This window comes from Parasteatoda tepidariorum, chromosome 9 (assembly GCF_982258835.1).
Source record: "Parasteatoda tepidariorum strain Cologne lab strain chromosome 9, Ptep-v5.0, whole genome shotgun sequence".
In the NCBI taxonomy this organism is placed as follows: domain Eukaryota; kingdom Metazoa; phylum Arthropoda; class Arachnida; order Araneae; family Theridiidae; genus Parasteatoda; species Parasteatoda tepidariorum.
The window spans coordinates 79,784,393-80,937,825 of record NC_141763.1 but is presented as its reverse complement, the minus strand read 5'-3'; the positions used below and the strand labels follow the sequence as shown (position 1 = coordinate 80,937,825).

General features: G+C 30.1%; 11 protein-coding genes, 5 long non-coding RNA genes and 2 pseudogenes across 32 annotated transcripts in view; 9 read left to right on the top strand and 9 right to left on the bottom strand.

Annotated features, from left to right (window-relative positions):
- LOC107436617 (putative phosphatidate phosphatase) overlaps window positions 1-2,644 on the bottom strand; it is an 11,002-nt gene extending 8,358 nt beyond the window's left edge. The window contains exons 1-2 of the mRNA XM_016048385.4: window positions 2,478-2,644; window positions 647-723 (exon numbers count right to left, since the gene is read on the bottom strand). Of these exons, the coding sequence (XP_015903871.1) occupies window positions 647-716 (70 nt within the window). The 5' untranslated portion in view covers window positions 717-723; window positions 2,478-2,644. The remainder of the gene's footprint in view (window positions 1-646; window positions 724-2,477) is intronic.
- A 41,598-nt stretch (window positions 2,645-44,242) lies between these two features.
- LOC107436618 (uncharacterized) lies at window positions 44,243-214,786 on the top strand. Of its 2 annotated transcripts, none has more exons than XM_071186303.2 (3): window positions 44,243-44,662; window positions 202,847-203,397; window positions 211,056-214,786. In XM_071186303.2, exons 1-3 carry the CDS (start codon window positions 44,584-44,586, stop codon window positions 212,787-212,789), a joined length of 2,364 nt encoding a protein of 787 aa, XP_071042404.1. In that variant the 5' UTR covers window positions 44,243-44,583; the 3' UTR covers window positions 212,790-214,786. The 2 variants fall into 2 exon arrangements, with proteins under 2 accessions (XP_071042404.1, XP_015903872.1); XM_016048386.4 differs by lacking the exon at window positions 44,243-44,662 and adding an exon at window positions 197,806-198,024.
- A 5,410-nt stretch (window positions 214,787-220,196) lies between these two features.
- On the top strand, window positions 220,197-366,630 carry LOC107440502 (monocyte to macrophage differentiation factor 2). Of its 2 annotated transcripts, none has more exons than XM_071186290.2 (7): window positions 220,197-220,333; window positions 344,633-344,714; window positions 352,968-353,125; window positions 353,205-353,279; window positions 356,963-357,070; window positions 358,858-358,927; window positions 366,133-366,461. In XM_071186290.2, exons 2-7 carry the CDS (start codon window positions 344,637-344,639, stop codon window positions 366,319-366,321), a joined length of 678 nt encoding a protein of 225 aa, XP_071042391.1. In that variant the 5' UTR covers window positions 220,197-220,333; window positions 344,633-344,636; the 3' UTR covers window positions 366,322-366,461. The 2 variants fall into 2 exon arrangements, with proteins under 2 accessions (XP_071042391.1, XP_021001224.1); XM_021145565.4 differs by lacking the exon at window positions 220,197-220,333 and adding an exon at window positions 331,905-332,305 and having other exon boundaries at window positions 366,133-366,630.
- A 4,165-nt stretch (window positions 366,631-370,795) lies between these two features.
- On the bottom strand, window positions 370,796-385,637 carry mRpL24 (mitochondrial ribosomal protein L24). 2 transcript variants are annotated; one of them, XM_016053444.3, is made up of 6 exons: window positions 385,473-385,637; window positions 381,773-382,054; window positions 379,678-379,773; window positions 377,464-377,570; window positions 371,911-372,047; window positions 370,796-370,949 (listed from the first exon to the last, which is right to left on the bottom strand). In XM_016053444.3, the coding sequence occupies exons 2-6, from the start codon at window positions 382,046-382,048 to the stop codon at window positions 370,813-370,815; spliced, it is 753 nt and encodes a 250-aa protein (XP_015908930.1). In that variant the 5' UTR covers window positions 382,049-382,054; window positions 385,473-385,637; the 3' UTR covers window positions 370,796-370,812. The 2 variants fall into 2 exon arrangements, with proteins under 2 accessions (XP_015908930.1, XP_015908931.1); XM_016053445.3 differs by having other exon boundaries at window positions 385,418-385,624.
- A 21,564-nt stretch (window positions 385,638-407,201) lies between these two features.
- LOC107440500 (uncharacterized) lies at window positions 407,202-583,840 on the top strand. 7 transcript variants are annotated; one of them, XM_071186468.2, is made up of 17 exons: window positions 407,202-407,326; window positions 407,906-407,953; window positions 424,550-424,809; window positions 520,649-520,752; window positions 531,634-531,732; window positions 542,034-542,132; window positions 552,272-552,376; window positions 555,184-555,282; window positions 557,981-558,079; window positions 559,977-560,075; window positions 562,356-562,454; window positions 566,125-566,223; window positions 568,751-568,849; window positions 570,132-570,224; window positions 571,142-571,355; window positions 572,558-572,686; window positions 574,603-583,840. In XM_071186468.2, exons 3-17 carry the CDS (start codon window positions 424,614-424,616, stop codon window positions 574,689-574,691), a joined length of 1,722 nt encoding a protein of 573 aa, XP_071042569.1. In that variant the 5' UTR covers window positions 407,202-407,326; window positions 407,906-407,953; window positions 424,550-424,613; the 3' UTR covers window positions 574,692-583,840. The 7 variants fall into 7 exon arrangements, with proteins under 7 accessions (XP_071042569.1, XP_042908847.1, XP_087008356.1 ...); XM_043052913.3 differs by lacking the exon at window positions 407,906-407,953 and having other exon boundaries at window positions 407,202-407,374; XM_087152230.1 differs by lacking the exon at window positions 407,906-407,953 and having other exon boundaries at window positions 407,202-407,668; window positions 562,359-562,454.
- Window positions 565,772-1,037,102, bottom strand: LOC107439826 (uncharacterized). 4 transcript variants are annotated; one of them, XR_001583568.4, is made up of 6 exons: window positions 1,036,344-1,036,938; window positions 1,035,679-1,035,827; window positions 1,033,633-1,033,727; window positions 1,029,045-1,029,110; window positions 1,022,685-1,024,784; window positions 565,772-566,022 (listed from the first exon to the last, which is right to left on the bottom strand). It is a non-coding gene; the product is annotated as an uncharacterized LOC107439826 (long non-coding RNA). The 4 variants fall into 4 exon arrangements; XR_001583567.4 differs by lacking the exons at window positions 565,772-566,022; window positions 1,036,344-1,036,938 and adding an exon at window positions 1,036,945-1,037,094 and having other exon boundaries at window positions 1,022,203-1,024,784; XR_015429370.1 differs by lacking the exons at window positions 565,772-566,022; window positions 1,036,344-1,036,938 and adding an exon at window positions 1,036,945-1,037,102 and having other exon boundaries at window positions 1,022,203-1,024,784; window positions 1,033,633-1,035,827.
- LOC147804276 (uncharacterized) lies at window positions 580,607-586,856 on the bottom strand. Its single transcript, XR_015429372.1, has 2 exons — window positions 585,119-586,856; window positions 580,607-584,818 (listed from the first exon to the last, which is right to left on the bottom strand). It is a non-coding gene; the product is annotated as an uncharacterized LOC147804276 (long non-coding RNA).
- On the bottom strand, window positions 602,529-608,081 carry LOC147804275 (uncharacterized). Its single transcript, XR_015428876.1, has 2 exons — window positions 607,907-608,081; window positions 602,529-603,234 (listed from the first exon to the last, which is right to left on the bottom strand). It is a non-coding gene; the product is annotated as an uncharacterized LOC147804275 (long non-coding RNA).
- Window positions 608,322-610,310, bottom strand: LOC107438222 (uncharacterized). The gene is made up of 4 exons (XM_087150464.1): window positions 610,067-610,310; window positions 609,256-609,675; window positions 608,979-609,166; window positions 608,322-608,354 (listed from the first exon to the last, which is right to left on the bottom strand). The coding sequence occupies exons 1-4, from the start codon at window positions 610,308-610,310 to the stop codon at window positions 608,322-608,324; spliced, it is 885 nt and encodes a 294-aa protein (XP_087006590.1).
- LOC147804274 (uncharacterized) lies at window positions 680,744-681,743 on the top strand (annotated as a pseudogene).
- Window positions 745,130-779,448, bottom strand: LOC147804272 (uncharacterized). 2 transcript variants are annotated; one of them, XM_087152235.1, is made up of 5 exons: window positions 779,246-779,448; window positions 774,821-775,007; window positions 772,969-773,307; window positions 763,693-763,856; window positions 745,130-762,578 (listed from the first exon to the last, which is right to left on the bottom strand). In XM_087152235.1, the coding sequence occupies exons 2-4, from the start codon at window positions 775,005-775,007 to the stop codon at window positions 763,819-763,821; spliced, it is 564 nt and encodes a 187-aa protein (XP_087008361.1). In that variant the 5' UTR covers window positions 779,246-779,448; the 3' UTR covers window positions 745,130-762,578; window positions 763,693-763,818. The 2 variants fall into 2 exon arrangements, with proteins under 2 accessions (XP_087008361.1, XP_087008360.1); XM_087152234.1 differs by having other exon boundaries at window positions 779,250-779,445.
- Window positions 777,233-779,247, bottom strand: LOC147804273 (uncharacterized). Its single transcript, XM_087152233.1, has one exon. The coding sequence runs from the start codon at window positions 779,170-779,172 to the stop codon at window positions 777,916-777,918; it is 1,257 nt and encodes a 418-aa protein (XP_087008359.1). The 5' UTR covers window positions 779,173-779,247; the 3' UTR covers window positions 777,233-777,915.
- On the top strand, window positions 788,140-792,516 carry LOC147804271 (uncharacterized; annotated as a pseudogene).
- Window positions 818,591-826,109, top strand: tobi (target of brain insulin). The gene is made up of 2 exons (XM_016052535.4): window positions 818,591-818,996; window positions 820,913-826,109. Exon 2 carries the CDS (start codon window positions 820,913-820,915, stop codon window positions 822,920-822,922), a length of 2,010 nt encoding a protein of 669 aa, XP_015908021.1. The 5' UTR covers window positions 818,591-818,996; the 3' UTR covers window positions 822,923-826,109.
- On the top strand, window positions 826,266-831,057 carry LOC107439822 (E3 ubiquitin-protein ligase TRAIP-like). Its single transcript, XM_016052537.4, has one exon. The coding sequence runs from the start codon at window positions 826,479-826,481 to the stop codon at window positions 827,616-827,618; it is 1,140 nt and encodes a 379-aa protein (XP_015908023.1). The 5' UTR covers window positions 826,266-826,478; the 3' UTR covers window positions 827,619-831,057.
- LOC107439823 (NPC intracellular cholesterol transporter 1) lies at window positions 834,980-909,580 on the bottom strand. 3 transcript variants are annotated; one of them, XM_016052538.3, is made up of 26 exons: window positions 909,111-909,580; window positions 886,353-886,497; window positions 884,287-884,521; window positions 882,117-882,362; window positions 881,200-881,432; window positions 876,237-876,377; window positions 872,998-873,343; window positions 870,883-871,015; window positions 869,610-869,815; window positions 869,348-869,527; window positions 868,538-868,598; window positions 868,318-868,446; window positions 866,662-866,844; window positions 864,886-865,000; window positions 862,979-863,106; window positions 861,567-861,701; window positions 860,053-860,142; window positions 859,767-859,957; window positions 859,450-859,677; window positions 857,381-857,442; window positions 854,743-854,890; window positions 850,894-851,125; window positions 848,835-848,948; window positions 845,376-845,535; window positions 844,499-844,584; window positions 834,980-837,021 (listed from the first exon to the last, which is right to left on the bottom strand). In XM_016052538.3, the coding sequence occupies exons 1-26, from the start codon at window positions 909,165-909,167 to the stop codon at window positions 837,010-837,012; spliced, it is 3,996 nt and encodes a 1,331-aa protein (XP_015908024.1). In that variant the 5' UTR covers window positions 909,168-909,580; the 3' UTR covers window positions 834,980-837,009. The 3 variants fall into 3 exon arrangements, with proteins under 3 accessions (XP_015908024.1, XP_015908026.1, XP_015908027.1); XM_016052540.3 differs by having other exon boundaries at window positions 876,237-876,374; XM_016052541.3 differs by lacking the exon at window positions 876,237-876,377.
- Window positions 997,252-1,077,013, top strand: LOC147804270 (uncharacterized). The gene is made up of 2 exons (XR_015429369.1): window positions 997,252-997,711; window positions 1,076,908-1,077,013. It is a non-coding gene; the product is annotated as an uncharacterized LOC147804270 (long non-coding RNA).
- Window positions 1,013,051-1,019,881, top strand: LOC107439825 (uncharacterized). Of its 2 annotated transcripts, none has more exons than XR_015429368.1 (2): window positions 1,013,051-1,013,204; window positions 1,019,416-1,019,881. It is a non-coding gene; the product is annotated as an uncharacterized LOC107439825 (long non-coding RNA). The 2 variants fall into 2 exon arrangements; XR_011637927.2 differs by having other exon boundaries at window positions 1,013,105-1,013,204; window positions 1,018,050-1,019,881.
- Window positions 1,077,014-1,153,433: the final 76,420 nt, after the last annotated feature.

Sequence of the window (1,153,433 nt, the reverse complement as noted above, 5' to 3'; positions counted from 1 at the left end):
ACGTCATTTTGCAATGCACTAGGCTAATTAAAAAAGTCTGGTATTTTATACAATTTTTTGGCTAATTTACAATGGGTTTTAGGAAAATTAGAGAATTTTCATTGATTTTTCAATTAGCCTGATTCATTTCAAGTAATTTTCAATGAGTTATATAGGCTTTTTGAAATACGCCTATTGAAATTCAGGTTCATTTCAATACGCCAATACAAATTCAGGCTTATTGAGTAAATTTTCGCACATTTTTAATTAGCTTAGACGCATTTAGACTTAAAGAATACCAGAATCAATTAAAAAAATTTGAGATTTTCTCAATTAGCTTGGCGGTTTGAAAAATGATGGCGATCAAATTAAAGGGTTATGAAATCTGCGAACTGCTTTTTAATCTGTGAAATTAATTGCTGTTTTGTGAAAACGCCACTTAAATTTATTGGTTAATTTATCACTCAATATATTAATTAATTCACTTAACAATTTATTTAGTCCACATGTATGTAAAAATCTCTGCATCTTAATGATCTACACGAGTTTCGATTTCAAAAAATTAAAAACGAGTATATTTTTGAAACTCTAACTCCTTATTAATAGTTACAATAATCTATGAACAATATTTAATATAAACAAATGTTAGTTATGGATAAAAACTTACATATTGTAAGAAGAATGATGTCTATACAAACATTCAACGTAACATTTCTTGTCCTCACACAAACATCCATGGTAAATCTAAAAGCAAAATAAACTGAAGCAAAAACTACTTCTTGAAGTTTAATTTTAAAAATATGACATAAAAATTTTAATTTACTAGTTACAGAAAAAGGTTAAAAATTTTATATGTTAGTAAAAATGAGGAAATATTTTCAGACTAAGCAATTTCTACAAAAGATTTGAATCGCTAAAAGTTTTTAACTTTGGATTTTTAAAAAGCAGCACGAAACTTGTCAAAGGAAAAGCTTTCATTAGCTTCAAAAATGAAGTTGGAAAAAGTCCACCTTCATTTTTGAGCAAAACAAGGCTTCCATTATCCACTAGTTGATCAGTCTTAATTATTTAATTTTTTAAAATTGTTCATTTCAATACGAAGTTGTTATATTTAATTCGATTAGAACAATTATTTTGCCTTGAAGCGTAAATATTGCACGCTAGATTCGTTATTCCAAACAAACCATACAAACACGAAAACAAACAAAATTAAGGTTAGTTCCTCTTTGTTTTCGAAATTATTATTCATCGATTTAAATTCTGTCTGCCCATTCCTCTTCAGAAGCTTCCATTTGTTTGTTCTCATTTTCATTTTATTTTTTCCCTTTATTCCTGATGCTAATAATGTATCAGTCAAACCATTTCAACATATTCAAGAAGACTGCATTTTCAAAACTTTAAGGTAATCCATAAAAACTTGAAATGCTGTTTTTCTAAGCTCTGCCACCAAAGAAAATAAAAAAAAGCCATTAAGTGCCTTACACTTGAATCAATGCCATGATTTCAAACAATATATATAATCTTGCAGCGAAGAATTATCTGTGCTTTACGAACAGACAAATAACTTAAATATTTAAAAAGTTATTAAACTTTCTTAAAAATCGTCAATTTGGAGACATTTCCCCACCTAGATAATAATTACCAAACCTCGGCCGTATTCTCCGTTTTTGTAAATTTTTATGAACCCAGGTAATGCAACATTGGAGTAAGTTTTTGAATATTAAAAACTTAGATCACAAACGCTTTTCATTTTCACAAAACTGTGGCTTTTCTCCTTACTGACTTTTTGCACCATTTTCAAAGTAAGCAGGAGACAGCTCTGGCATTAGATAGACTAAGCTTGACCTAACAGTCGTGAGTAACAGTTGCAAACTCACAGCAGCTATAAAAATAGCATATTATTCGCAAAAAAGTATTATTTCATAATCCGGCGGAGCTTTCGAAAAACAGCCTTAACATGTTTTCCCAATAAGCTCTTCAGCAATGAAGTATTACTTTATGTTATTTTACATATTTAATGATCGACCGAAGAACTTAGTGGAAGAACATGTTTAATACCATTAAAGTAAATTTGACAGAACCAGTTTTAGAATGTATAGAAATCTCAGGTAAATATAGAAATATCTTTTTCCATGGATATTAATCTAATATCCAATATTTGAAGACCATAAAATATTCTTTACATGTTTTCACCCTAAGCTCCTACATGAAATATTTATATGTAATATTATTTTATTTATTTTATGATCAACGGAACTTAGTGGAAGAACAATTTCAACAGCATTATAGCAAATTTGATGGAACCAGTTTTAGAACATAGAGAGATATCAGGTAAATATAAAAATATGTTTTCCTTAGTCCTTTAATTATGGACGACAATAAAATATTTTTAATATGTCCTTCCACTAAACTCTTCTATGGATCATTTTTAGAAAATACCCATAATTATTGAGATCATTTAAACTAAATTTTATTATAATATGAATACGAATACTCACCATAAGTAATATTCCTAAACGTTACAAGTTTGAAGTTAAACAAAACTGCTGTTTGATGCAATTTTAGAAGACACGAAGCGTTATAAAATATTTCACACTTTTTTTTTCTTTCAGACTGTTACATTTTTTCCTGACTCACATTGTGTTTATAGTTTACAGTTTGAAAAGAAAATTGCGAGAAATACTCGTCGTATGTAGTAATAGCATCGTAAAATCTATGTTATTCTATCAGGTGTTTCAATGACAAGAAAAAAAAAAGCTTTTATCGATTCTGCTTATTGTTAAATTTTCACGGCAAATGCAATAATATATGTACTGCGATTTTAAGGGTTATTTGTCACATTTTAAGGCTTAGTTTCATGTTTTGTCATGTTTTGTATAAAAATGAATAAACAATATCAGTTCTTATGAAGTGAATGATTTGAGTAAATTTTACGAACCTTTAAATTTATGTTTAATGGGATTCGGGAATCAAAGGAGAGTTTAAAAAAATGAGACGAAGAAACAAATAAAGAAACATTAATACTATTTTTTATAAAATAAACTTATCCCATTTTTGAGTTAATTCAATGCAAATAGTTAATAATTTACTTTATAAAGCTGATGTCAGAATTCATTGGAGTGAAGCTTGTTTCAATAATTTCAACTAACTTATTTTTATTTTTGTGATTAATTATTTAATTTTATGATTAATTTTTATTTTAATTTGCATTTACTTTTTAGCGTTTTTATGATCATGTATTAAAGAGTTTGTAGCATATTTTTCAGTTTGGCTTGAAAAAAGGAGAGACTTTTTTTACAGTTTTTTTTCTAGTATTTTTAAAATAAGAATCGAAATATCCGTCGATAATTTTGATCTCTTTGTGATTTAAATAAGAAGTTTTTAAACTTTTTGTCGTAAAGGCCGCACTCAGGGACCTGCCAAAGATTACGAATTACAATTACAAATGTGAAATATTTAAAACTTATAAATTTGTATCTCTGAGAAATATAATTAAAACTATGATTAAGGTATAGCGTAATAATAATATTAATTAAAAAAAATAAATATTAAAAAATAAGTAAATTACAATGGTCTAATCTCATAATTTAATCAACCAAAATAAACTCATGAATTAAGATTCTTGGCAGCCCTGAGCTATTACGTGCACTATTAAAAATTTCTCAGAAAAAATGGTTATTTATTTAATTGTTATTTCACCATATTCAAACAAAATAGCCAAATAACCGTAAATAGGATTGTAATCAAACTGTCAACTGTTGAGAAAAAACGTTTGTTAATTGCTTTCACCAGATAGGGTTAAACAACCAGAATTTTATCACACCAACCAAGCTTAAAACAGCTAAATAACCATAAATAGGATTGTAATCAAAATGTTAGCTATTGAAAAAACCGTTTATTAATTGCTTTCACCAGATACGGTTAAGGAACCAGAATTTTATCACACCAACCAAGCTTAAAACAGCCAAATAACCATAAATAGGATTGTAATCAAACTGTTAGCTATTGAAAAAACCGTTTATTAATTGCTTTCACCAGATACGGTTAAATAACCAGAATTTTATCATACCAGCCAAGCTTACCTAATGAAACCGCTTAGTTCCTTGTAACTACGCATATTTCATAGCCGAGAGGGATAATTTGTCAGTTTCATGACCGACAGAACTGGGTTTTGAGTCCCAGCGTTGACACTACAATATTTCTTCCATTCGCTTCAACGCATGAAGTTTCCAGTGTCCTGCACTGTTCAATATTTGTATCCTATACTCCCCAATGCACATTACGTAAGGAAACGCAAGTAAAGAAAAGCTTAGCTCCTATGTCCAGTTAAATTTCTTTTATGCGGCTTTGAAACCATCCTAGTTCAAATTTGTTGAAAACTGTATAGTTTTGTATTCAAGGTCTTATAACCATTCTAGTTGTAAACGGTTACAAAACCGTAAAGGTAAAAAAATGTTCTTTACCATAAATTTTATGGTTAATTGAATGAATATACTGCTGACGGTTATTTACCATAATAATATAATGAAGATTCTAACAGTGTAGTCGCCACCTTCAAGCACATTGACTCTTTCATGTCCCCAAGAACAAAACCTAGCCGACACAAGCATTAATTTACGGAAAAGAGGCCATGTCTTTTCCGTAAATGTCCGTCTTTTCTTCTTCTTAGGAACTACAGTCGGTTATTGATCTTGGCCAGTAACCAGCTGTTTTCTCAGTTAGCTTTAGGAAATTAAGAAAAACTGTTTATTTTGTGAGCTGTCTTAAGCATTTTTTAAGTCATTTTTTTATCTTCTTGCTTCACCCCTTGCCTTTTGCTTCTCTTCCTTTTGCTCCTCTTGCTTTTTTTCCTTAACTTTTGATTATCTTGCTCTTTTACTCGTCTTTTGGTCTTTTTTCTGACAAAGTATTTTCTGCATTTTTATTTATATTATGCTACTAGCTGATATATCAGTTACTGTGATTCTCCTAATCACTATTTGGTAAGAATACAAACATTGTAATGTTTTTAAATATAATCACCACGCGACTCGTGTAGCTAAAAAATATTACAGGTTTATCATTTAATATATTTTTCCTCCAGCTTTTTTGCTTCGAAGGAGGTTTCTTTCTTCTATTTTCTTATCTATGAACTTACCTTATCATAGTGGTGCCTCGTTTATTAAATTTTAATCAATCAAGGTTTGTCTCTGAAAATCATAGTATGCTTACATCAGTTGCTTATCTATGCTAGTAGCTCGAAGATGGTGACAAAAATGAGCTATCATTGCCGAAAATTGCTTAATTTTTAAATTTGTTTGAACTGGGGATAATTTCGAAAAAAAAATTAAAAGTAAATTTTGATGGCTCACACTTCATGCATTCATATTCAATATTTATAGTTTTTACCAAAAATGAATCTTCTAAATATTCCATTCAAGAATGTTTTCAAAATTACGCTGCTGGTATTTTATCCTCTTTCATGCAAATAAGACGCTTCAATGTGTGGCACTGTAATATAGCAACTTCCTTGATCGAGATAGGAAAAGTTCACGTTATTCCAACTGTACCGAACTCACCTTCTCGCAAGCGGTGCCTTTGAATGATTTGCATCATAAATAGCAATATACAAATGCATGATTTTTGACAGGCATGTAAAATCAGCCCTTGATCAACAAGCACTTGGAATATCGAATTGCAATGTGTTCTAAAACTTTTCTAATGTGACTAGAGTTTAATAAAATGAATGGAGCTTAAATTTTTTTCCTGTAGTTCTGTGTTGCCTGAAACGATTAAATGCTTTTTCATACAACGTTTTTACATTAGTATGTGCATGAGTAACTTTCCTTTACTTTGCCACCTTACACATCTTTTAGAAATTGGGAGCAGGGGTTTAGCCTATCTACTGCATAAGCCTTGCCTAACTCATCTGAAATGAATACAAACAAAAACTTAGAATTCTTCAAAGTTACGTAAGTATCACTCTTAAAACATTGCTGATGACGAGATATGTTTCCAGTAATTATAAAATCCTGTTGTAATAAAATCCCGTAATTATATTTTCACCCAGAAAAAGTGTGATTTGAATATTTATTTTTTCCGAATATATGTGAATTTTTGAGAAATATTCTGCTAGTAATTAGTCAGAATATGTGTAATATTTCAAACTTAAAAGCATATGAAAGTTGCTAACATTATATCAATTGCTAATAGAGCATTTGCCATCCTACGAGGTGAACTGGATTCGAATCCCAGCGATCAATGGTCGATACGAATTCCGCATCCGGCTTGCACCGACCACAGTGTCGACGTAAAATATCTTCACTATTAGACAGATAATGAGTTAGAGTCCCGTTGCCATCAGGCTAACCCTGGGAGGTTCTCGTAGTTTTCCTCTCCATGTAACGCAAACGCGGGTTAGTTCCCTCAAAAAGTCCTCCACGAAGGTAAATTTCTCTCAATACTTGATCCAGAAGTTTCCTTGTCTTCTTGTTTGGGTTCAACATTATAAAGCTACGGAGTTGAACATTAGTAGTTGTAAACTCAAAACATGTGGTTAGGCTAATCAACGACAGTTGTAAAATAAAATAACATTTCTAATGTTTTATTTTTGTATTAAACTATAAGTGATTTGTGCTTCCTTGATCTTCAATAGGAATCATATTAAAACTCCGATAAAAAACGAACATTTTGAAAAATGTGTACAAAAATTGACCGAAATCTTACGAAAAAAGAAAATCTACCAAACTTGACCCCCCTAATCTTAAAGCTGGGAAGACTCTCAGGGAGTTAGGGACGAGTTTGGGTTTTGAGAGAGGTTTTTTTGTAATACCTCTATCTTTTTTCATCTTCGTTTTTGAGGAAAATACTTCAAAATATCACTATTCTAAACAATTTGCTCCCTATTTCTATTTTGTGATTCTATTTTGAGCCTTCTGTAAGCAAGAAGGCAAAAACTTGTCGGGCACATTCAAGCACTCTTTTCTAGAGAATCCTAATCAGCAACAAAAAAGGAGTTTCTTGGAGGGTTCTTTGAAGTTGTCTCCTGTCCCATCTCAGCGATTGAGGATGAGGTTGAATCTTGAAAATGCATATCAAGATATTAGATTAAAACTATTCAAGATATTAAGATCGTTTTATTACTTTTCAGATACCCCTTAATTTTATAGGGAAAGCTATAATGAAAAAAAAAATCGATGTAATGTTAAGTAAACATTATTGGCGAAAAGAAAAAAAATGAAAATAATTTTTTTTCTATTCTGGATATAATAAAAAAGAAATCGATATTTTTTAAATGTGACTCAGCTGTGGACTATGAAGTACAAATAAAACTATTTCGTTGTTCATAAAAGTGGTACTGACTTGTTTACATCTGCGGCTTTTACCGCCATTATTATATCTTGCCTTCAATTGGATAGAAAAAAGTCAATTCATTTCTTTTCAAAACTAGTTTTTTTTTTCAATTCTAGAATTTCACCCAAAATTTTTACAAACCGCATAATCTCATTTATTTAAATGTTTTACTCTTTTTTCTATTTACTTTACGTGTTTATCTTGGGCAAACATTCGTGGCATTATTGTCTTTCCACTCAAACTTTACTCTCTAGAATTTTTTCTTGCAATATTTTTTTTTCCTTTCAAACAAACAAACATGCTTATCAGGTAGAAGTTAAAAATCGAATTTGCTAGTTGTTTTCCCTTAGAGAATTTAAACGAGGTTTGCGTTTTACTTTAAATGAAATTTAAATGTTTTGAGAAAAATGCTGGAAGTTATGTTGTTTTGGTGTCCGAATGTAGTGATTTTACTAGTAATTTGTTTATTCTTTTCTAAATTGTTTGAAATCTTTATTTTTAGTGTTTTTCGTATTACCATAAGGAACATATTAAAAGAAAATTATGCAAACTCATCACAGAGAAAATATGTTTTTCATCGCATTCTTTAAACACTTGTTTTTGAGATTAATTTTAAATGACAAAACAATAGATTTTCTTTCTTCTGTCATGTTTGTTAGTTATATAATAAATATTTATGTGGAATAAAAATGTGTATTTTTCCGAGTAAAATCTTTGTTCTACTGTTCTTCCTTTAAAGGTTTTTTTTATATAATCTTCTTTATATGAATTTTTTGAACAATCACCCCTCCCCTCAGTTCCTTAATAGCATAAGACAAAGCAATCTATGAATTTTCTTACATATTTTATGATATTGCATTTTAGATTTAGAGTTTTTTTTTCCAATTCCGAACATTTTTTTCTGTCCTTAAGTTGTTGAGATTTTTCTAATGTATCGTAATTATAATGTTTATAAATGAAAAGCTTAGTGAGAGAAGTATTCAGAAATTATTTTTTTACTCCACATATTTATTGCGTGCAAAAATTATTGACGTCTAATAGATTTTTAGTTGGGGAAAGCTCAGTGCGATAAAATACTCAGAAATTATTTTTTTACTCCACAAGCTTGTTAAGTGTAAAAACGATTGCCGTCTTTAGTAGTTTCTTGCTGTGAGAAGCTTAGTGAAAGAAAATATTAAGAAATTATTATTAACTCCACATGCGAATTACGTGCAAAAATTATTGACGTATTTAGTAGTTTTTTGCTGTGAGAAGCTTAGTGAAAGAAAATATTAAGAAATTATTATTAACTTCACATACGAATTACGTGCAAAAATTATTGCCGTCTTTAGTAGTTTCTTGCTGTGAGAAGCTTAGTGAAAGAAAATATTAAGAAATTATTATTAACTCCACATACGAATTACGCGCAAAAATTATTGACGTCTTTAATAGTTTTTTGCTGTGAGAAGCTTAGTGAAAGAAAATATTCAGAAATTATTATTAACTCCACATGCGAATTACGTGCAAAAATTATTGACGTCTTTAGTAGTTTTTTAGTTGGAATAAGCCTAATGAGAGAAAATATTCAGAAATTATTAGTTATTTCGCAAGTATATGATTAGTTAATATTATTTATTTTAAAGAAAGCTACAGACAATGATTAAATTTCTTAATCTATATGTTTTTAGCTTTAAAAAGTCTAAACTCTTTTAAGAAAATGACGAAATGTCAATTGGTTGAAAAAATAGGGCGAATTTTTGCAAGGTTATTTGTGTAATTCAGATTTTTTTTTAATGAACATTACGTTTACATTCCGCAGAAAACAACAGAATTTCTTGAAATAACTCAGATAAATCTATATAGTTCATGTTATTAATGATTTCAAGAAGCCAGGAAAATGACAACACAAAAACCTACACATCTTGAAAATATTTTTGAAATAGAATTTGAACCAGAAAATTGGTTCTTTATTCATGCAACAAGACATGTTCATATAGGAGGGTATCTAATCAATCTATTAACATAAGATATTGATTGCTGGCTCTATCTATTTTGGTATAAACCACTAAATAAAAGCAGGAAAATGACAGATTTTCTTGGGACAAACAAATTATTGACGGAAAAAATTATTTTAAACGAAGATTTTGTAAATAATACCCTCAGCGTATATTCTAGAAATGCTTACACCGGTTGACATAAAAAAAATTAGATATTGAAAAATTCATGGGAAGTTTTGAAGCTAGTTATTATTGGAAACATTGTTTGGGACATGCCAGGAAAATGACATTTTGAAGTCCAATTAAATTTTTTAACTATACAAAACAGTCAATGCTAGTGCAAAGTCATTTTAAAATGCTAACAGCAATGCAATTTATTAATTTTTTTTTATAAAAAGTTCTTTTAGTATTATAGTATTAGATCTTGGAGCAAGGGACAGTGAATTGTCATATTTCGTGAAAATCCCCCATATATGTACTTAATATTTCGAAATTATAAAAAAGGCCTGCATTTATAAAAAAAAAGCTGCATTATTATTTAAGTATTTCAAATCACGTTTTTCAAATCAAAATAAAATAACTAAACTTGTTAATAAAAATGTATTTCCCTCGCAACCATTTACAAAGTAAATAACAGCTCTTTTTAGCCTTTGTTTCAATCCATATTATTCATAATCAATTTTTTCCATATTATCCATTAATCCATATTATCCATAAATCCATTATTTTCAATTTATGTGTATTCACAAAACATGAAGTCAGATTAGATTCAATTCCGAGACTGCAAATTCAGCAGTTGGACATAAAACCTAATTACGGCTGTTACAATATTCGTTCCTCTATTGTGAATTTTGCTTAAATAGATAAAAAGTAAAGCATTCCAGCAAGAACCCGTTGTGGGGCAAGGGTTCATGGAGAGTTCATAATTCTTCAGAAAACGGCATGAACGTGGCAATGTAGTCAAAAGTTACCTTTACGTCGCTGATTGGTTGGTTACCCGTATAGTTAAATAAATGATGCACGTTAAATCTGTCAAGTCTCAAAAGTCCTCCATGTTCCCATAACAAATCAAAACCTCTGGTACTGGATTGGAGATCGAACCTTCTCTGATTCAGGTTAAAATTACGATCTGTGGATGAATGAATGGATGTATGAATGGGTCCGCCCTATCAACGGGGGCGACGTATGGTATGGAAGAAATCGAATTCTTGGCCATAGATGGCGCCACTGAAAAACAAGAAACGTACACTCTGCCTTAAAATTTGCTCGGTTTCACCAAACAGGCTTGTCCGTGTGGTAAGTAGCATTAGAAACAGCAACAACAACGTCCCAGCCAAAAGGGGATCAAACCCCAGTTTTGCACAATGATATAAAGCAGTGCATTTAACCACTAAGTCATAGCAATTTCTTAAAAAAATGCTTTAGGTTTGATAAATAAATAATTAGTTGACTCGTAAATATAAAAGATGCGAGAATTTCTCATGTATATATATATATATATATATATATATATATATATATATATATATATATATATATATATATATATATATATATATAAGCATATATATATATATATATATATATATATATGCATATATATATATATATATATATATATATATGCATTTTTCGGAGTCTATAGTCGCTTTAACAAACGCTTCAGGTCAAATAAAAAATAATCACTTGATTCCTAAATGTAGTATAAAGAGTATACGTATGAAAATTTAAAAACATATTTCAGATGAACAGTGCTCAAATAAATAAGTAAATAAATAAATAAACGGTTCACTCCGAATAACATTTGATCTAGTGATTGGATCTTCCGGTCCTAGGACTCAATCTTAATGGTTCAAAGGGGTGATTTAAAATATATTAGCTAATTAGCGCAGACGATACTTTAAGTTATGAAATCAGGCACAAAAACGAGCTTTTTCTCAATAAGCGTACCTTTTCTTTCAAGGATTTGGATTTCAGACCCTTAAAATGCAGGGAGTTGCCGTAATCTGGGAAATATGGTCCCATTAATTTAATCAGTAGAACAGTCACAAATTTTGACCCCTAAATTTTAATGTTACTTTCTGCGTATTTCGCCATATATATATAGTTTTTCTTTAAGTGAAACGAGCATTTTTGCACATAATTATAAAGTTCGTTCATTCAAAGATAATTTCCTGCAAAAGATAACGTTTTAGCAAATATTTACTATTTTTAAACTATTTATTTAATAGTAGTCGAGAAATTTTCAATTGTAAGGCTTAAAATTTTTTTACATCGTTTTAAAGACTGCAATTTTAAATAGCAAAATGCAAAACTTAAGGGAAGTCGGTCGAATCGTATTTCTTAAGAATCGTATTTAATATACAACTTTTAATTTAAAAATACATGAAACATAATATGACATTTAAATTAAAAATACGACTTCTTCAAAATCTAATTTTTCAAAAACAATCTGACCGATTTTTCTCTTATATTTTTATTTTGCCATTTAATATGGTATTCTTTAAATGCAAGAAACTTGCATTTAAAGATTGCATTTAAAGATGCAATTTTAATTGCAATTTAAGGTATACATGATCTTTAATTTTGCTCTACTGACCAAACTATTGGGACCATATTTCCCAGAGTGCAGGCTACCTCCTATATTTTCCAGGTTAGGAATCCGAATTAGTCAGAGAATGTACGTTCTTTTGTTGTAGCTTAAATTATCGTATCCACTAATTAATTAACATATTTGAGCCCCCCCCCCCATTTATCTTCCGATACAGTAATCCTAGAAGTTAGAGATCCCACCATTGGATCAAAAGTTATTCTGGGTGGATAGTTTTTTATTTCGCACACTGTACTTTTAAAGGTTATGCAAAAAAAAAAATATATATATTTTTCTAAAAGATTTATTTTCACTTAGAAGATTAAATTTCTTTGTAAGCTTTCAAAAAAAATTAAAGATGCTGACTTTATAATGTGAGAGCATTTATGGTTATTAAATTGAGTACAACACTATTTAATGTTGTAATAAAAAGCTTTAGTTTAGGCGAAAATCTTTTTTCAGATATTCTCAATGAGAAAAAAAACGACCATTTTGTCTAGACATGGCCTTTAATATTCAGTTTTATGCGAACACTCAAAGGGCTTTATTCAGGTGTTTTTGCTGACTTTTAGAAAGTCTGCTTTTATGTAATGTCTAACAGAGAAAGATAACCAGAACAAATTGCTGACGAACTCTTCTTGATATGTATGCCCAAATTTCAACATCAAATGAGATCGAGTTAGAAAGAAGACTGTCATTGTTTTAGTATTAGATGAAAAACAGAGCTAATTTGATGTCTCAGTTTAAAATTAATTAGTTATGGAATTCTTAGTGATAGATAGTATTCTTTCATGTTCTGTGCTAGAGAACATTAAACCTGAAATCAATTTAAACTTTTTATTTCCTTATGCTGAATATTATGAATCAAATAACTTAAATCTTAACAGAAATAAATCATACATTTTTCGAGTAATATATAATTATTTTTGCAAATGAAAAAAGAAAAAAAGTGAAGAAAGTTGATTGAAAGATGTAACGCGATGTTGTACCTTGAATTATTATATGTTTTACCTTAGACAGCATTTATTATGACTTTTCGTTTTCTAAACTTTCTAATTCGGTGTTTTCTGCTCTTTTCTACTACTACGCAAAAATTCTGAATGCGCTTAAAAAGTTCTCGAGATATAGTGAAATACGCAAAAAGTTTGAATAGAGAGAAAAATAAAACAGTAGAAGTAAAATATTTTTTAATAAGTATTTATTATTTTTTTTATTCTACTTAATAATAGTCGGGAAACATTGAAAAGCTAAATAATCAAGAAGTAAAATTAAGATTAAGGGCTCCAAACTTTTCAGTGCTCTCCTGACTAAACTAATGGGAACCTATTTCCCAGATTGTTACTACCTCCTATATTTAGGGGTAAGGAGTTAAGTTTACGGTGACCCAGGCCATTGGGCCCATACGCCAATAATTAGATGCCCCGTCACTACAACAGCAACCATGAACAGCACGAAAGACCAAACAAAGGGACTCGATTGGCACAAGGCCCCGAGTCATGCAAGACAATAGCATCACAAGTCAGCGCCGATGAGCAAAAGAGGAAAGGAAGAATGAGAGTGCCAGAAACCCAGGGCCGGAGGTCAATCAGCTGCGGACGACCTGGGCCGACAGCAGTGAGCGTCCACCAGACCGAGATCCAACAAGAGCCCTCCGGCTCGAAGGTCTAGAGAACCATTTGAAACTTTATTAAAACAAAATGAATTACAGTAAATAGTTGGTTACATAATGGACAAAGGGGGCTTGAAAAGATTTTAATTTATGCCAAAGTTGTAGATCACTTAGAGTTACCCAGGCTGCACCACGAGGTGGTGGATCTAGGGCTGCAATGTAGATCCACCTCCTCGTGGTGCAGCCTGGGTAACTCTAAGTGATCTACAACTTTGGCATAAATTAAAATCTTTTCAAGCCCCCTTTGTCCATTATGTAACCAACAAGAAGAAATGGACGCTAACCATCTAAGACATTGCCCTGTACTTCCTCCTGGGCCCTTGTGGGAACGATATTGGCGGGCGAGATGCATTATTACAGACCTATAGACTCTTTATTTTTGTAGCTCTTGTTTCCGTTTTTTGTTCTTTCTTTATATTGTTCTTGGCTACAAATTTGTCTTTCATGTCTGCCATTGGAAATAAAAAAAATTAAAAAAAACAGTAAATAGAGCAGTTGCTCTTTAAAACATTACTAAAAGTAAATTGCAATAAATCGAGGAGGCCCGAAGGCTTACAATACCGGAGCGATGAGTCCACTCTAGTGATACCTGGGTCGTTTCTGGATTTGTTCTTTCGCCCATTGGATTGAAGGACAGCTGTGTTGATGAGCACATTGGTTTGTCTTAAGCCCTAATTGGAATTTTATGTTTGCTTCTTTGCAGTAGATGCAGTTACTCTTGCTCTTACAGTCTTTTATGTCCGTTTTATCCACAGTTGCCGCATGATTCTTCATGTTGGCAAAATTTTGCCATATGCCTAAGACGACTGCAGCGATAGCACCGCAAGGGTCTTAAGTATTCCATCGCTTTGAAGGTGTTCCAGCCAATGTTGACTCGTCCCCTTTTAATCTCCTTTGCAAAGGACTTCGAGTCAAGTTGCAAGACCCAATGAGGGCCTTTTCTAACTTTAATGGGGAAAAGAATCTTTATTTCAGCTTCCTCGATTTCATTATATTTGCGTCCTTAAAGTTTGTATTTTAGGTCTTTTTTATTCGGCTCTTCTATCAAGAGTACAATCAGTCGAGGTTTCCGTCTCTTCACCTCTTGACAAGCAAAGTTTTCTCACAAGTCGGTTTCTTTAAATTCCACCACAATTTTCTTAGCGTTTCTACGCTTTTCCATTTTCAACACTACTCCGCCATTTCTCATTTTCTTAATTCTCTTTAAACCAATCTTGAGCTCACTTGGATTAATTATTTTCTTTGATCAGTTTTGCTGCGTCACCTTTGACACTCTCGTCCTTCGGCTTCACCGTGACGCAGAAGTCTGCTTTCACTCTTGGGACTTCAGCAGCGCCATCTCTTCTAATTTCTCACTTCTGTGTATGTATTACCTTTTTTCTCTTTATTATTTTTTATCATATTATTTCATGCACGTTCAGCTTTCGTGCTGTAGTCCCTTGGTGTTGGAGAGCACTTCATTTTGTCTTATTATGATTTCATTGAACTCATAAGCGATCGTCAACAGCTGGGCTGCTTTCACCAAGTCCAAGGGTCTTTCGCTGTATTTGGTAATGAGCCTAACTAGCTTCTCCCTCAGGAAATTTGCCTTCGTGGAGGACTTTTTGATGCTACTAACCGGCATTTGTGTTTACATGGAGAGGAAAACCACGAAAGCCTTGCACGGTTAGCCTGACGGCAATGAGACTCTAATCAATAATCCATCCACCACTGAGGATATTTTACGTCAGCATTATGGTCGGTGTGAGCCAGGTGCGGAATTCAAATCAACCAGCAATCGCAGCAATCACCTCATTAGGAGGTGAGTGCTCTATACCCAGAGCCACCACAGCTCCTATTAAATATATTTTATTTTATATTCTTTTATAACCGTCGTTGAACAGCCAACTTAATTTTTTTAGGTTTACAATTACTAATGTTCAACTCCGTAGGCTTTAATGTTGCACCCAATCCGGAAGACGAGTAAACTCCTGAATCAATTATTGGGAGAAATTTGCCTCTGATGAAGACTTTTTGATGGAACTAACCCACATTTGCGTTACATGAAGAATGACGCACGAAAAAATAATAATACACACCGGTTTAATAACTATCAACTGTCACTAAGAGCCGTGACAGCTCAGAGGATGGATTGCTGATCTTCCTATGAGATGACCCTGTTTCGAATCCCAGCCATGGCTGGTCGATTTAAATCCGCACCCGGCTCGCTCAGACCACAGTGCTGACGTAAAATATCCTCACTGGTAGACGGATCATGGGTTAGAGTTCCCTTGCTATCAAGCTAATCATGTCTGGTTTTCGTAGTTTTCGTCTCCATGTAACACAAATGCCGGTTAATTCTATCAAAAAGTTTTCCACAAAGGCTTGTTTGTCTGGATACTTGATCCAGGAGTTCATTCGTCTCCTAGATTGGGATTAGTAGTCGTAAACTCAAAATTGGGCCAGCAGTTCAACGACTATATAAAGACGCCCTATACAGCAATTTTTAAAATTTGTAGGAACAGGATTATCTCATAGTTTAAAATTTCGTTAAACTAGCTAGTGCTAAATATAAGATTTGCTCCCAGGAATTCAGAAACAGAGACTTTTGAAAATAAATTAAATCTGGAAAATAAATCAAAGTAAACAAATTAGTTTACTTTTGTTGGGTTAGGGTGAAATCATTGAATGTATGTTTTTTTAATATGAACTTAATTTTTTTCCTTGTCTTTTAAAATTTTTTTTTTTTACCGAACAGCTTGAAAACGCATCTTTGCCTTATAACTTATATGATGAATATTGCAGGGTGCTTTTTTCTGGAGTATTTTTTCCCCCACATTAAATCTGCATTCAAGCCCAATAATTTGTCCTTAAGCTTGCAAAAATTTATAAATATGAAAATAGAGTTGTAGTCATATACCAAACACATATTTCTAATAAAAAAATGTATCCACAAATAACAAAATTCATCATGATTTTTGCGGGAGATTTGAGTAATGTAATATATTTCATTGAGACACAGAATAAATATGGAAACTCAGATTCGTGTCAGTATTTATAATGAAATCAAACAACATTTACGTTAAATGGTAAAGAAAACCATTAAAACATCCCTCTGTATGTCCATTGGATACGGGAAAGTAGGTCATGATCTGACTCTCATTAAAGGTATGTTGCGTCAGTAAAAATTAGACGCAAAAAGAGACTCATAGTTATATCTGGATTCCAAACTCCTGTTGCTACCCAAAACGTGATTTTCTTAAAAGAATTAATTTATTCTCTTTATAGTGTCATAAACACAAAAAAAAATACGAGTTTTACTTTTAAAATTTAGAGACTTGACATTTATGAATCTTGTTTCATATATCAAACTATCATTCATACGAAATCACTCATTACATACAAAATATCAAACTTTTTATCCGAAATGGAAAAGAAATTTAAACAAAATTTTCTAAACAAAAATGTTTCTACCTCTATTATTTTATCAATCGATAAAAGATGTCATTATATAGCTTTAGTAAAAAAAGTTTCCGTTCTGTAATGCTCCCAAAATTGTATATAAGAAGAATTTTATACTCAAACTTGAAAAATAAGATAAAATTAAGCTACATTTCTACAAAAATTTACATTATTCAACTCCGAAAGCAAATGGTATTTCTTTCACGATTTTATGCGTTTCATCTATACTAGACGAGATCTTCATCTTTTATTCCAGTATAAACTTCATTTCTTTTTCAAAAAGATGAAATTCTATTTTTTTTGAAAATATATATATATTTTTTTATTTGCTAGAGAATAAGAATATATTTCCGCTATTAAAAGAAATCTTATTATAAAATATAGTTTCAGATTTTGCTATTTGTAGTTAAATCATAGCTTTCCTTTTTGATGATTTTCGGGGAATATTTATTTATCCGTTTAGAAGATTGTTTTTGAAGTAAAATATTTCGAATTTGCTGCAGAATTTTTGTTTAAGAGTTTATACGCTTTGTTAAATGTATTCAAAATATTGATTTGAAATAGTTTGTATCAAAAACTGCTTAGGGAATAAAAAGTTGAAGGGATGTATTACCTTTGGATCATTTTATTTCAAAACCAGCTCAATTTAGTTTGGAAAGAGTTAGAGAGATTTTGTTTGCATTAGCAAGGGAAAAAAAAATAGTTTTTCTTATTTTATAATGAGTTTTGAAGCTGTAGAACTTTTAAAAGTGCATAGTTTAGAAAAAAAAAGTATTTAGTAATGTTGAAGCTATGTACAGTGGGCGAAAAAAATGAATTTTTTGAAATTCGTTTTCTTAGGAATTATTCAGTTGATTTCGCTCAAATTATGCATTTTTCATTCCATTTGTACATCCTTTAAAATGATGTATACCTTACGATTCAAAGGTTGTTGAACTGAATAAGAAAATACAATAAATATTTATCGAAAGTTATGTTTTGCATGGACCTTTGGATAAATAAATTTTATAATTAATTGTATATAGAAACTTTTCAATTCGCTTAAAAGTTCATTAAAAGCAAAAAATAAAATTAAAATTAATGTGTCCAAAATTTGTTTTCTTGTCAAAGTTATTAAGACCATAATTCTTAGATTTCCGCAATTCCCAGATACCTCTTATATTTTGGGTTCAGAAATCCGTAGAAATCCTAATTGCAGGTATCCTAATTGATTGTTATAGTATTGATTTGTTATAGGAACCTGGAGGACTTTATGACCCCGACAGATTTAACGTGCACCAGGGACCATTTAATACATGGGGATTCCTCCGGCTAAATTTGAACTCCCGTTCTCTCGAACACGAGTCCACTGCCCTACCAACTGCTATCCCGACTAATCATGTTTTATTTGTAGTTAATGTCTTTTCTCTTAGTCCATCACGAATTTTATCTTTTATTTTAACATAATGATTCGAAAAGATAAATTACCTTTTTAGCAATACATACATTCATTATCCTTTGTCAAAGGGTAAAAGTTTGTTCCCTGTCGTTTAAGAGGATATCATAATAATATATATTGTAGTATATTTCGATGTATTTTAGTTATATTATTTCTGGTTCCAATTATGCTCATTTTTCTTGAAATAACTAAATTTAAACTCCTGATTTTTCGTAAATTTCATTTCGGGATAATTTTAAAAACAGTAAAAGATATCATTCTTAAGAAATAAATATATAATTTATATCTTAGATTTTTGACTTCATGATCAATGATAAATTAAGTTTTAAGCTAAATTGGTAATTGTCAAGTTTTAAAATCAGTTTGAGGAACGATGATTCAGTTGTCAAAATCAGCTCTTGATCAGCTTTTTTTTTTAAAAAAACAAACTTCAAAGCAACTATAAAACAATGATTTCCAAATGTTCACTATTACCAGTAACAACGTGAAGCAATCCAGGTACAAAACTGACAGAGATGCCCATGTAAATATTTCTGTTAGAATGGTCTAACACAGGGGTTTCCAACTTACATGAGGCCGGGGGCCACAATTAAAAACACAATTCAAATGGCGGGCCGCAACTTTGTCAAAATTCTATATAGGACTCTTTAATGTTTGAAGGAACATTAAATATTACTGTCAGATTTTTGCCAAGTTGTACAAAACAAAAGTATTGAATTACAAATTAAAATAAGAAGTAGACTTTTAATAGCATATTAAAAAATCGGGCTGCAATAACTTTAATGTGTACCCGTGTATTAAACAATTAATGCGCAACAGATATCTAATTGTTAAGATAAAAGTTTGGTATTAAAACTTACATAGTAACACACAAAATGTTCACTGACGAAATTGAGATTTGTCTGCTGCAACCACCAGAGAATAGATATTTACATTTTAAATGTAAAATTTACAAATGTGTGTGTAAATATTTTCGTCCAAAATGAGAAGTTTCAAAAACTTAAATCGGAGAATTTCTTCGAGAAAATTTCTGATACACACATGCTGAATTATATTCACAAAATACAAAAAAAATGAAATAAAAAAGAGCAACATACACGATTATTTTTGTGTTTGAATAAATATTTTCTTGGATGCAAAACCTGAGAAAAAATTTTTTTTGGCACAGTTGGTCTGATAAATTTCACAGAAACGAAGAAATTAGGTTTTTATTAACGAGAAAAGTATTTTAAACCCATATAGATTTTTTCCGAAAATTGTTCGCAAAAAAATGACAACTAATATATTTTAGTTCGCGGGCCACAAAAAAAGGCTTCGCGGGCCGGATGCGGCCCCCGGAAACCACTGGTCACCACTGGTGGAAACCACTAGTCTAACAGAAAGGATAGCATTATAGTTTTTTCATCAGCAGCGTTATCTTTTGTCAAACTTTATAACTAATTTCGATGCTCAGAGTATCTTTTAGTATCCTAAAAAGAACGCAGTAAACAGTAAAATTTTATCTTAGTCCCCATTTCTTTATTTAAATTTTTAAACTGTCGTCCAAATTTCGTAACATTGGGTGAACTATCAACTAACAACAAAATTAGTTAAGAAGGTGATGAGATGAGCAAGTGGAAATCTTGTTAGTTAAATTTAAAATTACTCTAGTTGTCGAGCTGTAGTTCACTGATGTCAGAAACTATAAAATCAGATACAATTTTACCGCAAAATAATACGAAAAAAATAATATTAAAAATTAAATAAAATAAAATAACTGTTGTTGATATTTCTTATGACACTTGGCCAAGCCAAACTCACCATCCATTTGCCTTTTGCGAATAAAGCCAGGAAGGAGCGTCTTTTGTTTAACAAGAGAGCACCATCAAAGTGAAGGTAAGTTTTAGCCCAGAAACCCATGGATAGAGGACAGTACCACTTATTCATAAGGCAACTTCCCCAACTTAGACATAGATCTGAAAGGGAAGGAAAAAATTTTCCAAATCTCTGTACCCATGGCGCTGCTTAGCGACCTACCACAAGTGTCATAGAACACCGGGCTCTCATGACCGGAGTTCGATTCGCTAACCACTGGGCTACCACTACCCTAAATTAAATAAACAAAATAATGTAATGAAAAATGTTGTAAACGAATAACTTTTAAGTAAATGAAATTTCGAAGTTTTCCAGAAGTTTCCCTTTTTTTTTACAAAATTGTTAATCATGTTCAGCTTCCGACAATAAGACTTTAACATCAACTTTGGGTTAGTTTTATTTTAGTTTAAAATTAGCTTATAATATGGTAGCTTAAGTACTTTTCAAAGTAAAAATAAATAGTATTTTCCCAATAATTTTTGAAAAATATCGCAAAAATCTTTTTTGTTTCAACAAAATAAAAATATAATATCAAAAAATATTGCGCAATAAACTCAAGTAATTACTCCTCCGAAAAGAGATCAGTAATTTCTTTTAAAATCTTGCTTCCTACTACTATTTCCAATTTTTTTAGTTAATTCCTCTCCAGTCTGAAAGTTTTATCTTTCTTAAAGCTATATAACGTGATATTTAATTAGATGTCTGACATAAATACTAAATGCTATATAAGGGCGTGTTTCTTTCGTTATACTATAAATTAAATTACTCATTTATGGAACGAAAGAAAAGTAAGTTTTTTAAAAGCATAATGGAATTATTCGATTCGCTGGAAAGCTGCAACAGTAGTTTCTTCGCCAAACTAAATTAAAAAATGTAAGTTCGGGCTTTTTGCTAGAAAACTTATTACTTATTTAGAACTTAATATTATATTGAGTGATAATGTGGTGTAATCGAGAATCTCAATTACATTTTTATGTTAAAGGAGTTAATTTTTCTCAGAGCTTTTTATGGTTATGTTCTTTAATGGAAAGTTAATATATTTTATTTAAAACTTGAGTAATTTTTATATTGTTTGATCGTAATTTAAATTCTTAATCACATAAAATATTTTTTTTATCAAAAAGACTTTTGTCTCTGATTTTTTTTTTGATGGAAAATTTTATAAGTACTAAAATTTAAGTAATTTTATTAAAATTGCCTGATTATATGATGTAGATGAAATATTTATAGCATAGAACAATTTATGTAAATTAAAGAAGTACATTTTTAGTATCACTTTTGCTAGAGTGGTTTTTGGGAAGCACTTTTGTTAATGTTGCCTTAAGCTAAAACATTTGATTCTTTAATTTTATTAAAATTGATTATACGGTGAAATTGATATACTTCATCACATAAAATATCTTTTTTTTTCTATCGAGGAAGCATATTTTTCGTAGAATTCTTGTCAGTGTTGTTTCTAGAGAACACTTTTGTTAGTGCTGCTTTTTGCTCGAAAGTTTTTTACTTATTTAAAACTTTAGTAATTTAAATAAAATTATCTGTTTATGCAGCGTAATTTAAATACTTAATTACATAAAATAGTTTTCGCATATTTAAGAAGCGTATTTTTGTAGCACTTTTGCTAGCGTTGTTTTTAAGGAGTACTTTTGTTAACGCTGTGTTTTGTTGTGAAATTGTTTACCTACTTAAAAGTTTCTCTATTGCTTTAAACTGCTTAATTATTCGGTACATTTTTAATGCGTAATAACAGAAAATTTTCTCTGTATATTAAAGAAGTACACTTATCGTATAACTTTTATTAGAGTGGCGTTTATTGTATACTTTTGTTTGCGTTGCTTTCCGCTATAATTTTTTTTATTTATTTATATATTTAAATCCTGTGTATTTTTTTTTTTACTCTGCAGCGTAAAATAAATACTTAATCACATAAATTACTGTTTGTATATCAAAGAAGTAAATTTTTTATAGTACTTTAGCTCGTGTTGCTTTTTGGTGGAAAATTTTTTACTTATTCAAAACCTAAGCAAATTAATTAAATAGTCTAATTATATGACGTAATTAAAATGCTTAATCGTACAAAATATCTTTTGTTTATCGAAGAAGTTTATTTTTCGTAGCACTCTTGTTAGTGCTTTCTAAGAGTACTTTCGCTTGAAAATTTCCTACTTGTTTCTTTGCTTAAAAATTTCGTATTTGCTTAAAATTTAAGTAATTTTATTAAATTGCTTGATTATACGTCATATTTGAAACGCATAAAAAGTTAAAATGTAATTTGTATAACCAAGAAGTGCATTTTTCAGAGCAATTTTGCTAGTTTTGTTTTTAAGGAGTACTTTCCTCATTATTGCGTTTTGCTAGAAAGCTTTTTACTTGTTTAAAATTATTTAAATTTTCAAATTACCCGGTGAAATTTAAAATTTTAGTCCCATGAATATTCTCTGTATATTAAAGAAGCACATTTTTCGCAGCATTTTGTTAGTGTATTTTTTGTTGAGTATTTTTGTTAGTGTATATTTTCGCTTGAAAATTTCCTATTTAGTTAAATATTTAAATTTTATATAGTTTTATTAAATTGTTTTATTATGTAGCGTAAATTAAATACTTAATCGCATAATTTATTGTTTGTATATCCAAGAAGTAAATTTTTTGTAGCATTTGAATTCGTGTTGCTTTTTTCTGGAAAATTTCTTACTTACTCAAAACTTAAACCTACCCCGCACTACTCTTCAATTAAATAATATGAAGAAAACTGGTTTTTTAATGCAGAAAAACTTCCAGTTCGAAGTTCGGAGTATCGCTCAGAGGGTTAACTTTGAATTAGGAGAAATAGTACTTCTCAATTTTTACAGCGTAGAAAAATAAATTATTTATCGAAAAATAAACATTTAACCTCTTATTATAAGTCTGAGTATTTTTCTATTTTTAAAAAAAAGCATTAAAATATTGGCTTCTAGGAGAAAGACCGAAAACAAGATTCAATCAAATATCGAAAATTCAGAGAAAAAAAAAGAATTTTAAAAACTTAACTTACTTAATTTCGAAATACTCCAGAATAAGATCAAACAGGATTTTAATCAGAGAATTAAAGAAAATCCTGCATTTCCTGATGATTTTCAAAGGAAAAAAAATATTGATGAAGATTAGTTAAAATTCCATAGCTTACTCCACAAAATAAAAACAAAAATAATAAATCTGCACATAACGAAGAGATGCATTTCATTTGTATGCAAATAACTTTCATCGCCTTTGATGTATAAAAATTTACTTCTTTTTCAATCTCTCTATCTTTATTCATTTCTCTAAAGAAAATGGTCGGTATGAATTGTAATAAGCAAAAGTTAATCAGACTTATTGCAATTCGTTTCATTTAATAAGCTACTTCAATAGCGGGATTTAAGGAGAAAAAAATATTTTCTCTTGGAATCAAATACTTTTTTTGTTAATAAATGCGTTTTAAAACAGATAAGAGCGGCAGCGGGAAGTTTGTTAACATAAAAGTAATATTTTCCAGGAGTATGTTTAATTAGACATCTGTTATGTTAGCGTTTGTTTTTGTTTTAGGGATTTCGATAGATTAGAAATATGTACTTTCTGCGTTAAGAAAGAAAAAAAAAATTAAGAGTAGTTTATTTCGTCAGAAATATATGCGTTCGCATATAAATCTTCTTGACAATGAGCTTTCTTAATTAAATATGATGGAAGCAGCTTTTCGGAAGAATAAAGGAATTCAAAATATGTATTTTGCTATTTAGATTTGATCAGGAATGTTAAATGAATGAAGCTAAATATTTATTTAATTTGTTTCGTTTTAACATAAATTCTGAGTCTATATGTAAATTGCAAAGGAATTAAGAGTTAATTTAGCATGTCTTTCTTAGTTATATAAAATATTAAATTAGTACAAAATCTGCATTTATTTCTCTTTTTGAATTCAGTCCAGGAAAAAAGCTGCTCATTTTAATGCTAAGAGAATTCAGTTATTTAATATGGAAGTAAAATTTATTAAACAAATTAATTTCAATTTAAAATCTGAGATACCGTTTTAGAAACACGTGCCAAATGTTATTGCTATTTTATACAGGGTATCCATAAACACCACTCTTAACAAAGGGTGTTCCTTTAAGACCACCTTTCATATGAATTTTTAGAATCCTTATCAAAGATGATAAAAAGTTATTGCACTGCAGGTCGTAAATTATAGAGACAAATTCCACCTGAGCCAGAAGCGGGATTCGAGCCCGTTCCAGGCCAACTTCTTAACCATTATATATATATATATATATATATATATATATATATATATATATATATATATATATATATATATATATATATATATATATATATATATATATATATATATATATAATAAATAAATAAATACAAGAAAACACTAAGAAAGTTAAGAAAAACAATAAGTTCAAGAAAAACAATAAGTACTTTATTGATACAATATCAGAAAGCACTCTGATTTGCGGATATAATCGTGTGGGCTGAAGAAAAGATTATATCTTTTTTTTTCCGGCTTTTTTCCCGGTCTTTTAATTAACATTTCATTTTTTTTTCTAATAAAATGTTGTTTGTTATTTTTTTTACTTATTATTTCCCACCCCCTTTTTTTCATATGTCTATAATTTTTCTTTGTTTTATTCTTCATTTTGAACTTATATATATATATATATATATATATATATATATATATATATATATATATATATATATATATATATATATATATATATATATATATATATATATATATATATATATATATATATACTACTGATCGGTGTATTTTGCTTCCGTCTAGTCTTCATTTTAGTTTTGTTGTTCCAGTTAATGATCTCTTACAATACACTACGATGAGGTTTCAAGTGGAGGTCGAAGAAGCAAAAACGTTATCTAAATTTTACCAATTACAGAACAGGATAGCGAATGTAATAAACATTAAAATAGAACCGCGGTGGCTCAGGAATGCGAATTTAGCACCCGGAAGAAGGAAGAATCAGGATATGAATTCAGCACACGGCTCGCAACGACCACAGTGCTGACAAAAAATATTCTCTGTAGTAGACGAATCATGGGTTAAAGTCCCCTTGCCATAGGCTAATCGTGGGAGATTTAATGGTTTTCCTCTCCATGGAATGATAATACACGTTAGTTCCATCAAACAGTTCTTTACGAAGGCAAATTTCTCCCAATACTTGATCCAAACGTTCCCTTGTCTCCTGGATTGGATTCAAAATTACAAGGCTACGGAGTTGGAGATCGTAAACGACAAATGAACAATTTGCATGATTTTCAAAACCATTTAAAAATGAAAGAGCTTGAAAACTATACTGGAAAATGCCAATTAAATTGCATTCAAACAAGTTATTTTTAAAGCGCTTTTTAAATTTCTATGACTTGATTTCCAGTGAAAACAACCGGTCGCTAACGATCATAGTCAATGAACTTTATCATTGTTAAAGCAGATTTGTAATAAATTTAGAGATGGAACATTTAGTGCATTTTAAAGCAGATTACAAAATTAAAATATGGATAATTTTCATAATTCGTTATTTAAAATTTTAAAAAAAGAAAACAAAAATTGAAAATATGTAATTTTGAAAAATAAATAAGCCTCTATATTTCTTAATTCAATTTAATAGTTATTAATTCTCTTTTTTAAAAAATTATACTCAGAAGATTTTTTTCAACAAGTTGATATAGTGTAACAAACTTGACATTTCAAAGTACAAAAACTCAGAAAACTAAATATTTCTAAAAAATATTAAAATTCTATTTGATTTAGACTAAGCACTTAGCAAACTAACTTAGCTAATTGAACTGTAGAATAAATAAATATTTTTGCGAAACTTACTATGGTAACAAACATGTGAAATAGTAATAAAAAAGCACCTACCACTGAAAGGCTTCATCAACTAATAGAACATTCGAAATATCTGTTTATATATTTTTTTTCTTACATCCTTCAAATTAAAAAGAGTGCAGACATCGTATCAATTTGCTGAAAGTGGTATTTAGTTAGACAAAAACTTTTTATCCTATTAATTTTTGTTACTTTGTTATAATGTGATCTTAATATAAGTATAAGATATGCCAGAGAAAAATATAAGAAAGTAATTCTAATATAAACAGTTGTAGTTTAATATTACAGGTAGCCAAAGTTTCAGTTCCTTTTCAACTAGTCCCTTTAAAATTAAAGTAAGGAAAATTAGTTTATTTTCACCTGATTTTCAGCAGTTAATGAGAGCGCAACTTCCATTCGATTTTCAATAAATTTGAATCGTGCATTTGCATGTATTACATATTTCTATAAAACAATTTTATTGCAGTATTATAGCAGTTTGAAATATACTATAGTTATGATTTATTTTTTAATAGCATTTGAATTTTAGATATATTTAATACTAAGTAATTAATTATAATCTATAGTAAAGCAAATATTTTATAGTTAATTATAATCTATAAAATATTTGTTTTTATAAAATCTGATTTGTATCAAATAAATAATAAATTAAAAAGAAAAAAACAAGAACCTTTTTTAATAATGGGTACAGGATAGCATTACACTAAATATTAGAAAATTGTTTTTTATATAATTACAACATATTTTTACAATTACAATCCAGATTTTATACAGTTACCGATATTATTTTAGTAAGACGGAAACAAATACATTCATTATATCATTCTGGAACTTCGCTAAAATTATGCTATTCTAATTAAGAAATAAAAAACTATTTAAAAAATCAATGAAAATAAACAAAAATTTATAATTTTATTTATAAAATTTATTTCTCAAGGTGGTGCTTAGTAAGAAAAGTAAATAATTAATATTTCTTAAGAGTAATTTTTTCATATCGTTAGTAAACTTTGAAACGTTAAAAAAATAATGACTTTTGACTTTAAAAAAGAAATGTGTAAAAGTAAATACTTTTCTTTTCGCTTTTACAGCTCTTATTTCTACTCCTATAGAACCAGGTCTGGCATTGGACTGATCGTAAAAACACGGTTCCCAGTAGAACACCGAAGTCAAGCATCACTGGCTGCGGTCAGTAAGTGGGTGGGTGACCACTCTGATCAGTCTGCGTAGGGACCTAGAGTGCGCGATATCGGTCCTCGTTAAACTGTTCTGCCGTAAAGTGCTTGACTTCGCTCGCGGATCGTTGGGCTACCAAAGCAGGGGAGCCATCCCTTCTGCAGAGGATCGAAGAGGATCGCATTTCTTCGGATAATGCTCAGGGATGTTTCCCAGACCGTCGCCAATAGCCCATTGTGCAGCTCTAGCATAAATAAAGCACCTACCTATCTATAAAATAAGAATGTTTCTGTAAGAAAGGAAAGCAGTGATATGCGGTTTAATGTAGACACATTATCTGATTGACCAATTACGAATCTTTGTTTCACTGTCTTGATTCTTTTAGATCTTTTAGATTGCAAATGCAGTTTATTTTTTTCCGTAAAAAAGAATTAAAAGAATAAATTATTCGTACTCTAACAGCAAATTAATGAATGAAACGCAATGGCTATTGAAAAAAAAAAAAAAAGAAAAAAGAAAAAAAAACAGCAGGAGCGAAAGTAAAGTGCAGAGTGACATCGCACGAAACAGCTACTTGTTTTCAGTCACGTGACAAATTCGCTATTTTGAATTGCTCTTATCTCTTAAATTCGAAGTTTTTAAGCAGATTTTTAATTCCTTCAAGAGTAATTTAACTATATAAACCGGTTTTTCATAGGTTTTTCTACATAGTGGATATTCTCCATTGGGTCGATTGCTCAAAGACGATTACAAAATAAAAATAAAAAATTTAAAAAAAAAGCATCAAGACAAGTTTGATTGCGGGAGGAAACAGGGAAGAGTTGGAAAACAGTTATTAGTTTGTTTTGATGTTTATTGCATTCGCCTTCCTGTACTGTCGTATATCTTCCTGTAGTATTTTAGGATCTTTCTCGCTTTAATATTAACTTTCGAGACCAATTTTGTTTTCATTTTTGATGAGGATCTCTATGGAACACTCTAGATATGTGTCAAAAATGAATTCAGAAATATATGCACTTAATGGTTTTGGAATTTATATTTTAGAGAGTTAGTAACCATAAGCGCTGTTGAAATTTGTTCATTAGAGAGAAGGAAAAAACAAACATTGCAACCTGTTTGATTGCCCAAATGAAACCCACCAATTACCCCATTGGATATTTTTAATTTTTCCCCTCTCTGATTCCCTCAGTTTTGTTACATTTAATTCTCAGAAGTGATTCGTTTGAATTCGAAGGGTTTTTTATTTTTTCGACGTTCAGTAATTTGGAACCTCAAATGTGTATCCTTTTTTACTTAATTTTTCATAAGGGTTCAAAAAATATTTATTGAAGTAGTTATTATGGAACACCTTATATAAGTTTGAAATTCTTGTCAAAAAAGAGGTTTTGACTCCACACCATGACCACTAAGAGAATTTTCAGCCACGACAGATCTAATGTGCAACTTGCTGCGTATATACTTGATGGTTGTTGTTTTTTTAATGCCAGGATCGAACGTACAATCACCACATCTACACCAGCAACTCCCTAACCAACTGTGCCAGCAGAATGGATCAGTCGTTGTTGTCGGCCATTAAGGTAGAGGGGGCGCGAATGTTCTTGTTTTCCAGTGGCGCCATCTATGGCCAAGAATTTGACTTCTGCCACACCTATGCGTCACACCCGTTTCTAGGGCGGAACCATTCATACATCTATTCATTCATCCACAAACCGTAATTTTGACCTGAACCAGAAAATGATCCAACTCCAATTCAGTACCCAATAGGCATTGATTTGTTATGGGAACATGGAGGACTTTATGACCCGACAGATATAACGAATATCAGTCACTATTTACTACACTGGGAGTCTTCGGCCGGCTGGATTCGAACTCCCGTTCTCTCAAACGTGAGTACAGCGTCCTGCCAACCAGGCTATCCCGGCAAATCGGCTGTTTAACAGCTGTAATAGAATAAAATATATTTTCGACACACTGTAAAAAATAGATACTCAACTTTCGCGAAATTTTCCTCTTTTTTGTCGAAACCGTTTCTTGATATATGCTCCGAGAGAACATTTCGTCAAAGTGACAAAATAAATATTTTCATTTCTTCAAGAAAACAAATTTCGTAATTCTAATTCTTTCCCCAAAGGAAAAAGTAAAAAAAAAGAACTCGTAGTGCTTAGTGAATTGAACTATTTTAATAATCACTAATGCACAATTGTTTTCATACAGCTGAGTCAATGTCACACCTTTAACACAAGAAGGACACCTACAACAAAGAGATAAATTCCACCTACGCCCGAGGCGGGATGCGAACCTGGGCTCTCCCTAGGCCAGCTTCTTAACCACCATACAGCCGATTGGCGCATTTGGTTTTCGTCTAGTCTTCATCTTAGTTTCGTTATTCTAGTTAAAAATATCCCACAATGCACTATGATGAGGTTTCAGGTGGAGGAAACATTGTCGTCAGATATTTGAAAGTTCCCGTATTGTAACATACTACATGATTTCGCGACGAAATAATTCTCAAAACTGAGGAAATATTCCTCAAGGGTTGCTATATCATCAAAAGTGAGAATTTTATTTCTGAGAGTCCACATCTGTTTTGATATTTTAACAGTGAAGCTTAAAAAATCTTGCTTAATGAAACCAAATCCAATATCACATGCAAATCGTAAAGCGTATTTATTTTAATTTTGTATAATTACAAATTTAACAAACAAACTTTTCTATGTCAATACATAAAATTATTAATGAATGAAAATTTATTAATTGTAGATTAATTCAGCTTAATTCAACATTTCAGCTTGACGCCGAATTGTGGAATGCCGAATAATAGCCTTGATGAATGATTATGACTTTCGGATTGCGTATCAATAAAAATTGTGCAAAACGTGCAATCACCAAATTGTATACTAATACAGTGTTTCCCAAACTTATGACTTATGTGTAACCCTTCAAAATTTTTCGTAGCTCTGTGTACCACTAATAAAAAAATGAATGTATTTTTTTTGTACAAAAAAATTGCACAAAAGTTACAAATCACAACTGGCTGTTGACACCACTTATTATTAACTGTTAACTCTTCTGAAAATAGCAAATAGAAAAATACGTAATCATAAAGTTTCTTGACTAGCTTTGTTTCCAAATAAATTTTTTTGAAATTTTCGTTTGTTGCAAGATATTTCGCATAAGAACGCGTACCCCAGCTAAACTGTTCCAGTACCTCAGGGGGCAGGTGTACTACACTTTGGGAAACACTGTTATAAGAGGTAAATAATGCAAATATTTCTTCACTGAAAGTTCCATCTGAAAAAAATTCATTGTTTTCATTTATTAGAATAAATCATTTATACATTTCTTTTCAATTTAAGCCTAAACATGCAAATTTGTTCATTACTTATCTTTTTCAAAGAGAACAAAATACCCAGAAAAATAAGCATATGAGCATCTGCATTCTTTTTCAAGCACAAGATAGAAATTTCGTAAGTAAATTAAAAAAATGTAGATAATGAAAAATTCAGAAAAATGCAGTAATGACTAATTGTCATAATAAAAACCTAAGGAACGAAAACAAAAAAAGTGGGAAAGCTCTTGTTACTATTATTAGTGATGAAAAAAAAGATGCTGCACAAGAATTTTCACCATAAAAAAGATAAAAATAATCTTTTCAATTTTATTAAAAAATGATTAGTCATTATTTTATTTATTAAATTTGCAAGCATTTGCAAAGATGAAGGTTGAATGAAAAAGAAAGAAAAAAATAGATGTGGTGAGGACATTTTTTCTAGATATATTTGCGATTGTTGTTGCTGTGAAACCTTCCAAAATATGAAAACATACGTAATTTTAAAACTAATAGAGTAATATTTGTAGCATTAATCAATTTAAATCGTCATAATGTAATGCAAAGTCTATTTATTGCACATTATGTCATGCACGCATTAAACATTTAATGCATGTAATGCATTAAATGCTTAATTTTACTGTGAATCAACATTGTATAGTGCGCACATTACATAATGCATAAACCACATTGAAGTCTACATTTATATAATATATAAAACTTAAATTAGATTAAAGTCTACGTTAGTATTTAAGTCATTGATTATATTTTAGTCTATATATCATTAAAAGCATTCATTGCATTAAAGCTTACATTAGTGTGTAAAGCATACATTACATTAAAGCTTGTATTAATATTCAAACGAATACTGTAAGAATAAGTAAATTTTTATTAATAAATACATCTAACTCCAAAAAGGAGAACTAATGGAAATGTACAGGTTGAATCAGTTTTTTTACTTAAATACATCAAGGAAGATTGTTTTGATGCATTCTTGTTGTTGTTGACGTATGCCTGTTTAGGCAGAGGGGTGGGATTGTTCTTGTTTTCCAGTGGAGCCATCTTTGGCCAAGAATTCGACTTCTGCCACACCCATACGTCGCACCCGTTCATAGGACGGACTCATTCATACCTCCATTCATTCATTCATCCACATATCGTAATTTTGACCTGAATCAGAGAACAATCGATCTCCAATCCAGTACCCCCAGAGAGTTATGGGAACATGGAGGACTTTATGACTCGACGGATTTACCGTGCATCAGTCACCATTTACTACAGGAGGAGTCTTCGGCGGGTGGGGTTTGAACCCACGAACTTTCGGATATCCTACCGACCAGGCTATCCCGGCCCTTATAATACTTGACTTTACGTGTCGATAACAATAAATCCGCTAATAAAAAATAATAATCTGACTATAAAAAGAGAACCAGTCAAAATATGCAAATTCAATCAGTTTTCTTTTAAATACATCGTGGAAGATTATCTTAATTTATCTATGTAATACTTTAATTTACATTTGGATAATAATATATGTGTTAATAGAAACAAATAATCTAATTTTAAAAAGAAAGCCAATCAAAATATACAATTTTTTTTCTTTAAGTGCATAGGGGAAAACTGTTTTATGTATACATGTAATACTACAATTTACGATTCGATAATAATATATTTGTTAATAAAAACTAATAATCTAATTTTAAAAAGAAAGTCAATCAAAATGTACAAAAGTTAATCAGTTTTTTCTTTAATTACATAGGGGAAAATTGTTTTATTGTATCCATGTAAATATAACACTTTAATTTAAGCGTTGATAACGATGTCTCTACTAATACAACCTAAAAATCTAACTATAAAAAAAGAGCCAATCAAAATATACAGATGGAATCAATTTTTTTTTTAAATATATCGAAGCAGATTGTCTTATGTAATACTTCAATTTACACGTTGCTAAAAATATCTCTGTTCATAAAAATAAGGAAGAAAAATAAAATCAAGTTTCATAAGAACAAATAAATAAAATACATAAAACCCCCTTTTCATAAAAAAAATTCTATATACTATTGCCCTAAATTTTTATTATTCAATGTAAATAAATTAATATGATTTTTCTCGTGCAATGCTTTTTCTAATTCAATAAAAACATAAGAAAGATGATTACTTCAAAGTATCGAACCAATGCTTTATTTTATACGTTAACGGTAAAAATCACTTTTTGGGTAAAATACAGAGAGGATCTTCATCAGTATGTAAATCAAATTCAAAAGCTTTAGATGTATATTGGATTTATAATAAAAGACGGAAAATAATCCGTCTTTTCATTATTTCTTCAAAATTCATTCCATTCTTCAAAGAAAACAGTCACATCGAATTAGAATAACTTATAGTTAATCAGAATTTGTGAAAGCCATTTCATTTAATAAGTGAAGTGAATAGAGGAATTTATGATTAAAAAAAATAAGACTTTTCTTTCTATACAAATAAATGTGTGTTTGCGAAAGAAGTTCTCTGTAAAGATAAGCCTGTCAGCAGGATGTTCATTAATTTCAAAGTAACAACTTCCAGACGCATTTTTAATTAAATATCTGACAAATTAACCGTTTTTGTTTCCAGAAATTTGATAACTTTAGAATGTGTATTTACTCTTTGAGAGATTTGTAAGAATTTTTAGCAAATTCACAGAAATGGCATAAATAAATAAGCTTTTCACGTACGGAATTTTTGGTATTTCGTAATTAATTATAAAGGAATAAGTAATTCGATGTAATGAGCGAATGACAAACTATACATTCATATGTTCTATGCAAATTAACTGCATATACAAAATATTTGCTTTATCCGATTAAATGTGATTTTAATTTAATTGAAAAACAATAATTACTTGTTTATTTTTATGAAAATGATAGTAAAATTTGATAATTTTATCATTATATCTTAGAGCATAGCATTGAAACTAGTCATTCGATTAAAGTTAATTTTCAGTTTCGTATTTTTTGCTAAATGTGTGGTAATAAGCACTATAATTTCAAACACCAGAATTTCCGGATTTCCGGGAAACAGCATGTGCATGAAAAAAGTACCAAATGAATGGTTTAAATACCGTATATTTTAGTTCCCCCCCTCCCGAGTATTCGATTTTAAAAATTTAATATCTGAACCCACTTGGTGACTTTTTCCAGGGGGGTTTGGGGCAGAGATTATACAATGCAGCCGCTTTTAATGACCTGCTCTGCTGTTTGGCGATTTTTGGTGTAATAATTTTACTGGCAATTTTTCTCATTGTATGATGGCCCTCAAAAGATTTTTTTGCTTATAGAATTCAAGGAATTATTTAAGCTATTCATAAAAATTACTTTCATCACTTTAAAAATATAAATTTAAAAAGTATTACATAAAATACTATTACTTTAGCTGTTTCACATCTGCTTTAACTTTCGATATTATTTTAAATCATAATCATGTAAAATAAAGTTTCATTTTTAGGCTTAAAAATTTACTCTTATTTTTATATTCTTATTTCTTGCTTTTACTAAACTCAGAATATAATGTATGAAGAATGTATGATTCAAAGTACGATATCTGAAGAGTTAGTTAATTCTATTTTAATAGGGATGAGTTAGTTTGTATTTCTATTTCACACATTTGAGTGAGAGCACGTTCTGTCGATATTTTCTTGAAGATAATTTTTATGTTTTTTGTTTTCAGAATCTTGCTTTCTTACTAGCTGAAACTCAAATTTTTTTATTACATTTTTTAAAAATGGAGTTGAACATTTAACATGTCAATATATTTTCAATATAAAAAAAAAATCATTTTAAGCAATTTTTGTTTTTATGATGAAATGCTTTATTTATGCACAATTTTTATATTCTTATGATTTTTGCTTTTATGATACCAATGAAAAATTTTTTTAATTTTTTTTATCGATTACTTTCAGACTATGATATCTGTAAACTGTATAAATTCTTCATGAACCTTAGTTAAAATTTAGTCATATCATTCTTTTTAAAAGAAAAGTTAGAAAAATTTTGAAAACTTTTAATATTTTTTTAAATGGTTATATATATTAACTGTGAATTTTTAACAATAACATAAAATGAAAAATTTGGAATAAAAATCGATTCTTCCTTTATTGCAAAATCTTAGGGTATGGTATCTAAAGCCTAAACTATAAGTTCTTCAGCTACCTAAATACAATATCTGAAAAGTTGGTTTAGTTTGTATTTGTGACATACATTTACGAGTCAGTTAAGCATGCATTATACAGGTGTATAGTATTCACCTGAAAGGTTTTGAATGCATTTTTCTCAGAGGCATACTGAGTACTGATTTGTACTGATTAATTCAATTTCATTTTTCTTCAACGGAAATGGCTTATAACGGGACAGTCCTATATTCATTAATATTGACCCAGTCAAAGTTGATTATGTCTAAGTTGAACTTGCAAGAGTATTATACAATTTCTCACTTATACTTTAACAGGCTGAGAAATTGTTAAAGAAATAATTTAAAATAAACATTTGCAGCTTGTTCTGTAATTGTATATTTGTATATGGAAGTAGTATTTCCAATATTTTTGTGAATGCCTCTTGAGACAAGTTTTGAAATCGTGAATTCTGACTGATCAGAAAGTATATTCGACTGGCTGATAACTCGCTCTTCGTACCCGTATTTTCGTTCTAATGAATGTTACAAATTTTGCTACATCTGCGGTGCTTATACAATTAAGAAAAATCAAAGAAAAATTAAGAAAAATTAAATATGTAGGGAAGAACGTGTACTATGTTTAGTTTAGTGCCAAGCTGGGAGAACAAAATAATACTTAAGCCACACAAATCATCTGTTGTATTTGTGTTGAAGAAGTTAAACATTGGTTGAGTGAAAACCGAAAATCTCTTTGGTTCAGAATTCCGATGACCTGGAATTCTGATGAAAGCCAACTAATCACAGTGGTGACTGCCATTTTCGTTCCTTAAATAGGCATGAATTGTGATTGCCCAAAAAATGAGAAAATAAGTCTCTACCCAAGCATTACATCAGCTATGCTCCCCATACATTATGGTCCTAGAATACTTATGTCTAAACCTCCAGGGAATCTTCTGACTCCAAAAAAAGAAGACGATGTCTCTGATAATGATTTCAAATGAGCCGACCGAACTGTGTAGGGGTCAGAGAACTGACTTTGCAAAAGATTTTGCGTTCGAATCCCGGACAAGGCACGTTCATATGACGCCCCTGACAGAGTTACCAACAAATCTACCCTAATACATCTGAATTGACGAAATGACAATCCAGGTGGGCGTTGGGGAAAAATGATTTAAATGTATAGCAAGATCCTCAACTTTTCTCACAAAAGGAATTTAATTTAGTGAGAATCTTGGACCGTTCTGTAATTTCCATAGAACTATAAGGCTCTACACTGATAAAAAAATGTGATTAAAACTACCAGTATAATGGTAAAATATACCGTGTTTCTGGTTCTACAGGAGAACCAAAAAGGTCGATAATGTTTACCGAAGTGGTTTGGTGATGGTAATTGTAAAATTAACGATAAAATATAGTTTTATAATATGAGATAAAACATGTTAAATCTGGTAAAATTTGAAGATTTTATCATGATATCTTCGAGCAAGGCACTCAAACCATTTTTACGGTTAAGTTTACTTTTCATTTTTGTATTTCTTTTACTAAAGGTATAGCAATAAGAACTATAATTTTAAAAATCAGAATATTCGGTAAACCGTTACCATAAGAACTGAACAACTACCAAATGAATGGTTTAAATATCGTATATTTTAATTTTCCGAATCAGAATTTTGGTATTTTTTCTTAAATCTCAAATGGTCATTTCTATACAGGAAGTTAATTTTATCAGAAATAAATGAAAAACTTCACCAGGCATTACCTTTCCAGCTTTTCAAACGAAATTTTCCAAAAAAAAAAATTGTTCAGCAATGGGCAAAACTGAATGACATATTTGAAACTAGCACGCTAAAGGGTCTTTACTACTTAATAAAAAATATTGGTTCACTTTAAACTTGCAGAACTGTGTAATGTTCCAAATAGACGGCGTTCTCAAAAGCCTGCTCTTTTACTTTTATTTTATTCAAACCCTCAAAGTTATTTAAATAATTTTAATTTTTTAATTAGTATTGAAATTCTATTAAACAAAATTTTTCTTAATGAGCCTGTTGTGTATATTTCACGAAAAAAAGAGCTATTTTCCAGCAGTTATTTGTAGAAATGTTTAAATTATTATCTATTTACAATTGTTCATAAAAAATAAAAATAAAACCTGAATTACAAAGCTTGTTTAAAAATTAAAGAATTTACTATTTCTATTACTGTGCCTTGTTAAAACTAATTTTGATATTTGTTTCAATTCAATTACATTGTTGTTATTTCATTATCTAGAAAAAGTGTGATTCAATTTTACTGTAAAAATTTAATAAAGAAAAATTAATTTAGTTTTATTTCGAAAATAAAAACTGAGCTAAGCTAAAATATATTTAATTATTAAAATTTTTGCGCATTAAAACAGATTATTTTTGCGACTAAATATGTTGAATTATTTATTCTTTAAAAAAAAGGAATATTTAGCTATTCAGAAATTTCTTTTATCCAAAAACTAGAAATCATTATTTATGAACATTCAGAAAATTTACGTTTTAAATATTAAAAATATTTGTAGAAACACTGAAAAAAACGGAAGAATGTTCTTATTCTAAATCCAAAATTCAGATTTAGAAAGACGAAAATGTTATTATTTCGAGAAACATTTTAAAATGTTACCAGATAAACAATTTCGTTTTTTAAAAATGCTGAAAAACGTATCTTTCTTCTTTTTTTTTAATTTGGAAGTAAATTGTCTTCCTTTTTAATGTTTTTTACCCGCTATTACGAAAGTTGCATACTAAAAACTGCAATTTTTTAAACAATTCCCATAGTTTTTATTTCCTCAAAATAGCTACCTTAGCTGTTAATTTTTTGCTGTTTTAAGAAACTATATTAATTTCAAACTTCCACGAAAATACTTATTAAAAGTATATTTAATTTTTGTATTATTTTGTCGTTCTGTGCCTTTTTTTGGCGTGTAAAACAAAAGAAAAAAATTAAGCACTGACGAAGAATATGTATTGAAAGCAAATATCTATTAAATTTTAATAATAATGATATTAATTTGAAAATGAATAGCTTTGTTTTCCTTAATTGCTTTTTTAAAAAATAATTTTTTTCCTACCTGTAAATAAGAAGATTTAATATATTTCGTAATAGTTAAACAATTTTAATTGTAAGTTAAAAAATAATAGGTGAATATGATATGAACATTATCGTCAATAAGCATCAATTTTTAAATTGATACAAAATTTGATGAAGATATACAAATAATTTTTAAAGTTATTAATAAAACTTACTGTTGTTTTATACAGTTTGTTCCGTAAACCGTAAAGAGCCCTTGTCAAAAATGAAAAAAAAAAATATACACATAAGAGAATTATTTAAACTAAATATATAAAATTTTATAAGGCCTCTAATGCGATATTGTTTACTTTATTTTCAACAAGAATTTAAAAGATATGTATTAACCGCTCTCAGATATAAAACTCTCACTTTTGACGAATCATCCACCCTTGATATGAATTTCATTTATTTTGAGAATCATTTCCTTGATTTGTTACGTAACGCGAAATCTCAAATATATGACGAAAATGTTTCCTCAACTCGGAACCGCATCGAAGTGCATTGTGTGAGACTGCTAACTGGAATAATGAAACTAGAATAATGTAACTAGAATGAAGACTAGACGATTGGAAATAAAATAACAAAACATGTTGACCGTGCGGTATGGTGGTTAAGGACTCGGTTTCATGTTAGAAAGATCTCCAGCTTGAATCTCGCTTCGGGCATGCATGTAATATATCTCAATGTTCTGTATGGCACTGTATTGCTGTGTTTGTTAAAACGGGAACGAGTACTTTTCTTCTATCAAATGAAATTACAGTCTCTGGTCAAATTATTAGACGCACTATGTAAAATCTTAATTATCATGCGATACTATACAGTTTTATTGCTTTTATTCGACTGAAACCGGTTTGCAATTGTTTACGTTCGTGTATCAATTGGTTAAATTAGGCGACATATAATAGAAATACGATGATTGGATAAATTAGACGATATATTATATAAATATAGCATATATATTATATCAGGTATTATATTAGTGTATTATAATAATTAGACCAAATTATCAGACGCACTGTAGTTTTTTAATAATTACAAGTTTTGCACGAATTTATATGCAATATTTTTATATTTAAACATACATGTAATGGGTTTTTATTCAGGATATTTTTATATACTTCCTATTTGTATTTATTTTTAACATACTGTATTACAATGTTAACCAATTGATGCACGAACGTAAACAAGTACAAACCGGTTGCATCCGCTTCAAAACAATAAAGCTGTATAGTATATATTGATAATTAAGATTTTATAAAGAATATTAAATTGCGTCTAATAATTTGGCTAGGGACTGATTTATGAAATAGATGAAGGAGTAATTATATGTAAATTGCCTACACCCTCAGCAAAAGTGTCTTCAGTACATCTGAAGCATTCATTCAAGTTCCTTGGGAATTTCGGTGCATATGACATGCACATGGACTAATCTAGTAGATAAAGAAATCTTTTTTATTCTTCTATAATGTTTTGTATTTTATATTTATTAAATAAGATTTATTTGCTGTATTTTGTTTATTTTTCCTTTAGTACCAAGGTACAATACCCTGTATCCAATGGTACCACCCGGCGATACTTTCCAAGGAAGTAAAAAATAATTTGTAGCATTCTTCTCATAAAATATCATATTTTTAATTTTGAAGTGTTTATAGAATCTTTAAAAGGTGACAGGTTACAGGTTACAGGTTTAAATGGTAACGGGCTAAAAGGTACCACATGGCGATACTTTCCAAGGATGTAAAAAATAATTAATGGCATTCTTCTCATAAAATATCATATTTTTCATTTTGAAGTGTTTATAGAATCGTTAAATGGTAACAGGTTAAAGGTAGCAGGTTTAAATGGTAACGGGTTAGTCCCATCAAAAATTCCTCTACGAAGGCAAATTTCTCCCAATACTTGTTTCAGGAGTTCCCTTGTCTTCTGGATTGGGTTAAAAAATTACAAGGCTACGTAGTTGAACATTAGCAGTCGTAAGCCTAAAAATTGGGTCGGTAACGGTTATAAAATAACGGTTATGTAAAACTGTTCTAAAATAAAATGGTAACAGGATATAACTTACATTTCTACTGTGATATTTACCCCAGTAAAAATAAAAATGTTTGTTTACAAACTGTTCCAAAGTACAAGTCCCTTCCCTATAATACGAATCTACCCAAAACTGCCATATAAAATTTCCTTAAATGATTTTTTTACACAGTTATTTTAAAGTCAACTATTTAAAATTAACGACATTTTTGATAGCTTTCTACGTTTATTAATCAAGGTGCCAAGGTAGAAGCAAGACAATAAAACAAAAATAAAAAAGAATTAACAGAATTTTTATCTACATTTCTATGCGTCTGTATTTGATTTAATTTTCCCGGCAGTCAGAAGAAAGACGCCAAAAAGAAGGGGAAAAAACAGTTAAGATAAAATGCTGAAATTACATCGACGAATACAAAGTAACAAAGTTTTATACTTTAATCTTTACCCGACCAAGTTTTATTGAAAAGTTACAAGATATAACGTTAGAATTTCATACTTTTTTTTATTATTTGAGTTTAAGATATGAAATGTTTTTATCGGGAAATGAAATCGAAGAAGTGAAATTGAATTTATGGCGTTGTGTGGGAGGATTCCGTGCGGGGGTGGGCGGTATGGAACTGGGTTTTATGTTACTCATAAACACAGAACCTATTGGGATAAGGAAAAATATTAAATATATTCCTAGTAAAATTCATCAAAATCCAATAAAATTCCTCGAATAAAGGTCAAAATATTGATAAAGTTAAATGCATGTACGTAAGGGTGTTTTACAAAAACTGCCTTTTTTTAAACAAATTTGGAATTACAAATTGATAGACGCTGTGGTCAATTTTCTTTTGGAGTCTAAAACGAAAATTTTACACTTTTTAAAAAAATAAATGTAAAACAAATTTATTTTTTATGTTAAAATATTATTTATAATTTAAAATGAAGATTGTGTAAAATTTAATTATAGTTTTCTCGGAATCTACACAAGAACTTTAATTTTCATTTAAAAATATGCCTATTTACAACTGAATGTTTAAGCTAAATTATTGTCTGTATTCTAGGTTAGATTAAGATTTTCATATAAATTCCGGGAGGCGGACGTTGATTTCATATTTCATACATTAATTTTTTATTATTGCTATACATTTTTAGACTTGAAAATTATAATTTGTTTTATATTTATGCTTTAAATAATATAAAATTTACGTTTTTCAGTTTAAAAAATTAATTGTTTTTTTTTTATGTTAAATTAATTTTTTATGTTAAAATTTGTTAAGTTTATAACTTAAAATGAAGATTGTGTAAAATTTAATTATAGTTTTCTCGGAATCTACACAAAAACTTTGATTTTCATTAAAAAATATGCCTATTTACACCTGAATGTTTAAGCTAAATTATTCTGTGTATTCCAGGTTAGATTAAGATTTCTCTTATAAATTCCGGGAGGACGTAGGTTTTACGTTTCATACATTACTTTTTTTATTATTGCTATACATTTTTAGACTTGAAAATTATAATTTGTAATTAAATATAATTACAAATTATTATTATAAATTGACTTATATTGACTTAAAAATTATAATTATAAATTGACTTGAACAATTATAATTATAATTTGAAAATTATAATTATAATTGTTTTATATATATGCTTTAAAAAATATAACATTTATGATTTTCAGTTTACAAAATTAAACGTAATTTTTTATGTTAAATTAATTTTTTATGTTGAAATTTGTAAAGTTTATAATTTAAAATGAAGATTCTATAAAATTAAATTATAGTTTTCTCGGAATCCACGCAAAAACTTTGATTTTCATTAAAAAATATGCCTATTTACAACTGAATGTTTAAGCTAAATTATTGTGTGTATTCCAGGTTAGATTAAGATTTTCTTATAAATTCCGGGAGGACGTAGGTTTTACGTTTCATACAGTACTTTTTTTATTATTGCTAAACATTTTCAGATTGAAAATTGTAATTGTTTTATATTTGTGCTTTAAAAAAGATAAAATTTATGTTTTTAAGTTTAAAAAATATAGCATTTATGTTTTCTAATTAAAAAAATTAAAACTTTTGGGCCAATTCCAGGTGACTTGCGACTTACTTAGTTTTGTTAATTACGTAACAACAGTCATAACTTTTTCTCGAGTTAAATCAGAATTTTCAAATAAATAAATAAATAAATAAATAAATAAATAAATAAATAAATAAATAAATAAATAAATAAATAAATAAATAAAACTTCTACTATACATTTTATACTGAAAAAACATCTTTTAAACTTACGAAAAAAAAACTGTAAATTGGTGTGCTTGTGTAAAATTATTTATTTCGAAGAAAATACCGTTATTTAAATGTAGACGCCAATTTTTTAGCAGAGAAGTACAGTAATTATGTTAGCAAACAAACTCCGTCCTTTTAACAAAAAATAAATTTGTTAGCATTTAGGTCGGGGCTAGCCTGCATTCGTGCTTCCATTCGATGTGGGGATTCAAACCTGGGGTACTTAAGGAGGATGACTTTAATTTAAATCAATTCCATTTTTTCTGTGATTGACCTCAATAATAAAGCCTCAGAGTTTGAAAATGCATTTTTTACATTTCATAGTTAACTTGCGACTCCAAATAGTTTTTGTAAATGTATGTCAAGGATGTTAATTGCGGAACATAATCTTTCTTATTGGTTGTGAAATAAGATCCGATCATGTAAAACGTTTTAGCATTCAGTTCATTACAAATTTTTTAGTTTATTGGGAGTTACACGTAGATAAAATTTTTATCAAAAATTTCAATATTTCTGTTTTGATTTTAAAGATTACTTATACATACAAGTGTTTTATGAAGGTGCTTAATATATATATTTAGAATCCTTTTCAAAGATGAAAAAATAATATATTCATTGGGGTATAATTAAAATAATATCTGTTTAATATTTAAGTGAGGAAAAAGTCAACAAATCATTTATGATTATGAAAAGTCTGACAAATCATTTATGATTATGAATGAATAAGGAAGAGGAGTGTACAAAAACCAAAACCAGCTTAGTAATTAGCTGAAACTTTAAGGTATTTCTGTATTTGTCAATCAAATCCTCTCCGTTTATTCCGGTAAACAAGCAGGTTTTTATGTTTTGTACAGTAGCCCTCCTTAATAAGGATTTGTCAAGTTTCAAATAGTGCTTTTTTATTTTTCCTAGCTTAAATATTAATTTAACATACTTAAAGCGTTTACTTTTTTGTCTATTACGGAACGCTATGTATGCGTTAAATTTTGCCACAGTAAAATACGACTAAATTAACAGTAAAAAATATCGATCTTATTCCGACCGTGTTTGTTAAACTACAGCCATTACGAAACGCTAAATGTATGGTAAATTTTGGAACAGGAAATTAATAACAAAACAGAAAAAATATTGATTTTATTCTGTCAAACTACAGTCATTACGGAACTATAAATGTATGGCAAATTTTGGAACTGGAAATTAATAACAAAACAGTAAAAATATTGATTTTATTCTGTCAAACTACAGTCATTACGGAACTATAAATGTATGGTAAATTTTGGAACAGGAAATTTATAACAAAACAGTCAAAATATTGATTTTATTCTGTCAAATTACAGTCATTACGGGACGATAAATAAATGGTAAATTTTGGAACAGGAAAAAAATAACAAAAGAGTAAAAATATCGGTTTCATTCTGAAAACTACCGTAATTACGGAACGCTAAATATATGTAACTTTTGGAAGAGGAAAACAGTAACAAAACAGTAAAATAAATTATTTTGTTAAGCTACCGTATACATTTCAGACTGTAATTGAACAACAATTTGATTACCCCCTCTTTATTACTGTAATCTTCAGCTAATTTTCATCAAACTAAATGATTTTATCAACATGGTACGGTGTCATGCAGCAATAATTTTGTATAACTCTGTTATAAGTTCATGTTTGTAACCTCCCTATTTCTTTTAATTTTGAGCACTTTTTTATTCTTTTGGCGAGTTATTTTGGCAATGCCGCTGTTTTATGATATTAGGATACACTTTATCAGACCATTACCATATTTTATTAAAGTGTTGTATAAAACTTAGTTGCAAAAAAAAAACTGAAGATAAGTTTTAAATAGTTCACTCATTAATATCTTTAAATTGCGGGTATGTTTGTTAACGATTTTTCTTTCACTGCCGAGAATTTTCCTCGTCATTTACCAAGAATTATATGCTTACTAAGAACAAAAACACACAACCCTATCTTTAATACATTCAAGTGTCCCCGAATTGGACGCCATTCCTTGGCGGGAAAAAAAAAAGATTCTCTGACAACACGTGTCATTAAATGAATCAACTAACACGAGGAAAAGTTTATGGTGTCTTTTATCACTCCTTTAGTCTCAGAAAACCTTGTCACGAGTTCATATTTTACCAGTTGATGTTCCCTTTTTCCACCTCATTAATCTCGTCTTGCAACTAGATCTGTAGAGGAAGTTGTAGTTGTTTTTCTCTCTTCTTCTTTGTTCTTCAGGTTCGCTTGGATTAAAGAAGGAAATGGCATGGAACTTCGTTGTTGCTTAAGACTTTCTCCAATGGATAAACAGTGTACTGGGATTAGAAGGCAAGAGACACTAAATTTTCTCCAGAAGACCTGAAAAGCAAAGAAAAGGTGACAAGGGAATGTGGTGTGATGGTTATTTGAGTTTTTCAGATTTGGCGGGATTAATGGCGATTGCTTTCTCTATAGGCAGACAGAAAGGTATAAATCTTAAAACCATTATATGTCTGAGATAACAATGGAATTTTTTCTTTTTTAAGACTACCATCAAGCAATAATAGAAGTATAAATATAAAAATATTGTTCGAAAGAGCTTCTGAGATATGTTATTTTGGTTAGAGATGATTTGCAATTGAGTTGAAAATCGTTCTATTTCTAAATAAGCTTACCCTTCCAAAGGATTTCGATTTATTACTTCTAAAATGGGAGGGTCTCGAAAATCCTTCTTAGGGGAAGTCAACATGATGTAATAGTTTTTTTCCCAGAATTTTTGATCCCCTTCCAGCACTTCCCCCAACCCTCTATTCCCTTGGTACATATCACGTTATTCTACATAATCATACATTAAAAATTCAGAAACAAATGAAATATTTTATATGAAATTTAATTTTTTTTTAAAATTTAACTGCGTGTTTTAATGACATCTGTGCGCATAACAATAATAATGATTATATTTGTTCTTATTTTAATGAAAAATAAAAAAAATATATAAAAATAACTTTGCAAATTTTTTTAATCTTCTGATTTTAAGGTTTTAGTTTTTAAAAAAAATGTGTGATGTTACATTTCGTAGTACCCCTTCCTCCTCCCTGTTACGAACTGTCATAATTTGTAAAACCCCTCCTTCCTTTCAAAGCATGACATAATTTATGAACATTCCCTTAGATTAGTTATTTTGGTTGGAAACAACTAATTATTAAATAATAAAATCATAACAAAAATCGCAAGATCTTTAAATAAGCGTAATATTTTTATTTATAGCTCAAAAATAAGTCCCCTAACCCTCTTATTTCTAATGTAAGGAATCCAAATCCATAGTGAAAATTTTGAACAATAGCAGTAGCTGTAATTTGGAATATGGATGGTGTTTTCTACACTAGGGAGCGCTGCAAGCTTGGTGCCGCCTAAATTTCCGAGTTACTGTTTCCGTTGTATTTTAAAGCCATTTGGCATCATTGTGTTTTGAGATTCTTGCAAACATATTTGATTACTTATTACTTGTGTTTACAATGCTAACAATACTTGTGTTCACAACACTAAAAGTGTTAACACTAACTTAAGATGGTGCACAGCTTGCAACAAGAACAAACAGTAATAAACTTATGGAAAGAGGCCATATCAAGACTGCCAAAAAAGCGAGTTATTCAAAATCTAGCAACCATGTCTCCTTTTTTAACAATATATCTTTAAATAACTAAAACAAATTTTTACTTCAAACTCACCAGAATTACATAATAATATCAATATCTTATGAAATACGGCAGATTTGCACTCAGAAATTATCTAACATATTTCTTTTATTGAAAACAAAATTATCCGTTTGAAAATATCGCCTCGTAGAATAACATGTAGTAAGCAGCTGCAAACTTTCTAACCGGAACTAGAGCAGGCATACAGCTCGAGATTGTTATTGTTTACATTTCTACTGAAAACTTCATCCATATGACAGCCAAACTCCTCCTTACTAATTACGCTATTTAAAATTTTTTGCATACAGCACAAAATGTGCTTACAGTACTTTCTCTTGTCAAAGAAGTGCCCCATAAAATTAAAGGCCTTGTATATTTTTCTCCCAATAACTGCAAATGCTCTTGAATGACTTAAGAGCATAATCTTTCATGCAACAATCTGAAACTTTTAGTGTCTCGGATCGAGGTTTCTGATTTAAAACGGAAAACTTGTTTGTGTAAGTTTCCCCTGTGCTTTCCAGTGCCTTCAACGCATGAACCTACAACCTTCTCTGACGAAATTCGGGACAACAGTTTCAAGACACCCACGCCAAAGGAGTATGAAGATGGTCCTACTTCAAATAAGTTGACACTTGCTCGGAGATGGAAAGAGTTAATCCTCTCTAAATGACTTCGGGAAACATGTGAACTACCTTTACATCTACAGGTCTATACATCTATTAGTTTTTTTTTGAGGCAGTATGGGACCTTAGTATGTTAGAAGCACTCACCTGTAGGTAGAGTCTCTCTGGCCGGATGATATCACCCACCAAACGCTGTGCAAAGTGTTGAGGTAGCGGGCTCGAATCCCGCTGTTAACCTGCATCGTTCTCTAATTCTCTGTATCGTGCTATCTGTCCTTCTATATGACAAAGTTTTAAAAGCCTAAATTGAGCATACAAGCCTGCAAATGTATGTAATTCCAATGAACAATAAACAGACCTGTAGATTTCTGACATACTTGACCCACCAAAAAAAACCTGCTAAGAACCTAAGACTCATCGTATAAGTTGTTATATTTAATGTTACACATAAATAAGTAAATTCGAGTGCTGAATACAGAGCACATCTTTTAAGTATTAGTCGAGTTGAAGAACAGATTGTACAAGTTTTAAAGTGAGAAAGAAAGAGAGAGCACAATAATACATTCAGTGGTACAGTGGATTTGAACCCGCTACCCCCAAAGATTCATAGTGTTTGAAAGATGGATAGTATTCGTTTGTCTTTTGATCCTTAGGGTTAATGTAACATGATCTTTGTGTTCGACAGAAACAGACAGCCGAATACGTATCAAAATTGAGAAGTAAATACTAATAATAAAAAATTTCATAAAGAGAATTTTGTTTTCCTTTTTCACTTAATTTTTTTTATATAAAAATATATAATTTTAACATTTTTAAATTTTCCAACTTTTTTTTCAAATTTTCTTAAATTTTAAACGTACGAATATTTTTTTTAAATATTTCATTCTTCTTTAAAATATTTAATTTTTTCTCCTTTAAAATCCCTTTTCCATGTTTTCCTATATATATATATATATATATATATATATATATAACGAAGATAAAACAAAGGAAAATAATAGACATATGAAAAAAAAGGGGGGGGGGGGAATAATAATGAAAAAAAATAACAAACAACTGATTAAAAAATAAAAATGAGGAAATTTTTTTTAAAAAAACCAGAAAATAAAAGATATAATCTTTTCATCAGCCCACACTATTAAATCCGCCAAAAAGAGTGCTTTCTGAAATTGTATCAATATAGCCAATATATATAAATATATATATATATATATATATATATATATATATATATATATATATATATATATATATATATATATATATATATATATATATATATATATATATATATATATATATATATATTAAACTATAAACTTTTTCCATGTTTTCCCCCTATATATTTACAAAAGAATTTAAGAGTTATGATTTATTCTATTGTATCAAAGAAAACGATTTTCGAAATATGATAATTTTTTTCGCCTTTGGAAGATTTAAAATTTTAGTTTAATTATCTCACTCTGTTAGGTTGTTGACATATAAGTTAAATGGAAAAAAAGATAAAAGTTTATTGAACCTTTCTCAAAAGTTTTGAATAGCTTTCGAAATCTCTTTAAATTTTGCATTTGATAGAATGGTAATTCAATCAAGTAAAATTTAATTAACATAAGAAAATACATTTAAAATTATACGTTGCAACAAAGCGATTGAATGCAAAAGAATCAATCAAAAAATATTTCTGCATCTTAAGAGAATTAGATTGCACAGCAGATCTTATTACCACACTATCTCATCAGACACAAAAGAACGCCAAGAAATTTCTTTTCTGTTTTATTTTATGGCAACAAAGCGAGAAAGAGAAAGAAAAAAAAATCTGAAACTTCATTTGTTTTCGCACCGGGTTTGATGTAATAGCCACCGAATTCTAATACCGGAGCATCGTTCTATGCGTGAAATCTCATCAGATGAGATTAAATGATAAATAGAACAAACGAAGAAGAATCTTTGATAAAAGCGCCAGATAGCCATTTTTCTGTATTCGCACCAAACGAAAGAAAAGGATTGGCAGAACTGTATCTCGGGTAAACGCAATCCTTTTTGCTTTTCTTTTTGAAGTGTCTATCGCACTCAGTAAATGAAAATGCCTTTTTATTTTTACTTTTTTTTTGTTTGAAGGTGAAAAGCATTTTTATATTTTATACGAGAAAGCGCCTCGAGGCGAAGAAAATGTAATTTAGTTTGAAGACGTGAGTTTGATGTTTTTATGGGAACTTTATCACCTATTTTAGGAACTCGTTAAAACGTATTACTTCCGAGAACAAGGAATTTGCTTTTCACATTTTTTAACGACACTCCTATTGAAGAAGCATAAGCTTCTGGGAGCAAAGCAAATTGCCAATTTTTATGAAAAAGATGCGAATTAAAATATATGAAAAAGGCAATAAAATATGAAAAAATTTTACAAAAAAGAAATGGTTGGAGTAGTTCCATAGAGTTTTTTTTAATAGTCTGATGCCAGCTGAATATAAAATCTTTTTATGATTTTCATAACGATACTTTTTTGTCGTTTGCATTTATTTTCAAAAGCAAACGATGACTTCCGTTCCAAGCAATTACGACGGCGAAAAATAATCCAAATAGTTTGAAGTTAAATTTCTTTTGCAACTTCCATAAATAAAGTTCATTTGTGATATTTTTGTCTCGAATTGCTATAATAACTTAGAGATACATGAAATTTTTTTGGTAAGTTAAAAATTAATCCTTAAAATATATTCCTGTCTGAAATAATGAAGAGTATCAGTTTTAGACACATAAGCAAATATTAAATCTCCAAGAATTACTCATTAGTAATCATGAAAATTGATAAAAATCAAATTAAGGAAAAAAAAGTCTTTACTACTTTTCAAACCAGTTACTACGAGGTTGGATAATTTATTCATAGATGTTCTCGAAACAAAACTCTTTGCAAACTCAGAGAAGTATAGGAGTAAAAAACTATGGGTAGATGAAAGCATTTTTGTCCAAAATTTGAATTTTTATTGGATTGCAGTTACTTTTTGATTTAGGTATACTATTACTCAATTTCTTTTAAAAATGCAACTTATTGTCTATTGGGGTTTCCAACGTATATGAGGTCGAGGGCTGCAATTAAAAACAACAGTCAAATGGCAGGCCGCAACTTTATTAATAATTTTATATAGGACTATTTTATGTTTGAAGGAATATTAAATATTACTGTCAGATTTTTATCAAGTTGTACAAAACAAAAGTACTGAATTACAAATTAAAATAAAAAATAGATTTTTACCTGGGAAATAATTTTTTTTTCACCGTTGGTATGTTAAATTTCACAGAAACGAAGAAATTAGTTTTTTTTTTTAACGAAAGAAAAGTATTCTAAACCCAAATAGATTTCTTACGAAAATTGTCAGCAAAAAGTGACAACTAATATATTTTAGTTCACGGGCCACAAAAGAAGGCTTCGGGGGCCGCCAGTTTGCAACCACTGGTCTATAAGATGAACTTTAGTGTAAAAGAAAAAGTAAATAAATAAAATTTTCATTAAGTAGTCCACCGTGTTGACGCCCGGTGGCTGAGGGGCCCAGTACCACAGGTCCTGGGTTCGATCCTCGGGCCGGGCAGGGTTGACTCAGCCTTTCATCCCTTTAGTGGGTCGATAAATGAGTACCAAGCATGCTTGGGAACTAAACACTGGGGGTTTCGCGTTCGGCTGACCACCTAACCGGAACATCTGCTCTTGCACCCCAGAGCCCAAGGTCAAGAAAACTGAGATGGGCACAGTAGGCCTTGGCCCTCTATGGGCTGTCGTATTACTGAGTTTAGTTTTTAGTTTAGTATATTATCATATAAATTAAATAGAAAATCTAAATTATGGAAAAAAATTTATAGAAATGGCAGGTAGTTTCGTCTAGTTACCAGCCAATAGAAATAAAAACATTTTTTCTCTATTTAGAATCTTTGCCAGAAACGGATTGAGTTCAAATAACTTTTTTCTATTTCTTCTGATTTACCTTACTAGTTTATCAAATTTCTCAAAATTCCAGTTCCTACGAAACGATGAATAAACAATGAAAAACAGTTTCTTGTAAAAGAACATTCAGGAATGATTTAAAGATCCTATAAAGGTACAAAATTACTTTTTTAGAAAATTATAATTTCCCTGCAACACCCATGTTCTTACTAGATGACAACGTTGCTTTTATAATTTCTTAATTTACCCTCCCGTAATCCCTTAGCTCAATATAGAAGGATTTTAGCGCAAATTTTTTATAAAGCAATTGTTTAAACGCCGATATAAGCACAAAAGCAGTAATCTATTTACTTTCTCTTTAAATTTTCTAACTAGCAGTCGAAAAAAGGGAAAAAAGTTAATGACTGCAATTAAAATAACTTTAAAATCATAATTTGGGACATAAAGTTAAAAATTGATAATTATCTGCTAAAGTGAGTTATTACTGCAATTAAGTTTTCTTCGTGATAAAGAGTGAATTTTTGACATTTTTAGAAACTTTTCCTTAGGGGCTTTCAACGCAAGTTTTTGCATATTTCACAGATACTTTCTTAAAATACGAAAGATTTTATTTAAAATCAATACTTTAATTTTTATTTCAAAACTCAAATACTTAATTTTTTTTTTGTATTTTAAAACACTTTTTGCTGTTAAAATTTTCTTCAAACGAATCAGTTTATTTTCGTTTCATTCGTAATTGAATGCATCAAAATAAAGAAAATCCCTTGACTTCGGCAATTACAGAACTGTCAGTAACAAAAACGAACGAGTATTTGTTTGACAGTTTTCTGAGATTTTTTATTGAATTATTCTACTTAAATAATGACATGCATTTTTTTAAAATTTGTAAGTACTGTCAAATGAAACAAAGACATTGTTAAAATAAAATTGTAAAATGACAATTTGAGAACATATTTCTAAATGCTCTTTACAGTAATAAAAAAAATGCAAATAATAGCAAATTTACGAAAGAATTTTAAAGATAGATTTTTCATTTAAATTCTAAAATGTTTGAATAGTTCAAAGAAATTAACTACTGAAGGGACGATTATTATTTTATTATCATTCTGAAATATTATTTGTTAAAGAAATATTATTTGAAATATTATTTGTATTAATTTTATTTTTTCATATTTCCTTCATTCACAAATCAAAATGCGTCAGAAATTAATCAAAAGAATATTTCTAACTATCATTAACTAAACACAAAAACTCGTCTTGCATTTCTCGTGCCTAAATATCTCTCTCCATTATTTCTTTCATCAGCAAAATGTAAAAATATTATCTTCATCACTACTTTCAAATAAGATATATTAATACTTTTCTTTTCATGTTTGGAATTATATTGCTTCAGGTGCTTTTTTGCTTCATTTTTTTCATGTGTGAGATTTTTATTTTTTTTTTTTTAGTATGGAAAAAAACAAGTTTAAAATTCTAATATTACAGATGGGAACGATATTCAAAATATTTCTAACTACGAAATGTAAAAATGTTTTGTTGATTACTATTTTTAAACATCATGTATAAACAGGAGAACACTTTCCTTTTCATTTTCGAATTGCTTCCGATGATTATTATCTCTTTTCCTATTTGCATTTCTTCATTTTTTGTAGTATGAAAACCTAGCTTAAATTGTAATATGAAATATGAAATGCCGTTCAAAATATTTACTATTTCACTCAAAATATAATACTACAAAAAGTAAAAACTATATCTTGATTGCATCATGCATCAAAAATACAATACTTTTATTTTCATATTTGGAATCATTTTGCTCCAGGGGATTTTCATTCTTTTTCTTTCCTAATTGTAATATTTTTTTAGTTCGAAAATAGTTTAAATTTGTTATAAGAAAACTGGAATGTAATTAAAATATTTCAAGCATTTTATTGGTAAATGAAATTTTGTATAGCAGTTAAAGCTACGTATAATATTAGAATAGATATGAAACAAGCATATCATAAGCAGTTATAGCTACGTATAATATTAGAATAGATATGAAACAAGCATATCATAAGCAGTTATAGCTACGTATAATATTAGAATAGATATGAAACAAGCATATCATAAGCAGTTATAGCTACGTATGATATTAGAAAAGATATGAAACAAGCATATCATAATTTACCAAAAGCACAAGCATATCATAATTTACCATTTTTTACTATCTATTATGTGTAAGATATTTGTTCTAGATGGTACTGGATTTGTTTCGTCCAAATGAGCATAAAATAAATGAACTTTATTATCAGATGAATACTATGCTGCTTAATCGAAACTTGCTCTTCTAACTCTACACTTCTGGAAATGCTCTGTGCCTCAAGATGTCTCTAGGAAATAATATTTAAACTATTAGGCGATTTGAATCAGAACGAAACCCTGATGAATCATGGAAATTTAGGAAAACTGATTTTTGTGATTTTCTGGATACACGAATCAGCCAGAGAAAACAAGAACATCCGCCATGTTTGTGACGAAGTTGGTGGTCGTATTCCTGCCATGTTTGTTTCGAAGTTTGTGGTCGTATTCCGCCATGTTTGTGGTCATAATGCGCTATGTTTGTGGTCGTATTCCGCCATGTTTGTGGTCATAATACGCTATGTTTATGGTCGTATTCAGCCATGTTTGTGGTGAAGAACTGAAAATGTTGTATCTCGCTATTGATATTATATACAACCGAAAGATGAAAAAATTGAACTTTTGTTGCAATAAATAATCGGTATATTTGATAAAAATTTAGAGTCTTTAGACAAGGTGAAAATTATTTTATGATTCATTTCTTTTTATGGAAATGAAAGAGAAACCTCATGGAGGTGAAAGACAATTTGCAATGAAAAGTTTCGCCCATGGTATAAGGTTTGCAACATAAACAGTGCCATCTAGTATAAATATCTCATTGACTTAAGAACATTAACGCAGAAAGTCCTTTTGTAAAATTAAGCTGAAAAGGCATGAAAATACGAATAACTAGTCTTGGGAAGTGATACGAAAAAAATTCTTCTGTAGAAATAAAAAAAATTCTTATGTAGAAATGAAAAAGGAGATTCTAATGTAGAATAAAGAAAAAAATATAATAATGTACAAATAAGGAAAAATATTCTAATGTACAAATAAGAAAAAATATTCTAATGTAGAAATAAGAAGAAATACACTGAATTAGAAATGACAAGAGATATATTAAACTGTAAAAAAAACGAGACAAAATAATCTCATAGAGGTAAGTATGATAGATTATGGTTATGAGAGATTCTTTGCCTATAGCTTACTATAAAAACTTCTGGGATATAGTGAATTGGATACTCATTTCTCCTATTTCTTTTTCGTATTTGTAAATTTTAACTTAGATTAATTATAACTTAAAAAATCTTAAATGAATGGAAGACTCAGAAAACAGAATTTACAGAGTCAATCAGCAACACAATCTCCAAAAGGTCAAATTTGTCTGATATTCCAACGCAGTCATTCAAAGACTAATCTGATATGTATGAAATAAAATTTGCGCAAACAAGGTTAATAAAAACTGCGCAAGAAAAAAGTTAAAATTTATTAAAAATTTATATTACTTAAATTATAATTTTGCGCAATAATTTATTTTAAGAAAAGGAATAATTTCAGATGTAGCTTGAAGCCAAAGAACGAAAATTTTCAAATATTTTTTTTTCTTTTTTTTTCAATATTTTTATTAAAATCTGCTGATAGGTGAAAGAATAAATATAAAGCTAGAGAGTTACTGCTAACGGATGAAGGGCTAAATCTAAATTAAAAATTTCCTTTCAAAACAGTAGGTAATCGAATATTTACTGCAACTATTTCTAGAAGGTTAACGACGTATAATTTGTTGGATATAATCAGAAAATGTGCCAAAAATACTTAAAAATGATAACAGAACATTAAATCAAAGTGTTAAATATTTGATATGTCAAATTAAAAATTAAACCAAAAAGTTTGGCATTTCTAAAAAAATTATTTCTTTTGCTGTAATTTAAAGAAAAAAATTCATGTGAAAATTACCGTTAAAGAAATAAGTTAGCTCAATATTCTTGCTGGACATTGAAATCTATAGTTACATTCAGCGATGTTCTTTTAATGGTTCTCCGTTTTCTTGTTTTTATTTTTCTTATTGATATTGGCTTTTCATATTATTTTTTCCTCTCTGAAGTAAGATTTCATAATGTTGTATGCTAATATCATATAACTTAGATATTTTACATCTTTTTTAAATAACTACCTGCCGATCTAATGATCCATAATACTATAAATGTATTATTTATTAAATTTTAATACTAAATGCGAAATACAAGTTTAATTGAAGAATATACTCTGTAATTGAAGAGTAAGTACTTTAACACTAAAAAGACTGAAACTTAGTATATACCTATATTGCGCAAAAGCAGTCAAAATGACTGGATTGTAAAAAAATAACTAATGACTAAAGAAATTTGTTTAAAATTTATTTTTAATATTTTTTATGATATTTACAGTTATATAACAAATTATTAGTAAATATTTACAATAAAAAAAATATGTGTTGTACAAAAAGTCACAAAATTCTAAGAAATTGTGTCATTATATACATCATTGTTTTTCTAGTTGAAATTAAAAGGCAGTCAAAATGACTTCATTGGGCTATCTAGTGTTAAATTCTTCAGTGGACAATAATGGCGGCATATGACATAGGCCTTGGTTTAGTGCAGAAATTCTATAGTGAAAGGAAATCATTCCAGCTTTGAAAGATTTGAAACTAATTGATCATGTGGATATACGATATCGCACTGAATGCAGTCCTCACCGATTTCTAAAGATAAATGCAGAATCGAAAGCTGAGATAAGTTAGAATATAGTGTTTCATTAATTCAAATGTTTACTATTATCTGAAAATACATAAACCTGTTATCTTCACAGTCCTTTAAGCTGGCTTAAGTTGTGCCAAAGAGGATTTGTTTCTAACTTCGTTTACAGTTGTAACGTTATACAATAGGTGACTTACCAAAGGACATTTGAAGAATTAATTTGCTAGATTAATTATATCGTGACATTTAAATAATTCGAAATTTCTTGTTTCGCTGATTAATTATCTTTGAATTTTGTTGCAGCGCGAATCCTTGTATAAATGAGCTTAGTGTTGCATCAAAGATATCGAGACAATAAATTTTAATAGAGGAAAATATAAACAGAATGTACTATAACTGCTCTTTTATTAACTCATTTTCGTGCTTGTGAGAGTAGACTTATGTATACAAAATTATGAATTGTTTCCAATTTGCTAGAGTATTTAAATTCTCTGTGACAGCGGTTCTCAATTTTTTTCGGTAATAGAATCCAAAATGATCAAACATTCTTCGGCAGAACGTCAATTTTATCAAAAAAGTACATAAAGATAATTATGAACTTATTCAGTAATAATGTAGTATTTTATTTTGGAATAGGTCGAATAGGAGACGCGATGGCTCAGGGGATAAAGCGTTTGCCTCCCAATGAGGTGAACCGGGTTCGAATCCCCACCGATGACTGGTCGAAGCGAATCCGCATCCGGCTTGCATCGATCACAGTGCTGGCGTGAAAATATCCTTAGTGATAGACGGATCAAGAGTAAGAGTTGCGGTCAGTCTAACCGTGGGAGGTTCGTGGTCTTCCTCTCCATGTAACGCAAATGCGGGTTAGTTCCATCAAAAAGTCCACCACGAAAGCGAATTCCATCTAATACTTAATCCAGGAGTTCCTTTGTCTTCTGAATTGGGTTCAAAATTACGATGCTACTGAGTTGAACATTAGTAGTCGTAAACCCGGTCCGTCTGTTCAAAGACGGTCATAATTGTAAAACTATAATAAGTCGATTTGGAGCCATGTTGGCACAGGGATAGAGCGTTCGCCTTCCCATGAGGTAAACCGGGTTCGAATCCCAGAGATGGCTTGTCGATTCGAATTCCGCATCACGCTTGCACCGACTACTGCGTTGATGCAAAATATCCCAAGTGGTAGACGGAACATGGGTTAGAGTCACCTTTCCATCAGGCTAACCATGGGCGATTTTCTTCTCTATGTAATGCAAATGTGCTCTAGTTCCATCAAAATATCCTCCAAGAAGGTACATTTCTCCCAATACTTGGTCCAGGAGTTCCCTTGTCTTCTGAATTGGGTTCAAAATTACAAGGCTACTGAACTGAACATTAGTAGTCGTAAACAAAAAAAATTGAGTCTGCTGTTCTACGACGGTTATAAAATTAAATAAAATAAGTCGAATGGTGACGTAAAAATATCTTCATTGGTAGACGGATCATGAATTAGAGTACCCTTGCCATTAGGTTAATCGTGAGTGGTTTTCGTGGTATTTCTAGTCATGTAACGCGAACGCGAATTAGTTCCTTCAAAAGATCATCACGAAGGCAAATTTCTCCCTATACTTGATCTAGGAGTTTCTTTGTCTTCTGAATTGGGTTCAAAATTACAAGCTGGAGAGTTGGAGATTAGTAGTGGTAAACCAGAAATAGGGTCGGCTGTTAAAAGACGGTAATAAAATAAAGTTATATTAAGTAAGTCGAATGGAGAGCTATGGTGACTCATGGGATAGAGCGTTCGCCTTCCAATGAACCGGATTCGAACCCCAGAGATGGCTGATCGATACGAATTCCGCAACCGGCTCGCAATCACCAAAGTGCTCACGTAAAATATCCTCAGTGGTGGACGGATCATGGGTTAGAGTCCCTTGTCGTCAAGCTAACGGTTGAAGGGTTTCGTGGTATTCCTCTTCATGTCACGCAAATGGAACAGGAAATTAATCCCTACAGGAAATTTATCTTCAACCGACTACTTTCCAACTAGCTAAAGTCCTCACATTTTTGCATTGATTGTTTGCTTGGTATAATAAATTCATGATTGCTAAGTAAAAGAAAAAAATATATATATCGTAGTCTAACAGGAAATCTATTTCTTTTCAAACTGTTGGTGACATTTTGAAATTTATCCACAAGGTTCATTGAAATAATCCAAACAAATTTGCAAAAAATTGGATTTTAAAATTCAGTTCATGACACGTTATATTTAAAAACTTTTTATATGGATTAATTTTATCATAATCATGAACTATTATATTTTATCGTTGTTGTTGACGTATGCCTGTTTTAGGCAGAGGGGGTGCGATTGTTCTTGTTTTCCAGTGGCGCCATCTATGGCCAAGAATTCGACTTCCGCCACACCATGCGTCACACCCGTTTATAGGGCGGATCCATTCATACATTCATTCATTCATCCACAGATCGTAATTTTGACCTGAATCAGAGAACGATCGATCTCCAATTCAGTACCCCCAGAGGTATTGATTTGTTATGGGAACATGGAGGACTTTTGTGACTCGACTGATTTAACGTGCATCAGTCACTTTACTACACGGGGAGTCTTCGGCCGGCTGGGTTCGAACCCACGAACATGGGCCCAGAGCCCTACCGACCAGGCTATCCCGGCCATATTTTATCGTAAAACAAACATGCACATTAAAAAAAGTACTTCCTAAAATTATTTTAAATAAAAACATTTTTATCAAATATGAGGGGAAAATACCAGATAAAATAGTGAAATATACCGAAATATAAATTGAATCCAGGGGGGGGGGGGTGGCAGAAGAACCCCGTGGCAGAATCATGGAAACACGGCAACATTGTCGCATAACGTTACCGAGTTCTTGCAGAAGGATTCTTCCTTTGGGAAATAAAAAGAATTTGCTTTTCTTTTCCGCAGAAATTTTCAAAAGATTTTTACGTTTTCTTCAGAATTATATTCAAAAGGCACCTTTCACGCACATCGTAGTGGAAAAAAAAATGCTTGTGGTTTTTCTATTCTCATTCGAGAATAATGAAAAATAAAGAATAATGAAGTAAAAAATTTGGTTCTCTTTTCTGTAGAAATTTTCGTTCTATTTTTTCGTGTAGTTAGTGCAACTGATTTTCACATAGCTTTTAAAATCCGATATTATTTATTACAACAACTGAATCTCGAAATAAAAACACGCATTTAGTAATCCCAGTTTGAGGAATCCGATTTGCGTGATTTCGCCTTCGATCTTTCTTTTTTTTCGGCAGCTACTGCTACAGATTTCACGATTTTTTTTTAATGTGATGATGAATTACAAAATGCAAAAAAGGAAATAATTAGTGTGTAACCTGAAAAAGAAATAACTAGTATGTTATCTTTCTACAAATTGCTGGAATATCGCTCATAATATTAGATATAAAAATAAAAAAAAGATAGCATAATCAATTTAAAAAAATATTTTATTTAATCCAATTTTTATTTTAAATTTAGTTTTTTTTTAAAAGTTAACGCTTCTATTACTTTAAATTAGTGACACGAATATTTTTTATTCTTAAATATCTCGCAGAAAGATATTAGTATTGCAGAGGTATGTCGCAGAAAGCCCGAAAAAATTCCGCAACAGGGCAGAAGAGAATTGTGGCTCTTCAACTTTGAACTTCCATATTAGATGGTGATCCAGATAACGATGAGTAAAATTACTTTAGATTCTAAAGATAGTGATTAGTTGAAAATAATGATAGTGTATCTCATTACCATATAATAGTTAATTACAGGTTAATGATCTTCAAACGTTCCACGTTTTGATCAGACTATCGTTTGATATTATTATTGTCTGCTTAACAATTTTGTTTTAGATACGAAGATAGTGTTAATGAACTCAATTGTAACACAATTCTAAATTTTATAGTATATGTAATTAATATATATATATATATATATATATATATATATATATATATATATATATATATATATATATATATATATATATATATATATATATATATATATATATATATATATATATATATATATATATATATATATATAAGTTCAAAAAGTAGAGAAAACAAGGGAAAAATTACAGAACAACGAAAAAAAAGGGAAAAAAGGGAAATAATAATAAAAAAAAATAAAAAAATCGGAACTAAACCGGAAAAAAGGACACTAAATTTTAAAAGATCCTGAAAATAAAAGATATTGCATCAATATTTTGAGTGCTTCTCACACTATTGCATTGATATATTTTCCTTTGACTATATTTGTGCAATATTAGAAAGCACTCTTTTTTGCGGATATAATCGTGTGAGCTGTTGAAAAGATTATATCTCTTATTTTCCAGATTTTTTAAAATTTTGTGTCCTTTTCTTTTCCTTCCGGTTTTTTGTTGCTTTCATTTTTATTATTATTTTTCTTTTTTTCTCCTTTTTTCATTGTTTCGTAATTTTCCCCTTGTTTTCTCTACTTTTTGAGCTTATTTTATGAATTCTATTTACTTGCAGCTTATGCGCCATAAATAAAACTTATTGTTTTTCTTAATATCCATCGTGTTTTTCTGTTTTTATTTATTATGCTCTCTCTCTCTCTCTCTCTCTCTCTCTATATATATATATATATATATATATATATATATATATATATATATATATATATATATAGATAGATAGATAGATAGATAGATAGATATACTCACGCACAATCTAAAATAATAGCTAAATATAGTTAATAGGGAACTTAAACCAAAACCTAAAAAGAAATATAATTGTAGATTTGCCCATCTAAACAGATTAGAACTAATAATAATGTCTTTCACATAATAAAAGAATCACATCGCGTATATTTTCTCTTTGATTGTAATTTTCTCGTTGAAATGTAATCTTTTTTTTTATAAAATGAATCTATACAGCGCAGTAAAATGCCTTTATGAAACCTAAATAACATTCAAATTAATCTTTTGAGATTTTAATACATTTTCATCTGGTCTTATGATAACTTATTACGGCGTCGATCCTAACAAAGAAGTTAGGATATTATGGATCACATGACGTAAAAAAAATAATAACTATATGCTGCAAGCGAAAAAAGTACGCACTTGTCTTTTGAAGATGAATTTGTAAAAGTTAGCAAGTGCTTCTGCTGCATGTACATTATTTATGAGTAACAGTTTAATTTCTTTAGTCTTTTTTTTTCTAATAAATCTTTAATAAAAATTATAATGAATTCATTTATAGAGTGGATATACATTAAATTCCAATATCATAGAAATTATGATCTTAAAAGATAAATTTGAATCATCGACAGTGAGTATATATAATTATTATTTCATGTCATGTTATCAATGATATCCAGACTCCTTTGTTGGGGTTGGTGCCGCAGGAAGTAATCATAAGACCGGATGACGTTACATTAAAATCTCCAAGTATTTATTAAATTGAATGGGATTTCTGCTTTATAAATACATTTTACTGCTCAGCATAGATTCATTTTATAAATAAAGTTTTACATTTCTAACTAATTAACGATAATATATACGCGAAGTGCCTCGTTTATTATGTGAGAGAGATTATTTAAAGTTCTCATCTGTTCGAAGAGCCAAGTCTGCAATTAAAATATAATTCTTTTTTGGTTTATTATATATATATATATATATATATATATATATATATATATATATATATATATATATATATATATATATATATATATATATATATATATATATATATATATATATATATATAATCTTTTCTTCAGCCCACACGATTATATATATATATCTTTTTTTTCCGGTTTTTTAAATAAGATTTCATCCTTTTTTTTTTTTTAAATTGTTGTTTGTTATTTTTTTACTTATTCCCCCCCCCCCTTTTTTTCCATATGCCTATTATTTTTCTTTGTTTTATTCTTCATTTTGAACTTATATATATATATATATATATATATATATAAGTTCAAAATGAAGATAAAACGAAGGAAAATTACAGACATATGAAAAAAAGGGAGGAAAAGAAAAATAATAATAGAAAAAATAAAAAGAATAACAAACAACTGGGGGAAAAAAACGATAAAATTTAAAAAAAAAAAATTTCCCCCCAGTTGTTTGTTATTTTTTTATTATTTTTTTATTATTAATTTTCTCTCCCCCCCCCCCCTTTTTTTTTTTCTTCATATGTCTGTAATTTTCCTTTGTTTTATCTTCATTTTGAACTTATCTTCTGAGTTCTGTTTACTTGCAGCTTATGCGCAATAAATGAAACTTATTATTTTTCTTAATTTTCTTCATGTGTATTTGTATTTATTTTTTTGTTATATATATATATATATATATATATATATATATATATACACACACACAAAAAGAGATACACAAAGTTAAAATATGAATTCAGTTGCGATTCAATTAAAGGTGTTGTGTAGAGTTATTTTAGCTGAAAAATAAATGATGCATATGTTAATGCGGAAGATATTATTCGTATGCATTATATTGACTATTACCATCTCACCTTTTAGTGTTATTTTCATGTAAAATAATTTCAGGACTTGACTAGCTTTTATTATTTGCTCAACATATTTGCGCTGTATAATAAATTATTCTTATCAAAGTGAATATATAATATAAACCAAAGAGCGAAGTATTTTAAATCATAATTAAGAGATAAATGAATAAAATCCTAATTTATGAGATAACTGAATAATTACATAATTTATGAGATAATGGAAGATAAAATGGAATAGTTATTTTCTGCAGCTATATTTACGTTTATATATACTTGAGAGTAATGACTTCATAAAAATATCCAGATCTGCTCAAAACAACACATGTTTACTTCCAGAAGTTTCGCTATTGGTAAACAAAGTCATGACATTTCATTTGTTGAGTCGTATATCTGAGTTATTTGCTTATTCCTGTTCTGAAAGAGTTAAGAAATAATCTCTTACGAGAATTATATGTCAGTGGATAAGTTTTCATCACTTCGTATGAAAACATCCTTCCAAAACAAAATCTCTTTGACTTACAAAAAAGTTAATGACTAACAAGTGATTTTTTTGTTAACGGTGATTCAACAAGTCTGCAAAAAAATAATATGAAAGAAGAATAACAGCATTAGTGCTTCCTAGATGTAAAAACAATGATAAACTTGAAAAATTATAAAAAGTAATTTTATGAGGAATAGTGTGAAAACGGTATCTGAATTTTTATAAAATAATACATCGTCGGGAAATATCGAAATCTCACGATATTTTCCTAATTAATAAATTTATAAGATTTCTTCATACTTCACATTATTTTTGTTATCCAAACAAGATCTATCAATGCATACGATAATATCACATTCGATTGTTATCCTTATCTATAACACGTGTGATAATACTTTTTTTGATGTGTTGTTGTTGTTTCTAATGCTACTTGCCACACGGGCAAGCTTGCTTGGTGAAACCGAGCAAATTTAAGGCAGAGTATGCGTTTCTTGTTTTTCAGTGGCGCCATCTATGGTCAAGAATTCGACTTCTGCCACACCATACGTCACACCCGTTTATAGGGCGGACCCATTCATACAACCAGAGATCGTAATATTGACCTGAATCAGAGAACGATCGATCTCCAATCCAGTACCCCCAGAGGTTTTGATTTGTTATGGGAACATGGAAGACTTTTGCGACTCGGCAGATTTAACGTGCATCAGTCACTTTAATACACGGGGAGTCTTCGGGTGGGGCGGGGGTTCGAACCCACGAACTCTTGGACATGGGCCCAGCGTCCTACCGATCAGGCTATCCCGGCCTTAAGGCAACGACACGCGGTGTTTCCAGGTGGTCACCCTCCCAACTACTGAACGCTCCCGATGATGCTTTAACCCCGGTAATAATTATCGTATATTCGAAATTTACAGTTAGACATGAAATACTCAATCTAACGACTTTATTTTTATTATTAAATATTGTTTTTCTTATGTTAAAAGTATTGATATTTCAAGATTCATCGATAAATCGCTTAGTCCTAATATAGAGTAGTAGTAAAACCTGTTAAAGTGATAATGATTGATTAAAAAACTTCATTGGCTTTATTTAAAACTTCATTGGAAATAAAAGTCGTACTGTTCCAAGTGCTCAAATATGGTCATTCATTCTCAAGACTTCAGGAATGCATGAGAAGAAGCAAAAGTGATCCCCCGTAAGTGATCACTAGTAAGTGATCAACAGTTATAAATCACCAGTTGCTGCACAGTAATGGAATCTTGGGCATAAATTCAAATTCAACAATGCCAGAATTTTTTACACCTTAGTCACATTAGCTCATCTTGATGCCCTGGAATCTTGTTTAATTCATATAAATGCTGATTCTGCTGTTAACGACTTTAATTCCCCATCACCTCCATGGCAACCGGAAATGAATTTTTGCACTTATTTGCTCCTCTCGACCATAGTATCTTTTCTTGTTCTGTTTTTCTATCTTTATTTTATTTTTTTGTTTTCCTCTCGGCTACTGCAGTTTTTCTAGTTTTTTCACCATATTTTCAATTATTTGTTGGAAATTTTACATTTCAAATCACTTCTGTTTCTTTTCTTTCACATCTGACAAGTCTTGGGAATGGGCGCCTATTTCTGTATAGTTTATTCAAATCAATCTTTCTTCTCGAATCAGATAAGCTCATCTTTTGTTCTCTTCTTTCTCTGTACCTCTTGGTTCAGAGTGTTTTAAATTTGCTAAAGACACAATTATTTTTCACAAAATAATCCCAAAAATAATAAAAAATAATACAAAACACAGTAACTTCAACCGTAAAACAAGAAAATTAAGAAATGAATACACAGTGTAAGTAAAAATTCTATTTTACATCTTGACTCCTTGCTCTAAATTATATAATTCATAGATTCTAATTCCTGATTCGAATCAACAAGTCGATGTCCATTAAAATAAAATAAAATCAATACAGTTTGTATCAATGAATTTGATTTGCATAAACTGTTTATAGCAGTATTTTTAAAGTGATTTTTCTATTCAACGAATTTCTTAGGAAATTTAAATAGTTGATTCAGTATTTACTGTCTAACGCAGTCTAACGATGTCCATTAAAATAAAATAAAATCAATACAGTTTGTATCAATGAATTTGATTTGCATAAACTGTTTATAGCAGTATTTTTAAAGTGATTTTTCTATTCAACGAATTTCTTAGGAAATTTAAATAGTTGATTCAGTATTTACTGTCTAACGCAGTCTAACGATGTCCATTAAAATAAAATAAAATCAATACAGTTTGTATCAATGAATTTGATTTGCATAAACTGTTTATAGCAGTATTTTTAAAGTGATTTTTCTATTCAACGAATTTCTTAGGAAATTTAAATAGTTGATTCAGTATTTACTGTCTAACGCAGCGATTCCCAAATTGTGTTCCATGGAGCTCTGGGGTTCCATAGAGGGGTCACTGGTGTTCCGGGAGTCTAAACTTTTTAAATCTGAAATAATTTTTGTCCGAGAAATAATTTGGTTCCGAGAGTCTAAATATTTTAAATCAGTAATAATTTAATAACCTGTAATTACATTTACATCAAAACAATAGACTATAATTTTTTTGGCAGTTTGGTCATTTTTATGAAATCATTAAAGTAAAATACCAGTAAAAAAAAGAAATGACGGAATTTATTAAAAAGTTGTATCAGTATTTTTGGTCGAACTTTTCAAAATAAAATGACCAAATTCAAAAGTAACGAATTATGCTTCGTTGATAACAATTCGCAACGCTTATGAATTTTTTTCTTCGAAAAACAGTTATTCTGCTTATTTTATTCATTTTCGGCTAATGTATGTACCAAAAACAATTTTACAACTGGACAAGATATCACTGCGAGTACAACTCTTTGAAATAAAACCTACTTTTTGAGAGATTTATTGATCAAACGATTATTAAAAAAAATTCATTATTCAAATTATTTTATTTTACAATCGTCGTTGAACAGCCGACCCAATTTTTGATTTACCACTACTAATGTTCAACTCAGTAGCCTTGCAATCTTAAACCCTATCCAGAAGACAATGGAACACCTGAAACTAGTATTGAGATAAATTTGTTCTTCGTGGAGGACTTTTAGATGGAACTAACCCGCATTTGCGTTACAAGGAGGGGAAAACCACGGAAACCTCCCACAGTTAGCCCTGCAGTAAAGGGACTCTAAATCATGATCCGTCTACCACTGAGGATATTTAACGTCAGCACTGTGCTAGACGGATTCAGAATTCGTATCAACCAGTAATATTATCAAAATAATGGGTACTGTTTCTTTTTTCAACATATTCACAGCTGCTAATAAATTTTATTTATGTTAATAGACGCTCGATCAGTTAGGGTTCCGTAGCCGTGAAAAATTAGAACTACTAGTCTAATGCAGAGTTTCCCAAACTTATGACTTTTGTGTACCCTTTTTGAATTTTTGGTAATGCAGTGTTACATTAATTAAAAAATGAATGTATTTTTTACTGTAAAAAAAATTGCACTAAAGTTAAAAATCACAACTGGCTGTTGCCACCACTAATCATTAACTCTGCGAAAAATAGCCAATAGAAAAATACGTAATCGTAAATTTTCACTGCTAGCTTTGTTTTTTAATAAAAGTTTTTGAAATTTTCGTTTGTAGCAAGTTATTTTGCATAAGAACGCGTACCCCCGCTAAACTGTTCCAGTACCCCTGGGGTTACGCGTACCACACTTTGGGAAACACTGGCCTAATGTATTAAAATCTAACTTATACCATTTTGAATGAATAATGCAACTTAGCATTTATTATTTTTCATACATAAAATAAAATAGTTTGTCTCCGAAAACTCTCTTATATCATTATGTTTTGATGCGAGGAATAGAGTAATTTTCTTATCGTTTTATTCGATTACGCTAACCCTAACTTAACATTTTCCCCAATTCATCAATTCAACGCGTCAAGTGTTGTCATAGGAGGATGAGTTATGCGCCTGCCTGGACAAATCGTCGACAAGTTGGCATCTAGGACGAATACATTACTGCCGCCTATCACTATTGTTTTAGACAGGCCTTAAGTAAAGCCAAACTAAGGCAGAATCGTCCATAACTAATGAGCCTTCGTCGGCTTTATAGTCAACGAGAGTGAATCATTTCTTGTAGTCGGGCAGCTGCGTCTATTTAACGACGTAGGGGCGTCTCATTGGCTGGAACGATCTAGAATATCACAGAGTTTTATGTTCGAAAATAATAAGGATTAAATGGATTTGAGTTGTAATACGTTCATAAATTTCCTATGAACTAACATATTCACTGCTGTGATGGACTTTCCCGAAGATTGGGGCTATTGGCTATTAAGGGAAATTGTTTTTGGAAGTCATTGTTTTGAAGCGTAAAGTTGGTGACAGTCATGCATATATTCTACTGAAGTCCTTTTTATTTTGAATTAACCGATTTCCTAAACTATTCCGAAAATTGATTCTTGGAAATAATTAAATTTAAAACACAATCTTAAAGGTTTTTTATTATTATTCATTTTTAAATAAATTATACTATTAACCGATTCAGCCTTTAAGTTCTTTTTAAGGGTGACTCGGTTAATTCCCTTTCAAGGTCGTTCAGGGGATAGAGCCCTCGCTTCCTAATGAGTTGAACCGGGTTCAAATCGAAGCGTTGGCTTTTCGGTGTGAATTCTGCTCCCGGCTCGCACCAATCACAGCGCTGACGTAAAGTATTCTCATTGGTAGACGGATCCTGGGTGAGAATCCTCTTGCTGTCTGGGTAACTGTGCGAGGTTTTAGTGGTTTTCCTCTTAATGAACGCTAAGGTGGATCAGTTCCATCAAAAAGTCTTCCATAATGACTGGTTTGTCTCAATGAATACAGGAGTTCCCATGTCTTCTGGGTTGGTGTTGAAATTACATGGCTACGGTGTAGGGCATTGATAGTCGTAATCTCAAAATTGGGTCGACTGTTCAATACCGGTTATAAAATAAAATACAATTCTCTTTAAATTGAGACAAATATACGTTAATACCATTATTTCAATTAAAACGTGATATAAGTCTTTTCGCTTTTTTGAGCTTTGAGATTAAAGCGATGATGAAATTTAGAGCTTCGGCTTGATCATTTTTACACGTTTTTTTAAAAATAATATTTCATTATTGATTTAAAAGAAAACTATTAGATATTTAGAGAAATTTGTCATTTATTGTTTCTTGGAGGCCAAACTAAGAACTGCTTGCGCATTTCATTTCAGATTATTGCGCTTACCCATTTTATCTATGTCTTGTTTAACACCCTAATATATTTTTTTCTTTATAATTCATTTAATACATATTTGAGACTAATCCCTCTGCTACTTGGGAACTTTTTGCACAATTCTTTTCTTATCGATTCCCTTGTTCATATCACCTGTACGAAATACTGTGTGTTAGATTATTTATAAAGTGGTAAAAAAAGAAAGATATTAAAATGCCTGAATATGCGTTCGTAAAAAAGACAATTTTACAAAGTAATTACTTCCAAATTTTTAATAACCGGACCAGTTATAACTTAAAATGTAAAAAAAGGAAAATGTAAAGACCGGTACGGGATTATGAACTAAATTTTACCACTGAGCTTAAATAACGTGAAAAAAGTAGCTTCTAGAACAAGGGTTTCCAACTTACATGAGGCCGGGGGCCACAATTAAAAACACAAATCAAATGGCGGGCCGCAACTTTATAAAAATTTTATGTAGACTATGTAGTAATTTTATGTATGACTCTTTTATGTTTGAAGGAATATTAAATATTACTGTCAGATTTTTACCAATTTGTTCAAAACAAAAGTATTGAATTACAAATTAAAATAAGAAGAATATTTTTAAAAATATTTAATTACATATTAAAAAATTCTGGCTACAATAACTTTAATGTGCACGTATGTATTAAACAATTAATGTGCAACAGATATCTAATTGTTAAGATATAAAATTTTAAAAAGGTTGGTATTAAAACTTACACAGTAGCACGCAAAATGTTCAGTGAGAAAATTGAGGTTTGTCTGCTGCAACCACCAGAGAATAAATATTTACATTCTAAATTTAAAATTTCCAAATGTGTGTGTAAATATTTTCGTCCAAAATGAGTGGTTTCAAAAATTTAAATCGGAGAATTTCTTCGAGAAAATTTCTACACACATGCATTATATTCATAAAATACAAAAAAAATGAAATGAAAAAAAGCAACATTAACGATTATTTTTGTATTTGAATAAGTATTTTCTTGGATGCAAAACCTGAGAAATAAATTTTTTTGCTCCTTTGATATGTTAAATTTCACAGAAACGAAGAAATTCCGTTTTTTATAAACAAGAAAAGTATTTTAGGCCCATATAGAATTTTTACGAAAATTGTTCGCAAAAAAATTACAACTAATATATTTTAGTCCGCGGGCCACAAATAAAAGCTTCGCTAGCCGGATGCGGCCCCCGAGCCGCCTGCTGGAAACCACTGTTCTAGACAACTGCTTAAATTTTTCCTATCATTATTTTCCCTATCATTATTTTCCCTATCACAATTTTCCCTATCCTCTGATTAATATTTTATAATATCAAAGATATGTTTAAATAATATCTTGACACTTTCTTATTTTCAAAGCAATATCTGGCATAAAGCACTGAATCAACTTTATATTTATGACTACCTTAGTATATTCTAAAATCTGAAATAATATTTAGAGCGTTATATTTATGAATTCCTCAATTAAGTTCCAGATAGATGAGTTTTAATCAGAAAAGGAAATGAAATACTCAAAAGATCAGAAGAAGAAAATGACGTACAAGTTAGGTGGGTATCGAATCATTTTTGCTACTTAACTATCTTCAGAAAGTTTTCATCTTTAATGAATTTTCTTTCTCAACCTTATGGTGCGTGGGTTTTAGATACACAGTTCCAATTACTGGAGAAGATAAATATCTTCCGTATTTTACTTTTTTGTGCGCTTATTATCGATTACTGACAAAATCAGAGAAAGAAAAATAGAACTATACCACTTTGTCGCTCAGTTTAATTATCTTTTCTTCTATCTTCTGTCGCTGCTTACTGGTTTTAATTCCTTCACATAGAAAATGCAATATTGGCATTTGTGTTAATTAAGAGTCTACGTAGTTCAAAAATTATTTCAAATTGTAATTTTGCCGTTGACCCTGCAAACTACGAATCTTTGTCAGCATATTATGCATTTTTTCTACCTTATTTGGAACAACACGGTAAAATCCTGTAAAAAGGATTTTTTTAATGAATTTTGCAATGATTGGGATTACCTTAATACATTACTTTTATCTTATTTTAAATATTTTAATCTTCATTTTATCATGTTAGAAACACAAAAATTTAAAAGAATTACCTCTTATGTAATACAATGTTTGTAGTTAATTTTTTTAATTATCCATAACTTGAGGTAGTCATAGGTGGAATAAAAAAATAGTCAAATATGATTCTACTTTGATTTTTTTAAACTACCTGAATGCTATGAATGCATTTCGTTAAACTATGTGAATACATTTCGTTGCACGTAAGATTTTTTGTTGAATATTTTTTTCACAAAATGGTAGTGTATTAAAAAAAATTGAAGGAAAAAAAGACATAAAATAGGCTGCATTTTCTTGAACTGGTTAAAATTTAGTCAATTCAATAAAAAAAATCTTAACGTGTAACAAAAAATGTATTTATTTAAAATATTATGTCTAAAGTTAGAAGAATATCAGTTGAAAGTTGTTGACTTAGTTAGCTGGAAGTTAGAGACGCAGCAAGTGCGTTTAATGTTATGTGATCAATAATCCATATAAATATAAAAGTTTTGCAACTAACTATAATGAATCAATACCAAGTCCGTAAGATGCTTTTTCTCCATTTTTAGCAATCGCAAGTGCTGGTTTATAGCCCGTTTTTCTTGTCTATTCACCCCAATAATGACAATTCGTATATTTTAAGAGTAGCAGCCGAAATTCTGGGGTTAATCTCATTTTGAGCATATTCTTTGGTTGCTTGGCCTAAATTTATTTCAAATTTTTCCATAACTGTCACTAACCCTTTGAAACTTTCATTAAAAAGCATTACAGTTAAATAAGTTGTAATTTCAATTAGTTATTTTGAAAGTACCAGTAATTCTTTTTCTTATTTAATTTAAACAAATTTTTTCAATAAAAACGTTAAAATAATAGTATTTTACTCACATTGTTTGATAGGAGTGAGCAAATTTATTAATTTACTGAAATCACAAGTTCATTTGTTCTTGCACTGTTAGAATTTTCATTCCAAAATTATGGCAAAATAACTAGCTGCAGTCTGCCCATCCAATAAACGGTAAAGTTTGCGGTAAAGAACATTTTTTACCTCTACGGTTTTTAAACCGTGTACAACTAATTGTTGAAAAGCTATGAATTCAAAACTTTGAGATTTTAACCCATTTACAACTATCATGGTTTTAGAACCGTAAAAAAGAAAATTAACTAGTCATTGGAGTTATATTAGCCTTTTTGTAATATAATGGGCATTTTAGTTTAGTTGTAGTTAAGTTCTGTTTTATCGAGTAAGGGGTGGAATGGTTTAATTAGTTTATCTGCTTGTTTCCCCATCGTAGGAAATAAGATATACTAGACTTTTTTTGTGTTGAGCAGCTTTGCAGTGATCTATTTAAACATCAATGAGGGTACCACATTATAATAGTTCAAGGTTGCAAAGTGTAGGACGCTGGAAACTCTTCTTATGTTGAAGGGAGTAGAGGAAATATGTGGTATTAACACTGGGAGTCGAACCCCTGTTTTGTTGGTCATGAGATTAACAGATTAAAAAAAAAGTCATAATAGTGTAGTGGGGAGCTAGTAATAAACATTAGATTTTTGCATTTTTAGTGTTAGCATTTTAACGGTGATTCGGAAATGATTTTTTCTTCAGTAATATGAACGCAAAATATTTAAGTTAAAAATTAAAGCTCTCCTATTAAACTTTATGAACATAAAATCTAGTGAGTTAATCTGAAAAATGATAAAATACTCAAACAATAAACTAAAGGGATACAAGGAATAAAAATCCAAATGAGGATGCTGCAAATGGCATATTTCATGAGGCAGACTCAGAATTATAAACCTCTTAAAACAGCCTGGGCACTTCCTTAACAACTTTTGGATGTAAGAGGAAAAGGAAAACAATTCATTGCTATTTTATGGGCTTTTAAAAGCAGCCATTTTAAGTGAACCATTTCGCTGGTTCAACTTACTAGCCAGCCCGGGGCCTCTGCGGGGACTTTTATTCGGGACTTTAATAAAACGGAAGCCAATCTCCAGAATTCCCTCCGGAGAAAGGAATAATCTCACAGTATTTCTAGGAATTCTAACTGTTCTCTTATTGACTCGAATTCTGGAACCTTCTGGACAAGCTTGAAAGCTATGCTGAAGACTTTTATACGTTATTATTCCAAAAGACGCCTGACCTTTCGTTCTATTCGTCTGAAATCTTTCTTCATTCGCTCTATTAACTCTTATGTCATTTCGGTTGTTCTTGTGTACACAGAATAACGGGCAGTGTGACGTCTTTGACTTGGGATGGAAATGTCCGAAAGTAAACATTCCAGAACCGGGATTTATCTTTTATCTGAAACATTCGATTTAAGTCGAAACTTTGAAAGGAAGTCATTCGGAGTCAGTTAAGAGTGCTTTTGAGTCTGACAACGATATGTTTTACTGTTTTTAGGAAGAATACAAAGAAGAAACATCGCTTTAAAAACCATTTTAAAGGCAGAGTCACAAAATAAAAGTTAATCGTTGCAATTGAAAGTGTTTATCATCTGATGGAACAGCTTTTCCCCCTTATTTTTAACCGATTTCCATTTTAATTTAATAAATTAAGTATCATGTATTCTAGAGGTTGCGTAGCGTTTTTAAAAAGTGGTTATTTTTGATTTACGTTTTTTAAAAACAATTAAGGGTGCTTTTTATTATTCGGGATTTGTAAAAGGTGCTTAATTATCTATCTTTTAAAAAGAGATTTTTTCTTTGCCGTTCTAAATTACAAAAAAATGCAAGATTTTTCCAATTTTCTTTGCAATATTTATCAGAAACTAGTTATCTTATCATGATTATGTAAAGTTTTTGAAAATGTTTTTGAATATTATTGATCTTATGTATATAAATGAAGAACTTCAAACGATAGAATAAAAAAAATTTTGTAGCTGCACAGATTCTAATTATGATTTTTTTTTGGATAGTGATTAAAAAGATTTTTTGAGTGCTTTAAAAGTACTTACAAGGTGCTTATTTTTCTTGAAAATCTGGGTACGTACCCTGTTCTATCATGTAATAAAAAAAATGCAACTACGTTGTTTTTCCAACGTTCTTTACGATGTATTTTTGCAAGGCAGAATATTGTTAATCTAAATAATATTGCTTGTAGGTTTTTTAAGATATTTTAAGCCAAATGGTGGTATAATTATTATAAATGCTTTTTAAATCCAGGGATTTAAAAAGCATTTATAATAATTTAATAGTAATAATAATTAAAAAACAATTAAAAGAATCTAGGAATAGAAAATAACATTCATAATTCACGTTTCGCTTGTAAAAAGGTAAGATGTTTTATCCTCTCCATGTTAGACAATGAATAATTATGTGAACGCCTTACTTATTAAGAAACTAAATACTATTTTTGGCTACTTTTTATTTCGTTTTATTCTGCCTAGATTCGATTGAAACAACTTTAAATTTTAAGTAAATTGAAATTAAATTGTAAATCTAATAATTAATTTATAATTAAATAATAATTAATTGTAAATAATAATAACCAATTGTAAATAATAATAATTAATTAATAATTAATTGTAAATAATGATAATTATTTGTAAATAATAACTAATTGTAAATAATAATTGATTAATAATTAATTGTAAGTAATAATTAATTAATAATTAATTGTACATAATAATAATTAATTAATAATTGTAATTTTAATTAAATTGTAAATACTTTTAAAGCTTTGAAAAAGTTTTAAGAAAAATTGCCTTTAAAATTGGCATCTAAGACTAATGAAACAATGAATAAAATGAAACAAAAATTATTCAAAGATCTAATTTAACTAGAAAATAAATAAGGTATAAGAAGGTATAAGAAGTAGTTAGAAGGGGACCCTTGAGAAATATATTTTAATACTCAAGTTTTAAATAAACATCATTTAAATTTGAAGAAAGTTTATTCCCCTCATCTTCGCGCCCACGTACAGTTTAGTATAACCGTATTGTCGATATACAATGTAGATGTACTTTCGTCAATGTAAAGTGCAGCAAAAAATTGGTCCACCCTGAATAAATTTTGATCTAATGATTCGATCTTCACTCATTCATAATTGAAACATCTTTGCACACAATTGTAAAATTCATTGATCCAAAGATAATTTCCAAGCAAAAAATAAATTTTAGTAAATATTTACTCTTTTTTAATAATTTTTTAATAATAGTCGTGAAACTTTTGTATTCTAAGGCATATAAATCTTTACTTAATTTTAAAGTATTTAATTTGGAGCAATTGATTGGATAGTTCCTAAGAAATCAAATTATAAATATAAACCTTTTTAAAAATTTCCGCCAAAATTAAATTCCTAGTGCATTTTAGCATCCAAATAGAGTCTCGGTGCTGCCATCTAGTGTGGCAGAAGCTAGACGTTCAAATTAACATGGCCAATGGTATCTCACCCATTGTGATGGTCCTGAAAGAATGGATACCACTTCTGGAGAACGTACTAGGTCTGCTCATCGGGAAGACTGATTGTGCAGCTCATAGGAAATTTAAAAAAAAAACCTTTTTAAAAATTCGATTTCTCAGGAGTCGTTCAACCGATTTTGTATTTTGCCATGTAAAAATAGATACTTTAAAGTTATGTTATAAATTGTATACCTTGCAATTCAAAATTATGACTATTGCTAAATAAACTAATAAAAAATAGTTGACATTTAACAAATTTTATTTTTGCAAGTATTTATCTTTGGATAAACTAATATTATTATTGTGTGCAAAGACTTTTCAATTCACTTAAAAAGTTCTCGAGATATGGAAAAATACAGAAAAAAAATTTATATTGGGGTTCCAAACTTTGGATCGCTCTCCTGTCCAAACTATGATGGATCATATTTCCCAGATTGCGGCTACCCCCTATATTTCCTTGGTCAAATATCCGAATCCGTCGAAAAAAAGGTATGTTTGTTCAGAGAAAATATGTTTTTGTGTCTGATTTCGTAACTTAATATAGTTTGCATCAATTAATCAGCATATTTGTCGTCACCCCTTCAAACCATTAAAATGGAGTTCTAGAACGTGAAGATCATTCGGTTCAAGAAGTTCGCAAGTTTTTCAGGGTGATCCGTTTTTTAGTTTGCACTCTGTTCATACAACGCCATAGTCTTCTGGTTTATATTAGTTTCATCTTACTTAAAAAAGATCAGTAATAAGCACTTCGACGAAAGTTTCAATCTCACGGCTGCGTTCCATTTATAAAAAAACACGCTAATATTAAAAAAACTTGTTCATAGTTGTAACAAAATTATCATGACATATTTACTTATCTATATAATTCTTCCTGCATACATAAAATTCTTTCCGCTTTAGTAAAACCTGAAGCCCATGAAATAACTGAAGATAAGTAAATAATGCACTGATCTATATGTAAGAATTTTCCGGACGAATGCTTTAGCTAAATAAGTTCGTGGAAAGTATCCTATCTGTGGCGAAATAATCGTTGATAGATATTCCTTTAAACCAAGATATACATAATCTGATGATACATTATTAAATTTTTTCTTATTAAAGTAAACAGACGAATGCACAAAAAGATGTAAAGAACAATATAAAATTTTGTAAATAGTATTTAATAAAAGCAAAATTAGTAGTAAGGAAATAGAAAATCGAATGAATAAGTAAATAAAATTACGGAAAAGTACATGTTAAATATGTATCTGCAAACTTGACAATTGCATATTTAACAATAAGTATATTACAGTAGATATTTTTTGTTTCACTCAAAATTTATGCCAGCCCAATTGCGTTCACAACTGATAGTTTAAATAGTTCTACTTAAAATTACACTGAGGACAACTTTTTATTACATTGATACAAACATTTGCAGAGATGCCAACTTGCTCCGGACAGCAAATATATAATTTAAAGTGGTGGTTTATCAATTGTGATTCTTGGTTTAATAAATCCAATTTAGTAGATTTTTATCCGCTGCTATTTCTAAATAATTCGTAGGCTTATATAATTCATATATAGGCGTAGGCTTATATATTATGTACTTATATCATGCTATACCTTTTAAAAAGCAAGCAATAATAGTCAAATATTTGCAAAATTTACTTTGTAGTTATTTACCGTTTTTTTTAATTATTTTGGCGTGTCCGAAGCAGTTGGCATCTCTGCATTTGATCTTGATAAGTTCAAGCGTGGGGATTTTAAAACTGAAATTATAGCTTTACTTCAAAGCTACAGATTTTTTTTAAAATTGAACTTTTCGTCAATTTTATGTCTAAACAAACAATTTTAAAAACGATATACGTAACAGGTCACATAAATGTTGCGATAAGTTTTTAGGGCAGCTGAGGCACATCATCAGGATTAAATTTTCATAGATACCCATGTCCAGCTGTGTCGTCCTGCGTTGCAAAGAGCTCTTCTCTATAATGACCTAATAAGAACGCGAAGAAACAGTTCATAAAAAGAAAAGGCCCCTATTTGCGTAACATGACATTTTCGGACATGGGTTCCTACGCAATTTCAATTCTGATGATGTGTCCTAACTTCCCTAGAAGTTTGTCGCAACATTCACGTGACCTATTGTTATATATATAAAATTTTTGAACTTGTATATTTCGATAAAAAAAATAGACTAAAAATGCCATTAAAAGCTGTAGCTTGGAGAGAGAAGCTGATTACAGATTTGAAATCAGCGATACGAAAATATCTAAGATATGTTAAAAAATCTCAACCAACAGAAATTTTTTTTTCCAATATATAATATATATTATTATAAATATTATAAAATATTACATCATATAAAATATATACCATATGAAATATTATTATCATAGAAATGTAAAATGTTTGTATATATCGATTTACAGATCACTTAATTCCATATCTAAAGTTTTTAATTATTATACAATTTTTTAGTCTATCTGTAAAACATTTTATTCCATAAATATCTTCGGATAAAAAATAGTACTTTTAATATCACAAAGTTTGCTCGTTTCCTTCTCTTTTTTTATTATTTTTTTTTCAGAATATCTGAAGAAAATAGGGAATTGAACATTATAATAACGTTAATAATCTGCAACATGCGAAAAATTTTATGAAGTTTTTGATGTTTTGGACTTAATTATATTAGCCAATCGAAAAAGTCACCTCAAAGTAAAAAATTTTTCAGAACAAACCTATACATAAATATTTAATAACTTCATAAAGTGAAATATTTCTGTAATTCAATATTACTAGAAGGACATCTTTCAAAAAAAAAGAAAAAAAAAGATGGTCTCTTTTCAAAATGTTCAAAAATTCAATTACTTTTGAGGGATTTTTAACACTACCTTCATTAATTAATAATTAAAATGCATGATTTGAGCATCTGTTTATAAATAATGAAAAGTCATACCCTCTCAGAAAAATTGGTTTAAAGTTGAACTATAATTTTCGTATCTTGAACTAGAATTTCGAGCATAGTTAGAGCTACCTTAATAAAGTTGTAACCGTAAATGGTAACAGCTAACTTGATAGATATTATTGTTCAACAATTGCTCTAATAGTGTAAAATTTATCAGGCTGAACACTTGAGAATGGTGCGCGCAACCTGTGATGAGTTTCGTCACCTGTGATTAGTCTTTATTTTTGAAAATATTTTGAGTGGCAACGGTTAGTAACTTTGTGAACGAAACTCTTTTCTTTGTCAACGAAAAAGAACTACAAATTTCAATTAATTAACTTCGTATATATTTTTTAAAAAAAAACTTCTAGTTTGTCAACTCTATGCAAGCCATCTAATATTTTCAATACAATAAAATGTTTCTATTTTGAAAAGATGCAAATACTGAGAAGGTAATTTCGTTCTTTGACTTTCTAGTGCTATCCATTTATATTTTTCTGACATCCTTCTAAAGAATTAGAAAATTAAGAAAACGGCAATATTAAAACACTTTATTATTACTCGAATGTTGCTTTCATGGAATTTTAAAACTTACTTGCAACCCCTAGAACAAGTTCCAAAAACAAATTTTACTAAAGATCTTTGAACTGGAAAGCTTAAAGATGCCAATTTAGAAGTTTACGGCCTTTTAGAATCCCTCTCTCTGAGTGCGCCAACGCAGCTTAATGAATGCTTTTCGAAGGATATTAAACTTCATCTACATAGAAATTGCCGCCAACAATCTAAGTCTAAATATTTAAGCCATGTCCTCTCGCGAGTTTTAATTGAAGAGAATGTCCCGTGTAACGACGGCTCCTTTCCACTTGATGAAGTTTTAACCATAACCGTGTAACAGCAATAGTAACGGATGTCGTAACGGCTACAAATGCAGTTAATTGAAAATGGATACTTAGTTCTTAACTCTACGGCCGTAAGCCGAACAATCTAAGGGAGTTAGTTTGGCTTAAGTAAGAACTTCTGGTAATTGGGAGCTGTGCTGGGGGGATCGCCTTCGTTAGCGTGAAGATTCGATGAGCCTTTGGGAATTGAAAGTATGTTGACTTTCGAATAGAAAATTTACTAAGTTGCTATTATGGAGTTAAATTTTATTAATTGTATTTAAGATGAAACAATGAAACCGTGTCATTTTCCTGCATTTATTTGCTCATTAAATTACGGAATGTGAAGTGTTAATTGTGTAGAACTTAAAACTCTATTTATGTACATATGTAAACTTATAATTGTTTTAGGTATTAAAGTATTTAAACAGACGACTTCTGATTGCTTATTTTAGATGTTATATTAGTTGGAGTTTCATAACATTTTATATTAGGATAGGGTGGTTTGTCATATTTGGAGTCTAAGTAATGTTTAAGTAAGGCAAAAAATTACCTGTATCAGAAAAAATTCTTAGTAATTTTTAAAAACAATTGCATTTTTGGAAAAATTATTATTTTGAACAATTTTACGACAGCATGTGAGGGGGGAGTTTCAAATTGCCTATTTCTCAAAATATAAAGTTAATAAAGTATATTTATGAAATATTTGAACGGATTTCTTAAATTAAAAATAAATTGTATTATAAACTACAAAAAAGATTAAAAAAAATTTTGGTCAATTTTTTTATTCGCTTAAGAAAATTAAAAAAGAAAATAGCTGTTTTTTTTAAATTTTTTTTTTAACTGAATACTCTATTGAAACTTAATGGTTCAACAAGATATATTGTTATTGATTTGAAAAAAAAATGTAATAAAAATTAAGTCTATTATTTTTAATCATTCGAGCACTGCAAAATTTTTAGTTTTCCTTTTTTTGCAACATTATATGAAATTATGAACTCTTTATATATTTTATATAGTATGTTAATCTTTAAAAATTTTATTTAACTACTATAGTTCTAAAAAACTGCAAAAATGCTTTAAGCTAAAATTTAATAACAATGTTTCATAAAAATATGTTTTGGTGAATAAAATTCAAAAAGCGTTGATAGCTGCATTATCTAATAACTAAATAAACTGGAAATCCCAAAATTTGAAACTTTATCTTTTTATTAATCATTTTATTCAACTACTAATGGAAAGAAGGATTAAATTTAGAGGATATTTTACAATAATTTATGTCTTTCAAACTTTTTAATAGCATATGGATAAGAGTGATTGTTTCTTTAAAGATAAAATATTTGAAAACTTTCCTTAAAAACAGAGTTGAAGGACGTTTACTTCGTTTAAAAGCCAATACCAAAATTACTTTGGAAAAAAAAAACTTTTTGTAAGTATTGACATGTTTAAGACGGTTCTTTAAAAAATACATTAAAAAAACGTAACGCAAAAGTTTAATCTTAAATCTTCCTTTAAAATTCTTGTCTAATCTTTTTATTTTTATAAGCAATTTTATGTGATCAAAAATTGAAAATAAGATTAAATTTAGGGGAGATTCTACAATAATTACTGTCCTCTAATTTAACCCATTTGATCACTTTTGGATAAGCGATTTTTTCCTTCAAGATAATGTAATACAAAAAAATTATTATGGTTTAAAAATGTTACAATCAACTTTAAAGATTTTTTGATATGTATATGCGGAAGTTACTGTTACAACCAAATTCTAAACCTATTTTGAAAAAAATGAACTTTGCGAAATTTGCCACACGAATAGATTTCCTTATTGAACTCGAAAAATATGACAAAAAACTTTAATCTTCAGTCTGCAATTCAAATTTTTTAAGTCATTTTATGCAACCACTAATTAAAAAAAAGATTTAATTTGAGGGAGATTATACAATAACTGCTGTCTTGCAATTTTATGTATTTAATCACATTTGGACAACAGTGATTTTTTCCATAAAAACAATTTAATATTAAAAAAAGTTATTATGGTTTTAAATTTTGACAATAAACTGTAAATATTTTGAGATATGCAGATGCTGAAGTTATTGTTCTAAACAAATTTTAAAACTGTTTAGGGTAAAATTCTTTTCGCATTTTTACTACACAAATAAATCACCTAATCCTAATTATTAAGAAAAAAGCGACTCAAAATTTCAATTTAATTTAAACATTTTTTTCAATTTTTTTTCTTTATAAGTTATGTTATACAACCAATAATTGAAAAAAAAATTTAATATTATTGAGATTATAAAATATCTTTTAAAAGACTGATGGTCTCCTCAAAGAAAATATAATATTAAAAAAAATTATTATGGTTTAAAAATTTGACAGTCAACTTTAAAAACTTTGATATGTGTAGACGCTGAAGTTACTGTTACAACCAAATTCTAATACTGTTTAAAGGAGAAATATTTTCCCCACACCTTTACCACACGAATAGATCAAATTTTCATACATATTCAAAAAACACGACTCAAAATTTTAAGTTTCAATCTTCAATTCAAATTTTCCTCCTTATAAGTCATTTTATGCTGCCACCAATTGAAAAAAAGATTTAATTTAATTGAGATCATACAATAATTGCTGACTTTTAATCTTGAGTTATTAATCGCATTTTTAAAAGATTGATGATATCCTTAAAGAAAATATAATATTCGAAAATTTATAAAGATGGGTTTTCCATAAAGAAAATATAACATTAAAAAAAAGTTAGCATGATTTAAAAATTTGATAATCAACTTTAAAGATTTTAAGATATGTAACCGCTGAAATTACTGTTACAACCAAATTCTAATTCTGTTTTAAGGAAGAAAAAATCCTTTTCCCATTTTTATTACACAGACAGATTACCTTATCCTAAATATTCAAAAAACATGACTCAAAACTTTAATCTTCAACTCAATTTTTCTCTTTATAAGTCATTTTATGCTACCACTAATTGAAAAAAAAAAAGATTTAATTTAAGAGAGATTATACAATAATTGCTGCCTTTCAATCTTAAGTATTTAATCGCATTTTGAAAAGACTGATGGTTTCCTTAAAGAAAATATAATATTCGAAAAATTATAATGGTGGGAAAATTTATTATTCAACTTTTAAAGGGTTTGTGACGTGTTATTCTTCTAATTATGATAAATGACAAATGAAGAGTGATACAGCAAAATGTTACCTTGCAAAGAAATCACTTTTGATTTATGCATTTTGTAAAAAGCTTGGGCGTATGAGAAAAAAAGCCCTCCCTTTTTAACTATGATAAATTACTTACCATGTAAGAAAAAATTAATTTAAAACTTTCCTTTCTGCATTTCTTCTTGTGGAAGAAAGCGAATTAATTAAAAATTGGACTTTATGGTTTTAAGCAAACTGGCTATTAGTTAAAATAGTTGGAGTTATCTGTTCTTTTATTAAAGCAATATTAGTCTTTTTATAAGTTTAAAAGTAAAGCTTAAGATTAAAAAAAAAGAGTTTTAAGAATGTTGAGTAAAAATCGATGACGTACAAGAGCTTTTTTTAGAATTTTGTTTGCTTAATTATTCATTTGAATGATAAATTGTTATTGGTCGAAGGAAAAGTTTCAGTATTCCTATAAAGCATCTCGCATTTAGAAAGCTAAACCATTTTTTTAATTATGGTGACTTTGACTTTTAACATTTACTTTGTAGCAAATTTTTAAAAGTAGATACTATCTGTTGAGAGAGTTTGTTTAGATTAAAGCGGCAGTTTGCATGTCTTTATTTAGCATGTATTTATTTCATCAAATATATGAATTATTAAATTTTGTGATAGATTGAGATTTTAAATCTACCTGCTAGTGTAATTTGTTTAAAGTATCAAGCATATAAAGTATAAAAGTTAGGTTCATAACGGAAAGACCGATTGAAGCTATCAAAACTGAGCAACGTTATCAAGCAGGAGATTTGACAAGCTATGGAAAGTAGAACGCGAATGTCCCTTAGTGATAAAAAACAAGAAACGGTAACAACTTTATTTAGCGAATTATAAATCTTCAAGAAAATGATAAAAAAATATTTTTCAATTCACTAAATTAAGAAAAATAAATAATCTTTTTTTATAACTGGTCAAGATCTTTCATTATTGTCAAGAATAGACTTTAAGGTGAAGAAAGTCCTGACCTAAGATTTAAAGACTTAAGGATTCAAGAAAAGATTTAAGGGTAGAAGTTTAATGTTATATATTGGGTAGTAATTGGTTTTTATTTTATTTTTATAAATAGTTAAAAAGTAAGGAATAGTAAGTGGTAATGGATTTTACAAAGTAAGAAATTAACAGATGGGAAGGTATTTTTTTATTACTGTAAACTTTTAAGGATGCCAAAAAATAAGCATGCAGCTAAAATAGAAATAATCTACCAAAAATCATATTATCTGAATTTTATTAATTGACTTAGGGAAATAAACTATTGAAAATTGGCCGAAATTCTCAAACTTAATAGTCCCATCTTAAATTTGAGAACTTCAGTTAATTAAAGGATTTAAATAAAAGGAAAGCAATAGCCAGAAATGAGACTTGCATCGTAGGAAATGATTGGTAAGATACATCGAAATGTTCTAAAGCTGTTAAAACATTTTGCGACAGGTAAATCTACAACCTAATTATGGAATAGGAAGTCAAAAAAGGAAATTAACTTTAAGAATTTAGTTAATTTTAAGAAGTTAGTTAATTTAAAGAGTATCAAAGAAATAAGAAAGCGATTAACAGAAATCAGAGGTGAATCGTAAAAAGAAACTGATGCATCTAACTTTTTTTATCTTGGCATTTTTTTCCTTTTTAATGTTTAATTAAAAAAGGAAAAAAAAACGTAACTTTTAACTAAAAAATTATATTTTTCATTATTAAGTGATTCATATCTTTCACCAGATTTAATTTAAAAACTATGAAATGCTGCATAAAAGTAAGATCTCTTCTGTAGATTTTGAAGCAAACTCATTTACCTAAATAAATGAATATTTAATATACAAAAAATATTTTAGTATTTAGACTTTGAAACCTTGTTTTATATTCATCATGTGCAAGCATGGTGATTCAGTGCATCGCTTACAAATATGGATAACTATAAACTGAGATCTGAATAAAGATTGAGCATTGCATAGCAAATTGTTGGAAATGTCTTCTTATTGAATCGGTAGTCATATTTATCTAAATTATAACAATTTTATGTTTTCTAACAATTATTTTATTACCGTTAAATCATCGACCCAATTTTGACTTTACGACTACCAATGCTGAACTCCGTAGATTTGTATTTTTGAACCCAAACCAGAAAACAAGGGAACTCATGGATCAAGCATTGGGACAAACTTACCTTTATGGAGGACTTTTTCATGGAACTAATCCCCATGAAGAGGGAAACCAAGGAACCTTCCACTGTTAACCTCACGGCAAGGAGACTCTAACCCATGATCTGTCTACCACTGATCAGCACTGTGGTTGGGGTGAATCGGTGCGAATTTGGTATCGACCTGCTGTCGCTGGGATTCGAACAAGGGACACCTCAATGGGAGGCTTTATTCCCGAAACTGCACTGTACTTTGCCCTAAGCTACACAGCTGTACCCCGTTTGTTAACAAGGTTTACAAACTTGAAGATGACTCATAATATAGATTGAGCTCTACATAGCAAATTGCCAGAAATTTCTGCTTTCGCCGTTAGAGGTGTTTCCTTATAAATGACAAAATCTTCGTGTGCAATTGAAACGGTAGTCATATTTACCTAAATTATCACACTTTTATGTTCTCTAACAATTATTGTCGAAAAGTGCAATAGAAAAGGCCACGAAATATCCGGGTTTTTTTTTTCTAAATTATTGATCTGGCAACCGAATTTGCGCACTCTGTAAGTTGCAAGTTCAGATGATTGATATCTCCTGCTCGCTAATTTACAATCCAGCGGCCTTTAATGACTCATTATTTTTTACGATTTTTTTTGGCAGTAGTTGGTTGCAGTTATAATGCAAGTTCTTATTTACTTTAAAATGTGTTACCTGGACTGAAAAAAAGGACACTAATGAAGCTTTTTTATTTAAGAAAATGCCAAAGAGAAGAGTGAGTCGTTAAAAGGCGCTGGATTGATAAGCCCCATCCCGGTCTCCCATCACCCTGAAAACTTATACAGCACCTTGAAAATGTATAAATACTGACAAAATTGAACATTTTTCTTGAATTTTTAATACAATTCAAAATTGTGCAATCAACATGCTGTATATTTTTAGCTTATTCATTGGTTTCAAATTTTTAAATGAATCAAAATGCCATTATTTATTCGTTGCTGAGGAATCATTTGACGAAGATTGATCACTTTAAAAACATGGAAGACAGATAAAGGATTAATTCGACAAAACTTTTAACGAATTAAAAATAATTGAAAATGGTGTAAATTAAAAATTAAAAACACACTCTAACATGTTTCGTCCTCTGCTACTTACTTATTCAGAGTTTCATTTGCAGTTTTCTAAATTAAAATATTTCGAAACGTTTCTTACTATTTATACAAACTCATTTATGAACGTTTTAATACGTTTTTCAAATCTCATACAAAACTTCAGATATTAAATTTTAAAACCTTTTGATTGGGAACTAGACGACCATGCTAAATAATTTCTAACTCTTTAATTAAGACAACATTCTTTGGAAAATTTCTAGCATACTTATTGTGAAATTAAGAACGAGATTAAACTTCTAGTGACAATAGTAATTGCAACTGCCAGAAGAATAAGTGTTCCAATAAGGAATTTTGAGACTAAAACTTCTTCCTTTCTGCAGAGTTTAATTTAAGCGCGTGTTTTAATAAACAGCTTGTCGCAATCTCTTTAATGTTCCTTGTTTAAAGCTTTTTGCAAGCTTTAGATGGGGTAACATTTATTTTTACTGAAAGCGACATTTTTCTCTTTAAATATAGAAAAAAAAACATGGAATTAATTTACACGTTCAGACGATAGTTTAATAAATGAGAATCGGCAGGAAAATTAAACATTAAAGAGCTTTTTTTTTAATCGCAGACTATTTTCTAAAAGAAAATGAAACGCCTTGAAACTACATTTTTTTTCTTCAAATTTTTAAAGAACATGTGCTAAACTCATTTTAAACATAAAAATGTCACTTAATTTTTTTAACTATGTGTATAATTTTTTTTTTCTTAAATGATGTTGTTCACCATTAAAGTTTGACGTGAATAGCTTTTAATGTACGTTTCTTTTTAAGATGTATTTTTTAAATGATGATGACATTTTATAAAAAAAATTATGATACTCAAATTATACTTTATTGACACTCAACATCAAAAACCAATTTTGCGCTTCAGTAAATTTTTTTTACTCTGTTATATTTTTTACAAAAGAAAAACCTCTAACATTCATAAACTATTAATATAATTGCATGCGCATTATTTTGAAGTATTAATAATGTTTAATAAACTAATCCAAGATTTTTTTTCAAGTAGTTTTAGGTAATCTAGATTAAAATAAATAAATTAAATAGATTTATTAATAAAAGTTAATATTAATTTAATAATTTAAGTTGTTTTTGCAATAACGAATGAAACAAATGAATCAAATACAATTTAGAAAAAATAAGTTTATTAGGAAAATTAATACATTTTGTACTAATATTTAATTTTCCCCACTTTTGCTTTCAGTTCATAATCTGATTTAATTGATTTAGCTTAGATACAACCGGGATTTAGAGTTTTCAACAATTTCTTCATTTCCAAATCATCCCTGAAGGAATGAGTGATTTTATTCGTTCTACAATCTAGCATTTCGAGTCCTTGCTTACATAGCATATACATTCTTGACGAGGTTAAGATTCGGTGAGTTACCCGATTACTCTAAAACTGCCACTTCGCTGTTAGCTATGTATTACTTCCTTTTCTTTTCGGAAATTATGGCAGGTTATAAATTCGTGTAGCAAAATTGAAAGAAAACCACAGTTTTACTGTCATTTTTTTCTTGTATTGTTTGATGATCATCAAGAATCGTGTTTAGTCGTGTTTTGAAAATCACCATTAAACAGAATCGAAACCAGAAAAAAATTATGGTTTGCTTGATTTTTCTAAACTAAGCCTAGTTCCACTGGGTAACGTTAAATGAGCAACACTTCCGGCATCTTCCGAGGTTAAGAATGAGTATTCAATACCTGCCATTAAAAAAAAAAGTAGCTGAATGAAAACAAATCTTATCATAATAAGGCACATACAAATCATAAAATATTAAATACAAAATTACAAATTTAACAAACTATTTACGCCATTTGTCATTAACAAACTATTTACGCCATTTATCATTAACAAACATTTGTCATTAGCAAACTATGAAATAGTTTCTACTCCTGAATTGTTAGTTTCCATATAGTCGTTACGTTCCAAACAATTTCGATTCATCTGAAGTTCTTAACACTAATTTCTGTAACCTTCAGGCAGTTTCTACCTCTCCAAAGTTTCCCATAGTGGATTAAGATAAAATCAATTTTCATATAGTCGTTAAGTACAAAACAATTTCGATCCATCTGAAGTTCTTAACACTAATTTCTGTAACGTTTAGGCAGTTTCTACCTCTCTAAAGTTTTCCATAGTGGATTAAGATAAAATCAGTTTTCATATAGTCGTTATGTACAAAACAATTTCGATCCATCTGAAGTTCTTAACACTAATTTCTGTAACGTTTAGGCAGTTTCTACCTCTCTGAAGTTTCCCATAGTGGATTAAGATAAAATCAGTTTTCATATAGTCGTTATGTACAAAACAATTTCGATTCATCTGAAGTTCTTAACACTAATTTCTATAACGTTTAGGCAGATTCTATCACTTTAAAGTTTCCCATTCTAGATTCGGATAAAATCAGTTTTCCAGCACCGATATCAGTGCAATCAACTTAAAATCAGTTATAGCACCGAAAAAATCTATAACTATAACTGACGCAGGACTTGATTTATTTAGTTTCCACCATCGCCTCAACTATTCGAAGTACCGCAATAAAAGCAAAGATAGTCATTCCATTACACATGAAGATAGCTATGAAATATTATTACACAAAATTACAAACTTTTATTTATTACATTCGCAGCAGCGTGAAATATTGTCTACTTCAACTGTTAATCTCTGTAACCTTCAGGCAGTTTCTACCTCTCCAAAGTTTCCCATAGTGGATTAAGAAAAAATAAATTTTCATATAGTTGTTACGTACAAAACAATTTCGATCCATCTGAAGTTCTTAACACCAATTTCTGTGACGTTTAGGCAGTTTCTACCTCTCTAAAGTTTCCCATACTGGATTAGGATAAAATCAGTTTTCATATAGTCGTTATGTACAAAACAATTTCGATCCATCTGAAGTTCTTAACACTAATTTCTGTAACGTTTAGGCAGTTTCTACCTCTCTAAAGTTTTCCATAGTGGATTAAGATAAAAAAAATCAGTTTTCATATAGTCGTTATGTACAAAACAATTTCGATTCATCTGAAGTTCTTAACACTAATTTCTATAACGTTTAGGCAGTTTCTGTCACTTTAAAGTTTCCCATTCTAGATTCGGATAAAATTTGTTTTCCAGCACAGATATCAGTGCAATCAACTTAAAATCAGTTATAGCACCGAAAAAATATATAACTATGACTGACGCAGGGCTTGATTTATTTAGTTACCACCATCGCCTCAACTATTCGAAGTACCGCAATAAAAGCAAAGATAGTCATTCCATTACACATGAAGATAGCTATGAAATATTATTACACAAAATTACAAACTTTTATTTATTACATTCGCAGCAGCGTTAAATATTGTCTACTTCAACTGTTAATTTCCATAAAGTTTCTATGTACCAAACAATTTCGATCCATCTGAAGTTTCTAACACTAGTTTCTGTGACGCTCAGACAGTTTCGATCAATCTAAACTTTTCCAAACTACATTTGGATAAAAGCAGTTTTCCGGCATTAATCTTCAGCGCCAAAAAAATCTGTAACTGGTTTATACAGTTTTTGATTTATTTAGTTGGCATCATCGCCTCCTTCTTTAAACACACCAAACAACTTATAGATTTCTCTTTACAGTCCTTAATAAAGACAGAGTGCCTTTGACATGCAACCAGAAAAGGCCGAAGTGTTGAAAAAAGAAAATGGAAAAGTGCCGTAATTGATCTTCTTTAGAAAGAGCATGGGAGGAAGAAGAATTGAAACCCATATTTTCTTCCTACTCTTCTTATTTATTTGAAAAACGAAGTGGGAGACATTCTAAAAGGTGATCGATAAGTTAGGTCTAGAAACTACCCAATCAATCATTGGTAATACACTGGACCTCTTTTATAGGTATTTTTTGTCTTCTTTAACGCTGAAGTGAAAGAAGGGTTACACTTTGCAAGATTTGTTTCTTTTTTCTTTTTTACGTTATAGAAGCTGTGAAAGTGGGTGTTTTCTTAGCTATTGTTTCCGTATTTTTTGTTATCAATAAGTATAACAATAAAAAAACGTTGTAAAAGATGCTATAATAAGAATATATATTGTTTCTATAACCTAAAAGCTTCCAGAAACTTAGCATACGATCATTAAATCAATTTACAACATTGTTTAGATTAAAGCTGTTTTTAGAAGGTCCTTCCATTTTAGGAAACGCATTTTATTCATTAAAGAATAATAGAAACGATGTTACAGATATGTTATTTTTATAATGGATGGTGTTTTCTACACTAGGGAGCGCTGCAAGCTCGGGACTGTCTAAATTTCCGGGTTACTGTTTCAGTTGTATTTTAAAGCCATTTGGCATCATTGTGTTTTGAGATTCTTGCAAACAATGCATTTGATTACTTATTACTTATGTTTACAATGCTAACAATACTGTTTACAATACTAAAAGTGTTAACACTAACGTAAGATGGTGCACAGCTTGCAACACGAACAAACAGGAATAAACAAATGGAAAGAGGCCAAATCAAGACTGCCAAAAAAGCGAGTTATTCAAAATCTAGCAACCATGTCACCTTTTTTAAAATTAAATAACAAAATAACTAAAACAAATTTTCACTCCAAACTCCCCAGAATTACATAATAACATTAATATCTTATGAAATACGGCAGATTTGAGCTCAGAAATTATCTAGTTTATTTCTTTTATTGAAAACAAAATTATCCGTTTGAAAACATCGCCTATCAGAATAACATGTAGTAAGCAGCTGCAAACTTTTTAACCGAAACTAGAGTAGGTCCCGAGCTCGAGATTGTTATTGTTTACATTTCTATTGAAAACACCATCCATATTTAACAACTAGGATTAACAACTGTAAATTTTTAACGACTAGGTAGAATGTTTTTCAGTTGATGTTTTTTTTTTTTTTTTATAAGATCCCTCCGTCTGTTGAAATTTTTTTTGCCTTAATAGCTTATTAGTAGTGATGCTTCAAATATGCTACTTTTATAACTGTCGTGAGTTTGTAACAGTTACATAAATGAGGTTCCATTCACCACCATTGTTTATATTAAGGCTGTTTTTGAAGACGCTTTCGACCTATGAAAAGCATTTTGTGTATTAAAGAATATTAGAAATGATGACAAGGATATATAATTTTATGATTATTGGGAATTCGTAACAATTAGTAAACAGTTTTCATTCTACATCAGCGTTTATGTTCAGGCTGTTGTTTGTCAGATGAAATAATTTTATTCCTTAATAGCTTATATAATTTTAGCTGTATTTAGTTTCGGAAATTCGAATGCAATTTTGAAATTTTTTTTTAAAATTAGACATGTCATGCGTAAGAGAGTCTTATAAAAAGTTCAGCAATTATGATTGTGGTTTTTTAATAGCCAATATTTATATCTTTATTGCTTCATGAGCATTTTTATTTTTGTTTTGATACGAAAACAAATGATATTTTTCCATTGTGAATCCAACTGTAACAGGATTTTCTGTCAAACTAAGCCCAAAATATCAACAAAATAATTACACATAATTAACGATAGAAAACAAATAATGCATAATCTTCGCTCCTATTTGGCAGCATTTGCATTATTTAATAGCTACTTTTCGGAAATAAGAAAACAAAATGAAAAAAAATTTCTTGCTTTAAGAATAACTTTTTCCATAGCATTAGGCACTTCTCTGAAATAAACCGAGGTGCCATTTAAGTGACGAAATAATATTTGATATTCTTAAAATGCCGTCGATATAATTACGTATTTTGTAACTACAATACCTACGTAGCTAGTAATTATTCGAAAATATTTCACGATTATTACAATTTAAATGTAGTATTTTCAAACATGATTTTGAAACATACACTTCACGAGTCACTTAAAACTCCACCCATGGAGAATTAATTCCATTCTAGAACATCAAAGCAATTCTTCCTCCGGAGCTCCTTTCCAAAAATTACAACGCGCCACTCGCCTTGTAAACATGCACACATACCAGATTCCGTTCCTTTAATTAAAGTAGCTCGTTAACAACGGGAGATCTTAATTACCTGTGAAGAAAATTTTCACGATTCCTATTATTTTGTCAGTGTCTCGCATCGGATCCCTTGTTGAAAAGTGGCTGTAATTGCGGCAGAAACGGAGAGGAATTAAGGTTGTTTGCAATTAAAGTCTCGTGTGACACGTGCTGTTTCGAGGTAACCACACTGCGGAGCACGCTTTCGATGGATTATGATTATCATGCTTTAGGTTACCATTAGCTGATAACATACACTAAACTATTGTGGCGGCTAATGTCTCTTTTGAGATATAAACAAGGGAAGTTTTATTGCCGACGAATAAGAAAAAGAAGTTGATGATGAAGGGAATTATTATAAATGCAGAATTTCGATTCTTCAACTTAAACTTTTAATGAAAATTTACGATGTGATTAGGACAATATGGTGAGAAGTTAATTTAAAAAAATACCCTCTTTATGCTCGCAAGGAAATTTAACGTGAAAATTTGAATTTTTAGTCCTACCTGAAGCAGCGAGGGTACTAGTAACACTCTAAAAAATCCGTTTAAAAGTGCGCCAATCAATTGTTTGTAATTGAAGTCTCCTATCTCATGCACCGTTTCAAAGTAACCACACTGCGGCACGTTTTCAATGAATCATGATGATCATGCTTAAGTTACTTTCAGCTGCTAACATGCGCTAAACTATTAAGGCAGCTAATGTATCTTTTGAACTATAAACAAGGTTTAATCTCAGCAGTTTTATCTCAATTGTGGTGGCTAATGTCTCTTTTGAGATATAAACAAGGTTAAATCTCAACGGTTTTATCTCAATTGTGGTGGCTAATGTCTCTTTTGAGATATAAACAAGGTTTAATCTCAAAGGTTTTATCTCAATTGTGGTGGCTAATGTCCCTTTTGAGATATAAACAAGGTTTAATCTCAAAGGTTTTACCTCAATTGTGGTGGCTAATGTCTCTTTTGAGATATAAACAAGACCTAATATCAACGGTTTTACCTCAATTGTGGTGGCTAATGTCTCTTTTGAGATATAAACAAGGTTTAATCTCAAAGGTTTTATCTCAATTGTGGTGGCTAATGTCTCTTTTGAGATATAAACAAGGCTTAATCTCAAAGGTTTTATCTCAATTGTGGTGGCTAATGTCTCTTTTGAGATATAAACAAGGTTTAATCTCAAAGGTTTTATCTCAATTGTGGTGGCTAATGTCCCTTTTGAGATATAAACAAGGTTTAATCTCAAAGGTTTTACCTCAATTGTGGTGGCTAATGTCTCTTTTGAGATATAAACAAGACTTAATCTCAACGGTTTTACCTCAATTGTGGTGGCTAGTGTCTCTTTTGAGATATAAACAAGGTTTAATCTCAAAGGTTTTATCTCAATTGTGGTGGCTAATGTCTCTTTTGAGATATAAACAAGGTTTAATCTTAAAGATTTTATCTCAATTGTGGTGGCTAATGTCTCTTTTGAGATATAAACAAGGTTTAATCTCAAAGGTTTTATCTCAATTGTGGTGGCTAATGTCTCTTTTGAGATATAAACAAGGTTTAATCTCAAAGGTTTTATCTCAATTGTGGTGGCTAATGTCTCTTTTGAGATATAAACAAGGCTTAATCTCAAAGGTTTTATCTCAATTGTGGTGGCTAATGTCTCTTTTGAGATATAAACAAGGTTTAATCTCAAAGGTTTTATCTCAATTGTGGTGGCTAATGTCCCTTTTGAGATATAAACAAGGTTTAATCTCAAAGATTTTATCTCAATTGTGGTGGCTAATGTCTCTTTTGAGATATAAAGAAGTTTTATTGCTGACGAATAAGAAAAGGAAGTTGATGATGAGTAGAATTGAGTCGTAGGGAATTATTATAAATGCAGAATTTTTATTCTTTAATTTAAGGGAAGTCAGTGGGGCATATCCCAGTAATGCTAAAACTTACTTTTTACGATGTACCTTTTTTCAACATTTAAACAAGATATTGCTACAGTTTTTCAGAATATTTACACCTGCATGTTTACACTATGATAACTGTTAATACATATCTTTGGCAGAAATTTTTTAGAAAAAATTATGAACTGAAAGCTTTTAATTTCTTTAAATTTTTCATCTTTTTTGAGCAAAATTTTTCATAGCTCAAAAAGTATTTTTAGTAACGCTATAGCATTTTCAAAACATGCAACTGATATAATATCAAATATTCCCAAAAAATTTCAAAGCGATTTCATAAATAGTTTTTTTAGAAAAGGTACATCGGGAAAAGTCAGTTTTAGGCCAGTTCAGTTCAGAAAAAAGAAGTTAGTTTTGTTTTGCCAGAACCATACAATACCATTTTTAACCATACAGTATGGTAGTTTTACCAGAATATTTTTCTAAGCAAATTATATCAATTTATTCCTTGCATCAAGTGCACGACAGAACCGTTTAATCCCTCCGCGTCATTTAAAAATAAATTTTACCGAGAAATCGAAAAGCTGGAAATTTATTTAAAAACTCGAAATCTTTTCCAGTTAGAACATCTTTATAAAGCTTGCGTTGAATCAGAAGTATTTCGTTTCGATTTAAACAAATATTTTGAAGAAAAAGAATTCTAAAATACTTTATAATGCACGAAAAAATAACATTCTTATGTTTCCTCAAAAACATCTGATATCTAAGTAGCGCACGTTCAAAGAAAATTGCTTTGTTTCAATTCACTGCGGAGTGCATTGAATGATGCCTCTCTGGAAAAACAAGAGCATAATGTTTAAAGCTGGACAACCCCGATCTCTTCTTTATGCATTCGCTAGTTAGATGAAAACGTGATTTTTCAAAGTGATGAAAATTTAAGTGTGATTTGTATCACAAATAACTTAATGAAATGCAGTGGTAATTTTAGGCTGCGACATTTTTGCATCATCTTGGGTAGCTGTTTCAGAAATATAATTTTTACATAAACTTATTTTATTTTTGGTCTCAAAGCTAATTTTTGTTGTCGAAATGTACTAGTTTGAGAACGTTATGCATAAAAAGAAGTCGCGTAAATGTTGTGACAAACTTCTAGGGCAGTTGGAGCACTTCATTAGAATTGAAATTGCTTAAGAAACAAATCCTGGAAAAGTCATCGTATGCGGCTAGGGGCTCTTCTCTACTATGACCTGCTCATAAGCACACGGAGGAGCATTTCTTGACAGGATAGCGGCCCTAGTGGCGTATGACATTTACGAGTATGTTTTCTTTGCAATTTCTATAAGCTCTGTCTTAATAGTTCGAGAGGATGACGTCAAATATGCTACTTAATTAGTGCAGATAATATTTTAAGTTAAGAAATCAGACGCAAAAACGTACTTTCTCTAAATAAACGTACATTTTTTGTTGTTGATGGATTAGGATTTCTGACCTTTAAAATATAGGGGTAATCGCAATCTGGGAAATGGGATTCCAATCGTTTGTTCAGGAGAGCAGTCCGAAGTTTTACACCCCTTAATGCTAATTCTAATATTGGCGTACTTCACCATTTCATCAGAACGTTTTAAGCGAATTGAAAAATTATTGCACACAATTATAAAATTCGGTTATAAAAAGATTATCCCAAGCAAAATATAACTTTATTTATTATTTTATTAACTATTAGGTAAAAACTTTTTTACATCATTTTAAAGAATGCCATTTTTAAAGGCAAAATACAAATGTGAACAAATTGGTGTAATATTTCGGGAGAAATGAAATTTTGAAGAAGTCGTATTCTTAAATGTTGATTTCTCAGGAACTATTTATCCGATTTCCTTCAAGTTTTGTACTTTGCCATTTAAAATTGCGCTGCGTAAAATGATTTAAAAAACTATATACCTTATATTTCAAAAGTTTTTCGAATATTATTAAATAAAATAATAATAAAAAATAAATATTTACTAAAAGTTTTTTTTAGCATGAAATTATCCTTTTATAACCGAATTTCATTGTAACATTGTATGTAAAAATGTTTCAATTCCCTTAAAAAGGTTTCGTGATATGGCAACATACGTAAAAAGTAAAATTAATATTATTGGGTTCAAAGTTTGGATCACTTTCCTCAGCAAACTATGGGGGCCATGTTTGTGACTTCGCTCTGTGTTTTGGAAGTTAGAAATCCAAATCAGGAGGGAAAAAAGTATGTTTATTCAGAGAAAATACGTTTTTGTATCTGATTAGGTCAATTAAAATCTGGTTTAAAATACCGCTAATTTTGCATGGCAAAATACAAAATTTGACAGCAATCGGTAGAATAACTCCTGAGAAATAATATTATAAATATACATCTTTTTTAAATTCGACTTCTCAGGAACTATTCAACCGAATTTGCTCAAATTTTTTTCATTTCGCCATGTAAAAATAGATGCTTTAAAATTATGTAAAAAATTGTAAACTTTACAATTCAGGAAAAGAATATTTCTTAATTATTTCTTTATAATATGGCAAAAATAAATCATTTTAGTTTTATCAGCAGGGCTTGTGAACTATTAATCTTTCTACTTGTTGCTCTGTTATTTAATTCTTACTTAAGGTTTCAAATTTCAGGCAGCATTCAAAATACACTAAAGCTGTAGAATTTCTAGGGGAATAAAATATTTACTGCTTTTTTAGCTGCATGTTTATCTCTATTTGAATGACTTTTTTTTAAACATAAAATTCAATAATTTTGAAATGAAAAACATTAAAATTAAATTAATGCAACTATCATAACTAAATTGTGAATCTATTTATTTAAAGATAACAATGCTCAGAAAACGTTTCTTTTTTTGCTTATCTTCTTTAAATATACGATTCTTTTTTTTAAAAAAAATATTATTTTTCCTGCTATTTAAGTTTTTTAATATATTGTTTTTATTCCATTACTATGAATTCTATTTGCTAGCTTACTGACATAATAACGTTTAAGTCCATGAACCTCAAAATTAAAAACACATTTCGCGTGGAGGAATATGATATGGTAATTCATCCAGGATTTTGCTATTTCTTCTTTTAAACGTCGCTTAGTTCGCAGAAGCATATCCTAAAAAGTGTTTAGAATCGAAAATTGATGCATATTCAGTTACCTTTGACACTTTTTTTCCGTCTCGCCCTTTAATGCAAATATGACACACATTCTTTCTTTATAAAGAAGCTTAATCTTATTGAATATATCTTTTGTTAAATACTTATATAAAAACCTTCGCCAAATCTGCTAACATCACTTTTAGGTGAATCTTTCAGACAAAAAAGAATGCTCTCTACGATAGCAAGAGCTTTAGTTTTGGCTGCCTTGGCTTCAGTTGCAACACCACTGCCTCTTACCATTCCACCTAGATACATCAGAATGATTGAGTTTACAACTCCCAATGTTCTAGAAACGATTGAAGAACAGCACAGGCCATATGAGTTTAGTTTTTCCGTAAGGGATGATTTAGGAACGAAGCAGCATCGACAAGAAATCGCCAACTCTGAAGGAGTGGTTAAAGGCAGCTATGGATACTTGGATCCTGAAGGTGTTTATAGATTTGTGGATTATACCGCCGATGGCGATGGATATAGAGCAAGGTTGAGAAATATTAAATTGGCTGCTTCGTCAGGTGCCAGCATGAGTGGTAAGCCTATTGTTCTTTTAACATCTGGAGGAAAAATTAACGCTAGTGATTACTTATCTGCCAGGAATTCAAGCAAATTGAATTAATTAAAAAACTGATTTGTTCTAGTTGGAAATTTCAAAAGCTTTCATTTTGTTTTCATTTTTACTGTAAGATTCATTCATCAGAAATTCTTATCTCACAATTGTGCTACAAATATTATTTTCTTTTTGTGAATATTGTGTATTGTGTATGCGAGTAATTTTACAATGTTTTTATATAAAAGTTTTTAAAATTTGGATGTTGTTTTGAATTTATTTGTTTATGCTAATTGTTGGAGATGAATAATTTTGTTTTGAAATGTATCGGAAATATATGTCAAGCAATTTAAGTTTTTTTAAAAAAAAATCATGTAGAAAGGGGGGGGGGGAAATACCGGGTAGCTAAGATTCGAAAGCCGGTTGGCTATAAACTTTTCGACCAAGATACTCATATTCACTGAAAAGGTAACCAAGATATTCATATTCATTGAAAAGGTGACCAGGATATTCATATTCATTGAAAATGTAACCAAGATATTCATATTCATTGATAAGGTAACTAAGATATTCATTGCTTAGTTGTATACTATGTATCATTCTCGAAAAGTCTTAGATGTACAACTTTGTTTATAAATGATTTTTTTTCTAGAAAAAAATCAAACCACCCGATCTTAAAAATGTACAAATGTTAATTCTTTGGGAAATTTAGGGAAACTAGAATTTCAGTGAAAAGTAGAAGAGATTTATATTTCATACTACAGTTTAAGAAAGTTATGCATGTAAATTGCATGTGATATAGTCAAGACCGTATTTAAGGAAGAAGAAGAGAAAAAAAGGGACAGTTATTCCAAAACTTGGAATTAACAAATTTATCAAAAAGTAAAACAAAATTAACGAAATTAACAAATTTAACAAAAGTTACAACAAAACTAACAAATGTTACAACAAATCCTACGCCCCGCCCCCTTGTACCTGGTTTCGCAAAAATTAACCAAGCCTTTATTTTATAAAAATCAAGGTGCTGGTTTATCCCCGTTACCCAGTTTCACCCATTATTCCCCTACTTATTTTGAGTTACGCTACCTACGAAAGTAAAAATTAAAATACTAGGATTTTTTTTTATTGAAATTAACTAATTCGTACAGAGGCAACTCATGAGAAACCTTTTACAAGCAAGTATGAAAATACATAATTATTGACTAAAAATACCAAAATCAGGAAAATTCAAAAATTATGAGTAAATTCATGGAAAAGTAGCAATATGAAGCATTAAAATACTTTAGTTGCATAATATAAAATATGTAATTTATACCTTATTGCTCAATAACAATTCGCTTAGAACTTTAGCTTAAGAAATACAACCTTGCATTATGATTTTTTGCAAATAAATGTATGTACAATTTAACATAAATATGCTTCTTTCAAAATTGTAATCTACGTAACAAAAACTGTGTCTCAATAAGTTTATAGGTTTGATATAAAGTTTAAACATCACTGGAAAAGTAAAATGCTTTAAAAATAAGGTAAGATATTATATGCTCTATTTAAATCGTTGAAACATGCTTTTATAAAATGAGATTTTTAATGTCTTTATACACGCAATTGTATATTCCTTTTTTCGCTTAATTTAAACTTATGAAACATACATAATATTGATTTTTTATGTAATTGTATCGAGTAATTACTTAAACTATTTAGCTATTAAAGTATTTTAGTTTAATCATGCTTTTAGTTCAATAAGTTTAATTTTAGTTTAACACATTATTTTACCTTAATAAAATGTATTATAAACAAAACCGCATTAACTAAATTATTTAAAATCACGTTAAAATATTTTGACTTTACAATTGAATTTATCGCTAATTTTTGTATTTTAGATTATATATTAGCTGTACTATTAACATATTAATTTTATTGTATTGTGATTTTGAAATTTAAAAGACCAAGAAATAATTCGTTGATGTTTTATCAAATTTTAAATCGTTTTTCTATTGAGATGATAATAAAATCCCATCTATTTGAATTATCTGTGAACAGGATTCAAATTTCCAAAAAAATAATAATAATAAAACAAAATCTCTATTTTTGCAGATAATGCATTAGCTTTTTACAAGCAAGATTGTTGCCACCATAAATCCTAAAATAATCGATTCTTATCCTCATAAAAAGTCGTATTCAAATCCTGCATTGAAAGATAAGAAAAGTTAATATGAATAAGACTTAGACAAAGGTTCTGTATGGATATTGATTTAAAAGATTTTTCTTTCACATTCCGTTATAAAAAAAGATTTCTTTTGTAGAAACTCTTTCAACTAAAAGAGTAAACAGAGATAAACATCGTTTTTATTTTTGAATTTCTTTATTAGAGGCATTCTTTCGTGAAAAATTAAACTTCCAACGAATTCCCTGATGATGAAAGGACACACAAAAACCTATTATCTTTAACGTCTGTTTTCCCAGAGGTTTTAGCGTTTAAATATATGCATAGATAATTCGATTTTTTTTATTTGAAAGGCATTATTGCATGGTTCTTGTAATCATAATCTGGTTATAAAATGGCGTGTTTGCTTAAGGAAGCAATGAAGTCGTGACAATGTATAAGGCAGATGATACGAAGACAAGCAGTATTTGATTATAAGATATTTTTTTTAAAACTGAAAGATAAATTTATTGCTTAGATGTTTTTGCATTTTTTTCTATTTTTAATTTATTTTTCAACAATTTTATAAAAAAATTATTTTTACCGTCCTTATTTTTGAAATTCTTATTCGACGTATTCTTTCGTGAAAAATAAAACTTCCAACTAGTTTCCTAATGATGTGATGACACACACAAGCCTATTATCGTTAACGTATGTCTTAGCGTTTAAATATAAGCATAGATAATTTTTTGTTTGCTTGAAAGGCATTATTGCATGATTCTTGTAGCCATAATCTAATTATAAAATGACGTGTTTACTTAAGGAAGCAATGAAGCTGCGACAATATAACACATCGGCTGATAAGTTTCTGGTCTGACATACAAATGGTGCCCTAAATGCAGAATTAGTATTTTGTTTAGCTAGCAAGTCCTAACCTTCAAATAAAAGGTGTCAAAATTTTATAACAATCTCCCGATTGATTTTAAAGTTACAGTGATTTTAATCGAACACCAATTTATATTATTGAAACATTGGATAAAAAAGAATTTCGTGTTCTTATTAAACATTGTTATTTAGTGGGAAAAAACACGATAGAAACTAAAGATTGGCTCGATAAGTGTTATACGGGTTCTTCACCAGGAAAATCGACCATTATTGACTGGTTTGCTGATTTTAAACGTGGTCGAACAAATGTTGAAGATGCGCCACGTTCTGGAAGCCCTAAAGAAGTGGTTAATCCGGAAAACATAATAAAAGTCCACAAAATTGTTATAGAAAACAGCAAAGTGAGGTTGCATGACATAGCTGATACTCTAAATATATCAAAAGAGCGTGTAGGCTTTATTTTGCACGAACATTTGTTTATGAGAAAGCTGTTTTCGAAGTGGGTGCAGCGTGTGCTAACAGTTGACCAAAAACAACAACGAATTGATGATTCCGAGAGCTGTTTGACGTTGTGTCAGACACCCCCTATTCACCCGCACCCACCCTATTCACCAGATTTGGCTCCTAGTGACTTCTACTTGTTTGCAGACTTGAAAAAAAATGCTCGCAGGTAAGAGATTCAGCACGAATGAGGAAGTGATTGCCGAAACAAACGCCTATTTTGACGCCGAAGATGGTTCTTTTTTTAAGAAAGGTATAGAGATGTTAGAGAGGCGATGGAGTGATTGTACATCTCTTAAAAGAGACTATGTTGATGAATAAATTTGAATTTTACTAAAAAATTTGTGTTTACTTCATTAGACCGGGAACTTATCAGCCGATGTGTTATAAGGTAGATAACATGAAGACAAACAGTATTTCACTGTAAGAAAATATTTTTTTAAAACTAAACAATAAATTTATTACTTTGATGTTTCTTTTAATTTTTTCAGTTTTTAATTCATTTAAAAAAATTTATAAATAAAATATTTTATGACTTTATATTTGATAAATTTACTACCTTAAATAACGTTTAGGAATGTTTTCCTTTTTGATTTTCTGTTGCAAAAGATTTCTTAACAGATCTTAAATACTTCCATATTTTTGATTTCAAATCTGCAATCTGTTTCTTTCTCCAAGGTACATCTTTTTATTTGTCGAAATGCAGTTTAAAAACTTTATACATGACAGAGAGTTGCATTAATGTTGCGACAAATTGTTGCAACACACTTCTAGAGGAGTTAGAGCGCATTATCAAAATTAAAATTGGATAGATTACGCCACATGGAGCGCTTCTCTACCATGAACTGTTTCTGAGTGTGCTTCTGAGCACTTCATAATAGAGAAGAGCTACTAGCTACTCAGAACGAACTTTCAGGACATGGCCTCCTATGCAATATTAGTTCTGATAATGCACCCTAACTCATCTAGAAGTTAGTCGTATTATTTTCCGTAATATTTATAATACCGCTGTTGTTGTTTGTTGTTTTCGTGTTCATGGATTTTCAGATAACATCAAAAGTCTGGACTATTGCGGCCACTGGCTTCGCTGCCTCTTGACTGTTGATAATAGCTCTTAGATTGTCCTCAATTGGTATCCATCCCAATTTTAAAACATGTGACAGAGCGCAAGGCACTCGAGTATGTGTCTTGGTTTCACCATGACATCCGGGCAGTTTCTGCAGATAACGTATGTCCTGGTCTTGTCCAGGTGAATTTTCATCCCTCTGAAATGATTAGTTCTAAGTCTTGCCATAGCCGATGTCAAGGTTCTAGGGTCCTATTGTCCTCGATGTTGACGTGTGCAGGGATTCACTGAAGATGACATGATTTTCCCCTACAATTCAGACTCGTAAGTAATACATTTATGGCAGAGGTGATGTTCGTGTCACCTTTAATAATTGCTTCTAAGGTCGATTACAGTCAGAAAGGATCACTAGCCCGTCAGTGAGGCCTGAGACATTCGGATCATTCAGGTAGAGAGTGGCAGCTTCCTTGATTGCTAAGAACTCGCTGGTGAAATTTGAAGTTATCAGGCCTGTATTGCTTTTAAATTGGTAATTACTAACATCAGGAACAAGAAGGAGAATGCCTGCACTTCCTGTATTGAGGAATTTGTCTGACTAGCCATCAAAGTAAGCAATTGCCAAGTTGCCTTGGAAGACCTTTTCAATGTTTTCAAGGACTTTTATTTTAAGAACGTTGGGGTCTTCATTCTTTGAGAAAGGTTGTAATAAGTTCAAGCTAATCCTTATTTCTTTTGGTGGCTTTCTGGGAAAAAGGGGTTCTTGAAGAAATTTAAGGGTAGAATGTTTCATATTGATTCAACTTCTTACATCCCGATCAAGCTGGAGAGTAGAAGATAATCTTAAGTCTGGTTGAGCCTTTCCATTTGTTGAAAACAACTCTGGTAGAAATGTGATCCATGTTGTTACTACAGAGTCTGTTGGTGAACTTGATGGTGACAAGATGGCGTCTGCTCTCCAAGGGAGGTAGGCCACATTCTTGTTCTGCCTTTTCATTATTGGTTGAGGAAGTTGCACCTATAATAATTTTAGATGCTCTGTGTTGGACTGAGTCTATTCTCGAAGACTCGGGGCCAGATTCCAAATCGGAGTGGCATATTTAAGCACAGGCCTAATGATGGTACAATATGCGCTTTTTACTGTAGTTGGTCTTGAACCCCATGTCGTTCCCAATAGTTTTCTGAGAATGTTTAACTTTCTCAGGGCTTTGTTAGCAGTTATTTTTGATGTGCCTTGTGAAGCAAAGTTCGGGATCCTGGGTAGCGCCGAGGTAGGCAGGGGAGTCAATCCTTTTGATGTGAGAATCGCTAATTTTGATATCAATATTAAAGGTGCCTCTGTGTCTTCTGTAAGTAGAAAAGACACAGGAGTTGGTCTTGTCGGCATTTATAGATATTGCACAAACCATGAAATAGAATTGCCAGAGCCTCAGAAAGGTTGAACTTCTGACTGTTGGTCCGAGGGAGGTATTTTATTTTCCGATTCACCGCCTGGGGACGAGCCCTGTAGGGGTTACAAGCTACTCAGAGGGTAGAATACAGTTAAAATAATTACTGCTTCAAACTACCGTTACAATAATCATACTTCAAAATACCATTACAATAGTTAATTATACTGCTACAGTGAAACATCGCAAAAACTTCACAGCTTCAAAATATTACAAGAATTAAACGGATCAAAATAGAAGTTTAATACAGTTTAAATGTAATAAAACCCTTCTCTTAGCTTTTTCTTAATGTTCTATGCCCATATTGTCAAGAAGGGCTCATGATCAATTCATCAAAAACAAAGAGCAAAGCCAAATAATTAAGCACTTACGGATAAATAAGATTTAAATGTAGTTTAAATAACATAAAGAATCTGCATATTTAAAATAACATAACAAGAACTACGGTGCCTCAAATACATAATAAGAATTATATTGCTCTAAAATAATAAAATAATTACACTTCTTATAACTAAAATTATATTACTAATTGCATTGGTTACAACTTATAACTTACAATACTAATACAAGAATGACATTGCTTCAAAATATCGTTAATATGAATTACACTGTTTCAAAATACCATTACAGTAATTACACAGCCTCAGTAAAACATCGCATGAATTGCTCAGCTTCAAAATATTACAATAATTAAATGGATCGCCATAAAAGCTTGACATAAGTTTTAAACATAGAAATAATTGAATCATTCTTTTCATTTAATGCTCCCTGCCTGTAATGTCTAGAAAGTTTCTGGATTAATTATTAATCGAAAGCAAAGAGCTGAGCCAAATGCTTGAGCTCTTAAAACTAGATAAGATTTAAATACAATCAAAATACAAAAAAAAATCTGCAGAATAAAGATATCATAGCAAAATTTAAGATAAATCTGCACGATTAATACAGATTATTAACAAGATTAAACTATAGATTTAAGATAGCGTATTGAACTAAGTTGCTACAAAATACGATAATAAGAATTAGATTGCTTCAAAATATGATAATAAGAATCGTACTGCTTCAAAATATTATTATTACAAGAATGACATTGTATCAAACTATCGTTATAAGAATTACAATAGCATTACACTGTTACAATAAAATATTTCAATAATAACGCTGCATCCAAATATTACAAGAATTAAACAGAACATAATGAAAGTTTGACATGAGTTTTAAACATAGTAGTAATTGAATCATTCTTTTCATTTAATGCTCCCTGCCTGTAAGGTCTAGAAAGATTCACGATTAATTAATCGAAAGCAAAGAGCTAAGCCAAATGCTTGAGCCCTTAAAACGAAATAAGATTTATATACAATTAAAATCCAAAAAAGAAATCTGCAGAATTAAGACACCATTACAAAATTTAAGATAAATCTGCACGATTAATACAGATTACTAACAAGATTAATCTACAGATTTAAGATAGCGTACTGAACTAAGTTGCTACAAAATACGATAATAAGAATTACATTGCTTCAAAATATGATAAGAATCGCATTGCTTCAAAATATTATTGCAAGAATGACATTGTATCAAAATATCGTTACAAGAATTACAATACCATTACAATAAAATATTTCAATAATAACACTGCATCCAAACATTACAAGAATTAAACAGAACATAGTGAAAGTTTAACATGAGTTTTAAACACCCTAATTGAACCATTCTTATGGCATTTCTTTAATGCTCTATGACCATACCGTCTAGAAAGGCTCATAATCGATTAATCGAAACCCAAGAGCTAAGCCAAATGATTAAGCTCTTGTTTTCACTCATCCAAGTTAAAAATATAGGAGAAAAAAAAGAGCAGTAACTAGAAAAAGGATTATTTCAGGAAACATGAACATCAGCACGTACCGGATCTTCTCCGGTGCTAATGACTAAGCAGCAGTGTTGGACGGGTTATGTTCGATTTTGTGTAAAAAGACAAATGGCTTCTGTTTGTTTTTAATGAGAAATCGAAGGTGGTGGCTGTAGTTCGCTAAGACGTGTCTCAGATACCGATAAAAGATGGGCAAGAAATGTGGATATCCCTTTGGATTAATGAAGCAGATTTCTAAGAAGACAGCGCAGTACTCGAACTTGCGGAACGTGATGATGACAAGTTGGACAAGAGGCCGAATTTTGACAGCACACATTATTTGTAACAGATACAATAGATATCAATGATGATCATTTGTTTCTTCGGAAAAGTTGCAGTGTCCTCGGTCTAATGATTCTTTTGTGTACAAAAAAAATAATAAGCAAGGTGATTAAACTTGATCTCGCAGCATGTCAAAAAGTTTTCAAGGTTATGTGATTTGGAATGTTAAAGATTGCTTTTAATATATATTAAAATCTTTAAGTATTTATTAAAATGAATGGTATTTCGGTTTCAAACCGGCATATTTTACAGCGCAGTGAGAATTCTTTTCATAAATAATGAATACATTTCTAACAAATTAAAGATGGTTTGTACGCGATTTAATTCTTTAATTATGCGAAAGAGATCATTCAAAAGTTCTCGTTTGTATGTCTGCTAGGAAAGGTTAATCTAAAAGTAAAACATAATTCTATTAGAGGTTGTTGTGATATCCCTTAATTTCATTTAGCCATTATCTAGTATCATCCAGTAGCTATTATCGAGTATAGCTGGAATAGCCTGGTTGGCAGGGTGTTGGTCCCATGTCCAAGAGGTCGTGAGTTCGATCCCCGCCGGCTGAAGAGGAATGTAGTACATGGTGTCTAGTGCATGTTCAATCTTTTGGATCACAAAGTCCTCCATGTTCTCATAGGAAATCATACGTCTACGGGTACTGAATTGGAGATTGATCATTCTCTGGTTCAGGTCAAAATTACTATCTGTGGATGAATGAATGATTATATGAATGGGTCCGCCCTATAAACGGGCTGTGACGTATGTGTGACTGAAGTCGTATTCTTGATCATAGATGGCGTTACTGAAGAGAAGAAACGCAACCTCTGCCTTAAATTCGCTTCATTTCACCAAGCAGGCTTGCTAGCATTGGCAAATGGCATTCGAAACAACTACAACGACGGAATCGAGTGTTTTCAACAGTTTACTTAACTTGTGGGAGCATTAACCATTTCCGTATGGTTAACGTTCTAATATATATCGTATTCTACCAATAAATTTGTTGATTATTTTGCTGTATTTATTCACTTCATTCCTTATATATTGAAAAATAAATAGATTATATAATGTTAGAATCATTTACTGTAATAGTATTTTAAACCGTTTAATTCTTGGTATGCTGATACGCCACTAGGGGCACTTCCCTATCATGAACTGTTTCTTTGAGTGCTTCTGAACTGGTCATAATAGAAAAACGTCTCTACCCTTAGGAAAATTTGCCATAGAGAAGCCTATGGTAATCTATGGCAACTTATGGCTACCATAGAAATTTATATGGCAAGATATCCTACGTGTATGGTTACCATAGAGATTTGAATGGCAAAACTCCATAAGCCTATGGCTACCATAGAAATTTGTATGGCAAGATACCATAGGCCAATGGTAGCCATAGAGGCCTGTATGGCATTTATATGTCACGTCACCATTCTCCTATGGCAACCATAAAAATTTGTATGGCAGTATACCATAGGCCAATGGTAACCATAAAGATTTGTATGGCAGTATACCTCTGCGTTTTACTATCTTACAACTAATGTTTCTAAAGTTTCCACATATGTTCATAGCGATTTACAATGTTCTGTTACATATTTATACATAGCTTAGGGTCATCACTTAACTAGATTTGCTGGATTACTGGTTGACAATTATTTTTCTTCAATATCATCAATGGGACATTCCCTGGCCATATCATCTGCTGCTGTTACCAAAAATGCTTTTAACAATTTAATCTTTCCTTAAGTGTACAACTTTTTCGTCATAGCGATTTCCTATATCCAATTAATTTTTATTTACTATCCCTGACCAAGTGTCAATTTGTCAATAGCAATTATTAATTTTTCCAATTTTAATCATGTCTTAAACATGTTTCGTATTTTCCAATGTTTCTATATCGCGTTCTCTTTTTTAACTGTGCTTAACACAACTCGACATAAATTTTCTGAGTTAGCTTAGTATCACATATCAAAATTTAAAAAATTTTCATACTCGCTCCGACCATCGGACCATTATTTTACTTCGCTTTCTTTTAGGTTCCTCTAATATCTGACGCTTATCTAATTAATTATGATACCAATCAATCAAATTAACGTTCTTTATACTCGCTCCGACCTCCAGACCCACTTTCTATTTTCTTGTTTTTTTTCAGCTTTAAAAAATATTGGTTGATTGTACTCAATATATTTTGTTCCTAATCAACATAACCAATATTTTCCCCACTCTCTCCGACCACCGGACCCATTTTCTAACGGTTAGTACCAACCGTTCAAAATTTATTCGAATAAGAACAGCATTCAGAAAGGATTCTGCAAGTAAAACAGGGGAAGTTTATCAAAGAAATTTTTAAAAAAAAGCTTTCTGTATATATATTTATTCTACAATTATTAAGTTTTGCATTTTTAATATCCATTGCGAAAGATTCTTGTAAGTAATTATTTTTTGATGTATGGTAAAATATCAACGAGAAATGTTGCCATAGCTGTATGGCAAAGGTGTACCATAGCCTATGGAAAAATGTTTCTTCATAAGATGTGGCACATCTTAGTTTTATGGCAAAAATTTGCCATATAAAAAAATGCCATAGGATATTCCTATGAAGTTTTGCCTATGGTAAAATTTTGCCATTTACGTATGGCATATAAAAAAATGCCATAGGATATTCCTATGGGGTTTTGCGTATGGTAAAAGTTTGCCATACACTTTTGCCATATACGTATGGCAAAATTTTTCCATACATGTATGGCAAAAATATGCCATATAAAAATGCCATAGGATATTCCTAGGGGGTTTTGCCTATGGCAAAATTTTACCATAGGCAAAACCCCATAGGAATATTCTATGGCATTTATGGCAAACCAATGGCAAATTTTCCTCAGGGTAGCCGTGTACAACAACATTTTGGCAGGGGTTCCTATGCAATTTTAATTCTGATGATGTGTTCTAACTTCCCTAGAAATTTGCCGCTATATTCACGTGACTCTCTATTACGTACAACGTTTTTAAACTTGTACATTTCGACAAAAAAATTAGACTAAAATTTTTATTTTAAAAAAAATCTATGGCTTTAGGTAGAAAAACTAATTTCCTATTTGGAATACCCATATCCGAAGAAAAAAAGATCGAGTGTTTGTATGAATTCAGCGAAAAATATGTTCCCCACTGTTATTATTACACATTTCGTTAGTGATTTAGATCTTCACCAGTAGTAGTTTGAACGCTACAAGTAGTGAGGAATATAACAGCAGTTTTATTAATTTTGAGACCAAAATTTTTATAGATTTCATGTCTTCTATTTTTATCCAGGGAAATTAAAAAATCGATGAACACTTTTTAATTCTATAGTTAGATCTTTAAACACAGTAAGTAACTATATGTAATATTTTAAAATATTATTTTAAATCAAATTTTGAAGAAAAAAAGTTTTATTTTTGCTAATTGTACAAATCATACAATATACCCATATAATTTTTAAAAAAAATGTTTTATAAATTGTGAAATGATATGTAATTCATATAACCGTTGCTTGACATATTCTCCAAATGAAATTTATATTTGTTTATATTCTGATAATTTAAGATTAGATCTACTGTATATTATACTTTAAAACATTAATTTAAATCAAATTTTTAATGAAAAAAAAACATTATTTTTTCTAATAGTACAGATCATATAATGTGCACAAGAAATTTAAAAAAAAAAATTTTATTGTAAAATAATATGTAATTTATATGATTATTGCTTGCAGTATTCTTCAAATGAAATTTAAATCTGTTTATTTTCTGATAATTTAAAATAGTTTTAGAAGGAAATGCAACAATTTTTTATAATGAAATCAACTATATCATATTTTAAATTACATATTAGCAGATTTTCCTGTAAATTAAGAGTAATATCGGTTTTAATTCAAATACATAAATTAGAACTGGTAACAAAACTTCGCTTAAAAAGAAGATTTTTTTTTTTTTTTTTTTTTTTTTTGCAAATCACAATTTCAAAAGTAAACCACCCCCGCTTATAATATCGAAAACTTATTCAAAGAAGATACATTCTATTGTTCTCGTGTTCCGAAAACAGAAATGCGATTCCAGAGCATATTTCATTGGATATCGAAATGGAATAAGAAAAAAATGGCGTTTGAGAGCAATTTTATTCGATTCCTGCGCCATTTTTATTTCAACGGAATTATTCAATATTTCGTGTAAAAGCAAAGCCTGGAAGTACAGCGGATCACGCATATTATCTTTTGTTCCTTTTTTATGACGCAAATAGCGTCGTCTATATTCTGTTTGTGCTAGGAAGCGATCGATTTGAAGGTTTTCTATTGCACATTTGTTTTCAATGAGAAAGAAATCGGACACATTTGACATATGCATGAAGTTTCTTTTTTCTACTCTACAGTGCCTGGCAGCATTTTGGAGTAAAAAAATAGAATCGCAAATATGATACTGAACATTTATTTATTGTTTATTTGAATTGTGATCTTTGTATTGATGTTTCTCTTTTTCATTTCTTCGTAACTCTGATGAAAATATTATTTTTTCAAAAATTGTTATTTTAGAGCTATAGTAAATTTTCTCATTGCGCCTGAAACCTTAATATGGTCCGATTTTTGATGATAACCTAATAATTAAGGAGTCAAATTGATCAATTTTGCCGTTTGTGTTGAAACATAGTAAAATGTAAGTAACTTTAAACGCTTTAAGTTTAAGAGAGATTTTATTCCATTCCTGCGCCATTTTCATTTCAATGGAATTATTCAATATTTCATGTAAAAGCAAAGCCTGGATGTACAGCGAATCACGCATATTATCTTTTGTTCTTTTTTTATGACGCAAATAGCGTCGTCTATATTCTGTTTGTGTTAGAAAGCGATCGATTTGAAGGTTTTGTATTGTACAGTTGTTTTCAATGAGAAAGAAATAGAACACATTTGATATACTCATGAAGTTTCTTTTTTCTGCTCTGCGGTGCTTGGCTGTATTTTGGCCTGAAAAAAATAACGATGTTTCTCAGACCGTCGCCAATTGCCCACTGTGCAACTCTAGTATGACGTAAATAAAAGTACCGTACTAGTTTATGTGCTCAATAACATCTAATATTATTAGTAGTTGTTTCTTACACTAGAATAAAATAAAATGTTACATTCTTTCTCTTATTTTTTATCAAAAAAGAGCAAATGTTTCTGTTTCTAATGAAAAATAAGTTACTCTCACTCTTTGTGAAGTTCTGGAAAATCACTGTTTGCAAGAAGCAGCGTATTTTAAAATTTTGAGAATTAAAAGGTTCGGCATGGTCTTTATGGATGCAATTCGAGGCTCCTGATAATCGATGGTTTTCCTAAGCCATGAAAAAAAAAAATTTTAATTTAAACTTTGAAATGCAGTATTAAGATTTCCAAAATACAGATACTATTTTAATAAGAGAGAACATAAAATTACTGCATATTCAAAAATTCCTTTGAATTCTTTGATTATAAATTTATTAAGTCTAAGAAAAGCAGAGAAATGATGAAAAGGACATGAGTAGATCTTCATGAAATTATGTTTTCTCTAAAGACACATCATAAAAACCAGGAATAAAAGCATTTTTAAACGCAACAAGATTAACATAGCTTAATTAACTTATAATGCGATTTATATTTATGCAATTTTAAACACTCCGAATAATACATAAAAGTAATTCTTAAAACAGCGGACCGCGTATTTAACATTGCTGTCGAACTATGGCGATTCAATTAAAATATACATTATTTTGATTGTTATCGTAAATATCACTTTTGCACTAGGGCAAATCCACGGCAAAATAAATATGATGTCTTTTTCGTAACAGAACATACATTTCAAATGCAAAGTTTAATTTAGTTCAAGAGATGGAGGGATTCGAACCCGATGTCTCTATGCTAAATTTTGGATGTTTGGACAGATTTGATGCGTAACAGTGAAACTACTGATATAGTTTAGCCTAATCCAAGATTTTGTGTAGTTATAAATGCGCGTATTTTATAGTTTTAATGATAGGTTAATCAATAGATATTGTTAGATATAAAAAATATTGCTATAAATCAAAACAATATTTCATAACTACGAGTATATTGTTATAGTTTTACTTAAAGTCATTACCAAAGTGCTTCTTTAAATATTACAGTGATTTTTGATGTTCCCATAGAGCCATAATTAGTTAGTTAGTTAGTTAGTTTTTAGTTATTGGCGCAAGAGCCAGTTGTGGCTATATCGCACCTACAACTTGGTTTTTATTAAATATCTATATTGATGTATCAAAACCAATGGCTTTGAGGTATGAGAAGATGTTGTCGTGGGGACTGTTACCAATTAATAAAATCAATGATGGATTAAAGCAACCGAATTGGCGTTGTCTCTGAATTTTAAATTTGCTACATTTGGTTAAAATGTGTTTCACAGTGAGCGGTTCCTTACAATGGGAACACTCCCATAGAGCCATAAATTACGGATAATTTTACATACGGATAATTTTACCATACTCTGGTAGTTTTTCTCAGTGCGTTATTATTAGTCTTATTTTACAAATCAAAAATAAGACATTAAAAATTACAAACAAAAATATTATTATTTAAACATAACTCTAAAAGGTAAAAAAACAAGGAAAGTAAAATTTTAAAACTGAACGACAGATAAGCAGTAAATTATCGAAATCTTTTTTTAAGTTTCATTAAAAAATTTTATTATTTTTTTTAATTAGAATAAGGCAACTTTTAGGTAAAAAAATATTTAAAAAATCAATTATGCATAGTTCAAAACATTGTCCATATAAACCCATTATTGAACCACTGCCTTAAGTGTTTATTTTATTTCAATTATTGCTACGCCATTATGAAGTACTTTTCTTTTCTGTTGTCTGGATTTTTTCACGTTAAGTTACGAGATCCAGTAAAAACATGTCACAGTAGATGAAGTACTCCTACTTTCCAAATTTTATTTACTATTTCTCTCTGACACAGATTCTATCGACTGTTACGAAGAAAGAGAAAACAAATGATTCCGATACAAAAAAAGCTGATAAAAGAAGTTCACTCAAAATTTTTTAAGCATATTGCAAATAGATGGGCAAACTTTTGATTAAGCAGTCAAATTTTTAAAAAATGAAAGGTAACTGAAGTTAATTTCAATAAATCATATTAATATTTGAATAAGTATGTTGATATTAACATTTTGTTAGCATAATCCAAGTAAAAAGCAAATTTTTAAATTACCTGTAATCTGCGGAATATTTTTCTATCCAATATTCATGCCTGAAGAGCTTGATATTGTTGCTTGAAGGTCGATGAATAATAAGCCAATACTTCTTTCCAAATATGTCAAAATTAGAGCTGCGTTTTCCCACAGAATGGAGCTTTCGCTTTCCAATGCGATGGATCAGGTTCAAATCCTAGCAGTGGCTAGTTGATACGAATTCTACTCCTGGCTCGTACTGAACTCAGTGCTGACGTAAAATATTCGCATAGGTAGATGGCTCATTAGTTAGAATTCCATTGCCGTTGCGTTAACAAAGGAAAGTTTTCGTGGTTTTCCACTCTATGTAATGCAAAAGCGGGTTAGTTTCATCATAAGGCCGGGATAGTATTGGTAAGGCGTTGGGCCTATGTCCAAGATTGTCGGGTATTCGATCCCCGAAAGCTGAAGATTCCTCGTGTAGTAAAAGGTGACTGGTGTATGTTAAATCTGTCTGGTCACAAAGTCCTCCAGGTTCCCATCAAAAAATAAATACCTCTGGGAGTACTGAATTGGAGATTGATTGTTCTCTGGTTAGGGTCGAAATTACGATGTGTGGATGAATAAATAGATTTGTGATAAGATTCGACCTATAAACTGGCTGTGATGTGCATGTGGCTAAAGTTGACCATGGATAGTCATAGAGGCCACTACTGAAAAACGAGAAACAAATCCTTTGCCTTATATCCACTTGGTTTCGCCAAGCAGGCTTGCCAGTATTTGGCAAGTAGCATTAGAAACAGTAACAACAACAGTTCCCACGAAAAGTTATCCAAAGCTATTTTGTCCCAAAACATGGGGGGGGGGCAGGAGTTGCCTTGCCTTGTGTTTGGTTCAAAATTACAAACCTACGGAACATTGGTTGTCGTGAACTCATAAATGGGTCTGTTGTTCAACACCGTTTGATACAAACGTTTATAACGTTTGATACAAAACGTTTTCAAAAATTTAAATAAACCTTTGTAATGAAAAACTTAAAAATGTTTCTTAATATTGTCTTTCATGTTGTTTCATGTATTTGGTGTTCTTCAATGATTTAAAACAGCGATAAATATTTTAATTGAGATATGTATCTTTGTATCTTAGAGATGATTAATTGACCTCAAATAAAACCAATCAGCTTTAGCATAATATTCAATTGATTAAATAATTTTGGTGATTTGAGTCTCCAATTCAGTAAAAAGCTGCTAAAATTTCATCAATATAAAACTTGAATAAATCAAATGCTACACTTATGATATTAGAATTCATTATGAATCCATTGAAACATTCTGAATTAGTCCGTATTGAATTACTCGTCTGAAACAATCCAGTCATTAGTGGTTTAATACAGTATTTGAACGATATTTATGTATTAAAAATTAATTATATGCAACGATTTAATCTATATTTTGTACTAATATGATTAATTCTATGTAATGGTTTGAGCGATATTACTGACTAACGATTGTTAGGAGGTAACGATTTAAACCACATTATGGACTAACGGTTGACTGATTGCAACGATTTGAATCATATAATGGATTAACGATTGATTGCATACAACGAATTGAACTATAATATGGACTGATGATTGATTTAATGCAACTATTTGAACGATATTGTTGACTAACAATTGATTAGATACAACAATTTAAATAATATTATTGCAAAACGATTGATTAGATGCAATGATTTGGATGATATTATGAACCTAACGATTGGTTGGACGCAACGATTTGAACGGTATTATAGATTAACGATTGGTTGGGTACTATTTTTTGAACGATATAAATCACTAAAAATTAAAAGCAAAGAATAGACTTTTCTTAAAATTTAGCGATTTTAAAGTTTTGGATCTGTACTATTTCGAATCGGCAATACTGAGATAATATTTGGCAAGACTTTCCTTTAACTATCTAATACGATTGCAATACTTTGTAATACACAATGAAACAAAAATTCTCACTTATTATTCCCCTTAACTAAAAACATAAAGAAATAACATTACTTTTAGAAAAATGCTTATTACCAGTGGACGCTATGTTTAATAGAAAGGTGTGTTTTGAATTGCAAAACTTTTCGTAGAGTAACAATTAAGTTCCCATTCCCAAAACTCAAACAGTTATTGTATTATTCGCTAAAAGGAATACTAATGAAACAGCACGTACAATGCATTGATAAACAATAAACATTTAACAATGAATGTCTCTATAGTTCTCTATAGCACTCAATAGCTCTCTCGATATGGAGAAATAGAATTTTAAAAACTATCCATATGAAAACTCCATTTTCAACAATCAATAACGAAATTTCAATTCAGAATTCAAAACCAATTTTTCAAATTTTTAATCCACCATTATTACGAATCGATCGTTTCGAAGTGAATGCCCCAAGAACCACTTAAAAGCTTATTTAAATTCCATACCAAGCGCAATTTGCGCATCTTTGATTTCGCTGAAAGCAAACATCAAACTCCTGACTAATTGTGATTTCCCGGATTCTGCCTCAATATTCCCCCCTCTTCCTTGCCTTTAAAATCCTGACTTTATCAATGATTTATCCCTGCTGATTTCCAGATTATATTTTCCGCTGGATTCTAACTTAGCTGTTCCCTGCTTATTTCGTTTCTTCTACTACTACAATAGTTTATTCTTGAAATACTCGTGGGGGAAATAGCTCCAGGAAAACTCGGAGGAATGCTGGCTTTATATTGCATTTTGAGGGAAAAGCTTTGCTATGAAATTCCCTATGGCGTGTAAACCCCTTTAATTGCTCTAAATCGTTTCCCTACGGGATTGTGATGCATATGGGGGTGGTTCGTCATAGGATAAATGGTGAGAAATAAGGAGAATAGGATTTGGAGAATTAAAATGGAAAACTATCTCTAATATTAAATATTTCATTAAATATATAATCTTAATACATACTGTATAAACACACATCATTCACTAAATACTGCTTAGATCAATATTACAAATTGATAATTATTCTATTATATATTAATTACAGAAATCAATGGTCAAAAACATTAAGTGTGAGACTACGCTATTTTAAACTGAATTAAGTTGAAGTCCATATACATGATAAACGATATTAAATATTATTAATACATAAACACATATTATCTGAACACTACACAAATGCATAATCTTAATATACTAAATAAAAGCATATTCACTAAATACTTCTTAGCCAGTATTATAAATTAATAATTATACTATTACGTATTAATTATGCATAACACTAAAATTCAGTGGTCTACAGCTTTAAGTGTAAGATAACACTAATTCAGGGACAATCCATACATATGAAAAACAATCTACAATGTTGAATACTATTAGTACATAAACACACACTATCTATAAACTTTGTAAATAATCTTTATATTCCACATAAACACACTATATACTATACTACGCAAATAATCTTAATATATTATATCAACACACATCATTTATTAAATACGCTTCAGACCCGTATTATAAATTAATAATTATACATTCGTGCATTCAGCTCATACATTCAGAATGTTCTGTAATCATTGTCTCGAGTATATATTTTTAAAATTCTCATAAAAAAGAAGCAAAAAAACTATGCAAACTAAGAATGACAATTTAGTATTTAAGGGTGAAACGTTCAAATACGATTTCAGCATCTAACGTATCACTATTGAAGAGGACGGGATTAGAAACATCAAAAATCATTTAATAATTGGAGGAAACTTAAAGGTGTTTTGAACTATCAGCTTTCATTTATCCTATCAATCTTACGTCAGTCAAACTGATTTTGATGTTTTTAATCCCTCTTTTCTTGTAAGTGATTTGACTAGATTAGAAAACTTTTATCTTTTTTTTTCTCGCTTAAATTCGAGATATCCAATCTGTTTGTTTTATACTTATAATTGAACAAGGGTCCTAAAAATGGATATTAAGGGTAGTAGTTACAGGACACCATGTTTATCGTTATAATTTACTATAGAATCTAGACTCTCTAACCTAATGTGAAATATTTTCATTGCAAACTTTTTTTTATTCATTTTGTTATCACGTTTTTAAATAACATTAATTTACGTGTTTTGGGCTTGCAGTGACTTTTTTTACTTATTGTATTGAGGTGGTTTAAATTACAACCCTCAAAACCATTCACTTTCCTGTGAAACTTCAATAAAAATTTCCAGGCTGTGGTGGTTCAGGGAATAGAGCGCTCGCCTAGCAATGAAGTGTCCCGGGTTCGAATCCCAGCGATGGTTGGTATGATACAAAATTATTCACCCGGCTAGTACTGACTACAGTGTTGACGTAAAATATCCTTAGTAGTAGACGACTCATGGGTTTGAATCCCCTCGCCATCAGGCTAGCCGTGGGAGGTTTTCCTCACCATGTAACGCATATGATGGTCAGCTCCATCAAAAACACCCTTACGGAGGTAAACTAGATCGATTTACCGAAAGTATCCAAAATCCAGCAATTTTGTTTTTTACTTTTTTTGAGGACACATATTTTGTTCAGTGTTTTAAATAAATAAGAAATAAAAATAGTAAAATAAATACGAAAAAAAGTGAGGGTCTGTATTTTTTGGCGACTTCTCACTTGCGCCCGACTAAACGAAAAATACTCAATTTTGAATGCATCATCACACTACTCATGAAGCTGATCATTAACTTTTAGATCCTTTAATGAATCTCTTCAAAGGTAATTTATAACTTGCATTTTAAATTAATTTACAAAAAAAAAAATAGTACACATTGTAAAATAACTAATAAGTTTGATTCAAATAATTTTGTCTTAAAATGTATCGTTATAAGATGATATCATTGAATTCCATTAAAATAAAGAAAAACTCTTTTAGTTATAAACTCTTAATTTAGAAAGAAAAAATTTAATCCAAGTATACGTTATAGGGTTGATTTGGCGACATCAGCAATGTTTCGGAGGGCGATAAAGTTTGTAATGTGTAGTAGTAAATTTGGCCAGATTCGGTAGGTAATTGCATTATAGCCATTTTGCAATTCCACTTGGAAATCGTAGTATGATTTTGTTGACTACCTTAATACACCTTATGAACAATGTCTTAATTGAAAACTAAAGAAATATGGAAGCCATCGAAGGAAAACTAGATCCTATGTGATTTTCCAGCCTATAAGAAAGTCTACAATACGGTCTTATTACAATATGAGACAACTTTTTTTCTTGAAGTTATACTTCTTATGCGACTTCCAACAAGGATGCGTTAAACGTTTAACGCGTTCTCACTAGCATAAAAATAATAAAAGTCATAAAAGTATTGCTTTTCTATAAATATTTTTTTTAGTTTGTTTTGATACACATATAATTTAATAGAGTAGTATTTTTTACTTTCAAATTTAGAGGATAACAATTGTAAAAAATGAGTGAAAACAATCCCACTGACAATGCGACGGATTTAAGGTTATGTCAAGGTACGTCTCTTGTGAATATCAATTGATTGTTATGTTTTCTCTTTTGAAATTACATTATGACGCATTTACCATACATTATTAATACAAATACATTTTCCAGGGCGAGACGATGAGGCAACCACAAGCACTGGTTCAAGAGGTCCACGAGGTAAAAATGCACAATATTACCCCGTGATTACAGAGCACGGAAGCGAGCGGAGCAGGAAAAAGAGTCGTTGAATAGAACTAGCAATCCTTCTACGACTGCTGATTCCTCTACAATTAACATCGCAGGTTGTGAAGTTTAACTTCTTTCGTGCGGAGGGGCTCCACGCACTATTTTTTTTAATCTATAGAGGTATTTGTGATTTAATGTAGTGTTAGAAAACATTTTGTAGTGCGTGTCTAACATATGATCGATTTATGTGATATTTGTAAATAAATTTTAAAAACTTTATTGTTCCGCAAAATATTCTGAAAACACATTCTGAAATTTAAGTTATTTATTTAACCCACGACATTCAAACTTTAATCAGAGTTACTTTTGATCTAATATCTCAAGTTTTATAATTCCCGTATTTATGACTAAAATATAATCAAAATGAACGTATATATTTTATAAGCCATTAAAATAAATATTACTTATCATACGATGAAAATAAAATCAACAAACATATTTCAACTAGCAATTTCAAACTGTAACTTATAACTTAAAGTCATTTCTCGATTAACCATTTACAAGTTGCTTAAAATTAGTTGAGTTCATCTAGTAGTGATATCAATTATAATTCCAAGAAGGTATTTGGCTCTGTTTTGGAGAGTTGAGCTTCCCTATTCGGAGATGTCAGACATCTAGCAAACGCACGCGTTTTAATTATCCTACCGACATCACGATGACACGACATCGCCAAGTACATTTAATTAAAGGGCCGAAATTTCACGTTTAAAGCGTAATTGAATCACTTCTGATAAACGGGTGACTTTTAAGCGCAGATGGAATGAAAATTAATTTCTTATATTTTTATGCGATATGTATATTTATTAAATTCTTAGGTATATATTAGTTGTGAATAAAATAGACTTGAAAGGAAATAGTTTAGAGTTTAAAATTGATAAAGAATATAAGCGATAGCGTAAATTAATGACGCACAGATAATAAAATGTTGAAAAATAATTTTAATTTAAGGTTAAGCTGGTTTTAACATTTAATTTATCACAATAATACATTTATGAAATATATTGTTTTTAGTGATTTTAAACAGTAGACAAGAAATAAGACATTAAATTAATTATGAAAACAAGATTTAAAAAATAGAGCACGCATTATTAATTAACGTTGTTGTTCATTTACGTCGCAGTAGAGCTGCACAATGGGCTATTGGCGACGGTCTGGGAAACATCCCTGAGGATGATCCGAAGACATGCCATCACAATTTTGATCCTCTGCAAAGGGGATGGCACCCCGCTTTGGTAGTACGACGACCTGCACGCGAAATCGAGCACTCTACGGTAGAACAGTTTAGCGAGGGCCAATACCGCACACCCTCAGTCCCTTCGCAGGCTGATCCAAGTGGTCACCCACCCGCACACTGACCGCAGCCAATGATGCTTGACTTCGGTGATCTGCTGAGAACCGTGTCTTAACGATCAGTCCACTGCGGGACATTATTAATTAACGTAAGACGTTATCTATTCATATTTATTTCTCGGTTATTTCTCTATCTATCGGCAGCACTATAGCTATTCTTCATTTATTTAGATTGGCTTAAGTAACAATTTAAGTAGTGTTAAAAATTGGTTATACGTTAGGTATATGTTTAAATTCATTTTGTTAGGTAGTCTGAAGTAAAAATTTGATATTTTTTTTTTGGAATAAAAACTTAGTGCCGAAGTAACTATGATATTTAGGTTTATTTTAATCCTTTCTAAAATGTCTTTAGAAATTTTAATCGTAAATGGTGATATGGTGCCGCAAACTGTCATATAAATTATTGGTGACAGCTCATACCTTTTTTGAGCAATAGCTTATACATAATGTGATACGAAAGTTATGTTTCGAGAGGTGCGTGAGGAAGTAGTACAGCATGTAATGTAGCATTGCGTTGAGTTTTGTATATCTTATTTCACTGCGAAGATAGAAATAATTTTACTGTCTACTTACCTAAAATATCCCGCACTGTTACATACGGTGGTTTGTGAGATTTAATTGCAGAGGGGCAGGTTTTTAAATAATTACCGTTATTTTTTTCAATACTGACTTGCCAATACTGAGAAGCCTATTTTAAGGCAGAAGAGTTCGCATTTTCTTGTTCGTCAGTGGCGCCATCTAGGGCCAAGAATTCGACTTATGCTACACACATACGTAACGGCCCGTTTTACAGGGAGGACACCGTCACTCATTCGCAGATCGTAATTTTGACCTAAACCAAAGCGCGATTATTTTCCGATCCAGTACCCCCAGAGCTATTGATTTGTTATGCGAACTTGCAGGACGTTTTGACCCCGGCAGATTTAACAATCACCAGTCACTATTTTGTACACAGGGATCAAACTCACGATTTTAGAGGCATGAATCCGATGCCCTACCAACCAGGCTATCTCTGCTCCATATAATTATTAAAATTCAATATATATAGGACTTTGAAAATATCATGGTGAGCTTCTTGAAAATAGTTAAAACTGAAATCAAAGCCGCTCAGGCAACAATTAGACGGTGAAAAAATTTAGCTAACAAATTGTTTCAAACTAATTAAGGTGTAAGTTAGGAGAAGGGATTGCAGAATTAGTATATTTATATGCAGTTGTCTTGTGAATTAAAGTTTGTGTTGTGAATTAAAATTGGCTACCATTAAAGTTTATATATTGTAGAAGATAATTTTGATAAGTGGTGAAACCGATGGTCTACAAAGGCCACTAGCACGATATAAAGACACATTTTTTGGAAATAAATTAAACTTAAAATAAAGTATTTTTAACTTAGATTTAATGATTCTCAGAAGAGTGCGTGAAAGCGAAGTGAAATATAGGATGTTCCAAAAACGTTGCCATTAATAAAAATATTTTTGGAATCCTTTTTGAAAATTAAAACATTATCAAAATATATTTGATGACTGTCCTTTGAGCTACCACAGCTCTAGTGCCTCAAAATGAAGGAAAATCAATCCTTATTTTTTAAAGTGCTCTTATTTTAAAATTCTTACTAATCGAAATAATATTTTAGTGAAAAACGATTAAACTATAGTGGCCCACCTGCATATAAAAATGTCTGGGAAAATTAACCCAATTAAAATATAAAATTATACTGATCTGGTTTGCTTTGAGCCAATAAGATTAAGGAATATCAAAAGCTCATTAACTCTTAATTTAACCAGAAATGAGATATTTTTCTTGCAACCAAATTTGCCAACCATTTTCCTACTATAAATGCTGAGCCTCTAACAATATTTGATCTTGGAGTTATTTTTCTATAGTTCACGATACTAAATGTAGATCGGGAAAATGAAACATTTTACATACTACACACTTCAGCTTATATATTCCTCGTTTGAAGGTTGCTGGGGTCAAAATAAAATCCTGATAATTACGTATAAGGAATTTTCCTCAAATCACAAAAAATAAATAAATAAATAAATAAATAATAAATAAAAAAAATTATAAGAACAAGATTTTTTTTAAAAAAAATTGCTTATAGGTACTAAAAAAATTCCGTAGTCGCTTGAATTTTTCTGTAATTCCTAAACCAAAATTGCAATTTTCAGGAATTATGGAATTATATTATTAGGTGATTGCATAAGTTTTTGCCTAAACTGTATTGCATAAAATAGAATTCTTACTGAATAGGTGTGTTACTGAATAGGTATTCTTATGCGCTATTGAAGAAGCGTTCTTATGTGCTATTGCAGAAGCGTTCTTATGTGCATTTGTATTGCATGTTATGTGCTAACTGTATTGCATAGAACTGTATTCTTACGTGTTTTTGAATAAGTGTTTTTAAGAGCATTTGAAGAAGTGTTCTTATTAGCTATTGATATAATATTGTTTGGATGAATAACTATGAGCAACACGTTTAATATAATATTAGATTCCAAGCAAAGTGCGTAAAGCTTGGTAAACTGGAATGACATCATTATTCATAAAGTGAACACTGCAAACAGACTCTTAAAGCAAGTAGTAATTCATATAAAGTCGACCTCTAATTTTGCGCTCTTCAAAAAAAATATATATTAATAGTAAAAAACTGCATTCTGTGTAAGAACTTGTGGTTTTTTTTGACAAAAAATCATGTGATATCTTTACAAAAAGGAACATAATGTTTGAGAAATTGGTAAAATACATGAAAAATACATTTTTGATTAAGAAATGCCCTTTTATAAAAATGCCTTGAATTCAAATTGACTTTAAGTTATGAATAAATTTTTGCAATTATAAAATATTATCTAGCCTAGCTCAATTAACAATTTACAATACCACCATAAATTATGCAGAGTACAGAACATTGCTTTAGAATTGAATCGAACTAAATTATTAAGAGAACATATATATAAATATATTATATACCAAACTCAAGGGTTCGTTTCGGAGATAAATGAAACAGTGCTTAAGACTACAAAAATGTTTTAGCAAAATCTTCCAGAAAATGCAATTATTTGTAACACTCAATTACAGCTGAAGTAACAATGTAACACAGCAAAGCACCAACTTTGTGACTTTAGACGGCTCCAGATCAGTCAACTACTACAGTCACAAGAAGACTACAATTTTATCTAGCGAGGTACACTCCTATTTATATAGATTTGGCGACGAAGTCACTGGAACTTTCGACACGTTTCTAGACGATTCTTGCATAACTTCATAACTATTGCTGAGTTCTCTTTGAAATTTGTAAGTTTTCAAAACTATCATTTTGTCTCCAAAATGGTCGCCAATCATCGCCATATCGGCAAAAATTTTGCCAAAGCGAGTCTTCTATAAGAAATACATGAGGCTTTATTTCCTCTTTAAATTACGCTAGAATTACAATATTTTTTTAGCAAATTTTCTAATTAAACTGTTTATTTAGATTCCATTTCGTAACAAAAGGATGTTCACAAAATTATACACATATTTACAAATTTGCAAAAATATATTGTAAGGTTCGCATAAGTTTAATTTTATCACTGAGCAGAAAAGTGCAGCATTAATATAAAAAAAAGTGGCAGCAGATTACATATAAAAAAATAGAACGTTTCGCTTTAAAATATTTGTCGCTGTTTATTATTGTTTATTAATTTTTTTTTTTAAATTTCCTCTCGCGTATTAATTTTATTTCATTTAAACTAAATTCCTCGTTTTTCTACCTTACCTTATAATATACATACATAAAATACTTTAAGTTTCATTTTATTTTTAATGAAAGAAAAAAACATTTTTGCCCTGGAGACAAGGAACAGTATTCAAAGTTAAGAGTTGTTTGAGAAAGCGTGATTAAGCACATTTTTCAACGACACCAAGTATAGTGTCGTCGGTATAAAAGCAGATTATTGATACATTTAACTCCGCCTAAACCGCATATCCCATGCAGAAAAGTTCTAACCAATTTGACAACCTGGAAGAATGTCGTGGGAGATCTAATAGACTAATCCATCATGAAAACGTGAGACCATGAACCGTACCTTCTCATTAAAAGCATTCAGCGAGAATATCCCATTTTCTCTCGCCGATTTTTATTTTCTCTCGTGCTTTCATTTAACTTTCCTTTCTTTTTTTATATACTTGCCATTGATTCAATTGTTGTAGCGTAAGTTGCAATGTTTTCACTGGTAGCATACCAGGAGAGATGGAGCACTTAAACTTCTTTTGTTTGTGTTTTTCTTTTCTTTACGTCCGTTTTATCAACCGTTAAGTCTATCCACGATTGAACGCTTTTGGGAAACAGCGTTGTGTAATAGGGATTTTTCTCTGTCTATTAGAACACGCAAAGAATGCTGGGATAGTAATAAATAGTTGTTGACTACCTACACGAGAAGTTATTATTAAGAGATTTAATCCTTGTTAAAAAGATATAAGTGTACGAGAAGCAAGTCGTGAAAAAGCTGGCCAATTTAATATTTATTTTTAGACTTTGAAATTGAAAATTTTGAAAATGAAATCAAAATTTTGGTTTTTGATTTGCTGAGCTAACAGAGGTGCGTTTCTGGCAAATGATACTAGACAGTACATTCTTAATGCGTATGAGAGAAAGTGAATAAAATTTAAAAAAAATTAGTAAATAAAAAACTAGCACACTTAGTTATTTTCTTTTCTAAGATAAATGATTTGTACTCAATAGTCTTTTTGTTTAATTTTATAACTGGCGTTGAACTGCCGACGCAATTCTAAGTTTACGACCATCAATTTAATATAATTTAATTTAACCCCTCTCCGCCCCAATAGGGGCCATTCGAGGATTAAGTCTCAAAATGCACATCTCAGTCTCACAAAGAAGGCCCACAAGTGAAACAACCCCGAGAGTGACTCTGGGTTTCACTGGTGTAAATGTACAGATGTAAAGATGTTATATTTACAGAGCTCCAAGCTACAACTGAAGAATATTCAATACCATAAATTTACAGAGGTTACATGCTCTATAGGGTAGGACAACAAAATTTGGAACATAATATATGAACTTGAATTGTAAATGAAGGTGTCCGGATTGGACAATAAAATTTGGAACATAAAAATTTGGAACATAATATTTTTCGTCACTTCGATGAAAAATTCGCTCGGAGCATATATCAGGAAAGGGTTTCATCAAAAACAAAAAAAGTTTCGTAATATTTGAGTATCCATCTTTTACGTGTGTAGTGTCAGCAAGTTTAAAAATAAACTATCATTATGCTAACTTATACAGTAAGAAATTGATTAAATGGTTTAATATTAAATTTTAATAATATATAGCACTAATTATTAAAAAACGATATTACATCTATAATCTTTGAATATCTAAATTTGGTCCAGCTTTAATCGAAAAATTGAGGATCTTTTCTGAATCGGTTCTTCGTGTAATTAATTGATGCAGAGCTTTAAATTAAAGGCAATCAGTTAGTCTGGGATCGCTTAAATTTGATTGGAATCACCATACAAAAAATTGCCTGTGATTCTCTGACCTGCAATCAATGAAAAGGGATGGTAAGAATCGAAATATTGAGGGTCTTTTTCCGAATCGGTTCTTTGTATAATTGAAGTCAGGGCTCAAAATTAACGATGGTTAGTTAGTCTGGTCACAAAATACTATATTTCACAACAACTGAAAACATAAAATATTCAATTTTTCAAATTCAATTTCGTAACTTTTTAGAAAATAAAATCTAATAGAGACATGCAAACTTACCGGTAAAAATATGTGCCAACTAGCATTGTTTTTTTAACTACTGGTCATTGGTTTTTCGTAGTACTAAATGTTCTTAATTTTATCCCTGATTGCAGCCTTATTATATTTGCTTTTAACCATATATCTTTAATAATAATTTCTTATAACTTGAAATAACTAAGTATTGTCTATACATATTCTTATAACAGGTTCAGTTCTTATAACAGGTTCAGTTTCATAGTCGTAAAATATTATCCATATTAAGAAGATTTAGTACCGTAATTCTCAATTTTTAGCAACTAGTATCTCATTCTTTTTGATCAAATATAAGTTGTTATAATGCTATAACCATGATTAACTTCGAAATTCTTTGCTCAGATTTCTTTTCGACTGCCCATAACTTTTACTGATGTCTTGATTTAACTTTTTTCTCCCTACCCTTAAACTATTAATCTCCAGAGAAAAGTGGCACTTCGAAGTTTGGCACTTCAAAGAAGAAAAAAAACTTCCAATCGTTGATTACGCTTCGGAAAGAATTTAATGGAACTTATCTCATAATTATTTGGTAATTTGATTTGTAATTTTTCTGTTTTGGATCTTATCTGTTTTTAATGATAATCTTTTCCATTTTTGCCATATGCTTTTCCTTCTTTTGATTTAAGACGTGCCAATGAAGAAGGTGAATCTAATTTGTCTGTGATTTAAGTACCTTTAGGGAATAAATAAACTAAGAAAAAGAAATCACAAGACTCGAGGAAAATAAATCTTGATAACTTTACGAAAGAAATTTTATTTTATTTGTGAATTATTTTTTAAATTTATGTAATTTTTATTGTTTTGGGGGATAATGCAATTTAAACGTTTCTGATATATGCAGTGATGAATTTTTGTAATTGTACTAAAAGGTTAATACTAAGAAAAATCAATTTGTATTATTGTTTAAAGTATTTAATTGCTCAATAATGATTATGAAAAAGATATTATTACGAAAAAGGATCATTAAAAAGGGCATTATTTTTTCGTATTTTTTAACTAAACATCTATAATAACATTCATTATAAAAAAATGAATTCGTTTCACCTATAATAGTTTTAAAATTAGATTTTGTATCAGATAGATCAGTTGTTTTTGGTGTATATACTGAGAATAAGTAAAATAAACTAAATTGCAATTTTTGTTAAACCAAATCGAAAAATAACTGTTGCACGCTTTCACAACAATTATAAGGGGAACATTTGTCTCAATTGTTGAATGATTTATTTGTTTTTGAACTGAAAAGTTAAATGAGAAAAGCAAATGCAGCATTTTTTTTAATATATCGTTACTAAAAATACCTCTAATATTAGTATTTTTAAATTTCAATACTTCTTTTTCACTGTCATTTTGCTTAAGAAATTCATAAGAGTAACCAAAATATTGAATAAATCGTGGATTATTGATTGAATATTAATATTATTACACGCTTCAAAAATCATTACTCAAAAATCAAGTCCATGCTCTCAGAACTTCAGTAGTTAAAAAGTTTCGAAACCTCAAGGTTCACACTTTTGTAAACTACTACTCTAACCCGTGATTTGTTGATTTTTTAAGAAATGTCTTTAATGAATATTATCATGAATAAATTTGTTCATTTGATTTAATAATCAAAGCTTTTGAGTTCCCCGAAAAAGAGAAAAACTGGAAGCAGAATCAATTTATAGCTACCTTGTTTTCTGGCGAAGTAAAATATCCTTGTTTACCAAAATTTATTACAATTGTAACTAATATACTAAACTAAACTAAACTCAGTGGCGCGACAGCCCATAGTGGGCCAAGGCCTACTCTGCTAATCTTAGTTTTCTTGACCGTGGGCTCTGTGGTGCAAGAGCAGATGTTCCGGTTATGTGGTCAGCCAAACGCGGAACCACTAGAGTTTAGTTCCCAAGCATGCTTGGTACTCATTTATCGACCCACTGAAGGGATGAAGGGCTGAGTCAACCTTGCCCGGCCCGATGATCGAACCCAAGACCTGTGGCACGGGGGCCGTGATTTGATCCGGAATTTTTTTACAGTGTAGTGGTTTTCCTCTTACTTTACAAAATTTTAGTAATGAAAAGGTTCTTCTAACAGTTTCTTAGAGCATTGACTATAAAAATATTATCTCTAAGACACTTTATTATTTTTTCAGTTCCAAATAACCAAATTTCTTAGAAAAAAATAAGGTTATTAACTAAAAATATTCCAAAACTTCTTAATAAAGATTTTTTTTAAAAGGTCCGGTATTATATTTGCGGAAACTTTTGCGTTCTTACCGCTATTAAAATAATAGTTTCGCGGAATAAGTACCATAAGAAGATAGAAATTTCCACTTTTAGAATTCAAGCAGCGTTTCCACTATATCATTTTACTTGTCCCAAGAAAGCATTAAACCGCCTCCTTATTGTATTAAGGCTACACAGTACCCTAAAATTCGCAAAAATATGTAAAAAAATATTTTTGCATTTTTGGGTGGCTAATGTGGTTGGGAAGCAAGTTGAAAATTTTTGCATCTGAGATCTAATTAGTTTTAGAGATATTAGGATTTTTTCGAGTCGTGTCAGACTCACAATTTGACAAGCAAGGGGGCGTGGTTAGTTTCGTTTTCTTTTAAATCTAATTTTAAAACTTTTTTTTTCAAAAAAAAAACTTATTTTATTTCGATGATTATTAATTTTCACTTTCTCCAAAAGTTATCAGCTTTCACTTCTAGAAGCATTGTTGTTTATTTATGTTCGGCGTTTGTTGGATGCGTTCTAAAGTTGTGTTTTTACTAAATTTTTATTTATAAGAAGTCTTTTTTAAGACTAATATTTTTTAATTTATAAATACATTCGTTACAGAATATTTGTTATACTTTATTGACTGAATATTAGTTATCTTTTCTTTGATAAAATGCCACGAGTGAAACGCTCAAGAGAAGCGAAGAAACAAAATGTTTTGAAGAGATGGCAGACGACTAAAAATAGTTGTTCTGATATTCAGTCACCTAAAACTGAAAGCAGTTTGAGAATTCAAGATACAACTTTTTCTAAAGAAGACGCAATAGTTAAAACTAATAATATTGTTGATACTTCTAACTATATTCTTGTTGACAGTGAAAATTTAGCTGGCTTGTTTAAAAATCTACTGTGCAGTTCTTGTTCAAATGCTTCCCTAAAACTTTGTTTTTCACAAAGAAATGGATTCGCGCATAAATTGACTGTTGTGTGTGAGACATGTAGTGAAGCAAACAGGGAAACATGTTCTTCTAAAAAATTGCACATGCAGAATTTATCAAAAACAGAATGTGTAAATGCCCCAAATCAAGCTTCCAATGGACCTTTTGATGTGAACATGAGATTTGTTCAAGGGATGTTGAGTTTGGGACTTGGGTACGCAGTTCAAGGCAATGGACTTGGGCAAGTTCCTCATCCAAGCAAATTGCTAGATACAAGGATTATAGACGAACATATTTCCGTAACAAAATTAACTCTATGAGGTACAAAGCAGCTCAGCAAAAAATTAGACTTGCTAAATTGCGACGCCTCAAAACTGAAAAAAAATTAGAAGGTGTTGTGTACAAACCTGGTTATTTCATATAATTAACAATAATGTCTATTATATTAATTGTTATTATATTATAATCTACTCAATTTTGAAGGTTTAACATTTAGGCAATTGAAAATTCATATAATTATGCTAGCTATTTCTTTAATCCTATTGTTTTGTTTGTCTAAACCAATGTTACGTGTATTTTAGCCGATAGAGGTTACATATAAATTTTGAATGTGAAAAAATATAATACTATTAATATTCAAGTAAATTAGTGTTTTTGGACCAGCAATAAGTTTGTTTATAATATATTAAGAAAGTAGAACTGTACAAGCATTTTTAGTTTTGGTTTTATGGTTTTCTTTACTTTAAATGTCATTTTCTCAGACATTCTTTTTTGTTGATGCCACTGTTTTCGATTCCCTAAGGCTTTTTTTCCTTTAAATATAAAGCCTTGAAATTTTTTGTAGAAACTTTTATGTATATACAGACCAAAAGTTAGTATGGATTTCAGTGTGAGATGTATACATTTTGTTTAATAAAAATTTGAAGTTGGAGTTTTTAGAATTTTCGGGTTTTCCACGTGTTTAGTAACGATAAAAATAATTAAGATTCAACTAAGTATCAGAGCTTCAAATCCATACTAACTTTTGTTCCTAATAATCTAAGATATTTATATTATTTAAAATAACTGAAAAATTTTGAAAATTAAAAAAGTTATAAAAGTTTAAAAAATCTTAGACCTGTGGCACGGGGGCCGTGATTTGATCCGGAATTTTTTTACAGTGTAGTGGCTTTCCTCTTACTTTACAAAATTTTAGTAATGAAAAGGTTCTTCTAACAGTTTCTTAGAGCATTGACTATAAAAATATTATCTCTAAGACACTTTATTATTTTTTTCAGTTCCAAATAACCAAATTTCTTAGAAAAAAATAAGGTTATTAACTAAAAATATTCCAAAACTTCTTAATAAAGATTTTTTTTAAAAAGTCCGGTATTATATTTGCGGAAACTTCTGCGTTCTTACCGCTATTAAAATAATAGTTTCGCGGAATAAGTACCATAAGAAGATAGAAATTTCCACTTTTAGAATTCAAGCAGCGTTTCCACTATATCATTTTACTTGTCCCAAGAAAGCATTAAACCGCCTCCTTATTGTATTAAATGCGAAATTGAATCATGTACCGAGTTTACTGCAATATTGCACGCACTCTGGAAACTAGAGCACTAGAATAATATTGTCCCCTGTTCCTTCTTTTTGGCGACATTCCAAGTCCCTTAAGACTGCCAAATTTTTTTTATCGCTATACAAAGTTCGGCAGGTAATAGTTCTCTACAAAGGTTAGATAACAGTGTCTAGGAAAGCTCTTCTATTTCTTTGACACTTGGTTAGTTTTAGAGTGCTTGTATAACAAGTGACGAAGTAAACAATAAGAGTAAACAAGAGATATATATATTTTTTTTTATCATGCCGAGGAATCCTCTTACAGATCAAAATTATTTACTTGCTGTAAAGTGGTTAAATTTCCTGTTTTTGTATTGACAGGTTGTTTTGTTAAAAAGAAGTGCAAGAAAGATAAAATACTTCATACGTTTTTTCTGTGTGAAATTTTTTTCAAGAAGTTTAATGAAGCTTTTTTTTTGTTTCAAATTCGTTCATTTACCATTTTTTGATTTTTCTTTGAATAAAAAAATGCTTTACTTATAATAAAAAAGAATTCCTTTTTACAGCTTTAGAATTATTATGATAAATAGATTAATTATTTCTATTTTATAACTATTTTTGAACAGCCGACCCAATTCTTGGGTGAGCGACTACTAATATCCTTAATAACACCGTAGCCCTGTAATTTTGAACCCAATCCAAAAGACAAGGGAACTCCTGGATCCAGTATAGGAAGAAATTTTGCCTTCGTGGAGGACTTTTTGATGGAACTAACCCGAATTTGTGTTACATGGAGAGGAAGACCACGAGAACCTCCCACGGTTAGTCTGACGGCAAGGGGACTCTAACCCATGATTCGTCTACCACTGAGGATATTTCACGTCAGCACTGTGGTCTGTGCGAGCCGGGTGCGGAATTCGAATTGCCAAGTCATCGCTGGGACCCTCGTTGGAAGGCGAGGGCTCTATCCCCTGCGCCACAATGGCTCTAAATAGAATTATAATAAATAGTCCAATAATGTTAACATATTGTAATAGTATTATATTGTATTATTTGCTTGCGAATGTAGAATTAATCTGTAGAGTTTGTAAGCAATTTTGCAGTCATTATTTAATTAAATGTTGCATTGTTTTTATAACTTATTTCATATTTCGCAAGCGGTATTCATATTTTTATAGTTTTTCTACATTTTTCCACGAGTTCTCTTTAACTTTTTCACATAGCAATGATATTTTGTGTGTTGCTGTTACTAATAATGCTAACTAACAACAAATATAATATAAGAAAAATTACTACCTCTAAGAAACTGATTCTTGACGCGCCAAATAATCATTGACAAGCCTAATCAGAATAAATGATTCAGATTCATAAATTAGATAATTTTCCTTCGCATTCAAGAATTTATAAATTTAAAAGAAAAGCACGAGTTTTCTAACTGAAAAAAAATGCCTATGATCATATTTCGAAATTTGGTACCTGTTTTATAACTTTGTTTAAAGCATTAATGGTATAAGCATTTTTCACTATCCAATACATTAACCTCAAGTTAATAACTATCCATAAAATATGCCATACTTTTTTTTCAATATTTTTAGATCCTATATTTTTCAATATTTTTAGATATAATTTTTCCTCCTACTGCAAATCAAATTTAAATACATTTTAACATAAAAATAAGATGATTAGTAATTTTCATTTTTCTTAAATGGCGATGTTTATTAATTATTTTTTTTCGAATAAATAGAATATATAAATCGTATTACGTGCCACCAGACGATAAAATATAATAAGAAACATTGTCTTAACTTATACCTGCATAAGTTATATTTACAAAACCTAAAATGTTCCGTAATTGAATATCTTTTACATGTTTCAATGAATTTTTTTATGAAGGTCTTTACGTTTTATTTCAACTAGCAATAATAACACATATAAATAGACTCAAAAGCAATAAACAAACGTAAAAAATAAAATGATTAGCAATTTTAATTTTGCCTAATTAGCAATTTTTATTAATTGTTTATAGTCGAATAAATATAATATATAAATCGTATTACGTGCCACCTGACGATAAAATATAATAAGAAACATTGTTTTAACTTATACCTGCGTAAGTTATCTTTACAAAACTTAAAATGTTCCATAATTGAACATCTTTTAAATGTTTCAATGACTTTTTTTTATGAAGGTCTTTACGTTTTATTTCAACTAGCAATAATAACACATATAAGTAGACAGAAAAGCAATAAACAAACGTAAAAAATAAAATGATTAGCAGTTTTAATTTTGCCTAATTAGCAATTTTTATTAATTGTTTATAGTCGAATAAATAGAATATATAAATCGTATTACGTGCCACCTGACGATAAAATATAATAAGAAACATTGTTTTAACTTATACCTGCGTAAGTTATCGTTACAATACCTAAAATGTTCCATAATTGAACTTCTTTTACATGTTCAAATGTTTCAATGAAATTTTTTTTATGAAGGTCTTTACGTTTTATTTCAACTAGCAATAATAATACCTATAAATAGACAGAAAAGCAATAAACAATCAATTGATACAAAGGTCATTACATAAACCCATACATTTGTTATAAATGAATCTCATTTATTACGTTTCGGTCTTAATGACTCATTTTTCAAATCAAACCACATCTCATCGTGGAACAAATTATAAAAGGAAAGATTTACACTCGTCGAAGAGTTTATTGAATAAAGAGAATTCTATTGTTAAAGATTCTCCCTCACTGTTATATATTATCGTCCTGTCTTTGCCTTCCCTCAAAATACTTTTCTCCCACAAGAACAAACTGTTTGAGTAGCTGAGATTGGAAAATCCTGAGGGGCATATACAAATTTGAAAACAGAATGAGAACAATCTTTGATAAAATGGAGCTTTTAAGGAAACTTATGCTAAGTAATGGAAAATTTGATAAATAATTTGGGGAAAGCTTCGAATCTTGTAATTAGTTTATGGCTTTATGTTTGTTTGTGGGGGGAATCAAAGATGCATAATTTGTGAGTGATGGTATAGATTTTTGGACATAATCAGCCGTTGGTAGAAAGTCTGGAGCAGGAATTGGGAAGTAAATTGCTAAATATTTAGCATTCGGATTTGAAGCGCATATTACAAATTGTTGTGCGGTATTTATTAAATATTTATTTGATAAAAAGGAAAAATTCGAGCATTTTCTTTTACCTTATATTTGTTTTGAATTAAAATTACGTGATCAGTTGTTCGTTATTAAATATTTATTTATTTATATATATATATATATATATATATATATATATATATATATATATATATATATATATATATATATATATATATATATATATATATATATATATATATATATATATATATATATATATATATATATATATATATATATATATATATATATATATATATATATATATATATATATATATATATATATATATATATATATATATATATGTATATATATATATATATATATATATATATATATATATATATATATATATATATATATATATATATATATATATATATATATATATCATAGATTAATATATATATTTACTGATTAAATATTTATTTAAATAAAAATGAAACATTTTAGTATTTTCTTTTACCTTATATTTGCTTTGGATTACAATTGCATGATTAGTTATCCTTCTTATTTGTCTATCAAAGAAAAAGAAGATATTCAGGAATTGTATTTCTGTTTTTCGAAAAATGATGGATGGTTTGAAAATTCATTTAGGGAAATATTTGCTTCATTCTTATTAGGAAACTAGGAGTCGTATTTTCTCCAAGTTTCAAAATTTGTTATAATATCCGTTTATTGATGACGCTGATAAATAAGAAAAGTTGCAAAACTATGGCTGCTGCATGTTAACCATGCTGCAGCCATCTGCTGAATGTTAAACCATTGCACTTAGAATATTGCCATATGTAACCGGCATGTATCCGTAGCAAAGTGCAAATCAAATTTGTCGTGGTAGGTTGTGGTGTGGTAATTTGGAGATAGAGAGATAATTTGTATCAGCTCAAGTGCTGTCCACCTCGTTTGACCAGGGTCAAAATTACGTGGCATTCCTACCATGGCCATCAAAAGATGACCCCTACAAATGGGGTTAGGAGCTTGGCCATGGTTGGATGGTTTGTGTTAACTTTGGCATTGAATTGTACCGAGCTATTGTGGCAGTTGATAGTTATTTTCAAAACACCGTTTTAAACGTTTTTTAGTCAGCAGCACGATTAATTGACGAGCTTCGGAACTTTTTGAGAGAATACTATTTTTTGTCTTCAGCTCAACACAGTAAAGTGTATATTTCTGACACTTTGTTTATATCATTTATTTGTCTTTAAATTATCTTTCAAATCTTCGGTCATTTTTGACTGATTCATTTCATTTGTCAAATTGGTATATTCGATAAAATTGCACAATCTTTTGCCGAATGTCTTAGAATGTATGGAATCTTCTAAAAATGTAAGTAGCACTCATTTACTTCACTTAGAGGTTCTTCCTAATAATAATACTAATAATATAAAGGGTTATCTTAACAAATTCTGCAGAGAAAATATACTAAAAGTATTCCTTCTTTCAAAGTAGGTACTAAGGTTTTAAGGCACTGGCTATAAGACTTATAGACTCTGGCTATAAGACTTATAGACTTTGGATTATAGTCTGTAATTAGGCGTACTCCTTTTGTAGCGCTTTCGGTCTGCTTTACGGATAAAGAGAGATAATAGAACCTCAGGTCACAGTGTTTTAGCACTACATGGTGTAACCCTATATTCTCTGTATTGCTTAAAAATAATCTTGTTAAAAATTCCTGTAAAGGATTGCACAAACAAAACATAATTTAATCGTAAATTAAGGTTTTACAACCTTGTGCAAATTAATTGAAACAAACTTTTTTTTTCGTGTTTTTTAAAGAAGATGTTTTGATGTTGTTTCGGTTACATTGGGGTTGGACCTTTGCAGCCTATTGACGGTATGATGCGTTCTGAGCAGTATATTACTATTCTGGGTAAAAGAGTTGTTCCAGAGTTGAAGAAACGATACCCTGATGGAACAGGGATTTTTCAACAGGATTTAGCTCCTTGCCATACGTCCAAAATTGTCAGGAAATTCATGTCTGAGAATCAAATTGAGACATTAGAATGGTCAGGGAACTCTCCGGATATCAACCCAATTGAGAATCTCTGGGCCATATGCAAGAATCGCCTATTAAATATGGACTGTACAACTATGGAGAAGCTAATCACGGCGTTAATTCATGTGTGGTACAAGGACACAAATATTATAAATGACTGTAAACAATTAGTGGAATCAATGCCGAATCGTATCTAAATGTTAATGAAGTGTCGTGGAGATCATATTATGTACTAAAAATGTTTGAGTTTGTATAAATTCAAATAAAATAGCATTTTCTCTTAGTTTTCTGAATTTATTGAGTTTGTTTCAATTAATTTGCACAAGGGTGTATGATATTTTTAGATTAAAAGAAGGAGTTTTCATGCTGAAAGATATTATTTTATTTTTGTCTTATTCTTATTGTGAGTTTACTTTTCCATGTAATTAATTTCTGGAGATCTTAGTGGATGAAAATACTGAGCGACAATTTTTGAGTGTTTTCAGATTTGTTGAAGAGCATTTAGCAACAGCTGAAGAAAAACTTTGAAAAAAATCGTGTCTTAACGCCAAGAATTCTATCACCATGACGCGAACAGTTAGTCTAAATGAATTAAAAGAATTTTTAAATTTCGCTGATGGGAGGGTCACGGACACGAAATAAAGGGAAAGAACAATCATTAACTTATCAAAACCATAAGCTGCAATGGTGATTTACTGAAATTCACTATTTTATATCTGTTAAACTATTCGAAAATTGCAAATTAAAAAAAAACTTGAGCCATTTTATATATTTCACGAAAAGTCGTCAATAGAGTAGAAATATGCTACTGAAATTATACACCGACTTTAGACATTCTATAAAATCTATTTCATCATAGCATTTGAGGAAAAGTTCAGAAATAGCAAGATATTATGAATTTCCTGATAGTAACGGTTTGAAGCAATAAATTTTTTATATCCGAATCAGAACTAGAAAATATGCACAAAAGTTTTCAACATCGCTAAAAAGGGAAAATTAATAAACAAAAAAACTGTCAGATTCCTTTCATATATTTAACAAAAATTCTTCAAAGAGTAAAAATACTCAATTTGTACTGTACACTTGTACTGCTACCTTTAAAATTTAGGTTTACGCTATCCAATGATCAATATAGTAACTTTGGTAACAGTGTTACCCAGGTTCGAAGGAAAATCAATCAAGGAATTATTTGAAGCATTAAACATTTACAAACAATTTTATTGTTACTAAATATTTCCAAACAAAATCAAACTCACATCATTTCCAAATGCTATTACATAGATATCACATACAGGGTTATTCATAATTCCCTTCGGGGTTTCGAAGCTTGATAGTAAAAGAACGAAGACGAATATGGCAAAAAAGAACATATGAAATTATTCCGAAAGTATTCAAGTTTTAATTTAAGCAGTTGCCGGTAGATGGCAGTAACATGTACCAATGGCGTTTACAGGCGGAGGGAATTATGAATAATCCTGTATGTACAAATTATTAGTTACTTCAAGTTTTAAAATTTAGCCATACGAAATAATATTTTCAATAAAATACAATTAAGAATATAAGGCTCAATATTCTCTAAATCCAGTAAAAACAATTAAAAATAAAAGGCACACTTATCTTAAAATCTACTAAAAGCAATTCAAAATACAAATTACGATATTCTCTAAATCCTGTTAAAAGGATTAAAAATAAAAGGCACATTTATCTTAAAATCTAGTAGAAGCAATTAAAAGTCAAGGTAAATTATTCTTTTAAAACTATACTAAAATCGAATTTAGAGTTTTTTTTAAACTTTAATCCAAGTTGCGGACCAAATCCCTTGAACGCCCACCGTTATTGCAGCCAAATCTCATGGAACAAGTCAATAATCCAGTATCTGATAGACAGCACTCTAACACTCCTTTCAGCCTTCCTTCTAATATGGCAATACCGATTACAATACCGACATAGCGAAAAAGGGAAAGTTAATAAATAAAAAAAAACTTTCAGATTCCCTTCATATATTTAACAAAACTTCTTTATAGAGTAAAAATACTCAATTAAAATCACCCAACTATTCGACTTTAGATATTCCCTTAAAATCTATTTCATCATAACTTTTGCAGAAAAGTTTAGAGATATTAATTAGGGAAATTGTAAGACATAATGAATTTCTAGATACCAACGGGATAATTAGAAGCAGAGAAGCGATAAATTGTTGATTTCCGAAATTGTATTAGAGAATATGACTCTTTATTATAATTGATCTACAGCAGTGAGTTTACTTTGCCCATCCAAATTAATGGATGGTATTACTTTGATCAGAAATGAATATCTCGAACTAATCATTCATTAAATTAAAACTATTCCATTTCAACTTACTTGATAGAATTTTCCTGGAAATATAAGGAATTATATTAAAGATATTTATGATATGTAGGTAAGAGGGGTAAGTAAGGAAACTTCAATTTTTAGATCTAAAGATATAAGAATTTTTGGATCTTTCATATCTAGTATTTTATAATTAAATTTGAACTGTTATTTTCATTTTGAATGCAACATAAGCTAATTTAGAAATATATATATTTTAATATTCTTTATATTTATATATTTTTTAAAAGATTAAATTCCCCATGTCATAAGACTTTTTATTTCCAGTGTCCACCAGATTGACATTCGTCATTCAGGTATCAGTAGGGTAGATTTTTTGTCCACTCTTTCAGGGACACCATACTAGGTGAGCCAACGTTACTCACACAGTAAGAAAGGATAGTACAGAGAATCAAAGCTTAGCCCCGTCCCGGCCCCGTCAGTGGGCATCCGGAGAATACTGTAGATGTAGACTCTAAGTGCAAGCACGTGACTTCTCATTAAAAAAAAAAAGAGGATTCAAAAAGGTAGGCTTGGTGGCGATCCATGACAACACCAGAAGGCCTCAAAGAATTTAGTGAAATCTTAAAATTAACAATAGTAATTACTCAGAAAATGGAATTTAGGAGTTTGAGTGTTCAAACATAATAGGCGAGGCATCAAAAAGAAGAAAAAACATTGAAAAAAGGTAACAAACATATTATGATGATGAAAAGTACCAGAATTTGTCAAAAGCCCATGAAAAAATAGTACAGAGAATGAAAGAACATCCATGCCTTATCCGGGATTCGAACCCAAGACATATGTCTTGGGTTAGGAAGCTGACCTTATATTAGAAATACTTCTAATATAAGGTCAGCTTCCTAGCCACTAAATCTGGTCGGCTCACGTCGCTTGCAAACTAATTTGTTTTTAGTGTGTCCTAGAATCGGCAAAACATACATAATTGTCGAAACAAAATTCCAACAGAAATAATGTCACTACCGTGACATTATTTCAGTTTTTTTTTTCTTCAATTATTCAGAAAAATGTGACTTAGGTTTTGCTGAGTTAACCTGATTCCCAACATCTTCAATTAGTTAAAGACTTTTTCAATGAGTTTTAGGAATACAATCGCTTTAGCATTATTAATAATATAACTTTATGATTTTATGAAACATTCCCATGCTATTGTCAAAACGTTGTCAGTTGTACATTTAATAATTGTAAGCGACTTGTAAGTATCACTGTTTCATATATTTTCGCATAAAAAAAATAATAATTTTTTTAAATTTATTCTTTATTTATCTCTCTATATTACAAAGTCGTAAATGACGCTGACACCACTTTATTTTAAATTAATACTTTACTTTAATTAAGTTGGTTTTAAACTTTACTTTAAAATTTTAATTTAAAATCTAAATTTAAAGTTTAAATTTACTTTACTTTAAATTAGCTGTACTTTGCATTAATCGAACTGGTGTTCTACTTTACTTTAAATTAGCTGCACTTTACATAAATCGAACTGGTGTTCTACTTTACTTTAAATTAGCTGTACTTTACATTAATCGAACTGGCGTTCTACTTTACTTTAAATTAGCTGTACTTTACATTAATCGAACTGGTGTTCTACTTTACTTTAAATTAGCTGTACTCCTCATAAATCGAACTGGAGTTCTACTTTTAATTTTTAAATTGGCCATACTGTGCTTATAACACTCTCGTGTTCTACTTTACTTTTAATTTTGTTTCTCAAAGCACAATTAAGCAAAATTCTATTTACTAAATGAATACGCATATGATAAACATCATATATTATTTCTCGTTTCTTAGATTATTAATGTTGGGGTTTCAATTTAGAAAAATTCTTTTAAACTAATTTTAATTAAGAAATGAATAATGAAATAAATTATTTTCTACAAGATTAAAAATTTTGTGTAGTTGCTACAGAAATTCTGTAGCAATTGTAGAATATATATATGATAAGCATATAATTTTTAATTTTTTTATACTAATTGTACTGCATATATATAATATTTAACCCTAAAATTGTGAATAAAATCTTCCAAATCTCCGCTTACTAACCTGAACTTAAATTAGGAATAAATTTAAATGCAAATGAGAATAAAAGTTTCTTAATCTAAACTCGCTGACCTCATAAATAATTCCACCCGAACTCTGGTTAAAAGCTTCTTCTCTAAACTCAATAAAGATAAGATTTTGGAAAAAATCTTTAAACAGGAACCAATCAGAAAACGTTACCTAAACTACCCTATTAAATTGTTTTCCAACATTTTCATTTTCTTGTATTCATAAATATGTAAAATATTTTGCCATTTGTTGGCAATTGCCCAATGCTATCATTAAATTCACATTAGGATTCCGAAATGGTTGGAAAAACGAGACAACAGAATTGATTAAGATTTTGCAGTCATTATATATTCCTTTGCTTTAAATGTAAGTTTTTGAAAAGAGAAGTTGTAACTTTTCCTAATTAACTCTTCTTTAATTTAAAAACGATTCTAATCACTTCCCACGGGAAGGCTCTTCCTTTCCTGGCGCTTATACAAATGGAGAATTTCGCAGTCCTTGTTTATCTAAATGGGTTCTTTTGTTTTTCTTGTTTTTACTTAATAGTCATTATACTTGATCCTGTTGCTATGTGTAAACTGTATAAATTTGAACCAAAGAACATTTATAATTAGACGTTGTTTTACTTTTTAAAAGAGAATTACATTTATTTCAGGAAAACTAGACCGAGTGAAGCTACTGAAGATTTAGTATATGAATTTGAAATCAAATTACAAGAAAATTGTTTAAGTATTTATCTAGTCTTAAAACTTTTATTCATGCGGTTTTATTTAATATCGAGGGAAAAAAATGCGCTAAACTACCAGAATATGGTAAAGTTAACCTTGCTTTTGTATCTAGGGAAGAGCTCGGTAATTTTTACCGAGGTGCTTTGGCAATGATTTTGGTAATATTAACAATAAAATAGGGATTCATAATGTGTGATAAAGTTAGGTAAGCATTTGGTTTAGAGCATGGCATAAAACTTATTTATTCAGAATCATTTATTATTGTTAAGACAGTTTTTCGTTTGCTAGAAAAATATTTCGGTTAAAAGAATTTTTCCTCAATCGAAACTTTCACTTTATAAAAAGTTTGAAATGCTTTTGAAATAAAAATTAGTCCAAAATATGTTTTAATAGTTTATTTTATAAATAAGCTATTTAAATATCAGTTTCTTAAACTATTTCAATTATATATAAGATATTTTACAAGCAAATGATTAATTTATTATCAGCAACTACAAAATAATTATTGTATAATACAATCATCAAATTTAAGCCCTTTATCCTTTACTTTGCTTGCGCCACAGCTTTCCTTTAAAATTAATTAAAATTTTTAATTAACTTGCGAATTTAAAAACTAGCTTAATCTAATGTTTTTTAATAGTTTTTTTTTTCAAAAATGTCTTAAACAATCTGATTAAACAAATTGCTTTTGTAATTGTGTTTTGATTTTATATATTTCTTAAAAATTTAATTAAATTAGAATTAAACAATTTTTTTAAAATAACCAAGTTTCAAAGTTGAATAAAATAAAATGGAATTTAATAAAGCATACATTACTTTAATTTTTAATTATACTTTTTTTATTGTCTGTATTATGATATAAATTTGGTCATATTCACATCATTTTAAATCTAGATATTATCTTACTTGGCTTTTAATAAAACTCCAAAACATACCTATCAGAGATTTAAATTTAAAATAAAAACTGTCCTTATTACCTGAAAATAAATTTAAATATGCGAAATGAAACCGAAAAAAATAATTTTTCGAAGTCAACTCAAAAGCTTTTTTAAACCTTAAAGGTTTAATTTTTTTAAACTTTTAATTATTTAAAAGCGTTGAGCATGAGTTTTATAATTCGCTTTTTTAATAAAGATTCGTGAACGGGTGATGAGTAGGTAAGAATAATTTGGTAGAATAAATTCACTCAGGATAAGTTTCTAAAAGAAATTATGAGGGAATCTTTTTGAGAAAAATGGATGAAAAGGCTTCATGTTCAATTTACTGAAAGAAAAGAAAAGAAATAACTAATGACTTCTTTAGAAGTTGAAAACGGATGTTGTTAGTCAAGTGATTTAATGTGATTATGTTGCTTTTTTTGGCACGTAGTTTGAATGACACGAAACTAATCCAGCTAATATTTTATTGAAATTTTTATTAGTATTCATTCATAACTCATTAAATTTAAGTGATAGTATCAATTTTAAAAATATATTTTTAGTAAAATATTAATTAGATAGAAAAAAATACATTTCGTTATATAAATATCTTATTACATTTATTGACAAGGAATATATGTTTCTTATTTTAGACTTTTATACTCGTTTTAGTCGAAAATTAGATTTTTTGAAATTGAATTTTAAATTTTGACAATTTAAACTTTTTCAAAAATACAAACTCTTTTCAATAACGCATCATAATTTTACTATTGAAAATGTAAACTCTTTTATTATCACTTCACAATTTAGATGCTAATTAAAACTCCTTAAATATTAAAAAGTACTATTTAATACTCTCAAAGACTTTTTTTCATTTTATTTGAATAAGTGTCTTTTTTTAAAAAATGCATTTAATAAGACAACATATAAAGTGGTTTCTTGCTTTTTGAAATGGAAAAAAATTATTAAGTGTTAAAATTAAAGTTCGTAATTGATACAACAATTTGTAATAACGAAAAGTTTTATTATTATTAAGAATTTAAAACAATTTAACAGCACACATATTTCAGAATATTTTCTTAGAATTATAAGCTCAAATTTCTATAAATAAAGAATTTTATATTTGAATGTGTTAAACTCTTAATGTTGGCTAAAAAATCATAATTGAAACAGAAAAGTAATACATTAAAGTTTTACAACAATTTCTTCTGATTAAAAAAATATTCATGAACGAGAAAAGTCATTATGAATATTTTACAAGGCAATGGTTTTATTATTATAATTAATAATTTTTTATTTTTTTAAAAAATACATTCAATAAGATAACACATAAAGTGGTTTTGGGCTTTTGTAATGAAAAAAAATTGTTAATTGTTGAAATTAAAGTTCTTAATTGATAAAACAATTTGTAATAAAGAACAAAATTATTTCGTTGAAGTTTTATTAGTATTATTGTTATTATCATCAAGATTTTAAAATAATTCAACAGCACACATATTTCGGAACATTATCTTAGAATTATGAGTTGAAATTTCTATAAATAAGCATCTTTATATTGCAATGCCTGAAACTTTCAGAGTTGGATGAAAAAAATATTTAAAACTGATAAGTAATAAGTTAAAGTTTTACAATAATTAAAAAATATTCATAAATGAGGAAAATTATTATAAATATTTTACAAAACAATTGTTTATTTATTTTCTTTCTTTTCTGCATTCTTACAAAATTTGTTCTTACATATATTCTTACATTTTCTTTCAAATGTTAGTTAAAATGAACTCTCATGAAAAAGATGCAGTGCTTTTAACGATTAGTGCAATTAGATGAATTACTGAACGAGTTATAAATTTATTAAAACAGAGTTTACTCAAATTGGAGTTTTTCATGCTAGTAGACACGGTAAATCATTTAATCTTATCCGAAATACTTACATTGAATAGCATTTATTCAAGGTGTTATGTAAGGAGTCCCTCAATAGGTATTTATTGAATCCTTATCAAAAAGGAAAGCAAAAATAAACACACTTATTGGAAGTCACAAATTTAAATTTAACCCATAAAACTGGTATTGAACTTTGACTATTTACAGTAATGGAACTCGAATGTAATAAACATCAAAACAGGTTTATTCTAAGGCTAAAACTAAAAGGTTTTTTCACTAACCGTCTTTCATATTCACTTTGTTTCCTCTCACAATCAAACACAACTTATTATTTATTACTTCCACCATCTTGCACTGTGAATTACCAAATTTAAATAGCGTTTTTGTTTGTTCCTTTGCTTAAATTTTAATTTAAGGCCCTTAATATGTTAAGATTTTTTATTCGGTTTCGATAAGGGTTATGAAAATACATATAAATGGCAGTCTTTACGAAACACCCTGATGACACAATTGTTAATTTCTGACTTATAATTTTAGGATAATGTCCCCCACCATGTCTAATATCAAAATATTTAAAAATATAAAAAAATCAAACAAAAATTAGCATAGAACTACAGAAAATTAAAAATATGTTAGAAAAGTTTTATTACACATAAATATGTTAACAATATGTAATTTGTATGGAAACAAATTCATAATATGCATACAGAAACTTTTCAACTAAAGACTGTTACTTTAAATTTTAAAAAAAAATGGTTTCATGTGCTAACATTTCTAATTAAAACACGAAAAGCTAACGCTGTTAATATACATGAAATAAAATATCTAAAGCTAAAGTCAAATATACTTTCGGATACTGAAAAGTTAAGCGTGGTTTTGACGAAATTGTTTTGGCATTTAATTACATTTTATGTTAAAGTTTTGGGAAGTTTTCCATTCTAGGCAACATTCTTTGTTTTTTTTTTTTTTTTTTTTTTTTTGGTTGCGTGTTGTTATTTTCTAAAGAAAAGAATTTTTTAATCAAAGACTTTTGCATTAGAGAAAATTTTTTCAAGATGTGATAAAAGAAGATACTTAGTAAAAATATTACAAAGTTAGACCTTTATTACAGCACTTTCAGTCCCAAGTGCGAGTTCAAAATCTGTTTTTTTATTTCTTGTAGTGCTAAATTCTAGGTTCCAGAAAAGTTTTATGTTTAATAAAAGGAATTTTTGTTTCAAGTCTAAAATAGCTATAACAAAACTGCTCAAATTATTTCAGTTTTATTGAACAAAAAGTCATGCACTGAAAACTATATTCAGATTATAAACTATTATACTTTTATACAAAAAAAGCAATGAACTTTAGATTTTATTTTCTTGTGTCATCTGTAAACTTTGCAACTAACTTTGTGCATAAGTTAGGAATTATTTGCGCTCAGTTCTTTCACTTTTTTTAAAAAAACAGGAAGATATATCTCAATAACTTTCTATGCATCAGTTTTCTAATATCTAAAAAAAACATGTTTTTATAGGTCCCTAAAAAGCAACAAGCAATATCTTTTAACCATCATAGGGCATTCAATGAATAGTTCATCCTTTCTTCAAAATTGGTTATATTTGAAATTGTAAATCTAAAACGTAAATCTGAACTGTTTGTAACACTTCCGAATAACAAACTAGCTCTCATAATCAGTCATCATTACAATATTATTTTCAGCATTTGTTCTGGCTGTTTCATTTCAAGTGGACAAATCGACACCATATTAAACATTATCCACCTCAAATTGTCATTAACGCACAATGATAAATCCTCCCAATTTTAATAGGGTAGAGCTGCGGTGACTCAGGGGATAGAACGTTCACCTCCCAATGAGGTCACCCAGGTTCGAAATCCAGCGGTGGCTGGTTGATATGAATTTAAGTCGACCACAGTGCTGACGTAAAATATCCTCAATGGTAGACGGATCATGGGTAAGAATCCCTCTGCTATCGGTCCAATTGTGGGATGTTTTCGTGGTTTTAGTAGTCTTCCTCTCCATGTAACGCAAATGCGGCTTAGTTCCAATACCTTATCTTCTGCATTGGGTTCAAAAATCTGGGTATCCATCTTGTAAGTAAATAAGTAATTAATTCATATTGTATAATTAATAATGATAATTAATAAATAATTTCTTTTTATACTAAAAATAATCAACATATAATGAGCGGAAGCAACTCGGAAACTATTGTAATTAATTGTATGGCAAGCCATAGTCTCTTAACAAAAAAATATACAGAATAAGTTATGAAGCAAATGCTACTTTAAAATTGTACTTCAATATCATTGTTATTTCTACCAACATTTAATAAAAAAATATAACTAAGAAAATATTTTACAAAAGACAACTTTGACGTTTACTAGAAAGAAAGATAAAATATTATATTTAAGTTTTCATGAGTTATGATTGAGCGCTTGTCAATTTAGAGAAAGTAAACTAAATATGTACAAAAGACAAAGTGACACATTAATTTAAATTTTAAAGAAAAATTGAAGCACTTTTTTCAGAAGCTTCAAGAAACGTCAATAAATTTTTTTAACACTTTTATAATGCCTCAACTTGCATAAATTTCATGTCACTTTAAACCCAAAGAGTTAAAATTCTCAACAACAAAAACTTTGAAGAAAATAATAAATAAATACTAAAAAACCCTTCGTTCTATACATCAAGAAGCACTACAAAAACCTTTAAATCTTCTATCAGTTCTTATTTACTTTTAACTCCGACGAACCCCCATGAGGATTTTAGAAAGAGAAGCTTATAAACCCGTAGAGAGGAGGGTCATAAGATAGATCCCCGCCCCTGTAAGTGCAATATTAATGTATCATGCTATCGAGGACAGATAAAAGGCTGTGCAACGAGGAAAATTGAGAACGATCTTTCTGTTCCTCGTTTGAAGACGTTTCTATGACAACCAGAAATGTACCAATTTGGACATTAGTAGATTCTTTTTCAGGCTTCCAGAAAATTCCTATATCGAGAACAGATATTAGAAAGTTTTCACAAAAAAGTGTATGCGGGAAAATATGAAATCGAAAGAAAAGTTTCTTTTAGATTAAATTCGATGTGAAGTAAGAAAACGCCCTTGATTTAAATGGACTAGGATTCACATATTTTCGTACTACCGCTAAAGGATTAAAAAGAAAGTGGGGATTTTTTTTTCAGCGAAGAGAGATAATAGAATATTTCTTTTCCTTAATTACGTTTAATTTCTACCTGGGTGGAATTTTATTTTATTTAAATATATGTATGAAGACAGCATAGAAGAAATTGACCATTTTCATGATAAGTTTTATTTTTATAGGGTCACTCTCAATGATGTTAAAAAATGGTGGTACTCTACAATATTTGCAAGATTGCAAAACTGCAACTGATTATTCTGCAATAAATATAATATGCTTTGAAGCTACAATTCTCTGATAAAAAGTTTGATTTAAGTGGAGCCATGATGTCAATCGATAAATTATACAACAACAATAATTTATCAAGTATATTACAATTCTGTAATTTACAGCACTGTAAAAAGCTTTGAGTAGAAAAAGAGCGTTCTTTCTAAGATATTCAGATAAGTGCTGGTTCAGATGCACCATTCAAGATATAAGACAAGATGAAAAATTTTGCTCAGTACTACCCTTTGTTTCCTCTGATAAAAAGTTTGATATAAGTGGCGCCCTGAAATCAGTCGATACATTGTACAACAACAATAGTTTATCAAGTATATTACATTTTCTGTTATTTACAGCACTATGAAAAGCTTTGAGTAGTAAAAGAGCGTTCTTTCTAAGATATTCAGATAGGTGCTGGTTCAGATGCACCATTCAAGATATAAGACAAGATGAAAAATTTTGCTCAGTACTACCCTTTGTTTCCTCTGATAAAAAGTTTGATATAAGTGGCGCCATGAAATCAGTCGATACATTGTACAACAACAATAGTTTATCACGTATATTACATTTTCTGTAATTTACAGCACTGTAAAAAGCTTTGAGTAGTAAAAGAGCGTTCTTTCTAAGATATTCAGATAAGTGCTGGTTCAGATACACCATTCAAGATATAAAACAAGATAAAAAAATTTGCACAATAATACTTTTCGTTTCCTCTGATAAAAAATTTGATTTAAGTGGCGCCATGAAATCAGTCGATACATTGTACAACAACAATAGTTTAGCAAGTATATTACATTTTCTGTTATTTACAGCACTGTGAAAAGCTTTGAGTAGAAAAAGAGCGTTCTTTCTAAGATATTCATATAAGTGCTGGTTCAGATGCACCATTTAAAATATAAAACAAGATGAAAACATTTGCACAGTAATACCCTTCGTTTCCTCTGATAAAAAATTTGATTTAAGTGGCGCCATGAAATCAGTCGATACATTGTACAACAACAATAGTTTAGCAAGTATATTACATTTTCTGTTATTTACAGCACTGTGAAAAGCTTTGAGTAGAAAAAGAGCGTTCTTTCTAAGATATTCATGTAAGTGCTGGTTCAGATGCAACATTTAAGATAGAAAATTTATGAACAAAAAAGTTTAATTTAAGTGGTGTCATAATGTCAATCAATATACAGCACTACATCGATAATTTATTATACAAAATTCTGCGTTACTTTCAGCTGCTCAAAATAATGAAACAGCTGAGAGATCAACATAAAAACTTTTGATGCTTTTATGCGTCATTTCGAACCGAATCAAACACAATATTTGATGAATCCAACAGCTGTTTAATTTATGAAACCTCTGCCACCTTGTTGCCAGCTGAACAACTTGCTTTTTATTGTGAATAACACGTTAATAATTCTTTTATATCCATCAAACTATTTTAGAATAGATGTATACTATTACGCTATTTACAGTCGAATTACGTTTATCGTTTTCATAAAAAGTTAATTTACATGTACTATTGCGAAATTTAAAATATTCGTTAGGTTATACCACTTTGTAACTAAGTTTTTATTTTTATAAAGTCAAAAATTATTCTTAAAAATATTTAGCTTATAACAAACTATTCAACGCTACATATATTATCAGAATTATTAGTTGAGACAAGTTAACAAAATGAAAAAAAAAATTAAAAGCGAGAAATTTTTCTTTACTGATATTAAACTTTTTATTATCTTTTACAATTTAGCATACTGCATCAATGCTGTCTCAAAGAAAATCTATACATATTTTTCCTCTTTTTTAAATTGAATGTCTGTTACTAGTAAATTAAATAAAACATCTTCTCTACTGAAGCCTTTCTGTAAGCAAATAAATTTGTTGTTTAAAGATAGTAATTTTGCCTCATTTATAATTTATTAAAACTTTCAAAAATGTCTTTTCCTAATTAGCTCATAATTAATTCTAAACGCTGAAAACAATAGATAAAAAAAATTTTGCCAAATTGATCTTAAATGCACTCTAGAGCGATATTGTTTCAAGTAGAATTTATTTCTTTTAGTTCTAATTAGTTTAATTTATTTAGAATGAACTTTAATAATTGAAGAAACTAGAGGAAGATAGTTGTACTAAGTGACATTTCGAGAGCACTCAAGTTTACTTCAGAACGAATAAGAAAGTGTCAGAATTTAAAATGAAAACATATTACTTAAATATTTATCGTAATCAGTAATTTAAAATGTATTTTTAGATTCCTTTTAAAAATGAAGTGAAAAAAATATGCTTGTTAGGAATCACTGTAAAAAACAGAAAAGCTAGTAAATTTTGTCAGGTCACTATAGAGGAAAGTTGTTTTTCCAATTGTTTGGAAAGTTGTCATACCAATTATAACCATACAGTCACATTGCGCAAAAAAATAAACGGACCACCCTGAATATCTTTTGATCTAATGATCGGATCTTCACGTTCTAGGACTCAAACTTCGAGTAAAAATCTCAAAAATGCTAATTAGTGCGGACGGTATTTTAAGCTACAAAATCAGACATAAACGCTTTAAAAAAATTTATAATAATCTTTGTTCAAAATTTTACTAGGAAATTATCATCCCCTCCATCTTGAAGGCTTGAGGGGTCTATCTCGAAAGCAAATTAATTAGTGCACACCATATTTTAAGTTACGAAATTAGACACAGAAGCGTACTTTCTCTGAACAAACGCACCTTTTTTTAGGCCGAAATTTAATTTCTAACCCCCAAAATATAGAGGGTAGTCGCGATTTGCGAAAAATGGGCCGAATAGTTTGGCTGAGGGAGCAGTCCAAAGTTTGGAGCTCTAAATGTTGACTTCATTTTTTGTGTATTTCGACATAGCTCGTGAACTTTTTAAGCGAATTGATAAAACTTGGCACTCAAATATAAAATTCGCTTTTTTCCAAGAATAATTCCATGCAAAAAATAACTTTTTATAATTTAAGTTTTTTAATAATAGGGGAACATTTTTTGAATTGCAAGGTACACAGTTTTTTAACATCATTTTGAAGAATGAATGTCGGATTTGCGCTTGTTTTTTTAAAATCCCCATCTTTTTAATACGATATCATAACGACTCGCGAATTTCGAACCGTGAAAATAGCAATCACTTTTCATGCACTTCATTTTTGTCAATTCGTTTACCCACTCAATTTTTCCGTCGTTCTTTCGTCAATTCGCATTTTCATATCATTTTGAAAAACCCGATATTTTTAATGCGTATTAATACCACATTTGAATCATACATTTCCAATGGGTGCTTTATTTGAGTCAAATTCCTTCATAAATCTGAGAGAACTTTTCTTTGTCATTCTTTTAACAGTTATTGCTACGCTTTTCCAACGGGGATTCAAAAATCCTGATATATTTAATCCAATATTATAATGATTTGCGAATTTCGAATCAGGTATTTTAATAATCTCCTTTGTGCAAATTGTGATAATGTCATCCCCAATCCAAGTTATTAATCAATTGTTTTTCTTTTTTTAATCTCGATATTTTTAATACATTATTATTAAAAAACGTGAAATGTGAATGTGGGTTTTCAAACTGCTTTCTGTTTTTAAACTAATCTTCTAATTTTTTGTTGCTTAAAAAATAGTTTTAAGTTTTTAACATTCATAAAATATCTTATAATTTACTAAAGACAAATGTCTTATAGTTAAAAATACGCTGAACTGAATCCCAACTGAATCTTACTTTTAACTCTAATGAGTTTGTTTTATTTTAAATCGCGCTAAACCGCATACAATTTCTTTAATTAAAATATTTAATTCACATTTATGCTGCTCGATAAAATATTTCTTTTAAACTTTAATTCAAAAACTTTTTAGTTAATTTATTTTAAAATGCACTTTTGTGTGCCGTGCAAATATATTACCAAGGTGACTAGTAAAAAAGAATTAATTAAAGGAATTAATATAATAAAAAAGGAATTATAAATATTTAAAAATATTTAATTTCACGCAAATATATTACTAGCTGACCGATAAAAAATGATGGACTGAAACACTGATATTTTCACAAAAATTATCGTAATTACCGTCAACAGTTGGGTGCTCCCCCCTACAATATGAATTACGATAAAAATACTTTTATAAGATTTTTTTAACTCAATTTCCAAAAAAAATAATAATAACTCTTAACTAAACTTTGACTTTAATTATTGTAAGATAGTGAGTTAGTTTCTCATATTTTTAAGATTTATTTTATTTTAATGTGGTAATCAGTAAATGCGTACTATGTTGCAATGTATTACTTTTTCTGAATACCACCTTTACATTGCAGTAATTAATTCTTATTAATCAATAAAAAACAACATAAATCAAAATAGGTAGATTAAAACAAAATGAATTACAAATGTCCGAATATCTCTTCATTGTGTTCCTTTCATATTATAATTTTCAAAAAAAAAATTGTGTAAGTCTGAGATAGGGCGTATTTTTAAATTCTGGCAGAGGGGAGCACCTACCTCTATGTACGCCACTGGATGATGTTGCAAATTAATTATTTTTAATGCATTTTTCAATGAGTGCTGCCGAAGATACAATTTATCTTTTTCTAAGTAAACCAATAAACCGACTTTGCACATGATAAAAATATTTTTCTGAATTTTATTATCTTGAATAATGCGCTTTAGTTTCAAATAAGGATTTTAAAAATAAAGTTACCGTTTAGTTGAGAAAAGATAAGAATGTAACCTGCTACTTAAAAGTTATCAGTTTGAATTGATAAGTAAGTTTTTTTTTATTTCAGGGCGTGCATTATCTCGGTAAACTGAATGTGATATTTTAAAATGGCATTAAATTAAGATAAGTATACGTTTTATCTCCGTATTAGCATGGCAAAACAACTCGTCAGGAAGTTATTTTCACAGCATTTTTAAGCAGTTAAGTTCTGTAAAAAAAAATAAAAGTATAAAATAAAATATTTTTATCTATGCATGTGCTCTTATGTCAATGAGATTTCAGAGCTAGTAAAAGTAAATAAGAAATAGAAAGTTTAATCTTGAAAATGTTAAAATAATGAAAATGATTATCGTCATGCTTTAAGAGCCTTCTAAAATAATTGAGGAGCTTGAAGGAGCCATATTATTTATTTATTCATTTATTTTTAAGAAAGTAAAGACATTTTTATATCAACTATTCCTTAGTATTGATTCAAAGTAAGCAGTGTTCAAGTTCAGGGATGTCTTAATAACATCACAATGCATAGAACATGAAAACAGGTGAAAATCGAGCTGTTTTTAACAAAAAATTTGCTGTTTGAGCAATTTGAAAATTTCCTTATATGGCTCCAAGCCTTTCTATTACAATTGACAACCAACTCAATAAAATTATGAAATATATGGAAGACTCTTGGTTGCATGGTACTCACAAGAACAGAGACAAGTCGAAAAATCGAAACTGTCAGATCCTAACTCATTTTTTTCTTCTTTTTTACTTTTTTTTTTTTTCTGAGAAATATTAAACATTTTGTTTTCGAAGTTTTAGTTTCTGGTATAAGAATGTCTCAAAAGTATTATGAAAATATATACGACTATAAGCGCTGAGTCGTATTAATATCCTGTCTAAAAAGAAAAACAATAGATTCTTTGTTTTGTATGATATTTAGGGCCAGAAAATTGAAAATCTATTTATAGGAGGATTTATCTTACCCCGCAAAATATTCGTTTCGAAGCCTTTATTTTTGCTACGTGAGCAATAAAAAAAGCGTCAATCTCAATAACCTTTTCTGCATGATCGGATTTTCATAAATGATTCCCAATAATTCATAAGAGTAACCACAATATGATAATTAATTAGTTTAAATCATTCATTAAGTGAATCAGTCAGACATAAGAGCTTACTTTTTTGAATAAGCAGATTTAGATTTCACTAGAGCTGAACATGCTATCAAAAATAACCAAAACCAGTTTCATTGTTAGAAGAAAATTGGTAGTGTTCTTAATACCTTTTTACAACTTCTATCACTTTCTTCTGCAATCCTGCAGCTTTTTAAGTCATAAAATTCTCCTTCACTAGTAGTTGTTTCTTAGATTTTCATTGCAGTTCTGTTTTTTCCTCCTATAAATATTAATTTGTGGTCGCTAGTGTATATTTTGAATTCGCGTTTTCCGCGAATTCTAAACATTTAAATTAAAGGTGCCCTATAAAGAGAACTTGGTACAGGGAGACTGTACAGATACTATTTCATTTTATCACACTTGTGTAAGATAGATAAAAAAAAAAGAAAGCGTGATATAAAATGATGTAATTATAAAGCATAAAAGATAATACTTAATAAAACTCCACTTTGACGTCATCACGACGCTTTTCTAAAAGCTTCTCCTAACTAAATGGGCTCTTGCGCCCCCTAACGACAACTAAAGGAAATGATGAAATAATACAGTAGTTTTAAATTATTGATACTCTACGGTTCATAATTTAGGGTTTCTATCACATAAGTGTTTATTTCTGTACGATTACGTTTGGATTATGAATGAATAATAATTATTTACGATATATATAGTTTTAAAGTTGAGATTTTAGGCTTCACATTAATAAAAATTATCGAATTAAGATTGCACTGGAGGACTTACGTTATTGTTTTGAATTTTTTTCACGCTGTGCATCTTTGTAGAAACGTTAAATTTTCCTTATCTTTTATCTTAGATTTTAGTTCTATTATTTGAAAATCAGTTTCTGTCATCTATCTCTGTTTAAGTTTTGTCTCTGGAAATTCTGTCTCTTGTTTATTTATCTCCGCCATGTGGTTAATTGTACTGAGAACAAAGAAGAAATCTTCATAAACTTTTTAAAAAAATGTTGAGCTAGAAAAATAGTTAGAAATTGAAATATTTAAAATAAATCCAAATTTACTTTACAAAATTTACTTTTGTCTTCATTGACATGCAACGAATTAACTTCTAAATAAATTATAGAACAAAAATAACACTAATAACCAAGCGATTACAAAGAACTTCACAAATTTAATTCAAAATAATAAAAGAAAACGATAAACTCATCAATTGAATCAGTAGTTGTGCTTTTTGCCTTTGCGCAGTTCTGAAATCCTTAGGGCGACTGTTGCCATTTTCCCATCTTAAAAAATGTGTCGCCTTTTTATGTGCTTTAACATTAGAATGAAAAATCTTTGTATTTTTCTAAGGGTTAAAAAGTAACGAAGCCAAGTTATTAGCATAATATGTTCAAATTAACTTGAAACTGTTTATTTAAATTTATGCTTTGTGAAATAACAGTTTAATCTCAATCTCAAATTTAATGCTTTCCTTTAACTGAATATTTTAGAATCTATTGGTTGGGTATAAAGCGGTAATAACATTTATTTTCATTTCATGAAAGTGATTTCAGATAATGTGTCTGAGCTCATACTTTATTTTATTGGAAATGAAATATTTCATTATATTCAAAACTATTTTATTTCTTCCTTACTTTCTGCATCAAAAACTCCTGTATCCAAAACGTAATTCTATTCAAGTTGAGATAAATAAACAGAAACATAAAAGAAGAATAAGAAATTTTGTGAAGCGTAAAAGGATTGCAATTTCAGAAATGGCACACCATTTTTGATTGCCAACCATTGGAAGAAACTGTTCTCACCAGCTGACGTTGTTATTCTACAAGCGATAACACAACAAACAGCAGCGACACCTATTGGCAGGCGTTGTCTTGATGGGAATTCTGTTTCTGTGAATCCAGAATAGGAATAGCAAAGTATTCTGGGTGAATGTATTGACAACTTAAAGTTCTGAGCGAAAGTTTTTGGAATTTTTATTCCCTGCTAATAGCTTTATGTTTAGTCAGGCAAATATCTATTTCTTACCAAAGGATAAACTTTAGTTTTATTTATTTTTTCATAAATGTTCTTCCATGTTTTGTGTTCTACGCCTTTATTTTGTTTTAGAATTTTAAACATCTTTCAATAAGATTAGAAATAAATACATATGTTTCTGAAAGGAGAGAAAATTGTTTTGCCAAACTCAAGGAATATTTGTAGCAATGCAATCAAAATAAACTCGTAATTTTAAAAAACACATTTTTACTCTTAAGTAGTAAAATTTTTATGTGTTTTTTATGCATATATATTGAAAAATTAATGAATTAAATTATTTTATTCATATATTTCTTTATGTTGATCTTAATGAATATTAATTTATCAAAAGCTGATTCGACGAAATATCTTCGAATTCTTAAAATGAGGCATAATAGTAATAATAGTTAGGCATAATTCTTAAAATTAGGCATAATAGGAGTGACTAATCACAGTATGAAGTGACTAATCACGGTCGGATAATAATGCTAAAACTGATATTTTTCCATAAACCTTTTAGGTTTTTTCAGCAGGTCGATAAATGAGTACCAAGCATGTTTGGGAACTAAACACTGGGGGTTCCGCGTTCGGCTGACCACCTGATCGGAACATCTGCTCTTGCACCCTAGAGCCCAAGGTCAAGAAAACTGAGATGGGTACTGTAGGCCTTGGCCCTCTATGGGCGGTCACGCCACTGAGTTTAGAGTTTTCTCAGCATCTAAACAAGATATTGCTTCATTTTTTTCACACAATATTTACATATACATGTTTACACTGTGATAAAGGTTAATGCATATCTTTGGCAGAATATGTTTTATAAAATTTTGAGCAGTGAACTTTCAATTTTTTTAAAAATGTTTCATTAAAAATCGTTCGTAATTCAAAAAATATTAGTGTTAACGGTAAAACATTATCGCAGTATACAACTGATATAATCTTAAACATCCAACAAAAAAATTCAAAGCAATATCACAAGTAGTTAATTAGAAGAGGTACATCGACAAGGGTCAGTTTTAATATTATTGATGTAAGATTTCTTTTGCATAAACGTGTTTTTAGTACTTTCACAATCAAAAGAATTTTAACAAGAATTTTCATTTTAGCCGGGAAAAGCTTTAAGGTATACATAGATATCATTTTATAGAGATATTTTTTCAATCTTTTCAAAGACGTCATCTAGTATTAAAGAAAAAAGAAGTAAAGAAACCATGATTGAAAATTTCCCTAAAGTGAAAAAATAAAAAAAAGGAAGAAAATTGCAACGCAGTGTATAAACTCCGTGGTGTTTTGTTCTAGACATTATCTCCCTTAAAATTAATTAAACGCCCGAGGCAAGAGACACAAATAACAACCTAACGATTTACAAGATGTTTTCTTCTTTTCATGGAGATTTAAAATGTTATGATAAACTTTAAAATGTTGTAAGTAGTTTCAGTTAATTTTTCATGTTTTTAACGTTACAATATGAAAAAAATATATAAATCTCAACATGAAATAACTTTTATTACGGATATTAGTCTTTTTCCATTTAAAATTTTAAATTCTTGTTCAATTCAACGAATTTTTTTTCATATCGTCCAAGAACTGTAAGAAATTCGGGGGGTGTTGAGCAACAAAATTCAAATTGGCTGTTAATACAGGCCTAAATTTAACAACATTATCTTGTTTTTTTTTCTCACTTCAATAAATAATAATATGGTTCAATTTTGCTGAAAACGTGCATAAAATGCAACAACTTTTTAAGGTTGCACAAACATGCACTGTGTATGACTCGATTAACTCGATGGAACAATATTAAGGTTCAACGTTGCACTGGCCTTAAGATATTGTATATGATATGTATATGATATGAATATTTTTTTGCATATTACTTGATATCGATATCTAAGTTAATGCACAAATACAGTTTTGTGAAATTGAATAGTTTAAGTGATGTAACATTTACAGCATGAAGTGAAGATTGAAGACGTTTTAAAATTCTGACGTGTTATTAACGATACCTGCGTTATGTTCATATATATATATCTTTGGTACTTGAATTCTTTAAATTCCATCATGCATTTTAACAAAACCAAATGCAAAAGTTTCTCAAAGTTTATAAATCTTCCGAAATTTACATTATTTTCCGACAAGTTGATAATGAATTGCTTTAATTAATATTTTTCACAACAATGTCTAACGCAAACAAAAAGTTTCAACTTTTCGCTAAAGCAAACAAAACTTTTAAATGAAATTCCTCCGAATTCAAGCTGCATGAATTAAAAATAGCAACTATTTCTCTTTGGACCAAATGAGCCCATATCTCACCTCTCACCTTAAAGGACGTTAAATTTATTTTTCACGCTCCATTTACTTCACACTAGGGCGAAAAATTTAAATATGTTTTCCTAATCGGTTCTGAACACGGGGGGGGGGGGAGATACCTCAGAGAAATGGCGACACGAAAACTTTAAAATACGCTTTTTCTCTTTAAATTCTTGCCCTCTACGATCGAAGAATTCCTGAAATTATTCCTCTTTTTCTTCTTTCTACCCCAAAAGATTTAACGATCGAGACTGGAGCGAATGTAAAAGTCAACTGAATGAATTCGAGTGAAAAGTTCATTAAGTTTTGGTAACGGTCCAAGTTATAAGCTCAGTAAGTACTTAGCTACACAAGAACAGTCCCAGAGCTTCAATTAAAGCTTCACCGTGACGCGCATACGTTTAAGCTAATGGCGGATTCCAGTGGACTTCAATTTATCTTCAATTTCGAACGTAACACACACATTTGAGGGGAGAAACGACACAAAAATTAATGAAATTTTAAAAAAAGTACTTTTTTCTTAATTTTTGAATTAACGTTAGTCAAAGATTAAACGGAAGTCATTAGTAAAAAAAAATGTTTAAAGAGACGCAGTATAAGAGAGTATAGAAGCAAAGTGTGTCTGAGTTTTTAAAAGAACTACCTACAAACCTACCTTCAATTTTTTTTTAATCTGAAGATAGCGTTAAATGTTTTTTGTAGTTCTTTAACTAAAAGTTCAGCATATTTTATTAGTGTCAATACTGTTTCAAGAATCAAAACATGCTCTACTAAAAAAAAATGATACCTCGAGTCATGGTGGTTCAGGGATTAGAGAGCTCGCCTCTCAATAAGATGAAACGAGTTCGAATCCCAGGGATGGCTTGTCAATGCGAATTTCTTAACCGGCCACAGTGTTCACGTAAAATATCCTCAGTGATCGACGTATCATGGGTTGGAGTCTCCTTGCCTAACCATGGGAGATTTTCGTGGTTTTTCTCTCTTGTGACGCAAATGTGGGTTAGTTATCTCAAGAAGTCCTCCACGTAGTCAAAATCTCCCCCAATACGTAATCCAGAAGTTCCCTTGTCTTCTGGATTGGGTTCAAAATTATAAGAGTACAGATTTGAGCATTGATAGTCGTATGCTCGAAAATCAGGTTGACTGTTTAACAACGGTTATAAAATAAAATTTAAAAAAAAAATATTTCGTACTTGTTCGATACCAATTGATTTGATTTCTATGCTGGTTCGTTTGATAACAAATGAATAAAATAGCTATTAAACTGTATTTGAGATTTTATTATCATTGGTGCTACGAGCACGCTCATGCTATAAGATCAACAACCAAATTTCAACTGTTTGGGGTTACAAGAAACGGTGGCGAGGATGCTAAGACAAAGATGCCAAGTTGGCGCTATATTTCTGAGATACTGAACAGCATTGTTCAAATGCTATCTCCTCTGTAAAGAAAGATTCCTCAAAATTGAACAAAAATATCTCAAAATAGCTCCGAAAATAATATTGTCCAATTTAAAAACCCATGAACTAATTTCTTAGTATCATGACATGCTCACAATTGAACTAGCGTAAACATTTTTTTGAGCAAAATGCATAGTCTCAAAAATAACAATTCGTGACAAAATGACACATTATCGTCAAATGAGTCTCAATAAATGAAGTTCAAACCGGATTCGCAGTGTTGTTTCAATTTTGAACACGTCACTAAATTCAATAACGGAGTTTTTCAATTCGACAATTATTGCGACGCATTTTTGCTTAATTTTGAGCTACCCTTTTTTTTTTTAACAATGTACCCGTTCATTGTAAATTATTGAATCATCTTTCGAAATAGTTTTCATATATTGTGATAGTATTTGTTTTAAGATAGTATCTGATCCAAAACTTATAGGTTTTTCTTTCTCACTTCCAAAATCTGTTTCTTTTTTTCTCAAAAAAAAATTTACAATCGTGATTCCAAAGACTATCGAAAACAAATCAATGACGTTGAATGGAAAGTGCTCTAAGTTTTTGTGATGGTCCCTGTTAAAAGCTCAGTAACTTGTTAGCTACCCAAGAATAGTCCTCTGAGCTGTAATGAAATATTTATCGTAACGTGTATGAAATAAGATAATGGCGTCTTCCGGTTTAAAGTTTATTTTCGATTTTGAAAGTACTGCACACATTTAAAGGGAGAAAAAAAGAACAGAAAAGTAAATAAGTTTTTTTTTCCTCCTTTGAATTAACGTTAGTCAAAGATTAAACGAACTAAAAGATTGAACATCTTAAGAAATAATATAGTTGGGCACTTGTTAAAAAAAAATGTGTTTAAAGAAGTAAAGTATGAGAGAAAGAGAGAGAGAGAAGTAAAAAGTGTGAGTTTCTCAGTCTTTAAAAGAACTTCAAATTGGTTTTCAATTGTTTTCAGAGAATAACAATAATTGTCTAGTATAGTTTTTTATTCGAGAGTTTCAGCAAATTTAAAAAAAAAAATTCGAGCGCATTAAAATACTGTGCTAATTGTTGATGAAAACATTATTTCATATTGAGTCATAACTAGATATTAAATTTCATTAAACACAACGTTTAAATTTAAATCCATCCATCCCTTATTCACTGATTTTTTATTTTATTTTTTTATTTCACGCACCAGATGGCAGGGTCAAACTATTTTTAATGTGACTATAGAGATAGTTTATTTTAAACGAGATGTCAGCACTGTCCAAACATATGTATTTGTGATAAGTATTTCGTACTCAGCTACTCGTTCAACCCAGCTACTTATGTTATTTGTAAATAAACGGGGTTTGTGTTCTGTAATAAATTATTTTTAATAATGTGTGCATTATGAAGTCAGAGTTACATGGACATATGGAATTTTAAATTTCAAACTAAAAAATTCCAAAAACCAAAATTGAATACATATATTGTACATACAACCTTTTTTATATAATTTTCTTGAATAAAAAAATAGGCATTTTTATGACCGTTTTCTTCAAAATAATCTTGATCGCTAAGGGCTAAAACAGTCAAAATAATATGGAAAAAAAAATGATTTCCCAATATATGACAAATAGGCTACAACAGTAAGGTCATTAACAATAGAGATTTTTGTTTTTGATGATGAAGATGTGTTGTAGTTGTAGTTGTAGTTCATTTACGTCGCACTAGAGCTGCACAATGGGCTATTGGCGACGGTCTGGGAAACATCCCTGAGGATGATCCGAAGACATGCCATCTCAATTTTGGTCCCCTGAAGAGGGGATGGCACCCCTGCTTAGGTAGCCCGAGGACCTGCACGCGAAGTTGAGCACTTTATGGTAGAACAGTTTAACGAGGACCAATACCGGTCCCTACGCAGACTGATCCAAGTGGTCACCCACCCGCACACTGACCGCAGCCAATGATGAAGAAACTCTCCCACAAAATCCAAGTCAACACATGAAATACATTTATAAATGATATGAGGGGAAGAATAATCGAACCTATATCCTTCTGTTCAGTAATATTTAGAGATAGATGAATGGTGGGATTCTTATTTTTTGACGCAGCGTCGATGTTCTTTTAACTGATGTTTGAGCTCTCGTTTAGTTTCCACTAAGTATATAAGTCCACATTGGCATGAAATTAAATCTTTTGATTATGTGGATGACAAGAGGAGGTGTGTGATGGAAGACAAACAGCTAAAGCTTCGTGATATACTTTGGTTTGAAAACAATCCTAACCAGAGCTTAAAGAAATATTAGTCTATAGGCAGATTCTCTTTCAGTTGTGCATTGAATGTACTGGTCTATGGAATTTAGAATGTTAAGAGTCCTACAATCTACCAGAATAATCCTAATCAGAGCGTAAAAAAAATCTAAGGCTATTGTCAGATTCTCTTTCAGTTGTGCATTGAATATACAGGTTTATGGAATTTAGACTATCGAGGGATCGTACAATCTACCAGAACAATCCTAACCAGAGCATAAAGAAATATTAGTCTATAGGCAGATTCTTTCAGATGTGCATTGAATGTACTGGTCTATGGAATTTAGAATGTTAAGAGTCCTACAATCTACCAGAATAATCCTAATCAGAGCGTAAAAAAATCTAAGGCTATTGTCAGATTCTCTTTCAGTTGTGCATTGAGTATACAGGTCTAAAGAATTTAGAATATCGGGGGATCCTACAATCCACCAGAACAATCCTAACCAGAGCGTAACGAAATATAAAGCTATTGTCAGATTTTCTTTCAGTTGTGCATTGAATGCACTGGTCTGTGGAATTTAGAATGTTAAGAGTTTCCATAATTTCTGATTGACTTTCATCCGAATGGTTCGAATCCCTGAGATGGCTAGTTGATATGAATTCTGCTTCCAGCCCGCACCTACCACAGTGCTGACGTAAATTATCCTCATAGTATACGGATCATGACTCAGAGTCATCTTGCCGTCGGGCTAATCACGGGAGGTTTTCGCTGTTCTCTGTGTAACCAAAATGCGAGGTAGTTCCATCAAAAAGTCTTCCATGAGGGCGAGTTTGTCCCATTGCTTGATACAAGAATTCCCTTGTCTTTTGGATTGGATTAAAAAATTACAAGTCTACGGAGTTGAGCAAAGTCGAAAATAAAATACCGGTTTAATTCAATAAAATATTGTTATTAAAATAAAATAGTTTAGTATGTATCGTAATATCAACAAAGATATCTTCCCACAACTTTTTTGAATAAAATATCACACCTGATGTGCTTCACTAGTTCTTAAGAAACTTGCAACTAAATCTTTAGGACGTATGAAAAAGGTAAAAAGGATTTATAAGTATACATATATCCACTCCACCAACTCTCTCTCACTTGTTAGATTTATTTAGGCCATGAAAGCATCTTTACGTTATATCTTTCCAGAGAAAAACGGGAAAAATACACTGGATTTCTCGGATCAGGAAAAATAGAAATATTCCCCTGATTCGGAACCTATATCTGAAAGACTCGCGATGGCCTGTTCCAATTATTTCTCAATGCCTCGTTGAGAGTTGAAGGTCTGCCAAGTTTGGGCAGCGAGATCATTTTTTCCCCCGTAAGAGTTCTCACATCGGTTGTGGGCGCTACGAAGACAATCCATCAAGTTGAAAAACGTGAGAGTATATCATACTGTTTTTCAAGAAAAAAAAATAAAAAAGGTAAAAAAAATATAAAAAAGAATAAATAATGGGATAAAAAAAGGACACCGATACAAGTTTGGGAAATATCTTAAGTTTCATACGGCGATTGATTTTCAGGAAAAAAGATTTCGAAAAGTTTTTTTTGTTTCTCCCGAAGGTATTAAATTATATGAAGCATTCGCATTTTTTCTTATTGTTAAAAATAAATTATAAGGTATATTGTGTCGTGAGTACTTTTCTCTTAATGGTTAATATTTTAAAACATAATTTATGTGGTATGTGATTTGAGTTTACCCCACGTGTTTTATTTGAGATCCAAAATGTTGAAGGTGAGTTGCAGAAAGTTTCGCGAAAATGTGGTAAAATATAATAAAGTAACACTTCTTTGACTTTAAAAGAAGGTTACGCGCTCGTAAAAATGGCAATTCGAACATATGTATTTTAAATTAAGTTGGAATTTTAATAGCTTGTTTTCATTAAAGCATGCATTTCTTTCGAAATCTTTTTTTTGAAAAATTATAAATCATTTTTAAAAGTAAGGGTGAAGTAAGGGCTTTATTTCGTCATATCGTTTTTTTTTTTCTCGTTTGACTTTCAAATCGAGTTTTCATTTTCCATTTAACTTTCAAACATTTATTCCGTATTTTATTTCGCTTAATTTATTGAGTTCGAATATACTAAGCAAAGTAGCTACTTGATGGCTTCCTTATTTTTTAACAAATTTAAACGATAAAAGGGAGTAAGATATGTGAAGTCCACCTTTTTCCTTCGTTCTTTTGTTCTTGCAATCAAAGCTAGGCATTAGATTTAAAAGAACTAAACACAAAGTGATTTTCTGATGATTCAAAGTGATAACGATTGATATAATGTGGACATTTTTTGTGATATCAAGCAAAGAAGACTCAGGAATTTTTTAAAATTTCATGTGTTTCGAAAAAAAAATATTGACAAATTTAGTTAAAATCCGGTAAGGTTTTTTTCCCTGGGGATTTATAAACTGTAAAAGGATTAGCTTTTGAAGCACTCCGCTATGCCATAAATATGGTTCTATGATTTTTCCCCGAAAATCTTTCCTTTTCTTCCCCTTTTATTTCGAACTATTGGGAGTACAAATTAGTTCGTTCTGTTTTTAAGAGAGGGCTCTGTTGTTCTGAATGTTTCATGGTGACAGCTGGTTTCGGTGGTTTCAGAGAGGTTAAACATCTGTCAATAATATTCAGTTTATATCGCTTTGAGTTTCATACAAAAACCCTGTTTTAACTTTGTTGAATATGTTAAATTTTGTGGTAACTAAGCACCATTTGCGGGAGGTTTCATTTTTCTGCGTTAATTGGAAGAAAAGTGCAGCTGAAGCGCATCGAATTCTTGTAGAAGTTTATGGTGACAATGCTCCAACTGATAAATTATGTAGGGAATGGCTTCGACGTTTCAAGAATGGTGAATAGTATTGTGTACTATGAGCTGCTACAACCTGGTGATTCCATTACGGGCGATCGGTATAGGCTACAGTTGATTCGTTTGAGCCTAGCATTAAAAGAGAAAAAGGGCCGGAATACGAGAAAAGACATGACAAAGTTATTCTTCTGCATAACAACGGTCTGCCTGGTACCGCAAAAGTCGTAAAAATTATTTGGAAACGCTTAAGTGGGATATTTTACCGCACCCGCTGTATTCACTGGACATTGCTCCTTCTGATTACTGGTTTTTCCGACAGATTTCGCAGGTCACCAGTTCACTTCTTTCGCGGAAATCAGAAATTGGCTCCTAACTTGGATCGCCTCAAAAGACGAGACATTTGTTTGAGATGGAATTCGAAAATTGCCTAAGCGGTGGGAAATAGTAGTAGCCAGCAATGGACAATACTTTGATTATTCTGTTTGTTCATTTTTTTCTGAAATAATTACATTCTTGATCACAAAAAAACGGATCGAACTAATTTGTACTCCCAATGACTAAACCCTGATGAACACATATCCGTGATTGCTCTTGATAGTATCCATGGAGAAAAATGAAAAAATTAAAGCAATTATTTTGTGAATGAAAAATATGGATCGTTTAACCAAATTTAACTAATAAATTCCAGTATGGAACGAATATATTATGTATTATTTAACCAACATTGGATCATATAACCAATCATGGTTCATGAACCATTTAAGCCAGTTAAACCAACAAAACCATTATATAACACCTGAAAATCTGGTACCAGTATGAAACAAATTCGTTCATAGCGGTATAAAATTATTCCATGTAAATAAATTAAAGCACTACTATTGCTAAATAAATATATGGACTAATAAATCAAGTTTAATTTTCAAACTACAGTATGAAACTAATATATGGATCATTACACATACACTGTAATTAGTATATAATCATGAATCAAATTTATGAATTATTTAACAAAATTTAATCGAAAAATCATTATAAATTGAAATAAATCTTTGTAGTTCACTGACTTCATTTTATATTTACACTATATCCGAAAACTGTAATTAAATTATTTTCCAATCCATGCCAGCTCTCTGCGTTCACTTAATATACAGTGCGCAAAATAAAAAACGGACCACCCTGAATATTTCTTCGTCAAATGCTCGGATCTTCACTTTCTAGGATTTTTATCTTAAAGGTTCCAGTGGGTGACCTATATATGCTTATAAATCATCTTAAATATGCTTATAAATCAGATCAGACGATATATTAAGCTACGAAATCCGATAAAAAAAACGTTCTTTCTCTGAATAAGCATACCTTTTTTTAGACTGATTCGGATTAATGACTCTCAAAATATCCTTATAGGGGTAGCCGAAATATAGGGGTAGACTGGGAAATATGGCCCTAATAGTTTGGTCAGAAGAACGATCCAAAGTTTGGATCTCTTAATTTAATGCTGCTTTTTTTGTATTTCATCATATCTCGATAACTTTTTTGAAGAATTGAAAATTTTTTTCACATAATTATAAAATTCGTTTTTCCAAAGATTATTCCGTGCAAAAAATGGCTTATAGTAAGTATTTTATTCAGCTTTTAGTATTCTAAGTAGTAGAAAAAAATTTGATTTGAAAGGTTTAAAAATTTTTTAATCATTTTAAAGAACGTAATTTTAAATGGCAAAATACAAAATTTGACCGAAATCGGTCAAATAGTATCTGAAAAATCAAATTTTGAAAAAGACATTTTTAAAAAAATCGATTTCTCAGGAACTATTCGACCGATTTCGCTCAAATTTTGTATTTTATCGCTTAAAATTATTTTTTTAACATGATGTAAAAAATTGTATGCCTTTAATTTCAAAAATTTTTCGACTATAAGTAAATAAAATAACAAAAAGGATGTTTACTAAAAGCTATTTTTACATGGATATTAGGATATGACAATTATCTTAGGATAAACGAACTTTATAATTGTGTGCAATTTTTTTTTAAATTTACTTAAAAAACTCTCGAGATATGGCAAAATGGCCTAAAAGTGAAATTAACATTAAGAAGTTTGAACATTGGGCCACTCATCTGACCAAACTATTGCCCAGATTACGGCTACCCTGTATATCTTGAGGGTCAGAAATATGAATCCATCCAAAAACGGTTTGTTTATTCATATAAAAAACATGTTTCGTCGTCTTTAAATATGTTATATATATATGTTATAAGAAATTCGTCGTCTTAAAATATGTTATATGTTTCGTTGTCTTAAAATATGTCTGTTAATTAATTAACCTTTTAGAAATCACCCTCTCAAACCAATGAGATTAAGACATGAAGATCCGATCAAAAGATCAAAACTCATTCAGGGTTGTCCGTTTATTTATTTTTTGCGCACTGTACATAAAAATACGTCATTTAGAAACAGAAACAATCATGCATTTGATTGGTTGATGACGAATTCTCCTTTCCTTAAGTGAAAAAGGATAGATTCCTCTGGGTCTCTTCCATCAAATTTCAAGTATTCTACATACTGACATAAATCATATCCGAGATTGCTCTTGATTGCATCCTAAGGGATAGAATAAAAGTGATTTTCGGCGGCATGGAAACAAATATATCGATCATCAATCATCATAATATCTTTCAAAGATCTTCCTCATGAGATGTTATTAAATCAAACTGAAATAGGTGTTAAGTAATCTCTCTATTATGCTCATGCCATGAAGATACTTAGAATCTTTTAATAAAATAAAAAAATTTATAGCTAAATATAAGATAGTAATTTATCTGTGCTATTATTTAAATCCTCTGAAGGTTCATTGGTTCTTATGAGACTATTCATTATCTGAAGATATTTATTTTTTACTTTTTAAAAAAAAGTTTGATAAAACTAATACCTTTTTTTATCTTTTATTTTGAGGAAATCATAAAACACTTTAATGCATTCAAAAACTGGAAATCATAATGAATAATGCAAATAACTTTAGTAAACAGTTTGTAAAAAGATTCTTATAACTCGCAGATTCTATTAAATTTCAATTTGCATAATATAAGACAAGTAATGCTTTTATTAATTAAATAAAAAATCTTGAATAAATTGAGATTCTCCTCATATAATTTCTTCTATATTATGTACCAAAATGTAAACAAATGTAAACAAAGCGTTAATAAGTGTTTCTTTATAACAAAACATTTCACAAATTAATTCATTTTTTCAAAGATATTTTTTTTAACTATTAAGTAATTTGAAAGACAAATTTATAATTTTATAAAAAGCTAGTTTATTCATTGTTGCATCTGCAAGGTTTGGAACTATTTTGAATAAATTTTACGACTAAGTTGTTCTATTGTATTTCGTACTTTACACTAGAAAAAATAATAAAGCATATTTATTTTTAAAAATTATGCGTCTCCATGACCTAAAATTTTATATATTTAAAAACACAAATAAGGTGAAAACATAAATAAGATTAGGCAAATAAAGAATTTTTTACTCTGTCGTTTGATACATAACAATAAACTAATTTCTTAAATATAAAAAAATATATATACAGACTATTTAATACAAACTGAGAATGAATTATAAGTAATTGTATATTTTTTTCAACACTGACTTTATTCTTTTCAGCAGTTAATTACAGAAAAGAAGTAATTATATATGGGTCATTCTCACAAAAACAGTCATTTTCATGTCCCCAGTATATTTTATGTTTGTTTTACAGCTTAAGAAGAAAAAAAATTCAGGGAAAGTGTCCTTCAGAATGCAAGCTAACAAAAGAATAAAAATAAAATTATCAATTTTTATTTTTTATTTATTTTAGGTAATTAAAATATACCAATATGTCATTCCCTCACTTGTCCCCACTGCTGATTTAAAAAAAGAAAAAAATTGTTTCTGAAATACAAATTTTTTTTTTACAAATTCGTGTTTTTTATTTCAGAACACTGAAATATAGAATTCAGAAAATCAATTTTAAATTGAATTTCTGTTAAAAATATTAACACAGCACTATTTTAAACTTTGTCCCCAGTGTTTCGCGTCATTCCCTCACAACAATGTTCTTATCACCTGCAATCTTCTTAGAATAAAAATATTTTAATAAAAACTTCAGAAGTTAACAACTGGCATCATAGAACAAAATTGCAGTATGTTTCCATCTTCAACTTAAAGAAGCTTTGCTGTGGAATAAATTTGAATGAATCAAACCAGGTAAAATTTTTTACATTTGTCATTCCCTCATGTCATTTTTTAGAGTAAAATAAAATACAACTTCATCGAGAAAGTGGATAATTATATGTTGCTTTCTTGTATGAATATAATTGTATGTGATTGACTTCAGAAATTCATTAGGCCTAACTGTTATTTTTAAATTTTATTGAATTCGTCATTCCCTCACTTGTGTACAAAGTGAGGGAATGACGCTGAAGTGAGGGAATGATTCAAGATGAGTATATTATGAAATTTTTTTTTGTTCAATCGTGCCAGCCAATTTTATTTCCCAAACCTGTAAAAACTATTAAATATATAAGACTAAATTATAATAAATATTAGATATACTTAGTATGTTATCATTTTCAAACTTTAGGTAGATGTAACTTAGATAAAAACATGTATTAAAATAAAATATCATTCCCTCACTAGTGTCATTACCTCACTTTTTAAATAGTGAAAATAATTAATTTACTTATTAATTAATGTGAAAAATAAATTAAAAAATTAATAAATTAATTTATTAAATTAATTTATTTATTTATTAAATTAATTAATTAATTATTAATTATTATAAATTAATTAATTATAAATCAATTATTTAAAAAATTAATTAATTTAAATATTAAGTATAATTTATAGGATATATACCTTCTTTATAATGTCATTACATATTTCTATTAATATAAAAAGTTTCAGAGCTTTTTATTCACTTTACTCTTTTGGGATTTTATGAACTGAAAAATGACAGTTTTCGTGAGAATGACCCATATACATCTTATCAAAATAAATTTCTGATTGAATTAAAAAAAATTTATCCTTAAATTGCTGGTATAGTTTATAAGATTTAGAGATAAACTGTTGGTTGATTTCAAAGATTTATTAATGAAATTTAGGTTCTTTTTAGAAGATTTCTGGGTAAATTATAGTTTCAATTCAGAAATTTTATAAATAAGTAAGTGGTTTACTCAGGAAAATCCGTTGATGAATTGTTGGTACAACGTACAAGATTTAACAATAAACTACTATTTCTATTCCTAAGATTTATCAATCAGTTATTGATTCATTTCAAAAGACTTATCATTAAAATGCTGATTGGTTCAATTTAAAAGATTTATTAATAAATTACAATTCAGTAGATTCATCAATAACTGTCTGATTGAATTCACAAGATTTATTTGTGAATTGCTGGTTAAATTTATAAGATTTATAAGTAATTGTTAGGTCTATAGGACTTATCACTGAATAGCATATTATATTTTAAAAAGCATACTAATAAACAGCTGTTCAAGTCATAAATTTGATGTTTAAATTTCTGGTTCAATTCAAAAATAGATAAATTGTGGCTTTACCTGCTACCACCTGTTTATCATTTAATTTTTGAAATTACCTAAGAATGAAAAGTAACTCCCGGTTCAGGAATCAGGTCTAACGTGCTTAATTCTAATATTTTGAGTAAAAATCTACCATATACAGTTGGTTTCTAAAAGTGTTCGTACACTTATGATTTTCAATACAATATTGCTCAATTCATTAATTAAAATGAATATTTCGTTATGCAAGCATTTTGCTTTTTTAAAAAATTATTCCATGCGGTTTTGTTGAAAATATATTAAAGATCTTGATATTAAATAGTATCTACCATATATAACCTACCATATATAGTTGACTCTTTAAAATGTTCATACGCATATGATTTTCAATAAAATATTGCTCTATTCATTAATTAAAATGAATATTTCATTATGCAAACTTTTGCTTTGTTTTTAAAATATTCCATGCAGTTTTGTTAAGAACATATATCAAAGATTTTATTCTTGAATAACCATTCTGAAATATTCATCTTAATTAATGAATAAAGCACTATTTCATTGACAAGTTATAAGTGTATGAACACTTTAGGGAGCCACTGTATGTGTCCCACTCGCATTTTGAGTACTACTGTTTGTGTTTCTTGCACGTGGAAACTTCGAAAATATGTTACGCCTTGCCAGAAGTACTTAAGAATATGATTCCTGTACGGTTAGGGATTTTTTATTTCTGAACTTAATGGCTCAAACTTAATGGGGCTCCTCAATGGCTCAAGCCAGCTTACTAACCAAGCTGCCGATACCAGCAATCGAATTTGATGAAATAGTGCAGAAAATGTACTTTAATTTACTGTGTTAAGCTTCTAGTCAATCTAAATTCATATTTCCTTATCCTTTCCTTCTCCGTTTCTTCTTTTACCTCTTAAATTTTGTTGTTAAATAATAATCAATATATAAGGATAACGATTAAAATTATAATTCCGATTCAGACAATGCTCTAAAGAATAATGCTTCTGCACATACCAAAAATAATATTTATTATTATTGTACAAAAGTACGGTATGTGGGTCGAGAAATTTTAGAAAAATTTCGTAAAGTAATTTGAGAGAGTCAACTTATAATTGGATCACTCCACTCAAAAATTTCCAACAAAAATGCTTTTCCTATGGTTGCCAATTTGCGATGTTTCATTAAATATTGTAAAATGGCACATACGAAACATATAGATACATAAAACAATAGTAGAAATTAATATTTTTAAGACAGCAATTGAAAAGAAGTACATAAAAAGGAGAATAAAGGAGTACTTATAAAAAAAATTTCTTTTGCTACTCATTTATCATCAAAAATCAGCAAACAAGCATAAAAAAGTTAAACTTGCTTCAGAATTCAGGTAGCTTTCGCTGTTTGTGTCTGATCTATGTTGGCTTTTTGCAAAAAGAACTGATGACGTCACTCTGAACTGGCACGTTGAAAATCTTAAGATTTAGTAATTTAGTAAATAAATAAAAACAATGCATGGGACAGTATACTGGTAACTAACAGGATGCCGTTCAATATATGTAAAGAATGCTGTTATTTATTTATTTATTTTTGTGAGACAAAACGAGAATGTTGAACTGTGAGTAAAAATTATTTTAATATTCGACTACACAAGCTTTCGCTTGGAATAGTTTGCAAAATAATATTAAAAAATTTAGAAGATAGTTAGCTAAATATTTTGCAGAAGTTATTTTTATGTGGTTTAAGCATTTGGCATATTTTTTTTACTTTTCGGAGGATTAGTACTTTCGCGTCCTTTTCACTCCGTAATTAAAAAAGAAAAACTTTAAGAGGTAAAATTTTAATATAATTTAAGCTTCAAACCCCACCATTTCTATTTTAGGAAAACAATCTTAAGTTCAATGTAAAAAAAGACTTTCACTGAATACAGAGCCGTTACCTCTCTTCAAACAAATATTACTTAGAAAAAACACGCATAAATTCAAAATAGAGGAAAGTCTAAACATATTTTGCTTTATCAAACTCTAAATTCAAAACAGTAAACATATTTTTGTCCTACAGAAAATTCTATACCACTTTTTTTTTTCTTTAGAAGCGTTTTTCGATTTAAATTTCACTGAGGGAAACAATACTCGAAAAAATTCCCATTTGTACGTCAAAAAAAGTCGTAAAAATTCAAAGCTATTTTTCCATTTAATTTCGAGACTTTCCTAGGAAATTTTCTGGTAAAATAAATTTTAGAAACTTCCCGAAAAATGTGAGACATAAAAGAAAGGTATAAATAAAATCCCTATCTCACTTTATGCGAAATGTATCTGGAGTTTCTAAGTCGCAAAAGCCATAAATTTTGTAATTTCAAGCTGCAGATGAAAATAGGCAGTCCACTGAGATGAGAATAAATTGAAATATTGAATCATAAAACACAAAACTCTAACTAAATCATTTACTTTTTAAAAAAAGATTGTCTCCTCTGGGAAATCTTAAAATAATAGGAATATAAATATTGTTCTTGAAGAATTATTACACAATGTTTTACATTGATTTTAAGAGAGTTTTATACTAAGAAAACTTCAACCAATATAAAAGAAAAAAAATTAGAAATTTGAACTATTGTTTATTATTTGTTTACATTATTTGTTTTGAAAATTATTTGTTATTATAATTCTTTGTTATAATTATTTGCTGTTGTAATTATTTGTTGCTATAATTATTTTTTATTGTAAATATTTATTGTTACAATTATTTGTTATTATAATTATCCGATGTCATATTTATTATTATAGTTATGTATCATTATAATAATTATTTGTTATAATAATTATTTGTTATAATAATTTGTTCTTGCAATTATTTATTGAAATTGTTCGATTTAAATTTTTGATATCATAAATTACTTTTTAACTTGCAGAAAATTTGAAAAAGAAATCAAATATAGTAATTTACTAAACATTATATTCAAATTTCTATCTGTAAATGTACTTCATGACCATATCAACGGAAAAAAATAAAGATTTTAATAGTTATCTGTTTACATTATTTTTGTGTTACAATTATTTGTTTTTGTAACTATTCGATTGTAATAATTATTTCTTATCACAATTAATTTTTGTTATAATGATTTGTTATATATACCACGCAATATTGTTATGATTATTTGACACTTAATTTATTGCTTTGTAATGATTTGTTATCATAGTTTACGAAAGCACTGCGCATTCATATCTATTTGTAAGTATAATTCATGATGTAAAATGGTTTCATATTATGTATTTTAAGTAACATATATTACATAAAATATATTTTTTGAATTTATTGTAGATTTAGACTGGGTTTTATGCATTAAAAATTGTCCATTTTGAATTCAAAACGGTAATTTGGTAAATTTAGAACAATAGCTAACGCTTAACCAATCAGAAAATTTCACTTCGTTTTTTCGCTAGTCATACTCGAACAGTTTGTATTATTATGTTCAAATGGCGATAGTGACCTTCCACGGACTTAAAGGAAAAGTGGATAGACGGGCATTCATTTATATATATATATATATATATATATATATATATATATATATATATATATATATATATATATATGTGTGTGTGTGTAATACAAAAATTAAATACTTTTGCATTAATAAAAGCATTAAAACTTCATTTCTTTTCATAAAATATCTTTAGTAAAGGATAAGGGTAGAAATTCTATTTTGAGACTTCAAGGCTAAAAACATGCCAATGAATAATAATTAGATTTATACTTCAAAAGAGAAGTTATTTTAAGATCTTTCACTTCCATATAAGGAAAGATTAAACGATTTGCTATGAGTAATAAATAAATTTGATGAGGCGTAAGAATACAGAAAAAGGCATATGACTGGACCTCTTCACAACTTTTTATCATCCTATAAAATAGAGGAGCAATATTTTGGTGTGTGCTTTTTGTTGTTTATCATGCTTAATTAAAATCCGTCAGCTTAGACGGGATATGTGTTCCCCCTCTCCCGCTTTGGAGAGGGGTTAAACTGCTATATCACCATCGTTTAGTAAAATAAAATATTATGCCGAAACTGGACTCCTTAATCATGCTGCTTTGAAAAAGGCATATGACTGGACCTCTTCACAACTTTTTATCATCCTATAAAATAGAGGAGCAATATTTTGGTGTGTGCTTGTTGTTGTTTATCATGCTTAATTAAAATCCGTCAGCTTAGACGGGATATGTGTTCCCCCTCTCCCGCTTTGGAGAGGGGTTAAACTGCAATATCACCATCGTTTAGTAAAATAAAATATTATGCCGAAACTGGACTCCTTAATCATGCTGCTTTCATGTAATTACCTAAAAAATATCGGTGTGGATACACCGCATATTATTTATATATATATATATATATATATATATATATATATATATATATATATATATATATATATATATATATATATATATATATATATATATATAGGGGCAGTTCAAAAAGTACGTACACAAAAATGGAGAAATTTTAAACCCCTCCCCCCACTTCGTACATTACCGTACATAAGGTCTTACTCCCCCTTTTACGTACATTTTATTAGTCTACCCCCCTTTTTCATAAAAATTAAAATAATTATGTTTTAAATAAAATTAAATATTTACTTAAGGAGTGCGTAGGATAAAGTCAAATTTAAATTTGGTGTATGTTTATAAAGTACGTACTTTGTATAATACCTCCCCCCCTCCCCATCGTACAAAACCGTACATAATAGCAAATCCCCTCCCCCCCCCCTTCGGGATGTACGTACTTTTTGAACGGCCCCATATGTATATATATTGTTTTTAATATATATGATATGATCTTCGAAGCTAGTATATTTTTTTTAATTTTTTATTTTTTTTACTTTAAATTGTTTCGAAGTATACTGTATCAACATCCCATGCGTTTATGTTGATTATTAAAATTAATAATCAAGGAACTATCTAAAACAGCCAAAACGGGTCATTTTGACCCAAATAAGAAAAATATTCAATTTTGAAGTTTCATGCTTGATTTTGATTTTGCAATACTTCAAACTTTATGAAAATGCTTTGTAGAACAAAAATGAGTAACCACCCTGTTAAAAAATGTGTCCCGCAATAGTTTTCCGTTAAATAAAATATTATCTTAGATTCGATGCTTGAAATAGCTTACTTGAGTTCGAATTGAATAACGAATCCGTTATTGCGGCTGAAAGAAACCATGTACATCCCGATTATAAATAGTTTTTTTTTTATAATCCTGAATAAGAAAGAACTTAAAAAACTGAAGAATTGAAAGAAGTAAAAGGTGAATTAGCCATTATTTGTTCAAGTTGAAAAACAGCTCCAAATGAATCACAAATCTGGGTAAATATAGTTCTTTAAGTACAGAACAACATTTTAGGTAGGTCCAAAATCCAGCTATTCTAGTGTTAACTTAAATGAGCAAGTTTTAATTTAAAATTAATCCTATTTAGTACAAAATGTGCTCATACATTGAGTCATGGTGGCTCTGGGGATAGAGCTTTCCCCTTCTAATGGGGTAAGGGTCGAATCCCAGCGATGGCTGGTCAATTCGAATTCCTCACCCGACTCGCATCTATAACCAGTACCTAACTTAAAGTATCCTCAAAGGTAAACGGATCAAGAGAAGAGTCCCCTTGCCGTCAGGCTTACATTGGGAGATTTTCGTGGTTTTCCTCTCCATGTAAAGTAAATGAGGGTTAGTTGAATCAGAAGGTTCTCCATGGAATCAAATTTCTCTCAATACTTGATTCAGGAATTCTCTTGTCTTCTGGATTGGGTTTAAAATCACAAGGCTACGGAGTTGAACAATGGTAGTCGAAAACCCAAAAAAATTGGACCTGCTGTTCAGCAACGGTTGAAAAATGAAATAAAATGCGCATATATTGTAAATTTAAAATAAATGCTATTTTTTCTTCATCTAATTTATATTCAGTTGAAGACAACTTTTTATGTTACTACCTTTTTTTTTTTCTTTTTTTTTTTTAGTGATTATGTTTCTGTTTATTGCGAATTAGATAACGCGAGTTCTTAGTAAGACTATAAAATGTCATCAGTTTTATCAAAAAGCAAATAACATTTATTACCTATCATTAATTCATCTTTATTGAAATAAAATTTATCATCATATTATGCTCTATAGAAGAAATACTTTATAACATTTTTTCGTCTACCTCTTGTAAAAAGTTACATATTTTGATGAACAATCTTTAAAAAGTAACTTTATTTTTCTCAGATGTATAGAAGCTGTCTAGACAACCAAAAAATAAATAAAATTATAGAATATCTGGCGCGGTCAAACTAACTTTTCTAGGTTTAAAAAAATACATAAATGAAACTAAAAAGAAAATTATATTCTAAAAATTTTTTTATCATGCATACAAAGAAAATGGTAAAACTATCATAAAACTTTTAGAAATAAACTAAGTATTGTGTAACTATTTTGTTGACATATCTAAACCTGTGCTCAACATTTCAAGTTTTACTTTTTTCTTCACAAATATTTTATATTTAAATTCGAAATAAAATTCAACGCATTGCATTGGAATAATTGGCTTATCTTTTATTCCGTTGACTCAGATGGGACACCGGTGTCTTTTTTTCTGACACTTTATTTACAAACAAAAATATATTTTGGTATTTTTTTACTATAACAAACAATCTAATAGTTACTAAGAAATCTATTATATTATTGGAATTATATTTGTACTAAAAGATAAAAAAAAGTAGTTAGAGAAATTTTTTATCATTGATAGGGGAGAGTGGGGTCAATTGTAACAGGGTACGATTGTAACAGAGCAAAAATTTCGAGTGTCGGGTTTTAGATTTGGTTCCTAGGTGACGCACAAGGTGTATTTAATAAATCTACATGTATACCCCATTTTTATATACTGCTGGCAACCATTTTTATATACTTTTGAAAGAGTTACATCACAAAAGATATTTTCACGCTACGTAAGTACTTTTTTTGGTATTAGAATATTATATTGTAACAAAGTAATTTTGTTTAAACAAATAATTATTATTAATAGAATATGTAAGTGGACACCTTATTTAACATTTTAAAAAAATATTAGTTTTGTTAATTAACTAGCATTGCTTTTCACAAATGAAGCTGAAATGGCGTCTTGGGGACGATTGTAACAATAAGTAAAGGGGCGATTGTAACAATAAGTAAAGGGGCGATTGTAACAACTGAAAATAAATAATCTTATGTTTACAAACCATTACTTAACTCTTTAAGAGCCACCAATAGTTTTCTATATCATTTATATTATGTTGCATGTGAATTATTTTATTTGTCACTTTTCACAGCATAAATTAAAATTTTTAACCCCATAAAGTTAAAAGTTTAAACCTTTAGGTCTCTGCTCATTATTATTTTTACTCCTAAAATATCACTACTATTTTGATCAATAAAAAAATATATCACAACTATGATAATATGTATAACTAACTATGTTTTAATTGAATTTATGAACTGTAACAAGTGCACGACTGTCAAAAATTGTTAATAACTAATATAATAACATTTAAAATAAGGTATTTATTTTTTTTTAGTAGAGGGTAGTCTACTTTACTCGTCTGTCAATTAATACTGATAATTTTTGTTAGTTAAAATAGTTAAGTAAAAAATTTTACAATTGACCCCACTCTCCCCTACTCAAAAACTTATCAATAATTGATTTTGTAAATTAAAGAAATGTTAAAGATAAACCTTCTCTCAGATCTAAGAGAAGATTTAGTTTCTCTTAGAAACAGTTTCTAGTTTAAAAGACTTATATCTATTTTCTCTTAGATATAAATAATTGTAAATGATAACGAATTTGAAAAATTATTGCTTAGAAGGGAACCGTGTTATGAAGATTTGACCTTCAACACAGAAAAAGACACCGGTGTTTCTTTCAGTATTTCATAACCATAAATTATTAAAACGGTAAATGTTACATATTCGACTTATTTTGACCTAAATTAAACCAAAGTAAAAAAAGTATGAAAAATATGTTTAATAAAAATTCTGCTTCAAAAGGCAAAATTACATATATGAATGAAGTATTTCAAAAATAAGGAAAATGACAGCTTTTGAAAGCAAAAATATTTTTATAAATAATTGAAGCAAAAGACTCGAAATTAGAATATAATTATTTTTTCATATTTTTCGTAGCTATACTATTTCTTTTTCTTCATAATTCGACTATTCTTCATAATTAGACTACTCATAGTTTTCATAAGAAAAACTATAAAAACATAAAAACTATGAGTAACGACCCAAAATACACACGTGCAAAGTTCAATTTTGGGGATTGCACCATAGGAGATCAATTCTCTAGTTATTCTCACCTGTGAAGCTTAAAAATTACCAATTACTAATTGAGCTGCAAATAAATCATAATATTTTAGTGAATTGAGATGTGTTCTTTTGAAAACGTTACCTTAAAGATTAATTACTTTATATAAATTAGAAATTTAAATAAATTAAGACGAATTGTTCATCGTTAGATATTGTAACAAAAAATCATAATTCTCCTGCTAATAAATTTATCTAAACTTAGTTACTACACGTTGCAATAAATTCAACTTTGGAATAAAATAACTCAAAAATGTGTGTTTTTCCTTAGTTACTTATTTAAGTTTGACTTTGATTTAGCCCAAAAGAAAGGAAAAATGCATATTGTTTGTTAACATTTCGAGATTATATAAGAAACATGGAAATTTTAAAATTTAATAACACAGAAACTAATTTGAAATTTCTTAAAAGGCCAAAAAAATATTTTATCATTAACTATAAGTTAACCTTTTTCAATATTCGATTAATTATAGATTAATTGTTAACACATTTTTTTCCCTACATACAAGCGTATACGTAATAGCGCACAGTATTTTTGTTTACATTATATTGGAATTTTTCCAATAAATATTGGATCAGAATCTATTTCACTCAATTTATCAAGTGAATTTCGAAAGCAATGTCTTCAATTATTTAGACATATGTTCTATTGTGACACTAGTCACACAATGCTTTGCACCTAGAATTACCGTTGGCACCAAGGCCATGATTTCTTGTCCATTTGAAACTGTTAGTCCTTCAGTGCTTTTTTGAGATCATCGTCACGTGGGGATTGATCAGGACCTTCGAGTTTAGTGGATCAGGACTTCCTATTTGTGTTTTTGCATAAGCTCCTTTATTGTCTTAAGCGCTACCGAGATGTTCAGATGTGACTGTCTATGTGAGTGAGATCATCGTCACGTGGGGATTTATCAGAACTAGAGAGTTTAGTGGATCAGGACTTCCTATTTGTGTTTTTGCATAAGCTCCTTTATTGTCTTAAGCGCTACCGAGATGTTTAGATGTGACTGTCTATGTGAGTGAGATCATCGTCGCGTGGGGATTTATCAGGACTAGAGAGTTTAGTGGATCAGGACTTCCTATTTGTGTTTTTGCATAAGCTCCTTTATTGTCTTAAGCGCTACCGAGATGTTCAGATGTGACTGTCTATGTGAGTGAGATCATCGTCACGTGGGGATTTATCAGAACTAGAGAGTTTAGTGGATCAGGACTTCCTATTTGTGTTTTTGCATAAGCTCCTTTATTGTCTTAAGCGCTACCGAGATGTTTAGATGTGACTGTCTATGTGAGTGAGATCATCGTCACGTGGGGATTTATCAGGACTAGAGAGTTTAGTGGATCAGGACTTCCTATTTGTGTTTTTGCATAAGCTCCTTTATTGTCTTAAGCGCTACCGAGATGTTCAGATGTGACTGTCTATGTGAGTGAGATCATCGTCACGTGGGGATTTATCAGAACTAGAGAGTTTAGTGGATCAGGACTTCCTATTTGTGTTTTTGCATAAGCTCCTTTATTGTCTTAAGCGCTACCGAGATGTTTAGATGTGACTGTCTATGTGAGCATTGTTAACCTATCCAAATAAAGCTAATCTTTGCTTTTAACTCCATAGCTCCAGAAAATCGACATAAAATAGTCCTAGATTTCTCCAATATGATTCGCTTTCAGAAACAGACAGTATTCAATCCACCATAGATAAGATGTGAGTCACGTATGAAGACAATGTTTACTTTATACAGTGGAGCTAACTATCTGTCGCTAATTTTGGCATAATTTATTGTTGGATTTCATATTTTATAAACAAGCTACACACGAAAGTACTTCCCCCAATCATAGCCAAACACCTAGCCTCATTTTCCAAACGCTATATCTTAACGGCTATAGAAGGAATGCTACGCAATTCTACCCCTGGCCAGATGAAGCGGACATCGCTGGTAATTTTCTGCCTAAATTTTCTTTTCTTCCAGGATCAAACTCAGGACTCTTTGCATCTCTTCATAGGTGTGAGTGACGCCTTAGCACGAGAACGCTTATTTTATTTTTAAATTCCGCATGAATCAGTCAATCACACAATTTATAACATACATTTTTAATTAAGTTTAGTGGGGAAGAAGTAAACATTAGTATTAACGTTAAAATCATTCATAACATCGGGATATGGTTGTTTGTAACGATATTATTCGAACCGTCAAATAAATAATTTTTCAATGTACTGTTTTCGCCAATCAAAGAGTGATAACAAGCTAATGTTGCTAACCATTCTCTTTTTACGTTCACCTCACATTTTAAAGCAAATGTTTTCGTCAAACTAAGGGCAAATTTTAATTTAAACCATGTGAGCATATCTATATATATATTTCTCTTACACGGCGACAAAAAAGACCTCATTACTACTCCCCGAATCGATCAATGATTGCCGCTAAAAATGTCACATGCCAAATCCAGCTGAGGTGGCTGAACATATAGCGCTTTTAAAAACTGAAACTGAAATAACCAGAGAGAGCATAAGCAAGGCAGAAGTGAGTAGTCTTTGTCAATAGAGCTCTATTTTAATATTTTGTCGAAATCGCTTTTTTTCACGAATTTATATATTACGAATTTATTTGACGATTTTTGATTTACATCACGAATTTATTTGTTTTACTAGAATTTATTTGTTTATGCAGGTTTTCCATTGCAATTCACTTATTTCAATTTTTAATAGACTTAATTATAGCCAAAATTTTAACCTTTTTAAAGAGATATCAGTTTTAGAAATTTTCTCTTAAGATTTTATACTATAGCACATTTCTAATAGGTTTAACGAACTACGTGTCATTTATTTGAATTCAAATTTATTTTAATGACTTAGTATTTACTAAAAAGATGTAATTTTTTTTTTTAAAAAAAAGTTGTTATATGGATTTGAATGATTGCTTTGAATTCTTAGAATTTTGTGCATTTGCAATGTACCCAAGTTAGTAGCGAGCGAAGCGAGCTTGGTCTGCGAAACAAACCATATAAGATTGCGTAGCAATTTTCAGGGGTTGGCGAGCGTTAGCGAGCAGGGGGCGCAGCCCACTAGTATCTATTATTGCTATATGAGCATAGATCTATTATTGCTATACGAGCATATATCTATTATTGAGCATATTATTGTCTACCATTCAGATACATCGCTAGCTTTTTTGGGGGGTTTTAGACCCCTTCTCTCCCAAAGTTCGTGAAAATAAATACAATGATGATTTCAAGATTAATTTCTTAAAGATATTACTTTTTATGGTTATTCAACACCATAAATAAGGAACGTGAATTTATTCAAAGAAAACATCTATTTTTAGCAACAGAAGCTAATTGTAAAATATTGACATTTTACTTTTTACGACATAAGTGAACAGTGATATCCGCCTACGAAGACTTGAGCAACATATGAACTCCCACCAATTGTCAAGGAAGAACGATGTCTTTATTTTTAGCTTTCTAATAATAACTTTATCTGTTGAGGACTTTTAGTAGTTAATAAAATGATTGGAATTTCAAATGGATAAATATTACAGTCTATAAATAATTTCTTCAGTAGAAATTTTCATCAAAATCATGTAGGTGGACGAAAAGAAAGCTCTTTGATTTAAAAATAATATTTTTTATGTCTTTTAAGATTTTTAATTATTTTTTATTTAAATATTTTTTATGTCTTTCAAGATTTTGAATTTTACATAAATTTTTCAGAAATTCTATCTGATTATATTTATATTTTTAAAGGAAATATTTATAGATTAAATTTGATACGCTTTTTTCACAAAAGTTCTTTATTTGTTATTAGCAAGAACAATTTGCAAAATTAGTTTAGATGGAAAGAATATTGTACAATACACTATTAGAATTTCCTCAATAAAAACGGTCCCATAACAATTTATTTAATTGTTATTTTTGCCATATTCAACAGAAACGGTCAAATAATCTTAAAAAGATAATATTCGAACCGTTAACTATGAGAAAAATGCGTTTAGCAACTGTTTTCACCTTATACGGTGAAACAACTACAAACGTTGCTTTATATATTTATGTCGATAAATGCATTTTGCAAGCGAGCAAAACTTGGCCCTGAAGCATTTAATTGGTTAGTAGATTTTTTTTTTTTTTGTATGCCTGTTTAGGCAGTGGGAGTGCGATTATTCTTGTTTTTCAGTGGCGCCATCTATGGCCAGGAATTCGACTTTTGCCACGCCATTCACACAACCACAACCCGTTTATAGGGCGGGTCACATTCACACACAAAGGAGAAAGGACATAGAACACACAGAGAGCGAAAGAAACATCCATGCCTTACCCGGGATTCGAACCCAGGACCTTTCTGATGCAAGAACAGTTCCCTACCCACTACACAGCCCGGTCGGCTTGGTTAGTAGATATTGAAGCAATTGGAATTTTTTTGTCTCTTCTTAAAATCTTCACATATAGAAACATGATGTTTTTCTCTACATTTCTTTTTACAAAAGGATTTAACTTTGCGAGAGCGATTTCAGGAGTTTCGACCATGTTGTTGTTGAAGTATGCCTGTTTAGGTAGAGGGGCTGCGATTGTTCTTGTTTTTCCAGTTGCGCCATTGTTTCGACCCATGATTAGTGCTTAAAAAGCACCCATTTGTCGCTTTTAATTTTTGAATGCGAGTATTTATATCAGTCACTGATTTACAAGCTTGTGGTTAATGATCAGTTTTATTCACCAAAAGTATAAAATGGCGAGATAATTTTAGTTTCGTTACCCTTGCTCTTAACTGGAGTAACTCAAAACGTAACAGTATAGGGTTTCAATGTGTTATAATAAGTCGGCCATTCATTTATAATTTTTTTTTAGATATAAGTGCTTCTGCCACTTCACCTGCCAGGAAATAACTAAGCTTCGTAATATTACCATCGGAAATGTTTTCCTGTTTAGCGTAAATAACTCATTAGTGACAAATATCGCTAGGAAACTCCCCTAAAATCTTTGGTAGTAACATTGATGATAATCAGTGAGTGTTTAAGCTATCCTACAATTCTTGGTTCTCGAAATTTGTGTTGAAAAGTTATTTTGACATTTACTCTAGTATCACATATAATTTGAAACAATTTAATTTAACATAAAGTAGAGAATATTTACCTAATTTTGAGCGCAGTATTAAATGCATAACTGTTTTACCATGTAAAATACGGTTAATATGAGGTTTTGATTCCTAAAAAGGAATTATGCAAAATTATTCTCGGTAAAAAAAATATTGAGCACGCGATAGAAAAAATCGTGAATAATGACAATAATCAACGTTGCTTTTTCGTCTGTTTTAAAGGTCGTCGGGCTACCGAAGCGGAGGTGCCATCCCCTCCGCAGAGGTTCAAAATTGTGATGGCATGTCTTCGGATCATCCTCCGGGATGTTTCTCAGACCGTCGCCAATAGCCCATTGTGCAGCTCTAGTGCGACGTAAATTAACGACAAGTCGTCTGTTTTAAAGCAATTTTAATATTTAGTTTAGCACCTTATATATAGAAAATAAATGTATTTCAAACATAAAATGTGAATATTTACATAACTACATGCTATTAATTGGGTACTTGTACTTCAAGGAGAAGTAGATCACGAATACCTACACATGTGACCTATGGCGTCAGTGCCAGCTGATCGCTTATCAGCAAAATGGCGGGTTAACCCCTTAACGATCGGTTAATTTTCAAGAAAACGGTCATAAAAGTGCTTATTCTTTTTTACTTTCGTATTTGTATTACGTATTTGATTATTGCTGATATCTAGTTTAGAATAAACTAACTATCTACATTTACCTTAAAAATATCCAGGTACTGTCACCTGGTGTGCAAAATGAGAAATAAAATGTGTTCCGGGCAAAAGAAATGAATTAGTTTTATTCTTATTGGCGCGTTACTACTGAACACACCAGCCCGTCAATATCACGGGAGTGAGAAATAGAGGGCGAAACCTCACCCCGTCATTTTCGCGGGAACGAGAAGGAAGGGGTTAAAGGTGAGATAAGTTTCACCACATAAGTTAGAATGCTAAGTAAAACAATTTAATTAAATACAGAGTAGTATCACACATCAAATTTATTAAAATGTAATTCTTTCTCATATACTTCTCTTACTTATTTTAGATTTATATTTTTACTTTTTATTCCTGACAACTTCGATAAATAAATAGTTTGTTTATGTTCTACATGGCTTCGTGTCTGTTTTTGTGTTAAGTAAGAAATATATCTTGAAGGAATTGAAATCTTTGTGAAAGAATATAGAATGAGTCACTTGAGAGAATTGATGCTTGATGGTTTTGGCTACTCGAAATAGAAGGGAAAAAAATTGCTAATGTAAACAAATTTCAAGTTCCGACAACCAATAAGGATCGAGATACCCACTCTACGTCACTTGCAGGTATCATATTTAAAATATAATTGCCTTGATGGATATGGGATCTTGAGGAATCATGGATATTGAATTTGATTATTACCAACAAAAAAAAAGAAAAAGAAACATGACCAATGGCAAAGATCAACGTTGCTGATGCGTATGTTTTAAATTTATCTTAATATTTACCTTAGCAACTTATGTCTAAATAATGAATGTACTTCAGACATAAAATTGAGATTATTTACATAGTTTAGTGCAATTAATTGTATATATAACTGCCTACCTATCTAAAATGTTATTTTGATTGTAACAAAATAAATGATGCAAAATTATTTTGGATAAAAAGAATATTAAGCAACATTATCAAAAGTTTCAGCCAGGAAAAGGAGAAAAAACCGTGACTGATGACAAACTTCATCCTCTTCTTCAAATGGAAAAGAAATCCCATGGGTACCTTCGATCAAACTTCCAACGAACCATATCTAGAATCAGAGAACATCCAAGATTGATCCAGGAAATCTCCCGTGGGAGAAGAATAAGGCGATATTCAAAGTCGCAAATTAATGAAAGCATTTATTACCATATTTTGCTTCAACTATTTTGTATCCGCCGAGATTTCAGTATTATATTTCATATTCAGTTATTTCAAGATTGAAAGCAAATGGATTTATCTCCAAATCATTCGAGGATTTGCAGAAACATTTTCAGACTCAATTTGCATGCCCGATTGAAAAGAAGTCGTTCTTTTTACTTCTCGTAAGATAAATAAACTCAATTCCATAATGTTTTGAGTTGCCGATTTGCCGCATTTAATTTGCATCAGTCTAATGCTCGAATGGTGTTTATTTCATTACTAATAGTTAGGAATATTTCATGAATAGATGAAAATGGTGCCTAAAGTTTAAGGGGATATTGTTCTGTTTTATAAAATAACTTTTATTTGAAGCTCTATTGAACATAAACTAATTTGCTTCTTCATATTAACCACTTAACGATCTTATTATTTTCATGTAATGTAAATGGTCATGAAAGTGTCTCTTTTTTTAATACAAGAAAATTATATAAAAAAGGTGTATGAACAATATATGTATTTATTTTCGCTCTTTGGAAATTTTTTCAGATTGAAACTTAAAGTTCCATATGTATTCCATACGTCCATGTAACTCCGACTCCATAATTTAACTCCGACTCCAAAAATTATTTAGAACAGAATATGAAGCACGTATATTCACGAAAAGCATAAGTAGCTGAGCTAAGAGAACAAAATATATATCACAAACGCATATGTTTGGATACTGCTGGCACCTAGATTAAAATAAACCATCTCTAGTTACATTACAAAATAGTCTGGTGCAGCAATTTGGGGTGTGAATTAAAAAATAAAATAAAATTCCGTTCGCAAGAGATTGATATATTTAAATCTTTTTGGTGCATTACTTTTGAATGCTCTTGCCTGGAAATATCACGGGCACGAGAAATAGGAAACGAAAGCTTATACGTGATTTTGACAGGAGGGAGAAGGAAGGGATTAAAAGACACTGTAAAAAATTTTTATGGATCTTTACAGCAGAAATTGTGACAGTTACTTTATTCCATAGTGATGTCCCAAGTATAGTTCCTGTCGCAACGAAAAACCAAGAATGTTCTTTCAGACCACTTGGTATAAAGTAACTGCCACCGTCATTAGTTTTCAGTAACGCTTATATTTATGATTAAGGATACGATACACATAAGAGTCAGCAAAATTATTTTTGGGAGACAATTTAAGGCAAGAATTATTAATTTAGAATGCATATATGTAATGCTTTCGTGCCATGCTTTCGTTTTTTTGCCATAATTTCGAAACTCTATATCAATTTTAATGCATCAGATTTTTATTTGCAGTCTATTTTAACATTCTCTTTGTATAATGATGATACCATTCTAATTTTTATTAAGAAAAATGAGTAAGGAAATTAAACTATTATTTACAAAATGTGTATGGAGCAGAAGCTCCTGGAGACAAGTTTGCAAGTTCATTTTCAAAAGGCAAGTGGGTACCTTTTCCACACACAGAACGTAGTTATTATTTCATGCCATTTGTTCCATAATATCCAGACTCCTTTGTCAGGATTGACGCCGCAAGAAGTAATCATAAGACCGGAAGACGATGCATTAAAATCTCAAAATATTTATTAAATTGAATGGGATTTCGGCTTCATGAAGACATTTTACTGCACAGCATGGATTCATTTTATAAATAAAGAATACATTTCTCACTAATTAACGATAATATATACGAGAAGCACTTCGTTTATTATACGAGAGAGGTTATTTAAAGTTCTTCTTTGTTAGAAGAGCTAGTTTCCAATTAAAAAATATAATTCTTTTTAAGTTTACTTTCAAGACCCTACTTTTACTTTTAATTCTACTTACAAGGGAAACTAGGGAAGTGTGACTCACCAATTTTGAAATAAACTAGTGGGATGTATGCCTTATGAGGTATAATTTTCGGGGGCAACATTCGTTTCGGCCCATAGAAGGTCCTGTGAGAGATAAAAATTAATTCAATATATAGAAAAATCGGTATTTTATTACTTCAATGCAGACTATTAGTTATTGTAATTGTCTCACAATCCAATTAATTTGTAATTAATTGGATAATTAACTAATTTGTTATTAATGAATTAATTAACATTCGTTTCGGCCCATAGAAGGTCCTGTGAGAGATAAAAAATAATTTAATTTATAGAAAAATTGGTATTTTATTACTTCAATGCAGACTATAAGTTATTGTAATTGTCTCATAATCCAATTAATTTGTAATTAATTGGATAATTAATTAACTTGCTAATTAATAAATAATTCAAAAAATTGATTAAATAATAAATAATTATTATTAATTTTTAATTAACTATTAATAATTCATTTATTAATTAATTGATTTGCAATTACATACTCCAATTAATTTGGAAAGTTTTTTGAAGAAAAAAAAATTTAAAAAATTTGATGTCCATTTTTTTTTTTAAATTAACCTAACAGGTTTTTCTGAAAAACTACAGACATATATATAAAATTTTCGAAATCAATTTTGACAACAAATATGCATCATATAGTACGTGAATAGCCACAAAATTAATTGGAGTATGAGACAATTACAATAACTAATAGTCTGCATTGAAGTAATAAAATACCGATTTTTCTATATATTGAATTATTTTTTATCTCTCACAGGACCTCCTATGGGCCGAAACGAATGTTGCCCCCGAAAATTATTCCTCATAAGGCATACATCCCACTAGTTCATTTCAAAATTGGCGAGTCACACTTCCCTAGTTTCCCTTGTTAGCTATTATTTAGATGTTGTATATATGTAATATTTCTAAAAACTAAATTTGTTTGTAAATCAGACTTACACACAACAGCTAGAGAATTTTAATATGAATTCGAACTAGACTTAATCAAACCGAAGATAATGGAAATTAAATATTACTAATGCTGTTTATAGTTGCCTATAAATACAAATATCCTTATTACATAAGCATGGATGCATATTTTAACTATGAACTTAAGCTTCTGGGGATAAATATCAGCAATTAACACAACAGAAAACTAACGAAAACTCGTAATCGATTGTAAACGAATGTAATACGCCATTATCGTCGGAAACGAAAATAATTAAAGCATGGTGTAAACTTTTTGCATTTTAGGTGTTTAGAGCTTTTATACCACCCCTCACTGCTTTTTCGGTGTAGTTATTATTGTATCGACAGAAACGACAGTTTTCAATTCGGTATTAAAAAAAATATACATTTGATTTTGATTTTTTAAAATCTAAAACATTTTTCAGAAGAATTGAAACGTATTGTCTTATGTAAGTTTTCTTTAAAAAAAACTTATTTGTGATAATTTTCGATTTTTCTTACGTTCTTGCAAAATTTCCGTTTTTAATGTTCTTATCTCTTCTTGGAATAGAAAATATATATTTTTCGAGCTTTCAATGCTACCCTCAATTCAAAATTTTTCTTTTTGGATACAAATTTTAAAAAGTAGTGAGAATTTTTTAACTTAATTGAAAAAAAACAAAAAAAACTTTTAAAAATTTTTATTTTTAAGCATTTTTAAAATTTTTGTTATGATAATTATATTTCTTTCACATAAAAGATAATAACGTTTTCAATTCATTTCATGCGAATAAATTCATGATATTAAAATTTTTCTCTTATAAACTATTTTTATAGGTATCTTTAATTAAAATTAAATGTTTTATATCAAACAGATACAGATATTTAATAAATATAGAGATTTCGCTCTTTTACGCTATCTTCCGTACGCTCCCGCACGTAAGGATGAAGCAACTGCGCATGCTAGCGTTTATTTTAGATACGATGCGTTGGCGTTTATTACGCCAATATTGGCGTAATAAACGCTACAAAGACAAGCCTACCAGCACTCTGTTTATGACTGTTAAATGTTATTTTTTGTTTAAGCCAGCCTTCGAACTAAAAACTTGGACAGGGAATGCGAATTTGAAGTAAGGTATTGATAAAGTTCAGAAATGAGTCACGTGATCTTACAACCATTGATCCATTCAATAAAAAAAAAATTTATTAACTTTTATTTAACATTATAGTTGACTAATTGCACTAGTTCCATAAGAAACTAGATATATTTTCGCAATTGCAAAAATTATAAATTATATTTATTTGGACTATACAATCAAGTTACAAAATAATAGAGTTCCATAATATACTGTGAAGTAATATCAGACATAAAATTATTTTACGTGAGAGTGTCAAGAGTTAAAATTTTGTTTTCCGGTAAATATATATGTATTATTTTGCTACATGCCGGTAAGTTTAGTTTCTGCTTCCGTTTATTTCATACTCTTTTATCAACTGAAATTTTTGGTGATATCGACTCATTATAAAGAGTAATTTTTATCTTAGGATAATTATTCTTGATTCAGAAATATCGCATTAAATTATAGCAAAAGATGTGTCCTGAGGAAGACTTTTGGTTTTCCCTATATATATATATATATCTCCTTCTTCTTCTTCTTCAGCACGACAGCTCCTTACTGGCCTTGGCTGACTCAACCACACTTAGGCTCCAACGCCTCCTAACCAATGCGATTTTTTTCCAGTTGTTTATCTTTAATACTTTCAGATCTTTAGCAATGACATCCAACCATCTAGTTGGAGGTCTTCCTCTAGCCCGAGATCCCGAAGGATTTTTGAAGGTGGCGATTTGGACTGCATTATCTTCTGGACCTCTCCAGATATGGCTAAGCCATCTCAAATCTATTGCTTCGGATGACCTGCACTATCTGTGGCTGTCCGTAGAGTCTATATAATTCAAAGTTGTATCTGATTCGCCCACTGCCTCTTTCCTGTACTGGGCCAAAAATATTTCTGAGGATTTTCCTTTCAAAAAAACAATACACAAACAGACACACACACACACATATATATATATATATATATATATATATATATATATATATATATATATATAAAATATATATATATATATATATATATATATATATATATATATATATATATATATATATATATATATATATATATATATATATATATATATATATATGGTTAGCAGTATAGTTTATTTAGACATTTGTCGTTCATTTTGTAACATTACATATAGAAAATTATATTTATTCATTAGCTGGACGTTCGATGAATCTCCCTGCATTAAAATAGTTTACACGCTAAAGTTAATAAGAATAAATTATCTAAACTTGTCTAAAAACTTTAAGTTAAGAAAAACGTAAAGTTAAGAAAAACGGTTGCAACCAAACTTAATTTACGAACTAAATGAATTTACTTAGCCATTTTTCTCTATGTTTCGTATAATTTGTGTGTACTAATTGCAGTAAAAAAACCACCAATAAATAACCCGCCGACTTACTGCTGATTATATTGAAGACTAAGCCGTCTGATACCTAGCTTAGAGATAAATACCTAAAGGATTAATGAGCATAATCTTTATGATCAACTAAAAGCATTAATAATACTATGCCTTTCATTTAAAAAAAACATACATTAACTTTATTCATCTAAATAAGTCTATTCTTTCACTGTTAAAATGTTTTACCTCAACAAAGATGCAAAAATAGGTAATAAGTACGAAGCTCTTAAATACCCCTATAGGAATGAGCTCTTCCAGTACGCCAGTAAATAAAGATTTTCATTTTCTTATAAAGCTCATAAGTATATTATATTTAAAAGTAAGATTTGAAAATAAGCCACTCTTACTTTATAATCGAAATAATACAATTGAATCAGTATAAAAGAGCATCAACTAAATTCCCCATATTTTTTTTTTCTCCAAAAAATAATTCAGAAGTATCGCATTTTTCTTTTTCGTAAGAAAAGAATAACTTTTTCTAACGAGAATCTTTTTTCCGATATAAGATCATTTTGGAAAAAATAAGTAAGGGGCTGAAGAAATGATAAATCTTATAGTTTTAAAAGATAGCGGGGAAAATTCTTATCAGAAAATAGAATCGTGAATTATAAAATTATAGTTTTTTTTTTATCTCTTGCAAAGTAGAAAATCATTTTTAAAAGAAACTTTACATTCATTTAAAAAAAATCTCGAGTTTTATTTTTACTCCAGTTAAATTTAATTATATCAATTATTAAAATATAGTTGGTATACGTAGTTTAATTTTGAGTTTTACCTGAGTTGCATATTCTTACATACAGTCGAACTTCAATCGAACGTTTCTTAAAGGACCATTCATTGCAAACGATAGATACGTAAAAACGACGAATGCGGTTCAATATAAAATATTGACTGCTGACCGGCCTGTGTTGGGGTTAGGGAACTGCCCTTGCACCAGAAAGGTTCTGGGTTCGAATCCCGGGCAAGGCATGGATGTTCTTTCCTTCTCTGTACTATCTGTCCTTACTGTGGGAGCAACGTTGGCCCACCTAATATGGTGCCCCTGAAAGAGTGGCCAACAAATCTGACCTTCAGGTGCCTGTATTACCTAAGTCATTATCCAGGATCCATTGACTTAAATTATGAGAAGTAATAAAGAAGTATAGTTCGTTCACCAGGAGTTGGCACTTGGCTCCCCCTCCTCGGACGCAGAGTTCATTTCAGCGCGGGGGAGTAAGAGGAAAAATATTTCCCCTCTTGAAATCGAAATTACCTCTAATGCGCACAAAGCCTCTACACTGTTTCTTATCGGTAGTCCAATCAGACCGCTATGAAGGCAAACCAGTTCAGGAAAGAGCCCTTTAATAGAAAATCTAGTAAAAATAAAAAAGTGGTAGCAAATATATGTCTAAAAATGTGTTTAATTTTTGAATATGATTAGTTTGTCTTATTTACTTGTCTACCACTACAGATTCAATTCTCAAATATATATGACAAATTCCTCTCAGTAACTTTTAAAATAGAATTTGGTTTCATGTTCTCAAGCTGTTTACTTTTTAAATAGTCTGCGCAGACTACTTATAAGAAACCGCTTGGAGGCTTTCTGATGTAGAAGGTGATGGCCAAAAACAAGCAGTGAATTCTTTTTCAGTCACTTACTTCGCTTTATCATCAGCTATTATACATTTCGTTATTCTAGCTAATTCATACTTAAAAACTTTTCCGAGCAAAATATCTCAAAAGAAACAAACTATTCAATAAAAAGAGAGAAATATCAACAAGTTTATGAAATAAAATGCACATGTTCAAAATATGCACGTGAAGATTGCGAAATAAATATTTTTGTCAGACGATCACCAAATAGCAGCCTTGTTCACATCCTTCTCCCCAAAATAGCGAAATAGTATCATCCGTGATGAAGGCCGAGCCAAGTGCCAACTCCTGGTGAACGAACTATAAATGTACTTTCAAATTACTAAATTTGCAAAAACAATACATTTTTAATTGAAAAAACACAGCAAACGATGGCTTTGTGATTCATCAGAATCACTAAACTTCCAAGAAAAGAATCTTTATTAAACTAAGCGTCTTACGAAATATTGTTTTTATTTCTATTTTCTTTTCGGCATTCTTTACAAGTTATTCATATTTATTCTTCATCATTCATATATTATTTTTTTATAGTTAGGTTTGTTTTTAAAGCCAATACTAATTAAGTTTGGATGACTTTACCATTCATCAGAATAGTAAAACTTCCAAGAAGAAAAAAATCTTCAACAACTTAAGCTTATTCCTATATTTCGTTTTTATTTCTATTTCCTTTTCTGGATTTCTACAACTACTTATTAATGTACATTGTTTATTATTCATATATTTTTTGTTGTATAGTAAGGTTTATTTTAAATGACAATAGTAATTAAGTTAGAATGATTTTGTGATTCATCAGAATGGCAAATCTCCGATCTTTAATAAATCAAGCTTATTTCAAAATAGTGTACATCTCTTTCTATTTCTCTTCTGTATTTTTGGAAGTATCTTTTTATATATAGTATTATCTCCATCATTCATATAAATATATTGCATTCCATACATCATCATAAGGGCTATTTTAAAAGCCAATATTAAGTTAGGGTAACTTTGAGATTTATCATGATTTTTACATTTAAAAAAAATTACCATAATTTTTAAAAAAATCTACAATTTTTTCCACTATATTGTAGCTAATTTCAGCTATTTTCAAACAAATTCTTCTCAATTTTATTGTAATTATATACATATCACTGTTCATCCATATTAATTTTACACATATATCACTATTCAAATAAACAGGCCCGTTTTAAAACCGATATTAATTAAGTTTGGGGGTGACTTTGTGATTCAGCAGAGCTGCATAAGTTATAATCAAATTACGATTCTTGAATAAATAATTCATATTCTTGGAAATCTTCTAAACAAGATTTATTTCCCATTATCAATTCAAACATTATTCAAATCCCTTATCAATAACACATCATAAACTTTGTATCAGAAAGACGCGCATCACTTCTTATCCATTCATTCACCGACACTAAATACATTTCTGGCTTTCATATCCCGCATTTTATCTGGAAGTCTTCAGCTATGTCAGCTAATTTGAGACTGAATCCCATTTCCAGCCGAAAGTGGCGAAAAGCTTCGTCTCCTCTAAACCCTTTTATTCACGAACAAATAGTCTTTGTCTAAACCCCGGATCATTTACCCAGCATCGGGTTCCTTATCAATTGTTGCATGTTATGACTTGACTGTTCGTTTCTCTTCCTATTGTGATCCTTCCCATACCATAACGATACCAAAAGGATGGTCTTTTGTTATGGGCGCCCCTTTTCACAAAGCAGGATTTGGTCTCTGCAGACGTATCGATTCAACTATTCCGTTTTGATTTGTTCCTCTTTTTATATATATTCTCTCCTTTTCGTGGTATGATCGATGAAGACAGTCTTCTTTTAGAATCTCTGGTTGCCTTAACTGGCTTTTATCTCTTGAAGTTCCCTTTGAAATAGTATACTTGTTCTAGTTAGCATATGAAGATTGTGGCTTACAGTTATTTCGTGTACTTTCATTCAGATTTGATAACCTAGGATTTTCAGAAGATCGCATTTCTATTGTTTGGTTGGGAGATTTGCATTGTTAAAGTTTATTCTATTGTTTGCTGTAAAGGCATAATATCATTTCAAACTATCTATATTTTCTTGGATATTGTTAAAGGTTGCATCTTTTCAGTAGCGATAAAAGGGATTGTTCTGTTATTGTATGTTGTTTGATTCTTATAGATTGTCATGTTAATACTATAGGTTGTTCCGAAAGTTATTTCGTTTTTTCATAACAGAGGATATAGTTATATATTTTCACTGTAAACTTCACACTTAAGCCACGTAATTATTATATATTTTGACAGCATCTATGATTTCGCGCGATACTGTTTGGTTAGTTCCCTTTCAAATACGGAAAGTTAAAAGTAGAATTTTCTGCGAATTATTTCACTGTCGAAAGAGTAAAAATGCTGTTCAAGAAAGAAAATACTATTCGACGTGTATGGAAAAGATGAGCTGGAAGTAAGACAGTAAAAAAAGAATTGAAAAATTTCGGTCCCGCAAAATTTTGATTAAGATGCATGAACATGCTAAAACGCCAATTTAAGCTGATAAAGACGCAATGAAGGCACTTTTGGCGTAGACTGTTTCTCCATCATTAGCCGCCAATATTCGTATAGTGGATTTTTACTTAGCCGTACAAAAATACATTTTTGATTATAAAAATACTAAAAATGGATAATGTCCAGGAAACAATATATAACTCATTAAAATTAAAATTTACTTTATTAAGCATAATAGGTGATAGAGAATAACCATTTCTTCATCCAAAATAGAAATCCCTTAAAGGGGTGAAATCAGAATACCATATCAGAATATCATAGCCAAAACAAAGCCAACTAGCATATCAATATGGGTTTAAAAGAACACCTTGGCGATCACGAGTCGCCAACAAATTTATGAGAATTATTACAACCATGCAACCGAAACATTTAGCGGTTGGAAATTTAGAATTAAAAGTTATAAATAGATTTTTGTTTTCGATTAGAGGAGACAGTGAATTAATAAGTCTGCATAGTAATGAAATAAAAAGTATCCGTTACATTGATCTAGAAGAGAAGAAATAAATATTTTATGTTCGTGCTCGTTTTAAAAGATTAAGTTTTTGATTTATTTGAAATGTAATTCTATTAATAAAAAAAAAGCTTAAGTAATGAAAAATATTTTAAAAGGATAGAAAATAAATATGTATTGCCAATTGTGGCATCACAGCACTGATTAACGCAAATCGGCAAATAACAACTTCAGAGATAGCTGACGGAATTAACATATTGAAGTCAACCGTTCATGATCCTTCGAAAACCAAAAGTTTAATCTCAAAGTTTGATGTATGGGCTCCTCATGTTCATACGGGCAGAAATTGGATTGAAACGTCGATGATTTGTTTCTCAAACGTCTAGAAAACTATCCATTTTTGAAGCCGGTTAACAATGGGTTGTCTAGAATAATGTTTCTGTCTCTACAAAAAATTTTTAGACGATAAAACCTTAAAGGTGGGGGTCAAAAAATCACCGGGCTCAGTTTTTTGCGAGTTAACAAAACTTTCATGAGCGTGGAATTACGCCAGAAAAATGAAAGGTATTGGACCAGAATGGACAACATACGAATGAGAGCAGTGATAGTTCAGGGGATGGACCGTTCGCCTTCCAATGAGGTGAACCGGGTTTGAGTCCCAACAATGGCTGGTCGATACGAATTCTGTATCCGGCTCACATCGACCACAGTGCTGACGTTAAATATCCTCAGTGGTTGAAGGATCATGAGTTAGAGGAAGGTTTTCGTTGTTTACCTCTCCGTGTAACGCAAATGCTGGTAGTAATGAAGTGGATAGGGTTTGAGTCCCAGCAATGGCTGGTCGATAAGAATTCTGCACCCGGCTCACATCGACCACAGTGCTGACGTTAAATATCCTCAGTGGTTGAAGGATCATGAGTTAGAGGAAGGCTTTCGTGGTTTACCTCTCCGTGTAACGCAAATGCGGGTTAGTTCCATCAAAAATTCCACCATGAAAGCAAATTTCTCTCAATACTCGATCCAAGAGTTCCCTTGTCTTCTGGATTGGTATCAAAATTACAAGGCTACAGACTTGAACGTTAGCGGTAGTAAGCCCGAAAAATTGGGTCGGCTGTTCAACGACGGTTATTAAATGAAATAAAATATATGATTGAATAAAAATATTTATTCACTATTAGAAAATCGATTTTTTTTTTGTTTGCATAAAAAAGATCGAAATAATTATTTTTGAACAACTGAATTGATTTATATCAATTAAAATCTAGGAAAGTTTCGAATAGTGTGAATGCAATTATAAAGTTTTAAATAACTGTCATTAGCAAAATTTGATCTGAAGTGAACATGGAAGTCGCGTTTATACGATTTTATTATGCCTGTTGTAATCTCAAATCTTCACAAACATTTTTAGAATTCTTGCAAAAAACAAAATCAGTTAAAATTTAGGTAGATATTTAAAAAAATGCTATCAAAAACTAACGAATTGTCATGTGAGGAAGGCATAACCTGGGCATCAAAACTTGCTTTATTTCCAAGGATCCAGAAATATTAGTAACAAATTCGAGTTTTATCAAGTAATATAACTGACTTTAATGTTTTCATCCTAGTCAACAAAGTTCAACATTGTTTTTTTTTCTTCTTTAACCCATGACCCCCGACTCCGCTTTTTGTCTTCATTTTAACAAGTACTGTAAAAAATATTAGTAAATGGTGGTGATTATAAAAAAAATTTGAACACTATATTGGAAGCCCTATATTGGTAAACAGAAAATTTCTATTAAAGAGTTTTAACTTTATTAATAGTTACTGATACCTACTGAATATTTTTCTTCTTTCTTTACATTATGCAAGCTCTAGGATGCAAAAATATGGTTAAACAATTCTTTAGAATCAAAATTATTGAAATTAATAAGAATTTTTAGAACTGTTTTTTCATGGAAGCTATTTATCGGATTTATGCTGAACTTCGAATGCCATTTATTATAAAACTACGTAGTATATTCAATAAAAAACAAAAAATATTATAAAAATTTATTTATTTTTATTCGCTATTTATCATTATTTTTTTTATTATTCGTTTAATTTAATAAGTTATTAATTCAATTTATTTTTATTTATTATTATTATAATTTATTTATATTTTTTTATATTATTATTTATTTTTATTTATTATTTTATTTTATTTATTATTTTATTTTATTTATTATTTTTTCACTTATTTATTATTCATTTACTTATTTATTTATTAATAACTTTTTGTTATTTATCTTTATTTATATTTTTGAGCAATGCTCAAGTATTTTTTTCAGTTCTATAATATGGTATCAATGAACAAACTGCAAAAAAAAAAAAAAAATAAATAAATAACCAGCGAGAGTAAAACTTTTCTCCACTACCATTCTTAAATCAATAAATAACAATATTGTTGCAAAAAAAAATTGTCTCATAATCATTTATCGGACACAAGATTTTTAAGAAATTCAAAATAGGAGGAACAATAAATAAATGTACATTTCAAATCACTGAAAAATGTATAATTTGATTTATAATTTGAAATTCTTTTAAAGCACTAAAAAAACAATTACAAAACAAAAATAACTCTGAACTCTTATAAATTATTTTAAGTTTTCACATTGAAGCAATTCATCGTGAATTTATCGAAAAATATCGTAAAAAAGTATCCACAATTTCTGAATTAATTTTAAACATGCAGTGCCTAAATTCAAGTGATGGATAAATGATACGACTTTCAATTTTTAATTTTATTCAAAACAATGAAAAATATAATTAGAAAGCAAGAAATGCGTCAGTGAAAAAATACAACAATTTTCTGTTTTTCAAACTGTAAATCTTACAGTGTCCGAAATACAGTGTGCAAAATTTTAAACATTAATTTTTCGCAACACTATCATTTTTTCTTCTTCTTTTTTTTATAATTAACTTAGATTAAACAGTAAATCATTTTTTTAATTTCAAACCATTTTCAAGTATAACATAATTTTTAATTGTTTTTTTTTTAGTTTTAAAAGTATTATTAAACATAATTTGGAAATGAAAATGATTTTAGATTATAAAATGTAAGTAATGTAACTGGATGTGAATAACGCTAAATTATATCAATGATAAAAAAATAATGCTGAATATTTCCATATCGAAATGTATTGAAGTAGTTTTTCCCAAAATATTTAAACAACACATAAATATATATAATTTCCTAATGTATAGGTTAAAGTAATAAAAATATAGTTATAACATACATTATTATAAAACACACTAAACATAAAGATCGAGTAATTTCCATTATTGAATTAAATTAAAATAAATACCTCCAAAATCTATTTATGGAATATCAATGCGTGACACATTGAAATAAGTAAATATGACACATTTTAAAATTTAATTGAGAACAAACTCAACATAAATTCTGAATAATGAATTATGCGAATTATGCATGATAAATTACATAATAAATTATTTATAGTAAATTATGTATTATAAATCAAATTTAATTAACAAATAAACTTAATTTAGAATTTATTATTCTATTCAAAGCTATGAAGCTAAAATTGCAAAATAAATAATTTGAAGAATTATAAAGACGTAGCATCAACTATTTTGTGAGTTTTATATCCTTTGATTGAGGAAATGTGTTAAAAGGAAGAAATGATTAGACGATGACATATTTATTGAACTAATTCACAACATAACAGGGTGAGATGAACAAAATAATCTTGTAATATTCAACAGCGTAAGCGTACGGCAGTGTTTCCCAAAGTGTGGCACGCGTACCCCTAGGGGTACGGAAACAATTTAGCTGGGGTACGCTTTCCTGCGCGAAATATCTTGCAACAACAAGAACAAGACTAGACAAGACTTAAAAACAAGACTAGCCATGAAAATTTACGATTATGTATTTTTCTATTCATTATATTTTGCAAAGTTAACAGTTAATAATTAGTGGTGTCAACAGTCAGTTGTGACTTTTAACTTTTGTGCAATTTTTTTATAGTAAAAAATACATTAATTTTTTTTTATTAGTGGTACACAGCGTTACGAAAAATTAAGAAAGGGTACACAAAAGTCATAAGTTAGGGAAACACTGGCGTACGGCATAGATATAAAGACGTATAGCTTCAACAACGCCGTCTATTATCAATATCTTAAGAGAGTTTATATAGGGACTAAATGTTAAAACAATTTGCAATAAATTCCATACATATATTTTTCGAAGTTTGCTTTTTCACAAGATTATCTATAGTGTCTTAAAACTTAATTGTAAATAAAATATATTTTAAACAAGGACGATATGTATGGACTTGAAGTTTAAATTCATAATTATAATACTTCTTAATTCTTACGATATGCATTTATCTAATTGTAATTCGAACCAGAAATATCCACGGTATTTTAAAATTTAAATTAGAACAAACTTCGTATAAACCAAACGATCTACAAATAAAACGAATTTATAATCTAGTATTTTACTCCAAAAAATACTAAAATTGGAAAATAAAGAACTTTGTAAAAAGGCGAACTGCTAAGCAGAAATTATTTTATAAGTTTATATAAGGATCAAATATATAGTTTTAACACTTGATAATAAATTCCATGCGTATATTTTTCGACGTTTGTGCTTTTTCATAAGATTATCCATAGTGTTTTAAAACTTAATTGAGAGCAAACAATATTTTAGACATGGACGATAAACGTAAATAAATTGATATATTTTGTATTTTCATCTTCAAGTAATACAACATATTTCTTAAAATGTAAAAAAATATTTCGAACAATAAAAATACTATAAAATAGTCAACGCAATTAAAAAAAAGATAAGTATCTCTCTAAAACATGCATAAACTATTAAAATTTTTCTGTTAATTTGATGGAAATAAAAAATAAGTAATAGAAACTAATTAGGCAGACGATAATCTTCTTAAAAGATTCATAAAAAAAATTCTTCCCTTTAAAACAATAGCGAGACGTATTGTGTTAAAATTCAGAGCAACCAGCTGATCCTATTACTGAAGGAAAAGAAAAGGCGATTTTATGGAACTGGTTTTTCTCTCGTTGAAGCGAAAAGCAGGGGGAACTCACACAATACGGAACAGCGCTCAGTATGGAACACAATGTCAGGAAGTAACGTCGATGGTAGATGTAGAGAGCAGCCATTTTGAAAACTTTTGGGTCATCATAGAATTCTTTTTTAATTGCAAAGATAATTTGTGTTTTAAGGTAGTTTTATTAAAGAGTTTTTAAGGTAGATTTTATTTGTTAAGTGCGCCATTTGAGTGTAAGTATATTTAATATACTTCTTGATTATATATACTTCTAGTAATTTAAAAACATTGAAAAAATTTATTTTCAAATAAAACAAATAAATGATTTATGTAAATTTATAAATATTATTATTTTGCAGACACTAAAAAATATTTATCACATAATTGACCTTTATCATTTTTTGTTATTATTATTATTATTATCATTATAATTATTATTTTGGAGAAAAAAATATTAGGTTTTATATTTCTTTAAACTTTTAATGAAATCTCGATTTGCTTTATTACATAACAAGACACTTAAAACCTAAGAAATTGTTTTAAAGTTTTTTATACTGGTGTAGAATAGTTGATCTATATTAGATTTGTGACTACATTAATATTCAAGTCCATTACCTTGTAACTTAGTTCCCAACCCAGAAAACAAGGAGACTACTGGATCAATAGTTTGGAGGATTTTTCTTTTATGGTGGTTGAATAAAACAGGTGGTTGAGTGAAACAAACCGCTTTGAACGAAGAAGGCAACCACGAAATGATCACTGTTAGTCCAACAGTATGGGGACCCTTAACACACTACCCGTCTTACACTTATGGATATTTTCTTCAGCACATTCGTCAATGTGAGCTTCTACCGGTGTATTTACTTTTTATTTACCAAAATTTGAGTCTGTTTTTTTAAGTTTACAAGTCAAAATATAAGAATATATTTTTATTTAGTTGCGTGCAATTAACATAACAGGAGGTACTTTGTTTTCTTTTTTATGCTTAAGTAAAATTTAATTATGCAAATATAATTCAAATATATTGTTATACAAATATTCCTTATGCGAAATGTAATTCAGTTATATGATTTTATATGAGATGATTGTTTTATTTGACCAATAAAAGTATGACTTAATGAAAAGTAAAAGAGCTATAAATTATTTAAAAAAGAACAATAGTATTCATCTATAGTTTATTTATTATTAGAATAATCTAACTGTTTTTGAAAATAAGCTTTAAAAGAAGGTTAAGAAAAGTAGTAAAGTTTGTCATTTGCAAATGTTTAGGAAAAAGAAATTTATTTTTATTTTCATGGACATCTTAACATAAATAAACAATAAACTCTTAATGGAATAACGATTTGAGTGGACTGTCCCTTATCTTAAAGGAAAGTTATTTAAAATAATTTTACCTAAAAATATTATGACTAAAATTGGAAAACTGCATAAAAATTCATTTGTTTAATCATAAACACTCATTCTTTGAATGTTGTAAATTAATGTAGAAGAAGCGGAATTCCCCCCCCCCCAAAAAAAAAATCATTAAGAATGCGAAAGACAAAAATATTTATTTACAAACAAATTCATACTAATGTTTTTTTCTTTTTTCACTCAGATATAGTAATTTATTTTTGTTTAGCATAGAAGATGTTGCATATGTGCACGCTTTTGCATGCAGGAACGCTTTTTTGTTATTTTATTTTATAACAAATCTGACTATATTCTATCCTTGTTAAAGGTGCTTATCATGGCTTATAGCTTTCAACTGCATTTTTGTAGAGAATTAAATCCTGAAGGGAATCATGGAATCGTCTTAGAATTGTTTTTTGCACTATTTGACTTAATATACAACCTTGGCTACCTTGAGTCCCTTTTCGTTTTTTTTATTACATATTCATTTAAATATTAAAAATAGCTTTTCAACCTCAAAATTTAGTTTCAATTAATATAGGGAATATATAATTCTAAGGAAGCATTGCAGTACAACTAAAAAAATACTAATATATATATATATATATATATATATATATATATATATATATATATATATATATATATATATATATATATATATATATATATATATATATATATATATATATATATATATATATATATATATATATATATATATATATATATATATATATATATATATATATATATATATATATATATATATATATATATATATATATATATATATATATATAAAATCGCTGTTAGAATAAAAACTCTGACTTTTTAATACAGAAATCTCTTTTTCTAAAATTCCTAACTTTTGAAAAAATAAAGTATTGTTAAAATGAAACAAAAAACTTAAGCGTTTTATTCCACATACGATTAAACAGACCATGTCGTTGTCGATCATATGTAATCATGCTTAAATCGAATAATAATAAAATAAATAAATTTTTAAAAAAAATGGAGAATGCTTTAAAAGAAAATTTTGAAAGAAAGCTTATCAAAGCGGGGTCGTCTCAAAATCCTTTGCCGACGCTAATTCTGTACGGAAATTTTTTCAAAGAAAAAAAAACTCTTTTCGATATTTTTTGTTCTGTTTGTGTGGACATTTTTCTAATACATATTTATTTACAATGTATTTTAATCTACTTCCCCACTTTTTTTATTTCATTAATTCTGTCATTTGCGATTATTATATGTATATGGGTGTTTGCATAAGAATATATACAAAAAAAAAAAGAAAAAAGAAGAAACGAAAATCTAAAAGTTACTTAGGACAAAAAAATTTGTAAAACACCTTAAAATCTACGAAAAAAAAGGACGGATGATATCCTATCCGATGTCATAATATCGGATAGGATATCATCTAAGAGCTCGAGAAATAAACGAGGCTAGTCGCAATTGGGTACTTCAAGAAGAAGAAGATCACGAATATCCACACATATGACCTACGATGTCAGCGTTAGCTAATCGCTTATAAGCAAAATGGCGAATTAAAGTTAAGTTTCTCCACATAAGTTAGAATGTTAATTAATGCGTAGTTTTTAAATACAGCGCCGTATTGCTTGTTAAATTTGTTGATATATAATTCTTTCTAATCGGAATTGGATACTTACACTTCAGGAAGAAGAATATCACAAATACTCACACGTGTGACCTATGATATAAATATAATTCTTCCTCGTCTACGTCTTTTACTTAACTTCGATTCATAGTTTATGTATTTTATTGTAACGGTGATATATTTTTGTTTTGTGTACCTGGCAACTTCGATGCATAATTAGTTTGTTTATGTTCCATATGGTTTCGTGCCAAAGAATTGAAATTTTTGTGAAAGACTCTTTTTAAACGAATATAGAATGTGTCACTTAAGAGAATTGATACTTGACGGGCTTGACTTACTCGAAATAGAATGAAAAGAACAGTTAATAACGTAAACAAAGATCACGTTTTAACAACCGATCAGGATAGAGATACCGACACTACGTCACTTGCAGATATCCCTTTATTTTTCATTTTTGATTTTTCTAATTTTTCAATCATTCTTAGATAAACTATATGCAGGGGAAAAAGATTCTGGTAAAATTACCGTACTGTATTGTAGGGACATTTCTGGAGAAAAAAAACATACAGTTATGGTTAATGAAACAAAATATACAGTATTTAAACCATTCATATGGTAACGGATTACCGGAATTTCTGGTTTCAAATATCATAGTTCTTATTGCCACACTATTTAGTAAAAACTACACAACTGAAAAGTAAATTTGATCTTATAAATGGTTTTGTTGCCTTCCTTTAGGGTAGCATGATAAAATTACCAAATTTTATCACTTTTAACAAACTATATCGCACATTATAAGATCATATTTTATAGTTAATTTTACCGAAATCATTACCAAAGCTCTTCCGTAAAAATAACAGAGTTTTAACCTCAAAGACGGTAAATGTTACCATATTCTGGGAGTTGTGACCATGCTTTTTTTCTCGGTGTGGCTTAGAAAAAACATGACTTATATTGTGAGTAGTAATATCATCTGATAAACTTCTGTAGAAAAAAAATATTTGAAATACAATGTTGAATTCATTAAAAAAAAATAATAATGATAATAATAATAACTCCCTTAATTTTGATGTCAGTTTAGCGTTTGAATAGTTTTAACTTTACAGCAAATTAATAGAGAAAAAACATTTTGATGTATTTTTAAGGTAAAAGACCATTTTTTGTCTTATAATTACCTGGTATCTTTTACACTGACAGTTTTTCTGATTAATTCTGAGTGAAATATTTATTACCACTACCAGGAAAGGAAGCAAAATACTTATCCCAAATATTTACAAAAAGATAAAGGATAATAAAAATATGGAATAAAACCATTAAGATAATTTGACTGAGCATAGTTGTTTAATAGAATCGTTAGTTAAACACATTAGTGACTATTTAGCTTTTAGTTTAAATTAAGTATAATTTTCATTGAGAAATTTTAATCGGTGAGTGGTTCTTCCTTAACACTAAATAAACTAGCACTTTAGAATACAATAGAACATATAATAAACGGTCTTGTTATGTTATATTTAGTATTACTGAAAATTTCATGAGATTACAAAGTTTAGTTTTATGGAGGTTTTTGTAAGATTACGAACGATTTTAACGAAGATTTAATAACATCCATACAAAAACTTTTTTTTTTACTTGCAAGAAATAAATTAATTGTTATCGAAAAGAAAATCCCCTTCAGCAAAAATGCTAACGTGCCCTAGCATGAATGTCGTCATAATGAGTCACCCATAAATAAAATAAAAAAATTCTTAATATTTTAACATTTAAATGTAATCGTCATCGACCATTTTATCAATTCTAACAATCATATATACTTTAAGGCTATCTTGAATAACCAAACTTTTACGTTTGGTGATAAAAAAAAACAAATAAATAAACTTTCCTTGTAAATAATCGAAATTTTTGCTGCTTTTTATTATTGAAAACTGCCAAATTACAATTGATGGTGAAGCACCCTAAGACTGTCTTTACCCTTTATTAATACTATCACTTAAAATTTTTAAATGTAAACTATTCTTTTGTCGTAATTAAATTGTTTTTAAATTTAGAAATGGAGGCTGCAAATATCAAAGAAGAATTCGAGACTAATGGCCCTGAACGTTTTGTAACAATTCAGTCAATAAAGCCAGAGACAGATTATGTACTCGGTGCTGAACCCATTATAAGTATCAGCACTGAAATAATTTGGAAAGATGAGCCAGAAATAAGTAACACAGAAGATTGTGAAAGAGCAACCCAAGTACAGGCTAGTACAAATTGCAATGAGGATTCTGAAATGGCAACCCAAGCACATGATGGTACAAGTTACTATGAAGATTCTGAAATAGCAACTCAAGCACTGGCTGGTACAAGTTGTAATAAAGATTCTGGAACAAAGAAAAAACGAAAAGGATGGGACCAACTAAATATGATCAATGCAATAAAGACTGTGCGAGAAGGTTCTATGGGGTACTTAGCAGCTAGCAAATTATTCGAGGTACCCAAAAATACATTAGAGAAATATGTTAAGAAAAAGAGCATTGATCCTTCAATACTGATTAATACACCCTTAGGAAGAACGCCTATATCGCCACATGAAGAAGAAAGCTCGAATGATAAGGTAAATTTTTATATTTAGAAAAATTAAGCCCAAAAAGCCTATTTTCTATTATTTTGAAAACACGTTTGCAAACTGAATTATATGTATTTAATAGGAATTATACCCCTACATATCCAGACATGATTCGTAGATTGCGCAAAAAGACAGTAAAACGCTCTTACACTCTAAAAACTGTACCTCTTAAATAAAAGGCACAAGCTAAATGTACCCTTTATTTTCTCGCGTTAGAGGCACATAAGTAATGTGCCTTTAAAAATGAGAGGCACCACAAGAAATGAAAGGCACCAAAGCAAACGCGAGTCAATGCGCGGTACGAAAGGATTTTACCGGTTCCCTGTGCCTCTCAAATGGGCTTCCTTTTTTTTCTTCGGTACGATGTAACGGAGAAGAAGCGCATGCGCACATCAATGAAATATTTTATGACGAAATACAAATAATAAAAGCAGACGATAAAATTAGAACACCAGAAAGTTGTTGATTTTTTAGAATTAGTTTTGTGTGGAATTTGAGTTTTCATATTACCCGTTACGGGTTTATCTAGTTTGTTTTATGATATTATATCTATCCCGTTACGGGTGAGTTTTCATATATCCCGCTACGGGCACTTTTTCTAGTTTCCTTTATAAGATTTAACTATCCCGTTACGGGTACTTTATATTTGTTATTGTATTTGTTGTGGTGTGAAATAAATGTTTTTATAAAAAAACTCAACAGTTTTTTAATATAGCTTGATACGCTACAGCCATGTATTAATTGGTGGCAGCGGTGGGATCCGTTCCAGAAATGTTTTATTAAGTTTTTGAAAGAATTGGTGACAAATATTATTGTTATTAAGGATTTCCTACTTTAGAAAAAATTAGTGAATGAGATGTTTAAAATTGATGCCAAGAAGTGTGGAATTCGACGGTGCTTCGAACTCTTTGAACAGAAAGCGAAGAGATTTAGTGTGAATTTCGATCTTTGGTTTTCGTGTGCTTTACAGCTTATTCCTGCTGAGAGGTCAGAAATTTATGATGATAATTATTATTACTTTAACGAAAATCTCATTGCCAATTTTCAGTATGATCCACAAGCTATTCCGTGTAATAACGATCGCCAGAAAGAACATTTTAATGAGAAATGGAATTCGCCAAGTATTGAGAAGAAATTTAGATCTGAACGTGAATGTTTCTATTGTGGTGAAATAGGACATTTTAAGAAATACTGTAGACATCGAAATTCGGATTATAGAAAAGAGAATTATATCCGATTGTTGTAATCAAGTTTAAGCACGAAAGTAATTTTTATTTGAATAATATTTATAAAACAAATGCATGTTTTGGTTGGGGCAAAAATGCAGAATTTCACGTTTTTTAAAATACAATTAAAAAAAAATTCTGAAACAAGCTTTCCAAAAAAATTGCAGAAGGCTTTTCATATATTCTGAGCTCAAATAAAATCATCGATTAAATAATATTAAGTACAGTTAGTTCTAAAAAAATTGAAAGCTAATGTTCCCAAAATGGGAATGATGGAGCCTAACGGGTTAATATGCTTCGCCAAAGTCTGGATTTTAAAAAAATTCATTTCAATGGAAAGAAATCTTTTATTTTACACTTGTTAAGTCATTTGTTTAAGCATATTTCATGTCATAAAATATCCAAGTTGTCAAAATCAAAATATTCTATGTTTTTCCAAATTTGTGCAGCTGTATACATTGTTCTTTATGTGTGAAAATAAAAGATATTAGATTTCATGATATTTAGTGTTTAATTTTTGATCCTTATAAAACTATTTTATGAAATCTCTAAATATTTAAAAAATATCTAAATTTATAATAAATTTCCATTTTGAGGATGCTTTTTGGAAAAGAAAAAAAATCCAGGAATTATATTGACTTGGCTTAACAGAAATAAATATTATCTTTTTGTACCTATATCTGATTAGAAAAGCATCATTGTAGTTGTCGAAGTATCATTAAACGCTACATAATTAAAGAAATGATATAAATTTACATATTTTATAATTGTCTATGAAAAAGCCTTAGATGGAATCCCTTGAAATGATCACTTTCAAGTGGCCAATATTCAAATAATTGAGAAATATTTTTCTTTAAGAATTATTATAATTAATATCTTGGTAATAGTGTAAACCAAACAGAAAGTCCCTTTTTATATAAAGTGCTAGCAAATTACAAATAGGTAAAAAAAAAATGTGTTCAAATCTGGTAAATAACAGGTTTTGGTACCACTAAATGCTTGTTTCAATGAGCGGTATATGAAAGCAAAATCTAAGGTACAAAGTACCTTCCAAGTTAAGAGGTACATCTGATTAGATATCATTTTAAGGGTACGTTGTGCCCTTAAAATTCAGAGGCACAAACGATCCAAATGTGCCTCTGAAATCAGAGGTACATTGTGCCTTTCATTTTTAAAGGTACGTTGTGCCCTTAAAATTCAGAGGCACAAATGATTCAAATGTGCCTCTGAAATCAGAGGCACAGTTTTTAGAGTGTAGAAACATATATCGGATCAGGATTTTCAAAATGCTTATGTAAAATATATTTTTTAAAAATATGCCTTAGGCAATATTAAACTCGAATGTCCTAAGCCTAGAGCAACTTCGAAACATAACATAAGGATTTCTCATTTTATATTTCAAATTTGAACTTTTCTGATAAAATGTACTCTAATGCAACCTACAGGTTCACAAATAATGCTGTTTAATTTCGGAAGTTCTCATTTATCCATAATAAATTAAAATTACTAATATTTATTTTGATATTTTCAAAACGTAGAAAGATAAATTTTTAATTTATTTCAGCAGTTGATGCATAGGTTTAGTCTACTTCACACATCACAAATCATAAAACACAATATTATTAGGCTTTTTGCAAGTCATGCGCAATTTAATCTAAGATTAGAAATTAAAAGTATACTATTTCTTTTGAGATTGGAAATTAAAAAAGCAAAAATACTTACAAATTAATATTTTAATTGAATTAAAAAAATTATACATTTAAAATTTCTGATTAGAACTGCAGATGTCCTATGTTTTATTTTATTTTATAGCTATAGCTGTCGTCGAGGAGTTTACCCAATTTTTGAGTTTACGACTATCAATGTTCAACCCCGCAACTTTCTAATTTTGATTCTGAACGAAATAGAAACGACAAGAGAATTTCTGGATCACGTATTAGGAGAAATTCGCCTTCGTGGAGGACTTTTTGGTTTAACTAGCCCGAATGTATGTTACATTGAGGTGAAATCCTCCCACGGTTAGCCTGACGGCAAAGGGACTCTAGCGCATGATACACCACGATTCGAACCAGAGTGACCACATTGAGAGGCGAGCTCTCTATTCCCGGAGAGACCACTGGTCTTGTTATGTTTTATTAATAATGATCGGTCATGTGACGGGACTCTATGCAATTGTCCTCTTTGCCTTCCTTGTCTTTCTTACCATTAAACTTGGCCTAATCAAACCGAAAAGGGAAAATTAATAATATTTATGGAGAGAAAAACCCTCTATTTGTTTTTGTATAGTATTAAAAAATGAACATATGTTTATTTCCAATAAATTACTCTCATTTTCATTTTTTCGTGCGTGGTCAATACGTTATTTTTAAAGCATGCATTGAATGGACATGATATCAGTGATTCCAATTTATATTATGTCACGTCCCCAAAAAGTGTTTCGTCACTTGTTTTGTGATGAATTTGAAGTTAAAAAATTATAAAATTACTGCACAGGTACAAAATTACTCTGCTTGACAATTGCTAAGGATCAACTGATATATGCAGGGTAAGTTCCTGACAGTTGACCGATAACAGTAAAAACAAGATCAGAGGGAGTTGTAGAGCGTTATCTATATAAAAGGTAGTGCAGAAAAGCTCTTTATTCATTTGAAAATTCATACTGTTAGATGTCTGTCCAAAATAGCGTCTTAGGTTGTCGAACTTATTTCTGTGAAATTCAGTGTGGTGTTGCAATAATTCAGTGCAAAATTCCAGCAAGACATCGTTTGAGCTCTTACGATCGTGGACGAGCTGTTGGATAAGTGGAAGTAGGTCAAAGTGTCACCACTGTAGCCACACTAATGGGAGTGTCAAAAAGTGTGACATCGCGAGTAAATAAGGCTTTGAAGTCGCTAAGGTTATGCGAAAGCATGCCAGTGGTCCTAGTAGGAACACTACACCTCAAGAGAATCTATATGTGTTCCTAGTAGCAAAACAGAACAGAAATGTCACTCTTATTCAAATAGTTGCAATCGCTACCGGTACACATGTTTCTGCCAGAACCATCTCAAGGTGATTAAATCAAGTTAGTTTGCATGCACAAAAGCCTGTTCGATGCATCTCGCTTCAACCACGCCAGCGCCATAAAAAGATTGTGTAAGGAACATATTAGATCATCAGAGTGATTTCATCCAAAGAATCCCATTTCATTGCGACAGGTGATTCTGGCCACGAGTTAGTGTGGAGAGACAGGGGAACACGTTGTGCATGACAGTTGGCTCATGAACGTGATAGGTATGGTCCATTTAATTGGTGTAAGCAGGCACTATGCTCAATGGCAGAACATCTCTTCACATCTTTGAGTGAGGTAGAGTAATATTATAGCGGTATTGCAGAGGTAATTTCGAACGACCCAAGAGGCGAACCAATTTTTGGGTTTAAGGGGACCCTAACCATTGATCCGTCTATCTCTGAGGATATTTCACATCAGCACTGTGATCGGTGCAAGCTGGGTGCGGAGTTCGTATCTATCTGTCATCTCTGGGATTCGAACCCGGTTCACCTCATTGGAAAGCAAACGCTCTGAGCCACCACGGTTCCTTGCAGATGTATTTTATTTTATATCCGTCGTTGAACAGCCGACCCAATTATGGGTTTACGACTACTAATGTTCAACTCCGTAGCTTTGTAATTCTGAACCAATACAGAAGACAAGGAAACTCTAGAATCAGTACCCCCAGAGGTATTGAGTTGTTATGGAAACATGGAGGACTTTGAGACTCGACAGATTTAACGAGCATCAGCCATCATTCACTACACGAGGAGTCTTCGACCGGCGGGGATCGAGACCATGAACTCTTGGACATGGTCCCATTGCCCTACCAACCAGGCTATCCCTGCCTCTTCCAGATGTAGATGTTCTGAATCATGTTTGTCTTTTTAGGGCTGTAGTAGGCCCAGACTTACTGTTCATGGACGACAAAGCGTGATCACACAGGTGCGTTGAGGTATCAGACACACTAGAAAGTGAAGATATTGTCCGTACGCAATGACCCGCGTAATCCCCGTATCTATATGCTATAGAGCATGTCTGAGATGCCTTTGGCAGATGTCTTTTACAATAGGCACGCCCAACAGCAGAAATCAGCCTTGAGAGAGGAGCGGGACAATAACCCCCCAAGGATAGCTTTTTGAGATGTTTGAATAACATGAAAAATCTGCATTAGTGCAAATCACATATCTTACATCAACAGATGTAAATATCACATATTAACTCATGTCTGTTTCATTTTGGCAATAAGATCCATTTTTTTTTTACTTTCTGGAAATCTTTCAAGGAGCAACTTTTTTTATTTTTAAATTTCTTATTTGTCGATGTGATGATATGGGTACCGTTTTTAATAATATTAAATGCACATTGCTTCAACAAAATATGTACTTAATTGCATTTTTTCAATCAATATTCATTATTAATTATTGCGAAAAATGGAACTATTCTTTAGCAATTGTCAAACAATGTATAAACGTACCTATGAATGACTTTAACTATTAATTTGTGCTTGCTTTTTTTTATTAATTTGTGTCTGCTATTTCTTCATTTATCTCATCACATGCTCTTTTCAGAAATTTTGATAATAATAATGAAGTGATAATGAAGAACTACTGCATTATGAAAAAAATGAGAAACTAAAAGGAGCACAAATGACAAAATTTCTCTAAAATCAAAAAAAAAAAAATTGTTAATACTTTTAATGAAGAACAACACAATAGGAACTTGTTAAAAAAAAACAAGATTTTTTTAATGATTGTTATAAATTTGAAACATTTTATCTTACTGTACGTATTTTAATCTTCGTTTTATCATGCTACAAATAAGAAAAAAATGAGAAATTTAAGATTATACAATATAATATTTATTACTTATTTTTTAAATTATCTATAACTTGCTGTACTCAAAAGCAGAAAAAAATCATCCCAATTTAATTCCGTTTCGAATTTTTTTAAACTAAATTAATGCAGCATTTGTAGCACTTAAAATTTTTGAAAAATATTTTTGCTTCAGAAAAGGATGGTTTTTTGACAACAAAAAAAGATAATAAAAAATGCCATAAAATAGGTCATAATTTTCATGGATTGTTCAAAACCAGCCAACCCAAACTATCTATGTGAAACGAAAACTGTAGTCATTGTTAACGTTATATCAAACTTTGAAGAACGTATAAATTATACTACATAATTTCGAGTAAATTGCCTTTAAAGTTTTGTGATCAATAACCCATATAAATATATAAAATTGTGCCACTAACTATGATGAATTAATACAAGATCCATAAGATGCTTCTTGTGTATCATTTTCAGCTATCTCAAGCGCTAGCCTACCCCTTTTCATTGAGTCGATTTACCTTAATATAACGCCTCATATGTTTTTAAATTAGCAGCTGAAATTCTACGAACAACTTCATTTCGAGCAGATTCTTTGACTGCTAGGCCTACATTTATTCATAATTGTTCTAAACTGTCAATAACCCTTTGCAACCTTCATTTAAAATTATTACAGCTATATAATATATGCCGCAGCTATATTCATGTTTAAAGTACCGTAAATGTTTTTCTTACATAATTCAAACAAGAAAATGGTTGAGATGATATTTTAGTAAAATGTTTTGATAAGAGTGAGCAAATTCATTAATGATCTGAGAGCACAAATCCACTTGTTCAGACATATCAGTTCAGTAATTCTTGCGGTAATTATTTGCCAAATTTACGGAGATCCGAAAACACAACCTTCTTCATCAACAAACTATAAATTAGTGTAAGCTTTATCTATTATTAGTGTTAGGATTTAACTCCCTTTGAAGCGTGTAAGAACGTTCGATTCGGCATTAACGTGAAACAAATTAATCATCCACGTAATTTTTAGAGCTTTTCAACACCAAATTCAGATAGGTATCACACCACAGTTTTTACAGTATACTAAAAGATTGATTTCATTATTTATTACAATAGGTGTTCGCAGTGGAGTAAACAGACATCATTGCACAGTTTAAACGACGTGAAAATAATTTTCGAAGTTTCCAGAAATGCTTTTGATGTCAGCCGAAGCACCGATAGGCCGCGCTATGATATCCTTCCGCGTGTCTACAGGCGTCGTTTAAATGCGGTTTATGATTACATCATAGAAAAAAGCATGGATTGAGATCCGGTGGGCGTGGAGGCCATGCAACGATTCCTGCGCATCTAATCCACTCCCTTCAGTATGTTACATCGAGTTGATTATGCGCTTAAAGAGCATAATGTATATGGGCATCATCTTGCATGAGCCTTATGGCTTGTTGTATTACAGCCGGCTCACTTAACAGCGATTCAGAGAGGATTATTCTGCAATTATTTTTTTGTTATACTATTGAGGAATATTCTGCAATTATTTTTTTGTATTTACAGGTAAAGAAAGTATTGAAGAATGTAAAAAGGAAAACATGGGACAAGCAAAGCATGATCCACGCTGTAGAAACTGTCCGAGATGGCGCTCTTGGATGCCAGGCTGCAAGTAAAATGTTCAAGGTACCAAAGATTACTCTAAGAAGATACGTTAAAAACGAAACCGTTGAACCATCAGTTTTGGTTAATGCACCATTAGGTAGAAAACCTTATTTAGAATCTTCTAAAGAAGATTCTTCTTCAAAAGCAAGAGTTAATTGGACTAAAGAAAACATGATAAAAGCAGTTCTTTGCGTTCGTAGTGGGCGATTAGGATACGCAAAAGCAGGAAAATTGTTTAAAGTACCTTACCTTACTTTACGGTGGTACGTTAAAAACGCAAAGATAGATTTATCAACAGAAAAAGATATTCCTTTAGAAAGTATGTCTGAACTGACTGAAATGATGCAAACTAAACGAGAACCTGCTAAAAGGAAGTTATGGGATAAACAAAGCATGATCAATGCCATAAATGCTGTAAGAGACGGTGCAGTTGGGTATTTAGCTGCGAGTAAAATGTTTGGAGTACCAAAAGTAACTTTGCGTAGATACGCAAAGCTAAAAGATTTTGACCCATCAGAACTGATTGATAAGTCTTTGGGTAGAAAACCTGTAATGTCACTGGATTTGCAGGAGAAATTGGCAAAACACTGCATTGAGATGGACGAAAAGTTTTTCGGTTTGAAAGGAGTTGACGTACTGGAAATGGCGGATCAGTTAGCCGCGCAAAATAATATATCTACCTCATTCACAAAAGATTCTGCTGGGAGAACGTGGCTTCATAATTTTATGAAAAAGTATCCCGATTTACGCTCTAGAACAAACCGCAATGCATACGACAAAAGCAAAAAATTATCTTTTGAAAATATTCCCAAGTTTCTTGATATGTACACACCCATATATGAAAAAGTAGACCGGAAGCCGCACAGAATCTTCAGTGTCGATGACATTGGTCTTTGCGTGGTTGAAGATGACCCTGAGACAGTAATCAGGCTCAGAGGAAAAAAGGAATATTCTACATTTTCTGATGAAGAAAAGACTAAGTTAGTCACATCGATTGTGTGTATGAATGCCAGTGGCTGTTTCGTTCCACCTCTCATCGTTTGGCCAACAAAAAGCATTACGAAAAAAGTGACGAACCACACACCACCTGGTTCAATTTGGGCTTGCCATTCTTCTGGGTTTGTAACAACACATATCTTTATGATGTGGTTTGACCATTTCATCAAACACACCTGTCCAAGTTCAAGCAACCCTGCTCTGCTGTTACTTGAAGGGCGAAAACCATATGTACGAAATATCGAAATTTTAGATAAAGCAAAAGAAAACCATGTTTTCATCGTAAGTTTGCCACCGAATTCTTCCCAATTACTTCAACCCCTTGAAAATTCTTTTATAAAATCTTTTAAAGTTCATTACACTTCAGAAACAAGGACGTATTTGGATAGTCTCTCAGATGAAAACAAAATGCAAAATACAGACTTAATAAAGCTTGCACGACTTGCTAAAATATTTTCCGTTGCTTATAGCAAAGCTGAAACTGATCAGTCTGCAGAAAATGCATTTGAGAAAATAGGCCTGTGTCCATTTATGCCTTCATTTTTTCCGAGTCCTAAACCTTCAGGAAAACGATCCGTAATTAAGACCGAACCCAAAACTGAACTTCAGGACGAATCGCCAATGACTTGTGAGACGTAGTTCTCTTCCGTTGAACTAAAGCCAGGAATATTCCATTTTTGAGAACTATTATTTATCAGAAATGAATTCAGCAGAAATAGAAGTGTCTCTCCATCAATATCCTAATGCAAAATTCATACTCCTTAATGATGAAGTATTTTTAACGGTTCACTCAAACAGAAGGGGTGTCTTAAATTCACGTTTTTTCCGTGTTATTTCTTTTTTTAACTGAAAATAAATTCAAATTAAATCATTAAAATATGATTCGCATTATTCTCTATCCTGTTACTCTGGAGATAGATTAATAAAATTGTGCTAATTTATGGTCTCCTAACCCCTATGTAATTATTCAAACTGTAATAAAAGATAAAATACTGGTAAGTGATGTGATCATTCATGAAGAAATAAATCTTGAAAAATTAATTGCTAAAAATTGCGTATATCAGTTAAGCATATAGCAACAGTGACTTAAGAACCTTTTATATTGAGTTGTTCGAAACGTTTTTTTTTTTCAATTAAATTGAACGAAGATTTACTTATAGTGAATAAATATTTTATTGAATTAAATATTCAATTCTGGTCCAATATCTTTTGCCATCTTTCTGGCAGACACATGATTTCACGACCATAACATTTTTGTTCTTTGCTGGTAACAAACTGGTCCATTTGATTTCCCAAATCAGCGGCATTTAATGATCCGCTCTTCCATTTGCCATTTTCTTAAGTAACAAGTAAGTTAAGTTTAGTTAAGTTAAGTTTCTTTTTTTCATATTATTAATAATAACAAATTGATGGTAGCAAATTTTAAAAGAAATAAAGGCTTGCATTATAATTGCGATCAATTACAGCCTAGAGAAAAATCGCCAAAAAGGAGAGAGAGTCGATAAACGAGACCGCTGAATCATAAATTAGCGAGCCGGTTCATCTCCTTAATTCCTCTATATCTTAACATTATTACTGACTACCCATATCTGGTTCCCAGTGATGATGAGCTTTAAAAGTTAGTCCTTGTTTCTTTTTTTGACGTTGGAGAAGCAAATCACAGACATCAATGCGATGGAGCAAATTTATTTTCGTTAGAGTATAAAGAACCTATATGTCGAGTTTTAAGATTAAAATTTGGCGTTTGAATTGATCATGAACAGTCGAATTTGATAAATTTAATCTCTCAGTGATATCACGAGTTGTTATTCGTCGATTTGCTTAATGTCCTTATTGGTTCTTCCTCAGCTTCAACTGAGCTAGTACATCTTCCAGAGCGTAGTACATCTTCAATATCAAAATTTCCGGATCGATATTTTGCAAACCAGTTTAGGTACTGTCAATACATCTTTTCCATATACATCGAACGTTTTTTTCTTGTTTAAACAGCATTTTTAGCTTTTAGATTGTAAAAAAATGAAATATGCCGAAAATGCTGCTTTTCCATTTCAAGATTCGAAAGGGCACCAACCTGATACTACTATCGTATAATCAATCGATTGTTTTCATTAGCAAGTCCTGCTTACATCAGCTGTCAAACTAAATAATGACCAGGCAGCTTAAATATAAAGTTGGCTGTGAAAAAATACGTATTCCTCTGTTAGGAAAAAACAAATTTTCTTTCCCAGCAACCTAATAGATATTTCTTATGAGTCTGACTGCCATTAACTCAATAAAAACGTGAAATACCATTGCAATGTGTAACCGCATCCAGTTAGTTCACTTTTTTTTTAATAATGGTAGTTAAACTAATTATTTAATCTTATACATCTATTACTTATGAAATGCAAAATACTTAAATATGTCGTAATAAATTATTTACAGTTTATTTTATGAAATCATAATTTTTAATACAAATTAATTGAGTAAAAATACAGATCACATTTAGAAATCTTCATTGTTTCATATGAAAATAAATTATTCATTTCTCTTAGAGACTGCTTGCTGCTATAACTAATAGAAATTGATACTTTATGTTTATTCTAAAATGTAATAATAAATGTTTAAATAAAATATATTTTTGACATTAAAATAAATTCGTTGTTGGTTATTTTAATTAATATATTTATTAATAGAAAAGCAGTTTTAATTCAATGTTGTTCCATTAATATTGCTAGTCCTCTTCCTAAAAAATTATTTAGAGGGAAATAAAACAGATATTCTTACATTTTTAGAGGTGACAGAGTTATTTAACGGTGAGTAAGTAAGAAAGCCTTTAATTTTTAAAGTGAAAGAATGATTTAAAGGGGCATAAAACAAAACTTTTAATTTTTGGAAGTGAAAGAACTATTTAGATTTGCTTACAGAAGATTTTACAGTGATTGAAGCCTGGATCTAACGTATCAGAAGAGAGTGCTTTATCTTCTAAGGCACTCCGTGTAGCTATTATGGAATAGGCATTTAGTACTTGCTTTAATTATGAAGTTTTAATAATTCAGTTTGATCTTTTTAAAACCGGTGGATTTTAATTTATAACTGAAACAGCTGACCCAATTCTGAGTTTACGACGTTCGATGTTCAACTCCGTAGCCTTGAAATTTTGAACATACGCAGAAGACAAGGGAAATCTTGGATAAAAGCATTGAGAGAAAATATCCTCCTTGGAAGACTTTTTGATGGAACTAGCCCCCATTCGCGCTACATGTAGAAGAAAAACCACGAAAACTGTCAACGGTTAGCCTGACGGCAAGGGGATTTTAACCCATGATTCGTCTACCACTGAGGATATTTTACGTCACCACTGTGGTCGATGTTAGCAGGGAGCAGAATTCATATCAACCAACCACCACTGAGATTCAACCCTGAGTCACCTCATTGATGTCGTTGTCAATATACGTCGCACTAGAGCTGCACAATGGGCAATAGGCGACGGTCTGGGAAACATCCCTGAGGATGATCCGAAGACATGCCATCACAATTTTGATCCTCTGCAGAGGGGATGGCACCCCTGCTTCGGTAGCCCGACGACCTGCACACGAAATCGAGCACTTTACGGTAGAACAGTTTAACGAGGACCAATACCGCACACCCTAGGTCCCTACGCAGACTGATCCAAGTGGTCACCCACCCTCGCACTGACCGCAGCCAGTGATGCTTGACTTCGGTGATCAGCTGGGAACCGTGTCTTAACGATCAGTCTGCTGCCGGACTGAGTCACCTCATTGAAAGGCGAATTATTTGTGCCCTGAGACCAGAGTTTTAATGCATAAATATTATTTCAATTTACTTACATATTATCGAGTTTGCTTCTTTTTCGAACTTTTAGTTTAGACTAATCCCGTAGTTATATTTAAACTAAATATTCTCAAAATATCATTCACTAAAATAGTTTCATTTAATTTTAAGTCTTGTAAAAGAATAATTTTCTTAGTTCATCCGAATTTTAAATAACCTATTTTTTCATGACTTGTAATATCAGATTTTGTGTAATATTCAACTATGACAATTCTAATATGAAATCACAGACAATTACGGATACAAGTAAAAAATTTATTATAAACTATTAAATAATTTATTAACAAGCAAGTTTCATTTTAGAGCCGAAAAATATTTATTTCATTTTGATCTTAGAGAAACTAAACTCGTTGAAGTGTGTTTTCTTTTCTAATTAATTAGAAATTCTGTTATCAGAGAAAAGCATTATTAATTATCTAGTAACAGGTCTTTTTTAAAACAAGATTGTTCTGAAATCATTAAATTTGCATCCGAAATGCAAATAAATTTTTTCGAGATTACAGCATAATCCCTAGCTTAAAGTTGAACTTTTATCAGCAGTTTATTTAATATATTTCAATTCAGAAGGTTGCTTAATTTTGTCAATTTATTTTATTTGCAAGATATAGAAAATGCCGAACTACATCGTTATCTTCGTTAATTTAAAAACGTATTCTCAATGCAATTAAATTAATTTTTTTATGTTTCTTTACCGAGGATTTACTTTCACTATGCATTTCTTGAATATTTTTATTTTATATTTTTTATGAGAAAACCTTTTCAAGAAAACTTGGTAAAAAATCCTATATAATTTAACAATTTGGGTTAAATGATCATATTGTATTAAATCATCATAATTAACACAAACAGTTTCATTATAAAGAAAATCCATTGTTTAAAAATCGTTATGCAAACTGCTGTCACCTTTGTTTAGAAAGTCAGGAAAATCCATCGATTAAAAATTGTAAAGAAAACTGTTCAGTTTTCACATTTATTAAGAAAATAAACAAATTCTACAGTTTAAAAATTATTCCAGAAAAATAACTGCTATCACTCCATAATTCAAAGAGTGGTTAAAGGAACTGTTTAATTGTCACAGTTGCAATTAATTGTTAAGCAAATAAAAAAAACACAGTTTAAAAATTGTTATGAGGAAAACGTGCCGCATTTGTTAAGGTTTTACTACTTCAAATCTAGGCATCTAGGCAGTAAGCAAGATTCTAAGATTTTATTATATTGTATTGAGGTATTAAAACTTAAGCAAATATGATATATCAGTGTCTAAAAATTTTACTAATTAAATAATATATATATATATACCATGATCATGCGACTCAGCAACAACTATTTAGCAAGCAAAGCGGTCGGCCGCTTTTCCTGACAGTCGTATCACATTATTAAAAAGAGGCAGACGCCGACCGGCCTATGTAGGGGGCAGGGAACTGTCCTTGCATCAGAAAGGTCCTGGGTTCGAATCCCGGGCAAGGCATGGATGTTTCTTTCTCTCTGTGTGTGTTCTATGTCCTTTCTCCCTCGTGTGTGAATGTGACCCGCCCTATAAACGGGTTGTGGTTGTGTGAATGGCGTGGCAGAAGTCGAATTCCTGGCCATAGATGGCGCCACTGAAAAGCAGGAGCAATCGCCCTCCCGATTAGATTTACCCGAACCCGAAACGATTTTAAAAATAAAGTAATAAATGTATGCTCTAATGGTTGCGTTTTATACACCGCAAAAGTGAGGACTGAAAACATCAATACCTATTGAAAAACTCAAATGTGATGACTCAAAGCACCTCTAAGTTTTATTAAGCAATCAAATGAGTTCGATGTTTTTTCTCCCACCTCTCCAATTGGTGATTTGACAGATTTTAATGGCATATTTTCCCCTCTCTTTTGAATATTTTTTTACTACTCACTAATATTAACTTCATCTTAAATGAGGATTCTAAAAATATTTTTGCAAGGCATGTTAGTTACAGAACACTCTGTATTATGTTTCTGGCGGTTTCTAGAAGGACCCACACATGGTGGAGTGGTGGTTGAGAATCGCAATGCCAGTAATTACTACCATACTTACCTCACCGAGATAAATTGTGATAATCTGTGCACCAGTTTGCCAATATATTGCAAAGAAGAATCTCAGATCATACTAGCACATAACTCATTACTCTAAATTTAGTATTACGTGCATAATTGTTTTATCCTCCATTATTGTAATGTTCTGGCACCTAGATCTCTTGGTCAACCAATTCAAGGGTTCAAGTCTAAAAGAAGTCGGTTGTCATCAAATAGTGCCCGGCAGTAAGATTCAAATATGCGAGCTTTATTTGAGCCAACCAATAAATAAAAATAACGAGTTAACCCTTTGGTTGCGGTGTATCATTTGTGCCATCGCATGTTTTTGCACATGTTGTACCAGCCATAAGCAAAAGGTTAAAGAGCAAAGTATATATGAAATCTCATGTGTCTAAATGTAAGTGTCCTAGTAAAAAGCCAGCTTTTAAACTTTATATTAACTCCTCGTAAAGCGTCCCGCAGTGGACTGATCGTTAAGACACGGTTCCCAGCAGATCACCGAAGTCAAGCATCACTGGCTACGGTCAGTGTGCGTGTGGGTGAATACTTGGATCAGTCTGCGTAGGGACCGAGGGTGTGCGGTATTGGTCCTCGTTAAACTGTGCTACCGTAAAGTGCTCGACTTCGCGCGCAGGTCGTCGGGCTACCGAAGCGGCGGTGCCATCCCCTCCGCAGAGGATCAAAATTGTGATGGCATGTCTTCGGATCATCCTCCGGTTTGTTTCCCAGACCGTCGCCAATAGCCCATTGTGCAGCTCTAGTGCGACGTAAATTAACAACAACAACAATATATATATATATATATATATATATATATATATATATATATATATATATATGCACCAATCATCATTCTATGGGATGTTTCCCATACCGTCGCCAATAGCCTATTGTGCAGCCTAGTGTGACGTAAACAAAAGTATCACACCGTATCTGCAACAATAAATAAATTAGGAGCCTGTATGACCGTGCGATATCGCCCTCCAAACACTGTGCGTAACGTGGAGGTTGCGGGTTTGAATCTCGCTGCTACATTGGATGCATCTTAGTGCTATCCTGCTTTATATTGTGCTATCTGTCCTTCTACTTGACGAATGAGCCGGGATAGCCTAACTGGTAGGGCATTGGATGCATGTTCGAGAGATCGTGAGTTCGATCTCCGGCTGTCAAGACTCCCTGAGTATAGAATAGTGATTGATGCTCGCAAAATCTGAAAGAGTCACAAAGTCCTCCAAGTTCCGATGATAAATTGATACTTATAAGGGTACTGGATAGAAGATTGATTTTGATCTGATTCAGGTCAAAATTACGATCTACGGATGAATGAAAGGTGGTATGTGATTGCGTCCTCCCTGTGAAAAGTACCGTATCTATTTGACAATGGTTTATGAGCCTCAATTAAGCACACAAGTCTAAAAATATGTGTATTACCAATAAACCAATAAATAAAATACAAAAATCTCTCATAGTTTATTGGCATAGTCAAATTTTATTGGGGCCCTTCAGGCAGAGCGGTATCTCCCGACAAACGCTGTGCCAAGCTTAGAGGTAGCAGTTCGAATCCCGCTATTCACTGGATATATCTTCGTGCTATCCTTCTCTGTATTGTGCTATTTGTCCATCTATTTGAGTCCCGCAGTGGACTGATCGTTAAGACTCGGTTCCTAGCAGTTTACCGAAGTCAAGCATCGCTAGCTGCGATCAGTGCGCAGGTGGGTGACCACTTGGAGTAGTCGGCATAGGGACCGAGGATGTGCGGTATTGGTCCTCGTTAAACTGTTCAGCCGTAAAGTGCTCGATTTTGAGTGCAGGTCGTCGGGCTACCAAAGCGGGGGTGCCATCCCCTCTGTAGAGGATCAAAATTGTGATGGCATGTCTTCGGATCATCCGCAGGAATGTTTCCCAGACCGTCGTCAATAGCCCATTGTGCAGCTCTAGTGTGACGTAAATGAACTGCAACAACAACAACAAAAACAACGTCCATCTATTTGACAAAGGTTTATGAGCCTAAATGAGCACATACACCTGCAAATGTAATTCAAATAAATAAATAAAGTAAATTTCTATTTGCTTTGTGCTCCTCTTAAGAATATGGCGAACTATTCGATAAATTCATGATGTTCTGTTCTCGTAGTATTTATTGAATATATTGAAACACCTTCGAGAATCGAAGATACGTCGCGCAGCTATATCATCTTTCGTTGGAGATGTGTGGGTTTAAATTGACGAAGTACAAAATTAAAGGACAGATCCAGCGATTATAAAAAATTTTTTAAAAGAAAAGAAAAATTATCCGTAAGTACAATTTTAGTTTTAAAATGTCTTTTAAATGTCAATTTTAGTTTTAAATGTAATCTTGTCACTGATTACTTCGAACATTTTAATCAATTTCCCGTTTTATATACTTTTTACTATAAACACGTTAAAAAGCAGAATACATGTTTAGTAATATTTATTATTATGTATGTTTTTAGAAACAGAAAATCTTTTTCATAGGTTGATGATGCAATTAGTTACAATGCTAATTAGGAATTAGCTATTAAAAGATAAATGAAACTATAAAACTACAAATGTACATTATAAAAAATGTGCTTTAGAATCATTTGGCGATTTTGATATTTGTTTTTTCCATTATGGAATGATAGAAGTTTGTTGGCATATCAAAAACCATGAACACTTAATCGAAAATGTTGGATGATGGTGCCCATTAAATGATGTTGAACCATCATGAATCGCACTGAAGCCAACATAAACCATCAAAATTTTTTGATGGGACCATCAAGAATTTTGACTTGGGTATATAAATATTAGTGATTATTTCTCCTTTTTCCTAGTTTTATTTTTGCATAAGACTTTATTTATAACACCGCCTGATATCCAGATCTCGAGTTTGTCATACTGTTTGAATTAGGCTCAATTTAAACCGATTTTAACTTTAGTGAATTTAAACTGGTCATTAAAACCAATCATTCCTTGATTAAAAACTGTCTAACTTTTTTCAAACTAGTCCATCTTCAAATCAAATATATTTTGCAGAAATTGCTTTATTTTTATTTTGTTGATTTCATTTTACTTATTTTTGCTTTATTTCTTAATTTATTTTATTCATTTATTTTATTGAAAAATAAGAATTTTCCTTTATTTGTCGAATGAATCCAGACAAAGGTAAAATATATTCAATACATTAAATTATTCATCCTTCGCCAACTATTGTATTTCTAAAAACAAACCGGTTTTATATTTATAATCCAGTAAAAATACAACATTTTAGGCAAAGTAATTTATCAAACTATAAGTGAGATATTTTGTTCTACAACTAACAGAAAAACCTGAAAAACAGATAAGAAAAAAATAACGTGAACAGTAAAAAGAAAGCTTGAAATACAGTTACATCAAGGATGAAATATATCGCCATCTAGACAAAGTATACATTGGGAAAAAACGAGCCCCTTAGCCGTACAAAAAAATAAGGTTAGAAAATATTATGTGAAGCTAAGAAAGTAACGCAAATCTGAGTCTGACAGATCTTTTTGAATATTTCACACTGAGTTCGGAGGAAATAGAATTTGGATGAGTATTATAAATTGAATTGTGCACGATTCGAACGGGATGCAAATAGAAAAAGAGATAAGATATAGTCACGTTTTTTTTTTAAAAAAAAGACGGAGAGGAATCAATATTTACGTTTGCAAATTTTTACTGCAATGAATATTTTATTTATTTCGCTCTGCTCATATGAAACTATTATTTTATTAATGTATTGTCTTGTTCAGCATATCTCAATTTTTTGAAAACTTTTTTTAAGCTGAAAATTTTATTCAAACTTATATAATTTTTATATTTACCTGTTCTACAGATTACACTGAGAAACAAATTTTTTATTGAATTTATAGAAATACTCGATCTTGCCTAATTCGGGTGTGGGATGTCAAATATGAAATAAGTTTTGTTCCAAACGCTACAGTTTTTTAATGACATTTTTAGTCTGTATTTTGTCGAAATTTACATGTATAAGAAGGCAATATATAGCAGAGAGTTGCGCAAACGTTGAGATAAACTTCTAAAGGAGTAGGTAACATTATCAGGATTAAAATTGCATAGGAACTCATGCCTGGAAGCGTCGTTGAACGCGACTAAGGGCGCTTACCTATTATGGCCTGTTCAAAAGCAAATGAAAAAACAGTTCATAGCAGAGGAAGCGCCACTAGCAGCTTATGATGATATTTTTGGGCATGGGTTCCTATGCAGTTTCAATTCTGAAGGTGTGCCTAGAAGTTTATTGCAATAATTTTGCGACCTTCTGTTTGCTCTTAAATTTATACATTTTGACAAAAAATTCGACTAAAGATGTCATTAAAAAAACTGTAGCTTGGAAAGAAACAGATTGCTGACTTGAAATCAGTGATACGAAAGTTTCTAGGATCTGTTTAAAAGTCTCATGCTATAGAAAAAAAAGTTTCCCAGGTGATGATCAGATAAACTGGAATGTAGGATGATCCATTAAAATTCTGAAAATCGTTTAATTTCTCCTTAAACTTAAGTAATCTTTAAATTACTAAAAAATAAGTACAATATCTATTAACCCTTTGACGCAGAAATTTTATTTACATATTTATACTTTTTATCTTTTTTTGTATTAATTTAAGCCAAAACAAGTTAGAAATATTATATTTAGCATTTTAAATTTTTGGTTATGAAAAGCAGCGTGTAACATCGATGTCTTTTTCTGCACTTAGGGTAAAATTTTCCAAACATGGTTCACTTCCAAACAAAAAATTTTAAAATTTACCCTTAGTTAGACTAAAGTAAACAGTTATTCCTTGTTAAAATTTGCTTAATTTACAAAATCAATTATTGAAACATTTTTGAATAGGAGTGTAAAAAAAATTTTAACTACTTTTTTTAAATTTTATATTTTAGTGCAAATATAATTACGATAATCTAACCGATTTTTAGTAAATATTAGACTGTTTCTTATGATTACAAAATATATTTTTGCTCGTAACAGTAACGTCAGAAAAATATGCATAAAAGGGACACCGATATCCTATTTGCGTGGAAAATGTTATGCACTCTTTAATCAGCTCATTACCCACTAGGTACTCGCTAAAGTGAAAAATATCATCGTTGCTGGAACATGCTGTTATTTATGAGTGCTCATAATGTTATTTGTTTCTCGATATCTAAAGAATAAAGAATGCAATCCAACAATCAACGATTACTTATAAGAATGAGAAGAACTATAAAAACCTTTATTAATATGCACATTACCTAGGTAAAATCCGAAAAGCTTTGGATTTCGCTCTTTAACGGATTACTCAAGTTAACCTGCAGATTAGCTAGGATCCGTTATGTTTATATTTTTTGTATGCTAGTCAAAAAAGAAATTAAATAAATTAGGAGTTAGCCTGATTATCAAATACTTGTTCACTGTATCCTTGAGAAGGGGAGTTTTAATAGAAAACGTCTTTTCAAAAGACTTAGCCTTCAAGGCTGCACAGTCACTTTAGCTGAGATGCATAGTACATTGTTTTGCAGATATTTTTGAGCTTTTCAATGTATGACACAGGGTATATTTCCTATTTTAATATTTATTGGTAAGAATACTGATATTTTACGCAATAATCGATCAATACAGGGTGTCCAATGCAAGGTTATTGGGACAACCTTGACGGGGAGGTCAGGAATATCACAAGGATTCAGATTTGCATTGCAATCCATGGTCAGAAACTTCCTCGTCCGCCGCTAAATGTTGCTGTTCACAAGATGCATACGGCGAGGTGGACTGCTTCCTTTGTCACCACGTTCTCCTGATTTAAGCTGTATGGATTTTTTTCTTTGATGTGCACCTGTGTATTCCGAAATGGATATGATTGCAAGAATCGTCTGTGTTGATGATGTTCAATAAAATACAGGTGTACTTGAGTGAATCCACCAATCCTTGGCCCGACTGTGTAACGCTTGCATCGCTGGAAATGATGGAAACTTTGAACATCTTTAGTGACTTTTTTACATATCATCTGCTTAGTCTTATGTCTCTATGTTTCTTGTAACTGTCATACTACGTTCCTATAACAGTTCTGACCATGGGTTGCTTTGCAATTCTGAATCCTTGTAATGTCCCTTACCTCCCCTTAATGTTTATCCCTATAATCCTTGGACTGCCTGTACATAAAAAAACTTACTCTTCCATTTTTTTTTCCTTTTCGGTATGTTTTGACAAGTGTTATATTTTAGAAATATATCAAATATTCATTGATACATTGTACTTTTAGGTGACATTATCGTGAAAATTTAAAAAACAATTATACATTATGTTAAAATTAAAAGAAATTAGTAAAGGCTTTAATTATTATTCAAAACACAGAATGTTGCAAATATATATATCTATGGTTTATTTGTTTTGTCATCGATAAATTTATTTGGAAAAATAAGCTTCTTTTAAGACGACAACAATAGGAATTCTTTTTATTCAAACAATAGTCAACAAAAAGTATATCATTTTCTTATATGTCTGGAAGAATAATAATCTTAGTGGTTTTTTTTCTACGAGAAAACAACTAATAACTCTTTGTGGCTAGACATCTAATTAATTTAGTCTGAGGCTAAAAAAATATAGAGATACTTTCACCATATTATGAAATTGCCACAAAATTTACGTATCCAATTATATCATAAAATAAAATATATACATTTTTTATAAATTTTTACATTGTGTATACCAAACAATTCTGAAAGTAATTATTTTTTTAAGCATTGCTCTATCCTTGCCTAATTTACTTATAATTAGAAAAAGAGCTAATAAAATGAATTTCATGTAAACTAATTTAGCGATTTCGTTAATTATTAATTCGTTACCATTAAATAAAAACTAACCCTTTCAAAATCAGTTTTTTTCTGCGATAAAAAAATAACTGACTTTATTGGATAAAACAAGGTAAAAATAATAATATTCTGCCAAATATTAATAAGGCATAACTATTTTGGAAGGACTGGGATATGTATGTCCCACCGGACATTTTATACTGGACGCATATGTTCCAGTAGTGTTTTCGTCTTTGGGACATTTATGTCTCGGTGTGGCCAAAAGGGTTAAATTAACATTCAGACTTTAATTATTGAAGTGCAGGGTGACACAAGACTTTTTAACAATTCAATAAAACGAAGAATGATGAAAGTAAAACATTTTATTCATAGTAATTGAAGCCTTAAAATTTGCCATAATGTAAGAAAAATTAATGGACTTTATTGTTTTTTTCAAAATCACGTCCCTCAGATGCCGCCCTCCGATATGAAATCAATCTTGATATCTGCTGATAACTCGCTACCATAGTCACCGCAACTAGTCCAAGCGAATGGCCATGGGAGTTCTTACTTTAGACAAAATATAAAATAGCAAAGTGTTTTCTTGCTCAAGGTTACTATCCCGCAGTGTTGCCATCTGTTCATAGCTGCCATTATGCGTTTCAAAAATTAACGTTTTTTTTTATGTCGCACTGCACTTATTGAAATTTTTAAAAAAAATTTGTTTTACTTGAAATATATTTCTTATGATTTTATTATTATTTTATTTAGGTTATTATTTATTTTTAGTTTGACATACAAGCTTTGAATGTAATATTTATACAATATTAAGAATTTGTTTACATAATAATCAAAAAATGAAAAAGTGAAGCGAACGATAATTGTAGTATTTAGAAGATATTTATAGGCATTTTAATCGTTCAATTCCTACAGGTTTGTCAGTTGTACTTCAAATAACATGCTGTGTATGTAAGTGTTAATGGGTTAAATGCAATTTTTTTGTGTATAATAATTGGTTATTGTATGAAGTAAACAGAACAATTGATTAATATGATTAGTTTTTGAAGTTTCTTTTTCTAGCATTATCTTTGAATTACTCATAAAAACCACTCGAACTTTTAAAAGTATTTAATATTCTGAGTAGTAATTGTGAAAACTATCTGTTTGGTTGAGATAATTATTTCTTTTTTCATTAATTTCATCGAGACAACCATTGAAGAAAAATAAAATTCCAATTACGTTATCCAACACTTTAATTTTCATATCACGTACTTTAATATCTGTGAATTTGTTTTTATATGAATTTGTTTTTATAAAGAGCATACACGATTTTTAGAAACTCTTATCAGTAACAAAACTGAAAATAAGCAACTGATAACAATTTTGAAAGCATGCGTATGACCCATAAAATTATTCAAAAACCTTCTTCATTCTTCCTCCTTCCCGGGTATAAGTGCTGTGTGGGGACCATTCTCATTTGTTAGTTATCAATTTTTTAACTGATAAGAGTTCCAAGAATGTGTTACATGTTCACTTTATAATTGATTGAGGATAATGCATTTTTATTCATCATATGGGTCATTCTCACGAAAACTGTCATTTTTCAGTTCATAAAATCCCAAAAAAGTAAAGTGAATAAAAAGCTCTGAAACTTTCTATATTAATAGAAATATGTAATGGCATTATAAAGAAAGTATATATCCTATAAATTATACTTAATATTTAAATTAATTAATTTTTTAAATAATTAATTTATAATTATTAATTTATAATAATTAATAATTAATTAATTAATTTAATAAATAAATTAATTAGTTTAATAAATCAATTTATTAATTTATTTTTCAAAGTAATTAATAAGTAAATTAATTATTTTCACTATTTAAAAAGTGAGGGACTGACACTAATAGTGAGGGAATGATATTTTATTTTAATACATGTTTTTATCCAAGTTACATCTACCTAAAGTTTGAAAATGATAACATACTAAGTATATCTAATATTTATTATAATTTAGTCTTATATATTTCATAGTTTTTACAGGTTTGGGAAATAAAATTGGCTGGCACGATTGAACAAAAAAAAATTTAATAATATACTCATCTTGAATCATTCCCTCACTTCAGCGTCATTCCCTCACTTTATACACTAGTGAGGGAATGACGAATTCAATAAAATTTAAAAATAACAGTTAGGCTTTATTAATTTCTGAAGTCAATCACATACAATTATATTCATACAAGAAAGCAACATATAATTATCCACTTTCTCGATGAAGTTGTATTTTATTTTACTCTAAAAAACGACATGAGGGAATGACAAATGTAAAAAATTTTACCTGGTTTGATTCATTCAAATTTATTCCACAGCAAAGCTTCTTTAAGTTGAAGATGGAAACATACTGCAATTTTGTTCTATGATGCCAGTTGTTAACTTCTGAAGTTTTTATTAAAATATTTTTATTCTAAGATGATTGCAGGTGATAAGAACATTGTTGTGAGGGAATGACGCGAAACACTGGGGACAAAGTTTAAAATAGTGCTGTGTTAATATTTTTATCAGAAATTAAATTTAAAATTTATTTTCTGAATTCTATATTTCAATATTCTCAAATAAAAAACACAAATTTGTAAAAAAAGATTTTTTATTTCAGAAACAATTTTTTTCTTTTTTTAAATCAGCAGTGGGGACAAGTGAGGGAATGACATATTGGTATATTTTTATTACCTAAAATTAATAAAAAATAAAAATTGATAATTTTATTTTTATTCTTTTGCTAGCTTGCATTCTGAAGGACACTTTCCCTGAAAATTTTTTTTTTCGTAAGTTGTAAAACAAACATAAAATATACTGGGGACATGAAAATGACTGTTTTTGTGAGAATGACCCATATGAAAGCGAAACGAAAAAACTTTACTTTATCAATATCATTGCTTTGAATTGTAACAATATGATACAGGAAAAGAAACTGCTTTGATTGGTGCCGAAGCTATTCATTGAAATTCGAACTTCATTCTGCATTTGTAAGTCATGACTCCCATTTTCTCACTCTCTATGACTGCCTCGCTCTTTCACTGCGTGTTTTTACTAAAATACTGCACTTGAAGCTGTAATGCTTAATTAGTTGTGAACACCCGGGTTACCAGCATGAATGTTTGCTGTTCGCAAAACTCTTAAAATAGTTTCAGCTGTAGGAATTCATTTATTTTCAATTATAAATGCTATGTTTATCATTGAAAGAGAAAAAATGAAACAAAGTGAAGCGCGGATGATCCACCCACGGGTAATCAGGACTTTGGTGCGCATATATTTTTGAATCCTCATCAAAAATGGTGTAAACGACACTAAGAGCTATTTCATTAAAGTGAATACACAAACGATATTGAAATCAAACAAATCATTACGGAGGAAGGGGAGGATGAAAACATCAATAACTTGTTGATTACTGAAAGAAATAGGTCAAGTTTAAAAGCCAACTATCTCCAAGTTTCATCAGGCAATCAAACTGCTTCCATGTTTTTCATTTCAATGTTCTTACTAGTTTTTAGTCTAGTCTCACTTGTTTTATTTCCTTATTTCTAGAGCGTTTTTATTTCTCCCTCTCAAGATTTTTTATTTGGTATATCTCAAAAAATATAATATTAAACTAAACTAAACTCAGTGGCGCGATGTCCCGCAGTGGACTGATCGTTAAGACGCGGCTCTCAGCAGATCACCGAAGTCAAGCATCACTGGCTGCGGTCAGTGTGCGGGTGGGTGACCCACTTGGATCAGTCTGCGTAGGGACCGAGGGTGTGCGGTACTGGTCCTCGTTAAACTGTGCTACCGTAAAGTGCTCGACTTCGCTTGCAGGTCGCTGAGCTACCGAAGCGGGGGTGCCCTCCCCTCTGCAGAGGAACAAAATTGTGATGGCATGTCTTCGGATCATCCTCAGGGATGCTTCCCAGACCGTCGCCAATAGCCCATTGTGCAGCTCTAGTGCGATGTAAATGAACTACAACAACAACAATCAGTGGCGCGACAGCCCATAAAGATCCCCTACTGTGCCCATTTAAGTTTTCTTGACCTTGGGCTCTGGGGTGCAGGGACAGATGTTCCGGTTATGTAGTCAGCCGAATGCAAAACTCCCAGTGTTTAGTTCTCAAGCAAGCTTGGTACTCATTTATCAACCCACTGAAGGGATGAAAGGCTGAGTCAACCTTGCCCAGCCCGAGGATCGAACCCAGGACCTGTGGCATGGGAGTGCGTAGCGCTACCACTTAGCCACCGGGCGTCCTAATATTAAGATAATCTATCATTATTCTAAATATTAATCTAATGGGTATACCATTTTAAAGTGATTTTTAACAAAGGCACTAAACATATATATTCAAAGAATCTTAATTTACGGTCATTAAACTCAATTTCATTAATGAAAATTATATATATATATATGCTCACTTTATTGCCCCCATCATCCGAAATTTTGTAGTCTTATCCTTGTTAACCACCTTGGCCAACAATGGTCGATTGCGGAAATGCTTTTTTTTTATTATTCATTAATTCTAAATTTAGGACCAAGCTATTGGATATAAAGTCAAAATTATTCTTTATCTTAAAATAATTTTATTTATTTTTTTTTATGTAAAAAGGAAATAAAAGCCTAAATGATAGTTCATAACTATGGCACAGCTAGATGAAGAAAAGAGCTACATTTTTCACCATTGAAAAACATAGTTACAATAAATTTATTTTTGTCAATGTATCGTTAAATTCCAATGCATCTCTTTTGTCTTATCCGATTTAAAATTGCCAATGCTTCACTTTTTTGAAATCTATCGCATAAGTTCAAACTCTATCTATATCTTCTTATCACCACTTTAGAAAAGAAAGAAAAAAAATCCTTCCAAAGAAAGGAAAGAAAACTTAAAAGTCAATTTTTTGTTCTCATTCTACAAGCTTTTGAGAATCGCCGACGTAGAAACAAAGATTTCGGAAGGTCCTCATCCGGGACTTTGTTTCAATCCTTCACCATATGTAATCCTTCTTAAGACCCCCTCCAAAAATCACTTCCGTGAAAAAGGTGCCGACGCAGTTTTTAAATTATTCTTTTTTTTTTTTTTTTTTGCTTCCAAAAAGAAAAATGATTGTTTTTAGAACATAGTTTTGTGATGATGTCAGCTAAGGACGTGATAAAACAACAATATGATCTTTTATTTTTTTCTTGAATGCGAACAGAATATTGAAATATTTAGGGCTGTTTATATTTTTCTTTCCTCCCACATAATTCATTTCTACTGCGTGTGTTTGTTTTCCAGTGGGAAGTATACTTCTCAGCGAATTCATTAATTTTTGTCCATGCGAAGTATCCGTGGGAAGTATACTTCCCAGCACATTCAGTAACTTTTATCGCTAGGAAGTATACTTCCCAGTAAATTCATTAATTTTTATCAATGGGAAGTACCCGTGAGAAGTATACTTCCCAGCAAATTCATTAATTTTCATCCATGGGAAGTATACTTTCCAGCGAATTCATTAATTTTTATCCTTCAGTAATTTTTTCAGCAAATTTAGTAATTTTTATCCATGGGAATTATGCTTCCCAGCAAATTCATTAATTTTTATTAGTCAATGGGAAGCTATTCTCCCACCAATGATTTGCACATCCAACAGCTGATAACTCCAGAAAAAAAGTTCATGGAGTTTTTTTGGAGATACAGATACATATTTACAAATTATCAATATGTTACTATTATGTTACTTTATGACCAATTGATTACAGAAGTTAAAATTTTGAACATCCTACCTATCATCCCACAAAAAAATAATCTTAAGAATCCAATTAGTTTTAGATACTAAGTTAAATGAATTTTTTTTAAAAAAATTAATCTCCTTCCCAAAAATATTTTTGCAAAAATCACTAGAAAGGGATCGAAGAAAAAGGGTTTACAAATAGATGTGGGAATTTATTTAAACAATCCTTTATATTATGGAAAAAGATACAAAAGGTAATAAAAGTTAATAAAACTCCCCGGAATATTGACTGTTACCATAAAATATGTCTAATGAACATTCGTTTCGTATCGTGTTGAGAGGTAGATTTATTTGAAAAATTCAGAAAAATCACATTCCTTTAAAATATTTTAATCACTAAATAATACATCTAACTATATGTGCATTGAAAATTTTCTTGAAAAATCTTGATAGTGTCGCAGAAATCAATGAAAATCATTGAAACGTTATGACGATATTATATTCTAATATGCATATAGTATCATTATTGAAAGGTGACCTCCTTTCTAAATATTATTCGTCAATTGCAGCATGTTTTTAATTATTAAAGGGGTCTATAGCTAATTTTTTTAAACAAAATTTTCGATTTATTTTATTTACATTACTATCTGTTTTATTCTGATCAAATTGGCATCAAGAGTAAGATGATATTAAAAAACTTCTAAAATAATAGTAAATATACTAAAGCAAAAAAAAAAAATAATAATAATAATACACCCATTTTCTAAGCTACAATCGCCTGCAGACTCAAGTATTTTCTTTAAATTTACTTATACTAAGATTTGTTCTAAGACCAGTTTTTCTCATTTCAATTTCTTTTCATATGGCGTACAAGATAACTCAAATTCTAATAAACCTATTAATTATCAACACAATTTACCATAAAGGTTTGGCTAGAACATTTCTTTTTGGTGCTAAAGAATGATATTTTCTGTCGAGGCTATAGAACATGCATCTCTAACCAATTACCGAATGCGATGACACTTAATACTCCTCTTTCCTCTCCTGACATGAATCCAGGAAAGAAATCTTGACCAACTGTAGCTTGGCAGCTCGCCAACCAGACAATGGAATGTCCAAGATTGCTGTAATCAAGCTCCCTATCTTGAACACCAAGGGATCTTATTGTGTCCCTTTTGGCGGTGGTCAGTTGTGCATCATAGAGAAAGTGGATCTTATCTACTTTCTTCTAGATAATAGATAAATTCATCTTTGCCAACTTTTCTTATCACTCAGTTTTTGGCGACAGCAGCCGCTGACGGAGATCTTTTGATGGTACCTATTGGGACAGGATTTATTTTTCTACTATTTTTTTTTCTTTTCCATTATGAATGCCATACTTGAGGTGAACCTAAGAAAAGGTGGATTACAATAGATTTCAGTGACTCAAAAGATTATTGGGGCAAAAGAAACATTAAAACAATCCGAAATAAAAATTTAACTATTGCTCCCGATCTAAATTTATTGCTGTTAATTTTGTATTATTTCTTTATTATATTTTATCATATAATTCAGATATTTTATTGTGTTATTAATGTTTCATATCATAATATTTCATTAAAAAATAAGAACTTTTTTTTTGCTAAGTGCAAGTAAATTCAAATTTTTTAAATTATATTTACTATTTTTCTTATTTTATTTAACTTTTCGAGATGGTCCATTTTGTTCAATGTTTTTATTTTTTATTTTATGACGGTCGTTGAACTGCCGACCCAATTTTGGGTTTACGACTACTAATCTTCAACTCCATAGCCTTGTAATTTTGAACCAAACCAGAGGACAAGGAAACTCCTGGATCAGTAATGCCAGAGGTATGATTTGTTATTGGGACATGGAGGACTTTGTGACTCGACAGATTTAACAAGCATCAGTCACCATTTACTACACGGGGAGTCTTCAACAAGCGGGGATCGAACCCACGACCTCTTGGACATGAGCCCAGTGCTTTATCAACCAGGCTATCCCGGCCTTTGTTCAATGTTTACAAAAATAAATAAATAAATAAATTTTTTGAAGAAAAAAAAGTTAGTAAAGGCTTATAATTTAGCTACTTTTTGCTTGAAAACCGAAAAGTACCAAAAAATTATAATAAATAATATAATTAACAATTATAATTGGTGATGGCTTAAAATCTATCAAGTTTTAGATGGATGGGTACCAACTAATCCTGGAAATTTAAGAGGCTGGTGTGCAATTCTTTCTGCAGTCACACGTCACAAAATTGTGGAGCCATAACATGGTTCTACAAAGTTCTTTCGATGGGAAAATAGAACAGCCACAGTTCAAGTACCTTACACTTGAAGAAAAAATCTAAACTGTGTAAGCTAAACTGTATTTTAAACTGTATATGCCATTTTGCTGTCAAGAATTATATAGAATTTATAACAGACAAATATCTGAAATACTTTTAAAATTATTGAACTTTTTCTTAAAATCGCCAATTTAGTGACATTTTTCTACCTAAATGAAAATTAACAATATCAATGCTTTATTCCCCTTTTTTACAAATTTTTGTGAGCCCATATAATGCTGTAAGTTTTAATAGTAAGTTTTTAGATATTAAAAAAGTAGACCACAAATACTTTTCATTTTCTCAAAACTGCCATATATTGACGTTTTGCGCCATTTTCGAAATAAACAATGAGGCGCTGGCTAAAGATAGGCTAAACCAATACCTCCTAAAAGAGAAAATAAACTTGATCCTGCAGTAGTCAGAACGTAATGACACCTTCCTTATCCCCCACTGCACAGCTTAGTTACTCGGGAAACCTTTACTTTTAATTATTATTAATTGTATTAATATCAATCTGATTGATATTAACAGAGAGGAAATTAATAATAATTAATAGCTAGTCTAGAAAAATCATACTTAGAAAATTTGAAGATTCAGTCTCGCGGTGTAGCAGGCTGGAATACTCATAAAGAATAAGTAGAAATACTCAGTTAATTTTATTTTTGCGGTATAAACTGAATAAGTCCAACATTAAAAAAATCTTCCCTAAAAAAATAGAACATTCCGCCCCTTTGTTCACTCTACTTATCTACCCCCACAGTTGATTCTCATTCATCGTTTATTTTTTTAAAAGTCGATAAAAAGAGATAACTATATATATATTTTTAAAGAAACAAAATTATTACAATTTTATGTGAGTTATGTGCTAATCGTGACAAAATAAAAGAATTTGAAAAATAATCGATTGTGCATGAAAGAAACGAAATTTGGAAATGAGACAAATTTTCGCATTGGAAACAGTTTTTGTCTCTGATTAGACTTTATATTTTATATCTGGCAACATGTAATCTCCCTCTTGTATTTTTTTTTATTTATTCATTTCTTTTTTTGAAAAAATAACTGCGCGAGAACTAATAAAATGAAAATTACAAGCGATAACTTTTTTTTTACAACAGGAATAAAAAATCATTAAAACCTAAAGAATTGCACAAAAATTGAAATAAATTTCAAGCAAAACTGAAATTTCAAAAAAAAAAAAACTAGTTAAGTTTTATAATTCAAAGTGTTCCTTATCAGCACGTTAAATTTAGACTTTGTAGTAGCATTTTAACGAACTATTGATCGGCTTACATGCTTTTTTTCTTTTTCTTTTTTTTCTTCTTCTTTTTTTTTTTTTTTTCATTTTTACGACAAGTTTAACAATTAATAATTCTCGAACAAATAGTCGAATATTTTTAGTTGTTGTTTTTTTCGAAAGTCTTACGCATTTTTCTACTCTCTTTAAGAATATCAATTTTCTAAGTCTTAAGTTTTTGCGGGGTAAAAGAAAATGTAAGTTCAAGCAAGAAAAGTAAGAAAAATATCGCAAAAAAACTCTTTAAAGTGCGATAACTTTTGTACAAATTCGAATTTCTAAGTCAAGTTCAGCAACAAAAATCGTTCTTTCATCATATCAAATTTTAATTCTGGAATTTTATTCCTACGGCCTGTAGAGCAGTCGGCGTGATATTCTTTTTTAACAGGTTTAATAGTTAATAATTCCTGGAAGTACCTGAATTGTTATAATGTGAGACTTAATTAATTTAACGAGATATAAACATTATTTAAAGATAAAACCATGTATTGAGTTCAAATATCGAAAAAAGAAGAAACGTTATTGATTAACAATGCTTCTTCTTAGACCCATGAAAAATAAAAATTGCACCCAAATCGGTTAACAATTTGTTACATTTATTCCCCTTTTTTTGCGGTGAAATTCACATATTTGCAATTTTTACTACGATTTACAAGTTTGCGATTTTTCCATGATAAAAAGAGATCAACGTAAGAAGTTTCTCTATTTCCTGTATTTTCAACAACAGGAAAAAAATTTAAAAAAAATACTGAACTAAATAAATCTCAGTTAAGAAAAGTAATATCTCATATTTAAAACACTACGTTAAATATTAAATTAGAAATGTACTTTCTTCCGTCTCCAACCATTAAAGCAGTCAAAATGAAAAATAATTTAAATTAAGAATTATAACTCTACTTTTTCTTTTGTCCTTAAAATTCATTTGAGATAGTCACCATCATTACGCATATATAAACAGAAAAAGCGTTTAATTTTCTCATTCTTAATAGACCAAAACTGTGCTCCCGATGATTTTAAACTTCTACGAAATTAATATATATTTTTTTGTTTAAAAAGGGACTAAGATTGAATCGAATATTGGGCTAGAAAGTACATAAAATCTTATTATGTTAAACTTAATTAATTCAGCAACAAGATTTAAACATTATTGAAAGCTAAAACCGTGCACTGAATTTGAATATTAAAAAAAAAAAGAAAAAAATAATTTTAAGAACAATACTTCACCTTAGATCCAAGTAAAAAATAGGTCCAAAACCAGTTTAAAATTTGCTGAATTTTTTTCTAGTGTGAAATTCTCATATTTGCGATTTTTTCTAATCTTTACAAAATTTGAGATTTTTGCATGGTATAATTGTTTTTTTATTTGCATTTCCTGTATTTTTAATGATACTGGAAAAAAAAACCACCAATTTAAAAAAAATGCTGAACTTCTCACTAAATCTCAGTTAAGAAAAGTAATATATCTCACATATAAAACATTTTGTTACATATAAAATAAGACATGTTATTTTTTCCGACTTCCGCAATTGAAGCAGTCAGAATGAAAAATCATTTTAAACGTCCAAAGCTATTTTTAAATTAAAAAATGCAACCCTTACCCTTAAATTACATTTGAGAAAGTCACCAGTACTCTAAGCACATTTAAACAGTAAAAGTGTCCACTTATTTTAATTTTCTCATTCTCAAGAGGAACCAATACTGTGCGCGTGCCATGTTTTTAAAGCTTTTACGAAATGATTATATTTTCTTTCCAGTAAAATTTTTTTTTATTTAAAAAGGGGCTAAGATTGAATCGGATAATGGGCCAGAAAACACCTGGAACCGATTAAGCGGAAAAGAAATAAAAAAAAGGATAGTCAAATTCTTTCTTTTAATCGGAGTAATTACTTTCTCCGGGTGGATTCGGGAAAATTTTTCTTTCACTTAAGTAAATTACTTTGTAATGATTAGGAAAGCTTACTTAAAAGGCGATTTTTCTCAACAAATAAAAAAAGGAATTGTTTGTGCTCCTCTGATAATCTCGTAGTTTCATGCAAGTTTAATGATAATCTGATTACAGTAAAGGGATCTCTAATGAAACCCTTAAACACTGAAACTATTTTTTATGAATTTGAACATTTTCAAAACACGCCATTTTTTTTTCATCCATCAAAAAGATTAATGAAATTTTAAATTTCTAAATACACTAATAGTGTGACAAATGAATCTTGTTTGTGTATTATTATTTTAATAAGAATTTGCATTTGTTATCATAATTTGTAAAGTTAGTAAAGATACTTTGTAAGTTTTATCTTCTCTGATTATCTCGTAGTTTCATGCAGGTTCAACGGTAATCTGATAACAGTAAAGCGATCTCTACTGAAACTATTTTTCATGAATTTGAACATTTTCGAAACACGCCATTTTTTTTCATCCATCAAAAAGATTAATGAAATTTTAAATTTCTAAATACACTAATAGTGTGACAAATGAATCTTGTTTGTGTAATATTATTTTAATAAGAATTTGCATTTGTTATCATAATTTGTAAAGTTAGTAAAGATACTTTGTAAGTTTTATCCTCTATGATTATCTCGTAGTTTCATGTAGGTTAAATGATAATCTGATTACAGTAAAGGGATCTTTAAAGAAGCCTTTAAATACTGAAACTATTTTTCATAAGTTTAAACATTTTAAAAATACGCCACTTTTTTATTATCGAAAAAAAAAAGAATTTTTTTAACACAATAACAATTTGTTAGTTTTTCAAACAATTTTTCTAAGAAATTTGCACCCAGTTTAGGTGTTTTTAATTTAAACGCTAACAAGACAAAGAATCATTTAAGATTTTATTACAAGTCGGACCTGGTTTCTTCGAACTTATGAATGTAGTTTAGCTGGACCATCTGAACAGTGCAGATACTTTTGTCGAAGTTATATTTACAAGCAATGAAATAATAATAAAATTAATGTAGGATAATACGCCACCTTTAGGTTTTTTCTGAAAGAAAGAAGAACAATTTTAAAATGCAATATATGTTCTAAATTTTACCGAAATTCTTTTTATTAAATGTCTTTCGCTCTATTTAGAGGAAGCGTGCTAAAATTTCAAATATATATATATATATAGAAGTGTTAGTTTTTAAAAAATTACGTCAACCGTGAGATTGTTTTCTAAGGATTCTTAAAAGCATATTGTGGGGCGAGTAGAATTCGACCATGTTAACCTTCACCTATGAAAAGGTTCCCAGTCGTAGAATCGAGTTAAATTGTCTTATATACTAGTGAATTGGAGTTGTATTTTTGCAGTTGATACGCTACAGAACTCCCCTACCAGAATTATATCTGTAATAGAATTCGATGTATGGATACCACTAGTTGAGTCATTGCTGCTTTTGTGAGAAGCCGGGAGAGCTGCATTAAGATCACCGTACTTTTGAGTGCTGATCGTGAGAGCTGTATTAAGTTCACGGTCGTGGTTGCCATTAGCAGTCGATTGTATGTAGGCCGACGTTGAGTTTGATCTAGACTAAAAAGCAACAGTGAGAGGAGTTGGTTAACGTCGTAGGCACAAGTAGCAAGTCAACTGTTCAATGTGGACCATCCATCGAAGTAGGCGTTTCCAGATCAAAGTGGGGGTTATTGCCAAGGTAGGCGTGTTCACATCACATGCGGGTTACCAATATGGGGCGAGTAGAATTCGACCATGTCAACCTTCATCTATGAAAAGGTACCCCGTCATAGAATCGAGTTAACTTGTCTTATATACTAGTGAATTAGAGTTGTATTTTTGTAGTGGTAGATACGCTAATCACAGTTATCAACTGTTAAAGTTTCGAAATTTTCCGATGAATATTTTCTAAAATATTATTCAATTGTTATTTTGTAATCTTAAAAGCTAAATGAAATATTTATTTCATCATAATAATAAAAAATTAAAACAAATGCCATCGTTTCGAACATAAAAATCTATTAAATAACTCCTTAAACGAAGTTGGTACTTTTACTTGCCACAAATGGTAGGACCACACGAATTTTGTTGAAAATTTTTATTGCAAATCATCAATCATTAATACTCAAGAAGAACAATTAATATCTATTTTTAGAACAAATTGTGTTATTTGTAGAGAATCTAAACTACCAAAATAAAATATTTCAAAAGCATTCCTAAATAGTTACCAATGTTATGCTCGCTTAAAATCGGTAGTCTTCCGCATCGTAGAAGAATGGGAAAAGTATTGAGAAATGATTCTTCGAGATAATTCAAGTCATAAAAATTCGCAGAGAGAAATTGTGATATTTTTTAAAGTAGCATGGAAATAATATTTTTGATATCTAAATCACCCAAAAGTATTTACCAATAAATGCGTATTTAGTGATACCTAAACGAGAGATTTAAAAATTTTGTGGTTGCAATACATAAGATTTATATATAAAGATACAAGATACAAGAAATAAGATTCACTTATGGAAATCCTGAAGATAAACGATATAAGATCTGATTAAAATTCTGAGGATACATCGAGCTGCTTCTTTATTTTTCTTCCTACTTTCAAGACAGAATCATGAAAACATTATCAAATAAAGCAAGAGGATAATTTTAAATGTGCCAATGAAAGGTAGTTTCTTCAAATCTTGTACGAAAATAGAATCCGTATCTGGAATTCCAAATTAAATCCAAATACAAAACATCAAATGTGATTCTATCTACAAATAGAGCAATCAATACCTTTTTTTCAGGACTAGACTTGTTATTTGTCGGCAATTTAAACTTTCAAAGTGGATATTCTTTCGGAAGTATTCCTAAATCAGCTCTAAAATGGTGCTTATTTAAAATCAGCCCACCTCCACATAAGAGAAAAATAAAACATAAATATTCATTTGGATGCTCTATACATAAAAAAGTTTTTCCTCAGGCGATTTAAATCGAAAAAGCGTAAAACTTCAAATTGTGAAAGTTTTTGAAGTAGTATTGGAAATAAAAGGAAAATAATTTTAGCCAAAAAAAAAAAAAAAAAAAAAAAAAAAAAAAAAAAAAAAAAAACCTTTAATTTGTTTAACGATAAAAATACAATTTCCTAAATCTTAATACTAATTCATGGGATCATTTTTATGGCAACTTCCTTTTACGTTGTCTATTTAATTTATATACCATCTACCAGAACAGACACTGAAATATGTATAACTTGGGTAAAATTAAGTTTACTAGGATTAAGTTACTGCAATATACAATGCAATAACTTTAATCTTTCTGTATAACCTGAGAAAATTGCATATACTTTTATTCATATATATATATATATATATATATATATATATATATATATATATATATATATATATATATATATATATATGTGTGTGTGTGTGTGTGTATGTGTGTGTATGTGTGTGTGTGTAATAATATGCCTTTAAAGGCTAGATAATTTAAGAGGCCTAAGCTTATTCAGATAAAAAGGCATTTTATTAAGTTATATAATTATATTAAGAATTGAAACATTGTTCACTGGAGTTTTGCATCTATTACATTGGTGGTTTCCCTGGCAGGAATGTTGGGATTTGGCCCAGATTTATCTAGCCATGAAAATATAAGAAAAAGTCACGAATTTTTGGCTGTCCCGCTATTTAAAGGGAAGCTCTGAAAGGAAGGTGGTCGCAAGGATATTCTTATCTTAATGAAACGTCATTCAAATGATAAAATTTAGAAATTTTGATTCGCTAAAAGGATAGCGCCACTCTGCCGCAGGGAAGTTTTTGGGACTATCTTATTGCGCACTTTATCTACGAATTATTGTCCATTAACTTCAGAAAATAGTCTTTTATCTGGCCTTATCTGGTTTATCTTGACTTTTTATGGCTTTTTGTGAGAGAGCGATTTCTATATCTTAAACTTTATAAGAAACGTCTGTCCTAAGCTGATCAGTTAATATAGAAAGACTCCCATGAGGAATTCTATATTACACACACGCATATATATATATATATATATATATATATATATATATATATATATATATATATATATATATATATATATATATATATATATATATATATATATATATATATATATATATATATATGTAACATAAAAAGCTTCAATTAATCTTTTTATGTTAGTTTCTTCGTTATAAAACAACTCCTAATTTATTACTACTTAAATCTTCGAATCGAAGCACTTTATGATACTTTTAAAGAAACCACATCCTGTTTCTAAATCTATTTTTAGCCAACTATACATAAATTTAAATAAAGATATTTTTCCTTTTAAGCCTTGTGAGAATCGCGTGATCTATTTAATTAACCAATAGTAATTTCTGAGATTTCCCTCTTTTCCCTAAATAAAGGCATTTTCGGATTTTTTGCAAGATTTTCCCTACCAGAAAGACTGTTTGCTGATGGAGTAAACATCACTTCTTCGCTCCCACTCAACTAAGAATGATCAAATAAAAGTTTCTCTGATTTAATTTAAATCCTGTGTCTGTTTTCCTGCTCGGTCCGACTGCATCATTTTACAAGCCGAGCAGGATTTTAAGAACTGATGAAACGGGCGCAGGATAATATTAAATGCTTCTTCAAAACATAAAAATAAAAAATTAACTAAAAGAACACACTTCTACTATGATGGAAGATTTGAGCCTTTTAACGAACGGATCGAAGACTTCACAGAGAATGCTTAGCAGTTCATTGCCAATGCTGCGAAATTAATTGGATTTGGATGAACCTTGAAAGCATAATCTGCAAATTTATCAATTTCGGCGTTAGTCAGTGACTCATCTTAACGAAGAAGATGGTTTATTCCCCTTTTCTACTAACTCTTCTCGTGTTTACTCTTGGAATGGTGCGACTATGGAGAAAACATTAAGAAAGAAAAAAAAAATGTTTCGTTTACCCTTTTCGAGAATTCCATGCCTCTAAAGACCATCTGTTCCATATTTGTGAGTTCCTGCTTATTTCAAAGTGACAGCGATTCTACATTTCCAGAAGTTCATCTTAATGGCTACGATTCTGTTCGCGTGTGCAGTTTAGTGATAATACAGTGATTCGCGCAGTGATTCCCAGTGTTTAGTGATAATCCTCGATGGAAAATTCTTCAATGGTATTCATATAATGAAAATTTACTTCGATCCGTGCTATTGTTTTGATAATAATTTACAAATATTTTTTGATTATCAAAATATGTGGTGTTTGAACAGCGAAAATAATAATAGATTTTGGTTATATTCGGAAATTTTTGTTTCTCATTCTTGATATTTCATTATGATGATTATTAATTTTTGTGATTATGAATTTTTCATGATTATTAATTTTTATTCATTGTTCTTATTTTTGCCTTTTCAAAAACTTATTGTTATTGAAATTTACTTATTCTTTGAGGAATTTTATTTTATTAAATTGATTTAATATTATTGGCATAAAAATGTTATAGGATATTTAGTTTCGTTTTAATTATATTATGTGTTGTAATATATGATCAATTGAATATTTTTTTTTTAAATTTTGCTTTAGTGTTTATCGTAAGGTAACGATAAATAAGCAACTATGAGATTTAATTTACTTCTAAATGCTATATTTAATTGTTAAAATTTATTTTGGTTATTTGAATGCCCTTACGGAGTGGCAAAAATTACAAATTTAAAATGGATGAAAGTGCCAAAAGCAATACAGATAATTCTGAAAAAGAATTGAGTGATAATTTACAAAAATTAAGTATGGATCAAAGTGTACAGGATAAACCAGACATACTAGTCTTTGAGCCTGACATTGGTGTTCAATTCACATCCTGGCTCAAACATTTCGAAAAACAAACTTTAGATGCTAAATGTAATGACGAATGGAAAGTTAGAAATTTTCAAAAATTCATTAAGGGTTCAGCTTTGAAATTGTATATTAATAACTGTCTTAATTGTAATTCATATCAAGAAATAGTTGAAATTTTTAGAGAGCATTATTTTTCACCTCCATTTGGCTTTAACGATTTTCAAAATTTAAAATTTTCGGGCCAAGCTAAAGACCTAAATTCATATTTTACCGAAAAGGTAGAGTTGGGTCGAAAAATAAATTTAAGTAATGATCATATAATTGAGGGTCTATCTATAGGTTTGCCTCCCCAAATTTAAGCACTTTTGGTTTTAAAGGAACCTAAAACCCCGATTGAATGGCTCACTATTGTTTCGAAAATAATTCATGATGTACCTACGGTCTTACCCCAAACTGAAAAATTACCAGAGTCTAAATTTAATGGGTATAGACCACAATATCAAGGCTGGGTACCAAGGCGGCCATTCTTTAACAACTCAAGTAATCCAAATTATAATCCTCGACAAAATCAAAATTTTTCCCGGCCTAATCAAAGTTATAACCAACAATCCAAATTTAGACCTAGAATTCAAAATGAAAAGTTTCAAAGAAATAAACAACAAACTAGTCATTTCGCCCAGGCTTCCCAGGAGTTGCCTCCTAAGCCATGTAAATACTGTGATAAGCTTGGTATAACCAATGCTTATCATTGGGGCCAAAATTGTGTAAACAAACCTAATTCTTTTATGACTGAGAATCAAACTCAGCATAAACAGGAAAGTGACCAACCAAAAAATTGACAATTAATTGTATCCGGATACATACAAAATGAAAACTATGAAAGTGACAAACACCCGATTTTGACAAATAAAACTATCCTGTTAAATATTGATACAGGTAGTACTTTAAATATCATCCCAACTAAACTTTTTGAAAAACTTAATGTCCAAAAAGAAAGAAAGAACTTTGTTAATGTAAAACAAACAAAAGGTATTTTGCAACTTGACCAAACTTGTCCTTTAAATTTAAAAATTGGAAATATAGCTAGGTCAGTGGAATTTTATATTTTAAATACTGATCTACCTTATGCCATATTGGGTTTAAAGGAATGTAATGGGTTTAAATTTGTGATTGATTGTGATAAACAAGTTGTAATGCAAAATCAGAGAAAACTGATCACTTTTTCGGATTATAAAAGCAACTTGTCTTTACACATTTCTCCTGAAATCCAGGTTAATGATTGCAACAAAAATACCAACAAAGAAAATAAAGCTAAGAATAAAAATAAGGAAAGTAGAAATAAAAGAAAAAATGTTAAATCAAATAATAATAAACAAAAAGAAATAGTTAAGGAAAACAAAATTTTGGACGTGAAAATAAACAAAAATAAAAAGGTAAACAAAGAGAATTCTAAGAAAAATAAAGCAAAAAGTAGACTTAAACATAAAGATTTAAATAGCAAAACTGAAAATAATCTTGAATTTTCAAATGTTCTTGAGACTAAATGTGATAATGGTGCGCAACATTGTCAAAACCATGTTGACGGGATTATGCAAATTCAAGATGATGAAAAAAATTCCCAACTTCAGGAAATTTTAGAAGATTTTTCAGATATTTTCGCTAAAGATAAATATGATGTAGGGACAATAAGAATTGAACCTCAAAGGGTAAGATTAACATCAGACTTACCAGTATCCTTACGAGCATACAAAACTTCCCCAAAACAACAAGAGGAAATAGATAAACAAATTGAAGAATTGTTAAAGCATAATATAATTAAAGAAAGCTCTTCTCCCTATTCTGCTCCAGTAACTTTAGCTTATAAAAAAGATGAAAATAAAAAAAGTAGATTGTGTATAGACTTCAGAAAATTAAATCAAATTACTAAATCGGATGCAGAACCATTACCTCTTATAGAAACTCTTATAGATAAATTAGGGAACAGTGTTTATTTTAGTAGGCTTGATATGGTAAGTGGTTATTGGCAAATTCCAATCAACCCTGAGGACACTGAAAAACTTGCTTTTGTCACCAATAGTGGGTTATACGAATGGTTAAGATTGCCATTTGGGTGGAAGAACGCCCCTAGTATTTTTCAAAGAACAATACGTAGAATACTCACTAAACATAAAGTTTCATTTGCTGCTAATTATTTTGATGATATCATAATTTATTCTAATAATTTTGAAGAACATATAAATCATCTAAAGGAAATTTTTGAAATATGTAGATTTGAAAACTTAAAATTAAAAGCTTCTAAATGTTCTTTTTTGCAAACTAAAATTCAATTTTTGGGATACGAAATATCTAATGGTATAGTAACTCCTGATAACAACAACATTGAAGCAATTAAAAACTTGAAACCTCCAACTAATGTTAAATCTCTTCAACGATTTTTAGGTTCAATAAATGTGTATAATAAATTTATAAATAATTATGCTAAAATTAGAGCACCTTTAAATAATCTCTTAAAGAAAAATACACCCTGGTGTTGGACTCCCAAATGTCAAGAAGCATTCGAATTTTTAAAAAATGCTTTAGTTTGTAAACCAATTTTGAAAATATTTAATCCTAAATTACCATGTCATATTTTTGTTGATGCAAGTCAAAGTGGTGTTGGTGCAATTTTGAAACAGCCAGATGTTTCAGGTGCATTACATCCAATAGCATTCCATTCTCGTTCTCTTAGAGACTATGAGAAAAATTATGCAATCACAGAACTGGAATGTCTTGCTATTGTTGATGCATTAAACAAATTTTATCATTATTTATTTGGAAATAAATTTACCATACATACAGATCATGCGGCTTTAGTTTGGTTAAAAAATGTTAAAAATCTGAAAGGTAGATTGTTCCGATGGTCTTTACTATTAAGTATGTATGATTATGATATAAAATGCACAAAAGGCACCTTAAACTTTGAAGCTGACATGTTATCCCGTGATATTCCTGACAATATTGAAAACAATAGTAATGTTGATTTAAATAATGTAAGCCATTTTTCACATCTTTTGCAATTAGATGAAATTCGCGAAGCCCAACAAAATGATAATTTAACTGGAAATTTTATTAAAATAGATAATGTTTTGTGTATACGTAAAAAGGGTTTTACCAAAATTGTTGTTCCATTTTCTTTAAGGCATAAATTACTTGAAATTACTCATAAAAAATTTGGCCATCCCGGAATTCAAAAAACTATTAATTTACTTACTCCTGTTTATTATTGGGAAAATATTACTTTGGACATTACAAATTTTAACAAACATAGTCATACTTGTCAAATTAATAAAAAACCTAGACAGAAAAGATTTGGGTTACTTCAGGAAATGCCCCCAGTTGACAAACCTTTTGAAATAATTGCAATCGATAGTGTAGGTGGTTTTAATTATTACAATTCTACCAAAAAATATTTAACTTTAGTAATTGATCATCTCACTCGATATATGTGGTCTTTTGCATCTAAATCAATAACTACGGAAACTTATGTAAATTTTTTGCACCAAATTTTTCAAATTCAAACCCCTAAAAATATTTTGAGTGATAGAAATGCCGCGTTTACTTCTTCCCACTTTAAAAAATTTCTTAAACATAGCAAAATCAAACAATTGTTAACTACAGCCCATAGACCTGAAACTAATGGAAAAGTTGAACGTTTAGGACAAACCATTGTAACACGTTTAAAATGCAAAATTAATGATTCTTCTAAAAAAGTGCCTTGGCCTAAATTATTAAAAGAAGTAACTGAAGAATATAATTTAACTCCACATTCGGTAACTAAATTTTCCCCAGCTTATTTAATGTTTGGCACTCTCCCATTTAATCATCCTTTATCTGAAGAAATTTTTCCACCAATAGAAGAAGCAAGGAAAATTGCAGTTGAAAGAACTAAACAATATCATGAAAAAAATAAAATTTATTATGATGCAAGATTCACTCATATTGAATTTTCCCCAAATGATACTGTAATGTATGAAGATTTTAAATACCCCAATACTAGGAAACTTACCCCAACTTTTTCCGGTCCATATATAATTCTTGAAAAAATTTCTGATGTTAATTATAAAATAAATAAAAAGAATATTCATTATAAAGAAAATTCAGAAATAGTTCATAGATCAAAATTGCGAAGGTACCACCCACCTGACAAACTGAAATTATGTCACGAATAAAAAACATGTAATTATTTAAATGGAATTGAATATATTTTATATTAAAATTAATGATTCTTCATTGTTGAAATAAAATTAAAAACACCAAATATGACAACATTACACATGGTTCAAAAGAACATGTGGTCCCCTTTTTTCTGGAAGATCCGACCTTTCAAATTTTCTTCTTCAAGTTCAATGTTTACCCAATCTAAAAGGATATGGGGCGATGGTAGTTTCTCTCTGTGGTGAAAACCAAAAAAATTTAAACTTAAGCATCTATTGAAACTAGGATCTTCCAGCACATCATTGTTGAGACTAGGGACTGTTTTCCTCCATTTGGGGAATACAGCCCCTAATCCAGCAAAAATTTTCCCCTAACAACACTGAAATCCTAAATTTCAGATTAAAGACCATTGTGTCAAATTTTTTTATACATTTTATTTTCAAGATGTACAAATCCTGAAGAAAAATTTTTTTTGGAAAAAGTGTCAATTGGTATTTGTATATCTCATATCACTTGTATTTTCCTGTTTTTAATATTAGCATTTTTAGAAAATTTTTAAAAAAATTTTCTTATAGTGAAAAGTTTATTTTAATTGTGTTAGCATGAGTAATAACTTTATTCACAGTGATTTTCAAAAAGGACTGAAAAAACTTAAATCACAAAAAGTATTGAAAATGAAGATCTAACACTTCATTTTGATGGTAGCGCTACTTCAATTTTTTTTTCTCGAGACTTTCATGAAATTTTTTTTATATTGTGTACTTATATGTATTTTTTATAATTCATATTACTTTGAAATCTTGTTAAAAGTGCAATTTGATTTTTTTTTATTTTAATTGTGTCATCATAGGGAAAGTTTTGCAAAAAGATAATTGAAAAATTTTTGATAGTAGTTAAAAAATTTTCGGCGAGGGGGGATGTAACATAAAAAGCTTCAATTAATCTTTTTATGTTAGTTTCTTCGTTATAAAACAACTCCTAATTTATTACTACTTAAATCTTCGAATCGAAGCACTTTATGATACTTTTAAAGAAACCACATCCTGTTTCTAAATCTATTTTTAGCCAACTATACATAAATTTAAATAAAGATATTTTTCCTTTTAAGCCTTGTGAGAATCGCGTGATCTATTTAATTAACCAATAGTAATTTCTGAGATTTCCCTCTTTTCCCTAAATAAAGGCATTTTCGGATTTTTTGCAAGATTTTCCCTACCAGAAAGACTGTTTGCTGATGGAGTAAACATCACTTCTTCGCTCCCACTCAACTAAGAATGATCAAATAAAAGTTTCTCTGATTTAATTTAAATCCTGTGTCTGTTTTCCTGCTCGGTCCGACTGCATCATTTTACATATATATATATATATATATATATATATATATATATATATATATATATATATATATATATATATATATATATATATATATATATATATATATATATATATATATATATATATATATATATATATGTATATATATATATATATATATGTATGTACTGAGTGACCCAATTATTGTGACCTTCAACCACCCCGTCAATACATTGTTGGAACACCTTTTGTCCGTAATACTGCTCAATTTCTTCTTGGCATAGATTCTATGTGATGTTGGTAGGTGGTAGGAGGAATTTGACCCCATATCAATGAGCTGCACTTTGTCAATAAATGAAAATTAACAATATGTTTGTTACTACTCATAGTTTTTTATTTATTTAATTTATTATTATTTATTTATTATTATTTATTTATTTATTTTTAACTTTTTAATTCTTTTTTTTTTTAATTTATCATATAATTTTATATTTTTAATTTTATTATTTATTTTTACATTTTTTAATATCTTATTTCCTTGTTTTTTTATAAATAAAATGTTTTTATATTTTTAATTTATTTTTAAAACTTTTAATTTTAATTTATTTTATTTTTATCTTTTGTTTCGTTTTGAATTTGCATAGAAATTTGAGGCTCTAATCGATAAGGGCAATAAAATTCATTTATAATTTTCTTCGTGTTGAACTTGGATTATCGATCAATACCTATCAAATAGCACTTAGGTTACTAAATTTCGAGAATAAGGATTGAAAACATATAAAAAGAATGTTTAAAGATTTAAGCTATGTGGCAAATTATATTCCATTAAAAATAACACTTATATTCCATTAAAACGCTTTTTAGCGTCTATTTTAACATTTTGGAATGAGCCTTCGTCTTAATCAATAAAGTAGTGTTTAGACAATGTAGTTTAAATCATGCGTGAGATTTTGAGATGAATAGTAAACTTTCTGTTCGAAATGGATCATAAACCATAAAATTCCTTCAACAGATAGTTCTTGGAATTAGTAAACTTCAATAAAAAGGGTAATCTACTTCTTAGAAAATTGAATCTTAAATTACTGAAGAAGATTCAAATCAATTTTACATAAACTGTTATTCTACGAAAAAGAAATTTTGCAATGAATAAAATACCCGTACTTCAGTGGAACAATTGGAAATTTTTCTTAAATTTTTTAAAAATATTTGGAATTGTAGTTTTAGACGACGAGTCTCAAAAATCTAATATTTCGCGGAAAGTATGCGGTGCATTTTCTGCAATACTTCACATATTCTGGATACTGTCCTCTGCTTACATTGTCATGTCGGCGACGCTGCACTTTTTGAAAATCAATTTCATGTATGGTGTAATGAGCATCGTGGAGTTGATTATTGATATCATTCTAGTTATAATTTTTCGCTTAATTTTGACAAAAGTGTTGAAGAAAATACAGATGATGCAGCAAATTGGAGATGACTTGAATCCAAAAACTGTTATCAAGAAACCAAAAAAGTTTTTGATTGTTTTATTCGTTTTATTATTCATTCATTACTTTGCACATGTATCTCAAAATACAGCATACGAAATCGATATTTTGGCACCATTGGATACAGTTTCTAATGCTTTAAAAAATTACTTCAGTCTAGAAGATCTCACCGTTAGGATTGTAAGGAATATTTTTATTTGTTCCACTTATGCTTTTTATACATTTCTGCCATCAACGGTTGGTGTCATCTGTTACTTGACGCAATTTGAGAACTATAATATTCTTCAATCTTTCCGCTACACGGTTAAAATATCTGTTAGAAATGGAATAACATCAAAAAAACTAACTGCAATCGTCAATAACTGTGAAAGAATTACAAACGCTGTGAAACAAGTCAATGATTTGCAATCGATTTTGATTCCCTGTTTGATTGGATATTGGTTTATGTCTATTTCTTTCTCCCTGTATCTACTTTTAAATTGCTGTACGAATGTTTTGCAGTTCATAACGTTTTCAATCCTTTTGGCGGTTGTATCATGTCATTTAATAACTTTTGTCAACGTTTGCGATAAAATTGGAAATGAAATCTTGCTCATCCGAGATGTCTTAGATTTTGAAATTAAGCAAAATGAAGATTTGCTTTTAAAAGCTGCTGGACTTTCATTTACTCATTCAGTGTTCAAACGAATAAGTAAAAATGTTTCTATTGCACCATTAAGTCTTTTTAAGTTAAATAACGGCTTCATTCTCAAATTGTTTGGATTAATTGCGACTTATAATATCATAATTTTACAATTTCATAAAAGCTCAGATTCATCTTCATCTGATGATCCTTATGTACTTATCTGATTATCTTTTTTTTTCTTCTTATTTTTTGATCCCAAGATTACAATCCAATGAGGCTTGGGTATTTATCTAATTATTCATACATTTGTATGTAAAAACTCGTAAGTTTATATGCAACAATCCTTGGGTTTGTGTGAGATGATTATTAGTATTATGCGTAATGATCCTTATGTACTTATCCGATGATCTTTTTTTCTTATTTTTTGATCCCAAGATTACTGTCTAAGGATGCTTGGGTTTTTATATAATTATCCTTACATTTCTATGTAAAGATTCTTAAGTTCATATGCAATAATCCTTGGGTTAATGTGTGATGATTATTAGCATTATGTGTAATGATCCTTAAGTTTATATTTAATGTTCCTTGGGTTTATATGTGATGATTCTTAGTATTGTGTGTAATGATCCTTAAGCTTATATGTAATGATCATTGGGTTTTAGTATAATGAATATTATGTGCAATGATATAAATAATATTATGATATTACGTATATCATTACACATATATTATGTAAATAATATGTAATGAATATAAATAATATTATGTGCAATGATAGGTTTTTCTTTACAATCCTTAAGTTCTTATCTGATCATCATATTCCTACAGATCGATAAACCTAATTTCGATTATATTAATACAAGAATTACGATGCTTAAATTTATCATAGATTATAAAAGGCAATTCTCAAATCCACTTCAAATGAAACCCACGTTTTCTTTATCATCCGAGCCTGATTTAAATTATATTAATTACTAAAATAAGAACTCAATTCAATTCGACTTAGTCATAGATACTGTTTAGATTTTGCCTTGGAAAAGTTACCATTTAGACTATCTAGGTAGACAGTAAATATGAAAAACATTTCACTTGTAATCCCCTGTATTGGTACTGCAAACATCAAATTAAATAAATTTGTGAAGTATTATATAGATTTCTGTAGCCAATTATCAAATAAATTCCATGGAATACAATTGTTTTATTGCAGACATTAAGTTTTAACCTTTTGTGTCTTTATTTGTTAGCAGTTTGATTTGACTTACAAGAATTAAGATTTATTAGTTTATAATTCAGAAATCATGAAGCACTGAATTGCGCTAAGTACTTGATCAATACTAAGTTTGGTTTAGTTTGTATAAGTATCTAGCAGGATTGAAAAAAACTATAATTAAGGACATAAAAAAATTTCGATGAGGAATAAGTTTTTACTCTTACATGCCCATTCAAACATGCAAATGTTGAATCAGAAACACCTTAATAATCGACTAAGAACAATTTAAAATTAAACGAAAAAAGAGGCGGTAAGAGATGTCGTAGCGCACGATAGACCGTATCGAAGAAAATATATTTCACTAACCCTTAACAAATTCAGTTATATAAATAAGAAAAAATGTGGCTATTTTTCTAGCTGTGGTAAATGTAAACTGTTGTAAATGTTGTTTTATTAAATTTTAATTAATTGAATTTTGTCACACACTACATATAAATAATTTTAACAAATATATAAATGGTCAGATGGATTAATAATCAGGTGCTTAAGCTCTAACAAAAGTTTTATAAAAAGGCTAGTTTTGAAAATTTATGTTTTTTTTTCTCACGACTAAAGAAGAAAAATTCCTAAACATTTCAACTTCTATACATAAAAAAAAACAATTATATGAAATTGGAAATTTAAAAAAAAGCAAATACAAAAACGCTGCAATTAAGAATTAGTTGTCTTAAAAGAAAGAAAGAAATTATGTTAAAAGACATGAAACTGACAATAATACATCTGCTAATGACGTTTCATTTCGTGCAAAACAATCTATGAGCATTGCAAAACAACTCCATGGACACTTATACAAGCTTAATGCTTCTTTTTATTGATACATCTTTGTAATAACATTTCCTTATTAATAATACTTCTTTATTAATAGAACTTCTTAGTTAATGATACTTCTTAATAAAAATACTTTTTAGTTAGTAATATTTCTTTGATAATAATATTTCTTTGTTAATATAAATTTAGGATTGCTTGTTTTAAAAGAATGAAAAAAATTATGTTAATGGGCATGAACTTTCCAATAATGCATCTGATAATGATGGTTTATTGCGTGTAAAAAAATCGATGAACATTGCAAAACAACTCCATACAAACTTAATGCTTCTTTGTTAATAACACTTCCTTATTAATATTACTTCTTAGTTAATAATACTTCTTAGTTAATAATATTTCTTTGTTAATAATATTTCTTTGTTAATGAAAATGCTTTTCATTTACTCCATCATTTATTATTCGTGAGAAACAATTAATGAGCAACGCTAAATGACTCCATCAACACATCGTGTTTTTTACTTTTTGTTAATAATGCATAATAATTATGATATACTTCTTTACCAATAGTGCTCTAAGTTTACCCCGTCACTTCTTATTCGTGCAAAAAAGTGGACAATGCATAGCAAGTCCTTTAACACTTATTTGTGCCTAATACTACTGATACTAGTACTTATTTGTTAATTAACAAACTTATTTATTAATAAAAGTTCCTTCTTTCATTATTCATTCAAAACATTCAATGAGGAATGCAAAAGGATTGCCTTATGTGTACTTAATACTTTTTTTGTTAATAATACATACCACTTCTAATAATAATAATTCGTTGTAATAATAACGCTTTGTATTAAAGACGATCTTCTTCATTTGTGCAAACCAACTAATGCCTAAAGCAAATTATATCTGTCAACATATATTTAGGCCTAATACTCCTTTGTTAATGATACTTTATGCTTCAAACTTCTGATAATAATACTTCTTTGTTAATAATAATGCTCTCCATTTAATCCTCAATTTCTTATATGTACAAAACAATTCTACCAACGTTTATTAGTTGTTTCATTCTTCTTTGTTATTAATACTTCTGTTAATAACACTTCCTTGTTAACAATAATTTTCTACTTTTATTCCTTCATTCTTTATTAGTGCAAAACAATAAATGAAAAATGAACACTTATTTGAACTGAATTTTACTTTGTTCAGAATACTTAATTTATATTTTCTGATTTATACTGATTAGTATTTATTTATACATTCATTAAAAATGTTGTTGGCTAATTCTAGTTTTAATATAAATGTGTGGGTTTCAATAAAAATTCACTAACATTATGTCGTAAGATAACCTAAATTTAGTTTAATCATAATCTCTCTTCTAACTAACAAATCGTACCTCTATTTATGGGCAAATTTACAAACACTCTGGAAAAGAATTTACTGGAAATTCTTCCAACGTACATTTCCGCTTGTTGATATCTCAAAAACTCTGGGATTTGGTTTATTGGAATTACATACATTTTCAGGATTGTGTGCTCAATTTAGAATTATAAACTTTTGCAAATAGAAGGACAGATAGCACAATACAGAGAAGGACAGCACGAAGATACATTCATGGTAACAACGGGATTCGAACCCGCTACCTCCACGCTTTGCACAGGGTTTGGCGGGTGATACCGCTGGGTCATGGTGGCCCTAAAACTATGGGAGCATTTAAGACGCAAAAGCGGAAGATATCAAGATGAGAAAATTAACTTATAGCTTACATAGAGAAATATTAAAGGTTCGAAAGGGATGTTAACTTAAAGAAAGTAAAAATGCTTAATTTGGGTACTCGCATTTCGCGAGTATCACGCATACCCACACATGTGACCTATGACGTGTATAAGCAAAATAGCGTGACAAAGTTGAGCTAATTTTCTCCACATAAGTTAGAATGTTAATAAAAGTGAAGTTTAAATGAATACAGCACCGAATCGAATATCGAATTTATTGAAATGTAATTTTTTCTCGTCTACGTCTTTCACTTAACTAAGACTTATTTGTTTATGTATCTTATTTTAACCATGAGATATTTTTGTTTTGTGTATCTGGCAACTTCGATGCATAATACTTTTATGTTCTGCCTGACTTCCTGCCTGTCTTTGTGTTAAGAAATATATAGTGAAAAAATTGAAACCTTTGTCAAAGAATCTTCATGTAAAAAAATGAAGTGGGGCAATTAAGAGAATTGATACTTAGCGGGCATAACTTACTCGAAATAAAAGGAAAACAACTGTTGCTAACGTAAAGAAATGCCACGTTTCAACAACTAATTAGGATCGAGACACTACGTCATTTGCATGTATCCCTTTGAGTAATTGGTAAAATAAAAGAAGTGGAAAGAGAAAATGTGAGATGAACAACATCACAAGCACTCTCTGTAAAATTAAATTAATTAAAATTTTATGGCGCTTTGATAAAAAGCTATTACAAGTTGAGAAATATATAGCCCCATTACAGTTTATAATTCCTTGAAAAAAGATCCTAATCTTTTGACTAAGATATCTTTTAAAATAATCCTTTCCAGCTTTTGAAATATACTTTTCTTTCAACTATACAGATTGAAACTATATCTTAACTTCGTTTAAGAAGAGTTTTCTGCTTACATTCAATAAATCCTCAAGATATTTCTGTTTTCTTCGAGCTTTAAATAATTCTTTTCGTGAATATATGAATACATGGAATTTTATTTAATTTAAACGAAACTTTACAGAAAAATTTTAAACTTACAAATAAGGTTTTTAACGAACAGAGGGTTAGCATTCTAGTTTAAATTCAAAAGGACGTTTCTCTTAACTTGCCTGTTCTTTTAATTTTTATTGTAGAGTTAAATTATGGATCGTGAATAACAAAAGGTAACAAAATATAAACCAAAAAATCTCAGTCGATGTTTTTTTTTCTCAATGCATACTAAAAGTTCACATTCGATGTTGCTAATTCCTAAATCTCAAAACTAATTAGTATTTATTGCTTTTATTTATCAACTTCAAGATTATTTTTAAAATTTGTTTACATTTATGCTTGAACTTGAAATAGAAAGAGCATGCTGTAAAGTCACATTTAAAGCAACAATACTCCAAATATAAAATTAATTTCATTCTTTCAAGTTTATTTAAGATATTCATATATTTTGCAAAAAAAGACTATTTAATTTTTAGAAAACAGAACTTTTTAGTAGTTCAAATGAATTAAATCATATAATTATTTTTACTATTTTGTTGCAAAATTTGTTATACTAGGTAGAATTATTTCGTTCTGTAAAACTTCTTAGGTAGGACTTTTTTAAAATAATTTTTTTTTAATTATAATGACTCACGTTTTATAGTAATAGTTCCAATTGTTATTATTAAAAATTCCTTAACACTAGGTTGTAGATATAAGGTTTATTTTATGTCACTTCTAATTTTTGAAACTTGAAGGGTTTATTAAAATCTTTTGGTTAAAATTACTCCTTTTTTTCTGAGTTAAAGTAATGCGTAAAACTAATTTTCGATTCGATTTACGTGCATTGTCAGAAAGTCATCTAAAATTGTTGCTTCCAGGTTAATTTTCTTTTAAATCCTCTTTTCTCTTGTTTTATTTCTCTCCTTTTTCAATCGCTTAGCAATCATCAGAAAAATAAATATTGCGTTGTTCAATTTTGTGTGTAGAATTTTCATAGCAGAAGAACAGATTTCGAATGCGCTGAACATCTTGCGATGAAAAAAAATGGATCTTCTCATTTGAAAATGTAGAGTTTTTGTACATATAATGTTAACAGTGAGGCCTCTTAGATGTAGTTCTAAGAGTTTCGAGTGTTGTGTTAAGTAAATTTTGTATGCCATAAAATTAGGATTTCTTTGGTTGAATCATTAATATTTTGTGTCAGTGTAGTTTTCTTTTTTTATTATTAAAAAGAAATAAATTTCTTTTAAGTGAAAAGATTTTTAGACAAGCAATTCAGAATATGATATAGAAGCTACATTGTAATATTTATTACACTGTATTATTATATTTAATATTTTGAAACAATTCTTAGTGCAAATATATATATATATATATATATATATATATATATATATATATATATATATATATATATATATATATATATATATATATATGTCACTGCGAAAGAAACGTAAGTGATAAATTTACTTACATACATTCACTAGATACGATTTTGTGTAAACTCTTCTCTGTGGTAGTGATATTAAATTCTTATTTCAACCATTAAAAAGGAAATGGCAACATCTAAAATACATGTTATGATTTATTGTTACAGTTAACATTCTAAAACATAAAACTAAAAAGGTACTTAACGTAGAACAAAACAAAACATTGTGGCTACAAATACAGTTGAAATTGTCCGTGTCCGTTTAATTATATGGTCGAGTTCTTATCGTTCAAATTACGAAACGTAAATCTAAATGAAATTATTAATTTAATCCTGCAAGCGCTGAAAACACTATGAATAATTAACAATCCAAAGTATCCAATTTAAGCACATTTTATGAACTAGAATACATTTCACAGATAATAACTACCTACTATGAATCTCGTTTCGGTATTTTTGTAAAAAAGAATATTCAATAATGCTAATATTGGTTCATAGAAAATGCTTGAATATGAAACATTCTTGAATTCTATAGATAATATTGTATTTGAATAAATAATCTCTCACGAATATTGCATAAGGAAGAGTCATTCTAAATTCTAATTCCTATGAGATATTCTATAGTAGTACCTAGAACTATATAGCTGCATTTGAAATAAAATTAAGCTGAGTGTATCATACTAAACTATAAAGTGCTGATCTATGATGCTTAGATTTTCTTTTTTATTATTTTACCAATTTCTTATACATATTTAATAATACTTCTTTCAAAATAATATATATATATATATATATATATATATATATATATATATATATATATATATATATATATATATATATATATATATATATATATATATATATATATATATATATATATATATATATCTTCCACCACATATAGTTCTTATTACTCCAAAATATTTTTGGGTTTGTAATATTTTCTAAGGTGGAAGGAAAGCAATAATTATTAGATTAAAAAAATAACAAAACATTGTATTTCCAAATTTTTTGTTAAAAATTTTTTTTCTGCTGTGTTTTGTTTTACCCTCTGTTCCTCTATAAACTTATAAACGTGCACCATTTTGAATAAAGTTAAACGTTGTGAATAAAGCAAGACTAAAAATAGACATACTATAGTTTCAGTTCTATAAACATTTTTCCTCAGTGTCACAACACAGAATGATAGAAGAGAGGAAGACAAGGGGGAAATGATGGGGCGCAGGAAGTAGATATTAAATTAAAATATTAAGCATTAGAAGGGAATGGTAAACAAGAAAGAATAATAACTAAATGGTTGATCATTCTCAAAATATGAAAAGATTCCAATTCAAAATATGACAAGATTCTATTTCAAAATATGAAAAGATCCCAATTCAAAATATGAAAGAAGGAAAGATAAAATATAAAAGACGTACTTAAGAGCAGAGTCAAATGATACGTTGCAGCAACTGCTATTCAGCAACTGATCTTGACATCTGGGAATCTTCTCATATTTCGGAAAATCTTATATTTTATTTAATGATCTTTCCAACATTCCACTTTTTCCTTACGTCAGGTAATCTAGCTTAGTTTCTACATTTTCCACTTATTCCACACATACACACATCTGTTTCTCATCACCTTTTCAATATTTATCTTGTTTAAGCTTGTTCCTCTGCACCTATTGCTTTAACTTATTTAAATCTTGTTTCAACTTGCTTGTTTTGTGTTTTCTATTACCATTGTATATGTCAACGATAAGAACGGATCTTATTTAGAGAACAAAAACTATAGAATGCTGACGATCCTCATCAAGACAAAGTTGAAGGGTAGCTAACTTTTTTCACGATTTTCGAAATTCGAATTTACATATAATGTATCAAAAGCAAGTTATGATGATTTGATTAAATATATCAATAAATCAAAGATATCAAACAATTTAAATTATACTTTAAGAAGACCATTGCATGGTTTTCTTTAAGTTAGTCGGTAATTTTATGCAATTAAACACATTTCTGACATCACCCTATAGACACAAAAGCCCTTCACATAAAGAGTTTGCTGAGTTTTCAAACGAAGAGCCTATTTTACCTCAAATTTCTACAACTAGTATGCGTTTAAAACTTAAATCACCAATATGCTAGTCAACAAACGCATACAAGCAGAATTTTACCATCAACAAGGAATAAATGCAATTCGTTTGTCTTTCTCCAAGTTATCACCAAGGTCGGCTTATATACAACGAAGAGGCATAACATTATGACCTCCCTCCATCTATAACAATAGGCTCGCCCAGGTTTTCATGGTCTCTCGCCCAGGAACAATGTTTTCATGGGGCACATTAGGACCTATAATCCTCATAGAACAATCCCTGGCTCCTGTAAGCTACTTGAACATAGTTGCAGACCAGGTTCACCCATTCATGGCAACAGTTTTTCCTGCGGGTGATGGTGTTTACCAACAGGATAATGCACCATGTCATTAGGGTCGAATCGTCATGAATTGGTTCGAGGAACATTCCTGTGACTTTCAAGTCATGTCTTGGCCCCCAAATTCACCTGACCTTAATCCAAAAAAGCATTTGTGGTCCTACTTGGAAAACCAAATTCGTGCTGCCACGCTACCCCCTCGCAATGTGAGGGAATTGCAGGACCAGTTGGTGAGCGCTTGGTACCAGATACCTCAGACTATCTATCAGCAGCTTGTGGAATCAATGCCACGGCGGGTGCTAGCAGTTTTGAGGGCTAAAGGTGGTCCTACATGTTATTAGCAGGGTGGTCATAATGTAATTGCTCTTCGGTGTATTTTTCTTATTAAATCTGTAGATAACAGGATAAGACAGCGAAATTGGCTATTTTAACAAATTGGTATATTTTATTTAACAGCAAATGATTAGATTGGCCGGGATAGCCTGGTTGGTAGGGCACTAAGTCCATGTCCAAGAGATCGTGGGTTCGATCTCCGCCGGCCGAAGACTCTCCGTGTGTGTGGATTGGATAGGATTTGATTCGAATTTTTATTTGTAATTTTAATTATTTTTTATACTTTATTTAATTTTTATTTTTATTTTCTTTTATTTATTTATTTATTTTTTTATTATGTTTTCATTTTTTTTATCTTTATTTACTTTTTATCCATTTTTTTTTATTTATTTGTTTATAACTGATATATGAATTAGTTATATATGAATAGTGTTACTCCAGGATTCATGTATAAAACAAAGTGATGACTCTATTCTTTATGCATGGCGTGAAGAAACTGCATAGGTTTTTATTCCGTGGTATATAGCATATGTATCTTTGTTTATTAATGCTTGTTAAAAAGTACTCGATATCCCTGTTCATATAAATATGTATTTTATTTCCAATTAAATAAATATTTTCTCATGAAATTTTACATCCTGAAAAAGGCTAGCTTTTTTTCTAAATTCGGTAGAAAAGTTAACTGGTTTAAAGAAATGAAAATCAAAATCAGAAGCACTCTTTAAGAAATATGAAATTTATGAAAACTTTACGATATTTTGTTAAAAAGCTATTACATAGAGAGAAATAAATATCCCCCTTTCAATTTATAGTTTTCCGAAAACTATCGCTAATCTTTTAAGAAAAATGCTTTTAAAATAATCCCATTCAGCTTTCAAGTGTTTTTTTAAACTTAAGATAGTAAGTATACATAAACATAGTTTAGGGAAAAAATATCTGCTTATATATGTAATTAATTCCCTTGATATTTCTGTTTTCCTTGAGCTTAAGTAATTGTTTTCTAAAGTAAAGAAATACATAAAATTTTATGCAAGTTTAACTGTAGTAAAATTTTATTCTTTTAAACTGTTCAGCATTTTAGTTTAAACTTGAAAGAACATTTTAGTATAAGAGTTTGTTCCTCTAATTTTATTGCACGTTAAATTGTTACGCTTCGAGATTTTTTAACGATGCAAAATTAAAGCTAATAAATCTACAAGAGTGATTTTTTAATACATGCTAAAGTTTCGTATTCATTATTCTGTTACTTATTTCTGTATTTTGAAACATAAATTGATATTTATTGCTTTTACTTATTCGTATCAAGATCATTTTTAAGCTTTTTTTACATTCATGCTTTTAGCTGAACTAAAAGAATAATCAATGAGCTGAAACGACATTACTTTCCGGTCCCCCTGATATATAGGTTTTCTTGTGACTCCAGATTAGCAATGCTTTTTAAAACCCGTTCTCAATGGAAAATAAACTATCCATTTTAATATCCTTTATAATAAATCCGAGTCGTTCCTTGGCTGTATAATTTACCGTTTAGGTAATCTAACATGGCTACTAATTTGGACCTTTATCTAGTTGGCCCTTGGACCATTATCATTTATTTTTTTTATGATCACAGCAGCCCTTTACAGGCCTCAACTATGTGTAATTTTCGAAACTTCCGATCTGTGGCTACTTCCCTCCATTTTTGTCCCGCAGTTTATCAAAAAAATTTCTGCCAACAATTATAAAGTTCGTTTATTCTAAGAGAAGTGGAAGCAGAATCAAATGCACAAATTAGCATATTTGAGGTCACCCCTTCAAACCATTAAGTTCCAGAACGTGAAGATCCGATCATTAGATCAAAGTTATTCAGGGTGGTCCGTTTCTTATTTGTCACACATTAGTCCGTTTCTTATTTGCCGACATTATCGTAAACATTATCGTGTAACATTAATCTGATATGCAATTCCATACAAAGTCAATACTTTGATACCCAATAAAAAAGTCACACATTTTAACTAAAACCAGGGTTTTCTATCAAAATTACATCTTGCGAGATTTGCAGGACATCCAGTAGCTTTTAGTAAAAATTTTATACTTTTATGTCACATCCAAACAAAGGTTTCATTTGATAAATGCACAATTTCATTTAAACTCTATTCTTCCGTAGTAATAATAAAATCTTTTCATAACTATTAAAAAAGGAAATGACATTCTATTAAATATGTTATGAAATATTGCCGCAGTGCACATTGTAAAACATAAAAGTAATAAAACTAAAAGAGAACCTTTTAACTAAAACATCCCCATAAATTGTTCTGAAGAAATTTGTATTATCTAGTCTTTTTTCTTTAAAATTATAATTATCTCTACGCAAATTATATTCGTGTAGCACGCAAACTTTGAAACATCTGTATGAGCGATTAAATAAATCAAATTTCTGGGCTATATTTAAATCCAAAATATCCCATTTAAATTCCAAAATATCCAATTTACATTTTAATGACTAAGCTTATAATTTTTATTACATTTTTTGAGAAAAGCTATTGAGCGATGCCTATAATATTAGTTCATATTTATATTATGGTTAATAGTTATTCATTATACTTAATATAATATTAGTTCATTAAATCATTTAGTATTAGTTATTCATGGTAATATTAGTTCGTTAATTCACTCAGCACGTATAGATATAGAATAATAATGTTTTTGAATTGTATAAATTAAATTGTTTTAAATAAATAATCATACAGGGATATTAAATTAGGAATAGTTATTATAAATTCTAATGAAATGGTTGTAATTTTCTGACAAATTCTATTTGTGCAAGAGTTCTATAAAAGCACTTAGCTGTAATTTAGCTAAATGTATTCGGCTAATTAATATTGCAATGTAACTTTTATTTTCCATTAAATTTACTTGCTTTTAAGCATATTTTAAAATATTGCTCTCCAAATAAGATCTTGTTTATCATCTTTAGTTACTTTTTTTATGACTCATTTTCAAGATCTCATTTTTTGAAGGAAAGATAAAAATCACAGGAAATATTGTTTTCAGATTTTTTTTTCATAATTTCAACTTTGTTATTTTTTATTCCACTCCTCGTTTCCTTTTGCATGACATAAATGAACTCCATTTTCTTATAGAACGATTTTTTTTTCATTAAAAAAACATACAGAGCCATAAAATAAAAAAAAGAATTATCTTTTGCTTATGTCTTAACCTCAAAATGACCCAACCACTCAACGTTAATTTCACACAATAAGGCTTGTTCATTTGCACGCATTATACAATGAAAAAGGCAATTAACAAAAAAGTTGAATTACAATGTCAGTTAAAAAAATGTTCCATATACAGAAACAAAAAAAATGAATTTTAAGGAATTCGTTAAAGTTTTGTCTCTTAAAAGTAATCCTATAAGAGATTTTACTTTTTTTTTACCGAAATAGTAAACAAAACCAAGTAGCACAGATTTTCTATCTAGTTTCTATTATAACCTTTAAAATAAAAGCGGTTCTAATGATTCACTATCAAATTAAAAGTGAAATTTGTGTAATAAATTTTTCTATACAAGTTGAAAACAAAGAAATAGGATTTTTTTTTCTCTCAAAATTAAAAACAAAGTAAGTATCATTGATTTTTCTTGTCAAAATCAAAGACTATACAGATTCCACTAATTTTTCTTAACAAAGACGATACAGATTCCACTAATTTTTCTTAACAAAGACGATACAGATTCCACTAATTTTTCTTAACAAAAACGATACAGATTCCGCTTATTTTTCTTATCAAAATCAATGACGATACAGATTACACTAATTTTTTTTATCAAAATCAAAGACGATACAAATTCCACTAATTTTTGAATCAAAACTAAAAAAAATGAAGTGGTTAACATTAATTTTCGTTTAGAGAAATTGAATACAAATCTCCTCCCGCTTATATTACTTTCAAAATTTTCACAAATCGGCTGCCGTTGATTTTCACAGTAAAACTATAAATAAGACATAATCCATTGTTTTTTAAACAAATAAAAAAAATATTTATGGTGGTTTTTGACTATCAGAAGTTTACCTTGAGCAATAGCATTATGCCAAATGATATTGAATATAAATTTCTATATTTTGAAGGGAAAACATAATTTGCTTTATCTAATAACATAAAGCCACCACCGTGAAAGGCATTGCTGATTTATTGAATATTTACTTTTGCACCCCAGTGCAAAGAATGGGTATTCTTTTAGTTCATAGTAAAAATTACACCAGACTAGATTAACTATACAGAAAAAAATTTGTCTAGTTAGTATTACTTAACATACAAAGCGGTTCAGAGGCGAAAATAACAACCCAGCAACCTCCACCTAGCGTGGGGGGAAGCGCCTGAAAGTTGAGGGTGCACTCGCCAGAAAAAATAACATATAACTTAAAATTAAAATATATTTTTTATTTATAAAATATTCTTTAGTTCACTTTATAAGTAATAATAATCCTTAACTAAATTTTGAATATAATTACTATAAGTTAGTTAATTATTTTTTCCTACTATTAAAAAAAATAATAATTTAAATATTGTTTCTATTTAGTACCTTAATTCTACCGTTTCACAGCAATAACTATTTTCATTTTCTTAAGTTAAAATTAAATTAATGATTATAAATATCTCAATATCTCTGTTTCAGTGTTTTTGCTTCCTATTATAGTTTAATTTTTCTAATGCTAAATCTAAGAAAGGGAGCATTATTACATCTTACAGGAGGGTACACCTAAATCTATGTACACAACGGACGTGATCGATGTATAAATACTGATCATTTAAGAAACTTTAGCATAAAAACTGATTGTACAGCGAATTAAATATTTGAATTATTTCCTCTTTTTTTAAAATTCAAAAATTTCTTTAAGCTAAAAGTACCAAACTGAATTTTTTTTTGATGAAAAGTAATGTGTATGTACATTAATAAAAACAAAGGTAACTTTCTATCATATGGATTTTTTTCATTTAGACTTACAGATGATTCGTGACAATTTTCTTAAATCGCTTTTTCTTTTCTTCTTTTTTTTTCCTTATCATTTTTTAATTTTTCCGTAGTTTAGCAATCATTACAGAAGCGAAAAGTATGCATTATTTAGTTTACATAATTGTGCAATATTTTCAAATTTAGAAGAAAAAAAAAGATTAAAGAAAAACCTGAAGAAAATTTTTTTTACTTTTTCCTCTCCACTAATTCCTTACTTTCTCTTTAAAAATTACAACATTACTGAAAAAACCGTTATTTAAACTGTTTTATTTCTTCCCATGAAATTCCTAATTCAAATTTAACAAGTTTCGTCGACGAACAAATCCGCTAGATAAAATCTTCCAAAACACCATTTTAACTTGATAGAATACAGCCAAAAGCTACGCCAAACAGAAAATGCCATGTCATAAACTATTACGCAAATTACACTTCTGTCGTCATCAGTGACAGTCAGATTTCGACGTTCCAATCTCATTCCTATCTCCTAGATAGATTGCGTTTGATGGCATCATTTCAGTTTCCACATTTTCAAATCTCTCCTGACATCTTCGGAGCCTGAGACTCGGATATTTTCACACGTGAGATGATGGGCTTTCTGAATATTCTACAACCCAAGAAAGGTGGGACAACCTTTCTAAAGCCCTGGGCTTATGACTTTACCCCGCTAAATTTACCACCTTGGCGAATAATCAAGACAAATCACTAACTCGGACTTAGCCAAGTCAATTTACATTCTCGTAAATTTCTCGTCATGACGTGAAATGTGTTGGAAATCGTTATTCACCCTTGATGGTCTTCGGGTGACACTAGGTTAAGGTGGAGAGAGGACTGCAACCTTAGTGCCATAAGGGGAGAATGCAATTGAAGACACGTTTTGACATGTAAATGCGCTGATGCATTCAGTTTTAAAGACTTTTTCTCAAATCTCTTTTCTTTCTTAAAAAGATCTTGAATGAAGAAAATTTATATAATTTTGTTTACCTTCAACCGAAATATTGAACAGTAAATTTATTCTTGATTCATATTTTTTAAGTTTAAATTTTAAGAAAATAGTTTTTCTCTAAAATACATTTATTTAGTGAAACACTTAATTTTAACCGTATTATGAAATATGAAATGATTATTAATATTTTTTATGCGTCAAATGCAAAAATAAAATTGCTCTGTCTTGAAATACGGAGTAATCTTTTTTTTTCTTTTTGAAAATAGGTAATAATAACTAACACTAATTACGTAATGATGATTTATAATTTTTATCTGGTGAATTTATAAAAATATTTTTATATTTAAATGCATGGTAAGATTTATTTTATCAAATACGTAGTAATATTTATATTCTTAACAACAGAGGTAGTGATGATTTATAATTTTTATGTGGTGAATTTTTGAAAATATTTTTATATTTAAATGCATCGTAATATTTATTTTATGAAATATGTAGTAATATTTATATTCTTAACTGCAGAGGTAGTGATGATTTATAATTCGTATGTGGTGAATTTTTGAAAATATTTTAATATTTAAATTCATGGTAATATTTATTTTACGAAATATGTAGTAATATTTATATTCTTAACAACAGAGGTAGTGATGATTTATAATTTTTATGTGGTGAATTTATAAAAATATTTTTGTACTTAAATGCATGGTAATATGTACTTAATGAAGAACGTAGTAATATTTATATTCTTAACTACAGAGGTAGTGATGATTTATAATTTTTATGTGGTGAATTTATTAAAATATTTTTTTATTTAAATGCATGGTAATATTTATTTTATGAAATACGTAGTATTATTTGTATTCTTAACTACACAGATAGTGATGATATGTATTTATATTTGTTTTAAGAGCTAGTTTTTTTCTAAGGATCAGGTTGTTGGATATTTAAAATATTTGTTGAGTTTTTCCACTGATTGGTTTGTTTTTTCACGGTATCTTCTACAATTAAAACTAAAGAACTGGCTCTTAAATGAAAAATCGTTAGTTGAAATATATAATTACAAATCAGAACACTATAACTAAACCATTAATAAAGATCATTTGATTTACACGTTAACATTTCATAAAATTTCCAAATAAATAAAAACTAAATTTCTTTGCTATTCTAAAATATATTTCATAAAATTTTACTTTTCTCTCTTTGAAACTTCAAATAAGAATGTTTTGAATCATTATTATTAATGTACTCGAAACTCATTTAGATTCGCCAGAAATTCTAAAACTATTTCATGTACCCAAATTTCTATATATTTTTTCAAATACCACACCCTTCAGTAAATAAAAACATGAAATAATCTTCCTTTTAAGCGAGATTCTGAGTTTTCAAATGTAAAAAGTTATGTTTAAGAAATATAGCGGATGGGAGGGAAAAAGGAAAGAAAGAGAAAGTAAAGTTTGGCGTTTAAAGGGGCGAAAATAATTCTTGGAGCGAATTCTCTCGAAAATAGACAGGAAATAGCGTTTAAGTTTCATTTCCTGTATAATGGTCTTATATTGCTGACTTATAAATCTCTTATAGGTTGCTTTCTAAAAGCTTTTGAAAAGAGTATCTGCTTTTGTTTCTAGAAGATTTAATGGTTGATCTACTCCAGGGAATTGTGAAAAAATTGCTTTTGTTTTCTCATAACCACACGGTGTTGTAAATTCGAAATATGTTAATTGTTGTGTATCTGATTTAGATAATAGTATTCTTAAGAGCATGTATCAATTTTTACTTTCATAATGAGAATCGCAGGAAATTATATAAAAGCAGCATTCAAAATTGAAAAATAACTAATCCTCAAATTGTAGTATTTCAAATGAGGGGACTCTGATCTTGAATTGAGTATTTGCAATCAGAGAAGAAGGAAGTGAGTATGCTTAACCTTGTGCGATTTAAATAGGATTTAACTAGATGCCTGCAAGCGACGTCACGCGTGTGCGTTAAACTTTATTGATTTCTAAAACAGCAAATGTCATAATTTGTCTACAGTGACATCACTTGCAGATATCGGCAGATCTGTAAAACCTTTATCTTTTGATAATAAAAAATAATAATAAAAATAATCGGCACACTATTTTTACACCTCCAGAATTGTTTGAAATTGTATAAAATATCAGAAAATAATCGTGAACATCGAAAATTTTGATGCCTTTATAAGTATAAACAAAACATTTAAATTTTTGAACTAATTTTTTTAGGTTTATAATCACAAACTGTCATTCGGTGAGGTTACAGTTACGACCATAACCTCAGGATTAATTAATTGAATTTAACATATCAGAACTTAGTTTTTTCCCTATGTTTTACTAATTGAAGATATTTTTTGTCTGAAAATAATTAAAGTAAGCCTTTATATACATTTTATAACAATTTAACGTAATATTAAAATTTTTCAATTCATTTATGATACTAATAATTTTTGATGAAAAATAAAGGGTAATGGATGAAATCATTAAAAAGAAAAAATTGCTCAATAAGAGAAAAATTGGTTCAATAAGTTTATATAATTATTAAATAAATGATACTTTTGTCGTTTTCATGATTGTTAATGAAATGTATAAATCTAGAAAAATTAGTTCAAAAATTTTAATTTTTTGTTTAAACTTATAAGGGCATCAAAATTTTCGATGTTCACGATTATTTTTTGATATTTTATACATTTTCAAACAATTCTACAGGTGTAAAAATAATGTGCCGATTATTTTTTATTATTAAAAGTTAAAGGTTTTAGAGATCTGCCCATATCCAACTGGTAATCGTTGTTCAGCTAGACTTAGTTTTTATTAATAAAAAAAATCGAATGAACAATGAGAATTCACTGATACGATATAGGAACTAAAGAATTGAACAAATTGATGCATAAATGAGATACCATACCAGTCAACTTTGCTTCTTCCAAGAATGATCTTTCCAAGTGATAGTGAAATAAGAATTGAAAAATTAATCGTAGGTAAAACTAATCTCGCATTTTGCAACAGCTGAAACATTCTATCAGGGCATCATTACCAAGCATTCGTGTATATATATATATATATATATATATATATATATATATATATATATAAACACAAATAAACATGAAAAACATGAATAAAATAAAAAACTAAATGGTAGAGAAACAAGAATGGTAAAAGCAAATAGTCGTTGTCAAGACACATCTATTGCTATAAATGCGATATTTCTGAATAAAGAATAATTATCCTAAGATAAAAATTATTCTTTATATGTGTCGATATCGCAAAAAACCTTATGTTGTAAAAAATCATGAAATAAAAGAAAAATGTAAAAGGAAATCAAACATACCGGCGTGAATTAAAACGCGGTTTAGGTTTAAAAGTACAATAATAAAACAGTTAACAAAAATCGCGAAGATGTAAAATATTGCTTATAGCTTGAATCGAATATAATAAAATTAAAAAAACATTTGATCGAAGAAGAAAAAAAATGTTTAGGTAAAATATTAGTGCTGCCATCTATGAGAAACAATTAGTAAAAAGGTAATAAAATTGAAATAATAATAAAAATGTTTAACGGATTGAATAAATTAGCAGTCTTGAAAAAAAAAAAAAAAAAAACATTTATAGGGAAATTAATTTAAAAGTCAGTCTGTCAGGATAGAAAGCCGTTTATAGACTTATCCTTCATTCATAAATTCTAACATAATTTTACAGAATACACATATCCATCTTTCATAGGGTGACTTATTTAAAAATCAGAGCCTGCATACAGGAATAGAAAACCGTTTATAGGTTTTATTCTTCATTCATACAACCTTACATAATTTTAAAGTATACACGTATCACCTGCATTCATTTGGGGTGGTTCTTTACGAACCAGAGCCCATTCCACTTATACAAAAGTAATAAATAAATAAATAAATAAATAAACTGTTTATTATACTGGACAATTAAAATTAAATTAATTTTAAGAGGCTACAAATACTAAAAAGTAACTAAAAAATATTTAACTAATCCAGTATAAAAGGTCATACATCCAAACTATTCCGTCCAGTGGCTTTAGGAATAGTTTATCATAGTTAGTTCCTACCTTGAAAAAATCAGAGCTTATTCTTAAAACAGAAAAATTAAATAAAAATTAAAAATTAATGTACCAAGTTTTTTAAGATTTTTTTAAAATAGAAATTAAGAAATGAACTAGGAAAATGGCTATTAATTAAATCGTTTTTATATATATCAGTATCTAATAAAAACTCGTTATAGTTAGAATTATTCCTCTAAAATCTATGAATTTGATTGGCAATAATATTAGAAAAAACCTTATTGGCTAAGTTAGAGTTGAAATCTATGCATTTTTTAACTGGAAATTTAAAATCATTTCTTTTGTCAAAAAGTTTAAATGTAATATTTTTATCTGCATTAATATTAAGAGTCAAATCTAAAAAATTTGCTGAAGAATTACTATTATTTGTTTTATTAAGAATTAATTCATTTGGATAAATATGTTTTGCTAGAATATCGAAATCATTAAAATTAATAACTAATAGATCATCAATGAATCTGAGAAAGAGAGAATCAATTTGAAGATTAACATGTGATTTTACAAATCTATATTCTTGTAGAAAAAGAAAAATATTGCAGATGTTAGTACTGAAATTATTTCCCATGGGAATACCATTAATTTGTTGAAAAAGGTGGTCATTGAAAAGAATATAATTGTTGTTAAGGTTAATATGTACTCGAAAGTTCCAGTTATCTTCATTAATAATATCACTGAGATTAAACATGCTATGAATTTGAAGAAGGTCATCATGAATTTTATTAGTTGGAAGGGAAGTATAGAGGTTTTCGAAATCAAAACTGTGAATTGAATCTACATTTTGTAAAGTTTTTAGTGTATTTAAAACCTGAATGCTATTTTTAATATTCCAATTTAAATAGTTATTATTTTTAGTAAGTTTATTAATTTCGTTATAAACTTTTTTAAAAATGTTTTCAAAGTAAATACCGATTTTTTTCATGTTACTATTAACGCCACTTGCAATAAACCTGAATTTGGTTGGAGTCTTATGGAATTTTGGATTGGCAAAAAGAAAAGGAAAATTGTTAATATTATTTGGTTTTATTTTAAGTCTTTTATAGATAGCATTAATTTTATTAATAATAATATCACTGCTGGTGTTAAGTTTTTTGTAGGTAATATTGCTATTAAGTTCATTGGAAAAAAGTTGTTTGTAAAAAAATTTTTCAAATAATTGCAAAATTATTACTAGCTTTATCAACAGTGGTAATACAAAATTTATTTTGAATATTTTTAATATCTTGTCTTAAAACAGAGTTAAAAATTAAATCCTTTTGAAAAACTAATTTGTCCCTTTTAATATTGATTTTAAAATCTTTAATGATATTCTCTCTCCATTCAAAGAAACCTTCAATTGGGAAATTATGTTTGTAGGATAATTTTAAAATAAAATCATCGAGATTTTTAATAAAAATGGAAATAACTTTGTTTTTTGAAGTTGGAAAAGATGGTCTAAATTTTGAACCTAAAGACATAAATTTTTTAATATTATCGTTGTCAATAATATCTAAATCCCCTGTAATAACGTGTTTATGGAAGTTATCAAAAAAAGGAGTATCTTTAAAATCATCACAATTACATACATAGTTTAACTTATCTGTAGCTATATTCCTATAATTACAGATTAAATTTTTTAGACTCTTAGTGTATCTGAAAGTTGGTTTGCAATTAAGTTGGATAGGAAGAAGGTTTTTATTTTTACCTATAATTGCATTTATGTTAAGATTATTAAAAATTTTATTGGTAAAATCTAAAACAAAATAATCTGGTTTGGGTAAATCCTTGTGCTTATAATTATTCTTAAACCTATATCTAGCTAGATCTTCAACTAAGTTTAAAAAATTAGAAAAATATTGTTTTGAATTAATTTTTACTTGATCTAACTTTAAAAAATTTAAAAGTTTGTTGTGAAAATTAAGTTTAACCCCTAGAATTTTCGTTTTAATAGATTTAATAGCATTGGGTTCATCATAACAATATATATATATATATATATATATATATATATATATATATATATATATATATATATATATATATATATATATATATATATATATATATATGTGTGTGGGAGATAGTGCAGCATAGGAGTAAATGATGACGATAATTTAACAAACATAACAATTTAATAGAAATAAAAGGTTAGAAAGATATAACAGTGACATGGTGAGAGCTGCCTTCTCGCAGTGGTCTCCGGATTGCATGTGACTAAGAATTAGATTGTTCTATGGTATAAAGTAAGAGTTAATTATAAATTCGGGAGTTTCCCTTCGGGACTTCCCCTTCTGGTCTATCTGGCGCCTCTCAATGTCACGAGGATGATGCAACTTCCTTTAATATTACAAGATGGTGGATGACGTAATGTTCGAAGTTGTTACACTATGGTATTGAAACCTACATCAATCGGCGATCCTGACATCAAAATGTCCTCATTTTCATCAGAATAGCTTCCAGACACAGTTACCTGGAAAAAAGAAAAAAAACGAGAAAGCAAAGTATAAAAATATAAAAAGCAATTTTTTAATTAACTGGCCACGGTTTCATGTGGTCAGCTGAAGATGAAGTATTGTTCGGTCCATCGTGATTCCCGACTTTTAGCACATCATATCTATCATTCTTCTTCACTTTTGTGATTTGGTATGGACCGAAGAACTTGGGTCTTAATTTGAGACCAGATCCAAACTGAGTTCTCTGGATTGCAACAAAGTCTCCTATTTGATATTCCTTGGCTTTCTTTCTTCTTTTATTGTACTGCCTGCGGTTCTCTTCTTGGATTTTCAAAATATTCTTTTTGGCTTCTTCTCGAATGTTCTCTCTATCTTGGATAAATGATTCCATGTGTTCTTTCTCCAGCATTTGTAGAATTTGTAAGTCCTCTTTTGTTTTCATTTTCACTCCGGTTAAAAGCTGGAAAGGTGTCATCTGAGTGCTCCGAGAAACTGTAGAATTAATGGTACGCTGTACTGTTGGAACAAATTTGTACCACTTAGTAGGATCTTTTATTGATAGTTTTGCCAGTATCGGTATGAGGATCTTATGCATTATTTCCACTTGTCCATTACCACGAGGGATGCCTGTTGTTATTTTCACATGTTCGATACCTTCATCTTGGCAATAAGTCTCAAAATCTGTTGAAGTAAACGCAGTACCTCGGTCAGTAATTATTCGTGAAGGATTCCCAAAAGTTATCTGTTGAGCTTTTAACTTATCTATTGCCTCTTGACTTGACGTAGATTTGGTTGGGTAGAACCAAACAAATTTGGTAAAAGCATCTACCACGGTGAAAATATGTTTATAGTTTTTATTAGTTGAAGGCATGGGACCAATGAAATCGATATGGTAAGTATCTAAGGGAATATTATTTTTAGGAATCGGGTTCAAAAACCCTTCTCGTTTTCCTGCCTTCCTATTTACTAATATGCACTCAATACAATTACTTACAACATTTTCAACACATTTCTTCATCTCTGGAAAGTAATAGTTTTGTTTAAGTACATCAAGAGTTTTAGTTATACCAAAATGACCATTAGCATGTGTAGATTTGATAATGTCAGTTTGCATTTGTTGTGGAACCACTAGTAAATAATTATCATTCTCAAGTTTATATAAAACATTATTTTTTACCACAAAATCGTCAATTGATTTATTTTCCAAAAGTTGTTTAATAGAGTTAATATATTCATCATTTAACTGGCAAGTAACAATTTTAGAGGTTAATTCGTCACAAGTAATATGCATAATAGGATATCTACTTAAACAATCAACGTGTTTCATTTGTTTACCTGGGCGATGTACCATTTCATAGTCAAAATCTTCCAAAAATAATGCCCATCTAGCAATTTTAGGCGTTAATTGTTTTTTACTCATAGTCTTTTGGAAAGCTGAACAGTCTGTTACTAGTTTAAATTTATTTCCCACCAAATAATTTCGAAATTTTTTCAAAGCCTCAATTATAGCCAACACTTCAAGTTCATAACTTGAATAATTCTCCTCTTGAGGAGTTGTTTTTTTACTCATATAGTGTATTGGGTGTAATTTGTTATCATCAGATTGTTGAAAAAGAATAGCACCATACCCAAATTTACTTGCATCTGTATGTAACTCAAGCTTCGCTCCTTGTTTAAAAATGTGTAGTACTGGATTTTCAGAAAGTTTTTGTTTTAGAGTTTGAAATGCTGTTTGTTGTTCTGGGCCAAAATAAAATACACTGTTATCCCGAAGTAAATCACTTAATGGTTTAGCAATTAAAGCATAGTTGAGAATAAATTTCCTAAAATATCCGGTTAAACCAAGAAAACTCTGCACCTGTTTAGTAGACTTAGGTACAGGAAAATTTTGAACAGCTAATGTTTTTTCGGAATATGGTTTAATGGTACCGTTCTCAATAATATAACCCAAAAAGTTAATTTTAGACATCAAAAATTTGCATTTCTTTAAGTTTAGTTCTAGTCCATATTCGGATGCAGTTTGCAATACTCGTGTTAACCTGTTCAGTGCCTCTATTTCACTTTCTGCGGGTATGAAAATATCGTCCATGAAGATGACAACAACACCTTCTCTAAGAAGATCACGGAACACATAATTGATGTACCTCTGGAATGTACTAGGGCTATTACACAACCCAAATGGCACTTTATTAAACTCATACTGCCCATCAGGTGTCACAAATGATGTGTACTTTTTACTGTCCTCGTCCACATCAATATGGAAAAAATTGTTACGCAATTGAAGTTTACTATATACTTTACCACCCTGCAACTTGTCTAACACATCATCAATTTGAGGTAAGGGGTATCTATCTTTAATTGTTTTCGAATTTAATTTCCGGTAATCTATGCATAATCTTAAGCTATTATCTTTCTTTTTGCAAAGAACTATTGGTGAGCAATAATCAGAGCAACTCTCTCTAATTATGTCTGTTTTTAACCATTCTGATATCTGATCATTTACCTTTTGTTTCTCAGAAAAAGATAAACGTCTAGCTCTTTGACATACTGGGATTTCATCTTTTAAAATAATTTTCATTGTTAACTTAGTGTCTTTAATTTTGTTTGGTTGGTAATTATTAATCAACGCTGACAGTTCATTTCTAATACAAGGATCATTAACATGTGATAAATCAAGTTCATCATTACTATACACCTTGTTGATATTAAATAAAAAACATTCACAAGAGCAAGAGTCATTAATATTGAAACAAGAACATTTATAAAAATCTTCACTGTTAGAAGTTTTGATTTGAGTATTTACACTTGAAGAAAGCTGACCTAGTTTTATTAATTGATTATAGAGCGTAGGCGTAATTATACAGTCACAAGTTAAATGCTCTGAAATCGCGGCGTTGACCTTCAACCCTGACTCATTTGGAATTAAAGACATATGGATCTCTACAAGTTTCGCTTTTCGCCTATTTCCAAAACAAGATGTTAATATTATATTAGACAACGGCGGCTCACTTATTTTTATTTTATTTGAATTAATCACCGATATTTCAGCTCCTGAATCAATTATGGCTTTCACTGGGTTATTCTTATTCAAATAAATCTGAGCATACTTCAACTCGTGCTTAAAATTATTTTCTCCAGATGGTTTGCAGGAATTAACACTAAAGCTTTCATTTTTTAAGTTATCACTGGGAGAGGTATTTTTTCTTTCTGATTTATCGTTTCTGGATTCATATGTTTTTTTCATTTTTTTAGGGCATTCCCTTGCTAAATGTTTGATCTCTCCGCATATATAGCATTGTTTCTCCGTTCTAATTTGTTTATTTATCGGTTGAGAAAAACGATCCGGATGGTTTTTTCTGAAATCTCTGTTCTCGCTGCGAAAAAAAGTGTTCTGCCCATATTTATGGGTATTAGAAACTTCTCTGTGAGGCATATTTTTAGACGTAGTGTAAATGTCTAATTCTCGTCCTAACTCGACGGGATTAAACCAATTTTCTCCCTGACGGATTAAAACATGACTGGCCATCTCTTTATTTAATGTCTCAATTATTTTATCGGATATTATTAAGTTGCACAATGATTTAAATGTTTCAACTTTGCGTAGTTTGCAATAATACTCAAAATGTGAATTTAAGCGAGTAGCAAATTGAATATATGTTTCTTCTTTAAATTTTGAGGCATTTTTGAAGTTATTCAAACATTCTTGGGGAGTTTGTTGAAAATCGCGCAGTATTAAAGCTTTTAATTTTTCGTAGTTTTTTAAATCCTCATCTTCAATGTATAACAAGATGCTGTTTGCTTTTTCACCTAGCATGTTAATTAAGATTTCGGCTTTAAGCCCCTCATTTATGTTTTTCGTACTAAAAGCTCTTTCCAACGATGAAAAAAATTGATTAAAGTTTTCAGGTTTCGATGGAACTGGAAGAGATAGAGTTTTGATGCTATGAATTAGATTCTCAATGTTTGTTTCGGGTGTATCATTTATTGTTTTGGGAGGGTCGATTTCGAATGCTTTGTTTTTAGCCTCTATTAAAAGCATTTCTTTCTCGAGTCTTTCTAATTTTAGTTTTTCTAACTCAATCTGAATTTCGCTTTGTTTAAGTTCCCTGTCTGCTGCCTGTACTCTTTCTTCTACGGCGTTAGTTATAAAATTTTTGACAAATTCAGAATCATTCTTATATATTTCGGAACATTCAATTTTTTCTTTTAATTTAACGATATTATCGCTGCTGTCTGCGATGCCTCCTATTTCCTCTAATACTTTTACTAGGTCTTCTTTCTTTGAATTTTTATACATTTTTAAAATTGAAAATTTCCTACCTTGATTGAAGAGACTCTCAGTGTCCAATGGTAATCCAATGTTTCTCGATTCGTTGATTCAAACCAGATTCGTATCCCTTTCGTATCCAAGGATTTCACACTGCACTTCCACGGAAAAGTTGACTGCCTTGCTGATTAGGAAAGTTCGAAAGTTTCTGGATCAATTCTGCCCTTCGCGACAGAAGTTTCTGGATCAATTCTGTCCTTCGCGACAGAAGTTTCTGGATCAATTCTGTCCTTCGAGACAGATCCGGTTATTGCTGATTTAGGAAAGTTCAGGTCTCTGCTGCTGCTTTTCTCCAGTCGCTGATTTTTTGCTGCACTTCTCCCCTCTCGATCAGTATGACTCCTGAAAATTCGTGGATTCCAGCTGCTTTTGCTGCACTTTGATAAATCGCTCCTCCACGAGCGTAGAATTTCGGTGAACAGTTCGGTGATTCCCCTACTCGGGATTTAAAATAGGAACAAAATCTGGATCTCCTTCTCGAGCGCAGAATTTTGCTTTCCTTTTTTTTCTTTCGGTGAATGTCCCCTTCACGGGATTTCTAAAGTTACTTGGCTGAAAAATATCCCCTTCTCGGGATTTCGAAGTAGTTGGTTAAAATCCCCTTCGCGGGATTTTAAAGTTTCGAAATAGTTACAGCTCGCCGTTCAAATTCCGGACTCGGGCCCCCATTATTTGTGGGAGATAGTGCAGCATAGGAGTAAATGATGACGATAATTTAACAAACATAACAATTTAATAGAAATAAAAGGTTAGAAAGATATAACAGTGACATGGTGAGAGCTGCCTTCTCGCAGTGGTCTCCGGATTGCATGTGACTAAGAATTAGATTGTTCTATGGTATAAAGTAAGAGTTAATTATAAATTCGGGAGTTTCCCTTCGGGACTTCCCCTTCTGGTCTATCTGGCGCCTCTCAATGTCACGAGGATGATGCAACTTCCTTTAATATTACAAGATGGTGGATGACGTAATGTTCGAAGTTGTTACACTATGGTATTGAAACCTACATATATATATATATATATATATATATATATATATATATATATATATATATATATATATATATATATATATATATATATATATATATATAATAAATAAACGCAAATTAACATGAATAAAATAAAAAACTAAATTGTAGAGAAACAAGAATGGTAAAAGCAAATAGTCGTTATCAAGACACATCTATTGCTATAAATGCGATATTTCTGAATGAAGAATAATTATCCTAAGATAAAAAATTATTCTTTATATGTGTCGATATCGCAAAAAAACCTTATATAATATATATATATATATATATATATATATATATATATATATATATATATATATATATATATATATATATATATATATATATATATATATATATATATATATATATATATATATATAAATGCATTATGTGGTGGTTAAATTCTTTCCAAATTAAAGTGATAAATCTTTAGGAAAGTAACAAGAAAAGGAAACATAAATTTTGCCCTCACTATAATAATAAAATAAATTAATAAATAAATGCAGTTAGTTATAATTATTCAGTTAGTGAAGTTAATAATAATAAATAAATACAGTTTTTTATATTATTTATTTTACTGTCGCCAGAGAAATGACGACTCTTGTCTGAAGTATTTCAAGTGATAAAAACTTGTAAAGTTACTTAATCTAACCTATTTTTCTGACAATTTTTATCATACAATGAGCAAGAAACTAGAGATTCGACATCTATTCTTGGCTAATACCAATAGTCGATATTCAAGTGTATGAAAGCATTAACCCTTTGAAGCACAGTGGTACGACAGCGAAACCGCACTTTTTAAAAAATTATTCCTAGCGGCACAAAGGTCAATCTCCGAAACCAATAATATTAAAGTATTATTTTAACTTTACTAAACATCACCAGGTAGCAGCACTACCCTTAGATTATATCTTCCTTTGAAAAAAAATAAAAAGTTTTCAAGGCCCTTTTTCATTACTACAAGTTTTTTTTTTTTACTCAATAAAATACAAAAAAAGTTTGAAGTATATCACTCAGATTTGTTGTTTATGAGCTTCTTTTGACACACAAATTTTACCCAATAAAGATTCCTCAGAAAAGTATTTAATTTTTACCTTTATATTTTTTGGTTTCAGAGTGAAGCCACTGTGCCCCTAGAACATTATATCCACCAACACGAGTCTTTATCCTTTTTCCCCCTTCCTTCACTCAGATAGTGAAGTGGGTAAAAATTTATTAGGGTTTTTTCTTCATGGGGCTTATAAATGGGGAGCAATGTGTCTCTTATCTATTTCTATTGAAAATAAAGTCTATTACTTCTATTACTGAATTAAATACACAAGATAATACAGAAGAATAAGATTACATTATTACATATCACAGTAAATGCTGAGTAACATATTTACTTTTTATTACATTTTATTATACATTTTATTTTATATTTTATTTTTATTATTATACATTTTATTTTTATTATTATATATTTCTGTACTATTTATTTTATCCTGATATTGTATAATATATATTATATTTTACTTAGAATATTTTTTGTGTTTGAAATTCATGCGTTTTATTTTTCACTAATATATATTTTATTATATACTATTTTTGTATTATATTATATTTGTTAAAGCCTTTTTTGGTCTTTAAAATTATATAAATAGTTTTAGTACTTTAAGTTTATTGTTTGATTTCTGAAAAGTGAAAATTTATTGTAAAAAAAGTTAAAAAAGATAATATTTTTTTTTCACATGAAAATGTTCTATGTGGACACTGGTTAACCACCGAAACCAATGAATCAGAATTTTTTTTAAATGTCATTTTCCCATTCTTAGATCCTAAGCATCATAATTAGTTTCTCAATTTTAAAAAAATATGAAAATTTATGTTCGTGTGCCTCAAAGGGTTAAGTCGATACAAAATGTTTTATAAAGTTTAAAAGACGCTTTTTTTAAGTTTAAAAGCAAAAACAATAAAATTGAGATAACATTAGAGCTGGATCATCCAAATTCATAATAAATTTTTTTAAAATCAGTTGCTTATAAATTTTTGAATAATTAGAAGAAAAAAATTTCAAACTTCTTTTTCAGGATTTTATATTTTAGTAAAACAGCAAATTTTTTAGTAACTATTAGACAATTTTTTCTATAATTAAAAAAAATCAAAAATATGTTTTTGCTTATTATTAGAGCGTCAAAATATATATAGGGAAAGCCCTGGCAAGATAGACCGCTTAAGGAAACTTGGTTTAAAAAATAGTAAACTGGAGCAAATTTATATCTTTTATATTGTAAACATATGGGGGGGAACATTGCTCTTACATATCTCATACAAAAAATAAATAATAAAGTTCAATAATAATAACTTAACATAAACAAAAATAGAACATTGTCCCATCTTGCCCGGTCTACCCGGGCAAGATGGGACATATAATTATATTTCAAAAATCGCAGAAATTAATGTCAGAATAAAAGAATAATCGACAAAAAAAAACGTTCCTAAACATCACAGTTACTGCATAAGAAGCGGCCAAAACCGGAATAAGCACTGCATGCTTCATGAGCCCATTCTAAGCAATCTGAACATTGAATCCAGTCTTCAGTAACAGTAAGTTATATTTGCTTGTTTATATATTTTTTATTAATATTAACTTATTTTTTCAAGCTTTTTGTCAAATCCGAAAAGTTTAATTCTTATTTTACACTTTTATTCTACTTTGGCTGTCCCATCTTGCCCGGTCCATCTTGCCCGGATTGTATACTTTTTTTAAAAAAATTATCTGCAAATTTGTTTAAACAAATAAATTTTAATTTTCACTACTCATTATGTTTGTACAATAATAACACTACAGTGTCACAAATTTTAAAAATTTATTGCAATGTATTAAACAAATAATAACAGCATACAAACCTGGAAAAATATTTTAACACGTTGTAAGAAAAACAAAACAATGCATGCATTTCGGTAACACTTTGTGAACTGACGAAAAAACTTGTGCGTATTGAGAATAACAATATTTTTTTTCTGAAAACGCACTTTAAATGTCGTTACTGTGATACGCATAGAAGAAAAAGCGATGTCCTGTCTTGTCCCGTTTTTCCCGGATTTCCCCGATATATAAAAGGGACACCGGTGACCCATCTGTGTCAAAGTGTTAAAGAAAATTTTTGAAAAGTGGTTATTATATTACTTCATTTACACTTTAAACTTCAAATAATCGACTCCAGATTTTTATAAATTTATAAAGAAACTAATTTCCTTTAATTAAAATTTCAGATTCGGAATTTACCTTCGCAGTTTGAAAAAAAAAGTTTCATTTATAAACGTGAGTAAATAACATATTTTTCAGACACATTATGTGAAATATTAGTTTTTTCAAATGATGCATGCTTTACTGAGTTTCCTGATATTGGTATATTTTTTATTGCTAGTTCTTTTCACACCATTTATCAAACTCTTGATAAAATTTTTCTGATAACAAAACTATCTTTAGTGGTAAAGACAGATCATTTATAAAAAACAGGTTTTTCTTTACTATTTCCAGAAGAAAAAAAATCAGTGTCCATTTTTTTTCTTATGAAATATAAATTGCATGAAGTCCACAAAATATCCCAGTTAATTTGAAAACGTACTTAATTGTTCTGAACCAATTTAAAGTTTTCATTTATTTATTCTTTTATTGTTTCAAAAATCAAATCAATATATCTGTGTAAACTCTTAATATGCTTTAATTTTTAGGCATTGTAAATAGCTGTGTGAACTTATTACTCCGTTTTTTTTATTTAAATATATCAAATTCAGCAGACAACTTATGTAGGCAAAGTGTTTAATACCGTTCAATTCAGTATACCTATAATTAAGAGCCCAATTTGGAGGACAACAAATTTATGACTCAAATTTCGGGCTAAACTGACTGATGTTAAGTACATTGTGAACATCATTGGCCCAGATTTGAGTTACATACAAAAGAAAACCGCGAAAATCTCCCTTTGTCAGCCCTACGCTGACTTCGTAATGATTCGTCGACAACTGAGGATATTTTGTGTTAGCACCGTTGTCGTTATAAAATAATAGTATACCTCAGATACAGGTGTAAGGATAATTTTAACGTCGGCAACAACCTTTATCACAAAAAAAAAGTTTATGAATAATTAGCAAATAAACCATGCAAGCTTGAAACATAGTTAAATCTAACTGTGCTCATTTACGCGTTATGAAGTTCGCATTAAGCTTGAAAAAACAAACCTATTATATTGAAAATGAAATTACCTTTGTTAAAAAAAGGTTAAAAAAACCTTTTTAAATCCAGGGTGCATCATTTTCAATCAAAAGTAGAAAGCATTAGCAAAACAACGATAAATTCACCATCTCGAGGTTTATTTTAGACACTTTGATTGCCTCTGAAACAAGGTTTATTTGTGTATGCTATGATCTTTTATGATCTTTTTTTTTTAAGCATTTTAAAAGTGAAAGTTAGCCTGATCATTAAGTTTTCAAAACAAACGAAATATTGCATTTGAGATACTGGGCAAAACTAGAAGGAAAAAAAAGGGAAAAAAGGCAAAAACAAAGTTTACAGTAAAAGCTAAGGAACGAGATTTTTTGTAAAAATTTTTACAATCTAATAATTTACCTTTTCAGTGGCATATTAATATTTCTAACATCTCTACGAAGTCTAAAAGAGGGTTGTTGTTGTTTCTAATGCTACTTGCCACACGGGCAAGCCTGCTTGGTGAAACCGAGCAAATTTAAGGTAGAGTGTGCGTTTCTATAACCAAGAATTTGTCTTCAGCCACACACACGTCACAGTCAGTTTTATAGGACGGACACATTCACACATCCATTCATTCATCCACGGGTCGTAATTTTGACCTGAATCAGAGAACGATCGATCTCTAGTCCAGTACCCCCAGAGGAATTGATTTGTTATGGGAATATGGAGGACTTTGCGACTCAACAGATTTCACGTGCATCAGTCACCATTTACTACACGGGGAGTCTTCGGCCGGCGGGGTTCGAACCCACCAACTCTCGGACATGGTTCCAGCGCCCTACCAACCAGGCTATCCAAGCTTTCTAAAAGAGGGTTAATTAGTCAACCTTTCATTGCCAACCATATAAAAATGAAAATATAACGTTTGCAGTATAGTTGCTTACTATCTGAGTAGGAATCAATCTGCCTTAACTTGGATTACAAGCCGTACTTTTATTACTAAAAATATAAATAAAAATAGAATATAAATCAAACTAAATAGAATATTTTTTGTTGTAATAATATACAAGAACAGTACAAAAACATTAATAATATAAAACATATTTCTCATCAACTCGAATGTTGACTTGTTGTAATATCAGGAATACTAGAATAATATAAAAGGGGTATCATACTAAATTAAATATATATATATATATATATATATGGTCGTTATTATATCCAGAACAATAGAGCAGCATCCAAATTAAATATGCATCTAATTTACTCAAATATATATTTATTGTAATGATATTGAGAATTATGGATCAATAACATAAATATTAAAATGAGTCCAACATGTTTATTTTTTTGTATTTATATCAAGAAAAATACGATGTTAACTGCATGTAACTATATAATAACTATAACACCATAATAATTTAAATATATTTTAAAGAAATTAAATTTAAGCTAAAAGTGAAGCATATGTTATTTTTTAGAACTTTGATGATTGCTGATTGACGTCCGTTACCTTGACCGTACATTTATCACCATTTTTATCATCTAGCATTTTTAATAACACCCTAGCCTTACGAAAATAGAGTCAATCATTAAGCATACCCAAAGACTAGACAACTGGACTACACTGACTAGTCTAGTCGTCTACTAGAAACCGAAGCCATTTCCAAATTTTCTTATACAATCAAACTGGTTTTGATTCTTTTTCCATCATACTAATGATTCGACTGATCTCGATATCAGTTTTGTTCTTTGTCTCTAAAATATCAATTTGCAACCACTGAGATTGCTTTTTTGACTGAATTTTTAAAAAGGGTTAAAAAAAATGTACATTAAGATTGGTCATTATGAACACCTTCTATTTATTCAATTCCAACATTTAAAAATGAGAATCAATTCACGAACCAAGTTTATAAAAACCGTCTCAGGAACTACGGCTGCTGCATCATAGAATATAAATAATTTAAACTAAAATCACTGTAATATAGAATTCCTGCAAATGATGAGGGATGAAAAACATTTTCTTGTTTGTGCTCATTATAACAATAGAGTGAACAACAAATCATAGCTTATCTGGAGAATTCCAAAGAGGAGCAATCCTCTCTCTCTCCTCATGCATCTTTCATCAAGAAACAAGATACGCATCATCTATTAAAGAGGAACATATATTAGATGATGTCTTTTACTGAATCTTAGATCTTCTTGATCACCTCGTTATTTATTGATGAGAGCATGATTATCTGATACATCTTTAAGAGCGATTTATTTGATGTAAAAGCCATTTAGGAATATTTTTTTTTATTCCTCTGAGCACCAAAAAATTCGTAGTTGCAAAGGTGACTCTTGAGTAGTAAGATCATTAAATATTTATGAAAATTGTACAATTATAACAGCCTTTTACAATGTAAAAAAAGCGTGCAACTGAATAACTTTTGATCTAATGATTAGAATGGACTAACTTAGCGATCTTGATAGTTTGATAACTTAATATAAAATACGCTAATTAGGTAGATATGTTTAAGTCACAGAATCAGACACAAAAACGTACTTTCTCTGAGCAAACATTAATTTACAGCTTTCAATTTTTCCCAATCAAAATATAGGGGAGAGTCGAGTAGCCCCGCCCACTTAAGGAGTATTGCTTATATTTCTGTATAATATTGAGTAATAATTAATATTTTTGTATGTTTCTATTGTTTTACCATCTAATTAAATAGTGCAAAAAGAATAAACAAAAAAAAGAATAGCTTAACTTAAAAAAATAGAAATTTAAAAAAACATGTTTTTCAGCTCTTTTCAAAATGTGTCGGGTAGCCCCACCCAGTTACAAAAATTATGTTTTTTGACTGTTTTTTCAGGTGTAAATGAAAGTGACCAATGTATTGACAACAGATAAACCTCATTTGTCATTTTTATCACAAAATTATTTTATTTATTACATATTTATATACTTTTAGTGAATTCTATCATTTAATAACAATCATTTAATATCAACAATATTTGTTGTTAAAAATGCATATAACATTCAAATTTGAAGCAATAAAATAATAATCTTTGCAACCATACATTTATCGACGACGTAAAATTGGGCGGTGATACCAGATATTCATGTGAGCGGGGCTACCCGAAATCCAATTTTTTTGTAAATTTGTAATTACTCGAACAATTTTTTACATATAAACTTCTTTCATCGTTCAAATTAAACTTAAGACTACATACTTTAATGCTGTATGTATAGAAAAAAATATTTTTTTAGAATTAAAATTAAGTTTAATCGAAACATTCAACCAATTTTTCTTAATTTCATGACTACTGTATTCAACATATTTTCAAAACTATTGTTTACCATGTTAACAGCTGCATAAATGCTTGAAACTTTGAAAATAATCTTTTTTTAATATATCAATTAATGTCCGATGGCCCATAGACTTGAAAAAATATTCTATACATATGAAATTGGCTATGGGCGGGGGTACCCGACTCTCCCCTACCTAGAGAATAAATTCTGTTAAATTATCGTAGTGTATGGTAATGAAATTTTGAGTAAAAAAGTAAAAAAACAACAACATAATTCTGATAAATAAAAACAAAATATACAATATTTAAACTATTCATTTAGTAATTTTTCTTTTCATATGGTAACGGTATACCAGCAATTCTAGTTTTCAAAATTGTAGTTCGTATTGCCACGCATTTAATTAAAAGTACAATACTGAAAAGTAAATTTAACCTAATAAATAGTTTTTATGCCGTGCTCTAAAGTATCAGCAGAAGATTACTAAATTTTACCACGTTTATCAAATTAAATCACTGATTATAAATTTTGCTAATTTAACTAAGTTCGTTACCAAATCGTTTTGATAAACTTTACAGAGCTTTTTGGTGTTCCCATTGAGTAAGAAACAAAGTAACTTTTACCATATTCTTTTAGTTGGATCAATTTTTTTTTCTCAGTGTGGAGGAAGGTAACAGTACTCCAGAAAATTTCATCCCAATATTTTGGTCAGGAGTACAGTCTTAAGTTTCGACAGCTCCTATCTCAAAGTCACTTTTTCGAAAATTTCACCATATTGCTGAAAGCTTTGAAAGAATCACAAACATCTTGCACACGATTAAAAAAAACTCGTTCATGTAAATATATTTCTGTGAAAAAAAAATTTCTTATTTTTACTCCATTTTAATTCACGCAATGAAAACAAAAAGCGAAATTTGAAGGTAATCATTCGAATAGTCCTCGATAAATAAAATATGTTCTCTAGGAAAGAGCGAAATACTCAAAAAGTGAAATTAACACTAGGAGTAAAATTAACATAATTTTTCTCCTTAGGAGTAAAATTAATTAAGGATCTCCTAGGAGTTAAGGAAGGAATTAATCTACTAGGAGTAAAATTAACATAATTTTTCTCCTTGGGAGTAAAATTAATTAAGGATCTCCTAGGAGTTAAGGAAGGAATTAATCTCCTAGGAGTAAAATTAACAAAATTAATAATTGTTAACAATTCGAGCAATATTTTACATGAAAAATATCCTCAGTTGTCCCCTTGCAGTGTGAGTAACAGCGGGAGGTTTTCGTGATTTTCATCTTCACGTAACGCAAATTAGGATTAGTTCCATAAAAAAAAAGATTTCAAAGATGTTAGTTTGCCCCACTGGTTGATCCAGCAGTTCCCTTGTCTTCTTGTTTGGTTTCAAGATTACAAGGGTACAGAGTTGAGTATTGATACTCGTTAACTCAGAAATGGGTCGATTGTTCAATGCAGAGTATAAAATAAAGCAAAATATTGAGCCGTGGAGGTAGTACATTCGCCACCCAATTAGGTGACCCGGGTTTGGCGATGGCTGGTCCATACAAATTTCTCATACGGCTAGCACCGAACTCAATGTTGACGTAAAATAACCTCAATTGTAGACAGATTATAGGTTAGAGTCCCTTTCTGCCGCGATAACCGGTGGAAGTTTTCATGGTTTTCCTCTACATGTAATACAAATGCGGGTTTGTTCCATCAAAAAATCCTCCATTATGATTAGCTTCTCTCAATGCTTTATCCAGACGTTACCTCGTCTTATGGGTTCGGTTCAAAATTACCAAGGTTATGGAGTCGGAAATTTATTGTAAGTGGATTATTGATTTTAAGTCAGCTGTTCGAAGCCAGTTATAAAATAAGATTAAAATATCGAATATCAAAAATCCATATCTGTCAAAAAAATTCTTGTTTATGAACAAAAAAGTGCATTTTTGCACCCGATTTCCTAATCCACATCCACAAAAATCAATTTTCATATTTAAGGTTAGGCTCCCGAACCAGTGAAATCACATTTTGGTGCACAATAATCTACCCATTAGATCAAAAGTTAAGTTAGCTTTTTCATTTCTTGTTCTGTAACAATTTACGCCACAAGGAAAATTCCTAATATTTTTAGAATTTTTGTGCAAATTTATGTTTAGAAAAAAAAAACTTTTTACTAAGGTTCACAAATTTATATTTAAGTTTGTTTATATTTTTTTAAATTTCTGGAGAATTCATATCGGTTTTGATCAGAGCTAAGCAGTGATTAAAATACTGGTTTATTTCTGTTTGATGTTGAAAGGCGACAAAAGAATTATACAATCCAGCCCCACTCCACAACTGTTTTTAAACTGTTCGAATAAATTTTTTACTCGATATCGATAGGTAAGAATCTGATGTAGCTAATATTTTTTCTCTCATAATTACTAAGTTAAACTCTTGGAGTACTTTTTATTTACTTTATTTTTTAAAGCCTAAGTAGTACACCATATATATTCAGAAAACTAAAAATGTTATGTTTGGAAACCTTATCAAAAAAAAAAAAAAAAAAAAAAAAAAAAAAAAAAAAAGAAGTTTTAAAAAAATCAGTTTGAGGTCGAAAATAATACGTTAAAATAAAGGTGGAAACAAGTTCATAAAACCTGAAGATATAACCTGATCAAAAAACTCCATTCGCCTCAAAAATATAAAAATTTGAAATAAATCCTGTTTCAAGCGCTCAAAAATAGGTGCCCATTTTCAAGACTTGTCAGGCATGAATGAGAAGAAACAAAATTTATCTGAAGTACAAAACGATTCATTGTTTCAATTCTAAAGAAGACAGCACTGAAAACAAAACCAAAAAAATTTTACTTCACGAATATGTTTAAAAATCTTCTAAATGTTGAACATGAAAAAAGGAGAGAATAACAGTTGATAGTTCGGGGTTATTAAAAATGCAACTTCAAGGACAGTGGAGAGTTCTAAAGTTAGTGAATACAAGTTAGTGTACCGTATCAACGAAATTCAGTCACATTTTAGAAAAAAAAGAGGCTAAAAATATCGACCAAAGAGTTTGTATAGTGCCAGCAAAGATCATTTTAAATTTTACTTAATGATCGAAATTAAGTTTTAAATATCATTGACTTAAATACCTAGGATATAAAACATGTTGACTTAATTCTATTTTTGAGTAGTTTTGATAAATGGAGCTTTATATTGTCGATAACAATCTCCACACTTAAATTAATATTTAAATTTTAATGTAAATAATCAATTTTATTCATGTTACTTTTTTGATTGATTCAATAACCCAATCTAGAAGCTTGAACCCGCGCTCATGTGAAAACCGTATAAATGCAGCATTTACTAAAGTTTTTCAAGCATTCATTTTCTATGATAGCACTTAATGGCTTCTTTTTCCAGGAAACGAGGAGCAAAACTTTCAAAATGAAAGAAAGAGGACATATAACTGCGTGTATATCGGATGCTTAAATTTTTTTTTATTCCTTGACTTCGAAACATGATAGCGATTCAAATCGGCGCCATTTTGCAAGAAAACGTTTTTAAAGATATCTTAAAATGTGCTTTGGGTAGGGAAGAATGGCATAAAAAATACATTTTAAGCCTTTTCCATTTTAAAAAACGACAACTCTGCGAAAATGCAATTCAGGGAATGGCTTAAGAAAATTGGGGCACGTAGAAAAAAAACAGTTCTTTTTTTTCAAGTTTAAATCTAGTTGCTTTCTAGTAATGGAGAATAAAAGCTAGTGGAATACATATTAGAGAGAAAAAAAAAAGGGAAATTTCAGACTGCAAGGATGAAAATTTAAAACAACAATCTTTCGAGAAACGACTTTTTCAAATATGCCGTTTTGAATAAATTCATCAAAATTCAGAATCAACATAAGATTTTTTGAACTTTGTTATTCTTCGTATAAAGTAAACAATTAGGGGAAGTTGAAATAGTTCTTGCAGTAATATTTTTAAAAAAATGCGCATAAATTGCTAGTAAAGATTTTTCTTTTCCTTCAAGTCAAAATAAATGTTTGTAGATATTTTTGAGATCTATCAAAGTTTTTAATTTTTTAATCCATTCACAAAAAATTTCCAACGGCATCGTAAATAAATTCGATGATGATGACACTTAATATCGTTCATATTTACTAAAAACTTATTAAGGTGACAAGTTTAACCATATTATCATGCCAATCATTTGCTCTGAAATTTATGATCCGAAAACGTTAATTAAACGTTAATAAAGCACTTCATTACACGTTTGGAAAAAAAAAGCACGTCATTGAAATATGAAACGAATTTGCATGATACTTTCATGTTGTTGTTGACGTATGCCTGTTTAGGTAGAGGGGGTGCGATTGTTCTTGTTTTTCAGGGGCGCCATCTATGGCCAAGAATTCGACTTCTGCCACACTATACGTCACACCCGTTTATAGGGCGGACTCATTCATACATCCATTCATTCATCCACAGATCGTAATTTTGACCTGAATCAGAGAACAACTGATCTCCAATCCAGTACCCCCAGAGGTATTGATTTATTATGGGAACATGGAGGACTTTTGCGACTCGACAGATTTAACGTGCAGCAGTCACTTTACTACACGGGGAGTCTTCGGCCGGCGGAGTTAGAACTCTCGGGCATGGGCCCAGTGCCCTACCGACCAGGCTATCCCAGCCGATACTTTCATGTGAGGTACAAATATTAGTTCAACTTAGAACTGATTTTGCCAGTCAGTGATGGTAGAGAGAAATGTATTATTGTTTTTTCTAATCTACTTTTCTTATTCATTGAGGCTGTTTTTCGAACGCTCCATCGTAATGTGAAATAATGCTTTTTTGCGAATAATATGCTATTTTTATAACTACTGTGAGTTTGCAACCGTTACTTATGAATATCAAGTCAAGTTTAGCCTAATATGCTTATTTTTAAAATGACGCACGACGTCAATGTGGAAAAAAAGTCACAGTTTTGTGAAAATGAAAAACGTTTGCGGTCGAATTTTTTAATATTTAAAAACTTACCCCAATGTTGCATCACCTGGGCTCATAAAAATTTGCGAAAACTGAGAATAAGGCGGTGATTTTGATAATTTTCATCTAGGTGAAAAAAAATGTTGCTAAATTGGCAATCTTTAAAAAGTTAAATATTTTTTAACTATTTAAGTTATATTTTTTAACTATTAAGTGTATTTTTTAACTATTTAAGTTACCTGTCTCTTCTAAAGTACAGATAATTCTTCACGGCAAGATTATACATACATAGTTTAAAATCATTGCATTGCTTCAGGTGTAATTCAATTAAACCATTTTTTTTTCAAATGGCAGGCACTGAACTTTATTCTTCGCCTTCGAAGATGTCGGAATTGTTACTCATTTCACGTTTTCCAGTGGGCACCTGTGAACCAAAGTCACGGAAGCGAGCAACATTACCCACGCCACACTGCCACAAACCTGTTCATAGGGTGGGCCACATTCACACATCACACACTACAGAGGACAACACATAGAGAGAAACATCCATGCCCAGAGCGGGATTCGAACTCGCAGCCGTTGACTTCGCAGTCAGTCACTTAAACCATGGCTTTCTTTACTTTCCTTGTCGAAAGATTTTCAAAAAACAGCTTTAAAAACAAAATGTTTTCGAAAGGACAAATGCACAAGTAAGAAATTGAAGATAATGTGGTAAGATAATAATTTAGTCACATTTTTCAAAAAAGATGTTTCAATAAGATGCTTTGAGGAATTGTGCTGTCATCTAGTGGAAATTATACTAACCTATAAAGTACCAATCTCTGAACAGTACCGAGGAAGAATTTCACATAATGTTTCAGTTGGAAAAATTCGAATTTGTCACTGCATATTCCAGAGCCCCTTCATTTAAATAAACGAACAAGTCCTTGCTTCATTTAGTTCTAGTAAGCACCTATAAAAAATTTGAGAAGTATATTTAAAAAATTTAATGGAGAATTTGATTCATTGGACTGCAAATGCTCTATCCCCTGAGCAATCATGGCTCATTGTATTCAAATTAAAAATATCTTTCATATTAGTTTCTAATTTCTCTAGAGATAATTTATCTGCACAAAAATTATTTTGGCAAGTTTTATTTTAGTCGCCATAAAAAGAATGTTGTAAAATATAAAATACTTTTAAGCCATAAATGCGAATGGTAACGACATTCAACTTATAAGTTCATTTTTATCATAAATGCTACAGACATTTGAAACAAAACCTTTTTTGAAATTATGAGCCCTTGCAAATAAATACATCATCTTTCCTTATACACTCAAGATAATCATTATTCATCCATCTTGAACAAAGTGGCAAATTTATAGCTTAGAAAAATAATATTCCATCAAAATATCATTTAAATTCAACGGGGTATTAAATATTCAACATCATTACGTCATAGATTTCTGCCCACGCTCAGATTATGTCATTATCTTCATCTTTTTTATCCTCTATCATTTTTGCTTGTCAAAAAGTGATGAATTGCTTCTATTTTTCAGATTAAACGGGTTCGTAATGTATAGACGGCTCATAGTAATTTTGAACTGTAGTTTTACTTAGTTAATATTATGAACTCTGATTAATTTATATAATGTCTCTACGAGAAATTTCGCATGATTGAATTTTAATTAAATTATTACAACAAGGAATTTTTAATTCTTTTTTGTGGTTGTTTAATAAGTTTTTAGTTTCTTAAGGGAGAACATTGCTGTTTCATTAATAAAAACTGGTTTTTATAAGTAAAAGTATTGTTTGCTGTACAAGCTTTTAAAATATTATAATAATAAGTATGAGAAGAATTTAAGTTTTTTTATGGATAGAAAACCGTATAAAGCTAAGCACACGTGGCGCTAAAGGTTAAAATTCGCATTAATTTTCACGTCAGCACTGTGGTTGTTGCAAGCCGGATGCGAAATTCGTATCAACTGGGATTCGAACCCGGTTCGCCTCATTGGAAGGCGAACGCTCTTACTCATTATCTTATTTGTTTATTCATTTCATACGTATGCTAATTTCTGTAACACCATAATTTTCTGTTTAATACTTTTTATGTATATTTTATATATTATATGCACTAGAATATGAGACAGTTTTGTTAGATTCTATGAGTAACTTGAATTATGGTTATTCTTGCGATTTCTTATTTAATGCTTAATAACTAATATATTAGCTTAAATCGTTGTTTTTATCGAAAGTAATGTAAGTGGTTTGTTTGAGCTTCTTATGTTGTAGCGAGCAACGCCCTCTAGTTAAAAAGAAATTGAAAAATGTAGTTTTAGTTTGTCGTTCGAAGCATTCGAACCTCTCATGTGTTCAATGTTTTATTTTGGATTTTGTAATTATTTCGTACTAATAAAATTGTTATCTGTTATAAAAACCAGCGACCGTCATTTTGGATAGTACATGGTTATTAAATACCATTATCCTGTCAGATACATACCGATTTCATTAATAAATGGTACATAAACTCTTAAAACCGGCCAACCAGATTGTGTAATGGTCAAGGAGCTGACCTCACATCAGATTTCTGGGTTTGAATCCTGGATAAGGCAAGTATGTTCCTTCATTCTCTGTACTACATGCCCTTACTTTAGGAACAGCGTTGGCCTATATAATGTGGTACCCTGAAAGAGTGGTCAAGAAATCTGCCCTGCTGATACCTGAATGACGAGTGTCAATCGAGTGGGCATTGGAAAAAAATTTTTAAAAAAGATAGTAGATAGCTGGTTTTCTCATTAGATTCAATTTTTCCAGTTAAGCATACAAGTAGTGAACCAATCATTTCAGAGGGATGAAAATTCCACCGGACAAGACCAGGACATGCGTCCCCTGCAGGTGTTGTTGGCACCAAAACACATTCTCGAATGCCCCGCACTCACCACACATGTTTTGAAATTGGGATGGGTACCAATTGAGGACAATCTAAGAGCTGTTCTCTGGAGTCAAGAGGCGCCGAAGTTGGCGACCACAATAGTCCAGGCCTTTGATGTTATCTGAAGATCCATGGACACGAAAACAACAACAACAACAAGCATACAAGTATGTAGAAATCATTAGGGGTTAACTAAAGGCAGTGAGCAAAGGGGCAGCAAACTCCCCTATTAATTGGAAAACTTTCAATACTGCGTTTTGTACAGGGTTAGAAATGTTTTAGTATTTTGAGCAGTAATGTCATTCAAATTCGCTAAAACCTCATTATGGAACCAATTTTAACCATCTTGAACATGTTACTCTCGTTAAATTGAACAAAAATTTGGCTTAATTTAACGCCTTATTAAGAGAGCTGTGAATTTGCAAGGTACAGAATAATTTAAAGTACCGATATTATGGTTGAATCATCGAGTGGTATGGTCGAGTGTAGCTATCTCAAGCTCCAAGTACTAAAATTTTGGTGTTAAAAATTGACTTTTCTCCATAATTCCATTCAACAAAATGATTATCATCCAAAAGATAGGATTTAAGCAAAACAATTTGATGAAATAAATTTTATTGAAATCGTGATGATAGTATGTGCATAAAATTTTATTATCATCTTAACAATTTTAAATATTTAAACTGCTGAAATCAAAATTATAAATATTAAATTCGGCAAAAAAATTATTAAGCTTTATCTCCATTGTTACTTTTAATTAGATCATGATTTTTTATAAAAAGCTTTTTTTGAAACCATAAAGCTGATTAACTTAAGCCGCGATCTAACTCTTTTGATAAATATTTAATGTAAGATGATAAAAAGAAATTGAGTTAATTGAATTGAACAGTTTTTTTGTTTTTTAAGCTCCTTTCCGGCTTGTGTTAAAGAAAAGCCTTCTCCTCGGAAAAAAAAAATTCATCGTTCTCAACTTAATTTGCTATTTTTTTAAAGTAATTCTCTGAAATTTAATTTTTGAAACTTACAAAATTCTGTATTAATTTTCTTTTTATAATTTTTTTAATAATATTTTTTGCACGTTGCTTAGTATTGAAATTATATAAATAAAATCGGAAAAAGTACTAAGCTTTTTAATTTTCTCTTCGTATTTTATGTTTATTTGCAATATTTTTTTGCCTTTCTGAAAATTAAGTAATTTGTTTTATTGCGATTGTTAAACTTCAGATGTTTTGAAACTTGATTTAATTTAATAAAGTGAGCAACAATATCGGAATATTGAACTTTAATATGGTTAAACTTTGTTTTTTCATTAAAATATTAAGTTCGCATTGCTTGAATTAACTTTTTCTGGATTTTGAATTTATTAATTTTAAGTTAAATATGGTGACACAAAATACAATACAAATGATTAAAAATGTAAACGTCCAGAAAAACCAAGAGAGATAAAATTGTATTCCCCAATGCATTTAAAATATCTTAAATTTTTATGAAATAAAGAGGTCATAAAAAACTACCTTTATCTCGTTTATGTAAGTATAACGTATGTGTAAGTTTATGTAAGTGTAAGTAAAGTATTATGTAAGTATCTTACTTAGTATAAAGTTTCTCATTTTCCAATCATCAATGTAATTTTTCAGAACTGTAATTTCTATTGAAAAAATGCTCTATCTATTCACTTAACCAATTTAAAAAAAACATAAAGAGAACGCCAATAAAAACCTTATCACCCTGAAAAACTTTTAATGTAATAATCTATTCCTCACGTTCCAGGTATCATTCTTAACCCCTCGATCGGTTAATTTTCAAGAAAATGGTTGTAAAAGTGCCTATTTTGTCAAATACACGTATTTGATTAGTGCTGACATCTAGTTTAAAATAAACTAACTACTATCTACAATTACCTTAAAATTATCCTGGCATTGCCATCTGGTGTGTAAAATGAGAAATAAAATGTTTTCCGAGCAAAAGAAAGGAATTAGTTTTATTCTTATTGGCACGTTACTACTGAACACTCCAGCCCGGAAATTTCACGGGAGCGAGAAGGAAGGGGTTAATGGTTTCGATGAAGTGATCTTAAATAAGCAAATTAATTAACGCAGTTGATATTTTAAATTACAAAATCGGACGCTAAAACGCAATTTCTTTGAATAAACATACCTTTTTTTCCTACGGATGGATTTTTGGATTTCTTTTGCTTTTTTGGATTTCTGATCCCCAAAGTGCAGACGGTAGCCGCATTCTGGGAAATATTATCCAGATCGATTGATCAGGAGAGCGATCCAAAGTTTGGGCTCCTTAATCTTATTTTTACTTTTTGCATATTTCGCCATATCTCGAGAAATTTATTAGCGAATTGAAAATCCAAAGATAATTCCATGCAGAAAAATAAATTTTAGTAAGTATTTATTATTTTTTTGCTACTTTATTTAATGATAGTCGAAAATAATTTTTGAATGTACGATTTTTCCAAAATTTGATTTCTTATGTAATATACTACCGATTTTGATTAAATTTTGTGTCTTGCCATGTAAAGTTAGATTGTCTAAAAGGACGTAAGAAATTGTATACATAATATTAAAAAATTTGTCGACTGTTATGAAATAAAATAATAAAAAAAAAGTATTAACGAAAATTTATTTTTGCGTGGAATTATCTTTGAATGTACGAATTTTACAATTATATGCAAAAACTTTTCAATCGTTTAAAAAGTTCTCCTGCGAAAACTATAGTGATGATGTTTCTCGGATTGTGACTATCCCCAATATTTTAGGGGTCAGAAATCCAAATCCATTCGAAAAAATGCATGTATATTCAGTGAACGTACGTTTTTGTGCCTGATTTCGCAACGTAAAATACCATCTGCACTAATTAATTAGCATATTTGTGAGCACCACCTCGAATCATTAAGAGTGAATCCTAAAACATGAAGATCCAATCATTAAATCCGAAGTTATTCAGAGTCATTCGTTTTTGGTTTTTTTTTTTCGCACTTCTTTCCACGACTTTTGTCAAACTTTTGAAATCAACCATGCATTCAAATGATGTCTTGACAAAATTTTTTGACTCAAAAAGCAACTCGCTGGATTAAAAAAATATATAAACGTTCTAGAAGACCAAAGAAGCTGAAATAAGATGCCTCAATGAAAGCCTTCAATACTTATAATGAAATAAAGAAGATCTTTGTACGGTCATCAAAAAATCCTTTATCTCTCTAATGCATTTGCTTTCAGGTAACACCCCCCTATCAGTGAAGCGTCTTTTGAACTTAAAGCACGATACTCGTAGAACTTTATTGTTTCCCATTTCCCAATCGCTGCCGCCATTTGCAAAACTGAATCGATGCCATTTTTCAGAACAGTAATTCTATGAGCGAAAATGTCACCATCTATTCACTTTAAAACCAAATTACTTCGTTCGCAAACAACTCGTTTAAAAACAAAGAAGCGAACGGAAAACAAATCCAATTAAATTCTTCTCAACAAAACATAATGCTCTTTTGGCATCAGCGAGAACAAAGAAAAGATAATTGATATGGCATTAGGGTAACAACTAAACTCGCGATTCTGAAATGCGCGGGAAGAGAGTGCGTTGTAGTTTTGTTGGGTAATTAAGAGAGAATTTATTCGTTAGAATACTGAGACAACATGGAAAAGGCGTTGTTGATCTGGGGTAAAATTTATCAATTAGCAAATACAGCTGTTAAAGGAGGAGATATGAAGGTTTTGCCTTAATGGACAAAACTGTTACATTACCTGGTGAATATTAAGAAGGTGTTGTGTAAAATGGGTGATGCTCTTTTGCAGTCATTTTTGTCATTATCACATAAAATTCATTTAAAAATTTCGCTACGCAGTTATATCATCAAGGAATTTTTGTGAATTTTTATAAAATGTTAGTAATAAGCTTTAGCTGTTGTCATTTATCGAAAAAAGAATGAGTGAAGTAATTAAAAGAATTATGCGTATTGTTTGAATAAATTAGATTTTTAATTCCTGGTTAATTATGTGATAATACACTTTGTTCAAAAGTTGTTGAAAATTTTTAGATATCTTTTTTTCGATTATACTGTAAGAAGTTTTTTAAATTTTACATTTAAGAAAATGAACTTGGTTATTTTAATTTCTGATCAGTAAATTCTACAGAAAACAATTACATTACATGAGCATATATTTTTTGTAAGAAATAAATAAATAAACCTCGATTGTTCAAAGTAATAGGTTCCGTATCTACTTCACATAATAAAGTACTCGGATTATCTCAACATCATTTTTGAATCTCTTTCCATAAATAAACTTTGAAATTCCATCGAAATGTTTCTGAACAATAATGCTATATACTATAGAGTGCTTAGTTTTAATACCACAATTTATAAAATGTCTTTTTTATTGAGTAAACATATATATATATATATATATATATATATATATATATATATATATATATGCTGGTGACAATAAATATTTTTTAATCATAGTACAAAGATCAAGATGAAAATACGCATAAAACCGATTTGTAAATGTTAGGAAAAATCGTGTAAACTTATCCCGATGAAAGTCACACGAAAAAAAGTATCAATAATTCGTTCACGAATCATATCGAGGGATTTCTTCGGTTCTCACGCTTGGTTAAGGGAAAAACTAATAATTGTAATTCTAGCATTCTTTAATCTTAATTTGGAACTAAAACGCTGGAAGTGAACAATAAATATTAGAACACGTTTAGTTTTGAATAATAAACTAAAAAAAGGAATTCAGATATTTCGATAAAGAATTAACAAGCTTATTATAAAGTTTGAAAAACATGAAAGAAGATTTGATGCCTTTTTATGTTGACTTTTTTTAATAGATCTGCTAACTTCACACAGTAACTTATAATGCTGTCTAACTATATAATACCACTGTAAGGTCCAATAAAAAAATCTTTCAGTTTTGAATTAAACATACAAAGAAAACATATTTCAAGGTTTTAAGTTAGCTGTATAAAAATTTTGAAAAGAAAATGCATCAAATTCGGTTCTAAATTTTCTGAGGTATTAGTATTTTCCCGTTGTAGTAAACATAAATTTTAAAAATCGTTTACTTTTTAACTGCATTTTTCATGCCCAATATTACTAGCATAATGCAGATGATACTAAGATATATGTTTTTATATGTAACACTCTCTTTGTTGTTAAAAATAAAAATGTTTAACCAATGTGTCCAGAAAAAAGATAAATTCATAAAATTTTTCTTGACATGCCATCGTAAAATAACATTATTATAAAATATTTAATTCCAGAACTACTAAATAAATTATCAGTTTTCGCAATGGGGAAAAAAGTTTTTTTATTAGCTTCAACTTTTAGGATAGAACTGCATTAATCTCCTTGTTGTTTTTCCTACTAGGTTTCCTAGTAGGAATTGTTTCGTTTTGAAACACAGCGCCATCTGTGTTTCAAAAAAAGACTCTACTGTCATAAATGTTTGTCTTAATATCTTTAAAAATGATGGAATTCGAAATATTTTATACACTTTTATGTATGATATTCTGTTCTTAACTCTAAAAATTCGTTGTTTTAGAATCTTTTCAAAAAAATGCAATTACAAATTCAAAAAAACGCAATTATTTTAAAAATAGATTAAAATATAGTTCGCAAATTAAATTTGAGTTTAAACCAAAATACGGAGTTAATACTATGAAACAAACTATTAAAAATCAGCAAAACATTTTTACATTTAAATCAAATTTCTTGTTCAATAAAACAAACTGGTAAAATACATTTACTATGACATCTTAAAACGCAGAATTAAAATAACAGATAGTGTTTAGGGGGTGTTTAAAATGCTGTATAAAATCTTATAACATGTTATAGATTTCAATCAAATGTCCCATACCAATTTTACTTCATTCACAATAAGTAAAATAAACTATGCATTTAATGAATTTTCAATTTCAATGGACTATTAAATGCATAGTTTAATCTAATGTTTCTACTGAGTCAATGCAAAAGTTATTACTCAATTTCACACAACGGTATTATAAAATAATACTGTCCAAAACGGGGCAAAATCTGTGGAGTTTGATAAGGTTCCATGGGACATTTATTTACTTGAAGATAAAACTTCTGTGGCAACTGAAATGCAAAAAAAAATCTTATTAATACGAAATGTTAATTAATAACTGCCCTCATATAAGAAAGTAAATTAGTTTCGCTAGTAAAAAAAGTACATGATTTCCTAAAAAATTGTTTAGGTAGTTTATACAAAGTAATATTAAAATTCGAAAAGTCCGTAAGAATAAAATTCCTCCAGCAATTGTGCCCTAAACGATTTATGAACAATGTACTATTTTTCCTGCTTATAACATCGAAATAGTTCTTGGTAATTTTTAAATATCTATACCTTAAACTTTTTAAAGTTTAGTAGATTCGCTTTTTTGTTTTAGAATTAATAATGACATTGTAAGAATCATTTAAGGACACAACATATGTTTAAATAATACGTATGTTATAAGTATGTTTATTACGTAAAAATATTGTAGGAATTATCTTTCGCTATAAGCTTATAAGTAATATCAAACGAAATCTCCTATCCTGTAATTTAAAAAGTTTTAAGGTTTAGTTTATAACATTGTGGATTAAATACGTAGTTTAATACTTAGTGGATTGTGCGTTTATCCAGTAAGTTTTTAAACTCTGCTTCTAACATCATTTCTTAGCCGTACAGATTCGCTATTCAACCACTGATGATGGTGATTATCTGCAGCAATGAAATGACATTTTAAATTCGCTATTTGCACTTCTAATGTGTTTCTTAGTTTTATAGCTAAGTTTTATATTTTTTTATCTGTTTTGCCTGTTACATTGATGATGATCTTTGTATACAGCAATGGATCGGCTTTCTGCGTCTAACTTTTCAATTTGTGCTTCTTACAAAGTTTCTTAAATTTACAGAAACTCAGAGAGGCCAACTGCTCCGGACGCGCCAAAATATTTTAAAAAAAACGGTAAATAGCTACAAATTAAATTTTGCAAATATTTGACTATCTTTGCTGACTTTTTAAAAGGTATAGCATGACATAATTACTATAAAGAGCTGAATTATATAAGCCTATGAATTCTTTAGAAATAGTCGTGGATAGAAATCTACTAAATTGAATGTATCAAACCAAGAATCACAATTGATAAACTACCACTTTAAAATATATATTTGTTGTCCGGAGCAAGTTGGCATCTCTGGAAACTCTCTGTTTTACCTCTTTTGCATTGATGATGATCTTTGTATACAGTAATGGATCGACTTTCTGCGTCAATTTTTCAATTTGTGCTTCTTACCAAGTTTCTTAAATTTATAGAAACTCTCTGTTTTACTTCTTTTGCATTGATGATGATCTTTGTATACAGTAATAGATCGGCTTTCTGCGTCTAACTTTTCAATTTGTGCTTCGTACCAAGTTTCTTAAATTTATAAAAACTCTCTGCTCTGCCTCTTTTGCATTGATGATGATCCTTGTATACAGCAATGGATCGGTATTCTGCGTTTAACTTTTCAATTTGTGCTTCTTACCAAATTTATAGACTTTATAGAAACTCTCTGTTTTGCCCCTTTTGCATTGATGATGATGCGTTTCCACAGAGATGGAACGGTTTTCTGCATCTAACTCTAAAATTTGCATCTTACTATTTAAAGTTTTGTAGCATTTCTCACTTTTGCCTTTTGCAATGATTCTTGCTTAAAGCAAAGAAACTACCTTCTGCATCTTACGAAGGTATGATTCTTACGCTGTTTCTCATTTTCACAGCAATTCTCTGTTTTATCTTTAATCATTATGCCTGCCTATAGAATTGATGCAGGCGCCTTCACCTTTTTTTTAATTCAACAGTGTCACGTTGTTCTTAAGTTAAAATCGAAATAAAACGTTGTTTTAATTATTTCTTAACAGATTGAAGAAAAAAAATAATGCCGAATGTTCCACATTTATTAGTGTTGGATGAGTAGAAAAGTTGCGCAGCATATACCACTGAAAAAATATAAGAAGCAGTCTTTTTTATTTTTGTTCTTTCATGCGACATAACTGAAAAAACTAAAATGGCTTCAACTACTATTTTCGAAAGATAATGGTGTTTCAATTGTCTTATTACCTTCCTTCGTATAAACAGCATAAGAAATGTTTAAAAATTAAAATAGTTTAACTCTGTCTAAAAATAGAATATATTGATTTTCACTTAAGGCCTTATCTGGTCGTTAAACAACGTCTTCAAAGTTTCGTGTAAGTTCTTGAAAATGAAAATATCTCGATTCAAGCTGGAATTTCTATTTCAAATTTTCTCAAATAGAAAAGTATCCTTCGAAGGCTTTTGATCGAGTCCGTGGACGTTAAAAGATGTGCTCATTTTTCTTTCCAGAAAACCGAAAACTAGCGAGAAAAGAAAGAAAAATCTATATCATATCGCTTCGACCATGAAGCGTATCAAAAATAGAAAAGAGTATTTTTTTTCCACGAAGAAAACTAAAAAAACTAGTTCCACTACATAAAACTTTTTGGTGTATTGCTTCATAGAATCTCGATGTGTTTGCTCGAAGCAAATATTTTTTTTCTATACAGACGACTTTCTCATTACTCAAAAAGGCTTGACATTTTTAAGAATTTTTTTTTTAGTAATTGAGGACCATATTTTTTGTATGTGATGATGATCAAAAAAACTAATCGCCTTATGATAAAGAATTTTTTTTTCTGCTAAGAAGCTTTCACGAAACGAACTTTCAATTAATTTTAAAAGCGTCGTGGCAACGAGCTTACTTAAAAATGCAATTTGTATTTACATATCGTTAATTTAAAAGATTTTTTTTCATAAGCTTTGAAAAAAATTGTTCCATAAAAAATAAGGCATTTCGACAGGTAAAAAAAAATACGTAAAAAGCAACAAGCTAAAAAATTGTTAAAAAATTATTATATGACAAAAAATGCTTAATGCTACCAAATGTTTATACCCAATGAAATTCCACGTATTTAATACCTAAAACAAGCAGATTAAATCTAATAATTAAATTTATTTCCTAAATTTCTTCACAAAAGATTAAATTTCACCCTTTCCTTGCAACATTGACTAATCAAGGAAATATTTCATAAAAAAAAATAATAATGAAAAGTGTTTTCTGCCTTAAGCTTTAATTACATTAAAGACATAAGTATATTGCAATTCATTAAAACAATATCTGACTTAAGACTAATTATTGAATCTAATTATTAGAACAATCCGGCATAATTTAGCCAATCGGCTTTACGGCAATCAATGAATTTAAATTTTGGAAGTCTTACGCATGCTTTAATTTTTTTTTCTTATTTCTTTATTATGAAGACCTTGCGCTTTATAATGGTTTTCAAATTTTAAATGTTTTTAGATCTCTCAAAACTTTTAGCACGCAAATTACTTTTAAATATTTTACTGATCAGAAGCAAAAAAACATATTTAAAATAATAAATAAATATACATTATAGTAGATATTTTAGCCCTTTATTCTGAGAAGAATATTGTCATTTTGAATCATAAGACGTTTTATATTTTGACAAAGATAACATCTATTGAAGAAGACAACACTATTGAATAAAGCCGTTGTAAAATGACAACATAAGTCTCGCTGTGAAGGTGGGTAAAGTATTTTTCAATTTTATTTTCTGCTGTATTAACACTATTTTCTATTTTTAATCCAAGTTTTTGAAATTTTTCTTTTGAGTTAAAGATAGTTTAAAAAAGAAAGTAATTTTATTTCCTTTTTAAATACTCAAATCATTTATTCGGTTAATTTATAAGCAATTATTCTTTTTAAGAAAATTCTCTGACTTTTTACGTAATATAATGGCATATAAATATATAAAACATTTTAAACTCAGATCTTAAAAACTGAAATTCATTTACGGTAAGATTAATGTATATTAATGCATGTAACAATGTTTTCTATTTTTTGATTCAAATTTGCTTTGAATTTTTCTGTTGAGTTAAAGATAGTTTTGACTATTATTAGTTTTTGACAATTAGTTTTGATAGTTTTTGACAATTATATTTACGTTTTAAATTCTCAAAGTATTTATTCGAATGCTTTATAAGCAATAAAAAAATTTTTAAAGATTCTTTGACTTGGAATTTATTACAAATATATAAAAAAATTTCAATTCAAATCTCAAAAAATTAAATCCATTTAACGAAAGATTAATATGGAGAAGGTTGGATTCAGGGTGTCAATTTAAGAGGTGATGATGGAATATCAGGTGAGGTTGGAGTTCGTATGGTATAGTGGGCCAAGTTGAAGAATACTGACAAATTGAAGATTGTGATGATAAAAACAGAAGATGATTAAAATTAACAGTTGAACCGGATCAGAATTAATAAAGAGCTTTTATTTCATATAGTTGCATATCTCGAGGTATCAAATATGAATATTATCCACAAGAATTTCATTTGAATCAATTTTTCATAATAATATTAATAAGGACAGGCCATGGGAGACAAATCCCCACGACCTGCCTAATCAAAAGCCAAATTAAAAAGTACATGTAATTTGTTCCCAACGGACTCAGAAGCAATGGGTTGGAGATCCAAAATTGGCGAATTATCAAAATATAGCATAGCCAAAACAAAGCCAACCAGCATAATAATATTGGGTTTAAAAGAATACCTTGGCGATCACGAGTCGCCAACAAATTTATGAGAATTATTACAACCATGCAACTGAAACATATTTTCGGTTAGAAATTTAGAAATAAAAAGTTATAAATAGATTTTTGTTTTCGATTAGAGGCGACAGTGAATTAATAAGTCTGCATTAGTAATGAAATAAAAAAAATTATCCGTTACATTGATCTATAAGAGAAGAATAAATATTTTATATTCGTTTCAAAAGATTAAGTCTTTGATTTATTTTAAAAGTAATTCTATTAATAAAAATCAGCTTAAGTAATAAAAGATATTTTAAAAGATAGGAAATAAATATGTAATGCCAATTGTGGCATCACAATTAATGTAATGCATTAAACATATTAATAGAGGGGAAAATGAAAAATATGAGTATTAAGTAAATATTGATAATTATTAATTGAAAGAATTTTCTAAGAAATAAGGCGTCAATTTGCGTTGCTTTATTAGGAAATTTCGTCGCTTTATATGTAATTTTAAATTTTAAAATAATGTCACTTAACTTTTGAATTAAATTTTCTAGGTATGAACATGAATTATTAGGATTAATGAATTCAAATATTTAAAAAGGAAATTAATTTTACAGGGGCAGAATTTTTACCGTATTATTTTTTCTTACAGTATGCATTATTGATTATGTTGATTATCATCCGCATTTGCAGAACCTTAAGAAAAGATGAAATGATTTTTTTTGCTACTGAACTCTGATTAAAGTTGAATTAAATTAAAAAAGTGTTCGAGTAAAAGACGTTTAAATCGCCTAAACTATGTTTAAGTGGCTTCTATTATTAAGACCTTTTACACATTGTACTGAGTGTGTAAAAAAGCATATAAACAAATATCTAGAAAGATACATTTCAGATTGAAAATAATAAAAATAGTTGCGTTTAATATTTTAAAAAACTTAATTATTGACACAATACTTGATTCTTACCTTTACTATGAAATATTGACTGGTTATTAAAAACTGGGGAACTCAGAGGACGAAGCAATCTTCATTAGAAAAAAATTATATATTTTTATTTTGCTTCGCAAAACTACAACGCCATTTGTAAGCTAAATTGGAAAAGTCTACTACTCAAATTGAGATATTTTTCAGGTGAATCCAAATCTGCAAGTTTAACGAAGACAAATTTAAAATTCCTTTGTTTACGACTTCAAATCATACTAGCTGCCTACTGTAGCTTATTGTGAGAGAGGATATTTTCAAACATATAATTTAATTTTAAATGAAAAAAATAAATGATGTAATTTCTGATCTCAAATCTGCTGTGTTTCGCAAGAAATGAATGATATTAAGTAATTCTGGTGATTTCGAAGTGTAACTTTGTTTTAGTTATTTATAGATAGATTGTTAAAAAAAAGGTGACATTGTTGCTTTATTTAGAAAGAACTTTTCGGCAGTCTTGATTTGACTTCTTTAGACTTGTTTATTACAATTAGTTTTTGTTCCAAGCAGTGCACCGAGCATGTTATTGTTAGTAGTTAGTTAGAGTAGCAAGACAAACCTTATTTTGTGAATTATCATTTAGATTTAAATTTCGAATTAGCAGAATGTTGACAAGGTAAGTGATATAGTGATTATTAAGGCCTGGATTTTGATGACATTTGTATTTTTTGCATTTTTGGACATTTTTTGAGATTTATAGGGCATTTTCTTTAATTTTTGGGGCGTATTTTGCATTTTAAAGCATTTTTTAAATTTTTTGTTAATTTTTTGTAATTTTTATTATTTTTTATAATTTTTTATTATTACACTGGCTTCCAAACAATGAAGAAAATCTCTAGGATATTAACAGTTGAAGCAACATCTTTTCAAATTGAAGAAGAATTGTCAGTAAGTGTGACCGTCCTTTTCAAGTACGCACCAATAACATCAGTAGACGTTGAAAGAAGCTTCTCCAGGTATAAAAATTTGTTTTCAGACAAGAGACGCTCGTTTACATTTCAAAATATTAAAAAAAAATTTTATAATCCACTGTAATTCTGATATTTAGTAATATTATGAGATGGAACTTGTTATATTCATTTAAGTTTCTATGCAAAATGAAAATGTTTTGGAGTCAATATATTTTCCTTTTTTTGTTATTTTAGGATATAACATATTTTTCAAACTTCAATGAACGTAGAACAAGTATTGCATTGCTTTATATTTTTTGAAAAGACTCATAATAATTTTAAAGAGTAAAACATTGTTTTAGTTCAATATTTTTACTTCTATTTAAGTCATGTCATAAGGCATTTTTAGCGCAATTTCGCATTTTAAGGGCATTTTTTGCACTTTTAAGGGCATTTTTTGCAGTTTGTAAGGGCATTTTTTGCACTTTTTAAGGGCATTAATTGAGATTTTTTTAGGTCATCAAAATCCGGGCTCTAGTGATTATTATTCTAATATTTATTTTTTAAATTTTCATTTCCTTTAAAACTTCATGTTTACTATCTTTTCACTATTTATATTTATTATTACATAACTACGTGTACTGTCTTTCATTATTTTATGTGTAATGTGACTGTTAATACAGTGAACACGTTTAGCCAAATGACTTCAAAATACACCCGATACAGTAACTAGGAAACATGGACTGTAAAGAGACTACAATGCTCTCTAGTGTAGAAGACACCATCCATAAAAAAATGAGATTTTAAAACTGTCCCTCAATCTCTTAGGGAAGTTAAGGGGTCAAATTCGGTATTATTGACTGAAGCGTCAGAAATCTTATCATGCACGTATTTTTAATATGATATGTATTTCTAAAGATATTTCACAATTTCTACACTTTCTGGTCACCCTATATTCTGGTTTGATTGCTACCAATGTTCAACTTCGTAACCTTTAAATTTTGAACCAAATCCAGAAAGGGAACTCCTGGATCAAGTATTGGAAGAAATTTCCCTTCGTCGAGGATTTTTTGATGGAACTAACTCGCATATGCGTTGCATGGGGTGGAAAACCACGAAAACCTGCCACGGTTAGCCTGATGGCAAGGGAACTCCAACCAATGATCCGTCTACCACTGAGGATATTTTACATCACAATGATTGTGATTGTGAGCCCAAGTCAAAATTCCGGAAAATTTCTTCAGTTAAAAAAAAAAAAAAAAAAAAAACAGTTTAAATTTAAAAATTAGAAAAAATTTTAATAGGTTTTTTTCTTCCTTTTTCTCAATATTTCTTAGTTTACTTAAAATATATTTAAAATTTTAAACATACCTATAATGACCTGGAGAAGTAATTAAAATGTACAAATATGTCTTTCTTTCTTGAGTTTATGATTATAACAGCTATTTACTGATAAAAAATTAATATTAATCATGAATATAAGCTTATAAAGTATCTCTCTGGCTCTCCCTCACAAACAAATAAAAAAAACTGTGTTTTTAAGTTCCACCTTTAAAAATTTGATTTCCGGAAACTTCTGTGATCAATGATTTTTTTAAACGTCTGGATCTTCGATCTCCGGAAACTTCCGGATCACTGCTAGCGAAAATTCCGGAAATCCAGATTTTTTCCGGAGCACAATCAGCCCTGACATCATCACTGTGATCGATGCAAGCCGGGTGCGGAATTCATATCGACCGGTCATCGCTGGGATTCGAACCCGGCTCACCTTATTGGAAGGTGAACGCTCTACCCCCTAAGCCATCACCTGTCTATGTACACAATTTTAAATCTTTAAGAAATTAAATTTAAGATTAATATGAACATCATGGAACATAATAGCTTTGAATTTATAGTCCTACTTAGTTCTAGCATTAACATACTAAAACTATACACTTAAATTAATATCATATTTTAACATTTAATACGAAACATTTTAAAATAAACTGAAATTCTTCTTTGAGCATATTTTCCACTGACGTTACATGCATATATGTGCATTTTTTATTAAAATATTTACTCACTTTAATATTTTTTATTATTCCTATAATATAATCCCTTTTTTAAAAAACTAAATCTCAAAATAAATTTTGCATAAATAAAATGCCTTAAAAGCTTTTAAAGTTTGTCCTTATTATTATAAAAGCTTCGTTTGTAAAAACTTTTCCTGCATTTTATTCTATTATTTCGAAATATTTTTATCTCGTGTATTAAATAAATTGCGCTGATTTTGTTTTAAAAAAACAAATATATCCTCTTATCTTTTTTTGGTTCCTGGCCTAGGGAGAAAAATTTAACTATTCTTCTTTGAGTCAAACACATTTAAAGTAAAGCAAATTAATAGTAAATCTTTGAAAAGTAAATTTTATATCGATGGTAATGCAAGAGCCCTGGAGGATATACAAATTGAAAATGCAATATTAATATATCGATTAAATAAGCTTTAAGGGAATAAATAAAAAGAATCCGGTTTTAGAGAATATTTTTAATACCGGGAATTATTATTCCATAAAGTGTTCGATTTTGAGTAAATATTCTTAAAATCACGTTTAAAATTAAATAAAAGATTGTTACTATGAAATATATTTATATTTTTATTTTCCAAATATGGGTAGATTTTTATCATGTAAGTAAAATGCCTAGAGATGTTAAAGAACAGTGATTCAAATTTTAAAAGTCTAGTCATATTTGTATAAATCTTTATTTTATATCTATGAATATTTAAATTTCTGACAGAGTTCCAGACTAGACTTTTATAGACTTTAACTAATTCTAGACTACAAAATAAAAATTTAACTTTTATTAAAAGCTAAATAAATACATTCGCAGCCTTTACATTGCACGAAGTATGAAAGAAAAATTCCAGACATCATTAGTATTATAAATAAATACTAGGAGGCTTCGCCCCCTGCCCGCTGGCTCTCGCCAACCCCCAGAACTGCTTTCGCATTTCATTTCGGATTGCTTCGCAATCCAATGCTCGCTTTGCTCGCTCATTGGATACGTTCTTAACGTCTAGCTCTTGTATAATTTTTTGAATACTGAAGTTCCGAAAACTTTTCACTGTAGAAAATTCTAAACCTGTACATTTCAATATTATTGCAAACAGTTCACATATTTTTCTCAATCACACTATTCTAAATTTCAGTTGTTGAGAAAAGTAACTGTCGTAAGTTTTGTTTTAAAGTCTTTCCCATCAGAGGGTTAATGTGTTGTAAAACAATATGAAATAGTAGTCTGCCACTGAACGCCGGATGTAAAGCATCGGCTTCGATGAAGATAATTTTGTATTTTTAATTCTCTGAAGGGCGCCACCCTAATAATATGGAATTTGTAAAATAAATGTATATATTTTTGTTTGTTGATGAAGACCATCATTTTGTGTTTTCATCAGTGTTCAGAAGCAGAACAACTATAAGTTTTTTATTTTATCTCAAAAATATAAAATATATAAAAAACAAAGAAAAGAGTAAGAAAATGAGTATAGTCATAGAAAAAGTTAAAATTATAATATAGTATTTGTCAGTTAAAATAAAACTTTTTGTTTAAGTTATTGTTAACAATTCAAATTTCTCCGAGGCAATTCTAAACCTTAATTTTGTTCTAAATGTCAGTATTCAGACACACAACAGAAGTTTAATATGAAGATGTAAAATGCAAATATATATATATATATATATATATATATATATATATATATATATATATATATATATATATATATATATATATATATATATATATATATATATATATATATATATATATATATATATATATATATATATATATATATATATATATATATATATATATATATATATATATATATATATATATATATATATATATATATATATATAATTTCTTTAAAAACACAATTGTTAATTTGGGCATTTGGCGATACAACACTTATAGAATTGAAGGATTTGTTACGTCAAGCGCTCAGGTATCATAATTTTGATCTAGTTGCGCCTCTATGTCATTTTGATTTATGTTGCTAAGTTAACTTTCAAAAAATTCTATGGCTGGCAACAGCATTTGAATTTTTTAAGTTGTTTATTTTTATTTCTATTAGAATTTTTTCTTTTTTTAGCAAAATGCTTTTTAACCTAACAGAATTCTCTGCCGACTGTTCTCTCTATAAATGAAGAAAATAAAGTAAATGCTATTGCAATAATACTTCACAGCTCTTCTTAAATCCATCCTTAATTCTTAATCAGAAACACATCATTAAAAGGCTTTGGTGTTTTCAAAACGTAAACAAAACAAAGCAAACGTTGCCACCGGCGGAAAAGAAAAGCAGCCAAAATTTAGGAGCCACGTAAGAGAATTATATATATTAGATTATTATAATTTTAATCCAAGGAAGGAAGAGAAGCCAAAATAACAAACTTTTGCAAAATTGTTTAGCAAATGTCCCGCAAATGTTGCAACAAGCTTCTTAGAGAGATAAGAGCCATCACTAAGATTAACCCCCTAACGCACAGATTTAAAAAAAAAAGACATGCAAAAAAAATCATTCTTTTTTATGTAAAAAATTACACTTTAGAGCATTGTCTTTCTTTTGGTGGACAATTTTGTTATACTGCGCTTTTGTTCCATAGAAAAAGGCTATATTCAGAGATGCCAACTGATCCGGAGATGCCAAAATAATTTTAAAAGAACGGTAAATGATTACAAAGTAAATTTTGCAAATATTTGACTATTTTTGCTTGCTTTTTAGAAGGTATAGCATGACATAAGTACTATAAAGTGGTGAATTATATAAGCCTACGAATTATTTAGAAATAGTGGTGGATAAAAATCTACTAAATTGAAATTATTAAACCAAGAATCACAATTGATAAACTACCATTTTAAAATATATATTTGCTGTTCGGAGAAAGTTGGTTTCTCTGTATATTTTATTCTTTAATAAAATAAGTGTTATAGCTTACAATCCTGTGTAAATGATAAATATCATTAAAAAGATTTTTTTTTCTTAGCTTTCACACTGTCATTTTCAATTCTTGATTATATTCGAGTGTGAAAAATTATAGCTGCATGAAATACAACGCCGCTCGAATTGTATCGCGTGTGCACAGTTTGGCTTGCTTAGCGCGCTCGAATTAATTCGCACAAGTCAAGGGGTAAAAGCAGATTGGACACTGGCGTTCCTTTTGTCTATATTTTCACACACACACATACATACATACATACATACATACATACATACATACATACATACATATATATATATATATATATATATATATATATATATATATATATATATATATATATATATATATATATATATATATATATATATATATATATATATATATATATATATATATATATATATATATATATATATATATATATATATATATAGAATTCCAAGTAACTAGTTTTTTAATATCAATAACCTAGTTACTTGGAATTCTAATGTTTCTAGGAGCATCTATTTAAATGCCACTTTTAATGAAATGAACAGAATTAAAAGAATATGTAGTAATATTTATTTATCCAAAAAACAAATCGATAAACTCTTTCAAAATTTGATGAAAAACAATGAATACCCAACTAAAATAATAAAATTTTATATAAAATCATTGAATTAATCGTATATTTTTGTGGATATATTTACTAAACATTTTTTTTGTTTGTTAATTTTTATAATTTTCCCATGTGCAAATCCATTTCAGGTAAATCCATTGCCAAAATTATTTACTAAATAATTTCTTTGTTAATTTGTATAATTTTTCCATGTGCAAATCCATTTCGGGCAAATCCGTGGTTAGAATTATTTACTAAAAATTCCTTCACTAAATAATTTCCTTTGTTGATCTATACAGTTTTTCCATGTGCAAATCCATTTCGGGCAAATCCGTGGCTAAAATTATCTACTAAAATTTTTTTCTTTGTTAATTTTTCCATGTGCAAATCCATTTCGGGCAAATCTGTGTTAAAATTATCTATTAAAATTTTTTTCTTTGATAATTTAAATAATTTTTCTATGTGCTAATCCATATCGTGCAAATCCGCGGCTAAAATTATTTGCAAAACAGTCAATTTATGTTTCTCTTTTCTATTTTATATTTTTTCTTAAATAAACATCTATCTTCTAAAACTATTTATGATCAATTTTTAAAATTATCCAGTATAATATTACCTTGCGCACATCCATTTCGGGCCCATCCTTGGTAACTAACAAATCAAAGCTCAGAATAAGAAATCACTTCAGCAGTGCAGTAAGAACGACACTTTAAAACCCTCTTGTTACAGTCAATTTGCGCTTTTGTTTTCATATTTTGTAATCTGGCAATCTTTCTGCGAAAACATTTTTAAATCATTCTTTAAAAATTTTCCGTCCATGTAAGTTGATCTGATTTTGCTTCTCGCTTTATAGTCCCTTTTCAATGTTTTTTCTTTTTATTTTATTTTATTTTCTGTTTTTACATGTTATTTTTACTTTTTGTGTTCTATTTTATTTGTTGTTATTTTTATAAAAAAAATTTTGAGTGCTCCTCACACTATTGTATTGATATATTTTGCTTTGGCTTTATTGATACAATATCTGAAAGCACTCTGTTTTGCGAATATAATCGTGTGGGCTGAAGAAAAGATTATATCTTTTTTTTTTCTTTTTTTCCGGATTTTTTAATAAAATTTCATCTTTTTTTTATATATATAAACTGTTGTTTGTTATTTTTTTACTTATTATTTCCTCCCCTTTTTTTCATATGTCTATAATTTTTCTTTGTTTTTTTCTTCATTTGGAACTTATCTAATGAGTTCTGTTTACTTGCAGCTTAAGCGCAATAAATGAAACTTATTGTTTTTCTTAACTTTCTTTGTGTTTTCTTGTATTTATATATATATATATATATATATATATATATATATATATATATATATATATATATATATATATATATATATATATATATATATATATGTACAACAAAATAAATAAATACAAGAAAACACGAAGAAAATTAAGAAAAACAATAAGTTTCATTTATTGCGCTTAAGCTGCAAGTAAACAGAACTCATTAGCTAAGTTCGAAATGAAGATAAAAAAAAAAGGAAAATTACAGACATATGGAGAGAAAAAAAAAAGGGGGGGGGAGTAATAATAAAAAAAATAACAAACAACTTGGGGAAAAAAAAGAAAAAAGGATACAATTTATTTAAAAAATCCGGAAAATAAAAGATATAATCTTTTTATCAGCCCACACGATTATATCCGCCAAAAGGAGTACTTTCTGATATTGTATCAGTATAGCCAAGGCAAAATATATTAATACAATAGTGTGAAGAGCACTCAAAAAATTATTTTTTTTACAAAAATTATAACAAGTAAAATAGAACACAATGAGTAGAAATAACACGTAAAAACAGAAAATAAAATAAAAAGAAAAAACAGAATAAAACAAAATCTATAAAGTGAGTAGCGAATTCAGATGTACTTACATGAACGGGAAATTTTTCAAGAATGATTTAAAAATATTTTCGTAATATTTTTAATTTATATATTTTATCAATATTTTAAACTCATATATATATATATATATATATATATATATATATATATATTTTATATATATATATATATTTTATATATATATATATATATATATATATATATATACATATATATATATATATATATATATATATATATATATATATATATATATATATATATATATATATATATATATATATATATATATTTTATATATATATATATATATATATATATATATATATATATATATATATATATATATATATATATATATATATATATATATATATATATATATATATATATATATATATACAGTGGAGATAAATTCTACGGAGCACCTAATATCTTGTATCAGCAAAAGTTATTTTTTTCCTTTTTCATGCAAATTTATGTGATAAAATATAATAAATACTATGCTTAGCACGAAGGATTTTAAAAGCGATATAATTAACATTTCAGGGTATTCATATAAAATGTCAAATAGTGCGTTAAGAATTCATTTAATTAATTTTGATGCAAATATCGCATATAGAATTCATATTTTTCTTCCTTTTAATAAAATACATTAAAAATTTCTCTGAACTCTGCATTTTAATAAACCTAATACTTTTAATTAATAGCAAGTTTGAAAATACTGCAGTCAGTTAAACACTACATGTCTTTTTCTAGTGCTTGATGGTAATCGAAAGCCTATTTAATGAGCTTATTCATTAAATTTTTTAGCAATCTTTCCAGAGCCTGCAGCACTGAATAATTAATATTTTTGTTTGTGAACGAATGAAAATTAATTCCCTAATGAAGTGTATTTTAAATTTCAAAGAATAGTTTTCTAATTAGTCTCGAAATGTTAATTACGATATTTCTGATTGCGAATGCTTTCCCTTTTTTAAAAAATGAAAATAAATAAAAGAATAAGCTGATTTTATCGACATACTGAGTTAATTATGGGGAATAAATAGTTTAGGAGAAATCTCTTTTCCGGTATTTAGAAATTCTACTGAACTGAATCTAATCGAAATAAAATTTGTATTTTCTGAAGAATGGAATATGTAGTAATTGTTTAAAAAGCGCACATTTTGTCCTTTAATAAACATTATTTTTAGTGAATTTCAATTAATACGAACTATTATACTTGTCTTTACTTTACTTTACTTTAATATTGACTTTAAAGTGATTATACTTACAAAAAGTAACTAAAGAAATTCTGCGAAACTAACTACATGCTTGACTAAGTAATTCCACTCCAAAAATATCTGCTGCCAACTGGCATGTGATTTTTTTCACTTCAATTTGATTTATAATTTTACTTGTACGGAATTTTACTGGATTAAAAACCTCATTCGCTGAAAAAATTTCAAATTGGAAATAACAGTCGAGTTTCAACTGTTGAAAAATAGGCACCCATTTTCAAGATTTGCCAGACGTGAATAAAAAATAAAAAAAGTTAGCAATTCCTTCTTTTTGCGTTAAGCGTTCGTTTATTTGATCACTTCTCATCGAATTTATTCTTAATTATAAGCATAATATTTAATAATTTGGTCATTAATAAGCATTATGGCAAATTCTCGGCAATATGGAGGATTTGGAAAATACTATCCACCTTCCCAATAAAAAGAAATACTGTGAAAAATTAAATTAACTTAAAATAATAAGTTAAATATATTTTTATAACTCAATCTCAAAAAATACTTCACGCAACATTACTTGATAAAAATGCCTCTATTAAGGTTTAATTGATCAAAAACTACAACCGAAAAAGAAAAACCTGCTTTTGATGAAAACTCTAAATAAATAAACGCGTTTTCAAATACAGTATAACTTTCGATATCTTGAAAATGTTGTTATGTCAAAAAAATATTTTTCCCTTTAGTATTATATATCCGATGTCGAAGAGTTTATTCGCTAAACTTCGTTATATCGAATGTTTATCGAAATAGAAAATGTATTTTTTCGTGAAAATCACTATGTACGTTTATTATAAATCATTTCTTTTCTATTTAATGTATAAATATTTTTGTCTTACTTTCAAAAAATATCATTGCTGTATTTAGACTTACAGTCAATTATCACTAGATACATAGTTATTAGTAATTATTCTTATGTTTCGTGACTCTACTTTTTAGAGTAATATTTTAGAATAAATTTTTCCACTTTTTAGAACATATTTAGGTATCTCGAAAGTTTTTAGCGTCCCTTCAACTTTGAGATATGGAGAGTACACCGTAAATTGCGTATTGCATTCGGTTAACGTGTATATATGTTACCGTTAAAGTGCGAAATTTGTTATAACTATAACTGGAATAACTAGGTATTGTATGAAATAACTAGACAAGTCAGTTAAAGTACATAAAACTATTGAATTCTGCAATTGAAATAGGTATTGTATGAAATAACTAGACAAGTCAGTTAAAGTATATAAAACTATTGAATTCTACACTTGAAATAGGTATTCTATAGAATAACGCTTACTTGATCGTTGAAGTATGAAATATGGTACTCGAAAGTTCTATGTTCTAGCTCCTTTTAGTCAGTTATGAAAAGCTTATAGTTGCTTTGTAATGACGTGTATTTATGAATGCTTCATTTCCGTGCTTTTATACGTAGTTATTAATATGAGCAATAATAAATTATATCATCTGTATTTCCTTATTATTTATCAATTAATCATCCGCAATGGGGATAAAATAAATTTTTCGAGAAATTTTAGCTATTTATGATCAAGTAATTGATCAAATAACTTAGCTTTGAAATCGTTTTTTTTTTTTTTTTACTTTAACCGTCTATTATTAGTTATTTCATATAAAATTAAAAATATAGAGAAAACATGGAAAAAAAATATGAGGATTTTTTTAAAAAAGAGAAAGTTATTAAATTGAAATGTTTTCAAGAAATATTTCAAAATTTCTAAAAATTTTAAAAGTAAGTTTTAAAAAAAATCACATCATCAGCTCACACAATTATATTCGCAAAAACAATAGTGCTTTTATTGTATGCTTAATATTGTATTAATATACCCAAAGCAAAATATATCAATATCAATAGTGTGAGAAGCACCAAAAAATCAAAGCTAAAATTGAACAAAGTAAGCAAGAAATGCAAAATAAAATAAATAATAGAAAATAAAAATTTAGGAAAATACAGAATAAAAAACAAAATGTAATATAAAAAGCGAGCAGCGAATTCATCTATACACTGAGCAAAAAAGAAAAAACCGGACCGAATAACTTATGATCTAATGATTAGATTTTCTCGTTCTATCTAATTCGTTCATCCAAAGATTTTTAAAGATAATAACCATACAAAAAATAACTTTTAGTAAATATTTATTAATATTAGTAGAAAAATTTTGAATTGTAAGGTACAAAATTTTCTATATCATTTTAAAGTATGTAATTTCACAAAGCGAAATACGAAATTTATGCGAAATCGGTTAAATAGTTCCTGAGAAATTGAATTTTCAAAAAGTCGTATATTTAAAATTGGATATCCCAGTGGATGATATGATTTTTTATTTTATATACAGTCCTTGAAACTAAACATCAAAACTGAAGCTTTTCATAAATACACATCATACCTTTCAAATCAATACGTTTCAAAATCTATCATGTCCCAAGAGAGAATTTTTTAATTATTACCGTTTCAAGTTAATAACAAAAACAATAAACATACCCTCAAATTTAAAGACTTTTTAATATTTTTTCTCTTGTATACCTATTTTAATCTGATTATTACACATCTTGATTAAAAAGGAAATTATATACTTTTTTAAAAACCGCAGTTTATTGTCTACGATAAAATATACAGGCGATTATCTACTGAAAAAAAAAATTGTGTCCCCCCCCCCACTCTAAAGAAATCTTAAAGGCTAAACTAGATCCTTAACGTAACTGTTGTTGGTAACGATCAAGTTCAGTCTTGGTTGCAGCATGCGTTTCTTTCTATACGTTTTCTCTCTCGCTTTCAGCACATACGAAATATTGTTTGCAAAATAGTGGTGCCATCTTCTAATTTTTTCCACAACTATAGTTAATTCTCTCAATGCCTTCATCATAGTGTCACCATTGTGTTTTCAACAAACTTGAAAGAAAATAATTTACTATTATTTTATATCTTTATTGTTGTAACAAATTTAAGTGAAACGATTTTTGACTGATTGTTTAAAGATGATTTTTTTTTCCAGCATAAAGGTGATTATCATTAAATTATTTGTATAAATGAAATACCATTTAATAAATTGTATTATTTTCGAAAAGCTGAAATTAAATATTCAAGCAATATCGTTAAAATAGTTGAATATCAAAAGATTTGTGTTAAGCTTTTCCTAATATTTTTTTCTTGTTGTATGTGCAGCTAAAATTATGATCATATATTTGAAAAAGACGAGAAGAGGAATAATGTTTCGAAATTTTGTGTTTAGTGCTGTCATCTATTCGAAAGCAGTACAACTAATCAAGTAAAATGCTTAAAAATCATCACAAGTAGCAGATGACTAATTCATTCATTTTATCATACAAAACGATAGAAATTTGATATTGAAATTTGATATTTTCATTAAAATTTTAATCATTATATACAATTTTAATAATTATGAAAATCAATATACTAGCTAAATACATCAGATATAAATGGATTTAGCATTGAGTTATAATTTATCAGAAAACACACTTTCTAAATGTCCTTTCTTCGAATGGGTATAAAGAAATAATTAATAAATAAATCAGTGCGCAATCAATTGTACGCAATCGTGCACAAACAAAAAGGCATATGCCACTACAGTTAAATAAGCTAAAATGATTCTATTGCTTAACGTTAAAAAATTAATAAAAGAACATTTTTAGAAGTTCAATATTATATGGAGGTTATCCGTATTTAGTATCATATGTCACAGAAAATTATGCTTTTGTTCGTGACCATCTCGAGATTGTAACTTATAACTTAATTTTTTTCTATTTATACAACTGAAAAAATTTTAAATTTATGGAAACCGTTTCAAAAACGTAACAGTGAACAAAATAAATACACAGTTTTCAAGATAATTTTGAAATAATTAATTTGATGTCATAGATTGCGCCTAAGCTTACCTGGCGAGATCAATCAACAATTAATAACTATTAAACAAAGAGCAATACACTTTCAGTGAAACACAGTTTTGATCAAACAAAGCTGTAAGCTGAAAATCGTAATAAATCATGATCTGAACACAATGCCTAATGCTAAAACGAAACGCTTGTAAAAATTCAATTTTCAAACGAAATAACAGAGTTTTTTTAAGGATATTTAGGACCGGGTCTAAAATTAGCCTTTGAAGCCGCTGTGCAAATTTAAAACGATAACACAAACTTTTTGGGAGTTATAAAAGAAATAAAGACTCACACAGACACACGCAAACCCTTCCTTTTATTATATAAACAGACAAAACATCCTCAATAGCGTAGAGGGAAAAAAATAAGAAATAATGATATAAGAGAAAGTGTAAAATTATTATTATGCTTTCAAATATCCTAAATCTTTTTTTATAATAAAATAAAGACTCTAAAAATACGAAATTCAACATGAAGCTAAATGAGTACAATTGCAAACATTTTACGAAGCACGATTTTCGATTTCTTGATCAGATTTTTAAATTCTGAGACATTTAAGAAATGGAATTTTCTCATTGGCTTAGCGGAAGCCATTGTTTCAAAATAAGTCATAGACGATTCAGTTTTACCAAATATTTTGGTGTTTGTTAGCTTATAGCTCTAATAAAAAAAAGTTGTTTATTGCGTGTTCTGCAATTTTTATTCATTATGCCACGTGATCTGAAGATCAACGTGATCGATTAGCATAAGCAGGATTAATATTTTTAAGGTTATCTGAAACCACATGTTTATTTTGCCTACAGTTATGTTTCTAAAACTGGTTTTTGTAAAACTAAATAATTTAAAATCGACGGTAAATTAAATACAAAAAAAGTTTTGAACTGAAAAGCAAAATCAAAGAAAAAATAGTACTAATTTGTTGAAGAAAAAGTAATAAAACGCCGATATTATCATTGACGTGAGTGATAATTAATTTTGGTAATAGTTACATCTTGAAGTACAATGTAAGCCATGCACTTAAAAGGAAAACTAATCGAAAAATGATATTAATTCGTTTAAGAGAACATTAAAAATCGATAAACTAATATTGATGTTAATGATGCTTAATTATCTTTGGTAATATGTACTAATTGAAATAAAATAAAAACCTACTTATTAAAAAGCTAAATTAATGGAGAAAATGTGCCTATTCATTACGGGATACTGTAAAAAGTCGCCATAATATTCTTGACACCAACACTTAACATTTTTATAATCGATTTCTTACGTCCCCCTCTAAGTACAAGAGAAAGTAGCGTGACTGTGGTAAATTTTCAATACCTTGAGTTGCCTTGAGAAACAGCATTATACCAGATAATATTGAATAATGCAGTTAGTATTTTTACTAAAAATATTAAAAATGTGTTTTGATTAATCTAATAACGTAAATCCATAGAGAAGAGCAGAAAATAATCTATACATATAATTAAATAAAGAATTTCTATGTATGTCCGTCTGACGATTTGTAAATCGGATTGAGGGCATACCGTCAGCTCTAGAAATGCGAGGTTCAAAAAGAGTCTAAATGAGTCAAATTGTAAACAAAATTAAGAAGCCCAATTTTTGATTTTTTTAACTATATTTTAAATTCAGAGACATTTAAAAAAAAAGGAATTGTCTCATTTGCCTAGCAGAAACCAGTGTTTTAAAATAAGCTGTAGATGATTCAGTATTTCAAATATTTTAAAGATATCATCAGTGGATTTTGCTAATCCTTTATCAAAAAAGATGTTATCTGTGCATTCTGTTATACTTAATTCTATTTTCTTTCGTTAAGCAAGATTATCAGAATGATTAACATAACTTGGTTATTTCTAATGTTATTTGAAACCATCGTGTTTATTTTCGTATACTTTTAAAACGTGTTTTTATAAAACTTGATAATTTAAAATCGACTTTAATTGAAATAAAAGAAAAAAAGTTTTGTACTGAAAAGCAAAATTAATGGATAAATGGAACTATTCCGTTAGGAGCACCGTAAAAAGTCGCCATACTATTGTTGGCACCGATGATGCATAATTTTGGTTATGACGATTACATCATGGTAATTGGCGCGATTTTAATAGGTTCCAAATATACTCTTATATAGGCACAACGTATTTTGGCATAAATTTGGTGCCAATCACAGCTGCTCCAATACTGTACAGTTCTATGATAGATTTATTATAAAGATAGATAAGTTCAAGAGAAAATAGCTTGACTGTGATAAATTTTAAATGTCATGTCTTGACTTTAAATGTCTTGAACAACAGTAATATTCCAGATGATACTGAATGCAGTTAGTTGCTATTTTGGTGGGACGAGCTACTAAAGATTTGTTTAATTCTCATATGTTAAAACCACCTAGAAGGGAAACAATCTATACATGAAATAAAATTTAGAATTTATGTGTCAACATACACCGAATTCAGGATATGCCATAAGCTCTAAAATAACGAGTTTAAAAATGTCTAAATATGCAAAATTATCTAAAAGTAAAATTGTACAAAAAAAAGTAAAATATTTGTAAGTAAAATGTCTAAATAAGTAAAATTATAAACGAATTACGAAGCCTGATTATTGATATACAATTTCTTTAAATTATATTTTGAATTTAGAGACATTTAAAAATTGAAATTTTCTCCTTGACTTAGTGGAAGCCAGTGTTTTAAAATAAGTTGTGGACGATTGAGTTTTTTTTCCTTCAAATATTTTAAAGATAACTTCTTTCCTAATACCTAGTTCTATTCAAGAAAAGCTGTTCATTGCGCTTCCTGTTATACTTCTTCATCATCATCATCATAGTTGGCCAGACAGCCCAATGTGAGCCAATGTCTTCCTCTGAATATTTCTTCATGATGACTTCCGATTTATCTTTGATCTCCAATTCTTTTCATTAATTGCGAGAAAATCAGACTCCACTGAGTCAGCCCTCTCTTTTTCCAGTGGGTCTAAAAAGCAGAATCTTTTTTATTGTGTTGTCGTCACTCATTCGAATCACGTGGGCGATCCAATTCATTCTATTTACTTTTATGCATTTAATAATATCAGGCTGTTAATAAATCGTGTACAGTTCAAATTTAAATCTCCTTCTCCATCTTGTCCTGTTATACTTACTTAAAGTTTATTTGTTATGCCAGGTTACCTGAATGATCAACGTGATCATGGTAACATAAGAAAACTGATTACCAAATGTGAACTGAGAACCAAATTATTATTTCTAAGTTTATCTGAAACCAAGTGTTTATTTTGTTTCTAGTTATGCTTTTAAATAGTGATTTTACAATACTAAACAATTTAAAATGGGCGGTAATTGGAATGGAAAAAAAAGTCTTGTACGGAAAGATACAATTATTGGAAAAATGGAGCTAATTCCCAGAGGCTAAGGATAAGGCTTAATTGACGCTAAGGATAATTAATTTCGGCAAATTACTGATTAAAGTACAATAATAAGTACTAAAATGCAAAATTAATGGAGAAATTTTACTCAGTTCGTTTAAGAGAGCGTAATAATTCAGTTACTAAATTACATAATATGCTATGAGCTGAAAAGAAAAATCAATGAAGAAAATGTCCTTATTCGTTGTGGGATACCGCAAAAATTCTGGATACCGTTGACATATATACCACATCAATATTGACACCAAAAGTTTTGGATTATGGGCACAATTCGTATTATGATGATAGGCTAAGTTCTGATAAATACCAAATATACTCTTATATGGGTTCAACTTATTTTAGAGTAAATTTGATACCGATTACAACTGCAACAATACTGTAGATTTTCATGATAGATTTATTATACAAATAGATATATACAGGCGAGAGTACTGTATATATCTATTGCAAATTTTAAATATCACGAGTCGCCTTAAACAAAACCCTTATGCAAGATGATACTGAATACACTTAGCTTTGATGGGAGGAACAACTAAAAATCAGCTTTGCTTAATCTAATAACGTAAAGCAACTGTGAAAGTCAACAAATAAAAATAAATAAAAAACATTGGCATCATTTTAAACTTTATTATCTGTGTCAGTAAGTGCCTAAAAATTTCGTGCATAATTTTGTAGTGCTGTTCAGAATAGATTTATTGATATGTTTTTTTTTCCACGCCGTACGAAGAACAGGCATTCAGCTAGTAATAAATAAAATAAGAATTTTTAAAAAAAGAATAATGACATGTAGAGAAAAATAACATAGTAAACAAAAGAGAATAAGGAAAACTAGAAAGAACATGGCGTTTAACAATTTATTTTCCATTTATTTACAGAAATATATTTTTTTAATTTATTTATTACTTTTACCTCCGCCTTTTATGTAGGGTAAAAAACTTATTAAGCAATAAACAATCTGTATTATTTAACAAGTCGCAAGCATGTACAAAATTGAAAGGCATAAAGAATTAAAAATTAAATATAGTGAAGAAAAAACTATTAATTGCCTTTCCTAGTAGCTAAGAAGATTAATAAGAAGAAAAAAAAATTTTTAGTAAGTGTAACTATACTCATTATCATTCATTATTATTCATTATTATTATTATCTTTACATTTATCTCCTTCTATTTTTTTTCCCTGGCATTTTATTAGAATAACTTCTCAAATTAGCCCTTAATATTGTCATAAAATATATATTTCATCACTAATCTTCCAATTCAATAACTCACTGTTTATTATTTTAGCCACTTTATGGCGCTCTTTAACTATGTAATGAGTAACTTTTAATAAGTTTCACTTCACTACTCATCTATCCTCCATCTTTTTAAGAGAACTAGCTCACTCACTTATATTTACTAATTATGTTTATTTAATAATAAACCCTTATTTTTAAAAGCAATCTGAACTTTTTACTGAATTAATAATGCCTTAAATATATGCCTTAGTTAATGAGTAAATCACACTAGGTATTCATGCACTATTGAAGTGAATGAAGTGAAGTCAACACAAGTGAACATGCACAAAACAAAGGTAAGCAATATTTCTGCTACCTTTTATTTACATAAGTGCGTGATTACCAACAAATTATGAGACTGAGATATCCCATTTAACTTAATAGTACATGAACAATATTTGTTACCTGAACTGTCGATAACATTTTTTTTGAAAAACCATATATAAATACGGCAAATTTTCATAATAATTCTCCTGACATTATTAAACTTAATGAAACAAATTATTCTTTATAGAAATTTAAAATGGAAATGCTTCTAATTAAAGAAAATTTGTTCGAGGTTATAGAGAAAGATTCCCCCGAAACGCCAAACGCTGATTGAATTAAAAAGGATAGGCATTAATAAATTTATAGATGACAAAGTATACACGTAAAATACGAAACAAGTGCAAAAGCCACATGGGAGAAATTAAAAATTACTCATGAACGTACACATTTATCTAGTAAAATGTATTCACTAAGAAAATTATACAGCATTAAACTTAGTGAGGGGAGGGGGGTGACATGCAAAAGCATATTGTATCAATTTTGGAAATTGCTGATAGACTGAAAGACATTAATGAAAACAGTTCCAATTCTCACATTTTAGCTTTATTGCTGTGTATAGTTTGTCTAAGCTAAGAACTCCTCCCGCCGCAAAGTCTGAGGCCTTCTGGTGCTATGGAAACAAGAAGGGCTCATTTTAGGGAGGGTAGTTTCACTCTAGGACTATAGGACTAACACAGTAGACCGAAGAAAGAAATTCCCTTTTTCTCGCTGACCCAACCCCACACCCATGCTTGAAATAGTCATACCTCGTTACCATAGTCACTGCCACAGGTTCAGACGAATGTCTGGGGGAGTTCATATTTTAGACAAACTATAGTCTACTCATGAGCTATGCCTACTAATTACGGCTCTCGAAGCTAAGCCAGAAGAAAAACTGACTATCGAATATATTAAATCAAAACTTATCAATGAATATAGGGGACGAATCGAAGCGTCAGATAATTTTTCCTCTTCAAAGGCTTATAAAAATGCTAGTTTAAAAAATAATAAAGGAAAAGGAGGTAATAAATTTTATGCATATTGTCTCAAAAATAACCATTTTAAGGCAGAGTGCTGGTTACTTAAAAATAAAAATAAGATTATTCCGTTTCAAAATAAAACGCTATCGGGAAAAATTCCTTCTCATGAGTCACAGAAATCAGTTTTAATATGTGTGCGCGGGATAACCAAAGGTGATTTGTTTGCGATGAAACATTCTATGGAAATAAAGCTTTAATGAATGATGACTCCTTAAGCTTGAGTTTTTAAAACAAATCCTCAAACGAGAGATATAAATCTTTGACATTAAGTAATTGCATTAATAATACTAATAACATTTTACATGGATAGCGGCTCATCGCAACATCTAATAAACAATAGAACTTATTTTCAATAAAAATAAAGAATCTTTGAAAATAACTAATACAGTTTATTTTCGGAACGATTCGGTGACGTTTGTCTCAAAACAAATACAGACAGCGGCATTTTTAGCATAACATTAAAAAATGTATATTACATACCTGAATTAGAAAGTAATTTAATTTCAGTTAAAAGAATAACAGAAAAAGGTTTCTCAGTAATTTTTGACAAAGATCAGTGCTTTGTAAATAACGATGATATAACCTACATGCAGGATATTTCTGAAAATAATAGTTTATGTAAAGTAAATTTAAGTAATTATAAAATGCATGGTAACTATTCATTCAAATGCAATAATAATAATTGTATAACTTTATGGCATAAGAGACTTGTCACAGAAACAGTGAAGCCATAAAACAATTAGTCAAAAATAATCTTTTCCGATGGTATTAAAATAGATCGTAGTAATCAAGCAGAAAATTGTGTTCATTGTATTAAAAATTAAATTTTCGAATTTCTTTACCCAAAAGAAGCCAAATATAGAACTAAAGAACCCCTTGATCTGGTTCATAGCGACATTTGCGGTCCAGTGCAATAACCAGTATCAGTGATAAACGATATTTTTTAATATTTGTTGACGACTATTCCAGATATACCCCAATTTATTTACTGTCTAGAAAAAGCGAAGTTTTTCCTAAAATTAAAGAGTATGTTGCCGTAACTACAAATAAATTTAGTAAAGCGCTAAAAGTTTTACGAAGCGATAACGGAGGGAAATATTTGGGAAATGTTGTTGAAAATTTCTTAACCGAATATAGTAGTGAACACCAGCTAAATGTTTCATTTTTAAGTCCTCAAAACTGAGTATCAGAGAGAAAAAATAGAATCTTGGTAGAAATGGCAAGATGTCTTTCATCCGAAGCTTTACCTACCACAAAGATTTTGCGCAGAAGCGGTGATGACGGCTGACTACCTCCAAAATAGTCTTCCAACCAAAGCAACATCAAAAATTCCTTATGAACTTTTGACAGGCTTCAAACCTGATCTTTCAAACATCAAAACAATTGGAGTGAAAGCCTTTGTCCACATTCACAAAAGTAAAAGGTGCAAATCGGATGAAAAAGCAGTTGAAGGAATATTCGTAGCCTATGATCAAAGAATTAAATATTATCGTGTATATATTTCAGATACAAGTGTGATCATAAGCAGAACTGTTCGTTTTATTGAAAATTCTAATAAATCAGACGATATTCCAATCATATCCTTTCAATAGGACAGCCTATCCAATGACGAAGAAAAAATAATTACCGAAGAAGTAAATCCTTGGGTTACTAACGAAATAACAGAAGCAAATACTCAACGGTTAAGAAGATCAAACATGATCAACACTGGAAAACCACTTGAACGACTGGTATATCCCGCAAATGATTCGAAGATGGAACTCAGCTTCCTCAAGGAACTTCAAAATTTCGATCCCGAAGAAAAGGAAAAATGGACCAAAGCTATTGAAAAAGAGATGGACTTTCTAGAGAAAAATAACACTTGGGATTTAGTTGATCTTCCAGAAGGAAAGAAACCTATAGGCAGCAAATGGACATTCAAATCTAAATTAAGCCAAGATGGTCAAATAGAATGATACAAAGCTAGACTAGTCGCTAAGGGATACAGGTAAAAAAACGGATATGACTATGATCAGACATTCGCTCTTGTAGTCAAACACACCATAATAAGAGTCTGTCTAGCAGTGGCAGCTTATAAAAATATGTAGATAAAACATGTTGACATAAAAACAGCTTTTTTGCATGGAGACATTAAAGAAAATAGATACGTGCATCAGCCAGGAGGATTTATTAAACCTGGATTTGAAGACAAAGTTTGTAAATTGAATAAATTGTTGTATGGATTGAAGCAAGCAGCTAAAGTCTTGAACACCAAAATAGCAGATGTATTGTTTAAAAACGAATTTTCGCAAAGCTTGGCCGATTCTTGCTTGTTTTAGAAAAGAAGTAATGGAAAGCAAATCTTGATGATTCTCTACGTAGATGATATCCTCATTTTTTGTGAAGATGAAGAAATCAACAAAATTATAAAAGTTCTTCAGGATAACTTTGACATTAAAAACCTTGGTGATGTGAAAAATTATCTTGGAATAAACATCAATCGAAGCAGAAATGGAGATTTTAAGCTCAATCAAATAGCTAAAATCGAAGAACTGACAGAAATATATCATATGAAAAATGCTAAACCAACTGAAACTCCAATGAATACGTCATACCTAAAGAAAGATGATACATCTGTTCCACTAAATGATAACACCAATTACAGAAACGCTATAGGCTTCTTACTATATATATTGTATATCAATCGCCACAAGACCTGACATCGCCATAGCTGTAAACAGACTAAGAAGTAGAAAGAACGAAGTACCGACAGAAAAAGATTGAACTGCAGTTTCTGACAGTGATAGCATACCTTAATTCAACCAAGGACTTATACCTCACCATTAGAGCATTTAATCCACCAATCCTGATAAGCTATTCAGACGCTGATTGGGCAAACGACAAGGAGGCAAGTTTCGCAACCAGTAGAAACATGTTCTTCCATGGAGAAAATGCCATCTCTTGGTTCTCCAAGAGACATGACTCTATAGCACTCCTCTCTTCTACGGAATCAGAATACATTGCAGCATGCAGTCCAAGAAATTCAGTGGTTACAACATTTACTTGCAGATTTTGAACTAAAGCAAACATTACCCATAAAACTTTATGCGGACAATAAATCTTACATTCTTCCCTCACAAACAGGTAAAACTGACACTCTTATAAAACATTTTGATGTTAAGCATCATAATTTGAGAAATTTACGAAATGATAATCTATTGTAAAACTAAAATTATGATTGCAGATTTTACAAAACCACTTCCTAAACAAAAAATTTTAATATTTAGCGATAAATTAAAATTTTTACCTTAACTTCAATTAAATTGTAAGATTAAGGAAGGATGTCATAAAATATATATGTCATCACTAATCTTCCAATTCAATAATTCACTGTTTATTATTTTAGCCACTGGACGGCCATGTTTAATTATGTAAAGTATAACTTTTAATGAGTTTCATTTTCACTACTCATCTATCTTATCCTAATAAGAGCACTAGCTCACCCACTTATATTAACTAGTAATGATTATTTAATAATAAACTCATATTTTAAAAGGCAATTTAAACTTTAGATTGAATTAATAATGCCTCAATTCATTAAGTAAGTCATACTTGGTATTCCTGCACGATTGAAGTAGATAAAGTGAAGACGACACTAGTGACCATACACATATCAAAGGTAAACAATATTTATTTCTGCTACCTTTTAGTCTCATAAGTGCGTGAGTACCAACACCACACGAATAGTTATATTTTATGGGTAATACGCTTTTAGTTATGAAGAAAATGTTATCACATGCAGCAGGCTCATAGAAGTTATCACACAAATGGTTATATTTTATGGGTAATACGCTCTTAGTTATGAAGAAATGGGTATCACATGCAACAAACTCATAGAAATTACCACACAAATGATTATATTTTATTAGCTACACTCTTTTAAAAGTTATTACACAAACTATTATAGCATCCAACATACTCATTGTAGCTATCACAACTGATAACATATTTAAGTTATTGAAGGCTAAAATTATTGTAATAATACAATTTCTTAACAGTTTTATTTGGATTTCGACTTTTTTTTCAACATCTCGTGAAATGATATATAAAAATCAAAACATTGCATGCATGATTTAATGAATATTGCTTGCGTGATTTGAGTGTTTTTACAATCATGCAAGATAAAAACACATCTCCCAGTTTTAAGAAACTTAATTAATATTTTAGTGTTCGAATTGACTCAAAAAATAAATGTGCACATTTTATTTGTTATTTGGAAAATATGCTTCTGTTTACTTGCGGTGAAAATATGCTGCAAGTTTTATTTGCGAAACAATTATATTTATTGCCATCCTTTTGGCTATTTACTTTTGTTATAAAGTAAATATGTATATATCTATAGATAATCGTGAAAAGAAATTTAGAATTACCTTATTACGTGGTAAATTCTTAATTTAAAAGCTCTTTATAATATAGTAATATTTACATAAAAGGTTTAATAAATATAAGAAATTTATAAAATGGCATGATTTGACTATGGTAAATTTTTGAATAAACGTAAAAATGAATGTTTGTTCGTTGTTTTCTTTTGTTGAATGTTGTTTTCTTTTACCGAGTTAAATACATTTTCTAAGAATTTAGGTTGTATCGTAGCTATCATAAATGTGCATGATTTCTTTCTTTTTTAGTTAATTGTTATACGTAGTTATCTTGCAAATTATTTAATCAAAGAGGTAAATTTCTATAGAATAAGAACATACGGAAATTTACAAAATTTATAAAGGCATTGATATAATAAAATTTATCAAGTTATACAGAATGAGGCTTACAGAGCATATTTGCCGTTTAAATACAATTAGTCATACAAAGTCGTTTAATACAATACATAAAATATTCTCATGTTCAAGAAATCATTGCGGAGTTAGAGAACGACCAAAACTTCAATGGCTGTCTTCCATTAATGTAGATTTCAAAACAGTCAGGGTATTAAACTGGCAAGACCTGGCAGCAAGGGACATGGATTCCAGAGATGGCCAAGACAAACTTCGGGATGCCATGCCAATGCTAATAATGATGTTAAATAAACTTTCGAAAAATGTAAATTGCTGTAGTAGCTATCGTGAATATCAATGCATGGTCGTTAATTTTTACTAATGTCTTCAATATTCTTAAACCTTATCCATTTACAGTTTTTTTTTCACCACCATCTAAAATGCACTTTCACAATAGGCTGTAAAAATTAAAAAGAAACTTTTAAACTTCCAAGTTTCTCTTGCATTCTTGGGTAGGGGCTTTATTGATGACTCTGTTATCCTCAAAACGTGCTCCCTAAGCAACTGTTTTCTGTTCTCAGAGAGTGTACTTACATATAATAATCTACCATACTCTCCGAACTTAGCACTCACAGACTCATTCCCAAAAGTGCTAAATTTGCTAATGGATCTAAGTTTGAAGACCCAAGAACACGGTCATTTTCGCCACATGTGTCTTGTTTTCTAAATAATTTCTGGAAGAGATGGAATTGTAAGAACAGTGCAGTATCGTGCAGTTTTTGTTTGTTTCTTTTTTTTAAATCTTTTTTTTATTACAACTGGTCATTTCCACACGAGATACACCAGATTGGGGAGGATGTGGTGAAACGTAGAGACACACAGTAGAAACATGATTTGTTTTTTTTTTAATGCTAAGCATTTGACATCGACGAGCATTCTATACCTTTGGACTTCTGATCGAGTCATTGGCGAATTTATTTACTTTTATTACAATAGTGGATTCCAGTTCCGAACTAGAACAATACTGACTTTATCAATAATAATATAATTATTTGGCTTTTTTTCTCGAATTAGAAGCTTGCAATGTCATTTGCTGAAACCATAGTGGCTCTGGGGATAGAGCACTCGCCTCCAAAAGACGTGTGACCTGGGTTTGAATCCCAGCGACAGCAGGTCGATACGAATTCCGCTTACAGCTCCCACTGACCATAATGCTGACATAAAATATCCTCCGTAATAGACAGATCATGGGTTAGAGGCTCCTTGCCTACAGGCTAACTGTGAGAGAATTTTGTCTCCATTTAACGTAAATGCGGGTTAGTTCCATTCAAAAGTCCAGCACGAAGGCAAGCTTCTTCCAATACATCCGGGAGTTCCCTTGTTTTCTGGATTGGGTTCAAAATTACAAAGCTAAGTAATTGAACGTTAATGGTCGTACACTCATTGGATAGGCTGTTCAACGTAGGTTATAAAATAAAATAACACTTGTCCCCTTAGCAACTGTTTCAGTTTCAGAAAATGTGCTCATAAATCATCTACCACACTCTCAGGACTTGATAGTCTAATTTCCGACAGTCTTAAATCTTAAGACAAGCGCCCTCTATGGGTATCAGCAGGAAGTTGACGTACCGCTGACGCCAACAAAGTACTGTTTTGTTGCTCAGCGTGAGCAGTCGGTCCAACGCAGACATTATCTCGCATTGCGCATGCGCTAATAACGTAAACAAATATTTATTTTCTTTGAATTTGCATTGATTTTGTTATTGTAGACCAGTGCTTTAGAGAACAAATATTGACTCGGTCGAAGAAAAAATACATTATAGCTAAACTAAATGAAGAAGAAGAAGCTATGTTTATCGCTGAAATTAAAATCTTGGCTGATTTCAATGCTCTATTGGATGTTGTCCACCATTGCTTCTGTCGTTAACGTTACGTTGCAATCCAACTGCAGTTGATTCGGACGTCAGTCGTCGTTCAAGCTGAGCGTTCTATGACGTATGCTGTCTAACTCACAAATCGACCAATCAGAGGTTATCGCTCGCTTCAAGCTGACGTTTTGCAACGCCGACCTGTGCTAAAGGTCTGGTTTCTTAGGACAAGCGCCTTATCTGGGCGTCAGCGGGACGTCAACGTCACGCTGACGCCAGCAAAATACTGGTTTGTTAGCTCAAGGCCTGGTTTCTTAGAACTAACGCCTTATCTGGGCGTCAGCGGAAAGTTGACGTAGATCTGACGCCAAAAAAATACTTTTTTGTTAGCTCAGCGTGAGCAGTCGGTCCAACGCAGACATTATCTCTCATTGCGCATGCGTTAATAACGTAAACAAATATTTATTTTGAATTTGTATTGATTTTGTTATTGTCGACCAGTGTTTTAGAGAACAAATAATGACTTTGTTCAAGAAAAAACACATTATAGCTGAGCTAAATGAAGAGTGCTATGTTTAATGAAGAAGCTATGTTTAATGTCAAAATCAAAATCTTGGCTGATTTCAATGTGCTGTTGGATGTTGTCCGCCATTGCTTCTGTGGTTAACGTCACGCTGTAATCCAACTGCAGTTGAGTTGGACGGCAATTGAAGTTCAAGATAAGCGTTCGATGACGTATACTATCAAACTCACAAATAAACCAATCAGAGGTTAGCGCTGATTTCCAGCTGACGCCGACGTTTAGGACGACAGGCTAAGAAACCAGGCCTTAAGAAACCAGGCCTTTAACGGGTTGGGGTTTAAAAAATCTAAAGATGAACATCGTCATTTTAGCCACATTGTGTCTTGTTTTGCAAATAATTTCTGGAGGATATGAAATTGTAAAAACAGTGCAGATAAAATGCAGTTTTTTATCCGTCTACTGGCTATTACGCACGAGGTAGACTAGAGTGTCGAAGCTGTGGAGAAACGTCGAAGCACACAGTAGAAACTAGAAACGCTTGTTTTCTTTTAGTTCTAAGCAGTTGGCAACGAGTAGCAATTCCATACATTTTGAAATACGGCCTACTTTTTTTCGACTTGTTTGCGATTTTAGTTCGTTTAATTGCAATCAGGGATTCCAGTCCTCCACTAGTACAGTATATTGACCTAAATTATAATAATATGATTTTTTTTCTCCAATTTCAAGTTTGCAATGACATTGGTTGGTAAATACAATTACAAACTATTAAATAGTATGTTCAAAGTTTGCATATACATGTTTAAAAAACATCAGTAATTTTGTAAAAGAACCAGATTTTTCGTTTCAAACATCTATGACTTAGAGAAAAATATCCAATTGTGTCGTTAATATGTTGGATAAGATTTGTTAAACTTATTTCTGTTAAGGAAAATGAAAGTAAATAAGGATAGAGGATTTTCTCTAATGCTAATTTTCAGTATAAATGTAAAATAAAAACTATATAAATATATGTCTATTGAATCAGCGCTGATGTAACTTTAATCCAGACTTTTGGCCTGTTCTTGAAATCTCGACGAAATACTTAAATAGTTCTCTTCGAAATACTTAAATCTTTCTCTATACAAGTGTATAGAGAAATGCTAACATTTAAAAAAAATAAAAAATTTTGCCGTATCATTCAATTATTGGGGTGGGGGAGAATAAATTATTATTTTAATAGTGTATTTTATAAAAAAAAATTATAATAATATTATAATTATATTATTATTATAATAGTGTTCGTCATATAAAAAATTATGGTAGTCAGGTTGCGATTCAAGGTACGGGCAGCAGACTGTAATGTTTAATAAAAATTATTATATTTATAACATTAAAATAATTATAAAATTATAATACTTTAATTATATTATTATTATTGTAGTGCTCGTCTTGTAAACACCTGTAGTAGTCAAATTGCGATTCGAAATACGGACTGCATGCTGTATTTTATAATAAAAATTCTAATTAAAAATTGAATTGTAAATATTATAAAGTTTACGGGAGTGATTTAAAATTTTAAATGTCTATGTTAATGCACTTGAAGTGTATAGTGCAAAGGTCAAAAATCAAACCTCTTACTTATTTATCATATTAATAAATTCTGTCGTTCTTTTTATAAAGTTTTTAATTCTTTACGAAGAGCATAAAAGGTATCAAGATATTAATAACACTGATATTTAAATTAAAATAGTTTAAACTCATTAATTGTTTTATAAGAAATAAACAAGCTATAATGGGAATATTCTATCACACTCCAATAAACTCATCCTAAATTTAGATAAAACTTAAATATGCTTGCATAAATAAAACCCACGCGATATACCTGGAGATTCTGCTTTTAAATTAAACATTATTTCACATAACTCTCGCGAAGAGCTCGCCTCACTATTGGCGCCGAAACAATATGACGTCATTCAGATCCGAATCCTCCTCTCTTTCTTCAAAAGTGAGAAAAATCGATACTGGGCCGCAAGCAAAACATATCCTCTTTCCGTTCCCCGGCGCTTTACGAACATACAGACAACCAAGATGGCCGCCAAATCCCCAACGCCAACGACAGATCCCAGTAATAGCTGATTTTTAAGCCACAGACATGTCGGCTAATTTATTTAGAGTTCACAGCCGCTGAAGAAGCCAAATAGCTGAAGTGAGACAGTGATAAGAGAAGAGCAATGGAGAGTAAAGAGAATATCTTGGCTAGGGATGAAGTTTGAACTCTGCCAAAAAGCCACGTGTTTTTGAAGAGAAATTAAATCATGGACAGTAGTCCGATTCCGGCCAAAAGCAGGTGACTTTATTTTTTTTAACTGTTTTGCGTTATGAAAGATGTGATCTATTAATCTGTTATAGATTTGATAACAGTTAATCGGAATATAGCTTATAGCTCTAATTCTTAAATTGATAGAAAATCGATATTATGAATTTTTTTTAATTTTTGCTTGATATCTACAATCAAAAATGGTTATTTTTATAAAATTATTTGAAAAGCATTGTCATGCTTAATATGTTGCAAAAAACTGAAAAAGCATGCATCCGAACAGACAAATGTTTCAAAGGAAAAAAGCGATATATATCTAAGTTTCGATTTTTATACGTTAGAAAAATTTATAAATTGAACAAATTTTTTACAAATTTAATACAATTAAAATAATTTAAGACTGAGCATATTAATTTTAATTGCATTACTATATTTCATCACTAGCATGCTTTTAAATGTATATCGTGTTTTTGAAATTGTATTAAATAGTTAAAACTATGTATCCAAATATCATTCTACGACTAAAAACGATGCAAATACTTTTATGCACATAAGCGCCGAAATGAGAAATATTTTATTTGTGATTTTAAGATGATATATTCAATAACTTAATGCTATTCAAGTAATTTTATTTTTAATTAATATTTTTTTTAAAATTTCATTAAAATATTTACTATAAATTGAACCGAGAATATAATTTATTTTAAGAGAATAATATCTTGTATCTTAACATCAAACAAAATTTTTAAAAAAACTATTCATCTATTAGAAATCAAAATCAATTATAATCAAAAATACGGTTGAAATATTTTTTAAATGTTTCTTTAAAACTATTGCAGTGAAAGGCTGAATAAGTTAATGCAATTTAAACGATTTCATTGCACTGTAGTTTATTATAAATTGAAAAGAAAATTTCATTCATTTTAAGAGAATGTCTTACACCTAAACATTAAATTTCAATCGAAAAAACTATTTATTAATTAAGAATTGAAATCAACAACAATAAAATAAAATCTGTTAAGGTATTTTAATAAAGAAAATAAAAATAATAAAGTGAAAGGCTCAATAACTTATTGCAATTCAAATTTTTCAACTCTACTTTACAAAAATTATTTGAATTGCACGAAAATAATTCATCAGAAAGAAAATAAATCATTTAAATAAAACGTCAAAGAAATGTCTCAAAAACGTTCCCCTCACTATTAATTTAAAGAGCAGTATTAAATAATAAAAGGATGAAATTAAGTTAGAGCATTGAAATAAGATAACTTAATAAAAAATACTCACTATTCATTTTTTAAATAATAATATAGTTTTTAATAAAATTATTACAAATATATCAAATTGAAATGATGCTGAAAAAGTTTCTTTATGTATTATCTGCTTATTTGATTTAAAGATATTCCTCTTATATATATTTTACTCTGCTTACTTAAAACACTCAACACATGTTAGTTTATTATCACATATATCAACAGAGTTATCAGCACATTATCATTATGTTAGTTATCAACACAGGTTATTATACTAATATTTAAAAAAATGAACGAAATCATTGTTTTGAAAGCATGTTTACTGATGCTTTTTATTAATCAATAGTTAATTCCAATATACAATAAATATATGTATTAATATTTAATACATATTTTTATTAATATATAATAAATGACAAAATTTACTAAATAATGATCCCAAGAAATTAAAGATATTACTTAATTAGAAAGCTTCATTAGCTTCAGAAATATCCAAATGGAAATAAGAAGTTTATATGTTTCCAACTCTGAAAAAGTAGGCGTCCATTGCTTAAAAGCCTTTGATTTTATTTGGTACTATTAAACAAATTCTATTAAAAATGACATCGGCATAGTGTGGGATCATCCCTCATAAAAGTATGTTTTCTTTCACATGTTTACTTTTCTATTACTATATATACAGATAATTATTGTTAGGTAATATCATTTGTTCGTAAGTTTTTGTTAGGTAATATCATTGTCATTAATATCAAAATTCTGGAAAATCCCTTATCGTTTAAAGCTCTCTTTTTAGAAATACAAAAATTACCTAGAGAATTGATAAAAACTTTTTCATACTTTTAAGATGCTCTAACTGAACTTTTTCATTAGTTACAAAATGTGATTCACGACAAAATTAAGAAAAAAGATTTTAAGTTTTTTTGCACGCATGCGCAACATAAAGGAATTACTTTATACATGTTTAGCGATATTTTTAATAAAAAAAAATTCTAGTTTTAAAATCATAACTTTGTAATAAATTAAAAATTGTTCCAAATTTTAGTTTGATTTTATTGAAAATCTTAAGAGTTATAGCTAAGAAACATAATACAAAAAAAATTATATTTTATAAGAATGCCCATATCTGCATTAATATTTAAGCTTGGTGTACGGAACTGTATGAAATTATTACAAACAAGAACCAAAGTAATCGCGATACAAGTTACAAGCTTATTGCTGTATTTTCTGGCATAGGGTGTTCAAAAATGCTTGTTTTCGTTCATAATTTATTACTAGTCTCCTCTGAAAGCTTTAAACTTAATCGATAAGTATAAGAAAACGCATAACTTAAACATCTCTACAGTTATAAAATAATACTCTAAGTATTTCTTGAGATATTTTAAAAAGAATGTCAAAAACTGAAAGTGTATTTTCCATTATTGTAAGGTGTGTATTATCTTTATTGTGTATAATCATCCTATTAATGACATACCTTTTTTTTCACTTTTTTACTCGGAAAAGCTAAATGTAAGTGCGTATTATATTTATTTTTCAAATAACAGCACTCTTTCCGAAAAATTTAGCTACTTCTGGAATAAATAATTAAAACTTATTAATTTTTAACTGTCTTAAGTCAAAATAAATATTTTGAAGTGCATTTTAAGACCTTTATGCAAAGAAAAACAAAAATAAAAACTTTTATTTGAAAAAAAGCTTAATTATATCCTGTCGAACTTGTACAAACTGAATAAAGGTTTTCCTACCAGACATTCCTCTTTCTTTGAATAATATCAGTATAAAAATTTTTGTTACAAAATAATAATAATATTTTATATATATATATATATATATATATATATATATATATATATATATATATATATATATATATATATATATATATATATATATATATATATATATATATATATATATATATATATATATATATATATATATATATATATATATATATATATATATATATATATATAGAGAGAGAGAGAGAGAGAGAGAGAGAGAGAGAGAGAGAGAGAAACTGAGTTTCATTTCTAAATTTAAGGTTGTTGTTTCCAATTTTTAATTTCTCAGTTTTTACATTACGCACATCTTACTTTTTAATGAAATCAAGCACATTAAAACACCATTTAACTTACAAAATATTTTACAGTAACAAGAGTAAGTTTTTCATAACTTATTTCGATTAATTTCTTATAGAAAATTGCAGAAGTATAATATTATAAAGTATAATTTTTATATGATATATACTTAATATAATATCCAGCGTTTATTAACCCCTTTCCTCTCACTTTCGTCAAAATCCCGCTTCCGTTGGTGAGCTTTCGTGTCCTATTTCTCGTGCTCGTGATATTTCCGGGCTAGAGCATTCAATAGTAATGCACCAAAAAGGTTTAAATACGTCCATATCTTCCATCACGCCGGAATTTCTTTATTTCTTATTTTAAGCTAGATGTCAGCCCTTTCCAAATATATATATTTGTGATATGTATTTCGTACTCTTAACTCAGCTACTTATGCTCTTTGTGACTACATGTGGTTTGCGTTCTGTGATAAAATATTTTTAATTATGCTTACATTATGGATTCAGAGTTATTTGAATACATGGAGTTCACATTTTGAGCTAAAAAAATTTCAAAAATCAAAAATGAATACATTTATAGTACATGCACGTTTTTTATGCAATTTTCCTTAATAGGAAATAGGCATTTTTATAACCATTTTTTGATAGAAGTTGATGGTTAAGAAGTTGAACACTTTTTTAAATATATAGCAACTGATAAAATACAAGTTATTGTACAGTACTATTTCGTACGATGTACAAATTTTAAAAATTAATTTGAAGATACTTATTTCTTAAATGTGAATGCAGAGAATTAAGCTTGAATATGAAAGGTGAGTAAACTTGAAAGAATAAAAAATTTATATCAGTATTCGCCACTCTGAGTTTCTTTTCTATGTTTACTACATTTATTTCTTACGTACTTTTCTACGTTTATTTTTTAATATTTATTTTTTGCTTATGAATGAACATTTTACTTTTACTTTTCTTCAAGAAATGCAATAGCTGTCAGAACGTTTAACAACTGCTCACACAATGTTAAAACAAAATTTAGAATACTGTTTTTTTAGCATAATGATTTCTTTTTACGGAAAATGATTTCTAATATGTCGATTAACTATTAATGATACTGTGTTAACAATAAAATTAAAGTACAGTTTTAACTCACCAAACGCATTTTTTTAAAGATATTCGATTTCTCGATTAACTGCTACCCTCACAATGTATTTAGAATACTAGTTTTTTTTCCGTCATACATTTTTTTTAAAAAAATTCCCGAGCTCTAATATCTTGAATAATTAGTAACGACCCGATGCTAAAAACAGTATATATTTAGAATACTATTTTCATACTCTCCTAATACATTTCTTTTCAAAAAATGCAATTTTTGATACCTCGATTAAGTACTACTCACGCGATGCTTAAAAATAACGGTGTTGGTTAAACTCTAAATTGGGGAAGCCTCTTGGTGACATCTTCTCTGAATGTGGATTTATTTTAAGAATTGCAAACAAGATTAGTTCTTTAGAGATTTATCTGAGAAAACTTGAAGGTCGTAAACTTGAAGCCCTAAAAAACAATCTTGACAGTTTTTTCAGTATAAATATTAAGCTCTTACCTAATGCCTACGCTCTTTTTTTCTTATAGACGTTTATAAAACGACATCATTAGGTCAATGAAATGTTTTTTCGACACAAATTTGCACTTTGCTTTCAAAATTTTGTCAATGGTAGGGAATTTGATGCTTGAAAAATTTCCTCAATTCATATGCTCAAAAAATATTATTTTTTATCAACTTTTGAATATATTTTTGATAAAATTAAACTTATAATTCATAAAATATATCTTTAAGTTGCCCGTTATATTAAGATGTAAAAATTAAATGTATAAAAGTTAGCATAGCTATTTAAACAGTTACAAATTATGGAGCATAGCGACCTATAATACTAAATTATATGTCCTGATATTTAAGTTTATCATAATTAAAAGTTTAAAGATGAAAATTAAAAACTATATTTAAATTGTATTGTTTGCAAAATTGCTTTGTCAAAAGAATTTATTGTTATTGGAAATAAACATATTTAAATATTTTCTGGATAATACTCGTAAGATGTTTTTAATCTTACTAGTTTGATGTTTATATTTTACAATGATAGTAATTTCTGTAATTTTCCTAGTGTTTTACAATCATAGCAATTTCTGGTAAATTTGTTCTCTAATATTTACAAGTTTACTTACAATTAAAATCAATGTGAAATTTCCTATACTTAACATTAAAACAAAACAGCTATTAAATTAAAAATTTCAGACGATTATCAACCAAAAAGTATTAAATCGTTTTGAAATGAAATTCAGAAAATGGTTTAAAAAAATTTATTTAGATAATCGTTTGAACAAACACGAATGCAATACGAATATTAACTAAAATTGAATAAAATGCATCAAGACAATGAATAAATTTTTAAAGCATTGTGAGTTCATAAGTTGTACAAAAATTGGTATTAAATTTTAATACATTTCTAATGGAAAATGTAAGGATAGAATTTTCTTATACTAGAAAATAAATCCTAATAGAAAATGATCTACCGAATTATTTAACAGCGACTCTAAAGTATTCTAACATCTGCAATTAGCAAATTTTTAACATTGCATAAAGAAGACCTACATTAATTCAATTTAAAATCTATAATTAAAAGCTATGTGCTTTACTCGTGAATTAGAAGCAATTCTAAGTATAGTATATTCTTATTGACATAAGACATTAGAGCATGTTGATTTCATTTAAACGTCAGAATATAATTCAATGATAGAAGAAAATGGCTTGTATCAAAATGGGTTATTCTTTGTCAGAAATGTCCTTATGACTAATCTTTTAGAATTCTTTTAGTGCATTTTAAATCAACAAAAAATAGGCAATTATTTGATGGAACTATTTATTACCATAACAAAACAAAAAAACAAATGTCAAAGGTTTGGCACTAATTAACATTATTACTGGACATAAACAGAATTTTATTGTAGCCATAACTATTTATTACTTTTGGGGGTAGATCATTTTTCTATTTTTAGAAAGCAGCATATTTGTTTTATGCCCTTATTGTTATTATTATGATTTAAAATTCGGCTTTTAAAGTCGTTAACTAATTGTTGTGAAGTTATTTTAAGTACAGAATTTCTCTTTTACTCTTATTTCCAATTTTTTAACATTTTAATCATATTTAAATTGTTTTGTTTCCAATATTTGGTGGATGAAATCCATTATCGCAACATTTTTGAGTAGTATAGTAATTTTATTTACATTATTGCGTTGGATTGATTTTAAAACTTTTATCTGAGTTTATTCACCTTTCCAAGTTCATGCATTTTAAATCTTTGCTTAATTTTCTGATATTAGACCTTTTAATCCACGAAAAATCATATCGGTCACAGCCTGCACTATTTTAACTTCGCGAATTTTAATATATATATATATATATATATATATATATATATATATATATATATATATATATATATATATATATATATATATATATATATATATATATATATATATAAAAGTACTTGGAAAAAAAACCCAAAATGATTTAATTTTTAAATTTTCGTCATTTTGAGCAAATGAAATCTCACACCAATCATTCATATATATATATATATATATATGAATGATTGGTGTGAGATTTCATTTGCTCAAAATGACGAAAATTTAAAAATTAAATCATTTTGGGGTTTTTTTCCAAGTACTTTTAAATAATAATTTAGAATATTATAAATAATATGTCAGTAGCATTGTCGGGGGGTTAGAATTAAACCGAGATAAAACTATTTCCCTTTTTTAATTTATTGCGATGTATTTCAAATCTAAATTTTTATTAGAAACTTATTTCCAATCTAGCAATAAATATATTAAAGAAGAAATGTAATTTAATTCCACGGAATCTCAGTTAGGTAATAATTAAATTCCCTTCAGACAGAAAAAAAAATAAGAGAGATACAAAATATTCAAACTAAATACTAGCTGAAACGGTCGTTGAAGCACTTAAAAATGCTGTATACGTTTGTATGAATATATCGGGTTAAAATAAAAAGTTTTAAAATTACCCCAACGTTTTACAGCATTTTTCTTTTCCAAAAGAAACATAATAATGTCACTGAGACCCATGTTTTTGCCGGTGGAATAAATCGTATATTTTGCTTAGAAAATGTTCAACATTTAAAAGCAATATAAATCAAGTAAAATAAAATTAAAACGTTTTTTACCTTTTGCAAAAATTATGCACTTTAACAAATGAATGATACAGTAAAGCAGCGTTAATGTATAAAGGGTGTCCCCGTAATTTCAGCAATCAATAAATATTTTCATAATCTTTTATCAAAAATGTCGTCCATAAAGTATGCATATCAGGGTTGGGTGAGGCACATAATATTTAAACTAGAAATAAATAAAAGTGCTATCAAAATCTGTTGTGTTTCTAATAACGAAGGTCGGATAAAAAACTTAATTAGTTCGATTGCCAGATGAAACTTGAAGACGTTCTTAATCTTTCAACTCCATTGGGTTATCTCAGGCAATCAAATAGGTTTTGATACTTTCACTTTTGAATTTTTTAAGCAGTAATTTGATAGATTTTGATAGTATTCGTTTTTTTTCGCTCTCAAAGATTATGTTGCAATCCATAATGAATTTTCATTTCTAATTTCCTTTTTAACAAAAATTCTAAAATTATATATTAAGATCAAGAACAATCTGAATTTCTTTATATTTTGTGCACATATCAAAAACTGTATGAACAAAATATTAAAACATTTCAAAATGTTAGTTAATATTTATATATAATAATATTAATCAATAAAGTATACAATAAAATATAATAATGCTTATAACAATAATATATAATAATGAATATAGTAATAATATAACAAAACGTATAACTTAATATACAGACATAAACATGCATTAAGATGAATGAAAGGATGTAGGAAGTTATAATTATCTGAGATAATGTACACATTAAAGAAACACATTTGTTTCAATTAGAGAAAAAATATCATTTAATATTCATTCTGAAACACTGTAATACAGAAACAGAAATTCAGGACACGCGTCTTTTTCGACAATCACTCATTCCTAAAATAGAAAAATCTATATATTTTACTTACTTTTTCTGTCCAAAAAAACTCCTTTTTATTGGTATTCTACTCAAGTATTTTTTTAACATATATTTCTTAATGGTATCCGAACTTATCTTTCTGTAGTAAACGTAAAGTAATCTTTAACTAAAGTGGTTGCAATATGTTTTATAAATGTACAATTGAAAAATGATAGATTAGGTTCTTGTTTTATTATAAATTTAGTTTCAGTTGAGTAGATTTGTTTTATAGGTATTTTTAAGTATTTCCTCTGGTAGGGTATACTAGTACCTGGTAATATAATACGTGGTCCTGTTGGAATATTATGGCTCAATATTAAAAGGAGATATAGGGCCATGTTGTAACACAGAATATTAGGCGGCTTCAGATAAAAAGACATTTTATTAAGTGATATTGAGTATAGAAAACAGTATTCGTTGGCTAGAAACTATGATGGTTTCCCCATAGCAGGAATTGATTGGATTTGGCCTAGATTTATCTAGCGATGAAAATATGAAAAAAGACACGCATTTTTGACTGTCCCGAGATTTTAAAGGGAGGTTCTGAGAGGTAATGCTTGCAAGGATCTTCTTATCTTAATGAAACGTCATTCAATTGATAAAATTTAGAGATTTTGATTCGCTAAAAGGATATCGCCACTCTGACGGTGGGAAATTTTTGGGACTATCTTAATGCGTACTTCATCTACGAATTATTGTCCATTAACTTCAGAAAATAATCTTCTATCTGGCCTTATCAGGTTCATCTTGACTTTTTATGGCCCTTTGTGAGAGACCGACTTCTACATCTTAAACTTGATAAGAAACATATGTTTTAAGCTTATCAGTTAATATAGAAAGACTCTCATGAGAAATTCTATATTACATATATATATTACCTATAGGGCCACATTGTGGGCCCCCTATTAGGCCTATAACTTATTGAGTAGATAATTAATAATTACTGAGTATAATTGAGTCGATTTGTTCAACTGAAATAACTTTAAAATATTATATAACAGTAAATTGGTAAAATTTTAAATTTCAATTATCAAATCCTGACGTCATGTTCAATTTTCAAGGCCTGTCGTTAATTTGTTGCTGCACCTATTTTAACTACTTCCAATAGCTTTAATATGAAGGGCTTCATATGAAAATATGAATCTCTTTTTGAAAATATGAAGCCCTTTGAAAATATGAAGGGCTTTTATATGAATTGCTGCATGATGAAACGCCACATTTTCAAGTTGTTCAGGAGTAAGGTTGTATCAAAATGTGGAAAACCTTGTGGGGTTGACTGGCAAAAAAAAATGATATATTTAAAAAGGTTAATACTTTTTTTTATTAAAACTCTATAGTGCCTCTAATAATTTGGTCTAATTATTATAATATAATACCTGATATAATAAATATTCTATAATATATCGTCTAATTTATCCAACTGTCTAATTTATATAATATATCGTCTAATTTCACCAATTTATACACGAACGTAAACAAGTACAAACCAGTTTCAGTTGAGTAAAAACAATAAAGCTGTACAAAATCATCTGATAATTTAGATTTCACATAGAATCTTACATAGTGCGCCTAATAATTTGACCAGGGACTGTAGTTTATTTGCAATGCAATGAAAGCCATTGCTTTCTAGCTTTCATGTGAATTTCCGCATTTTATGCCATATCAAAATTGTCCTATCGGGAATTTTATGTCATATCAAAAATATGTATCTTAAATTGTGCACTAATGAAGCTTACTATAACCAATTTTTATAATATAATTAAATTTCAATGGTACCTACGGAATTATTGTTGATAGTTGACGAAATATTTTAACTCTAAATATTTAAAAAACGAATTTTCGTCCAAGGAAAAGGGTGTAATAATGAGTTATGAATGTTACTTTTTCATACAATGCTTTATAAATGCAAAATAATTTTATTCGCTCATTTTTTTAACTTTGTTTATTTTAAATTTAAAACATATTTTAGATTTTTTTTAGATTTTCATATTTAGAAGGCCTTTTAAAGAAATTGTGATCTCAGCGAAACTTCTGGTTTCATTCCTTAAAAGAAATCAGATAGAAAACAAAATACTGATTTCACGGATTATTTCGAATTACACTTAACATTAAAAAGGCAAAAATTACAATCAACTTTTTAAAGAATAGCAACTGTAAAATATTTTGTTAGAGAAATGTTGTTTATAGGAAAAAGTAGTCGAAATCAAATAAAAATGTATTAACTTTATTTTAATTGCATTAATCTGTATTATAAGAGAATGGAAATCAAGCAAATATTTAGTTCTAATTATACAATAAAAAAATTACCCATGGAAAGTAATTAAAAAACAAGTTTACTTGAAAATTTACTTTTGTTTAGGCAGCAGGGATACTTGTCGTCCTTTTTTCACTTATTCTCGCTTTTTTTTTTTTTAAGAAATAATTCTTTATAAGAACAAAGAGAATTTATTATTCGAATAAATAGGGTAATAAATCAACAGTGACCAAAATTTGAGAAACAGTAATTTAACAGGAACAAAAAACAGGAATTAAATTTTTTTTTAATTCAGATAAAACAAAATTTTATCCATAACGAAATTCCCATTTACTTAAATAATAAAAATTTTGCTAATAGATATCAACTTTACTGTCGATTTAATAACTTAATAAATAAAAATGAAGCGCATTAGTATTTATCAGGGTGCGTAGCGTTTTTAAAAAGTGCTTAAAGGTGCTTATTTTTTATTTTCGTTTTTTAAAAGCCCTTGAAGGTGCTTTTTTTTAGTCGAGGTTAGTAAAAAATGCTTAATTTTCTATCTTTTAAAAAGAGATTTTGCCGTGTCGATTGTCATTCTAAATTACAAGAAAAATGCAAGATTTTCGCAATTTTTTCAGCAATATTTATCAGAAACTAGTTATTTTATCAAGATTGTGTAAAGTTTTCGAATTTTATTAATATTATGTTTATAAATTGAGAACTTTAAACGATATGAAAAAAAAAATTTATTGCGGCACAGATCTTAATTATGCTTTTTTTTTTGGAAAGTGATTAAAAATATTTTTTGAGTGCTTGAAAAGTACTTAAAAGGTGCTTCGTTTTTGTTGAAAAATCTCGCTGCGCACCCTGTTTATTATTATTTCGCATTTAAGTGTTTTTCATCCAACAGCTTTATTGAAAAATATACACCTGGCTTAGTAATTTTCTGAAAATATATCTCTAAATTCAGCTGTATCAAGCAAATTTTTGAGCATATAAGCACACAGATTGTGACCATGGTTGATATATGATTTTCAATGGGCTAGATTCCTGAAAGCGCCGATCCATTTCGCGGCTATTTTGACGGCAATATTAAAAAAATTCCAAATTAAAATTAAAATTCGGAAAGTATTTGACCTACTTTTAAAGTTTATATTTTGCAGAGATATTTTAGAATTCCAACTGAAGATTTTTTACGAAATCTGTAGATTAATAAAGATTGTTTTTCCATGCGGTCCTAAACTTAGTATCTGAGCTTGTTGTAATTAAGTACCTAGAGACATTCTAAAAAGTGTAAAGACATGATATAGTCAGCCAGTATCATGTAAAAGATTTGATTTTTTTGCACAGGTTGTTAAATAAAATGACTTTTAAGGAGAAAACGTGATCTGCGAACAACTTCCTTCTACTGCTATAGTTCTTAAAGCTTTTATGCAGCTGACATGTTTGAAACTTATTCGCCACCTTCCAGTTCCTTATTAATTCGAATTCATTGTCATTTCCTTAGGTAGTTTATTTTTGAATATTAAAGAAAGAAAACGTAATTTTTTTGCTCAGCGTTTATTTTGAATAACTCATTATTGCAAGCTCAAAAAATTAAAAATTAATAAATCGTTTCTTTTACTATAAAATGGGATCAAATTATTCTTTATTTTTCAGGTTCATGAACGCCCGGGCTTCCGGAAACAAAGCATACATTCCTACAGACCTGGAACACATCGCAAATGTTTTAACACACGCAGTAAGTAAAATAAATTGGATATTTTTTCATTTTCATAGAAATCCTTTTAAAAATATCGTAGATTAACATTCAATTCTAGTTTATAGTAGATTCATCAATAGCTCGACAGCCGAAGGTGGGCCTTGGCTTTCTCAAAAAGTTTTTTCCAGGCTAACCTAAATTAAAATTAGTTAATAAAGCAATAGATTTTAAAAAACAACTTCAATTGCTCCTCATTTTTTTATTATTAATATTATTCAAAGCAAAATACAAAAACATATTCGTAGAGTCGTAGTTTTCAATACATTGATTTGGACAGAACGCTTGCCTCCACATTAGGTGGCCAGCGTTCGAATTTCAGCGATGGCTGGTCAATACGAATTCCGCACCCGGCTCAAAATAACGCTTCCGCCCTACTCTTAATTGTTTGAAAATGTATTTTTTATTTATCGATTCCAATATTTATTCTAGATATATTTTAGGGTACTTGAATAGTGTTTATTTTTGCACCCTTGTTTGCTTAAAATTATTAAATAATTTGCTTGAAAAATTGTTTTCATACTATATGATTTAATGCATTTATAGTATAATAATAAACGGGGCTTCCAACGTATATCCTTATCCTTGATACCGCTATCAACAAATTAGTGGAACAAGCTTAAATAATAATAGTTCAATTGTTTCTCGTTTTAGCTTTCAAGTGATAATATGTTTCGTTCAAACAGATTTAAATTCTGGAAATAATGAAATTATTGAGAAGGTTACTTGGAGCAATATCATTCTTATCCTCTTATGACGAAATATAGGAAACATTTATATTTATAGTTTCTGTAAAAAGTACGTTAACCCTCTAGCTGCGTTTTTTTTTTAAAATTGTAAATAGGTGTAATTTTTTTATCAAAAATTACGTATTTTTTATTACATATTTCAAATCAAATGAGGATTCTAAAAGTAGCACGGCTTTGAAATCTTTTTCCAAATTTCAATTTTTAGTATTTGCTGTTTAACAAAGTAAGGCACTTTCCTAATAGCAAATTATACTATAATAATATCTTGTGAATTGTGCTTAAGTTGAAAAATACTTTTAAAACAAGTTAATTTTTTTTAAAAAGGGCAGCTTTCTTAAAGTAAAAAAACAAAAGCAACCAGCTGTGGTTTTTGGACTAATACAGTTGCACTCATATGTATTGACTTTCCACAAATCTAACAAATAAGAAACAATAACTTAATTAAATAATTTATTTGTTCGTTCTTAGAGAAAAAGCACTAATACGATCAACCTAACGTTTTGCGCAGAGTAGTTTTACTACAGAAAATGTTCTTAAATTCTTATCAGCTAATTGGCATCAGCTAACATTGTTCAGAGACTAAAAAAAAATCTTGACAATTATTTAAAACGAGAGTTACTTTAAAGAAAAACTTTAAGTACCAATAAAAATTAAACAAAATAGATTAGTTTATTTTCGGAAAAAATCTAAGTGGCAGTATAAAGAGAGAGAAGGGAATATAATGAAATAATTGGTTGCATAGTTCTGCGAATTCCACGTGGACAGGTAATTAAAAATTTAATGTTGAAATTAATTTTTAGGACTATATACCAGATACGGAGATATTTTACGACGCTCAAAAATTTTGGCTACATATTCGACAGCTATTAATGTTCGGCATCTTTATAATCATTGTAGTGACTTATAAAACATCAACAATATTGCAGATAATCGTCGTTGATGTCACAAGAGTTGGGTTCAGAATGATATAAAAATACCTTTTACATAACTAGAATCTTCAGTTATATTTTAATTGTTTAGATATTAAAATATATAGAGAATAATTGATAAATTTATTATTCCTAATAAATGCATACTTATGCACATTACTGAAATTGAATCAATTGTGGAATGCATCAATTAAAAACTTAAATTAAAAAAAGCAGATGCATGACTACATTCAATCAAAAATATATTTTTATGAAACTTGACATTTATTAAATGTGATATTTTATACATATCTCATTACTAAATTAAGTACAACTTAGTAGACGACATAGAAAGAAATATCGCATTTTATAATTAAAAAGAAAAGAATACGATATAAAATAAAAACAACGAAAAATCATGAATAAAATTTACGGTAGGCTAGTGTAAGTCAAATTCCTTGAAGTTTACCAAATTTAGGCATTAATCGCTCCATTTAAATATTTTTTTTAAAACAATTACGTTACCAAATTATTTTTTTAAAAATAATTACTTTTATTTTTTTTAACTTCTTCTTGATAAAAACAATTGAAACTTCAGATTATACTAAAGAAAAATTCGTAGAAAAAAAATTTAGGGCTGATAATTCTTAATTTTTTCCATCCAGTATTAAATTAAATAATTATAATTAAAAATTATTTTTTTGCATGAAATTATCTTTGGGTAAACGATTTTCATGAATAGGTGAAATTTTTTTTTTTAAATTACGCTATTATTATGAAATTAACATTGAAAATGCCAAACTCTCAATTGCTCTCCGGACTAAACTATTAGAACCACAATTTCCAGATTGCGGCTACCCTCCCCCCACCCGCCGTATTTCGAGGATCAGAAATCTGAAAATTATTCAGAGTAAGTGCCTTTTTGAGTCTGATTTTGTAACTTAATTAATTAGTTAGCAAAAATTAATTAACGTATTTGAATTCACCACCAGAAACCATTATGATCGACATTTAGTACGTGAAAATCCGATAATTAGAACGAAATTTATTCAGGGTGATATCTTTTTTATTTTGCGCACTAGTAGTTTTAAAACAGTGTCTAACTTTAACCAATTCTGATTACAAATTTCTACCAATTTTTATGCATAAAATTGATTATTATCACATAAAATAGTACCAATTTCAGCTTTAACGGAAAAATACAGGAGGCACAACTCAGATATTTATTTTTGGCTCTGTTACTTTTTCGTACAAATCATTCATTTCAGTGACATGTATTTTTTTTTCAGTTGAATAAGATAGGCAATACTCAATAAATATCTGACTCCAATTATCTATATTTAACTGACTATTTGAAATCCTGGCAGTTTTTGCGTTCGTTTACTTTTATACGTCAAGATGTCAAAAAAAGACCACTTTTTCGAACTAGGAATACACTAAAGATAGAAATAATGTTAATTATAGACCATTTAAAAGCTTCTTTCAGCCAGAAAAAATATCCAGACTAAATACTTTTAAGGAAAGTTTAATCATGAATCAAAATATCACTCGTCTCTTGCGTTTTATTCAAACAGAAAAATCATTGGAAAAGTTCCAAATTCGCCTTTTCTTCATCATTTAAAACTTCTTCCTAAGCACGCCACTACTTCCATTTCCTTCAAAGGAAAAGCCCGGAAGCTGATTCTTTGTTCACGGCTTTACTTACATCTAAAAAATCAGAATTAATATCTTCTCAGCATGACATAAAGAACGAAATATTGATGTCATGTAATAATCGTGTAGGAGAAAATTACCTGGACTTATCCGTCCTATATTTATTCTTTTATGGCAGGTCTCGAGAACATTTTCTTCATGGAATTTAAAAATAGGAGTTTTAGTTTTTACAGCCCCCACTCCCCCAATCATATAAGAAAATATTTACTTAAGATGTTATAAGTATGCGGTACACGTTTTAGCAACTGTTGACTTTAAAGATATCCGACTAGGTAAAACTCAGCACAAATTTCAAATTTTTTTTAATGCTATTATTCATATTTTTATTTTATAATTTTCGCTGAACAGCCGATCCAATTTTGAGTTTACGACTACCAATGTTCAACTCCGTAGCCTTGTAATTGTGAACCCAATCCAGAAGACAAGAGAACTCCTGGATCAAGCAATGGGAGAAATTTGCCTTCGTGAAGGACTATTTGAAGGAACTAACCCGCATTTGCCTTACATACTGAGGAAATCTATTAACACCTCTCACGGTTAGCCAGACGGCAAGCAGATTCAAACCCCTAATCTGACCATCACTGAGGATATTTCCGTAAACGGAACTGAAATTTTATTTTGTTTAGCTTTGAGTATTTGAACCATTATTTATATACATAAATTATATTTTTAAGACAAATAAAAAAAAATTTAATTTATTTTCGAATTATTAATTTTTGTTGTCGGAATATTCTTACATTTCAGAATATTCCTGCATTTTAAATGCATTTTCTGAAGAATATTGATTTTGAGAAAATTTCTCTAAGCCAATACACATTACAAAAAAGAAGTTTATTATAGAATTCTTTGAAATTTTGAACGTAAATTTTCTATAAAGTTAACGATGTTTTGAACTGAAAGCTAAGGTGTAAGTTTGAATTTGTTATTTTTATCAAGCATTAAGTAAGAATATTTAGAATTTTTCTTTCAATTTCGATCAAAAACGATGTATTTTGTTCTATTTCATTGTTGTTGTTTTTTTAGTTCCATACACAGATAATCAGATTATTGATTTTGAAAAAAATTTATTTTGAAATTTATGCATTACAATTTGTTGTTAACTATTAGAATGACATGAAAAATTTAATAGTTTTTAAGTTCAAATTCGTCCTTATTTTTAAAAGTTTACTTTACTTTAAATTTGTAATTTTAGGATCCCGTTCTTAAACATAAAATTAAAATGTTAATTGGGCCATTTTTTAAAATAAAAATAATAATTATAATAAGCTGTGACGGACCCAGTCAGATACCTCTGAAGAATTTCTACATTACTATTATTATTTTATCCTAATGAAACACAATTTTATCATAATTTATCATAATGGAACAATTTTACCTAAGTAGAGAAAGTAAAAAGGTTGGAAATGAAAAAATATTGATTTATTATAGCTGCAATACATAATTAATTTCTAAACTACTTTTTAAGTTACGACATAGTATTTACTTCAGATTTAAGGTATAATTTTCAAAAAAGTTGTACTGTAGTAATGAAGCATTTTTCTCACATAACAAAGTTGAATTTAATCTATTAACATTTGCATTAAGCAGAAATCAATTATATAACAGGTGGGCTAAAAAGTTCGTAGACTAACATAGAAAAAAAAATTTTCTTGATAAAATTTCATTTTATTATTCAATATAGTTCCCTTCGAGGGCAATACAACGATTATAGCGGTCATATAATTTTTCGATACCATTTTTGTAGTACGATTTGTCTTTAGCCTCAAAATAGGGCTTAGTTTCGGTGACTACTTCTTCATCGGCGCTAAATTTCTTTCCAGCGAGCATTCTCTTGAGTTCTGAGAACAGGAAAAAGTCGCTGGGGACCAGATCTGGAGAATACCGTGGGTGCGGAAGCAACTCGAAGACCAATTTATATAATTTTGCCCTCGCTTTCATTGACTTGTGACATGGTGTATTGTCTTGATGAAACAGCACTCTCTTCTTCTTCAAATGGGGCCGTTTTTCTGCGATTTCGTAGTTCAAACGCTCCAATAACGCTATATAATAGTCAATGTTGATGGTTGTTCTTTTTTCAAGATAGTCAATGAATATTAAACCATGAGCATTCTAAAATACTGACGCCATAACTTTGCCTGCTGACTTTTGCATCTTTCCAAGCTTTGGAGTAGGTTCATCTCGTGCAGTTCACTCGCTGACGGTCGATTGGATTCCGTTGTGAAATTATGGAGCCATGCTTCACCCATTGTCATATATCGCCACATAAATTCAGATTTATTACGATTAAACAGCTTCAAACACAGCTCAGAATCATCGATTCGTTGTTGTTTTTGGTCAATTGTGAGCTCGTGCGGCACCCACTTTACCTAGAGCTTTTTCATACCCAAATATTCATTCACGATATGTCTAACACTTTCCTTTGATATCTTTAGAGTCTCAGATATTTTGATCAACTTCACTTTACGGTAATCTAAAATTATTTTACGGACTTTTTTGATACTTTCGTCGCTAACAGCCTCTTTGAGGCGTCCACGGTGCGCATCTTCGTCAGTGTTCATTTCGATTCGTTTAAACTTAGCAAACCACTTCTTAACGGTTGATTTTCCTGGTACAGAGTTCGAATAAAGTTTCTCAAGCCAAGCCTTGGCTTCAAGAGCATTTTTTTCGCTAGAAAGCAATGCTTTATAAACACGCGAAATTCCTTTTTATCCATTGTTTTTAAACTAACAAAAGTTGCTTTACTAGAAATACTATATCTCACAAACTGTTAGTCCGACAGCTGTCAAATTTATACACGTGCCTTTCGAAGGTTAAAACTAACTAAAAATCATATGTTTTTAATAATAGTAGCCCCATCTATGTGTCAGTCTACGAACTTTTCAGCCCAATTGTTACGAACTTATTTACCTAACGATAGGAGAAAGGTAAAAACATTAGCACATCATCGATTTCTAAACTTTTTGAGTTACATCGTACGGTAGATATTAAATGATGATTTATCTCTTTATTGATTAGTGTACATTATTTCTGTAAGAAATATTATGAAATAGTGAAAGTGATTCCTACACTGTTAGAAATTTCTCGGTAAAAATAGTCAAATAACAATTCATTTAATTGTTAGTTTACCATAATCAAACAAAACAGTCAAATAACGATAAATAAGATGGTAATTAAACTGTTAACTATGATAAAAAATAATTATTAACTATTTTGACCAAATACGGTTAAGCAACCAGAATTTTATGAACCCCTTAATGAAGCCGCTTAGTTTATTGCAACTGCGTACATCTTAAAACCGAGAGGGATAATCTGTCAATCTCATGACCGACAGAACTTGGGTTCGAGTCCCAGGGTTGACAACACAATATTTCCCCCATTCCATTCAACAAATGAAGAATTTCCAGTGTCCTGCATTCCTTAATTTGTGCCCTACACTCTACAATGCCTATTATCTAATGAAATGCCTAGCAGGAAAAAAAAAGCCAGTTAAATACCTTTTTTGCGATTTTTTTTTAAAAAAAATGCCAATTCTAAATGGTTTAGAAACCATATAGTTTTGCATTCATGGTTTTATAACTATACTAGCTCGAAACGGTTTCAAAACCGTAAAGGTAGAAAATTTTCTTTACCGTAAACTTTACGGTTAATTGGATGGACAGACTGCTGCCGGGGATTTTACCATAATTTTAGAATGAAAATTCTTACAGTGCATGCGAGCAACTGGAAAAAAATTAGTTATTAAGTCCAGTTGCAATCTTCTAACGGTGGGAGAAATATAAAAACATTAGCAATATGCAATTGATTTCCAAACTTTTAAATTATTTTACGGTAGAATTTTTGTATACTTCCAGGAAAAATTGTATAGTACATATTTTTATAATTTATAACCATCGTTGAACAGCGGACCCAATTTTTGGGTTTATGGCTGCTAATGTTCAACTGCGTATCCTTGTAATTTTGAATCCGATCCAGAAGACGAGGAAAGTCCTGGATCAAGTATTAGGAGAAACTTGCCTTCGTGGAGGAATTTTTTTTCTTTTTTTTATGGAACTAACCCGAATTTGCGCTACATGGAGAGGAAGACCACGAGAACCTTCCACGGTAAGCCTGGCATCAAGGGGACTCTAACCCATGATCCGACTAAACACTGTGGTCGGTGCAAGCCGGATGCGGAATTCGTATCGATCAGCCAGCCATCGTTGGGATTCGAACCCGGTTCAGCTCAATGGAAGACGAACGCTCCATCATCTGAGCCGTCCCGCAGTGACGTTAAGACACGGTTCCCAACAGATTACCGAAGTCAAGCATCACTGGCTGCTGTCAGTGTGCGGGTGGGTGACCACTTGGATCAGTCTTCGTAGGGACCGAGGATATGCGGTATTGGTCCTCGTTAAACTGTTCTACCGTAAAGTGCTCGACTTCGCGTGCAGATCGTCGAGCTACCGAAGCGGGGGTGCCATCCCCTCTGCAGAGGAAATAAATTGTGATGGCATGTCATCGGATCATTCTCAGAGTTGTTTTCCGTCGCCAATAGCCCAATGTGCAGCTCTAATACGACGTAAATGAACTACAACTACTACCATCACCTGAGCCCTCGCTGCTCTGGTAATGATTAATTTTTTTAATCGATTCGTGTATTTCATTTCAATAAGAAAAATTATAATATCGTGAATATGATTCCATACCGTGATCGTATCATATACAGCGGCCTTTAAAATGTATCATCATAAAAATAAATATAAAATGTTAGTAAACTTTTAAAATAATTATTTTTTATTACCCTGTACTACTAATAATACACTCAAAAAAAAAAAAAAAACAATTGGATGCTATTTTCAATATTTAACTGTTCCATAAAATTCCAGCTTTCAGTCATTCCAAGTGTGATGGGCCTTTTCCTTCTACTTAAACAATCCAATGACAGATATCAATTTATCTCTGGTTTTGTCTATGGCGGCGCTCTGGTAGCTCTATTCCTCGTCTCAACTATCTTCCATTGTGTCTTCTACATTAGAAAATTCAGGTAGATAAATAAAGCTTACATTATTTTTGAAATGAATTGCCACTCTTTGTCTTTATTACTTTTTCTCTTTTCCCCTCAGGACTTTGAAAGAAATTTTTCACCTATGTGACCGTGCCATTATTTATGTCTTCATTGCCGCATCCTACACTCCATGGTATGTATAATTTTTCATATAAGTTTTGTACAAAAAAAGGAAAATCCGTCTCACAGTATCTGGTTAAAATTTTTACCAAGCGCTGCAATTTATTCTAACTGATTATACGATGCATGCAATTATCAGCTATCTTTTTTCTTTCGTTCTTTTTTTTTATACAGAGTTAGTACGTATAAGAGTTCAAAAGCTTTTCGAAATTTGCCGAAATTTCGAATATGAAGAATTTAATATTTAATGAGACTTAACACTTGGAAAAGAAACATATTTTATGCGAATAATCTTCCTCTTAGCGTTGAAATTTATTTCACTTGAAATCTTATTTTCAAAAGATATACCTGAAACAACCTTCGGATGCATACATGAAACATTTTTATCAATTGTTTGTATTCTTGAATTTTTGTGTGCCTTATAAAAATAAATATATATACTGAAAGATGCAGAGAAAATTTTTGGACTCAAACTATAGAGAAAATAAAGCTAATGAAAAGAGAAGAAGAAAAATTATTAAAATAAAATATTTTTCTAAAAAAATATTAAAAATCAGGAAAACAAAATTGTAAAAAGATATATATATATATATATATATATATATATATATATATATATATATATATATATATATATATATATATATATATATATATATATATATGTATATATATATATATATATATATATATATATATATATATATATATATATATATATATATATATATATATATATATATATATATATATATATAGCTGCCAACACGGATAGGGAAAAATCCAGTAGATTTCACGAAATAATATGAATCTCATGATAATTATTGCAGAATGTACTAAATATTTTACTCATAGGGGAATTTCTCTAGTTATCAAAATAGAAAAACTGCAATATTTTCAAGTTATAATGGACATTAAATGAACTTGAAATGTTATGTATTATGTTTACTCATAATTTTGAATATTAATAGGCATTTAATTCAAAGACAGCTGAAATATTTTTTTTTATTGATTTGAGAAAGGAGTTCTGAATAAAAGTGAACTGAACATTTTAGAACAAAAAACAGTTTTAAACTAATTTTTATAAATGAGGCTAGCTTTATTACATATAATACTTATTTTAATATTCAAGCAAGCAATAATCTGGTCAAAAATTCTATTTCCATAGAAATTTTTCAGAAAACTTACTCAATTTTGACGATTGCTGAAAGAGATTGACAACCTGACGTTACAGTTAGAGTGCACTAAAGTCGATGCTATCAATGATTTAATTTTAGAGTTTAAAGTTAAACATCTGATACAAACGAAATTCTCATTTTCTTAAAGTTGTTGTTGTTAATTTACGTCGCACTAGAGCTGCACAATGGGCTATTGGCGCCGGTCTGGGAAACATCCCTGAGGAAGATCCGAAGACATGCCATCACAATTTTGATCATCTGCAGATGGGATGGCACCCCCGCTTCGGTAGCCCGACGACCTGCACGCGAAGTCGAGCACTTTACAGTAGAACAGTTTAACGAGGCACCCTCGGTCCACACACCCTCGGTCCCCACGCAGACTGATCCAAATGGTCACCCACTCGCACACTGACCGTAGCCAGTGATGCTTGACTTCGGTGCTCTGCTGGGAACCGTGTCGTAACGATCAGTCCACTGCGGGACTAGTTTTTTTTAAAATAAACTAATTTTAATTAATTTTAATTGTAATTAAAAGTAAACTAATTTTAATGATATAAAATTAAATGCAAACTTAAACAAAAAACACAATTGTTTATTCATTTAAAATAGTTACATCATTCATAATTGGTTTAAATTCTTTGCGCAAGAGCCACAAAAGACTATACCACGCTCAACATTTGGTCAAAATTATAAATCTGTTTTAAAAGCTTTGGAAGTATTCAATCTCTTTAAGATATTCAACAAGGTTCCTATGTGGATTGTCTCCAATTAAAGTCGATAATTCAGGATATTCAGTTAAAATATCGTCGTCTTTTAGTTTTAAAATTAGAACACTGGATTAAGATATGGGGTGAAAGAGAGGTGGAAAAGCTGGTAGTAAAACCATTTCAGTTTTCACTTATTTTCGGGTAAATCTATTCTCTTTTTTAAACTGCCCAACAATAACTACTTTATTACAAGAAAGAAGCAGTTTTACGTATCTCTGCTATAATTGTAGATAAAATCCCTGTAGTTTCAGAAATGTAATGTTTCTCAAAAAAAATGCTAGAATGAGATGCCTTTCTTATCAGTTTTTGCTCATTTCCGCCTTGGTATAGATAAGCTTTCAACCCTGGGTTAAGATGCGTTTCATAGTTAATGGTTTTCTGCAACTGGGGAAAACAGGTGATGGTTTGTTCAGTAAGATGCGTCTATATGTTAGTCTTGTATGACCTTTACGTAATTTGTTTATTAGTACTTCAATTTTTCTGGAGCAATTAAAAGGGGATAGTAGGAGTTTTATTTCACGTAGTTTATTATTTATTTCTGTGTTCCATTCTGTCTGTCAATTGTCCCTGCAGTGGACTGATCGTTAAGACACGGTTCCCAGCAGATCACCGAAGTCAAGCATCACTGGTTGCGGTCAGTGTGCGGGTGGGTGACCACTTGGATCAGTCTGCGTAGGGACCGAGGGTGTGTGATATTGGTCCTCGTTAAACTGTGCTACCGTAAAGTGCTCGATTTCGCGTGCAGGTCGTCGGGCTACCGAAGCGGGGGTGCCATCCCCTCCGCAGAGGATCAAAATTGTGATAGCATGTCTTCGGTTCATCCTCCGGGATGTTTCCCAGACCGTCGCCAATAGCCCATTGTGCAGCTCTAGTGCGACGTAAATTAACAACAACAACAACAACTGTCTGTCAATTAGAATTTAAAGCCTTTATTATTTCGGTTTGAACATCATGTCTTAAAATTGACCCGTTAGAAAGATTGTGTGAGGATTTTGCTGCATAATCGGAAAATTCATTTTCCGGGATTCCTACGAGTCCAGGGATCCTGGAGAATAAAATTTTAAAGCCATCATTATTTAGATCAATTTTAAATTGCGAATTATAATTGAATGTAGATCTATAGTTGGATTTTGCATAGCGTATAAACAACTCTTAGTATCTGAATAAATTGTCCAATTTTTATGTTTCTGAGTGGAAATATATTCCACAGCTAAAAAGAAGGCACGGCATTCAGAAGTAAAAACTGAGCTTGCAGGGTAAAGCTTCTCTGAAACAACCGCATCAGGAACAAAAGCAGATGCCACATGATCGTTCCTTTTGGAGCAATGGATAAATATGGGGTTAAAATTATCATATAAGGCACGATGGGCATAAAAAAATTTTTGATATACTACTGGTGAAGTACCTTGCTTTGATTGACTACCAAAGACATCAATGACATGAAGTGGAATAGTAAGCCAAGGTAGAAATGGAACAGATTATGAATTGAATTGAATGTAGGATTTAATGGCACAAGGTCCAGCGCCAAACACACGTTATAAAAACATATAAAAAGGTAGAATAGAGTGCAATTATAATATCCAACACTATATTTTTATAGTAAATGTTTTATGTGTATGATTTTAATTTATGAGTACAAATATATTAATCTTTACTTTAATTTAAGACTGCTGATAACTTTTAACCATAATTAATTTATCATGTTCAATATTTTAACATAAGTAGAAAATTAATTATTAATTCAATAATAGGCTCATGCTGAAAGATACAGAGCATAATTTTTGGACTCAAAATATCAGTTGGATTGTATGGACAATGGCTATACTTGGAATTGTCTATCAATACTATTTTCACGAAAGGTAAATAAAAAATTTGAATTTTTTTGTATCTCTTTGAAATTATAAATTTCTGAAAAAAATTTTTTACACTAAGTACCTTAATGCCTTGATCCAGTAGTATCTTTTTTTTTCTTCAATCAAAAGTATAATAATATTGCATAATAATGCTTCAATTTTGAGAATTCAGTAGAGAATTTTCTTTTCAGAAACCTTTATTATTCATATTATATGTATACCTGTTAACTCTTCCGGTTTTCCCGGAAGATTTTTTTTTTCATATTCAAAGTGCTAGCAAAATTGATGATATTTCACTAAACTTTTTGAATTATATTAATAATTATAAATGAGTTAGACCACCACTACATATGAATAATTACAACAAATATATACAAAGCATATTAGTCCTCACGATAGCGAATTTCAACCTGGTTAAAATATAAATATCTTTTTGAGTAAAACTGTTTTTCGGTAATTGTTTTACTACCACTTGGAAAATCCATTCTCGAAAAGAATGAATGTTGGCAGGTATGTATATGCATTTAAGATTTTCATTCATTACATTTTATTTATTTTCTTACCATTAAAATATTTTTGAGAACTTTTTCTGCTTCTTACGAAGAAATAACTAACCCTATCTCTGTACTTATTTCGCATAATTCACTGAATTTTATTATTTAAGCTTTACTTTATTACAGTAGCGTACATAGTTGCGCCATATTGTAGACTTACCATAAAAAATAAATTGCTATACTTTAGTAATTATATTCAAAGTTTAGTTAAAGAGTTATTAGTGTCAAATTATACCACATTTAATTTACCACAAATAACATTTATTATACCATATTTGTTAGTTAAATAGTTAAAGTAAACTAAAAAATATTTTATAAATAAAAAAAAAATTTTTTTTCACTCTTAATATTATTTTCCGAAGAGTGCGCCCTCCAACCTTGTGCGCTCCCCCACACCGCGGGGTGTTATTTATGCCACTGTTTTATTGATGTATGTTTACAACAATAAGAATATGCGCACAGATTATACACATTTTGAAAAAAAGTGCATTTTCTTGTACAACAACTCAAAAATGCTTAATATTTCTAGCATTAAATCACGTAAAACAAATAGTCAGAATCTACCTAATTTGTTTTTTAAAGTAAAGGAAAACCTGCTTCGATATCCTCTAGCTGCAAAATCAATTTTTAACTTTTCCTACTGCGCTAAACCAGCCTTTATTATTATTATTTTATAGTTTAAAAAAACTGGAAATATTTATTTTTTAATTAATGTCACAAAACATTGAAGCTGCTAAAATTAATACTGCAGGCAAGAGTCGTATCACTAGAATACAATTCAAGAGGAAAAATTGCAATAAATAAGGTGTTTACCCACTTTGTTATTGCAATTTTTCCTCTTTTCTGGTAATATGCTACTAAAAAACAGTTTTGTCTCTCAGATACACACTATAGCTTACTAAAGCGGTAAAGGAAAGTTACCTAACTGTACAGATCTTAATTTATAGCCTGAATAAACTTCTATATCAAAGAACATCAATTTCTTCAAAATCTAAAAGCTGTTTGATAAATAATAATTTTTCAGTATGCTTGTTTATATGAAATCATTAAATAAAGTTTTCCATAAAAAGTTACTTTAGTCATTAAGTTACTTTAGTTGTACAAAGTGTGCCGTCTTCCCAAATTTTGAGATAAAAAATAAAATTTTTCATTTGTTATAATTCATAAGTTAGATAGTGTTTCTTTTTATATGTTCAAATCTACAAAAAACTTGTAGTAAATATCAATTTTTCCCCTTAGGTACAAAACACTGGAAACACTATTTTATCTAGTCATTGGGATAACACCAGCATATGCAATGTTTTACATGGTAAGAAAAAACAATTCTTTAATACATCATTATTATTAAAACTCATGTTAAATTTTTGTCAATACATCATCACCCAATATTTTGAATATAAAAGGAAGAAGGTAATTTTAAAAAAACTGGTGATGATGACTATAAGTGATGATTTTATTACTCATGAATATATTAATTTATTATGCCAATTTGGATTTCAAAATTACATAGACAAACCAACTAGAGTAAATTCCTCATCAACTTGCATTGATCATGTCTTCGTAAAAACAAATAAATTTTCAATCAAATCCGGAATATTCATAAATGACATAAGCGATCACTATCCAACCTTTTGCAGTGTTCATTACGATGAGGTAAATAAAATTAAGGAAGCTGAAAATAAAATTTCAATCAACTATAATAAGCTCAATAATTATCTGTCAAATTACAAATTTAATTACAATCCTCAAGATTCTCTTGATCAACAATATCGAAGTTTTGTTTTCAAACTCAATAATTTAAAAAATAATTTTAAATATAAGCATAAATCAAACAAAAAAAGCCAAAAATAACTGGATGACTAATAATATCTTGATTTTAATTCGAAGAAAGGAAAAACTATTCAAAAAAACTAGAAAATATCCATGGGATATTATTTACAAAACAGCATATAACACTATAGTTTCTGAGCTTAAGAACTTAATTAAAACAGCAAAATCAGAATATTTCAAATTCAAATTTTTAAATTGTGATTCAAATAAACAAAAATGGGATCTTGTAAATGGTATTATTGGTAATCAGAGCAAATCACTTACTTTACCTGATATTTTAAACGACTATGAATCTTCTGATCAATTCAATAAATCATTTGCAAATGCCTACAATACCTCAAACCCAAATTTAAACAGTTTGCAAATATATATTTCACCAAGTTTAACCTCGTTTGTTTTCCTAGAATTGAATGATTGCGAAGTACTTCACTTAATAAATTCTCTTTCTAATAAAAACTCCTTTGACTATGACGGTATTAATGTAAAATTAATTAAACTATTTGCTCTCAATAATATAAATTTTATAACTAATTTCATCAATACCTCAATCAAGTCATCCATATTTCCAACTTCTTTAAAAAGAGCAACCATAACTCCTATTTTTAAAACCGGCGATAAAAACTGCCTATCAAACTATAGACCAATTTCAATATTACCTGTTTTTTCCAAAATCATTGAAAAAGCTCTAGCTGATAAAATGTACAATTATTTAAAACATACAAATTTTTTCTCTGTTAATCAACATGGATTTATTAAAGGCGAAAGTACAGAAAAAGCTCTTTTGGAATTTTCAAAATTTATTCATAATAGTATTGCCGAAAATAAGACAACGGTAGCTATATTTCTTGATATATCAAAAGCTTTCGATAATGTCAATCACAATCTTTTAATTAAAAAATTAGAATTTGCTGGTTTCAGAGGAATTATTTTAAATTGGTTTGTTTCATATCTTTCAAACAGAGAACATAGAGTTAAAATCCGAAGTAATTTTAGTAATTATATTTTTTCAAACCGTGGTGTTCCTCAAGGATCTATTCTAGGACCCTTATTGTTTATTATATTCATCAATGACTTTTGTCAACTCAAACTTTTTGGTAAGATAATAACGTATGCTGATGATTCCGTAATATTGTATTCTTGCACTGATTTAAATCAACTAATTTTTCAAATTCAATCTGATTTACGCATAATTTCAAAATGGTTTACAATAAATGACTTAAATTTAAATCTAAATAAAACTAAATATATTTATTTCAGTTTAAGAAAATCAGAATTTAACTTAAATTTAAAATTTCACTCTCTCTCCTGCAAAAGTACTAATGAAAATTGTCAATGCTATATTCTACAATCTGTAAACAATATCAAATATTTAGGACTATATATCGATTCTAATTTAAAATGGAAAACACATATTAACAATTTAGTTAAAAAATTGCGTTTCGTTTTAGTTAAATTTTATCACCTTAAGAATAAAATTCATTTTAATTTTGTGAAAGCACTCTATTACTCCTGGTTTTATTCTTTAATTAATTATGGTGCGATAATATATGGCGGTGAATATAAAACTAATTTACTTCCCTTAATCTCAGTTCAGAATAAATGCTTCAAGATTATTAATTCTCTAAATATAAATAATTCAAGTGTAACTACTACCAATATATATACAAGAATTAACCTATTACCATTTCGCCATAATGTATTTTTTCGTATTTTACTCTATTTACACAACAATAAATTAATATGCAAATTAAAAACTAATGTGTCTGAAAGGAGACCAACTGAAATGTATGAGATTCCCTTCTTTACAAAAGAAATTTCACGAAAACAGTTTTTTTACTTAGCACCTAAATTATATAATAAATTACCATTTCAGTTGCAAAACATCAAAATATATTCTTCTTTTAAGCGTGCTTTATTTCAATTTGTGATGAACATTGACGATTTAGATCTCTATTTTTCACTTTAAAGGAAGCATTTGATTTTTTATACCAGTCTTGTGCCAATCCAAATGAATTTCTTATGTTACCTTTGTTATTTTTTTTATTTATTTATTTATTTTTTTATATATATAGTTTCATGCATTTTTTTTTTTTGTTTTCTATTATTACAGTGTTCAACAATATATGACGTCTTATGATGAGCAAAATAATTTATGATTGTATTTTTTTTTTTTTTTTTTTTTTTTTTTTTTTTTTTTAAATTTCTATTTTAAATTTATTGTATTACTTTTCTTTGTCGCCTGGACAGGATTTTCCTCTTGACGACGAATATATATTCTTTGTATTTATGTGTTTTTGTTCTCAATAAAGTTATATTTGTTTGAAAAAAAAAAAAAATACGTTAAAAAAATGAACATTAAATCAATAAATTCCAGTAAGAATCAGCTGTTTAAAGTTTATTTAACTGTATATCTTCTTAAACCATGAAATTAATTAACTTTGAGAATGATGTAAAAAATAACTAAAAGTGTTGGTATTTTGAGAAAAATGCATTTTCTTGAATAGTAACTCAAAAATACTTGATATTTATAGTTTTAAGTCACATAAAGAAATGGTCAGACGTTATTACCCGGTATAAAATATAAAACTTTATGAGGGCATAATAAAAAATCATATCAGAATGTATGAAAATGATCTGACCTACTTTGACAAATATTTATAAATCGTTCTTGTTGCTCGTGGAAGTAACATTGGCACACATACCACCCAATCATGATTAAGCACCCATTCCCATGTTAAAGAGCTTAATCTTTTAATTCGTACTATGAATGCCACCTAATTTTGATCCCTGTCAGATGATGTGGACAGCACATGAGCTGGTCCTCCTCTCTCTCTCTAAACTTTCACTCTCAGCCACAACAGATTTAAAACGCATCTTGCTGCTTACAGATGTCTGTTACACAGTCTGTTGCAGAGATGATCACTTTACTGAGACCACCAGAACAACATTAGCGAGTGAAATTTTATTTATAAAAAGTGTTTCTTCACGTCTATTTATAATATTAATTCATATTTTACATAACTTCCTGCGCTTGTAGAAACAAAACTTCGCTTATATAATGTGCAAATAAAAACAGAACAACTTTTAATCTATCTAAGGATCAGATTTTGGTTCTGGTACAACTGATTTGGAGCATTGACCAAAAATAGGCTAATTAATTAGTGCAAAGAATATTTTACATTATATCAGATTTTATATGATAAATGTGTTTTTTTTGTCACCTTTATAATATAGCATGTAGCCTCAATCTGAAAAAATCTGGCCGTAATATCAATAGAGCAACCTTTAAAGTTAATTTCCATTTTTGCCTACTTCACTTATAAGTGGAAGTATTTAAGAGAATAAAAAAAAATTATGAACATTATTAAAAAAAAGTTATTAATTTATAACATTTAATATTGGCCAAAAATGCTTTTTCTCGCTGTCAGACAGAATTCTAAGGTAAACAAATTTTTATTTTAATTTTAATTTATTTAATTTTAAATGAATAAATACAAAATTTAGGAACAATCGGTCGAATACTTTTTAGGTAGAATCAACTGAATACTTTCTAAATTTCAAAAAAGTCTTTTTTTTAATGCTAGTTTCTCAACGACTATTCTTCAGGATAAAATCTAGTCTTAAAGACTCGCACTACACTTACAAAGAATTCAAAAAATATTACATGGTTGCTAAGTGTTTCGCTTTAATTAAAATTTGTTATTATTTTTCACACTTTTGCTTCCGTTAACACTTCTGAATATGTAAGGCTAAGAAAAAGAGCCTTGGCAATAAATAAAATCTTATTAATAGCCAATACATGGATTCCTTAACTTTCCTTGGCTATAACTATTTCAACGTATACATGACACTTGCTTTTTTAATTTCCGGCTGGACGGAGGTGCCCTGTGGGCTTAGCCCTGCAGCCACAAACTCCAAGCTATTTTCAAAATTTTTTATATTTAATAATTCATATGTAGATAAAAATGAAGATTTCTCTTTACTTTTGATCTCCACGCATTTTAAAAATAAAATATTTTGATTATTTATTATAATTTGATTCTCTTTAAAAATATAAAAAATGGATAATAAGTACCTACAATGATTTATCAAAATTTTTCAACTAGTGTAAATAATTTTTTTTATTAATATTTCTAATGGCAATGCAATACAAAGAAATGATTAAAACAACAAATTCAGAGTAGAACAGATGACATAAAAGAAATTGACCACCGCTTTCTCTTGCACGCCAATGCAGTGCCGTCTCAGAGTCGCCATGGAGTGGTGAGCAACGGTGGAGGTGGTCTCTATTCATAAACTTTGCCAAATTAGATAGGGGGCAGTTTAGATGGTGAAAAATCTCAATGCGATGGAGATGTTCTCCTAAACAGTCAAAAGAAGGAATTTTGCACCAGTTTCTTGACGTGGAGAATCGGTAATGGCCATAAGATCACCAACTCTCCACCACTTTGACTGCAAACGGTCAAGTAGTTGAACTTTAAATTTTTTTTCATAATCTGTTTAATATGCAGCTTTATAGAATGGTATAATATTTTTGAATATCTTGACTGAAGCAGTCTTGCGCCCTTCTTCGCTGGGAAACCAGCCTGCTCGTGAAAATCATCATCTTCAGGATAAATGTTCGACTAATATTGCCTTTCCTCCAACTACATCAAACTAGCAGTAATCATCAACTTCTTCAGCACATCAAAATAAACTCCACCATACCCTGATTATTTGATACTCGATTAAATGACACTGTAAACAGTGCAATATTTATAATATTTTTGAATATCTTGACTGAAGCAGTCCTGCGCCCTTCTTCGCTAGGAAATCAGCCTGCTCGTGAAAATCATCATCATCAGGATAAATGTTCGACTAATATTGCCTTTCCTCCAACTACATCAAACTAGCAGTAATCATCAACTTCTTCAGCACATCAAAATAAACTCCACCATACCCTGATTATTTGATACTCGATTAAATGACACTGTAAACAGTGCAATATTTATAATATTTTTGAATATCTTGACTGAAGCAGTCCTGCGCCCTTCTTCGCTAGGAAATCAGCCTGCTCGTAAAAATCATCATCGTCAGGATAAATGTTCGACTAATATTGCCTTTCCTCCAACTACATCAAACTAGCAGTAATCATCAACTTCTTCAGCATGTCAAAATAAACTCCACCATACCCTGATTATTTGATACTCGATTAAATGACACTTTAAACAGTGCCATTTAATCGAGTATGACTGATTTTCCAACACCTTTTTTGTTCGTGAGCAAGAATCATACTAGTATCAAAAATGCTAAGTAAATGGCCCAACTAGAGTGTTTTCATTACAGTTGTAGATTGCATTTTTCTACCCTATACTGCTTGCGTGATAATCTCGTCTATCCGTCTCTCACGAGATAACCCGTTTTCCGAATCTATAGTGTTGCATTGCAGTTGTGCTAGAAATGGACAATCTGAACGGTAGTACACTGATGCCCAAAAGTTAAACATACTTCAATACATATGTCTAGTGTAAAAGTTTGATTAAATTTTAGAGACCAGAATACTACAACCTACGCCGAAGCAGAAGATCTTAATTAAATGTGTTGAATGGCTGTAAAAACAAGATGAAATTGATGTTACCACATTATTATTGTTTAGACGAATACGAAATCTCGCTTCGAAAATACAACATTTAAACAAAAAACAAAATTGAATAACTGAATTTTTTCATGATACATACTATTACATCTCTATTCATGATTAAAAAAAATTATAAAATTGTTCTTTTTTGAAGCTTTATTTTGGTCACTACTTATTTTTTATCAATTTTACTCATAGTTTAATGTTTATACACTTCAAAAAAAGTCACCTGATTACCCAATAATTTCGATTTTTCGAGATACCCCTGGTCTCAACATTGTCTGATAATCAGAGTTCTACTGTATATGAATTAAAACTTATTCAGAGTGATTTATTTTTAACCTGTAAAGAAACTGAAATTGCAGAATACTTTGATGTTCAAAATTATGAATACAGATAGAACACAAATTTTTCTACAATATTGAATTTCAGGCTATGTAAGGCTAGTTTGTTTTCTATGATGCATTTTATTATGTTACAATAAGAAATAATATTTTAAAAGAGTTTTTATTTTTCTCAAAGAAAAATAGGTGCTCATCAAAGGAACTTATTTTCCTCAGTTCAAGTTTAAAATTACGTCAAGAAAATATGAAAGAATAAGGGCAGCTTAATAGAATATGTTATTAAATGACAAAAAAAAGTTTTGCATTTTTTCTTTTAAAAAAATAGCAATACAGAACGAATAATTAAAACAAGCAGATTTTTAATTTGCTGCATGTACTTCATTATTATGTAAATTTTGTATATATTTATTTAAAATAATAATTTGGATAAAAATATTTTTAATAATATTATACATAGAAAGCTTTCAAATTCTACTTAAAATTTATAAGCTGATATAAATTTTAAAAAGATCAAACATGATCTTCAAATGTATAGAAATATTTTTCACGCATAAAATTTTTTAGATACTAAATTTTTATTACAAAACTAAACAAAATACATACTTTTATGTTTGATTTATTGGTACTTACTTTTACTGATTTTTCTTACATGCTCACTGATTGCATAACTTCTCTCAAAAACCAACATGGAAATAATCACTTTTTTTTCCCTTCCATTTTTAGCGTGAGCTAAGAGGCATGTGGGAACTCTGCATTGGTGGTCTAATCTATATAATAGGTGTGATTTTCTTTAAATGTGATGGACGAATTCCATGTGCACATGCTATATGGCATTTATTTGTGAACATAGGAGCAACTTTTCACTTCTATGCTGTTTATAAATATCTAATCGTGGCAGACCAAAAAAGTTGAAAAATGGAGAATCATTGTTTCAAATGTTTGAACAAAAAGCATTCACTCTAGGAACAAAGTTGCTTGCCAGATAGTGATTTGCATGAAAATGTTTATTGTGATAGCAATTTTTTCAAATATAATGTCTTTTTAGAAGTACTTCATTGTGAATTCTTCAATGAAAATGTGATAGCTCAATATTTTTTCTTTAAATTGCAATTATTAAAGGATAAGATTTCATATATTAGAATTAAGGGATTTTAAACATAAAATAATATACATCAAATTTTTTAAAAAAAACTAAATGTAACAGAACAAATAAACATAAAATTGAGGAGAAAAAAAGAAGCTAAATATGGTATCTTATTGAGTGAAACTTTTGTGAGAAAATAACAATAACATTTTGTTTGGCAAATAACAATTTGGTTGACACACCGAACTTAAACTATATCCTTTTTCACGAAATCAATACCATTTTATTAGCTACAAAAGGCAGCAATATTCTTTCATAGAAATAAAAAATTCATTTCTTTATATTTTATTCCAAACTATTGAAATAGGAAATGAATTTTTTCTATTTCTCAGCTAGATGAAAGTCCTGCACAAATGCTGGGTGGATGGCATGAGAGATATTCTTATGAAGAATAATAATTATTAACTGTTAACCCTTATTAACTACCTAATAATGACCTAACTAAGTACACAATTAGGTGGGTAGCTATTGGGAGTTAATAAGAAACCATTAAAAAACATCATTATTTACAGTAGCAAGTTCAAATGGTTATGTCTTGGATACTGTATGCAAAATCAATGTGATTTTCAATGAATGTGATTTATTGTATTAGCACTCTTACATAAATGTGATCAGGACTCTTTCTTTTAATAAAAGATCAAGTCAAATTTCAGGGTAAATTTTTGCGCAAATTGACAATTATATTTGTTTTAAAGAGATTTAAATTATCTATTACTTTAATTTTTTTTAAAAAATTAAGTGAAATGTTCAAATACCCTTTTTTTGTTTGGTAAGTTGTTTACCTTTTAGAAATCGGTAGGAACAGTATTTGGTTCGACCAAATGCTAAAATAAATTACACAACATAGAATTGTTAAAAGAAGAGTTCAAAATATAATATTATTAACATTTCTCTGTTGTATAATTTATTAGATATATTATATATAAAAGTATTTTTATTTTTGTCTTGAAACACTAAATTTTTGAAAAAATTATTTTAATAATTTGGAGGGCTTTATAACAATTTCCAGTTATGAATTTAATCAGTGTTAGCATATGTCTGCAATTAAACTTAAGAAATTTCCACAAAACTTCCAAATTAACCTGGAAAAGTCCTGATTTCAGCACTACTTGTCTTTCAATTATTTTTTTTTTACACCATAAGTGTAAAATTAGAGGTAATTACGATACCTCAAATTTCTGCATGTCAAAATGTGTATTTATTTTAATTGGATGTATGATAAAAAAAATATAACAAAAACAGTTTTGTAAATTGGATTTCTTCCAAAGGCAGAAGTGTGCCAAATTGTCTAGTCACGGTGCTTTACTTCAAATTCTATGGGATTTAAAAATTTATCATAGAAGTATTTATTGCAAACGTCATAATATTAATGTATTGTGAATAGAGTATATTTATTAGAGAGATTTTAATTAGGTGTAACAGGGTTAGAATTTTCACAGCATTTATTGTAAAATAATCAAATTGCAAAAATTATTTCATACAAACTTGTATAGTATAGGAAAAATACATCCATTCACTGCCATAAACAAAATTGTAATTAAATTTTAATGTTATTTACTTATTCCAGAAGATTTTACAGATTTTGACAAATTGTTCATGTTTTTAATAATGCAATGCAAATATTACTTGTTATTTTTAGTAGGAAATACATTTGCAAATGATTCTTAGAATTTCTTTTTTTATCTTATACAATTTAATTTGATTGATAAAAGTCATTAGAAAAATGTTACTGAATAAATTTCATTTCTCATACAATATTTCAAAAATTACTGGAAAATAAGAAACACTACTTAAACATCTTAAATATACTAGGATTTTTTTTTTCAAAAGCAAAAAGTCAAATAAAATTGGCTAGTTAACATTTAGTTAAAATAAAGTTTAATAACTGTTCACTCACCATTAATGAAATTGTATGTTGTTGCTAAAATAAGTTATGATAAATATATTATGATAAAATAAGTTATGATAAGTTGCTAAAATAAGTATGAAGTCTAAGCATAAATTGAGTTAAACTGTGATAGATTGAGTACATTTATTTAAGAAATTTATATAACTATTGGCATCAACTTATAGCAAGATGTGTGATGATTTTATAGTACTGTTGTTTACTCTAGTACAACAAAAGCAAATAAAAGTACAAAAGTGAAAACAATTTGTTTACTCTTAACTAATTATGACTATTGTTTAAATGTTTTTGATAAATATTTGCTATGCGAATTCTTATTCATCTAAAGTTATATACAAAACTTTAAAGAAATAAAAACAAACGCAAAAAGCTAAATATGGTAGAACTGCAATTATACAAAATGTAGTCATCTAGATAGTGAAAAATCAGAATATATTGAGCAGTCATTGAATTAATATATATAGGTATTCTTTGGATAATTTCATCACATTAAAACCATGTCTTGTTTCAATCTCGATAATTAGAATTTGTTTATATTTTTAACTTTAAAATTATAAAATGTTAAGAGTAAATAAATATAAATTTAAGTTGTATATATTTGTAGAATGTGAGAAGTTTATGTATACTTATTTGTGATATTTTAAATGTGTGCTTTACATTCACATTCCCTAAAATAAAAAAATTGTTTAAAAACAATTGTTGTCGTTTCTGGGCCTTTCGAAGTAAAAAATGAAAAACACATTTGCATTAGAATGAATATAGTTCAAGAGCACAAGAGTTGAAATGAGTTGAATGGCGTAAAACTCTGATGACATTGCCCACTCAAAATGAGAAGATTAAACAGTGTTATAAACTAAGTTTGTCATAAAAAGCTAAAAGACTTCTAGGGAGCTTCAGGGTGGAAAAACATCTCCATTTAGGATATTTCTAGATCGCCATACATCTAGAATATTGTGATATTTTACTAAGAATAACTTGACTAGCAAAAAAAGAATTGTTAACAAACAAATAGTTTTATATTACTTTTTTAAAAATAATAATTTAAAATAAATCATTTACTTAAATGCTGAATATTACTAATATCAAAACACGCTCTAATTGATCATTTTAGATAAATTATTCTACAATGAAAATTAAAAATTTGCTTTAATGCAAAAAATTACAATAGAAAAACATTCTGATTGGTCATTTTAAGTCTACAATTAAATTTTAAACAAGTAATTTACTTAAATATAAAATATTACCACAATACAAAAACACTTTGTTTGGCCATTTAAGATAAATTATTCTGTAACTATAACAAAGTATATTAATTAATATTTAAAGTATATTAATCATATTAATTAGTATAAATTATTCTGTAATTATAACAAAGTATATTAATTAATATTTTTTGTGAGATATTTACAAACAAATAAAACAAATTTCGTAAAAATTACAGTAAATAATAATTTTAAAAATACTAACTTATTATTTCATAAATGGCTTTCAAGAGAAAAAATAATAAATAATAAAAATAATTGCAAATATTTAAAATTAAATAAACAGTACAGCTAAGCACATTTTTAATACCAACAAAATTTCATACCTATTAGTTTACAGTCCAGGAAAAAAACTTCACTGGCAATTTTAATTTATTTCCCATATTGTTTAAAATTATTAAATAGAATTACAGTTCTGTCTAGTAGTTTTTTGGATGCCTCAGTTTTTAATCCAATACAAAAATATAAGAGCTCCAATTCTAGAGCAGCTTTACTTTTATGATTTTTAAATTATATAATATTATTTCTAAGTAGCAGCACAGTCAATTATCTAAAGATTAACGATTTAGGTTTGCTAATTAAAGATTGCTGGATATGAGCATCCAGATAGCAGCATATTTCTAGGAATGTTCTTTGCAAATAACCAGCTGACATTTTTTAAAACATTATTTATCAGAAAATCACTTTGACTCTCTCATGCAGAATTTTTATTAAACCTATATTTCATACTTTTTATATCATTTTAGGCCAAAATAAGAGAAAAATATTATATTTAGCATTTTATTAATTTATTCTTATGAAACACGGCATGAAACAATGGTGCCTTTTTCTGCATAAAAAATACATAAAAAGGACACCAGTGTGGCACCGGCCTCAAAGGGTTATTGCCTTTAATACAATATGAAAAGCTCATTAAACATAAAATAGTGCATTGTTAAATCCCACAATGAATTCTTGAATTATTACCTGTTATCTATTACTTATTAGCACAAAACTCATTTAAATTTATCAACTTAAAATTACCAGGAAAATATTAGATTCTAGAAGGAAAATAACAGAATTAAAAACAAAGTGTTAGTTAAAAAGCTAATTTAATACCAAAATGTTTTTACAGGTACATTATCTTCTTTCAGACCACATTCTTCCATAATTTCTTGTTCAAACGTCAATAACCTTGGTTTATATGTAATTTCTTCAACATCTTTTGCCTTTGTGTCTTTTGGTTGCTCTAAAATAGGAAGCCACGAGTAAGGCAAAATTCTAAATGTTGTAGAACGAAAATAACTAAGCGTTAAAAAAGTTAAAATGAAACATTAAGTTTTTCTAAGGCTGCATTGTGGGTAAAAAATTTGCTTTTCAAAATTCCTTAGTCAAGGTTACTTTAAGGTTATTTCAAGGATGTTGCAAAAAAAGACTAAAAACTAAACCGCAATTAATTGTAAGGTTTTCTGGTGAATGAAAAATAACTTTTAAACAATTGCTAAGCTGTTTTGAATGAAAAGTTATTTAACTAATACTTTACACAAATTTATTACTTAAGAAATATAAACAGAATTGCAGAAATAAACATTTATGTAAAAATAAACAAATATTACTGGATTTCTGCTAAAAAAAAATTCCTTTCCAGTCATACAATTCTCTGCATAAGCTCCACTATTTTTCATTCCTTAGTGATAATAAAAGTTGTTCTTCAGTTAATTTGATTTTATACAATTTCTGTCTTTAAATTTAGCAAAAAAAGTTAATTAATTATATAAAAATAATTTATATTTTAAAATTTTTTAAAAAAACAACAAAATAGACAGCAATGTCAATATTTTGTTATTATTGCTCCTAAAAATTGGAATTATGAAAAGCAAGTAGCATAATAATTAAAAAAAAAACTTTAAAAAGAATTATTTCATTTTAATATGAAATAATAAAATTTGTTAAATGGAACAATACCAAATAATATGCTTATGTCGGCGATATGCTAATGCAGTATAAAAAAGAAAAATAATAAAACTTGGTAAAAACAATATAAAAATAACTGAAAAAATCCCCATTACAAATTTTAACCTTATTTTGAAGATGATAATGATAGATGATTTAATTTAACATGCAAAATTATTCACATAAGTTTCATTATTCTAATGGCAAAATTATTAAATATTTGGATATCAAAAAATGTCATATAAATAGTGGCATACCAGAATAATACTTTTTGTTCTTATAATCATAAGTTTCTTCAGCTTCATCTGGTATAGGTATAATTCTGCCAGTTCTTACAGAGACCCTCACTTCTTCTCCTTCATCAGTATAACGCCAAACAACTTTAGTGGGTTTGCTGATGGAAAGAATAAACATTATCAATAATCTTCATTTTTAAAAGAAGAGAAAGAAAATGTTTTCTTCTAAAAGTGAAATTAAAAAAAGTTTAAAATCTGATTTTACATTTTTTATCTTTCTTTTATAAAGTATTAAATTATGCTATTCTTAATAAATTCTGGAAGTATTCAGTTACGCTATTCTTAATAAATTCTGAAAGTATTCAGTTAGGCTATTTGTAATAAATTCTGAAAGTATTCAGTTAGGCTATTTGTAATAAATTCTGAAAGTATTCAGTTAGGCTATTCTTAATAAATTCTGGAAGTATTCTATAATGCTATTCTTAACAAATTCTGAAAGAATTCAGTTATGCTATTTTAAATAAATTCTGAAAGTAGTCAGTTACGCTATTCTAAATAAATTCCGGAAGTATTCAGTTACACCATCCTTAATAAAATCAGGAAGTATTCTGTAACGATATTCTTAACAAATTCTGGAAGTATTCAGTTACGCTTTTCTTAAGAAATTCTGGATACAAAAACAAAAAAAAACATAACAAATTCAACAAAAATTAGAATTTTCAATACTAATGTTCAGTCTGTACTTTTATATGGAACTGAGACATGGCACTGAAATGAAAATAACATGAAAACACTTCAAGTACTTATTAACGTCTTGTGTATCAAGTGATTCCCTAAAATTTGTAAAGCAAAATTCGTCAGAAAAGCAAAACAGAGAAACCAATTGATCTGGGAATTAAAAAACATATATGAAAATGGATTGGTCATGTTCTACGTAAACCTGAAAAATTTAAAGTAAAACAGGTTTTTGATTGGAACCCTCAGGGCAATAGAAAAAGAGGAAGACCTAAAAATTCTTGGCACAGGACGTTGAAAACAATAAGACACAATGAGAGGCAAAATATCTGGCCACAATTAGATTGGCATGGAAAGCTATGATAGAGCCCTATGCTTCAATTCGGATTAAAAAAGAATATGAATGCATGTATTTATAAAGTATGAGTTCAAATCAAAATTAATACCAAAACAGTGAGTATATAAAAGATCTTAATTCAGAACAGAATTAAAAAGTTTATTTTAAGTCAGTTTTTTTTTTTTAATTCATCAAATCAATTAAGAAGTGTTGATCATAAAATATTCAAGCATCCAATTTCTGATTGAATAAAATCAGGAAGTATAAAAACTAATTTAACATATTAATATAAGCTACTACCATATATTAACAGCATCACTATAGTTTTTGTTTGGCAGGTAGATACTTTATTTATGTTGCACTAGAATTGCACAATGGGCTATTGGCCACGGTCTGGAAAACATCCCTGAAGATGATCCGAACACATGCCATCACAATTTTGATCCTCAGCAGAGGGAAGAGCTTCCCAGCTTTGGTAGTCCGACGACTTGCATGTGAAGGCAAGCACTTTACAGTAGAACAGTTTTACGAAGACCACAACTGAATACCCTCCTTTTCAATCCAAGTTGATCAAAGTGGTCACGCACCTGCTCATCGACCACAACCAGTGATGCTTGACTTCATTGTTCAAATGGCAACAGAGTCTTTACAATCACTGTGGAACAGTTTTTGTTTGGATCCAAAAGCTTTTTTAACAAACTTATAACGCATTTATAACAATAAAATGAGAAATATTACAATTAAATCTTTTAAATTATTTTATCTGTATATATTTTGGATATCAAAGTCTTACATCTAATAATATAGATTGTAGTATTTTGTTTTAAAAAAAGCAATATACACATCCATTTAATTTTTTCCAGGCCAGTTTTAACCATGGTTTTTTTACTCTGATATAAATTTGTCAACCCTGGAAAATTAAATGATCTTTTAAACCCATCAAGACAGTGATCACATATACACTGTTAGATAAATAAATGCTAAAAGGGCTTTTCTATTTTAATTAAATAACATAAAAATAAAAGGTATAAGGTTCGATCTTCGTCAGTCATCGAAGATAACGATCTCATGCACTCAACTTGCGTAGGTGATGTCATGGTCTGCAGGGGATCAGCCAGTTTCTTTTCATTTGCTGTTGGTCGTTCTTGCGTGGACGTCATCCGTTATCTGTTTAAAGAGTATTTAAGCTTATGTTGAAGCAGATTATTTTGTATTCATTCTTTTCGTTAGTCACTCTGTTTGTGACAGTTTGTCTACCAATGTTTTTAAATAAATTTATTGCTTTACAAACTTCGTTTTCTTATTTGTTTCATTGACAAACAAATATAATATTCTGCAACAATCTCGGATGACATACACGATCACGCAATTCTGCCTTTGTGGCATGCCAGGGTTCCCACTCTATGATGAGATTGAAATTCAAGGACTTTCCAGGACTTTTCAAGGACCTCAACAAAATTTTCAAGGACCTTAATCTAAGACCAATTTTAAAAATTATTCTCTTCTATTTTACTAGAAGCAACAATGCCTGTTGTGGCAATAATTAATTTCAAATATAATACCTAAATGCTTTGCCTATATAGAGAGAAGAGAGTATATGTATTATGGACTAAAATTTATATTTTTTTAAAAACAACCCTACTGGTTTTACATATTAATTCAAAAAATCATTTTCAGCACAATCTATAACTAATGGTAATGAGATGTTAATGGTGAAATCCTTTAATTCTGTGTATTTCCATGTGAATGCTGCATGAAAGACAGAGCTAAATCTTAGGTATTCCATATTCCATGACTATTCCATAACCCCCTCCTCTCCTCTATTAAACATCGTTTCTGAAATTATTCATCCATAATTTACACAACCTTCTCCAAATGTTATGCAGCAACAATTCTCTCTGAAAATAAAAATTAGAAGGAACATATCCCATTTTCACCATGTTTAGAAGCATTATTCATTATGTGTAATCCACAACTGCCAATGAATATGACCTGGTGGGAATATTTCTCTTTTAATTCACACTGAAGCTTCTAATAGAATTTCCAATTGACATAGGGTCCATCCATGGACAATTGAAGTATTTTAGAGAGCTTTTAACCATCATCCATGCATTTGTAAAAAGAGGACAAAATATTTTCTGCAGTTCCATGATCCATAAATTGGGAGGTAAGACACTTAGTGCAAACTTTATTATCAATTCCTTACCATAATGTCCATCTGCTTAGATTGTAGAGACTGATTTAACGTCTCATCAAAGAGTACAGTGTAGCAATCAACATTCTTCAGCTCATTTATAAGAATCCCTTTGAAGTATAGTGCCGATCCAAAGGAGCCCAAATAGGCTCACCTTGTGGCACTACAAAAAAATTGTCTCGCTATACAGCTATCAGCAAACATTTTGGAGAACAATTTACTAATCCCTTCACAGGAGTTACATGAATAATTACTAGTGATGCACTTCAGAATCCAGAGAATTTCAGCATCAAGCACATTCCTTTTGACTAGATAAGAAGACAATGTTACCTCGGGCACTAAAGTTTCTGTTTCACATGGGGCAAACGATGTTGAAGGAGTATTTACACCAGATGAATTAGATGTTGATGTCTTTGGAAAAAGAGAACTCAGGGCATGAGACTGCTTTTTTGTTTTACCTTTCTTTCATGTGTGATTTCAGAGCAGATTCTTCCATTTTTGCGATATCGATCTCTTTCATGCATAATCGGCACTTGGCTCTGAACTTCTTTTCGGGCATCGATAAAATCCATTCTTTATAAGCTTGATTATCCATCCATTGGGGATTAAAATAGCACTTCCCAGTCATAACTAGTCTAAACTACATAACACAAATACGAAGCCGTGCCTTTGCGAATACGCTTTACAATAAAGTTTTGAAATGACGCAAATGTAAGGACAAGTGCGGATGGTAAAACGGCATATTTATTGAAAACTGCAAGGTACATATTGTTACAAAATTCGAGAGTATTCCAGTTTCGATAAGAAAAAAGAAGATCTAAACATATGCGACTGAAGATGAAGTGGAGTCTCGCCCCGAACGCATTGATTGTCTGCTGTGGTCCGCGCGCTTGGCAGACACCAAGACGCTAGGCCCGGTTAGAAACGGTGGCGTTAAAAACCATGTGAGAGAGCTCGGGAACAAAACAGAAAGAACGAGAAAGATCCGCGGGTGTTTTATAAAAAGGGCCGCTGGCAGTATTGGACAAATTCAAGGACCTATCAAGTTTTTCAAGGACCTAAGACGTTTTTCAAGCACTTTCAAGGACCTAAATTTAGCAAAAAAAAATTCAAGGACTTTCAAGGACTCTCAAGGACCGTGGGAACCCTGCATGCAACATATATGAAACAAGCTTTTCAGACTCTAGCAGCCAAAGATCTCATGAATATGATCTTCATTTGGTACTAAGTATATACTTTAAGTATACTCTTAAGTATAGATATCTTAAGTATGTATACTCTTGGAATGAGCAGACTGTGGAAGTGCTTCTTTTTCAGTCCACCACTCGAGGAAAACTTAATATAACAGATACGAAAGGGTAATCAAACGAAATTAAAAATGTGAAAGATTACTTGTCAAATAAGAAGGACTACTAGGCTACCTCAAGATCGTGGAGCTGATATTTGCGGGGGGAAAAGAATGTGTATTAATATGGTGATTTCATCAGTGATCGTAAAATCTAAAAATTCTTACAAGCTCTGCTAGGCATGTCAGTTAACAAAATGATACTTGAAAGTAGTTTCTGCATGCCTAATATCTTTTTTCAAATGTATATGAAACTATTCCAATGAATGTGAAACTGAATAACTTTTAAAGAAACTTATTTTTGCATATTCCTTTTCACTGCCCAGAAAGATAAAGCAGCAAAAGAACTAATTTTATATATGTATGTAAAGAAACTGCTGTCACTAAATTTCTTTAAAGATTTGAAACATATGTTAAAATTATTAAAGGGATATCACTCTTGTTTTCTATTTAAACTTTTACATTAATATTTATTTATGAGCAGAAATTGGGGTAAACATTTATTTAATAAAAAGAAGCAAGATTATAGGAATTTTAAAAAAAAGCCTCATTTTATAAATCTTCATTTATAATAAATTTAAGGTGCACCTAGTCAATATTTTAGTTATTTATGATTAAATATTTATGTGCAAGGCAAGGGTAAAAGATATATGCCAAATTCACACTTTGGCATGCCTCAGAAGAGCTAGGTAATATAATTTTGAAGTTCCGGATTTTGTGGTGAAGAGACAATTCGAAACTATTACAGGTTTACTCTATCCAGGTTTTTTTTTAAATAAATATGGAAAAATAATTTTTAAGCATTATGCTTGATTCTCAAATATTTAAGGCATAAATACTCATAAAATATTTTTTGATAAATATAAATATTTATTTCATGTGCCACATGCAGGATAAAATAAGGGAATCACCCAATATTGATAAAATTCATCCACAAAAAGGCTTAAATATGTTACATCTTACTTATCAGAAGGATCCAGAAGAGCAACTTCTGTGGTAACTAGTAAAGGCTTTTCTTCTTTTACCATAGATTTTGGTATACCTCTGAAGCCACCCATATATTTATATTCCTAAAAATAAGTTCTTTAAAATGGTTGTGTGGAAAAAACAGAAAATACAATATTTAATCTGAGAAATAAAACTATCACTCTGGGGTGTTATTCATCCATTACCTTTCCAAGGGGAAATAAATGATTTCAGAAATTTTTAGAAAAGCAAAAGCAATCTCATAAACAGCTTTTTACACTATAAAAGAATTACAATTATCTATACATGATCGGTCAACATTGTCTTGACTTGCACACACATGAACATGAGTGTAACACATGAGTTTTCTTGCCCCTTTTTTTAACATACAACATAATTTCTGGAGGAGACTTTTGGTAATTTTAAAGGAAACTTTAAAATTATTAATTAAAAGAAACCTTTCTTCAATCAAAGGAAACTTTTAAAAAATTTGAGTGAATATGAATTACGATGAGTGATTTGCGTGGAACACAACAAGTGGACACAAGTTAACACAAACAGTGTTCATAGCAGCCAACATGGATAGGAAAAAATCCAGTAGATTGTACTAAATATTTTACACATAGGTTATTTTAGTGATTTTTATAGTCAGCAAAATAGAAAGACTGCAATTTTTTCCTGTTATGATTGACATTAAACATGCTTGAAATGTTATGTATTATTTTTAATCATATTTTTGAATATTAATAGACATTTAATTCATCAAAGGATATTAAAAGATGTTTTTAATTGATTTAAAAAGAGATCTCTGAATAAAAATAAACTGAACATTTTAGAACAAAAAAAGTTTTGAACTGATTTCTATAAATGAGGCTCGCTTTATTATATATTAGCAATACTTATTTAAGTAAGCAAGCAATAATCTGCATAAAAATTGCATTTTAATTTATTTTTTTTAAAGAAACATTCATTTTTAAGGAATTGTGGAATTTTCTAAAATGCACAAAAACCAGAAGAATTTTAATTAAACCAGTAGATTAGGAGAAACTGAAAAAATCCATTAGTCTATTGGAAAATCCAGTAGAGTTGGCAGCTATGAGTGTTGCATGATGATCATGAATTTATGAACCAAAATATTCAATAACTAAATCAATTGAAAATTGCAATTTGCAAATTTTTTACCATAACTCCAGGTAAAAAATTCATAAAATTCTTTTGACCCTTGTCCTGAATTTCATACAATAGCATAAAGATGTGCAAACATATGTTCCAAAAATGTTTAGACCACATTTACTACTTATTGAAGAATGTAAACTGTTTCCTTTTCCCCTAAATTAAAACTAAGAATTTTCCTACTTAAAAGAGAGAAAAAATATCATATAACTCTGATGTTAGTTTAAAAAAAAAAAATTAGACAGCATAGTCATTAAAGCAGCTTTATAAAATTTCTTGAACTTTACAAAACACAGTAAAAATAACTTCCATAAAAAAGATATATAATGACATCATTAGAAATAATTAGCAGTTTAGAAAATATTGCAAATGTACATAATTGTGAAGGAAAAATAAGTCAATGCAATATTTTACCAACTTATCTTCAAATATTTCAGCACTTTAATCTTAAGTTATTAAAATTGGAAACAGCTCTTATAGTTTTAAAATTATTGTCTACCATTAAAAAAATACAAATTGAAACTACATAAACAAATTGTAGAAAAGCCTTTAAATTAATATCCCATTTACTAAATGTATTTAAAAAAAAAAAAAAAAAAAAAAAAATGAAAAGCTAAAATTTAAATGTTAGAAAACTTTTAACGATTTTAAAAGTTTATTATTAGTTCCAAGTAATAAAAAAAAAAGTTTCAAAAGAAACAGCAAAGAAAAAATATTTTGGTGCATTATTATGATATGCTTACGTTATACAATACTAAATAAAAATATAACTTTCAAACAATTACTCAAAATTTAAATTACTTAGAAGTGCTTAAAATTACTCTGATCCAAGAATTAAATTTAAAAAAACATAGCATTCAGCATTTTTTTTTAAATAAAATTTTAAAAAAGGCAAATATTTTATTAGTAATATAAAAAAAAAATCTGAGGGAAAGTTCATGAAAGTTAGCAGAAACAATAGAAATGCACAATAGGCAAACAAAAGTTAACAAATTACTGATAATATGATAAAATGTTGAAACTAGTTTAAAAACTTACACAATTTAAACCTTCGACTGTAACCCAATTTCTCTCAACAACGACATAGTTAACTACACCTTGTTTCCCTTTATCCTTTCCTTTCATTATTTGAACCTGCAACAACAACAAAAATATTATGCAATTTATTATTAAAATTAACTTAAATACTTAGTTGATTTATTTAAAAATAATTCATTAACCAGTTTAACTATTTCTAATATAACAGGTGTACTGGAATAGCAAGCTAGGTAAAATAAGTATTTTATGTTACCCAAAAGGTTAAGATATATACCCGTCCAGCATTAATTGCATCATCATTGACCAAATGCTGGCCTTATTTGACTACAACAGGTCTCATCATGTATGACGCATCTAGAAAATAAAAAATTTCTGGTGGCAAAAACATTTATTTTTTCCTTTTATTCAGAAGAAATAAAATTTCTATAACTACCACTATAGCTATTCACAAGTAAATATCTGTGTTAAAACCAAGAAAAAAGTTGTCATTAGAAATAGACTATTACTTCTTCTGAATGTAAGAAACAAAAGAAAACATCTTAACTATTTACTGTAAAATACAAATGACGAATATTTGTTATTATACATGACGAATTTTCGTCATTGTGCTACAAGCGATGGAATATGAAATGACAATGAATTCTGTGCTCGGTATACTAAGAGCTACCTTGGTACATTTCAATACATTTTGATTAATAGTAACTATCAAATCGAGAAAAGAACGATCACTTAAGAATGTAGACGTTAACAATAATACAACCATAATAATCAACTATTTTTTTCACTCCAATGAGTTGTCATTACTTAATGAGTTATCATCTTAATATGAAATAAAAATATATTTTTGTTTAAAAAGGATAAAACACTTGAAACATAGTTTAATGCAATATTTTTGCAAAAATGGTATAGACGGGTGCAATGTAAAAATGTTTACATCAAGATGAAAGATAAGAAAAATATAAGACAATAACAGAAATGTACTTCCTATATTATTGCAATCAAATAATAAATAACAGTGATTTTTTTTTCAAATACATAAAAAATTGACAATAATAAATTGTATTCACAAAAAAAGGAAACAGAAATTCGGTATTTACGTTCCATCTTGTCGGCCATTTTTGCCAACACCGATTTTAAGTCATCTTTTTTTTTACATTTACAAAATAACTTTTTTTACAAAAGAAAGAGGCATAATACAAATATAACTTATTGCATACAAAAAAGAGAAAATATTTAAATTTGAGTCACTTTCAAATTTATTTTTAGATTTGGCGAAAATGGTTGACAGGATAATATGTAAGTACCAGTTAAAAAAATTCCTATTAAGAATTTTCCAGAAATACACATAAAAATATCTAGAAGTAGAAAAAGACAATTCAACATTTTGTCACAAGAGTTACTTAAAAAGCTTACAACTTTTATATTTTAAAATATCATAATTACCTTGAACCATCCTAGACACTTTTAAAAAATATTAATACATTTATGTTACTTTTTCATTTTTCATGCAAGCTAAACATATATTTTTAATAATAAATAAGTTACTTACAATAATTTTTAAACACAGAAATAATTTTTAAGCAAGTACAGCTCATCTATTTTTAAAAAGAGCCTAGGGATAAATGACACAGAAATATAACAAGTTTAAATACTCATTGAAATAACAAACACATTGTTGTCTTATGCCACTTGAAAATACGAATAAGCCTATTTAAGGCAGAGGGGTGTGTTTCTTGTCTTCCAGTGTCTCCATCTATAGCCTAGAATTCCATTTTTGCCACACACATACACCATAGCCTGTTGACTAATTCAAGTGCCATTCCTACAACTGCACATCATAGTTTTATCCTGAATCAGAGAAAAACCAATCTCCAATCCTGTGCCCCCAGCGGTACTGATTTGTTTATGACCCCGAGAGATTTAGCTTGCAACAGTCACCATTTTACATACAAGAAGTCTTCATTCGGCTGGATTCCAATTTACGATCTCTCAGACATGGGCCCCACGCCCTAATAGACAGGTTATACTGGCCCAACAAACAAACATGTGATTTACGAAAATAAAATGAACTTTTAAAAAAAAATTATAATAATACCTTATCTCCTCGATAAATTGTCCATTCTTTAATTGGTTCAACAACATCTTGCTCCACATATTTCCCTGGAAGGTTTGCTTCAAGGAACTCTCTTGTCCAAGGTCTGTGTAGCCCATAGGTGAAAACTTCTCTTTTTATAACCTTATCCTGATATTGTGGTTCTTTTTCAGTCTTGAATTCAATTTGCTCCATTGCACGTTCAACATAACGTTTGGGAAAATTTGAGAAATCTTTAGGCAACTTTGAAGCATAAAATAGAACTCTTGTAAGTCTCATGGTGTTCTGAAAAGCAAAGCAAATGCATTATCATCAAACAAGATTGATTGGAATTCAGTTGAATATAGAACTTTCTGATGTATGCATCATGGCACACTAAACTCTGCTCAGTGAACGCTGATAATAGTAAATAAAGTCACCAGATACTTGGCATTACCTTCGGCTAACTCGTTCCAACATTATGACAAGCATCACTCTTCTGAGCAATGGTAAGTAAGAAAAAAACCAGTCACTCACAAAGGAAACAGCAAATGTAAATAATCTTGATGATAGACAGCAAATCTTTGTTTTTAAAACCACAATCAGTTGTTACTGTACAGCAGTGTTTCCCAAACTTATGACTTTTTTGTACCCTTTGTGAAGTTTTCGTAATGCTGTGTACCAAAAATTACAAAATGAATGTATTTTTTACTATAACAAAATATAAGGGAATAATTAACTCCTTAAGTGCAGAGTAAAATTAACGCGATTCACTCCCCAGTGCCAGCGTTTTTCGCTCAAGTGCACTTTCTTACACGGTGTTTTGGTGGGGGAAAATGATGCACGCTTTGCAATTTAAAAACAGTTTACTTTTATAAGACAAGAAAAAGGAAAGAAAGAAAATACAAAATTTAAATTAAATAATAAAAATACAATATAAAAGATGTTAAAACTTAGCTGTTGTATGATAAATCCTGAAACATGGTTGGACACATAAACCAACATCACATTCATCGCACTGATAGCGGGATTCACAACGAATTTTTTTTTCTTGAACAAACAGCACATTTTTGCGACGCATTTTTCCTTGAAGACGTTGATGGAAAGAATAAAAAGCACCAAATACATATGGGAAACGAAAGCGAAAAAAGAATAAACCCAACCTTACTCAAATAAATACACACAAGCGATTAATACGATATCACTTTTCCATAACATCCTTTTCCCACTCCCTCTCCTCCAAAATTAGTAATACATTCGCAAAGCAAACACTTTCTAGGTCATTTTACAGCATTCTGAAGTAGGGGGTGTAGTTCTATTTATAGCAGCGCAATGCAAAGCATAGTACTTCGGGAAATTGTATATATACGCCTGCGGCAGTTAACGTATCGTCTGCCGATACGTATATATACGCCCGCGGCAGTTAAGGGGTTAAGAAATATTTATTCATATTTACAAAAGCCAGTTTGTTATTCCAAAAGCTTTTTTTTTTTTTCCGAATTTGATCGTCAACTTTTTATGCCTTTCTAGACAGCGAATATTTAAGAAATGTGAAATTATCAAATACTTGAAATTTTTTAATTGTTTAATGCTCCTTTATTTCTAAAAAATTAAGTACATTAAATGCACATTTCCTCCCTTTTAAATAACATCAATGTTCCACGAGTGTACATTCACACTTGAAAGTGTGACCTAAGTGATTAATGATTTATTTTTCGTAATGGCTATTTTAAATATTAGTTATACATGATTCTAAATGCGTAATTGCTGTTAACACTCAGCTGCCACCACAAGATCATTTTCATTGTATCAATAGACGGAGATTTGCACCCAACAAATTAAAAAAATTAGCTGCCAAGAGCCGTGTTTCTTTACTAAACTAACATTAAAAGTAGTTTCCATGAATTGAAAAATAGGGTAAATAGTGCATTTGCCTTTGGCCATTTCTGGGAATATGGAGAGTAATGAAACTTCAAAAAAAAAAAAAAAAAAAGAAACTTTTTCAAATAATAATACAAATTTCAATTTCTTATTTTCAATGCAGGAAAAAAAATAAAACCTTGTTTACCACTTCATGATATAAGTAAAATAGAAAAAAAATGTAGCCCCCCCCCCACTAAGTCAAAAAAAACTTATAAAAAATGTAGAATATGAAAATAAATTTAAACATTTTTAAACCTTTATTTAAGTGGGGCTTTTAAACTTAAAATGTTAAATTTCTAAAGATTATTAATGTTTTATACATAAAGTATGAAAAATCAAATAAAATTTAAAAATTTGAAGTAAAAAAAAAAATGTTAAATTACTTATTTTAAGGAAAAAATTTGAACAAATATTAGATTTATCTAAATAATAGGTATAACAAAAAATATAGGAAAATAAGTGAATGATTGTCATAGGCACATCCAGAAATGAGACAACATAATGTTTTGCTGAGTATTTAGCTAAGTCTAAAAACAATAAAAAAATTCTTTAAAAACTAATATGCCTACTAAAGTAACATAAAATAAAGTAGTAAATACAATTGATATTTATCTTAAAACTCTGAATTTCCATAATTAATAATTTATCTAATTAAATAAATTTTATCATTTTATCATACAACTTTCCTATTTCTAGGAGTAACACAAATAATTCTACATGAAACATAAACTCAACTATATAATTTAGGTAATCTAAAACAAACAATGCTATAATTAGAAACTTCAATATCACAAACTTAAATTTACATATAAGAAGAAATTAATGATAGAATTTTCATAGGAAGATTGAAATATTATTTCTCTTTTTTTTTAAAAGTTAAATATCTAGTTGATACCTAATAATTTCGTCACTGAGATCAAATAGGGGATATTTCCGTATTGTGATCTGTTGCGCCAAATACAATCGACAGGTTGCAAAATAGATTTTAAACTTACAAATTTTTTTTAAAAAAAAACAACATGTAGATGTTTTCCTGGGTGTGGTTACGAGTTGGTCCTTTTCTGTGATGTTTTTTTTTAAGTTTCTCGCAGGCCGCTGCCCAAAAGTTTCCAAGACTTGCCGATTATTCTACCACAGATCATGATACGGAAATCTCCCCATCAAATGCGTGGCTCGCTGCTTTCCCATAAAAAAAGTACAGCTATTGCTCTCTATTTTAACTGAAATTATTACTTTCATTTTTCACAACTTAAAGGTGCATTAATTCAGGTAACATAGAGCTTTACATTTTTTAACAATTCAATTTCTTTTTTAATTTATGTAAAAAAAATATATATATTCAAAACAATTGACTAAAATTTGATTAAAAACTAAAGATGTAATTTAAAAATTTAAATATTTTATGCACAATATATAAAATTTAGTAAGAGTGCATTCCATTAAATTAAGCATTAAATCCACTAAGCAGAAGGTAATTTTTTCAATAACAACACTTTTTATAATTTGCACAACATAGTAATTTATAAAACACTTTTCAGTATTTAAATTTAAAAATAATTTTAATATTTAAGAGCTTTATTAATTTATAAATTATTTAATGTCCTTCAAAAGGTCATGCTATTTGCGCTCCATAAATCTTTACCCTCATAATTGTATACACTTAATCTTAATGCAAATATTATAAACTTAAGGTGCTGTGTTCCTATTTCAAAATTAATGATCTTGCAATACATATAGAAGACTAACTTCAATGAAATTGACTATCGTAAACAAAAAATATTATGATGGATATTGTTTGTACTTTGTCAAATAGTTTTCTTCAAATACTATTAACCAATTTTACTAATGAATACAAAACATGACACACTCAATTAAAATTATTCAGCATAACAATTTCGGCATTTCAATGTTTATTTACAAATTGTTCTCGTTTTCGGACATTTTCTTACAGTTAACAGTTACATACAATTTTTTTTTTTTTTTTTAATTACTTCAAGCTTATTTTGAATAGGGTATAATATAAAAAAAGCACAACTACTTCCACTTACTAGTAATAACATTTACCTTTTAGTTTAATTAATAAACTGAGTTTTAAATATTCGCGATCGCAACACTCGAATACGCCATCTGGGGAGAGACCGGTTTCATGCTTTTAGCCCTTCTCCTTTCCCTCTCCTCCTCTTTTCAGTTGTATAGGAATGTACTACGATATTTTCCCTTTTCTTAATATTTTTCCTTTTTATTTAATAAGAATATTTTTTAAAATTTCCATAATACTTTTCTTTAGAAGTATGTTTAATGTAGTTTTCAGTTCCATATAGTTTTTCAAGTTAAAAGATTTCAATCTATATGAAAATCAAGAGAGAAACTAACGTACTTCCTTCCTCTATGACTTTCCACACGCTAATGGGGAAAGCATATGAAGTGTTGCCATAGGAAAAGATTTCTGCTCTACGCCACCTGCAGCCCATTTCGATCGCCAATGCTTACTAAATTCATAAACTTCGGTAAAACAACAATATAAATTATTTCCAAAGGAACTAGACTAATACAATTCCAACCTGGCGAGTAGCGACTTATAACAAGACACTTCGTTTGATGCTTTTACTTGTTGCTAGAAATCAGGTTCGCAGAAAATGCTGTTTACTAGTTAAATTTAGTAGGAATAACACGATCTGTGACGTAGGCTATAGTGTAAGAAACAACTTTTAAAAGAAAAACAAAAACTTTTATTAAAATTTACACACACCGTTATTCTAAAAACTCAAAATCTATGTCGTACACAAGAACTGTTGTTGCCAAAACATGGAATACTAAATATGTAATAAGAATATAATAAATGTTCACGTGTACACTTTTACACTCGACCATCCTGACTTTTGGACGACCTCGTCCCTTCAAAACAAGTTATAATCCTTCAAGTAATGCGGCACTTTTTTACATCTCTTTGGTCTACTGTTATCTTGGCTTAAATTTTTATTTGGATCGTCGTTGCATTGATTTGTACTGTTGTTGTCGTTTATGGGTTCACAAGCAATGAAGTTTTCCTTACTTCTAGTAATATTGCCCCCATCATCAGACAGATCTTCGTCGTTGACCAGATGAAATAGTTTCATTTGCGAAGCGTGGGCGGTAGTCGTATAATTATGTTGCCTTCTTCTTCCTTGTCCAACTACGCGTAAATCAGTAACTTGATAAGTGTCGGATGGTAATATTTTGATGACTGTTAAAGGACCTCTGTACTTAACTTGGGTTTTAGTGTTAGATAAGGCAGTTTGTTCAGGTAATCGTCTTACGACCACAACGTCACCTATATTGTACTTAAATGCATCACATCGATGTTTGTCATAATTCCTTTTCATCTTTTCCTGTGCAATGATAATACGTTCCTGGGCATCTCTTTGCAGTTTTGTTGGATTTACGTAATCATTTGATGTTGGAAGTAGATCTTGAGGAAAATATCCAGGCTTTACTGGCGTGTATCCATACAAGAGTTCAAAAGGAGGTTTTCCAGTCGACTTACTCGGAGACCAGTTAATACACCGTTGTACTTCTGGTAATATTTTATCCCAATCCTTGTGAGATTCCGTTTGGACATTGGAAGATATCATTGGAATAAGTATACGATTGATGCGTTCAACTTGTCCATTAGCTTGTGGTCTTTGACTGGAATTTAATGTATGCTTGATCCCTAATTGCTTACAATAGCCTTCAAACGCCGAGGACGTGAAGCAGCTCCCTCTGTCTGTAATGATTCGCCTCGGAGAACCAAAATCATCAATAAATTCATCGAGGTACTTCAAAACGCTTTTAGTTGAGCAACTAGGACATGGACGAAGGCGCGCAAACTTAGTCATATTGTCGACAAAAACCAAAAGCTCCTTGTTGCGAGCTGAACTTGTTACAAATGGGCCAAGAAAATCCATATGCACAACTTCAAATGGGCGACTACCAGGTGGAATGGCATTAAGTTTACCTTGAGCTTTTGTTATGTATTAATTTTTTATAAACAAAAAAAAACAACAAAAAAAAAATCGAGACATCACAAACCAGTAAATTGAATTGTTAAAACTATTTTTATTATATTTTTAATGTTTAATCTGTTTGTACAATTGGCTGGTGGCTGGGTCGCGTGTAAACGATTTTCCCCCTACAGGCAGTAAATAGCTGAGTAAGGGTGATGTAATGGTATGAGAGCCAATCAGAGCTTGCCAGAGGGCGCTGTTTTTCTCCCTCCTTTTTTTCGAATCTTCGACGCGGAGCGCGTTAGTCAGTCTCGTAAATTTTTTCTTAAAAGTAACACGTTATTTTAGGTAGTTGTTTTAGGGCTACTAGGCCCTGGATCCAGGGACCGGACGTCCGATAAGTATTTTTATTTTTTTCAAACTGGCGTATTAAATTAGTAATCTATATCAATTAACAATGTCGAACGTCTTTAATCAACAATGTTGAAAAGTATTATAATGTTAAATTAACTTAAATAGATACGTAAAATCTAATTACGCCGATAATCTTCAACCACGTGCGATTAATTAATATTTCTTTTTTTTTAAACCCAGCCCAATTTTTATAAGTTGTTAAATGTGAATTATTCTCCATGATGTATATTAAATTATTGTATCATTTTTAAATTTTATTTTGGGGATGTTGTACCAAAAATTTGAATTCCTAACACATCCTAATTAGTGTGTTAAGAAGAATGTTATTACATATTTTGTAGCCAAGATTTATGTTTTAATATATTATGTTTTTAAAAGTAATATTTGTCTTTAATTCTGACTATACCTCGTGCTAAATTCTTGGATAGGAATAAATTTAGTGCACGTGCAGTCTAGTGCCATGATTCTCTAAGATTATCTATAATCCTTTTTTAAATAACTAAATATTTCGTTAAATAATGCCAATTATCATTGCTAAAAATTAATTCCAGTCCAAATTGCTGTTTAGATTTGCAGATTAATATTGCTAACAAATTTTCGAGTCACATGGATGGCCTGCACGAGCACGTTGGAGAGATAGTAAATATTGAATTTAAATGTTAATTTTAAGGCATGAATATACCAATTAATTTAACATCACGTCAATTAATTTAGAATCACGTCGTAATTATTTGAATATTTTAGATACGTTATTTGATTTTTATTTTAAATTGTACACAACGCAAAAATGTATTTCAAACTCTATACGGTCTATTATATTATTTTTATTAAAGGACATTATAGGTTAAAATGATCCATGAAATTAAAAATAAATTATAACCACGTTTACGAACCTAACAGTATAAATTTTTTATAAATTATACCTGAACTACTTTTGTCAATACTGAATACTTATTTTTAAGTTATACCTGGTTTTACAGTAAAATTATTATAATAATAAATAATATAAGTTAAATTTAAGACGGAAAAATAAATATTAATAATTTTTATATTTAACACTGAATGAATAAATAACGTAATCTTAAGTATAACACATAAATAACAATCATCTTAAATATAACACTTTCCCACCTGGTACTTTTGTAAATGCACATACGACACACTGTCGTATATGCTGCTTGATATAACTTGCCATATGAGGAAACCAAAACTGTTGACATATCATTTGAATTACTTTCTCAACTCCAAAATGACCAGAAAAGTCGTGGAAACGAACAGCAAGATACTTTCTCATTGATTTTGGCATTACAAACAACTTTCGTGTCTTGTTTCTATCACCTGATTCATAATGGAGGCGATAAAGTATTCCGTTAATCAACTCGAAATTATCGGCTAGTTGTTTTTCTTCTAGTGATCTATTTGTCTTTATTTTTCTTAAGGAAAATACAATTTTTTGCAAATCTTGATCTTGAGCTTGTATGAGGGCTACCCTGTCTTCTTCAGTAGAGATGTAAAATACCGTAGGCTCTTTTGTTAGTTCTACAGGACTCGTAATGTCTATTTCATGCAATGGTGTGCAAATTCTTTCTTCGACTGGTGAACGACTAAGGGCATCTACATGAGCCATTTTAGTACCATCTCGGTGTTTAACATTATAATTAAATTCGCTCAACAGTTCAGTCCATCTCGCTACCTGTGGTTTAATGTTCTTTTGCGTATTCAAGTATGTTATTGCTGAACAATCGGTGACTAATGTAAATTGCAAACCCAACAACAAAGGACGAAGTCTAGTCATTGACCATACCGCAGCTATCAGTTCTAAACGACTTGAATGATACTTTTCTTCTTCAGGAGTTGTTCGGCGACTTACGGAATAAACTAACTGAAAAGCACTAGACTTATTTCGTTGCAAGAGCATTCCAGCTAATCCAACAGAGCTTGCATCAGTGTGTAATTCAGTTTCATCACGTGGATCAAATAGTTTCAACACTGGTCTCGATACTAATTTAGAACGTAAGTTTTCAAAAGCATCATTTTGTTCATCAGTCCATGTGAACGATGAATTTTTCTTTAGCATCCTTGTGAGGGGTTCAGCAATTGAAGCATATCGTGTTATAAATCGACGAAAGAAACTTGTTAAGCCAAGAAAACGACGCAATTCATCTTTGGTCTTAGGAACGGGGTATTCAGCAATGGCAGCAAGTTTTCTTGGACCTGGTCGTATTCCATTTTTATCAATTACAAATCCCAAATACTCAATATCTGACATTCCGAATTCACATTTAGATAGCTTCAGTGTTACCCCAGCTTTTAGCAACTTTTCAAGCACTTGCCGAAGCTTCACTATCATATCATCAAAGCCGATCGAACCGAAGAATATATCGTCAATAAAACATGATACACCGTTCCAAAGCAAATCACCCAAAGCTAATGACATCGCTCGCTGAAAAACAGGTGGTCCATTCGATAAGCCAAAAAACAAACGTGTAGGCTCATAATGTCCATCAGGAGTTGTAAAAGCTGCCTTTCGTGAGGATTCTTCATCCATTGCTATCTGATTAAATCCTTGACATGCATCAAGGATGCAGAATAAACTAAAACCAGACAGTCTTTTAAGCAAATCATCGATGCAGGGTAATGGAAATTTATCCTTAATAGTTTGTGAATTTAAATGTCTGTAATCAATTACCATACGATGATCACCAGTTTTCTTAGATACAAGCAAAACAGGGCTACTGTATTCAGAAGAACTGTCACGAATAACACCCTGATCTTTTAATTCTTGTACGATTTCTCTTAAAACTTGTCTCTCGTAGTTCGAAGCTCGATAGGGTGAACGAGAAACAGGTTTACTACCTGGTGTCTCAATGATACGCATTATAGTATTATTAATGCATCCTAGTTCATCTTGTTTTAAAGCAAAACACAGCCTAAATTCATTTAACAAATCGCATAAAATTTGCTAATGTTCCTTATTTATTGATGGTCCAATTTTAACACATTCTCTATCGATAGGATTTCGCACAATTTCTTTTGCTAATAAAACGGCTGGGGTTGAATCCACATCTTCTTTAACCATTGAATTGTAACTATTTTCAGATACCAAATTTCCTCGCAAGATAACACGATTTTTCTTTAATTGTAATTTTACGCTACTAGGATTCACGACGGGCACTTGGGATTTACCATCGTGGATAGCAAACGTAACATCCTTGCTTAGACCATCTCGATCACTGCAGGAAATAAATCCGTTTTGAGATTTGCATGCACTGACAGTTACCAATTGAACTGTACGCGGTTCAATCGCGCACTTTTCGAGGGTCTTCAACACAACCCTATCAGGCATTTCATTAATCTGGAAATCATGCAAAAACTCCAGCTCTTCCACGTGAACTAACTTGGACCTGCCTTGATTTCTAACCATTATTATCTCGGGTGAGTCAATGATGTCGTTTCCGATGAGAACATCCGGGCCTTCAAATGTATCATCAGTTACTACATAAAACAGAACTTCCTTCAGCTTTACCCTGTCTATAGTCACATTAAGTATGATAATTCCTAGTGACTCCCTTACACCTCCAATACCTCGAATTCGTGTTACTATATTTTTATGAATATTTTTATTAAGCGTTTGTGCAAAACTATATTTTAACATAGATATATCAGCAGCGGTATCCATAAGAGCACTAGTATTTACTTCTTCTATGATAATATTCTTCGTTGTACTATTACTGGAACTGGGTAAAAATGAAACTGCATTGACTAATGGGAAAGACGCTCTCTTTGGACATTCCTTTGTACCATGTCCTTCTGTTTTGCAGGCAGTACAAAACTTTGGACGTTTTGGCTTTACACAATCACGGGCAAAATGGCCGGTATCATAACAATTGTAGCAAACAGTTTGATTATTAGTTGTACTTCGACTTGGCTCTGTTTGTTTGCCCTTGGCGATATTTTCTTCTTTCAAAAACTTATTGTTACTATATTTATTATTATACTGAATATGATTCTTAAAAACATCTTTGAGTTCAATAAATTCATCTACCTTTTCAGCTAATGTATAGGGTGAAATTATATGGGTCCACTGATCCAAGTAACGTTCTCGTATATCTGGCGGCACCCGAGCTTTCACTCGATCTGTGATGATCAGGTCTTTTAAACTCTCAAAACTACTTATTTTAAGTCCTGCAGTCCATCCATTAAAATACGTTTCAAGCTCGCGGTAATATTCTTTCCATGACTTTCCATCAGTATTCTCATGAGAATAAAAAAGTTGTCTAAATTTTTCAGGACTTTGTCTGTAGCACTTAAGCAAAAGAGATTTAACATGGTCATAATTTTCTGACTGTTCTTCTGGTTCTCTCATTATCATTTGGACAATTTCACTTGGTAACTGGTTAATTAAACATGCCATCCACAATGTACTTGGCATTTGTACTCTTTTCATTACTCTCTTGAAATGTACTAAATAAAGGCTGATATCCTCATTACTCGTAGAAAACTTTCTCAGTTGTGACTGCCAATCAACTTTTGGCGACGATGTTATTACTTCAGTTTTGACTACTTCTGAAGTTTTAGCAGCAATATCTAACTTCTTGAGTTCCAATTCATGTTCCCGATCGGCTTTTTCTTTTTCCAATGCATGTTGGTGATCGGCCTTTTCTTTTTCCAATGCATGTTGGCGATCGGCTTTTTCTTTTTCCAATGCATGTTGGCGATCGGCTTTTTCTTTTTCTTTCTCTTCTTGACGAAGGCGCTCGGCGTCTTCAACTAAATTTTCTACCATTCCTCGAACCATTTCTTCATCGTATTTCTCACTATTCAATATTAACTTTCTCAAGTCAGGGATTTTCAAAGTAGTAGTCGAAACATCTTCAGATAACTCATTAGCTATGTAACGTAACTGATCTTTACGAAGTCGCGATAAAAATGCCATTTCAAACTCAAAACTCAAAATTAATTACAGTTGCTTGTTTATCCCACTTCTGATAATGTAAGAAACAACTTTTAAAAGAAAAACAAAAACTTTTATTAAAATTTACACACACCGTTATTCTAAAAACTCAAAATCTATGTCGTACACAAGAACTGTTGTTACCAAAACATGGAATACTAAATATGTAATAAGAATATAATAAATGTTCACGTGCACACTTTTACAATAGTATACCCAATTCTTGTCCCGCAGTGAACTGATCGTTAAGACACGGTTCCCAGCAGATCACCTAAGTCAAGCATCACTGGCTACGGTCAGTGTGCGGGTGGATGACCACTTGGATCAGTCTGCGTAGGGACCAAGGGTGTGCGGGATTGGTCCTCGTTAAACTGTGCTTCCGTAAAGTGCTCGACTTCACGTGCAGGTCGTCGGGCTACCGAAGCGGAGGCGCCATCTCCTCTGCAGAGGATCAAAATTGTGATGGCATGTCTTCGGATCATCCTCCGGGATGTTTCCCAGACCGTCGCCAATAGCCCATTGTGCAGCTCTAGTGCGACGTAAATTAACAACAACAACAACAATGACGGTGCATGATTGACTTCGGATATCGCAATTTAAAGACCGTTCGCACTAATTGTGAATAACCCGATTCTCAGAACCTGAATGAGAACCTGACATGAAAGCAAATTTTTTGCAAGCAGCGAGATTAATCCTTTAAAATAAACAGGAGATGGTAAGAATAGATAGATGAAAGTGGTGATAATGGTAGTTCCTCTTATACATAATAGTTTCCAAGTATCCTCCATATTCTCTCTCATGCGTGAGTTGGGCAGTCAGATGAAGTGAGGATTCCCTCAGGAAAACGATCGCAATCAGAAATAATCAGTAAATAGAATCAGAAATCTGAAATCCAGCCTTTAGCATGAAAATAGAGCTCTGAACGTGAAAGATGGAAAATGTATGCGTCATACAGATTGGGTGTCCACGATAATGTTTTCAGGCTTGAGTTACAAGAGAGAACAGGTTGATACTACTTATGCAAAATCCATACTTCATGATCTGGGAATAACAAAATGGCATAGTAATTACGGACTATCTCTGGTAGCAATTATACAGTAGGGAACAATTTACAAGAATAAGTACAACAATGGAATCAAGATTCGGGGTGCTATAGTTTGCTCTGTGGACAGAGATGTTATCTGACAGTAAATATAAGTTCTACTTAAGCTGAAAAATACTGGCTGAAGATTTGAGAAAATCTGTATTCACTCAATCACTCAACATATGCTAAGTAATGCTAATAAAATATAAAGAGCACACAAAACTGCCTTTGTATTTCTAACAATAAATATATAAATAAAATAATTTTATCTTCCCTTCAATGATTAAGCAAATGGCTTCACAACACGTAACTATTTAAAAAGGATCGTCACCACTAATTTATTTGCATATTTAGAGTTAGGCGCTTCAAGTATCAAGATTGAACCATAGTTCAAAATGAGTCAGAGAACTAAAGTGCCTTTTCACATGGAGGATTTTATATAGATTATAGATAGATGGGTGATTTTTTTTGGTGCTTGCATGTTATTTGAATACCCAAAGACTTTTTCCAATTAAAGTTAAAGCTTTAACGCGAACTTTTTGAAAATCGGCATGCTGAACTGTATAAAGTTTCAAAGTGTTGTAAGAATTTCAGTAGAATGTAATTTTTGTGCCTTCGTTATTTTTTAAATTTTTTGTTCTGTATTGTACGCAAGTTACCACAGAAAATGTTCTTACGTTTTATAATATGCAATTGAATGCACAAGTTTCAAGCAGCAATCAATATAATCATTATGCAAGATCATTTTTAAAAAATATGAAGAAAAAAAAAGATTTTTTGGAAAGTTTGTGCCAAATACTGATTTTTGAAAATTTAATACTGATTTTGAACGAAATCTGCATGCAAAGCAAGCAAAAAATTATGTGTTTTACTTTTATCTATGAAAATTGTTCTATGGGTGCTGTTATATAATACTAATAATGAATACTAATGCATTTTTTCTAAAGATTTTCTATGCATTTTATTAAATGTATTCTATTTAATTAATATAATGCACAGATTGTATTTTTCGTAAAGAAAAAAATTACATATAAATATATATATATACATACATTAAAAGAATTATGTTTGTGTATTTATTGTTAAAATTTCTATCCAACTTTAACAGAGTAGTTTGTTTCAAAAAATTCTAAACAATTAAAATTTTATTTGTTGTTTCAAACACTTAACAATGAATAAAAATTTTAAAGAAACTAAACAATGCAAGAAATATGTATAAGACGCATAACAATGAAAAGAATTCACTTTGTAAAAAGCTACTGAGTGAGTTGGGCGATTTTTATTCAACTGCTCTTTTGCAATTCAATTTAATTGATTATGCGAGAATTTTCTCGAGATTTTTCAGGTACATTCGTAAAAACCTGTAAGTAACATTTATTTTGCTCATTCAATTTAGTCAACTACAAAATAAAACAAAAAAATTACTTGCTTCATTTTAAGCATAAATCTGCATAGCGCTGCACATACAATAAGTCACCTTCAAACACCAGTTTTAATTTTTCATCAAAGAATTTCTTTTATAATTTAAATGCATTAACATGTCATGTAACGTTTATATATGTGTTTAAACTTCCTTATTTATGAAAGAAATTTATATTAATCTATTATTCATTTATGTGTTGATATATTAATACGGTTTTAAAAATACATATGTCAGTACTGTGTTGTAACTAATTGTAGATATGATTATTTTTTTTATTAAAAACATGTCCTAAATATTAAAAATGAATATAGATGCCTTAAACCATATAAACATCTATTGCTATTATGGTTTCAGCAGAAATAAATTATTATTGTAAGAAAAATTTATTTTAAAGTAATAATTACTGAATTTTCGTTTAATAACAGAAGAATGAATGGTGTTCCTAAAAAAGGAGCAAGAAAAAATAGTATTGGCGGAGAGGAGGAGCTAGAGATTTGTTGTAGAATTGGAAGTGCACTCATAGCTCCTTCGGAGTTGCATTGTTTTGATATGGATTTAGAAAAAAGCTTTGATGGGGCCAAAAATAGTGATTTTGGTGGAGAGGAAGAATCTGATTTATGCTATAAAATTGGAAGTGCACGCATAGCTCATTCTAAAATGTACTGTGTGAATATAGATGAAGAAAAAAACTTTGGCGGGGACAAAGGCAGTGATTTTGGCGAGGAGGTGGATCCAAAACTTTTCTATAGAATTGGAAGTGCTCGCATAGCACATTCCATAATGTATTGTGTGAATATGGATGGAGATAAAAAAAATGACGTAGCCAAGGTCATTGATTTTGGCGAAGAGGCGTTCTAATCGAATTGGAAGTGCTCCTTCAAAGATGTATATTTCAATGGTTTGATTTTGAGAATAAAATGACTGACATCAAAATGACTAAAAAATGACTGACATTAAAAATGTTTTTGGTACCAAAAATGACCTTAAAAAATAACTGATATTAAAAAAGATTTTGACATTGAAAACGACTTTGTAATTCAAAACAAATTTAAAAAAATAAATAAATAAAAAAAATAAATAAAAAATATATAAAAAACAGGGCGATGTCTATCGAGTGTAATAATATTAATTTATGCGATAATCGATTCCCAGCGGAATGGTTTTCTGATAACTGATAAAGCTCTCACAAAAACAACACCACTGCTGATCCTCACTTCCACGGGGTATCGCCCGGGCAACGGTTAATCCGGCTAACAAGGGCAGCGGACGTGGGAGCACAAATAGTATCCTAAAGGATTCTATTATTTAACTAATTGATATTATCAAAACAGCAATTAAATACTAAAATATGGAATGATCAAATTGAGGAAAAGAACACAAATAAATCACATTTAAAAGCGAACCGGTTTGAGAAAGTTTCACATGAGAGTAAAATCTCTAAATTAATCTAATAATCTCTAAATCAATAATACAATTGTATTTTAAAATCTGCATTCGATTAGTATTTTACATATGAGCGCTTTCAAAATAAACGTCATAAAAAGTCTTGTAACGGATTCATCAGATAATCTATTCATAGATATCTTAGATAATCTATCATAGATATTCTTAGATAATCTATTCATAGATATCTGTGAATCTAAGTCAGATTCACACAACTTTTAATTTCTGCCAGCCTATCTAATCAAAATGTTATTGATAACAGTCCTTAAGCTCTAATTCGGAAAAAATATACTCAAAAACAGGCCCTATATGAAGGCTCAAATGATAATTGCAACAGTTCAAGGTTTCAGCCTGCTGTCAAAATTAATTCCTGTAACGAAAATCTTTTAATTCAAGTTAGAAATTCAATTCTAGAGAGAAGTCAAGTTTAATTCACGTAAAGAAATTGAAAATGTTATTTTCATTTTCTTTTAAATAGAAAAGCAAAGACATTTTTTTACTTCAGTTTAATGCTTTATTTTAATTTAAAATAATACAACAGAACTTAAAAAGTAGACAAAATTACAAAATATTGAAATGTTACAGTTATGAATTGAAACAGTTTCAGTTCATATTATATGAATTATATTGAACTCGTAACGTATGAATAAATCTTATAAATCCAGAATAAATCTTAAATGAAACTTAATTGACTCAAAGTTAAAATACAAGTCATGCAATACAAAAATAATTGCAGTTTATAGGGGGCTAAAAAATATACGTAATAGTTGGGTATGTTTATACTTTGGTGCTTAATTTTAACCTTGAAATCAGTAGTTGGAACCTTTTTTAATTAAAATAAAAAACGACTTAATTTTAATGTAGTAATACAAAGAACAGTTTGGATACTAATTACGTATTTGCACCAAGAAATCTGTATTTTTTGAGCATCCTTATTATTATTTTTCTCTAAAGCAATTTTAATGAATTTTCTAGCTTAGGATCACATTTTGTAGTTATAGTAAAAATGTTGTCAGCGAAAAAAAAATTATAGCAAAGATAAATTTGATAGATTTGCATTTAAATTGAAATCAAAATTATGTTCAAAAACAAATCAAATTTATGTATCATATCCAAATATATATTTTTATATTAAGAATGTATCTTGCTCCACCAAAGTATTTACGAATATATTAATTTACTAATATGTAAAAAAATAATTGAATTACTTTCAATTTTGTTTTTCAAAAAGTAACATGTTTCACAAATTGAACATTAATGCTTAAAAGGACAAACTTGTGACAAACACTTTGAAGTTAAACGTCTAGTTAGTAGTTAGTGTGATATTAACAGTCGAAATTTCATGTTTAGGTGAAAATATAACGAAATTTTAATTATACAAGAGATACTTTAGAAGTTAATATGACGCATTTGCATCAAAGAAGCCATATTTTCTGATCATAAATGATGTTTGAAAAATTTGCCTAAAGAAAATCCTTTCCCTGTAGTTAACTTTTATCGAACATGAAAAAGTGTAAGTTCTCGAGGAAGAAAAGCTTTATTCCCAAATATCAGAGTTCATTCCTCTTCTGTGTTAGGCACAATTCTAAAATGGTTGTATATTAAGTTAAATGTAGAATATAGAATTTAAATAAACAAGAGCCACAATTAAAAATATTTATATCTTAGCAAGCTGACGAAACAGTGTTCTAAACTAGGTCTGAGGGGAGGAAAATCTGGAAGAAATAGGAATGATTAATACATTCTCCAGATTGTGGGACCCGCATTTATATGACGAATGCAAATTAAATGATCAAGAAGATGTGAAACGACTTCAAAGATTCGTGAAGGAATTTAAATACAGAATACAAATTATTAATTATAGAGTAAAGTAGCGTTACACAAAAATAGTTAATATAATGATAACAACATTAAAGTTGGTCAAAGGGGTGTAGTTTTTATGCTTTTTTTATTTTAATATCAAAAGTCTTTTTTTAGAGGGGGATCTTTAACTGTGATTTGAATCCTCATAATCAAGTTGAATTAATAGGGTTTGACAAGCATTCCATAAGTTACCAAGGAACCAATAATGCTCACAGCTAAGCCTCGCTTCAAAGGTGCTATTTTCCAAACCGTTAAGTATATGTCACGTGAGCTTATTCTGTACATAAGATTATGATACTGCACATGTGAAGACGCATTGTCCAAATAATCTAATGACTCTTTGACACAATCTGCTGCATTAGACACAAAAGACGCAAAAATAATCAACACAACCATTCCTGCGACGCAGCGCATGGAAGATGTAAGCTTGACAGCATTCGTTAACGACGACTTGTCTGCAAAAGCCTCGTGAATTTCGTCAAAAGCTGATACTAGATTTATAGCTATGAGCCAAAAGACAATAAAGCTAAGTGCATCGTCAACTTTTGATATAAGTCTAGAAATAGATCCATACACATGAAATAGGAGACTTAAATTTTCCTCGTTTCGAAGCATGTTACTGTAGCACATGAGAATTCTGTACAACACCCAGCACACAGTGCAGTAATACAAAATAAATAAATCTGAAACCACAAAAAGCATTTCGAAATTTAACATAGTCCATGCAGCAAGCAAGGTCTTCCAAGTGCTTGAAATCTGAATGCGGAAAACGTAAATGCGCATGAAAACATCCATCTCAAATTTAGTTAAGTTCCAAATGTAGAACGAAACAAAGATCAAATGGAACAGAGGTATAAAAATGGTTGAAAAGACAACCCACTTTTTCATTTTTGGGAAATTAATGTCCTTTATAATAGCTTGTTGAGACATAAAATATTCGATTGTTCGAACAATGTTTTGAAGAGAATGGAATTTTAACTTCAAGAGTACCGGTAGAGAGATTGCAAGAATAAACACCAAGCATTCTGATAGAGATTGGAACAGGTCTCTTTGCCGATTAGATGTGTAAGTACAGTAAGTATGTGAGATTAACAGAATCACGTTTGATGTTATGTATGAACAGAAAGTTAAAATGTTTATTGTTTTCTTCAAATTTGCAGCTTTTGTCACTGGTAGATTCTGTTGAGTAGACCATGAACGTATACCACATATTTGGAAAAAAGTAAAGATAGGTTTAAAAATATCGCATACCCTATCGAAAGAAGAATTTACATTTTTGTTGACAGGAATAACGCACTCATTAACTCTCTTTTTTAAATACATTTTAACTTTACTTTCATCAGAGACGCGATAGTCAAAATGCAATGTAAAAGTACTTTATTATAAAAAGAAAACAATAAATAATATTATCTTTTAAAAAATTAAAGGAAAACTTGTCTCTTAAAATAATAAAATCATTTTATTAAGCATTGCATCGAACAGCTAAAGTTTATCTGAAGGAACATTATTAAGAGACTAATTTCCAAATTATTTTTTTCTGATTTTGTCAAATTGATACCAATCAAATTTTTCACTTAATTGCCAAAAAATCGATAGTTAAAAAATAACAACAAAACACTTAACAAATTTAATATTTTCTTTTCTATCATAATTCGACCAGTTCAATGATAGCAATCAATAAAATATGAAAAGAATCGAAAAAAAAAGAAACGATTATTAGGAAAATCTAATAACTTTAAAACTCTATTAAGGATATTGCAATATTTTGCTTTATTTTGTTCGTGATAACTCTCTGTATTCATTATCTTCAATAAATGAGATGCTGGGTGTATAAAATCTTATGAATACGTTATGTTTACTCTAAGAAAATTTGATAAAATTGTTTTAATTAGTAACTACTTACAAATAAAATTATCAAAATTAAACAACTACTAGTAGAAGGAGGAACGAAGTACGTAAAAGAAAGAAAAAAATTAAAAAAATTTTCTATTAATTCTAGAAAAAAGAATTATTGTTTACAAGTAGATAAAAATTTGTTTCCAATTTGTTTTGGTCTTTTTTTGTGGAATTTGGAATTAAAGTTTTCTTTCATTTTTCACTTCGTTTAGGTGAGTTTCTTTCTTATTTTCTGCATAAAATACTCTTTAAATTCATAAATATATTTCGAAGATGACATTTTTAATGATTGCCCATAATTTAAAAAACTAAAGAATTCTTGTACGAATCATGTTAGTCATATTGTATCTACAATTTTAATACAATAGAATTATTAATAGGCTCATCAATTTAAAATACGTCATTATAGCAAACTTTATATACAATTATTATTTTTGAACTAAGTGTATTTGAATCGATTAAATTATTTTTTAATTTTTTGTAACTTTTAGTAAGACAAACATATTTGCTCTTTTGAAAAAACAATTGTTAGAAGTTCAAATTTCTGAATGCTATGCTAACGAAATAGTTGCGACGTCATTTTATCGATTACGAATACCCTTAGTTTGAGGGTCGAAAATTCGAACCAATAGAAATTAATGTTTGTTTATTCAGAAAAGGTACGTCTTCATATTTGATTATATAATTTAATAACAAATCGTTTATTCTGATCAATTATTATATTTAAGATATTACCCCTGAATCTTTACGATTGTGAGAAATTTGAAATTTATTTTCGAATTATATTTGTATTAAATTTTTCGAACCTCACCTCATGAAGAGGACAACGCGGTTCTTTTTGAGTGGACAAATAAAGCATACTCTAAAACTTTGAGTCAAAGACCATGAAAGATATTATTAAAATCAGAATATTAAATTTTTCACCTTACATAGTCAAAATTTTAATCACAGGTTAGAGTTTTCTTCTGCTGAAGCCATTCAATACTGCGCTTCATCTGACGACCAAGATCTCTGGGAATCATTCCATATTTTTTTTTAAAAAAATACAAGCATGCAGTTAGGAATCTTTCTAGTATTCCATTCTTTCCTAATATTTACAAATCCATTATAATTTAATTTCTACGGAGTTTCAACCCATCAACTTATAACTTGTTTCTTTTCTTTCTTTTCTTATTATCATGTTCAAATTTGTTGCTCATTCTCTATTGTTTAAATCACCATTTCCCTCATTTCAGCTTGTTTATCTCATTATTCTCGCAAACGAAAGGCTTTTAAATACGATTAGAAACATCAAAATCTTGAAAACAGCTTTTTAAAATAATTGGATTTTCTACAAATATTTTTAATTTCTATATTTATTTTTATAGATTTCTTTTAGCGTAATATTGAACAATCGTAACACTAATTGTTTTTATCATAATGAAGTACAATAAAAAAGCGGTCTAAAGTTTGTACCCCTTAATATTAACTTTACTTTGTGCATATTTCATCAAATCTCGAGAACTTTTTATGCGAACTGAGAAGTATTCGAACTCGACTATAAAATCCATTCATCCAAAGATTATTCCATGCAAAATACAACTTTCAGTAAATTTTTTTTGTCGTATGCCTGTTTAGGCAGTGGGGGTGCGATTGTTCCTGTTTTCCTGTGGAGCCATCTATGGCCAGGAATTCGACTTCTGCCACGCCATTCACACAACCACAACCCGTTTTTAGGGCGGGTCACATTCACACACAAAGGAGAAAGGATATAGAACACACAGAGAGAGAAAGAGACATCCATGCCTTGCCCGGGATTCGAACCCAGGACCTTTCTGATGCAAGGACAGTTCCCTGCCCCCTACACAGGCCGGTCGGCTAAATATTTATTATTTTACTTAATAAAAGTCGTAAAACATTTTGAATTGGGAGGCATACAATTTTTTACATCATTTTAAATAATGTTACTTTTAAATGGCAAAATGCAAAATTTGAGTGAAATCGGTCAATTAGTTCTTGAGAAATCGAGTTTTAAAATTACAATTTTTTCCAAATTTGATTTCTCATAATTTGATATCGATTTTTTCAAATTTCATATTCGATGCAGCATATTAAAAAAATAACAAAGATAGTTAAGATAGTTAAAGATAAAGATAGAATAAGATAGATAAAGATAGAAGAGATAGTTAGATTTTATTGAAAATAATTCTACTTACGAATATTATCAGAATCTTGTTCTGAGAGCATATTAACGGATTTAATGATCTGAAATATCTGAACTTCAAGATGAAGCTTAGTAATAAGCATCATTGGTTCTTTGATTACTTTTGGAATATAATTCAAATCCTGTAACTAAACGTATAAATGACTTACTAAAGTTATAGGTCAAAGAAGGAAATCTTGAATAACATTTCATTTCAAAGTCATGCATACTTTTCCCTGTTATTTAATATTTCTGTCTAGTGCGTGAACTATAAATATTTGTTTATAAATCTCAAAAAGAAAACTTACAACTGTTTTTATTTTAAACAAACTGACTCAGAGAGTAATCAGAACTATTTAGTAATAGCAAGAGCTAGTAAATAGTTCAAAACCACTGTAGAAAGTTTACGTTAAAAAAAAAACTATCGCGCGTAAGTGTTAAGAAAAAATTATTATACAAACGTAGAGCATAAACTAAAGCATAGTTTGCTTATCGATAAGAAACTTGAAACTCTTTTTGCTTCAAAGAGCTTGTATCTTTTCATCTTGATTTGATAAATCATGTAGTAATTTTAATCTTGAATTTGTAAAGGGAAAAATAAAAAGGAACAATATAACTATGCCATAGAATGAAGTTGAAATATTTGCCGCGATTGCAGCTCCAATAAAATGATCCGAGTAAATAGAAATTAAAAGATCGACTGCAGCGCCAATCGCTGGCAGTGTAATAAATTAAAATTATGCAAACCTGTCTCAGAAGAACCTAACCAGTATCTATATATATATTTCTCTTTGATTGATTGATTGATTTGTTCATTTACGTCGCACTAGAGCTGCACAATGGGCTATTGGCGACGGTCTGGGAAACATCCCTGAGGATGATCCGAAGACATGCCATCACAATTTTGATCCTCTGCAGAGGGGATAGCACCCCCGATTCGGTAGCCCGACGACCTGCACGCGTAGTCGAGCACTTTACGGTAGAACAGTTTAACGAGGACCAATACCGCACACCCTCGGTCCCTACGCAGACTGATCCAAGTGGTCACCCACCCGCACACTGACCGCAGTCAGAGATGCTTGACTTCGGTGATCTGCTGGGAGCCGTGTCTTAACGATCAGTCCACTGCGGGACTATATTTCTCTCACACGGCGACAAAAAAACGCCTCATTACAACTCCCCGAATGGCAACGTTAGAAAATCGACCAATGATTGCCGCTAAAAAAGTCACATGCCAAATCAAGTTGAGGTGGCTCAACATATAGCGCTTTTAAAAACGGAAATTGAAATAACCAGAGTGTAAAATATTATTTGTTTATGCGCATCGTATTTTTTGTTAAATAATTTATTTATTATATATCAGTTTATAGATGGTAACGAGAAGAGTTTTGTGGTTGCTATGGTGACTAATTAGAATGTAAATTGCTTTTTTTGAGTGAGTGTGAGATTTGTTTTTTGGAACTGCGACGCTGTAATTTTATTGTTTAGTTAATAAATCTTCCTTTTATATTAAACGTGATAGTAGTTTCCTTAATTATTTGATTCGAAGTCCTTTCAGTTTTATTTGAGGTCAGTTTATTTTGTATTTTTTGACAAGAGAGAGCATTCTCACCAAATGAGATTTCTTCCGAAATTCAATGTTTTGTTTATGCAGGTTTTTCCATTGCAATTCACTTATTTCAATTTTTAATAGAGTTAATTATAGCCAAAATTTTAACCTTTTTAAAGAGATATCAGTTTCAGAAATTTTATCTTAAGATTTTATAGTATAGCACATTTCTAATAGGTTTAACGAATTACATGTCATTTATTTGAATTCAAATTTATTTTAATGGCTTAGTATTTACTAAAAAGATGTAATTTTAAAAAATAAAAAAAAAGTTGTTATATGAATTTGAATGATTGTTTTGAATTCTTAGAATTTTGTGCATTTGCAATGTACCTAAGAAAGTAGCGAGCGAAGTGAGCTTGGTTTGCGAAGCAAACCATATAAGATTGCGTAGCAATTTTCGGGGGTTGGCGAGCGTTAGCGAGCAGGGGGCGCAGTCCACTAGTAAGTTTCAATTGTGGATTCAGATCTTCGCCACTAAGTTTTAAAACTGAAATTTTGACGAATATATATGATGCATTTAATTGCATAGCATTCTTATGCATAGCTGCAAATCTGATAGAAGCTCTACAAAGCTTTAAATCTGACATTATGCTAATGCGTCTCAGTCATACCAAACTAATAAATCAGTTTTTTGATAGTTTTAATCACTTTCACTTTTCTTGACCGCAATAATAATTTGTTAAAGTTTGAAAACCTTTCTATTTTGTTTGTTATTTAAATTATATCTACAATTCCAACGGTGCATAACTTATTTAAGACAAAGAGTATAAAAATATGGATTGAGAGTATAGATTTATCAAACCTTGCATTCTATGGTGCAGTTAAAATAATTAAACAAAAATGGGGGAAACACCCCTGAGGATGATCCGAAGACATGCCATCACAATTTTGATCCTCTGCAGAGGGGATGGCACCTCCGCTTCGGTAGCCCGATGACCTGCACGCGAAGTCGAGCACTTTACAGTAGAACAGTTTAACGAGGACCAATACCACTCACCCTCGGTCTCTACGCAGATTGATCCAAGTGGTCACCCACCCGACCACTGACCGTAGCCAGTGATGCTTGACTTCGGTGATCTGCTGGGAACCGTGTCTTAACGATCAGTTCACAGCGGGACATTTAAAATGTGAAAATAACGCATCTATAAACAAATATATATATATATTTCTCTTACACGGCGATAAAAAAAAGCCTCATTACAACTCTCCGAATGGCAACGCTAGAAAATCAACGAATAATTGCCGCTAAAAATGTCACATGCCAAATCTAGTTTGGGTGGCTCAACATATAGCGCTTCTGAAAACGGAAACGGAAATAACCAGAGTGTAAAATATTATGTGCTTATGCGCATCGTATTTTTTGTTAAATAATTTATTTATTGTATATCAGTTTATGGATGGTAACGAGAAGAGTTTCGTGGTTGCTATGGTGACTAATTAGAAGGTAAATTGTTTTTTAGAGTGAGTGTGAGATTTGTTTTTTGGAACTGCGATGCTGTAATTTTATTGTTTAGTTAATAAATCTTTCTTTTATATTAAACGTGATAGTAGTTTCCTTAATTATTTGATTCGAAGTCCTTGGAGTTTTATTTGAGGTCAGTTTATTTTGTATTTTTTGACAAGAGAGAGCATTCTCACCAAACGAGATTTCTTCCGAAATTCAATGTTTTGTTTATGCAGGGTTTTTCCATTGCAATTTCTCTTATTTAAATTTTTAATAGACTTAATTATAGCCAAAATTTTAACCTTTTTAAAGAGATATCAGTTTTAGAAATTTTGTCTTAAGATTTTATACTATAGCACATTTCTAATAGGTTTAACGAATTACATGTCATTTTTTTGAATTCAAATTTATTTTAATGACTTAGTATTTACTAAAAAGATGTAATTTTTTTTTAAAAAACAAAGTTGTTATATGGATTTGCATTATTGTTTTGAATTCTTAGAATTTTGTGCATTTGCAATGTACCTAAGTTAGTAGCGAGCGAAGTGAGGGTTGGCGAAGCAAACCATATAAGATTGCGTAGCAATTTTCGGGGGTTGATGAGCGTTAGCGAGCAGGGGGCACAGCCCACTCGTATTTAATATTTCGCGCCGTTTTCTTACATGATTTCAAACTTGAAAACACTAACAAAACAAAAAAAAATACGAAGAGAAAATGTATTTTTGAATTTTCAGCATTAATTGAATTTCAATATGGGGAACACTGTGACGAAGTTTTTCTCGCGTTTTAATAGGAATAGAAACGTAATTCGTACACAATTTGAAAGAGCATTCGTTGTGTAATTTCTTAAATGCCAGTTTTTTTCCCTAGAATTTAAGTCCAATGTCCTCTGAAGATAACAATACACTCAAAACTGCATATTTATCATACGCAGAGACATTACCAACGAAGAATTTTCAATGTAGTCGTATATTACCTACGTTTTCACGGAAAGAAAAATAACAATTTTAATAACTGCATCAATTCAGATGTGCATTTAATATCGATATACGTTAAAAGTAATAAAAACATGGATTATCTTAAGCATGATAGTAAGAGCTCAGAACATCTGTTTCGATCAGTCAAAATGCATTTTTGCAGAAACTTCTGGGATTTTATGCATTGTTTGGGGATGTCCATCATCATCAAACGATGATGGTTACAAATTAACAGGTGTTCGACGGGGATTGTGTGTAAAGTAGAAGACGAACGTTTTGTAGATTTATTTGCAGTTGTGGAACAGCATTGTGCACGAACGGGTGCCGGATTGTGACCGCCCAAAATGAGCATGAGCAACACTCATCCATGCGCATTTTAGCAGTCACTGTTTGGCCTCGTTCAGTAATCTGCAATTCCTAGATTGCCAAGCGATGAAGAATTTAAAGTAAGATTTCGTTGTTAATTATTTTATCGGATACGGAAGAAAAATTCGAAAATAATATATATTTTTTGAAAAAATTATTTTTGTCTAAACAGGAAAGAAAACTTATGTTTACCATTTGGTATTGACATTTTTATCCATGTAATAGTTTTTAAAGATATATTAAAAATTAATTAGTTAGTCATTTGTCATTAACTAGTGAGTTAGTCACTCATCCATGCGCCTTTTAGCAGTCACTGCTTGGCCTCGTTCAGTAATCTGCAAAGTCTAAGATTGTCTAGCGATGAAGAATTCAAAGTAAGCTGTCTTTGTTAATTATTTAACTGGATATGGATTATAAAATTCGAAAAAAAAATTTTAAAATTATTTTTGTGTAAAAAGGAAAGAAAACTTACGTTTACTATTTGGTATTGACATTTTTTTCGATGCAATAGTTTTTAAAGATGTATTAACAATTAGTCAGTAAGTCATTTGTCATTAGTTACTGAGTTAGTCACCCATCCATGCGCCTTTTAGCAGTCACTGTTTGGTCAGGTTCAGTAATCTGCAATTCCTAGATTGTCAAGCGATGAAGAATTTAAAGTAAGATTTCGTTGTTAATTATTTTACCGGATACGGAAGAAAAATTCGAAAATAATATATATTTATCGAAAAGTTATTTTTGTTTATAAAGGAAAGAAAACTTATGTTTGCTATTTGGTATCGACATTTTTATCAATGCAATAGTTTTTAAAGGCATACATAGGGCGCTGGGCCCATATCCAAGAGGTCGTGGGTTCGATCCTCGCCGGCCGAAGACTCCCCGTGTAGTAAATGGTGACTGATGCACGTTAAATCTGTCGAGTCTCAAAGTCCTCCATGTTCCCACAACAAATCAATACCTCTGGGGGTACTGATCCAGGAGTTTCCTTGTCTTCTGGATTAGTTCAAAATTACAAGGCTACGGAGTTGAACGTAAGTAGTCGTAAACCCATGAAATTGGGTCGGCTGCTCAACGACGGTTATAAAATAAAATAAAAATATACCGCTTCATGAACTTGGTCTAAAAAACGAGTACTTGGTTTAAATAAGAGATATTAATAATTTAAAAGGTAAAAATAAATTGAGGTATCAAATCTGATGTCCTTAAGGTAAAAGAGAAGATTATAGTGTGGTTTATCGTTAATGAGTTAATGTGAAGTAGGATAATTGCATACAAAATAATGTTGTGTTTAGGAATTTAAATTTGTAACACTGGGTTAGAATGTGTTTAGCAGCTAATGGTTCATTACAGCTAGAGCAATCTGGTGTAGGTTCGCCTAATAAAATATGTTTATGTGTAATACGTGCATAACCAATACGCAAACGAATCAGTGCAACTTTCTATTTTCTCGGCAAAGCTTGTTTTATTACTGGTTGTATATTTGAATATTAACAATTAAATTGACAATTTCTTATTACTTTGTCCAAAAGTTATATTTTCATTGTAATGAAATATTTTTTTCCATTTTATTTATTATTTATTTTGATCCTACCATCATCTCAATTTTCTATAAATTTATCTGAAACTTTGACTTAAACTTTATATATTAATGATTTAAATTTTTACAAAGGATTATTTTATATAAATTAGCATTACAAATATTTTTGTTGTCTTTTGAGTACATCAAAACGCATAATTTGTGATACAAATACACAATTTTTTTTTTACAATTTTTAAGTTTTAACATTTTTTTAACCAATACTTGTATAAATTTATATTCCTATAGTACTTTTGGGGATGAAATTTTAATACTTTCTGTTGACATTTTAAACATAATGATTCACTTTTTATATTTTCTATTAATACATATTTTTGTAACTGAATTGAATTGGATGTAGGGTTTAATGGCACTTCCCAAACAAACGGGGTTTTTTTTTTCAACAAATGTAACACAAAGCATATTTATTTACATATTTTTATGTATCTTTGATAGAAATTTCTTTCAACTGCAATCTCAAAACTAAGCTAAATTGTTTATATAGTTTACTAAGAAACCCTACATCAGTTAAGATAAATGAAATTCAATAATTTTAACTTTAAAAATCACGATTGGAGGATTGTTTTTTTTTTTCATTCGAAGACGATTTATAACTTAAGTGAGACTTTTGTATTTATAATCAATTGTGTAATCAAGTTTTGTTTAATTTACGTCAAAAGCAAATTTGACAGTGAAAAAAAAATTAACATGTTTTTTTAATTTTTTAAACGAGACAATGGAATTAATCAAATTCTGAAAATAGTTTTTTGTTATACATTTAATAAACCGTAAAAAAAAAATTTCTAAAAAAATAAAAAGAACAGCTTTTCTTGGACGAATCCTTTCTTTTTGAAAACATCAACCCCTGCAATTTTAATAAGCTAAGGGTGGAAAACAATATTTTTTCCGATTATGTTTCCGAATAATCACAGCAGAACGTACAATTTTTCAATATATCGGTTTTTGTAAAAAAGGCTCAGTCTTAAAAGAAGCAAAATAAATAAATAAATAAATAAATAGTTGAAATAGCGACTAATACAGAGTTGCGGCAGACGCATGCATGCCTAGGAATTTTTGATGCCTCAATTTTTGAATTCTGATAAGCTACAAATTTTCCCTTTTTTAAATTAAATAAATCTTCAAAATAAATTTAAAAAAACAACAAACCAATACATTTTTAAAAAAATTCCTCAATCTGCAGATATTCAACATACGGAAAAACATTTTAATCATTTTTCAGGCGTCAAATTTTGAGAATTATTGCTGCTGTGTATTTTCTTTTCAGCCCTACTCAAAACTTTGACACATGCTTCAACTAATAAACGATATTATGTTCCATACATAACTGTATGAATCTCTATGCTATATGGATATGGTTCATTTCATCGACAGACCATTTTATTGACTGAATCATTTCGTCGACAGGCCATTTCCTCGGCAGGGTTGTTTCGTCGACAGACCATTTTATTGACAGATTTTTTCGTCGACAGGATCATTACGTTGACAGGGTCACTTCGTCGACAGGTTCACGTCGATGACAGGGTCACTTCACCGACAGGGTCATTCCGTCGACAGGGTTATTTTAACGACAGGGCCATTTCGTTGACAGAATCATTTCATCGACATGGTCATTTCACCGACAGGGTCATTTCGTCGATAATGCTATTTCGTCGACAGGATCGTTTTTTTTTAATTTTATTTTTTTATTTATTTATTTATTTATTTATTTTTTTGAACAGGGTCATTTCATTGACACAATCCTTTCGTAGACATAGTCATTTCGTGGACATGATCATTTCTCATTTCGATGGCAGGGTCATGTGAAATTTTGAAACTACTTTTAGGGAGAGTTTGCTTTTCGTCATAATTTTGTGTATTTTTACGCTGAATATTTTTATTATTAATTAAAGAAAACACTATTATATATTTTTTTACTAAAATAAAATTTTTACTTTGCCATAAAAGATAAAAATCATAAAATTGCCATAAAGTAATTTTTTTTTCTTTTTAAAAAAATTCTCTTTTAGCTGTACATCCAGTTAAAAAAATAAAACTTTTGTGTGTTCCAGTTTTATTTTTCAAGCATTTTTTTTTTAGATAAATTGTTCAATTTTTAAAGTGAGTGCGTTATTGTGGATTAGCATCGCAAAGGCAATCGCTATGACAACTGAAAATGATTCTTGATAAAGCAAGTGAATGAAGGGAAAAAAGTTCAAGGAACAAAATGAATTAGTGAATCGGCAAAATATTGAATTCTAAATTAGAGAATAATGATATAATTTTTCGAACTGAGAACTATATTTAATTTCGTTTTTCAAATAATTGATAAGTGGTTGATAACCGTTTAACCAAGAACAGTTGATGTATCAAAATCTTCTTTTCTATATCTAAATATTGTAACAGGTAATATATTGTAATAGAGCAACACTTGTTTTCAAGATAGGTAAGGATTGTCTTCAGATCAGTACTAAGCATGATATCCTGACCATTTGTGGCTCCCGTGTGACGTTAACAATCAAATTTTTTTTAATATCAAATCAAATATGATATCGGGAGAATTAAAAGGAATTAAAATATATTACAATGAAAGTTTCGAGAATATTTCGAGAGAAGAAAGCTTAATTCTTCATTGTAAAAATTTTCAACATTTTTTAATTACACTTTATCAAAATCATAGTGTACTTCCCACAGCAATGGAAATAATTATAGGCCTTAAATAATTTTCTATACATAAGTAAACAGATTCATATGGTGTCTTGCGAGTAATTTAAAAAAAATTTAGTTACGAAACATATTACATGTTACGAAACATATAACATATTTGTTTATTGAGGGAATGAAAAACTGTGTTACATTTTTATATGTAGTTACAAGACAAAACACATAATTGTTAAATAAAAAAAACTAGTTTTTTATGGCGGAAAATAAATTTTTTAATATTTACTTCAATTGCAATTTCAAAATTTTTTATTCAGTGTCCTTAACAGGATGAATGAATATGAACTAACTATACTCGAACTAAATAATCGAACATTGTCTTAGTTTCGTTACCACTATTAGAGTTTTCTAAGAACTGTAGAAACCCAAATATGATGCTTAGGTTGTAGCGGTGGAAGTTGTAGACTCCCACAATATTTCAAGTGCGACTAACAGGATCAAAAATGTTGAGAAACACTGGCATAAAATCATTATAACGTTGCAAGCGAGTTTGTTCTTGCTCGTCAGAAAAGTATTTTTTTTCTATGGATAGTGAATTTTAAAAATAATAATAGTAAATCTTCCTCTCATTGGCACGACAGCCCAAAACGGGCCCTGGCCTTCTCAAGAAGCCTATGCCAAGACATTCTTCCCTTAGCCAAGGTTCTCTAGTTTATTATCTTTAAAACTTGTAGGTCCTTTTCAAGGCAGTCTAAAAATCTTAGGTTTGGTCGTCCTCTTTTTCTTGGCTTGGAACTTTTTGAACTGAAACTTTTTTGGTTGTCCTGCTATCCTCCATTCTCACAATGTGGCCTGCTCATTTAATCCTTTGAATTTTGATAAATTTAATGACATCAGGTTCTTTATACGCTTTGTAAAGTTCCGTGCTTGATCTTCTAAACCAGGTACCGTTTTTACTTATTCCACCAAAAATGCTTCGCAGTATTTTTCTCTCAAATATAGCTATCATATTTTCATCTCCACGGGTCATTGTCCAGGTCTCACATGCGTATGTAAGCACTGATCGTATAAGACACTTATAGAGTAACACTTTTGTCTTTCTTTTCATTAGGCTTGACTTAAGATATTTTCTTAGATCATAAAAACACTTATTGGCCATCGTGATTCTCGTGTCTATTTCTTATGTAGTGTCGTTTTTGTTGTTAATCTTAGACCACAAATAGGTAAGGCTATCAACGGCTTCGAATTTGTATGCTCCAATTTCAAACTGTGTTTCTTCATAGTCAGCTTTTGTGCAGGGCATATATTTAGTTTTATTTTCATTGATTCTTAATCCCATCTTAATAAACGTAGGCATAAAAAGGACATAAAAAGGATTGTGTTAGTGCTGTCTGCGTTCTAGCGATAATATCTAAATCATCAGCAAAAGCCAATATTTGAACTGATTTGTTGAAGATATTTCCTCGGGTGTTGATGTTTGAGTCCCTTACTATTTTTTCTAATGCTAGATTAAAGAGGAGGCATGCCAAGGCATCTCCCTGTCATACACCATTTTTAATTTCTATTGGATGGGAAAGACTATTCTGTATCTTGACCATGATTTTGGTTTCACTTAGTGTCGAGCTAATCAACTTCACTAGTTTCTCCGGTATATTAAATTCTCTTAATGCTGATATTAAAGTTTTTCGGTTAACACTATCGTAGGCTGTTTTAATAGTAAATAAAGAATGAATTAATCCCTTTTTATTCGTAGGATTTATATTAGACGCATATCATTTAATAGAATATCAAACCTGGAATTTAAACGTAAGAATAAGAAACTATTATACTGAAAAAAAAATTTTGCAATTAAAATTTCGAACACTTCTTGACTAATTTAAGTGCTTAAATTTTAGCTGGCGTTCTGTACAGGATGACAACAGAATTTTCAAACGCTTTCTGACCACTACGACCCTGTAGACGAAATGGCCTGGCGACGAAATAACCTGCTGATGAAAAAACTCAGTTGGCGAAATGGCCTGTCGACGAAATGGATAGTCGACGAAATGATTTGTCGATAAAGTGGTTTCTATGAAACGGCCTATCGTTGAAGTGATGGTCACTGAAATGAACGTGACCCATACTATATACTTCATGAACGAATAAAAATTCCCAATCTTTAAAAAAAATATGAGCGTTTTTCATCAGAACTATTTATTACGTAAATTTTGGGACAACGTGTTGATTTATACGTTGAAATTTTATTCTGATTTTAATTAATTTTCATACCAACTTTAATTTAGAATTTTCAAACTATTATAGACCAAGATGTCTAATTTAAAAAAAAATGTGGATTGATTTGAGAAATAATAAAAAAAAATCATACATACTAAATTCAGATCATTTGCCTTTTTTTATCACACATTATAAATAACATGCTGGAGATTCAAATAAAAAAATTAGTTTCATGAGAATTCATGGCGAGAGAAATATTTTAATAATTTTGATTAAATCTTGGCCAGAATAATAAATGCATCTAGTTAGAATAAAATAGTCAAAGCGGTGCATCGTTATAATCGAAAATGTTTTCTTCTATATAATTTATTTCCTTTGTGAGTAAGATTAAGTACTCGTCTCTCAAGGATTTGAAATTATTTATTTACAAAATATGAAACAAGCATTTTTGTATAAAAATTCATTGTTATTTTTGTCAATGAAAAGTTTGAGCTAAAAATTCGAAACATTCATTATTTTGAAAAAGGTCAGATTAATATTGTTCCCTGAGTGGATTATTTTTAATGTTTGGAAAATGCGAAATGATGTGTTTTTAAAATTATTAAAATGATTGATTACGAAAAATTGAAATAAATTTGAGGCAACTTCTTTAAATTCTGATAGATCAAAAATAAGAACCATAAAAGAGCGACAAAAGAATATTTTTTTGTGTATAGAACTCTAGAATAAATATGGCTAGTTAGGGCTTTTTATTTCATTTTATAACCGGTGTTGGACACAGCAGACCCAATTCTGAGTTTACAGCTATCGATGTTTCACTCCATAGCCTTGCAATTTTGAGCTCAATCCAGAAGACATGGAAACTTCTAAATCAAGCATTAGGAAAAACTATCCTTCCTGGAAGACATTTTGAAGAAATTAACCTGCATTTACGTTACATAGAAAAACAAAGAAAACCACGTTGAATTGCATTGAAAACCACCCACGGTTAGCTCAACAGCAAAGGTATTTAATTTTATAACCGTCGTTGAACTGCTGACCCAATTTTGGGTTTACGTCTACTAATGTTCAACTCCGCAGTCTTGTAACTTTGAACTCAATCCAGAAGACAAGGGAACTCTTAGATCAAGTATTTTGCCTTCGAGGAGGACTTTTTGATTTAACTAAACCGCATTTGCTTTACATGGTGCGGAAAACCACGAAAACCTACCATGGCTAACTTGAAGGAAGAATTATATAGAATTTTAAGCGAAGAATTTTATAGCTCAAAAATTTAAATCCGTTATAATGCGCCGACAAAGGCTGTATTGATTGGTACATAAAACATATCAGTGAAAAAGCTCCTTCCAAATCAAAACTGTATCTTTACAACATCGCAATATTAGTTATATTGATTATAATACAATTTTGGTAATAATACTATATTGGTTACAATACAATATTGGTTATAATACAATATTGGTTATAATACAATATTGGTAATAATACAATATTGGTTATAATACAATTTTACAGTTACAAAATAAAAAAATAAGTACTTAAAATTTAGATTAAATAAAAGGATTTATTGAACCACGAAATCTAAAAAAATAAAAAACCGTCTAATGCAATATAATATGCTTAACTTTTCCAACTTACTAATAAAAATTGCGTGTAGAATATAATTTTGAATCAAAGAGACAAGCTGATTTTAAAAATTTTGTTAACTTTCGAAAACAGCAGAAAATGCTTTTTAGAACGTTTGTATATGTCTCCAGCTGATTACAGAATCCGGCTGTATGCAAACTGCCAATGTCAATTAGCAATACGCCAACAAGTCTCATAATAAGCCTAACAAATCGGCAATTAGCAAATAGCCGGATTTTCTAATTAGCCTACAACATATATACGGTTTATTTATTTAAATTTCCTGGTGCCAAAGCTATTGGCTCCTAGAATTGTTAAATAATAAATGTTAGAACTTAAATTTTGCTGTTAATAGAAATATTAAGGAAAAATCTTTATTTTATAACCGCCGTTGAACGGCAGACCCAATTGGTTTACGACTTCTAATGTTCAACTCCGTAGCCTTGTGATTTTGAACCCAATCCAGAAGACAAGAGAGCTCCTGGATCAAGTTTCGGGAGAAATTTGCTTTCGTGGAGGATTTTTTGATGGAACTAACCCGCATTTGCATTACACGGAGAGGAAGACCACTTGAATCTCCCACGGTTAGCCTGACGGAAAGGGACTCTAGCCCATGATCCGTCTACCACTAAGGATATTTAACGTTAGCACTGTGGTCGGTGAAAGCCGGATGCTGATTCGTATCGGTCAGCCATCGCCGGGATTTGAAACCGGTTCACCTCGTTGGAAGGCCACCGCTCTATCCCCTGAGCCATCGCGTCTCAGGGAAAAATCTTTGATGATAATGATGAAATCTGATATTGCACAAAAAGGTGAAATTAAAAGCAGATTTTTGAAAACTAATTAAATCATAGAAAGTACGGCACTAAAACATGAAAAGTTACAAAAATGCACAAACATTTGTTAAAGACATCAAGTATATCATAACAGTAAAAATTGAGAAAGATCTCTTTCAATTTAAAGCATACTCACTCTCAATACTTAATAACAGTCGAAATCTTAACAGTTTTGGCACAATCCTACATTTTTAACTAATAATTTTAGTTTAAATCAACGGATTAAAACACTACTAAAATATCATTGACACTATATATTTAGAATGCATTGCAATCGAAATATCTTTTCACGAAAGTAACTTAGACATAGGTATGCTTTATACGAAACTTTTTGAAACTTTATGACTTAATTTAAATTAAAGATAAATTTTTAAAGTTAAGCTAATATTTAAGCAAAGAAAATATTTTTAAAGATGGCAGTTTACAAGCTAATGTTAAAATCTGAAGAAAAAAAATGTTCTATTTTTTTTTCATATATTATAATTAATTTTAAGAAAGCATTTACAATATGATATGTTGCAATTACGCATAAGTTTAAATTATAATTCCTTCTTTTCAAAATAACTGGATAGCTGTGTCTTTGTTGCGTATAACTGTAAAAATAAAAATTGAGGTATTTTAAGTTTAATGAGATTATGATTATAGATTGATGATTATAGTTTAATGATTGAATGACGTAATAATGTACGTAACTATACATTTTATGATTATCAGACTATATAATATCTGAAATTTTACACAAAAAACATTGTGGGCTTTTTAATATAAACGAACATGTTGTGTTGTACTATTTTCAAAATATTTACAAATTATCTGTGCAAAACTGTTATTTTTTTTCTCCAAAAGATTTTAAAAGTTATTTCTTAGGCTAAGTTTTTTTTCTTTTTGTTTTATTCTGTTTGTTATAAAAGTTCTAAATTTCATGCAAAATAAAGAATGAAATATACTGTATATACCTCTCATTTGAGAATTTCCTTTTATGAAATAAAAGGTTTGTTCTTCAACGAATGAACTAAACTCAACCAACATCTTATTTTCTCAAAATACTGAACAAGCATTTCACAATACGTTCTTTCTTCTTTTTCATTCAAATAAAAATAGTATAAAGTTGTTTACTGTGAAGAACTTTGCAAAAACGGAAGAATAGGTTTGTAAAGTGAATGCTTTAAAAATTCATTATTTGAATGCTTAAACACAGAGAACTAGAGTTTTATTCCTTTTTATCAAGCATGTTTTTGTGAAAACAAACTTAAACTGTACTATGGGAATAAAAGCATTCAACTCTTTCAGTGAATTATTTGAAATCACGAAGAAGAAATAAACATAAAAGAGTTTATGTAACGGAATTCGTTCCATGTTCGCAATTGTCAATAGAAAAACTCTGTCTGCTTCAAAAATTATTCGGAGAGTTTTGAAGTTTTTTCGCCAAAGAAAATGAAAAAAAAAACATAGTTCCACAGTTTAAGTATCATACTCTTGCAGCAAAGTTGTAGTTTTAAGTAATAGTCACTTAGTCGTAAGGAATTATTTAAGCGTTAGAAAGTGTAAAAAGCTTGAATATTTAAAAAAGTTTCAAACTTGTTTAAAAACCGCCAGTTTGGCGAAATTTTTATTTTCTTCAGTCTACGTTATTTTCTTAATTTTTTTTAAATAACCGCCGTTGAACAGTCGACCCAATTTTTGGGTTTACGACTACTAATGTTCAACTACGTAACCTTGTAATTTTGAACCCAATACAGAAGACAAGAGAACGGTAATTAATAAGCTTACCAAATTAACCCGCATCACGCGAACCTCCCAAGGTTAGCCTGGCGGCAAGGGGACTCTAACCCATGATCCCTTTACCACTCAGGATATTTTACGTCAGCACTGTGGGCGGTGCAAGCGGGATGCAGAATTCGTATCAACCAGCCATCGCCAGGATTCGAACTGACTACATCTCATTGGAAGGCGAAAGCTCCATCCCTGAGCCATCGCGGCCCTTTTCTATGTATTTGTTAATTGTTAAAACAAGTTAATAATTGCACATTTTTATGAGCTCGAAAAATGTAGCGTCATTTTTCAGAAAGAAACACAGACGGCTCTGGTTAAAAATAAGCAAAAATTTAACCTAACATTCCTCAATAAAGATAACGAACTCGCAATAATTTTATAAGTATCATTTTATTTTCTAAAACGCGTTATTTTCTGTTATGGCCAAAACTTTGAAACACTGCTTAAAGGTGGAAAAAGTCCGAGTTTTGACTGATTATTTATTGACAAGTAGGTTTTTCTGTTTCGGTTTTTGCAATTATTCATTTCATTATGCTAGTATTAGTTACAATTATTATCAAAAGTCAAATTATCGAAGCTCGCTTACGAATGTTTCTTACTTGCATTTTATACAGCATGTATTATGTACCATATTATGTATGTCGTTGACTTATTGAATAATTGAGTTTTTGCAAACAGTCACGTCATTTTACAATGTACCAAAATAATTAGAAAAGTTTCTAGTATTTTCCAATCGACTAGATACTTTTTAGGCTCATTGCATGATCCCACATATTTATAGGCTAATTAGAATGTCCATCATTCGTTTGCTCAATTAGCCTGATTTGCTTCAGGCAGTTTGCAATAGGTATAGAGTAGTGACGGCTTAATGTAATAGTCTGTATCGAGTTTATTGCAAAGCCTAAATGAGTTCGGTTTGATCAAATAATTCCTCTCATATTTCCGTATTAATCTAAAGACAATTGAACTGATTGTAAAATGTCTAAATATATCAGTCAGAATGGAAAATTCTGAAGATATTTCGAATTAGTTAAGAGCCATATTATTCGAATTTTTCAAAGAGCCAGATATTTTAACTTTACGATATACAGTCCCTGGCCAAATTATTCGACGCACTATAAGATTCTATGCAAAATCTTAATTATTAGGTGATACTATGCAGCTTTATTGTTTTTACGGGACTGAAACCGGTTTGCACTTGTTTACGTTCGTGCAACAATTGGTTAAATTAGACGATATATTCGGCGATTTGATAAATTAGACGATATATTATATAAATATAGAATATTTATTATATCAGGTATTATATTATTATATTGTAGTAATTAGATCAAATTATTAGACGCATTGTAGTTTTTTAATAATTACATGCTTTGCACTTTTTTTGTATACATGTAACGGGACTTTATTCAGGAGATTTTTTATATACTTCCTATTTGTATTTATTTTTAACGTATTGCATTACAATGTTAACCAATTGATACACGAACATAAACAAGTGTAAACTTGTTTCCGCCGCGTAAAAACATAAAGTTGTATATTATCACCTGATAATTAAGATTTTACAAAGAATCTTATAGTTCGTCTAATAATTTGGCCAGGAATTGTAGGTTATAATTGTTCTTTTTAAATTCGTGCGGAAACATAAATGAATAAAATAATTAACTACTCTGAATTCTAGATCTTTTGTTCCTTAACTAAGAAAATAACGACGATTAGCATTTCCCAAGAATTATACTTCTCTTCATGTTATGACAAATACACAATTGCTTGTTCAAATCTTAAATAAAACAGTACCACAATTTAATGTAACAACTAGGAGCTGTTACATTTTATTATATTAAATCAATTAAAATGTTTGAATGTTGCTGTTATATTACAGTTTTCAATTTTATGTTACTACCCATGATATTTACTTTCTAAACATTAATAAATTACTATTTCTTAAAAAATAACAACAGGTGTTGCTGACCAATTTTAATGTTTATTGTTAAAATATTCGTTGTTTGTCAAAAGATTCTATTAAAAGAAAGTAAAAATAAAAGTGTATTTGTATATTGTTATTAACAAAGTTGTTCTAACTACAAATAAACTATATTACTTTAGTTTACTTAATCTTTCTTGTTAATTTACACTGCTGTTCGTATCAAATTGCATTTAGAAGCATCATGCTTTTTTTTCTTGGCTGAAATGGATAAATTAGTTTTCTCGGGCAGCGCTTAAGTGAAGTTTAAGAATATTATTAATAATTCTGTAGTTAATTAATTCAGTCTAGAAAGCAGCTGCGCCTTCCAACAAGAGAATGAATTGCAAATGCAACACTAAAGATAACACTGGTGAACAAATTTGTTGTTGCATTTATAAAAATACGTGATCGTGCCTGATATGGATATGACTATTTCAAATCTTTTGTTTTAATGTACAAATTCAAAAACGTTATAACTAACAGGGGGTCTCGTAAACTTCACGGAAAACTGCTATGGGAGTAAGGGCACATCATTGGAATTAGAACTCCGGAACTCCTGTGCAATAACGTTATACGTGGTTAGAGGCGCTACCCTATTATGACCTGCTAAGAAGCACACGAAGAAACAGTTCATAGTAGGGAAGCGCCCCTAACGGCGTATGATAACATTTCCGAGCATGGGTTTTGATACAGCTTTAATCCTAATAATGTGTCCGAACTTTCCAAGAGGTTTGTCGCAACGTTTATGTGACCACTTTGTTATACAAAACCCCAAAATACCCAGATCTATTATAAACAAATAAACTTAGGTATGGTAGTTTTTTATTTTTTTATTTATTTTATAACCGATTTTGAGCAGCCAGCTCATTTCAGGTTACGATTATCAATAATAAATTCCGAAGCCTTGTATTTTTGAACCCAAACCAGAAGACAATGAAATCTTGGATAATACATTGGGAGAAATTAGCTTTCATAGTAAACTATTTGATGGCATTTGTATTACTTAGAGAAAACTATGGAAACCTCAAACGGTTAGCCTGACAGCTGGGGAATTCTTACCTATGATTCATCTACCAATGCGAATATTTTATGTCGACACTGTAGTCGGTCTGAGCCAGAAGCATATTTCGTATCTACTACGCATCAGCAGAGAGATTTAGCACTTTCCCGTAGCCTCTCGTGTGTTCACACTCTATGCAGCGCAGTTATTATAAAAAGTTCTCTAAGTTCAACAGAGCTTGCGCAGAAAATACTTACGTAACCATGCTGGCTAGTTATGTCCTACATACCAAAGTTGGGCAAAAATATAATTGATTTCATTTTTTGATTACAGTAATCATTTACTTGTAATCATGATTACAAGATAACATAGTTTTGATTTTAGCTGTAATCGTGATTACAAAAATCAATTGCAGTAATCAATTACTTGTAATCGTGATTACAACTTTGATTACAGCTGTAATCGTGATTACAATAATTAATTACAGTAATCAATTACTTGCAATCTTGATTACAATTAACCAACATTTTTATTACAACTATAATCGCGAATCAAAGTAATTAAGATTCCAAGTAATCACAACAAAAACAATTACGGGTAATTATGATTACAAGTGATCAAAATATATGATTATATATAATTGTGATTACAAGTAATTGAATACTGTAATTGAGTATTGTAATCACGATTACAATTGTAATCAACATTTGTAATCATAATTACAAGTATTTGAATAATGTAATTGAAAAGTGTAATCGATTACATTTTTGCTCAACTCAGATGTAATCAAAAATTATGATTACTTGTAATCGCAATTACCTGCAATCGTGATTATAAATAATTGATTACATAGCAGTAATTATTGTAATCAATTACAGTTGTAATCAATTACTGTAATCGACGCCCAAGTTTGCTATATACTTTAGACAATTAGTTTCTATATATCGTACATTACAATTGATTTTGCTGATATTTTACAATTGGCTTCGTTTTTAATACATTTCACTTACTATCTTTGTATTCAGTTTCTGCATTAATTATAATGCAGAAACTGAAGACAAGATTTTTATTAATACTTTTTTTAGGAAATCTAAATAATAATGACTAAATAAAACACATAAAAATTTCACCATAAGGAATTTTTCTTCTTCAATTTATGAATGATAATGACGAATGGTACTATAAATTAAAATGCAATAAGACTTTAAAAAGCAAAGTTTGTTTTAATAGCATTTTATTACATTGACAAAACCAAACTCAACACGGAATGAAACGTTTCAGACAAACAGAAATAAAATTAATGGGAAAAAAAAGAAAAATGGAATAATTAAGTTTACGAATAACGACACAGAAATGCGTTATTTCATTTTTGTGTAATTACATTAGTTTCATTTGATCTAAAGGTCTAGTCTTTTTCTTCATAATTTTGTCAGAAAATTTTTATCTAGCGATTGCTTATCTTAATTTGATCCAATATATTTCCTAAGAGTTCGATTTATTCAGATGAAAGTAATTAACATAAAAACTATTTAACATTTTTTAACTACACGGGTAAGTCACTCATTACTGAAAATGTATGCATTTTTGTTACCAGGGTGAAAAATTAATGCGTGGAGAAATATCTTAATTTTCGATATAAAGCAAAGATGAAACTTTATCAACTCATTATTGTTAAGCATTTAAGCATTTTATTGGAATTAAAAGTGTCCTAAATGTATGGTAAATTAAAAGAATAAAACTTTTTTAAAATAGAAAAAGAAGAAAATTATAATTATTGATTTGCGAAAAGAAAAATAGTTAAACAAAAAAAGTAAACATTTGTTCTTGATTCTAAGTGGTTCAAGTAATATAAAACAAATAAGGAGCATCATTTCCTGCTCGCTGCGCTCGCCTACTTCCGGAACTGTTTCCGCTTTTTTTTTTTTTAATCGGATTTCTTCTCAATACGAAAGCGTGATTTTCGATTTGAAAGCAATGCAAGTTGCGTTTAAAAAGGAAACTGCAAAAGTTTGCAACACATATGTCCTGTTTAACATTTAATTTGTAAGCATGTCACTCAATCTATAGACATTACTACTAGGTTTACATAAATTCCAATGCTACTAAGAAATTACTTCAATGCTACTTGGAATTTTCTTCTAAAAAATTGCAGGTTTTTATTTATACCATTCTGCATGTTTTAACTGTTTTATAGAAAATTTTGTAAGCCAATGCTCATAAATAGTTACAAGACAGAGTTAGTTTGCTTTGAAAGCATGCAATCTGGAATTATAAATTCATAATATATTAATATGTGCATACATTAGTATATTCCCAGTATTCTAAAGCTTTTTTTTTAATATTCCGCCTACTTTTATTTATAGTCCTAAAATAATACTGCATGCTATTTTTTCTGCTCTTTCATAACAATCGGGGATTTTGTGAATTAATACATAGAATTAAAAACGAGAAAAGAAGCTTGTTTTGAAAGCACGTAGTCTAGAATAACAGTTGCGTAACATATTCATACAACTCTTATTCACTACCGTAAAATCACATTCTGTGTTATTTTCGCTCTTTTTATAACAATTGAGAACTTTCGTAAACTAATACTTAGATTTAATGGCAAAGCAGAGTTAACTTGTTTTGTAAGCAAGCAATCTAAAAGTAGAGTTAGTGTATTTCATATTTGGATGTAAATACATATGTATATTTTCAGCATACATAAAGACTTTTTTTTAAACATTTTGCTTTATTTTTCTTTATAAGATTTAAATATAACTACGCGTAATTTTTGTTATTCTGTTAAACATGATACACGTATTTCTATTGTTGAAAACGTAACAGAGCTAACTTGTTTCAAAACATGCAGTTAATATATAACACACATATGTACAAATTGTTTGTTCGGAATTTTTGGAGCAAGAGCCAGTTGTGGCTACACCGCGCCAACGACTAGGTGAATAGTATACATCTAAGTTGTGGGTTAAAAGCTAGATTGATGCATAGGTACCAATGTCCTTGATGTAAGAGGAAATGATATAATGAGGGCTATCACCAATTAATGAAGTCAATGATGGATTTCAGCTACCGAAATGGCGTTCTCTCTGAATTTTTAAACTGTTGCACTGGGTCAAAATATGTTTAATAGTAAGTGGTTCCTCACATGAGGAACATTTAACAAAAGACGCTTATGAGTTATGTTAGCAAGACCAACACGTAAGCGATTTAGAAGTACTTCAAAATTTGGATGAATGTTTAAGTTCTTATAAGGCTCTATAGTAGGTTTGATATTGTGCAATTTATTATGCGTTTCATTTCCCCAGTTATTTTACCAGCGTAAATACAAGTTTTGGTTAAAAGCATTTTTAATATCTAAGTATGTGAGAGGATTCTGCGATATATTGTACATATGTACAAATACATACAATGTATAAATAATTTAACAATGAATAATCACATCATAGTAACATTATTTATAAATGTGTGTATACATTAGTAAACATTCCACGTATTCCAAAGCTAAGTTGATTATTTGGCTATTTTCTATTTACCGTCATAAAATCATATTTTATGTTATTTTCGCCTTCCATAGTAATACGGAACTCATTATTATGTGTTTTTAAGGCTTTCACCCCCCATCCCACCCACACCATAAGAGAACAGATGGATATTCCACGCATGCGTTCCAATGGAGAGCTTATGGATCGATAAACAAGAGGAAAGGGGGGTAAGAATTGGAGATTGGGGGAAAGCAAAATGTAAAATGGAGGACCGCCGTTACACATCTTCGCCGGATCGTCGTTCCAAAAGATCTTCCTCGCTGGCCTCTTACCGGAACGCAGAAACGGAAATTTTGACCTCAAAGACGAACACGGTTCCAAAAGGTAGAATAATTTATTTGTAATTAGTTGAAGATTGTGCATTGAGCGACATTGTTATGGTCATTGCAAATTCATTAACCGACCGGATTTGTTGTGCGTCTGACCATGCGCCATAGCATCATTTTACATCGTAGATACGTACCTATAATTCACCGAAACTTTGTAAACACAAAGGACTTTACCCTCACAGTCGAATACATTTTGACCTTGTCGTTCAAAATTCAAAAAATATTAATTCCTTAAATCAATTTCTTCATGAAATATCGGTTTTAAAAAGCGCACACAACGACACATTAGTATATTTCTATTGGAAAATAGTCAACTCAATTATTATAATCTTTAATAATTGTTATATATAACACCAAAACATATCAGTTTGAAAGCCATCATAGACACGAATCTGCGATTTTCAGAAACTTTGTAAACATAAAGGCTTCTCCTCATAGTCGATTATGTTTTGATCTTGTTAAAAATTTGTTTACATTTAAATTCAAAACAATTATCTCATAAACTATAGATTTTATAAGCACATATAACGGTTTATTTGCATATTTTTATTTGAAAGTAGTTAAATCAATTATTATAATCCTTAATACGTTGTTACATATAACACCTAAATACATTATTTCGTAAACAGTCATAGACAAGTGTCCGTGATTTTAAGAAACTTTGTAAACACAAAGGTCTTTACCCTCACAGTAGATTACATTTTGACCTTGTAGTTTAAATTCACAAAAATATTAATCCTTAAATCGATTTCTTCATGAAATATTGGTTTCACAAAGCGCACACAACGACACATTAGTATATTTCTATTGTAAAATAGTCAACTCAATTATTATAATCCTTAATAATTGTTATGTATATATATAATACCAAAACATATCATTTCTCAATCCATCATAGACACGAATCTGCGATTTTCAGAAACTTTGTAAACATAAAAGGCTTCTCCTCATAGTCGATTATGTTTTGATCTTGTTAAAAGTTTGTTTACATTCAAATTCAAAACAATTATCTCATAAACTATAGATTTTTTTAGCACATATAACAGCTTATTTGCATTTTTATATTTGAAAGTAGTTAAATCAATTATTATAATCCTTAATACGTTGTTACATATAACACCTAAATACATTATTTTGTAAACAGTCATAGACAAGTGTCCGTGATTTTAAGAAACTTTGTAAACACAAAGGCCTTTACCCTCACAGTAGATTACATTTTGACCTTGTAGTTTAAATTCACAAAAATATTAATCCCTAAATCGATTTCTTCATGAAATATTGGTTTTACAAAGCGCACACAACGACACATTAGTATATTTCTATTGTAAAATAGTCAACTCAATTATTATAATCCTTAATAATTGTTATGTATATATATAATACCAAAACATATCATTTCTCAATCCATCATAGACACGAATCTGCGATTTTCAGAAACTTTGTAAACATAAAAGGCTTCTCCTCATAGTCGATTATGTTTTGATCTTGTTAAAAGTTTGTTTACATTCAAATTCAAAACAATTATCTCATAAACTATAGATTTTTTTAGCACATATAACAGCTTATTTGCATTTTTATATTTGAAAGTAGTTAAATCAATTATTATAATCCTTAATACGTTGTTACATATAACACCTAAATACATTATTTTGCAAACAGTCATAGACAAGTGTCCGTGATTTTAAGAAACTTTGTAAACACAAAGGCCTTTACCCTCACAGTAGATTACATTTTGACCTTGTAGTTTAAATTCACAAAAATATTAATCCCTAAATCGATTTCTTCATGAAATATTGGTTTTACAAAGCGCACACAACGACACATTAGTATATTTCTATTGTAAAATAGTCAACTCAATTATTATAATCCTTAATAATTGTTATATATATATATATATATATATATATATATATATATATATATATATATATATATATATATATATATATATATATATATATATATATATATATATATATATATATATATATATATATATATATATATATATATATATATATATATATATATATATATATATATATATATATATATATATATATATAATACCAAAACATATCATTTCTCAATCCATCATAGACACGAATCTGCGATTTTCAGAAACTTTGTAAACATGAAAGGCTTCTGCTCATAGTCGATTATGCTTTGATCTTGTTAAAAGTTTGTTTACAATTAAATTCAAAATAATTATCGCATAAACTATAGATTTTGTAAGTACACATAACAGTTTATTTGTATATTTTTATTTGAAGGTAGTTAACTCAACTACAGTAAACAGGGGCTAGTCTACCCATTTTTTCAGTTTGTCAACTTTCAAGTGATCAAACATTCGTAAATATTAAAGAAAAAAGGCTTTTAATAGGTGTTTCGGAATCGCTATTTATCCCTCTTTAAAGCTGTGAAATCGATTTTAGAAAATATTAACAGTTACGCTGTTACTGTATATTTTTATAGAACTGCTGACAAATCTCTCGTATGGGGCGAGTCTACCCATTCTACTAAAATGAATGTTAACACTGTAAATAATCAAATTTTACTATTAAATTGTTATTTTAGTTACTATATAGGATATTTATGAAGTAAAATTCATAACTTTATTATATATTCCATTTTTTTACTCATAAAATAACACAAATTGAGTATTTGATCGATTATCACATTTTGATCACAGTTTTGTTTTTATTATCATTAACATTATAAAATAACATTTTTTTCTCATTATTGTTGATAAAAATAAATTAAAATTAATATAAATTTGCAATTAAATAATTAATAAAATAATAATAATGAAAGATTATTAACAAAATCGAAATTCAAACATTGGGAATCATGAAAAATCCTTTTCCCATTCTTATGGGAGGTGTGATTTTTCTTACAATGTTTTTTCGTTGAAATATAATATTAAATAAAAAAAGTTAATTTCGTAATAGAAAAATTTAAAAAATAGGTAAAATAAACATATTTTATATTTACATTTATATTTAACCTGTAAATTTTCTTATTAATGATAAATTTATCAATGCAGAATTAAAATAATATACTCAAATTCATTTAAAATGACTTAATTTTAATATAAACAAAGCTCTAAATTATATTATTATGCTTTATTAAAACTAAATACGAATGGGTAGACTCGCCCCACGAATTCTGGCTTTTTGTTTACAACAGCAAAACTTACATTCTTTTTTTTTCATGTAAAATTAATGTAATCTTAGTCTTAGATAAGTTTATCACTTAACCAAAGTGAAAATAGTAATAATAATAATAATATACTTACGGAGCACCAACTAAAAGTTTGCTGATTTTCAATACAAATCTCTCAAAAGACGTTTGAACAGGTCGGTTAAAAAGACACCAAATAAATAAAAACGGATCAAACTACTACAGCGCCATCTTCCTTAGAGTCTGAACTAAGTCCTCCGTCGGTAAAAATTTTTTTATTTGCAATTTAAAATAGTGAAAATTAAATAAAACTAAAATGGGTAGACTCGCCCCTGGATGGGTAGACTCGCCCTGGTTTACGGTATTATAATCCTTAATACGCTGTTACTTATAACACCTATATATTATTTTGTAAACCGTCATCGACAAGTGTCCGTGATTTTCTGAAACTTTGTTAACACAAAAGGCTTCCTCTCATTGTCGATTATATTTTGACTTGTATAAAATTTGATTACAGATTCAAAATTATCAATTCATTAAATCAATTTACTCAACCAATGGTTTTATTGAGCACATAGAATTTATACATTTTTATTGGAAGATAGAGGCTCTCAACTTATTATAATCAAAATATATCATGTTATAAACCCACATAGATCAAAGGTTTTCAGAAGTTTCGCTAACGCAAAAGCTTTGTTTTCATAGTCGATTAGGTTTTGATCCTGTCAAACGTTGTTTACATTTAATCTCAACCATTATTAATTCACTAATCTTTTTATTAATCAAATATTAGTTTTTATATTAGTTAGTACTTATTATATACAACTCAATTATGTATTTTTGTAGAGCAATATTAAGGAGCTCGTATTTTTATGATCATCAATGAATTCCATGTTTATCACTGAAACATAATCTATTTGCATCTTGGAAAAGCAAACACAAAGAAAATTAACCACAGAGTCGAATAGATTTGGATCTCGTCAAAGAATTGTTTTCATTTAAATTCATTAATTCACTTATTCATGAAATATTTGTTTTTGAAGCTCGTACAACCATGTTTTGTATTGGAAAATTTTTTAACGCTTTATGATTTTTAACAACGGAGTAATACACTCAACGATATCCTAAAAATATACGACATACATATTTTGCGAAACTTCTTATTTATATACGTTTCATTCATTATCTATATATATATTTCTCTTACACGGCACCAGAAAAAAGCCTCATTACAACTCCCCGAATGGCAACGTTAGAAAATCGACCAATGATTGCTGCTAAAAATGTTACATGACAAATGTCATATGAGGTGGCTCAACATATAGCGCTTTTAAAAACGGAAACAATAACCAGAGTGATCATTATTAGGTTGTTCAATTCAGATTCATGACCTAAAAACATGATAATATTTAATTTAAACTCAATTAGGAATTAATTAGGCTGGCCTTCTCCATTACTATAAATAAGTCGCAAGGTCAGACTTTTGAGAAAATCAGTTTAGTATTGACTCAATAATGCTGATCACCAAAAAATATTTCATTTGGCGATAAAAGCAAATTTTTGAGTTCTTGAAAATGAAAGACTTTTTGAGGGTTATTATCTCACAAGGAAAAGTTAGGATTTAAAGTTTATATTTTTAAATAATAAAATTTGTTTCTAAAACTTTCAGAATTTCTAGCATTAACTAATTTATTATACACATTTAGTTGAATAAGGTGAGGAACTGCAGTATTTGATAATTTATTTTGCTAATATGTTTCTCATTTAGCTAATGTTTTGATTTTTTCACCATGTACAATCTAAATAGCTAATATACTTTTTTAAAAGCCAATAAGAACATTGGTAGAATTCTTCTACATAAGTACAATACTATGTCTTTGATGATAATATACTATGTCTTTGTGCTGGAACATTGTGTTCATTGGCGAGAGAGCGCAGCGAGCCATGGTTCACGGCGTGAACCACATAGAATTGCTTAGCAATTCTCGGGGGTTAGCAAGCGTTAGCGAGCAGGGGGCGGAGCTTCCTAGTATGTATATATATAACGTAAGAAATCAGCTATTTGCTAACATGTGATGCCATTAGAAAGGCTATTCTTTTGATTACCGTTTTACATTCAAACTTATACGACCCTGATTTCCATATGTATCTTTATAGATAATCATTTAGTACTTAGTTAATGTATTTGGAACTTTTAACTTTCTGGAGCAATTTCGTATCAAATAAACACAATAAAAAATATTTTTACAGCTCCTTTTAATAATTAATTTAATCTGCATTTGTATCACAACATCATCATTCGAATCAAAATATTAAAAAAAAAGTAAACAGATATTTATAATTATAACTTGAAAAAGTGCGTTTTTTTTATATTAAAACAAAAAAAGTGATAAATTAATTGATTGTCTGTTTATTATATTGATTAATTGAATGCGTGATTTAGTATTACATCCTAAAAGGACTTGTTGAGCTAAATCATATGATCCCATATCAAGCAAAAAATGACAACATAAACTTATAAACAAGATATAAACTTAGATAAAGTTCGCAAAAGTCACTATGGGTAAAAGATACAAACGATGTTATAAACTAAGTCTGGCATAAAAAAACAATAAAAGAAAAGATCACTTGAGAATTTCCACACCATCAGTTTCACGTTTGTCTAAATTCGATAAATACCCTGGACCGTTTTGTTGATTTTAATGACAGAAAAGCTATTTGCACTTGTACTTAAATCACCATTTTATGGCCGTAAATAAATAATTTAAAATGGTTAAATTTATATTAAATTAGCTAAATTTAAAATTATGTTTACCCCTTTTTTTATAACTGTCATTGAGCAGTCGACCCAATTTTGAACGCAATCTAGAAGACAAGGGAACTCCTGGATCAAGTATTAGGCGAAATTGACCTTCGAGGAGGATTTTTTTTCCAGAAACTAAACCTCATTTGCTTTACATGGGGCGAAAAACCACGACAACCTCCCACGGTTAACCTGACGGCAAGGCAGCTCTAACCTATGATCCGTCTGTTTTTATAAGCATTACCACGGTCTTTATAAGGCTGTGGTAATCCTTATAAAAGGTAGTAGACTTCCCTAGTTGGTTAGTTGAGGTAGTAGACTAAGGCAGTTATAAGGTAGTAGACTTCCCTAGTTGGTTAGTTGAGGTTTACAGGCACAAGAGCAAAAAATGGCTTTACTGCGCCAGCCATTAGGCTAAAGGTTTCTTAATTTTTATTAAATTAATGAGTGTAATCCTATTGTTTTTAGACCCTTGAAAAGATTGTAATGTATTAGGTCACCAAGCAATTATGAAAAAACTGGATAAAAACTGCCAAAAAGTTTGTTTCTCAAATTTTTGAATCGTCTACAATAAGTTAAAACGTGTTTAAGGGAAGTGTCAACTTCCCCATTAACTTGCATAAATTTTCTAAATGTCCATAGAAAGGTTTTTTTCCCCACTGATTAAGGCTTCCATATTCTCATAACTTCTGCAAATTCAATAAGAAAGGAAAAAAAATCGCCAATAAACGACTTGGTTTGCATGAGTATAAGAGTAAAGGTTTGCGTGAGGTCAAGAAGAGGAACCAACAATGGGAGACCATTTTCTCTTGTGCGTTGTAGGTTCATTCGTTTGATCATTTCTCATCATGTTTATTTGTAGATATAAACACAGATATTATAAATTAGGTTATTTATAAACACGGAAGTTCAAGTTTATGGACAATTAACAGTTGTTGAAATTTTAAAAATCCCGTACACTTTACCATCAAAACAATACGGTAAAAAGCTAATTAAATTTCTTTTCATAAATTAATTTCAAACAAAAAATATTTTGACCCAACATTTCTAGTAAAAAAAAATTTATCTGCATAAACATTATAGTTATTTACAAAATTTCGTATAGTTCATGTATGTGTAATTTTATGTAAGTTTTCCTGTAATTATCTTATGGACCTATAATTATGAATGTTACTGTCATTTTAAACATAGGAAATTAATAATACAACACTTACAAAAATTATTATATTTTTGGAATATGTTTGTTTTATAAAATAATAAACACTTTCATGAATAATGAATAAATTGTTTCTCAAGGCAGCTTTCAACTAGTTCTTCGAAAACTGATGTGTATAATTTTATTTCTTTAAGCTTAGATATGCAAAACTAACAGTTGATAAACTTTTTACAATACTTCTACTTACAGTATGTAATTTGGATTTTTAAACCGAACAAATATTTTCTCAATTTATTCCATTTTTTTTCTGCACGCCAAACATTTCGACTAAAAAAACACTTAACAGAACTTCAGAAAACGAGTGCTGCTTAGATTTTGTCTTCAGTTTTTCTGAAAATAAAAAGTTTATAAATTTTTTTAGAATTTTTCCATCACGCATCTTATGAAATTTAGTTTATATAAAATTTCAAAATATGAATTATTTTCTAATTTTCTTTGAATTCCCAACTCAATTCCAAAAAAAAAATAAAAAAATAAAATACAATGAAAATTTAAAAAATAATAATAATAACAAGTTTGTGACTGAGATTCCCTATAGATAAATATCCAATGGGAATTAATTTAAAGAACAGTTGTTTTGAAAAAACTCCTTAAAAATGTTGTGAACAAAACTTTTAGAAGTTTTGTTTATAAATTAAGGAGTAGAATTGAATGTTTAAAGGGTATATGAAATCGCTTTAGAATGGAATTCTCGGTTGTACACTAAAAATAAAGAAAATCTTGTTTCAATAAATTTAGTTTAAATTTAATAAATTTTATATCGTAGTTTAAGATTTATTTTTCGAAATGAAATTGCATTTGATAATAAGTACGTAAGTTTTCAATCACGGTGTTATAGTTTGTCTTGATTTTATTATTTGCTTTTAAGAAAATTGCGCCACTAAGTTCATGTACACTGTTTTTTAGGCTTAAAATTAATTGGATACATGCAAGCGACGTAGTGTGTCATTATCGATCCTGATTCGCTGTAGAAACGTGGCATTTGTTTAGGTTAGCAACTATTCCATTTTATTTCGAGTAAGCCAAGCCCGTCAAGTGTCAATTTTTTAAGTGACTCATTTTATATTTTTTCACAAGGATTCTTTCACTATTTATTTCTTACTTAACACCGACAGGCACGAAGCCGTGTAGAATATAAATAAACCATGCATCGAAGTTGCCAGATACACAAAACAAAAATAATCAGGGTTACAGTTAAATACACAAACAAAAAATAAATCTAAATTAGGTAAAAGACATAGACAAGAAAGAATTATATTTTAGCAAATCCAATACGAGATAAGGCATTGTATTTAATTAACTTAACAATAATTAACACTCTAACTTATGTGGAGAGACTCATCTCGACTTTAACACTTCATCGTGTTTACAAACGATCAACTGGCATTGAGGTCATAAGTCACGTGTCTGTGTATCAGTGATCTTCTTCTCGAGTTGCTAGCAACCAATAGTGGAGATAATTATACATGGGTATTGAAACCCATACAGTACAAAACATTATACGTTTTAGATAATTTAAAAATCTCTCAGAAAATACCATGTTTCAAAATTATATCTGAAATGTAATCTTGTAAAAATGATTCTGAGTTGACTATTGTTTTGTTTGCTACTGTAATGTTTTTAGGATGTTATAACATAAAATTAAATAATATTTCTGAAAAGAAATCTTGTAAAAACCTTTCTAGGTTGACTATGGTTCTGTTTGCCAATGTAATGTTTTTGGGGATATTATCACATAAAATTAAATAATATTTTTGAAATGTAATCTTGTAAAAATGTTTCTGGGCTAACTATGGTTTTGTTTGCCAATGTAATGTTTTTGGGATGTTATCACATAAAAATTAATAATATTTCTAAAATGTAATCTCATAAAAATGTTTTTGGGTTGACAATGATTTTGTTTGCCAATGTAGTATTTTTAGGATGCAATTACATAAAATTAAGTAAAATTTCTAAAATGTAATTTTGTGAAAACGTTTCTGGATGGACTATGATTTTGTTTGATGATGTAATGTCTTAGGAATGTTAACCTTATATTATTTCTGGGAATTTTCAGAAACCCTAATCATATCTACTAACATTAATTCAAACTTAACAAAAACATTTAAGAAATCTGTTTCAATAGTAATTGCAAGAACATCAGGCATATCGAAATTTAAGAGAATAAACGAGAGACGTTTTTAGAACGTAATCTTGGCATTCTGTGTTGCAAGGAAAAGCTTGGGATTATTACTATTACTTTATCAAAAATAAAAATGACAGTTTAATAATTATTTTTTAAAAAAAACTCAAACTGTCATATTGCTCTGTAAAATTACTTGACCAACAAATCACTGAAATGAAATATTTAAGAAGATGGAAAAAATAATTTCGTAGAAAGACAATTTCTTTTTCAGCTCCTGTTTCTTAATCGCAGTTTTTTTAAAGGAGTTTTTTTAAGTAAAAATGAAACCTATTCTACTTTCTAAAAACTTAACCATCCAATATATTTTTCCTGTCTGGTGTCTCCATTATTCATAAATACGACTTGATATTTTAATCTCAGCTTGGCTTTAATTAAAACTAATGCTCCATTTAAATAGCCGCAATGAGACTTGTCGCATTAAAAACTTTTTTAATCTCAGTTGCGTAATTGCACTCGTTACGTTTATTATTTCGAACAACAAATCTTTTTAACGTCAACAGCATTTGTAATTAGGAATCGTAGTTTTTTCTTATTCAGTTTCTGCTAAGATAGCATAATTAATAGGAATTTTTTTAAACTAAAACACGGTGAGATATACAAAGAAAACATCCTGCCTTCTACATGGATGTTTTTTTCTGGAGAAAAGCTGTTAAATTCACAATAATTCAAACTAAAACATTAAGAATATTAAGTTCATTTTTACTTTTCGTTTCAAGTAATAATGTAGTCAAAATCATAGCTATTTGAAATCTATTATTGGCCGTTGGATTTAACGTAAGCATGCTAAATTTTTTAACGACTTTACAGACTTAGCTTAAAACATCAAAACTAAAGATTAAGAAAAATTTGAGCTTTATATGGTAATGAAAAAAGTTTTTGAAAAAATGTAATGGTATTTAATTAATGAGAGGGTTTTATTACTTATTTTCTTAACTTTATCATTTTTAAAATGAGGATATGTTCCTGGGAATTACCTCAAACTATTAAATATCTTATAAATATAATAATTTATTATCTTTAATGAATCTCAATGAAAAATACAGCTAAAGAATTACACCCACTGAGAGTTGCAGGTCAATATTTAAGAAAGAGAAAAGTCAAAACATTATCGAAATCTGGAATTAGTTAAAATATCAAACCCTCTTTCATTGTCAGCTGAAACTTGAAACGAGTCTAAAAATTGCCTTTAACACTTTTCCGTTTCCTTGGACAATTAAAAATATTCTGATGTTTTTAAACCCGTCATCTGCAATTTTTTGTTTTTGTTTTTTTCTTTTAAAGTATTAATTTGCAACACCTAATTTCCATTCTTTAAATATAATTTTAGACAAGAATTTTGAAAGTACTTAAAAAGGCCGGTGATTACGAAACAACGTTTTCCTTTTTCTTTTTTTTTCTTTTTTGTCGTATGCCTGTTTAGCTAGTGGGGGTGCGATTGTTCCTGTTTTTCAGGGGCGCCATCTATGGCCAGGAATTCAACTTCTGCCACGCCATTTACGCAACCACAACCCGTTTATAGGGCGGGTCACATTCACACACAAGGGAGAAAGGACATAGAACACACACAGAGAGAAAGAAATACCCATGCTTTGCCCGGGATTCGAACCCAGGACCTTTCTGATGCAAGGACAGAACGTTTTCCTTAAATATACAGTTTAAGCCAGGGCTCCGACATTTCGCCATTGGCGACGGATTATTTGGGGCTGGTGAGTAATTTTTGTCTCGTAAAACGTTGTTTTCAAACTAACATCCATATTTTTTCCAGAGTTCGGATTTTCGTGCGCAATATTGGGCGTAAATTCGACGAACCTTCGAATCTGCGGGTCTCGAAATTCGCTAGAATGATTTACTGAGAATTTCTATGAAGAGACCCCTAACATTCTTTGGCCCTAAAAATGATATTTTAGTACCGAAAGGAGCATTGTGGTCAGTGGGAGCAGAATTTGAAAAGAATGTGGAGTAACTACCACTACAAATATTAAATACAAATTCACTAGTATATAACACATGTTAACTTGATTCTATCTTGAGGTACCTTTTGATAGATGATGGTTGACGTAGTCGATTTATAAATCCCCACATTATTCTTAATCGATAATGAATCGATTAAGCAAGATGATTATAAATTATTTCTTATATGTTCGATGGCAACAGTCTGGTTGAAAAATAGAGCAGCTATGGTGAATGAATATTTGCTAACCTTCTGAATAAGTCTCTCTTGTGTTAAGGTGATAAAACAACACCTCAAGACCAATCAGAGCTAGGATTCGAACCTAGGTCAACTCATCGGACCCTGAGCTAAACAGCTAAATTCTGAACATCTTTCAGTTATCATTAATATTTCTTTCACGATGTTTTTGGCAGCACTTATAACCAAATCTCTGTAGATCATCAACGTCTGCAAGAAAAATAAATTATTTCAAAACAAACGACTGTAAAACAGATTGACTTCCGGATGTTTTTATCAATTAAATTGAGCTATAGAAACATTTTTACAAGCATTTAAGAAAATATAGTATGTTTTGGAAAGATAAAAACGTTTCTTAAACTTAAATACGACGATTTGTGGTTTATTTTATTATTAAATAAGTTCACATAAAGCTTCCGAAAACAAAACCCATATATCGAAGCAATTCATTATATACTAAGTTATTAAAAGTTTGGTTACATAAAATCATAATAAGAATATGTTGAGTATCATTCAAATTGGAGGCAACTTTAGTAACAGCAAACGATAACGCGGCTTGCAAGGTAACTTTTAATGGCATGCTGTTGACTTTTAAAAATTGATACATATTTTCTGAGAATCAATACTTTAACGATCTTTCAAACTTCTGCAGACTTTGATCGTTGAGTGTTACAAAAAGTTTCAATAGTTTTGAGAATGTTTAGAAAATTTTTACCGTATAAAAAGATAATAAAAAAAGGAAAATAACAGAATTTAAAAATTGCGAAAAATCATGATTTGAAAACATGAAGTTGGCGCTTAAAAAACATTTCATATTTAGTTACTTAAATGAATTGATTTAAGAGTTTAATCGTAAAGAATGAAACAAAAAACTGTTTTGTTTACACCACACATTGGACTACACTGTAAAACAATCCGAACCAAAATACGGTAAAAAGTATGGGCACTCTACGTGCCGGTACTTTTTAGCGTATAATCCACTTCAAAGAAACATGTTACGGAACAAAAAATCTGATATATCGCAATTTTTACGGCAATAGTTACCGTAAAATCACAGAATCACTTTCATTACCAAATTAGTAATAGGAAGAAGGAATTTTACTGTAAAATTGATTTTGCGGATGATGCACCCAAACTGCCGATACTTCATATCGTAACTTAATTCAGAATCCATAATGCTACAAAAGTTATTTTTTCTTCATAAATATAACATAAATAGCAAGTATTTATAACATCTAGTAAATACGTTTGTAATGATACTTTTAGACTTTACCTTACCTTAATTTTGTCTTTTTTATAAAACGTCATTAAACTTTAATGATTTTTAAAAACATTTTCAATCAGAATTTTGATTTTTTTTCCTAGCATTTTTTCATGTGTTTACAAAACGTTTAGTATTTACGAGGCATAATGTATAAATATTCAGTAAATTAAATTGTAAAAATCCTTAGGAATCTCACCAACTTTCAAATTTTAATGCCGTTTTGTGAGCCGGGATAGCCTGCTTGGCAGAGTGCTGGACACACGTCCGTGAGAACGGGATTTCGAGTCCAACCGACCGAAGATTCCCCATGTAGTAAATGGTGACTGATGCACGTGAAATCTGTCGGGTCATAAAGTCCTCCATGTTGCCATAACAAATTATACCTCTGGGGATACTGATCGACCTTTCTCTGGCTCTGGTCAAAATTGCGATCTGCTGGTAAATGAATGGATGTATAAATGGGTCCGACCTGTAAACGGGTGTGACGAATGGTGTGGCAGAAGTCGAATTCTTGGCCATACATGGCGCCACTGAAAAACATGAACGATCGCATCGCTTGCCTTAATGGCTTACGACAACAACAGCAATGCCTTTTTGTTTTCATTTTCAATCATTTCAAAAATTTTCCATTTTTAAGAAAACAATAAAAAAGTATTAATTTGGAAATCTTTTCCAGCCATTCTATTTGTTTTCAAAATATTTAATATTAATAAATCAAGTATGTCCGACAATAATTATAAAATTGAACTTAATTTGGGGAATTTATAGCACAAGGTCTAGAAAAAGAATCAATTTTTCGTTATTAATTTTATTGGAGTATGCTGCGCCAAAAATTTAAAAAGTTGAAAAATTGTAGGAATAAATCGATCTCTTGAAATGTGTGACGTCATAGATGCAACATAGATATGATTTTGTTAAACACTGGGTGATTCGCCATAAATAAAAATTTCATGATTCTTGTATCAAATCCAAAATAGTTTAACACGTACCATTTCTGTAGGTGAAAAGTTGTTAAAAAGTTCTAATTAATTATTGATATCTCGATTCCGCATATACCTAAAGAATTGAAACTTTGAGAAGGTAGATAATGATTTTCTTGCCCAAAATTTCCCCAAAATTGCAAAAATAGTGCGAGTTGGTGAAGAGTCAATAAAATCATTCATTTCCCTGTAGGGTGTTATGTGCTGTTAAAATGCGCAAAATTGACAATCTAAAATGCTAACATTTAAAAAGACTTTAAGTGCTAAATAAAAAATTATTCTAGATCAGTTATTTTTAGAAAAAAAAGACATATTTTCATCGAAAGGATGACTGTAGCGATAGGGATGACTGTAGGATGATTTCTTTTATTAACTAGATAACTTCGATTTTATTATTAATTATTTAACTTCAATACACTGTAAAACATTCTAGATTGAATTACGGAAAAAGTACCGGCGCTCAGGATGCCAGTGTGCTTTCCCATGAAATATCTTTCTACCGAAGCATGTTCTAAAACAAAAAATCTGATACACCATAATTTTACCGTAGAATCTATGAGTCAATCTATTTAAATAAATATTACTGTAAAAATTACTGTATATTTTGTGGTAAAAATGGATTTTATGGAGGATTTGTGCAAAGCGTCCATGCTTTATACCGTAATTTGATCCGGAATTTATTCACTTAATATCTAGTGGGTTGAAAATTACATTTATGTTTTATTTTAACCCTAAACAATTTCAAAAGAATTCCTAATCAGGTTTTTTTGGAAATAACCTTTTTTTACCGTAATTTGATCCGGAGTTTTTTTTACAGAATATCTGTAGATACTTGCAAAAAAGAAAGTTATTTCGTACTTAATCAAAAAGTTAACTTAAAAAAGGCAATCACGTAATTTTTTTTACACAATCATAGTGAAGTGTTTCTCTAAAATACATTTTCCAACAGGACAGGACTGACATACTGTTCGTATCGGATTTTCTATTAAATTCAGACGAGAAAGCAAAAGCCTACAGTTTATTTTTTAGCTTCGCAACGTGACAAAAGGATGAAGAACCTAACTCCAGGATTTGATTCAGTAAAGTAATCCGAAAATCAAACACCTTACCTTTATCAGTTCTTTTGAATTGCAAGCAGAAGACAGATTTTCTACAACGAAAAATTCTCCAAAACAATTTTTTTTACATTAAGACCTCTTGCTCTCAAAAAAAATTATAAATAAATAAAAAATACTGAGATTCCATTTAATTTATTGAAGTAATATTTTTGGATTTTAGACTGGAGTTAAAATGGAATGTACAAAATATATAAACAAAACTGTTTGTATCTACATTGAAATATTTTTTCGAAGTTAAAGAAAGCTCCAGGATAATATTCTTGCAAACTTAAATTACTTCAGACATTACGTAGACATTACGCCAGTATTTATTTAATTTTTTAACCCCTTCAGTAGGAATATTTTTATATCTTTACGATATTCTCTTCATCTGGAATTGACTCTACAACTTTAAGATATCCCCTTCTGTAGAAATGTATTCTGTAATAAGATATTCCCATTAAAAAGCACGTCTTCATTATCAAATTGAGCATATGAAAAAAGCATCGTCAAACAGTATCTTGTGATTTTGATGATAATTAATTGAGTTAATATGGATTGAAAGTTGTAGACATAGCCTTTTCACTCACATGTTGACTTTTTACTTAAATTTGTTATCGAATAATTATCGACTGAAATTTGAATAAAATAGTTTTCAACGAATGATATCAGTAATTATTATTGAACAAAGAATAATTATTCAAATGAAAGAAAAGCTGGTACAACAAAAAAATTCCGGATCGCATTACGGTAAAAAGTACTGGTACTCTGAGTGCCCCATCCAAAAAATCCATTTACCGTAATTTTTACCCTAATATTTATTTCATTTCGGTGATCCAGTCAAATATGTACAACTGATTTACGAAATTATCAAAATAATTAGAATTTTTTCTTTGATTAATATTTATTTAAAATTACTTATTACTTTATAATAAATAAAGCTTGGGTTCCGCTACAAGAAAGTAGACTGAAAAAAATTGGAAAACTCTGGTCTACACCACATTATAGAATTTACAAACACCTCAATATTTTTAGATATTACATTGAAGGAATGCTTTTAAAATCCCGTTCTTTTCAGTGTAACATTTTTCAAATTAAAATGTAATAGTGATATTTGTCAATTGCACCAAAATCAAAACCTAAGCTGAAATTGCCTTTTTCATACGGTCGTTCAGTAGTTCGTAGATTTTGGCGAAAAACACAGAATTGGCTATACTGAACTACGAACTCTCGGTTTAAATAACAGATACTTTGGTCTAATAAACTGATTTATTGTTATAAGCCTGTAACTTGCATCGATTACTAAATTTTTATCTTCAATAACTGCATAGTTTCTTAAACCTAAAGTAAATTATAGAGATGTAGACATTTTTGCAAAAAAACTTTTTTTTGTCTTGTGTTTTTCTTCTATAACTTTATAAATGTTCAATGGAATCAAAAAAAAATTCTTGGAACAATTTAAAATTAATTACAAAACTATTTATTCAAAATTTTGAAAAATTCGTTAAAAACTACGAAAGATATGAGGTAGTTTTTTATACTGCGCAGGATCGGTAAAACATTAAAAAAAAATTTCTTCATTTTGTAGTGAATCGTATTTGGCAACTAATGAAAAAATTTTGAATATCCTAAAAATTTAAAAAGTTTCAAGAAATTTCATGAGCAGTTATTGTACTTTTTAGGAGAAATTTCGAAACGATCAAGGATTTTCACAAATTTTATTTTATATCATAGGATAAGACTAATAAAAAATTATAATACCTTGCAATAATCGTCCAGAGACAAAAATGTGATGGTATAAGGAAAGAAAACATGCGCATGAAAATATACTTTTCTTGGGGATGGTCTCCCACAATCCCGGTCTCTTTTTTAATAAACCTTATTTGATAGAATACAAAATATAATTTCAGGAAAACCCCTTTTACTCCATTGCTTGATGCTTTTTAAATTTTTAAGATAATCAAATCAAACTTTTTTCATTAGTTGACAAATGCAACAAATTGAAGGATAAAAAAATTTTACATTTTTTCATGCGCAGTATGCAAGAACTGCCTTATATCTAGCGCAGGTTTTAACAATTCTTTTTAAAAATTTTATTTAAATAATTTGTAGTTTGTTTTAAATTTCTCCAAAAATTTTAATTCCAACGAATATTTAAAAAGTTAGCAAAGAAAGATAAAGTCGAAAAAAAAATTTTTTCTTTGTTTTTTCTTATAAATATGTCCATATTTGCATTAATTTACGAAATGTTATGCGGTTATTAAAAATAACAACGAAAGTTATCGATACATGCTACAAGCTTATTACTTGATTTTCCAGAATAGGGTGTTCAAAAATACTTGCTTTCTTTCGTAATTTATTGTTGGTCGCCCAAACCTCCGAAAGCTTTAAATTTTATTGTTAAGAATGAAAAATCGTATGAACTAAGCATCTCTAAAGTCATAATCTAATTCTTTAAGTGTCTCTTGAGAAATTTAGAAAAATATCAAAAATCCAAAGTGTTTCTGCCATTATTTTAGAGTATTGTATGTAAAGTCTAAGACACTTACATTCCAAAACTAATTACCTTACAAATTAACTAATAAACTTAATTAAAAATTATAACATTTCTTCACATTTATTTGAAAAATGAAACAAAAAAATAGCAATTAAGCAAAAATTATAAATTTTACAGTAGTTATTATTGAAACATTTATGAGAACTTAGACAAGGATCATATCACAAAAGGTAGATTTCTATCTTATAAAAATATCTAATAAATAGCGAATACGAAGGATAAATGCAAAAAGAAAATACAAAACAATAAAGAATAACATTTGGCGTGGGTGTCATTCTGTCGGTTCGACAAAAATCGATCGTTATCTATTATACCTAAAGCACTCAACATAGTCCATTCCAGAGATTCGCATCGAATTCTTTGATCTGAAAGCAAAGCAGGGTTAAGCTTTTTCACTTCCAGACTATTGTTGGTTGTCTATTTCATTTATACATTCCCAATAACATCGATTTCAGCTAGATATTACGGAAGAAAATGCCCTGGTTGAAAAAGAAAGTGAAAAAGAGAAATATTACTTTTTGAATTCTTTTCAATATGGCACTCTGGAAAATGTGATTGTGAAACGTACGCGTTATTGTAACTGTATTTTTTTTTCTCTTTTCTTTTATTTCGAGACTTGCAGTAAAGTTGTAAAGTAACGTAAATTGATTGAGAAGGGAGTTTATAAAGGTTCTGGAGTCTCTCCTGTTCTTTATTGATACGTGACGATTTAGATAAATAGAACTAGGGTAGTGAATTTAAAGAATATCACTCGGTACGAGCCCGATGTATTGTGAGACGTGACTGCAGATCATGATTTAAAAGATTAAAATGTTCAGTTTAAAATTGCTTTGGAGACTGTCTTGCATTTGCAGAGACCGTGCTAAGGATTTCAAATTATTAACCAGTAAAGTAGCCAAATATCAAAAGTATTCGCCAATTTTTGAAAGTCTTCACCAAATGCAAATCTTAACAATTCTTTATGATTAATTTTTTCCCGTAGAAAACTGTTTTATGGTAGTTTGCTTCAGACTTATATTATTTGGACTCAATTCTAATTGGTTATGCGGTGTATCTACAGAAAATAACTGTAATCGAATAAAAAATACAGATTTATTTTAAAAAATTCCTTTCGGCGTAATTTTTTTTTTGAAAAACATTTCTTTTAGTGGAAAAAACCATTCACAAATACTTTCGCCAAAACACAATTTTATTCGCCCAATTTACGATATTATCGCATTTAGCGAGATGGTGAATGCTTAAAGCGGTCCCTGAATTTTCATACTTTTGTCGCAATTTTTAAAACTATTGTGATTGAAAATTATTACATTCTCTTTCACTGAAAAGTATTTTTCAAAATAAAAAAGTCAATTGAAAACCCTTAAAAAGGTTTTTCTGAATGGTAAGGAATTGAATGTAGGGTTTTATGGCATAAGATCCAAAAAAGGACATGTTGCGCCGAAAAAACGGTTTTAAAACAAACCAATAGTAACTAAATGGAAGGAAATTTGAATACTTTATATATATTTTTTCAAGATATTTTAATATTTTTCTTTATAAAATTAGAGTTTACTTTTGTTTTCAAATACAACAAATAATATGGTTTGAGGGAATGTCTTCAAATATGCTAATTAATTAGTGCAAGAGATATTTTAAGTTACGAAATCAGACACATAAACGTACTATCACTGAATAAATATACCTTTTTTTTCTCGATGGATTCGAATTTTTGACTCTCTAAATATAGGGGATAGCCGAATAAATATAGGGAATATGCTCATCATAGTTTGGTCCAAAAATCGGTGCAAAGCTCAGACCCCTTATTGTTAATGTTATTTTTTGGGTATTTAAGGGATGTAAATTTACATGGCAAAGTGCAATATTTGAGTGAAATCCATCGAATAGTGCCTTAGAAATCGAATTTTAAAGAAGGCGCATTTTTAGCCAATTGTAAAAAAATATCAAAGAGGTTAAGAATGTAATGCGTATTTTTAGATAAAACTTAGCGGGTTATTTTAATGTTTCAACTATGAGACAACTATGTTTCGAGGAATACGTACAACCAGTCTCACTGAAGCGAAATCACACGGCGTTATAAACTGAGTCTGATAAAGTAAAAATCTGGAAGATCACCTCTGCCTTTCGCTAAAGGAACCTAATTTTATCCAAAGAGTACTCAGAAAGCCAGGATAGCCTGGTTGGTAGATCACTGGGCCCATGTCAAAGAGTTCGTGCGTTCGATCCCAGCCGGCCGAAGTTTCCCCGTGTAGTAAATGATGACTAATGCACGTTAAACCTAAAAAATTGGGTCGGCTGTTCAATGACGATTATAAAAAAATTACTCAGCTAAAAAGCGACGAAAGAAAAGTTTAAGAAAAACTTTTTAGGCTGAGAATTGACATTAATAAAGTTTTTTAAACAACTGTTTTCTTTTCTTTTTTTGGTTTAATTCAAAATGAAGTGTAACTGATCATACTTCTTTTTCTTTTCACATGTTCATTTACATAGGATTCAACTTCATCTTCAAAATTCCATCAGGAATGTCGGAATTTCATTATCACTTCCCATTTTTGCCTTTCATGAAATTGAATTATCTTCATCAATCATCAAATACATTTTAAGAATTCTTTTCCTTTCTAGAAAAGGAAATTGCGTTGAATTTTGGAAAATAAGTTTTGTAAAAGTAATTTGTTTGTTAGTTGTATCATTGTATGGATTTTGTTCCATCTTTCATTCATTTTGTGCGTTAAAATTTAAGAAAAAGATTTACAGAAAATTCGAAAGAAAATAGGATAATTATTTTAGAAAAAGAAGTTAATTATAAGAAATTCTTTTAAATACATTTAGTCGAAAAATTTTAAAGAAAATTCATTACATTAAAAATGCTTAGAATGAAATAAAAATTATTTAAAAAAATAAATATATATAAAGACGCAAATATACATTACACACTGTGAAAGATTAAAAAAAATCATTATATAAAACTAGTTATTAGTTTTTAACAAGCTTTATTATAAAACTGGATTAGCTTTTATTTACAAAATTGCAGCGTTTTAAAATACTATGAATAATCAAAATGCGTAAAATAAATATTTTAATTCAACAATGTTAATGTAAAATTCCAAAAAATTATTATGATTAGTAATGATTTAATTCTACTATTTATTATTCTACAAAGTATATAATTTGTACCCCATTACCATAAAGTTCCCGTTTCTTGCTCCAATTTACTTTGTGAAAAAAGAGCTGCAATTATGATTTAAACTTGAATAAGTGTATAATGATTAAATTAGTAATGAACTGAATTGCAATAAATGTGAGTTTTAATAGCACAAGGTAGAAGAAAAAGAACTGAATAAACTAGTAAATTTTTCATAGACTAAAAAATACAATCTCAGCTTTGTTAAAAATTAGGTAAACATAATTTACCTAAACTTTGATCAGTACATACTATGCAGATTCTTTATAAAGTAAATATTTTTAAAAAAAATATTTTAAAAAAATAAGAAGCCCGAAAATAAAATAAGGAAAGAAAATAATCTCATCATCAGCTCACACGATTATATCCGCAGAAAGAGGGCTCTCTAATATTGTATTAATATAACTGAAGTAAAATATATCAATAGTGTGAGGAGTACGAAAAAATACTGAAACGAAAATAAAACATATTAAGCAAAAAATTCAAAATAAAACATATTAAACAAAAAGTAGAAAATAAAAATTCAAACAAATACAGAATAAAATACGACATTATATAAAGCAGGTAGCGAAGTAGCGAATTCAAATGTACTTATACCAACCGGATCTTTTAAAAATGATTAAAAATATTTTCATAACACATTTGCTAGATTGCAAAACGTGAAATTAGAAGTGCAAATAGTGGGTTCATTTTATGTCGCGTTCTTACTGAAGTATAGAAGCGTGTTTGATTTGTTAGATACCTTGGATGGCCCGAAACTGCATGTACCTAAAGTAATAATATTATACTGAATTTAATAAGTTTATAATTAATAAGGTTGAATTTTAATTATAAAATTTTAATAGTGATGATTTTAGAGAAATTATTAATATTTATTGAAAAAAAATTAAAATTTCTTTAAAAAACTCTTTTTTAAATATTAGAAGATTTTTAGCCATTGGATTTGCAAGTAGTAAAAATATAAATTTAGTTAACAAAGAAATTTTTAATGAATGTAATATTAATAATTATAACATACGATCAACTCAATGATTTTATATACAATTTAATTTTATTAATTGGATATCCATTGTTTGTTTTTTATCAAATTTTGGAAGAGTTCGTCTATTTGTTTTTTGGATAAATGAACATTACTACAAGTTCTTTTAATTCTATTCAATGGATTAAAAAGTGGTATAAATAAATAATTTTAGATACATTAGAATTTCATGCAATTAGTTGATTTATATTAAATTTAAAATAATTTCTTTTATCCGTATAAGTCAAAAAAATGCAGATCTTTTCTTCTTTTTTAATACTCAAATCCATAAAATTAAAATTAATATTATCGTTATGATTACGAAGACAGATTAATTCCTCGTGGTAAATTTTATTCAACAAAATTCTATTACTTACACGTAATTTTTTACTCTTTTTTATTCTCGTTAAGAAATTTATATATTTTTTTCTATGTCTTCTCTGTAGTTTTAACTTATTTTATAGGTTCTATGCACTAGCAGCTTATATGCAGTAATTAAAACTTATTATAATTTTTCTTAATTTTCTTCGTTTATCTCCCTTTTCTTTTATTCCTTCTTGTCTTTATAGAGTTTATGTATATATACGTCGGTAAGTTTGATTACTTTTTACATTTTTCTTTTATTTCATAATCTTTTTCAACAAAATGTTTTTTGCCTTAGGATAATTATTCTTTTTTCAGAAATATCACATTTATGCCAATAGATATGTTTTGATAACGACTATTGGATTTCCCATTTTAGTTTCTCTTTAAATTAATTTTTAATTTATTATTTGTGTTTATATATATATATATATATATATAAACACAAATAATAAATAAGCGACTATTTCTTATTATAGCATTTTTAGAGATTTCAAAAAAAAAAAAAAAACTGAGTTATTCTTTATTAGCTAATATTTAGATAAATAAAAAACTGTCTCATTCTAAACAAATGAAACAATATAAAAAACGTGATTGACTGAGCTACAGATTGTTCGTACTATGTATTAACCTAACCAGAGTAACTCAAACTAAATCATAAATAAATGAAAAGATGAAATAAGACTACTAAGGTGTTACTTTTGAAAGTGGTGTAAGTTCATTTTAATATGCATTAAAATGTTGAAGGTTTTGCGCTTTCATCAGTTGAAAATTATATTCACTAACTATTATTGACTATTTTTTATATTCCTTTATCAAAAAATCGCACTTAGTTATACGATTATGAACATGAACAAATATATCATAATAAACATGAAAAACAGATTGTCAATAACCTTACTAAATCGCTTTAAAAATTTTTATTCGATAATATACTTCAATAGTAGAAAGAAAAAAAACTTAGAGGCAAAATTTCGCTGCTTTACATTATTAATATTTTACACGTTGATTCACGTAGTTCAACATTTTAATATTCAGAGTAGGGAAAAGAATCTTGATAAGTAATCTTGACACATCAACTAGATTGTTATTTATACTTAAAAAGTAAGCTCTCTTGATTGTGTTGTTTATTAAGTATATTTTTGATAAATCGGTAAAAATTAGTTCTAGTACCCATTTAAATTGATGTATTCAATCCAATGTCACGCTTTTCTTCGTCTTGTCTACGCAATTCATGTTCACATTCAGTTTAAAAATGTTTATTTAATCAAATGTAAAAAGAACGAAAAGAAATTTGAATGGGTATTTCTCTGGATTGTTATTGATTTTTATATGCTTTTAGAGATAAAAATAATTTAATATGGAAACAGTTTTACTTGTATGCGTATAATTTAATTTATCACCCCTTACATTGATTTTTTATTTAAAGATTTCTTTTCTTGTTACATTTGTAATGATTTTATATTTTTGCGATATTCACTTTTTTGATACTTCTAAAAAAACCGAGAGATAATTTATCACGGTACAGTTTCTTTGAGATACCAAATAATCTATAACGGTAAGCGTTAAGCTATGATTATCATGAAAAAGAACTTCAACTTCAATTTTTTTTCTTTCCTGAGAATTTTTCTTAAAATTTATAAATCGTTTTGAAAGCATTACACAAGGTTCATATTTAAGATTTTAGTTAGTTCCCGGTAACAATAAGTATTGTATAAAAATAATCAACAAAAATTAAAAATTCTGTTTCTAAAAATTACATGTGTGAATGAAATATAAACGAATAATCTTGAATGTATTTTTGAATGTTTGATTTTAAAATGGAATCATAATTTTTTTTCTTTGCAAAAAAGAACGAAACAATTTTTTTTAATTACTTACTGTGATTGAAAAACTAGTTATTTGTTTATTCTTATAAATTTTAGTTTGGTTATACCAAATAATCACAAGATGAACAATCACATGATTTATAAATCTCTGAAGCTATTGCTTAAAGTCTTTGGTATAGATGTTTCTGATAATGCCTGGACTAAGAATAAAGTTTACAGACGATTTCTGAAGTACGTTTTCTCAGTTTGCATTCTCACAATGTTCTTAGATAGTCTTGTTTCACATATTCGATTTGTTAACACTAGTTTGAAGTACTTAAAACCAGTTATCGCTCACTCTTTGAGCGACTTATCTATTCTTGTCATGTGGTTTTCCGTATATATTAAGCAAAAGAAAATAAAGTTAGTTATTAGAAGATTGGATCAAGTAATTAAAATTATGAAAGTAAAACGACAAAATAATGTTCCATTTGGCAGCATTGCAGTTACGGTCATTTTATTAATTTGTATTGCTATTCCTGTGCTGATGAGATTTTTGGAAAGCAACTATTATGATCCATACCTTCTACATGTACCAGAAAATACAAGAATAGCGTCTGACCAATTACATTTCACTATAATTATTGCATTCAAGCGTTTCTGCTGGTTCTTGTTGCATCCTTTAGCGACAGGAGTATTTACCGTGCTATACTGTGTGATATGCCATCGTGTGTGCCAAGTGTACCGTTGTTACAGACAAATACTGAAACAATTTCAAGGTGATGGTTCTGTTGAGCAAATAATGCAGGTTTCGAAGACAATCCTTTTTGTAGGAGACTTGGTTGAATATATTCAACGTATATTTCTTTACCTTCGTTTATGTTTATAGTGGCAACTTCAATTTTACTGATTTCTGAAGTATTTTACGCTTTAATTGGTTTAGATTATTCTTTCGAAATTCTTCTACCTCAAAGCCTGAAGGCACTGAGTGCTCTGATCTTCTTGATCGTAGTTATTGTTCTTTGTTCGCAGGTGAGTTTGGAATTGCAGAGGAATGTGAATGCTTCTGGACGGTTCATTGAGAAGTACACTGATTCTAAATTGCAGATGTCAGAGTCTATGATTAAATACGTTCAAGTGATAAGAGATAGACCGATCACTGAATTATCTGCTTGTGAAAGCCTTTATTTTTCTCGTAGTTTGATCTTTACTATTTTCGGTTCGATATTGACTTATTCATTACTTATTATTAGCATCAATTAATGCTTTAAGTACTCTTTGTTTGTTTGTGGAATGTTATTTCTTAATAATATCAAACTGTAAATAACCCAAGCACCACTTATTATTAGAAAATCAAGAATCACATCAGAAAATCAAACCTTATCTTGCACTACTTTCTATTATTTGAAAGATACAAAAGATCGCTGTTTGCTCTGCATTATATAATATTAGATTCTAGGCAAACTAATATTATCTAGCATTCGCCATAATATTATTTTTCATTGGTTTTTATACTATATGGTATTAGATTTCATATTTTCTGTTGCTATCTTGTGTCGTTTTTTATTTTTGAAATAAGCAAGGAGAAGATTTGGATGGTAGATGAATAATTCGGCGATATAATTTTACTTAATTTTCTGTATTGTTGTGATGCAATAAAACATAGAATAATAGTTTTATAATGTCATTCCATGCATTATTTATTTAGAAATACAGAAATAATAAATAAAACTATATTAGCGAATTCTGCTACCATCCATTTTTCTCCCTGTTACTCCAAAGTATATTTTATGTTCAGCTAATTTTTTAAATATTTTAAATTTAATTAAAAAATAATACTCCATCGCCACTTTCATTGATATTTTTTCCTTTTTTTCATACAATGGGTTTTCTGACGAATTTTATATCATTAATAATTTTCAAGTCTTCAATTTTAAAATGTATTCTTAATTTTTTTTTAGAAGTGAGCCTTTTTTTTTTTTTATCAAAATCCCAATTGAATTGGTTAGTTTGTAAAACATGCTTTATAAAAGTCATAACTTAAGCCGTTTTTAATTTCACAAATATCATTCATTATTTATATTCTGAAATTACATAATAAAAAAAGCACAACATAATTACAAAGTTAAATTTACATTCGAATTGAGTTGAAATTCTACCTTTAAAAAAATCTTTTTCCCCCTAAAATACAACTACACGTCATTCATTTCCAAAAAGATTAAAATAAAATTATATCTCTAATTTTTAAATTGTTATTTTTTGTAATAATTAAGACATTAAAGAAAATTTTAAAATATTCAAATTTCTTGCATAAATTTTCTATCGCTTCTTTTATCACTGATATTAAATGGAAAAATACTTCCGCAACTTTGTCCTTTACGAATCTGAAATTTTACCTAACAAAACACTTGAAACAAAATCCAAAGCCACCGTGGAAATATTTTCAGGGAATGAAACCAGGGAAGCCTTTAATACGAATTTCAGTTAAAAGATTTTTGTGAATAATATTTTGTATTGTACAAATAATTTTACATTGGCACATCAGGAATTTTTAACGGTTCTCTAATTAGTTAAAGGTACTATGTACTAACTAACAATTTTAGCCTGAACATTTAGGTAACATTTAAATTTCGAAATCATAAAAAGTCGTAAATATTGTATTTTATCAAAAGTAGATTTGCATACAAAAATTAGACAAACATTCAATTTCATACAGTCAGCCACAAAAGTCTACATACACCCGCTAATATTCGCAGATCTAGCACTTTACTCATATTTTTGAATATACAACTTTATTTTCGTTAACATCTTGGATAATAACTCATATCTAACAAAAAAAATTATGACCAAATTCGTTAAAATATAACAAAAATTAACAACATATTAAATTATATAGTCACAAAAGTCTACATACAGAGACAGAACAATACAAACTTTCAGATTTAAATGCTGAAAAATGTAACATAAATACTTTGTAGGACCTCCCTTTGAAGTAACAACTGCCTGAATTCGGTTTGGCATCGACATAACCAGATTTTTTGTCATCTCAGGTGTAATTTGAGACCACGCAAGTTCTATTGCCTTCTTTAGGGTTTCCTTGTTTGTTACCGATTGCTCCCGAACTCTCCTATCAACTTCCTCCCAAAGGTGCTCGATGGGATTAAGGTCTGGGGACTGTGGCGGCGAATAGAGCTGTTTAGGCGTTTTATAGAGTAGCCATTCCTTAACAATCTTAGCTGTATGTTTTGGGTCGTTGTCTTGCTGGAAAACAGAGTTGTACCAAGTCCCAATTTTCGAACCGATGGAAGTAGATTGTCTTGCAAAATCTTCAGGTATTCAAATCGATTCATTATGCCATCGATAAACACTAAATTGCCAACTCCAACGGCCGCCATTGCTCAAACCATAACACTGCCTCCACCGTGTTTCACAGTTGGATCAAATTCTCGGGATTCATTTCTGTGTTTTTTTTCCTCCAGATTTTTCCGCGACCATCACTCCCGAACACGTTGAACTTACTCTCGTCTGTAAAAACAACTGTTTTCCAAAAATTAAAATCTTGGTCAATATGTGCAGAAACAAAATCAAGTCTCTTTTGTTTGTTAGTAGATGAAATGAACCGCTTTCGTCTAGAAACTCTACCATTGTATGTAGCCGGCTGATCAAAGAATTCTACGAACAGTTTCTGGATGCACTTTCTATCCACTAGCTGTTGCAATTTGATTCGCTAATTTTGGAGCACTAATTTTCGGATTTTTCTTCACTTTTCTTACTATGGTTCTTGCATCGCGATCATTAAGCTTCCTTGGACGACCGCATCGATATTTGTTAAGCACATTTCCACGCATAACATAATTTCTGTAGATTGTTTGAACAGTTGACCGACTTTTTTTTACAATTTTTGCATAAGATTTCTTTTTACATTTCACTCTTACTATCACATTTCAAAGTTCTAAAGATGTTTCCTTTCCCTGACTCATTTTGTTGAAGTTACAATGTCAAAAAATTTCGGGAAATGAAGATTAGAATAGATAATGAAACATGTAACCTCAAACTAAGACAATCTTCCAAAATAACATCGTATGCAAATTTTTTTCCGTCCGCCAATCAAGTGTATGCAGACTTTTACGACTTGATAATTACTATACAAATCCCAAAATTACCTAGAAATTATTATTTCAGAATATTTTTATTATGGAAAACAAATTTTTTAGAGAAAACTGAAGGAGTGATATGATTTTGAAAATTTTAATTTAATTGCTTTTTGAGAAACCTTTATTTTGATCAGTGTATGTATATTTTTGTGACTGACTGTAAAAAGTCGTAACATTTAATTGCATGCAAAAATTAGACAAAAAAGCATAGCATTGTTTTTTACTATAAGTTGCGTTTAATATTAATGATCGAAATTTGGTTACTGTCAGTCACTTTTTGAGAACGCTGCTATCACAAAATGTTTGTTCAGAATCAATCAGTCAATTGCTTGTATTTCGCTGATAAGAGATTATGCATTACGAACATATTTAAAGCAAACATAACATTATATGTAAATGCTCTAAACCGAACTTTTTTAAAAAAGAAGATGCAATTAAGTTTTTGGTATTTATAAATCAACCATAGGAAAATCAATATTATGCAATTGCACAACATGAATATATAGGACCTTTATGATCAAAGTTTAAGCAATATTCTTGGGAATTTTTGAACACATTGACTGGGAATTTTTTTTCATCATAATGTAAATATTATTCAGCTTAAAGTCAAAAACCATTTTACGATTATAATTATTTTACAATTATAGTATTTTAAACATGATAAAAATAAGAAAAGTATTAACTTTTTGTCTCAAATTACAAACTAATAATCATGTGAGAATTTTTAAAATCAAAGGTATAGACACCATGCTGATCATAAAAATACTCACAAGTTTAAGATAGACTTCAAGATCAACGTTAAAAGAAAATTACTTCCGATATCATATCAAAAAATTAATATATATATATATATAATACATAATACATAAATACATATATATATATATATATATATATATATATATATATATATATATATATATATATATATATATATATATATATATATATATATATATATATATATATATATATATATATATATATATATATATATATATATATATATATATATATATATATATATATATATAGAGGCAAAAGCGCAAACAGAATTCCTTTTAGTATATACTATATGTTAAGGGAATAGTTTTAACTTAAGTAGAAAAACTGTTTTCTGCCAAGAAAAGACAATTATTGCAAAGCAATTATCGGGGTTGGCGAGCGGCAGCGAACAGGGGAGCTTAGCCCCTAGTATACATATATATATCGCTGCCGCTCGCCAACCCCGATAATTGCTTTGCAATAATTGTCTTTTCTTGGCAGAAAACAGTTTTTCTACTTAAGTTAAAACTATTCCCTTAACATATAGTATATACTAAAAGGAATTCTGTTTGCGCTTTTGCCTCTACTTCCATTCTTATAACATTATATTGTGCAAACAAATTTGATGAGTTCAGAACCATAGTTTAATATTTTCTCTAATAATAGCAGTACTGGAAAATAACTTCAAATTAGGGATACAAAAATATTTAAAGGAAAACAATACCTTAACGACGTTTGATAATTTTTGACTGATCACAACCAAAACAATTATAAACGGATGTAACTAAAATACAATATAAATTGATGTAGCCAATATACAATATAAATTAAAGTAACCAATATACAATATAAATTGATGTAGCCAAAATATTATATGAATTGGTGTAGCCAAAACACAATCTAAGTTGATGTAGCCGAAATGCAACATAAATTGCTATAACCAAAATATAGCATAAATTGATGTAGCCAATATACAATATAAATTAAAGTAACCAAAATGCAATATAAATTGATATAGCCAAAGTACAATATAAATTGGTGTAGCCAGAACACAATATAAGTTGATGTAGCCAAAATGTAACATAAATTGCTATAACCAAAATATATCATAAATTGATGTAGCCAATATGCAATATAAATTGAGGTAACCAAAATACAATATAAATTGATTTAATCAAAATACAATATTATTCGATGTAGTCAAAACACAATATAAATTGATTGTTTAACGTACGTGGTAATATAGAATAAAATTCACTCTATAATTGGTTTAAAAAAAGATGTCTGTTGATTAAACTAGTAGAGTGCAGCTAAGCATAAGCGATTTAAAAGTTCGAGCCGCTATTGTAAACTAATCTCTAAATTCATTAAATAAAACAAAAATTCTTGAATGTAGACCTTTTTCCTAATTGGCCCCCATTTAGTCTTAATGAATTGTTTCGCTACTTATTTAAAATAGCCTTGATATAAATATAAAAAACCAAACATAAATATAACTGATTTACCCTTAAAGAAAAATATCTTACTAAAAGATACATGTAACAAATACGTCTACTAGTCAGCTCAAATTCTGATAAGAAAAAAAAAAAGAAAAACTACAGCGCAGGCACAGAGAAAATGCTGAAAACCATTACTTCAAAGAACGAAACTTAGAAAAAGAACAATTGTAACTTGTTTGCTCTCTTGTAATTGGTTCAATTACCCTTCTAAAGATAATTGTTTCATGATTTCTAGAAAGTTTCTTTTTCCTGCATTTCGTGTATTGAATTGCATTCGAAAAAATAGTTATAAAGTAATGAGTATTATTTATATTTGCTGAGAGCTATTTTGGGAATAATAATTTTAACTTAAATCTTATCTCTAGGAAAGATAAAAAAGAAGAATATGTATGCATTATTATTTATTTAGATGATTAGGTACAAGATTTTGAAGATAAGTTTAATTATAATAAGTAAAAACAAAAAGATAATTAATTGTAAAGATGCAAAAGAAACATTGTTTGATATAAACCACACACGAGTTCTTCTAACCATTATGTGAATATTATGGTAAATATTAATTACTGGTTATCATTAGATTTTCTTAGTTATTTTTCAAAAATGCTTAGAAATCAGACAATATTTTCCACTGCCATCAACGAATTAAATTTACTCATTAATTGCAAGCATATGGCAATAGATTTAAAAGCGTGAATTTTGGGGGGATTTATTCAAATTCTACACGGAGAAAAAAAATTCTAGGGAAATTATCGTATTCTATGGTAATGACATTTTTGATTTAAAAAAAATACCATAATTCAGATGATAAAAACCAAAATATACGGTATTGAAACCATTCACTTGGTAAATTTTTGCGTTCGTGTGGAAATGGTTCACCGGAAATTCTGGTTTTCAAAATTATAGTTCCTATTACCACACATTTAGTAAAAAATACAAAACTTTAAAGTAAATTTAATCGAATACATGGTTTTTGCACCATAATAAAATTACCACATTTTATCACATATTATAAAACCATATTAGTTTGTTATTTTACCAAACTCATTAGCGAAGTGCTTTTTGAAGTTCTCATAGGGCCAAAAACACCGTAAATTTTAATATAATCAAGTGGCTTTGAAGCAACTGTTTTTCTAAATGCAAACATGAACAGTTCTGTTCAAAACTGGATCACACTATCGTGTCTTGAGAACTATAATAAGATTTAAATTTGCTGTAATCTTAATAAGGTATTAAATTAAACCATGTTCATGTTTAAGTTGAACCGTAATATCGTGATTGATTGAGTGGAGGGTTTTATGGCACAAGGTCCATATAGGATAGAGCTATGATAATATGGTTCAATTTAGAACCGTATTAAGAATACAGCGAATTTGGAAAATACTATGGCTGACTGGATCTAAAATTTCTGAAAATGTATAGACCTACACTTTTTGATTAATCTAATTTAAGTGAATGATGATAATTTGGGAAGAAATATTTTTAAACATTTTTAACTTTAAGAGAAAGCATTTAAACCATAAATGAAATTATATCTATTTTGCATGACGTCACTTAAGTGGCTTGTGAAAAAAAAATATTATTTGAATATTATCAGTTATATCATTATTAAGAAATAATTAAATAAATGAGATAAGCTGCTGTGTTATATCATTTATAAAATTTGCATCGAAGTGCTTTGGCAAGTAGTTTGGTAAAATTAACAACAAAATATGGTTTTATATAATGTGATAAAATTTGGTAAATATGGAAAAATTTGGTCATTTTATCATGATAGCTTTGAGCATGGCATAAAAATCATTTATATCGTCAAATTTCTTTTTCAGTTTTGTATTTTTTAGTAAATGTAGGATAATAAAAATTATTTTAAAAACCAGAATTTCCGGTAAAGCGTTACCCTATCAATGAAAAAATTACTAAATGCATGGTTTAAGTAATTTGACTTTGAATACCAAAATAATGGTTTTTATTTCACCAGAAGTATAATTACGATATACTTCTTTACGATAGTACTATAATTTTACCAAATTTCTTTTAATCGGCGTATTTATTGGGTTGATCGGAAAGTAATTTCATTTTTTACCAACAAAAGACAACTTCCAACTGAAACTGATAATCATTGTACATTTTGACAGCTGATATAGCAAATCTTGCTTGTTAAAAAGTTCAATTGATTCTAAGCTGTAGTTCTTAGTTTGTGCCCTTTTTAAATGGAAAGTAAAAATTGGAATTTTAGACAAATTCTACCTTTGTGCTGGCAAAAAGATAAAAATGATGATCTAGCAGATAAAATAAAAAGAATCCGATGTCTTTGGAGAAGAGGTATTAGCAGCACGCCAGAGATTTCCCTTAAGATGCACAGTGATGCACCACGCTGTTTTATTTATGAAGACGCAACAGAGGAATTAATTAATGCAAGCTCGTAAGAGCTCTGAGACATTAAATTTATCAAATTCGACTGTTCATTATCATTTGAAAAGCTTAAGGTTTAATCCACAAGTTCCCCAAGGATTTCTCATGTTTTTACGGGGGGGGGGGAAATTGTGCCGTCGCTTTTATGTCTGTGGCTTGTTTCTCAAACATTAAGAAAATTATTTATTTTTGAAGCTCCTTATCACTGGGTATATATTTGAATTGAATGTAGAGTTTAATGGCACAAGATCCAAAGAAGGATATGCCAATTAGTACGTTGAAGCATATGAAAAGGTAAAATACTATACACTACAATTTCATTTTTTAAAATACATGGCGGAAATAAAACAGCTAATAGCAACACGGGTGTAGTTAAAAGTCAATAAAATCCAATGAAAGGGGCGATTACATAAAATACACGAAAATAGTTAAAAAGCTGCATTGGTAATAAATGAAAGTGAATAAAATCAAATAAAACTGTTATATACAATATAGAATACCAATAGATAGCAGAAATGCGAAAATATTGTGATGATGGAATTCTAACAAATCCTTCATACATGCCGACCGGCTAGTATGGGGATCAGTTAGCTGGACTTGCATCAGAAAGGTTTTAGGTTCGAATCCCAGGCAAGGCATGAATGTTCCTTCATTCTCTATACTATGTGTCATTACTGTGGGAGCAACGTTGGCCCACCTTATATGGTGCCCCTGAAAGAGTGGCCAACAAATCTGCCCTTCAGATGCCTGTATTGTCAAAAGGTCAGGTGGACATTGGTAAAACAATCCTTCATACATAAAATAGTGGTATTAAAAAAAGGTAATAGGGTGTTGGTTAAAGCAGGGACAAATAGTTCAAATGTGATGACGCTTAAGTGAAACGTTATAAGCGTCCCATTTGGGAGGAGGTTCTCCGAACAACAGATGAAGGTGGGCAAGTGGAGTGTGGCCGATTCTCAGACGATTTCTAGAAGCCCTGTCTCCAAGAAAAATAAAAAAGTCGCAATTTAAGTGTCTTACACTTGAAGCAAAGCGATGATTTTGAACTTTATAAAACCATCTTGTCTTGAAGAATTATCTGAGGTTTTAGAACAGACAAATAACTTAAATATTTTAAAAGTTATTAAACTTTTTTTAAAAATCGCCAATATTGGCGACATTTTTTCACCTAGATGAAAATTATCAAAACCATTGCATTTTTCTCAGTTGTTTCAAATTTTTATGAACCTAAGTAATGAAGCATTGGAGTAAGATTTTAAATATTAAAAAATTAGACCACAAACGTTTTTCATTTTTACAAAGCTGCGGCTTTTCTCCATATCGACGTTTTGCTCCATTTCCAAACCAAGCATCATAGATATATCCTATATTAGTCCCTGCCAAGCATAGACAACGCTGGTTTAAGATAGGCTAAACTAGGCCTAACAGTCATTAGTAACTGTTGCAAACTCACAGCAGCTATGAAAATAGTATATCAATCGCAAAAAAGCACCATTTCCTACGACGGAGCCTTCGAAACACAGCCTGCATCACGTAAATGCAATACATCTAAAGGGTTCAGATCAGATTTGATGTTATATAGCTTATTTTAAATTTGAAGATCTCAATGTTGTTGCTTAACAGACTTGATAAGCTTTCGAATAAGTAGTAGAAAGTCTGAGAATGGTGCAGATATTGTTATAAGACATTAGTAGCAGATCATTTCGCAGTTTCAGCCAACTCATCATTACTGGGGACAATAAATGTATTGTTTACAACAATTTACAGGTCACTAGAATTTTTTTGGATGGTAAAACTTTTACTTCAAATAAGGAGATCAAAAATCACCGTGATCAGCTTTTTGTCAGCTAAAAACAAAAATTTTATGTGCTTAGAATCATGCTATTGCCAGAAGAACGGCGAAAAATATTGCACCTGAATGATTCAATAAAACTATTTCTATTAGAAAAAAACTATTTAAAACTATTCACTATAAGAACTGAAAGGTGATTACCGCTCAGTTTTATAAAAAAAATTAAATTATTTTCTTAGCAACCGAATATTTAGTATTATTTTGTTCCAATTTTATAGAAATTTAAGAACCAAAATTAAAAAAAAAACTTCTTACCGAAAGAAAGGCAAATAAAAATCTAAATCCATTAAAATTGAGAGAAAAGTACTTTAAAAATCACGTCATTTCCTAATTTCTTTGTGATTAATTACTTTACCACATTATGCAGATTTATTCCAATAAAGAGTATTAAACGTAAGTTTCACGTCAGAATGGCTGTCCATTAAAACATTTATTATGTCCATCATTATGATAATTAAAAAAAGAAAAAAAAAACATTTCCAACAAAAATTTGGTTTAAAAAATAAAACTGAAGTTTAATTTAGGTCGATCAATAATATTTAAGAAATGAAGAATATCAAAGAGTAACAACTTTTTTTTCTTAAATTACGTATTAAATAGTAAATATCCGATAAAATTGCATAATTATATTTCTTCGATGTAATTTTTCTGAAATTCTTTTTCGAGTTTGTTATGTGTTATCGCGTGTGCGTTAACAAAATCGATAGTTAATTACTGGATGATTATCAAATTACTAAAAATCTTTAAAAGTTTCGTATCATGTTTTTATTTATTTTCTTTTAAATTGCTTTATAAAAGAAAACATGCTTCAAAGACTATTATTATTTATGTAACTATATTTTAAGATTAGTTACAAATGGATAGTCGATTATGAAATTGCACATTATTTGTATTATATATAATATTTTATATATTATATTTATAATATTTTATAAATTATATATATTATATTTATAATATTTTATAAATTATATATATTATATTTATTATTTTATATTTATTGTATTATATTTATAATACAATAAATTATATATATTATATTTATTATTTTATATTTATTGTATTATATTTATTATATATTTTAATTCGAAATATAATTATTAATTTTGCTTGAAACTTTATACAAACAAAAATATAATATAAAAAGTGTCATCCTTACAGAATTAATAAAAACTTGAGATAACGTTTATTGAATATGAAGTCAGAGGACATGTTTATAATATTTCAAACGCAAAGTTGGCTACATTATACTGAGAATAAAATTCTGGTAAAATTACTTATTGGTTGATTAGTTAGAGTTTATTGGCAAACATTTCAGAAATATTAAAATAAAATACCTTAAAGCACTAGAATTAAATGTTAATCTTTGAATTAAATGTTAATCTTTGAGACTTGAATCAAACTGAATTCTCGAAAAAAAATTGGAAATTAGAACATATGCATATAATATCTTGATCAGATTTATTCGATGACTAAGAATGAATAGATATTAGATTCTTTTCTTTTGACCCAAAGTGGACATCCAAGGAATTTTAAAAACGAAAATTTTGAAATTAAAACATATGTAATATCTATATCGAATGAATCATTCGATAACTAAAAATTAACAGATAACAGATCGTTTTCATTTGTTCTGTCAACACACGAATTGAGACACAGATAAAAATGTCTAATATGGCGGCCACATGCAGCATAAAACAATTCTAACAGAAACTCTATTTATTCTAAAACATGATCCAGATGCTTCCCTTGCGACAGATTGAAGAAGAGTTGGAATGTTTTCTTTTCAAATGTCACATTAGAAGACTAAAATACGAAGCAACAGGATAGACAAATGGCACAGTACTCGCGAAGTTGACATTTTATCAAAACAAATGAAGCAACTGAAGGATTGTTTAGAATACTTCTGAAATATTAAAATAAAGTACTTCAAAATAGAAATAAGTCCCATTATCCTAACCGTATGTTTGTTATTTGTCATAGTTAGAATATATGTCATGAAAAGAAATGTTACTCAGACATGCTGTAAACATTGTTAAAACTTTCAAAAATAGTTGGGTAATTACTGAGATAATAGTTTTTAACTTTATGCCTCAGCGATTTGATGAGTTCATTTATCTAAATTTACAATAAATGCAGCCCGTAAAATTAAAATTCTTGAGATGCTTAAAGTTGAGCAAATAAAGCAATTTGAGTACGAAACTCATTTGTTTGCGAAATAAAGGTACAGAAAAAATGATCAATATTTTTAATTAATTTAAACTTGTGCCTAAATTTTGTTATAAATCAAAGTTTTTTTACATAAAGAGTGGTGAGACTTCAATTATTATTTGTTTATTGAGCTGAACTCTATTGAAATAAGTAAACGTTAATAGATAAAAAATATTATTATAAAGTAAAGGAAAATAATATTAAATAATAAACTTGATCTGAGTTATAGACAAACTTTAATGTTTGTTTACGAAAACTATAGTTTTAGATTTAGTTTTCTTTTAGGTATAGTTTTCTTTTAGAATTGTTTAAAATTTGGTAGAAAATACTAGATAAAAAAAACGAATTGGATCTTTATTTCTACTTTTTTCCTCAAAGAATTCCAATTTACTAAATGCACATAAAACAAACAAGTGTAGGAAAGTTTCAAATTTAATTTCTAAAAGTAAAGCGTTAACACATAAATAAGGTAAATTAATGATTCGTTAAAATATTTTTCCATTTAAGCCACGATTTATCTTAATGATTTCGCTTTGTAACAAAACGTAATCCTATTTTATTATTATTGTTTGTGCATTGTAGTGTTTCAAAGTTTTGTTAGAAGCATTTTAGCACTAATGAGGAAAATAAACTGTAAAACATATAAACACAGACTGTTTTTTAACATTTTCGTAAGAAAACTTTATCTTTTTAACCATAACTTATTCAGCAAATATTTTACAATACATAATTTATTTTTCATTTTGCATAACTCAACCATGAATAAATAATTACATATTCATACATTCTTTTTAAAATCTTCGTTAAATCCTATTCCTCTAATTACAATAAACTTTTATTCAATGAACAATAATTTTTTCGGTTACATGAGATTTTTTAACAGATCTTAGATTCCTCCATATCGCTGATTTCAAAACTACAATCGATTTTTTCTAAAAGATATAGATTTTTTAAAGGACATTTTTAGTCTATTTTTTGTCGAAATGTATAAATTCAAAAACCGTGATATATAACAGGGGGTCGTTTAAATGTGGCCACAAACTTTAAGGAGCACATCACCAGAATTAATATTGCATAGAAACCCATGCCCAGAAATGTCATATTGCGCCGCAAGGGACGCTTCCCTATAATAAGCTGTTTCTTTGTGCTCTTCTGAACCGATCGTAATATCGGCAGTATATATATAACCTAGCTTTATAAAAAAATAACCTAGCCTTGATGACATATCTGGGCAAAGTTTTCTATACAGTTTCAATCCTGAGGATGGTTCCCTAACTCCCCTGAAAGTTTGTCGTAACCCTGTTACATATAACGTTTTTAAGCTAGTGCATTTCAACAAAAGATAGATTAAAAATTGTCAATTAAAAAATATATCTATCTTTAAGCGGAGAACTAATTTCAGATTTAAAATTCCCTCATTCCGATTGGACAAGATCAAATATTTGTACAAATGCAAGTTTCCCAGTGTAATTTACAATTTATGCATATTCATTTTACTTCTTTTATAAATTTTCCGTCAAACAAATAGACGACAAAATAATCTTTCTTATGCTTTAGCACTACAAGCTAATTGAAACCAAACATACTCGTACTTGAAATCATACAGAAACATTCGTAAAAGGTTTTAATTGTCATTCCAAATTATTTGATTGATTGAATGTAGGTTTTTATGGCACAAGGTCCAAGACTGTCATTTCAAAAAGAGGACGTTTCTGAATTTCAGGAAGAAAATAAAAGCGTTATTTCTTGAAACATTTTTGAGCTTTACATGCTGTAGAAAAGTAATACAATCGTTATATTTATAAAACCATAGGTACTATGGGGGGGGGGGAATACAGCGATAGTATTTTCGTTCTAACATATTTGTATTTGATAAATCTTCTTCTTGTGTCAGAGCATTTAAATCTAATTTAAATGACCTTTCGAAAACATAAATTTAAGGTTTCAATTGTCATTGAAGAAAAGTTTCTGTAATTTAGAAAGCAAATAAAAATATGTTAATTCTCGAAATATTTTTGTGTAGAAAAGGGGTATAATTGTTATGTTCATAAAGACATAGGTACTGTGCAAAAAGAAATATCCAGGGATAAATTTAATACAAGCATCACTGATAATTACTCGTCCTGTTTCTATCCTCACCCCACTAAGAGGGGAGATGCTGTCCACTGCAGAAATTTCTCCATATAAGCGAAAGATTTCCTCTCGATGTAATCTAGATATGCAGTAGATATATAGCCTTAAGGAAACATACGTTCTATACCGTCTTGTTTTCTTCCGGCAAATAACTAATAAAAGGGGCGACGTCGACGTCAAATGCACTTGGTTAATTTCATTAGCCAGCAGTTGGTCTAAGGCAGTGAGATTCCACTAACTGCATGAGGCAGTTGAAGAGATGTTTGGAGACCTCTTACCTGGAGAATTAAAATTAATATATTTATCATACTTGGATATATTTAATTGAATGTAGATTTTAATGGTACAAACTTCCTAATTAGACAAACTTCATAATTAAAAAGAAATTTTTTCATACGAGGATGAGGTCATACAATGTTAGCAGAATTTGCTCCACAAAACGAAAGGAGACCTATTACTTTTTTTGTAGATTTTAATGGTGCAAACTTCATAATTAAAAAGGAATTTTTCATACGAGGCTCCAATGTTTACAAAATTAGCTCCACAGAACAGAAGACCTATTCATTTTTTTGTAAATTTTAATGTTACAAACTTCATAATTAAAAAAGAATTTTTCATGCGAAGATGAGGCTCTAATGTTTACGATATTAAGTCCACAAAACTCAAGACCTATTTATTTTCTTGTAAATTTTAATGATACAAACTTCATAATTAAAAAAGAATTTTTCATACGAGGGTGATGCTCCAATGTTTACAAAATTAGCTCCACAAAACGGAAGACCTATTCATTTTTTTGTCAATTTTAATGATAATTTAAAAAAAATTCATAATTAAAAAAAATTTCATAATTAAAAAAGAATTTCATAATTAAAAAAGAATTTTTCATACGAGGGTGAGTCTCCAGTATTTACAAAATTAGCTCCACAGAACGGAAGGATACCTAATCATTTCCATAAGTTCAAGTATAAGTCCTGATTCCGTTTTTATTGTCTCTTTGTGTCAAATCAAATACTTACGCTACCCACAGACTTTTTTTTTCAATTTTTACATCAAGGCCTTCATTTACTAACTTAAAGTGAAGTATAGAAACCCATTAAATGTTACTGAAGCTCTAAATAAATGTTTTAAAACTTCTGTGTTGCTCAGTTAACCAAGCAAAAAAAAAATATTGCAAAAAAAATTTGAAAAGTGTTTTTGTGAGAAAAAAATTTTTTTTTTTAATAATTAATTTTTTAATTTCTAGTTTAAGTGAACCATGATGATTTAAATTAAAATTGTGTGAAAGGAAAATTGTTTTGATGGAGTTATTATGACCTCTGTTTCTTATATAATTATCAAAACAGGCACTGTACATAATTGAAAACGCACAAACACTGCGCACCTTCATTGAAAGTCAAGTAAAAGTGTCATAATTTCTTCTATTTTATCGCTGCTAAGTTAAATATTTTTTTGCATAACTAAAAATATTTGTAACTATATTTTTATGAAAAATTTAATATTTTGCAGAATTATAGTCTGTTAGTGTTCGAGCTACCTTCATCTTCAATCAACATATATATATATATATATATATATATATATATATATATATATATATATATATATATATATATATATATATATATATATATATACACTGAGTGGCCAAATTATTATGACCACCCCTTCAGTACGGCGCAATGTGCGTCGAACAGTCCGTTCAGAGACGTTCACAGTTGCTGCTTGATTAAGATCACTTGCAATTTGTCACACTGTTGCTATCCTGTTGCGCTGCACAACCCTGGCCAGCCTTGTCTCTGATCGAGCATTCAGTACCCTGTGACGACCTCAAGTCTGACGTTGAGACCCGGTTTTTTGCTTGATTGTCCATTCTTTGTACACATTAACAACTGCTGCTCTAGAACACTCCACAAGTGCAGCCGTTTTGCTGATACTCGTTCCGACACATCTCGCACCCACAATCATTTCACGTTGTAATTCAGTTAAATCACTTTTCTTTCCCATATCTGAGCAAGCAACACAGTATAACTGATGACTCACTTGTCCAGCATTCCTGTGTTATAGTTATCTTGCCCTCTAGCGGCAGCGCTGTGACGCAATAACTCATTTGCATAAAACTCTGAGGTGGTCATAATAATTTGGCCACTCAGTGTATATATATATATATATATATATATATATATATATATATATATATATATATATTTATATATATATATATAAAAATATATATATATATATATATATATATATATATATATATATATATATATATATATATATGTATATATACTCATAAATTAAGAATAATGTAAGCTCCAGCAAATGAGGGTTAAGATATTACAGCTCTTTGTTCAATTTCTCATGAACGTTTGGTTATTATAAATTTGTAAATCTATTTTGTATTCGTTCATAGTTTAAATCAATATTTCCACAAAGCAATCCTGATTTAGACAGCTAAACAGAGGATAGAAGAAGAGAAATTTATTCCATCCTATTCACCGAAAACCGCAAATAATTGATGTAGGTGTGATTCGAAGGAGGAATATTCCATGATATTAATCTAACCAAACGAATTTTTGGAAGCGGCGAAGTGAAGTGAAGCAGAAGCTGTAGGCGAGATCCAATAATTATTCACTTTAAATCAAGCGAGTAATTTATTCCACGTGTGATTCAAACTCATAATTTGCTCCCGGGCTATATGATACAGGCAAATTAATAAATGAAAATATCCGAAAAGGGAGTTATGGATAAGAATTTTGAGAATATTCCTTTATTAATAAATCGCTAGTTCATATTAGCAATTTTCTTAATTAAGCAAGTTGAGCAAAAATGCCCTTAAATCCAATCAAATAATTTTGTAATTAATTAACTATATATTTTTGTTTTCTTTATAAATACATTTAATACCTTTAATGAATTCATTATGTTTAGACGGATTAGAAAAAGAAGAAATAAGGAACTGAATGCTGAGTTCATTTGCGCTTGCGCCGGTAAAGGCTTTACTGCAGCAAACATAAACGACATTATTTACTGGAGACAATGTAGTCAAATAATTCTCAAACATGCTTTGAAACAAAAACAAAAATTTTAAAGTTAAAAAGAATACAAAAATTCTTCGGAGTCATGGAGCCTGTGTTTATCTAAAAAAGGCAAAACTATTGACTATTTTGATCTATGTAAATTACCATTCTGTCCTAAAAACATTGCAGAAAACTTTTGTGATTTTTTTTACTTAAACGCCTAAGACAATATCAATATGTTTATTACTCGTAGTTTATACAAAGTGTAAAAATATAAATTTACAACTATATTTCATAATATCACCAATTCTTAGATATATTGCATCAATTACTTATCATAACACTATCTTTTACTTAGTAGTAAAAGATAAAAAAGCATGACAGGTTTTAAACTGTCGACATGCTGTCAACAATCACTATATTGAATAGGTCTAGATTCTAGAATAAAGGATTTCTTTACCACCTTGCATGCTACTCTTAATCATTTAATTACCAAAAAAAAGAGAAGAATTTTATAATTATATTTTTCGCCATGTAACTTTTGATTTAACTCAACTTCTTCAAATTCTGAGCTTAATTTCCTCACTGCTATCCATGAATTTTGCCCTTCAATAGTTGATTCAGCCCTAGTTAAATTTACTAAACCTATTCACCCCTCTTTCACTAGTCTTTATACTAAATTAGTTATTTGCCAATTATCTTTCTTATTTGCTGCTCACCCCTCATTTGATTTTGATGTCACTAATTCTGCTGTTAAAACTAAATTCTAGTCATTTAAGGATCATATCGACATTGGTAATCACTGAAGCACTCATTACGCATCTTGAAAATGTACTCTTAGTTGTATTGAACAATCAGGTTTGTTCAGATATCCAGACTGAAAGAAATGACAAATACGCCGCACATTTTCAGAACCTCAGGCAAAAATTTGATTTTGGTAAAGTCAAGTTTCTCTCCTGGTTTATCATGGCGCGGTGGAGACTTGCTCTCTTCCTGTCAACGCCTATTCACTTGTATGTGTAATCAGTCCTGCTCAGCTCCTGCATTGCACGTAAAGATGTATTTTGACCTTATATGCCTTCTTCAGCTACTGCTACTCTCTCGGCTACCGCAGATTCTCTTGCACTTTTCCCTCTTAATTTTTTGAATGTTTTGTTGGAAACTGTGTCTTTTCTTGTTTTTAACCTGTTATAATCAAGTTTTCGGTATTCACGTGTTATCTTGAAGAAGAGCATCCTGTTTTGTGTGTTCAAAAGATATAGATTTTCTTTTCGTTCCCATTATAAAGCAAAAGGCGTTATTAAGGAGTATTTTTTGTTACAGTATTCTTTGGATTATTAGTTTCAAAGCATCGTTTGTTTAATAAAATGTTATGTTAAATTTTTTCCTTTTTGATGTCAGACCCGATGTGAAAAAGATTTTCGTTTAATTCACTGCATTTAAAATTTAATTCGCTACATTTAAAATTTAATTCATTACACTTAATTCACTACATTTTTATTTTGTTTCTCTCGTTATGAATTTCCTAATGCGAATAATTATAAAAAAAATTCTTAAATTCAATAAACTAAACTTTATTAAATTCAAGAACCACATAAACTAAGAGACATGGAATTAATAAAGAGTACTGTTCCAAGATACATTAAAAAGGGCTGCTCCAAGTTGTATGAAATAAATACGTTTTTAATTTCATCAAATTCCACATTCTTCGCACAAGAAAAGCATAAAGTTTATATAATAATTATGATATAAGTTTTGCTATTAGATTATAATCAGTTCACTATCAAGTAATTTTCTAAATGAAGTAACTCCCTTTTGAATTATTTAAAAAAATAATAATTACTGCATAAAATTTATTCCCAATAACCTTTTAAGACGAACAAAGAGCAATACGTAATGTACAAATATTACAATACATAATAAGAACATATTAAACAAAAGACAAAAATGATTTAGGAAAACTTTCTTGTGAGAAAAGCATGTAATTGAGAATCTTTTACCATACTAAGAAAATAAATTATATGATTACATTCTTTTTTCCACAACGCGTTTATCCATAAAATCAAGTATTTGACTTTAAATTATTCAGTTGTACAAATTAAATATTTTGATGAGAATAATGACACCATACATGACATTAAGCTTCAGCATTATAGTAATAGTTTGAGATACACCGAAAATTCATCTTAATCTCTAACTATACAACTATAGTCATTACGGCGAAGTTCTGGGAAGCACGCTTTCCTAATGCCAATTTAATAGCATGGGTAGATTACAAGAACATGCTTCTAACATTTCATAAACCATGTGTCATAGATGACATAATTGACGAAATAAATTCTGATATACTCCGCAGTTGAAGTACTACACTTATACCCTAAAGTTTAGGAGCAAAACCATTTTCGCTGATGACTCAAACAGTGAATCGAATCAAATAAAATTTTATATGAAAATATATCAAATTATAGCAAAAATAATGGGAAGAAAAAGTGAACTCAAGATCTTGCATTAATGAGCATCCCACAAAATAGTTCAAATATTATATAGCAAAATGGCTATGGAGTTATGGTGTAGGCCGTGGTTTGCACATAGGTCAGCATATAGATATTCTGATTTCTACGGGGTATATGACTGAAATTTTAGAGCCATCTGAAAGATTTTTCAGAGAAGTCCTCGGTCTGTGGTTCACTTTTATGGGTAAAAACACGCTTTCACACAGGTCTAGGCTAGTACCTTGAAGCCGAAGATGCCAAGAGGATGTAGGGATTAGCCAGATCTCCAGACTTTATTGACCCAAATCTTATATATTTTTAGAAAAGCAATTGTATCTCGCCACCCCCTGTCAGCATCCTCTTGGGGTTAATAATTGCTTTAAAGCAGAAGCACAATCTAGTGTCTCAAAATAGGTAAATACCATTTTTTTGCATGAATTGCAAACTGACACTGATATATTTAAGTATCAGATACAGAAACCTTGAACTTTTAGTATCAGATAGATACATATAAATCTTAATTAGATCTTAAATAAAGGAAGAAGTGAAAAATTAAGTAAAACTTCCAATAAAATTTTTGAAGCTAAAAGATTATATTTAATTTATAAGGCTTGTATTGATTTTTAATTTGCTTAAAGGAACTTGGAAATAATTTCGCTTTCAAAATAAAATGAAAGTTGATTTAAATTGAAAGTTGATTTACTCATTTAATATCTTTTCATTATACTCTCAATGAAGTTATGAAATATAATAAATTCCTGGATTCGGAAAGAGTGTTACTATTACTATACTATCATAATGGGAAAGTAACAACTTGTAACAACTGTGTAATACCGATTAAATTAATGACCCAATGCCTTAAAACACCTTTCTATTTCGTGTTGTTCTGTTCTGGATGCATCCATTTTAACATTCACTGGTTAATCAGTTACATCCAGTTTTCAATGCACTGCTCTTACCTTCTTTTATAGATTTAAAGGTAAATGCTATTGTATTTCTGACGTATCATCACACCAAACTCAACAGAAGTTGTCATTCGTAAAGTCTAACTGACAGTGATAAGGAGAAAGAACTCTAAACGAAAAAAAGAAGATTAATATTAATATGTGCCCTGTATAATAAAGAAGGCAAAGCCCCCCAAGGAGTAGTTAGTTAGTTTTGAGTTATTGGCATAAGGATCCATTTTGAATCAAGATCGGAATGGCATAAGGATCAGTTATGCAGAAGGATCATATTGGTATAAGGATCTTTAATGGCTATATGGCACCTACAAATAGGTTTCGAAATAATGATAAGTATATCAACACCATAAAATATTTTAACGTTACAAAAAAAGTAAAATGCCACACAAATATTCTATTTACACAAACTATTTCATCAAACTTTTATTTTAAAATCCTTTGTCCTTTCAGATCTATTTTTTAAGAAATTCAAATAATTATTTTGCTGAAATTTCAACCAATGTCTAATTTTAGCATGAATTGTATTAAATTCGTACTTTTTAGTGACTTAATGACTAAAATAGACCGGATCTGTAAATATTTAAAATAAAATGCCACTTCAAAAAGAATAGCGTAAATTCGTATTTATACAAAGTCGAATGAAATCTAGTCTTATGTTTGTATTCGATTTCTTCAACAAAGCTTGAATTCAAATTCCTTTGATAATAGCGACTCGTGTAAGGAAAACTGTTAAAAATGTAGATTCTTTTTTTATTTTTTTTATTTTGTCTCTGAATCCATGAATACACCAGAATCTACCGAGCATGAAATAACGACCATTTTAAAAGTTGTCACGTCAAGCGTACTTAAGCTTCGATGCAAACAGAAGGCTCAATACACAGTACTTAAGTATCAGTACTTTAAGAAAAGAAAAAATGCTGCGTATTTTTTTTTTCTAATTTTATTTCATAAGATGATTTAGATGAATAAATTCCTGTTTCAATATTAGAAAAAAATTCACGGTTTTATCAGACTAATCCATATACAGTAACTAGGGGGGATATTTCAGTATCGGTACCTGCCCCCCCCCCTAACTACAATCGACGCGGTTTCCATACGGCTTATAAGTTTGCAAAAATTTAAACAAAAGGATGATCGTAGTTGTTAGCCCTGGGGTTTTCCACATAGTTTTTATAGTTTTTAAGGAACCGAGATTTATAGTATTGTTTATAGTACTGTGGCGTAACTACCACTACGAAAATTAAACATTGATACACTGGTATATAATACATCAGCCTAAGCCTAACTTGATTCAATCAGGAGGTACCTTTTGATAGATGAAGGTTGGCATGGTCGACAACTCCGCCCCCACATTGGTGACCTCCGAACGTGATTTGAACACGCAGTAACGCCCACTTCAATCTGGTAACGCCTACTTCGTTGGATGATCCACATTGAGCAGTTGACTTGTGACTGCGACATAATCAGCCTCCTCACGCTGTTGCTACTCAGTCTCGTCTCGATGAAACACAACGTCTGCCTGCATACACTCGACTGCTAATGTCAACACAGGAGCGACTACGACTGTGAAGTTAATACACCTCTCACATTCAGCACTCAAAAACCCGGGGACCTTAAAACCAGTTCTCCCGGTCTTTCTCAAGTACAGCAACTAGTGGTATCCGTTCATCGAATTCTATCCCTGATAAAATTATGGTGGGGGAGTATTGTGGCGTAACTACCACTACGAAAATTAAACATCATTTCACTGGTATATAACACATGCTAACTTGATACAATCAGGAGGTACCTCTTGATAGATGAAGATTGGCATGGTCGACAACTCTGCCCCCACAGTACCGATACGCGAATATTGAATCATTGCGAAAATGCCTACCGTTGTTTATGACCTTAGTAGCCGGTGGTTACTGTTTCTAATTGCTAAAAATTCTTCCTAATTGCCTAATCCTAATTGCTATTCCAATTGCTCTCTAAAGTAGTGTTAATGTATCAATATAAGTACCACTACGTAACTACCATTGATATTGTGGCGTAACTACCACTACGAAAATTAAGCATCATTTCACTGGTATATAACACATGCTAACTTGATACAATCATGAGGTACCTCTTGATAGATGAAGATTGGCATGGTCGACAACTCTGCCCCCACAGTACCGATACGCGAATATTGAATCATTGCGAAAATGCCTACCGTTGTTTATGACCTTAGTAGTCAGTGGTTACTATTTCTAATTGCTAAAAATTCTTCCTAATTGCTATTCCAATTGCTCTCTAAAGTAGTGTTAATGTATCAATATAAGTAATGCTAAGATTATTTCAATTAAATTTGACCAACCTAAATCATCAGAATCATACGACATAATTTGCAATAGCAAAAGGTGATTTGAAAAATATATTTAAAATCATCAAAATATCATTGAATTAATTTAATTTCGACAACATTTTACAATAAAATTAAATGTAAGCATAAAAAGCAACAAAATAGCAAACAAAAAAAAATAGAAATACGATTAATTTCATTCAAATAAAAAAAATATATATGATTAAATGTAGTTTTAAAAGAAAAGCAAATAATTAAGTTTTTGGGTTAAGAATTAATGCTCGAATAAATGTCATTTAGTTCGAAAACATACTTCAAATCAGGAAAAAACAAGTATTAATTACATTGTTTTCATTGAAACGGAAACAAAAGTACTAATTGAAAGATCGATATTTTATTTTTTTTTAGTTTCAAATGAATAAAATAAATTAGAATTAATTTTTTTAGCATTGAATTCTTCGTAATTTTTTGCATGATTACACTTTTTTATTTTGCTTTTATTTTTGCTTTTGTTGCAATTAAAAATAAATGCATAAAAGAGTGAAAATGAGAACACAAAACGATTTACAAAAGAATTACTAAAATGAGTCGACCTTCGCAAAAATATTACAAAACTGACCTTGTTTTAATTTCATTTCATTAATGACGATGGATTAACATTATATGAAGAAACATTTTCTATAAAAATGGTTTTAAAATTAAAAATATTAAATTATTGTGTAACATTAAATTATTGTGTAATAGCAATAAATAACTTTAAATTTAACTTTAATAGCAGATTTTAAAATTTTTTTTAAACAAAATGCTAATTTTTTGTCAAAGATTTTACCCGATAAAAATGTTCGCATTCGAAGAATACTTTATCGACCATACTTCTAGTGGATATATTTTATTTTGAAGGTTTTATGTTTTCAGATTTTAAAGCCGTCGTTGAACAGCAGGCCCAATTTTGGGTTTACGACTACTAGTTTTTAAATTCATAGCCTTGTAATTTTGAACTCTAACCAGAAGAGAAGGAAACGCCTGGATCAAGTAATGGAAGAAATTTGCATTTGTGTACTTTTTGATTAAACAAACCTGCATTTGCGTAACATGTAGAGGAAAACCATGAAAACCTCCCACTGTCACCCTGATGGCAAGGTCACTCTAACCCATGATCCGTCTACCACTGAGAATATTGTGCTTCAGCTTTGTGGTCAGTGTGAGCCGGGTGCGGAATTCATATCGACCAGCCATCGCTAGGATTTGAACCCGGTTCACCTCATTGGAAGACAAACGCTCCATCCCCTGAGCCGCTACGACTCTATCTTGACGGTTACGGAAAATTTACATCCTTGTACAAATTAATTGAAACAAACTTTTTTTTTCGTGTTTTTTAAAGAAGATGTTTTGATGTTGTTTCGGTTACATTGGGGTTGGATCTTTGCAGCCTATTGACGGTATGATGCGTTCTGAGCAGTACATTACTATTCTGGGTAAAAAAGTTGTTCCAGAGTTGAAAAAACGATACCCTGATGGAACAGGGATTTTTCAACAGGATTTAGGTCCTTGCCATGCGTCCAAAATTGTCAAGAAATTCATGTCTGAGAATCAAATTAAGACATTGGAATGGCCAGGGAACTCTCCGGATATCAACCCAATTGAGAATCTCTGGGCCATATGCAAGAATCGCCTATTAAATATGGACTGTACAACTATGGAGAAGCTAATCACGGCGTTAATTCATGAGTGGTACAAGGACACAAATATTATAAATGACTGTAAAAAATTTGTGGAATCCATGCCGAATCGTGTCCAAATGTTAATAAAGTGTCGTGGAGATCATATTATGTACTAAAAATTTTTGAGTTTGTATAAATTTAAATAAAATAGCATTTTCTCTCAGTTTTCTGAATTTATTGAGTTTTTTTCCATTAATTTGCACAAGGGTGTAGCTTTAGCTAAGCAGTATAAAATTTCAAAGGGAGTTAAAAAAATATTTTTCATTATGATGCATTTCTTTTTATGCACCAAAAATATAATTATAAAACATCCTTATCCCCCTAAATAATGCAATCGCATTTATTTTTTCTCGTAAACTTGTAAAAATAATGTTACATTTAAATCCGTTAAGTTGTTAATTATTTCCAATGCTTGATCCAGGAGATCCCTTACCTTCTGGGTTGGGTTCTAAATTACAACGCAACGAAGTCAAACATTGATAGCTGTAAACTCAGAGTTGGAGTTGTTCGACGCCGGTAATAAAATAAAACAATATAGTCAATGATTGATTAATTAAATAATGTGAATTTTTGGCACAAGAGCCATTTTTTCCATACCACGTCTAAAATTAGGATAAAATAGTAACTTTAGTAACTTAGTAAAAACTTGCAAAACTCAGGTCCCATAATAAAACAACTTGAATATAACTGAAATACCTTGTTTATAATCAGGTCAGCAATATGATAATTATTCTTAAGAACTGTTGCGAGCTAAATATTTGGTGAATACCAATTAACAGTATAATTAAATTTGTGTAAAATGTCTGAAAAATAGAGAATAATATTTGGGTGTGGAAGGTTTCTGAGTATGGTAGACAGATCGGGGAAATCACAATATTGAAATAACCGCGTCTGGTTAATTTATATTCATGACACTGGCTTTAACGATGTTTTACAGCTATTCAAGCATTGCAAGTTACACATAATGGCGCTTGTTCATTAACTCAAATGTGTCTTTGAGTGAGATGAGTATATTTTCTACATCTATTTAAATTACTGAAAAGTTGTATCAGTTTTTTAATTTGATTTGTTTTATTGTTTATATCAGCATTTTGATTAGCCTGCCATAAGTTAATTAAAGCGTTATTCATTGCATTTTAATGTCTGAAAAAGTAATAGATTTGTTCCAAAGAGTACGAGTATGTTTAGCTATAAAATATGCATTTTCATTGCCGGAAATTCCCACATGTCCTACTATCCAAATAAAACGTATTTTGTAATCAGAGTTAGTTTCGTAAAACGATTCAGAATTACTATAATTATTGTTATAAGGGCCGGGATGGCCTGGTTGTTAGAGCCCATGTCCAAGAGGTCGTGGGTTCGATCTCCGTCAGCCGAACACCGTCAGCCGTGCAGTAAAGGGTGACTGATGAACAATAAATCTGTCGAGTCACAAAGTGCACCATGTTCCCATAACAAATCATACATCTGGGAGTACTGATGCAGGAGTTTCCTTGTCTTCCGGATTGGTTCAAAATTACAAGGCTACGTAGTTGAACATTAGTAGTCAGTTGGATGTTCAACGATGGCTATAAAATAAAATAAAATTATTGTTATAAGGCATCTGTTTAACTATTTGATTCAAAGTAAATAATCCATTTTTTTTTGTCTTGAGGTAAAATTTTCAAGAAGTAAATTTCCATCCAATTTTTTCTAGAGATAAAATCCAGAGTTAAAATTATGGCATTACATTTCGATGTGAAGACAGAACTTGATCGATGAAATTTCTCTGACAAATTGAAATGCTCATATAGAGCAGATGATGCAACATGAGGGGTTGGTTTAGATCCATGGGTAAACAGAAGTTTAAAATCATTAGATATGCTACATTGAGTACAGAATTTTGGTCAGTAAATAGTAGGCTCGGTTCGGTGCTTTGGTGCAGTATAATTAAAAAAATCAATGATTTGAAGAGATGAATTGATTGACGGTGATATTGCACGGAGAACACATCAAAGACTTCTAGATATAACAGATGAAAGTTTTTTTTCATTCACTGCCCGAAAGTCGGTATATAGGATGATCTGTTGTTAAAATGAGTTTCGACATTTAATTTTATTTTATAACCATCGTTGAACAGCCGATCCAATTTTGGATTTACGACTACTAATATTCAACTCCGTAGCCTTGTAATTTTGAACAATCCAGATGACAAGGAAAACTTCTGGATCAAGTATTGGGAGAAAATTGCCTTCGTAGAGGACTTTCTGAAGGAACTAACCCGTATTTGCGTTACATGGAGATGAAAGCCACGAAATCCTCTCCGCTTAAATCTTGTTAATCATTAGATTTTTCGAAGTTTTATTACAATGTCTTATAAACTTTCATATATATGACGAATCTTCTTTTTTATTAAGCATCGCAAATGCAAATAAAATGATTCGCTTGTTGTTTACTTTCCTTTTACTGATTGTAAAAAACTTGAATTTTTTTTTAAAATTATTTTATGGATTTTTATCTTTCCTACTCTAACCTCGAAAAAATAATCCAATTTTAAGCGTCAATTACTGATTTGAATCTATTTTCTTTCAAATGTTAATAAATATTTTTTATCCTTTTTAAAATAAAATTTCAAAAGGGTAAAATTTATTAACGTACGTGTTCAAGTGCCGTCAATGGGGAATATTAATTTGACATTACTTCAAAAATTAATGCACTCCAGAAAATCATTTCTCAAATAAAAATTTCGATTTCATTGTCATATGATGAACATAAATTTTTTTTTATCCTATAATCGATAATCGTTATGACAGCCAAGAATGTCAAGAGAACCAGGAATGCAATATTTTCTCATCTTAACTGGAAATCTCATGCCGTGACTAAAGACTTAAAGAGTGCCTAATAAAAGCGTCGATATTTCAAGTGCTAGTAAGAAGGGATTTAAAGGCTTTCAATTAATCACTTGACATTTTTTTTTTAGAATATCCAAGTTTTATTCTGTAGCCGATAAGTTTTCTTAAATCTGATCCTTGTTCTTTTAAATTAGGCGGTAAAAACAAACCTTTTTTTCTTTAATGATTATTCAAACTTTTAAAGTGAGAAATAAAGCTGTTTCGAATTAATTGTTTTTAGGCTATTTTATAAACGGAGATTACATCTTTTTTTAAAGCTTTTGCATTTTATTTTGTAGGCTTTGTATTTATTTCAAACTTGTTTTGCTTAGCGAGATAAATAGCATTAGTGACAACGAAAAAAACTAGATGTACGTAAAAGAAAACTATATTTTTTTACTCTGTTCATTAAAAGAAAGAACAATTTAAACAATGATTTTCATTATAATTTTCTTATGCGGTGCGCAAAAAATCGGACCAACCTGATTTAATGATGGAATCTTCACGTTCTAGGACTCATTCTTAATGTTTCGATAAGAGTGACTTCAAATATGCTAATTAATTAGTACAGAAGATATTTTAAGTTACGAAATCAGGCACAAAAACGTACTTTCTCTGAATAAACATACCCTTTTTTCGGTGCATTCATGTTTCTGACTTCTAAAATATAGGAGGTAGAAAATATGGTCTCAATAGTTTGTGGTCAAGAGAGCGATCCAAAGCTTGGACCCCTTAATGTTAATTTTATTTTTTGCGTATTTCGTTATATATCAAGAACTTGAATTTTAATTCCATGCATAAAATACATTTTAGTAAATATATATTATTTTTTATTATTTTGTTTAATAATAGTCGAAAAATTTTGAATTGTAAGGTATACAATTTTTTTAATTATTTTAAAGTATGTAATTTTACATGGTAAAATACCAAGTTTTAGCGATATCGGTGGAATATTTCCCCAAGAAATCATATTTTAGATAATTATTTAGATAAAACAATGTATAATATAATTAATTATACGACAAAAATTTTCTTACATTTGCAGTCATTTGGATTTAAGAGAAACAGTTGCTCATCTTCGAATTGTTGATGAAATCAATTATTTATAAATTTTTTAATATGAATGAGAAAAAGAATTTTCAAACTACTTTTTTTTTTAGATTTTATATTCTAGTAAAAATATCATCCCGATGATATAAGAGTTTTCAACTCTCCCTCTCAACAAATCTTTTTCAGTAATTATAATTTTTTTTTGTTTTTTTTGTTAATAAAAAATATCAAAATATTTTTTGGATTGTAATTAGAGCGTCCCAAAAGAATACATAAAAGGGAAACAGGTGTCCCATCTGCGTCAAAGAGTTTATGAAAGGGCAGCGTTAAAGTATTGTCAGCATACTTTTCGAAAAAAAAATTTCATTCTTGTGATATGAAACTTTTTTAAAGGCCATTATTTTTCTAATTCAGTTTTAGTATTTGTTTAGTACTGTGGACTATTAAATCATATTAACGCACTTTTATTATTTTTGCAATGATTGGATATGCTATGGACAGTGATTATAATATAGAGCAGTTTCTAATGAATCGTAATAATTATAAGTAGTGGATATTGATTTATATTTGACAATTATTTAATAAAATGTTTTGTTCTAGTTAAGTATATTTTAATTAAATACCATTTTTAATTTTAAAAAGTCGCCAAATTTAGCGATGAAAGGCGTAATTTGCAAAACCACTAGAAAATGATGTAAACAGTCTGTCATAGAACTAGTGTATGTTAAAAGTTAAGTTAGTTAAATCTTATATCTTAGATGCTTTAAATAAACAATTAATAGATATCTAATGCATACAAGAACTTTTTATTATGTTTCTAAAAAGAAGCTCGCCTTGTAAGAGATAGAAAATGAACAGAAGTTTATCTTGTGAGCAGTAGAACAAAAGCAAAAACTGAGCTAATCAATTCTAAACTAGAATTCTATAAAAGATTAACATGATGCAAACGATATGATAATAGATATAAGGCTAAATTATAATTATGCTTAAAAAATTAAATAAATATGCAAACGATTAAAAATATGCAAACGATAATTTTCTGCTGCAATAAATTACAGTAATGCTGAGAGGTTAGCTTTGCAACGAGTACAGCCGAATTTTGATCGGACGAGAAAGTACACAAACAACAACAATTTTTCAATGGTTAAAAAAAAACAAAGAAACCTTAAATTATAAAACGCTATTTTACATTAAACATGCTACACTGCTGGAAATTTAGGACAGAATTGAACCACAGTATCATTCAAATTTGATGCAACTTTAATATAGTGCAAAGTAAGTAATTTAAATCCTTGAACTTGATTATACGATTCAATATGGTTCACTATTTAAGCTTATAGAAAATTTCTATTATATTAGGGTTCAAGATACCCAATAATATGGTTCAAGATTAGGGTAAATATCATGGATGTACACAGAGAAAAATATCATGGAAAAAAATTTTCGTACTGTACGGTAACGACATTTTGGCGAAAAATTATAATTTTGGTCAGTCAAATTTGGCCAAAATCATAATTTTAGTCATAATATACGGTATTTAAGCCATTTTTAGTCATTTTTCTCAATTATATGGTAACGGTTGCCCGAAAATTCCGGTTTTCAAAATTATAGTTCTAATTACCATATATTTATTAAAAAATACAAAACTTAAAAGTAAGTTTAACCGAATAAATGGTTTTTAAACCAAGCTTTAGGACATCATGATAATATTACAAAATTTTATCACATATTATAAAGCGATATTTTATTGCCAATTTTACCATAATCATAACCAAAGCGCTTCGGTAAAAATTACTTAGCTTCCTGTTATTACTGCAAGAAATACTTCAAATTCCACCATATTTTGGTAGTTTTGAACATACTTTTTCCTCAGTGAATAAAAAAGAAAATAACTAACTCAAAATGCTTTAAACATACAAAAAGAAATCGTGATTATATTTTCATATGCTATTCAAAGGATATTGTAAGATATTCTAAGTGAATGGATATTATAAGTCATGTAAAATTATATGTTTTAATTTTTTAAATGCATGTTTTTCATTTTTTAAATGTATATTTTTTCTCATGATTTAAAGTATTGTTTTGTTTCCTTTTTTATAGATTATTGTTTTATGGAAAATATAGTTTGACTCTTTTGGGAGAAAAACACTCACTGCGAAAAAATAAAGTTCTCAAAACCTGTCAAAATGCTTTTTCCTTTCCACAGAAATTTCAATACTTTCTTGCAACGAAATTTTACAAAAGTTCTTTCAATTGTAAAAAAAAAATGCGAGGAACGAAACATGTCATGTAAAATAGTCAGATATACATTATATATATATATATATATACATATATATATATATATATATATATATAAAACAATTTTATCAGCACTGTTTTTTAAAAGACTTAATGAAAGCATATTTAAGTGTAAAAACCATTGTCACCCACCCATTTATTGCGTGACAACATAACTTACCAAAAATCCGTTTCAGTATCATTTTGAAACTACAGTCGATTCGTAGTTCAATTTATACAATTTTAAAAAGCTGTAAAATATGTGTTGAAAAGTAAGATCAAATATAGAAAACAATAGTAAAATTATTTTAAAAAAAAGGTAAAGTTACCAAACGGTAAACGAAACTTAATAGCAAAAAGTCGAATTTGAACTGACGATTTAAACATGTTTATGATTAGGGGGAAAAACAGTAAAAAACCATTTTGTCAGCTAAACAGCTTTAAATCGTCACATATACAGACAAAGTCTGCAAAAAATGGGACTTTTTTGCATTTCGTGGATATCGGTTTAAAAATGAAAAAAAAATTATTTTTTTAAATAATTTATTTCCGTGAGTATTTGTTGTTTTTTTTCATGTGAAATTTACAGTTATTTTTAACAGTGTATATTTGTATTCATTATAAGTAAATAATATATCATGTCACTAAAATTACGTCTGGCATATGCAGGCTTTTTAATCCAAAAACGTGTTTAAAATATTACATTCCAGTGATACTTGTAATAAAATTTCTTTTGCTTCATAGAAATATAACAAAAAGTTGATTTTTTTTTTAAATGACCATAAAACATTACATTTGAGTGACCATAAAACGGTATTGCTCGTCAGGCTAACACGCAAATGAGTGACGAAAACTAATAGGTTAAAAATAAAAAAACCTACAGTGGCTAACAAAAAATTCGAAGGGAAAACTGAGATGAAGGAAAAATGATGAATCGTAAGTAGTAGAAGGATGCGAATCAATGCATAGAATAGAATACATTTCCATGCATGATGCAGGGTAGAATGAATTTATTAGAAAATCAACTTTGAGAAGAATAAAACAATTCTCAAGTGTATTAAAATAAGCTGATGTGCCATGATTATTATTTATATTTCACAGACATTTCGTATTCCATCAAAGTAAAATATTTCAGGGAAAAAATTCCTGAAATGATTCATTTTTCTCCAAAATAAATATTTTGAGGGAATCATCCCAGGAAAATGTCTTATTTCATCAAGATTATTCTGCAAAATTACATTTTATATACATATTTTAAAACAATCTGATGTTTTCAGATGTTAATATTGGAACTAAAAATCATTATGCAGCACAGCTAAAACAAAATGATTCACATTACAAAATTTAAGACCTCATAGTTTTGAAAGAGCGAATATTGCAGCATGTTATTTTGTTAATTAGGAGTTGAGTTACTTTTATACACTGTTAAAACTCAACTCAAAATAAGTTAAGATGTAAGTTACTTATTTTATACACTCGAAACTCAACTTAAACAGAAGAAACTAGGAGCACTTAACGATGTTTAAGGCAAATTTTCTATATTTTCATCGTATGAAAAGATTGACCATAAAAGATTGTGAAAATAATGATATTTTTCATATTAGATCATTTTCAGATTTATACACGTTTAAAACTCAACTTAAAATAAGTTAAGAGTTTAGTTACTCATTTTATATTCTTTAAAATCATTTTATATTGTTTAAAATCATTTTATATTGTTTAAAATCATTTTATATTGTTTAAAATCATTTTATATTGTTTAAAATTATTCAAAATTCAACTTAAATAGTAGAAGCTAGAAATTTAGTTACTTAACGATGATTAAAACAAATTTTCTATATTTTCTTCACTTGAAGAGATTGAAAATGGAACCGATACTTTTCACAGCTAGATCAGAAGATTTTGCAAATCAATTCAATAAATTGAAAATTTTCTTTCTTTTGTTTTGTTTTTTTTTAAAATTCATGACTTTCTGAATAAATCTTAACAACAGCAGCGACTTCTATAAATGGGATAATATAAAATGTGATTTCGTTTTCAAACAAAGATTAATCGGTTTTCCCAGTTGGAACGACAAGTGGTTATTCATAATTTTATCGTTAACTTTAGCAACGACTCACGCAACTATAGTTTCCGCACGCATGGGTACCTTAACATGAAACTTCGTTACATTTCAGTGTATGCTATTAACTCCAATACTATATTAACTACGATAATCGATGATTTATTATTTCTCTTAATCGCTTTTATGCTACATCCATTTTTTTTGTTGGATACTTTAATAAATGGCATTGAAGTCGCTTAAAAGTGTTTTAGGTCAAATAAACTCAAATTCTATTAATCTTCATATTATTATTAATATATTGACAGTATATGGTTGGGTTGATATACATATATGCATGCATGCATGCAAGAAGCCGACCGGCCTGTGTAGGTGACAAGGAACTATCCTTGCATCAGAAAGGTTCTGGGTTCGAATCCCGGGGCAAGGCATGGATGTTCTTTCCTTCTCTGTACTATCTGTCTTTAATGTGGGAGTGACGTTTGCCCACCTACGCGCCCCTGTAAGAGAGGTCAACAAAATCGCCCTGTATTTGCCTGAATTGACAGATGTTAACACAGGTGGGCATTGGGAAAAAAATAATATATATGCAATAATAGTTGAGTAAATAGTGCTTCACTGAAGGAAAAGTGCGGTAAAAACCGTAATATTTACAGAGTTTCTAGTTCTATGGGAACACCAGATTCCTGGTAATTATTACCGAAGCGCTTTGCTATTTATTTTGGTAAAATTAACAATAAAAAATAGTTTTTTAATATGCGATAAAATTTGGAAAATTTGATAAAATTTGGTAATTTTATTATACCTTAGAGCATGGCAAAAAAAAAAAAAAAAAAAAAAACAATTTTTTCAGTTAAATTTAATTTTTTGTTATGCAGTTTTTATTAAATGCGTGGTAATCAGAACTTTAATTTTGTAGAATAGAATTTCCGCCAAACTGTTATCATATAAACGGGGAAGAACCAGAAATGTCATTACGGGACGGTAATTTTACCAGAATTTTTTTCTCCGTTCATAAAAAAAACGAATAATGGAATTTCTGAAATTCGTCATCGACACTTTACGTAAAAAAAATTCATTAATTTTAATTAAAAAAATTTTAAGAAATTCGTATAAGCTAAAACTTTAATTTTATTCTGAAAAACTTAAATCAGAAATTTCAGAAATTACAAATTTTTATTTCAGAAATAAAAATTTGTTGGTCTAGAATTTACTGGGTTGACTTGAACTGATTGATTGATATGAATTTTTGACGCAAGAGCCATGTTTTAGCTATACAACCAAAAAGCCTAAAAATAAAATCTGGTCTTAAAACCAGGTAAAAAGCGAAATAACTAGATTAAGATTCAAGCAACTTTATTAAAATCAAATCAACTAGGTTCAAACTAGTTTAAAATCAAGATAGCAAGGTTAAAATTAGAGCTAAATCGAATTAAAATCTGTTACTATGACAAGATTATAATTACTCTGCCATTGCGAATAAAATATTCTATTGAATCTCTTCTTTTTCAATAACTTCATTCAAATTAATAAGACACTTGATATTTTAGTGCGACATATTCATACAAAATCAAAATATTTCACAACAGAAAGAATCCGAAAAAAATATTTAAAATTTAAATTTGCTAACGCAATAAATGAAATAAAATTTTCAAAAAACCTATTTTAAAAAAATACTTCTATCCAGAATTTGACACTATTATTTTCTATTTTGTAAATCCGATATACTTTCTTTTACTGCTTTCTTTCTTTATTTATTTAGTTTTCTCAAAGACAAATTATTCCCACATCTTCAGACGAAGAATATATATATTTTTTTTTTGCATTGCATGAAAAATAATGTAGTAGTATTAGCATGTGAGAAATAAATCTTGAACGAAACGTCGCTTATTTTAAAAGCTGGATTAGTAAATGAATTTTGAAAAATATTTAAGATTATATTAGAATTAGAAATTTTAAGTATTAGAGTAATTGCACTACAAGAACTATTCTTTTTTATAGTTTTCAAAGTATACATTTAAACTTTTTAGTTCTTTTCTTAGAAATAAACTTTAGAGCCATATTTTTATTGAAATAATGATAATGAAAAAATTGCGTTCCCGTACAAAAAATTATACGTTTTTAAACTTTATGGCTTTCTTCCAGATGTTAAAGTACATTTTATTGCTTTTTTATTTTTAAGAAAAATATTTTCCTTAAGAATTCAAATTTTGTTTAATTTCTTATGGTGTATCTTAATATGTTTAAGCATTTATGCTTAGGAAAAATAATGTTAAAATTCAAAATTTATTGCGTCAGAAAGTAATATTAAACTCAAAATAAACTGGGGACTAATTCACTTAATTGCAAAACACAGATGCATTACAAGAATAATAGTTCAAAAGTTAGTGTTATCACGTTAAAGGAGACTCATAATAGAATAAGTTTAAAGTTTTAAAAAAGTTTTATTGAGCCAAACATTTTGATAAACTTGACTTAATTCTCTTTACGCCAGCTGGCGCATGAGGCCACAAGTTTGGCGCTCCATACCTGGCATTCCACTCATCCAACTAGGCCTTCCCAGGATGTTTGTTTCATTCTGTTTGTAGGTTAGTTTCGGCCGGCTCCTTTTCCGTTTTCCATCAAGCGCCCATGTCAAAGCTATTCTAGTTGGGTCTTTGGGGACATTTTTGGCAAATGGTTAAAAGTCTGGTTTAAATTTTTGGGAAGTATTAAGTGTTTTTAAGATGGTCAATTAGATTTCGTCGTAAAGTGCCACCTAGTAAAATAGATAAATGAAGAAAATCAAAATTACAAAAATAACGTCTTTTAATTTTTAAGCAAGAACACTAAGTCAAGAATTGATTTATGGTTAATTGGTCTCTGCAACTGGCATGAGATGTCCATTCGATGAGATTCATTCGATGAAAATGGTTTATGTGTTGTTATGTTGTTAGTGTATACTGTTTACGAAAACTGTCCGTTGTTTACCAAAACTATGTGTTGTTAGTGTTATCTGTTTACGAAAACTTCAGAATCAATAAAATGGATGCTGTACTGTTACGGGCAAATGTGCGAGAAAGGCAAACGAATTACAAAAAAGTGCCTGTAGCTCATTATCAGATTAATCACGATAGAGAAAAAGTCAAAACTAGCGCTAATTATTTATATTTACATGTGTATTTAGTATTTACCATTATTGTGTTTACCATTTATGTTTATTACTATAGAACAAAATTAGCGTACTGCAGTAATACGCATATGCATTAAATGAGGATCATAAAGTTGCGCGAAAACTTGATAAATGATTAACAGGACATGTAAACATAGAAGGCTTTTGTAAGAAATTCAAATCAGAAGAGTATTTACATGCAATTAGTAGATTATTTTCGATACATATGTTTAATCCAAAAAGTATTTTGCCGAGAACTGGTCTGGTGATATCAAATTGAGCATATATACATTCAAATAAAAATAATAGCCAGGATAGCAAGTTGGTAGGGTTCTACACTTAGGTCCGTGAGAACGGGAGTTCGAATCCAACCGAACGAAGACTCTTCGTGTAGTAAATGGTGACTAGGGCACGTTAAATCTGTCAAAATTCTCCATGTTCCTATGACAAATTATACCTCTTGAAAGCATTTTTGAAGAGGAATTTCCTCAAAATAAAACTTCTAAGAACACTATTTTAGTTATACATACATAGTAAACTGAAGGTCCACATTGTGTACCCCCAATGGGACCTATAATAAATTCCTTCGGTAGGGTACACTATTCTATGTGAATATAATACCTGGTCCAATTACAATATTATAGGTTAATATTAAGGCCTGTTATTGGGATATGTTTTAAAAATACAAAGTGACGACGAATTGGACGTAGTGGATTGGGGATTGATCGTTATCTGGTTCAGGTGAAAATTCGATCTGTGGATGAATGAATGGGTGTATGAATGAGTCTGCCCTATAACGTATGGGTGTGGCATATAGATATGGTAGAAGCCGAATTCTTAGCCATAGATGGCGCCACTGGAAAACAAGAACAATCGCACCCCGTATGTCGAAATGGCCTACAAAAACAACAAATTGCTTTCACTGCAACGTAAAACAAATTATAAATGGTGAATTAAAAAAAAAAAACACTTGCAAAAATCTTTAAAATGACCTTCCATCATGACAGTAAAAAGAAGTACGGCAAAAGAAGCAAAAATATTATTAATTTTCAAGTCACACAATTATTTGTTTGTTTTTTTCTTAGATTTAAAAACCTATGAAAATCCAATAGGTTTAACAGAAGTTTAGTACAAAATAAATCATTTAAATACTTAAAATCGAGTTAGTTGAATCATACGAAAATAACATGGTTATATGCAAGAAAATTATAACTTTACTATTTTTAATATTAAAAAAAATGCACTAGTATATGAATAAAAACTCATTCGGTAATAACTCTGTAGTTTTCAATAAGGTGAATGAATTTTCAAAAATAAGCGAATTTTCAAAATAAAAGCATAAAAATAATGTTTCATAAAGTATTGGATTCTTTCCATTTGCATATGGATTTCCCATAACAAATACTTTATTTTCAAATAAAAGTATTAATTTTAAGGAAAAAAAAAGGCAAACTTTTTGTCGAAGAATTGTGTATGAAAATATATTTGCACAGGAACGAAATGGTTTTGGAATAGAGTGCTTGTCAAAACAACTTTAAAACATTGTTAAAGCAAATTGCATGTGAATGGAGACTTCTTGAAAATGCATAAAATATTTACATTTTAAATTTAATATAATGGTGTATACATTACATGTTTTACTTTTAAGATCATTTGAGATACAGTAGGGTAAACAACTTCCCAAGTCAAATAAAATTTTCTGTTTGTCGATTCTGTTGATGAGTAAATAGAAACTGCAATGAATTTTTTTAATATAATAAAAAGCCTTAATGATCAAACTTAATGTATTGCCATACATAGAGCTGAAAATAATATTCATGCAGGAATGAAACTGAGTGCGGATTTTCCTCAAAAATATAAATCGGTATAAGAGTTGTAACATCGCAACCTTAACAATTTTTTATATCTATCTTTATTTTAAATTAAGATAAAAATCTATCGGAATCTCTATACACATGAGTATTAATTATAAAATATTCCTATTTAAAAAATATCAAAGTAAATTAGGGACAGCGGTGTCAATCAAAAAGCAGAGCATTTCCGCAACAGCCCGTTGTGGGCCAAGGGGGTCATGGAGGATAAAACTCCATAATTTCGTGACCTACGACATGTTTGTCGCAATGTGGCCACAGTGCCTCGTTTACTTCAAAGACAAGCTGGCACCCATCGATCTAAAGCTGGGTGGGCTTCTAGCCGCCACTGAGGATCGAACCCCAGCTCTTCACAATGACAGCCCAGAGCTTTAACCACTGAGCCATTGTGGCTCTCTTTCAATCATAAATTTACGGTTATTTTATTGTTATCATTATTAGTTTAATACCGTCATGTGGGGCTACTTTGTGCAAATTCGAATTTGACACTTTTCAAGTGCAGCTATTCAGTATTATGTTTTTTTCAAGTTAAAAATTTGTGGAATTTGAAGATAGAAGTCTCCTCTATTACTACAAAAAAAATTTCGAATTTTAAAACAATCTCAGAGTGTGTTTTGTTTATCCAATGTCAACAACTTTCCGAGAACGTCTGACGTCGAAAAGTATGCCTGGAAACTTTAGCTGTGAAATGCAAAGACGTTGATCAAACAATTGTCGTAAGTGCAAAATTTTTTATTTATATATTAATAAACAATTATATCATGCTAGCGTTAAAAAATTTTGAAAATTAATAACAAATAAACGGAAAATGAAAAAAAAATGCACTGTGGGGCTACTTTGTGTAGAGTTTCATTCGTTTTTTTTTTTTCGACAGAAAAATGGTCAGACGTTATAAAAAAAATACTTGGAACGAGAAACTACCGTGATTACACTTTAGAAAAGCTGCAACAATGTTTGCAAGCAGTTGCTGGAATTGAATTGAATTGAATGTTGGGTTTAATGGCACAAAGTCCACAGAAGGACATGCTGCGCCAAACAAACGGTTTTAAAATAAAATCCTAGGTAGATATATACTACAAGTTTTTCCCATCAAAATCACACGGAATTTGTAAAACTGAATACAACGAAACCAACGCATTCAGGAGTGAGTAAAACGAGATAAAATTTAAATGTAGTTAAGTATCATAAAACAGTTGCATTCAAAGCTGAATGAAATCACATAAAATTGTAAATAGGATAAAAACAGTTATATACAGTATAAGAGACCAATTGCGCGTAGAAACGCAAAAATGTTAGGATGATGGCAGTCACCTAACAAATCCTGCAGTGTTAAAATGGAACTACCAAAAAAGGTTAAACGATGACGGTTAAAACATGGGCAATAAATTAAAATGTGATGGATTGTGAGTAAAACGTTGCAAGTATTGCAGTGAGGAGAAGCAAGTGAAGTCAAACAGCAAGTGAAGGTGGGTCAATCGAGTGTGGCCAATTCGAAGACGAGTAAGTTTGACGTCTGCCCTACGATTACATAGCACAGGCAATGGATCTAAATCAATTTTTATAGCGCGCAATTTATTATTAATTTGGAGGTCCCACTGCTGCAACCATAGAGACTGATGATAGAGAGCAGATCGTGCTGCAACATCGGCCAAGTCATTGTCTGGAATTCCGACATGACTTGGGACCCAACAAAATAAAATATCAAACTCATTTTTATGAAAAGTATTTAACAGATGATGTATAAAATTTAAAATTGGGTGAGTCGATTCTTCGAAATGTCCCAATTGGCGTAACACGCTCAAACTATCTGAATAAATGCAATATTTTTGAGTAGGCAGTGATGAGATCAATCGCAGAATTGAATTGAATTGAATGTAGGGTTTAGTGGCACAAAGTCCAAACGTGGACATGCTGCGCCATACAGTACGGTAAAACAGTTAAAAAAGCAAAGTACATGCCTTTATTTGTCGTACAATTATAACTGATAAAATGGTATAAGTTTGTAAATAGAATCAGGTAAAAGGCATGAATAAAATCGGATAAAAGGCATGAATAAAATCAGATAAAAGGTGTGAATACGATATAAAATACATGAAGTAAGTAAAGTGTTTGCGAAAGTGAATAAAATTGCAAATGTATTAAAACATTTATATACAGTTAAAAATACCAACAGCACGTAAATATGCAAAAATGTTAGGATGATGAATATCATCCAGCAAATCCTGCATACATAAAATGGAACTCCCAAAAAACGTTAAACGAAGTTGGTTAAAACATGGATATGTTATTAAAATGTGATGAATCGAGAGAGGAACGTTACAGGTATTGCATAGAGGAGGAGGCTCTCCAAACAGTAAGTGGAGGTGTGTTAACCGGGTATGACCAGTTCGAAGACGTGTAAGCTTTACATCAGCACTACGCAAGGGCAGTACTGGCAAATGGCCCAAATCGGTTTTAATGCTATGCAATTTATTAAAAACTTTGAGATCCCACTGTTGTTGCCACAATGATGTCACAAATTTCCGTATATGCAGTTTTACATCAGAGAAAGGTATGGACAATGGTAAAGTAGATGTGGCAGACCGTGCAGCTGAGTCGGCTAGGTCATTCCCTGGAATACCAACATGACTCGGTACCCAGCAAAATAAAATCTCAAAGCCATTCTTCTGAAGCGTGGTTAACAAATGAATAATGAAGCATAAAATTGGATGAGTGTCACAGTGAAACTTTTCTAATTGGCTCAAAACGCTCATACTATCGGAGTATATAAAATATTTCCGAGTAGAGCGAGTAGAAATTAGTCGTAATGCTAATAAAATAGCAACAGCTTCAGCAGTAAAAACGGAGCAAATTTCAGGGATTTGGTAGCTGTACGTGACGTCAGCAATGATGATACCACAGCCAACATATTCAGGCGATTTTGAGCCATCAGTATAGATCGGAACATAATGAGAAAACTGATGACGATGAGAAAGGAAAAGTTGTTGAAATATGGTTGGTGATACAAGTGATTTTTTAGATACATCAAATAGAGAATAAAAATGATATGGTGAAACAGTCCAGGGTGAAATAAGTAGGTGGTCTACCGATTGCGATGATGAGTCTAAAATAGCAAATGTTTGAATGTCAAGCAGTTGCTGGTGATATGTCGATTGCAGAAGCTTCTCGGAAGTACAAAATCCACAGAAATACTACCTCTAATAAAATTCACAAGAAAAGCGTGAAACGTGCTGGTAAACTATTATTTTTCTTCTACAAAGATTTTTCAATGAATTAATCAAACGATTTAACACATAAAAATATATTTTATAGGACATCAGGTGATTTTGAAAGAAACTGAAAAGCAAATTCTGTCATGTTCATTCAAGCATGTTATGTTCAAATTTATCAATATTATAAATGTTAATGAATGTGTAATAATTATTATTTTTGAAATTTCATCTATTTCAATGTTCAAAAATTTATATGCTTTCCGTTTGTTTAAACTCAAATATTTTGAAATAAACATTCAAAATATTTGAAATTCTTTATAAAATTCTTTATAATTCTTTATAATTCTTTATAAAAATAATTCTTTATAAATTCTTTATAAAAAATGGTTTTTTAACGCTAAAAATTATTTTCAAACTAATATCTTTACATATCTTGATGTTTTTGTTATTAAAAATGTCAACAATCAACATTTTTAACAATTTTATTTCAATATTTTACTAAAAACATGATTATTAAACTGAATTCCTATCACTGCACAAAGTAGCCCCACATGACGGTATTATTATTATTTTACTGTTTAGGATTTAAGAGTCGTATTTTGAAAGGTGGCGTAACCGTACAGTGTTATATATATATATATATATATATATATATATATATATATATATATATATATATATATATATATATATATATATATATATATATATATATATATATATATATATATATATATATATATATATATATATATATATATATATATATAATAAAAATCATAATTATGTCCTAGTATCGGGAACTTCTCTCATGTTGGCTTATCAGGATCTAAATTTCAAATTACTAGTTATAGTGACATATTTTTTCTGTTTCAATAAATTTATTAAAATGATTTTTATGGAACTTACCAAATTTTAAATTTTACGTGTTTTTTGCACCTTTTTCAAAGCTACTTTAGTAGCTTCATTAAAGTTTAAAACATTTAATATCTTAAATATCAGAATTTCGTAAGTAAGATCCAAAGATTACAGTTTAATAAATAAATTCAATTAAAAATATTCCTAAATATCGATTAGCAACTCAATAAAAAAATCGGTTCTCATGAAATTTTCCATAGTCAACATGTGATGTGGGTAAAAAGGTACCATCTTTACATCAACATTTATATTGAAATTTCAACAGCTTAACATTCAACATCTAATATTGAAATTTTTCAAAATATAAAATAATTAATTTGAGAGTTTAAGAGAGATGAAAAGTCGTTTCTTATTAGAATTGGTTTGATTCAAATAAGGCAATTCTTTCTTTTCTACTTATTACGAAACAATTCTTTTATTTCTACTTATTGCGTCACATATTCTATTGTCCTAAGACTAATTTATTCTTTAAGTATAGGTCGATTTTTTTGTTCAAATTTTAAGTTTTAATCATTTCATTATACTTAACAGACTATGCGTACATAAAATTATAATGAATATTTTATTAAAAAGCTGATTCTTTTTTCTTTTCTTTTTTTTCTTTTTTTGAGAATAGCAACTTAAAGAAAAAGACGAAAAACAATGATGAATGAGAAGCGTTCCTGGGAATTGGAGCAGGAAATCGGAGAATAACGGGAATCGGAGTCTTCAAGTAAAATTATTAAAAGAAACCTGAATTTCTTTTGTACTACAATTACTAAATTCTACAAAATCCAAAACGTTTTTCCAACTTGCTAGTATAATACTTGGATCTTACGTTACACACAATAATTAAACTTTAAAGGAATAAAAAAATCGTAAAAATACTAGGGGATAAAAATGAAAGAAATATTTTATTCGATCTGAAAAAGAGCAAACGAAAATTTTGCTTAAGATAGAGAAATGAAAAAAGATAAATATTTTAAATCGTTTGCAGAACGACAAGGAAATTCTTCGGCAGCCTTTTATTAATTCTCAACTCGACAATGCAAAATGTCCAGGGATTTCGTTCTATTCAATCCTTTTTCAAGCGTTTTCTACGCTTGACGTTCTAAAGAGAGTTTTGAGCGTTCCGGGTAAACTTACTTCCTTCCGGTCGCGCCGGAGCTGTCACGTGAGCTATTCCGGGCAGCTCTTAGAAACCATCTAACAATTGGTGCTTTGGTTGCCGGCGAGACTAGTTGTTTTCTAAAAGTTCTGCTTCTTGCTCTATTTGTTGCCTTTTTTTTGCATAAAAAGTTTGAAAAATGGATAAATTGTTGCTATGATAGTTTGGACAGGTGTTATCGTAGGATGTATACCAAAAATGGACTTAGGAAATATGTAATAAGTAAGTATTTTTTAATAATTATTTCCTTTTTCATTTCGCAGATGGTCATGCGTTTCATACTTTTTTTGTATCTTCTAGGGGGCTCCGCCCACTGGCCGCTTCGCTCACCAACCCCCTTTTATTTCTTTAAACATATTGTTACTTTAAAATTGAAAATTATTCAATTAAAAATTGATAAATTTTTTACTGTATTAATACAGAGTTGATTCCCCAAATTTAGAGTCTCATTCTGATGGAAAAAAATCTAAACATATTAAGCTTCTTTTTTTCAGGTATAGTTGCAAGTTCATAAACAAACTTAAAATTATTTTTATTTAATTTTTAGAACTTTAACTTAACTTTTTCGATATTTTTCGCCTAAGAGAATATTAAGCGGGAAAAACTAATAATACTTTAGAATTTTAAGTAGTCATTTTCTTATTTGTATTTTAATTGCATATGTTAACTTAACATAGTTTTGAGTAAAATTTATTGTAAAAGTAAATATAACTTTTTAAGAACTAAATAAATAAATTGCTTATCGGTTAATAATTGAAAAATGATTACTATTATCAAATGTTGCACAAAATGTGCAACATCATGAGATTATTTTGAACATAATAAAGAAAATACACTTACAGTTTTAAGTTTCTATTTTTTTTATAATATAAATAAATTGGGTTGCCACGTTTATATCCAGACTCTCAAAATCTCAACATTTTTACACACCCTGCCGAGCACGTTAATCTACAAAATTACAGTTTTAAAAAATTTCAGATAGAATTACCGTAATATAGTGCCGGTACATCTGCCGTAAAATCGATTCTACTGTAAATTCATATTTACCGTAAAATATTGTACCGTAATTTTTCAGTAATAGTTATTTAATTTGAATGATTCAGAGATTTTACGATAATTATTACTATAAAAAATTACGGTATAACCGACTTTATGTTCCATTGCATGTTTTGATAAAAAGGGATTTTACGGTAAAAAATAAGAGCATCTGTTATAGCATACTTACTCAAATGGAAATTTTTCATGCTCGATTTTTGATTACTTTTTTATTGCATATTAATTAAAATAGATGACTATACCTATTATTAATCCTTCGGAAAAAAAACTTAAATTCACTACACTATATCTAAATGAATACTTTTATTTTTAAAATAAATCAAAAATATTAAATATTATTAATACGGAGGTATTAAGAAGCATTAACAAAGAAGTATAAAGCACGAATAAGAATTGATTAGAATAAATGCAGAGCATTATCATTAACAAAAAGAAATATTATTAAATTTAAATACTATCGGCAATTGCATGCTCTTCAACGTGTAAAACAATGTAATGACAAAGGGAATAAAAAAAAGATACGAACTTTGTTTCATAAACTCTCATTTGTATAGTTAAATTTAATAATGTTTTGGTCTGATGAAACAATTGATTTTCTTCTTTTTTTTCCCTTTAATTTCGAGTATTCGTTCTTTATGTCATCTTGACAATCTACAACAAAATTCGCCAATCCTTCTCAAGGGCGGATAAGTTGTTAAAAAGCGCAATTGAATAGGTTTCAGAAAACCATTGGCGCAGTTCGATATCACCAATAGAGTTTAACTAGTATTTTACGGTTTGAATAATGATTGTTTTATATAAATGCCCGATCGGGCATATAAGGGTTGGAAAATACATACCCGATTGCAATTTTTATACGTCTCGGCCACGTCGGGCGATATAATTCCGTGCCCTAGTTAATAGAAAGATTTTTTACAACGCTTGTCTTACATTCACCGTTACATTACCTTCATTCTCTATTTTTTAACGGTTCTGCGATTTTCTGGGAAATTTTCTGGTATGGGCTGTAAATTTTAAACAGCGTTTGAGTTACGGGAAACTTATACACCATGCAAAAACTCCCTTATGTTTTTTTTTTTTTTTTGTTACCTAGTCGTAAGCCAGTGCCTACTCCTGAAAATATTAATTATCAGACATCTATGAAACACTTATAAAAATTATGATGCATTTGTTGGAATTAGATGTACAGCTTAAAGGCATAAAACTGAATGAAAAAGAAACGCCGCATATAAAAACGTCGAGTTATTCAAAACTCAGGGTAAAACTAAACGGTGCTAGAAATTATACCTGGTGTGAAATTTAAAGACATATTGGGTTGAAAATGAAATTTAATGGCCAAGAGCCGTGAGTGTATGTACATTAAAAGAAGAGAAAATACATATAAACAAAGAGAGAAAAGGATGAATACTAGGGTATCTCGGGATTGGAAGTGAAATAGAAGTGCAATGGCACAGAGTCGGTTATACGGCGCCAAATGTATATTATATATTAAAAGCTCCATGTACGCTTATAAAAGGGTACTATAAGCTACATTTGAGGCTAGGACCACTAGGTCAGCTTGAGATTCCGAATTATTTTTGAAATCTTAAATTGAAGTATTATAGAATAAACAAAATAAGAGTCTTAAGCGCATAAAATTTTCCAGCAAAATAACAAAAATGGAGAAGATACAAATTTCACAATAATGCAGATACCGCTTACATTAGAAACTTACTTATATGATGCCGAATTAAAAAAATAATTATTTTACATAATTTTTCGTTCTTAAAAATCCACTATCATCCGCTCTTTATTTTAAAAAAAAGAACTTCTCAATGACTTGGTCACGTTCAAGCCATAAAAGAACCTGCTCTCTTTTATAGATCATCTACTTTATTACAATCTGCTATTGCTTTTCTCGCTCAATGTATCTAAAAATCACTGAAATGAGACCATTCTATATTCGAATGTGAAATTTGATACCTTTCTGTATCAATAAACACAAATGGGCAACCATAACTTTAACGATAATTATCTTCTAGAGAATCGTTTTACAAAAAGTTCAGCTGCAAAATTCAGGCACCTTTACGTGTGTAACATCATGTTTTGAGGAATCGAACTAACGTCGGGTTTAGGGCTTTTTTTCTGAAGGCACTACAACGCTGCATTATCTGGACTCATTAAAAGTTGCTGAGAATAAGGGATTTTACTGAGAATAAGGCAAATTAAAATGAGAATAAGGCAGCGGTTTCTATAATTTTCCTCTAAGTGAAAAAATGACGCCAAATTGCCGATTTTTAAAATGGGTTTAATGACTATTAAAATATTTAAGTTATTTATCCGTTCTAATGCACAGATATGCACTTCATTGCAAGAATATAACTTTGGTTCCAGTTTAAGGCACTTAAACAGTGGCTCCTTTTATATTCGAAATTATTTATTTGCGAAAATTTTTCATGTTCGAATTATTAGCATCGAAGGAAACCATGAATGCCTCAAGCTGAAACGAATAATTTGTGCCAAATGTAGGCAAAAAAGGAAAAAAAACTTGAAAAAGGAAAAAATCATTAGCTCTTAACTGGGCCGGAAAATTTGAACTAACATTTATTCCAAGAAGAGCTATATGAATTGTGGTCATTGTATGCATGTCCTCAAAGAAGCTATTAATTTTATCTTATGCTTTTTTTTAAAAATTTAATGTATTTTATTAAAAACTGCCTAATTTAAGAAATAAATAATATAATTTTTATGGTTCATACTGAAATTACCACAGACAGTCGTAAATAGGCAATAAAAGGTTATTTTTCAAAAAATATTATCATGAAATATTATAACATTATTTGACACAAACCTAACTTTCTTAACTCATCTAATTTTTTTATTTAATAATATACAGTATTTTATTTATTTAGCTATGCATTTTTAGTAAAACACTTTCAATACAAAATATTTTTTTAAAAAATTAATGGAAACATACTTTTTACACCTGATTAATGAATATATACTTCCATTGTTTAAATTATTCATTATTTACATTAATCAGGAAATCGATAACAATTATCATTTTTTAGTTTATATAAAGTAAGAGTCAATTTATTTCAGAATAATTTCTGATAAGTATACATATCATCGACATTAATTTAACCACATTCAGATTTTAAATCAGGTTTCTATTTTCGATTATAAACCATGTAGTACTTTAGTTTTCTATAATGATTCATATTTATTTTCGTATAATATTTCTTTATACTTTGAATCTTGTAATGTATCTTATATTACGAATCAAAGTATCGATTTAATAATATGAATCAAAGTATCTATTTTATATTATGAATCAAGGTATCTATTTTATATTAAGAATGGAGGTATCTATTTCATATTAGGAATCAGGGTCTCTATTTTATATTATGAATCAAAGTATCCATTTTAAATTATGAATCAAGGTATCTATTTCATATTAGGAATCAAAGTATCTATTTTATATTAGGAATGAAGATATTTATTTCATATTAGGAATCAAGGTATCTATTTTATATTAGGAATCAAGGTATCTATTTCATATTAGGAATAAATGTATCTATTTCATATTAGGAATCAAAGTTTCTATTTTAAATTATGAATCAAGGTGTCTATTTTAAACAATAAGTCAAGGTACCTATTTTATATTATATCATATATTATTTTGTGCAATCATATTTATTTTTGTATAATCTTTCTTAATATTATGAATCTTATAATCTGTTTTATATTATGAATCTCATAATCAGTTTTATATTATGAATCACGATATCTATTTTATATTATGTCATAAAAACTCTTAAAAAATTCGGAGTTATATATTTGGCATACACCCAAAAAAAAAGTCCATTTAACCTGTTGCATTCACGCGAATTCATTTGGGCTTTGCAAATCATTAATAAATGGATGAAAATATCAGGATCAAGTAATGTTGAAGACTTATGTACTTTAAATGTCCCTCGTAAAAAAATAAATAAAACATTCATTTTAACATAAAATTCGTGTACAGGTGTGTTTGATATAATGCATTAACTATCATAATTCTTTTATATTACCATTAAATATTAGAACACAAGAATAGTCGAAAAAAAAGACTTTATACAAAATGTTAGAACTTAGTATGATTGATTTTTTTCAGCATTTCGATGTAAATGCTTTTTTAACATGCTTTACTTTTTAAATGGTGAAATGCATATTCAAAGCAACATCACATCTGAAATTGCACAACTGAACTTGGGCGTTCTAGTGTATTATTATGATTGTTTCCTCTCTCTAAAACACGACCGCTTCAAATAAATCGATGTAGCACAACACAAATGAGAGAATCATTAAGGGAATCGCCATAATATTGTCCTCGTATTAACTCAATGCTCTTTAGTTACTGGCTTGTTAGTTTCAAATGTTGCCTACAATACATGGATACCACTTCAAAGTGTATGTGTGATGTCATTAATTACCATAGTAGCTTTCTAATGTGCTCACTGCGAACGATTGTATTCATTATTTTATTGTGAAAGACACGACATCAAACTCTCTAATTAACTTGCTCTAAAGATAATATATCTTTATTCGAGGTATCACGTCTTTCGGTTCAAGAGTCAACTGTTTGTAGAAATTTAACATTCGAAAAATTCAAAGCGGTAAGAGATAAAAAGAGAACTGCTAGAAATTTAAATTCTAAATTGTTTTATTCTAATACCAAAAATTATACATTTTATTTAATGCATTACTCTATTAAATAAATATGAGGAACCATATTATAAATTTTAAATGGACATATTAAAGCGCATTACATCTTTAAAAGCACACACAAAGTTTTAAAAAAAAGTCTTAAAAAATAATTAAAATTTTTTTTTAAATGAAAAGGAAAAGCTGTAAACGAAAACAAACTAAAGATATTTTATCCTCATCTCACGCGATTTTATCGCAAAATAATGCTTTTTAAGATTGTATTAATATAGTCAAGGCAAAATACATCAATACAATATATATCAATACAAAATATATCAATTCAAAAGTTCTTGAAATTTGTGTCATTTTGTTTGTTATGTTTCATTTTCGAATCGGTTCCTTTCTTTTTCTTTGTGTTACTCACACTATTGTATTAATATATTTTGCTTTGGCTATATTAATACAATATTAGAAAGCACTCTTTTTCTTTATAAATAAGTGTAACGTGTGAGCTGATGAGTGTGAGATTCAACATATTTATTTTCCGTATTTTGTTTTCTGGCTTTTATATATATATATATATATATATATATATATATATATATATATATATATATATATATATATATATATATATATATATATATATATATATATATATATATATATATATATATATATATATATATATATATATATATATATATATATATATATATATATATATATTATACATTTTGAATAAAGCATGGAGAGGAAATTTGAGGTTATTCTTACAAATCTCTAGAAATATAACAAAATAAAATTAAAAAACGGTTTTAAAAAAATGATAATAAAGAGAAGCGGATAATCAGGTTGCAATGTTCATCTAGCTAGAGAATTGAAGATTACATTTGTTCATGTATTATTGTTATATTTTGATTTGTTATCAAATGATTTTAAAAGAGTTCTGAGTTAAATATTGTTGAAAATAGCTTTTTTTTATAACTAAACATTTATGCTAAAAGGTTTCGCATATTGAAGTATGAACAATTATTTTTTCTGGAAAACCTTTTTACTTAAAAATTTATTAACATAAGATAAGGTGAGCTAATTTGTAGGTAGCGAATAAAACGTTTAACAAATTACATTTTCTAACTTATGATACAAACTATTTTTACCTTAATACTTTTACTTAACTAATTCTCATCGCATACAACAAACGCTTATTATTCTACATTTTACTCTAAATTTAAAACTATTTTTCCCATCCAAGACAAAAATATAAGTTAATCCAAAATGACAGCTCACAGCAAAGAATATTTTCTTTACAAAAAAAAAAGAAATATTTCTTTCATTCTTGTTACTCACTCTACAAAACAGGGATATATTTTCCTTCTTTTATATATTTTCGAGGCTGATCCACACACACAAAGTTCGTTATTGTGCCTCTACCGAGGGATCCCTGAAGGAAATAAACAAGTTGCATCGTCTTTCTATGAATGATAGATGAGTTTTTCAAACTTTTTCTCTCTACGTTTTTGAAAACATTCTCGCTCAAAATTTCTTTCTACTTAAAAATTCATTTCTGTGTCTAATTTGACTTTCATTAAACTTCTTTCACGTTTTATGTTACTTCATGTAATGCGACTCTAAATAATAATACATTTCTGTAAAAACAAAATATGGTATGCGATTGTTATTTTTGATATACCATAAAATAAAATGTTAAATGAATAATGCTAAGAATGTAAAGCGAAAAGATATGGTTGATAGTCCTCCACCAAGGCTAGTTCGTCCCAATGCTTGATCAAGGAGTTCCCTTGTCTTCTGGGTTGGATTCAAAATTACAAAGAGTTGAACATTGGTAGTCGTAAACACAGACTAGGGTGGCTATTCGGCGGTGGTTATGAGATATAAAATTTCATTTGCTTAAAAAAATAAGAAAGTGGTATAAGTCGACATCTTTCGAGCACTTAAAACTAGACGACCATTGCCAAGACTCGCCAGGAGCGAATAAAGGAAAACCATAGAGATCTGAAGCAGAAAACGTAAAGTTTGTAAAGAAAAAAAAATTTAAAATAATGGTAAAAACAAAATTAGTGAAACAATGATAGCCGACAAGCCATCGCTGGAATTCGAATCCAGGTAAACTCATTGACAGGCAAGAGCTCTATCTCCTGCGCCATCACGGCTCAGGGTATAGTATTTTTATTTTATAACCGTCGTTGAACAGCCAACTCAATTTTTTGGGTTTATGACTACTAACGTTCAACTCTGTAGCATCGTAATTTTGAGCCAAATCCAGAAGACAAGGGAACTCCTGGATCAAGTAACGGGATAAAATTAGTCTTCGTAGAGTTTTTGATGGAACTGACCCGCATTTGCGTTCGATGGAGAAGAAAACCACGAAAATCTCCCACGGATAGCCTGACTGCAAGGGGACTTTAACCAATGATCCGCCTGCCACTGAAGATATTTTACGTCAGTATTGTGATCGCTGCAAGCCGGATACGTATCAACCAGCCATCACTGGGATTCGAACCCGGTTTACCTCATTGGAAGGCGAACGTTCTATCCCCTGAGCTATCGCGGCTCCAAGGTATAGTCATTGTATACTTGTCATAAAGAGCAACATTTTGCGAATTTTGCACGAGCGCAGAACAGAGATTTGCCAGTCAATCAGTCAACTACAGACGCCAATTTTGATTATGCCCATTGCTCATTACTTTACGTAATGAAACAGATTTATGAAAATATTTTTAAGAAATAGCCTTAAAGAAATAAAAGTAACAATAGTGTTTTAAATAAATAACTTTAGACTTTAGAGACATCTATATTCACAAAAATGTAATTGATGACTCGCTCATAACAAACACAGAAGGCCAGATTAATTGAGAGTTCAATTCTTTGGCGAAATGCTTGATTATATGTTAAAAAAAGTTAAGCAAAAATAAATTTTTTTTACTTAAAATTTAGGAAATTAATTATCACATGACCCTTAGATTAAGAGTATTTAATGAAATAAATCACTTCATTTCATAATTTTTATTATTTTATTTTCAAGTAGTTGAAATAGACGAGACACTTAAAAAACAGTTTAGGAAAACTATTTCATACTTATAACGTCTCTACATTAAGTTATTCATTAAAATATTTATTAATGTAATTATTAAAAATCTGAATTCTTCTAAAGTTCAAAATGTGATTACTATAACATTCTTCTATTCATTTAAAGACGCAGTAACTATTCACTTTTAAGGATGGGTAGAAGTTTTATAATTAATGAACGAAGCACTTCTCTCAGCGTCACAGAAAATAATTAATCAAAGTTTTACCAATTAAAACTGGCATAACAGCTTTTAAAGTTCTGTAGCACACTCGACATAGTAAAGTTGAAACATGCAAAGGAATAGAATTTTTCATTCATAACTTCACTCAAAACAGTCATCTCTTGGCGTGTTATTACTAGAATAAATAAGTTAACTATAAAAAATATCATGAATGGATTAAGGAAATGGGTGATAATTTAAAGTTAATATTTATTTTAATATTGCCTTTCCTTTCAGAAAATTTAATATTCAAAATATAAATGCTGTTAATTATGTTCTTATATCAGTTTCAAGCTGTTCTCAGGTCATTATTTGTGCACAACATGGTGATAAAACCGTGGCAGTATGCACGATTTTAAAATGCACGATGCAGATCTTATAAAATTAAAAATATTTTACGGAATTGTGCTTAAATTAAATAAAAGGCTACGCTATTACCTGATTATAAAACTTCATTTGCATCAAAAATAAAGATAGTGTTTTCAATATAAATGTAAACAACAACATCTCGAGCTCTTGACCTGCTCTACTTCCGGTTAGAAAGTATACAGCTGCTTACTACAGCTTGTTCTGCGAGGCGTATTTTCAAACAGATAGTTTGGTTTTTAATAAAAGAAATACATTATGTAATTTCTAAGCTAGAAACTGCTGAATTTCATAAGATATTAATAATATAAAGTAATCCTGGTGAGTTTGAAGTTAAAATTTGATTTAGTTATTTAGAAATGTATTGTTAAAAAAGGTGACATGGTTGCTAGATTTAGAATGAACTCGCTCTTTTGGCAGTTCTGATTTGACATCTTTTTACTTGTTTATTACTGTTTGCTCTCGGTGCAAGCCGTGCACCATAGTACGTTAGTATTAGCATATTGCTCGAGCTGCGCGATTAAGTTCATTTACAAATTATTATTTAGGTTTAAATTTCGAAGTTGGTACATTGTTGACAAAGTAAGAAGTGTTTAATAATGATTCTTTTATCAGATGGCAATTCTTACTACTTGAAATGACAGGTCTTTCAATGACGATTCTTATAACGATTCTTCTTTTAAACACAAATAATAAATCAGGTAACAAATGTAAGTATACAAGACTCCAGAGAGTCTCATAACATAATGATCACATTGTGAGCCAAATGGCTTCAAAACACACCAAAAACAGTAATCCGGATGTTTAGGTGGTCAAGAGCTTGTAGCGCTCCCTAGTGTAAAAAAACACCATCCATACAGAGTGGATATAAAAGTCGACATGCTTCAAGCGCTCAAAAAAGGCACCCATTTTCTAGAAGTTTCAAAAGTGATTTGAAATATAAAACTTAAAGTTACATACGAATATATTTCAAAAATATATTGCTAGGTTGTGAACGATTTGATTCCCTTTTTTTCATTATCAGCGAGTTTTTTAAAAAATAAATAATATTTATAGTGCATTTTTAATAATCTGCATTTGTAGAGCATAAAAAAATTTACACAAGAATTCAGTTTTGCGCATATTGTGCAATACAATGTTGACAATTCACAGTTATTAGTGTTAAAATAAAGAGTTACGAGTACGCGTATTCACTGTTAGCAATTTTGATCCCTTTCCTCAGTTCTGATCATCAGAAATGGCCACTTAAATCATGCGATTTAAAGCCAAAAAACCTTTTTTTTTTTCAATTCTAAGATTTAAGCCGACAAGCCTATACCTCCTATACCTCGAAGGAAGAAATTATACGATGTATCAATGATATCCCTCCACATTTATGCAAAACGATCAAATTTCAAACAAAGAGCAGTGGATCTCAGAGAATAGAGCGTTCACCTCCATGTGAGGTGAAACGGATTCGAATCCCAGGGATGACTGATTGATATGAAGTCCGCACCCGGCTTGCACCGACTACAAATTTAAAGCAAAATATCCCCTGTGGTAGAACGGATCATGGGTTAGAATCCACTTGCCATCGGGCTAACCATGGGAGGTTTTCTTGGTTTTTCCTCTCCGTGTAACGCAAATGCGGGTTAGTTCCATCAAAAAGTCCTCCGCAATAGCAAATATCTCACAATACTTGATTCAGGAATTTCCTTGATTTCTAAATTGTGTTCAAAATTACAAGGCTACTGAGTTGAACATTAGTAGTCATCAGCCCAAAAGTGGGTCGATTGTTCAACGACGGTTATAAAATAAAAATAAGAATTTAAAAAAGAGAGAGAATATGTACCAACAAACCGTGGCGGTTATTTACCCGATATTCTATTCTATATTGTATACTTTATGAATAATTACAAAATTCACAATATTTTAATTTAAAAAAAATTATGATTACATCTTGCATGAGTTTAGAGATAAAATTTTCAAATCATAAGAGATAGTTTCAAATAATATTTTATACAGCAGCAGCATCGATTTCACTTCATAAGTTTGATCGTAAAATACTGTTCTAAGTGATTTCGTGGTCCGAATTTTAAAATAAGTTTTACTTTCACCCCAAAAGAATTTCCAAAATAAACCCATTTAGCTTTGGCTGGTTAGTTGTAAACAGCAAAAACAAAACAAAAAAAAATTGCGGATGGACAGATTTTTCTTTTGTGTTCACTATAGGCTACAGAAAAGAGAAACAAAAACAAGACTGCAAGACAAATAAAAGCTACTTAAGAAAATATAGACCTCTTCTTGTGGGAAAAGCACTCATAGAAAATGAATCAAATTCACCACAGATGCTGCAGCGGAGCTTAGCGGAAGGATACGGAAGTAGCTATTAATTCTTTTGGGAGGAAAGTTAATCCATTTGGAATGAACTAAAAAATATCGATACAATGCTATTATTAAAGTTGACTAATCTACGAAACAATGACCGTCTTTTGAATGGATATTATGTTTCTTTAAATGCATTTTAAGATGCTACAAAAATTTTTTGTAATGTCAAAATTTTTTTGTAATGACAATTCTCTCAAATGTCAAAATTCATTTTCAGGTTCTATCAGTGCAACGAGATTAGTTTCTCAGACTAGTGGTATTAAAGTCTAGTGCAATAAGCATTCGAATGCAAAGCGCAGATGCATAATTTCTCCTGGGTGTAAAAAAACGATTCTTATCTCGTAAATAAATAAAAAATTTGTATTGATTTAATTTCTTTTGCATCTTAGTGATCTAAAAAATCAGCAGTTTCTGAAAATAATATGTAAACATTAAATAATTTATTCGATCCACCATTTAGTTTAAAAAACATTCGAAAAAATAATGAAATGAAACAAAATTTTCAGAACATCGTTTTTTCAATAGATTAAAATAGATAAGTACTTTATTTACGTCACTCTAGAGCTGCACAATGAGCTATTGGCGACGGTCTGGGATCATCATTGAGTGTCGATTCCCAGTCGCAATTTTGATCCTCTGCAGAGAGGATGGCTTCCCTGCTTTGGCAGCCCGACGACCTGCGAGCGAAGTAGAGTGCTTTACGGAAGAAACGTTTAATGATGACCGATACCACGCACCCTTGGTCCCTACGCAGGCTGATCAAAGTGGTCACCCACCCGCTTACTGACCGCAGCCAGTGATGCTTGCCTTCGGTGTTCTACTGGTAACAGCGTCTTTACGATCAGCCCTCTGCGGAATAAATTAAAATAGCAAAATATTGCTCTCACAAACTTAAAACTTATTAAGAATTACTTTTGACTGGCTTTCAAGCTTCAACTTTCTCAGAAGAGAAGATTTTATTTAATGAACGCCTGGAAATTATTAAATATTTATAGCTATGTTAAGAGTCTATATCTCTTTAATAGCCTCTAAGAATTAAAGTACATAGACAGTTACAGAGCAATTGAAATAACATGCACGTATTTAATTTTTAGCCATGCGTGTAGATAGGTATTTGAAGATATGAATATACTATGATCAACGTAATAAATTAGATATTATTCATAACTATATTAAGGTCTTATTATTATACATTACTACTTTCCGATTATTTATAGTCACTAATTGTTTGAATCTTATTTCTTTATAAAACTAACATTATTGTACTATTTGGCAGGAATCGCTAAAAACAAGTGAATTTTCGTATGGCACGCAAAACTGACTACGCTACTTTTATTTTAAGAAAACAAAGTAGCGTATTGCACTACTTTTAAGGAAAAAAAGTAGCGTATTACATTACTCTTTTTAAGGAAAAAGAGTAGCGTAGTACACTCTTTTTTTGTAAGAAAAAAGTAGTGTATTACATTACTTTTTTAAGGAAAAAGAAGTATCGTATTACACTATTAAGGAAAAAGAAGTAATAAATTATATTACTTTTTTAAAGAAAAAAGTAGCGTATTGCACTCTTTTTTTGTAAGAAAAAAGAAATAGTGTATTGCATTACTTTTTTAAGGAAAAAGAAAGAGCGTATTACACTACTTTTTTTGCTAAGAAAAAAGAAGTAGCGTATTACACTACTTTTATAAGAAAAAAATAACGAATTAACACTACTTTTTTAAGAAAAAAAGTAGAGTATTACATTCCTTTTTTAAGAAAAAAAAAGCGCGTATAACAATACAAACTACGAAAAAAAGTAATTATTACAGTAATTTCGTAGCTTGCAGCGTGTAAGTTCACACATTCATTCAAACAAATTATATGAACCGATTAAAAAAAGTATTTAAAAAAGAATTGCAATTTTCCGCCTTTTTTCTTGCTGTTTCTTTCCAATGCTTTGTCTTAGCAATGTTAAAATGAAATAAATTATGTCGATATTTGACTTTTGATGCTGAGTGCACAATTTTATAGAATGTCAGTTTTAAAATTTCTCATATTTTTAAATTTGATGGATAATTTGATCTTTTCGCTATTTTACTCAAATTATGAAAATTCCTTTTCATTCTTTTAAAATATGTTAATAATAAAACAAGTGCATTTTAAGAGAAAATGAAAATACATTTACTTAAATTCTCAGGTTTCATGGATTTAATTTATTTAAAAGGTCGTTTATCATATTTCATGCATTTATTTTATAAAGCTTCTGCAAATTAACCTTTTCATTATTTAACATACTCCATTTTAACTTCCATAAAGTCTGCTTTTATGTAGATCAGCACTAAGTTAAAGAGAAGCTAGAAAGAGGAGATTTAATTTCCTTTAAAAAATATATGAAGCATAAGTTTTTCTTTGTTCTTACAAGGAAAAAAAGAACTGTACAAAAAGAACCGTACTGTACAGTAATAACATTTCTGATTAAAATAAAGTCACAATTCTGGTAATGAAACCAAAATATACGGTTTTTAAACCATTCATTTGGTAATTTTTCCATTCCTATGGTAATGGTTAACCAGAAATAATTTTGATTTTCAAAATTATGATTCTTATTACCACATATTTAGTAAAAAATACAAAACTGAAAAGTTAATTTAACTGAATAAATGATTTTTATGCCAAGCTCTAAGGTATCACTATAAAATTACCAAATTTTACAACACCATCTACCATTGAGGATATTTCACGTCAGCACTGTGGTCGGTGCAAGCCGGATTCTTATCGACGAGCCATTGGTGGGTTTCAAACCCGGTTCACCTCATTGGAAGGCGAAAGCTCTATCCCCTGAGCCCTCATGGCTTATTTCAATGATTTAAAGAAAAACTAAGCTTTTGAAAATCTCGAAATTCCATTGCCGTAGCCCTAAGAGCTATATAATCATTTTTAAAACTATTTCTTCAGCGCATACCTTATAAAATTTTAATTTCACTCTCTAGATTGATATGATCACCTTATTTATTTTAAAATTGCCTGGTAGGTGTTTTATTATCCAAGATTTGCAAAATTTTAAAAAATACTTATGACTGATGATACTGATTTGATTACTACATTCGAAATACTCCTTCTGATAATTAAAATATGTACATAAAAGTTATTAAATAATAAAACTTCCCTTATTTTATTAAATAATTTATGTGTTACCAATAGTTCTCTATGGGTTAACACAAAGGAACCCTAGCAGAAAAATAACTCGACCCCTCATTGATTCAACATTTACGAATCTTTATTCAATAACGGTTCAAGGCGTCATTATTTTCTGATATTGGCCTTATATAGAATTGTCCGATACGCCCGATATTTTACAGCCACTTTCAACCAATATCGACCCTATATAGAATTGTCAGATTCACCCAATATTTTATCTTTATTATTCAGCCAATATAAACCCTATATCGGCCACATAAAGGCCAATATTTGTCCTATAATATAGGACCAATGTTTACAAATCTAGACATCCCAATATTGGTCCCTTGATGCATATTCATATAGGACCAATATTGACGCCAACCGGGACCAAGGTAAAATTGATGCTATGGAAGTAAAGTCTTTTTCTCTCAAAAAGAAAATCCTTAATTTCAAAAGATCCAAAAAATTACACGCAGCGGCAAACAATAATTTTTTAATCAAATCAAAAAGTACCAGAAATTAGAAATTTATGTTATTATCTGCTTTAAATCCACAAATTGATTTCAATGATAGGGGAGAGTGGGGTCAATTGTAACAGGGTACGATTATAACAGAGCAAAAATTTCGAGTGTCGGGTTCTAGATTTTGTTCCTAGGTGGCGCACAAGGTGTATTTAATAAATCTACATGTACACCCCTGCTGGCAACCATTTTTATGTACTTTTGAAAGAGTTACATCACAAAATATATTTTCACGCTACGTAAGTACTTTTTTTGGCATTAGAATATTATATTGTAACAAAGTAATTTTGTTTGAACAAATAAAAATTATTAACCGAATATGTTTATGTGGACACCTTAATTAACATTTCAATTAAAAAAATTAGTTTCGTTAATTAACTAGCATTGTTTTTAACAAATGAAGCTGAAATGGCGTCTTGGGGACGATTGTAACAATAAGTAAAAGGACGATTCTAACAGCTGAAAATAAATAATTTTATGTTTACAAAGCATTACTTAACTCTTTAAGAGCCACCAATAGTTTCCTATATCATTTATATTATGTTGCATGTGCATTATTTTATTTGTCACCTTTCGCGGCATAAATTAAAATTTTTAACCCCTTATAGTTAAAAGTTTAACCCTTTAGGTCTCTACTCATTATTATTTTCACTTCTAAAATATCACTACTATTTTGATCAATAAAAAAAATATATCACAACTATGATAATATGTATAATTAACTATGTTTCAGTTGAATTTATGAACTGTTACAATTGACCCCGTAAGTGGGGACAATTGTAACAAGTGCACGACTGTGAAAAATTGTTAATAACTAATATCATAACATTTAAAATAAGGTAATCATTTTTTTAGTAGAGGATAGTCTACTTTACTCGTCTGTCAATTAATACTAATAATATATTGGATTTTTTGTTAGTTAAAAATAATTAAGTAAAAAATGTTACGATTGACCCCACTCTCCCCTACTTAGAAAAATGAATTTAAAACTAAAATGAAAGAACAGAAAAAAAATTAAATTCAAAGTAAAAAAAGAAGTACGAAGAGTCTGTTATTGATTATGGCCTGCGGGATGAGGGGGGAGAGAAATGCCAGCTACGGAAGAAGATGCACTTTGAAAAATTATATTTTAGTGAGAATTGGCAGGTTTGTCTTATTGAAAAAATATTTACACTGTATTAAGAATAAAAATCTTTATTTTCTTTACATAAGCGGCTTTAAAAGTACTGTAAATAAAAATAAGCCGTGGGCTCAAAACTGATTTAAAAAGAAATGCAATTTCTGCATTAGTCTGCTTAAAAAATATTCCTTCCCATTTCTCTTAACAGCTTTATATTTACTGAAAAATTATAGTAAAATTCTGTGACGACGCAAAAAAAATATTATAAATCCGGTCTCTGACCTTAATTAAATCTTGCGCCAAGTGAAAACATTTCCTATTTAATGATAAGGATACAGATTCAGTTATTGGATGAAAACATAACAAGAAACTCATTAGTTTACTTCCTTAATACATGGGCAGTATCTTGGACACAAACCAACAAATATCAAAAGAAAATAACTTTTTTTCATTTCAGTTAAGAAAGATATTGGTTTGCCAAACGAAAATAAACTGCAAAAAGTTTCAGATCTTTTACGTAGATAAAATATACTATTTTTTATTATTTAAAAATTATATTTTAGCTACTTAGAATTAGAAAGCTATTTTTTTATGAAATTTATTTAAAAATTCTTTAGCTTTTTAAAAATTTATTTGACTAAAGTTAGTTGGGTGTAATAACACAAATCAGAAAAATTTTTATTTTAGAGAATAAAATCATAAACTATACTGCACTTTATTATTACAGTCGTTGATCAGCCGACCCAATTTTTGAGTTTACGACTACCAATGTTCAACTCTGCATTCTTGTAATTATGAACCCAGTTCAAAAGATAAAGTAACTCCTTGGTTAAATATTGGGAGAAATTTTCCATCGTGGTGGACTTTTTGATGGAACTAACCCGCGTTTGCGTTACATGGAGAGGAACACTACGAAAACCCCCCACGGTTAGACTGATGGCAAGGGTTAACCCATGATCTGTCTACCACTGAGGATATTTTGCGTCAGAACTGTGTTCGGTGCGAACCAGATGCGGTGCACTTAAAACTTGATAAAAGTCGAAGAGTAAGATTAATTAACTTCATAAAACTGCTTTACTTAACTTGAATAACCTGACTTTAATATAAAAAGCTTTGTTTCGATGTGTAATACCACCAATTAAAAGTTATAAATCTGGATTAATGTTGTAAAAGTTAGATGCAGCTATACTGTACTAAACGCGATATAGTGCACTCAATTTAAAAACAAAGAATTAAAAAATATGATAAATTAAATCTGATATTAAAAAAGAGACAAAATGAGAAAACTTACCTGGGTAGCTCGGGATCTTGGAGTTTAAATTTAACCTATTCTTACATTTCGCATAGCTAAATGCTTGGCTTTCAATGAAATGTATAAATTAAAGGTAAAGAAAAACAATGCTAAAAAGATTAAAAAAATTTATACAGCTAGAGAAAATATGCATTAAATGTTTACAAGAAGAATATATATTTAGAATGTATTGGGTGTTCTAAGATCAACGGCTTCATGTATATTTTTCCAATTCTTTTCAAAAAAAGGTCTAAATTTAATATTTAAATAAGTTAAAAGAAAACTTCGAAAAATGAAGAATTATTTACGAGGAAAGTGAGATTAAAAACATGAACACTTGTTGGATAGCGAGAAGATGGTTGATTGGAGTTTATTGGCACAAAAGCCAGAAATGGCTATACTGCGCCAGACACTAGGTTTAAGAGTTTTTTTATTTATTACTTTTTTAGAGTAATTGATATAGCCCTATTGTTTTAATAAGCTGCATAAGTTTGTGATGTATAGAGTCACTAAGCAAGGATAAAAGATCAGGGTAAAAGCAACCAAAAAGTTTGTTCCTCAAATGTTTGAATCATTTATAATCGGTTAAAACATGTTTAATAGTACTGTCAGTACGACACATAGACAATTGGGAAAACTTTCAAATTTCATCTGGTAATCAAACTGATTTTGATATTTTTAATCTCGTTTTCTTCAATAGTGATTCATCTCCTCTTGATAACTGTTTTTTTTTAAACTAAAATATTAATTTTAAGCTAAAATATTAATACTAATGAGTACTCTTCTACTTTTAGTTTCTACATGGATTATAAATTTATGTATTAAGGGTGGTGATTACGGAACAATTCGACACGATTAAAATATTTTATAATGTGTAGTTTAGTTTAAAATGACGTAAAAGTAAATAGCAGTATCAAATTAAGCTATTAATTTCACTAGATATAGATATAAAAACTATAATACCCGATTTAGTTTTTATAGTGGTTTTTAACAGATTTTTATGCTGAGGTTTATTTTTACTTTCATAAACACCAAGTTATAAAAGTATACAATAAAATGTAACAAAAAAATTTTATGAATGTGTTCATGAGGTCTAATTTTATTTTGATTTTTTAAATTTAATAGTCAAAATAAATGGGGGGGGGAATTAATGACACTGAATTTAGAAAAAATAATAATGATAAAGTGTTTGAATTAAGTGTTAATAATGATAAAGTGTTTGAATTAAAAAATACTTTAGAAACTGAAGGGATTTTAAATTTGAAAAATTACACAGGAAAATAAAATGTCTGCATGAGTAATTTTCAGCCTTATTTTACTTTATTAAAACTATGTTCGGGTAAAAAAAATTCTTTAATTAATTATTTTTTATTTGATTTTGGAAGGAAAAAAGGTACAATAGATTAGGAAAACTGAAACTACTAAATTATTATTTTTTTTAATCCACCTTATCTCTTTAAAATGCGTTCTCATCCAACTTAGGTATTCATTAAAAATAAATACGGAGCAATCAATCAAATGAAACAAATAGTCTTAGACTTAAACTAAACCCGCAGAGAAGGATTTACAAGAGTTCATTAGTCTTAATCAATTCTAAATTAATCTCTGGATCGAAGGTATGGATGACTAAGTAATCTCTTCACATTGAGATAATGATGGATAAGGATGTTTTCAGCTTGCATCTTTTAGCGATTGCATCCATCATTCTCATGTTTAGGAGGATTTTGCTAAGCTTTGCTTAAATGTCCATTCCTTCAATATCAAGAAAGGTAACGCATTAATACTTTTTTTTGGTGCTAATGCTGTATAAAGTTGATAGAACGGACTTGTGTGAGATCAAAATACAGTCCATTCTGGTTAAGAGATGCCAATGGAACTTGGTTTAGACAACATATAGATCATAAAAATTTGCATTTAAGTGTAAGGCACTTAAACTAATGATTTTTTTAAATTTTCTTTGCTAACAGCGCTTTGAAAAACAGCATTCAACAAGTGTTCGATGAAAATGTAATAAATTTGTATTTCTAAATTGAGTTCTTTTTTTTTGTCACCGGATAGTCAGAATTTGAACTAATTTTTTAAATGCAAATTTTAAAAATTAGTTCAAATTCTGAATTTGAAAAATTTGCATTTAAGTGTAAGGCACTTAAACTAATGATTTTTTAAAATTTTCTTTGCTAACAGCGCTTTGAAAAACAGCATTCAACAAGTGTTCGATGAAAATGTAATAAATTTGTATTTCTAAATTGAGTTCTTTTTTTTGTCACCGGGTAGTCAGAATTTGAACTAATTTTTTAAATGCAAATTTTTATGATCTATATGTTGTCTAAACCAAGTTCCATTGGCAGCTTTTAACCAGAATGGACTGTATTTTGATCTCACACAAGTCCGTTCTATTAACTTTATACTGTATTAGCAACAAAAAAAGTATTAATGCGTTACCTTTCTTGATACTGAAGGAATGGACATTTAAGCAAAGCTCAATGCGATGATATTAAACTTTATATATATAATCTTGTAGTGAATAATTACCTAGGCTTTAGTACAGACAAAAAAAAAGAAGAAAAAATTAAAAATCGCCAATTTGGCGACATTTTTTCACCCCAATGAAAATTATCAAAATCACTGCCGTATTCTCAGTTTTTGCCAATTTTTATGAGCCCAGAAAATGAGCATTTGAGTAAGTTTTTAAATATTAAAAAAATAATCCACAAAAGCTTTTCATTTTCACAAAACTATGACTTTTCTCCATATTGCCGTTTTGCGCCATACACGAACTGTAATCAGCTGAACTGCTTTGCCATATGAATTCGTCATTAAAAACTGTAAGTAATCTAATCAATTGTTGTTTTGTCAGGAGCAGACTGGTTCACATTGCACTTAGGGCAGGGTGGATAGACTTTAAGGCCCGCAACGTCAATCAATTAATTAATAGTTTTTGGAGAGAGAACCTTTACGACACACGAACCGTAACATTAACAACACACGAACCGTAATCAGCTAAACTGATTTGTCAGACAAATTCGACATTAAGAACTGTAAGTAATCTGATCAATTTAATTGGGAGTTTTTGAAGAGAGAACCTTTTGTGGTTATACCTTATCTACAGCTTGGTTTATAAAAAATAAAAAAAAAAATAGTGCGTGGAGTCCCTCTGCGCGGAAGAAGTTAAACTTCGTAACCTGCGACGTTACTTGTAGAAGAATCAGCAGTCGTAGAAGGATCCCTAGTTCTATTCAACGACTCTTTTTCCTGCTCCGCTCGCTTCCGTGCTCTGTAATAACGGCAATATTGTGCATTTTTCCCTCGTGGACCTCTTGAGCCAGTGGAAGTGCTTGTGGTTGCCTCATCGTCTCGCCATGGAAAATGTATTTGTATTAATAAAGTATGTGAATGCGTCATAATGTAATTTCAAAAGAGAAAACCTAACAATCAATTGATATTCACAAGAGACGTACCTTGACATAACCTTATAAATCCGTCGCATTTTCCGTGGGATTGTTTTCACTCATTTTTCACAATTGTTATCCACTAAATTTGAAAATAAAAAATACTACCCTATTAAATTATATGTGTATCAAAACAAACTAACAAAATATTTATAGAAAAACAATATTTTTATGACTTTTATTATTTTTATGCTAGTGAGAACCAAAACAATATGGAAATGAATGAGGGAAAACTGGATCCTACCACGTGATTTCCCGGCCAATAAAAATTTAGCGTTAAACGTTTAACGCAACCTTGTTGGAAGTCGCATAAGAAGTATAACTTCAAAAAGTATTGTAGTTAAACAGGCGTGAGAAACCAAAGTTTTTGAGGTATTGTGAGGTTTATTTCTAATTAATTAAAGCAATTGTGGACAGAAGTTAGTAAAGAGAAGTGGTGGACAAAAGTTAATAAGATACATTATACGGTAAAGATAAGTAGATGAAAAGGTGTTGTAAGCAAAGGAAACGGGCAAGCAGTCTGACTACCCGAAGGAAAAATCGGATAATTTAAAAGTCTACGTTAGTTAATTAAGTGTTCCACACAAGATACAAAACAGGCAATTGTGCCCAATTAATTTGGTATAAAACAAAGTTGTGTTTAATAGTGTTTTTAAATCAAAAGGATAAAATCTTATGTCCTGTTAAGTCATACGTGATTGTGCATGTTTAGAATGAAAATATAAGTCATTCAAGGATATTTTATTAATTTATAACTAGAATATAATAAAACCTAATTTTCCTCTTAAAATCAATAAGCAAATGAAGTAAAACGTGAATAATTAAATTACGAACTATTTTCATTCTTCTAAGCGGACATCGACAGAAAATTCTTTGTTGAACAATGGGAGAATAGTTTGCATTCAAAGAAACGAAAATGGGGAATTTTCTCATTAGTACTAAATATGAATAAATAATTGCATCTAGTATTTTTCTGAAATGATTCTATTGCCTGGGTTATTCGTATTATTTCAACGATATCTGAAAAATTTAGAATCTTTTAAAAAACTTTCATTAATTAGATCACAATTAATAACTTTAAAAAAATAAATTTCTTATCACTACTGTTAAAGCAGTCTTAATTACTTTAGAGGTCGAAACTAAACTGCTGTTTGTAGAAAATGCAACACCATGAAAGAATCATCAGAATCAAATGAAATTTAATGCAGAAACGACTTGTACTGATACAAATAAATGATGAAATTTTCAAAACAAAAGAAACAAATTAAGCGTCCGAAATCAGTATTTGGTGCAGCCACCACGCGCTGCAATAAGTGCTGCTATACGACGTGGCATGGAGTCAAACAGATGTTGAATATCTGCTTGAGGAAGAGAATTCCATATCGCTTGTATGCGCAACCAAAGTTCGTCTTTGGAAACTGCAGGACGCGGATCACGAGTGAGACGCCGACCAACCATATCCCACACGTGCTCAATAGGCGACATATCCGGCGAATAAGCAGGCCAAGGAAGAAGTTGCATGCGTTGTGCTGAACAGAAGTCTCTAACAGTCCGCGCAACATGTGGGCGTGCATTATCCTGCTGAAAGATAGCTCCAGGGATGCCTTGAAGGAAAGGAACGACTTCGGGCTGTAGCACTTCACGGACGTATCTGTTGCTATTGAGATTACCCTCAATTCGTATCAAATTGGATCGTCCATGATACGAAATCGCACCCCAGACCATAACTCCGGGTGTTCGACCACTATGTCGTTCAATAATACACTCAGGAAGGCAGCGTTGACCGGCATAACGTCTAACACGAACACGGCCATCATGGGTCCACAAATTGAAGCGTGATTCATCTGAAAAGACAACTTGGTGCCAATCAGCTCGCCAGTCACTGTGCTCAAGAGCCCACTGCCGACGCAGCCGTCGATGATCCGCCGTGAGGGGAATCCTGTATAATGGCACCCTTGCACGCAATCCACGGCGCAGCAGACGACGACGAATTGACGAAGCCGACAATTGTACACCTGTAGCAGTAGACCAATGTGCTGCCAGCTGCCTGGAGGAAGCTGTGCGATCATTCACCGCCATGCGGAGCAGGTGTCGATCATCGCGCTCTGACGTCACCTTCTGTCGTCCAGTGCCTGTTTTTCGAGTTGTTCGGTGCTCGTCGGTCCACTGCTTCCAAACTCGTATCACTGTGGAACTGTTCCGCTGCATACGAGCTGCTATTGCGCGATAGGAAAATCCTCCTTCTCGAAGGCCGATTATCCTCCCTCGTTCAAACTCCGTAAGTTGCTTGAATTTCTTATTCTTCCGTCGTGGAGGCATACTCAGGTCTCACTAAACGTTTGCCACTAACAAATAATCATAGACTATTTTCAACGTCCCGCTACAGCACTTTATTTATACGCTTTCAGCATCAATTCAGAGGGCGCTGCGCGCGCCACGCACGCGCGATGGCTCTGAAACTTTATTAATTTGCATAATATCCTATAATTGACATTTGCTGCGAATTTCATTTGATTCTGATGATTCCTTCATGGTGTTGCATTTTCTACAAACAGCAGTTTATTTTATTCAATGAATTTTGCCAAAAATCAAAATTTTTATTTCAGGTCATGGAATAACTTTTGACCGTTAAATATAACAAGTTACATACGAATTCGGTCCATCGAAATTTCATGAGCGATTTTTTTTAACTATTATTTCTAATCAAATAAAGTAAACAATTCATTTCAGATAAAATTAAAGATTCTGATAACTAATTTTGGGATGCGATTTCTGAAATCCTAAAAGAAGTTTAGTTATTCAGTTTTTACTTCTAGCTCGAGCTCCAAAACCTCATCGAGTACTTTAAAAGGTATTTTAAACAAAGTAAAGGTTTTTATTTTAATTTCTAAAGAATTAATCCCCAAATAACATTAATCCCTAACAATTTTTTTTAAATTTTAAAAAAAATACTAACATCGTCAACATTGCATAGCACTGTGTTTGACAATTATTACAATGTTAGATTTTCATTCATTATTTTCCAATTTTCGAAATTACAGAGAATTAACCCATTCCGTTATCTTTAAACTGAGTTAATCTATTACTCTACTATCCAAAGAAGTTAATTCATTTCGCTAATTTCCTCTCTAATTTACTGATTGCACTCTTGATATGACTTTATCCCCTTATTTATATTTCCGTTATCTTTAAAGTGAGTTAATCCATTACTCTACTATCCAAAGAAGTTAATTCATTTCGCTAATTTCCTCTCTAATTTACTGATTGCACTCTTGATATGACTTTAAGACATATACAATTTTCTTCTCGATTATCGTTGATTACTTTTTTCTGATCAATATATCTATCCGCTTAAAAGCATTTTGCTGTCATTTATGGATCATTCTATGGCAGCAGTTACTGATACTTAAAGATCAATCGATTGCATAATTTTCCTACTAATACTTCATGATAGTTCTTGCCATTCGGTTTTCTGAATTTCTTTGGTTTCGCTATTTTCCTGACACAAATCAACAACGCCCTAATTTTTTTGATTCAATAATAATATTCTGGCTAATTGACAATAGTAATAAACCTTGTAAATACTATCTTTTAATACAGTTTATCTTGAATTTAATTTTTCTCATGAATCAATTTATTATTAAGAATTTATTTAGAGAAGAACTAGAATTATTAAGAATTTATTTAGAGAAGAACTAGAATTATTAAGAATTTATTTAGAGAAGAATTAGAATTATTAAGAATTTATTTAGAGAAGAATTAGAATTATTAAGAATTTATTTAAAGAAGAATTAGAATTATTAAGAATTTATTTAAAGAAGAATTAGAATTATTAAGAATTTGTTTAAAGAAGAATTTGAATTATTAAGAATTTATTTAAAGAAGAATTAGAATTATTAAGAATTTGTTTAAAGAAGAATTAGAATTATTAAGAAATTATTTAGAGAAGAATTAGAATTATTAAGAATTTATTTAAAGAAGAATTAGAATTATTAAGAAATTATTTAGAGAAGAATTAGAATTATTAAGAATTTATTTAAAGAAAAATTAGAATTATTAAGAATTTATTTAGAGAAGAATTAGAATTATTAAGAATTTATTTAAAGAAAAATTAGAGTTATTAAGAATTTATTTAGAGAAGAATTAGAATTATTGAGAATTTATTAAGATAATGTAATTATCTAAATAAATTCTTGTAAATGAAATCCCCCCCCCTTATATTCATTATTTCATATAATCTTTCAGGCAATATCATAATAGTTGAGGGAAAGCTGAATTACATAACTCTAGACGTTTACATATCTAGAGTTACTCTCAAGCATCCACATGAAAACATAAATCAAGTACACATAACATTCGTGTTAAGTAATATTTTTATTTTCCTGATTCAAATCAAATACTCCATCAATAATGTTCTGGCTGACTGACAAATAAACTTTGCAAATACTATATTTTATTAGAGTTAATCTTTAATTATAATGAAAATTCATTATACAAATGAATCTATTAAGAGTAGTTATTTTAATTTATTCTTATAAATAAATCCTCCAGCTACACTGATTATTTCATTTGATCTTTTAAGCAATTTCATACTGGCTGAAGGAATCATAATGAAATTCTAGGTATTTACATATCTAGAGTTACTCGCAAGCATCCTTAAAGAAGACATAAATCAAGTACACGTAACATTCGTGTTAAGTAATATTTTTATTTTCCTGATTCAAATCAAACACCCCAACAATAATTTTTTGGCAGAATGATGGTTGTAATAAACCTTGTAAATACTATATTAGAGTTAAATACTATATTAGTGTAAATACTATATTAGATTTTTTCTTTTTACAACTGAATCTATTAAGAATAGCTATCTTAGTTTATTCTTATAAATAAAATTGCCCGCTTTTGTTCATAATTTTATTTAATCTTTTATGCAATTTCAAACTAGCTGATGGAATGCAAACGTAACTCTAGGTTTGTAAAATCTTAAGCATTTGCAAGGATGCATAAATCAAGTACACGTAACATTCGTGCGAACACGGAATAAAATAGCCGGATGATTCTCCCGAGAATACTAATGCAATATACGGGTCACGCTTCCCTTTTGCTTGAATCTAAAAAGGGTTTCGTTCATTAAACTAGAAATTTTGACGAAGTTCACAGCGCTCCAAAAATTGTTTTTTCATTTGCTTTTAAAGATTCCTACCAGCGTTTAAAATTTTGCACGCTATGTCTTGCGTTGTTACAAGGCTCGAGTAATATGTTATCTTAGTGACCTAAATACATACGCACAGATAATATATATGAAATTTTGAAGCAATGAAGTCTTGAACGATACATATTTGTGTTTTACGTATTGATTTAAATGGCTTTACAGTTATTTTAAACACAGTTTACGAAATTTAAACAAGCATTTCAAAATTTTAAAAAATTTAGTAGTTTAAATCATCACAGTCCAGAAATTCTACTGGGTTTTATTATCTTGACTGTTTTAATAACATAAAAAAAGATTTTTAAAAAAAAAGAAAGAAAAAAATTACCTCAAGTAAAGCCACCTCTGATTTTAGTTTGAACTTATCGGTTATGGCAAGAAATTTAGGATGTTACGTACCATTCATTAAACCCACATAAGCATCTATATTATCACAGATTTCAAAGATTACATGCAAGATTATATACAAAAATAAGCAGTTTCCTTCTGTGACACAATTGAATGCTATCATCATTGAAATTTGACACAATATGGATGCTAAGGAAGACAGTTGCAGATCTGGGATGGTAAATGATATGCAACATCACACATTATTTTTAATATGTGTGATGTTGCATATCACAATACTAAAAGAATACAAAAAATTTTAATTCTAAATTGACAAAACTTCTTTGAAAAAAAAAACGCGCTTAAATGTGTTGCATATCACATGCGCGCGTGTTGCATATCACATGTTGCATATATGTTTATTATAACTTAAGTTAGATAAAAAAAAAATCAGGCTGATATTTAAGCTATAATCAAAAGTAGTTTTATTTCGTTAGGACACTTTTTTCTCCCATTTTTTACTTATTCGATGTTTGTTTTTTTCTTGTAGAAATGGAGGAGATGAGTTGTATGCTTTTAAAAATGTTTTTTGTTGAGTTTAGGAATTGTAAATATGCATTAGATCTAGACGTAGATGTAGACATTTAGATGTAGACTTTCTTAATTATATATGTTTGGTTCTAAGTGCGTTTTTTTACGTCCAGTTGTCACAAAAAATCAAGGTCGCTTTATTTTGTTGGGACACACTGTAGTAATATTTTGATGCGAATAGTGAATATTTGTTTACATTTGACGATTGCTTACAAAAGTGTTAGATTCCAATTAAGTAAATTAAATAAGAATTTTTTTTTATAAAGGCATCAAATTTCGCAATAAAATGCCTTATTTCTCATAACTATTGGAAAATGTTGATAAAAGCAATCGTAAACTTGATAATGTTTAAAATGTACGTATAACAAAAGACATGAAATATTCTTATTAAATATCTCTTTAGTGGCAGATGTTTCATTTCGATTTTTAATTCTGGAAATATTATTTTTTAATTTAGGTGCTCAGAACGAATTTCGGTTGCAAGAAGCAGCTTTAAAAAATGATGTGGAACAAACAAAGAAGGTTCTCGAATCCAAAGTTGACCTTAACGCCAAAGGATACGTAAGTATATCTTTCGAAATCAAGTTAGAAAATAATTTTTATTAAATACATGGGGTTTTGCCTTGCTTACAGTATATTACGAATTGCCTGTTTAGAAGTGCTGTTCAAGTAAAAAGTGGCCACGCCTAATAGCATCCTAAATACAATAACAATAGCAACAATATCGATCGAGTTTATAGAACTGGGTAAAAGTATTGCACCGCAAACTATTTATATCCTTCTGACAAGTTCAAAAAAGAATATTTAAAGAGAATCTTGATACGAGCTAACAGGAAATCATTTAGAAAAAAGCAACGCAAAGTAATACGATGTTTGGTTCGAAAACACGACTGCATCGTTCTTTTACTTTGACAAAAGGCTGCATAGATATCAAATGTCGTAAACCATAAATCATTTCAGCAACAGCAGCATTGGATTCATTGGTAATCATGGTGCTTGCTTTTCCTGATTCTTGGCAGACCCAATATTAATGTACGCCGTTCTCGAAAACTTTTAAACCATTGTTGTTGTTTACGTATGCCTGTTTAGGCAGAGGGGGAGCGATTGTTCTCGTTTTCCAGTGGCGCCATCTATGACCAAGAATTCGACCATTTGACCATTTTAAACCATTTTTTCATATATCTCTCTCTTAGACCATTAACAGCCGCCAGTTGACAATACATGTCCGTTTTAAGCCCACATTCTGCACAAAAGCCTTATTTTATAATCACGCAATATTTTGTTTTGGACATATCCATAGAGTTGGATGCTCACATGACAGTATACAACACATAAGGCACTTGGGCAATATATAGAAGAAATACAACGTCACCATTTAAGGTTATAAAAGAAAGTAAAATGAGTGTATCTCAAACTGCGTAAATACTTTTTGCTAATTCATATAAGAGTCTTCAATGCGAATGCTAATTCGTCCAAAGATAGATAAGGCTAGAAAAAAGTAGTGGTAAAACGTGATTGCTCCTTTCCTTTAATCAGTACTATGCAGTTATCACTACCATCACAAGTCGTAACTTTTCGATTACCTCTCATCTAATACAGCAGCTATGGATTCTTTAGAAAAAATAGTGTTTGCTACTGTAGGTCATTTTCATATCTGATATTCATTAACGCCCTTTATGAACACTTTCACGCCGTATGTTTATAACTTTTTCTCAGACAATCTTTGTCGTAAATAGCAACTGTTTCATGAAAAATTTCCATATTACGCTGGCCTCCAGCCACTAAAATTTGTACTTTAGAGCCTTGTTCCATTCAGGACGCATCCATCTTAGCACAACTTTACATTCACTTTAAATGCTCTTATGTTAATCAGTTATTCAGTTACACGCAATATGTGGTGCTCTTCTTATGGACGACGCTGCTATTACTACTATATTTCTTTAACACATTTATCCACTTTTCATTTAGGCAACACTAGTATCATATTTTAATTAAAATAGTATCATTTAAGAAGAAAATCTTATTTGAAGTTATGTTGCGTTTTGAACATGCATGTTTATGTGAGCCACATTTTGTAATGCAGAAAAGGTGGTCAAATATCGTCACGCCTTTTCATACGCATGTGAGCAAAAGTAATAAAATGTTTATCTTTGAGACAGCTTTCTATTTCGGTACTGTTTCCTTGATATAAACGAATGAAATGAGGTTACCTTGCATCAGAAATTGCTTTAAAAAAAGAGAGAGAGAGAAACCTTTCATTTTTCTCTTTTTCTTATTTCTTAAGAACTAAATCAAGAATTCATCTTGCGAATTTACAAGATGAAATTCTCCTAAAGAAATGATGTAAGCTTCTTTTTGCTGAATCTCGTTAAAAGCTTTCGTAAAATCCATTTCATTCCTAAATAAAAATTTGAAAAGAAAAAGAAAAATCAAACGATAACTGCAAACTATGCAAAAAAAACTTGTTTTGTTAAAATTTTCTACAATAAATATTTTTTCATAAAAAAAACCTTTCTATATGATAGGTACTTTTTCTTAAGAACTAAATCAAATACATATATATATATATATATATATATATATATATATATATATATTAGTTTCTATACATTTTGAAAAAAGCATTATAAGAAATTTTCGGCAGTGAGGTCACTCTTACAAATCCCTGAAAATATAATTAAAAAAAATCGCAAAATAATTTAAAGAAAATCAAGCTCAACAGTTTATCTAGTTAGAGAAGCCTTTTAGATATTACTTTCTTCATGTTTTATTGTTATATTTTATTTTGTTATCAAATTACTTTAAAAGAGTTCTGAGTTAAATATTGTTGAAAATAGCTTTTTTTTATAACTGTACATTTACGTTAAAAGGTTTAGCGCATTGAAGTATGAACAATTATTTTTTCTGGAAAACCTTTTTCAAACCTTTTTACTTAAAAATTTATTAACATAAGATAAGGTGAGCTAATTTGTAGGTAGCGAATAAAACGTTTAACAAATTACATTTTCTAACTTATGATACAAACTATTTTTACCTTAATACTTTTCCTTAACTAATTCTCATCGCATACAACAAACGCTTATTATTTTACATTTTACTCTAAATTTAAAACTATTTTTCCATTCCCAAACAAAAATATAAGTTAATCCAAAATGACAGCTCACAGCAAAGAATATTTTCGTTACAAAAAAAAAAAAAAAAAAAGAAATATTTCTTTCATTCTTGTTACACCCTCTACAAAACAGGGATATATTTTCCTTCTTTTATATATTTTCGAGGCTGATCCACACACACAAAGTTCGTTATTGTGCCTCTACCGAGGGATCCCTGAAGGAAATAAACAAGTTGCATCGTCTTTCTATGAATGATAGATGAGTTTTTCAAACTTTCTCTCTCTGCGTTTTTGAAAACATTCTCGCTCAAAATTTCTTTCTACTTAAAAATTCATTTCTGTGTCTAATTTGACTTTCATTAAACTTCTTTCACGTTTTATGTTACTTCATGTAATGCGACTCTAAATAATGATATATTTCTGTAAAAACAAAATATGGTATGCGATTGTTATTTTTGATATTCCATAAAATAAAATGTTAAATGAATAATGCTAAGAATGTAAAGCGAAAAGATATGGTTGATAGTCCTCCACCAAGGCTAGTTTGTCCCAATGCCTGATCAAGGAGTTCCCTTGTCTTCTGGGTTGGATTCAAAATTACAAAGAGTTGAACACTGGTAGTCGTAAACACAGAATAGCGTATATATATATATATATATATATATATATATATATATATATATATATATATATATATATATATATATATATAAGTTCAAAATGAAGATAAAACAAAGTAAAATTATAGACAAATGAAAAAAAGGGGGGGAATATGTATATATATTATTATTATTATTTATTTTGTAATCTATCACTTCAGCAGTGCAGTAAGAACGGCACTTTAAAACCCTCTAGTTACACTCAATTTGCGCTTTTGTTTTCATATTTTGTAATCTGGCAATCATGTTGCGAAAACATTTTTAAATCATTCTTGAGAAATATCCCGTCCATGTAAGTACATCTGATTTCGCTACTCGCTTTATAGTCTATGTTTTATACTGTTTTCTCTTTTTATTTTATTTTATTTTCTGTTTTTACATGTTATTTTTACATATTTTTACTTCTTGTGTTCTATTTCATTTGTTGTAATTTTTGTAAAAAAATCTTTTGAGTGCTCCTCACACTATTGTATTAATATATTTAGCTTTGAGTATATTGATACAATATCAGAAAGCACTCTTTTTTGCAGATATAATAGTGTGGGCTGATGAAAGGATTATATCTTTTTTTCCGGTTTTTTTAAATAAAATTTCATCTTTTTTACCGTTGTTTGTTATTTTTTTACTTATTATTTCCCCCCCCCCTTTTTTATATGTCTATAATTTTTCTTTTTTTTATCTTCATTTTGATCTTATCTAATGAGTTCTGTTTACTTGCAGCTTATGCGCAATAAATGAAACTTATTGTTTTTCTTAACTTTCTTCGTGTTTTCTTGTATTTACATATATATATATATATATATATATATATATATATATATATATATATATATATATATATATATATATATATATATATATATATATATATATATATATATAGTATACATAATATATATATATATATATATATATTATTTTATATATATATATATATATAAAATAATAATATATGTCAATATTATGATGAATAATATACATAAAAAATCTATCCACTTACTATCAATAAATTCAAGGTAATTTTTTCTATTATAAATGGGAATTTTGCGAAAATTTTATATAATGATTAATCTAACTTGGATTTTTTTTCTAACATTTTCTTTATTTTACTACTAGGTTCATCAATAATCAGATTAAAAAAACCTGTTCTAAATTGGCAATTAATTCAATCGATTCCTATTAAAATCTTTAATATGTTAAATAATACATTATTTGAAAGTGCTCAAGATTTATTTTTTTTACTCATCAAATAATTTTGAGCAAAATTAAAAAATGTAGTTTTAATATTACAGAAATTTGTGATGTGTTTTTCTTGTAAAAACAATTTTTCCAACAAAAAAAAATATTTTCTTAGCTAAGTCAAATATTATCAATCTTCCTAATTAAATTAAATATTATTTTTAATTCAAATGTATTTTTACAAGTAATTTCTTGCATTACTTCTGAATCTAATAGTGTTATCGAAACCTGTAAAATTATATTTTATAATTTCTTGTAATTTGTTTTTGAAAAAATGAATAAAACGTATTTAAAATAAAATTATTTTAATTTCTAAGAGTATTTTAAGAACATATCATTATACCTTAATAAATTTATCGAAATTAATTTTCTATACAAAAAGTTCTTCTTTCTATCCGCTTAATAAATTTTTTTTTCAAAGTAAATGATAGATTAAATCAACTTAGGACCGTTCAAAAATTTTTGCAAATCCTTCAGGAGAAAGATGGCGATTGAATTACTGACAGGAAAAAAAAAGGTGAGCACAAGATCTTTTTTCGCCAAAACAACTCCTTATGAATCGCAACAATAATTGCACTAAAAAATAAATAAAACGTAAGTAAAATTTATGTAAAACGTATAGGAGAGAAAATAAAAACGGGGAACAAATGTTTTGTTGCATTTATACAAATACTTGATCTTACCGAATTTGGGTGTAGGGATTTCAAATTTCAAATTTGTTTTTCTCTCAAAACTACGGATTTTTGCAAAAGGACAATTTTAATCTATTTTTTGTCGACATGTGCAGGTTTGAAAATGTTATAATGTAAAAAGGGGTGATGAAAATATTGCGTCAAACTTCTAATTGAGTTAGAGCACACCATCAGAAATGATATTGCATATGACAACAGGCCTGGAAATGGTGTCGTACGCGGCTAGGTATGCTTCTCCTATTATGGCCTATTAAGAAGCACATGAAAAGCAGTTCATAACAGGGAAGCGCCCCTAGCTGCGGATGATAACATTTCCGGGCATGGTTTGTGTGTTCTTACCTCCCCTAAAAGTTGGTAGCAATATTTACATGATATTATGTAAATATTACGCGACTACCACGACTACAACTAATGCGTATTTGTACTAGTACATTTTGACAGAAAATAGACTAAAATTGTCATTTTACAAAAAAGAAAAGAAAAGAAAATAAGAAAAATAAGAAACTGTAGTTTAAAAAGAAAAACCGATTGCAGATTTGAAATCAGAGATAAGAAAGTATCTAAGATCTTACCTGATAAAAACATGTTTTAAGCGCTGCATAAAATATATCAAACTATATATCTCATCAGATTAATATCTTTCTCTATTTTCATTTTTGAAAAAATATGTCACGTAATATTAAGATCAATTAATTTTAGACAATATTCTAGACATTTATTGATTCAGTCAATATTTTTTCCCCCAATGTCCACCTGTGTTAACATCCGTCAATTCAGGCATATACAGGGCGATTTTGTTGGCCTCTCTTTCAGGGGCGCCATATTAGATGCGCCAACGTCGCTCCCACAGTGAGGACAGATAGTACAGAGAAGGAAAGAACATCCATGCCTTGACCGGGATTCGAACACAGAACCTTTCTGATGCAAGGACAGTTCCCTACCCCGTACACAGGCCGGTCGGCGATTCAGTCAATATATGTTTTAGATATTTACTCAATATTATTAATAAAGTCTCCGAAAAATATGCTTAAAGTATTCGTTAGTAGATACATCTTTAAGCATATACCAACAATATATTTAAGCATATAACTTTTGATATATACCCATTTATTAAATTAAGAAAGATACTACTCCCAAATCAAAAACGCTCCTTTTGAAATATGATATGGTTTCATTTTTTAAAATTTATTTTTATAATAAGGAAGAACAAAAATAGCAACCTTTAAAATAGAGCGTTTCGGAAATAATTTATACTTTGTATTCCATTTTGCAGTTTACATTGAACGTTACATTTTTCCTTACAATTCAACTAAAAGGGTCATGTGGTATTTATTATTTTTCTCATGCAGCTTTTCCCTTTAGCGCTTAAAATTTGTATGAATAAATTGTTATTTTTTAAAACGCTGTTAAATTTTTTATCGTCTTTTAAATGGATTTTCAGCTTTCCAAATTTGGATATTTCTTTTCTTAAACATATTTTTGCATAAATCAAAATTTAAAGAGAGCTTTGCGTTAGTGAATATAAATGTATGACTTTCAAGATAGTTCAATAAAATGAGTTAATGTTTTATTTCACGCAAGACTTTGAAATACATTTCTGATTCATATTGAAAGTTTCTTCAAATTTCAATCTGCAAATTGCAAAAGGAAATTTATTTTTGTTTTAAAATATGAAATGTATATTGCTTGTCTGTGATGCACGTAGAGTAAAATGTTGTCTTTTTGAGGTGTAATTGAATCTCAACTCCTGTTGCTTATTTTAAATGCTAAAAATATATTTAAAACCTGTTTAAAAAGTTTCAACATTATAATAAGAAAAAAGGAATTAAAACCTTATAAACTAAAAACAAATTTAAAGTTACATAAAATTAATTATTAATTTATTTGCATAAATATAATCGACAATTTTTTTTTAAATTTTTTATTTTGTATAACATTTGCCTTAATGATTTTACAAACAGATTTTGATAGAATTAAATAATAATTTTGCAATGAATCTAATGTCGAGTTCATGGTACAAAAGTCAGACGAGGTCATAATGCGCAAAAATAAACGGCAAAAATCTAAAAAACGAACAAAAATCTAAAAATCATAGAAATACAAAGTCAAAGAAACGATATTTAACGGTGTAATAAATTAACGATGTACCATTTTTTCGAGAATTTGTGATTACCATGATCTCTTAACAGTTATAACATGCATTTACTTGTTTTTTTCTCTCTTTTTTTAATAAAGGCCATAAATGGCCAATATGTACCGCTTTCGTAGTAACACGGCCAACTACAACAGAGTAACAATTATTGAACTATATGAAATAAAACGTACATTATTTAAGAACAACTGAGTGCTCAAACTTTATTCAACATGTACATGACACTACCGATGTTCGTATTCAGGTTATGACTCGTTCGATATGCCTGCTATCATTGGCTATGATGTGACACAGGCGAACATCGTTGTTGTCGATGACCTCCGGAATGGCAGTTTCCAGTTCAGCAATGGTTTTGGGGTTTTATTTCTTTACATTTTCATTAATATAGCCCAACAAAAATAAGTCGCATGTGTTCAAATCCGGAGAATAAGGTGGTCAAGCAACTCCCATTTCAGTGGCCTCTGGGTACCCCAAAGCTAGAATGCAGTCGCCAAAGTGCTCCTCCAGGACATTGAACTCTCTCTTTGTACCATGGGATCGAGATCTGTTTCACTTGAACCATATCTTGTCGAAACCTGGGGCACTTTGGATGATCGGGATGAATTTATTCTCCAAAACCTTTATGCATCGTTCAGTAGTCACTGTGCTGTCAACGAATATCCCCCTGATTATTCCGTGACTGAATACTGCACACCACACAGTCACCCTCTGACGGTGGAGAGACTTCTCAATCGCAAAATGCTTCTTCTCCGTCCCCTAAATGCGTCAATTTTGCTTATTGACGAGCCCATCCAAATTAAAGAGGGCCTCGTTGCTAAACCAAACAATATTCACTTCAAATTCCTGTTCATCAATTCTCTCTACAATAGTGTTGGCGAAATATAACCCCTGTCCCACGACCGTGGAGTTTAATGGCTGATGGGTTTGAATTTTCTATGGGAAGAGATGCATGTCTTCAACAACAGTTTGTCGCTGGGTCTCCTGGTTGATTCCCACCTCGTCTGATCGATTTCAATGGGCTGGTTTGAAACACAATATCTTCTCGACGTTTTCACATTTGTTTGGGCAGGTTGTTTTCCGCCTGAACTCTGTCGCAAAGTTCCTTTGAGCCACAATAGGGCTGTTATTGCTAGCATAGTAGGTCTTCACGGTATACGCTCATGGTACTCTGTACCGTGCCATTTTCACTTGCAAATGGCTGACAACAAGTTGAGTGAGCAACAGCATACTAATTCCCATCATGCTTATCGGCCAAACACGAAGTTTGAACTTCATCAGGAAGACTGTTCAGAAGTTATGACGATCTCAATTCATATAGTTCAAAAATTGTCACCCTGCAAGTAGCAACCAAAGTGAACATGAAATATCTGTGTAACGCTTTTTTCAGGTCACAAAGAGCTCTTTCTACCTCTCTGGATTTAGTACCATAATAGCAACGAAAATACTAGAGTAAAAAAACCAAAGTGTATGGATAGTGCTGAGAAAAAAGGAATAAAATAGTTTTAAAGAACAACTTTTCTATGCTTTTGCACGAAAAAGTAAAAAATGAAATATTGAGTGTCACTCATAAGAATCGAGTTGATACAGTTAATTAGTCAATGATAAAGTTACTGACTCAGTTAATTTTCCAGACATTATGTTTATTTTATATAAGTTTTATCTTAAAATGTCTTGCACGAATTTTTTATAAATTTTTTAAAAAAGCAAATGAAAAGTCGATGGCTTATTGATGTTATTATTGCTATTCAAAAACCACCGACTATCATCTGCTTCTTTTCAGAGTTTTATAAGAAATTCTTGCAACACATTCTAAAATAAAATTTATATGAAATGAACATATTATAGGGAAAATTAACTGAGACTATATTAACTAGATTCAGTTACACTCAATATTTCATTTTTAACTTTTTCAAAATCTTCGGGGTACTGAGAAAGCTAATTTTGACATTTGTCCGTTCTCTCAATAGAAAAGGTTTTGTTCTATGGCTTCCAGAGCTGGTACCCCCTGAAGCTCGGCTTCGGTGGCCAATTTTATTTTTATTTCCATTGTTTTTTTCTTCTTTATCGCTTCAATTAATTAAATTGGGTTCATATTTACGAATAACCGTATGATGTACATTACAGCGCTACCTGGTGGCAAAATTACAAGGTATTTTTTGAAACCTGACGGTTATTGTTCAAAAGTTCAGTTTTTCTACCTCTTAATCTATAAAAAATATGTAAATAAATAAGTTTCAATCAGATCTGTTCAGTAGAACTAGAGCTAGAAGTCCCTAAGTACTACCTATTTAATTTTAATCACCCTATATTTGCCTAGAATATTATTTTTAATTTGTAAAAATTAAATACCACGTGTAAGTTCTTTTTTCGCTTTAGGAATTTTCTGGAAGCACTTATGAAATATCCCGCTTAAAGATTTCGAGTTAATCCCTTTGGATATAACTGTCAACAAAAAGCTTTAGTATAAAATAGAATACATTATTTTTCACAAGTTTAATAGAAATTTTAAAAAGTTTCTAACATATTAATAGGCTTAAAATGTGCCTTTAAGTCCTTTGAAAACAAAGTGCTTAGAAACCAAACTCGCATATTAGAGGTTTTTTAAAGCGAAAATGAAGCCACGGCAGATTCAATTTTATTATGACAGTCTTTAGAACAGAATTTCGTGTCTTAGATTTTTTTTATTTTTAATACTGCTATATTTATAGCTCTATTTTGAAAACTAATTAATTTACTAAACAGCTAAAATGTTAACCATAAGCTAAGTTGATGCAAAAGTTAGAATGATTCCTATCTCGATTACTGATGAAAGTGCTTTTTAGTTTTATAAGTAATCACTTTTTTTTTTCATTTTTAAATTTCAAGCAAACAGGGGGAGGAATTCTGCCATGTTCTATTTTAAAAAAATGTTTGTAGAAAACTTAAAATCGCTATTATTCGATAAATATTTGTTCACAATAATAATTATGAGTTTCCATTTTTAATTATAGTTATTTTACTTTTCGAATTACCTTTTGAAAGGGGAACTCTTTTTTTAACTTAGAACTTTTTATAAAATCATACTTACACGCATAGAGATAAATCAAATAAGTCATCATAAACTGAAAATAGCGTTTTTCTTTTCTTCTCAGAACAACGTTTTTCATGCTCATACAAGATAACTTCTTTCATTTTCACCCGATTCACATATAGATTTCACAGCATTTAAAAAGCTAACGTAGTTTACTGTATACCTGTAGTTTACCCAATTGAAAATAAATCCTATGCGTAACACATAGGATTTAATTTTGCAACTCGAGAAAAAGAAGGGATTATGCCTAACCATGTGATTTAAATAAGATTTAATTGTATACCTCTAAACGACGTCACGCGCGTGTGTCGAATCTGATTGGCTCCTAAATTAACGAATGCCACGATTTACCTATGATGACGTCACTTGCAGGTATCCACTTGTATTTGTAGTTGTTGATTAAGTAAATGGTAAATCTTGGCTTCCGAATTAATTATTATATAGTAAATATAGGATCTTTTTATTAAAAATCTTATGGTTAGATTTCTGTATATTAAAATTGCGTGTATGTCCTACAGCTGGACCGAACCCCGGTGCATTGGGCTGCTTCCAAAGGTCATATTGAAATTCTGAGCTTACTTCTTCAAGCAAAATGCGACATAGAAGTGGTTGACATGGTAAGTATGCTAATTTTATTCTTACGCACACAGTTGGAAATTTCTCGGGAAAAATAGTTAAATAACCGTTTATTTAACTGCTATTTTACCATATTCAACCAAAACAGTCAAATACTATTAGTAAAAAAGAATGCATTCAAACTGTTAACTGTGAAAAAATTTCTTCATTGACTGTTTTCAACTAATATGGTTAAACAACCAGAATTTTTTCCGTGCGTACTAGACCACTTAGTTCCTAGATACATAATATAGTCAATCTGTAAAACTCGTGGCCAACTGAGAAAGGATTCGAATCCTTGCGTTGACACCACAATATTTCTTCCATTCCTTCAACATTTTAATTTGAGTGGAATGTCGGGTTTAAGAGCACAAAATCCAAAGGAGGACATGCTATGTCACACAGTACGCTAAAACAAATCAATAAAGTAATAAAATTTTATCTTTATAAAATACATGAAGTTTAATGCACAGGTATATTTAAAAGTCAATAAAATTATGTAAAAAGTGCAAATACATGAAATTGGTAAAACGTTACATTAGTAATAAATACAAAAGTAAATAAAATATGAAAATACGATAAAAACATTTAGATATAGTTTAAAATGCCAAATGCACGTAAAGATGCAAAACTTTCCTTCAACGTATGAAGAGTTTACAGAGTCCTGTACTCCCCATTTGGAGACCCTGAACTATTCTAATACAAAACTTGGTACGCGTAGATGGTAGCACCACAGAGCTGCTTATTACAAAAAAGTTTAGTATTTTCCACCTCACACGAAAGATGGCACCACCAGATAAACTAGTTTGGTTGCATGCTAAAACTTACGAGTTTCTAACAATCGCATTTCAGCTCTTATTTATTTCCCCCAGCTATCAAACAGGTTTTGTCGTTTTTAGTTCCATTTCCTCAATAGTGATTTATATTTCTATTTAGCTTTTATCTTTTTCTTATTAAAGTATTATTTTTAAGACTCCTGAAGATGCACATTTTTTGTTTTTGTTTCGCTCTTGACAAAAACTCTAAAAATACACATAAAAAGAGGTTATTACGGAATACTCTGTATAAATTGCAAACTTAATAAAATGCTTGTCCAAACTAATAAGAACCTCATTATATAATTTATGCATAAAATTTAATACTTCTCATGTAAAACTTGGTTGGGAAAAAAATTCCAATTAAAATAAGCAACATAAGCTGTAAATTATAATTAAGAACATTTTTTATTAAGAAGTCTTTTATTTTCTTTAACAAGAAGCTGTAAAAAAGTCCAAAATATTATAATGTTTTTTTTTTCCTCCCGTAATTACAGAGACAATGCTTTCAAAACAGATACTGGAGGGAAAAAAATTATTCCTAGGAAGAATTATGTGAAATGATTATAATTAAAAGCAGCCTCTTAAGAAAGGAGGAACTTTGATCCCTAAACAGCTTAGTATTCAGTTTTGGGAATAGTAGGTTATTGAAATTAATTAAGAGAAATTTATTCAAAATGGAATATTTAAAAAACTCATCCATTGACTGCTTGAACATAAAATTTTGCTTCATTTGAACATAATTCAGTCGAACGATTAATATTGTTTTTATTTTTCAAACAATAATTTTAACAAGAAAAAATAAATATTATTTATAAAACATTTCAATTAAAGCACGATTTTGTTTCTTAAGGCTTTCTTTTTTTAATTACAAACAATTACGAAAAAAGTTCCAAAAAGATCTTTTGTTTTATTCAAATATGTTTTTGCTAATATTAACTTTATTTTTATTTATAAACAAATTATATGTGAATTAATAAATTTATCCCAACAATCATTCTTTTCAAAACGTGATTCTGGTTGGTTGGTTCTAATGCCACTTGCCACACGGGTAAGCCTGCTTGGTGAAACCGAGCAAATTTAAGGCAGAGAGTGCGATTCTTGTTTTTCAGTGGCGCCATCTATGGCCGAAATTCGACATCATACGTCAAACATGTTTTATAAGGCGAACCCATTCATACATCCATTCATCCACAGATCGTAATTCTGACCTGTATCAGAGAACGATCGATCTCCAATCCAGTACCCCCAGAGGTATTGATTTGTTATGAGACTTTGGGACTTGACAGAATTTTAACGTGCATCAGTCACCAACTACACGGGGAGTCTTCAGCTGGCGGGGTTCGAACCCACGAACTCTCGGACATAGGCCCAGCGCCTTACCGACCATGCTATCCCGGCCTGAAATTAGTTCACAAGGGCACCCTTGTTGTGAGACCCCCGTTTTATGAGCGTTCACATTTCCATTAGAAACAAATAATAAAGTTACTTTTTAATTGAAGAAAACTGGCACAGAAAAATAAGTAAGAGCATTAAGTACTGTGGTAAAATTCACGCTATGCACATTAATAGAGTATTGTTACTCATAAAAAAGCACATCATTAAAATAAGTCAAAAGTCACTTAAAAGTCAAACTTCCAGATTGAAATAATTAATTTAAACATAGTATTTACCGCATTATAATAAGAAGTTATAGCATAATCAGAAATAAAAACACGCGTAAATATTAGTTATTAACCAAACGTTTTCTTCTAGGAAAGTTCATGAAAAGAGTAAGGAAAACTAATGAGTTTCGAAACTCTGTTCCTTGAAAACGTTAAAGAATAATTTTAAATTCCTTAGAAAAGCAATTTCAGTAAGATATTTGTTGCCTTAGAAAAACCAATTTAATGTTTTGAGTTCGCATTGCTGAAAGCTGTAACATTCTTCCTTGTGTTTAAAAAGTGAAAATAAAATCATTGAGAAAAAATACTGTTGAAACAGTTTCAACAGTTTAAAGTATTTTTTTTTTTTACTTTATTTGTAAAAAGCATTAAGTATAAGATCAATAGCTTTAGAGATAACATGGTTGCGGATAATGTACTTATCTGATTTTTCTCCAAAAACAGCTCGTAAAAAATATTTTAAACTTTTATGTAATTTTAAGAACTCTATTTCATATTTCTTAAGAAACTAAATATTTAGTTAAGTTTGATAAAACGTTTCATTTGTAAAGTTAACTAGTTTTGTGGAACAAGAGTTAATCGAATTCCTTAGTAAAAATAAAATTAAGCTTTTCATTTCCTTTGCAATTTTTATATTTTCTTTACAAAATAGTTAGCGCAAATACTTGATATCAAATTTAACTTAATGTAACTTTTTCTGTTAGTCAAATAGTTTTTTGTCGAGTTATTAACGTTTACTTTATATAAATTATAAAACAAGCAATTAGAGTATGACTGTTTTTATTCAAATCTAATTTATTCTGGAAGTTTTATAACTAATATTTTTTTCATTATTAAATCTGAAAAAGGTAAAAGGTTTTTCTTATATGAAAAAACTCCTTTCAAAAATTTTATTTAGTTTTTACCTTACATTATCGAAATCTATTTAAATTATTCCTAAAAGTATAACTACAAAAAATAGATTAATATAATTTAAGACAGCTTCTATCTTTGTTTGAACGAAGTTAGCTAGTTGGTATTTTTTTGGACAAGAGCCAGAAATGGCTATACCGTGCTCTTAGAAGCAAGAACCATTTAACAAAATAATTTTATTTTATTTATTAGTTAAAGTTAGTCTAAATATTTTCTTATTACTGTGCAAATCTTTTATTTTGGAAGCTGGTGAATCATAATATCGCTCCAATTTTTCGAAACCCTATTCTGGTGCCAAATATTAAACGTTAAACTTAAGTTAAAAATTTAAATTTAATTACATGATACTATTGAAAAATAATAGCAAGAAACTGAAGAGGTAAGATATTACCAGATTAAAAACTTAATTCGGTCAAAAATAAATCGATAGCAAAAAGAGGACATGTTTCAAGCGCTTCAAAAATAGGCGCTCAATTTCAAGAGTTGCCAGGTGTGAATGTGAAAATATGAAAGTGATTTGAAATTAAAAAAAACGTTGAGATAAAAAAAATTTCAAATCGCTGTTATTTGCTATCGAGATAATTTGAAAGCGATTGAAGTTTTTTACATATGATAATAAGGAATTAAATTGAACCGCAAAGTATAGTAAGTTTGTTGCAAATTTGTATGAAATTATGAATCAAGGTACCGATATGTCCTGATAACTTACTGATGAACTTAACACATAACACTTTCCGATAACATCCTCAGACAGTCTTAAACATCTTAGACAGACTTAAATACCTACGGTCAACATCTTAGGCAGTCCTATTAAATTGTAGCGCTTTAGCATTAAAATTTTATGAACTGCCGGTTTCAGCCGATAATGAATATATATATATATATATATATATATATATATATATATATATATATATATATATATATATATATATATACTTAAGTTTTGTTTCAAAAGCGTTCCAGTTCACCACTAAGTATAGCACGAGAGGCTATTTTACTATATCATGATTTAAGATATAACAGAATAAAACAAAATTGCCCTTAGTTAAATTTTTTTTTATACATAAAACTGAATAACATTGATAAATGAAAAATATGTTACATATTTTTTACTAAATATTGAAAGTGAGTATAGAAGAAAAGATTTTTCTTGAATACTTACATTTGAAACCTTAAAAAATCTTTAATCGAACAGTGAGCTACAAAATAAAAAAAGTATAATCACGTTTTATTTGCAATAAAAAATTACTTCTTTAATGACGAACAATGAAGAATAAAGAAATATATATTTAGCTCAAACAAAAAGAGAAAAAAGTAATATTTTGCCCAATCATTTTTAAAAAACTTCAGGAAAAGTTACTTTTTCTACTGTATCAGAAATCCAGTATGTTTTTTATCTTGTATAAACGAACGTTTAATGAATATGAATGAGAGAATAACTGCATTATTTTATTTATTTCCTTGCATTCGTGTTAGTCAGTAATATTTTTATAAAATTGGAAATTTTTCAAACATTCTTTTCATTTGTCTAAAGAATTATACTTTATTTTCTTCTCTTTCCACTATAACTCAATTTATATAAGCATGTCAGAGATGCATGGAATCGAAGTTTTGTAAATGTGGTTCTGACTCACTATGATGAGCGTTTGGAACTGATTTCCTTCCTCCAAAATGACGCTTGACAATTTTTATATGACAACAGAAAAAAATAGACGCATAGCAATTTAAAGAAGAAGAAAAAGGAACAAATAAAGAAAAAAAAAGATATTTGACATCAGACATTTGATAAATTAGATACAATGTTTATAGTGAAGACTTGTAACTGTGTTGTTGTTTCTGATCCCAGTGGGATAGCGGAGCTATTCCAGATCCATGAGGCCGTGAGTCTTCGAAAAGGAGAGGTCTCTCAAGAACCTCTTTCATGGTGAAATCCAGACAATCAAGTTGATGGTGAGGACTAGCCTCGCTGGAGTTGCACTTTTTACAAGATGGAAAAAACTTAATTTGTCCACTGAAAGTGAGGCTCTTAGTATGCCCACTGACAAATCTACAGGTAGCGGTTTGGTCGGCACGTGTAACCTAAAAGTCAAGGGCTCCTCCGGAACGCTTGCGGGGATACCACTTGTGATCCGGTGGAGCAAGCCAAGCTTTATTAACTTTAGCATTAACATTAATTATAACTTGTAACAGTTTATACATTCAATCTTTATTTGCAATCATTTCAAAAAGGAAGCGAAATAATTATTCATATAATAACATTATATTACGTGCACCACACGTTATATAATGTTATACTATTATATTAAGCATTATTTGATTTCTTTTAAAAATAATGAGCTAAAGTAGAGAAGCTCATTTATTTTTAGCAGGTTAAAAATTGTTTAGCCTCTTTATAGGACGCTATACCTTTTCATGGCAAATTTTCTTTCACTTGCATTAATTTTAAATTTTCGAGGAAAGTGACTTCTACAAAAATGTACGGTGCTTTCGAGGTTTATTTGAAGTTTTTACTTATGTATTTAGGTTGATTTGAGGTTTAGTTAAACTTGACTTCAAAAACAACCTTAAAAGAATCAACTTCTCAAGGTTTTTAACCAAAGAGTATGAAATTTTTATAGTCACACTTCAGATTCTATTGAATTCTATAGAAATCTACCTTTCAGCAAACAGGTTAGAGAGGTTGTTTGTGAGGTGCACGGGTTATTTTTTCTGCACTTCATAAGTACATATATTTACGGTGTGAATAATTCTACTCAAGGTCAACAACTAGTATTGCTGAGCTATATATGATGTTGATTTTATGAGGTGTAAATGAGGTTGAAATTGAGGTTTTTTGAAGAGGTTAATTTTAGTGCAAAACATAACCTCATTTTCTAAAACAGGTGCATTTTTTTACATCTTCCAACCTCAAAAGAACCTAAAAAGCATGTAATTTTTTTTTGTAAGTGTAGTTCCGGAAAATCAAAAGCAAACCTTTCAAATGCTGAAAACAATTTCAAAATATCAAAAATGCAAACAAATTATGGCAGAATAACTCATGATTACGCAGTAGAGAAGTAATCATGCAATAATTTGTCTGCATTTCCATATTTTAAAAGCATCCTTTCAGCTTTTGAAACTCCATGGTTACCTCTTGGCTAACCTATGCTCACTTTTCTCAGAACTTAAAAATATCAATGGAATTGAAACAGAATTTGCCATGAAAAGTTTTCGCCGAGGTATAGCTTCCTCTTAACTTGTCTTCATCTGAAATATTTTTAAGATTGATTTTTAATAGGAGTCAAAAGTTACATAATTTAATAAAAATCCTATTACACTCATGAAATCTTTGCTTACAAATAACTTTAAATGAAACGTAGTCAAGAGTGGAAAAAACGGCGCTAGAAAATATGTCTGACACAAAAAAATAAAAGGTATCAGAGAAGATACATGAAGGAGTACATTGTTACTTGATACATTGGGATTATGAAACCTGCACTTTAATATGAACAATGTGAGTTGTATTGATTGAGCGGTTAAATGAAAAATCATTTATAAAAAGTAATGATCGATTGAACGGAAAGGAAATGATACACAAACGGTAAGGAAATGATACACGAAAGAGTGATGCACGAAGACATTACTTAAAGTAAAGTCTCCATTTTTAAACGCAAAAAACTAATTATTTAATGAAATTAAGTATTATTTTAAAGTCTAAACATTTTCTACATAATCGTCACTTCATTCGTTGCATTTTTGCAGACGATGAGTCAGTTTTTTTGTGCCTATGTCATACCAGCTTCAAGTCATTTCCTTCAGTACGTGCTTCACTTCGTCGCTCGTTAAATCGTCTCCACAAAAAATTTAAATTTGGCCATCATAACTATGGTGAAGTATTTATCAGGGTGCCAATTTATATCGAGATGGTATATCAGGGGTGTTGGAGATTGTGTTTGTATAGTGGACTAGTTGAAGAATTATTGACAAATTGAAGATTGATGCTGAAATCAGGGGATGATGAAAATAATACTTGAACCGGATCAGAATTAATTAAAAGCTTTTATTTCATATATTTGCAGAGCTCTAGGTACCAAATATAAATATTATCCATAGGAATTTCAGTTGAATCAATTTTGCATAATAATATTAATAAGGACAAGCCATGGGAGACAAATACCCCACGACCTGCCTAAACAAAAGCCAAATTAAAAAGTATGTGTAATTTGTTCCGATCGGACACAGGAGAAGCATGGGTAGGAGATCCAAAATTGGCGAATTATCATAATATAACATAGCCAAAACAAAGCCAACCAGCATATCAATATTGGGTTTAAAAGAATACCTTGGCGATCACGAATCGCCAACAAATTTATGAGAATTATTACAACCATGCAACTGAAACATTTTTGCGGTTAGAAATTAGAATAAAAGTTATAAATAGATTTTTGTTTTGGATTAGTAATGAAATAAAAAGTATCCGTTACATTGATCTATAAGAGAAGAATAAATATTTCATATTCGTTTTAAAAGATTAAGTCTTTGATTTATTTTAAAAGTAATTCTATTAATAAAAATCAGCTTAAGTAATCAAAGATATTTTAAAAGATAGGAAATAAATATGTAATGCCAATTGTGGCATCACAATAACACCCTGCTGTCTTGTCACCCAGTGACTGCGACTTCATTCTTAAGAATATTTCCTGACAGGTTATTCAACTTCAAAGACGCGGTGAAAGATAAACCACGAGTGAACATAGCAGAGAGCTGATATGACATGAGCGCACAAAAATCATCATAGTATCTACAATAATGCATTGACCAAAGTGGAGATTATGTAGAATAACTGGCAATTAATTAACTTTTAGAGCGATATAATATTAGAAGAAAGAAAACAAAGAAAACAAATAAAGAAATTAAGAAAACAAATAAGAAAGAAAACAAATTGTCTTTATTTCTAAGTGTTAATTGATTGAATGTTGGGTTTAGTGGCACAAGGTCCAAAAAAAGGACATACTGCGCATATTATTTCTGTTAAAAAAAAGTAGAGTTCACTTTTTATATTTTGCATTGTTATAAATATTTCTCTCTTTCAGCATGAAATACATAAAACAGTCTCTCTATAAGCATATTCTAAAATATTTGGAGATTTTACATTTGAAATTAAGCTTTTACTACGTATGTTATTTTCTTAATGAATACGTAAAAGTATGGAACAATGCAAAATACATGCAAAAGGGAATAAAATCGGATAAAAAAAATAACGTTAAAATATAGATACGCAAAAATACTAAGACCTCATTAAAACACAAAAATGTCGGAGGATTGGTTTCATTGAATAAATCCTAAATAAGTATATCTTATATAAGAATATAAATAAATTCTGTATAAGTATGTATATAAAACTACAAAAAAGTAAGACTATGTTTATTAAAATATGGGCAAATGAGTAAAAAGTAAACCGAGTGAGAATATGTGGAAGGTAATAGGTGAAATAAAACAAAAGAATGCCATATTAAATCTTTTCGAAATGTAATGACATTTAGGTTAAATCTTGATAGGTAAAAAAAAAAATTATCAAAATCAAATATTCAAATGTTTCTTTTTTTCTACTGAATACAATGATTAAAGCACTCCAGTTAAAAGAAACACCAAAAACAAGTATTTGTTTCCACTGAAATTATTTTACCCACGCAATGTTTTATGTAATACGACCTGTTATCCTAATAGTCTTTTCGTTCAGCTTTACTTCGAAAACCTACAGTTAAGTGAGTAATTGTACATGGGAACAGCAACAGATGTTACATCATTGATGGTTGGCTCAATGAAAGGTTAAGGCATTGGAAAACTAAACCTTACGCTCTTATTATTAGGCTTCCCTACATTACCAACGAAAAAAACATAAATTTAATATTGTCTGCTCCACACTAATGGTGAGCCTAAAAACGTAAATTTATACAGTTTCATTTTTTTCTACTTGATACAACTTCATTTTTTTCCTACTTGATACAATTTCATTTTTTTCCTACTTGATACAATTTCATTTTATTCTACTTGATAAAATTTCATTTTATTCTACTTGATACAATTTCATTTTATTCCACGTGATACAATTTCATTTTGTTCTACTTATATCTGTGGCAGTGTGGCGTGATGAATGTTGCTCGCCTTCGTGACTCAGGTCACAATTTGCTCAACAGGCAACGCATAATGAGCAACAATCCTGGCACTTTCCATGGCGAAGAACGATAATTTCAGTGCCTGCTGTTTAAAAAAAAAGTATATAAAAAGATAAATAACCACATAATTCTTAGAGAAAATCTATTTAACCGACTAACACTTCCACGAGACGGTTAGACTTTCTACTCAACATGACTGTCTGGCTAGACATCTTTTTTAAAATAGATGTCTTACCGGACTCCTACAGTATCCTTAGCAGGGTCTAAGTCATTATAGATAGTCACCCTATTTCCTAATACAGAGCGCTTCGTGGGACTACCTTGGTTGAGCGGTACTGGGCAGTACTTCCTAGATGAGACAAGGCCTACGCATGGATCAATTAAGTAGCCCAACGTAACAACGTTCGGACTACTAAAAAGTCGGATTTCTTGTTTATGTTGACCCGCGCGAAAGCTTTCTCTCTTCAAGGTTCTGTACTGGGAAGCGAGAAGTTGAATGAAACACGGACTTTTTAATTATTTTATTTTATTATTCTTGGTTCATTGTTGATACATTATTTTTCTAAGTTCTCTGCCATTGGAAATAAAAAAAAATAATTTTATTCCAAACATGCAAACCAGACAAAAACAAATCAGTGATGAAAGTTATAACTTCCGCGTTTCAACCAAACAAGTCATCAATTTTCACTGATAAATGCAGTTAATGTTATACTTTTCAATTAACTATATCACGCACAATGTTTCTTTCTTCTAGTATGGCATGACACCACTTTTGATGGCTGTGTGGTTCGGATATAAAGAGGCCGTCCAACTACTAGTTAAAGCAGGAGCCAACTGCAGGGCTGTCAACCGAGTAAGAACTTTTTTAAATTCTATTTTAGAACAAAGCAGCGACATCTCTCTAGCCGTTGCGTGGTTTATTTTTGCACAATAAAGACTGTAACGTTCATATTTACCTGACGTCTTATCACAAACGCTCAGTGTTTTGAAACAAATAGATGCAATTTGAATTATGCATGAACTGCATGTAAATGCTCAGAGAAAAGTAAAATGCTAGGGTATTGATTCCCACCTTGTTTGTCTTTCTGTTGAGTATTTGCTTTGAAATAATTTCTCTCGTGGAAAATAAATTATATTACTCTGTTTAAAATTAGATTCAAGTTGAATCTCAGTTTCATTTCATTTTACATTTGAATAATTTGATTTTTTTTAGAATTCCAATTCAACATAATTTTTTATCACGAAAAGATTAAAATGAGGTACGCATTCTTGTAAAAACCTCATCTTTTCAAAAATACATAAAAAATTAAGTAATAAAAAGTTTATTTGAATTGCTTTGCATAAGGAGAGAGACATAATGTCGCGAAGATTCGTTCTTTTTTATATTACTATTCGTTGCGAAATGTGAAAACATTAAGATATATCCGTTTTGCATTTTTAGATTAAACATTTTTTTTTTATTCGTGGCATATTTTTAGATAAAACAGACTTTTTTTGAAAGCAAAATATATTCTTACAAAAGAATGCACTTGCTTAAACTAATATGTTTACAACTTCTTAATCTAGAACTAATTTATTCTATTTATGGCATGGTTATGCAGGGTTTAAAAAACTGGGACCAAAACTGAAGAAGAAAGTTACGAATGCTTGTAATTAAAATAATTTTTGAAATTTAAAGAAATAAATTTTTTTGCAATATCTCTGGTTTTGAATGCAGTAGAATCTAAATTATCCGAATTAATTAGCATCATACCAGCTCCGGATAATAAAAATAATCTAATTATACAACTGACATTATTTTTCAAAGCAAACCATCTTCTAAAACTGAAACTAATTCTGAAAATCAAAATTTTTCAAAATAGTGCTACGTGGTTTAATTTTAATATATAACTATTTCATAAATATCTTTTTCGTCAAAACGGTAAATTTTATTTTTTAAATTTTCTTGCTCTTTTTTTAAAGAAAAACCATTTCTATAAAGCAGCATCAACTCTAAATAGTTAGCTGATATCATCGATTTAAATTCGTTACCAAGCTTCAAAGGAATTTTTTCCCGATTACATTCACACTTCGATATTATATTTTCTTTCACAAACATTATGCTTTCACTTAGCAAAATTGGATTGTCAAATTATAATAATAATTAAAAGATGGATGAAATAATGAAAAATACAACTTTCATATCGATTAACATAAATAAAGCAAACAAATTCACTAAGAAAACGTTAATTTTTAAAATGATCAATTAATAATAGTCATGCATGTAAATAGTGTTTATTTTAAATGGAATAGATAATGACGAGATAGATAATTATTATTATTCATAGGAATAGATAATGACGAATAAAAAAAAATTATTTGTTTTTGCTGAGATCACCATAGAAGATACCAATGAAGGGTAGAAATTGTGTAGCATCAATTCGTAATAGCCATGCAATGTAAATAGCGTTTATTTTAAATGTATTATGTATAGGAATAGAAAATTATGAATACAAAATTATTTGTTTTTGCTGAGATCACCATAGGAGAGTAGCAATGTGGGGTAGCAATTGTGTAGCATCAATTCATAATAGCCATGCAATGTAAATAGTGTTTATTTTAAATGTATTATTGTATAGGAATAGAAAATTATGAATACAAAAGTATTTGTTTTTGCTGAGATCACCATAGGAGAGTACCAATGTGGGGTAGGAATTGTGTAACATCAATTCATAATAGCCATGCAATGTAAATATCGTTTATTTTAAATGTATTATGTATAGGAATAGAAAATTATGAATACAAAATTATTTGTTTTTGCTGAGATCACCATACGAGAGTACCAATATGGGGTAGAAATTGTGGAGTAGCTATGTGGAGTCAATGTGTATAGAGCAGGTCACTCAACAACTAAAAAATCCATAATGTCCGTAACATATTTGAAAAATTTTATGAATATAATATCGACGTCTTTGCATTATTTAATAAATTTCAAGCAGGCATTTGATAAAATTAATATACCTAAGTTGGTATCCATTTTAGTTGAGCTGAAAATACCTATCAAGATAATCAAACTAATAAAATTTACCCTCAAAGGGTCTAAAGCCGCTGTTGTCTTGCAGGATGATAGTTCAGATGCTCTTGATATTGATGTTAGTGTCAGACAGATGGGTTTATTATCACCATTACTTTTTACTATGGCACTTGAATTTATAATTCACCTACAGGATTTGAGAGGATTTATTATCACTAAAACAATTCAGCTTTGTGCTTTTGCAGATGAAATCGTCATTTTGATTAGAAGTAGATCTGCTTTAGTTTCCTTTACTAGTCATCTAATAAAAGCAGCAAATGAAGTAAGCATCGTCATTAATGAACAAAAAACAAAATTTATGGCGTGAGCAAAATTTACTATAGTATCTATATAAGTTCGATAATATAAGTTTGATAATCTTAGATTTACCGTCGATAACAATAAAATTTAGGGTAAATAACTATAAGATTTATGGTAGATAACTATGAGATTTACGGTAGATATCTATAAATTTAAAAGAGTTTCCACTTTTACCTACTTTATTTCAATTATCAGTGATGCTAACAATATGTAAGAGAGAATTAACTCCAGGATACAAAAATGTTTGTACTTATACCAATACTTCTTCAAGAACGAACTTCTTACTAAGGAAATCAAGTTAAAGATCTATCAAACAGTTATCAGGCTTATAGATATGTATGGCAGTAAAACTTGAACTGACAAATGAAGACGGACCTAATCTATTAGTCTTCAAAAGGAAAAACTTGAGCAAAATTTTTGAACCAATTAAAGTAAACAATACGCATTAGAGTTATTAATGGCACTGACAAGTTTATAAATTAACAAAATTAAAATAAAATATTTACGGGGAGAAAAAATTCTGGTAAAATTACCTTACTGTATAATAATGATATTTCTAGTAAAAAAGTAACTTAGTTTTGGTATTATAAAACCAAAATATACAGTACCGTTCATATGGTAACGGTTTATCAGAGGTATTATTCTCAAAATTCTTACTACCCCACATCTAGTAAAAATATAAAACTGAATAACTTTAATCGAATAAAGGATTTTTATGCTCTGCCCTAAAGTATCATGATAAAAGTACTACATTTTCCTAATTTTATCGCTTATTGAAAAATTAGATTAATTTTACCAAAATTATTTCTAAATTACTAAACTAAAAATTACCGTGCTTGCTGGCGTTCCCATAGAGCAAAAACACGTTAAATTTTACCTTATTTTGGTAGTTTTGACCATACTATTTTTATCTGTCAGTAAAAGTCTACTAATCTTTTAAAGTAACATACCTTGTATTATTCCTGAAAGCTTAATTCAATGTTGTATGTTTTTTGTATCTTTTTCGAAAACAAACGATACCGGCACCTTTTTTTTAAATAATTCTTCAAAAGAAATAGAAGATTGCATTAGATAGCCTCTACATCATTTTGTCAGTTGCTATTATGGCACTAGGCCCTATGAAACTAATAAAGTTCTTAGTGAACTGATACAGTGAGAAAAATTACATCAATGATTGTCTATGTCTAACAAAGTTCACTATGTCAGGTTGCCAATTTTGATGTAACTGATTTTTTCAAAAATATCTATGTCCTGATAACTACAGTTCTGAAAAAGTAGACTTAAGATAAAGAAAATACCCTTATTTATATTATATTATTTCTCATTGACTTATATTTTAAGCTTACTGCTATCTTGAACAGAAATAAATTTGCCTTTTTATGTTTGGTGATTTAATCTTAATTAAAAAAAAAACGAGCAATTTTTAATTTTAAATTTCACGTTTTATACACTGGGGAATATTTAATTTTTTAGTTTAAAATAAGAATAAGCTTTAATGGTGTATGAAATAAATAATATTTTAATACATTGAAACAGAGAAAAAAAACTCAGGTTTCAGAGTTTTAAAATTAGGGAAAGAATTTGATAAAAATAAATTGACAAATCCTATTGTTAAATACTCGTTATTTAGATCATTATTATATATACATTTATTAAATTTCATCGCTGTTTACATCATTACATTATTATTATCCTAACTATACAAATCTTTTATCCGGTTTTATTTTCTAGTTTCTTTTTTTTTAAACTAGTTTGCAAGTAAGGCTTAATAGGACAAGTTATGCTAACTTAGGAAACATTATTAATTCTAATTAATCCTACAATCGTGTCCTAAGTTGGGGAGGAAAAAAATTTAAATTTCTCTAAAATACCTTTGAATGGCGTGATTTGTCTTGGGAATGTCCCCTGACAGTAGGGTGGTTAGCTAAATTGAAGTTTAATTTATTAACACGATTTCATAATATATTTAAACACAACGTGCGTAATAAATACACTATTTTGACGCTAATGAAAAGAGAGGTATTTTGAAGTTTAATTAAGTTACCTAAAAGTAAAACGTTTTACGATTCTCTCAATTAATTTTGTTTAAATAAATTCAAAAGAGACGAGAAAAGTTTTAAACTTTCGTAAACGTGATTTTCGTAAATTGTGAATTCCTAAACTTTGTTTAGATAGATTTATCATTAATTTCTATTGCAATAAATAAAGTTTAAAGAATACAAAAAATTTAAGAACCAAACTTATTTTTTCCCAAATACTTTTAGGATTGTTAAGGGAGACATTAAAATACCGCAGACAACAAATCAAATTTAATATTTCATACAGTTAATATTAAAGACTACATTAATTCAAAAAAGACGTTTTATTATCATAAACCTTTAACCGATGTTAAAAGTTTTTGCTAGGAAATTTTCTGCAATGTTTACTCTTATGTCTGTTCGTGGATTAACTTAATTTTGTTCAGAAATAATTATATTTCATTGAAAATTACATAGAAATAGACTCAATAATAGATGACTGCAAATTTGTATTGTCATTAAGGAAACTTTAATTGCAATAGGGCTTGGAGCACTATAGTAATAAGTCACGCTTTTTTCCCAAAGGTGACATTTTTAAATCTCAAACTATTCCGTAATAGTTCCATATTCCATTTTACAATTTTTAGGAATTTCCAGTAGGCAGCACAATACTTAGAAATTTCTTACCTCACTGCTTACATACATTGAGAGAAAAAAGTATGGAAAGAAAATACACACCAGAAATTGCGAAAATTTATGGTGTTTCTGGCTCTATGGGAACACCAAAAAACTCGGTAATCTTTACCTAAGCACTTTGGTAATGATTTCGGTAAAATTAACAATAAAATATGGTTTAATATTATGAAATAAAATTTAGTAAATGCAATAATATTTTGTAATTTTATCATTATGCCTTAGAGCATTATACGAGTAACCTTTATTCGTTTAAATTTACTTTTCAATTTTATATTTTTACTAGATGTGGGCTAATAAGAACTACAACTTTGAGAACCAGACTTTCCTGTAAATCTTTATCATGTGAATGGAAAAATTAGCAAATGAACAGTTTAAATACTGTATATTTTGGTTTTTAATGTTGTCAGAATTATGTTTCTTTTTATTAATAAAAAAAAGACCAGAAATATCATATTAAACAGGATGGTAATTTTACCAAATTTTTGTTCCTTGTAATTAGTTTTAATATTATTTTGTAGAATTTCTAAAATTCTCGATGTCATTAATAAGTTTCATAAATGTGTTTAATTTATTCGTATGGAAGACAAACTCATTCTAAATTAAACTTATTAAATCAATATAAAATATTTAATCATAAAATGTACCACTACGCTAAATACTCAATTAAAAATATTTCGATAAATTGGAACAAGTATGCTGCTATGTTATTTATAAGTGTAAATAGTGTATTGTGTACAACTTGAAAAAGATTTTTTGTATGCTAATAAGAACTATAATTTTGAGAATCAGACTTTCCTGTAAACCTTTACCATATGAACAGAAAAATTACTAAATGGACGGTTCAAATACTGTATATTTTGATTATTAATACCAGAATCGTGGCTTATTTTTAATCAGAAATGTCATTACTCTACAGTAGGGATGGGCAAACTACGGCCCGCGGGCCAACTGTGGCCCGCCGGAAGATTTTATCCGGCCCGCGGATTGAATTTTTATTTGCCGATCAGAGGCAAATATAAACAATATACATCCACTTTCTTGTCGACTATGTTTAAAATTATTTTTGTTTTTTCTTTTTTAACAAAGTACTGGTGACATTTTTACTTTCTCTATTTTTGTTCTACAAAGCATAAATTAAAGGAAATAGTTAGCACAGACAGCTTCAATTGGTAAAATGTTGAAGGCAGAAGTTCTTTATAGAATAGCCGTAGATTGGCTCCAACTAGCATTTGTCTTTCTCGAGAAGCTGACTTATGGAATCTAATAAAGGTAAATTGTACTTCTCATTTGGCAGACTGCGCATTTTTACGCTCCAAAGAGCGGACAATCTAACAATCATCTGAAGCAGTTGTTTCTAAATATGCCAAAGTTTTACAAATCATTACCAGAAGCTAGTTTCCAAAATTTAATATTTCATGCCCAGAAAATCAGTACTATGTTTGCTTAATCTTATATATGTGAACAAGAGTTTTCAACTATGAACCTTAGAAAAAATCATTTCAGAAGTAGACTAACAGAAAAGCCTTGTTCCTTAAAATAAGCACATCTCACTTCGAACCTTAATATAAGGAACTTTAAAAAATGAAATCGCAATTTCCGTCATCTCACTAAATATTTAAATTAAAACTTGTATATCGCTTTTTTTTTTAAATTTTGAAGTTTTTACTTGGCCCACCAAGCATTTTTTTCCTTGATTTTTGGCCCTCGACAAAAAAGTTTGCCCATCCCTGCTCTACAGTATGATAATTTTACCATCAGATTTTTTTTCTTCGTGAGGAAATAGTGTTTTTCACCAGTAACATTCCTTTGAACGATTTGTAAACGTGGCTTATCGTCATCTAACCTCAAGCCCTTCCTTTACGTTTTAATGTAAAAAAATGATTCTAAATCTAAAAAAAAAAAAAAAATTCCTCACCCAAATAACTTATTCCACCATATATACGTAAGATCTATTCGGCAGTCTCATTAAGCGTAGGTACTTACAAAATAGCTCACTTTTTAGAAACTATTCCTATTTTTATTATTATACTACCACTTTGTTAGATCTTTTCCAGCGACCATATAAGTAAGTCCCGATGAGTACTTTTCCAGTCGTAGTTCATCATCATTTTCCAGAAAGTTAAATGATTCGCATACGAATTCTCAAAGGAACCTATCTCATTTCACACTTAAGCTCTCAAAGGTGCTTGAGTTTTCGATCAAAGAGTACGGTTAAAGTTACATTTTACTTTGCTGTTGTTCCACAGTTGAAAATTAATTAACATTCAAAGCACAACTAATTCATTACTGTCGTTAGATGATAATGGGATTTGCATAAAGAACAATTTTCATCATTCAACTAAAGGTAGTTACGGATGTTAATGAGAAATAATACTTTCACTGCTTCGTTCTCATGAAGCAAAATGCAAGGCTTTAAATTCAGTACCCATAAAGCGAGAAGAAAGATTTGAAACAATAAATGATCTAACTGAAACAAAATTGGTAAATATACATAATTGAAGAACTAAGGGGCAAAAATCCTAGTGATTTTGAGGAAAACAGCTTTATTTTGTCATGGAATTTCAACAAACTTAATAGAAAAGAGCAAAATACCATCCAAAACTAAATTAAGTAATATTATAAATTTTATTTACATTTCTACTCATTTGCAATATGCGGAGAAAAATATGTTTTAAATTTAGTTTCATTAAATAAATGCTATTAGTGTTCTAATTGAAACAAATTTGATAAATATTAATAAGAGAAGCGTTTTGGAGAGGGGGGGAATTCATGAATTTAAGGTACTCAGAACAAGAAAACATGGAGAAGAAATTAAGAGAGAAAATTTTTCAAAACTGAATTTTTTAAAGACTCGGCAAATGTACTAAATTTATACCAATGTTCGGAAGAACTACATTATTTTTGTAGTTTACAACAAAAAGAGCTACTTTGTTACAAATATAGTTAACTACAACTACTATTTTTAAAATGTAGTGGCAACAAACTTCCTTAGAAGTAACTACTTCACTACTTTAAGGAAACAAACTATGCTGCAGAACTTAATTTACACATATGTTCAAACTGGCTTACATTAAAAATAAGGGAATAATTAAGAGATATTCATTCGTGTTTACATGAGCTGGCTTGTTATTCCAAAAAAAAAATCGCATTGATTCATCTGATCTTCATTTTTTAATGTATTTTTGACAGCGAATATTTCATTTAAGAAATGAAAAATTATCAAATACTTGCAGTTTTTCATATTGTTTAATGATATTTTACTTCCCCTAAGAAATTAAATACATCGAAAGTACGTGTCTTTACCTTCAAATAACGTCAATGTTTCACGAGTGTGTATTAGGATATGAAAGTGAGACTAAAGTGATTAATTATCTATTTTTCGTAATGGCTAGTTTAAGTATTAATTATACGTGATTTTAAATACGTAATTTCTGTTAACGCTCAGCTACTGGGCCATTTTCAATGCATCCACTGACAAACCCACGAAGATTTGTAACCATCAAATACGAAAAATTAGTTGCGTTCGAACCATATTTCTTTTCTAATCTAACATTGAAAATAGTTGGCAGGGTTTTTTACTGTTTTTTTTAATCGCACTACTCGCTACACTACTGTTTTTATAAAAGTAGCATGCTACACTACGAACTGTGAAAAAAAGTAGAGACTACAGTAGTTTCACTGCTTGTAGTACACTACTTCCGACCATACTACTATTGGTTGCTAAGAACATCAACTTAAGAGGGCTTTCCTCTCCCAACCAAACTCAACTGTAGAAGGGGTGGAAAAAGGGAGAGAAAATTGTAAATATGCTTTTTATTCTTTTGTTTGTTTGGGTTTTTGGCACAAGATTATAGTCTTGGCTATATCGAGCCTCCAACTAGGTAGATATCTTTTAATTCCTTTAATTTTCACAAATAAACTGATGAGGGATTTTGGCATGATCTTTCAATGCGTCCAAAACACAAGACCGTCTCCTAATCAGAACTTGAGATATATAGGGTGATGTAATTTAGATTCTCTTTTAATTTTTTTGACTTAATTATGCCAATACAGTTTTACATTCAGTACTTTTAGAAAGGCAGTTAAAAAAGCACACATTTGCCTGTTTTTAAATTTTTGATTTAAACATCTTTGTTTTCGTGCAATTTGCGTCATTAGAAACATTCAAATCTGTTTTTATCAGTTTAAACTGTAAAAAAAATTAAATTAAAAAAAATCTAAACACTGACAAATCTGTAGTATTTAATTATTGATTCTAAACCACGAATCGAAGATTTTTATTGTTCTAAAATTTCGAGGAATTTCTCATGAAAGTCAATGAAAAAGATTATCAAGCTATATTTCTCTTTTTCTAATACATCGATCCCTTTATTTTTCACCTCTTTTGAAAGGGCGTCATCAAAAATTTAGGTAAAAAAAATATATCAAGAAAACAAAATATAGAAACTTAACCTAATATCCAAGATGGAGGGGATAGAGATGGATAGAGGCCTCTTAAGAAATTGACTGTAGTTATTAGGTTATTATCATACCCTACTTAGAAACAGGGGAAAAAATGAATAAATAAAAACAAAATTATTTCATATTGAGCTAACGTAATCGATTTCACCAATCAAGCATTTTAAAATTTCGAGAATAAATCTACTAAGGGTTTCAATTCTTATTTACTTTATTTTTAATTTTAAAAAATATTGTGGCTTTTATTTATTCTGCCGTTTTATGCAAAAAGGCAGAGGTTCCACTTTTCCCTGTTTTCGGTTTTTCTCTTTATTAGGTCTTCTGTAATTAAACACCGTATTAAAACATGTTCATCCAACTACAAGACATGTAAACAAGTCCAGAAATATTTTCATGATGATTAGCTGCATTAACAATATCGCCTAACTAACAATCATTTATTTGCAGCAAGGTCAATCGGTTCTCCATTGTGCTGCACAGAATAATCAAGAAGAAATTGTTAGTTTTCTCTTGGAAAATTCAGAAAGCCTTGAGCTGAATGCTGTTGATAAGGTGAGTAGCATTTGATATATGAAAATATGCAATAAGAGCATCACCTCTGCTATAATTTTTCTCTTGGTCTCAGCTTTCATTAAATTAAGGTGATAACATATCTCTAGCTTATTCATTACACATTGCATTTCCATCTAGTTAATAAATTTCACGACATCCGCTAAGCGAGATACAATTTAAAAACATTCCGACTATAACGTATATACAGTGGCTCCCAAAAGTGTTTGTACACTTATAACTTTCATTAAAACAGAGCTTTATTCATTAATTAAAATGAATATTTCAGAATGCTTTTTTAATAATAAGATCGTTAATATATTCTTAACAAAACAGCAAAGAATATTTAAGCTTATATTCATTCTGAAATATTCATTTTAATTAATAAAATCAAAATAAAAAATATTATTTTTATAAACCACGTTTTTGAAGTGGAATAATAATTAAGAAATAAAAATTTGAAAAACGAAAAACGTGGGCAGCATGAAATACGTAATAGTAATATTATATTACAGTGTGTATGAGAATATGTGTAATTGTCTGTCTGTAATTGTCTGTCTGTCTGTAATATCTGTAATTGTATCTGAATGTGGATGTGTATGTGGAATATGTTTGTGCATATGCATGTTTATGTGCATGCGTATGAGTAAGAAAATGTGTACATGTATGTACTGTTATGTATTTCATGCGCCCCACGCTTTTCGTTTTTCAAATTTTTATTTTTTAATTATTATTCTCCACTACAAAAACGTGGTTTTTAATTCTTTTTTTTTCTTTTCTTTTTTTTTTGTACTCACTTCTAAAATCTCAATTTTTTCACTCACTGTACACAAAACTTTTCAACTGGCATGCGACACTAATTTGAAATAATCGAATAGGCAACAAAAGACAATCACAAAAATATTAATTTTTCTTTAATTTTAATTTTATTTTACTTTGTATGTCTTCTTTCTCTTCATTTTCATGCATAGAAGTGAACTATGTGCCAAATTTGAAGTCTGTAGCTAGTCGGGAAGTTAGTTTAAAATCGATTACAAAATCCCACCCGAATACACGAAGTCAAGTTAATATAAACGTGGTAAAATAGAGCAATAATTTGATTGTTTAATAAGATCTTTAATATATTCTTAACGAAACAGCATGGAATATTTTTAAAAAACAAAGCAAAAATTTATATCCATCCTTAATTAATGAACAGAGCAATATTTTATTGAAAGTCATAAGTGTACGAATACTTTCGGGAGCCACTGTATGTACATAAAAATCGGATACTATTTCGTTTCCGGGAGCCATAAAATACCTATTACTTTAATTAATTATGCATCACTGGCGTCAATACTACATAGTTTACGGTTATTTATGGTCTCTGGAAACGGAATATGACCAAAATAGAGTGGTTAAAAAAATAATGCTCACCCTGTGAGTAAAAATGTTTTTCAGTCACGTAAGCTAATTATGCATGACTTTAAAGCTGCCAAATCTCTATGTTTTCTAAGAGAAGTTTTTCAAATAGACATATTTAAAGGAGTAGCAACATTTGTGCCTAATAATATTTCATTCTTGATAATATATTTATAAATATTCTAGATATCTATAAATGATTCATTATTGATTAAATAAATTAAATAAATATTATTTGAACAAAACTGTCGTTCAGGTTGAATAAAATGAGCTAAAAACAATTAAGTTGGTTTGGTATACCATTTAAAAAAGTTGTATTTTTAAAATTTAATTTATCAAGAATTATTTGACCAATTTCGCTTTGCCATGTAAAATTACACTTTATAAAATTATGAAAAAATTTCTATTTAATAATAATTCTATTTCATTTAATAATAATTCAAAACTTTTTCAATTATTATTAAATAAAATAATAAATATTTACTAAAAGTTATATAGTTTGTATTAAGGAAGGGTTATATAGTTTATATTCTTTGCTTGGAATTATCTTTGTATAAAGAAATTTTGTAATTGCGTGCAAAAGTTCAAAAACTTTTCAATCCGTTTAAAAAGTTTGAGACATGGCGAAACACGAAAAAGTTTCCAAACCTTGAAACCCTCTTCCAGTCAAATTATTGGGACCATGTTTCCCAGATTGCCACTACATTCTGGGGATCAGAAATCTGTATCAATTGAAAGTAAAGTATGTTCATTCAGTGAAAGAACAATTTTGTGTCTGATTTTGCAATTTAAAATATCGCATGCCACTTACTAATTAGCGTACTTGAGGTCATCCTCTCTAATCATTAAGATCGAGTCCAAGAAAGTGAAAATCCGATCATTGGCTCAATACTTAATCAAGTCCATTTTTTATGTGCACTATATAGATGATTCAATTATGTAAAATTAAAAAAACTTAACAGTGATATTTTCTTTAATAATGACACTGCAAAAGTTTTAAACTAAATTTACTATTCAAGATCTGTATACAACTTTAGAATCTTAGCAGTCTAAGTAAGATTGAGTCCTAGAACGTCCTAGTACTAGTAGTTCTACATCTCAAGAGATTACAATAGATCAATAATACTCAATAGATACATTAAATCAATAATACTCAATGGATACATTAGATCAAAAATTATTCAGAGTAATCCGGGTATTTTTTTTTTTTTTTTTTGGTTTTTTGCACAGTGGACAACAATGCAGGGGAAACTAGTGTATTTTTATGACTCATTGCTTTTGATGAACAAATAATAAGAGTTTATTTTAGAAAAAATAAACAAGAAGTATCGTTTTTTTTGCATAATTTATTATTAAGGGCATATTATAGTTATATTTCCAAAAAAAAAATTTTATGTTTTCATTTTTAGAACGGTATGAGTGCCGTCCATATGTCTGTATTAAACAACTGCATGCCCATTGTAGAGATACTAATACAAGCCGGAGCAGAAATTTCTATCAAAGACAAAGTAAGTCCTTCGAAGATACTGTTTTATAACTACAACATTATTGAAAAACAGAGTGATTGCTCTATAAAAAAATGTAAATTTTATTACAAGCCTTGTAATAAAATTCCATTTTATTTTTCAATTCATAAAATGGAAAAGTCTAACCTGCAAGTCTACTAAATATGCTATTTTTTATAACTGGTGTTGATGACAGTTATTAATGACTATAAGGTTACGATTTATTTACCTTTAAAAAGTAAACATTATTCTCTAACTATGAAAATATCGTAAACTGTCAATATGAAAAAAAGCATAAATTTTTTTTTTTAATATGAAAAACGTTTTTTCCAATGCCCCACCTGGGTTGAAACTTCTCCAATTCAAGCGTATTAGAGCAGATTTGTTGGTTACTCTTTTAGGGGCACCACATTAGGTGACCCAACGTTACTTCCACAATATGGACAGAAAGAATAAAAGAACATCTATGCCTTGTTCGGGATTCAAACCCAGAATTACCGAGTCAAGGCCAGTTTCCTGACCCCTGCAGAGTTCGGTCGTCAATATGAAAAACATTTAGGGGCTATTATCAATATATAAATAGTTATTCCAATGTTGTGAGTGCAATGATGAGAACATTGCCACCATCTTGAGAACACGCCATTGGTCACGAAATTGTGGGGGCTTAACTTCCATGACCAGGTTGACCCGTAACGGGCTGTCACATGAATGTTTTTTTTTCTACAACGCATTCAAAGATGAGTTTGGAAACGTCAACTCCATTGTTTAAATTCATAAATGATTAATTTAACTACAGAATAACTATTAAACCATAAATAACTATTAACCATGAAATTTAACTACAGAAATAAAACACAAAAGATTTATAAAGAAAAACTACTATAAAATGAATTAAAATATAAATTTTGTTTAACTGAAATTTATATTTTTTGTTTGAATAAAAATTTGGTAAAAATAGCAAATGATTAAAATATGATGAATCAGAAGTAAAATATTACACGCATTGCAAATAACAAATGAAGATGAGTTAAGTAACATTTTTGCTGCATGCGATCGCACGTCAATGAAATTCGCGCATGCTCGATGACAAGCATTCGCACGAGCAATACAGACTAAGGCCCCTGCATAGGTTTAACAAACTACAATTTTTTTCGCTTTTGTAGATCCCGGTGTCGCTGCTACAAGAACTGAACGAATTGGCGAATATAATTTTTTATTTCGGTAAATGAAAGGTACCGAAAATGTGAATGAAGTAGAGTTGTTGTTGAATGTAGGGTTTAATGGCACAAGGATCAAAAAAGGACATAAATAAATGAAGTAGAGACAGCTCGGGCAGCAGAATTAGTCAAATAATTTTTTATTATACCCACATGACTTGGAATACAGAACAATTAAATATCAAAACCCTTCAGTGAAGAGTAGTAGATAAAATTTAAAACTAAATGAGTTTCGTTTCTCGCATGCCCTAGTTGTCGCAAAACGTCCAGACTGTTTTCCCAATACTTAAAAAACTTTCTCGCCTTAAATCTAAAAGAATGGCAACTGCTTCACAGTGAGAACATTGGCAGGAATGTTGTAGCTTTAAATAAAATCAGCTATTATAATCCCACACTCAACATATCGCTCATGGCTGCAATAGTGGCGCAACTCCAAAAACACGCGTTTTGAACTAAGAACAGGTGTGAATATGAAAATACACATTTTTTTCAGCAGCAATACTAGCACAACTCATAATTCAACTTGAAGGTAATCTTCGTTTAAGCAAACTAAAGCATTTCCTTAGCAATGAAAATTCAAAACCACTTATCTCAAAACATGATTTTTTGACTTGTGCCGCTATTGCAGCCCATGTCCAGAGGATTTAGAACTAGTACATCTGCAATCTGTTTAGATCTAGAACATCTGTAAAAACTGCATGCATAGAGAAAACTGCTGAAGATGGGGAGTGAATAAATGTAGTAAAATGCTTGGTGGCGAATAAAGATATGATGAAATGGTCCATGTTTGCATGAAAAAATAATCTACCAACTGAAATGGTGGTACCTTACAGAGAGCGAATGTTGGAATGAGTAAGCACATACCAGAATTAAAAGGAGGCCCACGTGAAGGTCGGGTATGATATAAATGCTGCAGACTTAGTGGTCTAAGTAAACGATATAGAATTGATAAGTCGCAGCTAAAATACAGTTAAATTTCAATTTAAAGAGCTAATTGCATAATCTAAGTAAGCTAATCAAATGGTTCTTTAAGTCCAACACAAAAAATTAAATAAACTATGAATACAGACCACCGAGGCTCTTAGGAGTCGTGAAAGCTTACCTTACGTACAGAAAGCACACCCCCAGGTAGGCATTCAAATTTATTTATTTGTATTTAAATTTAAATAGTTCGTACTAATATTTTATAAAAAATTTAAAGTGAATAGCGTTATAAAAACATATTCATAAATGATGAATAAAATAACAAACGTTTTTAAACTTTTGCATTGCAGGAAAAAAAAAGCAATAATGAAACGGGGAAAAAAAGGGCCAGAGATTATCGATGCTAACTTCTTATTTAATGCTAAGAAATCAATTTTATGTCGTCACTTAAGCGGCTTTGAAATGATAATACGAGGATTATATTCAAACAAAAAAATTTCTGAACAAAAGAAATGCAAAGATAAGAAGATTATTTTCAAAAATATTCTTTTCTTTTTCAGTCAGGTCGAAGTCCCGTACATTCCGCTGCTATGAAAGGACATAGGCTAGTTCTAGTTAGACTTCTGCGAGTGGGAGTAGAAATAGATGACCCGGATGAAGTAAGATGTTTCTCTTCCCCTATATCTTCATGACTGTTTCATAAACATTAAAAAAAAAATTATATAACAGTTGCATAATTGAAAACATTTTAAAAGCTTTTAAATTTCTTATTGGACCAAGTTTTAGTTATTTAGGAGCTAATGGAGTAAAAGCCATTTGTGGCTACACTGTACCAACAACATCGTTATGGATGAAATAAACAAGAAATACAACAGAGTATTTTTGTATAGTGTAGATATAAAGTGTATTTTATTTGTGAACTTCTATATATATATTTCCTTACACGGCGACAAAAAAAACCTCATTACAACTCCCCGAATGGCAACGATAGAAAATCGACCAATGATTGCCGCTAAAAATGTCACATGCCAAATCTAGCTGAGGTGGCTCAACAAATAGCGCTTTTAAAAACGGAAACAGAAATAGCCAGAGAGAGCATTCTCACCAAATGTGATCTCTTCCGAAATTCACCTTATCATCTGCGGCAATCTCATACTATTAAGCTAGGCAGAAGTGAGTAGTCTTTGTCGATAGATTTCTATTTTAGTATTTTGTCGAAAGCGCTTTTTTCACGAATTTATATATTACGAATTTATTTGACGATTTTTGATTTATATCACGAATTCATTTGTTTTATTATTGTTATTAGTTATTCATTGAAAAATGAGTTTCAGTCGTGCTGTTACGCTTTAAGATTTTATACTATAGCACATTTCTAATAGGTTTAACGAATTACATGTCATTTATTTGAATTCAAATTTATTTTAATGACTTAGTATTTACTAAAAAGATGTAATTTTTTTTTAAAAAAAAGTTGTTACATGGATTTGAATGATTGTTTTGCATTCTTAGAATTTTGTGCATTTGCAATGTATCTAATTTAGTAGCGAGCGAAGCAAAGATTGCGTATAAGATTGCAAATAAGATTGCGTAGCAATTTTCAGGGGTTGGCGAGCGTTAGCGAGTAGGGGGCGCAGCCCACTAGTTTATACTATTGCTGCAGCCGCAATCGGATTAATATAATCGCATTAACGACTAGGAGTACACCTATACTAGATGCATGTTAGAGAGCTTGCTGTATCATAAATACTTAGGGGATAATGTTTATGATTTACAACTTTTCGGTTCTTTGCAACCAAAATCCGATATCGTTATTCTATTTTAATCACGCAATAAAAGCATGTAAAGCCAATTTAAGCAGTTATGTTCAAGGTATTAATATCACATTCTGGTTACACATATTCTTGTTACATAATCTCTTCAATCAATAAGTGACTTTCTTGTTTCACAAATCGGCATATGTAAATTATAAAAGCTCATGTTTATAAATAATCTCATAGTTATGTAAAATGTATTCTTTGGTCTTTGATCAAAGTATATTAGAGTGAAAAAATCTATTTGAGGAATGAAAAATGCAGTCTTCATAGTAATGAGTGATAAATTTATATTTATATTTATAAGCGAAACATCGAAGTGTTTTAGGACTGAAGTCCATTAGGTTGAACGGGTCTTATATCTGAATTCAATATCTCGCTACTAAGACAAATAGTGGAAATATTTATACTCACATAAATTTTTTATTGACCAATATCTTCTTCTTCTTTCAAATCCCCATTTCTAGCCTAGCTAGACAAGGTCCATGAGGTTGTTCACCTTCAAAAAGTCTAAAACAAGTAAGGGTCTTTCAATTAGGTCTTGTTTTAAAAGACCGAGGCAGTCCAGTAGATGTATTGACCAATATACTTAATATCAATTTATAATTACCAATAGTTCCTATTAATTGAAATTGATCCAGTTTTAATCGTCATAAATAAATTTTTATGGCAATTATAGAATATGAAAGAAAAATATTTTTAAAAACTGGTGAAACTGTAGTGATTTTAATTATTGTTTCAGGAAGGAAAAACGGCACTCCACCTGGCGGCGGAGAACGATCATCATGAAGCTGTGGTCACACTCCTAGAGCACAACTGTGATCTTGAGGCACAGGATACAGTGGGTATTGTTGACTTCCACATTTTGTTAATGCATGACACTTTACAGTAATTAACATTAACAATCAGTTCATTATTACAGTAATTAACATTAACAATTAGTTAGTTAAAAGCTCATTAACATCACGTCAACATTGTACCGCTAAAAAATTGCTTTTGCCTGCTCAATATGTATGGAAATACACTTCATAATTACCTATGCGGAGAAAATATTTCGATATCAAATTATTCTTTTTTTTTTTCAGAATTAGAATAAATTAAGAAAACGTTTTTATAAAACATAAACACTAAGTGAAACCCTTCTTATTACAATGGCGTTACATTCAATATATTAAGAAAAGAATTCAAAATAACTAGAGCAATTTAAAACAAAACTTCCAGAGGAAAAACGCGCTATGCAGTTGTATTCCAAGAGGAATTGAAACAAAAGAAACAATGAAAAATTGGGACAACCGAAGCTGACGTCTTCAAGGGGTACCAGCTCCGGAAGCCATAAATGCAAAACCTTTTCTATCGAGAGAGCACGACAAATGTCTAAATTGCTTTCTCTGTAACCCAAAGATAATACAAAAGTATAAAATCAAGACTAATACATAAGAAAAAAATGCACAAAAACTTACTTGAAACATAAATCCCATAACCAAATTACACAACTGACTGCCAAATAACAACTAAATTGAAATAAACGAAAAATTATTCGTTTATTTTATTTGATTTATGTATTTTATATTTTGTATTGTATTCTCTTCCTGTACTTTGGCAAAACCTTTGGGGTACAGAGAGAGCAATTTAGACATTTGTCATGCTCTCTCGATAGAAAAGGTTTTGCATTTATGGCTTCCGGAGCTGGTACCCCCTGAAGACGTCAGCTTCGGTTGTCCCAATTTTTCATTGTTTCTTTTGTTACATTCAATAACATTTACTTCCAGATGATAGTTTAGAGAATATCGTCAATTTCCTTGCGTGTGTGGCTTTATATTAAGACAATTTGCATATAAAATAAAATATAATAATATCGATAAAAAATACTTCAAAACTTATTGTTATTGTGTAAGAACAAATCAGTAAAACGTCAGTTTTTACAACAAACAAAACTCACACAGAAGTCTAAGATCTGTCTCTCCATCGCTGCATAACGCAACAAATAAATAATAGTTTTTAAATGTCTAGGTGGTTTATTTTTATTTAGCGTAAACTAACCAGTGAAGGAACACTTAAGCTTCGCTTGCCTTTTAAAAAATCATATTAATTTCAAAATTCGTAATATTAGTTAAATGACAGTGTCAACATATTTGTTACTAATTGCAAATTATGTAAAAAAAATTGTAGAGAACATACATAATATTGTTTTAAAGTTTTGGAGGTTCAAATAACAAGTAGTCAGAAGACCAAGTGAAGGAACAGCTCTTACCAGTGAAGGAACACAAAATTACCCAGTAAAGGAACACTTAATTTTGGTTATTGTTTAATGCTCTTTAAGAATTTATAAGCCATACAAACATTTAAAAACAAGCCTATTCTTGAAATTATAACATATAATTACTTGGAAAATGTTAACTGTTTTTTGTAATCATGAATTGAAAATTAAAGTGTCAACATATTAACACATACTGTTCATTCACTGGGAAATCTATGCCAAGTAAAGGAACATGCCTGTTCCCTCACTGGTTAGAAGTTGTTTTTCGCATTTTTAACATACCTTTGATGCGGAACATCACTAAAGGTACAAAAAAATTAAAACTTATCTTTTATTTTCATTAGCTTAGAAAAAAAACCGGTAAAGGAACACTTGTTCCTTCACTGGTTTTTGATCGTTTGGTGATCCAGTGAATAAACACCCCCTTATCTCAGTACTTTATTTATAAAACGCAACTTCAATAACTATATTTTGAATTCTCCTTTTCACAGTGAGAAAAATAAAACTATTACATGCAATTAATTCCACTTCAAACGTATAAATACAAACACTCACCTTATAATTTTTTCAGAGAAACAAGGTGTTGCAGAGATAATAACAAATTCAAAATTTTTTCCAGAGAAGTCTATTTGACCAGGTAATCCAAAACATTGCTAGATGACTTCCTATTGTTTGGCAGTAAGCTATTGTTACCAATCAATCTAAAGAAAAACTTTCAAATTCTTATTTTTAATCAATATACATGAAATGTTCCTTCACTGGGTAGTGTTCCTTCACTGGTTGGTTTACCCTATATGCATATAGTTATACGTGATTTAAATGAGCTCATAGCAAACATCAATAACAAGTTGTTGTTTTTTTCAGAAGTTAAGGACGGCCCTACATATAGCAGCTTCCTTAGGATATTGCGACATTGTGGAGACACTAATCGAACATGGAGCTTACCTCGGTATTACGGAAAAGGTAAATATCTAATACACATTAATGGCCTAGAAGAGCAGTTTTGATTAGAGACCTATTTACATATGTGAGTACATGGACACACTGTAACAGTTTCGCAAGCGGGACGCATCAAACAAATACATTTAAGACTAAAAAAAGTGAAAAATCCAGAAAAACTTCATGCAGAAGAACAGTCAGTCATTGATCACGAGGTTTTTATCCTTGAAGAAAATATCAACTTCTTCATTCATTGGCGCCAAAGAGTCGGAAAGGGAAAATTGCAGACTTCCAATTTCTTATTAACTCTTTATAGCTTAAAAACTATCAAACTTATTATGTATTCTTTGTCTTGCAATGCTACGTGTGGGCAGCTTTCAGCTTTCGATGCTCAAAAATTTTAATATTTTTTTAATTATCACTGGAAATTCTATTTTTCTTTCTATTTAATAATATTGTCGGCGCTGTCTGAAATCCCTCCTTAATTTACAGTTACACGTAGGTTAAAGGCGAAAAAAAAAAAAAAAAAAAAAAAAAGACAACAGCTAATATAGCATTAACAATTTGATAAGGGCCGGGATAGCCTAGTCGGTAGGGCGCTGGGCCCATATCCAAGGGGTCGTGGGTTCGATCCTCGCCGGCCGAAGACTCCCCGTGTAGTAAATGGTGACTGATGCACGTTAAATCTGTCGAGTCTCAAAGTCCTCCATGTTCCCACAACAAATCAATACCTCTGGGGGTACTGATCCAGGAGTTTCCTTGTCTTCTGGATTGGTTCAAAATTACAAGGCTACGGAGTTGAACGTAAGTAGTCGTAAACCCATGAAATTGGGTCGGCTGTTCAACTACGGTTATAAAATAAAAATTAAAAAAAAAAAAACTATTTGATAAAAAAAAAAGTATAACAATTATCAAGCATCAAAAGCTGAGAGCTGTCTAGGAGCAGCATTGTAGAACAAAGAATACGGAACTAGATAGTTTTCAAGCTATAAAGAGTTCATAAAAGTTAGAATTACCCCTTTCCGATTCTCTGGGGTCGTTAGAAGGGCAAGTTGGTCCAATGACTGCAAGTTGGTTTGTGGTCAATGACTATTACTCCACTCTTATGTAAACAATGGGTAATATAATATTTAAACTATTTTATACACAGAGAATTTTAAGAATTTTTATAATCAGTAAAATACAAGGTTACCCCAAATGCATCATCCTGTTTACTTACAAAGATGTGTGAAACATACACTTACGAAGTTTCTGGTAGATATTAAAATTGCTTAATGTGTGCACCACACATCCCAATTGTAAATCAGTTCTATCCTTACATCCAATAACATGTTTCAATCAATGTCAGTCAAGGAAGTGGTGATGCGATCTTGCAGTGTTGCTGTATTAAGGGTGCATAAATTTTGTCCTCCAGTAGTTTATGCAGCCAAATGTCAGCAACAATGCTGATCCTTTGACTGACATTGATAGAAACATACTATTTAAACATAAGAAAGGATGAATAAACAAATGTCTTCTCTTTTTTTCAGCTAGTTTTTAGAATATAAAATTAAATGTAAACTTAAACAGAAAACATAATTGTTTATTTATTCGAAATAGTTCTATCATTCTGAATTAGTAAATTTGTTTTTACACATAATTATATCAGTAGGGATCATTTTCATTGACGATAAATTTTATTCATCGATCATGACGCCAATACTGGTGGTATTTCCGCATCAAGAAAATGACACAGACTAAAATTAAAATCATTAGAGAAAAATCATATACATTCGATAACATTTTGAAGTCAGTGGAGGTAACCCCTAAGAATGACCATTCGATTGTGCAACAAAGAGCGGTTTCACCATATTATGAAGTACCCATTTCGGTTTAATCAGAAAATCATTTTCGCTTCTCTCGTTTTGCCGCATTTTGTAGACGAAATTTTCCTAATTCAAAGTTTATTTCTTGCTATCGTATTCTTTCTTCTGCTTCCTTTTCATAAGTTTGTTTTATTACTTCGATTTCTTTCCTTCAATTTTCTTCTAATCTCATTTTCTGGTTTTTTAGTCATCTTTGCGTTTTTCTTCTTCTAATTACGTTTTCTTTCTTCTGTCAGAAAACACAAGGATTCTTTGACAAAATCTTCATCGTAATTTTCATTTTTCAAAATGCATTTTTTTAAGTTCGAATAATTTCAAACTGCAACTTCCAATTTGACAGCAATAGTCTTCCAGTCTTCTTTCTAGTCTCTCAAAAGGAAAGCCATCTTTTAATCATATCATCAATAAGAACAGTTCGAAATCGAATATAATTGTTATTCAAATTTATCCATAAAAAAAAATCCTGTAAGACATTAAAATAAAATTTCATAACTTTTCTTTAAAAAAAAAATGTGATATAAACAATCCGGTGAGAACAAAACTGACTCATTTTTGGAAGAATGTAAATACCTTAGGTAAATACCGAAAAAGAAACGCAAAGGCAGAGCGCCATCTATGAATTAAAACAATAAATAAAATGATAAATTCTAATATCTCACCGTCTTTATACATCGCATACTTGTAAGCAAACAGTCATTAGGATAACCTTATATATTGCGCAAACTAAAAATTTAAATTGATTTAAAAATTGTGCATTTATGAATCGTATTAATTGGAATTTGAAAAAATTATCGATTCACCTTACATGAAATTAAGTTATAAAACAAATAATGATGAACTTTGAATGTGTCTCTTATAATTAATATACTTTTAAAAAGAATAAGATTTTTAGTTTTTTTCTTCTTTTTGTATAGTTGTGGTGACACATTCTAAAACTAATTAAAAAAGAGAGAGTTCTAATTAAAATTAACCAAATTTTAGGAAACTGAATTTAAAAAAAAGTTTCAAGCGAAAGTTGATTATCATGGATCGATGACTAAATGCCAACAATAACAAGTTTCTTAAAACCGGAAGAAATGTAGAAAACTGCCGGTGTATCACTCCGCTTATGTTATGCTTACGAGGCAATGTGTAAACAGGCTTAATTTTATAGGAAGTTTTATTATTGTGATTTGGGTTTTTTTGAACGCGTAGTTTTACCATTCATAAAAGTTTTATGTAATTTATAAACAGCCTAAAGCAAATTTAAGAAAAATTAATATTACAGCATAAATAAAGTGTAAGGTTGATTTTACATCAACTATTGACTTAATAGATTTTAAAACATTACAATGCATTTAACGTTAACAAATAAGATAGAAAACCTACTAGAAATTTGGTTATCGCATTTGAGATACAGTACAGAACCCGTTATCCGGAAATCAGAAAACCAAAAAACCGGAACGAATTTCGATAAATTTTCTCGCGATTTTAAAAAAAAAAAAATTTTTTCCTCATAAGATTTTACGATTTTTCTTTCTTTTTTTAAAGATGTTTACATTACCATCATTTTGGAAATAATCATTAGTGTATTACTTCATCGTTTTTTCTTATTTTTAAGATTATTTCCAAATATTTTTTTTTTTTAGTTGGGTTTAACACTAAAAAAACGGCTTTATGTAGCGATTCAGAAAACCGGAAAAATCAGTTATCCGGAATAGCGATCGTTCCGGATAATCGGTTCTCTACTGTACAATGATTATTAAACTAGATCCAATGAATTGAATATAATGTAATAGATTAAGATTTACAAAAAAAATTAATAATTTTATTATAATTTTCAAATGCAGTATGGAAATACGCCATTACACCTGGCAGTCGAAGGCAATCATCCGAAAATGGTTAAAATTTTAATGAAAAAAGGAATTGCAGTGAACAGCCTCAACAACGTAAGTTTTGCTATTTATTTATATGCACCAAACTAATATAAAAGTTTGAAATGCCTGCCGAATTTTAAAAAGGAACATCTAATAATAAAATAGTCCTTATTTTTTAACCTAATTTGACAGCATATAAAAACATTGTCTTAAAGCGAAGTGAAAAATCTTGCCACAATTATAAAATTCATTTATTCAAAGATGAATGCATACAAAAAAAAAATTTTATTAAATATTTACTATTGTTAATAATTTATTTAATAATATTCATAAAACTTTTGAATAGTAAGGAGTATAAATTTTTGCCTAATTTTAAAATATCTAATTTTACATGGCAAAATTTGAGCGAAATCAACTGAATAGTTCCTGAGAAATCAAATTTTAAATATACGACTTTTTTAAAATTTGATTTCTCAGGAATTATTTAACCGATTTCGCTCAAATTTTGCATTTTGCCATGTAAAATTAGATCCTTTAAAATGATGTAAAAAATTGTATGAAAATTTTTTCGACTACTAAATAAAATAATAAAAAATAGTAAATACTTACTAAAATTTGTTTTTTTTTTTTGTATGAATATATCTTTGGATAAACGAATTTTAAAATTGTGAGCAAAGATTTTTCATTTCGCTCAAAAAGTTCTCGAGATATGACGAAATAAGCACATAATAAAATTAATATTAGGGGTCCAAACTTTGGATCACTCTCCTGAAAAAACTATGGGGACCATATTTCCCAAATGGCGGCTACCCCTGATATTTTGGGAGTCAAAAATCTGAATCCGTAGTAAAAAAAGGGAAATTTTATTCAGCGAAAGTTTTTGTGACCGATTTCGAAACTTAAAATATCGTCAACACCAATTAATTAGCATATTTGAGGTCATCCTCTCGTTAAGATAACCATTAATATTGAGTCACGATGGCTCAGGGGATAGAGCGTTCTCCTTCCAATGAAGTGAACCGGGTTCGAATCCCCAGCGATGGCTGGTCGAATCCGCATCCGGCTTGCACCAACCACAGTGCTGACGTGAAATATCCTCAGTGGTAGATGTATCATGGGTTAGAGTCCCCTTGCCGTCTGGTTAACCGTGGGAGGTTCTCATGGTCTTCCTCTCCATGTAACGCAAATGCGAGTTAGCTCCATCAAAAAGTCCTCCATGAAGGCAAAATTTCTTCCAATACTCGATCCATGAGTTTCCTTGTGTTCTGGATTGGGTTCAAAATTACAAGGCTACGGAGTTGAACACTAGTAGTCGTAAACCCATAAAATTGGGTCAGCTGTTCAACAACGGTTATAATAAAAATAGATTGAGTCCTAGAATATAGAGATTAGATCAAAAGTTATTCAGGGTGATCCATTTTTTATTTTGCGCACTGTACATATGATTCAATTATGTAAAAATAGCAGAAACTTTAAGTAATGCTTTCCTTAATAATGACACTGCATTAGATTTAAACTAAAATCACTATTCAAAATTTGTATACAACTTAAGAATCTGAGTAAGTAATCTATAATTACCTACTTTCAGTGATTTTAGTTACATATGTATTTCAAGCTATATAGACTATTTCGTAAACACTCTCACTGAATACATATTTTAGCAATGCAGAAAAAAATATAACATCATTGACTAGTTGCAAATTTTAAACTCAAGAGCCAAAAAGACAATGTAAAAACGATCTATCGAATCACAAAGAAAGGTGGAATAAAAACATCAAAACTAATTTGATAACACTTGACAATATTTTAAATACTTTTCTTTGAATTTCTTTCTCTGACAATCAAACAGGTTTTGATATTTTAAATCTCCGCCTCCTCAAAAGTGATTCATCCGATTTTAATATCACTTTAATTATTTTGCAACTATTACTTAATATTTTTATTACGATTACATTTTTTATTACGTACATACTTTTATTGTAAATATTTTTTTAATAGTAGATACTTTTTATTAGTACATACTTTCTAGAATTCATTTTTGACAAGAGTTTAAAAATATGTTTTAAATACCGTAATTACTATACGTATTATGATCTTTAATGAAGAATATAAACATCCCTGAGAAAGAGAGGAGATAATAATTCAATTAAAGCATTTAAAACGCTTTAATGGGCTGAAATAGCATGGTTGGTAGGGCGTTGGGCCTATGTTCAAGAGGTCGTGACCTTGATCCCGGCAGGCAGAAGTCTCCCCGTGTAGTAAATGGTGACTGGTGCCCGTTAAATCTGTCTGGATCACAAAGTGCTGAGTTCACATCACAAATCAATGCCTCTGGGGGTACTGAATTGGAGATTGATCGTTTTCTGGTTGAGGTCAAAATTACGATCAGTGGATGAATAAATGGATGTGTGTATGAGTCCATTCTCTAAACCGGGCTGTGATGTGTGCACAGCTGAAGTCGTATTCTTGGACATAGAAGGCGCTAATGAAAAAACAAGAAACGCCTCCTCTGTTTTATATTCGCTTGATTCACCAAGCAGAATAGCTAGTATTGTAAGAAACAACAACAAACATTTTAATGTATTCCAATATATTACAGAGACAGCAGACAGCTCTTCATTTAGCAGCTGAACTAGGTTACTTTGAAGTTGTGGAAGTGCTCTTAGCCTGTGGAGCTGATCTTTCGGTTCCAGAAAAGGTATACAAAACCTTCTGTATGGAGGTATATTATAACTATACTTGAATAATTTATTAAAACTCAGAATATTTCAATTCGTTAAAATATTTTGAAAAAATTTATATAACAATATATCTCTGTTTTTAGTTCATTTACAAATTTTTTCTGCAATTGCTTTCTCAGCCAGAAAACTAACATTTTGTCAAGAAATTAACTGTTTAATTGATACCATAATTGACTTGATAAAAGCGCTGAATCATTGTTTTTATTATCTCGCAACATATATGGTTATTTAACATTATTTTTTCATATAATATCATTCGTATTTTGAATAATTGAAATTAATTTTTAATTCTAGAAAAAAACATAACTATAATTTTTAAATTCCGAAGAATAAAGATTCATCGTCGATGACTTCATATTAAGTCTACGAGGAAATTTTTGTTTCGTTTATTTTCGATAAATTCTGGCCTACAGTCCCTCACAGATTGCTTTAGTTTTTGTCGTAATTCAATAACTACGCTGAAAACAGAAACTCTTGTAAAGTGTAGTAATTTAACAAAAGTTACATTCCTCTATTTTTTGCGGAGCTTAAAAATTTTATTATTTAATTCGGTACTTATAAAAAGACTCACGTTTACCAGTCTTGCATTTGGATATGGTAAACTAATGTTGATGCTGCTCGTAAAATTACATACGGATCTCAAATGTTGAACAGGTAATCAAATTTTCTGGCAACCCATGACTATTTAAGAGATCAACAATCCAAACTTTAATGTATTATGGTTATATAAGGCTACAGTAAGATATCCCCAGTGGTAGATGGATCATGGGTTAGATTCCCTTTACCGTCAAGATACCGTGGGAAGTTTTCGTGGTTTTAGTGTCCATTTAACTCAAATGCCGGTTAGTTTCATCAAAAAGTCCTCCACAAAGGTAAGATTAGAGTTGAACATTAGTAGTCGTAGACCCAAAATTGGGGTTGGCTGTTCAAAGACATTAAAAAAATATAAAATAAAATAATTAGTCAATAATTTATAGAAACTATTCAAAGACATAAAATACACATAACCTATACCTAACCTAACATATTATATATATATATATATATATATATATATATATATATATATATATATATATATATATATATATATATATATATATATATATATATATATATATATATATATATATATATATAATGTTATATATATATATATATATATATATATATATATAATGTTATATATATATATATATATATATATATATATATACAACAATGCATTATTTGTTTTAGGGTAATAGAAAAGCTCTGTATATTGCAGCAAGAGGAAGTTATACGGCAATTGTAGACATGCTAATCAAAGTTGAAAGAGATCAAAATAAAAAGGTAATATTTAGATTAACCTATTGCGATAATATTGAAAAAAATAAACATATAGTATAAATTATAAGTTTAGGAATTTTATCTAAGAATAACTTATAAAGATAATAAAATGGTTATGCAGATTTTATTTCGTTATTTTGTTTTGATAAACGTGTTATAATGCCGAAAATACAAACACAAGGTTAGTATAGAACAAGCGGAACTTCATCAGGTAGCATTTTTAACTCACCTTCATCATTTTTAACAACCTGATGAAGGAGTGCTCGTTCTTTCTGTAGACTTAAGGTTAAAAATCCTCCTACTCAGATTTTACAAAAAATATGAGCGTTACTCTATTAAAGCAGCATTTTTTTCTACTATAAATATCTGTTTGCTTTAAAAAAATTGTTAATATAACAATAGAAATGTATTCATAGCCTCGAACAGTTGAGGTTTCTGAGAAATATTATTCCAATGGTTATGAACAAGAGGAAAAATTTTTAAAACAAATAAAATTTTCATAAAACTTTAATCAGTGTAAGCCAACTTGCCTATCTGATCTCTGATATATAAATGTTTAATTATTTTGTACATAATGAAGGTCAAAATTTCTATAATTTTAATTTATCAATATATTAATGTATTACCCTAACTACCATTAGAAGAAATATTTTCTAAATCTACCGTAAATTCCGTAGTTGTTGGAGGGTATGTAGTATTGCTTGGTAGAAAAAATGGTTATTGGTTGCCAAAAATTATTTTTAGAAATGCTGTTAGAAGGGGAAAAAAGCATGCTTCAGCTCGTTTAAAACTTTATATTGACAAATGGAACTATTTCTTATAGCCAAAATATGCGCAATGTTTGCACATGCAAGAGAAATTTCTCTAATTTTTTTTGTCAGTGTATGATAAATTGAAATTAACGAAGTTTATTTATGTAGCCCATACTAGATAATTCAGACATGCCTGACAGACAATGCAGTACAGAACGAATAAGAGAAATGGAACAGCAAGCCGAAGCCCAACAAAAATCAATGAAAGAATTGCTGTGGATTTTAGCCAAAAGTTACCTAGAACCTCAGGACTGGAAAAAATTAGCTAGGTATTGGGAATTTACGGAAGAGCACATAAAGGCCATTGAGCATCAATATACCGGTAAGCATTTTTGTTCGGCGGTGCAATCATGATAAATATTTTATGCAATACAATTATTTAAGATCGTGGTTAAAATATCATAAAACTATGTTAAATCAGACACAAGTTACGAAATCAGACACAAACTATGCTTTGTGTCTGATTTCGTAACTTGAACTATCGTCACATCTGCAACTAAATATTCAGTGACATATTCAGGGTGAGCAGCGGTCTGCCCCTCTATTTTGGGGGTCAGTAATCTGAATCCGTCGGAAAAAAAGTATGTTTATTCGGAGAAAGTACGTTTTTGTGTCTGATTTCGTAACTTGAAATATCATCTGGGCTTATTAAGTCACCCCCTTGAGCCATTAAGATTGAGTCCCATAACGCGAAGATCCGATCATTAGATCAAAGGTTATTCAGGGTTGTCAGTTTTCTTTTGCGCATACATTAAGAAATATATTAGTGCGGAGAGAACCGGGCAAATATATACCGGGCAATGACTATGAGCCTTATAAAACATAATGGAATGAATAACGGGCAAAATCCCATAATCTTAAAACAATATCAGTGTAAGAAATACCGTGCAATAGCCTTCAAATTTCTGCTAGATTATTAATCCAGTTGCTGTTAACAATAACCACGTCATTAACCTGTGTTCTCACTGACGTTTTGTCTAATTTAACCTTTATCTATCGTAAGGGAAAAAATTCAAAAATAGAAAAACTTGTCCAATTTTTCTGTTAAAAATAATAAAGGAATGTTTTAATACAAAATAATAACTTTTGGCATATAAATTATATTTTTAAGCCAAACTGGTTTATATCACCAAACTGGTTCGCATAACCTAACAAGAAATTATCACCTCAAACAGGAATAATAAGCGAGTTCTTTACATTCATTGCATGAAATTAAAGAATATTCTTCAACCGCCTCAACTTGCAACATCAACTTCTTCGTATTAAAGCGAAGATATTGTTTTTTTCGCAATACGAAGGCTGTATTTAGATTCTTGATTAAAGAGCTTCACTGGACTTTCTTCCGCACGCGACGCATAAATTAACATATTCGCCAAAAACCTAGTTTGTAAATATGCATCTGTCCTGAAATATTTTAACACCAATTGTAAGTAGACAAAAATAATTCAAAACCTGTGTAAAATTATAATTTATAATTGACCCTCCGCCATTAAAAAGCTCATAACGTTTTTATACGTTTAATAGGTAAATCAAGTTACAAGGAACATGGTTACCGTATGTTGTTGATATGGTTGCAAGGCGTCCCTTCCTGCAGACATCCTCTTAAAGAGCTTTATGAAGCACTCACTGCCATAAATAAAAGAGATATTGCAGGTATTTTTTTTAAAAAATTTGTGCTTCACTTTTATATTTGTTTTTTAGTTTATTTTTTTAAAAAATAGAAGAAATACTAAAAATAACTTTAGGGACTCTTATGTGCATCCTATCTTGTTATTATAAATTTCAGTGTAACTGAAGACCAAAAATTGGGTTGGGTAACTACTTAACACAAAGAGTATAGAACAGGAAAGTTCCTTGTGTTTCACTACACGATTTGTGATGTAAAATACTTACAATCATTATTGTTGGTAAGATATACTAATTATTTTGTCAGTGTAGATAATACTTTTATAACACTGTGGAACAAATTTCTGTTGCATTTATACAAGATTTTACCTAACTAGGGTGTAGGGATTTCAAATCTGTAATTAGTTTTGCCTCTAAAGTTAGATTTTTCTTAAGGCTGTTTTTCAAAAGCTCCATTGTAACATGAAATGATGCTTTTTTGCGAATAATATTTTTAGAGCTGTTGTGAACTTGCAACTGTTACTCATGACTGTTAAGGCAAGTTTAGCCTGTTTAAAACCAGGGCCGTCCATGGTTAATTAGAAAATGGCGCAAAACATCAATATGGAGAAAAGTCAGAGTTTCATGAAAATGAAAAGCGTTTCTGGTCTAATTTTTTAATATTTAGAAACTTTCTCCAATGGTGCATTACTTGGGCTCATAACAATTCGAAGCAACTGAGAATGAGGTAGTGATTTTGATAATTTTCATCTAGAATGAAAAATGGCGCCAAATTGGTAATTTTTAAAAACAGTTTAAGAACTTATAAAATATTTAAGTTATTTGTCTGTTCTAAAGCTCAGATAATCCTTCACGGCGATATTATATGTCTAGTTTAAAACTATCGCATTGCTTCAAGTGCAAAGCACTTAAATTATGGTTTTTTTAATTTTCCTTGGCGACAGAGCTTCGAAATACAGCGCTAAACGACATTTTAATCCATTTTTTGTCGTTTTAAACGCTATATGTAACAGGTGGTCGCTTAAATGTTGCGACAATCTTCTAGGGGAGTTTAGGCAAATTATCAGGTTTAAAATCGCACAGAAACCCATGATTGGAAATGTTGCAGGGTCTTATGTCCAGTGATGCTTTCCTATTATGACCAGTTAAAAAGCACATGAAACAACAATTCAAAATAGGAAAGCGTAAAATGATATTTCTGGGCTTGGGATTCAATGAAATTTCAATCATGTGCCTTAACTCCCCAAGAAGTTTGCCGAAACATTTATCCAACCACCTGTTATATATAACGTTTAAAATGACAAAAAATTTCATTAGAAAACAAACAAACTTCGTGGGAGAAACCGATTGTTGATTTGAAATGAGAGACGAGAAAATATCCAAGATCCGTTGAAAAATCTCATACAACAGGAGAAAAAATTATTCCTCAGTCTGAGATGCCAACTTGCTCGGACAGCAAATATATATTTTAAAGCGGTAGTTTATCAATTGTGATTCTTTGTTTAATAAATTCAATCTAGCAGATTTTTATCCACCACTATTTCTAAATAATTCGTAGGCTTATATAATTCACCAATTTATTGTAACTATGTTCTGCTTTACCTTTTAAAAAGCAAGCAAGAATAGTCAAATATTTGCAAAATTTACTTTGTTGTTATTTACCGTTTTTTACTTGTTTAGGCGTGTCCGGAGCAGTTGGCATGTCTGCTCAGTGTAGTCTGTATGCAAGAGTCATAATTTGATTATACTGCATTTCTGATACAGTACAAAAAAAAACTGACGAGTCACAACTTACCCTTGTACATTTATACTTGTATGTCCAGAATGATACATTAATGCTACATCTCACTATAGTTTCTTGACAATATACGTTGTCAAGTGAACTATTTTAATTTATGGGCAAACATTGTGCATTTTAAGATTCATTTGGGTTTTTTTTATAGAAAAAATCCGTCGGAAGGCTGAAGAGCAACCTTCACAACGCCGCAGCTGCCGTGCCAACAGGTTCTGTGCCTTCTGTTCACTCATGTGACAAAGGACCCCTACGCTGCTTCCGACGTGCCTTACAAAAACTTCGAATTGGTGCTTTACACTCCTCCACTCTACAATTTGTGTACAATTATCTCTTTTTATAGTGTTGTTTCAATGTTGTCGTCTCAAGGGTATATTTATTACACTGGTACGATAGTTAAAATTATACTAAATCAAAAATAGCTGTCATGTTTTGTAACATTCTCACTAACGAACGTTTAGGAACGTTTCAATCTTAGTAAAAATTACAACTTACTTTATTCAGATTTTGTAATATCAAGCATAATAGATTTCGAATAATTAGATTTAATTTTTTTTTACCACGTATTTTAAACTCCTTATTCATTCAATCTACATATCTTAGAGTTAAATTTGTTTGTAGTTTACAATGATTCGTAATTTGAAGAACCGTTTATCAAATAAAGGCTAAAAATAGTTTTTCAAGCTATTGGAAATAAATATGAATCAATTCGAACTACACCGTAATACTTCTTTTAATTAAATGAAGTTAAAATCTACAATATTCATGAAGAGTTTTTCATAAAATTTTTCGAATATAACAAATTTCTTTCTATTCATCTAAAAACTGGGCTAAATTTAAATGAATGTGGTAATTTAAAGCACATGTTCCCTGTGAAACATGTTTCATATAAAGTACAGTAGTGGTTGGTTGGAGTTTATCGGCACAATAGCAAAAAATGGCTCCTGCGACCGTCACTACGTTAAAGAGTTATGATGAGTATTAATTATTAAATTTATGAATATATTTCCATTGTTTTAATAAACTTGTTGCGATAGAAAACACTATTTAATACTAATGAAGAAAGTCTATCAGTATTTAAAGTTGTATTATGAAATATATGCAAATTGATCAATTTATTTTTTAGATACTTAAGACATACCACAACTTCTAAAAGGATGATTTTATTACTTTCATTTTCAATTTTGTTTTCTAAACAGGTATTTAATTATAATGGCCACCTTAATAACGAGATCAAGAGACAAAAAAAAAATTAAATTATTAATATTTTTTATTAAAACTCCTTTTAATTTCTATTTAAGGCTCTAGGGAAGCGGTTAATAAAACTAGAAACACGTGTTTTAATCATCAGTGAGGTACAAGTAAATTTAGAAAATCTCATCAACTTCAGCAAGAAATTACTTAATGCAGAGTAAAGTCAATCACGCAGATAGCAAATTGAAGCTTACTCGTCAGAATTATATGAAATTAATTCTTATGTTACCTCCTTTACCTCATACTTAGTAGCATTTGACCTCATTCTTACCTAATTTGGAATTTCTGACACTAGAACAAAATTTGGCTATATCGTTCAATGTAAAGAAGAAAAAAAACATTCAAAAATTTTCAATAGCAACTTTCATTTAAATTAAAAAGACTGAAGTTCAGATTACTTTAATAAAATTGGTGCTTATTCATTGTACACTTCCTTCAACACGTTTTGAAAATTAGATTTAAATCATTAATTCAGATCAATCATTAAAAATAACTCTATATACAATCTAGTTTTCTAGTTTTTTAAATTTTTAAGTATAATTCCTCTAACACCGCTCATATAAAAAGCAATCTTGTACTTTTCAAAACAAATAAACCTACGAAAATCTCAGATCCCACTCGGATTTAATCACGAGGCATATACTACTAGGTACCAACATGCTACATAAAATAAATCCTTTAACTTCAGTCTGACTTTTATACGGTCCCTCGCGTCACATTAACGTGGCACACTTTAGGTATTTAAGTTCAAATTTATTCTTTTGGACACTTAAAAATTCAAGTTAGCTATAGAAAATAAACATTTGTTAGTGGTGAAAACAACGTATTTTCAAAACCATCTTTACACATACAATTTAATATAGATTTCTTTAAAATTAAATGAAAAAAAAAAACATTAGAGTAATGAACTAAATCCTTCTAAGAAGTCAATAGAATATTATCCTGACACATTTTGGGGTATTTAAGATACAACTTAACGTTTCATGTTGTATTCTAACATATATTTATCGTCCTTGAGAATTTCGAAGATTGAATAATGACTTATTTCGCTAAATTGAATGTTAAAAGATAATTAATTGAAACTAACCAACAGGCTTTCTTCGCATAGTATTAAATATTCCAATGTAATTTCACATAGTGAAACACAAAATTAATCGGTCATTAGCATGTTTATCCTAAAACATCAAGCAGTTTTTATTGAAATATATTTTATGCGTAATATATTAACTAAGTCAAAAAAACAAATTTTTCAAATAAAACAGCAAGAGTCTTACAAGAATATTAGGCTTCAGTATAACTAAAGAGCTTAGGAATGAAGTATCTCAAGTGACATTTTAATGACTAGAAATAAAGATGGGTTTTAATGGCATAAAGATATGTGGTGACCAACTATAGGTATTGACACAGATCAGATATGTCGTCAGCTGAAGTAGCTTTAGCCTTTGCTAGCAACTTTACTAGCGCTATATTAAAAAATAGAGGAGAATGATATATTTATTGCATTTTATATTTATTGCAAGGGCCAATAGATGACAGTATTTCTTTGCTATTCCCACAGTATGTGTTTAAGTTTATTAATTTGCCAACACTACACTGTTTCACTCTGATACACTGTTACCATGTCCAACACTGCTATTTCAGCCTGGAAGGTTATATTTTTTAGTGATAAGTGAAGTAGCACTGTAGTTGTGATAAATTGAGGAACTACAAGACAGAAATATGAGAATGTAATTAAATGTAGTCCTGCCACAAATTGGCCTTTGCAATTAATAAATTATTATCACTCTCCTTTGCTTAGATGAAATATAAGCGAATTGCGCTTTTCACACTAGAAACTACCAAATTTCAAGACTTGTCAGGATAAATTATTATTCTACACTTACAACCAACCACAACTAGGGGTATAGCGAATGGTTATTTGTTTGGGGGATTGGGGAATTTATCCACTTAAATTTGCTTTACCCTATGTAATTGTAATGTAGATAGATGTGAAACCTCTCAGATATTAAATCATCAGAAATAAAAGCTGATCTAGGAAAAACAATATATTTACTTTATTTATTTATTTTTTTGAGGAGGGAGCAGGCAGACTGCCCAGTCCGTTACGCCCTTGACCACAACGTGCTCTTGATCCCAGAAAAACTGTATTTAAAATACTTTTGTATTCAACTAGATTGTGTAACAATAACATTATACTTTTAGTTACACTGAAATAAAAACACAGTTCAAAATATCATGAAATATTTAATATCCAACCAATTTAAATTTCTTTCATACAAGAAACATTTTACAACACTGTTTTTAAAATATTTCTTGCGTGAAAGAAAATAAATAAATTTTGTATTAACACTAAATTAATCCATATGTTGCATTTCCAATTTTTTTCAGTAAAATATTTTGATAACTTATGTACATAAAAATGTTTATGTGCTTATGTGTGTAATATTTATATAAAAATTGTGTTTTGTTGAAATTCCGTAACATATGAACTACCTATTGTACAGAGTTTTGAAGAATTGTACATTTTAAATGTTTTGTTATAAACTGCTAAGTTTGACTGTTCTTCTATAATGTGTTTATATTTGTGTATCCTCATAATGACTAAAATGTTCATCTTAAGCGCAAATTTATGCTTTTCACTTACTTTAATCCTAGCATTTGTAAAACAAATATCTTTATAAATGCTATTATTAAAAGTAATCAGGAATTTTTCGATAGCATTTCTTGTTTTCAAAATAATAATAATAATATAAAAAAGTTTTATTCTCAAAACAGTTTTAGTTTGAGAGTCCTATAAAATGAAATGGAGCTGGAGATAAAATTATTTTAGTAAATAGTCATGTGTATCAAGAAAATAGTTAAAAGGATTTTTAAAAAAAAATATAGATAAAACTTTTATAAGATTAAACTAGTTTAAAAAAAAAAAAGGAAAGTGATATTAGTTCGAGTTTACATAGAATTGACCGCCAGCTTATAGCATATACTCTCATAATATATATATGTAATGTACTCAAAATTGGAATATTTCTGAAGAGAGACTAATTTGTTTCATACCAAAACGCATTTTTGGATTTGAATTTTAAAATTATTTAGCATCACTCTATGGTTTATATTTGAAAGGAGGGTGAATTGATATAAGAATTGTCTAAATCAAAAGTAGACACTTGTGATAGTTTCAGAAGTACAATAGCGATAACAACGCCACCATTCATTGTTATAAAGAAATGTAGGCTAAGTGATGTAAATTTTTAGTGCAAAAGCTATCTTTTGAGTATATCACGCAGTAAACTATGCAGAAGAAAGTAAAAGGAAGACATCATAGATTGCATTTAACTTATTAACTACTTAAAATGTGAGCAGCATTTTAAAAAAAAATCAAAGTTTTACTATAGATGTAAAAAGAATGATTCAAGTTTTACTACTGCTTTATCTTCATAGAGTCCATTGCGGAAAATTACTTTAAGGACATTAGTTTTTGCACATAAGTTTAGCTTTATTTCATAACAGAATACTTTTTATAAATCAAGTTGATAATAGCTGATCAAGTGTGTGGCCAATAATCCTTAACTAACTAACCATAACAGACTACGCGTAGTAGTACAAATTTCCACCATTAGGTAAGCTTAATACAAACATTTATTACAAAGATCTGTTGATAGAGAGCCCTTTCTTGAACTAGCAGATGGAGTAAAATTTTCCATGAAGCACAGAAAACCAAGCAAACACTATGATCTACAATGATTTTTATTGCTGCTGTTGACAAAATGATTCGAGACAATTGATGGATTGCAAAGAGCTGTCTTCGGTGAAGCACCCGAGTGACGACTAAAATCAATCAAAATCGTTCTACAACTTAGTGCTGTTATGGGCACATCAATCAAAGACTTAACGTTCCGTTTAAACGTTATTATCCAATCTGGTTAATCAGTTAAGTCTGTGGCGTAAGTACCACTACTATAATTACCAATTCACTAGTATATAAGAGATGTTAACTTGATTTTATCTAGAGGAACTGGTGATCTGCGGACGTGCTATAAACTAGCCAACATCAATGGATGGTTCACATTAAAGAGTTGACTTGCTTAGAAAAAATAGCGCACAGTAAAAAATATACCGGTGAAGTAAATAAATAGTCTGCAGGCAAATAAACAAAAAAAACATAAAAAATAATGAGCATAATGATATAAATTTAAAAAAAAGACATAAATCAACTAGTGGTATTCGTTCATCGAATTATATCACAGATAAAATTCTGGAAGGGGAATAACTATTATTTTAAATATTAATTCACTAGTATGTAAGACTTGCAAACTTGATTCCTTTTAGAAAATAAATGCCTAAAGAAGATGTCCGGTACCCCCTGGTTTGTGAGGATTGAGGACTTTAGAAATGACCTTAATATTGAATAAATCACGGCCAAATTTTTTCGATTGTGTAAATATTTTATGTTATTCGGACTTCTCGTATTTGTACTCGCATTTTATCAATTATTATTCGGATCATTATTTTTTTTAATCAATTATTTTTCAGATGAAGATGCAAGTGCCGCGCTCTGTACTCTTACATTAAATCATTACTTGATACTATCAAGAGGTACTTTTTGATAGATTAACATTCTCCTCCAGTCTACGGTTCATCCATTCTACTTACCTTTTTGCCCAAAATGGTGACACAGCTACAGCAGTTGTATTTCTGTAACTATCACGATTGTTCACTTTTCATTCTTACAACCCTTGTAGTTTCAAGTTTACACGAAAAATCCAAAGAAATATTTTTAAGTTTAGTCGCTTGTGCACGTGGATAATTATACAACTTCTTAGCTTTCGGGTGAACCATTCCTTTCTGTTTCTTATGAGCTCATTCACATGCTGCTGTAGGAGTATTTATTAACTTCGAGTAACTTTGTTTTTTCCTTCCCAAAACCACAGAGCTTGCCATTCTCTTTCAATTATCTTTTGCTGAAAACGTATGCGTTTAATGAATGATATACCAAATGTGAATGAAAACAAAATGTCTGCCAGTTAGTTGAGCTCAAGGAATTCGGGTGAGATTGACTGGCAGTTGAAAATGAAAAATTGAACATTCCAATGGTGCATCGCGAGAATTCATAAATTTTAATCGTTTTAGATGCGGATATATCACTCATGGGCTGCAATAGTGGCACAATTCAAAAAAAAATCATGTTTTGAGATAAGTGGATTTAAAGTTTACATTGCTAAGGGAAATGCACAGGAAATGCTTTAGTTTGCTTAAACGAAGATTACCTTCAAGTTGAATTATGAGTTGTGCTAGTATTGCTGCTGAAAAGAATGTGTATTTTCATGTTTAGACCTGTTCTTAGTCCCTTAAAACTTGTTTTTTGAGTTGTGCCACTATTGGGTATAATATGAAAAAATCACAACTACTTCGATTTAGTAGGAACAACATATGACGCAATGCTAAACGAATGGAATTTAGTTGTTGTTTATTTAGTTATTGTTATTAGTAGTTGTTGTTATTTGTTTTAGTTGTTGTTGTTTATTTAGTTGTATTTAATTTCAATAACTTTTCTTTATAATGCAATAAAATCTGGCGAGCAGCTATTTAAACGATCGAACACTTCGTTTGTTTATTTGTGGCTTGAAGTTAGGCTCGCAGAAAATGCCGTTCATGGGTTAAATTTAGTAGGAACAACACAGCCTTTGACGTAGGCTATATTATACCCAATTGCAGCCCATGAGCGATATGTACCTTAAAAGAAAAGAAGATCAATTTTTAAATTTATTTTTCATTTGCTCATTGAAATAACTTTAAAATTATGCTTTTTTCACGCATCGCTAACACAACAGCAAGCGTTTTAAAAAGTATTATGACAAGCATTTTGCTTTGTTTCCCTTCAGACTGAAGCTTTTGCAAAGAAATACCTCAATAAGCATAACCATTAGATTGCTACATTCCAAAAAATTGCTTGGGTTAGCCTTATAGCTCAGGTACTATATTAAAAATTATCTGTTTTAATGCTGAATAAAAAGTTTAACCGTTTAGTGCTCATCAGTAAAGCCACTTTTTAAAAGTTGTTTTTTGGAATTATCATTCTATCCTCATCACAATGTATTATAAATATTACATTTATAACTTTTTTAACTAGTAAGTGCTATTTTTATTTCAGTTGTATTTTATGTGTCACTTATACAAATGCGATGCGGTTATTTCATTATCAGGTCGTTCAAAATATTTTTACTTACAGAGCAGGCGCGTTTCTTAGCATCCAAATTAAGGGGTAAAGCGAAACAATTTGTTTCGATTCTTTTTTAAGAAGATTGATTAGTGATTTATTGGTGTTAGTTCAGGAAACAAGATAAATTTCAAAAGAAATCATAGCCATGCATTTTAATTTGTTAACTTAAAAAAATTATTCTATTATTTCCATCTATACGTAAGTTTTTCTTTTTTAACTTTTCCTTTTTTTGTTCGTCATATCAGAAATATATCAAATCAAATCCTTGTTTCGTAAAAACTGATTAAATCCAAGGTTAACTTACCTCCATTTTTTTACAAGAAACAAAATTAAATGCATCTCGTCACTGTCTCACAGTAAATTCTTTATCATAACATGTATTAATTAATATGAAGATAGTTTTTAATATCATAAACAACAACGAAAATTTTTTTGTAACTGAAAGTTAAGTATTCAATTAAGAATTACATTATGCTATTACAGAACAAATCTTAAAGCTTTACTTAATTTTACTGTTCAACTTTCTACCATGTAAAGACATCAACAGTAAAATTTAGTTAACCTTTTCATTTTACTCTGTAGCAGCACTAGGTGAAAGATAAACATTTTAAATTGAGTATCACTTCGTTTTATTAGAAAACAAGAAATCAAATTAAGCAATTTATGATTTAATTATTATTACTTTTTCAGAATTTGTATTGAGGCGATCGTTTACCAAGAAAGCGCCAACAACGAGAAACTACCGAAATGCGGAAAAATCGCCAAAAAAGAAAGCGATATATGAACGACCTGATATTGGAATAACGTTTCCAGCGTATTTACTTAGTTGCGTACAAGTATAATATTTTATTCAGCGATACTACAAAAATTATTTTAAGTAAATACGATCATATATTTATTATTATGATTTATTACAGATTATTATGATGCTTTTAAGTATTTTAAATTATGTCAACTTGTGTCTAAACAATTGTTAATTTTATAAAAATTAGGACTAAACCAGAGCATTAGTCAAAAGTTTGAAAAACTACTTAAAATTTATCTCTTACAAGATATTAAAATTAATTTGAACCATTGAAAATATTAACTTCAAACATCGAAGAAATGGATTTGATTTAACTTTGCGAACGATACAATCAAAAACCAAAAAGAATTTACATTTTCAAGAATTATAAAAAATTATTCAAGTTAAAATGAAACTTATAGAGTTTCAACTTATATACAAAATGACTGTGCATATATTATTGTGAACAAATATTAAAATGCTTTAAATTTAAAACTTGTAATATTGAACGAACTTTTGAAATCTTTGAATTTTTCTAAAAATAATAAAATAAATTTTCTAATATGAGTGGTAAAAACTTGTTATTATGCATACATTATGTGTGTTTTAAAACTAATATATTTCCCTTCAAACCATTTGAAAAACTTGTACTATGTCCTGCTTTTCATTCTCAAAACAGTAAAGTGACTGTAGTGACTATTGTTAACGTGTCTGTAACAATAAAACAAAGCCTTTCCGAATCAATAGCAATAATGTACTACCATAAATCTTTAAAAAAATAATTTATTATCTATATGTCGGAAATAGAAGTTTCGAAAAATAGTATCCAAAGTAGGAAAGTAAGGAAGTTTTTACATTTCAACAGCCATAAAACTCCTTAAAGTAAATTAAATCTGTTAAATGTTTAAGTAACTGAATCGTTTAGCTGTAAAGCAAAGAAAATTCGTAAAATTAACATTTTACAATCAGTTATGTTATAAAATTATAATTTTTAAGTCTTATAAATTTTGAGCTGCAAAGCTAAATGCAATGTACCTAAAGCAATAAAAAGAGATAAAAAAATTGGAAAATAAGGGACTTATATAGGCAATTTTTGAACAGAGTGTAATTACAAAAAAAAAACAGAATAAACAAGTTTTTCAGCATGCCGAATTTCTTTCTGTAGTTGCATTCTTTCGGCCTGTACAGCGGCCCGCTTAGTCTTTTTTACTAAAAAGTTTAAATGTTAATAATTCTTGTACTCATAATTAAATGTTTGTTTTTATTCCATAGTTTAATTCCTACACACTTTTTACACGTCTTTGTATAATTTCAAGTTTCTAAGTCTTATAGTTTTTGCGCAAGAAAATAAAACTAAGTTCAACCCCTAAAATAGCAGCAGCGGCCCCTACGATTTCTAAATAAAGAGAAATATTCTTTCTACAATTCGCAATATCTTAAATATGAAACATTAAGGTGCTAGTAAAATGAAGAAAAAAAGGGCGAAGTAAACAAATTATTAAATTTTACATGAGCTAGAACTACTTAATTTCTCGAATATTATATTTATTATTGCGTTGGCTGGAAAGGCATTGTTAATTCAAATTTAGATGGTTCAGACTTGTTAAACAGTGTAATATTATAGACATTTAAAATGAAATCTCGATACAAAGTATAATATCATTGCTCCAAATCAAAGTGTCTTTCTCTTCCCCTTTAAATATAACCATGTAAGAATAAAATCTTAAATTATGTCATTGAATAGAATTGAAACTATTGTATTTTAATATGATGTTACTATTTCTTGGAAGTGAGTAAAATTTGTTTACTTCTTTTATGTGTGTCATATTCTTTTTTTTTTTCTTTTTTTTTGTGCAGACATCCAATGGAGGTTTGATTCAATGTAATGTGGGGGATAGAATATCTAAAAAGGTGCGAATAAAAGAGAAAAAAAAAAGCATTTAAAACAGATAAGTTAATAGGGTACATACTACAATTTAATCATTTTAAACGACAGTAGTAATAGCCCCTCTCCGTGCGGCGGAAGTGACATCATCATGGAAAATCAACCGGAGCTTATTTCTGGTCCAACCGGAAGTTGCTTATTTCTGTCCGCCTGAAATCGAAACTTGTCTGCAACGTCATGGGGAGCTTATTTCTTTTTTTCTTAAGCCTAAAATATTTTTAGTTACGGTTTCTGTTTTTAATATAGTTTCGTTTTTTGATACTATTTTCCTTTAATACTTTTTTGAGGGTGGCAACACTTCATATTATTTTACTTGTTTAGGATCGCAATACTTAGAATCTTTGTTATTTGGGGTGAGATATTTTATATTATGAAGTAATGACGTCATCTTTTATTACATAATAAATAAATGATATCATGCTTTCACTCTAGTGGCGCCATCTATGAGGGAATGTTAGAAATTAAACAACTTTAAATCTATTTTATAATTTAATCTAAATATAATTATTGCTGAGGATTGAACTCATCATGTGGTGATAAGAGATGACGATAAATAAATCGAATTAGAGCTAGAAGCAACAATAAAACAATTCTATTAACAATAAATTTAAAAGCATAGCAAATTACAAAGAAATCAATAGTACTTACTTTAGTTTTTGATGCAATAAACTTTAATTATTATTAACCTAATCAATATTAATTAATAAGTTTTAAATAAATTGATTCAATATTAAAATAAAAATTGTATTTATTAAGTATGGCTACTGTGAATATTAAAAGTATTAGTCTTATAGGCAAATTAATTTTATATCAATGAATGTTATTTTATAAGATTAGATATTTATCAAGTTCGTTTGGATTTAAGGCTATCCATGTAGTCTTGTCATTTTTGAGCCTAGAAGACAAGGGAACTCCTAGATTTTGAGACAATACATGTCTTCGAAGTGGACTTTGTGAGTATCCATGTTATATGAAGAGGAAAACCACGAAAACCTTCTACGCTTAGTCCGACGACAAGTAGTGGGCTTCGTTTTGCTAACCAGTATCCTGTGAATGTACAGAAATCAGAGGAAAAACTTAAGGTTTTACTTTAAAAAACTAGAAATTTTTTACAAAAATAAAATTATTTTCTTAAAAGATAGATATTATTTTTACAAAAATTAAAATATTAGAAAGTTTCCCTCAATAATAAAAATATTTTCAGAAAATTGGAAAATGTTAATAAAAAGTTTGAAATATTTTTACGAAACTAGGATATTTTTTAAAAAATCAAAAATATTTTATTAAAGATTTTAAAGTTAAGATTTTAAAATGGTTACTTTAAGTTAGATCAATAAATATTTTCTATAAAATTACTTTAACATTAATTTTAAATCATGAAGACAGGAGAATCCGTAGGTTCTATGAACCATCCAGAGTGCGGGACGAGGACCCTTCTCCTGGTGCACTCCGCGGTTATTAAAGTGGACGTCGCCACTGCTTTTTTTCTAAGTGGGTATAGCCTCCACTGCTTTTTTCTAAGTGGGTATAGCCTCCACTAAGACCATCAATTTTTCCCTATGGATTTAATATCCATAAGGAAGGGTGTGATAATTATTTGGATTAATAACCCTCTTGTCATACACCATACGATAGACCTTTGTCTCTGCCACATTGACTACTTTTCTTTTTTTTACCTGGCCAACAATTTTGGACGGATTATGAAGAAGGATTGTTGTTTCTCTGTCTAAGGAGTAAACAAGATGCTTCACAGACTCAAAATTGAGAAATTCAGAGTTTCTCGCATTTAAAGAAAAAACCCTAACCTTGCAGCAAGTTTTTCCTGATCGAGTGGTATGCGCATAGTTTTTTGCTCCACCTAAAATAAATAAAAAACTGAGTTTCCATCTTTAAAAACAGTTAAAAGGACTACCATCTGAAGATATTTACCAGAAGCGAACGTAGTGATGACATCTCCAACTAATTCATCAGTAAAATCACCAAGGAAATTGCCGATGGGAGGGTCATTGTCCCCATTGCTCGCATAAATTATGGAGTCCGTGTCACGATATAAAACGGACTCTCCCAATTTGTCCATTTCGGAGTATAGCTTGATTCTTGCCCATGCTGTCGTAAAAGTCGCGATGAATACGTTTGTCGCTGTGTCCTGTTCAATAAATTTATGGTGGGTTTCCCTCTGCACAGCGGCTATCTCAGAGCTGGCAAAATAGATGTCTTTGATCTGTAAATAAAAAATGATTAAAATACTATAATAAAAAAACTTTATGATCTATATTTCAACTAATAGATTACTTTTTCCTTCTACACAAATTACCTTTCTGGTTGAATCTGCCAACAGTTCATTTAATTCAGGTAGCGAGTTGACATACGTTATACGTGTCTAAGCTAGGTTCATCCCCCACCTAAGAGGAGAAAAAACATATTAAACTTTCAAGACATGCATTACCAAAGAAAAACAATCAGTACGAAAAATTTAATTACCTTCCCCAGAAACTGTTAAGAGAAGCCTTTGAAACTTGTCTTTGACTAGGGTTCTTTTCTATGTTTTCTGGATCTAATTTTATTCCTTCTTTCTCAAAATACTCTTGGAGATATCTTTGTTTGTCCTCTTCTGTCACACATTCTCTCGGCCAACCGCTACTTTCTTGTTTAATCTTGAGAAAAAGATAATTGTGTAACCTGAATAGATCTTTAGATGATTTTTCGAAGTGGTAAACTTCATAAATCTATAATACAAAATATATAATTTATAAAAAACACTCATTTTTGTCGGTCACTAGCAACGTAAATAAAAAACAATAATCACCTCGTCTATCCTATATCCTTTTCTTACTGCCAACTTGACTTCTTCTGTCACCCAAGTACCGGCTATTGCCCTGTCTTCTTCAGCGTGGGTGCAAGTAGTTTGCGACAAAGTATCTGCACACGTCCTACACAACGGAAACATTAATTTTTCGTTTGAACTGTAGGGAGGAAACACTTTACACTTAACAATCCCAAAATAGTTATCGATGCCTTCGAAGTTTGAAGTAATTATTTGTGGGTGTCCGACAGGGTATTGGCAATATTTATTAACCTGTAAATTTTAAAAAACAATTAAAATTAAGACATTTAAAAACACTACCGTTTTACACAGAAAATGCAAGAATGTGTATTAACCCAAGGGTATAAGGAAGTGAAATCAACATATTTAGCTTCCCCCTCGTAGAATAGTCGTACAGCGTTTGTACGGCCACCAAAATAGGAGTCCCTGGGGTTTAACCTATCTATCATTTTGTGATTTCTCACAAAATCACGGAACGCCGGCATTTCTTTTTTCATCTCTTGAAAGCGATGCTCCCAGAGCTCGTAGCCTAAGGACCTCAATTTTTCTGTCGTTTCACTTGTCTTCTTTCTCAATGTGCCCATTGTCACTTTTTTTAATGGATGCATGGTATCCGCATCGAAACAATCTGGACAGCCATGGGAAAAACATCCCTATTTAAAAAATGAATGCAGATTCAATTTAAAAGTAATAACAAACATGTTGAATAATTAGGACATCAATAAATACCTACATGAAATTGGTATACAGTTTTCGTTTTTCTGCAGTACCCATCAACAGACACTCCTCCTACCCGTACCTTTCTACTTCCATTGCACGCATGTTCAATTTCGATGTTTTGCTCTCGAGCAAGAAAATCCAACCATCAAATTCCATCTGGGCTATAGTTTGTACTATTCACGTACCCGTTCACAGGAACCATTGCAATGGTGTCTGGCTGTATGTGCTTGCTCCTATAAACAGCCATGCAGGATGATGCAATTGTTACATAGCTGAAACACGTAATATAAAAAATATTAGAAAAAAATTAAATCAATATTAGACTTTTTTCTTGCTTCACATCGAAACTTACCAGAAAGGATCCAAGCCTGATATTTTAATCATTTCATCATGAAATTTATTGCAGCATCTGCTTAATATATCTACATCAGATCTAAAGAATGAAAATACAGAAAAAAACATATAAAAACATGTTTTAACAAATATAGCAAAATGAAATGCAGTGATATGAATAATTACCTGCAATATTCGATCATTTTTTTTCGAAAGTTGAATTCCTTCTTTTTCCGTTCATTGTACCACTTTAAAAAATCATCTCGACCCTTGATGGACATAGAATCAGGTGAAAAAAAGGAAGGTTCTGGTAAAGATCCTACATAATTTTGATTTCCTGTGGCATTAAAAAGATGTGGGAAATACCCCTTCTTTATATTCTACCAAACCAAAGCAAGATGGTAGTTTAGCCAGAGCCATGGGTAAAAAACTGAAAGAATCAATTATGTTGATTCTAAGTGTTGAATGCTTAATAGACATTACTTTTGACCCATTGGGTATAACTTCGGGTGTAAGTCCTTGATCTAAAAGCCATGACATGATGAATTGACCATCAAATCTATAATCAAAATACATGTATATTTTTAAATAAACAAGCTTAAAAGCATTTTAAAAATTAACATAAACAAATATATCATACCCTTTCATGTTGTGGGCAATTGCTGTGAATATTTTATGGAGTGGTGAAAACAACCAAGAACAAAATTCATGTAATGCTGTATACCCTTCAAAAATCTTCTCATCTCCATTAAAGTATTGGGCGATTGCACAGTTTACTTTATGCTCACCTGTACTCTGATCTGTTTCGAAGTCGAAGTATATCAATTTTTCTGAACGAGGTTTCGAGTCTACTTTTTTCAGAAAACAGAGATGATCATTTGAAACAAATTCGCCACAAGAGACGCACTTTGTGGTCCCACAACGATGAGATTCCCGCGGACAATTTTCGGTAGGATCACATTACAACATTGAGGGCATTAGTAAAGCTAAAAAAATAGTGTTTAACTTTTTAAAATATATATTAAAGAACATTTAAAATTCAATGAAAAATTATATACTAAAAATGATATTTACTTTGTCACAATTAGAGAACATTTGTCTTCCTTGCTTTGATTTGTGACTATTAAAACAGTCAGATGAACGACACAATCTCTCACAATCACCGCACCTCTTAGGATTTCCATGTGGTTCGCAATCCTTTCTATGACATATAGGGCATCTGATAGGGCAGAAGTGGTTCTCCATATGGCAATAGGGCTTCTCACTCTTCGCAATAAAACTGGGATCCATAAAATGCTTTAAGAGAAGTAATCATTTCATAGTGCTCATCGTGCAACCATAAATTTATGCGTCTTGGTCTAGATACATCCCTTTTGCAAGACACCTAAATAAATATACATAAAATAATAAAACAAATAGTAAATAATTTTAACAATAAATATGCTATTCGAATGAGTATTCCTATAATGGACATAAAAATTTTTAAAAATGTCAGCTTTATTTTTCATTTTATGAAAACGTAATATTTAGTTAAAAATTAAATATATTTAAATAAACTACTTTAAACATTATACACACCCACACATGAATGCATATATATATATATATATATATATATATATATATATATATATATATATATAAATAAGAAAGTTCAGATTTAATTTTATATACTCATCTATAATTAAATACTAATTAAGAATAAAGTTAATTTAATTTGAAATCAAATTATCAGTTATAAAATAAATAAAAAAAATTACAAACATTCTTAAAAATAAAAAAGGGGGAAGAGATATTAAGAAAATTAAAAACATAAGCAAAAAATACTTACCTTATTTGAATTTGTTGTGGAAAACACAACAATCTGCGGATTCAGATAGTTTTCGAAAACAGCTATTTCACTATACGTACAGGGACCTAGAGGTACACCGGCATCTTCGTGTAGCTGCTCGGCTCTGTTTAAAAGTGCAAGACGTCGCTTGTTTCTCAATGCATTTATAGCCCTCGTGTCACCTTCCAACTGAGCTATAGCCCGCACAATAGCTTTAGCACAGCAAAGTCCATCATCGCCTTTATCTACTGTAATAATAGACTGTTTTCTGAGCCTGTCTATTTCAGTGTTGATCACCTTCATTTTGCGCCCAGCACCTACATCACGTTTTACTGTGATCACATCAACTGTGAAACCATCACTCAGTTTGATTCTGTCTTTGGATTGCAAAACCTTTAACACAATAGCCAGAAGCTTCTCGAGAGTAAATTCACTAACTGTCTTCAGACATGTGGATATTGGTTTATCCAAACCATTTGCTTGTATACAAAATCTCACCAGATCTGATGGCCGCAATCCATCAGAAGTTCTCTCCATAAAAAGAGTGAAAAGTTCCCTGCACGGTCTCTTTAGCAGCAATAAGTGGTCTTTCTCTCAAATCATGCGATAACCTATTGACATCTGCGCGAGCTCTGTAAGTCTTTTCGTCTGAATTAAACTTCTTATAATTCTTCTTATAAAAGGGTTCTAATATTATAGCATCTCTCAGCTGAAAAAATTTTTCAAATTAGATTTATATATTTTAAATACTATTAAGAAGACACATCTAAAAGATATTTAACATACACTTTCTGGCTGACTAGCTCCTTCTCGGGATGGACCAGGATTATTCCAGAAATTCGAAATTAATAAAATTAACCCATTTATAATAATGATGATTTAAGTCTAATAATCTATTGCAAATTTTAAAAAAATTCACCTCAAAACCCGAACCCACTTGATAATGAAGGGGAAGATTTCTAAACACCTGTGTTGCTCCTGCAAAATCTTACGAGAGATCCCCAATTAAATGCTCTTCGTCTTCCAGAAATTCTTGCGTTAATTCTCCCAAAAGCTAAAATTAGAGTTAGTGATTGAAAAATAATATTATGCCTATTAACAATTAATATTCGTTAGCAAACAAAAATTATACAATAACGAATATAAATTGCAAATAACAAAAATATACAATTATTACCTCATCTTCTGATTCATTAAAGTCGAAACCTAGTTCACTAAAGTCAGTTCCATCATCATCATCATCATGCTATTAAAAAAAATTGTTCACTATCTTTATAAACTAAATACAAGTATGAAAATAACTTTGCGAATTTTATAAATAAAATCAGTTTGTTAACTAAATATTTAATTGAAACTTTAAAAATGATGTGAAATAAATAAAATAAAAAACTCAAAGGTAAATAAATAAATTTAAAAATCGCTAATGTAGTTCAATACTCGCAAATATTTGAATATACAGAAAAATATAACTAATAGTAAGTAAAATAAAAAAGCTTAAAGATAGAACATAAATAAAACTTAAGATGCTTCATATACTTTTGAGAATATAATTAAAATGTAAAATAAAAAGCTTAAAGATAGAACATAAATAAAACTTAAGATGTTTCATATACTTTTGAGAATATAAGAAAATATAATTAAAATGTGAAATAGGAAGAAGAATTAATTTAAAATAGAAAATGTTTAATAAAATAATGAAAGGAATATTTCTTACTTTTTCAGAATTTCTTGGTCGTTTCGACATGGTAATCCAAATTTCAGGTAGTACTCAAATTAACAATGATATTAAAAATTAACCACAACACATAGAATAATATTTCCAACATAATTGTCATCCGTGAAGCAGATCTATATATACTGATTGTTATCAACACTATTGCTCATAGATAAGCTCTAACTATGTTCTTCCCATATCCTCATGTATATAGATAAGCTATATCCTTACAGTTGTGATTAACTAATAAAATACAGATAAAACTCAAAGGATACGGAGATCTATGTTGTTAAATTTTTGTGAGAAATAGTAATAATCCCACGCTCAATAATCAGTGATATGCTTTAAATTCTCACTTATTGATAAAATGTTCCACTTCAGATAAAACTCAAATGTCGCATAGTGTGACTTATATTCTTAAATTTCATGAGAAATAGTTGTATTCTCACGTTCTAAAATAAGTATGAAGAACCATGTTATACTTTACATAATGACTAATTGATAAAACATCGATAGACCCCAAACATCCCGGACAGAAATTATTGGTGTAAAATTTTGTGAGAAAATAGATATAATGAATCTCTCAAGTTCCGTATTTCTAATATTTCAAAAAATATTTCTTATTTTTATGAAAATTTTCTATCTCTTAGTAAAATATTTTTGCTTTTTGTAAAAAATATCCTAGTTTCGTAAAAATATTTAAAACTTTTTATTAACATTTTCCAGTTTTCAGAAAATATTTTTATTTTTGTAAAAAAACGTTTCTAACATTTCAGAAAATATTTCTTATTTTTATGAGGCTATACCCACTTAGAAAAAAGCAGTGGCGACGTCCACTTTAATAACCGCGGAGTGCACCAGGAGAAGGGTCCTCGTCCCGCACTCTGGATGGTTCATAGAACCTACGGATTCTCCTGTCTTCATGATTTAAAATTAATGTTAAAGTAATTTTATAGAAAATATTTATCGATCTAACTTAAAGTAACCATTTTAAAATCTTAACTTTAAAATCTTTAATAAAATATTTTTGATTTTTGTAAAAAATATCTAGTTTTATAAAAATATTTCAAACTTTTTATTAACATTTTCCAATTTTCTTATTTTTATTATTGAGGGAAACTTTCTAATATTTTAATTTTTGTAAAAATAATATCTATCTTTTAAGAAAGTAATTTTATTTTTGTAAAAATTTTTTAGTTTTTTAAAGTAAAACCTTAAGTTTTTCCTCTGATCTCTGTACAGTCCGCAAAAAAAAAAAACGAATCACCCTGAATAACTTTCGTTCTAATGATCGGATTTTCACGAACTAAGTGTCAATCTTAATGGTTCCTGGGAGTGACCTCAAATATGTTAATTAATTAAGTTACGAAATCAGACACAAAAACGTACTTTCTCTGAATAAACATATAATTTTTTTTACATATTTGGAATCTAGACACTTGAATTAGGGGGGGGGGTAGACAAAATTTAAAAAAAATTGGGTGGTAAATTGGGCCGCAATAAAGGTTTATATATTTGGCGATAGTCCAGAAAACCGCCAAAAAAAGTCGCCTGCGCAAATAAATATTTTAAGATAACCCATTGACTAATTCAAAAGAGGAGTGCTTAATTTTACTAGGTTGCTACGCAACCAAGCTCTGATAGTAAAAAAATTGAAATAATGTTCAGTGATTGCTCGGAGAGGTTTAATTTATTGTTAATAGAAAATATCTCGAAGTTTCTAGGCAATAAACAATTTTTTTTAGGGGATTTCTGTCCAAAAAGCAAAAAAAAAGAAAAAAAAAAAAAAAAAAAAAACATTTAATCTCCTTTGAAAAGTAAATTTGAATCGATTTATAAATTATTTATGATAGTTTTTAGAATTTAATACATGAACTTTTTATCTGATATTATTTAGATTACACTGTTTTTACTATATTTATTCGAGGATTTTATACTAAAATCAAATGAACATAACTTATTATAGCTATATACAAAGTTTTAGGGATAATCATTTTTACAGCTTTAATCGAGTCTTCTAGGCAAGAAAGTTTGAAGAAAAAAAAAAGTACTTGAAAAATAAAATGTAGATTGTATAATAATTCTAATGCACATTCACAAGGTTTTCTAGAATTTACGATATTTCTTTTTTCTATAATTCAAGGAATTGCTGAATGTTTAGTGGCATTTTAAAAAGATTGAAATATGTTTTGTTTAAGAATAAGATATTGAAATAATATGTTGCATATTGTAGGATTCATTGTTTAAAAAATCGCTTCATTCTACTCGATCATGGGTCGCCAAACTTTTTTGATCATCGACCCCTATGTAATTTTTCGAAATCTCCATCGACCCCATGAAAGTAATTTTCTCTTTATTAAAATAAAACTCTATTAGACATTGTGTTTCGACATTTATTTTATGATTTTAAGCATTTATTAAAGTTATAGTTCATTGTGTAACAATAGTTTTACGATAAATATATTAATGTGGAAATTTAAATACCTTAATATTTATTAAATAATAAGTAAAGTAACTGTAGATTTATTACTTCTTAATCAATGAGATGGGTGTGCCTGGTGTTTTTTTGCAAGGTTCGCTATATTGGGTTCAAAATTGGCCAATTTTAATCTTAAATCTCCCCTCAAAACTCCACATTTAGTTTATTTTTGTACTTAGTTCAGCAATTTACGTGAAAGTTAAAGACACACATCAGATTAAAATAATAATATTTTCAAAAATTTTGTAACTTTCGTAAAAAAATACAAAGTGTGCTATAGTTTTGTAGCGGGCAGTACTAATCCATATTATTATTGCTTACCTTCTTTTTTACATGTATTGATAATTAAAATTGATATCTAAACTAAATGAATGGTTTTTATAAAACAATAACTAATTATCCAAAATTATAAAAGTTTTAATAATGACACTGCAAATATTCAACACTGTTCACAATTTGCAAAGATAGCTGAAACCCCATTCGACCTACTGGCTCAGATCGACCCCCACTTTTGTTAAACTGGGGGTCTATATAGACCACTTTGGCGACCTCTGTACTAGATATTTAGGTTACATCGTTTTCTTTGGATAAAGATGATTAGCGAATAGCATCCTCATGTTTCGATACATTCTGAAACTTTTAAGTTCGCAAATTCACCATAAAATGTCGCACAGTATATTCTTCAATTACGATAAGCTACATTTACCACCAAATACTGCTACTATGGTAATTTTTGTTTTCTTATATATATCTGATGCACTCTTTTTAAACAGAGCTCGTAAGATCCTTAAGATACTGAAATGGGGGCACAAAAACTTAAAAGATAAAATATTTAATTTCATTAACTCAAAATATCTGGTGTCAAAATGTTAATTTTTAAGTTAAATATAACTTTTACAGTACTGATGTTCTTAAGTTTTTAAAGACCACATGAATCATGATAAAATATTAAAATGCATGCTACAGTAAGTTTAGAACTTAAAAATGATCCAAATAAATTATTACAAGTGTGTCGCTACGCTGCTAAAAAATCGGGAGATAAAGATATGGTGAAATTTGTAGACAAAATTGTAAAAGATCGAGAACACTCACCAAAAACAAGGAAAATGTTTGATGAGCCCAGGAATTTAATAGTAAAAAAAAACACCTGAAGAAGTTTTACTTTTTTTATTAAACAATTCACTTTCTAAAGCTCGGTATACAAATATGAGATCAGCCAGCATAAAAATTGGGGCTGATATTTGGCCTGCTTATAATATTGTCAGAGAAACTAAAACTATTTGTAGACCACCATCAAGCTCAATCATTATAACTGAGACAGTTGCAGAAGTATCACTTCAAGGTTTATTAAACCACACCGTAAGCAGAATTTGTAGTTACCAGTCAGAAGTGATTCTTCAACTCATGAAAACAGCAAATACAGCAGAAACAGAGGTTTTATTATTTTGCTCATGGGGTTTTGACGGAAGTAGTGGATATTCTTCATACAAGCAATAACATAAAGAAGAAATTGATCACTTAGATGATGAGCACTTATTCGTAACTACTTTAATTCCTCTTCAACTATCAAACCAAAATGGTGAGATATTATGGTATAATAGAACACCTCAATCCACAAGATTTTGTCGTCCTATTAAGCTTCAGTCTATTTAAGAATCTAAAGATTGATTGATTGAATGTGGGGTTTAATGGCACAAAGTCCAAAGGAGGACATGCTGCGCCAAACGAAAGGTTTTAAAATAAAGGTAAATGTATAATACAAGTTTTCCTCATTAAAAGTCACACGGGATTTATAAAACTAGATACAACGTGACAGAGGTATTCAAAAGTGAGTAAAATCAGATAAAATGTAAATGTAGTAAAGCATTATAAAACAGTTGCATTCAAAGATGAATAAAATCAGATAAAATTGTGAATAGGATAAAACAGTTATATACAGTATAAAAGGCCAATTGCGCGTAGAAACGCAAAAATGTTAGGATGATGGGAATCACCTAACAAATCCTGAAGAGTTAAAATAGAACTACCAAAAAAGATTAGACGATGACGGTTAAAACATGGGCAGATGATTAAAATATGATGAATAGTGAGTAAAACTTTACAGGTGTTGCATTGGGGAGGAGGTTCCCCAAATAACAAATGTAGGTGGGTCAGTCTAGTGTGGCCGATTCGGAGACGGTTTAACTTTACATCTGCATGCCGCAGACTCAATACAGGATAAGGGTTCAAATCTGTTTTCATTGAGTGTAACTTGTTATAAATTTTTAGATCCCATTGTTGTTGCCAAACAGATGTAATGAACTGTTGAATATAAGTTTTTGTGTCCGAGAAAGTAATAGATAGAGTTAAAACAGAGGTAGCAGATTTTGCAGCCGAATCAGCCAAGTCGTTCCCTGGAATACCGACGTGACTCGGTACCCAACAGAATAAAATATGAAATCTATTTTTGTGAAGGGTTATCAACAAGTGATTAATAAAACATAAAATCGGATGAGTATCACTGTTAAAATTTTCCAACTGCCTCAAAACACTCATACTGTCGGAGTATATGCAATACTTCCTTCTAGAACGAGTGGAAATCAGCCGCAGTGCCAAGAGGATGGCAGCAGCTTCAGCAGTAAAGACGGAGCAAATACTTGGGATTCTGTAGCTATAGGTATCATCAGCGATAATGACGCCACAGCCTACATAACCCGCAGATTTTGATCCGTCAGTAAACACAGGTACATACTCTGAATATTGGTGACGATGAGAAATGAACAGTTGCTGGTAGATAATAGGTGCAACATTAGATTTATTATACATCATAAGAGGGGAATAAAATTGACACGGTATAATGTTCCATGAAGGTATGAGAAAATGATCGACTGATTGCGATGGTGATTTGCAAATGTCAAAAGTTTGGATGAGTAAACGCATGCGAGCATGAAATGGACGGACGTGAGAAGATCTAGCTGCATATAATCTCTCCAAGCTTGATGAAATTACATAATTCTTCAGTGGATGATATCTAGAGGACATGATACGAAAGTAATAACTGAGAGATAGCTTCATGCGATGTAAATCTAATGGTATTTGATTGCAGACAACGTATAAACTTTCAACGGGAGATGTACGAAAAGCTCCCGAACAAATGCGAAGAGCTGAATGGTGTACGGTATCTAAGATACGTAGATTGGAGGCGGTTGCAGAGCCATAAACTGCACATGCATAGTCAAGGCGTGAAAGTATCAGCGCTTGATATATGCGTAGCAGGGCTAGGCGATCAGCTCCCCAAAATGTATTACACAGTACACGCAAAATGTTCAGTTTCTGTTCGCATTGTTTACGTAATAGCCTCATATGAGGTATAAAAGTTAGTTTATTGTCGAAAATGACTCCTAAAAATTTCATGTGTGGCACGACTGGTATATTAATGTTTCGAATGGAGATGTCAGGATCATTATGAAGCGAGCGTTTACGGCAGAAATGGATACAGCAACTTTTAGACGGCGAAAGAGTGTGACCATTCTGATCACACCAGTCTAAGATCTTGTTCACAGCTAATTGTAGTTGTCGCTCGATGACTCTCATGTCGGATCCTGAACACGAGATGTGTAGATCATCGACATAGAGAGAGCCAGAGACAGTAGGGGGCAAGAAGTTTAAAACTGGCGAAATATGCATGATGAATAATGTGACACTTAAAACGCTGCCTTGTGGGACGCCTTCCGCTTGAACGTAAAGATCAGAAAATGTTGATCCAAGTTGAACACGAAAATAGCGCCTCAGCAAGAAATTTTTGATGAAAATTGGCAAATGACCCCGGAGTCCAATGTCAAACAGTGTCTGGAGAATTCCATAACGCCAAGTCCGATCATATGCTTTCTCAATATCAAAAAAGACAGAGACAAGATGATTCCGCCGGACAAAAGCGTTACGAATTCTGGATTTCAGTTCAATAATATTGTCTAAAGTTGACCGGCCCTTAAGGAAGCCACTTTGAAAATCTGGTATGACACGCTTTTTTTCAATGTAATACACAGGTCGAGAGTTAACCATCCGCTCAAATGTTTTACCAAGGCAGCTGGTCAAGGCTATCGGGCGATAGTTGACTGGATCGTTTGCATCTTTACCTGGTTTTAGAACAGGTATTACAATTGCTTCACGCCAGACAGATGGGTACGTTTGTTCCGTCCATATTCTGTTGAATAGAACAAGGACATTTGACAAAGACGTCCGATCTAAGTGGCGGAGCATGTGATATGTAATACCATCAAAACCAGGGCTTGTGTTTTTACTTCGATATAGGGCTCTCTGTAATTCGGCAAAACTAAAATCACTGTTATAGTGGCAGAGACGACGCGATGCAAAGTTTATATTATTCCTTTCGACGGTCTGCTTATGGTGTTGAAATGCTGGGCTGTAACTCTCTGGACAATAGACAACAGCAAATGCATCACCAAGCATATTACAAACGTCTGCAGGAGAAGAATACATGGTATCGTTTTTCTTAAATATCGGAAGTCGAAATTCGCGATATATGCCATTAGCTCTCTTAACTCTCGACCAGACTTGTCTGGGAGATGTCGAAGATGTTATGGACGAGACATAACGGGACCAAGATTCTCTTTGACTTTTGCGTCTGGTCTTTCGTGCTATAGCTTTTGCCCGTTTAAAGGCCAAAAGGTTAACAGTATTAGGATAACGGCGGAAGATGTTCCACAAGCGTCTCTGCTCTTTGTAGGCAGCTGCGCATTCCTTATTCCACCACGGCTTGCGGTGGCGAGGAAGCGAACTTGACGACTTAGGAATACTTTCTTCTGCCGCTTGGAGAATTACAGATGTTACATTATTAACAGCATCACCCCAGCAAACACAACATTTAAGGCGGGATAACGGGCCAATATACAGTGACCGATAGCACCGTCATCGGCCCAACGTAGTTGGCCGAATCGGCTGCGGCAAAAAAGTGTCCGGCCGGCCGGCAGCTGGAGCCGATACTGACAATGATGTCGGGTCGATGTCGGCCATTTGACACATTTTTATCGGGCCATTTTTAGCAAGTGCATATCGGTATTGTATTGGCTGTTTTCAGTTGTCCAGAAACATTATAATTTCCCCGATAGAGACCCAATATTAAAATGACGCTGGTTTATAATGGACCAATATCGGCTGGTTTCAGCTTGCCGATAATGACCCATCATTAAAAAGGATATTAATTTATATTGCGCCAACAAGTAGCCAATAAATTTCCTTAATGGACCAATATCGGCTGTTTTCAGCTTACCGATAGTGACCCATCATAAAAAAGGATATTAATTTATATTGCGCCAACAAGTAGCCAATAAATTTCCATAATGGACCAATATCGGCTGTTTTCAGCTTTCCGATAGTGACCCATCATAAAAAAGGATATTATTTTATATTGCGCCAACAAGTAGCCAATAAATTTCCATTAATGGTTATATTTTCTTCTTTAACTTTTCTCAGTGTTAATACTTTTTACTTAGGACTCTCGTTGTAGAAGCTATGTTATTCTGATAGCTACTTTTTTCCTTAGTGCCTGATAGAGCCAGTATATATGAAGGTGCATTTTTATTTAATTATAATTAAAACTTTTACTTTTTTTTAAAGTACTTTTATTTATTTCTTTTCTGGGGTACTTATAGGAAACATTTTAACAAAAACAAATTGCTTTGAAAAAGGGCTGTATTGAATGTAACAACAAAAATTTCTTTAAAATGTAACTTATAGTATCAAATTTTAGTAGAAATTAAAGCAATCTCTCCTTCTTTTTTTATATTTATAAGCATACTAACCCTTTTGTGTTTTATGATAGAAGATTGTAATATAGTAAATTATAGTTTGATCGATTTATCTAACAAAAATATTATAAAAGAGTTAATTTTTTTATATATTCTTTTTTTGTAATTTAAATTAGAACTTTATATTTAATCTATTATTTTTTATATCAACTATGTTTATAAAAAGTTGAGATATTAACTTCCCTAATCTTATTTAAAAACAATTTTAAAAAAATGTAAAATGAGAGTTATAAATTATCTTCCAAGTATTAAGTAAAATTCCATTGTGTTATTGTAAAGTATATAGCTAAGTTATATCATTTATTTTTTGTTTAATAATTAATATCAGTTTTAAAAATTTTAAATTGCTGTAAACAATTTTATTTTAGGTTTTGTTTCTCCTTAAGTAATTTTTAATTCTAAGTGGTGATCACATGTTAACTGTAAATACACATTATTTTCAATATAATTGCATGGTTAATGTAAGTATATTTATTTAATGTTAGTGTTTATAATTATCAATTAAATAAGAAGTAAACAAATCAAATTTAAAGGAAATTTATTTCATGAATATATGAAGGATTTTCCAAAGAAATGCTTTCAGAAATTTGTATCATTCATAGTATTATAAATAATATAAGTATAATTCGCGATCGCAACGAACTATAGGGGGCGTTGTTGTATGAGACGCTTACCTGCGATTTCTATATGAACCGTCATTCAGTTACTCTGGAGACGTCGTTAATGTAGCGTGTAGCATTGCAACGTTCCTTCTTTAATGTGGCTTATTAAATTTAAAAAAGAAAAATGCTTGATCTTCTTTCTTGTACAACCGAAAACAAAATGGTATCTCTTTTTATTAGAGAAGGAACATCCAAAACACATCGGAAAAATATTTTTACATTAACAGAAAAAAATATGTATATTCTTATAAGAGTTAAAACCTAATGCCCGAGAAATAGTATTACTAAATTTAATGATATAACATGAAAGGCCCATTTAAACTTTACATTCTATAGTTTTAAGAATCATATTACTTCAAAAATTAAAATGAACAAAAAGTATACATAAGCCTCATAATTTTATGAAATTTAATTTTGTAAACAAGGTGTTTTGACAACAATTTTTATCAAACAATTTCAAGTTTCAATAAAAATCATTATTTAGAAACTAAGAAACGTAAAATAAAGAATGCTGACGAAACAAAAAGCAATTCTTTTTTGTCGCCATTTTTAGTGCTACGAATATTCGTCTTTGGGATTTGCCAAAAACAAAACAAGATGCAATTTTATTTTTTCAGGAGGGATATATTTTACCGAAAAAACGAAAATGTACCAATTCCCACAACATAAAACTTTATCTTGGTAAACGTACGTTTTGGAAATGTTATTTCATTTGGAATCTTATTCATCAGAGTTCATATGGCGATATGATTGTTTTGAATCTATGCTAAACTCGATATCGGCTCATTTTCCACCGAAATCCGATTAACTATTTTGATTTTAAATAAAGTGTTTTATTTTATGAATTGTCGCAAAAATTTTAAGTGTAGATTGGCGGCACTTAAAAACCGCCAAATCTGTAGCGGCGGTGGCGTTAATACTTAAGTACCGAATTTTTATTCCATACTTTTCTGAATCATATTATTTCAAACATTGGAATATACAAGAAGTATACATAAACACATAATGTTATACCATTTAATTTTTCAAAAGTATTTTGAGAACAATTTTTATCAAAAAATTATAAACTAAAAAACGGAAAATAAAGAATTCTTTTAAGAATTCTTAACATTGAAATAAAAACTTTCATATTGTTTCTTTTTTTATTATTCTTATAGTTCTTAATCAGACGTAAAAAAACCATTCTGTAGAGAACCATCATCAAATGAAAAAAAAAATATTTACAAGCAAATTTTTTATTGTAAAAATCATTGCACTTACCTGATTTATGATTCCCGGAGAATTCCAAAATGATAAGTTCCTTGTTTGAAAACTTTATTCTCAAATAATAGATACATAGTTTATACCTTCATTACTTTTAGATAACATACTACACAGCAAAATTTTATAATTGATATGAATTTGAATATGTAGCTAAAAACAGAATAGCTGAATTCTAGTTGAACTTATTCTTTCAAAATTAAAAAAAACTTACCAAGAAAACGATTTAAATTAATTAAGAATCAGCACAAATGGCACTATTTCAAGTAACTTGGATAATTTTTTATTGTTGTTTTCCGAATTATATGGATACAGAAATATATACTATTCTATAACGAAGAAGAATATGCTATAACTATTACAATTCTGTATGTTCTGAATTCATATTTATTCACTGGAATGACGAAAGCAATGTTGACTTCACTTTAATTCGTAATGAATTGAAGACAGAAGAAATGCATTTTACCTTAATACACACATCTGTAACAGTATCCGAAATCGGAAGTCATCAGTTGCAAGTTTGTTGATAATAGAAATAAAAAATTATTGAGGAATTTTTCTTCAAATGTTTGGCGTGTTCTGTTCCTGAAAGATTTACTAATATTCTGGAGATTTTTTTCAAGTTCTTCGGCCTTTTCCTTAGGGAAATTTTGTTTCTTATTTGCTGCTAAAAAATGGCGTCTGATTCAGTCAATGACTTTGATGGAACTAAATGAAAACGTGATAAATTAATGTCCGATATTTACAGGCTCCCGCTAGACGGCGTACTCGAGCGTTGCGATCGCGAATACAGTTTATGTCAGCAAAAATTAATCAAATTTCAGAAATGATCTCCAGGACTTTTCTTCTCTTATTTCTCCCACCTTCTCGATCTGCAGCATATCGAAGCCACCTTTTAACAGCATCTTCTACTGATGCCTGCGTGACGTCCTGGAATTTACTTCGCACTGCACCTATAAATCAATTAAAGTGTTTAATATGTTTTCCATATAAGATAAACAGTGAAAAAAAATTTAGAGAAATTATCATTTACATTTTAAAATATTAATCAATACTTATTGAAATACTAATTATATTAATTACTATATATTATTAATTAATACTTATAACCCGATCCAACCTTAAACTACACTAAACTTATCTAAAAACTATTCCAAAAAAACATTTTAAAAAGTAAATTTTTATAAAAATTTTGGTATAGTAATGGTACCGTTTTAAATTATAGTATTATATACAAGTCATATTAGGTATAATTTAAAAAAGAACCAAGCTCAGAATAAGCCTAATATTTGCATTTAAAATTATCAACGAAACCAATCAAATTTATTGTAAAAAATGAGTTTAAAAATGCGACTTCAAGAGTTCCTTAGTTGATATCCTTTTAACGAAATAGAAAAAAGGTAAATTATCTATAAGCACAGGTAGGTATTAAAGGTATTAGTCAGCACTGCGAAAACTATTCAGAAACTGACCGAATTACTTCACCGATAATGACCAAATTAATAAAACTGAAAATTTATTTGACTTGATATTTTTTGTTAGATTTAATGGCAACTTCACATTATTAGTATCTATTAGTTTACAGACAGAATGACAGGCAGAAAAACAGAGTGTCCAGTTTAATTTAAAACAATGGTTAATGATAAACCAATCAGAAAATTATGTTACTATTCTATTACTCATTTTATGAAGTTAATCCATTTCTAATATCTAAATTGTTAATTCTATTATCTTAAATTCTAATTTTATTATCTTAAATCAAAGAATAAGTACTCGTGTGAAATTTCATCATTTATCCCAATGTATTATTAGTCATAGCTAGATCAAAATTACGATCTAAACTGTAACATTTAGAGGAGCTTTTTCTGGATCCTCAGATCAAAAAATCGCATGCAATAATACATGATGCTTCCCAAAATATCTGTTTCAGATCCTCATATTTTCATAAAAAAGTTGATAAATTTCATATTTTTTTAAAAATAATTAGTTATTTTACACTTAAGACTTGACTACAAATCAAATTAATTTTTATACAGAAATATTTTAAAAGAAACTCTTACGAATTAGAAAATTATTCAGCTGTTTTAAATAAAGCACTATTGAAGAATTTTCGTTCTTTTTTTCTCATAGTTATAGTTTTTACAGGACAGCAAAAGATGAGAACAAGTAAGTGTATAATAATTAAATAAAAGTTCTCAGTCAAACAAGTTAACCATAATTTTTTTATAAATATTGTCAATAATTCTTTCCAAGTACTTCTCAGCAACTTAGCTTAAATATTCAAGCTTAAGCTAAATATACATTTTCTAGTTTACAAAATAAATAAATAAAAAATTAAAAAATAGTTGGTTTGTGTTGTATTTAGGAGAAACAAGATGGGCATTTCAATTTATATAATGTAAATAATAATAAAGTTATGTTATGCAACTACAACACTGATACTAATTGCATATTTAATCAATTGCATACTGATGCAAACAATCTATTCAGCACTTATTGTGACTGACAAATGTTAGACAAAAGCATGAAGTTCTGATTATGTTTCTGATATTCCTTGCAAAAAGCTTTATGTTTTGAAAAGATATTTACTCTCAATTCGCGATCGCAACGAACTATTGGGGCGTTGTTGTATGAGACGCATACCTGCGATTTCTATATGAACCGTCATTCAGTTACTCTGGAGACGTCGTTAATGTAGCGTGTAGCATTGCAACGTTCCTTCTTTAATGTGGCTTATTAAATTTAAAAAAGAAAAATGCTTGATCTTCTTTCTTGTACAACCGAAAACAAAATGGTATCTCTTTTTATTAGAGAAGGAACATCCAAAACACATCGGAAAAATATTTGTACATTAACAGAAAAAAATATGTATATTCTTATAAGAGTTAAAACCTAATGCCCGAGAAATAGTATTACTAAATTTAATGATATAACATGAAAGGCCCATTTAAACTTTACATTCTATAGTTTTAAGAATTATATTAGTTCAAAAATTAAAATGAACAAAAAGTATACATAAGCCTCATAATTTTATGAAATTTAATTTTGTAAACAACGTTTTTTGACAACAATTTTTATCAAAAAATTTCAAGTTTCAATAAAAATCAATATTTAGAAACTAAGAAACGTAAAATAAAGAATGCTGACGAAACAAAAAAAAAAAAAAAAAATAAAAAAAATAAAACAATTCTTTTTTGTCGCCATTTTTAGTGCTACGAATATTCGTCTTTGGGATTTGCCAAAAACAAAACAAGATGCAATTTTATTTTTTCAGAAGAGAAATATTTTACCGAAAAAACGAAAATGTACCAATTCCCACAACATAAAACTTTATCTTGGTAAACGTACGTTTTGGAAATGTTATTTCATTAAGAATCTTATTCATCAGAGTTCATATGGCGATATGATTGTTTTGAATCTATGCTAAACTCTATATCGGCTCATTTTCCACCGAAATCCGATTAACTATTTTGATTTTAAATAAAGTGTTTTATTTTATGAATTGTCGCAAAAATTTTAAGTGTAGATTGGCGGCACTTAAAAACCGCCAAATCTGTAGCGGCGGTGGCGTTAATACCGAATTTTTATTCCATACTTTTCTGAATCATATTATTTCAAACATTGGAATATACAAGAAGTATACATAAACACATAATGTTATACCATTTAATTTTTCAAAAGTATTTTGAGAACAATTTTTATCAAAAAATTATAAACTAAAAAACGGAAAATAAAGAATTCTTAGGATAAAAAAAAACGATTTTAAGAATTCTTAACATTGAAATAAAAACTTTCATATTGTTTCTTTTTTTATTATTCTTATAGTTCTTAATCAGACGTAAAAAACCATTCTGTAGAGAACCATCATCAAATGAAAAAAAAAAAATATTTACAAGCAAATTTTTTATTGTAAAAATCATTGCACTTACCTGATTTATGATTCCCGGAGAATTCCAAAATGATAAGTTCCTTGTTTGAAAACTTTATTCTCAAATAATAGATACATAGTTTATACCTTCATTACTTTTAGATAACATACTACACAGCAAAATTTTATAATTGATATGAATTTGAATATATAGCTAAAAACAGAATAGCTGAATTCTAGTTGAACTTATTCTTTCAAAATTAAAAAAAACTTACCAAGAAAACGATTTAAATTAATTAAGAATCAGCACAAATGGCACTATTTCAAGTAACTTGGATAATTTTTTATTGTTGTTTTCCGAATTATATGGATACAGAAATATATACTATTCTATGACGAAGAAGAATATGCTATAACTATTACAATTCTGTATGTTCTGAATTCATATTTATTCACTGGAATGACGAAAGCAATGTTGACTTCACTTTAATTCGTAATGAATTGAAGACAGAAGAAATGCATTTTACCTTAATACACACATCTGTAACAGTATCCGAAATCGGAAGTCATCAGTTGCAAGTTTGTTGATAATAGAAATTAAAAATTATTGAGGAATTTTTCTTCAAATGTTTGGCGTGTTCTGTTCCTGAAAGATTTACTAATATTCTGGAGATTTTTTTCAAGTTCTTCGGCCTTTTCCTTAGGGAAATTTTGTTTCTTATTTGCTGCTAAAAAATGGCGTCTGATTCAGTCAATGACTTTGATGGAACTAAATGAAAACGTGATAAATTAATGTCCGATATTTACAGGCTCCCGCTAGACGGCGTACTCGAGCGTTGCGATCGCGAATAAACCCAAAATGGTAATCTTCAATATCAAAAATTGATTTGAAATATAATCTAGTCATTTGGAAAATTTTTATACTTTCGTAAACATTTATCATCTTAATTATTTTTTTTTAATTTGAAATTATTTTTTATTAGGAAGAAAAAAAAATGAATTTTGGAACACGAAGGGGAAAATAAATTGAATTTTTTTTTTCAGTACCTCTCCACGAGATGGCGCTGTCATTAACAGCAAGATGTTTAAAAGTTAAAAATAACGCACACATATTTACAAGTAATTATATTTTTCCCAGCTTTAATTTTTTTTCTTTTTTAAGTATAGTAAATAAGCCAAAGTTTAAATCCTTCACATTTGAGGAAAAATTTAAATTTATATTCACTGCCATATCTTATTATTTGGGTTTCATAATGGACCTATAACTTAAACAATAAGCTTTTTAAAAAATATCAATTTGCGGAGATTTTTTTCACTTAATTGAAAGTAATCAAAATTAAAGAATGATTCTTAAAATTGTTACATTTTTATATAAACATGCATAAAGATAATATACATTAGAGTAATATTTTGGAAATTATAAAACTAAATCACAAAATTTTTTCCTTTCACTAAACTTTCTACGTATTGATATAACATTTACTTTGCAAATTATTTAATGGAAACCACCTTATTTAACAAAAAAGCTCCAAAGAATGATATTTTATTCCCCAAATCAAGTGCTTAAGTCTAAAAATATAAAAAATTTTAATTCTAATTATAGAAAAATGTTAAGATAATAGTTAAGATAAAGGAAAATGGTCGCTGAGTTTATCAACTGAAATTTATAACATATTTATAATTTATAACATAAAATAATACCTGCATATCTATAATATAAAAACTGCATATTTATAATTTATAACATAAAATAATACCTGCAATTAATTGTATTATCCGTGGATATTCTTGGATCGATCTTTTCATTGATGTCCCGACCCAATTGAGGGTTCTTGCCAAATCATTCGAAAAAAGGTTAGTCAAAATCCTCCGGCAGTTATCTGCTGCGTCTCTCCCTCCTATTGTTCCGAAATGTTTCAGCTGAAATTAACATTGCTGATCTTACCAATTATAATAGTAAACAAAACTTAATAAAATAAGTAATAAATACAACTTAGTAAATGAAACTTAATTTTAAAAAAATAGATTAGTGCCTGTGCATTTAATATAAAATTAATTTCACTGAACAAAGAAAAATGTGAAACAGTTTTAGAATAACAGACCTCATTATTTGGAGTAAATATAGATGCAAACAATTGTGATTTCATTGACTTATAAAAATAAGCAATAAATCTATTCACTTTCATCCCCCACCCCCAATAGTAGCTAAAATAATTTTTAAATTTGTTATTTTTTAATTAAGATAATACAATCCTGACTCATTCTAATATTTTAAAATTATAAATAAGTTCTTAAACTTTACACACTAAAAAATAACAGATTTCGTTTACAAAATTCTTCCTGTATTGACAATGCATATATTATTTTACTTAAAAACTTATTACAAATTTACGTAAATTTGACATTTCAAAATGAAAAGTGATGCTTCATTTTAGTTAAAAAAAATTTCTAAGACTGAAAAAGTTTCCAATTAGTAATTTTAGTTGATTTCTAATTCTAGTTGATTAATTTCTAATTGAAATAAGCAAAATTAAATAAATTAATTAATAAAAAAAAATATGTATCTAAAACAGAATTCGACAATAGTAAACAAACAACAATGAACTATTTCCCTTTATGAGGCAGAAGCTAAGTTGCAAAATAATTTATTGAAAATAGAGCCAAAGCTAATTATTACAGCTGAACATTTTTATTTCAAAACAAGCTATTGTAGATATTTATATTCTAAAATTAAATAAAGGCTTTGAATTTTTATTTTATTGATATATTTTTAAAAAGGTAGTTAGTGATTAAATGGAAAGAAATTTCTAAATAGACTTCCAAACTTACGAAAGTTAAAAATCTTGAGTCGTTTTCTAACTCCTCATTCAACAAGCTGCACTCTTCGTAGCTTTCTAACAGATTGAAGGAGAAGCGTGGTGCTTCTTTCGAAACTTCTCTTTTTTCAAGCAGTTCCCTGTTATAGTCCACTTGAGATTTGATCGACTTTAAAATGTCAAATAGAACTTTAAGTTGGCCTGGAATAAAAGCAAATTCAAATTTTTTATTTTGCATTTTCATATTTATATAGAATAAGAACATAATTTAAAAAATTACAAACTCAAACCTTGTAATTTTATACAGTTGTTGCAACTCTTATCTCCAATCGTAAATGTTTTTAGTTGATCACCCTCTTCTTCAAGGGGCACTGCTTCAAGGAGCTCATCATCTAGGGGCTCTGCGTCGAATGGCTCTTTGAATTGATGTTCTTCTAGAATCCTCTCCTCATGACTTAGATATTTTTTTTGTGGGGCCTGTGTTGGGAATCCATCATTAGAGTGGTCAGCACCTTCGAGGTCGTAGTCCAGACCAGAATAACCCTCAGGACATTTATAGGCGCGAGGGGATTGAACCAGTGACCTAACTTTTTCGAGAAACTGTCTTCTAGGTGTGCTTTCCACTGTACTTTCAGGAGAAAACATTTCGATATCACTGTCTTCCTGCGCTTGGAATCTTTTTAATGCTTTTACAGCATTTTGATAATATCCTGCATGAAAAGTAAACACTATTAAACTAACAAATTAAGTTCATAAAAATAAAAGCAAATTTTTAATTAGTTTCATTAAAAAACTATAGCTTTACATTTATAACGTGCAAATGGGGAAAAATTTCATAATTCATAATCAAATTTATTGGCATTAAATCTATAAAAATTCCTTAATCACGAATTTGAGAGAAAATAATGCTCTCTTAATGTAAAAATTATGTACTTAAATGGTGTTATATTTTAGAATATATGAATTAATGCTAGGCAAGTTGTGTGCTTTTTAAGAGATTATACAAGATAGCATTTGGAACGAAATTTTAAATATTTAAATACTTATAAAGACGAAGGTAAAATGAAAGTCTACAATATCAAATAATTTAAATGTACTCACTAGACTTGTGGATCACTTTTACAACATATCTTTTCCAATTAGTTTCCGGTTGTACACTGGCTTTTGCTGCTCTCACAATCCTAGAATTTGTTGAATAGGGGGGCCAACGACAAACATTTGGCTTCGCTTTCAGGTTGACCCATGCAGAGGGAACGACATCCAGCATATTATTCGACCTTTTGAACTGTATGACGTAGAACTTGAACTTTCTGTTAAGGATAAAATCACAATATATAGTTTTCATTCTTTAGTACATTATATAATTTTAATTTTCTTCTTTATCTTTTAAAAATTTCCATTTTTAGTATGCAATATGTTCCTTAGGTTCTAGTTTTTATTACATAGTTTTCTTTTTTTTTTATCTGTTAAAAATTTCCATTACTTTAGTATGCAATATGTTCCTTAAAAAAAATTTTTTTATGATCTCATTTAACAGAAAAAGGAAGCCATTTCAATCAACTAGCCAGAGCTTTTTTACTATCTGATTTACGTATTTATGATTTGATTTTCTCAATTTCCCTTCTGGTGATTTGGAAATGGAAAGCTGCTAAAACTAAAAAGTGATTCAAACTTTAAAATTTTAAATGCTAAATGAAGTAAGAAATGAACATTTTAAGAAATTAAATTCTCTCATATAACTACCCTTCACTTACTAAACTTTTAGGCCTCTTTTGAAAAGTATTATTGTACTTTATACAATGTTCTGACACCAAAAAGTCTATTTCATTTTTAAAAAAGCATAAAAAAAGCATAAAATGATCATACATGTTATTTATAAGATTGTTTCGTATGAAAACATTACCTAGAAATCATAGCAATCGTCCAAATTCCATTCCATTCTGGTGATCAAGCACTGTTACAGTTCTCAGTTTTATAGCAAAATCAAATGGCCAAAACTTCTGATATTTTTAAGACTGGGCTTCTTCAATTTCGGTAATGAAAATCACCCAGTTCTTCTTCCTCATTTTATCACTTCCTATTAAAAGTAATTTTCTGATATTCTGTTACTTTCATATTTGTCAATTTTAGGCAAATGGTAAAGGTCCTTGAATTTCCTTAGAATTTCTTTAGTTCTTGAATTCAATCACCGGTTTTGAACGTAGCATCTAAATTTTCTGTTATATAATTTACTTGTTCATGTAAGCTACCTTTCATCTTATATTCTTTTATTTCTGATGTCGGCTTGAAGTAATTTTAGCAGAAAACTCTTCAAATTAAAAGAAGAAAAAACAGCATCTATTTTTGAAATTCACTAATTAATTGCATTTTTCATCTCTTTACTTTTAATTTTCTTAGCTAATAAAATTCAAAGAAAATTATTTTACATTTCCAAACATAAAGATTTTAAACATACATGTCTCTTCATAAATAAATTTTCGCTTTGATATTAAATGAATGAATTAAAAAAATTTTTATAAAAATTATAAATCGGAATGAAAAAAAAATTATGAAGCTAAATTAAAATTTATACTAATATATACTACACACACAGTGTATACTAGTATATATCATAAGTTATAAACTAGTTATAAAACTGTATGTGGTAGAGGAAAACAAACGAGTTTACCTTTCCACGGCAGACATACTGCTTTGCATTTTATTTGTTTTGTGGAAATTATTATATCCTCCTCTGACACATTGCCTATTTTAAAAGAGGGGAAATTTTTTGGCCCACCTGCATAAGAGCACTTCTTAAAAGGTCGTACGTCCTTATATTTTTTTCCAATAACATAGATTTCTTTGTTAAATGCTTCTAAAACCGATGTCATTTTTATGATACTTTCATTTCTCAAGATAAGGAAGGAATCTTTATTGCCTGATTCGATAGAAAATTTTGCATTTTTTACTTTACAATAAGAAACGCCTTTCAATCCTTCCTTTTTAACTTTTTCTTCCTTGTGCTCTCTTACTGAAACTGGAAGCCACTCTTCTGGGTGAGTCATTGCATTTTTGCTTTCAGGCTTCTCCAAAAGCCTTTTTACAATCTGTTGCAAGGGTTGATTGGATTTTGTAAGTTTTTTTTTTTAATATTTGAAGATGGTTTTCGAAAGGAAAGCTGCTAAATTGATCTAAGGCCCCGAAATTTAAAACGTCATCTGGTAAGTGAATCAGAGAATGAACATTATAGGAAATAAAATTCTCCCCATATAATTCCTCTGATTCCCTTACAAAACTTTTCAGCATCTTTTGAGCAACTTTATTATATTTCATACAGTATTCGTGCGATACCAAAAAGGTTATTGCACATGAAAACATCATAAAATGGTCGTACATTTTATTAGTTAGTACATCTCGTAAGAGCAAAGGACCTAAATATAATAGAAATTGCCTAAATTCGGTCGCTTTCCAGTGGTCCAGCTCTTTTGTGGACCTTGGCTTTCTTACAAAATCAGATGGCCAAAACTTCTCTGAGTGCTTTAAACCGAAATTCAGCTCATTTATTTGGGATGGGGATAATCTCCCTATTCGCCCTCGTTTCTTTCCACTCCATATGAAAAGCAGTTTCCTCATCACGCCTAAACAAACGAGATGCATGTATTCTTGAGGGAATTGCTTCACCATGTCTATTTTCATAGCTTCCAATGGCGACGTTCTTATGTGATGCTCAACTTGCTGTTTTGAGCGAAAAGAGTCTTGGGATTGAATGTAGAAGTTTTATGGCACAAGATCCAAAGGAGGATATGCTGCGCCAAACAATTTGTTGAGTTAGATCTAATGGTAAATTGCACACAATAGTTTCATTGTCATAAAATAAATGAAAGTAATAAAATTGTCTATCTCAAGGACACGTATTTTTAAAAGTTCATAAAAATCATTAAAAAGCATAATTCTATAAAATACACAAAAAGGTAAAACGGCTCATTGGTAGGAAATAAGAGTGAATAAAATCAGATAAAACAGTTATATACAATATATAATACCAATAGCTCGCAGAAATGCGAAAATGTTGGGATGATGAATATCATCTAACAAATCCTTCATACATAAAATCGTGCTATTAAAAAAGGTAAGACGATGTTGGTTAAAACAAGGACAAATGGTTAAAATGTGATGAACCGTAAGTAAAGTATTGCAAGAGTCGCATTTGGGAGGAGATTCTCCAAACAACAGATGAAGATGCGTGAGTCGAGTGTGGCCGATTCTGAGACGATTAAGTTTTACATCTGCATTACGTAATCGTAATACAGTTAAGGGGTCTATGTATGGTTTGATGTTATGAAGTTTATTTTGAGTTTGAAGGTCCCAATACTGTTGCCAAAGGGACGAGATGAGCTGTCGAACATGTAGTTTAATGTCTGAGAATGGTACAGATATGGTTAATTCAGTAGTTGCAGATCGTGCTGCAGAATCAGCCAACTCATTCCCTGAGATACCGACGTGACTCGGTATCCAGCAAAATGAAATATCAAATTCCTTTTTGCGAAGAGCGATTAATATATGATTAATGAAGCATAAGATTGGGTGAGTATCGCTGCGAAAATTTTCTAGCTGGTTTAAAACGCTCTTACTATCAGAGTATATAAAATACTTTCGTTCGGAGCGTGAAGAAATCAGCCGCAATGCCGAAAGGATGGCAACAGCTTCCGCAGTGAAGACGGAACAAATATCTGGGATCTTGTAGCTATAAGTATCATCAGCGATGATGACACCACAGCCTACGTATCCCGCCGATTTTGATCCGTCAGTATATACAGGCACATACTCAAAATATTGGTGACGATGGGAATTGAATATTTGTTAATAAATGATGGATGCAACATTAGATTTACTGTACAACTTAAAAAGGGGATAAAACTGATGTGGTGTGATGATCCATGGTGGTATGAGAAGGAGATCTATTGATTGTGTAGGCACGTCACATATGTCAAAAGTTCGTATGAGAGAGCGCACACGAGCATGAAATGGACGGACATATGAAGGTTTAGAGTCATACAATCGTCCTAAGCTTGATGGAAAGACATCGTGTTTTAGAGGGTGAGATTTGCAGGATTTCACACGATAGTAATAGGTTACAGACAATTGCTTGCGACGTAAATCAAGAGAAGATTGGTGACAAATGACATATAAACTCTCTACTGGTGAGGTGCGGAATGCGCCACTACATATACGTAAAGCCGTATGATGCACTGTATCCAAACGTTTTAAGGTGGAAGTAGTAGCAGTGCCATAGACTGCACAAGCGTAATCTATGCGTGATAGTATCAACGCATTGTACAGTCTGAGTAGGGCGATACGATCCGCACCCCAAAAGGTATTTGATAGTACGCGTAACACATTCAAGGTTTTCTCACACCGCTTTCTTAGATGTAAAATATGAGGCATAAAAGTGAGTTTATGATCAAATATAACACCTAAGAACTTTGTTTCAGATAAAACAGGTATGATAATGTTATGAATCGATATAATGGGATCAAAATGTATTCTGCGTAATCTACAAAAATGTATGCAAGAGCTTTTAGCAGGTGACAGGCTATGACCATTATGCTCACACCATTCCACAATTTTATTCACAGTCAACTGCAGTTGACGTTCAATAACGCGCATGTCTGATCCAGAACATGATACGTTCAGATCGTCAACATACAGTGATCCAAATACGGAAGGTGGCAGCAAGTTCAAGACCTGTGAAACATGAATAATGAATAGTATGACACTTAAAACACTGCCCTGTGGAACTCCTTCTGCCTGAATGAATAGATCAGAAAATGTTGTGCCCAGTTTTATTCGAAAATACCGCTTCGACAGAAAGTTTTTCAGAAAGATGGGTAGGTTTCCACGAAGTCCCATGCTGTAAAGTGTCTTCAAAATTCCGTAACGCCATGTCCGATCGTAAGCCTTCTCGATATCAAAGAAGATAGAGACAAAATGATTACGTCGGACAAAAGCATTGCGAATTCGTGACTCTAGAGCAACAATATTATCAATCGTGGATCTTTCCTTTCGAAAGCCACTTTGGAAGTCTGGTATAAGATGATTTTTTTCGAGATAGTATACCAAGCGAGAGTTGACCATCCGTTCAAATGTTTTCCCAAGACAGCTGGTTAACGCTATGGGGCGATAGTTAACAGGATCTTTAGGGTCTTTACCTGGTTTTAAGATGGGTATCACACTTGCTTCACGCCAACCTGACTTGTACGTTTGTTCCGCCCATATTCTATTGAATAGAACGAGGACATTTGACAATGACGTCCGATCTAGGTGACGAAGCATATGATACGTGATACCATCAGGACCGGGGCTTGTATTATGAGACCGATAAAGTGCTCGCTGTAGTTCTATAAAATTAAAATTACTGTTATAGCGGAAGAGACGGCGTGTATCAAAACTGATGCTATTTCGTTCGGCAATCTGCTTATGGTATTGAAATGCTGTACTGTAACTCTCAGGACTAGAGACAGCAGCAAATGTCTCCCCAAGCATGTTACAGACGTCAGCAGGAGAAGAGTAAATGGTACCGTTTTTCTCGAATACCGGAAGGTGAATTTCTCGGTATATGCCATTAGCTCTCTTAACTCTCGACCAGACTTGTCTGGGAGATGTCGAAGATGTTATAGACGAGACGTAACGGGACCAAGAATCTCTTTGACTATTGCGCCGCACCTTACGTGCTATTGCTTTAGCTCGTTTAAAAGCTAAAAGATTGGCAGTGTTCGGGTAGCGGCGGAAGATGTTCCACAAGCGTCTCTGCTCTATATAAGCGGTAGCGCATTCCGCCAAGGTTTGCGATGGCGAGGAAGCGAACCTGACGACTTGGGTATACTATCTTCTGCCGCTTGTAGAATTGCAGATGTAACACGATCAACAGCTGCACTTATTGTATTGTGTGTGACCATATCATCAGTGACCTGAGCAAGTTGAGCAAATAGCGGCCAATTAGCGCGATGGTATATAAAAGTTTGTGGTCTTGGGCTCATGGGAGCTGAAGCAGAATATGAAATCGTAAGAGGGAAATGATCACTGTTGTGAAGATTTTTACTCACTGAAAATTTTATAAAAGGTAAGAGAGTTGGTGAACATAAAGCTAAATCAATGGAATGGAAAGTTCGTGTCGGAGCATGAAAGTAAGTTTCTTCGCCTTGATTAAGCAAACAGAGATTATGGTCATGGATGAGTTGTTCAATTTTACGCCCCCGGTCATTGGAGGCGGAACTACCCCACAATTCACTATGACCATTAAAATCTCCAAGCAAAATAAAAGGCGAAGGTAACTGAACTATCAGTGAGTTCAAATCTGTTTGAGAGATGGATGCATGAGGAGGTAGATAGACAGAGCAGACAGTAATGAGAACATTGATGTGAATTTGAACTATGGTAGCCTGTAATGAGGTTGATAAAGTAAGATGAGTAGATGGAAATGCATTACATGTTAAAATTGCAACACCGCCATGAGGATGATTTCCACCATCGAAATCTTGCCGGGAGCAAGAATAGTTGCGCAATTTAAAATTATGAGATGACGTTAAAAGAGTTTCCTGCAGTGCAAAGCATGCAGGTTGATATTTACAGATGATATCTTTAATATCAGAGAGCTTGTTTCTAAGGCCACGGCAGTTCCATGAAATAAAATTTATTGACATTATGAAATGGATGGATTTAGTTGTGTTTTAACGTCGAAAGTTTTCGGTTAGTCTGGTAAAAATTCATCGTCGGAAGGATGAAGAGATAATTCTACGTCGAAATCCATCTTCTGAGTAGAAGAAGTGGATTGATTGACGTATTTTGGGTCTTTTTTCTTCCGAGTTATGCCAGGTTTTTTAGTTTGAGGTATTTTTGTTGTTGGAAGCTGTTTGGGGAATGGTCGGACTTTTTCTGCGTTATCAATTTTAGAAGTTTTCTTAGGAGAAGGAGATGTTGTTCTATTTGATGTTGATGGTGTATTAAAATTGAATTTTGGTTTTTGGACTGTAGTTTTAGTCTGGTGATGAGAGGTAGAGGGCAAAGATGGAAGATCCGTTTGCGTACTGACAGAGCAAAATGAAGTCTTGGCAGCCGCAGAATAGGACACACCCGGACGAGGAGTGCGGGCGGTTACTATTCGGCGGGCTTCATTGAACGTCACGTTTTGCAATACTTTGACACTTTGTATCTCTTTCTCTTGGGACCATTTTGGACAACTCCTGGAGTATGCAGGGTGAGCACCCTTGCAGTTAATGCAGAGGGGTGGCAACTCACAGGCAGTGTCATCATGGTCAGATCCAGAGCATCGAGAACAAATGGGCTTGCTACGACAAGATACTTTAGAGTGTCCAAACCTTTGGCACTGAAAGCACCTTAATGGGTTTGGCACATATGGTCGTACAGGGCAGTTATGCCAGGCAAGCTTAACCGAAGATGGTAATTTCGGTGTGTCAAAAGTAAGGATCAGATGTTTCGTTGGAATGAGTTTCCCATCCCTCTTAATCTTGATCCTACGGACAGCAGTAACATGTTGGTCTGTTAAATTTTCCACAATTGTTTTCTCTGTATCATCAAGGAATTCAGATTGTGATATGACACCTCGAGAGGTGTTAAGAGTCTTATGAGGTGATACTGTAACAGTGAAGGAGCAGATATTGGTACATTTAGTTAAGATAGTGGCTTTTTTTAGGGAGACCTCAACTAAAAGGTCACCCGAGCGTAACTTTTTCACCGAGGCTACTTCTCCCAGTATTGAGAGAAGAGCCTTGTGAATCAGAAACGGCGAGACTTTGGTAAATGAAGTGTTGGGTACTTCAGGGTTCGTGAGCGTTATGATGTAGAATCGAGCGTATTCAAACGGTGAGGAGATTGCTCCGCTGTTTTTGTTTTGGTGTGCGGAACTGAACACCTTGCTACTTTCAGCCATAGAAAATTAAAAAATCATTTCGACTACCAGCGGCATCACCCACCACGGAGTCCTACTAAGGGGATGCAAGTAACAAATATTCGTCACTTAACACCGATGCTAACCAGTAGTTATACGTCCGCGAGTCACCCCTGAAGCAGCCTCCACCCTTAGCGAGGTGCCCAGTAAGTGACTCCGGACTTGACCCTAGCCAACAGGTGACGTTCGTGGCAAGCCGGTTGACGCATACAGGCCAATATGCACCTCCCGTTTACCTGAAGCACGGGCCAAAGCAGTGTATTGGGGTACCAGGATGCCCCTCAACTGCCAGGATCCCGTTTTCCAGGGACACGGGTCTCCACGCACAGCAAACACCCGGGTGGTCTCTTCCCATCTGGGTCCGACACAACAGGGTGGTAATCGAACACAGACAAAAAGCCCTTACCAGTGAATTCGGCAACCACGACAAGGGGGAAGAGAAAGGAGAAAGTAGGAGAAAAGGGAGAGGAAACGGAAGGGAGGACAGATCACTAGGGTACCCCGGGGCGTGACTCCCTGTGCTTACCTAAAGAAGGTAAACCCCCTCAGGGGTAAGAATCTAAAGAAGTTATTCTGCAAAACAAGATCGCTTTTGAAGAACAAATAAGGAATTTAGATCAATGTACGATTTCTTTGGAAGACAAAATTGTTCGTGTGCATTTTAAATTATATTTAACTTTGTTATTATATTCAAGACCTTGCCATCAATCAAACACAAAATCTATGCAATCTTATCCGTTTTGTCATGCTACCCCAAAATCTTTTAATGATCTATCCAACATCAATACTGACAAGTTTTCTACGAGTTCATCATCATTGCAACATGGATTAAGTCCTCTACATGCTTGGATCAGAATATTCGAGTGTTGCTTGCACATCTCTTACCGCATTCAACTTAAAAAATGGCAAATCAGATCTGGTGTTGATAAAAAGTTATTTGCACAGAGGAAAATAGACATCCAGCGAATTCTGTAGGAAAATCTGTGCTTGAAAGTCGACAAACTCAAAGTTGGAGGTTTTGGGAACACAAACGATGGCAATACCGCTCGCAGAGCATTTCATGATCCTGAAAAACTTGCTGCTTGTCTCGATATCAATAAGAAATTATTGTGCCATTTGAAAAACATTTTAATGTCTCTATCTTGTCATTTACCCATTAATCCAGAATCCTTTGAACGATATTGTTTAGCAACTGTTTATGTTTTTTTATATCCATGGTTTCCAATGTCAGCTACATTGCACAAAATTTTGATTCACAGTAGTGAAGTCATTCGATCATGTACATTGCCAATAGGTGTATTAGCAGAAGAAGCCTCAGAGGGAAATAATAAAAACTACAAAAGTTTCAGAGCACATCATAGTAGACAATGTAGTCGTCGTGCAACACTACAAGATATTTTCAATCGTGCTATGGATTGTTCAGACCCCATTTTATCGAGTATGGATTTGCAGGAGCGAGTTTCAAAGCAAAAAAAAAGAAATTTTTTCTCCTGAGGTGATAGCTGTATTGGATTTACCTAAAATTCCACAAACAAATTGCGATACAGAATTGCCAGATGAAGTCGAAATTTGGACAGATAATATGGAGTTAACAGCTTCTGAAGACGAAGATGACGGAGATTGAATGTTGGTTACTTAAATATCTCATTATAATCTCAGTTTTTTATATTTTTGATAGCAAAAACAGTGAAATATTTCATTTCTTATGTTAAACAATCAACGAATAAACAATTTCTTGATTATGTTGCTTAATTTTTATGACCGAACAATGTTTTACTAATTTTAAGTTATATATTTAATATATTAATAAAAAATTGATTGTTTTAAGCGATTATTATTATAGATATTATTCGAAAATATAATATGCTTTTCATTTTTAATATAAAATTAGGAAAACTATTATATTTCCACTGCTACATTTAATTATTTAAAGGATCAATATTATTTTTTAATTTTTGCTCGCCATATTTCCGCCTCCCTTTTGTTTGTTTTTCGGGTATTTTTAGTGTATTTCAAAATTTCAACTATGAATTCAATTAACCTGCACATAAAAACCCCTAAATACAAATTTTGAAACACATTTTATCGAAATACTAATTTTGGCCACGAAACCTTGGATGCTGGCCCACTGTGCATATTCGGCAGTTTATCGAATCGCTTTGGCAGCAACATTGGGATCTTCAAATTCAAAATAAACTTTATAACATCAAACCTAATCTGGATCCTATACCCGCATTGCGTCTACGCAATGCTGATGTATTTAAAACTCAATCGTCTCAGAATCGGCCACACTCGAGTCACCCAACTTCATCTATTGTTCGGAGAATCTCCTCCCCAATGCGACACTTGTAACGTTTTACTTACAGTTTATGACATATCAACTATCTGTCCTTGTTTTAACCGTCATCGTCTTGCCATTTTTAATAGCACTATTTTATGTATGAAGAATTTGATAGGGGAAATCCATCATCCTAACATTTTCGTCTTTCTGAGTGCTAGTGGTATTTTATATTATATATAGCAGGTTTTATTTGATTTTATTCAATCTTATTTATTAACCTTTTTACCTATTTCACGTATTTTATATAACTACGCCTTCTATTGGATTTTATTGAGTTTTAAATATATTCGTCTGGCTATTAGCAGTTTTATTAACTTCTTGTATTTTATAAAAGTAAAATTGTAATAAGCATTTTATATTTTAAGCTACATTAACGAACTGTCCGGAGCAGCATATCCTCTTTTGGATCTTGTGCCATTAAACTCTACATTCAACTCATCACAACTACAAGAAGATCAAAACTTAAAAGTATAGGGAGTAAATAATTAAACGATCCTAATACACTGCTGGACAATTGCTAAGGACGGATCACAAATTGCAATGTAGCATAACATTAAGCGAGACATGAGGCCTAGTAGGATAAAATATAGTTGCCACACTGTTCAGAATAAAGAATATTCATTGTTCTGGAAAGTACAAAAGCTATGAAACATCTGAAAGAAAAAAAAATGTTCATTTGATGCTGCGTACGGAAAAATGGAACAATGCATCTAAATGTTAGCAGGCAACTTGAAGAAAGGTGTCAGAACGGGATATGTCCACCGTGGAGTGTGATGCAACATTCTACACGTCGTATCATACTTTGCGCAACATTATCCAGCAGCTGTTGAGGAAATTTATCCCATTCCTCTGTCAGTGCACGGATGAGGGTGTTCTTGCTTGTCGGAGGATAGTTTCGACCAGAAAGTTGCCTCCCCAAAGCATCCCAAACATTTTCAATGGGGTTTAGATCTGAAGAACGTGATGGCTATACGAGGCGTTGAATACCCTCGCTGTTTAGACAATCCTGAACAGCGAGTGTTCGATGACATGTTGCGTTGTCGTCCATAAAAACAAATTAATCACTGACAGCACCACGGAAAAGACGAACATGAGGAAGTAGAACTTTATCAATGTATCGTTGGCCCGTCATAGTCCCATTCGCAACCACATCTAGGCGCATGCGGCCATTGATCATGATGCCGGCCCACACCATGACACTGCATGTCGGATATCGGTCCCTTTCCGGGATATTTTCTGGACGATAACCAGTACCACTCTCGCGCCAGATCAGTTGGCGTCTACAATCCTATGACAGACTGAACCTACTCTCATCTGAGAATAGTACGCATGCCCAGTCCCGTTCAGTCCAATTGTGATGCTCACGAAACCATTGCAAACGGGCATACGGTGCTGTCTGGTCAATGGGACACACACAACAGGTCTGCGGGCATACAGTCCTCCCCTCCTCAAACGTCTGGCAACAGTTTTTCGGGAGATCTGCTTTCCTGTGGCAGCAAGAAATTGATTTGCCACCTGCAGAGCTGTGGTGCGCCTGTTCCTTTCTGCTGATATGACGATGTATCTGTCTTCTGCAGGCGTCGTACTTCTAACACGACCTCCCCCGTGCCCCGTGCCGTGCCAGTAGTTTTAAATGATTTCCACAGCCGTGAAACAACGCTGTGAGCGATGTCGAACTCCCTGGCAACATCTGTTATTTTTCGCCCTTCTTCGATCTTTCCAATAATTCGGCCACGCTTAAAATCATCTAAGTGATATCGAGAAAACATGCCGAAAATTTCAAGTTCGTCAACTAAATCTTTCCTGTAAAACTTTGACTTGGAACAACAACTCTCCACACGCGTTAAAACCTTTAAAGCTCTTATCAGCGCTATCATGTGATGAACAGACGTGGAAAAAAGAATTTCATACGCATACCTCTTCTTACTATATCCCGCACTTATTCTAATTTTCCACATTTTGCTTCCTTTAATTTTATGGTTGCTGAGGATGATAGTGTTATCCGTCCTTAGCAATTGTCCAGCAGTGTATAATTCCTTAAAGACAGACAGGATATAAAAGAAGCTCTCTAGCAGGCTTGAATACTCCGAGAGTATACTTACTAAAGTGTATAGTTTGTCTAACGTAATAACTCTTCCCCCTCCTCCATCACAAAGTCAGAGGCCGTCTGCTGCAATGAAAGCAAGAATGGCGCATTTCAGAGAGGATAGAGCTTCTCTTCACTCGAGGACTACCACAATAGACCGAAGAATAAAAGATTCCCCTTCTCTAGCTGACCCGAGACAAAACCTGTCCTAAACAATGACTCTACACCTCTACTTGAAATAGTTATTCCTCGTTACCATAGTCGACTGGTTAGGGGAGTTCTTACTTTAGGTAAACTATACGGATGCGTACTAACACGAAATGTAATAAGTAAGGCCCGGATTTTGATGACTGCATTTTTTGTCCTTTAGAGCATTTTTTTTAGATTTATAGGGATTTTTTTTTTAATTTTGCTGCTTATTTTGCATTTTAAAGCATTTTTTAAGTTTTTTGCTAATTTTTCCCAATTTTTATTATTTTTTGGGGCATTTTTATTACATAAAATGCAAGATTTGCCTTATAATTTTACATTTCATATTGTAACTCTCAATACCACCTGCATGCCATTATGTTTTTCCATTATGTTATTGATTGATATAAAATATTTACAAGTACAGTCGTCCCCACTAAATCGCCCCTCGGATAATCGAATAACCCGCTTATGCGAATGAAATTTAATGGAACCAAATCACTTTATATGTAACTACTGTTACACATTTCCCCGCTTAAACGGTTAAGCCTTTGCTTAAGGAATATGGCGCGGAGAATATTTTCAATTGCGATGAAACGGCGCTCCTTTACTGCGCAATGCCATCAGGAACATTGGCTAAAAGAGAAAAAGTCCCAGATTATAAGAAAAATAAAGATTATAAGAAAAATAAAGACTCTGTATTTTTTTGTGCCAATCAAGGGGGACAGAAAAGCTCGAGCCCTTCATGATTGGAAAAAGCAAGCAGCCGAGGTGCTTACAAGGGACAAAAAAAAATGTCCGATTCCGTATACGCATTCTCGAAATGCGTGGATGACGAGAAACATTTTTAGAAAATGGTTGCTCGATTTAGATTTTAAACGGCGAAATAAAAAAGTAGTCTCATTTCTTGAAAATGTTTCAAGTCATAAAATTGACTCACTACGCCTGACCAATATCATTTTACAATTTCTTCCCGCGAATGCAACTTGCAAAATTCAACCTCTTGATCAGGGAATTATCAGCTCCTTTAAAGCCCGCTATCAGAAGTAAGTGGTTCAAGAGCTCTTGCTCTTCTTGGAAGAAGCTGCACCAGAAGAATTATTGCTGTCAGTTTATAAAAAAAATAAACCTCTTGACGGCAATGCACTTCGTGAAACGTGCCTGGGATAGTGTTCCAATGGAAGTGGATAATAACTGCTTCAAAAAAGCACAATTTTTCCCACCCGAAGAAATTAGAGATGATGAAACAGTCATCTACGACTTTGAAGAATTTTTGAATTCCGAATTTGAAGGGTTGGGCATGACAGATGATGATTGGATGGAATTTATAAATTTGGATGAAGGAAAGACATCGAATTGGAAGAAGAGAATATCATGACAATCGCCGAGCAAGCAGAAGAGGACCAGGACGATCCACACCATCCTCCAACAATTAATGAAGTTAACAATTCTTCTTAGCATTCTTCTTCGCCTGAAGAAGAATGCCTGAAAGAGAAGAAGAGGAGTACACAATTGTCGTTAATGACCGACAATCGTATTTATTCCTAAGGCAAATGGAGCGATTCTTCTATTTAAGGCAGGCACTCAGGAACCTTCCTCCTGAAGTCAGGAGATACGTAATGGAACGGCTGAGAAACCAATAATATTGATTGCGATGAATTTCTGATTTTAAAGTTCATACCATTTTCTTTAATTATGTTCATTTTTACTTATGAAACGGATGAAAGGTACCTGACATTGCCATTACTAACCCATCCGTTGAAATCAAGATATGACTGTGATTTTATGGATTTAGAAAGTATTATTTTATAATTTTGAGTTATAACATATGTTTTCAAAATTAATGTTCTGAAAACATACTGACGCTCTGGGAATAATTTGTAAAGTAATTTTCAAAAATTGCAAGTTTAGTAAAAAGGAAGTAACTCTAACTTATAAATTAAGATGCAAAGTCTGTAAATTTTGATAATGAGATAATGAAACATGGCTGATCGATGCTTCTGTCTCTTTGACCTGATTGTAAAATATCAATGTAATTTTTAATTTTATTGAAATATATCGAATGAGTTAAGAGTGCAATTAGATTTTATAATTTTAAAAAACTTCAGCTATTGAAGGTTTCGGTCAATTTAATTTATTTCCTTGTGAAACAAATCAGCACATTTAATTCTATATATCTAATTGTTAATAGTGCTTGTTTAATCTATTGTATTAATGTTAAAATATATATATAAAATCATGTGAGAGTCATATTTTTATGTATCATTTTAATATTTTTCTGTAAGTGTATGATGTTAATAGAATTTTATGCTCAAGAAATCATCGAGGTGTAATGAATATATGTTTATATGACAGCCTTGTTATTTGATTTTTTTTTTCTATCATGTCCATGGACAATTAAATGGCCTCGTATGCCGCAACAGAGAAGTATATCTCATTTTCAAAGAAACTTAAAAATGGTTTCAAAATAAGATTTTTTGATACTTTTTTCACTTTATATGTAACTACTGTTGCACATTTCCCCGCTTAAACGGTTAAGCCTTTGCTTAAGGAATATGGTGCGGAGAATATTTTCAATTGCGATGAAACGGCGCTCCTTTACTGCGCAATGCCATCAGGAACATTGGCTAAAAGAGAAAAAGTCCCAGATTATAAGAAAAATAAAGATTATAAGAAAAATAAAGACTCTGTATTTTTTTGTGCCAATCAAGGGGGACAGAAAAGCTCGAGCCCTTCATGATTGGAAAAAGCAAGCAGCCGAGGTGCTTACAAGGGACAAAAAAAAATGTCCGTTTCCGTATACGCATTCTCGAAATGCGTGGATGACGAGAAACATTTTTAGAAAATGGTTGCTCGATTTAGATTTTAAACGGCGAAATAAAAAAGTAGTCTCATTTCTTGAAAATGTTTCAAGTCATAAAATTGACTCACTACGCCTGACCAATATCATTTTACAATTTCTTCCCGCGAATGCAACTTGCAAAATTCAACCTCTTGATCAGGGAATTATCAGCTCCTTTAAAGCCCGCTATCAGAAGTAAGTGGTTCAAGAGCTCTTGCTCTTCTTGGAAGAAGCTGCACCAGAAGAATTATTGCTGTCAGTTTATAAAAAAAATAAACCTCATGACGGCAATGCACTTCGTGAAACGTGCCTGGGATAGTGTTCCAATGGAAGTGGATAATAACTGCTACTAAAAAGCACAATTTTTCCCACCCGAAGAAATTAGAGATGATGAAACAGTCATCTACGACTTTGAAGAATTTTTGAATTCCGAATTTGAAGGGTTGGGCATGACAGATGATGATTGGATGGAATTTATAAATTTGGATGAAGGAAAGACATCGAATTGGAAGAAGAGAATACCATGACAATCGCCGAGCAAGCAGAAGAGGACCAGGACGATCCACACCATCCTCCAACAATTAATGAAGTTAACAATTCTTCTTAGCATTCTTCTTCGCCTGAAGAAGAATGCCTGAAAGAGAAGAAGAGGAGTACACAATTGTCGTTAATGACCGACAATCGTATTTATTCCTAAGGCAAATGGAGCGATTCTTCTATTTAAGGCAGGCACTCAGGAACCTTCCTCCTGAAGTCAGGAGATACGTAATGGAACGGCTGAGAAACCAATAATATTGATTGCGATGAATTTCTGATTTTAAAGTTCATACCATTTTCTTTAATTATGTTCATTTTTACTTATGAAACGGATGAAAGGTACCTGACATTGCCATTACTAACCCATCCGTTGAAATCAAGATATGACTGTGATTTTATGGATTTAGAAAGTATTATTTTATAATTTTGAGTTATAACATATGTTTTCAAAATTAATGTTCTGAAAACATACTGACGCTCTGGGAATAATTTGTAAAGTAATTTTCAAAAATTGCAAGTTTAGTAAAAAGGAAGTAACTCTAACTTATAAATTAAGATGCAAAGTCTGTAAATTTTGATAATGAGATAATGAAACATGGCTGATCGATGCTTCTGTCTCTTTGACCTGATTGTAAAATATCAATGTAATTTTTAATTTTATTGAAATATATCGAATGAGTTAAGAGTGCAATTAGATTTTATAATTTTAAAAAACTTCAGCTATTGAAGGTTTCGGTCAATTTAATTTATTTCCTTGTGAAACAAATCAGCACATTTAATTCTATATATCTAATTGTTAATAGTGCTTGTTTAATCTATTGTATTAATGTTAAAATATATATATAAAATCATGTGAGAGTCATATTTTTATGTATCATTTTAATATTTTTCTGTAAGTGTATGATGTTAATAGAATTTTATGCTCAAGAAATCATCGAGGTGTAATGAATATATGTTTATATGACAGCCTTGTTATTTGATTTTTTTTTTCTATCATGTCCATGGACAATTAAATGGCCTCGTATGCCGCAACAGAGAAGTATATCTCATTTTCAAAGAAACTTAAAAATGGTTTCAAAATAAGATTTTTTGATACTTTTTTCACTTTATATGTAACTACTGTTGCACATTTCCCCGCTTAAACGGTTAAGCCTTTGCTTAAGGAATATGGTGCGGAGAATATTTTCAATTGCGATGAAACGGCGCTCCTTTACTGCGCAATGCCATCAGGAACATTGGCTAAAAGAGAAAAAGTCCCAGATTATAAGAAAAATAAAGATTATAAGAAAAATAAAGACTCTGTATTTTTTTGTGCCAATCAAGGGGGACAGAAAAGCTCGAGCCCTTCATGATTGGAAAAAGCAAGCAGCCGAGGTGCTTACAAGGGACAAAAAAAAATGTCCGTTTCCGTATACGCATTCTCGAAATGCGTGGATGACGAGAAACATTTTTAGAAAATGGTTGCTCGATTTAGATTTTAAACGGCGAAATAAAAAAGTAGTCTCATTTCTTGAAAATGTTTCAAGTCATAAAATTGACTCACTACGCCTGACCAATATCATTTTACAATTTCTTCCCGCGAATGCAACTTGCAAAATTCAACCTCTTGATCAGGGAATTATCAGCTCCTTTAAAGCCCGCTATCAGAAGTAAGTGGTTCAAGAGCTCTTGCTCTTCTTGGAAGAAGCTGCACCAGAAGAATTATTGCTGTCAGTTTATAAAAAAAATAAACCTCATGACGGCAATGCACTTCGTGAAACGTGCCTGGGATAGTGTTCCAATGGAAGTGGATAATAACTGCTACTAAAAAGCACAATTTTTCCCACCCGAAGAAATTAGAGATGATGAAACAGTCATCTACGACTTTGAAGAATTTTTGAATTCCGAATTTGAAGGGTTGGGCATGACAGATGATGATTGGATGGAATTTATAAATTTGGATGAAGGAAAGACATCGAATTGGAAGAAGAGAATACCATGACAATCGCCGAGCAAGCAGAAGAGGACCAGGACGATCCACACCATCCTCCAACAATTAATGAAGTTAACAATTCTTCTTAGCATTCTTCTTCGCCTGAAGAAGAATGCCTGAAAGAGAAGAAGAGGAGTACACAATTGTCGTTAATGACCGACAATCGTATTTATTCCTAAGGCAAATGGAGCGATTCTTCTATTTAAGGCAGGCACTCAGGAACCTTCCTCCTGAAGTCAGGAGATACGTAATGGAACGGCTGAGAAACCAATAATATTGATTGCGATGAATTTCTGATTTTAAAGTTCATACCATTTTCTTTAATTATGTTCATTTTTACTTATGAAACGGATGAAAGGTACCTGACATTGCCATTACTAACCCATCCGTTGAAATCAAGATATGACTGTGATTTTATGGATTTAGAAAGTATTATTTTATAATTTTGAGTTATAACATATGTTTTCAAAATTAATGTTCTGAAAACATACTGACGCTCTGGGAATAATTTGTAAAGTAATTTTCAAAAATTGCAAGTTTAGTAAAAAGGAAGTAACTCTAACTTATAAATTAAGATGCAAAGTCTGTAAATTTTGATAATGAGATAATGAAACATGGCTGATCGATGCTTCTGTCTCTTTGACCTGATTGTAAAATATCAATGTAATTTTTAATTTTATTGAAATATATCGAATGAGTTAAGAGTGCAATTAGATTTTATAATTTTAAAAAACTTCAGCTATTGAAGGTTTCGGTCAATTTAATTTATTTCCTTGTGAAACAAATCAGCACATTTAATTCTATATATCTAATTGTTAATAGTGCTTGTTTAATCTATTGTATTAATGTTAAAATATATATATAAAATCATGTGAGAGTCATATTTTTATGTATCATTTTAATATTTTTCTGTAAGTGTATGATGTTAATAGAATTTTATGCTCAAGAAATCATCGAGGTGTAATGAATATATGTTTATATGACAGCCTTGTTATTTGATTTTTTTTTTTCTATCATGTCCATGGACAATTAAATGGCCTCGTATGCCGCAACAGAGAAGTATATCTCATTTTCAAAGAAACTTAAAAATGGTTTCAAAATAAGATTTTTTGATACTTTTTTCACTTTATATGTAACTACTGTTGCACATTTCCCCGCTTAAACGGTTAAGCCTTTGCTTAAGGAATATGGTGCGGAGAATATTTTCAATTGCGATGAAACGGCGCTCCTTTACTGCGCAATGCCCTCAGGAACATTGGCTAAAAGAGAAAAAGTCCCAGATTATAAGAAAAATAAAGACTCTGTATTTTTTTGTGCCAATCAAGGGGGACAGAAAAGCTCGAGCCCTTCATGATTGGAAAAAGCAAGCAGCCGAGGTGCTTACAAGGGACAAAAAAAAATGTCCGTTTCCGTATACGCATTCTCGAAATGCGTGGATGACGAGAAACATTTTTAGAAAATGGTTGCTCGATTTAGATTTTAAACGGCGAAATAAAAAAGTAGTCTCATTTCTTGAAAATGTTTCAAGTCATAAAAGTGACTCACTACGCCTGACCAATATCATTTTACAATTTCTTCCCGCGAATGCAACTTGCAAAATTCAACCTCTTGATCAGGGAATTATCAGCTCCTTTAAAGCCCGCTATCAGAAGTAAGTGGTTCAAGAGCTCTTGCTCTTCTTGGAAGAAGCTGCACCAGAAGAATAATTGCTGTCAGTTTATAAAAAAAATAAACCTCTTGACGGCAATGCACTTCGTGAAACGTGCCTGGGATAGTGTTCCAATGGAAGTGGATAATAACTGCTACAAAAAAGCACAATTTTTCCCACCCGAAGAAATTAGAGATGATGAAACAGTCATCTACGACTTTGAAGAATTTTTGAATTCCGAATTTGAAGGGTTGGGCATGACAGATGATGATTGGATGGAATTTATAAATTTGGATGAAGGAAAGACATCGAATTGGAAGAAGAGAATACCATGACAATCGCCGAGCAAGCAGAAGAGGACCAGGACGATCCACACCATCCTCCAACAATTAATGAAGTTAACAATTCTTCTTAGCATTCTTCTTCGCCTGAAGAAGAATGCCTGAAAGAGAAGAAGAGGAGTACACAATTGTCGTTAATGACCGACAATCGTATTTATTCCTAAGGCAAATGGAGCGATTCTTCTATTTAAGGCAGGCACTCAGGAACCTTCCTCCTGAAGTCAGGAGATACGTAATGGAACGGCTGAGAAACCAATAATATTGATTGCGATGAATTTCTGATTTTAAAGTTCATACCATTTTCTTTAATTATGTTCATTTTTACTTATGAAACGGATGAAAGGTACCTGACATTGCCATTACTAACCCATCCGTTGAAATCAAGATATGACTGTGATTTTATGGATTTAGAAAGTAAGTATTATTTTATAATTTTGAGTTATAACATATGTTTTCAAAATTAATGTTCTGAAAACATACTGACGCTCTGGGAATAATTTGTAAAGTAATTTTCAAAAATTGCAAGTTTAGTAAAAAGGAAGTAACTCTAACTTATAAATTAAGATGCAAAGTCTGTAAATTTTGATAATGAGATAATGAAACATGGCTGATCGATGCTTCTGTCTCTTTGACCTGATTGTAAAATATCAATGTAATTTTTAATTTTATTGAAATATATCGAATGAGTTAAGAGTGCAATTAGATTTTATAATTTTAAAAAACTTCAGCTATTGAAGGTTTCGGTCAATTTAATTTATTTCCTTGTGAAACAAATCAGCACATTTAATTCTATATATCTAATTGTTAATAGTGCTTGTTTAATCTATTGTATTAATGTTAAAATATATATATAAAATCATGTGAGAGTCATATTTTTATGTATCATTTTAATATTTTTCTGTAAGTGTATGATGTTAATAGAATTTTATGCTCAAGAAATCATCGAGGTGTAATGAATATATGTTTATATGACAGCCTTGTTATTTGATTTTTTTTTCTATCATGTCCATGGACAATTAAATGGCCTCGTATGCCGCAACAGAGAAGTATATCTCATTTTCAAAGAAACTTAAAAATGGTTTCAAAATAAGATTTTTTGATACTTTTTTCACTTTATATGTAACTACTGTTGCACATTTCCCCGCTTAAACGGTTAAGCCTTTGCTTAAGGAATATGGTGCGGAGAATATTTTCAATTGCGATGAAACGGCGCTCCTTTACTGCGCAATGCCATCAGGAACATTGGCTAAAAGAGAAAAAGTCCCAGATTATAAGAAAAATAAAGATTATAAGAAAAATAAAGACTCTGTATTTTTTTGTGCCAATCAAGGGGGACAGAAAAGCTCGAGCCCTTCATGATTGGAAAAAGCAAGCAGCCGAGGTGCTTACAAGGGACAAAAAAAAATGTCCGTTTCCGTATACGCATTCTCGAAATGCGTGGATGACGAGAAACATTTTTAGAAAATGGTTGCTCGATTTAGATTTTAAACGGCGAAATAAAAAAGTAGTCTCATTTCTTGAAAATGTTTCAAGTCATAAAATTGACTCACTACGCCTGACCAATATCATTTTACAATTTCTTCCCGCGAATGCAACTTGCAAAATTCAACCTCTTGATCAGGGAATTATCAGCTCCTTTAAAGCCCGCTATCAGAAGTAAGTGGTTCAAGAGCTCTTGCTCTTCTTGGAAGAAGCTGCACCAGAAGAATTATTGCTGTCAGTTTATAAAAAAAATAAACCTCATGACGGCAATGCACTTCGTGAAACGTGCCTGGGATAGTGTTCCAATGGAAGTGGATAATAACTGCTACTAAAAAGCACAATTTTTCCCACCCGAAGAAATTAGAGATGATGAAACAGTCATCTACGACTTTGAAGAATTTTTGAATTCCGAATTTGAAGGGTTGGGCATGACAGATGATGATTGGATGGAATTTATAAATTTGGATGAAGGAAAGACATCGAATTGGAAGAAGAGAATACCATGACAATCGCCGAGCAAGCAGAAGAGGACCAGGACGATCCACACCATCCTCCAACAATTAATGAAGTTAACAATTCTTCTTAGCATTCTTCTTCGCCTGAAGAAGAATGCCTGAAAGAGAAGAAGAGGAGTACACAATTGTCGTTAATGACCGACAATCGTATTTATTCCTAAGGCAAATGGAGCGATTCTTCTATTTAAGGCAGGCACTCAGGAACCTTCCTCCTGAAGTCAGGAGATACGTAATGGAACGGCTGAGAAACCAATAATATTGATTGCGATGAATTTCTGATTTTAAAGTTCATACCATTTTCTTTAATTATGTTCATTTTTACTTATGAAACGGATGAAAGGTACCTGACATTGCCATTACTAACCCATCCGTTGAAATCAAGATATGACTGTGATTTTATGGATTTAGAAAGTATTATTTTATAATTTTGAGTTATAACATATGTTTTCAAAATTAATGTTCTGAAAACATACTGACGCTCTGGGAATAATTTGTAAAGTAATTTTCAAAAATTGCAAGTTTAGTAAAAAGGAAGTAACTCTAACTTATAAATTAAGATGCAAAGTCTGTAAATTTTGATAATGAGATAATGAAACATGGCTGATCGATGCTTCTGTCTCTTTGACCTGATTGTAAAATATCAATGTAATTTTTAATTTTATTGAAATATATCGAATGAGTTAAGAGTGCAATTAGATTTTATAATTTTAAAAAACTTCAGCTATTGAAGGTTTCGGTCAATTTAATTTATTTCCTTGTGAAACAAATCAGCACATTTAATTCTATATATCTAATTGTTAATAGTGCTTGTTTAATCTATTGTATTAATGTTAAAATATATATATAAAATCATGTGAGAGTCATATTTTTATGTATCATTTTAATATTTTTCTGTAAGTGTATGATGTTAATAGAATTTTATGCTCAAGAAATCATCGAGGTGTAATGAATATATGTTTATATGACAGCCTTGTTATTTGATTTTTTTTTCTATCATGTCCATGGACAATTAAATGGCCTCGTATGCCGCAACAGAGAAGTATATCTCATTTTCAAAGAAACTTAAAAATGGTTTCAAAATAAGATTTTTTGATACTTTTTTCACTTTATATGTAACTACTGTTGCACATTTCCCCGCTTAAACGGTTAAGCCTTTGCTTAAGGAATATGGTGCGGAGAATATTTTCAATTGCGATGAAACGGCGCTCCTTTACTGCGCAATGCCATCAGGAACATTGGCTAAAAGAGAAAAAGTCCCAGATTATAAGAAAAATAAAGATTATAAGAAAAATAAAGACTCTGTATTTTTTTGTGCCAATCAAGGGGGACAGAAAAGCTCGAGCCCTTCATGATTGGAAAAAGCAAGCAGCCGAGGTGCTTACAAGGGACAAAAAAAAATGTCCGTTTCCGTATACGCATTCTCGAAATGCGTGGATGACGAGAAACATTTTTAGAAAATGGTTGCTCGATTTAGATTTTAAACGGCGAAATAAAAAAGTAGTCTCATTTCTTGAAAATGTTTCAAGTCATAAAATTGACTCACTACGCCTGACCAATATCATTTTACAATTTCTTCCCGCGAATGCAACTTGCAAAATTCAACCTCTTGATCAGGGAATTATCAGCTCCTTTAAAGCCCGCTATCAGAAGTAAGTGGTTCAAGAGCTCTTGCTCTTCTTGGAAGAAGCTGCACCAGAAGAATTATTGCTGTCAGTTTATAAAAAAAATAAACCTCATGACGGCAATGCACTTCGTGAAACGTGCCTGGGATAGTGTTCCAATGGAAGTGGATAATAACTGCTACTAAAAAGCACAATTTTTCCCACCCGAAGAAATTAGAGATGATGAAACAGTCATCTACGACTTTGAAGAATTTTTGAATTCCGAATTTGAAGGGTTGGGCATGACAGATGATGATTGGATGGAATTTATAAATTTGGATGAAGGAAAGACATCGAATTGGAAGAAGAGAATACCATGACAATCGCCGAGCAAGCAGAAGAGGACCAGGACGATCCACACCATCCTCCAACAATTAATGAAGTTAACAATTCTTCTTAGCATTCTTCTTCGCCTGAAGAAGAATGCCTGAAAGAGAAGAAGAGGAGTACACAATTGTCGTTAATGACCGACAATCGTATTTATTCCTAAGGCAAATGGAGCGATTCTTCTATTTAAGGCAGGCACTCAGGAACCTTCCTCCTGAAGTCAGGAGATACGTAATGGAACGGCTGAGAAACCAATAATATTGATTGCGATGAATTTCTGATTTTAAAGTTCATACCATTTTCTTTAATTATGTTCATTTTTACTTATGAAACGGATGAAAGGTACCTGACATTGCCATTACTAACCCATCCGTTGAAATCAAGATATGACTGTGATTTTATGGATTTAGAAAGTATTATTTTATAATTTTGAGTTATAACATATGTTTTCAAAATTAATGTTCTGAAAACATACTGACGCTCTGGGAATAATTTGTAAAGTAATTTTCAAAAATTGCAAGTTTAGTAAAAAGGAAGTAACTCTAACTTATAAATTAAGATGCAAAGTCTGTAAATTTTGATAATGAGATAATGAAACATGGCTGATCGATGCTTCTGTCTCTTTGACCTGATTGTAAAATATCAATGTAATTTTTAATTTTATTGAAATATATCGAATGAGTTAAGAGTGCAATTAGATTTTATAATTTTAAAAAACTTCAGCTATTGAAGGTTTCGGTCAATTTAATTTATTTCCTTGTGAAACAAATCAGCACATTTAATTCTATATATCTAATTGTTAATAGTGCTTGTTTAATCTATTGTATTAATGTTAAAATATATATATAAAATCATGTGAGAGTCATATTTTTATGTATCATTTTAATATTTTTCTGTAAGTGTATGATGTTAATAGAATTTTATGCTCAAGAAATCATCGAGGTGTAATGAATATATGTTTATATGACAGCCTTGTTATTTGATTTTTTTTTTCTATCATGTCCATGGACAATTAAATGGCCTCGTATGCCGCAACGGAGAAGTATATCTCATTTTCAAAGAAACTTAAAAATGGTTTCAAAATAAGATTTTTTGATACTTTTTTCACTTTATATGTAACTACTGTTGCACATTTCCCCGCTTAAACGGTTAAGCCTTTGCTTAAGGAATATGGTGCGGAGAATATTTTCAATTGCGATGAAACGGCGCTCCTTTACTGCGCAATGCCATCAGGAACATTGGCTAAAAGAGAAAAAGTCCCAGATTATAAGAAAAATAAAGATTATAAGAAAAATAAAGACTCTGTATTTTTTTGTGCCAATCAAGGGGGACAGAAAAGCTCGAGCCCTTCATGATTGGAAAAAGCAAGCAGCCGAGGTGCTTACAAGGGACTAAAAAAAAATGTCCGTTTCCGTATACGCATTCTCGAAATGCGTGGATGACGAGAAACATTTTTAGAAAATGGTTGCTCGATTTAGATTTTAAACGGCGAAATAAAAAAGTAGTCTCATTTCTTGAAAATGTTTCAAGTCATAAAATTGACTCACTACGCCTGACCAATATCATTGCACAATTTCTTCCCGCGAATGCAACTTGCAAAATTCAACCTCTTGATCAGGGAATTATCAGCTCCTTTAAAGCCCGCTATCAGAAGTAAGTGGTTCAAGAGCTCTTGCTCTTCTTGGAAGAAGCTGCACCAGAAGAATTACTGCTGTCAGTTTATAAAAAAAATAAACCTCTTGACGGCAATGCACTTCGTGAAACGTGCCTGGGATAGTGTTCCAATGGAAGTGGATAATAACTGCTTCAAAAAAGCACAATTTTTCCCACCCGAAGAAATTAGAGATGATGAAACAGTCATCTACGACTTTGAAGAATTTTTGAATTCCGAATTTGAAGGGTTGGGCATGACAGATGATTGGATGGAATTTATAAATTTGGATGAAGGAAAGACATCGAATTGGAAGAAGAGAATATCATGACAATCGCCGAGCAAGCAGAAGAGGACCAGGACGATCCACACCATCCTCCAACAATTAATGAAGTTAACAATTCTTCTTAGCATTCTTCTTCGCCTGAAGAAGAATGCCTGAAAGAGAAGAAGAGGAGTACACAATTGTCGTTAATGACCGACAATCGTATTTATTCCTAAGGCAAATGGAGCGATTCTTCTATTTAAGGCAGGCAATCAGGAACCTTCCTCCTGAAGTCAGGAGATACGTAATGGAACGGCTGAGAAACCAATAATATTGATTGCGATGAATTTCTGATTTTAAAGTTCATACCATTTTCTTTAATTATGTTCATTTTTACTTATGAAACGGATGAAAGGTACCTGACATTGCCATTACTAAGCCATCCGTTGAAATCAAGATATGACTGTGATTTTATGGATTTAGAAAGTATTATTTTATAATTTTGAGTTATAACATATGTTTTCAAAATTAATGTTCTGAAAACATACTGACGCTCTGGGAATAATTTGTAAAGTAATTTTCAAAAATTGCAAGTTTAGTAAAAAGGAAGTAACTCTAACTTATAAATTAAGATGCAAAGTCTGTAAATTTTGATAATGAGATAATGAAACATGGCTGATCGATGCTTCTGTCTCTTTGACCTGATTGTAAAATATCAATGTAATTTTTAATTTTATTGAAATATATCGAATGAGTTAAGAGTGCAATTAGATTTTATAATTTTAAAAAACTTCAGCTATTGAAGGTTTCGGTCAATTTAATTTATTTCCTTGTGAAACAAATCAGCACATTTAATTCTATATATCTAATTGTTAATAGTGCTTGTTTAATCTATTGTATTAATGTTAAAATATATATATAAAATCATGTGAGAGTCATATTTTTATGTATCATTTTAATATTTTTCTGTAAGTGTATGATGTTAATAGAATTTTATGCTCAAGAAATCATCGAGGTGTAATGAATATATGTTTATATGACAGCCTTGTTATTTGATTTTTTTTTTCTATCATGTCCATGGACAATTAAATGGCCTCGTATGCCGCAACAGAGAAGTATATCTCATTTTCAAAGAAACTTAAAAATGGTTTCAAAATAAGATTTTTTGATACTTTTTTCACTTTATATGTAACTACTGTTGCACATTTCCCCGCTTAAACGGTTAAGCCTTTGCTTAAGGAATATGGTGCGGAGAATATTTTCAATTGCGATGAAACGGCGCTCCTTTACTGCGCAATGCCATCAGGAACATTGGCTAAAAGAGAAAAAGTCCCAGATTATAAGAAAAATAAAGATTATAAGAAAAATAAAGACTCTGTATTTTTTTGTGCCAATCAAGGGGGACAGAAAAGCTCGAGCCCTTCATGATTGGAAAAAGCAAGCAGCCGAGGTGCTTACAAGGGACAAAAAAAATGTCCGTTTCCGTATACGCATTCTCGAAATGCGTGGATGACGAGAAACATTTTTAGAAAATGGTTGCTCGATTTAGATTTTAAACGGCGAAATAAAAAAGTAGTCTCATTTCTTGAAAATGTTTCAAGTCATAAAATTGACTCACTACGCCTGACCAATATCATTTTACAATTTCTTCCCGCGAATGCAACTTGCAAAATTCAACCTCTTGATCAGGGAATTATCAGCTCCTTTAAAGCCCGCTATCAGAAGTAAGTGGTTCAAGAGCTCTTGCTCTTCTTGGAAGAAGCTGCACCAGAAGAATTATTGCTGTCAGTTTATAAAAAAAATAAACCTCTTGACGGCAATGCACTTCGTGAAACGTGCCTGGGATAGTGTTCCAATGGAAGTGGATAATAACTGCTTCAAAAAAGCACAATTTTTCCCACCCGAAGAAATTAGAGATGATGAAACAGTCATCTACGACTTTGAAGAATTTTTGAATTCCGAATTTGAAGGGTTGGGCATGACAGATGATGATTGGATGGAATTTATAAATTTGGATGAAGGAAAGACATCGAATTGGAAGAAGAGAATATCATGACAATCGCCGAGCAAGCAGAAGAGGACCAGGACGATCCACACCATCCTCCAACAATTAATGAAGTTAACAATTCTTCTTAGCATTCTTCTTCGCCTGAAGAAGAATGCCTGAAAGAGAAGAAGAGGAGTACACAATTGTCGTTAATGACCGACAATCGTATTTATTCCTAAGGCAAATGGAGCGATTCTTCTATTTAAGGCAGGCACTCAGGAACCTTCCTCCTGAAGTCAGGAGATACGTAATGGAACGGCTGAGAAACCAATAATATTGATTGCGATGAATTTCTGATTTTAAAGTTCATACCATTTTCTTTAATTATGTTCATTTTTACTTATGAAACGGATGAAAGGTACCTGACATTGCCATTACTAACCCATCCGTTGAAATCAAGATATGACTGTGATTTTATGGATTTAGAAAGTATTATTTTATAATTTTGAGTTATAACATATGTTTTCAAAATTAATGTTCTGAAAACATACTGACGCTCTGGGAATAATTTGTAAAGTAATTTTCAAAAATTGCAAGTTTAGTAAAAAGGAAGTAACTCTAACTTATAAATTAAGATGCAAAGTCTGTAAATTTTGATAATGAGATAATGAAACATGGCTGATCGATGCTTCTGTCTCTTTGACCTGATTGTAAAATATCAATGTAATTTTTAATTTTATTGAAATATATCGAATGAGTTAAGAGTGCAATTAGATTTTATAATTTTAAAAAACTTCAGCTATTGAAGGTTTCGGTCAATTTAATTTATTTCCTTGTGAAACAAATCAGCACATTTAATTCTATATATCTAATTGTTAATAGTGCTTGTTTAATCTATTGTATTAATGTTAAAATATATATATAAAATCATGTGAGAGTCATATTTTTATGTATCATTTTAATATTTTTCTGTAAGTGTATGATGTTAATAGAATTTTATGCTCAAGAAATCATCGAGGTGTAATGAATATATGTTTATATGACAGCCTTGTTATTTGATTTTTTTTTTCTATCATGTCCATGGACAATTAAATGGCCTCGTATGCCGCAACAGAGAAGTATATCTCATTTTCAAAGAAACTTAAAAATGGTTTCAAAATAAGATTTTTTGATACTTTTTTCACTTTATATGTAACTACTGTTGCACATTTCCCCGCTTAAACGGTTAAGCCTTTGCTTAAGGAATATGGTGCGGAGAATATTTTCAATTGCGATGAAACGGCGCTCCTTTACTGCGCAATGCCATCAGGAACATTGGCTAAAAGAGAAAAAGTCCCAGATTATAAGAAAAATAAAGATTATAAGAAAAATAAAGACTCTGTATTTTTTTGTGCCAATCAAGGGGGACAGAAAAGCTCGAGCCCTTCATGATTGGAAAAAGCAAGCAGCCGAGGTGCTTACAAGGGACAAAAAAAAATGTCCGTTTCCGTATACGCATTCTCGAAATGCGTGGATGACGAGAAACATTTTTAGAAAATGGTTGCTCGATTTAGATTTTAAACGGCGAAATAAAAAAGTAGTCTCATTTCTTGAAAATGTTTCAAGTCATAAAATTGACTCACTACGCCTGACCAATATCATTTTACAATTTCTTCCCGCGAATGCAACTTGCAAAATTCAACCTCTTGATCAGGGAATTATCAGCTCCTTTAAAGCCCGCTATCAGAAGTAAGTGGTTCAAGAGCTCTTGCTCTTCTTGGAAGAAGCTGCACCAGAAGAATTATTGCTGTCAGTTTATAAAAAAAATAAACCTCTTGACGGCAATGCACTTCGTGAAACGTGCCTGGGATAGTGTTCCAATGGAAGTGGATAATAACTGCTTCAAAAAAGCACAATTTTTCCCACCCGAAGAAATTAGAGATGATGAAACAGTCATCTACGACTTTGAAGAATTTTTGAATTCCGAATTTGAAGGGTTGGGCATGACAGATGATGATTGGATGGAATTTATAAATTTGGATGAAGGAAAGACATCGAATTGGAAGAAGAGAATATCATGACAATCGCCGAGCAAGCAGAAGAGGACCAGGACGATCCACACCATCCTCCAACAATTAATGAAGTTAACAATTCTTCTTAGCATTCTTCTTCGCCTGAAGAAGAATGCCTGAAAGAGAAGAAGAGGAGTACACAATTGTCGTTAATGACCGACAATCGTATTTATTCCTAAGGCAAATGGAGCGATTCTTCTATTTAAGGCAGGCACTCAGGAACCTTCCTCCTGAAGTCAGGAGATACGTAATGGAACGGCTGAGAAACCAATAATATTGATTGCGATGAATTTCTGATTTTAAAGTTCATACCATTTTCTTTAATTATGTTCATTTTTACTTATGAAACGGATGAAAGGTACCTGACATTGCCATTACTAACCCATCCGTTGAAATCAAGATATGACTGTGATTTTATGGATTTAGAAAGTATTATTTTATAATTTTGAGTTATAACATATGTTTTCAAAATTAATGTTCTGAAAACATACTGACGCTCTGGGAATAATTTGTAAAGTAATTTTCAAAAATTGCAAGTTTAGTAAAAAGGAAGTAACTCTAACTTATAAATTAAGATGCAAAGTCTGTAAATTTTGATAATGAGATAATGAAACATGGCTGATCGATGCTTCTGTCTCTTTGACCTGATTGTAAAATATCAATGTAATTTTTAATTTTATTGAAATATATCGAATGAGTTAAGAGTGCAATTAGATTTTATAATTTAAAAAAACTTCAGCTATTGAAGGTTTCGGTCAATTTAATTTATTTCCTTGTGAAACAAATCAGCACATTTAATTCTATATATCTAATTGTTAATAGTGCTTGTTTAATCTATTGTATTAATGTTAAAATATATATATAAAATCATGTGAGAGTCATATTTTTATGTATCATTTTAATATTTTTCTGTAAGTGTATGATGTTAATAGAATTTTATGCTCAAGAAATCATCGAGGTGTAATGAATATATGTTTATATGACAGCCTTGTTATTTGATTTTTTTTTTCTATCATGTCCATGGACAATTAAATGGCCTCGTATGCCGCAACAGAGAAGTATATCTCATTTTCAAAGAAACTTAAAAATGGTTTCAAAATAAGATTTTTTGATACTTTTTTCACTTTATATGTAACTACTGTTGCACATTTCCCCGCTTAAACGGTTAAGCCTTTGCTTAAGGAATATGGTGCGGAGAATATTTTCAATTGCGATGAAACGGCGCTCCTTTACTGCGCAATGCCATCAGGAACATTGGCTAAAAGAGAAAAAGTCCCAGATTATAAGAAAAATAAAGATTATAAGAAAAATAAAGACTCTGTATTTTTTTGTGCCAATCAAGGGGGACAGAAAAGCTCGAGCCCTTCATGATTGGAAAAAGCAAGCAGCCGAGGTGCTTACAAGGGACAAAAAAAAATGTCCGTTTCCGTATACGCATTCTCGAAATGCGTGGATGACGAGAAACATTTTTAGAAAATGGTTGCTCGATTTAGATTTTAAACGGCGAAATAAAAAAGTAGTCTCATTTCTTGAAAATGTTTCAAGTCATAAAATTGACTCACTACGCCTGACCAATATCATTTTACAATTTCTTCCCGCGAATGCAACTTGCAAAATTCAACCTCTTGATCAGGGAATTATCAGCTCCTTTAAAGCCCGCTATCAGAAGTAAGTGGTTCAAGAGCTCTTGCTCTTCTTGGAAGAAGCTGCACCAGAAGAATTATTGCTGTCAGTTTATAAAAAAAAATAAACCTCTTGACGGCAATGCACTTCGTGAAACGTGCCTGGGATAGTGTTCCAATGGAAGTGGATAATAACTGCTTCAAAAAAGCACAATTTTTCCCACCCGAAGAAATTAGAGATGATGAAACAGTCATCTACGACTTTGAAGAATTTTTGAATTCCGAATTTGAAGGGTTGGGCATGACAGATGATGATTGGATGGAATTTACAAATTTGGATGAAGGAAAGACATCGAATTGGAAGAAGAGAATACCATGACAATCGCCGAGCAAGCAGAAGAGGACCAGGACGATCCACACCATCCTCCAACAATTAATGAAGTTAACAATTCTTCTTAGCATTCTTCTTCGCCTGAAGAAGAATGCCTGAAAGAGAAGAAGAGGAGTACACAATTGTCGTTAATGACCGACAATCGTATTTATTCCTAAGGCAAATGGAGCGATTCTTCTATTTAAGGCAGGCACTCAGGAACCTTCCTCCTGAAGTCAGGAGATACGTAATGGAACGGCTGAGAAACCAATAATATTGATTGCGATGAATTTCTGATTTTAAAGTTCATACCATTTTCTTTAATTATGTTCATTTTTACTTATGAAACGGATGAAAGGTACCTGACATTGCCATTACTAACCCATCCGTTGAAATCAAGATATGACTGTGATTTTATGGATTTAGAAAGTATTATTTTATAATTTTGAGTTATAACATATGTTTTCAAAATTAATGTTCTGAAAACATACTGACGCTCTGGGAATAATTTGTAAAGTAATTTTCAAAAATTGCAAGTTTAGTAAAAAGGAAGTAACTCTAACTTATAAATTAAGATGCAAAGTCTGTAAATTTTGATAATGAGATAATGAAACATGGCTGATCGATGCTTCTGTCTCTTTGACCTGATTGTAAAATATCAATGTAATTTTTAATTTTATTGAAATATATCGAATGAGTTAAGAGTGCAATTAGATTTTATAATTTTAAAAAACTTCAGCTATTGAAGGTTTCGGTCAATTTAATTTATTTCCTTGTGAAACAAATCAGCACATTTAATTCTATATATCTAATTGTTAATAGTGCTTGTTTAATCTATTGTATTAATGTTAAAATATATATATAAAATCATGTGAGAGTCATATTTTTATGTATCATTTTAATATTTTTCTGTAAGTGTATGATGTTAATAGAATTTTATGCTCAAGAAATCATCGAGGTGTAATGAATATATGTTTATATGACAGCCTTGTTATTTGATTTTTTTTTTCTATCATGTCCATGGACAATTAAATGGCCTCGTATGCCGCAACAGAGAAGTATATCTCATTTTCAAAGAAACTTAAAAATGGTTTCAAAATAAGATTTTTTGATACTTTTTTCACTTTATATGTAACTACTGTTGCACATTTCCCCGCTTAAACGGTTAAGCCTTTGCTTAAGGAATATGGTGCGGAGAATATTTTCAATTGCGATGAAACGGCGCTCCTTTACTGCGCAATGCCATCAGGAACATTGGCTAAAAGAGAAAAAGTCCCAGATTATAAGAAAAATAAAGATTATAAGAAAAATAAAGACTCTGTATTTTTTTGTGCCAATCAAGGGGGACAGAAAAGCTCGAGCCCTTCATGATTGGAAAAAGCAAGCAGCCGAGGTGCTTACAAGGGACAAAAAAAAATGTCCGTTTCCGTATACGCATTCTCGAAATGCGTGGATGACGAGAAACATTTTTAGAAAATGGTTGCTCGATTTAGATTTTAAACGGCGAAATAAAAAAGTAGTCTCATTTCTTGAAAATGTTTCAAGTCATAAAATTGACTCACTACGCCTGACCAATATCATTTTACAATTTCTTCCCGCGAATGCAACTTGCAAAATTCAACCTCTTGATCAGGGAATTATCAGCTCCTTTAAAGCCCGCTATCAGAAGTAAGTGGTTCAAGAGCTCTTGCTCTTCTTGGAAGAAGCTGCACCAGAAGAATTATTGCTGTCAGTTTATAAAAAAAATAAACCTCTTGACGGCAATGCACTTCGTGAAACGTGCCTGGGATAGTGTTCCAATGGAAGTGGATAATAACTGCTTCAAAAAAGCACAATTTTTCCCACCCGAAGAAATTAGAGATGATGAAACAGTCATCTACGACTTTGAAGAATTTTTGAATTCCGAATTTGAAGGGTTGGGCATGACAGATGATGATTGGATGGAATTTATAAATTTGGATGAAGGAAAGACATCGAATTGGAAGAAGAGAATATCATGACAATCGCCGAGCAAGCAGAAGAGGACCAGGACGATCCACACCATCCTCCAACAATTAATGAAGTTAACAATTCTTCTTAGCATTCTTCTTCGCCTGAAGAAGAATGCCTGAAAGAGAAGAAGAGGAGTACACAATTGTCGTTAATGACCGACAATCGTATTTATTCCTAAGGCAAATGGAGCGATTCTTCTATTTAAGGCAGGCACTCAGGAACCTTCCTCCTGAAGTCAGGAGATACGTAATGGAACGGCTGAGAAACCAATAATATTGATTGCGATGAATTTCTGATTTTAAAGTTCATACCATTTTCTTTAATTATGTTCATTTTTACTTATGAAACGGATGAAAGGTACCTGACATTGCCATTACTAACCCATCCGTTGAAATCAAGATATGACTGTGATTTTATGGATTTAGAAAGTATTATTTTATAATTTTGAGTTATAACATATGTTTTCAAAATTAATGTTCTGAAAACATACTGACGCTCTGGGAATAATTTGTAAAGTAATTTTCAAAAATTGCAAGTTTAGTAAAAAGGAAGTAACTCTAACTTATAAATTAAGATGCAAAGTCTGTAAATTTTGATAATGAGATAATGAAACATGGCTGATCGATGCTTCTGTCTCTTTGACCTGATTGTAAAATATCAATGTAATTTTTAATTTTATTGAAATATATCGAATGAGTTAAGAGTGCAATTAGATTTTATAATTTAAAAAAACTTCAGCTATTGAAGGTTTCGGTCAATTTAATTTATTTCCTTGTGAAACAAATCAGCACATTTAATTCTATATATCTAATTGTTAATAGTGCTTGTTTAATCTATTGTATTAATGTTAAAATATATATATAAAATCATGTGAGAGTCATATTTTTATGTATCATTTTAATATTTTTCTGTAAGTGTATGATGTTAATAGAATTTTATGCTCAAGAAATCATCGAGGTGTAATGAATATATGTTTATATGACAGCCTTGTTATTTGATTTTTTTTTTCTATCATGTCCATGGACAATTAAATGGCCTCGTATGCCGCAACAGAGAAGTATATCTCATTTTCAAAGAAACTTAAAAATGGTTTCAAAATAAGATTTTTTGATACTTTTTTCACTTTATATGTAACTACTGTTGCACATTTCCCCGCTTAAACGGTTAAGCCTTTGCTTAAGGAATATGGTGCGGAGAATATTTTCAATTGCGATGAAACGGCGCTCCTTTACTGCGCAATGCCATCAGGAACATTGGCTAAAAGAGAAAAAGTCCCAGATTATAAGAAAAATAAAGATTATAAGAAAAATAAAGACTCTGTATTTTTTTGTGCCAATCAAGGGGGACAGAAAAGCTCGAGCCCTTCATGATTGGAAAAAGCAAGCAGCCGAGGTGCTTACAAGGGACAAAAAAAAATGTCCGTTTCCGTATACGCATTCTCGAAATGCGTGGATGACGAAAAACATTTTTAGAAAATGGTTGCTCGATTTAGATTTTAAACGGCGAAATAAAAAAGTAGTCTCATTTCTTGAAAATGTTTCAAGTCATAAAATTGACTCACTACGCCTGACCAATATCATTTTACAATTTCTTCCCGCGAATGCAACTTGCAAAATTCAACCTCTTGATCAGGGAATTATCAGCTCCTTTAAAGCCCGCTATCAGAAGTAAGTGGTTCAAGAGCTCTTGCTCTTCTTGGAAGAAGCTGCACCAGAAGAATTATTGCTGTCAGTTTATAAAAAAAATAAACCTCTTGACGGCAATGCACTTCGTGAAACGTGCCTGGGATAGTGTTCCAATGGAAGTGGATAATAACTGCTTCAAAAAAGCACAATTTTTCCCACCCGAAGAAATTAGAGATGATGAAACAGTCATCTACGACTTTGAAGAATTTTTGAATTCCGAATTTGAAGGGTTGGGCATGACAGATGATGATTGGATGGAATTTATAAATTTGGATGAAGGAAAGACATCGAATTGGAAGAAGAGAATATCATGACAATCGCCGAGCAAGCAGAAGAGGACCAGGACGATCCACACCATCCTCCAACAATTAATGAAGTTAACAATTCTTCTTAGCATTCTTCTTCGCCTGAAGAAGAATGCCTGAAAGAGAAGAAGAGGAGTACACAATTGTCGTTAATGACCGACAATCGTATTTATTCCTAAGGCAAATGGAGCGATTCTTCTATTTAAGGCAGGCACTCAGGAACCTTCCTCCTGAAGTCAGGAGATACGTAATGGAACGGCTGAGAAACCAATAATATTGATTGCGATGAATTTCTGATTTTAAAGTTCATACCATTTTCTTTAATTATGTTCATTTTTACTTATGAAACGGATGAAAGGTACCTGACATTGCCATTACTAACCCATCCGTTGAAATCAAGATATGACTGTGATTTTATGGATTTAGAAAGTATTATTTTATAATTTTGAGTTATAACATATGTTTTCAAAATTAATGTTCTGAAAACATACTGACGCTCTGGGAATAATTTGTAAAGTAATTTTCAAAAATTGCAAGTTTAGTAAAAAGGAAGTAACTCTAACTTATAAATTAAGATGCAAAGTCTGTAAATTTTGATAATGAGATAATGAAACATGGCTGATCGATGCTTCTGTCTCTTTGACCTGATTGTAAAATATCAATGTAATTTTTAATTTTATTGAAATATATCGAATGAGTTAAGAGTGCAATTAGATTTTATAATTTAAAAAAACTTCAGCTATTGAAGGTTTCGGTCAATTTAATTTATTTCCTTGTGAAACAAATCAGCACATTTAATTCTATATATCTAATTGTTAATAGTGCTTGTTTAATCTATTGTATTAATGTTAAAATATATATATAAAATCATGTGAGAGTCATATTTTTATGTATCATTTTAATATTTTTCTGTAAGTGTATGATGTTAATAGAATTTTATGCTCAAGAAATCATCGAGGTGTAATGAATATATGTTTATATGACAGCCTTGTTATTTGATTTTTTTTTTCTATCATGTCCATGGACAATTAAATGGCCTCGTATGCCGCAACAGAGAAGTATATCTCATTTTCAAAGAAACTTAAAAATGGTTTCAAAATAAGATTTTTTGATACTTTTTTCACTTTATATGTAACTACTGTTGCACATTTCCCCGCTTAAACGGTTAAGCCTTTGCTTAAGGAATATGGTGCGGAGAATATTTTCAATTGCGATGAAACGGCGCTCCTTTACTGCGCAATGCCATCAGGAACATTGGCTAAAAGAGAAAAAGTCCCAGATTATAAGAAAAATAAAGATTATAAGAAAAATAAAGACTCTGTATTTTTTTGGGCCAATCAAGGGGGAGAGAAAAGCTCGAGCCCTTCATGATTGGAAAAAGCAAGCAGCCGAGGTGCTTACAAGGGACAAAAAAAAAATGTCCGTTTCCGTATACGCATTCTCGAAATGCGTGGATGACGAGAAACATTTTTAGAAAATGGTTGCTCGATTTAGATTTTAAACGGCGAAATAAAAAAGTAGTCTCATTTCTTGAAAATGTTTCAAGTCATAAAATTGACTCACTACGCCTGACCAATATCATTTTACAATTTCTTCCCGCGAATGCAACTTGCAAAATTCAACCTCTTGATCAGGGAATTATCAGCTCCTTTAAAGCCCGCTATCAGAAGTAAGTGGTTCAAGAGCTCTTGCTCTTCTTGGAAGAAGCTGCACCAGAAGAATTATTGCTGTCAGTTTATAAAAAAAATAAACCTCTTGACGGCAATGCACTTCGTGAAACGTGCCTGGGATAGTGTTCCAATGGAAGTGGATAATAACTGCTTCAAAAAAGCACAATTTTTCCCACCCGAAGAAATTAGAGATGATGAAACAGTCATCTACGACTTTGAAGAATTTTTGAATTCCGAATTTGAAGGGTTGGGCATGACAGATGATGATTGGATGGAATTTATAAATTTGGATGAAGGAAAGACATCGAATTGGAAGAAGAGAATATCATGACAATCGCCGAGCAAGCAGAAGAGGACCAGGACGATCCACACCATCCTCCAACAATTAATGAAGTTAACAATTCTTCTTAGCATTCTTCTTCGCCTGAAGAAGAATGCCTGAAAGAGAAGAAGAGGAGTACACAATTGTCGTTAATGACCGACAATCGTATTTATTCCTAAGGCAAATGGAGCGATTCTTCTATTTAAGGCAGGCACTCAGGAACCTTCCTCCTGAAGTCAGGAGATACGTAATGGAACGGCTGAGAAACCAATAATATTGATTGCGATGAATTTCTGATTTTAAAGTTCATACCATTTTCTTTAATTATGTTCATTTTTACTTATGAAACGGATGAAAGGTACCTGACATTGCCATTACTAACCCATCCGTTGAAATCAAGATATGACTGTGATTTTATGGATTTAGAAAGTATTATTTTATAATTTTGAGTTATAACATATGTTTTCAAAATTAATGTTCTGAAAACATACTGACGCTCTGGGAATAATTTGTAAAGTAATTTTCAAAAATTGCAAGTTTAGTAAAAAGGAAGTAACTCTAACTTATAAATTAAGATGCAAAGTCTGTAAATTTTGATAATGAGATAATGAAACATGGCTGATCGATGCTTCTGTCTCTTTGACCTGATTGTAAAATATCAATGTAATTTTTAATTTTATTGAAATATATCGAATGAGTTAAGAGTGCAATTAGATTTTATAATTTAAAAAAACTTCAGCTATTGAAGGTTTCGGTCAATTTAATTTATTTCCTTGTGAAACAAATCAGCACATTTAATTCTATATATCTAATTGTTAATAGTGCTTGTTTAATCTATTGTATTAATGTTAAAATATATATATAAAATCATGTGAGAGTCATATTTTTATGTATCATTTTAATATTTTTCTGTAAGTGTATGATGTTAATAGAATTTTATGCTCAAGAAATCATCGAGGTGTAATGAATATATGTTTATATGACAGCCTTGTTATTTGATTTTTTTTTTCTATCATGTCCATGGACAATTAAATGGCCTCGTATGCCGCAACAGAGAAGTATATCTCATTTTCAAAGAAACTTAAAAATGGTTTCAAAATAAGATTTTTTGATACTTTTTTCACTTTATATGTAACTACTGTTGCACATTTCCCCGCTTAAACGGTTAAGCCTTTGCTTAAGGAATATGGTGCGGAGAATATTTTCAATTGCGATGAAACGGCGCTCCTTTACTGCGCAATGCCATCAGGAACATTGGCTAAAAGAGAAAAAGTCCCAGATTATAAGAAAAATAAAGATTATAAGAAAAATAAAGACTCTGTATTTTTTTGTGCCAATCAAGGGGGACAGAAAAGCTCGAGCCCTTCATGATTGGAAAAAGCAAGCAGCCGAGGTGCTTACAAGGGACAAAAAAAAATGTCCGTTTCCGTATACGCATTCTCGAAATGCGTGGATGACGAGAAACATTTTTAGAAAATGGTTGCTCGATTTAGATTTTAAACGGCGAAATAAAAAAGTAGTCTCATTTCTTGAAAATGTTTCAAGTCATAAAATTGACTCACTACGCCTGACCAATATCATTTTACAATTTCTTCCCGCGAATGCAACTTGCAAAATTCAACCTCTTGATCAGGGAATTATCAGCTCCTTTAAAGCCCGCTATCAGAAGTAAGTGGTTCAAGAGCTCTTGCTCTTCTTGGAAGAAGCTGCACCAGAAGAATTATTGCTGTCAGTTTATAAAAAAAAATAAACCTCTTGACGGCAATGCACTTCGTGAAACGTGCCTGGGATAGTGTTCCAATGGAAGTGGATAATAACTGCTTCAAAAAAGCACAATTTTTCCCACCCGAAGAAATTAGAGATGATGAAACAGTCATCTACGACTTTGAAGAATTTTTGAATTCCGAATTTGAAGGGTTGGGCATGACAGATGATGATTGGATGGAATTTATAAATTTGGATGAAGGAAAGACATCGAATTGGAAGAAGAGAATATCATGACAATCGCCGAGCAAGCAGAAGAGGACCAGGACGATCCACACCATCCTCCAACAATTAATGAAGTTAACAATTCTTCTTAGCATTCTTCTTCGCCTGAAGAAGAATGCCTGAAAGAGAAGAAGAGGAGTACACAATTGTCGTTAATGACCGACAATCGTATTTATTCCTAAGGCAAATGGAGCGATTCTTCTATTTAAGGCAGGCACTCAGGAACCTTCCTCCTGAAGTCAGGAGATACGTAATGGAACGGCTGAGAAACCAATAATATTGATTGCGATGAATTTCTGATTTTAAAGTTCATACCATTTTCTTTAATTATGTTCATTTTTACTTATGAAACGGATGAAAGGTACCTGACATTGCCATTACTAACCCATCCGTTGAAATCAAGATATGACTGTGATTTTATGGATTTAGAAAGTATTATTTTATAATTTTGAGTTATAACATATGTTTTCAAAATTAATGTTCTGAAAACATACTGACGCTCTGGGAATAATTTGTAAAGTAATTTTCAAAAATTGCAAGTTTAGTAAAAAGGAAGTAACTCTAACTTATAAATTAAGATGCAAAGTCTGTAAATTTTGATAATGAGATAATGAAACATGGCTGATCGATGCTTCTGTCTCTTTGACCTGATTGTAAAATATCAATGTAATTTTTAATTTTATTGAAATATATCGAATGAGTTAAGAGTGCAATTAGATTTTATAATTTAAAAAAACTTCAGCTATTGAAGGTTTCGGTCAATTTAATTTATTTCCTTGTGAAACAAATCAGCACATTTAATTCTATATATCTAATTGTTAATAGTGCTTGTTTAATCTATTGTATTAATGTTAAAATATATATATAAAATCATGTGAGAGTCATATTTTTATGTATCATTTTAATATTTTTCTGTAAGTGTATGATGTTAATAGAATTTTATGCTCAAGAAATCATCGAGGTGTAATGAATATATGTTTATATGACAGCCTTGTTATTTGATTTTTTTTTTCTATCATGTCCATGGACAATTAAATGGCCTCGTATGCCGCAACAGAGAAGTATATCTCATTTTCAAAGAAACTTAAAAATGGTTTCAAAATAAGATTTTTTGATACTTTTTTCACTTTATATGTAACTACTGTTGCACATTTCCCCGCTTAAACGGTTAAGCCTTTGCTTAAGGAATATGGTGCGGAGAATATTTTCAATTGCGATGAAACGGCGCTCCTTTACTGCGCAATGCCATCAGGAACATTGGCTAAAAGAGAAAAAGTCCCAGATTATAAGAAAAATAAAGATTATAAGAAAAATAAAGACTCTGTATTTTTTTGTGCCAATCAAGGGGGAGAGAAAAGCTCGAGCCCTTCATGATTGGAAAAAGCAAGCAGCCGAGGTGCTTACAAGGGACAAAAAAAAATGTCCGTTTCCGTATACGCATTCTCGAAATGCGTGGATGACGAGAAACATTTTTAGAAAATGGTTGCTCGATTTAGATTTTAAACGGCGAAATAAAAAAGTAGTCTCATTTCTTGAAAATGTTTCAAGTCATAAAATTGACTCACTACGCCTGACCAATATCATTTTACAATTTCTTCCCGCGAATGCAACTTGCAAAATTCAACCTCTTGATCAGGGAATTATCAGCTCCTTTAAAGCCCGCTATCAGAAGTAAGTGGTTCAAGAGCTCTTGCTCTTCTTGGAAGAAGCTGCACCAGAAGAATTATTGCTGTCAGTTTATAAAAAAAATAAACCTCTTGACGGCAATGCACTTCGTGAAACGTGCCTGGGATAGTGTTCCAATGGAAGTGGATAATAACTGCTTCAAAAAAGCACAATTTTTCCCACCCGAAGAAATTAGAGATGATGAAACAGTCATCTACGACTTTGAAGAATTTTTGAATTCCGAATTTGAAGGGTTGGGCATGACAGATGATGATTGGATGGAATTTATAAATTTGGATGAAGGAAAGACATCGAATTGGAAGAAGAGAATATCATGACAATCGCCGAGCAAGCAGAAGAGGACCAGGACGATCCACACCATCCTCCAACAATTAATGAAGTTAACAATTCTTCTTAGCATTCTTCTTCGCCTGAAGAAGAATGCCTGAAAGAGAAGAAGAGGAGTACACAATTGTCGTTAATGACCGACAATCGTATTTATTCCTAAGGCAAATGGAGCAATTCTTCTATTTAAGGCAGGCACTCAGGAACCTTCCTCCTGAAGTCAGGAGATACGTAATGGAACGGCTGAGAAACCAATAATATTGATTGCGATGAATTTCTGATTTTAAAGTTCATACCATTTTCTTTAATTATGTTCATTTTTACTTATGAAACGGATGAAAGGTACCTGACATTGCCATTACTAACCCATCCGTTGAAATCAAGATATGACTGTGATTTTATGGATTTAGAAAGTATTATTTTATAATTTTGAGTTATAACATATGTTTTCAAAATTAATGTTCTGAAAACATACTGACGCTCTGGGAATAATTTGTAAAGTAATTTTCAAAAATTGCAAGTTTAGTAAAAAGGAAGTAACTCTAACTTATAAATTAAGATGCAAAGTCTGTAAATTTTGATAATGAGATAATGAAACATGGCTGATCGATGCTTCTGTCTCTTTGACCTGATTGTAAAATATCAATGTAATTTTTAATTTTATTGAAATATATCGAATGAGTTAAGAGTGCAATTAGATTTTATAATTTAAAAAAACTTCAGCTATTGAAGGTTTCGGTCAATTTAATTTATTTCCTTGTGAAACAAATCAGCACATTTAATTCTATATATCTAATTGTTAATAGTGCTTGTTTAATCTATTGTATTAATGTTAAAATATATATATAAAATCATGTGAGAGTCATATTTTTATGTATCATTTTAATATTTTTCTGTAAGTGTATGATGTTAATAGAATTTTATGCTCAAGAAATCATCGAGGTGTAATGAATATATGTTTATATGACAGCCTTGTTATTTGATTTTTTTTTTCTATCATGTCCATGGACAATTAAATGGCCTCGTATGCCGCAACAGAGAAGTATATCTCATTTTCAAAGAAACTTAAAAATGGTTTCAAAATAAGATTTTTTGATACTTTTTTCACTTTATATGTAACTACTGTTGCACATTTCCCCGCTTAAACGGTTAAGCCTTTGCTTAAGGAATATGGTGCGGAGAATATTTTCAATTGCGATGAAACGGCGCTCCTTTACTGCGCAATGCCATCAGGAACATTGGCTAAAAGAGAAAAAGTCCCAGATTATAAGAAAAATAAAGATTATAAGAAAAATAAAGACTCTGTATTTTTTTGTGCCAATCAAGGGGGAGAGAAAAGCTCGAGCCCTTCATGATTGGAAAAAGCAAGCAGCCGAGGTGCTTACAAGGGACAAAAAAAAAATGTCCGTTTCCGTATACGAATTCTCGAAATGCGTGGATGACGAGAAACATTTTTAGAAAATGGTTGCTCGATTTAGATTTTAAACGGCGAAATAAAAAAGTAGTCTCATTTCTTGAAAATGTTTCAAGTCATAAAATTGACTCACTACGCCTGACCAATATCATTTTACAATTTCTTCCCGCGAATGCAACTTGCAAAATTCAACCTCTTGATCAGGGAATTATCAGCTCCTTTAAAGCCCGCTATCAGAAGTAAGTGGTTCAAGAGCTCTTGCTCTTCTTGGAAGAAGCTGCACCAGAAGAATAATTGCTATCAGTTTATAAAAAAAATAAACCTCTTGACGGCAATGCACTTCGTGAAACGTGCCTGGGATAGTGTTCCAATGGAAGTGGATAATAACTGCTACAAAAAAGCACAATTTTTCCCACCCGAAGAAATTAGAGATGATGAAACAGTCATCTACGACTTTGAAGAATTTTTGAATTCCGAATTTGAAGGGTTGGGCATGACAGATGATGATTGGATGGAATTTATAAATTTGGATGAAGGAAAGACATCGAATTGGAAGAAGAGAATACCATGACAATCGCCGAGCAAGCAGAAGAGGACCAGGACGATCCACACCATCCTCCAACAATTAATGAAGTTAACAATTCTTCTTAGCATTCTTCTTCGCCTGAAGAAGAATGCCTGAAAGAGAAGAAGAGGAGTACACAATTGTCGTTAATGACCGACAATCGTATTTATTCCTAAGGCAAATGGAGCGATTCTTCTATTTAAGGCAGGCGCTCAGGAACCTTCCTCCTGAAGTCAGGAGATACGTAATGGAACGGCTGAGAAACCAATAATATTGATTGCGATGAATTTCTGATTTTAAAGTTCATACCATTTTCTTTAATTATGTTCATTTTTACTTATGAAACGGATGAAAGGTACCTGACATTGCCATTACTAACCCATCCGTTGAAATCAAGATATGACTGTGATTTTATGGATTTAGTTAGTAAGTATTATTTTATAATTTTGAGTTATAACATATGTTTTCAAAATTAATGTTCTGAAAACATACTGACGTTCTGGGAATAATTTGTAAAGTAATTTTCAAAAATCGCAAGTTTAGTAAAAAGGAAGTAACTCTAACTTATAAATTAAGATGCAAAGTCTGTAAATTTTGATAATGAGATAATGAAACATGGCTGATCGATGCTTCTGTCTCTTTGACCTGATTGTAAAATATCAATGTAATTTTTAATTTTATTGAAATATATCGAATGAGTTAAGAGTGCAATTAGATTTTATAATTTTAAAAAACTTCAGCTATTGAAGGTTTCGGTCAATTTAATTTATTTCCTTGTGAAACAAATCAGCACATTTAATTCTATATATCTAATTGTTAATAGTGCTTGTTTAATCTATTGTATTAATGTTAAAATATATATATAAAATCATGTGAGAGTCATATTTTTATGTATCATTTTAATATTTTTCTGTAAGTGTATGATGTTAATAGAATTTTATGCTCAAGAAATCATCGAGGTGTAATGAATATATGTTTATATGACAGCCTTGTTATTTGATTTTTTTTTTCTATCATGTCCATGGACAATTAAATGGCCTCGTATGCCGCAACAGAGAAGTATATCTCATTTTCAAAGAAACATAAAAATGGTTTCAAAATAAGATTTTTTGATACTTTTTTCACTTTATATGTAACTACTGTTGCACATTTCCGCGCTTAAACGGTTAAGCCTTTGCTTAAGGAACATGGCGCGGAGAATATTTTCAATTGCGATGAAACGGCGCTCCTTTACTGCGCAATGCCATCAGGAACATTGGCTAAAAGAGAAAAAGTCCCAGATTATAAGAAAAATAAAGATTATAAGAAAAATAAAGACTCTGTATTTTTTTGTGCCAATCAAGGGGGAGAGAAAAGCTCGAGCCCTTCATGATTGGAAAAAGCAAGCAGCCGAGGTGCTTACAAGGGACAAAAAAAAAAATGTCCGTTTCCGTATACGCATTCTCGAAATGCGTGGATGACGAGAAACATTTTTAGAAAATGGTTGCTCGATTTAGATTTTAAACGGCGAAATAAAAAAGTAGTCTCATTTCTTGAAAATGTTTCAAGTCATAAAATTGACTCACTACGCCTGACCAATATCATTTTACAATTTCTTCCCGCGAATGCAACTTGCAAAATTCAACCTCTTGATCAGGGAATTATCAGCTCCTTTAAAGCCCGCTATCAGAAGTAAGTGGTTCAAGAGCTCTTGCGCTTCTTGGAAGAAGCTGCACCAGAAGAATAATTGCTATCAGTTTATAAAAAAAATAAACCTCTTGACGGCAATGCACTTCGTGAAACGTGCCTGGGATAGTGTTCCAATGGAAGTGGATAATAACTGCTACAAAAAAGCACAATTTTTCCCACCCGAAGAAATTAGAGATGATGAAACAGTCATCTACGACTTTGAAGAATTTTTGAATTCCGAATTTGAAGGGTTGGGCATGACAGATGATGATTGGATGGAATTTATAAATTTGGATGAAGGAAAGACATCGAATTGGAAGAAGAGAATACCATGACAATCGCCGAGCAAGCAGAAGAGGACCAGGACGATCCACACCATCCTCCAACAATTAATGAAGTTAACAATTCTTCTTAGCATTCTTCTTCGCCTGAAGAAGAATGCCTGAAAGAGAAGAAGAGGAGTACACAATTGTCGTTAATGACCGACAATCGTATTTATTCCTAAGGCAAATGGAGCGATTCTTCTATTTAAGGCAGGCGCTCAGGAACCTTCCTCCTGAAGTCAGGAGATACGTAATGGAACGGCTGAGAAACCAATAATATTGATTGCGATGAATTTCTGATTTTAAAGTTCATACCATTTTCTTTAATTATGTTCATTTTTACTTATGAAACGGATGAAAGGTACCTGACATTGCCATTACTAACCCATCCGTTGAAATCAAGATATGACTGTGATTTTATGGATTTAGTTAGTAAGTATTATTTTATAATTTTGAGTTATAACATATGTTTTCAAAATTAATGTTCTGAAAACATACTGACGTTCTGGGAATAATTTGTAAAGTAATTTTCAAAAATCGCAAGTTTAGTAAAAAGGAAGTAACTCTAACTTATAAATTAAGATGCAAAGTCTGTAAATTTTGATAATGAGATAATGAAACATGGCTGATCGATGCTTCTGTCTCTTTGACCTGATTGTAAAATATCAATGTAATTTTTAATTTTATTGAAATATATCGAATGAGTTAAGAGTGCAATTAGATTTTATAATTTTAAAAAACTTCAGCTATTGAAGGTTTCGGTCAATTTAATTTATTTCCTTGTGAAACAAATCAGCACATTTAATTCTATATATCTAATTGTTAATAGTGCTTGTTTAATCTATTGTATTAATGTTAAAATATATATATAAAATCATGTGAGAGTCATATTTTTATGTATCATTTTAATATTTTTCTGTAAGTGTATGATGTTAATAGAATTTTATGCTCAAGAAATCATCGAGGTGTAATGAATATATGTTTATATGACAGCCTTGTTATTTGATTTTTTTTTTCTATCATGTCCATGGACAATTAAATGGCCTCGTATGCCGCAACAGAGAAGTATATCTCATTTTCAAAGAAACATAAAAATGGTTTCAAAATAAGATTTTTTGATACTTTTTTCACTTTATATGTAACTACTGTTGCACATTTCCGCGCTTAAACGGTTAAGCCTTTGCTTAAGGAACATGGCGCGGAGAATATTTTCAATTGCGATGAAACGGCGCTCCTTTACTGCGCAATGCCATCAGGAACATTGGCTAAAAGAGAAAAAGTCCCAGATTATAAGAAAAATAAAGATTATAAGAAAAATAAAGACTCTGTATTTTTTTGTGCCAATCAAGGGGGAGAGAAAAGCTCGAGCCCTTCATGATTGGAAAAAGCAAGCAGCCGAGGTGCTTACAAGGGACAAAAAAAAAATGTCCGTTTCCGTATACGCATTCTCGAAATGCGTGGATGACGAGAAACATTTTTAGAAAATGGTTGCTCGATTTAGATTTTAAACGGCGAAATAAAAAAGTAGTCTCATTTCTTGAAAATGTTTCAAGTCATAAAATTGACTCACTACGCCTGACCAATATCATTTTACAATTTCTTCCCGCGAATGCAACTTGCAAAATTCAACCTCTTGATCAGGGAATTATCAGCTCCTTTAAAGCCCGCTATCAGAAGTAAGTGGTTCAAGAGCTCTTGCGCTTCTTGGAAGAAGCTGCACCAGAAGAATAATTGCTATCAGTTTATAAAAAAAATAAACCTCTTGACGGCAATGCACTTCGTGAAACGTGCCTGGGATAGTGTTCCAATGGAAGTGGATAATAACTGCTACAAAAAAGCACAATTTTTCCCACCCGAAGAAATTAGAGATGATGAAACAGTCATCTACGACTTTGAAGAATTTTTGAATTCCGAATTTGAAGGGTTGGGCATGACAGATGATGATTGGATGGAATTTATAAATTTGGATGAAGGAAAGACATCGAATTGGAAGAAGAGAATACCATGACAATCGCCGAGCAAGCAGAAGAGGACCAGGACGATCCACACCATCCTCCAACAATTAATGAAGTTAACAATTCTTCTTAGCATTCTTCTTCGCCTGAAGAAGAATGCCTGAAAGAGAAGAAGAGGAGTACACAATTGTCGTTAATGACCGACAATCGTATTTATTCCTAAGGCAAATGGAGCGATTCTTCTATTTAAGGCAGGCGCTCAGGAACCTTCCTCCTGAAGTCAGGAGATACGTAATGGAACGGCTGAGAAACCAATAATATTGATTGCGATGAATTTCTGATTTTAAAGTTCATACCATTTTCTTTAATTATGTTCATTTTTACTTATGAAACGGATGAAAGGTACCTGACATTGCCATTACTAACCCATCCGTTGAAATCAAGATATGACTGTGATTTTATGGATTTAGTTAGTAAGTATTATTTTATAATTTTGAGTTATAACATATGTTTTCAAAATTAATGTTCTGAAAACATACTGACGTTCTGGGAATAATTTGTAAAGTAATTTTCAAAAATCGCAAGTTTAGTAAAAAGGAAGTAACTCTAACTTATAAATTAAGTTGCAAAGTCTGTAAATTTTGATAATGAGATAATGAAACATGGCTGATCGATGCTTCTGTCTCTTTGACCTGATTGTAAAATATCAATGTAATTTTTAATTTTATTGAAATATATCGAATGAGTTAAGAGTGCAATTAGATTTTATAATTTTAAAAAACTTCAGCTATTGAAGGTTTCGGTCAATTTAATTTATTTCCTTGTGAAACAAATCAGCACATTTAATTCTATATATCTAATTGTTAATAGTGCTTGTTTAATCTATTGTATTAATGTTAAAATATATATATAAAATCATGTGAGAGTCATATTTTTATGTATCATTTTAATATTTTTCTGTAAGTGTATGATGTTAATAGAATTTTATGCTCAAGAAATCATCGAGGTGTAATGAATATATGTTTATATGACAGCCTTGTTATTTGATTTTTTTTTTCTATCATGTCCATGGACAATTAAATGGCCTCGTATGCCGCAACAGAGAAGTATATCTCATTTTCAAAGAAACTTAAAAATGGTTTCAAAATAAGATTTTTTGATACTTTTTTCACTTTATATGTAACTACTGTTGCACATTTCCGCGCTTAAACGGTTAAGCCTTTGCTTAAGGAACATGGCGCGGAGAATATTTTCAATTGCGATGAAACGGCGCTCCTTTACTGCGCAATGCCATCAGGAACATTGGCTAAAAGAGAAAAAGTCCCAGATTATAAGAAAAATAAAGATTATAAGAAAAATAAAGACTCTGTATTTTTTTGTGCCAATCAAGGGGGACAGAAAAGCTCGAGCCCTTCATGATTGGAAAAAGCAAGCAGCCGAGGTGCTTACAAGGGACAAAAAAAAATGTCCGTTTCCGTATACGCATTCTCGAAATGCGTGGATGACGAGAAACATTTTTAGAAAATGGTTGCTCGATTTAGATTTTAAACGGCGAAATAAAAAAGTAGTCTCATTTCTTGAAAATGTTTCAAGTCATAAAATTGACTCACTACGCCTGACCAATATCATTTTACAATTTCTTCCCGCGAATGCAACTTGCAAAATTCAACCTCTTGATCAGGGAATTATCAGCTCCTTTAAAGCCCGCTATCAGAAGTAAGTGGTTCAAGAGCTCTTGCTCTTCTTGGAAGAAGCTGCACCAGAAGAATTATTGCTGTCAGTTTATAAAAAAAATAAACCTCTTGACGGCAATGCACTTCGTGAAACGTGCCTGGGATAGTGTTCCAATGGAAGTGGATAATAACTGCTTCAAAAAAGCACAATTTTTCCCACCCGAAGAAATTAGAGATGATGAAACAGTCATCTACGACTTTGAAGAATTTTTGAATTCCGAATTTGAAGGGCTGGGCATGACAGATGATGATTGGATGGAATTTATAAATTTGGATGAAGGAAAGACATCGAATTGGAAGAAGAGAATACCATGACAATCGCCGAGCAAGCAGAAGAGGACCAGGACGATCCACACCATCCTCCAACAATTAATGAAGTTAACAATTCTTCTTAGCATTCTTCTTCGCCTGAAGAAGAATGCCTGAAAGAGAAGAAGAGGAGTACACAATTGTCGTTAATGACCGACAATCGTATTTATTCCTAAGGCAAATGGAGCGATTCTTCTATTTAAGGCAGGCACTCAGGAACCTTCCTCCTGAAGTCAGGAGATACGTAATGGAACGGCTGAGAAACCAATAATATTGATTGCGATGAATTTCTGATTTTAAAGTTCATACCATTTTCTTTAATTATGTTCATTTTTACTTATGAAACGGATGAAAGGTACCTGACATTGCCATTACTAACCCATCCGTTGAAATCAAGATATGACTGTGATTTTATGGATTTAGAAAGTATTATTTTATAATTTTGAGTTATAACATATGTTTTCAAAATTAATGTTCTGAAAACATACTGACGCTCTGGGAATAATTTGTAAAGTAATTTTCAAAAATTGCAAGTTTAGTAAAAAGGAAGTAACTCTAACTTATAAATTAAGATGCAAAGTCTGTAAATTTTGATAATGAGATAATGAAACATGGCTGATCGATGCTTCTGTCTCTTTGACCTGATTGTAAAATATCAATGTAATTTTTAATTTTATTGAAATATATCGAATGAGTTAAGAGTGCAATTAGATTTTATAATTTTAAAAAACTTCAGCTATTGAAGGTTTCGGTCAATTTAATTTATTTCCTTGTGAAACAAATCAGCACATTTAATTCTATATATCTAATTGTTAATAGTGCTTGTTTAATCTATTGTATTAATGTTAAAATATATATATAAAATCATGTGAGAGTCATATTTTTATGTATCATTTTAATATTTTTCTGTAAGTGTATGATGTTAATAGAATTTTATGCTCAAGAAATCATCGAGGTGTAATGAATATATGTTTATATGACAGCCTTGTTATTTGATTTTTTTTTTCTATCATGTCCATGGACAATTAAATGGCCTCGTATGCCGCAACAGAGAAGTATATCTCATTTTCAAAGAAACTTAAAAATGGTTTCAAAATAAGATTTTTTGATACTTTTTTCACTTTATATGTAACTACTGTTGCACATTTCCCCGCTTAAACGGTTAAGCCTTTGCTTAAGGAATATGGTGCGGAGAATATTTTCAATTGCGATGAAACGGCGCTCCTTTACTGCGCAATGCCATCAGGAACATTGGCTAAAAGAGAAAAAGTCCCAGATTATAAGAAAAATAAAGATTATAAGAAAAATAAAGACTCTGTATTTTTTTGTGCCAATCAAGGGGGACAGAAAAGCTCGAGCCCTTCATGATTGGAAAAAGCAAGCAGCCGAGGTGCTTACAAGGGACAAAAAAAAATGTCCGTTTCCGTATACGCATTCTCGAAATGCGTGGATGACGAGAAACATTTTTAGAAAATGGTTGCTCGATTTAGATTTTAAACGGCGAAATAAAAAAGTAGTCTCATTTCTTGAAAATGTTTCAAGTCATAAAATTGACTCACTACGCCTGACCAATATCATTTTACAATTTCTTCCCGCGAATGCAACTTGCAAAATTCAACCTCTTGATCAGGGAATTATCAGCTCCTTTAAAGCCCGCTATCAGAAGTAAGTGGTTCAAGAGCTCTTGCTCTTCTTGGAAGAAGCTGCACCAGAAGAATTATTGCTGTCAGTTTATAAAAAAAAAATAAACCTCTTGACGGCAATGCACTTCGTGAAACGTGCCTGGGATAGTGTTCCAATGGAAGTGGATAATAACTGCTTCAAAAAAGCACAATTTTTCCCACCCGAAGAAATTAGAGATGATGAAACAGTCATCTACGACTTTGAAGAATTTTTGAATTCCGAATTTGAAGGGTTGGGCATGACAGATGATGATTGGATGGAATTTATAAATTTGGATGAAGGAAAGACATCGAATTGGAAGAAGAGAATACCATGACAATCGCCGAGCAAGCAGAAGAGGACCAGGACGATCCACACCATCCTCCAACAATTAATGAAGTTAACAATTCTTCTTAGCATTCTTCTTCGCCTGAAGAAGAATGCCTGAAAGAGAAGAAGAGGAGTACACAATTGTCGTTAATGACCGACAATCGTATTTATTCCTAAGGCAAATGGAGCGATTCTTCTATTTAAGGCAGGCGCTCAGGAACCTTCCTCCTGAAGTCAGGAGATACGTAATGGAACGGCTGAGAAACCAATAATATTGATTGCGATGAATTTCTGATTTTAAAGTTCATACCATTTTCTTTAATTATGTTCATTTTTACTTATGAAACGGATGAAAGGTACCTGACATTGCCATTACTAACCCATCCGTTGAAATCAAGATATGACTGTGATTTTATGGATTTAGTTAGTAAGTATTATTTTATAATTTTGAGTTATAACATATGTTTTCAAAATTAATGTTCTGAAAACATACTGACGTTCTGGGAATAATTTGTAAAGTAATTTTCAAAAATCGCAAGTTTAGTAAAAAGGAAGTAACTCTAACTTATAAATTAAGTTGCAAAGTCTGTAAATTTTGATAATGAGATAATGAAACATGGCTGATCGATGCTTCTGTCTCTTTGACCTGATTGTAAAATATCAATGTAATTTTTAATTTTATTGAAATATATCGAATGAGTTAAGAGTGCAATTAGATTTTATAATTTTAAAAAACTTCAGCTATTGAAGGTTTCGGTCAATTTAATTTATTTCCTTGTGAAACAAATCAGCACATTTAATTCTATATATCTAATTGTTAATAGTGCTTGTTTAATCTATTGTATTAATGTTAAAATATATATATAAAATCATGTGAGAGTCATATTTTTATGTATCATTTTAATATTTTTCTGTAAGTGTATGATGTTAATAGAATTTTATGCTCAAGAAATCATCGAGGTGTAATGAATATATGTTTATATGACAGCCTTGTTATTTGATTTTTTTTTTCTATCATGTCCATGGACAATTAAATGGCCTCGTATGCCGCAACAGAGAAGTATATCTCATTTTCAAAGAAACTTAAAAATGGTTTCAAAATAAGATTTTTTGATACTTTTTTCACTTTATATGTAACTACTGTTGCACATTTCCGCGCTTAAACGGTTAAGCCTTTGCTTAAGGAACATGGCGCGGAGAATATTTTCAATTGCGATGAAACGGCGCTCCTTTACTGCGCAATGCCATCAGGAACATTGGCTAAAAGAGAAAAAGTCCCAGATTATAAGAAAAATAAAGATTATAAGAAAAATAAAGACTCTGTATTTTTTTGTGCCAATCAAGGGGGACAGAAAAGCTCGAGCCCTTCATGATTGGAAAAAGCAAGCAGCCGAGGTGCTTACAAGGGACAAAAAAAAATGTCCGTTTCCGTATACGCATTCTCGAAATGCGTGGATGACGAGAAACATTTTTAGAAAATGGTTGCTCGATTTAGATTTTAAACGGCGAAATAAAAAAGTAGTCTCATTTCTTGAAAATGTTTCAAGTCATAAAATTGACTCACTACGCCTGACCAATATCATTTTACAATTTCTTCCCGCGAATGCAACTTGCAAAATTCAACCTCTTGATCAGGGAATTATCAGCTCCTTTAAAGCCCGCTATCAGAAGTAAGTGGTTCAAGAGCTCTTGCTCTTCTTGGAAGAAGCTGCACCAGAAGAATTATTGCTGTCAGTTTATAAAAAAAATAAACCTCTTGACGGCAATGCACTTCGTGAAACGTGCCTGGGATAGTGTTCCAATGGAAGTGGATAATAACTGCTTCAAAAAAGCACAATTTTTCCCACCCGAAGAAATTAGAGATGATGAAACAGTCATCTACGACTTTGAAGAATTTTTGAATTCCGAATTTGAAGGGTTGGGCATGACAGATGATGATTGGATGGAATTTATAAATTTGGATGAAGGAAAGACATCGAATTGGAAGAAGAGAATACCATGACAATCGCCGAGCAAGCAGAAGAGGACCAGGACGATCCACACCATCCTCCAACAATTAATGAAGTTAACAATTCTTCTTAGCATTCTTCTTCGCCTGAAGAAGAATGCCTGAAAGAGAAGAAGAGGAGTACACAATTGTCGTTAATGACCGACAATCGTATTTATTCCTAAGGCAAATGGAGCGATTCTTCTATTTAAGGCAGGCGCTCAGGAACCTTCCTCCTGAAGTCAGGAGATACGTAATGGAACGGCTGAGAAACCAATAATATTGATTGCGATGAATTTCTGATTTTAAAGTTCATACCATTTTCTTTAATTATGTTCATTTTTACTTATGAAACGGATGAAAGGTACCTGACATTGCCATTACTAACCCATCCGTTGAAATCAAGATATGACTGTGATTTTATGGATTTAGTTAGTAAGTATTATTTTATAATTTTGAGTTATAACATATGTTTTCAAAATTAATGTTCTGAAAACATACTGACGTTCTGGGAATAATTTGTAAAGTAATTTTCAAAAATCGCAAGTTTAGTAAAAAGGAAGTAACTCTAACTTATAAATTAAGATGCAAAGTCTGTAAATTTTGATAATGAGATAATGAAACATGGCTGATCGATGCTTCTGTCTCTTTGACCTGATTGTAAAATATCAATGTAATTTTTAATTTTATTGAAATATATCGAATGAGTTAAGAGTGCAATTAGATTTTATAATTTTAAAAAACTTCAGCTATTGAAGGTTTCGGTCAATTTAATTTATTTCCTTGTGAAACAAATCAGCACATTTAATTCTATATATCTAATTGTTAATAGTGCTTGTTTAATCTATTGTATTAATGTTAAAATATATATATAAAATCATGTGAGAGTCATATTTTTATGTATCATTTTAATATTTTTCTGTAAGTGTATGATGTTAATAGAATTTTATGCTCAAGAAATCATCGAGGTGTAATGAATATATGTTTATATGACAGCCTTGTTATTTGATTTTTTTTTTCTATCATGTCCATGGACAATTAAATGGCCTCGTATGCCGCAACAGAGAAGTATATCTCATTTTCAAAGAAACTTAAAAATGGTTTCAAAATAAGATTTTTTGATACTTCTTTCACTTTATATGTAACTACTGTTGCACATTTCCCCGCTTAAACGGTTAAGCCTTTGCTTAAGGAATATGGTGCGGAGAATATTTTCAATTGCGATGAAACGGCGCTCCTTTACTGCGCAATGCCATCAGGAACATTGGCTAAAAGAGAAAAAGTCCCAGATTATAAGAAAAATAAAGATTATAAGAAAAATAAAGACTCTGTATTTTTTTGTGCCAATCAAGGGGGACAGAAAAGCTCGAGCCCTTCATGATTGGAAAAAGCAAGCAGCCGAGGTGCTTACAAGGGACAAAAAAAAAATGTCCGTTTCCGTATACGCATTCTCGAAATGCGTGGATGACGAGAAACATTTTTAGAAAATGGTTGCTCGATTTAGATTTTAAACGGCGAAATAAAAAAGTAGTCTCATTTCTTGAAAATGTTTCAAGTCATAAAATTGACTCACTACGCCTGACCAATATCATTTTACAATTTCTTCCCGCGAATGCAACTTGCAAAATTCAACCTCTTGATCAGGGAATTATCAGCTCCTTTAAAGCCCGCTATCAGAAGTAAGTGGTTCAAGAGCTCTTGCTCTTCTTGGAAGAAGCTGCACCAGAAGAATAATTGCTATCAGTTTATAAAAAAAATAAACCTCTTGACGGCAATGCACTTCGTGAAACGTGCCTGGGATAGTGTTCCAATGGAAGTGGATAATAACTGCTACAAAAAAGCACAATTTTTCCCACCCGAAGAAATTAGAGATGATGAAACAGTCATCTACGACTTCGAAGAATTTTTGAATTCCGAATTTGAAGGGTTGGGCATGACAGATGATGATTGGATGGAATTTATAAATTTGGATGAAGGAAAGACATCGAATTGGAAGAAGAGAATACCATGACAATCGCCGAGCAAGCAGAAGAGGACTAGGACGATCCACACCATCCTCCAACAATTAATGAAGTTAACAATTCTTCTTAGCATTCTTCTTCGCCTGAAGAAGAATGCCTGAAAGAGAAGAAGAGGAGTACACAATTGTCGTTAATGACCGACAATCGTATTTATTCCTAAGGCAAATGGAGCGATTCTTTTATTTAAGGCAGGCGCTCAGGAACCTTCCTCCTGAAGTCAGGAGATACGTAATGGAACGGCTGAGAAACCAATAATATTGATTGCGATGAATTTCTGATTTTAAAGTTCATACCATTTTCTTTAATTATGTTCATTTTTACTTATGAAACGGATGAAAGGTACCTGACATTGCCATTACTAACCCATCCGTAGAAATCAAGATATGACTGTGATTTTATGGATTTAGAAAGTAAGTATTATTTTATAATTTTGAGTTATAACATATGTTTTCAAAATTAATGATCTGAAAACATACTGACGCTCTGGGAATAATTTGTAAAGTAATTTTCAAAAATTGCAAGTTCAGTAAAAAGGAAGTAACTCTAACTTATAAATTAAGATGCAAAGTCTGTAAATTTTGATAATGAGATAATGAAACATGGCTGATCGATGCTTCTGTCTCTTTGACCTGATTGTAAAATATCAATGTAATTTTTAATTTTATTGAAATATATCGAATGAGTTAAGAGTGCAATTAGATTTTAATTTTAAAAAACTTCAGCTATTGAAGGTTTCGGTCAATTTAATTTATTTCCTTGTGAAACAAATCAGCACATTTAATTCTATATATCTAATTGTTAATAGTGTTTGTTTTATCTATTGTATTAATGTTAAAATATATATATAAAATCATGTGAGAGTCATATTTTTATGTATCATTTTAATATTTTTCTGTAAGTGTATGATGTTAATAGAATTTTATGCTCAAGAAATCATCGAGGTGTAATGAATATATGTTTATATGACAGCCTTGTTATTTGATTTTTTTTTTCTATCATGTCCATGGACAATTAAATGGCCTCGTATGCCGCAACAGAGAAGTATATCTCATTTTCAAAGAAACTTAAAAATGGTTTCAAAATAAGATTTTTTGATACTTTTAGATTTTTACCTAGCAGCTTGGATACACTTGCAAATAATTTATGTCCGGATGAATATTACACAATAAAAAAATTTTTTCCTGCAGATAAGGTTGATTTGGTTTTGAGGAAGGGTGTTTACCCTTAGGATTACATGAATTGTGTAGAAAATTTTGATGAGACGTCACTCCCCTCATAAGATGCATTTTTTAGCCAGTTAGACGAAGTATCAATTTCCGATCAGGATTATGAATATGCTAAACGCGTATCGGATACTTTTAATATTAAAACAAAGGGTGAATACTCCGATTTATATTTAAAAACTGATGTTCTGTTGCTAACGGATATTTTTCAAAATTTCCGGAAAGTTTGTTTAAAAACATACCACTTAGACCCCTCCTGGTATTTTACTTCCCCTGGTCTCTCTTGGGATGCAATGCTAAAGATGACAGGTGTAAAAATAGGGCCGTTAAAAGATTATGATATGCTTCTTTTTGTCGAGAAAGGAATAAGGGGCGGAATCTCCCAATGCTCCCACAGATTTGGAAAAGCAAATAATCCCTATATGCTCAATTATGATGCAAACTTACCATCAAATTACTAATATTTGGACGCAAATAATCTCTACGGGTAGGCCATGTCCCAAAGCTTGCCTTTAAGCGATTTTAAATGGATAAATCCTGCTGATATTGATATAAGAGAAATTTCCGATGAAAGTCCTTTAGGATACATTCTCGAGGCGGACCTGATTTATCCTCAACACTTACACGATGATCATTCAGATCTGCCACTGGCACCTGAAAGTAGGGTTCCGCCTGGATGTAGAGAAAGACGGCTTATCACCACACTATTTGATAAAAATAATTATGTCATGCACAATAGAAATTTAAAACAATGCTTAGCCTTAGAAATGAAACTAAAAAAAGTTCATAGAGTTTTAGAATTTAAACAAGCCCCCTGGTTAAAAACTTATATAGACCTAAACACACATGGAAGATCCACGGCTAAGAGCGAATTCCAAAGAAATTTCTACAAGTTAATGAATAACTCTATTTTTGGTAAAACTATGGAGAATATAAGAAATCGTGTTAATGTTAAACTATGCAACAATGGAATAAAGGCGGAAAAACTTATCGCAAAACCAAACTTTGAGGATCGAACAATATTTGCAGAAAACCTTGCAGCTTTTCATATGCGAAAAACGCACTCAGAATTCAATAAACCTATGGTAATCGGTATGTGTATAATGGAAATTTCCAAAACGTTAATGTATAGTTTCCATTACAACGAAATGAAACCAAAATATCATGATCGAATTAAATTATTGTACATTCGCTGAAGGTTCTACCGAAGAATCAATAAAACATTCTTAAAGGTGACAAGTATTACGATGTGAAAGTTCTACGCTAAAGCACCGAAGAAAACTGCAAAAATTACGAGAAAAAAGATATTAAATAGAGCTATATCTGTGCTTTCGGATTGGTGCAATGACAACAACATGATGGTAAATTTGGAGAAGACTAACTTTAGTTGCATTCATTCTAAGAGTCTACGCACCCACATGGTTCTGAATAAAGATTCATCATTCCACAAAAGACGGTACTAGACACCTGTGGCATTTCATCAATTCCTCTCTCTACTTGCCCAATAAGTATCGTGACGTAATCGAACCAATTATTTATCGCAACGCTTACTTTTCAGCTCCAGAAAACATGCTTTTGGCCATGCTAAAAGATGAGAGATGCCATATTAGGATCCTTGCAGCTCAGCGGATTTTTAAAGCAAGGGAAGTTAGCCCAGAAGGAAGTTGTGTTCGCAGATTCGTTATTCCTGCTCTTAACATTGAAGCAGCAGACTATGTAGATCTCATTGCCTGGCAAGCTTGTTATGTGACATCGCCTTCCGTTCTCAGAGAGATCAGTTCTCAAGATGATAAAGGACGGCATGCCAATGGACTGCTGGGACTTTATTAAATTTCCTTCACACACACAAGGAGTGGAGTGGATTGTGAAATTAGTTACTGCAGCTTTGGGAAAAACAGTTGGGTCGCTGAACAGGAATAGATTAGAGCGACACTAGAATCCAGAAAGCATATGTCAAAATTTGAGACAAAAAATGATTACAAACAGTAATGCTTTTGTCATTTGTATGTTTAAGAGGTAAAATAAAGTCTCTCTTCCCATTAAAATGAGGTAAGTGTGAAGTTTATTTACTTAAAATTTTACCTTCATTTTCCAAAATTTTTTATAGTTGTATTTGTTATAGAATAGCAACTTGTAAACACTACCTCAGACCGATAAACGAAATAAGGGTTTGTTTATTATTATTTTTATTTTAATGATTTTTAGTCCAATTTTCGGAACTTTCGGCCCACTGAGGCGACAGAAGATATTGACCCCGAGTTTTGATATTCCGCACAATTTTTAATGACGGGTGTTCACATCTTTTCCGCACAACTGAAAAAAGATCTAAAAAATTTCGATACGCCCTAGTGTACATTGAAGGTGTTTGAACGTGACATAACTTATGGAGAACTGAAATTGTGGAGATGATACTACCAGTGTATGAACGCCTTGCTTCTGATGATATGCTTTCGCGGTGTACCTTTTCCAACACCCAAAATACTAATGAAAGCATCCATAGTTGCATATGGCGCAAATGTCTAAAAGGGACATTCGTCTCAAAAAAAAAAAAAAAAAAAGACTAGAACTAGCAATAACAGCTGCAGTTAGCGAGTACAATTTTGGTTTTGTGGAAACAATGAAAATGAGTGCTTAAAATGCTGTCCACAACAACTCGTTGCTGAAAGACGCAACAATCTTCTCAACAATTTAAATTGGGAAGGAACTCAAAGAAATATAAAAAGCTCTCTAATGATAAAAAATCAATAAAACAGGAAGGACCTACTTACTGTCTTGGAGGATTTTAGAAAAAAATCCTTTTATGCAACAATTGCTTATATAATATGCTTACATACTTCCTTTTATGTCGAAGTAGAATCATATACAAAACTTTTTTTTAATTTTTAATTAAAAACTAATCATGAAGTTTGTTTATGTTAATATTATGAACTAAAAGGTTTTAAAACAAAAATAAAATAGTTATACAGTACATATTAATAAAAGTGGTTCTTTCTCGAAATGAAATTTTCAGTTATTTTACTTTTTCAAAATGTTCCATGCGGTTCAATTTTTTCTTGTTTATGCTAAAACTTTATATATAGCCTATAACTTTACAGTGAAATAAATATTTTAGCTGTAAATATTTATTTTTTATTGAAATATTTGAGTTGAAATATTTGAATGTTTTTAGTCTAATTCATTCAAATTAAATTTTTTGAGCTAAGGCAAAATATTTAATTAATGAATGATGCTAACTTTTATTTATAGGTATGAAACGAGTATCTTAAAAAAAAATTGGACTTTTATAGCCACATTATTTTATATATTAATTTCCATCGGTACAAAAATTTCTATAAAAAAAAAAATCTAGACATCACAAACCAACATTTGAATTGTTAAAAGTATTTTTATTTTCTTTTAATGTTTTTAATCTGTTTTGTACAATCGGCTGGTGGCTGGGTCGCGTGCGAGCGATTTTCCCTTGTTGAGTTTTAAGTCCCTTCGCAAACGATTATTCCCCAACAGGCAGTAAATGGCTGAAGAGGAGGGATGTAATGCAGGAAGAGGAGTGACGTAATGGTATGAGGGCCTATCAGCGATTGCCAGACGGCGCTGTTTTTTCTCCCTCCTCTTTTCGAATCCTCGACGCAGAGCGCGTTAGCCAGTCTCTTAATTTTTTTCCTTCCAATACTTCTAGTTATACATCAGTGTATTTAGATTGAAGTCAACAGCATGCGGCCGAAGAATTTTTGAGTCGAAAGGCTCTTTGTGTCTTTTATGCCCTCTATTAATAGTTTCTATCTCAACTGATCTTTGCATCCCCAATGGATTGAACCTCCTATTGACTTCAGAACTCACTCTATCTATGCATTCGAAATATTCTTGACAGTATTTTTGTCGGCAATCCAAATTTACCCTCTTTTCAGGTTTTTCTTTTCGCTCAAAACGGAGAGTTGTTTTCTTGTTTCTTGACGCTTATGCAGACCCAAGCAATCTGCTTCTGATCATAATAATTCCCACAGCTCCTGAAACTTTTGTTAATTTCTTAAACGTCTATATATTACTCAGATATAAAAACACATGTTCGATAGCTAATGAAGTCTCTGTGGTTGCAATAGTGGGATCTCCAAATCAATAATAATTTGCACGCTTAAAGAATTGATTTGGATCCATTGTCTACTTTATGAAATCGTAGGGCAGACGTCAAGCTTACTCGTCTCCGAATAGGCCACACTCGATTGACCTATCTTCACTTGCTGTTTGGTGAACCTCCTCCTCACTGCGCAGTTTTACCTATTTCAAGTATTTTATATAACTACGCCTTTTATTGGAATATATTGACTTTTAAATATATTCGTCTTGCTATTGACGGTTTTATTACTTTTATGTATTTTATAAAAATAAAATAGTAGTATGCATTTTACATTTTAAGCTGCATTAACGTACTGTTTGCGCAGCATCCTCTTTTGGATCTTGTGCCATTAAACTCTACAATAGAATCTCCTCACTGCAATACTTGCAACGTTTTTCTCACGATCCATCACAATTTCTTGCCCATGTTTTAACCTTCATCGGTAGTTCTGTTGTATGCATAAAATATTTTTTAAATAAAGCGTGCAGCATCCTAACATTTGTGCATTTCTATAAGCGGTTGGTATTTTATATTGTATATAACCGCTTTTAGCCAATTTTATTAGGTTTGTATTTTATTATATACGTACCGTTTTAACCTGTCTTAATCTATTTACACCTTTATCTGATTTTATTGACTTCTGGATGTTTTGCGTGCTACGCAAAATTTTAATAACATAATGTATTTTGGAAAAACAATCATGCGTTATCTTACATTTGTGGGGGGGGAACCCGTTTGTTTGGCGCAGCGTGTATTTTTTGGACCTTATGCCATTAAACCCTACATTCTTAACATTTCATAAACTCATTAGACTTTCGAGAAGAAAATTTGAAACTTGATATGCTCAAAAAGCTGTGTAGCTTTGGGATTGCAGAGCTGATGACAAATGTTCGCAGGGGGAGAATACTGACTTTGAAGCTTTAATACTAAATAATCTTTCGTTTTACCATCATTTTGTAATAGCATTTCAAGCTCGCGTGTTTTTCATTCTTAGATAACCCGGGTTCTCAATGAGAGCTTAGTGTATCGATTACCTTTTAATAATGTATAAGGAATCGTTCTAGCGCTTTTACTCTCACTGCCCATTTTGTTAGGCATATATAGTGGCAATAAAAATGGTGTGGTAGCAACTTTTGAATCCAATTCAATGCCTAAAGGCCTGGTTTGTTAGAACGAACGCTTTCGCTTGACGTGAGCGGTAACCTGTCGCCCACTGACGACAACAAAAAAAAGTGGTTTGTAAGCTCAGCGGTAGTAGACGTTTAGGCGCAGATATTAATTCTCATTGCGCATGCGTAAATGACGTGTGATATTGTTTATTTAAATTGTCATAAATTTGCTGGAAAATGGATCACGCTGAAAAACAAATTATAACGCTATTAATTCAAGAGGAAGAGGAGGAAGAAGAAGCTAGGTTTAGATTATTCTTTCAAAATAAAGAAGATGATGAAATTTTTATTAATCGTCTGATCTTTATTAATCTGAAGGAGCATTCGCTGTTCTGTTTAAAAGACATTAATGTTTAATGATGAGAAATTTCGGCAGTATTTTCGCTTCTCAATTGAATTGTTTCAAGAACTATTTAAACTAATCGAAGGAAGCATTTCGTACAGAGTGTGTAATAGAAGGAAGCAGCCAATCTCCAAAGAAGAGAAATTGTGCCTGACTCTCAGGTAAGAGCAATGTTATTTTATTAGAAATTTATTAAGTTGTTATTTTATAACATGCATGAATTTCTGAGTGTTAATATCTATTTAATACTTTTTTAAATAGCATATTTTGAAAGTGTTTTATTATATTTAAATTCTGCATGCATTCAAGAATTACTGTTTGAAATGTTATTTAATTTTCTAATATCAAGTATAAAAGTTAATTTTAGCTTATTTTAATATCTATAAATATCCATGTATTCAGCTTTAGATCGATGGGTATCAACTTGTCTGAGAAGTAAAGGTGGCCCGTGCACTACATGGATTTTCATTCCTCTGTTAATTTAAGGCTATATGTATTTGAAACAATTAAAATCTAATAAAATAAACCTTTAAACTTGGCAAAGACATCAAAAGATTGCTAAATAAATTATTTGATACTGAATAATAATTGCAAAATTCATTCTCAGAACATCAAAGATTTCACTACTGAATATTTTTTTAATATAATTGAAAAATATTCACTTGCACATTGTTTATCACACTCCATGTAAATTTTTTGTGGAAATTCTAGTCAATATGTATTTTGTTTAATCCACAATCCAAACATTTACCTTTATTTAAGTGACTTAATTTTCTCACTTTTTTTATTGGACTAAAAATATGTTTTCTTTTTAGATAGCTAACAACTGGAGAATCCAACCATTCTTTGGCATTCAACTTTAGAATTTGCCATAGTTGAATTGGCCGTATTATTGAAGAGGTTCCAGAAAGCATCATAAAAAATGTAATGCCTTTGTTTTTGCCTTAGCCTTCTGAAGAGAAGTTCGAGGAAACTAAAAAGAACTTCTCAAAGATGTGGAACTTTCCAAACTGCTGTGGTGCAATTGATAGCAAGCACATTAGGATGGTTTGCCCGAAAAACAGCGGAAGTGCTTATTACTGTTATAAGGACTATTTTTCGACTGTTTTATTGGCACTTGTTGATGCGAACTACTGTTTTATCACAGTAGATGTTGGTTCGTATGGAAAGGGAGGTGACAGTACAATTTTTCAAAGGTCTAACCTAAACAAAAATCTTCAGCCAGGGACTATTACCCTTCCGAAACCAAAGAACCTTCCTGGAACTAAAACTTTGTGCCCACATGTTTTTGTCGGGGATGCAGCATTTGCATTAACCTCGGCAATGATGAAACCCTTCCCCGAAAGTCAAGCTCAAACAGATGTTGAAAAAGCACTATATAATTACAGATTATGCAGAGCTAGGCGGACATCTGAAAATGCCTTTGGTATTCTGTGCCTATATTTGAGTGTTTTTCACCCCAATTGCATGTAAAATTGAAACTGTGAGTAAACTTGTGCTAGCAAGCTGCATCTTGCACAATATGCTGCGCCAAAGAAAAATACCATGTCTCTTAGAACCAAAAAGAGGAACAAAAATGTAATGTTGGACAAAAATTTAACAAGTCTTGCTGCAACAGGATCGAAACATGCATCTTTCAGAGCCGAGTATATCCGGAAAAATTTTTCCCAAATAATTAGCAGCAAAGAGGGTGATCTGAAATGGCAAAATAATAAAATAACACGCACTGCTTAATATGTTTTATTTAACTGTATCAAATCATACACCTACAACCTAATACACATCTTAATCTCCCTCGAAAGCTAGAAGTTGTTTTGAACCGTTTACGTATCGATCATAATCGTATTACTCACATACATCTTCTACTAAATGAGCCTACTCCAGAGTGTTCCCATTGTAAGGAACCGCTCACTGTGAAACACATTTTAACCAAATTTTAAATTCGGAGACAACGCCAATTCGGTTGCATTAATCCATCATTGATTTTATTAATTGGTAACAGTCCCCACAACAACATTTTCCCTTACCTCAAAGCCATTGGTTTTGATACATCAATATAGATATTTAATAAAAAACCAAGTTGTAGGTGCGATATAGCCACTACTGGCTCTTGCGCCAATAACTAAAAACTAACATAATCACTTTAAAATGGAGAATATCTAAAATTAAAATTAAAGTTTTTTTTTTTTTTTTTTTTTTTTCAAATTTTATTTCCCTAAGTTTGAGCTAAGCTGCAATAGAAAAATTTAAGTTATTAATTTCACTTTAATGTTAATCTTCACCTTCCTTTCCATACAAACCAACATCCACTGAGATAAAAACAGTAATTTACATCATCAACAGCTTTAATTTCTCAATCTAATTTTGTGTATTTTTTATTCCAATTATTTGTTCTTATTTTTTGCTGAATTTTGTACCCTGTTGTTATATTATTTTTCATTATTTCATGAATATATATATATATATATATATATTATCATGCATCGGTATACATTTGCCTGCTTTATTTTTTTTATTGACTTTTGTATCCATCTGAAACTGTGAAATTCTTAAGATTTTTTTCTTCTTATAGTTCATCTTGTTATTTATAGACTTCAAATTTCATGAAAAAAACCAATTAATTATTTTTTGTCAACACTTGTACCTTAATTTTAGCTTTCATCTAATATTTAATTGTCCATCTATGTACTTCGAATAAATTGTTATTTACTTTTTATGTATTGAGGTATTTGAAAATTAAGTACATAAATATATTGAGGGGCACAGTACCCTTGCAAAAAATTTTTTTAAGTAAAAGTATAATCATTCATTTTGTGGATGTTTTACATTCTCATTTCACTTATAACCAATAATTAATCTTTAAAAAATAATTAAACTGTTTTTTTTTTAAATTAAAAAAAATTCTTAACAATTTTGTTCATTCGTTAATGTATCAATTTGAATATTTTTTATGGATTATTTTGTAAAAAAAGTTTAAAAAAAAGTTTAAAATTCCTGTTAGGTATATATAACATGCTGTAAAAATTGTAATACCTCATAAAATGCTAATTCCATGCACAGTTTAAATAAGTATATTATACTGAAGATAAAAGAGTTTACTTCAAAGCTGTATCTTAAATAGAAAAAATTCCTTAGGGACTTAAAATTAAGATTAATGCACTAAATTATCACCTATGATAAAAAGTACTTTAAAGTCTGTCTGCTGAGCAATTTAAAATAATCGGTATACTTTTGCTTGTTTTTTTTTTTTTTTTTTTTTACTAACTTTTGTATCCTGTGTTCATCTGAAATTCTTAAGATTTTTTTTCTTGTAGTTCATCTTGTTATTTATAGATTTCAAATTTCATGAAAGAAACCAAGTAATTGTTTTTTTACAACACTCGTATCTTAATTTTAACTTTCATCTGATATTTAATTGTAATTTTGTTATTTTTTATAACTCAGTTATTTATTTTTATTATGGAAATAAATATAAATTACCTTAAACATTCATTCCGTTTCCAATGAGTTTTTTTTTCCTTTTAAGTACTGAAATATTAAATAGTTGATCGGTGTTTATTAATTTTTAGGATAAATAATTAACAAGATTTGTAAGGTATCTAATCTTTGTAACACAAATATTTAGGAGGTAATTTCCATTGTTCATAAAAAAATTTATAAATATTAAATGATTTTTTACTTTCCACCATTTAAAAAGTGACTGGCAGTGTTTAGAGATTAATGGTTTTGTTTGTCTTTTAGGAGTATTGTCTCTGTGATAATGGCTCCATGTGACAAATGTGTTTTCAACACTAAATGGTTAGAAGATGAAAAGTACAAGAACTGGCTCTTAGCTGATGGACAGGATAAGCACTCAGCCAGATGCAGGTCTTGTAATAAGACGTTTTCAATTGCCAGCATGGGGGAATCTGCTCTGAAGTCACACATGGGTTACAAAAGCCATTTAGAGTCATTGAGGGCACTACTACTTACAAAGAAAATTTCGTTTCCAAGAGAGTCAGCTTCATCTCAGCAAAGGGATTCATCTTCAAATGAAGTTGGAAAGAATTTAGAAAGTTATTTTCAAAGTTCAAAAACTCTAGATGCCGAGATACTCTGAGTTCTAAGGACTGTGAAGTGCCACCATTCATATAGGTCAAACACTAACATTGACAAAGTCTTGAAACTTATGTTTCCTGATAGTGCCATTGCAGCCGACTTTTCCTGCAGTGAAAAGAAAACTTCGTATATAGCTGTTTTTGGGCTTGCCCCATATTTCAAGTATCTTCTTCTGAAAGACTTGGAGGGGGAAATTTTTATCCCTCTTTTTGATGAAACCCTCAATTCTAAAAATTTAAAGAAGCAAATGGATATTTATGCTAAATTTTGGCTTGATAATCACATTAAAACCTGCTTTTTAACGTCGGTCTTCCTCGGGCATGCAACTACTAATGACATGTTTACGAACCTTTTAAATTCAATTTCACCATTGAGTTTAAAAAATGCTTTGCAGCTATCAATGGATGGACCAAATGTAAATTTTGAAATTGCATGGACTGTTGGAAGAACATATTCGTAATGAGTTCAGCAAACAGCTGATAAATATAGGGACATGTTCATTACATGTTGTACATAATGCCTTTCGTAAAGGTTTTGAAGCTTTAGATTGGGAAATAGAATTGTTTTTGTTTAATATATATCACTTTTTTAAATATTCTCCTGCTAGGAGAGAGGATTTTGAGTCAATATCTGGGTCTCTTTACCCCTTGAAATTCGTTTCCCATAGATGGGTTGAGAATATAATAGTATGTGAAAGAGCATTGGACATTTTCTCTGCATTACATACCTATGTGAAAGACATGTAAAAGGGGAAATTTCAAAAGACACCAACGAAATCATTTCAAAACGTACGTAAAAATGTTAAAGATGTTTTATTTCCCGTGAAATTGAACATATTTTTAAGTGTAGCGAAAACCGTAGAGCCTTTTCTAAAAACCTATCAGTCGGACAAACATTTGATCCCATTTATGGCTGAAGATCAAGAAACTTTTGGTTTGATTAATGCAAAGGTTTTTGAGTCCTAAGCTTTTTAACGGCGTATCTGTTCTTAAGTTGTTACAGATAGAGCATGATAATCCCAAAACCCATATTCCTATTGAAAAAATTGATATGGGATTTGTGGCCGAAAGACAAGTATATTCGGCGAAAAAAAATTCAGATGGCCAAATCTTATCCTTACGTAAAGATATTAAAGTCTGCTCTTGTAAAGATGGTATCCGTCATTATATCAAAGTCGCCAACTAAGTTTAGTATTGTTCGAAACATGTCGTTTCTCACTCCAAAAAAAATTAGCTGAAGATAAACAAGGGTGTTTGACGAAAATGAGAAGTCTTTTGCATAGCCTAGCAGATTTGGATATTATAAAAATCTGTGATTGTGATGAAATTCGTGATGATTTTTCTGATCATTGAAACAGTTAGTCAAAATATTGCAGATTTTTTAAATTTTGATCAAGAAAAAATGAGGTTGGATGAATTTTTTTCTCATTATTTGGAAGAGAAACATTTGAAAGTTTGACCATGCATCCAAAAGCTTCTTTTGTTGAGTCATGGACAAGCAACTGTTGAAAGAGGCTTCAGTGTAAATAAGAAAATAGAAGGGAAAAATTTGATAGAGAACTCATACATCGCTCTGCGAACTATTTGTGATCATATCAATGGTTTGGGTGGTGATGTAACAAAGGTTATCATCAATAAAGAACTGAGAAAATCTGTTATGATGGCAAGGCAACGATACAACGAGTATCTTGAAGAAGAGAAAAAAGTTGAAAAATCAAAAAAAAGGAATTTTTGATGACCAGGATTCTTTAAATGAAGTACAAAAAGAGGAAACATTTACAGCGATGTATTGATGAACTCACAAAATCCGCTGATGAATTTGCTGAGAAAGCAGAGAGACTGACTGACATGACTTTGCTGACGAAGTCTAATAGTTTGAAAAAATCTTTAAAAGAAAAAAAAATAGAATTGCTAGAGTTGGAAGAAAAAAATAAAAAAAAATAATTTTCCATGTTACAAGCAAACATGATTTGTTGTTTGTTTATTTATTATTTTTAGTACAAAATGCCTTATATTTTCTTATGTATTCAGATTGATTTCAAAACATGTGTTTGGTCAGATTTTTATGCTAATCTTTAATTTCTCTTTATACACTTACTCTAGATTTATTAAAATATTTGAAATTGGAAAATTTATGAAGGTGTTGATTTTATTTATTTTTCTTGGTGTCTAAATTTGAGAGGATGGGAAAAAAGTATTTTGTGCAAAATAAGAATTTTTATTTATTTTCTTCATAATAACTGCTTTTTAATTATAAAAAGAAATCTAGCTATCTTTTAAGTGAAATTTTTTAAATTATGACAAGTCCTTAATATTTTGGACTCCTTGGATACTCCTTCGATTTTTTCTTCTGATCTCTGTATGAACCCTGCTTATAATTAATTCTAGTCCAAATTGCCGTTTAACTAATCAGATTAACATTAATAATTGATCTTGAGGCACGTGGATGACCTGCACGAGTACGTTAGAGAATAGTAATAACTGATGTTAAATGTTAGTTATTAAGGTATGCAGCTACTAATTATTTTAACGTTGGAATCACAATGTAATTATTCTGATAATTTTAGTTATATTCCTAATTTTTTGATTTAAACTTACACAACACAAAATTATCGTTATTAAAAAATTATTCTAACTGCTATACGATCGAAAATAAATTATTACTTTTATTAAAGGATAAGGTTAATAGCTATATTCCAACATGTTTGTTAAAAAATTAATACAAATAGATATTTAAATTATAACATTTTTAGATGATAACACTGACTGGATATGTTTTTTTAAATTTATAAGTGATTGAATTTATCATAACACTGTGGTAATAAACAATTTTTATAAATTATAACACCATTACAAGCGCATGGGATGTTTTGAATTTTTAAAGTTTAATATTTTTAGAACTACTGAAGTAATCTGCATGAAATTTTTAACACAGATTTCTAAATGTGATATAAGTAAATGTTGTAAATCATAAATGTAGGATTAACACTTGAAAAAAATTAGTTTTCAAGGTCCCTTGTACCCTTAAGAAAGAGTCCCATTTGCTCTGTTTTAATATTTTCTTGTTTTGCCAAAGTAAATAAATAGTTGTGTTGGCTATTTAGATGGCCGCTATACAAATAAGTGACCGACATCTTCTAATTATCCTTAAGTAAGATTCCCAATTTACCCTATTTTAATATTTTCTTGTTTCGCTAAAGTAAATAGTGGTGTTTGCTATCAAAATTACTGTTATCCGAATTAGTGTATTTCAAAGGGTTAAAAAATTATATAATATACAAAGTTATTACCAAATTCAAACTAGTATTCAAAGGAACTAATCGTTAATTAGAAGTAATTTTATTTAATTTTAATAATGTTCAAAGTTGCAAAATAGCAATTTATACCTCATTTCCAGTATTGCTGTTCTTTAAAAATGCTTTCAAAAGGATACTTGAATAAAACCAATAATAAATAAAACCAATTATTGGTTTAACTTATCTTTATTCTGAAATTAATGCTATTTTTATTTTTCAGGTATTTGATGATTCGGAGCTCCGATAATTTCAGTTATAAAGTTTTAGAAATTATTGATTCAAAAGTGAAAAATCACAAAAGGCGAATTGATTGTTATGCTTCTCAGCATTGCTCTTCGACATCATTTGTCTGATGTTTGAGTAAATGATTTATTGGAAATGTTGAATGTCTTTCCAAGGAATAAACTTCCCAAGCCCTCAAGTACTCTCTATAATCTTATTGGCACCAAGTCAATTAACACAATGAAATATCACTTTTTCTGCCATGTTTGTTTTAAGTACTTTATCAGTTGATAAAAAAACGGTTCAGAGCAACTTTTGTAATGTTGCTGTCAATATTTCAAACCCGCAAAAAAATAATTCTTTTATAAGTGTGGACTTAAAAAGTCAACTATCTGAAATTGTTGAAAATAATCATGCACTTGAAGCTAAACTCGCTTCTGAGCCTATTATCCGAGACTCTGAAACTTTCGAAGATATCATCAATGAAAGGCTATACAAAAAGCTGCAAGGTGACCACAGTTGAAGTATAACTTTTCTTTAGATGGGATGGCCATGTATAACAATTCAAAAGGTTCAGCATGGTCAATCATTGTTTCTCTTAACGAATTGTCTCTTAAAGAAAGAGACAATCATTTAATGCTTGCTGGTTTGTGGTTTGGAAAAAAAAGAACCAAAATTTGAGGGTTTTTTGAAACCCTTAACTGAAATGGCCTCAATATCTAACAATCAATGGTTTAAATATTCATTTGGCTGATAAGAACATAAATGTGAAGGTGATTCCTACTCCTTGTTGCTCGGACTCTGTGGCTCGGCCTTGTTTGCAAAATAATATCCAATTTAATGGGCTCTATGGTTGTTCGTGGTGTCTCCATCCAGGTGTCAATGTGGGTGGAACAATCAAATATAGCATACGAAATGATGTTATTTTTCTTTGAAGATAGAAACGAACAGCAAACTGCAAAGCTTGCCGCAGAAGAAATTAAATCTGGCAGATACCAGTTGGGTATTACAGGTCAATCGCCCCTTGCAGAGATTCCCCACTTCAACATTGTTCAAGGCTTTTCGTCAGATACAATGCACACTTTTTTTTTGGGCGTTTCAAAAAGAATAGTGTCTTTGTGGTTGGACACAACTAACAAAGATAAAGATTATTATATTGGTAATCCCAAGTGCATAAAAGCCATGAATGAGAAATTATACAATGTTGTAATACATCAATGTGTTGTTGAACGTGTCCAACGCTTGGTTTTTGAAAGAAAATCTCATAAAACAGATGAATGGAGAAACTTTCTATTATATGTCTGTATTCCAGTCGTCACGGATGTTTTTACCATCGGATTATGTTGACAACATAAGTCATTTGAATGGATAAGTGTTCCTGCTTTTGCAAGAATCTTTAAATGAGCAAGATTTGCAGAAAGTGGATGAACATTTAATAAAAATTGTTGCTGGGGTCCAAGATTTGTATGGCGAGAGTGCAATGACTTTCAATGTTCACCCACTTTTGCATTGAACCAAAAGTGTATTAGACTGGGGACCCTTGTGAATCCGATCGATGTTCCTCTATGAAGGGGAAAATGCAGTATTAAGAAAGTTCAGCATCGGTCCGACTGGCATCGTAAGCCAAATGACTAAGAGATATCTTCTTAGTAATGAACTGAAATCAAAGCAGATGTTAAAAAAATGCTGACCACAAGTTGCTCAATATGTTACACAACTTAATAGTAACTACAACAATAGAAAAGGAAAAAGTATTTGAAAATGTTATATTGTTTGGACTACGCAAAAAAACAGAAATATGCAGTGAGTATGAATATTCACTGAATAATACAGGCGAGTTTTCTTTCTACTCTAAGTTTTTAATGAACCATCAAGTGTTTGGTATTAAGAAATCTGAATGCATAATATATACTAATGGCATAGGCTATATTCAAGCAATTGCAGCTAATACAGATACTAAACAAATTTATGAACTTGATGATTTAACCCTTTTACATGAAAATGTTGCATCATCTTTCCTTAGTAATGGTAAAGGTACGAGGACAATTCTTGATGTAGCCAACCTCTGTGGGAAACGTTGCGAAATTTACACTGGTGTAAATCGTATTTTGACAAAAGTGGTTCACAATTTTGAATGTATCACTTAAGTGTTATAATATTTGTTAAATGTTGTTGAATATTGTATAAAAGTTTATAGAAGTATATGGGCCACTTTAGGACGGAAGTGACGTCATAGCCAAGAGGTGGCTATTTCTGCTCAACCGTGTAGAATTCAAAATTTCTACATGTTTTTTATAAACTTTAATATTTTTTTCTATCTTGTAAGAAATCAGTTTTTTTTAAGATATTTAATTTAATTTAGATTTTAGGCGATTAACTTTTTCGTAGTTAAATATATTTTATGTTCCTTTTAATAATAGTGAACAAGTTTCAGTTTATTTTTAAACATTTGTTCAGTTAGTTTCTTTTTAAGTAGACAGGTGGCAGCATCAGTTCTACTACTGGATTGTAAAGATCCAAGTTTTTAATGTTACTTTCAGTTTAAGTTTTTTTTTCTTCTGCTGATTTGATATATTTTTGTAATTAAATTTTTGAGCTTTGTCAAATGATTAAGATATTTCACACCATATGCAAGTTATTTTTATTTTATAATTCGATTATTGTTAAAACAATAATATTATTTTTTGAAAAATTTTTTCTTTTTGTGAGTTTTGGAAAGTATATAAAAAGGAGTGCGTGCTGTGAGCAAGGGCTCTAGCTCTCTCTCTTCGATGCTAGACGTCGTGCATCACGTTTTTTTTGGCTCGAGAAGTGTGCCATGTGGGATCCCAGAGAAAGCGTGCCATGTGGGCACAGAAAATTGTGTAAAAAATAAGTTGTGTCGATGAAACCACGATCAAGATCTTGTGAGTAGTAACATCAATGTGACGTACCATCCAGTCCGTGCCAGGGGGCACGTGGTATGATTTATTTTGTTTTCATGTCTCCATAGTAATTGATTCAAAGCAGCCACTTGACAATTAATTTCCATTTTGCATCTAAAGAACCTTAAGTTATACAATGACATGCTAATGTTTAAATTTCCATCGATGTCCAACCACCTTGCATTTAAAAAACCTGAAATTATATTTTGTCATCCTAATGCTTACCTTACCATGCTGTTATAATCTACAATAAATATTTTTTTTTCTTAATGTTTGGAGACACTTTTTAATGAAATGATAGTTTTCCTTTTTTCTATTTTGTTTAACTTGTTGTTATAGGTAATAAGGGGGGGGGGTAGTTTTCTTTTCAGCATATGTGTACGCAAAAGCTGAGGGTAAATAATTTTTTTTTTATAAATAAATCTAATTCTTTTGGCTTGAAACTTTTGGCAAATTTAATATATATTTTTCTTTTTTTTTTGAGTAATGGTAATTTTTGTTTATACTATACGATCACTAAGATTGTTCATGCTATCATTTGTTTTGGCCTAAACTTTAATTGTACCAAAATTTATACTCACGGTACAGCCGGCAGTGTAAACTTTTTGGTGGTGGCAACATCTGACAGGAAAAGCTTACTTCTTCCCGCCCCTTAATCGGAAGTTATAATATATTTTGTGGTGGCAACTTTTTTTAGTTTCGTTTTCTCATTTTGTGATAATTTTAACTATTTTTGTGGTTATTATTTTTACTTATTTCTGCCAGCCTGAATATGCGGATTTAGTTTCGGTTTTAAGAATATATTAATTTTTAAGGGTGGTAACATTAAACCTTAAATTTATTTTCTGTTTAAAAGTTATATTAAATGATTAATTAAAGGTTATATTTAATCACTAATTAGTGATTAGGTTTAATTATGCAGGACTCGTGGTGCCATCTATCGATTCTTTCAGGTGGTATGTAAGGAATACCACCTTAAAAATTAACTATCTGACAAACTGACTATTTTAAATATTTAGATTGTTAACAAAGTGAAAAATTCAAGGTTCGAACTCGCGACCTCAAAATGTCTTCGCGGGAAGGTTGTTTCCAGCGTGCTAACAACCATCCCAGGAAAACATACCAAAAGATTTAAAATTTGAACGATGTTTTATACGGTTGGCATAATTATACACATCAGCCTAAAGGATATCTAGATAAACATAAAAAAAATTTTATAAAAAAAAAACATGTGTTAAAATTCTCCGATATTGTAAGTCCACGCAGCCCACAGCATGTTAACTCACACACGAAAACAAGTTGTACTAGTAAGATAACAACTGAAAAGGAGAAGCATAACGGGAAGAAGCGACGTGGACAGGACTGAGGAAGTTGCTGGAACCCCTGTGGATTTAGCAGTTCGATCTTCAGTTGCTTGACTTATTCATAAGTGTTGTAGTACTGACTTGTGCTTCGTGAAATTTTACGTCAACAATTGTTAAAGATTTTCGTTTCTCATAGTTTTATTTAATATTGTTAGTTGTTAACAGAATTTATTATATTCTTAACTCTTCATAGAGTTTATTATATCGTTAGTATTTCCGGTTACTAGATTTTTTACAAGTCTTTGGATTTGTTTTTCGGGTAAGTGATATTTTAATTTATTATTCTTGCATCTGATATACTTTATGTAGATTATTTATATTGTTATTGTTGTTTCCCCACCCCCCTCAGAACGGTAAACGCAAAACAGAAGAACAGCCAAAGACGACGGCATATTTTGATAAAATAGAAGAGAGGAATTTTGTATGTATAGAAAAATGTTTTAATATATACATATATTTTACATAAAAGTGTGTGTGTAGAAAAAACAATATTTTTAAAATACTCTCTTGTCTTATTATAGAATGCAAAAAGGAGACGCACAGATGTCGATGGTTTAGAAAATGATGTTGATGTAAGATTTTTTTAGATAATTAAATAATACACTCTTCTAATAAATTTATTTTAAATTTTAGAATTTGAATGATTTTATTTGTTTTATTAGAGTCAGCTCCTGTCTGATCTCGTGGACAGAAGAAATCGTAATATTCGAAAGTACGATAAAAATGAATTGATATACGATGTTAAATTTTTAAGCAAGCCTATTGGTATTTCGTTGCGAAATGTGCAAGAAGGAATTGATAATCTATTTCATAGACTCATTAATCGGGTGTTTTAAACAATCGTATTTCTATTAGATTAATGCCCGTTAGCGATATCACACCATCCAAGATTGTTGCTGAGGTTGAGAAGGTAGCCCAGTCTGGTAAGGATATCAAGCTCTATTCGTCACTGAAAATAGACATCATTGCAATCAGAAGATCTACAGGTGGAAGTAGGACAACTGATACAAATCTCGCAATGAGAGCAATTCGTAAGAAATCTGTTGTCACCATAACAAACGAAGATCAGCTCTGTTGCGCTCGAGCTATTGTTGTTGCTGTTGCACATCTCAATCGCGACCTCAAATACAGCCTAATACGGAAATGCAACAGACCGCTTCAAAAAAATCTAGCACTACAACTTCATGAACAAGCAAGTGTGCCGCTGGAACCCTGTGGATTTGCTGAAATAGAATTATTTGCAAACTCTGGATGTTCAAATTCACGTTGTGGATGCTGAAGGATGATGATATCTAAGGTGATATATAAGGTGATTATATCTGCCAATGTATAATTTTTATAAGTTTATAAACATGAGTCTTTAGTGAAAATTTCAAACCGGTATTAAATTTTAAATTTTTTTTTTAGATTGTATACAGAGGAGAGGACCGTGATAGGAAGATCTTTCTATGGAAAGTGGGGGAACACTTTCACACCATAACAGCGATGACAGGTTTCTTAGGAAAATCCTACTACCATCTCCGATCTGGGATACAAAACTGCAACTGCACACCGTTGCAAAAATTGGTGTCACACTTGTTTTAGTGACACCTGTTCAGGCAACCTACGAATTTGTTGCCCCGATTGTAATAAAATTTATAAATCCGAAGGTTGCTTCGAAAGACTTAAGGAGGTTGGGAGAAAGTATAACTCGTTTTGTTCCCAATTTGGGTTATGCCGAGACTGCTATAGAGTCTACAAAAAGAAGACCCCTCATGTTTGCGGCCAAGTTTTTAGCAGGAATTGCAAAAAAAATTGTGATTCAGCAGATCACAAATGTTTCATGAAAAAGAAGAAATCCCCTCATCATGAAAACTATGTTTTTTTCGATATAGAGGCAAACCAGTCTTCCGGAGAGCACATCGCTAATTATTTTGTAATGCAATATTTTGATGGCAGGGAAGTTGTCTTTAAGGGATATGACTCTCTCGATGAGTTCGGAGAGTTCCTGTTTTCACCTGTTCATAAAAATCGCACCGTCGTAGCTCATAACATGCAGGGTTATGATGGAATGTTTTTGATTAATTATCTTGTAAAACAGTAAGTGAAGCCGAAAGTCATCATGCGAGGCTCAAAGTTTTATGCATCACAATACAATCGCTGAACATTAGAATAATTGATTCATTGAGTATCCTGCCAATGAGACTTTTGAAGTTGCCCAAAAGTTTTGGTCTAGAAGAACTAAAGAAGAGTTACTTTCCACATCTTTTTAACACTAGGTAGAGTCTGATTAAAGCAGTTTGTTAGTGTATTTGCAACGTTGTTTGTGGAAACGAACACGTTTCAAAGAACAAATTAAATAGATTAAGCCCTGTCACAGTGTCGTGTTACGATTTTTTTATGTCAGGAATTTAAATTTAATTTAATCCTTCATAGTTAATAGTATTTGTACTTCTCCTTTTTTTATTTCTCTTCATTTTTTTCTGTGAAGAGAATTGGAAATGTCTCTTTTTTTACTTTTACGTTAGCAACGCATTTTTGTGTCTTTCTCCTTTTCACCTTTTGCAATTCAAGATCGTCTGACCCCACCGTCCTTCAAGGACGACATTCTTTTCCCTCACATTCTAATTTACGTCACCACTTAACTTCTTTTCCCATCACTTTCACGTAACCTTCAAATTTTGCACGTGGTGATTCTTCCGGTCGGTTTTTCTAGATTTTTCTAGAATTTTTAGCGTGTTCACGCCTTTTTTGTATGTGTGGGAGTACTATTTGCACTGATTGGTGTTGACGTAATCGTGTAGTTATCCCCCATCCAATGACAGTCGTTTTCTCTCCTGCTTGACAACTCGTACTTTCCCGCGCTGAAGGGACGCTGTCATCACTTCTCTTGGGTCATCGCTCGGCAACAGTAACAGTTAAACAATATTCTTGTCTTGATAGCGTCATCGCCGGTGCCATCTTGGATAGATGGACTCCTTCCTTTTTACTTGGCCTTTCATGTAAAGGTTTACAGCTTTTTGCCGATGATGGAACTTTCATCCTTTTAAGTCTAAAGACTTCCAATATTCTGAGTTTGAGAAGATATATATATAAATTTTGTTTTGTCTTATCTCTACAAAGATATGTGGTAACAGGATCTCAGATCTGTCTTTAAAAAAAAAAATCTTCGAGTATGAACTAAATCGTTTTCCGTTCTCCCTAACCTCCTCTTTCGCAGCGCCTACTGCAAAATTTCTTTAAGAAGTTGGAACTCTATTTTATGTCTCAGTGACGTTAAGCCGTAAAAAAAACTATGGATCCTTAGTGAGTGTCGATATCCACGACTCTACGTCGGAAGTAGAAGTGCATCCTTTGTTTCCCCCCCCCCCGATGGTGCTTTCTTTGTAAGACGAGATGGAAACTGAATAAAAATCTGTATTTGAAGATGAAAAGTGTCCGAAGACTTCTTTATGTCTTTCTTCTTGTGTCATAGTCACTTGTGTTCTGCAGGCTTCATCCATGAAGGTATCTTGTAAGGGTGAGTAACTCTCTATTTCATTCCTTCTTTTGTTTTGTCTGCCTGGGCTATGTCATGTACACATCATATCTGTGTATTATGTTATTAAGGTTGTCCTCAATCTTATTGATCCAGTGGGTTTCCCATGAACAGTGTTTTTAACAAAAAAATATCATCGCTTGTCAATAATATGTGTTATCTCTTTTATAAAAGAAATATGATCTGAGTACATGACCAACGGATCTCAAAATTATGTTGGGTGATTGTGGTTAACACTATCGCTTACGTTACTGACCATTCGGCCTTCAGGGGATGATTTAGAGGCGAATGTTTTCAGTATTTTGTATTGAATGTACTATTGTATTGAATGTGCTAACTTTGTAAAATTTTGTCCTTTTGTTTTGAGCAGAAATAAAACTTAGGTTTATTTTATTTTTGGTCTTTTATTATATAACGCTGTTGGAAGGTGAAAGCATACGTTCCTTAGCTCACCGACTTAAAGTTGCTGCGGGTAAGGCTTTTAAAGACACTCCACCTAATGCAATCGATGCTCTTTTATCTCTTCAATTTGTCAAAATCTTACCCTATCACCTCAAACAAAAACTCCTCATGGAGGATGACCAATCTTTTGACCATCTCACACAAAAGGCGGCCAGGTTTATTGCTGCAGAACAGGCCATTCAGGCTACATCAGCCAACTCCCATGTTGATCCCTCATCTAATACTCTCTCGACTCTCCAAGAGTCAATCAATTCAATCAAAATGGAACTTAAATCCCTTTCTATCAGACAGTCTCAAAATGTTAACAGTATCCAAGCGGATGAAAATGAGGAAGTTTCGCAATTACGCGAAACAATCAAAAAGTTGAATACCAAACTTCAACAACAAGAATCCATGTCCCGTTCTAATAATGGTGGTAGAAATAAACACTCCCCCCATGTAAGGTCTTTCAATCCACAAAATAATTCTTTCAGGTTTAATCGACCTTCCCACCCTAATGTTTCTCAAGATCTATTCTGTCTTTTCTGCGGTAAACGCAATCATGTGATGGCGAATTGTTACACTTTTCAACAATTCTCCAACCCAGCTAGACCATCACATAACTCACAGTTAAACCCTAACGCTCCTTCTTTCAATCAAAGATATCCCAGGCCAACCAGGCCTAATGATAATCCACGTCAGTATCATCGTTTCTTTCAAAATTCCAACCGTAATTTAAACCAGTAATTGGGATTAATCAGGGTGCACTAATCCCAAGTGAACAACTCCAGCCGCCCAAGCCTATTACTTGCAAACCAAACATTATCGATTTTTTGAAACTACCTATGTCACCAAACAATTTTTCTATCCAGTCCTTTTTCGATGAACATTTCATTGGTGTCAAACAAAATACTTGTCGTCAAGAAAATTGTGTGATGAGCGTGTTCACAAGTAATCAACTACCTATCATCGAAGTCAAATTTAACCGAACCATTGTGAAGTTTCTCTTGGATACCGGTTCCTCAGTATCCCTTTTAGGCAAACATATCTTTACGTCTTTGCAACAAAAACAAAAAATAAGAAGATTATCCCGACAAGTGTCAAGTACAACCATCAATTCAAATCTCGATTTTGAAGCTTCTTTCAAAATCCAGCACAAATTCTTTAAACATCCTCTTTATATCATCCCGCTGTTAAATCAGTCCTTTTATGGCATTCTGGGATACGATTTCATCGTAGCTCACAACATCTTGATCCATCCACAAAAGAACTTTATCACAATCCAAGACGAGAAAGTCCAATGTTGACACTTACAAGTTGGATGAAAATACCCAGTTAACAAATGACTCAGACATCCCAATCCTTCATCTTTCTCAAACAACGCAAGAAATCACTCCAATTAATAAATCTGGCTTTCAGCAATCACAAGAACATAAAGAGCACTCAAATCATCATCCTGTTGTTCATCAGAATGCTCTTCCAGAACAATATAAGGTTGTCACAAATCAAAAAGTCAAAATCCATCCAAAGGAAGCTATCTTTATACAACTTAGAGTCCTGAACATTCTTCAAGATAAACGTCCACAAGTCCTTTTCATCCCTTGCATCAGAAACAAAAACATAAAAGTCCATGAAGCTCTTCATACCATCAACAAAAGCAAATTCACCACGGTTATTGAAAACATGTCTGATAAAGCCATCCATATCAACAAAGATTGCGTCATGGGAGAAGTATATCCTAACTTTGACATTGACCCAGACTTCAATTTACCTTCCATTGAAGAAGCCGTTCATCATCATTCAAATCTTTCCAATCCTAATGAACACATCCAACATCATGTAGACCAAGTGAACCTTATTCAAGCTTCTGAAGACATTATCAAACTTCGGAAAGAAGAACTCACCGAACATGACTTTGAAATCAATCACCTTTCTTATGAACATCAATCCAAACTCAAAAACATATTAATGTCCAAATTCTCAGCCTTCTCCAAAAGTCTTAAAACCCTTGGACACACGGATAAAATATCTCCAGATCTTAAATTCAAATCTTTCACACCCATCAAAACTCAACCGTTCCCTATTCCTGAGGCTCTGCAGGATATAGCGACTACACATCTGAAGGAAATGTTGGACGCCGACATCATCGAACGCACCGTCAGCCCATGGGCTTGTCCACTCCTGATGGTAAAGAAGAAGCAAGAAAATCCTAACACTAAACCCAAATTTAGACTCGCACTTGATCTCAGATTACTAAACACCATCATTGAACACGCCACTTACCCTCTTCCCAATATCCAACATCTAATATCTAAACTTGCCAAATACTCCTCCTACACTCTCATGGACCTGTCTTCCGCATATACACAAATTTCACTCCCGGAAAACCTCCAGGATGTCTTAACGTTTGTCACGCCATTTGGTGCATTCAAAAATAAACGTCTGGTATTTGGACTGAAAACTGCCGCTTCAACATTCCAAGCATTGATGGACTCCATCGTTGATGAACTTCGTCTTTCTGGAATTGAAGATATTTTCCCATATCAAGATGATGTACTCATCGGTTCCTATAATTTCGATGATTTTTCCACAAAACTCAAAGCAGTTCTAGACATCTTTGTAAAATACAACCTTACCTTCTCACCATCAAAATGCATGTTCTTTAAAACATCTATCAACTACTTAGGATTCCACATTTCTGAAAAGAAAGTTATGCCTGTCAACTCCAACATCATCAAAATTACGAGGTTTCCACCACCGCAAAATGCAAGACAAACAAAAAAATTTCTTGGTGTGTGCTCTTTCTATCGTCATCTCATACCAAATTATTCGGAACTCATCTTCCCTCTAACTCAAGCGACATTGAAGTATTCCAAATTTAAATGGACAGCAGAATATAATAATGTTTTCCAAAAATTACAACACATTTTTTTTCCCACTCCATTCGTCATTCTTCCTGACTGGAACAAATCCCTTATCCTCAACACGGATGCATCCAAAGTTGCCATTGCTGGTGTCTTACTTCAAGAAAAAGAAGGTAACCTCCATCCTGTAAGCTTCTTCAGCAAAATGCTTTCCCCTTCAGAAAGATCGTATCCTGCAATCAAACTGGAACTCTTTGCTATCTTTAAATCCATCATTGCTTTCAAGCAATATCTATATAATCGTAAGTTTGTCTTGCAAACTGATGCAAAATCCTTAATACATTACAAAAAAAGTCCAATCACCCGCTGACCTAATAACGAGGTGGCTCCTACAAATCAGTGAATATGACTTTACTATCGAACATGTTCCTGGATCAAAGAACGTGCTTCCAGACTACCTGTCCCGCATCCCTAATGGACAAGAAATGAAGACACCTATATCCTTCTCTGAAACCACCGATGATCTTATCCTCCCGTATATAGACACTATCAATGCCTTGGTGACGAACACTCCAAAAAATGAAATCTCCATCTCAACTATCCGTCCAGAACAGATGAATGATCCATCCACACTTGAAGTCATCCAATTTTTAAAATCCAACTCCCTTAGAGGCTCTCAACAGTTCAAAAACTTCTTTTTACATCCTCAAGACAATGTCCTTATGTTTCTTTCTCATAAAGATGATATGAAAATTGTCCTTCCAGAGTCCTTGAAATCCAAGGCTCTCCAGATTGCTCATTTCAATCATTTTGGATTTGAGAAAACATACCAGTTCCTCACACAAAGATATTTCTGGAAAAATATGTACACCGATTGCAGATTCCATGTCCTGTCCTGCGATAAATGCATTAGACTAAAAAGAATCAAACCAAAGCAAGCTCCTTTCTTAAACCATTGGATTCCCGACCACCCAGGTCAATTCATATCACTGGACATCCTCGGTCCCATTGATGGCCATCATGTGCTCACTGTGCTTGATCACTTCTCTAAATTTTTAGTCTTATATCCTCTCATCAACATCACCTCAAATCAAATAATTAAACACATCCTTAATTACATCTCTCTACACGGACGATCAGCCTACATCTTAACTGACCGTGGTAAGCAATTCATCGCAGAAGCCTTCCACTGTTTAAATAATGCTCTCGGCATAAAGTTCTCATACAACTCCATACCATGCCCAATCAAATGGACAATCTGAAAGAATTAACCTGTCTATTAAATCTACTATTAAAATCCTTAAAGAAAACAATATATCTTTTGATATTGCTTTACAAATCCATCAGCAAATGTACAATGCAGCGTGTTAAATAGAAATTTAACATTTAGTGTAATAACTCTTGCTAATAATATTATCACACTTTTGCACAAGAACTCACAAATCTTTTCTCACATATTTCAAAGACATTCTAGTTTCAGTTTGTAAACAAAACAACATGGAAAGCAGTGTCTGACGAAAGCAAATCTTTCGGGATGCACTCATATTGGGCAATGGAACGGCAGCGGAGCCAATCAGATGAAGGAATGAGACTCTTGAAATTCCGCTAAAGATGAGGCGATTAAGTGTAAGGCTGATAAGCCGAAGACAAAATATAAAAACTTTTCGTTTATGTTGGCATCAGTCTGATTTTCATCCTTGCCGCGGGCTTTGAAACAAAAAAAAGAGTTGGTGGTTGGTCTTCGTGAGGCGAGGGGGCTTCGGCCCCTTAGCTAAAGAAAAGTGTGAGAGTGTGCAACTCCAGTATTAGGGAGTGAATTTTTTTAGAGAATGGGAAGAATCTCTTCTCATCTCAAAATTTTTTTCTAAATTCTTTGCTGTTTTAGCAATCTAATATTTCATTGCCAGAATGGATATACGATGGCAAATTATTTTCGTGTTTTGAAATCATAAAATTGATGTAAAATTTCAGTACTTAAAGTACTTGTCTATTATAGCCAAGAAAATAAAAATGTTTTGTAAGTATATTCTGATTCTATTCTCCTTGATGTTTCTGTTCAGATTAGTTATTTGATTTGATCTTATTCTAAAAATCTTTTTTTTATTCTAGAGAATTGAGCGTTTCAAATGTTTTGTACTAACCCTATGATCTTAATTTATTTCGCAGCACGTGTTACCATCACTATAAATGATTTTATAGCATAAAATTTAAGAGTAGTTTTTGATTGCAGCTTTATTCTCATTTTACAGTTTCTATGCTTGAGTTTTAAATTTATCTTTTATTCTCAATTTTATACACGTGCTGATTACTGATTAATTTTTCGGCCAGTCAGTCTTGATCTTAAATTTTAATATTTAAATTTAATCATTAAGTATTATATATAAATGGTTAAATAAAATAGATAATATTTAATTATGCAATGCCATAATAAGGCAAACACCATGTTATATGCACACCGTGTTATATGTGGTGCCGTTTATGGTCAGAACCTGGTATTAGTTTAATTTTTTTTAAATTCTCTAGATATTTGGCTCTAAATTTAAACGTAATCAATGTGTGAAAATAATTTTTTTATATATTATTACTCTAGTGATGATTACACTAGGATATTTTAATGATTTATTTTCTCACTCTCTCTCAGATAAATATTTTGCATATTACATCATTGATAAATTTACTGTGAATTTATACTTTATTTCCTTGTAAGGAATATTGTTTTTAATATTTGAAAATATAATTTAACTTGAACATATGTTTTGATATTTCTAAATATCAGTATTATGACAAAGTATTTCATGTGATACCTATTAATCTGTATATATATTTTTTGAGTTTGAGTAATAACATTCTTGTTTGCAAAATTTAGAATGAAATTAATAATTCATTGAATAGAAAACTGAAAATTTTTGGGAATATAGTAAACAGTGGTGTATTTTATGTGTATATTTGAAATGATGATTATGATATATATATATATATCTCAGTGTAACAGTAGAATTCTCAAAAATTGATGCTATTTATTAATTGTTGATATATTTTTTCATTGATATTTTAATGGTAGCTATTACTTCTGTAAATATTTCTGTGATTTAAATCTAAATTGAAACATTATGGCTAAATCTTCACATTCTTTAGCGAGTTCGCTACAAGCTTTCAATGGCAACAAAGATGCAAATTTAAATTTTTTTCTGAATAATTTAGAGCAAATCGCTCAGTTAGAAAAATGGGACAACAAAAAAAAAAGTCTGATATTAAAGTTAAATCTTGCAGGAGAAGCATTGAAAGTAGTTAGTGAGGCCAAAACAAATGTTGACATGGAATACGAATGCATAGTTAAATTATTAAAAGATAAATTTTCCAGGAAATTAAGTTATGCAGAGTTACAAAGTAAATTTAACTCATTGATTCAAAAACCAAATCAAAGCATAAGAAATTTAATTGAAGAGGTAGAAAAGGCTACTGATGAGTATCTAGAAATCAATGGAGATAGTAATGAGCAAACTTTAAGTCTAGCTAGGAAAATGAAATCACAAAAGCTGCTTGACAGCATGCGTCCGGATATTAGAATCGAGGTTATGAAAAGGGGAGCATCAAATTTCAATGAAATAGGCAAAATTGCTATAGATATTGAAAATGCGATTTCAATGAATGAAGCCCATCTGAATAATGTAACAAAATCATCAGAAATTGAGATCTTATTAAGAAGCCAGATAGAAAGCAACAAAAAAATTGAGGAATTGACTCAAAAAATAAATGATTTAACTAAAACTAAATCGGTCAACAACATCTCACAATCGAACAAATTGAATCAACCAAAAATAACTTGTCATATATGTAGTAGAAATCATATCACCACAGAATGTTGGTATTATCCTAAAAACTACAATGTAAACAACAAATTTAAGCCTTATGAAAGAAGCCGCAGCTCTTTCAGAAGAGGATTCAATAGAAATTTTAGAAATAGGGGTAACAACAGTACGGACAGAAGACAAAATAATTTAAACTAGTTAATGGTTCTTGTGACAAGTGGAAAAATACAAAGCTTACAAGAACCAGTAGAAATTCAAATGATCAAAAATTAACTGGTAACTTAAGGTTAAAAAAAGAGAAATATTGGCAAAAAAGATAGATTTCCGAATGATAAGAACAAAATATATAAAACTAAAATATATGTCAATAGTAATATTAAAGATAAAAATTTTAATTCAGATTATGATAAGGTTAAGGAATATAATTCAAAAATTTCTAATAACAATAAGAATAGTAATTGGGTAACTGAAGAGGATATAACTAAAAAAAAATAGTAAAATAAAAGATACAAATGAAGGAGTAGAAAAAGTAAATAAACATGTAATGACCTGTAATAACAGTAACGATTCAGAATCTCTACCTATTATTTTGTTAAGATTTGGTAACTTAACCATTCCGGCTTTACTAGATACTGGTGCAAATCTTAGTTTAATTGATCCTATCACTCTTAATGAAATTAAAGAAAACACTAAAATAAGTTATTTATCTAGATCTGTAAGAATTCATACTATCGACAACAATACTGTTCCTTATATGTCTGCAATTTCTTCTAAATTCAAAATTGACACTAAATGGTTTCAAGGGATATTTTTTGTAACTAAGAATTCTTGGGCTTATAAATATAAAATAATTTTAGGGTATGATTTCATTCAACAGAATAAAATTGTTTTAGATATACCCAACAAAAAACTTATAGTGAACCATGATTCTTTTGATTTTCTCGAAGATACTCCTCGTATTGTAAATAATGTTTTAAGTGATGTAAAGATTGGAAATAATTTTGCTTTTGCACCAAAAAAGATTGTGATAGAACCCCATTCTCAATTTTTAATTCAATTATGTATGTCTATAGATATGAAAGATAGTAATCAAATGCTTTTTTCTCCAAGCAAGAACAAACTAAATTATACTATCTATGAATCTGTTAATGAATTTAAGGATCAAAAATTTAGTACTTTAATTGAAAATAACACAGATAATAAGATTGTGATTAATAAAGGTACAAAATTAGGAAATGTTATTAGTATTAAAGATGATGATATAATTAAACCTAAAGAAAATACTAATTACCAAATTAACAATTTAAATCTAAATGAAATTCATCAACTGAGAAAAAAAGAACTTAATGCCTCTGATTTTGATTTAAGTCATTTAAATAAGGTAGATGCGGATAAGATACTTCAAGTTTTGTTAAACAATTATCAAGTTTTCTCTCAATCTTATACAACTTTAGGATCTACGGATGCAGTAATACCTGAATTTAACTTATTGCATAATTTTTCTATACAAACAAAACCATTTTCGATTCCTAATATTGCAAAAAATTTTGCCAAAAAAGAGATTAATGATCTATTAAATGCAGGAATTATTGAACCATCTTCTTCCAATTATTGTTTTCCTGTGATTTTTGTCAAGAAAAAGCCTTATGTAAATGATCCTAACTTACAAAAATTCAGGATGGTAATAGATTATAGATTACTTAACTCAGTTACTGAGACTTTTAAAATTTGTCTTCCAAAAATCAATGATATCTTACATAACATTTCTGGAAAATCATTATATAGTGTATTAGATCTCAAGAGTGCATTTTTCCAGATAAAATTAAAAGAACAGGATAAATCCAAATTAGCATTTTGTTGTGAGATAGGCAACTTTCAACCTACTCGCCTTCCTTTTGGTTCTCGCAACAGTACATCTTTTTTCCATAATTTAATTTCTAAATGTTTAGACGATATTAAGGGACCTAATTTGCAATATTTCCTTGACGACATTGTTCTTGCTGCAAATTCTATGGAAGAAATGTCACAGTTACTTGTTAAGGTTTTTGACAGATTAAAGAAATTTAATTTAACTCTTGATCCAGCTAAAATACAAATTTGCAAGTCTGAAATTAAATATTTAGGTTTTGATGTTAATTCAAATGGTTTTTCACCTGCATCTGAAAATGTAAATAAGATTTTAAAATTTCCTATTCCAAAAGATGTGAAACAAGTTCAAACTTTTTTAGGTATGATTGGTTATTTCAGACATTTAATTTATAACTTCGCAGAGATTGTTAAACCTATTGTAAATTTAACGAAAAAGAATGTTACTTTTAATTGGAATAAAGACTGTCAGGATGCTTTTAAAAATATATCTGAACAATTATTGCTTAAACCTACTTTAAAGAATATAAATGATGAAGAAAAATTTTACTTGGTAACTGATGCTTCTAGCAATGCTCTGTGTGGAATTCTAATGCAAAAAAATAATGACAATTTTGACCCAATAGAGTTTTATTCTAGGCAGTTAACCCATTCTGAATCTAAATACCCATCTATCAGGAGGGAACTCTTAGCCATTGTAGATTCTATTAAGTATTTTGATAAGTTTCTTTATGGCAAAAATTTTGTTATTTTTACTGATGCTAAAGCTCTAACTTTTCATATAAATTTACAAAAACAACCTGAAATAGTAAGTCGATGGTTAATGTATATGCAGGAATTCAGTTACACAATTCAACATATTCCTGGTTTTAAAAATCCTGCTGATTATCTATCTAGAGTAACTAATGATAATGCTGTAGTAAATAATGCAAACATTTTTGAAGTTAATGATAATCGTAAAATAGAGAATATAAAAAATTCTCAACAAAATTGTAAACAAACTCAGGAAATCTTTAAAAAACTAAATGATAACGACAAACTAACTTCTAAGAAATTTTTTTTAAATAATGATGGTATTTTGATGATGAAGGTGAGACCACCTAAACACCCTTATAAGACTTTGAATAGAATTTTTATACCCATCTCATTAAGAGGGGAAATTTTAAAGGCAGCTCATGCAGCACATTTTGGTGTATTTAAAACTTATAATTTATTAAAAAAAATTATGCTTGGTATGGAATGTTAGCAGATACTAAAAATTTTGTAGAATCTTGTGATGCATGTTTGGCAAATAAGCCTAAGGCTAAATTAACTGAGACAAAATTAATTGAAAAAGGTGATTTAAGTGTAGGACAAATTTTATCAATAGATATTGTAGGGAAATTACCCAGATCAATTGATAATAAATTCTTTATTCTAACCATAATTGACAACTACTCACGTTATTTAGAGGCAATACCCTTAACTAACATTAAATCTTCTACAATTATCAATAACTTAAATGAATATTTTTCCAAATTTGGTTTGCCTCAATCCATTATTTCTGATAATGGTACTAACTTTACTTCGGAGGAGTTTGAAAATTTTATTAGGGCACTGAGTATTGAACATCGTAAAACCTCATTTTACTATCCTATGGCTAATGGACTAATAGAAAGGTCACATAGAGTTCTCAAAGAATCTTTAGCATCTATGTGTAACAACAGCTGGGATTGGACTAAGAAATTACTTTTTTTTAAACTTCATTATTATGCTTCTATTCATGCAGTGACTGGATATACACCAGCTGAATTATTTTTTGGCAGAAATTTAACTATACCTTTAAATATACATGCTTCGGCTAGGAAAGGAGAGACACCAACTAATTTTCTCAAGAATTTAAAAGAACATATTGCAGAGACGAGAGATATAGTTTCCAAAAATGAGAGTAAATACTTTGAGCAGCACAGTAAACAAATAAAAGGGAGAGCAATCCCAAATTTTGAAAATAATGATTTGATATATTTAAAAATTAACACTGATGTAAATACCTTTCAACCTAAATATGAAGGACCATTTAAGGTCACTAAAAAATTCAGAGGAAATAATTACCTCATTCACATTAAAGATGATAAAAGAGATATTTATAAAAAATATCATGTAAGTAAACTTTTCAAAAAAAGGTTGCTAAAACAAAAATTGAGTAATGACATGTCTAATATAAATGATCTTGATGAGAGTTTTTGAATATTAAGCTGAGATAGTGTAAATTATTTATCACGTATTGTATAAGGTATTGATATTGACAGTTTTGGCTTGAAATTTATTTAATGTAAAAATTTAGTTAGCAATATTTTTTTTTCTTGGTTAGATTTTTGAATTGCATCTTTCTCCTTCGAGCTCAAAATTTTATATTTGATGATAAATGGCTGGCCCAATCATCATTAAATATGGAAACATCCCATTCAAAAATTAAGCTAGATTTTTTTTCTTGGTTTTCTCTTTCTGATAACCATTTTATTTTTTTTAGCTACTAAGGAATTTTTACAATCCTTGTGATGCAAATTTTGGTTATATTGTCATTTCAATCACTTTTATTTTAGATAGTGATAATGAATAGAAAGATTTGATATGGTAATAAGAATAATAAATGTGAATGAAAGTAATAAGTATGAGAAAATTGATAATATAAAGGTATGATAATTTGAAATAACAACAATGTAAAAAACAAACATAATATTGAAGGTATTATCACAAATTGAAAGTACGAGTAACAAAATATATTAGAAATGGTTTTTATGCAAATCAAATCTTTGAGTGAGCTATGTGGATCAAATGTGTATATATAATTTTTTTTGCTCCACATCATTAAAATATTTGTATGACTTGGGAGAGAGAGAGTGAGCAAATATTCTCAAGGAAAATAAACAGAAATACTATATTGTTATGATTATGATATATGTTATAAGTGAATTATTTCCAGTAGTATTACATTCTTGGCACAACAATTTTTTTTTTACATTTTTTTTTCTCAAAAAGAGGTGATAATGTTAAATAGAAATTTAACATTTAGTGTAATAACTCTTGCTAATAATATTATCACACTTTTGCACAAGAACTCACAAATCTTTTCTCACATATTTCAAGGACATTCTAGTTTCAGTTTGTAAACAAAACAACATGGAAAGCAGTGTCTGAAGAAAGCAAATCTTTCGGGATGCACTCATCTCTTATTGGGCAATGGAACGGCAGCGGAGCCAATCAGATGAAGGAATGAGACTCTTGAAATTCCGCTAAAGATGAGGCGATTAAGTGTAAGGCTGATAAGCCGAAGACAAAATATAAAAACTTTTCGTTTATGTTGGCATCAGTCTGATTTTCATCCTTGCCGCGGGCTTTGAAACAAAAAAAAGAGTTGGTGGTTGGTCTTCGTGAGGCGAGGGGGCTTCGGCCCCTTAGCTAAAGAAAAGTGTGAGAGTGTGCAACTCCAGTATTAGGGAGTGAATTTTTTTAGAGAATGGGAAGAATCTCTTCTCATCTCAAAATTTTTTTCTAAATTCTTTGCTGTTTTAGCAATCTAATATTTCATTGCCAGAATGGATATACGATGGCAAATTATTTTCGTGTTTTGAAATCATAAAATTGATGTAAAATTTCAGTACTTAAAGTACTTGTCTATTATAGCCAAGAAAATAAAAATGTTTTGTAAGTATATTCTGATTCTATTCTCCTTGATGTTTCTGTTCAGATTAGTTATTTGATTTGATCTTATTCTAAAAATCTTTTTTTTATTCTAGAGAATTGAGCGTTTCAAATGTTTTGTACTAACCCTATGATCTTAATTTATTTCGCAGCACGTGTTACCATCACTATAAATGATTTTATAGCATAAAATTTAAGAGTAGTTTTTGATTGCAGCTTTATTCTCATTTTACAGTTTCTATGCTTGAGTTTTAAATTTATCTTTTATTCTCAATTTTATACACGTGCTGATTACTGATTAATTTTTCGGCCAGTCAGACTTGATCTTAAATTTTAATATTTAAATTTAATCATTAAGTATTATATAAAAATGGTTAAATAAAATAGATAATATTTAATTATGCAATGCCATAATAAGGCAAACACCATGTTATATGCACACCGTGTTATACAGCGACACATTCTACGACTGGATTCAGTCCCAACCTCCTTCATCTCGGGAGACAAGTTTCCCTCTTTTTCGACACTTTTAACAAAGAAGTCTCACCGAGCCAACTTGACTCTTCTTCCTACATTCAGCAAGTCCTCACACAACTTCAGTCTTCTTACAAACTTACGTATGCAAATCTATTAGCAACCCAAGACATCCAAAACAAACGACACTTAACAAGATCAAAGCTGCGACAAATCAACGTCGGTGACACTGTCTATTTAAAGGATGACACCTCCTTTAAAACAATGTTCCAAGGACCATTTTCTGTGATCAACAAGATCAACACCCACATCTTCGAAATCCAATGGCTGGATAATGAGTTTTCCCCATCGAAAACTGTACATATAGACCGTCTACATTGTGCTCCTCCAAGACGACATCAACTACTGGACTGTATCTCTCCACCAATGTGCACCTCCCCTAAAACCGTATGTCAATACAATTTACGTAGTAGAAAATAGTAGTGCATACTCCATACTCACTAAAACTCAATAGCTTCCAGTACAGCCGTCCTTTAACTGCCCATTATCAATTATCAGATGCATCATCCTCATCTCATATAATTCCTTTATCCTGTCAACGCTATCATCCTGAATATCCAGTGTAATTATCTCATTATTCTTGACCAACAGTAAAATCTGCTGTTCATCCTAATGTTCAAATCCACAAATCAGTGGACTATCACCCAGAGTACCAGTGATTCATCAGTTAACTCGTAGCACTCCTCCATTGTGTCAACTCTGCTAAATCCACCCTCTTCCGAAAACAAGGATTTCAAATTTCTTACAAGCAACTGCCTTTTTTTTCCCAATTCATCTTTCGGTTCATCTCGATATGCCACTATGGGAAGAACTCTTACTATTGACTAGTTGATGTTATCATGCTGGTCGTGATGGCAAATCCTGCGCAGGTTTTCAACACTGTCTTCAGTCTGATTCTAACCTATTGCTGTCATTTTCGAGTGATAATCTTCCATCCTTGTTCCTTGGGGTTTGTGCATTCCTGCCCACTACTCATAATCTAATTTTTTATCCGTATCCATGTCTTAATCTAATACAGTAGCCACTAATAATTTCTTTATGTCTCATACGAGAAATAGTTCTTACTAAGTCATAACTCCAGGTGTCCCTGATTTATAATCTTAAAAAGGTTGATGAGACTACGGTAGTATAAAATTTTATTCAAATCCGTCCACATGGATGAATTTTAATATCTAATTTCTCCTTTTGATGTCTAAGTAGTTGTGAGCCATCTGGCTTAAACACACCAGTGGTGTTGAGTAGGTCATCATATGTATATATTCATAAATTTTTTTATATTGATATATCCTTTCAACCCAATCATGATACGTATAGTGCAATCTGCACAATCAGGGATGTATATTCAATAATGATACTACTGTTTGCTTGTGTATCCTAATAATTGGTAATTCATCCTCTTCAATTACCAATCAATCATCAAATGTATATTTTCTCTTTACATAAAACTAAGGTGATCACCGAATCACCATCTTACACTATATACTACATATGATTTCAGTATATATGTGGTATAAAAAAAAATTCTATGTATGTCTAATTATACATATTAATTAATCATGTGATGTAATATGTACACGCCTACGAAAATATGATATCGTTTATACATGTCTCTGTCAGGGCAATTGCATGCTCCTGTCTTACACTGTGACTTTATATGGTCAATTGAACCTGTAGATATGTTTAGCAGATCACTATGTCACTCCCTTGTTGTTACTACTTATATTTCGTAACAATTCTTAGTAGTAACTATCACTTCAGACAAAAATGTACCTTGTACAATTGTGAGGATCCCCTATTGTTTTTTTTTCCTCTCAAAAAAAATTTTTTTTTTCCCCATCTCAGTGTCCATAACACTGGTTCCTAATTTTGTCTCTGTGTCTACTTCAAGGACATATACTTATTGAGTTATTTTTTTCTTTCAAATGTATCCCTCTGGCTGTCCAAATGACAGACACCCGTCTGAGCTGATTGTCGCAAAATTTATATAAACATAGCAGACAACCAGCCCCCCAAGATTTATATTAGTCCAGGTCTTTATGGGTGCCTAAAATGTGGCAAATCGTGCTACCTATTGTTGTTGCATTTGTTTAATTTTCCTTATTATGTATTTATGTGTCAAGGATTGTCTCCTTTTCACATGTTTTTTTCTTGACATCTGGTGTTTCTGTGTGCGTGACCATACCCGGGCAACATTCGTTGAGTTACTCACCCAGAGGCACCGATGGTGTACCTTTTCTTGTCGAGCATAATCTGTCCGAAGCTTGTACTTTCAGATGCCACGAGATGATTTGCTGATTCCTTCAGATGACAACTTGTGTCAAATCAAGTGCTTGCCATCATCAGTACTGACTGAGATGTTATCCGGTGTCCAGTAGTACATCACCAGGAACTGTGTGGTGACAACCATAGTACTCAAAGTGTGCTATCTTGTGCTCCGTGATGAGAACTCTAGTCTAGTGGAAACAAATGGTATTTTTTCCCCCCATAGAATACTCCATTGTTGCAACAATTTTTTTTTCAACTTCATTACATTGTATTATCCTCCTAATCAAGTTGTTGTCGTTATGAAATCTTTCTTGTTTACTTGTGGTATAAATTAATGTGTGTATCATTGTCATATATTTTATGTATGAATTACTGTTTTGTATGTCATAGATGTATGTAACACCTGAGTGGAGATGGGTGGGAACCTTCTGCCTTATCCCCTTTCACTTTCTTTGACTTGCTGCTTGATAATTTTTAATAATGTTTTTCAGTCATTTGCCAAGGCTGTTCAAAATTTTGCGACTGGTCACAAAATTTTGTGGGTCAGTTGGGGTGATGTCACAGTGTCGTGTTACGATTTTTTTATGTCAGGAATTTAAATTTAATTTAATCTTTCATAGTTAATAGTATCTGTACTTCTCCTTTTTTTATTTCTCTTCATTTTTTTCTGTGAAGAGAATTGGAAATGTCTCTTTTTTTACTTTTACATTAGCAACGCATTTTTGTGTCTTTCTCCTTTTCACCTTTTGCAATTCAAGGTCGTCTGACCCCACCGTCCTTCAAGGACGACATTCTTTTCCCTCACATTCTAATTTACGTCACCACTTAACTTCTTTTCCCTTCACTTTCACGTAACCTTCAAATTTTGCACGTGGTGATTCTTCCGGTCGGGTTTTCTAGAATTTTTAGCGTGTTCACGCCTTTTTTGTATGTGTGGGAGTACTATTTGCACTGATTGGTGTTGACGTAATCGTGTAGTAATCCCCCATCCAATGACAGTCGTTTTCTCTCCTGCTTGACAACTCGTACTTTCCCGCGCTGAAGGGACGCTGTCATCACTTCTCTTGGGTCATCGCTCGGCAACAGTTAGACAATATTCTTGTCTTGCCAGCGTCATCGCCGGTGCCATCTTGGATAGATGGACTCCTTCCTTTTTACTTGGCCTTTCATGTAAAGGTTTACAGCTTTTTGCCGATGATGGAACTTTCATCCTTTTAAGTCTAAAGACTTCCAATATTCTGAGTTTGAGAAGATATATATATATAAATTTTGTTTTGTCTTATCTCTACAAAGATATGTGGTAACAGGATCTCAGATCTGTCTTTAAAAAAAAAAAAATCTTCGAGTATGAACTAAATCGTTTTCCGTTCTCCCTAACCTCCTCTTTCGCAGCGCCTACTGCAAAATTTCTTTAAGAAGTTGGAACTCTATTTTATGTCTCAGTGACGATAAGCCGTAAAAAAAACTATGGATCCTTAGTGAGTGTCGATATCCACGACTCTACGTCGGAAGTAGAAGTGCATCCTTTGTTTCCCCCCCGATCACCCGATGGTGCTTTCTTTGTAAGACGAGATGGAAACTGAATAAAAATCTGTGTTTGAAGATGAAATGCGTCCGAAGACTTCTTTATGTCTTTCTTCTTGTGTCATAGTCACTTGTGTTCTGCAGGCTTCATCCATGAAGGTATCTTGTAAGGGTGAGTAACTCTCTATTTCATTCCTTCTTTTGTTTTGTCTGCCTGGGCTATGTCATGTACACATCATATCTGTGTATTATGTTATTAAGGTTGTCCTCAATCTTATTGATCCAGTGGGCTTCCCATGAACAGTGTTTTTAACAAAAAAAATATCATCGCTTGTCAATAATATGTGTTATCTCTTTTATAAAAGAAATATGATCTGAGTACATGACCAACGGATCTCAAAATTATGTTGGGTGATTGTGGTATAACACTATCGCTTACGTTACTGACCATTCGGCCTTCAGGGATTTCCCCTGGTTAATGCTATTCATGCATTTTGTTAATATCCTTTTTTTATCAGTATATACATAGATATTATCGAATATATGTATATACATGTTTATATACTTCTCTGGATCAATAGTTTTGAGCGAAATGGCATACCCTCCCTTCTTTTACTCATGATGTAATGACATTTACTTTGCCACCCAGTACAGTTAATTAACCTTGCTTCAGGTTTCATTTTATCTCGTAATTTTTCTTATGTACTTACCATTTAATTTCTCCTAAGCCGGTGTCATAACTAAGGTGCACCAATTAAACTACGGTACAAGCCCTTTAAAAAACTTTAAGAAATCTCTCAGATAAAAGAAAACCTCTTTTTAAAAAAGAAAATTGATTTAACGAGGTGACGGTTTTCTAAGTATTTTAATTCTGGCTGCTTTGTCTGTAATTTCATCACTGATAAATGGAGCACGGTGGAAAGTTAGTGCTTGTTCCTGAAGAGCACTTAAGTTCTTTTTTAGATTCGCATTTGTCAGATTCAGACAAGAAAATGCGAGATATTTTGTGCATGAAAAATATATCAGACGTAGAAAAAGCGCAAATATATTTACAAGCTCTGCAAGAGTGCGTAAAATTACCACTGCATCTAAAAATGACAGAAAAGAAATCCAGGTAAAATCTGTAGAAAATCCTAAAATATCAGATGATAGTGACAATATTAGTGAAACTTTACCTGCTACCACCAATGTAGATAGCGAAGAACCTTTACAAATAGATTCAAAGCCAAATAAATTTGTCGATAGTAACTTAACGGAAAGTTCTATCCAGGAGGATCTCTTGGAAAAGAAAATTGAGAAAATTGCCCCTATGCAATATAAGATAACAGCTGTGGATATCTTCAGAAGCTTAAAATCTCATTCTACAATATTGAATTGGACAGAGTCTGGCGAAATTAGCTACAAAGGTAAATTAATCCCCAAAAGTAATATATCATTGTTTATTAATGATTTGTTAAGGAACAGAAAAAAATGCACCTGTGGGACTAAAAGTGTTTCATAAAGCATTGAAAGAACTTAAATTCCCTTCAAAAATTATTAAAAATAAAATTTTTTTTGCATAAAACTAAAAAAAAAAGATAATGTGAAATGGAAAGTGTTGTAATATTTTTAACTGTGTAATATTGCCTTAAGAAAAAATGTCCTGTTGAATGTAGATTTTGGGCAATTGTATTTTGCAGGAATTGATACACCAATAAAGAAAATTGTTTTATTTTATGTACATGATGTGTCTGTTTTAATATTCTTTTCGTCAATTTAAGGATATATGCTTTATTGAAAGTTATATGTGCTTGAGATTATAGTGTCAATGATTTTACAACTTTATTCTGAAAGGTAAGCTTTGTTAAATTTTTGAGATTTGTTTGCATTTTAATTAATATTAAGCTGCCTTATAGATCAATTTTGAAACGATAAATTTAATTCCAATAATTGTCATTATTTTCTTAGAATGATTTTAAGTACATGTTTTAAATATCAAACACAAAACAACAAAGATAGAAGTCATTTTTTATTTTTTTTAAAAATTGGAATTTTACAGAATATTTTTTTTTACAAACAAATACATTAGATAATTATTATTTTTTCTTGAGTTGAGCTCTCGTATAATGAAATCTAAAGAATAACCTTGACATCTTCTAAACACGTAACAAATACGGTAGGGACCACAAACATTTGAAGGTCCCACGCCGATATCCACGGCAACGAGTTGGCTGACACTCTTGCAAAGAAGGGACTAGACCATCCAGTCCCCTCCACCTCAGAGCTTACATACCTTGAACTTTTTGCAAGGCAAAAGGCCCAGAATAAACAAAAGTGGCTGCTTCCACCTATTCACTACTGGTATAAAGCAAAAAGACCAGGACTCTCTCTATCTCTCCCTGGTGACAGGCAAACCAACACCTGCCTATCCCGACTGGCCACTGGACACCTGAAAAGTCTCACATTTTCTGCAAATCAAAAGATCTTTCCTCTTTGCCCTAAATGCCAACAAAACCAGGCATCACCTGAGCACATCTTGATCTGTTTAGGGCTGGACTGGAACGATATTCATTCCTCTCCCATTTTCTCAATGTTAACGGATTAATTGATCTGGTCTGACCCCGTCAGACCAGATGGGAATTAGCAACAACAACATTTGAAGGGACCACAAACATATGCTCTAATTCGTAAATGTAACAAACCCCTTCAAAAAAAAAATGAAAAAGCTTGGGTTCCTGTGTATTTGCAGAGATAGAGTTATTTGCTCAAGCTCTAGATATTCAATTGCACGTTATTGATGCTGAAGGATTTAATAAGGAGATCATGGCTCTCAAGATATATATTTTATAGATTTATACACATAAGACCATTTAGCTTCAATTTCAAACCTGTATTAGATCGTAAAATTTTATCTTTTAGATTGTATACAAAGGAGTAGGTCGAGAAAAGAAGATTTTTATTTGGAAAGTAGGGGAGCATTTTCATGTTATAACATCCATGACTGGATTTCTAGATAAATCTTACTATTGCTCTATCTGTGATTTAGGTTTTAAAAATGCTGCCAAGCACCGCTGAAAAAATAGATGTCATACATGTTTCAGTGACCTTCATTTAGGCAATCTTAGAATTTATTGCCTTGATAAATATGTACTAAGATTTGCAAGTCAGAGGATTGTTTTGAGAGACATAAAGACGTCGGAAAAAAACTCCTTTTATGACCAATTTGGGTTATGTCGTGACTGTTAAAGGAAAACATATCACGTATTTTCGTAAAAATTGCGGGAAAAACTTATTCTGTGGATCATAAATGTTTTATAAAAAAAGAGAGAAAAAAAGTCACCTCATCATAATAAATACATCTTTTTTGATATCGAGACTGACCAGAGTTCCGGGGAACATATAGATAGTTATGCATTATTTTGATGGTAAGGAAGTCGTTTTTAAAGGATGTGACTCCCTCGAGAAGTTCGGAGAGTTTTTGTTTTCGCCTGCCCATAAGAATCACAACGTCATAGCCCGTAACATGCAGGATTGTGATGGAATGTTTTTAAATAATTATCTAGTGAAGCAGTCAATTTAACCCAAAGTCATCATGCACGGCTCAAAGTTTTTATGCGTCAAGATTCAATCTTTGAACATTAGAATTATTGATTATTTGAGTCTCCTTCCTAGGAGTCTTGCAAATTTAACTAAAAGTTTTGGATTGGAAGAAGGAATATTGCTTCACTCTGCTTCAGTTTAATCAATCGCCAATAATTCAAATGCAAGGATAATCGATGATTAACCTGCAAATTTCTCGTCAGAGCTAATTCTTTTCTAAATTTCCCTCTTTGAAAGGCTACTATCTGTATCTATAAAATTAAATGCTTCATTTGTGATGTAATATATATTGCCCAGACCTCTCAACCTCTTCACAAAAGAAATAATTTACATAGAGGTTTAACACACAAACAAACTCTAATAATAATAACAATAGCCTTGAAATTAAACATTTTTCTAAACATTTCAATAGAAGTATTGGATTTCATTAAAAAGCCCTAAAAAACGTCTTGAAGCTGAAAATAAATATATGATCATTAATGAATCTATTTATCCACACGGTCTACACACTGACTTCAATTTTAAATCTTTTAATAATAATGAGTGTATTTATAATCTTTTTAAAAATTACAATAATAATAGTGGGAAAAGAGGTAACAACAAAAATAAAATTAAATATGATAACAGGATCCTGATTCCTCTCCCACGCATGACACAGGAAGTGTCATTCCTTAGAGTGGGGGTGGACTTAGGAGAAGGGAAGGTCATTTTTTGTGAGAAAAAGTTTTTGTTTTAAGATGAGATGGAATGTGGAGACCAGATAGACTGGACGTAATTAAGGAGTAGGGAGTGTTACACATTGTAACACTAATTTTTTAAGGTACAGTCCGCAAAAAAAAAAACGAATCACCCTGAATAACTTTCGTTCTAATGATCGGATTTTCACGAACTAAGTGTCAATCTTAATGGTTCCTGGGGGTGACCTCAAATATGTTAATTAATTAGTGCTAACTATTAATTAAGTTACGAAATCAGACACAAAAACGTACTTTCTCTGAATAAACATATAATTTTTTTTACATATTTGGAATCTAGATCCTTGAATTAGGGGGGGTAGACAAAATTTGAAAAAATTTGGGTGGTAAATTGGGCCGCAATAAAGGTTTATATATTTGGCGATAGTCCAGAAAACCACCAAAAAAAATCGCCTGCGCAAATAAATATTTTACGATAACCCATTGACTAATTCAAAAGAGGAGTGCTTAGTTTTACTAGGTTGCTACGCAACCAAGTTATGATAGTAAAAAAATTGAAATAATGTTCAGTGATTGCTCGGAGGGGTTTAATTTATTGTTAATAGAAAATATCTCGAAGTTTCCAGGCCATAAACAATTTTTTTAGGAGATTTCTGTCCAAAAAGCAAAAAAAAAAAAAAAAATATTATTTTAATCTCATTTGAAAAGTAAATTTGAATCGATTTATAAATTATTTATGATAGTTTTTAGAATTTAAATACATGAACTTTTTATCTGATATTATTTAGATTACACTGTTTTTACTATATTTATTCGAGGATTTTATACTAAAATCAAATGAGCATAACTTATTATAGCTATATACAAAATTTTAGGGATAATCATTTTTACAGCTTTAATCGAGTCTTCTAGGCAAGAAAGTTTGAAGGAAAAAAAAGGGCTTGAAAAATAAAATGTAGATTGTATAATAATTCTAATGCACATTCACAAGGTTTTCTATAATTTACGATATTTCTTTTTTCTATAACTCAAGGAATTGCTGAATGTTCAGTGGCATTTTAAAAAGATTGAAATATGTTATGTTTAAGAATAAGATATTGAAATAATATGTTGCAAATTGTAGGATTCATTGTTTAAAAAATCGCTTAATTCTACTTGATATTTAGGTTACATCGTTTCCTTTGGATAAAGATGATTAGCAAATAGCATCCTCATGTTTCGATACATTCTGAAACTTATACGTTCGCAAATTCACCATAAAATGTCGCACAGCATATTCTTCAATTACGATAAGCTACATTTACCACCAAATACTGCTACTATGGTTATTTTTGCTTTCTTATATATATCTGATGATCTCTTTTTAAACAGAGCTCGTAAGATCCTTAAGATACTGAAATGGGGGCACAAAACCTTGAGAGATAAAATATTTAATTTCATTAACTCAAAATATCTGGTGTCAAAATGTTAATTTTTAAGTTAAATATAACTTTTACAATATTGATGTTCTTACATTTTTAAAGATCACATGAATCCTGATAAAATATTAAAATGCATATGTTTACTTTAACTAGTGTAAAATCCTTATCAAAATAATGATCAAGATCCAAATGTAAAACAGTATAATTGACGATAAAAACTCAACTGGCTTCAAAACATATGAAGAGGGAAGTAAAAGTCGACATGTTTCGAGTTTTCAAATATAATCGCCCATTCTCAAGACTTGTCGGGCTTGGATAACTTGTGACTTTTATTATTGGACGCTCAAAGCATGTCTATTTTTATTATCATCTATTATTTTTTTAAATCAATGAAGTTTTTATATTTTCGATTCAGTTTCTTGGGATTATCCATTTAGTTACACAACATATTAAATTATTTCACATGATATTAAAATAAGTTTTACATATGTTATAGGCACAGGTTCTTAGATTGAAAAAATAATAATTCACTACTTTGTAAAAAAATTAATGCAGTAAAAAAAAAAATTTTTTTCCCTTTGCTGCAAGCCTTAACATTTTAGTTTAAGGTCATAAAAAAATTCCGTTTACAATTGAAATTTCAAAAGTCGAATGTGAAAATGGAATGTCCCCTAGTACCAGGAATCGAAATTAAATAGTAACAAGGACAATTTTTTTAAACAAGTTAGCGTTTCCGTCCTACTCGAAGTTGTTTGAAAAGGTATTTTTTATATATCGATTCCAAAGTTTATTCTACATATATTTCAGGGTATACTTTCGGAGTATTTTGATCGAGTTTATTTTTACACCCTTATTTGCATAAAATTATTAAATAATTTACTTAAAATAAATTATTCAAGCTACATGATTTAATGCATTTATAGTATAATAATAAACGGAGCTTCCGACGCATATCCTTAACCTTAATACCGCTATCATTAAATAAATGGAATAAGCTTAGATAAATAATAAAAGTTAATTTTTCCCTCGTGTAATTTTCAAGGAATAATATGTTTCGATCAAACAGATTTCATTCTGGAAATAGCGAAATTATTGAGTAGGTCCCTTGGAGCAATATCATTCTTATCCTCTTTTGACAAAATATAGGAAAAACTAGTTTTCGCAGTTTCTGTAAAAAGTATGTTAGCCTACTTGCCACGTTTTTTTTAAATTTTTTTTTATTAAAATAAGGTCGGAAATTGTGTATTGTGTGCACAGCTTCGGAATCCTTACAAATTTCAATTTTTAGTATTTCCTGATTAACAAAATAAGGCATTTTCCTGATAACAAATTATACTACAATAATATCTTGGAAATCATGCTAAAGTAAAAAATTAAACAAAATAGTTTAGTATATTATCAGAAGAAAATCTACTTGGTATCATAAAGAGTAAAAGATATAATGAAATAATTAGTGAATCACACGTGGTCAGATAATTAAAAATTTAATTTCACAACTAAGATAGTAGGACGACATCTAAGATACTGAGATATTTTAAGACACTAAAAAAATTGGTTACGTATTCCACAGCTTTTTATGTTCGGTATCTTTATCCACTTTGTAGTGACTTATAAAACATCAACACTATTTTAGATAATCTAAGTTGAAGTCACAAGAAACAAAAAAAAGAAGACAATCAATAATTTATATTCTTTTTTCAAAAAAATAGTATGCTAAGTAAATAATCAGCTGTTTTGCATTAAATAATTTTAAACAGCTGAATGTTTTTAATTTCTTAACAAGGTTTTATTCTTAGCTAGCAGACAATAATTCTTTAAAAAAAACTTGACTATAATTTGAAAAGGAAACCTAAATTAAGGAAAATCTAAATTAAAGTTCTAAAAAAATTATTAGTATATTAATGAAGAAATAATAAACGTAAAATGGAAAAGAATAAGAATTTTAAAATGTTAAAATTTTATTAAATAGTTGGTAAAATAGTTCTGCGATACACTTCCGGAAATTTCTTTTAAGATTAGGATGATATAAGGTAAACCAACAAATGAAGGAGCATTTCATAGATATTTCTTAGAAATAAGATTTTAAACGTGTTAATTTAGATTGATTGGTAAGAGTAGCTTACTACCTAACAATAGGAAGTCCTCTAACAATGCATTTAGTTATCTGGTCTTTGAGTCTTCTCTGGAAAAAGTTTTGAATTTGTTAGTATCTGTTCAACGCCTTGTTTCTTTGACAAAATTATAAGGTCAGTGTTTGTTGTTTTCCGTTTAAACTACAATTAATTGCAAATAATAATGCTTTTTCTTTTCATTGTGAAAAAAAGAATTCAAAATATGGTCATTGAAGTTACGTTTTATTTATTTTAAGCATCATAACATAAGCAAGTACTGAGATTAGGGGGTGTTTATTAACTGGATTACAGAGCGATGAAAAACCAATGTATAAACAAGTGTTCCTTTACTGGGATTTTTTCTCAGTTAATGAAAATAAAAGAAAAATTTTAATTTTCTTGTACCTTTAGTCATATTATAAATCAAAATTATGTTAAAAATAAAAAAAAAAACAACTTCTAACCAGTGAAGGAACAGGCATGTTCCTTCACTGAGAATAGATTTCCCAGTGAATGAATAGTATGTGTGAAATATGATTTTACATGAATAATTAGTAGTTCAGCGACGTAGAGGACTCCTAAAATTCAGTTAAATGTTGTATGAATAGTTCCTATAACTATTTCATTTAAATATGCAAATTTAATTGCCAAATTTATTTAAAGAATTATAATAATAATTTATTTATTATTTATCTTCATAAATGTAGTGATTAGTTATTATATCATACCTTAGTTATTACATCATACCTTAATAAACTATGTTTATTAACTAAATATAACAACTAAATATAATAATAAAAGCTTGAATGGAATCTTTGCAGGATTTTGTGCCAATAATTAGCTAAATTATTATCCTATTGCCGTCTTTAATGTCCTAACGGGAACTGGTAGGAAAAATCCATTTAAAGACAATTATCTAGGTGAAAAATTGGTGAAGTTTTTTTAAGGTGACATCCACCGATAACTCAGTGCAATGCGAAGATAATTTCAAAAGGCAAAACTTCCCTTTGAGAATAATATTCGAAATACTGGTTTTTAGAACTTCAGAGAATCTTTAGGAGGGAAGTAGCCCTGGCATCTTTTTATAAAGTGATTGCATTTACAATGCGAATGAAACAAGAGTTGAATACTGCCCTTAAACGGGAAAAATCTGCGGCCTTAAAAATTATAAGGATTTATATTCTAAAGTACCTAGGAAAGAAAAAGTACCTCCATTGGTAGTTTTTCCTTACAGAAGAATTCGTTGAGATATTTCAGAATCAGTCCCTGCTACATATTTCATTGAAAAAAGCTATTCATGAAATGAAACGATGACCACAACAACATTTTACAAATATATTGCAAATGTTTCTACCCATGGCTAATTAAAAATGCAATCAAATTCCTAATTTTGCTTCTTCTGGATAGGTATAAATCTCATATCAATTTGAAACCGAGCAAGTTTTGTTCCTCAAAACAAATTTTCTGGTTTAGTTTTCTACGTAATTCTTGGAAATCTCGTTAGATCTTGAAAACAAAAGAATTGTAAAACAATATGTCTAGAAAATTTTACATCCATTTTTAAATAAGATTTGAGGCATCAACTGATGAAGTTAAAATGCTTTTATGAAATGCGATATTTTTCCATTCGATGTAGAAAACGTTGACTGTAACAAATGCATGCAAAACAGACACCAAGAGTTAATGAGCAAGACAACTTATCAACAAAACACATGCTTTGAGAGTAACGATGCGCTATTTCTTCAGAAGCTTGAGAAGGAAATCTCACAAGTTATGTTGCAAATTTTTAAAGGAACATTGACAGAAAAGTTTAATCTCCCAAATATCCAATAGCCTGTGCTTTCTTCAATATTGAAGAATTTATTTCAAAACGAACAATTGCATAATCAAATTTTGGCTCTGAAGCTGAGACAACTAACATTAATAATGAAAGTATCTTGAAAACTGATTTCGAGATAAGTCTTCTTGAGGCATTGTTAGTTGCAAAAACAATTGGTTTTATAAGTAACTACTAGATATAAGTCAATGAGAGATGGGTTTTACTCAAACTTTGAAACTGCTTTTTCTCATTTATTATCCAGTGAGGAATTCTGGAAATGGAACTGGAAAATCAAAAGAAATTTCGGAGATACATTTACATTGGCCCATAATTTGGAAAAAAAGAGGAAGGTTAAATCAAAAGAAAAAGAAAGAAATTACTCATGACGAAGAGAAAAAAAAATACTTAAAAAGATTTGAAAAAAAAGCTTAAAAAATATGCGGAAAAGAGTAAACAAAAATATGATCGAATTATAATAATAATAAAAACATCATCGGATTACACAATGATAAACATTCATAATTTAGAACGGACTATTAAACTGTGAGAAAAAAATGAAAAACATTTTTTTTTAAATTATGTATTCAAACATATTTTACTTTCCATTCCATGACTGAAAAAAAAGTAATATTTTCCACATTAACTATGGTTATATGTCGTAATTCTATGAAAAATATTGTTTTTTTTATACATTTGTGTGGCCTATGGATTCCTAACGAGCATCAAACATTCTCAAAATTAAGTGTTCATTCACTGGAAAATTTAGTGTTTATTCACTGGTAAGAACTGTTCCTTCACTTGGTCATCTTACTACTTATTATTTAAACCACCAAAAGCTTAAAACAATATTATGTAAGTTATCTAACTTTTTTTTACATAATTTGCATTTAATAACAAATATGTCGACACCATCATTTAGCTAAAATTACAAATTTTGAAATTTTTATGAATTTTTTTTAAAGGCAAGCTAAGCTTAAGTGTTCCTTCATTGTTTAGTTTACCCTATAAGATGTTGAGAAATTTGCGATGTAGTGAGAGATGTTTAAAAATGTTGACTACGTATTTTTATTAATATTTATAAAATATATATTCAAGAAATTGATAAATATATTATTCCAAATCTATGCATACGTATGTATATTATTGAAATTGTATCAGTTATTGAAAAACAAAATAAGAAAAATAAAAAATAATCGCATTAAATAAGCACAATCTGGTGTATTCTATCAGAAGCACGCTTTTTAAAACTAGACATTTGTTGAATAAAGTGTTTTTTATTCAAAATTCTTTGCTAAATTGGAAATAAATTATTAAATGACTAAAAAAGAAACATCGTATTTTATAGTGTGAAAGAAATAAAAATAAAAAGATTAGCAAACGATTATTAGCGAAAAAAATATGAATGAAATTTTACGCTACTCGCGCGAAGTCAAGTTCCTCCCAAGTTTATCACATTTTAATATTAATCGCCCCAATCAGTTATTTCTTTATTGTCGCCAAATTATTTTTTTAAAAATAATTAATTTTAATTTTTCTCAGCTTCTAATAAATAAAAACAGTTGAAACTTTAGATTTTTCAATTGAAAAATATGTAGATTAATATGGTATAAAAAAATTCATACCTTATAATTCAATATTTTTTCATCCTCACTTTAATTAAATAATAAAAAATAATAAATAATTATTAAAAATTATTTTTTGCATGAAATTAGCTTTGGGTAAATGAGTTTTATGAGTGGGTGCAATTTTTTTTGAATTGCTTCATTAGTTTTGAAAATATGACTGAAAACGCAAAAAGCGAAATTAACATTAAGGGGTACGAACTTTGAATCGCTCTCCTGACCAAACTATGGGGACCACATTTCCCAGATTGCGGCTACCCCCTATATTTTGAAGATAAGAAATCCAAATATGTAAAAAAAAATGCATGTTTATTCAGAGAAAGTACGTTTTTGTGTCTGATTTCGTAACTTAATTAATAGTTAGCACTAATTAATTAGCATATTTGAGATCACCCCCAGGAACTATTAAGATTGACACTTAGTTCGTGAAAATCCGATCATTAGAACAAAAGTTATTCAGGGTGATTCGTTTTTTTTTTTGCGGACTGTACAATTTGTTCTTATTTTTTACTGATAAGACTTTGAACTTTTCACACTCCATGGTCTACAGCCAACTGCAAATCAAAAAGTAAATTATTTGAAAGTGACAATCAAAAAAAAGACTTCAGATTTCAAAGACTTCGGGTCAGAATTCTAGGCAGAAGCCGAATTCCAACTCGAGAGGACAGAGACACCTACATTGAGAATTGGGGAAGGAAGTATTTTTCATCCTTCAGTGTGATGGCAACGACAGTGTGAAGCGTCCCTTGCAAGTAATTTGAGATGGCAAATGATGGTCTGATTCGGTGAGTAGCGGAGGCTTCGGCCTGCCGTTGTTCTCTTTGAGATGGTGGTGAAAAAGGACAAAGGAATTGAAATACTATTCAGGATCCTTATTGATCCTCAATTCTAGTTATCTGATTAGTAAATCAAAATGAGTAATCTATTATGAGTGCATAAGTTCTTCTATTTCTCGATATATAATTTTTTAATGTGCGTGTGATTTTGAGGATGATGATGTTGGAATAAATATTTGTAAGTTATTCTTCATTTGTCGTTTTCTTAGATTTATGTTTGTCTTTCATTTCAGCCTATTTGAGTATTATCTAAATTTAATGATTTTTTATTTCCAGAGATATCCTATAGCTTTCTACTATCACTAAATATTTTAGGTTTAACCACCACGTGTGGTAGTAAGATTAATCAAGTTAATTGTTAGGTTGATTAGGATGATTGTATCCTATATTAAGATAGAATTTTTATAATACGGTTAAATTGATTAAGTTTTAATATTTAATTGTACTAATTTCTCATTGTTAATATCCTGTTATCTACTTTAATACCATAAACTTTAATATATGATGCCGTCGCGCGGTTTCGAATCTGGTGTTAAGAGTAAATATTTTTTTTTAGAAAAATCTCTGGAAATTTTGGCTTTAAAATTAATTCATGGCTGAAATATTTTCAAATTTTTAATACTCAGTGCCTTGTGCACAAAAATATGTTAAAATAGTTAATCTTAATATTGTACCTCGCTCTCTCTCAAACAAAATTTGATTATTGGTGATATCAACATCTATATTATATAAAACGCTAATACGTATGTACCAATAAAACCGATATTTCTTTTCTCGCGTTGTCAACAGTTTTCATTTTTAATTGATAGGCTTCGGCGCGCAAGAGCACGTAGTGAGCATCATATGGCTAATCGGGTGAATTCTCACCGAATTATCAAAAAAATTCTCATAAAATTATCTTCATCGAAGAAGATGCTTTACATCCGTCGTTCAGTACTATTTCATATTGTTTTACAACACGTGGTTTTAGCCCTCTGGTGTGAAAGACTTTAAAACAAAACTTACAACAGTTACTTTTCTCAACAATAGAATAGTGTGAATAAGAAAAATATGTGAACTGTTTGCAATTTCAGATTAATATTGAAATGCACAGGTTTAGAATTTTCTACAGTGAAAAGTTTTCGGAACTTCAGTGTTCAAAAGAGTATACAAAAGCTAGACATTAAGAACGTATCCAATGAGCGAGCAAAGCGAGCATCGGATTGCGAAGCAATCCGAAATGAACTGTGAAAGCAGTTTCGGGGTTGGCGAGCGCTAGCGAGCAGGGAGCGAAGCCTCCTAGTAATATTTAAACTGATTTAAAATTCATTATATATAAGGTAAAAAATATTTTGACAAAAATATCAATATGAAGAAATGATTTGATTTTAATACAGAATGAATTCTGGTAAATGAAAGTATTATAAAATGTTTATACTCATATATACACAAAACTTTTGAACTATTTGATTGAATATGGTGATATTTTAATGCTCACATATACCTATTGGATATACGAATTTATACTATTTGGTTTTAATAATTATTATATTGATCATCTTGATGTTATTTATCATTTATATATTTTAATGCAATATATATCTTTTTTGATACATAATTTAAGTCTGCATATATCATTTAATTTATATTTTATTGAAGTACATATAATTTTAATTAGTATTAATCAATATTTTGATAAGACATTTTGTAAATCTGTATATGTATGCTAGGTAATAACATTCTTGTTGTTGGGGAAAATGTAAACAAATAGAAATGTAAACAGTATTTTCCTCTTGGCTGTGTCACTTCCTGTGGGAAGTTGGGTCACTTCCTAGGGGAAGTCGGGTCACTTCCTGTTATCTCAGCTAGAAGGAAGTGGGTGTTTCTGGCTTTAGTTAGTTATATCTTTGCTTTGGTTAGAGGATGTTTCTTCTCTTATGTTATGTTTAGAAAGAGCTATGTGATGTTAAAGAGTTATGTTTAGTTTATTTGAATGTAGTTTTTCTTTATATTTAAAGATTTATATTCAATAAATATAGTTGTACCTTTTCCATGAAGTGAATTCTTGAGTAGTAATAGATGTCTTCAATATCTTATACTTAGTAAGAAAATTTGAGAAAATTAATGGTCATTTAGTAATTCACCAGAAAGAATATATAGAGAATACAGTGAAGCATTTTAGCAAGTGGTACAACATACCCATAGTTTCATTGCCAATAGCTAAAGGATTAAATTTGTCAATGCAGGATTGCCCACAAACAGAAATGGAGAAAGCAGAAATGGAAAACATTCCATACCGAAGTGTTCTTGGATGTGTGTCCTTTATAGCAAGTAGGACAAGACCTGAAATATCTTATGCTGTTAATATTTTATCGCAGTATCAAGAAAATCCTGGTATCAAACATTGGCAAGCTTTACTGAAATTATTAGGGTATCTGCAATATACAAAAGAAAATATACTTGATTTGTCGAAAATCTTAGATTTGTCAATAAAGTGCTACACGGATGCAGACCATGCATCAAACAGAGATGACAGAGTGTCAATAGGAGGAACTATTGTATATGTAGGTGATATCCCTATCTTGTGGAAAACCTTTAAACAGAAAAGTGTTTCAATTTCTACCATGGAGGCTGAGTATATCTCTTTATCAGAGTCAGCCAAGGAGTTAGTGTGGTTAAAAAATGTGCTAACTGATAAGAAACTCAAATTGAACGTACCAAGCTGTGAATTGTTTTGTGATAACAGGGCTGCTATTGATTTTTCTAAATCTGAGGTTGAGAACTCTCGCAGCAAACACATTGATGTTCGTTACCATTTTGTGAGACAATATGTGAATAACAAATTCTTTGAATTAAGATATGTTAGAACTTTGAACAATACAGCAGACTTGTTAACAAAGCCTGCGGTTAAAGAACGAATGCGATCCTTCTGTAATAAAATATACTTAAGGACTTAACTCAAGGTTACAAATAATTGTTTAACTTTTTAGCACAGCAAAAGGAAAAGGGGGCCGAATGTTGGGGAAAATGTAAACAGTATTTTCCTCTTGGCTGTGTCACTTCCTGTGGGAAGTTGGGTCACTTCCTAGGGGAAGTCGGGTCACTTCCTGTTATCTCAGCTAGAAGGAAGTGGGTGTTTCTGGCTTTAGTTAGTTATATCTTTGCTTTGGTTAGAGGATGTTTCTTCTCTTATGTTATGTTTAGAAAGAGCTATGTGATGTTAAAGAGTTATGTTTAGTTTATTTGAATGTAGTTTTTCTAACTTTATATTTAAAGATTTATATTCAATAAATATAGTTGTACCTTTTCCATGAAGTGAATTCTTGAGTAGTAATAGATGTCTTCAATATCTTATACTTAGTAAGCTGGCCCCTATTTTTCAACACTTGTTACATAATTTAGAATGAAAATAAAATGTCATCAAATGGAAAACTAAAAATTTTGGTAATATAATAAACAGTGTATTTTATATGTATTTTCAAGTAATGAGTAGTTATATGGGTATATTTTTTTGGTATATCAGTAGGATTTTCATAACTGTATGCTATTTATTGATTGTTGATATATTGATGATATTTTAAGGTAGCTATTAATTCGGTAAATTTTCTGTGATTTTGAAATACACTGTGGCTAAATCTGCATATTCCTTAGCGAATTCGCTGCAAACTTTCAGGGGTAGTAAAGAGGAAAATTTAAATTTTTTTAATTTAAAGCAAATTGCCATTTTAGAAAAATGGGATGAGACTAAAAAATGCCTAATTCTTAAACTCAATTTAGCAGGAGAGGACTTAAGAATTGTAAGTGAAGCTACTACTGAAGATACAAATGAATTTGAAAAAATAGTAAAAATACTTAAAGATAAATTCCTAAAAAAACCAAACTATACGCAGCTTCAGAACAAATTTAACACACTCATGCAAGGTCCAAATCAAAGTATAAAACATTTAATAGAAGAGGTCGATAAGACGACAAACGAGTACTTAGAAATAAATAATAAAAGTAGTGAGGAAACTTTAAATTTGGCTAAAAAATGAAGGCTCAAAAATTGTTAAACAGTATGAGACCCGATATTCGACTTGAAGTCATGAAAAGGGGAGCCACAAGATTTGAGGATATAGGCAAAATAGCAAGGGATGTGGAGAATGCACTAGCAATTAGTGAAAATCACGTGACTAATGTAACTAAAACAATAGATGTAGAAATGTTATTAAAAAATCAAATGGAAAGCAATCGCAGGATAGAGGAATTAACACAAAAAATTGAGGATTTAACTAAAAACAAGGCTGTAAACAATATCTCAGGAAATAGAAACTTTGTTCAACCCAAAATAAGTTGCCATATTTGCAACAAAAATCACTTGACTACCGACTGCTGGTACTATCCAGGCAAAAGTGGGAATAACAGCAATAGAGCAACACCTTATGATAGGAGTCGTAGCAATTTCAGGCGAGGTTTTAATAGGAACTTTAGACATAGAGGTTACAACAGCAGAGATAGGTGACAGAATAATTTAAACTGATCGCTGGTTCTTGTAACAGGTGGAAGGATACAGGGTTTACAAGAACCAATGAGAAATCAAATGAGTTAAAGTCAAATGAAAAAGAGGGAAATCTATAGACAAAATGTCAAAACAAAACATAATGACAAAAAATATAAAAGTAGGATATTTGTTAATAGTAATATCAAGCATAAAAATTTTAATTTAGATAATGATGATAAAAAAAATCAGGAAGTGACAAATTCTAATCATAATTTAAATAGTAGTCAGATAATTAGAAATAAAATGAATCAAAACAATGATAAATTAAAAGAAATAAATGAAGTAGAAATAGGAAATAAGCATGTTATGACATGTAATGATAATGACACTTCGGATGCTCTTCCTATCATAATGTTAAAATTTGGAGAATTAATACCCGCCTTATTAGACACTGGTGCTAATTTGAGTTTAATAGATCCTGTAACTGTAAATGAAATAAAAGAAAAGACTAAAGATAATTATTTATCTCGATCAGTAAGAATACATACTCTGGATAACAACACTATACCTTACTTGTCAGCTATTTCATCCAAATTTAAAATCAATACTAAATGGTTTAATGAAACTTTCTTTGAAACTCAAAATTCTTGGCATTACAAATATAAAATTATCTTAGGATACGACTTCATCCAAAATAACAAAATCATTTTAGATACACCGAATAGGAAACTAATTATGGGGCACGAGTCATTTGAATTTTTTTGAAGATACTCCACGTGTGATAAAATAATATATGTAATAATGTGCAGTTAGATAAAGATAATATTGCTTGTGCACCCGAGAAAATAATAATTGAGCCTAATTTCCAAAAATTAATTAAACTAACTGTATCTCAAGATATAAGCAATTGTTGACAAATCTTATTTTCCCCTATTAGTAATAAACTTAAGTATACAATTTATGAATCTATAAATGAAATTAATAGTAAAGATTTTGCAACTCTAATTGAAAATAATACTGACAAAAAAATAATTATTAATAAAAGGTACTAAAATTGGCAAAGTATTCAAAATTGAGGAAAATGACATTATGATACCTACTGCAGATGAGCATTTTCAAATGAATAATTTAAATTTAGAACAGATTCATGAACTTAGAAAAATGGAGATCAATACCAATGATTTTGCCTTAAAACACTTGAATAAGGTTGATTGATTGAATGTAGAAGTTTTATGGCACAAGATCCAAAGGAGGATATGCTGCGCCAAACAATTTGTTGAGTTAGATCTAATGGTAAATTGCACACAATAGTTTCATTGTCATAAAATAAAAAAATAAAAAAAAGAATAAAATTGTTTATCTCAAGACACGTATTTTTAAAAGTTCATAAAATCAATAAAAGCGTAATTCTATAAAATACACAGGAAAGGTAAAACGGTTCATGGGTAGGAAATAAGAGTGAATAAAATCAGATAAAACAGTTATATACAATATAAAATACCAATAGCTCGAAGAAATGCGAAAATGTTAGGATGATGAATATCATCTAACAAATCCTTCATACATAAAATCGTGCTATTAAAAAAGGTAAGACGATGTTGGTTAAAACAAGGACAAATGGTTAAAATGTGATGAACCGTAAGTAAAGTATTGCAAGAGTCGCATTTGGGAGGAGATTCTCCAAACAACAGATGAAGATGCGTGAGTCGAGTGTGGCCGATTCTGAGACGATTAAGCTTTACATCTGCATTACGTAAACGTAATACAGGTAAGGGGTCTATATATGGTTTGATGTTATGAAGTTTATTTTGAGTTTGAAGGTCCCAATGCTGTTGCCAAAGGGACGAGATAAGCTGTCGAACATGTAGTTTAATGTCTGAGAATGGTGCAGATATTGTTAATTCAGTAGTTGCAGATCGTGCTGCAGAATCAGCCAACTCATTCCCTGGGATACCGACGTGACTCGGTATCCAGCAAAATGAAATATTAAATCCCTTCTTGTGAAGAGCGATTAATAAATGATTAATGAAGCATAAGATTGGGTGAGTATCACTGCGAAAATTTTCTAACTGGTTCAAAACGCTCTTACTATCGGAGTATATAAAATACTTTCGTTCGGAGCGTGAAGAAATCAGCCGCAATGCCAAAAGGATGGCAACAGCTTCCGCAGTGAAGACGGAACAAATATCTGGGATCTTGTAGCTATAAGTATCATCAGCGATGATGACACCACAGCCTACGTATCCCGTCGATTTTGATCCGTCAGTATATACAGGCATATACTCAAAATATTGGTGGCGATGAGAATTGAATATTTGTTGATAAATGATGGATGCAACATAAGATTTACTGTACAACTTAAAAAGGGAATAAAACTGATATGGTGAGATGATCCATGGTGGTATGAGAAGATGATCTATTGATTGTGTTGGCACCTCACAAATGTTAAATGTTTGTATGAGAGAACGCACGCGAGCACGAAATGGACGGACGTATGAAGGTTTAGCGTCATACAATCGTTCCAAGCTTGATGGAAGGACATCGTGTTTTAGAGGGTGAGATTTGCAGGATTTCACACGATAGTAATACGCTAAAGACAATTGCATGCGACGAAAATCGAGAGATGATTGGTGACAAATGACATATAAACTCTCTACTGGTGAGGTGCGGAATGCGCCACTACATATACGTAAAGCCGTATGATGCACTGTATCCAAACGTCTTAACGCGGAAGCAGTAGCAGTACCATAGACTGCACAAGCGTAATCTATACGTGATAGTATTAACGCTTTGTACAGTCTGAGTAAGGCGATACGATCCGCACCCCAAAAGGTATTCGACAAAACGCGTAATATATTCAAAGTCTTCTCGCACCGTGTTCTTAGATGTAAAATATGATTCTTGAAAGTGAGTTTCTGATCAAATATGACACCTAAAAACTTTAATTCAGATACAACGGGTATGGTGACGTTGTGAATAGATATAACTGGATCGTGATGCATTCTGCGTAACCTACAAAAATGTATGCAAGAGCTTTTGCAAGGTGAAAGACTATGACCATTTTGTTCACACCATTCAACGATTTTATTCACAGTCAACTGCAGTTGACGCTCAATAACGCGCATGTCAGATCCTGTACATGACACGTTCAGATCGTCAACATACAGTGAACCAAATACGGAAGGTGGTAATACGTTTAAGATGAGCGAGACATGAATAATAAAAAGTATAACACTTAAAACACTGCCTTGTGGAACGCCTTCAGCCTGGATGAAGAGATCGGAAAATGTAGTGCCCAGTTTTACTCGAAAATACCGCTTCGACAGAAAGTTTTTGAGGAAGATGGGTAAGTTTCCACGAAGTCCCATGTCGTAAAGTGTCTTCAAAATTCCGTATCGCCATGTCCGATCGTAAGCCTTCTCAATATCGAAAAAGATAGAGACAAAATGGTTACGTCGGACAAAGGCGTTACGAATTCGTGACTCTAGAGCAACGATGTTATCAATGGTGGATCTTCCCTTACGAAAACCACTCTGGAAGTCTGGTATAAGGTGATTCTTTTCTAGGTAGTATACCAAGCGAGAGTTAACCATCCGTTCAAATGTTTTTCCAATACAGCTGGTTAAGGCTATAGGGCGATAGTTAACAGGGTCTTTCGAGTCTTTACCTGGTTTTAAGATGGGTATCACACTTGCTTCACGCCAACCAGATGGGAACGTTTGTTCCGTCCATATTCTATTGAACAGAATGAGGACATTCAACAACGACGTCCGATCTAAGTGGCGGAGCATGTGATATGTGATGCCATCAGGACCAGGGCTTGTATTGCGAGACTGGTAAAGTGCTCGTTGCAATTCTACAAAATTAAAATTGCTGTTATAAGAGAAGAGGCGGCGAGTATTAAAGTTGATTTTATTCCTTTCGACGATCTGCTTATGTTGTTGAAATGCTGGACTATAACTCTCTAAACTAGAGACAGCAGCAAATGTCTCACCAAGCATATTACAGACATCGGCAGGAGAAGAGCAAGTGGTGCCATTTTTCTCGAATACCGGAAGGTGAGATTCACGGTATATGCCATTAGCTCTCTTGACTCTCGACCAGACTTGTCTGGGAGAAGTAGAAGATGTTATGGAAGAGACGTAACGGGACCAAGAATTTTTCTGACTATTGCGCCGGACCTTTCGTGCCATTGCTTTAGCCCGTTTAAAAGCTAAAAGGTTGGCAGTGTTAGGGTAGCGGCGGAAGATGTTCCATAAGCGTCTCTGCTCTTTATAAGCAGCTGCACAATCCTCATTCCACCACGGCTTGCGGTGGCGAGGAAGCGAACTTGACGACTTAGGAATACTTTCTTCTGCCGCTTCAAGAATTGCAGACGTAACACGATCAACAGCTACACTTATAGTATCTTGTGTGACCATATCAGCCGTGATCTGAGCAAGCTGAGCAAATAGAGACCAATTAGCACGATGGTATATAAAAGTTGAGGGCCTTGGGCTCATGGGAACTGAAGCAGAATATGAAATTATGAGAGGGAAATGATCGCTGTTATGAAGATCATTACTTACTGAAAAGTTTATAAAAGGTAAGAGAGATGGTGAACATAAAGCTAAATCAATGGAATGAAAAGTTCGTGTAGGAGTATGAAAGTAAGTTTCTTCACCTTGATTAAGCAAACAGAGACTCTGGTCATGGATGAGTTGTTCAACTTTACGCCCCCGGTCATTGGAGGCAGAACTACCCCATAATTCACTATGACCATTAAAATCTCCGAGCAAAATGAAAGGCGAAGGTAACTGATCTATAAGTGAGTTTAAATCTGTTTGAGAAATGGGTGCATGAGGAGGTAAATAGACAGAGCAAACTGTGAGGAGAACATTGATGTGAATTTGAACGATGGTAGCCTGTAATGAGGTTGATAAAGTAAGATGAGTAGATGGAAATGCATTACAAGTTAAAATTGCAACACCGCCATGAGGATGATTTCCACCATCGAAATCATGCCGGGAGCAAGAATAGTTGCGCAATTTAAAATTATGAGATGACGTTAGAAGAGTTTCCTGCAGTGCAAAGCATGCAGGTTGATATTTTGAGATGATATCTTTAATATCAGAGAGCTTGTTTCTAAGGCCACGGCAGTTCCATGAAATAAAATTTATTGACATTATGAAATGGATGGATTTAGTTGTGTTTTAAAGTCAAAAGTTTTCGGTTAGTCTGGTAAAAATTCATCGTCGGAAGGATGAAGAGATAATTCTACGTCTAAATCCATCTTCTGCGTAGAAGAAGTGGATTGATTGACGTATTTTGGGTCTTTCTTCTTCCGAGTTATGCCAGGTTTTTTAGTTTGAGGTATTTTTGTTGTTGGAGGCTGTTTGGGGAATGGTCTGACTTTTTCTGCATTATCAATTTTAGAAGTTTTCTTAGGAGGTGGAGATGTTGTTCTATTTGATGTTGATGGTGTGTTAAAATTGAATTTTGGTTTTTGGACTGTAGTCTTAGTCTGATGATGAGAGGTAGAAGGCAAAGGTGGAAGGTCCGTTTGCGTACTGACAGAGCAAAATGAAGTCTTTGCAGCCGCAGAATAGGACACACCCGGACGAGGAGTACGGGCGGTTACTATTCGGCGGGCTTCATTGAAGGTCACGTTTTGCAATACTTTGACACTTTGTATCTCTTTCTCTTGGGACCATTTTGGACAACTTCTGGAGTATGCAGGGTGAGCACCCTTGCAGTTAATGCAGAGGGGTGGCAACTCACAGGTAGTGTCATCATGGTCAGATCCAGAGCATCGAGAACAAATGGACTTGCTACGACAAGATACTTTAGAGTGTCCAAACCTTTGGCACTGAAAGCACCTTAATGGGTTTGGCACATATGGTCGTACAGGGCAGTTATGCCAGGCAAGCTTAACCGAAGATGGTAATTTCGGTGTGTCAAAAGTAAGGATCAAATGTTTCGTTGGGATGAGTTTCCCATCCCTCCTAATCTTGATCCTACGGACAGCAGTAACATGTTGGTCTGTTAAATTTTCCACAATTGTTTCCTCTGCATCATCGAGGAATTCAGATTGTGATATGACACCTCGAGAGGTGTTAAGAGTCTTATGAGGCGATACTGTCACATTGAAAGAACATATGTTGGTACAATTAGATAGAATAGTAGCTTGGTTTTGGGAGACCTCAACTAGAAGGTCACCCGAGCGTAACTTTTTCACGGAGGCTACTTCTCCCAGTACTGAGAGAAGAGCCTTGTGAATCAGAAATGGAGAGACTTTGGTAAATGAAGTGTTGGGTACTTCAGGGTTTGTGAGCGTTATGATGTAAAATCTAGCGAATTCAAACGGTGAGGAGATTGTTCCGCTGTTTTTGTTTTGGTGTGCGGAACTGAACACCTTGCTACTTTCAGCCATAGAAAATAAAAAATCATTTCGACTACCAGCGGCATCACCCACCACGGAGTCCAACCAAGGGGATGCAAGTAACAGAGTGGAATCTGTTACTTAACACCGATGCTGACCAATAGTTATACGACCTTGAGTCACCCCTGAGGCAGCCTCCACCCTTAACGAAGTGCCCAGTAGGTGACCCCGGTCTTGACCCTAGAAACAGATGACGATTGTGACCAGCCGATTGATGCACACAGGCCAATATGCACCTCCCGTTTACCTGAAGCACGGGCCAAAGCAGTGTATTGGGGTACCAAGATGCCCCTCAACTGCCAGGATCCCCTTTTCCAGGGACACGGGTCTCCACGCACGGCAAACACGCGGGTGGTCTCTTCCCATCTATGTCCAACACAACAGAGTGGTAATCAAACACAGATGACAAGCCCTTACCAGTAAATTTGGCAACCACGACAAGGGGGAAGAGAAAGGGGAAAGTAGGAGTAGAGGGAGAGGAAAACGAAGGGAGGACAGATCACTAGGGTACCCCGGGGCGTGACTCCCTGTGTTTACCTAAAGAAGGTAAACCCCCTCAGGGGCACTTGAATAAGGATGACGCAAACAAGATGCTCAAAATTTTAATGGATAATGCTGAGGTTTTCTCAAAATCTTGTGCTACTTTAGTCTCTACTAACGCCGTTATCCCCGAATTTAAATTATTACATCAATTTCCTATTCAGACTAAGCCATATCCAATTCCTAAAATTGCCAAATCATTTGCTAAAAAAGAGATTCAAAATTTATTGGAAGCAGGCATTATTGAACCGTCATCTTCAAATTATTGTTTTCCGGTAATTTTTGTTAAGAAAAAACCTTTTGTAAATGATCCAAATTTACAAAAATTCCGCATGGTCATTGACTATCGCTTGATAAATTCTGTGACTGAGACCTTTAAAATTTGTTTACCTAAGATCAATGATATTTTACACGACATTTCTGGCAAAGCACTCTACACAGTGTTAGATTTAAAGAGCGCATTCTTTCAACTGCAATTAAAACAGCAGGATAGGGCCAAACTTGCATTTTGTTGCGAGATTGAAAATTTTCAACCCACTCGTCTTCCTTTTGGATTTCGTAACAGCACTTCATATTTCCACAATTGAATTTCAAAGTGTTTAGATGATATAAAAGGGCCTAATGTACAATTTTTTTTAGATGATATAGTTATTGCTGCTAATTCGATAGAAGAGATGATTAATTTTTTGTTTAAAGTGTTTGAAAGACTTAAAAAATTCAACTTAACTTTAGATCCTGCAAAAATTCAAATATGTAAATCTGAAATAGTTTATTTAGGTTTTAAACTTCATGCCAATGGTTCTTCCCCAGCTCCATATAATGTAAAAAAAATTGTAAACTTTCCTATTCCTAAAGATGTCAAGCAAGTACAAACTTTTTTAGGCATGATTAATTATTTTCGTCATCTAATTTTTAATTTTGCTGACATTGTTAAACCAATAGTAAATTTAACTAAAAAAAATGTTGAGTACAATTGGAATGAAGAGTGCCAGAAAGCCTTTAATTACATATCAGAACAATTACTACTTGCACCTACTTTAAAAAATATTGATGATAGTAAAAAATTTTATATTGTTACTGATGCCTCTAATAATTCTTTATGTGGAATTTTAATGCAAAGAATTGAGGAAAATTTTGTACCTATAGAATTTTACTCCAGACAACTGACTTTTGCAGAGTCCAAATTTCCATCAATTAGGCGAGAACTTTTAGCTATTGTTGATTCAGTTAAACATTTCCATCAACATCTTTATGGTAAAGAATTCATTGTTTTAACTGATGCGAAAGCATTAACTTATCATATTAATTTGCAAAAGCAACCTGAAATTGTGAGTAGGTAACTTATGTATTTACAAGAATTTAATTATCAAATTAAGCATATAGAAGGATTAAAAAATCCTGCTGATTATCTATCCAGAGTGCCCATTACTGAGGTTGTTGCTAACAATATAAATATATTTGAGGTGAATGAAAATCTTAAAATTGAGAATATAATTTAAAAGTCAACAAAATTGTAACAAAACTAAAGAAATATTAGAAAAACTTAAAATCAATGACAAATTCACTTCAAAAAATTTTTTTGTGAATGACAAGGGTATCCTTATGATAAGAATTAAACCTCCTAAACATCCTCATAAAACTATTAGTAGAATTTTTGTACCTGAATCTCTTAGAGTTGAAATTCTTAAGGTAGCTCATGCTTCACATTTTGGAACTTTTAAAACATACAAGTTAATAAAGAGAAATTATTCCTGGTATGGCATGTTAGCTGATACACAAAATTTTGTTGAGTCATGTGATGCTTGTCTTGCAAATAAACCTAAATCAAAAATAACAGAAACTAAGTTTATTGAGAAAAGTAATCTCGGTGTGGGACAAAGATTGTCAATTGACATTGTAGGAAAATTGCTCACTCAAAAGCTAACGATAACAATCATTCAAAAGCTAACAATAAGTATTAGGATACTTTTAATCCTAATGAACAATCTAAATTTTTAATATATCTAGATGCCAACATGTACGATACATCTGACTATAGCATCAATAAAGTTTACAATATGCCATTGGTAAATAAAAAAGCAGTCGTAAAAATGGAGACTTGTCACCAGAACAAGTGTATAATGCAGATGAAACTGGTCTGTTTTGGCGTTATGTACCGCGAATGACTTTAGCCGCAGGTGAAGAAAAAAATCCAACCGGTGTCAAAAGCGAGAATGACTATTATGGCATGTGCAAATGCTGCGGGTATGCACAAATGAAAATTATTTGCAATCGAGAAAAGTGCTCGCCCTTGCGCCCTAAAGGAAGTTAAAATGTTACCTGTCAATTATAGATCCAATCGAAAAGCATGGATGACACAGCAACTCATACAAGAATGACTGGATAACGATTTTGTGCCGCAAGTTAGAAAATATTTTCTATCGATTAGCATGGAAGAGAAAAAGCCACTTCTAATACTGGACAATTGCTCTGTCCACAAAATACCATTATTAATGGAAAGGGCAAATGTTTCCGTTGTATTTTTACCACCTAACTGCACTTCATTTTTGCTGCCTATGGATCTTGAGGTCCTTCAAGTGCTAATACAAAACTCAATTCTTAAGGTCGATGCTGGCCTCTTTAAATGGTGGCCAAATATTACAAGTCTTATTCAATAAAGACTGCAATATGGAACATTGCAAAAGCGTGGGAAGAAGTCGACCAGAAAACCCTTAAGGATGCTTGGAATAACATTTGACCATCAACTTTGACCTATTTTTTTGTAATGATAAGGACGAGCTTCTCTTTGAAGGATTTCGTCCAAACAAAGAGAAAGATAGTGTGAAATGAAACAGTTTTCGTTAAAAGATGTGTAAAATATTTATTCTGCCTACACATTTTTTATTAAGAGTTTTTGATTTCTATGTACGGTAAATAAATTATCTTTATTTTAGGTATGTATTTTTTTAATTTGTTTAGTTTTGATCGTTGAAAAAGCAATTTTTCTCTGGTTTGTGTGGATTATTGTTACATTAATTTTCCAACTTTTTTTTTGTCATTTTAATGTTTTTCAAATGATTAGTTGCGATTTATTTACGTAATGCGCTATTGACTTATACTAAGCATATTTTAAAAATTAGAAGCTTTTTTTCTTCAGATGGTTGAGTCAGCAATTCCCTCTCCCTTAATGAATTTTATCACTGTGTATTTGGCGTAATTTTGGTAAATAATCAATTTATTAAATGACATACATCCTAACATTTTTACGTACTGTTGGTATTTTTATCAATATGTAAATGTTTTATTAATGCATCTACAATTTTATCCATATCACCTTCGTATCATTTTACCCATTGTATTTTATATTGTATTTACACCTTTTATTTGATTTTATAAACTTACTTGTACCATTTTATCAATAATGATTGTACACTGAAAGTGTTTTATGCACTTTAACCTTGGCTTTTAAACTGTTATACCATATTGTTTGGAGCAGCATGTCCTCATTTAGACTTAGTGCCATTAAACCCCACATTCAATCAATCAAAGTTTATCGGATTGTATTCTGCAACAACTGAAAAATGACAAAACGAATGTGCAAGACTGCAGATCACAATGCAACAACGCAGCTGTAATGGCTGGGCAAAAGAATGACGTTTCAGAGAATAAAAGAAAAAAATAGCTTGGCCACTTTTGTTAATTATCTCAATCTGGTGGGTGTGCATGCGGTGAAGTAAGATGTTGCTATGATTACATTTTTTGGGGCAATGGATGTTATCTATGTGTTTTTCTCCTGCTCAACGAGCAGGTAGGGAAAACTTGAAAAAATTATTCCCACAACTTTAAAATCAGAGTCGGAAACAAGAGGGAGCTCGAGAATAGAAGCGGTTAAACCAATACAAAGTAGTCTTGAAAAAAATATTAAACACTATTCGGTATATGTCAGTTGACTTAGAAGAAAGTTACGAAACAAGAAGTGAAACGACATTTCTTCCTGGTAGGCATTTGACCTACGATTTTTTTCTATAGATACGATTCTTTTAAGAAGCTTCAAGATACAAAAATTTATTTTCACGAAGCTGCGTTAGATTTAAAAGTCCTGCGTAATTTTTTTCAAGGTGAAAGGGAAGAAATGGTTTTTGAAGCCATAGTGAAAAGGAAATGAGCTTTGCGAAGAAGGGGACGTCCTTTTCGAAAAGCGGCAAAGACGCATTCGAAGAATGACAGGAGAAAAGAAAGGCGATGCTGGTTTATCCGCAAAAGAAGAGATAAGTATGTATAATGAGAAATGCTCTAGATTTGTTGGACCAGGAGATAGACAAGAATTTTGTTAGCCTTAAAATGATAGAGATTCAAAGTCAGGATTTTTATTAAATACCGAAGTTCTATAGAAAAAATTCCATTACCTCCTAATTTCATGTAAAAAATAAATGTCACAATTTGGCAAATTTTTATAACACAGATGTTGATGGAGAAGAAAGAACTAGATGAGGAAATTATAGATTGTCACATGCTTTTAGTAAGTCGAACAGACGTAAAGGTAACAAATCTTTCAGAATTGTTAAAATTCATTGTTCAATACGGCGATGAAAGTGTTTCTCTAAATTTAAGAATCGCTACACAAGTTTCACTCATAATTGCGACGTCCATTGCTAGTTGTGAGTGATCTTTCAGTTACCTGAAATCAAGCCTGTACATATCAAGAATATTGAACAACAAAGACTATATGACCTATCTTTAATGAGAATAGAGAAGGAGGAAATGAAAATTTTTGATTTTGAGCACATTATTGGGTATACTATAGCCTACGTCACTGGTTGTGTTATTCCTACTAAATTAAACAGTGAACGGCATTTTCTGTGAGCCTGACTTCAAGCCACAAATAAACAAACGAAGGTGTATGATCTTTTAAGTAGCTGCTTGCCAGATTATATTGTATTATATAGTGGAGTTATTTTATAATAATTGATTTTGTTGTTTCATCTAAGTAAGTTAATATTTTTAGTAAACATATTTAAAACTCAGTTTATTAATTAAACTTAAAAGTTTTTTTCTCTTCTGACAACGTGAGAAACTCGAGTGTTTTATGGTTACTTATTACTATTTTAATGAGAATTATTTCATTGTTTTATTAATAAAGTGCGATATGAATGGTCACTTATCTTATAAATGTGAATTATTCATTGTTATATTAATTATACGCCCATTCAAATTGCTGTTTGATGAGTTGGTATGAACACAAACGACATTATCGAAATTCTTTCTCAGTACAGTTCGTGTATTTAGCGAATAAATTTGAAACTAATTGTTTTTATTTTTATTAATATATTTTTTTTAAATGTTAGAGAGCGGCTGTGAAAATTCAGTGTTTTATGGTTACTTATCATATCACAATAATATGAAGTAGTTACTGTTTCATTAATGTAGTACAAATTCTTTTTCTTTTCAATCTTCCAGTTTAGAAATGTGTTCGATCTGGTTCAATTATTTTAAAGTAAAACTTAATAGATTCCTTTCACTAGTGTGTCATATAATCGTAATCGATTATATTATACACCTTAAAAAGATGGCAACAGGTCAGCGGTTGTTGCATGAAAACCACGAGGACCAACATGTATAATACAATTATTCTTAACTATAAATAAAGTTATATATCTATTTAAAACTGTGTGTTTATTGAACATTACATGGTGTCAGAAGTATAAACCAAAAGATGGAAAGTTTTAAGTCGCCAGAAGAAATAAGTTTTTCAATTGGTAACGTTGCGGAAAGTTTGAAGAACTGGTACCAAACGTTTCAGAACTTTATGCTTGCTACTGAAAAAGATAAGCCTGATAGAACGAAAATTGCCATTCTCTTCAATCTTCTTGAAAATGAAGGTGTAAAAAATTATTTATCAATCAACTCAAATAAATTCAATAATAATTCTTAATTAAAGGTAAAGGTAAAATTACCTTACCTGCAATTTCTGTTGTTCTTCAATTTTCCCGGTGAGAAGATGGAAAGCTTTTCTTTCGCTTTAAAAAGGATCGCTACTCTTGTAAAAATAAAAAGATGTCAATAATAAAAAGTAACAAGTTCTGCCATTAAAGGAGTTAACTATTTCTTTTTAAAACATTTAATATTTAACACAAAACGTAACAAGAAACATAATTGATAACGAAACATTAAGCTTTTTTGAAAAGAGCATTACATATCAACCTCTTCTCTCTGAGGCGATCATTCCCCTACTGTTTACAAAACTTCCGCCTCGCTACAGTTACAGTTAAAATTTTAAAGTTAGATTGTTCGTCGCAGTTTCTCGACACTCCCCTCTTGAGTTTTAGAGATGTCGATCACTGAAACTCAACACATATTACTGTCCAAAACGTTGAGGCACTCTAACAACCCTACCAGCTCGAGTGGTCACAGAATCAGTTTTTCTGCAGTTATCAGTCACTGAAGGGTTAGGGTTGACACAATCATTCGGAGTATTATTGGCAATAACATCACAACCATCCAGTTCCATAGGGCACAGTTTCTGAACAGGGCGAATAAAGACACCAGATTTTGTCTTTATTTTCGCTAAACGAACAAGTCCATCTTGACTGGGATATGTTTCCAAAATTCGTGCCATCGGCCAGTTAAGTCTCTTGATGTTGTCACTCCATACGAGTACTATGTCACCTTCTCTAGGAACACGGACGTTATTTTTCTTTCTGTAACTTTCTCGTAGTTGTCCTAGGTAATCCACTCGAAATCTCGAACGTAGATCTTTTAAAATTCTTAACCGGTATGCCAAACGTTTATTTAAACTTTTTCCATCTGTTTGGCTGCATTGGTCAAGATCTGTAACATCATTACTTTTGTTTTCTTGCAAAAACATTGCTGGTGTAATTGGATTCAAGTCATTTGCATCATCAGAAACATGGGTAAGTGGTCTTGAATTGAGAAGACACTCACATTCGCACAAAACAGTAGCCATTTCCTCATAACTTAGCGAAGTTCTTCCCAGCACTTTTCTCAAAATCTGCTTCATAAGACCTACTAAACGTTCCCAGAAACCACCCCACCATGGAGCTGAAGGTGGTATAAATTTCCAAGTGATGGGAGCGATTTCACCTTTCAATCTCTCGAGATCAACATTTCTCAGCAGTTTTTCAAATCCGACGAAGTTAGTCCCATTATCCGAATAGATCTTCGAAGGTCTTCCGCGTCGTGAAATGAACCTTCTTAGAGCGAATAAGAAGTTGTCAGTGGATAAAGCAGTCAAAAGTTCCAAATGAACTGCTCGGTAGATAGCACATGTTATTAAAAGTATCCACACCTTTTGTCTTTCTTTAAGGTACAAAGGACCTGCCACATCTAAACCAATTATCTCAAAAACAGACGCTTCCTTTACTCGATCTTCCGGTAATGGTCCTTCAGGAATACTAGCTGGTCTTGAATTGAACCTTTGGCATACAACGCACATCTTTATGGCTTTCTTTATGGTTCTTCTACTCTTTAAGATCCAATAATTTTCTCTTAAGGCAGTCATTAAAAATGGTACTCCGGCATGTCCTAACTCTTGATGTTTACTGATTATTAGACTTTTTACCACATGATGTTTTGATGGTAAAAGTAGTGGAAGTCTAAAATCCTCTTCATCTATTCTCATGAAAACTTTGGTTTTAACCCTTAGGAGACCATCATTGTCCGTTATAATTTTTAGAAACTTCAATTGGTTTTCTGTTCCTCCAAAGAATTCTTCATCCTGGACTTTCTTTCTTCAGAATTTTAAGTTCGGCCTTCTTCAGTTCCTCAGCACATAGTTGTCCAGATCTTTTATCACTAGGCGTCTTAGCATTTCTGAAAAATCTTAAAATCCAACCGGTGATTCTTATTATTCTTTTGTACGAAGAAATGCGATGATAGTATTCGTCATTTTCTTTATTCAAGGAAGACACGACAATTTTCTTCTTCTCAGAGTTTATCACCTTTTCATCTGGAATCAATTTGTAATTAGGCCAGCGGTCTCTAGAGTCTTTCAGCCATTGCGGCCCGTGCCACCATTTTCCCTTGATAAGCGTCTTCACCGAACACCCCCTAGAAGGTAAATCGGCCGGGTTTTGAATTCCTGGAACATAATTCCATTCACTAACTTGGGACAAAGCTCTTATTTCTTTTACCCTATTGGTCACAAATACAACCCATGGACCTTCTTTCTTTATCCAATACAATGCGTCCATGGAATCAGACCAATAAAATGTCTGGATATCCTTCAAGTTCAGATCATTTTTTACAGATGTTGCTAGTCTCACTCCGATGTTACAGGCGAGTAATTCCAATCTCGGGATAGACACATTCTTTAATGGTGCCACTCGTGATCTAGCTTGTAGTAACTGACAAGTCACTTCATTTCCCCATTCTGCTCTCAAGAAAATTCCAGTAGCATAAGAAAGTTTGGATGCGTCGCAAAAAACATGCAAAGTCAATTTTGCGTCATTCAAATCCAAGCATGAGTAATTTCGAGGAATTTCTATGTCTTTCAAATCTGAGATTTGGTTTCTCCAATTATTAAACTTTTGAACGATATCTTTCGGCAGTTCAGCATCCCAAGAGACTTGAGCTTTCCAACAATCTTGGAGAAGTAGTTTCGGTATTAGAGTCACTGGGCACGTGAACCCAATAGGGTCAAATATCTTATGTGCCAATGATAATATTTTTCTCTTAGTTATGCTTTTATCATCGATACTGATATCGTTAATATCGCAAGACAACGTATCGTTCTTAAAGTTCCACAAAAGCCCTAAAACTGGGACTTTAACGTTTTCGGAATACGCAATCTTTAAATTTTCCTCAACTTTATTCTCTAGAGTGTGTGCATTATCTATCCAGCCACGCAAGTCAAATTTCGCAGAAGCTAGCAGTTTCTGAGATTCTGATCGAAAATATTCTAGTTCTGTAACAGAATCAACACTTGCTACACAATTGTCCACGTACATGGAGTCTTTTAGTTTCTTAGCCAAATGCTTTAAGTTTTCTGGTGCGTTTTCCAAATGGTGGTTTAAAACGGCAGCTAGCAGAAAAGGGCTGCACGAAACACCAAAAACAACGCGACAGTGCCTGTAAGTAATTAATTTGCGAGGGTCACCGTCTCTCCACCATAAAAACTTCAAAAAATTCCTATCACTTTCTTGCAGGCTTATTTGTAAAAAGGCTTTGCGAATATCGGCTATAACACCGATTTTACCCCATCTAAAACGATTTAAAACTGATGGTATTAGCTCTATCAAATTTGGCCCTTTTTCAATACACTCATTTAACGATAAAGAATTACGAGTTTTGGCTGATCCATCAAACACGGGACGAATTTTAGTCGTTGAATTCTCTTTGATGACTGGTCTATGAGGTAAGAAGTGTTCAGCGGACTCTGCATCATTTATTTTGTTTTGATCTGACAAAACCTGTTTTATAATGCCTTCTTTTTCCCACTCATCAAATACATCTTGATACGCATTTAACATATTACTACAATTAAGCGATTTCACGGTATTGCTAAGCCTTTTCTTGGCCAATTCTTTATGATCCGATAGTGTTACACGACCCTCCAACCAAGGTAAACAAACCTGATACCTACCGCTTTGATCTCTGGTTAATGTTTCTTGGAAATGCTTTAGAACAATTTCCTGTGTTTCTGTTTTTGTTTGTTTTTCACTCATATCGTGTATTCCTAAAGAATCTAACTCCCAGAGATCCGATATTTTAGCATAGTCTACATGTAAAGTTAATAATAACTGAGGAGTATTAAATGCATTTTCTCGTACAGATTTCCCCAGTACTGTCCACCCAAGACGCGTATTCGCAGCTACTAACCCTCCAGATAGATGTTTAATATTCCCCGTTAGCAAGGTACTTGCAAGATCTGCCCCAATAAGTATGTGAATTTCATTTGGGTTTTTTTCATATAAACAAGAATTCCCTTTTAATTCGATATCACTTGCAAAAATACTCATACCTTTTAATTCATGTTTACAGTTGGAATCACTTATTTTAGGAATAGGAGCACAAATCTGCTTCTGATCCATCACGTCAAATTCACAGCTGAATTTTTCGTCTAGACTAGTTAGCTTAACACTATACCGCTTATGTTGTTCAGTATTTTCAATACCTCCAAAAAGTCCGTGGGTGACAGTTTCCTCCCCAATGCAATTTAAACCCATTGTTTTAGCAATAAATTTACTACAATATGATCTTTGACTACCCAAATCAATAATTATTCTTACTAAATTTTTAGAATTCTGACCATGAACATATACAATTAAAGTTTGTAAATAAACTTCATTAGAACAACAATTATTAGTTAAAACACTACTTTCAACAAGTTTATTACTATTATCAGAATTATCGGATTCATTCCCTTTTAAATCATGATTTAAATAACACATTATTGATGCATGGCGCTTCGAACAAAATGTGCAAACAATTTTTGAATAACACTGATCCGCCCTATGATTCATAATTAAACAGCGAAAGCAAGCTCGTCTTTTTTTCAAAATATTCTTTTTTTCTTCTAACGATAAACTTATTGCTAATTTACAACTCGCTGAATCATGCGGTTCCTCACAAAAAACGCAGAAAGATTTTTTATTCCTGTTCTGTTTCATCTCAGAGCTCAATAAATCTGTTGCCGTATATTTCGGTTTCTCATTTTCACGTGATTGAATATTTAACTTTCTACTAGAGGGGGAGAAATTTATTTCTTCATTATGGTGCCGACTGATGTGTCTCGGATTTCTCCGATCCACTTGATATTTATTTCCAAGGTCACTTACTGCACTCATCTGAATTGAGCGTTCTCTACAACTTAATGCTTTCGAAAGAAAATTTAAAAGCTCTTTTATATCTGAATATACATTTTCATTTTCGATTTTATTATATTCTAATACTAAATCTGGGGGTAAAATTTTAAGCAACATAGGACACAATACACTTCCATAATTTTCCGGTTTTAATTCTAATGATTCTAAACTGCGTATATGTGTCATGCAATTATCATAAAATTTTCTAAAAGCGCGAATATCGTTTGAACTTTTTAACGGTTGCATATTTAAAATAGCGCTCATATGTGTGTGAATAAGTAAATCTTTTTTAGCAAATCTATCTTTTAATAATTCAATTGCGGAATCATATGATGCGTTTGAAATTGAAAAACCCTCAACCGTATTTAAAGCAGACCCACCTAAATGCGCCTTCAAATAGTTAAATTTGTCCACTTTATCTAATAATTCATTATTGTGTATCGCTGTTTCAAAACTATTCCAAAAGGTTAGCCATTGGCTGACATCACCATAAAATTTCGCGATACTCAGTTTCGGGAGTTGAATGCGCACCTTTTCTGCTGCTGATTCGTTTATTTCTGTTTTATTTATTGAACGTTGTAAGGTTATATTTTCGCTTTCCATACTCTTTACTGATGTTTGCATTTCATTCATTTTCTTTTTTGCTCTTAGTTTAGAAATAACAACCTTATCTTGATACTCTTCTGTTTTTTCAAATTCTGATTGATATTCATCATCGTTGAAGAGTGGTTCTAGTTCTTTATCAACAGAACTCAAAGAATCAAATTTGTTTGTTAATGTTTCGATTATTTCTTCGATTACACTGACATTTATATCTTCCGTTTTCGAAAGTTCTGCATCTAATTTAGTCAGTGTATTTGTTACGCTTGTTCTTAAGGAACCTCGTTTTCTTTTTAACTGTTTAATTTTCTCATCTGCCGACATCTTTTTAAATTATATATCAATTCGATAAATACACGATCTTTTAAGAAAAACTAATCGGTCTTCTCTGTCCCAGCGGGGATGCCATGTAAAAAATTATTTATCAATCAACTCAAATAAATTCAATAATAATTCTTAATTAAAGGTAAAGGTAAAATTACCTTACCTGCAATTTCTGTTGTTCTTCAATTTTCCCGGTGAGAAGATGGAAAGCTTTTCTTTCGCTTTAAAAAGGATCGCTACTCTTGTAAAAATAAAAAGATGTCAATAATAAAAAGTAACAAGTTCTGCCATTAAAGGAGTTAACTATTTCTTTTTAAAACATTTAATATTTAACACAAAACGTAACAAGAAACATAATTGATAACGAAACATTAAGCTTTTTTGAAAAGAGCATTACATATCAACCTCTTCTCTCTGAGGCGATCATTCCCCTACTGTTTACAAAACTTCCGCCTCGCTACAGTTACAGTTAAAATTTTAAAGTTAGATTGTTCGTCGCAGTTTCTCGACAGAAGGTGTTGAAGTATTTAATACTTTTAAATTTCAGGGGGATGAATGGTCTGAAAAGTATACTGATGTGGTGCGTAAATTCCAAGAGTATTGCGGTCCTAGGCAGAATATTGTCTTTGAGCGCTATAAATGTTTCTCATGTTCGCAGCAAGAAGGCCAGTCGTTCGATGTGTATTTGACTCAGTTAAAAACGCTTGCTGCATCATGTGAATTTTCGAATCAAGAAGAATTTAAGAAGATGGCAACAGGTGAGCAGTGACGTCAGCGGTTGTTACATGGAACCACGAGGACTAACATGTATAATACAATTATTCTTAACTATAAATAAAGTTATATATCTATTTAAAACTGTGTGTTTATTGAACATTACAAGTAGCTCTATTAGTTCAAGTGATAGTATTGTTGGGTAGCTATCGGTAAACTTCTCTTTCATTGTTACTTTAATGAAGAGTACTTTATTTTGATTGATTTCTATAATGTTTCTTTAGCTAAAGGAAGAAATAATCCTGGATTGTGTTTTTAAAAATTATGATATTGATGTGCTTTTTCAACTAAGAATAGATGTTTACCCGTGTCCTTTATTAGAATTTGTATTTTTATTATTATTTTACTTATTATTTACTTTTTTTTGTTTCATTTATTGAGTATATTGTATCATAAATATTTACAAACTAGTAAACCCCTGGAATAATCAGTACAAATATTAAATTTTGGTACTGATTTGTGTTCATTAAATGTTGCACCTTTTTACTTGTATATGTACTTTTTTTCTCATAAGATATATTGTTTTCATTGTTATTTCCAGCTCAGTATCCAAGATGCCATGTGCTTGTGTTGCTTATGGGTGCTCCAATAATGCTTATAAACTGGAATGTAGGAATAAAAAGGTGTCATTTCGCCAATTTCCCTTGAAGGATGAGAATCTCTTGTCTAAGTGGTTGACAAAAATTTAAAGGATTGGCTTTGTGCCAAACAAATATAGAAAAATCGGCTCACAACAGGTAAAGTTATTAAAAAAAATAAAAAAAAACAGTTTGTTAGTATTTTTCCTTAATGTTATTGATAGTTGGATTAAGAAAAACGTGTAAATAATTCATTAAAAAAAGATTTTAAAAATTTTGACATAGTAAAAGCTGTGCTACAATATTTATTTTGCTACTCATTAAAACTAAAGGAAAGTAAGCAATGTAGATCAAAAAGTAACGTACAACATTTGTTTTAAATTAATTATTAATAATCAATTCTTAACTTTATTATCTGAAAAAATTCATTTATTTTACTGTTTATTTATAATTGATGTATTTTCTTATCTCATCTCATCAGCATGATTGTTACATCACTTAAATAATTTTCCTTTATTTATGTTTAGGAAGAAGAGTAATCAAAAAAAGATGCTGTGCCAATTTAGTTCAGTTTTATTCCCCCAATGCGTGACAGGAAACGAACATCATATCAATTCCAGTGAGTTCAAATATCTGCATACTTATTTAATAAAATAATTTTAGTTTAGTATCAGAGTTGCAGTAACACAGTAATTTCCTCATTGTAAGGCGAACACTCTATTCTCGGAACCATCACAACTCTGATAGTGATGTATGCATTTAATTTTGAAATGATCATTTAATAAATGCTTTTTTTTTTTTTTTGGTTAAATAAGTATAAATATATTCATTAAAAAATTCTCCTGCATTATTTCCCCTTAAAGCTGTATTCAAAGCTGGATTCAATCGTGAATTCTTACTTTATCTCATTTTTTATGTTGATATTAAACCCACGTATTTATAATAAGTGTAGCCAGCTGTATGTAAAAAAACAAAACTATAGAGTTAATTTAATAGTAACTAAGTTACTATTGATACTACTCTCTAGTGCCTAAGCCTATAATTCTATAAGTGCTGTTACTAAAACTATTAGGCTATGACTCAATAATGTTAAGTAAAATATAATTTTAACCTTTTAATTTTTCTTTCCAACTACACATAACAGTTTCAAAACATTTACAATCATTTTATAAATTGCAGGAAAATAAAGATTTTTCTAAACAAAGGATGAAGACATTGTTGGTTAAAGCAATGAAAGATAGAAAAGAATTGTCTATGCAGCCACAGAACTCTGATTCTGAAGATGGTAATTTTTTTCAACTTTAGCTTTATTCACATCTTTGTTTGGTGCTAAATTTCAATCAAAATATATGTCGTCAGCGTTGGTAACAATGGCTGCATTCCCCCCGACATTTCCCAAATTTGTGCAAGCATGGAAATTTTACAACATATTACGGATGTTTGAAAAAAATCGAGAAGTTTAAAATGGTTTCTCAAATTTTGTTGGCACATTACCTCAGTGGTGATTTAAAATAGACTAATTGCTACTAAAATTGTTATCAATTAATCATAGTGATATTTTTCACTTAAATATGGTGCAAAAATAATTAGTTTCTGAAAAATTGACTTATATTTTGTAAAACTGTAATTAATATTATAGTTGATTGATTGATGTAAATTCTTGGCACAAGAGCCATGGAATACTATAGTTGAATGTTTCCTTAAATGCTTCTTAATCATCAGAAAATTTTGAAAAATGCTTTCCCCTTATTTTATAATAATTTTTAATTCTATAATATGCAATATTTTTAGCATTAGAGTGTAATTTTTTAATAGGTACTTTGGGCAAGGATATGCTCATCCAGCAGGAACTGATATGTGAACTAAAAGCTGAATGTTCTCGGCTCAAAAAAGAGAGGATGAAGCCCAAGCAGTGGCAAGTTTATCTCAAAAAAGAATATTAGAACTTGAAAAAGAGTGTGAAAGTCTTCGTGCAGCAAAAGAGATAGTTGTGGTTTCTGATAAAAATCCACCAGAGCTCGAAGAAGTAAAAGAGCTTATAAGATTGGATCGAAACTTACAGCTTCAAGTTCTGGATAAAATAGCTTATGGTAAATTTAATGCTTTCATAACAGACTATCTATAATTTATGTTTATTATTTTTAAAAGAATTGTGAATGTCACAATTCAAACAATGTTTGTATACCAGCCGGGTGCAATTTTAGAGAAAGGCACATATCAATCAAATTGCCAGTAAAAAATTTAATTACGAAGAAGAAATAAGCGAATCTGATTATGGACATGCTTTAAATGTTTTCCAAATATTCAATTCATAACATTAGGTAACTATTGTGATTTATATGTTAAAACCGATGTAATTTTATTAGCAGATTTATTGGAAAATTTTCGAAACGATTTGCTTACAAACTTACCGTTTGGACCCATGTTGGTATTACACAGCTCCCGCTCTTTCTTGTGATGCGATGCTATTCCATTCAAAAATAACTTTAGAACTAATAACAGATTATGATATGATTTTATTCATTGAAAAAGGTATTAGAGGTAAAGGTCAAAGAGTGTAAAGGGAGAATGACTATTATGGCATGTGCAAATGCTGTGGGTATGCACTAATGCAAATTATTTGCAATCGGGAAAAGTGTTCGCCCTTGCATCCTAAAGGAAGTTAAAATGTTACCCGTCAATTATAGATCCAATCGAAAAGCATGGATGACACAGCAACTCATACAAGAATGACTGGATAACGATTTTGTGCCGCAAGTTAGAAAATATTTTCTATCGATTAGCATGGAAGAGAAAAAGCCACTTCTAATCCTGGACAATTGCTCTGTCCACAAAATACCATTATTAATGGAAAGGGCAAATGTTTCCGTTGTATTTTTACCACCTAACTGCACTTCATTTTTGCTGCCTATGGATCTTGAGGTCCTTCAAGTGCTAATACAAAACTCAATTCTTAAGGTCGATGCTGGCCTCTTTAAATGGTGGCCAAATATTACAAGTCTTATTCAATAAAGACTGCAATATGGAACATTGCAAAAGCGAGGGAAGAAGTCGACCAGAAAACCCTTAAGGATGCTTGGAATAACATTTGACCATCAACTATTTCTTTTTTGTAATGATAAGGACGAGCTTGTCTTTGAAGGATTTCGTCCAAACAAAGAGAAAGATAGTGTGAAAGAATTATGATGCCAGACGATGATGCCCGAACAGTGTCTCAATTAACAGATGAGCAAATCAAAAATATAGCTTTGAACAAACAGGGCAGTGATACAGAAAGTGTAGACGGTGAGGAAGAACCAGCAGAAGATCGGATTTTTACTGACAATCTAGTTAATGTATTTGGAAAATGCCATTAAAGGACTAGAACAAAGAGACTTTATTACCGATCAAGAAATCATGACTCTTTAAGAGGATTAAAGAAAAGTTCTTAAATAAGATGCCGAAAATGAAACAGTTTTCTTTAAAAGATATGTTTGAATAATAAAATATTTATTCTGCAACACATTTTTTATTAAGAGTTTCTGATTTCTATGTATGGTAAATAAATTATCTTTATTTTAGGTAAGTATTTTTTTAATTTGTTTAGTTTTGATCGTTGAAAAAGCAATTTTTCTCTGGTTTGTGTGGATTATTGTTACATTAATTTTCCAACTCTTTTTTTTTTGTTGTCATTTTAATGTTTTTCAAATGATTAGTTGCGATTTATTTACGTAATGCGCTATTGACTTATACTATGCTTATTTTAAAAATTAGAAGTTTTTTTTTCTTAAGATGGTTGAGTCAGCAATTCCCTAACCCTTAATGCATTTTATCACTGTGTATTTGGCGCAATTTTGGTAAATAATCAATTTTATATAATGCTAATGGTTTGTCAATTTTCACGGCGACCGCGATAAATTTCCAAATTATATTTAAAAAAATTTTAAAAAAACAGCTTTAACTGTGGGATTGTTGTGTATTTTTTATCTTCAGTATAAATGCACCCTGCGCAACAATTCAACCCAACTGTTACATATATATCCCGCGATTCTGATCAGTCGTTTTCCAGCCTTCAATGTACAAACATGTCGTCATCGTCTTATCCTAATCATAAATAAAGATCTAATTTACCTTGATTCCTGTATGTATCATTCGTTCTAAAATTAACTATGGATTTACTAGAAAATCGGTTTTAAGATACCTTGACACAGTTCACCACGAAGGAATTCACAGTGCTATAGGGGCTTTTCGTACCAATTCAAAGCTTGCTAGCACTATATCATGAACCATCCCTCAATTTTCGCATTTCTGCGAGCGATTGGTATTTTATGTTGAATATATCTGATTTTATTCGCTCTTATTTATTATCCATTCACCGTTTTACCAGTAGATCTGTAAAGAAGAATAAGGAAAAGTATTCAGGGAAAAGGAAAGTTGAATCTTTGAGTCGTTCTGAAACAAAAAATAACAGCTTATTACAAGCAGCTATACAGAAAAATGATAAAAATCTTTTGTTACACATTCAAAACAAGGACCTTGTTGCCATTGAAATGTATTACCACAGATCATGCTTCAAAAATTATACTAAATTTCTAAGTGTCAAGAAAATTTCTGTTAATGAAGTTGACATAAAGTAGGAAATATTCAGAATCTTTTGTACTGATGTTATCGAGTCCACATTTATTAAAAAACATAAAATTTATGAGATGAACAAATCGACTACTTTATTAGTTCAAATTGTTTTACAGCATGAAAACGAGGACATTAATGGGTAACGCAATGATAGTTTGAAAAGAAGATTTCAAAAAAATTTCCCACAACTTGATTTTGTGAAACGATGGCATCAAGAATAAAGCACCTTTGCTTTATTATTTAGAAAATTGTTCGGATAAAAATATTATAGACTTAAACAAATATCAAAACACAAAGTCAGCCATTGTTGCTGATGCAATGGCTTTTATTCAACAAGCACCAAATTCATTTGCCACTTTTGGAGAATTCGCCACCTACATTTTGCAATCTCTAATTAAGCTGGCAAAAAAACTCTAACTGCTCCCGTGTTGACTTTGTATTTGACAGTTATAATGAATTGAACATCAAATCAGCCGAACGAAAGAGAGGAAGCATTGCTGGAGTACAACTAATTAAAATACACTGGTTATCATAAATTAAGGAAAAATCACAAAAATAGCGATAACTCTTTCAAAAGTAAGCCAAACCGTGCAAAATTTGCATATGTTGTCCACTAAGAGTAGCTGAGTAAAATTGCAATATGCAAATTAGTGGCGCTGCACTCGGCTTACGTCATCTGCCTGGAGCATAAAAGTCCAAGTTTGAGAGAAAGCACACAAATTTTACTGTGATTGCGACATTGAAAATCTGAGATAGCCAATTCGTAATAATGACCTCTAGGCATCATTTGCCTGAAGAACTACGATGGAGAGCCATCGGGAGACTAGAGGCAGGGCAGAGTCAATCAGAAGTGGCCAGATGGCTAAATGTGAGTCCATCTGTGGTTCATAGACTTTGGAGGCAATTTCAAACCACAGATTCGGCATCTAGGAGGTTCAGTCAAGGACGGCCAACTGTTACGACCAGTGCCGATGACCGATATTTGACATTAAGTGCACGCAGGAATAGAACCGCTACTCCGACACATCTTAGATCCTCTCTTGCTGCAGCCACCGGAAGGTTGGTGTCAACGTCAACTGTGCGCAGAAGGCTCCACGAAGGTGGTCTGTATGCGAGACGACCAGCCATTTGCGTGCCGCTCACATCACGCCATAGGAGAGACCGTTTGCAGTGGGCCCGACAACATGTCCACTGGACGTCAGATCAATGGAGGCCTGTTCTCTTTACGGATGAGTCCAGGTTTAGTCTAGAAAGTGACAGTAGACGTTATTTGATATGGAGAGAACCTGGGACCCGTTATCATCCATCAAACATCCGTGAAAGAGATGCATACGGAAGAGGCAGTGTCTGTGTTTGGGGAGGCATATCCTTAGGAGGGCGCACATACCTCCATGTCTTTCCAAGGGGAACCGTGAATGCTCAGGTTTATCGAGACAACATCCTTGATGCTTATGTGCGCCCATATGCCGGGGCAATTGGTGATTGCTTCCTGTTACAGGACGATAATGCAAGACCACACAGAGCTCGCATTGTTGATGATTATCTTCAACAGGAAACAATTACTCGCATGGAGTGGCCAGCTCGATCCCCGGACTTGAATCCTATCGAGCACGTTTGGGATGCTCTAGGGAGGCGTGTATCTGCCATCAATCCGCCCCCTCAGACCCTTGCAACTGCTTTACAAGAGCAATGGCTCTCACTTCCTATTGAACTGATAGACCGCATAATTGAAAGCATCACACATCGCTGTTTGTGCTGTATTGCTTCTAGAGGCAATCATATTCCATATTAAAGGTACTTTTTCTATTGCAAACCGATACTTCCAATTTGTTTATTTTATACATGTGCTAATTTCTATACTACTATTAATGTCTGATAATTTCTTTTTATGTTGTTTAATACCTTACTATGTGTTGTATATTGTGGGTAAGTTTCATAAAATTCCATGTGTAATTTCTTGAGTTATCGCGATTTTTGTGAATTTTCCTTAATTTATGATAACCAGTGTATATCAAGCGAAACAAAAAATGCCTATACAATTTCAGAAATTCTTAGCATCTGGCAAAAACAAAGAACTTATTGATTTTTGGAAAAAATGAAGCCCTTGTATTTTCGAAAATATTGAAATTTATATCACCCGTGAAAACATTTGTCATCAGTTTTTTAATAATTCAAATGAACTTACTGTTGAGAATGTTATAGAACTTGAATGTAATCACGAAGAAGCTGATTCAAGAATGTTCCTTCATGCTGGACATGCAGCACTTTTTTATGATAAAGTTTTAATCAAGAGTTCTGATACTGATGTACTTGTTTTATCTGTATCTTCGATCCATAGAATTAATACTTCTTTGTTATATATAGAGAAGATCCTGCCCAGAAGAGACTCAGTATTCTCCAGCGCCTTGCTGGAGCAAGATGAGGTTGCACTAGACGAACCTTGCTACAGACTTATCAAATGTTTATTCGTCCCTTTTTGACTTATTGTTGCGAGCCACTTATTGTGGTGGGGGAAAAGTTCTTGATTCTTAGGAAAAAGTTCAAAATCAGTCCCTGCGTATCATTACTGAGGTGGTAAAGACTACTCCGATTGATGCTACGCTTTTGGCGACTGATGTTAGACCATTGCAATCTGTAGTTCAGGAGAAAGCTATAATTCTCTGGAAAGATCATCCGAGTCCCTGGTTGCTTTTCACTTTGGAATGAGGCAAACTGGGACCTAAATAGAAATTTAAAGACTCAAAGGTGCTTTCTTCAGGGAGTTTTACACTTGAAAAACACTCTCGGAATAAATTATGATCCTGAGTATCTTGTCCCAATCCAAAATCCCATAAATTTGAAACATTTCCAAATTTATTTGGATTTATGTCTAAGTGTAAATAAACGCAATACGGATCCCGCTATTTTGAAAGTCATGACTTATGAAGTATTGAGCTCTTACAAACCTGAGCCGGTTTCATGTAGTTTTCATCCTCGCACCTGTTTGACACCCCCCTCTTCCAATTGCTCAAAGGGAGTGGCTGGGTAGGGAATTGGGGTTAGTGTATGTTTGTAGTCATTGACATGCCAAGGGCTAGATGCAAATTTCGCCAATGTGGGGAATTACAATTTGGGGGCACATAACGTAAAAATATATTCTTTTTCTCCTGAAAGAATTGACTGTGCGTGCTCGAGAAATCGAAACTGCGAAATAATGGGGGGTAAAACTTCGTTCGCACTCCTAGTTAGTAGTATCGATATCATGAGTAGAAATCAATGCTTATAGCAACCCATTCCACAAACGTACGAGTTCTAAGCAAATTATTTTGCAATAGTATGAATCCAAAAAAAATGTAGATCCCTTTCTTTCTGACAAAATCGCAAGTCTTATCCTCGTTTATTTTTCTTTTGCTAAATATAAAATGGCCTTATATTTCTTGCAAACGTCAGGAGGAGGAAAAAACCTTATCTTGGATAACGAAATCTATTATCTAAAAAATAGAAAAAACGAATTCAGCTATTGGCGATGCTGGAGATTTCAACACTCTTGTCCGGCGCGTGTAACATTAGTAAATGATGTTTTATAAACGCGTGTCGGACAACATAACCACGAGTCCGTTGAGGGGCTAATTGCCAAAAAGGAATTCGAAGAAAATTTAAAAAAGAGAGTTGTGGCTGAAGGGACGACGCCTATCCCAAAACAGTATCAACTTTATTTATATATATATATATTAATATGAAATTTTTTATATCTGGCTCGAATTAAAAATAATAGGTCATCCATGATTGCATTTCTAATTAACCAATTAGGCGCCAAAGCTCCCGCTATGGAAACAAACTCTTTATTTCCCCCGTGTCTCTTTCATAGATTTCTTTAATTTCTAGAATTGTAACGCTAAATATAAACTCTAATTTTTATGAGAATGAATCCCAGAAATTCAATTATTTGTATTCGATTTTTATAATAAAAATAGGTAAAATATGAAAATAGTGGGTATTTTTCCATTCGCTTTTTTTAAACACAATGCTGAAAACTATTAATTGTAGAAAATTTATTACAAGCACTTGATAATGACTTCCAGTTTGTCAGGGAGCTTTGGCAAGAACTATCTATAAAAATAAAACAATTTGTACAAATTTTTTTTTTGCTTAACATGTTCATTATTAAGTGCAATAATTTCAAAAAATTGAGAAGAAAAAGAAATACATCGACATAGAGGCACACAATGGGTTTAGTCTTAAAATTAAATTATATGATACTTCTTCATGTCTGCATTAAATTTAATATATGTTTGAGCAACGCGATATTAATAATTTGAAAAATTTATTCTCTTTTAAGAGGAACATCGTATTTAAAAAATTCTAAAAGTAAAGAATCTCATTTTTAAAATTTTTTTCTAGAACTCATAAGAAAACTTCATTTTTGCAAACATTTATGATATTACATTTATTAGGACATGAATACTTCGTCACTTCCTCCCAAAGAATGTTATTTTCTGTAACTGATACATAGTATAAAAAATATTTTTTTAAATGAAGGTTTGGATTAATATTCATTTTAAAGTTGGAGAAATTTTAATAAAATTTCTTAATTCAATTGTCATTGATTGAAATCATTTGAAGCATTCAGCCAATTAAAATTATTTTTACAGGAATTATTTAATAGATAGTTAGCTTTGCTTTTCTGATATATTTTACAGGGATATAGGAATTATTTTAAATATTTAAACAAATATTAAACTATTTAAAAGAAATTTAAATAGTTATTAAAAAAAAATTTTTGAATAGCCAATATCTATTACAATTTTTATTTAATATTATAATTTTTAACAAAGGGTTCGGTGGTATATTGATTGAATTCTATATATTAACAATCAACCTTGCATTACAAACTAACTTTTTTCTTTTTTACAGTCACATGGGGATTATTTTAAATATTTAAACAAATATTAAAACTATTTAAAAACAAATGTAAACAACTATTAAATAATAATAATAATAATTATTATTATTATTTTTGCATAGTTAAGATCTCTGCGATATTCTAATTTTTAAAAAGGGTTTTAGTGGTAAAATTTCTAAATTATCTTATTAGAAAATCTGAACTTTATTTTATTTCGAATTTCAATTGGAAACAAATTTTTAGAGTTGGAATTTTTAAGATATCAAAATTTTAGCAAAACACTTGTATATTTATTTTTTTGAAATAGAGTTTATTTTATTTCTTGCATAATTTTAGTAAAGAAATTGGAAAAGAAGCTACTTCAGTGGAAAATGCTGCCAACCTTCCATCATATAACACGATCAAAAACAGGCTTTATAAAGCAAGACATGAGACGAGGCCTGTTTTGTCTTAAGCTATAGAGGAGTTACTTCTATCTGAAGAATGGTGCAGCATCAAGAGAAATAATTTCTTGCTTGTGGATAATAGAAGCGGAGATGAAAGATTTTTGGTAAATATTAAAATGAAAATACTTTTTATAAATAAAAAGATGTATCAAGGAGTTGGTGAAATTTTAGCTAAAGGGTTAATATTTTGAGAAAGAATTTAAAAAAAATGAAGAAAAAAAAATGATATTTACCTTTAAAAGTTATGACAAAATAAAAAATTGTGCAAATTTAAATAACATTAAATTGTAGTTTAAATGTATTATAAATTTAATATATCATAACTTATGCGAGAACTTTCATTTAACAAGGTTAGATTGTATAATTTTTAGTCTACAATAGTCTCATTACATTGGGATACTATAGATAACACACTTCAAAAGAAAATATTATTTTAAGAGCATGCATATTAACTATTGTACACTTATATCCTTTAAAATGAAGATAGAAGTTTTAACGAAGAAAAACATTAAATAGCACTGTTACTTTAATTTATGAATTTTTCGGTTTTGAAGACTTAATTCATTATAAGTACTGTAAACAATTTGATATATAATCAGAAAATTATTCTAATTTACAAATACAGAAAAAGACAAATAGGTTGATTTTCTCTTATTATCAATACATTCTTTATAACGTTAATTTTTTTCTAGGTATTCTGTACAGCTCAAAATTTGAAGTTGCTATGTTCATCTCATAAACTGTGGATGGATGGAACATTTAAAATTGTACCCCGGTTGTTCAAACAACTGTACACTATCCATTCACGGTTTATGGGTGAAATCTTTCCTCTTGTGTACTGCCTCATGCAAGACAAGAGGAAAGAAACTTACAAAAAAGTGTTTCAAGCCATTAAATGTGCTACGAACAATGCAGAACTTGCATTTAACCCAGCAATCTGCATTTTGAAATTGCAGTCATGAAAGCCCTGGAGGAAGAGTTCACTAACAATTCGGTGACAGGCAGCTTCTTACACTTTGGACAAAGCATATGGAGAAAGTAAATAGAATCATTTACAAAATTGAATTTCGTTAACATATATTTTTTCTTATTCTGAATGTATATATTTTAATTTGCAAAGTATTTCTCAGATGATATTAAGTTGGAAGATTAAAGAAATAGACTACTATTTAGCATAAGATTCAATTTTAAGAGATTTTTATTTAGCTGCAGTATCAATTCAATTGTAACTACTTCTAATTATTCAATTGTAACTACCACTAAGACTTACATTTCAAATTATTTATATTGAAGGAAAAAACATACCTTGCATTCCCTTTCAACAGAAAACTGAAGAAAAAAAATATGCTATAAAAAATTGTTAATTTCAATCTTTTTTAATAAAATTTTGAATTTTATTAGTCATTACTTTTTGCATTTTCAGTTACCAGTGTCAACCCTGTAGCCCTTTTTTTAAAATATCTTTTAACATATTCACATCTAAACTATAATTAATTAGTTAGTTATTGGCGCAAGAGCCAGTTGTGGCTATATCGCACCTACAACTTGGTTTTGATTAAATATCTATACTGATATATCAAAACCAATGACTTTGAGGTTCTGAACTATAAAGCTGAATTGTCAGAACCTTCGTCAAGTACCAGAGAGCAAACATATTATTTGATTTCAGGATTTTCAGAGCATTAGAATTAATTTCAAGTTTTTAAAAACAGCTTTATCAAATTACAGTTGGATTTAACCAACAAAAGAATTTTGTGTACAATTTTTGAATAATTTATACTTTAAATTTAATTTCATATAAATTAAAATAAGCTGTCATTTTTACAATGACCCTGTAAATTCTGTTGCCAGAGGATCTAAAAAATAATCTTTAACAACTGGACAATATATTAGAAACTGCTTCATAAATTTAACCAATTTATTATTTTACCAATAAAAATTCATTATAGGTTCAAAGACGTGGCCTAGTAAGGCACTACAGAACTGTGGACAAATAAGAAGGTGGATCAGGCGTATTGCGGCACTTCCTCTAGTACCACCCGAGGAAGTAAGTAATGCCTACCTTTGGATAAAGCAGGAGGATCCCTCCCAATATGTGCCTCAAGCGATTGATATGTACACATATTTGGATAAGACATACTTGAATGAGGTGGACGTCCTATTTGAAAAGTGAGTTTTTTCTTAGTTAAATTCAAAATTTTTATTTTAAGATTACATTTAAACCAAGTTAACTATTATTATTTAAGTTAGTTACTGATTTCAAATTTTAATCAAAACATGGATTGAGAAGAATGTAGGGTTCGGCAGCCCTTTTGAAATTATTTTATTACTTTATAACTAGGGGGGGGGAACTAAAAATTCGCTATGAGTCATAGATTTATCTTATAACTGCCTGTTGAAAAAGCCGACCCAATTTTCAGTTTACTACTGCCAATGGTCAACTCTGTAGCCTTGTAATTTTGAAGCGCAGAAGATTAGAATAAAGTATTAGACAAACTAGACTTAGTCGAAGATTTTTTAAAGGAACTAACTCCTATTTGCATTACGTGGAGAGAACTACGAAAACCTCCCATAGTTAGCCTGCAGTAAGAGATTATAACCCATGCTCCGTCTACCACTGAAAATATTTGATGACAGCCTTGTGGTCAGTGCGAGCTGGGAGCATAATTCATGTGGACCAGCCACCACTGAGATTTAAACCCAGATAGATTAGGAGGCAAGCGCTCTGAATATATAGACATTAATATGCGTGTTTAAACTTGAAATAAACGTTGTCCTTTAATTTTATCGTTTGGACATCTAGCCCTGAATGAGATGTTAGGAATGTATTAGGCAATTTCAGAACATTCTTACATAGAAAGTTTTTTGGTTCTGTGATAAAAAAAATTTATATTGTGGTTAAAGATAATGTTTTGAAATTACGTCTAGCTTAACTGTTTTGCAACGAAGAAAAAATATTTAAATGGCATTGACATCTGATAGTCACATTCTAATTTCTATCCCTGCTTTAACTACATTAAAGAATTTTTACTTTACTCAACAATACTAAAGAATTTTTACTTTAATCAACTACCCCATCCGATTTTCACCTACACCCCTATCCTTCAACCCCTTCCAATATTTTTCCTTCACCCCTACTTGAGAATGGATAGCTTCACAGGTGTGAAAAGTCAAAACGATAGTAGCGACACCCTTTGGTGCGGATGAATACACGAGCGGGAAAAAGAGCGGCAATTCGTTTTTAGGCATTCCATGTGCTAACAACTCTGGGTGAACGTGATCTGAGGGATGATGCGGGGGTGGCCGGCCACGCGCGCTTTTAGGATAAGTCCTTTACTTTTTTTTAATTTTTATGTGCCCGTAATTTCTTTTGTTGTTATTTTATTTTGATATGATGTAAACTAAAGAAAAAATGATTATCTTTAAATAATCTGCCTAACTGATATGTAAGTCATGTAGCAGTAAACTAACTCTTTTAAATTGTAAACTAACTTGACTATGATTAAGTTCTTTAAATAAAAACATTAAGTCTAGATTAGTTATGTTGTTGGATGTGAATCCTTTAAGTTTAATTAGTTTTTATCTTTCAGCTAATCAAGATTATTATTGCAGTAATAGTAAACGCGCTAGTAATTTTAAAATTAACTAAAGTCACTTCTACATGTTATATCTAGTAAATTATGTTTGTTCAAGTTAAAAATTCTCACAACGCAATATTTTAGAAAATCATTTTTGATTCCTTAAATATATTTATTCTCTATTCAAAAATAAGATATAACAGTACTATGCAATACAGAGTTAGTTTATGTTTAACATTACCATGACAAATAAAAATCAATGATTCTCATATCAGTGTTTAAAAATACTCAAAATACTGCCATAAATTGTGATATATCTTATTTTTGTATTTTTTCAGAAAAAAATTTGGAACCATTTTCATAGTGGGAATGAAAGAACAACGAATCATGTGAAAGGGTGGCATTCCAAATTAAACCGAAACCCACCACCTAGAGATTTTTCTCCATGATTTCTTTGAGATCCAGGTGGAAGATGAAGGGAAAAGAAACATGCTTATTGCAGGTAGAGCAGCATATAAAATCCATTACGAGCGACTCGGTGGTCTCAAAGAAGAGTTGACAAGAGGGACACGGACCCCGCCAGATTATATAGATGCAGTGTCATATGTCACAACATTGAAAGGTCTTGATTGTTGAATCTGTCATGTTACAAAATCAGAAAATGCATGGAAATTTTGTACATATCTTATTTATCTGTAATTATATATTTTGTTTAAGTTTTTGTACATATATATTTAAAAACTGTGTTTATTCAGAGATTACGATTTCTTATCTAGTGACGTATTTTTTACTGTTTTTTGAATTTGAATATTGTTTACTGCACAAATAAAATAAGTTATATATTTAAAATTTAACAGATGTCATCCAATCAGGAAAAACACAGTTCAACTTTTCTGGACTTATGGATTTCTTCAAAAAACAAGAAGTTAAGTATTAGCAAAGTTCTAACACTTCTCAAAGTAAGCAAAATTTAATCGTAAATGAGGTTCAAAGTTTACCTCTTAATATTGATCAACAGGGAGCAGCTCTGGATATAGGGGAGCCATCATCTGAGTACAACGGAGACACATTCTAACAAAGACAATGAATTTTCCGAAATAGAAGAATGTACGCAGCAAACAAATATTTAGCCTCGCGATATAAAATGCCAACCATCAACGGATTTCAAATTTCCGAAATAATCCCAGAATAGATCTTGCCTTCACTCCTGGTTTTCTAAATTCCATTGGCTGCATTACAATAAAGAAAAAGATGCAGTTTTATGTTTTGAGTGCGTGGATGCAAATCAATTAGGTCTTAAAAATTCTATCAACAAAATGGAACAAGAATTTTTGTCAACTGGATTTTTGACCATTATAAGTAATCTACTTTTGAAGCAATCTAAGGAAGATCAAAAAAATGCTTGCTTTGAAAATAGTTATTAGCTCACTGAGGTATGTGGATAGATCTGGGGAAGCTTTTAGGGGCCACAAATCTTTCGATGGTAATCTTTACAGCCTTCTTGAAGAACGTGCGATGGATTTTATAACCCGGCTGAAACTACAGCAAAATCATTGCATCAAACTATTAAAGATGTTTTGCATCGTTTAAGATTTGGATTAGATTTCAACAGCTTTAGATGGTTATTTTTTGATGGAGCAGCTAATATGTCTGAGAGATTGAATGGATTGCAAAAACTTATAACTGATGAGCAGCCCAAGGCTATTTACGTCCATTGCAGCAATCACGCTCTGGATTTGGCTTTGCAAGAAACAGCCAGAAACTGTAAGTTATTTGGTGAAACTCTTTCACTTGTGAAAGATGTTTCAGGTTTAATCCCCGATTCAAGAAAAAGAAAAGCAATATTTTTAGACATTGATTTGGACTCGGAGGTTACTGCCACACAATATTTGTTGCCACTATGCCCAACAAGATGGGCAGTAAGAGTTAAAGCTCTGGAACGATTATAAAAGGGTTATCGAAACCCTGAAAGTTCTCATCGAGAATCCAGGTTTACAAAATGATGGTAAAACGGAAGACTTTGTTTTGTATTAAAGCTTCAATATCAGTATTTTTCCCCTGCGAACAACGGTCATCAGCCCTACAATCCCCAAGCTACAAAGCTTTTGGAGCATATCAAGTTTCAAATATTCTTCTAGAAACTTTAATGAGTTTAAGAGATGAACAGAAGCTTCAGGATATGTGGGAATTATCATCAGCAGAAGCCTATTTGTTTGGGTTTGTTTTTTGATAAAACGTCAAGAAACAAACTTTGTATTGGCTCGCCCTCTTCCCCAGTAAAAAAAAAAAAAAAGTTTGCACGTCACTGTCTTTATGGCAACAAAGTTGCAACCTCCAATCTTTCAATAAATTCCATAATATTAAAACAGATTTGGACCAGTTGCCTGTGCTGCACTTGCGTAGTGCAGACGTTAAACTTACCCGCCTGCGAATAAGTCACACAGGGTTAACACACCTTCATTTGCTATTTGGATAAAGTGACCACATTTTTATTGAGACAAAGCGGGACAAATGGGATGAAATGAGAATTACAATTCTGTCAAACTTTTAACACGCACAATATATATATAAAAATACGAATAGATGTTTGCAAAAATATCATCATAGTATAGGTCATAGGCTGTCATCATAGGCTGTTTGAATAGTATAGGTATAGAATGTGCTCTGCACAACCTACTCTAATATTTTTTTGCTTCAAATGTTCGATAAGTTTCGTAAAAATGTTATTGATGCCTCTTCTAGCTTTTCCACCAAAATTTACGTTAGTGTTATCAGCACAATGGGCAATAATTTTATTTCGTGAAGTTTCATCAGGCAATGAAACAAAATCTAATATTCTAATTTTAATTCCTGTTTCTGGATCAAAAAATCTAACACCTGTGGGAAATAATTATAAATCTTTGTGGTTGGAAACATCAGAATATATGGATATAAATGCGCATTTTTCTAATTCTTTCTGCAATTGTGAAAACGAATATGGTGACATAACATTACAAATAATTGCTTCGGTTTTTGTCCTTGCACATGCATATTTTTTGTCGTATAATGTTTTGATCACTTGCGACGTACAATCCATTGATCTGAAACTTTGATTGTGGTTTATGATGCGGAAAGCAAATAGCCCTTCCGCTAATGCTAGTTGTTTTTCCGTGTTGCTAAAGCTAGCACTGTTAAAAAACTGTTCCATTTTAGATGAGTAAACCTACCTGACATCTACCTGTTAAACACCCAAATTTGTTTTTGCTTATCACCTTTTCTAATTTATATAAATCCTCATCACTAAACTTCATTGTAACGATCTGTTTTTAGTGGAAATGCTAAAGAAGAAATTGAAGACCATCCGAGACTATTAGACAGGAAATAAAAGAAAATTACCAACTGGTTCAGCTGCAAAAAGAAAGTGCAGCACCGATCATCAAATACTAGATTCATTAAGGTTTTTAGATGGAACCTATTTGATAATTAATGAGTAAGTCTTATTTTTCTGGGCTATAGAAGGGCTAGTTCACTCCGCTCTTAGAGCTGAAGCTACGATTTCCCTCCTCATGACGTCACTGTGTCCACAGATCTCGGAGATCGCAAGCAAAGATATGATAACTTTGCATCTTTCTCTTTGTAAAAATAAGTTAGACTTTTTCTGGTTATTAGCTTTCAAATTTTACTTAATTAACACATTATTTCCATTCATAAACATAGTTTAAAAAAACTTTCTTGGCCATTATATTAAAAAAAATACCATTTTAAACTTATAAAAATATTTTACTAGTTGGTGAAAATGACACGATAAATACTTTATTTTAAGAAGTTCAGTTTTAACTTTAACTATTAAGAAAAATGAAGGCATATATCGACACTTTTTTATCTACATATTCTTTTATAACAATAAGTTGAGTTAAATTTAGAATCCCCGATTTTAAAATATGCCGTTAATGGCAATTTGTTCATACTTAATCATTAGGAAACATCAACCTTAAACGCTAATTACTGAAACAAAATAATAATTTAGGTTCATAATGACATTAGAAATTTTACAATTGTTTATAGATATTTAAATTTACGATGATATAATTTATAGATACAGTCGGACCCCGATTTAACGAATTCATCGGGACCGGAAATTTTATTCGTTAAATCGGGGTTATTCGTAAAATCGGGGTTCAAAAAAATTTGTTTTTTGTACATATGTATTATTAAAAATTACTAGTTATAAGCGACTATCTAAGATAAGAAAGGAATTTCCTGTTTGACTCATAGTCCACGTGACAAACCCCCGAAAAATGACCTTGCAAATGTAATATGTCTTATTGACTTTACACACCTACCCACGACGAATTTTGTTTTTCCCTGTTGCGGGCTTTTCTTTTGTTTGAGACGAATATGCACTTTTTCTATTTTATTCCTCCCAGGAATTTTTTTTCCCTTTAGAATCTGCCAATTACAAAAAAAATGCAATATTTTTCTGATCAAAATTAATGAAAAATATTTTTTCCGGATGCTGAAATAATTCGTTAATTCGAGGTTAATTATTCGTTAATTAGGGGTTTTTGACTCTGTTTTTGCTGGGGTTGAAAAATAATTCGTTAAATCGCGAAATTCGTTAAATAGGGGTTCGTTAAATCGGGGTCTGACTGTATTTAAATTCAAGAGAATATAATTTTTAAAAGAATCATAAATATTTAGAATAACTACATTAAAAAAATAAGTTATGAAATTAGGAGAATTTCAACTGTACACTATATATTTTATTTATACTTTTTACTTACGTTTTAATTTTCTTTGACTTTATCCATTTTTTAATTCTTTTCACCTGCCTTTCTTTATGAAGTAACGAGGCGGTTTCTATTTAGATAATGAATTTTTATAAAAGTTCTTTACGACAGAATAAACGTATTGCTGTTTTATATTAACTGTGTCATTTCGGAATCCATTCTTTACATAGTTGTTCATTTACTTTAGGGAACACGCGAAAAATTATACATTTTCCGTTTGTTTTTGTATCAGAATTTTTGGAAGTTGCAATCGCGCAAACTGGCATTTCGATAATAGTTTTAAATTCTTGTAAATTCACTGCAAAAACTGAGGAAAGTCATTATAGAAAATAGCAAATGTCTTAGAATATCTCGCAAAAAGAAATGGTCCAATATTAGTTAGAGCTAGTAAGGCCAAAGGCTCCGCTCTTGAAGTAAAAGTGCAAGCTTTGCGCCAGAGTGACGTCACTAGAGTGACGTCGGAGGATCGGCGCGGCGAGAGATACTTCAAAGGAGTGAACCAGCCCTTCTATTCTCTTTAGCCCTGTTATTTTTAATATGATGTTTAGACAAATTTGATCAAAATTGTAGAATGTAATTTACATAAAGCTAAGTAGGATAGCTTTCGTTTAAGAAAACATTTTTTCATGCAATAGACAAATAGTGGCGTTTTCAGCTGCACGAAAAAAAAATTAAAAGAATCTACTAACTGTACTATTCAAACAAATGCTAACAAACCAAAACTCTGTCATGTTATCAGTAAGTTTCCGGCTATTTGTAGCTACTTGTCGAGACAAGTATTACTGTTATAAACATGCATTTTTATTATCATACATTTCCATACAATATTTTTAAAAAAACTATGATATAGCAACTGATGTCTGTGTTTTAATAATTATATATTCTATTAATTTAATAATAGAAAATGAGTAAAGTTTAAGATTTAGTTTAAAAATAGCTTTATTACATTATCTGAAAAGGGTAAAGTATTATTTGAAATATATATTTTTAGACTTATGAAAGATATTATTATTATTCAGACATTTAAGCTTATGAAATAAATTTTTTATAAAATGTGTTAAGTGCTTTAATTTTTTCTAGACAGATAAGTTAGGAATATACAAATTATTCTAATTTTATATACGAGAAAAAACAGCAGAAGTAAATTATGCTTATTTCCTCATTCTGAGACTATGACACTTTTGTAGTTTACGAAGTTACCCATGCAGCAGAGATAAGTATTAATTACGTGAAAATAACGTTAAAATGCCACAAGGTTTAGAGAAAAAAAACGTTTATTCAAAACGTTTTATTTCCGTTTCGAGTGGTAGTCACGAATTAGGTAAAAAAGCGTTTATATTTGGGGTGTTTTTAACGTAAAAATGACCATAATTTGCCCGATTTTTGACTAAGGTGAATTTCGTAACCAATTTTTCACGTTATTTTTACCAAAATATTATCGTTTATTTTCGGTTATATATATTCGTTCTTTTTACCCGGAATATTCACGTATTTTTAACGCTTATTTTTACTATAGGAAATTTCGTAGCAGACTTTTAACGTAAATTTTACTTTATATGAACCAAAATATTAACGTTAATTTTCGGTTTTATATATTCGTTTTTTTTTACCCTGAATATTTACATATTTTTTACGCTTATTTTTACAATAAGGAATTTCGTATCAGACTTTTAATGTAAATTTTTCTTTATTTGAACCAAAATATTAACGTTAATTTTCGGTCGTATATATTTAGTTTTTTTTACCCTGAATATTCACTTATTTTTATTATAAGGAACTTCGTAATCGATTCTTAAGGTAAATTACTATTTACGTTACAATTTTCCGTTATATAATTATTTAACTACAATCTTTCGCTATATAAATTTAGTTTTCCTTACAATGAATATTTAAGCATTTTTCATGTATTTTATTATAAGGAATATTGTAACCGATTCTTAACGTAAATTTAGAGTCATTTCACCCAAATTTATAAAGTTTCTTTTGTATAACCATTTCATTACTGTATGTATTCTTCCATTATAAATCACATTATATATATTTAACTTACTGCCGCTAACACAAACCATACTTAATGCTTTCAGTTTCTACATTTTGATCAATTTTATAGCTAAGATAAATCAGAGAATTAAAGTCATTTTCTCACTCTGTCATTGCATAGCTAGCAAAAGTTGATTTCTTTACAACATTCTTTATTTTCATTGCATAAATTCTAATTTTTTGGAGTGGAATAATTTAGAATTCTTCTTTCACAATTAAAAATATTCAACTAATAGAATGCATTCTCTTCGATAAAGTTCTTAATGGAATTAGGACTAGATTCTGTAGAAAAGAATATACCACCATTCACCCATGTTCAGTTTTCAGATACTATAATAATTTTTTCATTGAAGTCATTAGTCAGTGTAAGATTTACTTAATACTAATGTTCTAAAATATAAACTAATAATTAGACATACCATTAGAATTAGATTAACTTAATTTCAAAACAAAGTTTTAGAATTAGTAAAAGAAGTGAACACTCAATTATTTTTTATACAGAAATTTATTTTTGTACAGATAAATACAGATATTATAAATAAATAAAAAAATAAAATTTGTTTCTTTATATATAAAGATTAATTCTTTTGCCGGCATTTTGCAGCCTTCAGCCACATTTTAATGGCCTCCTCCACCCTGCTGACAGTGTTGCCATTCTCATTTGAATTATGATGCAGAGCAGCACCTGGAAGAAAAATTTATAATTGTAGAACATGAAAAGAATTTATAATTGTAGAACATGAAAAGCAAAAATTTTGAAAATATAATAAAATTAACCATTACATTTAATATGAATTTGATTGGAATGATACACTATAATTAATAATATAAGAGATTTTTGTTAATAATTTTTCCTTAAATTAGGCCATTAAAATTTGACTAATGTGTATCGACTACCACTTCACAATCACAACATTATAATAGGTCATTTGGTAAGAATACCAACTCTTTGTCTGGAGCCTACATTCCTCTCCTATACACAGACATAGGGGAATATCTACTTTTTATAACATTTTTTAAATTATTCACAATATATATTTTAAAACTTAAATAATGCTTAAGCACTATTTTTAATGCTGTTTCAAAACCAATATAATTTTGCAGCAATAAAATTTTAATTAGTTTTTGCTATACACCACCTGTAGAATATTTTGACTAACAATAGTTTCATAAATTTACATAATATATTTAAAAAAAAACTGCATTCTCAATTTCTGATCCAGAATTGAATAAAGTCTCTACCAATAGATTTATCACAGCTAGGGACATTGATTGGGTTGCGTTATTATTATTAAAGGATTCTCACTTGTCTTGAAAATGGGTAAGTGAAATCTTAATATTGCTTCAGCAATAGCAAAATTATAGAATGTTTTAGCATTCTTTGCCGTAATTAATATACAGTTTGTGGTCTTAAAATTTTTTGTAGTTAGAGAACAACACATTTAAGGTTTTATACTTTTATCATTAAAACTGCTATATACACATGCACACACTCATATATATACCCCATAACATTTGAGAATATTTCTTGAGGATAAATATTATTTTTAAGTAGCAGGGAACTGGAACAAGACGGTTTAAAACAATTAGAATTCATACAAAAAATATTAGAATTGAAGAGATAAACATAAGTCTCCATTAATTGAGGTGGTTTATCAAAATCTGTTTGTCTATCTAGATGAAATGAATTATCAAAAATCCAACTTTTACAGACTAAATTAAAAACAAAACTCTATCCTCCCTAAGACCACTGTTAAAGCTATAATATTGAGTTAACAAACAATATAAGTGCAACTTACTAACTACAACATCCTTAATCGTGAGGGTGGGTGGAAAAGGCCATCTTGCTTCCACGCCCAGCCCAATTGAAAGATGGGGCAACATCTTTTGAGAAAATTTGGCCCATTATGTTTCTCGTGGCTTTCTCAATATTCTTCCCTCCTACAAGGGCCAAATAACTTATCTGAAAAAAAATTGAAAAAAAAAATTATTACAAAATAGTATTGCAATATTTAAATAAACTATAGTTAGTCTATAGAAAGAATTTCTCTCGCCACTAAGTCTAAGGCCAACTGCTGACATGGAAGAAATAGTTAAATCTCATAACAGTCACTGCTACAGAGGGAGAGTGAGGTGAGCTCTTTCTATAGATAAGACTATAAAATATACAAAGCAAAATTTAGGCAGTAGTAAGGCACACAAAATGTTTGCTGTAAAAAATTAGATTAGCTTTTGGAAATTTCAAAATTTCAATTCGGAAGAAAATCAAAAGGATATAAAATTATCCCAGAAAGGGTTGCCACAAAATAGTTGCTTTTAGTAGCCCAGAGCATGAAAATAATTGACGAAAACTATGAAAATAGTTGCCTAAATAAAAACAAATATAAGATTAAAATTTTATTAAATGACTTAATCATCATATACCATGATCCATTTAGTCAAGTTGGTGGAAAATATGATAATTTTTATGTAAAAGTTAGTGTTCTAGCACTAAATTTTTATATTAAAAAAAATTTGTATATTTTCAGAAAATTAAATACTTCTAATTACTAGAATTCATTCAAAAAACACTTTTTCATTAAAAAAAAACACACTTATTCTAAGAACTTTTCCCTTTTATGAATAATTGATTTAGCAAATATATATACTATATATACAGTGAAAAGTGATTACTGAAATTCAAAATTCATGCATCGTAATATCGAATTAAAAATTTGGTTTTTTAAAATCATGCAACATTTCGAAGCGAAAACCGTTGAAAAGGCTATCGAGAAACGAAATAGACTTACGATAGAATCTGTTCAAATTGAAAGCAATAAAAAATGATGACTTAAATTTGCAATCGAAATTTTTTTAATTATTTATTAATTCTTTTAAAGTTTATTATTTTTATTTTAGTTTTTTTTTTAAGATAAGAAATTCAGTAAGTTCAGAGGATTTCGCGGGTAGCAAGTTTTCAACCCAATTTATGCAAAAATCATTGCTAGGAGTACAGAAAAGTCTCCTTTTCTTGAGAGTAGTTGCTTTTTTAAGCCTTTTCGGGCAAAATAAGTTGCCACAGTCGCCCTTTTATGTTTCAATAATAGTTCAGTTGTTCCCTTTTTCCTTAATCTGAAAAGAAAAAATCTGCAAAAGTAATCAATTGAAGCACTTGCTACCATGATGTTAATTTGATTCTAGGAAAAAAAGGTACCGGAAAAAAAGGTACGGAAAAAAAGGTCCCGGAAAAAAAGGTACCTGGAAAAAAAGGTACCGGAAAAAAAGGTACGGAAAAAAAGGTCCCCGGAAAAAAAGGTCCCGGTAAAAAAGGTACCTGTGTAGGGAAAATTCTGTAGGGGAAAATATTTTAAATGAGAAGATTGGATTGAAGCGCTTTCTGCTGTTCCGTGCATGTTTTTTTTCGTGTCGCGCGTGTTCAAAGAGCTTTTTATCCAACTTTTGTTTCTTATTTATGCATTTATTCTTAAAAAGTTAATTAAATATGAAAATGTTCAATAAAATTGTTTATTTATTTTCTAAGATCATGATTCTATCGGGAATCTTGACTCTTATCTATTGAAAAAGTGTTATCAGGCTACATGAAACTTTTAGGGGAGGGGGAGTAAAATTAATGTGTTTCGCTTATAGCGCTTCTAATATAAATTTTTTGGCAGGTGTCATTTTCTTTCATTTTTCGCTTTTTTTTTATTTTGTAATAAGTTACAATTGATAACATAGCACAGAACCGTTTCAGTTAACCAATGGCATGTTTGTGAATCGGTTTATGCATTGACGGTCTTACTTGACCCACTGTTTGCCACCTCTTGTTTACGATATTGGGGGAAAAAATGAAGTTTAGAAAAAGTTTTTGATTTAGATTTTTTTTAAAGTTTTTGATTTATTAAAACATAATATCCCCTAACTATTGAATTTATAATTTAAACCCTAAAATATGACAAAATTATAATTTATCTAAAAAGATATTGCAATAAACAAGGCAGAGCATTCTATATCCACTATCTGGTTAATGTTTAAATATCATTTGCTATCGAATTCGAGAGCATATTTTTCTTTTTTATATTTTGGGTTTTAAAAACTTCAAATTTCGGTGCCATTTCTCTTAAAGATTTTTTCTCTGTTAGTGACTTTTTATTTTCATTATTTTAGTGAATAAATCTAAAAATTATTTTCGATTATTTTTTAAAATTTGCTAAAAATTATAAATATTTGAAATGTCTTAATTGCTTTTAAAAGGCTACTAATGTTCAATTACGTAGTCTTATAAAAGTGAACTCAACCCAGAAGACAAAGAGAACTCCTAGATCAAGCATTGGGAGAAATTTGCCTTCGTGGGGACTTTTCAATGGAACTTAAAAGCATGTGCGTTACATATAGTGTAAACCACGAAAACCATCCACGGTTAGACTGACGGCAAGTGAACTCTAACCCATAATCTGTCTTCCACAGAGGATATTTTACATTAGTACTGTGATCAGTGCGAACTGAGTGCATCTTCATATTGACCCGCCGGCTCTGGCATTCGAACCCGGTGCGGCTCTTGAGCATTTGATTGGTGGTAATGGTGGTGTTATTCGCTTATTTCTCTCTTTAAATAGATAATAATTCTTATTTATTTAATTGGCAATAAGAACAACTTAAAAAATTGTCTAAACAGTAACAACTATCATTTTAATTACTTTACATCTTTAGTAATTAATTTACTAATTGAAGCGTAAAAGGTTATTTAACGTTGCATTACAACGTAGTATTATAATTAATGAATTTTTTTCACATTTATTTACATTCACAATTAACATTTATTCAATGTACTATATTTAAGAGCAAATTAGAATCAAAATGCTGGAAACTTATCAGAAGCAAACCTTATTGAATATTTTTAGCAGGATTTCATTGATTTAATCATGATTTAGGTCAGCTGGTTTTTTTAAAAATATCATTGTTTCGTATTGAATCGAATGTTATTTTAATACTTAAATATATATTAGTCATTTAATGTATATATGTATTATAATATCTGGTCTTTTACATATTTTAATTTGTAATTATGAAATTTCCAGAAAAAAAGAAACCATTCATTAAAGTAGGATTGCTTTTTTAATAAGTAAATAAAAAAAAATTAGTATGCTTGATTTTTTTTTTCATGTATTTTTCTTTATTTTTTTTATGATTCATTTATATTCAATTTCCAATTAGTTTGAACAAAAATTTTGCATCCATTATGCATTTGCTAGAAAGTAATTTATAATACAGTAATATTGCCTGAAATATGTAATTATTTTTATTACATTTTCATTGGATTTAAATTATTTTAATATTTATAAAGTGGAATTAAATAAGATGTGTTTTATAAGTAGATCAGTTTTTTCAATTTAAAATAAAATATATCACAAACCTTTTATGACGTAGTTGACAACTTTTTTAACTATTCCTCTAAAAACTTCAGCTTAGACGTATATGGAGAACTTTGTTTCTGCTTACAACAATATATTTATAAACATCATTTTTTATGACATTATTTTTTGAAAACACAAGAAAATTAAAAAATAACTTGATTGGAATACATTAGAGGAAAATTTTTTATTTTTTTGTAAAATAATGACGATTTCGATGTTTAAAATATACAAATTCACAAATATACAATATACAAAAACATAAATAGTTCATTGCTATGAAACTCTGCAAAAAAGGTATTACATATCATCGTTAAAATATCTCATAAATTTTTTAAATGGTATGTCTTTTAGATGTTAAAGAAAATTAAAAACTTACATTTAGGAATATTTAAATATAAAATTTGCTTTATTTAAAACTGCCATGTAGTATCATTTTTAGCTATTCAAAAAAATTAATAAGCTAAAGTAATGAATACAGATTTTAATATGAAATTGGTAATGAATGAAAATTTTGTATGTTGACAATTTTGAGTTTTTAGGGGTTTTAAATTTAGTTAGTTTTTAAATTTACATGTTTTTCTTTCTTAGATTATTAGCTATTGAACTTAAAAATTCTGGGATGTCTAGATTTTGGTTTAAAAACTTAACGCAAAGTGTTTTCAACCTTTTTTGAAGAGTTTCATAGCTCCTCTTTTTTCTATGTGCGATATGCACTCCAGCTTTGATTTGCTGGAAACTGAAATACAAAGAATGACAAAGAATGAAAAACTGAAATACAAAGAATGGCTGAAACATTCTTAGAAAAAGGTTGAAAGGGTTGTTAGAGTGAAACCCCCTCTTATTCTTGTAGGTGTATTCAAGAAACCTCAAGGACATCCATTTGCAATACACTAATGTACACCTACGTCAAAGTAATTGCTATCTTCAGAAATTTACAAGATTAATGAAATGCACTGATTCTAGCAGTAGACTCACAAAAAAGTACATAAACATCTTTCCTTTTTTATAACACCAATTTCCTTTTGTTTGCAAAAATTTTAATATAGCCGCAAATGCTTGTTTTTTGGTAAAGGCACACTTCAGTGCATCTAACATGATTCAATCTGTAACATACCTTATTGAATTTGATAATCATTTATTTATAATATATATTATTCACTTTGTTAAAATGATATTTGTTTTAGACCAGGGGTTTCCAACTGGCAGCCCGGGGGCCGCATCCGGCCCGCGAAGCCTTTTTTTGTGGCCCGCGGACTAAACTTTACTAGTTGTCATTTTTTTGCGGACAATTTTCGTAAAGAATCAATATGGGTTTAAAATGCTTTTCTCGTTAATAAAAACCTAATTTCTTCGTATCTGTGAAATTTAACATACCAATTGTGCAAAAAAATTTATTTCTCAGGTTTTACACCCAGGAAAATATTTATTCAAATGCAAAAATAATCATGTATGTAGCTATATTTTATTTCATTTCTTTTTGTATTTTGTTAATATAATTTAGCATGTGCGTATCAGAAATTTTCTCGAAGAAATTATCCGATTTAACTTTTTGAGACCACTCATTTTGGACGAAAATATTTGCACACACATTTGTAAATTTTAAATGTAAATATCTATTCTCTGGTGGTTGTTGCAGAAAAATCTCAATTTTCTCATTGAATATTTTGTGTGCTACTATGTAAGTTTTAATAAAAACCTAAGTTATTGTAGCCCGAATTTTTATTATTTATTTAATATTTTTTTAAATATTATTAATAAGAATTAAATATTTCTAAAAATCTACTTCTTATTTTAATTTGTAATTCAATACTTTTGTTTTGTACAACTTATTAAAAATCTGACAATAATATTTAATGTTCTTTCAAACATGAAAAAGTCCTTCATAAAATTATGATAAAGTTGTGGCCCCACCATTTGATTTGAATTTTTAATTGTGGCCCGCGGCCTCATGTAAGTTGGAAACCCCTGTTTTAGACCATTATAACAGAATCGTCCTTTTAAAAACATTTCTCTGATAATGAAAGTGCATAGTGAAAGTGATTTTTTATTAAAAAATGTAGTTTCATGAATGCTGTTTTTAAAAAGAATTAAAAATAAAACCGTCTTTAATGAAATAAAAAAAAATATTTAAAACTGAATAAAAATAGACATAACAGAACAGAAATGTCTATTATTTATTATTATTTCTTAACAGAAATAATAATAAATAATAGATTTTAAACAAAGCGAAATTTACTTATATATTTCCTAAAAATAGCTGAGAAATGTGTTACAGGCTATTTAATGTCATTTATCAGCGCAAAATAACGCGTGTTTGAATAAGTTCTTTGAAATTAAATTTTTTTTATGCCGAAATCTTAAATTAAATCTTAACCGTGTTAAAATGAAATGTATTAACAAAAAAATATTCTTAATAAAATTCAGTATTAAAATAATCCCTTAAAAGACTACCTATCTGGTAAAAGACTCCTCATTTTACCAAAATAAATGAATCATAACTGTTAAAATAGGGTGAAAACAATTTTGCAGAGAATTGTATCTCCACTAATTACTTAAAAACTGACATATGTTTTAAAAAAATCCTTGTTTAATTAAGAAAAGAAATATATTTAACAAAAAAATATCTAGTTTAAGAAACTCCTTCTTAGAAATGAAAAAAATTTCTTGCATCAAATCCCTCCTCCTCCTACTTGCACTAATTAACGAATCTGAATCAAAATTATGAAACGGCAAGAAAACTATTCATAACGTTAGCGACGTGTCAACTACTTCTATAAACTATTAGTTAAATAAAGAATAACACACATTCTGTAACAGAAACAACAAAAAAAATTTAAATAGTCTTTTTATCATATAAAGGAAGGGGAAAAAAGTAACATTGTGCTTAAATGTTCTATCTCCTTTACCTCAATTAGCAAAACTAAATATCAATTAATATGAACTTAAAATATTTCCATGACACCAACCATCCGAATCAGAATTTTCGACAATAAAATAAGTTAATAGAGATAAACGTATCTCTTATAAGAAATAAAAAACCTATAAATAAATAAATAAAAGACGAAACCTCTTATAACAATTTAAAATCTTATAAAAAGAAAGAAAAAATGCATCCGACCCAAAAGTCCTCCAACCTTCCTCAATCGGCTAATATGAATATCTATACCCTCTTTCCAATTTATCATTTAAAATAAAAAAATAACATCTTTTACATTAAACATATTAAAATGCATCTTCCCCTTAGAAAAATAAAATAAATAAATAAATTAAATACATCCATCTTCTAAGAAAAGAAATACCGTGACTCTAATTAAAAAAGAGCAATACTTTCCTTTCTCCACAATTAAAGAATAAACACCCAACACAGAAATCCACCCACCTTCCTTAATCGGCTCATATAAATATCAACACCCTTTTCAAAAAATATCATTTAAAATGAAAAATAAATAGCATATTTTATATTATATCTTGCCCTAAAAAAATAAAATAAATAGAGAAATTAAACATACCCAGCTTATAAAAAAAAGAAATACCGCTACTCTAATTAAAAGGCACCAATACTTACACCTCCAATCACGAATAACCATACAACACATAAATCCTCCCAACTTCCCCGATTGGCTACTTTAAGCCCCACATTAGCAACTTCTTCACAAAATATAATTTAAAATAGAAAATAACACATTTTTCGCTTAAAAAAATTTAAAAAAAAAGTAAAATATTATTGAAAAATTTAAATTGTATCTTCCTGCTTTAAAAAATAATCAAAGAAGAATAAATAAGTGAAATAAAATTTAAAAAAAAAAGCGTAATACAACCAGCCTATAAGTCCCCCCCCCCTTACCCTTCTCGTTACCTCAATGATCTAATCTGAATTATTACAGATAAAAAGAATATTCATTGAAACAGCGAGAAGCATTCATGTTGCCCAGAAAGCGAAAGGGGAAATATCCCTACAGATTTTCCCTATGGAGGTACCTTTTTTACCGGGACCTTTTTTTCCGGGACCTTTTTTTCCAGGGACCCTTTTTTCCGTACCTTTTTTTCCAGGTACCTTTTTTTCCGGGACCTTTTTTTCCGTACCTTTATTTCCGGGACCTTTTTTTCCGTCTACCGTTAATTTTCAGCATTAATAAAACCAACTAATATTTAAAAAAAAAACATGGATTTCAATTCGCAGATTAAGTCAGTAGAAAATAACGACAAATATCTATAATAATTACAAGTGAAAGTGTAAGGTAAATTAATTACTTACAAGTGAATGCTTATTTGCTTTATCCAAAAGCCACTGCTCAAGCTGCTGTACCTCAACCTCAGCTTTTAATGGTAGCTGAGGTGCTCCCTCCGGCAGTGGCTCCCTTGAAGGAGCACCGGTGGATCTTTTGAGATCCACCAACATCTCCTCCATGTTGTGTTGCATGACAAGTATCTTGCTCAACATGGAGAAGTGCTCCTTCTTATAAGTTGAAATAAAATAATTTGTTATAATTAAAATTCGTGATTATGACAAATCTCATCTCCATATACATCGTAATTCTACAGTCCCTGGCCTAATTATTAGACACACTACAAAATTCTATGTAAAATCTCAATTATCAGGTGATACTGTACAGCCTTATTGTTTTTACGCAGCTTCAACCAGTTTAATATTGTTTATGTTTGTGTATCAATTAGTTAACATTACAGTGCAACACAATCAAAATAAATACAAATAGGAAGCACACAAAAAAAATCTCCTGAATAAAAACTCATTACATATATGTTTAAATATAAAAGTATTGCTTATAAGCTCCTGCAAAACTAGCAATTATTAAAACCCTAAAGTGTGTCTAATAATTTGGTCCAAGTATTATAATATACTAATGCAATACATGATAATAAATATTCTATATTTATATAATATATGGTATAATTTATTCAAACTTTGAATCAACATTATATATCGTCTAATGTAACTTAATACATGAACATAAACAAGAGCAAATCGGTTTTAGTCACGTAAAAACAATAAAGCTGTATAACATCTAGGTTTTTCTGAGAGGTACCTATTTTGTGAAAAATTAAAAATTATATTAAAAAATCAACACAATATGAAGACTACAAAAAAAGGCCGTCCTAAAATGGGAAAAACAGGAGATGAACAAAGTTTGGCGCAATTCTCCTGGAAAAAACATGCTAAAAGCATGATCAGCAGCCCTTCTGCAAAAATTGCTTCCGAAATCCTTAGGCCCCCAAGATTGAAGATTCAAACAATTGTAGGCTTCATCACTGGGCACTACCATTTCAGGAAACATCTACATAGAATGGGACTTTTCGAACAAGAACCAATATGTTGGAAATGCCGTGAAGCACCAACACTCACATCCTATACAAGTGTGATGCCCTCGCCCTTACGCGACTCACTACCTTAGGCAATCCATATCCTAAAGAGCTTCACCTTAATTCCATTAAGGGACTGTAAGACTATATAAACAAAGTAGGGGAAAGACAATGGAACTAGGAAAAATTGGGCTTGGAGCATGGTACAAAATGCAACATATGCAGAGGTGCTACATATCTGACAAGCTCAAGCAAGAAGAAGCAGTTTAGCGGAAGGTTGCATTAAAAAATATTAAACATATTGAACAAGAAAAAATAAAGAAAGTATTTCAAAATAACTCTAAGCAACTTTGACTTGCTTACCTTCAAATTCGTGTTTAGTGACCCATGCATCGAATGGGGCGGCACTGGTCTCCGGAACAAGGTTGACAACACTGGCACCAGGGAAGGAAGTGGTGGCAGGGGATGATGAAATCACCACCTGCTGGTCATCTTCAAAGAGCCTACTAGGAGGCCGAGGAGACACACACCTGGGTGCAGGCACCTTGCGCCTCCTCTCTCCGATCGGCTGCTCATCATCAGATGACTCAGCAGCGGCCGCTATACATTTTCGTTTAATCCCCTTGCCACCTTCATCACTCGGTATGGCATCAGAGGTATCCACTAGTTTCACCAACATCCTCCGTGCTTCGGAGAAGGTCACTGCAAAAGAAAAAACATTCCTTTAATTACAGAAACATCTTGAAATTAATAAATACCATAGCTTTCAGACTTATTCTCAGAAAATCAAGATAGGCACGTTTAATAATTGTGTTAAATATTTTTCTTCTTATTTTAGTAAGATAATACAGAAGATCCATATGAGCAAACCATATAATGCAAGCATCTTATGAAATGTTTTATCTAGATCATATCTTTAAACTTACTAAACATGGCAATATTACTCCGGAACAGAATACCAATAGTCATTTATGAATTCAATATTCATAGAAAAAAAGAATTTTTTTAGATAACTAAAACTGATACGAAACAAAATTAACAATTTTGGATTGGATAGCTTTTCAATTTGTAACCAGCAAACAATTTACATGACTTATTACAGATAGTTTTTGCTTTGTAACAAAAATCATTCAATTTGTAACAAAAATCATTCAAAATCAAATTTCATAACTGGAATTTTCCTAGTTCGCAACCACAAAGTTCAATAAGTTTCATAGAATTGAAATATGGATAAGATATTAAAAATTTGTCATGTTTATAATTAAAATTACAAGGTTCAAACTGAACTTGAAAGAGATGGCTTTAGTGTTTTTTTCTTCTCCCATTATCAAAACAATACCTCATTTTATATGGATGTTCGACTGAATGCAAACAACAAGCGTTCAAAAACTTCTTGTGTATCGCTCCGATTTTGTTAATCTCATGAAGCGATGTGTAAACAGGCTTAATATTATAGTATGTCTTACTCTGATTTGCTTTTAAATCTCCCCAAAATTTTAACATTCATAAAAGCACTTTTAATTCATGAATTCTTTTAGAAAGTTAATATCACAACATAAATAAATTATAAGGTTTTTCTATGTTTAGAGTGTTATTCTTCATTTGATTACATTTAAAAAAATAGTATATCAAAAAATATCATATCGTAGAATAGCACATTTTGTTATTTTTTGGATAGCATACTTACTGAGATTTCCAGATTCATTTGCTTGTTTCATAGAAATTGAAAGAATGTGTTATATTTGCGAACACTACCAGTATAACGATAGTCTGTGGCATGCTTTTTCAAGTTGAGGGGCAAAAATCTTTCGGAATTCGTAACCTAAAAAACTTATGGCAAATTTTAACTCCTAATGCTGTGTTTAACTTTACACGGTCAATCCTCCATATTCACAAAATTCTGAGATTTTAATTAATTTAACTTATGGAGTGTTGGATCATGTTAAATTCTTTGTAATGATGGTACCTTGCAAGCATTGCTTATTAAAAAATGTTCTTAAAATTAGCTTGATTTCATAAAACAAATTTAAATCAGAATATAAAACTATCGATTATTTTTAAGCATCAGACAACATTCAACTCCCTGAACTTCAGAAAGGAATTAAGGGGTTCTTAAAAAGGCAGAAAACAAATGTTTATCGTAAGTGAAAATTTGAAAAGTATGAGAATTTCACTCAAAAAATAAAATATATAGCTTAGAAAAAGTATTACTCACTGGCTTGATACAGTATTCGATTTACTTTATGCATGGCCCAATCTTGCCCTGGAGGGCTGTTCCTCCTCTGGTGCGTAGAGGTGCCTTTCTTTGGCCAATAGGTGGTTCTGCCATCACCTATTAGCCAATTCACCCCCACAATGTCCATTGTGGAATCATCAAATTCGACTACTGCGTATTGCATCATCTAGGCACACATAAAACAAAGTTTGTAATTATCTATACAGTGTTTTCTTTTTCAGAAAGCACCAAATAACTTTCTTGGAGCTTAATTCTAATAAAAACTAGAATTAATTAATATATAAGTTATGCCAAAGTCTAACAGTTAAGCCCTGTTTGTTTTGTTGAAAGTTTTAGATATAAAGAATGTGCTACAAGTAAGATATTGGATAGCAATTTTATCTGTGAATCTTATAAAGCATAAAATAAATCAGAAGTACAGTCAGACCTCTATTTAACGAACTTCCCTATTACGAATTTCTCTATTTTGCGAATTTTTTCGAGAAACCAAGAATATTTTGGAAATTTCTTTGTAAAATAACTTTCAAATAGCGAAGTGAATTTTCTATTGAACGAATTTCTCTTTGAGATCCCCATTCCCTATTTCCGTAAAATTTCAGAGCATTTTAAACTTGTCAACGCATTTTATGGGGGAAATGCCCTTGAATTGATTTTTGAAGCCACTTAACTTTTAGAGAAAGCAGTTAGATCCCTTTCCCTTTTTGTTTGCATTTCAAGCGAAAAACTCAAGACAAATTTAACGGATTTTATCAGAAGCAATTAAATTTAAGAACGCATGTGGTAATGTATGTTTAATATTACTTTTATAATAAATGCAGATATAATTTTATGCATAAATTTAGCTTCTTTTAGTTTAAAATGTATGTAGCCTGATAGTGTAACACTATATAATGTTGTGTATTAATTGCTATTTTAATTATGTCTAGTGTTTATGAATTTAAAACCTGTTTTGAGTGAAGAACTTATTATCAGGATTTAGCGACTTCGTTAAATGAAGGTCCGACTGTAGTTTCTCAGAAAAGGGAAGGAACTCCGGAGAAGGAACTAAGCTTAAATTATTTCCACACCATTATGGGTTAAATTAGAAGCAGCAAATATAACATGAACTGTAAAATACTTAATGAACTGATAAAAATTATTCTTAAGAAATTAGAAATTCTACCATACTGTGATTACAAGCTACATTTGTATTACACTTAAGATATTTAAACAATTTCTTTTTATTTATAATTTAGAATAAGTTTTCACTAAAATATTATATAAAAGATTAATCTAAGATATTATATAAAGATTGTTATGATTTCACTTACCTGAGAATCTACTTTTTAGTTTAATCAGAAGTGCAACTTAACATAGGAGTTACGATGAATTTAAGGAATTTCAAAATAGATATGTATTTAACAGAATTACTCATGCAATGATTGAAGCCGATTAATACAATAATTATCATGACATTAATATGGTTTATACAAGAGAGCAGTTTCTTTTAACAGAAACAGATAATGAAATTTCACTACAAAATATCACTAATTAAATATATACTTTTATTGGATGTTAGTATGCCTCTTAAATTTTTATTGAAGAAAAGCTACAAAGGTAAATTTAAGGAAAAAATTAAACAATGGGTAAGTTACAATTATAATGAAATATGCTATTTGTGACCAAAACATGCAATCTAAAATTTTTTAAAAAAAAAAACATCTTATCCCTTTAAACACATTTTACTTAACTAATTTGAAAAAAAAAAAAAAAAAAGGAGACATTCGTTGGCATTATTTAACCATCCAGAGCGCGGGACGTGAACCCTTCTCCTTACGGCGCTCCATGCTTTTTTTAAAAAGTGGGTTGCGTCCACTCGGCACGCTTTTTAAAGTGGGTCGCATCCACTCAGCACGCTTTTTTAAAGTGGGTCGTATCCACTACATAAAGATCAGAATAGCAATTACATTTAAATTTACAAATATCAGGTATTCACACTATAAGGTACAGACAAATTTACAAATATCATGCACTACAATAAAATCAAGAGTAAAATTTATATTTAAATTTACAGATATCAAGTACTAACAAATATCAGGCACGCTTTTTATAATGGGTCGCATCCACTACATAATGATCAGAGTAGTAATTATATTTAAATTTACAAATATCAGGTATTCATTTTAATAATTTCAAGAAAATCTTTTTATTAGATCAATTAAATTTTATCAAATATTTTTACTAGTATAAGAAATACACTTTAAAAATTAAATATGAATTAAAGGATAAATAACATAATAATCTGATGCTGATTGTAAGGCAACAGCTTTACACTTAATATCAGAAAGTTTCCACTGAAATAGAAAAATAGAAAGGGAATCTACCTTGAGTATATGGAACTCAGAGGAGTTGCAAGGCTCCGTAAAAAAATCTCCTCGATTTAGAAATTTAGAGCCAATAATGTAAATAATGTTATCAATTTCTACAATATTATTAATAAGAACAACAGTTAAATCTTTAAGTACTACACAATTGTTACAATAGTTAGTATGTAATGTATAATCTTTACAAGAAACTTTTGAAAACTGAGCACAGGTCATACCTAAAGTAGGTCCATTAGAATGCTTTCCAGACAGTTCGACCTTATCTGTACTTACAGATGTACTGTCAACATTCGAGACTTCAGAATATCTCCTGTAAAGCTGCTGTAAGGGCCGGTTAGGTGACCTAATCCAGCTCTTTAATTTGCACATATAGCTTTCAAATGGAAAAGCACTGAACTGATCCAATGTGCCGTATAATTTAACATCATCCGCCAGATGAAGTAAACTATGCACATTTGAAACAAGCATTTCAACACCATATAACTCTTCAATATCTCTTACAAATGATGTTAATAAATCCTTAGCATAATCGATTGCTTTAGGAAGAGCATTGTCACTGCACAAAATTATAATTGCTACATGAAGCTTCAAGAAATGTTTATAATGAGTTGATGAAAGAAAAGATTTTAAAACAAAAGGACCTATGTATAAAAGAAATAATCTGAATTCAGTAGCTTTCCAACGATCTAACTCAGTAAGTGATCTCGGCTTTCAACTGAATTCAACAGGAATGCAATCCCTTAAGGATATCAAGACTTCGGACATAGAATCAACTGAAGTATGAGATAAACGAGCTATGCCTCTTTTCTTGCTCCAATGAAATAGCAAACGACGCATAACCCCCAAGCACACAGAATGCATATAATCTGAAGGAAATTGTCTTATCATATCAATTGGAAGTTTACACAGAGGAGAATCAAAAATATTGTGGTGTTTAGGATCTAAATATTGCCTAAGTGAAAAATCTGTTCGCAAAGAATACTCAAGATCAGGAGGAAAAACAACACGACCTTTCCATTCACCTCTCTGTGTGCATTTATCACAACTATGAAAGGCATTATGATATTTTGTGCCTTTCATGAAGGATTTAGCAGGAAGATCACAGATAAATGGTCCGGTGAAAACAAGTACATAAGATTGATTTTTGACTAAAAATCCTTTTGAAAGAGAATTCATTTCATCTATCAAAGATGATAAATACTCATGAACAGATCCTGGTTTTGATGTACCACAATACACACCTACAATAAAAGGACTCAGATTAATCGACTCATTCAAAATACTTGTTATGGGCCAGAAATGTTTTGATGAACTTCTAAACAACTGAACACCATCAATATTTGTTTTAATGGAAAGTTTAATATTTCCTAAACTATCATGGTGCTCCGTTTTAATGCCATCAAGAATTTTTCTATGAAGCCCCTTCATCAAGCCAAAATGATAATACTCACCATCACCAATTTTTTTCACATCAACATTATTTGCAGGAGTTGATAACAATGTCCGGGCATCACGAGGTAAATCATGATATTTACCCAATGTTTTTAACAAATCTCCTAAAGCACCAAGTGTCACATTGTAATGAATAGCCCAATTCCGTAACTCACCTTTTAAATTCGATTCACTACTTAATTCTTCATCTGAGTCGGACCCTAAACTTGAATTATGCTCAGATGTGGATAAATAATAATCAGATAGAAAAGATTCTGAGTCAGAAGGTAAATTGGATTCGATTGAATTAAATGGAATAATCGTCGAGATCGAACCAGATGAATTATCACTAACAATGCAATTAATACCATTTATAGGGAGTAAAACAGAAGATGGAAGAGAAGATGAATCTGAAATAACATAATTAGATGAAACAAATGTTACATTATTAGAAGAAATAGAACATTTCTTCAAAGATTCCTGAGTGAGTTTTTTAACTCTTCTTTGGCGGCGACGCACCTTGTTAATTTCACTCATTGGAAATATAAAAAATTAGATCAACAGAAAAAAGAATTAATGAAGTATATAAAAAAGATAAAAAAAATTTTACCAACTTTCAGAATTTAACAACCTGCAGAAATTAACAATCTGGAACAACGAGCTGTAACAAGCAACAAGTTAAACGGGAAATGATGAAGAAATTCTCCCGCCTTAAAGCGCTACGGAAGGTTGCTTCATTCCAGCTCCAGATTGAATCGCCATATTTGGCTTCGTTGTTCTCTTATATCGCCAAGACAATTATAATTATAAGTAATTCAAACCTTTCTTTTAAAAAATTTCTTGCACTTTTAAATATTATTACAAATCTTTTTATGAGAATTTCGCCGAAGTCGAAACTAAGTGAGTGAGTTTGAAAAATTTATATTACATAAGTAGTTACAAAATAACCGAAGTCAGGTTATAAAAATATCCTGACTTCGCCATTAAAAAGATAAAAGAAAAAATTTTGGTAGAATTTTTGGCGTCTAAATGTCTGAAATAATTTTTTTTTTCTTGCTTCAATTTTCTATTGAATAATTTTTGGTGCACTTTAAAATGAATATTTTATTTTTGATTTCGTAAGGGATATAATTTTATTATCTTTTTAATTCTTTCATTTGCTACTTGTGGCCATGTGACTACACGAAATCGACAAAAGAATAAATCTTACAAATGTTACATAAAGGAATATTAAAGTAACTTTTTTATTGTCATTATTTATTTTTCTGCGAGATACAGAATGCAAAACATTTAGTCTTTAAAATTGTGGAGAGTCGCATGCAAGATAACAAGTAACGCATAGTTATCAGAATTTGAGAAAAATGTTATAAATCGGTAATGATCTGAGATTCAGAGATGAAAGATGATCGTCGAAAAGTGCTTGAGACGGCATACCCGTAAACGTCAAAACTAGAGAATTTATTGGAAGTTGAACGCTGAACATACAGCACTCAGTTTTCGGGTTGCCCTTATGTCACCCCTGATCAATGATACTACTTATAGTGTTGTATGGATTGGCTAGTTACCAATTACGATTAAGTAAATTATCTGGCCTGCACCGAGCCCAGACTTAAACCCTATCGAAATTGTTTGAGCCGAGTTAGAACGTTGAATTAGGCGGGATATTCTTTTAAGGAGCGGAGAAGCATGCTGGAAGCGCATATCCATGGAGGGCCAATCACAATGATTGCGTTTTTTTTTCTCATACGAACGGGAACCTCATTGGTGAATTTTTCCGAGGGAAATTATTTTCCACCAACCCGATTCTCATTCGCATTCAACAAAATCTCATCCAGTGAGTTTTTTTTTCATTATATTTTCATTATTTGTTCCGTTATAGCTAAACACGCAGTCCCGCAGTGGACTGATAGGGGCATCAAGAATAGGGGCATAAAGAACGGGACAGCAGGTTGTTCCAAAAAGAAAGGTTTTTTTTAGAATTTCAGTCTGCTCGAAAAGAGCGGACTGAAGTTCTAAAATCACTGATGGGACAGAAAGATGTGAAGGATGAAATAGACAATTTATTTAACGCCTTTGCCGTAACAGTAAAAAAATTTCCAAAAGTATTTCAATTAGAAGCAAAAATGGAAATTTCAAATATTATTTTTAAACTGGAACAGAAATGTCGAAAGAAGTGGTGAAATTTAAATTTTAGTTATTTGTTTAAATAGAAAAAATTTATTAACCAACTATGTTTTATTTCTTAGTATATATACGTAGCTATTTTTCAAATATGTCAACGATATGATTAAAATGCATAATAAAGTAAAATAATATAAGTTGAAAAACACAACTAATAAAAATAAATAACTGAGTTATAAGTAACAAATAAATATCAGATGAAAGTTAAAATTAAGATACAAGTGTAATTATTATCAAATCAGCATATAAGCAAAAGAGTAGTTACCAGTCCTATTTCAACTTCAACGGTGGCTTGTCACCTATCGAACAGCTTACGACAACAAGAGTAACATCTCCTTTATATAAAGAGAAAGAAGAAAATGCGCATTTTGAAGTTGTTCAAAAAAATGATGATGAAAGTAATTCGTCAGAATATGAATGCAGCCTCAGCACACCAAGTGAAAGTACAGATGACAGCACAGATGAAGAAATTGAACACAAAATATTCAAAGAAGACTGTTTGAAAATAACCATGTTAAAAATTGAAAAAAGACCTAAGAAATATTTAGTTATTCCTAAAGAGAGCTTTTTCTTAATTCAAGTGCAGTCAGACAAAACTAAATTGTGTCCTCGAGATATTTTCATAGTATTAAAGAAAATCAGACTCAATGACTCTTTTTCGACTTTAGGAGATGATTTTGGACTCTCTCTGAGAAACACAAATTGGCAGGATTTTCGAAAAATCGTTGCCAATAATAGCAAAAAATTTGAAAAGTTTAATTATATAGACAACAAAAGAACAAGTGTATAAAAAACTGCCTATTCCTTTCGGGGCAAGATACAGTAAAATTATTATTAACACTATTATGTGTTTCTCTCCCGCTCAACAAGCAAATGGGGGAAAACTTGAAAAAATTATTCCCACAACTTTAAAATCAGAGTCGGAAACAAGAGGGAGCTCGAGAATAGAAGCGGTTAAACCAATACAAAGTAGTCTTGAAAAAATATTAAACACTATTCAGTATATGTCAGTTGACTTAGAAGAAAGTTACGAAACAAGAAGTGCAACGACATTTCTTCCTGGTAGGCATTTGGCCTACGATTTTTTTCTATAGATACGATTCTTTTAAGAAGCTTCAAGATACAAAAATTTATTTTCACGAAGCTGCGTTAGATTTAAAAGTCCTGCGTAATTTTTTTCAAAGTGAAAGGGAAGAAATGGTTTTTGAAGCCATAGTAAAAAGGAAATGAGCTTTGCGAAGAAGGGGACGTCCTTTTCGAAAAGCGGCAAAGACGCATTCGAAGAATGACAGGAGAAAAGAAAGGCGATGCTGGTTTATCCGCAAAAGAAGAGATAAGTATGTATAATGAGAAATGCTCTAGATTTGTTGGACCAGGAGATAGACAAGAATTTTGTTAGCCTTAAAATGATAGAGATTCAAAGTTTGGATTTTTATTAAATACCGTAGTTCTGCAGAAAAAACTCCACTACCTCCTCATCTCATTTTAAAAATAAATTCCACAATTTGGCAAATTTTTAGAACGCATATGTTGAAAGAGAATAACTATATGAGGAAATTATAGATTGCCACATGCTTTTAGCAAGTCGAACAGACGTAAAGGTAACAAATCTTTCAGAATTGTTAAAATTCATTGTTCAATACTGCGATGAAAGTGTTTCTCTAAATTTAAGAATCGCTACACAAGTTTTACTCACAATTGCGACGATCATTGCTAGTTGTGAGTGATCTTTCAGTAAACTGAAATTAATTTTGTTCTACTTAAGGACAGCAAAGACTATATGACCTATCTTTATTGAGCATAGAGAAGGAGGAAATGAAAATTTGACTTTTTTGTTGAGCCCGAAGTCATGTCGGAATTCTAGGCAATGACTTGGCCAATGTTGCTGCACGATCTGCTCTACAAACCTTTTCTCTATGTCTATACCTTACTCAGATATAAAAACGCATATAAGACAGCTAATTAAGTCTCTATGGTTGCAATGATGACTCACAAATAAAAGGATGAATCCATTCCTTCTACTGTTCAATCTGCCAGCTCTAAAAAGTTGTATGTTCGGCATGAACTACACTGGTTATCATAAATTAAGGAAAAATCACAAAAATAGCGATAACTCTTTCAAAAGTAAGCCAAACCGTGCAAAATTTGCATATGTTGTCCACTAAGAGTAGCTGAGTAAAATTGCAATATGCAAATTAGTGGCGCTGCACTCGGCTTACGTCATCTGCCTGGAGCATAAAAGTCCAAGTTTGAGAGAAAGCACACAAATTTTACTGTGATTGCGACATTGAAAATCTGAGATAGCCAATTCGTAATAATGACCTCTAGGCATCATTTGCCTGAAGAACTACGATGGAGAGCCATCGGGAGACTAGAGGCAGGGCAGAGTCAATCAGAAGTGGCCAGATGGCTAAATGTGAGTCCATCTGTGGTTCATAGACTTTGGAGGCAATTTCAAACCACAGATTCGGCATCTAGGAGGTTCAGTCAAGGACGGCCAACTGTTACGACCAGTGCCGATGACCGATATTTGACATTAAGTGCACGCAGGAATAGAACCGCTACTCCGACACATCTTAGATCCTCTCTTGCTGCAGCCACCGGAAGGTTGGTGTCAACGTCAACTGTGCGCAGAAGGCTCCACGAAGGTGGTCTGTATGCGAGACGACCAGCCATTTGCGTGCCGCTCACATCACGCCATAGGAGAGACCGTTTGCAGTGGGCCCGACAACATGTCCACTGGACGTCAGATCAATGGAGGCCTGTTCTCTTTACGGATGAGTCCAGGTTTAGTCTAGAAAGTGACAGTAGACGTTATTTGATATGGAGAGAACCTGGGACCCGTTATCATCCATCAAACATCCGTGAAAGAGATGCATACGGAAGAGGCAGTGTCTGTGTTTGGGGAGGCATATCCTTAGGAGGGCGCACATACCTCCATGTCTTTCCAAGGGGAACCGTGAATGCTCAGGTTTATCGAGACAACATCCTTGATGCTTATGTGCGCCCATATGCCGGGGCAATTGGTGATTGCTTCCTGTTACAGGACGATAATGCAAGACCACACAGAGCTCGCATTGTTGATGATTATCTTCAACAGGAAACAATTACTCGCATGGAGTGGCCAGCTCGATCCCCGGACTTGAATCCTATCGAGCACGTTTGGGATGCTCTAGGGAGGCGTGTATCTGCCATCAATCCGCCCCCTCAGACCCTTGCAACTGCTTTACAAGAGCAATGGCTCTCACTTCCTATTGAACTGATAGACCGCATAATTGAAAGCATCACACATCGCTGTTTGTGCTGTATTGCTTCTAGAGGCAATCATATTCCATATTAAAGGTACTTTTTCTATTGCAAACCGATACTTCCAATTTGTTTATTTTATACATGTGCTAATTTCTATACTACTATTAATGTCTGATAATTTCTTTTTATGTTGTTTAATACCTTACTATGTGTTGCATATTGTGGGTAAGTTTCATAAAATTCCATGTGTAATTTCTTGAGTTATCGCGATTTTTGTGAATTTTCCTTAATTTATGATAACCAGTGTAGTTGAAAAGTGTTCTGAAAATATGCGTGCAAGTTATGAAGGAAGCAGAATTGTCAGTTTAACTACTCTAGTTACTTTATTTGCAATGATTGTTTACATAAAGGACTAGATCTGATGGAAGATTCTGTGATGGGCTTATGCTCCAATATGACTTTGAAGTGCAAAAAAGTGCATTTGTGAAAGTTTTTCCTACTACTGAAAGGCAAAATAATTCTTGCTTTCTAAAGACTTAAGTTGTTATGGGACTGCGCATCATAGGAAAAGGTTTTTCAGCTGGAAAAAAGTTGCTCCTTCCTTAGCCTCCCCTTTCTTTCCAAGCAGGCTTTCCGCCACCAGGAAAAAAGGCTTATTATCAAAAGTTCAACGTTGTGCACAGGAAAACATGGTTTCTACACTAGATGAAATAAAAGAAAACAGCAATTAAGATAAGTGTGAAATATCTCTCGATGGCACCTGGCAGCGTCGAGGATATTCATCAATAAATGGCTGCGTTAGTGCCATATCTATTGATACTGGCAAAATACAGGACGTTGAAGTAATGCCCCAGTATTGTCGTATTTGTGCAAAAGGCAAAATATCAAGGAAACACGAATGTGCAAATTATAAAGGCTCTTCTAGGAATATGGAAGTTGTAGGTGTTCAACGAATTTTTTTGCGTTCAACTTCTAGAAGTAGTCAATATCATGGACTATGTTGATGGGGATTCGATAGGATAGGAAAAACTTTTATGGAAACGACACAGTTAATAAACTCGAATGTATGGGATATGTACAAAAACGCGTAGGTGGACGTTTACGTCATTAAAAAAAAACGAAGGTATTGGCAGCAAAGGAAAGCTGACGGATAGACTTATTGATAGAATTCAAAACTATTATAGCATTGCCATAAGAAGCAATGTTGGTGATCTGAGAGCTACGACAAGTGCAGTAATAGCTGCATTTTTTCACAGTGTCTCAGGTGTAAACAATCCCCTTCATGGTCAGTGTCCCAAAGGCCCAGAAAGTTGGTACAAGTTTCAAAAAGCAAAGGCTGCCGGAACTATTTTACTCGAAAATCGCCCGTGTTTATACAATAAACTCATCAATGTTATAAAACCAACATGTGTAATCAAAGCTTGCTGCAATGTGAAACTCAAAACAATAATGAAAGTTTCAACAATGTGTTGTGGAATATCATACTCAATGAAAGAGGACCCCATCCTAGTCTTCAGTACCTTTTACACTTTTCCCTGGGGTATCGTTGCGGCTCGCGAGCTGACCTTTTGGTCAGTGAGCCAAGCAAAACCACACCTTGTAATTCTTTTTACGTACACTAAGTTGCTGTTTATTTTAATTGATTTAATATTTATAAGATTTTATGTAAATCTGTAACTTCCTTGAATGTAATTTTAATAAGAATTAAAATCATGTTTCTTTTTTTGAAGAAAAAATCCTACTCTATTTTAATTGCTATTCTGAGTATCAACACTCTCCCCACTCAGATGAATCTAAGCACTCCTTGCATTAAAGAAAAATAAATTTGTGAACATTTTGAACAAGAAAAGAAATACTGTTTCGCGCTTTTTTTTTTCCTTCAATGTTTTATAGTTCGCCTTACTTGTAGGGTGACACGAGGTTATCTCCATGATGTAACTATTGTGAGGTGAGTAACTCACTTTTGTTTCTTTTTTCCCTTGACCAGCGTTTATTACACCCATTTAATGCTTTATAAAATTTCTCTCTCGATGGCACCTGGCAGCGTCGAGGATATTCATCAATAAATGGCTGCGTTAGTGCCATATCTATTGATACTGGCAAAATACAGGACGTTGAAGTAATGCCCCAGTATTGTCGTATTTGTGCAAAAGGCAAAATATCAAGGAAACACGAATGTGCAAATTATAAAGGCTCTTCTAGGAATATGGAAGTTGTAGGTGTTCAACGAATTTTTTTGCGTTCAACTTCTAGAAGTAGTCAATATCATGGACTATGTTGATGGGGATTCGATAGGATAGGAAAAACTTTTATGGAAACGACACAGTTAATAAACTCGAATGTATGGGATATGTACAAAAACGCGTAGGTGGACGTTTACGTCATTAAAAAAAAACGAAGGTATTGGCAGCAAAGGAAAGCTGACGGATAGACTTATTGATAGAATTCAAAACTATTATAGCATTGCCATAAGAAGCAATGTTGGTGATCTGAGAGCTACGACAAGTGCAGTAATAGCTGCATTTTTTCACAGTGTCTCAGGTGTAAACAATCCCCTTCATGGTCAGTGTCCCAAAGGCCCAGAAAGTTGGTACAAGTTTCAAAAAGCAAAGGCTGCCGGAACTATTTTACTCGAAAATCGCCCGTGTTTATACAATAAACTCATCAATGTTATAAAACCAACATGTGTAATCAAAGCTTGCTGCAATGTGAAACTCAAAACAATAATGAAAGTTTCAACAATGTGTTGTGGAATATCATACTCAATGAAAGAGGACCCCATCCTAGTCTTCAGTACCTTTTACACTTTTCCCTGGGGTATCGTTGCGGCTCGCGAGCTGACCTTTTGGTCAGTGAGCCAAGCAAAACCACACCTTGTAATTCTTTTTACGTACACTAAGTTGCTGTTTATTTTAATTGATTTAATATTTATAAGATTTTATGTAAATCTGTAACTTCCTTGAATGTAATTTTAATAAGAATTAAAATCATGTTTCTTTTTTTGAAGAAAAAATCCTACTCTATTTTAATTGCTATTCTGAGTATCAACACTCTCCCCACTCAGATGAATCTAAGCACTCCTTGCATTAAAGAAAAATAAATTTGTGAACAAGAAAAGAAATACTGTTTCGCGCTTTTTTTTTTCCTTCAATGTTTTATAGTTCGCCTTACTTGTAGGGTGACACGAGGTTATCTCCATGATGTAACTATTGTGAGGTGAGTAACTCACTTTTGTTTCTTTTTTCCCTTGACCAGCGTTTATTACACCCATTTAATGCTTTATAAAATTTCATAGGTTATTCAGTCGTCCTTTCACTTTAATTGACCACGAGCCCTTGCTGTTGGGTTACTTCACGTGGCACTTTCGCGATGTCTACTTTAACCACTATTTTCGATTCACTTTTGGCCTTTTACTACATCAATTTTTTATGATCCAAATTTATTAGTTAATCTCTTTTTAATGTCATTCCTTTATTATGTTTTTTTTTTAACTTTATCGACTGAATACCCCTATCAAATTTTATCCCCCCTTATGTTTGTGTTAATTTTAATAACCATTTATCGTCATACCAATTCAAACAATTAATAATATTATTCTTAACAATTAATCATGTGATTTTAATCTATCAGCAATAAATTTTTAGTCAAAATTCCTTCATCAAATTACTTGCACACTGAGTTTGTTTTTTCTCAAATGTCCAACAATCTATAATAAAATAAAATTTTCTCACATTTATAAACGGCAAAGGACCTTTCACAATTTTTAAATAACATGTAAATTAAAATCAATGATAAGATTTAGAATATCGTAACATCACCTGGTCACATATTGCCTAATAAATATGCAGAATGCACCTGAAGTTTTTCATATTTCTTTCGGTTTTAAGAAGCTTGTTCCGATGTCCGATATTTTCCATCTATACTTTATACATTTTATAATTAACTACACTTGTAAATTTTCTGTTATAGCGACAAATTTTCCATTGAACATGGTCACGCACATCTGCTTCTAAGCTAAAGAAAATTATTATTTATAAGTAATAAGAATAAAAGGTGTTGCATTTCAGTTGAGCGATGTTAATAAAACTAGAAGAAACTTCCGATCACATGCCTAGCGAGGAAGGTGGCAGAGGAAAGAAAAGGCAATGCAACCCAGTTGAGTCATCATCTGATGACGAGCAGCCTGCTGGAGAGAGGAGGCAGAAGAATTTGAGGCCGGAAGGCAACTCTGTCTCAAAAGGGAGTTCTACCTCCTTAAGAAAAAAAAAAAAAGAAAATTTTTTTTTTCCCCCCATCTCAGTGTCCATAACACTGGTTCCTAATTTTGTCTCTGTGTCTACTTCAAGGACATATATACTTATTGAGTTTTTTTTTTCTTTTCTTTCAAATGTATCCCTCTGGCTGTCCAAATGACAGACACCCATCTGAGCTGATTGTCGCTAAATTTATATGAACATAGCAGACAACCAGCCCCCCCAAGATTTATATTAGTCTAGGTCTTTATGTGTGCCTAAAATGTGGCAAATTGTGCTACCAATTGTTGTTGTATTTGTTTTGTTTTTTCCTTATTATATATTTATACGTCAAGGATTGTCTCCTTTTCAAATGTTTTTTCTTGACATCTGGTGTTTCTGTGTGCGTGACCATACCCGGGCAACATTCGTTGAGTTACTCACCCAGAAGCACCGATGGTGTACCTTTTCTTGTCGAGCATAATCTGTCCGAAGCTTGTACTTTCAGATGCCACGAGATGATTTGCTGATTCCTTCAGATGACAACTTGTGTCAAATCAAGTGCTTGCCATCATCAGTACTGACTGAGAGGTTATCCGGTGTCCAGTAGTACATCACCAGGAACTGTGTGGTAACAACCATAGTGCTCAAAATGTGCAATCTTGTACTCCGTGATGAGAACTCTAGTCTAGAGGAAGCAAACGGTATTTTTTTCCCCATAGAATATTCCATTGTTGCAACAATTTTTTTCAACTTCATGACATTGTAATATCCTCCTAATCAAGTTGTTGTCGTTATGAAATCTCCTCTTGTTTACTTGTGGTATAAACTAATGTGTGTATCATTGTCATATATTTTATGTATGAATTACTGTTTTGTATGTCATAGATGTATGTAACACCTGAGTGGAGATGGGTGGGAACCTTCTGCCTTATCCCCTTTTACTTTCTTTGACTTGCTGCTTGATAAATTTTAATGTTTTTCAATCATTTGCCAAGGCTGTTCAAAATTTTGCAACTGGTCACAAAATTTTGTGGGTCAGTTGGGGTGATGTCACAGTGTCGTGTTGCGATTTTTTTTTATGTCAGGAATTTAAATTTAATTTAATCGTTCACTGTTAATAATATTTGTACTTTTCCTTTTTTTTTTCTCTTCATTTTTTTCTGTGAAGAGAATTGGAAATGTCTCTTTTTACTTTTACGTTAGCAACGCATTTTTGTGTCTTTCTCCTTTTCACCTTTTGCAATTCAAGGTCGTCTGACCCCACTGTCATTCAAGGACGACATTCTTTTCCCTCACTTTCTAAATTTAGGTCACCACTTAACTTCTTTTCCCATCACTTTCACGTAACCTTCAAATTTTGCACGTGGTGATTCTTCCAGTTGGTTTTTCTAGATTTTTCTAGAATTTTTAGCGTGTTCACGCCTTTTTTGTATGTGTGGGAGAACTATTTGCACTGATTGGTGTTGACGTAGTAGTGCAGTAATCCCCCATCCAATGACAGTCGTTTTCTCTCCTGCTTGACAACTCGTACTTTCCCGCGCTGAAGGGACGCTGTCATTTACTTCTCTTGGGTCATCGCTCGGCAACAGTTAGACAATTTTTTTGTCTTGCCAGCGTCATCGCCGGTGCCATCTTGGATAGATGGACTCCTTTCTTTTTACTTGGCCTTTCATGTAACGGTTTACAGCTTTTTGCCGATGATGGAACTTTCATCCTTTTAAGTCTAAAGACTTCCAATATTCTGAGTTTGAGAAGATATATATAAATTTCGTTTTTCTTATCTCTACAAAAATATGTGGTAAAAGGATCTCAGATCTGTCCTTAAAAAATCTTCGAGTATGAACTAAAATCGTTTTCCGTTCTCCCTAACCTCCTCTTTCGCAGCGCCTACTGAAAAAAAAATCTTTTTAAGAAGTTGGAACTCTATTTTACGTCTCAGTGACGATAAGCCGTAAAAAAAACTATGGATCCTTAGTGAGTGTCGATATCCACGACTCTACGTCGGAAGTAGAAGTGCATCCTTTGTTTCCCCCCCGATCTCCCGATGGTGCTTTCTTTGTAAGACGAGATGGAAACTGAATAAAAATCTGTATTTGAAGATGAAAAGTGTCCGAAGACTTCTTTATGTCTTTCTTCTTGTGTCATAGTCACTTGTGTTCTGCAGGCTTCATCCATGAAGGTATCTTGTAAGGGTGAGTAACTCTCTATTTCATTCCTTTTGTTTTGTCTGCCTGGGCTATGTCATGTACACATCATATCTGTGTATTATGTTATTAAGGTTGTCCTCAATCTTATTGATCCAGTGGGTTTCCCATGAACAGTGTTTTTAACAAAAAAAATATCATCGCTTGTCAATAATATGTGTTATCTCTTTTATAAAAGAAATATGATCTGAGTTCATGACCAACGGATCTCAAAATTATGTTGGGTGATTGTGGTTTTACACTAACGCTTATGTCACTGACCATTCGGCCTTCAGGGGTTTCCTCTGTTTAATCCTATTCATGCATAGTATTGATATCTCTTTTTTTTCAATCTAATTAGTAAATATATATGATAGATATTATCGAATATATGTATATACATATCTATACTTCTCTGGATCAATAGTTTGAGCGAAATGACATACCCTTCCTTCTTTTACTCATGATGTAATGACATTTACTTTGCCACCCTGTACAGCTAATTAACCTTGCTTCAGGTTTCATTTTATCTCGTAATTTTTCTTATGTACTTACCATTTAATTTCTCCTAAGCCGGTGTCATAACTAAGGTGCACCCAAAAAAATTAACCTACGGTACAGCCGATGACGGCAAAATCCTCCTTACGGATAACGGATGTTAATAAAACTAGAAGGAACTTCCGATTACATGCCTAGCGAGGAAGGTGGCAGAGGAAAGAAAAGGCGATGCAACCCAGTTGAGTCATCATCTGATGACGAGCAGCCTGCTGGAGAGAGGAGGCAGAAGAATTTGAGGCCGGAAGGCAACTCTCTGTCAAGTGTGCTCGAGCGTGAGCACGAGCACACGTGTCGTAGTGGTCGAGTGTATAAGTTTCCACTTATCTTCTTCACACAGTGGAAGAGAAAATTTTATAATGTAAAAAACTTTTTGAAGGACGAGTAATCTTAATAATCATAAAAATCATTAAAAAACTCCTGAAAATGATATAACGATGCGTGCCTATAAACTCCATAGAATTGCGTAGTTTTTTTTTTTTATAATATCTAAATGTTTTGAGCATTTTCAACGATAATAAATTTTTCTTCAAGGTGCTGCTCTGCATTACAGTGCTAAGGAGCAGGACAACACAATCAGCAGGGTGGAAGAAGCCATAAAGATTTGGTTGAAGCCTGCAAAATGCAGACTTGTAAATCTGATATTTTTTCTATTCAAAGAAAATTTAAAATTCTCTTGGTACTTCAAAGCAAAACATGGTGAAAGTAGCAACATAGCCGTAAACTACTAAATTGAGTAAAATGAAGATTTATATCAAATAAAATATATACTTTTTTCTTTTAGTTTAATATTTTTAATTATTATGAATGATAAACATTAAATTATAAAATTGAGTGGTTTTTCTTCACAACAAATACTAAATTCTGCAAATCTTTTGATGTGAAGTAATTTAAAAAACAGTTATCCTGAAAGCGATTTGGTTCAATTAGTTCAGTTTAAAATATTGTGAATTTTCCAATGAAATGAATTATTACCCCAAAATTACTCCCAAATCTGCAACCTGAGAGTGTAGTTGTCATGGACAATGCCCCTTACCACACTAAGGTTTAAAATCCAACACCCACAAAATATGTAACGAAAGCAGTCTGACACTAAACAGTATTGACTGTGATGTGAGTATAAGGAAGGCTGAACTTTTTTCACTGGTCGCCCAAAAGAAGTGATTTATTCAATAAATAAGCTGATCAAAGATCAGGGACACCATGTGGTTCGCCTTTCTCCATATCAGTGCGATTGAAATGCAGTAGAATATGCTCGGGCAACTGTTAAAAGATTTGTGAGAGTGAGAAATAATACAGGAGATTTAAGCCTTGCTAATTTAAGTGCTCTTCTTTACGATGCTGTAAATGGGGTGACAGCTGACGAATGGCCCTCCCATTGTCAGCGAGTCGAAAACATATATTGGGAAAAAGATGGGTCAATGTAAGACTTAGTAGACAGCATAATAATAATAGCAGCTGAATTCCAAATAAATTAACGCATATATCAAGGAATTATAAGACCGTCAAAAAGCCTTTGGGCCGGCCGATTACATGTAGTTAAAAAATCGAATGGTAATTGGCTTGACTGATTGAATGTAGGGTTTAATGGCACAAAGTTCAAAGATGGACATGCTGCGCCAAAGAATGGTAATTGGCGTCCTTGCGGAGATTACCGAAAATTTAATTCCAAAACAGTTCCTGACAGATACCCAGTCCCACATATTCAGGACAGCACTCAATTATTTTATGGCAAAAGCATTTTTTCAACTGTCGATCTCATGAGGGCGTATCATCAAATTCCGGTAAATCCTCCGGATATTCCCAAAACAGCAGTCACCACTCCATTCGTATATGTTCGAATACGTTTATATGCCTTTCGGTTTAAAAAAAACTCTGGTACTTCTGCATACCATATTTCGATGATGTGTTTGTAGCTTCAGCTAATGAAGACGAACACATTCAACATCTTCAAGAAAGATTTACCCGTTTTTCTCAGCCTTAAACTTTACCCATCAAAGTGCGTGTAAGGAAAATCATCCGTTAAATTTCTTGGTTGTCTGATTTCTTCAGATGGTGTTCAACCTTTACTTGAAAAAGTACAAGCCATAGTTGATTTTCCTAAACCTGAGACTGTTTCCCAACTTAAAACGTCTTTCAGCTATGACAAATTTTTATCACCGATTTTTAAAAAATGCCGCAGCCACACTTTGGGAAACACTGCTTTAACTGTATAAATGAGATTGATTTTAGCCAATTTAAAGATTTTAAGAGCGTCCTCTTTGACGAGCTTCCTCTTCTGCTCTTTGACGATCGTCTTCTTCTGCTCTTAGACGAGCTTCCTCTTCTGCTCTTTGACGAGGGTCCTTTTCTACTCTTTGACAAGCGTCAAAGAATACGATTTAGAGGCGAATGTTTTCAGTATTTTGTATTGAATGTACTATTATTTGTGTCTTAAAAATGCTAACTTTGTAAAATTTTGTCCTTTTGTTTTGAACAGAAATAAAACTTAGGTTTATTATATTTTTGGTCTTTTATTATATAACGGTATATTTGTGGTGGGTTAGGTTATAAGAATCGCGCTAACCGATGATCTTGTTTAAAATATATTAGTTACAATGCAATATTTTTAATTGCTAAACTTTTTAGTGTTTATAAGAATAAAATATGCGATTTCTTGAAATAATAACACCATGTTTATAATGTTTTGTACACATCTTTCTCAGTAAAAATACCAAATAATTTGAAATATAAAATTACTAGTTGGTATAATGTTAGCAATATTTTAAAGCTACTTTTCACAAATTAGTATAAACAAGTATTACAAAGAAATTTTTTAACCGTTTTGGTGTCTAAAAGTAGTTATTTTTAACACCTATGAAATTAAATTTAAGCATATTTTAGTAAGAAATACCAGATGTGTTTATCTGAAGAATGTTGATAGTATTTACAATTGTTTATATTTAGCTATTAGAATTTTAAATTTAATATACCCCAGAAGAATTTTAATATTGAAGAATTTCTAAATGCCACACATTCTTAATTGAAATACTAAATACATTACACTGTAACAAAATTTAGGGATAAAAATATTAGTTTCTAATGTACCAAGGTTTGGTGTCAAATTTTTACTTATAGTTTTTCTAGTGTGCTGTTAAAATACTTTTTCAAATTATTTAATTGAACATTTATTTTAGAGATCGTAGAGTGCATTTACCAGAACTTTGTTTACATTAACCAAAACATTAGAAAATTTATTTAAGAATCAGACAATTAAGAAAAATATTTATAAACATATTTTTTGGGAAGTAAAATAAATTATTTTAATTATTCCAATCGCAAATTAAGGTAGTGATAAATTAGTATTTTAATTTCAGCCACGAGTCTGAATTATTTTTCAGATATCAAGCATGGTTCATGTTTCTTTTGTGCTCTTGTGTCGAGGGAACTATGACGACAATCACAAAGTGTCTGTATTTCTGTTCCCCCAAAACGCAACTGCGGTTACGCAAAACTTTGCGAAAAAAATTATAAGATAACTGCTCACTCAAGGGTAAGTCTTGGATAATTTTTAAATTTAAATGTCAATTTTCTTATTTTTCCAAATGCATTCAAAATTTGATTAAATTTTGCTATGTCCCAGTTAGAGAAAATAGATATTACTATTGTGAATATTCAGTGTTATTTATTATAGGTATGTGAAACCATTTTCGGGCAGAAGATATCAGAAGAGAGGCCTCCTACTTCGACGAAAAGACTGTGAAACCTACCTCTTAAAACATGGAGCGGCTGGTGCTGAAAATAGAGGCATTTCCTTGCATTTTTGAAAATTGCGCTTCATATCTATCCTCAGCTAGTTCTTTAAGATGTACCACATATTTTATATGTTGTAGTTGTAACTATATTTGATAATTTATATATGCATATCAGTTGTAACGGCCGGAAACTGCTACGACATGGTAAAAAAAAACAAGATCTGTCTGATCCAAAGCTACTTCGACGGTGTGTTGGTGGAAGGACACAAAATCCAAATGAGTCATTAAATGCTCTAATTTGGAAAATGTGTCCAAAACAAAGTGGATCAGGAAGAAAAATAGCTGTAAATGAAGCCATCATTTCTTTCAATGAAAGACAGTTGGGAAGAATTGAAGTTATGAGACATTTAGGTTTAAAAGTCGGTAAATATTGCGTGGATGCTGTTGAAAGTCTGAATAGTGCATGTATAGAACAAGCACAAAGACAAACTTTGGAGTTGACATTGGAACGTAGACGTGCAAAACTCTTGTCTAAAATTGTAAAACAGGAAAAGTTGGGAAAAAAAGGCTGTTTGTATGAAGCAGGAAAATTTTAATAAAGTATGTTCTCGTTAATTACTTTATTAAATTCTTAGATAAATGTCTAATAATTTCCAAAAAGTCTAATATTTAAAAAATACATTACATTGTATTAAATGTTAATTAAGTTTGATGAATTTAAAAGTTATAATATTGTTTGTTTGTTTTGATCAATTATGAAAATAACGTCATACAAAATTCAAAATATTTATGCTTTTTTTTAAACAAATAATAAATAATTATAATAAAATGTACATTTTAAAGGAGTAGCTCCCTTAAACCTTCCCCCACCACCTGTAAAGTTCCAGGATTACTCTAATTACATTTCAGACTATTTGAATGCTGTTCTTTCAAACTCAATGCAGCTAGCCACTGAAGAAACTGTGAGGCTTGCAAATAGCGGGCGAGATATAGCTGCAGCATTTGACGGGTCGTAGCAAAAGAGAGGACACACATCATTAAATGGTGTTTATACGGCCACATCTGTTGATTGATTAATTGTAAATTTTTGGCGCAAGAGCCATGGTTTGGCTATACCTCGCCCAAACCTAGGTAAAAATTACTGTAGCTTTGTTAAAATCAGAACAATTAGGCTGAAATGAGCAACTTGCTCAAAATTAAAACTAATTTAAATTTGTCAACTAGGTTATATCTAGAACTAAATCAAATTGTAAAATCCGATATGTTTGATGTACAGTATTAAATTAGGATGAGGTGTGTCTCCAAGTAAAAATGATAAAGTCGGAAAGTCACAGTTAAAGTACTGTCGTCTTTTAGATTTAAATTTCATACACTGGGTCAGAAAATGTTTTACTGTAAGAGACTCTTTGCAAAAATTGCATTGTGGAGGTGCTTCATTTAAAATTAAATATTTGTGTGTCAAGCGGGTGTGCCCAATGCGTAGTCTGTTGATAAGTACCTGGGTTTTTCTGTTGTAGTTATTCAGTGGTGCAAATGGTTTAATATCGGATTTGATCTCATGTAATTTGTTGTTTATTTCATTATTCCAGTTGGTCTGTCTGAGTTGGGTAAGAGTGTCTGCCACTAAATTTCGAATGTCAGGTAAACAGTGTGGTTTATTTGTAAGATTGTGTGTTGACTTGGCTATTGAATCAGCTTTTTCATTACCTGGAATGCCTACATGTCCCGGGATCCAAACAAATATTATTTCAAAGCTATTGTTACTGAGATTTAAATATGTATTTATTATATGATGTATGATAGAGTGAGGTTTATTGTCAAGATTTTTAAGTGCATCGATGCAACTTTTAGAATCAGAGAAAATCAACCATTTTTTGTACAGTTGCCTAGAAATAAACTGAAGAGCAAGCAAAATAGCGTTGCATTCAGAAGAAAAAACGGAAAAGGCGGAATGTAGCTTCTCTGAAATTACCTCTGAGTCACACACAACCGCGCTGGCAGCATGATTATCAAATTTAGAGCCATCAGATAGTAAATTGGAATGCATAGGGCACGTTCAAAAACGCATGGGAGCTCTTCTTCGAGTGCTAAAAATTAATTTTAAAGCAAAAACGTTGTTTAACGGGAAAAGTTTGTGTGGTCGTGATATCAACTTGTTTCAAAAGTATTATGGCCTAGCCATACGCAGAAATGTCAAAGGCAGTCTGGGCGATTTATTTCCATAAAATATCAACAGATGCTTCACCCTACCAGGGTCTAGGTCCATCAGATTCCGATACATGGGGTGGATTAATAACGCTGCATTATCTGAGTCTGATCAAAACTTTGATCACAAACACTCTCTCCCGGAGCCTTAATGCATGCCGTAAAACCTGTATTCAGAGCTTTAGCTGATGAGCGCTTGCTTAAAAAGTGTACACACGGTAAAACTTAAAATTCAATCGAAAGTTTTAACCATGTAATATGGGAGCGTTTGCCTAAGACATACATCATTTTCAACATAAACCACTCTGAGTTCAGCGTTATGGATGCCGTCATTTGTTTTAATGATGGTACATTGAAACGAGTTAACGTTTTTCGACAAATGAACAATCAGCCAGGATTTTACATGACACGTGCACTGGAAGGAATTGACATTCGTCGAGTTAATGAGGCGGAACGTGAGATTATGAAACTGGCAACCAAAGAGGCCAGTGTTAAATAAAGCAAGATATGGTTTTGACCTATCAGTACTTTCCAAGCCGTGATGGTTCAGGGGATAAAGCGGCAGTTTTCCAATTAAGTGAACCGGTTTTACATAATATGCTATAATGTGCTTATTTTCGTAGTGCGCATTTTATAATGTGCTCAATTTCAAATGAATTAAAATATACATTTTTTATTTCTTAGAATTTGTTGAAGGAGTTACTTAGAATTTGACACCAAGAAGCGATTATCCCAAAGAAACTATCATTGCTAAAAAAAATAGATAGAAATAAACTAATTTTTATTTGCTCTATTTATTTTCGAAACTTTTGTTATTTGGTATTAAAATGTTATTTTTATTTTAAATTATTGAACTTGTTTAATAACTTCTCTAGAAGTTAACTCATTCTAATGAAATAAACTTACAAACAGAAGCTTACAACTTGCAGTTTTTAAGTCTGTAATTTAAATACATGCAATAAACATGCTCATTTTGCCATCAATTTTTCGAAAACCAATTTTCTTTGGAAAATTTCAATCTTGGGATTGTGGAAAAGTTCATAAATGATAAATTTAAAACTGTATATGCGCCTGAAAAGGATATTTCAGTCGATGAATCATTAAACTATAAAGGAAGACCATTAAAGAAGTATCTTCCAAAGAAAAGAGCAAGATTTGGAATAAAATTCTGACAGTTATGTGAGTGAAACAGTGGCTACATCTGTAATAGTGAGGCAAAAACACTCCGAACAATTTCAATGCGAACTTCAAGTAAACTATCAATATTGTTGTAACTTTGATAAAAGATAGTGTAACAATAGTCACTTTCTACATTTCTATTGAATTCGAAGAGTAATTTCTGAACAAGCTGGCTGATATATATGGAACTATGAGAATAAAACCGTATTGGAATACCCCAAGAGATAAAAAGTACGAAACTAAAAAAAGAGACGAAATTATTGGATACCAAATTGACAAAATCAGTGTTTTTAAATATATGGACAAAAAACCTATCTTGATGTTAAGCACAATCCGCAAAATAAACTTTATTGAACAAGAAAAATAATAAAACAAACAATGCGGCTGTCGAAAAAGACATAGTAAAAACCGAAAGCCATCACTGTTTACAATTTAACGATGGGATGAGACGATATGGCAGACCAATATATGTCATACTACCCGACACTCTGAAATAGAATGAGAAGAAAAGAAAAAAAACGAAAATTTTTCGACAAGTGTATGGACCTCTTTTCTTTATACCAAAAAAAAAGTGGCTCTTAAAGTCATTTGAACTTAGCATTGAACTTATTGAGAGCTTACTCAAAACATCTGTTGAAGTGAAAACGGCTTCTACACCAAACTATGCTGACTGTCGGAAAGGCAGGCATTTTCCATCCTACGCAGAAGCCGTGACATTCCAATGTAGCATTGTGTTTTGAAATATACCATACTGTTGAGAATTTGTAACCTTTACGCATGTTTGAAACATAATATAATAATTATTTTAATTGTTGTTAACGTGCTTTAACATTTTCTTATTTAAGTATCTAAATAAATACTTTACTTGATTAATTTTGTTTGAATTTTATAAATACTACATAATATTTAACTGAATAAACTACAGTTTTTAAAGATGGATTTTAATAAAGTTACAATATTTTGTATTACTGTCGAGGTTTAAAGTTCACGAAGGACGTCGTCAGGCCCATGAATCAGAAAGAGGGGCGAAACTTTTAGTCCTCAATGAATATATTTACCATTTGCGAAGATAATTTTAGTTTCTCGAGATGTAAGCATTGAAGTCCAGACACTTACTGTAATGCAGGCGTGAAATTAGTAAATGAAGCTCTTGTTGTCAACCTATCTGGAAGTCACAGCCACGAATCACATAAAAATGAAATAAAGAAAATTAAATTCACGGTGAATTTGAAAGAAAGAGCTGTCGAGAAGAAAAATAGACCTGTGCAGCGACTTTGCAAAAGAGTCGTTTACGGGTCTTGTACGATTATCAAAATGCGGTAGCATAGAGTAGTAGCATAGGTAGGTAGCATTTGCAAGAGTCTACCGCATTATCAAAATGCGGTAGTAGCTAATTTTTAGTAGTTATATTGCAATGAAATTATACCTGAAAAGTTTATTATTACAGGATTTGAGAGATATTGAGGCCTTTGAACAAAATGTCCAATACATAATTTTATTTAGCTGAACATCATAATTTACATTTTTCAGCAACTAGCTTCAATATATGATATTAAAAATAAAAAAAATATATTTCACGCTAAAAAATATACACTTCCAGTACCATGAAAATTATATTAGTTTACTGAGTGTCTTACTCTCTTCGAAAACAGCTTTGTTTTTAGACTTATGAGTAAATAAAATGTAAAATAACTTAGTTCAAAATAACTATTATATCGTAATTTACTTATGCTATAAGTAATTTAAAAACACTTAATGATTAAACAACTTGTAAATTCCATTTAAAGTGAAGGCCAGTAAACCCAGACAGTTCTGCGGCTAGTGTCACCGTATTTCTAAATCAGGCCTTCACGAACTAAGTTCAAAGAAAGTTACATAGCACATTCTAAAAGAACACTGTATAGATAATTACAAACTTTGTGTTTTGTGTGCCGAGATGTTGCAATACGCAGTTGTAGAATTCGATGATATAACAATGGACATTGTTGGGTTGAATTGGCTGATAGGTGATGGCAGCACCACCTATTGGCCAAAGAAGACCAAACAGAGGAGAAACAGTCCTCCAGGCCAAGATTGGGGCATTCATAAAGTCAACAGAATACTGTGTCGAGCTAGTGAGTAACACTTTTTCTAGGCTGTGTACTTTATTTTTCGGTATGAAATTCTCATATTTTTCAAATTTTTACTTACTTACGATAAACATAACATGGAGGATTGACCGTGTAATGTTAAATACAGCATTAGGTGTTAAAATTCGCCATAAATTTTTTAGATTACAAATAAATTCCGAATGATTTTTGCCCCTCAACTTGAAAAAGCATGCTATCCAGTATTGTTATACTGGTAGTGTTTGCAAACATAAAACATTCTTTCAATTTCCGTAACAAATGAATCTGGAAGTCTCGGTCAGTATGCTATCCAAAAAATAACAAAATGTGATATTTTACACAAATGTAGTCAAATTAAGAATAACACTCTAAACATAAAAAACCTTATAATTTACTTATATTGTGATATTAACTTTCTAAAACAATTCATAAATTAAAAGAACTTTTATGAATGTTAAAATTTTGGGTAAATTTAAAAGCAAATCACAATAAGACATACTATAACATTCACACATCGCTTCGTGAGATTAACAAAAGCGGAGGGATGCAGAAGTTTTCGAAAGCTTGTTGTTGTTTGCATCCAGTCAAACATCCATATTAAATAATGGTATTGTTTTGATAATGGGTGAAGAAAAAAGCACTAAAGCCATCTCTTTCAAGTTCAGTTCGAACCTTGTAATTTTAATAATAAAAATGACAAAATTTTTAATATCTTATCCATGTTTCAATTCTATAAAACGTGTTGAACTTTGTGGTTGCGAACTAGGAAATTTCTGATACAAAGCAAAAACTACCTGTAATAAGTAATGTAAATTGTTCGCTAGTGGGTTACAATTTAAAAAGCTAAGCAAGCCCAAATTGTTAATTTTGTTTATCAGTTTTAATTATCTAAAAAAATTCTTTTTTCTATGCATATTGAATTCTTAAATGAATACTTGTATTTTGGTCCGGACTAATGTTGACTTGTTTAGTAAGTTTAAAGATATGATCTAGATAAAACATTTCATAAGATGCTTGCATTATATGGTTTGCTCATATGGATCTTCTGTATTATCTTACTAAAATAAGAAGAAAAATATTTAACACAATTATTAGACGTGCCTTTCTTGATTTTCTGAGAATAAGTCTGAAAGCTATGGTATTTATTAATTTCAAGATGTTTCTGTAATTGAAGGTATGTTTTTTCTTTTGCAGTCACCTTCTCCGAAGCACGGAGGATGTTGGTGAAACTAGTGGATACCTCTGATGCCATACCGAGTGATGAAGGTGGCAGGGGGATTAAACGAAAATGTATAGCGGCCGCTGCTGAGTCATCTGAGGATGAGCAGCCAATCGGACAGAGGAGGCGCAAGGTGCCTGCACAAAGGTGTGTGTCTCCTCGGCCTCCTAGTAGGCTCTTTGAAGATGACCAGCAGGAGGTCATTTCATCATTCCCTGTCACCACTTCCTTCTCTGGTGCCAGTGTAGTTAACCTGGTTCCTGAAAGCAGTGCCGCCCCATTCGATGCATGGGTCAGTAAGCAGGAATTTGAAGGTAAGCAAGTCAAAGTAGCTTAGAGTTATTTTGAAATATTTTCTATATTATTTCATTCTTTCAAAAAAGATATTTAAATTTCTTTATATGCAAGCTTCAGCTAAACTGCTTGGTTAGTTTATACAGTCAAAATTGTACCGGTTTTATGCATGATACTTAGACACAGCACTGTTCTGCTCTATAAGTGTGCACTTTTTTAGTAAAAATCTGGCCTTAAAAATGCTGCTTTTTTTTTACTTATACTTCATTAGGCAATTCAGCAGTCAATTTGACTATTATATTGAATATATTAACAGTAATATCTATTACGATATTTAAGACTCTTTTAAATTTTATTCACGTTTTTTTTTTTTTTTTTTTTTGAAATACAAGTCATTTAAATTTTGATGCTGCAAGGAATATCTTTAGGAGGTTTCCTCCACCTCTTTCAATTTTGCGAGAGACTTGCTCTTTTAGATGATGCTCTTTTTCTTTTTTACAGATCATTTTTAACGGACGAAGTGCAGGGGAAAAAATTCATCGTATATCGCTATTTACACTTCTAGAGAGGAGTCGAATGTGCAAAGAGCAGAAATCACTAAGTTAATGAATAGCATTGGGAAACAAAAAAGTTCAACTGCTGGTCAACAGAGAAAAGATAGTATTTTATTAGTGCTGATTAATCAGATTCTCCTTAAATTTAATTCTTTGGTGAAGAAATTTCAAAGCGAAATTCCAATCATGCATTTGGTTCATGAAGAAGTGTTCTTTCTTTGCACAGAATTCATTTCGATGTTTATGGGACCAGAACACATACCGAGAGAGAGTGTTCAGAAACTTAATGTGAAAGACATTACTAAACAAAGAAAAGACAAAAACTGTTATTTAAAGGAATTCAATAAGAAATTAAGAGAGGCATTTGTAAGTTGTAGAATTTATTTGTGACGTAATCTTTCTCCCAAAGTACCCTGCAGTCAAGAGACAAGTATCAACATTTATTGCTCCTCCTAATGTTTTACCGAAGGAGAAAGTTCCAACTTTTCATGACGAGTAAGGAGGTACTCCACTGACAATGATATTGATGAAATAATTATTGATCAAAAACTACCAAAATAGAAAAGTGATTACCGAATGTTAGCTTTAATTGACCACTTTCACCCATGCCTGCAAGTTAATAATCTCTTTAATTTGACCACGTTATGTGATTTTTTTTTTTTTTACTTTCTCCTGGGCTATCAGAATAATACATGCTAAAATTTTCAACAATGATTAATAAGGTTTGGCTGAAAATAGAAGGGGCCGGCAACGAGTGTGGTTGCCAACTTAGGTGTCATTATTTGAATGAACCCAAACAAGATCGAGGAATTTCTATACACGTTTCAACGTCTGACACCAGAGGAATACCAGGCGTTCAGAAAAGATACTCAGAAGTTGTGAAAGTATCCTTCATAAAAAAGGCATCAACATGGCGAATGGATGCTTCAAGAAGTATACATTTTGGCGAACCTGTACCAAGCTATATTCCTTCGTTGAGCGTGCTTCGTAAAAAGGCTGTAAACAGGGACTTAAATATAAAAAAGATTTTAGATTGTATTGCATCTTTACTACAGATAAATTATGAGACCGAATATGCAGGTTATATTCATGACGTACGGTCAGATGACTTTTATTGCATTTATTTTTCTACTCACATAATTTTATATAAAAATGCTATAAAACAAGGGAAAAGTATAGTAATTGATGCAACAGGAGGATTTGCAGAGTTGAATGGTAAATCTAAGCGTAATATTTTTTATAAGAAACTGTTTCGAAGGAGACGAACTAATATTAACCCTTTTTCAAATAATTATCGACAAAACATGACACTATAAGTATACAATACTGGCTTCAAGATTTTGTTAAAAACACAAAGCATGTTCCAAGAGCATGTGTATCTGATTTATCCTATCGCTTTACTAAATACAATTACTATGATTTACTTATTTGATTACTTTGAGTTTTAACAGCTGCCGTTAAGAAACATTTGTGCAACAGTGTTTAAAAGTGGTATTAGGTGAAGATTTGCCACATAAATTATTTTGCTTTGTGCGTGTTGATGTTGCACACGTCCTAAAAATACTTAGCATAAAAGAAGTTCTTTTATAGCAAGTTTAAAGATTTTTACGTCAGATTACTAGGCATTATTTCTGTGTGCAACGAAATTAAAGATTTCAAAAAATTGTTAATTGCACTGAGCGAGATGAAGAAGAAGCTGGAAAAGATGTAGAATGTCAAAGAAAAACAGCGAAGATAATTCGGAACAATATGCGAGTACTAGTAAATATAGAAATTTTTTCAGCTAAAGTAATTATGCAAGTTATATGTTTGCAAATATATTTACATATACACAATTAAGTGCTCTGAGTGCTTGAAATTTAAAATTTATGATCTATTATAATATTAATGGTTGGGAAACAGTTAAAAGCTATTTTCACAGCATGTTCCTCAGATTTTTATTTTATATAGTATTGCCAGATTTAAATATTAATGTTATATTTTTAAATTTCTTAAATTATTATAATCGTTGATAATAATTCTTATTTCTGAAAATGCGTTTCATTTTCTTCACATTTTTAAACAGAGTCAAATGTACATATATTTTTTGTTATCACATTATTTTTATTATCAAATCAAATAAATTTTCCAAAAGATCAAGGTGAAAATACCTGCATTGTTGATCTATACCATAAAGAAAATTATTTTAAATTTAATATAATAAACTAATTACTTGGAATTCTTATGTTTCTAAAAACACTTATTTAAACACCATTTTAATCAAATGAATAGAATTAAAAGAAAATACATTAATCTTTATTTATCTAAAAAAAAACAATAGACAAACTCTCCGAAATTTGATTAAAAATAAAAATTTCTTTATAAAATCTTTGAGTGAATGTTTTATTTTATATGAATTGTTTTGCATTTTTTACTTTATATATTTTATATTTGCTAAAAAAAATTTCGGTGCTCATCACACCAACGTATTGATATATTTTGCTTTGGCTATATTGATGCAATATTAGAAAGCAACCTTTTTTTTTTTTTTTTAAGTATATAATCGTGTGAGCTGATTATCTCTTTTTATTATTTTCTTTAACGGCTTTTTAATTATTCTTAAATAATTTTTAAAAATATTTTATTTCAATATTCTCTTTTACAGGTATCTAGCCATCGGCGCAAGTTTAGCAGAACTGTATTTTGTGTTTCTGCTGAGCGAAACAATGAGGAACATAGTAAAAGTGACATGCAAACATCCGTGGACTGTTTTAGCTCCCATTTTCACGACACTCAGTTAAAAGCCTAAGAATTTTTCGAAATCACAAATTTCCCAAATTGTGTAGGTGCCATAGATGGGAAGCACATACGAATTGAAAAGTCTGAAGAAGCAGGCTCACAATATTTCAATTATAAAGGCTATCATTCGATTGTCTTATTGGCCCTAGCAGATGCAAAATGCTGATTTACGGCAGTGGATGTAGGAGCCTTTGGTTCCCGCAAGTGATTCTGCGGTGTTTCGAGCTTCGAATTTCGGCAAAAAATTGAAAGCCAAAGCTCTAAACATTCCAAGCGCCGAAACTCTGCCATTTGACAGAGAAGGTAAAAAAATGCCTTTCGTCATTGTGGGTGACGAGGCAAAGAATCCACATTAAACAGTTTTTAACAACCGCCCTGAGCGAGCCAGGAGGGTGGTTGAGTGCACATTTGGTATCTTAGCTAAAAGATTTAAAACTTTTTATAGAGCCATCGATGTGGGGATAGAGTTTACGAAAAAAATTTTAATGGCGGCATGCATTTTACATAATTTTGTAAGACACTTTGATGTGATCGAGGAAGAAAAAGAATTGTCTCTTTGTACCATGGACAGTATTAGAATTCAGGGAGAGAATAATACTGACATTGGCGGCAATATAAGGGAATACTTTGCCGAGTACTTTGTTTCACCCTCTGGTTCCGTCTCTTGGCAGTATAGTAAAATATAGTAAATACCAAAAATAATATTTAATATCACTTTTTGCATTAGTTACGTTAATTACACTCAACGCAAACATATGATTTTCAAACCTTGCATTAATTTAAGTTTATAGTAATTATATAACAAAAAATTCTGTTTTTCTTCCTTACATTTCTATTTGAAATTTTTAAATGTATATTTATTTGAAATGAAAAATTTAAAAAATTTTTAAAAATAGTTAAAATATTTTCCATTTAATGGCTTTTTAATTATTCCTAAATAATTTTTTAAAATATTTTATTCACAATAATCTCTTTTACCGGTATCTGGCCGCCGCAGCAAGTTTAGGAGAACTGTATTTTGTCTTTCTGCTGGGCGAAACAACAATTAGGGACATAGTAAGAGAGACATGTAAGCATCCGTGGACTATTTTAGCTCCCATTTTCATGGCACCTAAGACATAAGAAGACTGGAAAGCTATAGCCAAAGAATTTTTCGAGATCACAAATTTACCAAATTGTGTAGGTGCCATAGATGGGAAGCACATAGGAATTTAAAGCCCTTCGAATTTCGGCAAAAAATTGAAAGGCAAGGCTCTCAACATTCCAACTCCCGAAACTCCACCATTTGACAGAGAAGTGTGAAAATTGTGGGTGACGAGGCTTTCGGTTTGTCGAAAGATGCACTACGGCCATTTGAGAGACAAAGAATCGACATTAAACAATGAGTTTTCAACTACCGCCTTACGCGAGCCAGGAGGGTGGTAGAGTGCACATTTGGCATCTTAGCTAAAAATTTTACAGAGCCATCGATGAGGGGATAAGAGTTTACGAAACAAATTGTAATGGGGTATGCATTTTACATACTTTTGTTAAGACACTTCGATGTGATCAAGGAAGAAAAAGAATTGTCTCTTTGTACCATGGACAATATTAGAAGTCAGGGAAAGAATAATACTGACATTGGCGGCAATATAAGGACTTCTAATTTCGGTAAGAATTTGTTATTTATTTGTTAACTTGTGGTTTTGGTAACATGAAATACGTTGGACAAACTAGTAACCCCCTTAATACTACAATTAATTAGCATTGTCCAGATATAAACAGTCATAAAATTATCAATAGAATAGAATGGTATCATTTTTGAGTGAATAATTTTCACAGTGTTAAAATTAAAATTTTAGATATAGAAGATATCGATTTAAGATTACAAAAAGAAAATTACTGCATGCTTTTAATAACTCCTCTACTTACTCACTCTTTCACATTTAAGATAAGTGTACATTTTGGGGTAAACGGTGAACAAATAATAAAAACTATCTTAGTAGTGAAAAATGAAATGCAAATTTTATTACAAATATGAAAAAAGATTTTAGTAAACGAATGTATGCAGCAATATCTCCCGATTGTCTAAACATAATTGCAGTCAGCCAGAACACATTGATCCCAACGCAGATATCATTGGACACTGCAACGCAAAAGTACCACCGGTCCTGACGGCCTCCACCCCTCTGGACGTATTTTCACCAACATCCTAGTCCGCCGTATCATTAAGAATGCTCGCCTGAAAGCTAGCCAGCGAGGGTTTCGGAAGTGCCCAGGCAATTACGAGAACTTAATCTTGCTGCGGACAGCTATGCGAGATGGCAACACAGAAACCACTGAAGTGTATTTTGCAAATCCCTTCGATACGGTAAGCCACCCCCACATCTTCGCCGCACACGAACGTCTAACCCCCAAATTCACCGTTAACTCTGACCCAGCGAGAAACTCCCAGTTCCGAAACCCCAAGTTTGGAAACTTGGACCGAAAGTTCAAAAGCGATTTCACCATTATTTTTTGACCGTCGGTTACTTAACTGCAGGTTACTTGACCGGCCGTTACAGGCATTTTCCGATTGGATAAGAAAAAACACGTGATAACCGCGTTGTTTGCATGACTCCCCTGCTTTTTGTTTTTCTCTCGGCATGTTATTTATTTCATTATGTCTCAAAAGCTTTATTTCAGAGACCGGAAAGGAATTGCTGATGCAGCTGGTGGAGCCTAGGCTCATAATAATTGAAAATAAAGAAACGAACAAAGTCGTATCAGCAAAGAAAGCCGAAGCTTTCGTGGAGATTGCAGGGCAGTTTAATAAAACTGCTGGAGTGAATCCGAGAACTGCCTTGCATTTGCGGCAATGCTATCAAAACATTAAAAAAAACTGAACTAAAAATCTGCGAAAGCTAGGCAGCATTTAAGGTTAACTGGGGGAGGGGAAAATTCATGCCCTCAGTTAACAGAAAAGGATGAAAGATACCCCACATTGCCACTACTAACCCATCCGTTGAAATCAAGATATGATTGTGACTCTATGGATTTAGAAAGCAAGTATTATTTTATAATTTTGAGTTATAACATTTGTGTTCAAAATTAATGTTCTGAAATCATACTGAAGCTCTGGGAATAATTTGTAAAGTAATTTTCAAAAATTGCAAGTTTAGTTATTAATTTAAAATGTAAAAAGGAAGTAACTAACTTATAAATTAAAATGCAAAGTGATGAACGTATTCCCATAAATATTTATGGTTTCGATGTCTAATAAGTCCTCATAAATTTAACACCACAGAACATCAGTGGCATATCGAAGACTTACCCGGGATGGAGTACTTTGGCCCTGATATGATGTCTGTTGCAGGCAGAAAATCTTTTCATTCATGGTATGAGGAAAGACGCAACCATCCCTTTGATTTTAAAAAAGAAACGGAAGAATACTGCAGGTAAAACTAAGAGTATGAAATTTTCTAGAGTATTTTGTGTGTAAATTTTTCCATTTCTTTATTTTTCTCTTTTTTTTGAAGAAGTACTGTTCAATATACTACGGACATGTTGTATGAAGTTTCGAGAGCAGTTTCTTGTGGTTAAAGATCCCTCTATCAAAGCTGGACGATGGGACCCCTTCCTGTACATGACCATCGCGTCTTCGTGCATGGCTGTTTTCCGAGGGCACTACATTCAGAAGGAAATAGCCTGCCCGCCACTCCAGGGCTACATTACCGGTGTTATTTATAGCAAAGACGCAATAATACGGCTCATTTATCTCGGAAAAACAACATACCAATTCAGCATGCTATTAACGGTTTGGGAGAATACCACGGGTGCTTTTTTCATGGTTGTCCGAGATGCTTTGAGGATTACATAGCAATAAGTGTATGTATAAGAAAACACAAGCAACAAAGAAGAAACTTATTGACGCTGGATTCGAATACGAAGAGATATGGGAACACGATTTTCTAGCTCAGAAGAAGGAAGTCCTCTACACAATAGAAGATGTAGACCGATTGATTCAGTGTTTAGTATGATTATAACTATGCACTAACTTTGAAATCACATCAATACATTTTATTGCGTTAAACTCTGAAATATTTTCCCACTTTAGTTTTTAAAGTACGATTAAATCTTTCTCCAATACTTGCTTAAGTTTCCTTATTTGCAGTTAAGGTATCCGACTGGGTAAAAATGAGGGATTTTTTTATTAATTAATATTAAAGCCCAATTCATTAGCTTTTCGAATATGTTTTACTTTTTGTTCTACGATTTGTAGAAGTGAAGTTACGGCCATTTTTCTGTTAGTTGTCAGACGAAATTTCAACCGGAAGTGCTTTTCTGAAACTGAAAGTGGCACTTCCGAAACCAAAACTAGAATGTTTTTTCTACATTATGGGCAGATTAGCGTGTGTAATTGATTAAATTTTATTATAAATCATTTTGAGGGCAAAAGTAATTTATTTTCAATAAATTTTATAACTTTAATTTAATTTGTTGGGTGAATTATAATGGCAACTCTCATCTGCATTCCGTGCTTGTTTACGTTTTTGTCAAACCAAGCTGCGCATTTTAATTTGAAAAGGTTTTAGTGGCAGTTGAAGATATTCAAGCTCAGGTGAACACGAGTGTTTAAACCATAAGGGTTCATCTGGAAGCATGGGAGTTGTCGGTGTTTCGAGAATTTTTACACGTTCAGAACTTTTGAGGGGTTTGCAGTATGAAGAATGTTACGGAGACGGGGATTCAAAGGGATACGAGGAAGTTAAAAACACTTATGGACAAAATTCAGTTAAAAATTAGAATGTATTGGCCATAGTCAGAAGAGAGTTGGTAATCGGCTTAGAAAGTTGAAGAAAAATAAGAAAGGTTTGAATGGCAAAGGAAAGTTGACGGATAAAATTACAGATAAGCTACAGAATTATTATGGGATTGCCATTAGAAGCAATGTGGGGAATTTACAAGGCATGCAAAGTGCAGTAATTGCTGCATTTTTTCATTGTTGTTCTGGTTATGATAACCAAATGCATGGCCAGTGTCCAAGAGGATCCGAAAGCTGGTGTGCATACCGAAGGGAGAAATCTGCTGCCTTACCAACATCAGTCATAAAGGCAGTAAAGCTAACCTATATGGAGCTTTGCGATGCTAAGCTATTGGAGAAGTGCACTCATGGGCGTACACAAAATTGCAACGAAAGTTTCAATGGAGTTATTTGAAACTTTGTACCGAATGAAACTTTCGTTGAAATTCAAACTCTCCGTTTAGGAGTTTATCTTGCCATTTTGATACTCAATTCTGGATAAGCAGGGCTTTTCCCCCTCCTTGAAAAGTTGTGAGTGCCAGCAGTTCAAAATGTGAAGAGAAACTTTGACAAAACGTTAAACGACAAAATGAGGATAAAAGATGCTCAACGTCATTTTGAACCTGCTACTAAATCAGCCCGCAAAAAAAGACGTGCAAGTCGAAAAATTTGTGCTACAAAAAATGAACTTAAAGGTATCACCTATAAATATGGGGGGTTTCAATTGTAAAATTCTGAGGTTCTTTTTTCCATGTTAGATTTCAAGTGTATTTTTTTTTCCTAATTTTTTTGCTTTGACACTTATTGTAAAAACAGTAGGTATTGAATAAATTGATTGAGATTTTACTCCAAGCAATATTATTATTGTTTGGAGTTAAAAACTACTTTCTAACTGTGAACTTACTCATCTTATAAGGAATATCTCTTTATAATACTGTTTTACATTTTTATAAATTGCAGTGTAGACATTTAATAAAATGCCCCCAAAAAAATTCCAGGCAATAAATCTTTGATACACTTACTCCACGAGGAAATTTAAAAAAATTATATAATATCCACAGCCAGTAATAAGTATTTCCAGTAGTTTTTATCAAATTCATACTCTAAATGCATTTTCTGAGAAAAGTCGTTTTTATGAAAATCTCTTTACGCTAACACTCTTTATAAAAAAAATTTCAATAGAATTGTTTGAAACTTGGCATACAGATTTCATGTTATATTATCTGTGTTATGAACTAAAAGTTAATGTCTAGGTGTGAATTTACTGCTTTTGTGAGACTTTAATTAAAAAATTATCGATTTTTTTCTGAAGAAATTGAATGTTATATCACATATTTAGCCGTAGCTCCCTTTATATTTAAATTTTTTTAAAGATTTTAGTACAGAACATAGATAACTATATTATAAAGCTAGGAAAAAAAAAATTATTGCAATATATGTATTACAACTTACTGTAGAGTTGCTAGAGTGCAATGAAAATTATGTTATAAATTTGTTCAAATATGACCATATTTAACAAATATATTTCTTTCGTTGATTAAATTTGCATTAAAACAATAATAATAAGACCTATTCTTCCAAAAAATAAAGTTAAAATAGTAATTGAGTTATTTTTTTAAAAAAAATTGCGTCGTACCCAGTTGGATACCTTAAAAAATGAACGCCTATCTTTTAAAGGTGATGTATTTTATTAGTAAATTCAGTACCCTTGTCTGATTGAAAATTGTCTGGTTTACTTTCTTTAAAAATAGTTGTTAAATCTGACAATACGTTTTTAGCTGATTTATATCTGACAGGTACAGCTCGCGCAAATTTTGAGAAACAATCTATATAATTTAACAAATATTTATATTATTATTATATCCATTATTAAACAAAAATGAAAACTGTTGGTGTTCGACTGATTTTTGAAAGTTCTGAAGCTGAACGTAGTTTAAGATATACTTTATACCTGTTTCGGAATTAGAAAGCATAGGGCATGTGCAGAAAAGGTGGACAATCAGTAGTGGACTTCTTGCTCTGAAAATGATCCAAATGTGCACAACTTTTTACGTTAAAATAAATATTTTTTTTTTGGGGGGGGGGGGGGAAATGGCACTATTTTTTTTTTTTTTTTAAAGAAAAAGGCAAAGCCATTATTTCAATTTATGTCGAGCAGTAACAAAATGATAAAAAGATTGATGGGAATTTTTGGTGCAAGAACCAGGTTATATACCGCCTAAAATTAGGTTCAAATAGTAACTTATTAAAAATGAAATAACTTGTTTAAAATCAGGATAGCAATGTTAAAATTACTGTTACAGCTGTGACTTGCTAGTTCATAAGCGTTAGTAGCATCAGATTTTTGTAAGAAGTCAAACGTCTAGAAAACAAAAATAAAGCTTAGATTAAATAAGTGATAAATACACAAGTGGGCGACCTTTGTGCTAAAATACAAACTAATGTAAACAACGTTTAGGAGCACAAAAATATCTATAAATATTTTTGTGTTCCTAAACGTTGTTTACCTTAGTTTAAATAAGTTATAGTTAAACTGAACTTCAGCTGCCTCCTAAAGAGTAAAATTAGACACTCAATATAACCTTTACTCAAACAAAACAAAAAATTTAAAGCTGCAACAGTTTTAGAATAAAGTCAATTTTAACACCATGAAACTTTTTAAAGAATCTTTCTGAAAAATGTCAACATATTGAAATTGATGAGAACAAAGAGTTACAAAATGCAAACTCAATGCAATAAAACTTCTTATTCTGGTTTAATTCTCTGGTATAAATATTTTTTTGCTAAGCTGACAAATTCATTTTGACCAACTGGACCATGTTTTAAAATTGGTGACGTTTCAAAGTTTTTAGCTCCAAGAACGCTAAGAGCAGATCGCATCTGGTCCCGACTTATAACAAGTTTCCCAGCTGGATCGAGAAGCCGAAAATATGCTTTCAGTGAATCCTCAGAAAAAAATGCAGGTAACGATTTATCAATTGCTTTTGAAGAGTCGAAATCTGATAAGACGTCTATCAAAAACTGTCTTGGATATTCAGGTTTAAAGAAAAATACCATCTCTGATAAATAATTTAAAAGCTCTTCAAGTTTGTAATCTGATACATAGTTCTGTATTTCTTTTAAGTATCGTTCGCTTGACATTTCGTATATCTTTGCTGGTTTGCACTAAACATTAATATATTGTTTAATTTATCTCCAGTTCAGTTTAACAAACACACAAGTACATCTAAAACTTGAAAATATATCATAACTTGAAGTGTCGTAAGTAAACCTCGCGAATTAAAATAATTTAAATTTATGATCAAGCTAACCTGAAAATTGACTAATTTAACAAAATATCTTTTAGAATAATCTTTGTTTAGCTTTTAAGACATGAATACAAATAGTATCAGGTTAACTTGGCAATGTTGAGTCATTCGTACACTATACTTTACTGTCCGTAATTTTTATTTGAGACTTGCTGAATGCCCGTTCTTCATACGGAGTGAAATTAAGAAACTCGCATCAACAAATCTGTAGTGAACAACACTACAAAACCATTCACAAAATTTTCAGACAAATATCGACAAATAATAAAATTAAAACTATTCCAAAGTTTTATTTGTTGACTTTCTCAGTTTCTTTACATTATTGGATAAAACTAAACTGATTTTAGTAGTTCATCCTATCAAAATATAGGCCTAACTATATTTAGTATTATCTGACATAATGCTGTTGCTAAAAGCGGCTAATGATATTTGAAATTTTCCATAGTCAACGTACTCTCAACTGTACAAATCTATCAACATAATAAAAATGTACAGAATAGTTGCAGTTGTAATCGGCGCCAAATTTAAACGGAGGACTTCTTTGAAAAAATTTTAAGGATATCAAAATGTTTATGCCTCCAAAGTAAAAGAAAAAATTTGAACCATTTATTAAGTTTTTTTTTATGTGCATCTGTGTGTTGTGGCCAATAAAGTCCACTTCGTCTGATTTGTTCCGGCGACTGAGCGCTGTCGCCAAAAACTCAGCTTGGCAAGATTTGCACCGGTATAATGGAAAAGTACCCATCATTATTTTTTTTAAGCTCATAGCATATTTTTGTCATTTAGAATTTATAATTAATTAAGCATCATTGATAGCATTAATAGTTTTCAGATTTTTTATACTCTCTTAAACGTAACATTTCCCATTAATTTTGCCTTTTAATACAAGCTTATTATTGCACAAATGGCTAAAATAAAATAAAAGACTTGAGTTTTAAGTAGAATCGGGGTAGACGCACGTCGTAACATTTCCTCTTTTTTCACCACGAGTTCTAAACTGTATAGTTTCATTTATAATCGTGATAGTTACCCTCATGCTGAGCAATTTGCTGCTTTTGGAAAAAGTAACCAATGTGTTGGATAGAATCCACCCACCCGATGTCGTGGGACCATCGCCGCCGATGCCATGGACAAAACGGTATTGTGGAACTGTTTGTTTTGACTTGGCTGAAATTGTGCACGAGTTGGATGTACCATCAACAGCCTTAGTGATGAGCAAGTATGAAGGATCCATAGCCAGGAGAGTATGGGAATTTTATGGTAAGTGTTGGCTCTAGAAAATGGCCTCTGAGAAATCGATGAGAGAAGGCTTTCAAACTTACATCCAATACCACTGGATTAGAATGGGAAAGGCAATATTATTTTAAAATTATTTCTCCTTGTGAGTTTTGTGGTGGTGGTTTTGGCAGAGTATTTAAACGAGTGCGTGCTGTGAGCGTAGCTCGTAACCCTGAAAAGGGTCCGATCCGGGTAAGCCATAGTAACCATTAAGTTCAGTACAGTGAGTAACCCGGTACGAGTGGTTGAATACCAGGACGACCGGGTCACTGTTGTAGCAGAGCCTTACACCAACCTTAACCATCCGTTAGTTTTACTTTAACCTGTAAATAATTTATTAAATATACGTAGAGATTAAATGCAGATTAAATCTGACCACCGCCATTATTCCAGATGCCCACGGGCACAATCACCGATGAAAGTGTGAAGTGTCCGCTTGTGTGAAGAAGAACTCAGTTCAAGTTCAAGAGCGTCGCTCTAGGAAGAGGGAGAACGACTGAACTGAGAGTAGGTCGCACATCTTAGCTGCTCCTGAACTCGTTCCGAAGCTGAGAGTAGGGCGTGTTTCAGTGATCCAATCCCGGCGTCCCTGACGATGACCAGTACCGTGCCCATGCGGAAAACTGATATCGTTCCGAACTGAGAGTAGGACGATTCAGTGCTGCTGTTCCAGATACATGTAATCGTTCCGAACTGAGAGTAGGACGTTACATTGTTTACAACTTATTGTTTTTTATTTTTGATGACTCTTCAGGTTAATATTGATCGACTCGTGGTGGGAACCTAAAGCCCTCCATAGCTGCCCGCTGTCAACAGAAGTCATGAGTCGGTGTTTGCTTTTCTTTGTAGATCCGACCAGAGATACGACTTCACCTCGCGAATTAGCACCACCGAAAGGTCCTTTTCAGGACCATAAAATCATGGCTACTTCCGAGAGTCCCACGGCCGGGGGAAATGATAATGCTAATAATAGCGCACTTAATCTTGACGTAGTTGAGATTCCTCAACCCGAAAAAATTATTCCGGGATTAACTATCGCTAATTCGGATAAACCGAGTAAAAAGAAAAAGCGAAAGATTCGCAATAAAAATAAAGTTCAGTCCACCGATGATGACTGCACCGATCTAGACTCAGACTCTCCGATAGAGAAAAATCTTGATAATAGCGAATCAAATTTGGCTATAAATGATGTCGCGATACCTTTTGACGAGATGATAAAACAAACCTTAAATTTACTAAATAATGCCGCCACCTTTGTGAATAACGGACAAAAAATTCAGGGAAATATAGAAAAAAAAATACAGGGCTTTTTTGTTGAATTCCAACATAGGCAACATACACTTAAATATAAAATATATAGCCAACAGGAGCTATTTAACGAATTATCTAACTCAACCTCAGGAATATTAGATGAGTATGCTAGGGATCACCCAGAGCGATTCCCATCCTTTACCTTAGATACTAATAATCAAACACACGACAACATTATGGACACAGAGTTTTCCGATACTCTAAATCAAGTAGCAGAGACAACAACTTCTCCATCTCAAAAACTAAGAGATTCAAGGCCACCCCGCCGTCCCCAACCAGGGTAACCCAAAATAACAACGTTGACCTCGACCCAGAAGACGAGTTTACTACTCAGAATAAGAAAACGACCAAAAGTCATGAAAGACGAAAAATTTGACTGGAGAGAATTTAACAAAATCTTAACAGACAATAACATTTTAGATTACACAGCCAAAAATAATGGTGACTACTTTTACCATAAAATCTAATAAGCTGGAGGACCGATGCCAAATTGTATCCTTGTTAAAAAATAAGGATATCGCTTACCACACTTACAGCCTCCCAGATGAGCGTACCTTCAGAGTGACACCAAAATAATAGCGAAATATCACCTAATTCAATTACACAGATCTCAACTTACATTGTGTTGTATAAGACAAAAATTTTGAATTCCTTCTGGAAGAATTACATAGGTAGTCATAAAAACTGAGATGTTCTGTAGATACATAAAAATAAGGATAGAACACATGACAAATAAGAACGAAATAATTTTCCTTAGGAAAATCAGGACAACTATGAACTCTGATCATAGAAATCTTTTATAATACCAACGTGTTTATAATGCAACTCTTTGCTAGTTAAAGCTGTAACTACATAGGGCTCACCATTATGAGGTGGTTGCATGCCGAGCCAATGTTTTAAACTTTTTTTATGCGTTAGATTTATCATGCAACTCTTAGTTAGTTAAAAGCTTTAACTACCCAGGACTCACCACGAGGAGGTGGTTGCATGTCGAGTCCCAACTTCAAATACAAATTTATTTTTTTAAAAAGTGGACAGTTTTATTATGAAAGCAACGAATTTAAAAATTACACGATATAGTAATCAGAAAAATATGTTTAAAACTTATAGAAATAGTTAAGTTCGTCCGTTTTTTTTGGCATTACACGCTTTTTACATGAAAATTAGTAAGGAAAGATATGACACGGAAAATTGCTGGAAACAACTTAGTTATTTCATAAATTGATTCAAGTAGTATGTTTCAAGTTTAGATTTATTTATTCAACCAGTCTTTCCTTCCAAAAGTTTCATTTAAAACGATGCAACTATCATGTTTTTTAAGTTTCCTGGGAACTAGTAGGCGTTTTTGTAAGTGTTTCATCATGATTCAGTTTCATCTTTTAATTAAACCACAGACTTTCAAAAAGAGTTTATTTTTAGATTATATTTACGAAAGAAAAAATAAGACTTGCTTAAAGAGTTGATGAGCGGTAAACTCAGTCGTACATTTCTTTAAAAAAAAAAAAGTTTAGACATAATTTGTCAGTGACGCAGGAAATAGCAAATTTCTATGTTAATGAAGGTGTTATAAAATAGAATTCATTGCTCTCACTGTCAAGGAAAGCAAGCCATGCATCACAAATGACGAAGAACTTTTTTCACATCTATACGTATTATTTGAGAGAAAATTTTCAATTAAGAAGAAAAAAAATGCTCAGACGTATTTCACTCGAGGAAACAAAAACCAAAAAAATAAATACTGTAATCGAAAAAAAAAGGAAAAAAAACCCAAAAAAATATAAGTTTTTATTTTTCTCCGTACCAAACTTTTTAAAACTAAATAATAAAAAAAGGAAATGCATTAACAAAAAATTGTATTAGTATTTCAAATCTAAGTTTTCAATTCAATATAAAACTAAATTCCACAACAAAGAAACTTTTTTAAACAGCTCGCCGATGCGCTTTTAACACATAGGATATTGCTCAAAATTAGAATTTAAGAAAATGGATATAAGCTCAAAATATTTAAAAACATACACACCACTTCCACTTTTAAAACTGTTATGAATATTATTTTTAAAGAATTAACTACTTAATAAAAATACATGTTATATATATAGTCACCCTTTTGCATAAATCATTTGGTACATATACCACTTAATCGTTTAAAGATTTGAATATATAGGAATCATCTTAAAAGGTACATTTGATAGAAAGATTACATCCTAATATATTCAGCCACTCCGGCACTTGGCGGCGTAATTATTATTGTTATATAGCGTTTAAAAAGTAGGCAAATTCCTTGGTTCAAATTTGAGTTTAACAAATAGGCGCAATTTGTGTTGCGTTCATTTTCTTAATCACATTTTTAAGATTTTCTTTTTTTTAAATATGTTTTATGAGCAATGTCCGTTCTCTTAAATACGCATTTCGAATTATGATCAAATCGAACTAGCAAACAAGTTAATTTATATTTTTATTTCCGTAAAAACCATTATTTAGTTTATTTTATTAATTTTCGGCTCCACGTTTCAAAAACAAACTCAGAAGTAGTATAGACCTAATTTCAACGGTCTCACACAAAACTTAATTTTAAAACTATAAGTGATGAAACAATAAAAAACGTTCATTCTTCACATTAAATGTTTTCAAATTAATTATCTATCGGTTTTCGGTTAATATGCTCAGTATTGCTGTGAGCATCGGGGTTTCGCCGTAGAAAACTGATCGTTTAAGATTCCATGGACAAAGAAAAAAGAATAGCTGTTTTAGAATGCTTAAATGAAAAACTTAGTCGAACAGCGTAAGACACATGTAAAACAATCAACGAGCGCACGGTTCTTTTATCTCTTTAAGGTTACGCATCACTTATAATGATGAAATAAGCAGATTTCTAATCCTTATGCCAATATTGAAGGGAAAAAATAACTTAAGTTTTATTTCCAAGATTTATAAAAACTAAAAAGATTGGCCATAACCAGCGAAACGAACGAAAATATTGATTTGCATCATGTTACTATTTTTGTTCAGATGAAAATAACCAGGAAAGTAAATAAAACTTCTAAAATATAAAAATTAAAAAAAAAAATTATCCAGCACATTGCTCCTTGAATTCATGCCAAGACGATCGATGGAAGAAAGCGGAGTATCTCGCCAAGGCACAAACACAAAATTCAAGGGCAAGAGAAGATGGATTTTCTTCAAGTGTCTTTATCCTAATTTCTTACAAAGAGCTACACAACATAAAAGGTAAGTTTTTTAATAATGATATTATTACATGTTAAATAAGATAACATAGTTAATCTCTACTTGATCCCTTAAAGCGTATAAACTTTCCTTTAAAGTGATTTGTATGTAAAAAACTATAAATAATTCTGTGTATAACAAATTAAAAAAAAAAAAAAAAACAATCATCTTTAAATTATTATTTTCGGTTTAATGTTATTTACACAACTTTTTTAGTAAATCCATTCTTTTTTTAGATTTTGGCAATAGCTATCAATTTCATAAATATGGTAAATGAAAAAATTAATCGCTCTTAACCTTCAAAATATTAAAAAATAAATCAAAATATCAATATACTTACATATGTTTACAAGATCAAAAACGACTTGCACGCTTCATCCCTCACTACTTATCCTATCTTCAAAAAGTTACAACAGATCTCGTTTGCCTATGAATTACTACACCGAGGAAATCATGTTTTGTTATATTTATAAGAGTACTTGATCTTACCTAGTTTGAGCGTAGAACGTTCAAATCTGTAATTAGCTTTGTTCGGCGATTTTTTCCCTTCTTTTTTCGAAGGGGTATTTTCGGTTTAACTTATTTTCTTTCTGTTTTTAGAAGTTTAGTCTGCCTTGTCTGTAGAAGTTAATTAAAAAACGTTCAGGTTAATATTCACACTTTAGAGGTAACACTTGTCTCCTCCTTTGAAAATAAAACAAAAAAATATACGACCTAGCAGTGTCACATCAAGAATTGAACTACATTATTGCATTCTTCCAACACAGATTAACAGAAGAGAGGACACTTAGTATTCACTCGAAATCCCGGTGAGGAATACATTATTCAACTGCATAAAAATTGTAGCTCGTAGAGTGAAACAGACGCAGTTTTGAAACCAGCGAAACGGTCATATCCAAGATCCGTTAAAAAAAATTCCATGCAACAGAAGAAAAAATTTCCCCCTGTGTATCTTTTCGCCTCTAATTTAGGACACCCATTGTAAGGAGGACCCCTTTAGTTTACTTTTACGAAATGGGCTAAATTTGTAGTACTCATACCATTTATTGCTTTCATTTCTCTAACCAACTGTTTTATTTATCACTATTAATTGACATAACAGAATTCAAACATAACAAAATACATTTTAATTATATTATAAAAAAATTGCTCACTATCGAAATTTTATTGACACAAAATTTTAATATTTTCTACAGTCAATAGAAAAAGAGTTAAACTAATTTTAAGAGAAAGTAAAACTGCAGCAACGTTCTAGTAAATTACTTTTTCTTTCTAAATTCAAGGAATTTTCTCAACCACTTATGAAAATGTCTGCAGTAAGGAAATATTTGTTAGAATTGAAATTACAAGTAGCTTTGAGTAAAGTTTGATGTCTAAATAAAAATAATAAATAAAAAAAATTAAAAATACAGCTATATTTAAAATTTGTAGTCATTTTAACCAAATTTTGAAATCTTGGAACAGATTTTTTGGAAAACTACTTCTATTGGAGTAAAATACTTTGAAATATAATGCTACTTTAAAAATTATACATCAGGAAGCATTTTGAATATGATCGGAAACTAAGCATAAAGATAAAATCTTTAAAATATGCAATAGTACAAAGTTGAAAGTTACTTTAAGTTAACCATTATTTGAAACTGGCCAAACTAATGTAAAATAGATTTTTTTTTCTTCATGAAATGAGAAAATAGAGCTCTAATAAAGCATTTATTAGAGCATTAGTTTTAGCATTTTTATTCTATTAATTATAAAACTTAGATAATTTATTTCACACTTTAAAGGAAACTTAAAATTTAAAAACAAAAAAACTTATACATTAAAACAAGATTATAAGGCAGCTTTTACTTCAATAATATCAATATTGCTTATTTTTAAAAGAACAGGTATAAAACTCAAAACTTTTTTTTTCTTCTTAGATGCAATGGTGGATACTTACGATTTGGCTGTTATGTATAAACAACTCATCACCAGTGCAAGCACTAGATTTATTGGATGAAGAAATCTCCTATGGAGTACCTACTTTACTGTTAGATAATTTGCAATTAACATTATCATCACAACTGTTGGTTGATATCTTCTCCCCAACAGTCAAAACTTTAAAAGGTTATTTAGGATGGCTACCTAAAACTAGTAACACCACTTACACAAGTTGCTCTGAAAACGAATCTCAATCGGGAGCAATATGCCTTAAATATAAGAAAGAAATGAAACTTATAGTGATGCAAGACAACTCAGATCACTGTGAAAAAGATAGTTTGACATGCCACACAATTTCTTGTCACAAAATCCATTGGTTTAATCACAGGGGAGGTTCTATGGATTGCTTTTTGCTGGGAGATGATTTATGGTACGGAGGAAGCAGTACAATATCACAAAGATGGCCATTACAAAGTGATTCCAGACCATGGTATCCAGCAGCAACAGGGGATCCTTTACACCATCCGTCAGGCAATGTTTTGGAAAATCTTTGGATATCATCAAGTGGATTTGCAATATTTGTTGATCACAATACATCCCTCTATGTGAATTTCAATGAAAGTGGAAATGGAAAACTTTGTTTCACTACATCTGCAAAAAAGCACCCCTACCAAAATAGAGAATTAAAAACAAATGATTTGGCCTATTCTATTTGTGCAGCTTCCTCAATAAAAGAAGCTCACACTTTTAGCTTACATAAATGGATAAAAAAACCATCTAATATACCAAATGAAAAATTATTTCAACATCCAATTTGGTCAACTTGGGCTAAATATAAACAGAATATTGATCAAAACATTGTTTTGAATTTTGCTTCAGATATTTTTCAGTCAGGCTTTGAAGCTAGTCAATTAGAAATTGATGACAAATGGGAAAATTGTTACGGCAATTTAGAATTTGACCAGGAAAAATTTCCAGACCCAGCAAGGATGACTGAAGAACTAAAATCTTTCGGGCTTTACACAACCTTATGGGTCCATCCATTTTGCAATAAAAACTGTGTGACATATAACATTGGTAAGACAAAAGGATATTGGGTGAAAAATAAGGAAGGTAATGTTTTAGATGTGAAATGGTGGAATGGGTTGGGAGCAGTTTTAGATGTAACAAATGAAGAAGCAGCAGAATGGTTTAAAGAGAGATTGCAAATGATACAAATTAATTTTGGAATTGAATCTTTTAAATTTGATGCAGGAGAAATATTATGGCTTGACACAGATTTCTACTTTCATAATTCTGAAGCAAATGCACAACCAAATATTTATTCCCAATTATATGCTGAGATAGCAGCAGAATTTGGCAGAAATGTAGAAGTCAGAACTGGATATAAAACACAGCACTTACCTATTTTAGTTCGAATGTTTGATAAATATTCTGTTTGGAATTATGCAAATGGTTTACAAACATTAATACCTAATACACTTAACCTGTCAATGTTAGGTTACTATTTCGTTCTACCAGACATGGTTGGAGGCAATAATTATAATTCTCTGGATGGTTCTTTACCAGAAAGGGAACTATATGTTCGTTGGTTAGAAGCAAATATATTTTTACCTTTCATTCAATTTTCAATACCACCGTGGGATTATGATGATGAAATTGTCCAAATTTCTAAAAAAATGCTATCTTTAAGAGAACAATACATTGGTGATATTATGAGAATAGCGCATAAAGCAACCTTAAATGGTGAACCAATAATTCGCCCACTTTGGTGGATAACACCAGATGATAGTGAAGCATATAAAATAGACTCTGAGTTTCTAGTGGGTGATGAAATATTAATAGCGCCTGTTCTACATAAAGGAACTAATCAAAGACACATATACTTGCCAGGTGGTAAATGGAAAGATGCACAAAGAGGGAAAATTTATGAAGGATCAGAGTGGCTTTACAATTATAATGCCCCATTAAACTTTCTTCCTGTCTTTATACGATATGCTGGAATATAGGAACATTTAGAGGTATTTGGCACTATATTTTGTAAACATTACTGTATTGTTTTGCAATACATTTTTATCCCCATCGTAAATTTTGCATCATTAAAGATGTTCAGAGTAAAAGTGCCGCGAAATAAATTTTTTTATTTTTAAAACGATTAAACGAAACTTGTGTAGGCATTTTTATTAAACTATTATCCACTAAATTCATAATCAAACAGAATGTTGCTACTGTAACCTTAAAATCAATTAATGAATGACTTTAAATAAAAGAATTATTTTTACTTACCAGCTGCACCCTGAAAAGAACTATGAAAAAAATATGTTTTTAAACTTAAAATTGGAGTCACTATTTTAAATAAAAAATATGTTTTTCAAAAATGGCAATATTATTTCACTTATTTTTTGCATAAAACCAAGTTGCAAATTTAAGATATTTAGATTTTGTTTATTTATTAACACTATCACTACATTGAATATAATAGAAAATTTAATTATACATTAAATTAGCAACAATAGTGGAGTATGAAGGTAAAGAACTTATCAAAACATTGAGGTCATCTTTTGATGGTTTATTTGAAACCATTTTCCATTAACTTACCTAAAAATTTTCAGTTGAAAATTTAATGTCCACAACAGAAGGTATCATAAAAAATAAGACAAGCTGTAAAAAATTACTTTTATGATTAATTTAAATTTTTTAATCCATTAGAAAATTCATTATAATTGAATATAAGAACATAACCTTAATTACATTAGAAATGCTAACAGTAGAATTAAAAATAAAAAACATAATTTATTGATTATTATATACATATAGGCATCTCTTCATAAGCTTTAAGCAAAAGTATCCCCTAATTTTTTTTAAAAAAATTTCATCTTAATTTAATGAAAATTCTCTCCTGAATTCAAAAATATCATTGCTTTTCCCTTTAATGTTTGTTCAAGCATTGAACATTTAACTTACTTATATATCTTCACCCCATAAAGAGCCATACTTTCTGTCTGCTAAGGCTATTTTAATGATTTTATAGTTTTGATTGATATAACTTTATATCTTACATAATTGTTTTTTGAATATTATTACTTAAAAAAACTTTTTTATAAAATTTATGCTTTTGAGTGTATGCAAAATGGAAGAAAGATTTTAAAAACTCCAGACTTTAAACTTACCACTAAAATATTGCTGAAGGAATGATTATGCAGCTTTTCATAGCAAATCAACATTTCTTTTTGGCTGAAATCAGAGGTGTCAAAGTTAAAAGTTTAGTTAATTTTACTCCATTCATATTTAAGTTAAAATAATTTTCAATTCAAGCTAAATTACATAATTAAAATCAGTCACAGATGGGATAGAAATAGCACACATTTAGATGCGTTAGAATATTTATTAATTTAGTATATTATTTAGGATATGATAGAAATAGCATACATTTACATAAGATTAAAGCAAAACCTTAGAACGAATCAGTGCTATCTGAAATCTAGTTCTTCGAAAAATATCCGTCCATCATCGCAACAATAATTGTGTGTAAACTCAATTATAAGTTTAATATAATTTAATTTAGCCATATAATTTTAGAAAATCATTAAGCTAAATTTCATTTATAAATTTTGGAGGGGTTGTCAAGTCTTTGACAATTGATGGTTTTATTTATCATGTCAAAAAAACCTTTTTGACAACTGTCAAAAACTAAATTTTAGTCTAAGGATAAATTGTTATATTAAAATTAAAAAGTATTTATAAATAAGTATACATATAAAATTACAAGTGATCAATCAATTATGTTCTTGAATTATTTTGATCTTTTTTTTGACAATTACTGCCAAAAACCCAAAATTTGGTGTAGAAAATATTAAATAAATATAAATAAAAATGTCTAAAATTTAAATTTATCTAATCTGTTAAATTATTGAAAATAAAAAACAATCAGCTTAATAAATAAATAAACACTAAAAAATCATCTTATTCATTATATGTAAAATCCATTTTCATTCACCAATTTTAATTCCTCCTTCCCCTAAAACATCAGTTACAAAAAAAAAAAGTTTTGAAGCTTTTTGCACTTTAAGTTTATTTTTCAGTTTAGTATGATGAATAAGACCGAAATTCAAAACTTATTCTTTAGACTGATGCTGAGCTAGAAAGTAGACATAATAAAGCTATAATTACAAAATAATATGTAACTAGTAAATTTATTCTGATAACTTAAACCCTTGAATTGATTGATTAAAAAAATTAACTCAATTAAACAAACATTCATATTTTTTACAAATTTTAATTAGTTTACTAATCAGTAAACAAAAAATTTGTCATAGATATAATTAAAATAAGTTAACTAATTAGAAATATTCACTTACATATAAGTAGGAGTGGTTAAAATCCTCAGGGCCTAATATTCCCTAAGAACAAAGTTTATTTTGGATCAGAATTTTCCTGAAAAGTTAACTTTTTCTTTCAGTACAATAACTTTTTCAAAATATTTTTGGAAGATTAAGTCAATATAAGAAAAAAAATTATTTGATTTCACACATTTCTTGAATAATCTTATATCAATGAGAAAATTAAGGAGTTTTAAGAACTCTTATAGAAAAAAATAAAGACTTTCTTCTTGAAGTTTAAATTTATTTCTCTTTCTCAAAATACAATTTCTGCCATTTTATTATTTGGTTTTAAAGATTTTCGCCATGCTATTTTATTTATATTTACATGAAAAATTCAGCGAAGTTCGGAGTTAATTCAAAATTACATTGAAATGATAAAGAAAATAAATACTTACATATATAATGAAAACCTAAAAGACATGTTTTACAGAGCAAAGCTGCACTAGCACTAATATCACGTTGAAATTCCGCCATTAAACGAAAAATTGAACAATTTATCTTGTAACAGCAAAAAGTTTTAGTAGTCATTAATTAGCATGAACTAGCAATTAAATATTTTTCAAATATAACAAACAAAGTTAAAAAAAATATTGAATTTTAAGTGAAACAATGTGGCAAATTAAGCATCATAAAAGGAAGATATTAGATAGGAACAAAATTCACCTTTAATTTCTTTAGCTAGTGAACTCTTTAGTAGGGCGTTTAAAATTTTTCAAGATATAGATTAACAGAAACCAATATCGAAGGATTTTACAATAAATAATATTGTAAAAGAGAATCAAATATTACAAAAAAAGATTTCCCATTTTGAAAAGATTTCCCAATTTAACGATGCCATTTACTGTTGCCAAATTTAAGTTAAAGATAAAATATTTTTTGAAGTCATTATCGGCTTGTTTTTGTTTCAATCATACCTTTTTCTATTTACAATAGGCAGTAAGCTCCAAGCAAGCAAGATATTATTTAAACAAAGTTTCATAAACAGTTGGTCAATCAACTCGATCTCAACGCGCGAAATTTAAGAAAATTTTTTATTTAAATGTGTCTAAAAGATGGTGCTAGACTAAATAAAATATCAAGAAATTAATCTTAAAGAAATTAGGACTTTATATTTGAGGTTTACATAGAAGTAGAATTCTGTGTCATACTTAATGCTTCAAATCGAACTCGTTCATCTCTTAACATGATTTGGAATTGCTCCATTTGTATTAGTCGATTGGAAGGAGTTAAATCGTGTTCATGCACTCCTTGTGGTCATATTTTTCATTCGGATTGCTTAAAAGGATGGATAACAACTTCACAGACCTGCCCCGAATGCCGGAGAAAAGTTTCGCATTATAATGCTATTAAATTATATCCGTTTGAAAAATCTTTAGATGTTACATTAGAAAGCTCTACCTTGGAATATGAATATTTTGCTGCAAAGGATGAAATCAAGGAAAAAGGGGAGGAGATAAAATCTTTAAAAGCTAAAGTAGAAGAACTTAGTTTATATGTAGCAACAGCTGAGTCTCAAGCTGAAAACTTTCGGCAGCAAAAAATGGAATTAGAAAACAAAATTCAAGTAGCTAATTTGAGGTTGAAAAAAATGAATGAGCAAGAACATCAAATTCGAAATTTAGAAAGGTCGCTGGTTCATTCAAATGCAGAGCTTGAAATGTATAAAAATATTAAAACTATTGTTCATGGCCAACAACAGGAAGTAGATCAAATATTGCATGAAGTGCAAGAGAATGACAGTAATGGCGAAAAAGAAATTAAAAAATTGGCTACTTATTGTTCCATTTTAAAACGCGAATTTAACAACACTGTTTCCACTAAAAATAAGTTAAAAGATGAGGTAACAAGCTTGAAGAACAAAAATTTTTCAATTTCCCAAAAGCTTTTAAGATTAAGACAAGAAAGAGACGCTTTAAAACATCAAATGCAACAGTTGGAAAAGGAAAATTTAAATAGTGGTTCGAAAATGTGTTCCAATTGCTCTTCAACTGGTGTTTCAAATAGTGCCAGCATGCAAATTGGTATTTCAGATTCAAATGTATTTGCCTCTAATTCTACTGATTCACCTATTTCTGTCAATTTTGCTGAAAGTAAAAAGAAAATTGACGTTATGGTTTTGGATGATGACACATATTATAAGAAGTTGCCTACTAGCTCTAAGTTCATTAGTCGACGAGGTCAGGATGGCATTGCTACTAGAATTGACTATGGTAGCTGTTTTGGGCAAGCTCAACAAGATCCCAAACTAGTGCGGCGTGTTAAAATGAGAAATAATGATAATTTTAAAAAACATTCCTTGCTAAAGAATATTGCTCGTAAATGAAATTATAATCAGAGTGGAAAATTGTTTTAATTTTCAATATTTACAGAGATTTTTTTTATAAAAGAATACTGGTAGCAATATTATACTTTTGTATATTAGAAATTATTTAATGTTTCTTCCTCTCTTTTTTTTTCTCTATTGCTAACTAATTGTCTTAAAATTCAAATTTTTAAACTTATCTAAGTTTTTGTAGAAGATCTTTATAATGCAAACCTTTAAATCTAAAACTTTTAATTATATAGAATCTTATATTATAAAAAAAATTTCCGATATCATTATGTTTATTTATAAAACTCTGCAGGACAGATCAATGTTTAAATGCTTTAAAATAATTTTTTGATGCAAATTACTTAAAAACATGCACTTAAGTATTTGTTATTTATCAAAAAAATAAAAAATACTGAAACTACCTAGAGCATCAGCAAAAAAAATTATCAATTTAGGTTTGCTTTCTCACTTATAACCTCTAAACGAGTAATGTTTTTTGCAGCCTGTGAACTATTAAGAGTTTTTATTCATTTTCAGAAATTTCTACAATATAAATTTTGTTATTTACACATATAAAATTAATGTGTTTCACACAGAATTGCATCATATAGATTTTTTACTAAACTAGTTATTTCAGTGCATTTTGATTAGAATGATTGTAATGTGCTTACATATCCTATTTCAGTTTGAAATAATAGAAATAAAAAACATTTTTGTAGTACAAAAATTTCAGATAGATATTTCTGTATTTTAAGAGGTCCTAGAAAATTGTACCTAGTATAGGAGCGAAAATTTGAAAGTTACAAACTAGAAATTCAGCATTCAACTTTATGTAAGTAACATAAACAGGCTTAATTTTAGGTAGTTATTTGAAATTGGTTCCCATTTAAATATTTATTACTAAATGGTATGATGTTATTTATAGAACCTATTAATTAGTTATATTTACGAAATAAATATTACATATTTAGAATAAAGAAAAAATGATATAATCAATCCTAATAAAGCTAAATTTCTTTGTAAAAATATGTAATAAAAAATTAACAATTAGAATAATTATACTTTGCGAATTATCATACAATAGCAAATGAGTGCATTCTAATATCATTTAAGTAGACAATATCTGTTTCTATGGGTACACTCTGCAAGCGTAAAAGCCAAATTTTGTAAAAAGTAAGTAAAAATATTCAAAATATACTAAATATTGAAATACTAAAAGAATAATATGATCCATTAATGTTTGAAAAAAAAACTATATTGTTGTCTTGTTAATTTAATCTAAGTCAGGGTGATCTGATATTCTTATTGGTTTTGAACCTTTCATATTGCTAAAATAAACAAATGTCTGTTAGGTAACATATTTTGATAATTTTTGTTATATATGCTATAAGATTTTCTTATTTGCTATCGTAACAACTTTTGTTATATTTTTTATTAGATTGAATTGCAGATTAAAATTATATTTTCAGTCATTAGAGTTTGAATATCAGCCAAACAAAACGTTGAACATGTTTATTGTGATTTTAAATTCTTGTTTAGGAACATTTTGATTTTTACAACACAAATTTTTTTTTTAATCAGACTATGTCTAAAATAAACCATGATTTAATTGGTGTCGAAGATGAAAATTATTTACGAAATTATTTCCAAATTTTTGGGAAATTGGTAAATAAATTAAGGCTTTTACTTAAAGCATGTTGATAATTCCTACTTCATCAATTGTTGATCACTCACACTTTTAATTTGCTAAGTTATGTGCGAAAAATATTTTCTTTTTGAAAAAGACATTAAAAATTACAGCATCAATTTTTTTCTACAAAGTGTTAGATTTGCTGTTCACGAACAAAACTAACGAATGGTTATTTATTTTTATTACTAATAGTGCTGTGCTTCAATTAATTTTGGCATTGTTAAAACATTTTGAAAGAAAAAAAAGACAGCATCAGGGCTGATTGTGTTCCGGAAGAAATCCGGATTTCAGGATTTTTAGCTCAGTGATCCGGAAGTTTCCGGAGATAGAAGGTTCACAAGCTTCAAAAAATCATTGATCTCAAAAGTTTCCGGAAATCAAATTTTCAAAGGTTGAACTTAAAAACACAGTTTCTTTAATTTGTAAAGGAGTGCCAGATACTTTATAAGCTTATATTCAAGATTAATATTCATTTTTTATCACTAAATAGTTACTATGATCATAAAATCAAGAAAGAAAAACATATTTGTAAATTACTTCTCCTGGTCGACATAGGTACTTGTAAATGGTATAGCTATGTGTAAAATTTTAAATATATTTTATGTAAACTAAGAAATGTTGAGAAAAAGAAAAAAAAACTTGTTTAAACTTTTTTCGATTTAAACTTCTTTTTTTTTTACTCAAGAAGTTTTCCGGAATTTTGCATAGGCTCACAATCACCCCTGCAGCATTGAAGAACTAAGTTTCATATATTTTTGTACATATTTCTCATTCATAGTATTTCTTTGAATTAATAAGGTTTATTAACATTAATATGAATTTTTGTGATTTATGCAACAAATCAAAGGCTTTGGAAAATGTAAGGATTTTTTTGAGAAAGAATGTCATTTATCTAAATATTTAAAGTTAAATAGTTAAAGTAATAAACTCTCACATATAAGAATGTCATTTATCTAAATATTTAAAGTAAAATATTTGTAAAATGTTTGAACAAATTAATTTATTTCTAAAGCTATACACATTATCAAATATAAAAATATTTGCATTTTCAAAGTTATTTTGCCTTACAATTGATTTTTTTATATAAGCATTTGACTTGGATATCAAATCCTATCTATTCTGTAATGAACTAGTTTAATTTTTTATATGGATTTTTTTAATAAAAATGTTTATTTTATGCATTTGTGCAATTATTTTATTTCATTACTTAAACATTTATTTTATTGAAATCAATAATTGTGTTATGATTTATGTCACTATCATTGATAAAATTTTTTAATGTATGTCTCTAATAATAATTTTAGTTAAATATTTCTCCAAATTTTTAAAAAATTCTTACCTTTTGCTGATATTCATTCAATACTTTTTTTTAAAAAATAATGATAGACAACACAAATAATTAGTAAGTATGACCTAATAATAAAATCTGGTAATTTTTGTGCAGTTATTTCTTCATTGATGTAAAAAGAAGTCCCTTTGTAAAAGATTCTGTATTATCTTGTTAATTTCTCTAAAGCTTTCATTTTTATCTATCACACTTGATCGACAAATTGCAGTTTGTAATTATCCACAACTAATTTTTATCAAGAATCATTGATTTTATTTCTCATCAAACAAAATTATTTTAATATTGACTTGACAAATAAAAAAACAATATCTAGTTCTTTTTATTTGACTGACAAGTATGTAATATTTGTTACTATTGTAGGAACTCAGTGACCTGATTTTGGATTGCATGTAATAAATTGGTTGGTTCTTTGACATGGTTATGTATATTATTCTCCTACAACATATAGGTGTTAGGCCATAGTTGCGTGCTGTTGTTGAATATAAGTAAGGAAAAATTAATAGGTTTAAAAGAATATTAATGAATGAAAATATATAAGATGTATGATTGATTTTTTGGAAACTTTGAAGCATAATTTCTCTTCTTTTAAATATGACATATCAGTATCTCACAATATACACTTCAAATTATCTTTTTTTTTTCAGGGTTATTTATAACTAATGCTAATTTAGGTTACCCTCTTTTTAATTTTTTCCCTACCATTAAATGTCCCAATGAAGAAATTCGAGTGCATTCTTAATATATATTTAATTTCAAACCATCTTTATAAAATAAACAATAATAATAGAAACTGAAAGATGTGCATAGGCAAGTATTAGACCTTAGGGGCACCCTAAAATGTTCAACTCCATTTTCCATACTCTAAGAGCAAACTGACATTAATTTCTTCTTGTTTATTATTAATAATTAAATTAATGACATTTAATTTATTCATTAATTAATTACTTCATCATTAAATATATTATTCATATAAAAACTTATAATTAAAAAGTAGATGGACAATGATAAGGCTATTATGTAGATCAGTGTTTCCCAAACTTGTGACTTTTGTGTACCCTTTCTAAATTTTTTGTGACTCTGTGTACCACTAATAAAAAAATGAATGTATTTTTTACTATAAAAAAATTTCACAAAAGTTAAAAATTACAGCTGGCTGTTGACACCACTAATCACTAACTGTCAACTCTGCAAAAAATAGCCAATATAAAAATACGTAATCATAAATTTTCATGGCTAGCTTTGTTTTTACTGAAAATGTTTTGAAATTTTCGTTTGTTGCAGGATATTTCACATAAGACAGCGTACCCCCGCTAAACTGTTTTCGTACCCCTGGGGGTACGGGTACCACAATTTGGGAAACACTGATGTAGATGAATGACAATGCTATTATGTAATGGCTTCATCTAGAATTAAACTAAAAACAAATTGTGAATAAAATTATTCAATGTAGATCTGCATGAAAATTCTACTAAAGATAACAAACAGCTTCTAATTCCTTTAAAAAGATTTTTATTCTAAGTTAGGTATGTGGTGAAAACTTTCCTATTATGGATTAAAAAGTAAAGTGTGATACCAATCTAAAACCCTTGCCAATGTAGTCAACGAGGATGGTCCTATAAATTAGAGATCGTAAAATGCATGAAGATAGGGATTCATTTTGTTTATAGACAAAATTTGACCAGTACTTAGCAATGCAAAAGAAGAAAAAAAATGTATTTTGGATTGGGAGAGGATGCTGCATCGTGGGTTTGAAGTTGTAGCCTCTCTAGTTTATATGTAAATCCGGCCTTGTAGATGAAAAAACATGATTAACTTCAAAAAGGAAAAAGTTGACGTTTTATCACTCTCAACTGAACACTCGTGTTAATCACACACTAAGTTAAACACTCATTCTTCAGAACCATCACACGTGCAGATGATCTTTAGAATGAGCACTTGAAATATGTGATCTTTTTCTGCAGAATTATTTAAGCTAAAGAAATTTTTCAACTCACAAGTGTATCTTTATTACATTTACTATTCTATTATTTTAGTAATTAGGTATCAATTTTACAACCAATTTGCTAAATGAAAACCAGTGGAAAGAGATAATTTCAAGGCACTTTATCAAGCATAAAATGGAACAAATTTCTTTCTTTTTTTCTTGGGGCTTTCAACCATAGTTCTAACTTTTCACAATATTTAAATAGCAGAATAACAATCAAGTAAGGAATCAATCAATTACTTAAATGTTTACTGTGGTCTAACATATTAAAACAAATTTTAAATCATAAAATTTGCTACCACTTTAAATATTTAAGTAAAGCATCTTTCTTATAACTGGATAAATTAGTAGGTTTGGAATTTTTCAAAACTAGTAGAAGTTTGAAAATTCTGTAATGGAGGGTGTAACAGAATATCCAGGAAATGATTTTCACAAAGTACTAACAATTAAACCAACTTCAAAAATGTACACATGTAAAATGCAATAAGTTATTATTAAATGGAAACAAGCTATCATGACCATTACATTTAATATTACTTTTCGATGTGAACCATGTAGAAGAATAGTAATAATAAAATAGCGGTGAATGTTTGAAATGTACGTATTAGGTAGAATACAATGCCAATCATTGAGTGAATTAAGATCTCTAGAAAAAGGGTTTTATTCTCTGTTTTTAAACACGATGTTATTGTTATTAAGTTAGATACTATTATAATTCAGTATATTATATTAACTTAACTGTAACGTCGTTATATTCTAGAAAGTTTATTCTTGTAACATTTAGATACACAACTGAAGAAAAAACAAACTTAACTATGTTTGAAATATCAAGATTAAAAGGTGTTGAAGTATAAATTATGCTTTATCAATATTATGTTAACAGAGGTGGAATTTTCAAATTAATAACATGCATGCTATCAAATCTAGTTCGGACCATTGCCTTTGTAACCTAACCTCAAGCTAATTAACCTTCAAATTGCCTATACTTAGACTTACGGTCATACTTTTCAGGAGTATTTGTTTTGTTTTTCTATTTACATTTAATCATGTACCTCTTTTTGACTACTTCAATATAGCACCGTTTCTGAAATCCGGCTAAAAATGACAGGATCATGTCCATTCATAGTGCTTTAAATCTAAATTACAGGTAGAAAGATCTCTAGTACTATTTTAAGTGACCAGATATATTTTCTTTGAAACACTGTATCAGTTAACCAACTAAGACTTGGCAGTTCTATTTTATCTCCACCAGACCTCAAAAGATATATTGCACGAAACGTCATGGTCAAATAAAAATTATGAGATATTGAAATAGCATTTAGGGATGGAAAAAATATATTTTGGAGCAAATAATTTTCATATTTGGAGCAGCACAAAGTTTTAAAATTACATTCTTAACGACATTTTGGAACACTGTGCGCTGCTTCGAATCTTTAAAAAATTGCCAAAATACTAGCTAGATTAATAAACTGTATCACAGAAGGAAAAAAAAATTTATAAATTACATTTTATATAACCTAAATGCTATGCATATTGAAGACATAGACTAGCCAATACTTAACACTTCAGATTTATACTTATCGATGATGTTGCAATGTAATTTTTCACTTGGTTTACGTTAGTTTTCATTAATAAGCAATCTGAAAAGATGCTTGGACACATAAAATATTTGAGATTTTGCGATCCCTTATTTATCTTAACATGGAGAGATTTTTATGTGCTATTGGTATTTTAAATTAAACATAACTTTTTTTAGATATGATTTTATTCTCTTTGGGATATTTAACTTTGCCTAGGTACCATATTCTTTATTAAATATATTTCAGAACATAAATTTGTATAGTTTAACATTTTAATCTATTTTTAAAATTGTTCTTTCAGGTCAAGAGATATTAAACCCCATGTTAAATTTAATTCAATGAACAGTCTGTTCAGATCATAGATTGGTGGCGATTAAGGTATAAAATTTCTCAGGAGCAATAGGAATATTCTGCCTGCTTAGGCACTTATAGTTTGTGAGATAGTGCTACCTTTTTCCTGGAGAATAAACTTTTTCACAATAGGGACACTTTTTTCTTAATAGTTCTAAATAATATCGTTACACCTTAAGTAATTTCCATAAAGAAAAATGTTAAGCCTATAGCAGTAGTAACTAGTGTATACTAAAATATTTCATCATACCAAGTCAACAAGCTAGGACAGCACTATTGTTATTTGATATCCTACTACTTGCACCTAATTTTTTTTCCCGTACCTAAAATGAAACATTTTAGCTTCAAAAGTCCTTTAGGAACTATAAACAAAAACCTTCTGTCAGTCTTTACGAACTATAAACAAAAGAAAGACACTGATTTTTTTATAAATTACTTGAAACTATTTTATTCATACAGCATATGATGTTACACTACAAAATAATAAATAAGAGACCAGTGAAGTCACCATTTTTAATTTGGTGCACAAAGACAATTATGGTTTCATCGCTCAATTAAAAAAAATGCAATCAAACAATGACACTTTGAGCTCTAGATAAAGCACAGAACAGTTTAAAAACGATTACAACATTGAAAAAATTATTAAAAATAAATATGAATGAGTATAAATTAGAATGTCCATTAAATTATAAATTATTTTCTATTATATTCAAAAAATAAAATTTTCTTTCTTTAATCCTAATTCATATTTCTTAGATTTCTACAATATTTAATGAGATTATATGAAGCTCAAGAAATTAAGCTACTATAACATTTCAGGATATTTCATATACGATTATGACTTTTCAATAAAAGACAGGTTTGCATAGAATATTTCCTTCCACACATCAATTAAAATGACGCATAAAATATAAAAAAGGACGAGCAATACAGAGTATAAAGCAATTTTTTTTCCAGTCACAAATATAAACTCTTATTACATAAATGTTATTAGGCACAGCATGAGCTTTCTTGTTTCACAATTCAATTACAATATTAAGCTTTGTGAACATCAACTCGATCCACAGCAAGCATTTCAATTTGATTTGGTAATAAAATTTATAGTTGGTAACAAAAATTATTAAAAATATAGTTCAAATGTATATGAGGCAGGATATAATTAAGTTTTTGTTTCAAATACTTAAAAAAAAAAGACAAAAAGTACTAACAAAATAGAATCAAACATTTTTAGTCGATAAAAAACTTAAAAAATAAATTAAATTCTACTCTAAAAAGATGAAGCCAATAGCTGAGGCATTTGGTTTCAAAAACATACAGAAAACGGTAAAGAAAAATACAATTAGGTAAACTTTTCATCAACCGGTATTGGATTATCCGAGATGCCCCTCCCTCAAAAATAAAATAAAAATCCTAATACGCATGAAGACTGCATTCCTTGATTTTTTCTATTGCAATGGTCTTGTCAACCCCGAGACTATATATATTGTACAAGTAAATGTATATCTAAATGCAACGAGTAAAATTTAAATGTCTTTTCCATTTATTAATGGAAAAGAATTTAACTCTATATCAATGTTCTATTTTTTTTCTAATTTTTTAATGAAAATATGTATAATTTGATCTAAGATATCCACTTATTTAGGGCAGAACACTTTTTGATCATCCCAGTTAATGAAGAATCAACTATCGATGTTGAAGGCGAGTAAATGTTTTTCAAAAGAAACAAAGTCTATGATCCATGTAAGATAGTTTTTGTCACTTAAAAAACATTTTAGATTACTTGTAATTTAAACTAGCAGTTAGGATAGAATTGGCTTGGATTTATTTAATCTTTTTGACGATGATGATAATAATAATAGGAAATAATAATCTCGAAGAATTTCCTTGGTTTTAAGTTTGAGATGACAAATAGAGTACAATTCATTCTCTTTCTTTTTTAAAGATTTGTTTTGAAAGAAATAATAACTATTTTGTTTTTGAAATATTTTCATAGAAGTGAATTGGAACTTGTTCAAAAGAAGAAAAAAACAACTTTTTTTTATTGCAGCATTTCAAAGGATATAAAAAATAATCAAAACACTAAATAAATCAGTTTTGAAAAAGAGAAAAAAAAATTAATTAGTGAATAAGTTGAAACCAAATGCCTCATTTGATCTAAATAAAAGAAAACATTCAATAAGAGATACAAATGAAGTAACGAAAAGCATGATATGCTTTACATATCACATCAAACATGTATGCAGTAATACTTTCTCTTTTTTCAACTCATGAAACTTCTTTAGCACATTAACATGCTAAAATGAAGTGGAATATAGTAGAACGCTAGGAGGAATGTCAGAATAATGAGATACAATGACAAATGAATCAGAATTTTTATATTACAAATGAGTTTAATGAATTAGAGAACTTCCTCACATAGCAGCTTTGTAATCACAGGTAAAAGGTGCATGCTACATGGATGCCTGAAAGGAAAAAAATATTCTAATATTATTTATTTAAAAATTATTACAAAAATAAATTAAGGTTTATCAAGTAATACTAGAGTACATCTAACTCATCCTCAATTCTCTTATTCAACTAAAAATACTATTTTAATTGAATAAGAAAGAGGGTGCATAATTATTTCATCTCTACTTAATTTAATAAATATGTCTTTTCTCATACTCTTTACCAAAACACTTATTTTACGCATGAATCGAAAAATACAACAGTTTCTAAAACTAGTATATTTTAAATGAAGCTAATTTTAAACTGACATTGAGTCATTAAAAATCTCCATGCATAGCCAAACAACAATGGAACTGCAAGAATTTATATATTATTAAAGATATATATTTTTACAGTTTCAAGCAATAGCATAACTGTTATTTTGCTACAATGCCAAATAACAATGATATTATTAGAGTACATTAACTATAAAAGAACTATGTTTTCTCCTAGGCTGTTATCAACGGAACAATGGCAGTCAAATTCATAATTTAAAATATTTTTTTTAAAAATCACAAAATTTTTAAAACAATCAACAACATTTGTGAACTGATGAAAACAGACGTATTTATAATAATTTAAAATCTGTGAACAACTAGATGCAATGGAAATAAAAAATTAAGAGTATAAAATCTTGATTAAACTTAATACATTTTGATAGTGTGATTCACTTTTTATGCCCTAGATATGTATTTTAATGGTTTGAGGGCCTTAAATATTTGCTGATTAATTTACAAGACAATTAAGTTAAAACACATATTGATAAATAAAGCCTTAAATCTCTTAAGGCCGTTGGCACCTGAAAAAGGAAGTGAACTGTCTATGGGGAGGAAGAGTGGAGGAAACCTTTGCCCCTGGTGGTCAGTAAAACGGTTAAAACTCCTCAGAAATCTGGGAGGATTGAATCATTATAGTGAGGGTTTCGATTGGCCTGAGGGTCACCCCCTCCATTCAAATCCGGGTTTATTCTTTGGCAAGTTACCGCTACTTTACTTTCTCGAAATCGTGAAAGCGTATACAACAGGTTTTCTTTCTTCTTTTTTTTTCGTTCCTGCTGGTTCGTTGTGTTTTATTTTAGTAAAGGGTCTCAACGAAAAGGCCAAATGTGATCTTCATTCTATGTAATTCCGAAACTGGTGTTTCAATATGCATTTTTATTTACGCACATAGTTTAATTTATTCAAACATTAAAAGTTAAGCCAATCTTACAGAGAAACACGGGAATTGATTGCATGGGTTTATAAAATTAGTTTGGCTTAATTGTGTGAGGAAGAGTTTAAAATTCAATTTAAAATAAATTTTAATTTTTTTAGGACTGATGTCCAATAATTGCGAGATTATATAGAATGCTTAAGAATATTTATTGAGACAAAAAAAAAAAAAAATGCGAAATGAATATTTTTTTTACATTGTACACAAAAAATAATGTATTTGGAATCGTTTGATTTCATATATTGCCTGTCATGAGCATCATTTTGCGCTACTATGGTGTTAATTGACTACTCATAGAAATTAAAAAGTCAGTATTTAAAACGATAAGGATTTTCATGACTTATTATACGGCGAAATAAAATATTTAATTGCATTAGTAATTGCATAGGTCATGTTAGTGTTTGACGACAATTTTATCAAATCATTACAATATTTTGAATTGACTCACTATCCGCTTACCCCTTACTAGAAATTTCTAATAAATTCTCTTTTTCTGTTTTATCTTTTAGTTTCTCTGATTAAAGACTAAATTATCTCCTTTTGTTTTTTCTTATAATTATTGATCAATTGTCATTTTACCAACTCAATTGGAAAATAGTTCAAAATTAAATAAACATAAGTTACTATAAGTTCAAATAATAACACGTAAGTACAATTCCTTTTTAATATTTTATTATTCTATTTTAATTTTCAAAATATTTTTGTTACAACATCAATGAAATATTCTTTATACATATGATCATTATTATTATATAACGCATACTATGCATATATAAATCTTCATATCAAAAATTTGTTTACCATACTGATTTACCGCATATTTCTGCCCTACATAGAACACAAAAAATTACTTTTTATTTATTCATTTAAAAAATAAAATTATTTCCTCAAGCAAATTTTATATTTATAACAATTTAACAATGCAAAGTAAATTTTGTTCTACAAAATAAAAATTTGAATAGAAAAATTTTAACACCATAAATAGGAGAGAGATGGGTATAAGTTTCAAATATACTATTTTTGTCTTTAGTAAAATTAAAACTTGCGTGATTAGAAAACAATTATAATAATTTCTCTACTCCCAATACTTCTGTGTGTCGAAAAAATACTATCTTTGTTTTATTCGCTAATTGTATTATTCTGCAAATATTTATATTCTGTGCGAGATAATTCTTTATTGATATTTTGGAATCGAACAAAATTAAAATCTAAATCAAATAAATATACCTTGTTCATGTTGACTTACTTTCTTTTGCAATTTCTTTTTCTATGTAAAGATAACGTAATAAATAAAACGCGCGTGATTATAAAAACAGAATTATTTTACAAAACAACAGAAAAACAGAAGATTTCAAGAGCATATATACATTTGAATGAAATTTATATGAAAACATCGCATGAAAGAAAAATAATTGGAGAATGGGGGAGAGCAATGTGTTTTACAGCCTTGTAAGGAACAAAAACCTTTAGCGATATTAAAAAAAAATATTCTAAATATAATATAAAAATATTCTAAATATAATATAAAAATATTCTTAAAATATAATTAAAAAAATTTATCAAAAATGTTCTAGTAAAAAATATTCGAAGTAATTAAAAAATATTTTAAAAGTAAATAAAGCACTATTAAAGATTATCTATAAAAGTTTAAAAAGTTTTTGAAGATAATTTCCGAGAAATTAAAAAATGGCCAATGAAAACTTTTGGGTGGGGAAAATTAGATATAATGTTTTCTCAAAAAAGTAACTGCTTTTTTCAAATTTGAATTACCATTTTTTCTCCAAGTAAAAGTTTTCAAAAGTACAAAGGTTTTGTATTGGGTTACTAGTGATGAGAGTACTATAACAAAAAAACAATATTGTCCCCCAATCCGATGAAATGCAATACTTCGTTTCAAATGTATTTAAATCATTAATTAATAATAGACACGATATTTTCAAGAACGTCTTTAATTTGTGCGGTTTAATTAAAGACAAGAGTAATAAAAGACTTGAACTAATCTGACTCGTCACTACTTCTTTAAAAAGTGTCTTTTGTGAGCAAGCGACGCGAAGAAAGCATATTCATAAACAAAAGAAACTATCGAAAGCTAAATCTTCATGCTTTTCTCTTTTGAAAGCCACTACCTTTAGGTTCTCGACTGAAAAAGAGTAGATTTAACTGCAATGTATTGCACAAAAACAGCTGCTCTTACACAAAAGTATTTTTTCAACAGGTGCATAATCATCTTGCTGCTAATAACTTGGTCTTCTCGCCGACAATGGGCTATTTTACACCTTCTCTCCAGTATTCACTTTCTGAAATGGATGGATGATCGTGTAAAGCTAAGGGTGGTGGCGCTAGTGGTAAAATTGCTCTTTCCAGACTTCCGGGTTACTGCTTCCGATATATTTTTACGCCGCAGATAGAAAAAACGCGCCATCATATTATTGCATCATATCTTTTGCAGTATTTCACATGTACCGAGTTCTTTCTTTCAGCTTTTAAACCTCAGCATTATCATATTAATATTAAAATCATTAGAATATTTTCTAATTAGGCTAACTTAAAAAGATATTTTCAAAGATATTTTTGGCGACATTTTATTCAAATGTAGCCAAATAAGGGATAAAATACAAAACATGGGAAACCTTAGGAATTATTCACAATGAGATATTAACTTTCCAAAAAAAATTTTGGCCTTACGACCTCTGAGAATCAATACATTTCTGAAAGCTCTTATGAATGGTACAATTATGTTTAGATTTGAACCCAAATTACAATAACAAAACTGCATAGAATATTAGGCTTGTTCACACATCGCCTCGTAGTCATAACATAAGCGGAGGGATACACCGGAAATTTTCTAAATTTCTTCCGGTTTAAGGACGCTTGTTATTGTTTACATTTGACCACCCATCCATAGCCAAACATCTTTACTCTTATTTACAAAAGAATAGGAGAAAGCGTTTGTGTGAAGCAAGGGTTGTCCGAGAGGTCAACCTTTGGATTGACCTCTGGATGGATTTCTTTAGAGAGCTCACTCGAGTCGCTAATAATAAAACCTCCTAAACTATATTTGTAAATTTTAAATAAATATCATTAGGATATCATTAACTATTAACAATTAATAAATAAAAATGAAAAGATTATCAAGCATCAAAATTTAAAAACGCTTACATAAATGTCAATTTCGTCAATGGAATTTATGTTGGGATTATTAAAATGATTGATTTTAAAAATTTAAATTAGAACCTTATTTCTCAACAATAATTCATTAAATAAAAAGGAAATATCACTTTAAATAAATAAATGTCATGGAACTTCAAACTGAGGTAACGTAAAACGGGACACTTACGTTTTGTGACGTTACGTTACGTTAAATGTTTTCCAGAAATAAAAATAAATAAAGATAGTATTTGTCTTTTCTGTAGAATGCACACGTTGAGCAACAATAAAATCTATCCAGCCCATTGTGTTTCGTATGCTATCTGCGATGTCAAATCTTGTCTCAAGTATATTTTACTGGTATTAATGTCGATAAGTTAAGTTGACATTCAGATTCTTAGTACAATGAATGCGTTTTATTAGCGGTTAAAAGCTATTATGTCTTTATATGTCGAAATAATTCATAATATTGCACTTTGGATAGTGACTTGCAGCAGATATTTGGTTTTGTTTTGATCAAAACGAAAGCAGTAGCCATAAATGTGTAGCTAAATAGTTGTAGGCGATGTTTGCTCAGAGATCAGAATATCAGTGGAAGAGTTTAAGATAATTCAGGATTCATACAAACCTTAAAAAGGACGAAAATTACGCATCGTTATAAGTTTTATCAACAACTACGCCTTATAATTTCAAATAATTATACATATTGACGAACTATGACAATTTTATTTTCAAAGTGAATACTAAGTAAAAAAGTTGTTTACTCTTTTTATTAGAACATTGACACCCCTTTTTAAGTATAATATGGACCGTATGAGCGTTGAAAGATGCAATTGCCTGATCCAAAAGCACAATGCATAATAAAGCACATAGAAAACTAATTTATAATGTTGCACTATGTTGTCCTGCGGGAACTTTACGCCAAAAGTGTGTTTGGAGATATCAATGTAAGTAAAACGATACTAATTTTCTTAAGGCAAAAATAGGGCAATATATTGAACATAGCCGAACTATTTGTTCTAGTACAAAAGAAATTAAATAAGAAAATATACGACTTTCAAACAAATTTTCTATTAGTTTGATTTTAAAATTTAATTTCAAATAAAAACAATATGATTAATAATAATATCAATAATAAAATTCCTTTCATTGATAGAATTAATAATAATGATTAAAGTAATAATTATAAAATTACTCATAACTAACAATAAATTTAATACTTTTATTTCAGATTTTCTATTTTATCCCCCCCCCCTCCAACAAAAAAAATTTATACATTATAAATGATAAGTTACGTATCTTCAAAGCTACTTCACCCTAAGTTCATTGGTGGTAACTCTTTACAGCAGTAAAATTTTTTTCCTTCATATTTCTTATTTAGAATAATGTTTTAAATACCTTGTCGAAAAAAAATTGTGAAGATATATTTTATGAAATATTTAGATAGTAATTTAAAGGAGATATTAAAAAATTGCCCCGAACAAACTATTTTTAATTACTAATTTTCAAAAAACTATAGGAAGAATTTTGTAAACGAAATGATCTTTTACCTAAAAATTGAAAATGGCTTTAATGTTCAATTTTGAATTATTTGTTAATTACTCTCACGGTTTATAGTTAAACATTATTTCAATCTTGAAAAAGATATTCTTAGGCCGTGAAGGAAAATAAGATCTGAATCACTCATTTCAGTAAATGATTACTTCTTGTCAGGGACTATGCTTCTTGTGAATGTTTGTTTCTTGGCGACCATTGAAATCCACCATTACGAAAAAGATCACAGGTTTATTTACGACAACCATGAAAATTCACTTATGTCCCCCTCTTCATGCCTGGGGGATTTCTTCACGGTTGAGTGATAGCCTCCTGGAGAGAAAAGGAGGAACTGAAGAACGATTTCAGAGTAGAAAAATGTTTCATACCCCGGAAAAAATCATTTTTTAGCAATAGTTCCTAATGTATAATTTCATATTGCTGAAATTACGTTCGAACTACGTATTTATATGTTTTTTTTAAAAAAAATTTCGTGAATTTAGCTAAAAAAGTAACTTTGTGAAAAACTCTTGAAAATTACTCTAAAATCACATTTAAACTCGTTTTAAAAATTATTAATAGAATTTTAAAATAATTTTTTACATTAGTTATGTTTGTTTAAATGAGATCTATTCGTTAATATTAAACATTGAGCTGTCAGGTTGTAAATTATTGAGAAAAAGTGATTTATGTTCTCCCATAGAATAACATGCTGGCAACGGTGCCAACGGCCTTAAGTGTTTTACTATCAAACATTGGCCACATTTAAATGCGCTAAAATACAGAGTAAAAAAACCCTCTCTTTCTTATGATGCACTGCCCATCATATAATCTTTCCCAATCAGGTTATTTTGCTTTCGTCATTATTTTGCTTCTGTCACTAGATGTCACCGCAATAGAGTATATTTGTCTGTGACCTCAACATAGTTAGACAGAGATAATTATTGTAAAAATTCAGCTTAATATAAGACTCAAGTAGCAAATTTCGCAAATATAGGTCTTTATACCTAAAAACTTTATGCTGTTTAAATTTAATTTGAATTTTACATCATACTAAAAGAAAATTTAATAAATTCCTATTAATTAAGAATGCAATAAGTAGCAGTAAGCAAGTAATTAAAAAAAAATTCTCAATTCGTTTGTAAGCTTTTTAAAAATAAAAAATAATCAGCATATGCTGTAATTTACCTACAGTGCCTCGATTCATTTCTTAGCTTTTTAATAATAAACCTTAGATCTAAAGTAATCTGCAGGTGCTGTAAATCCTCTGCAGTGCCGGATTGGCTTGTCAGATTTTTTTCTTTTTTTTTCAATTTAAATCAAAAATAATCTGCAGACACTGTAAATCCTCAGCAGTGCCTGCTTAAATGTTGGAGAGTTTCTGCTAATCAATATTACTAATTATGTTTATTAATATAAGATTATAAGTGATAACAAGTATTTATTTTTAGTTTAATGTAATTCCAATGGTGCCCAGCACTCACTTGGTGTAGATAAACATTGATTAATATTTTGAACACAAACAAAATTAGAAATGTAAAGCAAGAAAACAGAACTTACATCATTTGCAGGGGTGATCCTGGACCGAGATGCTATATTTTGAAGATGTATGTGATCGTACATCTTTTGTTTATTAACTGGAGGACCTGTTAAGAAATACAAAAATTTATTTACAATTATGAATAATTATAACAAATTCATAGATTTATTTTAGTTTACATTTTGAATAAAGGTTTCCAGTTTTAATCATGGTGTTCTATAATCTCTGCTCTTTATATATGTTTTTAAATGCTTGTCAAAAAGGAAATGAAAAAGTTTACATATTAGGGGTCGCCAATTAATATTTAACAATTAAAGCTATCGGAACAGGAAGAATCACCATTAAAGGACCAGCAGAAAACATCAAAACATATTAGACTACAGATTACAGTTCAAGCTTGAAAGTGATGCTCATCTTTTTTTCTTTTTAAACAATCAAACAGGTTTTGGACAGTTCAAGGTTTCGGTAAGTATTTTAATCTATGAAAAACTTTGTTGGTAACCATGTAAAGTATGTTATGCGTGTCAATAAAAAAGTTTATTATTATATATTTTCATAAGAAATTATGCCAAGTAAATTACTAATCAGTGTTTAGGTAAAAATCAAAATTGCAGAAATTTTGATTTGAATTAACAGATGGCATTAATATAAGTTTAAACATCTGCTTGTTTAAATTATCAAGAGATCAAAGTTATAGCTACTTTTTAATAAGATTTATGCATTAGTTCTAAGTATGCACATGTATCTTTAAATTTAAAGAAACAAAATTACATTAAGACAGAAAAATGAAAAGTATGAAAATAAACTGAGAAAACTGAGAAGTCCTAAAAAATCTAACTCCAAAATTATAACTTAGACAAATTAAAATAATTTTTTAGCAAATAAATCAATACTCACCAATTAAACTTAAAAGTACTGGTAAAAAGATAAGACTGTGCAATGTGCCAAAAGCAATTATTCCCAAATACATGCGAAAGTAGAATATTTGAAAAATTTGGGATTTGGCAAATGCTAATACTAAGATTCCACAATCTGTAAGAGTAATGCCAGACAGAATCTAAAGAGAAAAAAATAAGAGATATACATTATTCAATTCCTAAAAGAACTTATAGAAAAAGCAAATATGCATGAAGTCTTATTTTAAATTGCTAATCTGCATAATTTTAATGTTCGGAACAATATGTTTTAGGGGTCTTCTTCAAAAACAAAAGTGTTTCTACTTCCACTATGCCAACTAATGGAAATATATGTGAAATTCCTTTAAATAAATAACAATTAATAGTTTTTATTCATTAACACATATTCTTTGGAATCTAGTAACTAAATTCAATATTGTAGCATTTACAGATTTATTTCTGGAAGGAATTATTTAAAACAATTTTTCAATGTGTAGTTTTTTTAAGTACTTGATTTTATTTCATTTCTGTATGATGAATATAATAAACGATTCCTTTTTACGCACAAAAGTAACATTTACAAAATTTAAAAAGAGGACATTTTTTTTTTTTTTATATAAATTATCCTTTTACCAACACATAAAAAAAAATTGCATTTTATAAAGCAAAAAGTTGCACATTCCTCTGTTTTTGCACTTTGCAAGACATCATCGCTTTAAAAAAAAATTGGAAAGAGAGCGATTAGTAAAAAACGTCGACATCACACCAATCGGGCACATCAAAAAGGCATTAATTAAATGTATGCTTTGAAATTCATGTGTTGTAATAAATAATAACCTATTAAAAATATTTTAAAAAATAAGCGAAAATCAATAGTAATAACTGCTGGAAAATTGATTGAAAAAAATAGAATTAGGACATCAAATTTAATAGTCAGCTGCGCAATGTGAATTTTTTTTATCACAATATCTGGATTTTAAAAAATCACATGAAAAGCAACAGCACTATCCGATGAAAAAAATTGAAATATCGCATGGATTTAGTGTAAATCAAGCACATAAAAAAGGAATTACTCAAATGTGTGGTTTTAATTTCGCGTTTCTTAATAATAATATCAAATGAAAATATCGGGATTTAAAAAACTAGGTGGATATCAGTTGCAATAACTGTGAAAAAGTCGATTGAAAAAACAGTGGTATAGCCACAACTAAAACGTGACTAATAAATTCTTGAATTGAATTTTGTATGTCGTAATAATGATGTATAAAAAAATATAGAGGTTTAAAAAACAAAACACGGAGAAAAATTGTAGCAATAATAGCCAATAAAATAATCGCACAACATGGATTTATGATTATATTTATACCATATTTACGATATACGAGTGATTACTGAAATACCAGATTCAAAATTTCAATGCCTTAATATCATATTAGAAACTAATTCAATCTAACTCTAGCTCCCCCCAAAAAATCACATTGATTAGATAATTTTTCTGTTACAAATTGGAAATTGCAACAAAATTGCTACTCCTTAAAATAGAAGTTTAAAAAGAAATTAGAAAACACCATTTTTTTCCCTAACGAACAACCTTTTAAATGTTTGCCATTTTGGAATTACTTTTTAGATAGTGTTTGGCTCAGTAGCTCAATAATGCTAGTCAAAGTTGTTTTTATTTTTTTCAGCCTCACGTTATCAAAGTTGCTTTAAAAAAGGGGGGAAAAGTGAGAAATTCTGAGAGAGGAATAAATGTCTCGCTAGCCAAATTTTGTGTCAGTAACGAAATTTAAATTTTAGATTAACGGTACTCCGAGAAAATTTTTTGACGGAATATAAATTATTCATTCGCCGAAGTCATTAGTGAAAGAATCCCAAGCCTGCATTTAATATTCTAAAAACTCTTTCAAATTTATTCCAATCACTTTGAAGTTTTAAAAATATTCATATTCTTAAAATTTAGAAATCCAGTACATTTTTATACTCCAAAATATCAATGGAAAATATACTTAATGAATAGGAAATTGACTTCATTCAGTGTGGCAACAAACACTCATAACAAAAAATCTAGATCTCTCCATACTGTTTCATCAAATTTTCTGGATTTTTGTAACCAGTGACACAAATGTTATTATTAATTTTCCAGTTTTGCTTCAGTTCTTTTATTCTTATACATAAAATATGTTCTTTTATTCTTATACATACAAAATACTTATAATTTCTACTGGAGTTGAAAACAGAAAATTTATTTAAAAATAAATTACTAGAACATTGAGCTTTTGGGATATTTTAAATAATTACATTGGCAGTTCACTGTTCTGTGGCCAACCTGGTTCACAAAACAGAGCTGTAACATGGACATAGAACTTTTTTATGTTTGAAAAGAAGTCTTAAGTACAAATCAATAATAATACATAATATTTTACATATTTAAAAGAGAAATTTTAATATAAATGGGCCAAATTTTCAGTATGCGATTCAAAATTTAAAGAATTTTTAGTTTGAATTTTAGCATAAGACTTATTTTCACTGAAAACAATATCGCAATAAAAGATATTACATTAAAGTTTGAACCAAACATGGAATTCACTTATCTTCATAATATTGAGCTATTTTTAAAATCGTTTCAAATATTTAAATACAACATACTTCAAATGTGTGTTTTCAAAAGTAATTTATTTACTTTTTTGTTCCAAGATATTCTCTTAAAGAGAAATATAATGTCATTTATTGAAGAAAATATTTATATTATATCCAAGTGCACCAATATGATATATTTTTTTTTATTGTTTCCAATGAGCTGCACAATCGTTCTTGCCGATGAGCAGACCTAGTGCGTTCTCCAGAGGTGGTATCCACTCTTTCAGGACCTCCACAATGGGTGAGATACCGTTGGTCATGTTAATTTGGACGTCTAGTTTCTGCCACACTAGATGGCAGCACCGAGACTCTATTTGGATGCTAAAGTGGAATAGGAATTTAATTTTGCTGGAAATGCCAAGAGCCAATAAAGCATTCCAGGGATCATATGACATGCCGCATAACCATATGACATGGCCGCTGAGGATTTTCTGCATCCCGAAAATCCGGTGTCTGGGCAGGGGATCGAACTCGCAGACTTGGGCTCAGAAGACCGTAGACAAACCAACTGCGCCACCCAGCCACTAGATAACATTTGTCTCCATCAAAGAACATCAATTTAATTTGAGCTTTTGTTTAAAACCATGACTTTTTGTAACCCTCAACTCAAAAGCCCACAATTACTTAACCAAACAAGAAAAAAAAATTTACACACGAAATAAAAATCATTTCACTTATAAAATTTTTACTTCAAATCTCATCAACCAGCTATGCTAATAATAAAGAAACAATGAAATAGCTTTTTAGCATCTGATGAGGACTTGTTCATCTCTCAATAACTTTTTTCTTAGAACATTAGCAAACTTCATTTAAATATACTCACAGAGCTACCCATTCTTTGCAGAGCAGACTGAGCTCGCTTCACTCTTGTTGGTTCAGGACTAATGGCAAATGAATGTGTTAAATGAGAACAAAATTCAACAGATATACCAACACCCTGGAAAAAAAATAAAAACATAAAATTAACAATATTAGACATATTATTCACATTTTAAATTAGTATTTAAATAACTACGCTAAGAATAATAGAAAATAAAATTGCCTGAGTTATTTAACAAACTTATGTAAATTTCCCATAAAAAAAGTTAAATTATGAATCGTCAAAATTAGTTACGGTCAAAAGGCAATTTTTTTTAATTAATCTGTGGTAAAAATTAGTTGCATAATAGTACCCTCCCTATCAAACTTTTTTTTTTACTGTACTCCTGTTACTCTTAAAATAAATCACTTTTTCTATAACAGGTATATGGTGGTGATAAAAATGTTAAGCCATATAAAAGATTAACAATTGCTATAACCTGTAATGGCTATCTTATTAATATTTATTCAAATTATTAAAAATATATATATATTTTAGTAAATTTAATAGATTTGCACACAAATATATCTTATTTTGAACTTATATTTTGATTTTGGAATTTTTTTAATAATATTTTAAACTTAATTGACTGGGCTTTTTTAATATTTTTCATTCCCCTACATCAGCGTTTCCCAAACTTATGACTTTTGTGTACCCTTTCTAAATTTTTATTAAAGCTGTGTACCATTAATAAAAAAATGAATGTAATTTTTACTATAAAAAGATTGCACTAAAGTTAAAAATCACAATTGGCTGTTGACACCACTAATTATTAACGGTCAACTCTGCAAAAAATATTCAATAGAAAAATATGTAATCGTAAATTTTCATGGCTAGCTTTGTTTTTAAATAAAAAATTTTGAAATTTTTGTTTGTTGCAAGATATTTCACATAAAAACGTGTACCCCAGCTAAACTGCTCATGTACCCCTGGGGGTACGTGTATCACACTTTGGGAAACACTGCCCTGCATAAAATCAATTCATTTTTTTATTTATTAAATAACACAATTGTTTGTTATGAATTGATAACTAATACAAAATTAGCAGATGCAAAAATTTAGGCAAGGAGCAAAGTTGATAATAAGGAGCAAATTTGTTCTCTTATTATTCACAGAGGTGCCACTCTAAAAAAATTTCAAGACTGGACTTATTTTTTGACCAAATAATACTGCCTAGCATTGTTTACCAAACTTTTAGAAATTTATAGCTCACTGACACCAAAGTTCACCTTTCCCTGATAATAGCCTACACATTAAATCAATAATTTGATTATTTATCCTAAAATTTTTTTCTTTATTTTATGTTTTTTTAGCAACCCAAACGAAAATAACATCTAACCTAGTATTTTTTTTACAACTATTATTGAAAAAATTCATATCTCCATTTTTCACTTCACTGTTATTTATTTTTTGTTCTAGCACTAGCATTTCTTTCTTTTTTAAAAAAATAATCTTGATTTAACTTTGGCCACCATGACAATCGGTTAGGGTGGAAGAAGCAAACTCGAGCAGATTTAGATACAACAATAGTACAAATTTAATTACACAAGTAGATGAAGTTCAATCAATCCCATTTGTTAAGACTTTAAGAATAAGATTTAGTGAAGCTGACAAAGAGAAGATAAATAAAAATCCTGAGATCATTACCATATAAATGTTTTCATTAAAATATAATATAACTTTTTTATTTTGAAGTTTTTTTTAAAATTTATAATGAAAAAAAAAAGAAAATTAAATTTAATTGACAGAATTTATTAGTCCATTGATTTTTCTCAAGACTGATTTCAGTCTCCAGGACTGAAGAGTGGCACCCATGTATTCCTAAGTCAACATTTAAATAAAGCATTAAATTCAATAAGTGACATCACAAATTACAGTATATTACTAATATACATAAATTATCAATTGATTGAAAATTGATCAATTTTAATTAAGGAAAAAGGTATTTAATCCATTTTGTTAACCATTTTTCAAAAATAGCATTCTAAACCAGTTCTAACAAACAGAAAAAATAAATACTTACAACAACTAAATTGACCAGAGACACAGCATTTAAAGAAATGTTCCACCAAAACATGAGACCAATCAAATTGACGATAATCATGACAATTGTTATGACGACTATGAGTGCTGAATAAATGTCTAGGCCAAGGAAGAGGAATGTCACTACAAAGATGGCCAATATAGAGTATGAAAGACTTCGGAAGGTATCAGGCCACATTGTAAGGTATTGCTCAAAAAATGGGTGTACAATACTGTTGCAAAAAAACAAAACATACGGTCCATTTAGTATTTATTGTACATATTATTCACACAAAAAATTTTATCAAAACTTTAAATATATTTAAGTAAAGATTACACTTTGTTTTTCACCATAATGAGGATAAAATAATAAAAATGTGTTTCAGCTTTTAACATATTGTTATTTTAAAATTTTACAGCTGTCATACAGTTAACTTTCTTCAAAATTTAAAATAATGTTCATGATAAAATTAAACTTAATTATAAACTACTCAAGTATTAAAATTTAAAATTCTGGAATAGTCATTTTTTATTATCACTATTATTTACACAACAGTTAAATTTAAAAAATAAAATAAAGGAAAAATTATTAACAATGTTCAAAAAATTTATATGGACATTTTTTAAATGAAAATTATTTTCTTTAAGTTTTAAATAATAAACATTAAGTAATTTATAATTGCTAAAAATAGCATTCATTTACACAGAAAATTGCCTTTTTAAATTATGGATAAAAATGAGTATTGAAAATCCTTTTATTATGAAATTCATTATAGATATGCAAATGATAGAAAACCCAAAATATTTTCAAATTAATAACCAAATATATAAAAAATATGAATGATTTTTGCCAGACATATTGCACAACAAAAAAAAATTTGAAATAACCTCCCTATTTAGTTTAAAATTTAGAACATGATTTCGAAATGAAAAATACATAATAAATTTAACCTTTTAAATCTCAGTATCATTAAAAAAAAACATTGGTTGAGTAAATAATAGGATGGTTACATTCCAAGATAATTTCTTTCATTTTTCCCCAAGTTCTTAATTACAACTAAATATTTTCAGATTATGCTTCATTAATACTATTAGACTTTCATGCTCCAATACAAGTAACAGGCATAATACTTTTTATTTAAATAATAAAAGCTTGCTGTAATAATTTACAATTTTCTGTACTTTTTAACTTTTTTCAATTGAGATAAGTTTTATAACAATGTGTTATTTTAGACAATTAGAAACTTTTTCATTGATTAAACAAATATTCTTCCTGTATTACTTTATTATTAAAAAATTTTAAAATGAAAAGTATTTAAAATTAATTATAAAATCAACAAGTTATATTTTAATTCAAACTACTAATTACTTACAGAATTGCTTTTTCTAAATGAAATCAATTAAAATATACCACATTGACATTTATACATGATATCACACTTTAAACATTCTTCCAAATCATTCAAAATTGATGCACACAACAGATGGAGGTCCAGGGGAAAAGGGAAGAAAAGGATTCATTCATAATCATTCAGATTCATATACAGAACATCCACTAAATCTGGCTCACATCAGCTATAAATAACTAAAAACAGGAACTGAAAATACAGCTTTTCAAATATTTAACAATTAACACCCTTCATAGCAGAAATATATGTTTTTAGCATAACATATTGTACAATACTCACAAAAAATGCAAAACATATATTTTTTTTAAATAATTGAACTAATACTCAAAATATTTTTTACATGTTCAAACTAATTAACTTTAGATGTAGCTTAGAGTGAAACTTATTTTTTTAATCAAGCAAGCTATTTTTTCTTCAATTATAGCAATGATTATTAATTTTAAGAATTCCAGTTAGTCAACAAAAATACTAAGAACAAGGAAAAAAATTTTGTACAAAATTTTCTTTTTTTAGTTTGATAATGATATAAATTTAAAGAAACAAAAACTTATATATGAACTGCAATATTACAGTAATAATTACAAATTTTGACAATTGCTGTTGATCAACAAAAATACTGATACATTGAAAAGTTTTTAACACCCAATTTCTACCCATTAAGTGATATGAAATATTAATACTTTTTTAATACTTTTTTTAAAAATTAAGTATTGATTAAAAGATACATATTTAAAAAATATACAGAAAAAAAACCACACTATGTTAATCTTCATTATTTTTATGCTAAAAATACAAATTTGAAAGAAAAAAATTGTTGAGTAGTTTCCTTAATGTAATGATTTAAAATCTGTCAAAAGATTTTCATTTGCACAATAAGTCGTGAAGATATGTCTAGGAAAGCAATATAATAAACCAAATAAGTATTACAAAAATGAATCAGCATTTTTACTTCTTTCCATACTTTAACATACAAATTTCCTTTATTTTCTAAACTAAGATTATCAGGGATGAGAGTAGTCACAAAGTAAAAAAGAGGGAGTCCAGGAATGAATATCAAAAAATTGATTAAAAAAAGTGCGATTTTTAAACTTGTAAACCATGTGATTTAAATCTCATAAATAAGAATAATAATGTACGATATTTAAATCGTCTGAATAAGAATAGCAACGTTCAACTTTTAAATCAGGTAAATACGAATATCGATGATTGATATTAAAATCGCGTGAATGAGAATCGAGATATTTGCAGAGACTGGACTTGTGATTTCTAAAAGGCTTGTTTGTATTGTTTTTGTTCAGACATAATAAATAAAAATGAAATTCCAGCAAATAAATATTTTAACCGCAAATCCACCTCGATTTTTTTTTTCGTTTGCTTTCACTCCACAAAACAGGAAGCAGCGATGTCTGAATTACGAAAATACGAGCTATCCGGCGGACGGATAAAAATACGTAAAATCTTATTTTCTGTGCATAAAAGTGGAGAAAATAGCTAAAATAAGCAAAAATACGGAAGGGTTAGCAGCTAGGGCGTAGTTTGATTTTTCTGTTTATCTTTGAAAATCGTAAGTAAATATAATTATCTTATTTCAACGACTGAATTTTCAAAAAAAAAAAAGTGGGATATTTAGAAGAAGAAAAAAACGAAACTTTTAGAGAATCTGAGTTTTTGATAAAAAGGCTGAAATTCGAGAGACAAAAGCAGAAAAATCTCATCCCTGTATAAAGGTCAACCAGTTTTATCCCAAGGAAATGATTTTTAGAGAAACTTCAGAGAGAAGAATGAGGACTTCAATACTTTCGCTCCGCGGAAAATTAAATTCCTCATTAAATATTTTAACTTGAGCAAAAACATTTCCGCGGAAATTAGCAGTAAAAATCCGAAAAAAGCAGAAATTGCGAATGCGCGGAAGAATCACATCCCTGGGTATTCTCACTTTTTGAATATTAAGAATCCTTAAAAAGAATGTTTTTATTAAATTTCAAAATGATTAGCAAATTTAAATTGACTCCTTGAAATATAATAACTGTTCTTCTAATACAGAATTTCATTGAATATATATTGTATATTCGACAAATAAAATTGTGTTACATGTTGAAAAATAAATTGTTTTAATCAATTTTCAGGCAATTAACCCTTCAACTGTCAAACTTGTTAAAAAGAATTGTACAAAAATTTCCACATATAGCATAGTTTCGCTTTTGAATAACAAAGAAAAAAGATCGTACATAATAAAAGCATAATTGTGCCCTAATTTGAAAAAGAAACGAATTTAATGTATAAATTTATTTAGCAAATTTCAGTTGGCTTAAACTAACACACATGAAATATTTAAGCTAGTTACGATCAAAGCAAAATGTTTTTAAACTCAAAAGTATATAACAAGACATTTAACAACAAGATTTTTAACAAAAATAAAGAAAGGAAATCATTCCACAAACCTGTAAGGAAATACTCTAACATTACTAGATGAAGTTTTGTTTTGTATTTTTTCAGTCAGCCACTCTGATATTATTCTAGACCATCGTAAGGCTTCATAAAAGTCTTTGGACGTTTTCAGTATTGTGTGGTAAGTCATGAAATTTGTTGCTGAAACAAATAGAAACATAATTTTTTTTAAAAAAGATAAATTTCCACAAAATCATTTATTGTTTTTTAAACTCTACTTAAAGATACTTTTTCCAACTATTTCACCCAGTAAAAAAAAAAAAACAATCCACATTTTGAGTGCCTTAAATTCTAAGTAGAAGACAAACTTTATAATAGTTTACTTAAAAAATCAGTAATAAGTATTTTTAACTCTTTGCCAGCATCGCCAGAATCCAGTTCAAGCAACTACTATATGCAATAAAGTTGATACCTGAACTGACTTTGGGCAGGAGAAAAATTTACGTTTCTATTTTGTGAAGCCAGAGCTGGGTTTGTTTCTACTTTAGGATACTTAATTCAGTGTTTTCATTACAGAAAAAAAATGGGAGAGAATTTCTCACCCTTTCTCAAAAACAGGGTGAGATTTCAAAAAGTTAAGTGAGATCTCTAAAAATTAAAAAAACAGGAATAGACTTGGAAAAAAATTATTTCTTCAATTATAATACATTTTTAACATCTTCTAATTGAATATTTTTGCTGCATCATCATATGGAAAATGTTCTATATCTACTTTTTCATCAGCTATTATATTTATTTGGCTGAAAAATATCAGTGACGCCCAGTGGCTAAGCGGCAGCGCTTCGCGCTGTCCTGCCACAGGTCCCTGGTTCGATCCTCGGGCCGGGCAAGGTTGACTCAGCCTTTCATCCCTTTAGTGGGTCAATAAATGATTACCAAGCATGCTTGGGAACTAAACACTGGGGGTTCCGCGTTCGGCTGACCACCTGACCGGAACATCTGCTCCTGCACCCCAGAGCCCATGGTCAAGAAAACTGAGATGGGCGCAGTAGGCCTTGGCCCTCTATGGGCTGTCGCGCCATTGAGTTTAGTTTAGAAAAATATCCGTATTTGTTTCGTTTTGACTGTTTCTAACGACATTTGTTTCATTTTCAATTGCCCGCTACGGAGTGGAAGATGTCGCCTTAACAATGTATTTGTCCATCTTAGATTCATGCACAAAAAATGTAAACGTCTTACATGAAGAAACCTTACCTACGACGAACACGTGGTTGCAGAGAAATGTGTTCTGAAAGGGATTCCGTGGTTCGGGAGGGGGGTGGTGTTCTGCTGTTCGCGTCGGTTCTGAACAATACTGGTAATTAGGGAAACTAGATAACAAGGACCGATGTTCAAAATAATGAAAGATCAAGGAAGAAAAATGAAACAGATTTTATTCAAAATGGCAAAAGACGAAATTTTTTCCAAAATTCGCGCATTTTGAAATTGATTAATGGAGTGCGCGAACTTCTCGCGCTTATTATTTTTTATTGCGAGAAAAGAAAAAAATATGCAAGATTCTCGCGCTGTAGTGAAAACACTGCTCAATTCATTATTTTCCTAATAGATTAGTCGCCCTAGTTTTTCACCGATTACGACTTCAATCGAGGGCAAAGAGTGTGATACGGGCTTGTGTGCAGAACTGTGCTTTGGGATATACCATACCGTAAAAGATTTGTAAAATTTATGTATCAAAAATCACATTCATGCATTTTTAAATTATATTATACTAGTTATATTATATTTAGCTTCAAAACTTTGTTTAAACTGCTCTAATTGAATAAGGTGTGATATTCATTCCTTTTTTATGTGCACCTAAAAATAATAAATACAGTAGTTATTGCATTTAAAATTTTATTTTTGCAATAAAAAACCAATTTCTAACTACTATAATAATATAAAGAACAAATTAAAGTCAATAAAAAAAATTCAATTTTTGGTCCATTATTCTGAAATATATACTGTTAAGGAGTTAATATTTAAAAATTTGCCCATTTGTTGAAGTTTTTACTAGTAAATAAGCAAAAAAAAAAAAAAAAAAAACTAATTCTTAAATTTTACACATTTTTATGAGTTCAAACAATACAGTGGTATGGCAACTTTTCAAATGTTGAAAATTAAAACACAAACATTTCTTATTTTTTAAAAATTAGCAACTTCTCTTTCGATTGACACTTTGTATAGAAATCTTTAGCTAGAGAAAGAAAAAATGGAGACAACCATTACAAACTCTAAACAGTTATAGCATGCACAAAATAGCACATTATTAACTATTTAGGGTTTTTTCAAATAATGGTAAATCCTTTAAATAAAAAACTTTTACAGAATATTACGAAAGAATAGTCTGAATAAGGCACATAAAAAAAACAATCTCTTAGGAATTTTTAAGCTTAATGATTTTCAGAGAAAAATAAAGAAAGATAAGGACACATTTATAATTGCATATATATATTTTTTTTTCAATCTAAAGAATGCCAAAAGTAAAAATGCTTTAAAACACTAACAATTTAAAAATTCTCAAACATATTTAAATACTTTTAAAAAGTTTTAATATACTTCATTTAATGATGTATACATGCATGAATAATTCAACCACATGACAGTTCATGAATTTTGGAGATATAGTGGGAAATAATAAAGAAAAATTCATACCACCGACAGTGACTCCGTTATCTGAATGAAGTTCAACAGCCCCTGCAAATTGAGCTCGTCCTCTAAAAAAAGAATTAAAATTTTTTTGAACCTTACAAATAACTTTAAGAGTTGCTCAATTTCAAAAAACTTATGTGATTTTCCTTCTGCAGATTATGAATTTGCCAAAATTCAATAATAGGTTTAAATATTTAGATAAAGCTAAAATATAATAAAAAATTAATAATAATTTATGAAATGAGAAATAAAATGATAAGAATGAATAGTATAACTAAAAATAAAAATGACTATTATATTGTAAAATATATCAGTCATATTGCAATGCGAGAGATTATTGATCAACACTAATAATTAAATACAGTTCAGGTAAGATAGATTAAATAATTTTAGCTTGAACATTAAATATAGGTCAAAAATAAATAAAAGGGTACATTCAACTTGTAGCCAACATTAGACCATAAAAATGCTAGGTTACACCAAATTAAACTGCACTCTTAAATACTGAACAAATTCAAAAATTACAAACCAGTTTATGGCTACATTTTTTTAAAACCTTACTTTAAATTTAAAACCTATGTAAATATTAAATGAGAAAAAATAGAAACTGTCATAATTTCTAGTAATAATCATTTTGTACATCAAATAATATAAAATAATGAGTAGAAGTACGGCAATTTTTCAATTATTAATATCTTATTTCTGAATGAGAAAAGTATTCTTCATTCCATTTGTAGTTCTTTTTCTTACATTTCAGTAAGTATATTTTCAAGATTCAGTATAAACTCAACTATTAAAAATTCATTGTAGTTGAAGACTTGTATCTTCTTACAATATTTTAGTATGTGGTGGCTAGAATCTAGTCAAACTTCATCTATCAAAAGGGATCCCAAGATAGAAGTGAGTTAACATGTCTTATATACTAGTGAATTGGTATTTAATTATAGTGGTAGACACACTACAAGTATTATTTTTGGCTTATCTTGAGTGCCACTCTAAAAAAATTTCAAGACTGAACTTATTTTTTGACAAATTAATATGTTACAGCATTTTTCACTGGAATTTTCAGAAATTCATAACTCAAGGACCCTAAAATTTACCTCTCCATGATAATGGTCTTAATTAGTTTTTTTTTTCTTTTTTAATTTCCTTTCTTCATTTAATTAGCTTTCAGCAAACAAAAATAGCTAATTGTGCATTTTTTTATACCTATAACTGAATAATAAAACCACTAACTTTTTTCTGAAATGATTCATATCTCTATTTATTTTTTGCTTCACCATTAATTTTCATTCTAGCACTATAATTAAAAAATTCTGGCCAGGATAGCTTGGTCAGTAGGGCGCTGGGCTCATGTCCGAGAGTTCGAACCCTGCCGGCAGAAAACTCCCCGTGTAGTAAAGTGACTGATGCACGTTAAACCTGTCGAGTCGCAAAAGTTCCATGTTCCCATATCAAATCAATGCCTCTGGGGATACTGGATTGGAGATCGATCATTCTCTGATTTAGGTCAAAATTACGATCTGTGGAAAAGAATTGCATGTGGCCAAAGAATTTATCTTTGGCCAACATGCCAATGCATTGGGGGGGGGGAATAGTAACTTAAGCAGATTCAGATTCAGCATTAGTACAAATCTCATTCTTTTATTGCAGAGTGACATCATTACTTGATCATTTTGCAATAATTGTAAAAAATAATAATGTTTTCATAAAAATTATTTTATTTTTTATTTTTAACACAAAATATGTTTCATTTTCAAGAAGAAAAAAAAAAGGAAATTAGTTTAAGTAAACAAATGGAAAAGAGATATTGATGGATTTTAGTCCAATGACTTTTCTCAAGACTGATTTCAGTCCTCAGGACTGAAAAGTGGCACCCAAGCTTCTATGTTTCAGTTAGTTATAAGCTGATCTAGGTTAAAAAAAATTTTATAAAATATTTCTGATTTGGCGTTGACACTTGAAAATAAAAGACAAGCATTACACATAAAGTTTAAAATGGTCAATATTCAATATTTTTCCCTGAGCTTTAACTTTTTAGCTATATAAAATGACAAAAATAGAATGTTTACCCTTTTGAGCAAAACTGACTAGGCGTTTCTTGCAAGAAATATTTAAGATTTCTGTTAAATAAATCTCCTACAGGTCGCTGAGATCGTGGGATGCTACAGGACTGGCATTCTTTTGTTTTGGACTCAGCAGGGCAATGAGTATTATTTTTGTGATAGCAACAACTTTGGCTATGCATATACTCAAAATAAGTATCAAGCCAGCTCACAGGACTCAATGCAATGTAAGTCCTGAAATAAAAACATTACAAAAATATAATACTTATTAAGACATTTGAGAAATACTTTTGAAACATAAATTTATCAGTTATTTTTTATACCTGTTACTTCGATCTGCCATCCACTTCAACTGTACCATTATTGAGTTATCATCACAGCCTTGACTAGCACAAATGCTATTTTGTAAACTTTCGTTTGAATAGTCGTATCCATCTGATATGACGAAATAAACAGGTGGGCCAACGGAAAGATATTTACTCAGATATCGGAAGTAATTCAACATATATGAATCCTAGAAATTAGATTTTGAAATTAAAGCTTATAAACATTATAGTAATGACATTATGATAAAACATAGGATATTATAAAATAAAAATTTAATATTACCTCGGGCATAGCCAATTCTTGGTCCAATCCAATATCTACTTTGTTTAAAACAGCAACGGATGAGCATAACCAACCAAAAAATCCAATTAGCTGTAAAAACAAGCCTTATGATTATTTAAAGAATACAGCAAAAATAGATTACAATTTTATTTTAAACAAAGAGTGTAGATTTAAGATGCCCGGTGGCTGAGTGGTAGTGCTTCACGCTCTCGTGTCACAGGTCCTAGGTTCAATCCTCAAGACTGGCCAAGGTTGACTCAGTCTTTCAGTGGGTTGATAAAATGAGTACCAAGCACGTTTGGGTCTAAACATTGGGCATTCTGTGTTCAGTTAGCCACACAACTGGAACATCTACTACTGCACCCTAGGTCAAGAAAACTGAAATGGGCACAGTAGACCTTGGCCTTCAATGGGCTGTCGCACCACTGAGTTTAGTTAATAGATTTCAAGTGTTTACTAACAAATTTTTATAAGCTAATTTAACTCACAAGAAGTCTTGAATAATAAAATTCTGAATCCACTTAGTGGATTTATAGAATTAAACATTTTTAAACCAGTTAAAACAAGTATAGCATTGGTTTATCTCTATTTCAATTTAAGAGTGAAACAAATTTCTTAGAAATTTTTTCCATTTAGCAATTAGACTGATCCAGACTGAATAAGGCCAATTTAAATCAGAGCAAATTTGTTAGTGCAAACTAAAGGATCTAACATAAAAACATTTAATCTATTTCCAGTGCTATTTTAGTCTGGTTTAATAAGAATTAGGAAATAGATTTCTGAATCAAAGCGTTTTCTGAATTGAAAGCTCTACAGTTAAACAACATTCAGAGTAATAAAAATTTACTGAAACTAGAATTTTCATCATTTCTCTATCAAGATTCTCACTTTTATGGGAGAAAAACTATTCAGCAAATGACAAAAATTAATTTTATATAGGTATATTTTGTCCCCTTTTAAAAAAGACATAAGAAAATTGTTTAAGAAACACTTATTTCAGGAAGAAAAACAAAACATAAGATATTAATTTGTTCAGCTCCACACAACATTATTTTTTTGTTGGTATACATAAATAATAAGATTTTATTTTGGATAATAGATGTAATTGTGTTACGAAAAATTCGCTAATTGCGATCCGGAAATCCAAGATCAAAAGTTTCAAGAAATCATTGATCACATTAATGTATAAAAATTCTTGCATATTTTATTTAAAAATATTAGAACTAGAATTTATACTTGGCATCTCCTTCATTTGTAAATATTTCTCTGCAGAATAATAAATGTGAATTTAAATTAGGCTGCATATAATTTATTTAGAATTTCATATTTTGAAAATATAAATGATTTAAATTCATAAAAACATAAATTTTTTGAAACGCGTCATGAATGATTTTGCTCAAGAAATTTCCAGGATTTTTTAGTTGGGCTCACTATCACCCCAGGGTTAAGCAAAAACAAAATTATGAATAGAAATGGACCGCGATTAATAGACTACGAAAGTAGAAGTAACTTACCACAAGGACTCTTGAAAAATTATTCAATAACAAAGGGGCATAGACATTCTTAAAAAACTTGTAAAGAACACCTTTGGTATTCACTTTATCTTGTTTCGCTGTTCTAATACAGCAAAAGAGATCCAATCTGTGATTCTAAAATTAGAAACAAAATACAGTTTTTGTTAATAATAATAATAATCAAAGTAACAAGTAAAAAGACATAAAATATGAAGACAGTAAAATAGTGCTTCTAAACAATAAATCCTTCGAACTAAATTACTCAGATAAAATACTCATTGAAATTTAAATAAAATGGCCATATTTAAATGCAAGTTTCCATGATTACAAAAAAATAATTTAAAACATAAGGCCTTCACAATAATGGAAAGGACTGAAACACAGCACAACAGAGCCAGAATCTGTTGTACTGTGAAAAAAGTCTAGAAAATTAGTACAGTACACTCTCGTTTATCCGTGCTCGGATTATCCATGCTCATTCCTGAGTATCACAAAAAATTTAAAGCGAAACAATTTCAAGATTAAAAATATTTGATTCATGAAGTCATAACACTACCAAATTTTTGAAAGCAATATTCGTTATTGGATTGCAGTAAATGAAATATCAGCAGCATGGTCAAAGGTAAAATCTTCTACGTTATCACGATTGTGGAGAAAGATCATACTGCTTGATGAACAATCTTCTTCAGATATTCAAGAAGAATATGATAACAGTATTCTCGAACAAGCAAAAGAAATTCGAAATTCTTGATGAAGAAAATTTAGAAGATTGGTTTCAAAGTGTGAGCCTGCCTTCCAGTATTTGACGGATGAAGACATCGTTATGTTATTAAATCAAATAATGATGATAGTAACTGATATAGATTGTGGAAACTTTATTAGATTATATGGGAGGATTTGATTACGGTGACATTACTAGGTTTCGTAAAAATATGTGTCCATATATGGCGCATTACACATTTTTTTAAACAGCAAACGTTCAAAGGAAAATTCCTAGTTTGACGTTATACAGCATGCAAATGTCAGTAATTTTTATATTTTTTGTACTGATATTAATTTTTTCTTTAATAAAAAGGAATTTTCGGATTATCCGTGTTTTTCGATTGTCCGTGCGACCTGTCCCGGTGATTAACCCGGATAATCGGGAGTGCATTGTAATTCAAAATAGAATCATAAAACCTGAAACTGATTACCCAAAATCTGACAACTTTTGGGTAATCAGTTCCAAGAAATACTGAAAGATTAACCTTTAAATTGCATAAAAAATTGTAATATAAGGAAGGACTAAACAGCATGATAGAAAAAGTAAATTTGGAAGACTGCTAAATCCCGATCAAGAGAATGTTTCTTCAGTTATACAATAACAAAATTAATTTTAAAAAAATTTCAAAATAAAAAATAATTTCACTTACTTCTTGCCTTATTACATCCAAAGTAAAAAGACTTAGAAAACATGTCATTTGGAGAAAGAAATTAATTAGCAAAGCTACTCCAGCATAGAGAGCAAATAATTTTACAGCCGGCATATCGGTCAAGGCCCCTGAAATTATAAATATATTCTTAAAGAGAGAAAACAGCCTTATTACAGAAAAACAACATTAATAAATAACTGATAAAAATGACTAATAATAAACGTAATATTTGTGATTTATTAGAAAAAGTTATTAAAATATTAACATTTTATTTCAATCAACTTGGAGCTGTACCATTAAATGGGAACTATTATTAAACACTATAAAAAAGACTAATTCTGCTATATAACATTTCTATATTTAGGAAACAGGATTTGTTGAAAGACCTTGAATTTTGTTCTAGGTTCATAACAAACCTATGAAAAACAGAAATTACGCAAAAGGATTTATATAGTAAAGATGGGAATTGGTAAAATACTTATTAAATGAAGCTATTTTTGGTGGAAATTATCATGGTATCCATGAACGCAATTTAAGGCTAATTGTGCTGCTATTTAGGGGCAATTCTTCAAACTTGTTAGCACCTGTCCCCGAATAATAGAAAAGGCAGTTTCAAGTGAAAAAATATGGCTTATCACTATATTACCCCAAGCACAAATTTATTTTACAAACTATTTATAGTATCAGCAGTGGCATCACAAGGTTTAACATGCCTAAAAAGTGATTTTATCAAGAGATAAATGAGTGAATAAAAGAATATTAAGATTTTATTAACTAAAATTACTAACTTGATTTTTAATTTTTATCCTAAATTAACATTGTAAGCATTGATCATCAGGCTAACAATGGGAGGTTCTCGTGGTCTTTCTCTTCACATAACACAAATATGGGTTAGTTCCATCAAAGAGACCTCCACAAAGGCAAATTTCTCCCAATACTTGATCCGAGAGTTACCTTGTCTTTTGGATTGTGTTCAAAATTACAAGACTACAGAGGAGAACATTTGTAGTCATAAACAAAAAAAAGTGAGCCAATTGTCCAACGACTGTTAAAAAATAAAATTGCCAATTGGTTGGAAAAAAATGAGAAGGGAAATTATTTAAAAGCTGTTACTTAAAGTTGTCCATTTATCCAAATTTTTCGTTATTTAGATCAGATTTGATCTCGATTCTCGGCACTCTATTGTATTCACTAAAATGCATGTTAACAAGTTCTTCTTCTAAGGTTATTATTCAATGGAGCATTTGCAAACTCTTTTTTTTTTCCCACCTATCAATGACAAATCAGTGTATTTTTTATCGTCAATGAGAAATTTTTGTATTGATCGGTACAATTTTGTCAAAATGTGAAATTTTGTCGCCGTCAGCCACTAAGGCAAAAAGAGTGTGATTGCTCTTATTTTCCAGTGGCACCATCTATATCCAAGAATTCCACTTCTACCACACCTGTTTATAGTGATACAACCATTCATTAAATCATCCACAAGTCGTAATTTTGACCTGAACCAGAGAACAATCTCTAATTCAGAGGTATTAATCCAGAGGTATTGATCTGTTTGTGACCCAACAGATTTAACGTGCACCATTTACAACATGGAGAGTTTTCCACCAGCTGGATTTGGACTCACGTTCTCACAAACGTGAGTATAGTGCCCTGCCAAAATTACGAAATATTTCATCCATTTAATGTAGCATAGTTTGATGCATTTTACAATTAAGCAAAATAACACTTTTTAGGTAATATTTCTGTAATTCTTTCAGATTTCTAAAACACATACCTTTTGCATCAAAGAGATAAAAAAATTTATAAAAACAAAACAAAAATGCACACTAACTTTAAATTACAAGCATTATTTTTAAACGCATTATAAATATTTTGAGAATGAACATGAATAAAGTTTTCCTTACCAATAAAGAAACAGCTTGACATGGAAAGACTAGACAACATCATGCTTGGTGCTACTTGACCAACAACTCGACCAATTTGTTTAGTTACTGTTTCCTCTGGTTGCCTTTCATCACGCTAAGAGCAGAATGACAATTAACTCAGATGATTTTACTAAATTTAGCATTTAAATAAATCGTAATAACTGATATATAAAAAAAAATATGTTTATACATAAGTTACAAAAGATTATATTATGTTTATATATTAGTTTTGATGAACTTAAATTCAAACAATTTAATTTCAATAAATTTAGTTTAATAGAATTAAGTGACAAAACTCAGGGGAGAAAATGACACAATACTTGACTAATCAATTTTAATGTTTAATTCAACCAATGCTATTTAGGACTCTTTCCCTCTGTCCTAATATTTGAATCGAGTATCAATAAAAATTTATTTTAACAAATAGAGAAAGTCAAAATAATATAACATTTGCTTATAAAATTTCAATTTTAAAAAAAATTAACACACCTGATTTGAATTTAACATTTTATTTGAATTTTATATTTTGTTCATTACTTTTAATGTGCACAGCTTGAAAGTACATTTATCCTCCAAGCATGAGTTAATATCTTTTCTAAACTGTAGTTGATAGATCAGAAAGGAATCTCCGTTTTTTATTAACTTTCTAATAAAAAAATTTAAATAAAGGAAAAAGAAAAAAATTTCCATTCTACCTACTTGTTTAATCAGGGTGCGTAGCCAAATCTTTGAATCAAAAATAAGCACTTTTTAAAAACTTTTCAAGCACTTTACAAAAATTTTCAAGAACTCAAAAAATTCATATTGAATCAATGATGTTATTGAAAAACAAAAACTTTTTATGAACAATTTTAGCATTAAAAAAAAAAAAAAAAAGAAAAAAAGAAACGGACGTAAATCGAAACAATCAGTTCTTTCACACATCACCGAGTGAATTCAACTTGACCTTGAACTCAGAACAAAAGTACCCTTACCCCCTACATCAAAAAAGTGTAAGAAGTAAAATAAAATAAAAAAGAATAAAATTATAAATAAAAAAGAAAAACATTTAATAAGAATGTGACTCTATCCGAATTGGAGCACTCGGGTTTCAGTTTCGAGTGTGCGCGCATGCGCAAGTCATAACGTGGGAACAACGTGAAGCTCGTGTGAATGATTACATAGCAAACTCCCCATTTTTCGTGAAATGCAGGGATCCGCCAGATATCACTGAAGGAAAAAAAATTATTCGTGAAAAAAAGCACTTTTAAAAAACGCCAGATGAAAAAAGCACCTTTAAAAGCTTTTAAAAACGAAATCTCACAAAAAGCACCTTTAAGTACTTTTTACAAACGCTACGCACCCTGTTAATGCTTGTAGAATAGAAATCAGTTCTTTTATTTCAATGAGTACAAAATTGTTAGTTTGAATTGCAAAAATAAAAAAGGAATTTTAGGTAATAATAATAATAAAAGAAAAAAAAAAGAGCACAACATTTGAGAACCAAAAACAGATAAAAAAGAAATATATTGTGTGCCATTCCTATGATTTTAATCGAGCAACAATTTTAGACATAGAGTTTTTTCAAAGATAATATTGATGAGAAACTGATAACCATTAGCTTATTAATTAAAATGAAAAAAAAGAAAAGAAATTATCTTAAACCATCATATCTATGGTGAAACCAGTCAAATTTACAGCTTATAAAGCTTATAATTAAGCTTATAATTTTTTACTATCTTAGTATGCAACAGGAAAAGGGTTTCTTAAACATACCTGATATGCTTGTACTAAAATAAAGATGTTGTCAACACCAACAGCAAGCACCAGAAAAGGGATGACTTCAATTATAATCAATGTGGCTGGCACACCAGCAAAAGAAAATATTCCAAGGGAAGAAACAACACTAACAATCACAATTAAAACACCAGCAAAACCTAAGGAGATCTTTGAATCAACCTGCAATCAAAGTAACATTTAAAATTGATTAAAAATCAAAATTTAAACTTATTAGTGCACATAAATCAAAATTCTGTTCAAAATCATAAAAACAAAGAAAACGTAAATCAAGTTTTCCATGGAAATAAAATCAACATTTTTGTTAAAACTCAATTTGATTTAAAAATATTTCATGAAGAAGTAAGAGAAATTTCTGATAGATACGCCTTGATGTGTCCTGCGATATTATTCCTCGGGGAGCTTTACACGAGAACTCAGAGATCAATGTGGATTTAATCAAGAATAAATGTTTACAAAAATATTCAAAATAGTGGGCCAATATCAATTTGCTCAGAAAATGGCATATTTTTCTAATTTTTAATTTTTTTTTCATTGTTTTTCCTTTCATTGAGAACAAAAAAAAGATAAGATTCTTGCTGTTCTTATCAATTAAGTCATTAGACTCACAAGATCCGCACATTGTGTTCTGCTTCTATCCTCTTTTCAAGATTTGTTCTTAGAAGTGAATTTTTCCTTAATAGTGACTAAAATTGGAACTGCAGCCTATGCAATATTAATTGAAAAATTTTTAATATTTTTTTCACAGGCGCAGCGTGTACAATGGTGCAGCCATTTTACTAAAAATTACTGCAAATAAAATTTAAACTTTAAACAATTGGAAAAATTACATACATGCAAATTATAAAAGAATGTTGGTGGCCCCACCATCACTATGTGCTTGTCCACAAACGACATCAATGTTCCAGTCACAATTCAATATTATTTGTAATTATATAACGCTTAAAATCATTTTCCTGCTTCATAATAACACCCCATTTATTATGAAAGTTGATTAATTGGAGCAAATTGATGTAACAATTGAACAATAATATTTAAAAAGTAATGCCCACTACATAATTAATAACAGACCGATTAATGGTCCCCTGGACTAGTGATTATTGTTTCATAGGGGTTTAAGGGAAGATTTAGTAATCTCTTGGACCTTAGTTTGCCTTCCACTGAGATGAACTATGTTTTAATGCCAGCGATGGCTGGTCTATACGAATTCCGCATTCAGCTTGCACCGACCACAGAGCTGATGTGAAATATCCTCAGTGGTAGACGGATAATGGGTTAGAGTCCACTTGCTATCAGGCCAACTGTGGGTGGTTCTCGTGATGTTTTTCTTCATGTAACACAAATACGGATTAGTTCCATCAAAAAGTCCTCCAAAAAGGCAAATTTCTTCCAATACTTGATCCAGGAGTTCCCTTGTCTTCTGGATTGGGTTCAAAATTACAAAGCTAGGCACTTGAACATTAGTAGTCGTAAACCCAAAATTTAGATCGGCTGTTTAATGTCAGTTATAAATAATCTCTTGGACCAGTCGACCAGCCAGAATTTCAAATGCTGCTATATTCAATATTGTGTTAAAAAATATTTCTTTCTAAATATTTAATTTTATCTTACTGTTTAATAAGTAAAATAACTCACCAACATGCTCTTAAAGGTATTAACTTCGCCTAGAGCAACAGCAATGTAGACAAACATAATGATGTAACTAATTGCTATTGTGACTATGTCACTGTGACTTCCTCTCTCCAACTCATCTTCAACAGATCTCTAAAAATGGATTTGAATTAAAAAGATATGTAAAATAACACAACAGTGGTAAAAAAAATAAATAATTAAATTTGTTTTGCTGCTTACTAACCTCAGCTTTGAAAGCAATAGTCAGATTATCAGATTTATAATCCTTTAAGAAGTTTATAAAACTGAAAAATAAAATGAAATTATGTCATAAAAGTATTTGGAAAAAAAATTTCCAATTAAAACCTTTTCTTTAAACCAAATGGTATAAAAGTAGAGCCATAAGTTGGACTAATAGAGAAGAAAGAAATATAAAATAATATTTGACATATTTCAAATGAATATTGAATAAATTTAAATATTTAAATCTAAAGATTAACTAGACATCATCCCTTATTGTGTAATGTAGATATCACTTATTGTGTATTAGATCTTGTGTCTAAGTTCAACATACTGTATAATATTAAAACTAATTTTAGAAAGTCATTCAATGGAAAATATTCCTTTGAAAACAAATAAGAAATAAAATTATGTTTAATCTTTAAAATCAAACTAAACTGTAGTGTGTCAAAAATATTTCCTGAAATCCTGAATATCTTACTCTACTTCAGTTATATAGAAATATATGGTTTAAACAAATATGCAAAAAATTAAATATCATTTCTTAAATTTTTATACAAGAGATAGTCATATATTATTATTTTATTATGTATTATTTTTCACTAATAAATATTTAGAAAAAAGAAATACAAGAAATTTAATGAATTCATTTCAATTTTTTTTAGTTTCAATATTTACTTCAATTTTAAAATACAGGATCAATTAAAACTGAACAATTAAAAATAATGTAGGATTTAAAACAAAAAATACAAGCTGAAAACTAAATTTTAATTAAGATCTCCTAAGAAAATTCATAAAGAAAAAAAAAACTTACACTTTTTCCCACTCTAATGCATCTCTGTTAAGTTTGTTATCATAATGATTAGTAACTGGAATTGTAATGATCAAGGCAGTAGCTGAGTAATATTCAGAATTTTGAAAACCACCTAATGCTACTTCAGTGGATTGCAAGGGGCCTCCATAGGGTGCAAAACATTTAATTTCTCCCATAGAGCTGAAAAATTAAAAATAGAGCTACAATTTCCAAAAAAAAGTATAGTTTTATTTAAGTTTTTTGCAACATGCAATATACTTACCCAGCACATTCTTTAAAATGACCTAAATAATCAAAGTTGGTGTCTGCTAACAGTTCTCGTTGATTTTGATAGTACCCAAAGATACTTTGAACAGCACAGTTAGTATTTAAAGGTGCTAGAGGAGCATGGCATATGTCTTTAAGAGTTATTGTTCTATTTTCAACAGTTGCAACCAACTGTTCTGCAGACAATTGTAAATCAAGTACCTAATTAATAAAAAAAAAACATGCTATTTAATGCTACATAAACTAGTATAATTTTACAGATTTTAAACTTTCTAATAAGTAAAGAATTAAGAACATTGATTGTTAAGAAAAGAATAAAATATTCAGATTCATTTCCTGTAAAATATGATAACCATTAAATAATTGCTTTAATTTAATTATAATTGGATTAAGAATGATTAAAAAAAATCAAATTTATGAAATAAAAGAAATTTTAAAAGCTAGAAAATATGTAATGCCTATAATGGCATCACAATGAGCGTTAAAAAAAAAAAAAAAAAAAAAAAAACATGGTTCCCACACTATTTCAGAAAAAAAAAAATTCTTTAACTTTTCCAAGTACATTCCATTGAAAATCCATACCATATTTTATTTAGATCATGCAATTTTTCATCAGAAAACTTTGACATTTTCTTATTTGTATTGTGAAATATTAGATTTGGTGAGCAAAAACATATAATAGAATGAGAATAGAAACATGGAAAAGTTTCACTAAGACGTAAAACTTTATAAAATAACTACTATAGATGTTAGGACTATTTAGCTCTAATTTCAATAACCGATTACTGTTACTGACAATTCTAAAACTGGTTATTTCCCACGAAATATAATATAGGAGTTTTCCAAGTTTTATGTAAAAAATTGCATTTTTCACCTGACAATTCCCTGCGTTTTAGAGTTAAAATACAATTCTCTGACAATTCCAAGTTTTCCATGTTCTCCCTGACCTGTGGGAGCTCTGTTAAACAAAGAGACTGGAAGTAACAGACATTTCAATAGATAGTCAGCGTGGTCTCTGTCTTACCCACTATCATGGATAATCATCAGCTTGCTGTGTAACCATTTACTGTTAAAATATTTTAATTCAAAAATATCACATAGTAGGGAAAGAAATATTTCTAAAAAATTTAAGAGTTTCGTAAAATGTAAAGACTACACCATACAAATTTAATAGAAACGTAAAGGAATAAATAGACAATTTTATAGCTCTAGCATTTTATTAATTTAAATTGAATAAGTATTTATTAGTTGGAAAATAAGAATATTACCTCTAAAAGAAAATCACGGTGAAAAACTGAACCCCAGGTGTACGTATTTACTCCAGTCTTTTCCTTAATACTCTGAACAAATGAAGTCTTGTTCTTTGGAGTAATGATCATCTGTTCCACTCGATAAAATGGTCTGAAACAAAAACAAATTAATGCATTTTTTACAATCAGCTGGTGAATACACTTTTAAAAACAACAATAATTTAAATTTGGATGGATTCTAAAAATAATTAACTCATACACCTCAATTTTTTCATTCTATTTATATGAAATATCATTAAAATTATACACCTAATACACATAAACAAATTAAATAAACACTCTAAATCAGGGCTCGAAAAACCACCCGTCCTCGGAGGTCAAAAATTTCCCGCAGACAATGAATTTCTCGAATCCGACGGCCGCGCGGACGCGGGATTTTCCCGATACATTTTCAATTTTTGTTATTAGAATTGATGTTTTCTCTGTCTGGGAGCACTGCAGACGTTGAAAGGGGCTTTTCAGTAATTACTTACAACAAAAAAAACACACACACTCATTACGTTCTGGTCATAAACAAGAAGCGTTAAACGCAATTATTAACATCTACCTAAATTGAAAACCTCTTTCAGATTTCTGTGCAGAAGCCTCTGTAAATCATTGGCTTGATTGTGGAACTGGCAAACGTCATATTTGTTTCGTTTAAAAAACGCAGTACCCTCGGATAAATTGACATTCCAGATAACTTGACCTTTGTCATTTAAATTATTTCATAAAAAGAAATAAATTATTTCATAAAAGAAGTACTAGGTTGCTATTAGTAATCTAGTATTTCTTTCATTACTGTATAACGTAATCCTAGTATTTGTAATCCTAGTAACTACTAATTCATTGTGCAATTCATATAAATGTTTGTAATAAATAACAGAAAATTATATTTTTACAGGGTTGCCACTCAAATCTGGAAAAAAATTCCCTGTGTTTTCCCTGTACATGTTATACGCAATATATTAAGAGGAAACAACAATTACTGTGCTCTTGTGTGAGCTATATTGGGCTAACTATAATTATTAGTCTCAATTGCTCGGAAAACAGCTGAGCATACTTAAATAATGCTATGGTAAATGAAATAGTTTAGTATAGCTGAAATATCATGGTTAAATATCCCATAGATTACGCACCATTTTTTAAAAGACCAAAATAAAAAAACAAAATTCCCTGTATTTTCCCAGTTTGTAAAGAAAAAAAATCAAAATTCCCTGCATTTTCCCTGTTATTTTAGGTGATTTTTAAATTCCCTGTATTTTCCAGGTTTTCCCTGCGGAGTGGCAACCCTGTTTTATTTATTTAGAAGCTACGGGTTAGTTTCAAAGGAGGACGGGCACATCGTTGGACAAGCCGTCCTCGGGGACGGGTAAAATTTCTGAGTTTTTTCGAGCCCTGCTCTAAATACTTTTTCAAAAAGATCCATTGATTGTTAGCAAATGAAAAAGAAACTTTTTAATATTTGTTTTCCATGTGACTTTAAATCTTCAATTGTACATAATTTACTATTTACATTATGATTCAATGAAAGTTCTTAATTAGAGCTCTCCTATTTTTTTTATCCATTGCTTAACATACTTTATTAAGTACTGTACCCAAACTAACTTATATGAATTAAAAACTGTTCCACATGCAGCATTTACAATTTTTTTCCCCTCACTGTTTTATTTTATTAACAAGAGTTAGACATTTAGCATGTAAAATATTATGTGTTGTCTCATCTATACTTTAACTGAATTTTTGCTTTACTAATATTTTTTAACTCAACTTCTGCAAATACACTCTGAAGTGTCTAGGGAAATTTTGATAAAATAATTCACAGTTTAAAAGAAACTGCTTTATCATTGATACCTCTAAGAAGGGGATGCTGTGGGGTGTTATGGGAATTTTATCTATTTACTGCAAGGCTACTGAAAATTTTTTTAACATTTTTTGATTTCCCTAATCAAAAACAGATTTTACCCATGGGTGTAAAGTAACAGATTTGTTTTAGAAGAAATTCATTCAAAAGTGTTCCCTTCAAAGTCTATCTGTTACAAATAAAAATTTAATAAAAAACAACAACACAAAAATGGTTTTAGTATTACTTACTCAAAATGTTTGTTAAAATATTCCATATCTTGTCTGGCCTGGCTGCTTCTCGAGACCCACAGATCAACAGGATCGGTTGTGACTGAAAAACGGAACAAAAGACCAGAAGCCAAAATAAAGCTAACAAGTAATGAAAGGCACATGACAGAAAGTGGACGCTCTGCTACGTAAGTTCCCCATTCACAGAAACTTTCCTCTAAGTGTCTTTCAATAGATGCACCCAGTTTTTGTAGGAATGAGATATCTGATATAATTTCAGTCTCAGGTACCTGATGAGTGTTTTCATTGCTAGGTTTCTTAGAATCTGTTAGGTCTTCAGGTTTTTCCACAACTTGACTAGGTATAACTACAAATTCAAAATAAATTTTACATTCTTATCTTTACGATTTAGTAACTTAAAAAGGTTTAGATGTTTTACAAGTTTATAATAAAATCTCCATATACAATTAGCTATCCCAGAAAACAAATATAACTAATACTTACTACTGTATTACTCAAAGAATATAGTGGAAGATAATTATATGACAATATATAGATTTAGAATTGCTTTTGGGAGTATCACCTTTCGAAATATTAGTAAAAAAATAAGTTTATAAGAAAAAAGTAATTAAAAGTAAGTAAAGTAAAATATATATGTATATATATATTTATAATTGGTTACATTGAATTGCAGTTCTCTAAAAAAATATTTTTTCAAAAAATGTGTATAGAATTTGATTTAGTCTTGATGCTTAAAAAATATTAGAGTATACAAAATAGTTAAAGACATTATATGAACAAAACTAAAATAGTGATGAACTTGATAAGCCTTGTATAAACTACACTATTTTTAAACTAAGAAAATAATTCTCTGTGATTTAAATAACAGTTACATTATAAAATTAAATAATAGCATAAAAAGAACAATAATTTTCTATAACCACAAAATAAGTAAATAAAGAATATCTTATTTTATCTGAGTATATCCTGATACAACTCATTAAACTTTGGTTAAAAGTGAATTACATGATTATTAAGTTTTAAAAAGATTTTGAAAGAAATTAGTAACAAATTTTTTATTATATTAAATTTTAATCAGTGTAAAACTATAATTCAAAGTCACATCCACGAATTTTACAATACAAAAACCCAAAAGAAAAAAAAAAAAAAAACTGGCTGGTTAATCGAAACCAATTTTTATTTAATCTATGCCAGGGCGAAGTATGAGAGTGGACACAACAAATAACATTTTAGTTTTTCAATTTTAATTACCTCAAATAATACTAATGGTATATTTTTTAAAAAAATCATAATGAAAAAAAAGCGTTAATTACGATTTTTTTAGACAATTTAGGCAGTAGTTGTAGTACAATCCATATCCCAGTGACCACTTCCATAGACAATAGAAAGATGTATTAGTTTTGGAATTAAAAAGTAATAAAACATTAGCCAACAATAAACAAATGCTCTTCATCACTTGATGCTTTAAAGAATAACAAAGAATGTAAAATGTAAATAGGTGAAAATAAAAAACATTAGCAAAAGTTTTTAGTAAATTAACAAGTCGAGTGCCAAGAAAAAATCGTAAATGTCCTTTTTAAGGCAATCACTCAAGACTCAAGTATTGGTTTTTAAAAAAAAATACAACGAATTTATAAATCTATTTAAAAAATAATCTAAGACATTTAAATATAAACAGTCATGGCACTGAACATAGTGAAGTACTGTGTTTGTACCCCTAGAGGAGGCTGAAGCCCACCATTTTCAGATCGATAGACACCCTACGCTTAAAAGTAGATAGTGCACAATGCTGGCAACATTTCCACCATCACAAAATTGAGGAACCTCAACTCTCATGACTACTAGGGCCTACAATGGGCTGTTAAGGAAATATTTTATAAGCTTAAATCTTGGAAATATTTAAAAACTTCACACTTATTTTTTCTACAAAATAATTTTTTTTCAGTATTAGGAAAAATGCTAACTTTTTAGGCTAAGCATATTGGTCCGTAAATGGCTTATACCAGGTCTCCATTTTTAAAGTCAAATATTGATTTGTATTCTTAGAAATTTCAATGATTATCAGATCACCCCGGTAGAGAAAACACTCCAGCATGGCAGTGGGCACTGCAGATTATTACAGCATTTGGAGATAATTTTCATTATTTTTATTTTTAAAAAGCAAACAAATGTGGAATGGTTGCTGAAACTTCTTTTTAAAACATCTCAAAAATTTTTTGGAATAAAAATTAGAAAACTGAATTTGGAGAAAATCATCAAGAACAAAAAGTAAAAAAAAAATTTTTCCTTGTTACTCGAATACAGGAGTAACTATACAGGAATTTATTCAAATTTTTTAGTATCATTGTATTAAATTCAGCTTAAAGTTTAAATAATTCAAAGTTTTTATGTATGATTTTTAAGCAGCTATTTTTTTTTTATTTTTTCTTGTAATATTTGCAGATTTTGCTTCATGTATGTAGGATTAAGCTGAATTTTTACAATAATAATCTGTGTCTGACTGCATTGTGGTCGCAAATAAACTTGGATTTATGAAAATAGTGCAGCAGATTCACTACTTAAATTTTGCTCTATGCCTGACTGCACTGCGGTCGCAGACAAATTTGGACTAATGAAAATAGTACAGCAGATTCACTACTTTATATTCAGCAGATTCACTACTTAAATTCAGTTACTTTGTATTTAGCAGATTCACCACATAAATTCTGCTATATCTGTCTGAATGCACTGTGGTCGCAGACAAATTTGGATTAATGAATATTAATGCAGCAGATTCACTACTCAAATTCCGCTACTTGGGACATCGCATAGACCATGATATGCAGCCAAAATGTGAATTAAGGAAATTAGATCATTGCAAAGATAATAAAAACATAAGCCAACAGTGTTAAGACACAGCTAAAGCTGTACGCCTACAATGAACATTGCATGAGAAATAGTGGATTCTCCCCATTTGTCATATCTAGATATGCCTTTTACTTGTCTAACAAATTTGAGTTTATTTCACAAAGTCTTTTTCTTTCTTTTTTTTTAATCACCACAACCAAAGAATATAACATTGTCCACAATGGCACTCAACCTGTTAAAAGAGTTAGTTTTGAATTATGGATTATTAATGGGCATCACATATTTAAACTTTAAAAGGAACAGTGTTATCTTTGAATTAGTTATTAGTAAAGATGGAGAGCATTAGTTTGTGCAAAAAGTAATTTCACAGCAGCAATGTTAGTGAGACGTACTTGACCGTTTAGAACGCAGAGGCTCCACTTCCTCTAAAGAACCTAAGTCTACCCCTGATGCAGAGGGAGAACATGATTTCAATAGAATCAAAGGCCGATGTGAAGATCCTTTTCTTTCCATCTTAACATCTGTATCACCTGCTAGGGGTAATTCTAGTTACATCAAAGTTTTGAGCATTGACATGATTTGCAGTGTTTAATACACACTGCTTTTTTTCTTTTCTTCCATCAAAGATATTTCTCTGTCGACACATAAAAAAGCAGGAGCTCAAAACTGTTTCCATGCATTGACAACTCTCACCTCAGAAATAGCTTTGCTTATAACAGAAATGCAATAAAACTAATGAACAAGAAAACAATTCCCAGCTAGACATTAAGAAGCAGGAATGCACAGTGTCGGGTTACACATATTTTTTTTTTGTTAATCAATAGGTGAAGGTAAAATTCTAAGGAAAGCAATAAAAAATTGTTAATTGCAATGGCTAACAAAATTTTAAAAACACACTCTTGGCTGCTCTATTTTTAATCACAATTCACTTCGCTTTTCTTCCTCTTTGCTTCTGTAAAAGTTGTGCATATGTTTGTAAAAATCTTTTATTGTATGTATTTTATTGTATTGTATGCATTTTAAAAAATGTGTAAAATCCTTACATTTTGGCATATATAGTTGAAATTTTACGTCCAAAAAATTTATTTTAGTATTTTAAGAATTTAAAAAAATAACCAAACCAATTATTGAGAGAAAACAAGATTAAAATAAATATATTACAAATTATGTAATTATTTTCAGTATAAAATAAAGATTTTTAAAAATCTGATCCAAACTTTGCAAAAATTATAAAAGAAATTATAACTTTGGTATTTTAAATCCACTTATCAATAAAAAAAAATTATTTTCATTTCTGTCAAAGTTAAAGTTTCTAATTATTTTTTACAGCTATCAAACTAAAATATTACCAAATAGGATCTCAAATATCATAAAATTGTTAAAATGGAACCAAATCCACTTCTTATTTTTAAGGAAGTTAAAATCACAGTTGAATCACCAATTACACAACTTTTTTTCTCTCACAGTAAAAGTACTTAGGTGGTAAAACAGTCAATAAGTTTAAAGGCTAATTATAAGTAATTCTATAATTTAAAAACATTAAAAGTCAAGGGAAAACCTATGCATTTTTAAAAGCTTTTTAGTTTTAGCAACATATGCAAGGCTATGACCTTATTCAATAGAGGTGCTCTTTACTTATTGAAATTAATCTAAGTTGACCTTGTTTTTATTGTTACTAACATAAGTCAAACTTGAGACATATTTTCAAATATATTTTGTTTTGCTAAAGCACAATTGACTTTCAAATGTTAAAATATAATATATTTTTTTACAGATTTTGAATAACAAATTAAATTTTTCTATAAATTTTACCACAAATTAAAATATCTTTATACATATTCATAAGACTATTACGGCTATTTTTCAAAAATATTGAACACACATTTTTAAAAGCAACGAATTCAAGCAAAATTCTTTTGTTACAAGAAGTTTATTTGCTTTTAAAATTTATCTAAACCGTACTAATTTTATCACTATTTTTCTAAAAATTTGATTTGGATTTAAGATATTGAGGATGTAGTCGATTTGCAAATCAGATGTAAAACTTAATTACTTTTTCATTTACATTCACATTGAAATAAATTCTTGATATTAAAGTTATTACTTTTTTCAGCTCAGAGTAAGATAACGTTGTTTCTTTTCTTTTTTTTTGTGTGTGTGTGTGTTTAAAACATTTCCCATAACCACTGTTAGACAGTGTTCTTTTTAATGGCAAATAATCAATGTTATTAAAAATTTGAGCAGAAATGTACATACAAAGAGTTAAAAGCAAAATATATAAAAAATTTATGTAATTACATCAATTACAACAGCCAAGATAATCAAATTTTGAAAGCCATAATTAGTATTGTTAAACATAAGGAAACCATGCATATTATTCAGCAATAAAATAAACAGGATAGTACTTTTAGGTGTAACACTACAGCAAACATAGGAAAAGGGTTAAATAAGCAACCACAACTACTACAACTACTAAAAGAAAACACTACCCACAGCAGAACTACAAATAAGAAAAAAAAGTATTCGAAAAAGATAATTGAAAGCATGTTTCTAGATAAAAGAAATTAAATAAGGATACAGTGAAATATAGTTAAATATTATATCAAGATAAAGCATTGTGTATTAATCACTGCAGTAAATTTGTCTTTTTTACAAAAAAAACTATTACAATTTACACTGTTATAGGTAAAATATTACAGACTTCTGTATCTTGCACTCTCACATTCAGCCAAAATTTAAAAGATTTATTCCGAGTCAATAACCTATTTGAATTAAGAGCAACAATGCTCAAATTCTTTTCAAGAACTGCAACAGTTGAAGTAAACATTTAATCTGACACTTAATAGAAAGAAATACATTGTGAAACCTAAAATGCAAAATTAAAATACTTTTCTAAAAAATGGTTTTAAAGAATAAATTTATAGAACTGACATTTACAAGTAATCAAAATTTATGAATTAAAAATGCTTAAGACATTTGGCGAGCAGGCTATCAACTATTTTAAGAGCAGAGTCAAACATTAAATAGAACTAGATTTTATGTAATTGATACATAAAACAGTTAAATAGTTTAAAAAAGTATTTTTAAAGTATTATAAAAGTAAATGATACTAAACAAAATAGTAAACATTCTAAAATAAACAATTCCACTCATGAACGATTTCTGTTTAACATTTAACCAAGAAATTATAGTTTAGTAAAAACATACTATAGTTTAAATATAAATACTATTTATAATGAAGATTATAAATTAATTCAAATGATTTTAAAACATTATCTGAATCAGTTTTAATAAACTATGCACATTAATTTTTAAAAATAAGCATATGTATGGCATATAAACTAATACAATCATATTAGATTTAAAATAAATAAAATTATTAAAAATAATTCATGCTAAACTAATTTTGCAAATATTATTCCTATAAGGCATTTAGTTTTTCAGATTGAAGGTATAACTAAACTTAAGTCAGAACTTATTTAAAATAAGTGCTATTTCTCATCTAAGTTAGAAAGATAAGTACAAGTTATTCTGTATAATTAATAATCAGAACAGTTATTTTTAAACTGTTAATTTCAAAACTTACTTTTAAATTTTTTTAATTGATGCTGAACTTTTTATTTTGAGTTTGAGGCCTCCGGAATCTCATATTCCATTAAAAAAAAAGTCTAAGAAAATAATCATTAAAATATTTATACAAAAAGAAAAATCTCTCTCAACTGTGGGGAAATCTTTGAGAAACAGTGTGCACAATTGGTTTAACCCAATATAAGTAATACCATTTGATGAATCGTCATGAAGAAAAAGCACAAATATACCATATTACACACCAAATTGTTACTGTTGAGGTTTCTCTTTAGATAATTTTTTTTTGCTTCTTTCTAGTATGCATCTAAATTGCTGGAGAAGCCATATACAGCAATGTTTAACAGAATCATTTACACTTATTTTATTAGTAAATAGTCTGCGATTTACGATTTCTTCTTTAACGGAGTGCGTAGCCAGATTTTTCAACAAAAAATAAGCACCTTTTAAATACTTTTTAAGCACTGAAAAAATATTTTTAATCACTTTCCAAAAAAAAAAAAAAAAAACATTAAGATCTGTACAGTAATAAAAATCTTTCTTTCCTATCGCTTAAAATTCTTAATTTATAAAAATAAAATCAATAAAATTCAACAACATTTTCAAAAACTTTACATAATCACGATAAAATAACTAGGTTTTGATAAATATTGCAGAGAAAATTGTGAAAATTACGCATTTTTTCTAATTTAGAACGACAATCGACACAGCGAAAAAAATCTTATTTTAAAGGATAGAAAATTAAGCACTTTTTAGAAACTCCGTATAAAAAAAGCACCTTTAAGGGCTTGTAAAAAACATCAATCAAAAATAAGCACGTTTAAGCACTTTTTAAAAATGCCACACACTCTGTTTAAGATTACTATTAAGTCCTGTACAAATGTTTAGATACATAAATATACTTGTGTGCATAAAAGCCAATAATGTTATTTTGTTACTGTTACATTGCTGTTACACACTGACAACTTTTGAGTTTCTGTTCACATACATCATATCACTGATCATGATTTTTTTTAATGGATTATTGTATTTATAGTTAATTATTTCATTGCCAAATTTGTTGTCTGGTAACTCCACTAGCTAGCAATGAGCTTTTATTTTGTCTCTTGTTACAGAAGATGTTGATTCCGAAACATTTTTTTGATGAAAGTACATCAGAGAGTAACAGCATTTTCGCAGTTTATTGTTTCACCCATTAACTACTTCACTAATTTAACGAATTTTCACAAAAATTTCACACAAATTGATTTTATGCAAGGGAAAGCAATTGTGCTTCATTAAGATGAGATTCACAGTAAAGAGTTAAGTTTAAATTTGTATTATTGCTTTTAAAACATTCAATACACAAGTTTAAAATTTCCACTTATAATAATTTCATGAAAACAAAAATATTAAAAAAAAAAAAAAAAACATGGACCTTAGTAGAGACTTACTATTAAATTTCAATACCAGACCTACAAATGTTTACAAACATGAAAAAGCCAACTTTATTAATATATATATATATATATATATATATATATGGATGAAAAATGATTCATCCTGCATCTAATTTATTATTTATAATACATGCAATTTTCAAAAATATTTTGTGAATCTGTGACTTAAAACTAATTCATAAATCTTTTTCAAAAATTCATTTTCATTTTCACATACCAAGCATTCTCACAAGAAGTCTAAATTAAAACTAAAATTTACCTTCTAATAAAGAAAATACAATAGAAATGCATTAGACAATAACAAAATAAGTTACCATGAAGTAGAACTTACAACGCAAAGATTTTCTAGACTGCACTTTGAAATAGAAAAACCCTAAAAGAAGGGTCGCGGAAACTACACAAAAAACTATCAGGCACAAAACTGAAATTCCGTCATGATGCAACAACATGAATGGTTTCTCTTCAGCAGGCAATGGTTTAGGAGAAGCCATGTTAAGTTGGCAAGCTTCTTCACAATCTAAGCAAGTACAAGTTTCAGCTCCAGGATATGGACTCTCAGCACATCTGCAGAAAGTTTAAACAAATATTAGATTATATTCAAATAAAGATCAATATTTTTAAACTCAAAAATAAAGAAAGAAAATTATTATTATTTTTTTTGTCTTATACTCCCGCTGCCAGGATTATAGGGAAAAATTTAACACATTGCCTTTTTATTAAAAAAAAAAGTTTTTTTACAGGCTTTAGACATAGTTACAAAATCTTTTGGGGGGAAATTTCACACATTTTGAGTAAGATTGCAGTATTGCTGGATAACTTACTATATACAACAAGCTCATTTTACTCATCTGCCAAGATGCTTAGTTTTAAGTCGTTATACATATTTAATAATGACAATATTGACCACAGCATAGAGTTTTCATTGTTGTATGCAAAACAGACTTCATAAAATTTTGATATTTACTGAGTTACAGTAAATAAATATTTATATGTAGAATTACAATTCAGTAAAGAGCAGTTCAATCACAATTTTCAAAGTTCAATTCAAAATAGTTCAGAAGATTTTTCTAAGTATGGAAAGAAATGTTTCATTTTTGTATTAACAAAAATAAAAAAAAATTTTTAATTACATAATAATCAAAAAATTTGAAGAAAAAAAACTAATAATAAAGCTACAAAATTTGTTTTAAAAAAAATTAAGCGATATAAAACACTACACACTTAATACATAATAATAGAATTACTTACGAGGTAGTGGATTCATTCATTGGTGTAAATACTTTCCCATCAATTGTTACATGATTTTCTGTTGTAAGAACATAATTGATTTGGAAAGGACTGAACCCATTGTCATCAGGAGTTGAACCCATAAAACCGAGCCAACTCTCAGGAGTACAATCTCTTCCATGACTACCACACATCAAGTCTAATACTGTTGAACCTGGAGTTAAACCTTGAATATTTCGACAGCTACCAAACATTCCATAGGCATACCTACAGAGAAAAAATAACCACACTTACAGTTAATAAAAAAATTCTAATAGATTTTATGAAAGAAAAAGGTCTATGCATATTACTGCATAGTGCACACTATATAAATTATCACATATAGGGAATTTCAGTCAATTTTATTACGAATAAAGGGAAATAAAATACAAAACGTCCATAAATATCAACTAAGTTTAAATTTACAGCAATATTTTCCATCTAAGATTGACATTAGACAAATTTGAATATAAAAACTTTACTTTGATTTCAAAAATCACAATTCCTAAATAATTAATTTTTTTTAAAACTCCAGTATTAATTTCTCCCTTCCTAAAACAAATAGAATTGTTTTAAGAATTCTGATTCCTGATTTCCAGTAACTTATAGTGAGCATGGAAAAAATTTTTTTTTTATAAGGTGTAGTTAATGTGATATACATTAAAAACTATGAACAGTGATATTAAAACATGCCCCATAATCTCAAAACACTCACTTCCGATTAATAGGGGCCTTTAACATGTTATTCAGAGCAGTCTTCCATAAAACTAATTTCAAAGCTATACAATTTTACCTCTTACTCATTAGTTTTAATTCCCTTTACTCATTTTTTAAAAAAATGTTTTGCCTTTCTTGCTTGGAGTAAGAAAAATCTAACTGAAATAAAAAAATGTGCATAAAAATAGAAAACCTAATTTTGTTTATAAATTATGTGAAGCTATTACAATATCAGTGCAATATGACAATTTTTACTCAGTAGTTAACATCCAAATAGAGCAGAAAATCTTGTAAAAATAACATTCTAAGTTTAATCTTGTCTGAGTTAAACATATCTGTTTAAGTCAGACCCAATTTTCTTATGGAATTTTAAGTAATTCAGTTTACTCTCAATTAGCAGGAATAGGATTATGGTTATGAAGATTTAGATTAAGTTATGGTTTTATGTTTGAATAAACAGAGAGTTACTTGAATCCTTGTATAACATTGAAACTTTAATTAAATTATTAAAGTCTAATCACATAACAATTTTACATATTCTAGAATTTTTTGAAAAAGGTTCATTAAAATTTGCATAAATGTGATTTTTTTTTAAAAAATATTTCTTTATTAACTTCATTTCAGAAGCATCCAGGTGAATCGAGAATCTACAGGATAAAAAAATGGCACATTTTATTTTATGTGCATGTTTTTAATAACACACACAAACATTTCCACAAATATTCAAATAAAGATATTTAACTGATTAACACTAGAACAGTCGGATTTTGAACTTAGCTAAAAATCACCATTTGGGTTCAATTTGACCCTCATTGACCAGAAATTGGTGTCAAAAACAGTCATAAAACTTTAAAAATAAAAGTTCTTTTTACAGGGGCCAAAATGATCCCTTTTGGCTATTTTAGGTATTTCTGTAATTATTTATTTTAGTAATCAACAGAAAGGCATGAAATTTTGATACAGTATACTTTGAAACAATTCAGGAAAAATAAAAAATATGAGCTTCGAAAACTCACACGTATCTTCAAAAGTAATATAAGTAAAAAATTCAAAAAAAAAAAAAAAAAAAAAAAAAAAAAAAATCAAAATGACCCCAGCGGTACTTCTAGTGTTAACAATTAAATTATCAGTAAAACTTTTTAAATAGTTCTGTACATTTCAGTAAGTTTCACATGAATTATAATATAAAACAACTTTAATGAAATTTTATATTTGATTGTATCACTCAAATGTAATTACTCAAATATAAAAGAATGAACAGGCCTGCCAAAAAATTTAAAAGTTATTCTAATGATAAATAATTTTTTAAAGGCAAACAAAAGCTTGCATATTACATGGGCTTGATTATCTTAATGACTCATTGTAACATTGACTTTTAAGTTAAATAAAAAGAAATGTAGGCATGAAAAATAAAATTAGTTTAAACTATTCTTACGTTTTTGACATGTAATAGGTGATGCTTTCAATGACTAAATCATCTTCATCACTTTTGCCATATCTTTCGACCTTCAAAAACTCACTTTGTGATGGGGAGCAGGCAAACTGACAGAAGTTTTTCTTAAAATTAACTAAACAGGATGGGCAGCGACTTAGTCCTAGAGTTGCTGCTATTTCTAAATTATTCTTAAGTTGCGAAATTTGACTTGGACTGCAGCATAAATAATTTGTTTCTGAAAAGTAAGAAAATATACTTTTTTAGCACACAAAGAAAGTCTAACAAAACACATTAACATATATGTATCATATAAAGTTGAGATTAATTAGCCTGATTATAAAAGAAGTAATTCTAAAACTATTGTTACAAGTTTAGAGTAGACAAGAATTCCAGGAACACCCATAAGTAGAGACGCGGAGCTACAAAGTTTTCAAAAAGCAAAAAAAAAAAAACGCGAAAGCATGGGAAAATTTATATTACTCCAGATCCAGGAAAACACAACTCCTGAACACTATTGCTTCAGGTCCTTTCACACAAGACAATGTAATTGTTTTAACTAAAGTTAAAATTTGGTTTATGTTAAAAGTATATTATATTCTTATACAGTACAAGCAGTTTGAATCATGTTGCGTAAAAGTAAATTAATATTTTCTGAAAATAATAAAATAATATTTCACAAGTTCAATAGAAACAAGATGGGTTAGTTAGCTATAAAAAAACTTTAATGCCTGGACTTATAATTGAGTTTTCATATATTTACTACTTTCTATTTTAAACTAACGAGATAATAAAAGTTTGCTTTTCTCATTTGTTAAGCAAAATTGTAAAACATAAATAATATAGAAGTATTAAATGCCATGATCTGAAAATAGGCAATGTATCTTATATATTCTGAATTTCATTATTATTCTCTATTTTTGATTATTTTCTATTCTCCATTATTTCCTATTATTCTCTATTTTCTATTACTTCTATTATTATCCTTTATTTTATCATTATTCTGAATTTTATCATTATTATATTTATTCTCCGAATTTTAGCCTTATATCTTTTTAGAATTCTGACTTTTATATGAAACATTTAAATCTCAGATGGGACTTGGACATAAAGACCTACTAACGGTATTAGAATACAGATTAAAAGTTTTTAGTCTCAGACCTCTTAAAATGAGCCGGAGCTCAGCTCTAATGTTTAGACAAACTGCTTTTAGTGCACATGCAATAAAATTAAGCAATAGCTTCCAAAGTAAAAAATTTAAAAATTGGTTGACTTAAAAAATATAATCTTGCTTTCTCAGCAAAAACTAAAGAATTATATACATTTTTTCTTGCTAGATGAAAAGCACCCTCTAAGCTGTTTTAATTTAGACTAAATAGAGATTCAGTGTAAGAAAATGAAAGTCAAATCATAAATATATTTAATCCAATTTTTTTTTTAATGTTTCAAACAATTTTAAAATAACAAAAATCTTAGCCACATGTAGATTATAGAATAAACCTGAAGGTGCAAAGAGGTGCACAATGCCATATGCACCCAAAGGTGCATAGAGGTATGGTAATCTTGTTTTTGACCCTGGTATAAGGAAATTTTATAATACAATGAGAAATAAAAAATAAAAAAACATTGACTGGTAATTAATATCATAATTGGAATGGAAAAAAAAATTTGGTGATTTTTAGCTGATTGCAGTTTATTTAAAAGACAAATTTTAGTTTGTTGAAATGAATACAGCATTACATAACTCAAAACTGTAAATACCTTGGAAAAGAGAAAATGCTGGCACCAAAACTGTTTTATTTCTAGATTTTTACAACCACAAAATTTTTATGTATTTTTCCCAGGAAAACAAAAAGAAAAAAATTAAAGTAAGATTAATGTTGATAGGTCATAGTAAAATCTCGGATATTTAACTGACTCTGAAAAATAGCTAGATCAAAAAAATAAAAAGCTTTATTATTATTTTTTTAATTACTTTTTCTTGGAATTCTCAGTCGTGATAATTGTGACAACAGTTATTAAATTAAAGCATCATAAAGATTTGCAAAGCAATACAAGTATACACATACCCCGTAACATTTCTGGACAAATTTCTTTTAAAATTTCTAAAGATTCTTCATCATCTAATAATTTAGCTGTTCCATTATAGGAACAAGTTGCATCACCGAAATCATTTTCACCACAAAAGTCATTCATAACACAGTCTGATTGTACCTGAAAACCAAACAAGATAGGGAATAAATATAAAATTTAAACTTTAAAAATTTCACTTTAGAAAATTAATTCAAACACCAAAACAAGAGGAAAATATCATGAAATTAAAAGAATAAACATTTAAAGATAAAAATCATTACTAATTTTATCAACACTTTTCATAACATATGAGATCTCGAGAATGACAATCAGAAACAAAATTTACAGAAAAAATTTATTTACACTGGAATTTTATTTTAAATGAGAATATATGTCATTCATTTAATTCTAATTATAGGAGTAATATATTAAAAAAAAGAAGAAAAAATAATAATAAAATCATCAGGCATATGATGCTCTCGTTTAACACTAGGTATAATTTGGTCATCTGTTCAGCAACATTAAAGTCATAAAAATTAACTTATAATGGTGATTTTTTAATTTAAAATAAGTCTTCTGAAATTGCTTATTTAGAAGAAGTATAATGAGTCATTCCCTCATTTAAAATTGTCATATTTGCAGACTTTAAAAACATCAAAAACTAGAGCAGTTTTAATATTTTTTGTTTAAGTCTTAGTATCATTTACACTTATTCCAATTTTTAGTAACCAGCCAACTATGCATTCACAAAACAATTTTTGGTCTTATCTGACCGAAAATGAATTTTGATTTACATAAGTAATGGCTACCACAGCAGTGGAATTAAAAATGCTTTAGCTGCTCAAATTTAAACTAACTGAACAGGTTAATTGTAGTTTTTATGCATACGTATTTTTGTAAATAACTTTCCTTGTTTCTTGAAGATGGCAGATACCAAAATAATTAATCGGAAACGTGGAAGTATCCTAACTAAAATCACAAAACAAATCGAATTTATAAAAAGTGAGAATATCGAAAATAAGATTTTACTAGAATCGAAAGTAAACGCTCTTGAAATAATAAAAGTTTAATTAGAAGAATTACGTGTGGACTATTATCACATTGTACAAGATAACGAGCTTCAAGAAATTTATGATATATTATCAACAATTGAAAAAGGATTAGAGGTAAACTTTAAAAAATTAAAATTCTTTCTAAATCCTATAAAGAACACTGTTGTTGAAAATTATGAAAACAAGTCTAAAATTGTTGATATTATAAAAATCAAACTGCTTCATATACCTCTTCCAGGGGTCTGTTTAGAAGAAATTTGGGTCCGTTAACGGACCCTTCACAAAATATCTTTTCATAAAAACGGACCCTTCACAAAATATTTTAACTTAAAAACGGACCCTTTACAAAATGATTTTTCTTTTAATCGGACCCTTAAAAAATTTGTTTATCTTCATTATTGTTTTGTTAATCGAATAAACCCTTCCCAGGGGGGAAAACAAGAAAGATGGATGTAAACGAATTAAGTTTTGTCTTCGGCAGACGATTCTTCCATTATTCGTCGGAAATGAATATTCTGCGTTCTGCGTATAGGCTAAATACCAAATATTTGTAGGTTGCATCTCTAATTTAGAAGCAGCAATTGCTGTTTATTTTTGAAATTTTTTTTTATTTATTATAATTTTACAGTCCGGAGCATAATCTTGTATGTCTTTGCCATTTAAAAACTCCTTGAAAAAGTTTTTTGCAATAACCGGACCCTATTTTCACAAATTCGTAAAAGCGGACCTTGGTTGAAAGAATGTGAGTAATTTTTTCACAATTTCACGAAAAACGGACCTTTCACAAAATGTCTGGACAGACCCCTGCCTCTTCCCAAATTTCTGGTAATATGGAAGTTTGGCATAATTTTAAATCGCAATTCAATTAGTTGATTTCATCCAACTCACAACTAGATGAATAGCATAAATTATTTTATTTGCTATCTGCCGTGATTGGCAATGCAAAACAGATTCAAACAACAGAAAACACGTTTAAATCACTTTTTAAAGCACTTGAAGAACAGTATGGTCATAAACGATTGCTTGTCAACTGTCACATAAATTCAATTTTAAATCCCGAAAAAATAAATCATGAATCTGCTTTTGAATTACGCAACTTATTAGATCAAAAATATAAGAGCTAGAATTACAATTAGAACAATCAAGTTCTATTATTTTTATAAACATTGTTCTTCAAAAAATTGATATGGAGTCTCGAAAACTCTTCGAAATGTCCTTAACGACTTCTGAATTACCCCGATTGGGATAATTTAATTCTTAAAAAAACTATGTCAATTTTTGGAAAATTTACAAGGGGCAGTCTTTGCAAAATAAAACAAGTAACATTCATAAACCCAAACACTTTATGCTGAATTCAAACGATATTTCATCATACGCAATCAAAAACAAAAAAACTCATTCACATATTCATACATCATTACCTTGTGATATTTGTAATTTACAACTCCAACTTTATAAATGTAATTCCTTTCTTAAAATGAACTTTAATGAAAGATATAATATCGCCAAAGAAAAAAAGCTATGTTTAAAATGTCTTAATGGGAATTATTTGTTAAGCGAATACAGATCGAAATATCTATGCTCCACGTGCCATAAAAAAACATCATTCCTTTGTTCCAGAAACTTTTGAGTTAACTGACGTCGCTAATCCCAATAAAATTAATTATCTTTCTCTAAGTGAATCTGAATTGGAACTTTTCGAGAAATAAAGAGTCATCGGCACATGTAAAGGAAATTATCTCGCTTAATTACTTGGCATCTGCAAATAAAACTGTTGTTTTATCTACGGCTACTTTAAAGATTCGAAATACAGATAATTTTATTGAAGCACAAGCTTTTATAGATGTTTGCTCTATGGCAAATTTTGTAACATCTGACGTTGCAAAAAAATAAGGTCTCAAAGAAAGAAAAACATTAACTCCAGTTTCTGATATAAATGGAACATTAATCACATTAAATAATAAGATTTTTTCCACAATTTCGAATAAGGAAGGGAATTTCTGTTCGGAGTTGGAATTTATTTTTTGTTCCAAAAATTACAGATTTGACACCAACAACGCATATAAATGGTAAGGGACTAAAAATACCTTCCCATATTTCTTTGGAAGACATTAACTTTATGAAACCTGGAAAAATTGACATATTATTAGGTTCCGAATGTTTTTGCAGCTCAGAAAAACTTTTATTCCAAGAGACGGCTCTGGGATACATTGTAAATGGGGTAGTAGGAATGCCGTCCACTATACAACATTGCGGTTTAATTACAAACGACGATAAAATGGAGAAAAATTTGGAAAATTTTTGGGAAATCGAGAATATTGATATCTTTACTTCTCTCAGTAATGAAGAAGAATTTTGTGACGAACATTTCAAAAATACTAATTATAGAGATTTAGACGGTCGTTATGTCGTACTTTTAAACAATGAATAGAGTTTTAGCAGAAAAAAGACTAACTCAACTTTGGAATAGATTAACGCGATAATCGAACCTGTAGCCACTTTATATTGATTTTTTTAAAAGAATATAAAGATCTAAATCACATAGAAGTAGTTTCAGAATCTAATGAGAGAGGCTAGTAATTGTTACTATTTGCCTCAACATAGAGTTTACCGCCCAGGCAAAAATTCTACAAAGCTCCGCGTAGTTTTTAACGCATCAACTCTTACTATATCGGGCTTATCGTTGAATGATATTCTTTTGAAAGGAAAAATTCCACAGCAAGAGCTTAGTTTTCGTAAACATCCGTATGCTTTCACCGCAGACATTGAAAAAATGTAGTTTTCTTAAGTCTTTTCTTTAAAGCTTTTTCGATTACGCTTTTTTTCGTAAACATCAGTATGCTGTCACGGCAGACATTGAAAAAATGTACAGTGAATATGAATCGTTGTGAATATGAATTGTTGAGCTTAATCTTGTATCTATTCACAATTTAAAAACTTCTTGAAAAGGTTTTTAGCAATTTTTGCAATAACAGGACCCTGTTTGCACAAATTCACAAAAGCAGGACCCTAGTTGAAAGAATGTGACTTAAAGCTTATTTTATATTCACAAATTATGAGTAGTTTTTTCACAATTTTACAAAAACAGGACCTTTTACAAAATGCTTTATAGGACGGTTGATTGATAATTTCTTCATGAGTTCTTGACCCTTGTCTTGGATTTTAGGTTAAATTTTTAATTTTCGCTTTTTTTTTTTTTTTTTTTTAAATTTAAAACGATATCATAACTTGGCAGGTGGAAAATACAGAGGTCGCATTATTAGATAAGGAGAAATATAACTTGAAAATTTTGAGAAATTCTATGAAATTTTCCTCAAAATTTAAAGCAATAAAAAACGGCGATTTGTGATTTTGAGAGAGAAATTTAAAACTACGCTTTTGTCAGTTTTTTAGAATTAAGTCTTATTACAGTTTAAACTGATGGAAACCGATTTGGATGATTCTTATAATGTCAATTGTACAAAAACAAAAATATTTACCAAAAATTTCAACGCATTAAACATTTGCACTCACACACATATATGTTTACGTCAGAAGGAGATACCCCGCCCCGAACATATATTAAAATCAGGCCACTGCTCTTACCATATGAGAATTCCCATTTAAAATTAAATGAAAGAGACCAATCAATAATTGTAAAACTACGCAACTCCACCCTATAAGATTGGTTACTGCATTTGTTGAAAGTAAGAAAAAATGATCCCCTGAACTCATTTTCCATTAAAATTCGATAATGTAAAATTGTTTACTGAGTTTCTTTTTCAAGAAATGGCTTCATACCCAAAAAATTTGAAACAATGAATGCTGCGGGTAAGGCTACAAGCACGAACCATCAATACAATTAGTGAACGGTTCCTATGTTTGAAACTGTAGAATTCTGCGATTTTTACTGGCGTTAAATTAAATGAATGAGGAAAAACTGGATCCTACCACGTGATTTTTCAGCCAATAAAAATACTCCGACAGTAAAAATCTTTTCACCTGACATGTAATACTAATTTGAAATAATGGAATCGACAACAAAAGACAATCTCGAAAATAATTTTTTTTTAAATTTTAATTTTATTTTACTTTGCATGTCTTTTTTCTCTTCATTTTCATGCATTGTCATCCAATTCTGAACTATGTACCAAATTTGAAGTTTGTAGCTAGTCGGGAAGTTAGTTTAAAATTGATTACAAAATTCCACCCGGACAGACATACACGAAGGCAAGTTTATATAAACGTGGTAAAAAGATGTTTGAACGAAAAACCAAATTCTACAAATCAATTTTAAAATCCGTATTGTAATCGTAGAAAATGTGTTGTTTTGAATAGACACAAAAGTCAGTAAGTAATATCGAGACAAAAAAAACTAAAAATCAAGACATAATCTTTTTATCATGTAAAATCAAGACACATACGAACTTTGCTATAAGCACCTGGAACGTAAAATAGATACTAACCCTTATTTTACAGTATTGAACTTATGACAAACAAAAATATTTAAAAATATTAATAAATGATCCTTTGAAATATTTTTTTTTATTATTATTAATTATTTATTATTACGAGGGCTGATTTTCAAGTAAAGACCGTTTAAAAATAAAAAATTTAAAAAAAATTCAAGAAGCAAATTTATTTTCAAATTCTACATAAGTTTCTCTTTTTTTTTTCCAGCATAGTTTACAAGTTTGCTTAAACACTTAAACCTAGATTTAGAATACCCTCTTCATACAAACTTGCCGCCTGCTCCGTTAACCAAGCGGTCACGGCCATTTTCACGTATCCGTCATTGTTGTAGTGATTGCCACCAAAATGTTTGAAATATAGAAAAAGATGAAAAATCACTCAGCAAAAGGTCCAAGGGCTGGTCCAGAACTTCCCAACCAAAAGAGTTCAATAAAGCTGGGATCTGAGCAGCGGAGAGAGTCATTGCCATAGAATAGCAAAACATCGAAATTTTTCTCCGTCTGATGTGAATAGTAAGCATACAAAATTTAAACATATTGTTAATTTTCGATGACAATGAAACATGTAGTCTAAAATCACCAAAAATAAGCAAATCTAAAATTTGAAACACGCTTCCCCAGCAATTATATAAAAAAAAAAAAGGTTGTGCACACTTATTATACACAAGTTTATATTTAATTTTACAAGTCTTCATAGTATTTTTGTTTTTTTAATTAAGCGAAATTAAGGTCGAGCAGCGATTCTGCTAGGCTTTGTAAACAAAGGTTCCTTCCTTAAGTAGATTCCACTAGAATTAATTTTCATCAAGCATACTAAAAATTCTAACAGTGTTCTTTATTATGAAGGATTTGAATTTTTTTTTAAAATTTTGTTAACAAAATTCACCACTTAAAGAATAAACATAACAACCAGCTACAATCGCAATATGCACGCTGTTTAATTTTTAACAAAAACTTCAAAATCAAATTTATTGAGCCAGCGAGTTGGAATTGAAAAACGTCGTCGTATAAAACGCCATTTCGAGCTGCGCGAAAGTTGATTTCACCTATTAGGTTAATGATTTAATAAGTTTCTTTCAACTTATACTTTTTAAGAAAAGGAAATAATCTCGATTGTCAGGGATCGATCAAGACAAATTCAGGCCCAAGGCCCACGAAATTTTCCGGGCCCCTAACAAAATAATTTGAAATTAAATTTCTGAAGAGTAGTCCTAACAATAAAAAGAATCTATTGAACTGCATGATTCAAGAGAAACATTCTAAAAAATTTTGAAAGCAGACAATTTAAGATTATTTTTAAACCGATGGAGTAAAAATTGCACCAATTAAAATTCAGCTGTACTTTAGAATTTGCTAACAGCAATGTTTCCACGAGTTTGGTTTATCACAATATAAAGAAAATTTGAAATTTAAAAAAAAAATAATTTTGTGGACTTTTTACCAATTTTTGAGGCCCTCCAGAAAGTGTGGGCTCTAGGCCGTGCCTATTGGGCCTAGGTGATAATCAGGCCCTGTTGATTGTGCATTGCATCCGATCAAAATATGCAAAAATAAAAAACATTGTACAAAAAAAACACTATATAAAAAACATGAAAGGAATTTTTTGATAAAAGCGAGACCGATATTAGTAAGATTAAAAGCTGATGGATAAAGTAAGTTTTGAAATTTTATGGAAGACTCCATTTTGATTCCTAACGCGGATGGATGTCTTGGTTGTCATTAGTGGTCAGAAAAACCGCTTTTTTTTTGTAATCAACTGCATTTTTAACTATTTTTTTCCCCAAATGTAGTCACTATTTAATTAATTGAGACTAATTTTCCTCCAGGATACAATTTACCCTCAATGTTAGCATTTGAGAGTACGAATATGTTAAGAACGAATAGCTAATAATTTATTTTGGTATTTTTTAATTACAAAAAACAGTCTAATAGTTAAAATCTGTTAAATTGTTGGAATTATATTCAAGGTTGGCAAGTTTTTGACACATGACGGTTTTTACCGGTTTATACCATGGTTTTTACCGTCATGTCAAAAACCCATAGTTTTGGTAAAACTGTATTTTCATTTGAGTTTTTAACTGCTTATAATTAATTCATTTTTGGGCACTAAAGTTAGAAAAAAAGTTGTTAAAAGATATTTAAGAACAGATTCTTGCATTTTCCCAACATGATTATATCAAAACAATCTTGAAGCAGGGTTGGAGTTTTTGCCGGCAAAAAGGGGTTTTTGCCAGGACAGTGGCAAAAACCTGGTAAAAACCGGCAAAAACTGGTAAAAACCGGAAAAAACCAAAATATCTAAATTGCTGATTAAATATTATTACAAAATACTTGAAACAAATTTAAATCAATCATAAGGAATAATAATTTTGATACATTACATGAAAAATTTTTTTTCAACATATTAATAATTAATATAATGGTAATAATTTTTAAAAGATTGAAAGTTTGTGATCTCTTTTCATTTTAGAATCCTAAAATAAATGTTTTTTTACAAATAAATAAATATTATTATTTGCATATTATTATTATTTATTATAAAAAATTATTATTTGTACAATAATTAACTACACATATTGATAGATATTTTATGTTTTAAATTATAGTTATATTAATTTAAAATAAGTTCATTTCACTGGAAAAAAAAAGAATTATCACAAATTTTCCAATCAATAATGTTTTAAACTACTAAAATGATATATTATTACATTATCATTTAATTATGGAATAATAATTTTGTTAATTTTTTTGTAATTATTTATATTTATAGTATATATTTCAATTTTAGGAATAATTTTGTATCAGAAATGATTTTTTGTCCTCTCATCTTGGAAAATATAGGTTTTTGCCACTTTTTGCCAATTTGCTGGGCAAAAACCTATTTTTGCCAGGACGGTTTTTACCGGTATTTACCATGGTTTTTTCCACCTGTGGCAAAATCTTGCCAACCCTGATTTGAAGTATAAAATATTAGGATACTAAACAAAATTTTCAACATTTCCAAGCATCATTTTGTTTGGCATATTACATTACTGAAGAATGTCAAGTCATTCTTGACTTAGAGTTTGTTAGTAGTTACAAGTTTTGTTTAGCTTATTTCTAATATTTAAGAAATGCCAAATTTTAAATTCTTCTTTTTAGTTCTTGAATTTATTAATAGTTCCAAGCTTTTTTGTTTGCTTATTTCTAACAATTAGGAAGCTCAAAATTTTGAATCCTTTGCAAATCAAGCTATAATGATAAAAGTAAGAATCGCTATTTTCGATAAGTATATTACAATATTTCTATATGAATGTATATCCTTCTATAAGAATACATGTATATAGTTACAAAATCAATAGCAATTATTTACAGTATAAAGTCAATTATGTGAAAATAATATATTGTCCGCTATATGCCATAAATTAAAGAAAACGGTAGGTTTTTGACGGTTTTTACCGGTAAAAACACGGTTTTTACCACTGTCATGTCAAAAACCAGTTTTTGACGGCAAAAACCCAACCCTGATTATATTAGCATTAAAATATGAAATCCAGAAAAAAAAGTTCGAAAAAAAAAAGTTTCCTTCCATTCATATTCAAATATTTTTCAATAGATTTTGTATTCAGTGATGAATAATTGTTTCGCTCTTATTTAAATAAGTGCACATTTGAGGTATTATTGCTTGGGAGTGAGCCGTGTTAGGAAGATTATACCTTTAACGCAGAAAAAGACATTTGTGTTTTATGTTGTATTTCATAACCATAAATTATGAAAATGCTAAAGATAATATTTCTCACTTATCTTGACCTAAATAAATACAAAATCAGGAAAAAAGTATGTTTAATAAATATTCTACGTCAAAGAGATAAACTACGAAAAAAGGAACGACTACAGTAGTCCCGTTACTTGACTGAGCGCGTTAGTTCGCACAACTGGATATAATATAACTAACTAAGCCTTATTTTTTTAAGTAAATTTTAATTATATTATGTCATCATTTGTTCGGTATTATCTTTCCTAATAAATATGAAGTTGAAAAATGATAAACTTCATAATGTAGAAATTAAATTTCTTAATAAAAAAACATCCAAAATAATACGAAAGGAAAGTATTGTATTTTATGCTCCGATATACACGTTCAAATTGACTTAATAAAAAAATTTAATCAACTCTTGTTTCTCACTGTGATTAAATGTCTCTGATTTCAAATCTCCTATAAGGTCTATTAAAAGGTGACAAAGGTTTTGAAATTTTAAAAAACTCAACTTCGAAAAAATTTATTTTTATTTAATACTACATCATGTCAAAAATACTTTCCCTACGCTTTAAGTGATTAGGAGTGCGACTCTCGGAGATGAGAACGTTTGGAAATTCCTTGTATAAGGGATTTACCAACTGGAGCGAAAATAGAACAAAAGTTTCTCAAAACTCTATTTTTGTAGACCGCGGGAATATAAAAAACTGAAGCACCCATCGAATTGAAACTGCAAACTTCTTATAGATAGAATTAGCTAGTGATTGAGCGAAGGATTTTACTTTATAACCGTCGTTGAGCAGTCGATGTAATTTTAGGTTTACGAATACATACTAATGTTCAACTCCCTAGCCTTGTAATTTTGAACACAATCCAGAAGACAAGGGAACTCCTGGATCAAGTATTGAAGGAAATTTGTCTTCGTAGTAGACTTTTTGATAGAACTGACTTGCATTTATGTAACATGGAGAGGAAAATCTCGCACTGTTAGCCTGAAGACAAGGGGTCTCTAGCCCATTATCCGTCTACCATTGAGGATATTTTACGTCAGCAATGAGGTTGGTGCGAGCCGAATGCGGAATTCGTATCGACCAGCCATTGCTGAGATTCGAACCCGGTTCACCTCTTTGAAAGGCGAACTCGAATTCCCTGAGCTGTCACGACTCTGAACGAAGGATTCTTTTTCTTGTAGCACAATTTATTTTACATAATTTGAAGTTAATCGAAAACGTTTTTTTTCTTCTTTCTTTCTTTTTTTTCACAACGCCTCCTAAAATTTTAAAAGACTTATTTATCTTTTAAAACAGTGAAATTTTTAAAACTATTCCCTAACTGGAAAAAATGAACAGTTTTTCTAAAATATCTTAAGATGAGGAGGGGTGTAAGGTGTATGGAGTGATTTCTTCAAATTACATATTTGCAAGCCAAGTTTTAGCATTTGAGACTTCATGTAAGAAGTCAGGATGACGCTTAGTTTAAAAAATTAAGGGATTACTGGTTTAGGCCACCGATTCCTAATTCTTCTAAAGCTTCATTGAGTTAATAATTTGCGTCTAAGCGTTTTTGTTAAAAAAAATACTTATTGTTTCGCATCTATGATGAATAGGAATAAAATTTTATTTTGATGTTTTTTGAGAGAAAAAAAATTCTTCACGAACAAGCAATAATGTCTCGTAACAGATATTAGTTTTTTGACCAATTCCGGTCACTAAGTTCTAAAATAGCTCACAGCAAATCGACAATTGAACTTAATATTTATGAAATATAGAAAGCTAAACACATGTTTCCAGTTACATATTAAATCTACCGCAAAGATCTGTCCGTGAAAAAATTGGCCTCCTTTTACAGTATTGCAAAAGGTTCTTTAATATAAGAAAGTTATAGAGCATTTACTCTTTAACTCAATGGTAATGTTCTAACATAAAGAGACACAGCATACATGGAACAAAAGAGCATGAGCATACTTGTAACAAAAATATCCGACAGAACTAAGCAGTACATCTGATATACACATGTAAGGGTAAATGTCCTACCACCTTTTTTTTTTAAATAAAAAACAAAAGTACACTTTGCATTCTTGAATATTAAGGTGTGTTCTTTCGCAGACAGAATTTTCCGGTAAATCTTATATTTTACAGATAACGCTGCAACGAACTAACAATGTTTATTCTATAATTAGTTGCAATAAATTCTATTTTCTTGAATAGAACATTCACTATGTGAATTAAAAAAGAAAGTCTACAACCCTACCGTTACGACCGCCGTAATTAGTCTGCATCCAAGCGATACTCTGTGTGTACGAACGCCGTAATTAGTCTGCATGCAAGCGATACTCTGTGTGTACGAGCGCCGTAATTAGTCTGCATCCAAGCGATACTCAGTGTGTACGAGCGCCGTAATTAGTCTGCATCCAAGCGATACTCAGTGTGTACGAGCGCCGTAATTAGTCTACATCCAAGCGATACTGTGTGTACGAGCTCCGTATTTAGCTGGTGCTCATACACACAGCGCAGTAGTTAGTCTGCCTTTTTTTTGATTAAATTATTATACCGAATTTATTAAGAATTTTTTTGAATCATCCTAAATTGCATTTTTATTTATATAATGCTTGCGAAATCTCCAAATATATTGTTATATAACATTTAAATAAGAAAATCCGAACATCAACTTGCCAACATGCACAGAATCACTTCAGCGGAGCGGACTGCCATAACGAAACGGTAAAAAACGAGAAACATAAAATATTTAACTTGCTAAAGAAAATTTAAAATTTCTAATATATTTTGTTAATTAAGTAACTGAATAAAGAAATTAAAATAACAGTTCCTTAAAATCGAAATTTTATTCAAGACCCTCGAGTTTAAGTGTCCCTTTGAGCCCCATGCTTCCAGTCCGGCCCTGCAGCAAGACATTGAAAACCCCTGATCTATCTTAAATACCGTTCTGTACGAGCATAAACAAAGACTTTATAAAAGTAAAATAAATAAGATAAGAAGAAAGGAATATGTTTCAAAGGACACGGGTTCATAACTCTACATTTTGAGTGACATTGAAATTCAGGTAGTCGCCACTTTAATTTACAACACTTACACGTGAAAGACAAAAGTTAGCATTGAGAGAGACAAGATGCATTCAGTATTTTCAAGACTTTCGGAAAACAATTTCTTTTATCATTTTTCTAAGGAGAAAATCAGGTGCATATATAGTAAGAATGCAATAGGTAATTGAACCGCAAAACTATTACAAAAAAGTGTAAGTCTCAACTATTTTTTTAAAAGTCAATTTAATTCATAGTGAAGGGGGGGGGGAAATGTTGCAGGATAAATGTTTGACCTTAAGGTCCAATTTTTATGCAAGACGCTGGATCGGGAACCTTTTTTTTTTCAATGTTATTTTCATTATTCACATTCTTGCTACAGAAATTCAACAAATCTTATTTAAAAACAAAAAATAAAAAAATCATATGGCAGTGCTTTTATTTTCTTTCTTTCGTTAATTTTTTTTTTTTTTGAAAAAGCCATATTTTTTTTTAGGATCCACATCTACACTGATACCAAAAAAAAAAAAAAAAAAAAAAAAAAAAATGCGCGTCTTGCGAATTTGAGTAAACTAAGAATTGATAAGAAAAATAACTATAATTTTCGATGTAAAATAAGGACCAATTCTTTTTTCATATCAAATATATATTGAATGAAATGCTAATACAGTACAGAACCCGTTATCCGGAAATCAGTAAACCGGAAAACCAAAAAACCGGAACGAAATTCGATAAATTTTCCCGCCATTTTTTTTTTTTTTTTTTTTTTAGGGATTTTAGGATTTTTCTTTCTTTTTTGAAAGATGTTTACCTTACCATCATTTTGGAAATAATCATTAGCCTATTACTTCGTTTTTTCAAGATTATTTCCACATATATTTTTTTTTTAGTTGGGTTTAACAATAAAAAACGGCTTTTTGTAGCGATTCAGAAAACCGAAAAAAGCAGTTATCCGGAATAGCGATGGTCTCGGATAATCGGTTCCCTACTATATATTCAATGAAAGATAGGTTTGGAATTCCCCCCTTTTTTTCTAAATTATTTATTCTATTCCTTCTGTATCGTTTAATATTTCTTTGTTTCGGTAACGAGTTTCATTGAATAACTAGCTGAATAAACACGTTCTTCTTTCTGGATGGAAAAAAAAGTAAATGCTCAATAAATTAGCATTAATCAACAAAACGAAATCATGCGCAAAACTGAAAGACGCCAATTCTATTAGGATAAAACAATTCCATTTTTTTAATTTGCTGCCCTTCTCGGTGTGTGGCTTTATGTTATCAGATTAAGTAAAACATGTTTTAAGAAGTTCTTCCCTTCAAAATTAAGATTAATCATATTCAATATCATTTGGAATAACGCTATTGCTCAAGGTCAACTTCTCACTGTCAATAATTACTTCAACTTTTTTCCTGTACACCCTCTCAGTGAAACTTAAAAACATATTTCCACAGAGGTATCTTGTTACTAACCAAAGTATATTTAGTATTAATTAAAAAATATCAATTAACATAGTAATAGCAGTAGAACCTATTACTAAAATTAATTCAGCATCATTAACGTCAATAATAAGGGGATTTTGCATTGTTTTCCTAGATCAGTATTTCCCAAACTTATGACTTTTGTGTACCCTTTCTAAATTTTTCGTAAAGCTGTGTACCACTAATAAAAAAAATGAATGTATTTTTTACTATAAAAAAATTGCACAAAAGTTAAAAATCGCAACTGGCTGTTGACACCACTAACTATTTACTGTTAACTCGGCAAAAAATAGCCAATAGAAAAATACGAAATCGTACATTTTCATTTTTCATGGCTAGATTTGTTTTTAAATAAAATTTTTTGTAATTTTTGCCTGTTGCAAGATATTTCGCATAAGAACGCGCACCCTCGCTAAACTGTTCCCGGGAAACACTGTCCTAGATGAAAAAGTGCCTTTTCTCCATTAATTAAGCAACATTGCCGTCAAGAACAATATATATATTAATGTAAACATTCATAATCTTCTTCACTCTAAATCGGAGCTTAGGGCTTCGATCATAGCTTTCCATCTCACTTTATTAGTGGCCAGATATTTTGCCTCTCTTCATGTCTTTCCTAATGTTTTCAACTCGCTTACAAGCGTCCTGCGTATTTTTAGGTCTTCCTCTTTTTTTTATTCCCCTGAGGGTTCCAATCAAAAAAAAAAAAATTTACTTAAATTTTTTTAGGTTTACGTAGAGCATGATCAATCCATTTCCATTTACTTTTTTTTAATTTTCAGATCAATCGGTTTTTGTTTTGCGTTTGCAAGGATTCATGCATTACAAATTTTACGGAAGCACTTGATACGCAATATTCTTTTTAAATATTTGTTAATAAAATTTTAGTGTATAACTTTGCCTTTTTACAATTTGTACCTATTACCCAAATTAATTAATTGTAATTCTCGAAAATAATTAGTAACCACACCAATATTTTTCTAACCATTTTTGGCGAACGAACGCCAGTAATGGTTATGTTGAAATGTAAAGCGAAAGCGACTACACTGTGCCAAATATACAAGTTTTTCCTTAAGTAAGGAACGAAATCAATCACCAGTTTTCAGTAAATCTGGAGCAAAAATTAAACAACGCGAGATTACTGAAGTGCGAAACTCGTGTTTATAGTTCGTTCACCAGGAGTTGACACTTGGCCCCACCTCCTCATGCGCAGAGTTCATCCCCGCGCTTGAAACAGAGACAACCCTTACTGAGAGCCAAGCGTTAACAGTGAATTCTTTTTCGGCCACTTACTTCGCTTTGTCATCTGCTATTATACCTATTGTCACTCCAGCTAATTAAATATATTTTAAATTTAAAAATTGCTGTTTTCTAAGTAAAATGTCTCAAAAAGGTCAAACTATTCACTCAAAAGGGAAAAATATCATCAAATTTATGAAATATTTTATGTTAAAAAAATGCACGTAAAGATTGCGAAATAAATATTTCTGTCATACGATCGCCAACTAGTAACCTTATTCAGGATTGTTCGCATCCTTCTCCCAAAAATAGCGAAACAGTATCATCGGATACCACGCGATGAAGGCGGAGCCCAGTGGTAACTTCTGCGGAACAAACGAAACTAGAAAATCGAATATTAAGAGAACGAGAGTACATCAAACGGGGAAAAGAAAAGACCTTACTCTAAGAAAACTCTCATTTCTATTGATCAGATTTTCAAGAACTAAGATCTTAATTTGATGGCTTGAACGAGTGACGTTAAATGTGCTAATTAATTTGTTCAATAACTAATTCAGTTACAGAATCAATCACTAAAAACAACCTTGCTCTGAATGAAAACTCATTTTTTTCGGGGGATTTGAAATATTTACTATCAAAATATGCGGGCAATCAGAAAATGAGGTTCTAATATTTGTAGGCAGTTACTGATTTAGACGCTTATTAAGTTTTTGCATATTTCGTCGTATCTCGAGAAAAGCTAATAGAAAAAAAAAAATTCCATACTATTATAAAATTCGTTTACCTAAAGATGTAAAAAATAATTTTCCATAATTATTCATTATTTTAATTAAAGATAGTCGAAAAAATTTTGAATTCCAAGGTGCACAAATTTTTATACCATTTTAAACTAGTATATAATTTCAGATGACAAATACAAAATTTAAATATTCATCAGAACTGAACATTCTTTAAACACTTACCTTAGAAATGTAAAAAATTACTTTTTGAATTCTCGAATAGTTCTTGAGTTATGAGAGTAAGAACGAAAATGTCTTAAAACAACGGCTGCTACAGTATGTTTTTTTTTTTTTAATAAAAAATATTGAGAAATCAATTGAACTTTCTGAATAAATTAAAAAATGCATATCTTGAGCATTTTCTTGTCATCTCATGTCAATTATACATAATTATCATACCAGCCATAATATCATAATATTCATCATGAAATTTTTATCAAAATGCATCTACCAAATTCAATGAGGAAACCCAATCTTACATTCGTTTCAAGGTCTGATTATCATCATTACATTTAATTTTTTTTTATTGAAATGTTTTCAAAAAAGGAATGCACATGAACCATTTGTTTATTCTACTAAGAAAAATTCTTTTCACAGACTTGGTTTATACCTATTCGTCTTGGAGATAGCGCTAAGAAAAAGTAAATTTAATATTGAATATATAACGCTGTTGCGATGGTCTGTCCGCCGTTGTGGGATTAATTGCAAAAGTTTTAATATTGAGAAATATTTCAATTAATAAGTTATAGGATCCTTATCAGAAAAATCTGAGTGAAAAAAAAAAGATTACAATTAAAAAAGGCAATACAATTTAACACTTTTGTGCAATATGGTGAGAACGGCTAAGTAACAAAAAGTATTTTAATTTAGCTTAAAATATATCTCCGAAACGTGAACTATAGGTTGTCTAAAGTAAGAACTCTCCTAGCCATTCGGTTGGATCCGTGGTGGTGACTATGGTAACGAGGTATAACTAGTTCAAGTAGGGGTGTGGAGTCATTCTCTTTTCTTCAGTCTACTGTGTTAGCCCTAGAGTGAAGAAAAGTTACCCTCCCTGAAATGCGCTATTTTTTTTCTCACAGCAGCAGACGGCCTCAGATTTTGTGGCTGGGAGAGTTCTTACCGTAGACAAACTATACATTAGAATGGCAGGTATTGTTTGACACTGCTTCTGGAACTGTATGGATATAAATTATATACATCATAACTATCTAACATTTAAAAAAATTTACGTGTACAATAATTTTGCTGAAAAATAATAAATACCTTCATTATGAAAGAAATTCAACAGAAGAAATGGAAGATCGGATGGAATTTGATACAAAACTATTGCTTCTCTATTTCTTCGATAAAAAAAACTCTAAAAATAACTTTAAGTCTAAAAATAAATAAATAAGAAACAAAAATAGTGGCTAACTTATAGATTGGTGTGAATTGAATAATTTGTGAAAATGCTCATACTGTAGGTAAACACTATTATAGTTTATCCTTATCTGACAAATTTAAACAATCTAAGAACTTTTCCTAAATATTAATCTCCCCATTTTTTGAAACACTTAAAAGAACAGACTTTTCAAGTCTAAATGGGCACCAATGACCATGAATGGAAATTGTATTATGTTATATTTGACAAGCATTTAAAAGAAAATTTTTTCATTCTTTACAAATATTATAGTAAATTTGTAAACCAAATATTTGCGCACCTAAGTCAATTGATAAAAAATTATTAAATTAATGTAATTTCTAAAGAGCGCAATAATTTTTATTACATGCATTGTAATCTATTATTGTATCTAATTATTATAAGTAGTTTGAAAAGGAAATGTTAGCATAAATGCTTTCACACACTAATTTTAGACCTGGACATTTAAAGTATAATAAAAAAATTAACATTAAACGAGCAATTGATAAGTAACAAGGGAATCACAAAGAATTTGTGTACTTAATACTTCCTAGCAGAAGATAGTATGTGAAACACTTTTCTTTTCTTCTCCTTCAATTTTTCTTATTTTAATATGTGACTTCAGAGTTACATTATTATGGTAAAACCATCACTAATTTCATATTTTGTGTGAGTTTAGTAATAAAAATCTAAGGAGTTTTAAATAAGAATTATTTCTGAAAAATGTATATTATCTCCATATCACGATATCCAGAACAAGGAAGAAAGTACTATTTAGAAATAAAATGCATTTTTATTAGCAAGTAAAATTTTCAAATTTGTGTAATGTTTGTAATTTTCAAATGTTTTAAAGATAAGTAATACATTTAAAAGAGAAAATAAATGACAGAATTAGAAATAATAAAAATTTCTTGCTAAAATTTATTAAGTTAAAATCTTTAATTAATACAAATTTTTTTCCAAGCAAAGTGTAGCCAATAATTAATTCAGCTAATTGATTTTGATTAAAAGCAAGCTTAGCAATATTTTAAAAGCAGCTATATATTGTTCAAAAATTGTAACAGAAAAACTGATAAAATCCTCTTCATTCTATTTAAAAAGGAAAAACTGAACAGATTTTACTCCTTTTTAAAACATTTCTGCATTTATTACTATGTAATCACTAGTACTTTCTTATAAGATAATTCAACAATAAAAGTAAGTATGAATATTAAGTTGAGTTCATTATTATCAAAGAACATTAGTGTCTGTTGAAGGATTTAAATTCTTGAAGCAGATGCTAAGCAAGAATTATGAATTGAAAATTAACCTTTTATCTTTCCTTTTAAGTAGAAGGAAAATCATAAAAATATGACTTTCATTAATTAAAAAAATAAAGCTTAAAATAGAGGTAATTTTTTTTATTAAAAAAATAATACCTTTTTAGCATCAATTATTATATGTGTGTATACATTAAAGAAGCACAATCTTTATTTACAAATATATATAGCAAACCAAATAAAAAGGTAATTGTAAAAATGTAAGGTTCTAGATCCTAATTGAACATAACACTTTTACAATTACAGTTTTATTGCAGAAAAAAATAATAGAATAACTAGCTTTCCGAAACCGTATTTTTTTTCCAGGGCACATATTTTTTTCTAAATGATTAAAATTGTTTAGGGACCAAATCATTATTTTTGGGAGCCAGTTTTGGCCTGTAGGACATAGATAGAATTTTTCTACATTATATCGATTTAAACATTGAAATAACATATTATGTTAATAATCAGCATGCGTAGCAGGAATAGGGAACTTTCTGATATGTCCTACCTTGTAGCAAAAGAGAGGAATAAGGCTCAAAATTTTAAACATAATGCGGAAATTTTTTTCAAAACAATTTCAATTGTGAATTACAAATTTCCATGCAAGCAATTATGAAAGGAATAGAAATTGATCTAAAGGATGTAGCAGTTTCCATCCCAATGCTCTCACCAGTAGGTTCAAAAGAATCAGAGCAACACAGCTATCAACCCTCAACAGTACATTAACACTGCTCATTAATTAGAATTATTCACACGTTTCTTTATTATTTTTTTAACAAATGCATTCAAATTAAGGTGTTCTTTTACTTAATAATCTCATTGTAGTCATAGCTTGTTAAAGGGCTTCTATTCATTTCCTTACAACTTTTATTTATTTTTTGAGGGGGAGGGCGTATATTAGTGAAATTTTTAGTGATTTTAAATTTTGCTCCTTTTTTTAAATATCTTTTATTTACAAATGCATCTTTAAACACTTATTTTCTTATTATTTGCAAATTTCAATGTAAAAAAAATCTTTTAGGTTGTTGATCAATCAATCTTTTTTTAGTTCTTATAAATTTCTTTTAACAAAATTTATACACCGAGATTGTCTTACCCTTAATTACTTTTTAAAGGCTTAAAAAAATTTTCTGCTGTTTTGATAATGAGTGAGAATTACTTTGTGAGATATACATATAAAATAGTACTAGGGGGCAATTTAAATATTGAGGATCAAATTCAGTTTACATATTGTGAATTTTTATAAATTTTAAAGTTGCCAAATGCGTGGCCTTTCAAAACAAAAATTAGAGCTGTGATGAAGCACCCTGCCCTTTTTTTATTACTAGGGATGACTCAGGGGGTAGGAATTGCCTAATGCTTCAAAAAATTACTCATTTTAAGAGAAGATTTAATACAAAATTGTGGGTGCTTGTTAAATTATGCTATTTAATATATATATATATGTATACCAGGGGTCTGTTAAGAAGAACGGACCCTTCACAAAATAATTTAACTTAAAAAACGGACGCTTCACAGAATAATTTATCTTTTAATCGGACCCTTCACAAATTTATTTATCTTCATTATGGTCTTGTTAATCGAATAAACCCTTCCCAGGTGGGGGGAAAGAAAGATAGGTGTAAACGAACTAAGTTTTATCTTCCTTTATTCATTCGAAATGAATATTCTGCTTTCAGCAGTATAGGCTAAATACCAAATATTTGTATGTTGCATCTCTAATTTAGTACCAGCAATTGCTGATTATTTTTTAAAATTTAATTTTTTTTAATTATAATTTTACAGTATTGAGAAGAATGTGACTTAACGTTTATTTTATATTCACAAATTACGAGTAATTTTTTCACAATTTTACAAAAACGGACCTTTCACAAAATGCCTGGACAGACCCCTATATTTGTGTTAATATAATAAGATTTTTATATTTATGTGACTTGCAATTTATTACTTTATGCAATTTTTTTAAAAAAAAACTGAATGGAAATGAATGAACATTGTTTTTTATTTGTGCACTGTACGCCAACACCTTAACTACCTCTGATTCAGTGGGTAGATTTTAACAGGCGATCTTAGTGGTTTTGTGAGTCTAACCTTAAATATAGGTTTTGTGAGTCTAACCTTAAATATAGATATTTAAGGTTAGACTCACAAAACCACCAAGATCGCCTGTTAAAATCTACCCACTGAATCAGAGGTAGTTAAGGTGTTGGCGTACAGTGCACAAATAAAAAACAACATTCATTCATTTCCATTCAGTTTTTTAAAAAAATTGCATAAAGTAATAAACTGTAATTAAATTGTACAGATATTTAAAATAACAAAATCAGACACAAAAATGTGCTTTTCCTTTTGGCTGATTTGAATTCTTTGACTCTTATAATAAGGGGAAGGAAAATCTACAGTCTAGAAAATATAGTCCTATAATTTGGTCATCACAGTAATCAAAAATTTGGAACTTTCAATTTAATAAAGAGAATCAAAGAGTTTTTTCAGACAATTATAAAATTGTTTATCCAAAAATAGTTCCTTGTAAAAAAATTATTTTTTACACCTTTTTAATTCACTAATGGTTAAAAGAATATTGCACTGTACCTAAGGTATTTTTACAATAATTTAAACTATAAAATTTTAAAAATCCAAACTTTGAAAGAAATCAGTAGAATAGGTAGCTTTTAAGCTGTAGAAAATTACAAACATTACAATGTCGAAACTTAACTGTCTGAAAATGAAAAACACTACTACTTTAAACTTAAAAACTGTCTAAAAATTAAAAACATTACTACAAAAACTGTCTGAAAATTAAAAACACTACCACTCTAAACTTAAAAACACTACTATGTCGAAATATGCAAGAAGTGAAATTAACATTAGGAAGTCTAAACATTCGACAGCTCAAGGGCCTAAATTATTGCAGCATATTTTGAAAGCCAAAAATTACAATTTGCTGTAAAAAATTTATGTTTAAATAGAGAAAGCGTGGTTTTGTGACTGATATTTAACTTGTCAGCACAAATTGATTAGCTTTTATTAAAGGTTGGGCTCTCAAACCATCACTGTCCTTGAAAGTAGAAAATAATATGTTTCTTATATTTTTTAATGCACTAAAACATACAGCGAGGATAACAGATACACTAAAAATACCTTTCATCATGTATTTTAGAGGTTTGATCATACAAATATTATGGAGAACCAGGTGACGAGAGGGGTTTTAAGTTAATAAGATTAAAAGATATCCTTAATTTTAATCTACAAATAATCTTTTAATACATCTAGTAGCTTTAAACTTAAAAGTAAGAGATTGTTTTAAAAAAATATTAGTTTTTTTTTAACTTAATATTTATTGTAAAAATATTGTAAAAGATGTTTACTCAACTATCATTTATCACAACCCCTTCCTACAAAAACATAATATCCTTTAATTGAAATTTCGTTTATTGGAATTATTGCGGAAGTTCATAGACAGTTTAAAACACAGCTCTAAGCTATCAGAAATATTTTAAAGAAATTTTCTTAATCTAAGTAAATGTCAGCTATTCTTTAAATCTATAAATAGAGAATGAATATCATAATTTAAAGAAAATAAAAATTTTTAAATTATTTTCTCATAAATGAAAAGATAATTTACATGGAATTTTTCATCCTAAAGTAAAATTGTATTTTCAAAGGGGCAAATATGGCTTCAGAGTCAAATTCCATTCAGCAAATTACTTATAAGAATATATTCTTTATACTTAATAAATTGATGAAATGTAAACAAATAAAAAAAAAGTTATGAATGAAACTGAATTCTGTTTTAGTCTCGTCTTTGATCTATTTAATCACAAAGTAAACAAAATGCCAACGATCACAACTGTAGATAAAAATACAAAACTGATCATAAAGGAAAAAAAAAATTAAGATAACAGATAGATGATAGGGTTATGATGGGTATCAAAAACCTGTCATATCTGACACATAATGAACGAGCGTTGGTAAACATTATGTCGGTAAACCAAAAATATCAAATTGAAAACTTTATTAACACTTTATAATATTATTTATTATTATCAAGAAGAAACATAGTAAAATTATAGTTTGAAGAAATTTATTAGCGCCCAGTGCTTAATGTTTTGAAATATTTAGACCGCGCCCAAGGTCCAATCGATTGAGAATAACATCAAAATAAACAAGTTATGCATGTTTAAAGAGAAAAAAAACATAGAAAATGTAAATTAAAAACAAAAACAAAGTAACGTCTATTTAACTATTTACAGGATTAAATAAAATGACTCACCTCATTTACACAGTTCAGTGACAGAAAAATTAGGACTAATCCAATTGTTGGTATCATGTTTTCTTAATTTGTTGGTTGTTACACTTATAGATACATATATACAAGAGGAACTTTTTCACAATGGTAAAATCACAGAGATTTTCACTCGGTAAGATTAGTAATCAAACAAATATTTTATGAGAATGACGTCAACGCCTGTATATGGAAATACTGAATCCTAGGATCGTAGTTGAAGAGGCTATGCTGCTCTGAAAAGGGGAATAAATCCTAGGATGGGTGACAACAGGACTGTAGAATCATAATATCATTCACTAGGGGAAAAACAAAACAAAGAAATAAATATTCTTCTAAGAAATAGTAAAATTCACTTCAAAATCTACCTTCCCCCAAAGCACCATCACATATCTAGCTCTGCGCGAATAACAGCGAGAGCAGACATTCTCTCACTTGCAACATGACAGCATAAGGTCAGATGACGTAGATGGCGAGAATCCTCATGATTGGTTGAAAAATTGCATGATATTAATTATTCTTGCTTCTCTCACGGGAGGGCTTTTTTAAGGGAAGGAATGATAAAAAATATTATACAGATCTTGTTTTTTTCTTAGTCATAATATAGAAAAAAAAATAATTGAAAATTAATTGAATGTTAAAATTTTGATAGATAGTTTAAAAATATATTTTTTAGAATAATTTTTAACTATTAGAGATTTTCAAATCCTTCATAGAACTTTTTTTCAGCGCTTTTATTTCTTTTATGGGAAACCAGGAACCCAGAGTAATGAATTCTGTTTCAATATCTGATTAGCAAGTAATTGTTTTAAATTAAATTATCAGTGTTCTAATATTTCATGGACGTAAAATTTGATTCCCATGGCTGATTTCTTTTTCATTTAATATTTATTCGTTCTTTTTTTTTTGTTTTTTTTTTTTTAAATCTATTTATTTATTTATTTATTATATTTTGTTTAAGAAAAAAATAGCGAAAGAATGATACATAATTTGTCTATAGTATTTATATGCTATTACAAATTTTCTGTAGAAATTGCTGTTGAACAACAATCGATAAATTGCTAGTGAGTAACAATTTATATCTAAACAGTTTTGGCAAAGAAAAAAAATCGCATTTCAATTTGCATTTTTGATATCGGGAATTTTATTTTATTATTGCCTACTTATATTTCTAAAAACATTTTATGTGAAAATAAATTGTATCTACTTATAAATTGTATCTACAACCAAAGTTATTGTTTAAAAAAAATTAAAAAAATTTTTAAAATTTGTTGAATAATAAGCATTTTTAATTATATGAAATTGAAAAAGTGTTTTAATTAATGTATCCTTGCACTTATTTATTCGTCCCAGCCTTGTACAAATACTTTTTTACAAAACTTGGTACATATGCTATGTTATACCAACGGTACATGAAATATAGATCTTAGTATTACAAATTAAAAAGTTTGTTTTTTAACGTACGTCTGTTATACCCTTAAGAGTTGAGAAAATAAATATTGCTTTGAATAATTTGCTTAAAAAATTAAATTTTTTAATTATGGTTAAGCAAAAACTTTAATTTGTACAATACTTACCCGGATTATAACTTAATTCTGCAATAGTTCCAGTTGGGGGGGGGGGGGAATCAGCAGTATTGGTGCGAAGATGCGATTTTTTCAACTCTATGTCATTAAATAGTGTTCAAAAAATGTTTCTATGTTGACCGTTTTTGAGGAAACTATTTTTCAAAGTTTTTTAACTTGCAACAAATTATAAAAATTAAAATGGAGTCGAAAAAAATGTTCCAACAACATGAATTTGAAATGTGTAACACGCATTTTTAAAAATTCTCAAACCTGTAGTTTCAGTGCTCAATAGTTAATTACAGTCTCAAATTTATTTTGATGAAAGTCAGCATTCTCGGTATTAAGCTCACGTTTTACTTTTAGGAAAGTTGCAAGAAGCCACTGTGTCACGAAAAAGTTATTTTAAATGTCTTCAAATTTTGTTATTGCAATCTGTAAGCTGAAAGCTAAGCAATTGTTTTCAGCGGTATGCTGAAGGTTAAAACGCATTAAATCATTAAAGGCTTTTAATGTAGGTGGCATACCAAGTAGTAGGTACAATAAAAATAAATTATAGTTCAAAAATTAATGGTAAGGGAGATTACGATTGAAAGTTAGTCATTTTAAACTGTTGTAGCAGCATGGTTTCAGGAGAGGCATTTCAATTGTTTAATTAATTATAATTAATTTCCTACCGTTTATGTCTAGTTTCCTACCTGTTAAAGAAGTTCAATGTTTTATTCCTCAACCATGAATGCAATTGTAAAGATAAACATCAGTATATATTACATTCAATGATGAAAACTAGTAAACTGATATTTCTTCGCGACGCTACTTTGTGGTTAATTTATTTATAGTAAAAAAAAATTCTTCTTTATCTTAAAGAAATCTTAAAGGATAACAAGCAAAAATAAGCAAGGAAAACTGAATGAATAAAGACAATTTTCGAATATTGCGTCATACTAATTCTAAATAAAGTTATTGCTGATAGTTTTTTTTATTGTCTGCTCATAAAAAAGACCTGTATAATATTTTTCCCTTCAAAAAAGTAAACTAAATGCAGAACGAAATTACCTAAGATGATAAAGGATAAAGAATAATTTCACGTAAATATCTTTTATAAAGAACATTCTATTGCCATCACGACTCTGATTCTCGAAAAGATGATTTCGCGGACCGGTTTTAATAAAGGAAGTATTTATGATTATTTCAAAGAAGAACTGAAACAAAATGTTGTGCAAAAGCATAAATAATATAATTTAAAATTGATGAAAAACCAGATTTATGATTAATTTCGCAAATTGGTCTCCAATTGTAAAATCAAAAAAGTTTATTTCATGGTTGAAGTGTTGTAGTTAATCGTTTGTTGTATTACATCAAAATTTTCTGTTAATTTTCTGTATTCCACTTTACTTTCTTTTTTTTTAAACATTTAATTCTTTAATTAACAGTGCACCGAAACTTATTTCTTATTTTGCAATTGATTGTTTGAATATGTATAGCTTTTTATAATTTACACTAATAAGTAATAATCATTTATTGCGTGTAGAAAAAAAGACGACTGAAGAGTCAGTCAAAGTATGCTGCCCAAGGCTGCGAACCATTACATTACATAGCATTTTTTACATTGCATTGCATTTTTTTAAGAAACTTCATGGCATTTTTTAAGGAAAAAAAAAACATTTTTTGTTTGAAAATAAATAGTTATATAGTGCATTCCAGATTACACTACCTCTGCGATTAAATAATGAAGAATTACATTGCATATTTTACAGAAGAAATTGATCGAATCAATTACCAATTAGCTCGAACATTCTAACTTTGTTCCACTCTTTAAAATCTCGAATTTTTGAACTTGAAAGAAACAATAGAACTGGTGTGCTATTCGAATTCTTGAACTTGATTGAAACAATAGTAAGTGGCGTATTCGGTGGCATGCAGAGGGAGAAGGCAAGGTAGCAACAGGACTAAGGATATTAAAATTTTAAAATATCCTTTTTCTTATTAAATGAATTTTTTTTCAACACGTAAATATTTGATTCAAGGGAAATATTTTATGAAGAATGTCACATAATTTTCAAGCAAATTTAATAATGATGTTTCAGAGGGCTAAAATGTTAAGGAGAAAGATCACTATATTTCATTACTCTTTATTTGTAGGGGGAAAAAATCGTAAGGAACAATATTTCTTTTTACCATAGAATAATTTTTTCTTTTATTTACATTAATAAATTTAAAGTATGGGTTTAGATTTTTAAAAATATACATTATTCCATTTCTTTCAAAAACATTTAAAAAATTAAAATTTTTGGTCTTTTTTCCCTTTTTTTATTTTTATTTTATTTGCCCTGTCTAGTGATTTCACACATTCTCCAATTGCATTCAATGGAGGTTATGACGTCATTGTAAAGATTTGATTTCATTGGATAAAACTCACATTTCTTTTAATTAACTGGGTTGTTAAATTTAAACCAATGGGATACGAAACGGAAACCATCGTTAGTGTCTAGTTTTCTTCCGAAAACTGATTTAAATATTAGTAAGGGGAAACAGGAAGACCGATGAGCATTAAACAAACAACCCAATATCTCTTTTGAGTGAACATAAATTTCGCAACTCTTTTACAGATGCGAATGAACTCAGACATCAACTGCAACTATTGAACGTGAAGTGAATTTTAATGATGAGACTTAAAATATAGAAATACATTTTATTTAAAAAAAAGAAAAAAAGCACCTTCATTTTCTTGATCTTGCCAAACTTTTTAAATAAATCGTGACAACCGATAAACGAATTCGTCAAAGAAAGCTGAAAGCGCCAATTTTTTTTCTTTTTTATTATTATTATTTATGTTTATTATTAAAAACATGCTAAAGTAGTTTCTCGGTTTAAGAATTCAGTTGGAACTTTATCAAGTATTTTGTTAAAATAAAAAAAAATAATCACAATATATCTAGTTTAAAAAACATTAAACAAATAAATTATAAGTATAATATTTTTTGTTAGAAAAGAGGAGGTTCATGTTATAAAATGTAAACGAAATCTATTAAAAAAATAAAAATAAAAAGCTAGGGAGAAAAAAATTCAGAAAATATAAGTTTGCTTTAGATTGAAGCAAACTTATTATTTATCTTGTAAGCAGAAGCATAATATTTTTTTTAGTAGAATCATCAAAAATAACACTCGTTTCAAAGGAAACAATCGATAAAATAATCCCTCAATTACAGCTGAAAACTCCTTAGATTTTTCTAACATGTTTTCCATATAAAATGTGTAAAAAAATTTATCTCCTTTATGAATTAAGTTCCTGAAATCTATTTCATGAATTCGATCAGAATTTGTTTGTATGATTTTGAGTATAATGAATGATGATAAAAATGAATAATAAGAATGATATATTTTTCTGATGGTTACAGGATAAGGCTCATAAATTAAAATGAAATCTAGAACAAAATACTAGTAAAAGAACCAAAAATCTTAGTTCGCTTTAAATTTATTTTCCTGTGAGCAAAAGCCTAACACAGAGACATAAAAATAGGACTTCAAATATAAATTAATACTTTTCACTAAAAAAAAAAATAATAGAACTACAGAGACATTAAAAATGATACTTTTTTAGAAGCTAATTAATAACATCTCACAATGCATTTCATAATAATTTATATTATTTATAATTTAACAAACATACGAAACTTAACGAAAAAAAATTTTTTTTAATTATATTTTACTTGTTCTTTGCATGATGGTGTTTGTGCAATTACATGATGGTGTTTGTACAAGCATACAGAAGTACGTTTTTATGACTAATCAGAAGGGCAAAAGCTTTAAAATAAATAAATAACTTTCCTAGAACTATTTTGTTGAGATGGGTAATAATATTTTATGGGCAGATATCAATTTTTGGCACCTATCGTGTCATGGTTGCGTGTAGATATTACCAGCCTTCAAGCAATTTTCCTCGAAACGGAAATCACATTGTGATATTATTGAAATACGCAAACATTATTGCGATTAGGACAAAATAGCTTGGGGCAGGTGTTTTGTCCTGATAATGTTATTCTAGAGTTGAATGTAACTTACATCAACAGCCTAGATATATTTAAAAAACCGAGGAAATAAAAATTTTATAAATATATGAGTAAAGTCTTTATATTTTTGATACCATTTAAGGCGAATCAAATGTCTTAACTGTTAAATCGAGTATAATTTTGCATTTTTAATAATTTCGATAACTTTTGTTTCGGGTTTTTCCCACTCTAAGATCAGTTTCGTGCTTTTATTGATAAACTGTATTAATAATAATCAGATAATGATTGTGATTTTATTGATATTTAGATTGTATATTGAATTGAGAAGCGGAAAAAGGTATAAAATGACATTAAAAAAAAAACTCACTATTTGGAGTTTAAAAATATTTTATGACCAGCTGTATATCTGAAACCTTTTTTTCTGCCAGCTCCTTAAATTAGACTGTTTTTAGTCTTGTAAACAGCTTCTCGCTACAGCTCTTTTTTCTAAAGCTAATGTTTCTGAAGTTCTGGATAAAAAGACTTTTCTTGAAACAGTAAATCTCACTTAGAATTTTCTGTCATAAAGCTAATTATAGAGTTACTGTACAGTACATCATAAAATCGAAAGATTTTACTGTTTGCTCAATTTGTTGCAGTTAATTTTTGATTCATTTATAAATTAGTCTTTGTTCTTAATCGATTATGTCGCGTAAACCTAACACTTATTGTGAAAATTAATTAAAGTGTTAATTCTTGCATTTTGACGGTGGTTTCGCGTATTTTTATGAAGTGAATTTCCCTGGACACTTCAAAGCACACGATTCTTTCTTTGGTTTAATATATTCAAATTAAGATGTCACTCAAAATTCAATGATACCAAACGAGGTTGAAAACAAAGGCAAATGATTTTAAGCTAAATCGAAACTTTGATTTGTCAAATATTTACCTTCCTCGTACAAAATGATATATAAACAAAAATAATGCTAAAGATTAAATCTAAAATGTTTCGTACATATAAAATATTTTTTCTGTAATCAAATTACATTTAAAAGTATGAGAATGTTTCTTATAATAATGTTCATGATATTTTGATTCAAATTTATCAAATTTTTATATTTCTATTGTTTTTGTTTAGCAATTTTTTTCGTAACTCATAGAGCCTAAGTTTATCAGTGATATCAAATTTTACCGTAACTCAATTTCGAAAAAGAAAATAAATAAATCAGTTAGCTAGTTTTTTCTTAAAAATTGGAAAGATAAACAAATGTAAAAAATACATATCCTTTTGCGTTATATTACAAATCACTACGATATTATTGACAATTAGAATTTTAATCAGAATGAAAAAGCATAGAACTTATAGCATTATGCGTTTAGTATCACTTTTACCATAATTAAATTATAGTGTTTAATATACAATAATAATCACTACCACTACATTCTATAGTGCCCTTTCGTGAACAAATTTTGTTTTACCAATAATAAATTATCATCAGTACTTAACTTTAATTTACTGCAAATTTGAAAAATAATCTTCTATAGTTAAAAATTGATATCCTTATCAAAACTTTTAACAAATTAACAGGATTAATTAAAAATTTAAAACTATACTTCGGTGATTCTTCATTTTTAATAAAAACATTATAAATAAAGATTTTTTAGATCTGATGAAATCAATAATGTGTCACATAAGAGATTGATAAATATTGCATTTATTTCTTTATTATTCAAATAACTCTTTACAGAACTAAAAAGTTAATTATTCTTTTAGAGAGGCTTTATATTCCTATTGCATGTCAGAAATAATTATTCAATTATTATGCCGTCTGGCCAGACTAGGACGAAACGAATTTTGACGCATAGCTGTCAAAACATATTGATTTGTCCTAGTTTTAACTAGGTCTGTTCTTTCATCAATATTAGTAACCTGCTTTACGATTTTTCTTCTTTATTTATATATGTCCTTGTGTACTATGAATTCCCCATACTATTGATGACTCTACTGACGAAATTTCCAGAATTTATAGCTTGGTTCATGTCAAAAAATAAATAAATAAATAGAAAAAATAGAAGCTGAATAAAAGAGTTCAAACTTTATTTCAAAATTAGTTTTGCGGTTTTTGGGGTAAAAATTTTTTTACAAATAAATGGATGAGTTAATAAATGTGAATGAATTTAAAAAAAAAAAAAAAAATATTATTTTGATGCCTGCTGCCATAGAGTTAAGATAGTAAGTAGAGGTACCAAGCTCGCTTTATTCCTTCCGAAAAGACAAGCCACAGATACCAAGCAAAGATCTGAAGTTACATGTTGGAAAGAGTGCACTATCACAAATGTTGGAGCACAAAAATTTTTTCACCAGCCTTATTTCGATATTACCGATGCGAATCGCAACTTTTGAAAGAGAGGGGAAAAAAATATTTTCGTTAATCACATTTCTTTAGGATTATTAAATTGGTTTTTAAATCATATGGAGTAATTTCTTAACAAATAACATTCAAATTTCTTAATTAAAGAGACAGACAGTTAATTGCATCAGACCATCGCAATGCTAAGCTAATGGGCAGGAATAGAAGTGGTCGCGGTCAACCCATAGAGTTGAGATAGTACCCCAGTATTTCAACTCTATGAGTCAACCCCAAGTTTAGGCTGAAGTCATGTGACTTGATCTTGCCCACGGGTCAGGGGTTATTCTACTCTCACTACCCCAGTATTTCAACTCTATCCCTGCTGCTCATGATAACTAAAAATAAAAAACAAAAATGAGAGCTGTTTTTGCTGTATAAAATCTTTAAGAAATAATTAAAAGGAATTTTATAATGTACATAAAAAGGACTTGGAACAATATGGTAAAAACTCACACTTTTTCCTAAGCTGATAGTTCTGCTTCAAATTAGTCCTTTATTTTCAGTTACTTTACAAGGTTCCAAAAATTTCCACGTGATCACAGTGCAATACACAAAAATATTTTATTCCCTGCTTGGAAATCTCCGTGTTTTTCACCAAAAACACATTCCTGAACAATTCTCAAATGTGGCTTATCATTATATTGTCCAAGCTCGTAATATTCTTTCAAAGAATGCATGAAAGGTTCCAGACTTTTCAGTTCGCAAATAAAGCAATCACGTAAAGTGAACACGATTCTTTCTTTTCGGGTTCCAGCGAAACTTACCATGTAATCAATAGAGCTGGGTAATAAACCGATTTATCGTGATAGATGGGTAATTTCTAGCGATAACAATATTTTGAAATAAATCCATAGGATTCATTGTAAATATCAAACCTTCGATAAATATAGAGTGCATTATAGTTATTTTCCATAATTTTTACTTCAATTTTTCTGTTAGTAACTCAGCCTTTTTTTCCTTCTTTTTTTAAACTTAATTTTTTTTCTCTCTCTTTTTTTTAAATCTCTGTTGAATCTTGAGAATGAGCGCTTTTATTTTAAGCAATCAGCCGACCAGGTGGCCGAGAGTTTAGCGTGCCTGACTGCGGAGCCGATGGTTGCAAGTTCGAATCCCGCTCAGAGCATGGATGTTTCTTTCCCTCTCTCTGTGTTCTATGTCCTTTCTCCTTTGTGTGTGTGATTGTGTGAATGTGACCCGCCCTATGGGCGACGTTGCTCCACCGCCGTGGCTTCACCATAGGTGCCCACTGGGTAACGAGAAGAGAGTAGCAGTTCTGGCATTCCTGAGGCCAATGGGTCAATGTCCCAAGCAAAAAAATTTAAACAATCAAATAATGTCGCCCTTTTCCAACTTAACAATATTTGATACTAAAGGTTTTCAATTACTGCAAGTGAATCAACTATAATATATGATTCTTATCGCCAACTATAACTATCAAATAAGGTAAAATCACGATCCTTATCGTCAGCAATATTCATTGAACACGATAATATTGTTGCAGGAAAATCAAAAATATAGCGGTAACGATTTTCGACTATCAACAACTCGAATACTGACTATCGTAAGCATCGAGCTTATCTTTCACGACAAATCTATTGCATTATTTCCCTCATTGGTTTTAAACAATTATGTTCAAGTGGTTTTTTTCTCTCTATTTGGGAAAAAAGTAAAGAATTTGTAAATAAAGTAATTGTTCAATTTGTAAATAAAGTAAAGTAGTGATTATATATTGTAAAATATCGATATTTTTTGAGGTCATAACACAATATTAAAATTCCTATGTCCCCCATCAGTATAACGATCAAGTGGTAAAAGTTTTCAGTACGTATTTTTCTCATATTTTTATTTTTATGTTTAAAATATTCAATAAAATATTTAATTTTTTTTTCAAATACTATTATTACAAGTTTACGTATGAATAAAAATATAAAATATCATTGAATTTTTGAACGAAAACGTTAGTAAAAAAATGTAAAAGGAATAAGAATTTAATTTAAAAAGAATAAAAATTAGTTACATTAAATATATTGTTAGATATTGATATTTTCTAACTATACATCACACCATTAAATTCGCTATAACCCATCACTAGTTATTAGATATATAAAATTTGTAATTACGCAGTTTTCTTTATTTTGCTTTTTATTTATTTAAATATTCTAAATTTCCTTTGAGTGCTAGAAATTTCAAATAGAGATGAAAATAGTTAGGAATATGCAATTGGGAACCGAAAATATTTGTGCAATGTAATGAATAATGTAAATAAAATTATTAAATATACAGGATAAAATATCGATATTTTTTGAAGATACACATATCACTCTGTTAAATTTTTTATTGCGAATTTCTCATATATTCTCGTTTTTTTATCTATATATTTGAACACTTAAAACAATATGACTTTTTTTTTTCAAAAGCTTATTATATAAGTTGATGTGTGGATAAAAACATATCCGAATGTTCTTTGCTGATTTGGAAGAAAAAAATTTCAAATGCTAGAACAGCCCATGGATATAGAAACACGCGGGAAAAAAAGCTGCAGTATTCTTTTTGCCTACTGCTTCATTTTAATAGAAGCACTTTTCTTTTCAGCCTCTCAGCATGCAATTCGATTTGCAAATGTGACCTGGATGCGTTTTATAAGTGGGTGAACATCTTTAGCAAAGGAATGCTTTGTATTCTGAAACCTTGTTCTGGTCCTTTGCCCTCTTAGGTTGCTACTACAGACGAAAGCGAATCTGAGTGTGTGTGTGTGCAATATGTGGGCCATGGATGGCTAACGAACCCAACCCCAACCTTCGACAACTGTGATTCCTCTTCATATGCTGCTATTTATGATGAAGGAAAAAAACAAACGACTACTTACGAATATTAATCATTCAGATTAAAAAGAAAATAACAAACAACAGGCCTTTCAAACGAGTTTTAATCTGCATGCCAAACATTCTTTAGAGTGGCAATAATTTAATGGATAAATCAATGATATTCGCAGATTCTCACTCAAAAAATTTACTCAATTCTTCCTAAATGAAGGATGGCCAAGCTATTTATGTTTTAAATATTTTCAATGTAGTTTCAGATATAGGGTTAAATGTGGGTTTAACATACATGAATTCACTCAATACTTTGTTTCTTCTTGCTTAAATGTGAGCAATGGTATTTGAGTTCTTAAGTATTATCAATGAATTAAAGTTTTTAAGCATTTCTAAATACTTGCGTCTTCTTGAATGAATGTCAGCAATGGTATTTGTGTTCTAAGTATTTTCAATGTATTAATGTTTTAAGTATTTTAATTCACGCAATACTTGTGTCTTCTTGAATGAGTGTCAGCGATGGTATAAATGTGTTAAGTATTTTCAATGTAGGTTCAAATGTAGGATCAAAAGTGGGCTTAAACTATCTGAATTCACTCAGTACTTGCGTCTTAAATAAATATCAGAGATGGTATTGATGTTTTAAGTATTTTAAATGTGGGTTTAAATTATATAAATTCAATCAATAGTTGCGCCTTCTAGAATGAATGTCAGCGATAATTATGTTTTAAATTTTGGACGCAGTATCAGGTATAGAGTTAAATGTGGGTTTAAATTATTTGAATTCAGTCAATATTTGTTTATTGAACGAATAATAGTCATCCTATTTATGTCTTAAGTATTTTAAATGTAGGTTTAAATCTGGGTTTAAATTATCTAAATACAATCGATAGTTGCGCCTTCTAAAATGAATGTCAATGGTAATCACGTTTTAAATTTCCGACGCAGATTCAGGTATAGGGTTAAATGTGAGCTAAAATTATTTGAATTGAGTCAATACTTGAATGAATAATAGCCATCCTATTTATGTTTTAAATATTTTAAATGTAGGATTAAATGTGAGTTTAAATTATATAAATTGAATCAACAGTTGCGTCTTTTAAAATGAATGTCAGCGATAACTATCTTCCAAATTTTCAACATTGATTTTTTTTTCATTTATTTTTAAGATGATGCATTTCTTATTATTAATTGTACTTTAGCAAAATACAAGTAAATTCTACAAGATAACAATTATATTTTCTTAAAAAAAGATAACAATTTAAAATAAATAAGTTTTCAAATTTCGTAAAACGCATCCGAACTCAAACTACTGTCGCAATAATATTTTTATCAAAATAAATTTATAAATTTTTTTAATAAGAATTAATGTAATGTAATTAAAATTACTAGCATATAAATATATTTATTTTCCTATACAAATTAGAAATCAAACACATCCTATATAAATTAGAAGTCAAAAAAGTGTTTGGGAATACCCTTACCTTTAAAAATAAAAAAATTGGAAATTAAAAAGAAATTCAGAAAATGTTTCAGCATTGTGATCTATACTCGATGATACTATACTCCATGATTACTTCGTTTTGAGTTAAGTTGGAAAGGATTAGCTAGTTGGAAAGTGGTCAAAATTTTGATTGGGGATAAATTCTAAATGACATAATCTATCAATAAATTCCATTTTTTAGTGACCAGAAAGCGATCAAAATTTGTGATGTCAGTCAGCACAGAGCTCCAGTTAAAATTTTAGTGTTGTATCTAATCTGAAAGATATTGGAATTTTGACTGAAGGTAAATTTCTTTTGACTATAATGTCATGATAAATTCTGCCTGTAACAATCAGAAAACGATAAGAAGGTGGATTGTCTTCCGGAACCGAGCCATAATTAAAAATCGGAATTATGGTTGACGATATATTCGATTTGGCGTTTAAATGACGAGAAACTTATTATCTTGTATCGGTCAGAAAGCGATTAAAATTTGCATTTTAATAGCGTCAGCTAAAATTTGAGCATTCTACCTAATGAAAAAGTAGTCGAAATATACATTGTAATGTTTTATTGCCATACATACGAAAGCGAGTTTATAAAAGCGTAATTATAAACAAAAAATGCTTTAAAATGAAACGAGGCATATTAAGCCCAGAACTATATTTAGAATTTTATGCCTGCAAGTGACGCCATCGTATGTAAATCGTGGCATTTGTTGATTCAGAAGCCAATCAGGTTCGACACACAAGTGTGACGTTGCTTACAGGTATCCATTAAATCTGATTTAAATCACATGGTTAAGCATAATCAATTCACTTCTCGAGTTTCAAGAGCACAATGATGATGGTATAGCTCTTAGCACACAAATAAAAATAATAATGTAATAAGGAAATAATATTCATAAATTATAATAATACTAATGATAATAATAATAATAAAAAAAAATAATAATAAAGTATCATTAATAAAAGAATGTTTAAATGTTAATTTCCATTTTTCTTTCGTAATCTGTTTACATCATGCTCGTGCGCGAGAGCTTAGGAGTAATTGAATTTATTATGTTATTTCGGAAAAAAATATATTTTATTTTATTCACTACGATCTAGTTTATGAATTTAGAACATAACTTTAAACACGTAAATTCTCGCGACTTTCGTAAAAATCTGTTGGAATATTAACTCTTTCGTGACAACGATGTCATTTCAATTCGCCGTTCTGGTAACCGCATATTTAGTCACGCTTTCTTATCAACATTTCGTTTAATCTCCAAATCTTTCTTTCTTTAAACCTAACTCGATTAAGTTAACCTCAGGTTTTATATTCATTCTCCGATGAAAAAGACAATCAATTGAGTTCAACAATATCTTTTTTTTTTTTTTAAATATAATGTGAAATTAATGCCAAAAAAACATAAAATGCAATGTTATATGACAGGTTTATTGTATTTTTTTTCTTAAAGTAAACATTAATTTGAAATTAGTGAATTTTAAATTTATTTCAAAAACTATTCAGACTTTTGTAAAGTACATTAAATCTGTCTTGCTATAGGAAAATCAAAGTGATAAGAAATTCAAAATTGAGATTTTTATATATTTGACATTTTTGTATATAATAAGCAAAATACTGCAAAAAAGAGATTTTTTTTTTAACTTAATTAATTTTATCAATTTTCTGAAATTTTAATTTTACTTTAGCTTTTATAGTAGTTGGCAAAGGAAAGAAAATGCTGCTTTCTTCGAAATTTAACGTAAAGTTCTTACGTTGTTGCGTTTTTTTTTTTTTTCTTTTCTTTTTTTTTTTAATCGCATGGCAAAAATAAGGAAAGCAGTTAAGTTGCCACCCACCTCATCTTATGTACATTTTTATTTAAATTTAACTCACGCGATTTCAGAAAAAAAATTTCTAAAAATTTTAGCGCATTCTAAAACATAATTGATGGGAACAATTTTTCTTTTTAATTAAATTTTTTTTCTAGTAATAAATTTTTGTTCAATAAGAGCGTATAGTAATATACTTAATAAAAGCTATTTTTCTATATGATTCAATTGGTATATTTAAAAATTGATAAACACTTGTTTTTTTAAAAAATTTAAACTCAATTAGGTCAAATTTTACAAATTAAACATTTTCGTAATCAGGAATTAAAGCAATCTGTTCTAGTTTGCTTTTACTATCCATAAGATTGCAGAGCTTTGGGCAATGACTAAAAGCCGAATTTAACGATACGAAACAATACGATGAGCCGACGAATTTAACGATAAGCCAAAATTTTCCATCAAAGTATTCTATAGCATTGTTTCCAGATAATTAAATGAATATTATGATGATTTCATGGATATGATAAAGGCCTAACGTGAATATTGTGTTCATTTCATCAAAAAAAGTTCACCTGAACAATTTGAAAATCTGGCTCATCGTTAATGAAAATCGTTCCTCTTAAAATTGTTAACAAAACATTTATCAAATTATGTAAAATTAAAGAATAGTTAAAATAGTGTGTTTGAGAAGAAATAAAATGATATGTGATTAATGTATTCTTAAATATATCAATTAGTAAGCAATTTATTAAATGAGTTTCGTTATCGTTGATTTGATTTATTCATTTTTCCTTTTGGTATGTGTATTTATGCTTTAAAATTCTTTTACCGCAAAATTTTAATTAATTTAATTTGCTTTGTTCTTCTGTCTTTTTTTTAAACTTCGTTTTCATATATCTATTATCAGTATCTAACATCAGCCACAGTTAGAATAAATTTTACTTACACTAAAAAATTATTTTTCGTATTTTAATACCATACATTTTAATTGGGTATAATATAGCCTACGTCACAGGTTGTGTTGTTCCTACTAAATTTAACCCATGAACGGCATTTTCTGCGAGCCTAACTTCAAGCCACAAATAAACAAACGAAGTGTTCGATCGTTTAAATAGCTGCTCGCCAGATTTTATTGCATTATAAAGAAAAGTTATTGAAACTAAATACAACTAAATAAACAACAACAACTAAAACAAATAACAACAACTACTAATAACAATAACTAAATAAACAACAACTAAATTCCATTCGTTTAGCATTGCGTCATATGTTGTTCCTACTAAATCGAAGTAGTTGTGTTTTTTTCATATTATACCCAATTATTGTTCGTTTCAAACATATCATCGAACATCAGATGAAACTTTTTGCAGACGACTATATTCTGAATGACTCAAAAATAAAGTGACTAAACCTCCAACGTAAATAAAAAGAACGAAGAAGAAAGAAAAAATTATATGACGTAAAAATCGTCCGATTGGAGTGTGACGTTTTTTCCCTTAGTTTAATAGTGGATGTCTCGTGATGGAGTAAAAGTGAATGAAAGGAAGACAAGTTAAAAGAAGCGGAAATATTGTCGATTCTTTTTCAATTAAGCCTTTCGATTTTAGTTCTTAAATTCATTGTGTAATTAAGATTTATGTAACTTATTTTGCAGTAGAGTGCGATGATATACAATAAAATATGCTTTTTATTTGTTTGGAAGTATATGTTGCTTGTTAAGTATCAATAAATTTATTATTTATTATTACTAGTTGTGGGTCAGCTTTAATTTATCTTAAAGTGATAATAGCAGGCTATGAAAAATTTGATTTTATTCTTGCTAATTGGTCAGTTCGTTAAATCGTCAAATGAAGCCGCAACGATAATGTTCCTATCTTTTAATATATCGTTCTCAGTTTTCTTTCTTTTTTTTAGTTTGATTTATTTTACCCACTCCTTATATTTCTCTCAACAATGATAATGAAACTTTTGAGTTGTACTAGGTAATTTTCAAAAGTAAATAAATTTGAAAGATAATTTTGCTAGGCAATTAGATAAAGCCCGGTAGCTAAGTGGTAGTGTCTCACACTTCCGCGCCACAGTTACAAGGTTGACTCAGTCCATCCCTTCAATGGATCGATAAAATGAGTACCAAGCATGCTTGGGGACTAAACGCTGGGGCTCCTGCGTTCAGCTGGCCACGCAACCCGAACATCTGCACATCAGCACCAAGAGTAAACTGAGATGGGCATAGTAGGCTTTGACCCTCCGTGAGCTGTCGCGCCACTGAGTTTAGTTTGTAGACATTTCAATAGAATTATCCCAGTTATATTAATAGATGGAATAATTAGGTAGAATTAGTTAATCGAAAGAATTATCACAAGCATGATATTAATTGATAGAATAAATTAACAGTATAATTATCACAAATATATTAATAAATAGGATAAATTACTAGCTAAAATTATTACATTTATCCGCTTGAAATGAAAACTGAACTTGTTATGCCTTAAAAGTAATACCTCGAATAATTGAGGAATCAAGGAAAACGAATGTAAGGCTAACGTGGGTTTCGGACTTAGGACCTCTGGATGAAACTTATCGCTTGCATTGATTTAATTTTTTTTTATTAATGATTATTAAACTTTTGACCCGTGGCAATTCTCGTCAGTAAATAAATTTGGCAAATCCTTTCACTGGACCTATTGTAACAATTATCTGCAAAAAAAGAAAGTTAGCTTGATTCGCATTTAAAATAAAAAGATAAAAATTGGTAGTGAAATAATTCAGAAATCAAGGAAATTAAATAAGAAGGCTAGTATGGATTTTAAAAATGAGATTTTTTTTACTAAATATTTACAATTGCACCATGGCCGGGATAGCCTGGTTGGTACAGCGTCCATATCCAAGAGATTGTGAATTCGCTTCCCGACCGTTAAAGATTCCCCGTGTAGTAAATGGTGACTGGTGTACATTAAATCTGTCGGGTCACAAAGTCCTCCATGTTTCCATAACAAAAACTCTGGGGGTACTGTATTGGAGATTAAGCGTTCTCTGGTTCAGGTGGATAAATGAATGTGTGCACGAATAGGTCCGCTCTATATACGGGCAGTGACGTATGTGTGCCGAAATCGTATTCTTGGCCATAGATGGCGCCACCGAAAACAAGGAACGCACCCTCTGCCTTAAATTCGCTGAACAGGCTTGCAAGTAGCATTAGAAGCAACAACACCTATTGTAACGTTAAAAACGTATGGTTGTTAAAATTCTTTTTCTTTAATGATAAATAACTTAAGGGGATGTTTAATTAACCTCAAATTATATAACATATTTGAATTCAGAGCAGTATAGACAAATTTTATTTGATGCTAAAGTTTTACGCCATAGTGCCATAGTTATATCAGTATAGTGAAGATAACACACTTAAGAAATATTGCAACATATTATTATTGTTATTCATCACTTTGTCCGACATTGATAGATTTTCATTAGTTGTTATCTTGTCCGCTTATAGATACTTGGGATATTTTTATATGATGTCGAGGATGTAAAAAATCACGTTTGATGAAATTCTTTCAAACCAAAGGAAATTCTCAGAAGGAATTCAATGTTTTTATTTCATCCGCAAAGTGAAGCAACTTTCCGGATGTGGCAATGAAAACGAGTATGTTTGAAGTTCAAAAAACTGTTTTTGTGATGAAAAAACTTGATAAGCAAGCACAATAAAATGAAAGATATACATCACATACTTCAGAATATTAATAATTTTTTTTGTTATTGTTTATTCTGTAAACTTAAAAAGAATCTTAATGCTCTAATTCTTATAAAAGCGAAATTTTACAAGAATTATGTTTTTTTTTTAACTCTTTTATTTAATTTAAATCAGGAATTCAAAATCTTTGTGTTATTTTTTTTTTCGAAAAAGAAAAAAAAATTTTTTTTGATTTATTTGGTATAAGTCGGGTTTATTTTTTATTAAAATCAGAATTTTTTTTAAAAGTACTCTGAGATATTTTACTTAATTCACTTATAATTAGTTAAATGTCTTTAAACTAATTATAATTTAAATATTGTTATAAAAAAATCACAACAATCTATTTGAAAATGTATTATTGAGTTAAAAAGTGTTTTATATCGATACATAATACTTGCACGATTCAAAATTGAAATAGTTATTATTAACTACTGAGAAAAAAAGACTAAAACAACAAATCATAAAATTTATATTACGGACCATTTTTTTATGGCATTTGAAATGACAAAATAATTTGCAAATTGTGCTGCTTTATATATTAACAGAAGGACACCACCAAATCAAGAAATATTTCTACGCAGAATAACTTGAACTACCCATTTATTTTAAAAAAATCACTCTATAAGAAAAGGCAGTCTTTATTAATGATTAAACAGCTTTTTATTTGATAAATTTCCTTTTAAAATCGTACATACTTAGAAAATCAAAAATATATTTCTAAATTCAGAAATATATTTGTAAAATTAAAATAAAATTTTACTTTGAAGATAGCTTTTAAAAACTAGAAATCGGTAGGGTTTACGTTATTATCATGGCTTTCGTGTAAAAAAAATAGCATCATCTTCCATTTCCAGCGATGGTTGGTTGATATGAATTCCAGAACCGGCTCTCACGGACACCAGTGCTGACGTAAAATATCCCCAGTTGTGGTAAACGGATTATTGGTTAGAGTCTCTTTGCCGTCAGACTAACCAAGGGGGTTTTCGTGGTTTTCCTCTCCATCTAGCGCAAATGCGGATTAGTTCCATCAAAGAGTCCTCCATGAAGGCGAATTTCACCCAATACTTGATACAGGAGTACCCTTGTCCTTTAAATTTGGTTCAAAATTGCAAGGCTACGGAGTTTAGCAGTAATAGTCATAAGCCCAAATTTGGTTGGTTTATAATGGTTAAAATAAGTTAATAACAAAAAGAAACTGCTTTAAATATTATTTTTGTTTTTAATTTGCATTCGAAAAATTCAAAAGAATTCTAAAATTTTCAGAATGTAATTTCAAAGTGCTTTAATTTTTACACACCGAGTACTATTGTAATCACATTTCCGGGCAGGTAGTCGCATTTTTTTATAGATTTTTTTTACTGTTGTAGTTATTTATTTATTGTTTATTTGTTTACTGACAATACACATTTTCATTCGCATAAGGATCAATTTTATAGCTTTATTGCAAAAATATTTTGTTCAAACACATTTTGTTTAAGCAAAAACAAGAAAAGCAAGCACATTTTTAGTAATATATTCGCACTAATACTTTCAACAATTGTTATTGTTACAATTTCATATAATTTTTGCCCGATAACTACAGTTCTGCACTAAAAAATGTATGTAGTTTATACTAACACCAAGAATAACGGCAACTATTCACCTAACTTTTTTACTGTGTAAAAACAAAAAACAAAAACAAAAAAAAAAACTCATTAAACCGTGTAGCCCCTTTTTCACAATGTTTTTTAAATAAATTTTTTTTTCAATCATGAAAGAAATTTAAAATATCATACGGTAATACTTAATGTATATTATATGCAATATTTTTCTGGAAAAAAAAATCAGTAAAGCCAGTAAAAAAATTAAATTTTTACGAAATTTTTTTTTCAAATTTTTAAATATAGAACTTTAGAGACGTTCTTCCATTCTCCAATTGAAAGACGTCAATCCCCCTATCCAAGAGTCCCGCAGTGGACTGATCTTTAAGACACGGTTCCCACCGAAGTCAAGCATCACTGACTGCAGTCAGTGTGCGGGAGGGTGACCACTTGGATCAGTCTGTTTAGGGACTGACGGTGTGCGGTATTGGTCCTCGTTAAACTGTTCTACCATAAAGTGCTCTACTTCACGTACAGGTCGTCGGGCTACCGAAGCGGGGGTACCATCCCCTCTTCATAAAATCAAAATTGTGATGGCATGTCTTCGGAGCATCCTCAGGGATGTTTCCCAGACAGTCGGCAATAGCCCATTCTGCTGCTCCAGGGCGACGTAAAATGAACAACAACAACCCTATCCAAGAGCTCTATGAACTCTATAATGAAACTTTTTCTTCTTCTTTTGAGTAGATTAATGGCAACAGATTATTATTATATGATTGATACTAGATTATAAGTCATCAACTTGGCGGCATCCCTTATCTCATTCTGTGGAACACGAGGGTGCCGTGAACCACAGTTTGGGAACCCCTTTAATATACAGATTTTGAAAACAGTGTTGATTCAGATTTTTGTGATTAGTCTTGATTACTTTATTTAACAAAACATTTCTCAATTCATATTTTTGTCATGAAAAATAGAGAAAATTGCAAGTTAATTTTTTTATTTTTAAATAAATATGGTTATTCCTCAAAAGTTAATATAGAAAAATTATGAATAAGGTAGCACATTTTTCACGACATGTTTTTCACAGAAATGACAACGCAAACAAACTATGCGTAACAAATTTGAAAAAACATGCTGCATTTCTAATAACCTTGCTGCATTTCTGGATCAGAGGTGGTTTGTCATGACCTCGAAAAACCGCAAATAATTCTTTTTAATAAAAAGAAGATGTAAAACTACTTTGATAGAATGATGATCGAATATTTATTCAAAATATTATCATGATTAACATTCATTTGTTGAAATTGAACGAAATTTAGATAATTTTTGGAATAGAAAGATTGTATATATTCGTATCACTTAGAAGACCCCAAATAAATAGAATAATTTCTAGAAAAGGAAATAACAGCTTTCAAATAGATTTTCAGATGGTTGAAATAGTAACTCTATGAGACTTAAAAGAGGTTGCATGAGTAATTAGTTTTTTTAAAAATAAATAAATAAATACATATAACATAAATATTGACGCATTTCTTACTATGGACTTAAACTCGAATTCAATAAAATTCTGCAGTTGAGTTTTAATAATGAAAGAAAATGGATGAAAAAGTTGAAACATGGTTTAGTTCATCACAAAGTACTTTGATTAATGACTTAAAAAGCAAAAGTAATTTAGTTGCAATTTTTCACAGCCTTTCAATTAGTCAATGGATTTAGGAGAAACACACCATTACGTATGTTGGTTTATGGAAGTTTTTAAGTTCTGCGTACCGGTTTTAAAAATTTCTCATATTTCATCATTCCCTCCTTTGTCACACATCGGATGCTATGTTACAAAAACATATAATTATATTTCTATAACAAAACACTATGCTATAGATCTTGTTTCAAATTTTATTTTTAAAGTTTGCGTGTTTTAATAACATTTATAAATGTGCATCTGTTTAGAGGAAAAAATATTTTATATATTTTTATTTTAATAAAAATGTGGTATGTCACACTTCCGGTTACTTCTTTTGTCCTTGTCGTAGGCCATTAAGGAAAGGTGTGCGATTGTTCTCGTTTTATAGTGGTGCCATCTATGGTCAATAATTCGACTTCTGCCACACCCATAAGTCACACCCGTTTATAGAGCGAACCCAGTCATCTGAACTAGAAAACGATCAATCTCCAATTCAGTACCTCCAGAGGTATAATTTGTTAAGGGAACAGGGAGGACTTTGCGATCCGACAGATTTGACGGACACGAATCACCATTTACTACACGGATAGTCTTCGCCTGGCTGGATTCGACCTTCCGCTCTCGCGAACGTGTGTCCAGTGCCCTGCCAGCCAGATTATCTCAGCCCTCTGGTAACTTCTATTCCCTTCGTGTTAATAACAGTTAACAACCCCTCCACTCCAAGTGTGACATCATTTATGAAAATATTCTTATATGTTTTATTTCATCAAGAGAAGTACACATATAGTAGTTACTATTACTATTCTCACAAATATCACTAAAACGCGTAATTAAAATTTAAAAATAAATTTTAACTATAATCCATAACGTTGTGTGCTTCGTTTCTAAATTTCAAGCAAATTTAAGTCATATGGCATATTACGTATGACAAGAGAATATTGTGAATTGTGGCATCGTGAGTCAAAAGAGAGGAGAAGGAACTGAAATATTTAAAAAGACGTGACATTTATTATAAGTGTAATTATTATTTAAAAAGTGTAGCGTAATTTATGGAAGATCCCTACTATATGCTTTGTACATAGGATATCTGCAAAGCATACTATAAATGACATATATGATAAACGTAAATCAGCATCAAATCTGTATCATCAAATTTAATCAGTGCAATGATTTTCTGACTTCCATCTTACCGATCCTATCTAAATAATTTTGGAAAATTTATTTTTGGATGCACTGATGCAAGCAGATTTAGTATTTGATATAAGTTTCCATTAATAAAGTTCTGATAAAGAGCAGTAGTAATTTTTTTTTTTTAAAAAGAGAGATCATTTATTTATTGCCTCAGGATAAACTGTGAAAAATTTATCATTGAAATACACGTTTTCGAAATAGGTCTTTCAGTTCATTAACTACGAGTATATTGAGATATTTTAAGTTCGTAAAGTAACGTTTTCGAGAAAGTCGAAGTAAGAGTATATACTCTAACAGTTGAATTTTTTTTTATTTAAGAGTAAACTGTGAGAACAGAATTATTTTAAAATGTTTTTTAAAATTCATTCAAGTGTTAGATATATCTTCATATTTAGCAAAAAAGTGTGATAGCTAAAATGCATTAATGCGTAATCCCTTTACTGTACTACTTTTGGACTCTCAGAAATAAAACTCTGACTTATGACAATTTAGTAATCCTTGAGCAGTATTTCGTTAATTGTGAGAAATATTTCGTTGCTAAATCATGTGATTTGTGATGAAACGTGAACTCTCAAATCTATATGACGAAAATGTTTCCCTAACTTAATATCTCCTCATAGTGCATTGTGCTCTAAAACGTCGAAACTAGATTGGAGACCAAACAATCAAAAGTTATGTGACGAATTGAATTGACCAGCCGGTATGGTGATCAAGGAGTTGACCTCGTGCAAGGAAGATCCTAGGTTCGATTCTTGCTTCGAGCATGGGTGTAATTTATCTCTCTGTTTTGTTGTGTTGTGCCCCTATATGATGCCCAAGTTAAAGTGATTATTAGAAATACTAGATAGATTGAAAACTAAGAGGGTTTTGTTCTCTTTTTTTTTTTTGAAAAAAATAATAATAATATGATTTAACAATTTTCTAAAATTTTTTGACGAAATTGGTTTCATTGAAAAAATGACGATATTGACGATATTTCGTCACTTTGACGAAATTTTTGCTCGAAGCGGTTGCAGGAAACGGTTTCGTCAAAAAAAAAAAAAAAAACTAAGAAAGTTTCGTGATATTTGAGTATTCATATTTTACAATGTGTATAAATTATTTTTTTATTTTATTTTTCCAGTATCATAACGTTTTTCCTTATCAAAATGTTGTAAGGATATTTTCAAAATGAAAGCTAATTTAAATATATGTAGTCAAACAGTTGTAAATAATTGCTCCTTAGTGAATGTTGTTATCCTATAATTTTGTTTATGTTTACAGTTTTTGTTTCAATACCGGGTGTACATTAGCGACATATTTTTATTTAGGACATAAGTGGGACAACTTAAACGCAATGTACTATTTTTAGGCGCTTTTATAATTTTTTTTTTAGAATAGTGTTTTTTTAAAAACGTTGTCGAGGTATTTTCAGAATGAAAACCAACGTAAGAATATGCACTCAAACGGTTGAAAAAAATTTGCACCAAAGAGAAAGTTGTTGGTCTAGAATTTTGTTTACAGTTTTTTTTTCTTGTCGTAAGGCATTGAATCATTTATAGAAAGACGCCACTTTTCACCTGTAACATTTTCAACTATGCATAAAAACATCGTATGACAATGACGGTTCATCACCTTTGCGTATAAAAACAATGGCAGATTTGGAGCCCCTACTAAATGCATCCTGTTGAATTGGTTTAGTTCCAAATAGAGCAGGCTGTTTCTTCACAATCCAATGTCGCAGTCACTATGTTTTTTTTTCTTCTTTGTTTTTTTAATATGCATGCGAAGAAGGGTTTTTAATAATTTTGTTAAAGATGTAACAAAAATAGATTAAGTAATTATTTTTAAATGCTCTTTACTTTTTCTTAGGAATTATAGTAACGAAAACCGGGAAGGGAAGGTCAATCGATGTACTTAAAATAATAAGGTTAATGTGAGGCATGTTTAAAGGCATGTAAAAGTGTGAGGCATGTAAAAGTGTAAAATTTTATTCAAATAAAATAAAGTTTTCTGAGTATTTTGTAAAAAATTTTTTTTATCATACTATTGATGATCCTAACTAACCTATCTTAATCATAAAAAGGAAATATATTTTAATAAACAAATAATAACTGAGAAAAAAGTATGTTTAAAACTACCAGAATATGGTAAAATTTACCGTGTTTCTGGCTCTATGGGAATATCGACAGGCTCTTTACTTTTACCGAAGCGCTTCTGCAATGCTTTTGGTAAAATTAGCAATAAAATATGGTTTTATAATATGCGATAAAATTTGATAAATGGGGTAAAATTTGGGGATTTTATCACGGTACCTAAGATCGCCGCATAAAAAACAATCTTTTTAATTGCCATTGATTGGGTTTAGAAGAGAGTATCAGAGAATAAAAGGGGTATAAAATGGAACCTTGTTGAATGTCTTACTGATCTTGATTTTGCAAACGACTTATGTTTGCTCACCAACACCTTTCAAGACATATGCGAACATTTTAAACGTAACGGCAAAGAAAATGGGCTTATAATCAATTAAAACGAAACTAAAATTTTGAAAGCAATTGAATGATATATTCGTAGAAAATAATAAAGTAGAGGAGGTAAGCAGTTTTACATATCTTGAAAGTATAATTAACAACAAGGGAGGAGAGCTGATGAAGATATACTAAATAGATTAAACGAAATTCGAAGCAGCTACGCTATTCTTAATAAACTCTGGAAAAATGAAAACATAACAAATTCAAATAAAATTAGAATTTTCAATACTAATGTTAAATCTGTCTTGCTATATGGATCTGAGACATGACACTGCAATGAAAATAACATGAAAAAATTAAAAATTTAAAGTATTTATTAATAACTGTTTAAGAAGAATCTAGCGTATCAAGTGGTTCCATAAAATTTGTAATGCAGAAATCCTTAGAAAAGCACAACAGAAACCTATTGATCTGGAAATTAAAAAACTTAAATGGAAATAGTTTGGTAATGTTCCACGTAAACCTGAAAATTTCAAAGTGAAACAAGTTTTTGATTGGAACCCTCAGGGCAATAGAAAAAGAGGAAGACCCAAAAATACTTGGTGCAAGACGATTGAAATTAATAAAAAAGACATGGAGGGAGGCAAGATATCCGGCCACAAATAGAATGAGATGGAAATGATAGAAGCCCTATGCTCCGATTCGGAACGAAAAGGAAGATCTATTTATATATGTTTCATTAAACTATATTAGATTCTGTCATAATGATATAGGATTATTTATTGCTGTGTATTCTTGCTATCATATATAACGTATTACTTGAATTTAATTCTAAAATCCAATTTTCATAGTATTCGACCACAGTTTTCTTTTTATGTATCACACTAGGTGAACCAATCATATTCAGATGTAAATCTGAATTCTATATTTTAACACTAAAGATATACATTAAAAATAATTTGCAAATTGATCTTTCTCCCTATCAATTAGAACAGGTTTTGTTTATTAATTGACTCTAATGATAGTTTATAGATCACACTAGCTTTTAAGGTGGAACCAATAGTATGTAAATCTGAATTCTATATTTCAACACTAAGGATAGACATTAAAAATAATTTACAAATAGCAATTTGCGAAAAATTTCTCACCATCAATTAGGCCTGGTTTTTGTTCATTTACTGATATTAATGAGAGAAAATAATTTGGAAAAAAAAAAGTAAAAATTTTTTCCCTTGAGAAAATATGCTTTGTTTTTCTGGAAACGCCCAACTGTTATAAGAAAAAATGATTTTTCTTTGCTATCATAGGGAAAGAAATTATTTCTTATGACTCGGTGGTTATTTTTCATAGTTCTCTCTTTACGTTAGTTGTATTTTCCTTTGTCTTCTAAATGTAAGCATTATTTATTACTGATATTTCTAGTCATTAAATATGTTGTTCATCGAAATCTAATTTTCACCGTAAATGATTTTCTCTTAACTACATAAGCTACAAATTATTCATTATTCCCTCTTAATGGTAAATAATTCCCAGAAACATCGATTCGTTTTAATCAAATTCTTCTTAATTTACAGTAACGGGAGTAGTAGGTTAATTTTCTCTTCCCTTTTCTATTCACCAAAGACGGCCCCGTAGATTTACGTTGTCCCTCGAATTGGATTGTGTTTCCGTTTGTGAACATCATAGTTTATTCGACGCTATAGACATATATGTATATTCTGTCTAAGATATATGAAAAGCTAGACCAACGGTTCCCAATTTTTTTGGGTTATGGAACCCTAAATAATTCACCTTCTTTCGGCGGAGTATATGAATTACATATATTTAGATAATTGTGAACGTATTAACCAAGAAAAGACAACTTTATTTTGAAAATGGTTTTCGTTGAAAAGAAAACTAAAATAAACTGTTATAAACGTTAAAAATCTTTTTTTTTTCGAATCAAAATTCGCTAATAAATAGCGAATTTTGATTCGAAAAACGCGATGCGAATTAATGTAATTTTTTTATAAATGAAAGTTCTTTTCAAAACTTATTCATTTCATCATAATTAGAAAAATTATATATATTTCTTTAAAAAAATATCTCCATTTCTTTTTTATAGACTACTTTATTTTGAAAATGGTTTTCGTTGAAAAGAAAACTAAAATAAACTGTTATAAACGTTAAAAATCTTTTTTTTTTCGAATCAAAATTCGCTAATAAATAGCGAATTTTGATTCGAAAAACGCGATGCGAATTAATGTAATTTTTTTATAAATGAAAGTTCTTTTCAAAACTTATTCATTTCATCATAATTAGAAAAATTATATATATTTCTTTAAAAAAATATCTCCATTTCTTTTTTATAGACATTTTATTTGAAATAATTTCGTAACGACAACCCCAAAATACTAAGTAAATAATGCATTTTTGATTGAATCTAAATATATTATCAGATTTCAAAAAATTAAAAAGATCTATTTAATAAAGTCCTTACTCTCGGAACCACTTTGAATTTTTCACGGAACCCTAATGTTTCGCGGAACACAATTTGGCTATCACTGAGCTAGACCGTTTACCGACTCATTAATATACCGAATACTTAATCCACAAATTCATTGAATGGTTCATTCTCTAATTTGCAATTTTATTACGACACCGATGAGCTCTGATCCACTGATTCACTAATGCGTTTATTCACTATCACATCGAAGCTACTAATTCTTTGATTTACAAATGCTTCTTTTCATCTACTACTCACTCATAAAATCAAGAATCATTCATAGTAACGATTGCTATAGTGGGACACGATATTCATTAAAAGATATTAATTTTAATTGCTATTAATTGACGATAAAATAAGTCCATATTTTCTAATCTAGGATTAATGCAGGTTTGTAAATCTATAACAAAATAATTATCACTAGTTTTAATTTAATTATTATCTTTTATGACATCTCTGAATAGAAAAATTCCCAAAACTCCAGTAATTAGTATTTATTTAAATTTTTTCTAAAGGTACCGAAAATGTATGTCACATAAACCTGTTAACCTTTAGACACGGATCAAGGCCTTTTCTTGAGGTTTTATTGAAATTGACAGATCTTTCTTGGAAAGTTGTGTTCAAGAAAACAGAAGGTAATTAAGGACAAACAATGGGTCAAAACAACGCAACCACATCAAATGGCTATATTAAAATCTCGCATTTATGGTCATTTTGGAATGTTTAACATTTTTTTCTTGCCATTTTAGAATAGTCATAAGGTGAAAAGAAAATAATGAAACACTACTTATTCAAATAGATTTTTACTTTTGTTGATAATGCGTTTATGATTATATAACTGATCGTAACTTCATTCTTTTCTTTTATTGTTCAGGTTAACAAAAAATAAATACTTCTGACAAAAAGAAGGTTTACAGAAAAGGAAAATAATAAAAAGTCATTAACGGAACAAGTTCGTGTGGAAATTGTTTTTAATTGAATTGAACTACAAACTGCACAGAATGTGACAAATGTATTGCTAAAGAAACATTCATTTAGAATCTTGGTCAAACTTTAATTTGTATGTTTTTTTTTAACAAGAGAATACTATTTCGTAACAAAATAAACCTCTTCGGCACTAAAGTTCTAGTAATAGAACACATTTTTACATTACTCTATTCTCTAAATTTTTTAAGATTTTTAACGTCGAAATCAAGTGTTCTACTAATAATAGATGCAAGAATAGAAGCACCCTATCAAATTTGCTGAGTTAGTGTCAGCATGTTCGCAGCAGCGAAAATTAGTAAAAATGCCTCTTGCCATTTGCAGCTAAAAGGCAAATGCATATTTTATTAGTTCTAAAAATATTATTATGTGTAATTAATTGCATCTTAAAATTATTCCAGATTATGCCCAGTTCAGTATTTAAAAATTCGATGCTTTTAACTGAAATTATGTTCTCATTTTGCTTATTTATAGCTTGGTGTTCTACTATTAGAACATTTTTTAATTAGTTTGGCAATTGTCAGAATGCTATAATATTTCATATTCAAGATACTTATATATAATATAGTGTATCTAATAAGTCACTGATTTTTAATAAGTCCTCATAGGTTATTGTAAAGTCTCTAAGAAGTCATTGTCTAAATCATAAGGCTTCAGGCCTGAAAAGGTTGATAAAAAAATTAATAAATTAAAAAAGGAAAGAAAAAAGGAAAAAAAAAAGAGACGGAATTTTGTATTTTTGATTTAAAATTTTAATAGCAACTGTCTCACTATTAGATAAAGAGATTTCGCACTTTCCAGTAGACCACGGGCGTTCGCAGGCTCAGCGCAATTTCTGTCAAAGACCAATCTTGCTCTGTAATAACTGATGCGCAGAATGATGCGTATGTGAACATTCGATACGTTATGCGTTAGTGCAAAATCTCTCTATTATTCCAAGAATATAAATAAGGAAATCTCATGACTAAAAAGAAGAATTTCTATATTTTTTGAAACAGCGAAAGTTGGCAACAACAAATATTTAGTAAACACTTGAAACATTTAACGATAATTCGAATATTTTACACTAGAAATTTTATATTTTACAGTTTTACAATGAACTACTTTAAGAATTTAAATTTGTTTCCCTAGTGTTGTTGATATGACCATTATAATGTAATGATTTATAAAAAAAAGTTTTCGTGTGAAATCTAAGCTGCCATTACAATGCAATACTGTTTATATGCAATTCATATTCCTGATAGCAAAATGTCTTTTATAGGAAATCCAACGAGTCATTAATGAAAAGATTTCTGTATAAATGCAACATGCAACATATACTTATAATGAAATGATTTTTATATATAATCAAATAAGTCGCGATAACAATACGACTTTTTTGAGAAATATTCTTAATGAATATTTCATGAAAATAATGAGTTTTCATATATAATATGACGTTCAATAATTATTATTTAATAAGAATTAATTTCCTTTTAATAAATATCAGATTATAAATATGATTGTCTAATAATATGACTATGCAGCTATGATTATAATCAAATGGTTTTTAAATTAAATCCAATACATCATTATAATAGAATGATTTTTATATGAAATTTAAAATATTATAATGAAATTATTTTTGTATAAAATCTTATCTATCATCCTCATTAAAATAAAATAATTTTTCTTATGAAATTTAATCAGTTATTATAATAATGAAATGATTTTAATATTAAATTAAGAATATCATGATATTTCTATTAAATAATTTAAGAAATGCCCAACTAAAACTATTATGAAATACATACGACTTGAATTTTGAAATACATTTTGCATTTATACGATTTAACACAAACATTTTCAGCGTAGAGGCAAAGAAAATGGAGCTTACTATCAACCAATATAAAACTTAAAATTTTTAAAAAAGTCCTAAGCAATAAAACGTCATATTCGTAGAAAATAAAAAAAACTGGTGGAGATAAGCAGTTTTACGTATCTTGAATGTATAATTAATCACAAAGGAAAAACTGATGAAGATATGTAAAGTAGATTAAACAAAGCCAGAAGTAGTTACGCCATTAAATTCTGGAGAACCAAAAATATAACAAATTCAACTAAAATTAGAATTTTCAATATTAATGGTTAAATCTGTCCTACTCTATGGATCTGCAATAAAAATAACATGAAAAAACTTCAAGTATTTATGAACGACAATTTAGGAAACAATTGAACTAAACAGTTCAATGTATAGTTTATAAGTTCCTTTTTTTCAATGTTCGTAAACAATTCTAACTCTAAAAGAAAGTACAAATCATTTGTTACCAGCGAAAGAACAAAAAAAATCCGGAAACATACAAACAATTCACTAATATTTGATACTTTGATGAGCCGGAACTGTATTGATGAACTAATAAAAAAACAATAAGTAAAAAATTCCATTTCAAAAACAAACATTCCATGGCAGGTGCAAATCACAATCAGCAGAAAGTGGCCAATTTCTAACACTGATTCAGGAAGAAAATAATTTCCTTGTTTTGCTCGTAAAAATGGATGATTCAAGTACTTAAACGACAGTTAATTTAACCTTAGACCACCATTTTACGAAAATTCCTTCGCACCCAATGAAATAATTAACGAAGATTAAGGAAAACTTCAAAAAATAATAAATACTTGTTCAATAGAGCTGTGACAAAAAAAATTTTTTTTTTCTTCTTGATGGCTTACTCGTGAAAGTGGGGTGCTTGACCTAGTTTTGCTTGAAACGGATTGGCCTGGTCAAGGATCGGTGCCTCTAATGGACAATAGCCAAACTTTCGGATGAAGTTGTACCTTTTTTACTTCCTTAGCCAATAAACGGTGTCCTTGAAGATAGATTATTTGAACCTGTTACTCAATTTTGTTACTTAACTCATTTTAAACGTGTGATTTCCGCCATTAAAATTCTGCCCGAAAATTGACACTATCTGCCAAGATATGAAATGATTCCAGGCTGAGAATATGAGACTAGAAAATATTTGAAGCGTGAACTTGACACGACTGGAAAATAATTTTTCTCTGTATTGCATAAAGGAGTATTTACTTCTTATGTTTATTTAAATATGGATGAGTGTGAGGTCATATGTATATGACAGTCGTTTACGTAATTGAATATCTCTATGCTAATCGTTATCTCTTCCAAAGCTCAAAATTTCACATTTTTCCTCATTATCCTTTAAATTCAAGGTCTCAAAATCGTTTTTATTTACGCCTTTTAACGTAAAAGAGACCATTTCTCCACAGTAACAGCTTACATTTTTAAAGTCCTTAAACGTCTCACGAACATTTCAAAAAATAAAAATAGAAAGAGTTTTAAATGCTATGACATAGAAGATATTGTCTTACCATCGTTACTTTAGAAAGAAAGCAAATTTATTAGATAGCAATAAAGACGTAGAAGAAAAAAACGTTAGAAATCCTTGTTCCCGCTTAACAGAAATCAAATTCTCATAACTGATTATAGATGGATTATATTAAACCACAAATATTTTAAGTAAAAATCACGAATTCATTTACAGAAGGCATAAAACCTGCCTCAGGATTTAAACCATAAAACAATTCCTAATTCCAGTTGGGTCAACATAAAAAATGTCAATTGCTGCTTAGTACATTATTTAGGATAAGAGTCTGTAAAGTAGAAGACAAGAATCCACATTTCTGCGAATTCTAAACTTCTAGATTGTTCCACAATCCTAGAAATTAGAAATTTATTTCAGTGGGGGAAAAAAAAGAAACGGAATCATGTTAATATTGCGAGACCGCCATTATACCGATGGCAAGATATAGCTATAGATTCAATACAAAAACTTCTTTGAAAGCGGAAAATAAGGAATCATTGCAGAAAAAATCTTCGATGAGAAGCTTCTCAGATAAAATGACTCATAAATCTCATTGACTCAGAAAAATACTTGAGTAACATATTACTTTTATTGGACAAAAATTAGGGTAACGGATTTCATCTTGAATTGCAACGTTATCTTTTCAAACAAGTGAGCTAACTGAAAAACTCAAGATAACCAACAGGCCCTATTTTGAGGTGGGTAAACAATTTTCTAATCAAAGAATCCAATTCATGAAAGTTGTTCAACGGAAATAACTTCTGATAAAAGCCAAAAAACGTGCCGATATGTGCCCTTCATGATAATGTATGTCACACGTGAATGTAATTTTCACGTTTAAGCTGATAATGAATTGTTTACGTTAACGTGCCGCTTCTTATTTGTATTAAGCAATATTAGATTATTTTCAGAAAGAGGAAGAGAATTTTCTTAAATTCTGACACAGTTTATGATACACTTATTATATTTTAGCAAAAATAAGAAAGGCATGAAGTACCAATTACAGAACAAACACCTCACATTTGACATTTTTACTATTATCTCTAAAAGAATGTCAAATCCATGTCAGCATTTTACTGATATTGACTTATAAAATATAGGTGTGAATAGTTTTTCTTAAAACTGATATGATATTATGCGTGGCAGTTGCGGTTTTCATATTTTAAATTTTTTTCTTTTTATGTTTTCTGGAAATCTCAAAACTCGTTAAATATTGTCCGCAGTAACTGTTACAAAATAGCTAATTCCAACCTCAGAAAAGAAACATGAAGAGAAAAACGTTAAAAAAATTACCTGAGGTATTAACAATAAAGCAAAACGTAAAACATTGCAACTAATAAACTTAATAAGCAAACTTACTAATTGACCAAAATTACTTGTGTTAACTATAAAACGAAACGACTAACAACAATATTAATTAAATAAGAACAATTAAATAATATTTTCTTTTAAGTACCTAATCATTCTCATTCACAGTAAATGGGATATGTTTACTTCTTAATCGGTTCTATTTACTTACTTTGGACAGTTTGAATAAGTTTCAAGTAAAGCATTCCCGCAACCTCCCGTTGTGAACTTAGCAGAACAGGGAGGTTAAGGCGACACAATTTCATGACAAACAGTATGATGGTGGCAATTAGGTTAGTACTGCGCACCGATCGCCTTTATTTCCCATACCCATCGAAGCTGGGTGGGCTTCAAGGCGTCTCCAATGATCGAACCTCAGTGCTTAGCAATGACAGCTTAGTGCTTTAACCGCTGAATTAGTTTTGAGAATAATATTAAAAGAACGATAAGAAGAAAATTAATAGAAAGATAAAAATAATATATGAAAGCAATACTAAAGGAAAGATAAAAAGAATATATAAACAATACTAAAAGAATTTATAAAGTATATTAGAAGAGAATTTTTACGTTACAAATTTCTTTACATCAAAGTTCGAAAATTAGGAGAACTCACTTTGACCTCTAGAGAGTGAAACAAATCAAATCAGCTTTATATTTGATTTTATTAGTGGTACTTTTTTCAATTTTCAAAAACAATTAATCTAAGAAATTAAAATTAAAAACTAGAAAACTGTTCTGGAAAATGTACAATTATTAGAATCGTTTGCCTTAATGATTTGCTCTAAAAATAATTCACAATTATTACAATCGTTTGCTCTAAAATTGTATTCTTTAATTCGTTTTAGAGATTTTTTTTAACAAAATACAGCTTCCCAAATCACACATTCCATAACATATTATTATACATCAAGAGTTTGAAAGCCATAATTAGGAGAACATAGTCTTCAAAGAAAAAGATATGGATAATACAAGTTAGTTTTCTTTTTGTTAGATTTTATAGGTGAAACTTAAAGTGCTTTTCTGTTTCCCAAAAGTAAAATCGTTTTAACCAGTCGTTTTATTTCAAGAAAAGCTAACTAATGTCACCAGTCAAATGAATTATTGAGACGTTTCGTCGTAGCAATCCCGGAAATTTGAGCATAACTCAAAACTTATTGATTTATCTGTTCGATATGACCTTGAAAGCACACCTTGTACGCTCTATTGATTAAAAACTCTTGATATTCGGCCAAAGTTATGTACACACTGTAGAGAAATTATCTTTTGAAAACCAATTTTCCTATTGAAGCACGCGTTTTTCTTTGAACATTTGTTCCAAAAAAACGTGAACAATTAGAGCAATCAATGAACAAACAAAAACTTTCTACGTCATTAAGAATCGTTTTGAAGCACAAAAACATTACATTTATAAATAAGAAAAATCAAACGTTATAGAATGAGAAAAATTGGAATTATGAAAAGTTATATTTAATCTTAATATGTATTACAATGAATCGAGCACAGTTATTAATTAATTATTTATATTAATTATAAGCTTTTGATAAATTATTTTTGTAATTAATTAATTATAAATTAATTTTGTATTGAAAAATGCATATTTAATTTTGGTACGTAAACCTTCGAGTTATTTTTAGTATTTATAGTTATTTATATAAAAATCTTAAAATATGAGGAACGGCGTATTGTTTATTAATATCAATAAAATACCTCATATAAGTTTCAAGTCTATTTCTTTGAAAATCGAAATTTATGAATCCATAAAATTCTTCGCAAAGAATTTCCGTTTCACATAAATTGTAAAATTGTCGTTATTTTCATTTCACTAAGACAAATAAAGATTTCCTGTTAATTCATTTTATTTATATTTTTCTCTGAGGTATCTTTTATTAGTAATTTGGTTTATTTTCTATACTAAAATTAAATCTTAACTACTCGTGGTTAAAATGAAGATTAGTTTGCATAATTTTAATTGAAAAGGTTAAAAATTAAACATACGAGCATTGAGATTTTAAGCTCAAATAAACAAAAACTGAGGATTATTTATTTAAAAAAATCCTTTGCATGTTAAAAAAAAGACAAATAGTAGACTTATAAAATATATATTCATTGTTAATTTCGTTCAATTTCTATTGATTACATTCTTCACTTGGAAATGGTTGCAAGAAAAAAGACTAACACAGTCTAATTTGTTAGTTATTAATAAAAATACGTAATATCATTGTTGTTAATTATTAATATCATATAATATAAGTATTATTAATATGAATATTTAAATATTTATATCATTGGGCAATGTTTACATCATTGGACAAGTACAGTTTAACGAGGAAGATAATGCGAACCCCCGTTTCTTTCCTAATCAAAGCCCACCCACTCACTGATCGTTGCTATTAATTGCAGATTGTGAGACTATTTTTGCACGAAATTATCAACAGATAAATTAAATTATAAATTATTTTTAATTCCAAATGATAAATAACAGCTTAACCTAAAAAAAAAAAGGAAAATACCTCCATATTTTCCATTTTGTATTCTATTATCTTATCGAATTTAATTAAACTCTATTTGCCAAAATCATCAGTGCGTCTCAGTATAAGATTCCGCCACACTCTGTTATTTCTTGTCAAAATGTGAGTAATTTTCTCTATTCTATTTAAAATTTCCACGCTCGAAATGAGCTGTTTGTAAAACCGTGTATGACAACACGGTTTAACGCAATAATCCGCAATTCACTCGCCTATTGCAATATTTATCTATATACTGAACTAAACAGTAATTGCAAATATAATTCAAAAGCAAACACCCATGTCTAGCTGACGAATTAGATTATCGTGACAGCAAAAACGTGTTGCAAGACTCAAATTGGAAGAAGCTTAATAACATAGAACATAGAACAGTAGAGAAAGTTCCAAAAAAAAAGTAATTGTTTCCAAGAGTGTTGTTGAAGTTTATAATTTCCTAATTCTTATCTATCTATGACCATAAGGGAAAAAAGATTCATTGTGATTGTACTTGAGTGACGCAGAGAACAACACGTGGAATTTTTACGTCATATGCTGTCAGCGTGAATAAGAAAGCTGATAAAATTATCAGTAATGTATTACCAGACATAAGTGGTATCCTTCCGTTGATTTGAAAGTATGTATAGAGAAGATTTTAAGATAATAAGAAGATACAAAGTTTTTGTATCTGTTTCTTTTATAAACAAATATTCTGACAGAGAAGAGTAATGGTGCAGAAAGTTATCGTATAATTTTCCATAATTCGTCAATCCTATTTGATTTTAAAAATTAATTCAGAACCTCTGTGACCGAGGTGTTTTGTCTTTCCACCATAAGCACAGAAGCGAGGAGGTAGCGGGTTCAAACTCCGCGGCACCTTTGTATTATTACGTTGCCCTCTTCTCATTTGCACTTTCAGCTCTTTAATTTGACAAGGGTTCATAAGTTGCGTTTGCATTCAGAAGACAAGCCCACATATGTATGATAATAAATAGTTATAATTCTATAGCTATAAGATAATTATAAATTCTATATTCTTTTAATTATATATTCTTTTAATTATATTTTAATTCCATATTCTTTTAATTATATTTTAATTATATATTCTCTCTAAATTTAATTTTACATTTTTTAATAATTCTATACTCTTTTTTATATTTTTTTAATTCTTTATTTCTTAAAATCGAGTATGAGGAGCCAATAAAATTTTATGTAAGCACGTTTCTTAGAAATTTTGGAACCACTGCCCTTTTCCAGAAAAACAAAAGCGCCCTCTTATTTATACATCGCAACACCTTTCCCCCGTTTTTTTTTCCTTTTTTTTTTTTTTTGCTTGTCTCTTACGATAATCTTATTTTAAGATTAAACTTAAATAAAAAATTTAACTTTGCTTGATATGAAATTCACGACATAATTTAATAAAATTAATAAAATTTAATAAAATTTTATCATTTAATCATTTAATAAAATTTTGAGTGGGAAGTTCTTTATAAATCTTTTGCGTTTTCTTTCTGTGGAAAAACTCTTAATCTCTGTCATTTTTGTAGAAATTTTTTTCTAACTTTTTCTTTTCTCAAAATTAAATTTTTGTTAATTTTCCTTTATTTAAAAATGAAAACTAATTGGAGTTCAGTGTCTTACTTAAGATTTGTTCATTCAGCTCCTCTATCCTTGTTATAAAAATAAATGAATCACAAACCCCCTCCCAGTTAAGTAATTTTTTAAACGGCTTCATAATGAGGAATTAATTTTACGTATCTTTTATCACATTCAATTAAGCTATTCTTAACCATAATCTTCTTTACGCGGTTAAGTATTAAAAATAGCAAGAAACACCTATAACTCAAAACCCTGGATATTGTCCAAATCAGATACAGGTTCAGGCCATGATAAAATCGAAAAAGCTATCGTTCAAATAAGTAATCCACAAATTTAAAAAACAATTAAACGTTTTTTTAAAACGATAAAACTGAGAATATAAAAAGATTGGAATTAATTTTAACATAAAATTTAGCAAATTAATCCCAGATGTCTAGACAGATTAATATCTATAAATATATTTATTAACTAATATCATGTATAAATCTGCAGGCTTGCGGGTCTGAGCAATAATAAGCCCTTGTCGAGTACTTTATTTACGTCGCTCTAGAGCTGCAGGATTGGCTACATAAACTCTTGTCAAATTGAAGAACAGATAGCAAATATTTTTAGTAATGCACTACTAAATTACACCAATCAGCTTGAATTTTTGTAGGCGTATTGAGATACATTTGGAAATGAGGCTCTTCAATTGCTTGATTAAAAAAATTACCTAAGTATGTGTTACCTTCTGGTGTCAAAACCACGTAGATATGAATTAGGATATATCGAGAATATTATTTGTGTGAAAATATTAGATGAACTTTTAATTTCCAAAATTAAGGTGCGGATTGATGCAGGAAAAAACAATTACACACGCCTGTGCCCTTAAAATACGGAACTCGAAGTTTACAAGCGTATATTAGAGTTACAACCTCTAACAGAAACTAATAGAAACAAAAACTGATGTTTTTTAAATTGGATTTATCGAACATACAGTGAACTAATTTATAATGAAAAGTAAACTATTTTAATGATAATTTCCAGATTTACTTGTATATCCATGATTGAGTTGTTCAGAAAGAATTTCGTTATTTCCTAACAGAGGACATAATTGTATTTTTTCGCAGCCAACCTCACACTTAAGCCCCATGATCATTACATTATTTTGACAGCTGATACAACAAGGCTTGCTTGTGAAAAATTTCGATTGATTCTACGCAATGGTAATTGGTTGGTGCACTTTCAAATATGGAAAGTTAACATGTTGCAAACGGGTCACGTAAAAATACGTTTTTGAAATTTCTGCAATCCATATAAAAGTTTAAAAAGTGGTAGAAAAATTGCTTCGTTCCCTCTCTCTTTTTCAAATAAACTATCCATTCGTGATTCAGTATATATGTAATTAGTACTGTAATCTCTGGCCTTAAATGTTTTTTAAATTGAAGTTGTAGCTTTAGAGACAAATTTGCTCCAGATTTCATGAAATCATGCCTACTATTTTTTTTTTGAAATTTTAATCTCTCACAACTGTAATAAATTTTTTTGGAAATTTTGGAAAAGCTTCCCTCATGCAATGAGTTAAAAGCTTCAAAATGTTAAAATCTTCGGCAATTTTTTAATATCGAAAAAGTAAAAATGCTGTTCAAACAAAAAAACAAAAAATATTCGATGTGTATGAAGAAGATGTAGTTATAACACCATTGCCAAAACTTGTTTGCCAAAATTCTCGTGAGATCACAGAGAGATTAAATTTGTCGAATTCGACAGTCCATGATATTTTGAAACATCTAGGTTTATTCTCTAAGTTTGACATATGGGTTCTTAATGTTCTTACGTGAAGAAATTTAAGCCGTCGCGCTGACTTCTGGGATTTGCTTCTCAAACATCTAGAAAATGATCTATTTTTCGAAGCTCACTATCACTGAAGAAGCTCATTATCATTATCAAGACGTGAAATGAGTTTAACTATAATGTTTGTTCCGGTCTCTACAAAGTTTTTTTAATCACCTGGATCAGTATTTTTCCAGTGATGAACTGAAGTTTACGACCATGGAATCATGCTACTACCAGAAAAATGGCGAATGGTACTAAACCAATATAGACGATATAAATTAATAAAATATTTATTCACTCACTATAAGAGAATCGTTGTTCATTTTCATTAGAAAAAAGCGAAATTATTTTTCAAACAACCCGATAGATCAACACTGAGCACTTGCAAAGGATAAAGCGAGTGCGTTCTTACTGTTACTACACTGTTACTATACTGTTACTGTTACTACTGTGGCATTTTTTGTTGGACTAATCTTACTCAGCGATAAAAAAGATAAGCAAGCAGTTTCTTAGCTTCTAAGAATTGTTGCCTCATAATTTTATAGAATACATAATAAATTAAAATAATATTTTTAAAAATAATGCTAAGATAATTTAAATAGTTTTAAAATATTGAAATTCTCATTTATACCATATTTAGTGTAAACTGCGAAATATTTTATTAAAAAAATGTCTTTAAATCCATGTTTTAAACAGGATTTTTCAGCAGATTTGCATATTTATTTTATTTCCACCCGCTAAATATTGGACAGTCACGTTTTATTAAAAATCAGGAAATTAAAACGTTAGAGGAAGTCTGCGACACTTGAAACGACTATATGAATAAAAATGGTACAATTCTTCAGAAGGAAATGATATTCAAATGAGAAATAAAGCGGAAAGATGTCAAAGGTTATTACCGCTTTTGCATAAATTACAAAAACATTTGTGTTTAATCAGTTGGAATGTTGTTTTCAGTTTTGAAGTAAAACAAGATTTCTGTTATAGATATTTTTCAATCTCAAATATTATTCTTATTACTAGCATTTTGTAATAAACTTGTGTAATGTTTATGTGTATTTATGTTTAACTAAACTGTTTTCTGGCGAAACTAAATGCGAAACGAAATTTCCACATTGCAATTTAAATTAAAATAATGAGATATTTGGAAATTTATCAATTTGAAAAAAAAATTAAAAATTTAACTAAGTTTAATGAGCTAACTTAACTGAATCAATTTGAAAATTTAAACTGAGAATAGACTAAAAATGTGCAAAAATAAATTAGCATAAAGTAATAATATTTTTTCAGAAGGCTCAGTCAGTAACTGTGATGGTTTTAGTTAAATTTCGGTTGAACTTAAATTAAAAAGTTTTATTCTGAAATTGACAGCAAGCTTTGTAGTTCAACGTCCACCTACGATTGAAATAAGCAACCGGAAGCGTATTGAGACAATCGAATTAAATAATTTTTAATGCATTTTAAGCTAGTTCGATGCTTAATGTTTTTTAAGTTTATGGGACGAATTAAAAATCGAAATTTTTAATGTAACTAAAAGGGAGTTAAAATGTCTGTAAAATCAGGGAGTAAGTACATTTGTGTCTAAATTTTATTTGTAATATAATTGTCTAAAATACATTTTAACGCAAATTTACTATTTTAAGACTTGTACGTTGTTTTCCGTTATTCCTAATTAAATATCGAACGTAAATATTTTGTTAATCATCTTCGAATTCTTATTACCATTAATATGTTCAAAATCCCAGTACTTAATTTGTACGTCATGAAGACATCAAGCTAAAAACATCATTATCGTAATGAAGATAAATACATACTTCTTAAAGTAGGACTTCTCTGTAATTTCCCTTGAGTCAAGTCAATTATATAAGTTCTTAATTGTATATTTACGATTCATAAACTTTTTTTTTATGCGCAGCAAAAAACAATTGTTACAACTTTTAGTGTCACATAGAAGTTTCTATAATATGCGTATCTCTTTGAGTTTGTGGAAGTTTTAAATAACCAAAATATGCGAAACGATTAAAAAAATATGATAGTTGACGCATTTAATCCCCCAGTTAAAATTCTTCAATAATATTTTGTGTAATCGATTACTAAAGATTGTATACAATAACAATCTGCTGTCTTAAGCTTGTTTTTTATCAAGGAAAATGAAAAAGTCACAGTTAAAGTTAAGAATATAAAAGTGAGAGGTAGTTCAGCTCTTTCAATACGTAACTAATGCGAGGAACTGCTCGGTATGGTATGCTATATACCAGAAAAATAATTTACAAGACGAGCAATATACTCAGATGTAGCAGGGCATCATATATCCTAAAATCTAGCGCATGCGCATTAGAAGCAAAGTTACATTTATGAGGTACGTCACCTGTGAAGTGTTTTATAACTCTACATGTATGGTTGCGCTGTTACACAATACAATTACAAAACAGTTAAAAAATACAGTTACAAAATACAATTGAAATATTTTTAAAAATTTCGTAAATAATCCTTTTTATTTTATTAAAGAGTTCCTTTTAATTGTTTATGGTTGGATAATTAGATTCTAAATGAGGCATAAATTTTAAAAGTTTAGAGCGAACTTCTGCCAATATTTAAAGAGTCTCAAAAAAGAACATCGATTCATTTGAAAGAATCATGGTTAGAAAAGTTCATTACTTAATAGTAAGGACCCACACGTAATCAATAGATCGATCAGTCAATATACTAAGTGGCGACAGAAAACAAAAAAGATACTGGGATACTGGAGTTATCGGAAAAAATATATTATAGATGGTTTTTCCAAAGAGATTATTAATTTATCACTGACATTTGTTGGCAATAAAGACAAAGATCTGAGAAGTATTCTTTTATTTATGCGATTAACTTTTTCCCTATATACTGGTTATACTGGGTGTAGCAATGTTTAATCGAAATGTTATTCAAAATAATATATATTTCAACAAAAAAAATATTGTATCAGTCATCACTTTGAGCTACTTTTTCTTATTTTCACTTACATATCATTCGTTGATGAGAAATATAAGAAATGAACTTTCAACGCCCAAATTGAGTTTTAACTCAATTTACAAAGTATAAGAAAGTAAATAATTATACAATTTTTTAAAAATTTACTCCTTATGTATATATATATATATATATAAATAAATACAAGAAAACACTAAGAAAGTTAAGAAAAACAATAAACAAGAACACAATATCAGAAAGCACTCTGTTTTGCGGATATAATCGTGTGAGCTGAAGAAAAGATTATATCTTTTTTTTTTTCGTTTTTTTTTTCCGGTTTTTTAATTAACATTTCATTTTTTTTTTTTTAATAAAATGCTGTTTATTTTTTTTTACTTATTATTTCCCACCCCCTTTTTTTCATATGTCTATAATTTTTCTTTGTTTTTATTCTTCATTTTGAACTTATATATATATATATATATATATATATATATATATATATATATATATATATATATATATATATATATATATATATATATATATATATATATATATATATATATATATATATATATATATATATATATATATATATATATATATATATATATATATACAGGGGTCTGTCCAAGCCAAATTTACTACCGTTTAGCGGTACCTTCACAAATTCAAGTTTAAGAAAAACGGTAATTCAGATACTTTAGATAAACGATGGAATTCAGATACTTTAGATAAATAAAAGTACAGCTCAGGAAGACGCGAATTAAAAGTTCATAGTAGAAAAGTGCCCCCAGCGGCGTACAATCACATATCCAGTTATGGGTTCCTATGCAATTCTTAATCTTTATGATGTGACCTACCTCTACTAGAAGTTTTGCCGTAATATTAAATTACATATATAATAAATTATATATTTATTATAATATATATATTATAATAAAAATATTGACTAATTAAATAATGTAATAAATATAATGTAATATATAATAGAATATAATGCAAACATAGGAGCGTTTTTCTACACCAAAACCTTAATATTTTTTTTACGAAAGCCAATCGGTTTTTCCAACGATCAATTCGAGATCAATATGCTAACTTCATCAATGATAGGGTATTTTCACCGAGGAAGCAAATTCATATTTTTGCCAATATAATCTGCATCTTTAATGTACAGGGTGTACATAAATTTTTCACCGTTTCCTGTATCATTCTTGCATAGAGATAGGTTTTCTTAATAACGCCAATAACATTAATCATCTCTACAGATTTTAGCAGAAAAATTGTGCAACCACAATAGCTTGAATATGTTGCATAACTTGATTGGAACACAATTAATTATGTGGATTCTTGAACGATGCTTTTTCTCAACTGATGGAGTGGTCGAGGAGGGTGTAGATCAGTGGTTCCTGAACTTTTTTGTCTCATAGACCCCTTGCCATGTTTTTCGGTTTTGGGTAGACCCCCTACTTACCTGATATTGATTTTTTGTAAATTTATCAACTTCAAATGTATTTTTGACAGCTGTTATAGTGCTACTCACTGTGAAAAATTTGAATTTCTAACTGTAGTGAAGTGTAGTGTGAAAATTTTAAGAAAAAACCTATGTTAATTTTATACATTTATTGATAAAATTTAAACTAATTTACCGCGGAAAAATACTTTTTCGTTACAAAATAAAACCTTACACGCAGAGAAAATAAAAACGTACGTGGGCGGAGCTGCAGGCAACTGCTAGTTTATAATAACTTGGAGGCTTCGCCCCCTGCTCGCTTGCGCTCGCCAACCCCCGGAACTGCTTTCGCGGTTTATTTCGGATTGCTTCGCAATCCGATGCTCGCTTTGCTCGCTCATTGGATACGTTCTTAACGTCTAGCTTTTGTATACTTTTTTGAACACTGAAGTTCCGAAAACTTTTCATTGTAGAAAATTCTAAACCTGTGCATTTCAATATTAATTTGAAATTGCAAACGGTTCACATATTTTTCTTAATCACACTATTCTAAATTTCAGTTGTTGAGAAAAGTAACTGTTGTAAGTTTTGTTTTAAAGTCTTTCCCACCAGAGGGCTAAAACCATGTGTTGTAAAACAATATGAAATAGTACTGAACGCCGGATGTAAAGCATCGGCTTCGATGAAGGTAATTTTGTGAGAATTTTTTTGATAATTCGGTGAGAATTCCCCCGATTAGCCATATGATGCTCTCTACGTGCTCTTGCGCGCCGAAGCCTATCAATTAAAACGTATTAGCGTTTTACATAATATAGATTAGCCATATGATGCTCACTACGTGCTCTTGCGCGCCGAAGCCTATCAATTAAAAATGAAAACTGTTGCCAACGCGAGAATAGAAATATCATCGGTTTTATTGATACATACGTATTAGCGTTTAATATAATATAGATTCAGTTTCATATATCAGAAAATAATCCTAATGACTTAAATTTTAATGAAATTTTTACTTCATAGCTACTTTTATAAATTACGTAGAATTTAGATAGATATAAGTCTTTATATTATAAGGTAGTATAATGTAAGTTAATAGGTACTATCAGTGTATGTTAATTATTCCATTCATGAAATGCCAAAATTAAAGTGACGACCTTTCTTATATGAAATCCACTTTCGTTCACCCCCATTTTCATTTCATGAAACCCCAATTTTTTTTTTCGCTTGACGTGGACCCCTTGCATGTTGTCATCGACCCCTGGGGGTCGATATAGACCACTTTGGGAATCACTGGTGTCGATGATCAGAATGCACTATTAATCCATAAATAGAAGAAATGCAATATTAACCACTAGATAATTGAAATTCAATGTTTAATAATCTAAATCCAGCATTTACCGATAGAAATTTAACACTGATTACTAAATATCGAAATCCAACACCAATTACTAGATGTTGAAATTTAATATGAATATTTTTTTTTAAATAACGGCAGGCACTGAACTTTCGTTCTTCGCCTTAGAAGATGCCGGAAGGGTTGCTCATTTATCGTTACCCAGTGGGCACCTGTGAACCAAAGTCACGGAGGCGAACAACATTACCCACGCCAAACATACCCGTTCATAGTGTGGGCCACATTCATACATTCACACATCAGAAGACAACACACAGAGAGAGAAACATCCATGTCCAGGACGGGATTCGAACCCGCAGCCATTGACTTCGCAGTCCGGCAAGCTAACCACTCGGCCACATGGCCGACTTAATATGAATACTAAACACTGAAATGAAAAATCGATTACAAGAAGATAGGAGCATAACATGACACTTATCTCAAAAATAAATTAAGGTTTTAAGAAGACATGGATATGAATTTCTTTGAATCAATATCCATGTCCTTCAGAATCATGAATCTCTTTGATTTACCATAATTAATTTCTTCGAATGTATATTCATGTATTTTAACGCATGGATTTTATCAAATTCTTATTCATATTCCCATAAGGAGTCGTTCAAATATTTCGTAAGCATATTTATAGAAGTTGTGGACACCCTTCTTGTCAGTAAAAATAAGCAAATCTCAACCCCCCTCCCCTCATGCTTACGTAAGAAGAACGCAACAACTTGATACTTACTCGAACTTATAGCTTTGGTTAAAATAAAAAACATAACTTAATGTGTTAAAACAAAATTTACTTTTAATAAACTTTTTTTTTGTAGAATATTGTTTAAAAATCGTGTTTTTGATTTGTTTTCAAAACTCTTGATCTCTGAAATTCTTGTAAGAATTGTTTTCCAATTTCTTTGTTTCCCAAACTCAACTTTTATTCCAAATTTGAAACTTTTCCACGGGTATCCCTTTTTTTTAAATTACATTTTTATTTTGCTTTTTTAAAAATTAAATATTTGCTGATTTTAATATCTTACCTGAGCATTGCACATTTCCCTGTCAGCAAAAATAATAAATAATTAATTCCCCTTTAGGAGCTACTCTTAGCATGTGAATTTCTTTAAACTCATATTCATCATCATCATAGTTGGCCAGACAGCCCAATGTGAGCCAATGTCTTCCTCTGAAGATTTCTCCATGACGACTTCCGATTTATCTTTGATCTCCAATTCTTTAATTAAACTCATATTCACATCCTTTAGTATTTGATTCTTAATTGATACGTTAAGGTGACCAGACATCCTCTAATCTTGAGGACAGTTCTCGAATTACATTTATTATCTTCGAAAACGCTTAAACACTTTGAGGACAGAAAATGTACCCAAGTTTCAACGCGTGTCCTCAAATGTTGTCGAATTTCTTCGAATCCGAATAATTTACTTAATATGCAGTGAAATATACAGGGTTTTTATAAAGTCCCGGACCTATTTTGATGCTTAATAACTCATAAAATAATGACAGATAAAATTAATAACATAAATGGTTAGATAGACTCAGAAAGTTTCATGACCCTTATCAATGAACTTCCACGTGTGCCCCCTTCGTCGCACGGAGAATATCAAGTCGATAGTCAATTTCACGCCAGGTTGCGGCAAGCGTTATGTGTTATAAAACATCAAAATGGGTCTAAAATGGGTGTTTCGGGCATTGTTAATCGCCATAATGTGAGCATATGGGGATCTGAAAACCCTCATGAATACCGTGAGGCACAAAGGAATTCCACAAAGGTCAATGTGTGGTGTGGACTAATGCACGACCGAGTCATTGGGCCTTTCTTTTTTACAGAAAAGACGGTCTCATCAGTCGTATACTTAGACATGTTGGAAAACTTCGTATTTCCACAACTAGAAGAGCTTCAACCACATGTCTTTTTGCAACAAGATGGTGCACCACCTCATTGGGGTATCATCGTTCGTAGTTCGACCATTTTCCAGGAAGATGGATTGGGCGAGGAGGTCCAATTCCTTGGCCACCCAGATCACCTGATATGACGTCGCTGGCCTTTTTTTTGTGGATTTATAAAGGACAATGTTTACAGGAGGATCGTGTCGAACATTGATGACCTAAAAGCCAGAATTACAACCGCAATAGTGGTTGCCGACATGCTTGCCGCTACCTATCGTGAAATTGACTATCGACTTGATATTCTCCGTGCGACGAAGGGGGCACACATGGAAGTTCATTGACAAGGGTCATGAAACTTTTTGAGTCTATCTTACCATTAATGTTATTAATTTTAATCTATCTTTATTATTTTATGAGTTATTGAACATCAAAATGGGTTCGGGACTTTATAAACACCCTGTATTATAAGTCAGAAATGCGTATTTTTTTTAAACACGTTGAATGTCACACTAATTTTACATGGCTTGCCCGTCTGGCTAAAATTATTTTCTCAGTATGTATTGCATTAATTTCTTCAAACCATTTTAGTAACTATAATAATATAGAAAAATATTAAAAGCATTAAAAATTTACTCGAATTATGTGTTTCTAATAATCTTGCCTTCGCTGGTCACCGGTGACCCCCGTGGCTCTACGAACAAACTCAGTGCCGGTCACCGGTGACCCCCATGGCATTCAACGTGCTAAACTAGATAGTTTTGTCTTATGGCAAATACAAATAAAAATGAAATGAAATAATTAAAAAAACAATGTTAAAACAATGTTAAACAATGTTAAAACGCAATACTCGTTATAAAATAATTTCAACAAAAAATAAACAAGTTATAATTTAACAAATTTATTATGACATTCCAAAACTGCTTAGAAATGAAATCATGTTTGATGAAGATGGTTCGGCATCTGATATTACTTATCAATTAAAAAAACCTTTGCTGCACACATGAATTAATATTTTTCATAAATATTTGGTGTCCTCAAATCATAAAAGTTTTCGTGGACGCTCTGCTGAATTGTCCTCGAATGAGGATTTATAAATCTAGTCATTTTACGGTAGAAACTAATTTTGTGTATACCGTATTACGTTTGATAAAAATATTTCTTTAATTTGTGTTTAAATCCTTCTTCAGTTTTCTTAGCAAGTAAACATATGACGTAAATTCAGTTTGTGGTGGCGCCCGAAATGATTTTCCTTGTGCCAAATTATTTTCTATTTTTAATCAAGTTCTGACTTAATCTCGTGGTCAAATTCCCATTTGTTTTTTTCTGAAACTTCATGTTTGATCTGTGAAATAAACTTAGTAGTATTTAACAAGAATGATCATAAGTATTAAACAATTGAAAAAATACGAAGCATTGGGAAATATTTCTTTTTAAAATATTTCAACAAAATTGGGTTAATTTATCAGCTGTCTTTAAACCTTGAAATAAAAAGAAGTTTCCTTTTATTTTTAATCTCCTTTAGCTCATTGTTTAAATCTAATTAAGCACGATGAATTTTTCTTTTTCTGTCAAAAATGGTTTGCGACAGAATTATGCTTTTGTAGTTGCAAATGTATATGCTAACACGCAATTCTAAAATAAATTTTTAGCCAAATGAGTACTAAATCTATTCAAGGAAAAACAAAACTATTTATCATATAATTTCAACTTGGTACGACACGCTTTTTAAGACTTCATTGAAGAAGTTAAAATCAGGTAAACGAATTGAACTTTATCGTCGTTGTCCGATTTAATTCAATTAAAAAGTCATTCATAGAACTTAAGCATGTGCCGTGTTTTCTCCGACTAATTATGATATTATTTATGTTCCGGCTGAGCAACCAACTGTGACCAAATTGCTTTGTTTAGTAAAGAACGCTATAAAAAAATACAAAATTCCTGCGCAATATAACCTTCTACAAATAGTGTTTACTGATATCTTGATAAAAAACTACTAAAATGCTAAGAATAATATCAGCTTTTAGTGTTAGTTTAATACCCTCACTGGAGAATTCATTATAAAAAAGCCAATAAACATGTGATTTTTTTTAATATTCGTATGTTATTTAATCTGCAATATAGAATGATGGGAATAGACGCTATCACGAAATTAAAAATTCTGTTTTTTTTCCATTATCATCAATTAAGCGTCTTTTTTTTTAATCAATTTCATTTTGACTTAATGGAAAATAAGAAACCGTTAATATCACCCAATAAGAAATGCGTCCTTCTTTGGGTATAAGGGTAAACATTCTTAACATCTGCGCCATTTTTATTTTCTCTGGTTTTGAATTGCTTTTGTTTGGAATGAGTACATCAAAAAACGCAAACTTTTAGTCCAGTATAGCTTTCTAGAACAATGTTTATCTTGTTCAAGAAGTACGAACAGAATACACAGAATTATATGACACCTTTTAGAGGTAATTTATAGGTTTCTCGTGTGAATTTATTCGAGAAATGCCAGTAAAGATGGGATTTAAAAAAAAAAAAAAATTTTTTTTTCGCTCGTGATTTAATTTGCTGCATTTGATGGTGGGCATATATAGGCGTTATCTTAAAATTAAAAGTTCGGTTTTTCCCCATTAGGATCAATTAAACGTCTTTTTTTATCAGTAGCATTTTAGGCTTAATGGAAAATAAGTGGAAGCGACTGATATCCACTATAAGAATTACATTCTTAAGATTCAAAGGAAAACGTTCTCAATATTTGAGCCCTTTTCCTATTTTCTTTAATACTTGACGATATACATGCTACTTTAAAAGTTTCGTTTAACGCATTATCATCATTTAAAAATCTTTTTTTTTTATCAATTGCATTAAGACTTAAAGAAAAATAACTAAAAGGAATTGATATCAGCGAACGCATTCTTCGAATTCAGAGGTAAATGTTCGCAGCACCTGCAACTTTTTAAATGTTTTCTTTTTAATACTTAGAATTTTCGGATGTTCGTCACTAAGACAGTTTTGGGTTTCTTACTTTTATTGCTATGTAAATTATGAAGTCATTTTCTTCTTAAGGTCATTTCAGATAACAACTTTTTCTGGCAATAAAATTGCGTTTTAAAATTGCTGCGCAATATAGTTATGTCATTAATTTATCTTTTAACGATATATTCCATTTACTTTATCCTTGTTTTGAGAACTCTGGATACTTAATTAACCGCACAAATTACATGTACGTCGTGTCTGTGACTTTAGATGTCTTTTTTATACTCATAATCCAACTTTTTTATACACACGCTATCATAATTTTACCTTTAATACGGTATTATAATTCGAAAGAATAATTTTTATTATTCCCTTAATATATACTACTAGAAACTTAATGCAATTAATTAAACTAAACAGCAATTTTTAAGACAGCTATACAATCTATCAATAAAATGTCGTTTCAGGTATTGTATAAACGTCTGTTCTTTATTACTACATAATGCATATCCTTAGGATGCATATAATTAATTATGAACTATAATGTTGATGGCAGAGTTTTAAAATAATTTTCTGGCAAATTAAACAAAAAATAATTTATTAATTATGGCCAATTGATACATAACTATCAATTGGCAATTAAGTTTTATTTAACATATATTAAATATGTTAATACATTTATTATTAGTTTTATCAAAGTTACAAGCCCTTTAAAAAAATACATGCCAGTAATTCACAATGAATATTTTTAATTTAAGAGTTATTCATTCTTTCATATTTTTTTTCATTCAACTTTGTTATTAATATTTTGAGTTTAAACTTTTTAGAATGAGCAGCAATGAAACTGCCTTTTAGAAAAAGTTTATAAACTACATCAAGTTGATACTTAAACTAAAAACTCCCTTTACCTACGAAAAACTAACATTTCGTATAACATAACGGCAAAAACAAAACTTTTACACGTTCACCATTTTCATTTTTTTTTTGTATCATATTTTCCTACAACAGTCGATAGCTCAATTGGAAGAGTTAAATCTTTCGCAGCGATGTTTCCTAGACCGTCGCCAATAGTGCTGTTGTTGTTGTAGTTCATTTACGTCGCACTGGAGCTGCACAATGGGCTATTGGCGACGGTCTGGGAAACATCCCTGAGGATGATCCGAAGACATGCCATCACAATTTTGATCCTCTGCAGAGGGGATGGCACCCCCACTTCGGTAGCCCAATGACCTGCACACGAAGTTGAGCACTTTACGGTAGCACAGTTTAACGAGGACCAATACCGCACACCCTCGGTCCCTACGCAGACTGATCCAAGTGGTCACCCACCCGCACACTGACCGCAGCCAGTGATGCTTGACTTCGGTGATCTGCTGGGAACCGTGTCTTAACGATCAGTCCACTGCGGGACTCGCCAATAGTGCAACGTAATTAAAAAGTACCGCACCACTAAGTACCGGAAGAGTTCGACTATTGAAAATTTGTCACTGACAACCATAGGTTGCTGGTTCGACTCCGACACGACAGAAAAATTTAACAGATTCATCTGAGAAGAATTTTTTTGAACATACTAAATCGCATTTCAGCCATAGATTATTTCCATATGCCAACTTTTTTTTCATAATTATTTTCGTTCTTTTTGTTTTATTTAAAAAAAAATACTTCGTAGAATTATAATTGTAATTACAAATCGAAACTGTTATAGAATTAATTAAGATTAATTGTATTACAAAGCGCCAGTAGATTTAATTAGAAATTTTGATTGGAAAAGTTACGAATCACCAAAATACTACTCTTAAAACACCATATTAAGCGTTTAGGTTTGTCTTCTTAATAATCAGTCCTAGTTTTGCCGTCCGTCGATAGCTCAGTTGGCAGAGCGGTGGACTGTAGAGGAATTATCACTGACATCCATAGGTCGCTGGTTCGACTCCGGCTCGACGGAGAATTTTTAGACTTATTTGGGTAACATGAATTAAAACAATGTTAAATTGTGTCTAGTCCTAGTTTTTTTTATCAATTCTTTATTATTTTTACTATTACAGAGCTCTTTGTTTCATTTAAGGCAGTGGTTTCCAACTGGCGGCCCGGGGGCCGCATCCGGCCAGCAAAGCCTTTTTTTGTGGCCCACGAACTAAAATATATTAGTTGTCATTTTTTGCAATTTTCGTAAAAAATCTACATGGGTTTAAAATACTTCCCTCGTTAATAAAAACCTAATTTCTTGGTTTCTGTGAAATTTAACATACCGCAGAACAAAAACGAATTATTTCTCAGGTTTTTCATCCAAGAAAATATTTATTCAAATTCAAAAATAATCGTGTATGTTGCTCTTTTTTATTTCTTTTTTTTGTATTTTGAGAATATAATTTAGCATGTGTGTATCAGAAATTTTCTCGAAGAAATTCTCCGATTTAACTTTTTGAAATCACTCATTTTGGACGAAAATATTTACACAAACATTTGTAAATTTAAAATGTAAATATCTACTCTCTGGTAGTTGCAGCAGACAAACCTCAATTTTGTCATTGACCATTTTGTGTGCTACTATGTCAGTTTTAATACCAACCTTTTAAAAGTTTTATATCTTAACAATCTGTTACACATTAATTGTTTAATACATAGTTGCGCATTAAACTTATTGTAGCCCGAATTTTTTATAATGCAATTAAATATTTTTAAAAATCTACTTCTTATTTTAATTTCTAATTCAATACTTTTGTTTTGTACAACTTGGTAAAAATCTGACAGTAATATTTAATGTTCCTTCAAACATGTAAGAGTCCTACATAAAATTTTGATAAAGTTGCGGCCCGCCATTTGATTTGTGTTTTTAATTGTGACCCCCGACCTCATGTAAGTTGGAAACTCCTGATTTAAGGTATCTAAATCCGACAAGTGCAAAAACGTGATTTTGGGCAAGTTCATTATAAAGTTCATAATAAATTTCGAATTTCTGTACTTTTTATAAAAAATACTTCACTTTTGTTTGCACTCGAATTATTTGCAACGTTACAGCAGTTTTTGTGGAAGGTGATGATTATTTTAAAAAAGACTTTAAATGCGTTTATCTCAAAATTAGATTTTTTTTTCCTTCACATTTAATACCGCCTTTAAATTAACTGACAACAATTTTTCATGAGTGTTTATGATTATAGCGCGTGTGTTTTGAACTCCAGACTAAGAGAAAAAAAAATAGATATTTATTTTTATGAATGTTTTTTCGCGAAGACATATGCGGAAATATTTAAAAATTTGCTTTTTTAACTACATTGATCCCTAACTCAGTAGTATATGCACTTGCTTTTAAGATAATAATTCAAAGCATAAATGATAGCCTTCTAAATAATATCTTCAAAAACTATTTTGCTTCAGGAGATAATTATTTATTTTTTTTTGCAGTGTTTAGCGTATATGCAAAAAAAATGTCATATTTTTACCTAAAAATGGCCATTTAAAAAGATAATAAATTTTTTTTGCTAGTTTTATTAGTTTATACGCATAATAGAACAAATCAAATAGTTTTTTAAAATTTTTAATTAATATTTCAAAAAAAAAATTGTCGAAAATAGTCTGATACGTTAAGCCCAATATATCTTTTTCAATGCATAAAAAGAAATAAACTCCGAGTAGTGTTAAAAAAACGCAATGGTTATGTATTATGATATTTATATTTAAAACTATTTACAAATAAATTTACAATAGCTCCGAAAAAAGATTTTAAAAAAATTAGTAATGCATGTTATTTTTTACTAATATAAGTAAATTTTCAAATTGGTAAAGTAAATTTGCTAAAACTAATGCCCTTTCCACAGTTCCTCGGCATTGATCAACTCAATGAAATATTTATAAAATTTAATTCGTTTTAATTTTTTTTAATTATCGGAAAAGAAACAATTTTAGTTTTAAAAAAATCATAATTAGATAAGAGCATAGATAAAATTTTTTCAACTGACATTTCGTTTTATTATTATTATTATTTTATTTCCTTTTATTTATTGAGTTCATAAACAATGCACTTTCCTAACTCGTAAAAAACATTTTTTTATTTTAAACAAAAAGTTTACTATTTTTAAACTAGTAGTGTAATGTTTTTAAAAAACAGTAGGATGTGGTTTAAACTTATCGAACGAATTTTTTATACTTCTTTAAAATAGCATGAAAACGATTTTTTTTGTTAATCGTTTTTTTTCCTATGTACAAAACGCATATAAATTCTTTAAAACTTAAATTTATCCTGATTGAACTTAAACAAATAAACGAAATAAGTATAACCTGATAAGCAAACAGAAGAATAATTTTCGGTGATAATTTTGGCGATAATAAGTAGTCCTCTAATGCGAATTTGTGATGCCTATTTTTAATAATTGTTTCATTTAAATTTATGAAGTAAAAATTTCGCAACAGAAATTTGTTTCATTTTTTGAGTTTAATGCTATCAAATTTTTCGAGAGCCTCTTTAAAAATAATTTGAAATAAAACTAAATTTCAGAAAAATTAAATATTAATTATAACACTTACGAACGATTTTTTTTTATGAACATAAAGCCATTAATATGCAAACGTCTTGTACCATATTCCAAGAAGAAAGCTAAGTTATAAATTTTGTGATAGCGTTATTGCTACAAGATGTAAGTTGGTAGGGAGGGCTTCTATTTTTAGCATTGTCGTCTAAAAATAACTCATGGTGTGCTTGGGTTTTATTGATTTTTGTCTTATAACACTTGGCGAGATTCAAGAGTCGTCATAATTCCATTTGTTTGGTGTTTTGTTTATTTATTTTATTTTGTTTCACTTGCCTTTATTTTTATCACAAACAATGGGAATATTTCATCGTTTGTGAGACAACAATATTAAAGTGAATAGAAAGGTTCGCTTCGTTTATTTTATTGAAGAATTAAATAGCTATCATCAAAAACAATAAAATTAAATATCTTTTTAAGTAAAGTAAAATGTAAATAAAATAATCATTAAAATACCATTAACTGAATAAGATTTAAAAAAAGAGATTGCATTATTTTATTTCAGCTTAAAATAATTATTTAAACAACTGTTCTAAATGCATTATTTCCACCCAATTTATTCATAATTATGAATGAAAATGCCAAGATTATATTTGTAATCTAATGCAAGAGTAACTAATGTCAGTATTTTAAATTTTTGCGCTCTGTTTTTTTTTAAATATTCCAACAAAGTAATGACAATGCAACGTGTTCTTTTGTCTTATGACGTGGTATTGGCTCCGAAAAAAAGAGATTTTCTGAGCATTCTTTAAAATCTGACTTTTATCATTGATAAAAAAATAATTACAGAAAAAAATATGTATTATTCTTTTTTTAAAAGGTTAGATTATGTTATGGTTTAAACTACAGATGTATTGAAAATATATGCTAGGTGTTAGCCAAAAGTTACCCTTACAAGAAATGAGGTGTTTTTGAGTTTGAGCTTGACAGATGTGAAAAATAGAAAATGGCGTTGTTTTGCACCAAAAATAGCCTCATTTATAAACCTCATTTTCAACCTCATTTACACTTCACAAAATCAACCACGTATATAACTCCGAAATAATTTCAGTTTAGATAGGGAAAAATTATTCACATCTCAAGTATTACGTATTTGTTGAAGTGTGCAAAATTTAATCCGTGCACCTCAAAAACAGCCTTCCTAAGCTGAGTTGCTCTAAAGTAGATCTCCACGAGCCTCAAAACAACCTCAAGTGTGAATAAATCAACTTCATACACCTTGATTATAAACCTTGGGAGATTGATCTTTTTAGGTTGTTTTTGAAATCAACTTCGAATAAACCTCAAATCAACATTGAAAGCAACCTCAAAACGACCTCAAATAAACCTAAAAAATACCTTAAATTTCTGAAAGAGATCCTCAATGTAGTTAGAATTCCTTTTAGACGACGTGATTGCTGCTTCACCTTTTTGAAGCTAGTATCACTTTCTTTAAATTCTCACCGCCATGCGAACTCCAAGACTTAACAATCATTATAAGAGGTTGAGATGTACAGATCCCAAAAATTTTACCGAGTCTGGTTAACCTTGCATCTTTTACCAAGCCTGCGCCGGGTACCTAGCAAAAATTTAGTTTATAACCCAGCAGGTTCTGGGTTCCCTGTAAAACTTGGATTTATTACCCGGTCGGTTTCAGGTCTCTGAAGGAGTATTATAACAATTATGCAAAAACAATGTAAAAATCATGTAATTTTCTGTGGAACAAATATTTTTCAAGATATGATTCAAGGTAATTTATTATGTGCCTGCATAATTCAAAATATGTTTGTGTTGAATATAAATAATTGTTTCCCGGCACTGAATACTCGGTAAAATTGCCGGGTCTGGGTACCCGGTACACCTCTAATCATAGGTTTAACAAACGAATCAGTGCACTCAGGGCATAAGGTCAAATTAAAACCATCTCATCAATGTCTATTTTTTTGTCGTTGGAATTCGAAATCGGTTCTGTTACTTTTTATTGGTTGGTAATAATAATAATTAGGAAACAAGATCTTTGGTAATGTAAATGTCAAATGGGCTGTATCTGCAATATGAAGTCTGAAGGGAATCTGATTGTGAATAAAGTTAATCTGAATGTTAGAATGTTAATCTGAATATCGGGCTTAAACAATTTAAATTAAAATGATTTTAAATTAAAATTATTTCAAATTATTATTCCCTTAATAATGAATCATTATAATGGAATTCCAATCAGATTATTCTAGTGAAAACCCTGGGGAAAATTGATTAAACATTTTTAGAACATTCTCTAAAAAACAAGAAACAAAAATATACTTCGCGTATAAGAATAAAATGAATATATTTTCCGTTTCCCACTTAGTTTCTTCTGCTCTCAAATTGAATATCTTCCGGAAATCTATTCTGAAAAAAAAAAGAGAAATCAGACAGCGCAATTCTTAGAATGCATTGACGTTATTTCTCCTCATGTGATTTGATGATAACAGGAAATGCTAGAGATGATTCACCGAAGAATTTTCGTCTTCCGTTAAAAACTTATCAATTCCTGATTTATCTATTTATGGTTATTCTAGATAATTTATTTTATACATTTATTTATTTTTTGAAATGTTTATTTTTTTGCTTTTCCTTTAATGAAAAAGGTAGAATTAATTTATAGCATCTCAATTCCTTTTAATATATAAATAACTTGTGAAGTTAGATTCTGAAAAAAAAATATCATCACAGGAAATTTTTTTTTTGATGATTTTTAAATTCTCCTCCCTTGTCAGAAAAATAGCCCTTTTAACATTTTCTTAAGTTTTCATGAGAAAGTTTTTTTTAAGGTTCCAATTAACGAGGTCAGGCAACTTTAGCAGCGGGAAAAAAATATTCTGAGAATTTTTGCAAATAGCTTCAATATTTAAAAGAATACTACTTCTAAAAAAATTACCAATTTGGTGAAATTTTTCCATTTTAAATTTAAATTAAAATTATTCAAATCAATAAATATTTTTCAATTTGTGCAAAATTTCTGACCACCAACAATGCCGCGTCGGAGAAATGTTTGAATTTATTATAAATTAGATTACAAACGTTTTACACGTTTAAAAGCCATAGCCTTTTCTTCGTATTTTAAAAGCGTTATTGAACAGCCGACCCAATTTAGGGTTCACGACTACTAATGTTGAACTCCGTAGCCTTGTTATTTTGAACCCAATCAAGAAGACAAGGGAGCTCTTGGATCAACTTTTGAATCAAGTTTGGGAGAAATTTGCCTTTGTCGTGGACTTTTTGATGGTACTTACCAGGATTTGCAGTACAAGGAGAGGACAACCACGAAAACATCCCATGGTTAGCCTGGCGGCAAAGGGACTCTAACTCATGATCCGTTTACCACTGAGGATATTTTACGTCAGCACTGTGATCGGTGCAAGCCGGATCCGGAATTCGTATCGACCAGCCAGAACCCGGTTCACCTCATAGGAAGGCGAACGCTCTGTCCCTTGAGCCATCACGACATCTAATTATAGATGGGAACTTTTAAAGGAATGACCGGGATAGTCTGGTTGGTAGGGCGTTGGGCCCATGTCCAAGAGGTAGTCAGTTCCATTCCCGCTGGCGATATGTGTAATAAATGGTGGCTGGTTGCACGTTATATCTGTCGAGTCACAAAGTTGTACATGCTTCCAAAATAAATCAAAACCACTGGGGTTACTGAATTGCAGATTGATCATTCCCTAGTTCAGGTCAAAATTACGATATGTGGGTGAAGAAATGAAAGGAAATAGTTGGTGACGTGTGTGTGTGTGTGAAGTCGTGTTCTTGGCCACAGCTGGGTTTTCCAGACAGGCTTGCTAGTAGTGGCAAGTGGCATTCGAAACAACAACAACAACACTTTTGCAGAAACGTGTCAAACTTTTCTGTGGCACCAGGTAAGATTGAAAAATAGAAAGTGTCAAAGGTATTAAGTAAGGTAAAGGTATTATTGTTCCGAAACAAGTTCATGTAAAAATGTATTTTTTGGTAAGAAAAACATTTAAAAAAAAAAAAAAAGAAATCAGGCACCCTGAGTCCCGGTACATCTTACCGTAATTTGATCCGGAATTTTTTACAGTGCATTTTCGATAATTAGTTTTTTGAAAAAACGTTTCAAGAGTTCAAAGAATACTTATAAAATTAATTTTTAAATCCCCCTCCACAGCTATTTCAACCTACATGGGTCCTTGTTGGAGAACATTGAGTTGAACACGGCTGCCGAAATTCTGAATGGGTTTTTCATTACTTCCATCAATATCATCATAGGGTTTTTTCCTACACATTACCACTATCATTACAGGGTATTCTTAAACATTGACTGCTTGATTACTATAATTCTATGAATACTTCAGTAAATGGCTTATGGGTATTAAAACGTCCCTGAAATACTCATAACGAATTAACAATACATCTTTTTGTATGGAATTCTGCGAAATGTAATACAGACTTCTATTTAACAGTTATCTGTCATATTTTTCGTTTAGAAAATCTGACACTGAAGCGCCCTAAATCTTCGATATACATTTTTTCGAAGTTTAGAACGAGAACATTTATATCAGTCAAGAGCACCACTGAAAATAAGTGCAACCCGGCAATGACCCAAATTCAGAGGAAACTTTTTTTCGACAGATGCTTCATTTATAACTTCACTATCGTTTGTGTATATTTAAAAGAGCGGTGATTGACATTTCCTTGAAATTACTATTGTTTACATTCTTAAGAGCAGAGTGTTTTCTTTTTTTCTTGTTCAAAAATGTTGTTTAATTTATTTAAAAATTATTTCATTTACCTCTTTCAGGCATGGCATTTTACCTTTTCTTTGTTTTAATCAAAAATAAGATGATTTTTGTTAGAGAATGTTAGAATTTCAATTCCTTTCAATAGAGTGTTCGCTGTCGCTCACCAACCCGAATGATTGCTTCGCAATAATTGAAGTTTCTCAGCATAAAGTTGTTTTTGTTTTTTTACGAATGTTTAAATTATTCCCTTAAAATCGCTTGTCTTCACTTGTTACTTAAAACAGGGGTCTGTCCAGAAATTTTGTGAAAGGTCCGTTTTTGTAAAATTGTGAAAAAATTACTCGTAATTAGTGAATATAAAATAAACGTTAAGTCACATTCTTTCAACCAGGGTCCGCTTTTGTGAATTTGTGCAAATAGGGTCCTGTTATTGCAAAAAAACTTTTTCGAGGAGTTTTTAAATTGTAAAGACATGCAGGATTATGCTCAACACTGTAAAATTATAATTAAAAAAATTAAATTTTAAAAAATAAACAGCAATTGCAGCTACTAAATTAGCGATGCAACATATAAATATTTGGTATTTAGCCTATACTGCTGAACGCAGAATATTCATTTCGGACGAATAAAGGAAGGAGCTAGCCAACCGGCCTGTGTAGGGGGCAGGGAACTGTCCTTGCATCAGAAAGATCCTGCGTTCGAATCCCGGGCAAATCATGGATGTTTCTTTCTCTCTCTCTGTGTGTTCTATGTCCTTTCTCCTTTGTGTGTGATTGTGAGCCGCCCTCTAAACGGGTTGTAGTTGTGTGAATGGCGTGGCAGAAGTCGAATTCCTGGCCATAGATGGCGCCACTGAGAAACAGGGACAATCGCCTGCCTAAACAGGCATACGATAAAAAAAAGAAGAAGAAAAAAAGGAGGGAGTTTCTGCCGAAAACAAAACTTAGTTCGTTTGCGTTTGTCTTTCTCCCCCCCCCTTCCTGAGAAGGATTTATTCGATTAATAAAACAATAATGATAATAAACAAATTTGTGAAGCGTCCGATTAAAAGATAAATTATTTTGTGAAGAGTCCGCTAACGGACCCAAATTTCTTCTAAGCAGACCCCTGCTTAAAACAATCAAACTTAAAAAAGTAATAATAGCAGAGTAAAGTAAGAAAAATTAATTATTACTGGCAAATACCTTTAAATTTGGGATACCAAAATATTTTACAGGAAAACCATAGAGATGTCTTGCTGACGTTACTTCACTTATCAGTTCACTCGCAACCCATTAATGATCAATCATTGATCAGTTAAGGATAGTAACCAATAGGAATACGTTTCTTTGTGATAGGAATCCGAAACGTCCAATAGGAAAATTTACTACAATTGATTGATTGATTTTACTCAAGTGCCATAGTTCAGCCTCTGGTTTGGACATAACTTGATGATTTATATTAATACTAGGAGGCTCCGCCCCCTGTTCGCTAACGCTCGCCAACCCCCGAGAATTGCTACGCAATCCTATGTGGTTCACGCCGTGAACCATGGCTCGCTGCGCTCGCTCGCCAATGAACACAATGTTCTAGCACAAAGACATAGTATATTATCATCAAAGACATAGTATTTTATCAACAAAGACATAGTATTGTACTTATGTAGAAGAATTATATCAATGTTCTTATTGCCTTTTAAAAAAGTATATTAGCTACTTAGATTGTACATGGTGAAAAAATCAATACATTAGCTAAATGAGAAACATATTAGCAAAATAAATTATCAAATATTGCAATTACTCACCTAAATTCAACTAAATGTGTATAATGAATTAGTTAATGCTAGAAATTCTGAAAGTTTTAGAAAAAAATTTTATTATTTAAAAATATAAACTTCAAACCCTAACTTTTCCTTGTGAGATAATAACCCTCAAAAAGTCTTTCATTTTCAAGAACACAAAAATTTGTTTTATCGCCAAATGAAATATTTTTTGGTGATCAGCATTATTGAAATCAATTTCTATATTAATTAACATTTGTGATAAAGTACATAAGATTTTAGAAAAATAAGGATGTTTTACATACAATAAATTAAAATGCATGGCTGTTAGCATTACCCGAGAAATACCACGTGGAGGTCACCATGCTACATTTTTGATTTTGGCAGTTCCCCTTGCCTACTGCCAATAGAAGTACCCGAGAAATACCACGTGGAGGTCGCCATGCTACATTTTTGATTTTGGCAGTTCCCCTTGCCTACTGCCAATAGAAGTTTCAATTAAATTTTTTCCAAAAAACATTTTTTTCTGCAAAGCTCTAAGAAATTAACACTAATCATTTAGAATTTCTCTGAAAACACAATTATAGATTTGTCATCTTGGAGTAATTACTGAAAGGCTGTCAATTGACTTAACTCTTGACAGGCCAACATAAAGTTGTCCATGGCTAAAAACTTGTTTAGTCGATACTAAACTGATTTTCTCTAAAGTCTGACCTGGTGACTTATTTATAGTCATGGAGAAGGCCAGCCTAATTAATTCCTAATTGAATTTAAATTAAATATTATCATGTTTTTAGGGCATGAATCTGAATTGAACAACCTGATAATGCTCACTCTGGTTATTGTTTCCGTTTTTAAAAGCGCTATATGTTGAGCCACCTCATGTGACATTTGCCATGTGACATTTTTAGCAACAATCATTGGTCGATTTTCCAACGTTGCCATTCGGGGAGTTGTAATGAGGCTTTTTTTTGGTGCCGTGTAAGAGAAATATATATATAGATTATGCTAAAGACAACCTAAAAAATATGGAAATTAATGAGGGAAAACTGGATCTTACCAAGTGATTTTCCAACTAATAAAAATGTGCCAAAAACATTGGAAAACATTACATTTTTTTCGACTTATAGTTTAGGGTTTCAGACCATGAATCTATTGATTTAAAATACATATATGGTAGACAATAAATATTGAATATCAATTTATTCTGCAATCTAATTTATTATCCAATTTAGTTCATATTTAGTATTTTGCTCATTAAAAGTTACATTCTTTAAGATAATGTAAAAATTTGTATACACTATGATTAAAAAAAAATTTCTGACCATTAGTAAACAAAATAGTAAATAACAATAACAAGTTATTTTTTTGCAATAATTTTGCAGTAATTTCTTGCAAATTCCTTTCGATTCTCATAAAAAGTTTTCCAGATATGTCGAAATATGCAAAGAGTAAAGAATTAAAATTAAAGGATCCCAACTTTTCTAGATTGCGGCTTCCAGAAAATATATCCTATATCCCATATTTGGAGATGGAAAAATACAAATCCATAAAAAAGGCATGTTTATTCAGCGAAAGAAAGTTAAAGTTTCACTGCGAGTAGTTTAATATTTTGCGTATTGTACAGTCCGCAAAAAAAAAAAAAAAAAAAAAGATATCACCCTGATTAACTTTCGTTCTGATGATCGGATTTTCACGAACTAAGTGTCAATCTTAATGGTTCCTGAGGGTGACCTCAAATATGCTAATTAATTAGTGCTAACTATTAATTAACACTAGATTGCCTAAGGAAGTCATTTTGACTGCTTTTAATTTCAATTAGAAAAACAATGATGCATATAATGACACAATTTCTTAGAATTTTGTGACTTTTTGTACGACATATAATTTTTATTATTGTTAATATTTACTAATAACTTGTTATATAACTGTAAATATTATAAAAAATGCTGAAAATTAATTTTAAACAAATTTATTTGCGCATTCACAAACCAGTCATTTTGACTGCTTTTAGGCAATATAGGTATATACTAATTTTCCGTCTTTCTAGTGTTAAGTTACGAAATCAGACACAAAAACGTACTTTCTCTGAATAAACATACATTTTTTTGCATATTTGGAATCTAGATACTTAAATTAGTGGGGTAGGCAAAAATTTCAAAAAATTGGGTCGTAAATTGGGTCGCAATAAAGATACGTATTGTACGTTGCTCTAAGAAATGGTTCCTGGGGGTGACCTCAAATATGCTAATTAATTAGTGCTAACTATTAATTAAGTTACGAAATCAGATACAAAAACGTACTTTCTCTGAATAAACATACATTTTTTTGCATATTTAGAATCTAGATACTTAAATTAGGGGGGGGGGGTAGACAAAATTTTCAAAAAATTGGGTCGTAAATTGGGTCGAAATAAAGGCACGCATTGTACGCTGCTCTAAGAAAAAAAATGGATTACCCTAAGTTATTTCTGATTTAATGATCGCATTTCGACATTCTATGGCTCAATATTAATGACTCAAGGGGATGATCTCAAATATGCTAACTAAATAGTGCAGGTGATATAAATTTCAAAATTAGGCACAAAAACGTACTTTCGCCTAATAAATATACCTTTTTTCAACGAATTATGATTTCTGACCCCCAAACTACAGGGATTCACCGTAATCTGAGAAATATGGCCCCAATAGTTTGGTCAGCAGAACGGTCCAAAGTTGTGACCCTTTAAAGGCAATTTTACTTGTTTGCGTATTTCCCCATATCTCGAGAACTTTTTAAGCGAATTGAGAATTTTATGCACACAATCATAAAGTGCGTCAATCCAAAAATAATTCCAAGAAGAATTTAACTTTTAGTAAATATTTAATATTTTTTTAAAATTTTATTTAGTAATTATCGGAAACATTTTGAATCGTAAAGGCACACAGTTTTTTTACATCATTTTAAAGAATGCAATTTTAAATGCCAAAATATAAAATTCGAGAGAAATTAATCGAATAGTTCCTGAGAAATCGAATTTTAAAATTACGATGTTTTCAAAATAGAACGTGAAGATCTGGTTTTTTTTTTATTCAAGATGGTCCATTTAGTTATCGCATTAGAAATTCTCGACTTAGAGTTTAAAATCAAATAAATCCATTCCATGAAAATTTCAATTAAATTAATCCACCGAATTACATCTTCGAAGGAACATCAGTTTAAGTAACTATCAGATAAATTGCCGGAACAAAATGAAGAACGCAAAATAATAGAAGGAGACATACGTGTATTCTTAAATATGATGTTTTACAATTGGCCATAATGTTTGCCAGATAGTTCTATACAGCGAACTCAAGATTTATTTTCAATTGTTCCTTTTTTTCTATTTTCTCACGTTGTTCACGTTGCCCAAAAAACAAAAAAGTCATTATAAAAAGAGTAAAAGTTATGTGCCACGTGACATAATGTAAGAATTCGTAATGACACTAATATCTGACGCTTTCAAATGTTTTCGAACAAAATTAGATAGTGAAATTGAATACAAAAAATAGTGAAAGCATTTCATATATTTTTTTCTTCTTTATACTCGATCGTAAGCTTTTCAAACAATGCTCACGATTTTTTTCATGATTATGGGAGAGAATACTTAGCATCTGATGCTCGTATGTGGTTGTTTTAAGCATTGTTTAAAAGTGATAACAGGAAGTCTAGTTTTTCAGTCATTTATGTTCATAATATGTTTACTACTGAGAATACACTTATTAACAGGGATCTAATTTTTATTAAGAATTTTTTTTATAATAAAAAATGCTATATACTTTTAAATTATGCTAAAAAACTACATTTTTCTGAAACTTATAAATGTTCTGAGAACGTACTTCTATAAAATCTCTTCTGGAAAAGCGAAATAACTCACCGTTAAAATGTCTGTAATTATTATAGAGATGAAGTAATGAAATTTTTTTATAATGCTCATAACTAAGAAGCTTGGTTAATAAGCTTGGTGTGTGTTCAAATTTTCAAAAATTTTTTAATACATCTTTGGCTGAGAGCAATACAGTTGTTCCGAACAATGCAAGAACCAAATACAAATGTTTACACTATTCCTTTCCTGTGTGGTATGATAATCTGTGTAAACCTATTGTTTTCTTTCTTTTCTTTTTTTTAAAAATTTTATTTGGCTCCTTACTAACAATTTGTGACCCTGAACTTACTTTTGTCCTCGCATCAAAATTCCTCAATTATTTAATAATATACATGCACATTCTTTTTGACTTTAGTGTGTATAATGGTTCAATAACATAAAAACTACTAACAATTTGGGAATCGGAAGTTTCATTGTTTTTGCTACGAATCAGACGCATCCTCTTTGGGTTTTGAAATAATAGTGATGTCATAAAAAAAACTGCAAATAATTTGGGAATCTAGACTTATAAACAGTCGCATGCTTTTTTGCGTTTTGAGTGAATATTGATAGAATGAAATAATTTCAAGCACTTTGCAAATCTGCACTTATCTTTTCTTGCACCGAATCTCTCAATGTTTCAATAGTATACAGTCACATCCTTTTCAGTCTTAAAGTGTATATCGATGTAGCAAAATAAAAACTACAAAAAACACAACTAGTTAGAGTATTTTATTTGGCGTCCGTGTTTAACTTATAATCTTTGACATCCAACTCTTGTTCAAGACTCTTGATTTTTGACATAGCTTTGCTTAACTGGTCTTGGAGTTCTCGTTCTTTTTTTTCTAAATCAGAAATACTCGCAGTTAAGTTTTGAATAATTCCTGAATTAATTTCTTGTATCAAACTCTCAGTCTGATTTACTAAGTCATACTGAGAGGCTTTATCCGCTGAGCTGACAAATGGCACATCAATCTCCAAGTCCAGTAAATTTTGTTTATTTTCAAGTTCTTCTTCTAGGTAATTTATTTTTGTGTAAGCTTCCCCTAACTTGTCATGGAGTTCTCGCTCTCGTTCTTTTATTTCTAAAAAAGCTGTTGTAAAATTTTCAATATTTGATATGCTTTCTTCACTCTTTTGTACCAAACTAAAGTTTTCATTCTCTAGTTCTAAGACTGTTTCAACATAAGTTTCACTTTTACAAGATATTTCTAAATCACTTTCACTAGATTCAATATCTTGTGCTCCTAAATTACATTGAACGTTTTTGTTCTGATAACCATTAGGTTCATTAGAAGAAACTATTTCTGATTGGTTCGAATCTCTTTGTTGAACTAAGCTAACATTTCTAGCACATAAATCATTTTTCACATGTGAGTTTTCTGTTGATGCAATCGAATGTACAGGCGAAGAATTCTTTGCCAGGAAATCTCCTACGTAAGCACTTTGAAGATTTGATGGTATTGCTGTATCCACCTTCTCAGTTAGAGACATTTTTAAGTCCTCCAGAGTAGAAATGAGTTCTGTTACATTATTGTCCACAGCAGCCTCAATAGAAGATTTGATAATTGGTCTCAGATGCTTGGGGATGTGGTCTGTTTCTTCATGAAACTTTAGAGCACAACGTTTGATTGCTTCATCTCTAAGCTTAACTTTTCTGTTCAAAAGTACGATTTTGTCCTGTAATATCCTTGACTCTAGAACAACTTTTTTAATTTCTTGATCTTTTTTAGCTAAAAGTTTTTTCATGTTTTCGCTTTCACTAACCATTTCAGAATACTGTGTACTGACCTCGTTATAATCGTTAATAGTTGGCAGCTGTTCCAGTATTCCTATGAATTCTTTCTGTTCATTTATTTCTTTCCGCGCTTCTAGTAACATTGCTTTATGCTTTTCAACTCGTTCTGAACATTCCTCAATAACACTTTGTAATTTGTCTTCTTTTTTCCTTAACTCCTTTTTTAAAACTTCTGCTTCACTTTTTAAATTTACAATAATCTGGATGCAATCCTCTTTTTCATCATTATAACTCCCTTCGACGTGATAAGTTTCCTTGTGTGCTTCTTCACATAAAAATAATGTTACTTTCAGATCGAAATTCTCATTTTTTAGTTGATTTATTGTTTCTTCATATTCTCTAGCAGCCTTAGGCTGAGTTTCATTGAATGGCGATATTATAAACTCCGTTCTTTGGGAGTTTGATTGAGACGATTGATCTATATCCATTGTTTCCATCAAATGAACAGAATATGTACAACAAAAAATTCGGATAAAACCACAATTCACACCTCAGATCGAGACTCTACTTGTGGATAAACTAGTGAAATTAAGCATTAAAAAAATGACCTAACTTCTTCCGAAATTTATACTTATACAGGTTATAATAATGAATTTTAATTTCCAAAAATGCCCCTCTTGTTTACATTTTAAATGCTCTCTAAGGGTTCAGAGTTGACTTTTCAAAATTATTCTTACAAGTAAAGCAGCTTGTAGCTCGCAGAGTTAAAAAGTGTTAGAATTAAACATTAAATCCAAATTAAAGTTAATATGAAACTAAAAGATAAACAAGAATGTAAAAATTAAATAAAATGTCAATACTACGTCTAATATGATATTCTGATTTATCCTGGTCCTAAACTTAATTATTTTAAATTACTGTTTGCTTGTGTTGACTATTGTTAATGGAGAAACAATTCACAGACAACAAAATTAAAAAATAAGATCCATGTATCTTCAGCTGCCATCAGCATGAATAAAAGTCGATTCTACTTATTACTGAAAATAAAAACATATTTTCAATTATTTTAAAATAATCCTCGAATTTTAGATTATTTTCCATTTAAAATCTGCTTGCATTTTAACTTTAAAGATCAGAAGTAAAAGTGACATTCCTTAATGAACAAATTTGATATTTTATGTAAAACAATTCTTTTAATTCATTTAATAATTGTTATCAAATTGCAATAGACATGATTTTGTAATTAATAAGCACCACAATAATAATAGTTAAGCACCATATATAAATGTATAACAAGGGTGGTGATTGCAAAATGCGTGAGGTATTAGATGAGTCTAAAGTTTATACATAGGCTCTTTCAAGGCCGAATAGTGGCTGGAAATTAGAGGTGAAAACGGAAAATTTATCCAGGCTCTATTTAGGTTGAATAGTGCCTTAAAAGTAGGGGTTTAATCGGACAATCTTTTACAGACCCTATCTAAACCTGAACTGACTATTGAAATACACCTGAGAGGCAATTGCTACCTTTCTGAGATATATAGAGATTTCCAGGACTGAGTCTGAACTATATCACTTGAGTGTAATAAATCAAATAATTGCTGTTTGCCCTATTCCTATTAGACAATTCATATTGCATCTCAATAGAAGCGAATTCTTATTGGTTGCTATTTATAACTGACATATCATTGATGAACTTCCAATGGACAGGTAAGTAAAGTGACGTCAGCTTGACTATTAGAGACGTCTATTAGGTGGGCCGAAGTGGGTTTTCCTAAAAGCAATGTTAGAATGGCTTAGAGTTAAAAATACAGCATTTTAAACTACACCTCCCCTTTTTAGCCCGTATTAAAATGTTTGGCATATAGTACTACGAGCTGTATATGAGAACGGAAAGCTGTACTTTTTCGTACTGTAATCGAAAGAAGACATTAAAACATTATAGTTGAATATCGATTTAGAAAACATGCTAAAACTTGTCCTTTCAATGGAAAACTACTTGTTTCAATTGATTGAAAAAGGAATTACTAAAACTCTGTATTTTTTTTTCTCAGAATAAATATTGACATACGTTTTTTAAACCTTGTGGCAGTTGAAACGGGTAAAAATGTGAATAATTTTCTATGCTTTATTTTTCTTTTTAGCTATTCATTTCGTTTTCAGTAATATCTTTATCATATTACACGTTTAGTAAAATTATTGGAAAGAAATTAATTATTTAAGAATTTCTAGAAAAGATTTTACGCGTCCCTAAACTTTTGTGGCACACTGTAATATATAAGAGTATATAAAAGCAAATCAATGCGCAGCTTTTTTCTCCTAATAAAATTTAAAACAGTAGTGTTACCCTAGTTATCGTTAAAATTATCAATTGTGTTAAAATTTATAAGTATGTTAAAATAATCTCCTGTTTAAGCAATACGTGGATACGCCACTAGAATAATGATACGAATTACCATTATTAGGTAATTTTGACTCATTTTTTTAAAAATCTGCTAGAAACAATTGTCTTCAAGCTTGATGAGCTAGAATAATTAAAATAATCTAAAGTGGGTGTGTATAACCGGTTATATGGAACGCTTGGATGAGCATAAAAGGTACCTTATTCGTTGTGTTGTCGATTCTAGACAGATCTGCTCTAGTAACACAATAAAAGATATTTAGGTTGCAAATCACAGACATTTTAGTAAAAGATACACAAAACACTTTTATCTTTGATTAGCACTGTAACAGTCTATTTCATTGTTTGTAGAGGTAATCCATGCGGATTATGAAACCTTTGTGATAATCTAAAATTACCTAGCGTGTATTATTAAAAATTTGTTATTTCACATCGAGTTCACGAATTGTGTGTTTTTTTTCTTTTGTTTTGTTTTCTTATTTCCAAATAAATGTCTAGTTGCTCAATTACGTTAGAATTTAGACTCCATTGAGCAAATTAACAGATGAGTAATTAAGAGTAAGTGTAGAAAATTAGAGTTAGAAATGTCACATGGAATAAAACTTAGCCTAAGAATCTTTCGGAAAGCTATCAAGTTGATGAAGAGAAATATATGACTAGGTTGTAATCAAACTAAAGAGCAGAAATTCAATAAGTAATAAAACAAGTGAGCAGAAATTCGATAAATGATCAAACTAAGGAACTTAAATTTGATCTAACTAGAAAAATGGAGTTAATTTGATATTTAATTACATTACAATACTTAACCTTTTACCCTTGATTAAACAAATAAATCTGTAATATTATTTTAAACCTTTAACGCGGAATTTTTATTAAACATATTTTTAATATTTTTTCATTCTTTTGGATTAATTTCGGTCAAAATAAGTGAAAAATATTATATTTATCATTTTAATAATTTATGGTTATGAAATACAGCACAAAACATCGGTGTCTTTTTCTGTATTAAAGCTAAAATCTTCCAAACACGGCTTTCTTCCAAATAGTAATTTTTCAAATTTGCACTTATTTGCAGTTGTTTAGATCTATGAGAAAGGGTTATTCATCATTGAAATTTCTTAAAATTGAAATTTCTTAAAATCAATTATTGATACGTTTTTAAATATCAATGGAAAAAAAATTTCTAACTTTTTTTGGATTTTAAATTTTAGTACAAATATAATTCCATTAATCTAACAAATTTTTTAAATATCTATTATTATGCTTTTTATAATTAAAAAATACTTAAGTATATTTTTGTTTGCAATTAGAGCATCATACAAAAATATATAAAAGGGACACCGGTGTCCGATGTGCTCCAAAGCGTTGTCATCATGTAGTGCGTTAAAATTATACTCTATTTTTAAGCTATACGTAAATAAGTCGCAGGAATAATGATACGAATTTGCATGGTATAAAGAGCAAAAATAATCCTACATGAGTGTAGAAATTCAATAAGTGATTAAACTGGCAAACATAAATTCAACAAAGTGATCAAACTAGAGAAAGTAAAATCAGAAAAGTGATCAAACTACCGAACAACAAATTCAACAACGTGATTTAACTAGTAAGCAGAAATGCTGTCATATATTCATTGTGCTAATAAGCGGTTGTTTAATAAATATTTAAATTCGCATTAGTGGTACCTTATTTGTTAAGTGGCGCTGGGCCCGTGTCCGAGAGTTCGTGGGTTCGAATCCAGCCGGTCGAAGTCTCCCCGTGTAGTAAATGGTGACTGATGAACGTTAAATCTGTCGAGTCGCAAAGTCCTCCATGTTCCCATAACAAATCAAACCTCTGGGGGTCGATCGTTCTCTGATTCAGGTCAAAATTACGATCTGTGGATGAATGAATGGGTCTGCTCTATAAACGGGTGTGACGTATGGGTGTGACAGAAGTCGAATTCGTGGCCATATATGGCGCCACTGGAAAAAAAGAACAATCGCACCCCTCCGCCAAAACAGGAATAAGTCAGCAACAACAACAAATTCTACTCTTGTACTCAAGTACCAATACTTTGGATTATATTTCTTATGGTTGAGTCATCCATCACATTCATAATTCTAGAAGTACATCTCTGCTATAAGACAAAGAACGGGTACTTCTAGATAGTCTAGAAGCACACATCAATCAAGCACAAATCAAGTATCAATACTTGATTTGATGTGTGCTCAAAAGTTATCCGAAAAAGTATTGTCTCTAGAAAACGACAGAACTTAATGTAATAAAATTTGGTATAGACGCGTAACGGGGATTGGTAACGCGTAACGGTACGATATAGAAGGGTGATTGAGAACCGAACTCCAAAATCCTGAAAATTTCTTGAGTAGAATCATTTAATGACGCACTTCAAAAAATTGATGTCTTTATATATTTAAATCATTGATATTTTCAAAGCATGAAATTCTAAATAAATTATATTCAACCTAATTTAAATGAATAATTATGAATAAGTTTACTTTTATCTCTGATTACATTTATTATTCTACCAGAAAAAATATTTACAAATCAAAGAGATGCCAAGTATAAATTGTAGTTCTAATATTTTTAAATAAAATATACAAGAGTTTTTATTCATAAATGTGATCGGTGATTTCTTAAAACTTCTGGACCTTAGATTTCCAGAAACTTCGGGATCGCGGTTAGCAACAAATCCGGAAATCCAGATTTTTTCCGGAGCACAATCATCTCTGGATATAGTTATTATTATTATTTGTTATACTCCAGCTTTTTATTTTCAATGCAAATCATACTGATAGTATTTTTTTAAAAAAATATTCACAATAAATTTTTTAACTGTCCATTAAAACATTTATTGAAAAAAAAATAGTGACAAACAATATTAAAAAGTAATATAGATATTTCTTCGTTTTAGCAATCACTTTAACTTTATGAGGTGATAATTTTATCAAATGATTTCTTCATAATAATGTTTAGCTAAAATTTTAATCAAAATGTTCCATTCTGTTTGTTTATGAACTGATTAAAGTTTCACAAGAGTCAAGATGGCTCAGAGGATAGAGCGTTCGCCTCTCAAAGAGGTGACCCACATTCGAACCCTAGCGGTGGCCAGTTGATATGAATTCTACTCCCAATTCGCACCGATCACAGTGCTGACGTAAAAATATCCACAGATGCAAACGTATCATGGGCTAAGATCCACTGGCCATCGGGCTAACAGTGGAGATTTTATAGCAGGGGTTTCCAACTTACATGAGGCCGGGGGCCACAATTAAAAACAGAAACCAAATGGCGGGCAGCAACTTTATCAAAATTTTATGTAGGACTCTTTTATGTTTGAAGGAATATTAAATGTTACTGTCAGATTTACAGAGATTACTATCAGTACAAAATAAAAGTATTGAATTACAAGTTAAAATAAGAAATAGATTTTTAAAAATATTTAATTGCATGTTAAAAAATTCGGGCTACAATAACTTTAATGTGCACCTATGTATTAAGCAATTAATGTGCAACAGATATTTAATTGTTAAGATATAAAACTTTAAAAAGTTTGGTATTAAAACTTACATAGTAACACACAAAATGGTCAATGACAAAATTGAGGTTTGTCTGTTGCAAATACCTGAGAATGGATATTTACATCTTAAATTTATAATTTCACAAATGTGTGTGTAAATATTTTCGTCCAAAATGAGTGGTTTCAAAAAGTTAAATCGGAGAATTTCTTCTAGAAAATTTGTGATACACACATGCTAAATTACAATTACAAAATACGAAAAAATGAAATAAAAAAGAGCAACGTACACGATTATTTTTGCATTTGAATAAGTATTTTCTTGGATGCAAAACCTGAGAAATAAATTTTTTTTTTTGCACCGTTGGTATGTTAAATTTTACAGAAACCAAGAAATTAGGTTTTTATTAACGAGAAACGTATTTTAAACCCATACAGATTTTTTACGAAAATTGTCCGCAAAAAAATGCCAACTAATGTAATTTAGTTAGCTGGCAACAAAAAAAGGCTTCGCGGGCTGGATGCGGCCCCCGGGACGCCAGTTGAAAAACACTGCTTTAGAGGTTTCCCTCTCCATGTAACGTAAATGCTGGTTCGTTCCGTTAAAAAACCTCAACAATGGCTAATTTGCCCCAATGCTCGATCCAGGTTATCCCTTGTCTTCAATGTTGAATTCAAAATTACAAGACTACGGAGTTGATGACTAACTCAGATTTGGGTCAGAATTTAACGCCGGTTATAAAATAAAATGAAATAAGAAGTTTCATTAATATTTCAGATTCCACAACTCTTTCGTGCAATATTATGCGTTTAAAATGATCATAACGCTGAAGATTTATTTCTATTGTGCATGCTTTGTACACAGAATATTTAATAACTAATGAGTTTGTTTCCCTCTTTAGTGTTTTTTTCTTCTTCTTTCTTTTTCTTCTTCTTTCAGAATATATAAAAGCTAGATGATTCAAAGCTCAGTAATTTATAGCGTAGCAACGAACCTTTTCAATCGGTCACTCTTGAATACCGTGAGAAACTAGAATAAATAAGAACTAACGAATGGAAATATCCATTCATGAAAATCCATTTCCACTAAAGCAAGAAAAACCAAAACGGAATTTTGTTTTCAACCATTTTATAGAAATCCGGTGTGTTTTCGAACTAAAATCAGACTGTGTGAAAAGTTCATTCTTTCTTTCTTTAATTGTTCGTGGCCCATGGCGTGTTTAATCTCGATATTTTGCGAATCGTAGCAGTGCTAAGTTCATAGTGTATTGTTCACTGTCGAAATCCTCTTGGATTCAAAAGTCATGCTTAAATTAATCTCGTTAATTTTTTTTAACTAAATTTTGAAGACCTGTTGCATATTTCATTATTTTTCTAGAGCCAGAAAACTGTTACAAATAGAGGGAGAGAGAGGAATTACAATAGCTTTAATTCACCAGAGCTCAAATCGCAATAACATTTTGCAGAGCCGTGGTGCCTCAAAGGGTAGAGCACTCGTCTTCCAAAGACGTGGACCTGGTTCGAATCCCAGCTATGGCTAGTCGATACGAATTCCGCACCGACTACAGTGTTGACAAAAAGTATCCTCAGGGGTAAACGGATCTTGGGTTAGAGTCCGTCAGACTAACCGTTAAAGGTTTTCTTCTCTATGTAGCGCAAATGCGGGTTAGTTCCCTCACAAAAGCTAATTCACTTTTTTAAAATCTTTTTGAATTTACACAAGCTTATGATGCATTGTAGACCAGTCCCAAAAAGGAACAATCAGCATTAATAAGTAAATAATTACTTTATAAAACTGTTTTTTTTAATCTTTTTTAATTTACACAAGAGTAGGATGAATTATAGAACAGTCCCAAGAAGGAATAATCAGCATCGATGGGTAAATATTTATATTATAAAGCTGTTTTTTGTTTATCTGTTTTTAATTTAGTTATGCATTATGGAACAATTCCAGGAAGTGACGACAAACATCATGAGTAAAAATTTATCTTATGAAATATTATTATATACATTTTTTGTATTTTTTTAAAATTTATATGAGCTTACGAAGAGTTATGGAACAATCCAAGGAAAAGAAAACCAGTTCTAGTGGATAAATATTTTCCCAATAAAACTGTCTTTTTTCTTCTTTTTTTTTGTCTTTTTAAATTCATATGAGTTTATGATGAATTTAATTTATATGAGCCTGTGATGTTTCAAAAAGAAACAATCAACATCATTGGGTGAATATCTATCCACAACTTTATAAAATTTTTTTTATATGAGATTGCGATGCGCAAGGCTGCATTTTAGAACTGTCTCACAAAGAGATGATCGACTTCAATAAGTAAATATTTATCTTAAAGAACTGCTTTTTTCCCCCTTTTTAATTTATATGAGCTTATGATGCATTATAAAACAGAGAATGAAACGATTAACAAAATTTGGTAAATATTAATTTTATTGAAGTATTTATTTTTTTAATATTTTTTTAAAAAATTTATATGAGCTTTATGATTATATGATTTTTAAGAGCAAATATTCATTTTACAGTGACGATACTGGAGTCCAGAAATGTAAAAAGCGGCTGAATGTAATTCATTTTCATTTATTTTTTCTATTTAATGATTCAATAATGACTGCAACCATTTATAAGATTACCAATAATATGTATTTAAAAGAAAGGTTTCGTATCATTCGCTTATAATAACTAAACTGAAGGAAATGTACAAGAAAGTGCAGTCAATTTTCTATGCTTTTACTTTTAAATTGGTCACTTTTTTACATTCTTAGGGGCAGGATCAATACTGATTTAAAGATTTCTTTTTCATTTATATAATCTTATAATATACAATGCGCACAAGAAAAAAAAGAATAATTTTTGATTCGATAATTAGAGCTTCACGTTCTAGGACTCAATCCTAATGATTCGAAGGGATGATCTCAAATATGCTAATTAATTACTGCAGACGATATTTTAGACTTTAAAATCAGACACAAAAGTGTTTTTCTCTAAATAAATATACCCTTTTTCAACGGATTTGGATTTCTGATCGTAGGGGGTAGCCGCAATCTGGGAAATATGGTCCTTTGGTCAGGAAAAGGGTCCAAAGTTCGGACTCCTTAATGTTAATTTTACTTTTTGTGTACTTCGCCATATCTCGAGAACTTCATAAGCGAATTAAAAAAAATTTTGCATGCTTCTATAAAATTCTCTTATCCAAGGAAAATTCCATGCAGAAAATAACTTTCAGTAAATATTTATTATTTTATTTAATAATTTTGTAAACATTTTTTGAATTGTAAGGTATAAATTTTTCTGCAAAATTTAGAAGAATATAATTTTACATAACAAAATTCAACATGTGAGCGTAATCGGTCGAATAGTTCTGGGGATATCGAATTAGATAAATACGACTTTTTTAATATTTGATTCAACGCTTTTTTTCCACCTTGTTGTTGTTGCTTAGGCAGAGGGGGTGCGATTGTTCTTGTTTACCAGTGGCGCCATCTATGGCCAAGAATTCGATTTCTGCCACACCATACGTCGCACCCATTCATAGGGCGGACCCATTCATACATCTGTTCATTCATTCACAGATCGTAATTTTGACCTGAATCAGAGAACAATCGATCTCCAATCTAGTACCCCCAGAGGTATTGATTTGTTATGGGAACAAGGAGGACTTTTGCGACTCGACAGATTCAACGTGCATCAGTCACTTTACTACACTGGGAGTCTTTGGCCTGCGGGGTTCGAGCCCACGAACTCTCGGACGTAGGCCCAGCGCCCCACCCACCAGGCTATCCCTGCCCTTTTTTTCCCCCTACATGGTAGTTTAGAATAGTCCCTAAAGGGGACTATCAATATTAATGAGTGAATATTTATCTTTTAAACCTTTTCTCGTCGAAACTTTTAGAATCACAATGAAAGCTCGTTTTAAAAATTCAATTTATAGCAATGTCGGTGCTGTTAAACATTTATTTTCTGTTGATAATTTCAAATCATAGCAGCAAGTGGAAAGAGGCAGCTAATGTAGCAAACTAAACTTTCTCGAATTTATTACAAGGTTAGATATTTAATCTCTAATAAGCTTTCTTGAAAATAACATCAGCAAATCGTTTCCTTATTTTTTCCTTTGAATGTGTGTAACTACTTTATGAACGAAGTTTTTGATTCTACTTCGCATTTATTACAGGATAATTTATCAAATTTAACTTTCCTTGTTTTTGTTCGAATGTATGAAATTGACGCAAGTTTTTAAATTAATGTTCATTATTTTTGACATTTGAAATGTAAAAATGTACTAGTAAAGTATCCTATTAGAAATTTCTAGAAAATTTGGACGCAGTTTGGGAATAACTCAAAATTTATGCTATCTTTGAGGAATAAAAGCCGATAATAATAATTATTATAAGAACTGTATTTAAAATAATTAAACTGGCATCTCCCTCAAAATAGTATTTTTTTTTCTTCCTTTTATCAATTATTGATATTTCTACTTTCTGTTTTCTTTGATCCTGCAAAAAACAAAGTTGGTTCAAGAGTTTAAAAAAAAAGAAGAAAAAAAAGAGGAATATTTTTTTTCTTACTCCCCTAATCACCAATGAACCTGTCCAAGCCAACTACCATCGCCAAGGCGCCAAAGTATCGTTGCTTAGTTCTTATACTATTTACTTGCAACTAATAATAAAAGTATATATTGGTTTAACTGTAACACAACTATATCTCTCAATTCTGTCCCTTTCTGTGGTGTTTTTTCTTTTTTTTTTCAGTTTCTTACGCTACGGTCCGTTTGTTGTTAGAATTTTGTGACAAACAGTATTGGTAGACTCCTAAAAATGTAAATTCCCATACAATATAACTAAACAAACCGTTTTGTTATTTTAAAAACTTCAACAAACTTTTTGTGCTCCACCTCCTACTCGCTAACTTTAGCTCGCTTTGCTCACTCTTTTGTTTTTAGCATTGTTTAATAACCCAGTTTTTATACTTTAATGTCTTTTACAGTTTATTATAATTTTATTAGTGGCTCGGCCATCTACTCGCTATTGCTTACCAATTTTTGGAACGGAACACGCTCGCTCATTTTACCTTTCCAATCCGCAATAATTTGCTATATGAGAGAGCCGAGAGGGGATAGAGTGTTATCCTCTCAATGAGTTGGTACAGGCTTGTATCGCAGAGATGGCTAGTGTGTACGAATTCCGTTCTTGAATCGCACTGATCACAGTGCTGACGTAAAATATCCTCAGTGATAGACTGATCATGGGTTAGAATTCATTTGCCACTGTGCAAACCATGGGAGTTTTTCGTGGTTTTCCTCTCCATAATATCGCTCATTTGGTGAAACAATGACGTAACTGCAAAATCAAGTTAATCCATTGTTTCACCAAATGAGCTATATTGAATTATAAAAGATAGGTCTTATTAATTATCGCTCATTTGGTGAAGCAATGACGTAGCTTGATTATGCAGTTACGTCATTATTTCACCGAATGAGCGATATGCAAATGCGGGTTTGTTTCATCAAAAAGTTCCCCACGAAGGCTAGTTTGTCCCAATGCTTGATCTAAGAAGTTCCCTTGTCTTCCGGGTTGGATTCAAAATCACAAGGCAACGGAGTTGATCATTAGTAGTCGTAAACTCAGAAATGGACCGGCTGTTCAACGCCGGTTGTAAAATAAAATCTGATATGGGTCGGATTACCAATAGAGAGGCAAAAAAAATCACGATATTAGAGTGGATTTAAATCTATAAAAATACTTTCAACTATCAACTTATAACAGAACGTAACAATTCAAATATTGTTTAAACTAAAAAGATGGGTTACAAGGACCTCTTTCTTATAATTTTCTCCTACATTGTTAATTGTTACTAGCAACAATGCTCTTTAATTACAGAAATTAAAACGAGAAGGAGAAATAATAATATACTTGGTTCATTTCATCAAATTAAATGTATACCGATATGGAAGGAAAAAGTAAATATTTACCGTAGTGTGCCTCTCTTATTTTTAAAAGTGTGATTTTCAAATTAAAGAAATAGAGATGGAAATAATAGAGAAATGGAATATTTTAACTACACTAAAAGCTTCTAAGTTCAGTGAAAAATCCAAGGGGAAATAACTATACACTCTAAGGCAGTGTTTCCCAAAGTGTGTTACGCATACCCCCAGGGGTATGGGAACAGTTTAGTGGGGGTATTCGTTCTTATGCGAAATATCTTGCAACAAACGAAAATTTAAAAAAATAGTGCGTGGAGTCACTCCGCTCGGAAGAAGTTAAACTTCGCAACCTGCGACGTTAATTGTAGAAGAATCAGCAGTCGTAGAAGGATCACTAGTTCTATTCAACGACTCTTTTTCCCATGGAGCTAGGAGCTCCATGCTTTTTCCTGCTCCGCTCGCTTCCGTGCTCTGTAATCACGGTAATATTGTGCATTTTTCCCTCGTGAACCTCTTGAACCAGTGGAAGTGCTTGTGGTTGCCTCATCGTCTCACCCTGGAAAATGTATTTGTATTAATAATGTATGTGAATGCGTCATAATATAATTTCAGAAGAGAAAACCTAACAATCAATTGATATTCACAAGAGACGTACCTTGACATATCCTTAAATCCGTCGCATTGTCCGAGGGATTGTTTTCACTCATTTTTTACAATTGTTATCCATTAAATTTGAAAATAAAAAATACTACCCTATTAAATTATATGTGTATCAAAACAAACTAAAAAAATATTTATAGAAAAACAATGCTTTTATGACTTTTATTATTTTTATGCTAGTGAGAACCAAAACAATATGGAAATGAATGAGGTAAAACTGGATCCTGCCACGTGATTTCCCGGCCGATAAAAATGTAGCGTTAAACGTTTAACCCAACCTTGTTGGAAGTCGCATAAGAAGTATCACTTCAAAAAAATTATTTAAAAACAAAGCTAGCATGAAAATTTATGATTACACAGTTAACAGTTAATTAGTGGTGTCAACAGCTAGTTGTGAGTTTTAAATTTTGTGCAATTTTTTTAAAGTAAAGGTTTGTTATAAATTCTTCTTATTTTGATTATTTTTATAAAATCTAATTCTTACTCCTAGCATAGAATATGGATCGCTGGTTAGTATCTACAAAACCTTGTACCAAAAAAGAAAAATAAACATATTTTTTAAAAAAATGCCTTTATTTTTTTTGTTAGTGGTAAACGGCGTTGCGAAAAATTTAGAAACGGTACACAAAAGTCATAAATTTGGGAAACACTGCTCTAAGGTAATCTCTTAATACTCCAAGGGAAGGTTATTACCATTTATTTTGAATAATTGGTATAAATTATTGCCTTGTTGGTGATATGATAAAGAAGCTTTTTAAAAAATTCGATCCGATCATCGACACTTTATTTATGTCGGATATTACACCAACGAGAAATAGAAGGTGAAAAACATGTATTTCAAGATACTCTCTTCGAAATTAATTGCTCCAAAGCAGCATCCGAAATTTCAATTCATTTAAGCGCTTAAGTTCAAGGGCGGTCGAACAGAAATCATTTAACAATGGCGACTTAAATTTAACTCCCGTCAAGGTTTCTAGGACTTACAGAAAAAAATGTAGCCAAGGTTTTCACTTCTCACTACAATAAAGACTATTCACTATTGATTTGAACTCTTAAGAGATTTTCATGAAAAGCAAATGTTGTTAAATGAGTTAGTTTATCTGATTAAATTTTTATTTTGGCAATGAAAAATTGTCTTCCAAAGAATATGAATTCTACTTAATTGTCTTACGTTTAAGTGATTTCGAGAATTTCTATTTAAGTGCAAATTCTGCTGGCATAATTATAAAAAGAAATTGCATATTCCACTTCTAAAACCTATTTTCTAAACAAATATTCAAATCAGCAAACTGACAAATCAAATGCGGTTCTGTACGCCAGTTAGAACACGCCATAAAACGCATCCCAATTCCCCTATTTGCGCTTTTATTTTCATATTTTATAATCTGGCTAACTAGTTACAAAAATATTCTTAAATAATTTTTGCTGGAAACCAGTAAATAAAAAGACGTTTAAATTGCTCGTTGCTGCTCGTTTTATATGTATGCGTGTTTTATGTTTTATTCTGTATTCTTCTTTAATTTTTATTTTTGTTATTTGTTTTGTATATTTTGCGTGATATGTTTTACTTTTATGTCGATTTTTTTGGTGCTTCTCACACTATTGATATATTTTGCTTTGGATATATTATTACAATATTAGAAAACACTTTTTGCGAATATAATCGGGCGAGCTGATGACTTTTCCTTCTAAAATACGAATTATAATAGAATATAGCTCCATGTTGGGATTTTGCGGTACCTCAAGGCAGTTTTTGGAATCAGCATAAATTATTTATTTACGATAACATTGATTGGAGATAAGCTCAAGCGCTAAATAAATAGCATGACTAGAAGAAGTGAATATAGATCTTGCAAGATGAAATTTCTCTAAATACGCTAGAGCCGGAGTCGAACCAGCGACCTATGGATTACAGCAGCTTTATTCTAAAGTCCACCGCTCTGCCAATTGAGCTATCGATGTTCACCTGGAAGGTTGCTTAAAATCATCAAATCAAAGCACGCTAGAATCAATATAATATATATATTTAAATATTTCATAATAAACTCAATGCCTGTGCAATTAAAAAAAATTATATTTTTCAAGCTCAGAAGGAAATCTTTTGTCGAGATGGTGTCGAACAAGTTACATATGGATTACACTGTTTTAAATCCACAGTCCATCGTTCAGCCAACTGAGCTATCTACGACTGCCTACAAATTTATTTTATATCATATTCTTAAAGATCGTTAGAGAAACAACTCTAAGGAAATTCCTGGGTAAAACTATTTATATTGATTAAAAAGTTTAGTTTAAAAAGAATTTAAGTAAAAATGTATACTTAAATATTTAAAGAGTTTATCGCGTATGCAATAAAAAAATTAAAATAAACATATTTTTCATGCTCAGAAAAAGACGCTCCGTCGAGCAGCAGTCGAACCATCGATCTGCAAATTACAGAGTCTTAAAGTATCTACAGTCCATAACTATGCCGGCTGAGCTATCGACGGTCGCCTACACAGATTCATTAGATCATCTACTCAAAACTTGTTAGACAACTAACTCAAAGGAAATTCCTAAATAAAACTACTTATAATGATATAAAAGAGTTGCTTAAGTGTAATTGAAATAATTTATATTTTTTATTTTCAGAAAAAAAAACTCCGATCGAGCCGGAGTTGTATCAGCACCTTATGGATTACAGCATCTTTTAACATCTACAGTTCACCGTTCTGCCTACTGAGCTATGGACCGGTCGCCTACAAGGATGCTTTACATCATCTACTGAAAATACATTAAAAAACAACTGAAATTAAATTCCCGAATAAAACTTTATATAATGACATAAATATTTAGTTAAAAAGATCTAGTATGTAAACGTATATACTTAAATATTTAAAGAACTTGACTCAAGTACAACAACAAAAAATTTATAATTATCAAGCTGAGAAAAAGATCTTGCTTCGTGCCGGAGTCGAACTAGTGACCTATGGATTACCGAGTCTTTACTCTACAGTTTACAGCACTGCCAACTGAGCTATCGACCGACACCCACAAAGTTATTTCCTATAATCTTCTTGCAACTCGTTATAAAAACAACTCGGAGGAAATTGTTAAATAAAACTATTTGTAATAGTATGAAATATTTCTTTAAGTCGACACATGTGCAATAAAAAAATGACATTTTCATGCTCAGAAAAAGATTTTCAGTCGAGACGGAGTTGAATCAGCGACTTCTAGATTGGATCAGCGACAATTCACAGCTCTGTCAACTGAGCTGTCGACGGTCGCCTACGAAGATTCTGTAGATCATCTACTCAGAACTAGTTTGAAAAACAACTTAATGTAAATTCCAGAATAAACCTATTTATAATTACATGAAAGAGTTATTTGAAAAGAATCTATATATACTTTGAGTATTTCATAAAGTTGAAGTAAGTGCGATTAAAACAAGAAAATGATCTTTCGTCAAACTGGAGTCGTATCAGCGGCCTACGAATTATAGCATCTTTAAGCATCTACAGTTGACCGCTCTGCAAACTGAGCTGTCGACCGTTGCTGCAAGGATGTTTTACATTATCTGCTCAGAACACGTAAAGAAAACTTTTCAAAAGAAATTATTAAGTATAACCATTTATAATAACATCAAAGTGTTTAAAAAGTATTAGCGAAAAGTATACATTTAAATATTTAAAGAATTCGACAAATGTGCAATTGACCTTATATTTTTTATGCTCTGAAAATTATCTTCCGCGGAGCCGCGGAAGAACCAGCTACCTATAAATGACCGCATCTTTAATCATGAATTAATAGTCCACCGCTCTGCCAACTGAGTTATCGACTCTACTAAGATACTCTAGATCATCTCAAAACTCGCACTAAAAACAATTCAAACGATTGATTGATTTGTTCATTTACGTCGCACTAGAGCTGCACATTGGCGACGGTCTGGGAAACATCCCTGAGGATGATCCGAAGACATGCCATCACAATTTTGATCCTCTGCAGAGGGGATGGCACCCCCACTTCGGTAGCCCGACGACCTGCACGCGAAGTCGAGCACTTTACGGTGGAACAAGTTAACGAGGACCAATACCGCACACCCTCGGTCCCTACGCAGACTGATCCAAGTGGTCACCCACTTGCACACTGACCGCAGTCAGTGATGCTTGACTTCGGTGATCTGCTGGGAACCGTGTCTTAACGATAAGTCCACTGCGGGACCAATTCAAACGAATTTCATTAATAAAACTATTAATAAAATAAAAAATATGTTGCTTAATGAAATTTATCTAAAAATATACACTTTTAGGTTCCAAGAATTTAACATATGGAGATTTTTTATGGGACAGTTTAACGAATAGGTGCCAATTTTTTTCTTTTATTTTTAGACTTTTGTTTCATAATTGAGTTTAATTTTAAAAAAAATTTTAAAACCCAAAGTCTTTTTTTTTGCAGGATTTCGTTTTAAATAAAAGCCTGCTTCTAACTAGCTTTTAAGAAAAAAATATAGTCTGTACTATTAGTTATTCTATTTGAGGTCACCCCCTCAAACCATTAAGATTGAGTGCTAGAACATGAAAATCTGATCATTAGATCAAAAGTAAGATAGGATGGTCCGTAAAAATTTTTTTTGCGCACTGAACATTTTTTACAACATTTCATGTTATTTTTTCTGGCTCGCACCGTAGTTATTAGAAAAAGCCGCAGAAAGAGAATAAGAATAACAAACCCCTAAGAATAACAATTTTTAGAGGAAAAAATCTTTCACTTTAAGCTCTAAAGATTTTATTCTTTATTATCTTTTCTTTTGACGATAACAAAGGAATAGTTCTATTTTCTACTGTTTATTTTTTTAAGCAACCTGTCTATACCAGTTTCACTTCAGATCAGTTTGCAGAGCTATTCTAGGAATATTGAAAGAAAAAGAATATATGTGGATAATTTGAAAGCAAATTTAATTCATTAAGTCAATTGACGAAATGGTAATTTCTGCTTCAATTAACGAATAAAAATTAACAAAAATATTTTAATAATTCAAGTATTACCGCCTAGGCGGTGTGGTGAATCATGATTTAGACCGGAGCTTCATTCCTTTGGCAAATGGCTGAATTGTATTTTCTCCAATCGTTATCCTTATGGTTAGAATCCCCTATAATGCAGTCCCTGGTGATTTCAGAACCGAAAAAGTTCACGCATTGTTTTATTTTATAATATTTCATTTTTTAACCGTCGTTGAACAGCCGACCTAATTTTTTGGGTATACGACTACTAATGTTCAACTCCGTAGCTTTGTAATTTTTAACCCAATCCAGAAGACAAGGGAACTCTTGGATCAAGTATTGGGCAAAATTTGAGATCGTGGAGGACTTTTTGATGAAACTAACTCGAATTTGCTTTACACGGAAATGAAAACCACAAAAACCTCCCAGGTTTAGCCTGACTGTGAGGGGACTCTAACCCATGAATGATCCGTCTACCACTGAGGATATTTTACGTCAGCACTGTGGTCGGTGCAAGCCGGATGTGGATTCGAACCCTGTCCTCATTGGAAGGCGAATGCTTTATCCCCTGGGCCATCGCGTGTCTCACGCATAGTTTGGTGTTTGGGAGAGTGGTGCAGAGGATGAGAGATTCTATATGTCTTCCAACCAGTGACGTACATGGACTTTAGGTACGCTTCTTGAAAGAGTTTCAAATGCTCTCTATCTTAGACTTAACAGAAGTTTATTAAAATTATAATATGAACACTATGAAGAGACGCTCAGGATTTTATAATTATTCATTTTATTTCAATTTATAATAATTTATAATTTTAAATTATTTTGATATTAATCAAAAAGGAATTAATAATTGCGATGAAAAGGCAGAATGTAGTAAGAGAACTAAAATGGAACATTATAAACCAACACTCACCGACTAACCACATTAAGATGAAATTTATCTTAATAATACGAGGAAAATACTCACTATCTTACAATGATTATATTCAAAGTTTAGTTAAGGGTTATTTTTATTTGTAAAGTGAATGAAAAAATATCTTACTAAGAAAATATTTTTATTGAAATTCATATAAAAGGGTTCTCATCCTTTATAAATTCATATGTTCCCAAGTATTTAGGTATGTTGACGGTAATTATGATAATTAACAAGTAAACATCAGTGTTGTAGTCATAGTTCTTTTTGTGAGTCATCTCAGCAATATATTTAAGTGAAATTAGTCTTTTAAATAATAATAATTATTTTTTCATTTAATTAATTCCTTTATTTCTTTTTATCAGACAACTTAACACTATATATGTGTATAAAATTAAAATCTCTTAAAACTTAAAATTCATTTAAAATTAAAGAAAACCAAACAGATATTTTCAAAAGAAAAATAGTTCCTTTTTTTAGAAAAAATAAAAAACATCGTAAAAAATATTAAAATGGGAAAAAAGTGATGGTTTTTATTACATCACATAACACAAAAGTATATTTTAAAATAAAGTGACTGTAACATTTTTGAATGAAAGCAAAAAATAAAAATTAGATAAATATTTTTTGAGCAACGTAAATGCAAATTTAATATTTTAATTAAGGAAAATGTGTGGGGTCTAAAATGATTTAAAGTAAAACAAAACCCATTATACCTCAAAATGAGATGCAACATTTAGTTGGGAGATTAAGATCATTATATTTGTAGCCAAAGGACATTTATATTTAATGAATTATAAGAGATTTTATGAATGCTAAAGCTTAAAATGGTCTTTTAAGTTTAAAAAAAAAAAAAAAAAATAGAAACAAAGCTCAAAAAATCAGTAGACAGTTTAAAATCCCACATTCGAATTTCGCGTTTTGTAATAAAACTGTATTAAAAATATCAAAATAAAAAAGAAACGATTGTTGAAAAAATAATATGCAGTGGCGATGGAATCGGCACAAATAAAGCACGCCAAAAGTACTGAATAAAATGCCCATTTCGAAAATCGTAAGTCGTTATAATACCGGATTAAAAATATCAGGATTTTCGAAACACCGTGAAAAAGCTCAGTAATGACTGTTGAAAGAACAATAAAAAGAATATATTAGATTTACGATGAAATCGGTCTGAAAAAGGAACAAATTTAAATGTACGATTCGAGTGTCGTAATACATATTAAAAATATCGGAGATTTCAAAACCATGTGGAAATGCTTAGTGCCAAAAAAACGCTAGAAAAATAGAATTTACAATGAAATTGACACCAAGCATGTCGAAAGAGATAACTATTTGTACGTTTAGAAAGTGAATGAATATATATATATATATATGTATTAACAGGGCTACAACCCTGTTATCAGTGTTGTATTTAGCTTGAAATAATGCAGTCGTAAGCCATCAGACGTTCTAAACAGGTTTATTTAAATGTAGGCTGGTATTGATAACAGTTCAAATCCACACTCCCTACGGGAGGGGAATGGACAAGACTTCTGACAATTCCGGAACAGCTTATCAGGATTACATCATGATGAAAAGGGACACGCAAAACTAGCGTTCTTACGCTTTATACCAACACAGATTTGAGGTAAAAAGGAACACTTCGTACATTCCTTGTAACCTTACGCATTAAGGAAAATCATTTACTGCTTCCTTATATGGAAGTGAAAGAGGGAACGATTCTAAAAATAACTCTTTCTTTGAAATATAAATCTATTTATATTTCAATGGTATGTTTTCAGCCTTGAATTCCCAAAATAGAATCTCTCTACGCTTATTCTTTAACAAAGACATTTTATGAAAACGAAAGTTTTAATTCTTTTATTAATACAAAAGTATTTAATTTCTGTATTATATATATATATCTATATCTATATATATTAGATATATCTATCTATCTATCTATCTATCTATCTATATATATATATATATATATATATATATATATATATATATATATATATATATATAGGGGTTAGAACGTTCGCTTCCCAGAGAGATTACCCAGGTTCGAATCCCAGCCGTGGTTGGTTGAAGCGAATTCTACTTCCGGCTCACATCGACTACAATGATGACGTAAAGCGTCCTCTGTGGCAGACGGAATATGGGTTCCCTTGCTGTCAGTCTAACCGTGGGAGGTTTTTCTCCCCGTGGAACTCAAATGCAGGTTAAAAATCCTCCACAAAGTTTTAGTGTCCCAATGCTTAGTCCAGGAGTTCCTTTGTCTTCCGGAATGGGTTCAAAATTACAACGCAACGAAGTCGAAGATTGATAGCTGTAAACTCAGTATATTAGTCAGCTGTTCAACGCCCGTTATAAAATAAAATAAAATAAAATAAAATAAAATAAAATAAAATAAAATAAAATAAAATAAAATAAAATAAAATAAAATAAAATAAAATAAAATAAAATAAAATAAAATACTGCCTTCCTCAGTAGTTACTCATCCGATTTCGGTAACGTTTTATTTTTCTCATGCTACAAGATTAATTTGTGATTCCTAATGTAAATATATTTTTTACAAGGATTTTAAAAATATAGATTATGAGCAGCAATTTTGGATCAGCATACAAATGAAACAAATTAATTTTAAAACAAAAATATTCCACAGGCATTCTATGGAAAAAATTAAACGTATAGATAAATGAGAGGAAGTGGTCAAATAAGTTATTAAAATTAATATAACTTAATTTAAACCAATTAAGTTATAGCAAAATAATAATAATGATAATGTCATGGGCGATGGTATTATATGAAGGAAATATAGTTTAGTTCAGTTTTCTCACTGGTGGCGCCATTGTCGATACATTCCTCGTTTTTCTTAGTTCCAATGAGAAAAAACGTGTCCAGTTCCTACATTTTCGCTTTCCTTTTATGTTAATGAAGACACGTTTTTCTCCAGAAGAAAATCGCTTAGTGCCAATATTTACTATGGAACTTTAAACAATTAGTTTCTTTTATGTAACGATGAAATGTGCTATTTTCTTTTTGTAATAAATCAGCTGCTAGCAGCTTAAATGGATGTTCACTTTGTTCCTGCTCAGTTTAAAAACGATGATTAACAGCTTTTTTTACTTTTTTTTTCATAGACAACGCCTCTTGTTCTTATTCTAAGAGGTGAATAAATTTGAATTTTAAAGTCATTATTTTTCAAATACTGACAACAATGAAATAACTCTTAAACAATAACATTTAAGGCGTATAATAATAACACAAATAATAAGTTGAATAATAACAACACAAATAATAAGTTGAATAATAACAACACAAATAAAATAAACAAAATTTTGAAAGGTATAGAGATACAACCAAAATCACTAAAAGACAAAATAACATTAAAAGAAATTAATTTTTAAAACTAATATAAAACTCCCGTCCCACGTAAGAGGACCTTTCAAACATTACGTAAGCTTGTTATCGGTAATTTTTGAACCCCTTCCCCTGTTCAACAAAAATAAGCAAATGCCAAATCCTCTCCTATACTTACATGGCCCTCCGTTTTTGTTTACTTGGACTTTACTGTAATAATCTGATTTAATGATTAAATTTAAATAAATGAGGAAACTCTGTAAAAATAAATTCACGCTTCAATTAATAATTCATTTTTTATGGGCCTGGTTGGCAGTGTCCGCGCCCACATTGGCGAGATTGTAATGCGCCAAGCGTAGCTTTCTAACATTCTTTTCTCATTCAATAAAAAATTACCAAACGTTACAGTCCACTAGACTCTATTAGCTCCGACATCTTTGGTCCTAGCGACCTGGAGCAGAACTAGCCTCAATATGAGCACAATTAAGTCAATAACAAATCTTAATCGCCAACGTGGGGCAATTAAAACAAAAATAAACAAAATCCAAAAATTTTTGGAAGAACATTCAACGCAGCAGGATGCAAGCGCCGCTGCCATCATTCTCAAAAAGAAACTGAAAGTAGCAATGGAACTACAAGCATCGATATCAGAACTGATAAAAGGATATACGTTACTTCCGGAAGAAATTGATCTGAAAGATAATCTAGATGTTGCTCAAGATATAGAAGATGAAATCGAAGAAATAGAGGTAAAGATTAATATTTTACTCTCTAAAATTGATATTAATAAACCTAATGAAACGGAATCAAATGCTTCATGTACCAATATATATAAAATTCCGGATTTACCCCTACCTTTCTTTTCCGGAAAATATGAAGAATTTCAAAATTTTAAAATTCAATTTAATTCTATTATTGGAAATAATAAAGAGTTGAGCGACACACAACGACTGTGCTATCTTAAAAGTTGCCTCAAAGGTGAAGCAAAACGCCTTGAGTCAGCCCAAGATACATTTGAATCTTTATGGTCTTCCCTTGAAGATAGATACGAGAACAAACGAGCAGTTATCGATTGCCATGTTAATAAATTATTAAATTTTTCAAGAGTCCCTGACGCTCCTAATCAGCTCATGCAATTAATCGATAACACTAAATGTAATTTACGAGCATTAAACTTGCTTGAATTTAAATCAAATGAACTATCAGATGTATTGATCATGCACATTTTATTCCAAAAACTCGATCCAGAAGTTAGAAAAAGTTTTGAAATGAAATTGTCGAAAAACGAAATACCCAAACTAGACAATTTTCTAAGTTTTTTGGAAGAACGTTCTAGAATTATGCAAGGTCTTAATATTAAAGAGGAAAGAAAGAAGCCCCATTTTAGTTCAAGGCCAAATACAGAGAAAATGTATTTAATTAAATCGAAAGTGAATAACCCATGCTTATTAGGTTGTAGGGAAAGCCATAAACTTTATAAATGCGATAAATTCAAACGAATGAGTGTAAATCAGCGAATTGAAATAGTAAAAACTCATAATTTGTGTTTTTCATGCTTAAATAAGCACTTTCCTAATCCTTGCATGTCTAAATACACTTGCTTTTGTAAAAGCAAAGATCATCATTCTTTACTTCATGAAAATATGAGAAATGAGTCATTTACATTCGATACAGCAGTAGAAGAGAAAAGAGAGACAGACATCTTGTCACCCCTCTCCCCTCCTTTCATTCCTTCGAACACTTTGTTTACGAATAAAAACGAAAATGCTAATTGCGTGATTTTAAATACGGCGGTTGTTTATATTAAAGATGGGCAGGGCATATTTAGACCATTAATAGCCACTTTAGATAGCTGTTCAAGTTCGAATTTAATAAGCAGTAGAGCTGCTAATTTATTGGGTTTAAAGAAACAAAAAACAAATGTTCCGATTTCTGGTGTTAATGACTCGTGCATTACAGCTAAATCATTCGTTCGTACCGAGTTAACAAATGAAGAAAATAATAAATCTTATTATTTAGACTTGTTAATAGTTCCAAAAATTGCGGTTCTTCCACCCACATTTGTAAACATATCGAATTTAAGTTTATCTGAAAGAATAAAACTTGCCGATAATAATTGGAATAAACCAAAACGAATTGATGCTCTTTTAGGAGCAGAATTATTCTTCGAACTATTGGGTACGAATAAAATTAAAATTAAAGATTCCCAATTAATATTAATTGAAACGTTTTTTGGTCATGTTGTATCGGGAGTTGCGAACAACTTTAATTCTAATTTAGAGAAAATTAACGATTCGTGTTTTTTACTTGCTGAAACCGAAAATCTTGATAAGGCGTTAACTTCCTTTTGGGAAATAGAACACGTAAACGAAAATAAACCAATGGTTGATGACGAATTAAACTATTGTAATGAGCATTTTTTAAATACTCACTACCGAAAAACAGATGGTAGATACGTGGTTGAATTGCCGATTAAACAACAATATTCAGCTAATATTTCATTAGGTGATTCAAAACAAATTGCGTCTAAGAGATTAAAACAATTATGGAATCGCTTAGATCGTGATCCTAAATTAAAAGAATTGTACATTAGTTTTATTCGCGAGTACGAATATTTAGGTCACATGGAAGAAATTTGCGATGATTCAATTCCGGATGAAGGATATTTTTTACCCCATCATGGTGTATTGCGACCGTCCAGCACTTCAACTAAATTAAGGGTTGTTTTTGATGGGAGTTGTAAAACTACGAATGGAATGTCCTTAAATGATTTTTTATGTAAAGGCGGAATCCTACAGGACGATCTTTTTACAATTATGGTTCGTTTTCGAAAGCATATTTTCGCATTTACGGCCGATATAAATAAAATGTTTCGGCAAATCGAAATAAATCCGTTGCAAACTAAATATCAAAAAATTTTGTGGAAAGAGGGGAGGGAGGAACCTCTCAAGGTGTACAATTTGAAAACCGTTACCTATGGTTGTGCATCCAGTCCCTATCTTGCTACAAGAGTTCTACATCAAATTGCAACCGATGAAGAAAAGGATTTTCCTATTGCCTCTAAGGTTCTAATGGAGGATTTCTATATGGATGACTGCCTTTCGGGGTCAAGCAGTATTGAGGAATTTAATGAACTAAGACAACAACTAACTAAGCTCCTTCAAAAGGGACAAATGAAATTACATAAATGGCGTTGTAATGCCATTGATACTTCAACGGAATCATCTCAATCGTTTCCCTTCAAACAAGATTGTGCAGATACTACCATAAAAACTCTGGGAATACTGTGGAATAGTAGAAAGGATACTTTTCACTTCAATGTCACAACGGTTTTAAGCTCGAATTACACTAAGCGTGAAGTGCTAAGCCAAATTGCCAAAATCTTCGATCCATTGGGCCTACTTGGTCCTGTTATCTGCAGTGCAAAAATATTCATGCAGCAATTGTGGCTTTTAAAATGTGAATGGAACGAAATGATTCCACCTCACGTCTACCAAAAATGGGACAAATTTTTACGATCTCTTTCTTACATAGAAACTTTGCATATCCCAAGATGCATTATGATCCTGGAACTAACGATTATTCGACTTCACGGCTTTGCAGACGCCAGTGAAAAGGCCTACGGCGCCTGCATCTACATACAAACTGTTTCCAATTCCAATGTGCCTTCCAGTCAGCTAATTTGCAGCAAAAGCAGAGTGGCTCCTATTAAGACCATAAGTATCCCCAGACTTGAACTTTCAGCTTGCTTACTATTGTGTCAACTCGTGCATCGAGTTATTTCATCTCTAAAATTTAAATTCGATCAAGTCATCTTGTACTCCGATTCCACGATCGCATTAGCTTGGATCAAGACCTCACCCCATCTTCTTAAGACTTTCGTCAGCAATCGAGTGGTACAGATACAAGAACTGTCCAAGGACTTTCTCTGGAAACACATTGCATCAGAATTTAACCCGTCAGATGCCTTGTCCAGAGGTCAAGATGCCTTTGTTTTTTCTACCAATAAACTTTGGTGGAAAGGCCCTGTGTTCCTGAGTGAGAACATAATTAAAAACAATGAACCTGAACTAGATTTAATTCCTGATTGTGAACCTTTTCAGAAAGAACTGAAACCAGTTCTGCTACTGACTTCAATCACCAACAATGACTTTATTGATGATTTTTTAAATCTTTCAAATAATTACATGAAACTAATAAGAATTTTAGCTTTTATTTTTAGGTTTCTTTCAAATTGTAGAAATGTGAATAAATTTAGGGGTCCTCTCAATGTAAAAGAATTAGATAAAGCCAGAAATGTTATTATAAAACAGGTGCAAGGTGAGTACTTTGTTGCAGATATCTCAGCCTTAAAAAAAGGTAAGCCTGTTCCTGTAAATAGTAAATTGAAATTTTTGAATCCCCTTTTAGATCAGGATGGTTTGCTTAGAGTTGGTGGTCGGTTGACCAATTCTAATTTGAATTATAATTCTGTTCATCAAATAATATTACCTCCTGGTCATAAACTTTCTAAGATTATTTTTTCTTATTTTCATTTTAGAGATTTGCATGTTGGTCCTCAAGGACTATTAAATACAGTACGACAAATTTTTTGGCCAATCAGTGGCAGAAAATTAGCTCGTCAAGTTGTGCACGATTGTGTGCAGTGTTTTAAAATAAGGCCAACAGTCTCTTCTCAAATAATGGGTGATCTCCCTCCTGAGAGGGTGATTCCTAGCCCACCCTTCTCGAACGCAGGACTTGACCTGTGTGGTCCATTTTGGATTAAATATCGTAACCAGAGAAAGGGGTTATATAACAAAGTATATGTAGCTATTTTCATATGCATGGTCACTAAAGCTGTACATTTTGAATTATTGTCTGACTTAACAGCTAGTGCTTTGATAGCTACACTTAAACGGTTTTTTGCCCGCAGAGGTAAAAGTTGTACTATATCTTGTGACAATGCGTCCAATTTTGTTGGCGCTTCGGCGGAGATAAGCAAATTCTTAAAGTCTTTAAATGCTAAAAAAGATAATTTATCTGGTTTCCTTTCATCGGAGCAAGTACTGTGGAAATTTCTACCCCCTCGTTCACCAAATTTTGGTGGATTATGGGAGAGAGGAGTCGGACAATTCAAATATCACCTTAAAAGAACCATTGGTTCTACGAAATTAACAATCGAAGAATTTTTAACTATAACTATTCAAATAGAAGGTATTCTTAATTCCCGTCCTCTCTCTCCTATGTCATCTGATCCAGAAAATTATGAAATTTTAACTCCTGGACATTTTTTAATTGGAAGAGCAATTAATGCACTTCCTGAGCAAAATTTGATTGATTTTAAAGAAAATTTGCTTAACCGATGGCAGAAAACTCAAAAAATTGTTCAAACAATTTGGAAAAATTGGTGTAACTCTTATCTCAGTCATTTACAACAAAGATCAAAATGGTTGTTTCAAAAACAAAATGTAAAACCAGGTATGATGGTTCTGGTAAAAGAAAGCAATTTACCTATATGTAAATGGGTTATAGGACGAATTTCTGAAATTATCACCGGTAAGGATGATAATGTCCGTGTGGTTTTCGTACGCACACCTCATGGAATTTTCAAATATTGCTGTATTACCAATTGTTAACAATACTTAAATTTATATGTTGAATTCAAAATGTGAAAAAAAAAATAATTGTATTAATATTGCTTAAATTTGTATTTTTATTATTATTTCTATTATTATTGTTATTTTTATGATTATTGAAACATTCAAATGTCAGAATATTTCAATGGGGGCCGGGATGTCCGCGCCAAGCGTAGCTTTCTAACATTCTTTTCTCATTCAATAAAAAATTACCAAACGTTACAGTCCACTAGACTCTATTAGCTCCGACAGGCAGGATGCTGTACTTACGTTCCTGAGAGCGGGAGTTCGAATCCAGCCGGTCGAAGACACGTAGTAAATGGTGACTGATGCACGTTAAATCTGTCCAGGACACAAAGTCCTTCATGTTCCCATAACAAGATAATACCTCTGGGAGTACTGAATTGGAGATTGATCGTTCTCTGGTTCAGGTAAAAATTATGGGAAAACGGAAATACTGAATCAAAATTCAGAAAATCGAGGTACAGGATGACCTCATTATATTCCACAAATTGAATTGGATGTTCATTCACTTTCTGAAAAAAAAAATTGAGCCAGCAAGGAACCGTTAGTTCGTCTCTGCTGTCATGCAGCAATTTTGTTTCCTTTTGAAAATAGATCAGAACCTCACCCCAGTATATCACCCACAGGCGAATCCTGTAGAGCGCAAAAATCGTGACCTGAAGCCACGTCTTGCAATCCTTGTGGGACAAGATCACATTTCCTGGGCTGAAAAACTTCCTATGATTAGATTCGCCATGTACAGTGCAAGGTGTGAAACAACTGGCGAAACAGCATCATTTCTCATGTTTGGACGAGAAATGAGAACCATAGATGACGTTACGATTGATTTTCGTGCCATCGTCAACAACGATAATTTCGTGCCCGAGATCACTCCCTAACTAAAAAGATTAGCCAATATCTCTAACGACATCCGAGATAGAGTTGAATCCAAACAAGATCAGAGAAAGACCTACGCAGATCAAAAGCGTCAAAAATCACCACAGTACGCACCTGGTGATAAAGTATGGGTTATTTTGCATCCTAAGAGCAACGCTGCAAAATCAAAGTCGGCCAAGTTCATGCCAAAGAGAGATGGACCGTACATCATCCTCACCCAAAGGTCCCCAACATCGTATGAAGTGGCCCACGTTGATAAGCCAAATGAACCGTTAGGACAGTATCATGTATCTGCATTGAAAAAATGTTCTAATGAAAATGCAGTGCCGGTGGCACCTTCACGTAAACGAGGCAGACCAAAAACTCCTGATCCTGACCCAAAAACCTTGATGACCCTCAGAAGAAGCCAAAAACGAAAAAGTGCTGGTCCCTCAACGAGACGTTTAATCGGAACCAGAGGGGGAGTGTAACAAGCTCTCCTCTTCCCCCCCACTGCAGCGCCTCTGGCGGTGAACTAAGACAGTCTGCCAGGAACCGCCGTTAAGTACGGATGTTAAATTCGAGCCCAAAACCCCCTCTTCCAAATTCTTGTATTTTTTTTATCCTTGTTTTATTTTTATGTGTTTTGTCCTTTTCAATAAATATTTAGAGTTAGATAATTTCTAGTCTTTCATTGTTTATGTGAATTGGTAGAAATACAAATAAACCAGGACTTCCCCTACAAGTGGATGAATGAATGGATGTATGAATGGGTCCGCCCTATGAACGGGTGCGACGTATGAGTGTGGCGAAAGTCGAATTCTTGGCCCTAGATGGCGCCACTGGAAAACAAGAACAATAGCACCAAATTGTCTTAATGGCCTACTACAACAACAACAACAATTTATTTTATAAAATTTTAAGTATAGTATTCTTTAGGAATCTGTTGTATTTTCCTACTGTTTTTTCTCTAAACTTTCAAACATTAAATCTGTCAGGTCACAAAGTCCTTCATGTTCCTATAACGAATCAATATCTCTGGGAGAACTGAATTGGAGATTGATCGTTCTCTGGTTCAGGTAAAAATTACGATCTGTGGATGAATGAATGGATGCATGAATGGGTTCGCCCTATAAACGGGTGCGACGTATGAGTGTGGTGAAAGTCGAATTCTTGGCCCTAGATGGCGCCACTGGAAAACTCGAACAATAGCACCAAACTGTCTCAATGGCCTACGACAACAACAATTCATTTTATGAAATTTTAAGTATAGTATTCTTTAGGAATCTGTTGTTTTTTCTTACTGTTTTTTCTCTAAACTCTTGACTTCTGAAACTGCCTTTGAACTTAATCTCTGACTATAATTTTTCTCATCTTAAAAAGAAATTGGAAAAAAAGGGATAATGTCTTACATTGCGCAATAGCCTTTCTTCTCCCTTTTCAGCAAAAATAAGCACAATCCCTCTCCCCACCTTTACGTTTTTACGTAATATTTGAAGAACCCCTTTACTTAATATAGAAGTTTTAGTGTCTTTTGGATTCAACTCAAAACTGCAAGATAAAAGAAAGTGAACAGGAACTGCCGTAAATTAAGTTATGTAATTAGACTAAAAAAGTATTTAATATTTTTGAGGCAGTGGTACACTATTTTCAATTAAAGTTGCAACATCAGTCATCTAAGCTTAAATGCGGATTAAGTTTTTCAATTGTTTCCAAACAATACCGTCGATAAAATGAATCGATGCAAAAAAATGAATTTTTAATGTGACCCAGATAATTGAAGGACATTTTTTTACAAACCATCCCTAACAATTTATGCATGCAAAACCTTGAAGAAGATGGTATTGATCCATAACTCGAAAGAAAATAAGACTGATTATACTTTAACACGCAAGTCTTAGAAGTAGGCAAATGTTTTTATGGGCTGTTCGACAGGCGCAGCGTTTTACGACGCGTTTTAAGAGATATCGATTTCAAAGAATAAATCTATAAATGTCAAACCAAATCCTTTGTCATACCGGTGCCGAATCGATTTTTAGAAAGGAAATCGAATTCTTTTTTGAACTAAAAATGGAATATATTGCATTATAAAGATTTTTATTTTTTTACTTAGTTTAGTGAAAATATAAAGCTGTTTTTTGAAGGCTCCGCAGTAATATGAAATGATGTTTTTTTTAAAAAAAATAATATGCTATTTTTATAACTGCTGTGAACTTGCCACTGTTACTCATGCACTGTTTGGTCAAGTTTACCGTATCTGAGCTTAAAGCCAGCGCTGTCTAATTTTATTTTGAAAATGGCGCAAAACGTCAATATGGAAAAAAGCCACAGTTTTGTGAGAAGGAAAAGAGTTAGTGGTCTAAGTTTTTAATATTTAAAAACTTACTCCAATGCTGCATTACCTGGGCTCATAAAAAATTGCAAAAACTGAGAGTAAAGCAGAGATTTTGATAATTTTCACCTAAGTGGAAAACTATCGCCAAATTGGCAATTTTGAAAAATGTCTTATAACATTTAAAATATTTTAGTTATTTGTCTGTTCTAAGCCCCGATACGGCAAGTTACGGTTATAGTTTGAAATCATAACATTGCTCCAAGTGTAAAGCCTTAAACTATGGCTTGTTTTTTTTTTTTTTTCTTTTGGCGACAAAGCTTCGAAAAACAGCGATAACAAGTAGAATGGGGAATCCTAATTTTGAGGATAATTTTCCTTCGATTTTGCTAAAACCCCATTTCTGGTTGCCGTGATATTCTTTGATGTCATTGCTTTCAATGACGTTCCCTTCGAGTTACTGCAACTTTTATTTACCGTTACGTGATTGGCTCTTGGTTTATTTTCATATATATTAGTTTATTTTCAAATCGTTAAATCAAAGATGGCCCCTCAATTGTAAACTATTACCCATAATAAAACGTAAGAAACAGAGCTTAAAAAACACAACGAAAAGAGGTAAACAAATTTAGATTAACGCAAAATATAAATTTAAACTTTAATTTCATTATAAAAAAAATGCCTACAAATGTTTTCAAATACAAACTGAGACGCGTTATAATAACGATACTAATTTTTATGTTTACTTCCTCTCTTCAAAATTTACCCTACATGAACATATGATGATTTAAAAATTACTCCAGATTTTAGAGATGATTAAACTATTACTTCTTATATTAATTCAGACACATAGAAGAAATATAATTAAATTTCAAAGGGCGTTGCGGTCCAGATTGAGAACTGATTGTAAAGCAAATTAAGTACAATCATGTCACGGAAAATGTTTCTTCCGTATTTTTGTTATTCTATTACTTTCTCTTATTTTTCAACTTGATGTTTATCATTCCGCAATAAATCATCTTAGAAATCTGAAAAATGTAATTCAAGGTAGTAAAAGGAGTTAAACCAGAAACGAATGAAAACATTTACCTTCAATTTATTCATAAACAATTTCAGCTTATATTATAGAGAGCTGTTGAAAGTTTGGTCCCTTGAGGATTTCACTTTTCGTGTATTTTTGGGAACATTTTAAACAAATCGGAAAATTTTTGAACACAATGAAGAAACTCTATAATATTTTTTTTAATTACTTTATCCATTATGGGTTGAAAAATGTTGCATTGTAAAATGTGAAAATTTTATTCCATCTTCCTCTATATAATTTCAATCAAAAAAATCTGAGAGAAATTTATCAAAAAGTTTCTAAAGAATAAATTTTAAAAAAAAGCCTAAAAATTATTTAACGTATCTCGTTCAACTTTTGTAATTTGTCAGTTTGAATAATATTTATTGATATATGGGTGACTCTCACGAAATAAGACAATTGACAGTCTTTCGCTCCAAGATCTAATACTATACTACTAAAAGAACTTCTTAAATTTTTTTTATAATAAACAGCATTACTGTTAGCATTTTGAAATGACTTTGCACTAGCATTGGCTGTTTTGTATAGCTAAAAAATTTAATTTATTTTCAAAATGTCATTTTCCTGATGTGTCACAAACAATATTTCCAATAATAACTAGCTTCAAACCCTCCCATACATTTTTCAATATCTAAATTTTTATCTCAACCGTTGTAAGCATTTCTGGAATGTATGCAGAGGGTACTATTTCCGAAAACTTTGTTCAAAATAAGCTTCTTTGTTAATAATTTGTTTGTCACATGAAAATCAGCCATTTTCCTGGCCACTTTTTTTAAGTAATTAATAACCAAAATAGATAGCACCAGCAATCAATATTTTAGGTTAAGAGATTGATTAGAATACCCTCCTATCAGAACATGTCTTATTGCAAGAGTAAAGAACCATTTTTCTGCGTCAAAATCTATTTCAAAAAATTTTACAAGTTGAGTAGGTTTTTATGTTGTCATTTTCCTGTCTTCTTGAAATCATTAATAACATACACTATATAGGTTTACCAGAGTCATTTCAAGAAATCCTGTTGTTATCTTCGGAAAGTAAACGTTACCAGAAATTTTTTTAAACAGTATAATGTAAAGAGGGAAAGCAAATATTAACCTAATACCTAGTTTATATAAAATTGTAATATGCTTGTATCTAATTAAAGTTATTTATTTATTTAATGATTGATTATTATACACAATTTTATTCTGTACATATCAGCAAAAAAAATTTTTTTGATTCTTTCTACAGTGGATAAAAGAATTAATTTAGCCAATTCATGGTCCATCTAACGCAAAGGCTTAAGTTGAGTTACTTTCTATTAAGCAAAAAAAATTTTTTTAACTTCTAAGCTAATGCGTCATTTTCCTGGCATTCAAAATTTGGTGAATTTCTATTTTATTTTTTTGCTTGAGCAAATGTCAATAAACTACACTGCTATCTGTAAGATATTAGTAAATGTAACTAAATAAATATACAAAAAAAATTAGATTACTTAGAAGTCTTTAAATTTGAAGAAATTTTTTGTTCCGAATTTTCATGTTTCCAAAGAATCACCCATATACTTATTCTTTTGCGTTACTTGTTTAAAATCTTTAAAAAAAAATAATAAATATAAAAAGCACTTTTTATTAATCGGCATTTTAAAAAATCTAAAAGCACTATAAACTACATTAATAATCTTTTAAAATATTTGTGCTGTAATTTTCAGAAACATAATTTTAAGAAATAGGTAACAAAGAAAATGGTACATTGAGGGTAAAAAAAAGAAGAAAAAAAAAAACATTTTTAAGAAGTTCAATATTTTTCATTACATTCATTGGTTGCATGTTGCGAAAATGTTCGCATTTTCAATGCAAACAATCGTTTGAAATATTTCGAGCATGACAGATGCAAATTGAAATAACGCAATTATATTAATTTAAATTTCTAATTCGAATCGTACCCGTTCAATATTTACCCATATCGATCCTTGTACCATACTATTGATTACGCAAATAGGCTTAATTCTATTGTTAAGGAAATTTTGATAGAATTTCTAATTAATAAAAACAAATAAATTATATTCATTTTAAATAAAATTTTTAAAACTTTTAAGTAAAAATCTGTAAAAACATTTTTTTTAACTGCAACATATATGAATCTGGCCCATTAGAAAAAATGGTATATTTTTCCGGAAAGGCTTAAGCACTTGCATTCTTAATTTAAAATTCCTGCCAAATTTGAGAGAGCGTGCAAATTTTGTCACGTTGATTATTCTACTGCCCTCTATTTCCTTGCCAATTGAGAATTCCATTTACGAAAACCACGTTACTTCATTATCATTCTAAGGTCATTTTCATTATTATTCATAGAAGTACTTTTAGTGCATTTCTTCCAATAGATGATACTACCATTAGAGCACAAGAGAAAAAAAAAACAGAAGTTAAAATTCCTTTCTGGAGTTTCTATGAAGTATTAGAAATTAAAAAAAGGAAGAAGGAAAAAAGCAGTGGGTTGCCATTTCTTTTTTCTTAATTTTTATTTTAACGTCACGAGGCAGAAAACGATTCCTTTCTCGGTGTGTCACCTGGTCTGTGCTTTATAATTCAAGGTCAGTCACTGTTTATAACTTCAAAGTGATATGGTAATGTCACCATTCAAATCGACCTTAGAGATTTTTCTCGCTGTTGTCCTTCTTTGAGTTCGCAGGAAAATTGTAAAGATGAATAAACTTTTACACTTTCAAGATGGATATGTTTTCTTCTAATTTTTCGTCAACCTCGAGTTAAGTTCAATGATCATCAAATAATTCTTAATTCTTGCAAAATATCATGATCACTAAATATAATTAATTTCACGAATTCCACAAGGCTAACCAAGCCTTTAAGCGTTTCGTAGAGGCCAATTTTTAAAAATATTTCAATTATGCCGAAAAAAGTAAATTGCAATATTTGGTATTTTTTTATGGCAATAGCTTGGATGCTTATGGAAATAAGGAGTGATTATTTATTACCTTGGAGAAAGGTTTATAACTAGTAACTAGTTGAATACAATTAGTATTTGAAGTTGCAACTGATTCAAGGGGAAGTCAGCTGTTTTAAATGTCATTAACCTTTGTCATTTATTTTTCTTTTCAGAATAAAAAATATTTATTTAATTATCATGGAAAAACATAAAAAAAATAAGGTTAAATATAATGAAATGTTATTAGAATGTTTAAAGTGCAATATAAATAAGCGACTGTCGTGATATTAATGTTAACGATATTAACGTTGATAGAGCAAAGGTTCCTTACACTTTTTCTGTTCGAAGCCCCTTTTCAAATTGCCGATTTTTTTACGACCCACATATAAAATCTTATAAGTGCTACGTTAAGCTTTCAGAAGGGGATTATACCACTCCCTGGCAAAAGAACAAAATGCCACTTTCTTATCAAAAAAGTTAAAATACGAGCAATAAGTAACCTAACTTCCTTCTAAGAAAGGCATTTGTTGCGTTAATTTTTCTTTTTAAACTATATAGAATTGAATTTCACAAACTAATTAAACTGATATGAGATTTTTCGAAATTATCTCGTGAATTAAATACGTGATTTGTTAAGAGTAACAATACCGGGGAACAAAGTTCTTGTTTTACTTATAAAAGTACTTGTTCTTACCTTATTGTGTGGGAATTTCAAATCTGAAATTGGTTTTGTGAGGAGCGTTTAGGTTTATATTCACACATATACACACCCTTTGAAAATAAAACTTATCGCAAAAAAACAACAACATATGAACATACATATAGCATCATGAGCTGAAACGTATTATCGCCTTCTTTCGATCACTCCCAACGTAGAAGAGAAGTGGGGAAATTTGACCAGGTTACACGACGAACTTTTTTTTTCTTTGCAAATGTAGATAAAAAAATATTTAAAAATAACTTACATTAAACAGCTATTACAGTTTTAGACATTTTTTGCGCCCTAGACTAATTCAGTTTGGCAGCCCTTTCAACACAAATTGAATCCTTTTACTCCTATGGCCTTATTTGATAGGATTAAATTAGGGCCAGGAGAGCCTGGTCGGTAGGGCGCTGGGCCCATATCCGAGAGTTCGTCGGGTCGAACCCCGCCGGCCGAAGACTCCCCGTGTAGTTGGTGACTGATGCACGTTAAAATTCTGTCGAGTCGCAAAGTCCTCCATGTTCCCATAACAAATCAATACCTCTGGGGGTACTGGATTGGAGATCGATCGTTCTCTGATTCAGGTCAAAATTACGATCTGTGTATGAATGACTGGATGTATGAATGGGTTCGCCTTATAAACAGGTGTGACGTATGGTGTGGCGAAGTCGAATTCTTGGCCATAGATGGCGCCACTGAAAAACAAGAATCGCACACTCTGCCTTAAATTTGCTCGGTTTCACCTAGCAGGCTTGCCCGTGTGGCAAGTGGCATTAGAACCAACCAACCAGGATTAAATTTTATTTTACCAATACATTTGGCTATTAGGTTTTAAACTAAATTATTTATGCTTTGAATCGGACCAAAAATTAAAATTGGTAAGGAAATTATTTTATTATAAGCATTTGTCTTCCATGCCAAGATACAGGGTTACTCAAAATTATCTTTCCAACGTTGACCCGTAATAATACTAAAGACACACACATGCAGAAGCGGGCGCAAAGGCAGCGTTGTTTGTATGCTTTATCAAATAGTGAAATTTTATTGTTTGCAAAATATATTTGTTTTTGCTGTTGTATGTCTAGTTGCTTGCAAAAGCTCTACGCTTCTTCATCAGTGATTTGGAGCACGAGCTTACGCCTGTCTTTCTATTACAGTTCGTTGATGACAAGAATTACGGTTGAACTGGGACACAAATGATATGTTAAAGTTAGTCAGCAAACAGAATTTAAATAGTTTAGTTCTTCATTTAATCACATTAAGTAAATCACAATTTCTGCCTCATTTCGATTCAAAATTAATTTGAACATAACGAATTTTTTCATTGTGACCCATTATATAAATAAATTTTGTTTTTATTTTGGCCATTTCTAAAAAGAAATTGTAACATATTATAACTGCTTTTTGAGGAGACGTTTGATCATCTTTATTGTGGTTTTGCACAAATACAGATGAGATTCTTATGACATCAATCTAAATCAAATTTTCCATATTTTAAATCAAAATCTAATTTAATCTAAATCAAGTTTTTCAAAGCACTGTGTTTACATTAACAAACTTTTATTTAAATCATTTTCTGAAAATATTCTAACAAAGGTTTTAACTTTCAAACCTTTAAAAAAAATCATTCAAAATAATCTTAAGGACCGTATGCTCGCCAACGCTGAGTAACAGGTTTTGCCCGCTGAAAAATAGTTTATAATATAACAATTCCAGATATATATGGTCCCGCAGTGGACTGATCGTTAAGACACGGTTCTCAGCAGATCACCGTGTCTTAAGTCAAGCATCACTGGCTGCGATCAGTGTGCGGGTGGGTGACCACTTGGATCAGCCTGCGTAGGGACCGAGGGTGTGCGGTATTGGTCCTCGTTAAACTGTTCTACCGTAAAGTGCTCGACTTCGCGTGCAGGTCGTCGAGCTACCGAAGCGGGGGTGCCAATCCCTCCGCAGAGGATAAAAATTGTGTTGGCATGTCTTCGGATCATCCTCAGGGATGTTTCCCAGACCGTCGCCAATAGCCCATTGTGCAGCTCTAGTGGCACGTAAATGAACAACAACCAGATATACATGATGTGCTTTTTGGGTCAAACTTTGATTTTAAATGTCTGCTATTCCCCCCCCCCTTCTTTCCGTTTTATCAGTTTTGAAACCTCATGTGTAAGCATTAAAGCGTATTGAAGAGCTAAAGTTCTGTAGTGGCATCGGGGAACACACCTGCTGCTTTTACTGTTCTTAGAAGCCTCATGTGCAAGCATCAAAGCCTATTGAGGTGCTACGTGGCACAAACCTGCGACATTATTTTCTCAGCTATACCTTAACTGATTTATTTTATTATTCACTTATATAAATGAAGGCTTGTGTGCTCAATACAAAAAATGGCTAACAAATTTTTGTCAAATTGAAGAACAGAAAGAACACGTTAGAGAAGAACAGCACAAAGATACACAAAAGGTTACGGTAATATTCGAACCCGTTACCTTCTTGCTTCAAAGAGTTTGGTGGATTGATATACCCTTCCACCACGGAGGCCCTTTAACCTAAAAATTGCATTTCGAGCGTTCTCCTCATGACAGAAAGAGTCATTGAAAAGCGTATTCAAAAATCCAATCTAATTCTTTTTAATTATAGCCACTTTCGTTTAATGCACTGAGTGTTGGTAAGGTTTCAAATTTGAAGAGTTTTTAGAGTTTGATAAATGGTAAGAATGTTATCTTAAATTTTTATATTTGCATAGCGAAACCATTTTTCTTTGCAATTACTTTAAGGAGATCGACTTGAATATGAAAGAAATTATTTATTTTAAAATGTAACGAACTGGATTATTTAAAGTAACAATTAAAATTGGTTATTATGCTGCAGAATTTGTTGGAGTTTTATTAAATTCCCCCTCCCCTTAAATGCTCATCAATTTCATTTATTTCAAAACTTGCTTTAATCACAATAGATAGCTATAAAGCCAAATAGCTCAACTTGGTGTATTTAAGTTTAGCCTAATATTTGCTTTTCACTTTTTCTGGATTTCAGTTTTTATACTTATATATCCAAGTCAATTCCAGTAATAGGTAATTGTTTGAAAAAAAAATCAATTTGGTTGTGGAATAAAACAGAACGGAATCTTATCCTTTCATCATTATTTAATATTAGAACTTTTTTCTATAAAGCTTTTTAAGATTTTGATAATGTTTTTGTTTCAATCTTCGACTTCTACTGCTGATATTTTTACAAATATTCTAAACTTTATATAATTGCAGCTTGAATTTTTTTAAAACAATATTAAAACTTTAAGTTAGTTATTAAAATTAGCTTTCCTATTAAACTCTAAGTTCTAATGTTAAAAAGCATTCACTTTTGTATTAGTTCAGTGTTAACTGAGAAGATTTGTAAGAAGTGATTTGTAACAAATTACTACCAAAGTTTTGAAAGCTGTCTATGAAACCGAACTCTTCCTTAAATGATCATACTATGGGAACTGAATGGATATTTAAAAATTATTGCAATTTAATTTTTTCTGATAGAAAGGGAGGACATTTATTAAAGCTAAATAATTTTTTGCGTAGTTCTCATTTCTATTGCAAACTTCAGAGAAGTTACTAATTAAAACAATGATTTAAAGAAAAAAACAATAAATCACAATTTTATTTTTAATGGAAAAGTTTCAGTCATCTTCTGCTTTTGAAACTAAAACTGCGGTAAATACATTAGTCAGTGCAGTACATTAGCAGAGATGCAAACTTGCTCCGGACAGCAAATATATATTTTAAAGTGGTAGTTTATCAATTGTGATTCTTGGTTTAGTAAATTCAATATAGATTTTTATCTACCGCTATTTCTAAATAGTTCGTAGACTTGTATAATTCACTACATTATAATACTTATGTCATACTATACCATTTAAAAAGCGAACAAAAATAGTCAAATATTTGCAAAATTTACTTTGTAGTTATTTACCGTTTTTTTAAAAAAAATTATTTTGGCGTATGCGTAGACAAACTATAGGTTTTAGACAGTTTTTATCTGTCTTCTCAAAAAGCAATTTTTGACGTCAAAATCCCAATCCTGGTTGCAACTGATTAAAAAGAATCAACATGTTGCGGGCGACAAACATTTGCCTTCTAAGTTATATATTCTTTAGGATTGTTACATTATTTCACTTAGCAAAACTTTCATGTATAAAAAAAAACGTAAAAATAATTACAAATTTATTGCAATAAATGCGTATCTGACTGTAAGGACAATGTTATAAAAGTAAATTTTGAATTTTTACTTTTATATTGCTGTTAGCAAATAAAATGTCAACCTGAATTAATGCTCGGTTGATCAATTGCTGAACTCTCTTAATAGGAATAATGGAAAAAAATGTAATAGAAGTAGTCAGAGCTTAAAAAAGAAGTCAAAATTAAAGTATAAATAGTTGGAAATAAAACGTTAATGAGATTTTAAATGATTTTATACCTAAATGCAAGAGAACTTTATTTTTTGAAGAATAAAATCTTCGCAACAAGCTTTTCTCGAGTAATAGAAATTAATTTTTGGAAGAGATGACGAAATTCAAAGACTTATTTGACATTTGTGAACAAGAAACTTCTTTTTAAATTTTATAGAAATTATCATTTGAAGATATTGAAGTTCGGATTTTCACAGGAATGAACTTAGAGTTCGTCCCTAATTGGAAAAATAAAGGTTTATCTCCAAATTTGTGTTTAAATATTGACAAAAAATGTACCAGGAAAAAAAAAGGGAACTTTAAATGCTCAAATCCTTTTTGTTGTCGAAACTACAATCGGGGTTGATCATTAGTAGTCCTAGACCCAACAAATTGGGTGGACTCCTCAACGACGATTATAAAATCTGTAGAAGAAATGTTAGAAAGTGTCATATACTTTCAACTAGTCATAGTATGCCCTGCTTAATAAGAGGTATTGATGTTTTTAACTGCATTTTTGAAAAATTTAGGCTCTTAAAAATATTCTGTAGAAATAGAAGTGAATAATTTAATAACTCAATTATAATTTGAATCTGTGGCATTTCAAAAAAATCGTCAATTAACTCGAACGATTCTTAATTTTTCTTCAGAATTTTCTATTTGATTTCAAATTATTTAAATCTATTTTAGAAATACTTATTTTGAACTAAAGGACGATCGCTTAAAGTTAAGAGCATTAATTTTTATAAATTTTAATCTCTGATAAATAAATATAAAAGATATTTGGCTCTGAAACTTGTTCATTTTTAAATATTGGATTAAAAAAAAAAAGAAATCGAATGGAAAGTTGTGAACACGAATTTTTAGTTACATTTGTTCCATATTTTAAGAACGTAGCTTTGAGATAACGGGATCTACAGATTCAAGTTGATTGATTTTCCATAACTGAATTGTCAGAACCGCTTAAATATATTTGTTCTTGATGTAAAAAAGGGGGAAAAAAGTAAACCCAATTAAGTTAGATATTTTATAATTTTTCAGGAACCTTTGTCCTAGTTATTTGTACGTTTTTATTTCGTTATAGGTTTATTTTCGGATACTAAACTTGTTGCAAAGAAATGAATTGTACATAAAAATCAATTCAAATATGCCTTCCTAATTCCTAAAAAATTTTAATTCGAAGACAAGACAGAGATAAGACTAGGACCCGGCCCATAAAAGATGGGTAAAAGGCCGAAATGGAGTTATTAAAGCATACTTTGGACTTTTATCAAGTCACTTTGGTAGAAGCTAGATTTTTACCGGTTAAACTTAGGATTTATCGGACTTCAGGTTTTTACCGTAACATAGATTAATTCTAATTTGTTATTTAACTAAAAATTTATTCGCGCAGATGCGTAAGAAAAAGAACTTAAGACTTTGTTTTGTTAAAAATTCTCCTACTTATAGTTTCAAAACACGTTGTTTCGATATATGTCTTATTTTAATTATACTATTTATTAAATGCTTTTGTCCCTCAATTTTTTTAAATGCATTTTTAATAATTACTTGGTATGCTCCAACTTGAAATCGTGTATCACCAAAGAGAGGCTAATCTAAAGTAAAAAAATGAAAATTATTTTTTTATGCTCAATTTTTAAAATGTTATAATGAAAAATAACAAATCTTGTGTCCTTCAATATTTAGTTAGCAGTTCATACTTTAAAATATACTTAATGTGTTTTGTTAAAAGAAATTTGATGGTAGAAAAAAGTTATTAAGCTTTCGTTCCTAAATATTCAATCATTATAATGAAATACTTTGAACTAAAATATGTTAGTTTAGATAGATGACCGTTTAAGTGTGAACCAATATTTGTTCAAAATATATTAAACTTTTGAAAATTCTTTAATACTTTTAAAAAAGGTGCATCTCAATCATAAATTTTTTCCCACAAAACTGGCAAACTACTCAGTCATATTTTGAGGGATATCCTAAAATTTTGAGGGAATTATAATTACTTAAGTAGTTTGGATATCCTAAGTCTTAAATCAAGTTGCAGTACCATTGTCATATATCGACACGTTTCGCTTAAAGTTTGCAAAAATGTAAGTAAAATGCGAATTTTTTCTACTTAAACTGAACTACAAGTAAAACGTAAGATAAATAAAAGGCCAGAGTTTAATTTTCAAATCATTTTGATGCATTTAGAATTTTAAGCTTTGAGGGTCTTCTGATTTCACTAATTCTTTTGTCATAAGCATATTCTGAGGCTGAAAATTAAAAAAAAATGGTATAAAACATGAAAGTTGATAAAAGGGAGTGTAGCTAAATTATTCAACAAAAAATAAGCACCCTTTAAGCACTTTTCAAGCCCTCAAAAAATATTTTTAAGCACATTTAAAAAAAATATAATTAGGCAGGGTTGGAAAGTTTTTGACAATTGACGGTTTTATCTTGTTTTAACCGTCATGTCGAAAGAAAAAAACTTTTGGCATTGTTTTTGACAATTGTCAAAAATCATGAAAATTTGAATCGTGTAAAACGAATGGCGTTTTCATACGCTACGGACTGACAATACTCCGAAATAGATTGGGGTTGAATTATGAAAACGTTGACAAGAATAATGTGAACTGTGTCTTTTTGCATAATTCGAAGCTAAAATCAACATAGTAAAAGAAAAATCTAATTTTGAAAAAGGGAAAATTATGCACTTTTTAAAAATATCCAATGAAAAAAGCACCTTTAAGGGCTTTTAAAAAACTAAAATCAAAAATAAGCACATTTAAGCATTTTTCAAAAACGCTACGCACACCGGATAACGACAAATTAAAATGTGAATGCCCAACGAAAAAATTCAGCTAGGCAAAAAGGACACATTGAATATTAGGTTTTTAAGGCTACTGGTCATAAGTTTTACTTCAGAATACTGGTCCAACGAAGTTATTTTTCGTGCTTTTGCATTGTTTTTTCATAATTAAAAGAAAGTGGTAAAATACTGTCTCAAATCTCCAACAAATGTTAAAAAAATAAACTTAACTAACTTTATGAAAGGTCTTTGTTTCTTTATACCTATTTGAATTTCTTAATTTTCGAAGCACAAACTACTCTTTTATTCATTTGAATCCTCTTTCCCTTCAGGAAATATGAAAAACCTATTACTATTTATGATGATTTATCTGCTACTAATTGACGAGTTCAACTGTCAAACTCTGGAAGCTCTCATTTTGGGACACTCTATTAAGATATTAAAAAGACTCAAACCTAAACTCAAAGATAAGAAGAAAAAAGCCTACGCCATTGGTGCCGTTGTAAAAGGAGTTAAAGGAACGATAGCAGGAAAAATTGGAGTACCTCTCAAAGTTTTAGGAATGCTTCTCGGTCCATTTGGAATTCCTAAAAAAGTCGTTGGAGGTGCACTCAAGACGAAATCCGTGTTGGAAAAAACTAAAGCTGGAGTGTTGACGGTCAAAAAATGGTCCAGAGATTCTATGCGATATGGATAAATAACTTCAGCTGCTCAACAGTTTTGAGACCGTTTAACTTTAAAGAACTTAGTTTTAGAATTGTTTCAAGTTCGGCTTTTACGTTTCCTGTTGGTGTTCGAGAATTCAGGTTAAAATTAAACACATAAAAACTTTATGTGAAAGGCTTTCTTTCAGCCAATTCGATACTACAGCTGTTTTTATGGTCTAATATCTTATGAAATGTTAACCACGTTATACTAATGTTTGACTTGAATAAAATACTGAAACTGTTTCTTGAAAAATTTAATGTTTAGTGTTGGCCATCACAAGATTACAAAATCTGGTTGACACTGAAGTAAAAATAAAGCTAAACAAATATATTGAAATAATTTTCTTAACAACCAAGTACCAATTTAAACAAGGTCATTAAAAAAAAACGAATAGGTGCTTCTATATAACGTTTAAGGAGCAAGTGGATGAAGGACTTGAAACAAGATACTTTAAAAATTTTCATAGCACTACAAATGCTGATTGAATCAAACTTCCAGTGTGATACTGTCATGTTCATAAAAACAGAACCAATTTATAGTTTTTAAGAATGATAATTCCCTTTTAAACAATAAAGCAATTTTTTCTTGTAAAAAATTACCCTTCATCCACTTATATCTTTAAGATAATACGTTTTACAAGAACAAATTTTAATTTTCTGCTTGAGATTTTAACGTTATTTGTTGTGAAAATTTAGATGAAAAATGTGTTATTTGTCCTGTGTATCAATTCACAAATATTTCCTGGAAAACCACACGCTTGCTGAGACAGGGGCGAACTTTGGTAAGCAATAAATAAAAACATGGTTTTAGTTTGCGTGCAACTGTAGCATCATTACATATTTGTGCAGTGTTGAATGCATACAGAATGCAATTAAAGTTTACTGGTTTAATCCGATCTAAACAACAAAAGTAAAAAACTAAATTATATAGTTAATCTGTGCTAGGGTCAGATGAAATACATGTTTCTCTAGTATCAACCCTTTCTTTCAGGGTAACATGAAAAACTTAATGGTATCTATGATGATTTATCTGATACTTTTGGACTTGCTTTGCTTACAAACAACAGAAGCTCTAAGAGATTTGAAAAATAAAGCCTATGCCGTTGGTGCTGTTAAAAAAGGCGTAAGTGGCACGGCAGCTGGAGTTGTGGGGAAGCCTCTGAAGTTGGTTGGGGTCATTCTTGGTCCACTTGGTCTGCCTTTCAAAATCAAAGGAGGAAAACTAAAGGCTAAATCTGCAGTTCATTGGACAAAATCTGGAGTCAAAACAGTCAAGAAGTGGTCAAAAATATCGGCTCAATATGGTTGATTACTTAAAGAAAGTTTATAATAGACTGCTAATTCATATGTTAAGAATTGAATGTAACATATTTGTGAATATTGAAGGAATTTAAAATTAATTTTACAAAGGCAACCTATTTTAATTGTAATGTGAAATAAATGATATATTTAGATGAGATTAGATTATCTTCAATTAAAATTGAAAATACAAAGCATTTTCACTCTTTAAAAGTATTGAAAAAGCATAAAATATTTTACACATCATCACATCTGAAATTGTTTTTACGTATTGCACAACACTAAAACTTAGTTAAAATTTCACCTTTGAAAAAATGAAAAATTTGCACTTTTTCAATTTAAATCATATTTGATAGAAGAAAAATTTGTTTCCATTTTGTAATCACACTTATGTGAACAAGGAAAATATTGGGATACATAGGAAAAATCCTTTAAATAAAAGTGTTTAAAAAAATTCACAAGGACATCTTAATTAAGATGAATTGGCAACATAATTTATACTTTAAAATGTAAGTGTGTAGGGAGCATCTTTCGAAAAATATATCCAATTTAAGGGTCCCCTTCAGACGATGGTAGTAGTTCATTCATATCCCACTAGAGCTGCACAGTGGGCTATTGGCCACGGCCTAGAAAACATCCACGAGGATGATCTGAAGACACATCATCACAATTTTTATCTTCTGCAGAGGAATATAAGGCTTCTCCGCTTTAGTAGCCTAACGACCTCACTGAAGTCCAGGTCTTTATAATTAAAAAAAATCTTTTGAAAGAGATACAGAAAGTATTAAATATTAACTCAATTTAAGGTAAAAAATAATCAAGATATCATTAATTGCTTATTTTTGCTACTATGGGAAAGTGTAGTAAAAACTCCTTTGCTCGTTGAATGAGTACCGATTTATTTTAGTCTAGTTTTGCATGAATGGTAATATTCTTTTTATAACAATATAATTTCTTCTTTTTAAAATCTATTCCTACTTAAATCAACAAAGAAAATTTTTATTTTAGTTATTTTTTATTAAATAATTACAATTAATATATATATACATATGACAGAATTGCAACAATAAGTGGCAAAATAGATAGCGAATTTCCATTCTACGTATGGTGTTCGACTATTTACGATTGCCCCTATTTATTTGCTTTCTATTATCTTATTTCTAATTTATGACTGAGTCGTGTATTCGGCATGGCGGTATTTATTCCTAAATTTATATCCCGCTAAATATCTTAAATAAAAATTTTTTTCCCATATAAAACTGAAATTATACAGTTTTTTCAAATATTAATTCATGATTTAAACACCAAGTGTCATCCACGACAAGTTTAAAAAAATGTATTTGAACTTGAGTGGATGAATAAAGAGTATTTTATTAATGATTGAAATTTTGAACACGATATAGAGAGAGTGTGAACTAATATTGGGAATTGAAAAAGTATGACCAACTCCTCTCGACGTGCTTAACTGCCTAAGAATCTTACGACCCCTGGCTCTCTTAAAGGAATATTCTCCCTTTGACGTAGAATTAATGTTTCTGCAGGTTATAGCTTCATATGTTTTTGATATTGAATTCTGCACTTCATCTTTCCTCAAATACATAGTTCATGTTTTTCTCTTTACATGGCTAGAGATTTTTAAGGACATTGATGAGTAATAAAAGATGTAACATTGCTCATAATCATTGATTTAAAAATGTTATTTAATCAAAATAAGTGTTTCAATTTTTAAAAAATATTACTTTCCAGATTATAAATCTTTAAGATTTAGAAGGAAGAAGAGGGTAGCTTTTTACATTTTTCAAAAGGATATGGAATACATTATTGCACCAGTCATAAAAGCACATTGAACCCTTAATATACCCACTATAATTTTAGAAGAAATAAGATACATTAAATGTAATAATCTTAGTAATTTCAAATTAGAAAAAAATCTCAAATTTTGCACCCAGAGTACATTTAGTATGTTTTCTCCAAACATGTTAATATATTTATGAAAAGGAAGTAGAAAAAAAGTTGACACACTAGAAGTTAAATATTTAAGCAATGAGAAAAAAAATGCCAGAGCAGACTGAAAGCTTTTTTGATTGCCTGAGGAAACAGAAGAGTTAAATGATTGTGTGATAAAATTGGGTCTTTTGTCAAAGTGGTGTTTGGACTTTTTAGTCCTGCTTTACATAGTGTTTTTTTCCTCCCACAAATATTAATTTGACTCCAAATGTCTATAAACTTCAACCTTTAACAAGAAATATAAAAATATATATTAAGGGTGGTTGATTATGGAACACCCAGTATGTGCAAGAGGAATGTTAAGCTTTCCCAGAGTTATTCAAATAATTTTGTTGAAGACAGAAGAACTTATTTTAAGTGACATTTTATACAAAATGAAATATCAAAATTTTATGTCAAAAATTAACTATGAAGTAAAAGATGAAAAAAAAACTTAAAACAATTTAATGAAATTTTTTTTTTTTTTTCTAACGGCAGGCACTGAACTTTCGTTCTTCGCCTAGGAAGATGCCGGAGTTGTTACTCATTTAACGTTACCCAGTGGGCACCTGTGAACCTAAGTCACGGAGGCGAGCAACATTACCCACGCCACATACCCGTTTATAGGGTGGGCCACATTCACACATCACACAATAGAGAACACACACAGAGAGAAACATCCATGCCCTAAGCGGGATTCGAACCCGCAACCAGTGGCTTCACAGTCAGGCACGCTGACCGCTCGGCCACCAAAAATTTAATGAAATGAGAGAATACAAAAAAAAAAGAAAACAGAACAATTACTTTTTGAATGACTTTAATGCAATTTTTAAAAAATCTGGTGTAATATTAGACACATAAGTAACACATATAATTTAAAAATCAAGAGTAATATACATTAAAAAAAAAAATTATATAAAAGTATACCCTTAATATAAAAGCTATCACATTTGAGAGTTTTCGAAAACCTATTACCATATATCACGATTTAAACTTTTTAAAATTTTACGAGTATCTGGGGGTTAACTTGTACATGGATAATGAGGTCTGACATTCATTGATTGTGAAATATTGATGCATTATAAACAATGAAATTAATGACTAATTTTATAAATTTATCCCTTTCAAAAGCTATTTTTAATATGTTATATATAGCTTGTTTTCAATTTCACTCTTCATGCTTTCTTTACATAAAAAAGGTGTTTTTAGAAACAATAATTTAAATAACACTTAGAAAGATTGAGAATAAGAAAAGCGAATATAATTTATTAAAGGGTATTTCAGAAAATATAAAACAATATAACATTTTCATATTTGATTTCTTCAGTGGTCAACTTATACACACGACATACCAGAAATTTGCTATCTATTCATTAAAAATAAGGGATAGATACATTGGGATATACAGTACATTAGAAAATGAAAAGAGAGAAAACTATTTTAAATATAGACTTGTATTCAGCAGGGGTGATTGTGAGCCCAAGTCAAAATTCCGGAAAATTTCTTTAGTTAAAAAAAGTTTAAATTGAAAAATTAGAAAAAAATTTAAACAAGGTCTTTTTCCTTTTTCTCAATATTTCTTAGTTTACTTAAAATATATTTACAATTTTACACATACCTATGATGACCTGGAGAAGTAATTAAAATTTACAAATATGCCTTTCTTTCTCGAGTTTATGATTATAACAACTATTTACTGATAAAAAATGGATATTAATCATGAATATAAGCTTATAAAGTATCTCTCTGGCTCTGTCTTACAAACAAATAAAATGTGATTTTAAGTTCCACCTTTGAAAATTTGATTTTGGAATCTTCTGTGATAAATGATTTTTTGAAACGTCTGGACCTTCTATCTCCGGAAACTTCCGGATCACTGTTAGCGAAAATTTCGGAAATCCAGATTTTTTCCGGAGCACAATCAGCCCCGATTCAGAAACTTGTACAGGGTTCCCATCTAATTAAAAAAAAAAAAAAAAAAAATTCCTGTCCTTTTTCAGGTATTCCAAGAATACTTCAATGTAAATCAAGACCATATTTTATCAGGCAATTTTTCATCAGAGAACTTTGATTTTTTTTTAACTTGGTATATCAGATATTAACTTTCGCGAGTTAAAAAATATCATTGAATGAGGATGGAAACATGGAAAAGTTTCATTAAAAGTAGAATTTTTACGACTAAAATAGATGTTAAAAATATTTAACTCTAATCTCAATCACTGTTACTGATTCTAAGATTGGTTATTTTCCAGGTATAGTGTAGGAATTTTCCAAACTTTCCCTGCTTTTTAGAGTCAAAATAAAATTCCCTGGCAATATCAGATTTTCCCTGCACCATGAGAATCCTTTCGTATATGCCAATTGAAGCAATAAAGAAAAAAACAATGAAAATAAAATAAAAATATGGCCACCGAAGCCGACTTTTTCAGGGGGTACCAGCTCAGGAAGTCATAGAATAAAACCTTTTCTATTGAGAGAGTGGATAAATGTCAAAATTAGCTCTCTCAGTACCTCGAAGGTTTTGTAAAAGTCCAGGAAGAAATACATAAAATCAAATCAAATAAGAAGAGAAATTTCAAACAAAATCTTGAGAATATAATACAAAAGTGAAGAAATAAAAAATATATGCCAAGCTGAATCATTTGAAAATAGTTACAGTCCTTGTTAATTATTCCCTGTCTATGCCTTTGTACAATACATGCACTTACATTACTGAAACCTAATTAAATTTTTAACTCTTTGAATTGTTAATGAAGGACTATCACTTGAGAGCTATGAAAACTAGCACTTTATTCACAAAAACCTTTTCATCACTAGTTTAGACAGGTATAAGCCAGTTTGCTAAAAGTCTGAATATAAAAAATTTAAAACAAGTAAGGATTATGAAATAAAAATTAAAAAAAAAAATCTCTTAAAAAAAAAACAGAGTTAATATTACTTGAAGTTGCAGATTAAATTTAAAATAAAGCTTATTAGGCTTTTGAATATTTAATGACATTTTAATCAAAGAGAAAGACCAATGTACATCATGGTACTTAACTGGTTGTATTTAGGACAGAAGGCCACTTCAAAAACCTAAAATATAAAAAGAGCAATTTTTTATTATAAGAACAAAAATATCAAAAGCAAACAATATATAAATAAAAAGCTAAGAATTTGATTCAAAGCTATAATTTTAAAAGTAAAATATCTGAAACATTTTTAACTTAATAAATATGTGGACTTTTTTAAAATCTATAAAGTATATAATTGATACTAAATTAACTTGAAGTGTTTTTATTACATTTATTTTACTTTTTTAAAAATTATAAAGCTTAATAATAGATTTTAATTCATTTTATACAAATTGTGATAGATTTATTCACTTAATTAGATAGATAATTATAATTAACTTAATTGTAGAGAATCATAAAATTTTTTTTGAACATTTAAAGGACACAAAAAGTTTCTAACTGATTAATTTAACCAAAATTTGCTTCATTATCTAGCAGTAATACTTATTTAAAAACACAAAAGTTAAAAAAAAAAAAAAAAAAAAAGATTTTTAAGGGATTTTCCAGACTATTTCTCAATTTTTGAGAATTTTCTAAATAAATAAAATAAAAAAAAGCTGGCAAAATTTAGTGGAGTTTGCAGTTATGTATGATGTAATAAAAGTAAAGTGGTGGACACAAAAACTGTATTACATAAAAAAAGTTAACTTTTACGATTTTTCATACTTTTATTTGAGTAAAGTTTTAAGTATTATTTGCCACTTTTATTAACATGCATAATATTCAATTATACAAGTTACTATATTGTAAAGTTCTATTTTAAGATAATTATATAAATTTTCTTTAAATAAAATCTTGAAATTACAGAAATGTATTCCTGAAATGTTTTATAAGATAACTGAGAAATATAATTGCATGTTCAATTATTAGTATTAACACTGAAAAAATGTATACCAATCAGACTTATATTTTTCATTTTTTTTTAAAAAAAATAGGTAAAAAAATTTAAACAAATAGTAAAATTTTATGATACAACATATCATACAACTTTAATTAGTAAAAGTAATAGAGTAAAAAGATCTTTCGAAATCATATAATTACACATAAGTCTACAAAAAATATTTTTTTAATAAATAATTTAAAGGTTTAAAGCACAAATTGGAAGAAGTTGCTGGTATTACTACAAGATGGAAAATACTGTAGGTGATTATTTTGATGTGGCTGCAAGAGTTTAATTTTAAATTTTTTATTTTTTTTATTTTTATTCCCACCTAAATCAGTAATTTAAAAAATAAACAAAAACAGAAGAAGTTGCTGGTATTACTACAAGATGGAAAATACTGTAGGTGATTATTTTGATGTGGCTGCAAGAGTTTAATTTTAAATTTTTTATTTTTTTTATTTTTATTCCCACCTAAATCAGTAATTTAAAAAATAAACAAAAACAAGTGTTTTAAATTGATTTAAATCATGCCAACTTACCTACATATTCATATAACATAAAAATTTGGTTTAACAATTTTTCAGCTGCCTTTTTTTCTCACTTAATAAATATCAATACTAATTTTTGAATGATTTTAAATAATTCTTTGTTATAGTCATCATACAAGTAATAGAAATGTAATCTCTAATTTTGCAGAAGTAAACATATCTCACTAAAGCTGAAGTTTCAGACGAAAATATTGAATTATTTATTAGCAGAATACAATGTTAAATTCAGTGTTTAAACAAAGACATGCTGCCTCAATAGCAATAAAATATTCTTTATATTTCATTCAGTATAAAAAAAAAAGCAAAATGTTTGTGCCATCCACCTGCTTTAGGAACTTTTCAATAACAAAATTACACATGAACTCTCAAGATTTTGCTAACAATACTGATGTATGCTTGAGGTAATAAGTTGAGTTTACTTTATATTCAAGTAATTATCCTTTGTGCTTCTTATTAAGCAATAATTAAGTTTTTTTACTTAAATAGTAACAAAAATACAAATCCTTATACATTTCTTCTTATACAAAATTATCATGTTAAAACTTAAAGGCATTAATACAGTAAAAAAATGAAAGGAGAGAAAAAAAAAGAATGGAAATAAGCCTTATCTACAAATTTTCTTCACTCCAGCTAGAAAGATCATAAAATATGTAGTTTTTGTTTCGGATAGAAGTTTTTAATAGGTATATCGCAGAATGGAAATTATAAGAGCAATCATATCCTCAACTTTTGCAAAAAATTGCTGGAAAATGCTTGTGTGATATAAGAATCAGAATCGCATTTGCTCGAAGTAACAGCAACCATTTCTCTCTACTGATAAAAAATTGCCTATAATTACGAGCAAATCGTACTTGGGCCAATAAGATCATCTAAATTTCATGATGTTTCAATTCTATGTGATCGCATTCACAAATATAAATAATAATGGTGTCCACGAAGATGGAGAGGATGATTGGACGAAATTTTTCATTGATGAAACAGAACAGTTATGGAGTGTAAAAATAACAATTATATTTAAATTCGAGCATTAAAAATTCTTTTGTATCATGGGATGTTAAACTCTATGCAGTTGATATTTCATAATAGCAACCTGCACATCATTTTAGTGGCTGTAAGTGCAGTAAACTAATTTCTAGTTAAATGTTTTTTTTTTTTTTAAGAATATTTATTCGATCTTTCTTAGTAAAATTAAAATTTATTATAATTTGTCTCAATCAAAACTTAAGATTACTTTTGACGGAAATAATTTCTATTTTTAAATAGATGAATTCTTTTGGTTAAAAAACTGAAAATTTTTTGATTAAAAGTAAAACTAGCACGATATTGATGTTAAAATGATAACAGACATACAACATCACAAATTTATTTAACATTTAATCATTGCATGATAGAAGTTTTTAAAAATAAAGGTCAGACAATATAATGGCTCAAAAAGGGGGAAAGAAACACCTTTTCATTTTATTAAATTTGGAAACATAAAATTCAATTTTGTAATTTATTATTAAAAAAATGAAAGAAATATATCAAACGTGTGTTGTTGGATTCTACAAAAACATGTTAAGTGGAGATGGATTTGTAAGTACATTTTCCAGTTGTATTCTTACTTAATTTTCCCCTACGATTTCTGATCATTAAACATTTTAATCAGTTGTTTAACTATTTATTGAGATAAAGTTTCCCTCGTAAAAAAGAATCTTTTCTCCCAAGTTCATGTCTTGCAACACATGGAAGGAAAAGGTTGGAAACTGCTGGTTTGATGAAGAGAAACATATTTTTAACTTATCATAAAAAAAAAAATGGAGGATTCTGCCAAACTGATTTCCTTTACAGGGAAAGAAAATATAAAGTTTTGATCCTAAACTAACTGAATCAAGGATAGATATGAAATTTGGATACCTTCAATTTAAAATACATTATGTTATTATAGCATTAAGTATGACTAGATTTGCACCATATAGAAAATTTGATTAAAATATTATTTTCTTGCAAGGAGCAAATTATATCACCTAAATATCTATATTTTATAGAAATTATTTTTATCAAATATCTGAAAATTTGAAGAAATGTACATACAGTCAAAACTTGATAAAGTCAACTCGAATGAGTACGGAAAATTTGCGTACATTAAAAATAGTTCATACTATCAGTTCAGAAATATTTTGATGAAAATTGTGCAATACACAAGCATTTTTTATTATTTATATCTGTTATACATTTGCATTTTCTAAACTAAAATTTCTAGTATGAATAGGTTAATTATCATTTCATTTTAATAAATGATTTTATTTCCTGCTTTATATTAATTTAATAACTTATATATACCTCATAATAAATGCAACCAATTACTCTAAAAAATAAAGTCATAAAGAAAAAAATATAGTTCAGACAAAATTTAAAAATTTTATTTACTTTCGGTGCTGCATGTTTTACTTCTAAATCTATAAAAGCAAAAAAAAAAAAAAAAAAGCACTGAAAAGTAATTAACTAATAGGAGTAAATTGCTTTATCAAACAAATTAGAGAGGATTAATAACAAAATAATCGGCGATAGCTTGCTATTTTGTTTCTTATTTGCACATACTTTCCAAAAATCTTCTATTAATCAGTTTTTTCAATCAATCAGTTGTTTCATGATTGATCAGTTTTTAAACTGTCAGTGAGAAAATGTAACATTCTGTTCACATTAAAAGAAATTTTTTTCCAAGGGTAAGAAAATTCGAGTTCGCCTTGCCATGTTTCACACTAAAAGTTAACAAAATTAAATCATACATAAATGAAAATTTGCACAAACAGCTTAATTAGTTATAGGTAAGCAGTTAACTTATTGAATAGATAAATTTACAAATAATTACTTTCATGTGTATTTTTTTTATCCCGGACTTTTTAACATGCAATGTTGTTCATATACCATGGAGTACCTGGAAAGCAACACATTATTATAATTTAATTGAAAATTCTTTAAATAAATTTTTTGATCCATTAATGCTATTTCATTTACAACAGAAAAATTTTATTAGTATTCCATGAAATCATAAAAATATTTCATTCATTATTGTAGTGTATAATTTAATATAAAAACCGATCTTGCACAAAATAACAAGAAACTACTTAAATAGACATTTTATATAAGCATTTTCCTGCAATTATATAAAGTATATAACTACAAGACTAACAAGGAGAGGGTAAGAATTGGAAAATTGACTAAATTAGTAGTAGACCTTAAAGGTGTTCATGCCTTAAAACAATAAAGTGTACCAGCCAGCAAATTCTGAAAAAAACATTTAAACATTTAAGCATAATTTATATACTAGTTAAATCTTCTTATAATTAATGCCACAGTGAACTAGTGGTATTATACATGTCTGGATATGGGATGTTTGGTGTTGCTCACTTATTTCCTTTTCTTTTAATTTTTAAGCCCATTATGCACCAAAGTTCCTGCTGTGGGAACAAATACTCTATATTTTTCTTACTTTCCTTTCATACATTTAAATTTTATTGATGTATCACTAAATATGGACTATTATCTAAAATTAATTTTATGAGAATGAAAAATATTTATTAAGTATTCATAAACCTTATAATAAAAATAAGCAAAATGTGAAAAGTTTGTGATTTCACCACTTTCTTCTCTTTTTTGTACCTGTCTATTAGAATTGAAGTCACAAGGTTGTGTGAGACCTGTATATTTTGGGAGAATCACTTTGAAACTACACTAAATAGCAAAATAGCAATGGCAAAAATAATAGCTATTTATGCTATTAATTTCCTATTGATCGTTTTTTGATCTACGGTTTCTACTGAAAAATTCAGCTTTCCATTATTTTTAAAACGGATGGCATTTTCATTGTTTTTCTCGGTTAATGTGTTTTACAACATAATTTTTTCCACCATGTGCAATAAAAAAAAAAACACATGCACAAGCACTACAAAAAGCATAATTTGTTTCCTTTTTGGGAGCTTTCAATGAAAAGAAAATATTCTGAAGAAGATTTCTAAAATTTACAAGCACATTTGACTTTACACAAACTCATGATTAAAGCGAATCATTAACAATGCAGCACATTCACAAACAAAACATAACGGAAGCGAGATGAGAAAATTGCCTACACTTCAGTTCCATCAGGAGGTTGTAGACTACACGCACATCCAGGATGGCCGATTGTTTATGGGAGATCAGCTACGTGCAACGTCGGTTAACGCATCTACGAACTGCGCTTCGTTTCATGCTTAGTGCTCTAACAAAGCAGCTAATTCAAGTCTTACATTCACATAAATTTTAATTATTTGCAAACATTTAGTAGTTTAAAATGATTTTTTTAAAGCATAAATCAAAACATTAGAAGAAATTGAAAAAAAAATCTTTAACGGTAGAAATCTTAAAAAATTTAAAAAAGCGGGAAAATTGGGAGAAAAATGGCGTGGGAGAATTGGCATGAAAGCAGGACTCTCCTGCAAAAAGCAGGAAAGTTGGCAAGTATGAGCATATGTATTTTATATGAAACCATTTTCAAAAACTAGGATAGGATCGAAGATATCTTAGAGGCAGGGCACACTTCACTTTGAAGTGGTTCTACTTATAAAGAATATATAATATGCTTAAAATGAATCCGGAAACTTATAGTAGTAAAGTTCAGAAGTCATAGATAAGCATTATACACAAACAATAGTTATCATAGTAAAAACTAAATAAAACACCAAATTATTACAAACATTAATTTGTTAATTAAACATCGTAATTCAAACATCTTTTTATATGACAAGATAAACATGAAATAAATTAAATTAAGGGAATTTTTTTTACAGATTAAGCTAAATTTCCCACCTAACATAGAAATATTGCAGTCTGTAGTAATATGATCAAATTAAATTTCAAACAAATATTAAAAAACAGGTAATACAGCCAAATCTCACCAGACCTGAACTCGAAGGGAAAAGTCCGAAATGTTCTGTTATCAAAAATAAAGTGTTTTTCAACAATTCAGTCAAAATAATAGCTATATTGTCATTTTAAACTTTTTTATACATATAATGTATTTATTCTAAAGAAAATCTATTTCAAACAGTTGCAATACCCTTGCTTGTTCGTCTGATTTTACATCCTGCTGAAGTGCTTCCGATTCATTATCTTCTTTTCTGAGATTCAAATATAGTTTAAACCTTGTACTCAATTAATTTTACATTAAAACCTTATAATCAAATTTTAATTAAAAAAACTAGGTACCTTCCAAATTAAATACATAGTAAGTCTAAATACAAGGGATGTTTAAACGGAAGTTTATTGGATAAATGTACTTGAATATGTTTAGAGTCTTTTTCGAACAGATTACCAAAACTTTTTTTAAAATATTCAATCAAAGATGTTTTGGATGATTGGCATATAAATACTTCGTAACTGATGGCAGAAGTGCATTATGTAGATGGAGTATATTTTAATGAAATAAGCTCCAAAGAATCTTATATTTAACCTTTTACAATCTGTAAAGTGAAAAGTTCATCTCACGCGAAACAATTTAGTGCTTACTAACTACATAAAACTATATTAAACATAGCACATAAAATGAGAAAATTATTAATATAAAAACCCTTGATATTAATAGTGTTTATGAAAAGTATCAGATGTTAAATACAGGGTTGCCACAGAAAAAATGAACAAAATAGTTGCTTTTAGCAGCCTAAATCATGAAAATATTTGCCGAAAACTATGAAAATAGTTGCCTAAATAAGAACAAAAATGTGACTAAAATATTAGCAAATGACTTAATTGTCATATACCATGATCCATTCAGTCAAGTTGGTGGCCAATATGATAATTTGTATATAAACATTAGTGTTCTAGCACTAAATTTTAATATAAAAAAATAAGTATATTTGCAGAAAAATAAATACTTTTGATTACTAGAATTCATTAAAAAAAAAAAAACATACTTCTTCTAAAAAAAAATTCCCTTTTATCAATTGATTTAGCAAACATACATACATACATATATATCTATATATATGCTGCTGGACAATTGCTAAGGACGGATCACAAATTGTAATGTAGCATAACATTAAACGAGACATGAGGCCTAGTAGTATAAAATATAGTTGCCACACTGTTCAGACATTAGAATAAAGAATATTCATTGTTCTGGAAAGTGCAAAAACTATGAAACAACTGAAAGAAAAAAAATGTTCATTTGATGCTGCGTACGGAAAAATGGAGCAATGCATCTAAATGTCAGCAGGCAACTTGAAGAAAGGAGTCAGTACGGGATATGTCCACCGTAGAGTGTGATGCGACATTCTACACCTCGTATGATACATTGCACAACATTATCCAGCAGCTGTTGAGGCAATTTATCCCATTCCTCTGTCAGTGCACGGATAAGGGTGTTCTTGTTTGTCGGAGGAAAGTTTCGACCAGCAAGTTGCCTCCCCAAAGCATCCCAAACATTTTCAATGGGTTTCAGATCTGGAGAACGTGATGGCCATATGAGGCGTTGAATATCCTCGCTGTCTAGACAATCCTGAACAGCGAGTGTTCGATGACATGTTGCGTTGTCATCCATAAAAACAAATTTATCACCGACAGCACCACTGAAGAGACGAGTAGAACTTCATCAAGGTATCGTAGGCTCGTTATAGTCCCATTGGCAACCACTTGTAGGCGCGTGCGGTTATTGATCACGATGCCGGCCCACACCATGACACTGCATGTCGGATTTCTAACACGACCTCCTCCAGCCGCCTACTACACATTCCAGTAGTTTTAAATGATCTCCATTGCCGTGAAAAAACGCTGCGAGCGATGTCGAACTCCCTGGCAACACCTGTTATTTTTCGCCCTTCTTCGATCTTTCCAATAATTCAGCCACGCTTAAAATCATCTAAGTGATATCGGGAAGACATACCGAAAATTTCAAGTTCGTCAACTACAGACTTGAAACAACAACTCTCCTCACGCGTCAAAACCTTTAAAGCTCTTATCAGCGCTATCACGTGATGAACAGACGTGGAAAAAAAAATTTGCATACGCATACCTCTTCCTACTATATCCCGCACTTATTCTAATTTTCCACATTTTGCTTCCTTTCATTTTGTGGTTGCTATGGATGATAGTGTTATCCGTCCTTAGCAATTGTCCAGCAGTGTATAAGAGTTTTCTAAAATCATGCAGAATTTTGTAGCAATAACTGTTGAAATGGCAATCGAGAAACAAAATAGACTTATAAAGGAATCCGTTCAAATTGAAAGAATTTAAAAGTGATGACTCAAATCTGCAATTCAAAATTTTTTAAGAAAAAAAAAGTCGCTTCAATCCGAAAATAGCCATAGTCGCTTCAAGCCAAAAACAGTAGCATTTTAGTCGCCTGTAGCAACCCTGCAAATAATAGCCTGCTCCTTATCTTTAACAAATGTTTCATGTAAGAAATAAAAGAAAGCTTTTTAACTTACTATTGACATTAGGATAATTTTTCCTCAATTTCTTTTTTTTTAGCTCCATGTTAGTGAATTCTTTTTCTTTAAGCCTTAGGTAACAGAAAACATAACTGAAAAAGTGTAAAAATAAGAACACTAGCATTTAACATATTAAATAACACAAATGAAAAATAAATAAAAGTATTTCATAAAACTGAAACTGTACTAACTCAAGTTCAGTTTATAAAGCTTAAGTAAAACATTCAGTTCTTTTTCAAAATTGAAATGAAATAAAAATTTAGAGAAAAGAAATTTATTTTCAACAGAAGTCAATATTTAAATTTCATCGAAAAAAATATGCAGTATTTTTACAATTTTTTTCAAAAATAGAAACTAATAAATGAAATCGAAATTCTAAATATTATGAAATTACATAAATAATATAAAAAGTCTTTCTGGGGCAATTCAGTTTATTTGAAAGATATGAATTTTCTTTTCAGTTGTGACTATAAATTTTGTCAACTGACACGATCTTAATTTTTCAGAGTATATTTTTACTAAGCAATATTTCAATAATTCATAGCAATTTCAAGTAACAAAATATAATGTTTATTAGTTCAAATATAATATAGTACTACCATGCTACTTCTGTTACTTTTACTGATTATGAAAATTTCAAAAAGAAATTTCAGCATACCAGTTTCACAGTAAGTTAATTAAACAATTTTTTATGTAAATTTAGGAATAAAAAAATTTCTTGTTTATTTACATTTTTTACATTACCTTTTCTACGAAATATGAACAGTACTGCTTCTGGCATTTTTACAGAAGGAATTAGAAAAATACTTAGCACACATATTTCATTCACTGAAATCTGAATAAAATGTAAAAACGTTTTTCAGAATACTTTTTTTTTCAATTTCAGACATTAGTTCAAATAAAAAAAAATTCCTTTTTACTTTGTATAACAATTTTTAACAGCGGGTTCAAAACATTTTAAGAAAGTAGACACAGGCAAGAGGATCCAACAGATACTGGAATATTTAGAGTATGTAACTTCTAAAGATAAGTTGGCATTTAAAAAAAAATTCTTAAAATCAAAGTTTAAATTACTTTTTCAAAAGTTTATTATTCTCAGGAGAATTTAAAAGTTTATATTTTTACACAGATCTATGAATGACAAAAAGGGCATGTTAATGTCAGTCACAAACAATTAAGTTGAAAGGAAAAATTTACATTTATTAGGACTTTAACGGTAACCAGCAAGATATTTATTAACACAAATGGTTAAGTTTACATAATTTCTAATTCATATTCATCATTTACGTAGCTATCTATTATTGAGGCATGTGGATGATATACACGTGGATGACAAAGCAGAATTTTCATGTTCAGTCAAGAACTCGAGGCTTTGTGATAGTTATCACTCCACACAATTAAAATTAAATTATATATTTCATCATCTTTTTTTTTTAAAGCCATGTTAATGGCAAGAATAAAACACTCTCGTCTTGAAAATGAAACAAATCTTAAATGGTAATAACATAATCATTCAAGAACAATAAGGTACTAAACTTGTGTTCTAACAATGTTGCCACTTTTGAAAATACTAAGATATTAAAAACACATTTCAGTCATGTTGATGACAGAAATAAGGAACAGAATATTATTTTACATTTGAGAATAAATTCTTACTTGATTTTACCATTAATGTTTTTCATACATCCATATTTAATGACAGGGATATATTGGGAAGAAAAAAAAAAGATTTTTGCATTAATTTTTTAGGATAGACAAAATATGTAAATGGAATTTGACATGAGAGGACATGTCACTTAATTTTTTTTTGATGAATCAAAAAGAATATTTAGGTATGGTTAAAGATTAAAAAATATAGTCTTAAGACTATATTTTTTCTACCGAAAAGTGTAAAAACGTTTTTCTGCGGAAAAATGTAAAAAATTTATTGTGTTGTTCAAAACAAACAAAATTATCAGTTCAGAAAACAAATTTTCCCATTTTTGTAAAATCATTTATATATAAAATAATGCATAATGAAGAAACCATAAATAAAAAATTTACATTAAACATGTTATTGCCAACTGTTAAAAAAACAAAAATATTAAAAAATGTGCAATAATGCCAGTTCCTGCTTTCCTTGAACTTCAGCTCGCTAGTTTTTTTATGTTAAAAATTATTTCTTCCTATATCATTCTATGAAAAAACAGAGTCTAAAATAGAAAAATATCATGTAAGTTAACACAGAAACATATAGTTAATAAAATAGAAGTGCAAAACTAGTTATAACAATTTAAACATATAGACATTTAAAGCAGGAAAAATCAAATAAAATATTAATAGTCTATTTTATTCTTTTTAAATTAAACCATCATTAAATTAACTTTAAAAAGATATAACAGAAAAGGAGAAAAAGATCTTGGAGCCATTTTAGCTATATATAGTCACTTCACATTCTTTGCATGCATGAGTAATTCTATTTATGCGTAAATTTTAAAGTTTGTAAATCAGTGTACGAAACTCGAATGCAGTAAGAATTATCTCTTAGCGACACTTACCTGATTTGTGTACTATTTTGGTTTAAAAAATGATTTTTGCTAACAATCTTTATGACTTTTAGTACAATATTTTTGCATATTTTAAAAAAATGTGAATGTTCAAGAAACTAATATATATATATTTAAAAAAAGAAAAAACAAAAAATTAAACAACTTCAATTTTTAGCATACTTTCAATGTAAGACAATATGCTCCATATAAGAAATATATAATTTAATCAACTTCTAGCAATAATAGGGTATACAATGGACTATGCCATGGGATTTGTTTTCCTTGCTAGATTCATAAAGCCAGATGTAAGAGAAACCCAGTCACTTTGCAATCATCATGATGTAAACAAAATACTTTCCAAATTAGATATAAATTCACATTACTAATTCAAGTATAAATACACTATAAATGTAGGATTTTTCTCCAGTTGTATAAGTTTTATCAACTAATGTAATGTAAGTTTGGGAATTCCATATCAAACGCTGTTCCAAAATAATCACCAAATTTTGACAACAACCAGATAGTAAGATGTTGGAAAAAAATTATTCCAAATATCTTTGCTGACATGTGTAAGCGCATCATAATTCCCGGGGTGGCTACAAGTTATACATTTCGAGTTTGTCCCTCTCTGTGATGTTTTTTTTTTTTAGTTTCTCGTGGGCCGCTGCCCGGAAGATTTGACGATTATTCTGCTACAGATCACAATACGGAAATCCCCCCTTTTTATTTATAACAAGCTGTTGTTAAAGTATATCTTTGAAGGAAAATAACTTGAACTCACCGATAAATTATTCATAAATTTGAATCAACGATTTGAAGTGAGAGTAAGTATTTTGACTACCTATTTTCGTTAAACTAAAGGTTTGTCACATATCTTAAAATTAATTTAAAAATCAGATAATTTTATTGCGTAGCTGGTGATTTTGTCATTTTGTAAGAGCAGAATGCTGAATCGTTCTTACTGCATGAATGATTACACATGTGATTTACGCAAGTGTGAGCAGGCTGTTTTAAGGGCAAATTTTACTGCATCTGAAAAAATCGCATATGCGAATTTGGAGATGTGAGGGAGAACTTGATTGGTACATTTTTCACGGGGAAACATATTTCACCAATCAGGTTTTCGTTCCCATCTCCAAATTTGCATATGCAATTTTTTTTCGCTTGTAGTGTAAACATTCGCGAACGCGTCTAGGGCGGCTGCATGCGATGGGATGGCTCCAATAGTTAGGGATCATTTTGACTTCCTGAATGTGGTTTACATGCTTCCAATCTCCGTCGAAAGGAAAATAAATCCCTAAAATTTAAAAATATTCAAAATTGCTCGAAAAAGTCATCAATTAGACTCTCCATTTCTTTTCCCGCAGTGATTGGAAGTGCGTGAACCGTATTCTTAATCCCTAAAATTTAAAAATATTCAAAATTGCTCGAAAAAGTCATCAATTAGACTCTCCATTTCTTTTCCCGCAGTGATTGGAAGTGCGTGAACCGTATTCTTGAGAATGTCCTGTTAAGGACCGTCTTCACTGCCTGAATTTTATTTTTATTTATTTATCTATTTATGTTTTGAATATGAATAAAAACTTTAATGGTGGAAAATATATTTGCCCTCAAAATACTCGCTAACCAGACTCCCGTATGCATGCGAAGCAAGCACATCCGTTAAGAATGGCACTTAAGTTGAAAATCTAGTCATTTTCAGGATATGGTTGTTTATTGGCGATTACAACGCTCGAATACGCCATGTCCCGCAGTGGACTGATCGTTAAGACACGGTTCCCAGCAGATCACCGAAGTCAAGCATCACTGGCTACGGTCAGTGTGCGGGTGGGTGACCACTTGGATCAGTCTGCGTAGGGACCAAGGGTGTGCGGTATTGGTCCTCGTTAAACTGTGCTACCGTAAAGTGCTCGACTTCACGCGCAGGTCGTCGGGCTTCCGAAGCGGGGGTGCCATCCCCTCCGCAGAGGATCAAAATTGTGATGGCGTGTCTTCGGATCTTCCTCCGGGATGTTTCCCAGACCGTCGCCAATAGCCCATTGTGCAGCTCTAGTGCGACGTAAATTAACAACAACAACAATACGCCATCTGGGAGGAGATCGGTATTTTTGTAACAGAATTTGTTTGAAGGAGTTGACTCTAGAAGAAATGTCAACAGACATAAGATTGTTCAGATGATTCAAATTAATATGCTGGATATAAATTACATTGTTGACAATTGTCAACAATGTAATTTATATCCAGCGCCTATTGAAATTACACATATACATATACGATTGAAGGAAATTATAAAAATTATGGATATTTTTACCAATTAATAAAATTAATATCATGATGACATATCTACAAACGTTTTCAGAGAAATGCACTGAAATATGATATATATAAAACATAGAGATAGTGGGTAATGGGCTTTGGCACTTTTAATCAGTATCAACTTCTTTAACAGACACATAAATTTTTTTTTCTAATATTGTACTTGCCTCAAACTTTGTTTCTAATAATATAGGTAACTATATAAGGATGAACAAGCCTCATTACATTATGTTTAAAAAAGGGTACTATACTTTACAAAGGTGAATAATTATTCGCTTCGAAGTAGAGTGTAAAATAACTTTTAAATATATTATTTTTAAAATCTAAAACATTAACATTATGTTCATAACATTATAATTTTACTCACTTTGAATTTGTATTAGTTATTTGATACAAGCAAACGAAATGATTATTTTTAATAGAGCACTATAATAAATTTCTTCTGTGAGTTTTACAGATTCACCCAAAAGTCCTGACGCTCCCTAAAATTTCATAGCGTGCCTCGTTGGGAACCTAGAATCTAAGTGTATCCGTAATTTTGCATTCTTAGTAATCATTTCGTGTTTTGCTAAGGATATTAGGGAAGACCGAAGTAAATTCTTATCTTAGCTATTTTCTGTTTTGAGTTAGAACTCGCTCTTACTTCAAATAAACAGTGAGTGATTAAGTTGCTGCAATAGAGTAACCGAATTACATAAAAGTCTGAGGGCGAATCAGTAAATGGGAATCCAATAAATCAACGAATTGATAAAAAGCGAATCAACAAATTAATGAATCAAATAATTAGAAAATTGAAGAACCAGAGATTCAATAAATGAGAGAATCAATCATAGTTAATTAACTGATGGATAAACATTTAGAAGCATTGGAAAACCAAGGAATCAAATAATAAGGGAATAAGTGAAAGATCAAATTAAAGAATCAGCTAATCTGAATTATTGATTTGCTCATTGATTCGTTGACAATCAGATTCGTTCAATTATTAACTCATTCATTTGCTCACCGATTCATTTATTGGTCCATTTATAGATTCCTTTATTCGTCTAACTTATTTAGTTTCATTCTATGCCTAGAAATCAATTTTACGTTTAATTCTATAACTATTCTTAAATGAAGTATGAATGAGTTTATCTTTGAAAATTATAGTAAAATACCAGAATAAAATCTAAAGTGAAATAACTTGTAAATATTTAAAATTATGGGTGCTTGTAATGTAAAAATTCATACCTAATAATTTGTATGATACGTAAAACCGTATAACGGCTATTTATGGCATCGCAAAGTAAATTTTTAATAGAATTCAATTGCATCCACATCCTAGATGAACATTAGACAATGGTGGGGATAACCGAGGTACTTAAGATGCGTTGATGCATTTTTGCATATTTTATTACGCATATTTGCGAAGTCTTGTGTTTTCACCGAAAATGTTTAACAGTGAACTAAATTTTCAAATAATATAAAATTATTATAAAATTAGAAATTTTTGAGGTTTACAAAAATTAGAAATTTTGTTTAAAATATTACGATTTTTAGCCACCTATTTATACAACGAAGTCAAAATACAACGAAGTGCGAAGATTTTGACGTACTGCTCTAAAATTCGGTATAGACCCCGCAACCTACTTGCTGGAAAGACTCAGAAAAATTAATGGTAAAAGAACAATTATAAAATATTTTTTTGGAAAGTATTATACAAATATTATATCCTCATCTGTTATATTTATCTAAATATTATATTCTTCATAAATGTGGTGTACTGTAATGGCCGCTACCATTGCCTTTTTAGAATCCTTGTAGATATATACGGGAAATATGTACGTCAGGAGGAGCAAATTAATATTTAAACAAAAAAAAAAGAGAGAGAGAAAAGAGAATAACAATGCTAACGAAGTGTAACGAATCACCATTGATTGGCTAGTTTAAGAACATAGAGAATCTGTTTAATTGCTGGAGGAGTTAAAAAGCTCATTATTTGATGTGACTCCAAGTATATTCCAGCAATCAAATAGGTTTTGATATCTATAAGATAGCAATTTATCCATTTTTGATTACTTAAATTTTGACAGTGTTTTACTTTATCATCGCTTAATTACTTTTGGGGCCCCTAATGTGAGTATTTTTTTTTTTTTTTAATTTCAAGGATACTAAAAATGGGAACATTGGGGAAAGATGGATATGGTTAACAATTTTCTTAAACTGTAACAAGCTTTCCAGAGAACCTGCCTAAATAATACAGTATATATTTATTTTAAAATGCATAAAAGGAAATTTAACTTATGTATTAAACAGACTGAGGTACAAAAGCATTTCTAGAGGTCTCTAATGTAAAGAAGATGAGTATGGTTTGTGATAAAAATTGGTACATGCATAATAAGTCCCAACCTAAGTACTGGTAGTGCGTAGGCAAAATGCCAAGCAAGTGTAATTGACTTACAAAACAAACTTATAAACTTACAAAAAACTTTTATTAAGCAAAAAATAAAATAACTTAAATTAAACGTGGCATAACTTTCTGGAAAACATAACCAACGAGAAAACGAGAATATTCTACTTTCCACATCATAACACAGCTATACACGATTCATACTCTTTCCAATACAATTATAATCTCGATGTGTTTTATATAAACAAGCATACATCTAATATTCAATCAGAAACACTTGCATAATGAGGGTAAAAAAAATCGTGACAATTACATTTACAATTGATACATAATTTATTTTTAAATCTCCGAAATAAACTTAAAAATAAAAATACGGTACTTTTATTTACGTCACACTAGAACAGCACAGTGGGCAACATCGGGGATGGTCTGGGAAACATCCCCGATGATGATCCAGAAACAACATACATACGTCACATCTCGTTTTACAGGGAGGACACATTTACACAACATCCACAGATCGTAGTTCTGATCTGAGCCAGAGCACGATCAATCTCCGATTCAGTACTCCCAGAGGTACTGATTTGTTAAGTGAACTTGGTGGACCTTGTTTTCCCGACAAATTTAGCGTGTACCAGTTACCATTTTGTATACGAAGAGTCTTCGGCCGAACGGGATCGAACTCTCGCACATGGACCCAATACCCTACCAGCCAGGCTATTCCGGCTTGATCTAAAAACCACTTATTTCTCGGAAACTATCACTAAGTGGAAAAACTTATGTCTCACTCTTGCTTATATTATAACAATCGCCCTGATTTCTAGAAGAGTACTCAATAGCCATTTGAGTAGCTGCTGGTTACGGCCCAAATTTTTATTTTACAATGGACAAAGTAACTTGGTAAGGTGGGCAAGGTTAACCCATTAAGTAACAAAACCTTTTTTTTAAACTATACATGTGATGAAGGATGTACCCATTTTTGTCGAATATTTTTGGAAAATGCTAAGAGACGTACAAAATGTGGAAGTGCCACCGCGGATAAGTGAGTTGGAATTCTCTGTCACTGGTGTAATGTGAGTTCATGTTTATAAACTGGTTTGATTTTTAGTTAAGCGATTTAAACTTGAAAGAGATACTTAAGCTCTATAAGCATATGAAAAGGCTTATCAACTGGTTCGTCTTACTAAAACTAACATTGTGTTAGTTCCCCGACACGGAGCTTTTGGAGCCCGCTTCAAACTGTTCTGACGATGTCGTTCCGAAACAATCGTTTTTCACTTTAACAGAAAAATGGAGATATTCTTTCCTCTCTTCTCCTACTCTTTCCTCTATTCTTTTTTTCTTTCTGTTTTTGTTATAAATAAACGATTTTGTGTAGAATTCAGATGTTTTAAACGCAAACTTTTCATTTTAACACGAGATATTAAATAATATTTAGTATTGTTAAATAATATTTGTAAAACAATATTTTTCGTCACTTAATCATCAAAAGTCATATGAAATATACAACTAGAAATTGAGAATTTCTTCGGAGCATTTAAATATTTTCTTCTTTTTTTCCAATGCCCACCTGGAGAAAGCCCTAGGTCATACAGGTATCAGAAGGGCAGATTTTTTGGCCACTCTTTCAGAGGCACCACATTAGGCGGGCCAACGTTGCTCCCACAGTAAGGACAGATAGTACAGAGAAGGAAAGAACATCCATGCCTTGCTCGGGATTCAAACCCAGAACCTTTCTGATACAAGGGTAGCTCCCTAACCCCTACACAGGCCGATCGGTGGAGCATTTAGAATAGAATGACTAAATCATATTCAGTAGGAAAGTTCTCTAAGTTTGTAAAAATCATCACTGCAAAAATTTACAGCAGCTCTCAAATGTATTTTTTGCAGCAGAAACATTGTAATTACAAATGAAATAACTTTTTGTTGTAAAATCAGCTGTTTTTTTAGCATACTCGCCAGATAACCAATCGAAACGGTTTCTGCCGACTGCAATTGTTAACTGCCATTTTCAATTCGTTTCAAAACATTCGACGTGGTTAGCTTGTATTTTTTACATAATATTAATTAACATTTATATTAAGGTGGCGGTACAGGCTAAAAATCAATTTAATTCTGTAGACGGTGATAGAATTCTTTGGTTTTGGTGCAAAAATTTGATTAATAAAGTTGGGAAATTGAAAAAAGAAACAAACAAAAAAAGCATCTGTTACATTTGAATAATGTTATAAGAACTTACTTATGAAGACTAAATTTGTCAATTGTCCTAGAAAATTACGCAGATTGTCTAGGGAGTTTTTATTTTCCCCTATAATTTTTGAATATTAATTGTGCAGAATGCAGCACTTATATTTACAATAAGTTGGCTAAAACTTTCAAAACTATTAAATTTCCTTGCACAAAGAAAGCATATAAAGTGTATAAATTCAGAACGTGTACAACATATTTAATCATAATATTATTTAGATGCATGTGTAACATTAGTTGAAAATATTTTATATTTCTATTATACATGCTTATTTTATAGATTTTATATTATTTTACGGACTTACCCTAGCTTCCATCTATTTTTTTTTAACTGTACTCTGATTGTAGGGTTTCGTGCTTAAACTCGATTCTTAATAATTTGTATTTTATGAGATTACGTATAAAATATTACGCATATATCTTATCATCTTCGATATTCAATGATAAAGGACGATATTTGTTACCGTTATATCTTTCAAAAATATGCTTATATTTTTATGACAATTCTAGTCAGTTAAATTATTTAAACATTTTTAAATTTCAATACATAGCGCGTTTAAAGCAAAAATTTTAGTGAAGTTTTTTAGTTCGATAAGTTATTGAAAAAGTATAACTATTAAACAACAGAAGATTAAGAAAAAAATTGAAAATTATTACTTTATTTTTTCATTAAACTGTTATTTATTATTAAACTATTTGCACTGAACAAAAATTTCAGGTAGTGTGTAAAATAGTAATTGTTTTTAATAGAAAATTTAAGAACTGCTAAAATAAGAGCAAGCTAAGCCTACTACAAAAAGATATATTGATAAAATAAAAATCGTCTTACACTTTGAAAGGGGGGAAAGAACGAAATTTTGACTGCTCGTTATACTTGTTTATTTACTTTATTATTATTTTTTTTTGAAAGAGTGACTTTTAAAAAGCACAATCTCAATCTTCGGTTCTCAAAGTAGCGTCCCCTGCTCCTCCTACAAAATTCTCTTTATCTTGAATTACCATGGCAACTGATTATAAAATTTTTGCGAGTTCATTAGAAATGGAGAATAACAGACAGTGAAAATGTTTGGTGATTATTATTATTTTTTTTAAGCGCCGGGCGTTGTTTTCGTTTTAAATTATTTAACAAATTTCTCAAACCTACACTGAGTATAGCTTTACAAATAAGTATTTTTACTATTAAGAATAAAAGTTTATCGAAATATATAGAATAACTGGTAGGTTATTATATAGATTTAAACCAGTTTGATTGCCTGATGAAGCTTATAGATATTTCTTACAATCTTTAAATATTTCTTACAATCTATCTTATAATCTAAAATTTGGTGACTTTCATTCCGGGCGTTTTTTTTCGTTATTAAATTCATTAACGAATTTCGCAAAACCTTACACTGAGTATAGCTTTGCAAATAAGTATTTTAACTAAAAAGGCGAGTATAAGAAATATACATAAGCTTCAGCAGACAATCTTACTAGTTATACTTACTTACAAGTTATTCTATGTATTTCGAAAGCTTTTATTCTTATAACTTCTCTCTTTGGTAATTAAACGGGTATTGATCTTCTCAGTTTTGCTTTGCTCAGTATTGATTAGTTATAGATTTTCCCCCCCTTGATTTAATTTTATTTTGGGACCGCTTATGTACTTTACTTTCTGATAAGGATTACAAAAATTATTTATCAAGAATGGTCATAAACGACAGAAACTGTATATTAAGGTAGGCAAAAGTCCCAACTTCATTGAATTCGAAACTAAAATATTTTTGTTTTCAAAAAATAATTTGCAAAACCTATAAATTTTTTAAACAGGTTTATTAAGACATTTTTAGTGATTCAACATGCAAAACTATGAGAAAATAAATACAATCAGCTTTAATTTAGTTTATGAAGTGGAATAAAAACTGCAGCATTTAGATTTAACTGAATATTTTGATCTTATGCAAAATAATTAATTTTGCATTTAATTTTTGAATCACATGTCAAAAATTCTATAAACATGTTTGAATCTCATGTCAATCATTCCACAGTAAGTAATGGTTTAATAATTGCCCATTTATTATGTTATTCTCAATTGAAATTACCTTATTTCAAAATGCTTTTTTTCCTAAATTGAAGTTTTTTAATTATATGTCCAGTAATCTACAACAGACAATTTTATGCGTTTAAATTCGCAGATTATAGTATTATTAATGCGTGTAAAAATCATATTTGGTAATAAATTTATATTAACTTCGCTTGCGTTTTTGTATACACAATTATACACATAACATCTTTTATGCTTTAATCAATTACTTTTATTACCTATTTTTAAGTATATAGTCATAAAAGTTCCATAATATAGTTTTATATGCTAATATATTTCGAACAATGCTTCAGTAGACTGATGTAAATTTCACATCTTGTTGTTGAACACTGAACTGTGAACACTTGACAGCATAGTGTAACATCAACAGCATTTTGCAAAATTAGTCACAGTATTTTACGTGATTTACATCAGTTTTCTCTAATATTCCAAACAGTAACTTTGCAAATGTTACAGAGGTCTGCTGTAATATTCAAAGTTGCAACTTTGATATAAATTTTACAGCACCTGCTGGTAGTCGCTTTGCTGAAAATTTTTGCTGTAAAATACAAATGATTTATTTTTTAGCGTGTTTTATTGTTCTTTAAGATTTTAACTTTCTTATTGCAGTTTAATTTTCTGCAAGAAATATTTTAAATATCGATGAAAAAATAATCGTTACATAAAGGATAATGACATCACGCTAAAATTATGAATTGAATCAAACAAAAATCAACAGTTAAACAATTGACGGCTGTACAGGAAAACTTCTCAAAAGTTGATGAAATTTGGAACTGGCTACAAAAGCGTCGTGAACCAGACCCATTGTTTAACACTGACTAAATATTTGTATGTGAATTATATTCGCAGTCGCTTTACGTGGTTTATTAAAGGAAATTTTACCTTCTTTCATTTATTAATCCAATTTTTTTATGTATTTAACTACAATAAATTCATTTGTACATGAACAGTTATAAATATTCCCAGAAGAACCTCCGTTAAAAATGAAACTGTGAATAAATTGAAAAACTTGGCTGAGAAAAAAATATTTTCAAGTGAATAAATTCTTGAAGGAAAAAAAAAACACTGTCCTGTCGGATCCTTTTTATTGCTAAAAACTTTTTCGTGTCAACAAAAGTTTATATATATTTTTTTTCATTGAAGACAGTAAATTTGAAATTTATTTTAGTGAAATATAGGAACATTATTTTGTTCAGATTATTTTTACCACGAAGAAAATTAATTGGCCTGACCTTATTCTTTCTTTTCCAAAGTTTCACTATGTGACTTTAAAAGGTTTGAGTTATAAAGTAAACTCATAATTCAAAGTCTTAGATAGTAAATCTTAAAGAAATCTAATTACTGTTCAATGATGATATTTGACCATTTCATCATTTCCTAGCCAAATTTACATTTGTTGTGCTTCATTCGTTCTGTTAATGTTGTCATTCGTATATATATATATATATATATATATATATATATATATATATATATATATATATATATATATATATATATATATATATATATATATATATATATATATATATATATATATATATATATATATATATATATATATATATATATATATATATATATATATATATATATATGTAATAACAGCCGGTCTCCGCTAAGCTTAATTTCTGAGATCGAAATGCGTAAGTTTCCTCCTCCGCTAAGGAATTATCCTGGCGTCTTGTAATAACAGGGCTACATCTCTGTTATCATTGGCGTATTCATACTAAGAAATGCAGTCAAAACCATAATAAGTTATCAAAAGGTTTATTAACAGATATGCTGGTGGTTATAACAGTTCACATCCGCCTTCCTCAAGGGAAGGGGAGTGGACAAGACTCCGGATGGTTCCGATAGATGTTTTGTGGAACACGTTATTCAGCAAGAGACATGCGAAAACCTTCGCTCCCGCATTAAATAGTACAGAGATTGGTGTAATTAGGTTACAGTCGTACATACCTTTGTAACTCTACGCACTATGGAAAATCATTTAATGCTTCCTAATATGGAAGTGAAAGAGGGTCAAGATTCTAAAAATAACTCCTCCTTTCAAATATAAATCTAATTATTATTCAATGGTATGTTTTCAACCTTGAATTCCCAAAATAGAATAGCTCTACGCTTACTCTTTAACAAAGACACTTTATGAAACCGAAAGAGTTTTAATTCTTTCAATAATACAAAAGAAATTTATTATTTTTGTATTACATATATATATATATATATATATATATATATATATATATATATATATATATATATATATATATATATATATATATATATATATATATATATATATATATATATATATATATATATATATATATATATATATATATATATATATATATATATATATATATATATATATATATATATATATATATATATATATGTATATATATATATATGTATATATATATATATGTATATATATATATATATGTATATATATATATATATATGTATATATATATATATATATATATATATATATATATATATATATATATATATATATATATATATATATATATATATATATATATCATAATTATCACAATGCTATCATTCGTCGCTGTTCTTACTATTCATTTCTCGAAACGTGCAATTTTCACTCTCTTCCATTCAAACTAAAGTGACAAATGTTTTGCTCAGATTCGGATAAAAATTATGGAGACACATATATATGGATAAAATTTGAAACTCTCTAAAGTTTTTTTAATAAGCTCACAAACAACATCTATTTCACGCATAAATTTATGCTGTAAACAAAGTAGTATACAACATAATTGTTTAAGTTACAAACTATTATTTTAGAGACATTTTTGACGGTAAGCATTTCAAACATTCGAGTTACCAATCATGAGAGAAACGGTATGAAAGTTATGTGAATGTTCATATTTTTTCACTTAAATTTCTATAAATGTTTTAAGATATTATTGTATTCTAAAAATAAATTCATATAGAAATATAAATATACCTGTAATAATTATTCGTTCAATATATCATGAAAATTTATTTTATTTATTTGTTTTCTGAATCGTAGGAAAAAAGATGTTTTGAGTTTTTCTTATTGACTTAAAGTACAACTTAGCTTATGCCTTGACATCTATTTTTTTCTGTGATTAGTTTATTGAAAAAACTTTTATATTCTATATTGAAGGAATTATTATTTAAAAAAAAATCCTTTAGTATTTATTTTCTTGGAATTCTGCAATAGTTATTAAAACGCCAAACGTAGAACCTCTCTTTTTAATTAATAGTACGCCTGTAAGATTAAAACATTGTCAAAAATATCTTTGTAATATTTATACAAAAGTTAAGGTAGTTTTTCGTAATCACTGCCCTTTATGTTTATCTTTAGAATCCTTATTATGAAGGAAGTGAAAAAATATTAACAATAGGAGTTTCAAATTACTGTTTATGTGAAAATGTAACGTAAGCAGTAACGCGATCAGTCGAATCACTAGTGAGGAAGGTTGGATGAAAAACATCAAAACTAATTTAATTGAAAAATGAAACTTGAGGTGTTTGTAATAATTGGAGGTGTTTCCTCTGTCAACCAGTGGCGTAAATAACAGCCCCTGCCATCCCTGCAACATAGGGGTTGGGCAAGGTTGCACGCTTTGGAAAAAAAACGCAATGAGTTACAAAAAATATATTTTAATTTGTAAGATAGATTTTAACCCCTCTTCATAAATAATAATAACCCTTAACTAAACTTTGAATATAATTATTGTTAAATAGTAAGTTATTTTCTCGTATTGTTATGAATTTCCTTTCTATGTTATAAGTCGGTAGTTGTATAAAATGTTTCGAATGACTATTTCTAAATTTCGTTTATTACGATTACAATTATGATTAAGAAATTACGAAATTATTGATTATAAATACCCAAATGCCTCTTTTCCGTGTTTTTAATTACTATTATAATTTTAAACTTTTTGTGGTAAGATAAGAAGTGCTTATAAATTTTGCCTGGTAGCTCACCTAAGTCTACGTATGCCACCGCAGGCAATCAAACAGGTTTTGATGCTTTTAATCCCATGTTCTTCAAGAATGATTCGTTAGGTTTTCATTACGTTACGTGGATACTTTTTTAAAACTTCATTTTGGATAAAGATTATTATAATATAGATTAAAAATAATTAGTCAGGTAAATTAAATAAGGTTTTATTAAAAAGGTAGTAATTACGGAATTCACTGCATAAATAAAACGATATCAAAATAACTTATTTAATTTTACCTCTGCCTCAAACGAAATAAACTCTCATTATTTTAAACACCTGTTACTTAATAATATTTAATTATATAATGTCACTGAAAATTCAACAGAAAGCAGAAAAAAAGAAAATATTTTCTCCAAAAAAAAGAACTATTAATCTAGTTAAATGTCTTCTGAAGGAAACTAAGTTTATTTATAAGAGAACTTTAATACTCCTCTGAAATTAATAAAACACAGACTGAAAGTATTTTCCTCTTCTGCGGGTTTTATTGCTCTAGAAAACTATTCAATGTATACTACATATCGCGCCTCTTGTCAAGCACACGGAGTAAAGACGACCCCTGTCGGCGTAAAAGCGTAATCATGCTTTCGGAACATCTGTGCTGCAAGCGAAGCCCCATAAGTGTCGTTTGAGATGAGAACGGAAACGCGCACTCTGTTTTGCTAGTTGAAGAGTCGGTGAGTTTTTTTTTTTCGGTGTAGAAATTGGAATGCTGCCAAATAGGATCCAAAGCTACAACGAAGAGAGAAATATAGGTTGTTGTTTTGGAAGATTCCGCGAAAATGGAAAAAATAAGCAAATAAAATTTAAAATGAAAGAAAGGAGAGGTATAGTGTTCCATTTTTGGAAATCCGCTTTGTTGTGGAATAATACGGTAGGAAAATTGATGTTCTGCCAAAAAAAGAGGATGTGGGCTTAAGAAAAATCTTATCTGGAGAAACTGCGAAGCATATTTGTCAGTAGAATTTTTGTCGATAGCTCATTCCCTTAAAACGTCCATGAAAACTTACAAAATCTACAAAAAAATTTAAAAGATTCTTTTCAACATCAATTGTTAATATTTTTAAAAAGGCATATTTATAAGAAAATTTCTACTCCTTTTATAAACTACATTTCCTAGACTGCATAAATATAAAATGTTTTATTTATACCATTCTGCTTTAAATTGTTATTCTGCACAAGATTACTTTAGTTTGTAACATCAGTACAGTTAAATAATATTTGGGATGCTCTTTGAAAATCGGCTTTAATGTAGACGTTTAGAATTCTTGACAAAAATTAAATGGAAAAGGTACATACATTAAAAGACGCGAATTAATATTTATGCTAGGAAAGAACAAAATGCTATCAAAATCTAACGAATCATTAGTGAGAATGGCAAAACTGTAAACATCAGACCTGTTTGATTACCGGAGGAAATGGAATGGAGGAACTATTTTTAACTATTTGTAGGAACTATTTTTAGGAACGGAACTATTTTTAGGAACACGGTTTCATTAAATAATCAATCTGGTTTTAATGTTTGAGTTCCATTTTTCCTTCTAATCGTTTGGCATATTTCAAAATAATTTTGTTTCTCTTTCGTTTAAATACATATTAATAAATTAATATTTAAATTAGGAAAAAGCAAAAAAATGATATCAAAATCTACCGAATCACTCTTGAGAAGGGTGAAAATGTAAACATCAAACCTGTTTGATTGTCGTGGAAAATAGAGAGGAGTTAAAAGATGATTTTTAAAAATACTTCTTTGGTTCATCATTTTCTCTGTTCAATTCTGGTTTTGAATTACACTTTCTAACTAATTTGATACATTTCGAAATCGTTTAATTTTCCCTCATTTAAATTAATTTGCAGCCACTAATCTATGTACCTTTTTTACTTCATTTATGACAATAATTCTTAAAATGCAATGCTAAAAGCAGTGGTGGGAAAGCAACTAGATTTCCTTTGTTTTTAACTACAACTACTTCGTTTCAAATAAAGTGAGTAACAACTACTTTCGAAAATGCAGTCAATACTTTTAGAAGACGAATTTTGCTGAAGAACCTATTTTACACCCATGTTCAAAATGGTTTTGAATAAAAATTGACTTATTCAAACATGGGGTAATTATTAAGAAATATTTTAAGTATACGACTTTTTTGAAATTCAATTTCTCAGGAATTATTCTGCCGATTTTGCTCAAATTTTATATCTTGCCATGTAAAACTACATTCTTTAAAATGCTGCTGAAAATTACGCACCTTACTATTCAAAATTGTTTATAAATAATAATAAATAATAAATATTTACCAAAAGTTATTTTTTTTGCATAGAATAATCTTAGGATGAACGAATTTTATAATTGCGTGTAAAAATTTTTCAATTCACTTTAAAAGTTCTCGAGATGTAGCAAAATACGCAAAAAATAAAATTAACAATTAGGGATCAAAACTTTGGAGCACTCTCCTGACAAAACTATTGGGATCATATTCCCCAGATTGTGGCTATCCCTTACATTTTGGGGGTAGGGAATCCGAATCTGTTGGAAAAAAAAAAGGTATGCTTATTCGGGAAAAGTACGTTTGTCTGATTTCGCAACAAAAAATATCGTCTGCACTTATTAATTAGCACTATCCTCTCTAGCCATTAAGATTGAATGCTAGAATATGGAAATCCGATCATTTGATCAAAAGTTTTTCATAGTGGTTCATTTTCTTGCCACATCAAAAATTAAACACAAAATATCTTTCTTTGGAATAACATGTGCGTATTCCTTTAGTATTTCTTAAGTGTATACATTCACATTTAAAGGTATGGCTAAAGTAATAAATAAGATATTATTCGTAATGACTAATATGCATTGTATTATTAGTAGTTTAACTGTTAGACATTGCATATAATGACCAGATTAAGAAAAATAAACTTACAGCTTATTATTATTAACGCTTATATTATTAATACCTATAAACGTGTAACGCTTGGCCACAGGAGCATTCAGAGAAAGTACGTTTTTGTGTCTGATTTCGTAACTTAAATAAGCCTATTTGAGGTCTCCCTCTCAAACCATTAAGAATGAGTCCTAGAACGTGAAGATCAGATCATTAGAGCACTAGTTATGAGGGTGGTCCTTTTTTTTGTGCCTCACTGTGCATTTGCGTTTGTAGTGAAAGAGGGATTACTTGTGCAGATATATCAAGCAAACTTTCTTTATTTAGGGAGCCTTTAAAAAAACAAAAATGGACATATTATAAAAATAAAATATTAAACAGCACATCTTTTTATAGAGAAGAAGATACATATATATTCTTATGACAATTTTGTAACACCAATTAACGGTTGGACCAAATTGCCATTGGAAATCGAAAGAAAAAAACCTAATTGTAATTCCAAGAATTTTAAATTACCAGTGAATGAATAGTCGATAACGGACACTTAGGAGCATGCGAAGAGATTCCAACTGGGCAGGTCAAATAGATAATATAGCAGCAAAAAAAAAGACAACCCCACTTTATTAATATTAAATTTTAAATAATCTAGCTACAGCTTAATCACCAAAAAGATCGTGAGAACTCAATATAGCCCTGTAACTGAATTTTCAGGTGGAAAAATAAAGTAGCTTAAGGAAAAACGAAGTTAAATATAGATTTTGATATTCAATTTAGTCACGACACTGAGTTATACGTTTCTATTGAATTAAAAAGTTAGCCTTTGCATTGATTGTTAAGAAAAGAATAAAATATTCGATTTCTGTAAAATGTGATAAAAATTACATAATTAATTTATTTTAATTATAATAGAATTAAGAATGATTGAAAATGTATGATTAATTAAATTTATGAAATCCTAAAAAAATATTAAAAACTAGGAAATAAGTAATGCCTATAATGGCATCACACTAACGTTAAAGTAGTTGCCTGAAATATATACAAACTGTTTTTTTTTCTTTCTTTTGTTTGCTTGTTTTGTTTTGTATAGCACTACTCACTACACAACTACTTTTCAAAAGTAGTGCTGTACAAGCTTAAAAAAATGAAAAAAAAGTAGCAACTATGATAATTTCGCTACTTATGGCATGATTCTTCTAACCACAGATTAAAACAACTTCTTTTCAAAAGTAGTGCTCTACAGGCTACAAAAAATGAAAAAAAAAGTAGCAACTATGATAATTTCGCTACTTATGGCATGATTCTTCTAACCACAGATTAAACCAACTTCTTTTCAAAAGTAGTGCTCTACAAGCTACAAAAAATGAAAAAAAAAGTAGCATCTATGATAATTTCGCTACTTATGGCATGATTCTTCTAACCACAGATTAAACCAACTTTTTTTCAAAAGTAGTGCTCTACAAGCTACAAAAAATGAAAAAAAAGTAGCATCTATGATAATTTCGCTACTTATGGCATGATTCTTCTAACACTTCAAGCTACAAAAAAATGAAAAAAAAAAAAAAAAAAAAAAAGAAACTATGATAATTTCGCTACTTATGGCATGATTCTTCTAACCACAGATTAAAAGTGGTCATCCTGTATAAATAAATATAACCAATCACCTTTATTTAGAAATATTGTCTCGCGTTACTTAAAAAAAAAAGTCAAACCCTTTCACCAATTTAAATTACCACACAAGTTACTTTAAAGACAGATAGGTAGAGAATTTAAAAAAAAAAAAACAATTATTGATAGGCATTTCTCTGGGTTATAAAAGCAACAACTCAAATATCTAAAAAAATTCTTTTCGTGATTGTAATTTTAAATATTTAAGTGTATTTTTTTCAGTTTAAAAATATATTTCAAACTATGCGTAAAAGGATCATACATTTTAAACATATTGTGATCTATTTGACTCTTTATAACAGAAGTACAAGCAAAGAAAAACAGAAATAACAATTTGTTACAACGCAGTTTTGTATTAATTTTGAAAAGGAATTTTTTTACAACTATTTTTAAGATTTATTTCCTAGGATTTATCACTGGAAACTTATGACAAGGAATTGATCTTGCATTAGTATTAAATCACTTTTAAAATAATCAAATAATCACATTTTTTGTAACATAATAATCAAATTACTTTATAAAAAATATGCCTTCTAGTTTGGAACATTATTTTAAGCGAGATGTAATTGGCTCTGTTCAAAACACCAGTAAGATTTTGTTAAAATTTATAAAGCTTTCACAACTTGATTTTTTCATTTTTTTTACTTAAAAAAATAGCTGTTACTAAAATTGAAACGAAATTTTGAGCTCATCTTGAGAAGATGAAAAGGCATTTGAAAGTTGCGTTTCGGCCAGGAGAATCTGTTAATGTTGTTTTTCCTTTAGGGTATCATTATTGCCGGTAAGCTACAACACAGAAATTTCGCGGGCTAATTTGCGGAGTAGAGAATTTATAGTACAATGGTGCAGAAATGGATGCTTAACCTTATTCCTATCATTATGTTCTTTCTCTGATGCTCTTATTACAAATAAAAATATTTTTTAATATTTTTTAATCATAAAAAAACAGTCTAATAGTTACTAAAAACATCGGTTAGATTATCGAAATTATATTTTTACTAAAAAATAAAATCTTAAAAAAAGTAGTTTGAAATTTTTTTAAACATTTTATTCAAAAATGTATCAGTAATTTAAGTTGTAAATTTAAGAATTCTCAATGCTTAATTACTATTTCTCTTAGATCTAAACACAACAAACCGTGCAAATTTTTTTCTAACTGAAAATAAGTAATAATTTAAAAAAAATATTGTTCGAACTGGAGCTGTTAGTTCCTACTTGCCAAGGGACACATACGTTCCAATCTGCGTTCATCTAGTCCTATCTCATAAATATAAATTATTGAATTTCTACAAACATTATTTTTCACTTATTTTTACTCAAATTAATACAAAATAATGAAAAAAAGTATGAAAAATGTATTTAATGAAAATTCTACGTATATTTCAAGTAAAGTTCACGCTTAATTTTGGCGATAAATCTTTTAAAAAAAGCAGCATATTATTCCTTTTTTAAATTTAAATTTACTGAAACCGGTGGTAAAGTACAGCAAACGGCTGTGAATTTGTCTCATGGGTAAAAAAAAAGTGGAAATAAAGCAAACTACCTGCTCCATTCAGTGGAGGTCCCAATTCAGAGTGTTCCAGATTAGACTAACGGTTCTTAAAAATGTACAACAAAAGAGAAGTTAAGATTTTTTTAGTTAAAAATATTGACAGGGTATAAATTTTTCATCAAAGATGCTTCTGTTTTGTGTTCAGATTTTCTAAGTAGTAAATTTCCATACCAAAGGAAATAAAATTAAAAATCGCATAAATTTTCGGAATCTTTTAATGAATGAAAATTACATCACGCTTTCTTTGAAATGACCAATATCAGCCACAATCGTACGTTGTAATCAGAGAAAGAAATTTGCATTTATTAAAAAGAAGGGAGAAGGTAGAAGGGAAAGTGCCATCTGTCGAAATATTTTTGATCTAAAATCTGGAACTTAGGGAGAAAATTCATACCCTGATGCAGAAATTCGCTGCCACAACTCACAATATTTTTCTGTAATACATTTTTGAAAACCAGCAGTTTAATTTAGGATACCCTCCCTATACGTGCGACCATTTGGTAAATGTACTTATTGAACTGCTATCTATAGGAAAGTTATGGGATTTTCTCCACTTATTATGCTGCTATATAGTGGGGAAATTGATAACTTGTAAAATATCTACTTGGAAAAAATATGAGGTATAAGTTTGATGTAAAAATGTCAATTTCGGAAAAAAGTGTCGTTTATCACTGTATTACCTCAAGTTTTTTATGTACTTTTTTCTTTTGACTCTTATACACCTATTATGTGTCGAATATAATCTGCGCTTGAAGTAAAAATGGTTCCTTTCCTTCATGGCAAACTGTTTTTTCCATATTATTAAATAGAGAATGTATGCAAAAAGGGAATTTTTTATACTATTTTGCCCAAAGAGTTCATCAGTAGGATTTCAGTAAAAATCTTTACAAAGTATGGCGAATGTCCTCTGCATAAATTTCAAATTTGTTAAACATAATGTTAAATTGAAAAATGCAAAATTTAGTTCCATGCTAGAAATTTCTCGGAAAAATGATTAAATAACAATTTATTTAATTGTTATTTTATCACATTTAAGCAAAACAGACAAATAACCATAAATAAGACGGTATTCAAACTGCTGACTGTGTGAAGAACCGTTTATTAACTGCCTCCACTTAATACGGTTAAACAACCAGAATTTTATCGCACCAACTAGGCCCACATAATGAAGCCACTTATTTCCTTGAAGCTGGCTATATATTATAGCTGAAAGGGCTTAGCTGTCTATCGCATAACCGACAGAACTGGGGTTCGAGTCCCAGCTTTGACACCGCAATATTTCCTACATTCCCTTCAACACACGGAGAGTTTTCAGTGTCTTGCACACCCCAATTTGTGTCCCTTGACAATTGGAATACTTTACTCTTATCTACGTAAGGGCAGCACCATAAAGCTGCATAACAAATACGTCTAGTATTTCCCATCTCTTATGATAGGTGAAATATTCAGATAAACTAATTAAATCCCATTCCACGGGCTAATTTGATAAAACACAACTCAACCACAGGCTAATTCCAATGCCCATTATCTAACGAAAAGCCTAGTTCCAACGTCGAATTAAAATCATTTTTGGCAGTTCTGAAATCATGCTAGTTGTAAACGGTTTTAAAACCGTAAAGGTAAAAATTATTTTTTTCTGTAAACTTTATAGTTACCGTACAGTTACCGTAAACTTTACAGTTACCATTACAGTTCTGTAAACTTTACAGTTTACAGTCTGTAAACATTACAGTGTTAGTTGTAAACGGTTTACCGTAATTTCAGAAAAAAAATTCTAACAGTTTATACTGCAATAGAATTCATTGCACGAAATCTGTAATATTATTACAAATCTTACTAAATATGCACATGCATATACATTTTGCAAAACTGAACATATAGTTTCAAAAAAATTACAGGTTTGAAAAATAAAATGAATAATTCTTTAAATAACGGTGAAAATGTATCTTTAAGATTTGATACAAAAAAGTAAACTTTGTTTTTAAAGTCTTATTCCTTGAAACAAAAATTGAGGCAATTTACCTCAAAAAATAATGATGCAGGAGCACCAAAAAAGAAATATTTTAAACTCTGAACAAACCGGTAAGCAGCATTTCCTTTAAATCAGTAAATTCAGGAAAAACAAAAGATTTGATAAAGAAAGTTTTAAACAATGCCTTGAATAAAACATTCACAAAAGAGATCTGAATGCTGTTTTCAGTATATCAAGAATTGATTCTTTCATTTTAAGGGATTAAGGATTGCTTAGAACTTTTTTTCTTCAAATAATGCAGGTTGCAGATCTATATATTTAGATATTCGTTTTAACTGTAAAAAATATATTTATACAGTTATTAACTTAAAAGAGATTACTTTTAGTTCTACACTTTTAGAAAACATCCATATTTTTGATCAAATTAATCAAATCTGAAGGTGTATAAATTGTTGATGCATAATGATTGGTATGCATTATGTTGGAATGCATAGATAAAATTTAGAGCAGTCGCTAAATTGTATCAAAGAGCATCAATGTATGCAAATTAACGACAGTATTTAAAAATAATGATGAAATATGTATAGATGAATATGTCCATTTGCGACAGTGTTAGGAAAACATCTCAATCAATTTTGTAAAAATAGAAGGTTGTAATTTATTTCAATATATAGTATAAGTACTTATAAGTCGTATTTTACCATTTTGTTTAAAGTAATCATCAAGCAAAGCATGATTAAAACAATTACCAAGACACATCAGACAAAAAAGAAATTATGTAAGAAAATATTTTGCATAGAAAACATCCTCAAAAAAGGAAAGGAGACATTTAAATTAAAAAGTTGATGTAGTTTCTAAAAAACACCTTCTTAAATTAATACTAGAGCTGTTAATTTATCCGTGCTAATCTGCTTAGAAAAATAACTAATCCGTTAACTATAAAAAGCATAAAGAAACTTTACAACATTTTATCTAGATCTGTGAAAACATCACGATGTTTTTGAAGTTATAGTTAAAACATGTTAATATATAGTTTATTTTACGATGCGCCAATCCTTTTAATACTTTAGATGTCAAGTCTATTGAAAAATGTTGGATAATTGTTAAAAAGGATCTGTTGTATAGCGTTTTTTAAAAGCCCAAACAAATCTATTAGGGTATTAACTGGGCTTAAGGGAATAAAGTTCAAAGATTTCTTTGAATAGAATTAAAAATGTTCGGCTGCTTTTATAACAATGTTATACTTGGTACAAAATATCAGTATAGAAAAATATCAGTATTAATTGATAGAAATAATATATTTCTGTTTTTTGTGCTTTTTAACTGTATTTTTCACTGTAACTATACCAATTCATTTAATTGTATTTTTCACTGTACATTTATTACTGGTTAATGTATTGTCTCCTTCAAAGGTCAAGTAAAACATTTCTATTTCATTACACGTTTAAGTAATCATTTTGAAAGACAAAGATTCATCAGATCAATCAAATTTTGATTAGATTGATTGATTAGATCTATTTAAATTTGAAAAATAAAACTACCATTATAAATGCAAAATTAAGAGAGTAATTCTTTTTGATTAAAATAAAAATAATAATAAATTAAATTTGATTAAAAAAACTTTTTAATATCACAAATAGTTAAGATTTATGCAATAATAATAGCTATTTATTAAATATAATTATTAAATAACTATTATTATTGTGCAAATTTTTACCATTTACAATTTCAAAGCGTTGTTTTTAATAAAATTTAATAATATTATAAATAAAATACTAATTTTATTTTTCATTATTATTTTATTATAAATATTTATTAATATTATTATAAGATTATTTAGGATTTTAAAGTAAAATTCTTAAAACATGTATATTAAATAACTATTATTATTGTGCAATTTTTTACTATTTGAGATTTTAAAACGTTGTTTTTAATGAAATTTAATATCATAAATGTTTTAAGTTACTGTGAATACTCCCAGAAAGAACCGTAAAGATGAACAGAATAATTAATCATTCCTCAATATCTTAAAAAAAACCCTATTATTCGTAACATTTTTAATGAATATGCGATATTTTATGAATTCATTCAATATATTTATAAAATACAGTACCCTTCCAAATTATTAGGGACACTTAAAATTTCTAAAAAATTGTCATTTTTCAAAGTGTCATAACTTTTTCAAAAATGAATCAATTTTCATAAAAATTACTGGATATCATGTTCAGGTCTTCTACTTTCACCTAAAAGTTACTAATTTAATTTATCTCAGTTTTTTGCAAAAATTTACACTTTCAAACAAAGCAATTTTTTTTTAAAAAAATGTCAAGTCTGACAAGTTGCTACTTCGTAACAAAATTTTTTACATAAAAATTATTACTTACACAAAGTACAAGTTATTAACTTTAAAACGCGCTAACGTAAATGACCTTACGATTTTTTTTGACCGAGATATGAGATTTTGAAAATGTTTCGCCATTTATAGTGAAAAGTGAGTTGTGGCAGTATTTTTGGTGAAAGAAACCTGGAATAGCCCAGATATTATTGCAAAAGCAAGAGCTTGTATTAAAAGTATGCCGCGAAGAATAAACGCAGTTATACAAGCAAAAGGACATGTTACAAAATATTAAGATTTTTTTATTATATTTGTTTTTATAAAAATGTTTTTGAATTTTATAATAAAGTTAAATTTCTTGAGTCGTTTTTTAAAATTTTATTGCAAATTTATAAATAATGTTCTTGGTTGTAATAATGTTTTAAATAAAAAAACTTAATTAATCCGATTAAGAAAGTTGCAAAAAAATAATACTAAATACTAAATAATTTTCGAATTCACATTAATTTCGTTTTCACTTTAAATGACAAAAAAGTTTCAAAATCTCATATCTCAGTCACAAAAAATCTTTAAGTCATTTACTTTAGCGCGTTTTAAAGTTAATGACTTGTACTTTAATGTGTAAATAATAATTTTTATGCAAAAAAATTTGCTACAAAGTAGCAACCTGTCAGACTTGACATTTCTTTTTTAAAAAAAATTGCTTTGTTCAAAAGTGCAAATTTTCGCAAAAAATGAGATAAATTAAATTAAGAATTTTTAAGTGAAAGTAGAAGACCTGAACATGATATCCTGAAATTTTTATGAAAATTGATTCATTTTTGAAAAAGTTATGACACTTTGAAAAATGACAATTTTTTAAAAATTTTAAGTGTCCCTAATAATTTGGAAGGGTACTGTATTTCATTTCTTATCCATTTTTAATGGATATACAATATTTTTAAAAGATTTAAAATTGAAATTAAATTCCGTTTGAAAAGTGAGGTTTAAGGTTTATTTGAGGTTTGACCTACAATTTCGCAGGTTTAAAATAGTAAATGTTTCCTCGGAATGTCATTGATTTATTTAAAAACTCAAAATTGTTGAAATGTTAGTAATTATAATTTTAATTTTTGTTTTGAACAATATTTTAAAATATTTGACTTTCAACAATGATATAATTTTTTCTTGCTCTGTGAAAAATTTCTTTAAAAAAACATAGATAAACTGGCGCCTCCTTAAATTATAAAATCTAGTTCAAACACATATAAACGAGTTTCTCGTTAGCGGAGTTACGGAAAATACCGTTTTTTTCCTGTGCATGTTTCTAAAGAGTTACTTTATTTTAAATTTTTAATGCATTGCTACTTATCTCCTTGATTAATACGCCTAATTCAATGTAGTACCTAGAATCTACCACTACCAAAGGTTCTGCCGAGATTTGATTAAATGCGCTAAAAGCTGGATGTCTGGCTAATTTGTAATCTCTCGAATTTCACTCTAATGTAATATCCTTAGAGATTTCAGAGCCGGTAATGGTTTAATATCAAAGAGCCAGAAACTATTTACATGGTTTTATTTACATTATTTTTGTATAATTAGCTGGTATCATGCGAATGCTTTTCTGTTTTTTTTACAGAAACTTTCTTTTTATTTCTCAGTAATTTTGCATGAAACTTCTGATTAATAATTTTCAGTTTCTCGCCCAAAAAATTTTATAGCATGTTGTTGGGAAGAGACTTACAAGAGAGATGTGTAAATTAGGGAAGAGATACACATAAGAAATGCCTGAATAAGAGAAAAGACATACAAGAAAAATCCACGAATAAAAAAAGGAAACGACAAAGAGAAATGTATCAGCGAAGCGACATATAATATCACTCAAAAGACAGTTAGAGAAATATATGAATGAGGAAGAAGAAATACGAAAAAGAATTTATTTTCTCGCTTTCATCCATTACTCTCCATTTTGTGTCTTAGTATTTATGATGTTATTGTTTATGATACAGAATATATGCGTACGGCACCCTGAAAACACGTACTTTTTATCTTAAATTGATTCGGAATTTTTTACACTTTATTGGGCTTAAGTCTCTGCTTTAGTTATAATTAAAAAAATTTCCAAAAAACAGTAGAAATCGAAATTTTGCCACTTACTCTTAGAGTTTTACTTACTTGAAACACCAGCAAATATAATTTCAAGCACCACTTTTCAATATTTTTTTGAAGCAAACTTTCTTAGCCCCTTATCTATTTAGGAAGGAAGAAAATCTCTTTTTTTTTTTAATAACGTGATACATATAAATAATAGTCGAAATAAATGAAAAATATATATGTTATGGTTTCGAATTATACTTTAATCTTGTTCTTTAAAATTATTCACTCAATATACAAGTATTTATTTTAATAAGTCAATGGTTAATGGTCATATTTTTAAAGTAATTTTAATAATTTACCTTTCATAGTTACATGTTCAAAATGTTTATTCGAGTTATAGCTATTTTTTTAAAAGTATGCGTATTTCCTTGGAAGAATCTGAAAGAAGTGCCTCTGTTTGTAGTATTTCGCAGGCTGGAAAACAAACTTAACCAAGCCCAGTAAAATTTTTTACATCCTGCGAAAAATCGAAACGACGCTATTTGCTTTGCAAGCGCTCCGTTAATCACCTACTAAATAATGAATAGATTCATTAAGATTGATACATATGTTATCCAACCCTTCTGTCTATTAAGCGCAGAATGTTAGCATTAATTAAGCCCCATTGTTTCTGGACTTCCATGATTAGAAGTTGGCTAAGCCTCAGTAGGTTTAACCCACCATTCAGAGCAACGTGATTAAATCTATTAAGAATACGTATAGAACAATAAGGTAACCTACGTTTAGGGAATGCTTTGTTCTATGTTTGATATAATTTGCCACTAGGAGCATCGCATGTATATAAGGAGAGTACATTGAATATCTGAAATTTCGGATAATAATTTTATTTATTAAGGAATAGCTGTTATCTTTTATTAATGATTAAAGATCTGATGAAAGGAATTAAAAGTTGTAAGTATAAATTATAACTTTATGTTTTTATTGCTAATTTTTTGTTAATGTTAATTTGTTTTTGTTTTAACTTAAATTTCGAATTTTGTGTTTCGAGAATTGTGGAACTTTTCATTTTGCTCACGTTCTTACGACCGCGAGCATACGTTCAGAAAATAATGTTTTAAATGATGTATGATATAAAATTTGCCACGATGAATAGCACGATTATGTAAGGGGAGCACATTGAATATCTGATATTTGAATATTGGAATATTCAATATTCAAATATCAGTTTGATTATCTGATATTTGAATATTGAATATTGGAATTTTATTTCTCTGTTACCTTTTGTTTAAAGTTTAGGAGTAAGTGAGAGAAATTAAAAATTGCAAGCATAAGTTGAATAAATTTTAAAATTTCAAACTTTATGTTTCGAAATTTGAGAAAGTTTTCATTTTTTTAATAAGGCTAAAGTTAAAAATGGAAAAAAAGAGAGCCTACGTTCTGGAAATGATGTTTTAAATAATGTTAAATATAATTTGCAGTGATGAACACCGCAATTAAACAAGGAGAATAACATTAAATATCTGAAAGTTCGGCTTAGAATTTTATATATTGGAAATAAATGTTACCGTTAGTTTAAAGTTTAAGAATGGTTGAGAAAAGATAAAAAATTGTAAGTGTAAATTATATTAGTAAAAACTTTTAAGTTTCATGTTTTGAAAATTATTTAGGAAGTTTTTATTTTTTACACAGGCTGAAATTTAAAAGGAAAATTAAAAGATAGATGCAGCTGTTTTCACAAATATTACTACTTGTTTTCAATTATTTTATTTTAACGCATTCCTTCAAATGAGCTGAATATATGTGATACATGGGACTAATATATAGATATGGTTCATATAACTGACTGCACTGATATATATGACTGCATGAGATAGTTACTAAAGAAAAATTTCCAACATTGGGAGAAAGTAGCTCAGTGTGTTAAGGGTAGAAAGATAAATAAACAAATATGATTAGTAAACAAGAACTTGAAAAGATGTATGACAATATAAATAAATAAAATTAAAAAAAAAAGTTTTTAAAAAAAATCAATTCTGTGTATTTATTTTCCTAAAATGTTTCAGGATTTAAGAACAATATAAATTAATTAAATATTCAGACGAGAAGCTTTAAAATCATTCTCGATAAAATATAGCTGATTCAAATGTATGGGATAAACTCGTTTTTTCCAAATGACAATTTCTATACTTGCATAATATAGGTGCATAAAATGAGTTTTTACTTGTTTGTACTTTATTTAATGAGCAAAAGTATAAAACATTCAAAATTATAATTCAGAGATTTTTATTTTGAGAATTTGAAAATTAATATTTTGAGAAACCATTTCAGAGAAAATATTTTGATTGAGAACCACAAAGATTTTTTTCTCTTAAATTGCTAAAAAAACACACAGACCAAAAACATTTTCTGCTATCTTTTGCCACATATTCTGTACATTTAAGATTCCAATATCCTTGTAACACCCCTAATATCCCCAATATGTTATAATATTTCGTAATAGTTTCGACTAAAAGTGGAGAGGGTGAACGTGAACAGTTCTCGAAGCTCTTGCGAGATTCTCTAAACATGGGCTTCCTGACCATTCTCTTTCACCTGCTGTTGACTAAAATTGTTACTAAATATTTTTATTGTTCGGGTGAAGATGTGCTGAGAAGTTGGATATCAAGAAAATAAGTAAAACACTACAATAAAAAACTATAAAATCAATTTTTTCTTACAATTTAAGAGAAAAATAATCCCAAAATCCTCCTCCCTGCTAAAACTATTCATATATAAGCGTCTTCTTAGCTTTTCAGAAAAAAATTAACAAAATAATAATTTTCCTCCTGGAAAAGGTCCTGAAGCTCTTGGGATGCAGTTTGATATATTTAAGGTACTTTATCCTCTTTTATCTGAAATTGAAGTTAAATAATTTTGTTTTTAGAGGGTGTTTGAGGAAGTAAAAGGGGAAATGCATGTGTAGGAAAACGTTAAAAAAAAATTATAAAAATTTTAAAGAAAACCAGGGAAAAAAGGAGAAGAATTTGTAATGATTTCTCTTAAAATTTAAGGGGGGGGGGGAAGTATTCATGTTTTTAAACTTTTTTATCTCTCTAGTCTCCAATAAGTAATTTAGCCGTAAAAATAATTTTTTTTCTTCTTTCAAATAAAACTATTGACCATAAAATTATATATAAAAAAGTAATAAATATAGGGGGAGAGCGTGCCTAGAAAATATTGGATAACGAAAAAAAATATGAGTCGTATTCGAATTCTGGAGGCCATTTTACATAAAAATCAGCTGCAATTTTCATAACTTTTTTTCATGCAGAGCAGTGTTATTGGTTTATTACAAACTTTTTTAAAAGAATTACTATGAACTGCAAGACAAACGAATAAAGTGCCATTTTTTAAATTGTTAGAGCTTATGAAACCTACGTTTTTGTTATATTGTATGTTATAAGACATACAATACAGATACGAAACATTAGGATTAGAAATTTTTGCTGTGTTTTGAAATTATGATCTATAAACATTAGAGTTTAAATCGATAGTAATTTTCTGATAAATAGATAAAAATAAATTACTTAAGAATGAAATCTTTTCCAAGTTTCAAAAATAGGCTTTAAATGAATTTGCATTTAAAATTTATGTAAGGCATGCAATGTTCTGCAATTTTAGTGAGAAACAGATTTAATGAGGCACATAATGAGCTGCAATGTACAATTTTTTTTTTTGTAAGACAAGTTTCTGACAACTCAGGGAATTTTTTTCGTAATAAAAATAAAAGGTACAGATAAGCGTGCAAAACTTCGAAGCTTCCACCAAATACTGATTACAGGGCTGCCAACTAGTACGCTTTTTGCAAAAATTTGTGTAAACTTGTATATTTTATAAAAGGACAGATAAATAAAAACGGAGGCTTTCAAAACTTTTGGTAGTTTTGCCAACATTTTAAAAATATTACCTCGAGAGATAGAGGCGTTTCAGATGAACTTTTGAATCATTTACAAATAGTTTTATAAAAAATGATTTAAAATGAAATTTACAAAAGAAGGAACTATGTGTTTAAGCATAAACATAACAACCATTGAAGAAATTTTCTCAAAAAACGTCACTTGGAAGACCTGTAATAATAATAAGAAAAATCTTCAAATATCCAGTGGTATACACTTTAATCGATTTGAAAAAGAAGAGAGGAAGATTTAGGAACCTTTAAAATGCTTAAATACATCAAGCCCAAAGCATCAACTGCAATTTTAAAAAATGTTTCACAACTTCAACATAAACTCGTTTTAGTTTCACCTCATGACACTATGGTTAATTTGTAACTGCAAGGTGGTTCATATTAACACTTTATTAAGATTGCAACAAATATGTGCGCTACTGTAATTCAAATTATCGATATTATGGTTAAATATTGAATGAGTGTTGCATGAACATTGTATGTTGCTGCTTTATCAAATTGTATATTTTTTTTCACTTTCTGTTTTGTTCAATGTCGACATGCATCAAGCTAGAGTCAATATATATGTTTCAGTTTAATATATTTAAAAAAAATTGATTTCCTTCATTGAAATATATCTAAAAAAATATTGTGAGATTTAGCATTAGCTTTAAAAACATTAAGCTTGAAAATATTTATCAACTTTTTGCGTTAAACCTATGTCTAATTTAAAGAAAAATAATTTTCGTTTAAATAAATCTAAATTAAATAATAGTGTAAACTCGACAAAAAAGAATGTTTCAATTGTACCTATGTATAAGTTGCTTTTGTCAGAATTTTATCGCACCAATCGGACTTAATGAAGCCACTTAGTTCCTTGGAGATGGGTGTATATAATAGCCGACAGGGCTGATCTGTCAATCTCATTATAGATAGGACGGAGGTTCGAGCCCCAGCCTTGACACCACAATAATCCCTTCAGCACATGAAAAGTTTCCAGAGTCCTGCACTCCTTATTTGTGACCTTGTGTTATTACCACGCGTTGTGTTGAAACCACGCTAGTCGTAAATGGATAAAAAACCAAATAATTTTGTATTTACAGTTTTTTTTTTTAACCAGGCTAGTTGTAAACAGTTTCAAAGCAGTAGAGGTAAAAAATATCTTTTATTATGGTTGGATGGGCAGACTGCTGCCTGTTATTTTACTTTAATTTTAGATAGAAAATTTTAGCACTGCACCCTATTTTAAAATTTACTCATTTTTGCATAAAAATAAAGTTTTGTAACAAATGACCTCTCCCCTCGACTTTTGGAAAGTTTTAGATTGACATGACTCTTTAAAGGATTACATTGTTTATCAAACAAGAATAAAAAATTAAAAAAAATTACTTAAAAATGTAACATTTCGAAATTTTGAAGCAAAATTATTTTCATTTTTAAGATCCTTCAAAAAATAAATTGTATTTTTTAAATGTAAATTTCAATACGGCTTTCAATGAATCGAAATGTATTCTAAAAAAAAAATCCAAGCGCCATTACTGTTCTCTTATCAAAAAGTGAATAAAATTCTTTATTGGAAATGTCAGTTTGCACACTGATTTCTCTTTTCTTATTTGCGAGAGCATTATTTGATTTGTTACGAATTCTTTTCGTCAGCAAACACAAGTTACAGAAAAGTGATCTAAAATATATATTTATTTGATAAAACTTTTCTTCTCCTTCTTTTTTTTTTGTTCAATTTGAACAGATTTTTTGATAGATTTCTTCTCTTAAAGAGAATGGGAATCTGCACACTTTCGAGGGAGTAGGAAGTATTGCCTAAGGATACGGAGAAATTATTTCTTGCTGCGTCAGTTGCTGAGTCAATAGAATATGATTATTGGATCAATATTATGTGTGAAAACATTCTAAATATCATTAATGTTGGCAAATTATAATTTATTGCACTATTAGATTACAATAGAATAAGAGACCTTATCATTATAACTATATACATGTAATTATTTAATCTAATTCAAATGTTCTATAGATTGTATTATTTGAATAATTACTCGAGGAGCATTAAAGTTACTCAGGTTGCTATGGTAACAACACGCTCGTTTGAAGCGTCTAATATTGCTTATGTAAGTTGGTTATTTTTCATGAGATTTTTCAAAAATAAATTAATACGTGGTGGACGAAAAAGAGAGAAAACGCAGTTTGTTCCGTTTTCTATTTAAGGAACACAGCGAAAAAATTCGGTTTAACTTTTCGCACTTGGCTTTGAGAAAATGTTTTTCTTTTTTGTTTGGACTAAAAATATCCCTCAAAAAACTTTTTTAATTTTTCACCTCATTGCTTTCTGCTCCATTATATTTGAAGTATTTTATATTAATGGAGTTTTTTTTTAAAGATTTTATTTTCTTATGTTTTTTCCCAAAATAATTTTTTATACTTTTATAACCTTCGTTGAGCAGCCAACCCAATTTTGGGTTTACAACTACTAATGTTCAACTCCATTGCCTTGCAATTTTGAACCTATCCGAAAGAAAAGGAAACTCCTGGATCAGGAACCACAGAGGTATGATTTGTTAGGGGAACTTGGAGGATTTGGTGACTCGACAGATTTAACGTGCATCAGTCAGCATTTACTACACGGAGAGTCTTCGGCCGGTAGGGATCGAACCCACGACCTCTTGGACATGGGCCCAGTGCCCTACCAACCAGGCTGTCCCGGCTCCTTCAAAATAAATTATAAATATATAAGTAAGAGCCGCGGTGGCTCAGGGGATAGAGCGTTCGCCTTCCAGTGAGGTGAACTGGGTTCGATCCCGGCGATGGCTGGTTGATACGAATTCCGCATCCGGCTCGCACCGACCACAGTGCTGACGTGAAATATCCACAGTGGTAGACGGAACATGGGTTAGAGTTCCCTTGCCGTGAGGCTAACCGTGGAAGGTTCTCGTGGTCTTCTTCTCCATGTAACGCAAATGCGGGTTATTCCATCAGAAAGTCCTTCACGTAGTCAAATTTCTTTCAATATTTCATCCAGGTGTTCCCATGTCTTCTGGATTGGGTTCAAAATTACAAGGCTAGGGAGTTGAGCATTGGTAGTCGTGAACTCAAAATTAGATCGGTTGTTCATCGATAGTTATAAGGGATTTATATAATACTAGCCAAATACCCGTTTTTCGTACGGTATGAAACACGAATACCCGTTTTTCGTACTGTATGAAGAAAAAAAATCAATAAATCAGTACTAAACAACCCTAAGAAACCTTGCTCAAAACTGAAAGACATATACCAACACACTTAAAGAAAGCTAAAACAATTCCAATATTTTTTTTTTATTAAATATCATATTTTGTCCTTTCCGACGGATTTACTTTATTAGATTAAGCAAAACACGTAGTATCTTTCTCATCAAAATAAAAATTATATGTATTCATTTGTTGCTCGAGATCAACTCATGAATTTTCCAAAATCGATCAATTTTTTTCGGTACGCATCTCTTCGGAGGGACCGAAAAAAAAACCCTTAATTACAGTATCTACATCAAAACTGTACAGTATTAATGCAGTTTTAACCGGTATCAGATAACTAATATGAAAATATGTTGTTTCTAAGTTAGTACATTTGGAACCTATTAAAACTGCGCCAGTTTGCTTTACACGAGTAGTGCCTATTACCAAAACTAATTAAGCATCATTGACGCCAATGATAGTATGCCAATTTTTATGTTTCTACTAAACGAATTAGTATAATTTCTTCGTCAATTTTGCATCTTAAGTATAATACATAACTTATTTTTTATTTCAATAAGTACCTATTACGAAATTAATTAAGAAAAATTGTAGTCAATGATAGTTTGGCGATTTTTTATGATTCTCATAAATGAATTAGTAACATTTATTAATTAATTTTACTGCTTGATCCAAAGATAATTTTTTAACTTCAGTTAGTAATTATTACAAAAACTAATGATACACAGCTGGAGTCAATATAACGATTCCTTACTGTCCGGCTAAACGAGAACTTTTTCTACACTAACTTTGCTTATTAACACATAGGTTATTATTTTTATTTAAATTAGAACTTAGTCCCAAAAACGCTAGCGTCAATAATGGGATTAAAATTTTTTACGCTTCACATAAATTAATTACGCCATTTCTCCTTTAATTTTGCTTTTAAGCCCATGGCATTTTATTTTCAAGTAGTGCCTATTACTTAAATTAATGAAGCATTGCTAGCTTCAATTATAGTATGGCAAAATTTTAGGTTTCCCTTAAACTAATTAGTATTATTTATCTAATAATTTTGCTTGTCAATACACAACTTATTTATTTTTATTTAAAAAAAACTTTGATTTTTAATCATTTAGTTTTATGGAGTTACTTTTTTATAGCATAACTACATAAACAAAATAAGCACGTGTTTAATGCAACTTTAGAAATGCAAATTTGGTGATGCAGTTTTTTTATGTTAACGCGTTTACGTTAATTATTGAGTTCATTTGACATTATGAATAGAAAATAATTTGCTAAAAAAAGAGCAAAATACTAATTTTTTATTCGTGACAGCAATAAGCTATGAAACTTTGCATAAAAATATTTGAAAATACAGATTCGGTTGCAGTTCAATTTTTACCAATGGCGAATTCCAAGATAATGAGAAAATTTAATTTTTTAAATGCCCTTGAAGATTGATCGAACTACAATTTTTGAGATCAATGATTTTTTAGATCTGGGAATAAAATTATCTCTTCCATCTACTGTCCAAACCTCAAAACGCTGGCACAAACCACTATGAAACAGACGAATCCTTCATCTTAATAATATAGACCAGTGACCACTCTCTTATATGCGGCTGCGTTTGCCAGGAAGATAAAATAATCTCGCTTGAAATGGTTGTCGAAGGAATAAGGGGATCTTTTTTCTTATGCATTTGAAAATAAATTAAAAATCCTCGGTTTGTGTCTTAAATAAAAGCGAAAGGTTCGTTGCATATGTTTATTTACTTCCGAAGTTAATATCTGCTATAAATTTTCGGATGTTACAATTAAAATTTTCGGGTGAGATAATATGGCAAAAAATGGGTTTAATAATTTAAAAAAAAAAACAGGAACCAAATTGTCTTGAGGAAAAAGGCGATGGTTGAATTTGATTGAAAAAGTCGGAAATTTGTGATGAAAAAAAGGACTAAAATTCTAGGTCGTATCGTTTGAACTCGATGGGTATTTAAGTCAAGAAATATCGCAAAAAACTCTCAAAAAACTCACTTGAAATACACCTGAAAAAATACATAAAGTTTTAATCAAAAAATCTAAATGAGGCTTCGAAATTTGCTTACAATTGTACTCATTTTTCTGAATGGCATATTTTTAACGCCTACGGTATATCCATAATCAGACTTGCAAACATATACACAGACGGAGAAATTATTTTATTTTATGTATAGATAGATATTTAATGTCGTATATCTTAGTAAAAGAAGGTCTATATTTCATGTAATCACAGTTATCTCAGAAATTATCAGTATCAAGTAATATCTCAAGTATAAAATCATATCAACGAAAAACTTATTTTTAATAAATCAAAGGGCATTTTTGTTACATAAAGAAAAATAACAAAATCCAATCAAAGAATATTTCGAGGTACTGAAACTAATTTGCAAGCAAGAAATACATATTATACTGTACGCTAAAGAAATTAAATAAAGAAATTACATAAATGACAATAAAACAAACGATACATCCTAAATAACTTTCGATACAGCACTTTGTTCTTCATGTACCAGGACTCAATCTTAATGATTCTAAAGGTGCGACATCAAATATGCAATTAATTAGTCCAGAAGTTTAGATCCCTCAATATCAAACTTATTTTTTGCTTATTTTGCTATGTTTCGAGATCTATTCAAGCGAAGTGAAAAATTTTTACTCACTAATATAAAATTCGTTTTTCCAAAGGTAATTCCATGCAAAAAATAATTTTAATAAATACTTATTATTTTATTAAATAATAGTTGAAAAATTTTAAATTGTTACGTATACAAATTTTTATATTATTAAAAAAAATGTATTTTAATGTGGCAAAAGGCAAAATTTAAATTAAAATGGGTCGAATACTGTCTAATTTTAAATATATGACTTTTTTTAAATTCAATTCAGGAATTATTCGACTAATTCCATTTAAATTTTGCAATTTATATAATTAAAAAGTATTCTTTAAAATTATGTAAAATTTTTATACCTTTAATACCTTTCAATCCAAAGTGATAAAAAATAATAACTATTTATTAGAAATTGTTTTTTTTTTTTACATAGAATTACTTTTAAATAGCGAATTTTATAATTGTGCTCAAAAATATTTTAAATTCGCTTAGATACGGAGAAATACACTGGTTATCATAAATTAAGGAAAATTCACAAAAATCGCGATAACTCAAGAAATTACACATGGAATTTTATGAAACTTACCCACAATATACAACACATAGTAAGGTATTAAACAACATAAAAAGAAATTATCAGACATTAATAGTAGTATAGAAATTAGCACATGTATAAAATAAACAAATTGGAAGTATCGGTTTGCAATAGAAAAAGTACCTTTAATATGGAATATGATTGCCTCTAGAAGCAATACAGCACAAACAGCGATGTGTGATGCTTTCAATTATGCGGTCTATCAGTTCAATAGGAAGTGAGAGCCATTGCTCTTGTAAAGCAGTTGCAAGCGTGGCAAGGGTCTGAGGGGGCGGATTGATGGCAGATACACGCCTCCCTAGAGCATCCCAAACGTGCTCGATAGGATTCAAGTCCGGGGATCGAGCTGGCCACTCCATGCGAGTAATTGTTTCCTGTTGAAGATAATCATCAACAATGCGAGCTCTGTGTGGTCTTGCATTATCGTCCTGTAACAGGAAGCAATCACCAATTGCCCCGGCATATGGGCGCACATAAGCATTAAGGATGTTGTCTCGATAAACCTGAGCATTCACGGTTCCCCTTGGAAAGACATGGAGGTATGTGCGCCCTCCTAAGGATATGCCTCCCCAAACACAGACACTGCCTCTTCCGTATGCATCTCTTTCACGGATGTTTGATGGATGATAACGGGTCCCAGGTTCTCTCCATATCAAATAACGTCTACTGTCACTTTCTAGACTAAACCTGGACTCATCCGTAAAGAGAACAGGCCTCCATTGATCTGACGTCCAGTGGACATGTTGTCGGGCCCACTGCAAACGGTCTCTCCTATGGCGTGATGTGAGCGGCACGCAAATGGCTGGTCGTCTCGCATACAGACCACCTTCGTGGAGCCTTCTGCGCACAGTTGACGTTGACACCAACCTTCCGGTGGCTGCAGCAAGAGAGGATCTAAGATGTGTCGGAGTAGCGGTTCTATTCCTGCGTGCACTTAATGTCAAATATCGGTCATCGGCACTGGTCGTAACAGTTGGCCGTCCTTGACTGAACCTCCTAGATGCCGAATCTGTGGTTTGAAATTGCCTCCAAAGTCTATGAACCACAGATGGACTCACATTTAGCCATCTGGCCACTTCTGATTGACTCTGCCCTGCCTCTAGTCTCCCGATGGCTCTCCATCGTAGTTCTTCAGGCAAATGATGCCTAGAGGTCATTATTACGAATTGGCTATCTCAGATTTTCAATGTCGCAATCACAGTAAAATTTGTGTGCTTTCTCTCAAACTTGGACTTTTATGCTCCAGGCAGATGACGTAAGCCGAGTGCAGCGCCACTAATTTGCATATTGCAATTTTACTCAGCTACTCTTAGTGGACAACATATGCAAATTTTGCACGGTTTGGCTTACTTTTGAAAGAGTTATCGCTATTTTTGTGATTTTTCCTTAATTTATGATAACCAGTGTATGAAAAAAATAAATTTAATATTAAGGGATCCAAACTCTCGATTGGTGTAGCACTTAAATTATTGAAAGCATATTTTTCAGATTGGGACTACCCCCAATATCTTGAGCAAAGTTGGCAAGTTTCTGCCGAGGTGGTTAAAACCACTGGTAGAAACCGGCTAAAACTGGCATGGCAGAAACCCTTTTCTGACACATTTGTGGCAGAAACTGGAAGAAATTCAGAAAATGATATAAAAGTTAGTACTAAGATTGACATACAATGGATAATTCATAGAAAAAACAATTAAATGTTAAACAAAGTACAATTTATTTACAAAATTATCACCATTCAAAATCAAATATTGCATTGTTTGCACTCTGCAGTAATCTATAACAAAAGACAAGTTTTGATGCAGTTTCTAAACCTAAACAATTTCTCAATTTGCTATGTACAAACGAGAAATTTGAGAAGATTCTCCCAAGTCCAGCAGAACTAGCAGGCATTGCCATTAAGGAACAAGCGAGATCTGTGAAACTTTATGAATCAGTGAATCTAACCAATTATATTGCCTCTTACATGCAGCAAAGATTAAAACTGTTACTGTTATAATAATTGAATTGTTGCCATGCAAATTATGTCTCGAAAAGAAAAAAACTATTTGAAAATAGCTCTATTCAGTTATGTTAAGAGTTAAATGATAATAATTACTGAATTTCGGAGCTTAATATAATAAACAAAAATCTAGTATTTATATTTATTATTACATTACTTTATTCTTTATTTTATATAAGTATTTGATATACTGCACTCTTTATATTTGATGCAAACAAAATGATATATATTTACAAACAATGAATTAAAAACTTTGTTACAGTTACATGGAGTTACATTTTTTAGTTTGCTTAAACAAAATGTCATAAAGCAATTACTAAAACTTATATAGACGTTTTTTTTAGTTTCGGCCACTTTTTCTGGTTTTTACAGGTAATAACCAGTTTCTGCCACTGACATGGCAAAAACCAGTTTCTGCCGGCAAAAAGCCAACCCTGATCTTGAGGGTCAGAAATCCGAATCCGTTGGAAAAAATGTATTTATTCAGAGAAAGTATGTTTTTTGCTCATGATTTCGTAACTTAAAATATTGTCCGCACTTACTAACTAGCATTTTTGAGGTCACTCGTTTAACTCTTTATATTTACCAAATTATTTAAAAATTATCAAAAATCCCTTTAAATAACGGCTATTTCCCTCTATGATAATCATCTGTTCAATATTTAATATTATTTTCCAATTCTTTCCAAAACTTTTAACTTGGGGTTTTCACCAAGTAATAAAATTTTAATTAAAGTTAAACTTTTAATGATTTTTTTATAGCTAGTTGAAAATGTCAATGAATCAGTAAAAAATATGAAAGATGATAGTCGCCACACATGATAGTCGCTATTTATCAATATCAAGATAATTTTCCTTTTAGAGAGGCCGTGAAAACCTCTTTCCACAATATTTGTATTAAATATCCCCAGTATTGATACAGTTTTAATGAGAGTCAATTTTAATATAATACAGTGTACCTATATTAGCATGTCTGGTTTTTATCAAAGCTGCACCAATTATAACAGTGAGAAATGCACCAGAATTAATTTAGTGTCATTGGCGTCAATAGTAGCACGCAGAGTTTTTTAAATATTTTTCTTAAATGAATTATCATCATTTCTCCTTTTGAATATATTATCTTTTATTCTTAATTTTTTTGTGGAGATAATTTAAAATATAGTGGGCTAAAATAAAATTTTTTATGTGTAAATAAAATATGATAAGATAAAAGGCAAAATTAACGGTAAATAGTCTTTTAAAATGGTTTTTGAAAGGGGCAAGTTGATACAGAATTATTCATATCTATTTCATTGCTTATCGATATTTCACCATCAACAAATTTCCACATTTATCATCGGTATTCAAGGGGGGACCCCACCCTGAATATTTCAAAAATTCGAAAAAAATTTTTTTATTGCATTTTTCGAATCTTTGTACCCTTTCTAATATCTGTCTAAAACGATTTCTCGGTACCTAACTTCGTTTGGAAGCTGTACCGGAAAATAGAGAGTCGTCGCTAAGCAGGTAGAAAGCAGGTTCGACCGAATTGGGAGGGGCGACATTCGTTTAGTGTCTCATCCATTCTGTTGACTGTATATAGAAACTTATTGTAGGCATTTCATTTATCGACCATTATATATATGAAATTGCCGATTGGCCTGTGAAGGGGGCAGGAAACTGTCCTTGCATCAGAAAGGTTCTGGGTTCGAATCCCGGGCAAGGCATGGATGTTTCTTTCTCTCTATCTGTGTTCTATGTCCTTTCTCCTTTGTGTGTGAATGTGTGAATGTGACCCGCCCTATAAACGGGTTGTGGTAGTGTGACGTGGGCGACGCTGCTCCATCGCCGTGGCTTCGCCACAGGTGCCCACTGGGTAACGAAAAGAGAGTTAGCAGTTCTGGCACTTTCTGTGGCCAATGGACAATAGTACCAAGTGCCCACCATAAAAAAAATGATATATATATATATATATATATATATATATATATATATATATATATATATATATATATATATAATTTTTTTATGGTGGGCACTTGGTACTATTGCCCATTGGCCACAGAAAGTGCCAGAACTGCTAACTCTCTTTTCGTTACCCAGTGGGCACCTGCAAGCTCACTCGAGCAAGCTCATTAACCAATAGTAACTTCTAAGATTTCCCTTTCTTCTCTAAATAGAGACATTTTCGGATTATTTGCAAGATTTTCCCTACCAGAAAGACTGATCCTGAATGGAGTTAACATCACTTTTCGCTGGTCTTCCATAAGAACATGATCTAAATAAAATACATCTGATTTCATTAAAATCCTGTGTCTGTTTCCCTGCTCGGTCCGACTGCATCATTTTACATATATATATATATATATATATATATATATATATATATATATATATATATATATATATATATATATATATATATATATATATATATATATATATATATATATATATATATATATATATATATATATATATATATATATATATATATGAAATTAAATTTCCCCTACCATAAGTCAAAACTTTAAACTCGTTTTTCTCAAAACGCTGTTTTTTGACCTGGCCTAACGTTTTTCTCATAATCTATACAACGAAATAAGCTGTTCTTTATTTCAAATTACGTAAAAATATATTCTTTAGAAAGTAGAATAGGATTATTTTGATATTTTTATATTTCGATTTTTTATTAGTAGTTTAATGAATATTTTTTTAATGAAGAACTCAACTTTTTTTTTTAAGTTGCCGACATTTGGGTAATTGTGCGAATATCTAAAAACCGCTCTGCTACTTTCTAGATAATGTCTTTATGGTTCAGAAAATCTAAACAAAATCGTTTTCCCATGTTTCAGGACTTCTAAATCCATGAGGCCAGAGAGGTGCTACTTTTTGATGACCAGCCACACACGGAGCTGCCACCAACTTATTTTTTATTATTTTGTAAACGAAAAATTTTTTCAAAATAGACTTAAATTGTAGCTGAATAATATAAAAAAAGCAAGGAGTCTCTGCATTGTTTCTATTACTTAAAAAAAATTCAAGAAAAACGTTAATATTTTACCATCTCAGGGTGGGGTCCGCCCTTAACTCGAAGAGGTTTAAAAATTGATTTTTATACCGAGATATACTGTACTTAAGATTTTATTCATCTAGGAAAACTCTTCAAATGAAAATTTTAACTAAAAACATTTTTCATATTTTCATACATATTTTTGTTTCACTACTCGCTAAAAACATCAGCAGGGTCCGCACTGAGCATTCGCCACCTCGCCAAATGCGATAAAATCGTAAATTTGGGGAATAAAATTGTATTTTGGCGAAAGTATTATCGAATGATTTTTTTGCATTGTAAAGAAACTATATATTTAACTCGATCCTCAAAGTTACCACAAAATGAATTTTCTAAATAAATCAGTATTTTATTCGCCTACGGTAATTTTAGGTATTTTTGCCGCTTAACCAATTAGAATTGCATCAAAATAATATAAGCCGGAAACCAATTACCGTGAAATAGTATTCTATAAAAAAAAATTAATCTTAAAAAATTGTAAAAATTTGCATTTGGTGAAGACTTTCGAAAATTAGTGAATATCTTTGATATTTGGCTAATTTACTGGCTAATAATTTGAAATCCTTAACGCGGGTTCAGCATCAGTTTCTTCGCTTCTGATTTATAATTGCAACACTCCTGAAATCCTGTCGGAAACAAACTAACAAATAAATAAACAGCATAGAAGTAATGATCATGAAAATGGGAACTATTGATGCAATTACCAGAAATATCGATGATCATAATGTCTAGAAATCAATAATTTTACATATTTATTTTCAAAAATGCATTAAATTTTTCTTCTTGTCTGTAAAACATATTGCGAGAATTAAAATATTTAAAATTTATTTCTCATAACGTACAATTTTTTATTTATTTACTTGATACTTCAGTGATGTTTGAAAATATTCTTTGAAAAGCATATAGATCGAAATTTTCTCATAATTTACATTTTAAGAAACCTTTTTCCAAAGGTTGTTAATCCCATGAGAGGAAATAAATCAATACTTGATGCACTAAAAAAAACATCCAGATCTCTTCTCGGAATCTTTTATTCAAGAACATCGCTAAAAAGTTTCGTTACTTTTTTGATCTTTTTTTGAACCGTTTTTTTTTTTCCTGAATGATCTGATACAAAAGAAATGCAGCTTATCGGATTGCTTAAGTTTTAAAATAGTTCTTTTTTTTCCTGATTTTTGAATCATTATTTTCGAAGGTAAATTATCTGAATTTTCTGCTTGGGTGAATAAAATGGGGTTTAAAAAAACTTTTTCGCAAAAAATGTTTCAAATACACTTTTTGTATAACTGAAAGCTACGTATATCATCAAAAATTTAATTTTATTAAATTTTGAAGTCTACAATTAGTTGTATAATGCAATTTATACTAAAAAAGAATGCTTCATGTTTGGAAAAATCTGACAAATTTTTACTTATTTACAAGCAGGCAACCCAGTAATTCAGGAACAAATATAAGTTGTTTTAAGTTTCTTTTACCGTTATAAATCAACTGTTTTAATATGCTTTCTTTAAAGAATTTAAAACACTTTTCAAATTCGCTTTAACCCCTTCTTTCTCGCTCCCGTGAAAATGACGGCCTGAGGTTTCGCCCTCTATTTCTCGCTCCCGTGATATTGACGGGCTGGAGTGTTCAGTAGTAACGTGCCAATAAGAATAGAACTAATTCATTTCTTTTGCCCGGAGAGCATTTTTTTTCTCATTTTGCACACCAGATGGCAGTACCAGGATATTTTTAAGGTAATTGTAGATAGTTAGTTTATTTTAAACTAGCTGTCAGCAATAATCAAATACGTAATACAAATACAAAAGCCAAAGAATAGGCACTTTTATGACCACTTTCTTGAAAATTAACCGATCGTTAAGGGGTTATGTTAAGAAAAAAAGAGTGTGTAGTGCACAAAAAAAAAACGGAATACCCTGTATAACTTTTCATTTAACGAACGGATCCTTACGTACTCAATCTTCATGGTTTAATTAGTTGACTTCAAATAGGCTTATTAATTAGTGCAGACGATATTTTAATTTGCAAAATTAGACACAAAAACGTACTTTCTCTGAATAAACATACTTTGTTTTCCAGAGAAATCGAATTTTAAAGAAAGTCGAATATTTATACTTTGATTTTTCAGGAGCTACTAAACCGATTTCATTCAAATTTTTTATTTTGTCTCCTAAAATCACGTTCTTTAAAATGATGTAAAAATTAAGTTAACATTTTTCCAACTGTTATTAAATAAGATAATGAAAACATAAATAATAATTAAAAAATTATTTTTCGAACGGAATTGCTTTTAGATGAACGAATTTTATAAATGAGTGAAATTTTTTTCAATTCGCTTAAAAAGTTACGGATATGTGGTGAAGTACTCAAAAAGCAAAATTAACAATAATCAAATTTTCGGCCATTTTTCTGATTAAACTATTTTGACCATACCTCCTTCCCACTCCATATTTTGAGAGTCAAAAATTTAAATCAGTCGAAAAAAAGGTAAGTTTATTAAGAGAAAGTACGTTTTTCTGCCAGAGTTTGCAATTTCAAATATCAGCTTTAATTAATTAGCATATTTGAGGTCACCTCTTTCAGAGGGGACCCCACCCTGAATATTTCAAAAATTCGAAAAAAAAATTTGTTGCATTTTTCGAATCTTTGTACCCTTCCTAATATCTGTCTAAAACGATTTCTCAGTACCTAACTTCGTTTGGAAGTTATACCGGAAAATAGAGAGTCGTCGCTAAACAAAATCGTTTTCTTATGTTTCAGGACTTTTAAATCCATGATGCCAGTGAGGTGCTACTTTTTGATGACCAGCCACACACGGAGCTGCTACCAACCTATTTTTTATTATTTTGTAAAAGAAATTTTTTTAATGTAGACTTAAATTGTAGCTAAATAACATGAAAAAAGCAAGGAGTTTCTGCATTGTTTCTATTACTTAAAAAAATTCAAGAAAAACGTTAATAATTTACCATCTCAGGGTTGGGTCCCCCCTTAAACAAATAAAATTGAATCTCAGTGTATGAAAATCTGATTATCAGATCAAAAGTTATTCAAGGTGATCCCTTTTTTATCGCTCTGTATATCGGTCAAAAATTTATAATACACTTAAAAATAATGGATTGTCTTTACAATATTGTTTAATAATGTCATTCGAATTAGGTGCTACTTTTATATGGTGTTATATTGAACTAGTTTGTCATTTCCTTTTAAACTTGACAACAAGATACTAAGATACTTTAACTTAAACGGAAATATGATTAAACTTAAAAATTCCTAAAATTGCTGTAAATTTACTCGGTATTATGATTCGTGGTACGATATTCTGTTTCAATGTTGAACTGATCTTTCAGAAAATGCATAACTTTGATGTTCGGATATTAAAGTATAAATCAAAGTTGTACAAAAATTTAATCCACTACACTTTTCGATTACTGTAATCAATTACTCGTAATCATGATTTCAAACTTGATTGCAATAGTCGATTAAAGTAATCAATTATTTGTAATCGTGATTACAATTCATCATAATTTTGATGACAGCTGTATCATGATTGCAATACTCGATTGCAGCTATCAATTACTAGCAATCTCAATGACAATTCAGCTTAATTTTGATTATAACTGTTATCATAATTCCCAATATTTGCAAACACATGTAATTATAACAATATTTGATTACGGGTAGTTTGATTACAAGTAATCAAAATATATGATTGCATGCAATCATGATTCCAAGTAATTCTGATTACTTGTAATCAAAATATATGATTGCATGTAATCATAATTGCAAGTAATCAGAATTACTTGGAATCAAAATATACGATTACAGGTAATTACTTGTTATATTTAATAATTACTTTTAAAATCTACGATTACAAGTAATTTAATCAAGAAACTAGATACTTAAAAATTCGATTTTTCAGGAACTATTCAACCAATTTGGCTGAAAGTTTGTGTTTTGCCACATAAAATTACAGTCTTTAAAGTGATGTAAAAAAATGGTATAACTTACAATTCAAAATTTTTTTTTTTTACCATTCTTAAATAAAATAATGAAAAAAAATAAATATTTACTAAAAGTTATTTTTTGTATGGAATTATCTCCGGATAAACGAATTTTATAATTATGCTTAAATTTTTTTTTAATTCGCTTGAAAATTTCTCGATATATGGAGAAATACGCAAAAAGTAAAATTTAACACTAAGGGTCCAAACTTTGTTGAGCTCTCCTGAGCAAACTAATGGGACAAAATTTCCCAAATTGCGGCAACCCATTATATTTTGGGTGTCAGAAATCCGAATTCGTCGAAAAAGCCCTATGTTTATTCAGAGAGAGTACGTTTTTGTGTCTGATTTTGTAACATAAAATACCGTCTGCACTTATTAATTAGCATATTCGAGGTCAATCCCTCGAGCTATTGATTGAGTCCCAGAACGTGAAGATCCGATCATTAGATCAAAAGTTATTCAGGATGGTCTGTTTTTGACGCACTTTGCCTCCTAAAAGTATTATTTTTTGCAATAATGACATTAAGAAACTTGAAGACATTTTATAGGGTATACACTTTTCTTTAGCTGTAGTTTATAAGCTTATTTTAATATCTTTTTAATCAGATAATAGGAATATTCTTATAACGTTATTTAACAGATTTAATTGATGATGACTATTGAGAAAAAAGCTTTAATGATTCATATGTTCAACGTTGAAGCATATAACTGATACTTTGAAGCATATTACCGACCAAATTTTCTCCAAACTAATTAGGTGTTAATTGAACCTTCGTATTATGTTATCAAGTTTACGAAGTTCCATAACATGGTTCTATTTAGTATATATTAAGTTTGCGACAAGTTTGAACTATATTATATCTTAGGACACTTCACATTCACATGGAGAAAAAAATTCTGGTAAAATTACTATGGTATGGTAATGACGTCTCTTGTAAAATAAATCATAATATTGATAATAAAACCAATATATGGGTGATTCTTTTTAAACATGACAATTCAGACAAAAAAATTTCTTCAAATTTAAAATCTTCGAAATAATCTAAATTTTTTTTGTCTACTTCTTTAGTTGCATTTATTAATATCTTACAGACAGCAGTGTAGTTTATTGACATTTACTCGAGAAAAAAAAATAAAATAGAAATTCATCAAATCCTGAATGCCAAGAAAATGACATATTAGCTTAGAAGTTTAAAAAACAGTCATTTTAAGTTAATAGTATAAAAACTCAAGTTAAGCCTTTATGTTAGATGGACCATAAATTGGTTAAATTAGTTCTTTTTATCCACTGTAGAAAGAATCAAATTTTTTTTGTTGCTGATATGTACAGAAGATAATTGTATATAATAATCAGTCATTAAATAAACAAATAGCTTTGATTACATCCAACCATATTACAATCATACATAAACTTGGTATTAGGTTAGTATTTGCGTTTCCTTCTTACAGTATTAGCAGTTAAAAAAATTTTGGTAACACTTCAATGTCCTGGAATTCATAAGCTAGGAGAATGACAGCCAGGATAATGACAAATTCGCTATTTTATAGCATATAACTTTACTTTAATTTAATATTTTGTCCTAAGACGTTTACATTCTGCAGAAAACAACAGGATTTCTTAAAATAACTCAGATAAATTTATGTAATTATGTTATTAATGATTTCAAGAAGCCAGGAAAATAACAACACAAAAACCTACTCATCTCGAAAAAATTTTTGAAATAGATTTTGAACCAGAAAATTGTTTCTTTATTCATACAACAAGACATGTTCATATAAGAGGGTATCTAATTAATCTATTAACATAAGATATTGATTACTGGCTCTATCTATTTTGGTTATAAACCACTAAATAAAAGTAGCCAGGAAAATGACAGATTTTCTTGGGACAAACAAGTTATTGACAGAAAAAATTATTTTAAACGAAGTTTTTGTAAATAATACCCTCTGCGTACATACTCTCTGTACCTTACACCGGTTGACATAAAAAAAAGTAGGTGTTGAAAAATTTATGGGAAGTTTTGAAGCTAGTTATTATAGGAAACATTGTTTGGGACATACCAGGAAAATGACATTTTGCAGTTCAATTAAATTTTTTAACTATACAAAACAGTCAATGCTAGTGCAAAGTCATTTTAAGATGCTAATAGCAAAGTAATTTTTTTTTTTTAAAAAAGTTCTTTTAGTATTATAGTATTAGATCCTGGAGCAAGGGACAGTGATTTGTCATATTTCGTGAGAATCACCCATATATGGTATTTATAAACCATTCATCTGATAAATTTTCCGTTCATATAGGAATGGTTTTCCGGAAGATCTGATTTTCAAAATTATAGTTTTCATTCCCACACATTTCGTTAAGAAACACATAAATGAAAAGTAAATGCGTCCAAATAAATGAATTTTATGCTATGCTTTAAATTATCAGAACAAAATGATGAAAATTAATGTTAAAGACAGTGAACTTATTAAACTTAGAAAGGAAAAAAAACTGATAATAAACAGTTTGCATAGAAAATGAGTTATATGCTTCTTTTTCTTCTTTACCTTGCACAAAAATTATATTGAAAAATGGAGTTATAATTTAGTGAAGAGAATAAGTGTTACTTAACCCTAGTTTCCTCTGGGGACAGCGCAAATGATGATTGATGATTTCGTTTGATTCGATCAATGACTGCGGACTCGGGGGTGGATGTGACGATTTTTTTCATTCACCGAAAGGAGACAGTGATCTATTGTTTAAATTGAATATCAAACAATAAAATCACTAGTCTTCCAAGCAGAAAATGAAATCTACTCTTTCATCTTTACTCTTATTTGCATCATGCCTTCTTGATTCATGCGCCTCATACTTGCTTTAAGCTCAGTTGATAGAACTATCTGAAAATAAATAAAATTGATATAAGTTTTAGATATATGTTAATTAATTTAAAAACACTGGAAAATGTGAAATGAACATAAATACTTAAAGCATTAAAAACACTTCTGGTAAAAATATCGCACTGTATGGTAATGACATTTTTGGTTTGAAAAAAAAAAACAAAAAAAAAAACAACAACATAAATCTGGTAATAAAACTCAAAACATACGGTATTTTACCCAGAATTCTGGTTGATAAAATCAAAATATACGGTATTTAAAACTATTCATTTAGTTCATTTTTCGTTCATGTGGTAACGGCTTAGCGGAAATTCTAGTTTTCAAATTTAGAGTTCTTATTACTACATATTTAGTAAAAAATACAAAATTTTAACCGAATAAGGATTTTTATGACAAGTTGCCAAATTTTTCCTTATTTGCCAAATTTTATTTCATGTTATAAAACCACATTTTATCGTTAGTTTTACCAAAGCACTTTGGTAAGAATTACCGAGCTTTTCTTGTATTTCTATAGAGCCAAAAAACGGTGAATTTTACCACATTCTGGAAGTTTTGACAGCACTTCTTTTCTCAGTGTAAAAAAGAGTTCGCTGTAACTTGTTTCGAAACTAAACTCTTTTTTAAAAGCTTTTTTTCTAATCTTTTTAAACGAATTTGACCAGAAATAGCTCCATTTCATTAAATTAATTTTCCTTTAAAAAATTATTCTCCTAACTTATTTAAAAATAAAAATACTAACATAACATTTACTTCTTGTTATTTTTGAGTATTTTTAAAAAAATTATTTTGTTCGCGATTTATAAATTTATTTTGAGAGATATTGTGCAAAATAAAAGAAAAGAGGATAACGTTTCCCTTTTTTTAATGCAATCTGATTAAATTAATTATTTATTAAAAGACATGCCAATTATAAATAGAGTTTCATTTACATGAAATCTAAAAGGCTTTAATTTTTATTTTTTCCTAAAGTAATAAAAATAAAATTCATATTTCAAATCCCAGAGAGAAGTGTTTCTTTTTTTTTGTAGTTTCTTTTTTTAAAATACATCGGGTAATGGATTGAGGCGAATTTAAAAAAATCTAACAGTTCTTTTAGGGTTATAATCATTTGTAAGAGGCTGAATGAATAAAGATTGAATGGATATAATAAAAAATAGAAATATAAATGAATTGCTGTATGCAGATTGAAATGCTACCCTCGTTAATTTAAAAAAATATTTTTTTAAATGAAAAATTTTGAAAAAATAATTAAAATATTTTCCTCTTAAATCTAAAAATATTTTTAATTCTTAAATTTTCAATTATTATACTTGCAATTAAGCTTGTTTTCGAAAATATATTCTCTTTGAAAAATGTTTTTCTAATTTAGATTTATACGATATAATGAAACGAAATAAACAAAATTAAAATAAATGCCAGCAAAGATGAATGCAGAATGAGCTCATTAAAAATATTATTGTTTGCTTGCTATTGTTTGACTTTTTCATGCTATACGTTTTTCCTAAGACCTACCAAAAGTACTCTGCAATCTATGATTGAAAACAAATATGACGATTAATTTTTTACATAGAAAGATAAAAACTCAACAACCATATTTTTTTTCTACTTATGAACAATTATTGAGGCTTAATTTAAATGTAATGAGACTAATTAAACAACTTCATTAAATTGATAAGCTCAAATTTAATGACACGTGTGAAAGAAATTCATTGAAAAAATCTAATTTTGCCGTGAAGTTAATTCAGCTTAATTTAGTTTAGTATTTGTAATAATCTAGATGCACCATAGCGATCAAAATAATGTACATTAAAGAATCCTTGATGGAGAGGAAAATAAAAAAAATATGCAGATTTGGGATCGCAAATTAACAATTTAGAGTGGAAGAAAAACGAAAGCTACCGAATCCGAGATGTTAGGCTTTAAATATCGAAAACTATTTAATTGCTTAAAGAAACATAAGCATTAGGAAAATGCTTATTGAAAATCTACTGGCAGTCAAACTGGTTTTGATGTTTTTGCTCTCGCCTTCCTCTCTGTTAATTAGCCTAGTAACATAGCCTCTCTAGGCAACAGCGAGGGCTGCAAATTATCACAGTAAATTTATACACTTTCATTCCTTTTAAGTTACGTTATATGTGCATTTCACTTTATTAAACGCCTTTCACTATCTATCTATTTATCGATTAATACATTTCTAAGAAATGTATTAATAGATAAATAGATAGAGCGGAGCCGTGGTGGCTCAGGGAATAAAGCGCCCGGTTCCAAATGAGATGAATCGGATTTGAATCCCAGTGATGGCTGGTTGATCTGAATTCCTCACCCGGTTCGCACCAGCCACAATGCTGATGTAAACTATCATCAATGGTAGACGAATCCTCTTTTAGAGTCCCCTTGCCATCAGGCTAACCGTGGGAGGTTTTCGTGGCTTTTTTCGTTATATAATGCAAATGCGGGTTTGTTCCGTCAAAACACCTTTCACTAAGGCAAATTTGTCCTAATGCTTGATCCAGAAGTTCCCTTGTCTTCTGGATTGGGTTAAAAATTACAGGTCTATGGAGATGAACGAACATAGATAGTCATAAACTCAGAATTGGGTTGGCTGTTCAATGCCAGTTATAAAATAAAAATCAATAGGTAGAATTAAGCTTAATATCTCTGACGAAATGCCTATCCTTAGATAATCATTAAATGAATTGCTTGTTTGCTTTAATTAAATGAATTGCTTGTTTGCCAGGAAATAGTAGCGTAGAAAATAAATAAAATTCAGGACTTGAGAGTTCCCCTTTTAATGTAAAGCCCAATTTAATTCCAGTTTTAATTTAATTAAGTATGTGTTACAAATTTATAGTTAAAAGACTATAAATTTATAACATTCACTTGGCATTTTCTTAGAATTTATAGCCTTGTATTTCACTAAATTATATTTTACTTATTTTTGAAAATGAGTATTACTTGATTATTATTTTCGAAATAAATATTAAGTGGTACAATCAAAAATTGCAAAATTTATATACATGTTATTTAATTTTGATTATATGACTATGCTTTTTTTGCTTTTCGAAATGGGCAAATTAGAATTCCTGAGTTTATTTAAATAGCGTGTTTTTCTCTACGCTACCTTACTTTTAATTAAGAATAGTACTAAAAGTTGATTCCATCAACAGGTTTTGACAATCTTAGTCGTAAAATCCAGGTATCAAATTATTTTTTTATTTTTAAGAAAAGCTTAAAAACCATGAAATAGACATAAATGAAGCAAATGAAAAAAGGGAGATAAGTATATTTAATGAATTTCAGAGAAATCCAATGTAACCTTTGTTTCAGATTCAAAATTTCGTGACAAATCTTTTTTCTTCTTCAAAAACTGCTATTAAAAGTTTGAAATTTTAATACTTAATGCACAAATCTACTAAACCAAAATGTATATAATCTTTTTATCATTGGAAATGTACTAACTTAACATTTATTTTACTCTACGAGCCGACCAGGTCGCCTTGCTGTTGGCGTGCCTGACTGCGAAGTCAATGGTTGCGGGTTCGAATTCCACTCAGGGCATGGAAATTTTTCCCTGTGTTATCCTCTATTGTGTGATATGTGAATGTGGCCCACCCTAAGAACAGGTATCTGTGGCAGTATGGAGTGGGCAATGTTGCTCTCATCCGTGACTAAAGCTCATAACTGCCCACCGGGTAACGTTAAAGAGCAACACTTCCGACATCTTCCAAGGCAAATGAACTAGAGTTCAGTGCCTGTTCTTAAAAAAATTAAATTAAGAAGCTGCTAAATAAGACGAAAGAGTCATTCCATCAATTTTTGAAAACTTTTGCGACATAAAAGGTAAATTTATTTTCTATATTTCTATTTGTGAAGTTTATTTTACATATTCTTATTTGAGAAGTTTATTTTCCATATTTTTATTTATGAAATCTATTTTAGATATTTCCATTCGTAAAGTTTATTTTATGCAGCTTTTACTATCCCAAAAATTTATAAGACTCAATTTAAATAATCAATATTTCGTTTTCCTGCAACAAAATATATCCTTATAACAAGCTCTCAAGAGAAAATATTATAAATATCAATTTTCTGACTAACGTAAGCCTGACTAGAATTCTCTACTATCATCCGAGATTAAAAAATAAATAGCTGTTACGGTTTTAAAATACTAGCTATGAATGTCGCTGATAAATTTCAATATTAAGCTTCCTGTTCCAGTTTACTTTGACAGTAATTTTACATTTGTTATAATTTTGCAAAGTTCTTTATGTGTGATAACATTTTACTTTTAATATTAATCTTAATAAGAAAAGGGGATTAAAGAAAGGCATTTTGAAATTTCAGTTTCAAAAATTTCCAATTTCAATCTTGCTTATTTGAGTTCCATAAAGAGATATTTGTAAATTCAAAATAAATTTTTACAAAATTATTTTAATTAATTTTATTTTTGAAGTTATATTAAAATATAAATTTTTTTTCAGACTTTAAAGTATTATTGAATCGTATGTCACAAAGTAAATTTTGTCGTGAAATAAATGGCTTATTAAAACTTTATACCTTTGTAAAAATAAAAAGTTATTTAAAAATAATATTTTTAAAAATTCGTTCCGCTACCTGTGTTTTAGTGCAGCATAAAACAGCATAAGATGGCAAATTAATCTATTTGTTTTTTTTTCTAAAATTATGAACTTTAATTAAAAAAACACATGCGCACTTTTTTTCTTATTTTTTTAAAAATAACTAAGTTTAGAATTTAGGCTGAATTAATATAAGATTAAAATGTCGGTGTTCTAATTATGGAGTTGTTTTCAAAATATAAGAGCTGAACGCGCTTTCCCAAATGCTATGATTCATACTTTAAAAAAAATAAAACCACCAGTTTATTACTGTATGAAATATTATGCTACACTGAAAAGATTTGAAATAAAGTATGGTCAACCTTGTCCAGTATATAAATATACACTGAGAAAAAAGTATGGTCGATATTACCAGGATATGGTAAAATTTAACATCTTTTAGGCTCTATGGGAACACCAAAATGCTTGGTAATTTTTAACGCAGCACTTTGGTAAGAATTTCGGTAAAATTTAAAATAAAATATTGTTTTAAAATGCGTGATAAATTTGGTAAAGGTGGCAAACTGTGGTAAATTTGTCATGATATCTTAGAGTATGGTACAAATTGCATTTATTTGGTCAAATTTACTTGTATTTTTTTCTAAATATGTGGAAATAAGAACCATAATTTTTAAAATCCGATTTCCAGAACGCTGTTACTGTATGAACAGAAAAATTACTAAATGAATTGCTTAAATAACGTATATTTTGAATTTTATTTTTAGAATTATGTTCTTTTTTTTTTACCAGAAATGTCATTACCCTATAGTATGGTAATTTTATTAGATTTTTTTCTCTTTGTAAGTTGTGATGTAAGTATATTTTGGACGGCTGATGTATTCCAAAGTGCATGTGTCAATATGAAACTGCAGTTTAAAAGACAATTTATAATAATTTGATATTTTTCAAAATTCTTTTTTCTAAACAAAAAGACACGTTTGCTACTTATTGTTTTCAAACAAAGAAAAGTAAAACCATTTACCATTAATTGGAATTTAAACTTAGAAATAAGTTTTGTGTTACACCAATGTGACAAAATTTATTCAATAGTCAGTCAAAGGAATTTTATATAAACAAGAACAGATAATAATTGACTTTGCTAAACGTTGCGCTTCTAAACCGTCAATCCATACATCAGATTAAAAGTATTTTGTTTTTATTTGGCATAAACAATTCAATTTTATTGACGTGCGATATGCGGTAAAAATAGCCTCAGTTTTAACATAAATATTGAATCCCATTTTGGAGTACGATTTGTATAGCATTAACAGTTTGCATCGTTCTCAGTCCTAAGATAGGGAGGTACATGAAAGTAGACGGACTACGAACATGAGTCTAACCTGGAGCCATAGAAAACGAATTACCACAGTACTTACATACTATGTACCTATTTTAGTACAATACTAGTAGTGGTGGGTTATACTATCATTGTACATAAGTATTGTACAATATTAGTTCAATACTTATGGTGTCAATGACGCCAAAAATTGTCTAGCAGTTTTTAATGGTCCTCTTAGCGGATAAGTACATCATTGAATAGTATCACTTAAAATATACAACGTTAGAAAGTTTGGAATGCTTTGAACCATGATATCATTCAAATTTGTCATGTAAAACTATTCATAAACCTTATTATAAACCTTTTTATCATAAGGAACTATTCATTTTGCTAATTACATGATGCTATGGTTAGAATTGAACGAAAGTACTTTACTAGGTTTCAGAAAATTAGCATAATTATACGAATGACGAATTAATTTTATAGTTTAACGATGAATTTTCAAAGAGTGTATGTACAACGAATACATAATTGAAACCAATTGCTGGGGATTTTAAGAATGCACGACGAAAAGAATTCTGGTTAAATTATGCCACTCTATGATAATGACATTTCTGGTAGAAAAAAGAATTCTGGTTAGCAAAGCTAAACTGTAGGTTATTTAAATCGTTCATGCTGTAATTTTTCCGTTCGTAGGGCAACGGTTTACCTGAAATTCTAAGTTTAAAAGTTCCAGTCCTTATTACCACACAATCAGTTAAAAATACAAAACTACAAAGTAATTTTAGTCGGATAAATGGCTTTTACGCCTTGCTATAAGGTATCATGATAATTTTTAACCACATTTACCAAATTTTATCATACATCATAATTATATTTGATTGTTAATTTTGCAAAAAACATTACCAGAGAGTTTCAGTAAAAATTACTGAGCTTTTTGGCCTTCCCATAAAGCCCAATACGAAGTAAATTTTATCATATTCTGATAGTTTTGACCAAACTTTTTCTCAGTGTATCTCTCTTCAAAAACATGGGTATTAATACCGAACAAAATACTGATCGTGTTCTTTCGAGAACTCCTTTTTCATTGGATAAGGGTTTTATTACCTCCTTAGAGCAATTTCATCGCAAAGATTAGGCATATAGGGTGGTTAAATCAAGGACTTGATGCCTTTAGATCAGGAACATAATGGCGTTTCTAAGCGACTAAGTGCCTTTGCAATTGCCATTTGTATCCGAACCAGTTAATGATACCTTGCACGATGTTTCCGGCAGTCGACGAAATCAGGTTAATTTTAAGTGATTCATTAAATCTCGGACCATTCGCGTTTCTGTATTTATTGTGAGGGCTATTATCCATGCGTTAATACAAAAGTTTCACTTAGCACTGCATTTTATAAGTTCAGTGTAAGAAGAAACATTGGATATAAGTTTTTAGAAGTAAATCACGCAAATAAGTATTATTAGAAATAACATAAAGATTTAATCTTTCTCACTTAGATTAAAACATTTCAAATGATTTTAAGTGATTCATTGAATCTTGAACCATTCGCGTTTCTGTATTTATTGTAAGGGTTATTATCTATGCGTTAATACAAAAGTTTCACTCAGCAGTGCATTTTATAACTTCAGTGTAAGAAGAAACATTGGATATAAGTTTTAATACGGATATAAGTTAAGATAATATTAGGAATAACTTAAAGATTTAATCTTACTCACTTAGATTTTATAAATTTAAATTATTTTCAGCGATTCGTTAAATTTTGATTTATGCTTTATTCGCATTAACAGTTTTCACATTTGTTCAAATGTCTACCATTGTATATTTCTAAAGAAAAAAACAATTTTCGTACTTCAATTTCTAAATTTATGAGAGAAAAAATATTACATACAGTGTTTGAGAAGAAAACCATGGTAGCAATATCAGATATTGTTCGAAAAACTAGCTGCAGTTTGCGACCATCTTGGTCACCTTTCAAATTTATCTTGTACAACATGCGAACTTGAATGGCAACTAAGCCGAATGCACAGAGCTATTGTATTTAAATATTTTAATTAATCCACTTTTCCCTCAATTATAACATCTTAATTAGTTTTCAACAATATATTAACCAATTTTTTTCACAGCCTGGTTGTTGCCCACGCAGAAATACTTTGATTTCTATTTCAACTATTTTCAAAAGATGTCCACGATGTTGTAAAATTTCCTTATTTGGATTTCGTATCGAATTAAATTAGATTGAATTTTAGTAGAAGTTTAAAATCTATCCGGCAGCTAATAAATCCTACCAAGTACCACAACTTTGAGTGCGACGCATAGCATGGTAGGCAGAAGAATTAAAATTATTTCAATGTCTGTCGTGAGAAGAAATAGAAAATTCATTCCAATGCTTCATTTAGTGCTGTACAATTTCCTTACTCACTTCTCGTGTTATATCTAGAGCAGGGCTGTCCAACTGGCGGCCCGCTGGCCGCATACGGCCCGATAACACATATTGTGCAGATCGCCAATTTCTTATTCAGGCTGATCTGTCTCAGTTTTCCCATTGAAATCTAAGCAAATTGTTTTATAATCCTTCTGTTCCATTGTTTTATAATTAATAATTCAACTATTAATTGTTATTGTATAAGAGGTAAGAGGTTATTGTTCAACTTCTTCAAACTGTGGCCCGACAGGTGATCAGTGACCGGAATTCTGGCCCGTGTGCTCTTTGCAGTTGGACAGCCTTGATCTAGAGTATCGTATAATATATATGCTGATGCTTGAAAATGACAAACTTCGTCACCAATAGTTGGTATGACAATATGGGTACCATAACACAGTTTATGTTGTCTTCAGCCATTTTAGAAAGTTTACTTTTATGCTTTATTTTTTTATTAAATGTGTGGTTGTAAGAACTATAATTTCAAAACCCAGAGTGTTTGTTAAACCGTTACCATAACGAACGGAAAACGTACCAAATGAATGACTTAAATACAGTATAATTTGGCCAGAATTATGGTCATCCTTACCAGAATTGTCATTATCATACACTTACGATAATTTTACCAGAATTTATTTTATGGCATATGATAATAAAACTTTATAAGATTCCTATGTTTTAATCTCTTGAATCTAGTAGCTCAAAATGAGTATATGAATGTAAATAGATTCTACAACACATTGTTGTGCATATAATTTCGTATTATAATACAGTTTCATATTGTCATAAAGTTAAATTTAAAAATTTACATTTTAAAACGTTAAACATATTTGCCGTATCACAAAGTTTCTATTGCTTAAGTTTCAAGAGTTCATAAATATTTTTTATTTTATTCGTAATTGTGTTATAAAAGTAAAGTTACCACCCTTTTTTCCTGTTTATGATTATAACTAAAACAATTAATAGTGGTTCGCAATTAAATATAAATTAATAACAAGAAAATATTACACATATATTTCACTAGTAATATCACCTTTCACCAAAAATATATTTACTCAAATCACTAAGATGCAAAGAAGTGGTAATTTTTTTATCCGACTTAAACAGGAATAATTTAATATTTTTGTACAACTCGAAAGTTTGCATCTTTTATTTATTAAAAAAGGTAAATAAATAAAACGTAAGAAGGATATGTGTATATTTAATGTTATACTTTGATCTGTGCATACTTTTTTCGCATTTAATTAAATTAAAACTTTAATAGTAATTAATCAATGAGTTTGAAACTAAAAGTTACTTCCATTTATTAGTAGTTTAGAAGAAGGACTTTCTCAGAAACTTTGATTTACCTAGAAATAAGCAGCCTGAAGCTGCTGGAATCTAATCAAATTTTAAGTCAAGTTAGGATGTACAGAATTAATATTAAAGTTGTATTTTGCATATATTTATTTTTTATATGTTATTTACTACAGCATTCGTAATGATAATAATTGAATGATAATATCATTTAAATTAAATCATATATTATTGAGTAAAAAATCAGATTATCATCATCAGTTTTGTAGAATAGTATGGTTGAGTCGATTAAATGAAGGAATGGATGTAATGTTTAATCCTTTGATAGGAAAGTTAAAAAAATTCACAATAAATTATTAAAGTATACTAGGAATGAATAAAAAAAATTCTTTCTAAAAATTACTGGTTTTATTTGAAATACTTAAAAAAATTCGTAAGAGTTTCAAATATGAAAAATAATTATTAAGTTCTAAAATTAAGAAAGATAACACAAAAAAATAGCAAATTTTAACTCTAAATAAACAAAAAAAATATTAAAATAATACTTTAAATGCAAGTAAATAGATTGCACGACTAGTCACTTAAACAAACTATTGGGCTAGGGTGGGCATATCTAAAGCCAAAATGAAATCAATTTCTATCTAAGGCATATTGGAGAATAAATATTGTTATTTGTAATTAAAATACTCATTTGTAATAAAGCATTTAACTATACCAACAACAACAAAATTTGAAAGCAAATCAAAGCATTTGAAAACCATTATTCAATTTGGTTTTCGGTTTATTTGAACTAGCAGATTTAGTTTTAAGTCAAATTAATTTTAATAACTTTAGTTTTAACTTCAGAAAAAAATGGTCTGAATGGACAACATACGGAGAGAACGTAACTATATTTTCCTTACTGGAGCAATGAAAACAACTCGCAAAACCGAAGACCGAAAGGCTCGTTGATTTTTTGCTTTATGTATGGCAAAAATTCTTCTTTAAGTCATATATATTAAATTAGATTCTTTTATCAAGTTTATTAAAACATCTCCATTAAATGTTTCAAAAACCTTCAAGGAATGAATCAATATAAAGGCTCCGTGCTAAATTTTTTTACTTGATATTTATACCACTAATTGTAAAGGTATATTATTCCATAAAATCATTCTAATTTAGGAAATAAACAACATCAAATGTATTACATTTGTAACGAATTCATATTATTTCCATTGGAAGTTAAAAAGATTTAAGTGTGGATACGTCCACATTAGCCCCACCAACATGCGCCGACATAAGCCTCAAGAAGACATATGATTGCTTAGGCCTAATGCTGGTTAATTGAAAGTATACAGAGCAAAAGTTAATATCGAAATAGGTAAAAAGTTATATAAATTAAATCACATTGTCAACTTTTTCTGAAATTCAGAAAATAAATAAAAGTATATTCATTTTAAAAGTTTCTTTTGCAGCTTAAAAACCTTCTTTTTCAAATTTCAACTGAAGTATTCACAGTCTAACTATGCAACTGCACATTATTACCAATCAACGATAGCTCACAGAGAAAATTTGACTCTTAAATAAAATAGTTATTGAAGATATCCACTCTAGTTTTATGTCTACTCTCTCCCCTAGTAACTAATGAAATATTTCTATTTAATTCAAAGTGTCTTGAACTCTTCCTTTGCTAAACGTATTAACAGCACTCTCTTTAACGACCCCACCCTTCTTATAAACACAGCCGTTAAACATTTTTTTTTCTTTTAAAGAAAAAGTGCACCTCAACTATACTCATTAAAGATCTCTTTACCCACTTTTCGCTTAATTTCGTCTTTTCATTAAAAAAGAGAGGGTTTTAAATTTTTTCCTTGTTTTACTCTGAATAGGAAAAAAAGAAATTTTCTTGCAAAACGTTTCACCTGCTCAAGCTAGGTGCACTGGCTAATCAGGATTTTTTCTTCTTCTGGAGGATTATTCCTGATTAGATTTTTCCCTCCTAAGAAAAAATCCCTATCACGAAATCTTGAGGGTAAAAATGATAAACGAAAGAAGAGTCCGTCTTACATAAATCATTTATAAATTCTTTCATCAAGACAGGTAGGGAAATTGCTAATAATTGTACTATTTTTCTCATTTAAAATCGAATGGCAATATATTTTGGGGGTGGAAAGATTTATTTGCGAAATTTATTGCAAAATATTTATCGTAATCATTTTCAAGATTTGCTTACATTATGTTGCCCCACAGGGGAAAAAAAGAAAGTTAAATATATATATTTAACGTAATGCACATGAGAAATATATTATAAAGGAAAAAAAATATACTGAGAATTTCCCGTATAAAGATTTAGAAACTTGATAAAAAAAAAGTTTAGGAAATCCGAGATACAAAAAAAATATATATATATATATATACTTAGATTTGGTTGGTGACCGTTTTTCCAATTTTGGCTAATACGAACATAGTTCCTTTATACCGATCAGTACGAATTTCAAAATTGGTAATTTTAATAATCGATAATTTTCTAATTTAATTAAGTTATATTTAAACATCGGTCAATATTTTCGTTACCCAAATAAAATTTATCTGCACTCACAACAGTATTGTATTCAACAAATAATTTATAATATTCGTGATGTTATCTTTTTCTAAGTTATGTTATTCATAATGATCAGGATGTTATCGTATTCCATAAATATTCTTATCGTTTAATTATCGTCACCATTGATATTTTGAGACACTCATGCACATTTTCTGTACCCAGTGATCTATGCAAACCAGTGATCTATGTAAACCGGAATCTGAGCTTGTTCTTACGCGTTGACGAATCTGGCTTCATGGTTCCTTTGAGTAATAATCGGAAATGGAACCAAAAATTCTCGTCTTTTTCAATGATAGCGTTTTTTTACAGTGCAACTTTTAAACTTGCTTAACTTTTTAAATCAAAAATTTGTTTTTAGATTTGAAAAATTCTACAAAATCAATACTCATTTGAATCGGAAGGATTTACTGAAAAACTTAAATCAAGTTTCCCAATGCTGAGAAGTTATGTAATTTCAGAAACAAACTAAATCACCTAACTTTAAATTAAATTTTAAAAAAATGATTTTTGACTTTTTCTAAACCTCAAATTCCGAAAATATAGCCAGACAGTTAAAATCAAGGTAGAAGTCCGAATCCTTCTAATTTTAACTTTTTTACGTTACGTTTTTTAACGTTAAATTGTAAAATCAAATTAACTTGAAATATATATTCAGTAAGCATTATTGTAGCTTTAAGTGCGAAATCTATCGTTTTATCCATATCCATATTAAACTTTTTCTAAACTGAGAAAAAAATGTATGGTAGAACTACCAAAATATGGTAAACTTTATTGTGTTTCTGGCTCTATGAGAACACCAAAGAATTCGGTAATTTTCAGCGAAGCGCTTTGGTTATGATTTTGGAACTATTAAGAATATAATATGGTTATACAATATGCGATAAAATTCGGTAGAATAAGTAAAATTTGGTAAATCTATCATGATGCTTTAAAGCATGGCATAAAAACCATTTTTTCGGTTAAATTTACTTTTCCCTTTTGTATTTTTACTAAATGTGTGGGAATAGAACTATAATTTCAAAAACCAGAGTTTCCGGTAAACTGTTACCATATGAAAGGAAAAATTACCAAATGAATGGTTTAAATACGGTATAATTTGTATTTTAAAACCAGAATTATGGACTTTTTTTCTTAACAGTAAAGTCCTTACCATAGAGTTCGGTAATTTTTCCAGAGTTTTTTTCTTCGTGTAAAACTAGAGATCCGGATCAAGATTGAATTGTTATTGCTATTAAATTTAATTATTGTTTCACACTTTTATACCGTTACCGTATTAATGGAAAAACCAATAACCAATAACCGTAACCGTATGAACTACCAAATGAATGGTTTAAATTCCTTATTTTTGTCCTTTTATTAATATTATGATGTTTTTTTTTTTAACCAGAAATAACAATACCATAGAATTCGATATTTTTACCAGAATTTTTTTGCCTCTTTTGCATCTATTTGATGTTAATAAAGATTTTTATTGAGCTTACAGCATTTTATAGATTCAGAGAAATCTAAAACACATTTTAGATATTCACTTATATTTTCGTTTAATAATATAACAAAATATAATTTTATTTTGAAGTCATAGAATTGAAAAATGTTTTTAAGGTGCTATATTTCGCGTACAGCTTACAGTTTCAGACAAGAGCAAGAAGTCGTGAGTTTGATCCAATGTATTGGTAATAATTTGAGCGTTAAATTTGCCAATCCAGTTGGATTATGTGAAAGTTAGAATAACAGCTGTGGTACTGATCACGTCGCTGTTCAGGATCAATATTAACTGTTGGTTATGAAAAGTGATCCTTGTGCTCAGCAGAAACAGGAAACTTGAAGTGTCACAAGACAATCAATCAATGGAGAATCTAGCTTAATTTTTCTTTTTGACATAAAATGTACCAAGTGAGAAAAATCCTACGTATAATTTACAATAACGTTGACTTGGAATGCATTTGAAACACGGTTTCGGAACAAAAGTATGCTACTAATGCTAAATAAATGCTAAAAAAATAAAATCGGATATTGAACTTAATTTTCTTACACGCACGATCACAGTTATAGTTTCTCTTTCCATTGCGATTAAAAAAAAGAAAATAAAAGGCGTTTTCTCACGGGAGAGGAAATATCGCCAGTTTCAATGAGTCACAAACATATGTCACGTGCTCCGTTTGGGAAGTATATGGCGCGGTTTTTTCGAACCACGCCCTTTTGAGGGTGGTGGATTGTTGAAATCGATCTAGTTTCTGTACGAGACTACTAAGCACCAAAGAGTGACTCCAATTTTCAACGAAATGGATGGCTACAATTAAAAGTCAGGGAGCACATTTAACTGACTCCTAAATTTGCATTAAGTACTTTATCCGGCGAGGTCTTGGCGCCATAAGTTGTTTTGAGTCTGCATACTCCACAGTTCCTTAGGGAAAGGCGAAAGAAGCTTAAAAAAAAAAAATATTAAGTTTTTTCACGCGAAATTAATTTTTAGAATTAGTTTTATGTTATCATACCCTCTTTTCAAGATCTAATATTTGATAAAGTAAATTTTACCTCATTTCAAAATTAATTTTTTTTCTTGTTACAGATTTAGAAGTATTCGCTAAAAATTAAAAAGTGATGAACAATCTATGTGTAAGACAATTAAATTTCATAATTTTACTTTTTAATTACTAAATACCAAATGTTTTATAATTAACATATATTATAACTGCCCCCTTCACTCCTATTTATTAAACTTTTTTTTTCTTTTTTTTTTTTTTAAATCTTAAACTTGATGAAAGCGAAACTAGTGTTGTTTTCCCCTGCATAGAAAATAAATAAATAAATAATAACGAAAAAAATTATTAAATGTTAATTTTTCTACTCTTCATTAAATACCATTTCATACCGTCCCCCTAAAGTAATTAGTGACAAAAATTATTTTTTGGCAACATTTATAATAATTTTAGTAGGTATTTTTCCTTAAAACATTAGCAACTTGGGGATATATTTATTCAGTAAGATTTTCAAAAATTCCTTTTTCATCTGCCTTTTACAAAGATCTTTAATTGTATATAAAAATTAAAATTCCCCATTACATTTTCGTTAAGAAATTATAAAAATATTATACATATCTATCAATAATTCTTATTAATTTCAATCAATAATTTTTTCGAATTTGAGTTAAAAAGATACAACGTTACAAAAACAAGAAGTTTATTGTAGTATAAGTATAATTGACTTAACTGTCATGCACGTAAATGTAACAAAAAAATTTCCATCAAACTTCCGAGACTCTTTGAAATTCATTTCAATAAAAAAATGACGAGAACAAAATCGAAAATTCAAATGATTAAAGACTCTTGTTGTACTTTTAATCATATACAGTGATAAAAAATTAAAGGAAATTTACAAAAATTTAAAATCAAGTAATTTTGCCGGCAATTATAAAATTAACAGCAACCTCGATGTCAGACGATAATTCAAAAATTCCATTTACCATACCTGCTAAATCAAAAAAATTAATTACCCATTCAATTACGGGCATCACCCCGTTTAAAAATTGTTTAAACTTTTAAATTACTGCAATTATATTACAGAAGTAAATAACTAAATTAATTGCCCCAAGCCCAATTAAGTTTAAGAAATCCAAGTTAAGAAAAAGTTATGTAACTGTTTTAATTTTAATATCTCTAGAAATCAGTTTTTGTTCTGCATAAAATTTTTAATTGACTTTAAAGCATTCACATTTCTTGTTTAACTGAGTTCAAATTTGCTCAGATGTTGAAACCATTTATTAAATGCAAATTTAAACACACACACAATACAGGGTGTGCAGCAAAGCAGTTCCTATATTGCCAATTAAATCTTCCAACTCCAGTAGTCCACATAAATTGCGAGAAAAATTAATCTAAGGAAAGTGGTTTTTACCGTCTTTACTCAACAAACACAATCAATAATGGTTTGATAATAGGTTCTTGGAAAAGCTTAAAATTTCCTTAAGTAGTGATGTAAGCAGTTTAAAAATGCAATTAAAGAACCATGCAACCTAATTACGGTTGGCGCAGAATTAATTATACACCGCGTTAAAATTTTCCGAAACTTCTTCCTGAAATAGGAGCATTATTAAAGGCAGTGGAGAAAAAAAAAATAAAAATAAAAGTTGTATCAATGAAAAAACGGCACTTAATTTTTTTTATATAATATAGTTGATGAAAACAAATTTTCTTTCGTAAAATTTACAAAAAGAAAAAAAAAATTGAAACAAGGACGAGCCATTAACTTAACAAAGCTTTTTTTTTTCTTCTAAGTTCTAATTACTAATTTATAGTATCATTACAGTTTAATGCTTAGTGTGAAAGTCAATTGCAAGTTGATGAAGTCTAAGCCTCAAAGGTTCATTTAACACTAATGGATTATTTGATAGTCATTTCAAGCTTATCAATAGTTCTGCAAATGAAATTTAAAATTATTTTTTTAGAAGTAAAGTTGATGAGAAAAGTTAGATGAATTATGTTCCTGAATTTTAAATTTTTAGGATAGTATTCTTGAATGTTAAATATACTTATGAACTAGTAAAGGGGTTTTTCTTTTGTGGCTCTTTCCTTTATAGTTTATTAATAGTTTTAAGCAAAATAATTACGAAATTTAAAATAAATACGAAAATAATATTAATGCAACACAAAAACTGAAAAAATTATATACTAGTATATCTTTAGCCTTCTGAATGATATTTTTCAATGTCAAAGTTATTTCTGCAAAAGTAATCAACTATTATTTAGATGGTTGCTTGTTTTGTAATTTAGTTTTAAATAAACTTTAAAGTTTATTTAAATTGAAAACTTAAATAGATACAAGAAGTACAAATGATAATATTGTCTGCATAGTATCTTCAAATGTAAATATATAAATATATAAATATTGCATATTATTATCTATGTATTATTTAAAATGTTTTAAATTCATACTTTAAATTCATTAGCTAAATAAATAATATGTAATTATGTTTATGATCTATAAGAAGCAAGAAAATGTATGATTGTTTACAAAAACCAGCAAAGTATTTGCTACATCAATATAAATAAGGTTTAGAAAATTTAAACAAAATTTCCTTTTTTTTATAACTTTTGCACATGTTTCTTACTTTTTAATGTCTATTCACTTTTACACACGTATCTAAATTTTTTAATATCTCTTTACTTTTGCACATGTTTCTTAATTTTAAATATCTATTTACTTTTGCACATGTTTCTTAGTTTTTGATATCTGTTTATTTTTACTTATGTTTCTCAGTTTTTAATATATATTTCCTTTTACATACGTTTCTTAATTTTCATGTCTATTTTTACACATATTTCTTAGTTTTTAATGTCTATTTCCTTTTTCACATATTTCTTATTTTCTTATATCTATATATCACACATGTTTCTTAGTTTTTAAAATCTATTTACTTTAACACATGTTTTTTAATTTTAAATATCTATTTACTTTTACACATATTTGATTGTTTTTAATGTCTCCATACTTTGACGCATTATTCTTAATCTTAAATATCTATTTACTTTTGAGCATCTTTCCTAGTTTTTAATATCTATTTGCTCTACACGTGTTTTTCAGTTTTCTATATCTATTTACTTCTTTTACACAATTTTCTTAGTTTTTAATATCTTTTTACTTTTACACATGTTTCCTAGTCGTTAATATCTATTTACTTTTACACATGTCTCTTAGTTTCTGATATCTAATAACTTTTGCAGATGTTTCTTCTCTACAGATGATTACGGAACAAAAATTAGAATTTCTGTATTGTTTTAAACTTAATGAAACATACTCAGATAAAAGATGTTATAAAAATAACGAAAAATACAAAAATGAAAAATTTTTAAATTTGGAACGCTTGAATAAATCACATAAGTTTTTTCACTCAATTTTAGCAATTTTTTTTAAATTTTAATTTCTTTCAAATATCATATTAAAAAAATCTTACAAGTATAAACAAATAAATTCTTTGTAAATAAGAGTGACATTAAGTTTAATGAAGAACTCGAAAAAGAAGATAAAATCAATTTTTTTACATTATTCTTAGGTTTAAAAGAATCAAATTATATCTTCAGTTTTTACGATTCCAAATTATGTTCGTATATTTATCCACTCAATCTACTTGAATAAAGAAATTTCCTTTATTTAAACTGATCGTTTTTCGCAATTTTGTTATGTTCTTATCACTTTTAACGACAAATGACTCTATATCAAAACATAAAAAGTCCAAATAAAAAAACCATGGCTCAAACACCAAGCATAATAATTAAATACATTGCTCTAATCTTTGGGCTGTGGCTTACTGAGTCCAATGACATCACAGTCCCCCTATCCATATTCTAATTGAGTATCAGCTTGACGTGTTGAGGGGATATCACTTTTTTGTTCCAACTCCGAGTGGTTGCCTAGGAAACCGAACCCTTCCCGTTCTTTTGTTCCTGAAGCATTGATTCTTTTCAAAGTTTTCAGATCCGATAATATTGGAGTAAGAGGATAGGTGTTTGATGAGGAAAAAATGGAAGTAAAAAAAAATTATTTGTAATTCTCGTTTGGTATTCTTTTTAACCCTCTCGGTCTCGTAACCCTTTAGATTCTTGTTGAAACGAAGAGTGAAAGTTTTTAAAATGAACCTTTGGAATTGATTGTTATTCAATGGTTTGTTTTGTTTCCCATGCCAGGGTAAAACCTGTAAAATTAAAATAAATCAAAAGAAATGTACTAGAACATGTACATTTCTCTAATTTATATAATCTAGTGCATTATATATATGGCTCATGTAATAGTAATATATATTAAAATATTAATCAATTATATATTTTAATATTTATATTAAAACAATAATTCTGAAAAAATACTTTATAAAATCGATTTATTTTATATTAATCGGGAAACATTTTAAACAATATTCTTTACAAACTATTATCATTTATTATTTGAAGACTTCATTAGTATTTTTATGTATTTGATAAAGAATATGGTTTTTAATTATAATAAAGCGAGTTTATTAATAAAGATTTTTTAAGTAGGATCACTATTAAATTCAAAACAAATCTTACATTGATGAATACAATAACTGATGACATTTCTTAAAAAAAATCAAAATTTAAAATACTCACTTAATATCTGAAGCACTTCTTGGTATTTTTCTTTTCAATAAGACTGTAAAGAATTTAAAAATTATGTAAAAATAAATTTTTATTATAAAAATTCATAAAAAATATAATAACACTTTTTTTAAACTAATTCCAACATTTCATTTAGAACTTTACTTGGATAGGCATTTACAAAATACAAGGGTGTTATTTAGAATATATTGTATTTCACAAATGTATTATATAGAATATTTCAGTTAAAAATCATTGATCATCAAGAAATAGGTTAATTATTTTAAGTCTTTTCTGAAAGCACAAGAAAAGCATTAAAAAAACTGCAATGAATTGAAAAAATAATCTTTATTAAAAAAGTTAATAACATGAATAATAAAAAGTATTTGCATCTTCAACAAAAAATCGACTGAAACGACTTACTCTTTAATTCTTCATCAGTGAAATTTTTCAATACATCAGTTCAATTTCTCAATAATTTTTTTTATACCTTTTAGCATAAACTAATGATTTGTAAATGAAATTTTCTCCAACTTTGAAAATATTTGTTTCAAAAGCCAAAATTTTAATATATACATTTTAAACACTTAGTCAAATCCTAACCAATTCTTCAAAATTTTTTTTTAATCTATGCAATGTTTAAAGAAAAGTTATGAGCTGTTTAAAAGCAAATTTCAGACACCTTATTACGTTTTAAAATGGCACAAAATAGATTTTACAGCATTCTTTTTATATAAAATACACAACCTTTAAATTTTTTCCCCTCAAAACCAAAATTAATATATATATATATATATATATATATATATATATATATATATATATATATATATATATATATATATATATATATATATATATATATATATATATATATATATATATATATATATATATATATATATATATATATATATATATATATATATATATATATATATATATATATATATATATATATAGTTTTATTTATTGCGCATAAGCTGCAAGTTAAAAGAACTCATAAACTAAGTTCAAAATGTAGATAAAACAAGGGAAAAATTACAGAACAATGAAAAAAGGGAAAAAAAAGGAAAATAATAATAAAAATAAAAATAACAAAAATCCGGGGGTAAAAAATCCGAAAAAAAGGACAATTTTTTTTTTTAAAATACGGAAAATAAATATTTCCCGGATTTCTAAAATTTTTTGTCCTTTTTTCGGATTTTTCCCTCTGGTTTTTTGTTATTTTTATTATTATTTTCCTTTTTTCCCCTTGTTTTATCTACATTTTGAATCTATATGTATATAATTTTAAGAAATTGAAATGAAAAACATACACTTTGTGGGTTCAAAATGAATATTTATGCGAGGAGAAAAAAAAAACACCATCAACATCTGTCGAATGCTTAGTGGGGAAATTGGGATGAGCGACATTAAAACCAGTTAAATTGTCCAATGAAATTTGGTGTCGCTAGCAATCGTATTTCAACCCTTCCTTCGACAATCAGACTGATTTTGATGTTCTAAAACCCGCCTTTACTAGTGAGGAATCGTTAGATTTCGATTGCGTTTTTAATTTTGCTTCGCTAAATATTAATATGCGACTCTTAAATTGCATGCTTTTTTTTTCAACTTAATTTTCGAAAAGAGTTCTAAAAATATACATTAAGTAAGTCCAAACGAAATATCCTGCATAAACGTTTGATTCATTAAAGTTTAATCTTTCATCAACTTAACATGAATGAAAAATCGTCTGACCTACAAAGAAAAATTATTTAATAACCCGTAGCACAAAAAAAAAAAAAAGAAAAAAAGCGAAAGAAAAAAAAAACTGTTTTATTTGGGAAACGTTTTCGGTTCGGAAATGCTTACTACATACAGTTCCAGTTACAATAAGAGGAAAATCGAAGAGAAAACGTTGAAAAGAGAATAAACCCTGCAGGGTTTTTCTTTCGCGAGAAATCTTCGAGCAAAGTGGAGAGGCTCAGATCACAACCAGATGCCTTTCAAAAAGATACGACTGTAAGAAAATAATCGCCAAAAAGTCGGAGGAAAATCAAAGAACAGTTTTGTGCAAACGTTTTTCTATTTGACAAACTACACAGCAGGGCCTGGAGCATAAGTGTCTCAAAGAAAGAAAAAAAAAACGAAGAAGGTATATAAAAAAAGAGAGCCAGGAAACCCGAGGAAGAGACAATTTTATGCGACATAAACTCTTTAAAGTGAGTTTGTTTGGAATTCACCTTTTGTGCGACTTTTCTCCGGGCGGTGAGAAAGAGAAAAGGAGTGATTTCTTACTGATTGATAACGAAGATTTAGAGATATAAAGCGGGTGATATTTCGTGGTTAAAGCTCTGAAGTTGACACACAAATAGATGAAGTCGAGTGAAAAAAGTAATATTGTTCCTTTCTGTGAGTGATGGCGGCTTTAAGTTCTTGGAGTTAATATACCATGTAAACAAATGTTAAAAATTTAACGTTTAATAACTCCAACAATTATTTGACGAAATAAAGGTGAGTCTTTGTATTGAAAAATTAATTTTTTGCTCTTTGATATGAATTGGGTCAAAGTGTTAAAATTTACGCTGTTAATTTATTTGGCTTACAAGAAAACATGCATTAAGCAATTACGATAAAAAGTACCGTCACTTTAAGTGCATCATTCGTAAAATCCATTTTTACCGTAAAATATTTTACCGTAATTGTTGCAGTATTATTATTACATATATTGCATTATTATTACAATTGTTACAGTATACACCGAAGAGCCATTACATTATGACCACCCTCCATCTATAACAATGGGCTCGCCCAGGTTTTCATGGTTTCTCGCCCAGGAACAATGTTTTCATGGGGCACATTAGGACCCATAATCCTCATAGAACAATCCCTGACGTCTGTAAGCTAGTTGAACATAGTTGCAGACCAGGTTCACCCATTCATGGCATCAGTTTTTCCTGCTGGTGTTTACCAACAGGATAATGCACCATGTCATAGGGGTCGAATTGTCATGGATTGGTTCGAGGAACATTCCAGTGACTTTCAAGTCGTACCTTGTCCCCCAAATTCCTTAACCCAATAGAGCATTTGTGGTCCTACTTGGAAAACCAAATTCGTGCTGCCACGCTACCCCCTCGCAATGTGAGGGAATTGCAGGACCAGTTGGCGAGCGCTTGGTACCAGATACCTCAGACTACCTATCAGCACCTTGTGGAATCAATGCCACGGCGGGTGCTAGCAGTTTTGAGGGCTAAAGGTGGTCCTACACGTTATTAACAGGGTGGTCATAATGTAATGGCTCTTCGGTACTTATTTAATTAGAGTAATTCAGTGATTTTACGGTAATTATTGTAAAAATTGTGCTCTGTAAGATTTTTTTAACTTTGGAAAAAATGTATTTTACGGTAAGAAGTGATGCCGGTATTCTTTATCTTAATTTCGTCCTGAGTTATTTCCAATAAAGTCTTATGATCAAAACAAACAGAGCCACTTACCATAATATCTCTGAAGGTAATTTATCCGAAAGCAAAAGTTTCATTCCTTTCGACTATTATTATATCATTAAATTAAGAAACGTTAAATTATGTATCTAACGATAAAGTTAAATTTCGAAATTATATAACGAAATTTAACGTTAAATAATGCAAACAATTATTTGACAAAATAATTGAGCTAAAGTTTCATTCCTTTCGACTATTATTATATCATTAAATTAAGAAACGTTAAATTATATATCTAACAATAGCGTTAAATTTAGAAATTATGTAACGAAATTTAGCGTTAAATAACGCAAACAATTATTTGACAAAATAAAGGTGAGTCTTTGCTTTGAAAAATTATTTTTTGCTCGTTGAGACGACTTGGGTCAAAGTGTTAAAATTTACACTGTTAATTTACTTGGCTTACCAGAAAACATACACTAAATCATTACGATAAAAAGTACTGGCATTTTAAGTGCATCATCCGTAAAGTTCCCTTTACCGTAATTTTTACAGTAATATTTATTTAATTGGAGTGATTCAGTTATTTTACGGTAATTATTATTGTTAAAATTACGTTATATCGTTTTTTTTGCTACGGTAAAAATGTATTTTCCAGTAAGAAGGGATTCCGGTACTTTTAACCTTAATATGATTCGGAATTTTTTACAGTGTAGTTTTCAGCTAACAACAAACAGAACGTTTTACTATATTATCTCCAAAGGGAATTTATAGGGAAGTAAAATTTTCACCCCTTTTGACTATCCAGAATGCTAAAATTGTAACTGAAGATCTGAGCCTAATGTTAACGCAAGTTATAATCATTTATTAACTGTTGAAAATAAATTGTATCATACTTTTATAGTCAATCCAAATTTTGACAATTTTTCAACATATACTAACAGTCAAGATAATTAAAACAAGGAAGAAAGAAAGTAAGAAATTTAAAAACCACGTTTCCTTGCAAGATTAAAATTTTTCTTTAACCTAAAGCGAAAAACTTAGACGACACTACTTACGTAATAAACTCTATCATCACAATTCGTCTTCCGAAATGATGTGCCCAACTTTTTTTGTTTACGATGTAACAAAAGCAACTATTTTCTCCTTTTTAATCTTCTCAAAAGAAGGAGCTTTAAAAATTTTGATTTTATTATGTAAGATAATCTAGGTGTTTAGACTAGAAAGATAGAGTTTTAAAGAAATTGGCAAGTTTCCCAAATCCACAATTCTAGATAATATTACGGCATTTCCTTTTTTTTAATTCGATATGCATCTAACAATAAATGCTTGAAGTAATTAAAACCAATATTTAAGTATTAACTAAGATCGGAATAAAGTTTAAGTAATAACTATTTGTAGTTAAATTTCAGAACTATTACATTCTTTTTTTTTAAAATTACCACCCCAATAAATATTATAAATAATTTCATATCTCAAAATTGATTTCAATTTGGAAAAAGAACTCAAATTCTGAATATTACTAAGAATCAATGTTTTTCAAACAAAGCAATCGTAAAAATATTTTATTTTAAATAGGCAATTGTAAATAACATAGTTAATTTAAAGCGATGGAATTAATTTTGAACTGATGGCTCTATTTTAAAGCAATAAAGAATCATATTTAAAAATATTAAATTTTTGTTTCCTAAAACATTCAAAATATCTATTTTAATTCAATTTAAATAAACTCGTCATCCCATTTTCTTTTTAAAAATTTGATTTATTAGATGGTTTTTATTAAATCAAGTTTGTGGGTAAATATTTATACTCATTTAGTTTTTTTTTACAGTTAAAAGAAAAACTGTTGAAAAAGATTGTTTTATTTAAAAAAAATAAATTACTGAAAGGCAAATAAATCAGATAGATCTGTATAACTGTAAAGAAAGCCTAAAGCGATTCTTCGATAATTAAAGCATATTTAAAAATTACATTTTGTTCCTAACAATTCTAATATTATCTATTGTTAATACATTCTGAAATTCTGCTAAAAATTCAAATATTTAAAACTTAAAATAATTTTAAAATATTTCTGCACATTTTAGTTTAAATTTTTTTATTGATTTTATAATTACTCTATATTAAAGATAAGTAGCAATTTAATTATGCTGAAACCTAAGAACAATTTTATATAATCTATTATCAGTTTTGCTTAATATTATACATTCATTAAAAAATAATTATTATCCAATGCTCGCGATTAAAATTTAATTAAAAAATATGTTATGAAAAACCTCTATTCCCAATTTTAGTATTCTAAGTACATTATTTTATTGTTTAAATCACTTGTAATATATATATACATATACATATATATATATATATATATATATATATATATATATATATATATATATATATATATATATATATATATATATATATATATATATATATATATATATATATATATATATATATATATATATATATATATATATATATATATATATATATATATATATATATATATTACACAATAAGATATTCAAATTGCTTTTTTACTTAATTTTAGAAATATTTTTTCAGATTTAAATGGGAACAAACGTTACGTAATAAACTAAAAAAGCAATTATACATAGTTTTTACTGTTCATTTTAAAGAATCACCCAAAAAATTTCAAATTCAAATATAAATACTGATATACACTGAAACTTTTTGCAAATAATTTATTTTGTATAGTAGGCAGTATATGGCTTTTAAAAACGTTAAAGAAATATTAAAAAAGAGAAAAATCCTGAAATATATGTCGGAAATGAAATTGAAATAATTCAGGACTGTCAAAAAATTTTTCATATTTCAGGACATGAAAAAAAATAATGTCATAGCACTTTCCGAAATAGACACTTCTCCTATAAAATTTAGTTTATCACTTCAAGGATGACACGGAAGCGCTTTTTTTTAATTTATTTATTTCTTTTCTTTTAAAAACTGAGCGCGTGAACACAATATTTTCCCTTTACCCTTTTCAATTCTTCTGAGATAAACTAAAATTACAAATCAAATGAGTATGCTATGATTTTAATTTTAAATTTTTATTTTGAAGGTTCATGACAAAATTTTAAATTATCATTTTTATATTCTATTTTGTAATTATATAACTAGATTTTCTCTTCATCACTTCTGCAATTAACTTAAAGTTCAAACTAAATGAATATGTTATGATTTAAGGGAATTAGATTTTTTGTTGGTATCGTTTTTGTTTTTTATATTTTTTGTTGATAAGTTTGGATGTTTTTCTTAGTTATTTTGCGATAAGCTAAAATTACAAACTAAAGGATTGAAAAAATTTTAGACTTGAGAAAAATTGTTTGTTCGGGTCAAAATTTGAATTCATTTCTATAATTTTCTATTAGCACGGATTTTTTTCTAGGTTTTGAGATTAAATATAATTACAAAACAAATGATTATGCTATAATTTTGATTGCAAAACTTTTGATTTTAAGCTTCAGGTCAAAATTGGAAATTATGATTGTTGTATTCCATTTTTTAATTAAATAACTTGATTTTCCTCATTATTTTTGCTATTAACTAAAACTTCAAACTAAATGAATGCGCTATGATTTAAGGGAATTCTATTGTTTGTTCGGATGATCAAAATTATAATTTATCATTTTCTTTTTCTACAATTTTTTTATTGATAAGTTCTTAGAAATTTTGTGGTGAACTAAAAATACAGACTGAATGATTGTGCTATAATTTTGATTGACAAATTTTGGACTTTTAAAAAAAAAGACGTTTGTTCGAGTCGAAATTCAAATTCATCACTTTTTTGTTCTGTAATGTTTTACTAATAAGTTTGAATTTTTTCTTAGTTATTTTATGATTAATTAAAATTGTAAACTACATGGAGGTGCTAACATTTTGCTTCAAAAATGTAGAAATGAAAATAAGAACTATCCTTTCTTATATGTATATTTTCAATAATTATTTCTTTTTAATTATTTCTTAATAATTTTACAATTAACTAAAACTACAAACTAAATCAATGTGCGCTAAATTTCATTATAAAGCTTTTGATTTTAATTTAAGAATGCTGCTTGTTCCGACCAGAAACTACTATTTCTGTTTTTGTACTCTATTAATTTTTTTATCGATTAATTTGGGTATTTTTAATATTCCAATAAACTAAAATTACAAACAAAATGAATGTGCAGTGCTGTAAGTCGGAGCGTTTTTGATTTTAGGGGACATTTAAATACATCATAATTACATCAAACAAACATACCTTTTAATGACATCTAGCTTTAAAATTATGTTTTTTTAATTCTATTGCTGTTTTGATGAAATAAATTTTGATAAATTTAAACGTTTAAAAATAATATTTGTTGAGCTGTTATTTTTGTTTCGTTTATTTTAATGCTTATTATGTACTTTTATTTATTATTATATTGTGTTTCATTTTTCGTTTTTAATTTTACCACATTTTTTAGATGTCTTTCTTAGGTAGCGAAAATATAATCTCTTCAGTATTATTTCATTCCATACTAAATTATTCAGGAAAAATAGTATAGATTTATGTCAATAGAGGGTCATGGTAGATTCCTTCTTATTCATACCAGATCAATTTTTCTATTCATTTAATTTTCTTTTAAATTACAGGGGTTAGTGTCTTAGCTTTAAAAAGAGGTGACCTGAGTTCAATTTCAGGCTGTGACTCATTGATTATTCACTTATACTTTTCCTATTTTTTTGCCGCAACAATTTTTCCTTAATTAACACAACACTTTACCTGAAACCCTGATTAACAGTACTTTGTATAATAAATTTTTAAATTTTTTTATGTGTTTTTACATGCTTTAAGGGGACAATGGACGTTCAAAACCAAAAATTTTAATTTTCCTCCTAGCCATATGAAATTTTTATTGAATGTTGGTAAGCTCAATAGAAGCCTGTGTATAATTTTTTTTAAGAAATCGTTAATTATTTTCCAAGTTACAGCTAAAAGTATATTTTTAATTAACGATTAATTAGCAATGCATAAAATGTCCCTTGCGCATCAGTTTTGCTTTTTTCAAAATTATTTTTGTACAAAAAAGGAGGTTATAAGTACTTTAATGTATTTAACTTGTTTCAGATGCAATATAGAGCAATAATGTGTATCAAAAGTTTTTTTACACATCGCTCTTAAATTTTCATCAAAAAATTACTATTTATAAACTTTCGTTTAAATATTAGCAACACAAATTTTTGTGCAATGCTAACTAATTGTAGTTCTATCTTTAGAACAAACATCAAACAATCCCTGAAAAAAATTTCAGAACAATAGAGCAAAAATTGATGCGCAAGGAACTTTTCGAAGATAGAAAATTGTCCAAAAATCTTATTCTGAGAAAAATCCATATTTTTCAATGCAAATGACTTACAACATACAAATTGAAACTCTTATAACTCGTTAACAAAAGCTCCAATTTGAATTCTGTTTGCTGTATATTATTCAGAAAAGTATGATTTTTTTTAATATCACAAAAAGCAAAAACCCAAAGTTTTAAGGATTTTTCGTATTTTGAACGTCTATTGTCCCCTTAAATGATTAATTTAAGACCAAAACAACTCAATTCAGATAGATTGTCGCTGAATGGACTTTTGTCCACCGAGGGGAAATCTTAACAAATATCAATCCATTTGTTGAATTTTTCTGTTTTGCATAAAAAAAATGCTATTTTCACTGTTTAATCTAGTGCAATAATTCTTCTGAAACTGTTTTTTTTTATTTCAATTAGGCCGTTATATTTTTTACTACATTTAAAATAAATTTTAAGATAAAAGATTTCTGGAAATTAGAATTTCAATTTCTAAATATGAACTAAATTCCCATTTGTCAATTATTTAAATTTTTTAAATTCAATTTTCGAGCTAAAAAAACTCCATGTTGAAGTAGTACAGGAATAGAATGATAGAAGAATTTTTTTCTGAACTTTTTTCCCGAAGTTTCTCAGCAAAATGATCTCAAATAAAGCCGTTTTTGCATACATGGAATAAAATGAACAGACGCGCTTTTATGAAATTTATTTGAACGACAATAAATAAAGTTTAAATTTTGTTTCGTCTTGCTTATTTATATAACAATTTTAAAAGAATATACGCGAAAAATAGAATTAAAATTTTTATACAAAAGTTTTTTACGAAATTATTAAAAAAATATGAAAACCATATACATGTTTTGAATCGTATTTTGCTATTTCAGTTATATTCTTATTAATAATTGAATCTTTTTTAAATGCATCTTAAATAGTACTGGAAAAACTGATGTTATTACACTTTTTTCATTGTCTATCTTTAACCCATTCACGCAGTATTTTTATTAAATATATTTTTTTTAAACTTGTTACCTTATTTTGCATTAATTTAGGTCAAAATAAGTGAAAAATATTATATTTAGCAGGTTAATAATTTATGGTTATGAAAGACAGCATGATACACCGGCATCCTTTTCTGCGTTAAATATAAAATTTTCTAACACAATAATTTTTCAAACTTGTTCTTATTTGCAGTTATTTAGATCTAATGCAAACAGTTATTCATCATTGAAATTTCTTTAATTTGCAAAATAAATTTTTTGATGAATTTTTGAATATTAGGGAGAAAAAAAATTTAAAACTAAATCTTCTTGTATTTTATATTTTAGTACAAATATAGTTAGATAATCTTACAGGTTTTTTTGCTGCAATTAACTTATTTTTTGCAATTAAATAATACCAAAATATATTCTTACTTGTAATTAGTGAATCAGAAAAAAAATTATAAAGGGGAGATTGGCGTCCCCTCTGCATCAAAGGGTTAAAAGTTCTTTTTCTATTTTCAATCATTTGGTGTTTAGAAGTTAGAAGCCAGCTACTAATCAATACAGATCATGTAAAAGGTCTGCAAGTAAATTTCTTTTTAATATTACCAAGTGATGGGATTAAAATCATTCCAGAAACGGAACACTTGTGATTTTTGTGATATTTTTAGGAAAAGAAATTTTCACAGAATAATTATGCAATAATTTAGAAATTAATAATAAATATTTAATTAAGAATTTTCTACATTTAAACATGTATTGAGATTTAAGATCTTTTGGTTACATGATTTACATTTTGATCTACATCTTTGATCTTATATGATGTACATCTCTTACTGCATTTTAAAATGTATTTCGATTTGACAAGCTGGTACTGTCTCCAAATCAGCAAACTTAATCAGCAAACAATGCAATGACGTATGAAACATTAATCACTGATTTCTTCTTAGCAAAATAAAAAAATTTTACGGTTAAAATACTTTTACAAATTAATTACATTCAAATTCGACTTTTTGAATGATTTTATGCGTTTTGGTAATCTTTAAAAATTTGGAAAATACTAAGAACAGGCTTGCTTTAGGAGTTTTAAGAGCCTTTACTCGTGTACTTTTGCGTATCCAATTACTAAATATGTAATGCGTTATGTTCTTCATTTCATAATTGTTCCTCAGGAAAAAATTCTAAACATTTCTGAAAAAGGCATTTTAAAAATCAAAAAACTTAATAATTTTAAAATCGCTTGTAAGTTATCATTTGCCTTATTAAGCTTTAACGCTATTCTTTCTTGATAAAAAAAACTTTTGTTAAAAATGATTACTATTAATGTGTCAAAATATAGAACATTTATTTTAGAAAATAAGTGTTCTATATTTTGACGTTGAAAGTGTCTTAAAGTTGTTTTATAATAAAGGAAAATTGAATGTTTTGTTTTATTAAAATGTTAAATTAACAAGCATATTTACAACATTGCTAAAACTACGAAAATTGGCTACTTTGCAACTTATTCTTCAAAAAATTGATGCAGTAAGTTTTACTTCTAAATATTTTTCTAAAAATAGATTTGAGTGCCTTTTTTTCAGCATGAAAGTAGAATTTCCAATACCAGTTTTATTTCTAGCAGAGATTTTATTTACATGCTTTAAAAGCAAACTGAAAATTTAAATATTTTGAATAAATAGAAAAAAAAACTCTCTACTTTTACTTTACGTTTTTGCTTTAAAATTTTCCACTAAAAATTTTTAAGATTTTTTTTTCTAAAATGTGTAACCGAAATTTATTTTATCTGCGCAAATTTTTCTCAACTAAGTATTTTAGTATATATTAATTTAACATTAAACTTTTTCTGCTAAATAGAGTCTTAATATTAAAAAAAAAGAAAGAAAGAAAGAAATTAGAACCGGCAATTAATTTTGTTGCAATCGAATCTCTTCAATATGAATCATCCATTACACCTGTAACCAAAATTAATCAAATCGATTTCACTTACCTTACTTTCCGAAGAAATATTAATGAACACGATGACCGGTGACGTTGCCAGGTTTTAAGTTCCAAGCGAGCAGGCGATCTTTTTCCGAAATTCGTAAGGGCTTGCACTGGGTGCGGGCGAGCGGTAAGCGGGCAACCATCAAATTAGAACGAAACACATCTGTCTTCCTCCACCAAAGTCACACCTGCCAGTGAGTGGGGGCAGTGTCGCAAATGCCACCGCCAGTGTTCAACCCCTATTTCGAACAAAACAATGCATTTATAAAAAAAGAAAAAGAATAAATAACAAACATTAAATGAAGCAAACAAAGAACAACAATGAAAATCGAAAAAAAATTATATCTGTTGTGGCGTTTAAACCAATAGTTGTTGTTATAGTTGCTATGGGAATAGCATGTTCCTATTGGTCAACTCGGCAACAGGTACAAAGCACACTACCATTATTTCAGGGTAGGGAAATATGACGTCGGTAACCATAGTGACCATGATATCAGAAATCACAACATTTCCCGTGATATTACACCCGGGTGCTGAAAGATCCCAAATTTTCTCATTTTTTTATTACCTTATTTTCTTTCTCAGACAAGCCTGTTTAAGACCCCTTGTTTAGCTCCATACTTATGAATTGTAACATGCTTTGGCGAATAAAATGCTGTCTTGCTTCGGTTCATAAATTAGCAGCTGACTAGTTTGTCGAAGTCTTAATTTTTCCACAAATTAATCGAGTCATTTTTATTTTTAGCAAGTGAAAAAAAAAAAAAAAAACTATAACATCAGACTTCATTGACGTTTTTAAGTAAATTGTTTATATAAGTACAGATTTCAATATTTTAACAATATATTTTTAGGACAACAATAAAATAAAATTAAAACAAGGCTTTCTTGTACACGCACCCCAAATTATGTTCAACGGTATATCGGCACTGTCCACCATAACACAATCAGAATTTACACCAATCATAATAAAATGTTAAATTGAACAATATATCGGATTAAGCTGCACCTTAGAACCATGTAATCAAGTTTATGTAATATGGTTATGTATATGGTTTAAGCTGTAATATGGCTTGTTTAATTTACAATGAATTTTTAACTGCGTTTAACTGCTTCATAGTAGCAAAAACCTGTAACTAGGTTTTTGCGTCTGTGACTGTATAGTTATACTAGCTATAAACATAATAGATAATACTAGTTATAAACAGTTTCTGAACTGTAAGCGTAACAACTGTTGTTTTCTGTAAGCTATAAGGTTAATTGGTTGGACAAACTACTGCTAGTTATTTTACCGTAATTTCAGAATGAAAAATGGAACAGTGTAGGTATGCTTATCAAACGGTGTTTTATGTTGAATCTAACGAAAAAAATAACAGAAAAAGAAGGAAAGATGACCAAGAATCTCTGAGGTTAAGCAAACCTGCTGAAAGTACTTTTTTTTTTGCATATTTATCTTGTTATTCACAGATTATATTCATGCGAAAGTGTAAAGATAAATTCCCAAATAGCTAGTTGATATCGTTTCTTTTTTTTTTATTACATAAGTTTTTCGATATTGTGGTATAATTACGTAAACCATTTCATTTACATTCCCTCTTTTTATTTTTTTTCTCAATTCTGCTAAGAAAAAAAGATTAGATTTCATTAAAAAAAATCCTTTTTTCTAAATTGCTTCTACTTTTTAATAAAATTATATAAATTTGTTTTAAAAATAATGTCTTTAGTCCTTTTTAAACTCTTTCCCTTAACATTGTATTACTTCATACATTCTTTTCCACAGTCTAAACCGATTTTGGCAATTGATTTAATTTATTGTGGTTCACTTCTGCTTGCTATTGCTCATTTTTGCCTAATTTGGTAATGGTATGGACAAAACACAAATGAGCAAGCATTTTCCCCAACATTTATAATACCATATAACTGTAAAAAAAAGATAAAGCAGAATCTTCTTATTTTTAGACTTTTATTGTATAAGTAATGTTTTACCGAAATAGGTTGTAATACAGAAAAAAAATGTTTTGGGAAGAAAATAAAAAATAATATAAAGCAAATGACCATATTCTTGCCAAAATTATTCTAGGATACGAAACATACTAGCTTATTTTTTATTTTGAAATACATTCTTAATGGATATAACACGATGCATTTTAGATAATACTATCACTTTACTTCATAAAAGTGCAGATCGGACTGTGTAGGGGCCAGGGAACTGGCCTTGCATCAGAAAGGTTCTGGGTCCGAATCCCGGGCAAGGCATGGATGTTCTTGCATTCTCTGTACTATCCGTCCTTACAGTGGGAGCAAAGTTGACCCACTTAATAAGGTGCCGCTAAAAAGTGGTCAACAAATCTGCCCTTATACCCCTGAATTGTCGAATGCCAACACAGGTGGGCATTGGAAAAAAAAACTTTATAAAAGTAAATTAAGAGTGAAAAAAACATTAAAAAAAACTTTTTTTTTAATTGAATGTAAAAATTTGATTATCGGAAATATAAAAAAAGTTTTTGACTATAGGAATATTTTTGGATAATTTAAACAAAAGAAAGCCAAAAATAGAAAAAAATTAAGTGCTCAAATCAATCGGTTATTCAAATTACCGACGATTTCATTTTAGAAAAAATTTCAGAGAGAAAAAAAATTCTGACAGATATATTCAAGTGCTTGTGTTAAATAAAGGCAGACTTTCAAATGTCAACGAATAACTGGAAATAAATGTTTTTGACTTTCTATGCAATAATCATGTGCTATCGGAAATTCTAAAAATATATAAACTAAAGCGGTAAACACATACGGATCGAAAAACAATTATAAAATATTTACTGGGAACTTTTATTGTATAATTACTCATAATCAATAATGGCTAGACTGTTCAAATAACAATCTAGTATATTTTCAAACTATAATAATATTTAAATTTTATTGTTTTCAAAATTCCTCTAGCGTCATGGAAAAAAATCCCTTGAGACCTAAAAGCACTTACTTTTTGTAACTGCCTGTGATCGTATGTGGTGTATTTTGATACTGCAGTCATTGAAATATCGAAATACTAACTAATAATAAAGTTTTAAATATTATTCTAAGCATGAAAAGTTAACAATTACTCATTTCAAAAGTTAATAGAAACTTTTATAAAATATATATATAATTTAAATTTATTTGAATAAAGTTTTGCTTTATTTCACTTGCATCTTCTATTCAGGAACAAAATTCAGAATTCTCGTTTTACTATTTAAATACTGAAAAATTGTTTGATTTATACAATTTTAATTTCTATTTCTTCTCCAATAAAAAGCAATTTTTTGTGAGCAAGAAAACCCATTTGTAATGAAATTCAAATAAACTTTTATCCAATAAATTTTTCAAAGCTAGAATTAGTGGAAAGTGATAACGAAACTAAGTCAACTTATTTTATATTAATACCTCTTCTTAATGTAAGGATATTTTACATTTCATGTATAAACATAAAAATTTTATGGCTCGATAATAATTTATTTTTCGTTAAATATTTATTTTATTAGAACAGAAAATTTTTCGATTTGAAAATTATTTGACCATTTTTCTCTCTCTAAATGATGCAAAAGACTTTTTAAACTCTTAATTTAAAACTAATTTTTATAAATATATATTCCAAATATTTGGACAAGAGATATGCTAAGAATAAGATGGTATTACATAATAACGATTTTTAGTTAGTATAATCTTGTCCCATCTTAAATTTTTGATTTTTTATGTTCTGTATGGTAGATATTGGAGTAAAATTAAGAATAAATTGGTGTAAAAAATTTAAAAAAAAACTGACTGCAAAAAATAAAAATTTCTATATTCCTTAATATATCTGGTCTTACTTAATGCAATTTTTAAACAGATTAATTCAAAAGGTAAAAGACATGTTTGATAAATAGCATTTATTGCCTTTTAAAATTAAATATCAAGACTCCCAATTACCAAAAAAAAGGCATTTAGCATTACTTGAATTTCAATTTTTAAAAAAAATGAGTAACAGTTAGTTTAACTACAGAAAGTTATTTCAATTTCCTTCAATTCGTAAAAGTCAATATCATTCAACAAACTGTAATAAATTTTATGATAAGCCTTTTTCAATAACTTAATTAAAATAGTAACAGAAAAAATATATTCTTTATAAATCAATAGAAAACAATAAAAGCTAGTATGATAAAAATATTTAAGTATTCGAGCGCAATCTCACATAATTTTTTACTTTCGTACTTTCGCTAAAATGAATTTATTTTTAACCACTGATAGGATATTTTAAAAGTATAATATTGTTTTTAAAGCACTCGGAGAAGAAAAATTCTGGAAAAATTACGTACCGTATGGCAATGACATTTCTGGTTAAAAAAAGAAAGAATCATAATTCTTATTAATAAGCCCAAAATAAAAGTTGTTTAACCAATTCATTCGGTATCGGTTTACTAATTAATTAATTTAATTCGGTGAAAATTACTGAACTTTTTGATGTTTCTATAGAGTATACATAGTAAATTTTACCACATTCTACTCGTTTTGATAATACATTTTTCTCAGTGCTTGATAATTTAGTTTTCTTTTGTTAAAAAAATTATCACAAAATATTTGTGGAAAAAAACGTTTTAAATGTAAGTTTAAGTTCCACAAACTGACATAAAATATTAAAAAAAAAGTGTGTGAGCATCAACAGCAAGTGCTAATTTCTAATGGCAAATAGTTAATTTCTATTTATTTATTGTATAGCAAACAGAACAGTATTTGTTTAATTAAAAATCAATAGTTTAGTTAAAATTTTAATTTCTGATGCTTATTATGTGCAGCTGTAAGATTCAAATGTCAGCATAATATTATTTGTAAATGAGATAAGCTTTTTTGATATAAAAGCATTTTAAAAATATCAAATAGGATTATGCTATTTTTACTTAAAAGAAAGTAAAGTAAAGCATTTGCGCAACAGCTCATTATGGGTCATAGAAGTCAAAATCTCACAATTTCGTAATCAGTGGCATAATTATGATAATTAGGCCAAGACACGCCACTTTTACTTTCCCAAAAAAGTTGGTACCCATTGATCTGAAGCAGTATGGAAGGGAGAACTTCCAGAAGCCAGGGGATCTGACTTTAGTTCTTAACTATGACGATTCCCAAATGACAAGATAGCATTTTCCTCAGCTGAGGAAAATACCTTCTTTAAATGCTTACCATTTTAAATATTTTTCTTTAATTTGTCTCAAGAGAATTCAAAATTGTGATGACACTTCAATTTATAAATTTTTTAAAAGTAATAAAAAAAATATTTCACTTTAAAATTAGAAAATTTTCAATTTCTGAATGAAATTAATAACAAAAATGAAGCTAAAATATGAATTTAAATAATTTCAATAAAAATATATTATAATTTATAAATATTAATGAAAAATATACATAGTTTCATCAAAATTTAGAAATCATTCTTATCATTCTTTTCGCAAAGTTTTTGTATTTTAAAGTTTTTTAAAAGTGTTTCGTAAAAGATTTGTTAACAAATTTTGCAATGTTTAAATTATAAAATTTTAAATGCATATAGGCAAATGAAACAAATTAAATTAAAAAGCAAATTAAAATTTTAATCTTTTAATAGAGCTTAATTGAAGTTGCTATATTATTAAATCAAAATATTTTCAGCTACATAAATATATTAAAATCATAACCTATTTCAAAGTTATTGAAATTTAATTAAAAATGTTCAGTTGAATATTTATTAAAGAGTTATGAAATGCTATTAAAGTAACAGTTTTTCAAAATATTAAATACTGAATTTTTAATAAAGTTTCGAAAAAGTGCCCCTAACCCTTAAAAAACCGTTAAAAACATTATCATTTGACTGTTAAGTCAGCAGCTGACCAGTTTCCATTATTCCTTCTAATCTGCTATATTCCATTTCCATCTCGTCATGCTTGACAGATTAGAGACGCAAATGACTATCAGAATATGCATATCAACCATATGGAATGATACGGCTTTTGACTAAAACGTGTCACGTGACTAAGAGACGAAAATATTCCCAATGTAGTTGCTTAATGGCATTAGGCTCTGTTACAGAATTAATTATGGAGAATTTAATCAAGCCGGATGTTCGAATTTGTGATGTTTCGACCTTTTCTTCTATCAAAAGCTCCCCAGTTTGTTTAGTTATTAACTTGTTGTACAAAAATGTCAGGCTTGTTTTTTACAGTATCATGTATGATTTCATTACTTGTCAGAATAAGTGAGAAAGGCTTTCATTTAATTAGGAGATACAGCCTGTGTTTTTAGTAATGAAATGCACCCAACTACTAACAGTTGACTGTATTTTTTATTAATCCGTATTTGTTTTTCTCGCGTCAGCTTTAGAATTTCAGTGTTAGTCACTAATTAAAGATTTAATATGCAAATGTAGCATTAATTTATTTATTTGAAATGTGTTCATAGTCATTTATTTTAATTAAGCAAATATTTAATTCCAAAATTGCGCGAGAAATCAATTAATAACAAAACTGTGAATTATTTTAAATCTAATAATAAAACTGTGAATTATTTTATATCTGTATTTGTTTAATGTTAATCTACACTGCAAAAATATCCGGATCAAATAACGGTAAAAAGTACCTGCACTCAGGTTGTCGGTATTTTTTACCATGAAATCCACATTTACAGGAACATATTACGGAACGAAAACCCTGATGTACCGTAGTTTTCACAGTGATAATTACGCTAAGATCACTGAATCACTCCAATAAAAAAATATTACTGTGAAATTACGGTATCGTATTTTACAGTAAAAATTGGATAAGTAAAAGGGATTTTACGGATGATGCACCCACAACCGCCGGTACTTTATACAGTAATTCGATACAGAATTGTTTACAGTGCATGTTTGTACTTTTCAATCTACATACATTTTCTCATTTCAGCCAGCAAAATAATTACGTAGTGAGTCACTATTTGAAGATTTCGTAAACACATTATACTAATGTGGAATATTTCAAACACATTTGACATCAATTGCTTTACTTAGAAAAGCAAGTAGGGAATCAGTAGTTTAATTAAAGAATTTTTTCCTAAAATCTCTAAGCGATTGCTTGAAATTCAGCGTTAATTTTAATTTTGAAACCCACTTTGATTAAAATTTAAAAAACGTCAAAAGAAGCACAAATAATCACAAAAACAGACGCGAAGAAATTCTTAAAGAAAACCTCTACTGTCAAAACTCTTTTATAATTTAAAATACTAACGAAGGCTATTGATAAATTGAAAACACCGCATGTCTGTTTTTATAATTTTCGGTTTTTTTACTCTTTGTTTTAATTGCATTGAGAAAAAAATTATATTAAAATTACCGTACTGTTTGGTTATGACATTTCTCAGAAAAAAACTCCAGATTTCTGGTAGATAAAATCAAAATATACCGTGTTTAAATTATTCATTTAGTAACTTTTTCTTTCATGTGGTAAAAATTTAAAGGAAATTCTGGTTTTCAAAATTATAGTTCTTATTACCACGCATTCAGTTAAAAATATCAAACTAACCGGATAAATTGTTTTTATGCCATGTTATAAGGTATCATGATAAAACTTCCAAATTTTACCAAAATCATTATTAAAGCGCTTCGGTAAAAATTGCCGATCTTTTTAGTGTTCCCATAGAGCCAAAAATATCTTAAATTTTACCATATCCTGGCAATATCGATCATACTTTTTTCTCAATGTATATTTATATGCTGTACAAGGTCAACCATTCTTAGTTTCAAATTTTTTCACACAATGATGTAACAATAGGGATTTGAAAAAACTTCTCTATTGTTGCATCATTTAAATATCATGGCGCATTTGTCTTGTGAAAAATATAGTAGTTTACATATGGGATTAAACATAATAATTAAAAATTATAAAAAAAGTTTAAAACATTTGCATGAACAACGACAATTTGGATGTATGGATGACCACCGCGGTTGACTGATCATGGGTTAGAGTCCCCTTGCCGTCAGGCTGAACATGCGAGTTTTCTTCCCCATGTAAAGCAAATACTGGATAGTTGCATAGTTACATCAAAAAATCCCCCACGAAGGCAAATTTCTCCCAATACTTGATCTAGGAGTTCCCTTGTCTTCAGGATAGGGCTCAAAATTATAAGGTTAATGAGTTGAACATTAGTAGTCGTTTACCCAAAATTGGGTCGACTGTTCCATGACGGTCATAAAATAAAATAAAATTAAATTTGGATGTTTGGGAAATATAGTGAAAATAATTGTCATCCCTATTTATATTTATAACAATATTTTTGAATAACTTTTTTTTCTTCAAAAAAATACGAAATTTCAAGTCATTGCTTTATTTAAATCAATTTATTTTTCAACACAAATTCAATCTTAAATTATAAGCTAAATAAAGCAATTTTTACACGCATTTAAGTGCTTAAATGCAGTTTTTTTTTTATACTTTATTAATTCATCAAAGTCATTTTTATGAACTGATATTGTGCTTAAACGGGTTTAAATTACTTATTTGAATAAATTTTACAACCAAAACTAACAGCAGGTGTCTAAGTAGAATTAAGCTAAGGATTCAAAGAGTTTCATATAAATTAATTTTTATGGTTCGTTGCTATTGTTTCGACTAAACGTGAAAATTAATTAAATTTTACCATCACTTTCAATGTACGTGACTTTGTTTGAATAATGAAGAAAAAGCTTTCTTCCTTGCTTTTTTTAAAATTTATTTTTCCTTTGAAATTAATTTCTTGTAACTTAAGACCTGCGTTTATGCATGTTTTTAAAACTTAGTTTTTATGTTATATAATTTTAGATGGCTTAATTTAAATTGATAAAAGAGTAAAAAATCGAAATTCAATGTTTTATAACTATATTTTTATTACTTATTTATATTTTGCTACACCTTTCATAAATTTTTTTTTTGATAAAAATTGCTTGAAATTTGTAATACCTGAATTTTATTTGAAAAAAGAAAATTAAAATATTTCATAACTATAGCTATAAAAGCTTTTAAAATCTTTATAATTATATTATACGTACCTTATTTTTTTTTTAACTGCATACACTTTAAGAAGTTTTTGATAAAAGCAGACATTTCGAATATCATGATTGATATAGTTAGTGCTGATTCTATTTGAGAAGACTAGATTATTCGATTTTTTTTCTTCAGTTAATACCACTTCCATCAATGAAGTACAAATTTATATAAAATCTCAGAAAATTATTTTGATGCAGTTTTCCATCTTTTAGAACTGACTAAAATCATGTTGCATGCAGTCTAGTTAATGTTTAAATAATATTTTACTCAAATTATCATGTAACTAAACAAATCAACTTCATAGCTCGATAAAAAATAAAAATGGACCATACTATACAGGTAAGTCAATTTCCTTAAATAAAAGAAATTACGTCAAAAGATTCGCACATCTTTTTAAAAATGTCTACCTCAAAGTTTGGCCTTTTCTCCACACACTGTTATAAATTTTATAGCGTGTTGAGACAATACATAGTTCAAATTTGCTACGAACCTCATTATGGTACTAAATTTAACCATATCTCACTCCATAAACTTGATTACAGGATACTTTAAAGGAAATATGACCCACTTTGATACCTTATTAAGTTACATCAAATTCGTACCATAAACAGTAAGTATACAATTAAAAATTTTAAAACTCGTTGAGCCACAATATAGTACAAATTTTCTACAAACCTCATTATAATGTTAAATTGAACCTAATATTACTTTTTAAACTTGATTATTTGCTTGAACTTGATTGAATTGATTACTTTTTAAACTTGATTATTTGCTTGAACTTGATTGAATTGATTACTTTTTAAACTTGATTATTTGCTATTGAACTTGAAGGGAAAAAAGGCTAAATTCAATACCTTATTAAGTCACAACAAATTCGTACCATTTTAAACTGTACTAGTAAAGAATTTGCGGCTTTCAAAAAAACTTCATGCAAGTAAATAAAGATAGAAACAAGAAATTAAAACTCATTTTACCATGCCTTACCTTTTCATAACATTATACACATAAACCGGCATTCAATTCTTTCTGTTTTTGCAATAATAGTCGTATGAAATCTCGGCATAGACTCTACTAGAAACTAAAGAGTGTCGAAAGTTGTTTTGGTCCATATTTTTTTCCCAATCTTCCCTCCATTTTTTAATTATCTTCTTTCCGGAATTTACATGTTTATTTTTCATTATCTCTATGGGACTCTGATCAAAGGTTTAAGCAGGCCACTGTAAAATATTTATTCCATTATCATCCAGCCATTTTGTGGTTTGTATTGAAGAGTGAGGACTAGTAATGTCATGTTAGTCCTCATGTCCCTTTGAACTTCATGTTCCTCTATTTCTATTGGTTAAACTACTTTGCCATATGTTTGTCTATTTACTTTCTCTATCATCATTTGCTGTTTAAGCAGTGAGAAAGGTTCTTGTTCACAGAATTTAAACTATAGTATGCCCATTTATGTACTTTCATTCACCATTTATGAACCAAAAACTTATGTAACAAAAACACCTTCCTACCGTAGAAATAGTGTTTCCATAGTGGGAAGGCTTTCATTAATGATATCAAATGTATTTGGATGAATTATACGTATGGCATTCGTGTTATGCATGCTGTTCTAAGCTTATCATTTGCTGAAAAAAATTAGAGATCTTCTAGAACACGGTCTTATTTAAGCCTCTTCATTATTTTTAGACGTTTTTTCATACTAATAATTGCAGTTCTGCTCTTTTCCGTCATTTTCATCAGTTTTCGGACTGCATAAATACCTACGATTATTAAAATTTCAAGTTTGTTTCTAGCCTGGACAAAATATATTTTTTAACAAATTTTTTTTTATATGTAATACTTATGTTGAGTAATTTAATTCTATTATAATATATTTTACACTAAAATAAAGTGGTGACAAGAATCACCGAAAATGTAAGACTTGTCTCAATTTTTTACTCCGTACTGTCGATAAGTCGATTTTTTTAAAAGTATAAAGTAAAAGTATACATCCCTTATAGACAGTACTTAAGGCAGCAATTTTTAGTTTTGGTACTCCTATTATCGTTTAATTAGCTTGATTACTCGACTATAGATATCGACTTAAACGAAAACACTGTCTGATTATTAAGGTTGTAAAAAATTCGTATCACCATCTGGTTCAAGGTAGAGATTATTAAAGCTCAACGTTGAACAGCTTTTTCCGAGAGTGTTGAATGAATGCGTACATTTTTCTCATAGTGAAGTAAGCATTCTTCTTCCACATTATCTCCACAGACCACTCTTTATTTACTCCCCCCGGCACTGCTGTTTATACTGGATCATGGCTTCTCAAACAATTCGACTCCAGTTTTGTCCGTCTTGTACCTTAATTTTCCAATTCTTTATTTTCAGGCTTTTGGGGTCTAACTCGACCTCATCAATCCATTTCTTCCTTAGATCATTAAGATCTTTTGTCATTCAATCGCCATTTTGTCCTTCAATCGCCTCAATTGTCATTCATTCTCCCCCTGCTACTTAACCCTATTTTTTTTCTTGGTTTTACTGTGTTTAATCTGTTCTCTTCCTTTTAAAAAGTTCTTGAATTCGATGGTTGAATCGTTTCCGCCACACATAATCTTTTATGACTAGTTCAAAACGGGTTTCCAGATCTTCAGTTAATAAAAAACAAGTTATTTTTTCATTTTATAATGTAGCCAAATTACAAAGTTATCCGTTGACCAATATAATAGCCAAAACGTGAAGATTTGTCACAACTTTCTTGTATATTAAAGAAATCCGCCTTTCCTACTTTATTTTATTCTATAACCGGCATTGAACAAGTGACCTAATTCTAAGTTTACGACTATCAATGCCCTACTCCGTAGCCTCGTTATTTTGAAACCAACTCTTAAGACAAGAGAATATCTGGATCAAGTATTGGGACAAATTTTCCATCAGGGAAAACTTTTTGATGGAGAGGAAAACTTATCACAGTTAGCCCGACGGAAAGGGGATTCTAACTTATGATCCATCTACCATTGAGGATATTTTACTCCAGCAGGTTTCGGTGTTTGAGCACAATTCGTATCTATCAACCAAAGCTAGGATTCCAACCTGGGTCTCCTCATCGAGAGGAGAAAGCTTTATACCCTGAGCCACCGTGACTATCTCCTTTCAAACTGATATTTTTTCCTACACTCTGAAAAAAAGCATGTCACATAATTTGATAGAACCGAGTTAGCCTCTTTCATAAATACAAAAACATCACCCAGTACACGTTATCTATGCGGCGTAACTACCACTATAAATATTAAATACTGATTCACTAGTATATAAGACATGTTAACTTGATTCTATTTTGAGCTACCTTTTAATAGATGAAGGTTGACATAGTCGATTTGAAAATTTCCCCTCATCTATTAATATATTTTCCTATTTTTGATACATAGTACTTAATTTACTGCAATAACTAATTTTATTTTATTTCATAATTTATTTTTCATATTTGTTTCATAAAATTACTTGAAAAACATATGGTTAAGATAAATTTTAACGCATTACAAATTTTATCAAAAAATTAATGTTACATAGACCTTAAAAATAATAAGTATGTACTCTAGAGCCCCTAGATTTAATCCGGGTCTGAAATTCCTCCTCAAATCTTAACCAAATGCTATGACGTGTGAGTGCACTTCAGGGCAATCCAGTTACTGTGGTTCTCTCTCCACTTCCATTTTAAACTCAGTTTGTATCTTTCCTTACAGATCTGAAAATTGTCTTGACTTCTGAGGGATGGAGGCGTTATTGGTTGTGCTGGCCAATCTCTTCGCCCATCGGCTATTGTCTGAAAGGGTGGCAGCAGAAGGATTAGGTATGTCCTGAGTCTTTTAATGAATTACTCTCTCCCCTACTGAGTGATAAATGGAAGAAGATAAAATATCGCCTTCATTTTACCTCTGTTAGGAGGACGCTAAATCAAGCCTGCTTTATTGCTTTATTTTATTTTTAAACTAGAGAAATTCTAGTTTTGAGAATAGATATTATTGTATTTTCACTAGAATGATATCCCTTGCAAAAAAAAAAAAGATATTTTTGAGATTGACAGATATAAAAAAATATACTTGAGGTAGAAAATGAAGTTATGTTCTGCACCAAAAATAACCTCATAAATAAACCTGAATTTGAACTTCAATCAACCTCATATATAACTCAGAAATAATTTTAGTTTAAATAGGGTGAAATTATTCACACCTCAAATATACGTATTTGCTTGAAGTGAAAATAAATAGTCCGTACTCCTCAAAAACAAAATCCCTAAACTGGTTGCTCTAAAACTGATTTTCATAAACCTCAAAAAAACTTCAAGTGTGAATAAAACAACTTCATACACTTTGATTATACATCTTGGGAGGTTGATCTTTTAAGATTGTTTTTGAATTCAACTTCGGATAAGCCTCAAATCAAACTTGACATCTCAGAACAACCTCATATAAACCTAAAAAATACCTTAAATTTTTGTAAGGAGTGTCAATACATAGAGAAATATAATATTTTTTACTATACTGCAATTATTATGAAGTATCGCAAGCATCATGTCTCACAGTTGAGTATAAGATAATTATCAAAAACTATAATATCGTAATGATTATCGACAACGATAACGATTGAATAAAGTTATATTGTGATGATTATTATCAAAGATCAGACAGATTTATAGATCAAAGATTTCAATAACGGGAGAACGCGGTGGTAACTATCGACAATGATAAATATCGCACTAAACAATAACGGTAGTTATCGACAATAATAAATATCGCACTAAACAATAACAGCTAGTTATCGACAATAATAAATATCGCACTAAACAATAACGGCTAGTTATCGACAATGATAAATATCGCACTAAACAATAACGGCTAGTTATCGACAATGATACTTGATCTACTCAGCAAATCTATTTTATTCATTAATAAAAGTTTTTAGAAAGTGTTCAAAAAATATTTTCTTCATTTGAGTTAAAATCATATTTTCCATATTGTGAAGATATATAAATGATAAACAAATCATTAAATTGATGAAGCATTGCGAGCGTTAATTTCCGACGATAGATGGCCTTATTAAAATTCTGATATAGCTTATCGAAAATACTCTTGTTTTATTCGCAAAATCTGCCGATTATTCTAAATACTGAAAGGTAAAATAATCGTCAATATACTATGTAACTTAATACATTAGTATATACGCATTTTAATTCAACATTTGTGTAAGAAATATGTTAAAATCTGGTTAAAAATATCGCATAACCTACCCACTGCGGCTATATTTTTAACTCAAAATAATATCGTGTAATGCATTCCCGCGAATAACGCGTTTTAGGCCAAGGGGGTCATGGAGGTCAAGGCTCCACAATTTCAAGAGCAACAGCAATGTGATCAGCATTGCATACCGAACACTTTCACTTCCCAAACACGCTGGTACCCATTAACTTTAAAGAAAGTGTTCTAATGTACGTTTCACTTCCTTGAAAATAAAAAAAAACTTTCTTTGCTTCTTAGTTTGCATTAATGGTTGGTACATTTCGATCCAATTAAAAACGATTGCTTTTTCAGAGACTTGTTTTTTCATTACTGCAATTATGTAACTTCCGAATATTCAATATGCTTAGTGCATTTCTCTTTAATAATGTTTAAAAACTAAATATTTATTTTAAAATCAAATAATCTTATTTGGAGGCCCAATTTTTCCAGTTTACGAGTATATCTCTGATTCTCCAAGTATTCACAAGGATACTTTAAGTACTGTTTGGTGACAAACTACACACTCAAAATCAGTTCTGCATTGAACCATGATAGTATCAGTATATAGAAACAGAAGGTGCAAATGTTTTGAAATATTAATAAGGTGTTAAACCTATCCATTTAAATTGATCCATGATATTGAATGATCAAGTTTAAGAAGTACGATAATATGATTTAATTATATTTAAGTTAATTTAAAAGATATTAAGACTTAACATGCTCCGAACTTTTTAATAGCTTGTATAACTTCCTCCAAATTAACTGAATAGTCATTAGGGGTTAGTGCATTTTAATAATATTGAACTAAACAAGAGCTATATTAACAATTTCATTTTAAATTAAAAATGATTAGCGTACCAATGCTCCACTAAATCTTAATCTGGGTACTTTCAGTGCCTAACGAGGAAATAAAAGCACTTTCATTATTGCCACAGTTATTGTGTGCCGTGCAATTCAAAAATACAGCGTAAGTGTTTCGCGATTCATTCCACGAAAAGTGGCTTGACAGCTATTTTCCTTCTATTGCTAATGCTAATGAACGTTAAAATAGAATTTCAAAAAACAGATTAAAAAAAATAATTTTGAAGATGTTTTTTCTTTCTTTTTTTTCTGCAATATGTAGCTTACTATATAGATGCCAAATATATAAAAAATCTCAATATTGAATTTTTTGTCTCTTACGCTGATTTTTTTCATTCGCCCGGCACTATTAACTACCTTATAATCATTAGAAGTAAGTGCATTATTAATAGAATTATTGGGTAAGTATTATATCAAATTTATTTATCTGGGCACTTTCAGTACCACTTCGAAACTTTGTGTCTGAAAAATAAAGGCACTTCTTCTGTTGCATATTTATAAGCCATGTATGGAAAGATTATTTTGCTTAGTATAACCATAAATGGAAAAATCTTTTTGTTTTAGCTAACAAGAAATCTGTTTGCTGTTTGATGAGCATGAATTAAAGCTCAAACCAACACTTTTTGTAAGCCAAAGGTTTCCAATGTCCCACCAAGTCTTAACTTAGGCACTTTCAGTACCTATCGGGAACATGATGTTTGAAACCTAAAGGCACCTTTTTTATTGCTGCATTTATAAAACTACCGTGTAATCATTAGTGGGAAGTGCATTTTAATAATGTTTAAGCTAACAAGAGCTTTATTTGCAGTTTTATGTACTTCAATTAAAAATCAAACAAGCGTTCTTTGTGAGTCAAAGTTTTCTAAATTTATTCTTTTTTTTCTCCCTACCCTTTTCCATCGATTGAAAGTCAGAGTGTGCGCCTAAAAGCGCCAGAATGATTAATGACCCCTGACGTTTCATCAGATGTCTCTTGAGATAAATTCTCTTCAGATGATAATGCAAGAAAGAGCAAACAGCTATTGTTATAGGATGGTTTTTAATGGAAAACATTTTGCCGACATGTCTTGTTTGATACATCCCCCACGATTAACTGTCAATTAGGTGTAAAAAAATAAAGGGATCCTCTCCTTAAAATATATAGCCTTTATGATCTGATCGCTGAGCACTTAAAATATTTATGAAAAGTACTAACAAGTTTACTAAGCGTTTGTTTGGTATGGTTTATTTCTCATTATTTTTTCAATGTAAAAAGATGGCTACTCAAAATTCAAATTTTTTTTTTCTTTTTTGACAAGACCATTTCCTGGATAAGGCTCTGAGCTGAAATTTCGTCAAATTGAGGAAACTACTATCTTCCTCAGTTCTAGCCACTAACTACCTTTATCTTCAGATGAAAAAGCAGGAAAGAGCATGTCATGGGATGGTTTTTAACGGAAAACATTCTGGGGATATGGCAGGATCCCCCACGATTTACTGTCAATAAATTAAAAATAAAAAGTCTATGTGTATTAAAAGTGTATGTGTAAGAAATGGTGCAAGAAAAGGGACTCTCTCCTTAAAATATATTTATAATATGTTTCTTGAAAATTTTAAATAAATGTGTGAAAGGTATTACATGTTTCTCTTGTGTATAATTTGCCTGTTTTCCATAGCCTTCTCACTGTAAAAAACGATTAATCAAATTTCACGAAATTTGTTTCGTTTTTGACAAAGCCTAAAAAATTCTTTGAGCGAAATTTTGTCAAATTGAGGAACTAACAGAGGAGGATTTCGTCAATAGCATTCGGCCTAATACTTCATATCAATTAATACAATTGTTAAGCAATTACAAAGTACAATAAAAAATTGTTAATTCAATTTCTGCATCATTAAAAGGGGGGAGTGGATCAGCTTGTCTGATCATGTTATCGGATCGGACACTAAAATGTAAAGTGGTGAACTCTGGCTTATGAGAAATTTTTTACTTCAATATTAAGCAACAGAGCCATGGTGTCTCTCGCCTCCCAATGAAATAACTCGTGTTCGATCCCAGCGATAGCTGGTCAATTCGAATTCCGCCCCCGACTCGCACCGACCGCGGTGCTGACGTAAAATATCCTCAGTGGTAGACGAATCATGGGTTAGAGTCTCACTGCCGTCAGACTAACCATAAAAGTTTTTCCTCTCCGTGTAAAGCAAATGCGTGGTAATTGCATCAAAAAGTCCTCCACGTAGGCAAGTTTCTCCCAATATTTGATCCAGGAGTTCCCTTGTCTTCTGGATTGTGTTCAAAATTACAAGGCTTCTGAGTTGAAGATTAGTAGCTGTAAACCCTAAATTAGGTCGGCTGTTCAACGATGGTCATAAAATAAAATATCAACTAACAAACCGTTAATCTCTTACTGATTGAAATCTCATTTATTTCGAAATATTTTTACATCAAGTTGTTCTGTCAAATATGTCTGTTTTTCGAGCCATTATTTGCGCTTTATTCTCATTTTTAAGCTTTAATCATTTAGAGTCTTTTGTCTATTTTTGTACCATTATTTATGCTTTATTCACATTATTAAGCTTCAACTATTAACAGTTTCATGTGTGTTTTTAATTCATCACTTGTGCTTTATTCATGTTATTAAGCTTTAATCATTTATTGTCTTATGTGCATTTTTGAGCCATTATTTGAGCTTTTTTTCAAGTCTTATGTCTAGATTCGGGCCATTGTTCGTGTTTCATTCAAGGGCTTTAACCATTTACTGTCTTATGTCTATTTTTGAGCCATTATTTGTGCGTTATTCAAGTTTTTAAGCTTTAACTATTCATAATCATAGGGATAAAAATTCTTAAAAAATTTAAAATTAATAAAAAAATTCTGAAATATTTGGGTATATCTTTCCTGTTTAGTAAAGCAAATGATCTTTAAATAGATAATTCCCTCTAAAATAGATAATAGATAATTTACTCTGATAATAAAAGCAAAGTAGAGTTCCAATTACAAATTTCAATTTCGTAAGTGATTCTAAGAAAATACTGAATTCCTGTTTTGACGAAAAGTTATTTTTACAATTCTGTCAATTCTTACGAAAAATCAGCAATAATAAATATGCTTTCTCAAAAGGTTTATCGAATAGCTATCAATTTCAAAAGGTGTTTTGTAACATCAAACTAATTTAAGAAAGATGAATAATTATAAAATCCATTTTTATATGATACTCAAGTATAACTTTTTCATATCTGAAAAACATCAAGCTGATTAGCTTACTAATTTATCGGATGAAATTTTGTGATAAACCTTTAGAAAAAGTCATTTTACAGATGAAAAAAGCGCGCCTGACATTTTCAAATACATTAGCGAAATAACACTTAGTTATTGTCGTTCTTTTGAATTTATCAGAGATTGTTTGAATTTTGCAGTTTTCAGTGACAAAAGGTTATTGTTACGGAGACACTTCGGGTAAAACTTTCAACTTAGTCAATAAGAAACGAAGGAAAGTTAGTTCTGAAAGATAATAAAAGAGCTTTTAATCCATCAAAAACGAGCCGTGTCAGGTACTCTTTTTTTTGAAAAACATCGGGGAGCCTGAAAATTTTTCATAAGTCCTCATTTTTCATCAATGGTGTTAAAAGAAGAATTATTTTAATCGACTGGAAGTGGCAACAGGTGGCGATACTGTTGCCCTGGCAACGCGACATCAACAACAAACTCCTCACAACAGACCTATTCGATTGGCGAGTTAATTGTATCTATTACCAAGCGCTGTTTTGATCAATTCCTATCAACGTCTTACACCATACATCAGAACTGGCTGAATAATCAATGAATTGTTGTTGATTTTTGTTGAGAAAGAACTCATTTTCATCAATTTTCTTCGCCAACACGCACAATGAGAGCCAATAAGCATATAGCATCAGTAACTGAGTTTTTGTATCGTGAGCGATATGATTAAAATAAGACAACTGCTATTACTGAACTAGTCATTGAAGATTCATAAGAAATGTCACGGTAACTTGTTCGTCACCAGGTACAGTGTTTATTGTTTCGCGGAAAACCATTTTTAAATTTTTTCTCTTTTTTTTTTGTTGATAAATTGAGTACCCTTTCGAAAGAAGAATAAAATTACCTACTTAAAAATGGTAATAGAGTTTTTGTGTAATAACTTTTATAACTTTGATGTACGACATTATGATGAAATTAAAAACAAAATAGATAATGAAAGATCAGTTAGTAATTTTTTTTAGAAAAACAATTTAGTTTATGAGATGCATTTTACTTATGCAATACATCCATTTAATCGCTTCAAGTTATAATTTGATTTACTTTAAAAACGCAATACTGAAATTAAAAGCATCATGTAACATGTTATATTACATTTGAATTTTGAAAATAATAAAATAAATTGCATACATGTGTTAAAAATAATGTTCAATTAGGGTAGTACCTGGTATGTTGGAAATAGAAACATAATACTTTTCATTTTGAAGCAATGCCTTTTAAAATAAATTGTTTATCGTTCCAAAAATTCGTTCCAAAAGTTTCTTTTTCGTTCCAAAAATTAGTTTGATATGTCTGCTTTAAAATGCATAATTAAATTATCATGTTGCATTATTAGAAATAACTTTTGAAATTGTATGTAGTTTTGTAAAAAATAAAGTTATAAAATAGAATTTATTGAAAAAAAAGGCATTATAATAGGAAAAATATCACGATGATAATAAAATTCAATCAAAATATTAATATATTTCAAATAAATTGAAGTTTAGAGAACATGAAACCACGTTTTAATGGAATTAGATATTTTAATACAACGAAAAATGTCACGTCAAAGGATTTTGAATAGGAACCAAATTTATATTTCAACTTTGTTATAATAACAAGTTTATTAATGATCATGCATCAAGTTATTATGCATGTTATTAGTAATTATCTAACAACAACAAAAGTTTATTAAAAATGTGTTTTTAAAATTATTTTATAGATATTGAAGTGAATTTTTCAAATAATTTAAGAAACGTAGATGATTTGGGGATAAGATAATTTACTTAGTTACTAATAATAGGAAAAATTGAGAAATTTGGTCTCAAAACTGTTTCAATCGTTTTCCAGAAATTTTACCACAAACGCAAAATGACACTTTTCAACTAAACATTGCAATTTAATAAACGTTGTTGTGTTTTTTTTTTTTTTTTTAATTTTCCCTTTAAAATTTCTCTCATTTTTACGCAAATTGAAAATGTATCTAACATTGAATTTATGATTAGGAAAATAAGATTTTTTTTTTGTTGTAAATTTTCATATTAAATTCAGAAATTAGTATCAGCTTTTTTTGGTCTTAGCTGAAGGAAAGATAAGGTGTGAATAAAACATTTTTACTAAAACTAGTTCAACAAATTATAAAGAAATAAGAACAAAATAATACCATATATTATTGGTTTCTCATACAAAGAGATAAAATTGTGTTCAAAACTACCAGAATATGGTAAAATTTCTGGTTTTATGAGAATAAATTAAGAGCTGTATTTTTTTCTGAATCGCTTTGGCAATGAATATGGTAAAGTTAACAATAAAATATTGTTTTATAATAAGTGGCAAAATTTGGTAATTTTATCATGATACCTCAGAGCATGGCATAAAAATCATTTCTTCAGATAAATTTACTTTTCAGTTTTGAATACTTTTTAAGTGTATAGTAGTAAAAACTATAAATTTGAAAACCAATATTTCCGGTAAGCATTTTCCATATGAACACAGAAATTACCAAAGGAATGGCTTAAATATCGTATATATTTCGGTTTTATTTCCAGAATAATGTTTTTATTTTTTTTCTACCAGAAATATTACTATTATACATACAGTACAGTAACACAGTACTGTAATTTTACCAGATCTCATTTCTCCGTTTAATCAGATTTAAATATGAAATGAAAAAAAAAATATTGAAATTAATTTGATTTTAAGATTTAAACATTTAAACAAAAAGTAGTTGCGAAAGAGTCCATGTAAACCTAGCCTTGCAGAGGTAAATAACGCACAAGGAAATAAATTGAAGTGGGTTTTCATTTACATTGCTTATTAATGAAAATCTTACATCTAAGGTTCGCTTTTGATTCAGAATGAACAGAAGGATCTTTAGAAAAATTATTTTTAGCGTAACGTTAACGTCTTCTGCATATTTGATTTATTTAAATTTTAATATCAAGAACTAAATATAAATAGAAAAATAACATGTAATTAGAAATATAACTCTTCTCAATTTCTAAAAATCTACTGCACAATTCTTGAAACCTAAAATCTTTATTCCAAAAGTAATTTTCAGCAGTTATTCTTTTCATGAAATTTTCAATTATTGTATTCGCAGATTGATTTGAAAAAAAAAACAGACATTAATAATTTAAAATAATATAAATTTCCTTTTAAGGCTCAATAAGTTAATTTGACAGCATCACTATTCTTTTTAAATATTTAGGAAAATGCAAATTAGTTGGTGCATTAAAAAAAAAAATAGAAGACGACTTAGATTGCCTTAATCTTCTCCTTACTAATGTGTTATAATTATCTCTTGTGGATAATTTTACTTTTCAACTGTTTAGAAATAGACAGATATTTTGAACATTTGCCATACTGCAAAATCAAAAGTAAACTTTTTATTTGTTATGTTGAAAGCGTTTTTCACTAAATTTGCATTCCTTTTTTTAGTTTTTTAAGAAATGAATACTAAGACAATTAAAAATAATTGTCTTTAAAATTTTCTTCGTTACATAGCAAGTTATCAGAGCTGGGACTTCTAGGGCATTTTGTACTTCTGATCTTATTTATTATCTTTTAAATTGACATACTCTTACCTAGATGTTAGATTTGCATTGTTATTAATTTGAAATTATCTAATAGTATCACATTCAAAGTAACAAGTGTAAAAAAATTCAAATAAATCAATATACCTAAGTTTTGTAAAATTGCAGCGTGTTATGTGCTTACCAAAATTTCAATAAAATCTTTTTTTATGTTGAAAGTGCTTTTAACAGGTAGTATAAAAGTAAATTTTATAGTACTTATTATTTTTGCGCAATAAATTCACGAATTATCTAATCTGGAGCTTCTAAGGCAATACATATTTCTAATTTTTCGTTATTAATGTTCTTATTTACAATTTTTAGAAATATTTAAACTGATTTAAATAAAAATTCTAGTCTTATAATAAATGAAAAATTTTAAATTATGCACTAAGATTTTCGAACACTGGATATAAATACAAAGATAAACTAACATTTTTAGCAGTTTCCCTTGATGAAATCAAATGTATTTCTTTCCAATAAGTCCACACTTAACCTCTTTAAAAAAATATAATAATAATAATAATAATTTTGTCTAAAATAATTAAAATCGCTCCGCTTCTACTCTTTACATTTGTTTTGGAAACAAACCTGAAAAATAAAAGGATACTTTTTTATTCTTTGGTATCTTTTAATGGGATTATTAGACAACTTTCAATAATCACTTGTGTTTGTGCCTCACATTTTTTGAAGTTCAGGTCATAAAAGATACATTTAATCAATTGAATTTTTTAAAATATCTCTATGCTTAACCAATTAAAAAATAATTCTAATCAAAAGAATTAAAATCACTCTGCATCTACTCTTCACATTTATTTTAGAAACAATGAAAGATGAAAGGATATTTCTTTTAAATTTGTGGTATGTTTGAATGGGATAATTAAGCAAGTTTCAATAAACACTGGTGCTTATGCTTCCCTTTTTTTAAAGTTCAGGCCATAAAAGATACATTTTTTTAAATCATAATTAATAATTTATGGAAACGTTTATAGTTTAGTTTTAGGAAAATGTATAGCTTCAATGAAATCTATTTTTTTCAATTATTTCAGAATACTTTAAAAATTTTAAAGGTTTAAATAGTAGTTTATGTTTAAGAAAGATAAGCTTCCCTTTTTAAAACTCAGAATTTTAATTAGTATTCAACTAAATATTTAAACTCTGCAAAAAAGCTTAACTTGTACGGTTATTGCTTATATGTTAAATATTTTAAAATCTTTCTTTAATTTTTTAAGAAAGCGGCCTCACGTGTTTTTATGCAGCTGAAGTTTTAATATCCAGCATAAAAACTATTAAAGTTCTTAAATTATAAAAGTAAAATTAGCGTTACCAAATTGCAAAATAATCAATTATTATTTATATTATTTATATATTATTTATAAAATATTATTTATAAAATATTATTTAAATTGTTAATAAAATAAAAAATAATTTCTCTAACACCTAAAGAGCTTAAACAAAATTTTTAATTTTAATAAGTTAACACAGGGTTTGAAATTTTCTGAATTCTGCAAATATAAATATTTTGTCAAATTGTGTGAAAAAGAATGTTTGGTTTAATATTTATATTGGCTACAAGAACTATCCATTGAAGTTTTTTTTAAAGTGCTCACGCAAACATATTACTAAAAGGTTTTAAATTAATACCAAAAGCCTAGTTAACTGTTAAGCATATTTTAAAAATATTGCATAGTTAAAAAGGGAAACAAAATTTCCGATCAAAGTTTTTTACGGGAAGTTTTTTACATGAATAAACTCTTAAAAAATTTAAAACTTTGATGAATTAAATAAAAACAAAAGAAAACAGTTTAATTGTAAGGAAGAGGAAATTATAAATTTATTTTGAGCAACAGCAAAATTTTCCGCTGGATTCATTTTTTACATCTAAAATAACACAAATTACTAATAAAACTGTTTACACTTTTCTATATTTATATAAATGCAAAGCTCGTACAATGATAGTGAAAGTAAGTTTCAAAATAATTACGTAATTTACAAGAAAACACTTAGGGCTTAGAAACAAAATTATGCAGAATTTATCTGTTAAACTTACATTTCATGTGAGTTAACTAAAAATTCCTTTTAGACTAGCGTTAATGTAAATAGGAAGTAATAATGCGTTACTGGTTTTATGAGTTAAAGGAACACGCTATGAATAAGAGAACAGAAATTGTACATTAACGAAATCGAAATCAAAGCTCTAAATCCAGACAAAATTCTGAGTTTTACTGTAAATGGTGACACGCAACTAAGTATATGGTAATGTCGCATTACAAATGTGAGTGCAATGTATCATAATGTTTTCTTCTTTAAAACAGCATTAAATATAAAGATATTTGTCAGAAAACGTTATTCACAATGTCAAGTATCTTCTCAAATATTTCCCTCTTCTTTTTAAAGTAAAAAAAATAGATGGTGGTAAAGTTATTTTTATTGCACGCAAAATAATAAAATTATTATATATTTGAAAAGTTCGCTCAACATCGAAAATATTTTAAATATTAAAATAAATTTTTATTGTATTTTCTACAACACTAAAACGATAAAACGTTTCTTAAAATTTTTAAGATACATATGTTTTAAATTAAGTTTGAGTTTTGTATTTTCAGAGAGGATATTTAAAGCTACTGAAATAAACACGAAAATAATTCATATTTTTAGAAAAGAGATTATACTATTACAGACATTATGTTGTATTATAGACATTATGTTGTATTATAGACATTATGTTGCATTATAGACATTATACTGTAAAGACATTATGTTGTATTAGATTTTTAAAATGACTAACCAGATAATACTATTTGCGCTATACTAATGAAAATTTTAATATGAATTTGGGAAACAACGAGTGCAAAGTATTTTTGAATGACATAAATGCCCCAAAAAATTAACATTAGAAAAAATTTATATTCCTGATAAAGTGACGCAAAAAAGAAACTATGATTTCAAATAAATTTTCGAGAATTAACTCAAATATAATATATAGTAAATATATAGTTAAAAAAATATTTGAAATTTGTTTAAAAGTTTACGTTTGTAAAATTTATAAAAACTGACTAGCTTATTGATCATGAGAAAAGGCATCGAATGAAAAGCCTTTATCATCACCAAAAGCCTTTGTGACACTACACATGTAATATTGTTTTACTCTATTGTTTGAAAACATTTTCTGGAAATCCTCCTTTAATGAACTACTCACGTCATTTAATAAAAATGATTTTCCATACTTCACAAATAGTTCCTGTTTTTAAAGTGCTTACTATAAAATTCTATGATTCATTTTACCCACTGAAACAATTGCATTAAAGTATAGACACTATTGAAGCACTTTTTAGAACTTAACTTAATTATGAGATTATTAAGAACATTCTAAGTAAAAAATAACATAGTTTGAACATAACTGAAAGTATTGTGTAATAAGTACTTTATATACTTATAACATAGGTTTCTAAATTGCCTTCAATTTTCCTTAAAATTCACTGCTTTTTATATTTTTCTTTGAAACATTTATCTGGGAAATGGGCATGAAAAAATATTTCTTACTGGAACTTTCTCATTTTTTTAGTTATGAGATTACTATAAATAAGAATTAAATCATGACAAAAAAAAACTGAATATAATTAAGAAAAGGACATAGTAAGGAGCTGATATTAAATAAAAAAAATCATCCCAAGAAACTGATGCGGTAAGATATTACTTGATTTAAAACCTTCATTCGCTTCAAAAATATACAAACTGAAAATAACAGTTGACATGCTTCCAGAGCTCAAAAACAGTCTCTCTCTTTCCAAGACCCCCTTTCATAGGATGGGCCACATCACTCACAAATCACAAGACAACACGGAGAGATACAGCCACACCTTGAGCGGGATTCGAACCCGCAATCATTGGCTTCACAGTCAGGGACGGTAATCGCTTTGCCACCTGGCCCGCTTGATCAAAATTGTCCAAACATTTTTAAATTTAATGATTTTTTTCCAACTCAGTGGAGGATAGTTCTCTTTAAAGTAAGAAAAAATCTGAATCAAATTATGGTATAAGGTTCCACAAGAGCCATAATTCGTAAGATGCATTTTTATTTATATGTTATACCGTATACATTATACCGTAATTTTTGCAGCAATGGTATTTATGAAAATTCGAAAGATTCAGTAATTTTACGGTTAAAAATTAATTAATAATTTATATAAAAATTAGGGCATATAATTTTTTTTTGACCTATAAGATGTTCCGGTAAAAATGGATTTTAAGGTAAAAAGTACCGGTAACCTGTGTGCCTGTAATTTTTTTAAAAATTTGATCTGGAATTTTTTGCAGTATTATTTTCAGGGGCTATACTACTTAAATGACCGAAATCCTATCTTTTAATATAATGATCTGATTTTTAACAATATGAATAATTTTCATTTGGTTTTCTTATGGTAAAGTTATAATATGTTAACTGAAATCTTCTATAATTTTTATAATTAATAAGCTTATTGAAATTAAGCAAAATTTCTAATAATGCAACATTTATTATGAAAAATTCAAAAAATAATTTTGCCGTAAATGTCCATCAAACTTTAAATTAAATTTTTTAAAAATCACTTTAAATTCCTAGAAGGATAATTTAAGCCTTTTGAAGGAGAATTAGAGATTATTAATTGATTAAAATTTTTTGAATCATTATTGAATTAAAGAAGGATAAAACATGATTAAAATAATCAGCATCAAAAACCATTCCTCATTCTTTATGAACCACCTTTAATTTTTCACTCACAAACAAACTGGTTTATCGCATTCATCTTAATTGACCACCGAAATAAATAAAAAGTGTTTGAAAATGTTTTTGCTCATTTTAACTTTTTTTTTTTTTTTTTTTTTTTTTGCTCTCTCCTAATATTAATAGTTTATTTTTAATTTTTACTAAAATTCTAAGAGTATATGTAATTTTTACAAAGTTTCTTCGAAAATTAAATCCTTACATTGAAAATATGGTATGAAGTTTCAAATTTGTTTTAGACCCTATAAGAGAAATACTGATTTGGGGGGATTAAAAAATCAGGTATTTTGCCAAATACTTTTTTTCATCACTATTTTAAAATTATTTTAAGAAATTCGACTTTTAACCTTTCAAATTTTATTGTTAAAAAAGGTAAGATTTATTTATATAAGTGCATACAGATTCATGTTAATTAAAAATTTTATATATAAAGTGCAATAATCTAGATTATATATCCTATTTTAAAATTTTCATTCATTTTTCACTAACTTTTTCGATCATCTCTAGACTGTAAAATGTACCGTGTTTATAGAACATAATTTAAAAAAAACAAAAACTGACACAATTGAAATTTTTTTTTTCTTCTTTTGAACTGAAAGCGAAACTAAACAAAAATACGCAGTCATTAATACTAAAAGGACATTAATAAAATGGCTTTCATTATTACCAATAAAAGATTGATTTAAAATACAAAAGATCCTTAATTTTAGTTTGAAAAAGTGTTCTTATGAAAAGGGTTAAATTATTGGCATTTCATACAATGAATCCATTAAAGGAAAATTTGTTTCACTGTAATCTGACATTCGATCAATCAGTATATCCATTTTTTGAATACTATGTTTAGAGTCATAAAATTAAATGAGTACTTAGTGATATTACTCTAACAATAAAACTTGGCAAGACCAACACGTTTTGAGTGTGATTTTTGGTTTTCTTTGTCATAAATGACAAATATTTTTCAAATTTATCGTGTATGTGATTTCCCGAACTTAATAAAAAGGCTCGTTTAAGAGCCCTTTCCTCTTAATTGGATTGTACACTCTGTAAAGCATATTACCGTCACTGGGCAGTTTTTATTGCTGAAGGTACAAAGAAGGTAAATTGAAGAGTCTGACAGCTCTCGATGCAGCGACAAAGTACTCTCATTGTCCATCGCGTGATATGTTTACTTACTAAAGCCAAACGCGAGCCCCGCCCCTAAGTATATAATGTGATAGGCATCGCACTCCCCGAAATAGATGTAACACAACAAAAATAAAGAAAAATTAGATAAAGCTGTTTCATGAAGTATCCCCCCTCCCTCCTTAGAAACGTGAGGCTGGTGCAAACACATAGAGTAAGCACGTTCAACGAATGTCAGTTTTCGGGAGATATCGGCAGGAGGCGCGGCAAGCCGATCGAACGAAAGCGCTGCCAGTTTCCGATTGAATATTTTACTTATTCGATCGTTTGCAAAAATGGAGAATTATTCTTTACGGAGTGCTAGTTAACTGTTCTTTACGAATGTTTATCTTTGGGTCCAAGAGGCGACAGCATGCATTTTTTTATATTTATTTTATCGAAAGAGTGTGTTGGGTTGCGCGTCGCCATAGCGACGCACGCACTGTCATTATCTTTTTGAAATTAAAAAATAGTTCATGCACGCAATGCAACAGGCAAGCAGGAGGAAGGCGCCGTTTGCTGGCTGCTTTCCTTTGAAGAGCCGGGTTCGATCTGAGCATGCGCAGATTTGAAGTTTAGGGGGCAGTACATTCATAACAGTATTGCTCAAAGGCAAAATGTTAATTATCTTTTTAAAAATGATATTATTGGTGTTTAACAATTTTTTTTTTCAATTTTAAACAAGCTGGTTTAAAATTTGAATTATACGTTGAGAAAAAAAAGGTATGGTCAAAACTACTATAATATGGTTAAATATTTTTTCGACACCATATACAAACATATATTTTTTTGAAATTTCTAACGCTTTGAGAAATGCATTAAAATATAACTAAATGACTTTAAATTGGAAAATATACTTTTCCAGGCAATACTATTTAAGAGGCAGAGGAATTCGAACGATAATAGAATATGCTGCCACAAGGATTTGAGCAGTTTTTAAATTTTCCATTGAAGGGTTTTTAAACTAATTCAGTTCAGTTAGAATGGGTTGTGATTTGAATTGCGATTAGAATTACTTTATTTTGATCAACAAAATCAAGCCAACTATTTTGAATCACTGATTTAAATGAATTTAATCGAAGCACTTATTCTAAGAAAATGATTGAAATTAACAAATTAGAATCACTGATTCAAATGAACTCCCAACTTGATCAGTTGGTTTTATTCTATTAAATAAAATAATACCGGTTGATGCGAACTGATACTGAAGATTTAACTATTTTAGAATAACTAATTAAATTTAACGATTTTTACACAGATTCTTACTGGTGAAACTGGTTAGTATAAAAAAATATAAAATCATTGATCAGAATCAAATTATCACTCATATAAAATTATCACAAGGAATTATCACTGAAAAATTATTTATTTAAAACTCAACTTACTTTATCAACAGGTTATACATAAATTAATGAATTATGAAAAAATAATGTGAATAATGAACTAACAAATTGCTCTAGATTATTACTCGATAATATTACTCTAGAACACTATTTTACGGAATTGTACACAGAATCTTATAATGAAGCTTAAAATATAAATCAATACGTTCCCTCAATAAATTCAAATAATTGATTATAATCAATCCGAACACAGCATTTTTCTAATTTTGCAATTTAGAGGGGCATCGGAAGTCACAAAAAAAATTTAAACGTAATATATTTATTCAATTGGTTTATTTAAATTAATGGATCATAACAACTTAATGCGAACTAACAAATTTGATTAGGATGTTTGCGGACTACTGATTTAATAATAAGTAGACAGACTCTTATGACTGAAAGTAGTTTTACTGGCCACTGATTTTATTATGTGGAGACATATTCTAATGACTGAATGTGTTTGGAATAGATTAGAATTCTTGATTTAAATCAGAATTCTTCATTTAAATCAGTCTTAAATTGACTGACTGAAGTATTAAAAAGAAGAAATAAATCAAATGTATCTGAGAAATTGATAATTTAGTTAATTGATTTATTCAAAGAAAAAAAAATTTATTGTTTTTTTTCCCGAATTAGAGCAAACAAACTAACCAATTTGAATGCATTGTAAAATAGAGGAGGATCGTAATAATCGCTATCAAAAGATGACTTGTTTTATTCGAATCAGAGAATTATAATAAACTAAAATAGCAAACTAACAAATTAGAATCAATTGTTACGAACCACTTATTTAATGAATTGTGGACAGATTGAAAAAAAAATCATTTGTAGGCAGACGATTTGTATACAAATTGATCCTAAATGGTGAATACGGCAACAGAGGGGAGAATTTGGAATATAAAGTCATCGAAAAATTGACAATTTAAAACAGGAGTACAGCCCCCTTGTTGTCATGGCAGCAATGGCGGCGGTCTTTCTCCCAACTGGATTTTCTCAGGCTTATTTTTGCAGTTTGAAACAACATGGTACCTTTGAAGGAAGGAGAAATACTGAAGAGGAACTAGAATACGAGAATGGTGGTGCTTTATAGTATTCAGAATGTTATAATCACGCAAAGGAGATAAAAACCCACGCTGTCCCTATGTAAAATATTTAAGCGCTGGGAAATTTCTCATTCACTAATGATTACACGTGACAAAAGAGATATTACACACCGGCCATTCTCATTAATTATTTTGGAGGCATAAGATTATGTTTGTTCAATGTAAACAGACTAATGTTTTCTGGGGGGGAAGGTAAATAGTTTATGTAAGCAATGAGACCATAGCAACCTGAAAAATTTATACTATAATTATGAATTTTTTACTATAAATTATTAACTAAAAAAATTTTCTGTTTCATTAAAATTTTATTCAAAGAATTATGAATTCAGAAAAACTGCATTCGGGAAACAATAAACTTTAGAAGAATGAAATTAGCATTAAACTTTAATGTAACTAACGATTACACGTGATAAAAGAAATATTATACACAGGCTGTTCTCATTATCAAACATTAACTTAAAATTCATAAATTAAAGAATAATTACGAATTAAATAGTAATTTACAATAAGCAAATGTTCTTGTTTACACTTTTTGCCCTACTATCTCAAACCTATATATTCAAGAGAAGCCTTTCATCCCATGTAATTTTTTTACTTTCAATGTCGAATGAGCTGAATTCAAAATTGATAGGATGAATAGTTTAGAAGAAAAGTGTTAATAAAAAAAGGAGAGAAGGATAAAGACGAGTCCTACTACACGGAGCTAGTGTGGGCCAACTATGAGGCTAGTGTGGACAATCTTGATAATTTATTAAATAGTCATTAATTACAACCTCGAGAGGTATATCTAAAACCAAAATGAAATTAATTTCAATCTAAGCCTTATTGGTGAATAAATATTCAATTATTTTAATGAAATTGAGCAATGTGAGAAAATCTGATCTTTTGAGTCTTACCTCAATCTGAGAATTTTTCTTTCTTTTGAAACTCAAATCAATGCGTTTGAAAAAACATTATTCAATTTGAAGTATTTGAAATCAAAGAACCAATTTTGTATTAAATTATTTTTAAATACCATAGTTTTAAATAGATGATGAAATGGTACGAATGGAGAACACACGGAGTGCATGGCTTAGCAATTATTCACTCACTGGAGCAATGTAAACAACTCGCAAAACAGAAGACTCCACAGTTTTAATTCATCGAATATTGAATTATATATTTTGAACAAACTTGATAAAACATTTCCTTTTAAATTTTTTTAAAACATTTAAAATAGGATTAATATAAAAGTTCGTGCTAAATTTTTACTTGAGATTGAAACTCCTAATTGTAAAGGTACACTGTTAGAATTTCCATTCTAAAATTATTTTACATTAATCGGAAGCAATCTGTCCATTTTATTAACCTTTAAGTTTACGGTAAGAAACATTTTTTACCCTTACGGTTTTGACACCGTTTACAACTAGCATGGTTATTAAACCATAAATATAAAACTATACAGTTTTTTAACCATTTACAACTAGCATGGTTTCAAAATCGTAAAAAAAATAAATTTATCCGGATATTGGAGCTAAGCGTTTCCTGAGGTAATGGTCATTGAAGAATATAGGACCCGAATTGGGGAATGCCGAACACTGGAAACTCTATATGTGTTGAAGTGAATGGGGAAATATTGTGGTGTCAACGCTGGGACTCGAAACTCCGTTCTGGCGGTCCTTAGACTGACAGATTAGCCCTCTCTATAGTACCCACTGCAAAAAACTAAGGGGATTCATTAAGTGGGGTTAATTGGTGAGATAAAATTAAAATTCTGGTTTTTTAAGCGTATTAGATGAAAGTAGTTAATAAACGGTTTTCTCACAGTTAGCAGTTTGAAACAATCTAATTTACGGTTATTTCATATTACTTGGTTATATTTCTTAGGTTGGTTATATTACTGTTTTGTTTGGATATGGTGAAATAACAATTAATTAAATTGTTATTTGACCGTTTGTTCCGAGAAATTTCTAACAGTGTACGTCATTCTACAAAATCCTTCTAATCTATTAAATAAATAAGAATAAATGTGTTACATTTGTAACCAATTCATATTTCTTCCACTGGAAGTTGAATGAGATCAGTGTTGACATGTCTATACTTGCCACACTAATATGTGCCTATACTAGCCCCGCGAACACAAATGTTTGCTTATGCTTTTTGCTGGTAATGGTGGTAAATTTAAACTACGATGAGCAAAAGCTAGTATCAAAATGGATATGAAACCATATAGACTAAAGCTGATTAGCACCTTTTGTTCAAATTCTGAAAATAAAATATGTTTATGAAAGAGTAAAGAGAAAATTTCTACTTTTTTATCGCAACATTCTTTTATAAATTTCTACTAAAATATTCAATGAGTGGCTATGCAATTGCACATGGCAGTGAAAATCAGTGTTGCCAATTTGCAATATTTCACAGAAAAAAATTGACCAATAAATAAAAAAGTTTTTTAAAATGTCCATTCTAGCCCTGTCTCTACACTAGCCCCCTCTTCCTTATAAAAACAATTTCCAATTTTTGAACTATAAAACCTACTGACTGGAATTTAGTCTCCTTTGATTTAGCATAAAACTTGCATTGAAATACTTCACTTGTCTAGTTAACAATGTTAGCTGCGTAAATAGGTACAAGTCAAGCATTCCTCTTTTGCATATAAAATCATACTAACTTCTAACTTATTCTTATCATCTTGTGCTTGATCTCAATGTGTCAAAAAATGTGTCAAAAAAATATTACAAGTTTCTTCTCTTCAAACCTGACAAGTGAAATCAAACAACTTTTTACCACTTACCAGGGTGAGGATATTTTACATTCTGCCAATGCGTTCACCCTTTTTAGGATGTTCGGATCATGACCATTTTGATATACATTTACTGTGCTATGTTAATTATATAGAGAACCAGACATTCACAATCCTTATAACAATTCATTTAAAAAATCTCTCAAAAGCAATCACGTGACATAATTAGTGCATTATCGGTATTTTGTTTTATTTATATAATATATCATCACTAACTTAAATTATATGTATTTTATTCTAGAAAATATAGATTTTAATTTTAGAATTTAAAATTAACAAAATTCCTTTACTAATAAAATAAATTACGTATGACTTTCTCAAATTAAAGAAATTTCATCTTGAAATGTTAATCAAGACAATAAATTTTACGAGCACTTTTCAAAACACTTGATTTTATTATTAGAAAAAAAAAAATTTCAAATTAATTTTAAATCATTATCAATTATTAATTCAAATTAATTTCTTTTATTCCTATTTTAATTTTTTTTGAAAGTGTAATGCCTTATAAAAGTTTTAAAAGCTACATAAATAATATGAAAGAATAAACAAATCAAATAATTTGACTCACCTTAGTAGGACAATTCAAGGATTTTTTTTATTGTCGTATTCCTTTTACATCCAACATCTATACTATAGTGTAGAATAATGATGAATAAAATTCTGCAACAAAATTATTCAATATAATTCAACATATTTCTTATAATAACTTCAAATTTAAGTAGAAAACTAATTTGAGAACAGTAAGTGTTTATGTAAAAGACTTGAATTTGAGAACAATAAATATTTATGTAAAAGACATAATAGATTTTCAACTAGTGTAATGAAGTCATATGCATCGTTTTAACATTTCTTAAAAAAAATCATGTTGAAAATTTTGTGATTTTATTTGAAGAACATGGCTAAACACAATTGATTGCAAGTTTACTTTTAAAATAACAATATTTACATATAGCCAAGCACTTAGGTCCTGAATTTCGCTATTACTCTCTCCCTTATTGGGCGCTGTAGAAATCTCGAGGATAAATTCATTGGTAATTGGGTTTTTTAATGGGTGAGTAAAATTTTATCAGAAGAACCAAATTTTAGATACTGTGCCCTCTTCAAAGGTAATAATTTCCTAGTTTTGAATAAATGCCCTTTAAAACTTTTATTACTTTATCGTGATGTAAATTATTAAAACAGGCAACTAAATTACAATAAATTTACTAAGTTACAGCCGATTATAATAATTTTTGATGTGAAAACATTAAAGATGCTTGCAAAATTTTTTAACACTAGACAAGTGAATGTAAGTGTACAAAAATTGCAAAACAAGATAATGAATATGTTTTTGATCTATAAAATTTAGGTGTTACCTAATTGGATTATTAATTAATATAGGCATAATTGGAATATACTCAACTTTGTACTTTTAAAAATATCAGCATAATTTTCTGAATTTATTTGAACCAAAGTACCAGACGTATTGAAAACGCAAATGATAAATTGAAAATTACCTAATTATATTCATAAATAACATTCCGTTGCTTTCCTCAACACGACTTTTAATACCTATATTGAATCTTTAATAATATTTCATTTAAACTACAAGTTATAAGTTTTTTTGATAAAACTATATATAAAATAAAATATTTTTAATATAGGCGCATTGGGCATTATTTATGTTTTTAATGATTTATTTACATAATTAAACTGTACTATATAACCAATAATTTTAAAAAAGCAGGCACATATCATAAATTAAATGTTATATTTAAAAAAAATAATATAATTACGTAATCAAACACCATACATTTACGGAGCTAAAATAAATGGAATTATTTGAAGTGCTTGAGGTTGTAACGGTAGATTTTGAAAATCTTCATGCAATATCTGTTCAATGAAAGTTATCTAATTTTTAGTAAATACCACTATTTTTAGTAAATACCACCATTATATCAATTACTAAAAGGTTTTCCAAAACGTTAAAAAATAAAAGTGTATTTAACATTAAAAATAATAACAGAAATGCTTAAATGCCCATCTGGCCATCCTCTACAAAGTTATGTATTCCAACATTTTTTAAAACAATAACATTTTTGCTTTTTAAGGCAGGAAGTTTAAGCAACTTTTTTTACTTTATTCAATAATCACAAAATCTATATGCAGCTGCTTACTATTCTTTTGCATGAATAATATAGGAGCTCGTCGGCACCTTTGTTGTCTGGAAACAAAAAAAAAAATCAAGTACCACAAATTCTCCTGTTCCTACTTATGAAATAGTTCAAAATGGGGTAAAAAAAAGGAACTTATCTGGTCAACTTAACTTAAATAGCTACAAAAATGCAAATTATATTATTCAACAGCAATGAGCTCAAACTACATTAGCTTTTCAACAATACAAATCACAAAACACTTAACTTGTTTCCGCCGAGGTAAAATAAAATTCCAAAAATTACCCCACTACGGCCGGAACTTTTAACATACAAATACATAATTTCCCCACTCTTTTCACTGAATAAGTACTTTCACTCTTATAAAAAAATTTACTTACTGTTCAAGAGGGGAAAAAAAGTCATATAGGCAGAAGCTGTTGCCTCTCTCCACCTGCCCTGAATAGAGGGGTTGAGGTGAAAATGGGGGAGGGGAGGGAGCACGCGTACTAGATAGAACGATTCTAATCACTGGTGCATGGTATGAGCTGACAATTGGTGTGAGTAGGTCTGGGGCTGCCTAAAATGGCTAAAGTAAACCGGGAATTGAATTGACCACCCTCACTCCTACCTTTAAATAATCAACTCTCATCTGAAAGGGTAATGAGAAAATCCCTAGATATATCCTACATAAATCCCTATCTTGCTTAATTTTTTCCCTCTTCAAATTAGCAGACTTTACTTAATTTATATGTTTTTTTGTTACACTGTTAAGAAATTTTGGAGGATATTGAACCATGATATTACTCAAACTAGCTGCTATCTTAATATAATGGTGCTGTATTGGACCTCATTATCGTACTTCTTTAAATTGAGGAACCATTCTATGTTGCAACTTGGAGACTAGTTTGAGTTTAGCACCATATAAATGCTGCTGATAATTTGAATTGTATCATGGTTTAAGATGCATATATTATAATTCAAACGTTCAATCAGTTTTTCTGGGTTTATAATAGATTTGAGAATGCGTTGAAAATTGTATAACATTGATTTACTGAAAGTGTGTTTAATAAACAAATTTCTAGTCGAAGCATTTTATTAAAAAAATAACATAAAAACATAAAATTTTTATTGGAAATGTCAATAAATTAATTAATAATTACGTTCAAAATATAAAAAGTTTAAACAAAGAGTAGAAATATATGCATGAATGAAAGGAATAAACAAGTTATAATAAGAGTTTCTAATTATAGAAATATTAAATATTTCTTTTTCATGTTTGTTTCTTATGAAATACTTTTACTGAAAACTTGTTTAGTACACAGATTTTGATTAAACTAACATAACACAATTTTCTACGCATTCTAAAGACAATTGCATTTTCAAAAAAATAAATATAGCCCTTTTTCCTTACCAAGATTGCAGCTTAAATTCTTATAAATATTTTTTTTTCATAAATACTGGCTGTAAAATAAAAGTACGAAGTCTGTAAGTTCAAATATCACTTTATTGTATATAAAATATTCAATAATATTATAAATTCAAATATCATTTCATTGTACATAAAAATTCTATATAATTATAGATTCAAATATAATTTTATATATGAAATATTCAATAGCATTATGAATTCATATATTATTTTATGCTTAATAAAGTGATATTTGATTCTATATATTTCCTATTTTTACTAAATATCCAGTATGTATGAAATTAAATTATTTATTACAATTGCAACTGTAATCTGGATAGCGATAATATTAAATATAGTTACTAGAATTATATATCCATATTTAAAAATAAAGTAAATGAAAGTGATAACAAATAAATGTAAGTAATTAATGGAATAAAAGCTTATAAAGGAGTAATGATAAACGAAAATTATAATAATTGCTGATGTGAGGTTTTTCTTTTTCTTTTGAGTACGAAAGAAAAATGTGGCAAGCGGCATATTGATAAATGAAATGATCTTACACTTAATCAGATACAATGGAAGAAGTGATGATAAAATTACGAAACAATGCGAAAACAAGTTAGACAAATATGTGAAGTCAGAGTATATATATATACAGTCAGATATATATATATATATATATATATATATATATATATATGTATGTACGTACGTACGTATGTATGTATGTATGTATGTATGTATGTATGTATGTATGTATGTATGTATGTATGTATGTATGTATGTATGTATGTATGTATGTATGTTCAATTCATTTCCTCGTGGTTTTAATAATTAATAATAATTAATCAAATTAAAGTATTAACTCTTACAACATTAAACTGCTTTAATTTTAATCAAAAGTAACTTTAAAAATTTATATTAGATAAGCTGTGCGATAGATTATATATAACGCAATTTTCACTACAATAAGAATTAAAATTATTTTTAATTAATAGTTGGTTTGATTGCAGTTAAATAAGAGGCAAAGAAGCTTGGGAAATAGAAATTTAGCTGTATCTGACCTATTGAAAAGCTGTTAAATAGGCATTATTTTTAAAATACTAATTTCTACGAATCTAATTTAATAAAAACATGTAAGTTATTACTTGATTGAAAACTTTATTAGTTTCAAAAATATGCAAATTGGAAATAACAGTTGACATGTTTTAACAAAAGAAACAAAATCAGAGCGTAAAAAAGAAATAAAAGTGATTCGAAATATAAAATGCAAAGTTTCTAGCGAAAATTGAAAAAATAAAGGTGAGAAGCAAAATTAGAAAAATTACAGTAGCCGAAGGAGAAAAAAGATGGAAAACATAACTAGAAGAAAATGCCCCTCTTGATCACTATATATATACATATATATATATATATATATATATATATATATATATATATATATATATATATATATATATATATATATATATATATATATATATATATATATATATATATATATATATATATATATATATATATATATATATATATATATATATATATATATATATATATATATATATATATATATATATATATATATATATATCACGGGGTAAATTATTTTTTAATATAATAAATTAATTTGGGTGCTTATGAATGTTATATGGAATTTTAATTCAGTAATTAAAATTGCGAGGACATTGATTGTTTCCGT

Excerpts from the sequence above, each read along its gene's own strand:
- LOC107439823 (XM_016052538.3), bottom strand. The coding sequence starts at position 909,167 with ATGATACCAACAATTGGATTAGTCCTAATTTTTCTGTCACTGAACTGT. Across the intron at positions 886,498-909,110 it reads CACTGAACTGTGTAAATGAG|GTACAATCAGACTGTGTTAT; the intron begins GTGAGTCATTTT and ends TTTGGTTTTCAG. Across the intron at positions 868,447-868,537 it reads CTATTGCTTTCAAAGCTGAG|AGATCTGTTGAAGATGAGTT; the intron begins GTTAGTAAGCAG and ends ATCCATTTTTAG.
- LOC107438222 (XM_087150464.1), bottom strand. The coding sequence starts at position 610,310 with ATGAAAACTATATATTGTGATTTTATCCTTAACAGAAAGTTCAAGTTC. Across the intron at positions 609,676-610,066 it reads AAAAGTGATCCACAAGTCTA|GATATTATCAAAATGCTGTA; the intron begins GTGAGTACATTT and ends CTTTTCATGCAG. Across the intron at positions 609,167-609,255 it reads CAACTGTATAAAATTACAAG|GCCAACTTAAAGTTCTATTT; the intron begins GTTTGAGTTTGT and ends CTTTTATTCCAG.
- LOC147804273 (XM_087152233.1), bottom strand. The coding sequence starts at position 779,172 with ATGAGTGAAATTAACAAGGTGCGTCGCCGCCAAAGAAGAGTTAAAAAA.
- LOC107440502 (XM_021145565.4), top strand. The coding sequence starts at position 332,274 with ATGGACAGTAGTCCGATTCCGGCCAAAAGCAG. Across the intron at positions 353,126-353,204 it reads TTCTACATTAGAAAATTCAG|GACTTTGAAAGAAATTTTTC; the intron begins GTAGATAAATAA and ends TTTTCCCCTCAG. Across the intron at positions 353,280-356,962 it reads GCCGCATCCTACACTCCATG|GCTCATGCTGAAAGATACAG; the intron begins GTATGTATAATT and ends ATTCAATAATAG.
- mRpL24 (XM_016053444.3), bottom strand. The coding sequence starts at position 382,048 with ATGAGACTTACAAGAGTTCTATTTTATGCTTCAAAGTTGCCTAAAGAT. Across the intron at positions 372,048-377,463 it reads CTTCTGGATCCTTCTGATAA|CAAACCCACTAAAGTTGTTT; the intron begins GTAAGATGTAAC and ends TCTTTCCATCAG. Across the intron at positions 370,950-371,910 it reads GAACAAAAAGTATTATTCTG|AGCAACCAAAAGACACAAAG; the intron begins GTATGCCACTAT and ends TTCCTATTTTAG.
- tobi (XM_016052535.4), top strand. The coding sequence starts at position 820,913 with ATGCAATGGTGGATACTTACGATTTGGCTGTTATGTATAAACAACTCA.
- LOC107440500 (XM_071186468.2), top strand. The coding sequence starts at position 424,614 with ATGGAGAGCTTATGGATCGATAAACAAGAGGAAAGGGGGGTAAGAATT. Across the intron at positions 531,733-542,033 it reads ACATAGAAGTGGTTGACATG|TATGGCATGACACCACTTTT; the intron begins GTAAGTATGCTA and ends TCTTTCTTCTAG. Across the intron at positions 568,850-570,131 it reads ATCTTTCGGTTCCAGAAAAG|GGTAATAGAAAAGCTCTGTA; the intron begins GTATACAAAACC and ends TATTTGTTTTAG.
- LOC107439822 (XM_016052537.4), top strand. The coding sequence starts at position 826,479 with ATGATTTGGAATTGCTCCATTTGTATTAGTCGATTGGAAGGAGTTAAA.
- LOC147804272 (XM_087152235.1), bottom strand. The coding sequence starts at position 775,007 with ATGATGCAATACGCAGTAGTCGAATTTGATGATTCCACAATGGACATT. Across the intron at positions 773,308-774,820 it reads TCGAATACTGTATCAAGCCA|TGACCTTCTCCGAAGCACGG; the intron begins GTGAGTAATACT and ends TTTCTTTTGCAG. Across the intron at positions 763,857-772,968 it reads CACTAAACACGAATTTGAAG|ATAAGTTATTTGGCCCTTGT; the intron begins GTAAGCAAGTCA and ends ATTTTTTTTCAG.
- LOC107436618 (XM_071186303.2), top strand. The coding sequence starts at position 44,584 with ATGTGGTGTGATGGTTATTTGAGTTTTTCAGATTTGGCGGGATTAATG. Across the intron at positions 44,663-202,846 it reads CTCTATAGGCAGACAGAAAG|AAATGGAGGCTGCAAATATC; the intron begins GTATAAATCTTA and ends TTTTAAATTTAG. Across the intron at positions 203,398-211,055 it reads AAGAAAGCTCGAATGATAAG|GTAAAGAAAGTATTGAAGAA; the intron begins GTAAATTTTTAT and ends TTGTATTTACAG.